This window comes from Orcinus orca, chromosome 18 (genome assembly GCF_937001465.1).
Source record: "Orcinus orca chromosome 18, mOrcOrc1.1, whole genome shotgun sequence".
NCBI classification, from domain to species: Eukaryota; Metazoa; Chordata; class Mammalia; order Artiodactyla; family Delphinidae; genus Orcinus; species Orcinus orca.
The window spans coordinates 63,935,757-65,089,189 of NC_064576.1; the positions used below are offsets into that span (position 1 = coordinate 63,935,757).

Sequence of the window (1,153,433 nt, forward strand, 5' to 3'; positions counted from 1 at the left end):
CCAGGGTCTCCCGACTCCAGAGCTTATGTTCCTTTCTGGACAAAATATTTGACCCGTTACACCAAAGGATCTTTGTCCTTGGCTTAAAAAAAAAAAAAAAAAAAAATTCATGATCTTTCCAGTGTCGATTTTGATCTTCTTGGGAGAGTTTTGGTCTGAACCTTCCGGAAGACACAGGAGTGGGATAAGATGAGTTCCCAGATCACACCTACAGCCATGGACTCTGTGATTCTTTTCCAAGATTTTAAGAAAGAAATAAAATTATTTATTTGGAATGCTTGGTTCAAGAACTATCACAGTGTCTGTAGAGAACCATTTATTTGGGACCGTCTAACCACGTGCTATGATAAAAAATATGGGAGAAGGAAGGGGGCATGAGGAAAATGATTTCGTTCGCTTCATATGTTATTGTCGTATTCTGATGATATTTTATTTCAAAACTTTAGTCTACAGTGCTCTTCCACATCAAACAGTGCTCTCTGGATCCCCCTCACTTCATCATCCTTTCCCTCCCTTATCTAGAGATTGTTTTTCGTTTCGAACCCAATTGCTTCTTCTTTGATTCTGTGGCAAATCGCCCTTCGCGGCCCTGTGGTATAATTACTTCCATGGAAATGGGCTGAAGTTAGAGACAGGCCATTATGTGAGGCTACAGGCTAAGCTGAGAGACCAGAGCTGAAGAGTTCCTTTTAAAACGGCCATCCTTAATAATAGCAGGACGGAGGTAGAAAATTACTGGCATGATAAATTGCTCTTTCGATAAAGGCTTTGTCCCTGTCTCTTAAAAAGCTGTACCACACTGAGAAAATGTCTCCACATTTTTAATTGTGGGTCATTTTGTGTAAGAAAAACCTCCCAGTGAAAATGGTCTAATGAAATGTGCTGAGTTTGGCTTCAAAGCTCCACGTCATCCTAAAGGAGTGCGTGAAAGCGCACACAAACAATATTTGCTTTTACCTAAAAGTGTAAGCGATCATTTGCATCAAAAGCAACGTAGGAGATGGAGAAGTGGAGATTGGCCCCTAAGTAAAGCACCTCCTTTCTACACACTTACAGAAAAGAGTAAGGGTAGAGGAAGTGTGGTGTGCTGCCACCTAGCGGTGAGCCAGGTAGGACAGGTGGCTACCAGGCCCCCTCACTTATCTGGAACACAGCCTCATCTATCCGGAAGACAAGCGAGAATTAGGGAAAAAGCGAAGCTGCCTCCAGTGGCACCAAGGTAACTGCTAAGAGAAGACACGTTCTAAAGCTCACGTGCTTTACTCAAATAATGAAGGCTCAGAACCTTGTCTATGCTTACCTTAGGCATGATTCTAAGAAGCTTTCTTTCAAACCCCATAGCACATTAGAATCAAAGGATTAGAACAGGAAGAAGAAAGGAAAGTGAATAGACTAGGTATTTCATACATATTTGTTTTATTCTAATAGCAACCACTATTGCAACCATTGGTTGCTATTCTATAGCAACCATTGGTTGCTATTCTATAGCAACCAATGTTACACTAGTGTGATGGACTCATTTTAAAGATGATAAAACAGATTCAGAGAAGGTCAGACAGCCAGTAAATGGTAGACTTGGGCTCCACGTTTAGGATTTCATGACGCCAAAGCTCATGTTCCTTCCTCTTCTGCCCCTGGTCTTTCCAAAGACAGGCACACTGAGAAGTCCAGATAGTCAGGGAGTCAAAGTGGAATTTGTACTTAAAATTTACCACATGCTGGGGCCATCAAGTGCAGAGAGAAAGGGCCTCACCAGTTCCCAAATGCATCTGTTTTAGAGGATAGTCATCATGACTTTGCGTCTTCAAGAAGATGTTCAACTAGCTACAGCCATCTCTGTGTAATCAGTAGGGAGTCCCCTGAGCGGGAACTTAGAGCAGGATGTTCTCACGGCGTTAGAGCTTGGGGTCTGAGTGTAGCCCTGCCTTTCACTAGCGGTGGGAACTTGGTCATATCACATCACTTCCTTTTGCCTCAGTTTCCTCATCTGAAAAAGTTAACATGATGATTATACTACCTACTTCATGGAGCTGGTTTGGAAGATTCAGTGAGGCAATTTGCATAAACAGTTAAATCAGGACCTGATGCTTGGTAGGCATTACATATCCAGCATGGACATTTTAGCAATTTGAAAGCTCAAATCCTTTAAGGACTAAATCTGGGTTCTTATTTACATTGCTGACCTGTTCATTCATTCATTCAATCCATATTTATTAAGTACATGTTATAAGCCAGTAGTGGGTAGCCACTAAGTAAATAAATACAAATAAGCTACAGGTCTTCCCAACTAGGAGCTCAGGCATGTCAGCAAAAACTACAGCAATGAGGGAAGTGGTGGGGAAGTGTTTCTGTGCGAACACAGATAGGGGAACAGACATCCTATCTCGACCTGGAGAATTCAGGGTGGCTTCCCAAAGGTGATGGTCAGAGTAGCATGGACATATATACCCTACCGAATGTAAAATAGATAGCTAGTGGGAAGCAGCCACATAGCACAGGGAGATCAGCTCGGTGCTTTGTGACCACCTAGCGGGTGGGATAGGGAGGGGTGGGAGAGGGAGGGTGGGAGGGAGACGCAAGAGGGAAGAGATATGGGGATATATGTATATGTATAACTGATTCACTTTGTTATAAAGCAGAAACTAACACACCATTGTAAAGCAATTATATTCCAATAAAGATGTTAAAAAAATAAAAATAGAAAAAAAATATTAGGGAATGTTTAGTTTGTAAGTTCAAATTTATAACAGTTACAAAATCAACCAGTGAGAACAATAAAGAAGTATTAACTAATACAAAAACTTGGGGTTATATGTGACAAGCTCATCTTACTTTTTTTTTTTTTTTTTGCGGTACGCGGGCCTCTCACTGTTGTGGCCTCTCCCGTTGCGGAGCACAGGCTCCGGACGCGCAGGCTCAGCGGCCACGGCTCACGGGCCCAGCCGCTCCGCGGCATGTGGGATCTACCCGGACTGGGGCACGAACCCGTGTACCCTGCATCGGCAGGCGGACTCTCAACCACTGCGCCACCAGGGAAGCCCATCATCTTACATTTTATATTTTAAAAAACATATTTATTTGTTCTAATTATATAATAATGAGAAAACTGATTCAGGGATCTAGTTGCAAAGTTTTTTTCAAAAAAACTCAGTTTGCAATCTCGAAATACTCAACTGATCTGGAAGCTTAAAAGAGAAGTTGTAAGACGTTTTTACTTCAGATTTTAATTATTATCTGCCGACAATAGAAACTTCAAATAGGAAGCACCATGATCCTTGCATCCGTGCTAAAATGATCCAAAACACGTGATCAAGATGTGACCCGGTCGGAAAACAAGGTCCTACTGTATAGCGCAAGGAACTGTATTCAATGTCCTGGGATAAACCAGAATGGAAAAGAATATAAAAAAGAACGTATATATGTGTGTAACTGAGTCACTTTGCTGTACAGCAGAAATTAACACAACATTGTAAAACAGCTATGCTTCAATTTAAAAATAATAAAAGAAAATAAAACTGCTCTAAAGAAAAAGTTTATTTAAAAAAAAAAAAAAGATGTGACCTGGTCCGTGTCCACTTGTCACTGGATGGCTGCTAGGCTGGAATGAAGACGTTTCGTGGCAGAGCTAAGGCACTGAGGCTTGCCTGACCCGTGCATGAGCAAAGCTATGCTCACGTGCTTCGGGGGCCAGAAAGCACCATGTTTTGAGTAGCTGGCTCCAAACAAGTTCTCAATAAATGGTAGCAGATTTTTAACGAATTACTGCTATTATTATTACTATAAGTGGAAAATTCCGATAGTATCTGGATATAAAGTTATATGTGAGCCTTGACAGGCGACACCGTGTTTGATGCGTTTCCCTGTGCGCAGTGCCCGGCCCAGTGCCTCCCATGGAGTAGGTTTTCCACTGACGTTTGCTGAACGAACTGAAGTTGAGGAGAGAGTGTTAACCTAAACATCTGGATTTGGGTCTTTCCCAAGGTGCATATGGTAGCTGAAGCCCTCCACAGCTGTTAATGAACCCCTGCAGGGAGCGTGTGTGAGAAAGAAAAGAAAAGGCCACCAACAGCACCTGGGGAACATCGTCATGAATGAGGGACGTGCAGGAAAGAAAGCAGATGAAGGGGACCCGGAAAGTTCCAAGATGGCACTAACTTTCACCATGGGCTCTGGAGACTTGATTCTGCTGTGCTCGTTTGCGTGGTGAGAATTCCCTGACCGTCATGCACTCGACTTAGCACTACATTTAATCTATGGTTCATTTACTAAAACAGCCTATAAAGAGGAATAAATTAGCAATTTGTTTGTATCATTAGGGACAATCCCTTTTAAGTGTTTGAGGATTCAAGTATGAAGTCTCCATGGGTGTTAGAAAGCCACATGGGGAAGATGCTTAGGCCAGCGTGCCTTTGGTATAGGCTCTTCTAGTACTCCTGCTTATTTAGGTCTTGATCTTAGACTTTAGGCTGGTTGCATACAGTGCAGCAAGGACTTACGCCCTTTGCTGTATCAATACTGTGATGGTGACTCGTCGTATCTCTGGGGAGGACTTCTCACTGGGAAGGCGGTGGTCGGCTGTAGAGGATTCATGGGTTGGAAACCAAGCTGACATCTATTGAAGGCTCTGGGCTGTCTCACTGGGCTGAATCATATGTCCCAATGGAAACTTTCCCCATGCTGGGAGTCATTAATGTTTCATAACCCATCACTTAAAAATGATGGGGTGTTTGGGACTTCCTTTCTCGCTCAGCCCACAGATACTTATCCTCACACACAGACTGAACCTTCTGAATATAAGTGAAGGGGGAAATCCTTCCATCACCTCCTCCTGGATCAGTAATCTGAGAATAGATAGAATCAGAAGCCAGCTACTCCGGGTTCCTTGGAGGACCGTATTTGTTCAGCTACTCCGGGTTCCTTGGAGGACCATACTTGTTAGCCCTCTAAGTCCTCGGGACTGACTTCTGTTTAGTAGTCACAAAACCCCAGCACTTCTTTCCTCCGGGCAGGTCCCGGGTGACCAGTCAAAATGAAGGACTCCTCCCAGCCTGGCAACTCGATTCTTGGGTTCACCAAGGACCAGCCAACAAGGGTAATGGCCACAGTGAAGTGACAGAGGTCGTGCCTTTGAGGATGGAAGTCAACCTTGCCAGTGTTTTCCAAGCAGGGCAATTCCAGGCACCCTCAATGTGCGAGCATCTTTTTGTTTCCATTGTTTACCTTAAGGAATTATGAAACGGAGGTTGAGAGAGATGGGGTCGAGCGTTTGCAAATGTCTCTCAGTTTCACGTCTGAACAGTGATACCAGGACCAAGGGGACGGTGAGGTCAAGGGGAAGGGTGACAGGAAAAGAGGTTTTTAAAGACCTATAACCCCCTGAGCCTTCCTCCTATCTCCCCCTGCTGGCGTCCCTTCGTTCATCCTGCTGATACATTTAGATGGTGATGCCTGTATTTAATTTTATCTGCAGAAAGAAGGGGAAATAGAGCTAGTGAGACATTTAAAGGCAGTCATCTGTGTTTCTTATTTACTTTTAGATAAGCGACATACCCACATAACTTACTCTTGATAAGGACTCCTGGGGCTGCTTGTTTGCCAAAGACATGTGACTTTTAAACCACAGACAGTCTGAGATGTTACCAGAGCAAAACTTTTAATTCCTGCTTGTGGATCTCCCACCGACACACACACACACACACACACACACACACACACACACACACACACAGTACTTTTTGTGCTCATAGTTTTATAGAGCCACCCGTCGCCTGTGCTTCCACCCGTCCCTGTTGGAACATTTGCACGTCCGTATGTTGTGACATCAGTCAAACTAGGCTCCCGCCAGCTCTGCTGTGTTCCTCACACACCTGGGAATTCTCCTGGTTCACCCCCAGGCCCACTGAACCTCCAGAGGCTTCCACCTGGAGGAGGAAGGTCACCAGGGTGGGCACAGAAATATGAACACGACCACCAGGCCCGAGGGATGAGGACATCTGTCTGGCCGCTCCGTTCACTCCTGCCCGCGACCTCACAGAGGCCTCAGTTGGATCCGACAATTAACATGATCAGGATCAAATGCCGCCCAATTTAATTCAATTACTCTTCACCGCAAGAGAAAACATGGTTATTATAGTGACAGGACCCGGGTGAGGAATACAGGCTCCCGGCCAGCCATGTGCCTACACGCCGCCAGGCTGCGAAGGGAAGCAAGGACACAGAGGAGGGGCATGTGTGGGGCAGGTCCGCTCTGGATCCAGCGTCCGGCCCCAACTGCCCAGAGGCAGCTTTGCTGACACCATGGGCATAGCTGTTACCAAGGAGAAGCCAGGCTTAGCTGTTACATGATAACTGTGAATCATTCACCAAATCCCAGGGAGGAACAGAGGAAGTCAAATAAATGACGGCAGCCAGGAGAGAAAAAGGAACTGTTTCCCAAAACGACTATATTAAGGGAAATTCCTATCTGTGGGTCATAAGTCTCTATGACAAATTTGATCGCTAAGAAGATCATGTCGACCTTAAATCTTTGTTTTTTAAACTTTATCTTGCCCTGATTGCCGTTTAGCTCGCTGTATTTAATAATAACTCACACCACCGTGTATGCCACATTAACTGTTAGCCAGCCACTGTTCAGTGCTGTTTGGGATGGGCGGGGGGATCAGCTCTTTTTAACCCTGCAAGAACACTGTGAGATAGAGCCCTCCTTACACCCATTTTATAGATGGGAAAAATGAGGCTTAGAGAGGTCGAGTCACCTGCCCAAGGTCACCTAGCTGGTAAGGGACAGAGTGGACTCCAGCCACACCTTTGGTCCCAAAGCCCCTGTTCTTGACCATTATTCCGGACTTCCCCTTGATTCGAATCTGCCACGTCTTCTTTGCCTCTCTTGCATGTGCACACGGCACTGAAGAGAGAGAGGTCCCCCCCCAATGCTCCAGAGTACGTCGGCTGCGCAAGACCCTGTGTCCACGTAGAATCATGTCATCATTTCTTACCCAGCAGAGTGGGTTCAAATCCCAGCTCTGCCACTTGCTAGCTGTGTGACTGGGAATTCTCAGTGCATGGGCTTCCTCACGTGTAAATGAGGAATGCATTTCCTCCTAAGGTTGTAACGGAAGCTAACAGAGTCAACACACTTAAGATGGTGCCTGTGAGAGCTGTGCAGACATCGCCAGATGCCATTATCCCTTCCCTTGTGAAAGAAACAAATGTAAAAATTGGAAGCAGAGGATGTTTGCCTTGGTGTGCATGGATTTGCTGTGTACACTATAGTCAGGCTTCAGCTGGGCAGGAGTAGTCATACCGGCCAGTGAGCCCTGCCCTGGTCGGGGTGGGGAGGCCATACTGGTCCCTGGCGACTCCTAAGCACATTCCTTTGGGGGTCAGGTGAGCTATTCTTTTAACTTGATCTCCTGTCTTAAGCTCTACCTCTTTTGTCTCAGGAACATAGCAAATGCGAGACAGTGGAGGACCCACCCAAGGGTAGGGGGCAGTGGTCCCCAGGCCCCCATCTCCAGGGCACACCGTGTACCAGGCGCTGGCTCTGTCTTTTACATTTCCTCTGGGAGGAAGAGGAAAGCCCAGGGCTGAGTATCCATCATGGTAAATGCCCTTCACACATTATCTCTGAGTTTGCCAACATGCTTCCTTTATTTTTTTTCTTACATCTCTTTTTTTTTTCTTAATTTTTATTGGAGTGCAGTTGATTGACAATGTTGCGATAGTTTCTGCTGTACAGCAAAGTGAATCAGTTATACATATACATCTCTCCACTCTTTCTTAGATTCTTTTCCCATATAGGTCATTACAGAGTATTGAGTAGAGTTCCCTGTGCCAACAGTAGGTCCTTATTACCAACATGCTTCCTTTAGATGAAGCACCGTCTAGCAGCTTTGCAGGGAGTTTTGAAAACCTGAGAAACTCACAGGAATTTCCCCAAGGTCTTACCACACTTGCCCGGGTCATCACGGAGACGGTGACATCTCCCTGAAGCCAGGGCGCAGGCGTCTCCAGCCCGAAGGAATGGAGTGTGAGTGCTTTGAGTCATATCTGCGTTGTTAATGATGGTTCTTAATCACCACTTGGATTTCTTTCAGGGCCAGGGTCACTTTGGGTAGATAGCATAAATCTAAGCTAATATGTATAGCAGAGCATATCAAATAACATAAGCTCTGGAATCAGGCTCTGTAGTGATTCCGGCAGAGGAGGGACGCCAGATCCCCACTGAGCTGGGTGATAAGAGTCACTTCTCTCCGCCAAAGCCCATCGTGGCTCCACGTCACTCTGAGGAACGGGTGATGGTCCACTGTGTTCACTGCCTCTTGTGGTCACTTAGACGATGTCCTAGCCCTGTCCCCTCTGCTTTCAGGTCCCCTGCGGAGGGCACAAAGCACACTAGCAGAAGCCAGATTGTTTTGGTTTGTTTTGCCTGAACATTATGGAGTTCTGATTCTGAGAGTGATGTTTTCAGAAAGGGGAGAACACTTTACTGTCCTGACTAGAAGCAACGTCTTATCGTATGGGATTGTAGCTGCAACAAATGGAATGACAATGAACAGAAAAGCGGGGACCTGGCTCCTCTTCTTTGCTTTACATGTTTGAGCAAGTCCTTTGGCCTCTCTGCCTCAGTTTCCCCATTGCCTTGGGAACTGAAATCAACGATTCCTACAGCCCACCCTCATCTCCTGAAAATGAGCTGGATTCGTCTTTGGTGCCCTGAGCCCGCCAATCGCCTGAACTATTCATTTAAGTTCTAATTGCTGGCATCACTCGGACAAGGAAAAGAATCGTTTGCAGTTCCGGATGAGCAGGGCTCACAGCTGTCGCTGGATATGAGAGGAGCAGGGTTGGCAAAACACGTACATGCCCAGCTCTTGGGTTCTCCAAAGGGAACCTGGGGAGGACATGGAGTCCCCAGTCAGGTAACTGTCTCAGTGGAACAAGAAGAGATGTTACCTTGATTTCCACACCAGCTGAGCTCTGGGATAATTATACTTGAAGCAACACAGCACATAAAACAGATTCACTTAGCATCTGGGGTGCCAATTGCACCCAGGCCTGCCCAAACTGGCCTTTCTCACTGCAGGGTGTGGGAGAACAGGGCCTCGCGGGTCCCCGGGGGCCTTCTGTTGCTCAGCTGTGAGAGGAACACCAATTTGCAGGTCTGCTAATGAGTGGAGTGGCGTGGCGTCTGGCATGGCCCCGGCCTGCGTGTGAGCGTGACTCACCCTGAATCTCTTCAATAACACTGACGGTTCGCTCTCTTTTTTCTCCCTTCGCCTGTTCTCTCTGAGCTGGAGCCGGCTGAAATAGGAGCAAATTAGCCTCATTCTGGAAAAGGCAGGGCCTGATAAAGGACCCCTAAAAGGTTTCCCGTGCTCCGTGCCTGGGTGTTTTGCAGTCAGTGTAATTATCTGACTTGGGTAGACTGGAGGACCGTGCCCTGTCACGGTTCCATGGGCCATTTGACAAATGGAGGTCTGACATCAGCAAAGGCAGTGTCGTTATTATTACTCTACATATGCTCCAGCCCAAACTGACGACCCTCCCATTTCCTGTGCAAAAGCTGCATTTCATCGAGTCACGTTTCCATCCCACGTGGAAATGTGCTCGACCTTAAATGCCCTGGACTCCTGAATTGGGGGTGGGAGCCAAAGAGGAGGTGACCTTTTCTCCAGATTCATGTCTCTCCCTGCCACCCACTTTGTTGCTTGATAAGTTCACTGTGCTTCTAACACCAGAGCCGAGCTGCGTGTTCACTCGCGGAGAAGGTGCGTACACGTGTGTGTGTGTGTATCTCAGAGACATCGGTGATGCCATCTGTCGGTTAGTGGGTTGGAAGAAGTTCAGGCTGGAAGGCAGGTTTTGCTGATGCTGGACCGAAACTTTTAGAGAGGGGTGGTAATTGTCTAATCGTGCCGTACCCTCATCACAGACTAAACCGCTGAGAATGACTGAAACATAATTTCTTAATAACAGAGCCAAGCATTTAAAGTTGAGAGACAAGATCAAGTGAAAGAAAAGGAGACATGCATCAGGAGCTGGAAAACAAGGAGGGGCTTTTTAACGTTCCTTCTTCCCTAAAATAAACATACTGCCTAACTCAACCTTCTTTCTGCCTTTCCTATTTCAGCCAGTTCTTTCTGTCTTTCTCAGCCTTGTGGGGTAACTAGTAACTGACCAGGAGGCCCAAGATGCTGACTAGAGTTATCAAAGCTTCCAAATTAAAACTTGAGACATGTGATTCATCATGGGTCAGAATATTTGCAGGAATCCTAAGTGAGAGTATTTAAAATGAGAGTTTTCTTTGAGCATTCTGACCACTGAACCCCCTTTCAGTCTCTGAATACCTTGTATGCCTAAGGTGTCATGGGTTATGGTTTCATGTAAGAGTTGCAACTGGTGACAGGAGAGTAGATCTAGCCTTCAGCCATGTTTTATGTGACACATGCACTATTTCAAAATCCAGAAGATTTCTCATAAATTTCTCCAGATTTCTAGCTTCTCTTTAAAACTCGTAAAATCTGGCAACATTGACTTCACAGACCTGCATGGGAACACTTTCCTGGAACTGAGTGCCTTCTTATAGACTACTTTGCCACACTCCTCACTGCTCCCTATTGATTCCCACTGAGCCTCCTTTTCCTATTGACATGATCTACTGGCCTCTCTAGGCATTTGAATTTGTGCTCGCTGGTCCAGTCATACAACCCACTGGTAGTCAAGGCTCCTGACTGGCCCCATCAGAGAAGGGTTAGAGCTCCTTGACTCTTGTCAAATCCGGTCCCACCTCAGAGGGCTGGTTCTCAGCACAATGTTAGTCGAAAGGTGACATTCAATACCTGAGATGTGGGGAACCCCAATGCCTATGATACATTCCACCTTCACTTCTTTGATCAGTGAAGATCCCCAAAGAGGGACTTATCAGTGGGTGATTTGGGCCATTTTCTGATGATATGAAACGTGAGACAAAAACACGTCATGTGTGTTGTTTGTCTCATGGTTGTTCGTCACATTTGGAGCCAATTTTGTGACCGCAATAACCATTTTTAGAAGAATAGATGGTTGGGTCGAGGAGTGGGACTGGGAAATAGGACAATCATTTGGCTTCCATATAATATATTGATTAATTATGATGGATTGAGTAGATTGGAACAGTGTTTCAAGCTGGTTCAGTAGGGGAGAAACAGGGATGAGTATGTACAAGTTCAGGGTTCAGAATGGGATAAGTCCATTCTAAAGTGTGTGTGTGAATGCATATGTGAATGTGTGTGTGTGTATGAGATTGTCTTAGACAATTCTTAAATCTTCTGTTTGCCTGAGAACAATATTATGAACGGTCTCTATCATTTTACTGTAAAAATGTAACTCACAGCTATAGCTTAGATTTTTAAGAAAATTCTACTGGAAAATCAAAAAAAGGATTAACATGTACCCAGGAAGATACATCAGCGTTTGTGAAAGTCATGATATCATTTAAGAGACTTGTCAGCTACTAGCAGGTCAGTGGGAGCAGAAGTTCGTTCATTCATTCATTCATCTGCTCATTTATTACTTTATCAGCAGATATTAACCCACTCTAGACTGGACCACATGAAATTGCCAACATTTGAGTTTTTCATCTATAAAAACAGAAATATGAGGCGCTTCAACACAAAATGTGCCAGGTGCTGTCTTAGGTACAGGGGATACAGAGGAAGAAACAAGAAGAACAGATGTGCGAACAACAGTGCAATGAAGGGTTGTAAGTGCAGTGACAGGAACACGTAGGAAGACTTGGGAGGTCCTAGGGAAGAGGGAAGTCAGTTTACTTTGGGGGTAGGTTTGGTAAAAGGTTTCAAAATGAAAGAGGTGCTTAAAACGAGTCCTGAAAGAAATCTCAATGATATTGAAACATCTGTGCTTGTGATGGAGGGTGTGTGTGGGTGTGGATGGAGGTAGGCTCAGCATTCAACCCCAAGGGAAGAGTGAATGGACAGAGAGTCACGCTGCAAGATTCGTGCATAGTGAGCAGTTTGGGCTCAGGGCCAAGGTGGGCACTGCAGCTGGTAAGGCTTGGTGGCTGGCTGGCGACACACAGACCACTTCGGGAGCTTCTCAGTTTCGTGTTAGAGGAAGAGCCACTGGAGCGTTTCCTGCAGGGGTGGGACATGATCTAACTGGTCCCTTAGGAAGGGCTTTCTCTTCCCAGCATGTGGCAGGTGCCACTCACAGAGCAGGAGACCTCCAGGTACCACTGAGTTGATGGACAAGAACCCAGGGAGGTAGATGAGTGAACATTACCCTTATTTTATGGCAGAGGAAGCTCCGGTAGAGATTCATAGACTATTCAACAGGGAAGAGACTTAAGAGGTCTTCTGTGATGAACGTAGTAACCTCCTCAGTAGACAATGCAATCTTCTTTTTCTAATTGTCATTAGTATCAGCTAATGTAAATTGAGGTTTGCTATTACAGCATTGCGCTGAGGATTTTATATTTATCTCATGTTATCCTCTCACAACCCTATGAAGCAGGTATCATTACAATTTCCATATTGCAGAAGAGGAACCGGAAGAACAGAGAGGTTAAGTACTCTGCCCAAAGTGTCACAGCTGGTAAGTGCTGGAGCTGGGATCCACACTGTTATTGTACTCATTGTGAAATAACAGTGACAAGAATTAGGTCTCTGACTCTTCATGTCACATCCTTCTGGAGATCCACAACCATCTCGGTTTGAGTCCCCAAACCCAGTTTTCAGGTGCCAGTCAAGGCCACTGGCCTGGAAGCACAGAGGACCACACTCCCACTCCCACTTGTGCACCACGTACACGTGCACTCACGTACACACTTGGGAATGGACTTGCCCCATTCCAATTCCTGAACTGTGCATACTAAGGAACACAACAAAAAGGCAATAAAACAGGGTGCTGTGTCTGACGCAAGCTTCCTCCTCATAAAATGGAACTCGAATGTTGCCATGACCTACATTCCAGGGATATTACATAAAGGAGCCGCTACCATTTGGTACAGTGATTGATTCTCCTTGGGAGAACGGAAATGGGTAATTACTCATTGGCATAGCCTCAGGGAACATCAGGTGAACTTTACAAAGAGGAAATAAAATTTCAGGTTAGACCCCTTGAGGCCCTTTGTCAGTTACAACCTTATGCTGAGCACAATGGGATTTGCTTTCCAGGTGTTCTCAGGGCCCCTCCTACAGCAAGCTCCTGGATCCCTCCTTTGCAGAAAGAGTCCAGAAGCCACTCTTACAACGTGGCCGCCCTCCCGACCTCAGCAGAGCACTGACATCCAGGCCCTGGAGTGTGATTCAGGTGGTCCTGGGGTGGAAAAGAGGAATTACGGGGGGAAGTGCAGACACTGCAGGAGAGTGATGCCCTCAGGGGACCCTGGCCCACCTCTTCCCCCCCCCCCCACTTCCTGTGCTCCTGAAGCCAGCCCTTGGCAGTAGCAGTCTCTGTAAAAGGAAAGCCAAGACTCAATCTCCAATGGATTGACAAGTGATTCAAAAGAGATGTTATAGGGAGAAGGCCAAAGAGAAAAGTGAAGAATGGGGAAATGGAGAGGAGCCATGGAAAGGGCCTTCCTGCCAATAACTCAGTGAAAGGACAGCATCGCCCTGAGAGGAGGACCAGGGAGGCCTCAGCCTGTGTGTTAATTAAGCCAGAGCTGACTGTGATAACAGGCAAGTCTACACACGTTTAGCACAAAGTTCATTTTTGCACGAGATCAGTTTAAGGTGAATCCTTTGCAAACAGCGTTCCACACAGTGGTTCAGCGACCCAGGTCTTTCTAGATATCTTTCCCCCCCTCTCCTGGTGTCTCCATTGTTCACTTCCAGCCAGAGGATGGAGGATGAAAGAGTGCTTGGAAGATCACAGGCAGGTTTCCATGGGCCAGGCCTGAGTGACACACATCTCTCCACCCACACGCCTACGCCCAGAACTGAGCCAGCTCGGACCACACAGATACAAGGGCAGCCGCTTCTTGACAACGACTATGCTGGGCAGAGGGAAGCCTGAATCTTTGGTAGGAAGCTGGTGTCTTTGCTACACCTGCCGGCGTATTACAATACAGCTAATGAGCTTAAAAAGGTCGTTTTGAAGGGTCCCACTCTCCAATCACCTGCCCATTCTGAGTGATCACCAACATGCCATGCAATTTACAGCAGAACTCTAGTTTATTCCATGGGTCAAACAACTGAGAAGGAAAGTTGTGATTTTATCATTATTTGTGAGATTAAATTATATTTATTATAAATACCATTCTTTTTATGGTGTTATGGTTCTGAAACATTTTCCGTTAGATTCCAGGAAATATTACTGTATTAACTACTTTCAAGATTAGCATTTTTATGGTAAATTGACGTTTGTCAGTATACTTCATGATATCACGGAGACTTTCTTTGGTTTTTGTGTATTCTAGAAATGATACAAAGATAGTTATGTTCGTGTCTGTGTCTATGTGGTGTGTGTGTTTTTAAGGCACTTGGAGTTAAGAAAAGATTTGCATGTAATGAATCTGCAGATGATTTCCTTCATGTATTAAGATGTCATCTCAGTAACTTTCCCAGTAGTACTTGATAGGAAGGAGATGAATTTCTCAGACACGGACTACAGGGAACTGTCTTCTGTCGGCCTGGCATCCTCATATGTGGTTAATGAGGAACCTCTTTACAAAGAGAGTGGGAGCAGAGCATCAACAGTTCTTTACAGCTCAAAAGGGTGAGGGTCTTTCCTCCATCTCATCCTTTCTTTTTCTCTTTTTAAATTTTTGGCTGCATTGGGTCTTCATTGCTGTGCATGGGCTTTCTCTAGTTGTGGCGAGAGGGGGCTACTCTTTTTTTTTTTGGAATTTTATTTTATTTATTTTTTATACAGCAGGTTCTTATTAGTTATCTGTTTTATACATATCAGTGTATACATGTCAATCCCAATCTCCCAATTCATCCCACCACCACCACCACCACCCCCATCACTTTCCCCGCTTGGTGTCCATACGTTTGTTCTTTACATCTGTGCCACTATTTCTGCCCTGCAAACCGGTTCATCTGTACAATTTTTCTAGGTTCCACATATATGCAATATATTATATATATTTTATATATATGCAATATAATTAATATACAATATTTGTTTTTCTCTTTCTGACTTACTTCACTCTGTATGACGGTCTCTAGATCCATCCATGTCTCTACAAATGACCCAATTTCGTTCCTTTTTATGGCTGAGTAATATTCCATTGTATATATGTACCACATCTGCTTTATCCATTCGTCTGTCGATGGGCATTTAGGTTGCTTCCATGACCTGGCTATTGTAAATAGTGCTGCAATGAACTTTGGGGTGCATGTGTCTTTTTGAATTATGGTTTTCTCTGGCTATGTGCCCAGGAGTGGGATTGCTGGGTTGTATGGTAGTTCTATTTTTAGTTTTTTAAGGAATCTCCATGCTGTTCTCCATAGTGGCTGTATCAATTTACATTCCCACCAAGAGTGCAAGAGGGTTCCCTTTTCTCCACACCCTCTCCAGCATTTGTTGTTCGTAGATTTTCTGAGGATGCCCACTCTAACTGGTGTGAGGTGATACCTCATTGTAGCTTTGATTTGCATTTCTCTAACAATTAGTGATGTTGAGCATCCTTTCCTGTGCTTCTTGGCCATCAGTGTGTCTTCTTTGGAGAAATGTCTATTCATCTCATCCTTTCTGAGCATCTCACTTCTAAACACATGAGCAGCTGAATTTCTGAATGTAAACGGAAGGAAAGTGATAATTTAAAATCCAGTGTAACATACCAATCTTGACACTAGGTTAAAATCTATCTATATCTACATGTTGATAATATCAGTGTACCTGTATGTATACCTTGGGTATGTTCTGTTATTATTCTTACCAAGTAAGTCTTATCCTGATCTTACATTTTTTCATGTCGGGGATTGTCTTTTCTATTATGTTTATACCCCCAAAGCATGTGCACATGCGCACATGTGCGCGCGCACACACACACACACACACACACACACACGACATTGCTTAATAAAGCAGTCCATGATTTTAAGTTGCTTTTGCTGCATTCTTATTGAAGAAACAAGACATGAAGGAAAAAACCCACAATTAAAAGTAATCTGTAAGAATGAAGCAATACAGAAAGCAAGTCATACACGAGCTCCTACATGTTAGGCAGCAAGTGGAAGGGAGGTGGGAGGTGGGCAGTGGTGGGGGGAAAGGGTACATCTCAGGTTGAGTTATCTTACGTGAAAGGGCTATTCTGGAAGTCACACATAACACTCCAGTGTACATCCTACTTGTCAGACTCTAGTTACAGGTCCATACCTACTGCAAGGGAATCTGGGAAGCATAAACTGTGGTTGGATGTTTGGTAGCTGGGATAAAACTGGTGTTCTTTTAGTAAGAAAGAATGGGAGAATGGACTTTAGGTGGGTAATTCACAATCCCTAGCTGAGCAGAGTTATACTTTGGGGGCCATTATTGCGAATGGAGTCCTAGAACTAAATAAAATCAATTATAGACAACAATGCTAAACTATGTTTTCCTCAGTCGGAGCTGCAAGATGGAAATTACAACGCTGCTATGAGTTTTGGCTATAACTAAGGCTCCATGCTGCTGTGGTGAAGGTGGTCAGTTGGAAAACATCTCATCAGCAAACAGGGGGAAGAAGCGTAGTGTCCAGTGAAGACGGAACCCAAAGGACAATTTTCTGTGTAATAAACATGCCACAACATGGTCAAGGGGTGATGACAGGGCAGCAGAAATGTCTGCAGCAGCAACTAGGACTCACGGGCACCACCAGACGTTCCAGTGCTTGGAAGGGCACTGGGAAGTGACACACAAGCATTAGGACCCACTTGAGGTGGCAAAAAAAATCCCCCTTCTCAACCCCACTCTGCCAGAGGAGGTTTCACTGTATACCCAGGGAAAAGGAAGTGAGGTCAAGTTAAACTCAATCATGGGGCCGTGGGGACTAAGGAGGTGCTTTAAACTGTCCATGGGGGCTTCCCTGGTGGCGCAGTGGTTGAGAGTCCGCCTGCCGATGCAAGGGATGCGGGTTCGTGCCCCGGTCCGGGAAGATCCCACATGCCGCGGAGCGGCTGGGCCCGTGAGCCATGGCCGCTGAGCCGGCGCGTCTGGAGCCTGTGCTCCGCAACGGGAGAGGCCACAGCAGTGAGAGGCCCGCGTACCGCAAAACAAAAGCAAAAAATACTGTCCATGGAATGTGATCAAAGTACCTAAATGCATTAGGCTGATGCCCTAACGCAGCCCAACACAAGAAAGACTTGGTATCTCTCCTCGTTCCCCTCCCTGATTCCTTTTGACCAGCTATGGGGAGTAAGCGAGTTCATTGCCTCAGAAGAATTAGGTCAGACCAGAGCTGGATATCAAGCTGACAGAGGGGAGTTGGGTGCCAACGCTGATTAAATGAGAAGTGAAAAGGAAGTCTCACTCTGAATCCAAATATGGGAATTTAGAAGGGCAAAGGCTAATATTAGAATGCTTAAGAATTAGGATGGGAAGATATATTTATTATCAGAGAATCAGGGAGTTTCCATCCATGTCAATACTTTACTGTAAAGAAGCCACACTTTTATGTTAATAGATGTTTAAAATACTCAAGCTTTAGAATAAAAATGATTCATTTGCTATATGGAAATTCTTGAAAAACTGTACGTATTACTGCTCTTCAAATACATATCATGACACGCATTATTACTGCAGGGCCGTTTCTTAAGAGTTTTCTAATCCCACATCCCACCCCAGAACTGAAAGAGCAACTCTCTGCCATAAAGGCGACAGCTTCTGACCATCTCCATTCCACATAGAAATGACAACCTCATTAATGATGCTAAGTGTATATTGTAAATATATTATCACCACTCTCACACCAACTGCCTCTGTTAAAAAATAATTACCAATTAGTTTCAGCAAATGCATTATAAAGAGGTGGCTAATTTTAACTATCTTCCTCCTCCCTGTTTTAGAAAAAAAAAAATTGAGTGATGCAGAGAAAGCAATCTGTTACCTGGAGGAATTTAGAATTTTTTAATGATCTTTGATCAGAATTTTTAAGAAACTCAAGAAAATGGTGGTTCAGGTAACAACAAGAAGTGAGTTGCAGTCTCCAGCTTTTAGCTTTCTCCTTGAAATTTAATGATACAAAATAAATCTACTTAACCTACTTTACTGTTGTTTCTAATTTATCTCCAGAATGTCTTACAAGATGTTGTCTGGATACCCATTCTGGTCTCTGAGAGCAGGGGTCAATCCTTCTAGATCTCTCCCTCTCTTCCTCCTGGGATACCTGCTCTTCAGCCTCATACAGACATCTAGCCCCTGTACCTCTGCCCTTGCCCTCTTTAGATACCCCGCCCCCTGACTATGCAGCCTGTCTCTGCAGCTCAGACCCCAAGGCAGAAGCCTCTCCCCCAGACCCTAGTCTCTATTGTCCATCTCGTATTTTGCCACTTTCCAGCAAAATGCAAACCCAGAATAGATCAACCATCCATTTTCTCTACTTTTAACCAGGATAGGCAGATGCTATTGGAGAAAATCATACTTTTTTGTATATTGATTGCACTACAGATTGGTGGTGTCTGATGTCAGTTGTTTCCTTAACACTGCCCAGAAATCCTATCTAGTCCCAAAGAGCTTTCACTTCTTTATGGTGGGGTTAAACTTCACCATTCACCACGCCTGCTACAATCTGGCTCTGCCCCTGGAATTGCACGTACACAATTCTTGCCAAGCTCGACAGTACCTTCTTTTTGCTGAGCAGTACTAAACCAGCACAAGTGAGGATTGTGGGCTGGACAACTAGGGCCCTTATCCTGACTTGACTGTTTATTAGCTATGTCATTTTGTCAAGTTTCTTTACTCCCTGAAGTCACCATTTTTTTCACCCATAAAACAGATATAAATAGAGAATTACAAGAATTAAGTGAACAGTATGAATGTAATTTTAAAATTCCAGTCTAACAATCTTTATTTTTTACTTGGAGTAGTTCGTTTACTAAATACTAAATTTAATCACTGGTAGACTGAGTTTAACTTTTCCATCTTAGTATTTGTTTTCTTTTTTTAAAAATTTAATTTTATTTTTTTTATACAGCAGGTTCTTATTAGTCATCCATTTTATACACATCAGTGTATACATGTCAATCCCAATGTCCCAATTCATCACACCACCATCCCCAACCCACGGCAGCTTTCCCCCCTTGGTGTCCATACATTTGTTCTCTACAGCTGTGTCTCAACTTCTGCCCTGCAAACCGGTTCATCTGTACCATTTTTCTAGGTTCCACCTACATGCGTTAATATATGATATTTGTTTTTCTCTTTCTGACTTACTTCACTCTGTATGACAGTGTCTAGATCTATCCACATCTCTACAAATGACCCAATTTCGTTCCTTTTTATGGCTGAGTAATATTCCATTGAATATATGTATCACAACTTCTTTATCCATTCATCTGTCGATGGGCATTTAGGTTGCTTCCATGACCTGGCTATTGTAAGTAGTGCTGCAATGAACATGGGGTGCATGCGTCTTTTTGAATTATGGTTTTCTCTGGGTATATGCCCAGTAGTGGGATTGCTGGATCATACGGTAATTCTATGTTTAGTTTGTTAAGGAACCTCCATACTATTCTCCATACTGGCTGTATCAATTTACATTCCCACCAACAGTGCAAGAGGGTTCCCTTTTCTCCACACCCTCTCCAGATTTGTTGTTTGTAGATTTTCTGATGATGCCCATTCTAACTGGTGTGAGGTGATACCACATTGTAGTGTTGATTTGCATTTCTATAATAATTAGTGATGTTGAGCATCCTTTCATGTGCTTCTTGGCCATCTGTATGTCTTCTTTGGAGAAATGTCTATTTAGGTCTGCTGCCCATTTTTGGATTGGGTTGTTTGTTTCTTTAATATTGAGCTGCATAAGCTGTTTATATATTTTGGAGATTAATCCTTTGTCCATTGATTGGTTTGCAAATATTTTCTCCCATTCTGAGGGTTGTCTTTTCGTCTTGTTTATGGTTTCCTTTGCTGTGCAAAAGCTCTGAAGTTTCATTAGGTCCCATTTGTTTATTTTTGTTTTTATTTCCATTACTCTAGGAGGTGGATCAAAAAATATCTTGCTGTGATTTATATCAAAGAGTGTTATTCCTATGTTTTCCTCTAAGAGTTTTATAGTGTCTGGTCTTACATTTAGGTCTCTAATCCATTTTGAGTTTATTTTTGTGTATGGTGTTAGGGAATGTTCTAATTTTATTCTTTTACATGTAGCTGTCCAGTTTTCCCAGCACCACTTATTGAAGAGACTGTCTTTTCTCCTTTGTATATCCTTGCCTCCTTTGTCATAGATTAGTTGACCATAGGTGCATGGGTTTATCTCTGGGCTTTCTATCTTGTTCCATTGATCTATGTTTCTGTTTTTGTGCCAGTACCATATTGTCTTGATTACTGTAGCTTTGTAGTATAGTCTGAAGTCAGGGAGTCTGATTTTGTTTGTTGGAAGATTTTTACTCACAGTTTTTTTCCCTCAAGACTGCTTTGGCTATTCGGGGTCTTTTGTGTCTCTATACAAATTTTAAGATTTTTTGTTCTAGTTCTGTAAGAAATGCCATTGGTAAATAGATAGGGATTGCATTGAATCTGTAGATTGCTTTGGGTAGTATAGTCATTTTCACAATATTGATTCTTCCAATCCAAGAACATGGTATATCTCTCCATCTGTTGGTATCATCATTAATTTCTTTCATCAGTGTCTTATAGTTTTCTGCATACAGGTCTTTTGTCTCCCTAGGTAGGTTTATTCCTAGGCATTTTATTCTTTTTGTTGCAGTGGTAAATGGGAGTGTTTCCTTAATTTTGCCTTCAAATTTTTCATCATTACTGTATAGGAATGCAAGAGATTTCTGAGCATTACTTTTGTATCCTGCAACTTTACCAAATTCATTGATTAGCTCTAGTAGTTTTCTGGTGGCATATTTAGGATTCTCTATGTATAGTATCATGTCATTTGCAAACAGTGACAGTTTTAGTTCTTCTTTTCCAATTTGTATTCCTTTTATTTCTTTTTCTTCTCTGATTGCCGTGGCTAGGACTTCCAAAACTATGTTGAATAATAGTGGTGAGAGTGGACATCCTTGTCTTGTTCCTGATCTTAGAGGAAATGCTTTCAGTTTTTCACCATTGAGAATGTTTGCTGTGGGTTTGTCATATACGGCCTTTATTATGTTTAGGTAGGTTCCCTCTATGCCCACTTTCTGGAGAGCTTTTATCATAAATGGTGTTGGATTTTGTCAAAAGCTTTTTCTACATCTATTGAGATGATCATATGGTTTTTATTCTTCAATTTGTTAATATGGTGTATCACATTGATTGATTTGCATATATTGAAGAATCCTTGCATCCCTGGGATAAATCCCACTTGATCATGGTGTATGATCCTTTTAATGTGTTGTTGGATTCTGTTTGCTAGTATTTTGTTGAGGATTTTTGAATCTATATTCATTAGTGAGATTGGTCTGTAATTTTCTTTTTCTGTAGTATCTTTGTCTGGATTTGGTGTCAGGATGATGGTGGCCTCATAGAATGAGTTTGGGAATGTTCCTTCCTCTGCAATTTTTTGGAAGAGTTTGAGAAGGATGGGTGTTAGCTCTTCTCTAAATGTTTGATAGAATTCACCTGTGAAGCCATCTGGTCCTGCACTTTTGTTTCTTGGAAGATTTTTAATCAAGTTGTGATCTATCCTGGAGAATGTTCTGTGCACACTTGAGAAGAAAGTGTAATCTGCTGTTTTTGGATGGAATGTCCTATAAATATCAATTAAATCTATCTGGTCTGTTGTGTCATTTAAAGCTTCTGTTTCCTTATTTATTTTCATTTTGGATGATCTGTCCATTGGTGTAAGTGAGGTGTTAAAGTCCCCCACTATTATTGTGTTACTGTCGATTTCCTCTTTTAGAGCTGTTAGCAATTGCCTTATGTATTGAGGTGCTCCTATGTTGGTGTATATATATTTATAATTGTTATACCTTCTTTTTGGATTGATCATTTTCCCTTGATCATTATGTAGTGTCCTTCCTTGTCTCTTGTAACATTCTTTATTTTAAAGTCTATTTTATCTGATATGAGTATTGCTACTCCAGCTTTCTTTTGATTTCCATTTGCATGGAATATCTTTTTCCATCTCCTCACTTTCAGTCTGTATGTGTCCCTAGGTCTGAAGTGGGTCTCTTGTAGACAGCATATATATGGGTCTTGTTTTTGTATCCATTCAGCAAGACTGTGTCTTTTGGTTGGAGCATTTAATCCATTCACGTTTAAGGTAATTATCGATATGTATGTTCCTATGACCATTTTCTTAATTGTTTTGGGTTTGTTTTTGTAGGTCCTTTTCTTCTCTTGTGTCTCCCGTCTTAGTATTTGTTTTCTATTTGTCCTGTTTATTTATTTATTTTTTTGACCTGTGCTTGCCCTTTTTTGGATTAATCCAAAGTTTTTATTAGTATATTTTTGCCTATCATCATGATTAATGTTATTTTTCTTTGGGTCAGGACATCATAAACTGTGGAATTAAGGATTGTTTCCAGGAAATTGACAAGGATGAAATTCTTGATCTGGGTAGCATGCTATCATTCTTTTATTTATTGAGCACCTAGTTTTTTTTTTTTTTTGCGGTACGCGGGCCTCTCACTGTTGTGGCCTCTCCCGTTGCGGAGCACAGGCTCCAGACGCGCAGGCTCAGCGGCCATGGCTCACGGGCCCAGCTGCTCCACGGCATGTGGGATCTTCCCGGACCAGGGCACGAACCCGTGTCCCCTGCATCGGCAGGCGGACTCTCAACCACTGCGCCACCAGGGAAGCCCCTTATACCACATTCTGTTCAAGGCTCTGGGAATTGAACAGGGAATAAAAACAGATACATGCTCTGCTTTCGTGCAGTTTATCATCTAAAGGAAAAGGAGTATGAACTCTGAGCTTAGACAGTCCTGGGTTCAGAAACTAGTGTCACTAACTAGTTGTGAAACCTTAGACAATTGCCTACACACAGTGTATTCAAATGTAAACACTGGAATGATATTTTCTTTGGAGGGTTATTTTGAAGACCAGAGATAATGTATAGAAAGCTCCAGCACAGCTGGGGCACGTGGATAGTAATACCTGGTGCTATAATTAATTATTATTATTATATTCACTGAACTCTAACCACCTGAATGCTTTGCCACGCACTAGTATTATTAAATGTATGCCAGAAGGAGACCATTTTCCTCTCACTCTCCCTCTGCCTGCACATTAAAACTGTTATATGTGTCTTAAATATTTGTATTTTTCTGCACTCTAATATTCAATTTTGTGAACATAATTTAATTCATGGTCTATGAGTTTGCAATAATAATGGGATTTGGAATAATAATAACCATATTATTATTGCAGCATGGTGACATTTGCCATTTTCCTTGTGAAGACAGGCTTTTAAAGTTAGTGTCATATTACTTCTGGTGATTATTATTAACTACTAAGTTTAACGTTCCTGTGAAAAGGATATGTTGGGAAAAGCAGGATCCCGACTTTAAAATAGTCCTATCTCCAAAAAGATCTGCCTGGAATTGCATAATTAATTAGCATAAAATCACTTTTCAAATTCTCTGGCTCCTGACTACAGTTTTTCACATTGGAACAACTAGAAGTTCAAACTCTTTATAATTATCATCATGTCAAAGTGTTTAGTGGGACTTCTACATATTTGTCAGTTATGTGATTTCACCTAGACACCATGGACGGAATCCTTCATGCTGTTCAACAATATGTGCTTTGGACTATACCTCCCAGGAAAGTGCAATTTAATGGGAAAAAATTTTGACTGATTATATTGCCAGGGGAGATTATTAGCAGTGGTTCTGGAACTTTACTTTGCATAAGAATCACCTGGGAGGGAGCAGGCACTGAGTGAGGGCATGTTTGGGGGCAAGGATTGGGGATTGTTAATAAGCACAGAATCCTGGGCTCCACTCCCTGAGACTCCGGTTGGCAGATTGGCCATGAATAATCTCTTAATCTAAAGCTGGACCCTCAGGGGGGTTCTTTCACTTCCTGTGCCAGTGCCCAGGAATCAAAGCTGCAGATGTGATTTCTGCTCAATTGTTATCCTTCAAATCTCTTCTCATCGTTTCTCCTGGGGTTATTCCACGGCAGCAAGGCTTGCAACTTAACCTTGACCGCACTTAACCTTTTCATAAATCATTATTTATAAAGAAATTAAATGAGCCAGACTTCTTGGACTAAAAATGAGGTCGTACAAACTGACAATTTTAACTATAATTTAGAGGAAAAATGTGAAGTTAGAAACATCGAATCAACGATTGGCGAAATTAGAGTTCAAATCGATTCAATTACACAGGTATTTGTCGGTGACCTACCGAGGTTCTGCCAACCCACTAGGCCTGGAGGAGAGAAGTGCATAGCTGTCAAGGAGCTCAGCTTCCATTAGATAAGATAAACACAGCCACAAAAATAATAATATAATAATTTACGCATTAAGGCATGGAGAAAGATATCATGTGAACAATGAAGAAACATTTAATTTCATCTGGATGCCCAGGGGAGAAGTGACTTTTAAGTGGACTTTGAAAAATAGGTAGAAATTCACCGAGCAGAGAGGGGAGAAGGGGTATCTCAGCAGAGGGAAAAGCAGGAGCTAGGATGTGGTGGAGGCAGTTGGGTATTTCAGCATGGCTGGAGGAGCAAAAATAGAGCAAGTAAGCTGAGCCGGTTATGAAGGGCCTTGCGTGTTTGCTAAGGAGTTGGGGTATTTCTCTGTAGGGAGCAGGGAACATTAGAGGCTCTTAATAGAAGAATGACACGATCAGATCTGTGTTTTAGAAATACAACTCCTGCTGTGACATAAAACTAAAATGGGCCAGGATCTCTCTTGACCCTGGACCCCTGCCTTTTTCCCACCCTTGGCCCTGGGTTCGTGCCATGTCCTAAAGCATCTGGCAGAGTTCTGTGATCTACTTAATGCCTCCTTATCTCCAGGTCTCAGCTTTAGATATTAGTTCTTCCAGAAGATCTTTCCAGACAATACCCCCCCCCCCCCCCCACCAATGGGTCAAGTGCACTTAACACGTGCTCCCCAGATGCCCCGTGATTACCCCATCAGGGCCCTTGCCAGACAGTATCAAAATGCCCTGTCGTTCTCAACAGACTGAAGACTTCTTCAGGTCAGGGACCAGATCTTGTTCACTTTTGTATACATGGTGTCTGCCGCTTCCCTTGTCTGGCTCATAGTGGACACTCTGTGTCTTCTTTGAGTTGATTCATTTAAAAATGAGTCAGACTCTGGTCTCTAATCCTGCTCTGCTATTCACCACCCACCACTGTGCAACTTGGAGGGAAATTGACCTTTTCTGTGCTTGTTGTTTTTTTCTTTTTCAAATGGAGTTAATAATAGTACCTAATTCATGTGGTGGTTGTTAGCAGTCAATGGAATAGCACGAGGAATGGATTTCTTTCCATGTCTGGCACTTACTAAATGCTCAAGAAATGCTTGCAGGACACACATGGGGAGAGGCCGGACTGGCTGGTGGAAAAGAGGCTGGTTTTCAGATCCCCTGACACACAGTATCTAAGGATCAGGTCTGGGAATCTGTTTTATTATTTTTAATACCTCTTCCTTTATTTTTTTATTTCAAAAGTTATTCCTGCTTACTTTCTAATACCTAAATGATACAGACATAATTAAAATATAAAAATAAAAATTCTATACCTCTTAACTCTATAATTCAATTCTACCTGGAGATAAAAAAGTTTTTACAGTGTATATATACTTTCCAGGTATAGATATAGATGATATAGATGTAGGTGTGGATTAATGGATGAATAGATGGACAGACAAGTGAGAAAGCAAATTTAGTAAAATGCTGGTAAATTGTTGGTGGTAGAGTCTAGGTGATGGACATACAAGTGTTCTATAAAGTTCTTTTAACTTTGTTATTCAGCTGAAACTTTTCATGATAAAATATTGAAAAAATAACATGGCATCCATAGGTAGAGACTTCTATAATATATATTAAGTAGGAAAACCAGGTTACAGAATATCATGTATGTTGTGACACTAGTTTGTTAAATAGATTTTTATATTTATAAATTATAATATAATATTATCGACATAATAATGACATAAATGTAGACATAGATAAGGTTGCAGATATTGATCTATGTTTATGTCTGTATATTACCCATATCTATAGCCCTATGAATATCTATATCTGGGGCACAAGATACAGCTTCTACATATGGATTTAGAAAAGCTAAAAATGAAAAAATACATATTTATATTCATACAAATGTTAACCAAAAGAAAATTGGTGTAGTTATAGCAAAAGAGTAGAGTTTGAGGGAAAAAAGCATTACTAGAAAAAGAAAAACATTTCATGAAGATAAAATAGTCAATTCATCAAGAATATAATAATTCTAGATTTATATGTTTCTAGTAATATAGCCCCAATATATATAAGGAAAAATCAACAGAATTAAAAGGAATAATAGACAAAGCCACAATAAGAAATGGAGATTTTAACAAAAAGTCAATAAAACACAGTAGATCTGTGCGTCATGATTAGCAAACTTGACCCAATCTCTGAAGAAAATATTGATCAAAATAGACAATATGCTACGCTGTAAATCTCTCTTGAAAAACTTCAAACAATTGAAATCATCCAGAGACTTCATGTTCTTTGACTACACTGAAATTATGGTAGAAATAGATGAAAGAAAGAAATGAGATAAATGGGACTAGAAAATGGAAATTAGAAAATATTTGGAACTTAATGATAATGAGAATACTGTATATCAAACCTTGTAGTATGCTGCTGAAGCCACTGTTAGAGAGACATTTATACTTTTAAGTGCATGGATTAGAAAAGAAAGGCTGAAGATTCAATGACCTAAGTATCCAGCCCAGAAAGCTAGATCTGTTAAAGCCAAATAAAGTAGAAGGAAGGAAATAATAAAGATAAGAACAAAAATCAGTGAATTGGAAGGCAAATATACACTATACATTAGATTCAACAAAGCTAATATCTTAAAAATAAATTTCAAAAAGTCCAAGAAGATGTATAAATCTCTAGCAAGACTGATCAAGCAGAACTAAGAGAGGGCATAAGTTATTCTTATCAGGAAGTAAATAAGGGAGTTTTGCTATGATCTGACAGACATTAAAAAGATAATGAGGTTATAGAAACATCTTTATGCCAACAAAGTTGAAAATGTATGTGAAATAGATGAACTCTTAGAAAGACACAACTTGCCCAAATTGATAGAAACAGAAATTTTAAAAACTCTGAGGAGTCTACTATCTATTTAAGAAATTGAATCTTAATAAATACAGTCATGATGATGGTGATGATATTTGGAGAGCCTCTTAGACCCTAACTTCCATTTTTAATGTTGTGGGAGTTTTCTTAGCCTAATGGCTGGATCCTCTCATTTATTCCTCCTGACAGGAGAAGGGATTACCTGACAGAGGAGTTGAGGGAAGAAACAAGACATGCTCAACTCGGTTTTTCCTTCTCTTTATTCAGATCTCACTTCCTGCTGAGAGGAAGCCTTGTGATCTGCTCTCTTCTCTGCAGGAAATAACCTGCAGTCCAGCAATTGTCCAGTGATGTCCATAGGTGGGAGGGTAAATTGTCTTCTGGGAAAAAAAGTACTAGCAAGGCTGCAGATCTGAAGACATTTCCTCTGACTGACTGTATTAATAATAAAAGTAATACTTAGAGCTTCATCGACCTATTCCTGTGTGTCTCTCTCTCAATTTTTTTTTCCAACCTGGGAAAAGAAGTAAGCAGTATTACTTATTGATCTTTTAAATTTCTGACAAATAAGTGGCTCAACTCCCTCATCTGTAAAATGAGGTAATAATAGTATTAAATGAGTTAATACCTATCAAGTGATTAGAACCTTGCCTGACAAATAATAAGCACTTAATAAATGTTAGTTGCTACTTTCTTTAGAAAAATTAAATCCTTACTTGGTGCCAGAACTGGGTTAAATGCTTTACATTGCATTATGTTGCATGATATGTAGAAGAAATCTTTGAGGTAGGCTCTATGATTAATTACTCTTACGTTACAAATGAGGAAGCCAAAATTTGGGAAAGTTAAGTGACTTTGTCCAAGGTCATACGCCTCATAAGGTCTGACTTAAGAGTACACAAGTCGTTCTTGCAAATACAAGCCATTGGTGATAAGTGGGCCAAACAAAAGAGAACAAAGGATTCACATGCATTTGTCACTATTCCTGGAGAGGAAATTTAGTGTAGAGGTCCTACCGATGGTCAACCAGTAGCATCAAGCCCCGAGAAAACGACAGTGTTTGTATGATGTTTAAAAAGGACCCACTTGAATAGGAGTAATATTCAAAACAACATTACATATTCATGGAACTCCAAGCATGTCCAAGAGTCTTCATGAACCATGTAAATATCACACTATTAAAAGTGAAGAGTCGGGTCTTTTCAAATATCACTAACTTTGGACCTCCAGCTCCAGTTCTCTTTGGAGTTTTGCTTCCCTCATGAGAAGGTCTAATGGAACCCTATCCCTGATCAGATTCCGTGAGATCAGTCCATGCTTACACATGGTTCCAAAATCACTTTCCCTTTTCTCTTCCCTCCCACTAAGCTGGGCCAGCCAATGCCTTCTTTCTTGTGATAAGCGATCAAGCTTATCACACAAGCTTTTCCTAATCATTCCTGAAAAGAAAAAGGCAAGATCTTTTTGGAAAGGTTGTATGACGCCTGAAGCGGGTCTCGGATCCACGTACAGGCCCTTTAGCAGATGTGGAGCCTGCTGATACGCACGCAGGTGTTTGGAAATGTTTACAGCCTGAATCTGGGCCAGGAATTAGGGAAAAAGATGTGCTTCTTACACTTTTGTGGGAGAGTATATGTGATGGGGAATTTTCAAGACTACATTTATTTCTGGAGACAAAATTTTATAATGCTGAAAAGGGGGCTGTGTATTAAATTTTAAAGTGCTGTTCAAATAAAGTCAAGTTATCCAAATATTTGGAGTTAAGGAATTAACAGACATTCAGAGCATGTGAACAAAATTGGAAACACCTTCAAGTTTTTTTAAATGTATCACATTTGTATGAAATTTTTTTTATTGAATAAATTTGACATATAATATTATGTAAGTTTAGGGTGCACATTGTGTTACTTTGATATATTTACATATTGTAATATGATTGCCAAAATAGTGAGAGTTATCACATTACATAATTATAAGACAATATTATTGTCTCTATTCTTTATGCTGTGCATTAGATCTCTACGGCTTATTTACTACTTGTTACAAATTATTACCCTTAAACACCATAATCCTTATCCCTCCCACACCATCCCCCGGTAACCACCATTTTACTCTCTGTTTTTTACCTATTTAACTTTTTATTTTATTTTGTTTTGTTTTTATTTTTTTGGCACGCCACGCAGCTTGCGGGATCTTAGTTCCCCAATCACGGATTGAACCCGGACCCTCAGCAGTGAAAGCACGGAGTCCTAACCACTGAACTGCCAGGGAATTCCCCATATTTAACTTTTTAGATTCCACATAGAATCTTTGTCTGACTTAGCAGTTGTCTAATTCTTGTCTTTGTCTGACTTAGAAGTTTTCTTTTAAATGACTGCTTTGCTATGTCTTTGGGCAAGTTCAAATCTATTCTCAGAGACCTCAGTTTCCCTATCTGCAATTAGGACTCCATACAGCACATTGATATGTAAAGGGGATTTTTATATAATGCCTATATTTCACTTTGGCTTTCTTGAATATGGCCGCTCTAAAACCACAAACAGCCGAGCCAGATTTTCCTTATGTCTGAGCTCCCCGCAGAGTAAGTAAAACACTTTACTTTTTTTTTTTTTTTTTTTTTTTTTGTGGTACGCGGGCCTCTCACTGTTGTGGCCTCTCCTGTTGCGGAGCACAGGCTCCGGACGCGCAGGCTCAGCGACCATGGATAGCTCATGGGCCCAGCCGCTCCACGGCATGTGGGATCTTCCTGGACCGGGGCGCGAACCCGTGTCCCCTGCATCGGCAGGCGGACTCCCAACCACTGCGCCACCAGGGAAGCCCCTAAAACACTTTTCAAAAGTACCATTAGCTCGGCTGGACTGCTACTCCCTCGTATTATATGGAACCCAGGTGGTTTTTAAATGTTAACACTTCTTCCAAACTGCCTCCCTGGGTCCCACTCCCTGGGCACTTGGAAGGTAAGATCTCATTATTTTAACATTTTCTATAGTTTCTCTACAGGGCATATTCAGTTGGGCCACCCCAGAGTTTCCATTTTATAAGAATGCCCCTTCCGAACAAGAAAGAATATTTATGAAGCTTCTCTTCTGACAGCTCCGAAATTAAAGTGATAAAAAAATTGTTTAAATTGCTAATCTGAAATTAATGTTCCCTTTCCAATAAGAAAGAATGTTTTCATGAAGCTTATTCTGACACTTCTAATATTAAAACACTTTTAAGCCTGCCCTTCCAAAATTAAGGGAAAATAGTTAAAGTCTCTGTGGGCATCTGGGGATGACATTTCTATGTGAGGTCTTAGAAGAACATACTCTCCTGGTCCTTCCATTGGCTTTGCTGTTTCATTTTCCTTGTTTTCTTCCTTATGTAGAAACGGTACCTGAAGTTCAGGGCTTGTGCCTTTTTCCTGTTTCTCCACAAACTCTCTTTTAGATTTATACATTCATACAGGGATTTTTATAGAGTGAGAGTCTATGAAAATCATAGCAATTTGCAGTCCCGAATTACCCCCAGAACATTAAGCAAAAGCCTGTGTGCTCCACTGGCGAAAACTGTCAGCCCAGGGGAAAAGAAAAGGAAAACTTACACAGGAGGTATGGAAGAAGAAAAAAGAAGACAAAAGGCGTAAAATTTAAAAGTGGGTGAAAGCACGAGAGGTATATTCCCGTTTCCAGAGAAACCATCAGTCACCTAGAATTCTGCTTACTTGGGAATCACTCGCCAGAGATGCGAGGAAGACTCTCCATCAAAATCCAGAAGAGGAGCATTCATGGCAAAACTGAGAAAAGAGCTCCCCTGGTGGCGCAGTGGTTGAGAGTCCGCCTGCCGAGGCAGGGGACGCGGGTTCGTGCCCCGGTCCGGGAAGATCCCACATGCCGCGGAGCGGCTGGGCCCGTGAGCCATGGTCGCTGAGCCTGCGCATCCAGAGCCTGTGCTCCGCAACGGGAGAGGCCACAGCAGTGAGAGGCCTGCGTACCGCAAAAAAAAAACCTGAGAAAAACATTATTTTGCTTGAGCTTATAAAAGCAATAAATAGAAATTCTATAAAGGCCCCTTTCAACTACATGTATATAAATTATATTCCATATTGCTGATCCACAATTAAATTTATTTTCAGAATGGCAACTGGGACAGAACTGTTACACTTGCGTACGCCTGCTGGGGACAGCGGTTGGTAGGACCAGTGAGCGGGAGTGATAAACAGTAAGTAATAATTATGTGGGGAGGTAAAGAATGTCTACCTTTTAAGGTCCTATTTGTAACTATTAAATCCCAGAGTTGAGACAGAGAAAACAATTCGTCAAATTACACGTTCAATAACAAAAAATATGGTGTCTGAACAACCTTGCGTAAAGAAAATCTGTGTGTCAAGGGGTTTGGATGGATGATGAAACATCTTAAATTTTACTCTTGAGGATTTACCATGTCCCCAGGACCACAGTCCAAATTAGAGCTTTGAATTGTTCCGAAATGTACACTTGACTCCTTCAGTAAATTATACATGAAGATCCGGTTTAAGCATTTGCTATATTTATAGTGCCTTAAATTGGTATTGAATCCCAGAGTGTTTGGACCTCAAAATAAAGAAAAAATGACTGTTGATTTCAAAAATAGCATTCCTTTTAATTAAAATGTGTACATGCATTACCGAAAATTTAGTAGATGCATATAAGCCGAAAGAAGAAATCACGCGTAATTCTAGCATTTAGAAATCAAGACCATTGTACCATCTCATTATATATTCTTTCCTCTGCCATTTAAAATGGCCACGTGGTATAACATTGCATGGATATACCATAGTTGATTTAACCAGCTCCTCATTGTTAGAAATTTAGGGTTGTTTTCCATGTTTCGCCAAAATTCATCAAGTGGCAATGAAAACCTCTGTAACATAAATCTTTGTACAGATCCTTTTGCTCTTCTGCAAGTAACTTCGGGCAGGAACAGAACTTCCACAAAGAGAAAAATGTAAAGCATGGAGGTAGCAAAGAAGCACCGCTTTCTAAGAGGTCTGCTCTGACTTCCGCAGGCCGTCTGGGCTAGAGTCGTCCTCCTGCTATGCCCGTGGGCTGGGGAAGCAGCCTTCTCATTCAAGGGCTGTCTGCTCTGCACAGCTTTGTGGTTAGACGTCAGTAAGCCTCCCAGCAAGGGTCTGGGAATACCTCCTCTCCCAGTTCTAGGAGGAGGGATTGCTCTGGGGAAAATAACTGTGACTAAGCTGGGATCTGTCGGAGGGACAGGGCTGGGGGGACGGGGACAGGGTGGAAAGAGTTATTTTGGTATCTCTCCTACAAATACATCCTGTTGATTTGAGAAACACCGTCACACTCCTGTCCGGACTCCCCCTGGGGTGCCTGCTGCACTCAGGGGGGTGCAGAGGTTAGTAACAGGCTGTTTCCTTGATTTGGCCCTAAGCAGGGAGAGGGCCGGCTCTGACTCCCCTACTGCAAAATCTCCAGTGAGCCCTTAGCACCCACGAGGCATCATTAGCCTGGTGTATCAGCGACCTCGCCCTTTCCCTCTCCGCTCCAGCCTCACCAGACCACTCACCAAAGCGACGTCTGTACCCTCAGCTCCCTCAGCGTGAACATCCATCCTCACCTCCAAAGTCTCCGTCTTTCGTTATAACGCAGGATAACCATCATTTCCTCTGTGGAAGCTTCTCCAGGATCCCAGGCAGAGTTCGTGTCTCCTCACTCTTATTCCAAGAGCCATCGTGACGTTGGGCTGGTGGTCTGTGACCTGCCTCACCCAGCAGGCTGTGACTCTTCCTGTTGAGGATTGTGGCTCTGGGAGTCTGTCTTCTTGGTGCCCAGAACAGAGTCTGACATGCAAAAAAGCACAGATTTTCCATTTTTTATTTATTTTCCAACGAACGAATTTAAATGTTTGAAACCATTAACTGAGGAAGTTGTACGTGAATATTTTTAAACAGCATTAATGAGCCGATATCCACCCTTACAATGAACTCATTCATGCAACCCATCCAACATGGCTATTAAAATGGGGGGGTGAATAGATCGCAAAGGAGTGGAAGCCATTTTCAAATATTGAACTATAGTTGAAATTGAAATATAACTAATATGTTCGTTTCAGGTGTATTACATAGTGATTTGACATTGGCATACATTATGAAATTATCACTATGGTAAGTCTAGTAACCATCTGTCCTCATACAAAGTTGTCACAATAATTATTAACCATATGCTGTGTACTTTATCCCTGTGACTTTTCATTATATAACTAGAGGTTATACCTCTTAATCTTCTACACCTATTCCCCCACCTCCACTCCCCTCCCTTCTGGCAACCATTTATTCTATGTGTCTATGAGTCTGTTCTCATTGTGTTTTGTTTGTTTGTTTTTTAGATTCCTCATACAAGTGAGATCATGCTGTATTTGTCTTCCTCTGTCTGACTTACTTCACTTAGCGTAATACTCTCTAGATGCATCCATGTTGTTGCAAATGGCAAGGTTTCATTCCTTTTTTATGGCTGAGTAATATTCCATTGTACATCTTCTTTATCCATTCATCTGGACACTTAAGTTGATGGACACTTAGCTTGCTTCTATATCTTGCCTATTACGTTTCTGGATCTTGGAAAAGTGGCCAATGTAGGAGATGTAGGCCTAGCATAGTCCCCTTTGGATACCAGAACTCTACGCCCTAGGGGTGCCCCTACGTGGGCTGAGTGGGCCCTTCTGTTGTGGGGCAACCAACTACTCTGAGTGTCCTGGTGGGTGGGTTTGGCCCCCAGCCCAACTGGCTGCCAGACCCTGCCTCATGAAGTGAGGACTAATCAGCTACTGAGCAAGGCTGGGTGCCTGCATGAGCGGCTGCAGGGCTGGTGGTATCACAAAACAATTTTTGAAAAAAATCTGTTGTTTTTCATTATATCTTGTTTTTACTTTTTATTTTCATTTATTTATTTATTTATTGGCTGTGTTGGGTCTTTGTTGCTGCGCGCAGGCGTTCTCTACTTGCGGTGAGCGGGGGCTACTCTTCATTGTGGTGCCCGGGCTTCTCATGGCAGTGGCTTCTCTTGTTGTGGAGCACGGGCTCTAGGCGCATGGGCTTCCGTAGTTGTGGCTCACGGGCTCTAGAGCACAGGCTCAGTAGTTGTGGCGCACGGGCTTAGTTACTCTGCGGCGTGTGGGATCTTCCCAGACCAGGGCTCGAACCCGTGTCCGCTGCATCGGCAGGTGGATTCTTAGCCACTGTGCCACCAGGGAAGACCCTATACCTTGTTTTTAAAGGGAACATAAAAGAAGTAAAACCACAGAAAGTTAGTAGCGTCATGCTATACTGTTTTAGAATTATGTTTCTCTCATTTTCCTCGATCCACTCAAAGATTCACAGGGAACAGCAGGGAATCTCAGAATTTATGTTAAATCAAGAACTGGGTCCCAACACATCTTCTTAGAAGGCTTAGCACAGTAGAACCTCAGTGCCTTAAAAACAGCCAGGAGGGCAACAGAAAGATGGAAGTTCTTATCAACTGGTTATAAATCAGTAATAGAAACATAAAATAATTGTTTTAAAAGTAAATATAAACTAATATATTGGCCTTTAATTTTTTCCCATTTAGCTTTGGGAAGAGTTACCAAAATTCAAGGTGTGTGAAAGGCCAGAAAAGTTTGTTGTGTTGTGGTCATTTTAAAGAAATAATGTTACAGTTTTAAAACTACCCTCCAAACATTTGAGCTTTATTTTAATGGTTAGAATTTGGTATAGGGAGAGTTTATCTTGGATGCCAACCTAAGAAGTGAGATCAATTTAATACTACAAGCTCTTGGTGGTATGAGGTGAGTTTACCTGCAAAGCGTGTCATGGCACAGAATCAAAGAATAGAGTCACAAGGAGCCCCCAAACAAAGCAAGGTTTTCCTACCCAGTTGGAAAACCATGGGCATAGCAGTTGCATCTCCCTGTAAGTGTAAATAATCTGGGGATGAGGAATGTATGCACCGTGTGTGAAGGACAGTGAGGTCCCTGGACAGAGGCAATGAGGGGGACACCATTTCTGAAGAGTTTTCCAAGGGAATGACATCCTGAAGGATTATATAAAAGGAGAAACAACCTGTGCTTTACCTACAGCATGTTCATGCTTATATTCACATTTTATTTAAATGCAGAAGTTGTTAGCATTTTGAAACTATCTTCCACTTGAGAGTCATTTAGATAATTACCTAGATAATATAATATCCAGGAGCATGCGTAAGAGGCACCCAAGATGCTTTGCTTCTGGGGAGGAGCCTAGGAAATTGGAGGTTAATGTAACAGAGGGGCATATGCTAAAAAAAAAAAAAGTTCTTGAAAAGAATAGAGGCATCTCCTATAAAATATAAAACCAGCTCTAGAGGAAATAAATTCTGAAACTGTTAACAGTCTGTGATTCTGGGTAACGGGGTTGGTGGGAGACAAACTTCTTATTTGGGGCTCTACTGTCTGGATCTTTTGCAAATTACTATTATGTGCACACCTTGCTTTTAATAAAGGAAGAAAAACTTAAAATAACTATAATGGATATATCCTTTAAAAGTAAATGTCTTTGGGGCTTCCCTGGTGGCGCAGTGGTTAAGAATCCGCCTGCCAGAGCAGGAGACAAGGGTTTGAACCCTGGTCCGGGAAGATCCCACATGCCGTGGAACAACTAAGCCCGTGCGCCACAACTACTGAAGCCCGCACGCCTAGAGCCTGTGCTCCGCAACAAGAGAAGCCACAGCCATGAGAAAGCCCGGGCAACGCAAGGAAGAGTAGCCCCCGCTCACTGCAACTAGAGAAAGTCCGCACGCAGCAACGAAGACCCAACGCAACCAAGAATAAATAAATTAATTAATTAAAAAAATAAAAATAAAGAAGCTGCCTTCATAGACTGTGTAGCAATAATTGTTACTGTTGTTTCAAATTAATATCTATTAACAATAACAAAATGGTCTATAAAAATTAGATACCATTTATAGTGATTTCTTGAAAATCTAAACATCAATGGGAAATAGAGAAAACAATGTGAGCTTAAAGCAGAACCTTCTATCTTCCCCCCATAAATCACCTTGTTTTATTTATTCTCAAATAATTCAATATAAAAATAGTTCAGAATAATAATACCAAATAATAGTACTATTAAAGCAACATCTCATAAAAATCACTGGTGTTTGAATTCTATTTCATGAGAATGTAATTTTCCTCTTCATTCTGTAGCCCAGGTGAAATGAGATTGAATCTTAACAAAGCATTTGTCTTTTGTTCTTTGTTTATTAAAAGGAGACCAAGAAGGCCTTTTAAATGAAATGTAATTCAATAGAATTAGTTTGAAAATAAATAGAACACATGTGGTTAACTTTGCTTTTGAAATTAACCTATCAGGCACAGATCTCTGTAATTAAAGAATCCTAATTCACAATTCTCTGAATCACTGCATTTGGCAGGCAAATGCCAGTAATTTTCATTTCACAACACAGTGCCTCAGACAGTAATAAGCCAGAAGGAAAAACATGCAGGTTTAATCAGGTAACAAAGCATGTCAAATACTTATCCTGAAACGAGGGAGTCTGGCACATGAAGTGTGAGCCTCCGAGAAGTCCCTTAGGGAATGTTATATGCTCTGATCTGTACCTTTTCACAGCTTCTGCTGAAACCTTTAAGAGGGAAAGAAAGTCTCAACCAGAACAGGCATCGATATTCAAAACAAATCACTCTCAGTGGGGCTTCTGGGAGCCAAAGATACAAACACAGGCACGCACACACACACACACGCGCACACACACACACACACACACACACACACGATAGTTGATCTTATCATTGCTTTTAAATTCTCTGCACACCATGTACCTGCTTACTACTTGCACTCGGTGGGGGGACCACTTCCACTGCCCCTCATTTATTCCAGGTCTTCTGAGAAGCAGCCCATTCGCCTCACAGGACATTAGCTTCTGACATCAGAATGGGTCCCATCGTTACGTGGTAATTTAGGTATCATGGTGCCTAAGAGAAGGGCGGTAGCCATCTGCCACTGTCACCTCAGGGTTGAAGAATGGACAGAACCTCCGAACACATCTAAGAAGTATTTCCTTCAGGGTACACGGCCCATGTGGGAGGAGAAAACAAGAGTGGTACAATATAAGTTGAATGTCTTTCCAGCTAAGAAGCACTTCTTAGCCTTCTTTGTCAGCAAATGATAAGGGGGTCTGTTTCCAGGTGGATCCTTGAATCGTACTGTTATAGCAGGTAGTGATCATTAGAGGACCTGCGTTCTACTGATACGAACGTTCCATGTGATTTAATGCTTCTCTGAGTTTTGGCATCTCCAGGGTTACTTATAGCTGGAGAGGAACGTTTATACTATGATTAGTCACGGACAAGCTATGGAGCAGAAAGGAGCTTAAGCTGGTTTTTCGGAGCCAGGAGGGGAAGTCTGGATGCTAAAATAAAAGGAAGATAAGGAATTCTAGCTCTTCTTTCTGAAGGAGTTTCAAGCAGCTCTGTTGCTGAAAGCCCTACCATACATCTCTGCTTTAATAATTATATTTTCTGAGTGTTCCCCTGGTCTACGATCTCTTTTATTCATTGAGTGCCAACTGTCTCCTTGGTGTAGAACAGAACTCTACTTCTCCACCTCTTGGAGCAGAAAATGCAAGAAGGATTGTGATGGGAGGAAGCAGAAGAGCCACACCATTAAAATGATGTTTAAAAAGATAAAAAGGGGCTTCCCTGGTGGCGCAGTGGTTGAGAGTCCGCCTGCCGATGCAGGGGACACGGGTTCGTGCCCTGGTCCGGGAAGATCCCGCATGCCGCGGAGCGGCTGGGCCCGTGAGCCATGGCCGCTGAGCCTACGCGTCCGGAGCCTGTGCTCCGCAACGGGAGAGGCCACAGCAGTGAGAGGCCCGCGTATCGCCAAAAAAAAAAGAAAAAAAAAGATTAAAAGATCTGTCAATTTCAGGGTCAATTTCAAAATATGTATTTCAAAACAATGATGGGATTAGAAAAAAATATCAAGTTGACTTCTGGCATATAATGAGAGCTTAGTAATGGTTATTGACCGAAAGGTCCTCAGCTCCTTAGAAGAAGGCAATGGCTCACTTTATTTTCATTCAATTCTTTAGAAGTAAAGAATACATGAATATGGTCGTATTTTACTATCATACTGGCAAACTCTATGACTGAAAATAAACAAAAGGAAGAGGAAGCAATGGGGCTTGAATGGGTAGTGGTGTCCTTGAGGTGTGACGGCAAAATTAGCATCCGGAAGGGAAATCCAGGGGTCCGAATCTGTGGCCTGAACCAGACTGCCGAGATGTCTGGTGCGATAAACTATCCCTCAGGAAAGATCAGAGCACAGGTCAGAGCATATAGCAGGCCGTTCCTTGGGTGGCTAGGCATGGTCACACACAGCAAAGGGAAAGAAACGTTAAACAGAGCCAGTGGAAGTGCTGGCTACCATGTTTGGGAAGCAAAAGGGCTTGCAGAACATTTGGGAGTTTTTTCATCTCCTCTTGGGCTCTCCTTGCAAAATAAACAAATAAGCCTCCTAGTGTCATGAGACCTAACGATGGAAGCTGTGACCCTGCATTCTGACCAACGATCTAACCAGATCAACACAAAATGCCTGAGGTCAGAAAAGTCACACCTATGGCCAAAACATCTAGATCTCCAAGAGGTGACAGGGTCCCCCTGAGAACAGTGCATCCTTCTGAGGACGGTGATAGCCATACTCTGAGTGGATTGTCTTATTCACTGTCTAACTAAACACCAGGTAACTGCTTGGCAGAGATGTTATAGAGGAATTTCAACGGCAGGTAACCGGGTAGAACAGAAATGCTTTAAAGTCCTTTCCTGGGCTGAGATTCTATTGTCTGACTGTCTGTGTTCTCATTTTACTTTCTCACATCCTACTTCCATTAACTAATGCTGGGATACAGGAGGTATAAATGGATGATGTTCAAGTCAGACACGGAGGGAAGAATCTTCCATCCCCTCCCCTCCCCAGTCTATCCCCCTTTTTCCGGTAGAAAAAAGTTCAAGGTAAGGGTCCCGGACAATGTCACTTGCTAGTGCTTTGCTTCTGGTGAGCTGTGCTCCAGTGAAGCGTGATGCAGAGCTACGCAGACCATCTTCCCTGAAGCTCTTCTCTAGATACAGGATAGGATCCAACTGCCATGTTTTGTCTTGCTGTACAGGCCACCAGGCTCTTTCCTAGTCCAGGGACCTTGGAGCAGAGGACAAAAATGGGGTCATCTTAATCATGTGATTGTGGGAAGCACAGTGCCTGCTTTGCCCCCTAAGAGTGAAGAGACAATACAGCCCAGGATGCAGACTGTTCCCAGTACGAAGCTCCCTAAATGGTGTACGTTTTTTCTCTTAGAAAGATTTTGAGAAAGAAAACCAATCCTCGATATGGTCCATAAAACAGCATTTTAAAACTTGCAAGTGAAGACTTTTTTCCTCTGACCCTGGCCACAGCCAGAACGCTCCACCAAAATAAACCTGGGACTGGTAGTTGCCGAGGAGGAGGAGGTTGGGGGGAGGAGTGACGTGGGAGGTTGGGGTTAGCAGGTGTAAGCCTTTACATATATAATGGGTAAACAACAAGGACCTACTGCATAGCACAGAAAACTATATTCAATATCCTATGATAAACCATAATGGAAAAGAATAGATATTAAGAAGTGTATATATATATATATATATGTATATGTATAACTGAATCACTTTGCTGTACAGCAGTAATTAACATGACATTGTAAATCAACTATACTTCAATTAAAAAATAAAAAGAAATAAACCTCAGGTTACCAGGCGTGGATGCATGGGCATGGAAAGAAATAACAGAAAGAAATGGGCATCTGGTAAAAAAACAGTAATAAGAGCAAGGTGGAAAAAATTGATGAATTGCACTGAAATGGAATGTTCCATTCAGAGAAAAAAAAAAGTTGTGGATTTTTTTTTTTAGATCCTCTATTTTGGACTTTCAAAAATGGTGAGGGCAACACATTCTAAAATACTTGGACTCAGCTCAAGCAGACTGCATTATTTCATCTTGACAGAGATCTCCTCCAGAAAAGATTCCCTGAATTACTCTGGACAGGAATTAAATTCCTTTTATTGGATCTCAATTTATATATATTTGAGAGAAAACTCAAGTTGACCAAGAATGTGTTTTTGTTTGGATGGTGTTGCTTCTGTATGATGCATTGCTAGCAATGGGGATTTAACATTTGCCTTTTACCTATCGATGGCTTATTGGAGAAAAAAATTGACATCAGATAAAAAGGAATGTTACAAATGAAGTTAGTTTTTTCCTTTTCTGTTTTTGTTTTGGCCCATTAGACTTGAGACTTCATTATATATATATATATATATATATAGAGAGAGAGAGAGAGAGAGAGAGAGAGAGAGAGAGATTTTTTTTGCATTATGTAACATGGTTCTGTAATGGTAAATTTACTTATTTATGTAATAATTCTTTATTATATATCTCATATGTACCAATTGCTAAGTATTTTAAGCCTAAGGGAGGGATGTCCCTTTATTTCAAGGACTCCACGGTCTGTTGAAGGAGATGTACATACAAGCAGTGATTGACAATGCAGAGTGATCACCGACTCAGTAAAAGGAAGTTTAACAGTCGGAGACAAGTGTGTCTGTTCTCTATGGGGAATAGAGACATCAGAGACTGCCATAAAAATGTTACTTTTCTATAAAAAAAATCACTGTGATGAAAATTATAAAAGAAATGATCCAAAAGTACATATTAAAATTAATTATGAAGTTACACTCTTACATGAATTTTTCTGTGGGTACGGCTATAGATAAATTTTAACAATAGATGACATATTTACTCATTGGCTACTACTGGGTTTAATTTATTTTCTTCCTTCTTAAAAAAATAGAAGAAAAAAGGGAAAATATCCATGCTTATACAAAGTCACTTCAGTTCAAAATAACACTCATCAGGTCACAGAATGAGCAGACATGGTGTGGTCTGCACACATCACTGGCGTTTATGTCCCATTTGACCATCTTACACACTCAGTTTTCCAGAGAGCTGTCTCTGATTTCAGACACTGGGTTTTTCTTATCTTTAAAGTTTCATGGATCCTCCAAGATGTAGGCATTTTTGGCCAAATGTTTTTGCATCAAACAAGGAGCCCTATTCCTGTTGCACCGTTGATAATAGCTCAGCCTCACGTGGCTGCAAAAGTCAGCAAGGGCGTTGGCGGCACAGAGCAAGCAAACACCCCACGCACGCCAGCCCGCAGAACCTAAATGCCTGGAAGTCGATGGGATGTCTCATTCTTGTTCCATAACGGAGTCTTGGTGACATTTCTAGAGGAGGCACAGTTCCTGGCACTTTTTCTCACAAGAGTGCCCTCTGCTAGCACCCTCGTGTGACCCACAAGGCAGGAGTCAGCAGAAGAACAGACCGGGAGGCCGGGGAGGTGAACTACCCTCTCTGTGGCTGTGCTGTAGGGTGGATATGCCCAGATATCAGGACATCCTCAGTCAGAGTCTGGCCTCGGGATCTAAAAAAAGGGTGCAGACGAACTTATCTACAAAACAGAAGTAGAGTCACAGATGTAGAAAACAAACATGATTACCAGGGTTAAGGCAGGCGGGAGGGATAAATTGGAAGATTGGGACTGACATACACACACCACTATATATAAAATGGAGAACTAGTAAGGACCTACTGCATAGCGCAGGGAACTCTACTCAATACTCTGTGATGACCTATATGGGAAAAGAATCTAAAAAAGAGTGGATATATGTATATTTATAACTGATTCACTTTGCTGTACACCTGAAACTAACACAACATTGTAAATCAACTCTGCCCCAATAAAAATTAAAAAAAAAACGCAAGGTGAATCCCCTCGGTTTACCCATAAATTCCACTGAAAAGGAGTTGAAACACACTCTTATTTTCCTGCTAACCCCACTTCTTCTGTGGGGAAATATGAGTAGCTGTCTGCCTCTGCAGAAAGACAGAGTTCATAGATATCAATTTAGAAGCCTTATCTCTCTTGGGAAGTTGCAGGATCAAACATCCTTTTGATAGTAATCTCTTGTTGTGATGAAGTTACTCGGCGGAAAGGGGCCTTTATCGTTGGGGTGGTTTGTAGCTTAATGGTTGAGGTTTGTGACGCCTAAGTGTGTGCATTTTAGAGGAAGCCTTTCATGACACATTCACCCCCCCTTTAGAAAAGACCGTCACTGTGGAGGGGGCAATGGGGAGGGGCCACAGGAGTTGAAATTACGACCCCTACTCCAAAGAGTTTCTGCTATAAGGAGAAGAGCCGCTCATCTTTACACCTGGAAGGAAACTTGGAGGTGATATAGTCTAATGCCCCTTAAAAAAATAAGAAATGGTAATTATGTGACATGATTGAGGTGTTAGCTCACACTCGGTGATAATCATAGTGCAATATAACACTTTCAACTTACACAATGTTATACGTTAATTATATCTTAATAAAGCTAGGAAGAAAAAGTGAAAAATAAATAAAGACAAGGAAATTGAGACTCAAAGAAGCCAATAATTTGCTCGAGGACACATAGCTGGGGTTAAAAGCAGTATTTCAACTTTTCATCTAATGATCTGTTTAAAACAGTGTACTGGCCCTTTTTCTATGAAGGAGAGAGAGAGAGAGACTCTTTGATGATGTGCTGAACCAGGGACCAGAAAGGAAAGCTCTCCACCTACAGGTCTGGGACTACTTATGAGTATATGCTGTGCTCTGCTTCCCACCGTAACCAACCTCCCGTTGAGCAAATCTTGATGGTTGAATAGGGTTTCACTTTCAACCTCAGGCTGACAGAAATGGTCATGATTCACTCTGATTCTCTGTGAACAGAAATGACTTGGCTTCTCACACCTCCAGGGACCACTGGACAGTGGTGGTGGACGGCGTCTGGTCTCAGCCCCAAATTCTTCTGGCTCATTTGATGCCCTTGACAGTATATCTGGAATGGGCCAACTGTGCTGTGAACGACATGCATATTTCACCTGTGACGTGGGGCGGCCGCAGCTGGTGAATGGAGCCAGGGTCCACCTGTGTATGGACAGGAGTCAAAACCCAGCACATGCTTTGAGATGGGTCATCTTTCAACGTGCTAAGAAAAATAAAAACTCTGCTAATGGCTCAGTTCTGGGCTCTGCTTTCAAGTTCTGCTCAGTTTCACGTTAATGTTGAATAAATGGACTTAACCCTAACAGACAAGGATGCTGAGGAACAAGCAGGAAGCTGATGTGTGTTGTTTTGTTTAGTGAAGGGATTTTGTGTGTGTGTGTGTGTGGTACGCGGGCCTCTCACTTCTGTGGCCTCTCCCGCTGCGGAGCACAGGCTCCAGACGTGCAGGCTCAGCGGCCACGGCTCCCAACCAAATGAGCCAGGTTCTAGGTTCCCTTTCCAGATTTCTGAGGGTCGGCTTCCTAGAGGGCACCTCCTCTCGTCCACCTTTGGTTCCACTAACTCTGGCCAGGAGCTCAGCAACACGTCAAGCGAGCCAGCTGCTGGGGCCCAGGGCTGCTGCGGGGAGAGGCAGTTCTCAGAGGAGTGTGGTCTGGGGAAGGCAACCACCCTAAAAGCGGCCCCCAACAGTTGTCATTCTTGGAAGGAGCTCAGATGGACCCAGAGACATTGTAGAACTCTCTCACATCTTCTTAAATGTAGCGGGGCAAGCAAAACTGTCTCACAGATAGGAAACTGGGGACCAAGGCGTCAGTAAGTTGTCTAAGTCACTTTGAAACCTGAGTTGCTGGCTCCTGACTCAGGCGTGCGCTGTGAGGGCTGGCTGGCTGGGGATGCTATTTGACAGAGGAATAGTGAAGTTGGTCCAGATAGTCGGCAGTGAAACCAGGCAGAAAATCAAGTAGACCCGTGGCGTATGCCATATCGTTTCATCCACAAAATAAATAAAACGTCTCTGCCCCGGAGTGCGGTCTGGCTCACCAGGGAGTGTCTTGGTCCCTTGAGAAAGTGGTTGCCCCAGATCGAATGGTGGTAGCTCGGCTCAGTCTGGTCGAGCCTGGCATTTTGTCATCAATATAAAAGACTTATTAAATATCATGCTGAAATAGTCTTCCATCATTCTGAAAGTATGCACTTTGCGCATCTGAAAAATACAACCAACTTGCCAGTTTCTAAGTTGAAATGCGTGTGTGCTGCCTAGAATAACATTGACTCAGTGTTCCTTTTAACATCAAGCTTCGGTCATGTTTCCCCCTTCAGTTTTCCTCTTCTGTATCACACACGCAGGTACATGCACACACGCAGATGTGCACATGCTTTTTCTCTCTGTGTGTCACAAATGACAAGGAATTAACGAATACAGAGTATTTTGAACTAAACAAGCTCTGGAGATTAACCTCGTTCAGACGAGTCCGTCTCTGCACACTAGGTGATGCCTTGTTCCTCCGCAGAATTTGGGGACAGATTTTCTACATCATAGTTTGTTGCAGAAAGTGTTCGGCAGCACATTCAAGTTAGATTTCAGCCAGAAAAGGTACAACGCACTTTTCTAAGAAGAGAAATATTCAGTTCTAATAGAATTAGTGCCCCGATCCCTATTTAAGATACCGTTTATGAAAGACCTTTGAATGGACTGTAGGAGATTCTGAGGCCAGAAACTGGGTCCTGTTCTTCATTATTTTCTGATTCAAAACACCTGTGGAGTGATGAATCTTTATGAGAGTTATTGTCTCCCAAGCACCTGTGACAAAAATAAAAACACAGAAAAAAACCCAGGACCTTCGGATGCAGAGACATCACCTTCGCCAGAACCTTCTCTAACAGGAGATCTATTCACACCTGCTATTTCGTTTTCTGCCCCAGTTCCTCACCGGACCCAACCCTCCGCCCCGTTCCCACCCTACCCCATGCCAACGGAAAGGCAAATGTGTTTCTTTCTGGCCTGCCTACCTGGCATACAAATAATAGGTGAAATAGCAGTTGCTATAATTAAGATTTCTGAACCCTTCTCCACAGGGCAGTCACAGCACTGGGGCCACGACAGATATGATGACATTTCACCCCCACTCAGCTCTGGGGCGCGGGTTTCATTCCCAGGCCAGACAGGAGATCTGCCCAACACTAAGCCTCATGTTTTCAACCATTAAACTGAATTTTTCATTCACAGCAATATTTTTAATACTAGTTGTTTAGAGTAAAGTAATCCTTGCTCTATTCCAAGGATGGTAATGGGAACTTTATAAGGAGAGTTCCCAATCTTCAGCTCCAGCTTTGCACTCCATCCCGGCCCCAGACCCAAAGAACGCCTGACCCACCTGGGCCCAGATAAACTGTCTGGAATAGACTGTGAGAGAGAATCCCAGCCTCAGATGCACAAATAACCATAGGCTTAGGACTTGCACCGCTTTTCCCTCCTGGTGAATTATTTTTTTGTTTACGTTTTTCCATCTCCAGGCAGAGACAGGTGTGCCTTCCTAAAGAGAGAAAAGGAATCCCAGAAAATGTGACTTACAAAGAGAATGACTTTGAAATGAATATTAATACTCTTTAGATTCATGGGAGAAAGATAGGAGGTCAGTACCATAGGATCACAGAGGGTGAAAATGATTTTCAACCTCATTTTGTCCAATGAGGAGAAGTAAAATACCTTAACTCGCCAACTCTGCTCTGTTCCATGAGGCTGGATGTAGTCAGAACACATTAGAAAATGCAGAGCAACTTGATAACCAGCCTTTAAAGAAAAGCTAGGTTTTGATAAAATTATAGTAAAATGCACATTTGTATGATTTAATACTCAAAATATTAGGAACACCCCTTTTCAAGAGTAAAGCTTAATAATTATCAAATGAACTTATTAAAAGAGACTGTGCAATATAAAAGCACCCTATAGTGGTGTGCTTTATTTAACTTTGGTTCCACAAATACTTACTGAATACCTACTATGCGTCAGGCACAGAGCAAGGAGCTGTGACTTCAGAAATGAAGGCATAGTTCTTTCCTGTTAAGAATCTACAATCTAGGGGATAACCACCAGCTTTAAAATGTAACAGTGGTGGAGACAGCCTTTTAAAAATGTTTAGTTATTTTGCTAGTTTATCAGAAATTCTAAACCAACTCATTTACATGGAAGGTCTCTCTCTCTCTCTCTCACACACACACACACACACACGCGCACACACACAATACCTTTCCAATGCATATCAATGTGACTGTCAAAACTGTGTCGGGGGCTTCCCTGGTGGTGCAGTGGTTAAGAATCCGCCTGCCATTGCAGGGGACACGGGTTGGAGCCCTGGTCTGGGGAGATCTCACACTCCGCGGAGCAACTAAGCCCGTGAGCCACAACTACTGAGCCTGCACTCTAGAGCCCGTGAGCCACAACTACTGAAGCCTGCGCGCCTAGAGCCTGTGCTCTGCAACAAGAGAAGCCGCTGCAATGAGAAGCCCACGCACCGCAATGAAGAGTAGCCCCTGCTGACTGCAACTAGAGAAAGCCCACGCACAGCAATGAAGATCCAATGCAGCCAAATAAATTAAATAAATAAATTTATAAAAAAACAAAAACCAAAGAACTGTGTCAGGTCTGAGATTTTACCCTACTTGCAAGCTAAGGAGTCAGCCGGTCACAGTCTGCCAGACGCTGGCAGAAGACATGAGATGCCTAAATCAGAGACAGAGGACTTTATGACTCACAGCAGTAGCGGTAGTAAGAATATCAGCATTTCCTTGTTCCCCCGAGACTCAATGCTCCCATGAAACACAAAGAGGGACAGGGGACACCTGCACACACAGAGGTTTGCATTACAGGGGAGGAGCCCTGAGCTTAAGGAACCCAGATTTTTTTTTTACAATGGGCAGTAATCATGCCTTCCCTTTGCTCCAAAGGAGGTACTACCTTTATTATACTGAGAAATAAGCACGCCTATCCTTACTCAGAAAGGAGACACTATCTCCATCCTCCAATGTTATAAACAAGCCTGCCCTTTGCTCTGGGAAGAGAAGTGTCTGTCTTCCAAGGCTGTTGATATAAAAGCATCCTGGAAAAGATAGTCCAGAACAAAGCCAGTCAGCGTCTCGACTCACAAGACTTGCAGAAACCCAAGAGATCCATGGAAAATTGTCTCCAAATAGTTTTCCCGGTATTTCATTACCCATATTATAGATGTTTTCATGACTAAAGTTCACATAAACTGTTAGAACTTCATGTAAGGCTCCTGATATCTGCTGAATTACATAGATTCTTGTTCAAATAACCACCAAATCAGTAAGTTGCATTCATGTTGACGCTCATCTTTCCAAACTCATGACTGGTTTACTCATAAAGGGAAATAAGCACACTAGAAATCTGAAACTGAAAAACTACTTATCATTCCCATAAACATTCTCCAAGCTAAGTCAAGGCTCCTCCGTGACTAATATACCAAGAACATGTTTTCTTTAATCCCTCAGTTGTGAATGACTCAGAGAAAGACCATTAGTTCTTAGATGAAATGAGCTAATTTGTTAAATTCTCAAGTTTCAAATTATCTGAAAAGTAAATGTCTATCTAAAACTAAAATCCATGAATCTGCCTCTCATCCTATAAAAGTCGATGTTGATTTGTTATTGGTGTGATATATGACTTTTAAAAGGTATCTTAAAGGAAAAGAAAATCATCCAAGTTAGAGGCAAGAAAAATTACTTTTGCTTAGGAGCCCAACCTTGGCCGCCATTGTAATGACCTTCTCTGGAGTCATTTTTTAAAAACAAAATGGTTGATTGTTTTCCTAGGATGGTTTAATTTTGAATGAGTCTGCTGACTTTGGGGACCCTGCCCATCCTTGACCATTTATGACGTCAACATTAGAGGAGGACTCCATCCTTGTGGTTCAGAGAGATGCTTCCTGCCTGCACTCAATCCCATCCTCCTCAGGACGTATCACTGCCGTTCCTATAACTGAGCCATACCTGCGGTGGCCTCTCCCAAAACACCAAACTCCATTCTTCTGCTCAGTCAACAAATCTACTGGTTGTAACTTACATGGAGCAAGTGTTCCCTAGGGCTGGGGAAGTGGGGAAACATTTAGTCCCTCCATAGCAAGAATCACTAATAGTAAACACCTTCAGTAGCAGAGACCGATGTAGGCCCTCTCGTTAAACATACAGGTTTGTTTCATAAAAGCCACATCGTCTTATGGCCCCTAAAGGGGCTGACCTGCTTATTTTATCATACTGGGACTGTGCTCGATTATTGTACAGCTACAGTGCTCAGACCACCAAGATCTTGCCTCACTTTTCAAAGACATGATGAAGAGCAGGGCTTCTTTAAAGTATGGCTACTTTAAAATCTTTTTAATTACGTAGGTTCCAAAAAGCACCTTTGGAAAACATTGACTGATAACTTTAAAGCCTAGAAGATGATTAGACTGACGTGGGTGGGGCTTGGCTTCTGTAATCCAGGAAGAGTGTACTGGATGTTTCCTACATGTTGCAACTTTGATATAAACCCTTTCACTTCCTTATATTAATCTCTTCCTTTAAGGTAGAAATTTTTTTTTTTTTTTTTTGCGGTACGCAGGCCTCTCACTGTTGTGGCCTCTCCCATTGCGGAGCACAGGCTCCGGACGTGCAGGCTCAGCGGTCATGGCTCACGGGCCCAGCCGCTCCGCGGCATGTGGGATCTTCCTGGACCGGGGCACGAACCTGTGTCCCCCGCATCGGCAGGCGGACTCTCAACCACTGCGCCACCAGGGAAGCCCAAGCGATTCTTAAGTAGAGTTAGCCCCTGTACTGCTGTACTCCACAGCCTGCAGTAGCTTCTGTTACGGATTGAACTGTGTCCCTCCAAAATTCTTATGTTGAAATCCTCAACTCTTGTAATTCAGAGCATGACCTTATTTGGAGATAGGGTCTTTACCAACTTAAAATGAGGTCATGAGGGTGGGCCGTAATCCAACACGACCGGTGTCCTTGTTAAAAAGGGAAATTTGGACACAGACTCAAATACAGGGAGAATGTCATGTGAACATGAAGACGGCCATCTACAAGCCAAGGAGAGGGGCTTGCTCCAGATTCTCCCTCAGGAGGAATCGACCCTGCCAACACCTTGATTTTGAACTTCTAGCCTCCAGGATGGTGAGACAGTCAATTTCTGTTGCCTAAATCACCCAGTTTGTGGTGACTTGGTACAGCAGCCCTAGTAAACAAATAGCTTTCCTTCTCCTCAGAGTAAAAGTAAGGTCTCTTCAGTAACCCACAAGCCCCTGCACTGCTGGACCCAGTACGTTTCTGAGTTCTCCTCCCACTGCTTTCCCAGATGCTCACTCTGCTACTGCCTGACGGCCTCTTTGTTCTTCCTTGAACAAACTATTCCTGCTCCCGCCTTAGTGCACTTTCTCTCCCCTGCAGGGACCGTTTTCCTTCCAGATTGTTCCATGGATTACTCCCTCATTTTCTTGATCTATATCCAGATGCTACCTTTTTAGGTGTTTTATTCCTTTTGGTATTTAGAACTAGCTAACTTACTCAATATTTTCCGTTTATTTTGTTTATCATCTGTTTTGCCCTCACTGAAACGCCAGCCACATGAGGTCAGAAATTCTTGTCTGTTTACTGTTGAGTTTAAAATAGCTTCTGGCAGGTAGTAGGAGATCAAAAATATTAGTTGAACGAATGAGTAAATCATAAGCATAAGCTCTGCACTGCCATCTAAATGTACCCTGTATACAAGGCTCCGCATGCCTCCTGAAAATTGGGGGTGGGTGGGGGAACTCTAGCTTACGATCACAGTAGCGGAGAAAATGCTTCCACTGAGTAAATACCGCCAAAGGAAGCAATGAGTACAGCTGCTGTCCTTGAGAGATTGCAAACTAATCAGGTAGACTAAACATATAACGCAAGAAAAAATAGACTAGATCTACGAAACAGCATATCAACAGGGGCAGTTAAATCCAGCATGGGCTGCCTTCTAAAAATGGTGAGTCAAGGAGCTTTATCAGAAAAGCATCTGTTATGTAGAAATAAATCAATTCATGGCCAAAACTAGAAAGTATTTTTAAGGATATGCTCATCTACACGTTATAGAATGAGGACATTTGAGGAATGTTTATGAGAAGGTCTCAAGCACATGTATTGGGAATGTTTAGTCTATAATGTGGGCACACAAAAAATATTTCTCAGCAAGTGCTTTGTCCCTCACATAAACACAGTTCCACCAAGTAGCAGCACAAGCAACTTAAGAAAGAGAGAAAATTGAAACTGCTAGGAACACTCTGAGCAGGCAGAAGGTAATCACCAAACTGGGATCTGGCCACCACCTGATGAAAACCAATTAAATTTCGCAGAGGTGGTAAGTGACAGAAGAAAACAAAGTTAACTGGAAAATAACCAGTGACGTTGGCTATCGCTCTTTCTGCTGTTCTATTTCTCTCTTTTTTGTTTTTTCCTCTTTCCATCAAAATTCCCCTCTCATTTCTTAGATGAGTAATTAAACCCTGACCTCAGGTATAAGTCCCAAAGGCATTTATCCATAAAAATTAACCAGGAGCTAACGTCTTCCTGGTTTGGATGTGGTTTCATCACGTGATCTCAAGCTGTCTATAAAGTGTTTTACATTTTTTGGAAGAAAAGCGCTACACAAAGCAGAGGATTCTTACGGTAGCAGATACTACGATTAGTTGCCTAAGAAGAATCCCAGCTTCACTTCTGATATTTAGAAGCTTCTATTTTTCTCTTTCTCTCTTTTCTATTTTTTTTTTTCTCTTCCCACTCATTAAACATTCCAGTAAAACAATAAGCAAGCTCATGGGGGTCGAATAAATTCAAGATTCAAAATAGCAAAACCTAGTTGCGTGAACCTACATGATTGTGGACATTAAGGAACCTGGTAGTAAGTGTTCAACACATCCAGGTAGTAAGGGAATATGCAAATTTCTGGAAGAATAGTCAAAAAAAAGGGTGTTTTGCATTACTTTGGAAGGCACTATATTCTTTAAATGTAATATACATTTCATCTAACCACATTCCAGAAGCACAACTACGGGGCGAAGCAGCTTCGTGAGACCAAACCACACGTCATTAGAACGTAGTGAACTTGATCCCACGTATCCCTAAGTTCATCGCTCTTCACTTTGTCATTCAGAGATAAAAAGTACTTCACAGTGGAGAGGACACACAGAAGTAGCTTCATGTTGCGTTACACTAGATTGTTCATTCTTGTGGTAAAATATTTGAATACCTCCAATACATGTATATTTATTCAGGAATTACTTAACATACGAAATAGTATATATATTAAAACATACACAAAAATAGAACCAGAATGTCCTAAAAATAGAGCACTTGAAAGATGATAAAATCGGCAATACTTTTAAATGTCTAGCTAACCATGATGGCTTCATGTTATGGTGAGTTAACAGACGGGCTCAGCATAAACTCAGCCAAAGCTTATCTTTAATGATAATGAAAGTGAGTCCCTGTTTCAAATAGTCTTCTTGATAATTTCAAATGTTTTCTGCCCAATGCTTCTCAGGGGTGATGAGACTATTAATGTCTTAAGTTCACAGTGCAGTTGACAAAGAACTTCCCAGGAAGAGAAAGGTCAATGCTGCCATCCTCGCTGGTGCTTACTTTACCGTGTTATCTTTCATTGTGAGCTCTTTGCAGGATTAATTTTAAGCCCATATTTTGTGATGGTTGATTTAATTAAAACTAGATGGGGCTTCCCCGGTGGCGCAGTGGTTGCGAGTCCGCCTGCCGATGCAGGGGACGCGGGTTCGTGCCCTGGTCTGGGAAGATCCCACATGCCGCGGAGCGGCTGGGCCCGTGAGCCATGGCCGCTGAGCCTGCGCGTCCGGAGCCTGTTGCTCCGCAATGGGAGAGGCCACAACAGTGAGAGGCCCGCGTACTGCAAAAACAAAACAAAACAAAAAACTAGATGATATCATCCTTAAGTCCTTTCCACAAGGGCTCACGTAAATGCCATACACTGAAAAGTGCTAAGAGCGCCAGGAGGATGCTGGTGGACCTCCTCTTCCTCCCTCACCTGACTTCCCACCATGGACACAAGGAGCCGTGGCAATCCACATCATACGTGTTAGTAAAGCTCAACATCTTTCTTATTTTTAGATAAATGTGGAAGACCTAATACACTGCTTTCCGGTTGTGCCTGTGGAACCATGCACATTGGACATCGCTGCTCTAGGGAATTTTTCAAACATGGTGCCTCCTAACTTTGAAAACACTCTGAAGGCATTTTGCGACCCTGGCAGTGCCCCATTTTAATGTTCAGATCTCTCCATGAAAACATCGGACCGGAGTAAAGCTCTCAAGCCAGGACTGGTCTACCTTTTCCCCACCGAGGTGACAAAATGGCCGAATCCAGATTGTACAGTTATCATGTTTCAGTTTTATTCCTGCCACCAGCGGTTAAAAGAGTTCTGCATCAGCAATGTTGTGTCTATAATCTTTACTACTTCTTTTTTAAAAGTTGATCATGTAAGTTATTTCTCTGGTATAGGACTTACAGAATGAGTGCAGCGAGTGAAGTAATCTTTCACCTATTAAATAATTAAAAGTGTATTCCGCTGTACAGCAGAAATGAACACAGCATTGTAAATTAACGATACTACAATAACAAAGTGTATTCAGGAGTAAACTATCGATACAGGCAACAAAGTGGAAGATTTTGAAAACATTACGGAAAATATTCCAGAAACGTCAGGCTAAACCATCGTGAGAGAAATCCGGATGGTAGCTGTCTCTTCACGGGCGGAGAGGTGGGCTTGACTGGGAAGGGGCGTGTGGGAACTTTCTGGAGTGAAAACAATAGTTCCATACCTGATAGACAAGTGAATTAAATGAGTGTTTGCATTTTTCAGAACTAATTTATCTGTACAGTGAATACCTACACATTCAATTGTATGTAAATTATGTCAATAAAAATATAAGTGCACCGTAAAACAGCTTCTAATGGTGGACTTATGCCATCTTATGATGCCTTATTCAGCACCTGAATAGCTAGTCCCATTTAGTCACAATAAAATGAAGAGCCTTCAGCTGGTAAAATCTGTATATTAGGTGTCAGAATAGAGTGGTAATAATAGTAATAATAATGGTAATAATAATATAGGGGTTTTTTTTTTTTGGCATATGCCAACCACTATGCTATTGTTAACCCATGCAGAAGAAAACACTCAGACATAGACAATTTGAGTAATTTTTCCAAAGCTATATAAACATTAAATGGCAGAGGTGGGCTTGGAACTCAGGTTTCTCTGATCTTGGAGCCCATGCCTTCAACTACTAGGGCAAATGTGATCTCTTCTTAGAGAAGAATATGAGAATTTCCAGGATGCCGTGTAAAAACAGTGTGTATTGTGGGTGTCCTTTGTGCTAGGAACTGTGCTAAGTGTTTCATGTCATTAACTCTATAGAGCTACTATTGTCATCTCCTCTTTTACAGATGAGGAACGTGAAGCTCAGAGAGGTTAGGCAACTGGCTCAAGATCACACAGCAAGTAGAATCTCTCAGATTCCATTTCAGAGCCATTGAAATCAAAGTCCAGTTTTTCCTACTTTCAGTGGCTCTTAACTGAGGTTCATCAGAATCAATAATAACTATTCTTATATTACACATTTCTGGGTCTACCTTGAGAGTTTTTATCCTGCTGATTGAAGGGGGACTTGGGAATCAGTCTCTTTTACAAAGCCCACCAGTGATACTGAAGAAAATCCTACCTGAAAACCACTGTACCAGGTTTTCACTGGTTTTTCAGTAAGACTCCCCACTCCTGTTAAAATTTCCACGCATTTATTTTATTTTAAAAATTAAGTAGAGAAGAGGCAGAAAAGAATAAACATTAGTAAATCTTGGTTTAAGACTCATTTCTGCCATTAACTGGCTGTAGGGTTTTAGGCAAAGTCAGTGAAATCCCAGGGATGCAGTTTTCTCCTTCGTGATATTAAAGAGTTGAATGTGCTCATCTTTAAGATTCCATCTTGTTCTAATCTTCAATAAATTAAAACTAATCTTATTTGTTAAATTCTGGACCTTCTTGGAAGTATCTGGAAGGACCCTGGGGTCTCTAGCATAGAGTTTGGTGGGAATTTGTTGAAATATTAAAGATCACCATATAAAATAGCTTAAGTATAGTGGTACTGATATTTTCTAGGGAAACCTAGAGATACCACTGGTTTCTAGACAAACTGATTTGCCAGAGAATTCCAGATCTTTGTTACTCCAAGAAAAATTAAATAAAAGCAACAGTTCTGTATTTCACACCTATTATGTCAAATTCACAGCGCTGTTTGGGTAAAAAGATGTAAGAAGTGATCTTCACCTTCAAGCAGAGTTCAAGAGATGCACAAATAAATGCAAGCAATTGACGAGGGAGAGGTACTAACAGTAAGTGCAAAGGTGGAGATTGCTGTCATTGGGCCACCAGTCACCTGATTTGGCACAAAAATAAAGATTAGGACCTTTAACTTGTGTCAGGTAAGAGAGGCCAACCACAGAGCTGGGAGGTCTGAACTTGAGAAGAAAAAGATATCAGTTGATTTGTAAAACCGGAAGAACTGACACAGATGGAAAAGAGCTGGAGTAAAGAAGAAAGGATGCAAACCGTGGTAGATAGATGTGCAGGGAATTGAGAAAAGCACAGGAAATCAGTCAGCAGCTGCTGCCCACTCATGTCCCACCAAAAGCTGGACATTGTGTAGGATAAAAGTAACTCTGGTGCCCATCGTTCTTCAACTGTCTACCGCTGCCTCTGCTTCTGCTCTGATAGCCTATTCTGATCCCTCTCTGCTCTCTCTTTATCCTTCCTTCACTCTACCGCATGGGCTTATCATACCATCAACGGTCACCCCGCTAGTGACAGCTGGTGCCTTTTCTCCCATGGCTTCTGCCTGCAGCTCCTGTTGGGGTCTCCTGCTCAGAGCTAAGCTGCAGGCAGGTTCTCACGTGGGGGAAGAACTCGGTTAAGGGGAGTCAGGGCCTGCTACCGCTGGGAGAGAAGGCAAGTCTAGAGAACATGGTCCACCTTGGACCCCCTCTTGTCTCCGTTTTTCTTTCCTACACTTCCTCTAATTTTCATCATCCTGGTCTCAATAGCCTTGATAAAAAGTTGAAAAGGCCCATGTTTAGGAGAAGGAACTTGGAGGATCTGTGCTCTTCCTGTGGACTTGTGCTGTGTATTTTATACTCTCCAAGGAAGAGGTTTTGGTTTTTTATTTTGTTCTGTTTTCTGATATAGAGCACTGTATTTAGGAAGAGCTCTGAAGCCAAATCATACCTCAGGCCACAGGCTACCTTGAGGCCCAACCCGCAGACTTCTGCCAACGTCTGAGACACTGCTCTCTTGTCTGTTGGTTCTGTCCACAGCTGTAGTTACACTACTTCAAATGGGACAGCCTAGGAATAAAAACAATGTCAACAACCCCTTGGATGATTTTATTTCAGAAGGAAGCACTGGACAGAGCGATCAATTAGGGTTTCATGGACTCTTCATTTGTGCAGTCAGGAACTACTAGATTCCCCATAGTCATATTAATTGAAACAAAGAGAATAACATGTTTATCCTCAAGAAAACACTTCGTGTAAGTTTTCAAGAACACACAGTTCAAATACAAACCTAAGTTTAAAACAAAGTTTACAGATGATGCACCATAAGGTCTCTAAAGCACTGGCTTTGTACTGACATTCAATCTAAGCACAATACAACTGGTCAGTTTTAAGAGTACAATCTGATAAGTTTCACAAATGCATATAGTGATGGTACCACCAGCGCAATCATGATATATAATATTTCCATCACCTTAAGAAGTGTCCTCATGTCCCTTTGCAGTCAGTCCTCTCCACCCACACACCAGTCCTCAGCAGCCGCTAATCTCCTTTCTGACACCATTGTTTTGCCTTTTCTAAAATCTCATATCAATGGGGCCATGCAGTATGTGGTCTTTTGCATGTAGCTTCTTTCGCTTAGCATCCATCTTCTGAGGTTCATCCATGTTGTTGTTTAAAATAACGTTAGGGTTGGGCTTCCCTGGTGGCGCAGTGGTTGAGAGTCCGCCTGCCGATGCAGGGGACACAGGTTCGTGCCCCGGTCCGGGAAGATCCCACATGCCGCGGAGCGGCTGGGCCCGTGAGCCATGGCCGCTGAGCCTGCGCGTCCGGAGCCTGTGCTCCGCAACGGGAGAGGCCACAACGGTGAGAGGCCCGCGTAAAAACAAACAAACAAAAACTTTAGGGTTGTATACAGCTTTGGCTCTGGATTCAAGGGCAATACGACTTCAACATCATTTGTAAGTTCTGTTTGATGATGCAGATTATTTTTTTCTATCAACATAGTTTGAAATGCCTCCAGATCACTAGACAAAATATTTCTGTTTGTCTCTCCATTCACCCTGTCTTCATTCACTTGCTTTTCCTCCCAACAAGGAATAAGAGACAGAGAGGGTGTGAGCGAAAACCATTGACCCAGGTACCAATGCATCCTTCCTACTGGGTCATGTTCTGCTTCCTTTGAAGGTTGGCGTGGTCACACGACCTTTTTGGCTAATGAAATGCGAGCAGAAGTGAGGTCTGCTTCTTCCAGAGAGAAACTTTAAGAGCTTCTGTCCTCTTTTCCTGCCCGCGTGATTATAGGAGCACGTGTAGAGAGGGATGCTGGCCCCATGAGTGACGAAGATCAGCAGAGCCCTCTGCCAACTGTGTTTGACATAAAGCATGAAAAGGAAATAGCAAACCTTAGCCACTGAGCAATTTTAGCGTCGGCCGTTACTGACGTGCACTAGCATACTAGTCGATCCTGAGTGTAAGAGGAAGCAAAGGACCTGGCTATGTGATTGACATACATAAATACTGATGGCCATCTTTCAATCAGGGGGTTCTTCTTCTTTTTTTCTATTTTATTCAGCAGCTCCAAAATAAACTTCTTTCTTTATGATCCGTTGCCTAAAATTTGCATTGAAAGATTGAATGTATTTATCAAACATTCAAAGCAGCTTGCTCAACTTGATCTCTGACGGCGATGGTCAAAGAGAGTGTGTCTTTCCTAATGGCATTTGACTTTAAACAGAGCGTAATAAGCATGAAATAATTTCTCCATGGAGGGATACAGTCATTAACACTGTCAGGCTCTGTAGCAGGGAATTCTAGCGTTCACCAATATGTATGCTGTCCTCTTCTTCATGGGCACAGCCAGAATGCTGCTTCCAACCCCCTGGTGTGTGAGTCACATTCCAGCCAAGGCAGTTAAGAGCAGATACGTTTCCCCATATTTTACCTCTTTCCTTGGTTGAGGACAAGGCATTAGAAGAAGGTAGAGCAACGTAAAGGAAGGAGCCTGGGTCGTTACACGACAGCTAGCAGCAAAGTCCACCCACCTACTTCCCATCCCACCAACCTGCATTGGGCACTGTCATGAGCAAGAAATAGACCTTTACTTTCTTAAACCCCTGGTTTAGAGTTTGTTTGTTACATCAGCTAACATCAGGTATTCTGACTAATACAGGACCTAATCCCTTAACAATGCTACGGCACTATAGTTTGAAAGCACCATAAATACCTCTATCCAATTTAATCCCCACAAACCTCTGAGCTCCACTCCATTCATGAAGAAACAGAAGTTACGTGGCTTGTCAAAGCCATGTACGTGATAAATGGTAAGTATCAAAATTCATTTTCTCCCCTAAATCTAGTGCTCCTACCATGCTGTGCAACAGCGATCAAAGGCTGCAGTATCTTGGCGATTCACTGCCTCGGATTTAACCAAATTAAATAGACATATAACAGAATTGGCTTAAGCAAACGTGGGTTTTGGTTAAGTCATCTCTTTAAGGCTCTGTCTCTGGATCTGATATGGAACTCAAGGCACACACGGCAGGCAGTCAGGAGGAGAAGATCAGAAGCAAACAAGAAACTACAAGCGAAAGCCGGGACCCCACAGGAACAGACTGTTCTTGTTGCCCCTAACTTTGGTGATGTGGGTATGCTACAGCGGTCAGCCCTTCCTCACTGACTGTGTCATGTGCTTTGGTTTGTACTGAACTAAAGAGAGGGTTGCCCAGATACCAGCTTGGGGACAGCCCATTCACTGGAGCAGCCACACCTGGATAGCTCTGAAGCCCTAGGAATCAGTGACAACATGGTGTTTTCCAAGAAATCAGGGAGTAAGAGTAGAATATGTCAGCACACTTGTACCCCACCCTTCTTCTAATCTCTCGAACGTGTGAAACTCAAGAGGAATTCTCCTTCTCTAAAATTCCCAGCCAGCTCTTGAAAAATGAAACTTCTTTGTTCCAAGACTGTGGATACCAGAGTCTCAAATGCCAAAGGAGGCTTGCCAGACAGGGAGCATGTTTCTTGAGATCAGTCTTTCTGCTGATATAGCCGAAGGGCAACCTTTGCTGGTTGGCTTTAGGGGAAACAAAAACAGGCTCCTGGTTACTTTCATTCTTATGATTCAGTCATTCTGGGTCACTGTTCCTGGGTTTCTATTCTTTTGTCTCTATGGTCCTGCCTTTAAGGAGCGTTTTTGGGGTACAGGGTATCTGGTGCCCCAGGGGTCCTCTGCGGCGGGTTGCCCCCACCTAGTCAGTCTTTCCTCAGAAGCGGCCAGCTCCGCCTCCCTCCCAGCCTGGTGAAGAGTTTTCCTGATGGTTCACCCATGTCTCAACACAGTTCTTGATGCCAAAACAGCAGTTCTCAGGGTTTGGCCTCCTTGATGAAAGGCAGGAGAAGATGGCAGCCACACAGAACCCAAAAAGCCCTGTCTCATTTCTAAAACAGCTCAAATGTTTCCCCTGAAAAGATTACTACAGAAAGTAGACAAGACACAATTAGTCAAGATGGCCCAGATTGGGTTTCTTGAGCGTGTTCTGCTGTGTGTGTGTGTATCTGTGTGTGTGTGTGTGTGTGTGTGTGTGTGTGTGTGTGTGTGTGTGTGTGTAGGAGAGAGAAAGTACAGAGGAGAGTGATGGGGGCTTGGGAGTAATATACCTGCACATAGAACTTATGATGGATCTGCAAAGGGAAGGGTTAAAGAAGAGGAAATTAGTCTCCCCCGATTTGCTGGGGACCCCAAACTTGTTGATCACTCAGATCTTACCTAAGATTTAGAGATTTCAGAGGTCTAATAGTTACTAGTATCAAAAACTTGCTGTCACAAGAATACAACTTGCTGGTGCGACCCAGTTTCATGTTTTTCTCCAGCCCCAGGCACTTCCAGAAACCTGCTGCCCTTCCTCCCCATGGCATGGCCCCCGTTGCACGCCCACTCAGTCCCCTCCAAACAAGAGAAGCAGACAGACAGTAAATTGTGCCTAAATACACCTGGTCCAGGTTCATCCACCTGCCCAGTTTACACGTTCTTCTTCGCTGATTGATGGGCAATCTAGTAACCATGAAGCAGGAGGATTATTAAATGGAGTGTTGGGAAATATCTGGTGCCAGGTATCTGCATTTCAGCCTTCAACTTTTAAGGAGGATTTACCTTTCAGTTCACGTTTTATGGGAATGATTAATTGATGGTCAGAACCCAGAGATAAACACACTCTCAGCATGTAACACTTGGAATAGGCTTAGACATCAATTCCAGGACATCTAATCCAACTCTTCAGTAAGTTCATATTTTGAAATAATGTATACATGTTTGATTAAAAAAATTCCTGATTTTTATGACTGACAAGTCTCTCCACACATGATAAAGTCATACTTAGAAGGATTGATACTGGGGATCCATTATCAAAGCAGCATCATTAACCTTATAAAATGATTGGCAATGAACTTATAAAACAAGCCCTCATTCCCACTGTGCATTGCTGAAGAGCTCCTTTCCTTTTGCTTAAAGCTTGGACCAAGTAGCTGTGTACATCGTAACTGGAAGGATTTAGGCTTTACACGATTATGCTAATAATATTTAGAACCAAGTGAACTTATTAATATATTTAATTCCTGTGGACCATTTACAAAAAAATCCCCACAAGGTCAAACACGATTTTTGGATAGCAGAGCGTCTAAAAAACAATGCAGTTAGAAGGAGTTACTTGATTCACACAAACAATCCTGGCTTCACAAACCCCAGAGCACACACACCCCAGGAGTTACTTATTTGCAGGGGAAAATACTCTGTTTGTGTGAGATTCTGATTCAGTACTCAGTCAGCCAAGATTATCTAATTGATTGGATAGTTCCATTTTTATTTGAATCATTATTATTGCAGCAACATAATGTTTGGTAAAAATTACATAAGAGATTAGAAAATAGTTTTGATCCATCATATTTAATGGAGACGGTATCATCCTTTCGTGCTTAAGATTATAAAGCTATTTTGCAATGTGCTTTCCCATCTGATGTTTTGGTATCCATTTTCACCAACTTTCCAGATCAATTTTGCTATGAAAGCTACTAAATCTGTAGCTATTGTTCATTTTAGGAGGTGTAGATTCGGATTCATGCACAACTTATTTTTTTCAAAATGTTACATAGCAACAGATTTTTAGTATCTTTTTGAAACTCTTCCATTAGAAAAAGAATCATTTCTTGCCACCCCTATCAGCTCTTCACCTTGGGTGCCACGAGGCCACTGCTTCCCAGAGTATATGTTTGGAAATGTTTGGATGTGTTCTCTTGACTGTCCCTAATAAACTATGTGCCAAATAACTGAGCCCAAATAAGAAGTCTTAACTTTGGATTTTTCACTGCCCAGCCAGTGTTCAGGACATCACAAAATAAAGCAGAGGAAGGAGGAATTCGGGAGCCCGGGAATGTCTGAGTGTTGAGTCTATCTGTGCATTTTCATTCCATGTTATAATTATCCATTTACATAAATCTCCACCAGAAAGAGCATTCTGTATGCTGGGGTCATATCTTTTTCATCTTTTTAACTCCATAGACAAGCACAGAGCCTGATCCAGTTCATGGTTCAGATTTGTATCAGCGTAATTTAAAAGAAAAAATTATTTCCTTTTATTTCCTTTTTCACATTTCTAAGCCTTTCTCTCAAGTCAGCCTGAAATATTATCTACAGGGCTGTTGAGATGGGAATGCAAAGAGAAAGAAAAAGTCATTTGTTCATTTATTTTTTTTAATTACCAGAATATGATTTTGCATCAAGTCTTGGGAGCTAGGCTTTGTCAAGAGTGAAAAGGATTTTCTAAGGAGTTTCTGTGCCTTGGGTGGGTAGCTAATGATGCCGGCCTGCAAGATTGCCACTGGGTTCACTATGGTGGCCAGAGAGAGTCCCAGGGGTCAGTTGCAGCCACACTTCCGGGGGATTCTCAGCAGCAAAGCTGAAACAGGCCGGGACAGAAGGAAGGAAAAAGGAATACTGTATCTATACATCTCTATAGATACGGATAACTATATAGATATCAATATCTAACAAATTATATTTCATTCCCTTATCTTCATTGGTTACTGATTTGAACATGGTAAAACGTTCTATGAGCACTCAAAGTAATGAAAGCTACAAAATAACATCTGTCCGTATGTTTTCATTAATGACATAAGATACAATACGGACAAGAATATGGATTTAGATGTAGCTATAGATAGAGATATAGTATAGACATTATATTTGGGGCAAGATGGGTGGAGCTGGAAGAACAAGAGATGGTCAATTTGTGGTCTACTTAATATTCTGAAAGTGTTTAATAACCTGCCTTCTCAATGTCTTTCTTTTTTGTAGGTCAGAAATATGTGAGTAGGAGTAGCTTTACTTTTTTTTTCTAATATGGATGTGCTCATTCATTTATTTTTTTAAAAAACAGTTATGCTGGGACTTCCCTGGTGGCACAGTGGTTAAGAATCCCCCTGCCAATGCAGGGGACACAGGTTCGATCCCTGGTCCGGGAAGATCCCACATGCCAGGGAGCAGCTAAGCCCGTGCACCACAACTACTGAGCCTGCACCCCACAACTACTGAAGCCCGCGCACTGCAACTACTGAAGCCCACGTGCTGCAACTACTGAAGCCCGCGCTCCTAGAGCCCGTGCTCTGCAACAAGAGAAGCCACTGCAATGAGAAGCCCGTGCACTGCAACAAACAGTAGCCCCTGCTCGCCACAACTAGAGAAAGCCCACGCGCAGCAACGAAAACCCAACTCAGCCAAAAACAATAAATAAATAGATGAAAAAACAAGAAAATTAAGCATATGAAAAGAGTCAATAAAAAAAGAAACCAGTTAGGCTTATTATGTGCCAAGAGTAATGCTTGGAAGCCACTGAGGGATTTTAAGCAGGAATGACATGTTATTTTTGACTTTGGAACATGAGACATGACTTTGTTTTTCTCCCAGCACTGCTTTCAAATGTGTTTGTCAGATCCTTTGTCCTCAACCTTTGACGACATCTCTAGAAGATCCTGTAGGTTTCCAGTCAGGTTCAGCTCTAAGAACAGTCTTGCTTTGACAATGGACTCATTTACAGATATTAAAAAGTCCAGCAGAGTCTACACACAGACAGCAATCTCACAATCAATCCACAGCTTCTCTTCCTTCTGCTCAGTCCTGAGCTGGGGCTTGGAGCCTGCCGTTTGTTCTATCATTTCTGTTTCGGCTCCTCCAGGAGAAGATTTGAAGGAAGGGGGGGATTCAAGGAAAAGAGGAAAGTGTCCTTTTGCGGGTTCATTTTCAGATTTGGAAGACTCTGTAAGCTCTCTGTACCATGTACTTCCCTGACATGGGTGATGTTTTCCAGAGATCAGCTCTTGTGATACCTCCCCAGCTCCTGTGTCCAAAAGTGTATCCTCCAATGCCTTTCTCCTGGCAGGTCAGGATACCTTAAAGATGGCAGAAGTCCAGCTTCCCTCTGTGACATGACCTTCCCATGAAAATGTGTGTATCCTTGCTGGGAACTCAGGCTGATCCACTGGCTCTTCTCTTCCCCCAGCTGAGTTGTCTTCAGACTACTCCAGGAGAAAAGCAGACATCTGCCTCTATCTTCACATGTGTTGGCAGACTCCAGAGGATGCAAGTCAAGTTTTCCCGAGAACCCTCTGCTCCAAGCTAATGTCGCTCAGTGAACATCAGCTGGGAAGTGAGTTTCCAGTGTCCTTCCTTGAAGGCACCTCCAGTCTTCGTGAACAATTCTTATGTCCCACTTTCCTTGACTCAAGGGACAGTGAAGCCTCTTGTCCCTATGAGAAAGAGAGGAGAAAAGCCCAAACATTGTTTTCCTTCACCCCAGGCCTCAATGGCCCCCTCTTCCCTGATAACTTATTGAGCTCCAGTCTTCCATAGACATATTTTGGAGACAGTCTTGGGAGTGAGATCTGCATCTCATTTGGCCTCCGGTCAGTCAGCCCTGGGAGGGAGTGCCTGCTAGTTCCATGGCTCTTCAGAGTGGCCTATGGTTCTTAGTAATGGGATTCCAGACAAAAAGCAGGACAGGAGCAAAACCCCACTTCACAACATGCTTCATCTTGTATAAATAGTACCACGATAACCCTGTGAAGAACTGACGTGAAGGAGATGAGACGTGAGAGAGGGATTTCAGGTAGCAATCCAGGTGAGAAATGAATGGAGTCTGAACTGAAGTAGTGGTCATGGGAACGGAGAGGAGGAGATGGATGTGTGAGATATTCATTGAGGTTGAGTGTTGGGTGAGTGACCATGCTGTTGGCAGATACATGACATAGAGAGAGAGGAGCAGGATTTGAGAACAAGCCTGGACAAAACTGGTGAGTTGTGTTGACCTTGCTGAGTTTGAGGTCTCGGGGGGACTCATGCAGAGAAGCCCCGCGGGCAGTTAGAGGCATAATATGAGGCTCAAAAAAAGGGTCTAACTTGAGGCTATGCTTGGAGGAATCTACAAAATTCAGTTAGTTATTGACACCACAGAAATATTTGGGGTTATCCAGGGACAGTGCATAGTATGAGAAGGAAAGGGACCCAAGAAGCACCTGCATTGAAGGGCTGGGTTGATTTGCCTGGGAGACTGAGGAGGGACCAGAAAGGTGGGAAGAAAAAGTTCTCCAAAGGATACTGAAAAGAGGATGCGTCACTCTTTCCTTAAACCCTTTAGTATAAACGTCGCCAATCACCCTACACTGTACCGCTTACACTTCTTTCCCTTGCCCCGTTCTCTTCATCTGCCCTCTAAGGCCAGCTCCTTCCTTGATGAGCAATTCCGTAGGTCCTCAAAATGACTTAATCACTTTGTGGGGCTGCCTCCCCAGAACACAGGCTCCTTCACGAAGGCTTCTAAGATGAGAGAGAACTAATTGGAGGAATGCTGTTTCCATTTCTCAGGTGAGCTGCCAGCTTCTCCTGCGGATGGGCAGGGTGCCACGATTCTGCTCTGGTTCTCTGTCTCTCTTCCCCTCACAGTGTGCGGCTGCCCCCTCATAATGGGAGCTTGTGCGTTCTCTTCCCCAGCATCCCAAACATTCAGAGGTTCCCATAGGCTGGGCTTTTCGTGCCGCTCAGTTTTGACAAGGAAATGGAATTGAGTGGACCTGGCCAATTCTTTGCATTGCCAGAAAACATCTCAATGTTACTGGCAAACGAGGAAGATGATCATCAGATATTACAGTGACACTGTGTCATGGGGTTCTTGTTGCTCCTCTAGAGAGGATTATTACAAGGCCCTCATAAATCTTCAACTAGAAAGAGACTTCTGTTCCCACTGATGGATTTCTATTTGGTGGGACAGAGAAACAAACGGAGAGGAGAATCCTAAGAATGATGAAGAGAAAAAAAATGTTTCTCAAGACACCCCCCAAAGTAAATCAAAATATTTGGGAACAAGGAATCCAATATGTAAAGTCTAGTTCACTTATAAAAGCATCAGTTGAGCAAACCTCCTACTTCAATAGTTGGATCCTTTGCCGGCTTAAACCAAAAGGAGTATTTCCCCTTCTGCATGCTCGTTTCCCCAACTCCCTCCCAGAGCGTATGTCAAAACTCACATCTGCTTTTATTTTCCAGTTCTTTGGAAGTAGCTCGCCAATTTGCAACACCCACTCTCACGCCAGAATAACCATGCTATCGTGTGGGTAGGCTCTTGTTTCCACGCCCTGTGTAGCTTTGCCAAAGTCATGGAGGAGGCCGGTGGGGAAGCCAGAAATAACACACCCAGCTTCAGACTTTCAGGGCTCTCCACCCGCTGCAGACACACTACTCTTTCTTCTTTCTCTACAAGTGTTCCCTGGCTCTGGTGGGGAGCAATTTTGCTCTTTCAAATGAAACACATAGTCTGTCCCTTAAAAATATCTTGCAAATATGTGTCAATTGCACATAATAAACACTGTAAATACGTGTCTATGTGAGAATATTTAGGGGCACTGTCTGCAAATTCCTAACAGTTCCCTCAGTGTAGGCGCCTGTGCTACTTTCAGATATATCCGTGTAATTCAGGTATTGGGAACAATCACAACTTATGATGATAAAGACATAATGATAAAGATTATGGAATGATTAAAACTTTTTCGGGCAGGAAAGTGTTTTCTATATGTAGGTTGAGTGCCTTGAAAGTTCAATCGCCAACACAGGCGATATGATCATAACTATAGTATAAGTGAAATAGAAAACATTTGCGAACTGCTGTGTGTCGCTGTGAAAGTGTCTTTGACTGGACAATAGTATTGGGACAATAGCAGATATGTACTGAGCACTTGCTGTGTGTACCATGCTCTGGATCTCTTAATTCTTAGAACAGCTATGAGGTAGAACTATTATTATCCCATTTTGAAGATGACAAAACTGAGATTGAGTTACATTTAACAACTTGTACACAGCACCCCACTCATAAGTCAGTAGTGGGGATAAAAGGTTAATCCAAATTAACTAAATTGGTAGAATCTGTCTTTCAAGGGTTTTTTTCCCCTATAAGGAATTTCCCCCCACTAGAGGAAAACGTTCAATCCAAATTTTCCCCCATTCCTCCCTTTACCTGGAAGACTGCCAGGTATAAATCCAGGTGTTAGGAGTCATAAAATCAAGTCTCTTTGTCCATAAAGCCTGAGCTCGCCCAGTCTCAGACCTGAAAATTTAGAATTACTATTGCATATTTTAGCGCAGATAGTTCCTATTGATGACATTACCATAACGTTTCAATAATTGTCATGAAAAATGTTTCTAGAACACACTAGTTGACTTTCTAATCTTAATAAATACGATACAACAAAAACACTTCAAAATTGACTGAAGATTTTGCATTGTCTCAAGTAATCTTTCTGGTCTGGAATTGTTGAAACACATACTAGAAAATATTGAGCTCTGATTGTTTTCTTGCGATTTTTCTCTTTCTCCTGTAAATGTAGCTAAAAACAATCAAAACGAAAGGAATTTGCTATGATGTTACCCCAGATTTTTCAATGGTACAATAACACATATCAACCATTGGGCTCATTTTCTTTCCTACAGAACCTTCTGGATAGAAATGGTTTTAGTCTGTCCCATCTCTAAGTGGAGCCCAGTTCAGTGGTCGGAGGCCCCACCTCTTTACTGGCACGGCTTCCTCTGCCCATTGTTTTTGGAGCATCCTCGGGTTGCAGACTCCAGGGACCTCGTTCCTCTGTTCCCATCTTGTCTCTGTGCTGCCCAGCTGCTGCCTGTGCTGTTCACCATCAGCCTATGGTCATCCCTCCACCAGGCTCAGCAGCATCTCCCTGTGGCCCCATGGTCCCCACAACTCCTCCTTGCCTTCCACGCTCAGTGCCAAACTGGGGACAGACCGTCTCTCAGGAATTCCTCACAACGAAAGCTAGACTATCACTTTTGACATGATTATACTGAGGATTCGGTGATAATGGAAGAAAAGTGCCCTGTAGATACTATGACCGATGTAAATAATATTATGTGGATTCTAATGTAGATATTCACCACATGAGCCCTTAGCAAGGGGCTGCTTACCGGACCACCTCCTTGTGTAGCCACCAGCTCACGCCGCACGACAGAGCCAATGTCCCTTCCCACCACCGGAAGCATTTTACACCACTGTGCTGGCCACAGTTAATTCAGAGGAAGGAGCGAGCTGTCTCTTGACCCAGTCTAAGGCCAGCTTCCTCCTTTCCTTCCTAGGATCATCTTCTCCAGGATGATTGACTATATAAATCCTCCTTCCCTTTAGGAAATAGCTCACCCTTTCCACAGGTGTGATCTGCACCTAAGACTTCCAGAAAATGCTACAATACCTCCTTATCAGTAGATTTACCAGAGCCTGGGCTATTCCATTTGAAACAACACTGTGTGTGAGAGAAGGATGACCCAGTCCATGATGAACTGCACCAGCCTCTTCCCGACTCCCTCCCAAGCTCTCCGCAAGCACGGAGAGATCGCCCAGTCCATGTCCTCTCTGTCACGGCTCTGCTTCTCCTGCAAACGAGCACCTTCACCTTCTGCAAATGAAGACACTGCCAGACTGCAGGCACCAGCCACAGAGCAGCGTGTGGTTAGAGCAACAAGATAGTTAGTCTCCACCATTAACCCAAACCTAGAGACTTTTCTGTCTGTGCAGGAGGCATCAGTCTGCTGAAAGGTGCACACACACCTGCCAGCATGCATTGACTCGTCAACAATAAGTAAACTTCTCTTCACCGGAAAAACACAAGGAAGGTTTGGTGTATCTGAGAAGTAACATGGCTCATTGATGCCCTGGGTCATCCAGGGGTGGGTGTCACTTGCTCCCTGGCCTTGGTACACCATACTGCAAGGATCCCACCTGACATACACCATACTGCAAGGATCCCACCTGACAGACTGGACAGACAAGCCAGCCCATAGGGAAGCTGTGGTCCAGCTGACCCCTCCATGCTTCCACCCAATTCTTGCTCAAGCAGCAAAAGGGGCTCAGTGGGGCACCCACTCTGATGCCTAATTTCTGCCAGTGTTCCTATAATAGAAAGTGATGAGTGTCTATAGCCTGTTGTTTGCTTTACTGTAAAGACAACTAATAATATTACCAACCCCAGACGTTTGTTGTAAGAAATAACTGAGACAAAATGCTTTTTATTACAAAATGCTATACAAATGTGAATTATAATTATTAGCTTCTATAATAAGAAACTGTGAGTTTATTCTAGTTCACTCTTTTAAGTACTAAACTGCTGTGTCTACCAAAGTATTATGGAATTCTATTCTCTATCATGATTTCTTAGGCTGTTACTTATATTTTCTCCATGTTCTTTCCCCTGAGTTTTGTAGGCGCTCAAGATGGGAAACCTACTGACCTAACATCAGTGCTGTTGGCAGGAGATGCCTTTCTTCCCCCAAGTACACAGGTTTATGATTCCTGCAGATCATCTCTAAAATGTCTTGATTCTATCATGATTTTGTTGTTTTTGAAACATTCCCCAAGACTGTTCCATATCCAGGACTCACATCTACAGTTGCTTTGAAACTGTATAGTTGATCAAAATAATGGGGGGAACAACTGAGAATAAGTATAATTTCTAAGTCAGCATGGTGTCCAAGTTAGCGTCCTGGCCTCTGATCTGATACTTAAACCGAACCTTTGCCTGTGAGAACTCACCCCACACAATCGTTTCGTTGTTATTGCACGCGATGAAAAGATGACCCTGAAAATCCAAACACTCTTCCCAGAGTTGTCTTTTTAGACCACCGCCTTATTTTTCCAACTGAAACATTTGAGATTTGTGCCTTTCTCTTTATGAAGCGTGAGAATTCCAAAAGGTCACTCTCTGAGGTTTTCTTCCATCTATTTTCACATTCTGTGAATCTTTGTAAAATGCTTGGGTCCACTTGGGTTGGGTCCACTGAAGGGCACGTGAGACATGGTCTCTGTTCTTTGAGTTTCATCTAGTTACTGGGATCCAGAAGACCCAGTAGAGGAAATCTTACAGGTGCTTCCATGGTAAGCCTGGCTACAAATGTAACCTAAATTCAGTGTGACACTGAGTGTGGCTCTAGTGAGGGTAGCTACTCTGGGCTGCACTAGCAAACAAACCTCAAGATGCTAGAACAGAAGGTCACACCTCAGTTGGGTCACAGCCACAGCCTATTGGCTGGCTCTCCACTGTACAATAATTAGGGATCTCCCAGGGTTGCTGTGGCCAGAGAAGGCTGAATAAAGTTGGCACCCCCGTTCCCCAGTGCCTCATCATGCAAGGGACACAAGTCATTTATGGTCACATACCATGGGCCTGGACTAGCCACGTGGTCTCACCTCATCACTAGTTGGCTGGAAATTGTAGGGAAGAGCCTGGGGAGTGGAGACAGCACCACTGCTGTCACCATTGCTAGCTAATTCCTTTGCTTCCCATGGTTAGCACATGATCCTACTTCCACTTCACTGAGAAAAACCAAGTTATTATGACAATCACTTCCTCCTTTCTCATCCCTCCTTTTCCTTGATACCTCAACTCCAAGAGGCTGAAGCAGTGGCTCCCCTCATTTCTAAGGTTTTCTCGGTCACTATGCTCCTTTGCTCTTTGACATTTTTGCTACCTCCAAGCCCAAACTTAATTCTATAATTATCTAGTCTCACTGTTGAAAGAAATTAAAGAGGATACAAACAGATGGAGAGATATACCATGTTCCTGGATTGGAAGAATCAACATTGTGAAAATGTCTCTACTACCCAAAGCACTCTACAGATTCAATGCAATCCCTATCAAACTATGAATGGCATTTTTCACAAAAGTAGAACAAAAAATTTCACAATTTGTATGGAAACACAAAAAATCCCAAATAGCCAAAGCAATCTTGAGAAAGAAAAATGGAGCTGGAGGAATCAGGCTCCCTGACTTCAGACTATACTAAAAAGCTAATTAATCAAGACAGTATGGTACTGGCACAAAAACAGAAATATAGATCAATGGAACAGGATAGAAAGCCCAGAGATAAACCCATGCGCATATGGTCACCTTGTTTTCGATAAAGGAGGCAAGAATATACAATGGAGAAAAGACAGCCTCTTCAATAAGTGGTGCTGGGAAAACTGGGCAGCTACGTGTAAAAGAATGAAATTAGAACACTCCCTAATACCATACACAAAAATAAACTCAATATGGATTAAAGATCTAAATGTAAAGCCAGACACTATAAAACTTTTAGAGGAAAACACAGGCAGAACACTTTATGACATAAATCACAGCAAGATCCTTTTTGACCCCCCTTCTAGAGAAAGGGAAATAAAATCAAAAATTAACATGGGACCTAATGAAACTTAAAAGCTTTTGCACAGCAAAGGAAACCATAAACAAGATGAAAAGACAACCCTCAGAATGGGAGACAATATTTGCAAACGAAGCAACTGACAAAGGATTAATCTCCAAAATATACAAGCAGCTCATGCCAGCTCAACATCAAAAAAGCAAACAACCCAATCCAAAAATGGGCAGAAGACCTAAATAGACATTTCTCCAAAGAAGATATACAGATTGCCAACAAACACATGAAAGGATGCTCAACATCATTAATCATTAGAGAAATGCAAATCAAAACTACAATGAGGTATCACCTCACACCGGGCAGAATGGCCATCATCAAAAAGTCTACAAACAATAAATGCTGGAGAGGGTATGGAGAAAAGGGAACCCTCTTGCACTGTTTGTGGGAATGTAAATTGATACAGCCACTAGGAAGAACAGTATGGAGGTTCCTTAAAAAACTAAAAATAGAACTACCATACAACCCAGCAATCCCACTACTGAGCATATACCCTGAGAAAACCATAATTCAAAGAGTCATGTACCAAAATGTTCGTTGCGGCTCTGTTTACAATAGCCAGGAGGTGGAAGCAACCTAAGTGTCTGTTGACAGATGAATGGATAAAGAAGATGTGGCACATATATACAATGGAATATTAGTTAGTCATAAAAAGAAATGAAATTGAGTTATTTGTAGTGGGGTGGATGGACCTAGAGTCTGTCATACAGAGTGAAGTAAGTCCGAAAGAGAAAAACAAATATCGTGTGCTAACACATATATATGGACTCTAATTAAAAAAAAATGGTTCTGAAGAACTTAGGGGCAGAACAGGAATAAAGACATAGACATAGAGAATGGACTTGAGGACACGGGGAGGGGAAAGGGTAAGCTGGGACAAAGTGAGAGAGTGGCATGGACATATATACACTACCAAATGTAAAATAGATAGTTAGTGGGAAGCAGCCGCATAGCACAGGGAGATCAGCTCGGTGCTTTGTGACCACCTAGAGGGGTGGGATAGGGAGGGTGGGAGGGAGGGAGATGCAAGAGGGAAGAGATATGGGAACATATGTGTATCTGATTCACTTTGTTATGAAGCAGAAACTAACACACCATTGTAAAGCAATTATACTCCAATAAAGATGTTAAAAAAATAATAATAATTATCTAGTCTCACGCCAACATCTTCAAACACTCACAGCAGGTCATATCTCAAACTCAGGGGTGAAAGAACTAGAATTATCTTGATTTTTTAATAATGATTTAATTTCTTTCAGAGTCTGCATTCTGTCAGGTTCGTAGAAAACTTAACTTCCTTCAGGTTCTCTTTTATCAAAATTAGGCTGAAGTTGCTTCTGATATTTGGCCCATTATGGTGGATCCATTTTCTTTTAGGAGAAATGGCTTTCTTCTGAGATGCCCCTGCCCTGCGTGTGTGTCTGAAGGAGAAAGGGGTGGGCACAGGCTAGGGGCACAGGCTGGGGGCAGCAGCCAGGTCTTCCTCACCCTTTGTCCTTCTGTGCGTGTAATTCTGGTCCTCATTTGTGATCTGAGTCAGATGCAGCCTCTCCTACAATGTTTCCTCTCAGTCATCCCAACTGAAGTTCTCTACCCCTACTCTGAACCCCTACAGCACACTTTCTGGGTATCTATCACAGCATTTATCCCATTATATTGTGATTGGGGATATTATGTTTATGTCTTAGTTTTCTTCTGAAACTAAGCTCCTCCTTTCCAGCAAGAGCCATATCTCACTCATCTCTATGTTCACCTCCTAAAATAGCTGCCTTGAAGGCAGGTGCTCCAGACCTAGAGAATAAACTTATGGTTACTGGCAGGGAGTGGTGCGGGGGAGGGATAGACTGGGAGTTTGGGATTGACACGTACGCACGGCTATATGTAAAATAGATAACCAACAAGGACCTACTGTATAGCACGGGGAACTCTGCTCAATATTCTGTAATAACCTCAATGGGGAAAGAACTTGAAAAAGAATAAATACATGTATATGTATAACTGAATCACTTTGCTGTACACCTGAAACTAACATAACATTGTAAATCAACTGTACTCTAATATAAAATAAGGATTTTTAAAAAGTAGGTCCTCCTTCAATGTTTACAAAAGAATATCTAAAATGTCGGTTTATTTAAAAAGCAAATGACTACTATCTGAGAGTTGCTTTATATTATTCTAGGGAAAAATAGGAGAGGGGAGAGGAAAGAGCTGAAATGAGCTTAGGGAGTCTCCACTACTGATAAAGCTGGGTAATGGACACATAGGCGTTCTTATACTGTTCTATACATTTTTGTGTGTATGTCTGACATTTTTTTAAAAATCAAATGCTTCATTTCAAAACACCTCAAATAAAATGTTTACTTTTAGAGATAGATTTCCCATTTAAAACAGCTGAGTAGAATAGTTCATTCCAATAGGTTAATTTTAGGATACTGAAAGAAGGGAGCCCAAGGATGTATTTTGGCTCCCAGCCCATAGCTCTTTAAAAACTGGAAATTATATACATTTTCATTCACAGAAAGTTTCTCAGGGTTATTTGTAAGTGAACAAGAACTTGGTGATGCTGGGCTCTGTAATGCTGCTTTCCCCATTTGAAATGCTCTATTCCACTATTGCTATTTCTAGATACATGTGATTTGCTGACATCATTTCTGCAAATCTGCATGGAATATTATATTTCTATTTTGTTTTATGACTTGAGTCATAAGTGTAACCTTTGATTGTCTCACCTCCCTTTGCTTTTCAACAGATTCTTTGTATATGAAATCATTGTTTAAAATAAGCCTTTTATTTCAGAATAACTTTAGATCTACCAAAAAGTTGTGAAGACACTGCAGAAAGTTCCTCTATACTCTACACCCAGTTTCCCCTGTTATTAACATCTTACCTGATACCTTATTATTAACTAAAATCCATTTTTTATTCAGATTTCCTTAGTTTTACCCACTGTGCTTTTTTTCAGTTTCAAGATCCCATCCAGGATGCTACATTACATTTAGTCATCACGTATGAAATAATTTTTAAGAGGACATTTTATGTTTCTCTAATCCATGATAGCAACTCAGTGTTTCCCCAGAATATTCATCTTGCCTGGAAAATGTATGATCTCTTTGGTCCCTTTTAAAATATTTTATTGATTAAAAATTTGACTTTGCTTTGAGGAGTCCATTATGAATAGGAAATGGCCTTTGAAATTTCAGGATAGGGAAAAACAAGGTAAAAAACCAGAAATCCCCTCTCTCCTTAGAAGGCTGTTTGAGTTGGTCGGTGCGTCAAGCTTTGAGCTCAGGGTTTTTCTAAGCCCCGCACGATGGAAACACCCGGGAGTGAGATAAGGTCCCATTCGTTGATTTGCCTGCCCTTCCTCATCAGGGTAAATTAGTTCAGAAACCCCTGAGAAGATTTTGCTAACAGTAAGGGGAGAAATTATAGCTCCTGGAATCTGGCGGATGGAGGCCTGGTGCCCAATAGCAGGAAATTATGTCATTGGTGCAAAGCAAGTGGCACAAAAAATACCCTAGATGAGGAAGAGGAAGGAAGAGGAGAAGGCCCAGACTGGAGACCTCCCACCTTCGACCTTGGATATCCAACCACATCCATCCCCTCAACTGGCCATGTTGGTGTCTGATTCAAGGCCGGGAAAGAGATCACCATGATCACTGGAGAAGCAGTTACAGTATATTTGCTGATAGAGGAGGGCAATTAAAGGCAGGAAAAAGTTTGCAAGTCATTATATTAAAATTTTGCTCCTTTAAATTATTGTGCCCAGGACAAAGCTCCATCCCAGGGCCTGGAGTTTCAGGCAGTCTCTGCTCGGTTTTCTCTGACATCACCTAAATGGAGAGCTGAGTGTGCAGGAAGTGACCGTTGCCAGCTTCCCATTGTTCAGCAGGGCCTGCTTGGCTCAGACCCAGGCCGAACATCACTGCCAAGGTCTCTGAGGTCCAGCCAACTGCAAAGTTCAGCCAACCACACTTTCTCCATCCTGATGTCACCACACCGAGTCCATTGTTTCCACCTGTGCTGCTGTCCACCAAACACATCTACTGCTGTGATGATCCTGGGAAAGCACCCAGCTTAGTATCAGAAGACCTGGGTTGCTAAAGCAGTTTGCAGCTAAACAATAACTCTTGCCTGGTAAATTACAAAAACTCTATTTTAGTGCCTCAGAGAGATGCTGAAACAACCAGGACTAGGGGCCTCAAGATTCTGAAAAGAGGCCGAAGAGTGGAAAATGAGAGTTCCCATCTGCCTGGGAACAGTTGCTGAATCTGGGTGCAGGAAAAGAAACTGAGCTTTCCCCAGGCAGAGGCCACCACAGAAAAAGAAAAACCAACAGAGACTGTGGCAGTCACATGGGGATGAAAAGTCAAAATTAGAGTCTTGATAGACTAAGATCCTGGTGAAAAGAGTGGGTCAGAGAACTAGGCCTCTAGCACATGGATGGCTCTCCCTTCAAGATAGTTACCTGAATCTGGGAGTTTAAGAAGCTAAGCATGATTCAAGGTTACTGGAGTCATGTTAAAAGAATTTAGTAGCCAACTTGTAGGCAGTTCTGCTGGCCAAAGCTGAGATCATTTGGATGTTACAAAAGAGAGTAACCATAATGGATTGAAACATATTAAATACGTTAAAATCGACACATTCATTATTACGCTAAAAAATAGAAACCACAGCAACATCATTGGTCGCATTTGAAGAACGCTTGCGAACCAACTCATTATTCTGAAAACTGGCAGAGTGAAAAATGCAAATATTTATATTGTCTTTCCTGCCCATGTTTTACCTAAGAGTAAGTACACTTGATGTGTGTGAGTTTTTACTTATAAAAGAATGACAGCCAATAAATTAAAAAATGATAGAATTGGAATATTAGTATTTTGCAAACCCTCTTGAAATAGTGACTCTCCCAGCACTTACCAGGGACTGTGTAAACCATTAGGTGAACTTTATGAAGAATGAATCAGGCCAATCATGCTCCAACCCACCAGTCAATCTCAATGTCATTGAAAAGAGAAACAACCAGAGAATACATGCCTCTTGAAGATGCAGTGGAAAGCCCACCACATCGCCTGTAAGCTATTCTTAACCACACATCCAACGTGAATCTAAAAACCTCTGGGTCTAGCTTCCACTTTATGGAAAGCCCACCACATCATCTGTAAGCTATTCTTAACCACACATCCAACGTGAATCTAAAAACCTCTGGGTCTAGCTTCCACTTTACAAAGAATAGAAGAGATAAAGAAAAAGGTTGGGAACATAGGGATGCAGGTAGCAAATCCAGAATGTAGGAAGCTCTACAGAACAAATCACCCAATTTCTTTCATAAGTATATTGCAATAGGAGAGAGAGAAGAACTGAGAGGGAGAGAACCTATAGATGTGATAGGAGATGTAGCAAGCAAATGCATACAGCAAGAACTCTTGGGACAAGAAACACAACGGCATAGTTTCAAAGGTACTGATGATTGAGGACGTGTCATCGGCAAGCAAATCCCGTGGGGGGTCATTGCTACTGGAGGGCGAGTGGGAGACCTCAGAGAGGAAACCTCACAAATAGAGAGTGTGAGTGGAGGCCCTAATGCCAAGTCTTCCCTCCTTCCGCTCATGCCCAAGGTTGACCTGGCTTAAGAAATGTACGGGTACCTTTGGGGCATATGTGGAGTGTATGGCTTAATGCATGTTACCCCATCTAGGGATCACCTCTCAACCTAATGGTAACCCTAGGTTAAGTTCTCATTATCACAGACTTTACACACTGTGTCTTTATTCATTTCAAATATCATTATTTACCCATGTAAATGATGGGTAAATACGCCAGAAGCATCTTCACACGCATCACTAATTTAATATTCACACTACCCTGACTTAGGTATTATCTGTTCTTTACAAATTGAAAAAACACGCTCCAAGATATGAAAGAGATGAGCAAGGTCACGTAGAAAATAAGGCACAGAGCCTGAATTCAAACTCCTGGCTACAGATTCTAAGTTCTTTCTCCTTAAAGTCCTTGTAAGTGGGGAGAAATCAGCCTCTGTTGGGCTGGCTTGACTAATCCTTTCCTGATGAATGATGACAAATGTCACACCTTCCCTTCTATCCCCAAATTATCTCCATCCTCAGGGCAGTCCTAGAAGACTTGGCACAAAAAGAAGATCTCTTGGAGGAAAGCTTTTTTCCTCCTTCCCAGATCATTTTATTTTGGAGTTGAAGGCAAAGGAGAACTTTTTTCCTCCCCAATCATTTTGAGACATTCAGATTAAAATGACACCCTTGTCAAAGTATTCTTAATGCTGCTCTCAGAGCTACACAAAGGCAGACAGATGATGGAGGGGGAAAGGGGGTGGAGAGGAGGTGTCCCTGAATTGATTAGCGATTGCTCGAAATGGATCCTGTGCAACTGAATGATCTTCGTTCCTTCCATTGTTTTCCATTCTGATGGAGCAGCATCTGACTGGTAGGTGGAGACTATTTTGTGTCTTTTTTTAATGTTGTTGCCAATCCTCCCCATTGCATCTTGTCATTTTCAGGCACAAGCCTCCTCTGAGGCCGTTACATGAGGCTTTGTAGGAATAAGGCTTTTCAGAGGTGTGGACCCCCAACTTGGGATACAAGCTTGCTAAGGTGAGAACTAAGGTTTCAAAAAAGGAATCTGGGCAAAAACTACTTGTTGTTCATCCTAATAATGATTAAAGAAGACACTGAGAAAGGAGTTTAATAAAGATGCACTAAACTAGATTCCAGACAAGGTGTCCTGTGCCCCAGAATCCCAGCTGCATTTTGGTGAAATTGAAATTACAAGCCCATCTTTGTTGGAGAGTAGGTCTCTGACGTGGACTGAAATGGACAGATACTCCACATGAGCTCACTCCCTTTTTCATACTAGCTACTAAACTGTTATTTATTCTAAGAATTCCCCATCTCACATATTCTTCACAGGGAAGAAATTACAGCAAAATAACCAAGTAGTACTCTGAACTCAGCCAGGATTCGAGCCCCTCGTTTCCATTGTTCAGTGTTTTCCTACCACATTGGTGCTCAAGGTTACAGAATATATTATGAAAAGAATATTTTGTTTCCATCACTTATGACCACATCAGTCAATATACTTATAAATGAGACAAACTTTGAAATAATATGAAAAAAACAAAAAAGGGACTCAATTATTAATGTATTCGCTTATCCATAATCATAATAGCGGCAATACATGCACAACGCCATTCTTGTTAATGAATTTTTAAAAAAAGGGCACAAAGCTCAAGAGACCCATTGCTTTCAGTCTTTTATGTCTTGTTGGTTATTGTTTTCTTTGTCTTCGCCATGAAAATGATGAGTAAAGAGCCTGAATACAGAAGGAATTATGTACTTTCAGTAGAGAAGCCTTTCATGATTAGAATACCATTTTGTCAGGAATTAGATGAAGGGATAGAAACACTGGCAAAGACCTACTTAATAACACGGAGGCAATATTTGCTCATTGACTGCCTGAGCAAGATTCCTTTAATCTCTTGTCATTGGTAAGTTATCTAAATCTTAGTAGGTAATCCCCCATGTTCAGGTAAGTCCTTAACCATTCAAAGGTATGATGAACATGAATGAGTATGCATGGCAGGCACTCAAATTTGTAGTTTCAATTTTAGACTCACTGTTTGGGCCAACTGACATTGGCAGCACCTTTCTGTAATATTTGATTTAAGGAGTTTAGCTCTTATTTAAGTAACCATCATAAATTAAGACAATATTTGAAAAAAAGTTCTTGTAATTCATCCCCAAACTTGTTGGTTATGCTAACTCAATTTAGAAACTGAACCAACAACAAGCAAGCTTACCTAGGATCTTTGGCATAAAGGATATCCATTCTTAGATTCTCACTCGAGATCTTCTGAGTCTTTTGTTTGACAGAATATTTAACACTCTTATTTGATTGAACGTGTCTACTCAAACACTTTATGAAGACTTGTTACTTTAGAAGAAATGAGTTAGCAGTTGGAATGAACTTGGAAAGGAAGACGGGATACAAAGAGGAGTTAAGTAGGAAAGGCATCTGCCCTATATCAGGTTGTAAAGAGCCCGGCCATTTTAAACACTCCATAAATAGACCTGTCGTCCAATCTCAATTAAAAATAAAAATCATCTGTTACTGCAGGGAAACCTAAATCAGGAAGTTCATACTATAGTAAGACACTGTACATGGGTAGAGTGCTGTCTTCATATCACATTTCTCAGCACAAATCCAGGAATGTCGTAGGTGCCTGGTGGCTCTTTGCTGTGTGTATTAATTAATAATTAATTAACATATGAACTAATTGTAGGATTTCAAATGAGATTCTTTAATTTAAAAAATGCATCATAAAAAAGTTAATATAACAAACGCCCATGTAACCAACACACTGAATTTAAAATATACCAACATTTTATAATATTTGCCTCAATTCTTTTTTTATGAAATAAAACTCTGCAAAAAAAGGTTGATGTTTTTTACATCCCCCTTTTTAATTTCAATCCTCTTCCCCCTTCCACAGAGGCAATACTAGATATTCATTTTCTGAGAACAAATATTGGTTGATATTTAGAGAAAGTCAAAGAGCAGAGTAATTTTTGAAAGGAAAGAAAGAAGAGAGGGAGGGAGGGAGGAAAGAAGGAAGAGAGGAAGGAAGGAAGGAAGGAAGAAAGAAAGAAAGAAAGAAAGAAAGAAAGAAAGAAAGAAAGAAAGAAAGAAAGAAAGAAAGAAAGAAAAAAAAGGAGAAGGAAGGAAGGAATGAAGGGAGGGAGGAAAGATTATTGAAGATTTGCATTGGAATAGTGCAAATGTCAGGATACTTAATGCAAATGATTAGTTGGCAAACAAAACATTCTTTTTATTTCATCTAAGCCCAGCAATCAGGCTGGGTATCATTGTTCTCAGACACATTCTATGAGTTCAGGAGTTCAAATCTATCCTCGGAGATGCAGCTCAGTCTAATTCAATGCTTCTTATATTTCATGTTGATACCCTCTGCTACCCCTGTAAGTTCTATATTCTCAAAGGCTCAGAAAACTAATTCTCTATTAAATCTTGTGCCCATTTTAAAGACAGAAATGTACAAGGAAAAATGAGAAGTGGAAAAACCAAGATTAACCAAGCAAAGGGAACCGGACTACCCAGGGCGTTGGTGTATAATTCATCGCTGAATAACAGCAGCTCTTCAACATCTGTCCTTCGATTTCCTTGTTCTTTTTGTCTTTTTTTTTGAGCCCTAAATGACATATAACTTTAGGAAAGTTTAAGGGTCCACATGTTGTTTTGATACATGTGTATATTGCAGTATGATTACCAACACTAAGTTAGCTAACACCTTCATCGCATCACATAATGATCATTTCATTTTGTGGTGAGAATATTTAAGATCTAGTCTCTCAGCAACTTTAAAGTATAGACTACAGTATTGTTGTCTATAATAACAGTGTTGTGCATTAGATCTCCAGAACTTATTTCTCTTCTAACTGCAAGTTCGTATCCTTTGACCAACATCCCTATTCCCTACTCCTACCCCCCACCCCCCAGCCCTTGGCAACCACCATTCTACTCTCTGTTTCTATGAGTTTGGCTTTTTTCGATTCCACATATAAGTGATATACAGTATTTGTTTTTCTCAGTCTGACTTATCTCATTGGCATAATGCCCTCCAGGTCCATCCATGTTGTCACAAATGGTGGGTTTTCCTTATTTCTTGTGACTGAATAATATTCCATTGTGTAAATATTGACAGACACTTAGGTTGTTTCTATACCTTGGTTATTGTGAATAATGCTACAGTAAAAATGAGAGTGCATATATCTTTTCAATACCCTGTTTTCATTTCCTTTGGATATATACCCAGAAGTGGAATTGCTGGATCATATGGTAGTTCTATTTTTAATTTTTTGAGGAACCTCCATGCTGTTTTCTATAGTGGCTGTACCAACAGTGTACAGTCCCCCCAACAGTGCACCAGGGTTCCCTTTTCTCCACACACTTGCCAACATTTATTATCTCTTGTCTTCCTGATGATAGCTATTCTAACATTAGTGTGAGGTGATATCTCATTGTGGTTTTGATTTGCATTTTCCTGAAGATTAGTGATGTCAAGTATCTTTTCATGTGCCTGTTGGCCATTGGAAGTCTTCTCTGAAGAAATGTCTATTTAGTTTCTCTGCCCATTTTTTAATTGGGTAGTTTGGTTTTTCATTGAGTTCTTTATAGGAGTTCTCTATATACTTTGGACATTAATGCTTTATCAGATATATGGCTTGCAAATATTTTCTCCCATTCTGCAGGTTGCTTTTTCGTTTTGTTGATTGTTTCTTTTGCGGTACAGAGCTTTTTAGTTTGATATAGTGCCACTTGTTGATTTTTGCTTTTATTGCTTGTGCTTTTGGTGTCATATCCAAAAAATCATTGCCCAGACCAATGTCAAGGAGACTGGTTCTCTCAAGGAGCCTCGTTCTTTTTGAAGAGTCTGATGGAATACTTCAAAGGAAGTGAAAACAACTTGGTTAATGCAAATGCCATTCACCAGGAGAAAACATCTGTTCCTGCATTGCTTCAAAACCAAATACAAACATTTCCTATGGAAAAGAAGTTTTACTGATCTTTTTCGAGTTCATGAGTATGAACTTTGGAGGGGAAGGAACTTTAGGGCTCTGGTGTAATGCCTGCTCTGTTGCAGTTCTTCTATGGAAAAGTGCAACCTGACATAGAATAACTGGAAATCCACTTGTTTCTATTTCTATTGGCAGTTTTAATTTTGTGTTAAGATACTAAAGGAAATTGTTCTCTCAATTATTCATTTATTCTAAAACTTTTTCCTGAACTATGCAAGGTTGGGGAGACAGTGGTGAGCAAATTATATATGGTCCCTACCCTTGTGGAGCTTCTAATCCATAGAGGAAGATAAAAATCACTCAGATAAGTAGAGAGGGAATCCAAGTTAGATGGGTGGGGAATCAGAGAAATCCTCCCTGAGGCAATGATGTTGGAGCTGAGGGATGATGGATGTGTAGGATTGGTCAAGTAGTTAGGTTGTGCTGGGGGGAGGGTGGACCACTCTGGGCTAGGGAATAGTGAGGGAGGAAAGGCCTTGATCTCTTGGAAGAAGATGTCTAGAGGGTACTAGGCAAGGGAAAGCATGGCAGGCAATCATGTTGGACAGATAAGCAGTGTCCAGGTAATACTGAATTTTGTAAGCACTGTTAAGGATTTCAGGTTTCATTCTAAGTGCAATGGGGAGTCATTAAAGGCTTTTAGAAGGGGAGTGATAAGATATAACTTACGTTTATAATCACTCTGGCGGCTATGTGTGAAACGTATCAGGGAATGTAAAGAGTAGATGTAAGGGTACCTACTTAGGCTATTGCACTAATCAGACAAGATGTGATAGTGACTTGGACAAAAATGTCACTGAAGACAGAAACGAGAAAAATGTGAGGTGTATCTAGAAGGAAAAAAGTGACAAATCTAATACTTGGTGGGATTGGATGCAGGGATGATGGGGAAGAAGAATCAAGATGCCTCTCCAGGTTCTGTCTGAAGAACTGTAGTGACATTTATGAGTTTATGAGAAAAGAGCTGGTTTGTGGGTGAGGAAGGCATAAGATCTCTGAGACACATTTTTGAGATAAGGAACCTGATAGACTCACCAATTCCAGAGAGAACACATCACTGGCACAAAAGCACAGATGCCGTCTTGGCCAACAAGTTCCCCAGCTGGGCTTGCAGACAACTGGCGTTGAGCCTCCCTTAGATCCTTCCATCTTTTTCAGCTAAAACTTCTAATAACCTTTTCCAAGCTCAAGGAAACCGTGAGTCAGGGCAGGTGATTTAAGGAGGCAGGACAGATAATTTTCCTTAAGCTAGTTTTTTTCATCTGCTAAAGAATTCATTTCCAGAATGAAATATTATATTAAGGGAACCAGATAGGGAGGCTTAAACATTTTTCTTCTCATTTTAAGATTAGTTTCTACAGTGAAACCCTATTATTTCAGTCATTTTGAATTGTTAATTTTGAGTATGTGAGGTTTTTTTTCCAATGACCACTTTGATATGATCATTTAATATACAAACACCAAAGATCACATATAAAATAATGACACTTCTAGGTTTCCTTGTTAGAACAAAAAAAATAAAGTATTGACTATTGCTGAACATATTTACTTTTCGTCTTCTGCACAGAGAGTGGCTTCTATGATATGTGATCAAGTCAAGAGATTTCACATGGTCCTATAGCATATGGCACAGACATGAGAACCTTGAGAGGGGGAATCAAAACGGCTCTGAGTTTTCTCCTGAAGTGGTATCTGAAAATTCAGAAAGCATCAGACCTATAGCTAAGTTTTCTCATGAGTCAGAAACCTCAAAGCAACACATTGTTTAGTCTTTTAAAACCAAGGCACTTAGAATATTCTTTAAATGAAAATAAATTGCAATCATTACTTGGATTTTGAAACCAATTCAACATAATTTCTATACTGTCCAAAAAACACATGGCTTGGTCCCATAAATCTAATAAAGACTTAGAACTTAATGCCTCTGATAGGGGCTTATCTCTTCAAGCTTTTCTGCATAGCCTACTTAATGATAATCCCAATTAGAGCCCTAATTATGTTTCCGCTCAGAGTATTTTTAGATAGCCTTAACATTTGATCTGTTTAGTCTAGTTTTACAGGTGGCAATAGATTAAAAACAGGTTTTAAAATAAGATAGGACTATTACATTTCTAATAATAGGCGACTGTGGTCCCAGAGCTACTTTTTATTTAGCGACAAGGAACAACACTTTGATGATGGTAATTGTGCCCACACACCCTATCCCCACACTGGGAAAAATAGGCCGTCCTTTGTAGTCAGGGCCTCAGTTCTACCATATAAATTTTAGCCCTTTCAATGCAGGATCTTGGGTTTCTTTCATTCTTTTCCTCTAAAATAACCTATCTTTTCAGTTCTGCCCAAATCCTCTAGTTACATGTTCCCAGGGACACTTGTCCTGATATTACCTCCATGGCCTTGCTATCCTTTAATGAAAATGTCACATGCTTTCAATGTGGTTTCTCAAACTTGCGTATGTGTAAGACTCACCAGAGAGCTCACTGAAAAATGCAAATTCCCGGGCTGTACCCAGAGGGGTTCTGCCTCTGTATGTCTTTCAGGGGTCTGGCAACTTATATTTTCAACAAAAAATTCTGGGTGGGTTTTGGGTAGATTTTGAGAAACATTGCTTTACAAGACATTTTTCACTTCCAAATACACAGTTTCAAATTTTCCATCAGGCTTACAATTGTTTTCCATGAATGACAACATCCTACAATTATAAAACGTTAGACAAGTAAACAGATATAAGGTGTTATGTTTATTATTTTGAATATTTTTCTAGGATAAGATCGGCTTTACTGCAAATCACCTTGATTCTTCCCTCACTTTACAAGGTAGAAGAAAGAAAGGGAACGTCAAGAACTACACAAAAGCAGAGAGAGACTGCAGGCGAGTTTACTCTGGCTGGGTTTGAGGCAGACCTTAGCTCTACCATTCCCACTCAAGAGGCACGCTCTGTCCCCCTGTGACGCCTGAGGCCCCAACGATTCCGAGGCAAGCAGGCCACTAGCCACTCTGACAAACCAGGCACACAGGACCCTTCATCTCTTCTTCATTTACCTGACAACTTTTAAAGTCCCAAGACTTCACGTGATGCTCAGACTTCAGCTTGACCATGTGGTGCACTTATTCCATCTAAGTGCTCAATTCCATGGCCGAAAGCAAGTTGGAGTTTACATTTTTATTGCAAGGACAAAATCAGGACAGTCTGATGACTGCCCAGGGTATATGCCACCTTTTTGGAGAGGATGACCTCAAGTGACAATGGTTTGCAAAGTCAAAAGCTTTGGCGGCTTGAAATATGAATTTAAGCCATGATGTCAAGGTGGTTTATTTTAGCACTAAATGCACTTGACTTACTACCCGTTCGTGAGTGCGTTCTCTGGGATGTGCCCTTAGTAATGGCACTTCTTACACTCTTACACCATGGAGGAGGAGTGAGTCAGCCATTCACTAATATTTATTCACAAACTTTTATTGAATATCTACTATGTACTGGGCAACAAACAGACAAGAGTAAGAAGAAACAATCTTGGCCCTTGAGAAACAACCCCCCTAGTCAGGAAGACATCCCGCTCGAGTGTGACATGTGCTATGATAAAAGGAAGCATGGGTTACCAACAGGTACAGAGTAGGAGAGACAGAAGGAGAAAGTAATCCAAGAGGGCTTCCCGGAGGAAGGGAATGCTTGAACTGAATTTTGAATGACAAACAGGAATCAGCCAGGAAGATCATGTGCAGGAGAGGTAATGGCTGACATTCCAGGCAAACACTTTGTGTCCCAAAAAATGGAAGCTAAAAAGAATATGGCTTAACTGTAAATGCAAGTAATTTTAAAACTCTAGATAAGAGAGGAGGAACCACAACAAGATGACATCTCTAGATGTCGTAAATATATATACAATGGAATATTACTCAGCCATAAAAAAGAAAGAATGCCATTTGCAGCAACATGGATGGACCTAGAGATTATCATACTAAGTGAAGTAAGTCAGACAGAGAAAGACAAATATCATATGATGTCGCTTATATGTGGAATCTAAAGGAAAAAAAACGATACAAATGAACTTATTTACAAACGAGAAACAGACCCACAGACATAGAAAACAAACTTATGGTTACCAAAGGGGAAAGCAGGGGAGGGACAAATTAGGAGTTTGGGATTAACATATACACACTATTATCTATAAAATATCAATAGATAACCAAAAAGGACCTACTGCACAGCACAGAGAACTGTAGTCAATATTTTGTGACAACCTATAAGGGAAAAGAATCTGAAAAAGAATACAGATATATATATATAGATATATATATATATACATATATATATATATGTATGTATATATATATGTATATGGCTGAATCACTGTGCTGTACACCTGAAACTAACACAACATTGTAAATCAACTATACTTCAATTTTTTAAAAAATGACATCTCTAGATCATGCAGAATCTAGTATTTCTCTGATAGGCTATGGACGGCCTTGGAAGGACTCTAGGTAAGGAATAAATATGGTAGAATTTGGGTGCATTCATGTAGTCATTTGATTCAATGAATGTTTATTACAAACCAGCTCTGGGCGGGGCATTGTTCCATGCCGAGCACAGAGAATATAACGCTGAAAAGACAGACATGGCCCGTACCCTCAGGAAATTTAAATTCTGATGGAAAAGGTTCACGATAAGCAAACAAAGATAAAAGAAAAAATAGTCACCTTTGCGGTGAGTGCTGAAAAGAAAATAAAGACAGATGTGGGAAAATAATGAGAAAGAATTGTTCCTTTAGTTCAAATGATGGGGAGAAGATTCTCTTAGGACCTGGTATTTAAGTTGAAGTATGACAAGGAGCAAATTAGGAATTGGGTTCATTTACTTCAATTAATATTTATTACACACCAACTTTGGAGTGATTTGGGAGAAGAACCGGGGGAAGTATATCCTAGGCAGAGGTAAGAAGAAAGGAAAATGCTCTGAAGAAAGAGCTTGGCTTTAGAAGTGACAAAAGACCAGACTGTAAGGCATGTAGTGGACAGACAGGGGACTGGCTGAGATGAGACATGAAAGATGGGCAGTGGGAAACCATGGGACGTTTAAGTAAAGAGTGATTCACTTCTGTAAATACATTCCGACAGCTGTGTGGGAAAGAATGGACTGGAGGGGGTGATGGTGAAGCTGGCAGACTAGCATAAAGGCTATTTCAGGTGGTGCAGGTAAGAGGGGAACATGACTCAGACAAGATAATGACCGTGAAGATGGGAGAAGTTTCAGTGTTTGCCCTGGACAGAGCAGGAAGGAGAGAGCCTTGCAGAAAGCACGCTGCTGCTTATGACCCAGCTGGTTATAGAACCAAAACTAGAAACTAGGTCTTCCCCTCTCCTTGGCAGTGGTTTTTCCACTACATGATGCCAATTCTAAAGAGTAAAAAGATTTATAAAGCTTGGGCAAATACTATTCTTTGGGCTCTCAGTCAAATCCCTTTGATTTGAAGGGCTGTCTAAAAGTGTAACACACCAGTGACATGGATATTCCAAGTAAAATGAAGGGAGAAAAAGTGAGCAAGAGATTATATATAGTTTTCTATTTTCCTTTTTATCATTCATTTATGTATTCATAAATGGTTTTTATTTGGAACGTATTTACCCAGATGCTTTTGTTGTATAAGAATGTGCAATATGTTATTAATAAGCTCAAAGATTTTCCTTTTAGCATCCAAGAGGATGTTAGCTATCTGCCGAATGAAGGACAAAAGATTGGACGGGTGCCCTGAAGTTCTCTGCACCAGTCTTTATAGGATGAGAAGCCGAAGGAGCATAGCAGGGTCCTGTGCTAATTCAAAGCACTCTAGGAGGTTTGAAGGATGGCTTTTCTTCTGGTTTGTTCATCCTGTGGACCAGGACGCCCAGACCTGAGTACTTGGGAAAGGACCCAATCCCCTCTTAAGTGGTCTGGGTGCTCTTACTGCTGCCATATACACCTGTCATCAGGCTCATCTTTTTCTACAACCTTTATTCTTCCAAAGCAGTACTTCTACTCTCTTTCTTCTTTTCACTCTCTCTCTCTCTCTTTCAATAGTCCTTAACAATACATAAATGGAGGAAAAGACAAGATACAATGTTTCAGGGAGAGAAATGGTAGAAGACATTTGCTGTTACAATCACCACATGTAAGTGCCTTTCATCATGTATTGTTCCTTCAAATTAGTAGCTTCACCTAATTGAGCGATGCTGCTCTCTTGAAAGCTTCTCTATCAATGTCAAAATCAAAGATAGAGGGTGGAGGAAAGACTGTGTTTAGAAAGATATTTTAAATGTGGTATTTTAAATGTGGTATTTTAAATGTGGATTAGCTAAACGAAATGCCATTCTTCTTCCATCTATATTTGTAAGCCTTTGTTCTTAGTGTGTTACAAACTCCACTAGAGTTATCAGCTTAAACAGGAGTCCCAAGGAGAATTCTTCTTGGGAGTTAAGACACAGAGGTGGTGGGCTGGTGCTCCCTGTGTGAAATGGAAGAAGCCAGAGACCTGGATTCAGAGTTCAAAATCTGTCATTCAATAGCTTGGTAATTTGGGGTATTTCAAATTCGAGTCCTAGATCCCGTCCTCTTTGGGTACATCAAGTCACCTCACCTGTCTCAGTGCCACAAGGGAAGCTAAAGAGCATTGGTTGATCCGGCACTGAACTGAGTGCCAATGTCATTTAGGATCTATGAGCTAGGGATTATTATTCCAATTTTACGATGAGGAAACCAAGCCTCCACAAGTCAGTCTACTTTTAAGACCTGGTCTCTTTCCACTACATGTGTCATCTTCCATGATTTCCACAAACATTTCATATAAAATTCACTTTTTAAAAGTCTGTGTTTAAATGGATTATTACTCAGCCATAAAAAGAAATGAAATTGAGTTACTTGTAGTGATGTGGATGGACCTAGAGTCTGTCATACAGAGTGAAGTAAGAAAGAGAAAAATACTGTATACTAACACATATATATGGAATCTAAAAAAAGTGGTTCTGAAGAACTTAGGGGCAGGACAGGAATCAAGACATAGACATAGAGAATGGACTTGAGGACACGGGGAGGGGGAAGGGTAAGCTGGGACGAAGGGAGAGAGTGGCATGGACATATATACACTACCAAACGTAAGGTAGATAGCTAGTGGGAAGCAGCCGCATAGCACAGGGAGATCAGCTCCATGCTTTGTGACCACCTAGAGGGGTGGGATAGGGAGGGTGGGAGGGAGACGCAAGAGGGAGGGGATATGGGGATATATGTATATGTATAGCTGATTCACTTTGTTATAAAGCAGAAACTAACACACCATTGTAAAGCAATTATACTCCAATAAAGATGTTAAAAAAGAAAAACTGTGTTTACTGTTTACACTGTAACAAACCAAAAAGTACACTCAAGTGTGTTTATTACACAGGCTACAACATTGGAGACATTACTTTCTGCTGTTGAGTTTATTAAATTTATGTGGAAAATGGACTAAAGCTTCCCCTGTCTTCCTTCTCTGCCTAATTCAAGAGAATCCAGAGATTGCAAGGGGAGATGTTAAAAGTCCATTACCTTTTGCAGCTGTTTGCCTGGTGTATTAGTTATTGCTGCATAACAAGTTGTCTCACAATTTAATGGCTTAAACTAACATTGGTTATCTCACAGTTTCTGTAGGTCAAGAATCTGGGCACAGCTTAACTGGTTCTCTGAGTTTCTCCCAGGCTGCAATCAAGGTGTTGGCTGTAGTCATCTAAAGGCCCCACTGGGGAAGAATTCCATTCTAAGTTCACTCCCCTCGTGGTTGGCAGGATTCAGTTCTTTGCAGGCTATTGAATGGAGGCCTCTCTCAGTTCCTTGCCATGTGGGTCTCTCCAGTGGGCAAGTCACAACATGGCAGCTGACTTCACCAGAACAAGCAAGGGAGGAGAGCCAGGAACATGAATGCTAGCAAGACAGAAGCCACAGTCTTTTTATAACCTTATCTCAGAAGTGACATCTTATTGCCTATGCTGTATTCTAGTCTTTAGAAGCAAGTCAGAAGTCCAGCCTATATTCAAAGGAGGAAATTACACAAAGACATGGACAGTAGGAAGCAAGGATCATTGGGGACCATCTTAGAAGTCAGTTTACCACACGGGGTGGAACGTTGTATTCCAAACATTGTGAAACCGAAACAAAGATGAGAAATGACTTGATGCTGAGGGTAAGAGGGCTATTGTCATCTCTAACTTCAAATTTCAACTTTTTGCATTCAGTAGGCTACCCTCATTTTTTTTCACTGAACTAGTTTCAATTCATATCAATAAATTCACATTTATAAAATATTTCTTGATATCTATGTACATACTGTGCTTCCCTGGAAGAATTGGTTGGGTAAGAGTAAGGAGGGGGAATGTCCCTGTTTAAAAAAAAAAAAGTGTAAAATTGTCCAGACTACCTTATGCACCATGGAAAATGAGGAAATTGGACTTTTAAAATCATACTGAAGCTTCCTTCCAGGCCTAAAACTTGTTTTTGTCATCTGTAAAATGATCAAACCAATTCTTCTCTGACTTCCTTACAGATGTGTTGGCAGAATTAAACAAATAATAATGGATGTGAATGTGGTGTTTTTAAATTATAAAATGCTGTTTTGTAATATGCATTTTACATCATGTGGGTTTTTTAAACATTATAAAATGCTATTCAACCTAGAGGTTTTCAATGCTGACCCAGTAAGCAGCTCGATCAAACTGCCAGGTCTTCTGAGTTGTCTTGAGGGAGGAGAGAGGGTGGTTGGGAAGAGCTCCCAGAAGGAAGAGGCGACAGCATCCAATAGGCTGCAGTGATTGGTTGACGCCTCTTGGTGGGCGAGGCTGCTGGCTGAAGTAAGAACCCGTTTCCATGAAACGCTCTGAAAATAACCAGGACCTGAAGAGTGCACCTTCAAAACTTGAGTGACAGAAAGTGACTCAGAACTGGGGAGAAAGATATTTCCCTTAGGTAATTTGGCTAAAAATAATTTGATCATCAGCAATTTAATTCGAAACAAAATGGCAGGGACTTCCGTGGCAGTCCAGTGGTTAAGACCTCGGCTTCCAATGCAGGGAGTGCGGGTTCAATCCCTGGTAGGGGAACTAAGATCCCACATGCCTGGGGGCCAAAAACCCAAAACATAGAACAGAAGCAATATTGTAACAAATTCAATAAAGACTTTAAAAATGATCGACATCAAAAGATCTTAAAACAAAAACATGGCAGTGATGAAAATCAACAACTTGTCTTAGGATGAGTATTTGGATGATTTCTTTTAAAGAAAAGAATGTTTCTCAAATACTGTATTTTATCTGTGTTGATAATTTGGTTTCATCATCAGCCAGTTTTATAACTATTTACACAAACATCAATTATTTTTGCCTTTTGAAAGAATTTATTAGTAGCTGGATACATTTCTTTCCTTTTTTTCCCCTGATTTTCTTCTTTCCAATATATTTTCTGCCAGTGAAATCATTGTACTCTGTGGAGTTCATAATCGTGAAAATGTGGTAGCAATTTAAAGATGGTTTCCAACTCCACAATATTACAATTTGTACAGGCAGGAACATTTGGCTGAAATAATTTTGAAATTAAAAATTGTATAAGTGGAAATAATTGTCAAGGAACAAAATATCAATTGGGGGTATTTCATTTAGATCATGTTATCATTTCAACCAAATTATTGTCTTCAGTTACTTGTTTTCCTCCAAAACAACATTTTGAAATGTTGGCATCTCAAGCGGGTCCCAGGATGCAGGGCTCTGGGCAAAGAATCCATCTTCACCAAGGACAGCAGCCCCGGGGACAGTGGCAAAACACACACCTTGGGTGACTGCCTGGGCAGCAGACACCAACGTGGAAGGCATGGAGGAGAGCTTGAAAAGATGATTTATAAATATGGGTAAGATGCCACCAGGAAGACCCAGCAATTATTTATTGAGACTTTAGGAGAAATTGGATGTCTTACAATAGGCAGGTAAGTTCAAGATGACTGCGAAATTAAAAATGTCGCTGTTAACAATCTTTCTTGTGAGGTTCAGGGAGGTTCCGATGATACAGCTACAAGAAGTCATTATTATAGTTTTGGTACCACCCTACCACCATGCATTTAAGATAGTGACTGTCAAGGATGGATTTAAAAATTGGTCCGATGAACCTAAAACTGCTCTTAAAAAACAAAGTCTATATAAAAAAAGATGATCCCCTGGGGAGGTATGGGAAAACATTTGAACTTCTATTTTTATATATTATCATATATAAAAGGATAAATTAAATGAAATGTACTAATATGTGATGTAAGGATTAATACTGGCTTCCTCACTCAGTCCATATGTCTGGTGGTCCCAGATCACCCATGGCAGGTGAGGGATGAAATCAGTTACCTCCCTGAGTCTACGGTGATGTGTTGCAGTTGATGTATGCCATAATTAACTGGATTGTACCATTTAATTCTAACTAAATTAATTATTCCCCCAACTATACAAGTGGTTCAAAAATGTTTCTAAAAATTCAATATAGATAACATTCAATGCAATTCTAACAATGAAAGAGTAAGTTATCAGTAAGTAGAGCTTCTCCTTCTAACACAAACTTTTATTAGATGTAAATGCAAACTTTTCCTTCCGTGTACAGGTGACAGTACAACAATGAATAAAAAACCACGTGCTTTTGGAAAGAAACTGACTATAGAGAGAACACTCTGGAAGCACTGGAAATGTTTCCATTGTTTTATTATCTTAGTGCCAGGAGCAATGTGTTTTGCCTTAAAAACTCCTAATTGATACATTTAGGAAACTTGCAAACTTTTTTCTACCATGTTTAAAAAAATCTTCCCCCAAAAAGTGTTTCAGTGGTTTTTAAGCCCGTTTGTTAAACGTGTTAAAATGTAACAAGTTCTGATTAGTTAGAGGAACATCTGATTGACATCAGGGAAGACGGAAAATTACTAGCCACATTTCAACTAAAACTTTTACATAATTATTGGAGAAGATGGATAAAAAGCACCATTTAGTAGCAGCAGCTTGGAGCACATCCTCCACCTGGAACCGCTCATAGTTTGGGGTGTCTCTGCCAGCTATGACAGGTCTAAACCAAGTATGAAAATAAACCCAATTTATATCCTGAAGATATGATTGTATCACAGGGTGGTAAACCAAGATTTTAAAAATTATAAAGCACATTTATATGTTTTATTCTCCCTAAAATATGACTTTTAACCTAAGAAAATGCATCATGATAAATAAATATACCAATACTGGGGAGGACGCTGAAGTGTTTTACTAGTAGGAGTGCAAAATGAACAAGCTGTAGTACCGTACATTTTAGACAATAGTGACATCCAATAAATCTGTAATCAAAGTACCAGAAAAAAGAAGAGAAAGATGACCTCTTCAAGACAGCCTATATTTATATTAATAAAAGTAGCTTCTTCTGTCCTCATGCTGGGTCTTCATGGCCATACAGATTCCGGGAGCGAGAGAGATTTAGACTCCGGTAAAGACCTGGGGGACGGACAGAGGCCTCGGGCCACAGCCACCATCACCCTGCAAGGGACGGTGCTGAGGCTACAGAGGAGAAATTTATTCCAAAGTGGGTTTCAATCCAGCAGAGGATCGGGTAGTCAGTACTCAGCGGTGGTTTTGAGGTGGAAATAAGAAAAGGACACTTACAAGACTGTTTATGAGTGCCCTTTCTAGGCTAAATTTGCCAAGAACGTTTATGCACTCACCCTCTGACCTGAATGGAATTAACAAGTTGTTCCGCCAGCTCCCCTCTGCTGTGGTCCAGGCCCCTATCATGGCGTACGTGGATTCCTGCAACAGTTTGCTCCTGGTTTCTCTGATGGCAGCTGCTCCAACCCCTTCCCATCCTGCCCCGAAAGGCTGAGAGCATCTATTCATCCATCCTGGGGCCCATCTCCAGACGGATCTTCCCTAAATGCTATTTCCTTATTCTGTATATAGAACGGACTGTGTCAGACGTGACCGCCAGGGCTTCTGCCGTATGACTCCACCCTTTCTTCTAGCTTTTCTTCTGACTTCTCAGTAACAACCCAGTCATCAAATCAGACCAGACACTTCAACGCTCCAAAGACACATGGTCCTCACTGCTCTTCTTTCCAGGACGTTGTTCCCTTGCAAAACAACGAACAAAACCCACCATTTCTTCTCTTCCTGTCTGAATCTTGCAATATGCCCACTTCAGATTCCATTCCTCTGCGAACCCCTCTCTTGTCTCTTCAGGCCTTCGTGGACCACTGTCTCTTTAGATTTCTATAAGGCATATATGTAAGACGTAATCTAAGATTCTCTTGAACTTTTTGCTGTTACTTCCCTGTATTATTCCTATATATCCCACTACATTTTGAGAATAAGTAATCCATTTTTTAACCTTTATTTTTTAAATCTCCGTAGCATCTATATAGAGTAGTTGATCAACAAATATTATTGGTTCATTGATTTCTCTGGTCTAGTATAATTTCCTTTCTCTCTGTCTCCGTTTATCTTGTTGACTCACTTCCCTTATCTGACACATTCTTAAGATAATTGAAATATCATGCTTCCGGCAAAGGTTAAATGCCAAACTTCAGTTCCATCCAGGCTTTGCTATTTCTGACAGTAACTCCTTCCCAGACAGAGAAGGCTCTGATTCTATGAATGACACCATTGTTTGTTTACAAATAAATAACATTTTCAAATACTCTCTGGGAGTCTTATTATTCTGGAAAAGAATTAACCTAAAACATAAAAGGTAATCACCATATAAGCCCTTAAGGAAACATGAATTTTTACTAAACTGGTCTTAGAAATAATAGTCTTCCGATTTCAAATTCTAGCATTATCACAAAAGTATGTATATTTGTCTAACCATGCTAATTAACAGTTAAAATCTTCTGATCACCTTTTCATTAAAGTTAGTTTAAAAAATTAAGGTCTTGTGGATTCACTTGAGGCACTGATTCATGAAGTTATTGCTGAATTGGCCTCTCTACTGTGAAATGCAAGACATAGGAAACTCAAACAAATGTGTGAAAGAAAAGCAGTTTCAGTTACTAAGGGATTAATCAAAAGAGAATCTACTTAAGTAACTATCTTTGTTAATCATTTTAAACAGAAACAAAAATCAGGTACCTACTGAATTTTCCTCTCATTTGGTGGGCATCAGTATTTAGTTGTTTGCTAGTTACAACATGTTTACAGCCTAAATGAGGAGAATGGGGCTCATGTACAACCCAGGGAAACAAACTCCGCATTTTAATACTAGCACGATTGCACTTTTTGCCTTTGCTACTTTTCTTGACTTTTATTTTCATTCTGTGCAGAGCAACTAGTTAATTAACATTTTAGATGAGAACGTCAAAAACAGGGAGATGACAGACTGCTACTATTCTTGGTCTTGCTGACACTTTCCTCATGGCAGGATGACAGTCACAGCTGCAAGTCATTGCAAGGAATCTGCTTGAAATTAGTATTAAGGTTGGTCAAAAAAGCTTCCATTTTTCAAAACAGTCTCATCGTCCTGAGTGGTACCTAACCAAAACCAACTCCAAGGCTTGGGTTTGTGTGTGACCCTCTTTTGAGAGTCACAGCCCTCAATGCAATGGGAAGACCATGAACCAAACTGTGCATTTCTCAACATTTATTGAGCCTGTGTTCATGGTGTTGAAAAGAATACAAAAAAGTGTAGAAAACGGTCTGTGAATTGAGATGTCTGGATTCTTCTCTCAACCTGATTAAAAGAAGGGCTTAATTGGAGAGACTATTCGGCAAGCCAGCTGGAGAGCAGAGCACCTTGCTTGCTTTGCTACACCCAGCCTCGTGTGGGCTGCAGGAGATACTGCTGTCCCTCTGTATCCACAAGGGACTGCTTCCAGGAACCCCACAGATATCAAAATCCACAAATGCTCAAGTCCGTGGTATAAAATTGCTTAGTACAGACGGTCCTCCTTATCTGCGGATTCAACCAACTGCGGAATCCGCAGACACAGGAGAGTCAAACGTTCCTGTTTTAGCCGCAGAGGGCTTGGCTGACAGAAGACACGTGATAGGCACTGCTGTTTACCCTCTATTCTATCCAGCTTATTAAGGATTCTTTTTACTAATATTTAGGGTAATTTAGGCAGGACGTGGGTGATAGTACATGAGAGCATAAAACTCCTCTGGAGGATATGCTAAAAATATTAAGGCAGGATAAAATCCAATGATGTTCTCGTTGTATAGTTTGGATAAGAAATTTAGAGGGCGGATGGACACGTCCACACTTAGTACATTGTATAACAACTTCTCACAAGGTGACCCTGACTTTGAAGGAATAGAAGAAAGATAACAGAATTCTAAATCTGAGAATCCCTGATCTGAGAAAAATAGTTCTGGCCCCCCCGGGAGCCATGTCATCTTAAGGATAGTGTTAGAAAATCCAGATTGACTGGGTTTTGACCACAGGCAGGGGAGCAGATCACAAAAGCTCAGATTTCAGGGTAACAAAATCTGTGATGAGAGACTGGAAAGGAAAGAACTAATTTTAATGGTCCCTCATCCAAAGACAGTTGTGTCAATGTGGCTGAAGAGGGTGAGGATCACAAAATCCCTACAAGAGGAGTCCAGGAGGAATCCTATCAAATTCTCCCTGTCCCTTCATTGTCGCCCAGCTCCGGAGACATTCTATCAGGCGCATTTATCCTTTCTCCTACAGTGATGGGTTCTGTGCGCTAATAACACAGCTTAAGAAGAAATGCAAAATGAATTTCTGTTTTTTTTTTTTAAATAAAACTTGAAAATAATCTTATCTCAAACTGCGCGGTCATCAGAATACCAGCATTTTTCAAAGAACTGCAAACTCTCCGGGCATCTCAGGGATTCTGGGGACCCGGGCCTGAGCCGTGTGCGTCTCCTTTTTCAGGCAGAACTCTTCCCTCTTCTCTGGCATCAGTCTTCCCTCTCTTCCTGTGGGTGGGTGGCACCTCTCTCTTTGTTTTGAGAGCCTACTCGGGTTTGAGTTCTGCATTGGGAGGCATTTGGCCGGTGGCCGGATTTGGTTCCCCTCTGGCCCCTCCCCCCAGCCCATCCCCACCTGCACCCCATGACTCCTCTTTTCCCTTCGCCTCTCCCCGGGCTCTGGCGGCAGTGGCTGTGGCTTCAGAGATTTTCCTCCTTTCCTCCTGTCTGCTCTTTTTCACACTGATGCCTCCACATTGATGGTTAATCGGGTTGGGCTATGGTCAGGACAGCTGAAGAGGATTGCTACAGAGTTCTTGTGTCCTTTCCCGCTCCCCTTCAGAGACCAGAAGCTGGGGGAGAAGAGACTTTAAAGCTGGATTAAAAATTGCCCAGGGACTTCCCCGATGGTCCGATGGTTAAGACTCTGCCCTTCCACTGCAGGGGGCACAGATTCCATCCTTGGTCCAAGAACTAAGATCCCGTGTGGTGCGGCAAAAACAAACAAACAAACAACCCCGTGAATCACTATATTGTATACCTGAAACTTATATAATATTGTAAATCAACTGTACTTACATACATATGTAAAATTTTTTTAAATAAGGTAATTATTGATAGGTTTGTAAAAAACAAAACAGAACAAAACAAAAACAAAAAATGGGGCTTCCCCAGTGGTCCAGTGGTTAGGACTCCGAGCTTTCACTACCAAGGGCGCTGGTTTAATCCCTGGTCGGGGAACTAAGATCCCGCAAGCCACTCGGCACGGACAAAAATAAATAAATAAAAAATAATAAAATAAAATAAAATAAAAAGTGATATATATTGTAAAAAAATAAAATAATTTTCCACAGTCTGCGGGGGAGGGATGCGCCTCTGTGCCTGGGTCCTGCCTCTCCTGCAGAGAGTGGCTGGTGGGTGTTCTAGCTACCTAAGGTGATGCTCTGGTACCTAAAATAATGGCTTTGCCCAATCTTCTCCTTTTGTTCCCAAGACAACTCATGACTGTAGGTTGCCTTATGATTTTCAAATGCATAGATCACTAAAGTTTCTACTCTGGAAGACCAATTTTCCTGGGCGAGCAAAGGCCAGGGAAGCTGCCCAGGATTCTGGCCTCTGTGGTGAGTTCGGAAAGCAGCACTGACTGATGATAGCCTCCACCAGACCCTTCCCTGGTCTCTGAGGCCGTGCAACTTCGTGTTCTGAGTTCTGCCTTGTGTGGCCGCGGGTGTCATCTTCTCTCTCAGTTTCCCGGGGTCATCTTCTAACCTGCCATCCAGAGGGATCCCCCGTGGCGTTTCCATCCCAAGCCCCACCCTCTTGGCCACCCACCAGTGAAGATCAGTGTCTGCCCTCACGCTATCATCCGCAGGAAATCAAAACACCATGTGTGCGAACATCAAATCCTGTCGTTTATTTACGCTGCGGACTTCAGGAAGGAGAAAAAGAAAATCACAGTTCTCTTTTCATTTAAAAAAAAAAAAAATTGGCACAATGTTCAAGCACTGGTGGCCTGAAAGCAGCCTGTTATTAACAGCCGGGAAATGCCTGACCCAGAGGTCCTCACTGCTATTATAAACTGTGAAAATTGTAAAAATGGAAATAAAAAATAAAGTAATTACCTCTTCATGGGTTAAAAAGTTAAGCTGAATGGCCCGTTGCCATGGAGATGACTTCCTGTTTACCGGGCTTGTTTTCTCTCACAGTTAAAGACCAGTCACCAGCCAATGGGAAAGCAGCATTTAAATTCCCATATTCCATTAACTATTTTTCATAGTAACTCAATGCAGTCTATTTTTAAATTTTATTTATTTTATTTCTGGCTGTGTTGGGTCTTCGTTGCTGCGTGCAGGCTTTCTCTAGTTGCGGCGAGCAGGGCCTACTCTTCGTTGCTGTGCCCGGGCTTCTCACTGCGGTGGCTTCTCTTAGGCGCATGGGCTTCAGTAGTTGTGGCACAGAGGCTCAGTAGTTGTGGCTCGCGGGCTATAGAGAGCAGGCTCAGTAGTTGTGTATGGGCTTAGTTCCTCCGTGGCATGTGGGATCTTCCTGGCCAAGGGCTCGAACCCATGTCCCCTACATCGGCAGGCAGATTCTTAACCACCGTGCCACCAGGGAAACCCTCATGCAGTCTCTAACTTACCAGTCAGTAAAATTTGGTAAATTGTATTTTCAGATGTATTAGTAGTTTTAAAATTTTTATTCTTTGTATGAAATTACCACCATGGCCAAAAGCACTACTTTTTATCTTCTGAGGGGGCAGGGAAAGTCTATATTTAAAATATCCTAGTTCCCCCTTTTAAAAACCTGACACTACCTTAATACTGCAGCACAAGAATTCTCATGATAAGAGAGCTTTTCGTCTCCTCATTTCTTTTAAAGAGGGCTGTACTGTTATCAATAATAATATTCTTGATAATATGCACACTACCCAAGAAGCAAAGCTGCCGTTCCTGTTAACTATCTATCAGTTCCTTGGGCTTTTTACTTCAAAGATCCCAGGATTCTGAAATAAACTACTTGGAGCATGAGAACAAATAAAATTGTTCGAAAACCAAGGAATTCTCTGCTGAAATGTAAAAATAAAACTTAATACAAAGATATCAAATGACTCTTAGGAGATAGAACCGCAGATTAGAGTAACAGAGTCTTTAGAAGAAAAAAGATGTCTTGACTTGTTGAAAGTTCCTGGCCCCGTGGAAATATAAAGTGTGGAGATAAAAAGGAAAGGAAAGGAATTGTATACTTTCCCTTGAACATTGGGCTGATAGGAAGGCAGCTAGAACGCTTTGCCCAGAAGCTTCAAAGTGCTCGTGTTATATAGCTAGCCCCAAACCACAGCTCAGGGAACACCGCCCTCCATGTCTCGTCTCAATGGCCCCATCTATGCCTCTGACAAAGCCCAAAGCTTCTGCATCACTCCCCTCCGTACCCAGCACTCCAGCTGGTCCCAGCCCTCTCCTGACCTCTCCTTCCTGCCCCTCCTCTGCCACCCACCTGTTCTTCGCAGCTGCGCCTCTGCAACACCTGTGGCTTCTAGACCTGCCCCGCCCTGCAGACGCAAAATATTGGCCACAGAATGAAACAGAGATAGCTCACAGCAGGACCTGCGTTGTGCTTGAACTTTGTCGCACATAATTACAGCAATTTTTTCAAATTAATTTTTATTGGAGTATAGTTGCTTTACAATGTTGTGTTAGTTTCTGCTGCACAGCAAAATGAATCAGCTATACATATGCATATATCCTCTCTTTTTTGGATTTCCTTCCCATTTAGGTCACCACAGTGAATTAAGTAGAGTTCCCTGTGCCATACAGTATGTTCTCCTTAGTTGTCTCTTTTATACTTACTATCAGTAGTGTATACAGCAATTTTTTTTGGCATTTTTAGAAGAGTCTTCATTAGCAATAGATAGGGGTTCAATACTAAACATTGAAACAGTGGAGTGGGGTTTTGAAGGACTACTGCCTTGTGTGTGACCAAGGCACTCACATATTATGGGGACCCTATAGTTATCTGTGTACTTGTTTAGTTCTTCCTTCTTCTAACTGCACCCTGAAGACAGCAATCCTGTTTTCTTGACCCTTGTCTCTCTCACAGTTTCTACCACAGGATCTTAGGCAGAGTAGAATTATTAATTGATGAAAGGAATACTTAGGCTCTAAACAAGATCAGGAAGCATGTTTTACATGCTAACCTTTGCTGCATCTTATTCTCTTTGTACTAAGCCTCCTTAGTACTTTGTGTTTGTTAAAACGCTTGCAGTATGTGTTTTGTGGGTTGTACTGGATTTGAAAGGTGAGTGAAGAAGGAAGTGTGCTATCACTTCAGTAGGTCTGAAAAATTATCTAAAAAATCCTAAACAAAAGGCAAAATGAGCTTTGCTTTTGTTTTGAAAGGAATGAAATAGAATTCAGGCAAAAAGGAATGCAATGCTCGTGAATCGGGTAACGTTTGCATCAGTGGTGGGGTTGACATTTGTCAGATCCACTGGAACTTGTATGTTCCAATGAGGGGTGTCCCCTTTAGAGTTGCAGCATGTGGGGACTGTGCCTGTTTGAGGTATGGGTTTTTTTTTTTTTTTTGGCCGCGCTGCAATGTGGGGTCTTAGTTCCCCGACCAGGGTTCGAACTCAGGCCCTCAGGCCCTCGGCAGTGAGAGCACAGAGTCCTAACCACTGGACCGCCAGGGAATTCCTGAGGTGTGGGTATTTTTAAGTTAACCCCTGACACTACGGCTAAAAGATGCATACAGTTTTGTCGTATGATTTCTAGAACGAAACCCAATCCATTGTTCAATGCTAATCCTGCCTTTCTTAATGTGAAATAAATATTTACAATTTAATCAATATTGCCAGTTATGGAATAAAAGGAGTCCCCAGCTTCGGTTGGCAGGTGGAGGAATCTTGGTTTCTTCACTTTGGGAATGTTGGAGGGGAAAGGTAGAGGGATGAAGTGTCCTGTAGTACGGCCTTGGGGGTGCCTTTGAAGTCAAAAGTGGACACTGCCCTGGAGGTCAGGGGCAGAGATGGTGAACAGGAAGGATCAGATGGCACAAGAAGGCCCGGGACTTATTCTGGGAACAGAACCTCAGGTATTGATACCATTAGCTCCTGCCACTTTGAGAGTCTCAGGAAGGCCCACACTGATGCCCCAGGATTTGTAATTAAGAGTCACCATTTTAGCTGTTGCTTCACACAATTGCTTCCGTTTCTATCTGATTTGATTCTTTGCGTTAGCCTTGGCCAAACCTTTTGGGAAGCCTCTGTTTTAACAGCTTATATTATTCATCTGTCTACAAGTTACGTAAAGAGTATTGAAAAGTAATGAACTTCTGCCTTCTGAGAGAGGAAGGGGCTGGAAGATTTCCATTGTGTTCTCCGAAAAAAGAGGTGACGCACAACATACTTATCTGCCTGACACATGCCGAGCAGCGACAGGTCATGTTCACAGAGAGGTCAGAGGCGTCTGCCTCTGAAGAGACAGATCATACAAGCAACAGCGTTTCATGAAAGCTCATTTTCCCAGTCTCTAGGTGCTAAATGGTCAAATACCGCAAAAAACAACAAAAAAAGATAAATGCATGTGTAAGGTGTTTTTGTTTTTTTCCCTCTGTATCCAGGTTTGACATTAGTCATCTGTTCTGATTCACACAGAAGCTCTGGGGCAACTGTGGGATGCAGTTAATAAGCTGGGTGTTGAGTTTAATCTGACACACAGGATTTTTTAATGGTGCGATTTGGGGCAGGTTCATCAGGCATGTGGTTTTATGTATAAGGAAAGTGAGCCGTGGAGCTGGGAAAGCAGAAACTGTGGTAGTGGCATGAACGCCCAGGCAATGGAGCTGTTTTTCAGGAGTGCCTAGAGGATGAAGGTGGCACCTGATAGAGGCTGGACCGTTCCAAAATCTTAGGGAGCGCCTCTGACCCCAGGCCACACACCTGTGGGAGGGTGTCTGTGAATTGGCTCAAGCTTCCCTTCGACCTCCACCAAGCTACTCTCTCCTTAGCAAATGGCTCAGCACAGCGCCATCTAACAGAAATATAACGCGAGCCACAAACATAGGCAATTTTAAATTTCTTTTATAAATGTCAAATCACTATATTGTATACCTAAAACTAATATAATATTGTAGGTCGACTACACTTCAATTAAAAAAACACGCGCAAAAACAATTATATGGGAAAATGACTATTTACACAAGGTCCTAAGTCAATTCACGCTGTTTAGAAAATAATAATAAAATAAGTAAATTACTTTTAAATAACAAAAGTAAATCAAGTGATATTAATTTTAATAATATATTTTGTTTAACCCAATATATTCAAATATTATAATTTCAACATATAATCAATATACAAAACTGAGACATTTTACGTTTCTTTCTTTCGTCCTAAGCCTTTGAGATCCGGTGTGTATTTTGCACTTTGAGGACCTCTCCATTTGAAGGAGCCACATTTCAAGCACTCAGTAACCACACAAGGCTCTTGGCTCCGTATCGGACCCCACAGACGTCAGTATAACTCTTGCACATGTCATTCTCATGCGTGACTAATACGCTGTCTTTGAGAGCTCAACCAGCTTGTTCATCCCCAGGCCTGCTCCTCCAAGGTCTCCTGTGACCGCCTGCCTTCCAATCAGCTCCCGGGGCTCTGAACCACAGGACAGCTTAGCATCAGCTTTCAGCATCAGCCTCCGCCTCTAGAGGGCAGCTGGGAAAGGTGTCCCCGTGAGCCCTCTAGTGACTGCTGTCGGGATGCACAGGACCATGCAAAAACAACACTTCTGGAACTTAGTGAAAGAATCCCACTAAAGTACCATCCTAGGAGCACAGCAAGGATCACATCTCCAAGCAACTCTTTGCAGCCATTGCTGGAGCAGGACCCAGCCCCATGGACCTGCTCCTAGAGCCAGGCAGCTGTCTCCATGGAGGCCCCTTGAGAGGGACTGCGGTACAGGGCTCATCACCCCTTGGTACCACTGGCAGAGTTCAGCTCTGTAGGAGCTGCTAAGCTTCACACTCCTCCTTATTTCCCCTACCCTGCCTCCCCCCACCATGCCCTTCAGGGCATAACCTGCCCCAAATCCCTTTTACCCTTTTCTTCTGCCTAAGGGAACCCCACCTCTGGGCTGTTATCCACCACTCCTCTCAGTACTCTTGGGCCTCAGGAAAGCTGCCCCATCCACGACCAGGAGCAGACCTGGTTGGTCTCGGACAGCTGCATCCCTCTTGCCATTGGTTGACGGAGATGCCAAGACTTAGTCAATCAATACATAGCGTTCCCTGCGCCAAAGGAATGTGCGTCGGTTAGGTACTAGAAGGAGTGTGATGAGAGCTTCTAGGTAAGAAATTTCCTCTCTTTGAAGACTGAGCCATTGGAAGAGGCAGCTGTTTTCTCCTCCTCTGGACATTGTGGTGTGTGGACGTGTAGTCCGAAACCACGGTATCTATTTCTGCTGCCCCAAGGGAAGCTGCATACAGAGAAGGGAGGAGCCTGGGGAACCGTGAGGAGATGGAGTTGGAGCCACTGGGTTAAACTGACTCTGACTCTCTCTTTCTAAATCTCCGGTTACACATTCAATACACACCCTATCATTTAAGCAGGCTGTTCAGGACACCTGTGACTTACAGTGGGCATCTCCCTGCCTGAAGCAGGCACCCATGCAGATGGGATTGTAGAAACTTCCCTTCATAATCTACAGCTGCTGAGGGCAGGTGAGCAAATGAAACTTCTTGGAATTATTTGTGAACACACACACGCACAAGCTAATGTCCTGTGCCCCTGAAGTTAGGATGGATGCGTTGGGTTTATGCCAGACCGGGCAACCTAAGGTAAGTTAAATGGAGTATCTGTTTGCTTCTCCTAGAATTGGGACACAGATTCAATCTGATATTTAATTAGAACCATTCCAAAAACTTAGAGCTCCCAGCCCCTCTACAGATTGAGATTTCTATTAGAAATGATCGAATCACTGTGTTGTACACCCGAAACTAACACAACATTGTAAGTCAACTATACTTCAATAGAAATTCATCATAAAATAAATAAAGTTATGTTTTATTTCACACTAATGAAAAGAGAAAGAAATTGAAAGAAATGGCAATGTTGAAATAATCTTTGGGAGGTTTTCTGTCAGAAGGGCTTTCTCTGGTCCCTTGGTGTAGGTGACGTGCGTAATTCTGCTCTGCAGATGACAGCCTTGGTTGGGACCAGCCGGAAGCTGATGGGATGGAACCACAAGTTCCTCCCTGCAGGAGGCCAGGCCGCCTCACCCTACCCCAGGTCACAGGCTCTAGTCCTTCTGTCCCTGGAAGCTGCTTCAAAGCCTCGTGTCTGTGATAGGGGGAGGTTGGGGCCAGTGGAACAAGGCAAATTCTTTTCTGAGACTGGAAAAGCAGCTCTCGGTCCTGACCTTGTGTCAATGATGGTCACCCCTCATCCCTCCCCCTCATTCATCTGTCCTAACAAAAGCTGGGTCCACTGCAACTCCATTAATTTCTTGAGGATTCCTTTCTGGCCTATCCTGTGAGGATGCTTTACTTATTTTTTCATGATTTGCAAGCCCTCAATTCTAACCTCACCTTCTTACTCAGATCAGAGGTTTGTCCTCCATTCTGGAAGAATATCTAAATTATCCAATGCAGGTCTGCTCACCTCTCCATCCCTGATCCTTTTACGTCACTCAACTCAGAGGAAGGCTCTAGTCTTTGCCAGTGTTGTCTCTTCCTGAAACCTTCAACTTCCCCAAATCTCTGGGCCCTGGCTTCTTCCTTCTCCAGCGACTTGTCTAAGAAAGACAGTCTATCACAAATGCTGACGCTCTAGAGCATACTCCACGCACTTGAATCCTGGCTCTGCCACTTACCAGCTGGAAGACCTTGGAAAAGTTAACCTAGTTAGTTTCCTTACCTAATCCATACTGATAATATTTCTGACACCATGAGAATCAAAGTAGTTTTGATTACATTAAACATGAAATGCATTAAAGGTGAAAACATAGTCTGCCACCCAATAAGCACTCAATAAATGTGGTTGTTCTGAGGACCATTTCACAAGGAACTTAAAATGTTGCTTCTCCTACCATGATATCTCAGTAACGGTTAGCTGTTATTTTGCTGTTATTACCACTGTCATAGTTTTCCTGCCCCTCCTTATCATCTTATAAACAAAGGGCTGGTGGAGGACTAGGAAAAGGAACAGAATGGATTTGTGATCACCCAGATCTGGATTCAAATAGCATCTCCATTACTTACAAGTGTGTGACCTTTGTTAAGTCATTTATAGACTCTGATCCTCAGTTTTCTCACCCAGACAATGGGGTTAAGAACGTCTAAGTGGAAGAGTGTTGGTGAAGATAGGAATACTTGAGATAAAACACATGGCACTTAGTAGATGTTTATCATTATCACCACCCTTATGACCTTCCGGGTGAGCACTTCTGATCAAATGATTCAGTAAGGGAGGGTGTGATCGACTGATCGACTAACAGTTTTGATTATCAACTGATTTTATTTATCTGTGGCAATGCTGACTCCATCAAAATGTCAGCGCGTGAGCATCCGTTTTGAAGAATTTCTATTGTTATCAAGGTACACCTTTTTATTTTTAGTTTGTATCCCCAATTGCAGCATGGGAACACCCTTGCGTTAATGAAAAGAGAAAAAAAACTCACACAAGTAGATGTAAATATTTCTAACAATCAGAATGCACAATGCCCAATATAAATGGTTACAATGGGCTGAAGGCAGGGTCCATCAACAACAATTTGACTTGATTTACCGATTAGTCACATTTTTCCCATTCAGAGCTCTTGTCTGTTTTTTTTTAGGAATTAGGGACAAGTCACCACCACCACCAAACACACAGTCACACATGCACACACACTGTGCTGTGTGCAATGAACTACCTCTCTGTTTGGTGGGCAAGTCTTCAACACCCACTGTCCTCACGGGCTGCACAATCACTGGCCCTTCTTACATATCACCTTAACAAAAAGATGGGGTGATCCATTGCACTCCCCTTCTTTGAACAAAAACTCGAGAGGCACTGCAGGGAAATGGGGTGAGCTTACAGGCCCAGTGGATCTAGAGGAGTTTCAAACAATTTTATACTGTGTTTCAAAGTACTTGTTATTTTCAGAGAGTGTTGAGTCTTTGAAAAAAATATATATATAATTACTATATATAATATATATATTACATATATTGTTATATATAATATTTATATATATTATATATACATTATTCATTATTGCCGTTACAAGTTTTCCCCAAGGAGCTGCCCAGTACTCACTAAATAATTCAAAGTAAGCAAATGCAAAGACCCAAAGACGGAACCAACAGGAGAGGAAAGATATCAGAGTCGCATTGGACAGAGCAAATGATACCCTACATTTGGGAGGCTTGATGAGTTTGTCTTCAAAGATTTTTCTCGAAGATGTCCCCTTATTTTAAGAGTACTTTATCACATAAGACAGGAATAGATGAGACATGTTCCGCTTTCCTGGAACAAGCTGTAAACTGACGGTAAGGAATAAGCTGACCCCATGGTATTTGGGGCTATAGACAAACGTTCAAGTTGTTATTTTCCAATGTTTGGGTTTTTATAAACCAAAACACATTTTGCCCTAAGCTCTTTCCCCTGGATTTTACCAAGTCTTGTGTATTTGAAGGGAAATTGAATCCATATGTGTCTAATCTATTTACACTTAAGTCATTAAAATGTTGTTTTGTAAGATTATTTAGGTAACCAGGAAAACTTTTGAGCATCGTTGGAACCCTGCTTCTCACACCACAGAAGTCCTCATTCTACAAAGAGGTCACATTTGCCCATGGGCCCTAGAACCTGAACTTATTATTATACATCCATAAACCAGATCCCTGAAACAGTTCTAACTTAATGGGTTGATACCACATGATTTCCCAATTCCAAGAAAGGAAATACGCTTGTATGTGTGCTACCAAAACAACCAATGACTCCAGAGGCCCTTAGATAGCAACAAATGTGTCTTGCCCAATATTGGGATAAGATAACAGTAGATGAATTAGGAATAAAAATATACATAAGAGACACAAAATAGAAGGATAATTGAAAGCTTGAAATAGATGCAAAATAGTGCTTGGGATTATCAGAAATACTGAAGGACGGGAGGATAAAGAAATCCTACCCAGTAAGCCACATAGGGAGCCATGAACCTGAAGGGCATGAGCCCACACGTTCCTGCAATGAGAGTTCTAAAAATCCCAATTGTCGGGGGAGAGAACCCTAGGCAGATTATGCCATCACACTTTGCAAAGATGGTATTTTATGCAGGGCTGGTGCAGGAATACATAACAGTCATTAATGCTGAGGTACCCGGCAAAGACTTGCTGCAGCTTCCCCTCAGAATCTCCATCAGACACACGTAATAGGCCATCACCTTGACTGTGCAAAGGCAAAAGAAGGGGTCAGGAGCAAGGTCATATTTTGACTATTTCAGGGAAACTATTCCTTCAAGGAAGACCGAGTCCAGTTCTAACTCAACATAACACGTTATAAAAATTAAAATAAAAAAAATTAAAATCAACTGTGATGGTTGCAGACTTCCTACCTAGAGAATTTTATGAAAGCTCTTGGTAAAATACACTAAGTTCAAGGAAAACAGTCGTAAGGGGAGTTTTGTCTTCTAATGGATGCGGCAACTAGTAGGATGTCCCAGGGTCTCTCTGAACACATGCTGTAGAGCTAGAGAAGACATATACACAGAGAGCTTGGCTCACGGCCAGACTAACTAAGAAATAGTGGCTGGATCTCTAGTACGATCTCTAGTTTTTTTGTTTTTTAACTAATTAAGTTATTTATTTATTTTTGGCTGCATTGAGTCTTTGTTGCTACGCATGGGCTTTCTCTAGTTGTGGCGAGCGGGGGCTACTCTTCTTTGCCGTGCACAGGCTTCTCATTGTGGTGACTTCTCTTTGTTGTGGAGCACGGGCTCTAGGCACGTGGACTTCAGCAGTTGTGGCACGTGGGCTCAGTAGTTGTGGCGCACGGGCTTAGTTGCTCCACAGCACGTGGGATCTTCCTGGACCAGGGTTCGCACCCTTGTCTCCGCATTAGCAGGCCAATTCTTAACAACTGCACCACCAGGAAAGTCCCATGATCTCTAGTTTTCATGCAGTGGCTCTTTTCTGATTTATCAGCAAGGCTTTTAGTGCTAAACACGTGTTTAGAGAGAGCAGTAGGTAAGAGGTCAACACACACACGCTATCAGGTTGTGTTTCCTCACCACAACAGAAACCACATTTTAGCTTGAGGCATCCTGGGACAAAGATGCCAATGTGTGCAAGAGTTAAACCTTAGCTCTCGTCAACACAGGCGAGAGGTAGAGCGGCAGAGTCTACATGATGGGTGATAACCACGTGCCAGGCCTGGAGCAGCCACCTTATGTACAACTAGCTCTCAGAATAATCCTGAGTAGGAGAGGAAACTAATACACGTTAAATGTCTTCTCCACTGACGGCATGACATAAATTAATGAAATCATTTAATCCACCCAAAGAGCCTGGACTGGCGAAATTGGGAAATCATGTGGTATCAACCCATTAAGTTAGCCTGGTGGCGCAGTGGTTGAGAGTCTGCCTGCCGATGCAGGGGACACGGGTTCGTGCCCCGGTCCGGGAAGATCCCACATGCCGCAGAGCGGCTGGGCCCGTGAGCCATGGCCGCTGAGCCTGCACGTCCGGAGCCTGTGCTCCGCAACGGGAGAGGCCACAACTGTGAGAGGCCCGCGTACCGCCAAAAAAAAAAAAAAAAAAAAGAGCCTGGACTGAAGTTTTGAAGCTTGCCTTTTTCACTTTCCCAAGTGAAATAAACATGTCAAATATTCTAAAGCTTTTTAATGGTTACATGGCATTGAACTGAATAAATGTACTATATCTTATTTAATAGTCCCTTGTGGTTGAAAATTTATGAAATTTCTAATGTTTTGCTCTTTTGGATAATGCAAAAATAAACTCCCTTTTAAATAAGTTCTGGTTCACCTCTATAATAATTTTGTCAAACTTATGACTAGAAACAAATTTCTGGGTCAAAAAGTTGGCACACTGTAAAGAATTTTGATTCATATATCAAATTCTTTCCTAATATATGGGATTGATTTATCGTCCCTGCCCAGAGTATATAAATTCTCTTACAAACCTGATATATTCTTTGGGTCTGGGATTATAACCACTTCCTCATTACTATACATCACTACTCATTATTACCTCATTACTACTCTTTATTAAATGAATTTTGTTAATTTGTGTTTTTTCTCCTTTTAAAAATTATAAATGCCAGAGATTTGTCTAATTTAGTGGTTCTGTTTGTTTTTTAACTCACAAAGTTTCAACTCTTGGATGTATTGATTATAATATTTATTTCTTGCTTTCACTTATTTTTTACTTTTATCTCTAAAATTCCCTTTTTCATAGAGTTAATTTTTTTTAATTTCCTAATAGGAGAGTGAAGTGCATGTTTTTTAAAAATTCTCATTTAATAATGGAAATATTAGGTTATAATTATACCCTATTTTTTCATCACATAAGTTTCGATATGTAACATTTTCGTGTATATGAAATTGTAATTTAATTGTAGTTTAATTATAATTGTAGTTTGATTATCTCTTTAAGTCAATAATGTGTTAGAACAATAATTTTAATGTCCAAACAGCCAGGGGGGGCGTTTTGCTTTGTTTTTAACTCTCATCACTAATTTCTGGTATCACTTCTCTGATAGTCTGAGAATTGGGTTTACATACCCTATTTCAACTCTTAGGAATTTATTAACTTTCAGAGCAGCAGTTTTCAATCCGTTATTTTTTAACCAATGCAACACTAAAAAAATTAAACCTTAATAGAAACTATTATTTGTAAAAAGATAAAAAGCAGAACATTTTTAGTTGAATGGAGAATTGAGAGGCCTAGAAACCTACTTACAATTAGGGACCCTTGGTTTTGACCAAGGCAACCCAAAGGATCTCTTGAAAACCTACAGTTTTGCATAACACAATGTCTCTTAGTATAAAATCAAGAGACGTATTTCATGGATCCTTGAAAAGAAGGCAAACTGTCTTTTCATACAGATTTATATATTGTTAATTCAAGGTTATCAACAATAATTCAAAAATTTATGTCCTTATTTAAATGTCAGAATGCTTATATTAAATGTCAGGATGCTTTTCTGTGTCCTCTATGCTTATTTTATTTTCTATCATTATTTTTTAATCTCTTTTCATTTTCTTAGAAACTTTGACAGAACTTCTCAAGTTTATCTTCTAGGTTATTCATCAGATTTTCTGTTACCAATTCTGATTTTTTACCATTTCTAATGAAGATTTTAATTCCATCATTGCATTTTAGTTTGATCTATGCTAGGCACTGTTGTAACTAATTTAATAGTCCCAATAATTCAATGAAATAGGTACTATTTTAGTCCCCATGTTTTTGGATGAGGAAACCAAGACTCAGCAGTGGCTTGCTCAGGTCGCACAGTTAATAAGACGTAGAGCTAGGTTTAGAAGGATTTGATACATTACGAGCTATACTTTCTTAGACATAGTTTACAAGAACTTTATAATAAGTCATTTTCTTATTGCTCTATTATTTGCATTTCTTTAGGAGTTGATTCTCTAGTTGTTTTTATTGTTCCTATTTCTTAGCTATTTTATCTCATTTCTCTCTCTCTCTCTCTTTCTTTCACACACACACACACACACATCTAGCAGCAGAATCAGGTTTTGGACTGGAGCTTGGGTTCCTTCCATCATGAGATTGGGGGTGCATCACAGACCCAGCCCCAGAGCCTGTAGCAGCAGCTGGCCCAGGTCCTGGTTACCCAGTTATCTTTGCTCCCTCTGTGTAGCCCGTGTAAGTACATTTGTGCAAGCCAAAGCTCTCGGCAGCAACTTTAAGTGTTTCCACTTCCTTTCAGAGGCCGGGTGCCCCGCCGCAAGCGCCGGTTTCAGCAGTGGGCTGGCTTTGGGCTGCTGACACATATGGGGCATGCTGTGTTTCCAATATTCTAAAGGAATCAGCCCCCCCAGTTACCTTGATCGATTCTAGTGTGAGAGCTTAAGCAGTCCGTGACGGCTTTCTAATTTCTGCTCTACCTCTGATGCACAGAGACGCGCATGTTTCGGTGTGGCAACAGCTGTGTCTTTTCAATTTTTAAAAAATGTTGCTTCTTTCTTTCTTACTGGTATGGTAACAATGTGTGTAAAACTTGAAATCATGATACCAAGTTTACCGAACATCCAGGAAATCATTTTGTGATATTTCAGGAGACTTTCTCAAGTCTCCACTTTATTGCTCTACAGTATTTTTCTCACATACTCCTTGCACTATTGTAGTTTTTCCTATTTGCTTATCTTAGAGGTTGGTGTTCTCCAAAAGACAAGAACTGGGACTTGCCCTTGACCTCATGTGTTGTTCATTTACAATTGGAAATGATTTACAATTGGAGGTGCACAATTTCTTGCCTAATTCCCAGTGACTGGCCCACATCGCACTAGTACAACTGTCGTAGACTGAGGCAGTCTCTTACACCCAATGTGGTTCCTTACCCTGATAAATGAATCCCAGCATGCCCTTCTGGTATCTGCTCCCACCTCTAACTATTTGTTGGGATTTTCCCAGGATGCAACATGCCACTGCCACGCCTTCTCCTGCCTTTTTCTCTTCTCATCTCCCTCCAGACACACTTCCTGCTACATATTTTCCAAGGGGTTAAAATCTCCAAGTAAATGAGGAAGGGAAATTACTGATGGGGTCAGGTGTATACGGAGACATCAGTCCTTTGAATCTAAAAGAAGTATCCATGCAACTGCATGGTGGCCCGGCCCCCTGTTTGGGGCTTTATGTGGACCTTGGATCTCTGAACCGGGCCCCTCAGATCTCCTACCTCATCTAAAGCAGTTGATTGAGTTCCATTTCAGCTGGAAACGCACACCTAGGGCACCAATTTTGATGTCTAGTTTCACCCCATAGACCTCATTATTGGTGGGCTTTCTTCCAAGATTCTGGCAATAGTTTGGGTTTTGTACAAATGCTCATTTTTTTTGCTGTCTTCATGGTTATTTGAATAGGAAGTTAAGAGAGGTCCCGTCAGGATCTGTTAGCCAACTGACTTTCAACCAGAAATCTGCTGCCGATTTTATTTTTAAATACAATTTTGTCTACAACTATTACCAATTAGGAAGATCTTATTTCACCATGTTGGCAAGAAAATTTCGGTTATTTCCCTCACAGTAGACATTTTAAAAATCCTGATCAGACTACGGAGAGGCCACCTGTTGAAACTCCCTATTTGCTTGGCACTCTCAAACTCTTCTCAGACCATTTTTGGAAGTCAGTCTGGTCCAACTTAAACTAGAAGACTCAGAAACATCATTGAATTCAGAAGTCTCAGTTCAAATCCCTTGTTCAGAACAGCTATTAGCACACATGGCTCCTTTGCTTGAATTCAGAAAAAGTAATCTCTTCCTGAAGAAACTTTACTTCTATCTATTAAACAATTGCTATGTTATACTTATTTTTATAGAACAAGACATTTTACTGTCATTTTCCAGACATTTGTCGAAATAAATATAGAAATGTACAACATACGATGGGAATAGTTCCCCTTAGAGTTGTGCACTGTACAACCTATGCAACTGCACATGACAACCCTGCTCTTGTGCTCTTGCTCCTGAGAAAACTACTTTTAGAGATCACAAGAGGACTTGTGGTTAAATATGGTAGGTTGAACTCACTCTCCTGAAACCTCACTAAAAGGAAAGTAAAAGAAAAAAAAAATCAAGGCATTCATCTACAAGGTCAAAGAGCAAGAGAGAAAGAAATAGCAATAAAATTGTGAAAGCTAGCAAGCAAAGGGATGAATGATAAGTGAAATAGCAGGAATTAAAATGAATACTAAACTGGCCAGTGGTAACAGCTGAACATGACTTGCACTGTAGAACCCTCCCTAAAGATTAGAAATTGGCAGCACTAGGTAGCTGTGGACTTGGGAATGACGGCAGAGATGAAGACAGGGTGATTATTTGAAAATCTGTATAAGAAACACTCAGACTCAGGATTCCCTGAACAGTTCTCATTCAGCTCAGCATCTCCCCACCTTGGTGGAAGCCTGGAGGTTTGCTCTCAGGACAGGAAGAATAAGGGGGTCTCTGGAATGAGGGAAAACAGGCACAGTGGAAGATGGGGCTACCTATTGAAAATAGGTGGTCAAGTCAAAGTCCACTTGGCTATTGAATATTGGGACCATAAATCCTCTATAACCACTCAGTTTCTAGGACACTGGCAGCCAGGCTCATACCCTACAGAGGACAAAACCTTCTTCACTTGAAATCTGACCATCCTGATCAGATCCCTGATCTGACAGCAGGGGTTCCCAGATCATCCTCTTGTGTTCCTAAAGGTGAGACCACATACAGGGCTGCCTTTCAGCTTTTGAGGGCCTCTTTCTTAAATTTTAGCAGATCAGCAGAGGATCGCCACGTATCTGAGAAAGTCTCAATCACCAATGACAGAGACCAACAGTCACAAACAGGAAAAAAACAAGTTGGGGAAACAGAACCTATACAGGGCGTTAAAAAAAACTATTGATATTCTTGCGGAAATCAGAGCAGATATTAGCTCCATAAAGCACAATACAATAATATTATTCTTTAAGAGGAACATTCTGAAAAAAAGAGCTATAAGTTAAAAATATACTAGAAGGAATGAAAAAGTTGATAGGGATATTGGATTGCAAAGCTGAGAAATCTTTGAAAAAGTAGAAAAGAGAAGAAAATTGGAGGATCAGTCTAGGATGACCAACATTAAGAAATTAGGAGTTCTAGAACAGACAATGGAGAAACTGGAGGAGAGTTTGGGGATGTTTAGTAATAAGGACATAGAAAGCCAAGGAAACCAGAACCAAGGCAATTATTAATTCCAAGGAGAACTCTTGGATCTACTCTCTTAACTTTCAGATATACTGAACAGCACTGTTAGGTATAGTTATCATGTTGTATGTTACATCCCCAATAGTCATTTATCCTATAACTGGAAGTTTGTACCTTTTGACCACCTTCACCCAATCCTAAGAGATCCTAAGACTTTTCATCAAAAGGAAAACACATTTTTAAAAAACCTCTATGAGATGATGGATGCTAACTCTTCTTATTATGGTAATTATTTCACAATATATATGTCAAGTCATGCTGTACTTCTTAGGCTTACAGTGTTGGATGTCAATTATATCTCAATAACATTGGAAAAAAATTCCAAGGAGAATATAAAGTTACACAAGAAAACTTACATTTCTCATATGACTCAGCTATAAGCAGCATTTACATTGTAATAGTTATGTAATTGCTGATTAGGTAAGACATGCATAGAAGATGCATGTGAAGCAAGGTAAAAGAGAGTGAGTCCTCACCTGTAACGGGAGGTCCAAAAATGCCTGAAGCTGAAAAACCAAGAAGTATGTTATTTGGAAATATGGAGATGAATGCTTGAAAATGATAACCTCTCAGAAATGGGGAAAGGAGGGAAGTGCAGAGGATGCAATTGCTGGGGTTGTTTTAAAAACAAATCTTGAAAAACTATTTGATTATTCAAATTATGTAAAAGAATAATTCTGAATGTTTAACAAAAACGTTTAAAACCTATGTAAATGGAATCATGGATAAGTATTAGGGAGAAATACATTAGAAGGATTTAAGGAATGAAAGAGGACTGGATAAGGACAAAATAGAAAAAGGGACAACCTATATCTCTAGCCAAACCCCCAAATTATGCTGGGGCTGGGGAAGCAATGGAAATGAGGGAGAGTGAACACTGAAGTGTAGGAGGAGGCTGCCGAGTACAACTGGGATATCTGGTCCTCTTAAGAGGGAAGCCTCCAGTAATTCACGATGTGCACTATTTGTAATGAGTTGGGGAAGGAGAAAGGGTACACGCCATTGGAAAGAGCCTGCATTCAAAGACTCAAGAAAGGAGATGGCACACCCACCTGTGCCTGCCTGAGTCCATCCAGGCTTCCTGCTTCCTTTTCCATCACTGCCCCAACCCCTCCGGTCCCACTGGTTCTCCTTACTCCCCTCCCATTCAGAGCCGGCTGTTCCACTGCTACCCCTCATCTCACAGTAAAGCCTATAACCATTCTTGACAGAGTGTGGGCCAATCCCTTTTCTCTTAATTTCAAGACAGTCAAGGTTAGTTTTTCAAGAGTCCATACTGAGAAGACACATTAGAAAGGCCAAAACGAACTTGCAGAAACAGAGAGATGTTTTCTTTTCAAAGCCCACATGCCTTCCTCTACTATCCGGCCACAGACTGACATGGCTTGGTTGACACGCATTAGGAAGCACCAGCCTCCCTTCCCTTTTCTAGTTTTGAGCTCCATCTCACCATCTTTGCCCAGATCACACATTTATTGAGATGAGAAGAATGAGTATTATGGGATTATATAGTAGGAAGGGAGTTGCTGGAAACAGAATGAAAATGAGAAGGAAAATATAGGAATGAATTATTATTTAAAGAGTGTGGAACTGTTCAAGGAAAAGTACAAAAATAAATGATCACTTTCAAAGGTCTGAATTATTTCATCTTGAACTATAAGGGTACTTTTCCCATCTGCTTCTTCCTTGAATTCCAGACTACTGGCTCTTGTGAAAAAGCAGACATTTAATAGGTCACCTCTTATTGACAAAAGACGTGGTCGTGTTCAGACGTGTACCTTTTCTAGCACCTTCTCAGGCAGAAAGCTCACCTCATCCAATGTTCTCTTTCCAATCCCTTCTGATGCATCGAAAATTATTTTCCCCCAGTAGAACCTGCTGATTCCCATCCCAGCAGACATGACTGAGACTCCTGCCCCAGGGAAAAGAATTAGTAATTCTCAGTCAGTCATGGGAAAGAACACTCTCTGTTATGTAGATTCTTCATAAGGACTTAAGGTCCACCCCCTCAACTGCCTGACGTGACAGACTTTCAAAGATATGTTCATGACAAGATGGAATGTGCTGAACACAGTAAGACACAATATAAGTTTATGATTGTATGTCTCATTGAATGTGAACGTCCCATGGGATACCAGAGCCAATTTCACCTTTTCAGCCACCTTTCTGTGTATTGTTTACACCTCTTCTTTCCATCAGCATGGGAAATTTTTACATTGGTTATATTTATCTACAAATGGTTAGATTCAAGCAGACATGAAGACTGGGCTGGCACTCCCATTCTGGTCCCCTTGTCGAATCATATTCAGTATATCAGACTTGGCTAAAGAGACTCCAAAAGGCACAATTAAGCAGGTATGCAATAGTACAGTGGGGTCCTAGACTTTAAAAAATAATTTATTAAAAGCGGTGGACCTCTGTCTCAGAAAAAAGCAGAGAGGAAGTTAGGTTTCCGGACCCTGGAAGCCATTCACAGCCCCTTGACTATTGAATGTGAATTCTCTATTTCCAAAATAAGGAATAGGCAACTTTGAGTTCATGAGAAGGTAATTTTCAAACTCCTGTCTGACTTGAAACAATTTCTCACCTCCACCTACCGTCTGCAATTCAGTGCCTTCTGGTTAAGGAGATGATGTGGCATTTGCCATGAGGTCTGATGCATTTACTGAGGAAAACCCTCATGCTTCAAACGGTTGCTTCCAAAGATTGTAAAGCCAGGACAATAGGCAGAAAAAGTTGTTTAGAAAAAGAAAAGGAGGATATCCTTTAAATAGACGAGTATGGCTGTCACCTGATTTACAATTTAGAGCTGTTTGTGACAACAAACAGGATGTCAGGTTCTGTCCCTCTCACAGGGTGTATAGATCCAGGGGAGTGCCACCCAACAGCCACCAAGAAAGACCGGCTTCCATCACTGGTCATCGAGCAGGACAAGATGGCCGTTATCCTTGAAGCTTAAAACAGGCAGGATAATTCTCAGCAAGGCTGAGAGGATTCAAATTCTTTATCCAACGACCAACATCAGGCTGCAACTGATGGATCTCAGACAACTTGCAAACCTTCACCCTTTCACTCAGTCCCTTCTCACTTCTTCATACATCTATTGGCTTATCTCTGAGTGAAGTATAATTGGACCGAGGCACTTCCTACACTTCAAGAGTTCAAATTATTTGAATTATTAATATTAATAATATTATAATTAATAATTATATTATAATTAATGACTATTATTAATATAATGATTATATTATTATATTATCATATATTATATTATATATATCATATTATATGTCATATATTATATTATATATTATTAATATAATAATTATATTATTAATAATTATAATATTATAATTAATAATATTATAAATTATTAATAATCTTAAGATTATCATCCCTTGATTTGTGATTCTCCTCTTTCTCATATTAGCTGGGATTCCTGTAGCTCCAGTCTCTGGTATGTTATGCTCTGGAGTCCAATTTTATGAGTAATTTTAGTCTAGGAGACAAGATGACAGTCACAAATGGCTGATGTTTGTGAAGAAAGCCCAGATGCTACAGTATCACTGCTCTCGCCCCGATTTGCAAAAGTGTATTAAAAAATCAAAAAGCCTTTTCTCCACCAAGGACATCATCTGATAATAAGTTTTTTAAAATGATCAAATGAGTAATTAGCATTCAATGTTTCGGGCTTCACACCACAAGGGAATGGTCCCGGAAAAGGGCAAGCATTGTGAGCTTTGTATTTGCTGATAAACCCAGTCTTCTGTCTCTTAGAAGAAAATTGTTTTTTAAAAAATCATGTTAGATCAATTAAACCTTAGTTGCTATCTAGCCAGAGGCAATCCATTTGAAATTTAAAAGTCTCTATCTTCTAATCACTAGGCAGCCAGTCATTTGTTTAGTGACCTTAGGCAAATCACTTAACCTCTCAGTGGTTCACATTTCCTCATCTGCAAAATGTGCACATTAGTGTCAGCACTCATGAAAATTATCATGAAACACTCGCAAAACACCGAGGTAAAATAATGGCCTTGTTTCAGAAGATGTGGCTCCCGATCTGAAGTTTGGCACATAGTGGGCAACTCAATTACATGTTTATTGTCTATAATAATAAATGCATGGATGATCCAAACGTGCTTGGCCATAGTTTTCATACAGGCAGGCCTCCAACTCCTTCAGCCAACATTTCTATTCCTACAATATTATGAAATCATCCCAGCTGGTTGACCTTTGGACTGATCTCCCCTCCCCACTCCTCCCCTTCACTTTCCCTTCCTCTCTCTCTCATTCTCATGTCTTTCTTCACCACACTTCTGCCTTTTCTTCCCCCCTGCTTCCCCCAGCGCCCTGCAGCTTGCGGGATCTTCGTTCCCTGACCAGGGATTGAACCCGGGGCCCCAACAGTGAGAGCACTGAGTCCTAACCATTTGACCACCAAAGAATTCCTGACTTCTGGCTTTTCAATCTGTTGTTTTCCAAACCAACACCATCCACCACTCCTCACTCATCCCACTGCTAATCCAAAGTAGTTCAAGGCATGTCTACAGGGACAAGACAATCAAAACGGTCACTTATCCAAAGATCCCAGGGAAAGAATATCGGCGTCAAGCAGTGGTGTTCCGGCTGACTACCTGTCTTTTAATAATAACCCAATTACCAATGACTGACTCAGTGAAGAAGAAAGCACATTTCTCAAGCATGCAACATTCATGACTGCCAGGGATGCTTCTGCAATAGGTGATCACATGGATAAAATAAAAGAGAAAAGCTCTTCTGGCTCCAGGGGACCTATAGTCTGCTGCTTCATAAAGCTAAACAACTATCCCAGGAGTCTGGCATTTACAGTGCAAGTTAGCCTGTGGCGGAGTCCGCACACATCTTCCAAGTCTCTGGAAGGTTTCTTCAAACCTAAAGTTTCCAAATCAAAACAATAGGATTACTGTTATCTTAAAACAATCGAAACATTTCCTCTCTTTTTGTGGCTAACTGGTTAATTCTTACTTGAAAGTTCAAATATCCACTGAGCCTCCTAGATACAGTTAAAGAATCCACGTCCCATTTCGGCTTAAATTTCAAACGCGCACACACCCGGAAGAAAGGCTAAAAATAGTAGAACAGCATAGGCCAAACAGAGGAGGCTTTGTTGCTAAAATAATGGGACTAAGTTTTAACAGACAGGAAAGCCTGTCAACTACAAAGCCCTGACAATTTCACTCTTTGGCTCCAACACAAAGTCGGGGCTGAAACGTCCCCCAGTGAGTGGTAGGCTGGTGGCTGCAAGAGCTCCAATGAGGCAACGAGATGATGGAATCTGGGCAGTAGGGAGGGAAGGAAACAATGATCTGTATGACGAAACTGAGGGCTTGAGAAGTGACCAAAACCAAATGCTTTTCCAGTGAGGGAGAGAGTAAGGAGAGTAAGGTTTTGATGCTTGGTATTCACGTAATAGGGACATGGTTTGGTAGGTCACTTAACTGTCATCACCACTAATCAGATTGGATTATTTCTTTTAGCTCAAAAAGGGCACAGAACATTTCAGCACTGAGATATTCTTTAAATGCCTCTTTCTTACTAGTTCAGTCTTCAATTCCTCTGCGTCTTTTTATAGACTAATTTTCAGGAATGTACTCCCTTTTCTATTGATCTGAAGTAAAACTGCCCCGGAGACCACAAAAGAGGGCAAGAGAGGGTAGAGGAAGCACACCCAGGTCTGAACCTCCTCGGGTCTAAGGGGACATGCTTCATTAAACTTACACAATGTTCTATGTCAATTACATCTCAATACAGCTGGAAAAAGTTGCTTAGTTTTACGATATTAACAGGATGATTCACATGGAATTCTGAAAATGTGTAAGTCTATTCACAGAAAATAAACAAATAAAGGGGCAAACTTCATTCCCACCCTCATTCCATTTGCAAAAACAACATCACATGTCCTTATCCAGCTGCCAGGGAGCTGGGAAATGTAGTCCCTAATGGACAGTCACTGCCCAGTGACAACTGTACCCCATGGAAGTGGGAGCATTGGTTTTTTTAAGAACATCTGTCACATTCCCCTCCATCCCTCCTCTCCCTATCACATCACCCAGACCCCTTCTTATCTTGTATCACAATAGGAATAACCTAAGGGTAAACTGAGTCCCAAGCACTCCTGGGTCTCAACGCTGAAACAACTTCAGCAAGATTCTGTCTCTCTCTTCCTTTTTTTGCCTTTGCTTTCCTCTTTGTTGGCTTCCTTTTCAGGCAGGCTGTCAGCACATGCTGGGTATGATGGCCATGAGAAGCTTAGATTGCATTGCCTTTAGAATGAGCAATCTCAGAAGAAAAAGAAAATAATAAAATCACCTCTTTCTCATGAAATCCACAGCAATTCCTGAAAATCAGTCTGACTGATCTGACTTGAAATTCATGCCCACCGTTGAAAAAAATCGTGATATCCAGGAATAAGGGATACTCTCATCAGCCCCTCCCAAGGCGGAAGAGGTGGGGTCATGGGCTTTATTGCTCACCAGGAATTTGGGAAGGAGCCATTTCTGAAAGGAAAAGCAGTTGGACATTCAAGGAAGTACCACTGGTTATGACGTTGAGCTCAAGAATGGAATGTAAACAGACATGGAACTTGTGAATTTGCTTATTATTATGCCTTCCTGTCATTGTTAGTTTTCTTTTAGTCTTTAATAATATATATCTTCTCATATATTTCGAATTTTTTGCATATAAGAAGAAAACTGGGGTTCTCCTTTTCTCTCATTTAAACTATGGAATTTTCTAGGTTAAGAACCAGGTCACTCCTTTAAGAACAGCTTTAAATAACTAACGTGGCGTTCCATAAAAATTACATTTTGACAAATGTCTTGATAAGAGAATCCCTTAAAATATTTGTAAAAATCAAGTTAAATTGTATTTATTTTCATTTTGGGGAGTGGTGTTATTTGGGGGCTTATAATGTATCTGGCCAGATGTGAGCATTTTGTCTGCTAGGGAGACTGAACGCTTCTTAAGATACTAGGAAGGTCAGATCTACGGAGGGTTCACGGGTGCCAGACCTCTGATATTTTTCCCAATCTGTACTATTAGAATAGTGCCTAGATTGCAGCATGGGCTAAGTCATTCATTTATTTATTCAAGAAAAGTTATTTTTATTAACATTGTTAATATTGACTATTAGCACCTATGATGTGCCACAGGCACTGGGCTACACACTGGGGATACAGCCATGAATTTTAATTACATTTACAAAGACCTTCCTTTGAGACAAGGTCATAATGACAGGTTCCAGGGATGAAGACATGGACATATCTTTTTGAGCCTGTTACAGAGAGCTAGACTTCCTGAAACTAGTCGACGTTAAAGTTGAGGCCTAAAGCATGACTCAGTGTCTGGGAAGTTGGGGCTGAGGAGTGTTCCAGACTGGGAACAGCATGTCCAAATCGTAGAGGCAAGAGCATGGTGCGATCAAGGAACTGAAAGAAGTTCCTGTTTGGCCCCAGCTCAGAGCACTGGGAGAATAAAATAGGAGAGACAGGGCTAGAGCCAAATTGCATGTAAGCCACATGAAGGAGTTCTACGTTTATCTCTAGGCAGTGGGAAGCCATAAAATGCTGTAAGAGGAGGAGAGATATAGCCAAATATGTACTTTTGGAAGCTCTCTGGCTAGTGTTTGGAAAATAGTTTAGGAGAGAGTAGAGTGGAGGCAGAAGACTAGTGAGGAAATTACTACCATAGTCCAAGAGAAAGAATGATAGTGTTGGCTTAAGGATAGAAAGAAATAGTTAGACCCAAAGTGGTTAAGGTAGAACTGGCTGAACAGTTGGAGTCAGCCATGGACTGGATGCAGAGAGGGAAGGGAATGAGGTTCCAGAAATGACATCTAGGTTCCTGAATATTGTGGGTTGAATTGTGACCCCACCAAATTCATATGTTGAAGTCCTAACCCCTAGTTCCTCAGAATGTGACTTTATTTGGAGATAGGGTCTTTACAGAGATTCTCTAGTTAAAACAAGTTCATTAGCATGGGCTCTAATCCAATATGACTGGTGTCCTTATAAAAAGGGGAAATTTGGAGACAGACACGCACATGAGAAGAACACCATGTGAAGATAAGGCAGAGATCAAGGTGATGTTCTGTACACCAAGGAAGGCCGAAAATTGACAGCAAAGCACCAGAAGCTAGGGGAGAGGCATGGGACAGATCCTCCCTCACAGCCCTCATAAGGCACCTATACTACTGACACCTCGATCTCAAACTTTTAATCTCTAGAACTGTGAGACAATACATTTCTACTGTTGAAATCACTCAGTTTGTAATATTTGTTAAGGTAGCCTAGGAAACTAGTACCCTGAGACACTAGTGATATCAGCTACTGAGCTAGAGAGCACTGGAGAAGGAGCCAGTGGTGACGAATGATGCTCCTAACTTACCAACCGAAGTACGTTTCCAGCCAACCTCCAAAAATTGTCTTTTTTCATCCAAAATTGAGATACTATGTAACTTAAAGCAAAATCAGCTTCCAAATGATCAAGGAGCTGATCGCTTGAACTAAATAAAGCTAAATAAATTTGTATTACACAAATACAAATTAGAGGCAGGGACTTCCCTGGTGGTGCAGTGGTTAAGAATCCGCCTGCCCAAGAATGTACAATGGAGAAAAAACAGCCTCTTCAATAAGTGGTGCTGGGAAAACTGGACAGCTACACGTAAAAGAATGAACTTAGAACACTTCCTAACACCATACACAAAAATAAACTCAAAATGGATTAAAGACCTAAATGTAAGGCCAGACACTATCAAACTCTTAGAGGAAAACATAGGCAGAACACTTTATGACATAAATCACAGCAAGATCCTTTTTGACCCACCTCCTAGAGAAATGGAAATAAAAACAAAAATAAACAAATGGGACCTAATGAAACTTCAAAGCTTTTGCACAGCAAAGGAAACCATAAACAAGACAAAAAGACAACCCTCAAAATGGGAGAAAATATTTGCAAATGAAGCAACTGACAAAGGATTAATCTTCAAAATATACAAGCAGCTCATGCAGCTCAGTATCAAAAAAACAAACAACCCAATCCAAAGATGGGCAGAAGACCTAAATAGACATTTCTCCAAAGAAGATATACAGATTAACAACAAACACATGAAAGGATGCCCAACATCACTAATCATTAGAGAAATGCAAATTAAAACTACGAGGTTTCACCTCACACCAGTCAGAATGGCCATCATCAAAAAATCTATAAACAGGGCTTCCCTGGTGGCGCAGTTGTTGAGAGTCCGCCTGCCGATGCAGGGGACACGGGTTCGTGCCCCGGTCCGGGAAGATCCCACATGCCGCGGAGCGGCTGGGCCCGTGAGCCATGGCTGCTGAGCCTGCGTGTCTGGAGCCTGTGCTCCACAATGGGAGAGGCCACAACGGTGAGAGGCCTGCGTACCGCAAAAAAAAAAAAAAAAAAAAAAAAAAAAAATTAGCCAAGAAGAAATTATGCAAGAATAATTTCTCAGACTGAAGGATTCAGGACCCTCGTTTAGAGAGGGCTCTTCAAACGTATAGCCAAAAAAAATTTGTTTCAAAAAGAGACCTACCTAAGGACTCACTAATTAGAAATTTCAGCCCACTAATGATGAAGAAAATAATCTAAGAGCTTCTAGAGACTTAAAAGAAAGAAGGGGACTTCCAGGGCAGTCCAGTGGTTAGGGCTCCATGCTTCCACTGCAGTGGGGGAGGGTTTGATCCCCGGTTGGGGAACTAAGATCCCACACGCCATGTGGCGTGGCCAAAAACAAAAGAAAAAAAGAAGAGAAAGAAACAGAAAACAGGCCAAATACAGGGATAAAAGCCAAAGGAGAAATGCCTCTAAAATCAGCAGAAAAAAATTTTTTAATTTAACTTCTAATGACCACTCAAACAATAAATCAAGTGTAAAGTTAGAATAGGCATCTCAAATGACTAAACTTTCTTTTCTTTAATTTACAATGAGATTAGCCTAGAAAACAATAGCGTAGTCATATCGTGTTTCCCTCAGGCCCTGCTTTCCTCCCCAGCTCCGGCCCAACCACATTCTTCCTAATTCCCCTTCAGCAGCCAAGGCCAAATGGCTGCAAGAAACCAGGTTGCCCCAGAGGACCTCCACTGCAGGCCAAGAGCCAGCAGGATAGTAAAAGCTGGCAAGAAGAAAGGAAGGGAGATCTTGAAAAGATACTTTTAATTAGGTGATTCAGAACAGCTAGAGACCATTTATTGACTCAATTCCAGAGTTGTGGTTTCTGGTTATGACCTTCAGATAAGCAAGGTTTTACTGTATTTGGTTAAGAAATTTTAAATAATGTAGTATCAGACTTCGTGGGATGATGAGGATGGTGATGGCGATGGTGATGATACCGAGGATGCTGATGAGATGGTGATGAGGATGTTGGTGATGGTGAGGATGACCATGACCATGATGATGGTGATGATTTACAGATTTTAAAAAGAAAGAAAGTAAAATAAAAGCAATTCACATGAAGATGGTGAGTTCAGGTCTTCTAGAGCAGCTGAGGAAAATACCAAGCATCATGTGATTAGACTATGATTTATGCTTATTTTGTTTTCTACGGAACACATAGTTTTCAGTAAAATCTTGAAAAAGAGGCCACAACTCTCTTTGGACAAATATCCCTTCACAACAAATGCATACATTAGGAATCTCATGTAATGATCCAAGAGATTGAGTCTAATTCTCTTCAAACCAAAGTTACCCCTGCTAGACTATATAAGCCATGCACACACACACACACACACACAAAGTGGTGGAGGGCTTCCCTGGTGGCGCAGTGGTTGAGAGTCCGCCTGCCGATGCAGGGGACACGGGTTCGTGCCCTGGTCCGGGAAGATCACACATGCCGCGGAGCGGCTGGGCCTGTGAGCCATGGCCGCTTAGCCTGCGCGTCCGGAACCTGTGCTCCGCAGCGGGAGAGGCCACAACAGTGAGAGGCCCGCGTACCACAAAAAAAAAAAAAAAGTGGTGGAAATTTTGCAATTAAAATTGTATTCCTAAAACACTAAATGCTGGTGAAGATGTGAGGAACAGGGACTCTCGTACATTGCTAGTGGGAATGCAAAGTGGTGCAGCCACTTTGGAAGCGAGGTTGGCAGTTTCCTATAAAACTAAATACACCCTTACCATATGATCCTGCAGTTGTGCTCCTTGGTATTTACCCAAAGAAGTTGAAAACTTATGTCCACACAAAACCTGCAGGTAGATGTTTATAGCAGCTTTATTCATAGTCGCCAAAATTTAGAAGCAATCAACATGCTTTTCAGTAGGTGAATGAATAAATAAACTGTGGTACGTCCAGACAGTGGAATATTATTCAGCACTAAAAAGAAATGAGCTATCAAGCCATGAAAAGACATGCAAGAATGATAAATGCATACTACTAAATAAAAGAAGCCAAGCTGAAAAGGCTACATACTGTATGATTCCAATGGACATGACATTCTGGGCAAGGTAAAACTATGGATACAGGTAAAAGATTAGTAATTGCCAGGGGTTGTGGAAGGTGGGGAGTGAACAGGTAGAGCACAGACGATTTTTATGACAGTGAAACTACTCTATACGACACTACAATGACGGATGCATGTTATTATACATTTGTCCAGACCCATAGAACATACACCACCAAGAGTGAACACTAATGTAAACTATGGACTTCGGGTGATTATGATGTGTCCATATAGGTTCGTCAGTGGTAACGAATGTACCCCTCTGAAGAAGGATGTTGATAATGAGGGAGGCTATGCATGTGTGGGCAGAGGAGACCTATGGGAAATCTCTGTACCTTCCTCTCAAATTTGCTGTGAACCTAAAACTGCTCTGAAAAAAATAAAGTCTCAGAAAAATTGTATTACTGTACCTTGATACTGTGATCCTTGTTAAAATGCAATTACTGCAGGAAAGAGGAGTGCATTAACCTGTGAGGAGTCTTTGAAGGCTTGCTATGAGCTGGTTTTAGATCCCTTGGAAAAGCAGATTTTTGTGGGGGAAGGGACTACAGACCAGAAATTGAGCACAATAGGAGACACATCAGAGACATAGGTCTCAGACATGACAGCTGGACTCAGTGCCACCTGGATGCTGTTTGTTCATTCATTCAACAGATGTTAATTACATGCCTAGAATGTGCAAAGTAATGTTTGGAGCTCTTAGGACATAAATGAATCAAACAGATAAAATCTCCTGTCCTCACAGAGCTTACTCTTTAACAGAAGGAGACAGAAAATAGACAATAAATAACACATAAAATTAGATCATATAGTATTTTATTTTTTAATAATTTTTTTTTTTTTTTTTTTTTTTTTTTTGCGGTACGCGGGCCTCTCACTATTGTGGCCTACTCCCACTGCAGAGCACAGGCTCTGGACGCGCAGGCTCAGCGGCCATGGCTCACGGGCCCAGCTGCTCCGCGGCATGTGGGATCTTCCCGGACCAGGTCACGAACCCGCATCCCCTGCATCGGCAGGCGGACTCAACCACTGCGCCACCAGGGAAGCCCAGATCATATAGTATTTTAGAAGGCTACAAGTTGCTATAGGAAATAAAAAGAAAGGCAGAGCTGGGTCAGGGGATTAGGAATGCTTAGGTGGTAGGGGTAGGTTCTAATTTTAAATATGGTGGGTGGTTTCCTTTTTCAAATAGGTACTTCAGTGAAGAGCCCAGTGAGTATATAATCAGATCCTAAGTTTAAAAACCATAAAGTGCATCTGTGATAACTGCCAGACACTGCAAATTCATGTAACACACGGGCTTAAAGGTAGCAATGGCGTCTATTATCCTCTGTGGATATTTATAGATGTTCAAATAACATCACATTATCTCCCTTATAGTTTCGTGAATGCAGGGGACATGCTGAGTTTCACCAACAAAAGCAAAGGAAAATATGTCTTTTCGAACAAGGACACACCTTCACCTCCTCTTCGTCTGTAGACTTCCACAGGTACAAATCAGGCTTAATGTATTGGGATGGTTTCCTCATCAACACATGAAAATGTTTAAATATTTGAATTAAATATACTTTCCAAAGATGGTGATTATTCTAAGTGTTGAGGGTGTTGTGATCTGCTTCATAGTGAAAGAGTAAAAGACTAAGGAGGGCTTCCCTCGTGGTGCAGTGGTTAAGAATCCACCTGCCAATGCAGTAGGACACGGGTTCGAGCCCTGGTCTGGGAAGATTGCACATGCCACGGAGCAAATAAACCCGTGCACCACAACTACTGAGCCTGTGCTCTAGAGCCCACGAGCCACAACTACTGAAGCCCGTGAGCCACAACTACTGAAGCCTGCATGCCTAGAGCCCATGCTCTGCAACAAGAGAAGCCACCACAATGAGACGCCCACGCACCACAACGAAGAATAGCTCCCGATCGCGGCAACTGGAGAAAGCCCGCGCGCAGCAACAAAGGCTCAACACAGTCAAAAATAAATTAAAAAAAAAAAAGACCAGGGAAAGCTTTGCCTCTGTATGCTCTCCTTTTCTTTTTAAATGGGGAGAGTATTCATTTTAATTATGCTCCAAGATGTTACGGAGCTAGATTAACAAATTTCAGTCAGTATAAAATAGATTTATTGTCAATATTTAGTCAGTACAACCCAGGTAAATGAATCATTATTTTATACAAGGCTCAGATGTTTAAAATCTATCTTAACTTTACACATGTACTATAAAATGACAAATACTTAAAATGACAATGCAAGGGAAAATATTATAAAAAATACAATTGTTGTAGACCCTTGTATGAAAGTTCTTTAAAGCTCTGCCTTAAGGAATAATACCATGCTACATACAAACCAAAACTATCTTCCTTGAGGTTACAGTGCTCAGTGATGTACCGCATGCACTCTAAAACACCATGCCCGACAAGAATCAAAAGAGAAAGGCCCTCAATAATGTGGAGAGAAAAAGAAAGAGAGAGGAGTAATCAATTGTTATATGTGATTTCTGCGGAATGGCCTCTTTAAACAATTTATAGCACTGTGGAAGAACTGAAAAAGAAGGGGACCAGTCTCAGCTTTATAGAAAAGATTTCCAGATCAGCACAAACTCAGACAATGTGAAAAGGTACTGTTCCCAGTGCTCTCTACTCTTCAACCCTTTCCATGGACTCCTTATTCTAAGTCCATGTTTTTTCTCTAATTTCTTCCTAAGGGCTTACCAAACACACTTTCTGTTTTCTATTACCCAACATACAAACCAAAAGGCATTAAGCAAAACAATAATATCTGTCAGTCAAGTCAGTTCTAAAGACACCAATTTTGGTTTAGATATTAATCATGAGATGTATGCATAATCATTCCTTTTCTAATAGAAGGTAAGCCCTGAATCACCAGGTTCTGCTCTCTGTCATTCGTGGGGTTGAAAAAGCATTGCTTGGTAACTGAAGCTCATTGAAAATTACAAGGGAGAAACCGTCATGAAAATCACATAAAAGAGTAAGAATTCAAGTCAAGATTATTTTGCCCTGGATCAATAAAACTCTACCTTGAGACTCGCTTTGTGTTGCCTTGAGTCCCTAAACCATTCCTTCATTAATCACTTCCTAACAAAACCTGTGTGCCAGGACTGGAAAAGAAAAGAAAGAAGTGATCAAAATTTAACAATCTGACCAATGCAATTACTGAATAAAACCAAACAACTATTAAAATAAAGCCTTGTGAAGCAAGATTCCTTAGCCTGAATACATGAGGTAGATGTTTTCAGGCACAAGTTGCCTGGGTAACAAACAGTGTCCTGCTTTAAGTGTCTTGCGTTTGAGGTAGCTGTGAGAAATCTATGGTAACATTTCTTATCAGGAGAGGGGTTTGCTGTCCCACATCCAATCCCCATTCCTGTGAGGTGGAAATCCCCTTTGTGTGTTGGGTCAGCTAGATCTTTCCTCTGCCTGCTCCAAGGGCACAGGCAATGTGACCCAGGATCAGCCCATTGGCTGTGCCAATTGGAGACTAAATCCTGCATGTGATACTAAGATGGTGACCAGGTGGAGTTAGTTCATCTTACATGGGACACAGTCATGGTGGTGGAGGCAACAGTGCCCATGGTCATGGCTGCAGTGGCTGTCAGCAAAGCTCAACTTTTCCTTTACTAGGACTGGTAATTCCAGCCACATAACCTCCTGGAGGTGTCCTATGCCAGTCCTTAAGTTTGCCTCCCCAGCCTTGCTAACAATTCTAAAACTCACAGATAGCCTATTATTATTATTATTATTTTTATAATATTATTATATATTGTTATAATAATATTGTTAACAGTAAATATTAAAGTTTTTATTGAAAATAAACATTTAGATTTTAGCTCTAATATATTTGCTCAAAGATAAACCAAACTTGTGTCAGATTCCTAGGCATTCAAACAATGTTGGGTCACGACTTCTGAGGTTTTGTCATATTTGCACATAGCATTTATCTCTTGCTTCCTGTAAGGTCTCAGAAAGCCTCAACAGGCCCTACTATATGTATATATATGTATATATATATACACACACATACATATATATACACACACATATATATATATATTTGGTGGTATATGATATATGATGATATATCTATCACCAAGTATATGCCTTTGGAGAGCCACATCAATGCATAGACTTCTTTGTACCTACCTGAATCTTCCCTGCAAATATGTAGTAGGCCTTTGAAATGTGCAGAAATATGTCCATTTAGAAACTTCCATCAGTCAATTTTTTATTTCAAAATGACAAATGATGAACATTTTTAGTATTATAACAAGAAAACTTCTTGGAGTTATCTTTGATTCCTCTCTATTTCTTTTTTTAAGAATTAATTTATTTTACTTTATTTATTTTTGGCTGCATTGGGTCTTCGCTGGTGTGCGCGGGCTTTGTCTAGTTGCGGCAGGCGAGTGGGGGCTACTCTTTGTTGTGGTGCATGGGCTTCTCATTGTGGTGGCTTCTCTTGTTGCGGAGCGCGGGCTCAAGGTGCACAGGCTTCAGTAGTTGTGGCTCACGAGCTCTAGAGCACAGGTTCTAGAGTTGTGGCGCACGGGCTTAGTTGCTCTGCAGCATGTGGGATCTTCCCGACCAGGGCTCTAACCCGTGTCCCCTGCACTGGCAGGCAGATTCTTAACCACTGCGCCACCAGGGAAGGGAAGCCCCCTCTCTATTTCTCACTCCCAGAAGCCTATCTGCCAGAAAATCTTGTGCGCTCTTCCTTCAAAAGCTATTCAAGATCCAATAAAAAAGATCTTCTTAACAGGTCACCTCTATTCACCCTGATCTCTTCACAGCCTATTCTTCTCATAAGAGCCAGAGTAATACAGAGAAACCTGCCACCCCTCTAGTCAAAAGCCTTGAATGAACACTTCTGAGTACAGACCCAAAAGAACTGAAAGTAAGGATCCAAAGAGATCCTTGCACATCAATGTTCATAACAGTGTTATTCACAGTAACCAAAAGGTTGAAGCAATCTGAGTGTCCATCTGTGGATGAAATAAGCCACTCACAAAAGGACAGATGTAATGTGATTCCACTTATATGAGTGAGGTATGTGGAACAGGTAAATTCATAGACAAGGAAAGTAGAACTGTGGTTGCCAGAAGCTGGGAGTAGGAGGGAAAAGGGAATTATTGTTGAACAGGTATATATATATAGTGTTTCAGTGGGACAAGATGAAAAAGTTCCAGAGATGGATGACGGTGATAGTTGCCCAGCCACGTGAATGTACTTAATGCCACTGCACTGTATACTTAAAAAGGGTGAAAAGGATAAATTTTATGTTATGTCTCTAACGTGAATGGTCAACCATCTCAGACTCAAAGCATAAATTCTAATATTGACCAAAAGGCTCTGTGTGATCTCATTCCACGTCACCACGCACGCCCCCCAGCCCCGACATCTAAGTGCCTTGACTGTCACCCTCGCTCACTCCACGCCAGCCACGGTGACCTCCTGTTATCCTCAAACAGCCAGGGCATGGAGCCTCCACAGGTGGTGCTCCTTGCTCTACCTGGGATGTCGGTCCCCCAGGATGCCCCAGGGCTCACTACCTGCCTCCAGAATCACATCTTTGCTCAGAAGCATCTTCTCAGCAAGGCTTTCCTGACCACTCTGTTTATAACGAAAACACATTCCTCCAAGCGTTCTCCTCCCCTCCTTCCCTGTTTTGCTTGTCTCTATATAACATTACATTTGAGATGCTATGTCTTTTTCATATTTGTTTGTTTCCCCCGCTTTAAAGGAAGTTTCATGAAGGTATGATTTTTCTCCTGTTTGTTCACTCCTGCTTCCCCAGGGCTTAGAATAGTATCTGACATCTGGTAGTCATCCGATAAATATATGATGATAAAGAGCTGAAATGTGCAAACTCATAAAACAAGCTAAAAAATGCATTCAAAAGATCATTTAAAAATCCAAAGTCTTTATGTTCATCAATTAAACATTTCTCAGAAGATCCCTATGAGATGAATCATTGATTAGGAATCCAATCATTTCATCTTTGATCTTTAATTTTTTCTGAATCATAGTTGGCTCATATTTTTGATATCTACTATTTCAAGGAAGTTTTAATTTCCAAAATGCCTTGCAATCATTTATATTCAGGTTTAATTTTACAAACATTGACTGAGGGCCTTCTACGTACCTGGCAGCATTTATCCAATTTGATTTGGCATCGTTACTGTTACAGCTCTGTAATCAGCCAGGAAATGTTTTTGAAATACGTACTCTTTCAACTTTGAATAGAAGCAAATTTTATCAGCTGGGAAGGTAAAGTGGAGGCTTAGATTATTTTTCTCCCATAACCATGATTCCTTCTCTTTATGCCACCTCCACTTCAGCTACTCAGAACTAGTGGCATTACCCCATCTGGGGCGGTCACAGAATCACAAAATCACAGAAACACAGGCATCAGGACCATCCACCTCACCCATCTTCCTGGTCAGAAGTGACTTTACACCATTACGCTAAGAAGGGAATGTACCTTATTTCGGGGTAGTTCTTCTTGGAATGTACACTTCTACCATAATTTTATAAAATATGAATCCTCTGTTATATCATAATTCACATTTTATAGATGAAGAAATTAAGGTAGACGACTTAAGTTTCCTAAGCTATCAAATCAAGTTTATTATAGAGTCTGGATTAAAATTCCCTCAAAGCTCAAATTATCAACTTCCAAGCAGCTTCCTGAAGCTTCCTGATTTTTTATTAGTACACGGTTTCTTTTTTTTTTTTTTTTGCCGTATGTGGGCCTCTCACTGCTGTGGCCTCTCCCGCTGCGGAGCACAGGCTCCGGACGCGCAGGCTCAGCGGCCATGGCTCACGGGCCCAGCCGCTCCGCGGCACGTGGGATCCTCCCGGACCGGGGCACGAACCCGCATCCTCTGCATCGGCAGGCGGACTCTCAACCACTGCGCCACCAGGGAAGCCCCACGGTTTCTTTTATAAGATAAATAACATTGTCCACAAGCCACTGTCTTTTGGAGTAAAAGTATATACCTCTTGACTCCATAAATGACTCCATTTTGAACCCCCTTTCAAAACTGATTTTTAATTTATAAATGTAATAATACAATTTTTAGAGATGCAGTTTAAATCCCATAATAACTTACTCTATGGGATGTGTTAATTAATTCTAGAGGAATTTTGCTACTGTGAATTTAGGTATCAGATCCCTCAGCAGCAAGAAGAAGACAGAAAACAAGACTGGGGTATGATTGCTCTGAAATAAATGAACGAAAAGACAAATGGCAAAGTCAAAGATGTTATGCTGTTAATAATAGTCATCATTTTTACTGAGCATCTAAAATGTATCAGCCCTTGTACTAAGCTCTTTCCATTCATTTATTCTCAGCCATTTTCTCTTTCAAGGTCCTGCAACTTTGATTCACTGGAAATTCAAACTTTTGGTTAGTTTGGTTAACTAATAAGGGAATTAAACATTTTTGGTTGATGTATTTGTTTTTAATTTGTGATGAGAATAATAAATTGGGCAGGAGTAAGAAAAGATAAGTTCCGGTTAATATCTCCTTCCTGAAGATTGATCAAAAGGTCTTATTTTGCCACGTGGTTCCCAGATATCTCGAAACACATTTTTATCGGTTTTGGTAAATCAAGATCCTATCCCCAAGGCTACTGCTCACCATTTAACCAGATTCTAATTTAGGAGGAACAAAATAGCCTTTATGGGAGCAGTCAAATATTAGAGATGCAGCAGCATCTCTCTTCCTCAGTTATATAATTGATATGAAAAGGAATAATACAAAGGAAGAGAATAACCGAGGCTGAACAGTAATCTTTCCAAGTCTTTTTCTACACAATAGAAATGCTCATTAAGCTTATATAACGTGAGGTTTTTATGGAGCAATACAGTTCACTTTTGTTCTGGTCCTTTCTAATTGAATGGCAGCACCACTTAAACTTATTTTACAATCAACCCCTTACGTGGTCTTGCAAACAGACTTCACAAAACTCACTAGCCCACAGAGACGCTCTTGTCCCATCAAGAACAGTTTTGTTGGCTTTTTAACCAACATGGCTGCCTTCATGATTCAAAATCTTAATAGTCTGGTATCACAACCAGAAAGAGAAATCACACCAGTTGTTAATTAAATCAAAGAGTGATAAGGAGAAAGTGGTCACATTAATCATGTATTGAGAGATTAAAAATAGCTCCCCAAAATAGGCTGCTGAAATTCACATCACAACATATGATGCTGAGCGTTTTAAAGCTCTCACTACCCACCTCCCCACAAACAAAGGCTGAAACTCAGCTGAATGGGAGGAAAACTATCTTATCTGGCACAGAATGATAACGAGAAACCTGAGCTGCTATGCTGCCAGCCCCAAGGTCACTGTAAGTCAATTATTTCACGAGGTCTTGCCAATAGCGTGTGTTTACAGTTAAGTACAAATCCAGCTATGTCAAGGTTACAATATTTAGTTGAAGAAAATGTTTCCAACACCAAAGAACTAAATATTTTTAACCGCAGGATCCAAAGGAGGTGCCTCTTGCTCCCTACTGTGTACAAGTCAAGACCTAAAATATTTAGGGCAGAGGAACCTGACAGAGGACAAAATTCCTTTTTAATGGATAGCGCTGTTCTCTAGGCCAAGTGTAAAGTTATAGGATTTCAGAAAAGGAAGGGACTTCGGCGGTGCTCTAATTTAACCCCCTCACGTTCCAAAAGAGGAAACTGATGTCTGAGGATGATAAGTCACTTTCACAAGGTCATAGTTGGACTCGAATCCATGTTTCCTGACTTCCCACTGTTTCTGTGCTGGGAAGATGCCTTCACTGTGGAAGCATGGAGGGTCCCCTTCCTGGTGGGGTCCAGCACAAGGCTAGTCCAATGCCATGTCTTGTACAAATCATACACAAACCATGTAGACCATCTTTGTCAATATGGGCTGTCATCCTTGCCTGGATACTGCAAATTCTAACACACTTAAGAAATGATAAGACTAGGGGCTTCCCTGGTGGTGCAGTGTTTAAAAACCCATGCCAGGGTTCGAACCCTGGTCCGGGAAGATCCCACATGCCATGGAGCAACTAAGCCCGTGTGCCACAACTACTGAGCTTGCTCTCTAGAGCCCACAAGCCACAACTACTGAGCCCATGTGCCACAACTACTGAAGCCCGTGTGCCTAGAGCCCGTGCTCTGCAACAAGAGAAGCCACCGCAACGAGAAGCCCATGCACCACAACGAAGAGTAGCCCCCACTCGCCGCAACTAGAGAAAGCCCGCATGCAGCAACTAAGACCTAATGCAGCCAAAAATTGATTAATTAATTTTTTTAAAAAAAGAAATGATAAGTCTAGAAGAGTTGAATAAAGCTTACAACATTTGGTAAGCGTTTGCTTTTGCATCAATCCCACAAGTAATTCAAGTACTTCCTGTCTCCACATTAAAGTGCTTCTCTTCTTAGGGCCATCGTTACTAAAGATTTGATCAAACAACAAATATATATTGAGCCCTTCCTATTTAAGCACTAACCTTTTTCTTTGAATGTTATTACATTTTTATCATTATACTTAAGTTTCTAGAAGAGTTGACAAGTGTCTTTCTTATGCCAATATTTTCATGCTTGTACAATGTATGAAATCTTCCCTAAAGTTCTGCATACATAGCTTTTAGTTTTACAACAAAAGTCACCAAAAAAACGTGGAGCTAGTTATTTAGCGTGAAAATACTCAAAATATTCATTGCAAATTCCATTCGAAATTTCATTCACCAACGTTAGCATTTTCTATCGCTTTTCAATACCCAAACCATTGTACCTAATTTTTGTTCTCCAATCTAGGCTCAGTAGTAAGCTTACTTGGTAGGCTGATACTAATGAAAAAGTAAACCAATATTTTTATAAATGAATTTTTAAAATTTGTAGCTCCTGACTGATGAAATCTACTCTGGTTCCCCAATTCATGATTTCAAGAAAAGTATTTTTTAAAAGAGTTTCTTTTTCTCCTTTCTTCCTTCTTCCTTCTTCCCCTCCTTTATGGAAAAAAAAAACAAACAAAAAAGTCTCATCAGCTACTGTTGAGCAGCACTCAACTAGTTGTTGTGGAACCAAAGAGTAATAATTCATGGACTCTATCCTCAAGGAGCTGATGATCCAGTTAGGGAGAAAAATGTGTTAACGGATAAGCCCTTTCTTTAAAAGTATCCTTTTCCCCTTTTTTTTTGCTACTGTGGAGAAGGGGAACAAATTACTTACTAAAAGGAAATTTGAGTCAAACAATCCCTATAGAAACACATTAAAACTTACACTTTAGAGCTGATGTCTTAATCATCTATGATTTTCCAAGGGTAACAATCTTTCTTTTTTTTTTAACTGAAATACAGTTGACATACAATATTATATTAGTTTTAGGTGTGCTATAACAATCTTTCTTTAGCCGTGTGGCTAGTTTCTTTTTTCCTGGAGTTTGGGTCCCAGTCCCCATGCATTCTGGAGGTGGGCCATAGCCTTGATAGATATGAATTTCAGGAAACTAGCTCAGGGACTGGCTTCCTGCAATAATTCAGAGCTGATAATACCAAGGGCTTCATCGTGGATTTAAAATTCAAGCTTAGAACTTCTAAAGCCACACACATACACACACAAAAAAATGAAAAGAACTCAAGAAAGTGGCATAAGAAATACCCTGAGAGGAGACCCTGCTTCTCAGTGAACTACCTGTTAGTCTGCAAAAGCTATGCTCCAATCCAGTGCCTGACATGACAGGCATCTTGGAGAAAATCAAGTCTAAGTAGACTGATTACCTTACACAGTGTATTAGTTTCCTAATGCTGCCATAAACAATTAGCACAAAGGTAGTGGTGTAAAACACCACCAATCTACTCCCTCATGTTCAGGAGACCAGAAGTCTGAAATAAGCTTCACTGGGCTAAAATCCAGGTGTCCACAGGGCTGGGTCTGTCTCAAGGGTCTGGGGTAGAATCCACGTCCTTGTCTTTTCCAGCTCCTGGAGTCTGCCTTGCTTCCCTGGTCCATGCACTATCCATTCCTTTTATTGCTCAACTTTCTGCTTCCATGGTCATATATCTTCTAATTCCTCTTTTGACCTTCCCGCCTCCCTCTTATAAGGACCACTGGGATTACACTGAGCCCCTGAGTATCCTCGTATCAAAAAGTTTATGTTAAAACTACAATGAGATATCATCTCACACCAGTCAGAATGGCCATCATCAAAAAATCTAGAAACAATAAATGCTGGAGAGGGTGTGGAGAAAAGGGAACCCTCTTGCACTGCTGGTGGGAATGTGAATTGGTATAGCCACTATGGAGAACACTATGGAGGTTCCTTAAAAAACTACAAATAGAACTACCATATGACCCAGCAATCCCACTACTGGGCATATACTCTGAGAAAACCATAATTCAAAAAGAGTCATGTACCAAAATGTTCATTGCAGCTCTATTTACAATAGCCCGGAGGTGGAAACAACCTAAGTGTCTATGATCGGATGAATGGATGAAGAAGACGTGGCACATATATACAATGGAATATTACTCAGCCATAAAAAGAAACAAAATTGAGCTATTTGTAATGAGGTGGATGGACCTAGAGTCTGTCATACAGAGTGAAGTAAGTCAGAAAGAGAAAGGCAAATACCATATGCTAACACATATATATGGAATTTAAGGAAAAAAAATGTCATGAAGAACCTAGGGGTAAGACAGGAATAAAGACACAGACCTACTAGAGAATGGACTTGAGGATGTGGGGAGCAGGAAGGGTGAGCTGTGACAAAGCGAGAGAGTGGCATGGACATATATACACTACCAAACGTAAAATAGCTAGCTAGTGGGAAGCAGCCGCATAGCACAGGGAGATCAGCTCGGTGCTTTGTGACCACCTAGAGGGGTGGGATAGGGAGGGTGGGAGGGAGACACAAGAGGGAAGAGATATGGGAATATATGTATAACTGATTCACTTTGTTATAAAGCAGAAACTAACACACCATTGTAAAGCAATTATACTCCAATAAAAATGTAAAAAAAAAAAACACCTTATGTTAATTACATCTGCAAAGTCCCTTTTGCCATATAAGGTAACAGTCACAGGCTCCTGGGATTAGGACAGAGATATTTTGGGGGAACAATTATTCAGCCTATTGTACTCAGCCAGAAGTCAACTCGACTGAGGGAAACTTCTGATTCATTCACAGATGTGGCTGGAAACAAGGCTGAAATGTGGATATTCAGATGAGCTATTGCTCATTCTACTAGACTATTTTTTCCTTTTCAACATGGGAGTTTTTACTACTGTGTAGACAGAGACCTAGACTCTGCTTATTTGTTTTGCCGTTTCCTACTAAGTCATGTTCCCAATTCTAATGTAGTTTGTTGTGCACTCTGACCTCAGCATTGCTTTTAGCACTTGGACTTGACCAATGTCTTCCCACATACCATGTTGGTAATTGATTTCCAGTGGTACTGGCATTCAACTTGAGAGATCTCCTTATTTCCTCCCCTTCCCCCTTTTTAAATGTTCTAGAGCTTTCACAGAATGTTATGGATTAGTAAAACAACTGCATATTTTATTGTTGTAAAGAATTTCTTAGAAAATTTTAATGAACCTGTTTAATAAAATGACATCTAATTTGATCTCCATCAGATAATTCCTATGAAATGAGTTTTCAGTTTATAGTCTATACAAATTTCAATCAATACAGTAGTTCTCATTTCACCGTTTTTTATGAAAAGAGAAAGTCAAAATCATACTCTAAGATACCATGTGTTCATACTATTACATGCATATTACCACTTAGAGACAGCATTGAATGAACAATGTAGCATTTCTGTGCCACTCACATCTATTAGTCTTCTCTCCCCGACTAGATTACTAGTCCTTAACAGAAACAAAATCTTTTACTTCTTTTTTATCCTCAGTGATAACTAGTATTGAATTGGCCACGTAATTAGCAATCAAATTATTTCTGGTTGAATTGACTAGTCTTTTTCTTAAAAGTCACATACGGCTATATGATTTCATTCCTTTCTGCCAATTTGGATACACTTCAATTTAAACAAATTGTATAGATGGAAATTTGGATTTTCTCTTAAATAAGAAAAATTAGACAGTGATGATTTAATTTCAAATGGGGTATAAGATTCCTATTAATGAGAAATGTCCACCACAAAATTACATGGATAAATGCATACTCATAATTGCACAGGAATATATTGATTGCAAAGTAAAATGTGGTTGTACCCTGACTGATGGCTATTCCACTCCATTTCAGCCCTCCAATGATTTTTGAAACTATGTGTTGCTTGATAATCCGGCACCTTACCACCCCACCTTGGATTCTGGTGTCACATCACTATCATTTTGATAATTACCTTTTTCAAAACTCTCCTTTTATTTCATTTCTATTTTTACTTTTTATTACTGTATGGCACATACATAAAAGTACATGGGTCGCAGAGTGCAGCTCAATTAATTTTCATAGAAAATTTCCCACCCCCGGAATCTCACACAGGTGTAGACATAGAACATCACCAGTATCCCAGAAGCCCCCCACCTCTCCTCTCCAAGGTTAGCCCTCTCTCAACTTCTCACGCCATTGATTAGCTTTGCTTGCTTTTGAATTCGTCTGGTTTTAAAATTTGCTTGTTTACAAGTGGCCATTTTTTAAAAGATTCAGATTTCTACCCTCCCTGCCCCTCCTCTCCACACAAAAAGACTCCTGGGGATATATTTTCTTTCTTCTTTTTAAAAGGTGAATTTAATGATGCAGTTCATGATCTCAATAATGGCATGGGCATCATTAAATCCATCTTTCTTCTGATTTACTAATGGGCCTCCTATGTTTCTTTTCTCTCCAATCCTTTTATAAAAGCCTTGAAAGTTCCTATAATCCTTCTGCCCACGCATTCCTTCCAGGGACTGCTGCTGTCGTTTCCTGTCCCTTGCAGTTCTCAGGCATGTTCCAGTGTGAATCCACCTTCTTTCATATTCTCAGAGAGAGATCATTTTCTGTCTTTCAAGATGAAATCCTCTATCTTCCTTTGTGAGTCCACAGTACAGCTGTAGTTTTCCTTTCTTTAAAACAAAAATCCCATATGTATTAATTATAGAGTGTTGCTTAAATTTCTAAAGATTCCTGAGGCACTTCCAAGCATTTAATAATTCTCATTTCACTTGGCTGATTAGTTTTCTTCTTACAATTTTAAGTCTAGGAATGAGGGCTTATACTGCTTTGGGCCATGTGTTCATCAATTTTCACTATGCCAAATTCAAGTGGACACCGGTGTCTTTTTTTCTGTAATTCTTCTTCTCATTCACTCTCCCACCCCTTTGTTCAGAGGCAGATTGAGACTTTGGCTGGGGCTCTATTCTCTGCAGCTAACAACAACGTTTCTTTCTCTGACTAAAGAGCCATTTGGATAATGGATATACCATGTGCTTGTTTCCCAGAAGATGCCTAGAATAACTTCCCCAAGGAAATATTTTGAGCGCTTTAAAGAATTTGAAGAATTGAATACTCGAAGTACAGCTCACATTTCTGATACACTCGAACTCTTGGGACACAGGACGTTATAGAGGATAAAGCTCTTGACTAGAAGACAGGAAACATATGTTCTTATCTTGGGCAGGCAGCTAACCAGCTAGAGGATCTTAGGCAGGTCATCTCTTGGCATTTTCTTCATCTGCAGGATTGGGCTACAGGGATTATCGGTGGGTGTGGGGAGGAGAAGTACCTAGTTGCCCTGGGGACACCTAAAAATCTATAAGGGTGTATATTTTCATGATCCCAAATATGACACGTGAAATTACTCAAAATCTTCTTGGGTTTTAGAGATTCATGGAGGCTTCATTGAAAAAGCATTGTGTGAGAACATGGGCTTAAAAATGTGGAAAACACTTAGCAAGAGTGTCTTTAGAATATCTGAGAATCTGACATTTATGAAGATCTTTGGGTTTCTTTCATTTCTTGAACCTTTGGGCACATCAATCATTCTCTTTTCCTGTGCCCTGTCCTCCATGGAGTTCTCTATAAATTATACAATCCCACCCAGGACTTCTGGGTCTTCTACCCCTTTAGCTTTCCTAATGAAAATAAATATTTCCTTCTACTCAGTAAGAAATATAATCAAAAAGCGAAGGACCAAGTCCTCTGAGCAGGAAATTCCCCCAGCTGACCCTGTGCCAGTGGTCCCTGATGCTTGCCTCGGCCAACACTGGGATGCTGGAAAGAAAATGGAGTTGAAACTCAGATCTGAGTCTTTTCGTTACTGCCTCTTCCACTAACTGTGTGATGGTGGGCACGTCATTTCACCGCAATGGGCTCAATTCCTGAGCGAGAAGTTGCCATTTTGTTTCCCATATTCATAGTGCCAGCCTAGAATCGGCTCCAGGGTGAGTGTAAATAATTAACTTGCATGAATGGTGAGTTCTTGGAGTGCTGTGGGCCCAAAGAAGGTTGAGCTTTCCTACATACACACAGGTGGGAAAAAGACACCTGAGAAATGGACAATCGTTTCCTGATCACTGTCGGCAGGTGACAGTGGACCCTTTTCCACCAAAGGGCAGGGTGAGCAGCGAGGTCCTTCTTCGGGCTTGGAAGCATGTCAGTCAAGGGAATGGCAGGGCTGAGCCTGATCTGCTGCCTCCCACAGGAAGTGGGGGCTGTGAGCGGAGGGCTACAGGCTTTCCTGTGCAGCGTGAACTGGCCCGATGTGAGCAGAACATTCTTAGCTGATGAAGAGCTGGAAGTGTGACCCTGCACTGAGATGCTGGAAACAGCACCGCGTCTCTACTCCATTCTTCCCTCGGTTTTCTTTCTCTGCTGTTCTTTCTTTGTCTTTGGCAGTCACACTGTGCTCCTGGTTCTTTTCTAGCTTCACATGGTCTTGATTAGAAAGGACAAATGTAAGTGAGAACAGAGATGCTCCTCATTTTTCTCATTTGTTTCAGATTAATGGGCTTGACTGCTAATCTTCCTGTATGCTTCTATCAGGTATGTACATATTTATATATAACCTAAAACCTAAAGGTGTCCCTTTTTATCTTACCGCTTTGTAAAAACTGTCCTGGAAAAAGAAGTATGAATACGAAGCAGTCAAACTACACTTGGCTGAAAACGATTCAGTTTCTAGGAGAAATAAACTAGAATTTATTTTCTAGGAGAAATAAATCAGACATTTTGGTTTTCAGTTCTGGCTCAGCATCTAGTTAGCTGTGTGGCCTTAGAAAAGTTACTTGAAGTTTCTGGTGTTAATTTTCTCATCTCTAAACGTGACAAAGTTGGATTTGGTACTCTCCCAGGTACCTCCCCAGGAGATTTTATGATCATCTTTGTTGGGTATGTTAGTACCACTTTCATGAGGGAAGCCAAAATGAGACTCCTTACATGCACAGGAAAGTAAAGACCAAAAAAAGAAAAAAAAGAAAAAAACGGTCCTTGTATTTATGTCTCTAATGAAATAAAAATGACCAAAAGATAAAGTTTATTCCGATTATGCAGCATCATCTTTTTTTTTTTTTTTTTTGGGCCATGCTGCAAAGCATCGGGATGACCAGGGATCGAACCCGTGCCCCACTGCAGTAGGATTGTGAAGTCTTAACCACTGGACCACCGGGGAAACCCAGCATCATCTTATTAATGGCTTAGATGCAGCAGGAACACAGATTACAGAGCTGTGTATGATACCGGCACCTAGAAAGCACACAATAAAGGTTTGCTGGATGAGGTATGCTCTTCTAGCTGCAGACAGGGTGGCATAACCTAGTGACAAGAGCACAGAATGTATAAAACCAAACCGAGCCTCAGTCCCAGCCCCACTGCATACAGTCTCATGGTTTGGAACCAGCCACTTAACCTTTCTGAGCCTCAATTTCCTCAACTGCAAAAAAGGATGATTATCTGTACTTCAAATATAAGGGGACAAACAAATGACATTATGCGTAGGAAAATGACTCACAATGTGTAGAGTACTTGCAAATACTCTTGGACAGCCATAGTTAAATTACACAGGCCTTAGACTGTGAATTAAGGAAATTGGCCTCTATGAACTAAAAAGTACCTTCCAGCTTTGAGCATCCTTTACTCCATGACACAGCTGAGGTTCCACCCCCAGGCTGCAGACACGCCCAGACATGCTCCAAGGCAACTTGGGGCAATAATACCTGCTGTGTCTTGAAGGTTGGAGAGAGAGGCTTAGGACGGTCAGAGATCTCACCCTTGGCCTTGCATTACTTAATGTGGCCCTTCTTCAAAGACACTGATGAGCATGTCTACTCAAGCTGTTTAACCTTTAACTGCTACTAAGACATTCCACCCCAGGGCTCCACGTGCTGTTATCATCAAAACACTCTAGCTCTGAAATACAAGACACTAGCCCTCATATCGTGTTTATACATGCAATCCAGAGGAGAAGGGGGAAAACGTGGGTAATAAGCTGGAAAAGAAGTCAAGTTATGTACTTTGCTTTTCACTCCAAGTGAATGGTTCTTGCTTTTATTTGACCATTTATTGAAAATGAGCAAATTGCTGGTAAGAGTCTCCTACATTTGCAAGGGAGAAAGGACGGCTTAGAGTCACCTGAAAATCTGAATTACATAATGCAAAAGTGGATTTATCACTGCAAAGTGTAGGGGAAGTGTCTACGAGATGGGTGTGGGTTCACAACTCTTCCATCTTTGGACACCTGGGCGTACTGATTGACACTGTGTTCGTCTTCTAGTCTGGCAGTCAGGGCCCTTAAAGAGAACTCCGTGGAGTATGAGTGTTCCCCTATAGCAGCCTGTTCAATAGAAGATGTGAATGAGGGCAAACTCAGGTTTTAGAAATAAAGAATAAAGGGGCAGAGGAATTGGTCAAGGAATGAAAACCGTAGTTTACAATGAAAACATCCTTTGAAGTTTGTGCTCCTCATTTTAGTATTTTGAGATCACTTTTTACTCATTGTTCTCTATTGCTTACCCACCCCCAATGACTGTCAAGATGATTATTCATCCCTCATGGGTCTGTGTCACCAGTACAGTAAGGGGCGTCTCTGCTATTTTTAGACACAACAACTATACAAGCCAAAGGTCACATTCCGCTTCTGTTCTGCTGAATGTGGGCTACACCCTGGCGTGGTAACCATTCTGAAACAGCGTTTTACTTTGAGCTCTACAAAGGCTTTCTTTGACAGGGGAGTGTCGCAGTGGGTTGAGAAAAGGAGCACAGAGAATAAAGGGAAGATATTTCCAGATTTGAACTTGAACAAAAGTTAATGCTGACAGCAGAGTTGACTAATGGTCAGAGCTGAGAAGTGCAGACAGGCAGAGGGCAAGGATCACATCTCCTAAGACCCAGAAGGATGGGATTGATTTTGACAAACCCCAGAGGGTAGAGTTGATCTTTGGGGACTTGCCAGTCTTTGATTTCAGGGTTTAGTAAACATTTTGGTAGGAAGGGATGGTACCACAGGCTCTCATTAGCCTACGTGGGTTTTGTCCTCCTAATCGTTGCTCATGACCGGGGCTACTTGGTCCTCAGGTATCCCATACCTGCTAACTTGCCTCCGAGCCTCCCCTCCAAAGGTTTTCTTTAAAATCCCAACTGGAAAGGCAAGACTGAAAGGAAGCCACCAATTCCTTTGCCTGTGACCTACTTGTACGCTCTGCCTTCAGAGATGAGAGCCCGATAAGCCGCCCACACCCACTGGCATGGGATTCGCCAGCCTGTCATTTTGGCTGAGAGGTAGACAGTTTCTGGCAAACTTAATAAGCAGATTTTCTCAGTGATAGGAAAATTCTTGCTTAGTGCCACTCTATTTCCCGTGGTTAAAGCCTTCAACCCAGAGAAGATAACAGAAGTCACCTGACCTGGTGAGACGTGGAAATGAAAGAGGTTTTTTTTTTTTCTTATTTTTTTAACTTCTATTTTCTTAAAGGAGGAAGGCTTTTCCTTTAATAGATCAGGTTCACATAAGACAACTTGGGGTGGAATGATGAAACTGGCATGACATACCATATTACAGCATCACATAACCTTTTAGAGCAGCCAGAATTCACCTCACGTAGAGCATTTAAGGGCTTTCATGTCTTGGTTAACATTAAGTGCTTCCTCTGTCATTGTCACTCTACACGCATGCCCCGTGATAGACAAGGGAGGCTGTGAAAACCATCAAAGAGCAGAGGGCAATCAATGGAACCTAAACAAAATGTGGGGTTACTTCTGTGGATAACTCCAGTGAAAAGGAGTTCACATACCAGCAGCTCCTCCCCAGAAATCTCCGATCTCTAAGTCTTAGAAAAACCCAGGCTTTTAGGTTAGGTGAACGCCCCTTCACCTCATCCACAAAAGCTGGATCCTCAAAAGCTCTTTTACTTCCTAGTCTGGAGATGTCACCATTCCCACCATTCATAGCGCAGAAGCACTTGACCTGACAGGTACACCGCCTCCCCAGCTGTGGGGCTAAGGCAAGGTATTAGCTCGAAAGCGATTTTTCTGGTTGAAAATGTACAAATTCAGGAGTCAGCAGAAGCAGACTTTTGGGCTTCACTACAAATAAAAGGATATAATCTTGAACAATCTCTTTTCTTGTAATAGTCCAAGTAAACAAATGTCAGAGGCATTTTTGCAATTTAGTTGGTCTGCATTTCATCAGTTTGTCAGGAAGCTAAACAATATATCTATTAAAACTCATTAAAAAATTGGAAACTCTAATTCTGACTCTTATTTATAACTCAAGTACAGTGAGCTGGCACCAGTCTTTCAGAGAGAAATTTTTTTTTCCAAGAGAGACAGAGTATGACTCTGAGTCAAAACCAGATCGATTCCAGCTTTCTCAATGTATTAACTGCCTTTTTGTTTCTGTTCTTCCTGCCGCCACGTGGGGTCTGCTCTATTATTGGGCTGCTGGTTCCGGGTGAACCGGTCTTTCCCTGGGGAGACTGTGGAAAGGGAAGAGACATAATCCGGCAGTCCACAGTCAGTTTGGGAGTGAGATGGGCCAGACCTCCACTCCAGCAATGAAAGCTAACATGCAACCAAAATTGTAGCCCTTTATTACCGGTCGGGATGGGGACAAGGGTGAAGACATCAAAGGCCATTTTATTAAGCCCATCAGTTAGGTGGTGACTTTGTCAAATCTGCTCTTGGTACCTTCATTTTGATTCTCCTTCATATAGAAGCAGATTTCAGCAAACTGTGAAGCTGGGGAGATCCCACCTGGGCCAAGGACATTGTATCTTCATGGGCCTCCCAGGCTTCACTCCTTCCCTGAAGCCCCTCAACAAAATGGTTTGATAAAACAAACAAACAACAGAAGCAAAAGCCACAATACACCGCAGAAATGTCCTAGGCTTTGTACGCTGAAAATCTAGAACGTATGTACTTACTCTGCTCCTCACCATATATGTGATTTTGACACATGACTTCAGTTTTGAAGCCCCAGCCTCAGTTTCTTCATATGTAAGAGGGATGTGCTAATATAATATTACATATCTTAGGGTGTTGCCTTGTGGATTCGAAACATCCTATATCAAATGCCTCATTATACTGTTTGGCACGTGGCACATCCCAAATAAAGAGAAGTTGTAACTAATATTTTGTATATTGATATTCTGATAGTTTGCCAAATGCTTTTTCTGCATCAATTGAGACAATCATGCAGGGGGCTTTCCTTCATCCTGTTAATGTGGTGTGTCATATTGGTTAATTTTTGTATATTGAATTATCTTCGCATCACTTGGCCATGGTATATGACCTTTTTAATAGGCTGTTGAATTCAGCTTGCTAGTAGTTTGTTGAGGATTTTTGCATCAATGTTCATAAAGAATATTGATCTGTAGTTTTCTTTTCTTATAGCATTTTTGCTGGGTTTGCTATCAGGGTAATTCTGGCTTCATAGCATGAGTTAGGAAATGTTCTCACTTCTTCAATTTTTTGGAACAGTTGAGGATCAATGTTAATTTTTCTTTAAAGGTTTGGTAGAATTCTCCAGTGAAGCCATTTGGCCCATGACTTTTCTTTTTGAGAGGTTTTGATTACTGATTAATCTTCAAATTAGTTATAAATCTACTCATACTTTCTATTTATTCATGATTCAGATTTGGTAGATATGTATTTCTAGGAATTTGTCCATTTCATTTAGGTTATCCAATTTGCTGGCATACAAATGTTCATAATATTCTCTTATAGTTTTTATTTCTGAAAAATCAGTCATAATGTCCCGCGTGATTTCTGATTTTAGTTACATGAGTCTTCTCTTTTTTCTTAGTCAATCCATCTACAGGTTTGTCAGCCTTGTTGATCTTTTCAAAGAATCAAATTTTGGTTTCGTTGATTTTTCTCATTGTTTTTCTATTCTCTATTTTGTTTATCTCTCCTCTAATTTTTATTATTTCCTTCCTTTTGCTAGCTTTAGTTTGCTTTTCTTTTTCTAGTTCCTTAAAGAGTAAGTTAGGTTATTGATTTGAGATTTCTCTTTTTTTTTTTTTTTTTTTGTGGTACGCGGGCCTCTCACTGTTGTGGCCTCTCCCGTTGCGGAGCACAAGCTCCGGACGCGCAGGCTCAGCGGCCATGGCTCACGGCCCCAGCCGCTCCGCGGCATGTGGGATCTTCCCAGACCAGGGCACGAACCCGCGTCCCCTGCAATGGCAGGTGGACTCTCAACCACTGCGCCACCAGGGAAGCCCTCTTTTTTTTAATGTAAGCATTTACAGCTATAAATTTCCCTTAGCACTGCTTCTCTGCATTAGTTAATTTTGGTATGTTATGTTTTTCATTATCTTTTTGTCTCAAGATATTTTCTAATCTCCCTTGTGATGTCTTCTTTGATTCATTGGTTTTTTTAAGAATATGTTGTTTAATTTGCACATATTTGTGGATTTTCCAGTTTTCCTTCTGTTATTGATTTCTAGCTTCATTCCAGGATGCTCAGAAAAGAAACTTTATATGATTTCAATCTTTTAAAATTTAATAAAATTTGTTTTGTGGTCTAACAGATCCTGGAGAATGCTCATGCTCAACTGAGAAAAATGTGTTTTCTGCTGTTGTTGGGTGAGTGTTCTGTATATGTTTGATAGATTCTGTTGGTCTACAGTGTTGTTCAAGTCCACTGTTTCCTTATTGATCTTTTGTCTGGTCGTTCTATTCTTTATTGACAGTGGGGGCATTGAAGTCTCCTACTATCATCTTACAGTGTGTATTTCTCCCTTCAATTCTTTCAGTGTTTGCTTGATATATTTTAGAGCTCTGATGTTTATAATTGTTATATCTTCTTGATGAATTGATATTTTATCAATATATAATATCCTTCTTTGTCTCTTGTAATAATTTTTTACTTAAAGTCTATTTTCTCTAATATTAGTATAGCCACCCCAATTCTCTTTAGCTACTATTTGCATTAAATATCTTTTTCTTCCTTTCCCTTCCAACCTAATTCTGTCTTTAGAGATAAAGTAAAATTTGACATTTGATTATTATAATGTGTTAAGTCTGGGAATCAGATTTCCCCCCTTCCCCAGAATTTACTTTTTGTTGTTTGTTTGATTGTTGAAGGCTATGATAGTCCATTTGTTTTGAGACTTTTCCAAACCATTTTTGCAAAGTCTATTTCTTGCCATGTGTTCTCACTGAAATCTCTTTTACTTTAGTTTGTGCTCAACTAACGTTTTGATAGAAACTTCTTTGAATGCCAGGAGATGAAACGGACAAAGAAAAAATACAGAGAGAAAAAAGAGAGAGAGCAATTACAACTCCCAGTCTTGGTAGACTGACTCTGTGCTGGGGTATTCCTTCTACTTAGTTAGGTTTTCTCTGAGACTAGGAATCAGCCTTAGGTGAAACTTTTAGGTCTTCTTAGTTTTTCTTCTGAGCATATGTCCTACTTGGTTATGCATGTGGCTTTCTAGATTCCCCTGTAAAAATGGCTGATTTTGAATCTCCTCATTTCCCAAAAAGTCTCATCTCACTGTCTCCTCTGGTCCTCAGATGGTCTACTGTATGTCTCCAGTGAGCATCTATTGCCCCAGGTTTCTGTGGGTGTGTAATCTCCTTGTAGCTTTTGTGAGCAGAGCCTACAGCTTTTCCTGCATGTGTTCTGCTTTATGAGAGCAAGAGACAGCGAGTCAGATCCTCCGGTATCCCCAGCCACGTTAGAACAGATATACACAATAATTTGTAAATAAGGTCTGCTCCCTCCCTGTGGTTTAAAGAGTGAAACTGGGAGTTGAGTTGCCACACTCAAGACCAAGACTGTTTCCATTCAGGCAAGGGTGGGTTTGGGTTTGTTTGTTTGTTTGTTGATGATTTTATGGAGGAACATGGAGCTTGGGGTTTCCTAGCCCACATTTTGCTTATTTCTTATCGTTATTATTTCATGTGAATTCATCACATACCAAAAATTGCACTGAGCTTGTTATTTTCTCTTTGCCTTCCAGACCCACACTCCACCCTCCTCTGTTCTAGTCTGTGCCCTGCAGGCTGATCTGTACAGGCCACATCAATGGGTTCTCAGCCCCAGTGGGGTGAGAAGGAGGCTGTGCATTTAACTCTTTGCCTGCCGTATACACAGGTTGGCCACATCTGTCCATCAAATGTCACGGCTCTTCTCCAGTGACCCTTTCCTTAGAGCTGCCCACCCTGAGATCTGGAACTGGCACATTTTCCTTTAGACCTGGTGGTAACAAAGAGCTTACCAATCACCATCACCTTCTGCTACTTCAGCCCCAGGGTCCTTCAACATCCTTTGTACACGTCCCTAAATCTTTCCAGACCTTTGTAAATCACTCTTTTGTTAACACTCCTCACTGAGTTTGAGAGTGCCATCTGTTTCCTGCTGGAACTCTAACACATTGTACTGTTGGCTGCTAATTTCTCTTTCTGAGAAATGCTTCTCATTTTGGTGAAATGTACTCAGATACCAGCATATTCAGGAGCCTACTTTGGGTGAAAAGATAGGAATTCACTTTCCTGAATGAGTTTGTAATATTTATCAGGATGATACTCAGCTTGGAGTTCAGAGAATGTCTCTCGTGTAACATGAAACTTGGTCGTGTAATCTGAGAGGTGAACAAATGTCCGGCTCAATTCCCACAAGACAAGTGAATGAAGATTGCCCTCCTTTCATGGGTGGGCAGAGTGGGGCAGCAATCCTCCATCCATTGCAGTAACCTGTCCCACAGTAACCTGCCTTCCCATAAACTGAGAAGATGGGTGCCCAGGGAGATAGCTAGTGTCTCCTGTGTCTAGAAAAGAGCTGCTTATGAAGTGAGATCAAATATGTTAATTGCTCCTTCTCTAATTCATCTCCCTCACTGTTGACCTGTTGACAGTCTTCTTAAGCAGAGACCTGATGAGACCCATTTCCTTTGCCAGACACTTCCAGTGGCTGCCTTTGACCACAAAACAAAGAATGACAAACACTTACCATGTGGGCGGTCACCCTCACTCTCACCTCCTGTGGCATGATTGCAGCTTTCAGTCATAGACTGGTTTCCGTCACAGCTCTCCAGGTAGCCAGTACTGACACTGCTTTTCCTTCAAGGTAAGCATATGTTCCAACCTTGTCCTATAAGATAAAATATGTTCCAAATTCAAAAGCATAGCATAACACAATCTGGCCCCAATCTTCCATTCTAGCATCTCGGCACATTTCCTCTTGCTCTTTTGTGCCATGCATTTAGCCTTTTGCACCATTCATAGCACATATTGGGTGTTTGAAATATTTGTTAGGCTAACGTTGATACAGTCTTAGGAAATAAAGTTCTCTAAACACACACACACCTAACATTTAAATCTGAGCCAAATATGTTTAGAATATCACAGTAGCACCAGAAATATTTATAAATTAGCTTGGAGCATTTGCCCATACATTTCTTTGTATATAGTTAAAGAGTAGAAAAGGTCTATTAGATGAATAGTTTGGAAATATATTCCTTATAGAGGAAAAGCTCTATGTTCAAGCCCAGTGTGCTTTGAATTGCCTCTTTCACGCAATGGCCCTGATGACATTGGTCTTCTCACAGCAGAGTGGCCAACGCATTCACATGTGAGGTCAAATTTTTCCATAGTTGTCGGTCAGCTCTCCAGACTGTAGCTGATTGTTTTTGAGACAAGCCCCAAAGCAAATGACAAATTCGTGCTGTTCTCCCAAGTTGTCTCCATTTACCTCTCCTTGGAAAAGCCAGTTACATCATTTATCTGCTGACTCTTTTTAGGTATAAGCCTCTTAACACCATTGTACTGAATTTGCATTAGAATTTCAATGTCAGTTTCTTAAACAGAAGAGTGAAACAAAAACAGTACCTTTAAAAATCAGAGATTAAAGTTTTTTTAATGTATTTAGAAAAAAGAAATCGATTCTGAAGATAAACATAGACAACTACTAATCAATGCAATGGAGGGCATGGCAAGTGGATACTCAGGTGAATTTCATTCCACCAATATCCATTGAGAGACTGCTCTGTGTCAGAACTGAGCCGAAAGCTGGGGAAGGTTGGAGGTCAAAGGAGGCTACTACCTTCCTGAGCACGCAGGCTTGTGGGGATAGAAGGTGGGCACAAATTTTGTAACGCAATTATTTTGTTTTATTTTATCTTATTTATTTATTTTGGCCATGCCATGCGGCATGCAGGATCTTAGTTCCCAGACCAGGGATTGAACCCGTGCCCCCTGCAGTGGAAGCGTGGAGTCTTAACCGCTGGACCACCAGGGAAGTCCCTCAGTTATTCATTTTAAACTTCACTCTTTAGATGCTATTTTCAAGCTACCTTTTACTGAGCACTTACTGTGTGATGGGAAATCATTATTTTACCTGGATTACATCGTTGAAATCTCATGGCAATTCTATAAAGTGGGTATTACTCTTTCCACTTCAGAGATGAGGAAATCGAAACTCAGAAAGTACGGGTAACATACAGTTCAGTTAGCTAATAAATCCATGCTCTCAATGAGCCAGAAATTAATAACTGGAGTTATATTTTTAGATAGACAAACTTTGAAAACATTAAAACGTAATAACGCAGCCAAGGGTACAAATACTCTTAAAACTGAATTGTCTGTTACTGGATAACAATTCAAGATATTCCAAATGTGTCGCAGTTGGTAGTTGACAACCCAAGAGCTACTTTTTGTTCAGAGGAATCTCTTTACCAAAATCTTTTTAAAACAAATAAACCCACTGGAAAATATTTTCAAAATCATTTTTTAAGTAGCAAAAATAAATTTAGATGCAGCAAAAAATGATTGTTGATTTTGATCTCAGCACAGGATTTATCTTCATAAATAACCCAGGATGGTATGTGGATGTGTGGCCAAAAGTGATAAGATTATAGACTATCAACCAGAAACACAGTCACAATAGTGGAGTCTGGGAGTGCAGATTTTTTAGATTTGGCATATTTGAAATAGCTTTATTATTATTATTGTTTCAACATATCTTGAAAGTGGGAACAGTGGGCTAGGACAGAACAATACTGTTGCTATGGGGGACTTTGGTTTCTCAGTAACTTCCAACATAGGAACAGACTATGCATTCCAATTACTTCTATTAAGAAATGGCAACTGCTAGAATTTAGGAAATATGCCTCTTTTTCAATGAAACTTTTCTAGAAGCCATAGAATAGGTGTTGTTGAGATCCTGAGAACAGCCTTCACATGCTGAAGGACTGTGGTTAGCTACAGGGCTGAAGTCTTATATGTAATCTTGTTTGCACAGAGGCTGGAAATAAGATCAAGACAAGAAAAACTGCTGAACAAAAACCTAAACTTCCTTTCAAGAGCTCCCTGCATAAATGCAAAAAAACAGAGTGGACCCAAATTGGAAGATGGCTCAAGAATCCCATAATCAAGATATACTCTATCAGGGAAAGAGTAATTAGGTCAGAAGCAGTGGGCCAGAGGCACTGAAGCATCTTTGGGAAGAAACAGAAAACCAAGAAACTTGAGTTGCACTAATAAAGTCAGTCAACAGGAATGGGAATCTTTAGTCCAGGGTCCCAGACCTACCAGAAAGAGCAAACCCCTGTGAGTACACACGCACTTGTGCTGTGGGCCTGGGGGGGTGGGGGGGGACCCGGAAGGTGGGGACAGGGATCCCGCCAGTTTACCAGGTGGTATAATTTAGTGGGTAAGCAAACCTGCCCCAGAGGTAGGCAACAGCAGGTTCAAGTAGTGAAAACGCTTTTGAACCTGGGGGAGAAAGCAACTGTCAGTTTTAATCTTGCAACAGGATTTATTCAGCTTGTGTATATATACATGTGGCCCAAAGTGCAGAGAATAGGATTTCAACTGGAAATACAAATTCAGTGATTCAAGTTCTACCATATACCAGCTATGTGCCCCTGAGCACTTTGCCGCATTTTGTCAGCCTCAGTTTCCTCATCTGTAAAATGGAGATATGAGAGAACCTAATTCATAGGCTTCTTGTAAGCAGTGAGATAAGAGTTTAACACAGCCTGGCCCTTAGTAAGTATTTCATCTCATTCAATATTACTATTATCATCAAAGACCTATGTTGCATATCTAGACAGTAAATCTTGCCCTTAATTTGCCACAATTTGCCAAGTTTAAAAAATTACTATCTGTTTTCCCCTCTGTTCCCTCCCTAGCTATGTTCTGACCTTGAAGAATTTACCTGGGATGTAAATAAAGTCTCATTTCCTGCAACTGAAATAATTGTGTCCCGTAGTAGGTTCCTCCTCACATATTTTCAGAAGATCCTCTTCTGAAATCCCACCAGACCTTCTCCAAGGATGACCTAAACCCAAATGGTCAGTTGGTACTACAGGCTTCAATCAGAGAAAACAAAAAAGGACAACCTTCTAGGGTAGCTTCTAGAGGGCAGAGAATCTCCTTCTGTGATTCTCTTTCACAGCCCCTAGAAGCCAGCTCTCGTCGGGGGTGAAGACGGCCAGCATCCGTGGAAAAGTGGGGTGAGTGGTAAGAACATTCTTCAGCCGTGCAGGCAGAGACTGGCTCCAGTACTGTGTGCTCTTTCCCTCACGTTCCAGAGACAGGACAGGTAGGCAAGCAGGAAATAGAGGATACCATCCCACCTAGACCCCAGAAATGTTTTCAGTCCATTTGGATCCACTTGAAGGATGTCCCAATCTAGACTCATGTTCTTCAAACAGGGTTTACAGAGGAGCCTGAGGACCACAGAGACTGATGCTGTGGGACGTGGCAGGATCTTTACCACGACCTCCTCCCGTGGCCGGGGTCTGCATCCTCAGCAGCGTTCTCCTGCCTCCTCAGCCCTGCTCTTACTCTATCTGACCTTTCTGCACTTTTCTTCCTGCCATGCCCTTGCTGTCATCTTATCTCCACTGCACCAGAGAAGGATGCTTACGTAGGCTGGACCGGGTCCCACCCTTCAATCAGGATGTTAACCAGGTGTTTCAAAATCACCCTGGAGGAATGTGGGCTGTGGTCCAGGGTGATTCCTCCCCCGCTTCATCCTTCCCTCCCTCCCTCTCTTCCTTTCCTCCTTCCTGCCAATATATTATTGACTATCTGCTAGATGCCTGGCACTGACTTTGTTAATTATCTGAGTTTACACTAAGCTCTTAAATTTGAAGATGACAGTAAATAGTGTTGAAAGCACCTTGAACAGGAAGAAAATTTATGAGTGTGTTGAATAAATGCACTGGAGGTAATTAGAAAAATTGTGAAGTGATTTGGACTCAAATAAGTTTAGACTCAAGGGAGCATGGGGCAAACAGCCAACCACTGGGAGAGTAGGTGGGGTGAGACTAACAGGGCAAAAAGAGATCAACAAGGCAAGTTAAAGGTATTTGTTGAGCACCCCCATTCATTCTGACCTGCGCCAAGGGCTATGGGAGCTGAGAGAAAAGTGGAAAAGATGCCGTGTGGGTCTTGGGGCAGATGTCACTTTGGATCTGCTGACCAATACACTCTGCGCGGATTTCCCCGGATTCCCAGCCACTGCTGAGGTTTAGCGGTTCCCCAGGAAGGAGTAAGTTTCCTACGTAGTGAATCACCCAGTGTGAAAGAGAATTTTCCTGACCTCAGCTTCCGAGCGGCTCATTGAGACTTTACTACTCGAAAGGGCATTGGAGCATAGCACCACCATAGCCCACACTTTATTTATTTTGGGGGGTATTTTTCAAAGGGACATTTGGACCAAAAGTGGCCTGTGACTCCTGGAAACCCTGAGTAGTGGCCTGGCATCTTAGGAATCTGTCTGCCGTGCTTTGTGGAGGGGTCTTGAAGGGTCTGCTTCTGTCTGGAGAACAAAAGTGATGGTCATTAATGTGAAAATGTAACCCTACTTACTCTCCTTCCTCTACTAAATGGCCCATAATCCAAGTAAAAGCACTTAAAGCCCTTGGATATCTAGATATATTGCTTAAAATCAATTTGCTTTTATTGGTCTAATTCTATTAACTTTGGATGTTGGAGCCACAGTGCAGAGTTGCAGTGCTTTGACAAGTACTTTCGGGTCCTCAATATTTTACTTTTTCTATTCCCACTTCTTTCCAGTGGAGCCTAATATCTTCCAGTCCCAGGCTTGCAGGTCCATGCTCATCTCGGTGATGGACCCCAAAATATTTACTTATAACATTTATAAAAACACCCTGTGTGCCAAAAGCCGCTAGCTGCAGGAAAGTGATAAAATATAAAAATATTTTATCAGCCAGTGGGAATCCCCTTACATGTTAAATCAAAGGCTCCATCAGAGGGCCCACAGTGACCTTGGAAGGCCAGCAGATTCAAACCACATTGAAGGACGACAGCAGGAGGGAACGCCTGCAGGGAACCCACTCAGCTCAGGGCCCCTTCACGTCCCCCAGGAAAGAGCCCGAAGCAGATTTCGGCTGTATTGTCTAGGGGCTCAGGGGCAGATGTGTCGAGGCCCTGTGTGGCTTTTCCATGGGGTTTTTGTAGCTTGTCATGTCTCTCCAGGGTCATCCCACCTGTGACACCTACTCTGTTCCTCTCCATTTCTACCTGCAAGACTTAGTCTGTTTCTCTAAAAGCGTCACCATAGAAGTTTTCTTTTTTTTTCTTTTCTTTTTCTGTTTTGATTTTTTTCCCGGCTTTCTTGAGATGTAATTGGCATATAACATTATGTAAGTTTAAGGTGTACAGTGTGATGGTTTGATCTTCGTAGATGTTGCTAAATGTTTACCACAATAAGGTTAGTTAACACATCCTTCATCTAGTGTTTGTGGAGGATTTCTAGGGCAGAAGTGCTACAGGAGTGGTAGAGAAAGTGATGTAGTGGGAAAAACACCACAGGGTAAATAGTTCTGGATTCCAGCCTTCACCCTGCTGCTGCATATCTTGACTAAGTCATTGCACATCTCTAGAAGTTGGATGTATTTGTGGTTTTCAGCCTTAGTGGTTCCAGGAAGTACCCCTAGCTTAGAGAGGGGGTGACATGGAGCAGCTGGGTTTCTAGCCCCTCCCCATTCCCATGTCAATCAGCTCTGCCTTATCAATATTACATTTTGGATTACATGTAATATTTAATTCACAAAAAACGTATCTTACTGTTAAAAAGAAAAGTTTAAAACCCACTGGACCAAAAAGACATTCCTATTCCATATTAACATAATTTGGGGCTCAGTAGTATTGCAGACTCTAATTTCCCTCTCCTTGGCATTCCCCACTAAAAGCTGATCAAAACTGATCTGGAGCTGTCAGGGCATAAGCACCAGGACGAGGTCCACCTGAGAGGTGAGGTTGGGTGGCATGATTCAGGGAGCCATGCCGCTTCTGCAGAGGATGGTGTAATTCCACAAACTTCAAGCCGAGCCATTTGGCAGAACGTCTTTCTCTCCTTTGGAGTTTCTTTCTACAAGAATGGTACCAAAGCAGCATACTGAGTCCCGATGGTGTGCCCAAGTTGTTTTTGTTTTTCTGTTTTTTGTTTTTAAACTGAAACAGGCCCCTTCCCGGGACTCAGGAAATCCTGGAGGATTATACTGGGACACACGTGAGTGGCAGGCACTGTGATAACAGAGCCACTTAGCACCTCGCTGTGAAGCTTTGCTATGAGGCAAGCTTGTCCTGAGGTGCTCTCTCCCAGTTGGCTGCTCAGGACTTTATGCAAACAGATTCCTGAGAAATCTACCAAAGGAGCTGATCCAAATCCCAGTAGTGAATGCCACTGGCCCAGCTACATTTATCATATTCTCCTCTTTGTTCCAAAGTCCTCATTTTAAGCCACACAGAATGGTTTAAAATCATTCCATTAACAAATCATTTTGTCATTCGCTTTCCATCATGCAGATGTCCCGCCTAACTTTTGTCCTGTATTCAATGTCTGTCAACAAGGTAACACTAACTCAAAATTCTATTACCAATTCAAATTAAAGGTGACAAAAGCAGGTTTTGCTGGGCAATGCATAAGGAACTTTGCAATCCAACTGCTCAGTATTACCTATAATCTAACATCAAAACACAGTTTTTATTAACACATTATTGTTTGTTCTTCCATATCTTCTCTATGTGTACATAACATTATTCTACAGCAGTAAGCTCATACAATGCACAGTTTTAAAATCTGCTGTTTTGACTTTAAAAAACAGAGCCTGATCATTTGCCCATGTTAATTAATATTCTTCTACAATATAATTTTTAATGGCTATGTAAGGTGTGTAATTTAACTCATTTCTCAATTCTCCTAAAGTTGGAAAACTCTTCAGATTGTAACTGCTAAGATGTTACAATTTTTTTGATCATAAAAATCCTGAGATGAATATACTTATACCTTCATCCTCATTCTTTTGTTTTGTTTTGTTTGCAGTACGCGGGCCTCTCACTGCTGTGGCCTCTCCTGTTGCGGAGCACAGGCTCCGGACGTGCAGGCTCAGCAGCCATGGCTCACGGGCCTAGCCGCTCTGCGGCATGTGGGATCTTCCCGGACCGGGGCACGAACCCGCATCCCCTGCATCGGCAGGCGGACTCTCAACCACTGCGCCACCAGGGAAGCCCCATCCTCATTCCTGTAGTTGGAATTCCAGTGGCAGAGGGAGTGTTTTTAATAAATATTAAATATTTGTAATAAATATTGACAAATTTTCCTATGGAAGGATAAATCTATACTTCTGCTACCATTTTTTTACTTGTTTCCCTGCACCCTAGCCAACATTGGGTATTACCAGTTTTAATCTTTACCAATTGATGGAGGGGGGATTGTATCTTATTCTTGCCTTAATTTGAAATTCTGTCTGTTGTGGTAAAAGTGAACATTGTATCAAATATGTATTGACCATCTGTATTTCTTCTTTGGGCAGTGTCTACTCATGTCTTTTCCCATTTTCCTGTTGTTGCACTTATTTATTAATCATTGATTTCTAAGGACTCATTATATTTTGAGGATCTTAATCTTCTGATATGTATGCAACAAATATTTTTTCCAGTGCTCTAAGCCTAAAAATGTTACTTAGGTTATTCATGCTAAAAATGATAAAAACTGTTGATTGTTTTTTAAATTGTATTTCCTTTTGGTATGCTTAAAAATGTGCTTCTGCACTCCCAAGATTATATATTGATTTTTTACTTCAAATATTTGTGTCATTTCCATTTCACATTGAAATTATTAATTAATCTGGAATTTATATAGAAATAAGGTGTGAGATAGACTTCTGTCCTCTAAACCAAATAATCAGTCTTCTGGAAAATCTTTTCAGTCCTCTTTCACAGTCCCGGCTGCATCTAGCTCCCTCTACTTGCACAAACAGACAATTTAGTACAGACGTTGGTCTGCTCTCTAAAACCAGGCTCCACTTTAAGCTAGTCAAACTGTTCAGAAGACCAGGGCAATTAGAAATGTTAAGTCCCATTATGGTCTTGTAATTAAGAAATAAATAAATTTCCATTTATTTCATCAATTGTAATATACAAGTTCACAGTGTCTAAACTAAATTATGATTTACTAAATCCAAAATGTCAGTGTTGGTTGTTAGGAAGCAGGGCTCCTTACTTAGGGTTCTCTTCTCAGATATATATATTATTTCTTCCTAAGCCCTGCAGAAGCTCCAATGTCCAGGCACCTCACAGCTACCTGTGAGCCCTCTTTCAAATTGAACCATGTGACTACAACGACTTCATTCCTCTCCAACCATCTCGGTTCCATCCTTCAAACTGCTGTGAAAGTACTGTTTTTCTCCATAAAGCTTTAACGAATTGCTCAGATGAGAACTCAAGGATTTTCTTGAGTTCTTGTCATTCTTCATGTACTTCTGCAATGTTTACTGTGTCACCTCCACCATATTTCAATCACTTCCAAAGTGCAATGGAACCTAAAGTTTATTGTTTTTTTTTTAATACACTTATTTTCTTAGGAGACTTTTAGGTTAACAGAAAAATAAAGAAGATAGTCCAGAAAAGTCCCATACAAGATTTGTTTTTTAAGTGAGAATTTCTATAACTCTTCTATGTCAGCATGTCTTATACTTAAGTAGACAACAGTATGATTTTCACTTGTGTAGACATTTCAGGGTGATTTACTTTTTTTTAATATTTTATTTTTTTATAAATTTATTTATTTATTTTTGGCTGTGTTGGTTCCTCATTGCTGCACACGGGCTTTCTTTAGCTGGGGCTACTCTTCGTTGTGGTGCGTGGGCTTCTCATTGCAGTGGCTTCTGTTGTTGTGGAGCATGGGCTCTAGGTGAGCGGGCTTCAGTAGCTGTGGCTCGTGGGCTCTAGAGCGCAGGCTCAGTGGTTATGGTGCATGGGCTTAGTTGCTCCATGGCATGTGGGATCTTCCCAGACCAGGGCTCGAACCCATGTCTCCTGCATTGGCAGGGAGATTCTTAACCACTGTGCCACCAGGGAAGCCCCAGGGTGATTTACTTTTAAAATATTAACTCCTAGAAAACTATGAAGTTCCTGATTTTTGGTGCCACATTTTTATTGATGTAAAATGCTCTTAATGGTTTTTGATGATGATGATGATAGTAATGATGATAACGTGGATGATGACAGTAACAACTACTATACTTCTGCTCTGGAAGGTACTCTTAAAGTAATGATGCAGACATTTTATTTACAGCTTATTTAAATAAGTCCTTCTTTCCATAGTTCTATTCCTCCTTTAATATAAAGACATTTGCTTGGCGCTACTTTGTCAGTTTCTTTTTCTATTCATCTATTTTTAGATTCTGTGTTTTTAAAAGATCCTGGTGCTGACACTGCAAGTTTATTGTCAATTCCCATAGTGGCATAATATTTTTCTAAGTAATTCTCTCTTCTTACCACACACTGGCATTTTGTTCAAAGAACAAACAATTTACGAACACCCTTTGCGCAGACACATGTATTGATATGTCTGCTGTGATGCCTAAGTCTGTCCCCAAGTTTGAAAGCAATTCAGAAACAATCACCATGTTTTGGTAGCCTAAATTGTTTATTCCAAGAGGCAGAGTTTGAAAATTCTGAGATGTATGTTAAATTTAATTCTGCACCAGAATGCCTAATTTCCCTTATTTTGTTAGGTGTTTTCCCAGAATTTTAATTTTCTCCTCTAGGTTACATTTTAAACAAAAGTGATAGGAGCTGTTTTACCACTTCCCTAGTCTCATAGCTTGCTAGGTTAGTTATAAAATGAGTGTTTTCAATAGTGGCCAAAAAATAGCAGAGCATGACATATCAATAGATATAATTCTCTTTTCCTTTAATGAAGTTTTGTTTGTTATTGTTATTGTAAAACTGTGATTAAAACAAACAGTAAAAAGCTCTACTAGCACCATGAATGCACATGTAGCTGAGGCATTTGAGAAGAATACCTCCTTCCAGGATAAGACGTAACCTAAAGGATTAAAGGTCATCAAAGAACCCATGAAAGTAAGGGAGTGAATAACCTGGGTTAGGCAGCATTTGATTCTTCATTGAGACCCAAAACTCCTCCATCAACCTCATTCTGCAAAGCTGTGAGAATTGGAGGAACATTTCTGACAGAAAGTAGTAATTCAGTGCATTCCAAGATTGATTCACTCACTTGGAAATATGAATCTGAAATTAATCTATTGCTGGGCATTGAATGAACTGCTATAATGTGTCCAGGTTCCAGAGACCATTAGCACCTGTCTTCAAAGACACAAGGCTAGACACTTAGTGTTATAAATACAGAAATCCAGCATCACTTGCTCGATGTAAGTCCCATGAAATTAGAGTCATCTGAACTCAAGTATCAAGTACATGTCTGCTTGTTCAGTGCCATCTCCTCATTCATTCAATCAACCAGTATTCATTGAGCACCTACTGCCAGGAACTGTTCTAGGCATGGGAGTACAGCAGTAAACAAACAGTGAAAGTTGATTAGATCATGAACCTCATTCAAACAGAAAGTATTTACTGCAGGAAAATCAAACAAGATGGAATAAAAAAAAAAAAAACAGGGACAAGAACTTTGAGAGTCACAGAGAGCATCAAGACAGGTAGAGGACACATCCTTGTTGGGCACCCATAAAGAAAATTCTTTGAGCTAGGCAGGACGTATACCCTTACTCTTGGAGTCAGGAACTTTCTATTTGTCTGAATATATATATTTTGAGAGGCTGAATAATGCCCCCCCAAAAGATATACACATTCTAATCCCTACAACCTTTAAATGTAACCTAATATGGAAAAAAAAAAAAAACAAAACTTCGTAGATGTAACTTAAATTAAGGATTTTGAGATGGGGAGATTAACCTGGATTATCTGGGTGTACCCTATGCAACCACAAGTCTCCTTGTAGGAGAGAAGCAGAGGAATATTAGAGTACAGAAGAGGAGAAGGCAATGTGACCAGAGAGGTAGGGATTAGAGTGATGTGGCCACAAGACAAGGAATGCTGGCCAACAGAAGCTGGAAGAGGCAAGGAACAGAGTCTCTCCTAGAGCTTCTGGAAGGAGTGTAGCCCTGATGACAGCTTGATTCCAACCTAGTGAAACCATTTGGATTTCTGGCCTCTAGAACTGTGAGAGGATAGATATTTTAAGCCACCAAGTTTGTGGTAATTAGTTACGGCAGACACAAGAAGCTAATACATGCTTGTTACCACAAACAGATGTGTGTGTGTGTGTGTGTGTGTGTGTGTGTGTGTGTGTAATACATCCATTTATCTACTAGATATCTCTTTGTAAATATATAATGTCCAGAACAGAGTCTTGATTACCATTCCTAAACCAGTCTGTCTCCTAATCTTTCTCATCTTTGCAAATGGCACAACCATCTACTACTTACTCAGGTCAAAAACTTGGAACCGGGCTTCCCTGGTGGCGCAGTGGTTGAGAATCTGCCTGCTAATGCAGGGGACACGGGTTCGAGCCCTGGTCTGGGAAGATCCCACGTACCGCGGAGCAACTAGGCCTGTGAGCCACAACTACTGAGTCTGCGCGTCTGGAGCCTATGCTCCGCGACAAGAGAGGCCGCGATAGTGAGAGGCCTGCACACCGCGATGAAGAGTGGCCCCTGCTTGCCGCAACTAGAGAAAGCCCTCGCACAGAAACGAAGACCCAACACAGAAAAAATAAATTAATTAATTAATAAACTCCTACCCCCAACATCTTCTTTATAAATAAATCAATAATATAAATCAGTTTGAACTGCTCCCTGAATAAACCGTCCAGTGGTTTCCATGGCCCTACTTTGTTACATCATATGTTTTCCCAAGGTCACAAACCCCATGTGATCTGCCATCTGTACCTCGTTGGCCCCTCCCTGTGTTCTAGCTCCACTGGCTTTCTTTCTACTCCTTCAACAAGTTCAGCTCATGCCGACTTCAGAGCTGTTGCAGTGAGCTCTTCTCTGCCTGGATTAGCCCTCCCTGGTTTTGCATAACTGGGTAGGTCCTTCTCATTCTTTGTATCTAAGCTCCAAAGTCATCTTAAAGAACGCTAACCTGACCACCCACGATCCTTCCCCACCCCGTTATCCTTTATCATGTCACTTTGTCCAAGCCCTTCAGAAATTATCTTGATAGTTTATTGACCTGTTTACTGGCTGTATCCTTCCCCCCACATCCTCCCCACTAGAGTGTAAGCTCCTTGAAAGTAGGGGCACTGTCTGTCACCTTCCACACTCTTCCCCCGTCATCTAAAACAATGGCTTCCTTCTAGTTAATGCCTAATGAATATTTGTTGAATAAATGAATATATAAATGACTCAGGAACACAAAACTGTCTTAAAAGAAAAACTGTTATTCAGATCAAGTCTGAGAGAGACAAAGAATTGATTCACTACCTTGGCAGTGTCACCAGTCTAAAGCTGTTCTTGCTTAGAAGTTGCTCTGCATATCTTTTGCATTCTATGGAGAGCTTACGTAGGGAAAGGGACTAAATATGAGTGTCTAGAAGCTGTCTAGAAGTCTAGGACACTCCAGTGTTAGAGGTCAGAGATATACAGTGAAACAGCAGAGGACTGAGAAGGAGCAACTAGAGATAAACAGAAAACTGGGAGTGTGGTAACTTGGAAGTCACATGAAGAAACAGTTTCAAGGAGGAAGGAGTGATCCACAATGTCACTTACGGTTTGACTAGACTTAAGTTTTGATTATTGGATTTAGCAATATGGAGGTCACTCGTGAACGCGACAAAAGCAATTTAGGTGGAGAGGTGAGAACAAAAGCATACCTGGGATAGACTTGAGAGACGATGGGAGGAGAAACTCAGGAGACATGAAGGAGAGTCAACCCTATTAAGGAGTTTTACTGTAAAGGGTGGCAGAAAAGTAGCAGAGTAGATGGGACAAATAACTGCTTCTGGAAATTATTCTCCTCTCTTTCTGATTATTCAAGAAAGAGAGGAGAAAACTGCTGGGCAATATCCTTGGGTAGAACACAGGAAATGGCATTCCAATTTCATGTACAAGTGCAGGGTTGCCCTTGGCAAGGAGCCAGGTTAGTATATTCATAATAGCAAAAGAGAAAATAGACTATAAGGTCTCAGATGCAGAGTCAGTGAGATATGCTTTGGACGCTTGTGCAAGTTCTTTTGCGATTGCTTTGATCTCAGTTAAATAGCAAGCAAGTCGTCAACGGAGAGCATGGATGGGGGTGAAGTGATGAGAAGTTTGAGGAAAGTAACAAAATATGGAATGTGGGAGACAGACTAAGGAATAATAGGATTGTAAACTCTTTTGCTTGGATGTTGCTATATATAGAATTCCAACTTAAAGTGTAAAATGAGCTCACTGGGGCTTGTAATGTGCAATGGTAATTACATTGAGTTATAAGGTTACAGAAAAACATATTACCATAGTATCGCAGTAGTTGGGAAACCCTCTATAAAAAAGAGAGAAACCACTGCTACCTTCATTCAAAGTAGCCTCCCAGGCACATTTGTCCTACACAACTGAAAGTATTTACACTAACAAAATAGGTCGTGTTAGCATACTCTGTTCCAAACTCATTTCCTGGGATGCTCTGGACTTTAACATTGTCAGGTACCGGTCACCTGAACCTCCCTGACTGAGAGCAAGCAGCTCTGACCATAGCTCTCTAGGACTTGGTTACCTGGAAATACATGTCAAAGGGATTAAAAACACGGCCTCAGATGCTACCTACTCTGGAATCCTGATTCCACTTCTTTCAACTATGCTGCTAGTTGGGCTGGTTGCTTAACTTCACTGTGCCTGTTTTCTTATCTGTAAATAAGGACACAAATAAGGTCATCGTATTGTTGAACGAAGTAAGGAAGGAAAGCATTCAGAACAGTGCCAACACGTAGTAAGTGCTCATAAATATCAAATGCTTTTATGATCATTGGCCATTGTTCAAGAACCAAGGGAAGCAGTGTAAACCTGACCTCACGCCACTTGCTGACAAATAAAGTCCTTTGTTTCTGACCGAGAGTCTCATGTCTTCTGCCAACACCCATGAAACTGTGGCGGGCTAACTTATTAGTTTGCAAGAAGGGTAAAAATCTCAGCCCCTTCACAGTCTGTGATAACCCTTAGAGTCCCTGTTCCATGTATGTGGAGTTCTACCCTCTTTATTCCTTGTGGAATCATTATGCTCTGACGCTGGCAACTTGCTTCAACCACCTCTTCTCAGCAGCCATGCCACATCCACACCACTGGACAGGACTTTCTCCCATGACCCAAATCTAGCCATAAACTTCCAACACCTGCTCAGTATTTTCAGGCAGGTCAAGCTCCAGACCAGTCCTATCCAAGCTTCTCCACAGTAGCATTTTATTAACCAAATACATTATAACCTAATCATTCACAATATTAATAATGAGGATTAATTGGCACCAAATAACAGCATTTGGTTGACAAGCGTCCACATTTGAAACTTTAGTGCCATTGGTGGTTTTGTTAAGGGGGGACAGGAAACCAAGCTCCCTCTCTGACCACAGCATTCTGATTTGTCAACCATCCATGAAATGTGACAGAACTCAAAGATGGATGTAAAGCCAGGGCCGGCCTCTGGGGCCACCCAGATAGCATGGAAAATGCAATCCAGCGATGGTAATCGAATCGAGGGGAAGGGAACGTTGCCATCACCATTTTGCCAGACATATTCCAGACGCTGCACAGTTTCCCAGACTACTGGGATGGATGTCATACAAGCAGCCCTGTCATGATTATGTGAGTACTTGTGTGCAAATTGTTTGACAATTAACATTGGGGCCGTGATAGCTTTTATACTCATGCAGGTAATGTGTCTAACAGAAATGGCCACTCTCTCAGAGTTGGCTTCCCATCTAATAGTCATAGTTATCAAAGAGACAATGATTACATTAATTACAATTGTAAAAATAGTGCCTCACCCTGATACCTCACTTTGTAAGTTACAAAGAACTTTTCACATTAGCCCATGTTATTCTCACAACTCTTTGAGACAAGTACTCCACTCCATTTTATAACTTAAAAAAGGGTGGTTCATACACAAGATTTATCCATTTTATATCAAAAATAAAAATTGTAAGCAAATATCCAATCTAGTTAACAATATATATGCTGAAGTATTTAGGGGAAAGTATACTACTCTCTGCAAATTTACTTTGAAATCCATCAAAAAAATGGAATAAACTAATGGATGGATGGAGGGTTGCATACATGAATAGATAATGTGATGAAGAAAGTATAGTAAAGGTTAATGGTAAAGTCTAGGTGATAGGATCATGGGTATTCACTGTAAAAGTCTTTCAGTTGAAATTTTTTATAATAAAATGTTTGGGGGAAAAATGGAGGCTTAGAGAGATGAAACCTGTCTTTAGGTTACAGTCTGAGGATGGGCTGAGACCCAAATCTAGTTCATCCAATCCCAGTTCCCATGAGCAATGGGAATATTTAAGAAAATCATTATTGTTCAGTGTTTAAAGGAAGGTTGCAGTACAGGTAAGTACTGAATTCTGGGTCAATAAGAGCTATGCAAAACCAGGACAAGCTCTACCATAAAAGGGGTGACATTTAAGTTCGGAGACAGCATTTTTAAACCCGCGTTGATGCAGCTCAGGGAGTATTGTCTCCTTCGTAAAAGTCCCTTTGGGGTATTTGACATTTATTGTAATGATGCTGTCTCACTCAGCACTATCGCCCCTCTGAAGGGAGTACTTTCAGGGCTTAAAACACTTCTTCACATATTCTCAATGATGACAAAACTTTGTCCTTTGAAAAGATCCAAATGTCACCTGAAGCCCAGTTCGGCGAATGAGATTCAACATTGCCAATATTATCTCTTTGTAAAGCTACCCAGTAAATGCAAAGCATAAAAGGAGAGTTTTTGTTTGGCTTCTTTTGTCTTTGTTTGATTAAATGAGCTAGACCCCTAAACTAACAAAACTGTATTTCTGGTATGACACAAAAATTATCTCTGAAACCTACACTCTGCTGGTGTGTGGGCAAATGGCAGCATCTCGCCCATGACAGCACTTCTCAACCTTCAGAGTAACAACATATTTAACAGCTTTCTCCTCCAGTAGCCTGGAAACTTCACAGGAACCCTGGAAGCTGTCTCACTTCCCCAACACAGGGCCTGTGGTTTTATATATTTACAAAAAGAACTAATAAAAGAATGAGTTAGTGAATGAATAAGTAAATGAATGAACTGATTATGTTAACTAATGTGAAAAACTGTGACCTTTTGACTGTTTCTGGCCCAGTATTTCTATTGGAATTTTATTTCTTCAGTATCACATCCCATGTATGTTATGCTATGCAATGACTAAAAAATAGCAAAACTACATATAAAGATAAAAGGTTTTGAGTCCCTCCCATCAGGAAACTTGCACAAGCCTCTTAGATAGCCTCATCCACCAGAGGGCAGACAGCAGAAGCAAGAAGAACTACAATCCTGCAGCCTGTGGAACAAAAACCACATTCACAGATAGATAGACAAGATGAAAAAGCAGAGGGCTATGTACCAGATTAAGGAACAAGATAAAACCCCAGAAAAACAACTAAATGAAGTGGAGATAGGCAACCTTCCAGAAAAAGAATTCAGAATAATGATAGTGAAGATGATCCAGGACCTCGGAAAAAGAACGGAGGCAAAGATCGAGAAGACGCAAGAAATGTTTAACAAAGACCTAGAAGAATTAAAGAACAAACAAACAGAGATGAACAATACAATAACTGAAATGAAAATTACACTAGAAGGAATCAATAGCATATTAACTGAGGCAGAAGAACAGATAAGTGACCTGGAAGACAGAATGGTGGAATTCACTGCTGCGGAACAGAATAAAGAAAAAAGAATGAAAAGAAATGAAGACAGGCTAAGAGGCCTCTGGGACAATATTAAATGCAACAACATTCGCATTATAGGGGTCCCAGAAGGAGAAGAGAGAGAGAAAGGACCAGAGAAAATATTTGAAGAGATTAGAGTCGAAAACTTCCCTAACATGGAAAAGGAAAAGCCACCCAAGTCCAGGAAGCGCAGAGAGTCCCATACAGGATAAACCCAAGGAGAAACATGCCGAGACACATAGTAATCAAATTGGCAAAAATTAAAGACAAAGAAAAATTATTGAAAGCAGCAAGGGAAAAACGACAAATAATATACAAGGGAACTCCCATAAGGTTAACAGCGGATTTCTCAGCAGAAACTCTACAAGCCAGAAGGGAGTGGCATGATATACTTAAAGTGATGAAAGGGAAGAACCTACAACCAAGATTACTCTACCAGGCAAGGATCTCATTCAGATTCGATGAAGAAATCAAAAGGTTTACAGAGAAGCAAAAGCTAAGAGAATTCAGCACCACCAAACCAGCTCTACAACAAATGCTAAAGGAGCTTCTCTAAGTGGGAAACACAAGAGAAGGAAAAGACCTACAAAAACAAACCCAAAACAATTAAGAAAATGGTCATAGGAACATACATATCGATAATTACCTTAAACGTGAATGGATTAAATGCTCCAAGCAAAAGACACAGGCTTGCTGAATGGATACAAAAACAAGGCCCATATATATGCTGTCCACAAGAGACCCACTTCAGACCTAGGGACACATACAAACTGAAAGTGAGGGGATGGAAAAAGATATTCCATGAAATCAAAAGAAAGCTGGAGTAGCAATACTCATATCAGATAAAATAGACTTTAAAATAAAGAATGTTACAAGAGACAAGGAAGGAGCTGGAGGAATCATACTCCCTGACTTCAGACTATACTACAAAGCTACAGTAATCAAGACAACATGGTACTGGCACAAAAACAGAAATATAGATCAATGGAACAAGAGAGAAATCCCAGAGGTAAACCCACGCACCTATGGTCAACTAATCTATGACAAAGGAGGCAAAGATATACAATGGAGAAAAGACAGTCTCTTCAATAAATGGTGCTTGGGAAACTGGACAGCTACATGTAAAAGAATGAAATTAGAGCACTCCCTAACAGCATACACAAAAATAAACTCAAAATGGATTAGAGACCTAAATGTAAGACTGGACACTATAAAAGTCTTAGAGGAAAACATAGGAAGAACACTCTTTGACATAAATCACAGCAAAATATTTTTTGATCCACCTCCTAGAATAATGGAAATAAAAGCAAAAATAAACAAATGGGACCTAATGAAATGTCAAAGCTTTTGCACAGCAAAGGAAACCATAAACAAGACCAAAAGACAACCCTCAGAATGGGAGAAAATATTTGCTAATGAATCAACAGACAAAGGATTAATCTTCAAAATATATAAACAGCTCATGCAGCTCAATATTAAAAAAACAAACAACCCAATCCAAAAATGGGCAGAAGACCTAAAGAGACATTTCTCCAAAGAAGACATACAGATGGCCAAGAAGCACATGAAAAGCTGCTCAACATCACTAATTATTAGAGAAATGCAAATCAAAACTACAATGAGGTATCACCTCACACCAGTTAGAATGTGTATCATCAGAAAATCTACAGACAACAAATGCTGGAGAGGGTGTGGAGAAAAGGGAACTCTCTTGCGCTGTTGGTGGGAATGTAAATTGATACAGCCACTATGGAGAACAGTATGGAGGTTCCTTAAAAAACTAAAAATAGAATTACCATATGACACAGCAATCCCACTACTGGGCATATACCCAGCAAAAACCGTAATTCAAAAAGAGTCATGTACCACAATTCTCACTGCAGCACTATTTACAATAGCCAGGTCATGGAAGCAACCTAAATGCTCATCGACAGATGAATGGATAAAGAAGTTGTGGTACATATTACTCAGCCACAAAAAGGAACAAAATTGGGTCATTTGTTGAGACGTGGATGGATCTAGAGACTGACATACAGAGTGAAGTAAGTCAGAAAGAGAAAAACAAATATTGTATATTAATGCATATATGTGGAACCTAGAAAAATGGTACAGATGAACCGGTTTGCAGGGCAGAAATTGAGACACAATGTAGAGGACAAAGGGTGGAGGTGGTGGTGTGATGAACTGGGCAATTGGGATTGACATGTATACACTGATGTGTATAAAATTGATGACTAATAAGAACCTGCTGTATGAATAAATAAATAAAATTAAATTTGAAAAAAAGATAAAAGATTTTCTATGGATCTCTTTTTCCACCTTTTAATTACCATGAGTAATTTTTGGTTACCGTCCTTGAACTTTCTAAGTATGCAATTACATCTTTCATAAAAAGAATTCTTGCCTTTCTATATTTGCCTTTTTTTTTCCTTTTTATTCACTTGTAGTCACTAAAAGTGCATCTCACACAGGAAGACGAGCATCGCTGGTGGGCTGGGCCCTTAGGTCTTGCTGCTTTCAACTCTCTCACTAAAGACAATGGTAACTCTTGTGTTAAGTACACAGTGTTTATTGTGCCCACAAATAAACGTTTTATTAATATAAATTTAGTTTTATTAGTAAATGGATCTGAATATTAATGAGTTTCTTCTATCATTTAAGCTAGTGATGCACTGGACCATGTTCTTGGCTACTGTGATGAAGTGAAACAACAAGGATAATAATACCTACCATCCGGATTGTGTGAGCATTGCAGAAAACACAGACCACCTGGTAGTACAGGTAACACGGTTAAAGATCCCCATCCCCTCCTCTGGATTCTGTTTGGCTCTAGACTACTGACCACAGCTCCTTCTGTTCCCAGCCCCTGCCTCCGCTTGGGTGTTGCATGTGGATTTCCATTTCCTGGTTCGGCACTGAGTCCTTGAGTTCCTCACCTTCCTTCATCCCTGGCTCAGAGTGAGCTTTTCTCTGCACTCTGGCTGTTGCTCTGGCCATTCTGAGATGCAGCTCCTCCCCTGCTTGCACACCCACCCTTCCCTCCAGTGGGTCTCCAGAGCTCTCCCCACCAAGACCTCCCTGTGCTGCTGTCACCTGACACCAGGGGCCAGTAACAGCTTCTTGTGAGAACTGCCAACTGCATACTCTTAGGTTTGACAGTGAAAAACAGAAAGTAAAAGTTACATCAACAAATCAGACCAAAGTGCTTTTTAAAAACATGAATAACTCCTCGACAACAATTATAGGCAATCCCCATTTTCCAAGAACAGACCCAGACCTGAGTTAAAGGTGCCTGAAAGCTTAATTCTACTTGCAAATCACTGGTAGTATTTTAGCAAATTTCTGTAGAGTCCTGTGTTTCATTAAAGCATATACTGAAGACGCTTTACTAGTGTATGTAGTTTATCAATACAGTGCAGATAAGTGTTCACCCACTATTTTTAGGCAAGAGCTTGGTAATCCACTGTTTCCTTTATCATCATAGCTGCTGAGACGCTCAGATAAAAGTTTGTACAATAGTGGAAAACAAGCCAATCTTCATTTGCTGACGTTTCTAATATAATCATTTTACATCTTTTACTGTTTAGGTCTTGGTATTTTATTTCTGTGCTATTACATTAAAGAAGTCACTTGGAGGTCTTGATTATATTTATACTATAAATACAGTTTTGTAAAGAAGAAAAAGAAAGTAATTTCCTCTTTTTCTTTCTTTATAGAAAGCACAGCAAGGCCTTTGGGGTCTGAGTTCTGAAGTTCTGCCTTTGGGAGACTTGGCAGTGTTTCAAGGATTAGAGCTCTAAATAATTCCTTCCCCCAGTCTCTGTTTGGAAATGTTTAGCACTTTGGGAGAAGCAAACAAGGAGATGGGCATTAAACAGGAGAGTGACTGGAGATTTGAGCTTTAATGAGAGGATGAAAACAAAGACAGGAGATGGCCATGGTTCCAAGACCTTGGGCCTGGGAGACAAGATGGGGGACCATGAGGGGTGGACACATGTAAACACCTGAAGACACCAATGACCCCTCCCGTATATCACCCCAGAGATGGGAGGAACTCGGATAAGGGGGAACCATGTGCATACCAAGTGTCTTGGTGCTAAAAACAATAGGAAACGTTTCCGTGCTTGAGACTGAAACAAAAGAAGAAGCCTCTGTAGGGGGGGTCTCTGCGATCCTCCTTCAACATCGGGACCTGGCAGACAGCTGCGCAGGTCAGATCACTTCTGAAGCTAATGTAACAGTCAGCAGCTCCATCAACTAAGAACAAGTATCCTCCCTGTATTGCTGGGGCAATGTACTAGTTTACTCTCATAAAGGTGGGGAAGATACCAAAATTAATATTTGATTTGTGTGTCTTACAAAATCTTACTCAAAGACAGATTTTGTTTGATATTTGGTGGGGGGATGGGGTGGACCTAAGATGCTTTTTTTTTTTTTTTTTTTTTTGGTATGCGGGCCTCTCACTGTTGTGGCCTCTCCCATTGCGGAGCACAGGCTCCGGACGCGCAGGCTCAACGGCCATGGCTCACGGCCTCAGCCGCTCCGCGGCACGTGGGATCCTCCCAGACCGGGGCACGAACCCGCGTCCCCCGCATCGGCAGGCGGACTCTCAACCACTGCGCCACCAGGGAAGCCCCTAAGATGCTTTTTATTCAAGTGGCTAAGTGGTTCACACTTACATAACTGGATTTTATCTTTTATTATATCCATGCTATATGGCATAAACTACCACACAGTCCTTTTAGGAAATATACAAATTATAAATAATTAAAGGAGAAGTGAGTTCAAATGCTTTGCCTTTATTTCAGCTTATGAGGCTTAGCTTATAGATATAATCTACAGTTCAACTTATTGATCTGAGGGACAAAATTCCACTCAGCCTCAAGGTTTACTTTGTCAGCTGAGGGCTAATAAAATTTTGTCTTTCCATTCCTATTTCCGTCTTTTTACTCTTAATTACTTTCCGACTATCCTTGCATGTTTTTAGAGCTCACTGTTAATACCTTTAATACTCTAGCTTAATATCCCAGCTTCAGAGTTTGTATCTGAGTTATGACATATGTCATTTCTTTCACACTGTAGTAGCTCTCCCCCAAGAAGAAAAATACAGAAGAAAGCTTTATCCTTTTTAGATTTCTTCCTTGTTCTTTCAGTTAACTGATTTGTATGAAGGTTTTGTGTTGAGCAATGTTCAAACCAGGGAAATTTCTACAATTCATGTTAGCTCAAGGCTCAGGTAAGCAAGATTAAGTGTATCAAGTGTACCAATTCGAACCATTGGGATCATTATGGGGTTTGTAAAAGTCAGTCTTATCAGACCTCCTGTTATGGTTTGAATGGAAAAGCAAACTTAGCAAAGATTTCCCAGTGAGGTCCCCAAGGATGCCATAACCTTGGTGAATTAAGTGAATTCATTGCTACTCAGGATCTGGTCCTGAGCCCTGCAAGCTTAGAAACCCAGTCAATCAGAACATCAATAGTAGATCCTGCTCTCCAGAAAGACTCACATTAATTGGATCCCCAGTTACTGATGTATAATAACCAGAATGGCAACTGATTAACTTACAATGAAACATAAAGCAAAGGACCAGACCAGATCTTCTTGCTTGTTCATTTGCTCCCCTGTAGACAAATCTACAAGGAAAGCCAGATTATTATCAGGAAGAGGCTTCATAGATGAGTCAAACCAGGGGAGCAGGTGAAAGATATTAATGCTGCTGCCAGCAAGCCATCCACCTCTGCTGGAGCCTGTCCCTGCCACTGTCACTCCTCTCTAGTCCCCAGGCTTATGTTGGAAACCTTAGCAAGTGTGCAAGTGACATTCTTTTCTCTGGACTCAGAGCTGAAATCAGCATCTTTCTTTTTTTTTTTTAATTCTGATTTTTATATGTTGTTTACTTTAAGCAATGCTTTCTTAGATTCAGAAGGAAAATAACTTTTAGCAGACATATAATTGAAGTCATTGTGAATATCTAACAAGCTAAAACATGTTTTCTAAAAAGCACTGAGCCACAACATATGCTAAGGCCTCCCAGTACCATGGGATGGTATCCCAGTATTGTGGGATCCAAGTACCACGGTCAGGCCAGAAGCTCTGTGACCCACTAGAGCCTAGAGGAGACACAGACTTAACATTGCAGCTTACTAACTGGCTGTCACTTGTGTCTGTGGCGTGCCACATTCTTCTGACCCTCGCTTCCAGGGATCTATAACTTTTGATATGCTTGTTGTCACCTTGGATTAAATTTCTTCTAACCCTTGCTTCCCGTGTGTGCAACAAGTCTTTGTTGTCCAGCTTCCCGATAAGCCTGTTTTGTCCACCTGCCATTTTAGAATTTTACAAAACACTTCGATGGCAATAGTTTTTACTGAACATGTTTTACTGTCATCAAAGTAATAAAACTTATACTCAACTATATAATTGCAATTTTCAACTGCTAAAAGAATAGTTCTTACTTATTTTAAAGCCTTAGCAATTTCAACTACAATTTTTCACAGGTTTAACATAATAAATGATAAACATAATAACAGGCTATTTATGAAATCTGACCTTTCCTGAAAGTGAGGCTTTTAAATTTCTAATAAATAAGTAAATTAATTAATCTAATAAATCTGAAACATTAATGTTGAGACCTATTGGAGACAATTGCTGGTGGAAGGTGTAAGAGGCTGAGAGCTATTGCACAAGGCATACAGTCGTAGAACAAGATATCTTTTGTTTCATTACTTTGTCAATAATTTTACTACAGAGACCAAGATAAAAGCAGAATCTATATAATCCCATCTGAAAAACACTAAATGCTGCCCATGTGCATCTGTGAGACATACTTTAAAATGATTATTATCAAATAACCAAATATATCCACTAGTTTATATTTTTGAATAAACTGCAGTTTTCAAAAGTATGTGAGAGGGCTTCCCTGGTGGCGTGGTGGTTGAGAGTCCGCCTGCCGATGCAGGGGACGCGGGTTCGTGCCCCCGTCTGGGAAGATCCCACATGCCGCGGAGCGGCTGGGCCCGTGAGCCATGGCCGCTGAGCCTGCGCGTCTGGAGCCTGTGCTCCGCAACGGGAGAGGCCACAACAGTGAGAGGCCCGCGTACCGCGAAAAAAAAAAAAAGTATGTGAGGCCCTAATGATTTTATCATAAAATGACTTAAAATCCTGAAACTCTAAAGCGAAAGTAAGCATACCCCAATTCACCAGTGTCCGTATCTGGAGCAGGTCATTTGTCTGATTTCGTGTTTGTGTGATATAAGTGAAGAAAGTGTTGAGATTCAGGTGGAATTTGCAAAGAAAATCGCTCATCCCATTAGAAAGCAGCAGCTCTGTCAGGCTTCCTTCTGGGGCGCACATGCTTTCCTTGGATATGTGAATATCTTAAAGTCACTTTCAGATTAAACCTGAGAGGCATACGTCTCTGAAGCTGACATGTTAAATGGACTTGTTGCTTAGACAATTTAAACTTTGGAGTAGCCACCTTACTTCTCTAGGTCCAGCTTCATGGGGTAAGAGGATGGGGGGAAAGAGAACAGCTTTCTCATTAGTCCCGTGTTCATCGCCTGCACCTCTGCACTGTATCTTTTCCCTTCAGCCCTGCGGGTCCACTCTCCATCGTTTTTCACTGGCTGTGGTACCCACACTCTCTGGCTTCCAGTTGGGTCTGGCCCGTGGAAAGCAAGCTAGGGAGATCAGAGGAGGAGAGTGGAGTTCCTGCTGGTCCCCAGCTCCCTCCCTGTAGGGTCACCAAGGGCCTGCTGCCTTCTCCAGTCCTACAGGACGGGCCCCGCTTAGACCCTCTGGGTCTCCAGGGTCTGTAACGGCTGCCTCCGCGCGCCCCCTTCAGGCCCCGCGGGTAAAAGCTCGGGAAGTTGCTAACCGGGCGGGGTCCCCTTGGTTAACTCTACTCTTCAGATTGCCCCACTGGAGGGTCTCATCCACTTCTTCTTGGAACCCTGACTGATGAAAATTTTATCTACGTTGGGTCACACAAATCATCTTCATGGGGTCTCTTCTAAATTAATGAAACTAGGATTGCGGTACTAGACTAGCCTGAGACTGCAGATGCTACCATCAAGAGTTAACAGCCCTTTTCTTTATAGTGCAGGCATTTAGAGAGAAATGCCAATTGCCTAAAGACATCAATTCTTCATCCAAACTGTAATTAGACTTTGAATAATAGTCTTCTTTGACATATAAAATCATGTCTTTGTAACAGAAGTCTTCGATTGAGTGCTTTAGACTTCAGTAGAAGGAAAGAAGGGTTCTAAATTAAGACTTGAAATCTTTAAAATAGACAGGGGGAAGAGCCCAAATGTATTTCTGTTATCAGTTTTTTGCATTACTACTCCTAATAATGTTATTATTAATAATAATAATAGATAACAATGACTGAATGCTTAGTTTATATCAGTGACTGTTTCGGGTGCTTAACATATATCAGCTCATTAAACACCCTCAACAATCTGTGAGGTAAGAATTGGTATTATTATCCTCATTTTACAAAAAAGGAAATAAAATACGGAGAATTAAATAACTTGCCCAACGTAGTGCTATATGTTGCTGCCTTCATTGAGTTTTAGAACATGCTAAACAATGATTCTCACCCAGAAGAATCACATGTACTAATTTTTTTTTTTTTTTTTTTTTTTTTTTGCGGTACGCAGGCCTCTCACCGCTGCGGCCTCTCCCGCTGCGGAGCACAGGCCCCGGACGTGCAGGCCCAGCGGCCATGGCCCACGGGCCCAGCCGCTCCACAGCACGTGGGATCCTCCCGGATCGGGGCACGAACCCGTGTCCCCTGCATCGGCAGGCGGACTCTCAACCACTGCGCCACCAGGGAAGCCCTGTACTAATATTTTTAAAAATTAAAAACCATTTTTATTACCACTTCCATATTGCTGACTTCCAAATGTCCATAGACCTGGGTGAAATAATCATTGAGCTTTAGCAATTTTTTTTAACATGGAAGTTTTTTGCAAATCAGAAATTTGTTACACTGAGAACTTCAGCAAAAGATGTTTACATTTCTGAACATTTCTTTCAAGAAAAAAATGTGTCCACATGTATTTGTGTGTCGGAGCTGTCGCTAGCACCATGGGAGAAAACAGACAAACATCATTTCAAAGTTAAACTAATGGAAATAACTTAATTGATGTGAAAAGATCATCTTGCTTAAAACTAATTTGGGCAATCAATGTACAAATTTGCTTAACCTTTGTTAAGCAGTCTGTAAACCTTTTCATCGTGCAGTGTTTTATATTATAAAAGTACCAAAATAGAATATATTGAGGGTATAGAAAAGCTGAACTGTGAATACATGTCTTTTTAATATGTTTCTGTTTTAACCTAGTTATTCAAGTTACAGTCTGTGGTCCAAGGAGCATTGATACTGAGGGCCTTAACTGTACATGAAAAATATCTTATTCCTTCAAAAAAAAATTGGAGATCAGAAACAATACAGCAAATCTACTCAATTTGATTGATGGGCTCTCTTGGTGTTTGTTGTATTGTTTTCTGAGATTTGAAATATTTCACGTTTTAAAATTTTAAAACAAAGTTCCTAAATTTGAGTAATGGGAAGATCACTTCAAAAGGACAAAAATTCACAAAACTGCAAAATATGTCTGCAGACCTGGTTAGAGAAAAAAATGAAATAGAGTGCTTTCTGAAAGAAGAAAATTAAAAACACAATTTTTTTCCCTTCTTTGTGTTTCAATGATTTAGCCCTGTGTTTGGAGTTCAGGATACCAGAAATGTGTCTACATCCAATATCTGTACTTTGGGGGTTTGACTGCTACCTTATTTTTACTGACTCTGTTCTTGGGTAATTCTTAGGCCTTCAGTTCCTTTTATGGGCTCACAATTAATTTGAGTTTGTTCAATATCCCTAAAAAAATTAAGTAAATAAGAAAGGGATATTTAGGAACAGTGAGCCTAACTTTTTGTTTGGTTGTGATATTTTGGAATTTTTCATATGCAGCTTAAAAGGAGAAGGAAGAGAAAAAGATACAAAAAAGGAGATGCAGGAAGGACAGCAGGGTCAGGAGGTGGAGAAGAAGAAAGAAAAGAATGAAAAAGAAAATTAAAGAAGCAGGTGGAAAAGGAGAAGGAAGGAGAAAGGAAGAGGAGAGGAGAGGTGAGAAGGCCAGGGGGTGGAAAGGGGGAAAGAATAAAAAATTTTAGCTATTTTTGGAGGCCAGATTATTTTACCACAGAAAAGAGTGAGAAAAACTCCCCAACTTCTTTGTACGTGTGCCAGTGTATAAATGGCTATTCTATACATAATTGCCTATAGTCTTATAAACAATTTTTTAAAATACACTCACTCCCACATTTTCACTTCTTGGACTCTGCTTCCTAGAAGAATGTGATACATGAAATCAGAATCATTACATACTTTCTTACCTTAGGTAAGTGTGTAAGGAGCTATTTCCTCAATTCCTGCAGGATTAGGAAATTAGCCCAAACTACTGACTGCTAAGAATACCAAGATGATAGAGTTAACATTTCAGAGCTGATAAAGTTAAGGCTACGAGCCCCTTCTGAAACCCTGGCAGAGGACTTGGTAATGTGTTTACATGTCTCATGTTTATGTAAAATTTCTCAAAGAGATTCTTGTATCCCTTTTCTCTACAAGGAACCCCGAAATTTGTCTGAGTTCCAGGTCCCACAAAACTTGGATCCGTCATGCAATAAGGGATTCAAGGAGACTGTCAAATCTGCTTTAGGAAATCTAAAGAAGAAAATTGTGCAAAATAGTTCTGGAAGCTCTTTGCATGAAGTCCTGCCTGAATACAAGGGGTGGTTAGAAAGCTAGGGGGATTCTCAAAGTCTCTTCCAGACCCTTGAGTCTAGGACTATTTTTTGAAGGTTTTGCAATCAAAAAGCTTATTTGTTATAAAGCAGTGGTTTAAAATATAGGCTTATATTATTATTTACCTCTAATACTCTTATTTCCCACATTTTGAAGATGGATAGATAGAGATGGACAGACAGACATAGATCTCCAAGACAGTTTCAAGTGCCCCCTCCTTTTCTTTAATAAATTGTGCAGTGTTTCAGTCTTTAACATTTCACTATAAAACACCAACCAACACCAAGCCTATAATCCGTAAGGCTATATCAGGTACCACTACATTATGTAAATGATAACATAATACCAGGACTACTATAATCCCAGATACCAATGCACAATGAGTGGATTATGATAAATAATGTAAAAGGTTAAATAACTTTCATTTACTTGAATGCTAAACATGGTGTTATAAGCCAGTGAACTTAATATAACCACAATGACCCTCAAACAATACTCTCATTAGTTACACCTTAGGCTTACAATAAGTCACACAACTCTGGTTGGTCTGGTTTTCAAGATGAGGAAAGTAAAGCCTAAAGCAAGCTGAGTTCTAGACCAGGGATGACCAGTAAATGGCATTAGTCCAACTATTCCTCTTTCCTGTCCTGGGGCAGACATCAGTAATCAATCATCAGCTCTTTCCCTACATTCCAGGTAGCCATTACCAATTGATCCATGTGGACACACGAACTAAAACCTAGTGAATAAACCAGGTCTAGACTAAGGATACATAGTGGTCAGGAGATAACAAGGAAGTAGGACTACCATCCCCTCACCACTCCCACCCACCCAAATCTGTCACTAGTGCTTCTTATGTTGATATCCCTTTTCATATGACTTCATTCTCATACTCTTCTGCAAGAAAAATAAGCCATTTATCCAGTTTATGACTAAAACCCCTCTCTTTCCTGGTGACACTTTGTGGGTGATGATGACTGAGAATCCTGTCTTCATGCTTGGCTCTCCCCATGACCTCACATGGTTGGTGCAAACGTCTCCACTCGCTCCCCTGGGGCCCGTGCTCCAGGTGTGGACTCCTGCTTTCTCTGGCTCAACACACAGCTGGACAGCATCTGTCTAAACACAGAATCCCTCAGCCCACATCCCTGCATTGCTCATGTTCTGCCTCTTCTACCGTCTGCGGCTTGGGGTTTGGCAAACACCAGGGAAAGTGCTCTGGGCTCTACCTGTGATCTGAAGAGTATTAAACCATGGAAAAGGCAATGTTTCATAACAAGTGGACCTTTCATCTTCTTGGAGGAGTCTTGCCTTTCATCACTTACTGCTCCTGGAGCAACAGGCATAGACATAGAGAAAGAGATAGATAATTTTGAAGGGGGAACTAATGAAATAGTAGCGATGGATGTGTAAGTCTGTCTTTTAGCTTAGAAAGTGCTTATGGAAAGTACTTGGCACTAAAACATGGTGGGCGGGGAGCAGAGTTCCATCTTTCTCTAGTCCCCTCGAAGGTTGCCCCAGCACAGGGCCAAGGGGTCACCACCAGTGGGCTATCTGGGGACACACTTTATAACACTGTAAGCTTTTCTTCACACCTGGCAGCAAGAATTTTGAGAAATACCTACTTGTTCCCATTTTAGTGGATTTAGGCTTACAAACAAAACAGTGGTCTCTAATCAACTCCACTGACTAACTCACTCAACAGTAGGCAGTGAACGTCCAGAGCCCCTGCCCTTCCCTTCCACCCCACCTCCATGCTGAGAGTAAACAAACCCTGGATGTGTGTACGAAGCGTTAGGAGTTTGGGTGAGGGATACTGACTGGGGGCAAAAGAACAGAGTGTCTTCCAGACAAACTCCCTTCTCAAAGATCTTGCTGCCTCCCTCAGCATTTCTTCATCAATGTATTTATTTAACGTACATTTATTGCATCCTCTCCTAAGGGCAGGTACAGGGCTAAGCACCGATTATGGCAAGATAAATTACAGCCTGAAAATTAGATGCAGACATTCTTATTTCTCAGGCACCTAGTATATATAGCAGGTCAGTACATATGTATCCCTTATTCAACCCTGTGATACAGGTATTACTATTCTCATCTTTTTACCAAATGATAAAACAGAGACTCAGGGAGGTTACACAGTTTGACCTGCGTCTCAAGATTAAAATGGGGCCCAAACGGATTTGAACCCAACCCTGTTCTACCATACTGCCTCAACCTTCATAACTAAGTGAAAGAGACAAACAAATATGTACAATTACCTTCAAAGGGATTAATGCTATCATGCAGGTGTGTACATTGAAGCTATAAGAGAGCATGGTGGAGAGTAACATTCTCTTAGGGGACTTCTGACCCTCGCCTGGTCCTTATGAGGAGTGAAATGTGGGTTGTGGATTCCCCAACATAGGAATCACAAGCTTTGTTTTCTTATTTTATAACAGCATACAGTTCTCAAAGCAGCCGCACCTGACCAGGTTAATGATCTGTGATACGGTTTCAGTCTTAGACAACTTCAATCCAAATATCACCTTGATTAGATGGCTCCTGTAAGAAACTTAAAAGGAATGCCATCCCAGGAACCTCATCTGCACAGAAAAGCAACAGTCACTCAAACAGAAGTCCAGTCTGAGTAAGCATCACGGTATCACTTTTACAAAGGCCATGGGAGAAGCCAAATTATCTCCTTTTGAAACTTAAAGAATATAGATGATCAACATTTGATTAGTTTGCCAGGACAGACATATAAATAATATTTTAGAGTAAAGAACTGAATTATAGTATTGAATTTGGCAGTCTGCATTTTTGAAAATGCATCAACATAGTAAGAAAAGGGACTCATACAAGTAAATGGGTAAAAAAATCATTTTACTATTGTAACTGGTATCATTATAAAGCTCTTAACTCAGGAAGGTCTCCTGATCAGTTTGTTTTCTTTCCAGTGTGTGGAGGAAAATGATAGCCAAGTACGTGTATCTCTGGGGACTAAGGTGGGACCTGTAGGCTGAGCACAGAACTGAAAATAAAGCAGTGTATTTCCGTGAACGGACAAGCACAATAAACCCATACCATTGCAAAATGAAAGTACCTGATTCCAAAAGCTTTGCTTTTCCATGCCATCACCAAGAGGCAACAATTCCTCGCTCATTCTCCATTCCACGTTCTCAGTTAGTACTTTTTGACTGGCAGTATTTTCATTTTAGTACTTGAAAAAATAAAGGAGCATATGTCTGTCCTGTGGGTGAACAGAATAGGGCATCAAAATGCAGTAGCTATAATTGGTTAGGCATTTGCCCGCGCTAGACAAGGGCGGAGACTGAGCTGATGTCCCAGCCTGTGGCTTACTCGCCCGGCCGAGCCTCAGCTCACTGGCTTCACCCACATTCTCAGTCCGTTGATTCAGGGGCAGCTGTTTAGACACAGTTTTTCCCCACAGCAGGCACCAGCCTGGGGCTCTTTCTAAATGGCTGGAGTGGCCAGCAGCAAAGCCACTGTCAGACCCCTCCTCTACTATGGAAAGAGCTCATGGTCACAGGCTGAAATTGGGGGTTGAACTGAGGCAGTGTTTCTTTTTCCCAAGTGGAAAAACGGAATAACCTGTGTTTGTTGTTTGGCTAGTTTAGGTACAGCAGAATGCTCACTAAGTTGATTTCACAACGTTCTGGACATGTTTACACAATAGAAGCATTTATATGAAGACTGTCTTTTTCCTTAACAAAAGGTTTCCCCCTCCCTCTAAACATGTCTGACGGCTGGGGCTCTCTCATATTTCCTCAGCGGGTTACACATGGGTCTTCCAAACATTCCTGCTCAAAAATTTCCAGCCTCAAGACTCGTCTTTGAGGGACCTCACTCAGAACATTCTCTAGCTAAGCCAGCCACAAGTCCACCTGACATTTTTTGGCTCTCAGACCGCCACTGGAAACCACAGCGAAGCACACTGACCCACAGGTGATGGGGACCAATCTGTACTCAGCTTCCCTTAGCAGCGTGTCTCTCTTTCCCCCCATCCCCAATCTCCAACAGGCAAGCACAGACTCCTCTGCTTCTACTGTGCAAAGGAGCCCGACGTGGCAATATTTGATTGACCCCTTGCAACGTGGCCATCCACTGTAGACACAGCTCGGCCTCAGGATTTGCCACCAGTGCAATTCTGCCATTTACTTCCTGGCCTACGATCATGAGTAAGGGTCATGCCTGAAATATGCCTCGGACCTCTGCAAAAGAACCCGAAATTCACATTACCCTGGAACCTAAGGACATAATTAATCAAGAATTGAATATCAGATAAAATTGAAACTGTAGAGAGACGTTATCATTGATGTTCTTTTTTGTAATCATGGCCTCACTATCACAGAAAGAGATTATTTCCTCCAAGAGCTATGTGAGTTGTGTCCTAGGATGGTACATTGTACACTTTTTAGTGTTTAGCTGATGGTGTGTTCTAGTATCTTTGATTAAAAAACAGTGGAAGAGATGTCACAGGATGTTACCTGCGTTGCTGCCAAACAAGGCATGTATAGAATTGCTAAGCCTTCAAAGAAAGTAGGAAAGGAAGATGTTTGGATCTTTACTAGGTGCCTGGCATTAGTCTGCAAGAGTGAGTAGGGGCTTAAATTAGTTGGGAATGATCCGTTCCTGGCTCCTCTCCATCTGTCTCACCCTATATCCAATCCAGTGTGGTCCCTTCCCTGCATTTTCACCGCCACCATCTCATCCATCATCCTTCCTCTGGACTACTTCTACACCACCTACTGGTCTCCCCGCTTTAACTCCTGTCCCCCTCCCATCTGTTGTCCACGTGCAGCTTTTTAAGGCACGCATCCGATCACACCACATGCTCTGCCAGGTGCCCTCCGCTCTCACTCTCAAAGGACACCTGACTTCTGAGTTTTCAGGTCTTAGCTTAAAGGTCAGCACCTTCTCTAAGTGCCTGCTCCCTGTTATTCTATCACATTGCTCATTTTTTATTGCTTATTTGTTGGCTTTCCAGTTACTTGTCTGCCTCCCTCTATGCGCTGTGACCTCCCCCGGGCAGAGAGCAGGCTTGTTTGTTCACCAATGGGTACCCCAAACCTAGCATGTTGATTGGTATAGACTAGGTACCCAATAAATGTGTGTTGGATGAATGACAAAGAAGAACTTGAATTGGGTGTTGATGGTAGGAAGGATCTGGCATTCAGAGGTTAAGATGTTGAGATTTATGTTGGTAAAAGGGCAAAGGTGAAGATGAAATAATAAAAGAGAAAAAGAGAAGTTGGAATGTGGCACGTGTGTGAGGGCATTGGGGGCAGCCCAATACCCAGAAGATCTGGGCAAGGAGCAGTGCTAGGCAGTCTGAGTAAAGTAGGCCATGTGTGTTGGGCCTTGTTGCCTGGGGTCCACCCTGTGGTCTGGTACTGTATATCTTACATGGTTGTCATCAACTTGGACCTCAGATAAGAAGCCAGAGTGACAAATCCCAGAGAGAATGCCATGATCAATTTTCAAAAGCACATATCCCGGGCTTCCCTGGTGGCGCAGTGGTTGAGAGTCCGCCTGCCGATGCAGGGGACACGGGTTTGTGCCCCGGTCCGGGAGGATCCCACATGCCGCGGAGCGGCTGGGCCCGTGAGCCATGGCCGCTGAGCCTGCGCGTCCAGAGCCTGTGCTCCACAGAGGGAGAGGCCGCGGCGGTGGGAGGCCCACGTACCGCAAAAAAAAAAAAAAAAAAAAAAAGCACATATCGCCAAGCGTGTACTATTATACATTTTGAGACATTTCATATCCAAATGATGATACTCTATACATTCAAAAGAAATGTGCCTTACACGCCTCACAGTGTTGTTCCATAAGGGATTTACAAAGAAGATCTGAAAGAAATTTCAAAAGCCCTTCAGAATGCAAGTACCTACACTCAGGAAATGACATGAAAAGAGTGGCTCCTGGCTACAGTGGTGATATATAACCCAGCCATTTACTAGAAGTATGGGCTTGGAGGTGAGAAGTAGCTAGGGACTTGAGATGTCATTGAGAATCAAGTTAGTTCTCTACCTCTGTTGCTGACATGGAATTAAAACACCAGAGCAACAGAATACCTGGTCGCTTAAAAGTCTGTGGGGAGGAATAAATTACGGTGTTTACAGTAAATCTGATCTTTGTCACAGGATCTCCAGCCTTATTTCAACACGGTAATCCTATAGTAAAAAGGCCAGGGGGATGGGAGACAATCCTTGTATTCACAAGTGTTTCAGATCGCAGCCAAGTCTGTACTGATTTGATTAACGTTATCTCACACCCAAGGGACTAGGTACAGATGTTGGTCAGCAAAGTGAGACTGGGGTGATGGTATTGGATTTCTTAGGCCAAAGGAAAGTACTTGACCCAGGAAAAGAAAAGCTAATGATAAAACCGTAGAGGAACAATCTCAGCCTTTATCCCTTTGATTTGAAAGGGCAGATATGGGAGAGTAATGTTGGCTTAGTTCCCAAAATGTGTATTAAGCTCCAGAGGAGAATGGTATTGGAATTTTAAGTACAGTGTTGGATGAGTTGCTCACCTGTAGGAAATTGTGGACATCTCCAACAATACCTAAATTATTTACTCCTTTCAGCTCACTGACTAATGGGTCACCATTCCACTCTAGCACGTTCTGACATGCGCGTGCCAATGAGCAGAACACAATAGAGAACACGCCCCAAAGATCAGGGGAGTCTGAGCCAGAGGGTTATGTGAAAAAATACTAAAAAACTAGAAGGCATTAAGGATGAGGCTTTAAGGTTCAAGATGTGGGATTCTTGCAGTGTTTCAGGGCCAGACAGGTGATCTGATATAAATAATCATGTTAAGAATGTATAGGGAAGGGCTTGGAATAGCATGGGGCAGAATGAGATGACCCTGGCCAAATAAGTCCTCTTCCTGAAGTTTGGATTCAATATCAAGGACTAGAATCGAGAGCATCAAATTTGACCCCAGAGACAATCATTCTCAAAAGTGTCCAGTTTCCAAGCCGAGCATCTGCTGGGAGAATACTGCTTCTTCCCCAACCTTTGAGGGTCAGGAAGCAGAATGGAGACACGGCCCCAGCTGTGTATCAACAGTGAGAGGGTCTGCCATGGGCTACAGATTATCACCTCCATCCACGCATCTCCTGTTCCATCTGTGATGCACAATAGACTTAACTATCTTTCCAGAGGCATACATGTCCGCCGGCTCCCACCCAAACACCGTTACAAGTTCCCTCAAAAGTCCAGTAAACTAGCAACAGCTCCCTTCCCAAGAACTCTGGCTACAGCATATTAAAGGAATATTTTAGTACTAAAAAGAACACTAGGGACTTCCCTGGTGGCGCAGTGGTTAAGAATCTGTCTGCCAATGCAGGGGACACGGGTTCGAGCCCTGGTCCAGGAAGATCCCACATGCCGCAGAGCAACTAAGTCCAAGCGCCACAACTACTGAGCCCATGCACTGCAACTACTGAAGCCCGCCTGCCTAGAGCCCATGCTCCGCAGCAAGAGAAGCCCCCGCTCGATGCAACTGGAGAAAACCCAACGCAGCCAAAAATAAAGAAATAAATTTTTTAAAAAAGAACATTAACAAATATTACATACCCTGAGGCTGGCACATTACAGTAGATTAAGGTCCCAGAACCCATTAAGTCCCCACACCAAGTATCATCTAATATCACTTAATCTCTTAGCAAATATTGCTGGCAGAAGTATTCGTTTCTCCCTGTATATGGCCAGTGATGATAGCTCCACTTGCAGAGCTACAGCTCTAGGAATATGGTATCAAAGCAGGGAGTCCCTTCACTAAATGATGAGCATCTGATGGGCAGAGGAGAGTATGTACAGTGGCTGCCTTTGCATATGGAGGGATTTGGGCAGGAACAGGGTCACTATCTTAAGACCTATTCCCTCCACCCTTGGAAACACGGGGCAAATGCTGCCCAAGGTGGGTTACAGGGTAGGTAATCTCATCACACAGGCTTTTCTGATGAAGTTCCAAATATTGGCTGTCTTGATCTTGGCTCTTAGACCTCTCCAGTGCTGAGAGGAATGGTGATGTGAGCAGTAATCAGGAAAGTAACAGTTGGCTTAGGGCTGGTTATCAGTCAATACCAAGCTTGCTGTGTAGGAACCACGTATACTGTTTCCTTCCATGACATCTAATTTTAATTGCCTGCATGTCTTAATTTACCCCCATCAGGTCTTTTATTAACTTTGTGGATGGGACACACGCCCTGGTTTTTAGGGAAAGCTTCCAAATTAACAATTTCTCAATTAATTGAATTGGGCTAGTGTCAACTCATAGACTGTAGGGTTCTCACCTTTATTCGTACAACACATATTTATGTCAAACAAGCACAACAGACACACATTATCTTTTAAGAGACATTTCTATTGGCTCCCACCCAAGTGCACTCAGAAATTTTTTTCCCACTCACAAACCTTTAAGTTACCTTTGCCCTTTGAATTACCATTTAATCTATTCTCTTCTCCAGTCTCTGTATCTGGCCATGTTGGTTTTCCCACCAATTTGGAAACTTAAAATGAAGGCTCTCTTCATATCCTGACTCCCAAAGCCACAATTAGGACCTTCAAACAATCATGCACAGTAACACAAAATAAAATTTTAAAATAAATTTTACATCCAAAGCAGCACCCAGAATATCTCCAATCAATGTGTCTCCTTTTTATGTCACAGCTGTCACCTCTCTCTTGCTAGGGGTCTCCTCCAAACAACAGCCTCCTCCCCTGCTGGGGAGAACCTCAAAACTACTACCTTTCTAGTAGGTTATTCTGATGTGAATCATCTCCGTGATCACTGTTAAACTCAATAACCCAAGGTTCTCCCATTCTTACCCAATTTTTCTCTCATCTTACTCAGAACTCCACCTGAAGAGTATATGTGAAGGGACTGTCTATTCCTCTACTATCATCTTGGTAAGATGGACCTATGTGTTTCTTGAAATTTTATGTAAACAAAGAGTACTACATGCAAAACCATTTGAAGAAAAGCAGTACATCATACGATACAGTGGTTTCTTTTTTTTAGACACAGGGGAAATGTTTGTTACATAAAAGAGCAGAAAACAAAATGGTATGCATATATTAACCAATTACATAAAAAACACATACATGGAGTCAAGGGCTAATAGGTTATATGAAAAATGAGAATAAATTTTATGGTTATGACATCATAGACATTTTCTTTTCAAAATATTTTTACAGTTGTACGTAATTTTTTTTCAAAAATAAGAGTCATGTGAAAACCAAGAAGAAAAATTTAAAATCACTCTTAAAATATTCCTTTTTTTTTAATGAGGGATCATTTTTTTTTAACATCTTTATTGGAGTAAAATTGCTTTACAATGTTGTGTTAGTTTCTGCCTTATACCAAAGTGAATCAGCTATGTGCATACATATATCCTCATATCCCCTCCCTCTTGTGTCTCCCACCCACCCACCCTCACTATTCCACCCCTCCAGGTGGTCACAAAGCACCGAGCTGATCTCCCTGTGCTATGCGGCTGCTTCCCACTAGCTATCTATTTTACGTTTGGTAGTGTATATATGTCAGTGCCACTCTCTCACTTCGTCTCAGCTTACCCTTCCCCCTCCCTGCGTCCTCAAGTGCATTCTCTACATCTGCGTCTTTATTCCTATCCTGCCCTTAGGTTCATCAGAACCTTTTTTTTTTTTTTTTTAGATTCCATATGTATGTGTTAGCATACGGTATTTGTTTTTCTCTTTCTGACTTACTTCACTCTCTATGACAGACCCTAGGTCCATCCACCTCACTACGAATAACTCAATTTCGTTTCTTTCTATGGCTGAGTAATATTCCATTGTATATATGTGCCACATCTTCTCTATCCATTCATCTGTCGATGGACAGTTAGGTTGCTTCCATGTCCTGGCTATGATACAGTGGTTTCTAAACCTAGTTGATAATAAATCACTTGTGAAGTTTTTAAAACTGGAGGTTCTTGGCTTTTATCCCACAAAATTCTAGTCAAGTAGGTCCAAGATGGGGTCACGGAATCTGTATTCTTACAACACCCCCCTGCCTGGCCTGCAAATAATTCTGACTACCAGCTGGGCTTGGGATCCAACCTAAGGTATTATTACCTTTCTAGAATAATCACTATGACTTTCTGGGGTTTGCTGTTTTGCTTTTTTAAACTTGCTATTTTGAGATAATCATAGATTGACTTGCAGTTGTAAGAAACACAAAGAGATTCTACATACCCTTTACCTAGTTTTCTAGTTTCCTTCAGTAATAACCTAGTTTCCTTTACCTAGTTTCCTTCAATAATAACATCTTGCAAAACCATAGGACAATATCAGAAGCAGGATATTAGCTTTGATACAATCCACCTATCTTGTTCAAATTTTCCCAGTTTTATTTATACTCATTTGTGTTTGTGTGTATTTAGTTCCATGCAATTTTACCTATGTGTAGACGGTGCCTGTACCACCACACTCAAGGTACAAAGCAGTCAAGACACACCCCCTGTGTGCCCTTTTAGAGTCACACCTACCCTCTCCCCCTCCCCCTGGCAACCACTAATCTGTTCTTCAGTTCTATGATTTTTTTTCATTTAAATAATGTTATAGAAATTAAATCAAGCAGTATATGTAATAGGCTGAAAAATGGTCTCCCAAAGATGTTCACATCCTAATTCCTTGAACCTGTGAATACATTAGCCTACATAGTGAAAGATACTTTATAGATGTCATCATGTTAAGCATCTTCAGAGAGGGAGGCTTTCCTGGATTATCTGAATGAATCCAAAAAGTTCTGATTAGAGGGAGGCAAGAGATCAGAGATATAGTAGTAGGAGATGTGATGGAGACAGAGGTTGGGGGGATACAAGGGCCACAAGCCAAGGGGTGTAGATACCCTCTAGAAGCTGAAAAAGTCAAGGAAGTGGATTTTCCCTTAGAGTTTCCACAAGGCATGAACCCTGTCAACACCCTGACTTTTTAAAGCTTTAGAGATCGATTTCAGAGTCCTAACTTCCAGAGCTGTAAGATTAAAAGTTTGTGTTTAAGCCACTAAGTTCGTGGTAATTTGTTGCAGGAGCAACATAAAAGTAATACAGTATGTGACCTTCTGGGATACTGGCTTTTCTACCTCAGGGTAATTCCACTGAGATTCATCCAAGCTGTTGTGTGAATCAATGTGGTCTGTTCCTTTTTATCGCTGAGTAGTGGTCCATGATGTTGATGTACCGTTTGTTTATCCATTCATCTACTGAAGAACACTTGGGTTGTTTCCACTTTGGGGCTATTACAAATAAAGCTGCTATAAACAGGTATGGGTTTTAGTATGAAAATAAATTCCATTTCTCTGGGATAAATGACAAAGACTGCAATTGTTGGGTCAAATGGTAATTAAGTATTTCATTTCATAAGAAACTGCTGAACTATTTTTCATTTTAAATGGTACTATATGTTCCATTTTAAATTCCCATCAGTAATGTATAAATGATTCGGCTTCATCTCCATCATTTGGTGCTGTCACTGTTTTTTTTTTTTTTAATTTCAGCCATTCTGATAGGTATGTAGTGGTATCTCACTTAGGTTCTAATTTTCATTTCCCTAATAGTGATTGTTGATCAGCATCTTTACACACATGTACTTGCCTGTAGATCTCCTCTGGTGAAGCGTCTGTTCTCGTCTTTTGAATGTTTTCTAACTGAATTATTTGTTTTTTCACCATTGAGTTTTAAGAGTACTTTATATAGTTTAGATATTAGTCCTTTGTCAATATGTGGTTTGCAAATATTCTTTCTTAGTCTGTACCTTGTATTTTCATCTTAACAGAGCCTCTTGCAGAGTCAAACTTTTAAATTTTGATGAAGTCCATTTTATCAGTTTATCCTTTTGGCAACAAGTCTAAGAGTTCTTTGCCTAGTTTTAGATTCTGAAGATGTTTCTCCTAAGTTTTTTTCTAAAGTTTTTAAATTTTACACTTTATTTTTCAGTTAGCGATCCATTTGGAATAATTTTTGTATAATGTTCAATTTTTTTAACCTATAGATGTTCAATCATTCCAGCAACATTTGTTGATAAGGCTATCCTACATTGAACTGCTCTTCCACTTTCCTCAAAAAAATCAAAGGAGCACATCTGTGTGGGTCTATATCTGGTTCTCTACTCTGTTCCGTGATGTACTGAATATATGTCTATCCGTCTGTTAATACCACATTGTCTTCATTCCTAGAGCTCCACAGTGAGCCTTAACAGTAGGTAGAGTGATTCCTCTCCATCCTTCTTTGTCAAGATGATTTTAGCTATTCTAGGATTTGCACCATAAATTTAGAAAAAGGTTGCTTATGTCTACAAAAAACTTTGCTGGTATTTTGATAGGAATTACATTAAACCTATAGATCGATTTAGGAAGAATTGATATCTTTACTATATTAAATTTTCCCGTCAGTGAACATGGTATATCTTTCCATTTATTTAGGTGTTTTTTGATTCCTTTTATCAGCATTTTATAACTTTCAGTATACAGATCTTGTACATGTTTTGTTTAATTTATACATATTTTATTTTGGGGGGAGATTTTCTACACAGACAATCATGTCATATGTAAGAAGGAATGTGCAATGATTTTTTGAGCCAATCAGAAAATCCTAATAGAAAACATAAAGGATTCTGGACTAAAGAGTGCTGCCACATCATGGTTTTGAAAGACAAGTGATTGTTCTATGGAAGTAGAAGGGCAGGAGTTTTTTTTAAAAAGAGTACTTGTCTCTATTCAAATACACAGAAAAAACTGTCAGTCCCACCATACCAGATTTCCTCCGTGTTGAGCTGGTAACTATGTCACAAGATAAAAAGCACGTTGCCTTTGATTCCTGTAATTGAAACTGGCCCTATCAAGTATGACTTACGCTGTCCTCTGCTTTGTAGATGAGAAAATATGGGCCAACTGTGAAATTGACCTTTCACTCTGCCTGGGCTTGTGACTTCTCCACTTTTAGAAGCATCTTCTTACCATCACAAGGGTCCCAGAGTATCAGAAGCTATGCTCATCTAAGTAGGAGACAGACCTGGTCTCTTGGGCTCTGGGGGGTGACAGCAGAGAGCCTAAGACTGAGTGTGTCCCCAGGGTCATGTCAAAAACAGAAACAAAACTTCTGACATTTAGTTTGCCAATCTAACCACCAGCCTGCATTTCCTCGTTTTCATTTCCACTCTGTCCTTCACATAATTACATCAATGCTTCACTGTGTTTATGATACATGGTGTGGATTAAAGAGCTGAAGGTAAAATGTTCTGCCTGGGAAGGCAATTACTTTGAACAACCGTTTCAGTGGGATTGAAAGGTGATCTTAAGCACATTAAATCCAAGTTCATATATTAATAAGGCTACAGGGCTATCTCCCAAAACCCAAGGGCAGGGATGCCACAAGTCCCCAGGAAGTGATTGGAACTAGGGTTTGGAAATCTGTTAGGACTCCCTCTGAATCTCATCTCTTCTCCCAAAGCCTTACTTCAGATCTCTCTCTCTCTCTCCCTCCACGCCCCCGTCCCCTGTCCCAACCCCCCACCTCCCTCCCCCTGTCTCTCTCTCTCTCTCTCAGTCTCTGTGTTCTTCTGCTCTGGAATCCATGTGACGAAAACCATGGTCCCAGAAATCTACCCATTACAGGCCTATCCACTGGAGAAGACTGCATCTCCTTCTGCCTGTGACTCCCAGGGAAAGGACTCTGATTGGTTGTTTGGTTGTGGGGGGGGGGGTCTACACTAAGACCAAAAGTTGAGGCCAGGAGAGTGGGAAATTATTGTATGAAAAGACTCTGAAGAATTATTAAAGGGTAAGTTGGGGAAAAAATTCAATAAGGTCTGCACAGAAAAAAAATTAGTTAGATACTAATACTTCTTTCCATCATAAACTTGGAAATAGAAATCCCCTAACTCTCTATTAAGTCAGTTTGTTTATGAGGCATCTAGGTTGAGTTTTACCATGCTGTCAAATCTTTCACACCTTGACTCACAACCCAACAGACTGGTCACAGTTTTATTTCTACGCTAAAACTGCAATACTTGAAAAATAAGAATATTAAGATTTTAAGCAACTTGGCTCAGAAAGTAAAGACAGATTTAGTGATGTGATAAAACCCTGGCACGAAAGAGGAGTGAAAGACATTAAAAATTATCATAAACCAAGGGTTTAAAATCTTCTTTTCCAGACTGTGTGACCTAATATAAATCCTTTAAACTTTCTGCTTATTTATTTCTTAATTTATGAAATAGAAAAAATAACAGCTATCTGGTTTATCTTCTAGTATTTTTTGTAAATATCAAATGAGTTAGCATATATTAAAAAATGCTTTATAAACCACAGAGCACTATAAAACCATGATACTGTAATCATGCTTGTCTTGGGATTCATGTTACTGAAAATAAAAATAGTAATCCTATAAAACATCTTGTCTTTATTTACTTTAACACAAGGAGAAGTAAATTATATAAATGCTCATAATTATTTTTATAAGACCCGTTTCAGGCTATTTGGGGCAGAAAATATTGTCATCACTTTGTTGGAGGCAAAAATGAGGACCAAATAAAATTACTTGTCAAATAAATAGTCATGGAACAAGACGTTTTGGCTAGAATATGATATTTAAAAAAACAGCATCAAAACCTTGGTCCAGGTCATCATCCTGTTTACATTACAGGAGAAAGGTGTTCCTTTGTAACAAAAATTCCCAGGAAATGACCTCTGAGCCAATGCTTCTGGAAGATGGAAACACGGAGTTGAAATGTAGCTCCCTGAATTTCTAGCCGACCTTGCTCTGTTTTCTCCTAACAAATGGAAAGCACCGCTATCCTTGGTAGTTTAGGCCCTTCTTATGCTTATTCCAGGGTCCCTCCAGCTCTCCAGGCCTCTGGGAACTATGCAAAAGACTCCTCCTCCCAGGATGTAATTTCCTGCTCAGTAGTCAAAAATGCTCCCTTGGGTACATTCAAGTTTCTCCCAATTGGTGCAAAGATTCCCGAGATGCAAGAAACAACAAGGTACTTCCCTCAGGCCTAAATTTTAAGGAGTGAGGCATTTGATTTCTGCAGGAAAAGTACCCATTAGAAAAGAGAATGTTTTTGCCCATATTCTCTTTTAAAAGACGAGCAGAATCATATGACACTTTTATAAATACCCCTGCAAAGAGACCAAAAAAATCTGCTATTCTAACACACCTCAAAGGTGAGTCTAGCTTCAACAACCTGCCTTGGATAATATGGCTGAAACTGACAAAGGATTTTCCTTCCTGTGCACTGACTCCACCATGCTTGTCCTTAATCATAATGAGTGGACCTTGTTTGTTTTTCTTCTCTTTAATAACTGAAATAGCTCTGAGAAGGTCTGAAACTGGAAAAACCAAGAGCCATTTCATGGCAATGGTATCATTAAAAGCATCTGTTGTTCTTTATTAGGGTGCATCCTACAATGAAAATGCCCAAAGAATCAGCCTGTGTTCATCTATTGTCAACACAGGTATCCCAGATTTATTCTGCTGGGTCAGGTTAATTGGAACACTGCTGAAAAATACAGGTTTCCAATGAGAAGGGATTGAAAGTCTAGATAAATCACTCCAAATAATATATGGCTTTTTCCTATGAAGACCATGAACAATTTGTGTGCTGTTTGATTTCCAAGGACGGAGGGTTTTCTGTATTAAACTGAAATCTAAAGTAAGGTACATTGATTTACAGGAAATTGTTCCTTTATACACAAATTCATCATTTACAAATACTATTTCAGGGGCCAGATTGAAGGCAGGCTTACGTTTTTCAAGCCAACTGTGTCATCAACTGTGTCCGTGTCTGTTTATAAACAGTTCTTCCCAAATCGAGGATCCAAGCTTCACAAAAATATTTGTTTTAAATCATTTCAAATAAGCAGCATAAATATGAGTCTTAGGGCTCACTTCCAGAGAAAGCTGTGTTCACACGTATTTCATAGAAAAAGAGAAGAGTGGACAGGGGTGGTTAGGGCATAAAAGGAGGAGCCAGTTAGGAGGTTAGTGCCATTTTCCCGGGAAATGGTGTTGGCTCAAACTAAAAACGAATGATGTGTGTCCCCATCTCCTTTGATGTGAGAACTTTGAAAATCCCCCAGAATTTTCCATTTGCCACTCTGAGCTCACAGACAGACCTTTTATTGCCTAGTATATTTATTTGCAGATCTTAAAATGTCCATATGTCATGGAAGACATGAGTCCTTGATGACAGGTACTAAGACGTGTCCAAAACCTACTTTTCCAGGGCCCGGTGCCTGCAGTCTTGATTTAAGGGAAATAAGCAGTGAGCACAGCCAGTGGCTTGGACAGGGCTCCCTCCTTTCAGTTTCATCTGAGATAAGATTGCAATCGACTCAGGACATTCTCCATTTCTAATTCTCCTAATCCAAAGCCTTTCTTCTTTTGGTTAGGAAATGTTTCTTCTTTTTGGAAAAACACTGGAAGAAGGAAGTTGTGTTGAGAACACCAAGAGGTGGGAGGATTTGCCCATCTTCCCGGGATATGTCCACCTGCTGTGCCTATTGAGGAAGGTGGTATTATCAGTGTAGAGAAGACACAGTGGCAGGAAGTGGTGGGCGGGGAACCTATTTTACATCTGCTGTGTCTTTCCTCTTGAGTTTCAAAGAAAAATATTCAATATCCAAAGCATGTGTAGTTCTAACAAGCCTGATGCCTTCCTGGAAGCCACAAACTATTCAAGTATGATGCAGAAACACCACAGTTTTGAAATTCCGTGGAAGACGGCTGTGGTAGGGAAGGCATTTCCTGATACTTGACCAGGACACTGGTGACTTAGATTTCATTTGCCTTTGCCTTGGCTAGCTAATCACATGCTGAAATGAAAAGAAAGAGGGCATCAATCATCAGCCTTGATTCTGAAAGCTTATTTTTCATTCCTATTGCCTTGAAAATAAGGTTTGATCTGGGTTGGTTTCCAAAGCAATACTTTATTATGCTTTGCTCCCCTGTGCCCTATCTCAGCATTTTGGAATTCAGGTTCTATCATAGGCAGAGGAAGGCAGCACCGGTCCCTTTACTTTGTTTAGAATACAAAGAACCCTCCCTCTAACCCCGTTCCCCATAGTCCACAGGTGACTCTACCAGAGAGAAGGAAAGAACAGGGGAGGCCCGTGCCCCTCACCCATCCTGCCCGCTCTCCCCAAATACAACCATCCAGCCTCGATGCCAAGGGCTTCAGCAGCAAAGAGGAAACATCTGCTTTGTTCTCTTTCCACTGCAGACGAATTGGATGGTTCTGATTCATGACTCATTGTGTTTTACCTGGTCCTCCCCAGAATCTGGTCCTATGTATTCTAGGACCAAGTGTAAAGCTGCTCGTTAAGATTGTGTTTGCAAGAAGCAACCAGGTAACCATTTTGGCTTCACTGCCTGTGTAATTCCAACGATCCATTTGGTTGTGGAGAGATGAGAAAAGGCTTTTTTTGTTTGTTTTAGTTTAGTTTTTGTTTTTTTACTCTAAATTAACTAGGGTTCTTTTGTTTTGGTGCAGGGGAGGGTGTGGGGTTTTTTTAACTGATTTTTTTAAACTGTATTTCATATATTCCACTCCCTTTACCCTTTTTGCTTCTCTTCCTTCTTTCTGATTATGTCATGCTCCTTCTGTTTATAGACCAATGTTAATTTCTCTTTTGCATCTCTTCAATTTCCACTGCCACCCACAGTCACAGATGTGTCCTGGTCTTATAAATGTTGCAGTTTATAAACCTACTGCCCTCTCCGGAGGTTCTCAGTGCACACTTGACACTGATCACATTGATGTATCACACTCCTGAGGGACATCATGCCCCATGGGCTTTTCTTTCACAGTTTTCAGTTTTCTTTCTTATGTATTTTTTTCATTCTTTCTTTTGCGGGGGACACTATAGGTTTGGGTTTTGCATTCTTTCATTTCAAGCCTCATGTGCTTTAATTCTCCAGCTAACTGGTGTTAACTGTGGCCCAGAATGTCCTCAGATTGTTCCATTTGTCCCTTGCAAACCTTTTTTATACATTACACTATGAAGACACCCTAGGAGGTAAATTCGCTTCTATTTCCTTCACTTCACACATGGGGAGGCTGAAAGCGGAGAGAGACTGAGTCTAGAGCACCAAACTAGAGGTAAGCAGTGATTCAAACTCCCAGCCCTTGCTTCTGGCTATTCTCACCCAAGGGAGTCTGCTCTTCGTCCAAGTTCTCCATCGAGTCCCAGTGACTAGCCTTCCCTTTGTAGACCAGATGCTTCCACCTTTCACATCAGAAGATGCTTTATTCCAAAGCCCTGGGCACCCGTACCTCTCCTTCAATGTACACTGTAATGCTGGGACCACATTTGGGTCCAGATAAAATTATTCTTTCATTGGTCTTGGGTGGTTACTGTTTCATGATCCCTGACCTCCTTCCTCCCACCCCAGATCCCCAGGAGCCAAGAAAGAACATGAACACGTCTGCCCGCTATTCCTTTATTTAACCTTCCTGCCAATCAAACGCTTACCATCCATTTCAGGTCATGACAGAAAATCTTAACTGTGGCGATTAGCCACAGCTCATCAACAGCTACAAGAACCCACTGGAATTTTTCTCAGAAATCAGTGCACTCATCTGTGATGTGCTGATTGAGATAATGAGCTGCAAGATGAAAATTAAGGAATAATAGAATGGATATCTTTTTTTTTTTTCCCCTCTCACTAAGTAGCCAAAGGAAAGCAAAGGGAAAAGGAGACGGGGGAGGAAGTTAGGAACTAAAGTTTATTTTCTAACACATTCCTCGTTTATTTTTTCCCACCTGAATCTGGTTAAGTCCACCTCTGTACGAGGCTTTTGCAAATTTCTACCAGTTGTGGCTTTCAGGCTGAAGAAGAATATCTTTGGAAGAACGTAACTTGAATTTGTCTTTGGCTGCTTGAGTCTTAAAAGCTATGGTGCCAACAGCTTTTCTCCAAATCTCTTTCCTTTCACTCCTCCTTTTCCAAAGGATCAACTTCAATATTGGCTTCTGTTTGGCTCCAGTACCTTGTATTAGATGTCTGAGCTTTAGTCATTGGCACGCAGACACAGCCCACAGTGCCCATTTGCCATTGTCCCCCTGGAATTCCAGAGGCATCTGAGCCCTGTCCCCCCAGGGCTCTCCGCCAGGGGACCCAGTGTATTGAAGCAAATTCCCACATTGCCACATCCCGGCCCAGCCCCCATCCTCCACTCCCAAAGCAGGATGGAGTGAGGGTGAGAGACAAAGCCTGTCCCGGAGATTTTGGTCTCTGAAGGAAGAGCCCATCTTTTAGGAGGAGCAACAGAAGTGGAAATTTTCCTCTTTTTTGCTTTTTCAGTCACACAATGCACCTCAGTTACAAGACCGTAGGGTTGCAATGGAGGCTTCGGGAGATGGTGTGTGGGCATACTGTGGGCGAGTGCGTGTGCATGTGTGTGTGTGGGTAAGGTGGATGCTAGTGAAGAAGAAAGAATTTCTGGTAAATATCTCCAAAACAGTTCTTTTTCAATTTCAGATTGCTCACATTCAAGACACTTTAAATACAGAGATGACAACACTTTCCCTAATCTTCACTGACCCTGTGGCTTATTTACTGAATGTCTTTCATCTTGATGGTAACTTTATGTATAGGCTACATTAAACTTTTATGGTGTTTATTGCACAAATAATTACACCACTCACCCCCGCAAATATAAAATGCATATTCATATACGTACATACATCAACAGCTTGAAATGATATAGATAAGTATATATATGTAATCATCAACAGCTTGAAACTAATTAAAAGTGAGGCATAAACTGATTAAATTTCACATCAAAAATACTGCTTCCCAAATTCATTAAAAAAATATGTATATATAGTAAAATACATATATATGTATGTGTGTGTGTGTGTGTGTGAAGAGAGAGACAGAGAAAACATTAATATTTGCATGCATGTTTCTCCTTTTCTATCTAGTTTTCTGTCATTTTCTTCTTTCTTTGCCACTGACCTTCTCTGACCCAGGGAAAGACTCCACTGAAGAGACAAGGCAGTTGAGCTGTGAGGAGAAAGCCCCAGCTCGGTCCCAGTGGCCGCGCCTACCGCTCTACCGCCAACAAAGCACATGACCCCACCACACGTCCTTAAGGCCCTGTGCCTCACTTCTATTAACAAAAGAGCCTTATACAACTGGGTGGTGGGGAGATAATGGCAGATCACCCATGGCATTGCAAACCCTCTCTATTGAGATCCACAGCTTCATCATCCCAAGGTCTTTAACATTTTAATGTCTCTGAATTTACAGTTCATTTTACAATGGATGATGCATCATACTGAACAGCAGCATCTTTTCTTTCTTAATTTACATAAAACACTAGTGTTTCCTACAATGGAGGATGGCTAAATTTAATAAAATACAGTTTGGGTTAAAAGTATTTTGCAGGTTTATGCTACTATCCAAAATTCACGTGTTTTCTTGTAAATACAAGATGAACCATGGAATTAATCTCCCTGGCCCATTCTGAACAAGTAGAAGCATTCCCTGAGTGACAAAGTACCCAGCTGAACTAGAGGGAGGGACTCGATAAGCAGAAGGAAAAGTGTCTCTCAAACAATGTCATGCTTAAAAAAGGCCCTCACTTGGTTTCATGGTCTGCTGTCACTGTCCTGAAATTCTTAATGTTTTGAATAAGAGGCCCTGCGTGTTCATTTGACACTGGCCTAGAAAAATTATGTAGGCTGTCCTGATGGGAAATGTATTTGGTTAAAAAAATTAAAACCTATTCCATTCTTCTCACATTCACCTTCTGGCTGCCGGCATGAGAGACTTCCAATTTCTTAAAAAGAGTTCTGAACTTTGTAAGTACTTGAATCAGAGCATCTTCAAGCACATGGGGTTCTGTTTTCAGTCGGTATCATCTCCAGCTCACTTGGAGAGCAGCGACATACTGACCTCAGGATTTTGAAGGTTAAGAAAGGAGCAAATACTTCAAATCAAAACCTTTATCTTTTAAAATAAAAATCCTGAGGACTTCCCTGGCGGTCCAGTGGTTAAAACTCTGTGCTTCCAATGCAGAGGGCATGGGTTCAATCCCTGGTTGGGGAACTAAGATCCCACATGCCGCGGGGCATGGCCAAAAAATAATAAAATAAAATAAACAAATAAAAATCCTTAAGAAAAGCACTTAAATTGTTACAATTTGAGGGAGAAATCTCTCTTAAACTTCAGAATATCTTTTCATACACCCATGTATACGGCATCTCATAAAGTTTCTTTTTAAAAAAGAACAGTATTAAAAATAGAGGTAGTATAAGAATCTATTCTGGTTATTTTTTTTATCTCCAGACAATATCTACACATGTTGTTTTATTGGGGACCAATATGGTCCAAGCACATGGACAAATTTCTCTGCTAAAACCAAAGTGCATAAAGGAATTAAAGCTTTGAAATTTGTCATCTAGGGTCAAATTTGATCCAGCAACAAGTTGTGAATATGATTCTATGAAATACACGCCATAAATTCAGAATTTCTGGCTGATCTGAGTGAGAATGTTGATGAGATGAAATGAACAGACTCACTTAGAATAACGTGTTGGGTCTGTAAAACTGTCATAAGCCTATAGAGATTTTGCCCAAGTAGAAGACTAAATCTTGTCACTTTTCAAGCATGTTTCAAAATCTAGTATTTCTAATGGCTTCACAGGGTGACTGGCCTGCCTAAAAGCTTTAGGAAGCAAGAAGACACGTAAAGCCTCTGGTAAAAGTCTCTGTTGCTATTTGAGCAACAAAAATTCAAACTAATGAACAAAACAAAGATAACAGTGTTAAAAATAAAAGGCAAAATTTAAAAAGATCGTGCAAAGGACACCAAGAATACCCAAACCCAGACATTTCTTTTATTCATGGCCCAAGGGAAATACACGCACTGCGGACAAGAACCAAAGGACACCCTTTATTACGATTAACGCTGGGGCCCAAACCACAATGTAAAACTGAAATGAATTAGGCTGGGTTTGGAAGATTTCCAAAAACAGACTCAACGATGTCTACCTTTATCTCAACAATCTAGCACGATCCGCATAACATTAAGAGCTTAAATTCAGTGTTTTCAATATATTATATAAACAACGCAAAAGGTAGAGGGCAAGGTGCGGGATAAAGAGGAATTTAAAATCAGGGTTCTTGGATTCTGCTTCTTCAGGAATTTCACATTGGGTCTTTGGATGGTTCGTCTCTTATCCTCACTGGGAGTCATCTCGTGATACCTGAGACTCTTCCTTCCGCCAGAGCCATATTTCTTATGGGTGTTCCCTTTCTATAACTACATCAACCTCTAAGATTGTAGAGGTCTGCTTCAGGGGTCCAGAGTCTAGGGTACATATCTGAGTCCTTCAGTGTATTCTTCTCCAGGACAAATATAAAGAGGACATAGTCACCTTCTTCCAAAATGTCTAATATTATATATCACCAAGCTCCTTATTTTTCTGAGTTAGAATTTAATCTAGCATCATCATTCCTCATCTTGCTTTCTCTGTTTCCTCTTAGATCTAGCAATCTCCCCAAAATGCATCATCGTATCTTGAACCTTACGGAGGGAACCGCCACCTCCATTCCTTTTACTGTTTATGAAGGTTCTGGAAGAACTGGGGTATGGAGAAGAAGGACAAGAGAAAAATAGAGGGAACGAGAGTCCTGGAAACAGGTTCTTTAAAAAAAAAGAGTCGCCTTTATAAAGTGGTCACTACTGTTATATAAAAAATTCATCATTAAAAAAAGTGTAGGGGACTTCCCTGGTAGCGCAGCGGTTAAGAATCCACCTCCCAATGCAGGGAACACGGGTTCAAGCCCTGGTCCAGGAAGATCCCACACACCGCGGAGCAACTGAGCCCGGGCACCACAACTACTTAGCCCGCCTGCAACAACTACTGAAGCCCGCGCGCCTAGAGCCCGTGCTCTGCAACAAGAGAAGCCACCGCAATGAGAAGCCCGTGCGCTGCAACGAAGAGTAGCCCCTGCTCGCCGCACCTAGAGAAGAGCCCGTGCGCGGCAACGAAGACCCAACGTGAACGAAAATTAATTAATTATTAAAAGTGTAATACATATTAGGGGCCATATAACTGTAAAACTTTTAATACTTTCCTTTTTAAGGCAAGAGGAAAATAATGTTTGAGAGCCAAAAATTTGGAAAAATTGGTCTTAATGAATAAGTGCCCCAAACAATATTGTATTTCAGCGGCTCTCTGCCAGGAGCAATACTGCTCTGCACCCTTACCCCAGTGGGCATTTGGTAACGTCTGGAGACATTTCTGATTGTCACAGCTAAGGGGGCGCTACTGACATCTAGTGGGTGCTAGCCGGGGACGCCGCTAAATTTTGTTTAATGCACAGGGCAGCCCCCATGACTAAGAATGATGTGGCCCCAAACGTCAGTACTACCAATGTTGAGAAACCCTGCTCTGTGTTCCTGACAGACGAACAACAAAAAGAGGAGGAGCTGACTCATTAGGAATTGGCTTCACAGTCCTTAAAACGGGTGGTTTCAACTCCAGAGGAGTCGGCTGCTCGGGGCTGGACTTATGGACACAGACGTCCAGAGTCCAGTCTGCCTGCGCCTCTCTCCTTCACTCTTTGTCTCCCTAACTACACGAGTTTCTAGAGCCTCCATCTTCCCCATCAATAGGACACACTCTGCCCCCTGTCTATGACTTAAACAGCCGGAAGCTTGACGCTGATACACAGAAATCAGGAGTCCTGAAGCTCGAGGTAGCAAAAGTCTGTACAGATGCTTAAAAACATAGCTTGGCTCAAACAGCGTCAAGAGGTAGACACTCTAATCAGAAACACCTGGGAGCAGATGCTAAAACCGTTCCAAGTAGAATCTGAAACCGGACAAGGTCCTTTGTTGGTTTCATTTCACAGGAAAATCAGAGTTTGAGGCGGTTGAGTTTATACCACTGATTTGTAAAAACTTTCAACAAGAATGCTGTCTTCCTCACTTTAACTTTTTAACAATCACCCCCGCAGTGTTTTGGTTCTTTTGTACACATTTACTACCATCACACTTCTGCTTCTGTTTTTTTCTCCGATGTAATGTGGGGGAAAGACTTCTGTGGACATTCCTACTGGTAATATTTGCACTTTTGAACATTATCTGAATGACACCATGTTCCTCACACAATTGAAATCACAGAGACTTGCAGGTAGAAATCAGGATAGTTTCATACAGATAGAAATTATTACGCTGAGCAGGAAACCATAGTAATGGCACTCTAAAGTAGAAAAGAAATCAGCTGTAGAAGGACAATAAGAAGCAAACATTTATCTAAAACAAACAAACAAAAAATTAATTTAGAGTTCTATTATTCTACTGGAGCCATTTGTATTTTTCTTTTGTTTTTTTAAATAACAACAATGGTGTTGAGCACATAGTTTTTTTTTTTTTTTTTTTTTTTTTGGCTGTGCTAGGTCTTTGTTGCTGTGCTCGGGCTTTCTCTAGTTGTGGCGAGCGGGGGCTACTTTTCATTGTGGTGCGCAGGCTTCTCACTGCGGTGGCTTCTCTTGTTGCGGAGCACGGGCTCTAGGTGCACGGGCTTCAGTAGTTGTGGCTTGTGGGCTCAGTAGTTGTGGCTTGCGGGATCTAGAGTGCAGGCTCAGTAGTTGTGGTGCACGGGCTTAGTTGCTCCAACGCATGTGGGATCTTCCCAGACCAGGGCTCGAACCCGTGTCCTCTGCATTGGCAGGTGGATTCTTAACCACTGCGCCACCAGGGAAGTCCCTGTATTTTTCTTGTATACAAATGTATGTTTGTTTATACATGCGTGGATATATATGCATGCAGACTATATATATATATATATATATATATATACACACACACACACATATATAGTCGTCTTGAAACTTCTCAGTTATTGATATTCATATTCTTATCAACAATAACTGTAAAATATGTAGTTGTGGGCATTATAAAAATGAGTCCCTACTTTAATATTTCCATACTAAAGTAGTGTTCCCTAAAGATTATGTTTTCTTTTCTGTCAGCCCAGAACCCGAAGACGGTAGTACAGTTGACCCTTGAACAACACAGGTTCTTTTACATGCGGATTCTTTTCTGTGGTAAATACTACAGTAGTTGGTTGAATCTCAGGATATGGAACTGTGGATATGGAGGGTAGACTATAAGTTATATGCGGATTTTCGACTGCACGGGTGCTGGCGTCCCAACCCCTGAATTCTTCAAAGGTCAACTGTATAAGTAATCAATTCTCAAGTTTCTGCTGTCTCCCTTAATCAATATCAATAATAAGTGAAGTAACTCTGTCCAAAAGAAAAAAAGAAAATACAAGAGATGAAAAGAAATCACTGTGAGAAGGGAGTGATGTCCAGTAGGACCTGATATTAAAGAAAAGGGCACAGGGCTTCCCTGGTGGCGCAGTGGTTGAGAGTCCGCCTGCCGATGCAGGGGACGCGGGTTCGTGCCCCGGTCCGGGAAGATCCCACGTGCCGCGGAGCGGCTGGGCCCGTGAGCCATGGCCGCTGAGCCTGCGTGTCCGGAGCCTGTGCTCCGCAACGGGAGAGACCACAACAGTGAGCGGCCCGCGTGCCGCAAAAAAAAAAAAAAAAAAAAAAAAAAGGCCACAAAGTCATAGGGAAAAGTTTTCTAGCATAGATTTCAAAATATCTGTATTTTACTTCAGCTTCCCCGCCCCTTTTTTTCTTTTTTCTTGGACAAGCCACTTCTTTGAGTCTTAATTTCCTCCCTTGTAAAATAGGATAAGTGCTTTGAAAGAGCAACGCACACCCACCAGGTTACATTCAACAACCTGAGATTATTGGAAGAATATGAACGCATGCCTACTGGGTCTCCTAGCCAGCCTTAAAACGCTCTTTGCCGCCAAACTTCATTTCACAAAATCAGCATTTCCATTTTAATGGGAAGGGCGTGTCCAATTCCAATTCTGAGGACTCTCCTCCAACTACCTTACAAGCCCCAGAGGCATCAGCCGCTGGGGGTGGAGCATTGGGGGGGGGTGACAGATACCTGAAGTGTGGTGGCAGAAACGGCTCTCTCCTGGCACAGACCAAGACCAGCAGGACCTGTGGGTCCTCCCCAGACGCTGTCATCTGCAACTTATCTTCTCAAGAAACACAAAGCGCATACGTTCTTCCTCAGTGGTGACCTCTGGGTGGCAGGGGCGCTGTGTAAGAAGCAGAGGCAACAGAGGGATCAGGGGCTTCCGATGGGGAGCCTTGGAACTTCGTTAGACTCTGTCACTTGGTCTGGGGGGCGTGGTTTCATATAAAGAATGTGGGCATTGAAGTGGCCTAGGGAAAACTCCCTAACCTCGCTGAGACATGAGGTGCCCTGCCTCGGACAGGCAGCTCTTCAGAAGGACTGAAGGTGACAGCGGACGTACAGCCCCCGCATCGTGCTGATCACCGGGGGACACCCCAGCCAACGCTAGCCTTGGGCTTCTTCATCCGCATCTTCCCCTTATGCACTAAGCTCGTTTTAAAAGGACGTGTCTCAGGAAACAGCGAATATCAGGTCGGCTCATGTACTGGGCCCGCTCTTCACGAAGGCTTGCGGAGGCAGGAGGAGGAGGTGGGTGTGAACTTCCTGGGATAAAGTGAGTGGTGATGGGTGAAGACAACTGAATTTTCCCTGGTGGCTACAAGGAACGCAGGGAGAATGGGCGGAGCCTGAGGAAGCACCCCGCACGTAGCACTATATCCTGCTGGGGGAAACCTGGGATGCCTAGAGCCCACACCCATGTCTCTATGTACATGCTGCCCAGGACTTTCTTCCACTTCCTTCTTCCTCCTTTGCTCCACCATGTAGCCTTTCTGTGCTTGTCAAAGGACAGGTTGGGAAAAAATGAAAGTGCGGTGAAACTCCAACTAACCCACTAGTCCAATGACTCCCTGCTCAGTTAAAAAGATTTACTGAGTCAGGAAGGTCAAATAGTGGTCATTTTTTTTTTAAGTTATGTATAGATATTCTTCATCAATGTTTTCTCTAACCCTCTTTACATCAAAAAAACAAAGGCTGGTTTTATTCCTTTCCACACAAAGCATCTGTAACAAAGCAAAAGGAGGATTTCAAATGACAGTTTCACCGTGGGGACTGGCGGGTCTTTCCAGAACATTTAGCTTTTATGGACAAAACCCACTGAAGGTAAAACACATAAGGGCTTAGATACATAACATTGCCAGCATGAAGAAAAAGGCGCAGGCTCATATTATCTGTGCTTATTTGCGGTATTACGTAATTTATTGTACTTTTCATAAATATGCCGGCCTTGTGAACTGTCTTCATTTCACTATAGAAACTATATTGAGTCATCTGCTATCTTGGTGCAGGATTTTCTTTTCTCTTTTCATATTTATAAATTTGTCCTCCTGGAAAATATCAAGGTCAATTTCTGCCATTTGTTGCAAAATGTAGAAGATTTAACTGAAGGTGATGTTGACTATGCATGCATTCAAAGGTAGATCTGGGTCTTAAATATTTATTTAAAAACTGAAAACACTTAGATGGGAACACATACAAAGGGACAAAGTAAACAAAACAAAAAAATGGAAAATGAAATCTGAAATATGTTTTCTTAACCCTCAGTGCCATGCTGTCTCAGGCGGAAGGATCTAATCTCTGCAAACACAGGGTTTTGGTTAATAATAACAGTCTAGGGCTTCTCTGGTGGCGCAGTGGTTGAGAGTCCACCTGCCGATGCAGAGGACACAGGTTCGTGCCCCGGTCCGGGAAGATCCCACATGCCGCGGAGCGGCTGGGCCCGTGAGCCATGGCCGCTGAGTCTGCACATCCGGAGCCTGTGCTCCGCAACGGGAGAGGCCACAACAGTGAGAGGCCCGCGTACCGCAAATAATAATAATAATAATAACAGTCTAAGATGAAAATTATGAAGGTAGCATAATAGCTAACAAGTTAAGTTTTCAAACAAATAGAGGTTTTTATTTAGTTGCTGTTTTGTTCTTCTGGGGAGCTACTTTTTAAAAAAATTCTAAAGACCAGAAATAGCAAATCCAACTCCAAAGCTATTCTGAAATGAAACAAAAAGTCAGGGAAAGTTAAGACTATGGACAATTTACAAAGCCGCTTTTTATACAGTTGGGTTATAGCTCTGGGTTCCAACGATTTCCTGGGCACAGCAGGGAGCAAAGGATTGAATCCAGGAGGTAAACATGGGAAGAAAACATCAGTGAACAGTATTCACCAATTGTCTTGTTCATTTTACAAAGACATGTAGTGGGACACAGTCTTCAAGTCAGAAATCAGATTCACTAAAACCTACAAGATAGAGATGATGGACAGAGGTTGAGGCATAAGGACAAAGGGGTGATGGAACAACTAAGAAAGAACTGCTTTGAAGGCTAGAAGTAAATGGAGAAGTTCTGAGGAAAACCGAACCACAATTTAGCTAAGGGCAAAAATAAAGACATTCTGGAACACACAAGGATCCAGAAGATTGAATACCCATGCATCCTTTCATAGAGAATATTATCCACCTAAACAAGGGAGTAAATCAAGAAATAGATTAAGGAAGCAGTGGCCCCAACAATAGAGCTGGGCAGGGAAATCCCTGGATGACCACTGAGTCTCTGGAGATCATTAATGCATCCACATTAGAGAAAAGAAAGGAGGCCCCCAGGAGCAAGTTTTCCAGGAAAAAAAGCAAATTTGATGGGTAATCTGATCTAATAAAGCTCTTTCTTTTTAAGATTTGACTCTTTTCTGGCATTATTAATTTTTGTGGTAAAATATACATAATTGTACATTTAAGCCATTTTAAGTGTACACTTCTGTTGCAATAAGTACATTCACATTATTGTACAACCATCAATCACCATCCATCTCCAAAACTTCATCTTCTCCAGCTGAAACTTTCTACCCATTAATCACTAACTCACCATTGACTCTTCCCTCAGACCAGAGTAACCACCAATCTACTTTCTGTCCCTAAGAGTTTGACTACTCTAGGTACCACACAAAAGTGGAATCATATACAAATTTGTCCTTTTGTGCCTGGCTTATTTCACGTAGCAAAATGTCTTCAAGATTCATCCATGTTGTAGCATGCGTCAAAATTTCCTTCCTTTTTAAGGCTGAATAATATTCCATTGCATGCATATACCACATTTTGTTCATCCATTCATCCATTGAAAGACACGTGTTGTTTCCACTTTTTGGTTATTGTGAATAGTGCTGCTATGAACATCTGTTCGAGTCCCTGATTTCATTTCTTTTGCATATATATCAGAAATGGAATTACTGGACCATATGGTAATTCTATGTTTAATTTTTTGAGGAATCACCATACTGTTTTCCATGACAGATCCACTCTTAACATTCCCACCAGCAATGCACAAGGGTTCCAACTACTCCAAAAGCTTGTCAACACTTGTTATTTTCTGTTTTCTCAATAATAGCCAATCTAATGGGTATTAAGTGGTATCTCATTGTGGTTCAGATTTGCATTTGCCTAATGATTAGTGATGTTGACCATCTTTTCATGTGCTTATTGGCCATTTGCATATATCTTCTTTGGAGTGATGTCTATTTAAGTCCTGTGCCCATTTTTTAATTGGGTTGTTTTTTGTTGTTATTGTTGAGTTGTGAGAATTCTTTGTATATTCTCTGTAAAAATCCTTTATCAGATATTTGATTTGCAAATATTTTCTCCCATTCTGTGGGTTACCTTTCATTCTGTTGGTGTACAGAAGTTTTAATTTTGAAGTCCACTTAATTATTTTTTCTTTTATTCTCTGTTTCTTTAGTGTGATATCCAAGAACTCATTGCTAAATCAAAAGACACAAAGATTTTCCTCCATGTTTTCTTCTAAGAGTTTTATATCTTATGTTTAGGTTTTAATCTATTTTGAGTTCATTTTCATATAAGTAAGGGTCTAATTTCTTTCTTCTGTATGGGGGTATACAGTTTTCCTAACACCATATGTTGAAAAGACTGTCTTTTCTGTTTTTCTATTCCTTATTTTATTTATCTCTGATTTAATCTTTATGATTTCCTTCCTTCTACTAGCTTTGGAATTAGTTTGGTTTTTTCTAGTTCCTTAAGGTATAGTGTTAGGTTACTGATTTGAGGCTTTTCTTCTTTTCATGTATTTATAACTATAGATTTCCCTCTTAGAACTGCTTTTGCTGCATCCATTAAGTTGGTATGCTGTTTTTCTCATTTTCATTTGTCTCAAGATATTTTCTTTGTAATTTCTTCCTTAATCCATTGGCTGCTTAAGAGTATTTTGTTTTATTTCCACGTTTGTCAATTTTCTAGTTTTCCTTCTGCTGTTAATTTCTAGTTTCATTCTACTGTGATCAGAAAAGACACTTTGTATGATTTCAATCTTGTAAAATTTATTAAGACTTGTGTTTTGGCCTAAAATATTTTCTATCCTGGTTAATGATCAATGTGCAATTGAGAAAAATGTCCATTCTGTTGTCACTGGATACAGTATTCTGTAACATTTTTATTAGGTCCAGTTGGTCTATAGTGTTGTTCAAGTCCTGTATTTCCTTTATAGATCTTCTGTCTGGTTGTTGTATGCATTATTGCAAGTGTGATATTGAAGATTCCTACTATTATTGTAGAGTTGTCTGTTTCTCTCTTCAATTCTATCAATTTTGCTTCATATAGTTTGAAACTCCAGTGTTTGGTATATAAATGTTTATTAATATATTCTGGTGAATTGACCTGTTTGTCATTATATAATGTCCTTCTTTGTGTCATAAGTTTCTTATTTAGTGTGTTTTATCTAATATTTGTATAGCCACCCTGCTCTCTTTTCATTACTATCTGCATGGAATATCTTTCTCCGTGCTTTCACTTTAAAATTATGCATGCCCTTACATCTACAGTGTAGACAGCATAGAGTTGAATCTCATTTTTTTATTCCAATCTATGTCTTTTGATTGGGAAATTTAATTTCATTACATTTAAAGTGATTATTGATAATGAAGGACTTACTTTTGCCATTTTGGTTTTTGTTGTATTTTCTTTTTTTAAAATTTATTTTATTTTATTTTTAATACAGCAGGTTCTTGTTATCTAATTTACACATATTAGTGTATATATGTCAATCCCAATCTCCCAATTCATCCCACCATTTTGTTATTTGTTTTCTGCACATATTATAGCATTTCCCCCATATTTCCCCCATTTCTGCATTTCTCTGTGTTTAATTTTTTGTAGTGACACACTTTAATTCCCTTCTCATTTCCTTCTGTGTGTATTCTACAGATATTTTCTTTGTGGTTACCATCAGGATTACATATAACATCCTAAATTTATAATAATCAACTTTAAGTTGATACCAACTTAACTTCAATCACATACAAAAACTATTCATTTATAGCTCCACTCTCACTTTATGTTATTGATGTCACAATTACATCTTTATAATAATATTATATACTCATTAACATAGATTTATAATTATTTATTATGCATTTGTCTTTTAAATTCTGTAAAAAAATTAAAAGTGGAGTTATAAGCCAAAATTACAATAATACTGTATTTTTAATATTTATTCATGTATTTACTTTTACTGGAAAACTTTATATTTTTGTATGGCTTCAAGTTTCTGTCTAGTGGCCTTTTATTTCAGCTTAAAGGACTCCCTTTAGCATCTCCTGTTGGGCAGGTCTAGTGGTAATGAACTCTCTTAGTTTTTGTTTGTCTGGGAATCTCTTAATTTTCCCTCATTTTTTAAAAGACAGTTTGCCATATATAGAATTCTTGGTTGACAGGTTTTGTTTTTCACCACTTTAACTATATCATCTCACTGCCTCTGGCCTTCAAGGTTTCTGCTGAGAAATCTGCTAGAAATCTTACTGAGGCTCCCTTGTGCATGATGTCACTTTTCTCTTGCTACTTCCAAGACTCTATACCCTTGGTTTTTGACAGTTTAACTACAATGTGTCTGCAAGTGGATCTCTTTGGATTTATCCTGCTTAGATTTCAATGAGCTTCTTGAATTAGTATAACCATGTCTTTCCTCTAATTTTGGAAGTTATCATCCATGAATTCTTCAAATAATCTCTCTGTTCTCTTCTCTCTCTTCTTCTTCTTCTTCTTCTGGAGTTCTCATAATGCATATATTGCTTTTTTATGGTATCCCATAAGTCCCTTAGGGTCTATTCAATTTTTTTATTCTTTTTTCTTTTTGCTCCTCAGACTCAGTAATTTCAAATGACCTATCTTCATATTTGCTGACTCATTTTTCTGCCTGTTTGAGTTTGTCTTTGAATCTCTCTAGTACATTTTCCAATTCAGTTATTGTATCTTTCAGCTCCAGAATTTGTTTGTTTTTTAAATAATTCCTATCTTCTTGTAGATGCTCTCACTTCATTCAAATATTGTTTTCCTCGTTTCCCTTAGTTCTTTGAGCATACTTGAGATAGTTGTTTTAAAGTAAGTCTGAAGCGTATGCTTTTTCAGGGACTGTTTCCAGATATCTATTTTGTCTTTTTGAATGAGTCAAATTTCCTTGTTTCTTTGCATGCCTGTGATCTTTTGTTGAAATTGGGCATTTGAAAAAACAGTTACCTTCTCCAGTCTTTGCAGACTGGCATGGAAGATCTTCACCAATTTGCAGGCCCCTGAGCCTTGAGATCAGTCTAGAATGAGAGCTTAAGGTCTGCCACGTAAGGACACAGTGAAAAGGAGGCCATGGACAAGCCAGGAAGGGAATCCTCACCAGAAGGTGACCATGCCGGTACCCCGACCTTGGACTTCCAGCTTCCAGAAACCATGAGAAAATAAATTTCTGTTGTTTAAGCCACCAAGTCTATGGTATTTTGTTATGGTAGCTTGAGCCAACTAAGATAGTGTTTACTGAGCACTTTCTATGTGCCCAGTACTGGGTTAAACCATGAGAGTGAAAGAAAAATAAAACATAGTCCTTGATCTTAGAAACCATGGAGTCCAGCTTGGGAAACAGACATATAAACCAATCATTTCAACATAAAATGATCAATACTTGTGTAGACACAAAACATAGAGCACCATGGGAGCACTGAGGAGGAAAGCTTTAAATCTGCTTATTGAATGGATCTATTTCATGTTTGGAGAGGTTCTTTTTTTTTTAAAGAATTGTGTCTTATTCTTTTTTTTTTAATTTATTTATTTATTTTTGGCTGCGTTGGGTTTTCGTTGCTGCACATGAGCTTTCTCTAGTTGCAGTGAGCGGGGGCTGCTCTTCGTTGTGGTGCGTGGGCTTCTTGTTGCAGTGGCTTCTCTTGTTGCAGAGCACGGGCTCTAGGTGCATGGGCTACAGTAGTTGTGGCACTTGGGCTCTAGAGCGCAGACTCAGTAGTTGTGGTGCACGGGCTTAGTTGATCTGCAGCATGTGGGATCTTCCTGGACCAGGGCTCAAACCTGCATGCCCTGCATTGGCAGGCGGATTCTTAACCACTGCGCCACCAGGGAAGCCCTGGAGATATTCTTAAGCCCTTTACATTTATAAAATCCCAAGGTCCTATGTAACAGTGAGTTTCCATGTTGTGCGTTTGGGGCTGTCTTCCTGTCCTTTAACGGGAGGTGCATCAGTGCATGAGTCAGCTGCTCTGCATTTTCCTGTCACTTTGGCATTTGATTTAACTCTGGGACACAGTCAAACCTCTCCAACTTTTTGTTTCTCAGTTTCTCCATCTATAAATTGAGATGCTGATACTTGTCATGAACTTCTATATAAGAGTAAATTCAATAAAGGCATAATGCTAGAAGTGAAAGAGAAAAACAAATGTGTGTTCTATTACAGATGAGAAAAATGATGTGGGACTGTTACTAACAAGTATAATCAATAAGGCTAATTCTCTAAGTCAGCGCTTCTTGGATTATAATGGTCACAAAAATTATATGGGGATCTTGTCAAAATGAAGGTTTTGATTCAGAAAGTCTGGGTGACCCCAAGATTCTGCATTTCAAACAAGCTCCTGGAAATGTTATTGCTCCTGCTATATGGATTACACTTTGAGGAGCAAGAACTTTAATGATTTTAGGCCCTGCTGTGAGAGCAGATGTAAGTTTCACAATTTCTAAACATGTATTTACTAACCAAAGCCACCAAAGCATCACTTAAGGTAGCAGTTCTCAAACTTTTGGTCTCAGAACCTCTTTTATCATCTTAAAAATTATCGTGAAACCAAAAAATCATACCCATCTGTATTCACAATATTTGAAATTAAATCTGAGAACATTTTAAAACACAAGAATACATCAGCATATATTCTATTATCTGTCAGGATGATAATGTCATTCTACAATCTCGAAGTCTCAGGAAAACTCCACTATCCATTCATGAGAGAATGGGAATAAAAAATCAAATGTCTTTTTACTTGACAAGAACTGCTCATTTAAGACACTGATTTTTTTTTTTTTTTTGGCGTACACAGCTGTACTACAAACACTACTAAATAAATCGGATAACAATTTAGTCTCTAATTCATTTAAAGATGTACTTATTGGGGACCTAATATACGTAAATCAGCAAGTTAGGTGCCAAGGTTGTGTTTCTCAACCTTGGGAACTTTTAAAAAATACCAGTCGGAGCCGCATTCAAACAGATTAAATTAGTATCTTTGGAAATTAATACTGTTTAAAAAGTTCAACAGGTCATTCTAATGTGCAGCCAGGATTGAAAACCATTGGGTTCGGAAGGCAGGGTATAAATAACAGAAGCCCAAAGTAGAGGAAATGTGCACACAGGGTAGGCATTGCTTAGTGGGGTCATACGGGCCAGGTTAGACTATTGGTACTCACGCTAACTAGCTTACAATGTGCTTATCCTCCCTCATCATCAATTTCCTTAAATCGGAGATCTAATTTCCATAAATTGGGTTGGTAACGGTTCCATCTTAATAGAGTTGTTCTGAGGATCAAATGAGGTAAGGCATGGAAAGCACAGCTCCTGGCACACGGTAAATGCTCATTAAATGTAAGCATTAGTAACTGCCCTACAGAATCTTACCAGATAAGATGTGAATTAAGCCAGTCTTGCAGGGTGGCAACATTTCATAAGAGCACTGGAGGAAGATAGAATCAATCTGAATGCAATCAGAACTCTCATTCTCGCCCCAACAGAAATGGGCTTAACACAGCTCAAGGGTGGGATTCAGTAGGGTGTTTCTGGTTTTGTTTCTTTAATCCTTGATGGAGGAAAGGACCCAAACTAGTACATGTGGCTGGATGGAAAGGGTTTTTGGCTACTGTTGATGGGTTCTGAAAGAGTTTATTAATCTCTAACACTAGAGCTTTCATGTCCTGAGAAAAGGGCTCCCCTGAAACCATGACAAGCCAGTCTGGCTATACTGCATAAACAGTCCAGTTCACTGTTAGTATATAAACAGTGCTTTGGCGTTAACATAGAAAATCTGAATCAGAGTGTCCTATTCATAAATAAAATATTTGGATAAGAAGTGAAGCCACCACAGAGTTAATTTTTCTGTAAAGTCAAGAAGAAACAAGAGGAAGAAATAGAAGAGCTGGTGTCAGCATCAGGTAATGCTTTGCATATACGGCAATTACTTGGTTAATGTAGTCAGTGCAGAAAAATTGAAGAACGCCTCCAAATTGGCTATCCACACAGACTGAAGTATTCAAACAATGAACAAATCTCTACTTTGTGTTCAGTAGATGGGTAATGTTCAAAATATGTAACAAAATAGTATGGTACAGAAGCTAAAAATCAGAACAGATACTTGCCCAACCTGATTCAATGTCATCTGTAAATATGTGGTTCATCTGTACCTATGTGTACTCACTGACTATCAGCTCTGGGGTAATTACCCTCTCTTGTCTCTTTTTTCTTACCACTCCTCCATGAAAATTGACTCTTCAAGATGTTTCACCTAAAATTTTGATGATCCCAGCTGCCTCTCCACACCCATCAGTTTAACCACTTCACATCAACAAAAATTTCTCCATTTTTTTGTTGCAGAGATATCTGAGAGAGGAAGAAAGGATTTTTAAAATTATTAATGTTAATGCTCTGGGCCCTTTCAAAATAGGCCACTTAGAATAACACTGGAATTGTAGAAAAAGTGCAGAGGAGAACAACAAGGAGCAGAAATAGAAATGCACACTCCATTGATGGCAAACAAGGAGGTATAGTAATCCTGAAATACAGTATGTAAGATAAGCTGACAAATACAGTATGTAAGATAAGCTGACAAAAGCAATAAAGATCAAGTACCGAGCTGGAAGGTTCACAGCTGCAGTTGTCAGAGAATCAACAGAGTACAATTCTAGGAGGTTTGTCCCTTAGAGGTACAAAACCAGCCATCTCTTGTTTGAAACAAGAAGCACAGATACTCTTGGTAGCTTCAGGAAGCATGGAAGGTAAGATTAAATGAGGAATCGCAGAGACAAGCCACCTTCCAGGAAACAGTCTATGAGACAAGGAGGCAGAGTACTGAGTTTCTGAGTAGTTAGACAGACACAAGGTCTCAACCTTTATTCACTCACATACACACACAACCCTGAGTATTAGGAAGACTTTCCGCTAGCCTGAAACACCGAAGTCACGCATCTTCCACATAAAACGATTACAAATAGCTGGCCCAGAAAGAATTCATCTCCTTCAAAGATATCACAAAGGGGGGCAGATGGATTAAACATAAATTTAAAATATACAGAAAGCACTTACACCAGAAAAAAAAGTTGCATTTAACAAATGAAAATGTAAACCAAAGATATCACTGAAACAATTTTAACTCATGAAGAAGAAAACACATCTCTAAATCAAAGGCATAAAGCAGAAATGTAAGAGCTCAGAGAAGTCATGGTTGGACAACAGAAGGAGGTGACACATGAGCTGATATAACTCAGAAAAAAGGGAAATCAGGAAAAAGAGAAATTAAAAACTAAAATTCTCCCATAAACAAAGCCTAAATTGAAGCAAACAAATGAGAAATACAGCAAGGATTACAGAGAGGAGAATTGAGAAAAGCAAGTTTATATCCATATAGATATAAAATTGAGGAGGGTCAAAAAGGTATAACTGATGTCCTTAAAGAAGGGAAAACCTAATGGAAGTGGAGAATATTTATTGAATGTTAAATTTTTTTAACGTTCAGGAATTACGTAAAGATTTGATTCTACAGTTAAGGTGATATAGAATGCCCCAGGAAAAACTGACATAGCAGAATTGATTTTGAGACAGTAAAGTTACTGATTTTAAAGATAAAATATCAAATCACCTATAGTGGAGGAAAAACACTCACACCGTTCTCAAACTATTTTATTGTTATGTTCACAGCTAAAGGTCAGCAAGGCCTACAAAGTCTTCAATGAATGAAAGTGACCTAAGAATTCTATTCTTAAATAAGGTGACCAACCTGCCCTAGTTTATTCAGGGCAGTCCCAGCTTTTGCACTGTTAAGTCTTACGTCCCGGGTACTCTTTCGCTCCCAGGCAAACTCTGGTCTCAAGTGTCCATGCAACACTCACTACAATGTCATGTATTAGGCCACAATGAGAAAATCCATTAATTCTAACATGTAGAAATAATACAAATAACGTTCCCTGATTACATGAAATAAATCTAGAAATTAATATAAAAACTAAAAAGTAGGAAAAAACCTCTACCACCTGCCAATCTAAAAAAGAGAAATTTAAAATGTGAATTGCAGAATATTTCAGAACATAAGGATATAAAAACACCATATAGGGAACTTCTTACTAACAGGTAAAGTAATGCTTGGTAAAAAAGATTTGTGACCTTAAATACAAGTAACAAAAAAGGAGAAGATTAAAAATAATCATTTAACATTCCTCAAACACAGATCCAAAAAGTTTTAATAAAATATTAGCAAATAGAACTCAGTAACATATACAAGAATGATACATCAAAACTAAGTAGAGTTTACCTCAGGATTGTAAAATTGGTTTAAGATTTAAAAATCAATCAATATATGATCATTTTTAAAATGCAAAGAAAAGCACTGAACAAAACTCAACACCCATTCAGGATTAAACAAACAAAACAAAAACAAACAAAATACCTCTCAGCAAACTAAGACCTCAGAAGATAACTTCCTGAATCCCTCATTTTGACAAAGGACATATGCCAAAAGCCAATAGTTAACATCACACCTAATGGGAAATTTCAAAACTTTTTCTCCCCATAATATTGAGAACAAGGCAAGGATGCCTACTCTCACCATTCTGATTCAACTTTGTATTAGAGGTCCGAAACTTTACAATACAACAAATAAACAAGCAGAGGCATAGTGTCAGAAAGGAAGAAGAAAACCTGACTGCATTTTCAGGTAGCACTGTTTGTATAGAAAATGCTTTAAAATCTATAAAACTGTTACTAAAAAGTAACAAGATTAAAAATTATTTTACCAGAAAATAAGATGAAATAAAATTCCATTTATCTTAACACCAAAAACAAAACCCCATAAAATACTTAGAAATAAATTTAACAAAAGGCATGCAAGGTCTCAATAATATAAACTACAAAAAATCGCTAACAAAGTAAAAATGCACAAAAGACTTGAGCATACACTTTACCAAAAAAGATACATAACTAATCATTAAGCACATGAAAAAGTCTTTAACATCATTAGTCACCAGGGGGTGCAAATTAAAACAATGAGATAACATTACTCTTCACCAGAACGACCAAAATTAGAAATTAAAAATACCACAGCAAACATTGGTAAGGATGTAGAACTGGAATTCTCATATAGTTGATGGGAATATGGTAAAACCACTTTGGAAAAAGTTCTGGCGGTGTCTTGTAAAACCTCAACTCCTAAGTTTTGACCTAAGAAAAATGAAAAATATATTCACAGACAACATTGTTCACTGTAGCTTTATTCACAAGAGTCACACTCAGGGAAAAGCTCGGTGTCTGTTAATAATAGGATACCAGGGAATACTACTAAGCAATAACAAGAAACAACTACTGATACGGGCACCAACATGGATAAATCTCAAAAACAGGTTGAGTAAAAGAAACTTACGCAACAGAGTACATTCTGTATGAGTACATTTTATGAGTTTCCGAAACAGGCAAAACCAATCTATCTTGAGAAAAGATCAAAATAATGATAGTCTCTGGAAGGGATGTGAGGCAGTGATTGAGTTGGAGGGGCAGGAGGAAAATTCGGGGGTTATGTTCATATTCTATATCTTGATAGGGTCTTAGGGTCTTAGCTACACATATGTATATATCTGTCAAAACCCAGCAAATGTATATTTAAGATTTGTGTTTTTCACTGTATGTAACTCTTACACCAAAAGGAAAAATTGTAGCAAATGTTTAACCATTTTATGATATGTATGTGAAACGGAGGAAGTGAACTGATTTCTGTAATTTACTTTGAAATGAGTCAACAAAGTAAGATGGATTGCTGGATGGATAGACAGATATGGCATAAAATGAGCATAGAAAAATGTTCTTGGTAGACTCTATGAGGTGAGTAAATCTGTGCATTCCCTGTAAAATTATTTCAACTGTGTTCTATGTTTAAAGTTTACCACAGTAAAATTTTGGAAAAAAATTTATCTCAAGAAGCTAGAAAGTAAATGACAAAAGTAGAGCAATATGAAAGATTTGATAAGCATGAAAATTGAAATTAATCAATTCAAAAAATAATAGTTAATAAATTCAAGGATTACATATTTCAAAAAAATAAAGTGAATAAACAATTACCTAATTTAATAAAGAAAATAAGTATTAAGTAGAACTAATAAAAAATGATCACAGATACAAAGACTTCAACGGAATCATAGGAAAGTACTTCAACTCTCCGCAAATAAATTTGGGAACCAAAATGTAATGCGTGATTGTTTATTAAAATAAAACTTTCCAAAACTGACACCAGATTTTAAAAAGCCTAATTAATTAAAAAAATATGTTTCCATTATTTTAGTCAACATTTTTACGTGCTCTGGAATGAGAAGTTATTTTCAGATATGTAACACACCATTTTTCTTTTTTTAAGATTTTTGGCCACTCTACACAGCACACAGGATCTTAGTTCCTGGAGCAGGGATCGAACCCGTGCCCCCTACAGTGGAAGCGTGGAGTCTTAACCACTGGACTGCCAGGGAAGTCCCACACCATATTTTCATAAATAGAAGTCTGTAAAAATTTCTTGCAAAGCTAAATTACAAAAATTCCACAAAGATGACATATAAAAAAAGGAAACCTACAGACCATGCTCACTTATGAATACTGATGCAAAACCCTAAATAAAAGGTCAGCAAACAGAATCCTCCAGTAATGCCCAGATCATTAAATATTAGGAGATCTATTACTATACTAATATAGATCATCATATTAATTGGTTAAAAGAGAAAACTCATATTATCATCTCCATAGATGCTTAAAGACCTTTAATATAATATCCATTTTAGATAAAAAATGTTAAATACTAAAAATAGCTACTTAACATGAATTACACACACATACACATATCTATATCTAATGCCTTTTAGATATAGATATAGTATGTATCTAGATGCAGAGATAGAGAAAAAGGGAGAGGAAGGATGTGTGTATGAATGTATTTATGTACGTATGTATGTATGTATACCAGCCTCTTGCTAAAGCATTATCTTTAAACTCTGCAACAAGAAAACATGTCCTTTGTCTGCAATATCGTTTATTTTGTTCCATAGCTACCAGTCACTGCAATTAGACCATAGGAAAAAAAAGAGGTATAAAATTTAAGGAGGCAGAATTATTTTTGCAGGTGATGTGATTGTATTTTGGGAAACAACTGTTTTCTCTGGAAAACCTAAGGGAATCAGCTAAAAAGATATACCATAAGAAGTAAGAGAATTCTTCTGGGGGAGAGACTTTGATGACTAAGGTTCTGGGTGAGGGGGAGACTACATTTTCACTGTATATCCTTGCATACCTTGGGAATTTTTTGCAGTTTACATGTTATTACCTACTAATAAATAATAAAATTTAAAACAACAACTACAAGTGAGGATATTTTAATCATCCCCGGCATAATACTATCTCTGCCAACTGAAGTAAGTAACTTTTGTGACAACACAAAAGGGAATTGTGATGTTTAAGAGAAAAAGGAAGGAGTGATAGGGAAAAAAGGTTGTTCAATAAATGGATCTCTAGGGCTTAATTTTCTTCAGTTCATTCTATCTTTTAATAATCTATGAAAATTAAAATCATTTAGAGAACATACATTTAAGACAAGAATATCAATAATAATAATAACTAATGTTTAATTAGTGCTAACAGTTTGTCAGACACTATGTTCAGTGCTTTTCGTATGTTTATTTGTTTAATGCTCACAGCAATCCTACATGCTATATCCTACGTGCTGTATGTGCATATTATTGTCTGTCTCAGTAAATCTGAGTTTCCATTTGGTTCATTCCCATCCAATGGAGTACAGTGTAGACAAAGGCTGATGACAAAACCATCTGGCCACGTTTCTACAAGCCAGGGCACCGAGCAGAGTTTTCCAAGACCTCATCACCTCCCACACCTGGAACGGTTCCAGAGGCATAAGGTCCTGCACAGGTCACAAGATGACGATGATGGTCCCTGGGGTGGCCTGACCTTGAGCAAGTGTCAACATTCAAAGACAATGTTGCTGACGGTGCAATTTCCTTCATGGAATGCTCCAGATTCCTGAGCACTCACAGTGATGGCTGATGGAAAGACTCACCCAGGACCATGTACTGAGTGCCATGTGAGGGTGGACCTCACATGTGGACCTCACATGTGAGGACCATGTGAGGGTGGTGAAGATGGAGAGGGCAACTGGGCGCTCTGCTTACAGCAGTTATTGCGTCGCGGTGACAGCTGTCACACAGGGGAAGCTGTAAGCATGGCATTTTGAGAAAATCCCACTCCATAATATCTTTTCTCCACACCTCTGTCCTGAGTGCCTGAAATTCCAGAAGGAAGCATTGTTGTCTGCCAACTCCACTATTTAAATAAAAATAAAATTATATACATGTGTGGCTAATGCTAAATAAAAGAGTGAATTATTTTAAAAGTGCAAAAGCATAGAAGTCTGTGTCAGGTGTTTGTTCTAAATCTTACTATGCCTTTCATAACTCTGTGCCACCAGGCAAGTTCACTTAATCTGAGTTTGTCTCCTCATCTGTAAAATCAGACTACTAGTTCTCATTTCATAGGGTTGTTGTGAGAATTAAATATAGACTCACACACTCCATCTGATACAGAATCGAGTTAAATGCTAAAGCATCCAGTTAAATGTTCCACTAACATCAGTTTCCTCCTCCGCTTTCCTACCTAATTAGCCCCATCTTCTTGGCAGGCAATGCAAAAGCCCTTTGCTGAAACCAAACTTGACCCCCTTGCCAGGAGCTGGTCCTTTGTGCAGGGACCACCACGCCCTTTTGTTCACTCCACTCCCCTGACCCTTGACCCAGTCTACTCACTTCAGTTCATAGAGTGGTGAGCCAATCTCACAGTGAAAAGAGACATTTCCTACCTTTGAAAAAAAAATGGGCAGGGAACCAGCAGACTTGTGGTGCCTTCCATTTCCCATCTGTAAATTTCTCAAAATACTTTCCAGTAAGCAATCTCCAGGGGCTCATAATGTGATTAATAATATTGTGTCTCAGTTGCTTCTAGTATTTCAGATGAAACAGTGTCTTAAGAAGGTACAGTTGCTGAATTGTGAGCGGGAGGCTATGTGATCTGTCTTCTTTCTATTCACATCTATGCTAGACTCTCAGAGGGGTGAGTGGGAATCGACTGGTCATTCAACACGTTAAAAGTTTGCTTGAATCTACCAATGAATTAAGAGTGCTGCTGTGGGTAAAACCCGATGTCACCTCCGGAATCTGCAGACCTCAACTCAGCGGGGCTAAAGAGAACGGGCATCACAGAGCGGCTCTTCCTGGGGGCGCTTTAACACATGATTCTCAGTTTCACGTTTGTCTGAAATTCTATTGCCGGAAAGTTGAGTCTCGCAAGTGCAAGCATGAGTACGGTTTTCTCTCTGCAAAGCCTGTTTCAGTATCACTGACGGCATAGGGGTGGTCGTTTTCCGGAGATGTGATTCCTAAACCTTCCAGTCCGAACACCCGCGCCTCCCGCCTCCCCTCCCCCCCTTTCCCCCCCTCTCCCCCCGCGTCGTCAGAGCCACATGCCCTTTTCCGGGCTTCCACTATTCTTCACTCCGTGTCAGATGAACGGGAACAGGCAGAGCCAGCGTTCCAACCACCCTCTTTATCTGCCTTCACACTTCTTCCTCTGCCTATTCATGCCGCTGCGGAGGTCTGGACCAGCTTCCTGTAATCTTGGAGTGGAAAACGTCTCCCTTTAGCACAGTCTGTGAGCCTAGTTGTTTTGGGTAGCAGGTTTCCTCCTCTCTTCTCCCGTGAGTTCATATAGCTTCCTCTGCTCAGCCTGCTAGCCCTCCTCCAAGGGTGAGGACTCTCCTCTAAGCCCTAGGGTTTCAGCGAAGAGCGCAGGATTTCCTGAGCCGGGGATGTATACACAGAGGAGGCACTGCTGGGCTCTACCGTGACCGCACCTCGCAGGGCTCATCCCACTCTCTGTACAACACGTCGTATTTATATCCCAGGGCACTGAGGCCGGTCCTGGCTTTGATATACCATTTCCTTCATTCCCCAAAGCTGAGCAAAGCAGAAAATCCTTCATCCTCCAAGTACTCTAGCCCCCTACTCTCTTCCCGCTTTGCCTTGCTACTTCTGCTTCAATCCCTAAGCTGGAGGAATTCGTCAAAATTATAGTCGAGTTAATAGCTAGAAAATCAAAATGTTGCATGAGATATAATCTTCCAGCTGAAATCTCTTCTGAGTACCCTAAATATTTAAAACATCAAATAAGTTGAAAATAAAAGGGTTGGTAGATATACTTGAATTAGGGTAAGTTCTCTGATCCTTTTTGATTCAGATGGTGAAGTTTAGGTAGACACACCAATTTAAAATATGGATGGCATATATGAAAAAAAACTCCTGAATAGTAACTAGAAAATGATCATAGAGATAAGTCCACTTTAAATCTGGAAAGATAACATTTACCAGTGGAGACCCATAATAAAATACTGCATTTCTCACATGGTCCTATGGCAGGAAGTCCAGTCTCATTACTTCCAGCCATCCTACATCCTGTCCCCTCATCTCCCTACCATATACCCTGATACAGCCCAGAGTTCCCAGGTGTTACTACTAGCAGTTCCTGGCTTTCCAGCCTCATGACTAGAGCAGGGACTCAGATGCATCCCTCAAGGTCACCGTCAGTGCCATTGCAAGATAACCACGCTGCCACTGGACAGTCCAAAGAGGTATTCTGTTGGCCATGCAGTGGCCATGAGGCTGAAACATATTGCAGTTGGCCCTGACCAAAGCTGTGGGCCTGAAACGGGGCCTCTGCTCCAATTCCTGCCCAATCCACGGCAGGTCATGAAGCTCGACTCCAAAGCACCACCTCCTCCTGCAACAGCCAGCTCAGAAATGACTCTCTTTCTACCCTCTTGGGGAATTTATCTGGAAGGACTCACTGTTCTCTCCTGGCCCTGGGCCTTGGTTAAGATGTCGTCTTTATCCACATAGGTTTCCTTAACTTTGAATCTAAGAAAAAAGGAGTTGGAAATCTTACAGGCATATGGACAACTGCTATATGAATCACTCACTTTCTCACAGTAAACTTAAAACTCTGGTAATTTACAGTTTCAACTGATTCCAACTCAGTGGAGAGCCTGCTGTGTTCTAGATTGTGAACTCCCTGAAGGCAGTCTTCTTGACTTTCGGATCCAATGCTTATAGCCCCTAGAGCAGAATGTATGTTCAGCCAATACTGGATGCTTAGACCTGGTGCCCAGGGGCTACCTGCTCCTTCCGGGTGGCTGTGGTCTCCTCCAACTCTCTGCTGGAGTCTCCCAACTAATCTAAGCCTCTACTTCTCCTGGATTTGACCACTCACTTCTCACAGCTATTATCAGCTGCACCATTGCCCTTGAGGTATGCTTGCCTGAAAGGTCCTGCATCTGAGCCCTTTGCTGGTGAGGTCAGATGGGCTGTACTCTGACCTAGGCAGACTGGTGCTTACAGGTATCTCCTAAGAGCTCCATGAATATAAGCTCCCAGCTCACCACGAAGGTAATGGCAACTTTTCCAGGCACAGCCTTCTCATTACCCTTCCTTGATGCTAGATGTCCTGCCTGGAATGGACCAGACTGCGCCAGCTCTAAGTCAAGCCACATGGCAACCACCTTGCTTCTCTGTCGACCACACTTCCAGTCCCCAGGCTCCATGCTGTTTGGGAACACCTCCAGCCCAGCTTCTGCTTTTTCTAGGCTAGTATGAAAAATAATCTCACCTGGCTTGAGGTTACTTTTATTTCCAAAGATCTTCAACAATATAAGCATGAAAAATTCCTCTCTCTAAACTCAGAAGTTGCACTTGTATGTGAAAATTGTATTACTATGTGTATGGCTACTCCTAACTTGAGGGGGATCCAGGTCAACAGATAAACCATGTCCAGATGTCCTGGGATTAAACTGAGATAGATTCTAGGTAATTTGCTGGTGTGGAATCAGAATCCAAACTGTAGACTGTATTGCACAATACGGAATATCTGGTTACTTTGGATTGGTCTGTAGTCTAAGAAGCCCTCTAGGAAGTATCGTCCTTTTCAATCTCACAAGCACATGAGTAACCCTGCTAACTGTAGCATCATTTTGAAACAGAAAAGACACAGTTCCTGACATTAAGAATTTAACATGAAACACAGAAGAGAGTAAAACAATTTTAAAATACGATATTGTGTTCACTTATAACATTAGGAATGAAAAAAAGAAAACTAAAGAAAAAAACCCAAACGAATATTAAATAAATAAATATTAGTCATGCAGTAATTGAAAAAGCCAGGCTTTTATGTTGCCGATCATCAGTAAATTTCTAAATAATCCCATCCCACTGGCCCCATGGCCACCGTGCTCTTGTTAGTGAGAATATTTATTTCTGTTTGAGAAGTAAAAGCTTCCTAACAAAGAGCACAGGATAGAATAATATAGCTTTGTCTCCACCTGCAGGAATGAAGAGACTGAATTCTTTTGTTGTTGTCCTTATCTGAAAATATGTAAGGCCTTTAGGATCACCATTAAAAATATGAGGTAGAGTCAGTACTCAGGCTTTACTTCACATTCTTCTATAATAAAGTAATAATTGGATCAAAACAGGGTCAGTTAAAAGAAGTACATAATTAACGTGAACGACTGTGCTTATTTCTATAACTTTTTTTTTAACAAATTTTATTTATTTATTTATTTATTTGGCCATGCCACTCAGCTTTCAGGATCTCAGTTCCCCGACCAGGGATTGAACTCGGGCCGTGACAGTGAAAGTACCAAATTCTAACCACTAGACCACCAGGGAACTCCCTCTATAACTTCTTAATGAACTTAAACACAGAGAAAAATTCACCATGACCAGTGTACACCTTGATGAACTATTTCAAAGTGAACATACTGGTCACCATCAATCAGAACAAGAAACAGGTCATCGCCAGCACCCCAGAAGCTCCCTTACAAACTGCACTTTTTTTTTTAATAATTCTTTTTTTTTTTGAAGTATAGTTAATTTACAACACTGTGCCAATCTCTGCTGTACAGCAAAGTGACTCAGTTATACATGTAGAGACATTCTCTTTTTATATTATTTTCCATTATGGTTTATCACAGGATATTGAATATAGTTCCTTGTGCTATAGATAATGTAATAATTCTTGAATTCATCTTATTTTTTTAAATCTTTTTCTTTAACTCATATTTTTTTATTTATTTATTTTTAACATCTTTATTGGAGTATAATTGCTTTACAATGGTGCGTTAGCTTCTGCTGTATAACAAACTGAATCAGCTATACGTATACATACATCCCCATATCCCCTCCCTCTTGCTTCTCCCTCCCACCCTTCCTATCCCACCCCTCTAGGTGGTCACAAAGCACTGAGCTGATCTCCCTGACTGCACTTATTTTTAAAGCCAGATTTGAAAACCTTAGCCTTTAAGCTAGTCATCCTAAGGAACAGAGGAAGCCACAAGCCACAGACAGACTCCTGCTTCCCAAGCAGCCTGGTCCAGGAGCTGCCCCTGAGAGGCCCATCGCCAGCCCTGCTGTGACGGTGAGAAGGCAGCAGCTCCTGTCTTTCACCGGGGCTCCAAACCCGATCAGCTCATGGTCATGTCCAAGGATAGGTCTGCCCTCATCTTCATTAAGCTAAGGCCCTATGAAAATGAAGCAGATCGAGGTTTGTCCTCAGAAAACCCCTTCCATGTATACTCCTTGCAGAATATTGGTGTGTAGTACTTGGGGAAGACTCCTCTCTGATTTGGACAAGAGTGGAGGTGCCCACTGGTCACTACAATCAGCATGGGCAGCATTCTACACCCATGTCAAGTAAGAAATTAAACTCTTTTATTTATGACCCAAACTACAACTTCTAACTAAGATAAATTTCCATGTGATTTAAATTATCCTAAGATGTCCATGGTCCAGTGTCTCGAAACTATTATTTCCTATAGCTTTTTTGGATTTGGAGTTGTTTCAGACAGGAGGGTACATCCAGCCCCTATTACTCCATCTTGGCTGGAAGCAGAAATCTGAAACGTTACTCTCTGACAGTCCTCCAGCCTTTTGAGAAGAATAGGTTTTTAGAAATACACGGCATGTGATTATTCTTATGCTTTGCTATATAATAGGTACTGAGTTTTTTTCCCTTTACCACATATGTGTGGTTGCTCGTTTTGTGACCACAAAGTCTGTAGATATTGTCAGGATTAGACTTAAAAGCAATGAACCATCCCACCGATTCAGCCGGGGAAGAACAAATTCACATCTTCGTGTTAAGGACCTAAGGGAAAGGGACACCAGAGCCAGGCACAGTGGAAGGGAAATTATAAAACTGAACAAACCATGACAGGATCGATTTTCTTTTTAGGTTTTCATGGGTTTGTTAGTCTGTTTCTAATATTTGTTAAAATCATTGTAACATATATATTTGGACATCTGTCACTCAAAGAGTTAAGCCAGACTCCACCGCGGGGCTCTGGAGGCTGGTGACCCCGCCAGGTGCTTTTAGTAAAAGGGAGGTAACAATGTGTCTAGTACATACATATTGTGGGCACACTTCGACTATTCAAACCCAGACAGAGGAAACGGGGGAATGGAGGTGGGGAAGGGGGAGGGCTCAGAAAAGGAATAAAAAGAGAAAATGGCCCAAAACTCTCTGCTGTGGCTCTTCATGTGATGAAAGCCTGCATTGTGTGAAGCTGTGAGTCAAAAGAAGAAGGTTATTCAGCTATTGCAGACTGCATCTAAACTATGAAATAGTTCTCTTCCAGCCTCTTTGCTTCTCATGCTACAAAAAAAGTCCTTCTCATTAGCTACCACTTTTCTTCTACGGCACAAAGTCATTTCACATTTTCAGGGAAAAGAATTTAATTTTTTAAAACCTCTCTTCTCTAACCTGTCAACCAAATTTGCACGTTCCAGTGAACCGGGGTGAATGCTTGGTCCTAATTTGATGTTTGCCAAAAGCATCCTCCGACCCTAATAAGCAACCATGGATTCTGTGGGGAGCGGTCCTCACGGCCCCTCTTCTCTAAGGCAGCTCCCCTCAGCGTCCCCGGCCCCCAGGTCCTTCACCACCATCTATTTCCCTTGGATGAGAGCCTCCCGGTGAATAGGAGATGTTTTTAAGGGGGGGTGGGGTGTTGTGAAAGAGATTTAGAGCCCAAGTGGGGCCTTCGGAGGAAAAAGAATTCGGCATCGCTGGTATAACTCAATGGCATTCACTGTTGCAGAAAGTAACGAACTTTTTACTTAGTTAGCAGCAGTTCACCTCGCGTGCTCGCCTAATTGGAGAACGTTTTCCAAGAAGAAAAGAGGGGTCGTGGTTCACAGCCACGCATCTGTGCGTGGTGCTGAGGGGCCCCCCGCCTTTTCTTGGGTAGACTTTTGTGCAGGGAAAAGACTCTTCTCTTTGTGTCTCTGCCTGGTTCCTTGTGTGGCATCCTTTCATGGGAATAAACACCAGGGGAAATTATGTCGTGTATAATCCATTTTCAAGAAGGTAAATTCTGCCTGAAAATTCTGTGCTAGCACTTGATCATAATATTCTATGTCCAAATAGCTTCAGAACTCCCTAAGTAATATTTGAGTGTATGTAAATTTTCCAAATATTCATCCTGAAGCTGAGTTTTCTATTAAATTAGCTGAAAGCGTAATACCTTGAGAAACTACATTGATATGAATACCTGACCAGAAATAGCAATGTTCATTTGTTGTATTAAAATATATAAATTACTTCACCCTGATACCACGTTGAATAGAAGGGACATTTCTTTCAGGGGAGGGTCAGCCCCAGGGCATGCATGCCTGAGGGTGACTTTTCTGCTTCCTGGGGGTCTCACCTTCCATGGAAACAAGTCATTATGTTGCTTTATATATTAAAAGTTCTGAACTTTTAACTTTAATTTGGTTAGTTAGCAGACTTGGGATGTTTGTACACCCTATCAAATTTCTTCTTCTCTCTTTTTGAAGGCAAGCTTGCTGGTGTGAGGGCTGCTCCCGTGAGGAGTAGGTAGTGATTTGGGTTTCTAGTTTGAACCGTGTGTTTGTAAGTAAAAAATTCAAAACTCTCTCCTTATTTAACTTCCTGACACATGGTCTTGGAATATCACTGTGAATTTGACTGTGGCAGACAGCAAATTAATCTTTCTAAGATCCTACATGGGTTAAAATGCTAATCATTCTTTGGCCTTCAGAAAGTTTCTTCCAATTTAGGCAACACTGTGACTTACTCATACTAGATACCTAATAAATACTTATTAATTTGATTTACTCTAGGATAATATCTCTAAGGACTATTTGGAAGCCGGATTATTGAACAAACCCGCAATGTTTTTTCCTGATAGCTCAGTTCTCAGGAACCGAGATGGGTAATTTTGAAGTGATTTCTGGCCCTGGATCCATTTCCTGTAATGTCAGAGACACAGCTTTCTGAGGTGACTTCAGGACAGAGCTCTGGAGAGGCCCTTCCTCAGGGAAGCCACCCTAAGAATCTGACAGGATCTATTTAAGGGTTCTTGGGTGGCTCCTGATGGCTCAGCTGAGATTTATACCTCTGGTTTCAGCAGGACCCCTGGATGCCATTTGGTTTTCCTCACCACCATGCCATTGAACCTGAGAAGTCACCCAGTCTGGCTGACACCTTTCCAGACCACTTCCTCTGGTGAGAAAATAATAAGTCGTCTTCATAACAAAGAAGTAAACATACTGCCTGTCCTGAATCCCCAGCATAGGCAAGAACAGTGTTGAGGCTCATCAAAGCCCAACAGCAGGGTGTGGAGATAACTCTGTTGCTAGTAAGAAGGATCAGTTTAAGGGGAACCCATGACTGGCGCAAGCATACATTCCTCTTGCTTCCAGATTAGCTCCATCCCAGGCTAGAGGGTCTGGAATAGAGTTAGTCATCAGTGTAACAGTTGCTAATACTTACTGAGCACTTATCATATATCCTGCACTGTTTCAAGGCCTTTCCACTAATTCGTTTTATTCATACAACTCTATAAGGCAGATACTAATATCATTTCTATTTTACTGATGAAGAAACTGGAGCACAGAGATTTTAGGTAAATTGCCCAAGGTTACACAGTGTGATGGTGCAAAATTGTGTGCACAATTCTTGGAAAGTCCTCTTTTCAAAAAGCGGAGCATAATTCTCCCCCTCGCTTGGTTTGAACCAGACTTAGAGACTCAATTCGAATGAGTAGAATGTGGTGTAAGTGATGGAATATACTTCCTAGGTTAGGATGAAAGACACTGCCCCTTCTTCCCAGCTCTCTCTTGGATTGCTCACCCTGGGGAAAGCCCGTCATCACATCTTCAGAACTCTCCCCACGTGGGAAGACCAACAACCAGCACCGTGTAAGTGAGCCACCCTGGAAGTAGGTCCTTCTGCCTCAGTCAAGCCTTCAGATGACAGCAACCACACGACAGACCTTGAGCCAAAACTGCCCAGCGTAGCCACTTGTAAATCTCTGACCTCTAGAAACTGTGAGCTGTTTATTGTTCGGAACTGCTAGGTCGGGGTAATTTGTTATGCATCAATGGATAACTAATACACACAGCTTCTGAGGGTCAGAGCCAAGATACCAGCCCAGGGGGTCTGAATGCAGAGGCCACAGTTTACCACTGTCCCATTCCATCTCTGCTCATACAAAGGAGATTATCTGATGAGCTCAGATTCCAGCAAACGTGTTCAATAATTGGGAGGACAATTTAACCCAAGCTCCTGAACATCCTGTGTTTCTAGACCCTTAGAAACCCAATGATGGCAATGCACACATCAGCTACATACAGTCACTCCTTTCCTTGGATGTTCTGAATGAATCCTGATAGAGACCTTTTGCCTTATCCCGCTTTTTCTAAACTTCAGACAGACATTATCTCTCTACTACTTCAGACAAGCCTGTTACAGTATAATTGATCAGATTGAAGCTTCCTTTAGTGCCATTTCTATCCTGAGGCTATACCATAAGCACCTTAACCAAGTTGGATACTGACCTCAACTATTAGGCTTCTTTTATCATCTATTACTTTTAGGCTGTGGGGAAAATAGAAACAACTCATCTCTTAGATCCTATCTAAGTGATCTTAGATAGGATCACTTCTGCAAGTGGTTGTTTCCCATTATGTGTTGATTAGGACTGCTTAACTTCCAGAAGGTTGACCTTCTGCTGCCACCTTGCTGATACAATAAATGTTAATGCCTGTAGCACTGGGCTTTGCACAGAGTGGATGCTTAGGAGGCAGTAGTTCGTGTCTCTCTCCCATCACACCTCACATGTGCCATCAAGAGAAAGTTAGTCTTCCTCAGAACTTGTTAGATAATTGTCAGCAAATCACCATCACTTGACATAACCCCACTGGCTGCAGCAAATATGTGTTCTCCATTACCAGCTTTTCAGTATCAAGGTATCTGGAGCAGAGATTCAGAAGGGACTTGATTACTTAGAGTCAAAGGCGACAGGTGGCCTTAAATATATTCCAGCCAAGAACAGTTAACCTGACCCTGGGATCTCGGCACTCACTGCATCTCACCAGGACAGAATCCACAGTCACCATCTCCTGCCCCCACTCCTGGATGTTTTCGGCAGTCACGTCACTTCCCTGCTTAAAATCCAAAGCAAAGTCCAAGGTTTTCACACCAGGTAATACAGAGTTTTCTACAAGCGGACCCTGGACTAGCTTACCTCCCAACAATCCTCGTGATTTTCAACTTAAAAACATTGAACTCTATGTAATTTCTCTCCAACTTCACACGCCCTTTCTAACTCTTTAAGGATTCGGTGTAGAGTTCGTCTCCTCTGGGATATCATCCTCCCACCCCATCTGACCTCTGCCTTTGTCCCCTTCTCTTCACTGCTGGACTGGACATCCTCCATGTCCCAACAATACTCTGAAGACAGCCCCATGTACTGGGTACGCTATGCTGACATTACCTGTTTGAATGCTTGTCCCCTCCGGTACATTATAAGCTTTGTCAAAAATGTAGGATCGTACTTAACTTTGCATTCCTGGTATCTGGCGAATAGTAGGTACTTAATAAATGAGACAATGTATACAAAGTGTTTAACACGACACCTGACATGGTAAGTGATCACTTCACGTTGTGGTTGCTGTTGTGAATTTGTTGAATGATGGTTACTGCTCACCTATCCACAAGCAAAAACTAAAAATCTTTGCTCCCTTCCGGGCAAAAAGTGAAGAGAGAAAGGCTAAATGAAAAGAAAAGAAAGAAACGAAAAACACACTGTTTCATAGGAAACAATGAAGACTCTAAAGACACTAAAGATGAGTAACTAAACGAGCTAAATCAGATGAGACTAATGAGAAAATCGAACAAAGCAAGGGGAATTTGTCAAACTTTCCTAGCAGGCCAGAGAGTCTCCACTTGGAAAGCAGCTTTGAGGGAAGTGGTAAATTCCCTACCACCTGAGTCACCAAAAACTAGACCAGACAAACCACTTAGAAGTATACAGCAGTAGACTTCAGGGTACCGGCAAGAGTTAGTGGGCTTTTCATCTTTAATTTCTCTGATTCACTCATAAAATATTTATAATAAGGCTGCAAAACATTTGTTACATCTTTTCCCATTGTTCGCCTTCATTTTTCCAAGGGGAAAATGAACAGTGTTAATGTTTACTCAGCTAAGACTACCAGGCAAGGGGGCTGTGCAACTCCACAGTGGCTAGTATTTAACAATAACACTGGAAAAGATAGAGACAACCATTTTACTGGAAACTTTTTTGACATAACCTGATTATTCTGATTAGGTCTATACTGGGGGAAAAAAATCTTGGGGCAGACTGCTACTTGGTATTTGTTGATTTATTCTTTGAATAAAATTGGTCAGAATACATTTTCTTAAAATAACAACCATACATGACATACAAGTTGTACTTTATTTCTCTTGTTCCCTCCTCCTCCTTCCTCTGCTTGTTTGTTTCATCTAATGATTCCTAGAAACAAAGCCAGACACTAGAATAAAAGAGCTGATATTACTATTCTCTTCCAGTTGTTTTCTTTAGCTTTTTAAAAACAGTCATATTTTCCCAACTCTTTGTTGATCAGAATTTTGCCTAAAAAGTGTCTTTCAGAGTATCTCTGAAAACCCTGTTTCAGAATATTTCCAGCTCTCACTTCAGCTGGCATCTGGAGGCTTTGTTTTGATGTATTAAGATGTGATACTACATGAAAAAAATAACTAAATTCTTAGGGGTTTTTTGACCCACTAGAGCACTACCTTAGATGTTAGAGGTGAAGGGAATGGATCTCCACTACAATCCTCTCATTTTAGTGCTGAGGAAACCAAGCCCCTGGATGCGCAGTAGGGTCACAAAGCTAGAGTGAGTCAAAGCCAGGACCAGAACCCAGATGTCTTCACTCTTTGCCTAGACCTTTGTCTGTTATACCAAGGATTAAATGGGTAGAGATCACTGAGTTGTGTGGGTTTTTTTCTTTTTCTCCAATCCAAATTTCAGCAATATAATTGTAATGAAACTAAGAACAGCTGACATCCCATGAATGCTTATTACGTGCACTGCATTATTCTACACTTTTTATGTGTTTTAGCTTGAGTCGCAAAACCATTATCCCCATCTTACCAATGAGGAAAATGAGGCACAAGAAGGCAATGTTACTTTGCCAGGGTAACCTGCCTGGGTTACAGATAACAGAGAGAGGATGGGACTCTAAGGCCTGGGCTCCAGAGGCTGTGTACCCACCACTACACCTGATGGCTTCTCAGTAAAAGCAGACCTTCCTTGGGGGCTGGGAAAGCAATGGAAATGCTGTTCCCTGTCTAAGTGTTGATATTTCATTGATACTTCAGTGTCATTGTTGTGGCTCTGCATTTTCATAACCCCTATTTTACACAATCATTACTAATGAATTTGCAGTCTCACTTCTTCGGAATTTCCCGAATATAACCATGGTGATTTCTCAATAACGTGAAAACACAAACTGCAAATTTCGCATCTTTGTAAACTTTCTAGGTGTAAAATATTAAAAAGTTTGCCCCAAACTGCTGATAAAAATAATTATAAACAAGAAGACTGACAAAAGAACCAGTATAAAAATCTATAGGAAAGAAATTTAACATCCAAATCCACAGATCAAAAAGAAGAGCTTTTGAGAAGAATGTAAGTTGTACCAAACACTAAACATAGTTCTCAGAGTTTTTCAAAACCGTATTTAAGGGCTTCCCTGGTGGTGCAGCGGTTAAGAATCCACCTGCCAATGCAGGGGACATGGGTTCAAGCCCTGGTCCAGGAAGATCCCACATGTTGCGGAGCAACTAAGCCTGTGCTCCACAACGACTGAGCCTGCGCTCTAGAGCCCGCGAGCCACACCTACTGAAGCCTGCGTGCCTAGAGCCCGTGCTCCACAACAAGAGAAACCACCGCAATGAGAAGCCCCCGCACCGCAATGAAGAGTAGCCCCTGCTGGCCGCAACTAGAGAAAGCCCACACGCATCAATGAAGACGCAACGCAGTCAAAAATAAATAAAATAAAAATTTTAAAAGATCTTTAAAAAAAAACATATTTAATGTGTATGTTACATTCTGTTCTAAGCACCAGAAATTATTGGTAATAACTTATAAAAAATAACTTTCTATTAGAAGAAAGGAGTCTTCAAAATGTACACTACATTTATAAAGTTTTTAAATTATATGAAGTTTGGGAAAAAACAGAGAATATGGAAGACTTTGAAAGTCGAGACTAAGGTTTCCTTTGGCAGATATGAACTTGGGGCTTATTGGTGAGCATGCTATAAATAGCACGCTCTGGTTTGCCCTATTAATACAGTTAGGGAAGCAGTTGGCTGGGCCCTTTCCTGCAATTAGACAATCCCGCTCTGGGAACCGAGGGACCACTTTGGGGTTTGTCCACTCAGCACACACCACACACACGTGGGTGTTCACCTAACCATTTTACACTAATCTACCCAAACTCCTTACCACCTTCGTGTTCCGTTTTGTGATTCATTTTTAGGTACATTTCAGCCAATAGTTAGATATCATGGAGCAAACAACAATGTCAGTAGATTCATAACTTCCATTTCCACCTGAACTGAGACAGTACAGCATGATAGGTTTTGCACAAGCTATCACAGCATTTCTTATTCTAAGGAATGCATTTACTTTTAAATAATAAGCAGCTGATTATTAGGTGGATGGTGCTCAAGTCATAGGAAAGAATTAACCTAGTTCTACAAAACTACGAGCATTAAAAGTATCCTGATTGAAATTAGGCTGGGGCAGAATTTCTATAGTCCAGTGACTACTATTCCCCAGATAACGGACCAAAGATAGTGGCCCGGCTCCTTAATGACTGGGCGCTGCCCATCTAAAATCAGACAATCTTCAGTTCAGAGTTTGTATTTTGTTTTCTTTTCCTCCTGTTCTAATCAAAGCAGACGTAAAAACAGATAATCAGCTTCTAATTATGGAAAATCATTGTGTCCCGGCCTCTTTGGTGGTTAGTGGAAAAATATATAAATGGCATAAAATCTTTTTTTCTTTGTCAGAAGAAAAAGAAAGAGCCGCTGCTCAAGACGCTCACTGTTAGGGGAATCCAGACCACACGAAGCTCTCTCCCCTCAAACAGCCAGGGAAGTCCATTTGGAAAGTGCTCGTGGCTGCCTCAACCCCAGCCCAAGCCTCTTCCCAAGAAACAAGTGTACATAAATATCCCAAATGAGCTGCACTCTCGGAAGGCCACCCTCCTTCCTCTGGTTGCCTTGGGGACAGGTTTGTTATTTCTCCCTTCCTGTAGCTAGGATGGAAGAAGAGTGGAGAGGGGACAGAATTGGCTTTGATCCATGCTCTGCCACTGGGGAACGAGCCTCAACCTCTCAGACCCTCCTGATTCTCACTGGACAACAGCAATACCGATGTCTGCCTTGTGGGGCTTAGGTGACGGTGAGACGTGAAATATACAAAGGGCCCGGCCCCAAACGGGTGATTTAAAATGGCAAGTGTATAGAAGGAATTCGGTCCCTGGGAAATTGGCAGGAGTATAGGTCTTTACTAGCTGGTTGCTGGTCTGAGACTGGGACCTCTGGCTAGAGTATTTGGTTGCTTTGGAAAACCCTTCAGGTCCTCAGCAGGGGCAAGAGAGCCCAGGGTAATTGGAAGAGGGATGTTTTTCTGTTTTCTAAAGAGACTGTAAGTGGAGTCAACTACTTGTTTACTGGAACCATCCATAAGAGGTCAAGAACTGAGTTCTCAGGCCAGGAAGGGGAGTCTGAGAAGGGTCTCAGAGCCAGGAAGTAGATGGTAAATTATGTGACACCACAGTGCCAGGGATTAACTTCAGCAAAGTCCATTTCAGGTGTTTACTGAGAACTTCTCTGAGATTCAAAAGTCCTGGATGGTAAATTATGTGACACCACAGTGCCAGGGATTAACTTTAGCAAAGTCCATTTCAGGTGTTTATGAGGCACAAGAAGGCAATGTTACTTTGCCAGGGTAACCTGCCTTAGGTAACAGATGACAGAGAGAGGATGGGACTCTAAGGCCTGGGCTCCAGAGGCTGTGTACCCACCACTACACCTGATGGCTTCTCTGAGATTCGAAGACCAAGTCAGTTCAACTAATATTCAGGGGCTGGTGTCCCTGCAAAGAACACAAAGTAAGACCCAGCTCTTGCCCTCAAGCAATGAAGAGCTGAGGAAATAAAGACGATAAGCTCCCTGAGGGCAGGAAACATGTCTGTAAGAAAAGAAAGGGCCAGTAAAGTCACATTTACTCAAATCAGGGCTTAAATCAGGACTCTCCTGCAGAGACAAAACCTGGGCCAATGCACTTCCTCAACTCCCTGCTCCAGGGTCCAGTCACCGCTCTCTGTGATGACCGTGTGACAGGACTGACAGCAGGGCAGGGTCTGACTGGGGAGACCGGGGGGGAAGGCTGAGGCTCACCACACACTCTACCTCCATCTGGACGCCTCCGGGACAATCACACCCGGCTGATCTCGCGCGACATCAAGACGGTGCACAAAGAAGTGCTTGGAAATCTTGCAGTGTGACCTGAGCGGGGCGAGTGCCTTTCAGCATCTGTGGGAAATAAGCCAGAAAGACTGTTGGATCTGTGACCTGCCGAGTGAGACTCCGGAGGGCAGGCTGGGCCCTGAGTCATTGGGAATCGGGGTGGTTCTCATCCCTCAGTCTTGAGTGGAATGACCCAAGCGGCGGCACTGTGTCCTCTTGCTGGCCTGTGCAGGTGGTGGAGCGGGGCAGAGCCACAGCTGGGCCCTCACCATCTGAGCCCTCACCATCTGAGCGGCAGCCAGGCAGACGTGAAGCCCGGTCACCAAGGAGCAGCTGACGCCTGAGCTCAGAGAGGTTTTTTTTAGTGAAAGTGAACATTAAAAAGACGATTAAGATTATCAAGTGAGGTCTTGTAGAAACGAGAGGAGAAGATGATGAGGCAGTGATGAAAATGCCTGGTGAAAAAGCTCCTCGTGAAAAAGCATCCCAGCAATAAAGATGCAGGAACTACTCGCTTCAGCTGTCACCAAACTTTTCAGTCATTAAAACTTGGAGAAATTAAAGCCCGTGATCTGAAGCCTTTTTCATTATGAATGAGCCTTTCACAGTTTAATTCTTGAACTGTTCTTAAAGCACATTTGACAGTGGACTTTGTTCGGTATCCTGGCTATTGGCTACAGCCACCTCCGCAGACACAAATGGATTTCTTTTTGTTTTTCTATAATCGAGTGGATTATATTAATAACATAGAAAGGAAAAATGAATGAACGCGTACTAGGAGCAAGACACAGTAAGACACAGTGAGGAGGGGGGGAAAGCACTGGATCCAGGGACAGAAGACTTGGGCCTCAGTCAAGTTTCTGCAGTTTACATGACACAAGTCACTTAATTGCCTCTAACGCTCAGTTTCTTTATCTGTAAGACATGGGAATAGAAATAACATTTAACTATGAGGACCTCAGTGGGGAGACAATGATAGGCCTTACAGAAATGTGCTTTGTGAAAGCCCGGTCCTAACGTTACTGCTTGTAGCATCATCATTGGCTGTCTCTGAGGGCAGCTCCAATGAGAGGGAGTCTTGGTGTAGCTCGCGCTGTCTATGGGGCTCTGAGGGCACAGGTGTTCCACCGACAGCCCAGAGAGAAAACCCAACTGATATGTACGAGATACCAGCAGTAGTGGTGGGTGTTAATTAGGTAAATCACCAAATTACCACCTCTGATACAAACCAGAAAATGTTTACACCTGCTGATATCTTACTGATCTCTCATTTTCTTTGCAGGACAGATTTAAATTGTGAATGGTACTAAGTAGCTGAACAACAGCACAGGGGACTTTGGTTTGTTCCACTTGGCACTGGGCTGCTGGAGGATGCTGCATTTTCATTAAGGCAAGGAGTTTGCCAAGGTGAACTGTACTCAAGTATTTCCCCACACTTTACAGATGAAAAAACTGAGGCTTAGAGAGAACAACTAATTTTTGCAAGGTCCCAGAGCCAACATCTGGAATTCATATTCCAAATAATGCTCTTAACCGTCGTGTCACATTGGACATAGAACACTTAGGAATCTGAAAAAGCCAAAAGATACTGCCTGGCTGGAAGGGCTACGAGTCGGTTGAACCACTTTAGAAAACAATTTGGCACTCTTTTATAATCTTGAACATTTTCATGCTCTACAACCCAGAAATTCCAGTCCAAGATAGAGGAATTCTCGCGCATGTGCACTGGTATATGTACACAGGAATGTATGGAAGCATTGTTCATAATGAAAACCAAAAAAACAAAACAAAAAATGTCAAGAAAAGCCAGAAGTTCCTTTGATGGGAGGATGGACAAATAACTTGGGATATTATATAGCAGTGAGTATAAATGAACTGCAACTCAACACAGCTGCAAAGATGAATCTTTAACATTACACTACGTGGAGAAGAGTAAGTTACTGAAGGCTACCTATAGAAGGACACCGCTTCAATTAAACTCAAAGCAAGCAAAACTAACAGATAACAAATGCAGACACATACATATGTGATAAAAGCTTGAAAAAAACCAAGTGAAAGGTAGGGACAAAATTCAAGCAAATGGCTCCCTCTAAGCATAGGCAAGGGTGGACTAAATGGCCACAGGTAGATGCAAAAGTATCGGAAATATTCTAGTTATTAAGCTGGGTGGTTAAGTCCATGGGTGACCGCTTTGTTATGCATTGTGCTACCACATAAATTAGATATATTACTCTGCATGAAGCAGATATAATTAAAACCTTCTTTTTTAAGGTTACTACTGGGACTTTCCTGCCAAGGTAGGATGGGCATACACAGCAGCCCCCGTCTCCCACCCTCACTCCTAGGTACCTAAAGCCTAGGTGACTATAGGAAAAAAACCCAGACCAAGGTGCATGGCTCCGATTACCCAAGTCTGTTTCTCTGGTCCCTCCAAGCTTGAAGGCTACCTGGGGCTCTGGGGCCTGGATAAACAACCCCGCCAGCACAGCAGAGCAGATGGGAAAGCTCTAGGCCACCCACACGGCAATCAAGAGCTTCACTGGGTGGGCCAGAAACTGCAGTTGTCCCTGCCCTGTGGTAGCACTGAGCCACCTGTGGAGTGCGGGGGCGGGGGGCAGCGGGAGTGTCCGCGTTCCAGCATTCAGAGGCCCAGCCACCCGGCTGCCCCCAGGGGCCAGCAAGCGAGTGCCAGCGGGACCTCAACACCAGGCTCTCCAGCTGAGGCAATTGAAGTGAGTGGATAATTGCACATAATAGAGTTAAAATATAATTGCCTCATTAAAATGGGTTACTAAATCTCACTGTGCCTGGGTGTGAAAGAGAGAGACGGAGATGCGTGTGTTAAACTGCAAGAAAAACAGAATTGCATAAATGAATGTGAGTGGGAGCGATCTGAGAATGCCTGACGGTGCCACGAGGTCGGAGGGGACCCCGGTGACCATGGGGTCCTCTGAAGGACTGGTGAAGCCCACAGCTGGTAGCTGCTTCAGGCAGTGATGACTCAGAGCGGGACCAACTAATGGTAAGCAGGTCTCACCTCCTGCTGGGGCGTCTCCACTTTGGAAGATAAAGCTCTAGTCTTGCAGAGGAGAGATCCCTGTCCCTCCGCCGTCTCCAGAGTTCCTCCTGGTGTGGCTACCCAAACAAGCTGGACAACTGGCACCTCTCCTGCTATCCCGGCAGAATTCAGAGCTGGAATGGGAGCCGTCTGCCTGTGTGAGAGGGAAATCTAAGCATCAGAGAATGACTCCAGGGGAAACACCCCCAGGTAGCAGCACAGTCCTTGCCAACCTGTAAGGAAACCCCTACAAGTGACATCTTCCCCTCCTGCCCTGGAAGTGTGCACACGACTCTGGTGAGATCCATAAACGATCCCTCCATGAACACACAGAGAAATAATACTCTTCTTCCGTCACAGGCGGGCACTGACCACAGTGCTTCCTGCTGTTGCCCCCTCCAAATCACCAATGCCCCATCGAAGAGCTCCTCTAGGGAGAAGACCCCAACTCCTCGGCACTTTTAGAACATTTTAAAGAAAAAAACAGATATTTGTGAAAATAACTCCAAGTTCTTATTACGCCAAGAGCCGTAAGTGGTCATGCCTCACTTTGTTCTTAAGTTTCTAACATGCATTCAATCTGACAACGAGCACAACTTAGTCCAAAGGAGCAAGTTTAAGTTTTTTCTCAGAACGCTCACACATTAAAATGTCGAGACTAATGACTTTTTTTTTTTTTTTTGCGGCACGCGGGCCTCTCACTGTTGTGGCCTCTCCCGTTGCGGAGCACAGGCTCTGGACGCGCAGGCTCAGCGGCCATGGCTCACGGGCCCAGCCGCTCCGCGGCATGTGGGATCCTCCCGGACCGGGGCACAAACCCACGTCCCCTGCATCGGCAGGCGGACTCTCAACCACTGCGCCACCAGGGAAGCCCGACTTATTTTCTTTTGAGTATTAGAAAGCAGATAAACATTAACAATCTGGTGTCAGTGTCACTAACAAGACCCAAAACCCACTTCAGAATCCTACAGTCAAGGGGTGTTTAGTGTAGGCGCAGCTTAGGTGAGGGACTAGAGATGCAAACAGAGGGGAAGGGGGGTTGCACACCCCAGCCCTAACCGTGCAGAGAACACTGGGTGTGCCCCATCGCTCTAACCAGCCTGCGTGACTCATCTCTGCTGGTAAGCCCTTGACTTCAAATGCAGATCTGCACTTATACGGACAGATTTGTCTCTATGCATGATTGAACACTCTCTTGATTCCTCAGATAAGTTCAGAAGTGCAAAAGAGGAAGAGGAGAAGCTTTTTAATTACAAGCCAGTCAGTCTGGCAGATAGAACTCCCAACCTGTCCAAGTCCTGGACTTCCGAACCTCGCCAAGATCCCCATCTGCTTCTTCTATGGGGCCTGGGGTGGTGGGTGCTGATTCAAGTTCCCACAGAAAGAATCAGACAGTCTTGGACCAAATGCTTAGCTCTAACAAACAAAGAGCCTCAGTTCTGGATAAAAGTCAAATTGTTAAGAAATTGCACCGCTCTTTTTTTTTTTGGTGGGGGGTGATGGTTGTGGGACAGGGCAGGATGGGGAAGTGACAGAACCAGACTTCAGCTCATCTTGATACAATTTTGGAGTTACAAATGCTACTCTCGTTCCCCGTCTCCCCAGGTTTTGTTGGGTGCAGGCCAGGGCTTGCCTGGATGTCCATAATTTCCCGTGTGGCTCTCCCTCTCCCGCCCCCGTGCTCAGTTTCCTTGAGTGCCAGGATACTCCAGAGACTCAGAATGGAGCCCTTGAAATGTTATGAAACAGGAATTGGCAATCCTTTCCTTTCAAGCTGCCAAGCTGTAGAAGGGGCTTGCGGGGTATGGAGGCACTGGAAAGGTGAATGCAATGTGTCAGCTGGTGTCATGACTCAACTTGTAAGGTGCCTCCAACTGCGCACCCACCACTCAAGTGGCAGCCACATGGAGGGCAGATGGGCAAGAAGAGGGGGGACAGAGGCAGCGATGGGGAGAGCGTGTAGAAGCCAGCAGCAGCCGGGTGACAGCTGCTGAGTCTCAGCCAGGCTGGCACGGCGATCAGGAAGCCTGGAGTGCCCCCCTCTGGTAAGTGAGCCAGGGGTTGGTTGCTAAATCCAGTAACAGAACCCTCCCTACAGGCACTTGGCATTTGAGCCTTAATGGTTTTGGCACTTGGCCTAATTGCTCAGAATATGTGCTCAGTTAGATAGAGAATGATTCCTTCATCACACTCAGTAAGCATCTGCACACAGCACAGAAGCTGTGATATTTCTATTCCAATAAGTCCTTTGCCGACCACCAAAAGTCCATGGAAAACTCTCAGAAGCTATTGGATATAAACCAAACTGAATTTTACATTACGTGTATGCTTCAGGTTATGGAAGATTTTATAAATAGCAGAATGTCCACCAAACAAGAAAACTGCCTCCTTATTTTGTTCAAGAAAAACCATCTACAATGAATATTGCAACGTTCAGTGATAAAAAGGATTCATATTTTATTATCTCAAAAAACTGGGAGCTGGAAACCAGTGTGATATATTTGCTTATATTTGTTAACGTTTCTATTTACCATAACTCACTTTGAGATGAGGTCGTTTTGGTCAATTAAATCAGATTATCTCTAGTATATAAGACATCAAGATCTCTTAGAGATTAAAGTCATAGGCTAGTATTCAAACACCAGTAAAAGCCAACAGAATCCACGTCACCCAACCCAGGGTCTGAGAGAGAAGGACAGGAGTGAACAATACGAACGTGAGGATTTAGCTGAATTTATCATGGGATCATAGTAACTGGTGCTGCCACTAGTTCATACATCAGCTTAATTGGTAAGTCTATAGTTTACGTTTATAACTGTGGAGTAGGACACAGCCAGTGGATGCCCAAGGGGCATGGCAGAAGGAAATCGACATCATCATCAATATTTCTTTTTAAGAAATAAATTTTATTGCCTCATTCCCTTGCTAAAAACTTTAATAGCAAAAATGCAAATAATGTACTTCTAAGTAACTAATGGTTCAAAGAAAAAATTATAATGAATAAAATTTAAATATTGAGAAATAGCTTCAAAGCATATAAAACATAAACTGACAAAACTAAAAAGAAATATAAGCCAATCCACAATCACAGTTAAAAATTTTGTTTTTAAATCTCTCTCAGTAGCTGAGACAACATGCAGATCAAACATCATGACTACAGATGATCTGCACAAGATGAACAATGTTTATCCTCTTAACACATGTGGAACGCTGCACCCAGTAACTACAGAACACATCATTTTCAAGTGTAAGGGGGATGTCGTTCACTTAAATAGGTCATATGCTGGACTGATATACAGTATATATTTCCTGGCTACAGTAGAATTAAGCTCAAAATCCAGCCTGGAGGGGTGGGATAGGGAGGGTGGGAGGGAGGGAGACGCAAGAGGGAAGACATATGGGAACATATGTTTATGTATGACTGATTCACTTTGTTATAAAGCAGAAACTAACACACCACTGTAAAGCAATTATACCCCAATAAGGATGTTAAAAAAAAAAAGAATTAAGCTCAAAATCAATAATAAAAAGATAACTAGGAAGTCTTCATGTATTTGTAAATACATTTCTAAATAATTCATGAGTCAAAAAAGAAATCACAATGGAAACGAGAGATTACTTTGAAGTGAAAGATAATAAAAATATGACATAAAAGTTATGGATATAGCTAAGTCTGTGTTAGAAGGAAATACAGATGAACACATTTAAGTGAATATATTACAAAAGAAGAAAATTTGAAAACTGATGATACAACTTCCACTTGAAGAAGGTAGAAAAAGGGAATTCCCCGGTGGCCCAGTGGTTAGGACTCCACGCTTCCACTGTAGGGGGCACGGGTTGGATCCCAGTCAGGGAACTAAGATCCTGCAAACTGAGCAGCATGGCCAAAAAAAAAAAGAAGGTAGAAGAAGAAGAGCAAATAAAATACCAATAAAGTAGTAGGAAGGATATAATACAGATAAGGAAAAAACCCAACAAAATAGAAAACAAACATAATCAATCACATCAAAAACAGATTCTCTGACAAGACTAGCAAAGTCCATAACTCTTAGCAAGACTAAGAAGGAAACAAAAAAAGAAATAAAGAAAACACAAATTACTATTACCAGGTCCACAGACATTAAAAAAGATAAGAGGATGACAATACATTTAGATGAAATGGACATATACCTTGAAAAACAGAATTCATCAAAACTAACACAAGAAGAAATAGACCATATGCATAGTCCTATATCTATTTTTAAAACTAATCCTGCAATTTACACCCTTTCCACAAAGACAACACCAGGTAAGCTGGTTTCACCTGGAATTCTTCTAAACATTTAAGGAAGAAGTAATAACAATTTTACACAAACTATTCCAGACAAGAGAAAAAGGGAAAACACGTCCCACTTAGTTTTATGAGGTTTGGTTACCAAAACCTGACAAGGACATTGAAAAAAAAGGAAAATTACAGAGCAATCTCTCATGAACATGATGCAAAAATTCTAAATAGAATATTAATAAAACAAATCAAGAGATATATAAAAAGAGATTGTACATTACGCCCACTGGATTTATTCCAGGAGGGCAAGGTTATTTTGACATTTGAAATTCTCCACATTAAGCAAATAATGGGGAGGGGTACCATATGGTTATCTAAATAGAGAAAAAAAATTTTTTGATAATATTCAATACTCATTCATAATTTAAAGTAATTAGAACAGAAGTGAACTTTATTAATTTGATAAAGCTTATCTACAAAATATCTACTAGTGAAAGCTTTCCCTCCTTCCCCACATTTTAGAAGGGTGACTACCCTCTAAAGGGTAGTCAAGGGTGACAAGGGTGACTACCCTCACCGCTTCTATTCAACACTGTAACATCATACTGGTTAAACATTATACAGTACCATAGAGCTAGAAAAATTAAAAGAAGAATCAAAACTCCCATTAATCACCGACTATGTGATGGAATGCATGGATAAAGTTTACAAAAGAATCTACAGATAAAATTTAGAATTAATTGGTAAATTTAGCAAGGTCACTAGTCAACATACAAAAATAAACAAAACTAAATCCAGTGGTTTATACAAAAAGAAAACATAACATGATCAATTCAGGATTATCCCAGGAATGCAAGAGTTCTTTATCATCAGAAAAAATACAAATGTCATTTACCAGATTAAAAAGTAAAAGAAAAAAGCCACATGCACATCTCAATAGATTCTGAAAGTCACTTAATAAAATTCAACACTTATTCATAATTAATAACTAAGAGGATGTAAGAATATAAAGAACTTCCTCTCTGATTAATCAACTAAAAACCTAATTCTTAGTGGTGAGATACTGCAAGCATTACCTTTAAAATCAGAATTAAGTGTCTATTATCATTGCTATTAGTTACATCGTGCTAGAGGTTGTAGTCAGCACATTAAGGCAAGGGAAAGAAATAAAGGGCTTATAGATTGCAAAGAAAGAAACAAAAGTGTCATCTAGTCTCAAATAATATAAATGTCTATACAGAAAACCCAAAGTAAAATCATCAGAAATAAAAAGTTAGTTAATGCTTGGATCTAATGTAATCAACACACAAAAATCAATTCCATTTCTATAAACAGCAACCAATAATTTAAAAATGTAACTTAAAAATAGATACCACTTACACTATAAACAAGAATTGTAAGTTTCTTAGGAAAAAAATATAACAAAATTTTCTTAGATTTATATGGAGAAAATTATAAAAGTTTTTCTAAGGGACACTAACCCTACCCTGAATAAATAGGGAAAATTCAACAGGTTCACAAATTGAATTATTTAAGATCATAGAGATATTCATTCTATCCAAATTTATATATAGATTCAAAGTAATCACAACCATATTCCCAACTGCTGTTTGAGAAATATGAAGTTGACTCTAAAACCTAAGTGAAATAGCTAAAAGCCAAGAATGCCCAAAGCACTCCAGGTGAAGAAAATAAAATGGAACACCCTACCTGATATTAAGATTTATTATAAAGCTCTGACAATTCAAGTAGCAGTCATCGGTGCAGGAATAAATACACCCATGAGAAGAATGCAACAAAGATCCAGAAATGTATCCACATATGTGGAAATTAGATATATGACAGAGATGGCACTAGCCTCACCCCACCATGATGACACACAGAAAGTAGGAAGCAATACTAATTCTGCACCATCCCTCAGGACCTGCGGTTACCAAGAGCAACACCACTGCTAATGATTTACCACTTGCAAAAAGAGCGTCTTTCGGGAAATCATAAGAGTGAATTTGCACATTTTTGGTTTCTGCAAATTCCATCATGGTTTAATATTGTATGATTCATTACCTTAACCTGTTACTACTCAGTGGATAAGTGATTTTCTTCTTTGTAAGATGCAGAATAAAAGCAGGGTACCTTGATGTTTTTCTTTTTGTTGTTGACTTTTGTTTTTAACGACAGCCTTTTGGCTTTCGAATGCTTGCTTTGCTTACATCTTTGTTTATGAAAAGGAACTAATACAGCTGTTAAGCAAGAAAGATTCCTGATCTGCTATTAAATACATATTACAAGTCTGTGGAATATTAATCAAATCTTTGGTTTCCTTTTTGAGACGCGGCATCTAAGGCAAGTGCATTTTTCTACCTCAGCTCAATCCCCATTACCATTTTATGTTCCATCAGAGGCCTGCCTAGCAACAGTAGCCAGCTCTTGTCTGAATCCTGCAGACTAGGCTCATACATATGACACCCGTAGAAAGGCTGGGCTCTACACAGGAGACCCAACTTTTGATGATGGCTTGCATAAGGAAAATCACTCTTGCTCCTTGTCATTCTGCAGTTAGTGGGCAAAAAACTAATGCTTGTTCCAGGGGAATTTCAGATCTTGACATTAATGGAAATAAAGAGCATACTCAAGTACATTAATTTCCTGGTGGCCAAGCTATAAACTTTGAAAACTCTAGATTGGCTTGGACTTTCCCTGTTTAAAATACACAATGACAAAACACTTTGTCAAAAAATGATATATCCCCTCAGAGCAAGCAAATATTTCATATGGATATTTTTGGCCCTATCAAAATTTTTCCCCAATTCATCTCATTTTTATAAACTTAGTACAATTTATTTTTACTTATTACATTATCAGTGCTAGGAAAGTTTTTATCTTTTAATATTCACTGGCATTAATGTTAGTTGAATTTGATAGGCTGGCATGCCGTTATTAATATGATTATTACATTCATTTCATAGCCAATTTATGGTAGTTTTATATTTGGATCCATAAAAATACATAATTATATTATCCATTTCCAAAAGCACATTCTCTCTGAGGAGGAATAAGTATGTATTTTCCAAATAGTTGTGCTTAAATACAACTATAGCCCAAAAGTAACCATATGTAGGCCTATCTATTTATAATTGTTAACAGCATATTTAACTAATAGGAAGAATAAACTGACCTACTGCAAGTATTCAACATTATTATGTGACTCTACCTTTTACTTGTATTTTTATTTAAAAATCCATTATTGTATAAAAGACGAAAACTTGTTGCTTAATACAAGGCCACAAAGATTTACACCTATGTTTCCTTCTCAGAGTTTTAGTTTTTAGCTTTTACATTTAGATCTTTGATTTTGAGTTGATTTTTGGATATGGTATGAGATATAGGTCCAGCTTCAATCTTTTCCATGTGGTTTTCCAGTTGTTCCAGTGCCATTTGTTAAAAAGACTGTTCTTTCCCCATTGAATGGTCTTGGCAGCCTTGTAAAAAATCAGTTGATGATGGATGCATGGATCTATTTCTGAACTCTAAATTGTTCCACTGAACTATATGTCTATCCTTATGCTTCTATCACACTGTTTCGATTACTGTGGCATTGTAACAAGTTTTGAAACTGGGAAGATTCAAGATTGTTTTGGCTATTCAAGGTCCCTCGTATGGCCATATGAATTTTAGAATCAGCCTGTCTATTTCTGGAACACAAAAAGGCAGATGGAATTTTGATAGAGGTTGCATTGAATCTATAGATCAATTTGGGGAATACTGCCATCTTAACAATCTTTAGTCTTCCAATCCGTGAACATGAAATGTCTTTCCATTTATTTAGGGCACCTTTAATTTCTTTCAATAGGGTATTGTAGTTTTCAGTGGAAAAGTATTTCACTTCCTTGGTTAAATCTACTAAGTATTTTATCCTTTGTGGTGCTACCATAAATGGAATTGTTTTTTTAATTTTCAGATTGTTCACTGCTAATGTTTAGAAATACAACAGACTTTTGCATACTGATCTTGTATACTGCAATGTTGCTACATTGTTTATTCTTATAGTTTTGAGTTTTGTTCTTTAGTATTATATATATATATAAAAAATATATATAGACTATAATCATCAGCAAATAAACATAGGGTTTCTTCTTCCTTTTCAATTTGTGTGCCTTTAATTAATTTTTTCTTACCTAATTGCTCTGCTAGAATTTCTGGTATAATGTGGAATAGAAGTGGCAAGAGTGTACATCTTTATCTTGTTCATAATCTTGGCAGGGGGCAGTCTTCAGTTTTTCATCACTAAGTACAATGTTAGCAGTGTGTTTTTCATAAATGTCCTTTCAGTTGAAGAAATTCTCTTCTATTCCTGGCTTGTTGAGTGTTTCTTTATTTTAGCATGAAAGGGTGTTAGATTTTCCTGCATCTGTTGAGGTGATCATGCATTTTTTTCTTCATTTATTCTATTAATATGGTATAGTACATTGACTAACTTTCATGTTAAACTGACCTTGCATCTGGAATAAATCCACTTAATCATAGTATATAACCCTTTAATATGTTGCTAGATTCTGTTCGCTAGTATTTTGTTAAGGATTTTGTGTCAATATTCACAAAGGATATTGGTCTGTAGTTTTCTTGTGGTGCCTTTTCTGGCTTCGTCATACCAATAACAAATACTGGGCTCATAGAATATGTTAGGATGTGCTCCCTGCTCTTCTATTTTTTGGAAGAATTTGATAAGAATTAGTGTTAATCCTTCAAACATTTGGTAGAATTCACCAGTGAAGACATCTAGTCCTGGGCTTTTTTAAAAATTAGAAGTGTTTTTATTATTGACTCAGTCTCTTTGCTATAGGTCTATTCAGATTTTCTATTTCTTTCTGAGTCAGTTTAGTTTGTTTTTTTAATATTTGTCCATTTCATCTATATTATCTGTTGACATGTATTTATTTGTAGTATTGTTATCATTTTTATTTTTGTGAGGTAGTAATGTCCCTTCTTTTCATATCTGATTTTAGTAATTTTGTCTTTTTTTTCTTTGTCCAGCTAAAGGGTAGTCAATTTTTTAAAAAATTTTTTCAAAAAACCAACTTTTCTGTTCTGTATTTTCCTATTTTATATTTTTAAATATATAAACACCTCTCTACATGCAATACTGAATGGTCAGCACATCCAGTAACTGAAATAACATTATTCTTAACACAATGAGCAGGGAGCACTCCTAGAAACTTCTTCTTACATGTCTTTAAACACCTGTCTGCATGCATTACACAATGGTCAGCCCATACATTCTCAGAAATAACACTCTTTTCAACATGCTGTGTAAGAAACAATTTTTGAAACATCTTTTTTACATGTGTACTCAAACACATCTGTACATGCATTACAGAATGGTTAGCACATCCATTTGCTGAAATAAGTTACTTCTCTATTCTATATTTTTTCTGTCTGCTATAATCTTTACTATTTCCTTCTTCTTGCTTTCAGTTGTTTGCTTTTCTTTTCCTAGTTTTTTAAGGTATAAAGGTAGGTTTTAAATTTATCTTTCTTTAATGTAGTCTATAAATTTCCCTCTGAGCACTGTTTTTGCTGTATCCCATAAGAATTGATATGCTGTTTAATACGAAACTTTTATCTCGAAGTTTTCTCTAATTTCCCTATTTCTTCTTTGACCCATTGGTTATTTAAGAGTATGCTATTTAATTTCCACATATTCATTTTCAAAATTTCCTTTTGTTATTGATTTCTAATTTCATGTCATTGTGGCTGGAGAACACACTTTAATCTTTTTAAATTTACTGAGACTTGTATTGTGGTCTAACATGTGGTCTTAGATAATTCAGCATGTGCCCATGAGAGGGCTGTATACTCTGTTGCTGGATGGGGTGTTCTGTAGATGTCTATTAAATCTAGTTGGTTTATAGGGTTGCCCATATATTGTATTTCCTTGCTATTCTTTATTTCTTTGCTAATTTGAGTTACTGTCTAGTACCCTTTCATTTCAGCCTCAAGAACCCTTAAACATTCATGTATGGTATGATTGTTTTTTATCTTAGACTGTCTTACTTTCTCCTATATTTTCACAGTTTTGCTGGATATAGAATTCTAACAGCTGCTCTTCCACCATTTTGAATATGTCATCCAGTGCTTTCTGGCCTCTGTGGTTTCTGATGAGAAATCAGGTGTTATTGGGGATCACTTGCAAATGATGAGTTCTCTTGCTTTCAAGATTCCTTCTTGGTCTTTGCCTTTTGATAGTTTGATTGTGATGTGTCTTGGTGTATTTCTTTGAATTTATCCTACAATAGAGCTTGGTGAATTTGAGTGTGTATGTTAAGGTTTTCATCGAATTTGTAAAGTTTCCTGCCAATATTTCTTCAAATATTCTTTTGGTCCTTTTCTCCCTATTTTTTCTTTCTGAGACTCCCATTGTGTGAATATTGTTGATAATATCCCAAAGGTCTCTGAGGTTCTGTTCATTCTCTTTCATTCTTTTCTTTCTGTTCCTCAGACTGGATAATCTCAATTGACCTATCTTCAAGTTTGCTGATACTTTTTTCTGCCTGCTCAAATCTGATGAACTCCTATAGTGAATTTTTCATTTCAGTTAATACACTTTTCAACTGCAGAAGTTTCTTTTCTGTAATTTTTATAAAATTATAACTAAATTATTTTTATGATTATAAATTTATAACTATAAAAACATCCTTTTTGAAATTTCTACCTCTTTATTGATATTCTGTATTTGGTAAGATATTGTTCTCATACTTACTTTCAGCCCTTGAACATATTTAGAAGAGATGTTTTAAAGTCTTTTGCCTAGTAAGTCCAACATCTGGGCTTACTCAGGGACAGCTTCTATTGACTGTTTTTTTTTTCCTTCTGTGTATTGGCCATACTTTGAGCACCTTGCTTTTTTCTTCTTGAAGCATGAGCATTTTTAATATTATGATGTGCCCATTCTGTTGGGAAATCAGATTTTCTCACCCCATCCCTCAGAGTCTGCTGTTGGTGCCTTTCGTGGTTGTTATTGCATGTTTCAGTGACCTTCCTGAACTAATTTTGTAAAATCTATATTCTTTGTTGTGCGTGACCAGTTAAAGTGGTCCATTAGCTTAGTTGTCAGCTAATAACTGGACAGATATTTCAATGTCTGGAACCAAAAAAACTCCCAGTCTTTGCTGAGATGTTGTGTGTGAGAGTTGGGGCATTCCTTCAACATTCAGCCAGGTAGCTCCTAACTTTGCTTCAGCCTTCACTTTCTGCTTCCACAAAGCCTCAAGGTTACCCAGAGGTGAGTGCTTAGGGTCTTTCTGGTCCTTCTTGAGCATGCACAGTGCTAGACATGTGCACTAGATTTCTAGATTGCCAAGAATATGTCAGAGTGTTTCAAAACCCTTATTATTTCATTTCTAACTTTTCTTCCCAAGCTTTTACCTTAGTCTACCATTTGTCCTAACTTCAGGCAGCAGAGAAGTGTCCTCCCCTCAACTGGCCCCTCCCCTCAACTGGCCCCTCCCCCTGGGTAGTGGCTTTAGCCCTGGGCAAGTTCCAAGTTAGGCAAGAGAAAAATAAGCTTTTCAAATGGGTCTCCCAGGGAGGCACGAGACATGTCAAGTAAGGACAATCTTTGCAAACCTGGTCCATTCTGCTTTCTCCAGTACTAGGAAGCGTGGGATGCTATTTTCAAGGCTATTGCTGAGTTTGGGAGCAAAGCATAGGACTAGCCTAAGTTAAAATACCACAAAGCATGCCGAGACTCAGCTTGTTTTGCTTAGTTTTTTAATAAGCACAATCTAACTGCTATTAGCTTTTAGTTGGTTTCTAGCGTTCTGAAAAAGTTGATCTTGACAGTTTTTGAAGGCCAGTTTTATTGTTTCTTTTAGGGAGAGGCAGAATTTTGGAATTCCTTAATCCAATGTTTTTGTTGATGTCCCCAACCTGTAAGACAATTTTGCATCTTAATCAAATAGCTAATTAATGTAACCCAGTCATTATGATCATCAAAGAATTTAAAATGTATGGTTGTGTTTTAAAACTTTCTTTTCTATGCTCTCAGCCTCTTCAACTCCAAGTACATACATGTGGCTTTCATAAAAAATGATGTTAGTTCATTTTTTCCTCTTACCTACATGCACAAACGCCCTATCAAACTGCATTGTGTCTACTTATAATACATGTGATATCTGTGCAAGACAGGGAATTCAATGACAGAAGCACATTTTAGTGGTCTTTTAAAACCTTGTTGCTTATCACAGAGCCTGCCCCAGTTGGGACTTAATAAATGTGTTTAATAACAAGCACAATGAAAAATATTAGCTAACACATACTGAGTTCTAACTTTATCCCAGGCCGTGTTAAACAATTTTTTAAAACTCTTTTTAAAATTGTGGAATATATAGACAAGAGTTCACGTCACATATATGTAAATTTTAGAAACTAACAAAATGAATATACATATACCAACACTCCATTGTAAGAACAGAACATTAGTAACTTCTAAAGATCCTGTGAGATAATCTTGAATTCCACATCATTTCCTATATTTCCTTATAGCTTTACCATATGTGTATCCATGAATGTATAAATTTGTTTTATCTTTTTTTAATTCTATAAATGGACTCATACTATATTATTCTGTAATTTTTTTTTTGTTCGACATTATGTATTTGGAAATTACTTCATTTTTCACTACTGTAGAGTATTCCACTATATGGATAGACCTAAGGACGTGAGCTAATAGCAGTCAGAAAAGGCCAGGCTGTAGTGAGATAATAAAAAACTCCTAAGGCAAGGGAAAAAAATTGAGGATCAAGCCCTAGAGTATGCGAACTTTTAAAGGTCACAAAGAGGCAAAAGAACCAGGGAAGGAGGTTGAGAGGGGTTTGGCTAATGAACTGGAAGGAAAACTAGCAGAAAGTTGTGCTGTGAAAGCCTAGGAAGTATAGTATTTCAGACATAAGTGTGTGGAATGCTATTGAAAGTTTAATAAAATAAGGAATGAGAAGAATCCATTGGATTTGACAACATATAATACTATGGAGAGCTCATCAGGGTTAGTCGTGTTGTAGTGGTGATGCTGAAGCCATATGGGGCTAATTTAAGACATAACGGCAGCAGAAATTTAAGACAGCATGCATAGACGATCATTAAAAAAAGCAGCAGAGAAATGGAGGTGTGAGGATCTGGGAGGTGGAAAGTTTTAAAAAATACTATCAACACTAGAGCACTGTGTATGCTGTCGAGAATAATCCTACAGAGAAGTCACAAGTTGCTGAAGCAAAAGAGAGGGATAACTCAGAAACGTCTCTGAGAAGGTGAGAGAATGGAATCCAGAGTCCAGAGGAAGGGAACAGTCTGTCACAGGAAGAGGGACACTGTCTCCAGCACAAAAGGAGGAAAGATGAAGATGAGTGCAATATATGAGGGTAGAAAAATGCAGGAGATTAGCCTACCAGCTGTTTTCTCAATGAATTATGAAGGTCATTAACTAAGTGAGGGTGGAAAAGTCATCTTGAAAAGTGGGGAGGTGAGTTTACCAGAGACAGAGTAGAACTACAAAGCAATATTGAGTGCCATTTGAAGACTGTGATCATGAATTTAAAAAGTCAATCAGTCTATTTGTGTGATTTTTCTCAGATAACATTCACCTGTTCCAAGTACAAGCACAAAGAAAGAAATGGAAACGTCCAACCAGAGAGGGTTTTGGTCAGGCAAATACCTTTTCTCTCTGAAGGAAAGGCTGACACGCATTACCTAAGGTTATACTTACGCCATCTCAAAACAGTTCAAGATGCAAACTACGAAGTAAATAGCAAATGCAGTGTTAAGCTAATGAATTAACACTTACAATCATTTATTTTAATTAAGTTTTCAAGATCACACTGATACCACATTCTGCTCATCAATCTTCCATTGCTTATCTCAATTTGGCCCTATATTGTATTTTCTTTCCTATTAGCATATTTTCTAAAAACACACTGATGCAATGTATAAAAATACTGCAATGATTGCTACTCTAAAAACAGTTTAATATTTTATTTGAAAAAATTAAGTAAAAAACTATACTTTTTTCCTAGAAATCAAAGGAATTCACTAATGGTAAGTAAGCAATCTTTTCTCACAGTAGATATAAATTATATAAAATTTAAGCTCTTGATTTATATCATACTTTATTTTCTATCTTTTATATATCACATATACTCATTGAAGGAAAAAGACTAAAAATACAGATTAAATACCAAAAGAGATGATATATAATCAATCACTCTTGCTCCAAAAAAATCATATTTCAGATAGATGAACACACCATGTTCTGTAAATACTAATTTGTTATATATTCTGTATTTGCTATATAAATAGTAATTTTATCTTACTAGTTTTCAAAATATTTTAACCTAGTCAATTTTTTCCTTATGTCTCATTTTCTCGCATATAATTTAGAGACTTAGCTCATTTTATGGATTTACCAGAAATTAAGATTTTTTTTTTTTTTTGCGGTACGCAGGCCTCTCACTGTTGTGGCCTCCCCCGTTGCGGAGCACAGGCTCCGGACTCGCAGGCTCAGCGGCCATGGTTCACGGGCCCAGCCGCTCCGCGGCATGTGGGATCTTCCCGGACCGGGGCACGAACCCGTGTCCCCTGCATCGGCAGGCGGACTCCCAAACACTGCACCACCAGGGAAGCCCAGAAATTAAGATATTTTGCTAATAAAAATCTGTCCTCAAAGTCTTACCAACAAAGTCAAAGTCAAGTCACATCAAACACATTTAGATTTTTTTTTTTAAAAAACAAAAACAAAAACAGTGATTTTGAATCTTACTCTTGGTACGGTTCTAAAGTCAGAGCCCAAACAAGGGGCCACCATAAGGCTAGACATAACGTCAATTAGCAATCGCTACTCTGGCCTTTTTCCTGCAGGGTTAGAGTATACCTTATTTCTTTGGTTTGAACACCAAAGTGTGTTGAAGTTAGAGTCCGCATTGTACCACAAGTATTCTTTTTTAGACACTAGATTTACATGCAGCACAGGATGCCTACATCCCATATGAAGTGCCGAACTTCGCCTTGAATTCAGTCTAGGGCAGACACAGAGTAGAAGCCACCTTTAAATTACTTCTCTCTTTTCCTATTTTTGCTGAATGCACATTTCTGCTCCTCAGTTTAAGTATACCTACTCACAATATCTAGCAAAAAAGCAAATGAATCTTTAAGTAAAGAGATATTTATTAGGTCCTATCTTCAAACTAATTCCTAAGTTTAGATAATTTTTTAATGTACAGTTAATTTAGAACTAATCTTGTAAAAAAGAAAAATCCCTCAAACCTCTCATACTACTCTTTTCCCACATATTTATATTCCAGAATTGAGGGGAACTGCAGAGCTGGAGAGACGTGGAGTGCAGACACAGAGCAATGCCAACTCAGGTCAACACGTGTTACTTACTTTCACTTTACTGTGACCAAAGCAAAGCAATTATTGGGAGCTGCATTCTTATGATACAAAGAAAACTGTAACCATCAAATTTCAAAGTAAAGATTAACAGACTAAAAACCAAGAAAACCTTCAGTATTTTAGGAATGCAATGTTTTGCTAACACATTCTAAGACAATCAGGAGAGAAGTGTCTGCACTTGCTGCGGCGATCGGTGTAGAATGCTCTCTGGATCTTTGTATTCATTGACTGGATTCATCACAGCTGCATACACTTCACCATAGGCTCTGCAGACTAATTCTGTAGACTGTTTTATGATCTGCTCTCTATTGATAAACAAACAGAATGTGAACACATAATCTGAGAATGAAACACCAAGCACTGTAAGAAGGCTCCACGCATGAACCGACGAATTTCGTTTTCATAATTATCACACATATATTATTACAACCACTGTACAGCTACATGAGTTAGCTATTTTGGTTTGGGGATAAAAGGTTTCTTTATATTTATTATTTCTTTATTAAATCTTCTCCATTAGTACGCAGGTTGCAGGAGGGCAGGAGCTGTGTTTTGTTCACTGCCTTATCTTTAGGGCTAGAACAGTGCCTGATATACCGTGGATTACTAAACAAGAAACAGAAACCGTGACCCACCATCAATGTGCTGATTTTGAAAACATGACTGATAACACATTAACCTTAAAGAGACTTATAAGTATTCAAATTTCTCAATACTTCAAATCTCAGAATAACTTACAATATACTGTCCTTTCACCTATAGCTCCTACACTAATAACCATATCTCCTAGATTTCTTATCTCTCGCAAAAACATGACACTTGCCTACAACAAATCACAGCATTTTCAAATACGCATTTCTACATAAGTACATAAAAGAACAGAAATAGTTTTAAATAAACTGAAGCAAATGTTTTTAGAAAAAAAATAACACTGGGCTCATTAAATCTGCATTAACCCCTTATGTTTTCATGACATTTACTTCGTCATCCCCAGCTACTTCTATTTCTATATACCTACTGATGAAAACATATTTTTCTGATTTTTATAACTAAATTAAAAATGTGTCTTTAAAGCTTTACTCCCAAACCTACTTCTCTTATGTCTCCTGCTTCTGTCAATGGCATAACTATGTCTCATCACCTCAGTTCAGGCCCTAACAAACTTTTCTTGCCTGGAGTATCTAAGAAAAACTCCTACCCGGTCTTCCCCCATCCAGTCTGTTCCCCATTTAATGTATCATGAGCACTGCTCGTAGATTAATCTTTCTAAAGCAAACCTTTTATCGTGTCTCTCCCCTACCCAGGGCCTTTCTTCAAGGAGGTTCCATGGCTTCTTCTGGTTTCAGAGAAGTCAAAATTCCTTACCCTATCACTCAGAACCCTTTATAACACCTTCTGCATCACTACTCTAATGCTGCAATCCAGCATGGCTCCTGACTGACTGTTCTATCTGCCCTGCTCTTCCTGACCTCAATTCCCTTGCTTACTCACGTACCTCCATTTGCATAGAATGTCTGTCTCACCCACTTTAAACGCCCTTAATTCTCAGTAAAAATGCACTCTCTCATCCAAGAAGCCTCTCTGATCTTCTGAGCTAGAAATAATCCGTTTTTAGAACATCCATGACCAAACTAATACATTTGTAAAATTATCTGTAGAAATAAGTGGATCTGTGGTCTAAAAAAGAACAAAACTAGTTAGATGGAAAGAGAAGGGGAGTCCACTTGGATCTCGAGTCAGCAGCACACTGTTCCCATGGGGTCTCAGACTCTTGATTTAAGCAACTTTGATTTGCTGGAGCAACCTAACATTTTCCCAAAATTGCTAAAGCTCCCAAAATGAGACTGGGTAGAAGGAAGATACACTGAGTCAATTTTCTGAGCAGAGTGGAGTAATGCTATTGGCTGTACTACCTTTTTGTTGGAAGGGAGGACGGTAGAAACTGGTTTGGAAAACTACTTATCCAGATGAGGCTTTGAGATATTTTTTTAATCTGTTGATTAGTGATTGTTCCTGTAATTAACTGAGCCTAACAATAAGTGCATCAAAATGACATAAAAATTATTTTCCATAAATGATACAGCTGAAAATACTCTAACTAGCATTTGAAAAACTTGTTAACTATACATTTGATACCCATTTTGCAAGAAGGTAAATAATGGATTTATTTTATCTTTTTTATACCAGTTTTATTGAGATATAATTGACATACAGCACTGTATAAGGTGTATAACATAATGATTTGATTTACGTCCTTCATTAATGATTATCACAATAACTTTAGTGAACATCCATCATCTCATATAGGTTGAAAATTAAAGAAATAAAAATTTTTTTCTTGTGATGACAACTTTTAGGATTTACTCTTAACAACTTTCATATATAATCAGCAGTGTTAATTATATTTATCATGTTGTACATTACATCCCTGGTACTTTAAATAATGGATTTTAGCTACAGCACTTTTAGTTCTTTACTAAAAGTAGTAAGATGTTTTATTTGAATTGCTGTATTTTATTTTTTATTGAAGTGTAGCGGATTTAAAAGGCTGTCGCAATCTCTGCTATACAGCACAGTGACATTTACACATAGATTCTTTTTTTAATATTCTTCTCCATTATGGTTTATCCCAGGAGACTGGATATAATTCTCTGTGCTATAAACTTGGACTTTGTTGTTTACCCATTCTAAATGTAATCGTTTGCATCTACCAGCCCCAAATTCCCAGCCCATCCCTCTACCTCCCCCTCAAAAAGCAGTAAGATTTCTGGAGGTGTATAAGGCATTCATTACTCACACCTCATACTCTAAGATCTATACTCAGTCTGAACACAGTGTATACTTATACTACATAAGGAATACAAAAACAGGGCTACTCCTCCTCACAAGAAGTTTAAAATCAGAATAAGGTACAATAATGAATATTAAACACATTTTTTTAAAATCCAGAGGCGAGAGCAGAGGCAAGAAGAACTACAATCCTGCAGCCTGTGGAACAAAAACCACATTCACAGAAAGACAGACAAGATGAAAAGGCAGAGGGCTATGTACCAGATGAAGGAACAAGATAAAACCCCAGAAAAAAAACTAAACGAAGTGGAGACAGGCAACCTTCCAGAAAAAGAATTCAGAATAATGATAGTGAAGATGATCCAGGACCTCGGAAAAAGAATGGAGACAAAGATCGAGAAGATGTAAGAAATGTTTAACAAAGACCTAGAAGAATTAAAGAACAAACAAACAGAGATGAACAATAACTGAAATGAAAACTACACTAGAAGGAATCAACAGCATATTAACTGAGGCAGAAGAACGGATAAGTGACCTGGAAGACAGAATGGTGGAATTCACTGCTGTGGAACAGAATAAAGAAAAAAGAATGAAAAGAAATGAAGACAGCCTAAGAGACCTCTGGGACAACATTAAATGCAACAACATATGCATTATAGGGGTCCCAGAAGGAGAAGAGAGAGAGGAAGGACCAGAGAAAATATTTGAAGAGATTATAATAGAAAACTTCCCTAACACTGGAAAGGAAATAGCCACCCAAGTCCAGGAAGCGCAGAGAGTCCCATAGAGGATAAACCCAAGGAAAAACATGCCAAGAAACACAGTAATCACACTGGCAAAACTTAAAGACAAAGAAAAATTATTGAAAGCAGCAAGGGAAAAACGACAAATAACATACAAGGGAACTCCCATAAGGTTAACAGCTGATTTCTCAGCAGAAACTCTATAAGCCAGAAGGAAGTGGCATGAAAGGGAAGAACCTACAACCAAGATTACTCTACCCATCAAGGATCTCATTCAGATTCGATGGAGAAATCAAAAGCTTTACAGAGAAGCAAAAGCTAAGAGAATTCAGCACCACCAAACCAGCTCTACAACAAATGCTAAAGGAACTTCTCTAAGTGGGAAACACAAGAAAAGAAAGGACCTACAAAAACAAACCCAAAGCAATTAAGAAAATGGTCATAGGAACATACATATCGATAATTACCTTAAACATGAATGGATTAAATGCTACAACCAAAAGACACAGGCTTGCTGACTGGATACAAAAGCAAACCCATATATATGCTGTCTACAAGAGACCCACTTCAGACCTACGGACACATACGGACTCAAAGTGAGGGGATAGAAAAAGATATTCCATGCAAATGGAAATCAAAAGAAAGCTGGAGTAGCAATACTCGTATCAAATAAAATAGACTTTAAAATAAAGAATGTTACAAGAGACAAGGAAGGACACTACATAATGATCAACGGATCAATCCAAGAAGAAGATATAACAATTATAAATATATATGCACCCAACAAAGGAGCACCTCAATATATAAGGCAACTGCTAACAGCTATAAAAGAGGAAATCAACAGTAACACAATAATAGTGGGGGACATTAACACCTCACTTACACAAATGGACAGATCATCCAAAATGAAAATAAATAAGGAAATATAAGCTTTAAATGACACAACAGACCAGATAGATTTAATTGATATTTATACGACATTCCATCCAAAAACAGCAGATTACACTTTCTTCTCAAGTGTGCACAGAACATTCTCCAGGATAGATCACATTTTGGGTCACAAATCAAGCCTCAATAAATTTAAGAAAACTGAAATCATACCAAGCATCTTTTCTGACCACAACGCTATGAGATTAGAAAAGTATTACAGGGAAAAAAACATAAAAAACACAAACACATGGAGGCTAAACAATACATTACCAAATAACCAAGAGATCACTGAAGAAATCAAAGAAAAAATCAAAAAATACCTAGAGACAAATGACAATGAAAACACAACGATCCAAAACCTACGGGATGCAGCAAAAGCAGTTCGAAGAGGGAAGTTTATAGCTATACAAGCCTACCTCAAGAAACAAGAAAAAGCTCAAATAAACAATCTAACCTTACACTGAAGGAACGGGAGAAAGAAGAACAAACAAAACCCAAAGCTAGCAGAAGGAAAGAAATCATAAAGATCAGAGAAGAAATAAATGAAATAGAAACAAAGAAAACAATAGCAAAGATCAATAAAACTAAAAGCTGGTTCTTTGAGAAGATGAACAAAATTGATAAACCATTAGCCAGACTCATCAAGAAAAAGAGGGAGAGGACTCAAATCAATAAAATTAGAAATGAAAAGGAAAAGGTTACAACAGACACCACAGAAATACAAAGCATCCTAAGAGACTACTACAAGCAACTCTATGCCAATAAAATGGACAACCTGGAAGAAATGGACAAATTCTTAGAAAGGTATAACCTTCCAAGACTGAACCAGGAAGAAACAGAAAATATGAACAGACAAATCACAAGTAATGAAAGTGAAACTGTGATTTAAAAATCTTCCAACAAACAAAAGTCCAGGACCAGATGGCTTCACAGGTGAATTCTATCAAACATTTAGAGAAGAGCTAACACCCATCCTTCTCAAACTCTTCCAAAAATTGCAGAGGAAGGAACACTCCCAAACTCATTCTATGAGGCCACCATCACCCTGATACCAAAACCAGACAAAGATACTAGAAAACAAGAATATTACAGACTAATATCAATGATGAATATAGATGCAAAAATCCTCAACAAAATACTAGCAAACAGAATCCAACAACACATTAAAAGGATCATACGCCATGATCAAGTGGGATTTATCCCAGGGATGCAAGGATTCTTCAATATATGCAAACCAATCAATGTGATACACCATATTAACGAATTGAAGAATAAAAACCATATGATCATCTCAATAGATGCAGAAAAAGCTTTTGACAAAATTCAACACCTGTTTATGATAAAACTCTCAAGAAAGTGGGCATAGAGGGAAACTACCTCAACATAATACAGGCCATATATGACAAACTCACAGCAAACATCATTCTCAATGGTGAAAAACTGAAAGCATTTCCTCTAAGATCAGGAACAAGACATGGATTTCCACTCTCACCACTATTATTCAACATAGTTTTGGAAGTCCTAGCCATGGCAATCAGAGAAGAAAAAGAAATACAAATTGAAAAATAACTAAAACTGTCACTGCAGATGACATGATACTATACATAGAGAATCCTAAAGATGCCACCAGAAAACTACTAGAGCTAATCAATGAATTTGGTAATGTTGCAGGATACAAAATTAATGCACAGAAATCTCTTGCATTCCTATACACTAATGATGAAAAATCTGAAAGAGAAATTAAGGAAACACTCCCATTTACGATTGCAACAGAAAGAATAAAATACCTAGGAATAAACCTACCTAGGGAGACAAAAGACCTGTATGCAGAAAACTATAAGATACTGATGAAAGAAATTAAAGATGACAGCAACAGATGGAGAGATATACCATGTTCTTGGATTGGAAGAATCAATATTGTGAAAATGACTACACTACCCAAAGCAATCTACAGATTCAATGCAATCCCTATCAAATCACCAAAGGCATTTTTTACAGAAGAACAAAAAATCTTAAAATTTGTATGGAGACACAAAAGACCCCAAATAGCCAAAGCAGTCTTGAGGGAAAAAAACGGAGCTGGAGGAATCAGACTCCCTGACTTCAGACTATACTACAAAACTACAGTAATCAAGACAATATGGTACTGGCACACAAAAACAACATAGATCAATGGAACAAGATAGAAAGCCCAGAGATAAACCCACGCACCTATGGTCAACTAATCTATGACAAAGGAGGCAAGGATATACAATGGAGAAAAGACAGTCTCTTCAATAAGTGGTGCTGGGAAAAATGGACAGCTACATGCAAAAGAATGAAATTTGAACACTCCCTAACGCCACAGACAGAAATAAACTCAAAATGGATTAGAGACCTAAATGTAAGACCGGACACTATAAAACTCTTAGAGGAAAACACAGGAAGAACACTCTTTGACATAAATCACAGCAAGATCTTTTTTGATCCACCTCCTAGAGTAATGGAAATAAAAACAGAAATAAACAAATGGGACCTAATGAAATGTCAAAGCTTTTGCACAGCAAAGGAAACCATAAACAAGACGAAAAGACAACCCTCAAAATGGGAGAAAATATTTGCAAACGAGTCAACGGACAAAGGATTAATCTCCAAAATATATAAACAGCTCACGCAGCTCAATATTAAAAAAACAAACAACCCAATCCAAAAATGGGCAGAAGACCTAAATAGATATTTCTCCAAAGAAGACATACAGATGGCCAAGAAGCACATGAAAAGCTGCTCAACATCACTAATTATTACAGAAATGCAAATCAAAACTGCAATGAGGTATCACCTCAAACCAGTTAGAATGGGCATCATCAGAAAATGTACAAACAACAAATGCTGGAGAGGGTGTGGAGAAAAGGGAACCCTCTTGCACTGTTGGGAACGTAAATTGATACAGCCACTATGGAGAACAGTATGGAGGTTCCTTAAAGAACTAAAAATAGAATTACCATATGACACAGCAATCCCACTACTGGGCATATACCCAGATAACACCATAATTCAAAAAGACACATGCACCCCAATGTTCATTGCAGCACTATTTACAATAGCCAGGTTGGAAGCAACCTAAATGCCCATCGACAGACGAATGGATAAAGAAGATGTGGTACATATATACAATGGATTATTACTCAGCAATAAAAAGGAACATAACTGGGTCATTTGTTGAGACATGAATGGATCTAGAGACTGTCATACAGAGTGAAGTAAGTCAGAAAGAGAAAAACAAATATCGTATATTAACGCATATATGTGGAACCTAGAAAAATGGTACAGATGAACCGGTTTGCAGGGCTGAAATAATAGAGACACAGATGTAGAGAACAAACGTATGGACACCAAGCGGGGGAAGCAGCGGGGTGGGGGTGGGGGGTGATGAACTGGGCGATTGGGATTGACATGTATACACTGATGTGTATTAAATTGATGATTAATAAGAAAAAGAAAGTGCTCATAACTTAGTAAGAAAAAAAATCCAGAGGATAGAAATGCAATGGAAATAGACATTCTCCAAGTGAATCTGAGTCAAATCCAAACTGTAAAGAGCAAGAACTGTGCCTGATAGTGAGTCCATATTTCTGGACAAATGTTAAGAGTTCATTTATCACTACCAAAGCCAGGTACATGTCCATACACTCATGTTCATTGATGTTTTCCTAATGAATTATATATGGTAGAGATAAAATGGTATAGTGAAGGACATTACTGTCAGGAGATCTTGACTCTAGTTGAAGTTCTGCTACTTACTGCTGCCTCGAACAAGTAATTTAACCGTTCCAGGACTTAATTTCACTATTGTAAAACAAAATACTGACCTCGATAATCTTTACAAGACACTTCCAGCTTTAAAATTATATCATTTCATTGAGAGTTAAGAGCATTTTAATGAACTGTGGTTAAAACATCTCTATGTGTTTATTTACACCCATACATACACATATACATACAGACACACACATTACTTTGGAGAACTGGGTTCCCTAAATAATGAATTGTAGTAAGCATATCAGTTACTTGTATAAAAATGGGTGGTGTTTCTAAAGTGCTGAAGCAATTTTCTTGCCATTTTACTATCTCCTCCTTCTTATTTATAATGCTAATTACTAGGTAAGTTCATCCTTTATGTGAAAAAGTATACACATGTATCTGTATATCTGCCTGCCTGCCTGGTGTCGTGGCCCAAATTATTCACTAATACCATGTATGAAATACAGAGTTCAAATAATGATAAATCATTATAGTGACAAATAAAATCAATATTCAAAATAGAAAAATTCAGGAATTCTATAAATACAAAATGACCAGCAAATCATCTCAGTCTAGTCATGTGCTTCTGAAAACGTGGAATGTCCTTATCTACTGATCACTTCGTCTACAGGTAAAGAAAAGCAGTACCTTTTTTTCCTTTAAGTCATGCATGCTATTTTCCAGCATGGGTACCCACCTCAGATTTTACTTTCTATATTTTGATCAATCACAGCCAATCACATAGCTGATGGACAGTACATTCAGAACTGTTTCTCTATGTCAAAATTCTAAAGGTAAGTTCTGCTTTTCACATGACCAACAGATATGCAAAAGGCCAGCTAAAACGGAAAAGCAAAATCTGAATGTAAGCCAAGATTCATCTATAAAGTTAGACCATTAACTTTCTTGGTGTCTTTACTACCATAAAATTCTCACAGTAATTTCAAAAAATTTAAAAACATGACTCATACAAATAAAGAATGTCAAAAATTTAATAACTCAATGAGGAAATTACTAAGATGGTAAAGCTGGTTAAAACATTCTGAGGAACTGGTCATTTACAGGTATTTAAAAAGGAAGGTTAGAATAAATTAAGTTACAAGTAAAATGAGTTAACATCCCATGGAGCAAGAAAAAACACAGGACATGGAAAACCATGGAACCTTTAATCAACAGTAAACAGAGAATCAAACAAGGGTGCATTCCTCTTAAATAATTAAATAATTTTTGATGGGCCTGTTAACAATGTTTCAGTATGACACTGAAAAGACATGATGGGGCTTCCCTGGTGGTGCAGTGGTTAAGAATCCGCCTGCCAATGCAGGGGACACAGGTTCGAGCCCTGGTCCGGGAAGATCCCACATGCTGCGGAGCAACTAAGCCCATGCACCACAACTCCTGAGCCTGTGCTCTAGAGCCCGCGAGCCACAACTACTGAGTCCACATGCCACAACTACTGAAGCCCATGCACCTAGGGCCCGTGCCCGGCAACAAGAGAAGCCACCGCAACGAGAAGCCCGCACACCGCAACAAAGAGCAGCCCCCTCTCGCCGCAACTAGAGAAAGCTCACGCACAACAACGAAGACCCAACAAAGCCAAAAATAAATAACTTAATTAATTAAAAAAAAAAAAAAAAGACATGCTGTTCTCCCAGACCCTATGTGCCTTATTTTCATGTTTTGGAAAGTCTTTCTTACTTTTGCAAAGTACAGTTTTTCTTTTCCCATATAGTTTGCTATACCAGTATATATCAAAGATATAGCTAACGTGCTATGAGAAAAAAGAAGAAGAAATAAATGAGGAGAAGATGAGTTTGTTACATAATTTCACATAAAGGCAACATATTTTAGTTACCTATGCATGGGAATTCCATACCTTAAGAAATTTAACTTGTCCAGTTATAAATGTCATAATGCCATAAAAATATGGTATTATAAATTTTAAAAATACTAACAAAGATAATTGTATAACTAAATGGAGATACCGTTCTCACTTTAAAATATGTTCACTGAAATTATGTATATTTTAAATAATTATTTAAAGTACTGAGCCGTGATAAGAAATGAACTGCTTACTTCCAGAATCAGTGAGCTTGTCATTAATCAGTACTTTAGGATTTTGGTTGCCATAACAACGTAATACAACTTTCATCATTACCATAAACCCAGCACTTCTAAAAATAACTTATTTCCACATTCAGGTTCTGTGATCACTAAAATTGAGCTTTATTACAGTGCCACAGTTAAGAGTGCAATCAAACACGCCACAGGAGAAAAGAAGGTGTTAACAGTTTAAACCTGGAAAACTAAGAAAAAAATATACTTATAATAGACTGGTTTAAAAATGTACATTTTTGATTTCTCTTTATCACAATATACACACCAAAGATGCCATAGTGGGTCAGCTTTCTGTCATTCAGAGTAAAATTAAAGCATATTTTAGATGAGACCAAGGCACATATCTCACATAAGCCTTATCTATTACACATGCCTAACATTTCTGAGCTTCCTCTAAAAATAATAAAACAATGTAATCTCAACATAGAAGGAGTTAATAAAAATACAGTACAAGCTAGTGTTAAAGAGAATAGGCTCTGGAATACTGGATTCGAATCTTGGCTCTGCTTCTTGCTAATTGTTTCACCTTGTTTCAATTATTTAACCTTTCTAAAAATGTCCTCTTCTGTAAAATGGAGGGTTAAGTGAAGGCAACCCTTTCAAGGATCACTCTAGTTGAGATGCTAAGATTAGATCGTAGAGGTTGGTGTGGCAATGATAGAGAGAGCAAGGGCGAAAACAGAATAGATCCAAGGCTAACATGATAATCCAGGCACAGATGATACCACCTTGGACCAGAGTGGCAACTGTGGAGATGGTCAAAAGTGACCAGAGTCTCCTCTCATATATTTCTTTCTAGATAAATGTTTAATAAAATGGTTCCACGGCAATTTTGACTGCAGTTATGCTGAATTTACAGATTACTACACTACACACCCAGTTAGAGATGAATACCATGTGTCCATGTTGGAACACTGGAAATCTACAACAAACATCACACTTGATGATGAAACATCAGAAACATTAAAGTTCAAAATAAAATATGCACACTCACCATTACATCTACTGTTTACTTTGGAGCACCTAGCCAATACAATGAGTTTAGTCATAAAACTGAAAAAAATTAATGAAACTCATTAACTTTAGATGTCTGTACCAAAAACAAAAAATCAAGGCAAACAACTGATAAACTAATAGAACTAAGAGTTTAGTTAACTGGCCAGATTCAAAATTAACAAAAAATTTAGTACTTTCCCTGTACATCAGCAATATCTAATCAGAACATGTAATGGAAAATAAAAGACCTTATAAAAGCCACAGAATTGTTTCCTAGGAATAAACCCAGTAACATACATGGAAAATTATATGAAGAAACTGTAAATCTTTACTGAAAATTCTAAAAGAAGATCTGGATAAACAGGCATACCATGTTCATAGATGGGAATACTCACTAGTGGCTTTCTTATTTTCTTTTTGTTCATTTTTACATTAGCTTGGTGAATGTTTTATATGCACTTTAAAAGAATGTTATTTTCCATAGTTGTGTGTGGTATTTTCTTTCTATTGGGCTGAGCTGATTAGCGACATTGTTCAGTTCTATTACACTGAGCTAGTTTTCTAATTTTCCTATCAATTATTGACAGAGGAGGGTTGAAATATCAAAATAAATGTCAATTTATCTATTCTTCCTCAATTCTATAAACTTATACTTCATGTTTTATGAAGTTCTGCTACTAGTTGCCCATATTTACTATTATATCTTCTTCATGAATTGATCCTATAATTATGAAATATCCCTCTTTATCTTTGGTATTATCTGTCCATCAGTCTAATTTTTCTGATATTAATATCAGAATATAGCTACTTCAACTTTATTATAATTTTTATTTGCATGGTATATATTATACCATATTTTTAAACTGTGTCCTTATATTTAAAGTGGATTTGTTATAGACAGCAGACAGTTTGGTCACGTGCATTTTCACCCAATCTAATACCACTGCTTTTTAACTGGAGTGTGTAGTTCTTTTACATTTAATATAGTTACTTATAAGGATGAATTTAAGTCTATCATCTTGTTACTTGTTTTATATTTGTCCCATCTGTTCTTTTCTTCTCTTTTTCTGCCTTCTTTTGATATAACGGTTTTTTTAACATTCTATTTTATCTGTTGGCATGTTAGATAATTTATTTTAGTGCTTGCTGTAAGGTTTACAATCTACCTTTAAACAATATTATACACTTCATGAGTAAACTTACAACATCGCAACAGTATACTTCTACTTCCCTCCCACTCCATCTTTTGTGCTTTTGTAGTCATAAACTTTATTTCTCTGTGTTAAGAACTCCACAATTCAGTTATTATTTTTATTTCAAATGGTCTACTATCTTTTATATTTAGCATTTCCTGCACTTGTCATTCCTCTGTGTAAATGGGAGTTTTCTTCTGGTATCACTTTCCTTCAGCCTGAAGAACTTCCTTTATCATTTCTTGCAGTATACTGATGATAAATCCTCTCTACATTTTTTTTTTTTTTTTTTGTGGTACGCGGGCCTCTCACTGTTGTGGCCTCTCCCGTTGCGGAGCACAGGGTCCAGATGCGCAGGCTCAGCGGCCATGGCTCACGGGCCTAGCTGCTCTGCAGCATGTGGGATCTTCCCGGACCGGGGCACGAACCCGTGTCCCCTGCATCGGCAGGCGGACTCTCAACCACTGCGCCACCAGGGAAGCCCAATCCTCTCTACTTTTGTTTATCTTATCTCAAAATGTATTTATTTCACTTTCAGTTTGAAAAATACTTCTGATGAATACACAAAGTTGAAAGTGTTTTAACATCCACCTTTTTAAAGATGATATTCTATTGTTTTCTGGTTTGAACTGTTTCTAACAAGAAGTCAGTAGTATACTTATCATTGTTCCCACATATAATACATCTTTTTTTCCTCTGGCTACTTTTTAAGTTTTTCTCTCTTTATCACTGGTTTTCAATAATTTAATTACGGTGTACCTTGGTACAGCTTTCCTTGTTGTGATTTATTTAGCTTCTTCAGTCTGTGGGTTCATGTTTTCCATCAGATTTGAAAAAAATTCTTTTATGCCTTCAAATTTTTTATGCCTCAATCTCACTATGACACTTCACTTACACCTGTATTAGAATGTTTATTATTATCTCACAATTCACCTAGACTCTCTTCATCTTTTTTCCAGCTTTTAATTTTTTCCTATCTGTGCTTCCATTTGGACAATTTCTATTGTCCTTTTTTCAAGTTGACTTATCTTTCGCTCTAGAATGTCCAACTGACAGTTAAGCCTATCCAGTGAGATTTTCATTTTAGATACTGTACTTTTCAGGCCTAGAATTCCCATTTTGTAAAATTCCTAACTTTTCCTCTCAATATAATTTTCCTTTAAGTTGTTGAACACACTTTTTAAAGACCTTACCTGCTAATTCTGTAAACTCTGTCAGTAAGTCTGTTTCTGTTGACAGATTTTGCTTCTAGTTTTGGTACATATTTTCCTACTACTTAAAACCTAAGTGGTTTTTTTTATTGCATGCTCAGCATTATAAATGCTACACTGTTGATTGTCTGTATTCTGTCATACTTACGAGTGCTAAGTTTTGTTCTGGAAGGCAGTTAATTTAGTAAAGATCCACGTGATCTTCTAGAGGTTTGTTTTTAAGCTTTATTAGTGTGAGTCAAAAGTAGCCTTTACTGTAGAACAGACTAGCCTTACTTTTAAGGCTTGGACTTTCCGAGGTCTCTAAAGCACTGTTTGAGACTGTTTCCAATTAGTCGTTATTTCTCTGGTAGGCTAACCCCACCCCCGCTCCCAAACCTGCATTATTTTTGTTTACACAGGTATTCCTGAGAGTTAAAGACAGGTGGCTTAAAAGGAGGCAGTTAAAGAGAAGAAAACTATTCTCTCACTGTTGTGGCCTCTCCCGTTGCGGAGCACAGGCTCCGGACGCGCAGGCTCAGCGGCCATGGCTCACGGGCCTAGCCGCTCCGCGGCATGTGGGATCTTCCCAGACTGGGGCACGAACCCGCGTCCCCTGCACCGGCAGGCGGTCTCTCAACCACTGTGCCACCAGGGAAGCCCCTACCTCTTTTAAAAAACCAAAATAATTCTTTTTAAAGATACCTGCTTTGTTTCTAGCATATATAATAGAGGAAGATTCCTGAAAGAATCCTCAAATCATATCCACTTTTCCACAAGCTCACTTTAGGAAGTATCTATGGTCTCTTTATTTCTTAAATTACTCATATAAACAATTCTGACTCAGTAAGAAAAGACACTGAGAATATTTTATAAATATGCATAGCTGTGGTTTCTGTAGTCAAACCTCTATTTTTATACCATTAAAAGGTAAATGCTGGAGTCTGGCATTGAAAAAAGAACAACGCCCTTCTAATTCATTACAAGGAAGGAAGAATTCTTTAAGGGTATTTTAATTTTCTATTCTTTTCTTTATTATCTATACAACCTCACTTCCTGGCTACCTAAATGTATTCAATAGTTTATGCCAAGGATGAAGTGCTCAGTCAAAATCTCCTTTGAAAGGCAGTCAAACTACAAGACAAGAAAAAGGGAGACAAGAATGACAGGTGTCCCAAAGGTACTGCAACCGCAGAGACAAGCAAAGTTCAGGAGAATAGAGTATTAACAAAACAAAACGAGACAGGAATGAAAAAAAGAAAGTTTTACATTTCAAAGCTCTATCTCAAAGAAACAATTGACATTTTAAATACAATATGAATAGAAAGAAATTGAGAACATAAAGACGTGAAAATATTTTTGCTTAAAATGAATTATCATTTTGAAAAGGTTCAAAATTTAACTAAATGAAAGTTATCTCCTATTATTTCAAATGCTTTATAAATAAGATCAAATATAATACTATGCCTATACAGTAGGAGAAATAAGAACAGAAAGTATTTTTGAGGGTAGGACCTGCCATCAATCAGAAAAAGGGGAAAAAGCAGTTAGAAAATCTGCTTTAATGTTGAATCTTAAATGTGTTAAATGACTTACATTTTCATAGCAACCTGATTTTTAAAATAAGTAGCCAAACTGATACCATAATTTTTCTTCTTAAAAAAACCTGATAATACATTCATAGGTTACATTTAATTTTAGAATACTTTGCAAAGAACATTTTAGAAATTTTCTGAATGAAAAAAGGGGTAAATAGGTACTGACCAATTCTTAGTTGCACTATTATTTACATAAACCATATGTATATCTCAATTTTTTAATGTCATTATAATTAGTATGAATTTATAACAGGATGCTAGGTCCATACTATACAATCAAAATACCTTGAAAATAATTTTTTTTCTTACAAATGTGCTTGGCATTTAAAAATATGTGACTCTTTACCAGCTAATTGGGACCAAAAAATACTTACTTCACTGTGGCACTTAGAAGAAAGTTCAGCTGTGGCATTAACAGGTTGTCTGGGGCTGACAAATAGCGATCAAACTGAACCTAAACAAAACAGAGAAATCCAAAACACCAAGTGCATATATCTGCTAACAGACATCCCAAATAAGCATCTCTTTTAAGGATTAAATCTTAGTAAAAATCCCATGTTCCAAATAACGAGTTCTTCATGATCAAAATGAGCTATTCCTTACACATTTTAACTAAAAACTCACTGAAAGTGTCAACTCTTTAATGCAGTCAGTATCAGTATACCTACTTTCAAAATTCTGATCCAAGCCATTTATCCTGATCTCCCTCACCAAACTTCTTGGGTAATAATATTAGCAAGAAGTAAAGTCTTCAGATTTCAAGTCTGCCTTACTTTCTTAAATGCAATGTATCTCTTAATTATTCACTCCTCTATTCATTAAATTAATATTTATGGAGTGCCTGTTATTGGTAAGGTGCCATATAACATAATGTAAATAGAACGGTGAGCAAAAGAGGGCAGTCCCTAGCTTCACAGAGCTTATGGCCTAGTGAGAGAGGTAGTGAACAAATAATAATGTAAATAAAGGAAAAACCAAGGTACTACAAAAGCATCAATCAGGAGGACACAGACCTAACCTGTATGTTTGGCAAAAGCATTTCTGAGGAAAGGTCGTTTTACGTGAAATCTTAATGATGAATAGATGTTAGGTTAAGTGTGTAGTGGGGCTGGTGTGGAGGAAGGCTTAGGTGAGAAAGAGGATGCCTACCAGAGATCACTCCATGCAGGACTTGCACGGTTTCTAGAAGATTTTAATTCTTACTGTAAAAGCATTAGGAAACCATCGAAGAAGGGAAATCATCTGATTTAAATTTTAAGAAGTAAATCTGGCTACAGCAAGAAGAATGGAAGGGGAGGTTGTAATAGCAGATGCAAGGACACCACATAGGTAGCTCTTGTGGCATCTTAGACGCCAAGGGCAATAGGGGTGAAGAGAAGATTAGATATCTGAGAGAATTAGAGAGCAGAATCATCAAGATTTGGTTAGTGACAGACAGGATAAAGGGGCTGACTCCCAGGTTTTGGATCTGTATAATTCACAGCATTATCACAATTCACAACTGTACTCTTTATATATTTATTTAGTTGTGTGATAACTGCATCTCTTACTAGATCATTCCAGTTCTCAGCATGATACCTAGATAATAGCAGATACTTGGTTAATAAATGCTGAAATAATTAGTGGACAGATGCTCTTATACTTTCTGAGTTAAGAACACTTGGAAAAGGACCTGGGGTTGGGGCTGGTGGGGAAGAGTTAGAAGAGCCCAGTTTGGGATATGGTGAACTGAGGTGCCTTTGAAGCATCCAAGTTGGGGCACCAAACAGTTATAGATAAAACAATGGATCACACATAAAACTCAATCAAGAGTTTGTTTCTTTAGAGACACCTAAGATATTCAACTCAATTGTTTTTAAAGTTAAGATCAGGCATATACGAACCTGTAATAGGGCTTAAATATATTTTGTGAGTTTATATTATGAACTGGATACGCGTCACTGGAGAAGGAGAAATAGGCGGGACGCACACATTTACTGAGTACTAAGGTTACTGATCTCTGCGTAGACCTATATCCTCATTTTGCTGGGGCGGGGGTGCGGGGGAGGGCAGTAAATACCTTAAAGTGGAATTACTGGGTGGTATGGTGAGTGTACATTTAACTTTCTAAGAAACTTATCTTTTTTAATGAATGTAAAATTTATTCATTTATTTTTGCACTTTACAGAATCAAATCTTTGCATTTCTACAGTTTTTACTGTTATGTTGGATATACACAAGTTATGACTTACTTTTTATATACTGTCTTTTATCATGACATAATGTTCCTTATTTATGATATTTAGTGTTTTTAAAATCTACCTTGTCTAATATTAACTCTGTCAGCTCTGTATTCTTTGCATTTGTTGGGTATCTTGTGGGTCTACCCTTTATTTTCAGTTAAATTTAGCTCTGTCCGATGATAGACAGGAAAGCCCTGGCATCAGAGAAGTCACCCAAGAGAACTATTTATCGAAGTCAAACCATTGTGGCAGTGAGTATTGAAACACATAGGATAGGCAGTACATATAGCAGGTAAGAGCGTAAGTACTGGGTTGAATGGGGTTGTTAGGAGGATTAAAGAGTTAGTACATTAAAAATGTGTGTCATGCTCAATATATGTTAATGGACGTTGTCATTGCTTACTGTTTATTATTACTACCACTAGAATTCGTATCATAAAGCTTCCAAAGGGGATCATTCCTGTGAGGACTAAATGAGTGTCATCCAACTGATGGCTGTGTGTGCGTGTGTGTATACACACACTCATATATAGGCAAAGTATGTACTTAAGATGTGGAAACATGCTACAAGAAGTGGTGCTCATGCAGAAAGGGATGTGCAAGCAAGCTCATCACTTGAAAAGAAGGTAATAAAGTGGAGGTTCGGTGAGCAGCACAGTCAAGAGCAATATTTTAAGATTGGAATCCAATTTCAGTTATCAACTCAGGAAGAAGTCAAGAACTATAAGCCCAGGATCACTGACAGATGGACGTCTATAATGATATATAGCTAACTCCTTTGTGTCTCTCATTCCTTTCTCCATTAGGTTAGGAGTAAAACTCTGAAACTGAAGAAAATCTAAACAGGAATAATGACACTATTAGGGTATGGTGCAATATTACTACAAATGTTATGCCTTGGTCAGATCTGCTTAGTTAAAGGAATACATGTGCAATCATGACTGGACCCAACGTGAATACTGCATATGAAGAGATAAAATTATCACCCGAGACAAAAATTATCACACAGGAAAAAATAAGAATAATGTTCCATAAGGAAACGTATGTTGAAATGCTTTATTATGTACTTACCATTGCAGCCTTCAGTGCCACAGAATCTAGGTTGGGAAAATTAGCTAAAGGGCCCTTAAAAAAAAAGGGACAAAACCAAGATGAAAACAGGTGCTATATGTTACACTTCACTTCTCAAATACAATCCGTTAGTAGATTGCCCGAATTCGAAAATTTAGCTTATTTCCAAAGAACTCAAGTGTCCTATCTCCAACCTCAATTAAAAGAGGGACTGTGATTTGTTCATTTTGTATAACTAGCGTGAAGGCACTCAATAATATTTGTTGGAGAAGCACATAAGTTTATTAACAATGGAAATAAAAGGATACTTCAGATTTAATCATAAGCAAGAAAAAAAGGGCAATAAAGCACTGAGGAATGGCAGTAAGACATGGGGGCTTTAAGAGTTGCCTTGATCATTTTAGATAATATAAAAAGGCAGCAGAATTTGCTCCTACTGGTAGAAATTTGCTTATTACCTTATCAAAAGAAAAAATTCAAACCTTGTCCCTGGGCTATAAAATATTCATGTTAATGTTATTTAAAAGTATTTTGCTTTTTAAAGAAAGAGGCTTACATGGTTTTCTAGGGTTCCCACCACTCCATTTTCTAATTCTACTGGAGTTCTATAACTTAAGATCAGATGTTAGCCCCAGACGTATTTACCTTTCCAAAGTAATAGACCATGATTTGCTAAATTAAAAGGGGGGATGACTGCTATTTATATAGTAATCTATGCACTTAATAAATCAATGGTGATAAAGGACTAAAAAATTTACCAATATGAGTATTCTTTATATATTTTTCAATACTAATTTTTGTATATTTTCATTACTTGTAACCCAAACTATCTATAGTAAAAAAGGTAGTATTTTGGGACACCCTACTATATCTCAGATAGTCCTCCAAGAACTACACAGGTATTATCTCAATCTTAGAACAATCCTACGTTACAGATATTATTACCCTCAATCTACAGATGAGGAATCAGAGAGAGAAGTCACCTTCCCAGTGAAAAATTACTACTAAGTGTCTAGCTCTAGAAGCCGTACTCTAAACTGGTGTCTCTCTCTAGTTAGGAGGATCCATGTGCTTACCTGTTCGGGTTTATGTTGCTGTATGGTGTTATAGATATAACTCACGCCTGCTCTAGTTAAAACATAAGAAGCTTGCTCATTTATAAGTGTGTCCAAATGTGCTTCAATCTAAAATAAAACACAGTTAAAAGAAAATATTTTAAAAGAAGAATAAGACTGATTGAGAGTAGTAGACTAGCCTGGAGTCTTAGCTCTTCATCATGGACGTGTTCCTTGCAGAGGCTATGAGGCCAAAATATGAAGGATAGGGACTGCTCCTGTACAAAGACTTTTCCTTCCCCAAAGAGGAAGTCCTCTTACGAAAGGGAGGGGAAGTCTTACTTGAGGATTCCAGGACTAGCCACTAGTCGAAAAATTTGGGTTGCTTCTTGGCTCTTTTAAAAGCTGGTATTAAGCAAGACACAAACAAAAACTACTCATAAACAACAGTGTAAAATAAAATACTTAGACAGAATTCTGGGAAGATGAGGACCTGACGTCCCTCACATCCACACTGCCTCATGCTCCCAACTTGCTGGACTAACTCAACCAATCAAATACATCATCTGGAGAAGTCTGAAGGAAATCCCACGGGGGCTGAGGCAGTAAGTCCTCCAGAGGAAAGCGGATTTGCGACAACTAGGGGACTGTTGAGGAACCAGCAGAAGGCTGGGCAAAGATGTCAAGTTCAGGAGCTGCCAGCTAGCAGGTGGGACTTGTACGTGGTCACCTGTTTGGTGCTATTCTTGGGGAAGCCACCTAATGCTCATGGGGGCAGAAGCCACAGAAGGAGACTACCTGATGGGCTGAAGTATTCCCAGGTGGGGAGAAGTGGCTGCTCCTTCCTTTAACCAGTACAGGCCTGTAAGTCTACAGATCTTCCTGTTACCCCTCACTGGACACTCCCCTCGGTTTTACCAGCTTGTTTACCAGTGGCACAGTCTGCTATTAAGAGATGCTATCTGCTACCATCTGAATGTTTGCCACTGTGCAAGTCGCTCCAGCAGCTGAGCCCCTCCCCGTAAAAAACTTACAACTGATTTAAAAGAGGTGAGTAGGTTCTATGAGAAAACCCACCTGAATAATGAGAACAAGTATCTTTTCCTGAGGCAACACTACTGAAAGACGCAGGGTACCTTAGTTTTTTTTTTAAGTGAATGCCCAAGAAAGTACAATTAGAACCTTAGAACCCTTACTTACTAGTCTTACTGGAAAATCCAAGAAAAACAAGATTGCAAATGGAAATATTTAATGAAAGAGTTACTGCCAAGAACCAAATTAGTATCTGAAAGAAAAGTGGAAGAATAGTAATACAGAGTAAATATCAAAGAAATATATTAAAGGGAAGAGATTTAAACAGAAATTAGAAGGCAAATTTAGGAGATAAAGCCAACTAAGGACAGGAGCTTCAGAATATAAAAAGTAACAGATGGAGAAGTGAACAGATAACAGAAAACTTTACTGAGCAAAAACCAAAAGGGTGGAATCTTCAGACTGAAAAGGCTTTGCAAAATCCAAGATGGAAATAATAGAAAAAGACACATACCAAAAGATATCCTGAGGAAATATCTGAACTCAAAGGAAAATCCTCGCAAGCTTCCACATGAATAAAATAGGTTATCACAAACAACAGAGAATCAGACTAGCCTAGATTTCTTACTTGAAACACTGGAAGAAGAAAGAATGGAAGAAAATTAATGGACTAGTGATAGAAAAGATCTGAAAATCAAGAATCCTTTACTCGACAAGGAAAACTATCACTGTGGGGCCCGCGCCTTCCAGCATCCACACCCTTGCCCGGTCCTCTCCACACTGACTCTGGCTGGTCCATGTGACCAGTGCCAGCCACCAGCCCATCAGCAAGAATGATGCAGGCTCAAGAAGCACTTACATGGTGGGGCTTGTCCTCTTGGAATGCAAAAAACAACTTTGGAATATTTGAGAAACAAAGATAACTGGTGATAAAACAGATTGCTGGACCAACTGATATAGGTGCACATCTTGAGAAGAGATTTAGACAAATGGCAGAGTTTCGGGTTGAATTAGTGATAAATACATTAAAAACCAATGACTATTTTTAAAAAAGATTTTACTAATTATACTTAAACAATTATGCAAAAAAGAAAAATTAATCATACTTCATTATATTTCTTTTAAAAGAAAGAATTAGAAAGTAGAAAACATCACAAACTTAGAGGTCTCAAACTCAGTCCTTAGAAAAACCCAAAATGACAAATTTTTACTGTAGCCACTGCCAAACTGTTTATATACTTGTGATAACAAAGAAGACTCAGGGTTGTTATTGTTTTTTTTTTGAAACATTCTATCTACCAAAAATCACTCTTTCAAAACCAAAAGCCAAGTATCTGGTAAATTTTATAAATGGCCTTGTTGTGACTCTTAAGTGATACCATTTGGCTTATAGGACCAGAGCGATTGGCATAACAAACTGTAATGTTGTGCCTAACACTGATTTACACATAGATAAAAATATATCTGTCCTCTGCAACACCTTCTGCACTAGCTACACAGCTTGAAAAATATAGCACGTTATTCACAGTATGGAAACTGAAATCTGCATACAGAATAACAGTTCAAATCAGTCAGAAAAGCTCCATTCTACCACCACATACTATGGCTTGAATAAAATATCTTACCTGTTACATATTCTGGCTTCTCCAAAACGAAACTGAAATACTGAATATGCATGGGGGCAGGGAGGGGTTCTATCAGACTATAACAAGGGATTCATATAAATCAGGTCACTGAAATTATCTTAAAGCCAGTAACTGAGATCATGTATAGCAAAAAGATTTCATCACAGTGAGCAGTTACTTTATGGCAAAATTAACCTGGAACTGTAGCATTTCCAGACGTCTGTCGGTGAATTCAAATAGAGCTAATGTTGTCTTCATCATATACAGTGAATTGACCATGAAGGTGGCCATGTCAGCTGTGCCTAAATTGCTGGCTGATACAGTACACATCTGGAGGAGAGGATCCAAGACACATGATAAAACCTATAAATGAAAAATAAAATCAAATGTATTCCTTATTTCCCAACCAGTGATACGGGTCTGTGTTAACGGCACTTCAGAATGAATGTCAAACCAATGGGGAGCGGGCCAACTTACAGAAGCACGTAAGAACAAGATTAAATGGTACCGCAACTGTAATAGTTTTTAAAACAAGCATCACTGAATATATACTTTTTAAATTAAAGGGAACTGGTTTAATATCTGAAGGAAAAAGCAATGAGAAGGATTGTCAAGATACATGGGCTATAAAGTGCCAGAATTTCAAAAGAACGTACAATAGAGGAGCAGTAAGAATCATTAAACGTGAATTTACAACCTACCTGCACAAAGTCGGCCTGACGGGCATCTAATGGTACAACTGAAGAATCGTGAGATGCCAAAACTTCACGCAACAACATGAGTGTCTGATTTAATGCAGAACTTGGTCCAAGATCAGGTGGTGGGAGTTCAACCTAAAATGAAGGATGACTTATCCACTGCTTGTATTTTTCTACTAAATTTTAGTGTCTACATAAATGCCAGTTCACGGTAAAATAGTTCATATGAAAGATTTTAGTACATACTTTAATTTTTTTAATTAATTAATTTTTTTAAAAAAATTTTTGGCTGTGCTGGGTCTTCACTGCTGCACCCTGGCTTTCCCTAGTTGTGGCGAGCGGGGGCTACTCTTCATTGCGGTACGCAGGCTTCTCAATGTAGTGGCTTCTCTTGTTGCGGAGCATGGGCTCTAGGCATGCAGGCTTCAGTAGTTGTGGCACACGGGCTTAGTTGCTCCGCGGCATGTGGGATCTTCCCAGACGAGGGCTCGAACCCATGTCCCCTGCACCGGAAGGTGTATTCCCAACCACTGCGCCACCAGGGAAGCCCAAAAACCCTCATATTTTTAAATTAACTGCTTCATTTTATATATAGACTCCTTTCACTCTAAATACATATATGTTCCAGTAATTAACAGTAAATGGAACTAAAGTGCTTTTTTAAAAACCACTTTATTGAGGTATGATTGACATACAAAAAGCTGTAAATATTTAATGTATACAACTTGATGAATTTAGAAGTAAGTATATACCTGAAACCAAGTCCCCCTAAAACCAAGTTCCCTTACAGAGTTTATGAACAACCTCTTTATCCAAAGCTTTACTCTCTTTCTTGTCCCGCCCCTGTTCCCCTCAGGATTGAGAAGTATCAAAGAAAATGGGAGACTGAAACCAAGCAGGACCCTGTGAGGCCTTCCCAGGTACAAAATCCCCTCCATGTCCCCCATTTCTTGTTTGTGGAACAAAAGGCTTTAGTCTCCTAGGCCTTCTGTGAGTTCCAAAGAGCTGACCCAAGCAATTAATGATCAGGACAAGAGAGTCACAAGACTTCTAGTTCCTCCTGAAGGGATATAAATAACAATCTGATGCATACTTTGAGTTGTCCTGGGGAAACTAAGACCCCCATCCAGGTGGAGGATGGTGACTACCTGCTGACCACAAGGACTAGACTCCAGACTGATTGAAACCAGACGGTTAACATTCCCAAAACATCACCCTGTTACCTTACCACCAACCAACCAGAAGGCCTACAAGCTGATCACGCATCCTAGGACCCTCTCCCCTAACACTGTCTTTAAAAACCCTTGCCTGAAAGCCATCAAGGAATTCCAATCTTTTGAGCATGAGGTGCCCATTCTCCTTGCTTGGTACCCTGCAAATAAACCCTTACTTTGCTGCAAACACCCACTGTCAGAGTTTGGCTTTCTGGAACTGCGGGCACATGAGCACCTACTTGGTAACGTAACCATTAAACCATCACCACATTCCATAAACCATATCCATTACCTCCAGAAGTTTCCTCTTACCTTATTTATGGAATTAAATTTTTTAAGTCGATAATATTATTCAAGATAAATTTAACAGTGCAAACTAACATTTGTTTGATATAACTTCAAATAATTACAACTTTTTATTTCACATACTTTTATTTAAAATTTAAAAAGCATTTTAGCTGAAAACACTGTTCTTATTTGTTTTTCCTAGCAGAATAATCTGCAAGGAATAATGTAAAACTCAAAATACTCATTTAAAAAAAAGCACTTTTCAGGGGCTTCCCTGGTGGCGCAGTGGTTGGGAGTCCGCCTGCCGATGCAGGGGACACGGGTTCGTGCCCCGGTCCGGGAGGATCCCACATGCCGCGGAGCGGCTGGGCCCGTGAGCCATGGCCGCTGAGCCTGCGCGTCCGGAGCCTGTGCTCCGCAACGGGAGAGGCCACAACAGCGAGAGGCCCGCGTACCACCAAAATAAAAAAAAAAAAAAAAGCACTTTTCAAACTTTAACATGCATATGAGTGACCAGGGAAATCTGCTTAAAATGCACATTCTGATTCAGTAGGTCTGGGGTGGGGCCTGAGATTTTTAATCTCAGATAAACTAATAAACTCCTAGGTGATGTCCAAGCTGCTGGTCCAAGTACTACAATTTGAACAGTAAAAAGAGATTCTAAACAGTAATGATATCCTAGAATTTAAATCAAAATTTAGAGGACCACTTAGGTTTTATTTTCACAGAGCTGGTCAATCCTGCCTACTATTAATTTGATATGGGTTTCATTTATGACATACCATCCCTTTTAAATTAGAATTGTACTATTACTATAGTGAAAAGAATTTTAGAAAATGTCTCTCTAGCTAAAATGGATATGACATTGTATCTTTTGTAGTACAGACACATATTCCCTTTAGACTTTGCCAGATTCACACTTATGAATGTTTCAGAAGAGCCTGATAAGGAAGGGAGTACACATACTTGAATACTTAAGTGCTTCAAATGCTTTGTTAGGGAAAAGGTACATCTTTCAATAAAATAATGTCCTTGCATTTTCTTTTTTCATACTAAAGAATTAGCTCCTAAATGTCTTTCTAAAAGCACAGAAGGAATCATGAAAAGAGTTCATATCTGGCTTTATTCATTTTAAAAGCTGTTCTTAACAATTTTGCTATCCACTTAAAATTCTATTAGCAAAAATTTCCACTTGGGTGCTTTGCTAATGAAGACCATTCTGCAGTTAGTGTTGTTTTCCTCATAAGGCTAGAATCTTCTTAGAAGAGATGAATGGTTTACAAGAGGCAGAATAAGATGAAGATATAATTAATATAAAATATGGAACATTAAAAATTTGGTGAAGGAACGATAATTCCTGAAAGAAACCTGAAATGGTTGTATATATAAGCAACACATAAACTGTAAACAGTATCATATTCCAATCTCAATTTAATGTTAAAATAGCCCTAAATATGACCAATTCATATCTAAGAAAAACATTTCAGGGCACAGTTATTGATGATAATGACAACAATAAATAATAATAATAGCCAACACCCGTCACTGCTATAAACTCACATAGGCTGCAGTATTAATTGGTACTTAATATATTCAAATTACAATTCTTTCTTTTCCTGTTTTTATCCTATTCTATTCTGGGTTTTAACAGGAAGATACCATGCTTAAAACTTGCCTTTTATTAGCCATTTTATGTTCCTGCAACTTTCATTTTAACTTTATAAGAGAAATAAAGTATTTAAGAACTTCGTGGGGTTTTCTGAGTGAAAATAAAATAAAATAAATGGATAACCATTTGGGAAAAATGAGTATGATCCTTCCTTCCCAGCATGGACAAAAATAAACTTCAGGTAGATTAAAAATTTGATATAAAAGTGAAACTACAGGAAGACCTAAGAACAATCATTTAAATGAATTTATTAAATAATCGAACACTTTCCTACTGATAGATGCTAACTTTAGCATATAATAAATTCTACATGTATTTTCTTGTTGTGGGGAAGTTTTTGAAGTATGTTTTATGGCATGTTCCCAAAGAAGAAACAATAAGGAAAAAAAATGTTACAGATTTTACTATGTAAACATTGAAAGTGATGTATCAGAAATTACTACAAGCAAAATTAAATGGTACATGATGACATGGAGAAAAGATTTATAATATATATGACAGATAATACTCTTAATGTATAAAAAATATCAGAAAATAACAAGATACAGCCTAGTAGGAAAATGGCAAAGGACATGAGAAAACAATTCACAAACAGCCAATAAACATACTTTAAAATGTTCATTCTCACTAGAAAAACTGAAATCTAAATTAAAAAAAAAAAAGATAGCACTTTTGCTCATATTGGCAAAGATATTTTAAAACGGCTATTATCCAATTTTGCAAAATTTGGCACTTCTGGTAGGAGACAGTATGGTAGATTTGAGAAAATAAGTGAAAGGAAGTTAAATATGTGGGGCTGCCTGAGGACATGCAGGATTGCTGGACATCATGGAGGGCTTCGCTGAGGTTGGAGACCAAAGTTTTTGGTTTCCCAGTGCACATAAAATGTTTAAACTATACTTTAGTCTTTTAAGAGTGCAATGGCATTATGTCTAAAAAACAATGTATATAACTTAAAACTACAAAGCAAAAAAACAATTACAATAATGTTAAAGATCACTGATCACACAGAACACCGTAACAAATAATAATGAAAAGTTGGAAATATTGTGAGAATTAACTAAAATGTGACACAAAGACATGAAATGAGCAAATGCTCTTGGAAAATGGCACCAATGGACTTGCTAAACACAGAGTTGCCACAAAACTTCGATTTGTTAAAAAAACGCAATTGGGCTTCCCTGGTGGCGCAGTGGTTGAGAGTCCACCTGCCGATGCAAGGGACACGGGTTCGTGCCCCGGTCCGGGAGGATCCCACATGCCATGGAGCGGCTGGGCTCGTGAACCATGGCCGCTGAGCCTGTGCGTCCGGAGCCTGTGCTCCACAACGGGAGAGGCCACAACAGTGAGAGGCCCGTGTACCGCAAAAACAAAACAAAACAAAACAAAAAACGCAATTATCTGCAAAGTGCAATAAAGAGAAGCACGATAAAATGAGGTAATGCCTGCACTATGTTGAACAGAAGTGGCAAAAGTGGGCATCCTTGACTTGTTCCTGATCTTAAACGAAAAGCTTTAAGTCTTACACTATTGAGTACAATGTTAGCTGTGGGTTTTTCATGTATGGCATTTATTATGTTGCAGTAGTTTCCCTCTATTCCTAGTTTGTTGAGTATTTTTATGATAAAAGTGTTGAATTTTGTCAAATGCTTTTTCTGCATCAATTGAGATGATCATGTGACTTTTTTCCCCCTTTGTTCTGTTACTGTGGTAATTATACTGACTGACTTTCATAGGCTGAACTATCCTTGCATTCCAGGGATAAATCCCAGTTGATCATGCTGTAGAGTCTTTTTTAAAGGCTTCCTCATTTGGTTTGCTAGTTGTTATACTTTTCAACTCCAGAATTTCTTTTTGATTTCCCTTGAGATTTTTCTAACTCTAATAGATATTTCCATTTTGTTCATATGCTGTTCTCTTGACTCATCTTTAACATGACTGTTTTAAAGTCTCTGTCTAGTAGATATGCCATCAGGTCTTTTTCAGGAATGGTTTCTGTTGATTTTTTTCTCCTTTGAATGGGCCATATTTTCCTGTTCCTTTGTGTGCCTTGTGATTTTTTTGTTGAAAACAACATTTGAATGTAATAATTTAACCCTGGAAATCAGATTCTCCCCCTCCTCCAGGGATGCCATTTTCTGTTACTACTTTGGGTTTTTAAAAAAAAACTGTTGTAGCCTCTCTCTGAGCCAAGGATCAGGTTAAGGTATAAACTGAAGTTCTTCTCAGGTCTTTCTGAGCCTGCTCCTTTCCCTGAACATGTGGTCACTTTCCAATTTTCCTCATATATACAGTTGCTTTTGAATGTCCTAGACTTTAATGTCTGACTCCCAAAATGGGAAAAAGAAAAAAATTAAGGGGGTGGAAAAACGCACTAGTCTTTGAAATCCCCAGGAAGTCACTTTAGCCACAGGAGGAGGTGTCTGACACAATGGGGAGGTGCAAAAACAATGGCCACCCTCCTCTTCACAACTCTGGGATGAGAGCACAGATCCCAGAAGTTTAGAGGACAGTGTCCTCCTTTTTGTTCACCCTGGCTCTACAAGCTGTGTGCCAGGTGCTCAAGGAACAAGTGTACAGCTGCCTGACACAGCACTGGGGGTGGAAGATGGGTAGTCGCAACTATGCTAAGAATTGAAGTTGACCAAAATTGACTGCAATTTATTACTATTCAAGCCTTCCCCTAGAAATTGCAATTCTTCAATAGACTCCAGAGTTCCAAAACAGTTACATTAGACAAATACTGCTAGTCCAACTGTCATCTAGGTGGGGTGACAGATTCCTGGTGCTTCCTACTTTGCCATCTTCCCTGAAAATTACTGATCTTTGTATATTGATCTTGTCACCAATTACCTTTCTAAATCCATTTACTAGTTCTACAACTATTCAAATAATTCTCTTGGGTTTTGAAGTACAGTCAGAGCATCCACAAACAATCTAATATTTCCTCCTTTAAAATATTTATATCTGTCATTTCTTTATCTGTATTTTCTATTATTTAAATGTGTTATTGGCAAATATTCTTTTCTTGTTCTTTCTTGACTTAAATAGAATATATTACTAGTGCTTCTATGTTAATCATGAGGTTGGCTGTTAGTTTTATTAATCTTTATATGGTTAAGTATTTTTACTTTTTTATTTACTAATATTTTCCCCTCAACAATTTAATTAAATATCATGAGAATATAATTTAACACTGAAACATTTAATATATTTCCTAACACTGAAATATTCTTATATTCCTGGGAATAACCAATACTTGGTTTTAATATAATACTGGATTTATTTTTATAATTATTTACCTTTTAAAAAAACTTAAAAAGTGACTGATTTGAGGTTTTCACTTTTGTACTGTCTTTAAAAGGTCTTTATGTCAGTGTTACACCACCTAAAAGGAACTTGGAAGCTTTCCATATTTTTCTGTGTTCTGGAGAATTCTGTTCTTTGTAGGTGTAAAGCTATCTATATAAACTGAAGTAAGTCTAGCAGCATGTTCATTAATAATTTTTCTTTCCTCCCTAGGTGTATTCAAGTTTCCTACCTCATTTTGAATCATTTTTTGTCAATTTTATTTTCTTAAAATCATCCTTTTTATATATTTTAGAATAAAATTTATATATTTTAATATGGTATTCTCTAGTAAGTTTAATCCTCATCTCTGGTTATTATCTCTAATTCTGATATTATAATTTTAAATTTTATTTTTTCCTTGGTTAAAGAATTGCTAGAGGGTTGTCAATTTTGTCGACCTTTTCAACAAATAATCAATTTTGTTTTCCTGTTTCCTAATTTATCATAGAAATGTACTTCCATCTTTCCTTTTACCATTTTGCTTTATTATTCTCTTTCAAATTTCATAATAAGAATGCCTACTACATTTTACTTCCAGTTTTTAGCCCAGATGTTTTCCAATTGGTAAAGCTTTGGGTAACGCGTTCATGTGTGTTTCCCATATAGCAATTTGGCTCTTGTCCCCACCACATGAATAAAACTGCCCTCAGTAAGTCATGGATCATCTATATATTGAAAAAGATAACAAACCTGTCACCCTTGTTTTACTAGAACTCTTCATATAGTATCTGTCATCAACTATGCCCTCCTTCTTGAAACTATTCTCTTGGCTTTCTGATAAAACCCTCTTCTCATTTCTCTCCTGACTCTCCAATCATCCTTCCTCAGCATTCTACCATGGTAGCGCTTATTTTCTTCTCTTAAATGTCACTGTTTCTCAAGACTGTGTGTCCTGGAAGCTCTACTCTTATTAAACATGATTCCTAGTGACCTCAGACAAACACATGGACTCAACTATCTTTTACATGCAAAGCTCCATAAATCCAAATGTACAGCTCCCCATTAGATCAGACTGATTGCAGAAGGATATCCCACATGTATCTTGTCTAACTTAGACAATATCATCACCTTTATCCCCCCAGTTCTACACTTTCTCTCTATTCCAGATCCTTGTGATTAGTATCAATATTCCCAGATTGGTAACTTAGGAATTATTTTAGAACTCTTCCCTCTCATTTAACCACATTCAAGCAGTCACCAACTTCTGAAGGTTTACCTTTAGCCCCCAAGAATCTGTCCCCTTATGGCTCTTCCTTAGAGTATGTATTTTCATAAAAACTACTTCGACAATCCCTTAACTATCCTGTCTGCAACCTGGCTCTCTCCTATCTACATGCCACACCAGTTTCCAACTGATTTTTAATAAATGAAAATTTGTGTATTGATGACTCTTAGCTTGCATATTCTATTTGTTTCCTCTACTTAGGATGACCTCTACCCACTCCTTTTTTACCTATCTAATCCCCCATGTCCTTCAAATTCAATTCTTATTAACTCCCTCTCTGGAAAGCTCCCTCTCTGTATATGAATATTATTATACATACTCTTCTTATTGTGCTAGCATAGCACCTTGGGCACGTCTTTCATAAAACATGTATTCTATAGTAATCACCGATTTATTAGTCTATTTTCTGTGAAAGGAAAAGTAACCTGAGACAAACAGACCTTGACTGTTTGCTTTGTACTCATTAGGAAGCACATGTTTGTTCACATTCAAAGTCTATATCATGTATGAATGATTTTAGAAAAATTCTGTCTAAATAAGAACTCATGTAAACATATCTATAATGAGAACTGATTGACTGTTAGTAAACTTCCTGTGATACAGGAAAATATATAAGGGAAATACTCCAGCTCCACAAATTCATGCTGCCGGGGGTCAGAAAGCAGACTCTTATAAGGCTTCTCTGAGCTTAGGAATGTAAAAATAGACCAGGTACTTTGGATTGGATTCCTACTGATTGTTCCACACTATACTACAAACCTGCATCTAATATAACCAGGCTGTTAGATAGACCAGTATAATTTTAAAAAAAAAAAAAAAAAGCCAGAATGGTGATTGTGATGCATCCTTGAAAAACGTGAGTCTTTAATAATGAAATAAAAACAAAGAAGGATTTGATCATTATAAACCCATTCCTTAAGGTCTTTCCAATTTACTGTTGCACAACACAATGCTCAATTTAAAATACTAGCTCTCACAGAACTCTTTCAGGTTTTTGTTGTTTGTTTTTGTGGGACTTTTTGTTATCTTGTTTGTTTTTGTGGGAGTTTTTTGTTACCTTGTTTGTTTCCATAATTAATTACAGTATATAACTCAAAGGAACATAAATTTCATAAGGACAAAGCTGGACCAAGAATGTAAAACTTAAGTAAGCTGTTTAGAAAAAACATTTAGTAAAAGTTCAAGTTTTCCAATCTGTATGTCATTTTAGCCCTGACCTATTAAATACAGTAAGTTTGCTTTAATTACAAATTTTTGGTTATTGAAAAATGGTAGTGAAACTAGGGCTTGAGATTCTACCACTAATTATGATTCAAAATTACACTGTTCCAGGAACAGATTATAAGCCTACATCCTGTAAGCCACCTCAAAATGAATTTTGTTGTTCACAGGAAGAACTCAAAAGAACGCTGAATGGAATGGGAAAAAATTGTCACCAATATGGAAACAGTAAAACAATATTTTTAAATGTGAAAAACTCACATTCACATAGTTCAAGAATTGCATTTTTCAAACATACCTTGTCCATTAATTTGCTGGCATGAAGACTCAAGCTACTGAAGAATATTTTTTTGCTCAGCAAATGCATTTCTTCAATGGTAGTCAACAATGTAGTTGCACTATTTCCAACAATGCCACTAAAAGCAAAGAATATTTCAGGTTGCAAAACAGGCCAAAACAACCCAGCTCTTTAACTGAGTAGAATTCTTTAAAAAGACCTAGATTTAAATAAAAGTTTTTATATAGAATATAACCTGTGAATTAAAAACAATTACTCTAGTTTCATATAAAAATGAGGGGTTTTTTCCTTTTAAGTTAGGTGATGAACAAATGAAAACAAACTACAGTGTTTTAAATATTTCACAATCTCTTAGAAAAGCAGTGGGTTAGAACAAACACTTGTAATATGCAAACCCATGTCTCTATTTTTCCTCTATTATAGTAAATGCATGTTTTGATTATCCAAGAAGATCTGATTTTAAGGAAGCCAATCCATCAATAGCTCTATTGAGAAAATAATTTTTATTAATACTGAGTTTTTTAAATTAAAACTGTTACACTGTATCAATAACACACCTGTAAATTATAAAGCTTCTCAATTTTTATACAGCTACCTAAATAGCATATATTTAGATTAATTACGAAAAATCTGATAACATTTTGAAATAATTATTCTACATTCCATAATTCTCAATTTTATATTACAAGGATATTTCTTAGACTTATCCAATGGGGTTTCTCATTTTTGGCAGAATGTAAGACAAGCATGTATATAAAACAACTCCCTATTTTATTCTCCTATTCATGTATTGAAAGTGACTCTTCTGTTCCTGACACTGGCATGCTTGATAAAAAGTAATTTAAACTTGTTTTTTAATAGGCTAATATGAAAACTATCAAAAACATAGCTTGGAAGAACACTTTTAACACAACTACACATATAACATGGTCTTATAGTGACATCTACAATAAGGCTCAAGTCTATGTATACCACCAAAAGATATTTGCAAGGTGAAAATGAATGCAAATTTTGGAGTTGAAGATCATATTTTATCTGATTAAGAACCACTTGTCTTATCTATAAAGTCACTTTTATTTAGAGAAGATAAGACAGCTATTACTTAGAGGAGATAAAGCTATCGTTCTGTTCTATCACTAATGGAAAACGAAATGTTAAAGAAGAATTTATGTAAACACCCAGAATAGGACATGTTACTAATTATGCCCTACTCTGAGTATAACATATAGTTGCTTTAGGTGCCATGGATCTCTTTTACTAATATAGGAGGACTCAAAAAATACTTATAGGCTTACACTGCTATGTGTGTGTGTGTGTGTGCTTATGCTTGGAGAAGAAAGGGAAAAGGAAACGATGGACCTCAAAAGTACAGAATGTATAATAGGCATATAATGATTCATATGGTGTGGAGGTTCTACTAGTTACACTTAGTCATGCATAGAATACACACACAAAAAATATTACACTGTGTTCTAACTGAAATGAAGTGTCACATGGGATTTAAGAAGCACATTTAACCATTCCACTTACCTGATAGTATGGTGATAAAATTTGAGGAGGTTAGAAATTTTATATAATAAAACTGCCCCAGGTTCAGCAACTATTACTTGTTCAATTCGAACCTATTAAAAAACACGTGAGAAAAAACTAAATATTTTCTAAAAGTGTAACTTTTCTTCATTAATCACATGTGGTATGAATAGCATTAAAAAGATTAAATTTTATTATTGCAGAAATCACAAAATTCCTTCTAAATAAAGAATTTCTGAATATTAAATCACAGAGGATGGTAAAACAACACAGAAACTTTAGCACAGATATGCTCTATAAAAAAATGATCTATTACCTACAGAATGTGGTTCAAGGCAATTGCTATCAGAAATAATCAACACAATGAGGTCATCTCGAGGTTTTTCACCAGCGTATAATGGAATTTAGTTTAGCACTAAATTGCAAAGCAGCTGTTACATTCCTAAAAACAGATTATCAGCGAAAAGGTACTGCTCTATGAATGAATATTAAGGAAAAAAATGAAAAAAAAATTTTCTCTTTAAACGACTATACCAAGTTTCTTTCTATTAGAGAATCGGAAAGCAGATAAATCTTGAATTAGCACCAACCTCTTTGGCCAATTATAATACTGCCAGGGCAATACCTCAGATCTAGTTCAAGGTTAACTTGATATGCTCAAGTTTAACTACTAGGAATCTTTTCTAATTAAAATCCATCCCTCACTAATCTTTCCCTTACTTTATATTCCCTAATTAACAAATATAATCTAAACCACACTGAATGTGCTTACTTACATATTATATTACATCTATGCTTATTAAGCTGCTGATAACATATGTGTCTTCTTGTTTCCTAACTGGATTCTAAACACAGACATTGTGTTTTCTGGTTCACTTACATCTCTGCAGCATTTGGTAGAACAGTACATACACAAGAGATGTTCAATAAACAAATGCTTTTGAAAACATTTAGATTTTGGAGTATGTCATAATATCAACGAATGTGATCTCCTAAAATGGTATTTTATAAATACATGTATATGAGTATGCAAAAACCTCTTGCATAGAAAATTGGCAATGATTATTTTAAAATGCGTTTTATTACCCTACATTGTGTTAATCTGACAAAATTACGGCCTGAATTCAAGCTGCTGTTTCTTTAAAATCAGAATAAGTCATTAATTTAACTAGCTACCATATAACGTATATAAAAACAAAATATTTTACCTTTAGGGGCCTGCACACACCCTCAGTAATATGTCCAACAACTTCCTGAATATTTTCTTCAACACCTACAATTAATTACAACATAACTAAAATTTTTTTTCCATATTACACTTTGCTTCACATAAGTTCAGAAAATTAACAAACACTAATACATATGATTAAAGGCATTAATAAACATTTAAAGTAACAATTAATGATATTTTATTAAGTTTAATATCTTTAGGACGTTACTAATTATATCAATATGAGTCTAAAGCCCTATCAATTGATTTGACTGTTGATTAATGAACATTATTTCTTTGTGAAAAAGAGTAAATGTATGAAAAACAGACTGTGAAATTTATTAACTGAAGGAGGTGATGTGAAGATGTATTAGCACTCGTTCCACAAACTCCTTACTCTAGGCAGTAGTGCTAAGCACACAAACTACGGGTATAAAGATGGAAAACACGCCTTGCAATCTAATGGAAAAACCGACATTTACTGATTATTGACTATTTATCAAGGTCTGTACAGGGTACTTGACATGTACTGCTTGTAACCACCTTCATTTTTACAGATGGAGAGACTCAGGTTTAGAAGAATTCATGCCATTCCCACAGAATAACTTATTTCTAACTCCAATTATTTTCTTCCCACTTAATGTTACCTCTCATGTAAATTTTCCTACATCTTTTAACAAATACATTCTTTTAAACTGGGTAATTAGCATAACAGAAAACAACTTTAAAAAGTGCAGACTTTGTGCCAACCTATCATATATGCTGAATCTAATCTCAATATCGAAGAGTTAAAAACGAAGAGGTTAAGTCCTGCACCCATTCGTATACTGGCCTCTCCTGCAGATGACGTGCTGAACCAGGATGACGTGGGGCTGAGCTATTCAAAATAGGTAAGTGATACCAGTCACAACATCTCTCTTCACTTCCTAGCAAAGCCAGAGCATCTTAATTATCTACTAACCCCTTCTACAACAGGCATCTTAAGGTAGTCACAACTAAGAAGATTTGAAATTCTGTAAACAGACGTTTGCAACTCAAAAATAATCATTTTTCTTCTTTGAAATCAAGACCAAAATTTTAGGTACATTTCGTACATAGCTAATTATTTATTATTTATTTATTTGGCTGCATCAGGTCTTAGTTGCGGCATGCTGGGTCTTCGTTGAGGCGTGCAGGATCTTTTGTTGTGACACACAGGCTCTTCATTGCAGCGTGCAGGCTTCTCTCTAGTTGTGGCGCACAGGCTCCAGGGCGCATAGGCTCTGTAGTTTGCGGCACGCAGGCTCTCTAGTTGTGGTGCACGGGCTTAGTTGCCCCGCAGCATGTGGGATCTTAGTTCCCCGATCAGGGATCAAACCTGCGTCCCCTGCACTAGAAGGCAGATTCTTTACCACCGGACCACCAGGGAAGTCCCAGTACGTAGGTAATTATTCAAAAAACTTTAAAATAGTCACATGAGAATGACAAAAGGGGCTGGATAGTAGAAATGAAAGAAGTAGTAGCTTAACGACCTTAGGCCAGTCACTGACTGAGCCTGTGTACTCAAGATAAAATGAAGAGAACATCACCTTTTGCCTTTAAAGGATGGTGGCTGAGATAATGTAGGCCAGGCACTCCAGAGATGCCTTAAAAGTGAAGCAGAGGGGTCTAGGCTTACAAGAAAAGGTCCCAAGGATCCAGTATAAAAATGTGATCAGTTGTGTGACAAAATAAAAGTGACGGAAAAGAAAGTCTATCAGCAGAAAAAGGGGGAAACTAGAGACAGGAAGATTAATTAGGATGCTTATTAAATCACCTAGTGTGAAGAGTTTATCTCCATGAAGAAAACAGAAACAGAGAAGTCCTGCGTGATTTACTAGATCTAGGCATGAGTGGTAACAATCAGAGGACCCACCTTGTGTAGTTACATGCTTTAAGAGAGCTTCAAGGTGTTCTTTTTCAGAAGCAGTAGCCTGATGGAGCCAAGCCAACATATCTCCTACATATCTAATGAAAAAACTAAATGTTAGTAAAGATTTCCTTCAGAAAAACATCAAATACTCCAATACTGTCTGACTACTATACCTCAAAGGGTCATGGGAGTGCATTTCAATGGGTCTAGGTGTACCTCCTGGGCCCCCTCTTGTAAGAGCATCGATAAATCCACGAACAACTGTACTTCTTCTAGCTGTTCCAAACTCATCTAAGGTATACCTAGAAGAAACAAGTTATTAACAAACAGTTGCTTTTCTTCCTAATGGTTACATCAAAGTATTCATGCACTTTCTAAGATATCTAAAGCTTTTTTACACAATTCTCTCAAGCAATACTGTTTTAAACAACAAAAAATATTTATGAAATAACTTTATCATAATGATAATTCAACCTAAAGGTGCATCTTTTTATGCCTAAGAAAGAATGCTGGGATTTGGAATCAGTAACAGAGGCAGTGGCAATAAGGGATAGAGCAGGGGATTTGGTATAAGTAAAAATCAAGACAAGGTGGAAACCTGGGACTCTTCAGGTTTCAGTGCCCCCCTTGCCCAAAACATGATGCTCCACTGCACACATAAGGCCTAATACCTAGTTCTCAGAGGCTAGTTACATTTAGAACTCTGCCATCCAAAATATAAGACTTTTCCTTCTACATTAAAAAATTCTCATTTATGTTTATTCAATATTATCAAAATTTACCATCAAAATTTGTCCAAAATATACTATTCATATTTAAAAGCTTATTTTGACTCCAATGTTAAACATATGTTCCTTAAATTTACTGACCAACTATGCATACAGAGCAAATACTTTTACATATATTTACAAGTTATCAATTATGGTTGGGGGAAAAAAATGGACTTTTGAAGGTGAGGAATTTGTAGGAAAGAAAAGCTTTGAATGAAAGAATCAGACAATTTGGGATCAAATTATAGGATGGCTTAGAGTTACCAACAGTACCTGTTTCTTCGACTAGAATCAGCTTTTGTTTCCCATTATCACCACCCGATGCCCAACTGAAAGTTCTATTTTAAAAGTACATAGGAAAACAAAGTATTTTTTTCATAGTCCGATGTCAGCGAATTCTAGACCAATTAACTTTTAAATCCCTAAACAGTACTCTACTAAATGTTGAGAATTATTTCATTACCTTACATATAAATAAAAGTTATCAAAATTCCCCAAAGGTTTCCAGAAGAATTTCTTAGGCTATACTGCTTTCTTTAATATGCTACTGATTTAATGAAAAACCCACATTTTTTTTTAACATAGGAAAGCTGGAAGACGGAATATTTTTAAATCAAAGTGTAGTGAAGTAATCAACAGCTGTGAATTTTTAGGACTCTGAACCTTTTCAGAGGACTGTTGACTAGTAATCAGATCATGGTTGTTTGTGGTTTTTTGGTTTTGGTTAAAAAGAAATGGTTTTGAAATTCCCTGCAGTGACATACCAGATATATACGTCAAGATGAAAACGCAGTATCAAGCTAAGTGTTGCTAAAGTACACAATTGCCTTGCATTCACTTTCTATTTTTTAAAATAAATTAGAACCAAAATGCTTATTTCTATTTTTTGCCTCATATTCTCAAATCATAAACGTTCAGGGTAAAGAATGCATTCCTTTAAATCAGCAGTCCCCAACCTTTTTGGCACCAGGGACCCGTTTCGTGGAAGACAATTCTTCCACAGAAGGGTGGGGGGGGATGGCTCAGGCTGTAATGCAAGCGATGGGGGCGACGGGGAGCCGCAGATGAAGCTTCCCTGGCTCAGCGCTCACCTCCTGCTGTGCGGCCGGTTCCTAACAGGCCGAGGACCCCTACTGGTCTGCGGCCCGGGGGTTGGGGACCCCTGCTTTAAATGATCATCAAGTCCATGAAATGACTTGTGATCAGACGACTCCTTATGACAGCACAAAATTCACAAACTTTTACCTTTTTAAATATGTAAAACTAATCTTCACCCTCTGGACCCAAATGGCTATGTAATAAACAGAAACAACGTAACTTCTGTTTCTAGGACTATTCACTGTGACCACAAGTTATATTAGAAACCAGTGAATCCACTGGCATTTTAAATGGGGGAGGGGCGATTTAAAAAGCCTAACAAACACTAGAATCTGTTTACTATAACATATAAACAATATTAATGTTTATTTTCCTGCAATAGATATAATTTGAAGAACAGCATGAGCTAAAAGGAACCTTCAATGATACCTGAAGACACGAAACATCTTTTCCCAGAGACAGAAGAAAATTTCTTTGACCAAAACGGATTCTCTTCCAACAAAGGTCAAAAACTGAAAATGTAGCTTTACAAAGGTGACTGTTAAAATTATGTAAATATTCTAAAATGCCTCTAGTTAAAATAAAAATTTAAATCTCCGTTTTTTTGTATCTAGCCATAGTAGAGAAAGAAAAATTCTGGTCAAACAGCAAATTAAAAGATGAAAAAATTTGTCCAAAAAAGAATTAAAAGATAAAATAGTGTAGAAACCTAAGAAATGCAATAAATAAAAAAATGAAGAAAGATCAGCATTGTACACATTACTATGTTCTTTAATAATTTATATGCTGAAGGTTTACGAATGGAAAGAAGACAACATCAATTTGTTCATTTCTACTTGTAATAAATTTTTTTTGAAGAAACTTCTGTACTTGATTTATTAAAAGTCAATAATGCATTAGCATTCGGTTATATAATACCTAAGAAAAACTGAGTATGGCAACTTTCCCCAAAGACTTCAATAACTGACATTTTCTCGTACGTGATACTTACACACGTGAGACACAATAATGAACAGTGAAGCCTTTACACATCACTTAAATCAAGTTCATATAGTGCCATCTGGTGGTTAACATGATACACTATTAAGTTCTCCCTAAATTTAAAGAAACCACCACTTTTGGAAATAGGTGATTACTTAAGATGAAAGGACCATTTTCTCTTTCTTAACATTCATGTTATGGTACTTAACTGTCACTAAAATCCTCCCTCTTCCCCATTCAACCCGCAAATGCTTCTTACAACCTTCCATACTGCACTACTGCCCCCATCCCGTGTGTCCTTTAGAGATAAATCTTTGCCTATTTTAGTTCTATTCTTTGTCTTTCAAGCATTTTGCCTTACTGTCGTGCAGGCCTTAAATACACTTCTCTTTAGCTGAAAACTTTCCAGTTTATCTCCTTTCAAAATAGAAATAATAGCTAATATTTTGTGATGAGCAAAGCATTATGGTAAACACCTTACGGGAACATTCTAATTTAATCTTCCCAACAACCCGGCAAGACAGGCACTATTTTTATCCTCATTTTACAGCTCAAGGAAACTGAAGCTTATAAAGGTGCATGGGTTCATCAAAAAATCTAACTCAGAGCCCACCTTTTAAACCATTATGCAATATTGCTCCTTTCCAAGTGCTGATCAAGAATCAAAATTTAGAAAAAATATGTTTATACAGTAGAAGTCAGCTGACCTTCTCAGATGCCCAAAACAGACAAAGGCATTTTTTAAAAAAGATTAACCTTGTGAACAATTATGAATCTGTGGTCAATGTTACACATTATTAAACAAACACCAAATGTTTTAAGTACCAAAAGACTCTCATAATCAAACACCAATAGCTTACAGTGAAAAAGCTGGGAAAGAAATTTCGAAGTCGATAAGATCTGCTGCGCTGGTGGTCAAGAGTGAAAACATCAGCTTATCACAGGCACCGGCACAACACGCAGGGCTATTATGATCCAGCTCTTGCTACTAACCCAACCGCCAGGGCAAGCTGTCACAGTTTCCTAAAGGTACATATTCCTCCTCAATCCACACCTCTGCACCTGCTGTTCCCTCAACCTGGGATCTTCTCTCCTCCCTTTTTGTCCTGGAAAATGCTTATCACCTTAAGAAGTCATTTCATACCTACTTCCTGAGGGGAATTTCCTCTAATATTCACCCCTTCCTCACCACAGACTACTTGAGACTTGAGCACTTGAGACTTGAGCACTTGAGCACTTGAGACTTGACTTTTAGAAAAGCAATTAATGTATTCATTAAAGTGGATTTGTCTATTTGTTCAATAAAACAAAGCAATTTGAAGGCAATGTTTTATTGATGTTAAGTCTGCTGCACTTAGAACTGTGCTTAACACATAGTGAGTACTCAGTAAGTAGCACTGGGATGTTATTATTTTATGTAGCTGTCCAGCATTTGTGTTCTGGAACCTTATTACAGGACAAGCAATGTTCCAGTCAGAAAACAGAGTAAGAAGGAAATCCTCTAAAAATACGTAAGCATATGAAAGGCATGGCTCAGGGCAGGACTGATGCCTATGCAGGAGTCCCCTGGCTTTCTGTTTCCTGAATTTTAACTCCCCACTTGGTCTTCCTATTTCCATACTATTCCAGGCATTAAAAGTAAAAAAGGTATTTACTTCTATTTTATATGAAAAGTAAAAGAAAAAATACAGAATAATAAAAAATTTATAAGTTAATAATGCATAAAGTTCTTATCCAAAGCATTATCACATAGCGCTTGGCTGACATAACTTACAGGATCAAATACCTGAACTCTTTCTTTCTTAAGTCCTACTGATGGAATTCTAATTTTAAATTTTCTTTTTTCATCTCTGGGCAATTATTATTTGTCAGTCTATTCGACCTTCTCTCCAGGGCAGGGTTGATACAGGAGTTTTAGTTACATACAATTCCTAGGTCGTTAACGAGATGACAGATTGGGGAAAAGCCCTTAGCCTGTACACAAATAAGAGGTAGTCTAGATACAGGGACACCTTGGTTTTCATCTCCATGTTGCATTCTACAGCAAGTAATAATATGCAAATAAGCTGATGCCCCAATGGTACCGAGATGAGATACAAACATCACTGTAAATTATTATATTGCTCACACTGTTGTATGTGAATTTGATAATACTGAAAGTCAATGTAAATTATCGAAGAAAAAGTAAGTTGTTTTTTTTAATTAGGAAAAAGTCACTCACTTATATAAGACAGGTCTATCCTGCAGGGCTTCCATTGCCTGAGTCAGTACTGGAGATATGTCACATGATTCTTGTGTCAATGCTCTGCATTCACCTGAAAAATCATTATAACACTTATTGTGTTATTTAATCATTATAACATTATAACACTTGTTAAAGTACAATTAATAAGTACCTTATTATGTCTGTTGTACAGCCAGAGTCTAAATACTGTATTAACAAAATGTTTGGGCGGCTTCCCTGGTGGCGCAGTGGTTGAGAGTCTGCCTGCTGATGCAGGGGACATGGGTTCGTGCCCTGGTCCGGGAAGATCCCACATGCCACAGAGCGGCTGGGCCCGTGAGCCATGGCCGCTGAGCCTGCACGTCCAGAGCCTGTGCTCCGCAACGGGAGAGGCCACCGCAATGAGAGGCCCGCGTACCGCAAAAAAAAAAAAAAAAAAGCTTGGAAAAGCCTAGAGAACATGCCAATCAAAAACTAGTTCACGCTGTCAAACTAAAAATGTAAGGTTAAATACCTACATAACTTCAAATGACCACATCTGCTATCTGGTATACCATATATATATATATATATATATATATTTTTTTTTTTTTTTTTTTTTTTTTTGTGGGGGTGTGTTGGGCTTTTGTTGCTGCGCGCCGGCTTTCTCTAGTTGCAGCGAGCGGGGACTACTCTTTGTTGCGGTGCGCGGGCTTCTCATTGCGGTGGCTTCTCTTGTTGTGGAGCATGGGCTCTAGGTGCGCGGGCCTCAGCAGTTGCAGCACGCGGGCTCAGTGGTTGTGGCGCACGGGCTCAGTAATTGTGCCTTCCGGGCTCTTGAGCACTGGCTCAGTAGTTGTGGCTCACGGGCTTAGTTGCTCCATGGCATGTGGGATCTTCCCGGACCAGGGCTCAGACCTGTGTCCCCTGCATTGGCAGGCAGATTCTTAACCACTGCACCACCAGGGAAGTCCCCACATATTTTATTATTATAAAAAACTACAGTTCTGAAGAACCAGTCAATGAACAAACGTGCACTAAATAACTGCTATACACATGGCAATGTCAAGGAGGGAAGGGAGTACTAAACATATATTACCAGTTCCTTACCTTGGGAGCAATCTTCAAGGAGTTTGCTAAAATGTTTATATGGGTAACTAATATACAGTATTAAGATTATAATTTCAAAATTGTTTAGATTTTAAACTGTTTAAAAAATCTGTACACCAATATGTCCTTTATTTTACTATCCTATCTATAAAATACTTATTAAATGTCTACTCTGCTCAAAAAACTCAGAGCATGTTCAGAAGTTCCCAACCTTTGGGAATATGAGGACCTCACGCTAGCAGTATATTTTTCTGGCACACACTGACTGAGAAAAACATACACGTGTATGGGATTGGAGCTATCTTACGATGACTCCAGTGTCCTTAGGAGTCAGAATGTCAGTTTGGAACTTCCATGTTAGACGTCATGGGAGCACAAAGAAATATGAGGCAATGTCCTTGCCTTTATGAATACAGAAATCTAACTGGAGAGCTAAGACATACATATATGAAAAGTTAAGTTATGTTAGAGTAGTAAATTATTGAATACCAAATAAATATATTCAGTAGTTAGTGTTCAGAGATGGGAAAAGCCACTATGATTTAATGTAGTTGTGGAGAGTTCCAGGAAGATGGAGAACCTAAGCCTGACTTTGAAGACTGAGGTAGGATTTGGATATAAAGAGGGAAAGCCAGACCATACTCCAAATAGGAGTAAACAGTGCAAACAAGTGAAGTAGAAAAAGAAACAAGTTTTGGGGCTTCCCTGGTAGTGCAGTGGATAAGAATCTGCCTGCCAATGCAGGGGACGCAGGTTCGATCCCTGGTCCGGGAAAAGCCCACATGCCAAGGAGCAACTGAGCCCGTGCACCACAACTACTAAGCCTACGCTCTAGAGCCCGCGAGCCACAACTACTGAAGCCCGCGCACCTAGAGCCCGTGCTCCGCAACAAGAGAAGCCACTGCAATGAGAAGCCCGTGCACCGCAATGAAGAGTAGCTCCCGCTTGCCGCAACTAGGGAAAGCCCGCGTGCAGCAACGAAGACTCAACACAGCCATACATATGTACATAAATAAACATTAAAAAAAAAAAGAAAGAAGTTTTGGAGATAAAGAGTAAATCATCTGAAACACATAAGGTTTTTCACAGTCAAGTACAAGTATACTGGTTAACTGGATTTAATCCCAACTCCTTCCAACAGTCAGCTGGTAACATCTATTAAAATATCCTGTGCACATGTTCCATTCTTGAAGTCTTAACTACTTTGTTTTTAACAGGCAATTCTATGAACAGACTACTGAAACATTTTAAAGCAAATCTAAAGCAAATAAACCATTTGTGATAGGCAAAATAATGGTCCTCCAAAGATCCCTAATCCCTGAAACCTGTGAATATGCCATCTTACGTGGCAAAAGGGACTTTGCAGATGGAATTATGGTGACAGACCTTAAAATAGGGACATTTTCCCAGATAACCCAAGTGGGTCCAAGATAATCATATAGGTCTTAAAAGTAAAAAAGGCTAGCAGAAGAGTTAGAGATATGAGATGGAAGAAGAGGTAGAAGAGATTCAAAGTGAGAAAGTGACTCCATCTACCCATTACTGGCTTCGAAGATGGAGGAAGGGGCCACAAGCCAAAGAATGCAGACAGCCTCTAGAAGCTGGGAAAGACCCTCAGTGACAGCCAGCAAGGCAACTCAGAGCTCAGTCCTCAGACTCAAAGAACTAAGTTATGCCAACAAACTGAATGAGCAAGGAAACAGACTACTCCTTAGAGCCTCCAGAAATGAATGCAGCCCTGCCCACATTTTAATTTTAGCATGGTGATTTCTGACTACAGAACTATAAAATAATAAATTTGTGTTATTTTAAGCCATTAAGATTGTGTTAAATTTGTTACAGCAGTAATAGAAAAACTCACCATTTATTATAGTTGTAGTAACTACTATATGTAAATAACATGTCATGTAAATAACAAGAGATGTCTAATCAACTTTAAGATAATCTGGGGCAGAAATACTGACTTTATATTTTTATTCCCATCCTTAATCATAGACAGTGCTTGAATGATAGTAGATGTTTATGAGACACATACAAAGACAATATGTTCAAATATAAAGTTTTTCTTTTTAAAAATAGTTTTTGATTACTAAGATCAAAACGATATCAAATAAAGACTAAGTGAAATAACAAAATCAAACACTAATATTCATGAATCTAGACTGCATAAAAGAAATCACTTACTTTGAGCCCACCGGTAAAGTCTTTCATAAGATGTTTCTTGAAGCAAGGCCATCTGTTCCATAATTTCTAAACTAAAAACATTAAAGGTTTATTATAATTTATTAAAAAGTTTTAGCCAATAGCTATTGAATACATCTAAGAACCTAATCACTTTATTTAATTACAGAGTGATTTGGTTATAGCCTATTAATTTTTTATCATCTTGTGGAATAATTTTTCAGTAAATGTTTATAATTAAATGTCGCCAAGTTTAACACCATCACTTAGATACCCAACTGCTGTTTTACTCTAAACGTATCAGGGTATAACTTTCTCTTTATCCAAAGATACATAAAGATTAAACTTCTATTTCACAAAATGTCATAATGTCATATACTTTAAGAAGAACCTAGAAGATCGTTAAATTTTGGAAATATAAAAGGTAACACAATCATGAACTGAAAAGACTACTCACCCTGCTGTTTGTTGGTTTGTACGCAAGAGAACTTTGACATCATTATGAATCTGTTTTACTCTTCCCAATGCCTTGAAAAAATCCTTTAAAATTAAAGCATATTCTTTTTAACTATAGATCTAGAATACAGAATTTACAAAAGAAGCAATTAACAAGATTGAAAATGGTTGCCAAAGGACTTAGAGATGGGAAGGAGTGGGATAGGTGATGTAGGTTTTCTTTATAAGCCATGTTGTACTCTTTGACTTCTAAAAACAACCAAAAAAAAGTATATGTATTGCTTTGAAAAATAAGGTAATTTAAAATATGCACCTTAATTGCTAAATTTAAAAACATTTTTAAATCAAAAAAAATTTTAGGTGGTAAAATAAAGCCTTAAAAAAAGAGTGATTTCTCTATAACATCTGTAACTGCTATGCTTTAAGTGATTTTAACAGAAAGCAAAATACCTCAGTGATAGGTCCTTCTCTTGTACCTCGGAGAAGACTCATTTCGTCAGAAGTCAGCTGGAACTTGGATAAGAAGGCATCTGCAACTTGCGCTCTTATTTCTAATGTTTGACTGTAATATTTTAAAAAAGGCAACAAAAAATCAAGCACACTATGCATCTGCATAGCTTTAAAACAAGTTACATCTGACATAACTTTTAAAACAAAGGTGTGGAAGAGTCTCAGTATCTTCAAAAGCCTTATTTCTGCCTCAAATATTAGAAGCCCATCAGGCACGTAGGTGATAAAACTGGCTGATATTGTTCAGTAGAAGCCACAGTAAAATGATTAATCATTAAGCAGAAGAAGAAATACGTTCATGAATGGTCTGGGTATTACAATCCTTAGCCACTTAAGTGTACTTGCACAGTTTGCCTCTTGAAAACAAAGTTATCTTACAGAAGAGAAATATGCCAGTTAATTTCTTCTCAGTCACTAAAAAAATCCTAAGCCTTTGAAGCTTGCACATGAAGTACACAACAACCAAAAATCAGGTCCATTATTTTTTTATTTTAGGTTAGAAATAGTAGTCAAGAATTCATTTAGTAATCCCTCATTAAATCAAAAAAATCACTCTTCCACTCTCCCTTCCCCACTTTTTCTGCATACGATAATAAAAAAAAAAGTCTTTTCAATTATACTATCCAAATGCAACCTATCTAGACTAGCTGACAATTAGCAAAAGGCACACTCTATATTCTGCAGGGACCTGGAGGACTGAGCAGGGTCCCATCTAAGGGCAAGTCAGGAATACAAACTACAAGAGCAGAAATTCAACATCCCTGCCTTCTAGATCTTAGATGTGAAGATATATAAATAAAATTATAAGTGTTTCACTAGTAGTATTCACAGGGCAGTGATATTCTACAATCTACCAATATTCAAATGAAACTGAACAAAGATAAACATTAACCCTATCTGAACAGACAGTACAATGCATGCCATCTTTGTTTGCACTCGAGTTGTGAGGTTTTAAATTCAGTCAAATGCCCTGCTGAATGACATAGAAGGTTAGAAAGGAAAGGTCCTCCAGGTGGCAGTAATGTTCTGTTTTTCTCAAATAATGTAAATCACCTAATTAAATTTATACAGATTTAAATAGCCTATGTCCTTAATCATCATATTAATACTGATACTGATATCTAAAAGTTACCTAAACAGGTTTTGTTTTATATTTTTAGATAAAGGTCAAATTGTTATCATACAGGATTTAAAGCAATTTTAACACTTCATAAAATTCCTTGAGACTATACAAATTAACCATTTCAATGAAAACGTTTTGAGAGTTTCTTTTGGATCTTTATAGTCAATTTATCACGCACAACGGAAAATTCATCGCTTTATTGGTTCATTTTGCTTTAACTAAATCTAGTACAGTTGACCCTTGAACAACATGGGGGTCAGGGACGCCGACCCCAGCCCCCAACCCCTTGCCCTGTGCAATGGAAAATCTGCACCAGCCAGATTCAACTTTACAGCCAGCCCTCTGCACCAGAGGATTCAACCCACCATGGACTGTGTAGGACTGCAGTACGTATTAACTGAAAAAAAAAACCCACATATAAGTGGACCTGTGCAGTTCAAACCCGTATTGCTCAAGGATCAACTGTAAATTCAAGATATTATTTAAATCACATTACTCTTTAGTTTTACCATATATAGTCTTCCCAGGTAAAATTTCACAACCATTCTTGACGAAGTTGAGGAGTATTTGTACAATCAAGTAGCATGAACAGGGATCTCCAAGGTGTAAAGGCCCTGAGCTAGGGTCTGAGGTGACAAAAGGTACACATGGGGCAGACCCTGCCCTACTGTACAATACAAATGAAATATGGTAACTTTTGGAGGGCTTTTAGTATCTAAATTAAAAGTATATGAAATTAATGCTAAAATAAAACATAAATGTTTATTGTAAATTAAAACTTCTAAGAGTATTTGATGTGTATTCATGTAATCACTGTATATGATGTAAGTTATATAAAACATAAGTGAATATGGCAAATGCATACTGTGGAATAATATGCAGCAAATAAAAAATGAGGTCGAGCTATATGTATTCACACAAAATTATAAGGCACTTATAGGTACAAAAAACAAGTCACAGAAAAATACGTACAGCAACCCCCATGTACTTTTAGAAAGAAACTTTACACATACACAGGAATTTTCAGGACATGTATTCACATACTGCCTGAGTATATAAAATAAACAGATTATTTCATTTTTATAATGATTCTTTTAAACCATCCCAGAACATGATTTATGAATCTTGTGGTATTTTTTTTCCTGAAAATATACCCCTGTCATATTTTAACTCTAACTTCTAAACTCATCTCCACCAAATAATTTCAAAATAATTGAAAAAAGCTAGCAAAAAAAAAGGGGTGGGTGGGGAGGCATAAGATATAGATCAAAACAAAAAAAAGCAAAGAAATATACACGGCAAAACAAAATGAAAACAAGGTTGATCTACCAATATTCGATTAAATGTAAATTAAAATAGTGTGATACCATTTTTCATCTATAAAATTGCTGTATTTAATGACAACATCTAGTGTCTACAGGGTTTAATAAAATAGACATTCTCATATATTGCTGATGAAGCTGGAAATTGGCATAGCCTTTCCGGAGAGAAATTTAGGCAATATATATGAAGATACTTTTTAAAATTTTTACCATTTGATTCTTTAATTACAATTAAATTCTAGGAATTTATCCTAAGAAAATAATCTGAAATGCACAAAATGATTTAAAAACACTTACCAAACCATTATGTTTAATAATGGAAACAATATCTGATAATTTAAAAATGCTTGTTCATTCACAAGAAAAAATACAATGCCACATTAAAAAACATGTTTTTTAAAAATAAAAGATACAGGAAAATGAACATGAAATTTTACGTGCATGAAGTAAAATGTAACTATGCACACATACTAACTCTGGGAGAAGATACACCGAACTGTTAACAGTGGCTATGTCTGGGTGGTGAAACTATACCTGATTGTAATTTTCTTCTTTAAGTCTTACATACATAAAGGAGAAGAAAGAAGAAAGATGTGATGCTCCCCTGCCTTCTCCTAACTTTTTACCAGGCAATGAAAGAATATGTATCACATATGCTCTATATTTTTACATGTATATTTGTGCAAAATAAATCCTTTTTATATTTTTATGTGTTACCAACTTCAAAACCTAAATTAAAATAGTTTATAACAAATAATTAAAATTACAAAACCATTAAAAAATAAAATAGTAAGAGAGAGAGAGGGACTTCCCTGGTGGCGCAGTGGTTAAGAATCCACCTGCCAATGCAGGGGACAGGGTTCGAGCCCTGGTCCGGGAAGATCCCACATGCCGCGGAGCAACTAAGCCCATGCGCCACAACTACTGAGCCTGTGCTCTAGAGCCCGCAAGCCACATTACTGAAGCCCACATGCCCTGGGCCCACACGCTGCAACTACTGAAGCCCACATGCTCTAGGGCCCGTGTGCCGCAACTACTGAGCTCGTGTGCTGCAACTACTGAAGCCTGTGTGCCTACAGCCTGTGCTCCACAACAAGAGAAGCCACTGCAACGAGAAGCCCGTGCACTGCAACTAAGAGGAGCTCGTGCTTGCCCCAACTAGAGAAAGCCTGCGCCCAGGAACGAAGACCCAACGCAGCCAAAAATAAATAAAATTAAAAAATAAAAAAAAGAAAAAGAAAGAGAAAGAATGAGAACTTAAATAACATAGCTGAGGAAAGCTATCACAATTAAGTGCAGAACAGTCTAAACTTCCAGACACCAAAGCCAATGTAGAAACAAGATGTGCTACACAACTTTGTCTAATAAGGGGGGAGAAATATGGAGGGTAACGCTCCTTGAGGTATGTCAGACAGTGTGTTCAGCAGACTATACCCTGTGACATAGTTTATTATTCCTTTTTTCAGATGTGATAACTGAGACTGAGGGAGGTTAAGAAATAACTCATTAAAGATTAAAAATCTAATGACCTCTCACCCAAGATTTGTATTAGAATTCAGGTTTTCAAGGTCTACATTCTTTCCACTAACATACTACACCTCAAAAATAAACAAACATAAGCCAGAGGCTATGTTTTTCTGAGTCCAGACAGAAATTTGGCTGGTAGGCCTTTCCATGAGACAAAAAAATACATAATAAATAGTGATTTCGGTGGTATTCAAAAATATGGAGGTATGTTCATCTGGACATAGCCTTTCCTAATCATCAATGAAACCCATCTTCTGACTGTCAATTAAACATTAAGGGCAAATGTTAAACTGCAGTTCTGTGGAGACAATTCTACACCAAACTTTACCTATAGAGCAACAGCTGTCAAAATGACCTCCTTCTAACTCAGTTGGAAAAAATATTCATATCATTTATAAATTTGTCTGAATAAGAATATCATGTTATCCAAATAAGCCCACAGAATTTCTATTTCTAAAGCCAAATGCTTGTCTAAGTTTCTCGTTAAAAAGGAAAAGGTAATTTTTTAAAATGGAAAAACAACTCTGCCAGCACCCAGGAATCTGTTATGATTTCTGCTATGTAATTTTCTTAAAATACATTCACACAAATGTTCATTTGGCACATCAAATCCATAGCTCTTGGGATACTAGAATGTCATAAATGTTTGCTTCCCAGAAACATGCCAGGCCGAAACACTTTTTTCATAGGCTTACTAAAATAATAAACATAAACAACCTTGCTTAAATAGTTTTGACAACATATGAACAGAAGGACAATATTCTAATATTGCCTCCTGCAGACACTAACCAGTCCCATACATGTTACGAGCTCCAATAAAATGCTTATTTTTCATTTTTTATTTTATGTTCCTTTCCTGACACTGGAATAGCTATATTTCATATTCATTCACTCAAAATTATTTATTGAATCTACAATGTGTTACGTATTGGAGACACAAAAAGAGACTAAGAAATTGTCATCGTTCTCAAGGAGCTCACAGTTCAGTAGGAAAGAGAGTCAATCAAACCAATCATTAGTTACGAGACTGTACTACACACTACAGTAAAGATGGCAAGAGAAAGATTTAACTCAGACCAGAAACTCAGACCACAAACTTTGTATACAGGATTGGTGATCTGTTACTCTTAGTTTTTTTAGTCACAATTTTCAGTTGAATCCATATATGTTTTTATAGTCAGCCAACAATAACGTAACAGAAAAATTTATGTGTGGGTCTCTAACTGCAAATTTCTTTTCTAGGAAACTTTTCTTTCAAAAGATTAGTTTTGATACCAAAAACATTTTAATTCGATGCTCAAGGCGCATGCTTAGTTCTGAGTACAGAAATCCAGCACCTGCCTTTCCTTAGAGAGTTGGCTGCTCTGCAGAGCCAACCATCTCTTCACATCAGCTGAGGCTGCAACTTTTCTCATTGTGGTCCATGCACCAATGGGAGAGACCTGTGTGGTGATGGAACGGTTCTGTATCTTGACTGTAGCAAGATGCATAATCAGAAGTAAAAAGTAAAAGACAATTGTGAGAAAAACATAATAAAATTACTAAAAATTTGAAAAATCCACATTTTAAAAAGCAGTCATTTTTTAATTCTATGGCAAACAAACAATGCATCATCACTTCCAAAGAGGGATAATCTCTCAATCATCCCAATTATCAATGTCCCTAAACTATTGTTTTATGTTTATTTTACTCTTGGATAACAGCTTAGAACCTCATACTTTGTATCATTTTTGAGTCACGTTTTTGATTATTGTTTTAACTTTGAAGTTATCTATAATTTTCTTTCCCAGTTATCTCCAAATTAATGAAGAGTTGATTATGTAAAGAAAAACTTACCTTTCAGCTTGAAGCTTAGTGGTTTTTATTATTAAATCTTGAGTCTGTTCCTTTGCTGCCTAAAATTATAAACATACCTATTATCAGTACATTTCAACTTTTTTCAACTTCAGAAAACTAATACTGCCACTTACTGGAGTTCAGACTATAGCAAACGAGATCACACTCCAGAACTCAAAAGTTTAAAAAAGGCCCAAGTACCTGAAATAGATGTTTCAAGGCTCATACACTACGTTTAATAAGAAGAGCTCACTCAGAATTCTCAATACACACAGAATGCTAAGGCTTACAAGAAAGAAAAAGGTATCACAACGATGTTTATTAAGGAATTTAATAGTTCCTGATGCTTCTTAGTGGAACAGAAGCACTGCCAGAGCCAGGTAAGGATGAAGAAGAGGACTTCGGCTATAGACATGCTGAGTTGAGGTACCAGGAAACCTCCGAATGAAGCTGTAAGTTAAGTCACTGATACGCTGCTGTGGAACTCAACAGAAATACCCAAGATGGAGATAAAAATTTGAGAGCTGGGATATACAAAAAAGAAAACCCTCATATAGGATTTTGGAGAACATTAAAGATAGCCCCATCTAAAGGACAGAGGGCTGTTCCTGGCCAAGTCATACTAAACAATCCTCTCTCCCCCAAACCAGAGCTGAAAGGATCAGGAGTGAAAACTTGATGAAAAGGTATTTCAAGGATTAGGAAAATATTTATAAAGTGAATTGAAACAAATCACAAGTGTAACCAGTGAGATTCTCTCTCAAAGACCTGAACTGGGGAACACTACAAAACTAAGGCAGTTACTAACAAGAAGAGAGACAAGTCAGTGGTTGTGAGGCAGGTAGAAACACAGGGCATTAAATGAGTCAGAAGTATGTAGGTCAATGTTAACTCTACAGCCAATCTAGAGGTTTGGAACTGCTTTAATAAACAGACTTAAACTTACATACATTTTCCTGAGATATTTTTAGGCTGAACATAAATCATAATTAAGCTGGGTCTTTACTGGGCATAGCATTAGTTTGAAATCATTCCTAAGGCTTTCCACTAAGGAATTTATTTCTGCTGCATTTGTTGAACATTATGGGATTGAAAAGTTTATCAAAATTCCACAGTTATGTCTATACTGGCAAGATCAAAATATAAAGGCTTCTGGAGTTAACTGTGCAATATTAGTAAACCATCACCAAAGAGACACAAAGACATTTATAGTTAAAAAAAAATAAGCATAATATTTATATTCAAACATCCTACAGGGCATGATGTATCAGATATCCACACATTTTGTAGACCTATCTAGCAATTTCTGAAAGCTTATCAGGAACTAGGCTAAAATCCAGACATTATACAGTACCTGTAGGCGACATGTCATATCTTGACAACAGCTGTTCATTGCCTGAACATCTTCATGTATGCTTTCAAGTTCCTGAAAAGGAAAAAAGTAACATCAAGCAGTATATATAGTTAAAGAAATTTCTCCTCTTAGCCAAATCCTTATTTTTGTCCCTTTCTTGCCAAAGCATGACAAAAGATCCCATATTTAAGACTGAAAACGATTAAAAATAATATCTAGTATAAGAAAAGATGTAAAAAAAGAAAACCTAGTATATTCTTTTTAGAGGGTCTGACAATAGGAAAATGGCAAATGCTTTAAGAATATGAATACCCGTTTATTCAGAAATTCTCACACTAAGAATTTATCCTAAGAAATTAATCAGATAAGTGTGCAATATATGTAAGAGATGATCAACAGAGTTGCCTAAAACAAATGGAAAATGTGAAATGTTTCCAACCATACAATGGAAACCCGTGCATACATTAACAACGATAATATCTGTGTGTGTATGTGTGTGTGTGTGTGTGTGTGTGTGTATGTAAATTAGCATGGAAAGATGTCTATATAAAGCTAAAAAAAGGCTTATAAAGCAATACATATATATGTGTGCAGAAGAACACAGGGAAGACTCTATGAAGGGTTATACAATAAAATACTGACAGGTTATTTCTGTGTAGTAGAATCATAAGTAATATCGCTAGTTCCTTCTATTTCTGAATTTATTATCTTTTCTATAATGAATTATTTATAACTTTTAATTAATAAAAAACAAGAAAATTTAAAAACCCAATAAACTAACAATAGTGCCTCCTCCTATATGGTTGAAAGTAATCACATATTAGATCATGCCAAAAATCTGGTAAGTCTCCCAGTAACATTCTTTCCCTATATACTCCCACCTCCAGCCCCCTCCACATATGCAAGAATTTAGCTGGTCACTAAGGTCTATCATTTATAGCCCTTATTATGCACATCTTATCCACTTCTTTTTTTTACAACCCAAACAACTACTACTTGAGTTCAGTTCAATTGCTTTCTCCTGTATGGACTGATAAAAAACGGTCTTCCAACAGGCCTCCCAGGCTCCAAACTCTTTACTAAATCATTCTCTACAATCTTTACTGAACCAATCTCTTAATATGAAAAAATGATATCACAGAATTATATTTAACTTCATACTGCACTATTATCTTCTTTTTCCCAATTCAATTCAGTGCCACACAACAGAAAGATATGCAAGGAAAGAAAGTTTCAGTGGTAGACAGAGTCTTATTATGGTCTCTTTCAACACAATGCCCAAACCTTCAAATAAAAACATGACAGTTTTATGAAGGGGTGGGCCAATCACAGGGCAAGAGATAAGAAAGCAACCAAGCAGGACTACGAACAAAATGTAAGGATGAACCAGAGTTAGGAAATCACTTACAAGAATATGAGCATACATCCTAGTTCCAGAATTAAATTTTTTCCTTTCTCTATATAAAGTACTTTGAATTATAAAAATCATAGCACCAGACATTTTCAAATGTTACTCTCTGTATCTTACCATTAATAGGATGTAAATCAAATTATTTAAGTGCTAAACTGCTTTAAACAATAAAAGAATGATTTCAAAATAGCAATTAATGTCAGCAATAGCAAATAGGTACTAATAGGCAAATTAATCTATTTCCTTAAATCTCACTGTATAAGACTAGCACTATGACATTATCAGCCAACAAGGTCAAGAATAACTACTCCTAATATTTACTTTAGCTACTATAGTATACTGAATGAATCTGATTTGTAAAATAATAGAAATTACATCTCTTAATATATGAGTTAAATGCAGAGATTTGCTAAATTGTAATTCAAGAACCTTTACATTGCTTGTATGTAAAGTCTTCATTTGAACTCAAACTGCCTTTTATTCCCGATTAAATAAAATTACAGATTGTTAAATACAATTGCAGTATGATACCTTTAAAGAAATCTTTTATTATGGAAAAATTTCAAAATTATCTAAAAGTTGAGATAATGTGAATGCCTATGTACACAACACACGGCTTTAACAATTAGCAACTCATGACCACTCTTGTGTAATCTATCTCTGTACCCACTTTCTAACTCTCTTCCCATCCACTTTCTCCCTCCCTAAGCTGAATTATTTTGAATTCTAGATAGCATATCATTTCATCCATAAACATATCGGTATGCACGTCTAAGAGAACTCAAAAAAAAATGCCATTTACCCATCTAAACATTCAACAATAATCCCTTAATATGAAATTTCTATTCAGTGTTCAAATTTTCCCAGTTGTTTCAGATTTTTAAATAATTTGTTCAAGTCAGGAACCAAATGAGATTCACAAACATCAACTGGTTGATATTTCCTTTATTTCTTTAAATAAATTGTCTTTCTCTTACAATTTATTTGTTGAAGAAACCAGTTCATTTGCCTGCACAGTTCCCAGCACACCAGACTTGCTGACTGCTTCTTCATACTGTTAACATACTCCTCTGTCCCCAGTATTTCCTATAAACTTGCAATTAGATCTAGAAGCTTGATTATATTCTGGTCCAATTTTCTTGCAAGAATTCTTCACAGGTGATGTTGTATACCTTTGTTAGGAGTCACATATATGACTGTTTCTTTTTGTGAGATAAGCAGTTACTGATGATCAGTGGTTTCAACTTGGGCAAATTTGTCCCCCAAGGAGGCATCTGGCAATGTTTGGAAACATTTTTGGCTGGAACAACTTGAGGAAAGGTGGTGCTCCTGGTATATAGTGGACAGAGGCCAGGGATGCTGCCAAACATCCTACAAAGCAGAAGACAACCCTCAACAACTATCTGGCCCCAAATGTCAATAGTGCCAAGACTCAGAAACCCTGAGCTAGATCCTTTAAACAGTGGTTACAAACTCTTCTATCATTTCTTCATTTAGTAAGTGGAATATTACTATAAAGGGAAGCCTTGCCTCAACAATTGTATATAGTTGGTACCAAAGACAGGATAAATGCTTGACTCTTTCCTTTTATTTAGTTGTTTTCAAAACGATAAGTTGGTTCCCTCATATCCACCTAAGATAAGCAGTGAGGGTTCTGTTGGTTTTTAGTATCATTATGAACTCATGGATTTAAATACGCTTGCTGTGTTTCCGTCCACTGCAGTCATTCCTACTGATGCTCAAATCATCCTATATTTGGCCAGTGGAAACCTCTTAAGTTATAGCTCCAGAGTCCTTTTGACACTTCCCAATAGTCTTATACAGCCTCCTCACTTGGTACCTCCTTCCAGAGGGAAATGGTGTTTAGAGAGTACAGTTTAGATGTGCTCATCACTACTATCGCTCCCTATTTTTATGAACACTACCAAACTTCCCTTTTAATCTTCCAGATTATTAGCCTTCAGCCAATGAAATCCTACTACACTGTTAAAAATAATCTGTCTCACTAGAACCATGTATGACACTTTCATACAACTCACACAGAACTATTAACTATGTAATATCACTCAGTAATATTAACATAATTAACGAATTAATATGTATTATATAATACATAAATAAAATATAACATAATAAATAAAATTCATTTTCACCCTATGGTGAGTAGACTGCTCACTCAAGTGTAATGAAACATTATTTATTAACTGAAGTCATTGATCTTAATTAATCTGAAAATTTCATAATTTAGGATGCAGTAAAGTAACTCAATCCTAATTCATCTCCAGCGGAGAAGTGGTTATCTAAGGGAGGTTTATTCAGTGAGGGACTATTTCTACTGGAAAACCACTCAGAGAAGTGCTATTTTTTGTTTGTTTGTTTGTCTGTTTGTTTCAAAAGCGAAGATTCCTAAAAGAACATCCTGGAACATATGTTACAACTTTCCAAAAAGCAGCACTAGTGGAGGTTAGAGATTTAGAAATCACACTAATCCAGAGAAAGACCTAGAAGCTGCTGGAGTAAGTAGCTAAATTTCTATTTGAGCACGGTACACGAGTTGCAAACATATCAACTCTATCCATAGAGAAGCTCAGCACAGAGCCAGGCATATAGTAAGCTCTCAATAAATGGTAAGTGAAAAGTTTACATACTTCCTTCACTTCCTTGAAAATGCTTACAAACTCTTCATTGATGGCTAAACTTCTGCGTTCAATATCTCCACGTAAATTTCTTCGAGTGCGCAAACTATTTTCAACAAAAAAGGTTGAGAGTGCCTTGAGAGCTTCCAACATCTCCTACATAATTGATAATAAAAGAACATTATTGGGACCGATTTTCAAATGTTTTTCTAATCTCAAGCAAAAATTTAATGAAATCATTTCCAAATAATTTGTTTCCATTACACAATCCAAAATATATTGGATGACCTTCACATTACTGAACAGTAAACCTATTTCTGAGACACAATAAGGACATACTTACTTGTGTATTGTGACATATATACGTTATTCAATGCAGAATTGTTTGGAACTGCAAAGATTAGAAAAAACCGTAATGTCCATCTAAAAAGGATTGGTTTAAAGACATTATGATATAGCCATTGAAAAAAAGTGGAAATTCTTGGGACTTCCCTGGCAGCGCAGTGGTTAAGAATCTGCCTGCCAATGCAGGGGACATGGGTTTGAACCCTGGTCCGGGAAGATCCCACATGCCGCGGAGCAATTGAGTCTGTGCGCCACAACTACTAATAAGTCTGTACTCTAGAGCCCGCGAGCCACAACTACTGAGCCCGTGCGCCACAACTACTGAAGCCCGCACGCCTAGAGCACGTGCTCTGCAACAAGAGAAGCCACCGCAATGAGAAGCCCGCGCACAAGAGTAGCCCCCCGTCGCCGAAACTAGAGAAAGCCAGCACGCAGCAACGAAGACCCAATGCAGCCAAAAATAAATAAATTTTTAAAAAATGAATTAACATTTAACAAGAAATAACTGCTGCGGCACTGTGCTAAGCATTTCACCTGGATTCTCTCATTGAACCTGCACAACAACCCTGAGGAGGTTACTGGCAGTATTCCCAATTTAGAAACTTAACATAAGCTCACAGAAGTTAAGGGACTTATTGAAACCATAATGCACCAATTTGGTGGTTATATCTAATAAGTGGTGGTCCCAGAGCCAATCTTTCTTACTCATTATAGTATAACGCTATTTTTTACACACCAATTCTTATTGACAGCTTACTGTCAGTTACCTAAAAATTTATCTATAAAAATAAAATTTATAGATAAAAATTCTGTATCTATAGATTAAAAATTCTATTTTTATCTATAAAAATGTATCTGTAAAACTCTCACTTAAACATAGTCTAAAATATGTATAAAAAATAAAAATTTATCTATGAAACTTATCTAAAAATTTTAGATAGAAACTTATCTATAAAACTCTCACTTATACACATTCTTTTTTCTTTATGCCACCATGGCATGACCAATATACCTAGCGACTCAGTGATACAGAAGAGATAATCTGCTACCACGGAAGATGGAAAGTCCAATCTAAGTTTCAGGAGGTACTTGGGAGAGGATAAACTATCCTGTAAAGAAATACAAGATAGTTTACAAGATAAACTATCTTGTAAAGAAATACAGCATGAGCCCATACATCATAGACAGTGCTTAGCTCACAACAAAAACTAGTAGCCATGAGCAGGTGGTAGCCCTTTCACGCTGCAAATTATTTTAATTCTTTTCACCTGTCAATGGAAAGGCTCAAGGATGCTTAGCCCTGATCTCCTGTTCCCCCTAAGCTCACCATTCGCGCTGTCTTATTTTGTAGTTTGCTCTTTTGCATTTTTCTTCTCCTGCCTGGGGCTCTCCTCTCCCCTCCCTGCTCAGACCCCCGACACCTGCGGGGGCAGGGGACTTCACCGTTTGCCTTCCCTATCCAGAGTCTTCGAAGAACAGTTTTAATTAAATATGGGGCAACACCCAGGAAACCTCTTTGCTCTTCCAGGGGCTCCTCGGCCTCCCCTTTCTCACCTGCCCCACACGGCAGCGCAGCGGGTCCCGCGGGCCTGGGGTCCCCTCCGCGGCGGGGACAGGGACGAGACCGAGGGCGCCGGACAGACACCGCCCCCAGCCCGGGTCCGACCCGCGGACGACGCAGCACCCTCGACCCCGCCAGTCCCGCTCACCTTGTCGTTGTCCAGCCGTGTGTCCAGGATTTTACGCAGTTTCCGCGATAGCGGGTTGTTAGTCTGCGCCGAGGGCCCGCTGGCCCCATTGTTGAGGCCGTTGGCAGCCCCGGTGGCGGGCACTGCTACTACTTCCCCGCTGCCCTCGGCCATAGCGCCGCACGTCCCGCCCCCCAACTCGGCCCCAGCTACCTTAGCCCAGAGCACTGACGCGCCGGCAGCCCCGTAGCGCGCCGGCAGCCCCGTAGCGCGCCGGCAGCCCCGTAGCGCGCAGGCGCGCATCTGCCGCGCATGCGCCCTCGGAAGGCTCTGCTTCGCCCACTCCTGTGCCGCCAGGCTGCTAGGAGTGGTAACAGCTGCTGGGAGGGTAGAGAAGTTGGGGGAGGCGGAGCAAGACCCGCCGGGTGAGAGGAGAGTAACGCGAGATTTTGCAAAGTGGACTGAAATTCAAATCAGGTTTGGAGTTTGGGAATTACGGTTTATGGGATTAAAGGCACTTCGGGGTCCTGAATCTGTGAAAGTCTGAGCTAGACTTAAGTAAAATACACTGAGGCCTGTGCCTGGGCAACTGTGTTCAGTAGAAGCTAACTCTAGTTAAATTCGCTGTAGAATACTTTGTAACTGTTTCCTGCTATGAAGGAGATTTAAATGCAGATGTGGAAAGAATTCCAAAATATAGTATGTGAAAAAGCAAGGCGAGTTACAGTGTGTATAGCGTGATCACTTGTGTGGTGTGTGTGTGGTGTGTGTGTGAAATAGAGGTACGTGTAAATTTAGGCTTTTTTTTTTTCAGGATGACATTCCTTTGGAAGAGAGGCTTCCAATTTTCATTTTGTACCTTTCCAAACGGACTGAATTTTCTAATCTTCCCCGTGGGTTACTTAGTATGTCAACAGCGGTTATTAAGGTAAGGTAATTATGGCCTACTTTTCTGTGTTTATTTGTACTTCTCTGAATTTGCAATTGTAAAAAAAAAGGAAACAAAATAATTTGAAAATTAGGATGATATAGTAGGATGAAGACAGGGAAATTATTGTAAAATTTAAATATATTTAAAGCAATTTGTATATTTTTTAATGTTCATCTATCATTCTTTTATAAGGCTAACTATAAATACTAAGTTAAGGGCTTGAAATCAATACTTTTCAATAGTTCAAATCAGTATTTTCCAACAGTTAAAATAAATATTCAGGTAAGCCTCATTAGAGACCTAGGTTTTATATATATATGTGTATATGTAATATTTATATATAACAATTTTTATTGAAGATAAAGGTTTTCTTTTATTGAAAATGTAAAAGATATTTATGTATATTGAACTTCCTTAATATAGTAGACACTGAAAGTATTAGAGACAGGCTCCGACCTAAATATTTTAATTTAATGGGAGAGCAAATACATGCATGTAAAAGAGTAAAGCATTTTTATATAACAAAGAATTTTTTTATAAATTTATTTATTTGTTTGTTTTTGGCTGCGTTGGGTCTTCGTTTCTTCACGTGGCTTTCTCTAGTTGTGGCAAGTGGGGCTACTCTTCGTTGCGGTGCGTGGGCTTCTCATTGTGGTGGCTTCTCTTTGCTGCGGAGCATGGGCTCTAGGTGCGTGGGCTTCAGTAGTTGTAGCACGTGGGCTCAGTAGTTGTGGCTCGGAGGCTCTAGAGCGCAGGCTCAGTAGTTGTGGCGCACAGGCTTAGTTGCTCCGCGGCATGTGGGAAAGCATTTTTATATAACCACAGAAGAACCATGCTGAAGTGTAAAACGTGGACATACTTACCTTCCAAGTATCAGTTGAAAGGAGGGCCACTTCAATTTCCCCCTCTTCCCCTTTGGTTAGTTATTAAAGCTTTCCTGCTCTTTGGCTTCTGAAATAAGTGGAAGTCACATCATTTTGGTCACTGTGACTTCATCAAAGTATAATATGGCATTTATTAAAGCCACGTCTGGTGAATCACAGAACAAAATAGAATGCTCAGTCCTCTACATTCTTCCCTGTATTAAAAACAATAGTTTCTATTATTTAGTGTCCAAATTTATTGAGAATCAGGCTCAATGCTGGATCCTTTTAATACACTATTGTTATCTGCATAACTACCCTGCAACATAGGGATCATTACCATTTTATCATGTCATTAGTATTCTGTTTATGATGAGTAATCCAAGGCTACAGAAGTCTTTCCGAGGACATAAGGCTACCTCACATCTCATCGTTAGTTACCAGCTAAGTTGACAGTAATTTTCAAATTCTACTACTGCTTCCTCAGTTTTCATTTTGAGTTGTGTACACCTCTCACTTGGAATGTAGGCAAAAACTTTTGCAGCCAAACTTTCAAATGTATTCTGTGTCGGTGTTGCCTTGACACTGTGCTTACTACCTTTGCACTGACACCAGCACTATTTCTCGAAAACAGATTTGGTCCTGTCACTTTTTCACTTTAAAAACCATAATGGCAGTTACTGAAGAAAATAACGTTTTAGTATGGTGTACACGTACCTTCATAACCGGATCTCAGAGTATCGCTGTAGTTTTATTTCTAGGTACTTGTTTGTGATTACAACACTCAAGCCACCTGTATTTTTGGGGCCACAAACACATCCCAAACTTTTAAGTCCCCATACATTGGCTCATATAACTCACTCTTCCAGGAAAGTGTGCTCCTGTGAAACTGGTGAAATCCTATTTGTCCTTCTGGCTCCACTCAAATATCACTTCTTCTCTGTACCTTCACATAGCTCCCCATCTGGCCTTGGGCAGAATTAATTGATATGTCATGCAAATTCCATAGCACTTAATATAATACAACACCTCTAATAACTTGTGTCATACAATTATTTTTAAATTTACTTAAGTTTTGTGTTCCTCCACTAGAGTCTAAGTACCTGGATGATGGGGACTTTGCCCTCCTGGTTTCCAGCACAATATCGTACACAATATATGTGCTGATTAAAGGCTTACTGAATGAAAAGTATTGAAATGAAGTTTTTGTGTTTTTTTAATTTTATTAATTTTGGCTGTGTTGGGTCTTCATTGCTGCGCATGGGCTTTTCTCTAGTTGCGGCGACTGTGGGCTACTGTTCGTTGTGGTGTGTGGGCTTCTCATTGTGGTGGCTTCTCTTGTTGCAGAGCACGGGCTCTAGAGCACAGGCTCAGTAGTTATGGCTCACGGGCTCTAGAGGACAGGCTCAGTAGTTGTGGCACACGGGTTTAGCTGCTCCGCAGCAAGTGGGATCTTCCCAGACCAGGGATTGAACCTGTGTCCCCTGCATTGACAGGCAGACTCCTAACCACCGCACCACCAGGGAAGTCACGAAATAAAGTTTTACAGCTTTATAAGTTAGAGTTTTTTTCTTTTGAAGTGTAGTTGATTTACAATGTTGTGTTAGTTTCTGCTGTACAGCAAAGTGATTCAGTTATATATATGTATATATATAAATTATTTTTCAGATTCTTTTCTATTATAGGTTATTTCAAGGTATTGAATATAGTTCCCTGTGCTATACAGTAGGACCTTGTCGTTTATCTATTTTGCATATAGTAGTATCTGTTATCCCAAGCTCCTCATTTATTCCTCCCCTTCTTCCCCTTTGATAACCGTAAGTTTGTTTTCTATGTCTGTGAGTCTATTTCTGGTTTATAAATAAATCCATTTGTATCTTTTTTTAGATTCCACATATAAGTGACATTATATGATATTTGTCTTTCTCTGTCTGACTTACTTCACTTAGTATGATAATCTCTAAGTCCATCCATGTTGCTGCAAATGACATTATTTCATTCCTTTTTATGGCTGAGTTATATTCCATTGTATAAATCTTCTTTATCCATTCATCTGTTGATGGACACTTAGGTTGCTTCCATGTCTTGGCTATTGTAAATAGTGCTGCTGTGAACATTGAGGTGCGTGCATCTTTTCAAATTAGAGTTTTCGTCTTTTCCAGATATATGACCAGGAGTGAGATTGCTGTATCATACAAAAATGAACTCAAAATGACTGAAAGACTTAAATATAAGACATGAAACTATAAAACTTCTAGAAGAGAACATAGGCAAAAAATGCTCTGACATAATCATAACATTTTCTTAGATCAGTCTCTCAAGACAAAAGAAATAAAAGCAAAAATAAACAAATGGGGCTTACTCGAACTTATAAGCTCTTGCACAGCAAAGGAAACCATGAACAAAACGAAAAGGCAACCTACGGAATGGGAGAAAATATTTGCAAATGATGCAACCTACAAGGGCTTAATATCCAAAATATACAAACAGCTCATACAGCTAAATATCAAAACAAACAAACAAACAATCAAAATATGGGCAGAAGACCTAAACAGACATTTCTCCAAAGACATACAGGTGGCCAACAGGCACATGAAAAGATGCTCAACGTCCCTAATTATTAGAGAAATGCAAATCAAAAGTACAATGAGGTTTCACCTCACACTGGTCAGGATGGCCATCATCAAAAAGCCTGCAAACAGTAAATGCTGGAGAGGGTGTGGAGAAAAGGGAACCTTCCTGCACTGTTGGTGCGATGTAAACTGGTGCAGCCACTATGGAGAAGAGTATGGAGTTTCCTTAAAAAACTAAAAATGGAATTAGAGTTCTTCATTGCAATGAATAGGAACTGACTGGGGCTGACTTCAATAGAAATTTATTTGACAAGAGGATTTGGGGTAAGTCTCAAAATTAATAGCAAGGATGAAGGACCACACTTGGAAGAGAACATGGGGAAACAAAAGCAAGCTGGGGACACATTGCCATCATCAAAATCACTCCAGAGAACAGCTGATCGTGGACCCCAATGTCATTACTGCTGAAGCCTGGACCGACAGGTCACTTCACCCACTGACCCTGAACTTTAGGATGCCTCCACTGCACAACTGCTGGTGCTGTCTCTGGAGACTGTTGTTTAAAATTCTACCACTTCCTGAGGAGTTGTCCCCATCTATGCTTTTTGTGTCAGTTTCTCTTGATTCCCTGCAGTGCCAATTTCTTTGTGTCCTCAGGTTTTGTTTCTACATTTGTGTGTCTGCTTAGTTGAACCTAAAGCACATGTCCATGCTCTGTTTTCTACAAAGGCTGAGAAATCGAGTATGAAATTTTTACCTTTCATTGTTAGTTATGTCAATTTCTCCGTGAAAGTCCTAGTAACATGTACTGTCTCTCCTGTGTATTTCTCTCAGGGACTTTGAAGCATCGGTCCCACATTTCCTATCTCTTTTTAATCACGACTCCCTGCGCCTTTTCTTTGCACCTTCTGTTACCTGCTTTACTGCCTAGTCCTTGATTTTTAGGCATTGAGGCTTCTCACATGGAAATAGTTCCTGATTTCTCTCTTTTCTCTGAAACCTCATGAATTTTGAAAGCTGCTTCAAATTTTTCATTTTCTTTTTTTGATTCAGGCATATTTTCTGCCGTAGTTCTCATCCTTCAGTTTGTCCTTAAAATTCTTCAATTTTAAAGTTTCATAACTGAAACCTTAGCAGTCATGAATGTAATGATTTCATACCTCTTTAGCAATAAAATGATTTCAAACCTGCACATGAAATCTGCAGAATGACTAACTGCGGCTGGTCTGACTGGAGCCTGGGTAAGGGCTGGCTTTCTTTGCTAAGTACACCTTTTTTTCTCATCTGTGCAGCCTCCCCTTGGCTGCCTGTACCAGTTGGAGTTTGGGGTTGCAAAGTAACAGACAGTGTAATTTACTGGAAGGAGGTGAAGGCAGCTCAAAGAACTGAAGGCTGAAGGTCCAGCTGGGAACCAGCAGCAACTCAGGATCTCAGTAAGTGGAACCACTTGTTGGTTTTTAGGGCACTGCTGCTAATTCTTTTTTCTGCTTTTGCTCAACATTCAAAGTCCTAAAGCGAGTAAACTTTGACCACGTGCCCATCCATTGGTCAGGACACCATGTTTTATGGTTCCAACCTGTTACCAAACCAAACTTGAGTGCACTCAGGCAAAGCACAGCAAAGCCAATCTACCAACACCAGGTTGTAGTGAAGAAAAGTGCAGCATTTCTTGCAAAGTGCCAAGCATGGGACAAAGCAAGGGAAACGTGAAGCTCATGCTCAAAAGACCAGAACTCCTCAGTGGCTTTCAGGGCAGGGTTTTTAAAGACTGTGAGGGAGAGAGTCCCAGGATGCACGATCGGCTTGTGGAGAATTCTCTGATTGGTTGATGGTAAGGTAACAGGGTGATGTTTCAGGAATCTCCGTCGTCAACCTTCTGGTTCCAACCAGTTTGGGCTCTACGTGCTGGTGGTCAGCATGCAGTTAACTTCTTCCATCTGGTTGGGGTTTTAGTATCTATCAAACGACTCAAGGATATGACTAAGGATTTTATCTATAGCCATTGAGGAAGAATTAAAGGTTCTTGATTTTGTTTTATGAGTGAACTACTATGATATTGTCTTGTTTGACTGTTTTCCTTTGCTTCTGCATTTTTTTCACTTCTCTGATTAAATTTGCTCTTTGGAACTCTGGAAAGGCCTAGGAGGCTAAAGCTTTTTACAAACAAGAGTCAGGGGACATGAGGATGTCTGTGCCTGGGAAGGCCCTACAGGGTCCTGCTTGATTTCAAACCCAACAGCACACAGTACTGGAGAGGTAATTCTGGTCAACATAATAACTATAAATTTGTGGTCTGTGAGACAGATTAGGAAATAATCTATATTTAAAAGGTGCAAAATCTAGAAAAAGAGTTTAGTTACAGCCCCAGCACTGGGGGTAGATGGGACTGTCATGCAGATTTTAATTAGCTTCCAGCAAACAGAGATTAGTTGCAACTCAGTGGGGTGGAAGATAGTGTGAGTATGAGATGTTGTGCACCCAAATTAGACAATTATATTTATGACAGGGGTTATAGTAAGAGTTGTGTCAGAAGTTAGTGTAAAAATAAAATGGCTAAGAAGTAGCCAGATGAAACCATTTCTAGATAAACAGGATTGGCATATTAACAGGCAGCTCAGGTAGATTATTCTGGAAATTGCCACTAGGTTCCAGGTCTCTGTCCAGAATCTCTAACCACAGCCTGAAATTTTTTGAGTAAAGAGATGATAAAATGACTTAGCAACTCCAAGAATATGTAAAAATAAGCATGGAGAAAATAATGATAAAATCCTTGGAATCGATATTTTTGTACCAGTTTGGAATGTTAAGGGCAAATCTAGGTGACCACAACTGCAGAAAATAAATGAAAAAGAAAATGGGAAATTTGAGCAGTGTATATAATCATCTGAAAAATATAGGTTGTCTTGTTTTTAAATCTGACATATTAAACTTGTAATTTCAACTTGAAAATTTTTTGTGTGTGATTTTAATTTTAAAAGGTATAATAGTATTTGATAAGTTTTAACAGCATTTATAAGTTTAAATAAATCTGAATCATCAAATCTTTATTATTAGGTTTTCAAGTATCATTTAAGTACTTAAGAATATTTTGTGTGTTAGGTTTGTAATTCCACCTGCTTATCTGTTTGAAGTACTTTAGAAAACCAGATATATGAGATATTTAAGTTGAAAAGTTTTAGATAATTAAGTCAATCACAAAAAAATTCTTAAATATTTAGGAGAACATAACTTGCATGACTTTAATATGAAATATTTAAAATAATACATGAATTAAATTTATGAGTTGTACTTAAATGCTTGGGGAAATTTAATATCTTAAATTTAGAAACAAGTTGAGTATTAATTAACAATCACCAGGTTTGTAAGTAGATTTACTTAATATTTAAGTTGTATCTTCAACTTACAATCAAAATTGTAAGGTATGAACTATTAGTGAAAATGAATGCAGATGTAAGAATTTGTTTCTACACACAAAAGCTATCTTTATACATTTTTTAAAAACCCCAAAAACCTTAATTATCAAGTGATAATTCTCCAGAAAGCTACTGATATGTTGAAACCACTGGTAAAATGGTTGGTACCCTGGTTCCAGAGTCAGAAAGCCTGGTTTGAATCTCAACTCTGCCACTATATGCCCCCGGGCAAGTCATATTTTGCCTCCAATTCTCAATCTCCTCCTCTACAAAATGCTATAACACTACCTGGGTTATTGAGTAATGAGGACTAGATGAAGTAAGATGGGTGTAAGAGGTATTATATAATCAAGAAAGTAACACGTAGTTGCCACATTTATCTGAGCTATTTCACACACTCTCAGTGGAACTATGCAATAATCCATTCCTGCCCAAGTTTCATACAACAGTCCCACATTATCAGATAAATAAAGCATATATATTTTTTCACACACTTCCTATCTCCTTTCAGCCTCAAGTTTCATCTGGCACTCACGTGTACGCATACATGTAAATACATAGTTTAATACTAAGGTGTAAGCATCTGTGCACTTTCCAGAGTTTCTTCTGGCCATTCCCTCTTTCCTTATACGTATGCATGTATTCTCCAATAACAAGCCTCATTGTGTCTACTTGTTCATTCTTGTGGTCCGAATCTACAGGGTTGCCAGCTGGCCTCTCTTATTTAACACACACTACACGTAATCACCAGATAGTAATGTCTCCAATTTAAATAGCCACAGGTACTATTGTCATTGTCCAATTTCTGTGCTGCAGCTTTAACATAGAAACCATCTATTTCCCCTTCTTTTGATTTGGTCTCCACCTGTCACTGTTCTGCATAGGTCTGACAGCTTTTGGCTTTTAATTGATTGTTACTGATTTTGTTTTCAGAATAGATGAGTCCATGGCCTCTTATCAGAATTAAGCAGTCCACCAGTCACAGGGAACCTGATGTCTGTTGAACTCTTTTTCTGCTTGAGTTTCCCACCTACGCTGCGCTGTGCTTTGGCCATCACATCCATCCCTTTGCCTGGAACGCATTTCCTTTCTTCCTCCCTTGACTATCACTTACTCATTCTTTTAGAGTCTCAGGAGCCTCCTCTTCCAAAAATGTACCGAGTCAGGCCAGCTGTCCCTTCCATGTGCTCTTGAATCACCCTCCAGGTGGTTCTCTCACTGCACTTTCACACTCTGTGTCATTATCGACACATTTTTATGATATTATTCGCGCTAATCTGTGAGCTCCCTGAGTCCAGAAACCATCTCATTCATCTTTGAATACTTGGCACTTCATGCAGTTTCTGTAATGTTGTTGGAATTTGATAAGTATTTGTTGAATAAATGAAAAATTAATATGAATAAATGAATAGACTGATGTATTTGAATAAACGATGACCCAAATTGTAGAAAATATATTCTGTTCTAAACCAAGCTGAAAACACAGCATTTCTGTTAATATTAATGTCCTCACCCTTCACTCATTTACCCAGAGGAGAAACTCAGGGTTATCTCTGCTTCATCTCCACTACGCCCCTCACTTTCCCTGGTAATGAATCGTGTATTGAAATCCTTCACAGAACTCTCGTACCTATGCCTCTAGCTCCCCCTTCCTAGTCCCATCGGTACCTCCCTATTCAAGACCAGAATTTTCTCAACAATTTATTAACCACGTCCCTTCTTTCTGTTTCACAGTTCATTATAAAATAGTCTTTTATAGTCCGTGAAATAGTCTCATAGTACATTGATACCAGATTTTTTTCTTAAATACAGTTCTTGATATGTCTTGATGTATTGATATATCACTTCCTGGATCAAAACCTTCAATGCATCCCTATTCCAAATGTAAAGCAGCGATCCCCAAACTTTTCAAAAGTATCACCCCCCTTCAGCTAAAACATGTTGAGAGTGTGCAGTGTACAGATACATACATATTTATAACTATATATTTAAGTTATGACTGTAATAACATGCTAGAGACATAAACGGGCATACGTTGCATTATTTAACAGGCACAAAAACATAAAAGGTTGAGATAAAGAGAAAATATATTTTGAATAATTTTTATTTTATTAAGGTTCAAAGAACTTTTTAAATCTAAATTTTTATTATTCATATACATGTTTACTTACATATGCATACAATTTATAGATATGTCTGCTTAATTATTTTACTTTAAAAGATTTTATATGTATTTATTCATATTTATGGTATGTATATATATATATGCTTCATTATTTTTTAAAACTTTGGTTAATACTTTGTGATACAGCAACTGAAGTGGCTGCTCTCATTCCAAGTTCAGTTTATTTTAATACCTCGTTCAAGGGCTGTCATGGAAAAAAAACTCAGGATTTCGCAAAGGCACAATACTATTATACCGTTGATAAGAAGGTTCCTCATAAATAACATGGGGTCTATACCTATATTTCAAATGTCACTTTTTCTAATACTATTTCTTATCACCTCTCATTAGATTATCCTTGGTTTTGTCTTGTAATGTAGGTCATGAACATCTTATACTTGGAGGATAAGGAATGTCCGCTCTGCCACATTTTAATTTATTTGTGATTGTATTATTAGTACTATCTTCAATCTGTGGGTTCGCTGAAGGCATCTTTTTAGGCTATTTGCCATTTTGGAGGATGTTTAGTTAAAATTAAATGACATAATCTAAAATCCACCAAACTGGACCCTCACGTCTGCAAACCCATTGCAAGGTAGCCTGTTGCAGTGAGCAACACACTGAAAACTAGCAAAAAACGATGACTCCCTCCCAATCCTGGCATTATGGAGCACCCACCCTTCCCTCAGGATGCCTCCCCGACTGTACATGACATGAGATCTATGACCTTGAAATATGGAGGGTGAGGGAACTAGAGTCAACCCATAGAGTGCATTTCAGTAATGCATCATTTCTTTCATTTCTAACATTAAAAATTAAAACTAAATAAAAGTTTTGACATCATCTTGCACCCCATTGCGCTCTCCACTCTCTGACATCCATCCTGGGGTTATGTCCCTTGTTGGAGCACACCAGTGTAGAGAATCAAGTCCATAGTGCTGTCTCTGGCTTCCAGCTGCTTTGTAATTTGACCCCAACCCATCTGAGAAATATATCCTTATATTTTACTGTCATTGCTTCCCTATACCTATCTTATGCTGCACTGCGAGCATTTAATCCCCTTCTTCTAAGCATGCCCAGTGCCTTTCATCCCCACCCTGCACATGCCCACTCTTCTGCCTTATATGCTCTCCCCACTTTACTTCTGTATCCCCACCTACCATTTTTCTCCTTCATGAAACCTTCCATTTGGGTATCATCCCTTTTACCTCATCTGAACAAAGGTTCATAGCAGTTAAAGGTTCTCTTTGGCGCTTAAATTAGAAAGAATTATGTGCATGTATTATCTGTTCTATGGTCAGGTTAAACACCTTTAAGAAGAGGTGCTGGGTCTCATTAATTTTTCTATTCCTAAATTATCTTGCAAATGTCTTGGCACATAATAGGCATTCATTCGGAGGCAGTGTGATACTGTAAAACGATATGGGCTTTGGAATCAAAGAGACCTGACTCATGGGAGAAGGATTAGCATTTTGGTGAAAATTTTAGAAAGGAAGAACCCTCTATCATTTCAAAATAACCGACAAGGGAATGGTCACACATTTACTCTCAGTAGACGCCAGCCGACAATCCCTTGAGAGGTGCAGAAGAGACTTCTCCACTTGGTGTGACATCAAATTGAAGTTCCTTTCAATGGCATGAGTCTATGATTTGGAGCAGAAAAAAAACACCAAATCTCTAAAGGCCACTCCCAAGGAAGATGCTGTTATATTTTAAAGTCATCTGCCATATCTCAATTGGATTAACCATTTCTGGTCTTATTTATTGACTAACACATGTATAAGATACCATTTTAAGAACAGGAAGTGATTTCAGGTTTTGATAGGTTTGCTTATCCTTTTACAAGTTAACTAGCTCAGTAATTGATTATGTCCCAGCTTATTCTGGAGGACTGGCTGTCCTGCTGCTAACAAGAATTATTCAGTCTGTTAATTCAGTCTGATATCATCCAGCCATGTTCCATAGGCACAGATAATGAAGGCAATTTACGTAATGGAAGTTACATAATTTATTGCAGGGCTAGTTTTTCTATCTTCCACACCCAGTTTTGACCATTCAGCGATCAGAAGAAATAGTTGCAAGTATTGTTGATGACCAGAAGAACTGTTACTCTCCTCCCAGCACAAAAGTATAAAGTACACACACACACATGCACACCCATGCATTCACACGCATACTTCCATGGTGCTTGAAATAGCATTAGAGTTTCTTCTGGGAGATAACGTGGCAGTGCCCTTTTTCATTGAAACTGATGCCCCTGGAAGGTACCCCGTACCTATTTGTGGTGGTCTTATTTTCCAGTTTGGGAAACAGAAAGATGTGTTACTGGATTAAGGATAGTGCGAGTGAAAAATGACATGGGACCTTGAAGTAGCTTAAAAATAGGGAAACATCCATGTGTGGAGCAAGCGGAGGAAAGGTCCCAGTAATCCAGTCATTCCTCATGACTGCCCCGATGCAGCGCCGCCCTCGGCTCCTAATACGCCCCAGGCCTGGAAGTGCACAGCCTGTCAGCAATCAGAACTGACTTTTTCTTTTTTCTGGCCACACCGTGTGGCACGTGGGATCTTAGTTCCCCAGCCAGGGATCCAGCCCGAGCCCCCTGCACTGGAAGTGCGGAGTCTTAACCAGTAGACCGCCAGGGAAGTCCAGAACTGACCTTTTAGAATGTTTTAAATTCTGCCACCTTTGGATATCTGAGGATGCCCACTGGGTGTTTATATGGAGGGAAGTTTTAGTGTCTGTATGTGAATCAAATCGAAGAGTGCAAATTCTCCACTTTACTTAACCAGTCCCTTTATACTGTGCTTACCTACCATGTTCACGCAATCCTCTCCCCTATTTAACTTTCCCCAGTACAGTGGAAAGGAAAATTAACTCACCTGGAATTCAGAAAATTATAGTGAAGCTTTTAAAAAGTGTTGACTATTTTTTAATAAATTTATTTGTATTACTTATTTTCTTTTGGCTGTTTTGGGTCTTCGTTGCTGCGTGTGGGCTTTGGCTAGTTGCGGTAGCGAGCGGGGGCTACTCTTCGTTGCAGTGCACGGGCTTCTCATTGCAGTGGCTTCTCTTGTTTTGGAGCACGGGCTCTAGGCGCGTGGGCTTCAGTAGTTGTGGCGCACAGGCTCAGTAGTTGTGCACACAGGCTTAGTTGCTCCTCGGCATGTGGCATCTTCCCGGACCAGGGATCAAACCTGCGTCCCCTGCATTGGCTGGCGGATTCTTAACCACTGCGCCACCAGGGAAGTCCGTAAAAAGTGTTGACTTTTTATCCTCGTCACAGACCCACTGAGTCTTAAGATTGAGGAAGAGGAAGATTTATATTGAAAAGGAAAGAAAGGGGCTTCCCTGGTGGTGCAGTGGTTGAGAGTCCGCCTGCCGATGCAGGGGAAACGGGTTCGTGCCCCAGTCTGGGAAGATCCCACATGCCGCGGAGCGGCTGGGCCCGTGAGCCATGGCCGATGAGCCTGCGTGTCCGGAGCCTGTGCTCCACGATGGGAGAGGCCACAGCGGTGAGAGGCCTGTGTACCGCAAAAAAAATAAAATAAAATAAAAAATAAAATAAAAAGGAAAGAAAGAAACGAGGAAGGAAGGGTGGGAGGGAAGAAAGAAAATGCTCCCTGCATATTTTCTTTTACTACTAAACAATTTTGGGAGTCTCTAATCCAGTGGTTTTTCAAAGTGATTCCTCAATGCAGAACTTCATCATCACCTGGAAACTTGTTAGAAATACAGATTCTCAGGCCCTGCCATAGGCCCACTGAATTGGAAATTCTGAAGGTGAGGTCCAGCAAACTGTTTTAACAAGTCCTCCAGAAGCTTCTGGTATGTGTTGACTTTTGTGTTCTGCTGCTCTGTGTTTTTCAGTAAAAGCACATCCATAGGTGATAGGCCCCAAGGAGAAGCTTCATTTCTACAATAATTTTGTTATTCTTTCTCTCTGGTTCTCACAAACCCCAGGAGGTTGTAATAAAATAAATATAAAAAATGGAATTTGTATTATGGTTACTGCATACATGCTTCATTAATCTCCTAGCTTATGGTACAATACATGTGTTATTTACCCATATACCTCACAACAAAAATTAGTATATGCCTCATACCATCAATAAATATTTATTAATGAACAAATAAACTTTTCTCTTATAAAAAGCAAGTTTTCTGTTTGGAATTTACAAATGCATCCGGTTAGGATGGTGGATCTTTTTTTTTTTTTTTTTTTTTTGCAGTACGCGGGTCTCTCACTGTTGTGGCCTCTCCCGTTGTGGAGCACAGGCTCCGGACACGCAGGCTCAGCGGCCATGGCTCACGGGGCCCAGCTGCTCCACGGCATGTGGGATCTTCCCGGACCGGGGCACGAACCCGTGTCCCCTGCATCGGCAGGCGGACTCTCAACCACTGCGCCACCAGGGAAGCCCAGGATGGTGGATCTTTAATTACTATTTGGTGGGCACATGTTCATCTGATGTTGCAAACATGATATATGTGTTTATAGCTAAGTGGAAGTTAATTACCACGATCAAGAAGAACAATTCAAAAAAGCATCCTACTAATTTTGGATCAACAGCATCCTCTTTTCATACTAAGGAAAATCAGTCTTCGTTCAGTCCCAGGTCCTTAAAATATACTCAATAAATCAGATTGATGATGACAATATTGATATCAGGGTTATCACGCCTTTAGATACAAATCTCATTTGGGAAATTTTCTGTCATTCCTGGCAACCTAAAACAAATTTATGCTGGTCAGAAATTGGAAAATAATCAAACACAGACAGTTGTGAGCAATTTCTCTCACGATTACAGACTTACGGCTCAGTTCATCAATATTTGAATTACATGTGTGTAGCACAATGGTTGTTAAACCGTTTCTCTACAAACTACAAATTAATATTAATGAGAAATTCAATGGCACTCAGCAGCAGCATTCTGTCACTGTACTAGAGTAATCATTGATTTTTATTTTAAATATTAATGCAATGCAATTTTTGTCAGCTTAAAGCAGTAATCTCACAGAAACAGCAAGACCTAAGTCAGGTGAGACTCTATTACAGGAGGTTTGAAAGCAAAGCTGCCCACAGGGACTGGTTAGTAAAACTGGAATTGCTCTCCAGCAATTGGCATATGGTTATGAACAACTGTCTCCTAATTAATAGCTGACCCCTGGGGTTATTTGGTTTGCAGTTTGGGGCCTATCTGTTTCAAGAGCTGCCTAGTGTCAGAGATGGAGTGGTTCATTCTGAACAAGAAATTCAATCGTGAGGCCAAGGAACAGAGCCACCAAAACCAGCTGGCGCTTCGTACCAGAGGAGAGAAGAGTAGAGAGAAAAGCTTGGGGAGGTGTGACAACAGGTGAACAGCAAGCTTTGCGATGAACCAACATTGGTGTGAGAGGCCTGATAAAATATGGATGCGTGTTGTTGAGCCAGCCCTATTCTTTACATCTGAAGGAGCAGAAACAGTGTGCTCTAATAATCTCAGAGTAAACAGATTTTTCTTTAGGGGAGGTTCTTTAATCAAAACATGATTCCAAAGCCTAATTAGCAGAAACCACACCCAATCTCTCTTTAGGACCTCAGGCCAGAAAACGTACCAGATGAATGATGATACAAAAGGAGAAATCTGGGGCTTCCCTGGTGGCGCAGTGGTTAAGAATTGCCTGCCAATGCAGGGGACACGGGATCGAGCGTGGTCCGGGAAGATTCCACATGCCGTGCAGCAACTAAACCCGTGCGCCACAACTACTGAGCCTGCAAGCCACAACTACTGAAGCCCGCGCAGCTAGAGCCCGTGCTCCGCAACAAGAGAAGCCACCGCAGTGAGAAGCCCATGCACCGCAACGAAGAATAGCCCCCGCTCACCGCAACCAGAGAAAGCCCGCGCATAGCAACAAAGACCCAACACAGCCAAAAATAAATAAATTAAATAAATAAATTTATTTAAAAATTTTTTTTAATAAAAAAAGGAGAAATGCTCTCTTGCACAATTCCAGGCTATCCCTTGAAGTCCTATTTCTAAAGCTTATTTTCTACTTTTTAAGGTAAAGGATAGGCACTGTTATTAATTTTGTTACTAACACTAAAAAGCTTATAAATCACCTGCCTCTGATAGGAAATTGACATCAAAATAAAAATTACTGGTGAAGTATATGTCTACATACTTTGCCATGCTTGACACAAATTTACAATGATGGATTTTTAAATTGAAAATTTATTTTAAAGTCACCGATGTTCCTCATTCCCATGTAACTTTATAAAGCAACGTAAAATTTTTGTAAGCTCTTTTTTTTTTTAAAGAAAACAATGAAAATGCCATAACGTGCCACTGCATTTGTTTTAATTCCACATGTTAATTAACCTTGTTTTCTGAAGCAATAGATGTCAATTTACAGGGTGACTTACTTAAAAAATAGAAAGCAAATTTAATTATTTGTTGAAATTATGGTATCCTGCAAGAGATAAGGGATAATTTAAATTAAGTATGACAAAAGAACATCTAGTTAACTTATAGGCAATGACATTAATGATTTAATAATGAGATTTTTTTCCCCACCAGAGATAGGAGATTAAAATGCAGATATTGGACAGAAAAATTAGTGCATGTTACTGAGCCTAATATTTCCATTTGCTTCCAGTTGGTGTAAACAATACACCCTGGTAAAGCCTTATGTTTAATTCAGAGAAGGTACTATTTGCCCAAGTAATCGAATTGTGATGAAAAGTAAAACTAGTCACACTTTTTTTACCTTTAAAATGCTGTGTTTATAATAACTCTGTATGTTTGTGTATTTTGAAGGGCCATACACCATATGGAGCTTTGATTATTACATATGTGGAAGTACTACATTAAATGTATTTTGGGAGCAAGATAGAGTAGAAATATTAAACAAAATTAATAAGTTTGAGATTATTAATATGAACACATTTTATACATTTGTATATAAATTTTCATTTTGTACACATGAATGATTAAATACACAAATTATTCATTTATAAATGGTAATATAAGTAGGGGGAAAAATACCAGATTTTTCAAGAAGTAAGGGAGATCATGTGTGAGGGGGGGATGCATAGAAAAAAAAAGGCATCACTAAAAACAGACAACAGTATATGTACTTATTTGTGTAAAATTACAGAAGTATGGGTAGAAAAATAGACTAAAAGTTCTAACTATAGCTATTGACTTACAGAAAGTCCATGACAAATTGTCAAATAAAAATATTAGAGTTTAAAGTCTATAAAGTGTATTATATAATGGATAAAAACAAAAAAAGAGAAAGCAGAGATATTTGTGTATCCATGAGTGTATTTGCTTGTTTAATTAGGAGACAATATAACAGGAGGCATGCTGGTCTACTAAAAATGGATACCCCAGGAGACTAGGAAGCTGGGAAAGTTATTAGCATTTCTTTTACACATCTTTATATTATTTCACTTATATAAGCATGCACTAGCATTCTTTTCGCATTTAAATCTTTAGTTGAAGTAAAAACATAGGAACTGCACATATCATGAGTGTTCTGCTCAATGAATTATCACAAAGCGAACCCAAGCATGACACTACCACACAGATAAAGAAAAAACAACGGCTAGCATCTCAGAAACCTCCCTCAAGCCCCTTCTAGACACTACTTCCAGGACCCCATCTCTTTTGACCTCTGTGTCCCATAGTTTTGTCCATTTGTCAACTTTATACAAATGAAACAGAACGCTGTCTATTTTCTGTGTCTGAATGCCATCATTTAACCTTAGATTTGTAAGATTCATCCATGTTCTTTTATGGAACACTAGTTCACTGCTTTTCCTTCAGTTCTGAATACACCATAATTTACTTATGTACTATTGATGGACACTTCAGTTGTTCAGAACCTTGCAATAGTAGGAATAATAGGAATACTGCCACAAAATTTCCTGTGGCACACACTATTCCTTGGGTACGTATCAGGGTTCTGTCTGCAATGAGCAACGTTGAGGGATGAGGCAATGTTCTGGGCAAAGATTAGGCTTGCTGTCTGCTATAAAACAGCAGGTTCCCCAAGGTCAGTGTTTCTCCCTGTATTGCAACCCACTGCATGTGCAGGTGCCACGTGGGTCCTCTGTGTTGCCCCCATGGGACTTTGAGGGAACGGGGACAGATGCAGATGATGGTGTTCACACTGCTTCCTGTGCCGTGAGTAATAAAATACTTTGTCTCTGACCCAGGCCTCTTACGTCTTCTGCCAGCATCCCTGAAATGGTAACAGGCTAATTGATCAGCTTGTAATAAGGTAAAATCAAATCCCAACCTGACCCCCATCACATCAAATACTTTAGTGTCTATTTCCCACAAACATAACCACAATAAAGACATCAAAATCAAGAAAATAACTTTGAAAATTTACTGGCTGTGTAGATTTCCTAGCTCTGTGTCTTCACCATCAGCACCACCGAGTCCTCTAAGGACACCCATCAGTACAGGGAGTAGAGGTGAGAGTTCTCAGGTGAGAATTTGGGAGACTGGCCCAGGGTGCTGGCGGCGAACAACTGTGACCTGGCTGGGCGCACCGCAGCTATAGCAGCCCCTACATCCTATGTCGAGGCCTTGGCCACGATGTGCCAGGGCAGCCCCTCTGGCTCCAGGTCCTCGAGCCTCCGGGACCCCCGGGGACCCCTGGGACCCAGCGGTGGCGTGGAGGGCGCCCTCTACAGGCTGGTGCGCAGCTGAGCCCTCCCTACCAGGGCGCCTGGGCTGCATGGACGGCCAGTACCTGCTGTCCTGGCCGCTGCGTCCACTGTGAAGTCCCTGCTCGTCGCTTGTTCCACCCGCCCACTTCCCAACCCTCTACCTGTCCGGCCCAGGCGCCGGGCCTGGAGCCACCGGATGCGGGGAGGAGGCACAGACACAGGAGGGAGGAGGGAGGGAAGGAAGGAAGCCCCGCAGGAGGCCCGCCAGCTCGGGAACAGTGGACCCGGGTGACAGCAGACCCTCCCACGGACGCTTTGGGCAGACCGTCATGAACTGTCCTGGATGCCACTGGCACCCCAATTGTTTACTCTCTTCCCAACCCTCTCCTCGCCCTTCGGGCACAAGCTGAATTGCAATAAATTATTTGATGGTCTTAAAAAGAAGTCCTCAGATCCCATGAATTTCACCAAAGACATAGTTCGGAATCACGTGATTGTCTTTATGTGTCACATCCCTTATTCTCCTTCAGCCTGGGACAGCGTCTCAACCCTTCTTCACCATTTATGCCTTTGACACTTTTGAAGATCATCGGCCAGTCATTTTACAGAATGCCCCTCGATTTCACTTTCTCTGATTTTCCTCATAACGAGATTCAGGATGCCTCATCGGTAGGAACATCACTGTAGTTGATGCTGTGTTGTAATTGCATCTTATCAGGTGGTACAGAATTTTAATTTGTCCAAATACTGGTGATATTCACTTTTATCGTTTGATTAAGGCGGTGCCTGCCAGAATTCTTCGCTGTAATATGATGCCTTTCTCCTTTCCATTAATAAGTGTTTCATGGAAAGTAATTTGAAACTATGTAAATATCCCATTTCTCATCAAACAAGTTTATTTATTTATTTTTATTTTTATTTATTTATTTATTTTTGGCTGCATTGGGTCTTCGTTGCTGCGTGCAGGCTTTCTCTATTTGCGGCGAGCGGGGGCTACTCTTCGTTGAGGTGTACGGGCTTCTCGTTGCAGTGGCTTCTGTTGTTGCGGAGCACGGGCTCTAGGTGCGTGGGCTTCAGTAGTTGTAGCACGCAGGCTCAGTAGTGGTGGCGCGTGGGCTTAGTTGCTCCGCGGCACCAGGGCTCGAACCCATGTCCCCCACATTGGCAGGCGGATTCTTAACCACTGCACCATCAGGGAATTCCCTCAAACAAGTTTAAAACTTGCTTGTTTGTTTAGGACTCATAGTTTCTTATCTTATTCAATGAGTCATAATATTGCTATTGTTATTTATTTTTATTGTCTTAGACTTGACCTGAGGAAGGCTATCCAAACCGGCTTCTGTGGTATCTTAATACAATTCCATCACTGAGTATTGCTTTCTTTCTGTCATAATAATATATTGCAGGCTTATCTCATACTTTTCCCTGCCTACACAGATGTCTATGTATCCATCTATGTATACCGAAAACCATGACCTCACTTCAATCCTTCTATTTCCAATCAACAACACAGGATTCATTTTCATTTTCTTCCTTTCTGTGATTGTAACTCCCTTCTCAAACCGTAAAAAACTTAGTTTTCGTTAGCCCTAATATATTTACTTATTTGTTTAATCCCCTGTATGTAACCTAATAGAAATTAGGCAAAGGATTTGGACAGAAAATTCACAAAAGAGAATACTTAATTGTCAAGAAGCATAGGAAAAACTGCTCAACATCATAGACATAGAGTCCTACTTAAAATGCATCCAATGAAAGAGGTAATGTTATTCCAATAGAATTTCAGCTGAGAGAACTTGGAAGAATGGGAAATGGCCACAAAGAATGGGAAATGGAAGGGGCTGGACTTGCCTGAGAAGGCTTGAGCATAGCTGGGGCAGCCTTACCTCAGGGTAGTGAACGTTTTATGAAAAGAGAGAAGCCCCAAACTAGACATGGAGAATTGGGAAGGTTAGAAAGTATAGTCTGTGTCATTGTTTTGCCCATAGTTAACCTTGTGAGTCGACATGAAAATGTCATATCTTTCCCTGGGAATTTGTCCTCAGTTCTCCCACCTCCTGTTACCTAGCTGCTTCTCTGCTGGACCTTTAAGTGCTTGACAGCATCTCTGATTTCTTCTATATGGTAGACTTAAGGAATAATCAAGGCAACATTTGAGTCTTCCAAAGGATCTTCCATAATTCTCAGAGCATCTCTAGTTATTCAAGCATTAACTTTCCTATTTGCCACAATTCAGATCACTCTCTCTTTTTTAAAAAAGTTATTTATTTGTATATTTATTTATGGCTGCGTTGGATCTTCGTTGTGTGTGCGGGCTTTCTCTAGTTGCGGCGAGCGGGAGCTACCCTTTGTTGTGGTGCGTGGGCTTCTCATTGCAGTGGCTTCTCTTGTTGCAGAGCACGGGCTCTAGGCGTGCAGGCTTCAGTAGTTGTGGTATGCGAGCTCAGTCGTTGTTGCACACGGGCTTAGTTTCTCCGGGGCAGGTGGGATCTTCCCGGACCAAGGATCGAACTGTGTCCCCTGCATTGGCAAGCGGATTCTTAACCACTGTGCCAGCAGGGAAGTCCCCAGATCACTCTCTTGTTCCCCTACAAATCCTGAGGTCAAATGTCAGTTACCATGCATCATCGAGTACCATTTTTCTTATAGTAGAAAAATACCCATTTTCGTTGGTTTTTTAAAAGTGGGAAAATAGAGACACAGAGGCCAATTGACTTTTCTTATGCTTGGATCTACTTTACCCATTTATACTCCTTCCCTGGTTCCTGTAGACATTTGAGTTTGAGACTTTTAACTTAAGGAATTTAACATGCCCATCCACAATGAGCCATTTGGCTAGAAAAAAAAAATGAGGATTAAATTAATAAAATTTGAGGATTAAATTTGGATAGAAAAAGTGGCTTAAGAAAAGGAGAAATGGGAGAGTCATTTTATATGTAGCACAAATATGAATGTATATTTCTAATGTTTATCCCAAACAAAGAAACAAGCAAAAGAAGCAGTGAAAAGTGCTACAGAAGTACAGACTTTGGAGACGTGTGCACCGTGAATGCAGTGGGGAGCCCGTAGGACAGACTCGCAAAGTAATTCCTGAGCCAATCCCTAAAGGATGAGAGGGATTTTTCTTGGCGGAGGGAACTTTATTACTTCATGATGAAGTCTGGGAGTAAATACTGGAACTTTGACGTATTCTTTCCCATTTCAGTTTTTTTTCTTATAGCATTCATTGCTATTTTCCACACTCAAATCCTCACACAGAGGGGTCAGGATAACGTGAGTACGTTAAGTCTAACAATCTCATATCAATCACGCCCAACAGAACCACTAGGATTAGAATTTATTATTATTATTTTTAAAATTTTTATTTATTTATTTTTGGCTGCGTTGGGTCTTCGTTGCTGCGTGCAAGTTTTCTCTAGTTGTGGCTTGCGGGCTCTAGAGTGCAGGCTCAGTAGTTGTGGCTCACGGGCTTAGTTGCTCCACGGCATGTGGGATCTTCCCGGACCAGGGCTCGAACCCATGTCCCCTGAGTTGGCAGGCAGATTCTTAACCACTGCACCACCAGGGAAGCCCAGAACCACTAGGACTAGAATTTAAAAGTGAGGAATTTATGAGGTATAGAAAGAGTCCTGGAGGTGGAACCACCAGTCCTGGCTTGAGTCCTGGCTCTTCTTCTTCCTCCTTGAGTGACTTGCAGAAGGACAGAAACTCTTAATTTCTGCTGCCTCATCTCTACACTGTCCATGGAGATAATCCCATCTTGCCTGCCTTGCAGGCTGCCATGGAAGTTTAGATGAAGGTACACGAAAACGTGTTTTCACGTGTGACGTGTTCTTCAAATGTGAAGCGTCGTCTTCAAGAACGTCCAGCGTAGAAAAGGACATACAACAAATAATACTTAAAAAAAATTAATTTGTTATTTTGGACTACTTGGAACTGCACAGAATTTTGCAAAGATAGAAGACAGTATTCCCATATACCCTTCATCCAGTTTCAGTTCCCCTCAGATGTTTTCATCTTACATACTGTGGTACATTTGTCAAAACTAAGAAACCAACATCGGCATCTTACTATGGACTAAACTCCAGACTTTATTTGGGTTTCCCCAGTGTTTCTACTGACGCCCATTTTCTGTTGCAGGATCCCCATCCAGGAGACTACATTGCATTTAGTTACCACGTCTCCTCAGTCTCCTCTGATCTGTGACAGTGTCTCAGCCTCCCCTGGTTTTTTCGTAACCTTGACAGTTCTGAGGAGTACTGATCTGGTATTTTGTAGAATGTCCCCCAATATGGTTTGGTCGGGTGTGATTAGAGTGGGGTGTTGGGTTTTTGGAGAGAATACCATGGACGTGAAGTGTGCTTTGGTCACATCATATCGGGGGAAACTGGAATCCACACGTGGCCAGTAATGTTCATCTAGGTCACCTGGTTAAGGTGTTACCTGTCAGGCTTCTCCACTGGAAAGTTACTGGGTTTTTTTCCTTTCCATACTTCATTCTTTGTGAGACATTGAGCCCACCCACCCTCCACGGAGTCGGGGAGGGGATAAGTTCCGCCTCCTGAGTGGAGATGGCGGGGGTGTCTACATACATTATTTAGAATCCTTCTGTAAGGAAACTTCATATTTTTTTAAACCATCAAATAACAAAAACAATACTGGTTGATGCAAGCTTCCTTTTTTATTCCCTGCTTACTTAACCTCTGGTAAGAATGCTAAGCTTAGCCTTTCAGCCAACGGCAGAGAATGGGTGTAAGAATGAAGAGTCATTAAAGACCTGGAAGTCCACAAACCAGAAAATACTTTTATGCTAAGAGTTAACTATGTTTGATTTAGGCCAGGTCTACCTCATCATCTCCCTGCATATAGTTGACAACTAAAACATGTCATTTGCCATCTGGTTCTACAAGAATGAAGGCACTGGCCACTGCAGTCACTGACCTTCAGCACACCCTGAAAGGAGTTCAGGGCGGAGATCAGGAATGAGGCACTCCGTGCTCTGGGAAAACTGGTAGAGCAGGCCTTCAGGTAGTCAGATACTTTCAGGAGAGATTTTGTGGGAACCTGGATTCTTGCATCTTCCCATACTTAGAAAAGCACTGAAACCATTAACTAAGATGTCTATTCCTTGTGACTAGCAGCAAACTTCTGCAGAAATGTGCTTGGTTGCATGTACCCCCTTTGCCCAAATCACATATACACTAACCCCCCCACCCTTACCTCTTCAGAGCAGTCCCTCAGAGCTCTCTGAGAGGCTGTCTACTGGGCTATATAGTCCTCAGTAGTCCCCAAATAAACCTGAAATGCACAGCTCTTCCATCGTGCGTTTTTATTTCAGTCGACATAGTGAATGTCCCTTTGACACTCCAAGTGGACATGTCCTCCTCATGACACATAATGCCCTCGTAGTAGCAATTGCATCACGGGATCCATATTTTTCCCATCCTTCACCAGACATGGCAAGTATCCTATGTTGCCTTCAAGGTAGAAGATACAGCATTGTTCTTTATCCTTCCCTCCCAGGAGACAAAGCAAAACAGAACCGAAACCCAGAAACAGAACACCTGTCTTCTCACTCTTTGTTGGCCTCCCTCTCTGTGTGGCTCTCTTTCTGCCCCTCTCCTCCCCCCTCCTCCTCCCTCCCTCTGTCTCTGTCACTCTCTCCCTCTCTCCCCTTCCCAGCCTCTTTTCCTCTCTCTCCCCCTCTCCTCTCCCCAACTCTGCTGTTTATTACCCCCATGACCACTTCTAATGTCTACCTGTTGACATGGTTGATGTACACTGCTCTTAATTCTATTTTTATTCTTATATCTTCTGTTTCTTGTCACCTTGCCCATGCTCTTTTGCTTTTAACACACGGAGACACTGATCTTTCAGAGACATCACTAGCAAGAAAGCTTTCTCTTTTCATCCACCCCTTCACTCCAGTTGGCGACTCAACCAAGCACAGCATTTAAGAGACAGTCTTTGGCCTTTTGACTCAATGCTAACTGCTGAAAATTAGTTCCCTTCTTTTCTCCTTGATCCCTATTAGTAAAGACCTGGTGTTGCTGGCATATTGGTCACAAAATAGTAATATTTAAGTAATATTTAAGCATGCACACATTCAGTTTGTGATAGTTCTTAGTGGGGTCTCTCACGGGGGCCAATAAATAGCACTTTTCTTCCCCAGCTGCAATCTGAACAAACTGAGGGGGAAAAAGAGGCAGATGGAGACTAAAATATTATGATTATTACTGATAAAGGCTAAAGTGGAGGATGTGGCTTAGTGAGGGGCAAAGGGTCTGCTAATGGAGCCCAGAACTCAGCAGATTCACCTACCCTCTCTTCTCAGCAACGTGGATGAGGGCAGGTCTCCCATGTGGGAGATTCACCTACAAGAGAGAAGCAGCCCTGACCACGGCACACTGGCAGGTGGTTTCTCCCTGGAGACACCAGTTGCCCCAAGGGTTTGAATGAGTGGAGAGAGGCAGGGTACATTTCAGCTAGATTTCTCCTGAGGAAATCCAGGGAACTGGGGAAGAGGCATTCCCCCTCTGCCGTTTCACAATTTCTGTAATATGAAATTATTTACTTTAGAAAAATCAGTGTTTGTTAACCCCTCTTAGTATTATAATACCAAAGTCAGCATTTAAGTTTGGCTTTCTTCTGTTAGACTGTTGTATTAATATATTCAGTCCTTGCAATGCATCTTATTTTGGTGAAGGAGGGTGGGATTTAAGATTCTTAAAATACTGTAGTACAAATCTTCGTGAATTCTCTCAGAAGTTATGACACTGGTGGAAAATATTATCCAAATATACAAAAAATTTTTATCTGTTTCTATGGAGACTGTTGTATTCCTCTTTCTACATATTCTGGGAAAAGTTTTAAAAATTAGAAAACATAGTTGTAACACTGAAAAAGCCTGAGATGACTTTTGATACCAGAAGAAAAAAGAAGCATAATTTAAAAGTAGCAAAAGCATAACACTGATTCAGTATTAAACATAATTATGCACTGCTTTAAAATGCATACTGGGTCATGTAGCAAAAATATATTATGGACATTTCTCATTTTGATGGTTTAATGTGAAGTGTTTGCTGTGTTAAATGTGATTTAACACTTCACATGTTTTTCTTCTTATGAATGAGTTATTGATTTAAAATGTGTATGCTACTTTAATTCATAAAAAGAATGCAGACAGCACCTCTGGGAGCAGGCCACAGACTGTATGCATCTTATTTCCATGAGAGCTTCTGGGGAATATAGTCATACAAATCACTATGTTTAGAAATAGTACATAACGAGACATATGCAATTTCTACAGGGAAAGAGGGGTCTTGAGTCTATCAAACACATCCTATCCTATCCTATTTCTGTCCTAGAAAATGAAATAGGCAACCTTACTTCAACAGGATGTTAGGATGGCTGTGGTAAATGTATGTATACAAATGGAAGAATAATCATCCTAAAAGCAATCCATGATCTCATCCAGAGACTACTTGAAATGGAGACCAGGAAATCTGAAAGGTCCCTTGTCCCATGAGATTTTTTTTTTCCCCTACAAATAAGATGGACACCATAGCAATACCTCATTAAATCTGTTTTAAGAAGGCATTCATGAAGGGAAGGGGTAGTTTAGGAAGGAAGGAAATGGCAAAAAAAATGAAGAACTTACCATGGTCTCTACTTATTTTAACTGTTTGCTGTTTCTGTGCTGAAAAATCTGATTATAGTTTTTTAGCTAGTGGAACATTTCTTGGGGTATCTCCCAGCCTCTGTTGAGGAACAAATGATCCATTCTGATAATAAACTGATAAACTCCCCAGCCAGGAACAGTTAAGGAAAATCTCTCTTCCTTGGCTCTATATGGAGTCTCTCCTTTCGTTATCCACTAGTTCTTTTGCATCTTACATCTTCCTGCATCTCTCTCTTGCTGGTCTGTCTTTGAGGTGTACCTCCCTGTATCAGGCCATTTATAATGCTTAGAATTTCAGTCTCCTTGAATTTCTCAAAGTTAAGACTTTAAGGGGAGACATTTTATCAGCTATCTTCATAGCTATTCCTGTTTCTATTGCCAAGTTGTAAGGAGGGTCCATCTTCTCTAATACATGCTATAGATGAGGAATGCCTACTGCAGCCACCGATTGCTGGAGAATGAATTCTCCCTTGACATCGTTCTGCCCTCTCTCTTCTCTGCTCTGCTTAGCGTCCGTGCTCTAATCCACTTAACTGTGTTGCTAGCTCTTGGACTGCAAGAGAACAGTTAGTTTGAATAGTCTAGCAGGTCTTTATTTATTGCTAATCACAGATTTAAACAGCTAAGGGTTGGTTATTGGTCTCACCTAAGGGAAGTCTGAGAATAATGTAGCGGCCTAAGGAAGATACCATGGATCCAGACTCACCATTTTACTCCATCATTCTTAGTATGTGGGCTTTGTCCTAATGCTTTTCTCCTCGTGGTTGAAAGGTGCCTGCTGTGCTACAAAGTGTACCACATCCATTTTCTAAGGTTGAAGAAAGAGGGTGTGGATGTGATGGGACCAGCATCCCTCCACTTTCCTCTCATTGGCCAGCACTGTCACATGCCCCTCAAATTTCAAGACCAGCTGGGAAATGGAGATTTTAGCTTTCACTGTTTCGATTGGAGAGAAAGGTGTGGAAGAAGAGGGTTGGGAAAGGACACTGTATCAGCCAAACTATAGTGATTGCCACATATGTGAACTGAAGAAGCCCCTTTTCAACCAATCCCCGATGGTCAGCAGTTATTGATCCATGGTGTTTCCTATATTTCACTATCATACTCCTTCCCTAATTTCACATAGCACACTTTCTCTGTTTAAAAGATAAATACCCACTCTGTAGGCCACACTAGAACAGGAAAACAATCACAATAATATTCATTTGTTTATGAATTCCCTCAGTTAATGTTCAAATTATTGAGTATCTATCTTCTATTGCCAAGCACTGGGATACAATGTTGACTAATGTGTGTTTTTTTAATCATTGAGCAAATGTCTTATCTGTACAGTGCTTTATCAATTAGAAATGCTTTCAGATACTAAAAAGCAGAAATTTTAAATAACAATGACTTAAATCTACTTACAGTCTATAATTTACTTCTAAAAAATTCAAAAGGTGAGTAGCTCCACAATCTTAGGGTGCTAGGATTTATTTCTGTGATTTTCCTCGTAGTTACAAAAAGGCTGCCACAACTCTAAGCATTTTGTTTTTCAATAATGTGTCCAAAAGGCGGCCAAGATGGCGAGAGAACTGTTCTCTCATGCTTCCTTCTTTAATCAGAGAATACAGTCTTCCCTAGAGGACTCCTCAGCTGATTCATTGTCTAGAATAGGGTCATGTGGCCACCAAAAGTATCTAGTGAATAAGAAAGAGGGATTGGGAATTAATATTTGGTAGCTAACCAAGAGTATTGTCATAGATGCTTTATAGCTTTCCACATGTTTTTACATTCATGATCTCATCTTATGACTTAATGGGACTACCATCCAAACATGCTAGAAACTCAAACCTGGAATAAGAGGTATAAGCAGCATTTGTTATGTGAGAACTTCTGGCTGGGAAGTAATTTAAAGATCCTTTTGAAGGTGCAAATTTAATGCAAGCGTTTTAAAAAATAGTATAATGCATTTTGCCTATGAAGTATGCAAACAAGAACTCAAGGAGTAACACAGATGGCTCGGTAGTTTGGGAAGATAATTACACGGTGGAATGAAATGAGAGATCAGGATACATGGATTCGAGGCTCAGCTCTGGGTAAGACACTGGAAGGATTTTGAGCCTCTGCTTCCTCGTCTGTAAAATTATATACTTGAACAAAATTAGATGACCCTAAACTTCTTCTCAAATATAACAGTATCTATATAATCATGATGCTAGAAGTCATGAGGTAGAATCATCCATTTCCAACCTCTTTTTTTCAAATGAGTGAACTTAGGCCCAGAAAGGGCACTGCTTGTCCAAATTCACTCCTCTAAGTCAGAAATTTGAGTCCTAGTATGTAATACACTATGCTTTCATGAGTAATTGATACTGCTTCCCGACAGATTAAAAAAGAAAACAACCAGCCTCCTCCTCTGTCTTCATCTTCATCTTAGGCAGAATCTCAATAGCATTTACTCTGTTTAATAGAATGCAGATAATGAGATATTTTTTGAAGTCCCCCTTTTAGCTGTAAGGTCTCAGCCAAATGACTTATCCTCTCTGTAAAGTAATAATTGTACCTCCTTCATATTTTTCCGCTTTTCTTTTGAGGACTAGATAAAATAGTCTATTAAGAAGACTTAGTGTAGGGACTGAGACACAGCCAGGACTTAAATCTCAGCCAGCCATCTCGGTGCTTCAAACTCCAGATTGAGAAAGTGTCCTAGACCAATATCCACAGTGGGCGTGTGGAGGGTGAGTCCCAATTTCACTCTCATTATTTTGTCTTTATGGAGTCATACCTTCTACCTATACATGATACAGATCTGAAGGCTCTGTGTAATAACTAGGTCATGATACATAACAGAAAGTCAGGCCAACCATTATTAACACAGTCACTGAACTCATTAACCAGTGACTTGTACAAGACAAATAAAAATAACTTAAATCAGAGCATTTGATCAGGGATTCTGATCACGGAAGGGATGCAGGGGAACAGGGAACCATCGGACATTTTATTGAAACAGGTTTTCTCAACCTCAGAACTACTGATATTTGGGGCTGGATAATTCCGGGGGTCTGTCCTGTGCCTTGTAGGGTGTTTAGCAGCACCCCTGACCTCTGCCCACCAGATGCTAGTTCACGATAATCAAAAATATCTCCAGACCTTGCCTAATATCCCCTGGGAGGGGTCATACTCTCCCTTGAGAACCACTGTGAGAAAACTTGATACTACTGTGCATTTTTTTCTTTTTCTGGGAGGCTTATCCGTTTCACCATATTCTTAAAAAGGTCTATGACCTCATAAAGGGTTGGAACTAATTACACAAAGCCTTTCAAAATAATAATGAAAGAACGCACATCTCCAGCTATAATAAAAAAAAAGTACTCTACCATAGCTAATTAAAAGGGTACAATTTGAAAATTTACTATGAAATATATACCTACCCAGTTATTAACTTTCAACTGCTTTGAAAAAGCACAAACTGTACTGAGGAAGTAGCTACTTCACAAACTGCTATTCCCAGATGGCAGGATTCTTAAAATACCGTCTTCAGCAGAGACCTACAGTCTACTGAATGTAGCTCTAAATTTCCAGAGAGGTTAGCGCTAATGACAAGAAAAGAAAAGAAAAAAAAACCTTAAGTCCAGAGGGGAAATCAGAATCCGTGTTTCTCAGTAAAGAAATTCAATGGCGGTATTGATTGCAAAATTGATTGGACGGAGGGATGGAAGAGAAAGGGGGGAGGGGAAGAGAGAGGAGAGGGGGAGAGCGAGAGAAGCAGAGACAGAGAGAGAAAGAGGAGGAGAGAGGGGGACAGACAGGGAGAAATGCTTCGAGAGAGGTTCCTGAAGAGGATGTTTCTTGGGGGAGGCTCGCTGTCATCTCCCCCTGCTTTCTCCCTGGCTTGGCTGGAAAGGCGGCTGCCTGACGGAATCCCTGAGCCTCGGGTTCTCTGCTCTCGCCTCTCATTCCCACGCCCACACTGGCCCTGTTCACCCCCTTACAAAGTGACCACGTGCCAAGAGCTCCTGAAAGCTCAAAAGGGTCACCGCGCCCAGTCTCTGAGGCGTTCCTTTCCATCTCCGTCTCCTAAAGGCGGTCGGAGACCGGAGCTTAAACCCCAAATACCAGACCCCCGAAAAACGAGCAGGGAGCGTGTTTCATCTTCTAAGCCCCTGGCGAGCACCCGAGAGGACAAGCAACTTTCGCCCCTACTTCTCGGTCTCTGCCTCCGCCACTCTCGCGTTGGAAGGAGTCGCGGGGCCACGAAGGCGGGAGAGGACTCGGGGCTGGAGGAGCCCAGACAGCCGCCCAGGGGGTGGGAGGAGACCCCGGCGCTCGGCGGCCGCGCCCCCCGCCCCGCCCCGCGTGCCGGGAGGGTCCCCGCCTTGGCGCGCCGCGCCTTCGCCGCGTCCGCTCCGAGTCCCGGCGGGCGCGAGGGGAGGGGACAGGAGAGAGAGGAGGGCCGGGCGGCGGAGGGGAGGAGGCGCTGCGTGCCTCGCCTGCCAAAGGCAGATCCGCCCCTCCGCCCGCGAGCTACAGCGCCCCGCGCGCGGCCACAGCGCTCCGCCCGAGCCGCCGCCAGAGAGCCGCGGGAAGCGGGGCTGCACGGGTGGCGGCGCCGCGCGTCCTCCCGGAGCCTTCCGCCTGCTGCCGGCCCCTGCTCTCCCTCCCGCGTCGGGCCCGGGGGCTCCGCGGCTGTTAGGGACCGCGGCGAAGAGGGAAGGACGGTCTTGCGTGCCGTGGATGCTCCGCCCCGGAGAGACAGCAAGTTGTGAGTGCGCCCCGGCGCCGGCAGAGAAGGTGGCCGCCGCCCGCCAGCCATGTGAGTCCCGCGCGCGGCTGCCCCGGGGCGCGGGCTCCGCTCCTTTTTTCTCCGGACGCCGGAGTTGGGCTGCTCCCGGGCTCCGGACTTCCTGAGCTGGGCTGCCGGCCGGCTCTCCCTGCCCGCCGCGTCCGCTGCTGGCGTCTGCCTCCGGGGGGTGCTGCCTGCCCATCCTCATCTGCTCCCTCCGCGCGGAGCCGGCTGGAAAACGCCCCTCTCCCGCTTTGGGGGTTGAGGGATCCTTGTGTGTCTTCGGGGTGGAGTCTTGCCGGGGGCTGGCTAACCCCGGGGCGCCTTGCCCCAGCGCGAGGTGAGGGCGGTCTCCACCCCACGTCCCCGTGCCACCCGTCTTCCCCAGCCTCCGGGCCCAGCAGACCAACTTCAGCCGCTAATGCTGATGCTGACCGCAGTTGACAAGATTAAAAAAAACAAACAAGTAGCCGGAACTCCCCTGGAGTGACACACTGGGGTGGAAATGGGGTGGTGGGTGGGAAGGAAAGGGCAGGGGCGAGGGTTGGGAAAGGAGGGGGTGGGTGACGTCAAGCTGGAGTTAAAAGAGTCCTGGGGACGGAACTGGGGTGCGTGGCTCTGGGCTTCTGCATTCGCTGTGAAAAGTGTGGGAAGTGGTCCTGGAACTCTTTCTCAGAGGGAGGGAGGTATGGAAGTGAATGCACGTGGAATCACTAGAATGACTGGGGATCGATGTAGAGTCCTGGCAGGTGTGGATTCTTTTTCAGATTAGATAGTGACACTCGTTCAGCAGTAGAGATGGTTCCAATAATTTAATTGGAGGCCGTGAATCAAAATTGCAGGTATGAAAATAAGCCGTACGCAGGCTTTCTTTCGTTGACACTAGAAGCTAGTTGAGATTGAAGGCTTTCACAAACGCTACTGAATGAGGACTGGGGATGCCTAATAGTTCCATCCATTCTGTATGCCTGGGCAGTGTGTAATTGTGATCCTAGTTATTTTGTTCGGGCTCGTGCAGAGTGTTAATGCACCTAAAGGGACACAGAGAAGTTGCGACAAGTTATGAGCATGAACTTGCAAGCCAACTGAACAAACCCCGGTATGGTTCATTTTATTATGACATTCGGAATTATGTTTACTGCCGGTAAATATGCTACATTACTTTTAATGTGAGTATATGAAATGAATTCACTGGCTTGGCAAGTAGAAGTCATGCACTTCTTTAAGTGCATGAGTTAATTTGGGGACATTTATAGCAGATAAAGACATGAAAAAGGTTTGAGCCAGTCTGACAACATTTGAATTACGGAGAAGTTTATAGAGAGAAGGGATTCTTCTCACTTTTGAAGTATGGAGGCATCTTTGTTTATTCATTGAAAGTTGTAGACCAACTGAATCGGTGTTAATCGCATTTCTAAAAACATTTAACTTTTAATATTTCTTATGGTTTTACCAGGGACCATCTTCCTTACTGCACAGGATGGGAAGTTGATGCCCAGTAAGACTGAAGATCCGTTCTGTTAATAGACACTCTCCCATCACAGAACTGTGGATTACCTGTGGGTCCCCGGTGGTTTCACACCTTCACTCCCTCCTGCAGACCCAGAACAGTTACTTTGGGTCCTCTTTGCCCCATCTGGTGAAAGATGGCATCCAGTCTGACTTGCACCGGGGTCATCTGGGCTTTGCTCTCGTTTCTTTGTGCTGCCACCTCCTGCGTGGGGTTCTTCATGCCTTACTGGCTCTGGGGATCTCAGCTGGGCAAGCCTGTGTCCTTCGGTACTTTCCGGAGGTGCTCGTATCCCGTGCACGATGAGAGTCGGCAGATGATGGTGATGGTGGAGGAATGTGGGCGCTACGCCTCCTTCCAGGGCATCCCCAGCACAGAATGGAGGATTTCTACCATCGTGACAGGCCTGGGCTGTGGCCTCCTCCTGCTTGTGGCGCTCACCGCCCTCATGGGCTGCTGTGTGTCGGAGCTCATCTCCCGGACAGTGGGAAGAGTGGCTGGAGGAATTCAGTTTCTGGGGGGTAAGTGACTTCGCTAAATTTACATTGTTTACTGGAACCCCAAAGCAATATTGAAAGTTGTGTTCCAGTTATCTACTGAGATTATGGTAATTGACCCTTGGAACGCTCAGGGGACATAGGCTCTGGGGACAGATTGCCAAAGTCAAAGATGCTTTACAACTTCAAGAGCTCTTAATTCTGTACATCCTTAAACATGGACATCATTGGCCTGCTCAGTACCACATCTGTGAGGCAGTAGTGTCTAGGTTGTTTATAATGTAGTCCAGGAGACGGTCTGGATTTTATAGCTGCTGGCTCTTTATGATCAACAACAAGCAATTACAGTATCTGTGTCTTTCTGGAATCCTCAGGTCTTAGGAGATGAACCCTTCATAGAAAAGTAGAAAAGGTTTTTGATTCAACATTGTCATCATAAGCCTTTTATCCTTTTTGGTGGATGTAAAATTGAGCCCTGCCCCATCTTAAACTATATTTCTAAATAAATGATGACTGTTTTAAATGAGAGATCAGTTTTACATGAACAACTATGAATTTAACCATGCCACAAAGATAGGCTTCAGTACCTTGTTAGGGCTGAACTTCTCCCGGTGCTTTTGCTGTGAAGGAGAAAAAAAAAAAAGAGTATTTAGCAAGTGATGTGTGTTTGTTTCAAAGGGACTGGCCAGTCTCACTAACACTAGAAAAGATTTGATTTTTACTTGGGTTGCCTCCAACAAGTATTGCTTCAATATCTCTGGTCATATGGTTTTAATTATACTTCATGTATTTTCTGCTGTGCCTTTCACCTCCATTTTTCAACCTGACGGGCTGAACTCGTGTGATTTATAGTCTGCCTTGGTGAAATAGGACAACCTCTGTAGATAGTACAGAGTTCAAGAAAACAGGAAGCCAGAAAAACGTATAAAATGTATTCGTAACTTCATTACAAAGTAAAAGTCTGTTGCTCTTTCATTGGGTGTTTTCTCATGGTCTTCGCTGAAAATTGCAGAAGACAGAACATTAAAAATGGAGAGTTCTGGAGTAGAGTCTATATTGGAGAAACCCCAACAGATGATTTCAGATGATTTAATATAAAACCTTCAAGTAACATTTTGGGTCAGAAAATTCTTGTGCTAAAAATTCAAGTGGCTGAAAGTTTTGCGTTTCTGAGTCAGAGATACGTTGTTTGCAGTTCTTGATTTCCTTACCAGATGTAACTTTGTTCTCATCTGTTTTTTCCCGCTGGTCTTGCATCCCACTCTGCCCTAGGAGGCAAGCTGGGGGACTTACTATCCTTCCTCTACTGCTTCACTGTTCAGCATTGAGCACAAGTCTTGCGTGTGATGTGTGGATTCCTACAGAAAGACAGTACAGTAAAGCTATTAGGCAGTATAATGAGGTTTTTGTAGAGAGTGGAAATACAAACCCAGAGTTAAAAACTTGTTGATACCACAGATTTGAAGAATAGGACTAATGCCAGGAATATTTTTAAGGTTTTTTTCCTTTAAGAATAAACTTGATTTGCTGTTTGTGTTTCACTTGGCTCAGGAGAAATACTGGGGCGGTTTCTTTTTCTCCTCTTCTGGTAAATATTCCTTTTCCTTTTCTTCTTCGTTTTGGGGCAGGGACTACTGTTATTTCTGGCAGAACAGGAAAGTGCTTACAAAGAGAAATCAGTTTTTATTGATTACCTTTAAACGTATAATGAAGGAAGGCAACAGGAAGTAAATCTGAGACTGGTGAGATTTATAGATTTGAGGGAATTATAAAGAGCTAAATGTTCTACTTTACATAAAACTCAAGGGGAAAGGCCATTGGGGAAGTTATGTATACTTTTTAAAGGACTGTTTTTTCCTTAGTATATGCTTTTCATGAACTCTGGTTTGGTAAGAGTTACTGACATTGAGCTGAAGATATAGGTTATTATTAGCATTTCTCAAATCCTGGCAGAAAATAATTCTGAATGTAAAACCTAAGAGGGCTTTTCTGATTCGAACCTTTTGAGGGCCCGAGTAAGTAAATATATCCCATTACCCAAGACAGTAGTCATTTTAGAATTAAAAAATAACTTGAATTACGGAAAAGGTTTTGAAAAATCTGCCATTAAACATTACCATTTAGTGATAGACCAGTTGACCAAAAAAATGCTTCAGAAAGAATTACTCCTGTTGTTCATTTCATAATTGTTTGAGTTTTTATTCATAAGAAAAAGTGGTAAATTTATTTTATGAAAGTTTTCATAAAATGGGTGGGTTTCATAAAGACTGCAAAATACCAAACCACTGGGTTCTATGAATTCTGTCAGTGGCCATGCTTCCGAAATACAGTCAAAGTGCAGGGCACTCTGCTATAAGGCGGATTCTTCTACTAAAAATGATTCACCCAGAAAGGTTATGTTTAGCTAAAGTTAGGATTGCTCCAGAACAACAGGAAACAGGATAATGGCAAAGTACAGAGGCATCCTACTTAAACATGCCTGCTGTGTCTGGAGTTTGCACATATGGTGTAACATCAGGCAGTAAAACCCCTGCAGTACTTTGGAACTAGTTAAAGGACAAAGTGTCAACCTTCATTTTGAATTGTCTTGCTGTGGTTGGTTAGAGGTCAAAATGTCACCTGTAAACGGGTTGAACAACACAGAATGGGACTGTTGTCCATGGACATTTACTACCTATGAAAGAAATACTTCAAGGAATCAATGACTTCTGCCTTTCTTGTGGTAACTTGAGCATAAACTTTAATTGCCACCATCTCCATCTTATATTTGAAGTCATGTCTTGGTCGTAATTTTTAAAAACGAGCCTGGGTTGAATTTTACCCTCAATTGAATTTTTAAAAGGCATGTAGAAAGCCTTTGAGAAATATCACGCGTAATAAAAATGTTAACATGCAGAGATTATGATAATGGTGTTATGAGAAAATAGAGGTTGTAATGTTGTTTTTGTTTGTGGAACACAAAATCATGTGCTTTCAAATACTGTTGTAGTCATTAAGTACTTTAACAGAATTTTTGAAACTTCATACCAAACTTTTGACGTACGTGTTAGTAAAATATCTTACTTACATGCTCTGTAAGTGAAACATGTAAGAACACTGTAAAGACATATTAAGGCTATCTTAAGTTCTGCCCACTGGTGCTTGCAGTTGTCAGGGTCTGAATTTGTAGATTTCATCTTTGGAAACTGCTGGCGCTCTAACGACGGGGTATGGAAAAGAGTCCCAAATTGGTATTATTCCACATTTAGTTTGGATGTGAGTCACATATATGTATAAAATGAGTGTAGACTACTAATCAGTGGCAAACAACTACCTTCCCAGTGTAGATACTGCTCTGTCCTGAGAAGCCAGGGGAGACCCATCTCCTCAACTAATTGATGGTTACGTGCTGCTCAAGACGGTAATGATGACAAAGTGTTTCTTAGAGCATCCCTGCCTCTGTGCTGAAAGCATCATTGCCTCTCCCGAGTCCCCTCACTGTAGGGCTCTACCTGGGCTGTCTTTCATCCCTTTGGGTGAGGGCTTGGGACTTCTCCTCTTGCTGCACTTTGAACCTGACCTGACGTATGGTGTGTCCCATCGTGCTTTCCTTCATATCCAGGCTCCGTCAAGTGACAGCTGAGGAATAAGATAAGTAAGTGTTGGCGTATTAATGGGCATGGTGGCTTTTTAGTGACAGTGTCTTAACTGAAAGAAGTTGCTCTAATTTTAAGAAATCGAGCCATTTCTTGGGCCAGTTGGGGGGGCAGGCAGAGCTCTCTTTGTTCCTCTTTAAATTGCGCCTCACAGATCACAAGCTCCTCCTGTTTCCTTCAGCTCCCTCTAACCTTACAATATAAAGTCCAGGCAAGCGGCCTTGAGTTCTGAGCCGGTGGTTCTCAAACTTTAGCATGCACCGGAGTCACCCTCAGGACTTTTTAAAACAGATTTTTGGAGCCCACCCAGGGTGGCTCCCTGATTAGTAGGTTTTGGGGGGTTGGCCAGGGGAGTTGATAATGTGTATTTCTAACAAGTTCCCAGATGATGCTGGTTCTGAGACCACCGCCTTGAGAACCCTGCTCTAAGTTCATCATTTTGTATTTTTTAAGATGTGACTTCTGGTAGATGGCTTACATTCAGAATTTAGTTAATGTTTAGTTTTTATCATGATCTTATTTACACGTCTCTGACTGGACTGTAAAAAGACCCCATCTCTGTGGTTTGGTATTGACTGAACACATCGATCTATCCTGTTTTTTTTTTTTTTTTTTTGCGGTACGCGGACCTCTCACTGTTGTGGCCTCTCCAGCTGCGGAGCACAGGCTCCGGACGCAGAGGCTCAGCGGCCATGGCTCACGGGCCCAGCCGCTCCGCGGCCTGTGGGATCTTCCCGGACCAGGGCACGAACCCGTGTCCCCTGCATCGGCAGGTGGACTCTCAACCACTGCGCCACCAGGGAAGCCCATATCCTGGTTTTTGACACAGAAAATTATCCTGGAATTCTCTCTCTTAATACATATTATATACACATCATAATGATCATTTATATATTATATATGTATTCTTTTATTTATCATTGCCCTATACCAGAAACAAGATTTGACAGATGGAGAACTCAAAATAAGACCTTAATACATCCTCTATAGTTCTCAGGCAGTGGATTTGTGGTAAGGAATTGGCTAACTGAAAGACGTAAAGATCTTACTGCAGTAGGACCTTGTTGTCCATCCATTCTGTACATACTAGTTTGCATCTGCTAATCCCAAACTTCCAATCCTTCCCTCTCCCACCCTCTTCCCCGCCCTCTGCCTTGGCAACCACAAGTCTTTTCTCCATGTCTGTGAGTTTCATAGGTAGTTTCATTTGTGCCATAGTTTAGGAGAATCATTTGATTTTTAACTTGCTTTCCTTTGTTGCCTCCATCTAACACAGCTGTAGCCTGATCCTTCTGAGGCCAGGGTCTGTCTGGACTGGTTAACTTCACTAAGACATAGATTGCAGATTGGTTCGTTGCCTTGTAAAAAACGTATTTTCAGTTACAAGGAAAACCAACTGAGGCATGTGAATTCACAACCAATTCTAAAAGAAAAACTTTAAACGCACACTCAAGAGGGCTTTACCTCATCCTGTATAGGTAGCATCACGAAATGCATCCAGTTTGCTCTCCAAACAAACTCATCACTGTGACACTGTCGGTACTTGAGCTCTGCAGCTACCTCCAGCTTGGCAAGGGTGTCTTGTTGTGTGTGTTGCTTACAATCAGAAAGAAAAACAGCATTAAGTTCAAAACTTTTATTCCTGGAGGTCATTGAAATTCATCTTTTTGTTTTCATGAGGCATCACCCTCAAGTGTGTTCTGGGGAGCGCTGGCTCCAGAGGGAGTACCAGTAGGTATTGAAAAAGCAGAATCATTTTGGGAACAAGTAGATTGGAGAAACACTTGGTTATGGAAAGTTAATAAATTTCATTACAGCAGAACTTCACAGAGCCTGGAGTATGTCAATGCTTATACCAGTCTCCTGGGGGCGTGGGGAAGGTATAGTATTAAGTGTAGTATTAAGTGTAGTGTTAAGTGTTTCCCTAACTAATTTGGAACTGGCTCCCTGAAGGGACCAGTGATCCTTGGAACATATTCAGTTCTCATTTCTTTCACCCCAGTGAGGCAGGTAATTTGTTCTCTCTCTCTCTCTCTCTCTCTCTTTTTTTTAAACAGCTGGGAACACTGAATTTTAGAGAGCGACACCCAGAGTTATCCCATTAGTTACGTGTTGAGCTGTGACTGCTGTCATCATAATATTAAAGTGTTAATTGAAATTCCACCTTGTATTATATGTAGAATTCAGAATTTCTGACCATTATGAATAGTAAGTCTCTTAACATAGGTGAATATTTTTATTGTTTCTTTGGTCCCTAGTTTATGTTTGTAGTACCATAGAACCACTTGAAGTAATATGATATAGCAACTTTTTGCCAATTCTCAAAACAGGTTAATGTTAATAAGGTAACATGCAGTAGAGAAGCCATTAGGGGAGAATGCCAAAACCTCCAACCAAAGCAAATATGCTGTCTTTAAAAAATTATGTGACAGAAGAATTTATCTCTCATTAATACACGCTGGCCAAGTTTTCTAGTATAAGTTCCCTAGTGAAAGTTCCCCATTGTTAGAAGCCCTTGTAGTAATCTTTTGTTAAGACCGAAGATAATGTTAATTTTAGAGGACACACTTCTTTTTTTTTAAATTGAAGTATAGATGATTTACAATGTTGTGTTAATTTCTGCTATATAGCAAAGTGATTGACACATACACACACACACACACACACACACACACACACACATGTTCTTTTTTTATATTCTTTTCCATTATGGTTTATCACAGGATATTGAATACAGTTCCCTGTGCTATACAGTAGGACCTTGTTGTTTATCTCTTCTGTGTATAATGGTTTGCATCTGCTCACCCCAAACTCCCACTCCATCCCTCCCCCACCCCCACCCTTGGGAACCACAGGTCTGTTCTCTATGTCTGTGAGTCTGTTTCTGTTTCGTAGGTAGGTTCATTTGGTGAGGACACGCTTCTTAAATAACAAAACCAAGGACCTTGTGTCTCTCTTTAGAAACAAAGGATAATGTTCTACTTTGTCAACCTTGATCAATAAAATATTATGATAGAAACACAGAGAGTTCTAGCTAGATCCCTCTAAGGGAGTCTGGTGATTTCCCAGGGACTGTTGAAGGGTCATTTTTAGAAGATCACGAGGTTGGATTCATACCCCAATACCCCAGTGTTGGTGCGTTGATATTGCTGTCTAATTATTGGGGGATCGAGTTATCCTTTCTTTTCTTTATATGATAGACATCATACCAGTTAGTGATTTTCTTTTAGAATTCATAAAGCTCAAGTGTTAATGTAAGGTCAAGAACTGACCTGCTTATAACTTCAGTGAATAATTTACTTTCCATGTGCCTCATTTTCCGTAATCAGGCAACATCAGATACCATGATGTACTAAAACACATATAAAAATATTGTTGGATAAAAAGGAAGTACCATTTTATGGTTCTTTTTTTCTTGTATGTCCTATCTCTTCAAACAGAACAAGAACTAAGATTTACATTTTGCTTCTATCCCTACGGTGACTAGGATAGTAAATGACATCTTGTATATTCGATTAATACTTGATATATTAGTCTTAATTATTTATTAGCAACATTTTTATTTGAAAAGTGTGATCTTGTTATTCTGTACCTCACAGGACTATTTCAAAGAAGAAATAAAATGTCACAAATGTGAAGACACTTAAAGCAATGACCCCTTAACTGATGTCCCTGTGTAATGTCAGTCTTTTGATAAAAGTGTTCCATAGTCATGTATGTTGAAAAGATGTTGCATAATTCTGCATCTCTGTCTTCAAGCACATTTTGAAACCTCTGAATGAACTGTATTATCTGCAATAAAGAAACAAGCTGCTGTGGTCTGAATGTTTGTGACACCCCCGAAATTCATTTGTTGAAATCCTAATGTCAGACGGGATGGTATTAGGAGGTGAGGGCTTTGGGAGATGATTAGGTCCTGAAGGTGGAGCCCTCATGAATGAGATGAATGCCTTTATAAAAGAAGTTTGAGAGAGCATCCTTGCCCCTTCTGCCGTGTGAGGATACAAGGAGAAGAGAACCCTCACCCTACCACCCTGACACTGTCATCTTAGGCTTCCGGCTTCCAGAACTGGGAGAAATAAACTTCTGTTGTTTCTGAGCCACCTTGTCTGTGGTATTTTGTCATTGCAGCTCGAATGGACCAAGAGACCAGCTTAATTTGTTTAGCACTGTGTTTCACAAACTTATTTGGGAATGGCAGCGTCCTACTTAACCTGTTACAGGCAACAGCATCTTTTTGAATTAATGGGCAGCACAACAAACTTGAGGAGATGCTGAGTTAAAATATGTTATAAATGCAGGGAATTAGTGTTTATGGACATTTAGCAGTATTTATTGAGTGCCTACTATATGTCAGATACCATGCTGGGTGATGGGATACAAGTTGAGATGAGGTCCCTGCTATAGCGGAGCTCACAGCCTTCTGGAGGAAACCAACATGCGAAGTATAATCACAACCCAAAGGACACGTGATGCAGACATCCACTCCGTTGCATACAGTGATCGGCTGGTGAGGCTTGTCCAGCTGCCAAGTGAGATGCTCACCAGCCTCACACGGCGCGCCAGTCATTCTCCGGCATCGCAGGAGACTGCATTTCCCAGAAGCCTCGACACCTGGCATCTGGGTAGATGCAGCCAGTGGGAGGCACTTCTGGAGGATGGGAGGCTGTCCGGGAGAAGCCAGGGTATTTCTCCCTCTCTAGCTCTCCCTTGGGCAGAATCTCTGGCAGCAGTTGTCCCTCCTTCTGGAAAGCCCAGCCCTTCCCGGTCCCAGCTTCCATCAGGAGCCACTGTCGTGATCCTCCCCTAGTCACACGGTCCGGTTCTTCTAGTCGTCAGTAATGCCATCTTCCCCCCAACATCACTCCAGTCTCATGGATGGTAGCAGTTTTCTGCTGATGCCAGTTTCTGGGTCACCTCTTTAACTCCTGTCTGGCGTTTTAGCTCTTCTGTCATCTGTGTAACCAATTTCCTGTATTATATTAAATCCTCTGGGTTTGAAATACTTAGGATGGTTTCTGCTTTCCTGGACCCTGGCTAAAATACAACATATAATTCAAATTCCTACCTTAGCCACGTGGCAGATTACGTCATACTATGAACTTTTGGGGGGGGTTTGGTGAATAGGCATAAATCTCAGATGTTTAAAAATGCCCAGGGTCCATTGAAGTGTGCATAAAATGCTGTAGGAGCACAGGAAAGGGAGGGACCTTGTGTCTGGAGGGGTTTGGAAAGGCTTCATAGCAGAGGTTCTATTGAGCTGAGTCAGAAGGATGAGCAGAGGCTCCCTGGGATTTCGAGCAGGGGAAATGTCAAATTCTCAAAGCCAAGGAGTTGTAAAAAGGTCTGATGGGAATTCAGGGAATGGCAGCGTACTCTAAGGTAGGGGGCAGAGGTGATGTGACAGAGGATCAGGTCTGAAGGTCCCTGTTCATATTCTGTGGTAAGAATTCTACACTTAATTAAAGTTAAATGAAGGTTTTGAGTGGTTATGGGTGAAATTGACTTAGGAACTATATAATCCAGTAGCAAGTGAGGAGTAAAGACTGATTTGGGGAAACGACAAAACCAGGGAAGGCAGCAAGAGGCTTGTTACAGCAGGCTTGGCCAGAATGGTGAGAACCTCATCGAAGCTGTGGGAATACAGAGGAAACGATTTTGAAGACATTTCTGAGATAGAGGCAAACGGGTTTTGCTGCTCCTATTTTTAGATGAATAAATGAGGAAATGAATGATGTCTCAGTAATTTTATATTTCCGTGTATATAAAACACTAGGCATTTTTTCCCTAGTTCCTCAGAAAATTAGAAAACAAACAAGAAAACATAAATTATAGCAGCTCTGTTTTGATTTACAGAGTGAAACATTTAAAAAAGTAATAAACATTGTTACCACAGTATGTAGATGTAACTTACTGTATAAAATTACAATGTAGACATCTTTAATTTTATAACTGTTTAACATTCACCGGTGTGCAAATGAGGGTTAATGACTGCTCAGCGCACCTGGGGGCTTCTAAGAGGAGCATTCTTGATGACACCTAAAGTGACTCTCAGTGTCGTGTCATTGAACTTCACTGGCTTCTCACAAACAGATATTTTCCTTTTCTCTCCCTAAAAGTGCAGGAAATAATAAGTGTGCAAATACATAAACATAAGGAGATGTAAGATTGATTTTATACATCTTATTTTCATAGAAAATTTGACATTTTCAATTATACCTTTATTTTATCTATAAAGAATAAGTGTTATTGTCAACATGTTTGTAATTGAACATTGCTGTCTATTACTTGTAGTACAGGAATCTTTTAGTTAGGAGACCTAATTGATTCCTGTCATAGCTTATGTTAGTCATGTTACAGCTGCGTAATAAGGCAGAGCAAGAAAGGAAACTGGTTATCCCTTGGTTATTACCTATGAGTTAATATTATCAGTGATTATTATTTATGTGCCATGAGTCATTTGCATTAAAGGCCATGAAACATGAAATGTCCTTGTGTCATTCCATTGTAAGTTACAGTTTCCATATGTTTGTCGATCAAATCTTTGAAAAAAAGAAATGTGCCTTTAAGCTCTAAAATAGTAAGATTCTGTGATGAAATCCAGTCCTCATTTGATATACTCCTCCTTGGTGAGAGTTGCTGTGCATGAGGCATGACTTTCTTAGTGTTTGTTTATCTCTACTTCTGAGCCCCAGGGTTTTCCTAAAACTCATGCCCCAGTGTTACCTTATGACAAGATTACCCAGTTGGTCCTCTCTGCAGTGTATGAACGTACCTTCTGTATGGGTAGCAGATTGTAGCTGATGATGTTGGGAGGAACTGGGCAGGCCAGGATTCCCTACGGGACCATGGCATTCCACTGTGCATGTGGCTGGAAAGGGGGACATAGGTTCATGGTCAAAGTCGGTATAGCCTTTTCTCACTCCTGGCCACAGTTGGCTCCCCGTAACAGTCCAAGCTCCCCGTACTATTTCTCCCCCTCCACATATGTGCACCGTTGTCTTGGATGTGGATGTAGGATTTCCCATGGTCTCTTCTTGGACCTACAATGGAGTCACTGTATTCTACAGTTGAGTGTGCGGTAGGACATCGTTTTTGCTGCTGTTCATGTGTGTTGTATGTTTGTTTTGTTTTTAGGGTTGCATTACCTGATTTAAATAGGAAATTATAATCCTTAGGTATTCAGACAATTCTTTGATAATCTCTATAGTCACCTTGCCTCATAAACCACGCCTCCTGCGGGCGACCTACTGCTCATAACCACAGCCTCCTTCTAGGAGGTGCACAGACAGGGCTTGCCAAATCACGTTGATTGTATTTCCACCCTATGTTTTGTATCTTTTGAGTTGGCCAGAAAGTTTGGAAAGATGTTACAGAAAAACCCAAATGAACTTTTTGGCCAACCCAGTACATTTGTCTCTTCCATTTCCCAGAGTCTAAGGAGGGGACAGCAAAGCCCAAGCACTCCAGGTGCAGTTTGGTGAGACTTTATCTTATTGAGGGACTTTGAGGGTAGGGAAAATAAGGAAATCAAGGCAGAGCCAATCCTTGCTTTATCAAGGTAAAGCAAGATGGGAGGAGAAGAAAGGTGATCCTGCCGCTGCTTAGACAAGGAGGTCATGTGACTCCCCAACAAATGCAGAAGCATTTTCAGAAGGAATTTGATCAGTAGTGAGACATTCCGGAGCTCCTGTTGTCCCTATACCTGGCCCTTTTGACTTTTTCGATCAGTCGGCAGTGCTGAGGACCCAGGAGAAAGGACTCAGGGTCTGCAGCCGAGTTTGGCTAAGGCTGGCAGCAGCTGCCCTGCTTGGCAGCCTACTCAATACATACATCTCACAGGGCCTGGAGGATATCCACCAAAGAACATCTCCTGAATCCACAGTTTGTGGTTCTGGGTCGGGGGGACTTCAAGGTGGAAGGTTAGGTGGGCAGTTGGCAACATGGGCACAGAGCTTATGAGAGAGACCGGGGTTAAATGTATAGATTTATAGTGTCTTTGAGAACCTTCTATGAGAAAGTATTACTTCAGTCACTCTTCAAAAGACACGGGGGCTTCCCTGATGGCGCAGTGGTTAAGAATCCGTCTGCCAATGCAGGGGACACGGGTTTGAGCCCTGGTCCGGGAAGATCCTACATGCCGTGGAGCAGCTAAACCCGTGTGCCACAACTACGGAGCCTGTGCTCTAGAGCCCGTGAGCCACAACTATTGAGCCTGCACTCTAGAGCCTGCGAGCCACAACCACTGAAGCCCGCGCGCCTAGGGCCCACGCTCCGCAACAAGAGAAGCCACCGCAATGAGAAGCCCGCGCACTTCAACAAAGAATAGCCCCAGCTCGCTGCAACTAGAGAAAGCCCACGCACAGCAATGAAGACCCAACACAGCCATAAATAAATAAATAAAATAAAATAAAATAAATAAATAAGACATGGGGGTGCTCCCCTGGTGGCGCAGTGGTTGAGAATCTGCCTGCCAATGCAGGGGACACGGGTTTGATCCCTGGTCCGGGAAGATACACATGCTGTGGAGCAACTAAGCCCATGCGCCACAACTACTTGGCCTGTGTGCTGCAACTACTGAAGCCGGTGCGCCTAGGGCCTGTGCTCTGCAACAAGAGAAGCCTGTGCACCGCAATGAAGACCCAACACAGCCAAAAAAAAAAAAAAAAAAAAAAAAAAAAAAAGACATGGCTTTTATATCCTGACACTTTCTTTTACCATTTGACTGTCCTGGTTGGAAGGGAAGCTCCTGGCTGTGTCTGACTCAATCATTTTTTTTTTTTTTGAAGATTTTTTTTTTTTGATGTGGACCACTTTTTTTTAAAGTCTTTATTGAGTTTGTTACAATAGTGCTTCTGTTTTATGTTTTGGTTTTTTGGCCCCAAGGCATGTGGGAGCTTAGCTCCCCGACCAAGGATCGAACCTGCACCCCTTGCATTGGAAGGCGAAGTCCTAACCACTGGACCACCAGGGAAGCCCCTCAATCATCAGTTCTAAGCTTGCCCTCGGACAGTGACAGCTGCTCAACAGCTCCTCTGCTGGTGGACCGGGGTTACGGAGAAGTTTGTGCTTTGTAGGAATAGATTTTATTTTCCGGGAATAGATAGAAGAACACTCAAGGTAGGAACAAAAATCACACTGCATGATGTTCACTAACATAAAGGCACCTTGAGGAAGGAAGAGGCTAGAAATGTAGTGGAAAAAGCAGAGGTGTGAAGGATGAATATTTTAACTTAAAAAAAAATTTGGGGTCTCATGCATAAAGATGGCATTCTATTTTGATTGCCTGGTGGAAGAAAGTTGGTTAGTTCATTTATCTCATCCACCCACTGGTGGCTATCCTGATTATAGGCTCCTGGTCGGGCACCATTTAAAATTCACTTTGGCTGCCTGTGACCTTGGTGCCCAGCAGGTTTCACGAAATTACACAGCAGTGAGCTCTTCTTCTCTGTGTGGCGCTATTTTACGTACATTTGACTTCAGTGTAATTTCAGCCAGTCGTGCTTTGTGTGGTGTGGTTTTACCATAATCGTCTTGCAGTCCACTTAGAGCAGATCTGGAAATCTGAATCTGATGAGACTTTAAGATGGTGGAAAATATTGGAGGAGGAAAATGTTTTCATTTCTCCATACTTCTGCTGTTTAGCTTGTGAGGCTTGTAAGTGGTGGCTGATTGTTTTTGTAGCATTACTTATAGCCTAGGATTAGAATAACAGAAGTTTTCCCCACGTGGGATGCTTCAGAATTTGGCACGCAATCAGACTGCAGAAGAAACTGTTTCTGTAAGACTGTAAGTAAAATGAAATGTTCGTACTTTTTTGTTCTTGTGTTTACATTTTTCTCTGGCTTTGTGTTGTTGTGTAAAGCCAAGTGAACACAGGATCTGGACAGACAGGGTTGAATTCTGCCACTCATCAGCTTTGTGGCCCTGGGAAAGCAACTCACTCAGCCTCCGTTCCTTCGCCTATTACTAATAGTAATACTAATTCATTGGGTTTTTGTGAAGTCTACGTATGTGTAAGTCATGTAATATCAGGCCTGAAAAGGTAGCTTCCCAGCAAATGGTGGCCATTACCAATTGTTTATTTGACTTAAAAGTTTACACTTTAACTTAAAAAGTTAATAAGCTTCGTTCATTACACAAATATTTATTGAATCCCTGCTCTCTGTTAGGCAGCGTTCTAGATATGAGGGTAACATAATGAATAGAAGCAAACCAAGAAAGTGCTATAAAGAGCTAAAATAACTTTGATTATACTTTCGTCTACTTTTACTTTGCTATTGCACTCTGCTGCATTTCCCAAACTAAGTTTTGAACTAGTGATAGTCTTATCTGCAGGTGACTTACTACTCAGGACCTAGTAAATACACCTTGTCACTAGCTGTATCTGACCCCTGTGGATCATAATTTGAGATGCAATCTGAATAGATATTCTCAACATCTGGACAAGTGTTTTTTGTTTGCTTGTTTGTTTTAGCTCGTGTTCCCACGTTGTGGGTTTTCTCCATCTCGGTGGTATTTTTCTGTACTATCTTTAGGTTTTGTGACGTTTCTTCCTTCAACCCTCTATCTCTCCTAGGACGCACCCCGACATATTCACAGCCTGATTACTACCTGTCCATGTTTTTATCCTTTTCAAATAACCACAGAGACCAACTGAAAGGAAAATTAGTTCTTTAGAGTTCCAGGTCAACTAATGTTAGCTACTTTTAATGCATCATTTTATAATATACAGAACACTTTTGTGCAGATTTCCCTACTGAATCTTAAAATCCTGCTGCAGCTTCGTGCTGCGAGAAACAAAAGAAGTAAGTATAATACAAGGTTGTGACCTCAAGGAGTTTATAAATTCATGGCTTTGGTCACTGGACTTTCCCTCAGTAAAATGTCATTGATATTCTACCAACAGCCAGCTTCAGTATTGTGTTCTACAGCTAGATCATTATTTTATCTTCACAAAATGAACCTTGCCAGTGATACTTGCAGTAATATGTTGCAGTGATGTTCCCTAAGATTAAAGCTCAATGCAGGGGGTTTGGAGCTTTCATTTCTGATCCTGGGGGGAACTGAGCAAAATAAAACGAAAATATCTTTGATGCTTGTGTATAATTCTTTGAAAACTGTACCAAGTACATTATAAGAGAAAGATAAAATATATTTTGAAATTGAGGCTAGAGCAGAACAGAGTAAAACGGTCATTTATTTTGATATCAGGCTGGCCTGTAGAAGGATGAGAAATTTTATTGTCTTGAATGTATTATGAGAAAGTTAATGTAATATGTAGCTGTATGTAATTGAACCGTGTTACTGCGATAGTCATGACCTCTGAGTGACCATTTAAAAAGCTATTCATTATGAAAAAGCCATTAATTAAAAAGGCATTAAATTGTGTTCCAACTTAGTGTCATGGTGCTCTGTCACATTTATCTCAAACGGCTCAGAGGACTCGTGCTAGGGGGCTGATGTCCATCTTTTGCCTGGGCTCCCTTCCTGCGTACCTGCCTCCCTCCTGGCCGTCCTTGTGGTGCCTCTATAGTCATCTTCTTCGCTGGGGTCATGGCCCTTCCTGCTCTAGATTCCTCTGTTGCTCCCTGTAGGATAAAGGCCATTTACACTGTGCCCCACGTGCCCCATTTGTCCCGTTACCATCCACTGGCATCCTTCCTGTGGGTTCCGCTTTGCCCAAACTGAATTTCACAATCTTTCTTCTGCACTCTCCACTCAGTCCCACCTTTGTGCCTTTGCTGGCCCTGTTCCGCTTCCCCTGGACACAGACCCCAAGCTCACTTGCCTTTTAGGGCTTGCTTTGAATGTTGACTTCTCCATAAAGTCTTCTCTGATTGCACAGCTTGAAGGAATCCTGCCTTTCTTGAGCTTCCTTGAAACTTGATCAACTTTTTTTTTTTCTGGTGGAGGCCCGGGAGGGAGGGACACTGTCTCCTGTGTGTGACTGCCCACCCCTCAGCTGTAATCTCTCAGCATACCCTGTACTTATCACAGTATTTACATTCATTTGACGGATGATTTGCTAAAAATCATTCTGGAAAATGTTAACTCCAGGTATTCACGTGAGCAAGCTTCTAATTCGGGACCCGGGACATGCTTGGCCTGTGTCCTTTATGTTACACTGTTAATTACTACCCTGCTGCCTTTGGCTAGGTCACTTCCTCTGTCCGGTACTATCACACATGATAGCAAAAGACAGATGTGGTGGAATTTTCTGTTTTGGTTGCCAATGGCCCCGTGCTTAGAATGGAGACCTGTTTAAGTGCAAATATTTCTGATCAAGTTCATTTCAAAAGATGATCTTCTTCTACCTGTTCCCATTTCAGTTACATTGGAACCAGCAGACAGTACTGACATAGCCAACCATCGAAACGTTACTGAAGTAGTTCACAGCTATTTATTCCATGTTGATTTAGTCATTTTTGTCAGGGGTCTTGAATAGGGTTCTTTGGTCCTGTCACTCCAAGGTGATTGAGTCACCCATTTCCTTTATATAAAAACTAACTCGGTTGCTTCTCTCCCGGAAAGGAAAAGGAGAAGTTGTCAGTGATGTGGGTTGAGACGTGCTCTCGGGGTATATTTTAAAGGTGGTAAATGTGCGCAGCAGCCTTCTCTTCTGTTCAGTCTTTGTTGATGGAGAGCATGTCTTATCTGGCGAGCTGCCAGTCTGTTCTTGCTTCCATGTTACCAAACCATGTTTCTGTATCAAAATATCAGCAGATCTAGCCACCAGTGCTGGGGTTATTGGAGAGATACCCATAAACCATGAGTGAATGTTCGTTCATTAGGGCCACCATGCCGTACTGCCTCTGGTAGATCACAGTGGGACACATAGAGACACTAATGGGACAATAGCTCACGGGGGTGGGTGGGACTTGGTCCTTTTGAGACAAATGGAACACTTGAGTGTGTGCGCGTTGAGTTTCATTCCTTTAACTGGTCCTTGGAAGCACTTGTGCTCTTTTCCAAAATGCTAACTTTTCCAAATTTGTAAAATGACTTCCTGAAACTGTGAATTCAGTTGGTCCTCGAGTGTCCACTACCTCAGTTTTGCTCAGAGGGGTGCTGCCTTGTCACTCAGTGTGTGGCCTAGAGGAGAGAAGGGACAGATGCTTTTTAAGAGGAACAGCAGAGGTGGGTGTATTTCTTCAGTTTGGGAACACATCCGTTTTAACTGCCACGTGGAATTTTCGTTGAAGTTTTAAAGGTCAGTTTAGCACTTAAATATTTTTCTTATTTAAATGTTATCGTTTTCACTGTTTTTTTTCCCCCCTTTAGCCTGTTAACTCCATGAGGATAATGAATATACCTGTCTTATTAGAGTTTCTCCCATTAGCACACAGTAGGTCTCAGCAAATAGCCATTGAATGAATAAATGATTGAATGATTTCTATTCTGTTTTTAAGGAGGGAAGGACAATAGATTAATAATGTTCACACCTCTCATGCAGAACTGGTGACATAATGCCAGTGCAAAAGGAAGATGTAGGACCCCTTGCTGAAAAATTAAGAATCGCAAGATGGTGACAGCAGAGCATTGAGACCACTGGTGGCCCTGTACGGTTGCACAGGTTGTACACTGTGAAGCGGCCTTGCTGTAATGCAGGAAAGAGCCAGAAGTTCGAATTCCAGTCCTTCCTGTTTTTGCTTGTGAATTAAACATATTCTGTTCTTTCATTTCTAGTTAATAGTATGAAAGCTTTGCTTCTTTGATTCCTAATGAAACAGTGAGGACAAGTACCTAATACTAGTATCGGTCACACTGCAAATTTGTGACAGATGCTTAATTTACTGTCTTTGTAAATGACTGTCTTTGTAAATTTGTGAACTGATGCTTAATTTACTGTCTTTGAAGTCAGCCTGCGCCAGTTTTCTTAGCATAAAATTTAAAGCAGTAAACTCCACCAACCTGACTTTAGCTGTGTTGCACCAGTAAATCATTTTGACCCAAATTTAGTTGGTATGAGCCTTGGTTAAATGATCATAAATTAGAGCAGTGACAAATGAGCTTATTTCCTCTTTGGTTTTGGAGACATAGGAACAAGTTCAAAATGGAATTGCCAAAGAGTCACCAGTCCCAGGAAGAGGTAAGAGAAACCTTTCTGTTTAAGAAATCCCCAGGAGTAGGTTTAGTTTACAAGCAAAACTGAATTGTAATAAAGCAGAAGGAAGAGAGATGTCCTCCAGGGCTGCTCGCACAGTACATAAACCTGAGTGGAAAGTCAATGTCGGCCCCTATGTGCAGATTGAAAAGTAGCTTGGTGATTTCTAATCAGACTTGTCAGCACAGATGATCCTCAGCCTCTGAAAGAAAATCTGCAGGTCGGGAGGAGCTGACAGCCTCCCCCCGGGCTGTCCAATGGCTGGAAGTGAGCCACAGGGAGAAACCGTGCACATCGGACCCACGAGGAAGCCCCTCACTCCCTCCAGAACCGTCCTGGTGTCTTCCCCGCCCCGGGACTTTGAACTTTCTGAAGGTTAAACTGCTACCAGCATCGTTTGCCGCTTCTTATCTTATCCTCTAGTTGGTGCCTTCATGGCATATCACTTACTACCAAAAGGTAGACCTTTTGGAATGAAAATGATGCCAAAAATAAATCTGGCCGCTTGTACTTCTTGATCCTTGGACATAAAGATTTTGTAGTGAAGGAGGAAGATGTGACTAAAATGATAGGACAATCTGTGGATTTCCATTATAGTAGTTTCAAATTTATATAGGTAATGAAACACGAGTAGCCTGGGAAAAGTGTATTTAAGAAACAGTCATCACTTGACTATGTGTTAAAGTGTGAAGCGCAAGCAAATGACTCAGCAGCTTCTGAAATGATGGGCTGTGGGCACTAGCTGGATCCCAAACCAGGGCTTATCTTATCTTTCTGTGCTCTGCTACCCTCAGGAAGAGGAAGGAGATCGTAGCCCTCTGGTCACCCATGTATGTGGTCATGATTGTGTTTCCATTTGATGAGGCAGAGTGGGGAGGAGAGAATGGAATGGAAATGTGTCAGACCCTCCTCCTTTCCTGGTAAAGGAAGGAACCACATCCTGCTTGTACCCTTTCTCCATGCTTCCAGCCTCTTGTGAAGAGTCTCAACTCACAGGAACCTCGGCATGTCATCATCCAGCTAAATCCTGATGCCAGAGCTTGCTCTGCAGTGGAGCTGGGAGGACAAGATCAGACACACAAAAATGGATGAATGATCTAAATAATAGGAATTGTGATCTGTTATATACTCACTGTCAGCCGGACGCTTTTGTTTGTAATCTTTACCACATTTTTGTAAGGGAGGGTTGGCCCCATTTCACAGATGAGAAAGCTGAGGTTTAGAGAGGTCAAAAGCTTGGAGCAAGCTCATGTCCCCCTTCCCTCTGTAACGTGGTCCTTCTGTTGCTGTGACACAGATGGAGTGTAGTAAAGCTGTATGTCTTCTGTCAAGATGCCAAACCTCAGTTTTCTCTGGAATGATCAGAGAAGGTGCCATGGACCCATGTGTAGGTTTTGAACTAAGCCTGGAAACGTCTATGGTTTGAATAATTAGAAATAGAGGAAAAATATTTCAACCTTCCTTTTTAATATTTTATATGTATTTTTTTTTGGTTAGACTTTGACTTTTTTATTGAAGTATAGTTGATTTATTAATGTTGTATTAGTTTCTGGTATACAGCAAAGTGATTCAGATATATATATGTATATATATATGTGTATATATGTATATACATTCTTTTTCAGATTCTTTTCCATTACAGGTTATTATAAGATACTGAATATAATTCCCTGTGCTATACAGTAGGACCTTGTTGTTTATCTGTTTTACACAGTAGTGTGTATCTGTTAATCCCAACCTCCTAATTTATCCCTCCCCCATCCCCTTTCCCCTTTGTTAACCATAAGTTTGTTTTCTATGTCTGTGAGTCTGCTTCTGTTTTGCAAATAAGTTCATTTGTATTGTATTTTAGATTCCACATATAAGTGATATCAAATGATATTTGTGTTTGTCTGACTTCACTTAGTAAGTGAAGTAAAGTCCATCTATTCTCTAGGTCCATCCATGTTGCTGCAAATGGCATTACTTCATTCTTTTTTTATGGCTGAGTAGTATTCCATTGTATATATGTACATCTTCTTTATCCATTCATCTGTTGACGGACATTTAGGTTGTTTGCATGTCTTTATTGTAAATAGTGCTGCAGTGAACATTGGGGTGCATGTATCTTTTCAAATTAGAGGTTTTGTCTTTTCTGTATATATGCCCAGGAGTGGAATTGCTGGATCATATGGTAGCTCTAGTTTTAGTTTTTTGAGGAACCTCCGTACTGTTTTCCATAGTGGCTGCACCAATTTACATTCCCACCAACAGTGCAGGAGGGTTCCCTTTTCTCCACACCCTCTCCAGCATTTATTGTTTGTAGATTTTTTGATGATGGCTGTTCTGACTGGTGTGAGGTGATACCTCATTGTAGTTTTGATTTACATTTCTCTAACCTTTAGTGATGTTGAGAGTCTTTCCATGTGCCTGTTGGCCATCTGGAAGCTTGTGCTTTTTAAGGAGAGGTTTTTGAGTAATAAGCAGTGCATATAATGTGCAACGGTTTATTGAGCATAGGACTCGAACCTCTAAATTAGGACTTCTTAATTCATCATTCGTAGGAAATCTACATCTGGCCCTGCATTCCTGTGTATTGTAGCCATTTCTGGAAAGAGGTATCATTCTTTCGTCTGATTCCCAATGGACACTGTGACACACACAGAGTTTAAAGAGCCAACAATCCACTACTACAACTCTGAGCCTTAGATGAGTAACTTGGTAGATTGCTCTGTGTCTTAAACGTTTTATTCAATATTTGATTGTATTTCCTTTTAGGTGACTGTCAGGTATATAGGAATACTGCTATACTGGGGTTTTCGATTTTCAGGCAGTAATGAAAACCAATATGGAAAATGGTTTCAAGCACCCGTGAAAAGGCTTCACTCCTCAGATTGCAGAAGGGTGACTGAAGAGAATGGGTGAGGGCTCACCAGGAAACCCTCTCGGTGTGTTGAATCCTCTCTCATTCCCTGATCTCCAGAATGGAGGTGGCTGAATCAGATCAACTCAGGTTCTGGTCCGCTGCTGGGCGGCAAAGCAAGAGTCCTTCCCTGAAGGCTGTGTCGGCCCCGCTTTAACTGGACAGGGCAAGTAGTGGCAGTGGCTGCAGGGGAGCCGCAGTCTGGAGCTTCTGAGATGGGTAGGAAGGATCTCTGACTTCAGTCATGCAGGGGGAAAGTGAAATGCAGAATATGAAAACCATTTCCTAGTGTTTTCCAAATTTACTTTCTAGGATAAAAGATTCTGGTTACAGAATTGAGAGAAAGCTGAGAAATGCAGCTTTTGAAAACGATCTGATTTGCGTTAGGTATTTTATTCATATAGGCAGATATGTATGGTGCCTTGCCCTGTTTACACTGTTCTGTGCATTTTTCTAGGCTGAATTGGAATCGATAGGTAGAAGTGACATATTCAGAACTGAGCAGGTCATCGTCCTGAGTGACGCGAGCAGCTGTTTTCTAAAGCACCGCGCCAGCTCACCCGATGTTCACGTACCGCAAAAGGGTGTTTTTCTTGCCTAAGTTTATGTTGTATATCCTATTCTGGGCTTTTGGACAGGCTATTTCAGCTTCATATTGTTTTCTTTCAACATTTCATAAGAGGCAGTATTTCCCATTCTCTGCTACAAAAAGTATGAAAATACATGCCACCCATTTAAAGAAAGAAAAGGATGCCCGGAAGTTTTCTCTCCCCAGCTCCGGTTTCATGTATGAAATTTCTTGGCTTTTATGGTGTTTAACAGTAAACAGACAAAAACCCCTCTCAACTAAGTAACTAAGGCTATTTTTTATAGTTCTTGCCATAGTGGAAAGGGGGAGAGAAGAGTTTTATTAATGAAGCCCCCTCATTACTGCAGCAACTTCTTAAAATAAGACGATGAAGTTTGCTGCATCCATTGCCTCTTCCTTCCATGAATGATTTCTCTGTGGCGTGTGATACCACCTGATAGCATTTGTCCACAGTAGAACTTCTTTCAAGATGGAAGTCAATCCTCTCAAACCCTGCTGCTGCTTTATCAACTAAGGTTATGTAATATTCTGAATCCTTTGTTGTCATGTCAACAATCTTCACAGCATCTTCACCAGGAGTAGATTCCATCTCAAGGAACCACTTTCTTTGCTCATCCATAAGAAGCGACTCCTCTCATCTGTTATCAGGTTTTACCATGAGATTGCAGCAATTCAGTCACATCTTAGGGCTACACTTCTAAATCTGCTTCTCTTGCTTTTCCACCACATCTGCAGTTACGTCCTCCACTGAAGTCTTGAATCCCTCAAAGTCATCCGTGAGGGCTGGAATCAGCTTCCTCCAAACTCCTGTTCATATTGATATTTTGACCTATTCCCCTGAATCATGGATGTTCCTAATGGCATCTAGAATGGTGAATCCTTTCCAGAAGGTTTTCCACTTACTTTGCCTAGATCCATCAGAGGAACCACTCTCTGTGGCAGCTATAGACCTATGAAATATATTTCTTAAATAATGGGACTTGAAAGTCGAAATTACTACTTGACCCATGGGCTACAGAATGGAGGTTTTGTTAGCAGGCATGAAAGTGACATGAATCTCCACGTTCATCTCCATCAGAGCCCTTGGGTGCCCAGGTGCATTGTCAGTGAACAGTCATATTTTGAAAGGGATCTTTTTCTCTGAGTAGCAGATCTCAACAATGGGCTGAGAATATTCAGTAAACCATGTTATAAACAGATGTGCTGTCATCCAGGCTTTGTTGTTCCGTTTAGAGAGCACAAGCAGAGTAGATTTAGCATAATTCTTAAGGGCGGTAGGATTTTCAGAGGGTGAAAGCACTGACTTCCACCTAAAGTCACCAGCTGCATTAGCCACTAAGAGGAGACTTAGCCTGTCTTTTGAAGCTTGGAAGCCAGACAGTGACTTCTCCTCTCTACCTATGAAAGTCTTAGATGGCATCTTCATCCAATAGAAGGCTGTTTTGTGTATACTGAAAACCTGTTGTTTAGTGTAGCCACCTTCATTCATGATCTTAGCTAGATCTGGATAACTTACTGCAGCTTCTACATCAGCACTTACACCTTGTACTTTTGTGTCATGGGGGCGGCTTCTTTCCTTAAACCTCATGAACCAACCTCTGCTAGCTTCAAACTTTTCTTCTGCAGGTTCCTTACCTCTCTCAGCCTTCACAGAACTGAAGAGGGTTAGTCTTGCTTTGTCTTTGATTAGGCTTTGGCTTAAGGGAGTGTTGGGGTTTGGTCTTCTATTCAGACCACTAAAACTTCCTCCCTATCAGCCGTAGGCTGTTTCACTTTATCGTCATGTGTTCGCTGGAGTAGCACTTCTAATTTTCTTCACACTTTTCCTTTGCATTCACGATGGGGCAATGGCCTGCTGGTGGAGGAGTCAGAACACACACAACATTTATCAGTTATGTTCGCTGTCTTTTATGGGTGTGGTTCATGGTACCCCAGAACAGTTACAATAGCAACATCAAAGATCACTGATCACAGCTCGGTGCTTTGTGTCCACCTAGAGGGGTGGGATAGGGACGGTGGGAGGGAGACGCAAGAGGGAGGGGATATGGGGATATATGTATACATATAGCTGATTCACTTTGTTATACAGCAGAAACTAACACACCACTGTAAAGGAATTATACTCCGATAAAGATGTTAAAAAATAAATAAATAAAAGATCACCAAAACGAATATAATAATGATGGAAAAGTTTAAGATAGTGCAAGAATTGCCAAAAAGTGACACAGAGACATGTAGTGAGCAAATGCTGTTGGAAAAATGGAGCCCGTAGACTTGCTTGACTCAGGGTTGCCGCCAACCTTCAATTTCTAAGAAAAATGAGATTAAAACAGGTATGCCTGTATTGAGAGTCATGGAGATACCATTTCTGCTTTCTAAGGATGTATTATCTCAGAATGATGCTTAAAGTATAGCAAGTAAGGAAATAAGTTGCCTTCATATAAGCAAAAAGGAGGTACTAGACTATCAGTGGTCAGATGCTCCTTTGTTCCTCTCCGGCTAAATACAGTTTCCACCTTCTTAAAGAGGTGGTGAGCGGTTCCCTTTGAAGACTTCCTCCTCCTTTTTTCTAGTCTTCCCAATAGGAGAAAATCATGCCTTGACACTTGAACTTGAGAGACACCTTCTTGCTCTAAAAAGTATTTACAGTTTCTCATGTTCCCAGAAGCCCTGTCTGCATTTGTTTGAGTGTGTGTTTCAGATATATTTTTGGGTATAATAGTTTAAAAATCGAGTTAAAATATAAACAAAATGGTCTTGTGGCTTTTCTGTTGATTGGACTGTTTTTTATTTGGCAGTCAGCTTTCTCATCACATCTGTTATTCTCCACATGACTCTGTGAGCTGGGTTGGTGCTGGAATCCCCACAGACAGTGGGCTGGAGCCCCTTTGGGCTGGGAGCCCCAGTGTAGGTGGCCGAGACAGTGAGTCAACAGGCCTGGAATTTGCCCACTTCACAGTGATAATTCTCATGCAAAGAGTAATCAGATTTTCAAAAGAAGTTCTCAGCCTCCTACTTTCATATCGACCCTACCAAAAATTTACAGATTTTTACTAGATTATGCAGACGGTTCTTTTATAATAATCAGTTTTCATTCGGAAATAACCCAATTAATCCAGACTGAATAAACCTCACCGTTCCCATCAAAATCCCTTTCCAGCTGCCCATCACTTTCCTGCCCTGTTTCCTTGGCCATTTCCTCCTCATTGTTTTCTGTTGTCTCTGCCAGCATTCCAGCTTATTTTAACAACTACATAACTATAAAAACCACGACACCGAAATTACAGTTGGAGCTTCATTTTGCACTATTTAAGAACTGTATTGTCACATGTAATTTGCAGTAAACTTGAACTCAAAATGAAATTAAAAAAAAAAACCCCGACTTTCTTTTTGACTATAGTGTTTAGAAATGATACTCTCTGACTTAAACTGGACTGGAATCGTGTCCTTAAAAGAAGACTTTTATCACCCTGTGATGGGATGTATTAGAACTCGATTTGACGGCTCTGCCCTCTGTTTTTTCTCCCTGGGTTCATCTTCCCTCTGGATATGGGATGCGCTTGATGGCAAGCTTATTTCAGGACTGTTTAGTTTTTATTCTAAGCCAATGGTATCTTTAAACAGTATCGATGATTCTGGTCTTAGGGGTGTCCTCGGGACTTTGGAATGTGGAGGAATGTTTATGCCTTGGGATTGCTATTCACCCAGTGTGAGAAAACAGTCTTTAATTTGTTGCCCTTTGTATTTATTTTGCTTATTATTGAGGGATGCTAGCTATACAATATCAAGATATACTACGATATGTAGACAGGTTTATAGAACCTTGCCCCCGTCAGCATTTTTCTCATTTTGTTGCATGAGAGTTAACATACTGTTCCAATTTCCAGATGAGAATTGTTGGCTGGCAGAATATAGAAGTGGTATTCTTAACCCTTTATGCACAAAGCCTTTATATTTAAAGAAGCAAACATTCTTTCATCAGCATTTCTGTTTCCTAAGGTCCAAACTCAGTTCACTTTCCCATGGTTAGATGTTTCGACTTGTATATTTCCCAAAGGCAACCGAAATAATGCGCAGTTTTATGGGAGTCTCTTTTGGGGCGATAGTAATTCTTTTTGATACAGTGGTTCACCTCTAGGTGGCGTGGTTACAGGTGACGTAGGACGAGCAGAATGGAGGATCATTATTTACTGTTCTTGAGTTTGTACTGCATGGGTCACTTCCTGCAGTTTAGAAATAGGAAGATGCACAGATACAAGTTGCTCTGGCCCAGTCTGGAGGACGCAGTCTGGATGGATTAGGGATAGATAGATAGATAGGTAGGTAGGTAGGTATTTAATGTTCACATTTTCCTTAACTGCCTCCATTTGGAGGGAATCCTAAGAGGTCACCTCATTTAATCCTGGCGGTAGACTTTACCATTTTTATCCACTACTCATGTAGTTAACTACACAGCTACATTAAGCACTGTGTATTTATGGTGGTGTGCTAGGTACCATATTCAGAGTATACTAAATAGAGTTTAGCCTTAGCCTTGGCAGTTTACCTGCTGATTTGGCTAAACCTGTGCTGTATTTCTTTAAAAAACAAACAAACAAACTCTCCAGAGGAAAACAGCTCAGAATTTCCTGGATTTAATGACTTTCAAGGGCATGGAGCCTTCCAAGGCAGTGATAATAGTAGCCCATGTTTACTGGGAGCTCACCGTGGTCCTGCACGGGATTATGAGACTTACATACATATGACACAATTTTAGTTGCCTCTGGGGACTACACAACGAGTGTCTGTCCTCTTACTTGACAGTCCTAGGAGAGAGTGGCTGTTAGCCTCGTTTTACAGGAGAGGAAGCACAGGCTCTGACAAGTAAAGGAACATGCCAGTCTTTTTTTTTTTTTTGTGGTACGCGGGCCTCTCACTGTTGTGGCCTCTCCCGTTGCGGAGCACAGGCTCCGGACGTGCAGGCTCAGCGGCTCCGCGGCATGTGGGATCCTTCCCGGACCGGGGCACGAACCCGCGTCCCCTGCATCGGCAGGTGGACTCTCAACCACTGCGCCACCAGGGAAGCCCAACATGCCATTCTTGAGTCTTAATTTCGTTTCCAGTCCCGTTAGTTAGCTGTTAGAGTTTATGATCTGAAATCATGACTGTCATCTGTTACCCTGGTAAGAATAATAACATACAGAGACATGGCAATGGATTGATTAAGATCTAATGAGGAGCAAAAGCCTCCAATCACCTTGAGAAATGCTGCTCCCAGGAAAGTAGAGATGATGTTCCAAGTCCCATCCCTCCCCTTGGCCTGTCTGTTTGAGTCTCATTAGTGAAGAAGGCATGAAAAGATGCAGCCATGCCGCTTTCCAGAACTCCTCTGGACTGCTGACTTGTATGCTTTTACTGTCGATGAATACTTCTGGTCCCTTGTCTCCTTCTCGAACACCCATATTGAACTGTATAAGTCACTTCGCAACCCACCGGACTCATTTATTCTGGTCCCTTAGGAGCGTGTTTGCTGTTTGCCTCTGCACGAAGATATCGCCCTATATTTTGTTTCTGTCCTCAGTAGATTTAGTGACTTCAGGGAGAATGACTAGCAGAGAAGGGGTTTTCTTATTTGCTCCATCCTTCTACTTTGTTTTGCTTTTTATATGGCCTTTGTAATTTAAACTTATTGGAAATTACACTTCCTTTTTATTGTCATTTTTATTTTTAATTTATTTAGCCCTGCATTTAAAAAAGCAATTTTTGTTATCGTTGCTTTGTTGGATAATTCAGAGATGCCGTGTGTGTGTGCGTGTGTGTGTGTGTTTCTAGTATTGCCCTGTGACCCTTACGACTCATTTAATGAGGAATTTTTAAAAAATTATTATTACTCCTCCTGCATTCATTACCAGCTAGCAGTCATCAGCTTTCTGCATAAAGTATTTTTTCTTTGAATACCCTCTGTTTCTTCCCTTGGTGAGAAATTTATTCTCCCCTTGGTGCTTGGGGACAAATTATGTTCATAACAGCCATTAATGATAATAGGAAGAGTGTGTAAATCTTTGATGCATTGAAAACCGTATGGCGCCCTGGTGGGTCTTCTTCTCTCTCCTACCTTTTACCAGAGTTTATTTGACAGCACGTGCTATAGGTTGTTTTAAGTGCCTCGTGTTTCCCTCTTTATCGTATGCACACTGTGTACACACAACGTGCACACACTCACAGGTGTGGTCTTAGAAAATGCAGAGATAAATGAAATAAACTAAGTTCTAACGTGTGATTTTCATTTTCATAGAGAGCCTGACTCTGTGTCTGAATCCTGGGTCTCTCCTCCATGTTTCTGTCACACCCTGGACTCCCAGCGTGGCTCCTCTCACACTGGGTGAAGGCTGCCCTTTATTTGGTGGTGTCCCGATGAGGGCAGGAGTAGATTTGGCAAGACTCTGCGTCTTTTTTTTTTTTTTTTTTTTTTTGCGGTACGCGGGCCTCTCACTGTTGTGGCCTCTCCCGTTGCGGAGCACAGGCTCCGGACGCGCAGGCTCAGCGGCCATGGCTCACGGGCCCAGCCGCTCCGCGTCATGTGGGATCTTCCCGGACCGGGGCTCGAACCCGTGTCCCCTGCATCCGCAGGCGGACTCTCAACCACTGCGCCACCAGGGAAGCCCCGACTCTGCGTCTTTGACTCTGGGTACAATGCATGGCACGTGGTGGGTGCTCAGCGAGATTTTACTCCATAAAGGAGAGAATGAGTGAGAGCTCAGCCGAGATGGAAGAGTAGAATGACCCTGAGCTCACCTCCTCTCACGGGCACACCAAAATCACAACTATTTCTAGAACAACCATTGATGAAAATGACCGGAACCTACCAGGAAAGATCTTCTACAGCTGAAGATACAAGGAAGGAGTTAATGGGTGCGTGAACCTGAAAGCAAGGTGTCTGCTAACCCGACCTTGGCAAAATTCTAATGCTAAAATAAGTATCTTGTGAATTACTGGATAAATATTTGTTCTTATTTACAATGCGTGGGATATAGAATAGGGAAATGAAAAGAATACAGAATTAGAAGTTAGAAGATTTGGACCTCATCCTGCTAATCAACTGGCTGTGTGTTTTAGGAAATTTTCTTAAAGTCCCTAACGTCAGTTTTCTCGCCTGGAACATAGTGTAATTCCTATCTTAGAAAGTTGTTATAAGAATCAAATGAGATCACACATGCACTTTGATGCAACAAACATTTACAGAGTATTCACTCAGTACTGGGCCCTGTGCTAAGTTGGGAGAATAATAGAACTACACCATTGTTACCCTGAAATTCACAGACTCTGAGAGAAGTTCTTCTCAAAAGGCTAACGTGTACCGAAGTCAAGGAGATCTTGTTAGCAATGTCTGTCCTGGTGCTGTGGGTTTGGGGAGCACCTGAGAACCCCCAGAGATGTCAGTGCTGCTGGTCCACGGACCACATCTTGATTGATTAAGGCTTTAGAGAGAGGTTGGCAAACAGGTCCTAGTGCAGGGTGGTAAGGGCTGCAATCCTGGCATCCCAGAGTATGTTGAGACCGTGAAGAGGGAGCAGTGAGTTAGTGCTGGGAGACGGGAAGAGGCAGGCAAAGCTTCCGTGAAGCGGGCCCTCTGCGCCCTGAAGTGCTGAGTCCATTTACCAGGCAGAAAAGTGGGAAAGGCCTTTGGTCAGAGGCGGCAACAGGGACGTGGGCCAGGCTGGCTCCAGCATAGAGGGTTAGGAAAGCAGAGGAAGGGGGAAGGATGGCAAGAGAGGGGGCTAGGATGCCCACCTTGGGCCACTTGGTGAAGGGCTGGTCCTGTTTGCCAAACTAAGACCTCAGGCTCAATGCTGGAGCCAATATGCAGTCAAAAGTTGAGCAGAACCTTTGCGTGATTCATGTAAAACTGCTCTGGACTAGCCCACTGCCGTACCATTTTAGGTAATTTGCGTAACTTAGAGTAGAGTGCCCTGGAATATTCCCGGGAAGGAAATGGAAAGATTAAGTCTATAGGTGCGAAGTGGGTATTTAGGCTCTACAGGCTTTGCAGACAAACAGCAGGAATTGAATTTTCCCCCCACTAGAAGGATTTTACTTTCTAGCTAATATGTTGGCAACATTTATTTGCTTTCTGAATCTTAGTTTGTTTATCTATAGAATGGAAGTTATAAAGACTGTCTCACAGAATAATTGTGAAGGTGACTCCTTTATTTCATTCATCGAAACATCATTTTTTGGTCAAAGTATGCAGTTTGGTGCTTACAGGAGGTGTTTACTAACTTCTCATTATTAATAATGTCAATTTTGAGATCATATAAACTCCTGCCTAAGAAATAACCCAACGGATTTGGACAGCAGCCCTATTGATGGATTGTCGAGTGCCTTTTCTCCCGTGTGGTATTCCGATGACTTCTTTTTTTGTTTGTTTGTTTGTTTGTTTTTGCGGTACGCGGGCCTCTCACTGTTGTGGCCTCTCCCGTTGCGGAGCACAGGCTCCAGACGCACAGGCTCAGCGGCCATGGCTTACGGGCCCAGCCACTCCGCGGCACGAGGGATCCTCCCGGACCGGGGCACGAACCCGCGTCGCCTGCATCGGCAGGCGGACTCTCAATCACTGCGCCACCAGGGAAGCCCTCCGATGACTTCTTAAACCATCTTAGAAGCTCAGTTGGTCACGTAAGTGGCAAGGATCACTGGTGGTCTGATTTGACAGTACTCTGAGACAATTTAGAGGATGTTCAGTAAAGAGTGGGAAGGATTTCCTTAAATGTTTAAAAATAAGAAAGTCAAAGAAATGTTTCTGTCTAAGGAAGAAAAGATAAGGGTTTGCTCTAGTAACCGCCCAAGGATTTAGTTCAATAAGACATACTCAGTCCATTTGAGAAGGTTTTCCTACCTGAAGCAGATCTGGGTTAGACGGCTTGGCCTGTGTTCTGCAGCGTGCAGTAACCGTCAGCAGCGCAGTACCCGTCACATTCCACCTCCTTTACTGGACTTCGGGCTTCTTAAGGCAGAGACAGTGGTCTTCCTCATCTTTGATTTCCCACCGCCTGGAGCAGGGACACAAAGGTGGCTTTCAGTAGATGCTTTCATCTTCACAATTCTTCTACGAGACGTACTGTGCTCACTAGAAAGGAATGACACTGGCGGAGGTGGGGTGAAGGCCCCTTGGGGCTCAAGGAGCTCTGGGGATCTGCAGTGTCCTCTTCAATCAGTCCCATTCTGGCGCTGTGCCCTATTTTGCATATTGCTTTTGAGATACAAGTGCCTCTCTTGAACCCTGTCTTCATCCACATCTGGTTTCCTGTTCATTTAGGCCAATCACGTTAGAATAAAGACCTCGTCTCCTCCATAACTCCCCTTCCCAGAAACCCTACGCTGTCTCTGAATCCCAGCCTGGGGGATGGAGCCAGAGGGCCTCTACTGCATGTGTCAGATGTCACTTTCCTGGGAGGACATCTCCCTGTGTCCCTGGAGGAGAGGCACTGAATGCTGCCGCGGCCTTCCACCTCATCTCTCCCTTGCTGCTCGCTGTTGCTGAGACCTCCAGCACCTGCCTGTAATTGTCTCCTTGGATGCTGTGTTCGGTCTGATGGGCTGGCCCTTATCTCAGCACCCACACCAGCATTACTCCAGTGGGGAGCTCTGCTTCCAGGCTCTGGCCCCTCCTAGTCTGTTTTGTCCAATTAAACTTGAGTGGACCGGGATTTCCCTGATGGTCCAGTGGTTAAGACTCCGACTTCCAATGCAGGGGGTGCGGCCCGGTCCCTGGTCAGGGAGCGAAGATCCCACCCACATGCCTCGTGGCCAAAAACCAAAACATAAAACAGAAGCAATGTTGTAACAGATTCAATAAAGACTTTAAAAATGGTCCACGTCAAAAAAATCTTAAAAACAAAACAAAACAAAACTTGAGTGGATCACGACCCAAAGCCTGATTACATTAAATGAATAGGAATTTTATAGAATGGAGTGTTTCGTAGAATGTTCCTCATTTCCAATAAGGATTTTTAAAAAAGGTCAACTTTGGTTTAATACATGTGAAAAGGGTGGCATTTAAAGATTAGAAAACATCATTTAAGAGAAGAACAGGTACTTCCCTTCCTAAAATAGGGTATCTTGCCTAGTACTGGGGAGAAAGTTAGATCAAGCGTTTTTACTCTCAATGGTATTTCTACTAAGCAAAGTTACAGTCAGATATTCCCTGACCTTATTTCATATGCCTGCATACAACTTTAGTGAAACTTGTGTTACACCTGTTTTTATGAATAAATTTATTGTGGCTCTTTTTATGGCATTCTCATCCTACCATCTAATAAACAGGATTTTGAGGCAAGTGCTATTGGTGAGAATAAAATATTTCAGCATCATGAAAGAATGCTGAATGATGGGGAAAAAAGAGCATTACACAGCTGAGAGGTAACTTCCAATCATGCACTTTATTTTATTTTTTAAATAAGTAAATTTATTTATTTTTATTTATTTATTTTTTGGCTGTGTTGGGTCTTTGTTGCTGCACGCGGGCTTAGTCTAGTTGCGGTGAGCAAGGGCTACTCTTCGTTGCGGTGCGTAGGCTTCTCTTTGTCATGGCTTCTCTTGTTGCGGAGCACAGGCTCTAGGCACGCGGGCTTCAGTAGTTGTGGCTCATGGGCTCTAGAGCGCAGGCTCAGTAGTTGTGGTGCATGCACCACTAGGGAAGTCCCAGACGATGGAGCATCTTGAATCCTATGCTAAACTGTTCAGAACATCCTGTAGGCACCTGGGGGCCATTAAACTATCTAAGATGGGGAATGATATGCCCTGATATACATTTTAGTAAAATAATGATTTTGATTTAGTAAGAAAATTTCTTTACTTTAGTGGCTAAAGAATATATTAAAGGACTTCCCTGGTGGTGCAGTGGTTAAAAATCCACCTGCCAATGCTGGGGACATGGGTTCGATTCCTGATCCAGGAAGATCCCACATGCTGTGGAGCAACTAAGCCCATGTGCCACAAGTACTGAGCCTGCACTCTAAAGCCTGAGAGCCACAACTGCTGAGCCCGCCTGCTGCCAGCTACTGAAGCCTGTACTCTCTAGGGCCCGAGTGGTGCAACTACTGAGCCCACATGCTGCAACTACTGAAGCCTGCGCGCCTAGAGCCCATGCTCCGCAACAAGAGAAGCCACTGCAATGAGAAGCCCGCGCACCGCAATGAAGAGTAACCCCCCCTCACCGCAACTAGAGAAAGCCTGCGTGCAGCAATGAAGACCCAATGCAGCCAAAAATAAAATAAAATAATTTTTAAAAAAAGGATCCTATGATTAGAATTGGCCAACCCAGCCAATCTCCCTCAAAAAGAAAAAAAAAAAAAGAATGTATTAAAGAAACAAAACAGTGAGGAGGAAAGGAGAGATTTTGGAAGACAAGTGATTCCAGCTTTAGCAGATAGATTTGAGACTCACTTCTGTATTGAAGCTGCAGGACTAAGGGACTGATTATGGGAAGTATGAGAGAGGCAGAGGTCAAAGTGGACTTAATAATCAGGAGTCATAGGACTAGTAATGGTGATATTGGTAACTTTGAAAACACAAGGGCAGGAAGAGAATGGTACAGAATGAAATTCAAGGAGCAACTTGCAAAGATAGGTGATTGTATCAGTTAGCTTGTACCATGTAACAAGCAACCCCCAAATTTCATGGCAAAACAATTATATATTAATTATTCTCATGAGTTTATATATTGGAAGAGCAATTCATCAGGCCTGGGATGGCCTAGGATAGTGTCACCTGCTCTCACTCATATGTCTCAGTCTGCGGATACATTGGCTAGTGGCTGGTGTGGGGTGGTCTCAGCTGAGATGGCTCTCTCTCTGTTTCTCATCATCCAACAGGTTAGCTCAGGCTTGTTTCCATGACAGCAGGGCAGGATTCCATGGCATGCCTGGCCTTTTGAGATCTAATCTCAGTACCAACATAATATCAGTTCCATTGCATCCTTGTGGCCAAAGCAAGTCACAAGGCCAGTCAAACTTCAGTGGGTCAGGCTGTAAATTTTCACTGCAAGGAGTCTAGGTGTAAGGAGAGGTGAAGAATGGGGCTCTTTTAATCAATTTACCACATGATTCATTGTTATTAAGTGATTATGAAAATAATTTAAAAATTGTATTTCACTAATTACATTCATTTGCTTCCTCATGAAGACTAAAATAAATGATGTAAATTTCTCACTTTGTTGCAGTTATAGGAATATGATTCTGGTTTCCCTTGGTTCTTGCTGCTTTACATTTTTGCCTTTAACTCCATTCAAAAGCATTAATAAAATTTTCCTTTGTTACTTAAAATTACCCACGGAAAAATAATAGTTAAGCATACAACCAGGCTTACAAGTGTCAACCCCACTCTGCGTCAGCACCTCCCCAAAAGCCCCCATAAAGAAAAGATTTGAGTAAATAAGTGATTATGTCCTCATTGTCTCAGGGAGCCCTTCATTTCACAGCCTTCAGAAACTGTAAGATGTCACCAGTTGGTAAGGTGTGCTTTGTCTCTATAATTCTTCTGTATCCTTCTTATTAATGATGTTTTGCTAGCTCCTTGCAGAGCCTTTGAATAACTTTCCCAGAAAGGACCACCCACAGGGAAAATATTAAGCCTGTCCAGTGGACTTGAATGCATCCCTTATGAAGTGGAATCTTTATGTAAAGTAGACACTAGGGGAGCAATTATTATTAATTGCAAGCCCTTTCAGCACAGTTTTTGATCCTTGCATGCACCAGTACTCACCACTGTTGTTCATGTTGGTGACAGTGGTATGGCCCAGGGATGGTGTCGATGCCATTAAGAACAATGGGGCTTTTTGCAAAATACCCAGCTTACCTATTACTGTCACAGTCACAGACTTTCAGTGTGGCTGTGTGTGTTCCTCTCAGTTAATGGATTCTGCTTATGTTAATGTTGGCCCCTGCCTCTGGGTCAGCTTCAAGGGTACATGTTTAAGCTGGCCTGTTGACTTTGGGTTTAGATTACCCATGTGTACAACTTATTTTGATCAAAAAACCTTGTGAATGAGATAATCACATATTGTTTCGGATTCATGAAGGGAATGGTACGTGGCACAAAGGGTACTGATTTAAAAAATTTTATGTTCTCATGAATTTTTTTCCGATGTTTTAATAATTACCTTGTCCAATAAAAAGCCCAGGTCAACTGTATTTACCATATTCACATATAATTAAGGAAGTTAGCCAAGATGTTCTGAGTCATTAAGTGGAAACTTTTAGGTACAACGGACTATCATTACGTCAGTAACTGAAAATTTAGAAATATAGAAGTATCCATGTCTTCAGCACATTCTTTAATGTGTCAAAACTTGACTTTGGGGAGTGGAGTGAGGGATATGTAGGGATGAAAAAGAAGATGCTAGAATTAAAAACTAAGTCTCTCCTTAGGGAAAAAAAATCAAGGAAGACCTAAATAAATGGAGAAGTAAAATAGTCCTTCATTGGAAGAGTCGATACTGTTAAGACGTCAGTTCTCCCGCAACTGATTTATAGATTCAGTGCATTCCTAATCAGAATACCAGCAGGACTTTTTGTAGTTATTGACAAGTTGATTCAAAATTTTAAGTGAGAAGGTAATGGAACTAGAATAGCCAAAAGCTGGGACGAAGTGAGACAGTGGCATGGACATATATACAGTACCAAATGTAAAATGGATGGTTAGTGGGAAGCTGCTACATAGCGCAGGAGATCAGCTCGATGCTTGGGGAAGACCTAGCGGAGTGGGATAGGGAGGGTGGGAGGGAGGCTCAAGAGGGAGGGGATATGGGGATATATGTATACATAGAGATGATTCACTTTGTTGTACGGCAGAAATTAATACAACATTGTAAAGCAATTATACTCCAATAAAGATATTTAAAAAAAACAATTTTGAAAAGGAAGAACAAAATTGGAAGATTTCAAGCTTAACTGGAAAGCTGCATTAATTAAGGCCATACAGTATTAGTGAAAAGGTAGACACATAGATCAGTGGAACAGACTAGAGAGCCCAGAACTAGACTGATACATATGTGAGAAAGAAAATGACAACATTTAAGGTAAAAGGTCAGAAATAGGTGAATCTGGGTACTTGGTATATAGATGTTCTTATTCTTTCAAATTTTCAGGGGTTTTTTTTTTCAGTTTTTTTAAGATTTAAAAATATTCTAATTCCTTAGTAGAAAACATCTAACATACTTTATAAGAAAATATCTGGGCTTCCCTGGTGGTGCAGTGGTTGAGAATCCGCCTGCCAATGCAGGGGACACGGGTTCGAGCCCTGGTCTGGGAAGATCCCACATGCCGCAGAGCAACTAGGCCCATGCGCCACAACTACTGAGCCTGCGCTCTAGAGCCCGCGAGCCACAACTACTTAGCCCGCGTGCCACAACTACTGAAGCCTGCACGCCTAGAGCCCGTGCTCCGCAACAAGAGAAGCCACCACAGTGAGAAGCCTGCGCAGCACAACGCAAAGTAGCCCCTGCTCACTGCAATTAGAGAAAGCCCGTGTGCAGAAACGAAGACCCAACACAGCCAAAAATAAATAAATTAAATAAATAGATTAAAAAAAAAAAAGGGGGCTTCCCTGGTGGCGCAGTGGTTGAGAGTCCGCCTGCCGATGCAGGGGACGCGGGTTCGTGCCCCAGTCCAGGAAGATCCCACATGCCCCGGAGCGGCTGGGCCCATGAGCCATGGCCGCTGAGCCTGCGCGTCCGGAGCCTGTGCTCCGCAACGGGAGAGGCCACAACAGTGAGAGGCCCGAGTACCGCAAAAAAAAAAAAAAAAAAAGAAGAAAATCCAAAAATGAAATAATTCAATTTTGGAACATCTCTCTTAAATAGGCAATTAAATTTCCCTTTGTCTATGCTTCTCAAGAATCTAAAGTCCATTTTTAATATAAAAAGCACATGTAAGCTGAATTTATCTTATTCATAAAACTGTAATAAATAGAATCAGGTTTTGCAGTTGTGACTGGAATTGCGTATTACTGTATTACCCCTTGTATTTATTTTTAAAAAGTGTTTAAAAAGTGGAATAAAACCACTTCGGTTTAAAAATGTAATGACAAACCGTTATTCATAGATGTTTTGTTTGTGACAGACCACTGATAATATGGTATCTGGGGGAAGGTGAATTATACTCTCTCTCCAATATAGAAACTGTAGCAGGGAAGAGCCAATTTTGACTCCATGTTGGATCTGTTTCTTGGACTTTAGCCTTTGCTTTTCGTTGCTTTTGTTATAATCATACATAATCGCCTGTCTCGGAACCCTGCCCGCCTGTGAATGGCTGCAAGAAAGAAGAAATTAACATATCCCTTCCTGGAGGCTGGCCATTCCAGGAGATGTTTTGCAAGACTGATGGCCCTTTTTACTTTACTTCCCCCCTGACTCTCCCTCTCTATTCTGCCTGTTTACTTTGCTTCCCTCTCTGATTCTATAAAAGAAACTGGCATCCAGACCCCCGACAAGATGGTTTTGGGGGGACCCTAGTGCATGATCTTCTCGGTCTGCCGGCTTTCTGAATAACGTCGTATCCATGCCTCAACACCTCATCTCCCGAATTATTTGCCTGTCATGCAGTGAGCAGAGCGAGCTTGGACTTGGTAACAAAACTAAAATCCATAAAGCTAATGACTATTTTTCTGATAGGAGATATAGTTGTTTTTTAATTTTTAATGTCAAATGTATTGAGGTATTATTTATTTGCAGTTAAATTCATCTTGGTAGGTTAACTGTTGCATGAGTTTCGACAAACACGTTCAATTGTGTAACCTCTACCACAATCAAGATACACAAGAGTCCCATCACCCACCAGAAAGTTCCCTCAAGCCCTTTGTAGTCAAATCCTCCACCCACCCCAGCCCCTGGCAACCAATGATCTGTTTTCGGTGCCTGTGGATTTTTGCCTTTTGTAGAATGTCGTATAAATGGAATCATACAATATATAACCTTTAAAAAAAGAGCTTCATTGAGAAAATGTACACGCCATGCAATTTATCCATTTAAAGTGTACGATTCAGTGGTTTTTAGAATATTCACAAAGTTGTGCTACCATCATCATAATCAATTTTAGAGCATTTTCATTACTCCAGAAAGAAACCCCATACCCATTAGTAGTCACTCCCTGTTACCCCTCAACCTTCCCAGTCGTGGGGAGCCATTAGTCTGCTTTCTGTATCTGATGTAGCCTTTTGAGTCTAGTTTCTTTCACTCGGCATAATGCATTTGAGATTCATCCATGTTGCTGCATATAATACCTTGTTTTCTTTTCTTGCTGAGTAATATACCATTGTAGGCATGTACCACATTGTAGTATTATATATCCTAGTTACAGGATGTTTGTTTTCCTTTCTTTTCTGTTTTTTGTGATTGTGGATATAGCTACCATAAGCATTTGCCTAAAAGTTTTGTGTGAACATTGAGTTTCCATTTCTCTTGACTAAATGACTAGGAATCAGTTTGCTGGGCTGTATGGTATATGTGTGCCTAACTTTACAAGCCAAACTGTTTCCCTAAGTGACAGCACCATTGTACATGCCCACCAGCAGTATGTGAGAGTTCTAGTTACTCTGCATCCTTGTCAATACTTTGTATGATCTGTCCTTCTAATTTTAGCTATTTTTATGCGTGTGTAGTGATACCTCATTGTGGTCTGCGTGGTGTATCTAAGAAACCTTTGCCTAACCCCAGGTCACAAAGATCTCTTCTCTGTTTTCTTCTGGAAGTTTAATTGTTTTAGCTTTTGTGCTTTGGTCTATTGTGGAAGTCAAAGGGTTTTTTTTGTTTGTTTGTTTGTTTGTTTTTCCTATGGACATACAGTTATTCCAACATCATTTTTGTAAAGATTCTCCATTAAATTGCCTTTGCACTTTGGTTGAAAAATCAACTGACCATATATGCAATTTCAATTTGCATTTTCCTACTGATCAGGAAGCATTATTTCATATGCCTGCTCGCTGCCGTCTTTGTATCCTTTCTGAGGAAGCATCTCTTCAGAATCTTTGTTCATTTTGTAATGGGATTGTTTTAGTAGGATTAAGGTTTGAGAGTTTCTTATATACCCTGGATAAAAGCTTTTTTTTATCAGATATGTATTTCGCAAATATTTTCTCAGTCTGTGACCTGTCTTTTCATTTTCTTCTCAACAATGTTTTTCAAAGAGCAGAAGTTACTGATTTTGATGAAGTCTAATTTATCAATGTCCCCCTTTATGAATAGTGCTTTTGATGCTTTCAAGCTGGCTCTTGCATACTCATGGCATACTGTCATCTTTTTTTCAAGCATTTTTTTGTTTTCTGGCATAACAAGATGTCCCAAGTCTCACCTTGTACTTTCCCTGCCCAACCTGGAATCACCCATCTCTGATTCCTTTTGCTGAGAACATAGTATTAGGGGGCAGAATTTTGATAATTTAAAAAAATCTCTTTCTTCCCCTAACATAACATAGATTTATGAGTAATTTTGCATAATAATTTTGGGCATTAATTTTATTCTGAAGTTAGGGGTGTGATTTTCCAACCAAGAAATAATAAGGAAGAAAGTTTGGCAGTGACTGAGTTGGCTTAAGACAGGTGCTTAGCTGTCCCAAGCCTAACCTACCATGGGGAGATGTGCTGTCATCCAAACAATGGGAAAACGATAGAAAAGATTACTGGTTCTTTCTGTAGTTTACAGTTATGCAGATGGTCCTTTAATATGACATTCTACTGTTACTTGTAGAATCTGTCGTTTTTCAAAGATTTTCTCCTGACATTATCAGAATAACAACAATCAAACAAACCATACAGGGACACAGTCTTTGATACCTAAACTTGCCCATTGGTTTGTTATTGGGGAGGATTACCTGCTTCGAATTCCTAATATATTCTATTATTAAATCCTTTGTAGTGAGTAATTTCCCAGGTGATATTTCCATAATATTCTATTTAAGTTAATTTAATTACCTAGACATACTCTTTGGAAGCAATCTTTCGTAATACTTTGCGACCATCACCTAGCCCTTCTTATCTTGCCTTGATAATTGTTTTATCTGTGAAGTAAGACCTTTAATTTTGTTGCTTTTCTGGGGATGAGGTAGAGTGAGTGGGGGTGAGGGTGGGTGTATGTAGACCTGTTTTTTTACCAAAAGGAAAATGGCTTAAGTTTGCATCTAAGGTAGAGCATTGCATACTGTTCCCTATCTTGGGGCATTTTGGCTTCACTTAACCTATTGTTTCTGACAAATGAAATTAGTAATTTACATCAGAAAGACACTTCATTCTTAACAATGTCAGAAGACAAAGGAAGGAATAAATATTGGAAAAAAAAAGAGCTTGGAAACATTAGGTATGTTCTTTGATTCATAAAAAATTATGATTTCAAAACTGGCGGAACCTTTTGCTCATGGATTTATTTCAGGTTTGGCAGCATTCACTGGAGAAGTACCATTTCTCAGTGGCTGGTACAGGTCAGGAAAGAAGTAAATCCCCGATTGGCTAAACCGAGGTTTGACAATTTCAGATTCTTTGAAAGGAATGTCATTTTATTATTTCCCATTACAATAGTTTCTTCAACTTGGTTAGGTAAGCATTTTCCAATGGGAGCCTGTTTTATAGAAGGACACATCTATTTTATAATTACGATATTAATTGCTAACCCAAAAAACTCCCACAATGGGATGAAAACTTATTATATTAAGTAGATGACATATGTCCCTGAGGACCTTATTTCTCATCAGAAAATCCTTTCTGTTGGGTTAGGGCAGAGATAAATCTCCCCTCCTCTTGACAAATTTGCATAAATTTCAGGGCATAAATTATTGTAGAAATACAGTAGTATTTCTAATAATGTATGTATTATGTCTTGGGTGGGTGCAATACTTAAAAGCAGTTATTTTAAAAATAAATAACATGTTTGAACAAACAACTTTCTAATAAGGTTTAACAGGAGTAACTTTTTTCTTATGTCATTTCTGGTCAATTTAAATTAAGAATTCCCAAATAATACATAGAATTAATTTGAAGAATCTAATGTGGTATTTTTTCACAAGTCTCCTACCTTACTGCCAGTTTGAACCGTAAAGTATATTACCATGAAAAATGTGGTTCTATATATAGCTTTGTATTTTATTTCAACTCCTTTTATGACCTTGCAACTTGGCAGGGGTTTCACTCCTCCACCCCTAGCCCCGCTTTTCATTTCCGAAGAATTTATATGCTGTCTTAACTCTGTGGATTTTTTCCCCCAAAATCTAAATCATGATTTAGATTTCTTTTTATTAATAGAGAATCTATATAGCATGAATTTTCTCTCAGTTTTTACTCATTATCTCTATGAAACTCTTTTAGGTACTAAGTCTATTCAAATTTCATGACATGCCATATTCCGTAAAAGTTAATGACATACAGTTTTTTTTTCTTTGATCTTTATTGGAGTATGATTGCTTCATAATACCATGTTAGTTTCTGTTGCACAACAAAGCCATAGTAATCAGCCATAGTAATACATATATCCCCATATCCCCTTCTTCTTGAGCCTCCCTCCCGCCCTCCCTATCCCACCCTTCTAGGTCATCGCAAATCACCGAGCTGATCTCCCTGTGCTATGCTGCTGCTTCCCACCCGCCAAGTGTTTTACATTCGGCAGTGTATATATGTCGATGCTACTTACTTCGCACCAGATTCACCTTCCCACCCCATGTCATCGAGTTCATTCTCTATGTCTACCTCTTTATTCCTGTCCTGCAACTAGGTTCATCAATACCATTTTTTGTTTTTTTATTTTTTTTTACATCTTTATTGGAGTATAATTGCTTTACAATGGTGTGTTAGTTTCTGCTTTATAACAAAGTGAATCAGTTATACATATACGTATGTTCCCATATCTCTTCCCTCTTGCGTCTCCCTCCCTCCCACCCTCCCTATCCCACCCCTCTAGGCGGTCACAAAGCACCGAGCTGATCTCCCTGTGCTATGCGGCAGCTTCCCACTAGCTATCTGTTTTACATTTGGTAGTGTATATATGTCCGTGCCACTCTCTCGCTTTGTCACAGCTTACCCTTCCCCCTCCCCACATCCTCAAGTCCATTCTCTAGTAGGTCTGTGTCTTTATTCCTGTCTTACCCCTAGGTTTTTCATGACATTTTTTTTTTGTTGTTACATTCCATATATATGTGTTAGCATATGGTATTTGTTTTTCTCTTTCTGACTTGCTTCATTCTGTATGACAGACTCTAGGTCCATCCACCTCATTACAAATAACTCAGTTTCGTCTTGAGTAATATTTTTTTTTATGGCTGAGTGATATTCCATTGTATATATGTGCCACATATTCTTTATCCATTCATCTGTCCGTGGACATTTAGATTGCTTCCATGTCCTGGCTATTGTAAATAGAGCTGCAGTGAACATTTTGGTACATGACTCTTTTTGAATTATGGTTTTCTCATGGTATATGCCCAGTAGTGGATTGTTGAGGCGTATGGTAGTTCTATTTTTAGTTTTTTAAGGAACCTCCATACTGTTCTCCATAGTGGCTGTATCAGCTTACATTCACACCAACAGTGCAAGAGGGTTCCCTTTTCTCCACACCCTCTCCAGCATTTATTCTTTGTAGATTTTTTGATGATGGCCATTCTGACTGGTGAGAGGTGACGCCTCATTGTAGTTTTGATTTGCATTTATCTAATGATTAGTGATGTTGAGCATCCTTTCAGTGCTGGCAATCTCTATATCTTCTTTGGAGAAATGTCTATTTAGGTATCTACCCATTTTTGGATTGGGTTGTTTGTTTGTTTGATATTGAGCTGCATGAGCTGCTTGTATAGTTTGGAGATTAATCCTTTGTCCGTTGCTTCATTTGCAAATAATTTCTCCCATTTTGAGGGTTGTCTTTTGGTCTTGTTTATGGTTTCCTTTGCTGTGCAAAAGCTTTGAAGTTTCACTAGGTCCCATTTGTTTATTTTTGGTTTTATTTACCTTTCTCTAGGAGTTGGGTCAAAAAAGATCTTGCTGTGATTTATGTCATAGAGTGTTCTGCCTATGTTTTCCTCTAAGAGTTTTAGGTCTGTAATCCATTTTGAGTTTATTTTTGTGTATGGTGTTAGGGAGTGTTCTAATTTCATTCTTTTACATGTAGCTGTCCAGTTTTCCCAGCACCACTTATTGAAGAGGCTGTCTTTTCTCCATTGTATACTCTTGCCTCCTTTATCAAAGATAAGGTGACCATATGTGTGTGGGTTTATCTCTGGGCTTTCTATCCTGTTCCATTGACCTATATTTCTGTTATTGTGCCATACCATGCTGTCTTGATTACTGTAGCTTTGTAGTATAGTCTGAAGTCAGGGAGCCTGATTCCTCCAGCTCCGTTTTTCCTTCGCAAGATTGCTTTGACTATTCAGGGTCTTTTGTGTTTCCATACAAATTGCGAAATTTTTTGTTCTAGTTCTGTGAAATATACCATTGGTAGTTTGATAGGGATTGCACTGAATCTGTAGATTGCTTTGGGTAGTATAGTCATTTTCACAATGTTGATTCTTCCAATCCAAGAACTTGGTATATCTCTCTATCGGTTTGTATCATCTTTAATTTCTTACATCATTGTCTGATAGTTTTCTGCATACAGCTTTTTTGTCTCCTTAAGTAGGTTTATTCCTAGGTATTTTATTCTTTTTTTGCAGTGGTAAATGGGAGTGTTTCCTTAATTTCTCTTCCAGATTTATCATAATTAGTGTATAGGAATGCAAGAGATTTCTGTGCGTTAATTTTGTATCCTGCAACATTACCAAATTCATTGATTAGCTCTAGTAGTTTTCTGGTAGCATCTTTAGGATTCTCTATGTAGAGTATCATGTCATCTGCAAACAGTGACAGTTTTACTTTTTCCTTTCCAATTTGGATTTCTTTTATTTCTTTTTCTTCTCTGATTGCTGTGGCTAAAACTTCCAAAACTATGTTGAATAATAGTGGTGAGACTGGGCAACTGTGTCATGTTTCTGATCTTAGAGGAAATGGTTTCAGTTTTTCACCATTGAGAACAATGTTGGCTGTGGGTTTGTAGTATATGGCCTTTATTATTTTGAGGTAGGTTCCCTCTATGCCTACTTTCTGGGGAGTTTTTATCATAAATGGGTGTTGAATTTTGTCAAAAGCTTTTTCTACATCTGTTGAGGTTATCATGGTTTTTATTCTTCAATTTGTTAATATGGTGTATCACATTGATTTGCGTATATTGAAGAATCCTTGCATTCCTGGAATAAACCCCACTTGATCATGGTGTATGATCCTTTTAATGTGCTGCTGGATTCTGTTTGCTAGTATTTTGTTGAGGATTTTTGCATCTATGTTCATCAATGATACTGGCCTATAGTTTTCTTTTTTTGTGACATCTTTGTCTGGTTTTGGTAGCAGGGTGATGGTGGCCCTGTAGAATGAGTTTGTGAGTATTCCTTCCTCTGCTATATTTTGGAAGAGTTTGAGAAGGATAGGTGTTAGCTCTTCTCTAAATGTTTGGTAGAATTCACCTGTGAAGCCATCTGGTCCTGGTCTTTTGTTTGTTGGAAGATTTTTAATCACAGTCTCAATTTCAATGCTTGTGATTGGTCTGTTTATATTTTCTATTTCTTCTTGGTTCAGTCTCAGAAGGTTGTACTTTTCTAAGAATTTGTCCATTTCTTCCAGATTGTCCATTTTATTGGCCTATAGTTGCTTGTAGTAATCGCTCATGATCCTTTGTATTTATGCAGTGTCAGATGTTAATTCTTCTTTTTCATTTCTAATTCTGTTGATTTGAGTCTTCTCCCTTTTTTTCTTGATGAGTTTGGCAAATGGTTTATCAGTTTTGTTTATCTTCTGAAAGAACCAGGTTTTAGTTTTATTGATCTTTGCTATCATTTCCTTCATTTCTTTTTCATTTATTTCTGATCTCATATTTATGATTTTTTTCCTTCTGCTAACTTTGGGGGTTTTTTCTTTCTCTAATTGCTTTAGGTGTAAGGTTAGGTTGTTTATTTGAGATGTTTCTTGTTTCTTGAGGTAGGATTGTATTGCTATAAACTTCCCTCTTAGAACTGCCTTTGCTGCATCCCATAGGTTTTGTGTCATTGTGTTTTCATTGTCATTTGTTTCTAGGTATTTTTTGATTTCCTCTTTGATTTCTTCAGTGATCTCTTGGTTATTTAGTAGCAGATTGTTTAGCCTCCATGTGTTTGTATTTTTTACAGTTTTTTTCCTGTAATTGATGCCTAGTCTCGTAGCATTGTGGTTGGAAAAGACACTTGATACAATTTCAATTTTCTTAAATTTACCAAGGCTTGATTTGTCACCCAAGATATGGTCTATCCTGGAGAATGTTCCAGGAGCCCTTGAGAAGAAAGGGTATTCTGTTGTTTTTCAATGGAATGTCAGTTAAGTCCATCTTGTTTAATGTGTCATTTAAAGCTTGTGTTTCCTTATTTTTTTTCATTTTGGATGATCTGTCCATTGGTGAAAGTGGGGTGTCAAAGTCCCCTACTATGAGTGTGTTACTATCGATTTCCCCTTTCATGGCTGTTAGCATTTGCCTTATGTATTGAGATGCTCCTATGTTGGCTGCATAAATATTTACAATTGTTATATCTTCTTCTTGGATTGATCCCTTGATCATTATGTAGTGTCCTTCTTTGTCTCTTGTAATAGTCTTTGTTTTAAAGTCTGTTTTGTCTGATATGAGAATTGCTACTCCAGCTTTCTTTTGATTTCCATTTGTATGGAATATCTTCTTCCATCCCCTCACTTTCAGTCCGTATGTGTCCCTAGGTCTGAAGTGGGTCTCTTGTAGACAGCATATGTATGGGTCTTGTTTTTTTATCCGTTCAGCAAGTCTGTGTCTTTTGGTTGGAGCATTTAGTCCATTTACATTTAAAGTAATTATTGGTATGTATGTTCCTATTACCATTTTCTTAATTGTTTTGGGTTTGATATTGTAGGTCTTTTCCTTCTCTTGTGTTTCCTGCCTAGAGAAGTTCCTTTAGCATTTGTTGTAAAGCTGGTTTGGTGGTGCTGCACTCTCTTAACTTTTGCTTGTCTGTAAAGGTTTTAATTTTTTTGTGAAATCTGAATGAGATCATTGCTTGGTAGAGTAATCTTGGTTGTAGGTTTTTCCCTTTCATCACTTTAAATATGTCCTGTCAGTCCCTTCTGGCATGCAGAGTTTCTGCTGAAAGATCAGCTGTTAAACTTATGGGGATTCCCTTGTATACTATTTGTTGCTTTTCCCTTACTGCTTTTAGTATTTTTTCTTTGCATTTAATTTTTGATAGTTTGATTAATATATGTCTCGGCATTATTCTCTTTGGGTTTATCCAGCATGGGACTCTCTGCACTTCCTGGACTTGATTGACTATTTCCTTTCCCATGTTAGGGAAGTGTTTGACTATAATCTCTTTAAATTTTTCTCAGACCCTTTCTTTTTCTCTTCTTCTTCTGGGACCCCTATAATTGGAATGTTGGTGCATTTAATGTTGTCCCAGAGGTCTCTGAGACTGTCCTCATTTCTTTTCAAGCTTTTCTCTTTATTCTGCACCCTAGCAGTAATTTCCACCATTTTATCTTCCAGCTCACTTATCTGTTCTTCTCCCTCAGTTAGTTTGCTATTGAGTCCTTCTGGAGTATTTTTAATTTCAGTTATTGTGTTGTTCATTGCTGTTCGTTTGCTCTTTAGTTCTTCTAGATCCTTGTTAAATGTCTCTTGTATTTTCTCCATTTCGTTTCTGAGATTTTGGATCATCTTTACTATCATTACTCTGAATTCTTTTTCAGGTATGTTGCCTATTTTGTCTTCATTTATTTGGTCTTGTAGGTTTTGACCTTGCTCCTTCGTCTGTAACATATTTTTTGTGGTTTCATGGGTTTTTCTTTTTTTTGATGGATGGGGCTCTATTCCTGTCTTACTGGTTGTTTGGCGTGAGGTGTCCAGGACTGGAGTTTGCAGGCAGTTGGATAGAGCCAGAATTTGATGCTGAGATTAGGACCTCCAGGAGGCCTCACTCCGATTACTATTCCCTGGGGTCTGAGGTTCTCTGTTAGTCTAGCGGTTTGGACTTGGAGCTCTCACCACAGGAGCTTGGGCTTACCTCCGGCCTGGGAACCAAGATCCCACAAGCCAGTCACTGGCGGTTCCTTCTGTCCCCTTAGGTGACCGTGGTCCCCCACTGGTGCCGGATAGGTGTCCTAGTTGTGTGGAGATGTGAATTCCGTGTCCTCCTAGTCTGCCATCTTGACTCCACCCCCCAGCATCTATTTTTAAATGAAGGAGTAGATCAGAGATCAGCAAACAATGACCCGTAGACCCCTTGTTTTTGTAAATAAAGTTTTATTGAAAACAACCATGCACATTCATTTATGCATTGTCTGTGGCTGCTTTTGTGCTACGACAGTAAAACTGAGTAAATGCAACAGAGTCCCTATGGTCTGTGAAGCCTGAAATATTTACTGTCTTGCCCTTTACAGAAAAAGTTTGCCAAGCCCTGGGGTATACGTGTCACCCTATGTAGATGAATAAATTACATTTAATTTAGCGATTTTTAGTGTAAATTACAGATATCCTCACTTTCTACCTCTAATTTCTTCAGTGGATATCTCAAAAAATAATATTTTCTGTGTAGCCAAATTAAAATTATTATATATAACAAAACTGATAGTAATTCCTTAATGTAATTTGATACCAACTCATATACAAACTTCGAATTGTTTCCAAAATGTAATTTACAATTGGTTTGTCCCTGCCAGGAGCCAGTCAGGGCTGTGCCTTACATCTGATATCTCTGTGGTCTCCTTTTCTCAAAATATGTCCTTTTTTTCATGACAGTGACTTCCTGGAAAGGCCATGCCCCTTGTCCTGTAGAATGGCCCACCTTCTGCCATGTGTCTGATTGCTTTCGATGGGTATAAACTAGTATGTTCCTCTCTACCCTGGATTTACTCTAAACTGGAAGTTAGGTCTCCACTGAGTTCAGGTTACATATCGTAGTCCAGAATCATGAGATGTGACCCTCAAATCTGCATCAGATCTGAAGACTGGTGCCACCATTGGTGACACGAACACTGACCATCGGCTTAGTCAACAGATTCTTTTAAAAATGGGAAAAATGGCATGGCGTCAAAGAAGTGAAGACATAGTACAAGAAATAGAGAGTTAGAAATGGAACTTGCAATCCGACATTGATTTCTTGCTTTCTTTACTGTACCAGGCTGCCCCTCATCATGGTAACCTGATCTGGACTCTTATTGCTTTTTTTTTTTTTTTTTTTTGCTATACGCGGGTCTCTCACTATTGTAGCCTCTCCCGTTGCGGAGCACAGGCTCCGGATGCACAGGCTCAGCGGCCATGGCTCAACGGGCCCAGCCGCTCCGCGGCATGTGGGATCTTTCCGGACCAGGACATGAATCCGTGTCCCTTGCATTGGCAAGCGGACTCTCAACCACTGTGCCACCAGGGAAGCCTCTCTTATTGCTTTTTTAAGTGGTCTTGTCCCTGGATTGTGTTCTGACTCAATGAAGTTCTGTAGTAATGGTTTAGAAGAACGGGCCTAGACCTGTTTTCCTGATAATTGTGCCTTGTTCGGGTTCTGAGTTGTTGAGGGTTTTGCTTTTGTTGTATTCCTTTCTTCATTTTTAAGTAACATGGGAGAAAACCAACGACTTGATTAAAAATTGTAATGATTGATAATGAGATGTGGAGGTTGTGATTCCAACTTAGATAGAGAAACCCAAGCTATAAGGTAATAATTGCATTTAAGTAATTACAATCATTGAAACATTTGAATGAAATTTTAAAACATTGAAATTTCTTCGCATGACAGTTGCAGGGGCTCCTTCTCTTGCACGAAATAAACTCTGTGTGTGGAACAATAAATCTCCCTGAGGCAGACACAGGCTGGAACCTCCGAACTTAGAAGGTAGACTTTCATTGTGTTAGTGCAAGTTTTCTATTTTGACTTGTAACTCTGATTTCCTTGGTTCATAAACCTGCGTTTTACAGTCCAGAGGTAGCATTTTATGTGTCTCAGCTAAAGCCATGTAGGATTGTCTTGTGTGTGTGTTTAGGACTGTGAACATAGAGCTGCCAGTGACCTCACCTGTCCCATTATTTTCAGACAGCAGTGCATTTATGTACCTTGCAGGAGGAGGGATAGAGTGAGAGGCAGGAAGACACTGCCAACAGAGAACAGTGAACTTGAGCTTTAAAAAATCCCGCAAGGCTCAAAGGGCTCCCATCAGTAGGCAGCCAGTTTATCAAAATGACAGGTGCAGAAGTACAAGCCTGTCAGAGGGAATGTGTTGCACAGCCTTGTAATGACCTCAGGGAAATGTCAGAGCTGCTCCTGGATGGTGGATGTGTCAGGATAGGGACCGAGAGGGGATGGTCAAGGCTCCGGAGGTGAAAAATAAAGAATTACCCTTCATGGCTTTAGGAAAAGTGACTGCCTACAAAGACACTACCCATCACCTGCCCTTGAAGTCTTAAGTAGACAAAAGATAAATCTGAACTGGATTAATTACTGACTGATTCACTATTATAGTAGTTTAAGTAGAATGTTAAGTGCATTCAATTGGTCAGACATGCAAGAGATTGGAGTTGGGGGAAACACCGGTGAGTGATGGGAGGAATCGGGGAAAGGTGGAGAGAGCTACTGGACTGGGCTGGAGGGCTGACCCCTGTGAAATGAGAGAGGAAGGAAGAACGGTTGGGTGGGAGAACTTCAGACTTCAGTGCAGAACTCGACCAGACCAATGGCAAGTCTCTGAGGATGGATCGATTGCCCATGGGAAGAGTCCATAGTTGGGCAGGAATGGCTAGACCTAGTGTTATGCTCACACTGCTCAGTCATTGGTTGGGACAACCTTGGGGGAGGCGTGGCTTTGGCATCGTTGTTGAGGGACTGAAGATGCGGTGACTGGTGTCCACTCTGGCGACCCTGCTCCCCTCTGAGTGGTGCAAGTTTATGGCTGCCACAGACAAGATTGTCCATAAAAGCAACCTCTGTCACTCCTGCCCCTCTTCCTTCTTGGTTTCCATGCCCTTGTAGCAATCAGTTGGTTGTATAATTCAAAGATAATGACACTTCGCAATGCATTTTTTTTTTTTTTTTTTTTTTTTTGTGCTGTACGCGGGCCTCTCACAGTTGTGGCCTCTCCCGTTGCGGAGCACAGGCTCCGGACGCGCAAGCTCAGCAGCCATGGCTCACGGGCCCAGCCGCTCTGCGGCATGTGGGATCTTCCCGGACCGGGGCACGAACCCGTGTCCCCTGCATCGGCAGGTGGACTCTCAACCACTGCGCCACCAGGGAAGCCCCTGCAATGCATTTTTTAAAACATTTTAGAAATTGCTGCTATGTTTTTTTTTGTTTTGCTTTGGTTTTTTTCTGCTGTGTGTTGATAATGCAAGTTTACTACTTGCTGCTTGTGAAATTCGGGCTGTGACCTGAAAAACAGATAGATCTTTTATTAACTCGACGGTGAAAAAAACACTTAATGCATTAGGAGAGGAGTGAGATTACCGTGTCTCGTTTGTCCTTTCCTATAGATTGTCAAGTAGAGGGCTGGAGTAGGTGATCAATTAATATTAATGAATGCTTTGTGAATGGTTGGGTAAGTTTATTCTGATCTCGACTTACTTAAGTCGTTTGTTTAGAATGCTGATTCTCTCTGCCTAACCCCTTACCCCTTCTTTCTCCTGTCCCGGGCATAATTGTTTACTACCTGTAATAGCTAGCAACAGGTGATTATGACCCTCAAAGGAAGAGGTAAAAATCACAGCAGAAGTAAGGTGTTTTTGTTTCTAACAAAGCTTCAATGTAATGTTTTATTTGCTTCAGTTTAGCTATAAAATTTAGCAGCACACATATCTATGTAGGTCAACTTCAACCAGAAAAAAATTGAATGCTAGAAAAACAGCGTGTGTTCACTATCCCTGAATTCACAGAGCAACCTCGTCAAGTGCCTGAAATTCCCTTTAGTGGTATATAGTGACCTTGTCTCCCTATTAATAGAGCTAAAAAATATCTGCTCTTCTGTTCTTCCGAACTTTTGTTTAAATTTCTGCCACGAAGAGATAACATTTTCATTTTTACAATGCCAGCCAGATCTTTAAAAGGAAGACATGTGAGCCTTGGGGTCACCCAGGCACTCTGCTGTATTGAGCTCCCACCAAAAAGAAGGGCCAGAGAAACGAGGTCTGTAGAATGTAGGGAATGATCACCTGGCTGACGGTAGTGTTATGAGTTGACTTGTGTCCTCCGGAAACATATGTTAAAGTCCTAACCCCAGGTACCTATGAATATGACCTTGTTTGGAAAAATAATGTCTTTACAGATGTAATCAAGTTAAGATAAGATTATACTGGACTCAGGTAGGCCCTAAACCAACATAACTGATGTCATTGTAGGGAGAGGGAAATGTGGACAGAGAGATAAACCCAGAAAATGCCACGTGGCCATGGAGGCAGAGATTAGTTATGCTGCCACGAATCAAAGAATGCCTGGGGCCACTGAAGCTGGAAGAGGCAAAGGAAAATCCTCCCCTCGAGGCTCCACAGAGAGCAGGGCCCTGCCAACACCTTGGTTTCGGATTTCTAGCCTCCAGAACAGTGGGGGACAAATTTTTGTGATTTTGTGACACCCAGTTTGCAGTACTGTATGACAGCCCTAGGAAAATAATAGAGGTAGTATTTTAAATGGTAAGAGAGTGAAGGGTTACACTCTCTGTCTTCAAAGGAAAAAATATATATAATTTTATATTTTTTAATGTATTTAAATTAGTGATGCATGTATATGGTCCACAGTTATAAAGGTATAAAGTACATATAGTAAAAGCGTCTCTTGCTACATTTTCCCACACCTGCCTAGGTCTCCTCCAGAGGACGTCCACTGTCAACACTGTCTTGGGTATCATTCAACAAGTGTGTGATGCACGTACAAGCATGTCAGAATATCTACTTTCCTTTCCCATCGCCTCTCAACAAATGACAACATGCTATTTATGCATTTTGACCCCTCAGTTTTTAATTTACAATATCTCTTTGAGATCTTTGCATATCTTTGCATATGACACTTGTAGAGCTACTTTGTAATAAGGACTATTTAAAATTGACATATAGAATTCTATTTATGAAACCCAATAATTGTTTCTGTTGCTATTATCGTGTGAGTATACCACACAACTGTATATGGAATGCTTAATACTACCACCTTTTGAAAACTGCCATCTACTAGGCACTGTGCAAAGTGGTTGACAGATTTCAATTTAACCTGTTCTTAGCTGGGAGCTGGAGGACTAACAAGAAAGCTTCAATTTCCTCGACCTAAAGAACATTAAAGGGCTTCCCTGGTGGCGCAGTGGTTGAGAGTCTGCCAGCCGATGCAGGGGATGTGGGTTGGTGCCGCGGTCTGGGAAGATCCCATGTGCCACGGAGCGGCTGGGCCCGTGAGCCATGGCCGCTGAGCCTGCGCGTCCGGAACCTGTGCTCCGCAATGGGAGAGGCCACAACAGTGAGAGGCCCGTGTACCGCAAAAAAAAAAAAAAAAGAGCAGTCTGACATCAGAACAAACAAACATGGTTTGGGGAGGGCAAATACTGGAGGGAGGCCAGATTACCAGGCAGGAGGTGGGATTATTCTCTACTGCAACCATCCAGGGTAGAGGGACGAACAGAAGACGGTTCAGGGATAATTTTCAGAATTTCTATGTTTCACACTCCTACTATAGGCATTATATTTTGTATACAGCTGATGTGTGGGCTTTTAGAAACATAAATCAATAATAAAAGATCAAAAAGTGAAAGCACACGACTGCACTTGAAAATATAAAAGCCGTATCAGTTTTCATGGTTGCCTTTTGACAGCTGTTGATAAAGAACCAACAAATGTATTTTCAGTCTTTGCTTATGTCACGTGACCCTTTGTCCACAACTCTCCTTCCCTGAGCATGTTTGTGGCAGAAGGGTTGAATTATGAAATTATGTTCTGTAAAGTGTTATTTGTTGAGCCCAAGTTATTTACTCTTTAGTTGAATTTCCCGTGCTCTTAATGTGATGGTTGAACTTTTGCTAGGAGATTTGCAAAGCCTCTAGGCTACCCATATCCATTGCTTGGCAGTTTGTGGAGCGGTGTGGTACTTGCAAGAAATCTACAAGAGGTCCAGCTAGCTTTTGTTGCTTAAAGCTCAGGATTCCTAAATTCCTAATTGAAATTTGGTACTTCTGTGTGGTACAGTTTTATTTCTAAATGTACGTGCCTGCTTCAACCCCACAACATGGTTGTTTTTTGTTTTTTAAGTAAAAGATTATTTATTTATTTATTTCACAGCATGGTTTTGACTTGAGTTGTTTAGAATCTTACCAGAACCTCAAAGTACATTTTGTTCATTTCAAATAACTTTTCCCATTTTGTTTAGGTGGCTTTAATTTTTTCTTTATTTTTAAGTTTGTTGTGTCCAAAGGGGAACAAAATGTAAGCACAGCTGTCGACAGAGACAGTGAGGTTTATTAATTCTCATTTACATAAAAGCCATTTCTACCAATACGGCTTCTTTTTCTATTGCAAACTAGAGGCAATTTATCCAGAAAAATAAGGATGTTTCCTAATAGTATGTCACGAGGGGATGGTCCATGTCTAGATTGTTTTTAATATGCACTTTTAAGTTCCTCACACGTGTCATTGGAAAAAGCCGCAGTTTGTTCATTAACTCTAATACATGATCCTGGCGTGAGGTAACTTGCAAATAGTTACTCTGTGGAAAGCTGAGGCAGTTAAGTGTATATTGCTTATGATACTGTAGAATACCAGATGAATGCCACCTTTCTTACTATTTTTAATTAACTGAATGTCTTCCAGTCTTTAGCAAGTAGGAGGCAGTGGTTTCAGATGGAGTTTCTGTCTGATTCTACAACCGGCACTGTGGTTTTGACAGGGAATGTCCTTTGAGGAACCTTCTTTGTCTCTGATGTTATGTGGTTGGAAGTTTGGGCTCTCACTGAGATTTTTAGGCTTTTCCATCTTCTGCTTCCCTAGATTCAGTCACAGGTCTGCAATATCAATTATCTACTTCCATTTGCCCAGTAAAGGGGCACTCTTCATATAAAATGTAAAGCGATGGTGCCCTTTGGATTTGTGGGATGTGATAACTCCAATCTTGAGTACCAACATTGTGCACATCCCAGTGGAAAAATGTCCCATCATCCCCAGTGGGATTCAGTTCAAGTTCTTAAACACAGGTAAGGTAAGTACGATGCTCCACAGTCTGCCCCTGGCTGGTACCCCAGGCACCTCCCTTCTGACTCTTCTCCCCACCCTCTTCCAGCTCCCAGAAGGGAGCTGGGCATTTTTGAGGTCTCCGTGTCTTACGTACTTTCTTCTTTAGTGATACCTTCCCCATTTGATGTTCGTCTAAGGAAATCCTACTCATTCATTCAGTAATTCAACAGCTGTTTATTGAGCACCTACTATGCATCATGCATTACGTTAAGCACAGAGAAAGTGCTCAGGTACAGTCTTGATTTGGATAAATGGATCCTTGGAGAAGCCTCAGCATATACTTCTCTCTTTTATAAAACTTTCTCTTTCTTGGCAGTTTGTGTAAAACTTCTTTAAAATTATCGCTTTGTTTTCATTTACATTGTGTGGTGTTTACTTATTTTATCTGTGCATTTTCTCCATCTGGACCATAAGCACTTGGAGTACAAGATCGTAGTTTTTCTTTGTTTCCCAGCAAATAGCTCAGTAAATTGCAAAAAGGCAAAACTTAGAGTAGCATAAACTGAATTTCAACTCCACTTGTTGCTAGCTGGGCAAATTAATTTTCCTAAATCCTGGATTCCCCATTTGTGTATTAGAGATAAGAACGTCAAATTAGATCAAGTCAACAAGGTATATTTGTTTTTACTGTGTCCTTAGACTTTAAATGAGAACAAGTTCCGTACATTTCCAGTACAGAGCCCGACACCTTAGTATGAATGAAGATACTAAGGAGTCTACCCATTACTAATCCTCTCCATCCTCCATGCCTGTGACTTTGAGCATAGTAGGGACTCATGAATGTCTATTGAATAAAGAGACAGAGAACACAAGGTTTTTTTCTTTTTTTTTATACGTCTTTATTGGAGTATAATTGCTTTACAATGGTGTGTTAGTTTCTGCTTTATAACAAAGTGTATCAGTTATACGTATACATATGTCCCTGTATCTCTTCCCTCTTGCGTCTCCCTCCCTCCCACCCTCCCTATCCCACCCTTCTAGGTGGTCACAGAGCACTGAGCTGATCTCGCTGTGCTATGCGGCTGCTTCCCACTAGCTATCTATTTTACATTTGGTAGTGTATATATGTCCATGCCACTCTCTCGCTTTGTCACAGCTTACCCTTCCCCCTCCCCATATCCTCAAGTCCATTCTCTAGTAGGTCTGTGTCTTTATTCCTGCCTTACCCCTAGGTTCTTCATGATATTTTTTTTCTTAAATTCCATATATATGTGTTAGCATACGGTATTTGTCTTTCTCTTTCTGACTTACTTCACTCTGTATGACAGACTCTAGGTCCATCCACCTCACTACAAATAGCTCAGTTTCGTTCCTTTTTATGGCTGAGTAATATTCCATTGTATATATGTGCCGCATCTTCTTATCCATTCATCCGAACGTTTCTATCATTAAATATGTTTACATAGAAATGACGGGATTAGCGTGAATATCATGTATTACTCTTTGGCAGTGGCATCCCTGCTAATTGGTTCTGGAGGGCAGTGACCTTGCCCTCCAGCTGTCTTCAACAGAAGCTAGCTGGCACTGCCTTAGCCATCTTTCTTTCTGTTAACAAAAGACAGTCATTATTTGGAAAACTAGTCATATACATTTTTTTCCTTCCAAAGGGTCTAAGCAACACAATAAATACATTTATTATTCATTCTGTGTTAATTCTTCTTGCCAAAGGGTGGGGGGAATGAATTTAAAGGGAATTCCTGGAAGACTATCTGGGGACCTAAAAATAAAACTCAGGCTTTTATTTTAAGCTTGTCAACGGGGGTGACAAGTGCAAGAATTGTTGCCCAGTTGTACGGGAAGCAGCACTTAAATCCTGTTTCTCACTACGTTTTGTCTTGCCTGCCAGTTCCCCTAAAATGGAAATAATTTTTAATGTCCTAGAGAGAGATGGGAAAATTCCACTTTTATTTGTTATGGTGACACTAGGGTGAACCAACAGTCACAGGGACGCTTGACCATTTCGGTGGCTGGCTTCTGGGAGAGAGGGGGATGCCCTGCAGCCTGACACTCAGGCGCTTCAAGGTGCTGTTGGGCCTGTCATTACTGTGCCTGTCTGGGGTCTCCCCGCTGAGGTTAAAGGCCGTAGGAGGTGACGGTGGGAGCTGATTAGAAGTCCTTGACTTTCCCTTTCTAAGTCAGCTTGCACAGTATTCAGAGGCCTAGCTCTTTTCAGTCAGAGGGGAGAGGAAGGATTTGGAAGTTGAGGGGTGAGCAGCAGGTATCCCCCCTGAGCAGCAGATTCAGCACGGTTTGCGGGGACGGGACAGGGCTGGACTGTGTTAGTGAGTGTGCAGCTGGCCTGGACTCTGAGTCCAAGGATTAAGAATGTGCCAAAGAGTGCTTCTGTCTGAGTTCTGGCTTGATTCATAGTGTTGACCCCTCCTAGGTCCTTTTACGGTGACTTCACTTTTCGTCGGGTCATCTCAGGTGGAAGGAGATGAGATTCTGTATGATTTAGAAGTAAACTGCGATCTATACGTCTGTACAGAACAGGAGACAGGCCAGATACAAAACTTCTAGCTTGAAGTTTTGTGACTGCAGATTTTATACCTAGCAGAAGTAACTGGAAGTTCTTAAATATGTAAGTTTGATAACTTGGTCAAACCCTTGGCATGTGCAGGGAAGTTTCTGGGATATAAATAAAGAGAAGTATGAGAGTATCTCCCTGTCCTGCTGATTTTATCATCTCTTGGGGAAGTCTGAAAGCAAACACTGAAGCTAAGGAATAGGGACACAGGAAAATAACAAGTGCATAATTAGAAGTGGCCCCCATTTGATACCAATCTTGGGAAGCTCCTGGGTTCAGTGCAGAACTTGAAACCTGACACAGTCTGTTCTGACCGTGGAGCGTTAAATGGTTTTTGCTCCTGGGAGCATTGTGTTGCCCTGTGGAATTGGGCTCTCCTTCCAGCGTGAATCCATCATAGGAAAGAAGGAGGAAGCAACCCCGGACATGTCATCAGCCTGTCAAGAGGCAGAATTTAGGTTTCATTAGATTGTAGAATATATACTCTTGGGGCAACGGATGGAGCCACGTAGTCCATTGTTCAAACATGGACAGGAGACAGAAATCTCTGTGAGCAGTACGTTAGCCCTAAATGAAGCTATTTATCGTCTCTTCCCTGAGAACCATCCGTGCAGCCTACAAAGCTCCCCTTGCTTATTGCATGATATTATCCATGGCTTTGGTTGAAACTAGACCACTTCAGGCTGTAGCCTCTTTGCTAGGGATGGGCATGAAAGCTTGGTGGGTTGGGATTAGTTGAGGGAAGAAAGACAGTGGGGAAAATGCGAACACCATCCAGTCATGGTTTAGTAAGAAATGATCGGACAAAGGAGAACATAAAGTCTTTTAACCCAGCATCTTAATTTCTAGTTATTTATACTGTTTAATGTATCAAAAGTCACTGAGCCAACAGAGTCCCAGCACTTACTAGAATTTATTGAGCATGACCATTTGCTAGTGCTTGTACTGGGGCCTTGGGATCAATCGTAAATAAGTTCCAGGAGGGTCATTAGTCAATATAGGGGTGTTGTCTATTTACAAGATTATTTTTAGGTTTCTGTCTGGCGATATGATAATACATGTATTTTTTCTGCAAAGATAATATTATGAAATGCCAAGATAATATTATGCAAAGATAATATTATGAAACAATGTTAGAAGAGGAAGGTGAGAGTCTTTTTAACTGGCAAGACTTGGTTCTATCAAGGATGCTGCATTGGTTAAGGATTAGTGCCTATTAGACATGTTAAGGGCTAGAGCTTTCTCTGGGACTGGTCAGAAGCATTTCATTTAACCTTCCTGTATCCACTGAGTTTTATGTAAAATGAGAAGAAAACTTGTTATTATGTATTAGTAACCTTGAGACTTTGTGAGGATTATGCTTTTACTGTGCTGGGTGATAGTAAATGCCTCTTGCATGAACGGTGCACTGGTTTCTACCATACGATTATAAGAGTTTCCTAACGAATTGGCTTTAAAAGTGTTAAAGCTTCTTCAATGCATGATATGACTTTTGGGTTTGTGTCTTTTTTTTTTTTTTTTTTTTTTGCATTACGCGGGCCTCTCACTGTTGTGGCCTCTCCTGTTGCGGAGCACAGGCTCTGGACGCGCAGGCTCAGCGGCCATGGCTCACGGGCCCAGCCGCTCTGCGGCATGTGGGATCCTCCCGCACCGGGGCACGAACCCGTGTCCCCTGCATCGGCAGGCAGACTCTCAACCACTGCATCACCAGGGAAGCTCTGGGTTTGTGTCTTTTACCTGGCCACCCTTACCTTTTTATCATCATTATTCTTCAATGTCCAAGTGTGTAAAGAAGAAGATGCGAGGTTATGTCGGCACTTATCAGTCACCCTTCCTTGCCAGTGGCTCAGTGATATTTAAATTAACCCTTGAGTGGTTCATCTGGAATTAGTAAATAACATTAAACTTATTACGGCTGACATGAAGGCTTAAGATACTATTAAAAGCAGAGAAATTCGTTAGCAAATTGGATAATATCCTTTCAGAAATACAATACTATGAAAAAAATGTTTCTATGGAAATGAGTTATCTTATTATCTCCTTTCATATAAATTTTAAATCAGAAGGAGAACTGTGTCACCCAACTATGAAACCCAAGTGTTATAAAGACAATATCCCTTTTCAGGCAGTGACCTCGAAAGTCAACCCAAGATGAGGCTTTGTAATGAAAATGACTTTTAAAAGGATCTGAGAGTGGGAATATGATTCACATCCCCAAAAATGAAACATAAAAACAAGCCCTTGAAGGGTTACATCAAGATTGGAAAGAAAGCAACTGACGTCTCCTTGGCCACCGTCTGCCCATGTACCGTGGCTCTCCTCTGGCTCCTTGTACAGAACTCAAACGCCCTGAGCGTGTACCATAGGTAGTCCACAAATGCATTTTTCTTTTTCTGCCAGTCGTGTTCTCTTTCATTTCTATCTGCTTTGCTTATTTTCTAGCCATTATTTCATCAGTGGCATTGCCAAGTTGCCACTCCTGACAGGTAAAAGAATTATTCAAGAAGTTTTGTTTCCTTTGTTGATTTAATATTCTCATCATTCCATATACCCCGGACTTGGGCAGAACCCCCAGTTACAGGTGATTTTAATGCCCCTTCCTTTCTACTTACTTATAACATTTACAATGAAAATATTGGTTGGCCAAAAAGTTCGTTCGGGTTTTTACCCTAAGATGTATGAAATCCCGAATGAACTTTTTGGCCAGCCCAATAATACTTCATTATTTCTGTGCCCAGTTGTGTTAGGTCACCTCTCCTGATGGCCTGTGAGCTCCCTGAGAGCGAGAGACCCATCTGTCTCATCTCCCACTAAATCCATTGCTGCATCATAGGTGCAGAGAAAGGCAGTCACATATAGCTGTTAATTATTCCATTCCTTCAAGGTGCTTTTAGCTAAAGAAGGCCAGGGTTTTCTCAAAGCCCAGGTCCCCTTCTCCTTTTGCGTCATCTACCCATCAAAACAGACAACTGCAAGATATTCCAAAGGGTTGAATCAAGATCTTGTTCTTTTTTCTTTTAGTGAGCCTTTGAGTCAGGCAATGGTACCAGCTCCAAATATGTTCAGTTCCTGCAAATTATGTGATAGAAAATTGTAATAAATTTTAAAAGGTGTAATAATAAATGTGGTTTTTAGGGACCCACTTAGAATCTCCCCCACACTGCTTATTTGGATGAAAGTCCAGTCTATATAAAACCAGTGTACATTGGATTTTCCTCAGTGTATGTACTAAGGAGATATTTGTTGAGTATTTAATTCTCAACGGTACAGCAGCATTCCTGTATCCCTTCTTTCTTCCCTTTATCTAAGCATCTGTTTCATATTTCATACCAGCAGTACATTCTTTAAAGTATGATCTGTTTGTGTATCACCCACGCTGTCATCAGCCCTTGCTTTGTATTATCCTTTATTTGTACGTGTGCCGTCTTCTCCTGTCCTTCCCTCATATGACTATTCAAACGATCCTTTCTTTTCCATGTTAAGGTAATGTTAACTCTCTTTTGAAGTTCACCCCGTGTATTTATGGAGACTTTATTCTTCAAGCTCTGCTCCATTAAACTCCTCTCTGTTCCTTTTCTCTCACTGATTCTAATACCAGCCTTAATTCTGGAACTTATACTTACTTTTTCATCTTTTGTAAAATAAATGGGTCTTGTATGGCTATACCTGCTTGGAGAGCAGAGTTGCTGTGGTAGAAAATGATAAAAAAGTAAATTCCATACCTAGGATTTCTCTTTCAGGCTTTTTACTTTTTTTTTTTTGACGTCACTCTGGAATGTTCTCCAGAATCCAGTGCCTCTGATAAGTTCTCTGACCAATGAAGAGTCCAGTTGTTCCATTCCTCTTATGATCTGGGTCTTCATATCTATTAATGCAGCTTAAGCGGGTGCTAACCTTAGTAATCATGCCACATGGCTGGCTAGTATTGAGTTTCTAGAAACCTAAACCCTTTATAATAATAATGACAATAATAATAACAAGAAATTGCATACTTTCTGTATAACGGGCACTTTACATATATCAGGTCTAAAGTATAAAATTATATAGAGGATTAAATAAAGACTCAAAGTGAGGATGTACATTGTTCAAGTGAGCATGGATTAAGGCAGGTTTGGTTATTTTTCTTCTCTTCAAAGACGTCTGAGCTTGCACCTCCCTCATCCTACATTCTAACGCTGTTGCTTTCAGGTCTTCATACTTATTCTGATGATATTCTAATTATGTAGCATCAACCCATTTTCTGAGCTGATTTTGTCACGTTATCTATTTTCTATTCCTCTCGTATTTTGGCATCATCCAATGACCTGAGAAATATTCATTCTGTGTCTGCCTGAAAGTTATTGACAGGACCAAGAACATAGGAGAGTTGCCCACTGGAAACTTCCTATCAGGGTGACTGTCCGTTTATCAACACATTTTGGAGAGAGTTGAGTAACAATCTATGACTCCATTTAACCATACTGGCATTCAGCCCATATTTTTACATTGTTCATTAGAATTTAATGCGACTGAAATCAACAAGAGTGAGGCACTACAACAGATCCTCTGCAGATGACACACTGAACAAAACACAGTCTTTTTGTGATTTGGGGGAAGAGGGAATACGCAAGTACACAGGTAATTATAGGCAAAACACGATGAATTTCCTCTCAGATGTAGAAAGATCAGGGAAATTTGAAATGGAAGAGAGTAGGTCTTGTAGACCTACTTGTAGACCTTGTAGAGAGAAGGCTCCATCTCAAGAGTAGTATGCCAGCTGAATCTTAAAGGGGACACAGAGGTCCATACGGGATAAGAGAACATTGCCTGTACATATGCAGGTGGACTGGCGCCGGCCATGTGCGTGAAACAGTTAAGTCGTCTGCTTTGACTTGTGGAATGGAATGGGGTGTGGAATGCATAGGGGGTGCAGGGTACAGTCGTGTTGGAGGGTTGGATCATAGACTTCTGCCATGCTGAGATCTTGGACTTGGCCATGCTGTGAACAGTGTACTGGTTAGGAGCACAGACTCTGGAGTCAGACTGCCTTGGCTTGAATCCTGCCGTGCCCTTTACCAGCCATGTAACCTTAGGTAATTTACTAAAACCTGTGCCTCGGTTTCCCTGTCTGCAAAACAAAGTTAAAACATCAGCTACCTTGTAAGTTTTTTGTGAGGATTAACTGAGTTACCATTTGTTAAGCCCTTACACAAGGCCTGCCAAATGGTAAGTACTAAGTGCTTGTTAAAGAGGAGAGATTTTTTGTTTGGAGGAAGAAATCGACATGACAAAAGTTGGATGGCAGAGTGCTTACACTGGTGGCAGTGAGAAAGATGGGCTAGTTAGAGGCCGCGTGCATGCGTGTGTGTGTACTGGGGGTCGGGGTGAGTGAACGCAATGAGAGCCAATGAGATAGGTAAGAAGTAAAGAGGAAGGGTCTAAAAGAGAGTATCAGGAGGACCGCTTCATGTAGTATTCCATTAATTTTCCCTTTGCTAATTGGCCTGTCCTTGTTGGTTGGTCAGATTTAAACCTCAGTGCACAAGCTTCCTTTTTGTTCTCTTCCACCTTCTGAGAAAAGAAATTATCAGCAAAGCTAGTCAACACTCAAGAATCTTTCACTGCTCTGCAGTGGGCACCATTAGACATGTTGTCAATACCTGGATAGATGATGAGTCTTCATCACGACCACATTTTACTTCTGTAATATGAGGAAAACATCCAGTTCGCTGCTCACTGTGTCGATGTGGTTAATAAACAACAAACACACATAAAAACCCCCAGCACACAGCATATCTTATCAGCGGTCCAGTTGCTACGTAAAATCCTGCGTCTCTGCCTCTGACCAAATGGTGTGAACCTGATAATCAAGCCAGAAGTTCTTCATGTGGAGTAGAGGAAATGTGATTCTCATTTGTTTTTTTTGGGGGTTTTTTTTGCGCTACGCGGGCCTCTCACTGTTGTGGCCTCTCCCGTTGCGGAGCACAGGCTCCGGACGCACAGGCTCAGCTGCCATGGCTCACGGGCCCAGCCGCTCCACGGCATGTGGGATCTTCCCGGACCGGGGCACGAACCCGTGTCCCCTGCATCGGCAGGCGGACTCTCAACCACTGCGCCACCAGGGAAGCCCCGTGATTCTCATTTTTTAACCTTCTTTTCATCACATGAAATGTATGTAATATCCAGCAAGTGATATGTTAACAGTAGAACCTGGCTATATGTAATAATTGGTATTTTTGGACACTCTGAAGTTCTGCTTTCTAAGATTCAATTCGAGATAAAAGGATCAAAAAAATAAGAAGGATCACATAAGTATTGTAGCAAGCAGCCCTGGATAAGGGAGGTAGTTTAAAAATCGGGAGTCGTTACTTCCAACTTGGAGGAAATATTCACTGAAGCCTGAGCAAGGGTCTTTGTTTCTGCCTCTCACTTGTCGAAACGATCTTTCTAAAAGGCTGCAGGTACCTTATGCTACCTGAGACCTACGAAGGTAAGAACGTTGTTAAAAGAAAGGAACAGAATCGGCGTCTGTGTAGACACAGGTTTAGGATTAGGTATCCATAGAATTTGATTACAGACCTGTGTTTTCAGATCCTGTCTGGATCCCAGCAAGCTTTTGCTTATGGGTCCAGTTGCCTTTTCCCATGGCTAGGACTCCACGTGACCCAGTAGTCATCCTTTCCCAGTCATTCTCCACCCTGGCTGCACAGTGAAATCACCTTGCACGCTAAAAACTCTCAGTGCCCAGACCCCACGCCCTCTTTATGATTTTTTATTTTATTTTTTGCCCTTGGGGAATTGCCTGTAGAATCTCTTAGTGCTAATTAGGTGTTCCATAGGGGACACCATTCCTGCGTGCCCCCTTTTCAGTATTCTCTCTCCCAGGACACACTCTTGTGTTCTTGATACGACACCTGGTCCCAATAACCACCAGACACCATATTCTCAGGTAGCCTCGTGCTAGGTCGATTTGACCTGATGCCCTGGAGGCTGCGTCTTGTCCTGCTTCCCCCAGAGTTTGTTTTAGTTGAGAAGCTGTGTCTAATTCTTGATTCCTGCCCTTTCAAATATACTTACTCTGCCCTAACTGTAGGTCACTGCATCTTACAGAGCCCTTTACATGATGAAAGGCATTGGTTCAGATGAACCCATTTTGAAGACCAGGCTGCTGGGCGTTACGCTCCTAGACAGGGAGGGTGGATCAGAACCTTCGGGAGATTCTGATACATCCCACTTTCCACTGAGATCACTGATTTACAAGGCTAGAAGTCCTTTGTAGCATGGACCATTCCTCTGCATCTCTCCATCTGGTGAGTCCAGTGGTTAGTGTATGAGCTGAGTCCCCACAGGTCTGGGCTTGAATATTAGTGATGTGCTTTGGGTGGCTTTAACCTCACTTCAGTTTTTTTCTTTGTTAACACCCAGGGTGCTTCATATATTACTTTATGCTCCAGAAATTGAGGTATTAGGGTTTGTAGATGCTCATTCTTTTATTGACATAGAAGGAGGAAGTATGGGATTCACCTAAAGGTCACAGGAAGAATAAGAATGAGTTCGAGCTTCCATTCTCAGCCTTGATGACAGATTTCTTATATGTCATGCTGTTTCACTGTTTTAGCTGGTGTAAAGGCTTAGAAAAAATTACCCACGAGTGTTGAATAAGTAAGGATTTTGTTTGTCATTAAAGCCATGAAATGAGGAAATCCCCCTGGTCGAATTGATCTGACATCAGTTGCAGATGGAGCGGAAGATACAGAAGGAGAAGAACTAGTGTTGGATAACTCTTGTAATATTCAGAGTGTCTTGGCACTTTGATGCCAACCTAATCAGTAATTTGAAGAAAAAGTCCTTGCTGACCTCACTGAAAATTTCTTACGTTCAGAAGCCAAACCTAAGGCAAATAAATCGGCAACGTTTTAGAAGTGGATTTATTGTAGACCTTCTATCATTAGCAAACTCTTCCAGTATATTTATATTTGCACTGGACTTGCAAAATGTGTACGTTTGTTTAGTTATGTCACGTTACTACATACATGCTTGTGATTGTGGTTTTGAGGCAGCTCAGAAGAAAGACATTTTAATGACAGTATTTGCATTTTGGTAAACGTTGCTGCTCTTCCAAGATTTGATTGGTTAAATGCAAGTGGTTTTGATGAGCAGGTTGCTTTTTGTTATTGCTGTGAGTTTGAAGGGGAATTAGAACCTGGTTATGTTATGGTATGCAAAGAAGTCACTGACTAGCTTTGAGTGCCCATTTGTTTGTCCTTGACGCTTTCTGAGTGAAAGCCTCATTTTATAGGGATACGCATTGATTTGGCAAGTGTTTTGCCAGACACGTTGAACTGTGGCCCTGAGGTGAGAATTGAATTGAATCAACTGATCAATTCAATTGAATTGAATTCAATCAGTTGAATCAACTTGTAGAAACCATGAGTTTGGGAGCCTGGGGCATTTTGGATTCACTGAGAGCTGATGCAAGGGAGGACTGTCCAACTTCTTTTGCTTTATTTTTTTTAATTAAATTGCCCTTAGTAGCGTTGTGTTTTGTGACAACTGCTTCTACTTTTCGGTAAGAATGAAGTGCTTCCGGCATACCTCGCTTTACAGATAGTGATGGATAATCCTACCTTACATTTTTGAGCTCTTATAAGCTTAGCTGTTTTGACCTTAATTCTTAGCCCTAAAGAAAACAGAAATGTTTTCAGGAAAAGAATATATAGCGAATGCACCTTTGCCTGCCCCTCTCACTTTCTTAGTTATGTATATTGGCTCGCAAGTTAACATTGCTGGTGTTCCTATCTATGTCTTTAAGATTTACCCTGGACCGGTTGTATCACGGTCAATATAATGAATAAACCTGTGTGCAACATGTGAAAACTTATATGATCACAGAGTGGATCACAGTTTGAACTCCACATCCAGGTTTCTTTAATCAGCTTCTTATGTAGACAAATTGACAATATGCTTGGTAATGTGTAGACATAGTTTTAGGGTTATGTAAAATTTGACTCGTTTGAATAGTATGAAGCAAGATTATTAGAAATAAGCCCCAGTTTAAAAATATTTACATAGTTTACATAGTTTCTCACATACTTGGGCTCCGATTTTCCCAGCAGCTACTTTGTTTATTGCTTGGTTTAGTCATTTATTTTCACATTGAAACCAAATAGCCTTTGGTTCTGCTGGTTTGTCAGTTCTCTGCGTGTCCCATCATGGACTGGATACTACTCAATATTGCCCAGCTCCAGGGAAGATCAGCAAACACACTTGTTTGGGCCTCATCTCTGAAGATTCTGAGTCATTAAACCACAGGTGGGGTACCCAATCATCTGTATTTTTGAAAAGCTCCCCAGGTGATTCTAATGTACCCCAAAGCTGAGAGAGGCTATCTTAGAAGGACTGAAATAAATACCAGACAGGCATGCCCCTTAGAGACTTTTCCAACCCTGAGATTCCTTGTAGGTTGTTCCAACATGAGGTGTCAGAAAGTCTCAGAGAAATTTAGAAGTTATGAAAATGAGAAGTTAACCAACAGAAAAATATACATTAAAAGAGAATTCTTCATCATTCAGAAGGATTTTCTACAGGGTTGTTTCAAATAGAAAGCTTCTCTAGTACATTCAAAATATAAGTTGCTACAAAATACGGAAAGACTGCCACAGTTTTTGAAACACAGCTACTGGGCACAGTAGCCAGATTGTCTCAGATCTCTTGTCTTTTACCAGAAAGAAGTTGTTCAGGACCTGGAATGTTGGTTCTTCAACACTTCAGGATCTGGGAAAATGAACTCTACATTTTGCGTTATTAATAGGGAGGTTCCCGTAGCGTTAAGTTCAACATGTCATACATTTTCCAACAAAAATGTAACCACCACGAAAATAATTTGTGTCATTGGTCTCCCCTCCCAGTTAATAGTGCTTTTTATATAAGAAATTCCTTCAATTTGTGTCTCTTCCTTCTATCTCTCTTACCACTCACATGTCGATGTGGCCATAGAAGACAATGTGGATTTTTTTGAATGAAGTCAAATCATGGAGGACTTTGAACTTGAGCGCTCTAAAGCGTTTAAAACTTTATTCTGAAAGTAGCAGGGAGGAGGGGCGATGAAGCAGGGAGGTGATGGATTAGATTTTCACTTTCGAAAGATCCACCCGTGCTGGATGAATAGGAGGAAGGGAAGGGCACCATGGAGATGGGAAGCCCAGCTAATAGCATATTGTAGCAGTCTGGGCGGGAGATGATGATCTAGATGATGATACACCATGAAGCTGGGGTGGGTGGAGTGCGGTAAGCAGGGAGTGTGGATGTGGTGACCACGTAATTCATCCTTCCAATCTGGACCATCGTGCGTGTGAAAGGAAGCACTATTAATAATTACTTCAGGGCAACAGGCACCGACGGGAACTGTCCTGGACAAACAGGGACATACATCAGTATTAGCTGTAGAGAGAACAGAGACAACTTCTAAGGATTTGGAGCAAGCTGCGGAAAACTGGATAGAAATCTGGATCTGGAAAATGGGCTGGAGATGTATTTGGCCTATGACGTGTAGGTCATAGTGATGAAGGTTGATGCCTGGATTACTTGACGTTATTTCAGATTTTGGGTAAAGAAAAAGGAGCCAAAGACCCTGTCTCTCTTTGTAAAATCAGAGCAAAAAAGCATTTTTGTCATCTGATCCTCCTGAAAATCTTGAATGCTTGAGCAGAAGCAAATAGGGTTGTTGTTTTTTTCCCTCCCACACCATGAACATTCTACTGGCTTAACTAGTGGTATCTTCATTTATCCTCTTTGAACTTCATTATCGTTTTGCCTTTCCAATCAGCAAAGTGCCTGTTAAATAGTCTTGGGTACTCAGGAGCTAATTATATAACTTAGAAGTGTAGAGGTTCTCATTACCCGCCCCCCCAGTCTGCAGTATTTTTCTTTGTAATCCTTAGAGCACTTGGCAAGCCTTTCCCTTTAACACCGTGGTAGGGTTTCTTTAAAGCAATTTCTAGGAAAAGGTATCGTTTTGTAGGGAGATCAGAATGGTTTTATTTTTTTAAACCTTCTTCTGTCCTTAAAATGACGTAGCACACTCTATTTCCAGTATGAAAGGTTTAAATCGCCATTATGTCATGTGCTTTCCATTAAGAGAATGCTGCATGGGCTGATTTAAGAGACAATGTAATAAGTTGGACAGTTGAAGCGATACAGCTCCCTCCCCTGTTGGCACTGTTGATGTTTGCTTGTGTTTTGACTGTTGTCTCCGGGATTGTAATTTACTCCGGAAAGTTCATCCGAGTGAATTAAATTCAGTGTCAAATCTTCATCAAGGTTTTGATTTTGTTCAGTTTTACCGTTCAGCTCATTGAGGCTTACAGAGCCCAAGGGCCTTGGCCAAGGTTATCTAGCATGTCAGTGTCTTAGCGCAGAGTTTTCTTTTAGTTCATTAACCTCCAATGCATCCTTGTTTGTCTCCTTACGAACTGGCTGTGTTTAAGGGCCTTCAACACCAGTGGGACCTTATGGGAAGTCTGCGTGTTCATGAGTTATCTTTTATATGCAAGTGAGAAACGTACAGTGATCAATTATGATGATCTCTTGCATGGCGGATGCAGCTCTCTAGGGATTTGTTACCCCACGCCAGCAAAATCAGGCTCAGGTTTACCACGAGGATGCTTGTGTGGGGCGGAATGATAGTCACGTGCTGTCTGGTATTTGAGGCTGGCATGGCGGAAGGCAGGATGGCCTGCAAATAGATGACATCATTTCAGGGGCACGGAGCCTTTGCCACGAGAGAAATGTTTTGCTTTCATTTCCTAGAGGCTGCTGCAAGTGTGGCATAGCTGCTAAATTTTTGTGGCTGCCCCTGAAGGGCTTTGTCTGCCCCAAAACCAAATGTGAAGCTTGCAGGAATCCAGCTAGGAGACCATTCCAGAAGGATTAGACAATAAGAACCCGTAATTAGCCTCCACAGTCTTGAGCCTTCTAGGATATGCTAGACTGCAAAACACTTCAAAAAAAATGCCTCGGTTGAAATTTAGTTTAAACCTATTAAGTGAGTAGCATGAATAAAGAGAAAGGGCATACTGTAATTACATGTAACTTTGGAGGTTTGAATTCATCTAAAGCTGTATTCAAGCTACAGTTTTTGTCTCTCTCCTGTGGAATACCCAGAGTTATTTTTTTTTTAATGAAAGCAGATGTTTTTGATTATTGGTGTTCCCGCTCAGTTAATAATGCTTTTTATTTAAGCAGTTTCTTCAGTTTGGGTCTCTCCCCACCTTCCCCCATCAGCACTCACGCGTCAGGGTGGCTGGGAAGGCGGCGTTGATGCGAATGTAGAGGTAATCAGCGAGCCGCTTAATCACCTGCCTCGGCACAGCTAGCTCTGGGGCTGCTTTGCTGTCAGGTGGAGATACATTAGAAAGGGAGAAAGATGATTTAAAGCAATGCCTGAAAATGATTATCAAACAAAGGCCAGCATTTAGGAAGCTGTTCAACCAGAGAGGAATTCCCAGGAAGGATGAGGCGACAGCCTTTATCTTGCAACAAGGGCAAATGGTGAAAATAAAAGTGTCAGACCTGGCGCGCTTTATGTCAGTTCGAGTGACTATAGAGGCCAATGTGGCACAGCATGTGTTTGGATCGTGGGCTGTAAAACACGTGACCTTGTCTCCTGATGCTGATTTATAGCTTTTGTGCACTTCACGCTTTATTTTGCTTCTGGAAAAAAAAAGTCATCGACCCTTGATGGGAAAGTGGGCAAAGCCTGAAGTGGGTGCAGAAGTTGTGAGGCGCCTCCCGTCTTGAAGACAGCCGGGCTCATCCCTGGCTTGGATTGCTTCGAAGTGGAGCTAACAGGCAGGGACAGCGTTTTGTCAGAAAAACCCACCAGGGGTAAAACAGAATAAGAGTCTTTGCAGGCCAAGCGGGCAGCGCCGTTAGAAGTGCAACCATTCCGTTTAAAGGGGATTCGGGTCTCATCAGGATCAAATGAATGCAGTGTAACAGCAGCGGCTCAGAAGCCTCTCAAAGGAATGCCCAGGACTGATTTGCTACTTATTGACCGATTTGGTCTCTTCCTACAAATGCCCAGAAAACTCACATGTTCCTCATACACAGTCTCTGAGCTTGTGTCTAACACGTGGCATTATTACATGGGGGATGGGAGTCCCTATCCTTCACCACTTCACTATTTTTCTTTTGATTTTTGGCTGGCTGGAATTAACATGTTTACATCCATCGGTTATGTCCTGGGTTGGCTTCTTCAGCTTTCGGGCTATTAAATGCTTTCCTTTCCACGTTAAGCGCAGAAATGCATTTTACATTGGAGTCCGTGCTTTGCTGCCGGTTTGGAGGCTCTGCTGAGTTGACAAGGGGTGTGCCTTTCCCGCCTCCCATCCCTTGGCACTCACTTAACCTCGACTGAATAGTAATGAGCCACCCTGGGGGGTCTTGTGACTCACATTTCTTTGGTAAATTTTATTTTCACACGTAGCACGCCATTCCTGCTGTGACCGCTCTGGTCCCCATTTGTAACTGGATCGCCACGTTAACCTGCTTTTCGGAGTAGGTACGAACCTGGCACCAAGGGACCAGTGTTGATGCCAAACCACATTTCCTCTGTGGGCTGTAAACAGCAAGGAGACTGATCAGACTTGAAGAGAACGGACTAGTCGTTGCCCTGCTGAGCCGCAGGTGCAGAGAGAGGATGAGGTTCTCGTTCTCTGCTTTTGGAAGAGACCCTTGCACTCAGAGCTCTGTCACTTGTGGCTCCAGCCCTCCTTTCATCTATTTTTAATTCATTCCTAACCAGGGAAATCAGAGGGAATTGCAGAGTGCTGGAGCTTGATGGGACTTCAGAAGACCTCTTTGCAATTTATTCAGTTCACAGAGGAAGGAAGTGAACCCGGTTACTTTAATTCAGCCAGTTGAAATGCTCAGTGCCTGAGATTGGACCAGAATGTGGGTCTCCTGACCTTCAGTCCTAAAACAGTCCTCATTCATCACTCAGCTTCCCATCGAGATGGGCGTAATGGCCGGGAGTAGGGATTATTAAGATGAATTGTTGGATTTCAAGAATCAAGTTGGAAAGAGTAGGCTTAGGATGGGTTCATCAGTTCTCTTGACTGGTCCTCAGAACTGGAAGGAGGGCAGAATTCCTTGACTACTTCATAAGGATCTAGCTATGAGTCTCTGTACAACCTTTTCCGTTTTGCTCGGAGAAGTCTGACCTCCCGTGTTCATGATTAGTCAGGAGACACATACCTACTCCTGGACAAGCTTTTGATTTTTCACTGGCCTCGGCTTTCTCATGTGTACAATCAGAATAACAGTCCTTGTCATCACAGGTAAGAGATGATAGGAGTTATCCCTGCTGTCCTAAGTTTCTTGCATGGGAGGCTGATCATTCTGGGGTTGATCTAAACCAGTGGTTTTTAAAGTGTGGTCCGCACACCAGCTCCAGCATTGCGTAGAAACTTGTTAGAAATGCAAATCCTCGGGCCCCATCTCTGAACGACTCTGTACCGCAAATTCTGGGGTAGAGTCTGGCAATCTGTGTTTTAACGAGGCTTCCAAGGGATTCTAATTCACACCAAAGCTGGAGACCCAGTGATCTAAACAATGCCTTCTCACCTTCTTTTGGCATAACCTAGAGTCATGGAACTGAGTAAGTTAGAAGGAAGCATTTACATGAGAATAGAGTAATATTCATAGATAATTAATTATCACTTAAACTTCAGGAAGGAGAAACAAATGTTCTGTAGCTCTATACTATGCCTTTATTATTAGCTATAAGGAGGGGAGGGAGCGCCAGAGTCTGTTTCCAGCTCCAAGCTCTGCAGGGCTGGGGCCACACCTAGCATATTCCCTGTTATTTCCCTGGCATCTGTCACAGTCTCTCGAACACACTTGGAATTTAATATTTCTTGAAGAATGAATGAATGAACGTTAAGAATGCTTTGGATGGGCCTAGAGATTATCATACTAAGTGAAGTAAGTCAGACAGAGAAAGACAAATATCATATGATATCGCTTATATGTGGAATCTAAAAAAAATGATACAAATGAACCTATTTACAAAACAAAAACAGACTCACGGACATAGAAAACAAACTTATGGTTACCAAAGGGGAAAGGTGGAAGGGGGGAGGGATAAATTAGCAGTTTGGGATTAACAGATACACCCTACTATATATAAAATAGATAAACAACAAGGAACTACGGTATAGCACAGGGAACAATATTCAATATCTTATAATAACCTACAATGGAAATGAATCTGAAAAAGAAGAGTTCTGTATAACTAAATCACTTTGCTGTACACCAGAAACTAATACAACATTATAAATCAACCATACTTCAACTAAAGGAAAAAAAAAGAATGCTTTGGCACTATAGCATGTGGAAGAAGCATAAAACTGGAGAAGGGACAAGTTCAAAGTCCAGGTTTGATCCTCTAGCTGGGTAGCTTTGTTGACTTGATTACTCTTCAAGCCTGAGGGTCCTAATCTACTTCCACCCCACCACCAATTTTTTACTTGGCTCTTACCTCACAGAAATGGAATATATTCTACTAAAAGCTGTTGAGGCCAGGCACTAAATTGCATAAATTATTTATCCCACAAAATACCAGTACAGTAGGGATCACATAATACATACTCAATAAACACTTCCTGAATATAGGTGGAGAAAGGGTCATATCCATGTTGTAATCATAAAGGCCTGACTTAGAAGATGTGACCTTGGACGATGAAGTGTATCCTCTCTGTAGCTCCGTTTCCTACCTGTAAAGTGGAAACAATACTTACTTTTTAGAATTATTGTGAAGAATAGATACACTAATATGAAAGCTTCTACTACACTGCTTGGCACATCATAGGCGCTCAGTAAATACAGTTTACTTTTATTATTTTCACATTTCCCCATGAACTAGCTTTCTAAGCATCTTACTGAACATACGTACTTGTTTCTTCACTGTCAGAACTTTCTAACTGTATATGTTAAGCCCTTAAGACTTTTAAAGACTGTTTTGACAGATTCCAATAAACAAGGCTACGGGAAGATGTAGAATAGAAATACAACCCAGAAGCAAGACTGAGTGTAGAAGGTGCTACAAATTTGGCAGTTTGTATAAGAGATGAGGGCTGAGAAAACTGTATCTTGATGATTAGAGTGAAAGAATTGCTTTAGGTCAGAATTCCATGAATGCCATGAGAAGAGTCATTTCCTTTTGCTTCCAACTGGAAGTTATTTGATTTGATCTAAAATGACTGAACCTAACCTTAGACACACTTCCATAACCAATATTTCCAGTTAGTACATTTTTAAGCTTATTCACTATTATTCGAAAAATGCCCTTTGAGCTTCCAAAGGAAGAGATATGGGGGCCAGGGAAGGGCAAATCCAACAAATGGTGAGGATATTTCTTCTCTAACAGCACCCAGCACATCTTGGCCATAAATCATGGTAAGTGTGGTCTCTCTAGTGGCCAATGGCAGAGAAAGGAAAGGCAGAACAATGTATCCCATAACTGGGTGGGCCTTTCCCACGCCTGCCTGCTATCCAAACCCTCCAAGGGCAAGAGATGGTCCTTAGAACAAAACTGGCAGGAAGAGAGTGTGGATTCTTAGGCTGTGTTCTTCCAAATTCCAGGCATCCCCGGCCTGACCCAGTCAACCTCCTCTAACTCTTTTTAGATTTGAAGAGCACTCTGAAGATATGAATATTTTCCGAAACAACTTCACAGAGTAAAATTTAAAAATTGGAAAGGATTGGCTCAGTCATTTTGTAACTGATGACAGAGAGAAGTTTGACTTTATTTCTCATACATCTTACATACTATGAAAGGAAAGAATGAAAGGTGTTAGTTGGTTTTCAATCAAGGAAACAGATGCCACGCAGACAGAGTTCCAGAATTAGGGTGGGAAAAGAGACAACATGAAGACAGAGCGTTCACTGAGCGTGAAGGAGAAGGTAAGCGTTGGGAAGTTGTTGAAATCGTGGGTAAGTATTTAAAACTTGCTAGGATCTTTATACTTACTGTCTTCAAATAAAAAATATTTTAACCACTTCAGGACCAAAAAACAATAGGTATTCATCAATGGTCTCAGGGAGAGTCTTGTGAACCGCTTGTCTGTAGATGGAAACTTTTCAGAGAGCCTGCTGGGATTGGCTGGGTCGGGTGAGAAATCTCACAGGTAGGTGCTCCAGAAAGTTATGGAAAACATGGAGGGACCAATAGGAAGTTACAAGGGAGGGTGCGGGAAGGGACCTTGTGTCACTGTTGTTATCAAGAAGCATTTCTCAAGGGCAGTGCTGCACCTGTGTTTGTTCCATAAGGCATACACCTAACAGCAGGCAGAACCTTACTGTGGAGCACCAGAAAACAGATTGCAAATACCTTTTCAGTGTAACTTTGATCCAGAGAAAACTAGACTTTAAATTGGTGATTGAATCCAAAATGTTACTAAAATTCATAGAAAAAAAACCCTTTTCATTGTCCTCCTAACCTTTGCCCTTTCTTTACATACCGTGGATATTTCACAAAAGGAAGACAATGTGTGGGACTTCCCTGGTGGTCCAGTGGTTAAGACTTCACCTTCCAATGCAGGGACTGTGGGTTCGATCCCTGGTCGGGGAGCTGAGATCCCACATGCCTTGCAGCCAAAAAAACAAAACATAAAACAGAAGCAATATTGTAACAAATTCAATAAAGACTTTAAAAATGATCCACATCAAAAAAAAAATCTTAAAAAAGACATTGTGGCTTGATGTTCATTTTTCATAAAGCAAAATTTCTGTACTTATTCATAAAGTCAAGCTAATTGGTCTAGAAAGTTCAAGTTCAATTTCCCCCCGCCTGTTTCTGTGTTGAAACCTTTGTTTTGCTCCTCCTATGCATTTGTCAGGGATGGTGACATTTTCTTTTCTTTTAATTTTTGTTGAACCAATTTTAATCAATCAATAGAGGTTGGGGCAAAGAGTGCCATGATTGATTACTGATGACTATGGAAAATTACTAAATGCCTGTAGGAGGAAGTATGTTAAATATATTCTGCAGTTTATTCTTATTTGTAAATTTTTAGTCAAGAACAACTTTATTATAATATTGTATTATTTTAAGAAACAAATTTGGTAAAATGTTAAGATTTGGTAAATCAGGATGTGGATACAGAAATGTTCAATATACTAATCTATGGCTTTCTCTGATTTTAAAACACTTCATGAGAAAATATTTAAAAAATAATAATCAGGGATGCCAGTTCCAGTAATTTAATTTCAGGTTTAAACTACAAATTTAAAATTGCAGTTTTTCTCTTTGACTGTTTTGTTTGGTTTTACTTAACTTTTCCATTCAGGAAGCAAAGTTATCCATTTCTTTAAAGAATACTTACTTGCAACTAATTCCTATGTCTCCTAACTTGATACTTTCTTCCCATTCTCCCTCCTCCTCCCACCTTGTTTTTTTTCCTGGAAAGATGCATGCTGATTTCTTGATTAACATAGGGTTTGGTGAAGAATTTAAGTTATAGATCTAATGATTTCAGACCTATGTAAAAAATACAGTTTCTCAGGTACCCACCATTCCCGGCTCTCAATGCTAAAAGTAAAATCCTGGCTCAGCAGGAGAAAGAATTGTTTCTGGATTTTCAGTTTCTAGTAACCTACCCCTGGAAAGGGACAAAGCAGACCTCTTGACAGTTACTACAGACATTTCCACCCCTGTTTGCCTCAGGGCAAAAGTAGCACTTCTGGAAAACAATGTATTATAGTTGGGGGGAGGAAGATAAAGGAAACATGAGGAATGTTACTTATAAACCAACACTGCTCGGAATTTATGACTTGATAGACTTAACTCTACCTTTAATGGGTGATGCTATTTTTACCTAGCTTTTCAGTCTCTCCTGAAGTGCCTTGATTGGCTAGGATTCTAGAACAATGCTCATTTACTATGTTCACTTTACCCACTGCAGAACAATCAGTAACCAAATTGAGTGGACTTCAGCCTTCCATCAGGATTCTCTGAGTCTAGTGAGTTCCTCTCAAAGAGCCTTTCCTATTTCTTGTAACTTGTTTGTTGTTACTTTAATATTGTCTACTTTATGATATTTACTATCTGTGTTTTTAGATCTCTTGTTTATTCATCATCTTGGCATTCCTAAAGAAAAAGCAATGACAATAATCAGAATAGAAGAATGCTTTAAAATAGTTAAAAATTTAAAAAAATAGTCAAATATAGAATAGTGAAATAAAAAGAAAATATACATATGCAAAAGAACTTCAGCCCATAACTTAAACCATATTCAAAAAACTATGCAGAAATCTATAAGACACTGATGAAAGAAATTAAAGATGATGCAAATAGATGGAGAGATATACCATGTTCTTGGATTGGAAGAATCAACATTGTGAAAATGACTATACTACCCAAAGCAGTCTACAGATTCAGTGCAATCCCTATCAAACTACCACTGGCATTTTTCACAGAACCAGAACAAAAAATTTCACAATTTGTATGGAAACACAAAAGACCCTAAATAGCCAAAGCAATCTTGACAAAGAAAAATGGAGCTGGAGGAAACAGGCTCCCTGACTTCAGACTATACTACAAAGCTACAGGAATCAAGACAGTATGGTACTGGCACAAAAACAGAAATACAGATCAATGGAACAGGACAGAAAGCCCAGAGATAAACCCACACACATATGGTCACCTTATTTTTGATAAAGGAGGCAAGAATATACAATGGAGAAAAGACAGCCTCTTCAATAAGTGGTGCTGGGAAAACTGGACAGCTACATGTAAAAGAATGAAATTAGAACACTCCCTAACACTATACACAAAAATAAACTTAAAATGGATTAAAGACCTAAATGTAAGGCCAGGCACTATAAAACTCTTAGAGGAAAACATAGAACACTCTATGACATAAATCACAGCAAGATCCTTTTTGACTCACCTCCTAGAGAAATGGAAATAAAAACAAAAATAAACAAATGGGACCTAATAAAACTTGAAAGATTTTGCACAGCAAAGGAAACCATAAACAAGATGAAAAGACAACCCTCAGAATGGGAGAAAATATTTGCAAATGAAGCAACTGACAAAGGATTAATCTCCAAAATTCACAAGCAGCTCATAAAGTTCAATATCAAACAAACAAACAACCCAATCCAAAAATGGGCAGAAGACCTAAATAGACATTTCTGCAAAGAAGTTATACAGATTGCCAACAAACACATGAAAGAATGCTCAGCATCATTAATCGTTAGAGATATGCAAATCAAAACTACAATGAGGTATCACCTCACACCAGTCAGAATGGCCATCATCAAAAAATCTAGAAACAATAAATGCTGGAGAGGGTGTGGAGAAAAGGGAACCCTCTTGCACTGCTGGTGGGAATGTAAATTGATACAGCCACTATGGAGAACAGTATGGAGGTTCCTTAAAAAACTAGAAATAGAATTACCATACGATCCAGCAATCCCACTACTGGGCATATACCCAGAGAAAAACGTAATTCAAAAAGAGTCATGTACCAAAATGTTCGTTGCAGCACTATTTACAATAGCCAGGACATGGAAGCAACCTAAGTGTCCATCAACAGAAGAATGGATGAAGAAGATGTGGCACATATATACAATGGAATATTACTCAGCCATAAAAAGAAACGAAACTGAGTTACTTGTAGTGAGGTGGATGGACCTAGAGTCTGTCATACAGAGTGAAGTAAGTCCGAAAGAGAAAAACAAATATTGTATGCTAACATGTGTATATGGACTCTAATAAAAAAAAAAAAAGGTTCTGAAGAACCTAGGGGCAGGACAGGAATAAAGATGCAGACATAGAGAATGGACTTGAGGGCTTCCCTGGTGGCGCAGTGGTTGAGAGTCTGCCTGCCAATGCAGGGGACACGGGTTCGTGCCCTGGTCTGGGAAGATCCCACGTGCCGTGGAGCGGCTGGGCCCGTGAGCCATGGCCGCTGAGCCTGTACGTCCGGAGCCTGTGCTCCGCAACGGAGAATGGACTTGAGAACATGGGGAGGGGGAAGGGTAAGCTGGGACAAAGAGAGTGGCATGGACATATATACTACCAAGTATAAAACTGATAGCTAGTGGGAAGCAGCCTCATAGCACAGGGAGATCAGCTTGGTGCTTTGTGACCACTTAGAAGGGTGGGATAGGGAGGGTGGGAAGGAGACACAAGAGGGAAGAGATATAGGAACGTATGTATATGTATAGCTGATTCACTTTGTTATAAAGCAGAAGCTAACACACCATGGTAAAGCAATTATACTCCAATAAAGATGTTAAGAAAAAAACAAAATTAACCCCAAGCATGTTATATTCCTAAATGTACAATGTCAAACTATAAAACGTCTAGAAGAAACATAGGAAGAAATATTTGTGACCTTATGTTAGGCTAAGATTTCTTAAATACAACATCAAAAGCATGATTTATAAACAAAAAAATCACTAAATCTGACTTTGTCAAAATTAAGAACATGTGTTCTTTGAAAAATACTGGGAGAAAATATTTGCAAATTACATATCTGATAAAGAACTTGTATCCAAAATTTCTAAAAAAAAACACTCGAAACAAAATGCCATTTAAAATGGGTAAAAATGTGTGAACAAAGAAGCTATATGTTGGCAAAGAACCACACGAAGAGGTTTTCAATGTCATTTATCACCAGAGAAGTGATGTTTGTTTCCTACATTAAAAGCTAATTCCATAAATGAAAACCACAATGAGATATCATTTAGCACCTGTTTGAACGATTACGGTTAAAAAGACTAATGTACTAAGTGTTAGTGAGGATGTGGGTGAACGAAAACATTCACACGCTGCTGATAGCCACGTGAAATGGTACAACCACTTCAGAAAACAACTTGGCAGCGGCTTAAAAAGTGAAACACACACGTACCATGCCACCCAGCCCTTCCACTCCTAGGAGTTTACCGAAGAGAAATGAATGCCTGCATTCCTACAAAGACTTGTGTATGAAAGTTCATAGCATCTGTAATTATAATCACCCTAACCTGGAAACAATCCAGATGTTCACCAACAGATGAATGGATGAGCAAATCGTGGCACATTCATTCACAGGAATATTATTCAGCAATAAAAAGGAATGACTTTATGATATCAGTACATGTGATGGCATGGGTGAAGCTAAAAATGATTATGCTGAATGAAAGAAGCCAGACCAAACAGAGTGCATACTCTGTGATTCCATTCATGTAAAGTTCTCAAAACCTCAAACGAATGTATAGTGAAAGAAATCACATTAGTGGATGTCTGGGATGGCCGAGTAGGAAATGGAGGGGGAAGGAATTGCAGAAGATCAGGAGGAAACTTGATGGGATAATGGATACTTTGTTATCTTAGTTATGGTCATGTTTTTACTTTTATATACACATCAAAATTTATCAAACTGTACACTTCAAGTAAGTTATCTTATTATGTCAATTGTACCTCCATAAAGCTGTTAAAAAGAAATGGAAAGAAAAGAGAAGAGAAGGGAATGACAAAGGGAAAGAAAGGACAAAGAAAGAAAAGGGAAAGGAGGGAGGGAGGGAGGAAAAGGCCTGGACCAAAGTCAGAGACCTGGGTTGGGGTCTCGCACCTGTCATTTACTTGCTGTGTATCTGTGGGTCAATTGCATTCTGTGAGCCTCAGTTTTCTTTTCTATAAGACGAGGTTTATAACATCCACTTCATATGTACATAAAGTATGTAAAAATATTTTGCCATATGCAGATGTCCTTATAAACATTAGGCATTAGTATGACTCCTAGTGATAATATTTATCAAGCAGATGCAAACTGCAGCAACTGGAGCATCTTCCTCCCACTTTGGGGGAAATGTCTGGAGTCCCGTGGGGTGGAGGGGATGTTTCAGTGGGTGTGTTATCGAAAGTGGGGTCCAGGTGCTGGCTGCTCTAAAGCCAATAAAGAGGCAAGGTTGGTGGAAAGGAAAGTTTGCTTTATTTCAGAGGCTGGCAACTGTGGGGCGGGGGGTGGACTCGTGTCCAAAGGCCGACTCCCCATCACTGACAGCTGGTGGGCCAGAGCTTTTATAGGTGGAGGGAGGGGTCTCCAGGCAGAAGGAGCACCGCCGGCTCTGACAGTCATCTTGAAATTCGTCCTGCAGTGATCTGATCAGCGTCATCTTGATTGTTTCAAGTACAGTTAGGCTTCAGTTCCAGGGTCAGTTTGTTCGCATTTCCTGGAGGCCAATTCTCAGAATTGTGGCAGCTTATGTCATGGCTACAGTCTGGTCACCATTGTAGTTAACTTCTTCCACCTGGCGGGGGTTACAGTATCTACAAGCCAGCTCACAGGATAGGGCTCAGAATATGATCTGTAGCCCTTGAGAAGGAACTAAAGGTCCTTGACTTTGCTTACTGACTAAACTATTATTATTTGGTCTTGTCGGACTGCTTTCCTTTGCTTCTACATTTCCTCACTTCTCTGATTAAACTTATTCTTGACTAAAGTTTTTCTACAGACAAAAGGCAGGCAGAGGACATGGGACGGGAGAGGAGGGAGGACCATAGGGTCCTGCTCTGTTTCAGGTGTGGAGAGGAAAGAAGTAGCATCACCTTTTGCTGTGAGATGGAAGATAAAGCCTGAAACTCGTTAGACCTCTCATCGCACAGAAAATGTACTGCAGCTCCTGTTTGTGGTCTACAGGTCCCAACGTGCTGCTCTGGTGCAGTGTGGGCCACCGAGCTCTGCTTGTAAGGACGCACAGTTTCTGTGGGCTGTCCCCTGTGAAGAGGAATTGAAGCAGAAATGGGCAATAAATTCTTCATGCATTGCACACATTATGCATCATGTTATTTTTAAACAAAAGGCATACCATGCATTTCCCCTGTAAGTCAGAATACATTTATGCTCACCAAACAGGGCCCAACTACTGCTTGGATAACATAAAAAGCTTTGATCAACATAAAAATGTTGATAAAGAGACTGTGTGTTTAGAAACATGCGTAATGTTCTTCCAAAACGTTGTAGTTTCTTTTTTCATTAAACGTCTACTCGTTGGATAACCCAGAGTGTGGAAGTAAAGATGCAAAGCGCTGAGCCATTTAAAAGCGAAATCGGACTTTAATAAGGGAATGTCGTGTTTCATTTAAAAGCTTCTCTTCACCTCCTTTTCTTCTGCTGTCAAGTGAAAGAAAAGCTAGCTTTATAATTACATGGCTGCCTCAGCTTCAGATTGTATGTGAGATCTCACATTATTTTTCTACACCTTGCTCTCTCTCTCAATCCTTAGCCACCTTCTTCCTTCTCTGCCTACTCTTCCCCCACCCCAGCTTTCTCCCCTCCACTTCCTTCTTCTTAAGGAGCTGACAGAATAGGATCATGGAGCTCTGTTGATTAAGCTGCTGAATGGAGGTGGCCCTGATTAATTTAGGGGTGACAAGCGAAAAATAAAATAAAATAAATGAGGAACGTGAAATGTTTCTCTCTGTGGATCATCGTCCCAGCCTGGCTGGGTAGAAAATTAGGTGATTTTGATTTCCGCTGCTCAGCAGAGTGTGAGATCAGATGGAACTTAACTTTGACAGATGTTTACTCTCTTCTCTTCGTCCCGCCGTTCCTGTGCCCCTGAGGTCCTTTCTCACAGTTGATCACTGTGTTTGCCACCGAACATTCGGACCCTCACCCCTTGTTAAAGGCTTGGCAAATATATTAGCAGTAGTAACAAAAGTCTGTTTTCATATATATTTTATTTTCGTTTCTATTTTATGCCTTTGCGGGGTTTTTTTGTCCAAAATCACAAGGTTTAATTGCCGTGTTGGTCAAGGAATAGGAATATTGGAAACCAGTGCTGAATATTGGAAACCTTCACAATGTTCCCTAGTAAGTTGTATTGTGATGAAGGTGATTTGGAAGATGGTGGTGCAGAATGAGGCTATGGTTTTTTGGGTTTCTTAATCATTTATTTTATTGAAGTATAGTTGATTTACAATGTTGTGTCATATGTAGTCTTTTTGTTTTTTTAAATTTATCTTTGGCCGCATTGGGTCTTTGTTGCTGCGCACAGGCTTTCTCTAGTTGCGGCAAGCGGGGGCTACTCTTTGTTGCGGTGCGCAGGCTTCTCATCGTGGCGGCTTCTCTTGTTGTGGAGCACAGGCTCTAGACGTGTGGGCTTCAGTAGTTGTGTCACATGGGCTCAGTAGTTGTGGCGCACGGGCTTAGTTGCTCTGCAGCACGTGGGAGCTTCCCAGACCAGGGCTTGAACCCGTGTCCCCTGTATTGGCAGGCGTATTCTTAATCACTGCTCCACCCAGGGAAGTCCCTTAATTATGTCAGTGCTTTGCAAACTGTTGGGTGACCAAGTAATGAGTTGCAGCCAACAGTTTAGTGAAATAAATTAGAAGAGAATTGGATGGACCATATTGGAGTATACATTGACATAGTAAGGTTAAGTGTTGTTGTGTGAAATCTTGTTTCATTTATATTGATTAATTTAACATATATTTATTAAGCATCTACTACATATCAGGCACTATTCTGGGTGCTTGGGGTACATCAGTAGACAAATATCCCCGTTATTGTGGAGCTCACTCTGTAGCAGGAGAAGATAACAAATAAACAATAAGCATAATGTGTAACTTACATAGTATCTCATTGTATGGTGTGTTAGAAGGTAAATATATGCTTTAGTGTATGTATGTAGGGTAGGTATATACAATAGTAAATGGCAAAAAGAAAATAGTGGTGCTTGGTACAGGGGATTAGGAGTTACAGGAGTTGAGAATGGTTGAATTTTAAATGGAATGATCAGGGCAGACCGTATGTAGCTGGTGTTTGAGTGGAGACTTACAGGAGGTAAGGGACTTGGCCAAATCGATCTCTGGAGGAAGGATGTTCCAGGCAGAGGGAACAGCAAGTACAAAGGCACAGGGTAGGAATTGGAGTGTTTCTGGGATGGCAAGGGGCTGTGTGTTTGCAAAGGAATCAGTGAAAGAGCGAGGGTGTCCCAGAGGTAAGAGTGGGCCAGATCATGGAGTCCTTGCAGGCCATGGTAAGGATTCTGTCTGTGATGCTGAGCGCAATTGGGAACCAGTCAGGGTCCTGGGCAGGGGACTGACATATATGTGGATAGTGATAGAAATGAGTTTATTACTCTGGATCTCTGAGAAAAAGACTAGAGGAGACTGACATGTCATGAAATCTGTAAGACTCCCATGAAAGGGAGTTTCTGTTTTCCATATGTTGGGGGTAATTAGATGCTCTCTCCCTTTTTTTTTTTTTTTTGCGGTACGCGGGCCCCTCACTGCCGCAGCCTCTCCCGCCGCGGAGCACAGGCTCCGGAGGCGCAGGCTCAGCGGCCATGGCTCATGGGCCCAGCCGCTCCGCGGCATGTGGGATCTTCCCGGACCGGGGCACGAACCCGCGTCCCCCTCATCGGCAGGCGGACTCCCAACCACTGTGCCACCAGAGAAGCCCTAGATGCTCTCTTGTATTTTGCAATTGGTTTACCCAACCTGAGGGAAAATAAGAATCACTTGGAGCTTTTTAAAGATCCTGTTTCCCAGCCTCACTCCAGATCTCCTGGCTTAAAAGGTGTATTTTTAATAAGCAGCTCAGGGGATCCTTTTATGATCATGAGTGTTTGCAAATCACTGACTTTTTTAAAGATCTGAGTTTAGTTCCTGCGACTTCCTAGCAATGAGGCACTGGTCAGGTCATGGAACCTGGAACACCAGTGCCTACCTTGCAGGGTGGGTTTGAGGTGTTCACAGATCACCTGCAACACGCAGGAAACACTCAGGAAACAGGAACTATAGGTGTCCTGCTGGTGTTCTCAAGGGCAGCACTACAGGATAGGAATAGCTGGTAAATTCACAAAGGAGTGATTTATAAGAAAACAAATTCTGCCTGTGAACAGTTAGTCATACTGCAGGCCTACAGGACTGTTTCCTTACTGTCCTCAGAGAGTCACGTGGGCCGGTGAATTCCGTAAGCCCAGGTCCCCTTTGATCTGCTAATTATAGTGAAGCATGAAAAAAATGTTAATTGCTTGACTCCTAGCTCCCAGTTTCCTTAGCATCCTGCTTCTCTGCTGTGGCTCTCTCTGGGCCAGCGCCTTGTCAAGCTTTTGAACATGTAGGTGCCTCTTCAGAAACTCCATGACCACGTGAAGAGCAGGGTTCTGGCCTGCACGCTTCATGGGGTAAATGAAAGAGAGCAGGAAACAGTGGATCTTGTTTTCCTCTTGTTTTTGTGAAACGTCACAAATAACCATCCTCCATGATGGTTGTACAGTTGAGAATTCCATAGATAGAGCCTATGGGAAGCCTCAGTAGATTGTGTAGGAAAATAATTGTCAGGGCGAAAGGAATCGGGGCTATTTTAGTCCCAGTGTCTTACTTGTTCTAACGCACAGACATTCTAAAAATTGAGTTTTAATTGAATTCGGCCGAAGGAAAAAATACATTCTGTCATAGGAGGAAACATTTCTGGGCTGATCAAAGAAAGATAATTTCAAACATTGTAATAAATGAAAATAATAGAATGAGATATGAGAAAGGATAATATTAGAGTCTGACATTATAATGAAAGGTATATTCACATAAGAGTTATGGTGGCTGAGTTAAAAAGAATCCTGGACGGGAATCAGAAGACCACTGACTTCCTATTGCTGACAGCAATAACACCACCACCAGGAGTAACAGTCAGCATTTACTGTGCACTTACTATGTGCTGAGTATTGTGAGAAACACTCCACTTTTGACCCTCTCTGTGAGGTAAGCACCCTTGTTGTTGCCTCATGCTACACGTTAGGAAATGGAAACTTAGGGAGAGTGAGGAATTTGCCCAGTCAAGGTCACCCAGCAACATGGTAGGTCCGGATGGTGCCCTATTCTGTGTGACTACAGGTCATACTCAGAGCCTTGAGCTCTACTGCCTCAGATCATAGAGGCAGAGATGGAGTTCTAGACCTAGAATTCAAAGACCATGCTCGTCTCAACAAATAGGGTGGAGGGCCGTGCTTCTCAAACTGTGGTGCTTAATCCAGAGCATCACTTGGGAACTTGTTAGAAGTGCACATTCCTCGTGCCCTTACCCCAGACCCACTGAAAAGCAAACTCTGGGGCCCTAGCAGTCTGAGCTTGCCTAAGCTTTCCAGGTGATACTAATGATCACTGAAGTTTCAGGACCACTGGTCTTAGGGATACAATCCAACTTTCTAGTCCAAGTTGAATTTAAAAGTGCATATTTAATATTACAGTAAATATTGAGCTTGGTTTTAGTCATCATATTTAATTTGTTCTGAAATTTCAGATGATATTAAAAGAGGAATAGAATTTTTAGTTATCAAAAGGGGCAACATAAAGTTTAAAAGATTTGAGGATATTAAATAAGAGAATAATAAATTTATAATTCAGTTGAGGTAACCACATCTTCATGAATCTATCATCACATGCATACTGATGGAGTACAGGAAATGAATAAGTGCTGACAAGAGGTGGAATGAGGAATTCAGATGAGTTTGCATTGAAAGAGGCAAAGGACTTTTATTTGGAAAGGGAGATGATAAAGGAAAGCACTGGAGCCAGGACCTGGAGGGTCAACGCAGATAGAAGGTGGCACATCTGGAAGTAAAGGTACCAACTTGCAAAGAGAGGAGTTTGGAAAGGAAGGATGGACCAGTTTGGATTTCCCAGGAAACTCTGCAAGAATCCTCAGCAAAACAGAGCATTGGAAGAGTTCTCCAGTGACTGAATCAAAAAAGGAGAATTTATTGGCTATGTCACTGAAGTTCAAAGGTAGCCTGGCTCCGGGCCTGCTGGATCCTTTTCTTGCCATCTCTGAGTCAGCTCCTTTCTCAGGGAGATGCCCATCTCTTGGTGGTAAGCCGGTAGCCAGGAGCTCCGTGCTGCCTCAGATCCTCAGAAACCCAGGCAATGTCCTCGAATTGGGTTCGGATAGGCCAGACCACATCCAGGTCCTTCCTGGAAGAGGGGGAGGTAGAGCTCTTGACGCCCGGACCTCGTGGACTGAGTGGTAGCGGGTGGTTCCACTGAACAGGTATATTGGAAAGGTGTGCCTAGGTCCTGGGCTTCAGGGTCATCCTCTGTAGGGATATTTGAAGGAGAAGGAAGAGGGGATTGAAGAAGAAAGATCAGCAGGGAGGCTGCTGCCGTGACCCACGTACAGACTGATGAGGGCCAGGTTGGGAGTTGTGTCTTCAAAACCAGAGGACCAACTTTGACCATGACTCTAAAGAAGTAATCACCATGGCTTTTAACAGCACAATGAAAGAAAAATACCTCATTGTCATGCCTGGAGTACAGGAAAGAGATCAGTTGATGTTTTTACTAGTCACAGTGAAGTTCAGACGTTTGGAGAAGCAGCAAACCTCACAATCTCACCGTGGGAGGTTTTCGTAGCTGCTGGTGGGGACCCAAGAGCCACTGTCCATGCCGGCCAGAGATGTGACTGTGGACATTTGCACCCCACCTCCTTTATCCTTGACGACTTAGCACAGAGAGCTGGCGGTGCTCACGTGCCTTTTTGTTTCCTTTGTCAAACTAGATACTTGGGGGCTTGCGTGGCCCCTCCCAGTGTAGCTGTAAACCGTAAGCGTTGAGCGCCGGGCTGTGTTTTGGACTTCTTCACCACAACTGCATACTCAGAACTCAGAGCTTCAGTCTCTGCTGACTTTCTGTCCTTGATTTAAACCTTTGAAATCAAGAAATCGCAGGAGGAAAAGTGGCTAATATGAGTTTCTAGAACTAAAAAGTATCCTGATATCTCCTGTACTATATGTAGATGGAACATGTGCAAAACTTGGGAAGCACTTTAACAAAGGGAACGTGATTAACTCCTGTTGGCCAGGCTTAGCCCAAACCCCCGCCCGAGTGGGCACTTGATCGATGCTCCTACCTTAATGGGGCAATTGACTAGAAAACAAAGTTTTCAGTTAATTCTTTATATATATATATTTTTTAAACCATTTTTTAAATTGAAGTATAGTTAATTTACAATGTTGTGTTAGCTTCAGGTGTACAGCAAAGTGATTCAGATATATATATATATATATATATATTCTTTTTTGGATTCTTTTCCATTATAGGTTATTATAAAACATTGACTATAGTTCCCTGTGCTATACAGTAGGTCCTTGTTGGTTATCTGTTTTATATATAGTAGTGTGTATCTGTTAATCCCAAACTGCTAATTTACCCCTCCCTCCCCTTCCCCTTGCATAATCATCAGTTTGTTTTCTGCGTTTGTGAGTCTATTTCTGTTTTGCAAGTAAGTTCATTTATCACATTTTTTTTAGATTCCACATATAAGTGATATCATTGATATTTGTCTTTCTCGGTCTGACTTCACTTAGTATGATAATCTCTAGGTCCAACCATGTTGCTGCAAATAGCATTCATTATTTCATTCTTTTTTATGTCTGAGTAGTATTCTGTTGTGTATATATACCACATCTTTATCCATTCATCTCAGATCTTAGAGGCAAAGATGGAGTTCGACGGACACTGAGTTAATTCTTGATTGGACATTGGATAACTCCTCTCTTGGGAAAATCACTCGCCCTCTAGGTTTTCAGTAGGAACCAGATCACTTACCTTTTGTGGAATGGTTTGGGCAGAATCCCCCAAAACTGAGTAAAACACTTGGAAAATAGTGATGCTAAAATGTTCAATACATCGTGGTGTAATCAGGTTTTAGAGGGAAATGGAAACGTCCAGTGGTTTTTAGTCTTAAACTGATAGGGACTCTCGGCGGGGGTGATTTATCATGGTTCACTGCAGAGGCTTGAATTGTAGCTAAGAAGAGGGACGCTTTCTAAGTGTGTCCTAGCACTAAAATCAGACCGCGTCTTCATTAGAGTATTAATTGTGGCAGAAGTGGGAATTAAACTTGGCAACATGACAGGGAAGCTGACATCAGAGTTATTAATTTGAAAAGACTGCCACTCAAAGCAAATCAGTTAAGGCCGTACCGTCATCGCTGGCATGCTTAACACTATAAAGAGAGCGGAGGAAAGAAACCCTAAGTTAAATAGCTGTGTGCGTCTCCCCCCATCTTTGGGATTGCTGTCATAATACCAGAAGAGTAAATACGAAATCAAAGCAGGAAGGCTTATCACTGATTGACTGCTTTACAAATAGTAAAAATTCATTATTTCTGAACTAATTTTCCCACAACTGTAAAAAGTAAGAAGAAAACTTCTTGCTGCACAAGAGGAGTAAATTATGCTTGTAACGTTGAACCAAGTGCTTTCAAAAATGCACACTTTGGGGGCTTCCCTGGTGGCGCAGTGGTTGAGAGTCCGCCTGCCGATGCAGGGGACATGGGTTCGTGCCCCGGTCCGGGAAGATCCCACATGCCGCGGAGCGGCTGGGCCTGTGAGCCATGGCCGCTGAGCCTGCGCCTCCGGAGCCTGTGCTCCGCAGCGGGAGAGGCCGCAACAGTGAGAGCCCCGCGTACCGCAAAATAAAAACAAACAAACAAACAAACAAAAATGCACACTTTGCTCTTCTAAGGGGTTTGTTCCTCATGCCTCTGTAGCATGAGAGCATCTTGAGGGATGACATGAAATTCCTACCGGCCGTTTGGTAGAGTCCCTGTAAACAGAGTTCACTTTTCACTTCTCTCCCTCCATCGTGGTGAAGTTAATGACATACAGCCATCGAATCAAGAATAAAATCAGCTCTTTGAGACCTCTGTCATCCTGACCTGTCCCTCCCATAGTGTTCACAGTCAGTGCCAGTAACTGAACCCCGTGGTTTCATGATCACCTGATTACCTACCTCGTTTCTGCTTATTAGCATTGCCATAAAACCTGACGTCGTGCCCTGCTCTGCCTCTTGTGGAGACTGCAGTTAAGTGGGTGTTTGGCTGAAAGCCCGTTAGTAGCTTTGGAAAGTAGTTTATTTGCACAAGATGAGGAGTGGAATGATCTATCACTAAATCCAGATTCCCTACTGCAGTTTAATTGCCCAATTTTCTCTTTCTGGCTCCACAGTTTCCAGCCAGGAGTTAGATTTGGGATGAGTTTCTGCATTTTGGATTGAGGTGGGTTAGGATTTCAGATAGTAGAGAGGTTTCACGCGGCCACCTGCAGCCTGCCCAGCAGGGATGCTGCCGGTGCTGTGGTCCTGGCTTCTGTGGACCGCGCTGTACCCAGGGTTTCCTAGAAAGTAATGACCGTGCCTCACGCCCAGTCAGCCATTGGAAATGCTGATGGCACGAGCGACCTCTGGATCTCTGAAGTGGCCAGCAGGGCACATGTTTTCTAAAATGGGATGTCATTAGCCTTTTCTCTAATAACAGATTGCTTGCTTCCTGTGGTGACTATATTCAGCCTAGCCCCTCATGCTGCTTCACACTCTTTTCTGTAGCTCTCTGCTGCTGAGTTCCCCGGCTGTTGTGTGCAGGAGGGATGTCTTTCTTTGGCATTCAGCCGCTTGGTCCTTCTCTGCATTGGGGAGGCATAAATGCCACCGCATGCGTGCATTTTTGAAGTGCTGGGTTTTGAAAGAGTCTACTTTAGGGTCTGTTATATCCCATTTCGGAACCCTGGACTCATCAAGGTATCAAGGGATTGAGTTGGCTGAGCTCTCCGTCTTTTTCGTCCTCCCCCTCTCATCTCCTCTTTCCATAGAGTTACTCTTCTTTTTTAAAAAAAAATTAATTTATTTATTTGCTTTTATTTTTGGCTGCGTTGGGTCTTCGTTGCTGTGCGCGGGCTTTCTCTAGTTGCGGCGAGTGGGTCTACTGTTCATTGCGGGGCGTGGGCTTCTCATTGTGCTGGCTTCTCTTGCTGTGGAGCACGGGCTCTAGATGCACAGGCTTCAGTAGTTGTGGCTCACAGGCTCTAGAGCACAGGCTCAGTAGTTGTGGCGCACGGACTTAGTTGCTCCACGGCATGTGGGATCTTCCCGGACCAGGGCACGAACCCGTGTCCCCTGCACGGGCAAGTGGATTCTTAACCACTACGCCACCAGGGAAACCCTATAGAGTTACTCTTAATTGAATCCCTACCTCGTGCCAGACTATTTGTATCCATTATCTCATATTACCTGTACACTTGCTCTGAGAGGTTGTTTCCGTTGGCTCTAGATGAAGAAACTGAAGCTCCGAAAAGTAAAATGACTCCCAAAGTTACCTGGTTGGTAAGCAGTTGAGCCAGAATTTCAACTCCAGGTCACCTGGGTTCCTGAAGCCTGAACTCTTTCCACAGCACTTCTGGTCCCGACCTTGGCTGGGCAATAGCGTAACCTGGAGAGTTAGTTACACAACCAATCCTTGAGTTGCATCCCAAGCTCTTGAGTTACATCCCAGCCCGAGCTCCGTGTGTGGCCCTTAGTAGGAGCATAATCAACATTAACTGGATGCCAGCAGTTTTGGCAATTAGTAAGCAATCTGTAGTGTTTGACTCATGGACTGGCTTATAAACAAATCCCAATACGGCTGTTGAAAGGAGATGTGTCCTTTCTCCATATTGTACCACAACTCTTGTCTCTTCACTCTTAGCCTCTAAAATGGGCATAATTTCTTTTTATGCCTGTCACTGCAATGTTGCGATCACTCAATGAACGCTTTGAGAACTGTAATTACAATCCAAATGAAAGGTATGCTTATCATAAAACAAATGATAAGAAAAATTCCATACATGAGTGATCAGATGCACTGAATCCTATTAAATGAAATCACAGGTCAGAGTGCAAGTGGTTGTAAACTGGGAATATAAACTTAGCGTAGGTCCTGGGAGCCCCACCACCTGAAATCTGAATAGATCCACTGACTTGAGATGTATTTTCCTGTTAATAAAATGTGTCACAAGGCCCTGAGGCAACGTACAATGGATGGACTTGGAAACTGGACCTTCCCCTGTTCGATCCACAGTGTCCGTTTCTGAATGCCTATTTTTCTTTTAAGCCTGAAAGGTGACTGAGTTCAGCTGTTTTCCATTGCTCCCTTCCACTGACAGATACGAGTGTGGAGAGCACGGACAATTTGGGATAGGAGAACAGGGAGTTCTAACTAAATGCTTCAGGATGACATGTGGAATGTAGTGGCACAGACAGTTCATAGCTACATGGTCACTTTCTTATTTCCAGATCATGTGATCAGTGATACAAACAATTGGTTAATAAAAATGGAAAATTCTGAGCTAATTCATTAGAAAAAGGATATGTATAATCTCAGTCAGAGAAACATGCCTTTTGGCATGGGACACTTCTATTCTCCTGTGAGGACTACAGTCCAGTAAGTTTGGCAAATTTTATTCCAATTCAATCTTAAATGACTATGTAACCCATTTCAAACTGAGTACCCCAGCGAATCCATAATTTAGTGAGCTCTAGCTGTGGAAAGGGGTTTTGTTGAATTATTTTTCTTTCAGTTTAATGCTGTTAGGATCATTGTTCACATTAGCTAGAAATGCTCTACAATATATCTTTTTTTTTTACATCTTTATTGGAGTATAATTGCTTTACAATTGTGTGTTAGTTTCTGCTTCATAACAAAGCAAATCAGTTATACATACACATATGTTCCCATATCTCTTCCCTCTTGCGTCTCCCTCCCTCCCACCCTCCCTATCCCACCCCTCTAGGCGGTCACAAAGCACCGAGCTGATCTCCCTGTGCTATGCGGCTGCTTCCCACTAGCTATCTATTTTACGTTTGGTAGTGTATATATGTCCATGCCTCTCTCTCGCTTTGTCACAGCTTACCCTTCCCCCTCCCCATATTACAATATAAATAAGTATACAGACTTCATGCTGATTATGTAAATATTGTTTGGAGCAGAGGTTAAAAGCATGGTGAAGCCATGGAGGCCGTGGAGTCAGGCTCTGGAGCCAGACTGACTGGGGTGAAATCCCACCTTTGAGGCTTCTTAAAGTAAGGGATCTCAGGCAGTTTACTTATTCTCTTTGCCCTTCAATTTTCCCGTATATAGAACGGGGGATATTAAAAAGTTCTTAATTAATATTTCCTCATCTGCCAAAGGGGAAATGAATGTTGAAAAATAATGTGAACTGCTTAGCGTAGGGCCTTGCTACAGACAGCACTAAAAGACAGCTCCTACTGGTAATAGTTCTGCAAGTGGTAACAACTTCTGGGGCCAGCGCACTTTAGCTGTACTTACCGCCTTTTCACATGGGTGGTTGGTTCAGCACTGTGGTCTACCAACAAACGGCAGCCGCCTGGTGTATCTGCCCTGTCTATGGGGCACCGTTGGCCGAACCCCCTACAGGAGACCTGAGACTCTCTGACACAGTAACGTAATGATTTTTCTTCCTAATGGGAAGTGGATGAAGTTAACATTCAGTAACTGTTGTCTGAGGTTTTAAGTAAGCTCACCACATCCTTGTGCCCCTCTCTGAAGAGGACTGAGAACGTGCACCATGTTCAAACTCCCTGTTAAGTCTCTGCTTGCTTAGAAGTTATGCTCGCTTGCTTTTCTATATAGGAATACTCACAGCTTCCTAAAAACGTCACCATGGGCCATGATGTCTTCCCTGAGGACGTTAGTGAGAGCATCAGAGCACCCTGTGGTCTTAACTAATACGCTCTGTGGCCTCCTGAAGAGAAAATTGTGTCTATTATAGAACTTTTACTATGCAGAAACATTGGGGGTGGAAGCAAATAAAATTGCTTTCTCGTCTCTCGGCCAGGGACAATCATTGCGAATACGGGCACACCTCATTTTACTGTGCTTTGCTTTATTGCCCTTCACAGACACTGATTGTTTTTGTTTGTTTGTTTGTTTTTTGTTTTTTTACAAACTGAAGGTTTGTAGCAGCCCTGTGTCAAGCAAGTCTGTTCTTGCCATTTTTCCAACATTTGTCACTTCATGTCTCCCCATCCCATTTTGGTAATTCTCACGATATTTCAAACATTTCCATCTTTATTATATTTGTTATGGTGACCTGTGATCAGTGATCTTCACTGTTACAACCACGACTCGCTGCAGGCTCAGATGATGGTTAGCATTTTTTAGCAATAAAGTGTTTTTTAATTAAGATACGTACATTGTTTTTTAGACCTACTGCTACTGCACACTTGATAGACTACAGTATAGTGTAAACATAACTTTTATGTGCACTAGGAAATAAAAAAATTCATAGGACTCTCTTTATTGTGATATTTGCTTTATTGTGGTGGTCTGGAACTGAACCCACAGTATCTCCAAGGTTTGCCTATATTTTGCTATATGTTTCCCAGGCTTTTATCCCCCTCTTTATGTATAGGTTTTGGTTTAAAAACTGGTAATTATATTATCTATGTAATTTGATACTATATGGGGTTTTTTGTTTACTTTTGTAAGCATTTTCTGTCTTCAAATTTTTCATAAACAACTTTCATAAGTTTTATAATATTCATTGTAACATAATTTACTGTCTTTTGTTAGTTGATATTGAAGTCTTTTAGCAGTCTTACACTATTATAAATAATTCTTTGATGCCCATTGAAGTTCTTTTCCTTAAGATATTTTCCTAGAAGTGGAGTTACCAGTCAAGTTTATAGATATTTTAAGTCACAATATAAATTTCCAAATGGCATTGTAGAAGATTGGAAACAATGTATGTGACCAGCAGTAAAGGTATGGTTATATAAATCATGGCATGTTAACATGATGGAATATTATGCAGCTATGAAAATTAGAAGAATGTTGACATAGCTCATGGTGTAAAGATTTACTTCTTTTGGAGAAGAGGTTTATATATATGTATATATACATATTTATATATATATTTTGTACAGAAAAAAAACAAAAGAAATACAATAATAAGACCGAGTCTCCCTAAAATCAAGTTCCCATGCCAAGTTTATGATTAACTTCTCTATCCAAAACTTTATTTCCTTTCTTGTTCTGTTCCCCCTCAAGACTGAACAATATCAAATAAAAGGGGGGATTGTAACTGAGCAGGACCCACTGGTGCTTCCTTGGGATAGACTGCCCCCTGTCCTCCACCTGCCTCTTGTTTGTAGAAAAACTAGCCTTCTAGGCCTTCCAGGAGTTCCAAAGAACAAATTTAATCAGAGAAGTGAGAAAATACAGAAACCATGGAAAACAGTCAAGCAAGACAAAATAATAATAGTTTAGTTGTTAAACCAGGTCAAGAACCTTTAGTTCCTCCTCAAGGGCTACAGATAATCTCCTAAGCCATATGCTTGTGTTGTCATGCAGATACTGAAAGCACCAACAGCTGGAAAAAATTAACTCTATGCTGACCACTAGGATTTAGAACCCCAGGCTGGTTGGAACCAGAAGGTTGATGATGTTGAATCCCAGTTACCTCACAACCAATCAATCAGAAGAATGTCTACAAGCTGATCACGCGCCCCACAACCCTCTCCCTCACCCTGTCTTTAAAAACCCTTCCCTGAAAGCCTTTGGGGAGTTCGGGTCTTTTGAGCGTTAGCTGCCCGGACTCTTCCTTGGTGCCCTGCAGTAAATGCCGCACTCTCCGTCACCACAATCCTGTGTCAGTATGTTAGCTTTGCTGAGAGCGGGTGAGCAGAACCATGTTTGGTTTGATAACAATAATACCTCAGCAGTGAGTACCTCTGGTTATAGAATTGTAGATAATTTTATTTTCTCCTTTATTATTTAAATATATTCCAAAGTTTCTATAAGAAATACATATTGCTTTAAGAAGCAGAAAATGGCTTTCTAAAAGTGTTAAACTAAATGCACGATGGTGTTAAGTTTCTACCATTCATATGAATCCTTTTGGCTTTTTTAAAGCTCTTGAGAAAAGGTAACACTACCAATTTCACTAAGAAAATGAAACTTCAGTTCTCTGGACTGTTCTGTCCATATACTCTAGAATCTTGAATTTTGGAGCAATCAGGGAATGAAGCTATAGAGATAGCCCATAGTTGCTACCTTCACCCATTAAGACATTTGCCTAAACTCAGCTCTTTGAATGGTGAGCTCTAAACTGCATACATACAGTGTGTTCACTCATTAACTCACTCATGTAGTCATTCAGAGTTGTTTACTGAGTACTTACAGTACTCAGGTCTGTACCAAGGACTAGGAGACAGAAAGATGAACAGAAAACTATTCTTGCTTTCTAAAAGGTCACAGCTTAATGTATTTTAACAGGCACTTGGCTCAGATCAAAATTTGGGGGAAGTTAAAAAAAACTGGGGGGGAAGTTACAAAAAGTGTGTAAAATGTCTACCTTCTGTTCCTTAAACATTTTTAGTATTATTTCTCTCTAGTTTTTTGACTTCTTACCTGTGCAGTGTTTATTACTTGAAAACTGTGCTATCCAATACAGTAGTCGCGAGACATACAGAGCTATTTAAAATTAAATAAAATTTAAAATTCAACTCCTCTGTCACACTAGCCGCATTTCAAATCCCTATTGGGCATGGCGGGGGTGGCTGTGAATACCACATTGGACAGGGCAGATATAGACTGTTTCTGTCATCACGGAAAGTTGTGCTGGACCACTGTACTCTAGGAAGAAGCGTTATCACTCTTCTTTCCCACCACCTCCACTCTACATCCTCACCAAGTTCTTCTTAGACGATTATTGTGCAGCCCCCCATACACACACCAAGTGAACACCAGGGATTTCCTTCGAAATTGAGCCTGCCCATCCTCATCAGAGAGATGATTCTTAAAGAACCATGATGACCTGTGGCTCCCCAGTTTCAAAATGTTACTTGAATTATCTCTTGACTTCCCAATAAAATCCAGACTCTTTAGACAAGTCCCATATATAACCCATCCTCTACTTCCCTTTCAGGCCTTATATCTATGACTTCAGCTAGCGGCAACCACTCCCCATCTCCCAAGCTCCCTCTGCTCTTTTTTCCCTCCGAGTTACCCTTCATGTTAACCCAGCTGTCAGAAATGTCACTTTCCCTCTTCACCCAGACTAAGAATGACTTCAAATGCCACCTCTGCCCTAAGTCTTTCTTTGATCTCCAATCAGAAGGTCCCCCTTCCCCCTCCTTGCTTATGGCTCAAAATCTGTAACACCTCCATGGCATTACTGCATAGCAAACTGTATTGTATTTTTTGCTCATCACTTTTGCTTTTTTTTTTTAAATTTATTTATTTTATTTGTTTATTTTTGGCTGCGTTGGGTCTTCGTTGCTGTGCACTGGCTTTCTCTAGTTGTGGTGAGCGCGGGCTACTGTTCGTTGCGGCATGCAGGCTTCTCACTGCAGTGGCTTATCTTGCTGCAGAGCACGGGCTCTAGAGCTCAGGCTTCAGTAGTTGTGACTCGCGGGCTCTAGAGCTCAGGCTTGGTAGCTGTGGTGCATGGGCTTAGCTGCTCTGCGGCATGTGGGATCTTCCCGGACCAGGCCTTGAACCCGTGTCCCCTGAATTGGCAGGCGGATTCTTAACCACTGCACCACCAGGGAAGCCCCCCTCTTCTTCTTCTTTTTTTTTTTAACATCTTTATTGGAGTATAATTGTTTTACAATGTTGTGTTAATTTCTGCTTTATAACAAAGTGAATCAGCTATACATATACATATATCCCCATATCCCCTCCCTCTTGCGTCTCACTCCCACCCTCCCTATCCCACCCCTCTAGGTGGTCACAAAGTACCGAGCTGATCTCCCCATGCTATCCCCCTCTTCTTGACTGTAAAGTTTGAGTAGTTTCAATGTGCAATGGTTAAGACTCATGATTTTTGTTGACTACATTTAGAGGCACACAGCAGTCACTATCTTTATTTTAATGACACTATTTGAGGGTATTAAATACCAGAATGGCCCTATTCTAGTGAAGTTGGAGTTGATTGTCCATTTCAGAGAGCTAATAATTTGCTCACACGCCTGTTGTAATTGGAAGTATGGGGACTGAACACGGAACTTTGTGGTAGGACCTCCGGGAAAATCAGGGTTCATTAAATACAGAAGAGGATCACATGAACAATAGAAAAATTTCGAGAACGAAACAAGTAGGAAGGAGTAAAGAAAAGCTGGATCTTTAGCAGCTGTCCTCTCCAGCTTTACTTTCCAAATTAAATGAATAATTAAAGCTTCTTTGAGGCTTTGTGGTGGTATTGTTTTAATTGTTAGTGTTAACGGTTCACGTATCGTAGTTGCAATTTTGTGACAGATGCTGAGCCTTCCAGCTACTTTTTTGGCCACAGATGTAGCTGTAATTCCAGCATTAGTGCCTTCTTATTTACCGGAGTCGTATCCTTTTCCTAAACACTTCAGCACATCAGTATTCATTGCATCCAGCATCATTTTTTTCCAGAGTGGAGTTGGAGTTAACACAGAGACTGATACACCTGAGAAATACCCTGCCACTGGCAAAAACTAGAATTGTTTCTCTTTGGGACATTTTATAAACTGATTCATCCGTCTACCCTTTAGAGACTATGATTTTCTCCACCTTGCTTTGTTCTCTATCAGGCTTGTATGGACTTATTTCCCTCTTGGTTTGTACTCTTATTGCAGCTCTGTTCTCTCTATTCAGGACATAAAAAAGGCCTAAACAATTCCTGTGTCTTTTGGGATCAGTGAATAGGAAGGAGAGAGGTAGAAGGAGAGGTCAGGTTCCCCACAGTATCCTCTTTATGCCATTGCTTTATTTTTTTGTTAGCTATTATTCCTTTATTTGCTGTTTTCAACTTCTGGTACAGGAATAGAAGTTTGGATTTTATTTAAATTGATGCTTGCTTTTAACTTCATGTCTGTTACCTTTTTGTTTTTTTGGTGGATTCTAAATAGAAGTTTACACTTCAGCTCTCCAAAGTTTGACTAGAAAACCAGGATCAGTCATTTAAAGAAACCACAGCAGTTTTCTCTATTCCTTTAATGTATCTTTACAAAAAAAGCATGATCATGAGAAGTCATGGAATCATACTATAGTGCATACTCTCTCTCTCTCTCTCTCTCTCTCTCTCTCTCTCTCTCTCTCTCTCTCTCACACACACACACACACACACACACACACACACACACACACGTGCCCATATTTATTAAAGCAGGGTTTATCCAACCTTAAAAGTCTGCCTTAGAAGTTGCATCTTTGATGGCCAAGGAGAGGTTACGGTGGAGTGTGAGAGAGATCATCGTAATCGTGTTAAGGGCAGACTGGGAAAAGTAATAAAGTGCTGGGACAAAACGGAGAATCACCTCACAGCTATCCATTACCTCTTCTCAGAGCTGGAATTAAAACTGTCAAAGTTTCATTCTTTTCTGGTTACTTTTATAATTCTCAGGGAACTGGATACAATGTTTTAAAATTGCTTCTCTTCCTGTTCTTCCCCGGGATAAATAGCAAAAGCAATTAAAGAATGTATCTCTTTTAATGTTACTTAAAGCCTTGCCCAGGAAGTTACCTGCAAGCCCTTTACCCTGCAAAGCCTCTGACTTAATCCTATGGACTATGTATATTACATTAATGTGGGAATTTGCTAACTGTTGTCAGATACTTCTGCAGCATCAAAGCCCAATATGATTAATTCGTAAAACCCTTCAGTGAGGTACGTAGGTCCTGAGCCTTCTTATTGCTGTCATTATCTTTCTTATCTCACAGTTGGACACACTAAAATGCGAGAAGGCTAAGAGCTTTACCCAAGGTCTCTGAGGAAGCCAGTGGTGCAGCTGGAGCAGGACAGGAGAGCTCCAGCCTGAAGCACGGTCCTTTGTCTACTAAAAATGGAGAGATTGCTCTTTTGCCCACTAAAACCCAAGTTTAAAACCCAAGTGCCCAAAGGCACTACCAAGTTTTTGAGAACTGAGGAATCTCTATTCCATCTCCATTTGTTTCTTGAATAACATAAGAAAGGCACGTGGTATGGCTCGAATGGACAGATGGTCCGTTTATCATTTTTAACAATTTTTGGAAGAAAGCCTTTTTGGAGTGGCCCTTTTTGTCTGTATGATCGTTTCCAAAAGCTTCCAAGATGATATGCTTAGTTTTTCAGAAAGACCTCAAATTTCATCATCTTCCTTTGGATGAAAAGAGTAAATATGCATGCAGTGAGTTGAGTGGTGACCGCATGGAAGCTGTAGCTGCCTCAGAAGATGACAGCATTTGTACTGCAGTCTTCGTCGTGTGCTGATTAAGTACCACTGAGTGAATTAACAAGAATATTCAAGCAACTTTTAGTGATTTTTCATAAGCAGAGACACATTTTCAATCTTTTCTTTATGGCTACCCACTTGTTATAAATTAGTGAAGCAGACCCATCCAGGAGCTACAGTTTTCTCTTTTGAAATGAGACGCCCTGATATGCCAGCATTTCTTTCTGTTCTATAAAAGGGGCTCAGAATGACGCCTGCTTTTCAAGAGATTACACTTCCACTAGTAGTGACAGGTTGCAATGCCTCTCTTCCTGACAAATCTATCTTTTGTTTGTTTGTTTTTGTTTTTGTTTTTTTGCGGTACACAGGCCTCTCACTGTTGTGGCCTCTCCCCTTGCGGAGCACAGGCTCCGGAAGCGCAGGCCCAGCGGCCATGGCTCACGGGCCCAGCCGCTCCGCGGCATGTGGGATCTTCCCAGACCGGGGCACGAACCCGTGTCCCCTGCATCGGCAGGTGGACTCTCAACCACTGCGCCACCAGGGAAGCCCCATATCTGTCTTTAGAGTGGAGCAAGGCTCCCTGACCGGTGTCATTGTGTTGGCAGTGATACTCAGTGACTGCTTGGGATGATACAGTTTGTACCCCTGCACCTGCTTCTAGTGGGTGCTGGGATGGATTGGTATGTATATTGCCTGTCTGTAACCGATAGCACAGGGCTGTGTACATTTTTTAAAATATTATGTTAGCTGACACAGTCTATACCATTGGTAGCAGAATCACTACTATCCCCACACATAGCAACTGCGTTGCTGCAGCTGGCCTTTCTGTAGAAACAAAAATGACACCAAAACAAATAAAAATCCCCTACCAAGATGGAGCCACAATCAATAGCACTTATTGAGCACTGCCCAGGAGACAATGAGTGGTGCAAAGATATGGAACGTCCAGGTCCAGGTCCCACTAAGGATTCCAGCCCCACCCTCCACCAGATGCTTACAGTCTTGTTAGGAAGGAGAATAAGACCTGTAACCAGTCCCTCCTGACACTGAAAAAGCTGTGTGGAGAGGGCTTGAGGGTCAACCAGTCTTGAGTCCAACCCTCGTGCACCACTGACCCAAGAGACTTTGATGACCTTGAGCAGGTTACTTACCCCTGAACCTTTGCTTTCTTATCAATAAAATTTGAATGATAATACTTATCTTGGAGGAATGTTGTCAGGATTAGAGACACTGCTTGAAAGGTGCACAGCCTTTCACAGCCTAGAACTTTGTAAAAGATTGGTATTATTACTAACAACAGTAATGGCACAAGCCAGTGTGCTCAGTGCCAAACTGGTGATATAGGTGTAAATGTTATAGGGGGTCAAAGCAAACTAAGTTTCTTTCACTACAGTTTCTAGATTTTGAAAAGTTGGAGCTATTCATCATTTTCCTTTAGTTCTATCCTGATTTGTTTTGTCCTTTGAAAATGTACTGAATTTCATCGCTGCCTTCCTGTTGGCTAGCTCTTGATGATTCACAGTGGCAGAAACCAAGGAACACATAAATAATTGAAATTCCGAGGTAGAACATGGAGAAATCTTATTTTAGTCTACTTTCTAGTCTGGTCTTGAATTTACCAGAATTCTTCCAGGAACCTATTAAGTAGCAAAGTGAACTGGTTTTTATCTTTCTTTCCCATTGTCCCATGGTGCTGCTACTGAAATGAATAAAAGATGGCTATCAGGTGACAGAACAGATTTTCCTTGAATCGTTTATAAATTAGATAATGAATTGTAAGATACTTGAAAAATAGCTGAACCCATTTCTCTGAATCTGATATACAAATAAAATTTTCAGAGTTTTAAAATGCCATTGTTCAGTTAGAAAGTGGTGGTGTTGATAATACAAAGGATGTTGCATACCAAAAACACGCCTATTTGTGCTTTGTACGCAATATGAATTTTCCTGCTGATTTATTTTCCTTCATAGTTTGCTTAATCTGATATTAGATGTCATTGGTATTCCCTGAGCAGTAACTGACTTATGAGGGGAGAATGACCCTGAAGGATAGGACGTATCAATAGAAACCTTTCTGGAATTGAAAATTGGCCGTGGAGGGCTTCCCTGGTGGCGCAGTGGTTGGGAGTCCGCCTGCCGATGCAGGGGACACGGGTTCGTGCCCCAGTCCGGGAAGATCCCACATGCCGCGGAGCGGCTGGGCCCGTGAGCCATGGCCGCTGAGCCTGCGTGTCCGGAGCCTGTGCTCGGCAACGGGAGAGACCACAGAGGTGAGAGGCCCGCATACTGCAAAAGAAAAAGAAAAGAAAAGAAAAGAAAATTGGCCGTGGAAAATCCACAGGCTTACGGGTGGATAATTGTGAATTGACTCTAGATGAAAACTGCCAGGTTTGGTCATTTGTTTTCATCACTGTAAATATCAGTAAGTTCTCTCTTGCGATGCAAGGAAGGGAAGAAAAAAAGTCCCCTCAGTCATTCTGAAGGTTAAGGTGATGGTAGGCAGTCACATACACAGATCTCTAGGGAACTCGCCTACCATACACAGGCCTGCACCTCCTCCTTTTGATATTCACCCTTCTGCATATAATGAAAGATATTCCCGAAAGTAGTTTATTATAAATGTGGATGAGATGAAGGCTGGTATGTAAAACCCTCATAACTGGCTACAGCCTCCTTCTGTGAGGCTTGGATCTTCTGGAAGAAATTCATGTTCATTGAAAACGATCCAAAAAGGAAAATAAAACATCTCAGTATAGGAAGGGAGGGAGGAGAAGCATAAGAGGAGAGGGAAGGCAAGAGAGGAAGGCGCAGTGTGAATTTTCCATCAGTGGCTGATTTTCCCCAAGAGAATCCACCCTGTTTATAATTCACGATCCTGAGTGTGTTGAAGAAATGATTTTTCTGACCAGCCAGGGTTTCCTTTCATTAAATTTTCTTACAACTGCAGCAAACTAAAGAGAAATTTAGAAAACTACTTTTGGAAAGTAGAACTAAAAAAAAGTACCTGTGTAAGTGTACTCCATCAAGTGAATCTGTTTAAACTGAGAGAAATAACGTATTATTCAACTAAGAAGATAACTAGTAATTCTTGTGGCTGTGATCAGTGATACCCTTCTTCCTTATGGAATGCCAGATTTTAAACTACCTTAAACATCTCACAAATGTTAAAGGCAAACTGGGCTCAGTGTGTCTCAAGACGTTTTCTTCCATGGCGGGAATAGGGCGACAGATACTCAAAAGTGATGACTGACTGTCTTTAGCTACTTCCTGTTTCCTCAGTCAATAAGCTTTTTCTATTGGGACTCCATCTTTTTCCTCTCCGCACTGATTTTTGGTGCTTTTGTAAAACCCTAAATGGGGTCTATATGGATTCTGAAACCAACGAAGAAAACTGCATCAGTATTTCATCTAAAAAAAAAAAATTAAAAGGAAATAGAATCTGTACCAATAAGCTGTGTATTTCATGACAACATAAAATGTTTTCGCCTGAGGCAGAATTGAATGGAAAGCAGCAGGATGTAGTTTTGTTAAAAATTTGTGACCAGGAAGACAGGAGTTTGGGATAATCTAGACCTATTGTTTTTGTGTATGTGACATTTTAATGTTAGACTTGAGTTAGGGGCAAAGAAAAGTTCCATTTTCTGGTTGAGTTCCAAAGACACAATGGTACAGCTGCTGGAGCCCTTGCCCCAAACACAACCCCTAGAAAGAAATAGACGAGATGGGAAGTGTTTTTGACAGCTGGAGAGCTAAAACATGGCAGAGATTATGCCACAAAATTTTGCTGTCTTTTTAATGTATGTTCAAATAAATCTCTCGTGTAACATTACAGTTTTTAAAGTTTTCAGACGTTTCCAGTGTGGTTTTAACTTTCATTCAGTATTTGTTTTATTGTGATGATCATTTCATAATGTATAAAAATATCAAGTCACTATGTTATGTACCTGAAATGAATATAATATTATACGTCAGTTATAACTCATTTTAAAATAAATCAAATCAAACTAAAAAACTTTTTTTGGTGTATCAATGTGTGTTTCTGTTATGAGTATACTATATATTCATTACAGAAACTTTGGAAAATTCAAAAATGTGTTCTAACACTAAAGTAAAATTCACCAATAATCCAACCCATCAGAGTAACTACGGTTAAAATTGGAAAGATAAACTTGGCAGTTCCCCCTACCCATCCTCTATAATGTTTACCAGGCTACCTGCATCTGTTCCGTATTCTCTGACTCCCCATTTGTTACAATGGCTGTAGGATGACCTTCCACTTGAGTCTGTATCTAATCCATTCTCTTTCAGTTCTAAGGCTTTTGTACCTCCCTTCTTAAATGAAACTCTGCATTCCCTTCCAAGTGCTACTACTTCACCAGCCTTCACACAATTGAATTTTCTATATTTGCTGTCTTTATTTTCCTCTCCTATTCTCTTTCCTCCTACTGCTCCATCACTGCCAGAGCTGCCATTGTCTGGGTCATGTATGACCTCTGTGTTGCAAATCCAGTGGCCAATTCTTTGTCCCAATTTACTACATCTCTGTGCAGCTTTTGACATGTTGACGATTTCTCCTTTTTGAAATAGTCTTTTGGCTCATCTTCCAAGATATCATCGCCTCCTAATCTTCCAACTCACCAGCTATTTTTCGCATCTCCCTCTCTGCTTGACCTGTTAGTTTGAACAGGATTGGTTCTTCTGGAATATGTGATTCCATCCAGCACCATGCTTTTTTTTTTTTTTTTTTTTTTTTTTTGATGGCTGAGCTGCACAGCTTGCGGGATCTTAGTTACCTGACCAACCAGGTATTGAACCCCGGCCTGAGGTAGTGAAAGCGCACAGTCCTAACCACTGCCCTCCAGGGAAGTCCTTGGAGCCATGCTTTCAATTTTATCTACATGCCAATAATTCCTAAGGTTTTACCAATCCTCTCCACTGAGCTTCAGATAGCCAATTGCCTACTAGGCACTCCACATGGTATGTCCAACAAAACATGGCCAGAACCAACTTTTTTTTTTTTTTTTTTTTTTGCGGTACGCGGGCCTCTCCCTGTTGTGGCCTCTCCCGTTGCAGAGCACAGGCTCCGGACGCGCAGGCTCAGCGGCCATGGCTCACGGGCCCAGCCGCTCCGCGGCATGTGGGATCTTCCCGGACCGGGACGCGAACCCGCGTCCCCTGCGTCGGCAGGCGGACTCCCAACCACTGCGCCACCAGGGAAGCCCCAGAACCAACTTTTGATTCTCTAGACCCACATTCTGTTCCTGTAAAATGTGCGCCCCGCCTAGTGGTCATCGCAGTATGGCACCGCCATCTAGCCATAGCTCGAAACTTTGGAGTCATGTTTGATGTCTCTTCTCCTCCCCAAAAGTACTCAGATGATGTCACACCTCTGTTTAAAATCTTAAAATAAATTCTCATTAAGTAAAATAAAATACAAGCTCATTCCTCTGGCCTTGCATGATCTGTTACCTGTTCCTTTGAATGCATCTTGTACCCATCTCCCCGTTTTTTGCTTTCTGTTTTCTAGCCCCGACAAGCTCATTTAATTTAGGGGTCTTTATCCTCATTGTTACTTATTCCTCCCTGTCCTTACATCCTCACATGCTGGCTGCTTTCTCCTACTCTTCTGGTTCCATCCCAGATCTCTCTCCTCAAAGCAGCAATCCCTAAGTGCATGGTCTAAAGTAGGACCATCCCTCCCGCTTACCTTCCATCCCATTCATCATGGTACTTACCAGTATCTGAAAAGATCTTGCTTCTTTAAGTATTTGGTCATTGTGTTTTATTCGTTTAGAATGTAGACTCCAGGAAAGCAGCAATCTTGTATGTTTTATTTACCACTTTATACTCAAGGAATAGAACAGTGCTTGGTATGAAGTAGGTGCTAAATTAATAGGGGCTGAATGATTATTGAACAAATATTTTAAAGCAGTTTCCTTTAGTCCTTTTTTACTATAAACTAAAATACTGTATTTTAATTGTCCCTTTTATAATTGTTTGAGTTTTTAAATTACTATCAAAAAATTAGCATTTTCCTCTCTTTTTGGATATTTTTTACAATTTTTTTTAATTCCAAGACTAATACAAGTTGGTTAGACAAACTTAAAATATAAGTAAACTATAATAAGAGAGAAAACCAGTGCACAGTACTCAATAATTTGCATATAATTATCTGCATATGGACATGTAAATATATAATACATTAGATTGAAATAGTCACGCTAGGAAATATATATATATATTTTTTGCGGTACGCGGGCCTCTCACTACTGTGGCCTCTCCTGCTGCGGAGCACAGGCTCTGGACGCGCAGGCTCAGCGGCCATGGCTCACGGGCCCAGCCGCTCCGCGGCATGTGGGATCTTCCCATACCGGGGCACGAACCCGTGTCCCCTGCATCGGCAGGCAGACTCTCAACCACTGCGCCACCAGGGAAGCCCCTAGGAAATATATTTTTAATAGCCAAATAATGCTTTGTCCCTATAGCTATGTCATAATTCATTCATTATTTATGAATATTCAGTTAATTCCACTTTTTCAATACTAAAATGACATTGCAACATGTACCTTTTTCTGACCTTTGAAAATAATTTCAAGTTCTATGATTTCAAGGTTTGTTCTTTTAGCAATATTGGTAAGAGATAAGCTTGTAGTCTCTGTGTGTTTGCATAGTTGCCTCATTCTGCTTTGATTTACCATCTCCAGGGGCTAATCTTTCTACAGGGAGTTTTGTCTAGTGAAAAAGGTTGGGCTCTTAAACCGAGGAGCCCGTGTGAGAGGAAAGGACTCTGTCCACACAAGAGACGTTCCTGTTGTGGCATTTTCTCTAAGACCTATTCACGAGCTGCTAATTAGACAAATCCTTTTTGGTGGTAACAGTGAATGACGGTTCGCCTTGGTATCCCTCCCTCTTAAGAGTGCCAGGAGGGACCCTTTATCTTGGATAACAGTGGACAAATGACAGGGCCAGTTGAAAAGAGTTATAGTAAGTGGATGCTCTGTATGGAACATACATATTAATATTAATATAAATAGCCGGATATAGATGCTTCTGTATCAAGATGCTAGTATAAAATTCCAATGGAATTATCATGTGTTTTGGGTGGTGAGCACTTGCACTTAAATATGCATAAAAATCCTCATCCAGGAGGTTAGCGTTACATAGCTCTCATAGTGCAAGTCCAGCTTCAGATTTTCTTCTTCTTGGGCTTCACTAATACTCTTGACTTTTCTCAAGACCTTCTTACAAACTGGCACCTTTGGAAGAATCGGTGCCAAAATATTAATGGGAGTTTTCAATGCTTGTGGAATTATGGGTGGAGTTTCTCTTATTTTTTATCTATATTTTCCAGTTTGTCAAATTAACTTGTTTGCAGAGTTTCCAGTAACATGGGAAAAGGCTAATTTTATACTGTAAGTTTACAAAATCGGACCGTGAAATAGGTCATAAATGCGCTTGGATCCATGTTAATGGGTTTTTGTCTCTGCCTCGCCCTGGCACTTGCGTCTCAAGTGTGTTCACATCAGTCACAGGGGATTGTCAATGTTGATCTGCCCTTAATATACGTTTACTGACCCAGCTACACAGAGTGCTGATTACTGCCGATGACGTCTCTGTTATTTATTCCTACCTTGTCCTTCCTTTTAGTTTCTGTCTTTGTTTTTCTATTTCACATTGTGATCACACAGTAGCTTTGCAGTGACCCTGAGACAGCTCTGGAAACTGCAGTCCCTGCCTGACCTTGTGGCTGATCGAACTCCTCTGGGGAAGGGATCAGAGACTTCCTCTATGAATTGAGATAAAGTACTTTTGGGTCAACTTCTGCAAAGATTTTCCCAGCACTCAAGAGATGTTTTCTAGGGCTTCCCTGGTGGCGCGGTGGTTGAGAGTCCGCCTGCCGATGCAGGGGACGCGGGTTCGTGTCCCGGTCCGGGAAGATCCCACATGCTGCGGAACGGCTGGGCCCGTGAGCCATGGCCGCTGAGCCTGCGCGTCCGGAGCCTGTGCTCCGCAACGGGAGAGGCCGCAACAGGGAGAGGCCCGCGTACCGCAAAAAAAAAAAAAAAAAAAAAAGAGACGTTTTCTGAATTGTTATGTCCCACCTCTCACTCCAAAAAGGCATTTGTGTTGTCTTGCTGGTCCTCTGTTCGTGACCATTCTAGGTGGACTCATCTTAAAACCCAGGTAATGGAGCTAGATTTTTAAAAGGCAAAATATCCATCCAAAGTACATGTAACGTACTGTTTGTATACGAGTTGTATAGGTAACACTTGCGTGTTCATAGGTCTAGTTCCCGTCCTAGTCCGTGACTTCTTTCAATCGTTATTTGTTCATTATTACATTTCAAGCATTTGGTATGGTGCCTGGCACCCCACAGAGGCTCAGAAAATGTTTACAGTTTAGTTCTGCTTTTCTAAAGAAAAATTCCAATCAATATCCAATGACTTCCACAACGCCTTCTGTGAGTATTCTAAATTTCATTCAGATATCACTTCTCAGAACTTCCATTAATCACAGGGTGAAAACTCCTTGTAGGACAGGACACTCACTTTTTAAAGGCCTCCTTCCCTGTTCCTCCTTAGAATGGTGCTGTGCATATAGTAAGTGCTCAATAAACACCGATCATGCTTTAGTTCGATTTCATAAATGGGAAGACGGTCCTCATTTTGAAACATTTTCTTAGTTTAATTCCTCTCAAAATTGGACATTGGTCTCCAGTTCAATGCTGTTAAATTGGCATTGGTTGGCTTGTGAACTCCATACTTCCATCCACATTCTTTTTGGATAAGTTTATCCACTACCAACTTTCAGGGAAATCAATAGACAGATGATTCGTGCTCAGTGAGACCCTCTTTACTTATTAGCTACCTGTTGATTCCATGACGCCATGCTGAGGGGCTTCTCATAAACCATGAGAAAAGCTGGAACTAGAACCGAGAAATCCTTGGGTCTTTTTTTTCCTCTCAAAAGTCACCCTTTCTTCCCACTTAACTAGGGAGCAGGTGTATCAGCAAACAAGAGGCAACATGTTTCATCTGGGGATGGACTCCCATGTCCTGTGATAGTGCCCTTGGTTTATAAACAGAAGACTCTTTTCCTTCTTGACAGCATCCTAGGATGTAGCGGGGGGATTCCGTAGCAGAGGCGTGTTCCCCTTCACAAATCCTCCTGAGAAAAAGAGCACGCTTGCAGGTCAAGTCCTACTGCTAAACGTGGTATTCTATAGTTTGCATGGTAGAGATGCTAACAGAATTCCAAAAATACTTGGGAATAAGTCCCTTCCCGTGAAACCTACTTAGAGAGCGAGGCAGAGGCACATGAAGTGCTATCATAAACCAAGCGATGTGGTTCTGGCTGTATATACAGCAGTGGTTTAGGCAAAGGAGAGAGCCCGCCTGAGACGGAACAGAAAAGCTTCAGAGTCATGGAGGAGGAATCTGGGCATGATGAGTGTGACAGCTCAGAAGCAGGGGCCGGGCCAGCGGGGACCTGGTGGTGGTGACGTCAGAGGAGGTTGGGGAGAGTTGGGTGGGCTGAACGTGAGAAAACAAGGTTCTGAAAGCATAAAATGCGTGCTCGGGGGCAAAGGGAAATGAGAATGAAGGTTTTTGTTTTTGTTTTTTTCAGTAGTTGTGGCTCGCGGGCTCTAGAGCGCAGGCTCAGTAGTTGTGACATACGGGCCCACTTGCTCTGCGGCATGTGGGATCTTCCTGGGCCAGGGTTGAACCCGTGTCCCCTGCATTGTCAGGCGGATTCTTAACCACTGCACCACCAGGGAAGTCCAAGAATGAAGTTTTAAAGTGTCACAACTTCTATTTTCCTACCCTTGTTCGATCTGTTACTATTTGCAAATACTGTCAGCAGCTTATCAGACATTCACTGTATGTAACCACAGACACCCTCCTTTGCATCGAAGCAGCAGGCCTCCCATTTAATGAGGCCCAAAGACTGCGTGTTTCGTTAGATATGAAGGACACTAATTCTAAGCTTGGGAGCCTTTGTTTGCCATCATCTTGGAGGGAGGAGGCTCCTTACAGGTTCTGTAATATTGAGTACATACATTATTAAATATTATTGTTGGTGTCGCATTGCAAATATGGTTTATAGATTCTTCACACCTGAAATATATTGAAAATTTTTTCTAGCATCACTAGACATTTTTCTAGTGATGCTACAGTTGATATAAATTATATTGGAAACTTGAAAAAACACAAGAATGCACTTTGCCCTCAATTCGGTTTTCATTACCTTCAGCAGAATCTCTTTAGGCCACTTAGCCAACTTCTTACTAGATCTTTAGTGAGAATTTAAAAGTTATGCTAAAGACCACGTATCTCTTTGGCACATGGTATCTTATTTTAGTTGCAAACCTTTATTCAAATAGTGTCTGAATAATTGAATTTAAAATAGAGCTTATTTGGGCTTTCCTGGTGGATCAGTGGTTAGGAATCCACCTGCCAATGCAGGGGACACGGGTTCGAGCCCTGGTCCGGGAAGATCCCACATGCCATGGAGCACCTAAGCCCGTGTGCCACAACTACTGAGCCCGCGCTCTAGAGCCCGTGCTCCACAACAAGAGAAGCCACCACAATGAGAAGCCGCGCACCGCAAGGAAGAGTAGCCCCCGCTCATTGCAACTAAAGAAAGCACACGTGCAGCAACGAAGACCCAACACAGCCAAGAATAAATAAATAAATAGATAAATTTATTTTTAAAAAATAGAGCTTATTTTTTATTTTGTAGTTCAGATTTTTATTTTTAATTAATATATGTTTAAATAAAAGTAGATGTTCTTATACAGACTGAAAAAACAGGATAGATGCTCCATTAGGTTAAATACATTATTGAGCATATGTTTTTACTGTAATTCATTAATAGGAATAGTAAATAATCATTTTATGGGAAAAGGTAATTAATTTTTTTAGTTTGGATGAAATAATTTTAAAAATCACTGGTAATATATAGTCAGGACACAGATATAAGCACACACTGTCACCTACATGATTTTTCATTTCCTCCGTCGTGGGATGCTTTTTTTATGAAATAGCTGCTTTATTCAAGGATGCCGTGAACTCAGCCCTTTATTCCAGGCATCACTGTCACTTGTCATTGTCTGGGCTCTCCCTGGGTGGTGTGGGATGAGTCCTCTGACGTTTTTACTGGACCAGGGACTGGTGTTGCTTCATTTATACTCTGATCATGATAGCCCATTGCTGCTACTTCATGTGGGTGTCCCCCTGTGATGTTAACTGACATCTCCCAGCCGCCAGTGGTCTCCCCTGGGAGGCAGGGCTGACCCAGAATACATCATGGTGCCAGCTGGAAGGTGGGTGCTGTCTTGGAAGCCCCCTTGCGTGCTGCTGTAGACGGTGTCTGCTGTATCCATGGGCCACTTGGCATCATCTGTTAGGAGATATGCTGCCATCATGGCACCCCGAAATTTTGGTGGGCGTGTGAAACCATTGTATTCTGACATTAATGTCTGCATGAAAAACAAGAGCAGAGAAGGTATTTCTCATTTTTTCATGGCTTTAAAAAACGGATCAACTAATCAACTTGAAAGGATTGATTCTCAGCTTTGTTACTATCATTAAATTATTGAGCACGTCTGTTCTTATTTCTCATTTTTTTCACACTGAAATGGATTCTCCAGCACACTCACGATCAGGTTCATGTCATTCCACATGGCAAGCAAGGCCTTCATGACTTCCCGGTCCCTCCGTGGCCATGCACATTGCCCTACTTTCTAGCTTCACAGATGGTTCCTCCTGCCTGGTCGGCCGCCCCCCACCCAGATTAACTCCCCCATCTGTCTACTTTGTGGTTCTCCAAGGGTGGTCCTGGGACCACATGAATCAAGATCAGATGGGAAGCTTATCACAAACACAGATTTCTGGGTCAGATCTGAGACGTATTGTGTAACATTCTCTGGGAGAGCAGAGCTGGAGTCTGTTTTTAACAATTTCAACCTAAAATGTAAAAACCGTTGACCTATGAAACAAATTCCTTCTTGGAAGGCTGAGTTCCACCATCGTCCATCTAGGAGGCCCTCCCTTACTTGCTGGGGTCTCTGCTGCCCGAGGCTTTTCCTTTCCACCTGCTCCTCTAGCCTTGTGTGGTGTGAGATTCTTCACTGTCTGCAGTGCTTGCCTGGCCCTGCCACTGGTCTGTCCCTGTGGGCTGCGACATCATCTGACAGCTCCCTTTGTCCAGTAGTTAGCACCAGCAGAGTTTAAAAAGCGCTTATTTATTTGGTCACTGCCAGCTCAGGATTAGCGTGGCATGGCATTAAATTAACCCTACGAGCATCCTTTAAATTTAACTCAGACTGACTTGTTAATTTGACTCCAGAAGAGTAAGAAAGAGGACGAAGAAACACTATTTTCTTCTTCTTTTTGAAAAGAGATCCTGTTTAAACAAATGAGGGGCAAATAATAACATGACATTTTAAATTATGAGATAAAGACCAAGTATAAATAAAAAGTTGTTACTCACTTGTCTTGCCAAGTTCCTTTTTACGTGAAAAATTGGAACATTGACTTAGACCAAGAAAAATGGAAAAATAAAGGCAAGTGAAATTCTCGCCATGAAAGAGAAAAATAATTTGTGTTGTTATTTTAAACAAGCCCATAAAATAGAAAAGCTGTATTACTGCAAGTAGACAATTTATTCCTTTTCTTTCTAAAGTGATATTACTTAAAAGTTTTTATTACATTTTCTCAGACCACAAGATACAGAATGTTTAATACAGGTCATAAAAAAGGCATACCCTGGGGACTTCCCTGGTGGCACAGTGGTTAAGAATCCTCCTGCCAATGCAGGGGACACGGGTTCGATCTCTGGTCCAGGAAGATCCCACATGCTGCGGAGAAACTAAGCCCATGCGCCACAACTACTGAAGCCCGCGCGCCTAGAGCCCGTGCTCCACAACAAGAGAAGCCACTGCAGTGAGAAGCCTGCGCACCGCAACGAAGAGTAGCCCCTGCTCGCCACAACTAGAGAAAAGCCCACGTGCAGCAATGAGGACCCAACACAGCCAAAAAAAAAAAAGAAAAGAAAAGGCATACCCATAAAATATCTGTAGGCTTGTGGCAGAATACCTCTGATGTTGCAATTGCAATGTTATTCAGGAAGATAAACTATCCACCCTTACCCTCCCATCAATGACTGTGTGTTCAATAGTTACCCTCTCTCCAAACTCTGTCCTAACATATTGAGGACATTTTGTGTAATTGGAAATCTACTAGATGGTCATCAGGTTCTGGAAAGTTTTTTTTTTTTCTCCCCATTTCTCTTTTTGTTTCTCTGGAAGAGCCGAGGAAGAAAGAAATTGGACTTAATGGACTCCTTAGTCATACAAAAAGAATCCAAAGAGATTCTGGAGTAGCATTGATGGTTTTATTAAGCTTTAAAGTGTGCTTTGCCAGAGTGCTAAGTTAGATATCTAATTATAAACTTGTGAGAATTTGTATCAGCAAACAACTGGCCAAGGAGTTACCTGTTGATATTTACATCCTCATGTAAATACCATTTCCGTTCAGAACCGCCCTGTTGATTCAATGTGAGCGCCTGTGCTTGGAGTTTGCAACCATTCAGTGTTTTTTTTTGTAGCCCAGTAGCACTTGTGAATGGCTTCCAGTTTAGAAATAATGTCAATGGCATTTTCTCTGTAACTGGACATAGTATTTGGCTCTCATAAATTCTGAGTAATACAATTGTTTAGAGTTTTACTTTCTACTCCTGTCCAGTGAAAGATTATTTCGTACTGAAAATCGGTGTGTGACAGGTTCATGGAAAGTGACCCAAGAAGGACTTCTGTGGATGACATTGTGGGGAGACTGCTGTCAGTGCCCCTGAAAGAAAGGAGACTTTAGGAAGCTCAGCTCTGTAAAATCTTGTAGATTAACCTTATAGAAAAAGTGAAACTGGACACATTTATATTGGAAGAAATTAAGTGTGAATAGCATCGCGGGGGAACAAAAATGCCACATCCTTCAGCTGAACTAGTATTGGCTTTCATACTCCCACTCTGGAGTTTCTAAGGAACTCAGTGATTGCCTGCAAGTTTAATAATACATGTCTCAGTGTGGCATTTTGTGTTCAATTTGTGTGTGTTCGTGAGTCTGTGTGTATTTGATCTTGTGTCTTCCTGTCCTTGTTCTGGAAGAGTTGGGCATTGCCCTGAAGACCTTTAGTTCTTAAAGCACACCTGTTTGAAGGAGACAGCTGAGGTGGCATCAGAACCTTGCTGGTGTAGATGCAGAGAGGACCTGGGCCAATTTTAGAGCTCACATTTGAGATGAGAGCTCCATGAAAACGTCGGTTCCTCACTCACACGCCATCCTCTGCCTTCGGCTGTCCCCTTCATTCTGTAATTACCACTCACATAATGAGAACTTATCGCTGGAGTGCCAATACCTTCAAGAGATTTTAGCTACAGTTGCAGAAAAAACTGTTACCGGTGCAGAGGACTACGGTTAATAAAAGAAGAGAAGAAACCTTGCAAGTTCATTAAGAGAAAAAAAGAAGTTCCCGCTCTCACTGCTGGCCTTGACATATTTCCCAGGAAATAAATAAAACAAGTGGGAGCACGTGGTGTTTATCAGACTTTAAAGCAGGAGTCCTGTAACAACGAAGATGCCGGGAGAGTGAGAAAGGGGGAAGATTTGTTTCTGCAGGAGGCGGGGGACTCTCACAGTCTTCCTTAAAGTCTTCTGCGGGGAGGAGGAACCCTTAAGAAAGCAAACGGAGGTGGAAGCTGTAAGGATGCTACTAACTGAAGAGGGGAAGGTGCTTTAAATTGGGTTCAACCAATCAGCGATTTTAGTTTTTATAATCTGATTCTTTTCTCCAGTGACTGCATAGGATATATTTGAAAAAGGATGCACTCAGCCACAGGAAGAAGGCATGTTTGTAAACTATTAAAAGTCCAGGACCAGTGAGATGAGGCGAAAGAAAAGTGGATTGAGAACCAGAAGACCTGGGAGTCAGGTTTCAGACCAGCTCTGTCACCAGTTTGCTGTGTGGTTTGGGAGTGCCACCTCACCTGTCTGGAGTATTTATTCCCTTCCTATGAGACCAGGTGGAAAAGAATAAGTGCCTTCCATGTATCCCATCCGCACCACAAGGATAAGGATCATTTGATGACGCGTTGCTGAAAAAATTTTTAGAATAACTCCCTTTTTATTGAAAAACTTTGTATTTTTCTAGGATAACCATGAATGGGAATGATAATCATGTTTATATTAGTTTGAAGTTTTGCACTACAAGACATTTTCTAATGCCTTAAAAATGAATTATAGTGCCTTGGTTGATTTCTAAGGTTGACCATCCTGGTGTCCAATGATACATATAATAGACATGGTACAATACATGTATAATTGACAATACATAACATAAAGCCAGCTAAAATCCAGCTTAGCAGATCAGTATGCGTTCTTGATAGATCTATATGCAGGGGGTTCAGAGCTGCGGCTGGGAGGCAAAGAGGCGCAGAGTACCTGTGGCACCGGGGCTATCTCGTGACCATTTCTGTAGAACCTCCCGGATGCGCTGTGTGTGGATAATGGGGCTGCTACGGCATCGTTGCTGTCTGCCATGGTCAAGTGACATCCCTCTCCTTTCTGCCCAGCTTACCATGCTACCCTCTAGGAAATGCGTGTATTAATGTCTTTCAGGAGGAAATGTTGAGGATTTGAAACAAAGCAGTGGCAGTGAGGGTGGAGAGGAAGGAACAGATTTCAATGATGTCTTCAAGGTGGAAAAGTGGAAATAATAGAAGTTCCTGCCTTCTTTGCCTGAAATAGGCTTCTCTCTTCCGTCTGACCAATGCTTCCTCATTCCTCCGTCTTTCAAAATTCAGCACAGGGATCATTTCCTCCAGAAGACTTTCTCCCTCACTCTGATTGGATATTCCCCCAGCATCCAGCCTCTACTTCTACCAAACCTGCACTGTAGTTGCTGGTGTCTCCTTGGCTGGTCTCTAAGTCCTTTCAGGAGGACTCTTTTTTCACTCATAGATCGTGGCGCCTAGAATACAGCTTTGCTCATTGTAGATACACGATGAATATTTATTGAGCAAATGTCTGAAGGTCTGGAGTGGAGAGCGAGGGAAAAGAGAGCATTTACAATGATGATCAGATTCCTGTTTTGGATCCTAATTGAAATGTTTACTCTTATTATGTAATAATATTTTACACATTGAAAAGCATTACCTAAAACCTGAGTAATTATTACACTTGGTTTGAAATCAGTATTTTTTCACTCAGATGCTTTTTAAGATTAGCTTTCAGGTTTAGAAAGTTGTTGAACCAAGTATCAAACTTTTTCTTATTATTTATCATGTCTGTCTATCTTTTTAACTATTTATTATAAAATCTGTCCTCCATATCATGGAACATGAATTTGCGGGTGTGCCCATGCCTCCCCTTAGTAAGTTAGAAATGTGTGCGTACCTGAAATGCAATCTGTTAAATCCCAAAAGAAAAGAAATTTTCATTTTGATTTATTGGAACTTCTTAAAGTCTGTGTTTGTAATTAAAAGAAGTTTCCTCTTTAGTTTTTAGCAGCCAGTGTTTAATTATCATAGGAAAAAAACTGACACACAATGGTGATTAAAAAGTTGACAGTGTGAAAAAATAGAATATAAACAGAATAAATTGCAAAATATTAAATTAAATTGAATCTTGTTATTCTCTAAATTTGACAGGAGATTTCTTAACAAATTAAACATTAGATGGTTTTCCTTTGCACTTATTTGAATGTGCCTGGCACAAAACATTATATTTCATATTAGAGATACCGAAAAAGAGTTCACCTTGCCCATTTAGTTTAGTCAGAATTTACCAAAGGAATTTTTCATTTTAGCTAGCCTATTTTGACTTGGATTATATGTATTTTAAAAGTGAGTTGAGAGATGAAATGGTTAGCTTGATTATTTAACCCCAAATGCCATTTCACTTTAAGTCTGGGGGATAAATATTGCCTCTTGCGGGACTTCCCTGGTGGCGCAGTGGTTAAGAATCTGCCTGCCAATGCAGGGTCACGGGTTCGAGCCCTGGTCCAGGAAGATTCCACATGCCAAGAACCACAAAGAGCCCGTGCGTCACAGCTACTGAGCCTGCGCGCTAGAGCCTGCGAGCCACAACTACTGAGCCCATGAGCCACAACTACTGAAGCCCAGGTGCCTAGAGCCCGTGCTCTGCAACGAGAGGCCACCGCAATGAGAAACCCCAGCACTGCAATGAAGAGTAGCCCCTGCTCGCCACAACTAGAGAAAGCCCGCGCTCAGCAACGAAGACCCAGCACAGCCAAAAATAAATAAATAAAATAAATAAATTTATAAGAAACAAAAAAACAAAAGTATTGCCTCTTGAAGTACTTCCTGAATATTCCCTGTGACTCTTCCTCGAGGCGTAATTAATTGCTGGCCATCCGTGCTCTCATAGCGCTTTGCGTGTGTTTCTCTTGTAGTAACGATGCCATCACAGTGTGATTGTGAGTGTCTGTGTCTGAGACCACAGCTGGTTGTAAGAGCCTTGTAGAAAGAGACGTTGTATGGCATTTTCATCGTTGGTTTCCCTAGTGCCTAGCACACAGCAGATACTCAGCAAATACTTTGCGAGATGTCTTTAATTATTACTTTGATTCTGTTTCACTTTGGTGAGGAGGTAGATGGAGCTCAGTTGGTCAATCAGAAACCACACGTGTCTAGTACAGGTTCACTCCATTAGCCTGCGTGGTCTTGCAAAGACAGGGCTTCTTATACTCTTTTGACGACTTTCCCCTGATTTATTTTCCATCCTGAGCACTTACCCATTGGCTTGCTCCCAAGGCTAACAAGGAAGCAGGGCCATCGTAGGGGGCATTCAGGGGTCATTCCCAACTGTAGACAAGCATCCTGGGAACCTGATATGTCCCACGTTTTGTATGAGTGAAACACAGTGAAGAAAGACATCAGTTGTATTGAAGGAGGAAAGAACCAGAGGACCATGAGGCATTGTTATAAAGAGGGGGAGAGAGTGGTGGTCGGTGGTTTGCATATGATAGAGAAGTGGTCTGGCCAGGACTGCTAGGAACTGAGAGACCGTGAGAATCTGAATCCCAGGAGTATTTTGGACACTCAGTTACTTCCTGGCTGCTGGTAGCACAGAAGGCGGGAGTGAGAGAGCAGTGGGGAGAGGGGGGAAGGGAGCTGTCCAGAGGCCAGGAGACAAAAGACAGAGCCCGACTTGAAGTGCTTTGAGGACGGCTCTCCTGGCAAGAGAGTTGAGAAATGTCTCCTGCAGCGACTAGTACCCTAGCGTTAAATCTTTATAAATTTGATTTTCCTCCTAGAATAGCTAGTGCTGCTCTAGGCTTTACACAGGGTTGCTAGCCCAAGGCAGACATTAGTTAAAACATTTCCAGAGCAGGAAACAATGCTTCAGCGTTCACTTGAAGAGAATGTTGAATTTTGACCCTGTTCTGGGTTTTTCTTCTTGTATCTTCCAACTGTACAAATGGTGAAAAGAGGACACTAATCATAACATGAATTCCCTTATGAAATCAGGATTGAGTTTTTGATGGAAGAAAAAAGAATCTAACACTGGCTTCCTCTGAGAATTTTTATCAAGTGTAAAGAAGTCCTAAGTAGTGGGTAATGAGACTGTAAAAGTGGGTAATGTGGGATACTTTTTTTTTTTTTTTTTTTGCGGTACGCGGGCCTGTCACTGCTGTGGCCTCTCCCGTTGCGGAGCACAGGCTCCGGACGCGCAGGCTCAGCGGCCATGGCTCACGGGCCAAGCCGCTCCGTGGCATGTAGGATCTTCCCGGACCAGGGCACGAACCCGTGTCCCCTGCATCGGCAGGCGGACTCTCAACCACTGCGCCACCAGGGAAGCCCAGTGTTGGATACTTTTGATTAGGAAGCTGTATTGGGATAATTTCCTGGGGACTACGAATAATCCTGATAAACTTCAGAGTGCAAACCATGACATTATATTTAGGACATAGCCAAGGATGAAGAGATACGTCATGGAAGTATCATGCTGGTGACAGAAACGTCAAGATACTGCATGTATCTTGGCTCAGTTCAAGAAACCAACCAGCATTTTTTTTTTCAGGAACCACTCGATACAAGATGACCTGTCTGATGACAAGAGCTAAGCCCCAGTCCCTACCGCCCTCACCAGCTCACTGTTTTGAATCAAATGATTAAGGCCAGGCAGAAATGCATGCTTACTGTACAGCAGCTATAAAGGGAACTGTTTAATGTCCTTTGTCTATTATAAAAAAAATAAAATAAAAGGATAAGTAAGAGGAATGAATCAAGGAGTAAAGAATTTTCGGAAAAGCGGTAGGAGAAAAGTGACAAAGGAATATCAGTAATACAGAGGCTTACACAGATCTGCGAATACTAATGCAGTATTGAAGTAACTATGAAGATTTGGATTTATGTAGATTGGTAGAAAAGACAGCAGTTGGGTGCTGTTTCAGGAACTTCAGGGATGGTAGCCCTTGAGAAAGACCTTAATGACATCGAATGGAAGGAATATGGAACCAAGAAGAATGAGTATTGCATTAACGTGATAAGCAAGACCTTAACCTTGTACAAAACTTTAGTTTATTCCTAAACCTTAGGAAGAAAAACACAAATAAGACAGGGTACCCAAACTCAGGAAACTCAGGATCCAGAAGAAAGGAGACGCAAGAGGGAAGAGATATGGGAACATATGTATATGTATAACTGATTCACTTTGTTATAAAGCAGAAACTAACACACCATTGTAAAGCAATTATACCCCAATAAAGATGTTAAAAAAAAAAAAAAGAAAGGTAGGAGTCATAGACGAATTAAAGCAGTTAAGGGTTTACAGTAGGGGCACAAAGGAGAGGGTGAAGAATAGACCCAGATTCCTTCTGTAAATAAGAATCAAAGTTGTGCTAGCTCTTCGTCTACTTTTATCCATATTCACCTTTTGTTCTTCTAGTAGGACAGATGTCTATGTTGTCTTCATCGTTTTGTCCCTAAGTAACAAAGATCAGTTTCTAAAAAGTAATGGAGGACTTACAGAATGAAGCAAATAAATGAATACAGATAGAACCAAATTGCTGTGTTTAGCCCTTGTATATTTAATAGATGGTTCCTAGAAAGTTACTTAGAAAAAGCTACGTGAGAACAACAAAGGTAATCTATTCTGCAGTATCATCATACGGTAAATGCTTAAGAGGTTTGGTCGGAAAACGTGTTTGCTGATGAACCGTGGAGTCTTTTGTAACCTCATTTATTATTTATTTTATACAGAGATGTGAGTGAAGAGCAAGGGCTTTAATTACTTTGGTAAATGCTATAAAATGAGAATAACTTCCAAATCACCTACAGTCACACAATTTGTCACTGACTGAGTGTTATTTCAGCCCAGACCATCTGATTCCAAAGCCTGGGCTCCCAACCACTTAATTAGATGACTCCCCTAAATAAGCACCTTACGGGGGGAGGAAGATCTTGAGAATTCTATGTCTTATTTCTCTGTGAAATAGGCACTATGTATTCATCCTACTCGTAAGGTACTTCAGGTCTTCTGTGTAAGACGATAAGGCACAAAAACAGAGAAATGTCATCCCTGCTTTTCTCACAACAGTTCTGGGCATGTGCCCAGTGTATAATTAATATTTGCCAACTTGAATTTATGCCGGTATCAGGTAGAGGTGAGTCTGAATCAGGAGATCTTCTTTTGCCCTCTTGCTTTGTCTTTGGGACTGAGTGTTCCATTTTTCTCAATCTGGGAGTGTGAATTATGTGGCAACTTGGAGAACTTTAGGAAAATCAGTCCGTCAATCAATCAATCAGTCAAACTCAGATACAAATATTTCAGCTGAACATATCAAGGCTTCTTAAATAATGTCTCCAGACCTCTCTTCCTGGTGAAAGGGATAGAGCTGAGGAACAGAGAGTAGTGTAGTGGTCTTTCTCCACAAAAGAGAGCCCCTTTGATCGAAAGGCTGGCATTTAAGAGGGAAAACCTTTCCAGGGAGCACGGGGGGCAGTGCTCCAGGGAAGGGATGCACTTCCTTCACTGCAGCATCGCACCATCACAGTCACGGGACCTTAGAGGAAGCCACCACCGAGCTCGGAGCCCAGTTGTCTGAGCGATGGGAGGCCATCTTCCCAACACACATCTCAGTAGGTCGTTGTTGGCCTCTGCTGGACCATTTTTCAGTGAAAGGAACTCTCTCCATGCAGGTGATTCTTTTCTTCTTCTTGTTCATATTAATTCAAACCAGGAACCTGACAAGACGCTGCCTCAGCTCTTTGAGGCCACCCTGAAATTCTGCCTTTTGAAACCGTGTAGGATAGATTTGACCTTTTTTCCCCTATAGATGAACATTTCAGATATCTTCAGACAAGGATTATGAAGTGAGGACTTCCCTGGTGGTCCAGTGCTTAAGACTCCATGCTTCCACCGCAGGGGGTGTGGGTTCGATCCCTGGTAGGGGAACTAAGATCCTGCATGCCACGTGGTACGGCCAAATAATAATAATAATAATAATGGATTATGAAGTGATTTCCCAGTTTGTCTTTTCTGGAGGAGCATCCTTATACACGATGTACGCAGCTTCTAACCGTCCCTACTGGAATTGGATGCCAGAGTGAAGGGCAGCAGCGTAGGGGATGTGATCTAAGGACAGTGGACTCGCATTTTCTTTAACCTAAAATTGCAGTAATCGGGTAATGGCTATTTGAAGCCCTTGAATATGTTGGGAAAGTAGTTCCTAAATTAGGAGAGTGAGTTCTTTAGCGGTCACAGAGACAGGAAGACCCTAGAATTTTTGAGTTCTCACTCATGTAGTGCCTGGGAACCCCCTCACTGAACATGCTGTTAATGAGAGATTGGGGATGCCGCTAGCTGTCTTGGGTCATCTTAAAAATTAGTATTGGTAAAGCCATTTAAATGCTTCAGAGGGGAAGTGATTGTAAAGTATTATCTTACAGCTATAGTCAGTAACCTGGTGGGCGTTTTCTCTTTGTGGTTTCTGATTTCTATGAAATCCCATGTGAATAAGGAATGTCTCAGTTGATCAAATCTTCAACAACCCTTCCTTTATTGCCATAGCAACCAAATCTGTCCTAACTACTCAAATTAGTTAATCAATCATGGTCCCTGATTTATGTTGTTTGACAGCAACCATGCCGGAAGATTGCTGACTCTTTGTTCTTCTTTAGGTAGTAAATACCCCTATTAGAAGACAGTCTTCTCAGTTATAATATACACTGAATTATCTGAAGGACTCCTTCAGTATGTGAGTCTGAGATCTCATCCCAGGATAATTAGCTTGAATAATAGCTATGGCCATGTTCCCTGACCCCCAACCATTGTATGTTATTGATTAAGGAGAGAAACAAGTTCATTATTTCCAGTTCTCTGGAAGTAGGTCATATACTTTATTTTTGTAGTGACCAAATATTTAAAACCCAAATCAAGACATTAGATCTGACAAAAGACTGTTTTTTTCCTGATGTTTGAATTTATTTACATTCCGTCTTTCAAATATTACAGAGATAAAATTATATTTAGCTATGCCTTTAATTACTACATTTCACTGAATAAAATTAAAGAACTTCAGATTTGGGCTTCTTTACACTTTTTGTAGCAGTTTGGGGTTAAAACATTTTTTTACATCCATTCTTTCACGTGGAGTCAACTAGGACAGTTCATCCAAAATTCAATATGAATAGTCTTTAGCAACTATTAGGATTATGAGTTTATCTTCAATTTCATTTGAGTTCCATCTTTATTTTCACTTTATTGGTCTGGGTCAGGTGTGAAATGATGTTTATCCTTTGCTCTTTTATATAGAGTGTGTTTGCTAGCATCAGTCCCTCAATTCACTGATTTGTATAAAAATTACTACTGGAAAGATTTAATTGGCCCCAAAATATCACTTCTAGTTTGATATAATCCGCCTATTCTTTTTTTTTGTTTTTTTTTTTTTTGGTACGCTGGCCTCTCCCGTTGGCGGAGCACAGGCTCCGGACCCGCAGGCTCAGCGGCCATGGCTCACGGGCCCAGCTGCTCCGCGGCACGTGGGATCTTCCCGGACCGCGGCACGAACCCGTGTCCCCTGCATCGGCAGGCGGACTCTCAACCACTGCGCCACCAGGGAAGCCCAATCCGCCTCTTCTTACTAGTGTTCCCATGCTGTGCTGGAGATTGTTTTTAGTGCCTCACTCCTTTGAGACCTAATGCATGAACTACTTCGTCACGGAGCTTATAAGAAAGGAGTGTAAATCACTGACCTACTTGAAAGCTCGCCTTTCTTGAACAGCTCCCTAGTTCATAATTCCCTTTGTGCCTGGCATATTTTACCTGTGTAGAGTTTGGGACCACATGAGCTATGACTCCAACTCGCAATTCTGGAGGTACTTTTGTCAAGAGCAACAACGGGGGGCTACCTCATCACAGTGAGGGCCCCCATGTCCAGTCAGCATCCACGTATTAGGGGTGCTCAATCTGCATATCTAGAAAACCTATAGCCAGATGGGCTTATTGTATCTGGGATCCGTGAATCGAGATTTGTTCATTTGCACGTGGCCATGGGTGTGCTACAACAGAACCGTTCAGGAAACCAATGACTGCAAGGGAATTCCCCACTTCAAAGAATAAGAACTAGGAGGTTCCACACCTCCCTGCCCAGCTCCCTCCTAATTTGCCTGATTGAAAGCCTCTAGCTGAAATCATCAGACCTTTCTCATCCAACAGTTGAGTCTCTGCACCTACACGGCAACTCATGAACTATCACAGGCACCCACCTAGAGATTAAAATACTATGACTGTTGGGCTTCCCTGGTGGCGCAGTGGTTGAGAGTCCGCCCGCCGATGCAGGGGACACGGGTTCGTGCCCCGGTCTGGGAAGATCCCTACATGCCGCGGAGCGGCTGGGCCCGTGAGCCATGGCCGCTGAGCCTGCGCGTCCGGAGCCTGTGCTCCGCAACGGGAGAGGCCACAACAGTGAGAGGCCCGCGTACTGCAAAGAAAATAAATAAATAAAAAATAAAATAAAATACTATGACTGTCACCCCTACCCCAAATTAATATTTGTATGTAAGGTATGTGTTAATAGGAAAGTTTGGGTCAATTCGATTATTTCATATTGCATGCTTTTTATGTTGAATAGTTTTATAATCAATATAGGTAACCCACCAAGACAATTGTTGCTCAGTTTCCACTAATTACATCAGCACCAGTGGAGTAAACATAGTAGGATACAATCTAGATCTTGGATCTGCCTCCCCAGTTTTGACAGCATATAAATTACCAATGAACAAAATCGTTCTGTGGTTGGGGAAAAGTTGTAGGGATGATGGTAGAGGGATTGAAGTCACTGAGTTTGAAATCAGTTGGCCATACCCATACCAGGAGCCTAAATGGAGGGAGGGCAGTGAGGCTTGGCTAATTGACTCTGTACTCTTGTCATAGCCCAGAATCTTTTCAATCCATCACTCTTGATAGCGTCTCTCAATCTGAGTTGACAGCAGTGATGCCACCCATTTCCTTTCACTGCCTTAGGTGGCCTTGTGGGTGGGGTAGAAGAAGAGTGCATTTGTGGAAGATGTAAAGTCCCCCTGGGAGTTCCTTTCCCTTCCTGAACATGCTCAATGCTCATGGACCCTTCTTGGAGAACCAGAGGGCATTAGCCACTAATAGCTGACATTATTGCAGCCTGGTTTAGTGTCACTTAGTTTTTCCTTTTGGATAAATAACCATGATAACATCCCCAGCCCTAACCTGGAGAATGATTCCAAACCTTTCAGAGATGACTCTCACCTTGTCCTCACAAAACTTCAATTCCTGAGGCTTTCTGAGGGTCACAAGAAGCAGAGGAAAGCACACCACCGGAACTTGGAATCCCACAAACTCAGCTTTGATTCTTGCCTCCGCCATTTACTATGTGTGAGACTTACCTGCATTGATTTACCTACCTGTACATTGGTGACAGTTGCATCCACGCCCCACTTCATAGAAGGAGACAAATGAAAAGTGCGTGGCCTGGTGTGTGGCATCTAGTTTTTACTTAATACAGGTTTGTTCCCTTTCTCTAAAAGTCCTGAATGATGTGCAACTGTATATGGATAGAATTGGTAGAATTTGGAAATGAGGGGAATGACTTTAAATATGACAGACAGTTATGTGAGTGGGAGCGAAAGATGGATCTTTTCAATTCACTAAACTTTCCCAAAGACACGATGTTTGAGATAGAGTAGAACACGTGTTAGGAAAAAAAAAAAAGACAAACATAAAGGCAACCAATGCAAAGGGATCTTTGGTGGAGTCCAAAAGAAGCTCTCCCCAGTGAGCACTGTTTTGCTGTGACATTTTGGTAGTAAATCAGCAGCCCCCAACCCCCGGGACGCGGACTGCTATCGGTCCGCAGCCTGTTAGGAACCGGGCCGAACAGCAGGAGGTGGGCGTCAGACGAGCGAGCGAAGTTTCATCTGTATTACAGCCGCACCCCATCGCTCGCATTACCACCTGAACCATACCCGACCGCCTACCCCATCTGTGGAAAAATTGTCTTCCGGGAAACCGGTCCCTGGTGCCAAAAAGGTTGGGGACCGCTGTAGTAAATGAATCCTTGGAGGAGTGTTTCTGAGCTTTGAGTCATCTCTTCTTCCTCTTATTAGCGCAGCACCACCCCCAGGCTTTCAGAAGAGGGGGATAATGAGGGGAAAGGGATCAGCCACTGAGCATCTCCTCCATCCACAGAGAGTGTAAAATGCAGTGAGAGAAGACCGGCTTCACGTTCCCTGGGCCCCTGAGGCAGGAGACCCAAAGCGTCAGCCCTACCTCTGCTGATCACCGACCTGAGATGGGGGACTGACTGCGTAATCCCCAGATGACAAACTACTCAGGGGTGTTTTTTTTTTTTTTTTCCTACAAATCCTGGACCTCTCTTCTGTCTGTTCTTGTGAGAGGTTTCTAACTAACGCTTAAAAAAACCTCGGGGTTTGAAAAAACAGTACTAGTTGATGACGTGATAAATGCCTGTAGTAAGCTTTTCTTAAGGGAAGAAGAAATTCCAGCTGAATGCACCATTGTCCGCTGGTTTGAGGTTTTTTCAGTACACATCTTTCAGCAGCAAGTTTCCAGGTAGAATTTTATCATGGCTTTTGCAACGATTCCTTCACTTCTGCTCTCCTCTGGTCCCTTTCCTAGGTATTTTTCCTAGAAAAAACAAGCAGTTGTTTTTTCCTTCTGGGCATGGACTAGCCTTAGCATCTCTGAGTACAAACGTCAGCTGTAAGGAAGAACTAGCATGAGGGGCAGTGACTTGTGATGGTGTTTGGGTTCTCCAGATGGGCTGTTGGTCGCCGTGGGGTTCTGCTCCCCCCGCCCCTTGCCTTTGCACAAGTCGCCGTAAACACGTACGGATGAGGACATTTGGTTTTAAAGCATTGGCAGGACCACAAAGAGAGTCTTTTCTCCCCATTAATATTTCCAAAGAGCAAACTAAATGTCTACTCCAAGGGAGCTAACTCCTACGAAGAGCACTGTTAATAGTCTAAATCACTTAAGAGCACGACTTTCTAAATAACCAACGCTGTTTGTATTTGTTTTGCCAGCAAATACTGTTAAGTGCCCACACATGTTGTCCTGGGTTCTGTACCGAGGAACTTAAAAGAACCAGCTATTGCTCTTTGAGAAATCATCATTTAGCATTGCTGAAAGATGCTGTGACTCTTGGGCTAGCAGCTGTTTGTGTTGTTTTCTCTTCTGCCAGTTGAAACCAGCATGCATGATGTTTTGCAAGCCTGCACTTTTAACGTTTGCACCAGGGTTCCTGTTCAAATGTCTCCTTTTGAGCCATCGCTGGAAAGCGCTAGGAGAAGCTAGAGAAACTCTGAGGCAAGCAGGGATGTGATCTTTCTCCCAAAGGAAAGGACGGGAGTTGCTTATCGATTTGGTCAGAAACCTTTTCATCATCTTACTTTAAATAATCAGCCAATGAATTCTTGAGCCTTGACTTGTGTGGAGGTAGCTGTGAGCTTTGCTCTTTCCTGAGCCTGCCGCGTCTTCCAGAGTTGTGTCTCCCATGTGATGTTTGGGTGGAAACGCCTGCTAGCTTGCAGAAATCAATTAGACATAGCATGAAAAGAGAAATTTCAGTAGGTGCTCAAGAGATTCATTGAATAGCGTAAAATAAGTTAAGAAGAGGAGAGATTAAGATATATAAAGGTATATTTTCTTTAAAAAATAGAACCTCGTACACCGCATTCTTTCCAATAATTGTGGGAATCTAAAAGAGTTGAAAGGTATGCTGATATGCCAGCACCAGTTAGTGTATTTTCAAACCTCCTTTGAATGATCCCTTGCACATTCAATTCTTTGCTAAAATGAGGCACATTTTTCTAAAAGTATTCATGTTTTGGGTTGTTGGAGCTTTTGTTGTTGCCACAAATGGTTATCCTTAAATTCACAGAATCGTTGTTTGCAGCCCTCAGGCTGTCTTGTTAGGCTGAGTTTTTACATTTCAAACTGAATAGTGAAGACATGACATTTAGGAAATAGGGAGAGAAATAATTGCGTATAACTAGAAAAATGCTGTATTCAAAAAGACTTACAATTCCCATAGGAAAGAAAGTCTTGCTTTTATACTATTAAAAAGTAATGTTGGAGGATAGAACAGCCAAAAACATGCTTCTTCTTAATGTTAAAACACTGAAAGTGACTGATGAATTAGCTATCTCCAGGCCAGTCCAAATCCTGAGTACAACTGAACCCCTTGTGGCTTTGTGTCCCCAGTAGCTGGCACAGCACTCAGCATAACATATGCTCTCAATATTTGTTGGAAGACAGCAAAAGAAAGGAAGGAGAGAGGGAAAAAGAAAAAGCCACAAAGAAAGGATTGAGGGAAGGAAGGAATAAAGGAAGGAGTAAGGAAGAAAGAGGAGTCAAATAAATGGAACTGCAAGAGAGATTGCTTTGTTAAAATACACCCACACCCACAAATACACACACAGAAAAATTAAGGGACGTGTCCAGCTCACACAATTTCTGACAATCGTGGAACCAGGCAGAGTACAGGTCTGTCTTTATAATATACCTTCCTCTTGTCCTTCTGCTTCACAGTGGGCAGTCACCTCATAAGCACCTCATAAGCACCTGAAATCTTTGAAAAGAATTATAAAAAAATAATAATAATAACCTGTAAATTAAAATGTCCTTGGAAGAGAAATCTTGCCTTGAGTTATTTAAGTTTAAGGGAGCCAGACAAGATTTTGAAAGGCTCCAGGAAGGTTACATTTCATAGAAGAGGGACAAAAATGATGTTGAGAACATCTGGAAAGCAATTCTTCAAGTTATTCCTCTGGTATTTCCTTCACATATTTTAATTTTCCAACAAAATAATACACTGGCAAGCTTCTATCTCACATTCCCATCCCAAGCTGCTCTGCTTAACCCTCCTTTACTTCGTTTCTCTCCTTCCTTATGGGTAGTTTCCATATTTTCCTTCTCTCTTGACTCATTCTATCAATAGCTGGTTTCCAACTCTGCTTGCTTTCATTTACCTTGATGTTCTCATGGCTCTTAGTTTTCTTTGTCCTTTTCCTTTGACGTTATCCAACTCTCCCTCTGCTTTTCCCTTCACTTCTTTCGCCTGGTACTTTTTCCTGGTTTATTCCCCAGCTGGTCTTTCTCCTGCATGACACTGCATTCTCCTCTCCACCCTCTTCCCGCTCTCACTCTTTCCTCCCCAGTTCTCCAGCGTTTACTCATGCAGACTGACATTGGAAACCTGTTATAGGACTGAGCTGTTTCTCCATTATGTAATTTAATGTACCCAGAAACAGCTGTTATTACTGTTTTCTTTCTCCCCTGATGAACATCTTTTTCTACAAAATAAAATGCTACTGGATAATATTCATAGGGCTGGAAGGTAGTTTGCTTGGGCTGGACTTATTTTAAGATCTGGATTCTCGATCACACTCTTCTCAAAGTCTTAACTTCACTGTGTTCTTCTGTGGTGTTCCCTGGGACTGTGTCATTTTTTACCAAAAGACAATGGACAAAGAAAAACATTTATATCATTTTCAATTTTATTTATTAATGTATTTCATACAATAACATTCACCCATTTTGAGGGTATGGCTTGATGAATTTTGGTAATGCACCAGAATTGTTTGCCAGACAGTTTTACCATCACCACTATCAAAATACAGAACAAAGTCCCTCGTCTGAAAAAAGTTCCTTTATAGTCAACTTTCACCCTCTACTACTGATGTCTTTTTGTCGCTGTGGTGTTTTGTTCAGGTACATCCTGAAGTTTTCATTTATCTTGGATAAATTCCTAGGAATGGATTTGCTGGCTCGTATGGCAAGTATATCTTTAGTTTTATAAGATATTGCCGCACTGTTTTCCACAGTATTGGTACCATTTTTTATTCTCACCAGCAGTGTCTGCAAATTCCACCTGCTCTACATCCTTTCCAGCACTTGATATTGTCCATCTTTTTTTTTTCTTTTTCTTTTTTAACATCTTTATTGGAGTATAACTGCTTTACGATGGTGTGTTAGTTTCTGCTTTATAACAAAGTGAATCAGCTATACGTATACATATATCCCCATATCTCCTCCCTCTTGCGTCTCCCTCCCACCCTCCCTATCCCACCCCTCTAGGTGGTCACAAAGCACCAAGCTGATCTCCCTGTGCTATGCGGCTGCATCCCACTAGCTATCTATTTTACTGTCCATCTTTTTAATTACTGCCAGTCTAGTAGGTGGATAGTCATATCTCTTGTGGTTTTAATTTACATTTCCCTGATGACTGGTGATGTGAAAAATATTTTCATGTATTTATTGCCCACTTATATACCTTCTTTTGTGATGTCTGCTAAATATTTTGCTCACTTTTAATTGGATTGTTCGTCTTCTTGAATTGTAAGAGTTCTTTTTTTAGAATTATTTATTATTTATTTATTTTTGGCTGCATTGGGTCTTCGTTGCTGTGCGCGGGCTTTCTTTAGTTACGGTGAGCGGGGGCTACTCTTCGTTGCGGTGCGCAGGCTTCTCATCGTGGTGGCTTCTCTTGTTGCGGAGCACAGGCTGTAGGCATGCTGCTTCAGTAGTTGTGTCACGTGGGCTCAGTAGTTGTGACTTGCAGGCTCTAGAGCGCAGTCTCAGTAGTTGTGGTGCACGGGCTTCGTTGCTGTGCAACATGTGGGATCTTCCTGGACCAGGGCTTGAACCCGTGTCCCCTGCATTGGCAGGCGGATTCTTAACCACTGCGCCACCAGGGAAGCCCAAGAGTTCTTTATATATTCTGGATAGAAGCTCTTTCTTGGACATTGTTTGCAAAAATGTTCTCCCAGTCTGTTGCTAGTAATTTTTTCTTAACTGTATCTTTCAAATAATAAGGTTTTAGCCTGGCTGAAGTCCATTTTAGCAATTTTTTCTTCAAGTATTTGTGCTTAAGAAATCTTTGTTTTAGAAATCTTTACCAAACCCAATGATACAAATACTTTCTTGTACATTTTTTTCTAAGACTTTAGTTCTCATATTTAGGTTCACGTGCCATTTTGACTTAAGTTTTGAATGTAATATGAGGTTAAGAATCAAGGTTATTGTGTTTTCTTCCATACAGATATCCAGTTAATACAGCTCCATTTGTTGAAAAGTCTCTTTTCACCCCCTTGAATTACCTTGGTGAATTGCATTAATCGCCTTGCATTCCTGGGATAAACCCCACTTGGTCATGACATATTGTCCTAATTATATATTTTTAGATTCAATGTTGTAATATTTTGGTAAGAATGTTTTTCCATTGGTCTTGGTCTTTACTTTTCTTTTCTTGTGATGTCTTTGGCTTTTTGGGTATCAGGGTATTAATAGTCTCATAAAATGATTTGGGATGTGTTCGCCCTTCCTCTATTTCTGAAGGAGTCGGTTAGGGTTGGCATTATTATGTTTGTTTTCAAAATGCGGAGATAAACCCAGAGAGAATGATACACTAGATAATTCACATCTCTCCCACAACTCTTTACATCTCTGGACTTGTTCTAGAGTCTTAGGTCAAATAGTGTCATGTAGGGGAATACGCTGATCCCTTGATCTTCCCAATTTATTAAAAAACGAAAACTTGTATTTTTGCTCTCCAAGATCAACTTTTTGTAGATTGGGGAGTAAAGTCAAATCCTTGAGTTAGTCATTTTCTAAACAGCCCTCTGAAGTTGGAAGGTTAAGTGTATCTCCAAGGGCTCAATTTTCTGCCACTCTGAAAGTTACCCACCGGAAGACTTGTCTCAGGTAGGATAATATAAACTTTAAAAGAAGCTCACACTTATCTAGATGTGAGTCCAGATATGTTAGCAATGACTTTTTGCCCTCAGGAAGCTTGTATCCTCCTCTCGTTCCCAAATAGACTGTTCTTACTTCCTCATTAACCATGCTGAGTAATGCAGTCCCGCTTTTACCGCAATCGGCCTCTGGCAATCAAAGCTCTGAGAATCAACAGTTGATTACCTTGAATATATTTGTGTCTTCTGTAGAGTGTCTAGGCGATGATGACTTTTACCCTGTCATTGTTTTTTAGAGGCGGGAATGTGGGCACGCACACATGCCGTGGCTCCTCATAAATGTAATCAAACGTCTGTGATTTATTTTGTTTTTCGTATGTGTTTTGTTCATTTAAGCAGCAACATTGATCCTGTGGTTAGGGGAAAAGACCACTTCTTTTTTCTTCTCTCTCACATGGTCGTCTTATTTGCCACTGATGACTAGAGCAGATGAAGTAAGCGCTTCGTAACATTTGATAAATACATTACATCTACCGTGAGAAGTAACGAGAGACTTGAAAGCCTCGTTCCCTAGTGAAATAAAATCGGGTTATTGTCTTCATAAACCATTTCTCTTCCTTAGGCTTCTAAGCAGGAGTCGTTGCTGCTGTGACTAGCCTGTCTACTATGTCTGGAAGTTTAAAATAATGGTTATTATTTTTAACAAAATGGAAAATGGGTTTTGTCTTCCAAATGATTTAATTAATTCCACAGTGAAAATATTGATGGTATATGACAACAAAGGCACACTTTTTCTTCTTTGGTGAGAGCAGAGGGTGTCTTTATATTCAGTTATTTCAGAGTGTGCTGTGGAAATTTCAACTTCTCCATTTCCTGTGTTCTTCAATGAGTCACCCAGGTTGGGTTAGGGCTTGCTGCCCACCAGGTTGTAGCAGCTACAGGTGGAGAATTGCATGTCCTCTGACTGCTCAGTGAATTTTATTAAATGATTTAGATATTAAAAAACTGAAGACTGCTTGACTTTTACCAACAGGATCTCCAAAGTGACAATGCTAAGAAGAAAAAAGTGAAGGACGCTCTCCAGTGATACAATGACAACATTTATTTTTCCAAATGAGTTAAAATGCCAGCAGTTATATGCATTGTGACCTTTTGGACATTGTCTCTCCACTCTTTAAACAGTATCACTAGGAAGCCAAAGTGATGAATATGTATAATAATGAATTCATTCTATCTACAAAAAGCAGCTCTTTAAAGCGTCCGTTTAATCAGGTGCTAAAGTAGAATTACAGAAAGAACTTCAGTCTTATCCTTAAAGTGAACCCAACTCTTACCCAAGCACCCCTGGATTACAACCCTTAACATGTTAATAGAGAGAAGAAATAAGAATGTCACCAATCCAGAAGACCAAAAGGTGTTGGATTATGTTTTAAAGTAAAACTATAGGTTTCAGGAACCTTGGTTTCATTTTTCTGGGCTCTTACCCTGTCCTGCAGAGGGTATAATAATTTACAACGGAGACTGATTAGAAGGTTAGAGTAATTTACAACAGAGATCTAATGTTCTTCACATTCTCCATTTTACATCAGTTCTTAATTATCCACAGAGATGGAGGGAAACTGGGGTGGACCACTCAAAGCAGTGGATAATTCTAAAATTATTTGTCTGGGGGATGTAGTGAAAGAGCTCAATTGGAGAACATCTAGACATGCACATATAGACACTCAGAACCTCCGGTCTTCACTTTGGCTTTTTCCCAATTCTCTCTGGTGGTTGACTTTCAAGTGTATTGAAGAGAAGGTTAGATTCTTATTTTCTTTAAGAATTCTTTCTTTAAGTATATCACACACATGACTTGCTTGTTGAGGTCTTTCTCCATTTATGGTGAAGACTTCACATTAGTCCATCTGTCTTGTCCATCTATTGAATTAAAGAATGAGTGAATGGGCAGCCTCCCCCGGGATGGCAAGGGACTCACTTCAGATCAGGTAGCAAATGAGGAAGCAGAAGTAGACACACTCCATCACCAACTGTGTGCCTTGATTTTCATGTAAATTCTTTGTATGTCAACATGTACTTGCCTTGCCAATGCCACGCCTTGTAATGAAAATGAAATAAACATAAGATTTTTAAAATTTCAGCACTCTAAAAAATATGATACATAAAAGTTTCTACGTGCTTTTCAAGATAGGAGGTTCTGTATTGAAAGGCACAACATAAGTTTAAATGCACTTCATGATTTACTTCCAGGCTTACGATAAAAATACTTCAGAAACCCAAAATGGACGTAGCTTAATCTTTCTTAATTAGCCTGATGCTGCTTTTTTTTTTTTACTGCACTCATAGGATAGGTTGCTTAGATATTTTATTTGAAGAAACCAGCCTTGTCTTAAGCCATAACCACAGTGTTAGCATTTAAATGTAGTTCTTCAAGTAAAGCCAGTGAAAGTGTATTATATTAGGTGGAAGAATGACCCGACTCCCAGGGTAAAGTCTAAAAAAGAACGGCCTTGTATGTTCCTTTTCCCGGTGTGTGTAGGTGAGTAAAAGGCTTCTCTTTTTTCCTACGTGCCCATAAAAAAGCTTTCGAAAGGTCAGGATTCCAGGGAGCCTTCTTTGTTGCTGGTCTCTCTGTTTTCCCAAGGCTGCCTTTGGCGCGTGCATTTACTGCCTTTCTGCAGAGTAGCAATAAGGTTACACTCTCTGGGCAGAGGAAACTGGGACAGATGGACAAAGCCGGAGGGTGGATTGGAACAACAGAGAAGAGGGCCAGCTAGGCAAGGGTAGGCATCGTAAGTGAAAAGAACTAGGATACCCTCTATTATAATTGAATGGCCTTTGCATTTAGTAAATCAGTGGGTATCTCTGTTTTTAACTTATCCTGCGCCGGCCATTATTCCTGCTGCTCTTCCTTTAGCTAGAATTACAGTCGTCAGCATCTTAACTCCAGTATTTGAGGCAGTGGAAGATGGCCACGCCTGGGTAGCATCCTAGTGGACTGTATCAAAGATCTGGACAGAGTCCTTGTGTTGCCCCGCACCCCAGCAGACGTGGGAGACAGCTCCAGTGTTTGTAAAGAGATGAAGGAACATCTCGCTCACCGCCCAGCTTCAGATTTTAAGACATTATTGTAATGTCGGCAATTGTGGTTTTATGTTTACAAAAGGTATGGCTGCCTTGCTCTTCTCTAAAGGGAAGCCCGTCTTTCTGAACTTGATGATGCACATCAAAACCTGGGTTAACTGGCTTAGTATGTGAGAGTTCTTTTTGAAGGGCAAACATTTAAACTATCCGTTCGATTAGTACTCGATAATCTGGGTGATTGAAGATTATTTTTCAATGCAACTCGCTGTGTTGATTTTTTTTTTTTTCCTGTGAAGCTCTGTTTGGATTAAACCTCAGATTTTCCGCGGATTGCCTCACTTGCCCCTGCAGCCTGGTGGGGAGTGGCACCGGCTGGTGTAATGCTATTGACCTCTTTTACACTCTCTGTTTTACACTCTTTTTTTAACTTGATGTAGCTGTACATACCACATTCTCTATAGAAAGCTTTTGTTCCTTTACTATGCAGGGGTCCTCTTGGGTCTGTATGAAGTCCATGTTTATTCAGTTCATGGCCCTGATCCAAAAATATTTCTTAAGCTCATCTATTCTCAAGAGACAGCAGTGCGCGCACGTGCACACACACACACACACACACACACACACATTTCCTGTAGCTGTGCTTCTGTTTTCTGTTTTATTGCTGTGCTTAAATAAGATTTTTCTCCCAAAATTTAACAGAACTGTTTGAATATACTTAAATCTTTAGAAATGTTAGTGAAGGGTGTAACCTGATAAAGCTGAAAACAAACAGGAAAATTAGCTTAACTCTTTTTTTTTATAAATTCATTTATTTTTTTAATTTATTTTGGCTGTGTTGGGTCTTCATTGCTGTGGGCAGGCTTTCTCTAGTTGTGGCGAGCGGGGGCTATTCTTTGTTGCAGTGCGCTGGCTTCTCTTTGCGGTGGCTTCTCTTGTTGAGGAGCACGGACTCTAGGACGCGGACTTCAGTAGTTGTGGCTCGCGGGCTCAGTAGTTGTGGCTCGCGGGCTCTAGAGAGCAGGCTCAGTAGTTGTGGCGCACAGGCTTAGTTGCTCCGCGGCGTGTGGGATCTTCCCGGACCAGGGCTCGAACCCATGTCCCCTGCATTGGCAGGTGGATTCTTAACCACTGCGCCACCAGGGAAGCCCTACCTTAACTCTAATTTATGAGACTTACTAGAAAGAGGACGTTAGCCGTAGAGACATATGCTAATAGAACATGTAAACAGTCAAGCCACCATTATAATAACATGCTTTGCTGTAAACAACTTGTGTACTTTCAAAATGTACTACTTTAATCTTCTGAATAACATACATTTCAGTACAAAACAATCTCATTTAATCGTCTACAAATAGTACCAATGTTTGGTATAGTGGCTTCTTTTCTCTCCTTGGCTAGGTTATGTAATTAGGTTGAATGCAGGTTGTTTCTCAGAAAAGATTATCAATTATGATAAACCTTGATCTTCATAAATCAAAAGGCATAGACCCAGCTTAGAAAGGTATTTACTCATAATAGAATCATAGGGCCATTTGGTGTTTTTCTTTTTGCCATTGTTAATCACCCAATATCTTAGTTGCTGCAGAATAACATTTTTTTTTTTAACCAGAGATATAAACAAGCATAATAATTTCTTCCATTGGCTCTACAAACTATTTGTGACTACCCCTCGCCCCTTGCTAAATAATAAACAAAATGGAACTCATGACTGGGAGAAAAACCTTTCAATTTCCACTTCAGCTTTGGTGTAGATTTCCTGTATGATCAGAAGTCAACAACCAGCTGTCTTCTGGGTGATAGAAATAAAATACTGTCAAATATTAAACTCTTCATGGTGAAACTGTGGTAATTCAGAGTTCTAATATATGATCTTTCAAATATCAACATTTTTTCATTACAGTGATTTCCATTAGACTATTAACCATACTTTTCATTACAGGGGCCCCACTCTCCAGTTACTGTATGCTTATAATCTAATTTAATTTTACAATTGACCTAAGTAAAACATAACATGAAGAAGATAAACACATCACAAAGTGGTCCATAATGCTTTGAAGTGTATACTTATTAGCTATGGCCACATGGAATTGCCAATATTTGACTACTTTTCACCTACAAAAATGGCATTCATTTAGATCAGATCTATCAAAACCCCACTATTTAGTGGTTCAAATCAAGAAGCCATCCACTTAGTGCTTCCGGGGCAAGTATTAGTACCGTGAAAAGAGCATGGACTATGGAATAAGTCAGTCCTGTGTTTCTGTCCAGACTCTGGCCCTTTCATTCTAAACTTGGGGCAAGTGATCTACCTTTCCTGAGCCCAGCTTCCTCACTAATAAAAGGGACATGGCAAGACCTACCTTTCTCTGCCATTTTCAGAATTAGAAATAATGTATGAAAAAAGCTTAGCAGAGTGTTTGGGACTTAATCCATAACCAATAAAGAAGATTTGTTTTCTTTTTTATTATTACTTCTATATTCTGGACACTATGCTAAATTTAAGAAGTATGTAACTAATGGAAAATTGAATTCAGGCAATATCAGCTTGAAGTTCTTTGCATCTAAGCCTCTCTCTCAATGGATAGATGGATACCCACCCACCCATACATGCACACACACACGCGCACACACACACACACACATGCACACACGCACACACACACACGTAGATACTGTTTTAAGCCTTTTAAATGGATACCTTTCTAAAATGAATTAGTACTTTCATGACTTGTTCAGTGGACTAGACAAAGAAAATATGAACTTTTCTAAACGAATCACACATAAGAACAACCATAATTCTTCTGCTCTGTGCAAATAATCTATAAAGTAAATGGTAAAAGAGTCTCTCCTTCAAGACACAGTTAAGAGTTTTTTTGCTTGAATTTTGTGGTTTGATTAATTGCTTTTTAGTTATGTTCCAAATGTGTGAGATTGCCAGATAAATATTTGTGGATAAGTGAGGTATCACAGTAAGGAAACAGGGATGGTAAATCTGATGGTAAAGTTATTCCATTTTAATTTGAAATTCCTCTTGGTTTTTTTCACCTCAGAGTCATTGAACCCTTAACCATTTGTCTTGGGTGGACTTGGTAATTAAATCACAGCTATAGTTACCATCCCTTGGTTGGCATAATCCCATTTAGATTTCAGTGTGGCTTCTAACGGTGTCTAGAGTAAGCTTAGCTGCTTGGATACTTGAATCATTATCTATATATCCGTCTTATATTCTGTTCTGAAAATCAGCTCCACCATGTAAATTAAAGGTAGGGCGGTGTGTTGCATACATTTAGGCTCACGTTTAATTCTAAACCTTGAAGCGAATGTTGAATATTTCACAGTCATGATATTTTTTCAATGGCAAAACCATACTGCTTACAACTTTGAAAAAATGCTTTTCCTATCAACATTACTTTTCCGTGATTCCTAATACCATTTCCATTTGCAGTCTTGACTATGATAGATCAGGAAATATTGATTATAGCTCTAGCCCTTTATGTAAAAGTGAAAAAATTTGTATTAACTTGTCTGATTTAGAATTAGGTGTTAGTTTCTTGGGTTTGCCATTAAAGTCCATTTCAAACACATACGGGTTAATGCGTATTTAAATGTAACTGTCATGAAATATACTAAGGAATTATCAGTGGTCATTCGGTCCAGTAGGTCAGTTGCCAGTTGAGCTGGACTTCTGTTTCTGTGAGAGGGAGAGACATCAAATGCCACTGAAAAGCTTCTCCCTCTGACTGTGAGGTGAGTGGTACCTCCCTTGCCTCTGTGAAACTGCAAACTAGAAATATAATTCCATTTTTGCATCTACATGGCTGAGGCAGTCTGAGGAGGTATGACAGCTTTGGGACCAGAGTCTCCCAGATCAGATGATTCTTAATGCATCTGCTCACACAGTTTTGCCAGCTCCAATTGGCCGAGTTCCTCTCGAGCTCCTCTCATGGCAAATCTAATCCTATTAGGTTTTTTTTTTCCTTTAAAAAACGGAGCATTACTCTTCTTTTTTGCCCCGAAATAAACTCATTAGGCAATTTATGATAGCCTTCCAGTAAATGATTTCTGTTCCAGGCAGTTTAAATATTTCCGAACGATCTTGTCAGATTAACACCAGGAGATTAGAATCCATCACCTTTCTGGATTTAGAGTTCTCTCGTGAATGATGGTTTGAAACATTCCATTAAAAAGAATTGCAGCCGTGTGATTTCTCTTAATCGGGTTTTTTCATGACTGAATCTAGAGCAGCCGCCAGACATTATGAGAGCAATTGTTTTTCTTTTACATAAAACTGTATCTTGTTTACAGAAAACAAAAGTAGGGATGTTGGAACAAATGATGCATTTCTAGTGCACGTAATGCCTGGTCTTACTCTTCATGCTTACAGAACGTATCCCACGTGCCGCGCGCTTTAGCTAGCACGTCCCTGCCTCTGCCAAGTGCCCTTCTCTATTTTGCGTGTTTCCTCCTTTTTCTACCCAGTGAATAAATATGCACAATGCAGTACGGGTGCAGCTCCTACACAGAAGCACTGGGACTCAGAATATTATGTTATATGATGTTGAAGATCTAAAGCCAGCCCCGGAAAGCCTACTTAGCTCAAAATGTACCCAGAATAACAGTTTTATCAAACTTAAGTCATCTCGGAGAGCACTGTTTCTATGAAAAGACAGACTTTTATATTAAATGCAACCGACAAGTCTGCTCTCACTGAAATTCTGTAGCTTTGAGATCTGTGCCTGCTTACCGTTCCCGAGATGTGGGAAAGACACCCACCAGGCTGGTGTGATTGCAGTGCCCCGGGGCGTGGCTACAGTGGAGGAGACTAGGATTTGGGAATAAGGTGGTACAAGGAATTACAGTGAAGATAAAAGGGAAGATGTCGGGCTTCCCTGGTGGCGCAGTGGTTGGGAGTCCGCCTGCCGATGCAGGGGACACGGGTTCGTGCCCCGGTCCGGGAAGATCCCACATGCCGCGGAGCGGCTGGGCCCGTGAGCCATGGCCGCTGAGCCTGCGCGTCCGGAGCCTGTGCTCCGCAACGGGAGAGGCCACAACAGTGAGAGGCCCGCGTACAGCAAAAAAAAAAAAAAAAAAAAGGGAAGATGTCAGGGGGAGGGAGGAGGAATAGAAGAGCAGCCTAGATGGGTTCCCTTCCCCTCCTTTCTTCCTTCCCCTTATCTTTTCTGTTTCTCACTTTCCAGTCCTTTCAAAATTATCAAGAGTTTACTGTGACAAAGTGAGAGAGTGGCATGGACATGTATACACTACCAAAGGTAAAATAGATAGCTAGTGGGAAGCAGCCACATAGCACAGGGAGATCAGCTAGGTGCTTTGTGACCACCTAGAGGGGTGGGATAGGGAGGGTGGGAGGGAGGGAGACGCAAGAGGGAAGAGATATGGGAACATACGTATATGTATAACTGATTCACTTTGTTATAAAGCAGAAACTAACACACCATTGTAAAGCAATTATACTCCAATAAAGATGTTAAAAAAATGAACACAACATTGTAAATCAACTATACTTCAATAAAATAATTTTTTTTTAGAAAAAAAAATAAAAAGGAGTTTATGGAAGGTGCAGAAGGGCAGTGGCCCCCATACTGTTACCAGGTGGAGGATACAACTCCTTCTTCTTGCTTCCTTCTCTTTCCTTCTCCTGCTTTGCGAGAACCTAGCCCTTAAGTGACTGGTTCAAGTGAGAAGTGATCGGAGGGACTGAGCCTTGTGTGAACGGGCTCAGTGTGCTGTTGAAGAGGCCCGAAGCCCAGTAGCAACAGGTTGGGGCAGGGGTGTCCTTTACAGGGTGCCTGGGTTTACAGATCTTAGCAGTCATGTGTGTGGTGCTATTGCTTCTTGTTCAGGACACACTGTCTTCCATGGGATCCTTCCAACTCAAGAATTTAAGGTCTAATTTTGCCTCTGGGGAGGAATAATGAGTCTGATGAAAAACTGATTCTTTTAAACTGATTCCTAAGTTAGATGTATCGTCTTCCAACGCAAAAAAAAAAAAAGATGTAGCAAAGCATAGGCATTATTATTGCAAGAGAACTTCAAAATAAGATTATAATTTTCCCTTATAGCTTCATGTGTTTGGGGATACTCAGAAGGCCTGCAGTGTGCTCAGTGAGGGCACACACAAAATCAGTGCACGTTAACTCTGTATGCCTAGAAGGGTCAGCTCAGATCTGTGGTTTGAGAGGATTTGGACCCTAATTTGTTCACTTAATAGTCTGTGGCTAATTGAATGGGTTAGAAGTCAGCCCTCAAGAGCGTAAGGTCAAAAGTTTAGTTTCCCTGTGGATGGGTTTTCTCTTCTCTGTTTCATGGTCATTGATTACACTCCCGATTCCTATTCAGGTGACTTGCAAAGTTATGCTATTGACTACGGAGGATTGTGTATGAATGAATCAAGGCCAAGTCATTACCAAAGCAAACTTATTGCATGGAGTTGGGAGGTCAAAATGGTGTATGAGTTATGATAGCGAAGTTTGCTGTTGAATACGACCTAGATGAAAATCCTGGCTTTGCGACTTTACTAAAGGACTTTGGGCAAGATGTTTCTTTTCTCTTAGTTTCTTTATCTACAAAATGAGGATGAGATCAGCTTCACAGGGAGGTTATGAGGATTATCAAGATGCTACCTGTTATACACGGGATGGGATACGATCTTTGTTTACACGGGCCCTGCTCCCCTGGGGTACGCTTTCTCCCAGCGTACTCAATGTCCCAGTGTCTCTTCCCACGCCTCCATGCTCTGCTGCTGAAGATGGCATCTGTTCAGCCTCCGTGCCCCACCTTAGTGCACATCACTTGCTGTCTGGAGCCATAGACCAGGAGAGCTGGCCTGGGAGGGCAGTTTGTCCAGTGATTTCATTTATTTAACAGCCCCTTTAAACTAAAGGGTTCTGAGCGATGGGAGTTATATAGCACAGAGACGATGCGCGTCTCACAGAAATGTACGCAAAGATAAATAGGCCTGTTCTTTTGGAGGAGATAACATTGACGGGCTTAGCGTTGTATCTGAGTCCCCATATTTCTTCCCCTTTTCAGGGCCTTCCAGTTAGTTCTAGTCCGAAAGTCATTTTTGAGTTTGTGGTCCTGAGTAACTATCTGCTCGTTTCCTCATTTGCAAATTTGTTCATCTCCTAGGAGAGGGTTGGAAATAATAGGGACCATAAAGAGGACCCGACTTACAAACTATAAGTAAGATCAATAAAACAACGATGGAATGATGCCGTTTAATTTTCCTTCCAAGATTATTAGCTCTTTTTTTTGTGGAGAGAAAAATGCAAATGTGATGCTAATTATGAAGACCCATCTGTTATACTTAAAGTACTAGAGAGTAAAGCCTACATCTAAAGCTGTTCTGCAGTACTTTGCCATCTTTGCAGACCCATTTTGGAGAAGCTGTTTCCATCCCAAATGAGCTTTGACGTCCTCTAAGGTAGCGGGTCTTCTTGAAGGACCCTGAGCTGCCTTTTGAAGAGGCCAGGTTGTTCTAACTGCGCCACTTTTTGTTTGTTTTATTCTGCAGCAAGTAAGTGGGTTGAACCAAATATGTACTTACGTGGACAATTGAATAACTCTTTGGAAAGGGTTGCCAAGGAAATTATAAAGAGCAAGTACTGGGTAACTACCGACCCTTGAGTACTTAAATTATTTGTCTCTTTTAATATCCCACCTGGGAGGGATTCCAAAGAATACTTTAACAAAAGTTTGTTGAAATCTGCTCTGCACTAGGACTGGGCACTTTCCTGTTCACTTTGGTAGCTGATGGATAATCTGATCTCTCTTGTCTTACGTTTTTTAATTTGTGAAATTGGGAAAGTTATTTTCAACAGGTTTTTACAAAGCCCTGAGTTAAAGAACGTCTCTAAGTATTGTTAAATCTCCAAATCCATTCCCATAGTTCATTTTCCTTATGCGACATGACGTCATTAGGACTAGAGATGGAGAATTGTTAGTTACCGAAGTAGAGGTACTAGTAGAAGACACTAGAAGTGCTCAGCTATTTAAACGGAGAAAGGAGAGAAAGAGGCAGTTCAGGAACTGAACCCTGAGGGTCACGACTGAGGACGGAAGTCCCTGGAATGAGACCCTGAGTTGCCCTCACAATAAAAGCCAAGGAAAGACTTTTCAGAAGGAGACTGTTGTCAGTCGTGTCAGTGATGCAGAGACGTCCAGGAGGGGGTGACAAGGCAAAAATTCACAACACAAGAAAAGAAATTACAAATAGAATTTCAGAGCTCGAAGAGACCTCTGAGATGTTTAAACCTAACCTTCCCAATGTTACACTCCCACTGAGCAGCTGAGGTCCGGAAAGATAAAGGCACTTGGGCAAAGACACACAACTCATCAGCAGTGGATCCTAGATCAGTTCCATCTGCTGGGGCCCAACCCAGGGCTTTTGCGACTTTATGCCTTCTGTTGCCTTTGTAGCCAGTCAACGCCCACGCTCACCCTTTTAGCATTTCCAAAGTTTTGATTAAAGTGGTATTTTAAACGTGAATGTGAATCTTTCCAGAAAGTTTCTCTCCACACAAAACCTTGTGTTTTTGTTTTTTCCTTAAAATTAGCCTAAGAGCTTCTTGGTTTTGTTTTTGGTTTTTGTGTGTGTGTGTGTGTGTGTGTGTGTGAAGAATTGTTATTAATTCTTCTTCAAATGTATGGTAGAATTTTTTTGTTTGGTTTGGTTTTTTATTATTATTATTTTTAATTTTATTTATTTTTTATACAGCAGGTTCTTATTAGTTATCTATTTTATACATATCAGTGTATACATGTCAATCCCAGTCTCCCAATTTATTCCACCACCACCACACCCCACTTTACCCCCTTGGTGTCCATACGTTTGTTCCCAAGAGCTTCTTACACTGTAGAACTTACTCATCATTTCTTTTTCTTTTTTTTTTTTGCGGTACGCGGGCCCTCACTGCTGTGGCCTCTCCCGTTGCGGAGCACAGGCTCCGGACGCGCAGGCTCAGCGGCCATGGCTCACGGGCCCAGCCGCTCCGCGGCATGTGGGATCCTCCCAGACCCGGGCACGAACCCGTGTCCCCTGCATCGGCAGGCGGACTCTCAACCACTGCGCCACCAGGGAAGCCCCAAGTTGCTTTTTCTAAAATAGCTCCTGGCCATCTAGGCTACAGATTATGTGGTCTCTGTCCCTTTTAAGCTATGCTGCAACTTCAGCCTTTCAGGCTCTGTGTATTAACTGATTCAATGTACAGTTTATTTAATGAGGTTGGACTAGAAAAGAAAGTAACCACTGTTCCCCATTACAATGATGTCTAAGGAAAGCAGGACTAAATGGAGAATTAAAATAATATAATAAAAGCACAGCAGCTAGCATTTTATGAGCACTTACCATCTACCAGAATTTGTAAGACTTTTTTTTTTTTTTTCCGGTACGTGGGCCTCTCACTGTTGTGGCCTCTCCCGTTGCGGAGCACAGGCTCCGGATGCGCAGGCTCAGCGGCCATGGCTCACGGGCCCAGCCGCTCCGCAGCACGTGGGATCCTCCCGGACCGAGGCACGAGCCCACATCCCCTGCATTGGCAGGCGGACTCTCAACCACAGCGTCACCAGGGAAGCCCCCCTCCATATGTTTTATAACCTCTCTAAATCTGTTTCTTCATCCAAAAACTGAGGAACTTTACAGAGTTATTATAAATATAAAAAGTCTTACAGGGCTTCCCTGGTGGCGCGGTGGTTGAGAGTCCACCTGCCGATGCAGGGGACACGGGTTCGATCCCTGGTCCGGGAAGATCTTAGTTGCCGCGGAGCAACTAAGACCGTGAGCTATAGCTACTGAGCCCACAGGCCGCAACTACTGAAGCCTGCACACCTAGAGCCCCTGCTCCGTAACAAGAGAAGCCACCTCAATGAGAAGCCTGCGCACTGCAACAAAGAGCAACCCCCCTCACCGCAACTAGAGAAAGCCCACACGCAGCAACGAAGACCCAAAACAGCCAAAAATAAATAAGTAGAATAAATTTTTTTAAAAAACCACAAAACTTGTACACAAACCTTCTTAAAAACTAAATAAAAAAATAATAAACACCCCAAGCACAAGACAAAGATGATTAGATTGCCTAAAAATAAAATGCAGTTATATGGTGCCTACAAGAAATATTTACTTGAAGATCAGACAGACCAACCCGAATGAACTTTTTGGCCAGCCCAATCCAATATAAAAACCCAAATAGGTTAAAAATAAAAAGATGGAAAAAGATACACTATGCTAGCACTAATCAAAGGAAGGCTGGAGTGACTATATTAATAGCCAACAAAGTAGATTTCAGAGCAGAGAATGTTATCAGGGAGCAAGAAGATCATTTCCTAATGATAGAAGCATCAGTTCATCAGGATGACCCAACAGTCCTAAATATTCATGCACTTAATAATAGAACTTCAAAATACATGAGGCAGAAATACATGGTAGAACTGCATGGAGAAACAGACAAATCCACAACTGTAGTCAGAAATTTCAATACCCCCTCTCAATAATTGATAGAACAGTTAGAAAGAAAGCCAGTAAGGATATGGAAGACTTGATCAACACTGTCAACTAACTTGATCTGATTGACATTTTCAGAACACTCTACCCAATGACAGCAGAATACACAATTTTTTCAAGTGCAAAAGGAACACTTACCAAGATCATATTCCAAACTATCAAATGAGTCTCAATAAATTTTTAGAAGTTCATATGATATATATTGCTTGACCAGAATGGAATTAACTTAGAAATAAATATGGATAATAAAAAGATACCTGAAAATTAGCAGTTATTTAGAAAATAAATAAGACATTTCGAAATAACCCTTGATTCAAGAAGAAATAAAGAGGGAAGTATTTTGAACTGAATGAAAATAAAGACAAACACATTAAAATTTGTAGGATGCTTCTAGACCAGTATTTAGAGGGAAACTTACTTTAATAGAGTATTACTCTATTAGAAATGACTCAAATCAGTGACCTTCACTTCCACTTTAAAAGTTAAAAAAAAAAAGAGTAAATGAAATCCAAAGTAAAGAAAAGAAATAATAAATATCAGAGTGGAAATCAATGAAATTCAAAACAGACAAAACAATAGAGAAAACTGCAGAAATCCGAAGCTGTTTCTTTGAGGAGATCAATAAAATTAACAGAGCTCTAGCCAGACTGATCAGGGACAAAAAGGAGAGAAGACACTAATTACAAATATCAGGAATGAGAAAGGTGATATCACTAAAGATTCTATAGATATTAAAAGAATAAGGGAACATTATGAATTACTGCAAGCCAATGAATTTGACAACTTAGATGAAATGGAAAAATCGTTCAGAAAACACAAACAACCAAAGGAAGAACAGTAAAGATGATAGCCCTGTATCTATTTTTTAAATGAATTTGTAGACAAATAACTTCTCTGTAAACTCTGAATTCTACCAACCATTTAGGAATAATATTAATTCTACAAATCTCTTTCAAAAAATTGAATAGAAGACAGGACTTCCCAGGAAGTATTCTTACTATTAGGCCACTCTTATCTATAAAACTGAGAAAGATGTTACAAACAAAGAATGAAGTTCACTGGCCCTCATGAACATAAATGCCAAAGTTCTTTAAAAATTTCAGCCAGTCCTATCCAACAATATGTAAAATGTTTAATCTATCACGACCATGGATTTATTCTAGTAATGCAGGCCTGATATAACATTCAAAAATCAACCAATATATTACCGGGGCAGGGGAAGGGTGGGGGGGAGGGATAGTTAGGGAGTTTGGAATTGACATGTACACACTGCTATATTTAAAATAAGACTGTTACAAGAGATAAAGAAGGACACTACATAATGATCAAGGGATCAATCCAAGAAGAATATATAACAATTATAAATGTTTATGCACCCAGTATAGGAGCACCACAATGTATAAGGCAAATGCTAACAACCATGAAAGGAGAAATTGACAGTAACACAATAATAGTAGGGGACTTTGACACCGCACTTACACCAATGGACAGATCATCCAAACAGAAAATCAATAAGGAAACACAAGCTTTAAATGGCACAATACACCAGATAGATTTAATTGATATTTATAGAACATTCCACCTGAAAGGGGCAGAATACACTTTCTTCTCAAGTACACACAGAACATTCTCCAGGATAGATCACATCTTGAGTCATAAATTAAGTCTTGGAAAATTTAAGAAAATTGAAATCATATCAAGCATCTTTTCTGACCACAACACTATGACATTGGAAATCAATTACAGGAAAAAGACTGTAAAAACCACAAATACATGGAGGCTAAGCAGTGTGCTACTAAATAACCAAGAGATCACTGAAGAAATCAAAGAAGAAATCAAAAAATACATAGAAACAAATGACAACGAAAACACCATGACCCAAAACCTATGGGACGCAGCAAAAGAAGTTCTAAGATGGAAGTTTATAGCAATTCAAACTCACCTCAAGAAACAAGAAAAATCTCAAATAGCAGTCTAACCCTACACCTAAAGCAACTAGAGAAAGAACAAGGAAAACCCAAAGTCAATAGAAGGAAAAAAATCATAAAGAGCAGAGCAGAAATAAATGAAATAGAAATGAAGAAAACAGTACCAAAGGTCAATAAAGCTAAAAACTGATTCTTTGAGAAGATAAACAAAATTGATAAACCCTTAGCCAGACTCATCAAGAAAAAAACGGAGAGGATGCAAATCAATAAAATTAGAAATGAAAAAGAAGCCTCTTCAATAAGTGGTGCTGGGAAAACTGGACAGCTACATGTAAAAGAATGAAGTTAGAACACTACCTAACACCATACACAAAAATAAACTCCAAATGGATTAAAGACCTAAATGTAAGACACTATAAAACTCTTAGAGGAAAACATAGGAAAAACACTCTTAGACATAAACCACAGCAAGATTTTTTTTGACTCACCTCCTAGAGTAATGGAAATAAAAACAAAAATAAACAAATGAGACCTAATGAAACTTAAAAGCTTTTGCACAGCAAAGGAAACTGTAAACAAGACGAAAAGACAACCCTCAGAATGGGATAAAATATTTGCAAATGAAGCAACAGACAAAGGATTAATCTCCAAAATATACAAACAGTTCATGGAACTCAGTATCAAAAAAACAAGCAACCCAATTAAAATTGGGCAGAAGGCGTAAGTAGACATTTCACCAAAGAAGACATAGGTGTGGAGAAAAGGGAACCCTCTTGCACCGTTGGTGGGAATGTAAATTGATACAGTCACTATGGAGAACAGTATGGAGGTTTCTTAAAAAATAGAACTACCATATGACCCAGTAATCCGACTACTGTGCATGTACCCTGAGGAAACCATAATTCAAAAAGAGACATGTACCACAATGTTCATTGCAGCACTATTTACAATAGCCAGGACATGGAAGCAACCTAAGTGTCCATTGACAGATGAATGGATAAAGAAGATGTGGCACATATATACAATGGAATATTACTCAGCCATAAAAAGAAACGAAATTGAGTTATTTGCAGTGAGCTGGATGGACCTAGAGTCTGTCACACAAAGTGAAGTAAGTCAGAAAGAGAAAAACAAATACTGTATGATAACGCATATATATGGAATCTTAAAAAAAAAAATGGTACTGAGGAACCTAGTGGTAGGGCAGGAATAAAGACATAGGCATAGAGAATGGACTTTAGGACTCTGGGGAGGGGGTTGTGGGGAGGGGGAAGCTGGGGCAAAGGGAGAGTAGCATCAACATACATACACTACCAAATGTGAAATAGATAGCTAGTGGGAAGCAGCCACATAGCGCAGGGAGATCAGCTCGGTGCTTTGCAATGACCTAGAGGGGTGGGATAGTGAGGCTGGGAGGGAGGCTTCAGAGGGAGGGGATATAGGGATATATGTATGAATATGGCTGATTCACTTTGTTGTACAACAGAAACTAACACAGTATTGTGAAGCAATTATACTCCAATAAAGATGTATAAAAATAAATAAATAAAATGGATAAACAACAGGGACCTACTGTATAGTGCAGGGAACTCTCCTCAATATTCTGTAACAACCTAATTGGGAGGAGAATTTGAAAAAGAATAGATACATGTACATGTATAACTGAGTCACTTTGTTGTACACCTGAAGCTAGCACAGCATTGTTAATTGTTAACTGTTAACTGTACATTGTTAACTGTACTCCAATATAAAATAAAAAGTTAAAAAATCAACCCAATATAAATCACTATATTTTTAAAACTTAAAAAAATTAAAGTATATGATTATTTCAATAGATGCAGTAAAGCATTTGACAAAATCCAACATCCATACCTGATAAAAACTCTCAGCAAACTAGAAATAGAATGGAACTTCTACAGCCTCATGGCATCTATGGAAAATCTATAGCTAACATCATTCTTTATGATGAAAGACTGAATGCTTTCCCTGAAGATCAGGAACAAGGCAAGGATGTCCTCTCTCCCCCTTGCATCCAACACTGAACTAGAAGTCCTAACCAGTGCAATAAAGTAAGAAAAAGAAATATAAAGCATCCAGATTAGAGAGGATGAAAGAAAAAGTCTTCATTCTCAGATATAAATGTATGTCCATATAGAAAATCTGAACAAATCCCCTAAAAAGCTTCTTGAACTAATAAATAAACTTAGCAAAGTTGCAGGATGTAAGATCGCTATACAGAAATTAATTGTATCTTTTTATATTGAATATTAGCAACAAGCACATACATGGGCAACCAATTTTTGACAAAGGCGCAAAGGCAATTCAGTAGAGAAAGAACAGTTGAAAATCAAATCAAATGCAAGTCAAAACCACAATGAGATACCACCATGCAACTCTTAGAATGGTTAAGATTAGAAAGAAGGACCATACAAAATGTGGGTGAGAATGTGAATGAACTGAAATTTTCATACACTGCTGGTGGGAAAGAAAAATGGTAAAGCCACTCTGCAAGAGAGTTTGGCACTTGCTTCAAAAGTTAAACATACACCTATCATACGACCAGCCATTCCCCTCTTAGGTATTTTCCCATAAGTAAAGGAAATATAAGTCCATACATAGATTTGTATACAAATGCCTATAGCAGCTTTGTTTGTAACAGTATAAAAAAATGAAAGCAACACAAATGTTGTAAAACATTTGATAAGCAAATTGTGGTATATCCATACAAGGGAAGATTACTAGACAAAATGAATGAACTGCTGATATATGCTAAAGCATGGATGAATCTCAAAATAATTATGCTGAGTGAAAGAAGCCAAAGAGTACATATTGCCTGTTTCCATTTATATAAAACTCTAGAGAATGCAAACTTACCTGTAATGACTGGAAGCCAATCAGTGGTTGTCTGTGGAAGAAGAGATGCTGGCAGGGAAAAGAGAGAGGGGTTAAAGAGCGGCACAAGGAAACTTTGGGGAGTTCATTTTCTTGATTGTGGCCATGGGTATATATATACATACCTAATTTTATCAGATTGCACATTTTAAGTATGTGGAATTTATTGTACGTCATTTATACTTAATAAATCTATCTAAAACAATTTAAGGGTACAAAATAAAATTGTAACTTTAGTAGTCAAAAAATGCTGAGATACTTTGCCCTATTACTGTTAAAAGGTCTGGGAAATATTCTAAAAACGTACAGTGCCCTCTCTCTAAGTTTCATATTAATTTATTGCAGATGGAAATGAGATATAGCCACAACGATTTCAGACCTCTGAAATTAAACATTGCATACAGGACATTTTCATCATTTTGAAAAATTGCAATAACATTCTTTTAACTTTGTAAAAATCCCCATAATTTTAAATTGGATTTCATCTCACTGCCTATCTATGCCTGGCACATAAACAAGGTAATTTTTCTGGAGCTCCACTTTGCAGTTTCCCTTACTCATGTGCCCTTGTACTTCACAGTCACACAATATGGATGTTTCCTACACAGTCTGCATTATTATTATCGGCGCGATGAGGCGATGAAGCTGAGCTCGTGGGGCAATTGTTGACAGCTTTCGCTGGAAGTCTCTCCATAACTGTTGAGCCTTGGTGCTTTTCATTTTGACAACTTTCATTTATTTACACTTTCTCAAACTTGATTCCTCCAAATTGTGGGATTGAGACTCTAAGATGGAAATGCAGTTTTTCTCATTTTCGTTGAATTTCCAAATCTAAGGTCAAATCATTTTTAAAAGCCCTTTGATTTTATTATCTAATTTCACATAATTTTCAGTTATATTTTCATTTTAATTCATGAGACCCTTTAGGAACAGCCGTGGTTTCATATAACTATTTTGCATATGCTCTTTAAAATGTGTGTGTGTGTGTGTGTGTGTGTGTGTTTACTGGTTTACAGGAATTCAACATAAAGGAGATTTCACTTACTTCCCTCCCATTGCCTTTGCTATAGCTCATGCCAGTGCCATCCTTGGATTACTACCATAATTTCCCAACTGGTTTTACTTGGTCCAGTTTCTCCCACTTCTAATCCAGTTCTAGCCGGAGTGAGCATTCTGAAATATAATCATGTCACAACACTGCATAGATTCCTTCTACAACTCCTCATTGCTTTGGAAAAAGAGTGCAGACAATCAGCGTGACTTACAGAAGGTCCAGTGTGCTCTGCCCCGGCCTTATCTCATCTCTCTCTAGTCTCTTTCTCATACTTGACTCATTCTCCATTGAAATTCTTTGAGGTCTTTTTCACAGATACTCTTTCCTGTGCCTGGAATCACTCTTTCCCACCTCCTAATTTTTACTTATCTTTCTTGTCTCAGCTTATACATTACTTTTCCCTAGAAGCCTTCCTTTACCCAGCCTGAGTTTGATGCTGCTTCTTTGTGTATCTGGAAGCAGGCTGCATTTCTCCTATCAGAACCTTTATTAGAGCTTTTGAATTCTCTGTTAACTGTTTTTCCCACTATACCATAAGCTATATGAAGCTAGGAACTATAGTCTGTCTCGCTCACCATTTTATCCTCCTGGCCTGCCTAGCATAGTATCTGGTATATGATAGGAGCTGAGTGACAAATGAGTTATCTTGATATACAAAATAAACTAAATGGATTTGTAATCATTTTAGAGCAAAAAGTGAGGACTTTTTTTTTTTCTATTTTGAAGATACCTGAGCCAAAAAAAGAGGGCTACACATAAGTAAAAGCCAACTTAATTAGCTTGATCTGTTTATTTTTTGAGATAAGTATTATTCTACTTAAGCCTTTTAAAATTAAGCCAACCTAATTTCACTTATAATGAGTTACCTAGATGAGTCAAATTCACAGAAACAGAAAGCAGAATACTGGTTACCAGGGGTGAGGCGGCTGGGGGAATGGGGAGTTATCTCTTAATGGGGACAGAGTTTCAGTTTGGGATGAAGACAAAGTCCTAGAGATGAATAGTGGTGATGATTGTATAATAATGTAGAAGTCCTTAATGCTCTACAGTCCGTATAACTTTGACTATTTCATTGCACTGTGTGTTTGAAAAGTCTATCAAACACAAATATTGTGTTTCAAATAATCTTCAAATATTCCTGAGGCAAGACTTATCTAAAGTCAGGTGGCATATTGAAGCACTGATATTCCAACCAGGTACATGGTGTGTAATGTCTGAGATGCTCTAGGTACTGTAAGAGACCTGTGGAGGATTATACACGCAGAGCGTCCTTTTACTGATTCTTGATTCCAGTAAAGGCCACACAAAAGAGGCTCTTGACCTAAAATAAATTGCTGAGGGAAGGGACCTGGGATGAGAGCTTTGGGATTAAATGTTCATTTTTGTAGGGAACTTGTGGCCGTCACCCACTATATTTTCTTGAAATGAGATACAGCAGCATCATTTTTTTAAAATTAATAATACGTAATGTTAAAACAGACCTTGTAGTCTGCTGCTTTTTGTGTAGATCATGAGAGCAGGATAACTTCTTGCATAACTTGTCTTGGTACTTGCCCAGAAGTTACTGACCCGTGATCATCTCTGACACAATCTGCTAACTGGGACACGAAACAACGTTATCTCCTGAAGATTTAAGCAAAAATAAATAAATAAATAACAAAACACCCAAACCAATTGTCTGTGCTTACTTCTTTCTTTCTGTTACTGTGCTAGCCAAGATTTAAGACAGCCAGTCCACCTGATGGTCCTTTATGGGCATATTCCTCAGGTTGGTGTTGTGGGTGTGTATTTTGCCAGGTAAGGGAACAGAATTCAAATATGTTATATAAGTGGCCTTGTTCGTATAGCCAACCTTCAAATTACAGCCAGCTTTGAATGCTTCTTCATCCTCCCCGCTCCAAGGCCCTTTTACTGGACTGCTTCGCGTAAGTAGAAACAGATGACAGCTGTGAGTAACAAGATGGCCCCATTAATTTCTCCACTGTTTCTCAGTGACAATGAACTTGGAACCTTGAACTTGTCAGTCCATTAACAAGGGATGTTGCCAAGTAAATGTTCATTTGGAAATGATGACAATTATTGGTATGAAACATCTGATTTCATACCTTGTAAAACAAAAATTGGAACAGTGGACTGTCATTCACCCAGTGAAATCATCTAAAGGACATTGAGAATGGTTTTTAAATTCTTTCAGTATGTAGGATCAGTCATAAAGCTGGAATCTATTTCATCACAGTATGTGTGTGATTAGTATGTTATGAACTTAAGGCTTAGAGGTTTATGAATTCGACATTTAGTAAAACCGATAAAGAATAATTTTAAATTATTAGTTATATTTTGCAAAATATTTGAAAAACATCTTTGTAATTGAATTTCAAACCAGTAAGCAAATATGATATCCAAGCATCACTTTGGTGCATTTTGAAGTTTTATTTTCAGTCTTTTGGCTTTTCTCCATGATGAACAGCCTGTCTGTCGGAGACATAATAGGAAAGTAGATGGGCATCCCCTTTTGTAATTTTGGTTTTCTTTGTGATCTGATAGACAAATATTAGATATTGCTACCTCCAGGAATAAGAATGTCCTCCTGGCAAAACAGAAATGATAAAGCACAACTCCTTTTCAATTCTGTTTCCAAACTATTTCTTAGTTTTGAGAATTTAAAGACAAGGTATTGCTGTTTATAAGGACAGCACTGTAGGAAAGGAGGTAAGTTCTTTCCAGGACAGGTAAAGTCAGACCTACGGGACAGAAACAGACTGTAGGATTCATAGTCATTTTTATCTTGCCTACAGTTGTTATTTGCAGCCACACACCAGGAAGATCCTCTTTTTCCACCTCTCACCAGATTTATTTCCCTTTTTTTAATTGATGTATAATTGATTTCCAATGCTGTGTTAGCTTCAGGTGTACAGCAAAGTGGTTCAGTTATAACACATACACGCACACACACACACTCTTTTTCAGATTCTTTTCCCTTGTAGATTATTACAAGTTATTGATTATAGTTCCTTTAGCTATACAGTAGGTCCCGTAGGTATCTCTTACAATGAAAGTGAAAATACAATTTTTTCAAGACTTTCAGATAGGCTTTTGAAAGTTTTCTAACATTTGACAAGACCCCTTTTCCTGCCTTGGTGAAAGCCCTAAGGCGTTTTCTTCCCTCCCCAAACATCAGAGAGCTCACCTCTCTTGATTTTCACAAGCCAGTTCTTTGAGGGGTCTTGGGTTATATACTTAAGTATGAAAGGAATCCTGTAACTTCAGCGTGTTCAGAAAATTGGTGAGGTGGGTCCCAGTTTCTGGATGTGAACATTCTCTGTGCTTCCTTTAGAACAGTTCTGTGAAATGGCAAAGTCTTGTTTTCCCCCTCATAATACTAACAACATTAATTGCTACCTATAGAAGTAAGACACAAAGGGTGAATGGTGCATTCATCAAACCCACCTAATGGGGTTCAAGTTGAGGTACAGATTACACTGTGATAGGCTCAGGCATACCCTGTATGTTGAGGATTGCATAGTAACCCAGACCATAATCTTCAGACACTCCAAAGTCTTTGGGAAATAATCCCTGTTTCTGAGGGTACGGTTTGCATTAGTTAGGAAGGGAGATGCCAGAGACAGTGGGTACAGACTCCAGAGAGCCTAATTTGAAGGAGGCTTGCCCGATAATATAAAGGCCAGGGGCAGCTGAGCAGGTGCAAACGCAGCTGGTGATCCAGACCTTCTAGAGACACACAGGCTATTAAGCTGTGTGTTTTCTCTATAAAACCTCTTTGTGCCTTTGGTCACTTTATTGAAAATCATTACTCCTCCATTTTGACTTCTGTGAAAGAAATATTAACATTTACTAACAGTTATAAAAAGTACTTGGCTTTTAAAAATATCTTTAGAAAATGTTTTAGTTGATTCTCATCTGTATTGGCAAGCTTCAAATTGGGGAAAGACCCTCAAGACACAGAGAAAAATCATTTCTGAATTCCTTGTCGGCAGGGGAATGTATTGTTTTTTAGAATTTGGGTCTGGTATGTGCAGCACTCATAATGATTAAAAATTTCAATAAAAATTAGGATTTAGAAGGAATTATGAACTTAACTTTGCCCAGATGATTAAGAATATAACAGCTTTAGTAGAAGTTAAAACATTTTAATTAATTTGAGAATACTAACTCAACTCTTATTTCACATAGAGTGAATGTGGAATTTATTGGTTGTAAAGTGTTTTACTTAGAATTTTTTAATGAATTTTATTAAATAAGAACTATAATATTTTTTTCACTTTTTTTTTAGAGAAGAGGGTGGGAATACCAAATTGATTTTGAAACCATTTCATCCAAAGCTGCCTGAAAATGCGCCTCTCTTTCTTTGTTCAACAGTATAAAAGACTTTGACCTCAGACCACTGTGGTCCCACCAATGACATCAGTCTAAACTCACTGAAGAGAGGAGGTGAAATTATGCTTGTACTTTACAAGAAGCAAGACGTCCCAGAGTAGAGAAACAACCCCTTATTCTGTATCATTGATTCCACATTTAAAAGTGTTTGTTCTCTTTTGTAAGGGAGATTGAGGTCCGTACATAAGGGAGTGCAGAGTCTCCTGCGTTTTGTGGGACTATTTTAATAAACTAAGTGGGTGGATTTGCAGCCTAACCTAAAATGTACACCTGTTGGCAAACTGCACTTAATCCATCCCCTAACTATTACTTAAAAAAAAAAAAAAAAAAAAAAAGCAGGCAGGGCGTAGAGTAGCACTGCTGAAACATTTCAGAAACAGCGAATCTGGAATCCTTGTTTTGGTCATTGGGCAGCATCGTGAACTCTTGGAATCCATTTTCCACCTTTACTCTCCCAGGCAACTTAGGATGAATGTGACTGTTGATTTGCTGTAAAGTCCTCAGGGCTGGTTGGCCACAGTGGATATTTTATGTTAATGCCAGAGATTACTGAGGGTATGAAAGAGGAAAGGCAAAGCTCTTTCATTTCCCAAAGCTAAGGCGCTATTGTGAGATTTCTGTGACTAAATCAGATATTTTATTTGGATAACTGAAGAAAATGCACAGCCGCTACTTGGAACTCTAAGGCATTCTGCCTTAATGAGAGTCTTGAGACGTCGGTCATTTACCTTAACATTTTAAGGTTTATTCATTCGTTCAACAGGTAGATGCTGAGCATCTATAACGTGCCATGCATTGTCCTATATATCCAGTCCTGTATAAACATACAGTAGGCATCAGTGACTGCACACATTCAAAGTGGCATTAGCTTCTACCGTTTTTAATATTCGGCCATGTCCATTATAAGGAGATTGCTGGATAAAATGTAAAATGTACATAAATTTATGAAAAATAAGGGGGTAATACAAAAATAAGGCATGGCCAGTTCTACTGCATCCTTAAAAAAAATAAAAAAGCTTTAATCTTTTCCTTAAAAATTTTATTTTAGGAATCAGAGCATATTTCTAGCCAATCAATCATTTAGTTTTGAATCTATTACACTCCATGTGGGTAAATAAGAACACCTAAATTAATTTGTTCTTTAAGTTCACTGACTGTTTAAATATCCCTGCAGCATTTTTTTCCCAAATGTCATAAAAAAACATTAGCAGCTGATTCAGCTTTTGCCCCTACATTATCCAAAAGAAAAAAAAGTATAGACAAAGCTGGCCATATGTCGAAAAGGACTTGTTTAAAAAAAAAAAAGAAGGAAAGAAAAGGACTTGTTTATTTCATTCATTCGTTCGCTCATTCATGTATTTATTTTGCCATGACGGGGTAGAAGTGGGCTAGTGGGGTGGGAAGAGTAGTTGTGGGTTTGCTTTGGTTTGGTTTTAATCTGAGCTTATTTTGGAAGCTGTTGTATAATGTCACTGGCCTTCTTTTGAAGTGGATCTGCCTGTGGATTGGGTGCCTCCAGGACACAAGAATAAATCCTCTTTCCTCCCTGCATAATGCTCTAAATCTTCCAACAATACTGACTCAATGACTCCAAATCCCATGCCCTTTTCTTCCTTTCTTTTGCTTTCTAAACATGTTTGTGTTATGAATCATACTCAGACACAGGGTCCGTTTGACGGCTGGGCTGGGCTCCTTGTCGCCTCCACACTGAATTGGAATGCAGCCCTCAGAGTCGCCCCTGCCCTGGCCCAGGAGCCAACCCGCGCCCCTCCCCCCCGGGGGAGGGGCTGGACGAGAGTTCATTGATGTGCTGAATATCACAAAGACTTAATTCTGAGCTGAAAGGTTAAAAAGAAAGGAAGGGGGAGGGGAAAAGAGAAGGAATAAAGATGCGGTCTGGAGAGAACGGTTTATTCAGCTAACGAACTTTTGCAGAATGGCTAACAAGGAAGAATTTTGCTGAAAGAAACTTCGTCATTGAGATGATTCCTTCCCGCCTTCTCTTAGCCCTTTCGAGGGGGAGGAAAGTTGGAGATGCTGTGGATTAAATGAGAGAGGGGCACAGAAATATGTATCTTAAAAAAGCAAAACAAAAACTCCCACTTTGGCTTCTAGTTCATGCTTTTAGGAATGGAGGCCTCTCGTGGACTCCCCCATGCAACCCTTGCCTCATTTAATATTACGCAGCGGCTAGGACCTAATTGAACCTTCTCGATCCGCGTACAAGTCAAAGTCAAGGGATTGCCACAGATTCTGCACCACGGCTGCCCAGAGACACTGCCTTTGGGAGAAAGGCTGATTAGTCCGTCTTTAGGGTAAAGCCCAGTCTCATTCTCATGAGGGTATGAAGAAGCCAGGGTGATTTCACTGGAGAGAAAAGACACTGATAAGAAGTATAATAAAAGCAACTATGCCCGTTCTACCTTTGTTTCTTCCTGGAGTTGAGAGGAGTCTCCATACATCCTTGAGCTTTTCTAAATTTGTAATAACCTAAGTATTTAGGCAAGGACAGAAGAAATCTGCTAACGACACTTTAAAACAAAAGTGTTTTCACCTTTATGAAAAAAACCTTATGTGATTATACAGAATGTATTCATCATTTCAATGCCCGCACGTGACAAATGTTTATACGCCTATTATAGGCGACAAGATAAAAATAGGTGCTGGGACTAACAACTGAGGTTTTAACAACCTGAGGAAGAAAGTTTGATTTGCATGCCATTTACAAATGATTTCTAACACTCCTGACACCGGAGTTATAAAAGTTTAAAAGACCGCACGGCGGCTTTACGACTTCCCTGTATTTGACTTACGTTCACAGTAAAAGGGAGAACGCTGGTACATCCTCTTCCTTCTTGTAACTAAAGAACGCATCACACGTTAAATAGATGAATCTGATCTTTACTGTTCTTCAGTTTCAAACTTTTGGCTTTATTGCCCAAGTATTAAGAGGTTGTAGGGAAAAGAAGCTCAGGGTGGGAGAACAGACAAAACCTTTTATTCTCCATCTTTTTGTCCTTCAAATTGTTCAGTCATAGGTATCATTATGTAGCACCCCAGTTGGACAGTATTGATGACCTCTGCTTTCAGCTGAGACGTAGAATAAGTGAACTGGCCAACTAATGTCACTAACACAATAGCCTTTAATGCCTTCTCCCCCTTCTTTTCATTTTAACATTTTAAGGTTTATTTATTCATTCAACAGATAGATGCTGAACATCTATAATGCGCCATGCATTGTCCTACACCCTTGGGATACATCAGTGAACAAAACAGATAAAGATAACAGCCCCTTGGGGTTTATACTCTAGGGCAGGTTCTTTGTGGGGGTCATAGAACCTGATTCTAATTGTTCAGATTTTTCCCTGAGATTTTTTCAATATTCATAATCCTAGCAGAGACTTTAGCTCATATTAATTTTTTTTTTTTTTTTTTTTTTTACCATTCCCACTGTGGTTTATGTTTACTCAGTGCTCTGCTTTCGGATATTACCCGGCGAACCTTCATAATCTCATCCATTGGACATTTCTTCAACCTCCGACATCCATTTCTTTCCCACTAAACACTTCCCATGGGCAGAGAAATAGAGAGGTGATATCTGAAAAGTCTTTCTAGTCCTTATTCTGTAAATACCTAAGTATCAAATATCCACTCAAGCTAGGTAAGTATTGTTTTCTTTTCTCTCCTCTTTCCTTAGTGTATTTACTAAAGGTCAAGGAGATAAATTGACTGCCAATGGGAAACGCTTGAGAAGAGTCAAATTCAGCCCTTAGACTATAGAGCTTGCCTGCTTATTTTATTTATTCTCCCATTCACTTCTAAGTTCATTTATTCTTCACCCAGTAGACTTTCGGTCATTGCAAACTATGTACCAGACCCTGACCAGTTGCTGTGGAGAGCAAGGATAAACCAGACAGCCATTGCCTCTGGAATTCAGTTCAGTGGGGAACCAGGATGCTTCTTCCAAGCACAACTCAGGACTTAAGTGTTTCTTCAGCTGGTTTTTGTATTTTTTCAGTATTTTTATGGCAAGTTGTCCCTGCCATCAGAGGACTCCACCAGGAACATATTGATTACAGATCTGAGTTGTCTGACACGTGTATGCACACTGAGTGCACACACGTACACGCCTACACACATACGGCAGGATTTATTTTTCCTCAACTTTGCTGAACTACTTCTCCTTCTACTATCTGGCGCGGCAATACAGTCACATACAAGCCTTTCAGAAATCCGACAGGATTCATGCCCAACTGAATTATTTCATTCTACACTCTATGTCAGTTCCTAGAAATTAACAATAGACCATTTCATGTTGGTCTTTGATCCCACCAGCTCAGTCATGGTATTTTTGCAGATGTTTTCCATCTCGGGTTGCTATTACAAAACAGTACAGGCCAAGTTAAACCCAGCCAAGTTGGCCTGTCCCAGGGGCTGAGGTATGTGCTTTGCACCAGATGACCTGGTCATGTGCTTGCTACCTAAGGGTTGGGAAGAGGGAGGAGCCCAGACTTTAAAATCTTAGTGATCCCTTGAATTATAAGTGTTTTAAGAAAAATGTCATGCCCAGTGTAAAGCCAAAGACATCGATTTGGCCTGGTTCTTGGAACTTATTTATGTTTGAAATAAGTTAACCTCCTGATTTCTTTCAGTTTAATTTACCCCAAACTGTCTAACACTCCCAAGGGTCTGAATGCCAATAGGCATGGAAAATACCCTGAACTGCCAAGGGATTTTATTAAGGCTTTCTGGTGTGACTTGGGCTATTACTCACACGTAACATTATTTATTGAGCTTAATTTCTAGGTAGGAAATATCTTTTTAGATGCCTGCATACCCTGTGATCTAGTCATTCCAGTCCTAGGTGTATTTCAAACAGCAAGATGTAGTTATGTGCATGAAAAGACATATATACGGTGAAGCGTCTTTTGTAGCAAACAAAAACTGGAAACTATCAAAATGTCTGTCAACCGTAAAGTGGATAAATTGTGGTATATTCACAACTGAATGCCATGCAACAATTACAACAAACCAGTTACAGTGATGATCAACCATATGGATGACATGAACATCTCACAAACATAACGTTGAGTGAAAGAAGCCATAACAAGTGTCCAAATGTACGATTCCATTTATATCAATACAAAGCCAGGCAAAACCAATCTATTCTGCTAGAAGTTAGGATATTGGTGACCCTTGGGATAGGGTGGTGATTGAAAAGGAGCAAAAGGAAGGCTTCTGAGGTGCCAGTCATATTTTGTTTTTTAATCTGAGTAAAGGTTACAGGGTAACATTCACTTTATGAAAATTCTTTGAGCCTTGCCCTTGTATGTGCGCTTTTCAATAGGCATGTGAGATTCAATACACTTGTGCAAATGCAAACACATGTTCACTTATTAAAGAAAATAACTGCAGAAAAACTCATTTCAGACATACTTAAAAAGAGACACAAAATTAGCTCAGGATATGAAGTTTAAATAAAAACTTATTTTGTGACTACTCAACTCTCGTTTTCTTACTTTAAATGGTAGAATATTTTCCTGAGCGCACATTAGTGTGGATACAGTTTGTAGTTATTACTTGGCTAGAAAGTCTTTGAAGAGTTGGCATAAAGCGGTGCTCAATAAAAGTATGTGGAATTGCATTAAAATGAGTAACAAATGCTATTTTTCCTCCATAAAATATTCCAAAGTTCTTTGATTAGATATTATCTCTCCCATCTTTGAAACTCCACAGTGTTTTGTATTCCCCTTAGTGATACATGGACTACCTTGTATTATATTGAATATTTAACCTTATAAACTCAAATCTCATTCATCTTTGAATCTCCTGTGATATTCTGGAGACAGGTAGTGTGGTGATGAGGTTAAGGGCATGTGCACTGGTGCCCAACTGCATGGGCTCCAGTCCCCTCTCTGTCCTTTATAAGTGGTATAACTTTGGGTAAACATTCTCTCTGTACTCGTTTCCTTATATATAAAATGGGGAGGGGGGATAATTGTGGCATCTATTTCCTAGGGTTGTTATAAAGATTAAATGAATTAGATGCATAAACTTCTGAGAACAGTTCCAGACACACAGTTCGATCATTGTTAGCTGCTGTTTTTAGTTATTGTGGTATGAGTATGAGTCCTATTATGATTCCTGAATGAGAAAAAGAAAGAAAACAAAATTCAAAAGACCTAGGAGTAGTGATCAGTCAAAAAGTCAAGTTTCTGTCTGCTAATTCCCAAACACAACTTTTTTTTCTCAGATATTCTGCAAATAGAGTGTGTTGGTCACTTGTAGTTAAATGTATGCCAACTGTTCTCATTCGGTCTGGTCGTGCACAATTATTAGGTTCTTTTGGTAAATATTGACAGTCTCCTGATTCAGTTACATAGGCTAAACTGTATTAACAGACCCAAGAATGTATAATGGCCGAAATGCAATAAAAGTTTATTCCTAGCTCCCATTACAGTCCAAGTAGATATCACTAGTCAGCTTCCCTATGATGACTCAAGGACCCAGGCTCCTTCTATGTGTGTACCATTCCCTGAACCTCAACTACCCCTATATCCACCTGACACAAAGGGGAAAAGAGCACGGAGGTGCTGCATTAACTTTTTAAAAGCCATGATATGAAATGGCCCACATCACTTCCTCTCACATTCCTTTGACTAGACTTCGGTTTATGCCCACATTCAACTGAAGACAGGCTGGCGAACGTAGTCGAAGTGTGTGTGTGCCCCAGAAAAAGAAACAGAGTTTTGGAAACAGCTAGCAGTGTTTGCTAGGATTTAGAGGTAGGTGAGAGTTACAGCTTCCCTCTGTGACCATCCCACTACAAATATGGAAGCATAATTAGAAGAAAATTTTTCACACATGTATTTATCCATCATCAGGTCCCAACATGATAGTGTCTTTTCTGAAGCTTATCAGAATCCCAGCTCTCTGTCCTTTTAGGTGTTTCCATCACAGCTTATGTGAAGGAGTGAGTCCCCTTGAGATAAACACATCACTATTCTAGGGCCAGGACTTCAGTTAACTTGAGAGATGGAATCAGGCAACTGAAGCGCTATGAATCCTTCCTAGATACAGCACTGTTTTGGAATCAAGTCTCAGGAGCCAATTCAGAGTTTATCCTCCATAGCTAATCAGATTTTTCTAGATTCTTCTAGCATGTACACCTAAGAATGAAGAATGTCTTTCTATTCTAGCCAATCCACCTACCTTAAAGCACCAATAATTTCACTAACAAACCTCCCACCTCTTACATTCATTTTGCCAATTATAAAACTGTCTAAGGTTAATATAGAGGAAAAACTAATGACAGTAAATCTGTAGCAACCACCCTGGAATGTGGCCTTTTGAAGAAACACGAGCTACCTACAGTTGAAGTGTATATTCCTAGTTAGAGCCACTAATTGCCCCTAGGGTGCAGAGTATACAGATTATTCACACTTACATGTCATACCGCCCATGAGGAAATATGTTTATTATAGGCAACATAACATTACGAAAAATAAATTTAGCCTTTTATTCAAATATCCTTTTGACAGAGACATTCACCTGGGAAAGTTTCCCTATGATACACCACTTATTTATGATTCTTTGGTTTAATGTGAAATACGTGAACTATGGCATGGGATTAGAAGCCAAGCAGCTGTGCTGTGCTGTGGGGAAGTTATTGTCGATTCCTGCCATTATTTTTTTTCCCTTCAAAGATTAATCGGGAACAATGACTTCCTGATTCAATAACCTTCAGAAAAGAAGGAAGTAATGAAATGTTCACATTCTTCGGAGACTTTGCTCTTGGAAAACATCCCAAAGCCACTGTGCACTGATTGATCATCCCAGTGGGAGTGTCCTCTGGGTAGTTTTGTACAAAATACTTGGGTTTAGGTTATTCTACAAGGAGCTGCCCTTCCCCAAGATGTGAGAAGCATCTATTTGTGAATGTTATTCGTACATCTTTTCCAGATACAGGAAAATTCTTATCTTTCATGCTGGTTTTTTTTGTTAGTTTTGTATCATTGCTGCTGATGAGAGGTGGGAAAGTTCTGTTTCCCTTAAATGATATTTGAAGTAATGTTTTCTAGATCCTAAACAGAGAGTTCATTTCTAAGTTGTAATATTTGTTTTTAAGTGCAGTGGCGGGGTTCCAGGGGAATATAGGAGACCACCCTACTTGTGCTGGGGGCTGTTATCGTCATACTCTGTGGTTTTCACCATGGCAATGGGAATAGAATTTTCAGCTCTCCAAGCTCTTCTGCATTCTTAAGTAAGCTTGCATAATACTGCTGGGGACAAAGCAGTTGCCTGCTTGAAAGCCAAGTGAATGAATAAATTTGGCCTCAGGATTTTTGAACTGTTGTGAAAGACTTTTTGTTTCTTGACTTTTTTTTTTTTCTTTTTAAATCATGGCTAGAAATTTTTTTCTTCAGATGATGTCCTTGTTAACCAAAATGTGATGTGTAATTCAGATACGTAGACAAGTTTAGCACATAAACTTATAGATAGAATACTTGGGTATCTGAACAGTGATTTCCAATCTATAAAATCTTTTAAGAATTTTTATCTTAAATAGAAGCTCCTCTTGTAAACATTTTTTTGGCACTTGGTACTGAGTAAGCTCCAGGACAGGATTATTTTATCTGGAACAAAAATGACAAAACTATCTACAATCTGGCTTAGGGATCCTGCTGTACTGTTGAATAGCATTGAGCAATGTTGAATTATTCTTTTTCTAGAAGATGACTAATGCCAAAAGGAGCCTATTGTTACAGAACGAATTATTTTGATTTTTCTGGGTTTTTTTTTTTTTTTTGTCACATTATCTCTTCCCTACCAAGTACCAGTTTTTGTTTTTTTGTGTTTTTTTTTTGCGGTACGCGGGCGTCTCACCGTTGTGGCCTCTCCCATTGTGGAGCACAGGCTCCGGACGCGCAGGCTCAGCAGCCATGGCTCATGGGCCCAGCCGCCGCACGGCATGTGGGATCCTCCCAGACCGGGACACGAACCCGTGTCCCCTGCATCGGCGGGCGGACTCTCAACCACTGCGCCACCAGGGAAGCCCCCAAGTACCAGTTTTAAAGACCATTACCCAAAGACCATTCTGATAAGTTTTATCCAAGTAACTTAATGGTTACTTTAGGAAATGTAAAGAGCTATTACATATGTTGAACTGTCATGTTTGATTGTGTTTGGTGGAAGGCACTTAGTAAGAACAGCTTGGTCCAAAGACATATATGAGTCTCCAAAGCACATCAGGGCTTAACACTATGATAACAAAAAATGCCCACCAATGCCAGTCATGTATAACATCTCAGTGATTCTCAATATGAACTGTAAAGTATTTAGATGTCAGGTCAGATAAACTAAGGAGATATGTCTTGAAGAGAAAACCCACTTAGAATTATGAATCAAAAACCATTTTGATTATAGATCTAAGTGATGTTGTCAAAGTCACCTGCTTCAAATTACAAATTCCTCGTATTTTAGGCCACTTTCCAGCTATGGTACACTATCCTTCATTGTTGTGGTGGCTCTTTACAAAACATTAAAGTTAATTTGGGTGGAACTAGACAAAATAGAAGTCCTTGTTTTCTTTTTTTTTTTTTTTTTTTGGCGGTACGCGGGCCTCTCACTGTTGTGGCCTCTCCCGTTGCGGAGCAACAGGCTCCGGACGCGCAGGCTCAGCGGCCATGGCTCACGGGCCCAGCCGCTCCGCGGCATGTGGGATCTTCCTGGACCGGGGCACGAACCTGCGTCCCCTGCATCGGCAGGCGGACTCTCAACCACTGCGCCACCAGGTAAACCCAGAAGTCCTTGTTTTCTTAAAGTCGACCAATTTAGCCAATTCAAAAACAAAATCATAACACGAACTTCTCATCCTTTCCATTACTATTAAAAATAGTCTCTGAATATTTTGTTTCTGGTCATGTCATTGGAAGCTCCAAACTAGACTGGCTTGCTTCTTTTGAAGTTGACAGGCAGAGTGTCTTCTGACAAGGCAACTGGTCGTCTGTCATGGTCGACTTCTATTTGAACTTGATTTTTTATTTTTCAGTGACTCAAGCCACAGAAGTTCAATCTGGCATGAGTTTAAGAAACAAGTGTTTATTGTGTGTTTGGTGCAAGATATAGGAAAGCACCGTAACAAAAATAGAATGGACCCAAACTGTGGGAGGGTACATTATTTATTAGAGCATTTTCGTTTCCTTTAATGAGAACTGAAAAGTCTCTGGGTATTTCTAATTGGCTATAGGCAAGCACGAATTCTGGAAGATCTGTAAAGGGGATCAAATAAATTATAATTAATTGAAGTGATTATACCAGGAACTTTGTAACATTGTTTTTAATTTGAGTATGAAAAGATGTCTTCATTACTACAGCATAATTCCCTGGCCTTCTCGTCTGATAGTCTAGGGTGAGATTTCTGCCTGTGTTAGGGTACTTTATTTTAGTCTACTGGTTAGACCATGAAGATATTGTTATAAATTAAAAGCAATTTCAATTTCTGTAACTGACTTGTAAGTAAGTTTACCTAAAACTCAGCTATTTCTCAGCATAATTGCATAGTTTATTCAGTAGTTTTTGACATTCTTAGGATTGCGTGTATGTCATGTTTGCTTATTTAGTTTCCAGTTGTATTTCAAGAGAGATTTGAGATAGCTGAACGCAAACGTCCTGACTTATACTATGGCAGGTACAAAGATGAATAAGTAGTCTCTGCCATCCACTTCCACACTTGGTTATTATGCAGAAAGAAAGCGCAGTGCTGGACACTGTGTCCCAGACAGGCTTCTGCCGCCTTCCATGGGTTCTCAGAAAAGAAATGCCCCTGTTTCTTTCCGAATCCAGTACTGTTTACCTGACTCTAATAATTGGTTTGTTATACAGTCGTTGATGATTAATTAAACTGCAACTTTTGTAAAGTGGTTCTTAAAATTTTTTAAAAATTGGTGGGTCAAAAATCGGTTATTAATAATAGTCATGTGCAAAGGTATATGTTCTGTGTATTTCTGTTTATGGATGGGTCAGGTGTATGTTTTGTGTATTTCTGTATACGGATGGGTCAGTGAATATTAAGGTGAAACACCTTTTCAAGCAAATATTTATTATGTAGAAAAGCGTCACTTTCATACCTCATTATATTGTATTTGCAGCTCAGCACCATTTTTTCAATCAAGCAGGTATTTTCTAAAGCTTTTCCGGGTCATTTTCCTTAGCAAATGCTAAGTTTTGATGACAGACTTGATTCTTCCAGTTTTCAGTTTCTGAGTTGTTTCACGTATGCTCCAATTGGCACTTACCTGGGAAGGATCAAAAGTTAGTGAAGATGTTTTATAGCTGAAGATCTGGAGAAAGGAAAACTTGCGTGCTGTATAGTAATGCCTTAGCCTGCATCAAGGTAAACTTCGTGCTGAGCTGTGTCCAGAATATGGAGTACTCAGGGGCTTGGTCTGGAAGAACCAGATTCTGCCCTAGAAATTCTGAGGCAGAAGATCTACAACCATATTGGAGAGACTAGGAAAATCATTAACTCCTTGGTCAGTACAGAATTTTTTTAAAGGGAGGAGATCTGTGGGATCCAATGAAGAAACGAAATACCTATGAAACCCAAATAAATACATTTGAAACAGCGAAGGATATTAGCTCTAAGCTTAATGTAGGCTGCAAAATTCTGTTAGAAGAGGAAACTTAAATGAAGATATGACTTTAATCTAGAGACCTGGGCTATAATAGAGATCATGGTCTTGAGACCCATGTTGCCTATTGACTGTCAAAACAGAATTTCCTCAGCATGTTGATGATGGTAGTGAGAAAAACTACCCTGGATCTCTTACAGTCCCAGAGTATCTAGGCTAAAACCTGTGGTTGATATTCAGTCACTCCTAGTGGAGAAATATAATCTCAAACATCTACATGTCAGCGTGACCACAAACTTGTTTGAGGTGATTTGGTTGTTTTCATAAGAAGACTTAAAATTAAACGTGTGATGTTTTTAAAAATCACCCCATAGGGCTCCCCTGGTGACGCAGTGGTTGAGAGTCCGCCTGCCGATGCAGGGGACATGGGTTCGTGCCCCGGTCCGGGAAGATCCCACATGCCGCGGAGCGGCTGGGCCCGTGAGCCATGGCCACTGAGCCTGCGCGTCCGGAGCCTGTGCTCCGCAACGGGAGAGGCCACAACAGTGAGAGGCCCGCGTACCACACACACACACACACAAAAAAATCACCCCATAATAGTAAATGTTTTTGTATTAAGAAATCTGAATGTATATGTCATCTTAAGTGTTTGAGTATCTGCCCTGAGCCCTGCGATTAAATTAAAAATGGGTAATTGACTATTCAGACTTGCGGTTTTAAGTCAAAATATTAATAAGTTTATAAACAGTATTGAACCATTTGAGATAACTTAAGAACCACTAAGTTTAAGATTTAATTTGTTATATTTATAAGAACTGCTTATGTGTGTGGTAGAGTTTGTACTCTAATAATTGAGGCAGTGAAGGAAATCAGAGGTAGTAAATTTGTGAATGTAGTTTAAAATGGTTAAGAGGTTTGATTAAGTTAATAAACAGGACCAATTGTGGATCAAAGATCACTTGAAAGCCATTGTTAATATTTGCTAAATTTCAAAAGAGAATAAAAGAGTTTACAAAGTGGATTTAGAAACTTCGGGAATATTTATTTTTAAGAAAATAACTTCTAGATAATCTTAACTGTGCACAAAAACCAGCCTTGGAGATATTAAAAGTCACACTCTGGTAATATCCTGACACAATTCTTCCTCAAATGGTGTACTGTTTATTGAAAAGAAAAGGCACCCAACTGGACAATGTTTTACATAACAGTCTCAAGCCCTGATGGGTAAGAGTATCTGTTGCCTTTTAAGACACAGGACTGAGCTGGACCATGGAGGGAAATTGTGCTGAACGCTCTATTGTCATTTCCCATTCATCCTGAACCCTGGGGAGCTCACTTACAATACAGAATAATAAATTAATGTCAGTCACACCCACGAGGCCTCTTTAATGTTACCCGTTGCAAAAATAGTTTGGACAAATTCCATCCTTTGCTTTAATAGGATGAGTCTTGCCTTAACTCAAATTTAGCTTAGAGAAAAAGGGCTGTCCCTGCCCCCAAGCAGCTCGGACTAATCTTGCATATCCTTTAATACTTTTACCACATGATTTCCTTCACCCTGGAGCTCTCTAAAATGTATTCATCCTCACTCTCTGCTATGGCCCACGAACATTACCTTAATTTGCAGCACCTGCTTATGTTATGAGGCAGAAGGGCCTCTTTTAGTCTGTTTGTTTATGTGTTGGTTCTTGAAATTGGCAAGAACATTTATGGCCCCCTCCCCCCAATCTGAGTTTCTGCTTAGAAGTGATCTATCCATGCAAGATGTAGGAATTGTGGTTTGTAGAGACAGCCTAGAAAATGTTTACATCGTCAAGAATTTGGGTGGAAGATAGAATGTGAGGAGAATATTTTAGAGCAGAATAAATGTTTTAGAGTGCACAAATAAATCTGTTTCTTCTAGCACAGCCCTATGATTCATCAGGCTAATCATTTAAATATTATCCCAGGGCTTGCTCAAAATTAAATAAAGATGGCAATCAGTTTTCAAGACGGTGATTTTTTTTTCAGATTTTGCGAGTGCATCTAGTTTTCCAATTCGGATAAACAAAAGGCTACTGAATTAGGTGAGTGCTGCATGAAGATTGGGAGAACTTGCCAGGTGGTGGAATTCAAAAATCTGAGAGACAGACTGCACAGTAGGGATGAATAGAGACAGTCTGCACCATATGGTTTATAATTTGACTGTCGATGCCCAAGTTCATTCCCATGAGTCTAGGAGGACAAACGCCCATATGTATGGGCTACTCATCGCCTTGCACTCACTGTTGCTTTAAGCCCTTGCATTTTATATAGTCAGCCTTATCCAGTTCTCTTACAATTTCATGTGCACTAATCCTGCCTACAAATAGATTACAGGTTCCCTCCCATCATTCCAAAGTACCTGTTAGAAAACCGATCATTCAGTTAGCACTCAAATATTTGGTTAGTTGACTCGTTTTTATTGGGGGAGAAAGTATCAGTGAGAAGATAAATACTGAATTCACTTATTCACTTATTTTGCACAAGTATGTCCTGAACACCTTCTGTGTAGCAGGCCCTGTAGAGATACTGAGATAAGAAAAACAGTCCCGTTGTCGGCCCTCATAGAGCATACAGTCTAGGAGGCAGGGGGTGTCAAAACAGAAATGGCACAGCTAATTATAAAGTGAGAAAAGGTACAGAGAGCTCTGAGACAGAGGAAACGAAATGGCAGAGGGCCGTAAGTTAGGTGGAGCGATTAGCAAAGTCTTCACTGAAGAAAATAGCATCGGAAGGCCATGGTTCCCCAATGGCTGCCCGGTGGAATCAGCCGGGGAATCTTTCACAAATATTGATGCCTGGCTCCCAGCTCCACATGTTCTGATTTAATCTGTATGGGGTGCGACCTGGGCTGTGGGATGATTTCGAAGCTGATTCTGATGTGCAGCCAAGTCTGAGAGCTAGTGATTTATGCTGAGACCCGAAGGGTGAATCAGAATGGGCCACGTAAAGAGCTCAGAGGGGACTTCGTAAGCCCTCAAGGCGGGAAGGATTATACACTCAGGGGCTGAAAGAAGGCTCATGTGTTGCATCAGGGTGAAGAATGGGGCTGCTGTCTGCTGACCAAGCCAGTTGGGCCACGCACAACACTGAGGTTCAGTTTGTTAGATAAATAATAAGAACTAGGAAATTGCAAGTAGGTGAGAGAAAGCCACTCCCTTATGACCTGGCTACTAGGTTACCAACATGTAAATTTCAGACAAAATTCTGTCTCACGCTTATTTAATAAGCAGCCTTCAGGAAAACAGACACAAGACAGATCAGACACTGTCCTTTAAGCTCCACAAAGTCTCAGCTTTCTGTATTTCTAGGTGTGCTGACCTTCTCTTTTATGAAAGGTTTACTTGGGACAAAAACAACCAGCATTTACACGGCAGGATTCCAGCCCTCTACTTGGCATCGTAAGTCAGAAATCCTTCTGAAACAATGGCTGAGCACAGATCCAACCAGGGATGCAACCACAGGTACCATGCATCTAAGAGGTGCAAGGTTCAGGCCTAAAAGGATACTGGCCAGGCTGCGTACTTATAACCTCATGCAGCAGAGGGGGTACAGCTGGCTTATTTTTTGCTCATGCACATACTTTGAAAAATCCAAAGGGTCACCTAATGAGATCCTATTATTACACCCATCATGCTAATTAACAAAACGTTACTCTCACCAGTAAAAACCTCTGGTTGATGTTTATTTGCAGTTGGCAGGGCTGGTCTCTGCTCTTGATTGACTTGCGGATAACAGCAGGGCTTGTCTTAGCTGCCTCTAGACTGTGCCTCTAGCTGATGACTCCCGGACGGGAATGTTTAAACCAACTGGTGGTGTACGCACCGTATCACACTGATAATTATGCAGTAAATGAAAGTAAATTACAAACTTCTTGACAGGGCAGTAATGGTCATCTCTAAGCCTGGAAGGACGGGAGAGGAAGCAGGGAAAGAATTCTTTTTGGCTGAGAAAGCTGGCGCTCATTAACTTCCCTTCTTGCCTGTTTATAGAACACAAGAGTTTATAGAGTGCAGGGGTGTAAACTTGGAAAAAAAGGAAGAAAAGGAGAGCTGCTTGGATGTTCCCTTGTCTAAACTGGCAAAGCCTTCATTATCCAACCCTGTGAATGACTTGAATTGCCACTTGATAGAAGTATGGCTTCTCCCAGGTCTCATACTCTGCTGATCCCTATTTTTCGTTATTTCTCAATATCTGGGGATTTAAGTATTATTCGGGAAACCCTGGGATGTAATTATCAAACTATCTTGCTGTCTCCCTGGGTCGTTGTGAGCCCTACTGGGAGAATTCTTCCCAGGAGCCTTTGGCTCTGTTTCAATAGTGAGGTGCCGTCTTTGATCAAGAGAAAATCAAAGTGAGGATCTGAGCACCTCAGGAGTCACAGCCCCGGCTGCCCGGACTGCGAGAGCTCCTTTCCCACAGTCAGTTCAAGAGACAAGGCAGGGATCTTGAAATCTGCGTTTGATGTCTTTTTGATACGACTAGATTGCAGTAGCTTCAGCTGCTGGCCAGGCCTTTCCGTTGCTCTCAACAGTGGGGATATTTATGATGTCTTCTCCAATTCCAGCACCTCTTCTGCTCTTGTTGCCAAGGATTCTTCTGCCTTGCTTTTAGAATGACTTTTAGAATTGCTTTTCATGAGTCAGCATTTTCTACGCTCTTTTGTATCACAAATAGAGCCTGTGATCATGGTCTATATCTAGGTCATCGACAGAAATATAATGTGGCCACATGGGTCGTTTAACATTTTCTAAGAGCTATATTTTAAAAAGCAAAAGGAAGCATGAAATTAGCTTTAATAATATATTTTAAGTGACCCAATATAGCAAAATATTATTTCAGCATGTAATCAATCATGAGGTATTTTCCTTTTCTTTTTTTCATACTAAGTCTTTGTAATTAGTGTGTCTTTTACACTTTCAACATATTTCAGTTTGGACCAGCCACATCTCAAGTGCTAGTGGCTACCATATTGGACAGCAGAAGTCTATATATCAATAATATCACTAAGAAACCTGTTATCTGAATAATCCATTTCCCATTTAGCTTTTCATTTGGGTTGATTTTTTTTTTAAAGTGTATGCCCAGATCCTTCCTTGTTTTCCAAGTGGTTCTCCTGATTGATGCCCCTAATTTTTTTTTTTTTTTTTTTTTGCGGGCCTCTCGCTGTTGTGGCCTCTCCCGTTGCGGAGCACAGGCTCGGGACGCGCAGGCTTATGGCTCACAGGCCAAGCCGCTCCGCGGCATGTGGGATCTTCCTGGACTGGGGCACGAACCCATGTCCCCTGCATCGGCAGGCGGATTCTCAACCACTGCGCCACCAGGGAAGCCTGATGCCCCTAATTTTCATGACAGGGTTAAAGGTATTGCTGGAGGAGAGCTAATTAGCCTTATGAAATTCAAACATGTCTTTTAGTCCCACACCTTAACCGAACCATGTTGGTTAATTGTTCATAGCAATATAAAAATGATAAGAAACAGAGTGATGGCTCATGGGGGCAGAGTATTGGCAAATCATGAAAGGTATGAGAATGATGGAGCAATAGAGCTCATGATTCTTTTGTGAAAACTAAATTTTAAGAAACCAGAAAGAAAAGGCTGAGTGTGTATATCTCCAAAAAGTTCAGAAATGTTCATACTGCTAATCTTTCTGCTTTAGCACCAGTGTAGTGTAACCCCTGGTAAGAATAGGCACAGATGGAGAACACACCCCTCTTCAAACCTTTTTGAACCTGACAGCATGAGAGGGTGAGGTCATTTCCCCCTGTTGACTCCAAGTGTCCCTAATCTGTATCCTGATGAAGCTGATGAATTTCTCCTCTTCAGTGAAAACAGTGATGTTCTCAGTTTTAAAGGAGAGAAACAGAAAGAGGAACAAACTGTACTTTGTTTTCTTCGTTTCTAGTTTCCACTTTCATTGTTATTTATATAAGAGGGTTCATGCAAGTGACTTTGGCACTTGTGTACACTTCTTTCAAAGTCCAAATAAATGTTTTAAAATTACTCACATTTGAAAGGACTTTGGGGGCTCTATAATTGTCGGCCTTAGGATACTGAGAATACTCAATTTGTCTGCTATGAATATTTTTCAGTTACACTCAACATAGTTGTGAGACCAGAACTTAACGTCACCTAGCTCTACAAAGGAGTAATCCAAACTAGTTTTCTGTATATTAATTATAAGATGGCTTGATTTATGTTTAAGGGGTCTTCTTCTATAATAGTTCACCCGCATCTATTTCATTAGTGGTTAAGCTTGAAACTAGGTGAAACTGAGACATAATAATGAGAAGAAATCAAGAAAGATGAGAGTAAACACAGTGATTGATGCTGTCTGGCATTTTGGTGCTGGGAAGATACAGAATGGCCTTACTAACGTCAGCCATTCTTACAATAGTCTAAAAGGTCTAAAAGGTGTTCCCTCTAATGCAGCACTGTCCAACAGAATTGTCTGCAAATGATGAAAATGTCTTATATCTATGCTGTCTATGCAGTGGACAGTAGCCCTGTGCTGCAATTGGAGATGTGAAATGTGGCTAGTGTTACTGAGAAACTGAATATGTACTTTACATTTTGATGACATTCATGTCAACTTTTTTTTTGTACAAGTGAATGCTAACAGAAAATATCAACTGAAGCAGAAGCTCTCATGCTGAAGTACACGTTATCGCCATCCCTCTTTTTAAATATGACTATTATTAATTTCCCCTTCACTTAGATCTGCTTTCCTGGATCATGTTGTATGTATGTGTTTCTTTGCTTTGACCCTGACAGTCAGAGCCCTCTGATCTCCAGAGCCCCTCCAGCTCCTTTTGGGTGTTGATAACGATGGAATTCATCTTGCCCGAGACACAACGGTCAGCATTAGGCATGTGCCGTAACATATTGACCTCTCAATGAATTTCTTTCTTTTCTGCAGCTTGACCTTATAGGACACTATCCTTCCAGGCACCATGCTTCTCCCACTTCCACACAGAAGAACTAATAATTCCTGCCCTGCTTTCCCCATTCTGCTATCATAAACTTGCAATTAAGACATACCTACATAAATATTTTTGATACGAGTTTAGAAAGAACTTGTGGGGCTTCCCTGGTGGCGCAGTGGTTGGGGGTCCACCTGCCGATGCAGGTCCGGGAAGATCCCACATGCCGCGGAGCGGCTGGCCCCGTGAGCCACGGCCGCTGAGCCTGCGCGTCCGGAGCCTGTGCTCCACGACGGGAGAGGCCACAACAGTGAGAGGCCCGCGTACCGCAAAAAAAAAAAAGAAAAAGAAAAGAAAGAACTTGTGCTACCCCCCTTCTAGTTGTTTCCTTCCTAGCATCACTTTCCTCTTCTAATAAATGCTAATTAATATGCTTTTCTTGCTGTCTTAGAACCTTCTGTTTTAACATCCTTCTGCTCAAAGAGGCTAGACTTAGTTTCCCTCTGAATCCTTCAGATTATTTTGAGCAGAGATGAGTATATCAAAACCGCTTTAGACTGTGACTTATGTACCCTTTCTCAACAAGACGGCTGCAAGTACGATAAAAATGTGGTTAGTAACAGATTTTAATAGAAGCAGCAGAATAAACCAGATTGGGTGTTAAGCTCTTTTGGCTTGCAAACACTTGTGTTGAAACTTTGAAAGCCCGGCGTTGGAATTTTTATAGCGTCTGAAAAACCATTGGGTTTTAAAAACTTGAATTCTTGCACTAATTATTGGCTCGAGGAAAGACTTCCAGTTGTGAGGTGGGTTGGCCGCACACATGTCAAATGATTGTAAGGAGTGCTCTGCTGTATTAGAGGCTGGTGGTACTTGGCTAAATCCTGTCGGTCCACAATATCCAAGAAGGCAAACTAGTACCAGCAAAGATTCCAAGTTGGTTAAATGCAGCCCTTCACTGAGTCACCTCAAATACGGATGAGTACAGATTGAAGTGGCTTTACGGCTCACTGTTGTTCTACCCTGTGCAGAAGAGCCTTAGCCCTTAGCACATCGAGAAATACGGATATTAATGTTTCTCATGAAGGTGAATTAAAGACAGAGCCTCACAGAGGACCGAGTGTTTCATGGCACTGTTGTTTTCTTTTGAATAATTTCTTTTTCCAAAGAGCTCAAAGAAACTTACGAAGCTTTCTGGAATCTTTGCCTAACATCCAGGAGGGTGCTCAGGAGTTGCGATTGCCTAGTCAGAGGATCGATAGGAAAACAGGCAAAGGAAGAGCAGCCCTGTTTGGAATGGCGTTGAGGCTAAAAGTCCTTTCTTCTTCAGCTTCCTTGAGTATTTCTCCTCCGCATTTCCCAGCCATGGCAATGGCGGGAGGAGTTCAGATGGAACACAATCTGAAAACGGACCAAAAGAGTTACGAAAGATGTGTATAAGGATGTGGTGTCTGCTGAGATGCTGAGATCCTGTCTCCACCCCTAAAACACTTTTTATGGCATCCTAGTGCCACCTGGCAAGGCTGTTGCTTCTCTTTCTCTCCCTACCCATGCATGCACACATTTGTGAACACTTAGTCTCCCAGACCTCAAGATACTTCGGGAGTTAAAGCTTTAAATAAATGGTAATTTCAAAATAGATTGGACCTTTCAGAGCAACCCCCCCAGAAAAAGGGGGGGCAGGAAATGGGGCTCATTTTCTTCTAAGCAGGAGCTCCCAGAAATAGGGTTATATGGAAATAGGAGCATCAGCTTCAAAATAAAAGCCTGCCTTTGGGAGAAGGGAAGCTCAGCAATCCTGAAAACTAGAATAAAGAGGAGAAAAAGTGGCCAAACCTTGAGATGCCAGAGGAAAGGGGAATATATGACCTTACTTTACCTTCGTCATGGATGGCTTACAAGGATTAATTAAGTAAAAGTCTGTAAATTTCTTTCAGCCTTTTGGTGAAAGAAGCTATTTAAATATAAATTATGATCACACAGCTTGCATCTCACATGTCAGGCACGCATGGTTAACCGTGTCAGATCTGCTTCCTCCAGGTTATAAAGATGAGGATCCCCGATCGGCCTTCGTTCTCTGACCCAGTGGTAAGTAAGGCAGAGATTTATGGTGTTACCTGTGGCATCTGAGTGCAGGCAGCCTCTTTGAACCTCGGCGCTGTGCCTGGAGAAATCAGAGCCTCTGTGTATGTCTCTTCTTGGATGAATTTTCTTAAGAGACATAAGGGATGGGGGCGGGGTGAGGGGGGCAGGAGTTGGTTAGTAAACTGAGAAAATAACTTTCCACTTCTTTCTTTTAATGCACTTTCCTTTATCAACTTATCGCCTAAGAGGGTAAAAAAAAATTAAACAGTGAGAGAAGAGAATATTTTTGACCAGGTATAGTGGCTTCCTGGGGCTGCTGTAAGAAAGGACCACAGGGCTTCCCTGGTGGCGCAGTGGTTAAGAATCCTCCTGCCGATGGAGGGGACAGAGGTTCGAGCCCTGGTCTGGGAAGATCCCATGTGCCACGGAGCATCTAAGCCCGTGCGCCACAACTGCTGAGCTCTGCGCTCTAGAGCCCGCGAGCCACAACTACTGAAGCCCTTGCGCCTAGAGCCCGTGCTCCACAACAAGAGAAGCCACCGCAGTGAGAAGCCTGCGCAACGAAGAGCAGCCCCCGTTCGCCGCAACTAGAGAAAGCCCGTGTGCAGCAACGAAGACCCAGTGCAGCCATAAATAAGTAAATTTATTAAAAAAACAAAACAAAACAGAGTTCGGTGCAAAGCTTAATACAGATAAGGGGTTGCTTTTGTTTCCCCCTAAAACTGAACGTCCATATAATATCATGGCATTCAGTTCACCCTCTAGAGTCGAACTCTCTCCTTTCACAAAAATTGGGAAAGTAGAAGCTCATCCTTGGAAGGATTGAAGCAGACAGATTCACTGCCAGTCCCACCAACAAAACCACTGATTCCTCACCGGAAACTCTGACGGAGGCTTAGACCACATCCCACCCTGAACGACGGAGCCCTCTGGAATAGTTACCCAGGCTCCTGGGAAGGATGCAGACTCGCTCATCAGTCTTTGGGAGGCTGGGATCCCCTGGCAAGGAGAATTGTGTATTCTAGACGGCTAGATGCTGCTGGAGGAGCAGGCTCTGGGCAAGAATACACAAAACAGCCCAAGGGGAAAGTCCTAACTTAACTCCATAAAAGGAGGCTTTAAATGGTCTCAGCTGATCCATATTTTTAGAAAATTGTTTTGACTCAGCCTGCCTTGACTCTAATACTATTGCCAGAACCAGCAATGAGAAGGAGATAAACATGGTGTTATGGTCTTTCTCTTTGTGCCTTCCATGAAGCCCTGAGTGGTACAAATCATGCTTGACAGCCTTTGATTAGCAGCTACTCGGTTCCACTTGGGAAGGGAGGCATTTATCTGAGGCTCTGTTCTCCCTTCCTAAATAAGCTGGAAATTTCGATGTTGGAAATAGTTCCCTTGGAGGAAGCCTCGTCTAAATCCTCTCTTTCACCTCACCAGAGACTGTTCTGTTTGCAGCCTGTGGGCAGCGGTGGCTGGCATGGTGGGGTGTGATGGGGTCCATGGGACCAACTGGAGAAGTCTCCCTCTCACCCATGGGGTAGCACTAGGTGACCTCTGAACCTTTGTGAATGTGATGTGCCCTGTGCCCATCAGCACTGGTACTTTTTTGTGTGACAATGTGATGTTGCAGAACAAGCTTTGAACAGAGGGCCAGAAGATGTCATTTCATTTCTGATTCCTTTACCAGCTATGACTCTGAGCATTTCATTTCTGATTCCTTTACTGTCACTTCATCTTTTTGAGCTGCAGCCTGGATTCATAGATTCATTCTTCTAAAACTGAGCTCTGCATATGTACACCGAAAGAGAAAAGGTCTTTGGGATTGACATGTACGCACTGCTATATTTAAAATAGATAATCAACAAGGACCTACTGTATAGCACAGGGAACTCTGCTCAGTACTCTGTAACAACCTCAGTGGGAAAAGAATTTGAAAAAGAATAGATACGTGTATATGGATAGATGAATCACTTTGCTGTACACCTGAAACTAACACAACATTGTTAATCAACTACACTCCAGTATAAAATAAAAATTTTTTAAAAAGAGAGAGAAAAGGATGCTTTGCTATGCATATGTGAAGCCACAGGATGAACCCCAAATATCTTATGGGAGCATCCACTTTACTCCAACTCCATTTTGGAGAAAGCATTTTTGCACAAAAAAATAAGGCTATCTGGGGAATAGAATGGAAAATCCCACAGTAATTTCTCAAGTCGAAAAAAAAGACCTATTTCAGAGGAGGACTGATTCAAGTAGGTCACTTGACTCTGTAAGGTATGAAATTCACTTCTCTTGGTCCTAAGGAATATTCTGATGGCATATTTTCAGAAGCACTAGATTAGGTCATCTGGAGGGTCCCTTTCAGTGCTTACATTTGAGAACCCAGTTCACAAACATTAAGGTCCTTTTGCTGACAGAATAAAGATCAACTTCCTTGGCCCAGAGTTACCAACCTCCTCAAGGGTCACTGACCACATGCCAACCACTTGGCCATTACTCTCCTCTACTCCCTTGGTTCCTAACTTAGTCCAGTTTCATTTTCCTCAAGCCTGCCTTGTACCTGTCCATCTCCAGGCCCCCTTTCTTCACCTGGCATGACTCCATCTACCTATCAAAACCCCATTCATCTTTCAAAGACCACCTTCTCTTGTTTCCCATCCCAAATTAACTGATTTCTATGTTAACTGTTGGTTTTGCTGCTAGCATCACACAAGCACAAGCTTGAAGTATTTCTGTGTTACTTCTCTTTCTTGCAGATGCTAGAATGAATGGACCTTCTTCAGGTTTTTAATTTTTCCACAGTAGAAGCACCATGCTTTGCACAGACCCAAAAGCCCACCAGCTCAATTAATGAAGCAGACATCAATTAGTATTGTTTTCTCTACCAAATATATATAATATATAGAAATATATTTCTAAATATATCTTATTAGACCTTGGGGATACATCTGGTGTTCAGTTTTAAAGTCTCTGTGTAAAATTCATTTTCAGGTAGCTAGCTAGATCAGCAGGGTAAGAATGAGAATTCCTGACTCTATCTTCTGCTAGTTTTGCTATGTGAGAAGCAGCATTTATCCATTTGGGACTTATTTCTCTTTTTTTTTGCGGTACGCGGGCCTCTCACTGTTTTGGCCTCTCCCGTTGCGGAGCACAGGCTCAGCGGCCATGGCTTACGGGCCCAGCCACTCCACGGCATGTGGGATCTTCCTGGACCGGGGCACGAACCCGTGTCCCCTGCATCGGCAGGCGGACTCTCAACCACTGCACCACCAGGGAAGCCCTTTTCATTTATTTTAATAAGTTTCTTAGGATAACCTATTTGAAAAAGATCCCAGTGATTTCTTTGTGACTGCTTACGATAATATTTTAAACACTTAGAGTATTTTTTTCTCATTGTGAAAGACCTTTGTGATCACATTTCAATGTATGTTTTAAAATATTTTTAAATATCGAAAAAACACATGACAAAATATGGTACTTTAAAAATCGAATTAAAATTTTAAAAACCAGCATTGGACTGACTGGAAACAAATTCTCGAGTCCTTTCGAAATGTGTTTGGGACCGGTCAGTAAATCACAGATGGAAAAGTAAAAAGTTTCAGTTATCCTTGACATTTCAAGAGGGAAGGAAAACAGAAAAGGAAAAATCATTATAGCTGTCTTGAAGACATTGCTTCCAAATTGTCTGTCAGCTATTCCAGATGGCTTTACTGTTTTTTAGTGGAATTGATGGTATTTTAAAAAGACCTGAAGAAAATAGATGCGGTTTTTCTTTCCTGATGTCTCAGACGGTGGATGAAGGAAAAAAATATCTTTCAAGAACTGTCTGTTTTACATGCATCAGCCGCCTGTACCATCTCGTGGTTGGCATCCATCAATGATCTTATGGTATCTTCATAATCTCTCATTTTTTAGTGGTGAAAAATGTGCCTTATGAGTATATAAGTAGTGAGAATAGTATATATGGTAAGCCAGAAAGTTAGTAGAAACCTGTTACAAGTCTCTTATATATTCTAGTCAAAAGATATATATGTGCATATAGAATTTGTATATATTATATTCAAATAATAATATAAGCTAGATATATACAATCATATATAGAGTTTGTGTATATGTGGGCATATGCACACACATGTATGTATGCATGTATGTATATGTGTGTGCATATGTATATAAAATAATCCTTATTTATAAACAGCTCAATGATATGGATTTTATTCCTATTTTACTAATGAGGAAACATGCTCGAGAGAAAGGCAAGGAGTTTTTCAGGATCCCGAAGCCAAGAGAGAACTGGTCAGACTTCCGAGGCTGTGCTCTGAGTCATCCCGCGATACTGTATCTGTCCCTGTGAAACCTGTGCCGTATCGGATTCTCACTGTGGCCTCAGCATCACTTGTAAAAACCTAGATTTATGTCTAGCCTCTGCGACGGTAGTTTGTCAAGATAAAAATCCAGGCAGCCTCATGCTTTAATTTCTTTGTTTGGAAGCCAAGTATAAGGGATATCTCTGCCATCAGAATATCTAGAACTCAAAGAAAAAGCGGCCTGTCGGGGCATTATAGGCTTGTTTTCGGTACTACACAGGATTTTCATTCGATAGCCTCTGCATTACATTTTCAGAAGTATTTTAATCACTCTTCCCATCTGCCGAAGGCTTGAGGCCTCAAGTGGCTCACCGTGGCGGGCTGCAGACTGCACAGAGGCCTCCGCGATGTCAACTTGTAGAAAGCCTTTCACTAACCGTTCATTTCATCACCTGTAGAGTTTACTACTTTTTAAAAATGTGCCCGACATTCTACTGTAGTGTTGTCATGGGGTCCCTGATTAAATACTTAAGGACCTTAGAAATAAATAGGAAGATACATCACGTCTTACCCTGATACTTTTTTGTTAAGTCCAGTAGAAATGAACGAATAAGATTTGGAACACAGAATCCGTCCATCCTTGGGCACTTGATGTATTGGTTAAAGACACTAGCGGGACGAGAGGTTTTACGCTTCCTCCTAAATCTTGTTGTGTTAGAACTGAAACAGGTTTTTAAAATGGAATTTATCGTAGGAAAGCTGAAGTAAAAGCCCCAGGCATCTCATCGCTCTTTTAGAAGACTCCTCTACCTGAGTTCTCCACTGTCTTGGGTAACTTTAGGATATTAGGGTATCAGAAACAGGGAGGGAGATATTGCCCTCTCTGTGTGCTTTTCCCGAGTGATCTGCAGGGCGCCCTCCCCTTTCACATATGAACATCAACCATCAACCAGGGCAGAGCCTGTCTCCACACTGAAGGGCCTCTGGCTCCCAAGCCATCTGCCCTTTCTCTGCGACAGGCTTCTTCCAAGTCAGGACCCTGCTTGAGTTAAAACCTAGCCATGTCCTTTCTCCAGACTCTTTGGCTATAAATAAAATCAACACGTTAATGTTTTTTGCAGCCCTATGAAAAGATTCATTCTCTGGTCCCTTTCTCCCCAACCCACAATCCTTCCCCTTATTTCTTCCAAAGGAATTTTGTTACTGATACTCTAATAGTTCCCGACTCAGCCAGCCCCCTTCCCTGAGTCCCCAGATGCATAGCTTCGTTGTGTCTTAATGCAGTAAACAGCATAGTTCCTCACAGGATCCACGCAGAACTGGGGCAGCTTGGTTTCACTGTTGTCTCCATTCAAACAGGACACAACCCCCAAATCTACTCTGATTCTTGCAGGAGATGGTGTATTGCAGGAGCCTCTTTTCCAGGCAACTCTGCCTATATACTGCTGGGCCCTCAGTCCCTTCACCGATGTCACTGGTGTCAGCTCAGCCAGGGCCTCTGGGAGAATGACACAGTCAGATGGACAGCAGTGTGATTTCCCACACCCAGGGCAAATCACTCTACAGGCCTGAGGGTAAGGAAACTGGGAGTGAGTGATTCAGGAGGAATCAAAGCAAAGCTCGGTAGGCACGTCAGGGGAAGGCTCAGAGGTGGCTGGGGATGGCATTCCAGCTTATGATGCGATGTGTCATGATGTGTTCTCTCTGAGGCTTCGGACACGTGGCGTCATCTGCCCTGCAATCCCAGCGGAAGTTCTGCAAACCTGTCCAGTAAGCAAAGCATCCTGGTGCTGGGGTACTTTGTTCTCATAAGCCACTCTCGTACAAATTAAACTTTAAAAAGTGTTTATGGCATTTCCCTTCTCTTTCTTCCTTATTTCATAAGAGCAAAACTGCTTCTATATGCTCTGCACTCTGCTGGGACATTTTATCTAATCCCCTCAACAGCTCTGTAAAGAAAAACTGGTACATACATTTTAGACATGAAATTCTTGAGGCTCAAATTTAAGAGACCTCCTCCATCAGTATCTATTAAGTAGCACACTCAGTATTTGAATACAGGACTCTCGGACTCCAAAGGCCTTGTTCCTAGCAGTGCAGCTCTTGAATATCTAGCTGAGTGAGGGTAAGTAACCACAGTTAAACAGCATGCACTGACCAGACCAGAGTCTGCTTTGGAATTGACGTTGCATGTCCAAGGCAGGGGTGGAATGTGTTCGGGCTCGCAGTATAAATTTACTTACACCTGGGTGTTTTTGTTTGTCTGCTTTTGTTTTCATGATTTGGTCAGACTTTTCTAACAGGATATTGTGGGAGCCTAGCCTTGTTCCTAGAAAGCTTTTATGTTGCAGCGTGATGATTCTGTGCCTCCTTTTTTTCTTACTTAAGGAGTATTGGGAGCGATTCATTCTATACAAAACAGCAGTCATCCTTGAGAGAAAATGTGTCCACTGGAAACTGAGCTGCGTGGCTGGGCTGGGCTGGAACTCTTTATGTTGTTGGCATTCTGGGTTTGGTGAAATGTCTCTTGAAGGTCTTACTGGTATTTCTGGGCCAGACAGCAGAAGCACGCTGATCCCATTTTAGGTCATAGGGTGGTTATTTGAGAAATGTGGAAAGCTTAGAGGTATTCCTTGCTTTAGATTTGTATATAAGTTACTTCTAGGTTGATGGGTCCCCACTTAGTGCCATCAGGCCTTAGCTTAGGGATACAATGTTGTGGCAGTTGTGGGTTTGGGGTCTATCTTTTGTTTTGTTTTTTTGTAGAAATTAATAAGCAAGTATTTATTTATTTGGGGGGGGAGATTTGCAATTTTATTTATTTTTTTTTACATCTTTATTGGAGTATAATTGCTTTACAATGGTGTGTTAGTTTCTGCTTTATAACAAAGTGAATCAGTTATACATATACATATGTTCCCATATCTCTTCCCTCTTGCGTCTCCCTCCCTCCCTGGGGTCTAACTTTTGCGTGTACCTCATAGGTCTGTGCAGACCATTGGGCCAAGGGGAAATAAAGAGGGTGGAGCATGAATAATGAAAAGAAACTTCACATGTCCTGATGCTGCAAAACTGTGACAAGCATCTCCCTAATCCCCCTCCCCCCAAAACAGATGCCTTGATGGATCGATAGAGGAAAGGAAAAATGGAAAGACAGGTGATAAAGCTAATTTTAAAAACCTGTTAATCATAAAACCTAGATGGTGGGTATCTGGGTGCTCACGATAACAATTCTTCCAACTTTGCCGTAAGTTTGAAATTTTTCATAATATAATGTTGGAGGGAACAAAGAAGAAATGTCATAATCCTTCGCTGTAGAGCTGTGGTCTTAGTTCTTAGAAAATATATTTATTTTGTGGCCTTAGAAAATATATTTATTCAGAAGATGTAAGCAAGCAGTAAGGCAGAGCCCTCTGCTTTTCTTAGGGAGTTTTTGTTTTGGGGTTTGTTTTAAACCGGTAATTATCTGGAGCTGGTAACGAAGAATTGGAAATCAGCAGGTAAAACAGAATGAAATGTTTGCAACTCCCGTGATGCAATATTATTAGTAATACTGATACACAACTATTGATACCATTTACTGAGCTCTTGTCTTATGCCAAGCCCTGAACTGGGCACCTTTATTAAGCCTTTTATTTATTTCTAATAACAATGCTAAAGATATGGGCACCATTAGGTCTCTTTTATAGATGAAAATCTGGGTTCAGGGAAGTCAAAAGCACAGCTGGTATGGTGGTGTCAGGATTCAAACCTGACGTGATCACCCTCAAAGCCTGCACTATTCCCACTGGACCCTCGCTGCTCAAAGTGTGGCGTAGACAGCAGCCTGGGTCTCACCAGGAGCTGGTTCAAAATGCAGGAGACCCAGCCCTGCCCTCACACTGCAGAACCAGAATCTGCACTTTAACAAGCCCCCCAGCTGTTCTGTGTACAGGTCAAGTCTGAGAAGCACAGTCCGAAACCACACTCCTCTGGAAGTGTGGGACTGTGTCTTTCTTTTCCTCTGGTGTAACACGGGACACCTTAGGGTCCGTGAAACTTCGAGTTTCTTTTGTTTCAGAGCTGGAGCTGCAGCACTCAGCCTTGCCAGCTCCCTTCCCAACAGCCTCAGAGTGGAGGCAGTGAACCAAAGCAGAGAAGCAGGAGTCTGGGGCCCTGAGTTTACAACGCCTCTGATGATGCCCCTGGGGACCCTCAGATCTCCGCTGTCATCTGTGACTCCATCCTAACCAAGTGGGGACATCAGTTCTGGCTCTGTCTGCCTCACAGAAAGGTCACAGTGCCTTTAAAAGTAAAAAGAAAAAACCAGAAACCACAACAGATGAAAGTATTATTCTCCTTAGAGTCGTGTGCGGATCCTTTGCCCCAGCGTGAGGGTCATCAGGCTGTGGCTGTTTCGTTCGTGCTTACGGAGGTTTGCACAGCTGATAGGACTGCCGGGGCAAGTGTTCCTGACTCGGTTCCACGAACATCCTTGCTGGAACCCTCTCTGCGTTCTGTCTAAGAAGAGGACCTTCTCTGAGACAAGTACAAGCACACATTGGCTTGAACCAAATCTACCACCCTCCCCTACATCAGCTCAAAGTCCAAAGCTTAGCAGTAGAGACCATTCATTGAACTCTTACTGTGAGCATGGTGCCCATCTCCTTACATACACTATCTCATTTGATCCTTGCAATAACCCTGAGAAGGAGGTCCCTCCCACCCCCATTTTACAGGTGAGAAAAGTGGAGACCTAAAGAGGTGAACCAGTGGCAATGAGGTGCTCTTAATTACTAGGGTTAGAGAGATGTTGCTTTGGAGCAGATGTAATTTACCAGAAAACTGTCGCATAGGAATTACAAAATCTCCCCCACATTGCACTGTTTGAAGCAACTTTAATTTTTCTACCAATGATTGCTTAGGACTCTAGAAAGAGCAAAGAGGACAAGTCACTCCTGGCTGAAATCAGCTTGTGATTTTTCACCCTGAGCTAAGGAGCAGGTATTCTGGTGCCTGATGTCTTTTGTGTCTTCTGCTGCATGAACTGGAAAAGGGGAAGGCATGAGAGTCGAGGAGTCATTTTGGAAAATATTTTAAGAGAACCTGAAGAATATTCTCTTCTGCAGGATGTTTTTAGCAAAGAAATAGTTTTATTGTGATTTGTAAAAGTATTTTTGATAGTTCAGAAGTGGTCATGTCTCTTTATTATGTTTTAGTGTTACGATAAGATATGATTTCCTTGGCTAAACTTCTCACGAGGGAGAATCCGTTTCTCATCTTGATGCCTCAACGTGCTCTTTGTGGACAGAGCTCGTTGTGTGCTGAAACTCACATCCGGGTTCTCCCTCACCAGCACCCAGGGAAGGGGGGATCTGTAGGGTTCGCAGGAGCCTGTCCCTTGTCTTCGGTAGCAGGCAGCAGCAGAAATGCTCCCTGTCGCTAAAGCAGAGTCAGTGGTAGAGAATTGGTGACTTGAAATCTCTCCTGATCTTCTACCCCATCCCTACTTCTCCATTTATACGCAGGGTTCAATACACATGTGAACACGGGAGGTGAGGTCAGAGCCGGGACCGCAAACACTTTGGGGTCTGGGCGTCATTAGAAGGTGGTGGTGAGGAGAATTAGCTCAGACTGGCCTAAAAGTAAATGCCTGGATCTACCGTTTCGTAGCTACATGAGTAAGAACCTGCTTCTCGAAGCTTTAATTTCCTCCTCTGCTAAATAAAGGCAATTATCTATTATCTATTAGATAGCTATTGTATAATTATTTTGAAGCTTTTGTAAATACTGAATAAATAGTATCACTACTGGGCTTCCCTGGTGGCGCAGTGGTTGGGAGTGCGCCTGCCAATGCAGGGGACACGGGTTCGTGCCCTGGTCCGGGAAGATCCCACATGCCGCGGAGCGGCTGTGCCCTGTGAGCCATGGCCGCTGAGCCTGCGCGTCCGGAGCCTGTGCTCCGCAACAGGAGAGGCCACAACAGTGAGAGGCCCGCGTACCGCAAAAAAAAAAAAAGAAAAAAATAGTATCACTACAATTTAATATTGTCTGTTATCTATTAGATAACTATTATATAATTATTTTAAAGCTTTTGTAAATACTGAATAAATAGTATCACTGCAATTTAATATCATCTATTAACTATTAGATAACTATTATATAATTATTTTGAAGCTTTTGTAAATACTGAATCACTGCTGTTTAGTATTTAGCCAATATCATGAACCAGTGAGTTGGATGCAAATAAGCATACAGTAGAGTTTCTGGCCTTTCAGGAAACATGATACTTAAATAACTACAGTGCAAGGTGGTAAACCCCAAATAAATGGTACAGAGCGCATCCCAGTAGGAGCTCACAGGAGGGAGTGGAACCTGTAGCTCACTGCTGGGGTGGCCAGGGCAAGCCGCCTGCTGAGGCTTCTAGACTTTAACAGCTAGTATGTTCGTGGGGTCTGAGTGTAGGTAAGTAAGGAATGAAAGTGTCTCAGTGAGAGAGGAGCGATTCAACGTTCAGAGATGAGGTCGTTTGAGACATATTCAGAGAACCAGTGGTCCCCAGTCAGATATGCCTTGGGGAACTGGCCAGGGTGCCTGAGCCATTTAATGGGACCGCCATGACCTGGCTTTAGCCAGCTGGATGTAGGCCCAGGATGAGCATATCTTTCAGTTATTCAAGAGTCAAGAAATCTGGACTTGCCGGTGAAAAATCTGACGTAGGAAAACACCATGTTGTTCAAATCCAACACGTGTGGCCTGAACTCAGGTTGTGGGCAGAGAGTGTGTGAGCTTGGAGTGGACTTATGTCCAAGCATCGGGATCACGATAGGTGGAAAAGAGCCGTGGGCTGGGCCCTGGGGGCCCTGGGGGCCCTGGGGTTGATTTGGGCTCTGTGTCCTTGGACAAGCCTCCTGCATCCTCAGTGCCTCAATTTTCAGAAAGCACTGTGAAAGGAGGTACGGCTTACAAGAGCCTAACCAAGCCTCCTTCTTCTAGAATACTTCAGTAGTTTCCTTCTCGTTGTGCATTCAAAGTCCGAAGAGTTATAATACTGGCCCTTGCCCTTGTGCCCTCCCCACTACTGGCTTTATTTTGCTGTTCCATTTTGTAAAAGGACGGTTATCGAGGGCTGAAAATGGATGAATATCATGTACATAAATTAACATGTGGTGACTTGGAGATACGCCAGCCTCTTCCAAAGAAAAGTCCAGATAACGGGCTACAAGACCGAGCAGCTTTCATGAGAAAAGTAAAGAAAACAATTTCCCTCGGCGCTTGCCGCAGAAAGGAAGATAAAGGAACTGGAGGATGGATAAAAGTATCCAAAAAACATAAAAGATGAATTGATGGGAAAGGCTTGTGTGACCACTTCAGGGGCAATAGGTGGGGAAAGTCAGGCTATTTAAAAAAATAATAAACCGTGGAAACGATTGGAGCGATAGTCATGGAAAAAAAGTGAGGTCACATAAAATCTTTCAAGAGTGGCCTGGAAAAAAAATAAGACTTTATGAGTTTAACACGAGGACTCTATTCTTACCACCTGTGGGGAGCAACTGGCATTGGCTAACTGGAGGTTTGCTTTGCCTTCTTGGCAGGAGCTGAATTGTTATGTTAATATTCCGTTGGCTGAGTGCGAAGTACCGACTGAATAGAAAATGGTTTGCAGAAGGGAAAATTCCCAGCCTCGGGTTCTTACTTTGACCACGGAGCTCTTTACAGACTTCAGACTTCAGACTCAAATTCTAAAAAATAATTAGTATCATGGCAGGTATCTCCAGCGTGGTGCGAAAATGAATAGCGTTTCCACTAGGACCCTCTCTCTCCCCAAGGCAGTTTACGGGCAGGCAGAGTGTGTCCTAAGATTTAGGCCCAGGAGCCCTTATGGGGCTAAAGGCAGACCCCTTGGATAATACAGCATCACAGCGCAGCTCCCAGCATCCACCTTTCTGCGTTTATCCGGACTCTTTCTTCTCCATTAACACTGGCTTCTCCTTCGAGGTCATTCCACTGACCTGGCTCTTCAGACATAGTTATCTTGAACAGGGTGAGGCCAAAACCCTAGAGGACTCAGGTTAAAGTGGATAAATCCCCAGGACCTCCTACACAGTGACCTTCCCAATAGTCTATGATGTCCTATAACTGATTCCAGGAGGTGCCCTGTGAAAACTAAAGACTGAACTAATTTACACTAATTTGTGATTGACGCATGACCCTTTAAAAGTTGCAAAGTCTTTAGGATTGCAAGAATAGACTTCTTCTTAATTGCAAATGAGCCTGTAGCTGCCAATGGGTTCACATCTCCTCCAACCACCCACCTCTGTTACCACCTTCCTCAGGTTGTTTCCTCCGATTCACAGCATCTTGCCTCACTTCCATTCCTATATGCACAGATTTTCACAGAGTGTGACTTTTTTTCATGATGTCTATAATGGCAGTGAAATGGGAATTTGGTTAAAATACCACATAATTAAGCCCCATGAGGTAACCACAGGGTTTATAAATGTAACAGAGAAAATCCACGTAGATAATATAAAAGTTTGTGAGCCAGAGATTTTAATTGAACCGTTTACTCCCCAGGAGCAAATTAGTCAGCTAGAGCCATAAAAACTCATTAAGTCCCGAAGATTTCATTTGGGCAACCACTTCACATTCCTGAATATTTTCTGAGCCTCATTTCAGCACACAGTATCATATCTAAGTGGTATCTAATTCAGGGATTTTCAAACTATGTTTCCATCAAACATTGATTTCCACAACATGGTCTAAGACTTAACACTGCTAAAACTGAACAATGCCAGATTTCTTCCATTAAAATGATGTTCTCATTTTTATGGTGTTTTTTTTTTTTTGGAGTATAATTGCTTTATAATGTTGTGTTAGTTTCTGCTGTACAAAGATATGAATCAGCTATGTGTACACATATATCCCCTCCCTCTTGGACCTCCCTCTCCGCCCCCCCACCTCCACCCCCATCCCACCCACCTAGCTCACCACAGAGCACCCGGCTGAGCTCCCTGGGCTATACAGTAGGTTACCGCTAGCTATCTGTTTTACACATGGTAGTGCATATATGCCAATCCTAATTTTCTCTAACTTTACAATATTAGTAACTCAGTATAGACGATACAATTCTAGTTGATGCCAATATTAAGGCAGTTAGTTAACATTTGATGTATCCTCTTTTGAAATCCACACTCTAGAAGTTAATTAGCATAAGTTCCCTAACCAGAGATCACACCACAGAGGCAGTTAACACAAAGCCATTTAATATCACTATACTTACCCCAAGGTTTAGTAATTGGCATAAATTGTATTTGAGACCATTTTTAATTGAGAAAATGGATGTTTAAGTAATGGACAGATAGAAAGATTCGTATCAGCCCCTCTGCCCTTGCACAAGTAGGGCACGTACCAGCCAGGGATTGGCCAATAAAAGAAACCACTCTAGGCATTTCAGGCAGCAGGGAATGTAACCCAGGGATTTAAAGTTTCACAGACCTACTAGGAGGTCTGGGGAAGTGGAGGTCAGAGAAGCTGCTTTGAAGAATTCAGGAGCTCAGGAAGTGCAGGGATCAAAAGTGAGGGCAGGACTTCCCTGGTGGGGCAGTGGTTAGGAATCCACCTGCCAGTGCAGGGGACATGGGTTCGAGCTCTGGTCCGGGAAGATCCCACATGCCCGGAGCCCGTGCACCACAACTACTGACCCTGCACTCTAGAGCCCGTGAGCCACAACTACTGAGCCCGCGTGCCAGAACTACTGAAGCCCGCGTTCCTAGATCCTGTGCTGTGCAACAAGAGAAGCCACCGCAATGAGAAGCCCGCGCAGCGCAGCAAAAAGTAGCCCCCGCGCGCCGCAACTAGAGAAAGCCCGTGCGCAGCAACGCAGACCCAACACAACCAAAAATAAGTATTATTTTTAAAAAAAATCAAAAATTATCCAAAAAAAAAAGGTGAGGACAGCTGATGATCTGCCCTTAGAGAGTTGAGGCTGAGAGGGATGCCAGGAAGTCACACCCCAAATATCATGTCTACTGTCTGCAGAAGAGCAGGTCACCTGGCTGCAGCTGCCAATGGGGAATATGGTTTATTCCTCCCTTTTACCTGTTCATTGACAGACTATGAGCCAGAACTTCTGCTAGCAGGAGAGTTTTTGAAATGTAGTTTCCTGGCTTCTAGCCACCTGTCACCCCCACCCACAAAGGGAGAATCTAAAAGAGTAAGGATGATTTTGATTGTTAACAGGCAGTGTCAGGCATAGGTGTAAGAATCTGGCCAGCCCAGTGCCGGGGTGGGGGGGGAAGAAATTTTCCGTTACCCTTCTAGGTTCTTCTGGCTGGCCTAAGAATTAAATTGACTTGACATGAGATAGATTAAGAGGAGGAAAATCAAACAAACGTTTAATAACATGTGTACATGGGGAGAGACTCAGGAAAAACCGAGTGATTGATTCCCTGAAATGGCAAAACCGTCACTGACTTGAAATAGCATCTTCAGCTAAGACAAAGAGAATGTTGGGGGTTAGTCCTTTGGGGCTTCAGAGGGGAAGAAGGCAATTTACATGGAGATGGAGAAGCAAGTGTTTGGTAAATAAATGTTTACTGGGCTGGGCAGAGACAGTGGGACATAGAGTGAACTCTGATCTTTAATCCCTGTGTAGAGTTTCCTCCACCACACTTGCCCGTGTTCTTTGCAAATATCTCTGGTGATAGCTCTATTCCTGGAACAGGCCCTCTGTCTACATTCTTTTAGGCAGTTAAGGGGAAGGTCAAACTTCCTTCCTGAATCTTTTGGGCCTTGATTGTTTTTAGTTAGAAATAATCCACATTCCAAGGGACATTTTAGAGTGGCAGGTTTTTTCCCATCCTTTTGAAGTGGTGTCTTAGGTCTAGAGCAGCTCTCTCCAATCGCACTTTCTGTGATTATGAAAATGGTCTGTATTTGCACTGTCTAATATGGTAGCCGCTAGCGCCATGTGGTTACTAGGCATTTGAAATGTGGCTAGTGCAATTGAAGAACTGAATTTTATTTTTATTTAATTTTAATTAACTTAATTTTCTTTTTTTTTTTTTTTTTTTTTTGCTGCACCGCATGGCTTACAGGATCTTAGTTCCCCAACCAGGGATCGAACCCAGGCCCTGGCAGTGAAAGCACCAGTCTTAACCACTTGGAGCGGCAGGGAAATCCCTAACTTAAATAGCTACGTGTAGCTCGTGGCTACTGCGTGGGGCAGGGCAGGTCTAGAACTCGACTCCTGCACCCTCTCCCATTCCATCAACTGGAAGATACTGTGTCATCTGACCTGAAGTGTCCCTGATCCTGCTATCTGAATAATCGTTGTATTTATTGTGTTTTGAAGGTATTTGTTAGAGTGACTGTCTGATGGAGTTGGGGGAGGGTTTCACTGAGTTTAGAGTATTGGTCGTATGATCGCTTTTTGTGCCAGCCTGCTAGGAAACAGTTGTTTCGTAGTTGGCTGAGTTCGGCCCGAGACTTGCTTTCACCTTAATGTATAATAGTAGCGAAGTAGTGGGGAAGCCAGATATTCACCTATGGAACCTAATCACTGCAACAATCACTTAGCCTGAGGAGTTTGCAACATGCACTTTTCTCCCAGAAATGTTCCCCACATCTTCAGAATCTGCAGTATCTTTACTGTTAGCAAACATTAGCAGATGACAAAACAACGGCTACATAAATATGAATACTAAAATCCAGATAAGCTAGTTGCCCTCCGCTGAATACTTTTTTAATGTGAACATATGCTCATGGTATTTTTCTTTTTTTAATTCTTACACCTGACACAGATTTCCTATGTATAAAATTATTTCTAATTTATATGGTTGACTCCATATTTCGTACTGTTACAAAGACAGCCCAATATTCTATTACACAGAAGAATCCTGACTACCAAGCGTTGTACCACTTAGAGACTCACAGGCCTGTTTGCTCCATAACAGGCACTTAAAAGTTCCTCTCTGTTTAGTCTTGCAAAATGCTGGGATCCTTATACTGGACGAAAGTGGCTTCTTGGGCGGGGAGGGGAATGCATTGGGAGATTGGGATTGAAATATATACACTAATATGTATAAAAGAGATAACTAATAAGAACCTGCTGTATTAAATAAATAAATAAAATTAAAAAGAAATTCATATAAACACAACAACCGGCATTGGGTAACTGTAAATAAAAGCAATTCTTTACAGAAGTTAAGAATAAATTCTGATAAAAACAAAAACAAAACAGAAAACAAAACCAAAAAAAAGCAGCTTCTTTCATGAACACATGACACATATTTTTCTGCCATACTGTAAGAACATTAGCAATTGAGACTTTATCATTTGTTTGCCTATCAGATAGAGGGAATACTGATGCTTTAAATTCTACTGTTTTTCATTTTACTTACCCTTGAACATTTTATACCTAACGGCCTTTCTGCGTGTGTCATCATTTAAAAATTGCTCACCAGATCTCAAAAGGTGGTGTTACTTATTAATTTAAGAACTGAGTAGCATGGAAATGATGCCATGTTATTTAGTCAACATTCATGGAATTCAGTTTACACAAACTCTGGCATCCTCATTAATTCTCTCTTTACCTGATGGTGGATAACGCTAGTTTGGAATTGTCTTCAGAATGCTATAACTTTTATCCTAGGGCAAAATGCCTAAGGAAACTGGTCACTGGGATATTTGCTTAGTCAGCAAACCTCGTACCATTGCTTTTCGAATTATTCTTTGGCCTCAATACAATTCATATTTACACAGTTGCATACAGGGATCCTGGAATTTGTGATTGCAGCTGCAGTGATTCTTTGCAGGCAATTCCCTCGGATCACAGCCCTTCTGCATTAGATGCTCGTTTTACTGGGGTCTAAGGGATGGATCAGAGGGAGGGGCAACAGGGTGGAAAGCGTGTCAGTTTCTGGGGGATGTCTCCCCACACAGCTGGCATAGAGGTTGGGGGAGTGGGGTAGAAAGCAGCTCCTCCTTAGATGCCTGTGAGGAAACAGACAGTTTGTACAGGTTACACCTACTCAAGTCATCCACCAGGGGCAGGGGAGAAGCCAAAGGGGGACAGGAAGAGACTCAATCCAGAAATACTGAAGGTCTCCCTTAGATGCCTTTGGGGACACTGTTGTTCGGCCTATATGTTACCACATTAACAGGTTTTCTAATTTAGGGGCCTCCGTTATTTAGCGCCTTTTAACCCACAATCCTGCAGACAGTCAGACTGTGTATGCATTGGTCCCACTGGCTCAGCACACTTGTGGATTTACGGGTGATGTTAATACTCGCTGACTGATGTGACAAGATGACACTTTCAGATTAGCCCTCAGATTTGATTGGTCAGTGCTTTGGTCTCATTCAGCTCCTCATAAAACCATATTATTGATAGGTTTTGATGTAAAACTAAAGACTCACCAATTGAAAGCTGTCCGCTCAGGGTGAGCTGCCGTGATACCTTAACTTAAAATAAAACCGTCACTTGCTTTAGTTCACTCATCAAACCTTTTGGTCTTCGCTGCAAGAAGAACTGAAGTCACAGTTAGCGTCTGTGTTCTTGAGTATTTCCAAGATGCGTGGACACTTGGTGATTCTCAGCTTCTCAAGGGAGCATGGTAACCATAGCATGGTCCACGAGTTCAGTCAGTGTGCTCAAGTGGTGCATGAAAATCTTTATGCTGTCTCTGCCCCTGGTAAAATTTGACGATGTGGGCTTCCCTGGTGGCGCAGTGGTTGAGAGTCCGCCTGCCGATGCAGGGGACGCGGGTTCGTGCCCCGGTCCGGGAAGATCCCACATGCTGCGGAGCGGCTGGGCCTGTGAGCCATGGCCGCTGAGCCTGCGCGTCCGGAGCCTGTGCTCCGCAATGGGAGAGGCCACAACAGTGAGAGGCCCGCGTACCACCAAAAAAAAAAAAAATTTGATGATGCTGAAACATTCTATTTTGATTCTTAAATTGGAAAAAGCAATCTAATGAATGATGATGCATAACCCATGAGGCCCTTTTGCTGGCTCTCGAATTACTTGTTTACATGGATTGAGGGTGGAATGGGTTGGCTTTTTACAAGAGTGATTAAAAGGGCTTCTGGTTTGTACTCCCTAAACAGGATTTGCAAGGCTTTTAATGCTTTAAAAGGGGAAGTTGGAACCAAACTGAGCTGTCTGTCAAGGTTGTTCTTCCCACCTCCCACCCCCTTTTAAGCAGACTTGGAATTGTTCTTGGAATTAAACTGAACTTAGGTCACTAAAGGGAGCTTGTCTGGTGCTTTCCCAAAAGTAGACCCCATGTTCCATTGTCACATTGCCTATATTGATTTCTTCTCCCTTGTACCTTTATCTAGGGCTGCAGAGGGGCATTGCTAAAGTCCCGTTGTCTTTTCTCTTTGCAGGCCTGTTGATCGGTGCTGGCTGTGCCCTGTACCCCCTGGGCTGGGACAGTGAGGAGGTCCGGCAGACTTGTGGCTACATTTCTGGCCAGTTTGACCTGGGTAAGTTCTCTTCATGCATAGTACTCCTTTTAGAAGAGAAGCTTCTCTGATCTTTCATAGAAGGAGAAGGTGGAAAAGGGATGGGGAAGAAAAACGCATCCCAGGATTGGAGCCAGCAGTCATGTGTAACAATACACATACATTCATTTATTCAACTGTTTAGTAAAGAGCTATGTATAATCTACTGTTGGCCTGTACTGTGGGAAGTACTGTAGATACAAAGAAAAGAAATGGTCCTTGCTATGAGGAGTTAATATTCATTCATTCAAAATCATATATTTGAGTCATTTCATGCACTAAAAGTAACTCTCTCTGTGGAATTCACTGTCTATTGGAGAAGATAAAGCAAGTACTATGATCAAGAAGATGACAGTCAGTGCTAAGGAATCTAAAGCACTTTCACTCCAGGGTAATACACAGCTTTGTGAAAGAGATGGGAATGGAGCTGGGTCTTAAAGTGACCCTGTGGATCATGTGGCAGGCAAGGATTACAGTTCAGCAAAGCACAGGGGAGGGATGAAGAAAGCTCGTCAGGGGACCATAGAGACCCAGGAAACAGGGTCTGTGATCAAGTAGGCCACAGTTCACACCTTGATGAAGGGCTCATGATTTTTCCTGTGTCCTAATCAGAAAATCTGAGATATCTCTCACTTGTGCGGAGAATGTGTTCTACTTACGTGGCAGCCTATAAAAATGTTTTGCATAATACGACATGGTTTGCACCATTGTAATTTGTAATGGTCAGCTAATATTTCCATTGGTTGAGAAACCTACATTTACTTAACCACTTGCTTATTTCTTTCTAGTTGGGTATTTTGCCTACTCGGTTGGTGTTGCGTAAACATATTGTAAGGAGTAGTTTAATGAATATAAGTCTTCTCTTGACTGAATCATTTTCTTAGGATGTTTTGCTAGAATTGGTGTTAACTAGACCGAAGATTATGAGCCCATAAAACACTTATCGCCAAATGATAGCCAACACATTTTTCCCTAATATATGGATAGACAGATTAAGTTTTTGACAATGAGCGCGTAGTGAGTTACTAACTTAAACATCTATCTGCTTTTCACATTAAATATTTCTCTCTAAGTAGAAAAATTTCGAGGGAACTGGTCTAACGGCAGTATTACTATATCCCAATTCATTTAAAAAATTTTTGTTAGAACTTATCACACACACAAAAAAAGGTACTTCTCTGGCAGTCCAGCGATTAAGACTCCGTGCTCCCACCGCAGGGGGCGCGGGTTCATCCCTGGTCGGGGAACTAATATCCCGCATGCCGCGTGATGCAGCAAAAAATAAATAAATAAAAGAACTTGTAAGAAAAAAATTCTGTTGGATACTGAGAAAAATGGGCAGATGTGATATCATATAAAAAGTCTGCGAATTTGAAAATGAAGCAATTTTTTGTTGACTCAATGGATGACAAACACCTGCTTCCCTCAAAATACTACTGGCTCTTTGGGTAGAGGAGATGGTGCCTGAAATACCACCCAATTTGCATGGATAAAAAAATAAGAGATTTCCCTCTGCCCATTCTTCCCTCATTGAAGGCGAAGCCGTCCTAAGGCTAGATTGGTTTGTGATTGTTGTAAATGCAGAGAAGGGGAAAATGCTGGCACAAAGTTAACCGCTAGCCTATCCTTTTTTTTTATTGGAAAGCAAACTGTGTCCAGGGGAGATATTGCAATACAGTGTTTGGCATTTTTCTTTCTCTGGTATTTGAGGGATTCTCTGCTGTTTCACACAGGCCTCAACTTGGTTAGAATCCTGTTCTTGCTGGTGTCTTGCTGTTGTGTTTTGCCATATTAATTAGCAGGTTATAATGAAACTCAGATCCTGTTTTCGCTACTGCACCCCAGGATTTTACAGCTTCTCAGCATTGAGGATTAAAAATTTGAATGTCAAAATTAACGTTAAAAACAAAACACTTGCCTCTTTCTTTGCTAGTGATGATAATTTTCTTATGTTATAAACTCACTAAAGCCGTTTTAGCAACCTTAAAATTACAGCGTTGTTTTAATTTTGGCCTTTTTAGTTTTAAATTTCTCTTAGATTGGATGATGAGAAAAAAAATCAAAACTGGCATTATCTACAGATAAGATGAGTTCTGGGTCCCCTGAAGAAGTATTTTGGCTTTATCGAGTTCCATTTCTCCAGGTTACTATTAATTTTTCAGACTCTGTGATCTTTTCTTCCTAAAGAAGGACCTAAAGGGAAACCGTGGCATAGAGATGTCACCACACGTCTCCCACCGAACTTCCTGTGTTTTCTGTCTTTACTGTTCTCTGGAACACTGATGAGAGCTGAACTTCAGGGAGTGAGTGAACTCAGAGATTACGGAGCAAACTTGAATAGCCTAGGGCTGGGTTGGGAGCCGCCCTGTGCGTGGGAGGGTGAGGTTCTCTGGAAGGATGACTCTGTAGCCCGGTGTTAGTGGCGTACGCGCTGCTAGCCGTGGCCGTACCGTCTTACCGTCTCTGCCACTTCTGAGAATCTGAGCTTGTTTCTGCACCTCTCCATAGACAGCGTGTGGATGAATCTTTCCTCCCGAGGGTTGGGCAGTGTTAATGTTATTAAGGTTCACGGCCTCCTTATAGTGGAATGTGGGTCAACTTCTTGGCGTGCCGTTAGTGAGCTGTGATTGCTGTCTTTAGAGCAGGGGTCCCCAGCCTGTTAGGAACCGGACCGCACAGCAGGAGGTGGGCGGCAGGCCAGTGAGTGAAGCTTCATCTGCCGCTCTCCATCGCTCCCCGTTGCTCACATTACCGTCTGAACCATTCCCCGCCCCCCATCCGAGGAAAATTTTTCAGGAAACCAGCCCCTGGTGTCAAAAAGGTTGGGGACCGCTGCTTTAGAGCGTATCCCAAAAGAAATCATCGTTGCTTTTGTTCCCACTTTGGCAGATCATTTAAGGAGTGCATTCATTCAATTATTCAACAAAGGAATATTTATAGGGTGCTTTCGATGTGCCAGGCCTTGTGCAAGGTGCTGGGGACATGGCATCAGGAACGAATTTAAAAAGACACTATTGCGGAGCAGCTGGGCCCATGAGCCACAACTACTGAGCCTGCGCGTCTGGAGCCTGTGCTCCGCAGCAAGAGAGGCCGCCATAGCGAGAGGCCCGCGCACCGCGATGAAGAGTGGCCCCCGCTCGCCACAACTAGAGAAAGCCCTCGCACAGAAACGAAGACCCAACACAGCCAAAAATAAATAAATAAATTAAAAGACACTATTTATTCCCCTCATGGGACTTAAAAACTAACAGGAAAGGCACATATACTTAAATATATAAATATATGTGTGTGTGTGTGTGTGTGTGTGTGTGTATACACACACATATATATATATATGGAAAGTGTGTTATAAAGGGTCAGGCACTGTAATGGACACTGTGGTTGTCTTGCCAATATTATTCCACTCTCGTTGGTCTGTCTAAGCCAGAGTTTGGCAAATGTTTCTATAAAGAGCCAGAGTCAGATCATGAATATTTTCAGCTGTGTAAGCCATATGGCCAAGTACGTGGTAAGACAGTTCCTATATGAATGGGTGTGGCTGTGTCCCAATAAAACTTTATTTACACAAATGGGTAGTGGAGCTGTAGTTTGAGACCCCTGACCTCAAGCAAAGCGTCCCCCTGTTGTGCCAGAAATGTCTTCATTCCATTTGTGCTCATTTATCGATTCCTTCAGCCGGTCAGGATATAGGACAGTCCAAGACTTTGCACCGAGCAGCCCCATCCAGTTATCCTAGGATCCCTTGTAAATACTACCATTTTCTTGTTGTGTCATGTTGCGACGTAAGGTGTGAAAAGCACCATTAATTAAGCTTGGGCATCCCACCTCTTAGCACTAGCATGGAAAGCTTAAGCTCATTTGGGCGAGTGAGACTGGAGATGTTTCCAGAGGCTTCTGAGAAAGATGGAATCACACGCCTAAGGAAGAGGCATCAGAAGCCATGGTCTCCCTCCCTCTGGCAGCCACCCCTGACAAGGTGGAATAGCAGGAAGGAGCAGGCCGCAGGGCAGGGGCGGGCAGAGAAACCAGCCTGTGGGCAGGCATCCCTAGAATTTCCAGCCTTGCTGACACACAGTAATTCATTTCCTTACAGGGTAAAGATTGAGGCAGGCCTTCTCTTACTTGCAGCCCAAAGCAGCCCGGTTGGTATTTCATTTAGTTGCTATTTCACCATTCGGGGGGCCCTGACCTCACCTGGGTGCTCCTTAAGGAGGTATTATTTTTAGCTGAGCCCTCAAGGCTGTAGAGGATTTCGGTAGGTAAAGAGTGAACGTGGGCGTGTTTTAGGGTGACAGGGAGGTAGGTTGCAGGCAGGTCAGGGAGAAGAGCCGGGAAGGAGCCTGATTACGCACCAGAGGGGGTGGGAATCCTTATGGGGGCTAGGAAGGGCCTCGCGGGAAAGAGCATTTAAACTGAGTCCAAAAATATGAGTACTGTTTAGGCAAGGAAGGGACTACGTAAAAAGCTTACATTTGTGGTTGTAACATAACGTGGTGGGAGCCTAATAGAATCTACTTTTTTAAATGCCTTCTTTCCTTAGAAAGGCACTTGGGGGAGAGTTTGTTTTATGTTCATCAAAAACAGCTTTATCAGGCTATTGATTATTTCTCAAGCATTTTCATATCTCATCAAGTCCCGAGCCTTGAAGCAATTTTGCAAAAATAACCACTTTCACAAATCAAAGACTGTTACTCTGCTTACCTTTAGATCACACTTATTTATGAGGAAGCCAGGGGCAGGTTTGAATTCACACATTTTCAAAACAGGGCAACAAGAATTTAAAGCACGCTGCGTAATGAATTTCTAACTTCCCCCACTGAAATGGTATAGCTCGCCTTGACAGTCGTTCTCAACCTTGAGCATTGGAATCAGAGGTAGGCTGGTTGAGAGGACCTTGAGCATTGGAATCAGAGGTAGGCTGGTTGAGAGGATAGATTTTTAGTTTCTATGCCTTGGATATTATGCTTCTCTCATCTGTGTTTCAAACAAGGATCCCCGGTGATGCAGGTATAAGTGGTCAGCGACCATCCTTTTTTAAAAAAGCCTTAATTTATATAGAAAAATTAATTTTTTGTATCTTGCTGGAATTTAGTTTAACAAACATTCATTCATTTTGTTTTATATAAATTAGGAGGCTTTAACTTTAGGTTACGAAAATCTGATGACAACTGGCTTAAACAAAGAAGACATTTAAGATCCCTTATTACAGGCCAGAGCCTGTAGGTGAACTTTAGACTTGACTGAGCCAGGGGCTCAAAGATGTTGTCCATCTCAAAGTCCTTCATCCTGAGGCTAGTTCTCCCCTTGGTCGGAAGAGGACTGCATTTGGCACTTGTGTCTCTAAGCATCCTTGTTCATGTCAAATAGGCGAGGGCGAGCTTCTCCCCCCGTAATGGAATAAAAGTCTCTCTCCTCGGTCTAGCTGGACCAATTTGTCACGTGCCCATCTTGAATGAATAGCTGCTGTCAGGCAATACCATGTACGGACTGGCTTCTTGCGGCCCAGCATGGATGTGTTCAGAGTTTTACAGAACCAGATTTACTGAGAAGTAGTGACATTTGTAAGTGGAAGATGAGGCTGAGAGGAGAAAAGGCATCTCAGTCTCTATCTTTTGTCAGACTTTGGTGCTCTGTGCTCCTTCTGTCATGAAGTCCATGGTTGTGGACAAAGGGACAGTAATGGTTTGTGCTGTGCAAGTGGTAACCATAATGGTCCTCTTTATTAATTTTTAAGAGAACAAAACAGTATAAGTGATAAGAATAATACATAGTGTAGCACAGCATCTTCACGGAATAAAAGCCCAGTAGATGTTTGCTGTTATTATTCACATTGTTTGTACAGGACCACTTTTAATGAATATTTGCTGATAATCTCTATTCTTCCTTTATATTCCATGCCAGCAAGTTGGGATTTGTACATTAAGCATAAGGGCTTTATCATCAGGTTGTCCAGTTGATTTAATTCATGCCTCAGAGATATTTTCATCCACCAAAGACTTTTCTAACTATATCCTTATGATCAAAAGTAGAGTTTCAATTAATTTGTCTTGCTAATTTGCCAAGTACATTTGAGTAATTACTGATTTCACTTTGCTATTTAATTTGATTGAGAAGCCATCATGTTTCCTGTCCTTGAAATTATGCTCTTGGCTTCTCAAGAACAGTACCATAAACTCGGAAAGCTCAGAACCTCTCAGTGTCAGAAAAGATGAGAGTCTGTTTCTTCCAGATTTTCATGCCAGTGAAGAAATCTCTTCTCTGATCTGAGCAATGACCATTGCACATCTCTTTGGACACGTCTCCTTGAGCTCTTTGACTCCTGACTCGTGTTTTCTCTCTTCTCAAATCAAACTGCACTTGAAAAAAAAAAAATGATTGGCAAGCTATGGCGGGGTCAGTGGGCCAAAATGGGAACGAAAGTAGAAAATTTCTTTTTTGAGCTTTCTCAAGCTTGGCGTTAGTGGGTGTTTCTGAAGCTGAGTGACCCAGTTTTCCTGATGTCCACAGAGAAGCTTCTATTTTTGCAGCCAATAACAGGAGAAGCTGCTCTCAGCTGCTGTGATATTGAATAAAACGAGCATCCCTTTGGTCAGAAGTGAGAAGACTCCTGTGGCTTACGTGGACTTTTGAGGCTGCTTCATGCAGACCAAGCGAAGGCTTTGCCCAGGGGCTGCAGCCGTCTGAGCTGTGCGGGAGCCGGGCTGGCCTGCTAGGTGCTCCCAGAGAGCAGCAGGCAGCATCTGTTGCTCGGTTTGGGAAGAGACCCCTAACGCTTGATGCGTTTCTGGTCATTGCTTAAAGGTAATTGATGATACTATGATGAGACTGCGATTTGGGAGACTGGTTAGAGGTAAGGTGTTGAATATGCATTGAGATTTAGCCAAAGGTAAAGTCTTTAAAGCAGTGATGATTTCCCGCCTCCTCCATGGCTATCATCTGGAACGGTTCCAAACTTTTGACACTTAAGTGCTAATCACTGGAAATCACTTAGAAGGTCCAGCATGAGCCTATATTCCTTCACTCAGCTCTAGTGCAGGAGGGTGACAGAGGGAAGCCGGGCAGCTGCTGTGAGTTAAACCAAGACCTAAACTGGTAGGCCTGGGGGGACCCGTGAGAACATTCTGGAAGGTGATGCTGGAAAGGATGCTGGGAAACTGCCCCAGGCAGAGGAAGTCCAACTTGGCTGGTGATGAAGTGACGGAGCCAAGTGTCTGGGCACCTCCAAGGAAAAAACAATCAGCTTTGCTGGTCACTCAGCTTTCCTAGGGGCCTCATTTTCAGGAGATGAAGGATTTTCTGTGTTCATTTCAGAAAGTAGGGAGAAAAATCAATTCATTTCAGGGGCGTAAATTCAACCCGCCCATTCCTGGGACCATGACAATAACATTAGAGCATGAACATTTCCACTTTAAGTTATAGCTGAGTAAATGCCTCTGATCCTGCTTTAGGAAAAAGCACCCCATTCTGTATAATCATAGATCCAATTCTATCTGCTTCCCTAAACACATCTTTGCAGGTCCCTATGGGACAGGATTTTTGCAACTTTGGTGCCTATCGCAGTGTTTGGCTCATAGCAGTATTTAACAGACATATTTATTTATTCAACAAATATTTATTAAGCACATTCTAGGTTCCAAAAATTGTGCCAGATACTTAGAATAAAATTATGAATTAGATAGATATGATTCTTACCTGCGCGTCACATATCTGCTGTCTACTCAATGGTTAAAAGAAGGGAGAGAGGGAGGCTGAGAGAGAAAAGGAAGGAAGAGAGAAGATAAAAAGGATGAAACCCTATGGCTCATTTTTGACCACTAGAAAGGCAGCTGCTATCATGTTTCTGTATCTACTTGGCCACTGGTGTCCTGGTGAGAATCATGACATTACTCTCTAAGGGACTAATGGCTTAACCATCTCCTAGAAGGTAATCAAGTTCAGGGTCATAGTTTAAAAAACCAAAAGCCCTGGTAGATGAAAGAAGAAATTGCTTTAAATCTTTGCTTCCTAACGTCTTTTTTGGTCTGGTTATTTTAGAGCAGGATCTTGCCCATTGTTGTATCCGTGCCTTTTAAACACCTGAAGTGGCTTGCAGTGATTTGCAGCGGTGGAATTCAGCGCTAGTGGAAGAAAGGAAATGTGCTTAGAAAACCTGCAGGAGATGAGAAATATGATTCTTCCCAGTAGTGTGGTGGCCATATCTTAATATTGAGATATTAGGAAATATTAAGATATGGCCACCAAACTATTGGGAAGAATATGTGAGTCTGTCTTTTAAAGATGCTTCTTCATTTTTTTTCAATGTTATCCTTTTCTAAAAACAAAAAATGATATACCTGAGTGGTGTGCCATTTTAGACTCAGTTTACGGAAGGAAGTTTAGGAGATTGAACTGGTTCATTCTCGTTATTCTTTTGTATTATGTGCTCTTTACTATTTCCTAGTATGTTTCGTTTGAATATTAATCTGGGGGTAGAAATGCACTAACACTAAATCTAACGGGTTTTGATGTTTTAGATCCTCTCTCAGGAAGGAACTTTGTTTAATCGATTATGTTAACAATGACTATGAGAAGCAGCAATGAAGACAAATTGGCTACATGAACATCATCTTGAATAAATATGTAGATTTATTAAGTGTTTCTAATAGTTAAGGATTTAGGGATAAATCTATTAATTAAAAAGAAGAATCTACTGCCCACCCCCAACATCCCAAGCTGACAGTTCCTTCTGATAATGTAATACAACCCCTTTGGGAAATCTCCTACCAGCTCCCTGCCCTCAAGGAGATTACAGTTGAGAGATTTCACACAGATTTGTCTTAGACCATCCTCCTATCTAATTATCTATTCGTTCCGACTAGTAACACTGAGGAAAGACGTTTCACTGATGTTCCTGGGAGATGTGTCTGTATGAACGTTAGAGGAGAGTTCTTTCAAATCTTTGTATTGTGCCTCTTAATCTTGGGAGACATATTTCTGCCCCAGAATTGAGAATTCACATTACTGTGTTAACTCCTCTGTTAGTGACCTTCCTGTGGGTTTTTGCTTTTGTTCTGTAATAGAAATAGAAGATAGAACTCTTAACAGGTCTCCTGTGAGGAAAGGGTCATTGGTAAGCATTATTGATTAATAACCCATCAAAAGTGGTTTTAGAATAAAACCAAAAATGTAACAAAGTAATCAAAGGGCTGATCTGACATTTCACCTGATTTTTAACCTGCTAGAATGTTGACAAAAACTAATTAATACAGAGAATTTGTAGAGTAAAACGCATTTATCAGATCTTTTCAGAAAATTCTGTACAAATGAGTTATTCCAGATAAATGAATTTTCCTCTTAAAGGAAAAAACATGGACTGGATTTGAATCTCCGTTTCACTCCCCAAGAGCTGTTTGATTCTGGGCAAGTTATTTGAGCTCTCAGAACTTCAGTTCTTCAGTCTCTAAAAGAAGATAACAGTACCTGCTTCACCTGCCTGTTAAAAGGATCGAAGCGGGTAGTGGAAGATGCTTTTGCACATGAAGACGTACAGATAAATATGAGTTCCTCCTTGCTGCCTTAAACACCAACACATTTCCTGCTTTAATCATGTTGGAAAAGTTTGAGGATGTATCGTATACTTTTCCATCGCTTTAGCCAGAATATATAAAAGATAAACAAGACTTAAAAAAAAAATCATTAGCGGCTATGCTGTCATACGAAGTCATCCCCAAGAGCCATGGACATTTGTTGAGTGATTTGCCCTTTTACTAAATAACCAAGACTGAAAAAACTTTGAGTTCTTTCTGCTTTTTTTGTAGTTGTTTTGCAAGAGTTTTATGTCACCCTGTCAGCGATTATTCATTGCAGTTATTAATTACCCCTTTCTCTCCTGTTCCTTCACTTCTAATCTGTGTCCTTTCTCAAGTCATCATACATCATCTTAGAAGCATGCTTTAAAAAAACACAGTTCAGCTCTGTTTCTGTGCACTGTGCATCTCTGAGGCACTGATTTTTGTATGTTCTGGACAGGGTTTTTTTTCCACCTCTTGATTTGGGATCATGCTTTGGATAGCTGCTACGGGATATCTTAGTACGTAAGCTGCTTGGGTTAGCAACTGGGTGTTTTGATGACACTGGTAATTGAGTTCAATGTTACAGTAACCCTTGTTCTAGGGATGAGTTTTAACTTGAGGTCTCCGGACCGTTCAAGAAACCCAAAGTCCATCCATCAACAGGCTTCAGGGAATTTGTTACCCCACTGAAAACTGTGCAAAGTTTATATACTTGCACATATGTGCTTTTTTCTGGAAAGAGTATTCATAGTTTTTATTTATTATTCAAGTGGATTCCTGGCACGTGAAGACTCAGAGCCTGTGGTAAGCAGCATTTGGAAGTCTGACACTGGAAAGCTTTGAAACCTGAATTCTAGACCTAGTCTCCCAACAATCCTCAAATCTCCCCAGGAAGCTGGAAAGCCATTGGGTTCCTCTGACTTGATTTCATTATCTACCAAAGTGTTTGTCAGAGGGAGGTTATAGGGAGAAACATCTCTACTTGCAATAGGCATTGTTGCAAATAAATACTCCCATACACCAATTCTAATTTGAAATCGTACCTGTGAAAATGAGCGTTCAACCTTCCTAAGGAATGGAAGATGCTTCCACTTAGAATCCTAACCAGGTTCTTTAGTGGGCAGTCCTCCACCATGCCTGGGGAGCACGTTGTTCTGAACTGTCTTTTCAAAGATGTTTGTATAGTGAGCAGCCTTGGAAGACAGTGCCTCCTGCTGGAGCGGAGGACAGGTGTTATTTATTGTTTCCTGTAATAACGTCTCCCTCTGGGGCAAAGTGTGGGTGGATTCGCTTGCAGCCTGTTATAAAAAAAAGTGGGGATCCGTAAGCTTAGGATTCCTTAACGGTGACACAAACTCACTGAGTGTACTGCATCAGCCCCTGTGGGATGGAGTCTTCGCCAGATGTGAAGCTCGTGCTGGTTGCTGTGCTGAGGGTAATAATCCAGTCCCCCATCTCCGATCCAGAAGCCTCCTAGCTTTTGCCAGCATCCATGAAAGTGGGGCAGGCTAACTGGTTAGCTTACAAGTAGAATAAAATCTCAGATTCTTCGAAGTTCTTAAGACCACTGTTATGATGCCTGTCATTCATTTAAAAATACTTTCGAATAGACAGACTGAGATGTGTGTGTGAGTTATAGGAAGTCACAGCTCAGGTTCAGATCCAGAGTGGAAGCTCAAGGCTACTATTACCCATATCTCGACCAACACCAGAAGCCTCACTAGTAGTATAGCCATGGTCAGAAATGGATTTTAATAGTGCAATTGGTGTTTTATTATTAAAACTGGTGTTTTAATGGTGGACTTGGATTTTAATGGTGGAATTGGTGTTCTACTTATTAGCATGATAAATGTTAAAAATGGACTGTCATCGGTGAAATTAAAGATATTCAAGATTGGGCTTCCCTGGTGGCGCAGTGGTTGAGAGTCTGCCTGCCGATGCAGGGGACACGGGTTCGTGCCCCAGTCCGGGAAGATCCCACATGCCGCGGAGCGGCTGGGCCCGTGAGCCATGGCCGCTGAGCCTGCGCGTCTGGAGCCTGTGCTCTGCAACGGGAGAGGCCACAGCAGTGGGAGGCCCGCATACCGCAAAAAAAAAAAAAAAAAAAAAAGATATTCAAGAGTATGGATTGGCTTAAAGAGCTGGAGATACTCCCTGTACTTACAGGAAAGGATTTAAACAGCCATCCAGGCATATAGCCATTATTCTAAGTCTGAAAGATATTTAAAATATTTAACAACCAGTGTGTCATGGGCCCTGACTATAATCCAAACCAAAACAAATGCTGGAGCTCCCAAGGGGCCCTGCTCGGCCAGGCACTAGCTTTTTGACTCCTGGGACATAGGATTCCCCAGGGTTCCCTAGACCAGAGGAGCGAGGGGCCAGGGGGGCGTGTGGAGAGCTTGGCTCAGTGGCTGTGTGTGCACCAGTGCGGTGATACGTATTTTCGTATTTTGAACAATGAGAACAGCTTTACTACAGCACTCCAGCTGTGCCCGTTCTGTCCTTAGGAATGGCAGTCAGAGCTTGATCATCCCTAAGGACTCCATTTCTAGTCTTTGGTTCAGAGGATTTGGGGTTATTTGTTGCCAGAAGGAACAGAATTCTTCCCGGGACCTTGCTTCATTTGCCTCCAGTGTGTCTTCCATGCAAGATGGTAGCCCAATCACTTAAAATGAGAGGCAGCTAGGATGTAACTAGCTCTCAGAACAGGTTGCTGAGCTGACGTGTGCCTGCTGTTTGATAAGTTTGTTTAACAAGTGTCGGTATGTGGAGCAGGATGTGGTCTGAGACCCGTTTCATTATAACTTGGAAATGAGGTTGTTGGAGAGTAGCTACGCCTCACCATCCCTCTTGCTTCTTCAGTGTAATTTACCAGAGTCTCAAGGTTGTGCTTGACCAAACTGGATGAAGTCCGTTCCCAAGAGCTACCTTACAAGCAAGGAGCGATCATCAAGGGAACCCTCTGGACCGAGGGCAGCTACCCAAGATCAAAGCAGCCCTTGCGGCCACACATTTCCATTTCACTGGATACAGAGACTATATTCAGAGGCTGCTCGGTGGCCGATGAAAGCGTGACAGGTGCAAACGGGAGGGTAGATAAAATGCCATCCGGCTGGAAACCGGCACCTCTTCACGTGGGATTGTTGGAAGATTGGTGGCAGGCACAGGCCATACTGGGAAGCAGCAATTAGAGACAGCCTGGGTCCTTTCACACTCATCCGTGAGTCAAAGGAGCTGAATTTCAGGTAGTTTCAGCCTTTATAAATGGCAGCTATAGAAAGAAACCAAAGGATAATCTTTATCGCCAGGCACTGAATAAGGCACCGCTGGTTATCTCAGCCACCTCCACATGGAGTTGGGATTCTGTGTCAGTTCACAGCATGAGCACAAAGGCCAGTGGTACACATTCTGTGTATGGGGCCAATGTGTGTGCCGTATCATCTGAACAACGGCATTATCTCTAGTGAAACTTTTAGGGTGGATCCGGTGCTGAGGGGCAAGAACTAATAAACCAGCGCGCCGGCAGAGACTCAGCTGGCCAGACTGGACAAAACGTAAACCGTCTTTATGGGTAAATCGTGCAAATGTATAGTAACAAAACTATCCACCGGGCTGTGCAACAGAGGTCCATTTGATTGGTGTGATCATAAGAATTCAGATGCTGCTGCACTCACCCTACTTTTCTGAACTTCAGCTGAAATGTAATCACTTTTCTGAAGGCACCGGGGTATTTTTATTTCTCTTGCTGTTCCTCTGTTTTGTGGGAGTGCTGTGTAGGCAAGGCACCTCTGCCACCATTTTCGTGGTTATGTGATTCTGACAGGGGTTTCAGGATAAGATGATGCAGCGCCCTGATTTAGTGTAGAGTTTAGAAGGAAGGACCCTGGATGGATCTGACATGAAAGAAAGCAATGAGCAAGTTTGGTGTGGTACACAAGGGAGACCCCTGGGTGCCCAGGTGCGAGTGGAAGTGAAGAAGCATCAGTTCCCAGGCAGCCACGCCCAGCAAAGTCACCTGGTGTTCTAGTTCTCAGAGCTTCCAGTTTCTCTGATGGCCCCATCTCGGCTCTGTTCTCTATCTCACGTAACACTGCTCCTTTTCTGTGAAATTGTGATAAAATATATATAGCATAACATTTACCATTTTGATCATTTTAAAGTATACAATTCAATGGCATTAAGTACATTCACAATGTTGTGCAACCCTCCGCACTATCTGTTTCCAGAGCTTTTTCATCATCCCAAATAGCACCTATACCCATTAAATAATAACTCTCCATTGTCTCCTACCTCCCGCCCCTGGTAACCACTCTGCTGCTTTCTGTCTCTATGAATTTGCCTCTTCTAGGCTCCTCATGTAGGTAGAATCATGCAATATCTGTCCTTTTGTGTCTGGCTTCTTGCACGTAGCAAAATGTCTTCCAGGTTCCTCCGTCTTGTAGCATTCACCCCTTTTTAAGGCTAGATAACAGCCCACTGTGGACGGACCACGTTTTGTTTCTCCATTCATCTAACCCTGCTCATTTGTATCTAGAGCTGTTTTCACACTAGTGATTTACTTAAATGGACATGAAGTCCATACGTCTCAATGTACTGGTTTGCTGTTAAAAGAGGTTGTTGCTTTGCTTTTTGTCCCCTCACAACTTTGTAATGATTGCTTTAGCTATGTGAAATTAACTTTAAATGTGCAAGCAGGTAATTGCGTAGTGCAGAAACTTATTACCCAAATAGGACTAGATTTTTGGTTAAGAATAACCCAGCATCAGCACCCCGCTTTAGATTGGGACCTGGGAAATGTTCCATTAGAAACAAAGAGAAAGACTCTCCTACTGAAGAGAACACGTTCGAAAGATCTGGGAAGGTCACTTTAGTCTCCCGGGCCACAGGGTGCTCATCAGTGAAATACAGATGACCTAGATCGAGAATCCACAAACTATGAGACAAATCTGTTCTGCCTGTTTTTTAAATAAAGTTTTATTGGAACACATTTATGCTCGTGTGTTTACTCTGTGTCTGTGACTGCTTTGGACCTAAAATATTTACTCTCTGGCCCTTTTGAGAAAAAGGTTGCCAACCCTTGATCTAGATGGTCCTTTTCCAGTATCCCTTTGACTCTAAAATCTGTGATGATGTGCTAGGTGGCAGAAGGAGTGAAGAAAGAGTAAAGTCAAAAGGACACAGAAATGGAGGTTGACGCACTGGCTCTTGACGAGGCTTGAATGTAAAAATGCCTCTGTCCTGTTCAGGTTTAATCCGTTTACTGTAGTCCTCATTCCTCCCGCCTTCCTGTCTTGCCTCAAGCACCCACGGCTGGAGCTGCCTGGGGACGACTTTGATCGCCCATTAAAATCCCTATGGGGCTTCCCTGGTGGCGCAGTTGTTGAGAGTCCGCGGGCCGATGCAGGGGACGTGGGTTCGTGCCCCGGTCCGGGAGGATCCCACATGCCGCGGAGCGGCTGGGCCCGTGAGCCATGGCCACTGAGCCTGCGCGTCCGGAGCCTGTGCTCCGCAGTGGGAGAGGCCACAGCAGTGAGAGGCCCGCATACCGCAAAAAAAAAAAAAAATCCCTATGATCTTTCTCTTTTGGAGCACATACTTAGCTTGTGTGAACCTTCTATATATCAGTTGGAAAACCCTTTTCTTTCGGTAGGAAGGAAAGAGTGTATAACCCCTACATCTTCCCAGGCCCAAGGAATTTTGTGGAGGAAAATCGGTCCTCTGTGCCCAGGTGCTGCTCTGTTCTCCCCCAGGGAACATCCTGGAGAAGACGGAGCCCCGTGCTCAGTTTCCTGGGTGTCCTGCACACATAGCCCGTTTCACAGCGTTTCGTGATCCATGCTAAAATGTCCTCCTTATTTAGGTGGGTTAAATCCACAGGCTGTTTGTTTCATTGGCTGTCATGTTTTAATTACACAACAAAAACTGTCATTATGCAGATTTCTCATGTTGCATGCCATAGTTTACCAACGTATTGAGTTCCTGCTCTCTATACTTACAAGTATAAAATTCTCCCACTGGTTTTATTTTAATTAATTAATTAATTTATTTATTTTTGGCCATGCAACATAGCTTACAGGATCTTAGTTCCCCGACCAGGGATTGAACCCCGGGCCCACAGCAGTGAAGTGTGGAGTCCTAACCACTGGACCGCCAGGGAACTTCCCTCCCACTGGTATTATATGCAGATCCTCAACCTATGAAGGGATTACATCCCAATAAACCCATCGTAAGTTGAAAATACCCTGAGTTGAAAATGGATTTACTGCACCTAACCTACCTACCATCAGAGCTTAGCCTGGCCTACTTTAACGTGCTCAGAACACTTACATTAGCCTACAGTTGGGGAACATCATCTAACATAAAACACTTTTTTATAATAAAGTGTTGAATATCTCTTTCAATGTATTGAATACTGTACTGATAGTGAAAAACAGAGTGGTTGTAAGTATATCGGTTGTTCACCCTCGTGATCGCCTGGCCTGTTGGCAGCTGTGCTCACTGCCCAGCATCAAGAAAGGGGATCAGACTGCACATCACTAGCCCCCGGCAAAGACCAAATTCAAAATTCAAAGTACGGTTTCTACTGAATGTGTATTGCGTTCATACTGTCACAAAGTCAAAATATTGTAAGTCGAACCATCGTAAGTCAGGGACCATCTGTATATGTATATATGTGTATATGTGTGCGTGCACATATATCTTTGTGTCTACATCTACATATATAAAGTTTTATATTTATTTCATTTTGGTTTTGAAATGATTTCAGATTTATAGAAAAGTTGCAAAACTAGTACAAAAACTTCTCATATACTCTGCACCCAGATTCCCTTCATGTTAAGTATCGTCATCATATTTGCTTTGTCCTTCTGCCCCTCTGTCTTGCTCCATTATCTCTCCCTCAGACAGGACGCCCCATGCCTAGATACTTAAGTGAATAATTCCTTAAAACAACGTTCCTTTATGTAGTAGTAAAATTATCAAAATTAGGAAATTAACGTTGATACAGTACTTTAATCTACAGATTGATAAATGTGATTATAAAATTACACGTGAGAGAGATGGAATTTATTTTTCTCATAACGGGTATTGTTTGTTCTGAACTTTATTTCTACTTCATGGTTTTCCATTTTCAGAAAAGAACAAACATAAAGTAGTATTTTAAATCTCCACGTGCTCAAAAAGTTTTTTTAAAAAGCTTGCTGTCCAAATCTACACTCTGATATTAGAACTTAAGATTCCAGAAAGTATTCATAATAAAAATAAAAGTGATAATAATAAATCGTAATGTCTTTTCTCCCCTGATGTGTAGTTTGGGGTCAGAACGACCGAACCTTATATCAAGTCCAGCTGCTGTTCTTTTCGTGAATTAGAGCAGCTGTGTAAGTGTGGGACCTCAGATAGGCACTTTCTAGTAAATCCCTAAGTTGATGATGGCTAGCACTGTTTCCATGGGAGACGGTAAATAGTACCTGGGAGAACTCTTTTTTTCTTTATTTCTTAGGTCCTCACCCTAAAGGTGGAGCCAAAAACATGTCTATAGGGACAAGAGAGACACAACAGAGCAAATTAAAATTATGGCTCTCTAACAAAATCTTTGTGGGAATCCAGAAGAGAAATTTATGCCATTGAATAGAATAGAATGAATGTGTAACTTAGAAGGTTTTTTCCCCCTGAAACCTGAGACCCATGTAACGTGAACTCATATTTGAGTACAGTCCTTGCACAGCAGTCATTTCCCGTCACGTACTCGTCTGGCCAGCCCTATCAAAATTGACTGTACCATATCTCCTTAGACGCAGTGCTGTTATGAGTGCTTTGCAGAAACATATCTTATCTTTTCCAGAGAGTAAATCCCTGCTCCCTTGGACATGCAGGTTACGGAGAGTACTTACAAATGCCCTAGCGTCAGTGTGCCAGCTCTTACCAATGGACACATATGCGTTATATGCTAACTCTTTACATTCCTGGATACCTCCGGGGAGAAAGTAGGGCAGACAAAGAAGGTGGAGAGCCTTTTTAAGAGTCTATTTGTAGAAGTGGGTCCAGTGCTCCAAGCTAGACCCTTATACACTGAGATGTACTATGTGTTTGGGGGGAAAAGGTACCGTTCAACTCCCAGGAGAGTTCAAATCCAGCTGTCCAGTCCCCTAAACCTGGGAACGAAGGGGCAGGAGAGGTAGAAGATATAGCCAGCCTCACTCATGAGAGTCAAGAGTGGAAGTTCTTGAGGAGAAATGCTGGGTCTGTCCACTGTGCTGCACTCTGGAAACAGGAGGCATGAAGGTGGCCTCCGCTGCCTGGGGCACTCTGTGCAGACTCAGTGCTCAGTCTTTGGAGGGTTCTACCATTGCACGTCCCTCCATACTATCTACTCTTGGGAAGCGCCCATGGGGTGCTGAGATGTGCTTGTGGACAGTACCTCCTAGAGTACATCTCAGGGAGTACAGTGTAAATGGTGCCCTGAAGTTGTGTCCAGGTCGACCCTGGTCAGCAATGTGAGTTTATGCTTCTCGTCCTAAACAGACAGAAACAAGCAAAGAGCATTAAAATGAGCCGCATCTCACAAACTATCTTCCCTCAGCCTTTTTACTTCTACATTTTTTGCCCAGCGATCAAGTTTGAGTTCCACTCTTCTCTTTTCAGACACAGGTGTCATTTTAACTCCTTGTTCCATTAAAAGTTTGAATTAAAGCTTTTGTGTGTTTTAGGTCAAATGTTTAAATCCTGTTGTTGTTGTTTTTCACTAGCAACACCTCTGTTCAGTAACTTCCCAAAAGAACAAAAGGAATTGGTCCCACTACAGATTCTTTTGTTCTTGCCTTTAATGCACAGGGCAGACAAGATGGTCTGAATATGAAGAGGTAGGAAGGAATTTACTCAACAGGAGAGACTTCCACCCATGGTATTTAAGAATACAAAAGTTGGGCTTCCCTGGTGGCTCAGTGGTTGAGAGTCCGCCTGCCGATGCGGGGGACACGGGTTCGTGCCCCGGTCCGGGAAGATCCCACATGCCGCGGAGCGGCTGGGCCCGTGAGCCATGGCCGCTGAGCCTGCGCGTCCAGAGCCTGTGCTCCGCAACGGGGGAGGCCACGGCAGTGAGAGGCCCGCGTACTGCAAAAGAATACAAAAGTTTTTTTCTCTACAGATCCCTCCACCTTCCTGTCTTCCTGATTTGTACAGCAAAAGGGATGAAATCTGACATGCCTGCTTCTTCTCTACACAAACGTTGCATTGATATCTTTACATGCAGAAAAACTTTAAATATCACAGATGAAAGATATTCTGCCTGATAAGTGAAGGCAGTCAGCTTATATCTGGACTCAGGCACCCGTGGCCACAAGGCTGGGAACTCAGCAGTGACCCAGTGAGGAAAGAAGTGAGCTGGGAACGGGCAGGGCTCAGGTTCAAATGCAGAGCATGGGGAAGGTCGAAGACACAGGGAGGTTTGCGTTGGACAGCATCAGTCGGGGGCAGGACTACCTGTGGGACCCTGTTTTGTGCTTAAATGAGCACTGGGACAGCAGGAGGCACTGTGGCAAAGTCTCTGGGTGTGAGGATGGCGCGATGGCCAGGGGTTTACAGGCAGAGGGGAGCTGGAGGGTGCCCAGGGCCTGGAGCCCTTTCTCAGCTCCGCTCCGATGGGGGCAGGTCAGAAACATCCAGTTTGACAGCGTGCCCATAGCCAGTTATCACCCAGGAAAAATCAATTATCTGAATTTGATCACGCAAGCTTATTGCCTCACATCCTCTAGGGGGATGGGGTTGCCAAGGGAGTGCCAGTTTGGTTTCGTTGGCCCTGAAATTGGGAGAGGCAAGTCTGCAAAATGCAGGCCTTTAATAACTAGAATTGTGCAAGGTACACACGGGTGCCTGGAGTCTTCTAAGGAGACTGGTAAATTCAAAGATGCAAAATATATCTTTTTTTTAATTTTTTAATTTAATTTTATTTACTTTTTATACAGCAGGTTTTATTAGTTATCTGTTTTATACATATTAGTGTATATATGTCCATCCCAATCTCCCAATTCATCCCACCACCACCACCCCCCAATCAGTTTCCCCCCTTGGTGTCCATACGTTTGTTCTCTACATCTGTGTCTCTATTTCTGCCCTGCAGACCGGTTCATCTGTACCATTTTTCTAGGTTCCACATATATGCATTAATATACGATATTTGTTTTTCTCTTTCTAACTGACTTCACTCAAAATATATCTTATTTCTTTGTGGCATGTAAGTTCTAGCAGAGACAAATGGGGACAATGTGATACAGATCTTCCTAAAACATATCTGAGCACACAAAAAAGTTTTGGAACTGACTCAAGTTCAAGTTCAAGCTTCATCATTTATTTGAGATACTGGGCCAGTGACTTATCTTGCATGTTAACTCAGTGTCTTCATCTTCAAAATGGGAATGATATTGAGAAAGTATAAACAGATTTGCTTCTCTAATTTCTTGAAAGTATCATAGGCAAAAATGGTTAAATGAGATGCCACTTCTAAACTGGTTAGCACCTGGCTCACAGGCTGTCCATGACCGCTATTATATAATTATTAATTTCAGATCTCTGTTCTCAGCACAGGTATAGTGTCTGATAGCCATTCACACCACAAGTATGTATCAATCGTCTGCTGTGGTCCAGGCATCATTGTACTGAGCTTTGGGATACAGGAATGAGACAGGCAGTCACATGGTAGGCTGTGAAAGAGTAATCCAATAGAACTGATCACTGGAATTTCATTGTTATTTGTAGTAAAGCTGGGTTCTTTGTACCTTTTCTTCTGTCTCTGTTACTAACAGGAGATGCGCTTAAAAACTAATTTGAGGCACCCTGAAGAATCAGCCACACCTCTCCCAGCCATCTTCTCCCCGGGGCTGCCCTGGAATGCAGCCACAGAACCTTTTCCCATTGATTAACCTCTATTTTATCTGTCAAGGGTGGCATTCCCCGTCGTTGAAAGCAGCAGTTTGCCAACCCAGTGTGCTTGGAGTCCTGTTGGATGGAGCATTACAGAGAGCAAAAGAGAAAGTTTAACAGATTTGCTTCTCTAATTTCCTGAAAGGATCCCAGACAAAACTTGCCCTCTAGCAAAATGCTTTCGATTTGCATTAAAATAACAAGAATTTTTTGCCACGACAGGGGAAGTGAGAGGCCAGGGAAGAATGGTCCTGTATTCCCTGGTTTCCTTTGGTTCCGTTACTACTCATGGACTACAGTAAGGTTTAAAACATATTAACTTAAACATCTGCTCTTTCCTAATAGCCTAAATGTACTCAGAAAGACTTTTTCTCCTATTACTGTAAAACACAGTGCTAATTTCTTATTATTGAGCGTGTGGGTTTTAACAATGGAAGGAACCATGCTCAGGAAGAAGAATCTTTCTTCTCCTTTGAAGAAATTCGAGGTACATTTACATTTATAGTTTCATGAAAAAAACTCCCTTTTATATCTAGTTAATTTTGTTAACTGAATTTCTAACAGACGTGTGTAAAATATACAAGGTATGGCTTCAAAATAATGCAACTGATGTGAGTGATACTCAAGAATCAGTCTTACTAGAACCTAAGCTTTGTAAAACCAAAGATGCTCTCTGTCTTGTCCCCTCATTGGTCTCCTGTAATTGCAACCCAAAGAGTAGGTGATCAAGACTTACCAATGGTTGTTGACTATCTCACATGTCTATACACCCGTGTAGATGAACATTTGAAGAGGAAGTCTCCAGGCTTCCAGCTCTCAAACTCTGGAGGTGGTCACACCCAACCCCATCTCTTGCTTACACGCACAGTGGCATCCATCTCTTATTTGAATACTTTAACGAGACCCAAATCTGCTTACGTTTCTCCATTACATTTCCCATCCCCCTGGTGCAAATACACTCTTCCCTGGCCTCCCACATTCAGGCTTGGCTAGCCCCTGCTCATCTGCCAGGTCTCAGCTTAAATTTCACTTCTAATTTAAGGCTCTCCTTCACGGACCTCACTGTATAAAAGTCCTTGTGATTTGCTGTCTTAGCATCCTGGATGTTTGTTCTTCAAAGCACATATCACAATTATCATTATATGAATATCTAAGTAATTACTGTTTAACACACCCTTGACTAGACGATGGCTCCTTGATAGCAAGGGCTGTATTTATCTTTCTCCAAAGTAGATCCCTCGCATCCAGTGATTCCTAGTTGGAGTGGGCGGTTAAAAAATATTTGTTGTGGGAGATTGGGACTGACATAGACACACTACTATATATAAAATAGGTAACTCATAATAATCTGCTGTATAGCACAGGGAACTCAGTACTCTGTAATGGCCTACATGGGAAAAGAATCCTAAAAAAAAAGAGAGTGGATATATGTATAACTGATTCACTTTGCTGTACGCCTGAAACTAACACAACATTGTAAATCAACTATATTCCAGTAAAAAAATTTTTTTAATTTGTTGAATTTATGAAAGAATTGAGGGAGGGAGAGAGGGTGGGAAGAAGGGACTCCAGAATCAGGGGATGGATGACTTAGTGTTTCTTTAGATTTGCCTAAATTTTATTGACACATCTTGATCTTACTACACCGACCTTGACCATTTTTTGTTTCTCTGAAGATATGTGTGTGTGTGGTATATGCTTTTGTATATTTTTTTGAAGTTAGATTGATGAGGTGGCCATATTTCTATACAATCCAAAATACCAGAATAAATCCTTATTGATTTAATAATGATTTATTTTATCAATTACTTAGCAAACCAACGTCCTCATATCTGAAATAGAGGAATAATTTTCTTTTAAATCACGCTGATCATTAGTTGCTCATTTTGGATCTTAGCCAGTTGCTAAATTTAAACCACAAAATGTATAAATCACACACATAAACTAGCACGTGTGTGTAATTAGCAGCAAGATTGTGTAACATCCTCAAACATTTTCTATGATAGTACACTTTTTGAGTACCTTTATTTGGTGTCCTACCTTTCCATTTTCGTATGACGGACGGTTGGTCTGCTGAGTTGACTACATGTTTTATGACACAAACAAGAAAGGCTCCAGAAACATAACAGTTATTAGAAATGGCACATACACACTTATCAAGGCAAGGAGTTGGATTGGCCCCGGGAAGATGATAGCATAGCAAGGATGTGCTGAAGGCTCTATCCTGGCTCTGGGTGTTTCAGGGGATGGCAGGGCTTGGGTGGGTAGGTGGATGGGTTAAGCCTCTAACAACTGAAGAACCTTCACAAACCCTTATCACGTTAAAGAAAAACAAGAAAGACTGTGTTCATTTGCTCTTCTCTGAAATTGGGTTCCCCAGAGCTGAGACCCTGAGATGAGGATTCCTGTCCAAGGGATCAAGGAAATGAGCTGAGGAGAAACCAGTAGGAAGTGGGAAAGCAAGATAGTGAAAAGCGTAGACACGAAGCGAGGGTGCCATTCCAGGTGAGGTCCCAGCCTCAGTCTGGACTCTTACGAGCTCTGGAACATTCATGCCACAGCAGAGTTTGTCCCACCTGGAGGCAAGAAGGAGGGCTTTCAGACTCCTGCACCAGCCCATCAGTGGCTACCAGTCCCACCAGGGGTACTTCAACTTTCTGAGAGTTGGAACAAAGTGGCCCCTCAGCTCATGGGTCCTCTGAAGAGGGTTGCAAGTATAAGCTGTTAGGAGCAAAGTACAGTCAGTAGCTGATGGATGAGAGCCCAGAACCAGCAAAGGAATTGGGTGGAGCATCTGCACCATCTGCTACAGCAACCCTGCCAGTTCAGAGCCCCTAAGGTTTAAGCTTACGCTATTTTATTGACTTTTCTAGAGGAGAGAAAAAGTTATACTGTCTTTCCTGGGTTCTCTGATAGTCAATGCTTTAGTAGCTTTTTTTTTTTAATCTTTATTTAACACACGTGACTACTGTTACATACACTATTATTATTATTATTTTTAAAGAAGATGTTGGGGGTAGGAGTTTATTAATTAATTTATTTATTTTTGCTATGTTGGGTCTTCATTTCTGTGCGAGGGCTTTCTCTAGTTGCGGCGAGCGGGGGCCACTCTTCATCGCGGTGCGCGGGCCTCTCACTGTCGCGGCATCTCTTGTTGTGGAGCACAGGCTCCAGACGCGCCGGCTCAGTAGTTGTGGCTCACGGGCCTAGTTGCTCCGCGGCATGTGGGATCTTCCCAGACCAGGGCTCGAACCCGTGTCCCCTGCATTGGCAGTCAGATTCTCAACCACTGCGCCACCAGGGAAGCCCACATACGCTATTATTAAATAGCCTCACCAACTACTTTTTCTTGAGTGAGTGTCCAATAATTAGTAAAGAATTATGTACTCCACTTTTCATGTTAGGTCATGGAAGATCAACACCTTATTATTAATGAACAACTGACTGTGTTCTGTGTTATGAGCCTTATACTGAATGGACTGACCACAGATTTTGCTGACTTTTTGGTTCTAAACCACCTGCCGTCTCTTAGTTACCTATTAATTCTCCCTCCTAGATTTGTTTAGTCCAGCTAAAGAATAATTCAAAATGGAGATTATTCCCAAGACTCACAGCCACATTAGCCTACGGTTATCAGAAAATCTGGTCCATGAAGGAGACTCTGTTACCCTTGAAAAGACTGATTCTATCTGTCAGTATTAATGGAGGTCGTTGTGCCAGTGAGACCCAGCCTGCGGTGGAGATGTGCTCTTTCAGGATCTATTGTCCTTTTAAATTGAACACACTCTGTACAAAGCTATAAATGCACAGTTGGTTTGGGCACTTCTCTCCAGAAGTTCTGTGTCAAATGAGACTGGAGTTACTCTTAAAATCCCATACTTTATTTTTGAAAGACTAACTGTCTGCCTACTTTGTTTCCTTTCTTTCTCTCTTTCTTTTACCTTGTCTTTCATTCAGCATTTATTTACTGAGTGCCTACTGTGAGCCAGGCACCGTTGTAGGGGTACAGTAGGGAACAAAATATACAAAGGTCACCCCAAATTGAAACTTTCATTCTAGTGGGATAGACTGAAGTTAAACACACGCACACACAATATTTACAAACCATGGCAAGTGCTACAAAGGCAATAAAGTGAGGTGAAGGAATAGAGTGACTTTGATGAGACAAGTGGCGGGGGGCAGGTAGATCCCATCTGAGAAAGCTCCAGCTCTCTAATGATCTGGAAGTAGAATTTTTGGGGTGGAAGGAATAATGAGTGAGGAGTACTGGAGCCAATACAAGCCTGATGTGGTCCAGAGAAGACAGCCAGTATGGCCAGCAAGAAGACAAGAGGGAAGGTGGTCATGAGGTCTGAGAAGTAGGCAGATGCCAGCTCATTCAGGGGCTCACAGGCCTTTGGAAGGAGATTGCATGTTTGAGAAATCATTAAAGGATTTTAAGTAAGAGAGCGACTTAACATGATTGATTTTTGAAAAGATAGCTGCCCTCTTTGCTGTTGATGATACTATAAATAAAAGCAGGGAGACAGGAAAGCAATGACAGCAGGTAAGACTGCCGGGGGTTGCTATAGGCACTTGAGGAGTGGAGGCACACAGAATAAATTGTGGAGAGAGATGCAAAGGACTCGTCACTTACTATACAGGTGAGTCCTTGGGCAGGTTACTGAACTTTCCTTGGCCTTAGTGTCCCCATGCGAATGGTGGGGATGATACTCAGGTACCTACCGCATCGTGTTCTTATGAGGATTAAATGTATTACTATTTGCTCCACGAAAGCTCTTCTACAATTCAGAGCAAATAGTAATCAATCTGTGTTTTCTGTTTCTTAATTTTTATTATTTATTATTGGATATGGAGAGGGAGAAATCAAAGTTGCAGGCTAAACGTATCCTATTGTCTGGTACATAGGTAGTGCCCTAGAGTACTTTTAGGATGTGGAGGCTCTTGGTCTAATTTTGTGGCTATTGACTTATGGTGACTACAAGCCAATGACTCAAGCTTTGCCTCACCTCACCTTCTTATCTGTAAATGGGGCACATGCTAACTACCGCTTCAGTAGACTTCAGTGAAGATAGGAAGTCAAATTGCATGCTACACCTAACAGTCTTTGTAGTTTTCAATAGAGAAATTATTAATGAACAAGGTAAAAATGACTGACATGTAAAAAAAAGATATGGTTTTCAAACTATGGTTTGTATGTTCAATGACTGTGAAATCCAAGCATCTGGTTGTATGTGTTTTAGCTAATGTAATGGATAAACAAAAACAAAAGAAAAGGGAGAAAATGGTTGTTGTTGGAGCATTGTCTGATTTCTGGTTTTCTTAAGACTGACTAAAAAGGGGATTCAATTAGGGCAGAAAAGACAATGTTGAATGAGAGATATAGAGGACTTCCTTACTGTACATGCAAAAAGAATAACTTGAATGTTGTTTTAAAAAAAGGATTAATGAATGCGGAAACCTATCCCACTAATTCAAGTAGGATGTTTTGGGTCAGTGAGTTCTTATTCTTAGAACCTGATACCCAGATTTGAGTCCTGACTCGAAAGGCACCTCCGTTGCTTCAAAGTTTTGGCAGTTATGGATAAAGCTGCTATAAATATCCAGGTGCAGATGTTTGTGTGGACACAGGTTTTCAGCTCCTTTAGGTAAACACCAAGGAATGCAACTGCTGGATTGTATGGTAAGAGTATGTTTAGTTTTCTAAGAAACCACCATACTGTCTTCTAAAATGGTTGTAACATTGCACATTCTTACCACCAATGTATGAGAGTTCCTGTTGCTCCACATCCTCGCCAACATTTGGTGGTGTCCGTGTTCCAGATTTTGGCCATTCTAATAGGTACGTAGTGGCATATCACTGTCATTTTAATTTGCGTTTCCCTGATGACATGATGTGGAGTGTCTTTTCATATGCTTATCTGCCATCTGTATGTCTTCTTTGGTAAGGTGTCTGTGGTCTGAGGTGTTTGGCCCATTTTTTAATCAGGTCTGTTTTCTTATTGTTGAGTTTTAAGTGTTTGTATATTTTGGATAACAGTCCTTTATCAGATGTGTCTTTTGCACATTTTTCTCTCAGTCTGTAGTTTTCTTTTTCATTCTCTTGACATTGTCACAGAGCAGAAGTTTTTTTTAATTTTAATAAAGTTCAGCTTATCAGTTAGTTCTTTCATGGATTGTGTTATATCTAGAGTCATTACCATACCCAAGGGCATCTAGATTTTCTCTTATGTTATCTTCTAGGATTTTCATAGCTTTACCTTTTTACATTTCAGCCTGTGCTCCATTTTAAGTTGATTTTTGTGAAGGGTGTAAGGTCTGTGTCCAATTTCCTTTTTTTGCATGTGGATGTCCAGTTGTTCCAGCACCATTTATTGAAAATACTGTCTTTGCTTCATTGTACTGCCTTTGTTCCTTTGTTAAAGATCAGTTAACTATATTTATGTGGGTCTGCTTCTGGGCTCTCTATTCTGTTGCATTAGTCTATTTGTCTATTTTTTCACCAATATCACACCATCTTGACTACTGGAGATTTATAGTAAGTCCTGAATTCAGGTAGTGTCAGTCCTCTAACTTTGTTCTTCTCCTTCAATATTGTGTTGGTTATTCTGGGTCTTTTGTTTCTCCATATAAACTTTAGAATAAGTTTGCTGATACCCACAAAACAACTTTCTGGAATTTTGATTAGAATTACATTGAATCTGTAGATCAAATTGGGAGGAACTGACGTCTTGACAATATTGAGCCTTCCTATCCATGAACATGGAATATCTCTTCATTTATTTAGTTCTTTGATTTCATTCATCAGTTTTATAGTTTTCCTCATAAAGACCTTGTACTATTTTGTCAGATGTTTACTTATTTCATTTTGCGGGATGCTAATATAAATAGTATTGTGTTTTTAATTAAAAATTCCACTTGTTCATTACTGGTATATAGGAAGCAATTGAATTTTATATATTACCCTTGTATCCGGCAACATTTCTGTTGTCACTTAGTAGTTCCAGGAGTTTTTTGGTAGATTCTTTCACTTCAGCATTATTCTTCAAAGGGATCTCCTCCTTAGAGTGGCCCTTTTGCAGAAACTGTATCTATATTTAGGACTTACCTATATTTTGAATTTTTTTCTAAGGTACCTCATTATGCATATGAGTTTGGGTGATTTAAATCGGAACTAATACCTTCATCTCTCCTATCCTGATTGCTGTTATTCCTCCTTTTCTTCAGCCACGGGAGTGAGCATCGCAGTTGGGGAGAAAAGGTTTCTGTCACTAGCTAACAGGAGACATGGGCCTTGAAGTCCTTCTGAAATGCACACAACTATTCCGGCTTTCTTCCATCATGGGATAAGTTTCATCCCTTGTTATCATTCCATTTGAGTGAGTGTCACGTTTCTAATGAGTATTTCCGTTTCACCGTGGTACACCAGGAACACACACCCTGGGAGAAATGACAGAACCTCCTGTAAAATCATCCTGATCTGTGCCTGCTTTCTCTCCTTCTCTTGTGTCCCTAGGTAAGTGTGAAATCGGTTGGGCCTACTACTGCACGGGAGCAGGTGCTGCCACCGCCATGCTGCTATGCACATGGCTGGCTTGCTTCTCAGGCAAGAAACAGAAACAGTACCCATACTGAGATGGAGCCACCAAGAGCAAACAGAGGAGAAGACGGGCTGAAGGGGCTGGGAGGGACTGAAGCATCCAGTTATTCTCAAAAGGTGGAATAGTGGTTCTAAACCATACAACACTAATGAAATGAAACCCAGTGGAATTAAAGACATTATACCATGTGGAAGGGTTGCGCAAGGTTTGTGAAAGAAATGTAGAGCATGGAATGATAGAGAAAAATGGGCCAAAGGCTAAAAATATTGCAGGGTGTTGGGTGTTTCTATCCCACAGAGTATTGTTGATGTAGAACACACACATACACAAAACAAATCTATATATGCAGCAAACAAGGATTTTTTTTTTTTAAGGATGATGACTCAGAGAATCGAAAGGGCTAGTAGAAACAGTATTAGGTTGGGAAGCAGGGTAACGCACAGACGTTCCCAGTAAGTCACGGCGTTTCTGAAAGCACACGAGCACATACAGATGTACGCATCCACACACACGCCCACACACAGACGTTTAAATTGTTGCACAGTCTGTATGAGAGGTGTAGCAGTGCGTTACTCCTCTGTTTTCTTTTTAATACACATTTAAAATACCATATTATCACTTTATAAAGTATACATTAAACCTAATAAATGGACCAATAAGCCACTCTTATCAGTATTTTGTATACTCTGCATAAACTCTTTATGCCCTCAACGTGTTTTCAGTGTTTATGCAGATCTTTAGAATTAAGCCTTTGTATTTCAGTATTATTCAAAAAATATGCAATATTTCTCTGAGTAGCTTCTGCTATGGTATTCTTATGAAGTAAAGGGGCAACTTTCTGTCCACTGTAGGAGAGAATTCAGTTGAAGATGTGAGAGTAATGAGAGACATTTTCCAGTCACTAGATCTTGTTTTCTTTCATCCATTATTGTACTGTGCTGTACCACATTTATTCCAATATTCATTTTGTAAAAAATAAAAACGTGCTATTTTGTTTGTATTTGAAAAGCTCTGTGAATAAATTCTCTCTTTGATCAGTAGCTCCGTGTGTCATAGAGTGTTAATTCAGTTATGGGGTTCGCTTCTTTAATTTCCTAAATGTAGCCTTTCAGCTCCAACTGTCCTGTACATTTTCCATTTCATTTTCAGGCCTCCTATTCATTCACCCACTAGTCATCCAACCAGGAGTTATTCTCGGCACACAAGGTATTACAGGTAAGACATAATTCCTGCTTTCAACTTAAATTCTTTGCAACCAGAATTCTAACCGCCTGTTCATTGCACTTCAATCATGATCAAATCCTTATGAGAGAAGAATCTCAAGTCTCTTTTGGATGAAGTTTGAGAATATGGACAACATTGAGAAGTGGTTGAAGGCAACGAAAACCAGGTCATGGTTCAGTCTCCGTGGATGACGACAGAGCGGTCACAAGCTGACAGTGACGTGCTGCTTCTCCACTTTCTACAAGGCGCTGCATTGCTTCGGTGCTTCTGTGCCAAGGACAGTTTCATACCTCTGTTCTTTCAGGGATCTTGGCCATTGAGAAAGATTCTTTCACACTCCTGTTACCAGCATAAAGCCTTGACTAGCGAGAAAGATCTGGTCCCTTTCACAAGCCCCTAACAGAACCAACTCTTTCAAAAGCAAAGATTGGATAACGGATACATTCTTTTATTAGGCGCTGCTGAGTAAGCAGCAAATCCTTCAAACTTCCATTTCAATGAGTTTCTAAATTATATACTTTTCATATTTGGAAATTGAACCTTCTGGCTATTTACACATGTGACTATATTTTCTATTCATTCTGTGCACATTTATCATTTAACTTGAATATCCGAATATCACACTTGCTTCTGGCACTTTTAATCATCCAGGGTGCGGATTGATGTAGCCCCGGAAGAACAATACAAGACTCTGGCCAATAGCATTCTGGGCTTTCTGAGGCTTTGTTGCTATGGAAAAAGTCACTCTGCTCTCAGATGCTTCATTCATCATGCACTGAATGCCGTTTGATTGTGTCTCATTGTTCACTGAGCAGGGGCTTCTCCATTCTGTGGCTTCCTGTCAGGAGGAGAAGATTGCACTTTGCTCCCTCCATTAGCCCATCATTTTCATGTATTTCTGGTGCTTTTCAAATTTCTTTAACTGTACCTTCCTGTCAGAATAGTGTTATGACTTCTTAGCTCATTATCAAGTTGGAGTTCTCAATGGAATTCATCAAGGTCTAATTTCTTGGACAGATTGAATGATAACATTGTCATTTTGATGTAATCCTTAGGGTTTGGGACATTAGTGAACCTCACTAGGATAGAAAGCTGATCACTCTGACATGGTCAAGTCAACTGGCAAACCCTTGTGTCTCTATTCTGACTAGTCATAGTTTTCTTCGGTTCAAGATGTCCCAGCATTTGATGAGGAACATCTGATGTATTAAGAGTTATACTAAAAAATAAAGAATTACATATACAGCTTTTCAAGTGAAAATCAGGATTCATGAAATAATATTAATAATAATAATATAAAATCTATGAAAAATATATATTCACAGGCTGCTTACTGATGTACACGTAAGGGACCAAAAAAGCTCCATTCACAACCTCATAAAGCTTTCATTGCTTGTACATGCTTTTGAGGTAAGTGGGGAGTTTTCCTTGTTTTTAGGAAGAGAAGATGATGCGTAAAGTAGTTAATTGATGAAACTGAATTGACTCTTCCAATTTTCAACATATTTGGGTAACAAATAGTTCTTGAGCTTCCGCTACTTGCTAGACATTCTACTACTATATATAAAGCACTCCATAAACTACAACCCCTGCTCTCAAGTTGCTCCTAAGCTTATGGGGGAAAACAAAGAAGAACATCAGTGATTACACGTCCCGTTATGTCAACTGACTCTCAAAGATAAGGAGGAAGCTTCTCCCAGGTAAACTGGAACCCTTTACCTTAATTTATTTATTAAAGATAAATTTAAAGGGCATAAGGAAAAGAAAGATGATAAATGATGATTTTCTGCGCTTCAGAGACATCATTGAGAAAACAAAAAGGTAAGCCAAAGACTCGAAAAGTTACATATCTGGCAAAGAACTTATATTCTGAGTAACTCTTTCAAAGAAATAATAAAAAGACAACTCAATTTTTTGAATGGTTCAAATAAATGGAATATTTTACAAAAGAAGATACACAAATGCCAATAATCACATTGCAAAGGTGCTCAGCATCAGTAGTCAGGAAGAATGTGAGATTCGGAGCCACAGTGAAACACCACTTAACATACGCTAGGATGACTAAAATAAAAAAAAAATTACAACACCAAGTGTTGCCAAGTATGGAGATGTGTGGTTGGAAACATTTAGGCAGTTTTTCTTAAGTTAACCATAGGAATTCCTCTCCTAGGTATTCATGCAAAAAAAGAAAAAAATCTATGTCCACAAAAAATGGCATTAAAATGTTTGGAGTTCATAATAATCCGACACTGAGAACGACTCAAATGTCCACCAATACATAAAGGAATTGTGATTTATTTAAACAGTGGAATACTACTCGTCAGTGAAAAAGAATGAATTTCTAGTATACATGACAACATCAACGAATCTCACAGACATTATGCTGAACTAAAGAAGCCAGACACAGAGGCAAAACCAATATATGGTGACAGATTCCAGGACAGTGATTTATTTGAGGTGATTAACTGTTGAGGACATAGGGAACTTCCTGAGATGACGGGAATGTTTTGTATATTGATGAGGGTGGTGGTTACATGGATGTATGCGCTTGCCAGAATCGATCGATACATGCACTTCATTGTATGCTTATTGTGTGTTAATTGTACTTTAATAAAAAGAGACGGGGGGTGGGGCGAGGTTCTTAAAGAGTACTGGTGCTGTGGGATATCTCACAGGGCTGCACTGAGGGTGCATTGGGGGATGGTAGGAGATGAGGCACGAAAAGGGCAAGAAGTGCTTTTTGTGCCATGCTAAGAGGATCAAAATTGATCCTGGAGGCAGTGGAAGGATTTGGCCTAGGGAGAGATGCAGCATGACTACCTGTGTGTTTTAGAAAGGTGCCTGGAGCAAGTATGGTGAGTCACTGAGTGGCAGAGGTGGGGAGAGGAATTGTCACCATGTATTCATCCCACCAACAAAGAGTTGTTGAACACCTACAGTGGTCTAAGTGCCTGGGAAAAGGAGACAGACAAATAGGGTAATGTCATCCAGGCGAGAAGTGTTAGGGCCCCAACCTAGGTAGGCAAAGTTAGTGGAGGTGGAGAGGATGGGGCAGATTAGAAAGGACAGGGGGATAGAGTCAGTACATCCTGATCCTGAAATCAGGATCCCTGTTGAAGGAGCAGTCAGAGGTAGGAGAAAATTCAAAAGAAGATATGGTTACAGACACCCGTGAAAGAGAAGAGAATTTCAAGAGGGAGGGAGGAGTTCTCAATAGTGTTTATGGCAAATACTTTGGGAGAGCCAAGGCATATTTATTTGACTTAATAATGAGAAGTTTAGGGGCTTCCCTGGTGGCGCAGTGGTTGAGAGTCCACCTGACGATGCAGGGGACGCGGGTTCGTGCCCCGGTCCGGGAAGATCCCACATGCCGCGGAGCGGCTGGGCCCGTGAGCCATGGCCGCTGAGCCTGCGCGTCCGGAGCCTGTGCTCCGCAACGGGAGAGGCCGCAGCAGTGAGAGGCCCGCGTACCGCAATAATAATAAGAAGAAGAAGAATGAGAAGTTTAATAATGACCACAGAAAAGAGCAGCTGTAGTAGAGTGGTGGGGTGGAACTTAAATTGTTAGGTGTAGAAGACTGGGTAAGAGATAAAGAAGAAGAAAATTATGCTCTTTCAAGAAACTTAGCTGTGGGTGTGGGTAGAAAATGGGGAATTTCTGTTCAATGGGTATAAAGTCACAGCTATACAAGATGAGTCAGCTCTGGAGACCTGCTCTACAACACGGTGCCTGCAGTTAACAATAAGGTACTGTGCACTTAAAATTTGTTCAGGGACTTCCCTGGTGGCACAGTGGCTAAGAATCCACCTGCCAGTGCAGGGGACACAGGTTTGAGCCCTGGTCCAGGAAGATCCCACATGCCGCGGAGCAGCTAATCCCATGTGCCACAACTACTGAGCCTGCGAGCCACAACCACTGAGGCTGCGTGCCACAGCTACTGAAGCCCTCGCACCTAGAGCCCGTGCTCCGCAACAAGAGAAGCCACCACAATGAGAAGCCTGTGCACCGCAACAAAGAGTAGCCTCCGCTCGCCACAACTAAAGAAAGCCCACGCACAGAAACAAAGACCGAGTGCAGCGAAAAATAAATGAATAAGTAAATTCATTTAAAAAGGTAATAACATTTTGTTCATATTGTAGATCTCATGTTGAGTGTTCTTAGCACACATACACAAAGAAAGAGACATAAGGAAGCATTTGAAGGTGGTGGATATGTTTATTACCTTGATTGTGGTGACAGTATCATGGATGTATACATATGTCCAAACTCATCAAATTATATACATTAAACATGGTCAGGTTTTTGTGTATCATTCATGCCTTATTACAAAGTTACAAAAGCAAGAAGAAGGCTAGCTGTGAAGGGAAGGTGGAAGACAAAATTCATTCAGCATTTTTGTTAATACCAAAGTGCTCTTTACAAAAACTGTTTTTGCAGGTGGGAGGAGGGATAAATTCGGAAGTTGGGATTAACATATACACAGTACTGTATATTGGGTTGGCCAAAAAGTTTGTTCAGGTTTTTCCATAATATCTTATGGAAAAAACCCAAACGGACTTTTTGGCCAACCCAATATAAAATAGATAATCGACAAAGACCTACTGTATAGCACAGGGAACTATACTCAATTTTTTGTAATAACATATAAGGGAAAAAGATCTGAAAAAGAATATATATATATGTATAACTGAATCGCTATGCTGTATACCTGAAACCAACACAATATTGTAAATCAACTGTACTTCAACGAAAAAATTAATTAATTCAAAGAAAAAAAAACTGTTTTTGCAGCCCTTAGGGATAGAGTGAATTTGTCAGAACATCAAATATGCAGGTACCCCTCTTTGATTCAGGTTTTCTCTCATAACGTGGAGAGGGTCTCCCCAGAGAGCCTTCATGGAAATGAGACCACTGGATTGTTCTGCCAGCTTCCAGCAAGCCCACAGGATCAAGAAGAAACTGCCTGTCACCTCAAGAGCAATTTCTGAGGGAACAGAGTTGGACTAATTCCCCAGAGCAGAGCAAGAGGTTGCCACGATCTGGGTCACTGCACTAACACCTACCAATGGGGGTCAATGAGAAAATAATTGATTTTTTCCCCGGAGGAGTTCACCTGTTGTGGAAAAAGGACAATATTCTCTATTCTAGTTTTGTGCACTCAAGTGATCATTAAAGTAAAGGTTCAGATCTGAAAATAAATGGCAGTGATGAAGAATGAGACGCTTTCTAACGTGAACGAGAGCAGGGAGAGAATGTCATGCTATGAAACCATCTATGGCAATGCTGAGGCTAAATTACTTCCACCAGCAGTTGGATCTGGAAACACTCCTTCTATTTATTTTCTTAACAATTTTCACAATTGCCATTTCTCTGGGATATGGGGAGGAACTGTTGCTTGTCATATTTTGAAAATTATGCTGTGTCTCCTATTAATACATAGCGTACTCTGAGATGTTTAGTTTGGCTCGCCCACGACGTTTTCTTAGGGCTTTTGATATCCTGGTATTTTTCTTTTAACTATTTATTCATTTAAAAAGTGTTTACTGATCACTTACTATGCGTCATACACTGTGAGAGCTCTACCGTTGACATATTTTATCTTTAACTGTGACCCTTGAAACGAGTACTCTTTGTTACAGTTCTATTAGCATATATTAGCCTCTAATATCAATCATAATAATTTTTTTTAAATGAATGCTTAACTTGTAGCACACATAGAAATAAGCTTCAGTGGGAGACACTTTTTATACGGGCTGTTTTTCTGCACTTACCTGGAATGAATTATTATTTGCTTGAGGCGAATTTTTAGTTGTTGGTTTCCAAGCCACTTTACTGACAAACACCAGGTCTTTAAGGCAGGCTTGGGATTAAGGGAAAAGCGAACAGAAAAAGCTGGATGAATTAGGGCTAGTTATCAGCAGTGGATTTACATTACATTGTTTGGCTAAAGCTTCGTGCATACCTCAGTGATTAAGACCTTCCAGCTCTGAGCGCCCAAGTTTGAATCTTGATTCCATCATGTCTTCTTTGTGTGAACTTGGGCAAGTTTCTTACCCTTAGTGTCCCATTTGCAGAATCTGAATAATAATCTTACCTTCTTAATAGAGTTGTATGAGGAGAACCCAACATAATCCATGGAAGGACTCTTGATCACCGTTTTCCATGGAAGCTCAAAGGGATTGTTCTTGCTACTTCAGTTTGTCTTCTTTGTGATCCACATTGCTTTGTCCTGTGAGGTCAGATATGCTCTAGAATGCTTCCTTCCAAATCTCAGATCTCTAGTCCTAAGTCTTTGTGAGTTTTCTCTAGTCCTAAGTCTTTACGAGTTTATCTCCCTACAATGTTTTACTTTCCTCCAATTGCCCTGAAACATGCTGGCTTTGATTTTGCTGCTGCAGTTGCCTGAGGTTCTAAGCTGAGCCTTCTGAACCTTTACCTGTGTTCTCTTCGGCACCTGCCTCAGCCAGGTCCTGCCCTTGGTCATGATGAGCAGTGAGCTTTCAACTCCTTTGGCAAGAAGAATTATTTCAATATGTAGTACGTGCAAAACGGTGTATGGACAAGCTTTTCATTGAGGCATTTTCAGAAATAGCAAAAGTCTGGAGACAACTTAGATGACCATCAGTAGGGAATTCCCTAAATAAATGATGGTACATCCATAGGTAGAAAGCTATACGGCCATTTAAAAGGCAGCATTTCTGTACTGATACAGAGATATCTTCAGTGTCTACTAAGAGACAAGAGCAAGATGCAGAAGAATTTATACAATATGTTAAATTTCTGTGAACAGGGCTTCCTTGGTGGCGCAGTGGTTGAGAGTCCGCCTGCTGATGCAGGGGACGCGGGTTCGTGCCCCGGTCCGGGAAGATCCCACATGCCGCGGAGTGGCTGGCTGGGCCCGTGAGCCATGGCCGCTGAGCCTGTGCGTCTGGAGCCTGTGCTCCGTAACAGGAGAGGCCGCAGCAGTGAGAGGCCCGCGTACCGCAAAAAAGAAAAAAAAAAATGTCTGCGAACATTTTTAAAGAATATACGTGTATTTGCTTTATACCAGTGAAATATCTCTAGAAAGATAAGTAAGAAACAGAACATGATAGTTGCCTCTGGATAAGATACAGGGATGGGAGGGAGACTTACTTTAAGTGCCCTTCGTATTGTTAGACTTATGACTCTATTACCTATTCAAAAATAATTTTAAAATAATACAAAGAGATCATTTAAAAATGTATAACCCAGCCATGAGAGGACAGATATGCCTATCCATCAAAATATATGGAAAATAAGCTCTTCAATTCCATAGCCTATTAGAGTTCAAAGCCAGCCCCCACATTTCTGCAAGTCCCTGGGGGGGATTTTTTAGAGGCTACCTCTTATATACCCATATGCCGCCTTTGTCCTTTGTTTCTTTGCCCCTGGCATAAAACTCAGGTTTTTCTTTGGTTTCTATAAAAGAAAATTGCTCACAGTAAGCATTTATGAGTTTTTTTAGGTTTTACCGAAGATTCGGCAGGTGAGGCTGGAGGAGGGATTTGCAATGCCACATTGCAAACAGCTATCAGTGGAGCAGCAGACTACCTGCCTTTAGCTGCCTCTCACTGGGAAGTTTCAATAAACACACCAACCTGGCCTCTTCAGTGGGCTGCCTCCTCTGGCCTCTTCTTTTCTTTAAAGAGCAAACTAAATTCTTTTTGTCTGCTGCGTAGTGGCTCTGTGTTCCTATTTCACTGTGAACTACTGAAGCATACTCCAGGGCTCTCTTCTTCACTTGGCTCAAAAAAGTATTTTTTCAAATTAAGGCAATTCTCACTTGAAAGGGAATTTTTCTATCCGTTCCAAAACTGTGTAAAAATGCCATATATTTGCTAGAGTAACAAAATCATTATTGACTTATGTGCTCCGGTTCGCAGACTTTCAGTGGTGGAGCTCTTCAGGGCCTTCTCCCCTTCTCCACCATTACCTTCCTGGGCAATCTCATATCCCCATGGCTTCAATTACATCCATTTCCCAAAGGCTCCCAAGGGGATATAGTCAGCCCCAAACATCTTATACCCAGCTGCATATGCAACATCTCCATTTAGCAAACCCACAGATATGTCAAAGCCACTGTCCAAAACTGAATTTGTAATCTTCCTCCTACACCAGCTCTGTCCCTAGGGTTCTTTGTGCATCACATGCCCATGAGCCAAGCTGCTCATGTCAGAAACCTTAGTCATCCTAGATACCTTCCTCTCCCTTTTCCACATCAATTCTACCCCTTAGGTAGTTCCACTCTTCCCCATTTCCACTGATACTGTCTTAATCCAGTTATTGTGAACGGATCTGAGCCAATTTAGCCAATCCCACATTCAGGTTCTTATTGTAAACGTCGCTAGCTTAGGAGGTTTGGAGATTATGAGAGCTGTAAATATCTCCTCCTCAAATTTACCACCAGATGGGATGTTACGATTAAAGCAAGACTCCGATGAGATTCTGCCCCGTATACAAACATTTGTTTGCAAGTAAGCACAAAAACCGTCATACAATCTGTTCCACTGATTTGTACATAAGGCACTTTGAAAAGTACCCAGCATGAAACGTTCACGTGAGCAGATGTGACAATATTCTAGCAGCAGGATTCAACTCACCTTCTTTTGGAGCAGAGCCCTCTGCTAAGTAGTGGGACAGACAACCAAGTGTCTGGTTACCAAGACCTAGGTTACCGCTCCTAAGGGTGAGAGAGCCTGCTGGGCTCCTGAGACTCTCAGAACACTGTTCATGCCAAGGTAGAAGTGATTGTATAGTTGACCAAAGTCAATTCAAAAATTTTGAATGTCACGCCTTTCACCAGTGCAATATTCTTTCTGGCATTCCTCTGCCAATGACCGGACTCTCTGGTGAAGGTTGAATAGTAATATTTGAAGATATTGGTTGCTGCTGCCTCTGGTGAATGGATGTCTAATGAGGGTAGATTGCATGTTAAGTAGTCACCTCTAGGGTAGAGATTTAAAAGAAGTACATATATTTGCATGTTGTTACACATTATACTATTATATAACATACATACATATGTACATACATGTAGGTATATTTATATATCACATTTAAAAAATACATTGCAGCCAATATTTATTAGACATTAGGAGATTAATACATTGCAGACAAATATACCCCTTCTTATCTGCACACTCTGAAGGCATCTTCCCATGTCCTCACTTGCTCTCTTCTAAACCCATTTTCCTGGTGAAATAGTCGATGTATAAAACCCCAGATCCAATCATTCCCCTGCCTCTTGTTTTACCTAGTCTGTATGTCTCTAACCACCCTGTCTCTTGTAATTCTTCTCCTTTCATCTATTGTGCTGGACCGCATTGTCTTCCTGTTGGTTTCTGTAACGAGGCAAGACATCAAATGCCTGTAGCATTTGCCCTCCTGTCCTGCCTGCCTAGAACATCATTCTGGACCTCTCTCAGCCTAGCTAAACCCTATGCGTAATTGAGGCCACCCATAAAGAAAACCACTGCTGATTCCTCCTGCCTCAGATGAGGTGAGCTTCTCTGTAGACCCTCCTATTGCCAAAGTGGCAATGAATTAATCGCCTAATGTGTATCATTTGACTTGTCGTTACAGGGACCATGTTTTTGTCCTTCTTACTTAGCACTGCCTTTATCTCATTGTTAGTGTTCAATAACTATTGGCTGCACGACTGAATGAATTTAACAGCTATATTGTTTCTGAGGAACTTCAGCCATGGGCTTTCTGTTGGCACATGGGTTTGTTTGTAGTTGTGTCTAAGAATATCAGTTGGTGTAGACTTTTCAGTGATTCCTGGGAAAATGATGTGACACATTAATTACCCAAGCTAGATATATGGGTAAGATATAAATCTGATGTCCTTTGAAATCTAAACCCTAAATCCTCCTTATCTGATGGCTCCTAAGGGTCTTGAAGAAGAAAACATTTAAGATAAGAGTAAGCGCAAATAATTGCACACTACATCTGGAAGGAGTTTCTCCAGAACTTTTCCTCGGGGTCTTCTACAGAAAGCACAGCAGGGGTCAAAGGTGGGGTGCAAAAGTCCTTAAAATGGGAGTCAAAGGAAGTTTCCCAGCAAACTAGTTTGGAGACTGTGCTGTGAATTAACTCCATATGGAGAAATTCTACCAAGTACAAAATCCATGGGTCTGCTCTGGTCAAGTAAACACAGATTAGAAATCTATTTGTTTATATTGCAAGGATTGGGTTTCTTTTATGGCACTCTGTGGTGTCTTGGAGGCAATGCAAGAGATAATTTATGCATTAAAAGCTCACCAATAACTTCCTAGGCATTAAAATGATCACTCAACTTTTCCCCTACTATACTGCTCATTAAAAGGGCAGATGCTTGGGTCTACTGTCAGAGATGATTATTCAGGAGGTATGTCTAGGGGCTATTCATTTGCATTTGAAAAATAAGTTATGACACTAAAAGAGAAAGCCATAAGGAAGGATACAGCAAGCACCCATATTAACCCTATTCATACATATACGTCTGGTTCACACTTTTATCTGTTGTGGAGAGTCCCATCCTGGTACCATCCTCACCACTGTCAAGGTTATTGACTTTGGAGAGTATCAGGCATGTCCTACGGAGGAAATGAGGCACCTTGAGTTTGAAATGGAAGTGAATATTATTACAAATGAAAGAATAGAAAACAGGTATTTTCTTATTCTTCCTCAAGGAGTGGTCTGCATTGTCTTTTCAGCAATATTTACTAACATAGGTGTGGCTTCCTTATTTCTTTTTAATAGAAAAGAAAATCTACATTTCCACAACAGATAATGATGGGTACTAATTTAAATGGCATACATGCTCCTCTAATACATTTAATACATGAATGGAACTACAATATTCTGACTTAAAACAGGAACACACCTTGTTTCCAAAGAAAGATACACGTGTAAATCTATTTTCAAATAAAAAGAACCCAAAGTGGCTCAGTTGATGATTCTCGAAAAGAGCTGCCACACAATTTAGTAAAGGGTTATGAATTAGAAACGTAGAGGATTGACTCTTTGGTAGGAATCTAGGCTGAGAAGAACGGGAGTGAGTAGTTAATAGTACCAGATAAATAGGTGTCCAGTAGGGGTGGCTAGTAGTTCCTTTACGTATTGGAAACTTTCAGTCTCTCCATAATTGGTTTCTGAGCTATAAGAGTTATACCAGAAGGATTTGAGAATAAAATTCTGATTTCATTAGGACAGTTTTAGTCTCAAGGTAAAAATGATGATACAGAATTCTGTGTGTCTTCCACAGTGCCTTTGATCTTCCTTCCTGAGCATATGCCAGCTGCTACCAATTGTATTTTTTCCTCCGTGGGTCTAGATAGACACCAGACCAGGGCAGACTGGGCAGTTTTCTCCAGTCCATTCATCTTTGAACGGTTAAGTTCTAAGTTGGCTGGAATCCTACCAGCCAACTCTCAGGGTCCTGGAAAAGATGGCTCTGACATTTCCTGTTTCATGGTTTTGCTTCTTTGGTTCATTTCTGGATTAAATCATTCTGTTTTTTGGTCTTAATCCCTAGCTACGCTTGGAATTTAAAGCCATGGACTAGTAACAGAATATGTCACTGTAAAACAGTCTTGAGTTGGAGACCCATTTTTGCCACTTACTAGCTGGACAAGAATGGTAATCTCTAAACCTCTGTTTCCTCATCTGTTAACTGGAGGTGATAATAATACTTACCTAATGAGAAACCCTCAACATAATGCCTAGCAAAAAGCAAGTGCTCAGTAAATGTGATTTTTATTTTCACTCAATGTTTTCACATTTTGAAGTCTGGTGCTCGGTTATATATTAAGGAATCGATAAGAACATCTTTTACATAATGTTAAGAGCCTGCATCTGACTCTGAATTGGAAATTTTCTGTCCCCAATGGCTCTAGCGTTCTCCGACAATTAGCTTCCTTGGATAATATATATAAAACCTCTAAACCTGGGCTGTCACAGGCCCTGAAGATCTATTTGGTCAGACCGTCACCTCATGAAGAAGGACTCCCCACAGCTCTTTCACGGACTGATATTTTTAATAAAAGTTCACAACACTCATCTGATTGGATGTGGTGTTTACTTTAAATTACATCTGCCCGTGCAACAGTTCAGACCTATGTGTGTCCAATCAGGTGCTGGAGGAAGAGCTCTGCCGATAGGAGCGTTGAAAAGATGTACCACAAGGCACTGTGCAGGAAATAGAAAAACCTGAGTGTTAGTTACACCACCTGAAACTTTCACAAACACCAATAAGAAACATTCAGCCCAAACTGCAGGACCCCAGAGCTGGTAGCCAAGATGAGTACTTCCTTCTCTCCTGAGCTCAGAATCTTGGGAATTTCTCTCCGTGTCCCGTCCTCCTCTGCAACTGGAGATTGTCAACAGGCTTTCCCACGGATCAGGGGCTGCTTCTGGACACGATTAGGCTCTCAAGGAACGATTCCCATGAGCTTTGCTGAGTGTCAGGTCGCTGATGCAGACATTTTCACTCACTAGATTTTTTTTTTTTCTGCCTCTGGCAAGTGGTTTTGAGCTATTCAATTAGTAAAGAAAGATGTTAGGCAGTTTGGCAAGAAATGAGATGGAAGAAAGAATTGTTTTGACCTAGTTAAATAATTGAATACAATGTTGCATTTTAATGATCTCTGGTTATAGCTAGGTGCATATATATTTTTTTAAATTGGGGCTGTCAAGTTTTCTAGGAAATCAGAGAATGTAAATTATGAATTCCTATTAAATAAAGTATTAAGAACTGTACTGTTTTTGAAACATGCTGCATACAGTTTTCTCCCTCCCTCCCTAGCTTACATTTTTAAGTGATGAGAGCTATGTCTATAAATGAGAGAATACACTACAGACAAAAGGTCCAACCCTCAAGAATCAGTCGAATGGGGAGACAGACATGTTAATACGTGGAGCTACAATTATAGAAGTTTGTAAAGGATCCAGTTAGGAATATAGTAGGAAGCAGTTATTTTATCTTGCCATTGATGGAAAGCTATATAGAGGAGCTGTCACTTGAGTTTTGTTCTTGTTAAAGAAAAATCAGCTACCGAATTGAGCACTTGTCAGACCTTATTATTGTCATGTGTACACGTATATACACACACGCGTGCGTGCACACACGGGAGTCATTAAAGAAATAGACTCCTCAAGAATCTTAGGATAGGCTTTTTAGGCAGAATACGTTGTTTAGCAAAATCTCGGATTGAATGCTTAGCAACAATGCTTAACAGATTGGCCTCAGTTTTTGTGGTTTTTTTCCATTGAAGTATAGTTGATTTACAATGTTGTGTTAATTTCTGCCGTACAGCAAAGTGATTCAGTGGTGCATATATATACATTCATTTTGGCCTTGGTTTTGCATTTAGAGCCTTAGGACCCACCTTTGGTTCAGTTTAGTACATATCGTGTTTAATTTCTATAAGTTTTGTTGTTGTTGTTTTCTGAGAATTTTTAGGTAAGCAAAGATTAGGTGTAGAGTGGGATTATAGTAGCTTGCAACGTTGTTAGCAACATATATAGTGGATAGTACTTGCAAATTCTTTCTCAGTCATAGAAAAATCAGTAGATACTCAGCAGTTGGCTGTGGTGAGAGAGGGCTTCCAGGAAACGACCGTGGGGGCAAAGGTTAGCTGGGTACAGTGAGGAAATGGAGGTGACCCTTCCTGTCAGGAGGGTGGGGTCAGAGTAGAATGAAGCTAGTGAGTGGGATGAGGACCCCATCTGCCACTTAATTGCTGATGACAGCCACGTTTGTATATCCAGTCCTGAGTTCTCCCCTCAATGAGCCCTAGAGCCAAACATCCAACTTCCGCCTACCTGTTCCTATGAAGATATCTGACAGCATGCAAGCTACACGTGTCCAAAACAGAACCCTGATTTTCTCTCTTCTACTCATTTTCTCCTCCAATTTTATTCATCTCTGTCAATGGTGACCATACCCACAGTTACTGAAGCTGAAAATTAAAAAGTCATCCTTCATCCTTGACTTTCACATCCGAGCCCACATCCAAAACAAATCCGAAATCTGCCTATTTTTCTCCACGGCCACCTTGATCATTACTCTAATCCATGCCTCTCAGCTCTCTCGTATTTTTGGAAGAATTATCTTTTTATACAAATACAAATCTGATCATGCTACTTCCCTAGCTTGGACCTTTGGCCTTTTATCACCTCTGAATAGAACCAAGTCCCTTGGGGTTCGGCAGGTGGGGTTTCCTTCTTGCTTGCACTTCTAACTCATTTTTTCTACGTTCTCCAGCCACTCTCACTTTTTTTGCTTTATCTTCAGGGCCTTCGTATTTGCTGTTCCCTCTGCTAGATTTTGGGCTTTTACATATTTGAATGACCAACACCTTCCTAGCTTTTGGATTTCCGTTCCAGTAGAGTGATCTCGTTTACGTGGCCACCCCTTACCCACCCCTCACTGCCCAAGTACCATCCTATCACTTTGTTTATTTCCTCCAGACTAAAAAAACACTCTAGAATTATCTTGCTGATTATTTGTTTGTGTGTCTGCCTTCCTTGATTGTAATTTTCTTGAAAGTAATTGCTACGCCAACCTCCAGATCAGTGCTTGTCATTTAATAGACATTCGATAAAATTTGTTGAATTTCATGAATAAAACCCGGATCTTGTCCATTATGCCCAAGAACTTAGATTATTAGCCTATAGGCCAGTTTTTATGGTCTAGCATATGGTCCAGACAATGTTCCCTGTGTACTAGAGGAAACTGTGCGTTCTGCTGTGGTTGGATGAAGTGTTCTATAGATGTCTGTTAGGTCTAGTTGGGTTAGAATTGTACAGATTTTCTATATCCTTACTGATGTTCTGCCTAGTTCCACTAAGTGGGATATTGAAGTCCTCAACTATTATTGTTGAATAGTTTAAAAATAGTCTATCTTTCCCTTTAATTCTTTTTTTTTCATTTAGATTATTTTTTCACATTCTTCATTCCATCCGGGGATTCCCCTGACTTCCTAAATGATGCTTTTAAAATTTTTCATATATGCATTAACAGAACATATGGTTCTCCTACTAATAAAATACATAAGAATCAGTGCAAATTTAGCATACAGTATACTGGGAATGAAGTCCTCCTACCTTGTGTTATGAAAAGAACATGTGTTTTTATTTACCTTGAAGGCTATTTGAAAGTATTATAAGAAATAATGTCTATGGAGCTTGTAATTCCCTACCTAGAACACGTTATTTATTCAAAACACATCATTATTTCTAACTGAATTACCTGATAAAAAATGGTAGCCTCGGGCTTCCCTGGTGGCACAGTGGTTAACAATCAGCCTGTCAATGCAGGGGACATGGGTTCAAGCCCTGGTCCAGGAAGATCCCACATGCCGTGGAGCAACTAAGCCCATGCGCCACAACTACTGAGCCTGAGCTCTAGCGCCTGCGAGCCACAACTACTGAGCCCGCGTGCCACATCTACTGAAGCCCGAGCACCTAGAGCCCATGCTCCGCAACAAGAGAAGCCACTGCAGTGAGAAGCCTGCGCACCGCAGCGAAGAGTAGCCCCTGCTTGCCGCAACTAGAGAAAGCCCGCACTGCAATGAAGACCCAATGCAACCAAAAATAAATAAATTTTAAAAAATGGTAGCCTCTGAGTACAAATTTTTTCTGTAACACAGGAAGTGGTTTGCACACTTTTTCTTGACAATAAGGGGGAAGGTTTCATTATCTTCAGTTAGAAAAAGCTTCTTCTTATAAAAGGAAACTTAACATTCCTTGGCTTCGGCAGGACAAGAATCCTGGAAGCAAAGTGTGGTGGGATCAGATTTGAGCCAGTCTGAGCTCTGACACCTCGCTAAAAGGGAAAGCCCTTCCTGGACTAATAGGAAATTAGCAGTTCATATTTTGAGAAGAATATTGAAGGAAAAACCAATCTCCTATAGTGGTAGCATGGCTAAAGAGCACATTAAAAAAACAAAGTCTACTATTTGTGCTATAAAGTTCTATGGGTATTGGTTAATGCCTAGTGTCATATATCCACCAACATAATATACAGACTTATTGCACTGCCCTAAAAAAATTCCTTGTGTTTCACCCTTTCAATCCTCCCTCCCCACCCCATCCCCTAACAGCCACTCCATTCTTACTGTCTTTATAGTTTTGCCTTTCCCAGAATGTCGTATAAATGCAATCATATACTATGTAGCCTTTCCAGACTGGCTTCCTTCACTTTGCAATACATATTTGAGATTATTCCTGTATGCCTTGTTGCTCATTCCTTTTTATTACTGAATGTCATCCCTTTATATGGCTATAGCAGTTTGTTTATTCATTCACCCATTAAAGGACATATTCATTGTTTCCAGTTTTTGGCAATCGTAAGTCAATAAATAATTGCTTCCTGATTTTGTGTGAACATAAGATGACAAATCGGTGGATTAAGTACCTAGGAGCATGATTGCATAAGACTATGCTTACCTTTGTAAGGAAACTGCCAGGTTTTCTTCCACAGTGACTGGACCACGCAAGCAAACAATGGCTGCACCATTGATTGTATTCCTTCAGTCAATGAATGAGCATTCCTGTTGCTCTGTATCCTTGCCAGCAATTGGTATGGTCAGATTTTTGTATTTTAGCCATTCTAGTAGGTATGTAGCGGTATCTCATTGCTGTTCCTTTATTGATTTTTAACTATACATTTTTCAGTTATTTTTTTAGTGATTGCTCTAGAGCGTACAATATGCACCATATTTTATCGCAATCACCTTCAGATTTATACTAAATAAACTACAGTAAGATATAGAGTAGAAGCTAAGGGAAGCAGGAGACCCCATCTTTTTGCCTGCGTCCACAAGGAGTAGTTCTGCCGTCACACAGAGTGTGGGCAGTGATGGGAGCAGGTCTTAACTCAAATGCTGAAAACTTTCTCTTTTTATCAAAATTAACATAATTTGAGTAAATACCTCTCCAACTGCTGTACATCCTTAGGGCAATTTCCAGAGATTTTAAATGGTTGTTTTTTCTGTTTCTATTTTTATAACTTTCACCAAGTTAAATGGTGTTCTGTTAGAGAGAGAATTCACCTGGATCCCCATCTAGATATTCACACCATTCCAAGAGTCCCGTTTCCTATCAGGCCTATTTTAAAATTTTGAGGCTCAGTTAATAGGCATCCAGGAAAGTGACTGTCAGTTTTACATAAATGTAAAATAAATGTCATTGCTCTTGTTAATGAAAGTAATTTTTAAAATGATAAATCCATATTAGTTAAATGGATAATATTTCCCAAGTTACTGTATCCAGCTTGGTGGTAGATAACACTAGCCAGCAGTGAGGTTCAGCATTCTTTCCTTCTTTATTTTTTACTCAATTAGAACCGCTAAGTCAAAAAGAAAGCAAATGATCTGTGACTTTGTTAACTATTTTTCACGGCAAGGCAAGAATTCAGAATTCCAGGAGTGATCTCTCGCTGAAGATGACCTCTGGCACTCTGTGAGGTGTAAACGCGACAGATTTATGAGTGTTTCAGCCTGGGATAAAGCAGCTTATGGTTTCTTAATCTACGCCTTGGAAAGTAATTTTTTTCCCTTTCCATTGCATCATTTGAAGGTGGTTTTAAAATACCAACTAATATGAAGTTCACGAATTCCTCTGTTGAGTGAAGAAGGTCACATACTTTCTGGAGGGAACTAAACTCTCAGCAATCATTCTATCCTATCTTGGCTTTCTTATAAATTTCTGATATCCTATCTTTAGCAGTGACGTCTTGAAATGTCACCTCCGAAGTGAGAGGTTTAGGCTCTTCAGGATTCTTGATATATTGTTGAGCTATGACACTTGAATAAGCTTCATGGAATCATACAAATGGTTTTTAGTGGCCTTATAAGTGTTGTGATGATCTGGCTTTATCATAACTTTAACTTCAAAGGCTGACACGAGCATCTTCTCCTTTGAGAGTAGGGGGATTTCAGAGTGGAAAAAATAGGCTTACACTGCTAATTTATTCGCACAGTAGGCTGACAATACATTTATTCCCTAGGCTTAATTTGATTGATCACAATTGTCCTTCTCACCACAACCATGGAATTCAGAGGAGGAGTCATTTGTTGACTGACAGCTGCCGTCTCTATGTGAAGTGCTCAGTGGATACTGGCAGAGACCTTTCCTTGCTGAGACTTTAGCTCGCGTTTTGTCGGTGTTCATGTCAACACGTTTTTTTCCAGTCTACACCATGGCTCATAAAAGAATCCTTAACTGAAAACTATTTTTCCTTTTCCAAATCGTGGTTTCCGCGTCGAATATGTCCAAGCGTCTGCATGCCCGTCTACTCCATACACATAGCGCACATATGCTAAGGGCCAGTTCATGCAACACAATACTGCAATTCAATTCTGACACTAATGACCCAGAGTTCGTGCACACTGCATAGGTCAAGGGCAGAGTTCCCAACCAGACTGTCCACTTCAGATGCCAGTTCAGGAGTCCCTAGGACATCTAGACTTCTGGCCAATTGGCTGTAAGTTCAGGAGTTCCCAAGACCCCCTCAGATTTCATAATTTGCTACAATGACTCACAGAACTCTGGAAAGCTCTGTACTTGTGATTACAGTTTTATTATAAAGGTTACAAATAAGGAACAGCACATAGGGCAAGGACTGGGACAGTCCTGAATACAGAGTTCCCCTGTCCTCTCCCTGTGAAATCAGGATGCACCACCCTCTTGACATATAAATGTTTTCATACCAGAAGTTCGGCCAAGCTTCGACGTTCAGAGTTCTTATCGCGATGTCACCACACAGGCATGATTGATTGAATCATTAGCCACGTGACTGAACTCAATCGTCAGCATCCCTCTCGGCCTAGGAGGGACATCTAATATCACGTGGCTCACACTACCAGCCCACTAGTTACACAGCAGGTCTTTCATGCGTGGCTGGCCCGCATCCTGAAACTATCTAGGGACCCATCATGGGACCCACCATGAAAAACAAAAACACTCTTAGCACTGAGGAAATTTCAAGGGTTCAGAAGCTCCATCCTAGGAACCTGGTACAAAGACCAGACAGACCTCATATTATTCAACTTACATCTTCAGCCAGTTGTGAAGTCTATGCCAGCAGCCCGTGAGTTAGTCATGGCCCTTCCTCCTGGTGTTGCTGTTTATAATATGCAGTATCCATGGCTCCATTTGATGAAAGGTCTGCCAGTCTCTTATCGAGCTGTTTCTCTGAGTTGGAGATTACTATCGTTTGTACCTGTGTCTGCATGAAGAGTGTGACGCCGAGGTAGCCCGCTACAGTTTTAGACTTTCTTTGTCTTTAATCACTGCTAGTGCTTATTGAGTGCTTGCTATTTCTCAGGCACTGTGCTCAGCTATGTACATGCATTTCACCCTCACAACAAATATTTAAGAGTATCTGCTATTATTATCACCACTTTACACATGAAGAAGAGGGTGGCAAAGAGACATTTTGTCCAAAGTAATTTGCCCAAAGTTACGAAATGAGGAAGTGGCACAGCCAAGATTTATACCCAGGCCACCTCGTTTTCAAAGCCTGTGTCCTTACCCATTAGACTGCACCACTTGTAGCAGCAAGAACAACAGCTTTGCCCTGGAAAGTTCTGGAGAAACTCGGTTTATCATAAAAGCAATTTTTCTTTATTTGCAAAATGATGCAAAAGCATCTGTGGCTTATGTCATAGTACGACAAGGGTTCTCAAAAGAAAACATACTTAGGACTCAGGTTAAACAAAAAGACAATCCAAAAAAATTCAGTTTTCGAATATTTGTCATTCCCTGGATGCTTGTGAAAAAATCTTTATAGATTCCCTATCCCAACACACGCAGAGTCAAATTCTATATTGACACTGGGGAACCTTTTCACTCTTCTTTATTATGAAGTTATTCGGAGTTGGAGTATTAATGTTTTTACTTTCATCCCTAGTTTTACACCTTGACTATCCACTTTTGACTCAATGCAAGTTTAAGAAAATGCAGGAAAAGTTTAAATGAGGTAAAAATTCATTAACCGATATATATTTCCTTCACTGTACAAGGGGGGTGGTAATCCAAGTGAAGTGCTGTGAAGTTGACAAAATACTAACATATATTAAGTGCCTCTAGTGAGCCTAACAGGGTTCCAAGAGACAGACCTAGAATTTTATCATCAGTGGGGCGGGTACCACCAGGCTCGCTGGAAGGCTCATTTAATGTTCCTTCATTCCTGCTGCATTCTTTTCTTATTCTGAAAAAAAAATACTTGTTTTCTCTTGCAGACATGGATTGTTACTTTCATTTTTGGCAACCAGAAGGAGGGGAAGCATCAGACTGTGTAGTCAGAGAGGGAAGAGTTTTTTGTTTTTTGTTTGTTTTTTGCGGTACGCGGGCCTCTCACTGTTGTGGCCTCTCCCGTTGCGGAGCACAGGCTCCGGACGCGCAGGCTCAGTGGCCATGGCTCACGGGCCCAGCCGCTCCGCGGCATGTGGGATCTTCCCGGACCGGGGCACGAACCCGGGTCCCCTGCATTGGCAGGCGGACTCTCAACCACTGCGCCACCAGGGAAGCCCTGGAAGAGTTTTTGATAGACACCTTCATAGAGAGCTGGCAGGGACACAGCATCAAGAACAAAACTGCAAAGTACTGAGAGACTGTGATGTACTTTGTGTTTTATTTTATTATCACAACCCTGATACTACCTATTTTTCTTCTGTTATTTCTTTGTCCTAAAATTTATGTTTTTGGGAAATGAGGAAGTGCTCTTTATTCACTTATATACAGATATTTCATAAACCTCTTCTGTAATTATGAAAGAAGAGGTAGCAGACATTTAAATTAATGGGGTCACTGTTCTTTATTACTTTTCATTTCTCCCCAAACTCAACAAGCTGACTTTAAATGGACCTTCACGATAATTTTTTTTTAATTGAATAATTCACAGCCAGGACTTGTAGGCCTAGTGGCCCTGATTCGAACTGACCTGGTTTCTGTAAGTTCTCTTTCAGAAATTCAGCCCTACAGATCCTCCCAGGTTTCTAGACAACAAGCAAAAACACTGTAGCTGTTGAAACTATGTGAAGGAGCCCACGACAAGGGCCTTTCATAGATTTTCCAGCTATGTTTCAGTTTAAAAAAAAAAAGGCAACTCCTCCTTTGAACTACAGACATCGAGAGCCAGCTATTCACTTTTGTCTAAAATGTAAATCTTCTCTCGCATTGAATTGGTTTGGGCGCAGCTGGTTGAGAGGTGTGCTGCGTGATTACCTGCACGATTTGCTTTAAGACAACTCGCGAATGGAGCTGAGCTCTCTTCAGAGGAGAAGCTGGAATTTTCCTCCAGCACCCACGAGGCCTCCAGCTCTTGGCACCACTTTGTCCTTGGCCTCTGACTCACTTCTCCTCTTTCTAAAGCCATTCCATTTTCTAGGAGTGTTTCTGCTTCTTTCCCGCCCCCTTCCTAGGTGTCCACGGCTCTCTCTCTCCACCTCAGGAGCCAAACTCCCACCTGCATGGCTTCAGCCTTCTCGGCCCCCTCCTCAGGTTGGAGATCTCATCTAGAGTTTGAGCCCCTGTCCATCACTTATGACCTGTGTCAACCTGAACAAGTTACTTAACCCCCTCAGCCTCGACTTCTTCCTCTGTAAAATGGGAATGATATTATTTCTCATATAGGCTGGTTAATGAAGTGAGAGAACGCGTGTAAACTTCTTAGCACAGAGTCCGGCACACATTAAGGGCTGGTAGCTTTTGTAATGAGGATCATTTACTGTACCCAGCAAAGCAAGAGGCCTTTTTTTAGTGTATCGTGATGTCTGCTGGCCAGTGTCACGTGATGCCTAAAAGGACGGATTCAGTGGGTTCAGCTCCATCATCTGCAGGGCTTGGGGGCAAGAATACAACTTATGCCCACTCCCACTTTGTTCCCACTCTCAGCTCTGTCCCTCACTTCGAGGTACCTCACACAGGCATGTGTGTGATACCCCAGCCTGCATGCCTAAGCTGTGTCCAAACCTACGTCCCTCCTGTCCTGCAAATAAGCACTCCTTGGCCACCTTGCAGGCCTTAGGATGGAGGGGGGATGCTCTCCCTGCAGGCTGGCAGTGGCTGGAGCCCTTGGGTGGGGGATTCATGATGCTGGGTACCTGGCGTGTGGTGGAGGAGAGGAGGGTGGCCTGGGCTTGGTGCGTCACATTGTCCCCCATAGAGAGATGTGGCTGCAGGTTGGCCGGAGAAGGGCACTCCAGCAGAGGGACTCAGGGCCACTCCCCTGGCTGTCTGGAGGGAAGCACGTCGTGGTAGAGAACCACGCTTTAGAGAGGGCTGTTTCTCTGCCTTCCACCTCTCTAGCCAGCTGGGGGCCCTTGTGTCCCGTACAGTTACAGGGTGACATGCCAGCAGTGTGGGCGGGAGCCCGGGAGCCCGCCCTTCCCACTAAAGCCCTGACAACTCCCAAAGGGCTCCCTTTTCATGAACACCAGATCCCCTTTGGACCAGCCCCAAGGAATGTGAATTTCCTTCAATGCTCAGTTCTTGGGGGTTTTTTTGGCCATGCTGCTTGACAGGTAGGGATGTGGGATCTTAGTTCCCCTGGTCGAACCCGTGTCCCCTACAGTGGAAGCGTGGAGTGTTAACCACTGGACTGCCAGGGAAGTCCCAGTTCTTGCTATTGTGACGTCTGTGCTCCCCTTCCCAGAGCTCCCTGCTGAGCTGCAACACAAAGTTTCTACCCCTCCCCTTTCCTAAGTTTCTTTTGCTTGGCATTTGCTGGGTAGACACAGAAGAGGCACTGGGAAAAGCTCATCTTAAATACCAGGGAACTTAGAATCAGAATCTCAGGATACAGAAGGAGTGAAAGAGATCTGCTTGCTGGCTGTAAGTAACATCTGACTCTAGAAACCCCGGTGAGTGAGCCATGGAGGTCAGCACACCCCACTGCCTGCAGAATCGAGGTTACGGTCCCTCTGCGCCTTTAGAATATATGCGTACGTCTACATTAGCAGCTTTCCTTTTATTACTGAGCGTCTCGGCATCCACACGTTGTGCGTATGACTGCAAGGGATTTGAGGATTTATTTTTTAGAAATAATTTGGCCAGAAAAAGTTATAAATTATAATTCAATAACAAATACACACTAAAGATAGAGCACATGTGGTGGATAGTAAAACCTCCCCAGAAAAGGAAGTCGATGACTTTAATTATGAATTGTCAGAGTGCCATTTGGGACCTAAGCAGAAGTACCATCCCTGGAGTGCAAACCATTGAGCTCTAGAAGTGGAGGCCTGGCTTCCTTCCCTTCTGAGCAGGAATGCTTTGCTCTGGTCACCTCAAGGGTCCAGTTCTCTGCCTGGGGCCCAGCTCTCACTAAGCAGCTGATTAGTTCAGAAGTGGGTTGGTCTTGTGAAACACCCTTGTGTATGAAGCGCTATACAAGGGAAGGAGCTTCTTTAAGGTTTTTTTGTTTTGTTTTGTTCTGAAGAAAGCACCACATCTGACTGATATTCCAACTAATGGGCTACAGAACATGGGTTAATAGGGGTTCCATCTAAACAGGGATCTACAATTGAAAAGCTTGGGAAATGTTGAATTAAAAACAAATCTATCTGCTTCTGGGCATATACCTAAAAGGACTGAAAGCAAAGTCTTAAAGAGATATTTGTGCACCCATGTTCATAGCAGCTTTTTTCGTAGTAGCTAAAACATGGAAGCAACACAAGTGTCCATTGACTGATGAATGGATAAAATAAAATGTGGGCTATATGTACAATGGAATATTATTCAGCCACAAAAAGGAAGTTCTTACACATGTTCTATAGATGAACCTCAAGGACATTGTGCTAAGTGAAATAATACAGTCCAGTTATATGAGGTACCTAGGGTGGTCACAATCATAAAGACAGAAAGTAGAATGGTGGTTGCCAGGGGCTGATGGAGGGGGAAATGGGGAGTTATTGTTTAATAGGTATAGAGTTTCAGTTTTCCAAGATGAAAAGAGTTATGGGGATTGAGGGTGGTGAAGGCTGCACAGCAATGTGAATGTATTTAATACCATTGAACTGTACATGGTTAAAATGGTAAAGTTTATGCTGTGTGTATTTTAACACAATTTTACTTTAACACGAAAAAGAAAGGAAAACAAATCTAAGAATATTTGTTTTAACTGCAGGATATCTCAGAACCTTTATTACGTCCAAGTGCAATATTATTTAAAATGAGAGGGTATAAAACACATTTTCCCAAAATAGATTATACTTTAGAAACTGTTAATACAGACCACTTTTTATTCCTTGATCTTTTCCTGTCCCTTTTCCAGATACATCTTTTGAATGTCTAAGTTAGGAATGTTATTTCCTTTAAAACATGATAACTCAAAATGTTCCTTGGGGGTGGGCGAGATTGACTCATGACTATCGGGGCCTAATGTGACCCACTACTTGGCCATCTCAGGAGGAAAACAGTGAAACATTGTGCAGTGTTTCTCAGGGAAAATCAGATGTAGGGGAGCAATTTCTGTGTGGGATATTCACTGGCACCTGTGAATTTAGGTACCACGTAGCTGCACCGTTCAGGCAGGCGCCAGCCAGAGTTCAGTCTCCAGTCCTCACAATAAGCTTGTTCCTAGCTATACGTCCTCAGGTCCCATATCCCCTCTCCTAAGAGACCCACCCCTACATGGAATGACTCTTATTAAGGAGGAACAAATTTGGGGAAAATGGCAGTAAGTTAAGCATTTAGGAAAACACTCATTCTCCCAGAATGATTTTATTATTTACCTCTGTCTTTTCCTTTTTTTATTTAGTTCCATAGATCCACCTATAGCCCAAGAAGCATCGATTACTCTCCTTGTGACACTTGAAGCTGCTGGCCTTTGTCTAATTCAACAGACTTCCTGCCTTAAGAGAGGTAAGAGGGTCTGATTCAGGGGAGGGCAGGGGCCGGGAAATAAGCCTTCTACTTAAACTAAGATGCTGGGAGTGTCTGTGTGTGTGCTCTTAATTTCAAAACACAGAGTCTACTTCTGGGCAAATATCTAGCTATAAGGAATCTATCTTATCATGAATTCTATAAACATGGTGATAATATTCTCCAAATCTCAAACTGGGACATATCATCTGGCTAAAGGATTTTTTTTTTTTTGATTTGTGGAGTCACTTAATCTTTATGAGCTATACATTAATCTCATTTAGTTAGTCAGCAATGGAAATCTTTTACTGGAGAAACTAGAATTTTACAAAAATCATAACTGTACCAGGAAAGCTGGCACAGACAGTCAATATACATGATGCCACATAGCGTTTAGATTGCAGGCTCATCCCGAAGACAGCTTTTGGTATATTTATTATTCTTAAACACCTGATCCTTTGTAATTCTCTTGTGAATCCAGACCTATTACACTCTGCCGGTTATTTTTTAAAAAGCTTTTATCACTCAATTTACATCAGTGAGTGAAGCTGCAAGATAGGTTTTTTTCTCCTTCAAAACTGTAGCTTTCCCCCTCTGAGACATTGCACACAACCCTCTACAGCATGAATATGTCTCAGAGTCATGGGACTCCTTGCTGACCCAAGCCTTCCAAAATTCATGTGTGATGCAGGAGTGGAGAAAGAATTCAAATCTGAAAGCCAAATCTCTGAGTTTCCTGTGTTATTTGATAAAATATTAAATTAGCATTGTCTCTGTCAAGTTCTGGTTTATTTTTAGGCAATCATGTGAGCATAAATGCCTACCACCTGTCCAGGAGAAGTGGGAGAGTGTACACTATGTAATCCTCCCAATCAAGTCCCCATATCTGAGTCAGAGTTGGCTTGCAGTGGGAAAACAACAGGGCAGTTGAACCTGATTAAACATGAGAACATTGGCAATGCAGATTTGTAGATCACCCCACTTTACACCTTCCCTGTCACCTTATGCAGGGTAAAACCTGGGCCATAAATCCTTAAAAAAATTCACCATCTCAAGAAATTTTAGTTTTTCCTTGCTTTTAAAATGACTGTTAACTCACTTCCTTGAGACTTTTAATTTTCACTTCATTAAGGAAAAATACCTAATTTAACAACTTGGGAACTTTGAGTTTCTACTAGACCTCTTCCTCAATCCATAACAAAATTGTTTATCAGACAATTTCAACAGGACCAAAGTTTATCCAAAAAGTTCTCTTACAAAGAGAGAGCAAGGCTTTGATTTCTTATTGAGTAGAGTGCTGGTAAATGTTTAACAACATAGCAGTTGCCAATTTCCATGGTGTAAATACTGCCCCCATTGGCTGGCTTAGTTAGCAGTGTGTCACCAGGGAGTGCAGAGTTGGGTAGAGATGAGAAAGCCAGTAGGAGCTGATTTCAGCACATCCCTGAGTTTATCCCCCTAGTCTACTTGTTCCCAAATTTTGGGGTGAATCACTATCACTTTTATTAAAAGTACAGAGGTTGATGCAGATTTCTGGTGCCGAGGCCAGAGCATCTGTATATTTAACAAGCTTCCCAGGTGATCCTGATACTGCAGTCTGAGCTCTCGTTCTTATGTTCATTCCTATATAAGGCTAATCTTGTATATGTAGTATTGCCATTCCTGATCAAGAACTCTACATTTTCATGAAATACATTTTCATAGCACACAATTCACTAAGATATTATTAAAAGAGACTAAATTCACTAAGCTGTAATGAAAATAGATTCTAATGTTCAGAATGAATAATGATCATCCTATTCACTTTGATATAATAGACTATATTCAGCTCATTACTTTTCATTATCTGGATTGTAAAATATGCTGTGGAAAGCCAAATTCCATATATTTTAGAAATTAGATGAAATCTTTATGGAGCACATAAATATGCTTATCCTCGAGTCGTGAGAAATATTTGCATCAGACATTTTCTTTGTAAAAGTGATTTACGTGACAGCTACCTTTGCTCGCCATCAGTTTTCTTCCAACAGGATTATGCCAAGTGCGTAGTGAATATAATGTTTTGTTTATGACAAAAAATTCAGATAAATATACCAACTTCCTCTGAAAATGTTTGCGTGATTTTCAAAAAGGCTTTGTGGGGTAATTTTATTCCTTTTCAGGAATGAATGAGTGCATTTCATTGGAGATGATTTCACTGCTTTAGAGCTAATCTTTTTCCAAAGACTGCATTCACTCCACAGATATCTACCAAGCCATATTCTTTAAAGGAGTTTACAATCAAATTGGGGTTAAGAATTCCTTCTATTAACAATTACAGAAACATACAGGAGGTATTTGAAAACCGAGGCTGGTACCGATCGCTGCGTGTACGTTCCAGGTTGTTTGTTGGGAGAGACAGACATGCAAATAATCACCTTTGAGGGTGACAAATGCTGGGAGACAGTGACTAAGGTTTCCCTGATGAGTCAGGACAGCTTCACAAAGAGGGTGACATGTGATCTGCAGGATAATTCGGAGTAAGGAAAGTGGAAGCAGAGAGGGCGTTTCAGGCTTCGGAGGAATGAGACCCAGGCACCTGGCTCAAGAAAAGAGACTTTCAAATTGTTCATTTGAGTAATAAGTACTCTCCTACTCTGGACACAGAACTGTGCTTGACACTTGGGGGAAGGAGAGTAAAGAAGTGGTATGGCCCCTACCCTCAAGGTGTTCATGTGCCACTTGGATGCCTAAGACTTGAACATATTAGAGAAGGAAGGGGAAACGACACAAGCAAATGCCATGGGGTGCATCACAGATATTAAGTGATGGGGGGTTACTGTAAAAGGGTAAGAGAGATGTGGGCTGACAGTGTTTAGGGAAGTCTTTCTGGGTTAAAGGTATTCGGACAAGAGAAGCAGCATTTAAACAAACAACACAAAGCAAACAAGCAAACTGGTGAGAGAACAGGTTGCGTGGGTGACAGGAAGAAAATTAGTGTGACCAGAATAGGGAATCCTGGTGAGAAGGGTGGAGGGTAGGAGGAGGGTGTAGCGGAAAGCATGTAATTCAGAGTCCTGACTTAGCTTGAGACTGGTCAAGGATTTGGGGGAAAATGGAAAAAAAAAAGGCTTTATTTTTTCAGTCTCAGCGTCTTTAACGATAGAATGTGAGGTAAAACCTACCTCACAGGCTTGGGAGGATCAAATGAGGCAATTTATGTGAAAGCATTTTGTAAACTGCTATGTACTATAAATATGGGGGTGATTAGCAATGGATGGGATTCTTGAACGCTGGTTCCTTTCTAAGAAGCCACAGCCCGTGCCTGGGTATTTCAGCTTTCACGAATGGCATTTTTCAGCGTGAAGATACACATTGTGTGCCACATTTAGATCTTCCCTCCGAGAGCCAACCTCAGAACCAAAACATTTCTAGTTGAAGAGCCTATATATTTTTTAAAAAAAGCAAAAGGTGGTTTCCAGTTTATTTTATTATATCTTAAATGATAAACTCAACAATTTTTATGGTTTAAATGTTTAAATAATAATATTAAATTACTAATGGTTAACATTTTAGTGATTTTAGTGTGCATGAGTTTTCTTAATCTTTCTTTCTTAAGATTACTAAAGAAAAAAAATGGAAGAACTTGTTTTATTTAAACTGAAAAGTGTTCATTGCTGATCTGATTAACGGATGTTCTTTTGGGAAGCATTCTTTGGAAATGAAAACAATGCTTCTGACCTTAAAATGTCCATGGATGACCTGAGATGGCCTGATTTTTCTCAAGTGAAACACTAGGGGTTAAAATAACTGAGCGTGATTCTAGGCCTAAGGTACCCCAAGGATTTTACTGGCCATTCTCCCGTCCAGCTACTCAGCCATGCCCACTAAAGTGACATAAATACAATAAACACTATTTTAAAAATTCATTCTTTTATGTATCAGAGAGTGATATTTTAAGAAGAAAAGTACATTTTACAAATACAGTTTCCTATAAATTTGCACAAAAGGAGAATTTCCAGAATAGGTTTCAGTTATTTTTCTCATTTGGAGAATGATACTCTTTTTCACACATAAAACTTCAGATCGTCCCTCCCGTCACTCTTCTTAAAGTTTTCACAGTTTGTGAGAAAACACCAAAAGTAAAACTGTTACCTGGTTCCACAGAGTTTCTGCCTCAGCTAAGCTCTGGGGCACGTGTGTCTATTGTGGGTCTAACATCTGTTCAGCCCATGGACTGATCTTCACTTTTCTGATTTAGTTTCACTGCATTTCTTGGAAGAACCACCCACTTGGATCTGCTCAATGATAGATTACTGAATTCCTCACCATCACGGGTTTTTTCCTCTCCCAGTACATCTGGAATAAAAATGGATTTGAAAATTAAGTACAAATTACATTTCCACATTCAAGGAAGGAAAAAAGATAGTAGATGGCTACCACTTTTCATTTCAAATTGCTCAAAATACTTCTCAAATATGGCTAAAATCCTTCATATTTTCAGGTACACCGTACTTATTTCCTTGGGAAGAGGAAAACACCTTTCTTTTGCTCATTTTATAAGTGTAACGAAAACACGGTAGCTCAGCTATCTGGTAAATTCTAGAAAATAAAAATAGGGGTATTGAGAATGCCAACCTCTTTGGTTGTTAGAATGGACAAGTTGTGTTTCAATGCTGCCAAAACATTTGTAGAAAATTGGCAAACTAATGTAAACCAGCGTCATGCAACCCTAAATCCCCCAGTTCTTTGGTTGAATCCGATTCTTGTTGCTTTGGTGGTAGATTTTAGTGAAATTATTTTATGTATATAAAATAGGGCATGGTAGATTAATGATGGCCGTAAATTCTCCATGAGTCCTCTCAGTAAAGTCTGGCCTTAGAGGAGTGACACTCTGTGACTCCCCAGGCTGGGTCGTAAGAAGTCTTGCTGCTTCTGCCTTTGTCTCTGGAACATACACTCTGTAGCCCTGAGCTGCCCTCTAAGAAGTCCACCCACACTGGGACTGCCAGGGTAGATAGGCCACATGTAAGTTTTCCAGTAGGCAGTCCGACCTGAGCCCAGCCTTTTTAGCTACCCTACCAAGTCACGTGGGAGTGAAGCTATCTGAAACCTCCAGACCAGCCCATCCAGTCAATCCCATGTGGAACAATGGAATCACTCAGCTAAGCTCTGCCTGACTCTCTTAACCACAAAACTGTGATGTAATAAAATGCTTGTTGTCTTAAGCCCAATAAATTATTTTTTTTAATAAATTTATTTATTTATTCGCTACATTGGGTCTTCATTGCTGCACACGGGCTTTCTCTAGTTGTGGTGAGCAGGGGCTACTCTTCTTTGCTGTGCATGGTCTTCTCATTGCAGTGGCTTCTCTTGTGGAACACTGGCTGTAGGCGCACCAGCTTCAGTAGTTGTGGCACGCGGGCTCAGTAGTTGTGGCGCACGGGCTTAGTTGCTCCGCGGCATGTGGGATCTTCCTGGACCAGGGCTCGAACACGTGTCCACTGCATTGGCAGGAGGATTCTCAACCACTGCGCCACCAGGGAAGCCCCCAATAAATTCTTGAACACACAGAAAGGTGCATTCTTTGAGATAGTTGGATTCTTTTTTTAAAAATTTATTTATTCTTAAAATTTTATATTTATTTATTGGCTGTGTTGGGTCTTCGTTGCTGCACACGGGCTTTCTCTAGTTGCAGTGAGCAGGGGCTACTCTTCGTTGCTGTGATTGGTCTTCTCATTGCGGTGGCTTCTCTTGTTGCAGAGCACGGGCTTTAGGCACACAGGCTTCAGTAGTTGTGGCTCTTGGGCTGTAGAGCGCAGGCTCAGTAGTTGTGGTGTATGGGCTTAGTTGCTCCGTGGCATGTGGGATCTTCCCGGACCCGGGATTGAACCCGTGTCTCCTGCATTGGCAGGTGGATTCTTAACCACTGCGCCACCAGGGAAGTCCGAGATAATTGGATTCTTATCCATTGGCTTCTTTACCTTGCCCCATGGTTATTATAAATGGCATCTCTTTATAATTCTCACAATAATCTTGCACCATGTGTATTATTACCCTTGTATTACAGATGAGAAAATATGAACCAAGAGAACAAGTAACTTGATGAATATGCAAAAGCATGATAGACCAAGGATTGAAACCCAAGCCTCTCTAGCTTCAGAGTCCTAGCTATTATCAGAGTGAGAATCTTAATTATCGCCGATGCAGTCCCATAGCCAAGAATCAAAATTTCCTCTGGCTATTTCAGGCTCTAACTCCATGAGTCTCAATCAGGGGTCAGCACACTTTTTCTGAAAAGGACCAGACAGTAAATATCTCAGGCTTTGGTCATATGGTCTCTTAAGCAACTACTCCACTTGGCTGTTACAGTGTGAAAGCCACCACGGGCAACATGTAAGCAACTGATAGTGGCTATGTTCCAGAAGAACTTTATTTACAAAATCAGGCTGTGGGCTAGATATGGCTCCCAAGCCACACATTGCCGATCCCTTATCTACACATCTGAGATGATTGTGTTTGAATCTTCTTTGAGCTTTTGGAAAAGAACCTCAACTTTTTAATGAAGTGTTGACGGCACTTTCTTACAATCCAGTTTTAAACCAAAGTTGAAGTTTTTACTAAGTGTCAACTGTAAACAGAATATATGTAAGTCAGTGGAAAGTGTAAGTCAATGTAGAAGGTACCCCCAAAAATGTACATTTGGAAGCATTGTTTTTAGAGCTTTTTTTTTTTCTCTACCAAATTAAAAATCCTGGAAAAGGGTGGATTATACATAAAGATAAACTAGAATGTGTGGAACGTTCTCCATATTTGCGTTACATATCAGAATATCTTTAGTCAATTGTTGCTTTCTTTAATCCTTTGGAGCTACGGAGATGTTCCTGATAGTGATTACAAAGTATTTCCTGAAGCATTTTGCGCACTATTTATAGAATCCATTCCCCCATACTGCAGCCTGACAAGACCTCCTGGCCCCTGGGGCTGAGTTGCTGGCTGTTTGACAGCTGCACATCCATGTTATGTGCTAAGTCAGCACAGAATATTCCCAGCTAAGGGAAATGGAAACTACGTGGGTGATCATGGGTAGCGAGAGCCATTGGTCGTAGCTGAGAACTTCACTTGAAATTGGAAGAGTTGGTTCTTTACCAGTGAGTACTAAGGTCTTGAAAGTCAGAGAGGGTCAAGATTTTAATTTCTGAAAGACTTCTCTACAATAACCTTTTAGTGTTAGTTGAGCCACCTCAAGTTACTTTAAACCGTGCTTCTCATTAATTTTTTTGTCTTTCTTGTTATCTTGGACCCATTAGTCTATTAAGTTTTAAGTGGCTTGAGTGCAGGAAATAAGGATTTTTTTCTTCTTTATATTATCGTTCCTATTGCTTGACATATAATTGTGTTCAGTTCATTGTTGAATAAATGAATCATAAATCATTCCCATACTTCTTGGTCCAGAAATTGCAATGTCTGGCTTGACCCTCTTTCTTCCAGTTTTTTTATAGCAAATATATATACACATATAGGCATATGAAGACTTCTTACATGCAGTCTTTAGCTATCCAAGAATGCTATGAACAGAATAGACAATCTTATCATCAGTGGCTCCTGTTGCTATAATAACGTTTCTTTTGTAAACAATTTGATTTTGTAAATTCTCTGCCCATAGAAATTCCAATCACCTTGAATTTATTTATTCATTTAGAAGAGGTGATGTATACACATGGTGCACAGTTTTAAAAGGTATGAAGTAATATAGAGTAGTGAGAAGTTGTTTTCCTCCCATTTTGTCCCACAGTCCTTGGTTTCCCATTGCTTTATCCAGAGTTTTGAGCATCCTTCTACAGACCTATACCGTATGTCTTATCCCGCCTTTGATTTACACACACAGAAGCGCACTGTATGTGCTTTTCTATATCTTGCTTTTTTTCACTTGTTACTGTATTTTAGAAATGACCCCATTTTAGTACATATAGAGATGACTTTTAAAAACATCTGCTAGTATCTTATTGTGTGGGTGGACTGTAGTTGACCTAACAAATACTTATGAATGTACATTATGTTGTTTTTAAACAGTTTGCTCTTGCAAGCAGTTGCTGTAATAAATACTCTTCTGCATATGTCTTTGTGAACATGTGAGACACTATATAGAGGATAACTTCCAAGCAATAGAACTGCTGAGTCAAAGCAATATGCGTTTTGCATCTTATTGGATATTTTCAAGTTGCCCTCCATAAAGCTGTGACAATATACACCCAGAGCAGCAATGCATCCGTTCTGTTTCACATTTCCTCCACATGCAATGTCTCATCAAACTTTGATTCTTGTTACTTTGATAGGCGAAAAATGTTCTCTTCTTCAAAGGATTTAAGTTGAAGCTTTTCTCAGTTTGCTGAAGACTGGTCAAGAGTTTTGCACAATTTTCTATGTAATTATTGACTTTTTCTTCCTGGTTTATAGTTCTTAGGACATTAAGGAAATTAGACTTTGTTAGACATATGTATTGAAAGTTTTTTCTCAACTTTTGTCTTTTCTTTTTTAATATAGTCAGAGTTGTCAACCCTTGGGGACTTAGGAAGTATGATATAACATTGTTAATAATATATAAAAATTCACCCACGTTTTCTTATAGTACTTTTATAATTTTTCTTTTGCTTTTTTTTAAAAATTTTAATGCTAGATTCACCTGGAAATTTTGGAGTAAAAAAATGGACTTCTTTTTTCCAGAATGCTATGAAGAAGTTTAATTGGATATTGTGAGCTCCCCCCTCTTCACCGAACAGCCATCAAAAAACAATCACAAAACACAAGTATGAGGGGACCCTTGATATCGATGAAACACAAATAGTTGATAACTTGCCTGATACGGTTAAAATGTTATGTGTCCGCTTGGCTGGGCCACAGTCCCCAAATACTTGGCCAAAAGGAATTTTGCTAACTGATTTGCAGATCTGAACTGCAACGTTGGTTCTTCCCTGGGTCTCAAGCCTGTTGGCACACCCTGCAGATCTGGGACTTGCTGGCTTCCATAATCATATGTGTGAATTTGAAAATTCGCATATAACTTATAGTCAGCCCTCTGTATACGGAGTTCCAGCATATCCACGGTACCCTCGGATTCAACCAACCAATGATGGGGTAGTACTGTAGTATTTACTATTGAAAAAAATTCACGTGTAGGTGGACCTGTGCAATTCAATCCGTGTTGTTCAAGGGATATATATATCATAGTTCTTAACGTATAAAGGGCCTCAATAATGTTATTCCACCCCCAAACTTCCTACTTTCTTTTTAAGACACAACTCAAATGTGACCTTTTATATTGTATCAGTCTATCCATTGAGCCTGCTAGAAGTAGATATAAGCTTAGATTACAGATAGGCTCAGAATTACTGGAGAACTTTTGCAAAGATATACAGGACTGTGAATAGAAGCCAACATCACCCAAGGTTTCATTTCTTCCCTAAATTGAATGTATATAGGAGCTTCACAGTAAACTGGAAAAACAGCTTTGCCTTTTTTAGATGACAACCAGAACTTTAAGAAAGTACTTTATCTTGGTTCATCTAAAAGAAGGGCTTTCATGTCGTTGGCTTGCTGCCACTCTATACAGGTGTGGGACAACTATATTGTGGAGGTTTCAGGGGAGGGTGGTAGGCAGAATAATGGTCCCCCAAAGATGCCCATGCCCTAATCCCTGGAAATTTCATATACATTACCCCACAGGGCAAAAGGGACTTTGCAAATGAGATGAAGTTTACAGATCTTAAAATATATTCTCCTAGATTATCAGGTGGGCCCAATGTAATCACGTGGGCTTTTAAAAGTGGAAAAGGGAGGCAGAAGTGGCAAAGATGCACCAGAGGAAGAGGAAGGAGAAAAGATGCGGAAGCAGGGGAAGGACTTGACCTGTGTTTGCTGGCGGCTTTGACGATGGAGCAAAGGGACCATGAAGTTGGGAAATTAGGCGGCCCTACTCGCCGGGGTTGCTCCAGCCCACAGCCAGTTAAGAAACAGGGACCTGGCATGTGGCCCTGCTGACATCTTAATTTCAGCGCAGTGAGATCCATGCAGAAAGCCCTCTGAGTCCCACTGCTCTGGGACTTCTGCCTACCGAACTGTGAGATAATAAATGGCTGTTGTCTTAAGCTGTGGTAAGTTATATGGCAGCAAGAGAAGATGAGTACAGAGTACAGAGGCTCAGAGGTGGTGCATTTACCTGGTGCCCGACTGGCATACGGATGCTTCAGCTCATGGCACAGGCACCTGGTACAATTAGCTGTTGATGGGCTATCAGGGTTTGTTTCAACTGCAAGGTAGGGATCAGAAATCAAAGCAGCATATGCCCGAACACCCAAAAAAGGGTGGGTTGGGGTCACTTTGATGAAAAGGCAGCAGTACAAATGCAGCCTTATGCTACTTCACTAACAACGACTCCTTGACCCGGTGCAGTTGGGAGGTCTCTCTCATCCTTTTACGCTCTGTTCTGCAGCCATTCAGTCATTGAGCAACCAAACCACATATTGAGAGCTGCCAAGCGTTGTCACATGGACACTTGTACATATCGTGTTGTATCTATAAGTATTTATTATCACGCCCATTTCCAGCTCCAGCTCGCACCACTTTGCTGGCACAGAGTGGGCCTTTATAACTGGCAATGGACAAACAGATTTCAATAATTAATTCATCCTACTTAATAGCTGGGAGTGAATGTAATTATTTCGATCCAAAGTAAAATAATCTCGTGCCTTTCTTCCCTGAAGTATTGTACAGTGATAGACTTTTCACTGCGACCTCTCATCCTACAATACAACAGCTAATCACAGGCTTCTTGAAAGAAATACATTCAGATTATTAGACTCATATAAGCATTGTTTTGAACATCCTTTGATTTTCATTTGTCTTATCTTTTTGTTATTATAACCTCAGTTCTTTAATCCTGTTTGGGCAGTTCAATATAAAATAGACAGCGAAGCCTGTCACTTTCCTGGTTTACTCATATCACAGGCCTAAGGATGAAATTTAAAACTCTTACGTTCATATTCCAGCTGTTCTGTTCTGGCAACAGATTTCTTTTGAATTGTACATTCCTGGAGGAGACTGTCAGCTACAGTTGCCTGTCTCGCATGGCGTACACGTGTTGCTGTTTTAAATCTAACAACTTCGTCTCTTCTAGACAATGCCCTGTTATCCTGACCTGGTTCAATCAGGCTTGTGAGTGAAAAGCAAATCATCGGAAAAGCAGTGCTAGCTCTTTAGTTCTTGCATTGTCAGCTCTAAATATTTGATAATTTCTGCAGTAAAACACTTCAATATTCCTTTGACTTTCTCATTCTTACCACATTCAATAGGCACAGACATCTTGACGAAGTTGTCATACGCCTCTTTGAAGTTAGAAGTGTGGAAATAAAGACCAACCAAATGAGAAAAGCAAAGCTTATTTATTCAGAGCTTGCTACAAAGGAGTCAGCCATCATTACTTGCATTTGGCAGGTACTCAAAAGCAGGCAGAGGAGTGGAAAAGCTTTACTGTGGACTAAAAGGAAGGTTCAGGTATGTCCTGAGTGGGCGCTGTTGTCATGGGGAAGCCATAGGCGGGTTAACAGAAGCAGGACATTCTATGTGATCGGTTAGGGGTGCATATTGGCTTTCTCTAGTTGGTCTGAAGTTGGAAGTGGGAACAAAAGTTAGAAAAACTCAATTACTAATTAGGTCTTGGCCCTTTGGGGTTGAATGTTACAGAAGTTATTGTTCAGCTTCCTGGATTGTTACTGGTGATGACAGTCGGGCCTCCTGTAAGTCTTACGCCTCGCAGGCTGGCTTCCTGGGCTGTTGATTGTAGACAAGGGGGCTGGTTTCTGGGGCAGGTTCTGGGTCAGAGTTCTTTTTTTACATATGACCCAGCCATAGTCCATTTGCATATTCGGTTTCTCAAATGTAACTCTGTGCTTTTGCGAATATGGTCCTGGTGCTTCATTCTACACTAAGTGTAAGTCCAAAGCGTACCTCCAAAGAATATTCCTTTGTTAAAGTTTTGGACACATGGCTTAAGAAAAGATGTGACGCTTGAGATATATATTAAAAACAAATTGTACATAAGCCTAAATTTGGGTGGATAATCACCCCTGATCCAAAGAGTTCCTTTATTAGGGGAGAGAAGGATAAGCTACAAACCATTATTTCCCACCTAAGTCTTTCCAGCCCCTTTGTTTCCATGTAAACTCAGATTATTTTTTCCATTTGACAAAAAGGTGCAATGAAGGATTAGTCAGGCAATGACAGGAGGATGGAGTCTCCAAATGGACTTCAAGGAGTATTCTAATAGATTCAATTGACTGTACTCACAGAGCTTTGAAAACTGCCACATCCCTGCGCAATTCACCAGTGGAACCTCTATTTTACAATATCACATAGCTTGCCCTGAAAAACACCTTCCTGTGTTCTCAAAGTCTGCAAAGTTTCCCTCACTTATTCTTTTTCAAAAAGCCAGTTCTTCTGCCTGTAAGTTTAGTGGATCACTCTGCATCGTTTTCATCCGTTATAGAAGAGCTTTCAGAGGCAATTTGGGAGAACAGATCGCTTTGGAATTGGATTTTCGGGGGATATTTTCATATCACGGCTACCAATTTTTTCCCTATGGAGTGATACAGAGCACTTTGAAAATCTTTCATAAGTGCAAACCCCATTCAAAGTTTTTTTCTATTTCAAATCATTTAAGGTGGAAGGACCTATTATATACATGAACTAAGGAACGTGTGATTAAACATCATCATTTCTCAATCCTTTTGAGTTTCTGGGCGGCATGCCTCCATGATTTGTGAAGTTAGGCTAGAACAATTCTGCCTCAATAAAGCAATACTTTTATCCAACACTTACTGTCTCTGTGACCACCCTTCCCTCCCCCCACGCAAGGAAATCTTAATCATAATAAGAATGAGTTTGGGAGGGGAGCTACTCCTTAGCAAATTAATGTGATTTATTCCAGAGAGCCCTAGCACACCTTGTACTGTAAGTAACCACACAGGGCATCTGGATGAATGTGGCGTTAGTCATCTTTCTGCAAGCCATGCAGAGCAAAGGCTCTCGTTCTGTCTGGAAGAAAACAGAATAGAAAGTTCTCAACCAGATGCTGTGTTGGTGACAATTTGTGAAGTGCAAAGTTTTCCCACAACACAATTTCTCACCATTGGTTCACCATTTAAAACTGGGGCATTTGGGACTAACCTGGTGGTGCAGTGGTTAAGAATCCGCCTGCCAATGCAGGGGACACGGGTTCGAGCCCTGGTCCGGGAAGATCCCACATGCCGCGGAGCAACCAAACTGTGTGCCACAACTACTGAAGCCCATGTGCCTGGAGCCCGTGCTCCACCACAAGAGAAGCCACGGCAATGAGAAGCACACACACCGCAGCAAAGAGTAGCCTCCGCTCGTGGCAACTAGAGAAAGCCCATGTGCAGCAGTGAAGACCCAACGCAGCCAAAAAAAAAATAATAATAAATTAATTAATTGAAAACAAAACCAAAAACTGGGGCATTTGAAAGACTTCTGGAGTAATTAAATGTACGTTTCTCACCAACGTGACTGGTAATTATTCAGAGTCAAACATCTGATAAAAAGAATCAGTGAGTTTGGAAAGGCAATTCTAATTATATTCTGCAGCCAAACTGTCTGTTTCTATACTGGTACTTAGTGATTTTTTGTTTGTTTTTTTGTTTTGTTTTAGTTCTTATTTATCCTAGATTGTATTTCATTTAGTTACAGGATTGTCCTTCTCATTTGATATTTTTATTGAGGCAAAAGAACTTTTTAGGTGTTATATTATGGGATATATCTTTGTATCTGGACTTCATGCTGAACTTCTCCAAAGCTATCTCTCTCTCTTTTTTTTTTTTTTTGTGGTACGCAGGCCTCTCACTGTTGTGGCCTCTCCCGTTGCGGAGCACAGGCTCCGGACGCACAGGCTCAGCGGCCATGGCTCACGGGGCCCAGCCGCTCCGTGGCATGTGGGATCTTCCTGGACCGGGGCACAAACCTGTGTCCCCTGCATCGGCAGGCGGACTCTCAACCACTGCGCCACCAGGGAAGCCCACCCAAGCTATCTCTTGATGGGGGAAATTTATTATTTACAACTGTCCCCAAAAATGAACCAAAACTTAGCAAACATGTTTCACAGATTGAAGAATTGAAGAAAGACCATCTAAATGTCCACAGCATATAGCTGAGAACACTTGCCCATGGTATGACACAGGAACACAGGAAATGCCTGCCCCCTGGTTATCTTTGGATCAGTTTAGACGTACTTCCTTCTGATTATGCAGGAAACTGTCTATACTTATATTCTGCTTGCAGATTCAAGATAAGATATAAATTTTATAAGATATAAAATATAAATTTAAGATATAAATTTGGCAAGAAGAACAATGCAAAGTTTTCTTGGGAAAAGATTGTGTTAAAAGCATTCACACCACTGAAATAGTCTAATTACTGTGATCCATCAACGGGTGACCCAAATAATGGCACTCCCATTTTAGGCTTCTGATACATTGAAGAGCCCAAATTCAGCTGAACTGAGCCATTACACCATTTTACTCAATATCTTTTATTGATTTATTAATTCATTCATCCATTCATTCATTCAGTAAATATTTATTAATGGCAGAGTATGACATGCTAGACCCTTTACATACATTATATCTAATCCTGAAGAATGTGTGTTATTATGCCCATTTTACAAATAAGGAAAGACCCTCAGAGAGATTAACTTTCCCAAAGCCACATAATTAAGCAAGCGATAGACCCATTGTTTGGAATGAAGATTGACTTTCAAACTCTGAGATTTTTCCCATGACATCACTCTACTTCGTTATCAATATACTTCGTGCTCATAGAAAACATTTTCCCAAATCATGTTCCCTGAAACATGAATGCTATGAAATGTTAGCAGCCATTATTTAAAAAAAAGGGGTTCCATGGTCAAACACGTTTGTGATCATTGCTAGATACTCTTGTGCTCAGTTGTCTACTCTCCCCTTCCTTGTAAGAGAATCTTGCATCCCTGCCAATCACCGTGTGAGGCACAGTGCCTTCTGTCGGAGAGATAGATGTCCCTTGCCCTACAGCCTTTGGGCTCAGCGTGTGGCATGTTTTGGCCAATGGAATATGAACTTCCAAGCAGAAGTTCTAAGATGCCTTGGAAGTTTCCACCAGCCTTCTTGCTGTCATATCTCCTACAAGAATAGCATGTTCTACGTCAGGGCTGTTCTTTCAGCCTGAGTCCTGGAATGAGTAGGCATGTAGATCAGAGCCATGATGACCTGCAACTAGTGACATGTATCATAAAAAATAGATCTTTGTTGTATTGCAAACTGCTGAAATTCAAGGGTTGTTTGTTACCGCAGCAACATCAACTAATGTAAAAATACTGTACGGGATATCCCCTTCGCAGATATTCAAAAAGAATTTGAGCATATTTTAGGTTCTTAGAAGTCCTACAGTAAAGAAAACATTGAGAAAACCTAGTGGATTAAACACACATATACTTACACCTGCTCTGTCATTAACTGCTGATAAAATGTCAGTTAGAGGGATTTTTAAAAAAGAAGCCACAGGACAAAGAAAACAGGAAATAGGAAAGAAGTAAAGAGCAAACAAGAGATGGCATCAAAATACTGGAAGCTGTAAAGTAGAATGTGTATTAGTTGGGAACACACACACAGTTTAGCACAACAACACGAAGTTTCAAAGTTCAGGGAACAAAAAGTTCCTAAAAGCTTCTAGAGATGTGAAAAATAATAAAAATCGGGTCTCATGTAAAGGGTATTGGGTATGAGGAAAAATAAGATGAGATATGCCTATTTTTGTTTAAGCCTGTAGAAGCACCTGATTTTTAAACATTGTGTTTTTGTTACTTGATAACAAGTGGAACTTCAATTTAAAAATAAAAAATTCCAACTAAGTGCGCTCACTTGTTTGACCACAGATCCAGTTTCATGTTCTTGAAGAACAAATGGTCTATGGATCTGGCTTTGAGAATAATCGCTCTGAGAGGTGGAAAAAACAAAAAAAAAAGGAAAATTTTGCAAAGGAGTAAACATAACTATGTTCTCGAGTCTTTTGCGTACGCGCCAATAGTGCCAAATGGAAAAGGAAGTCATAATGAGTTCAAGTGCACCGTCTGTGAAGCGCTTACACAGTCCCTACCCTTTGCACTGCTTGCAGTCAGGTCAGCAACTTTCTGTGGATTTCACAGGCAGGGGGCGGGGAAGCGGGGGAGTGAGCAGGTCTTTGTGAAATTTGATCTCATCCTAGCTTATCAACAACTGGTCTTTGATGATGACATTCCAGATCCTCAAACCATCATCATTTATCAAGGAGATTGCCAAGATACATTCCTTCACTTTGGAATCTCTCTTGTCTTTGTCTTGTTCTCCATTGATTTGTGAAGACTCTTGTTTCTAAAATTTCTGAGGAGATATCCCATTTGAGTGGGTGTTATGAAGTTACTGGGGGTGAGATAAACTTGATATTCCGAATATATCTAACCAATGCCATTCTCTCTTTGATCTATAACACTTTTATGATAATAGCCTAGTAGACTTTCGGAAAGTCCCATTGCACTGCTGCCTCATTTTGAACTTATTCTCAACTTTGATCTAAAGAGTTTTAAAAACCCTTTTCACACATACTCCTGTTAAGCCTGGTCTCATCAATTTTATATTTGGATTCAAGTTCCTGACCTTACATTTATCCACCCTAAATATAAAGTGTGGCCTAAGGGATCCTTCTTGGACCATATTCTGTCATTCAACACATATTTCACCTCTCACAGCTTCATGTCACCACCAATTTTATAAGCATCCTATTGCTTAAAATGAGCCAGATGAGACCAAGGAAATCAATCGGTACGTTTAGCAGCCACTTCTGTTTTTTTTTTGACCACACCATGGGGCATGTGGGATCTTAGTGCCCCAATCAGGGATCGAACCCACGTCCCCTACATTGGAAGCATGGAGTCTTAACCACTGGAACACCAGGGAAGTCCCTAGCAACCACTGATAAATCAGTTTTGAATATACTCAGTTATAAACGTACCCAGCCCCAATTTCCCCAGCATGTCCACTGGATGTCATGTCAAATGGCTCACTGAATTCCAGAACCATTACATGTATCACTTTCTGTTGTGCTGGTCTAGTAATCCTTTCAGAGAAAGAAAATATAATAATTTTATACAACATTTTAAATTAACACATGCTGGCTTGGCGATCACCATTTCTTCTTCTGAAGATTGCCTCACAGATCATTATTTCTAAGACATTAATTTTACAATTTTCCTCAAGATTGCTATTAAGAGCAAAATAATCTACTTTCTTCTTTGGGAAAATTAAAACCATATGTGGTCATGTGCTTTGAGCATTTCTTCTCTTCCCCATAGTTCTCCAAAAAACACTGATGATGTTTCATGCATCTTTTAAAAAGTGATCTCAGTACTCCAAGGACCAAGGCGATGCCATCAATCCTATCCCTTTCGCTACAGTCAGGGACAAATTTTGTCCTGCCTTTTCTAGCTGGATGACTCCTGTTGAACGAATAACACTTTCGGGCACACATAAATCATGACTTAGTTTTTCCTCTGAAAAGCTCTCCTGAATAACAAAGGGCAGTCTTAATTTAGAAAGATCTCTTTTCTTTTCTGAGGGCCATACCATCAATTCGTGATGTCTTCTAAACACTTAGAGATCTCTTACGAATAAACATAAATCACTGTATTTTCTGGGAGGGAGGAATGTTAATATCCACTTTCCATGTAAATACAATCCTAAGGGCATCGATGGCACGCCTGGAAAGAAAGTGTTGTTTAATTTGTTGTTGGCAGTACGAAGTGGCCTCCCGGCAGGCCTTGGGTTCCTAGTTCAGATGGAATAATTGAGCCTAGTCCTTGCTTTGAAGGGATCGCCTGGCGTCAGGCTGGCTGCATTCTGCATTTTCATTTGAAAGTGAGACTTGCTTAACCCTTTCCATCTTGTCAGTCACTGAGTTCTGTGTTGTCTTACCGCAAATTAGAAGAGTAGGCAGAGAATCACAAGACCTCCATTGGTTCGGCATTCAGTTTTGACAAGATCCCAGTAGCAGGCTGATAGCTGTTCAAAAGGGGTGGACTTAGCTGTTCTATCAGAGAGGCAACAAGTCCAGAAGACTAAAGGTCATCTCCAAGTGGAGGCTACATTCCTTTGCCAGAGACTCAAATCATCAAAATCACTAGCTGCAAAGATCTGTAGCTCAAGGGAATCATTAGTTGTGAGGTCCCCAGTGCACCAGAATGTGTCCACGTGCGGTTTTCTGCTATCAGGAGAATCTGCTGTGGCACTTGTGAACATTCATAGTATAAGCATGAAAAGCATCATTACCAAGTATACGTTCAGCTCTAAGAACAGTATATGGAATCAGTTCCTTTGTCCTGGAAGGAGATGTTATCTTTAATTTACTACACGATAAACAAACCAATCTTTTACTGTCGAGGGAGACACTATCTCTAGCTTCCAATATAAATAACCTTGTTATATAAATAACCTTTGTTATATAAATAACCTTGAAAAGATCGCTCAGAACAAAGGCAGACAGTACCTGTGCTCATAAAACATACAGAAGTATGAGAGGCCGGTGAAGAAGCACCTCTCAGTTGCATTCTCTTAGTAAATCAATTTTATATGAATCTGTGTTTCTAGCTGTGTTTCTTTGGAACTCAAGACAGTGAAAATAAAAGCTATAGAGCTGGAGGTCAAGTTAAAAACCACAATAATAATGACTATGACTGTTACTGTTTTAGTCCATTCTGGCCATTATAACAAAACACGGTAGACTGGGTAGCTTATAAACAACAGAAATTTATCTCTCACTGTTCTGGAGGCTGGAAGTCTGAAGTGAGGGTGCTTGTGTGGTCAGGTCTATGTTTGGTGAAGGCCTGCTCCCCAGGTCATAAATGGTCATCTTCTCACTGGGTCTTCATATAGGGGAAGGGGCTAGGGAGATCTGGGGTGTCTCTTTTATAAAGGCACTAATCCCATTCATGAAGGCTCCATCCTCATGACATACACACCTTCCAAAGACCCTAACGCTCTCACGTTGGACATTAGAATTTCAACATAAGAATTTGGGCAGGGGGAACGCAAACATTCAGCCCATAGCAATTACTGAATGATACCATATAATTTTATAGATTATTATTTATAGTTGAGTAACAGTGAGGAGGCATTTTTGATGGCCACATGTGTTTGGCTCTTTTTACTGATGCTGTAGTTCATAAATTCTATCTATTGAGAGAAAATGGGTGTTTGCCAAGGGAGTGATGTCAATAGAAACATTTCAAAATGGAAACATACAGATTAAATGTTTAATTCATCTATTGCAAACTATATCATTAACACAAATTACCTTCAAGGTCTCAGATTTTTGTCTCTAGTTCAATTCATTGGGTCTATTTTCTTAAGGCTCACAGAATCTATCTCTTGCTTTGGATGGTATCACCCTCCTGTCAAAAGAGTCTACATAACTTGGAAGATGGAGAATTTTGATTTCCATGATGTATAAAAGGAAATGAAGCTTTGTTAAGGAAATGAAGGACACATGAGTCTTCATAGACGTAGATGAAGGCCACAGGAATATGTATGTGTCTGCATGTTTAACACAGGTGTATATTATACATGCACATTTAAACGTAAGTTCCATGGTCCATCAGGAATTTTATGCATATTTTCCAGTTTTATGCAAGCAATTACTGTCCATCTTTAAACATGTACCATGAGTCACAATGTCCATTAATCAGCACTATGGCTATCACTGCCCCTTCAGCCCCCAGTAAATGGAACATGCAACTTGATCAGTATAGAAGAATGTACTTGGTCAATATATTTTTAAAAGCAAAGTATGTATTACAAATCAGTAACTATGCAAATGAGTTTAAAAAAACAACCATTTTCAAGACTTCAATATAAAAAGAGAAGGGAGAATAGAATCACTTGATGACATCCTATAACTCAGTAGACTTCCATCTTTTCACATCCGTCTTATAGATAGAAGATGTTACCTATATTATACAAAAAAGGGAAGTGAGTTTCAGAAATGTTAATTACCTGTTGAAGGTCCCAATACCCAGAAAGTGGCAGAGCAAGGATGTAAACCCAGGTCTGGTCCTCTCTCACTGTTCTTGTCAATCAGCCACACTGCCTTAAGGTAGGATGGATTGCTCCACCTAAACAGCTGGAACCTGACCTCTGTCTCTATGCAGGAGATTTGCAGCTCTAAGCCTGGTCACTTAAACAACTGCCCTGTCTTCACCCTAGATCAGTTGAATCAGAGTTTCTGGGGAAGAGGGACAGATTGCTACCACGGAAATTTCTACAGATCCTAACATGCATTTATGTCTGAGAACCTTCAGTCTGGCTCAACTCACTCCCTTCTCAGAACCTCTTGGATGTTCTGCGATCACTTCAAACTCAAAATATATGGACCAGTTATCAGATACCCCACCTCTCAAACCTTTCTCCTTTTCTCAGAATGGTGGTGCTATCATTCTTTCAGGCTCCCCCAAGACTCGACATTTTAGGGCCTTCTTTCTTCCCTCCAGGACTTTCAAGGAGGATTCTTTTTTTTTTTTTTGCGGTACGTGGGCCTCTCACTGTTGTGGCCTCTCCCGTTGCGGAGCACAGGCTCTGGACGCGCAGGCCCAGCGGCCATGGCTCACGGGCCCAGCTGCTCCGCGGCATGTGGGATCTTCCCGGACCAGGGCACGAACCCGTGTCCCCTGCATCGGCAGGTGGACTCCCAACCACTGCGCCACCAGGGAAGCCCTCAAGGAGAGTTCTTTAATTACTTGCATAGTTATTACTGAAAGGAAGTTAATTCTCTTCTTAGAAGCTTCAGTTCATTCTCCCAGTGATCTCTGCTTCTGCTGCCCTCTGCTGTAGCTTCTTTGCATGAAGGAGAACCAATCTTTTTTTCTCTTCCAAGATGAGAACAGAAAAGGAGACATGGCATTGGTTCTATATCTCTTATGTTTCCATGACTGACACTAATTTACTTTGGACAGTATTGTCTTCTCTTCTTTTTAATGGCTTTCTAGCAAACACTCTTTGACATTGCCTTGACATTAACACAATCCCAAATTAAGTAGACTGAAAGAACACTATAGGCCTGAATATAGAGCAACCCCGAATATAAGGTACTTTTCTCAAGGATACTTTTTTGACCCACTTGAATAGATACAGTTTTACAGATGTAGATGAAATTGTTAAATTTCAGTATGTTAATTTAGTTATACATATGCTAATTACATATTAAATAGTGCTTCATATGTATTATAAACTCAGAGACAATTGTATAATATGTATCATCGTTTTGTTTAATTTAGAAATACTGCTTTTTCATTCTCAGATTTCCTGAAAAAAATTTATTCAAATGCATTATATATACTTTGTATGTCAATCTCTGTCATTACTAGAGCCATTTTACATTTATCCAACAATTTTCCGTATCATTTGGGTGATACGGAATCCACATATAGTGCTATCCCTGAAAATTATATTCCAAGATGTATGGACCTCTTTATAGCATATTTATGCATCTATTCAGCAAATATTTGTTGAGCGTGAACTGTGGGCTGGGAACAGATCTAAGCCCTTGCATGTACTGGAGATACAGTGGTAAGTAACCTTATGGCATATAAGTTCTGATACAGTTTATATTCTGGTGGAGGAAGACATACAACAAATACCCGTCAGGTATATTCTATGAAGTGCTATGAAGACAAATAAAGGCGAAGAGAATAGAGACTGATGATGGAGTGTAGGATGCCCCCCTGAGGATGTCAGGGAAGGCCTCTTTGACGATTGTAGTAACCGTTTATTTTATCTTCTGTATTCTGAAGATTTGACATCTGGAGGTCTTCCTGACCCTGTAGGGACCACCTCTCTCGGTTAGCCAGTTCCTAGAGATAGTAAACAGCTCTCCCATGTGTGTGTTTCAAACGTAAACCAACCAGTCCAGAGCCCACACCCCAATCACCTCCTTTACTGGGCTCTCACACCCTGGACCACTATCCACCTGCCCTAATCATTCCAGGACCAGGAACCAGACAACTAACGACAGCCCCTATGTTGCAGAGTTCACTGAAATTATTCACACTAGCCAGTCCTAACTCTGCTTTTCCTGTCTTTTCCGTGGAAATCATAGTATAGGCTCTTGCCCACAGCACCTTCCCCGTATCATGGCTGACCCTGGTGTTTCCCCGGGGGGCCCAGCATGTATGACATGCCCCCTCTTCGTGACAACTGCAAGCAGCAAACTATCCTTTCCACGGCAGTGTTTCCTGATCTGTTGGCCTTACCATACCTCACATTGTCTATGAATGTACTATATTTTAAAACAGAGGGTGTGACATCTGAGCAGAGACCTGGATGAAGTAAGGAGTGAGACATGAGTCCGTCTAGAGAAAGAACATTCTACACAGAGAGAACTCATGTGTTCTTGGCCTTCTTTGAGGAGCAGCAAATTCACTGTGTGGCCAGAGCTGGTTGAGCAAAGAGGAGAAAGCTAGGAGATAAATCAGAAAGAAGGTCGTAGTATATGCAGTTAAATTAAATGAGAGCTGTGCTACAGTCTGAATGTCTGTGTCTTCCCCGATTCACATAGTGAAGCCCTAATCTCAGTGTGAGGGTGTTTGGAGGTGGAACCTCTGGGAGGGAAGTAAGTCATGAGTGGACCTCTCACGAGGGGATTAGTGCTCTTATAAAAATAGAAAAGAGAGGTGACCTGTATTATGTGAGAATACAGTGAGAAGGCATCTGTAAACAAAAAAGAGGGCCCTCACCACGAACCAAATCTGCTGGCACCTTATCCTGGGCTTCCCGACCTCTAGAACTGTAAGAAATAAATTTCTGCTGTAAGCCACCCAGTCTCTGGTATTTCTGTTAGAGCAGCACAAACCAAGATAGGTGGGCACGTGGGGTTCACTTGAGACCGCCAGTAATTGGGACTGTCAATGGGGAGAAGCAAAGAGAAGGTCCAGATACTGAATTACTCTGCTAGAGAATTGTCAAAGGCAGAGACTGGAACAGGCAGAGAGCTCAGATGTCCCATGAGGTAGCTGTCAAGACAAAAGGGACCAATAAATGAGTCCCGTGGATGACAGGAGAGAATTTCTCTTTCCTTATCGTGCTTTCTGACTATAATGGATTATTGTGTTAAATTATAAAAAATTTATAAAGAATTTTATAAAGAAAAATAATTTATAAAGAAAAAAGTGTTTATAAAGAAAAAAAATTTATAAAGAAAAAAAAAAAACCTCTATGTTTCTTCAAACCAGAGCACTTGCAAATGACCCCCTGGATCATCCTCACGTCCCAGCTCTTATTCTGCATGTCGACTAAATGAAGCTTCGTTTCCTCTTCATTTTCTTCAAGTGGGGAAAAATTTAGGTCAGAGGCACTATGAATGGAGTAGGTCGAACAGTGTCGTCTTTGGCCAGGATGGATGCATATATATTGAAATGCAATATTTATTATGCACGTGGTGGGTGAAATTAGTATGCATGTGGAGGTTACAAATTAATTAGAAAGTCTTTCTTGCATATCTTATCACTGCTGTAGGCCTGAGGGAGCCTCAGAAGTATGAAATGGTGTTCACCTCAAAGAGGAGCCGTCAAGATAAGCACAGATAAAACAAGTGATACATAATAAGGAGCAAAATTTTGAGGTATTGATTCCAACGTTTCTATAAATTCAGAGGAGAGGAGATAAGAAGTGTCAGCAGAATGAATGAAAAGTGTGATTTCCACTTTGATTTTGACCTCAAAGGGAGCATGACATTTACAAAGCAGGATGGTAGAGGAAACTGCAAGAAGGGAAAAAACCTTGAAAGCAGAAGAGGACATGGCGTATGTCTGGACAGGAAAGAGTTCAACCCAATTAGAAAAGGAAAAATGTGAAAAAAATGTATATGATTGTTTGGGAACTCAAAAACAAGATAGACAAGAATTTAGTGATAGCGAGAGAAAATGGAATCTCATTGGGGTCATTTTTTTAACAAAAAAGTGACATGATGTGAGTAACATTTGAGAAGCGTTTATTTATCTGTAGGAATTAAACTGAAGGATTCAGGGCTATGGTCAAGGAGAACAGAGATCTCTCCAATGTCTGCCTTCATGGACACATGGTATTCTCTTCCTGTCTGTGTCTGTATCCCAGTTTCCCTTTTCTTATAAGGTCACCCGTCACTGGGGGTTAGAGACCACCTTGATCTACTATGACCTCATTTTAACTTGATTACTTCTGTAAAGATCCTATTTCCAAATAGGTCACATTCACAGGTACCAAGAGTTAGAAGTTGAATATATCTATTTGGGGGACACAAACCCACAACATGAGTATTTGGTACTACCATAGCGGGTGCTATGGACTGAATTGTGCCCCCCTCCCAAATTCACAAGTCAAGTCCTAACCCCCAAGGTAATGATATTTGGAAATGGGGCCTTTGGACAGTAATTAGGTTTAGATGAGGTCAGGAGAGTGGGGCCATCATGATGGGATTAGTGCCCTTAGAAGGAGAAATACCAGAGAGCTTGCTCTCTCTCTCTTTGCCATGGGAGGACACAACAAGAAGGCAGCCATCTGCAAGCCAGAAAGGGAGCCCTCATCAGGGAACTGAATTGTCCAGTACCTTGATCGTGGACTTCCCAGCCTCCAGAACTGTAAGAAATAAATTCTTGTTTAAGCCACCCAGTCTGTGGTATTTTGTTATGGCATCCTGAGCTCACTAATACAGCAGATGATTCATTCAGTCAGTAATTATCAGTGTTCCCTTAAGTGCTAGGAATTGGATGGCACGGACCAGGGTGTTGCAGTTGATTCACTAATGCATTTAAGCCTCTATGTATATGTATGAATATTTATCCCCTACCTTATTCCCAGAAGGACTTCGGTATCTATTTTGATCGCAAAAGGAGGGGTGGAAAAGCAAGTAGGAATGTGATCATTTAATTTGTGGTGATGATAATAATAGTCATGTGAAAATAAGAATTATAAAACAATACCTGCAACTCCAAGGCAACAAATTTGAAAATATGTAGAAGAAATAGGAGATTTCCTGATGAAATATAAAATACCCAAATTAAATTAATACATAAAAAACATGATTAGACCAATTACCATAGAAGAGATTGAAAAGGTGATTAAAGAACTTTCATTAAAAAGGTTCCAGAACCAGATGGCCTCACAGCTGAATTTTATCTAATCATTAAAAAAACAGATGATTCTATCATTTGTTAAACTATTTTCAACCCCAGAAAAAGATGGAACACTCTATGGTTCCTTAAATCCAGCTCAAGTTTAATATCAAAATTTTATAGCAATAGTACATAAAAGAAAGCTGTAAACAATCATCTGTACTAAATGTAGGTGTAAAAATTATAACTAAAATATTGGCAAATAAAATCCAACAGTGTAGCAAAGGACTAATACACTATGACTAACTAGAATATATTCCAAGAATGCAAGGATTCTTTTTATTATCAGGAAATCTGTCAGTGCAATTCAGTTCATTAAAGTGAAAGGAAAAGGCATATAATTAGATTAATAGACACCAAAAAATTATTTAATAGAACAGAGCAGATATTTTTAATTAAAAAACTCTAGGTTATATGGGGATGGATAAACACTATATTTAGGAAAGACACACTACAAATATTACTCCAAATGGCCAAACGCTAGAATCAGGAGCTAGGCAAGAAAGCCTGCTATTATTACTGCTATAAAGCAACAATATTTCAGAGAGGGGTATAGACAGACTTCTGAGTTGGCCTCCAAAATTCCCTGCCTCCTGGAATTCATGCCCTCTTACAGTCGCCTACTCATGGGTGCTGACTGTCCCTACAGACTTGCTTTGAATGAGTAGAATGTGGCAAAGATGATGGGCATGTTCCTGTCAAAAATGTATAACCTAGATTTACTCATAAGGAGACATCAGACAAACACAAATTGAGAGATATTCTGCACAATAGTTGGTTTGTACTCTTCAGAAACATCAAAGGCAAAAAGACAAAGAATAACTGAGGGATTCTTTAAGATTAAGAAATGTTAAACAAACATTTATGATCTTAAATTTGATTCTGAACCAAGGGAATAAAAGCTATAAAGGGGCAGTTGATAAAAGTTGAATATGGATTTGAACTACATAATAAAGTTTTATCAACATTAGATTGCTTAACTTAAATGACACTGTACTTATGGGTAAAAGGACTTGATGTTTCCACTTATTCTGAATTGGATCAGATAAGAATACATACATACACAAAGAATTATAGAACAAATGGGGCAAAGTGAATACAACTGGTGAATCTGTGATGTGTGTGTGCGTCTGTGGTGTCACATACATATCACTAATATATACATTATCAATAGTATATGTCTGATATTTAATATACACGCACTCGAGAGTTCTTTGTACTATTCTTATAACTTTTCTGTAAATATGAAATTAAAAGTTACAAAATATTAGCTGCATAAATGTTGAATGAGTTTATTTTTGAGGGAATTTGTGGGGAAAGTATGCATATGGTGAGGTTTTTGATGGTGCCAGAACTGTGGCTTTGGGCTTTGTGGCGTTTTTTAGTGTGTGTGCCTTTTTTAACATGTGGGCAGGAAGTTCAGATGTTGGGGATGTGTAGTAATCTATATTGGGCTGGCATTTAAGTTCTTCACCCACAAGAGATTTAAGTTTAGGCTGCACAGTATTTTGGCGTTTGACTTTTTTTTTTGCGGTACGCGGGCCTCTCACTGTTGTGGCCTCTCCCGTTGCGGAGCACAGGCTCCGGACGCGCAGGCTCAGCGGCCATGGCTCACGGGCCTAGCCGCTCCGCGGCATGTGGGATCTTCCCGAACCGCGGCACGAACCCGCGTCCCCTGCATCGGCAGGCGGACTCCCAACCACTGCGCCACCAGGGAAGCCCTGGTGTTTGACTTTTATTTGCAGCTTGTGGTGACTTTGTCCCCAGGCAAGTATTGGGTTGGCCAAAAACTTCGTTTGGGGTTTTCCATAAGACAGACTTTTTGGCCAACCCAATATTATAGAAGTTTCTATCGAGGTGCTCACTAGGTCTTAAAAAGGGGCTCTGAGCCCTAGCAAAGGCATGTAGGCATAAGTCTGCATGGACATTGTGGAGGCTGTATTGATAAGGCCAAGTTCAACCTCTTGTTGGGAGAATTTCCCCAAGGTACTTTCTTTAGAAGTTGTAGATTCTGCAAAACTGGCATCTACTGGCATCCTGTGAAAGCTGAAACTAAGGATATATTTGTTTTTCCTTTATCTCCCAGGTACCGTTGAGTATCTACTACGGCCTTCTACCAAACTAAGTTCTAGGTCGTGGAAACATAATTGTTTCCTGCTCTAGAGACTGTGGTTTGGCATGTTTTCTAAATTTGGTGGGTGTGAGATCCTATAAAATTGCATTTCCTATTAATTCCCTGGACTCTATAAAAAAATGAAGGAGATGAGACTCTTGATGTTATCATTCCCGAGGCCCTGAAGAAACTACACACAGTTCGAGAAAGCCCAGGCTGCAGCTGCTGACAAAGCCCTAACTACCGAGACATGGAGACTTTTATACGCTGGACTGAGCAAAAGAACACATTAGAGAGGACAGTCCTTGGTTTAATTTAACAAGAACTTTAAACTTTGGACGTTAAACTTCTAAGTCCACAGGGCAAGATAGTTTAAAGTCTTTGAACTTCAAACTGCAATGAAATGTAACATTACATTCTCCTTAGAAATTTGAAATTGAAAGAGGGGTTCATATTAAAATCTGGAGTACCTAAATTGTTATGTGTTGAATTGTGTCTCTCCCAAAATTCACATGTTGAATCCTGACTCCCAGTACCTCAGAATGTGACTGCATTTGAATATGGGGTCTTTAAAGAGGTAATGTAAAAAAAAAAAATTACCTGTGAGGTCATTATAGTGAGCCCTAATCCAATCTGACTGGTGTCCTTATAAAAGAAGAGATTAAGACACAGGCAGGTACAGAGGGAAAGCCAGGTGAAGGCAAGGAGAAGATAGCCATCTGCAAGTCAAGGAGAGAGACCTCAGAAGAAACAAACTGCAGAAACCAACCCTGCTAGCAACTGGAAAAAAAAGAAAAGAAAAAAAAAAAAAGCACGACCTAAAGGCTGAGAATGATGTGTTATTTGACAGGCTTTCTGAGGACTTCAAGCACAGTTTCTCAGATAGCTCTGAGGGACGGCTCCAAAGAGGTAACGGAAGAGCCAGGATATATAGGGGTTTTTGCAACGAAGACCAGGTAGTTGGAACATCAAAAGAGTACCATTAATTAAGAGAACCAGACATCTCAAGTTAATGAATTTAGCACTTTCTATGTAGGGGAAGATGCAAGAGTCTGGACTCACTGAAATCATCTCTTTGTTATGCACCTCAACTATCTGGGGCCAAGATCTTGTTCGTTCCCAGCCTGAGTCCCCTAAGGGTGCACCGTTGGGGGTGGCTGCAGTGACTTGATGGCTGCAACATCTTTTGTTTACTGACATGGCAGGCAAGATTTTTCATTCACACTGCTAACATTTTGATCTCAGACTTCTAGCCTCCACATTTGTGAGAAAATGAATTTCTGTTGCTTACATCTGTGATACTTTGGAATAGCAGCCCTAGCAAACAAATGCATCAATGTTGTTGGATTTTATTAGTGAATTATACCTATAAATTTTATTATTGGAGGAGCAGTGGTTATTCTGGGAAATGTCCAAAAGATGAGAACAGAAATGTCTCGAAAGATTGCTGGTCCCCTCTCCACTAGAGATTGAGAGAAAAGCCCAAAGAATTAAGAGATCAAAATGGGAAATGTTATGAGGAATATTTTTTCACTACTCTTGATGTTTCCTTCTTGTGAAGGGAACACGATTAAGTGTAACTCCTGGCCTCTCTCTGCCTTTTACTCATTTCGCCCCAAGGTGGCAGCGGTGTAGCGATTTGTTCTACTAGTAAAGTTTGAAGAATTAAGTTGGGCATACATAAAAGGGCTACCCCGGTGACCTACTCTTTTGACTTGGGTGGGTAAGTGTTTCTAATTCCAGGATTTGGCTAGCAGACATATTAGGTTCTCCAACTAAACTATGTTCTCCCAACTTCATTCCAGTTATAGAGATGCTACTTTGATTTCCCACCTGCCTTACCTTTTATCACTCAATTTTTTCAGAACAGGTTATGGAGTAAAAATGCCCCCTCAAAGACACCAACACACGATTCCATGTGTTGAAATTTTCCATTCTAAAGAGTTAGTTTTTTGAAAGTGGGGCTTACTATTATTCTTGGAAACAGGTTGGATTAACCATGTTGCCTGTGTCATCCCACTCTAGGAAGGAGTGTCCGCAGGTTAAAGCCAGAATTAGAGACTGAATTTCCCCTTTCTGTTGTAGGCTATGTTGTAACTAGGTAGAACCCAACTTTTATAACATATACTTAACATTAAATGTTCAGTTCAATGCCAGGTCCAATTTGATGTTAACTAAAAAAAAAAACCTTAATGTGGATACAAAATTATTTATTGCTTTACAGTTCATAAAATACTTTCATATATTATCTGATTTTCCCCACATTATGGGTGACTCAGTGAGTTTATAAGAATTACAAAAATGTACAAAGCTAATTAGCTGCAATCACACAAGCTTAGCTCTTCTGCTTCTAAGATCAAGGGTTTTTCTGCTATATAACGCAGGTGCTTTGCAGAAATTCTTTAACCCTGTTGTTTGATGAGGATTCGGAAAAACAGTGAGCTCTAAACAGACAACAATATGTTAAACTGCATTTGTGGTAAACTATGTGAAATAAAAATTGTTTTAAATATAGGAACTGTAATATACCTAAAGCAGTGGGGAATCTTTTTTATCTTCTTTCTTTTTACTTTTGACCCTCTTCACCCATTTTCCCACCCCCTGCCCTATCCAACCCTGGCAGTCACCAATCTGTTCTCTGTATCTATGAGCTTGGTTTTATATATATATATATATTTCACACATAAGAGAGATTTTACATTATTTGTCTTTCTGTTTCTGACTTATTTCACTTAGGAGAATGCCCCCAAGATCCACCCATGTTGTCACAAATGGCAAGACTTCATTATTTTTTATGGCTGAATAATATTCTATTGGGAAAAAAATGTATGTGTATAGCACAATTTCTTTATCAATTTATCCATTGATGGACACTTAGGTTGCTTATATATCTTGGCTCTTGTAAATAGTGCTGCAAGGAACTCGGGGATGCATGTATGTTTTCAAGTTACGGTTTTCTTTTTTTTTTTTTTTTTTGGTTGAATACCCAGAAGTAGAATTGCTGGATGGTATCGTAGTTCTATTTTTAATTTTTTGAGGAACTCCATACTGTTTTCCATAGTGGCTGCACCAATTTACATTCCCACCGACAGTGTAGGAGGGTTTCTTATTCTCCAAATCCTTGCTGACACTTGTTGGCAGTGTGGGATCTTACTGCTGGAATATTCAACCTCACTTTGGCTGGTTCTAAGGCAAATGATCATCATTCTCCCAGCAATATCTTAGAGTTAGGAGGTGCTACATTATTTTTAAATGAGAAAGTCCTCTGGTCTCTCCTAAACTGTTCTTCTCCTCCCTTCCAAAATCAGAGGGGAGACTGTAGCTCAGAAGGTCCTCACACAATTTCTGGTTTGTCACATCTTGAAGATTCAGCACTCATGATTTTCCTGTGCATCTTCTCACTTCCTTTTTTTCCCTTCTTTTTCCCACCTTCATCTTCTGTCTGCTGCAGCTGAGGATGGATCTGGATCAGAAGAAAAACTTTTAAAACCGAGTTTCTTGCATGCAGGCCTGACTCTAGCAAATATTAGTAGAAATCTGGTTTGCCTCTATGGTTTTTCTTCATCGAGGAATGCCAAGTTGTTGCTTTCTGTTGGCCTTTATCTTTCTTCCTGTTCCCGTTCCGCCATCAAGAAACCAGCACCTTAACTCCAGAAGATAATTCCTCCTAAGGTGCTAGTGAGACAGAGCCCCCAATTTTTTGTCAGATTATATTTACACATTTTAAACTGAAGCTTTCTTCTTTAGCCATACTTAATGTCATGGGACAGATGTCTGTCCAATAAAACTTGCTAGGTAGGATCTGTTTTCCCAAGCAGGGCTGGTCACAGTTTTCATATCAGAGTATAGAGGCAACTTTAATATTTTTCCCTGTAGGACCAAGCTTGCTCCCAGGAAATAGATCAAATAAAACAAAGTAAGAATGAAACACGCTATCTCAGAGACCTCGAATAAGTGGCAATTTAACTTTAGCACTTTGTAGGTGGAATTGCATTGGGTTATAACACTCAGAGCCCTTATCAGTCAAAGCCCTAAATTTAGAGGGTGATAAAAGCCTTGTGTCCTCTGTTTCTATAGCCTTTTATTTCTAAACCTTGAATCACCCAGAGGCGAATAAAGAAACCTCTGGGTCTGCAATTGATTTCTTTATTCGAAATGACAAATTCATCCATTTTTATAACTTATTATTAATAAAACATACAACAATGATATATTACTATCCCAGTATAATCATTTCTCAGCTATTTTATGAATAATTAAATAGGTTTTTAGTAGATTCTATTTTTTACTTAAATATCACTAAGTATTATTATCTGTGATAATCACCTTTCATTAACAGAGGAGGTCAGACATTTTGGTGGCTCTAAATCCTCTTTTTAATTTCACTTTCTTGGGCTTCCCTGGTGGCGAAGTGGTTGAGAGTCCGCCTGCCGATGCAGGGGAAGCGGGTTCCTTCCCCAGTTCGGGAGGATCCCACATGCCGCGGAGCGGCTGGGCCCGTGAGCCATGGCCGCTGAGCCTGCGCGTCCGGAGCCTGTGCCCCGCAACGGGAGAGGCCGCAGCAGTGAGAGGCCTGTGTACCGCAAAAAAAAAAAAAAAAAAAATTAATTTCACCTTCTTGTCATTGTCAAGAAGCTTCCCCTGAACGTTGGTTTATTTCACCCTCCTCCCCCACATCCCTCAGTGTGTGTCGCTGGGCTCATGCAGGACTAGATGATTGTTTTTTCTTTTTTTAAACCATTTTTTAATTGAATTACAGTTAATTTACAATGTTGTGTTAGTTTCAGGTGTACGAGAAAGAGATATGGTTCCATATATATATATATATATTCTCTGTATATATATATATATACACACACACATATATATTCTTTTTCAGGTTCTTTTCCATTATAAGTTATTACAAGATATTGAGTAGAGTTCCCTGTGCTATACAGTAGGTCCTTGTTGTTTATCTATTTTGTTTTGGGAGGGGGGTTGTTTTTTAATAAATATTAAAAAAAAATTTTATAATAGGTCCTTGTTGGTTATCTATTTTAACAGACCTAGACAATTCCCTTTCGATCAGGTGCTCCCATCACAGCATGGACGGTAAGTCACACATTCTGGGCACATCTCCAAATATATGGTTGTGCTTTCAGACTGTTAGAGTCATTGAACAACCTGTTTAAAAGAGCAAATGTGGGTTATGTTGCATCTATACATTTAGGTTTTTTCCTGCTGGCTAGCTGAAATAAGTCTCTTTTGATAAAGAGGAAGTACCACCCTATTTATCAGGTCCGTATATGTTGTGGAAAACCAGCCCAGAATCCTCTATTTTATTAAACATCCATGGCAGGGCAGAAATGACAAAGTGCATTTTCAGACTAAGTTCAGTTGACATAACTGTACAGTATTTATCCTTGTCCTACTGAATGAATCTAACTTCAACAGGGAAAAAGCAGAGAAAGGATTCTGGGTATTCATTCTTAGCATTCTCATTAAAGAAAAATTCTCTCCAACATGTATCTCTCTGTGCAGCAAAACTGAACTTGGAAATGTGTAGGGCAACCATGGCTTCTGGTTAAGACTTTGACCCAATCATGTAAAGTGGAATGAATCGTGCCTCGCTCCCCAGAAAGCTATTTGGAATCCTCAGATGAAAATAGAAGTGCAAAGTGTACTTTTAAACAAATAAGGATTTTTAAGATCAGCATGGGCAAGTTGAGGGTTTTGTGTCTCAGAATTGCCGATTCTGCGGACATGGATAATGGTTGAAGTATGAGAGGCATGTGAACCACGCTGCTTCCCCTCCCTGCCCGTGGGCTCAGCTCAGTCCCCTGCAGTTGGTGATCTTTTGTGCAAAGCAGGTGCCCAGTTAATGCCACAGGGTACCTGTCGTCTTTCCTAACTCCACAGCAACGGGCTTCCTTTGCATTTTATATTCATCTTTGGCCAGTCAACACTGGATTGACCCTTGGTTTTATAATAAAACCAATCTCGATTCAATATCCTTTTATCTAATTCCTCTAAATTTTTTTCTAAACGGGGTGTAGTTTCAGTGGAAAACAGAGAAGGCACAAAGGCATTACAGACTTGGCACCACTGGGATAGGAAGCAGTAAGCTATGTCATGAAACTGTCTCCCCAGAGAGACCATTAATTATTATGCCTTTGCCTCTTTTAATTTTCACCTACCCCTCCTGAGGAGAGATTTCCATCTCCAATAAATCTGCCAAAGTCACAAATTTAACCTTTAAGAATTTTGAAAGTTTTGTCACCCACATATCCAAGAAGAAAAAAAAAATGGCCTAATGAGATTTCACTGCCTCTGAAAATGATCACATTTTCACAGTTTATTTATAAAGTGTTATTTATACATGTTCATCTCACACATAATCGTAAAGGGCGCTTCACTGAAATGAGTTTCAATTCATATTAACAGCACTAGGGGAAACAGACACTTTTACAAAGTTCTTCCCAGAAACCTTAATAAATAATAATATTTTGTAGAAATCTGGTGATGTGTCTTAACCAAAAAGTTCAAAATGTATCTCAAATAGAATATGGTTTCAGAATCTCAGGTAACCACTTCACCTATACTAGTACTTTTTTCAAACTTATAGAGTTTTAGAATTTTCTCTCTGATGCTGGCTGAGAATGATTTTAAGTCCTGGAATAAAGGTGAATTTTTCTTAATTGAAAATTCCAAACAAATAAAAAGAAGTGCTAGCTTGAAGTGAAGAGTTATCAAAATTACTAATTGGGATACAAAAATTAGCTTCCACATTTTGGGACCCCTCTTCAAAATTTCCAAGAGGTGACCTCTATTGGCATATACGTTGTTTGCAAAGTGCCCAGTTTTCAGAAATAATTTCCTCTTGACATTTACATAGCTCTTTTTATTTGCAAAAGGGAAAGTGATAGTAATCTGTAAGGTCAGCATCCTGCCGTAGGTATTTTTAAAGGTCAAAAGGATTCAGGAATTTTTCTAGCTGATACACTCTGTAATGATTTAAAGAAATTTATCAAAGGGTGCTTTAATTTTAGTTTAAAGTAAACTTATGCTGCTTCTCAATAGTTGTAAATCATTCAAAGGTTATAATTCTTCCATGTAACTCACACGTAAAAGACAAGTGACAGAGACTGCAGTTGAGATTAATACATCCCAGTCCTCTTGAAGAGTAAGCCCTGACTTTCAAAGGCCTTACCAATAAAGAGTCGGTTCTGAAACGCCTTTCTAGTCGTCACAGCAAGTTGACTGGGGGCAAGCCCTGGGTTACTAAGGAATCCACGCCCTTAGGCTGGGTTCAAGCAGGAACTTTCTGATGGTGCTATATTGTAATAGCCTCTTTATGTATGTGACAGTCACCTTCACGAGAAGATATATTTTGTGAAGGGCAAAGATTACCTTATTAGCTTTAAGCACAAGCATTTTGGTAACACCTGGCACAGAGGAGACAGTAAGTAAATTTGTTAAATAAATGAATGACTATCCAAAACCTCTTAGGAGGCCAGTGTCCTCATTTATAAAATAAAGATGTATAATTAGGTGGTCTGTTTTCTCCTTGATTTGCCAGTTCCATGCCACTCCCCTGAGTTGTGTTGTTGTACATGTTTGAAGATTTACAAGGTTGCATTTTGCTCCTCGAGAGAAGAGGAGAAAAGGCCTCGAATAGGAGCCCCATTTTGGAGGGTTTGCATTACCATCTGGAAGGAAGTTCTGCCATGCAGCCTGCTAACTCCCTGAGAGAAAACCCTCAGGAGATTACTGGCTGTGTAGCAGCATTTGCCGCAGGTCTCTCGTGGACAGGCTCTATGATCCATGGCCCAGGTCCCCGCTTCAGGGAATTCAAGGGAGGACTTTTTCCCCCACCTGTTGAGTGTGCTGCCAGCTCATGTCTTCCCCTGTAGGCTCTCCAGGGATTGCCTCACCTGGCTGCAGACAGCTCTGTCACCCAAGGTCAAACCTTTTTTCCTGGTGGTCCACATCCAATGACTAATCAACATGGATAAAGGTTTGGCCATTTCAGCCAAACTCAGAATGACTCTGATGGGCTATTTTACCAGCAGCGTGCCCCACGGGGTCATCTGAGGCCCATTTGGACTGCAGGGCAGCTCAGCATCTCTCTCTGTACAACCTGCCTCCTTCCCTTCCCTTGCTCAAGTGTGGATACCAAGACCCCTACTCACCACACCCTCTGCTTCCCAGGGAGCCCACCCTGCTACAGTGGCCCTCTGCCTTAGTTTGCATCTTTTTTTTTTTTTTTTTTGCTATGCGGAAGTACAGAGTTTTTAAATGCAATTAATATGTAAAATAAGTAATTAATATGTAAGAGCCAAGCAACCTAACATCCAATGTAATTTCCTCTGAGGTACAGTTTATCCATCAGTGTCTTTGGAATTCTCATTCGTTTCAAATTTGCTGGTGTACACGTGTGCAGTGCCATCCCTATAAAGGCGTGATCTTGGAACTACTCGACTAGTATGTGTGTGTTTGGGTAAAACTACATACAATTTAATTTGTGTAGTTAAATTTTGTGAAATGTGTACTTTTTACATTTTTAAATCAAAAGCTCCTGTATCCTGAGCATGGAACCCAGGGTGACAACTCCCCTGTTGCCCTAGCCTAGAGACAGCCATATATGCCCTGCATAAACCAGTCTCGGGAGCATTTCCATGTACAGTTTCATCCCATCCCAGATCCAAGTTTCTGTCTGATTAAAAAAATTCGTAGTTTTATCATTCTCCAAACACTAAAGCAGTAAAGGGACACAAGTATTACAAACTTTATGTGCCTTTTTCCCCAGAAGACTAAATCAAACAATGAAATCACAGCTTTCATCTCTTAAAAGCGTGTGTGCACACACTGAAATCAGAGGCACAGTCAAATCTCCCATTTAATAAATCTTAAAAACGAACTGTGCCTTTGCTTAGTCCATACGCATTCATTATTAACTCATTATTAAACTGCATTTTCCATTATGTCACAAGGCTATATAAGCAATCCCTTTCCATCTGGCCCCATTAAAAATTTGATAAAAACATTTATTAAGACACACTGGCAGGGGTGAATTTTTCTTTACAGTAATTTGCTCTGCTGCCAGTTCTGTTTCAAATCATTGCTCCTCTAGGGCAGAGTGTATTATAAATGTCTGCATTTGCTCACAGGGTATTTATTAAACAGGGTCTTGCATGCAGCACATGACTCAATACAACTTAATTGAGTTCAACAAAATTGGTTCACTGGCAAGACTTTTAGCTAATGTACCCTTTTTGTTTGTTTATTTTGCCTTTTTAAAATTGAGGTATAATTGACATATTATATTAGTTTCAGATGTACAACATAATGATTTGATATTTGTCTACTTTGTGAAATAATCACCACAATAAGTCTAACTAACATTAGTCATCATACATAGTTACAAAACAATTTTTTTTCCTGTGATGAGAACTTTTAAGATCTACTCTCTTCACAAATTTCAAATAGGCAATACAGTAAGTCCCCTACATATGAACCTTCAAGTTGTGAACTTTCAAAGATGTGAACGTGCGTTCTGATGTCCAATCACGTGAGTTAGTTCATGTGTCTGGCATACATTGTCACATGCGTGCATCCTCTACAAGTGGTTGTGCTTTTGTGCACTTTACTGTATAGTACTGTATAGAGTACAGTATCTTTATTTCAAGCCCAGGCTGTCCAGAAGCAAGCAGCAGTGATGTAGCTGGTGCTTGCCTGTTCACTCGATGCCAGTCCCTTTATGTCAGCTGTTGTACTGTACTACTGTACTTTTCAAGGTACTGTACTGTAAGATTTAAAATGTTTGCTTTATTTTTTGTGTTTGTTTGTTTTTTATGTATTATTTGTGTGAAAAGTATTATAAACCGATTACAGTACACTACTATATAGCCGATTGTGTTAGTTGGGTACCTAAGCTAACTTTGTTGGACTTATGAACGTGCTCTCGGGATGGAACTTGTTCGTACGTAGGGGACTTAACTGTACAGTGTTATTAACTATAGTAAGCATGCTGTACATTACATCCCCATGACTTATAAATGTACCTGTTTTGATAAGTAATTTTATTATGAACTTCCTTCTCAATGACTTTACAATTGACTATGCACTGGGAAGTCTGTGTTGATGGGAGTACAAAAATATTCCCATGTCTTCTAATCCTGAATTCACTATCATTCCAAGCTCATGCCAGTCCCAAGCAAAGAAACGTTGAGTTAGTTTCTGGTTCCAGCTTTTCTATTCACACCACCGAGAAACAACCAAAGAAGTAAAAAAGGGAAGAACCAGAGCCAGCATTTTATCTCTTAGAGAATCCTTGGATTATGTATGTCTCTACTCTCACTCTTGGCCTCAACACTACCGAAATTGGCATGAGTGTTCATATGTGCCTAAACAAACATACACACGCCAGTTCTATGTATTTTGAGAGGCTGTGGTAATGTAGGGAGTAATGCATTCCTATGAGAGCACTTTGTACCATTTGTGGTTATTTGACTTTCTGTGTCTGTATGTGTGATCATTTCATTGATGGCTACCTTCCCCTTCCAGACTTTCCTTTCCTTGAGGGAACACATCATGTCTGTTTTGCACACTGTCTTTCCCATGCATTTAGCGCAATGCCCTGCACATAGCAGACATTTACTAAATATTGTGGTCCAGCTACAGACTTTAGACTATTCTACGTTGGCACAGTTCTGCTAAGTTTTTTCCATTTCTCTTTTCCCTTTGAAAAATGCTTGGATTCCTTATAGGCTTTGCAAGTGTTCACCATTCAAGAACGGAGCTGCTACAGTTGTGATTCAGTGCTAGTAACTGAAACTTGTTGATGACGTTGCCTTGGTACTTAAGACAACAAGAGTGTGTCACAGGAGGTACTGAGGACATCCACAGGGTATATAGTAGCTATGAAAAGTGGAAGTCATCTTATACTCATGCTTTCATACTTGCCCCAGCACACACACACACACACACACACACACACACACACTATACAGACACCATGGAAGCTGTGAAAACTATTCCTCTTTAAAATGTGCAAGATTTAGAAAAAGTACAAAGGAGGAAATAAAAGTCAACAGCAATCTCACAACCAGGAAGATAGTTACTACTATCATTTTATATCACTTTAGTTTTAGTTTTGTGTGTGTGTGTGTGTGTGTTTTACATAATGGGGATCATGGTATGTATACACTTGTCTCTTGCTTGTTTTTTTTTTTACCCATTTGCTCGTATTACTTAAAATTCTTCAAAAGCCTCTCTTTTTCAGGATTATGCGTCCTCCAAAAATCACATAACATATGAAGAGTCCTTATAACTACTGTATATATCAAGTATAATTCTTTATTATTATAATGAGATGAATATTTATGTACATGTATTTAAAACTACATAAATATTTATAACAAAATTACTAAGTCTGAAGTCTAAATATATTTTCAGTTCCTTGATATCTATTTTAAAATGCCTTTTAGAAAAGTTTCGCCAATTTGCTATTCTGTCATTGTTATGAGAGCACCCACCTCACTATAACCTTGTCAATATTCGTATAACAGACCTGTGACAATTTGATGCCAAAAATAGTAACTTATTTTAATTTACATTTTTTATTTTAAAAAGGTTGGGTATTTTTCATATGTTTATTCGTTATTTGTACTTCTTTTTTTGGGACTTATGTCCATACACTTTTTTCATTAACCTTTCAGAGCTACCGTTTGGTTTTATAAGACTCCAACTAATGTATGATCATAATGTACATTTCTTTGTGTATAAATGGATATATTTAGATACATAGAAAAAAGACCTGGGAAAATAAGAAGCTGCTGAGATTACAGTGGTGGCGAAAGTATTTTTTAACCTCATGGGAAATATTTTAATTAGCTATGTATTTAATTAATTAAAAAATTGATTTTTTTGAAAGGATATTCTAGCTCCTTGTATGACCTCAGCTGCTGATTTTGCTTCCATAAGATGTGAGCAGCTCTTTGTTCTTTGATGGCAACCCTTCCTGTGTATCATTGAAATGCTATAGCTCAGGGAGGTCTGCACAGATGATACTTGTGGGTCGTTCACGAGATTTGTAGTGCCTGCCTATAAAGCAGGATTGACCAAGATTCTGTGGCTGATTTGCTCAGTTGTGCCCGTCGTGGAGGTGGGAGGTACACGAAGCAGATGAACAGCATGCATTTCAACCAGTGATCACCTCTGCGTTAGAGACTTAGATTTCATCATTGTGCTGTGGTATTTTACAGGAGCCCGGGAGGCAGGGAGAGCAGGGTGAAACACAGCAAATAAATTAGCACACAGGCACATTTTAAAATAAGAAACCCATTGAATGCTACCCAAAACAAAATAGGAAATATATGCGTGGGTCCATAGCTATTTAATGATATTCATATTTGTCACTTGATTTAAGCAAACGGTTGTCTACTTTGTCTGAGTCGTCTTTTGAGATATTCTCTCCTAGTAAGTCAGTCTCTCCCTGAAACCCAAGATGACATTATTTTGTTATATGATGACAGTTGCTAAATTGTTTCTGTCACTTAATGTGCCGTTAGCTGAACTACTTCACAAGGGTGTTCTTTCTAAGATGAAGGGGGCGTATTTTACGTGAGGATAGTCTTTTAAATCACTTCAAGGCTAATGCCTCTACTCAACCATGTAGGTGATAAGGAGACATCTGGAGACACAGGTCCTGAGCGCTGGTGATTTGGATTTGCTGTTGAACTTTATTATGCATCTTGAGAGGCTGCCAGGGGACAGTGACTTTGAAGAATCAGGTAAGATGCTAGCAGTGGTCTTGAAGTTCTAAGCGGTAGGAAGAGTAGGGTAAGATACAGCAAATTTAGCTGTATCTAAAGATACAGGGCAAATTGTCCTTGGCTTTAACTGGAGCAAATGTCCTGTGGTCAGTTTGAAATGATTATTACTAAGATCACCACAGGCTCCAGTGCTTTGCTATATTACTCCTTTGGTTTCGGGACTTCCCTGGCTGTCCAGCGGTTAAGACTTCGCTTTCCAATGCAAGGGGTGCGGGTTCGATCCCTGGTCGGGGAGCTAAGATACCACATGCCTCACAGCCAAAAAACCAAAACATAAAACAGAAGCAATATTGTAACAAATTCAATAAAGACTTTAAAAATGGTCCACATCAAAAAAAAAAAATCATTTGGTTTCATTCCCACTTGTTAGACTGCTGACTCACCAAACTTCAGCTCAGACTGATTTTTTTCATCATCATCATCATCATCAAAATAATACCTGCAATTTTACTGAGTACTTAGTAAGAGCTCAAAAATAGTAGGTACTATGATTGTTATTCTGATGTTTCAGGCTCTGTTGTTAGGGGACCTTTACTAAGGTACTTTACAGATGATAGAACTGAGCTCATAGATGTGCAGTGACCTGCTGAATTCCATATGGCTGCAAGTGGTGAGGCTGAGATCTGAACTCAGTTCCACCAGAGTGCAGAGGCCACATGCTCAGTCGAGATGCTACACTCTCCATCCTTGCCCTGTTACCCACTCCTCATGACTCTATCCATGTATAGCACCACTTTCATGCTCTTCTATGGTAGGCAGAATAGAGGATGCCCAAAGATGTCCACATCCAAATCCCCAGAATCTGTGAATATAACAGGTTACATGGCAAAGGGGAATTAAGGTTGCAGATGGAAATCAGATTGCTAATCAACTGACCTTAAGATACAGAGATTATCCTGGATTATCAGGGTTGGTCCAGTGTGATCACAAGTGAGAGGGAGGCAGATGTGATGAAGGTGCAGCTTAGAGTGATGCAATGTGAGAAAACTCAACTGGCCATTGCTGGCTTTGAAGTAGGAGGGTGAGACCACAAGCCAAGTAGTACAGGCAGCCTCAAGAAACTGGAAAAGGCAAGGAAGTGGATTCTCCATGTGAAGGTTACTTTTATGGTCAATGTAACTGGTCCATGGGGTGCGTAGATTAAACATTATTTCACCCGTGAAGGTGTGTCCAGATGAGATTGAACTGATGGACTCAGTAAAGCATTTGAATTGAATTGATGGACTCAGTAAAGTAGATCACCCTCCTTGAAACTGTGGGTGGGCATCAATCCACCCACATTGGTGGGTGAGGGTCTGAATGGAACAAAAACCACAGAAAGGGAGATTCTTTTTTTCTCTATTTGATTGCTTGAGCTGGGACATCAGTCTTTTCCTGCCCTTGGACTGAAGTTTTGCTTCCCTGGTTCTCAGGCCTTTGGACTCAGACTGAATTACAGCACCAGATTTCCTGGGTCACCTTGTGGACAGCAGATTGTGAGACTTCTCAGCTGCTGTGATTGTGAGCCATAATAATCTTCATAATAAATCTCATCTATATCTACGTCTATATTTATATCAATATACTATTGGTTCTGTTTCCCTGGAGAATCCTTACTAATACCCTCCCCTAGAGCATCCAAAAAAAAAACGAAAAGAAAAGAAAAAAAAAAGGAACAAGAAAACAAGAAAAAAAAGAGGAACACATTCTTTTTGATTCCTTAAATTTAGCCTAATGAAACCCATTTTGAATTTCTGACCCCCAGTACTGAATGACAATAAATTTACATTGCTTAAGTGACTAAGCGCTTGGGAATTTGTACAGCAGCCATAGAAAATGATTACACCTGCCAATGACAGAATGAGGAGCAACTAAGTTAGTAGTGACCTTGAACCAAACCAGGGAAGACTGGACATAGAAGCCAAGCAAGACACATGAGAAACAGACAAAGCCTGCAGCTAAACACAGGTGTAAAACCAGAGAGGAGCTATTCCCACCCATGGACCAAGCTCTGTGGGGCTGGCAGTGTTTAAACACATTTAAGCATAAAAAAGACTAAACAGGGGCACAGTGAGGGGTGAGACAGTCTGGCACATGCAGTGTAGAATAAAGAGATAAAATATCTCTTTGTCTCAATTATAAAAATGTTGGATGATATCTTTTGTCTCAATTATAAAAATGTTGGATGTCTCAATTATAAAAATGTCTCAATTATAAAAATGTTGGATGATATCTTTTCTTGACTTAATATTAACTTTTAGATATTTTTACAATTAACTAACTCAGAATTAATGAACAGCTTTGATAATTAGATATAGCCATAGTGATTAATTGATTGTTTTGCCATTATGACTAATTCATTCATCATCACAATTTTTCCAAACTCAGTTTTATTTTCTTCCAATTATATTCAAAGTGTTTCCTAATTTAGAAGGAGAGACAGGGATATATATTCAAATATATAGTGACGGAGTCACTCCTTATCCATGTGGATTTTTAAGACTAGGTCATCAGAAGCCTATTACAGAGACTTAAGTGAGAATTCTCGTTTTGCTCCTTAATATGTAAAGGAGCCAAGGTGAGTTACTTCTCAATGAAACTCAATTATTTTTAGCCATAAAATAAAAATAACAATGCCTGGTCTAGAGTGTTGTGAGGATTTAATGAGACAATATGTATGTACAGAGCACAGAGAATTGGGTTATATTAAGTGGAGATAAGGAAGGCAACTTTGCAGTGTTGTTCAGGGATTGGGGAGGTTGTTTGTGAAATGCCTGACATAATACCTGGCGCATAATTGGGTCTTAGCAGGTGCTTCTCTATCACCAGTAAGGCCATCTCCACTGTTGGTACTATCCAACTCTGGGGGTCATTCAGGGCCAAACAGAGGCAAGATGGAGACACGTAGGGCCACTCTTTTGGGAGTAGAGTTTTTGAGAGAGGAGCTGAGGACTCAAGTTTGTTCTACTCCTTCGACATCGCTTTTGTCTCTTTATGCTGGGGTGTAAAATTGGGTTGGGTTTACTCTTTGATTGGAAGATGATCTTGCCCTTGAAGGACTGAGGTTTTAGGAGAAAGAGGGTAAACTTAAAGCTAATTACTTAGGCTTGATTTTCAGAGAAAATAAAGGGAGACCTGCAGGTTCACCAGGATTGGGAATAGAAGTAGGACATTCTCATAATTACGTCTGTTTCTAAGCATTGTGCCTGAGATGTGAAGTTTCCAACAGATCATGGGGATTCCTGGGCTACTGGCCTTATGGTTCAGTGGTGGTTTTCACAGGGAAGCAATTAACTAAGTGCTAGCTCAGTGTGCTTCCTGCAACTTTTAAAACATGGCATAGACATAAATTAGATTGGAAACAACGACTTAAGGGGATGGAAATTTTTAGATTAAAATATAAAACGATTCACACCTTTCTCCTTATTCCTTCACTGTGAAAAGCTCTACTTCATCTGCCAGGGTCTTTCTCTGGCTTTGAGTAAAACAAATGCAAACCCTCCGCCCCCCGCCCCAAATCATTCTTGGTTTTCTGGGGATGGTGTCTCTCATTGAGGCCTTAAGGCATCTCCACCAGCCCTTTTTCTGTTGCAGAATTTAGCCAAGAGTCCTTGGGTAGCATGGGTTTTCTCAGTTTGAAGATCGATGCGTCATGATTACTTACCTGTTCTAACCTCATATCTGTCTGCAGGGAGAGAGCAGACTCCTGCATGTGATTTGCCTTTAGAGAGAAATGACCGGCATAGTTAGTTTTTCTTGCATCCTGAAGAAGTTATATTCCATCACCAGTAGGCTTTTGGCTGTTGTTTGCTAATCCATTACTTGCATCTATATAAAATTGATCTTTTCACTAATAGTGCCAAAAGAAATCCCAGCCTAATCGCAAACCTCCTTTTAATGTTTTTAAAGGAACTTTATATGACATATTTCATTTATTCTTTCTCAATTATCTTTAAATGTTAATGTTTCCCAGGGTTTCATCCTTGGTCCACAGCAGCTGACAGTAACTGAGCATTTTCTTAGTCATGCACTAGCTTATTTAAGAGAGGACAACAGCCGTATCACTCTCCTTGGGTAATTTCATGTGTTCTTCTAGTCTGAACTCTTACCTGTAACAGATCATTGACATACTATTCTTGTAGCCTCTATTTCAGACTCATATATCTATCTGCCTATCGGATTTCTCTACTGGAATGTTGCACAGGCATTTGACATTTCTGTATCACTCAGGTTAGACTAAGTTATGCTCAGCGGCTTAGAAGGAGATGTGATTCTCGCTCATGCTATATGTGCACCATGGATTGGTGTGGCTTTGTTCCACATGGATCTCACTTAGAGATCCAGGTTGACAGAGCAGGCACCATATGGAGGATTGCCAGTTGTCAAGAGAGGGAGCTCTGAGGATCCCACACTGGCAGTTAAGCGACATGATTTTTTTTCACAATTTATTAACCAGAGCTAGTCACACGTCCCCATTCAACCAGAAGTCAGTATAATCCCTCCATGTGCCTGGAAAATGGAAAACTGAACATATTTAGAGAAAAGCATTAATGACTGCCACAATATTCAAAACTAAATTCAGCTTAATTCTCCCCAGATGTATTTTTCTTCTCTTTTTAACATCTCAGAAGATGGTACTGCCATCTACCTAGTCACCCAACGACAGAAGCCTGGACTTGAGGAGAAGAACTAACATCCATATTACAGGGCCATTATGCCATCGTCGCCTTTCTCTATGCTATTAATATATTTGCAAATCCAATTAAAAATGAACTATAACATGATGAATCCTAGCGCATTCTGGAAATGTGATTACTTCTAAGTCTAAATACGATTGTTTTAACACTCATGAAGAAACCCTTAATAAACAAAATACTCAATTATATGTACATAAAAACATGCCAGAACACAGCATATGTTCTCCATCACTTAGGTCATCTTTTTTATTTATTTATTTAATTTATTTCTTTTTGCTGCGTTGGGTCTTCATTTCTTCGTGCAGGCTTTCTCTAGTTGCGGTGAGCGGGGGCTACTCTTCGTTGCGGTGCGCAGGCTTCTCATTGTGGTGGCTTCTCTTGTTGCGGAGCACACGGGCTCTAGGCATGCAGGCTTCAGTTATTGTGGCCCAAGGGCTCAGTAGTTGTGGCTCATGGGCCCTAGAGCGCAGGCTCAGCAGTTGTGGCGCATGGGCTCAGTAGTTGTGGTGCACAGGCTTAGTTGCTCCTCGGCATGTGGAATCTTCCCGGACCAGGGCTTGAACCCGTGTCCCCAGCATTTGCAGGTGGACTCTTAACCACTGCACCACCAGGGAAGCTTTAGGTCATCTTTTCTAATTTAAGAACCCATGGTGGAAAAAATACTATTGCCAAGGTTAAATGAGACATTCCTTCCTTGGCTTGTATAGACATCAACTAAGGTCCATGAGTCTGAAGACCCTCCTATTCCAGATGCTACTTTAGCAAAGTCTTTGCCTATGGGTGGAGAATCTTCTTTGTGTACGAACTGCTAAAATTTCTTCATTCACTCATTTATTTCCCCAAAATGATCACTTGGCAGGCACTGAGCTGAGCATTGGAATCTCAGAAGGGAATTCCTTCTGTGTGCTCAAGGAGCTCACAGCTGCTGGGCAAGACACATGGCAGGATAACAAATGTCATACTGACACCCTCTTAGGATACACATAAATCTATAGGGACACAGAGGGAAGAGAGATTATCTCCTCCTGGAGGAACCTGGGAAAGCTTTACAAGGAGGTAACATTTAAATTGGGTCTTGAAGTTTCAGTAAGAGTTTGATGGACAGGAATCGCAGAAAAGTCATTCCGGGTAGAAGAAGAAAACAAACAGAGGCTCTGCATCCAGGAAAGGCGAGCTCTGGTGGAGAAACACTTTGAGGAGTCAGAACAATGATGATGAATGATGAGACAAAATTGGAATACTAGGGCTTCCCTGGTAGCGCAGTGGTTGAGAGGCCGCCTGCCGATGCAGGGGACACGGGTTCGTGCCCCGGTCCAGGAGGATCCCGCGTGCCACGGAGCGGCTGGGCCCGTGAGCCATGGCCGCTGAGCCTGCGTGTCCGGAGCCTGTGCTCCGCAACGGGAGAGGCCACAGCAGTGAGAGGCCCACGTACCACACAAAAAAAATTGGAATACTAGGAGGAGCTGGATTTTAAAGGACTCTGTATGTTATGCCAAGAAGTGTACACTTTCATCCTGCAGACATTTGGGGGAAATCAAAATGTCATACGGGATGACAATTAAACTCAAAAGATGATGAAGTATGGGAAACCCATGATGGAAACCCTCATATGACTATTTGCTTGATAGATCTTCATGGGAACTGAGAAGGCTCCTGAGAAAAGATCTTAAATAGTATCAAGAGTTGGATATTAGACATCCACAGGAATGCCTAAAACACAAGAGGGAACCAAAAAGTTAACCATCAGAAAGGACAGATTCATCTGAGAGACAGACCATAGAATGAGACAATAAGAGAGGAGAAGTGGTTCCAGGTCCATTATAAAAATGTATACCTGCTCTGGCCGCTCTAAAGGGGTATGCATGCCCCTCTGGAGGTAGGAGATGGAGGAGAAAGAATTTATGAAAAGCCAGAAGAATGCTAAGCCATCAGAAAACAAGCAATCTACTCTAGGATACTATGAGAGAGCCCAACATGCATCATGGGAATTCATTTTGCAGTCCATCTCATAGGGAAGAAATGCACAAGTTATCCTGAGCAAGGGAGGGTAGCAGACCAGGCAATATGCCTGGTGGCCCAAGTTGGATGGTGGAACAGTGCCCAGATGATGGCCTGGGCACAGAGGGGGTCCGAGGCAGCAGAGGTAGGGCTGGGATTGTGAAGTCTGGTGTTAAGCAGGCAGTAACACACAAAGTAAACCACATGACACACGCCTATAGTGTAACACCCCAGGGACCTCCGAAAAATCAGAAGAGGAAGGGGCTTTTTAAGCTTACAGAATTTGGGTGTATATTTTTGATCCAACTTCCAATGGTTCAATAGATTGCTATGGTGGCAGGGAGATTGCATCTTTTTATAAGAAAGGAAGTGACATGCTCAGATTTATATTTTAGAAGTGTCACTCCAATGGGTGGAATAAAAGATGCCTCAAAGAGTGGAGAAGTAATGGAAAGTCACATAGAAGATTGAAGCAAAAGTCCATATGAAAGATAATAAAGGATGTACTAATTAAATGATTAATAGTTGAAAGGGAAAGTGAATGGATAGAAAGAGAGGTTGTTTTTTTTTTGCGGTACGCGGGCCTCTCACTGTTGTGGCCTCTCCCGCTGCGGAGCACAGGGTCCGGACGCGCAGGCTCAGCGGCCATGGCTCACGGGCCCAGCCGCTCCGCGGCATGTGGGATCCTCCCACACCTGGGCACTAACCCACGTCCCCCGCATCAGCAGGTGGACTCTCAACCACTGCGCCACCAGGGAAGCCCGAGAGAGGTTTTTGAGGTAGGATTCATTGAAATTGGTGACACAGAGGAAGTGAGAAGAGAGAAGTTGAAGAAACTCCCAGCCTGGCTGGAGATGCTGTTATCTGTCGACACGGAGTTCAGGAGAGGCAGCAGATTCCCAGGGAGGTCTTGTCTCCCCAGAGATGGTGAGCTGTGAGCAGGCAGGGACAGGCCAGCATCAGGCCACATTTGAGGAGACACCACCTGGAGCTACTGACTTGGGCACCAAGCCCTCTTTTATCTCAGTGGCTTAAGGATGCAGAGCGTACTTAAGCATTGTGGTGTATCTTTCACCGTGAAACCTTGAGAGACGCTCTTAACAACTTTGTGTCTTAGTTCTTCCACCTTTGATAGCATAATGATGTTCTTGGGTAAAGATTTATGAGCTGAGGCGTGCAAAGTCCTTTGAAAACATTGGCTGAAGGCTCAATATAAATTACTTTATTAAGTATTAATGAAGACTTCCAGTTTGCTGGTTAGCCTGAAGAGGAAGAAAGAGATAAAAAAAAAAAAGTTCTTTGAAAGGCTATCTCCCTCATGTAATTTTTTAGAATGATTGCTGGGCAAGGAGATTGTGAGAGAAAAGGAGAAAAGAAGTAAGAGGAAATGAGCTTTGGTGGAAATGCTACAGGGGTGGGTGTCTCTTCAGGTGTGGGCTGCAGTTAGTGTAACACAAAGACATCAGCTGGGCTTGTTCTAGGGAAGTAGGGTTTAATTCCTCACCATCAAAGTGATTTATGGTTTCTGTGGGCTCTTGTCTGTTTACTTCCAAGGGTTAAAGCAGGACCTTAGGATGGTAAGTTGATCAGGCCCAGGTTTTCAGCACCTTGTAGAGACTCACTCTGCCAGGGCTGGCGTGCTAGGTAGTCATCGGAGCCCACGGCTGTTTCTGGAGACAGAAGCAGGCAACCTCAGGCCACTGGAAGTGGCAGGCAGTGGGGCTTCTTGTGCTGAGCACTTCTGAAAAGGAGGTAAGAAGTGGATCAATGAACTGTTAAAGAATGGCACACACAAGCGTGGACAATTGGGGACCTGGAAGCCCAGGACTGGACCATTTACACCTCAAGCTGTTTAAACCTGCATGCTGTCGAGGCTTCATTTCTCTGCATCAGTAACTCTAACAATGACTAGGTCTGGTTCCCGTGCATTTCAGCCTTTTCCCTTCATCTAGTGATAGCTCCTTGAGTTTGACAAGTAGGAACATCTCCTCAATACCACCACCAAGTGTTTTGAAGGATACACAATATCAAATGTATACTGACCTGGATTTAGCATCCCTGTAAGAAAGTTAACTCTGTGAGGTCATGCCAGGCCCCAGTGAGTCCCCAGAGAGATCGGTTCAAACACACTGTTCGCTCTGCCACGTGGATAACAGGCTCAGCTCTCAGGGTTATGGGAAAGTGTGAATGGCAATCAAAGGACAGAGCAGGCTGTCAAGACTGCTCTAAATACAGGTCAGTCTATATGGGGCACGAGGACAGCAAAGTTTTTGCCGTTTCTACTCTGTATTTCTTTCCAAACAGCAGTGCTGATGTGTAAAACAGGTGAGACAATGTAGATCAGTGCCTTTGCCATTTATTGCTATACTAATGGCAAGAGTCAGTAGAAAATCTAATGTCAGGAGCACCCAGAAGCCCTGTCCACAAGGTCTAACTGACCTGCACAGTTTCTCCTAGAACATACTAACCTAATTCCTCTTATTTCTACAGACAGCCCTTAGTATCTTTCTCTCTATCCAGTGAGCTTCCAAAATGGGCTACCGAATTTCAGGGGTACCGGAAGAAATTTTTAACACTTGTATTTATTTTTTAGCTGATTATTTTTTAAATTTTCTTTTACAGAACTTTTATAAAGCGCTGAAATATATAGCATAGCAGTACATACATATTGCTTATAAATAAGTATACATTAATTGGGATGTGTGAGCTCAATTTTTTAACTGATAGAGATGTGTGATCAAAAGCTGAAAGGCCATGGCTTTAATCAATCAACTCAATGTGTAGTTATAGTTTCTAAATTTTCCGAGCAGCATAATTTATTTTTAGTTTAAAAAAATGGTAATACAATCATGTTTCTTCTACCTATTGACTGAAAAAATATAATGAACAAAAAAAGTTATTATGAATTCAGCAACGCTTTAAACTGGCAATGTTTTTTATCACAGTAGCCCATACATATTTGGAAAATAATAGTACATATCTGTGTGTGAAATATATATTTTGTATGTATTATATTTTTAGATCCTTTGCAATTATCCTACGAATTCCCCAGGGGCTGTGTAGCAACAGTTGGGAAGTTCTACCCTCCTGGTTTTTTTGTGTGCCTTATAAGGTCTTAGGTTCCCAGCCTTAACTATACCTGGCAACTTATTTATCTAAAAACAGGTAGAGTAACTGTCTAAAAGGAAGTGGTGAGAACTGATAAGACTGAATCCCTGTAGAGAACAAATACACTTTCAGAAAGTTCTCTTTAGCAGACCATTCATTAACCAAGGAATATCTCTCTGGCTTATAAGTGTTACTCCCCCCTTTAGAAGATGAACTGTGCACTAAAACTAGCTCAAGTACGGGACAATCATGTCTGTTGAGTTTTCTGGAATAGGGAAGTACCTTTTAAATCTCGTACACTGAAAATACATACATTAACTTTGTGCTGCCTTTCTTTTACAAATAATAGCACGGATCTCTCTAAGTTAACCTTTGAATTGAAGATGTGACATTTATAAAAATCACCTTAAATTAAGTGATGCTAAGAAAACCATGTCATCACCAGAGCTCCCCCTGCTCAATGATTAACTAGAATGAAGTTGACAACCAAAGGTGTTCATTTCATTTCCTTAGTTAAGGTGAGGAAGGGAATGAATCACCAGCTCTTTCTGGTTGTGAAGATTTAAAAGTGATCACGTGTGTGGTTTACCAGTAGTCTGAAGATATATTTATTGAATGGATAGATTTTTTTCCCTACATAATCTTAATAACGTATTTTAAAACATCGGAATTGAAATAGACAAAATCATCCTTAATAGCTTTATTACAAAGTTATTACTCACTGTTATTCTCAAAGAGAAACTAAAAACGCAATTACTTCAAGGTATTTGGGTTGAAATATCTCTTTCAAGATATTCTGTACATGATGGTCTGGTTTCCTAAAGGGTTGATATACATGGAGGGGAATTGGAGTTCACATCCTTGGTTTGGGAAAGAAAACACTTTAAAGCTGGATCACGATCAAGGCTGAGGTGATCACAGTATATCAGTGGTCTTTCCCCCAGATTCCCTGGTGGCGCAGTGGTTGAGAGTCCGTCTGCCGATACAGAGGACACGGGTTCGTGCCTCGGTCCAGGAGGATTCTGCGTGCCACGGAGCGGCTGGGCCCGTGAGCCATGGCCGCTGAGCCTGCGCGTCCGGAGCCTGTGCTCCGCAACGGGAGAGGCCACAACAGTGAGAGGCCCGCGTACCGCAAAAATAATAATAATAATGATGGGAGTATAAAAGTTGTTTTAATATTTTAAAAAACTCCCCAAGCACCATACATTTATCCTCAGTAAGACTGCCCAGGATAACTGAAATGCCATATTCTTTCCATTTTCATTAGAATTAGATTAATCAAACATGATTACTCATGCTGATCAGTTACATTTTTTGGCTGAGAGCAAATGTTATACGAAATCAATTAAAAAATAGAAATATATTTATTAATTTATAAATATAGCTCATTTGCTAGACAGTATCTTTCAAATATGTAAGGACTAGTGGGAAAATATTATACAAGGATCCCTGACGGTAAAGAATTTAGGAACCTTATAATCAACAGTTGCAAGGAGAGAGATGGACGTCTAGCTCTGCCAAATAACATGACAGTTTTCTTGCCGGAGAGCAGCATAAGTTAGGAAATAAATGATGAAAATTAGCACTTACAGTTGGCCTATTAAAAAGCCTTAATTACTAACAGTTCCCGGGGATGTCCTAAGGGTATGACACATGTTCCGTAGAAATATAAAGTAAGAACTTCCAGGCAGCCCAGGAAATAATTATTTTCCCTAATTCCCAGCAAATGCTGTTGCTCTCTGCTTTACAGAAAACTTAGGTATCATTAAATAGGAACTTCCATAGCTTCCCTGCACCATATCTGCAAACTGGCATGCATCTAGCTGGCAGAGATGAGGGGCCCCTCCATTGTTAAAGGCTGATTCACTGTCTGAACTCTGGGCCCCATTCCCACGACCATATCTTAGAATTATCCTTCTTTTTCCTGTATCTTCAGTCTTCATTTTCTAGCTCTCAGGCATTCTGAGCTCACTGACTTTTTCTCATCAGCACTTAAACATAGTCAAATTGCTCAGATCTTAAAAAGATAAACATAAAAAAATGCTTTGATCTCACAATATCTTCCAGATACTCTTCTTTCTCTATTTTCTCCAACTGAAAAAGTTCTCTACACTTTTCATCTTCACTGTGGCACTGTTCTCTACCCCTCAACACACCTGCTGGCTGGACTCAACACCTGCCTTTCCGCAGGAACAATTCCTGCCAAAGACACCAGAGAATTCAATGTACTTTTCTTAGAACTCATCTTACTTGGCCTCCAGGAAGCCTCCAAAAATATTGAGTCCTTTCTTCATTCACTCATTTAACAAGTGTACCTTGATCACTTACTAATGTGCTGGGGATACAATACTGCAGAAAACAAAGTCTCCCCCCTCCCCTGCCCCAGCTTTATTGAGATATAATTGACATATAACTCTGTGTAAGTTTAAGGTGTGCAACTTGATGATTTGATGCACATATATGTTGCAAAATAATTACCATAATAATGTTAGTTAAGACCTCCGTCACCTCTCGTAATTACCATTTCTTTGTGTGTGGTCAGAACATTTAACTCTCTCGGTAACTTTCAAGTGTATAATACAGTATTATTAACTAAAACCACCCTGCTGAATACTAGGTCCCCAAAGCTAATTCATCTCAGAACTAAAAGTTTGTGCCCTTTGACCAACATCTCCCCGTTTTACCCACCCCCTACCCCAAATACCATTATACTCTCTGTGTCGATGAGTTCAGCTCTTTTATATTCCACATATAAGTGAGATTACACAGTATTTATCTTTCTTTGTCTGACATTTTACTTAGCATAATAATGCTCTCAAAATCCATCCATGTTGTCTCAGATGGCAGGATTTCCTTCTTTTTATAGCCAAATAATATTCTTTTATATATATATTATATATATTATTATTATATATATGCCTTGGCTATTGTGAATGATGCTGCAATGAACATGGAAGTGCAGCTATCTCTTCAAGATAGTTATTTTATTTCCTTTGAGTATATAACCATAAGTGGGATTGCTGGATCACATGGTAGCTCTACTTTCAGTCTTTGAGAAAACTCTGTACTGTTTTCCATAGTGATTTACTCACACCAACAGTGCACTAAGGTTTTCTTTCCTCCACATTCTCAAGAACACTTGATATCTCTTGTCTTCTTAATTTTAGCCATTCTAAGAAGGGTGAGGTGATATCTCGTTATGGTTTTGGTTTGCATGTTCCTCATGATTAGTGATGTTAAGCACCTTTTCATGTGCTTGTTGACTATATATCTTCTCTGGAAAAATGTCTGTTCTGTTATTTGCTTTTTGTTTGTTTGTGCTGGCTCTTGAGTTGTATGAGCTCTTTATATACTTTGGACATTATTAACCCCTCATCAGAAATATGGTTTGCAAATATTATCTCCCGTTCTGTAGGTTGCCTTTTCATTTTGTTGACTGTTTCTTTTGCTGTGCAGGGCTGTTTAGTTTAATGTAGTCTCCCCTGTTGAATTTTATGTTTATGGCTGTGCTTTTGGTGTAATATCCAAAAAATGATTGCCAAGATATTGCATTTTTTATTTCATTCATTGTATTTTTTCCATTCCAGAATTTCTCTTTGGTTCTTTTGTGTGACTTTTATCTCTTCGCTAAACGTCTTTTTTTTTTAGTGTATTGTTTTCCTGATTTCATTGTATTTTCTCTGTGTTTTTTTTGTACCTCAATGGGCTGCCTTAAAACAACTGTTCTGGATTCTTTATTGGGAAAATCAGATAACTTCAATTCTTTGCCCTCGATACTGGAAAACGATTGTGTTTCTTTGGTGGTGTCACGTTTCCTGGATTCTTCATGTTCCTTGAAGTCTTGCATTGCTGTCTTCACATTTGAAGAAGCAATCTCCTCCTCCCGCCTAAACTAACTGGCTTCAGGAAGAAACAGTTTTGGTCAGCCCTGTTAGGAATTCTGAGACCTTCTCAGGTCTTTTCTATGGATACCCCTGTTGCGCACTTCTCATTTCCACTTGGAGAGAATTGTCGAGATTGTAGGCCTTCTCTTGACGCTGCAGAGCCACGCCTGCAGGTGGCAGCCTCTTGCTTGCCTTCCCTAGGGCAGTACGGACTGCTCAAGCTACTGTGCTTTCTCCCAATCCCACAGAATTGGGCCAGTTCCCTGCACATTCTCACCAGGGCTCCGCTGTCCCTGCCCTCAGGGGGTGCGCAGGGAGGTGGGGGTGTGAGTAAAGTGTGCAGAGTGCTGGGTGCACCCGAGTACCGGTTGGGCAGACACACAGGTGAGGCATCCTCAGCGGCTCACGGGTGGGCTTCCTGGTGGAGCCTGCAAAGCAGTTAGTACGACAGGATCTGTATCACTTTGATGTCCTCCAAGAACCCCGGAGACTATTCTCCCAGCTACTCCCCACCCCCAATTATGCAGCACACCTCGGTATTCTGGATGGGGCAGGAAATAAGTGGGTTTCTCTGGCAATGTCCTGCACGGCTGGAGAAATTAGGCTCTTACACACTCTCACTTTCCCCCATGGGAGAAATCACAGGCTGTGAAGGTTTCTCTTTGCACTGAGCTCTGCCACCTGGGGGAAGAGTGATGTGGGTAAAGTGAAACTGTTCCCTTTCCCCTCTTCACTCTGTCCAATCTTGGATTTTTTTTTTTTTTCTCTAACAGTGAGCTGGAACTTCTCCACTGGACTCCTTGACTTCTACAAAGGCGTTCTCACTCATAGATGATTATCATAATGGGGGGGGGAGCAGGGAGAGCAGTAGAAAACTCCTATTGCCCCATTTTGATGATATCGCTTATATTGAAAACAAAACTTTAAAGCATTTTTTTTCTGTTGGCTTCAGTTACTCGATTTGCTCCTATGCTTCTGACTGCCCTTTTTTTTATATCATTTACCAACAACGTTTTTACTGTCCATCTTGCAAAATCCATTTCTTGGAACTGTTTCTTGGTCTGTCCTAAGCCCATTTACTGTCCACTGTGTTGATCTCATTCACTTCCCTGACTTCAATTACCATCTGTACACAGTTATTCCCAGTATGGATTTGGGGGCCCACATCTCTCTTCTGAGCTGCTTGTCTATATATCAAGATTTTCTCTAAGATGTCCTCTTAGGGCTTCCCTGGTGGCACAGTGGTTGAGAATCTGCCTGCTAATGCAGGGGACACGGGTTCGAGCCCTGGTCTGGGAAGATCCCACATGCCGCGGAGTAACTGGGCCCGTGAGCCACAACTACTGAGCCTGCGCGTTTGGAGCCTGGGCTCTGCAACAAGAGAGGCCGCGATAGTGAGAGGCCCGCGCACCGCGATGAAGAGTGGCCCCCGCTTGCTACAACTAGAGAAAAACATAGACTTTGGAACCAGGCAACCCTATTAGCTTTTTTGACCTTGATTCAGTTTCCTCGTCCATAAAATGAGGATCATTAAGCTGCCTATTTTGCATGATTATTGGGAGAACCTGGGGTAATATATAATCAAATCACATAGTAGTAACCACACAAAGTGCATAGAAGGCAATAAATAATGGCTCTTGTTATGGTCCAGATTAGGGCATTACCGTGACTTCCATTCCTCGTTGGAACCACCTTTGTCCTTCAGGTTGTATCCTCATGTGCGTAAAACATTTTCCAGTGTTTGGAGGAAAATCATTTAATAAATGTCTGGGGTCAAGAAGCAAAAAAAAAAAAAAAAAAAAAACTTAGTGGCAACAATGACAATATTTATTTTGTTCACAAATCTGCAATTGGGTAGGGCCCAGAGAACATAGCACATCTTTCTTCCTCTCAGCATCAGAGGGAGTGGCCGAAATGCTAGAGGCTGAACTCATCCAAGGGCTTGCTGAGTCCTAGGTCTTGCAGTCGATGCCAGCTCAGTGGAACAGCTACACGTGGCCCTTCCTTCCATGCAGCTTCCTGACTCTCTCACAGCGTGGTAGCTGGATTCCCAGGGCAAAAGTGCCAAGAGGGGAAACAGTAGGAAGAAGCTGTATTGCTTTTACGGCTTGGCTTCAGAGGTCATGCAGGGTCAATTCGACCACATTTTATTTGTTAGAAGTGACTCACAAAGACTGGCTGGTGTGTCAAAATTTGCTGATGTGTTTAAAACCACCACAGTGATTAATCACTAATATAAGGTGAATTGTAAAAGTCAGAGGGCCTCATTTATTGCATATAAATAGACTCTCATTTCCTCTACAGCTAGAATAACCTGAGGCACAGTCTCAGAACTCCAGAGGTTATTAAATTCCCATCCCCAGCAAGCCTGCTGTGCCAAGGGCAAGGTCTTGATTAGGAAGGAGGAGGAGGCTAAAATGTGGGATGGGGACGTGTGGGTCAATACACTCAAGAACCTGAAATCTCAGGCCATCGTGGACTCTCTGGGCCCACAGAAGTGGCCCATTCCCTGCTTTTAAAGGGTAGCACTCCTCCTAACCCTTTGAAAGTGCAGAGGCATCAGCCTTGCAGCACCCACCCAGCTAGCTAAGTGTTTATCCTCATAAGAGAGAAAACAGACTATCCCTGGAGAAGCTCTAAGACCTAGTGAACAGAGACTACAGGAGCAGAGAGAGCAGCACGGGACTAGACCCAAGGAAGGCAGAATATCAAATCAAATATCAATATCAAATGGAAGAGAGAGTTTATCAGTGTGGGCCTACTCTCCTGAGACACAGAATGTGACACTCTGGCGAAGACCTCATGAGACAATGCTGTTATGCTAGGAGGATGGCTCTTGAAAGCCTAGGATAAGTGATGGCTTCTGCTAAATGAAGGAGAAGTCCCAGAGTGGTTTTTGCAAACGGTGGAAGAAATCAAAAGGCTCACGAAAGTGGGTATGCTAGAGAGAATATACCACGTGAGAGTGGAAACCTGCAACTGACTATGGACAGTGGGAGGGCCTGGAGGAAACCTGCCTCACTGAGAAGCTCAGTGGTGTCTTTCCTCTATAGGCCTGGCTGATGGTAGGAGATGCTATCACAGAACTGTGTCTGTGATAGCAATGAAAACGATAAGATACTGATAATGGAGGCAGGTTGGTGGTGCTTAACATCCAAAAACAAGTGAATAAATTTATCATAATAAGTGCTCGGGTCAAGTGGCAACTAGGGATTCATGACCCACAGAGAGCTACAGAGTTGGTTAATAGGAAATGGAATCTCGAAGGACAAGGTAGATGGACAACCAACAAATTTACTGCTCAAGCTATAAAACCAAAAAAAAAATCAAGGAGAAAGAACAAGAGGCTGAGGCAGCTGCCTCAATAAAAAGTTATGAGCCCTCGCCCAGTTTGTGGACATGAGCCAGAGCCAGAGGGTCGGAGTCGGAGGGTTGTGACCCCTGTGTCGTTCCCTACGATTACATCACTGCCTCTCTTTCAGTGTGCATGTATTGCTGCATATATGGGTCCCCAGCTGACAAAGGAGGAGAAAGGGCCAGGCTTGGTTTAAGAATGGGTAGTTTTGAGGGACTTCCTTGGTGGTTCAGTGGGTAAGACTCCACACTCCCAATACAGGGGGCCTGGGTTCAATCCCTGGTCGGGGAACTAGCGCCCGCATGCATGCCACAACTAAGAAGTCCGCATGCTGCCACTAAGATCTGGTGCCGCCAAAACAGAGAAAGGAAGGAAGGAAGGAAGGAAGAAAGGAAGGAAGGAAGGAAGGAAGAAAGGAAGAAAGGAAGGAAGGAAGGAAGGAAGAAAGAAAGAAAGAAAGAAAGAAAGAAAGAGAATGGGTAGTCTTGGTATGTAGGTGCAAGCCAAAAATAAACCTTTGGTCTCATATAACTCCACTCTCAAGTGGTGCTAAAAGACACAGGTGAAAGAAAATCTTTTCAGTTGCCAGAGGTATATGGGAAGTATCCCTGATCACCTACTTTATAAATAAAGACAAATGATCTGCCATAAATACATACAGATAAATACATACAGTGGTGAATGGCTTGGCCTGTAAGTCAGTAGTCTAGAAGAGGAAAGGTAGAAAGAGGTCTGGGAAGAGGCACGTGGATGCACCTAGAAGTGGGCACAAAATATGAAGACCTGTGCATCGCAGGTCAGCATCCACCCGAGAGCATTCACTGTGGAAGGGGCACTAAACAACCAACTAGACAGAAGCCTCGGTTGGTTGCTGCCATCCAGTCTCTGTCATCAGCCGTCCCAGTTCTGGCACGATGCAGCCATGATGTCAGAGAAGAAGGCTATACTTGGTTTCAGCAGCATGAGCTCCCACACATAAGGTTCATTTATTTCTGCCACTCTGAACATCCAAGCTGCCAGCAACATAAATCAACACTCAGTCCCTGGTATCCTATCCCTAGAAGAAACTATCCCTAGATAGAACCATCCCTGGAAGGAACAAATCAGCCATTTGGCCAACTGGCTACACTGAACCTCTTTCATCCTGGAGGGAAGCAGTGATTCATTTTGACTGGAATAGTAACATACTCAAGGTAAGGGTTTGCCTTTCCTCTTTTCGGAGCCCCAGTCAGCACCAGTCCCTGAAAGCTTACAGAATATTTGATCCACTCCTGTGGTATCATGCATGGCAGCACCTCAGTCCAAGAGACCCACTTTCTGCCAAAAGAGGTGCAGCTGTGGGCACAGGGTATCCAGTGATGATATCAGAAACCACACCACCCAGAATCTCCCGAGTGGACAAGAATGATGGAATTCAATTATACTCCAAAAAAGATGTTAAATAATAATTTTTAAAAAGATGAAACTGACACACCATTGTAAAGCAATTATACTCCAAAAAAGGTGTTAAATTAAAAAAAGAAAAAAAAAAGAATGATGGAATTACCTTTCAAAGATAAAGATAAAGCACCAGTTTGAAGAAGATACCCTGCAAGAATAGAGTGCTAGCCTTCTGGAAGGTGAATATGCACTCAGTTAAAAGACCATCCTATTATGCTCCGTCCTCAATAAGTAGAAAATTGGGTCCAAGGTCCAAGGAAGTTGAAGTGGGAATGGGCTTGCCTACCAACAAGCCCACTTTGGGACTTTGTGTTTACAATGTCCAGTGGATGAGGGAAGAATAGCTTTGCTCTCGGGAAGGTGTCTTGGAACACTCCTGTCCACTTCTTTTGTTTGTTTGTTTTTGCGGTATGCGGGCCTCTCACTGTTGTGGCCTCTCCCGTTGCGGAGCACAGGCTCCGGACGCGCAGGCTCAGCGGCCATGGCTCACAGGCCCAGCCGCTCCGCGGCATGTGGGATCTTCCCGGACCGGGGAACGAACCTGCGTCCCTTGCATCGGCAGGCGGACTCTCAACCACTGCGCCACCAGGGAAGCCCCAGTTATTTATTTTTTATTGAGAGATAGTGCATAAGGTGAATTTATAATAAGAGTACAGTTTTATGACTTTTACACATGCATGTATTTCTATGATCACCATGCAGATCAAGATATAGAACATTTCCAGCCCCCGATGACTTTGCACTCTAGACCCACCTCCCACTTCCACAGAGAACCACAATTCTGAATTTTATTATCATTGGTTAGTTTTGACCCTTCCTGAACCTCGGGTGAATGGATGGCTTGTAGGAGGTAGTTTTTTTTGGGTCTGGCTTTTTCCAATGAACATCATTTCTGTGAGACACGTTCATGCTGTTGTGCATTTCAGTACTTTGTTCTCTTCATCCCTATGTAGTTTTCCAGTGTATGAATATGCTCCCATTAATTTTTCAGTTGGTGGGCACTCGTGTTATTTCTAATTTGAGTTTATTATGTATAAAACTGCTCTGAATATTTGCATGCATGCATTTTTGTGGACACACACATTTCTTTATCTCTGTGTGAATTGCTGGATCAGAAGATGGGCCTATGTTAGTTTTAGCAGAAATTGTCAAAGAGTTTTCCACCGTGCTTGTGTTACTTGACATTCTAGCCGGCAGCATACGAGAGTTCCGGTTGCTTCACATCCCTGCTCATGCTTGGACTTGGTAGACTTTTAAATTTTTGCCATTCTGATTTTTGTGCAGAGAGAATTCATTTCGGTTTTAGTTTGCATTCCCCTGATGGCTAAAGAAGGTGTGCATCTTTTCTTACACTTAATGGCATTTGCATAATCTCTTTTTTAAAAAATTTTATTTCTTGTCAAGGGCTGGCCTTCAATAGATCGCAGCTGTGCATAGTCTATTTGGAGAGCTGTCTTTGCCCACTTTTGTCATGCACTATTGTTCCCTGCTTGTTCCACATTCTGGTTGGAAGAAAAGGATTTAAATAATAATGAAAAGAATCAAGAAGAGGCAGGCTTTATCTCAACTAAAGAAGGAATTTTATAATGATTAGAGCCACCAGCAACGAATGGGTTATCTTGGGAAGCTATGGAGGTGGCCGAGGTATCGGAGAGATGGAAAGAGAAATATGACCCTTGCAGCATTGTAATCCTGTGACTTGAAAAGGTCCAATAAATAGTAGGGTCCCCAAATTTTATAATTTGACTTAAAGTTACTCTATGAGTATTTGTGTGTAAGTTTCCCAAGAGAAGTCTGTATTTCCACTTTCTCTACTGCTTAGAAATGCCTTAAATGCTTCTCCATTCACTAACCTCTCACTCTACCCCTCTTCATCTACAACTTTTGGAAGAAAAAACTTATTATATTTGGATACTCCAACCCCGCTCATCCTGTGATGAAGAAGCTGAATCACAAACAATGTAAGTCTTCCAATTTATTACCGAGACAGCCACGACTAGAATCCGTATTTCCTGCCTCCCACCCTAGGTCCTCCCAAATAACCATAGGTTGGCATGGTCATGAACGTGTGTTTATGGGTGCCTGAAAGTTGTATGTGTGAATGCGTATGTGAGTTCAGTTTAAGGGTGTGAAAATGGACTTGTACCACTTTATTCATGAATACGTGTGCCCAGGAAGAGGCGAGGCAATGGGCCAGTCTAAACTGGCACACCGTGGGGAATGCTTGTAGTAAGAACTGGGTAAATAAGTGAATAATATGTTTGCATAACAACCACTTACATGTCATCAAATCTATAAAAGAGACAGAGAAAGCTCCTGAAATCTGTTTAATTCCTAGTATTCCCAGAACAAATCTCAATGATTCTTGATGATATTAAGAAAATGAGTGTTTCTTTTATACTTTCCCAAATCCAAGAAGTTTCTGGCTTACAATATTCCCAGAGTTGACTCTGAGATCATATGCTATGCTGATCCATTTATTCTTAAATATTTCTATGTATTTCCATGTCTTCCAGATCCCACTGGCCACGGGAGTCAAGGATCTTGGGTCACAATCAGAGACACATTTAGCTGGAACCCCTAGCTTATTTTATTGGAGGTTTCACAGCATGGGTCCACCGATGGCTGCTTTGCTAACCTGTGCCGCCACCACGTCCTTGTCACAGGTGCAATGGTCTCCTCATTCCGTCCGAGAATCGGTGGCCCATTGCTTAATATTGTGCAAGAAAGCTAGGTGTCCTCAGATTGCAGGGTCTTTAAGTGCAGGTCTCACCTCTCGGCTTCCATGAAAGGCGGTTTTTTCCTTTCAGGTTTAGAAACCTGGATCCAGTCTGTGTCCAGAAAGTTCCCCAAGATAACAGAGCTTCATCCTACATTCACAGGTCTCTTTACCACCCCAGATCTTGTGTCCCAACGTTAGGGGGATCCCCTGACTTCTCCCAATCTTGGAGTGATTGGCACCTTTCCAGTACACCCTCCACAAGTGCGTGGAACACAGCCTCTTTTTCTTCTTTTCGTCCCGATGCCTTTCACAGTTTATGTCAGGGTCTTTCATGCAGATACGCTTCTAGATGTCCATAGGGTGGGGATGGGGAAACAGACTTCCATCTCACTACCTCAGGGAAGAAGTTAGAAAGCTAAATACAACAGGCTTAAAATCACCCCGCAACTCTCACACTACTAGCTACGGGTCAAATACTGAGATATCCGATCCAAGCGCTGGCTTGAGCAGTGTTTTCCTAACAATGTCTTAAAATATCTTTTTAAGATGTGGAGTTCTAGAAGAATCTGAGAGGAAGAGCCTACTTATTCTAGGATGAGCCTTATATTCCCCTGCACCCCCATTACACACACAGGTTTTGCCTTTCTTAAGCTTCCTGTCACCTATTGTTTATTTCTGTTTAAAAGAACAGCCAGCTCCTTTTCCCCAAACGTTGGCAGGACAGAGGGAAATCATATCTGCGGCCACTGGCAGGTCAGGCCAGCGTTGGCATGCCCTCATCCCCCTAATCTAATTCACGTTTGCTTCCCAGTGTTCTCTTAAACTTTTGAGAGCTGACATATCTTGCAAAATCTGTGCTCCAGATCCAATTTGAAATTTAACAAGCCAGACTTGTCTTTCGACAGAAAAAGAAAAAAAAAAAAAAAGAACAAGAGACCCTTAACTATTTACATTCGTTTGCCATCTCTCTCCTCCTCAGAGGAAAATTTAGAATGAAGGCAGATTCTTAAACCTCTTCCTAAGAGCAGATATGTCCAAATGTCTTTCTGGAGTACACTTAAAAAACTCAAGTAAAAGGTTTGATGATTTTTAAAAAAGTGATCTATTTAGGTTCAAGAAATAGTCTTGCTTTTAAACTGATCGTCGTCCTGGGCTGTTTTGACATCTACCAACCTGTGCAACCAGAGAAATGAATGTTGTGTTTCCAAAGTACATATCACTTGGGATAAAAACACCCAATGTTAATGCATCAATCTCTCCCTGCGTCGCTCCGCCCTATCCCCACCCACGCACCTCATCATTCACAAGGGAAAACCCTATAATTAGACCGATGTGGCTTGTGCATGACATAATAATAACTAACATTGAAACTTGGCCGTGCGCCAGGTACTTTACATAGACTATTTCACTTAATTGATGGGTAGGATCGTGGCTATTTCCATGTGATGGAGACAGTTGATCCAGAGTGGTTAGCTCACTCGTCCGAGGTTAGCCAGCTGTGAAGGGGTGAAGCTGATATTCAAACCCAAACAACCTACTTCTAAAAGCAGCACAAACACCCCCTTAGCTCTCCTGTTTCTTACCAATCAGTGTCAGTTAACAGAGTGTTTTGTAATGCAACTCAGGGCAAAAACGGGGTAAGCGTATTTTATTTACTTATTTATTTTTGGCTTAAAAAAATTTTTTTATTGAAGTATAGTTGATTTAAAATGGGTTAGTTTCTGCTGTACAGCAAAGTGAATCAGATATATATATATATATATATATATATATATATATCCACTCTGTTTTAGATTCTTTTAGATACAGATTTTAGAATCTGATTTTAGAATTTTAGAATCTTCTAGATTCTAATCTAAAAGATTAGAATCTTTTAGATTCTGACCCATATAGGTCATTACAGAGTATTGAATAGAGTTCCCTGGGCTATACAGTAGGTCCTTATTAGTGGAAGCATATTTCAGTATAAGTCCCAACTGTTTAGTACTGGTTGTCAAAAAAAGGAGGGGTCAAAATGACATGATAGGCAGAATATGAATTTTTCTGCACGCTAGTTGTTTTGGGCAGGAAATCAATGTGCACCGTGGTGAGATGTTTGACTGGATACCATAGGAGAGAAGTAGCTGCAGCCCAGGGTGAAAGCCTTCTCCTCGTAGCCCCATAAGCCTCCTACCCTCTGTAGGACTAAAACTCATTTTACTATTTTCCCCAGGCGTAGGAAGTCACGTCAGCCAGAAACCACTCACACCTGTTTGTGGCACAGCTGTAACTGGATGGAGGAGAAACATAACTGGAATTCAACACACTAGGTAGTAAGATTTATTAAATATGAAGAGACTGTTGAATCAGGGAGACCCAGGTTAAAGAGGTTTGGGATGCAGAGGTGGACAAAACAGGAACACAGGAGGGAGAACAGGTTAAAGGAGGAGTGCTTTGCAAGATAAAGAAAGCAGAGAGTAAGGAATGAGAGAGGTAGGAGATCTAGAAGTATCCACGTGGGACTCTTGGCAAAAAGCCTAGACAGCAAACATTGTAGTTGTGCTACAAGAAAGCTAGACCAAGGGCACAAACCCCACATCCTCTCTCCTTGAACCTGCCACTCGTTTCCCCCTCTCCCAACGCTTTCAATAAACAGCTACCAACCCTCAGGAGGGGCATTGGTACTCACTTAGGGAGAGGCATGTAAGGAAGCTGTCTCCGACACAACTCCAGGAGGGCGTCTACAAATACGCCCCGTGGGACAGAACAAGTAAGCACTAACACATGGCTCAAAAATATGGTCATTCTTTTGAATACCACCACCACCATTTCCATTGCCTAATTAGCACTTCAAATCTTTTACTTGTGAAATTTAGGGCACATTCCAAAGAGTGAATAAGCTTATGTGTATATATTAAAGGTAACAGTAAAGTGAACACCCATATAATCTACAGACAACTCTTGAAAAATAAAAGACAACCGGCACTTTGGATGCTGTATTTGTGGTCCCCGTGAATTCCTTCCCTCTCCTTTCCCATTCAAGCAACATTCTGAATTTTACTTAATCAGTGTGTTGTTCTTTTTTGTAGTTTAATCACTTGGATTATCCTTAACAATATATTGCTGACTTTTTGAACTTTACATAAATAGAGTATATTGTAGGTTTTCATCTAGAATTACTTCTTTTATTCATTACCATGTTTTGAGGGCCACGCATGATGATATGAGTAACCGCACGTCATTGATTTTTTTCACTAATGTATAGTATTCCACTCCTACTATTAATAAACATTTGGTTATTTCCAATTTACATCACAAACATGTTGCTATATACGTACTAGATCTTATCCCCATAAGCAAGAGTTTCTTTGTATTATAGCCCTAGGTTCTGTCTAGCCCAGAACCCACATATTTGTTGAACTTTACTAACCAAAACCAAACTGAATATCCAATCAACTATCCATTGAACAGACACTATGATAAGTACTGAAAGGGGCTAGGTATAGGATGCAAGACAGCACCTGGAAGGGCATGGAGTCTTCCCAGAAGTGTAAATAAAGACAGGGAAGACGGTAAAAAAGGTTGAGAGGATGGAGAGAGTTTTCTTATGTAGAGGGAAAAGTGCTGAAAGGAGAGAAAATGGTGCCTTGGGTAGGTCAGTATAGCTGGAGTGTAGAGTGGCTATAAAGGGAAAGATGCAGGTGACAAGATACTGAAAGAGATAAGAAGAAAAAGAACTTAAAGGGCATTGTGTGATTAGCGTCATGTAACTCCTGGGTTAGGGTTAGTGTTTACGCATCGTTCGGGTCAGAACTACAGGTGACCGTACCGCTGAGTCAGAACCCATAGTCTCTGATCGTGCCTCTCTACTTGCTTGTTCTACTGAAGTCCCAGTATATCTTGAGGCCCAGCCCATTATCATTCTGCAGCAATAAGGTGCCTTAAAATTTAGTTTCTAGGAGTTTAGAGCAAGTAATTATATTGGTACTGTGTGAAATTAGAGTGACATCAGAATCACACTTTCGCTGACTAGGTAACTTGGATTCAATAGCTAGGTCTATGGTGGTGCTGGAGAATCTGTATTTTTTAAGTGCCCTAGGTGAGCTCTCTGATGCATACCCCAGCTTACACATCATTGTTTTTGGTGTGAGTTCTATGGACCAGCAATTACAGAAGTAAAGTTGATTTAGGGCAAGAAGTCGGGGACCCAGGTTTCAGGCGAGCTAACCGTTTGAAGGAAGCAATGTTTTTTTAATAAAATAAAAGCAATGAGCTTGGGATCATCAAAGTCCTTTCCGCCTTGGAAATTCTCAGGTGCAAGGTAGAACGCAGAGTTTTTCAAAAGCATCGGGATTCATGGTGAGGCAGGGAAAAACACAACTTTGGGGCCAGACAGGTATAAGTATGAACTCTGCCTTAGTTATTTATTATATGCGGGACCAAGGCCGGATTATAAACTTCTCTGAAACACAGTGTCTCATTTGAAAAATAAGGATAATATTGACTCTCTCTTACATTTGTTATAAGATTGAAAGCAATAATAACATTGGGATAAAAGTGGTACTTACTCCTTGCGGTTGATGTGACATGGAAAGCAGTTAAAATTGTCCATACACAAGGGTTTGTTGTTATTATTATTTTATTTTATGATTATCTTAAAGACTGCACAGTGTCAGGCACATATTAGATGCCCGTAAATGTTAGTTCCTTTCTCTTTGCCAGCCCTCTGTATATTTAATCTACTGAAGGACTTTACATAGAAAGGTCCTACACTCAGTGAAGGTACTGAGTTGATTTTAACTGGCTGAGCGATTTTGAATTCTTCCATTATCGCTTCCAGTTTATGTAAATGACTTATTTCTTCTCTCTGTTGCAAGTCCTCTTGACTGTGATAGGGAGCGCAATGAACTTCACGCCCCATTCAGTACATAAAGCTCATTCCCTGAGCCTTGTTCATCTGCTGCCTTACAAGCTGGGTGCTCGCTGCTGTTTCTGTGGGTAGGATAATCAGCTTGCCTGTGGGAAGTGGCAGTCGTGGAAGACCGATGAGTATCATGTGGGATCTGAATTAATATCAGCTACTGCCAAATTAAGAGTAAAACCACAGAAACAATTTTCTAAGCACAAACAGGTTAGAGTCTTGACAATGGTGTTGGTAATTAACCCGTGGAGAGTTACAGATGGCCAATGACATTGATTTGAGCTGACTCAATTACCTCTAGGAATGTGCTACCCTGGACCTTAGAGCATATGAATGGATTTTCACCATCATTTCCTAGAGGACTGATTGCATGCTACTTCAGCAAACATGAGGATATAACCGAGAAACGTAAACTAGAAAATCTTGACACTGGAAACCCATCTGGCCCAACACTCATTTTAAAGATAAGGAGACTGAGGTCCACAGAAGTTGGATGTTCTCATGCCAGTGATCATGGGTATAAACATTTTATTTACACAAAGGTAGGTAATGGAAACTATAGAATAGTTTTTGCTGGAACATTTAAAATCAGAACATTTGGGAATTGGAAATTCTACATCCATACACAAATATATACAAACGTTTGTTGTGTGTGACAGAGAATATCTGGGATACTGGAATTTATGTGGGTGCAACGAGCAGACTATTTGAACACACAATGCCCCAGAAAATCTAGAGTGTACTGTCATGATTGTCAAAGACTACCCATCTTACACGTACTGAGAAGTAGGATAACTAAGTAGTCAGGCAAGTGAACTTGGGATCCATACGACTTGGGTTCAATTAGCAGGTCTGCCTCTTATCAGTTGTGTGTCCTTGAGCATGTTACTTTTGTACCTCCACACCTCAGTGTCCATATTTGTGTAATGGGATAATAAAAGTTGACATCTACCTCATCTAAGTAACATTAAATGAATTAATTTAAAGTATTTAGAAGTGTGTCTATACACAATAAGCACTACAGAATACTAGCATTCTACTTATATTTCAGTGATATTAACTGGAAGCTCCCAGTTTTCAGTTTCAAAGCACTCAACATCGGGCTTCCCTGGTGGCGCAGTGGTTGAGAGCCTGCCTGCCGATGCAGGGGACATGGGTTCGTGCCCCGGTCCGGGAAGATCCTACATGCCGCAGAGCGGCTGGGCCCGTGAGCCATGGCCGCTGAGCCTGCGCGTCCGGAGACTGTGCTCCGCAGCGGGAGAGGCCACAGCGGTGGGAGGCCCGCGTACCGCAGAACAAAACAAAACAAACAAACAAAAAGCACTCAACATCTTATGAGCTGGTGGAATGGAATTTCAGGGAATGGGGCTACAGAGGCAGAGCCCAGTGATGTGGTTTTCCATGGATTGTTCCTGTTTTGGGAAAAAATTGTGCTTCCCTGGTGATCGTTTACAGTCCTGATTTTATCCTTTTCTTTGAAAAATTCATTTCTAATATAGTTCTACTCAAATCTGTTTTTCATAGTAATCAAAATTATCATTAATGTTGCTTGCTAGGGTCATGGGGAAATTTTCCATTATAACACGTGGTAATTGAAACCAACATTCTCATCTTTTGTTCTGAAGAATCCCTGTTGTAAATGTGCCCACTGTGTCTCTTTTTCTGTTGCACACACAGCTCCCGACCCCAGCCAGCCAGTCTAAATGCACCACTTTGCTCTTCCCATATCCCATGTATGTTTTAAACATACCTTTTTTTTCTATAAGCAAAACTATCATTGTAATAGCTTTGGGGTTACCTATTTGATAATGACTCAAGGCATGGTCAGATTAAGACCTTTCCCAATCTCTAGCAAGACCGTGGGACCTCTCTAACCCACGCCACTCCTCAAAATATTTAATTCAAAAGAAAAAGAATATTACACCAGAAAGCTCCTATAACAAAGTGCAACTAAATTCTGATTTTTTTCCCCATGATGACAAGTTTAGTGGTATTTTAACATATCGTGTAGAAGTTTTTTAAGTATAAACTTTCCCATTTTTGATATTCATGTCTTCTGGGAAATTCTTAGCCAAATTTCCCTTTATTGACCTCAAACTTCTTAACATTTACCAGGCTGGCATTAAATTTTCCCTTCCTGTGGGAAATAAAAGAAATCAGCAAATGGAGACTGCTTACTGTACTAAAATAAATCACACAATGAATTTCTATGAAAGATAAATTTCTCATTATTGCAACAAATAGATTAGATCATACTTGCAGAGTTCCTATGAGAAATCACTGCGCAAAATTGTGCTGGCTTGCTGTTTAATATTACTTAAAAAAAAAAAAAATCCTGAGAGGAATCTGTTCATCGTTCTAGCTTTAAAGGAGGTAATGAGGTGTTTGTTGGACTTTACCATGTCCAGTCATTTATACTCCAAGAGAGGTTAGAAAATGGGCCCAAATATGGACTTCATCTGGAAACAAATGTTTTGTTGTGTCAGACCATTTACATATGCATCCTAAACATCTGGGGATACATTTCTCCTTGGATACTTGAAACTAAAGGAAAACTCCCCCCACTGGAGGGCTGAAACCAATGTGGTAACATGTTGGTTACATGCTGGCATAAGGTTGTATAATAGTGTCTGGAGTGATTAGGATTGACATATACACACCACCACGTGTAAAGCAGATGGCTAGTGGGAACCTGCTGTATAGAGCAGGGAGCTCAGCTCCGTGCTCTGTGGTGACCTAGATGGGTGGGATGGTGGGGTGGGAGGGAGGTCCAAGAGGGATGGGATATATATATACATATAGCTGATTCACTTCATTGTACAGCAGAAACTGACACAACATAGTAAGGCAACTATACCCCAATTAAAAAATAAAAACTAAATGGATGTGAACAATAGCTCTGTGACTGGTGGCTGGGTCTCTGGGGGTCCAGAATCTCCTGCTTCATTTATTTATTTATTTTTTTTTGCGGTACGCGGGCCCCTCACTGTTGTGGCCTCTCCCGTTGCGGAGCACAGGCTCCGGACGCGCAGGCTCAGCAGCCATGGCTCACGGGCCCAGCCGCTCCGCGGCATGTGGGATCTTCGCAGACCCGGGCACGAACCCGTGCCCCCTGCATCGGCAAGCGGACTCTCAACCACTGCGCCACCAGGGAAGCCCCTATTTTTTTAATTTTATTTTTCACATAGTAGGCCTAGTCAACAGGCCTGGTCTAGTTTGGGCAAGTTCCTAAATGGATGACTCACTGGTGCCTTCACAGGGACTTAGGGTGCTTTTTGCTAGAGCGGAGCCTGAGAGATGATTAAAGCGGGAGGAAGACTGTAAGACCGGACAAAGGTGAAGGAGGAAGCGGAAGAGGATGAGAGGGAAGGGGAGAGCGGGGAAAGGAGAAAGAGGAACAGAATCAGGAGGAGAAAAACTACAGAGAAGGCAGAAAATCTACTGAGTATAAATTAGGAGCTAGATACTGTTGTGACACAAAGTCTTCCTGAAGTCTCTAAGAGGAATACATTGTTAGTCCCAATTTTATAGAAGAGGAACCAAGGGCTGAAAGTTCATTAATTTTCCCTGGGTCACGCAGGGGTTCTTTTCACAGTGATAATCTTTTTTGTTGTTGTTGTTGGGGGGGGGGGTTGTTATTGTTTTGGAGGGTTTTTTTTGTAATTTTTTGAAATATAGTTAATTTACAATGTTGTGTTAGTTCAAGCGTACAGCAAAGTGATTCATTTATACATATATATATACATATTTGTATTCTTTTTCAGATTATTTTCCATTATAGGTTATTACAAGATATTGAATAGTTCCCTGTGCTATATAGTAGGTCCTTGCTGTTTACCTGTTTTATATACAGTAGTGTGTTTATGTTAATCCCAATCTCCTAATTTATCCTTCCCCGCCCCCACCATCCCCTTGGTAGCCATAGTTTGTTTTCTATGTCTGTGAGTCTATTTCTGTTCTGTAAATAAGTTCATTTTTATCATTTTTTTTTAGATTCCACATATAAGTGATATCATATGATATTTGTCTTTCTCTGACTTACTTCACTTAACATGATGATATCTAGGTCCATCCATGTTGCTGACAGTGATATTCTGTTTCTCTCTGTCCCCGTGAAGGGTTCCCTTACTTCAGGCAGATTTCTTGATTCTCCCTTCTCTATGCCCAAGAGCAACTTGTGCAGTGATCGCACTGCTGTAAGTGGTAAATTACATTCCTTCCTCACAAGACCTTGGGCGGGAAGGGTTTCATTCATTCTCCAGGGCTGAGAAGAGAGGAAATAAGGGGCAATATCTAGGGCGGGAATGGAAGGTATACAAAGTCAAGTAGTAATGTGATAACTTACTTGAAAAAGTTAACAGTACTCTAATGAAGACTTAACTCATTCTTTTTTTTTTTTTTTGCGGTACGCGGGCCTCTCACTGTTGTGGCCTCTCCCATTGCGGAGCACAGGCTCCGGACGCGCAGGCTCAGTGGCCATGGCTTATGGGCCCAACCGCTCCGCGGCATGTGGGATCCTCCCGGACCGGGGCACGAACCCGTGTCCCCTGCATCGGCAGGCAGACTCTCAACCACTGTGCCACCAGGGAAGCCCCTTAACTCATTCTTTATTACAAAAGACTTACCCATAGTAAATCCAAGAAATAGTTTTGACCATTTTAACTTTAAAATAAACTTTGTTAGAAAGCACTTTCCCCAAACTTTTAAAAATAGTATTTCTCCTTATTTCTTTTTAAAGTTACTTTTGCTGTTTCACGTAAACGTAAATCAATCTACGCGTCTATTGGACTAAATTGTTACAAATGTTCTGTGCACCCAATTCAATTAAAACCACTGAACTTATTTTGCATGTGGCCTAAGGCAAGGAAACGTTGTTCTTATCTCTTTCTCTTCTAGAGAAGTACACTGGTCATCAGCAGTCACCATCTGTTTAAATAACATATTTTTATAAGAGATTTTAGAAAATGCTTGTATTCATTTGCTAGGGCTTCCATAACAAAATACCTTGGATTGGGTGGCTTAAACAACAGCAATTAGTTTTTTCATAGTTCTGGAGCCTGGACATCCAAGATCAAGTTCTAGATTCCAACCTCCAGGTGAGAGCAGGGTTGGTTTCTTCTGAGGCCTCTCTCCTTGGATTATAGGTGGCTGTCTTCTCCTACCTGTGTCCTCATATAGTCTTCCATCTGTATCTTAATTAGGTCTGTGTCCTAATTTCCTCTTCATATAAGGACACCAATCATATTGGAGTAGGGCCCACCCTCCTGACCTCATTTTTAATTAACCACCTCTTTGAAAACCCTGTTTCCAAACACCTTCTGAGGTAAAAGGGGTGTGAATGAAAAATGTTGCCAGCCATATCAGCAAACTAAGGACGATGCCATCAAGCCATCAGTCACTACCGCTACCCCTACAGGATGGAGACAAACGGGCTGCTCACTGCCAAGCCCTCAACCACTGCAGCGCCCCCAGAGTGGTGCACCCTCAGGGGACTCAGGATGGGCAAGCACAGGATGCTGGCCCCAGGTAGCTAAGGTGCAGATCAAAGCAATTACTTCAGTGAGCCCAGACTCTTGCCTCTACCCATACAAAGAAAAAGCACTAAATTCATTGACTTGAGATGCCTGGTTTTCTTTAATTAACAGTCATCTTTTGATGTTCCGACTGCCTGGTCTTTATTGTAAAAACTCCTATATATCCCGGTTCCTCCCTGACCTCTTTGGAGCCGTCCCTCGGAGCTGTCTGAGAGGCTGCGTCCTGGGCTTGAAATCCTTGGCAAGTTGGCCCAATAAAACATAATTCTTAACTTTTAGGTTGTGCTTTTTTTTTTTCAGTCGACGGAGGTTAGAGCTTCAACATACAAATCTGGGGGTGGGGGATTCAGCCCGTAGCGGTGCTTAATGCCATCTCCATTGCTGATATTCCTTCTGGTGGACGACCCCTAAAAGAAGTTACTAACTGGGGTGAATGTCTCCACCCAACAGGGCACACCCAACCTCACCCCCAGTGCACCCTGTATTGGGTGCTTAGGTTGGCTGAAGCCTGGCCATCCCAAATCTAGCTCTGTATTCTTACACGGAACTCAGGGATTCTGTGCAGTAAGGGATTAGGTTCTTTGGTGAGTACTTCTCCAAACTTACTCCAATGGCTTGAGCACCAGAGTTTGCATCTATGAATGTAATTAGCAAAATGGTACCTAATAAGCAACTTTATCTCAAAACTGTGAGACAAATATAGATATCTGCTGAGTAATGAGCTCTGTCCAGGAACTACCGGGCAGTGGTAATTGCTAACACACGCAGAGCCCTGCATAACACATGCACACAGAGGAGCGTAGTTCCCTGATGCAGCTGGTTCACGGTGTCGGTAGAGGAGCGTCTCTAATTAGCGACCAGAAGCAGCCTGCTGTATTCTGAATGCCTCGGAAGAGGCCTGCTGTGTAAAACTGTCCCCTGAAATGATGGCATTGTCCTCTGTCTATTTGTGGTGTCATGAACAAGTTAGAATAAAATTCTTTTGACAGGTGTTTTTGTTTCATGGCTGAGAGCTGACAGCTCTGTGAACCGCATTATGTTTTTATGAGCACACATAACTCACAGGAAGATGCACTGCGGTGCTTCTTCTCCAACGAGGCCCAGACTGCAGAGGTCAGACAGAGACGGACACACAAGCACTCCTGTTTGCCTAAAGCCCTTGTGTCACTAAGATGCTCAAAGCGAAGGGAGAGAAGACAAACTTACTCCTCCCAGCTTCCAACTGCTTTTAGCTGAGGAGGAATGAGATGAGAAAACGCACACACTGGGAGCCACACAAGCTCTGACAACCTCTTGTCCCAGCTTTGGAAAGAGTGAAATCACTAATGAAATGATCAAAAGTGCTTTGATATGTCTCATTCTGGCTTCCACGGTTGACTTCTTTTACATTTGCCGAGATGGTTTGAAGCTGTATCTTTATTAGACTCTAAGGAACTTGAATCTGAGAACTTTCTCAAATGTATTCCAAGTTTAAAAAACAAACAAGGTTTGGGAAAAAAAAACATTGACTGGGAAAATAAAATGAATTACCCTGAACACTGATTTTCTCCCCAAATTCGTTAGCACATTACTCAAATTTGTCATGGGATGATGGCAGAATTAGACTAATTTTCAAAAATGCATACGTGGAAGCCTATTTCTCCCTCCTCCTTATGCTGATTAAAGAGGGCGTCACTTACAGACAAACTAACTTCAATCGCTTCTGGGAGAATAGTTTTATCTTTTATGTTCAAAAGAAAGAAATGACTTGTATAGTTAAATCAATAATAGATAAGATGCACTTAGAACACGAGGCAAGCCAACAAACGGATTGGTTTATCCACAATTCTAAGTGGGGCTTCAGAATTACGAATTAAATTCAATTGGGCTTCCATACATTCAGTACAGCAGTTGACAACTGTAAAAGTCTCTAAACCGCTGGATACTGGAGTGGGGAGCGGCCAGTCCTTCACTCACAGTAGTTCATGACTGATGCTCAAGGAGGCAGTACGTGCAGTTGGCATACCTGGTGTGAACAGCACTCAGAGAATGAAGGACAGTAAGCAATGCCAGCTTTTTCTCTGCCCTTGTGACCTTAGGACAGGTAACAACTATTCTGCCTCTCTTCCCCCTTCACAGTATTTTTTCTTATTTTTTATGATTCCCTCTATATCCAGAACAATGAAGTAACTTGAGGGATAGATAACATCTCTCATATTTATATCTGGTGTAACCTTTCTCCTGACTTACAGACCTTTTTTTCTAGAGCCTATAGGGCAAGTCTATAAAAGAAACATACGGGGCTTCCCTGGTGGCGCAGTGGTTGAGAGTCCGCCTGCCAATGCAGGGCACGCAGGTTCGTGCCCCGGTCCGGGAAGATCCCACATGCCGCGGAGCGGCTGGGCCCGTGAGCCATGGCCGCTGAGCCTGCGCGTGCGGAGCCTGTGCTCCATAACGGAAGAGGCCACGACAGTGAGAGGCCCGCGTACCGCAAAAAAAAAAAAAAAAAAAGAGATAACTAATACAAAAGAGCGATGTGATAAGATTAGCAAAACAAAAAATGTAATGGCATTATGAATTACGGAGAAATAATTGGCAAGGAAACAGAATGACACAGTTAAATAAGTTACGTGGCTATAGCAGTAATTGAGTAGAGATGTGATAAAGACCTGTATTAAGGTTTTGGCTTTAGGATTTAAGAGGAGGAAAAAAAGTTGAGAAATTTAGGGAGGAAAAAGCAACAAAACTTAGTGACTTATTAGCAGTGGGACACGAAGGAAAAGAAAGCATTAAAGATTTGATTCAGGTTCTTTGCTTAGCAGCCAAGGACATGGTAGCATCATTCATGCAAATGGGGAATAAAGGAGGGGAAGTAGATTAGTTGAGCGAACAGAGCTTTCATTTTAAACATACTGAGTTCGAAGTGCCCATGGAAAATCGAAATGAAGATGTCTTGTTAGTTATTTGGACACAAGAATCTGGACCTCAGGAAAGGGAAAGAGACTGAAATTAAACTTGGAATCAAAGGAGAGTTAAGAGTGTAACAGAAGATGGGCAAAGACAGAACATTGGGTCATGTCAACATTTATTTATGGGGCAGGGATGTAAAAGATAAAAACAACAGCACCCAGAAAAACCTGGAGAGAAAGCACAGAAGCCAAAAGAGGAGAGACTTTTTTCAAAAACCATTTTAAAAAATTGAACTATAGTTAATTTACAATGTTGTGTTAGCTTCAGGTGTATAGTAAAGTGATAAAGAATACATATATATATTCTTTTTTAGATTCTTTTCCCTTATAGGTTATTACAAGACATTGAATATAGTTCACTGTGCTATACAGTTGGTATTGTGCTGTTTATTTTATACATATGTTAATCCCAAACTCCCAATGTGTCTCCTACTGCTGCCCTCCCCATCCCCTCTGGGAACCATAAGTTTGTTTTCTGTCTGTGAGTCTATTTTTGTTTTGAAAATAAGTTCATTTATATAATTTTTTTTAGATTCCACATACAAGTGATATCGTATGATATTTGTCTTCCTCTGACTTACTTCAATTAATATGATAATATCTAAGTCCATCCATTTTGCTGTAAATGGCACTATTTCATTCTTTTTTATGGCTGAGTAGTATTCCACTATATAAATATACCACATCTTCTTTATCCATTCATCTGTTGAGGGACACTTAGGTTGCTTCCATGTCTTGGCTATTGTAAATAGTGATGCTATGAACATTGTGGGGGGTGGTGTATCTTTTCGAATTACAGTTTTCTCTGGATATATGCCCAGGAGTGGGTTCGCTGGATCATATGGTAACTCTTTTCAGTTTTTTAAGGACCCTCCATGCTGTTTTCCATAGCAGCTGTACCAATTTACATTCCTACCAACAGCGTTCCCTATTCTCCACACCGTCTCCAGCATTTATTTGTAGACTTTTTAATGATGGCTATTCTGACTGGTATGAGGTGATACCTCATTGTAGTTTTCATTTGCATTTCTCTAATAATTAGTGATATTGAGCACTTTTTCATATGCCTCTTGGCCATCTATATGTCAAAAGAGGAGAGACCTTAAAGAAAATTTGCAGTGGACCAATTAAGAGAAAGACTACTGGGTGTCTACTAGATTTAGCAACGAAGAAATTCCTGGTAAGCTTGGCAAAAGCAGATTGACTTGGAGTGATGGTGACAGAAGCCACACTGAAGTAGATTAAAGAACACCCACAAGGGAAAATGTGGAGGCAGTAAATGCAGACTGTGTCATCTAGAAGCTCACTGCGAATGGGGTGAGGGACAACCTCCCAGCTGTTCCTCCTGCCTTGGCTCTGACTGTGTATTTCAACTTCCACGGATACAGGGGTGATCTTGTCAGCATCCAAACCTGCACAGGCTCCTGCTTCACATGGTAGACCTACCTCATGTGATGCTCCCCAAGCCTTCACAGTATTCCATTTAAATAAGGGTAAAGGAAAGAATGCACATATAATTCAAAATAACCAGAGACATCAGTGGATGAAAAATACCAGTGCATTTTTGGAAGAAAGAAAGGCAAAGAAGGAGTGGCAATGACTTAGAGACAGGGGAGCTCAAGGGCTGGAAGAATCTGCCGGAGTTACCCTCATAGGACCTTGGAAATTCTCAGAACTTGCAGACATGAGGGGAGACAGAAGAGGCAGTGAAGCCCTTGGCTGGAGAATAAAGAATTAATTCAAAGGCTGCTTATGCATTGGCTCGGCATCCAGATGTGTTGAAGTTTATTTTCTATATAAAAAGATCATTGAAGTTCCAAAAGAGAATACCTTCTAAACCAGAAGATTAAGAAAGCTCTTGAAAAAAATGGATAAGCCCTCAAATATTTTTGCAAACTGACCACCAGATGGCTGAATGGAGGAGGTCAAATACAAAGTGAAAGACATGCAGGGTCCTCATATAATTCGAAGGAGAATTTTTATACCACTGTCTAAACGAATGCTTGTTTTATCACTGTTCATTTTGTGAATTAGTGTATAGAAGCAATTTTTACTAAATTTTGGCTAACTCTCAGAAATATATACATATTTTCCATTTTTGTGGATCGTTTTTCAAGATAAAGTCCTAATTCAAACTTTTTTCCACAATTTACCCTGAAATGTTGGTCGACTTTTAAGTTCTCTTCATATGCTCTCTTCCTGATACCCAGGATTATGGAGAAAAATGACCTCCTGACTGTCTATTAACCTAAATCTTCCCACAGTATGGTCATTTCTGTACATGTTTATGGTTCCTGACAGACAAACTATTCTGTTTGCTGGAACTGTGTCTTTCTCAGTCTTGCATTTCTAGAGTCTAGTACAATGCTTAGCACTTTAAATGTATATTTTAAAAAATAAAGAGAGGTGAGAAGGAGGGAGGAATGCATCTTATTTAGCTGTAAGAATAAATGCCATGATCGCCCTGCTACTGAACAATGATCTTCCCCGTTGGGTGGTCTGCCGTGGTGGCCACAGGGCTATAACTGTGGCCAGAACTGAGCTTTTATTGTGAAGGGCCCTCAGACTTCCTGCTGTAAAGACCGCATCCCTAGCAGACCTTGTGCTCAGAAGCACGACCCCTCCCAGTTAAAATCTGTGCCTTGCTATCTCTTTCTCCCCCAGGGTCCTCACCTGGAACAGTCCCTGGATAAATCTGTCCCCCGCGCCTTTTCCTTTTATCAGAATGACTCTCGTGTGTGTGTGTGTGTGTGTGTGTGTGTGTGTGTGTGTGTGTGTGTGTGTAGCAGTGAGACAGAGATGGAGGAAATGATGGAGCTTGTACGGGAAGGGTAAGAACCGGAGACCAGGACTGCATGGAAAGTCTTGTTTGTAATCTCCACAATCAGAATTCTTTTACCTTTTAAGTGAGGGCTATAACTTATAGTTTGTTTCTAGAGTGTTATCACTACAGAGTTCAGACCTCACATTTTGACAATTACAATCAGAGGGTAAGCTTGTTTTCTAGCAATTATGAGGCAATTATCACATTATTCTACTGATAGCCCATTCTGGATCTAAGCTCAGACAACATCACGTTGAAACAGAACTTCACTCGTAACCGTTTGGAAAACACTTATTGATTCTCTACAATCTTGACTCCAAGACCTATTTTAAATATCTTCAAATTCCTGATAACACACACTTGCATTTGCTTAAGGCTAATTTTAGCATGTTCTTTGTAAAGAGGCTGCTAAACTTATTTCCCAGACACATCAAATCATTTTAGGATCTTATTTTTCCATATATTAAAAAAGTCCAAATGTTTATGTTTGCATGATCCCCAAGTGGTCTTTGAGAAGAGAGTAGGCAGGTCAGTTCTCAAAATTTCTCATTGCCAGAGCTCCAGGGGAAGGCTGTGTCACATGAGATCTCTGTCAGGGCAATCCCAGCGTACAGGACTTACGCTGAAAGATTCCTAACTCAGCAGGTGTGGGGAGAGGCATAGACCCTGGCAGGAGCTAATAAAAAACCTGGAGGAGAACAAAGGGAGAATTCTCCACACTCCTCCGAAAACTGCACGCACAGGAAGTGAAGCTTTGTCTGGGAGGCACGTGGGCTTCATCACAGCCCACTAGGCAGAACAAGATCAATGCTATTGTCCGAAATGGGTTCAATGCGCACTATTGTGGCCGCTGAAATGACTTGAGTGACGGAGAAAGATAAACTCCACCTGGTTCTTACATCCTGAAACGCCCATGTCATCAAGTGGGCCACCTTCCACCTTTCCCATTCCCGTGGCTAAGTCAGAGTCAACCTAAAATCTCCCAGGGTTATGCTCTCCTCTTTTATGGCTCATCCACCTTCTACATTTCTTGTTTTTTCCAATATTCTGCAGTTGTATCTACACATAAACCTGTGAGGGGCTGGGAGTGCAAGAAAAAAACAGGCCGATTTCCAAAAGACTTACTGATTTAATTCCGTTCCCTCCTAACCCGCTTCCTGCCCCGAGCAGGTTTGTGTTTATAAATGAGGCCAGCTTGGGTTTTGGTGCTTCCCCATCTCCACAGGCACATAGGTTTTGCACGGTACATAGGTTTCCTAGGTTAAAAAGAAAATAAATCAGATAAATAAAGGCACACTAAGGAGAGAGTAATAAATCAGATTTTTTTCTCTTCCTATAATACATGATAAAAGAAAAACCTGGTGATTGCAGCAGAACAATTCATCCTTATATAAGACAGTCCTCCCCTCTACAGGAAATTTAGTCACCCTGCCTGCCTCATTTCAACCTTTCCAATCCCCTTCCTCCAGCACCATGATACCCAAAAAGTGCTCTCACACATCTAAAAATACTCTCAGTTAAGATCCACGACCTGAGAAGATCATACTTATAATAGAAAGAACAATGGCAGTGATGCAGTGAATGCCTGCTAGATACTAAGCACTATATTATTGCCTCATACTTAACCCAGGATGCCCCAATCTCTAGTGGAAGAATTTCAGGCACTTGGCTGGGTGAGTATTTGGAAGCAGATGAAACTTCCTGGTGACACTCAAATCACAGGAAGATAAACTGTTCATGCTTAGGTCAACCTTGGCTGAGACCCACTGTGGAAATCTCCATGAACTTAAACACAAAGCAGTTCTGCTCCATTCTGCCAGTTTCTTCAGCAGGGATGCCTGATCCATGGACTATATGGTATTTCTTAGGGTCTGCTTGAGGACATAGCTCTACAGAACAGACTATAACTATCTTATCTGCCATTGCCAACATTTACTTATTACAACACTGGTCTCGTGTGGTTATGCATTTATGTAGAGGAAATGTTTAAGCAACTGTATTATAAATGGGGGAAAGTGAAGGGATATAAAGGGAGATAAGGTCCTACACTTCACTCGAACAGTTAAATGACAATACCAGTCATCATTTAACCACTGATAAGATAGACAAACACACACACACGCACACACGTACACACACACAACATACTCAAAGGACACTCAAAGGCACTATAGATAAATCAAAATAAAATTCTAAAATGAAATAAAAAGCCTCTTGGATATTTCATGCTCTCGTGGAGAAAAGATGGAGGGAGAGGGGATTTTTATTGATTGAATTTAACCCTCAAAATGATGGTATTTGCTTATAATTAACTACATTAAGTTTTCTCTATATACAGAATGTGGGCTTGAAATAAATATATATATTTATTTGATACTTTTGAGTTAGTATCCTGAAAACCCATACCAGTTATATGTTTAATAGTGAAATGGCAGGATAATTGAGGTTTATTTTCTCCTGTGAATTTACACATTCCTATAAGCGGCACCAGGTAGATAGTATTTAGAATCATCTTATAGAAGCAAAAATTATGTCTTTGAGAAGTTCAGTGATTCAGAAAATCGTAGGTCTAAGATTAAAACCCAACTAATCTTATTTAAAGTACAGCAATCATGAATAAGCATTAGGTGCATGAAAGAATGGATGGTGTTAATTTCACTTTCCACTTAAATTTCAATAGCTTTCATTTCGATTATCTTTCTGTCACCGAGTCAGTGTAACTCAATTGTTTCACTTTTCCTCACCATTACCAGAAATATTCCTTCTTTCTCTTCTATTGCTTAGAGCTCAGTTGCTTTATTTTGTCTCTAAGATCCTAAACATTTGTCCTAAAATGTTTTTAGACATTTGTTCAGATGTATTGAAAGAAAGAAAATACTTTATTACATGATATTGAATGATCTTTTTATCTAGAGCAGAATTCATCAACTAGATAATTTTCAAAATGACACAAACACACAAGCCAGGATGTTGTGAAACAAGAGGCTCATCAGAGCCACGTGGACCCCACATGTCCATCACTGTCCAGCGCTGAGACTGATACAGTTCTTCTTCCTACGTAGTGTATTGAAAATAATACACAAGCATAGAGTATTAATGGAAGCAACCTAAGTGTCCATCGACAGATGGATGGATAAAGAAGATGTGGCACATATATACAATGGAATATTACTCAGCCATAAAAAGAAACGAAATTGAGTTATTTGTAGTGAGGTGGATGGACCTATAGTCTGTCATACAGAGTGAAGTAAGTCAGAAAGAGGAAAACAAATACCGTATTTGACCCACAGGAAAAGCATTTACATATGAAAGAAGCTTCTAAATATTGACCCGTAAGAGCCAAAGCACACCAACCCTTATGAATTTTTATTTTTCTTAATCCTTAGAATTTCCTACCTGTTTCTTTCATTTCAAAAGCAACATCTATGAAAAGTAGAGGTATTTTTTCCCTTCTCTCAAGCCGATTGCCAGCTAGGAGGAGATGGGGTTCATGTTTCCTAAACTTTAAAACTCAGGATGATTATTTCAGAGACCGTTTTAGGTCCAACAGACAGTTTTATCTACCTTGGAGAAACTATATAAATTTATGTAAAACTCAACAACTGAAAGACTAGTCTTGTCATAAAATATGAGAAATGAACACAGAGAGACAAAGGAAAACCATCTCTGGAAGCTCACAAGTCAGACTTTTTTAATTGAATAAGATTCAGAAGTGGTTGCTTTCAGAAGATATTAAACCTGACCCCTGATTTCATCAGGCCCGTGTTCGAAGGGATCTTTCCCACTAGAAAAGCTACATACCAAGTAAACATGACAGAAATTGTCATTCCCCTTGTCACTCAGGAAAGCCATCTGCTCCTGAGTTAAAGCCATCTTCTGTTAAATTCACCAGCATGCTAATTAAAGAATGACGGGAGGGATGGTGAAGCTGCCAGATGCTATGAAGATATATCACTGTCTTTTTACATGGTTAGGCAAACGTTTAATTAAACCTGCAGCTGCTGTGTCTGCTCTACCCACCAACACAGCTAAATCTCATTTACCTGAGAAAATCATTTCATATTAGTGTCTTTCAAGAGGTGAAACAACTTAAAACAGACTTCGCTGAAATATTTAATGCCTTTGTACATGATTTAATTAAATGCATCAGTAATTACATCAGGCAACTTGAACCTGACTTTCCTTGGGCTTCCTGTTGTGTCTCGTGAGAGCTAATCAGATGTCTCCTCAATGGTACCCTTCTTGGGAGGAATATAATTACAGAGGGTCTAAGGAGAGCTATGGATGCCCAGCCTGTCTCTATTACATTTGATTTGGGTGTATGAGTTTTCATGCATTAAAAAGACCTCTGTTGGAAGAAAATTAGAGAAATCCAAGAGGAGATGGCAACGAAATGCAGTGCCAGGGTTTTCTTGCTCTGGAACTCTTGCTAATGACTAACAGAGTCATCAGTCAGCACTGTGGACCTGTCCTGACCACTCTCTTCAAGGAAATTTACAGCCGTTTTCTTTCACCAACAAAATAAAATTTTGTTTGAATTTTGGACTTATGCACATTCTTCTTTTTAATTGAGCACAATATTTTGATCATCAGTGGGTTTTAGCTGGAAATCATGCTACGTATCACAAAATTCAAAATAAATCTTAACTCTTAACGGATGCTAACTTCTGATCAAGATAAAGACCACTGTCTGCATTGAGGATCCTGAAGACTGGATATAGTCTCTTTTGTTGATGGGTTTTTAGATTAATGTCGTAAGGCTCGCGTGCAGTGCAAAGTGGGAAGGAGAGGGTTTGCAGAGGTCGGCTGAGAGTCGAGCTTCAGCAGCAGTCAGCTTTGCCTCCTTGCTTGGTTGGTCCTACAGTGCTGGAACAGCAAAGCTGGTGAGATGATTTGCCTGAAAGAAGAAGTGGCAGGATATGAGAGCCAAAGAGAACCATCGTCTGCCTGCATTTGTGCTGCAAATTTAAGCCCACGAGTTTTGGATTCTATTGGCTCTCTCTTGCCAGTGTGCTTGGCCTCCTAGCAAGTACTTGCCAAAGCACAACCAAACCATCCATTTCTTTCAGACTTTCCAACAGAGAGGCTGTTTCCCTCCCAGAATAGCTGGGGCGAAATGCCCCAGTTACTATTTTCATGGGTCACATTCATGATGTACTACTGCTGGGGTGGCACATTGAACTTCGTGGTTTTCTTTCTTGCTGAGGAGCCTGAAGGGAACTTGCTTAGAGAAAACCTGTGACATTGTCAGTTTGATGCAGTAAATCTTTTATCACTCTGGTAATGAGACAGCTGGTGCCTCACCAACTAACCCCAGACTAATACTTCCCATCCCTCAAATAAAAAAATAGCTTCTAAAGGCAAGAGCTGAGAAGATCCAGGAAAGCAGTAGAGGAAGCACATAGGGGAGGCGTGAAGCAGTGAGAGCTTAAAGGTAGAACACTGTTTTGTGAGCCTGCACCCTGGCGTGAGTTTTGCTCTGTTCCATTGTAATAGTGTCAGATGGCATAACTCTGAAATCAGTGGAATTAACCTTTTCTATTTTGAGGTCGTTGTTGTTTGCTTTTTTGGTTTATTGGCCGCAGGAGTTCCCTGATCAGGGATCAAACCTGCACTCCCACCCTGCAACAGAAGCATAGTCTTAACCACTGGACCACCAGGGAAGTCCCTGCTTTTGTTTTTAGGAAGAACACCCACCATCCTATAACCACGCCACAGCTATGTTTTGACAGCATGGGCCACGACCATTAACATACTGTTCTCTTCCTTATTCTTTATTTAGGAATAAACTAGTGCCGAAACTAAGAAGGCAAGACACACAGAATTGGTGTGCACTTCCCTTTAAGCAACTCAATGGGGAAGTGTTAGACAATCATTCCCTCCCTGGTCTAAGTCACTCTTCAGTCTTCTCCTTTCTGAATATTAAATTGAGTCTCCAAATTAAAAGAATCAGACAATCAATTAGGGGGTTACCACTTGACTTGGGCCTTTCTGGTTTCACATGTACAGTTTACTGCAACCTCTCCATTGGCAACAGTCCAAGAAAACTGGCGCTGTGAATGCAGCTGCCCGGTGTCTCTGCCATGGACGTATGCTGGACTTCATGATATTAACCCAAAGCTCTAAATACACCTGTTGCTCTTCCATGGGGATCAACTGATGCAGGTGAGTTCTCTCTGGAGAGAAATTGAAAAGTGGAGGAAGGAAATATTCCTTCTAAAAACACACAAAGTAAACAGATTCTTGAAAATCTAATTCAATATAAAAATTAAGTAACTGTGGTGACATAAATGAAGAGCTATTCATTATCCTGTGAGTCAAGCAAAAAAATTAGTGACCAGTGGTAATAGTCAAATACAGGAGAGTAACTGAAAGTATATCGTAACAATATTCTGTTCTTAGTTTATAAACATGGCATGTATAAACACCTGAGGAGGAAATGGGCTTTGGATTGATTTCTTAGCGGTGGGGTTATTCAGTTTCACTTTTCCTTAGGTTGTGGCTAAGAACGTAATTTGTGACTTTGTACTATGACAGGCTTATTGATCTTGGCCTTATTCGTGCCATATACTAACCAGTTGAAACGTACAGTCAAGACAAGGCAGTAATTTGTAGAGAAAGTGTTACGTGTATTTTCAGGGAGGTTCTCGGTCACTGTCGTCAACAATAGACAGAAGTAGCTAATTTAGATGGAATGTGTATTCATCTGCTCAGGCTGCCATAACAAAATACCATACACTGGTTGACTCCAACAATAGAAATTTATTTTCTCATGTTTCTAGAGGCTGGGAAGTCCAAGATCAGGGTCCCAGGGTGATCAAGTTCTGATGAGATCACTCTTCCTGGTATTCAGACAGCTGATTCTAGCTGTATTCTCGCAAAGAAAAGAGAGAGAGAGAATCTGGTGTCTCTTTGTATAAGGACAGTAATCCCATCATGACCGCCCCCCACCCCATGACCTCATCTAAACCTGATTAACTCCCAAAGGCCTCATCTCCTAATAGGTTAGGGCTTCAACATACGAAGATTAGGGGAACACAATTCAGTTCATAGCAGTTAGCACAAGAGACTTATAAATGCACTCCCAACTCATCTGTGTTCTTATCCTTTTAGCAATTACTCTTTTTTTTTTTTTTTTGCCATATGCGGGCCTCTCACTGTCGCGGCCTCTCTCGTTGTGGAGCACAGTCTCCGGACGTGCAGGCTCAGCGGCCATAGCTCACGGGCCCAGCCGCTCCGCGGCATGTGGGATCTTCCCAGACCGGGGCACGAACCCGTGTCCCCTGCATCGGCAGGCGGACTCTCAACTACTGCGCCACCAGGGAAGCCCTTAGCAATTATTCTTGAACACTACTAGGAGCATACAGAGAATGCGAAGATGATTAAGACACATGTTTCCTGACCTTGAATAGCTCATAACCTGGTGAGGAAGTTAGACATGAAAATCAAAACTTGCAATGGGATGTGATAATTATTATGATAAACGTCTGCAAGAGACAATATGGCAGGGCTCTATTACGGTGTGGTAGGTTAGTTCATCATTAGCGTCTCTGAATTTATTGAGAACAAACTACATGCCAGGCAATGTCCTCAGCAGTCAGAATATAAAGATAAATAAAAACGTAGAGGGCTTTCATGTTGAAGAAAAATGCATATTATCTGTACAAAAGAGTCATTAGAGATTTAGAGATCAAATCGTATTTTTATAATAATAATAAGACAAAGAACTAGGTTTAAAGATCAAAAGCAAGGTCAATTAAGTTGATTATTCTAAGCTTCATATTTGAGAAATCTAGGCTATCTTAATTTGAGAAAATATTTTAAGACTTTTAATCAAAATATATTACAGAAAAGTGTACATATTATAAAAATAAAATTTGGTAATTTTTTATAAACTGAACATACTCACTTAACCAGAACCTAGAAAAAGAAATTGTACATTTACCGACACCTCAGAAACCCCTCCTTGTGGTCCCATCCACTAACTAACCCTCGAGGTAACAATTACTCTGACTTCTAATAGCTCAGATTACTTTAGCCAGTTTATGTATTTTATATATCATAATCATACATTATCTACTCTCTTGTATCTGTCTTCTATGCTCAACTTTATGTCTAAGAGATTCATCCATATGTGTGTAGATATGTATATATCATTCATTTATCTCTGTATGCTATTCCATTAAGTGAATATTCCATGATATAGTATCAATTTTTAAAGTCAATGGGCATTTGGGTAGCTTCCAGTTTGGGGCTACATAATGCTACTGTTAATATTCTAGACGGTGCCTTTTGGTGACTAAATATAGGAGTGGACTTATTGGATCATAAGATATGCCTGTATTTAGTTTTACTTTTCCCAAATGGTAATACCAGTTTACACTCAAGCAGCAATGTATGAGTTCCAGTTGGATTGAAAGTTTTCAAGCAGAGGAGAAAATGTTGCAAAGGAATTTCTTCATTGAGAAGAAACTCACTGAAACACACTCAAATCCCCAGACTAGTTAATGTAATACTTTTTTCTCATTTTAATTTTCCGTGGGCTAAATGACTAGGGATAAAAATAGAAATTATTCTACTACTACGTATATAATTTTTATTAATTCATTAGTAAACTACAACCCCCTTGTCTTATAACTAAACACTGACTTTCTCAAAGTCCATTTCAAATGCCACTGCTTCCATAAGGTTTATCTTCTCAATTAGCAACGATGTCATTCATTTAAACTCTTTTTCACTTTATGCTGTTTATACTCCAGCTCATATTTTGATTACATTGTGTATCTTATCACCTCTGATTTATTACAGGCTTGAGGGCAGGGATTGTACCTTTTAAAAATATATATTATTGTCTGTTCCACATAGGCTTTTGCTCATAAAGGGAGATTTTCATATATTTGTTCAGTGAATAAATAATTTTCACATTTATTATGATGAATCCCACTCATTTATTTCTAGCATCACCATGTGTCAGTGTCTCTTTGCCTTAGAGAACAAATGACTAGAGACTCGATTTCAGAAAATTTTAGTTTGAAGCTCATCTCCAACTAGCCCCAGGGAGCAGGGTGTGGGAAAGAATGTAGAGGGAAGGCAGAAAGTCAAGCAATTTTTACTGTTCACAGGAATGCAGTGCAATATGCTCTCTTGGAGCTCTGGGGATTTAAGTATCAGAGGGATTGCTGGCAGCTTGGGTTTGCATACGCAGCACTGTTTTGGAATGCTCATATGGTGTGTGATTGTGCTGTGCCTGGAACTGACAGTGCCATCTGTTCCTTGCTTTATTGAGCAATGAGACTTAGCTTCACTCTCCAAATGAGCACACTTGCATGTATACACACACACACACACACACACACACACACACACACACAGCCAACCTCCACCCCAGCCTAAACAGAAAACACTGATGGACTTTCCATTTCAGGTTTTCATCTCAGCAGGAAATTCAGATGAGTTAGGTATCTGAATACAGCCAGACTGAGGTCCTCCTCTTTCATGGAGAACTGTGAGGTCCAAGTGGCTAGGAAACCAGTAATCACCACGTGAAAATCCACTCAGCATGGAAGATGAGTTATAATGACAGATGGTACCAGTCAAAAAAAAAAAAAGCTACATAGAAAGAAGCAGGCTGGAAGGGTATCAGTGGTATCAGTATAGAAGTCAGACATGGACGATGTAGTAAAATAGCAATGAGAGATGATCGAAACAATTTTTAAGAATTGTTAAGAAGAACTATTTTGTTAAGTATACTGTATATTTATCTGCTATTTAGAAACAATAGTCATTTGCTCATATCATCATCTTCACCAAACAGAAGAACAACGGAGCTCAGTGTTCCATAGATGCAGCTGTGTTGTAGGAGATCACGTGCCCAGAACAGAAACAGAGAAGTTGAGTGACATGATTAGTGAGCTATAGGTGCAGAGAACATACGTCCAGTATTTTCTATGATTTTCTACATTTTAGGTGATCTTCTTTTTTCAAAAAAAGACTGAAAGATTGACTAAATGTATAAGATAATTTAATGTTTACACAATTGTAAGTCTTTTCACATAAAAAATTTCACAAATCAAGAAAAGTCCTTTTTTCAGAAGAGGAATCTTGATTTTGGACTCAGAAAATACAGCCATCGTCATGATGGACTTGAGAATATCGGTGTCAATGCATGTGTGTGGGTGGAGCAATGATCAATTTCAGCAGCATGTTGACATCATCTGAAAAAAAAGTCTTTCATTACAAAACACAGAGAAATGTTGGATAAAATACAAGTATTCTTTCAAGTGTATTAACTGAGCTTGTTAGGCAGTAAGAAGCAATTCCTCTGGGGCCAAAATGAAAAGGACACTGCAAACCTGCAAGGTAAGCTTGTAAGCTGACCTGGTGAAAGACTCCTGTTTGAAGGAGGGAGGAATTTTCAGTAGCCTATGGGCTTCTATTTTATGCCCACAGAGGACTAGACCTTGGGTAACCTGGCGCAAAAATTTCAAGTCCTAATAGGGTATTTGCATAGTCTCAAAGTGTCTCCCCTGCAATATGTAGTAATTTACAAAGGGAAAATAATAAATTTACAGAGGAGCTTCCTGGCAGACATTACCTTAGCCAAGTGATCATGGTTAACATGGTGATACCTCTATACTGATGTCAGGTACCCCCTGATAGGGTGCATTGAGGAAGGCACATCGCTTCTGTCGTGTCCTTCCCAACGATGCAGGACTTCAGCATAATCATGAGAAAACATGGACCAAACCCAAAGTGAGGGATATTCCACAAAATAACTGAGCATAGAAAGTACCAAGGTCTTGAGAGACAAGGGAAGAAAGAGGCACCGTCACAGATCGAAGGAGATGGAGGAGATGCAACCACTAAATGTAATGTGAGGGGCTTCCCTGGCGGCGCAGTGGTTGAGAATCTGCCTGCCAATGCAGGGGATAAGGGTTCAAGCCCTGGTCTGGGAAGATCCCACATGCCGTGGAGCAACTAAGTCCGTGTGCCACAACTACTGAAGCCTGCGCGCCTAGAGCCTGTGCTCTGCAACAAGAGAAGCCACTGCAGTAAGAAGCCTGCATACCACAATGAAGAGTAGCCCCCACTCACTGTAACTAGAGAAAGCCCGCGCGCAGCAACGAAGACCCAATGCAGCCAAAAATAAATAAATAAATATATATTTTAAAAAATGTAATGTGAGATCCTGCATCGGATCCTAGAACAGAAAAAAGACATTAATTGAAAACTTGGTGAAATCTGTGTTTATCTTATTTATTTTATTAATTTCAGTTAATAGGACTGTAACAAGCTTACTTTCTTTCTTTTGATAAATGTACTGTGTTCATGGAAGATGTTCACATAGGACAAAATTGTACTTGGTTATGGAAGATGTTCACGTAAAGGTGAAGGGTGTGTAAGAACTCTATATTGTTTTTGCAATTCTTTAAAGCTAAAATTATCTCCAAAAAATTTACTGTTAAAAGAGAAAAAAACAGATACCAGTGACCCAATGTCCTCCTTGTGGTTATAAAGGGGATCAAGAGAAAAAAACGAAACAAGGAAGATGAAATGGGAAAAGAAGGCCATTAAATCATGACTAGGAGAATTTATTAAATTCGACTCATATGGTGGACTGGCTGGGCCTCTTTTTCTCCTTCTTTGACTATGCCAGATTGTGTAAGAAGGTGTGCAGGCACAGCGCCCATTCACTCCTTCCCAGTTGCTGGAGTCACCAGCAAGTGACAAACCCCTACTAATGGAAATGCAAACCTCCAAAGGAAGCCATCAGACAAGCAGGCACCATCATGTTCCAGGTGGCTTGAAATCTCCTGGAAGCAGCTCCTATCTCTTTCAACAAAGCTCTGCCCTGGGCACGGTGACTGTAATGGAACCATAAAAGTAACGAGGCATTACACGAGCCTCAGGCTAAAAAGCCTGGAAAAGTGAAAGTGGGGGGAATATTCAAGTTAATCAAATCCAACTAATGATACATTCAATCAGTGGAAATCTATTACTCCAGGTTGTATGTTCTTTAATACTCCTGAGGGTTTTTTCTCTTACATTCCAGAAAGAATATAAGAAAATATAAAGCAAAATTTGATAAAAATCCAAAGAAAATGAGAGAATCCATATTTCTCCCACTAATTAATAGCTCAAGGAGATGAAAAATTTTTGAAGAAAATTCAAATAATACAATTAGCAAGCTTTATCTAATGACAACAGTTAGAGAATTCTCATTCTTTAGAAGCATAAATGGAGCTTAACGAAATTGACCATATACGAAGTTAAAAATCATGTCTAAATATACCAGATAGTCTGTATCAAACATATTACTTTCACTACCCATTATACAATTAAATTAGAAATCAGAAACACAAAGATAAATAAAGTTCCTCATAACTATAAGCTTAAAAACAGACTTCAAAGAAGAATCATTATGGAAATAAGGTATTTGGAAATGAATTATAGATACTACCTATGAAAATTTGGATGGAAGTTCATGGCATTATGCAATAAAAGAAGAATTTTAAAAGAATGAGCTAAGCGTGCACTTAAGAAGTTAGAAAAAGAGCAGAATAAACCCAAAGAGAATAGAAAGAAAGAATAAGGGCCAAAATAGGAAAACCAAGGTATTATAGAAAGAATGAATTGGTTCTTTAGAGAAAAAAATATAGCTCTAGCCATACTGTTTTTTTTAAGAAGGAAATTGCAAATAAGCAAGATTAGGAATGAAAAGAGAACATGAATATAGTGTAACAGATGTTACAGAAAGAATAATGGAACACATGTTGGAGGTTGCAAGGATATTAGGAAGCCCCTATTTAGCCTCTCTGGGCTTTGGCTTTTCTTCACTGGCTGCTTCTTTTTTGTTTTACTTTATTTGATATTTTGCTCTTCAAAGCTGAATATTCCATTTTTTCGGTATAAGCTCACCTTCTAGTCTATAGAGGCTCGTGCTTGTGGGATCTGTACACCTCTTTAGCCAACAGGGTTGCAGAAAAAGAAAGACAAGTATTCAACCACAGAAGCTCAGAGGAAAGAAAACTCACCCAAGCACAGTGCTCATGAATAACTAGACAGGCGGTATTCCTTCCCCCTTTTCCACTCCTAAGCCTCTTCATACTCTTATGGTCAGTTACAAGTTACTTTTTTCCAAGTCTATCTCTGTACTCATTTCGAGGGTACAAATAACAGACAACTTAATTTCGGCAGTTTGGGAGAAACTGGGGAAAATAGATTTTTCTTTCATTCTGGAGTTCTGATGAGAGCACAGGAGCTGTAGCTATAAAACTATAAAACGACATAGTGAGAATTCCCTGGTGGCACAGGGGTTAAGAATCTGCCTGCCAACGCAGGGGACACGGGTTCAAGCCCTGGTCTGGGAAGATCCCACATGCCGTGGAGCAACTAAGCCCGTGTGCCACAACTACTGAGCCCGTGTGCCACAACTACTGAGCCCGTGTGCCGCAACTACTGAAGCCCGCGCACCTAGAGCCCGTGCTCTGCAACAAGAGAAGCCACCACAATGAGAAGCCCGCGCACTGCAACAAAGACCCAACGCAACCAAAAATTTTAAAAAAAAGCCAACCGAAATAGTTTCTGCAGAAATTCCTATCCAAATGAAGGGGCCTACCACATTTTACAGGGGTTTTACAGAGATAAGGGACACAGTTAGTAGACATCACAGTTGCAATCTCAGTCTAGTTCTGTTGGGTTCAAATACTGTCTCTTTTTCTGTTACTTCCTTTGAGATTAAAATATTGATTTCCTGTGATGCATCGTTTCTATTTTTATGCGCTATTTCTGTTTTCCATGCTTTGTATGACTGCCATTACAACTTCCAGAATGATACCCACAGAGGTGTCTCTGAATAATTTTACACTGAGGAAGGGGGTTTATTTTTCTTATGAAACCCTAAATGCACAGTGCCTTCATCAGGCTCTGCAGACACAGAGAGGAAACTGCACAGTGAGAGCACATTTTCTCCATAGTAATCTGTCTCTTCAACTTGAAAAATGACAGAAAGATGGAGAATTGGACCAGGTATTAACCCTTTCAGCCTGAAATAGTACAGAGACAGACTTTACCCCCTTCGGAAGTACCTCAATTAACACTCTCTAGGATAACAGGAAAAAGTGTGTTTGGGAACGATGACTGCCAATTTCTGTAATGCAGCAAAAAGTATAAAGGTGCACTTTAAGTTCACTGAATTAACAGTAACTTCAATTCTACCCTGTTTTTGAGGTCAAGTCAATGCAGTTTAGTGTGGTTTGAATGAGGAATTTATACTAAGCATCACCATATTTTTATTTATGATATTTTCATCAAACCACCGCATAAAATGCCACAAAATCCCTGTGCCCATAAATGTATTTGTCTTCAAAGTCTTAAGGTAGTGCAAGTGGGATGAAGTCGTTGTAGAGAATACAGTGGGAAGGTACAGGTGGGGAGACAGGAAGAAAAAAATATTTCCCTTTCCTCTATGGTACGTTCTCTTACTTTCCCAAATCGGTGGAAGGAGCTTAAAGCATAAGAAAAACTAGGGCAAGCCCCACTCCCCATTCTGTAGACTCCCATCTCTTCCTGTATCAACTATTCTTTCACTGAAAATTTTAAACTGTATCTTCCTCTCAGCAAATATTTACAGTTCTCTCCAGTCCTAAACAGACACAGACAGGCATTCAACGCTGTATCCTTTCTAGCTAGCTACCACTTTATTTCTCTTCTCTTCTTAAGCAAGCTTCTTAAAAAATTAAGCACTCTTTCCTTATCTATCCTTCCTCTCCTCCAGTGGATTTCTCAACCCACAGCAAATTGGCTCCAGTTTTTCCTAATTGATTAACTGAAATCGTTGTTACCGAAGTTGCCAAGAAACTTCTCTTGGCTCAACCAAATGGTCATTTCATTTGACCTGTCTTAAACATGTTTAAGTGCTGAGTACATCCTCTTCTTGAAATTATTCTTCTGGCTGCTGTAACTTCGGTCATGTTATTCTCTCCTGGATTTCCTCCAATTCGTCTGTCTGATCTTTTTCAGTGTCCTTTGCTAAGTCTTCTCTTACTTTCCTCTTGAAACTTGTTGCTCTTAGACTTTTGTTCTCAGTCTTCTGTTACTCTTTCCACTCTGAGTGATTTCACCTACTGGATTTGCTTCCACTTCTACTTAAGCAAAGATATCCCCCCAATCCCTTTTCTCAGCCCAGACCTCTCTCTGGAACTCCAGCCTGGGATATCCAACTGCCTGTAGGGCGTCTGGTGTTAAATATACCACAAGCATCTCAAGTTGGAACAATGTCCCAAATTAAGTTCATTGCCTTCTTCTCCAAACCTGTTAAGGATCTTCCATTTCCTTTTCCATAAAACTCAAGCTGGAAGTCTGGAGCCATTCTTAACCCCTTACTGTCTCTCTCGCTCCTCATCCAGGTCCACGGAATCCAAGTGCCACAGATTCTAAAGTTATAAGATTACTTATTTCTACTTTTCCTTATACCTGACTGCCTTAGTTCAGATCCTCTTCATATCTGGCCTAAACTACTTCAATGATTTGGAGAATCCCTGCCATTGGTCATTTGTGCCCTTTATCTTCCTTCCCAAATATCCTCCCTACAGTGACAACGTGACCTTCCCCAAATAGTAAATATTACCTTGATATTATACCTCTGTTTCACTCTTGTCAATGTTTCCCCACTTTGGTAGCCCCCAAACATGTGTTTGCTATTGGGATTGCCATTGGGCTGTGTTCAGTAAGTTGATTTGAGGGATGGCCTGGAAGAGAAAGAGAAATATGTATTTTTTAAAAGCTACTACTAGAGGATTCTAAGGCACAGCCCAGTTTGAAATTCTTAGAGGAAGGAGCCAAACCAAAATCTGTGGGTGAAAGGAGATTAATCACTCTGTAGGAGCCACTCATACTAATGGGAACGTGACCCCAGTGGTACCCTGTATCTCCCAGGGCCGTGAAGAACGTTTGATTAAGAGGATCCAGTCAAGCACTCAGCAGATACAGAGTTCCCTATAACCTGGCCCCTGACGATTCCTGTGCAATCCTCCACCCTCTCCAAAAATCCTGCGTTCCAGCCATACTAAGTAAGCTATTTATACCTCCCTAAGTTTGTTATGCTATGTTGTACCTATATATTTTTGCAGATTCTTTTCCCTGGTTCTGGAATGTCGTTCTCTCCTTTTTCTACCTGGAAAACTCCTCCTCATTCTTTAGACTACTTTCAAGCTTCTTCTTTGCTAAATATCCCTAGACTCAGGAAATCAGAGTCAAACATTTCCGATTTATGCCCATAACCTGCCTTGGATTTGTTCCTACAAACACATTTAACTGCATTTAACTCTTTCCTTGCATGTCTCTATTACCCATTAGCCTGTGATATCCTTAAAGAGAGAGAGAGAATATCTTCAACACTTTTGAGTCCCTGGTATATGGGAAACAACATATGTGTTGAATGAACCAATTCCTCCAAAGAAGATCTTCCCAAAAGATTAAATGTTAGAAAATGGAGCTAAATGGCAAGGATTGGTCTTTGATCTAAATTTGTTCCAATAAGACAAAACTTGATTAGATCAGCCACCAGTTTTTCTAGTTCCTAATCTTTCCTCTTCAATCTGATGCTCTATTTCAAGCGTCCTTTGCCAAAGGGTATAGATATTTATCTGGGTGAGACTCTTGTGAGCCTAATGTTTACAGTGTTCATTTTTCCAAGGATAACACAAACAAACAAACAAAAACAACTACATAAGCGATATCCATCAAGGGTCAACTCCTGTCTACAGAAGAACTTATTATCAGCCAGGCATAGTTCCTGGTTTTGCCATACAAAGGTGAAAGAAATACAATGGAATTGTGCCCCATCTCTTTTTTGGCCTCTCCCGTTGCGGAGCACAGCCTCCGGACGCGCAGGCTCAGCGGCCATGGCTCACGGGCCCAGCCGCTCCGCGGCATGTGGGATCTTCCCGGACTGGGGCACGAACCCGTGTCCCCTGCATCGGCAGGCAGACTCTCAACCGCTGCGCCATCAGGGAAGCCCAACAATGTAATAATAATAGAAATAGGACTTCCCTGGTGGCACAGCGGTTAAGAATCCGCCTGCCGATGCAGGGGACATGGGTTCGTGCCCCGGTCCGGGAAGATCCCACATGCCACGGAGCAACTAAGTCCATGTGCCACAACTACTGAGCGTGTGCTCTAGAACCCACGAGCCACAACTACTGAGCACGCATGCCAGAATTGCTGAAGCCCGTGCGCCTAGAGCCCGTGCTCCGCAACAAGAGAAGCCACCGCAATGAGAAACCCGCGCGCCGCGACGAAGGGTAGCCCCCGCTCGCCACAGCTAGAGAAAGCCCGTGTGCAGCAACGAAGACCCAACGCAGCCAAACATAAATAAATAAATTTTTTAAAAATAAAGTGCACAATAAACATAATGTGCTTGAATCATCCTCAAACCGTCCCCCAACATCCGTGGAAAAAAAATTGTCTTCCACGAAACTGGTCCCTCGTGCCAAAAACGTTGGGAACCGCTGCCCTACAGAAAGGAGAGGGGCTTTTTCTAAGTCTGTGCCTGACAGAAGTGCTTTCTATTTTCAGCCTTATCTGCCTGCCATTACTATACTAATTTGGTAAATTCATGTTGTGTAATATGTCAACTGATCATAGAAAGTAATTTTTCTTAGTCCAAATCGTTCTTCCTCATCACCTTTCCTCTTTCATACATGCTCAACTCTTCTTCACTCTAACCAAGGTTTACCACTTCTACCCCTTCCCACCCACTAACTTTTCTGTTCAAACTGTTCAGCCATATCTGCATTGCTTTTCCTAACACTATACATTTCTCACCAGCCATATGTGCTCTCTAGTCCCTAATCCTTAGTCAGGCTTATTCACTGCTTTCTCCAGGCTACAAATCATGGCTAAGGAAGGTAAAGGAAATGAGAACACTTGACACATTCAATATTCTTGCTTCCTGATTTCAGTTGGCAAGGAATTCATTCATTTTGTGTTTCCTAGCATCTGCTATACAACAGCTGTCCAAACTGTCTTGACTTTTTTTTCACGCTCAACCACTTTCTCTCACTCACCAGGTATATGTGCAGGTCGAGATTATCAAGAAAGTGTTCTCCACATGAAAGTCTTTTTTTGTTGTTGTTTTCATTCTCCATTTTCCAATCTTCTGTTCTGTCTGTTCTCCAATCTTCTGTTTCATTTTAAAATAAAATCTATTGAGGTTAATTTGCATACAACAAAACACACCCCACTATATGTGTACAGTTCGATGAGCTTTGACAGATGTATATACCCAGGAAACTACCACCCAAAAGAAGATATAGAGTTTTTCCATAATGTGAAAAAATGTTGCCCTATTAGTATTCACAGTTAGTCACCCCCACCCCTTCTGGCTCGAAACAGTGATGTGCTTCCTGTCACTATAGATTTCTTTTGCCTTTTCTGGGATTTCATGTAAATGAAGCCATACAGTCTGTATTATTTCTGGCTTCTTGAGCTCAGCATCATACGTTTGAGATTCACCCACATCCATGGATGTGTCAGTAATATTTCTAAGTAAGCTTTTGTTTGATCACACCCACACCCCTTCATTTACACATTGTGTATGGTTGCTTTCACGCTCCGGCGGCAGAGCTGAGTAGTAGGGACAGATCGCATGGCCCAAAAAGCCTAAGATATTTACTATCTGGCCCTTCACAGAAAAAGGCTGCCAACTTCTGACCTAAGAGGGCAAATTTTATGGTATAAAGTGTTTGTATTTCTTTATTCTTTTGACGTCTGTAGTAACTGTAGTCATAAAACTACTTTCATTCCCGATACTGGTAATTTTGCTTTTTTCTTGATTGGTACAGCTAAGAGGTTTATAAATTTCATTGATCTTTTCTAATACCTAGCTTTTTTTTTCATTAATTTGTCTGTTTTCTACTTGACTCCCATTTGTTTCTTATTTTCTTCATAATCTTTGGGTTAATTTGCTCCTCTGTGCCTTTTTAAGGTGAAATCATAGACCATTGATTTTAGATTTTCTTCTTTCCTACATATTTACAGCTATAAATATCTTTCTAAGCACTGCTTTAAATGCATTTCCCATATTTTGACTTGTATTTTCATTTACTTCACAATATTTTCCTAATCCTGCTGTGATCTTTTTCTGTGACACATGTTATTTACAAATGTAATATTTAATTTCTAAATATTTGGGGATTTTTCAGATATTATAGGGTTTTTGATTTCTAATTTAATTCTAATGTGGTCAGAAAAAAGATATTCTGTACAAGTCCAAACATTCAAAATTTACTGACTGATCTATGGCATAACATGTGGTTTAACTTAGTGACTGTTCCTTGTGCACTTAGAAAGAATGTGTAACCAACAGCTGTACATAGTGTTCTATTGGGTTGGCCAAAAAGTTCATTTGGGTTTTTCCATAACATCTTATCCATGTGGTCAAAGTTGAGAGCATTATTCAGATAACCTACAACTTTACTGATTTTGTGTGTGTGTGTGCTATTAATTGCTGAGAGATAAGTGTTAAAATTTCCAACTCTGATTGTGGATTTATTTTTCTTTTATTGTCAATTTTTCCTTTGATGTATTTCTAAACTGCTATTAATCTTATATTCATTTTGATTTTTAGCTCTTTCTGATATATTGATCCTTTCATCATTATAAGCTTTCTCTCTTTATCCCTTGTAATATTTCTTGCTCTGAAGTATACTTTGATTGACAGTAACATAGCTACTTCAGCTTTCTTATAATTACTGTTTGTAATGGAATATCTTTTTTCATCCTTTCACTTTAAACTATCCTGTCTTTATATACAAAGTTCATCTCTTGTATACCTTTTTTATCCAGTCTGATGCTTACTGAATTTTAACTGGGCTATTTAAATCGTTTACATATAATGTAATATTTAATATGACTGGGTTTAAGTGTATGGTTATGCTATTTTCTATTTGTCCTTTTCTTTGTTCTTTTTCCCTCTTTTCCAGGCTTCTTTTGGAACTATCTGTACAGCATTTTACCTTCTTCTATTGGTTTATTACCTATCCGTTTTGTTTCATTCCTGGTTACACTAGAATTTACAATATTCCTTTTTAAGTTATCAGAGTCTACTTTCAAATGATATTATATCCCTTCTCATGTTCTTACAACAGTATATTTTCATTTATCCTGTATCATCCTTGGTGATATTTCTGTCATACTTACTTCTGCATGTTATATAAGCACATCAATATATCATTACTAGTTTTGCTTTAAACAGTCATGTATCTTTTATTTTTGTTTTTATTTTTAACATCTGTATTGGAGTATAATTGCTTTACAAGGGTGTGTTAGTTTCTGCTGTATAACAAAGTGAATCAGCTATACATATACATATATCCTCATATCTCCTCCCTCTTGCATCTCCGTCCCATCCTCCCTAACCCACCCCTCTAGGTGGTCACAAAGCACCGAGCTGATCTCCCTGTGCTACGCGGCTGCTTCCCACTAACTATCTATTTTACATTTGGTAGTGTACATATGTCCATGTCACTCTCTCACTTCGTTCCAGCTTACCCTTCCCCCTCCCCATGTCCTGAAGTCCATTCTCTACTAGGTCTGCATCTTTATTGTTTTTCTCTTTCTGACTTACTTCACTCTGTATGACAGACTCGAGGTCCATCCACCTCACTACAAATAACTCAATTTCGTTTCTTTTTATGGCTGAGTAATATTCCATTGTATATATGTGCCACATCTTCTTTATCCATTCATCTGCCGATGGACACTTTTAGTTTTTTAAGGAACCTCCATACTGTTCTCCATAGTAGCTACATCAATTTACATTCCCACCAACAGTGCAAGAGGGTTCTCCAGCGTTTATTGTTTGTAGATTTTTGATGATGGCCATTCTGACTGGTGTGAGGTGATACCTCATTGTAGTTTTGATTCTCATTTCTCTAATGATTAGTGATGTTGAGCATTCTTTCATATGTTTGTTGGCAATCTGTATATCTTCTTTGGAGAAATGTCTATTTAGGTCTTCTGCCCATCTTTGGATTGGGTTGTTTGTATTTTTGATATTGAGCTGCATGATATGCTTGTATGTTTTGGAGATTAATCCTTTGTCGGTTGCTTCATTTGCAAATATTTTCTCCCATTCTGAGGGTTGTCTTTTTGTCTTGTTTATGGTTTCCTTTGCTGTGCAAAAGCTTTTAAGTTTCATTAGGTCCCATTTATTTTTATTTCCATTTCTCTAGGAGGTGGGTCAAAAAGGATCTTGCTGTGATTTATGTCATAGAGTGTTCTGCCTATGTTTTCCTCTAAGAGTTTTATAGTGTCTGGCCTTACATTTAGGTCTTTAATCCATTTTGAGTTTATTTTTGTGTATGGTGTTAGGGAGTGTTCTAATTTCATTCTTTTACATGTAGCTGTCCAGTTCTCCCAGCACCACTTATTGAAGGGGCTGTCTTTTCTCCATTGTATATTCTTGCCTCATTTATCAAAACTAAGGTGACCATATGTGCATGGGTTTATCTCTGGGGTTTCTATCCTGTTCCATTGATCTATATTTCTAAACAGTCCTTTATCTTTTAATAGGAATTTTTAAAAAATGTCTTTTATGTTTAGCCACAGATTTGCCATTTCAGGCCCTTTTTATTCGTTTGTGTAGATCCAAGTTTCCAACTGGTATCCTTTTCTTTCAGACTATAGATCTTCATTTAACATTTCTTATAGTACAGATTTGATGGCAATGAGCATTTTCACCTCTTACTAGCTTGAAATGTCTTTATTTTTTCTCACTTTTCAAAGAAACATTCGTTGGATATAGAATTCTAAAGTGACCTTTTTTTTAAGCAATTTAAAGACATTCCATTGTCTGATGATTTGCAGTCATTCTTATATTTATTCCCACTATATAATAACTATCCCATTTCCTCCAGTTTTCAAAAAGACTTTCCTCTTTTCCTCCTGAGCTCTTTCTTACTAGCATCACCTTTAAAATTCAAATTTTTACTAACAATCTGTTTATAATGATACATATATTCTCTAAGATGATATAGGCTTTCGCCCTGTGCTCACTTACTTCTGAGCCCTCACCATTTGTGCCTTTAATGTCATACTTCCACCAACAGTCTAAGACAATCTAAGGGTTTTAAAAAATTATTATTATCATGCTCTTCAAAAATTTTCCAGTCTCTGCCTATCATCCAATTCCAAAGATCCTTACACATTTTTAGGTACATGTTACAGCAGTATTCCACTTCCAGGTAGCAAATCTGTATTAGTTTCCTGCAGCAACTGTAACAACTCATCACAAATTTAGAGGCTTATACAACAGAAATTTATTCTTTCACAATACTCAGGGCCAAAAAATCCAAAATCGGTAGCACTGGGCCACAGTTGAGGCCCAGACAGGGCCACGTCCCCTCTGGATGTGCTAGAAAAGAATCCATTTGCCTCTCCCAGCTTCTGGTGGCTGTTGGCATTCCTTGGCTCGTGGCTATATCACTCCAATCTCTGCCTTTATGGTCACACTGACATACTTTCTTCTGTGCATCAAATTTCCTCCTGCCTCCCTCTTACAAGGACACATGAAATTGTATTAGGGTCCACCCAGGTAATCCAGGATAGTCTCCTCTCGAAATCCTTACTGTAGTCACATCTGCAACATCTTTTTTCATATAAGGTAACATTCACAGGTTTTGGAAACCAGGACCCAAATATATTTGGACGGAGACATTCTTCAAACTACCACAACCACCTACTTATTTTCTTCAAATGAAATGGTTGCTGTCATCCTGGCCTCACTGAATGTCAGCTGGACACACAAACTTCAGCCTTTGTGAAAAAATTGTCTTTATGGAGAGAAACAATAGGAAAGCAAGTTGGAGATATCTGTGTAAAATGTGATGTAGGTTACAGAATATTTTTTAAGCTTCTTCGACAATTCAAACAAACAAAAGTACATACCACCACCTAGAGTAATTTTGCCAAAAATAAAATAAAATCTTAATCTGATGAAGCCTCAGCATTAACTACCAATTTACAGGAACTATAGGAGACAATGTAACATGTTAAACAAGTCCAGATAAAATCTACAAAATCCAGACTCCAGAAAACTATGGAACAGAGGCTCACTTCTTTCAACAAATACATATAAGGTAAAACAAAGTGAGATTCAGAGCTGGAACTGGACAAAGCAAGAAAAAGAGGAGAAAGAGGAAGAACCTACAAAGTAAAGAAAATTTAAGAAACAAATCAATATAGAGAATTTATTTCAACCCTGGCAAACAATTTTAAAAATCTATAAGATGAGGCAAAATTAGAACACTGACAATATAAACTAATATTAAGGAACTAAATTTTGAAGTCAGTAGTGTCGTTTCAAAAAAAATTACTGTTACACTTTAGAAAACATGCTCAAATATTTAAAGATGAAATAATATGATGTTGGAGACAATGCAAAGTAGCCAATGGGAAGGGGTAAGTATGCAGGGGTATCAATAGAATGACACTGTTTATTAGTTGACACTTGTTGAAATATTTCATAGCATAGAAGAAAATTGGAAGTAGTATTATTTGGAATAAGTTTTATGATCTAGGCTTTAAAATACAAATAAAGATGAAAACCAATGTAATCATCAGCAAAGATGTAATAATTAAAGATTAACAGTATGAAGCTTGGATTGCATTTCATTGCCTTCCACCTTGATTTCTAGGATGTTTGAAACAATTACTGTAAGTACCTCCGTGGGCTGCATAATCTATGAGAAATAAGTTTGCATTGAAACCTGAGTTGTTTCATGTGAAAAATGATTTCTTCTCCCAGAAGAGAAAATGATAGAACAGGTATGTCCCCAGAGGTGAGCTGATAAAATAAATATACATAGAAATAAATACTTAAAGGCTTCTTGTGGAGGCTTCCCTGGTGGCAAGTGGTTAAGAATCCGCCTGCCAATGCAGGGGACACGGGTTCAAGCCCTGGTCCGGGAAGATCCCACATGCCACGGAGCAACTAAGCCCGTGCACCACAACTACTGAGCCTGCATGCCACAACTACTGAGCCCACATGCCACAACTACTGAGCCTGAGTGCCTAGAGCCCGTGCTCCGCAACAAGAGAAGCCGCCGCAATGAGAAGTCCGTGCACCCCAACGAAGAGTAGCCCCCCGCTCGCCGCAACTAGAGAAAGTCTGCACGCAGCAACAAAGACCCAGCACAGCCAAAAATAAATAAATAAATTTAAAAATGAAAAAGAAAAAAGCTTCTTGGGAACTATTTTCCTTAGTTTTTCACAGACTGGCTTCATGTTCATTTGGAAAATATTTAACAGAAGGTTCAACAATGAAATATTTCAATGTGAATGTTAATTTTTCATTTTTGAGGTTGCTTTGAAACATTACCAACATTGCCAAAACGTCATGCTGGATAATCCATGAATTTAAGGGGTTGGCAGAAAATGCAAATTATACAAATGAACACGGAAACTGAGCAAAAACAAATTATTTGTCATTATTATGAGAATCCAGAATCACCTGATGTGTGCTGATCAATACAGTAGCCAATAGCCATTTGTGACAACTGAAATTTAACTTAATTAAAAATAAAGTTGAAAATTCAGTTCCTCAGACACACAAGCTACATCCCAAGTGCTCAACGGCCTTAAGTGCCAAAGGCTACCACGTTGGACAGCAGAAATAACAGAACACTTTCACCATCAATTTCTATTGGACGTGCCAGACTGCATCCAATCGGTAGTGTGTACACCAAGTACCAGTGCTTATTATTTATTGAGTTATTGGCTTAAAGACACTGTCCCCTTCTCACACCTTCCTTGATTTTTCATCATATAAAAAAGTATGAAGTTTTATGTTACATTAAATTTTTTTTGAAGTATGTTGCTTTTCCCACCTATAAAAATCCATGCATGGACTTCCCTGGTGGTGCAGTGGTTAAGAATCTGCCTGCCAATGCAGGGGACATGGGTTCGAGCCCTGGTCCAGGAAGGTCCCACATGCCACGGAGCAACTAAACCCGTGCGCCACAACTACTGAGCCCACGCGCCTAGAGCCCGTGCTCCACAACAAGAGAAGCCACAGCAGTGAGAAGCCCGCACACTGCAACGAAGAGCAGCCCCCGCTCACCACAACTAGGGAAAGCCTGTGCAGCAACGAAGACCCAACGCAGCTAAAAATAAATAAATAAATAAATGTATTAGAAAAAAATCCATGCAATAAAAAACAGGAAAAAAGTTTTTGTTTCCTAAAAACAAATCTATTTCCTTTTATCAGATGAAAATTACATATCCATATTTCCTTCTCTGCTATGGCTATAAGAAAACTCAGAATTAACTTAATCCTTAATTGCTGTACCTGTTATTAATCCAGGTTTTGAATAAATGTACTTTTATCCCCTCATACAATTTTTTGACATCATTTTAATGTATTTAAAATATTTTATTGTGAAGAAACTCAAAATTCCTTTTGGAGATGGGCAGAACATAATGAAGTGTATAGAAATGGAACTCTTCTGCCCTCTTTGTTTCAAGAATAAAATTCCCAAGCAAGAAATTATGACCAAGTAAGGTTTTTTCCTAATAATAAACATTAAAAAAACTATAACTTTCATTAATCAACATATTGTATACATCAGTGCCAAAAGCCATTTTATAAAACTAAGTAATTATTTTAAATAAAATTCCAAGATGGAAATTCCCTGGTGGTCCAGTGGTTGAGACTTAGCACTTTCACCAGTGGCCCGGGATCTGTCCCTGATTGGGGAGCTAAGATCCTACAAGACACGTGGCGTGGCCAAAAAAAAAAAAGAAGAAAAAAGAAAATCCCAGAGGTTGAAAAAACTACTTAAATATTAAAATTACCAAAACTAATAGCAGACATCATATTAATTAGTGAAGTACTAACATTTCCATTAAAATCAGAAATAAGGACATTCCATATCATGACTATCATTCAACATTGTTTTGAACAGTGTATCTAATGCAATAAAATTTTTGAAATCAAACAAGCAATAAAAATATTGAAGATGTATACTTATCTCTATTTTCAGAGTGGTATACCTAGCATATGTGAATATCTATAATAGCTAATTAAAATTAGTAAGCGTTTATAAAGGTGAGTAGATATATGTAAAAAGATTTGATACTTTTTCTCTATACCAGCAAAAACTAATTAGAAATGGGGGAAAAAATCCTACTATAGTAGCTACAATTAACAAATACATAGGATAAATTTGACATAGGAATCAAAATGTGTCAAAAAGAAATGTACAGGATGTATATTTTTTTTAAAAAACGCCAATACAATCTTATTAAAGGATATAAGACATAAAAGCAGAGTGAATTATTTTCTTGGATACAGACTCTTAAAACCATAAAAAATATCCATCCTTCCCAAATTAATACAGGTTAATTCAACATTGAATTTCTTAGGAATAATTTAATCTGCAAGAAAATATCCAACTAACTGTGGCTTAAGTAACTCAAACATTTAATTATCTCACATAAAAAGAAGTGTGCAGAAAGGAACTACAAGGCCAGTTCAGTGATTCCCCAATCATAAAAACCCAGGCTCCTTCTAGCTTTCTGTCTTCCTTAAGAATGTTGGTTTGTTGCTTTATAGTTCCAAGAAGGCTGCTGCAACTCCAGGCATCACATTCAAGTTCAATTCAAGGGAGAAGATGGTGGTGCCAAATATACCTTTTTTTAAAATCAAAAAACCAAATGATTTTCCACAAGTGCCAGGACCGCATTGGCCAGACCGTATCACGTCATATGGCTACCTCTACATGCTGTTTAGCTGAGAAAGCAAGCACCAGTCTCTAAGGTGGTGGAAGGTAAGGGAGGAGGTTGGGAATGGGTGTTTATTTAGCCAATCAAGTGTTAATATGTACCACATATTCTAATCAGAATCTCTTTTTTCCATTCAAACTGTTCTGTCTCCCCATGTAGAATGTAAATTCCAGAAAATTTACCTTGCTCATCACTGTATTCCTGGTACCTGGCATGTAGGTACCTGTTGGATGGATAAATAGCTTTAATGCAAAGTGAAAAATCTGTCTTTAAAAAATGGCCATTTCTAAACGACAGATAACTTAGGTTTTTACAACTATACCTTCAGTTTTCGGTACTGCGACTAAATACAGAATCATACGATAAGGAAGGTCATCTGGCCTCACCATCTTCCCAGTGTAAGAATCTCTGCCCAAAGGTGGCATGGCTGCCCATCTGTGGCTTAAATACTGCAAGTGAATCTCTTAAGGTTTGGTGAGTGCTTCCCGTGTGTCAGAGAATGGGTGTAATGCTCTACATGATCTTATTTGTATTCACAAGAATCCTATGAGGAAAATACTATTATTTCCATTTCACGAACGAGAAAAATGAAGCAGAGAATCTCAAAACAATACAGAAAGTTAAGTGGCAGGGCCTGGATCAGAACCCAGGTCGACCTAACTCCAGGTTTCAAGTTCTGAACCACTGAGCTTTACCACTCCCAGCATTAACACAATCCATTCCACTGGAAGGTTTTTTCACTGGGCTGGGCCAATTGGCCACTCTGTTATTTCTGCTCATTGCCTTAATTCTAGAGGAAAGCTCACTCTACTCCTACATGATCACCCTGTCAGGGTCTCAGAATTATTTCCAAACACCATGTTATTTCGGTCCCCTGCTTTGGGATTAGAGTCTATTAGAGTCTATTCCTTAAAATGCTGCATCCCAAAGGGAACTTCAAGATCTCTGCTCTGCTTACCAGGATCACAGACTATCCTATCTATAAACTTGCCATTATATTTACATCAATGTTACCCGAGATTGCAACAAGTTTTTCTTAACATGGCTGTAATGTTTTTGGTCAACAAACTTTCTAAATCTTTTTCAGACAAGTTGTTGCCAAATCAGGTTTTTTCCATGACTCTTTCAATGTATATAATTTACATTTAGCCATGCTAAGTTGCAGTTAATTCTTTTGATACAGTTGTTCTGAACTTTTTGGGCATAATGCCCTTTACACACACACTTAAACACACACACACACACACACACCACAAAGAAAAAAAACTGGATAAATTTTTTAAATTAGTGTTGATTAAAAACAAATGTATACATAATTAGTTCCTAAATCCCTTTAGTTAAGTAAAAATTAGTATTTAAACACAGTATACATCAAAACATTAAAATTTTCCTGTACATATACTATGAAGAAAAATGTTATAAAAATTTGGTGATTGTGACCATTTGTAATACATAAAAGTCCTATGGGAAAAAATTTGCATAACACATTATAGTAATCAATTCTGGTAAAGAATAAATCTGAGATATGCACCATGCTACTAACATTTTCTTTCTTGAGAATGAAATGGCTGAAGACTGAGAAGCAAGTTTAGGATATGAACCTGTTGTGACACAGACAATTTGATCTACCTTTTAAAAGATTTTATTCAAAAGACTCAACCTACCTAAAACATGCTCATTTCAAAGCATGCTTGTTTCATGAATGACACGGTGTCTTTTCCTTACAAATTGCATTGAAGCAGAATTAAATCATGACAATATCATTTCATTGTTTACAATGGAAGAAACAAAAGTTTCAAAGAGTGCTGTTTTTCATTGTTCAAATTCCACTCAGTTCTTACATACAAAGAGTATCTACATGTCATTAAATGTTCAGAAGATTAACTTACTTAATAAACTCAGGGATTCTATGGGTAAGTGCGTGGTAGAGAAATGACTTGGTCTCTTTGTAAATAATCCATTTTGCTCATCTGTAAAAGAGTCAGCAGCCACAGAGCAAAATTGTTAAAACAACAAAAAGCTAGTAGGGAGAAAAGGAGTAATTCCCTGCTAACACAAATACATTTTCTATTGCACTAAATACACCTTTCAGGTTACAGTTTTAAATGGTTAAAAAGGGTTATTCATTTCTGGCTGTCAGTTTGAACTACTGAAAAGATTTTACCTTTTCTTTTTCTTAAACATGGCAATGTCCAACGAAAACAGTAGAAAGTTCCAACAACCCTTGGAAAATATGTCACCTATAAACCAATTTCCTCGAGATGTAACCAAACTGAAGAAAAAGAAGAAAAATTAAGTGTGGTTAACGCTAGAGCCTCAGATTTAAGCAAAGTATAAAGAAAGTCAACAGATGTCCACATTTGAGTCCAAGAAACACTTACCATAATCTGGACTCTGCTGCCCTCTTTTGTATCATGAATGTAACACAAGTACCAAAGGGCACTTCCAAAAAGAGCCTGAAAAGTAAGGGGGGTTTGTGTGGCTTGTTTTCCCACCTAGATAGTGAACTGCTAGGGCGGAAGACGTTTGCCTAACCGTCTTCACACATTTGTTGTTTCGTACATTTTTGTTGTATAAATACATGTGATTTATTCTGACTTTTTAAAAAAGTCTTCATTGATTGTGATTTACTTTGGTGCGTCTGAGGAGCAAAAATCTGAGTTTACAGTTTTATTTACTTATTTTTACATCTTGATGGAGAATTGCTTTACAGTGGTTAGTTTCTGCTTTATAACAAAGTGAATCAGCTATACGTATACATATATCCCCATATCCCCTCCCTCTTGCGTCTCCCTCCCACCCTCCCTGTCCCACCCCTCTAGGTGGTCACAAAGCACCAAGCTGATCTCCCTGTGCTATGCGGCTGCTTCCCACTAGCTATCTATTTTACGTTTGGTAGTGTATATATGTCCATGCCACTCTCTCACTTCGTCCCAGCTTACCCTTCCCCCTCCCCATGTCCTCAAGTCCAACCTCTATGTCTGCGTCTTTATTTCTGTCCTTGGACGGTCCTCGAGTCTGTCATACAGAGTGAAGTAAGTCAAAGAGTTCCGTTCCAATGTTGGCTATCCAATCTATCCTGCTTTAAAATCCAATGTTTTAAAACCAACGAAGGCAAAACAAAAGTTAGGCCTTGATTGCTTTTAGCTTAACAGCCACATTGCTTGAAGTTGTCTTTTAATCTGTTATATGACGTGAGCACAAAGCATAGAGGTCTCCTTCGCTTATCGTCACACTGCATACATGGTTCCTTTGATGGACAAATGTCCCATTTTAAAGACCCAATGTTGTAGTGGAGGTTAAGAAAGATACCTATAGCCTTTGGTGTTCTAACTTAGAACACCCTACCCCTTTCCCCCCAGAATAAATCTAGAAAGTAGAGGTGTAAAGAGATTCCATTTCTAATGCCAAAATATAGTTAGCTAGTTATTACTATCATTTGTACCCACCCACCATTTTAAACGCCACATTAAGGCGGCTTCCCTGGTGGCACAGTGGTTGGGAATCCGCCTGCCAAAACAGGGGACACGGGTTCGAGCCCTGGTCCGGGAAGATCCCACATGCAGCGGAGCAACTAAGCCCGTGCGCCACAACTGCTGAGCCTGCGCTCTAGAGCCCGCGCGCCACAGCTGCTGAGGCCTGTGCGCCTAGAGCCCGTGCTCCGTAGCAAGAGAGGCCACCGCAGAGAGGGGTCCGAGTAGCCCCCACTCGCCACAACTAGAGAAAGCCCGTGCACAGCAACGAAGACCCAACGGAGCCCCCCCAAAAAAAGCCACATTAAGTCTTCTAAGCAACCTCTAGCAATATTTACACACTTCAGCCCTCACTTCAACTGTGAATGAAGAGGATATACTCTCAACCTGTGATTTCATGATTGCTGAAATCCTTCAATGGAATAAGAAATTACAGACTGCTTTTATAACAATAAAATCAAGCTTTAACTGGAAAATCAGACAACATTGCCTTCTTTCCAAAACTTTTATTTTTTAATAGAAAATACAACACACTTCTCATTCAATTAATTTAACCAATTAATCCAAAGGAGAAAAGTGAGATACCATGATTACAAGTATGCTAATAAAATAAACACTTTTAGCAGGACACATGGAAACAACACTTTCAGCGAGTTTTATAAAAATCTGGTATAAAACAAAGTTAAATACAACATTTTTGAAATGACAAAATCTAACCTATATTCTTTCAAAGAGACATTTGCACTTCTTGTCCTGGCTTGGAAACAAAACAGATAAAACCTCAAATTATTTCCTTTCATCCAAGTCGATTTGGCTAAACTGCATAAAATTTGTGAGGATACGCTTTAAAAAAAAGCAATAAATGCAAAATTAAGGCAAAACTGATAGCTGGTATCAGGTAAATAGCACATTTAGTAGGACACTTGCTAATAAGATGACTTCAAGGTACTTGGAGCTACAGATTTCAAAGGGCACATTTGTACCTATTGCACATCTGATCCTCACAGCCTTCCTGAAGGAGGAAAGGCAATGATGTTCCCATTTCACTGAAGAGAAAACTAAGGCAGCTCACTTAGATCTCACAGCTTGACCAGTGGCACAAACACACATCAATGGCCTTGGAACACAGGAGAGGGTTTCCTGTTGGTAGATTTACCTTCCTAACTGCATCAAGATATGACAAAAGTGTAAGTTCCTCGAGGTCTGGAAAGCAGACTCCAGTCGTAACAGGTAATGAGGACAGTCAGCTCAAGATTTCTCACTTGCCATACAATTTACAGTGAAACACGGAGATAAAGATGGAGGCTGATGCGAGAAAAGGTGAAGAATGATCTGAAAGACTGTAATATGGCAAGGTTCCTTCCAAACCTAGAATGAACTAGAACAAACTGAACAAATGGTCTTAACTGGGAGGCCAATATTCAAAGGGATAAAAAAGAGACATAGAAATAGAAGGGTAAGAAATTCTTCATTTTAATAGCTCCAAGTGTTTGGCACACATTCTCCCATAAATAATTCTGAAACTTCCCTGAGGTAGACAAATGTTAGAAAGGGACAGAGTTCATGTAAAAAAGAGGGATGGAAGGAAGGAAGGAAGGAAGGTGGCGGCACTGAGAGGAACTATTTTTAACGCTCCCTTTAAAAACCATTCCAGTTATTTGTAAAACCCCCTTTCGGTAAAGTGCTTGACGCTAGCCATTTTATTCCTACACTTAAAGGATGCAACTACGTATCCTACGACTAAAGGACCAAAGCCAAGCTGGGCCTGTAAAATAAAGTCTAGCGAAGTTCACAGCAAGCGTGCACTTTTCTTAACATCTGTACCTGGACGTCGTTCTCTCCTCCTGCTTTTCAAACGGAGCTTGAGGAACTCAAACGGACTCCCCTGCAAAGTCTCCACGATTCAGACAAAACAACCCTCCTTCAGAAAGTCCTACTTCCCTGGTGCGCTGCTGCTGCCGTGTTTTGTGGACTATAAGCTACTCAAAGGCACAGACAACCCTGCCTGCTCATTCCCGAATCTTCAGGACCTGGCACTCTGTGGGTTCTCGTTAATCAAGACCCCATCTGACCCCATCTCTCAAGCAGTTCATTTTTTACTAAGTGAAGGTTTGTGTTGTTTATGTGAAATTCAATAAATTATCCTGCAAACCCATTTTTATTCCTGTGTTCCTCCCACCCCCAGCGAGAATGAGTCTATAGGGCAAATTACTGGGTTACCACCTTAGTCCCGCTTTCCCACCCCATTTTTCATTAGAGCTACGTTTCTTTCATAAAGTATCCTTATGCACTCATGTGTGAAATGAAGTCACAAGAATGCCCCAAAGCTGAGAATCTGAACTTCCACTTGAAACGACCTTCAGGGAAAGAAACAGTTACGAACCGAATGAAGAGAAATAGCTCTTCACAGGGACGTATTTTTGTACTTGTTTTGCTCCAATTTCTGCTACATAGATGGCTCCAGTCTTCCCACTGACGTCTAAGAGATGAGGTGAGACCTGATCCGCCAGCTGGATCGTGCTGATCACCGAACAGTCGCCAATGCTTCCTACCGGGGGCGCCGCCACGAGTAAGAGCCGGCTCAGATTCAGCTGAGCTACGATCAAGTGCTTCCCGTCGGGAGTAAATCTAAGGAGGAAGACATGTCACATAATCAACCGGGGCAAAGTTAACATACATGTTTATTTTTTCAACATGTGTATCCCCTACAGTGCTACACAACAGTAAGGACCTGCTTGCTGAAGGGTTCTTTTAAGGGGGCTTGAAAATTGATCTGATTCTGCTTCACAGGGAACAAGAGATCTGTGATGACAGACTTAACCAAAGATTAGTTTATGTTTTTAAAATTAACAATATTGGAATATTACACAGAGATGAAACTAATGGAGAATCGGTGTCAGGCTGGGTCTGAAACTATAGACTCAAGATTTTTATTTTCATTCTCTGTTTAAAAATAAACTGCATCTCGAGGGCAGAGGATGTAGGAAGGTCCAGGCTTTATTATCTCTGATACTTGGATCCCACAGTGTGCTGGGAGTTTAACCACATTCACGCTGCCTGGGATTTGAAATATGATTACATGTTTTCTGAAAACTTCTTTCCTTCTTCTTTTTCCCTGATTAAAATTAACAGTAAATGTTCTAAACTTTCAGCTAGCTCTTCAGAGAAACTTAACATAAACCAAATCAAACAAGCATTTGAAAACAAAAAGAAATGATTACCTGACTGCAGAAGGTCCTTCTTCGGAGAAACAATTATTCCAAGCTCCTAGCCACTCCCCCGTGTCTTTATCAAACACCTGAATTCTTTTATTGCCTCGGTCCGCCACCCACACCTGGGAACCCAAAGAAAGAAAAAAGAAGAGGGGAAGAGAATGAATGTTTATTTTCATTAGTTTCATAAACACCCATTGAGGACTTAGAGGACCTCACAGAAGAGAATATTAAAAACTCCATTTTCAGATAAGAAACTCAAATGCAGAGAAGTTAAATACTTTGTTCTAAGCAGAGCTTACAATAAGCAAGAGAACCATGTATGGCCACCCGTCTTAACCCGAAGCCTAGAATGCTCTACTATCCTAAACATCTGGCTAACTGGAAAGCTGGAGTACTCCACTACAATGCAGAGGACGGGCAGACACCGAGAAGTGACAGCATTCATTCATTCCCTCCTCTAACCGCTGTCACTGAGTCCTGTTGACTTGTTGGTTCCTGGGCCAGCTAACAAGACAAAGACATAGAAAAGCAGCCCTGCTCTTTAGGACCCCAGGCCAGTGGGAAGCCAGCTGCTCACGCGTATCACGTCATTAAACCTCTACCTGCTATTCACCAGGGTGTGTCCAAAGTTCCAAACCGAAGTGCCAAACTAAAGAGGAAGCTTGGGAGATTTTAGTGACATATAAAGCATGCTAACGGGCTAACAGTAGGTTTAATTTAGGTTTGCTATAGGCTGCCATGTGTTCTTCAGGAAACTGTTGTTATAAACAGGAAGGCAGATTGGACCTAAATGACATTTCGTGTACTGTATCTGATGTATGCAACCTGCAGCATATGTACAGGATGGGCCAAACGTGCTGACCTCTACCTCCCCCTTTTGAGGATCCCTGGAGTTCTTGGATTTGTGGATTCAGGACTATTTCTTCAGAATAACCCTAAGTCTTTGTCAATGTGTGTGAGTTTCGGTAGCCACTGAATTCATCGCTAGTCAGAAACAAATAAAGACTCAGTGTATCACTTTAGAAAGGCTATTGATCCCTAAGTAAGGTTATTTCTTAGATCTTTTCCTGATCTATGATTCTTTACTAAAGAGGAGTTTCCTTAAGGATTTTGGGATTACTGTCTTAGATAAGTGGCCAAGGAGGAAATACAGTTTAGACCCTTGGACTGAATGACACCATAGGTTGTTAGCATTATCTTTCCTACTCAACAGATTTTTATTATGAGAAACCTGGTTTAAGAAACAACAAGTCTAACTCTGGAACTAATAAACTTTTCACATAGGGTTGAGGTGATGATTAAATGCACCTTTAATGTGGCATGTTAAATGCCACAATAGTATTGCTGCTGTTGTTATAAAAACACAAGGGTCCAGAAATGAACACGCCCGGTTTTCATCACTTGGTGATGCTAGAGGATCCCCATCAAATGACCTCCAAGGACATTCCTCACCATGGTGAACTGACCTGGGTCTAGGTCTTGCCGACTCAGAAACTTGACCTTGTTCTTATCCCATGAGGGGAGTGGCTAATCAGGTTCAGGAGGGTAATGTGCAAAACCAGAATTCCAATTTTCCAGTTCCCAATTTACAGATGAAGTTCCTATGTTCAGTTATCTTCCTATCTACAATGCAAATACTTGCAGATTTTATGATCAAAACATTCTCTCTCTGTTAACATAGGAAGCCAAGTCATAATCAGAAGGTTGCTTGCTGAGCACAGAATCAGAAGTGGAAATGAATTAAATTTCTAATGGCGTGAAGCCAAGATAGTCTGATGCATCCACTGCGCACCAAGGCATTCAGTCATTTAACGAAGATGTAAGATGACTCCTACGTGCTAGGCACTAACACAGAAAGCAGAAGGGATGCAGTTCCAGCCCTCATACTGCCTACACTCTTATTAGGGGAGACAATTTAACCATCATCTTACAGTGTGATGGTTACTATAATGGGGGAGTAAGGGCTACTACAGGAAAACAGGTGGAGAAACTAATATAAAACATTTTGGGTGGGTTTGGTTACAGGAAGGTGACTCCCCAAAAGAGACAACATGTATGCTTAAAGGTGTGTAAAAGCAAGAGGTGGTAGCAGACAGACGGAGGTGGGAACAAAAGAAATTGAAATTTGTTGGTTAAAGCTTTCTGTTCCTCAGACAGAGTAGAGCTAGGTCACTTGGAGAACTAGAGTGTGCCTGGTCACTCCTTTTTTCAAGCTTCCAAGATTAACCTCTTCCATCTCCCTTTTGATCAACACGTTCTCAACACAACTCTTTTTTTTTCAGGCAACTTCACTTATGTCCTGTTCCATTATTTGTTTCTTCTATCCTTTAAATGACAGAGTGATCTATTTTGCTCATTTCTAAATATTTGGGGAACTTCATTATAGGACCCAAACATTTATAAGAGAGTATGTGGATATACCCAGAGGAATTGCCCAGACATACCCAGATACACACATCCACTAACATACACACGTATCCAAATGTCTAGACACTCCCGTGTGCCCATATATCCATGCTCTGCACCACCCCCATATATTCAGACAGTCCCCAGCGACGCTGTATATTTACCCGACCATCAGAATCAACTGTAACACTGTGAGGAATGCTGAACTTAGCAGGCCCTGTCCCATTTTCTCCATGTAGCCAAAGGATCATGAAATCTATAAATGGTACACATATATGGTCAGAACAACATACAGAATACCTTATGCATTTACATGTTATACTTTACGTCATAAGTTACAAAGTATTCAGTTATACCCCCAGCTGATGTTTTCCTGGCTTTCTGTTTATACATCCATTTGACTAATTTGTATGCTTAAAAAAATTCTTTCCCTGTTTCAAGCAATTAATCTGCTTCTTTAATGACTGTTTCCACCTGAATTTTTCATAACTCAAAACCGCTGTTTAGGGTTCATGTCAACCTTGTCCTGAAACTGGTTCCCCTTATAACCAACCTGTTATTTTGTATTACCATTCCTCTGAGCTTAAAAATTACGTTTCTACAGGCCATCTTATTTAACTCCCCTGTACTGAGTTGAAGGTGTCCCTCGCCCCAGCCCCACCAGAAAAAGATATGTCCAAGTCTCAATCTCCAGAGCCGTGAATGTGACCTTAATTGTATCTGCAAAGGCCCTAGTTCCAATAAGTTAGGGGTATTGAGATGAGGTGATTCTGGATTTAGAGCAGACCCTGAATCCAATGGCTAGTGCCCTTATAACAGAAAGGAGAGGAGATTTGAGACAAAGAGACACACAGAGAAGAAGGAAATGTGAAGATAGAGGCAAAGACTGAAGTTATACTGAGTACCAGACAAATTAAATCCAACTTATTAAGTAACATTCTTATATTGGATTGGCCAAAACGTTCCTTCAGTTTTAAAGTATTGCAATAATACCATACAAAACTAAGCCACGTACCTTGGGACAATTTGATCAACCTGTTATTCAATCCTCCATCTCCATCCACAATGTAAATATCCCCTGTGTCTTCTACATATAATTCTGCAGGGTTATCAAACTGCAGGGGATTTAAACCAGTGCCTTTTTTGCCTGGGGTACCCAAAACTTGAACAAGATCACCAAAGGAATTGTATTTTTTAATAGTATGACCGTAGAGTCCTATAAAGATAGACATGCACATTTCAAATATATAACCATAGTACAAACATTCACATTTTTCAAGTAAGCTGAGAGCAAAAATTTAACAGAATTAAATAGCAATAAAAAGTTAAAAAGCTCAGATAATTAAATGTTATATTTGACAAGCAATAGAGCTTCATTAGTTATAGCCAAATCCGTTCATGAATTAAAACCTCAGGTACTCCAAAGTAAGATTCTAAATCCAAATAAAGAAAACTGAAAAAGAAAAAAAATTGACTCCTTAAACAGAAGGCTCATGATGTAAAAGTACTGGTACACCATTTTCTTCTTTTAATCTTATGACCTTGAATAAGCATTACTTGTATAAGAAAATTAAGAAGGATCTGGAAAACAAACAACTTATATTTGAAAACTGTTATTCCAGTGATTCACGGGCAGATCTCCAATTTCAGTGGGTGACTGAAAAAGTTCTTTATAATACAAACTTCTGTTTATGAAAGTCATTTATATCTATTCTTGTATTAATTTTTTTAAGTCTTTTTTTTTTATTGTGGTAACATTGGTTTATAACAATACTGACTTTTTTAAGCTACATTTTCTCCTAGTGGAAACAAATACAAAATTCAACCCATTAGCTTTTCTTTCCTAAGAAAGGAATAGATCTTTCCAAATCACCAGTATATTATCTTCTCACACTGAAACTTCTTTGAGTTAAAATTATCTTACAAGCAAAAGTATAAAGTGGAATATTTACAAATAGGGAAAAACTATAAAGCAGTTAACAGAAACCAACTTGAAGGCATACCAAGACCAACTAACTGGTAGGCATTCAAATGATAAATTGGAAACAATGGGGTCTCTGGAAATAAAGTGAATCAGCTTGCATTACAATCCTATCTTGACAATTGTATTTATTATTATACTTGTTTTGGAGACTTGAGCTAAAGTCTGTAGCAATAATAAGAGAACAAAACATTAAAGAAAGCAAACTACAAAGTCTCTGAGGAATTGGAAAAGAAATAGAATACCAGTAAATATTTTTTTTAATGGCTATGATATGCAGCCGTGTTTTTACTGAAGAGAATTTATTCTTCGAAATATAGGAAGGAATAGAAAAACTGTCTTCAGATCTGTGTGTGGAAAAACAACCTATAATGGAAAGAATGAAGAGATCATGTGTGTTCTTTTTATTTCTGGGAACCAATGAAGTATTTTATAAAAAAGGATCACATGAATGGAACGAATTAAAAAGTAATGGCCTCTTTTAACAGTGAATCCAGAAAAGAAAAAAAATAAATAAAAAGCGAAAATAATCAAATTTCATAGAGTCTAACAATGAACTCAGAGATAACTTAGATTTTGGGGGGTTAACCAAAATCTCACCATCCAAAATACAGCTTTAAATAAATGGGTCACGGGGCTGAGGCTCAGAAATCTTTTGGGTTCTGAGAACAGATGTGGTAAGGGCACTTCTTACAAAAACTGAGACCTCTTTAATTCCAAAACGGTATCTGAATTAGCCAGAAGTGGGGAAACAGAAGGACCTTCAAGCCATGAACATAACTGGGACAAGACTAGAAATATTTTAAGATCTCTTTCCTTTCGGAGATCCTAAGACAATACCAGGTTCTCTCTTATACCATCTTGTCTTAAGCTACAAGCACAAGCAAACAGTTATCTCTGAAAACTTATCTCACGGTTTTAAGTTCAACTGTGCTTACTTTGTTTTGCAGCACATTCTACTAAAAATATTCGACAGAAGGAAGGTTTCAGACATGCTGATGTCAGTGGGATTTCAGAAACATTACCAGCAGTTTGTGCAGATCTTCTACTCTGGGGAAGAAAGCAGTTCTGGTTTCTCAGCATAATCTCACTCTCTCTCTTTTGTTTCACCTGGAATAATTTTTTTTTCACTTTTTAAAGCATGTGGTTCAATAGCAAAAACTGAAGTCAAAGATTTTTCATTATATTGTCACATGAGATCTGTTTAAAACTATTAGGCACTTAGCCTATTATAACTTCTGTTATCAGCATAATTTCTTTTGAAAGAGAAGTGGTAAAGGAAAACTAAAGGCAAGGACTCCATTCATTAGCTTTTAGAGATCGCCATTTTATTTTGCTTCACAGAAGAAGTTTAGAATTATCTACTCTAGGAAGAGCAACTGATATTTTAAAAGGCAAAAGCCCTGTGACAACTTAAAGGAAAGATCATAATAATTATAGCCTCCTTGTTAAATGTCCTGATTCTATGGAAGCACAATATAAAGATTTAGAAACAAGCGATTTCACGAATCATCAAAGGAATTACAATTAGATTCGGCCACTCTGATTTTAAAACGGACAAGCAAGAACATGGGCAAAGATGTGATTTCTAGCAAGATAATTTAATAGGTATTACTAAACATACCACTTCCTACATCCGTGATCCAGACGGATTGTTCATGTGGTGTACTGGCTGCAAATATACCATGAGGTGTGTCAACTGTATAATTCCAGGCTCGTAGGAAATATCCATCCTCTGTGAACACTAATACCTTTGGGATGTTATCCCCTCTCTGAAGGTATACAAAAATAACGGCTTAGATAGGATCACTTTTAAGGAAGCAATCTTTATTTTGGCAGAGAGAAACAAAAATTACAGGTTAACCGAGGAATTTAGGAACGTTTAAAAAACCACCTACAAAACCTTACAATATTCATCTCTATCGCGTTCAAAACCAAAGTATTAACTTTAACTCAAAAAACGAACTCTACAATTGGCGTAATATAAACGTATACAGTTACTGAGTTCGGTGAGACAGGAAAACTGTTTTCTTTGTATCCATAACCTAAAAAACAAAAAAATCCCAATTTTACTTACTTGGGCTACGTAAACCAATCCGTTGAGGGAGTCAACTGCAACACAAAATGTTGCTCCAGTAAAGTATTCTGAATACTCAGGCCAATCCACATCCAGCCGGTAAAGGGCTTCCTCAGGTCTCCAGGAAATTTTAAAAGCAAAGTGAAGAGGTAACGGGAGCTGGGAAAGAAGAGAAAATAAGGAAAATGGCGATGTACCATATTACACACGTTTTAACGCTAAGAAACAGGCGACGCGTCGGCGGTTCGGCCCCCGCTGCAGGTTCTGAGATGAACTAGTAAGAGAACCAGCGCCACCTCCATCCCAAGACCGTCTCCCCACAGTGCTATCCACACACCCGACAGCCATTTCCTCACTATCCAACTCACCCGAGAGGCACAAAATCGAGAATGGAAAACCAGAAACGCAAGAAAGCCAGCGCCGGCTACGCAGACCCAGAATCTCGTCATGACTAGACAGGAATCCTGGCGAGGGAGAAAATAGGCAGGCGGCTGGGGGCCGCCCGGACAGCCTCAGGTCCACGCGGTTCGTCGCTGCACTGAGCTCCTAGCTCCAATGAGCCTAGGAGAGAACCAGAAGGCAGCAAAGACCAGGGCGAAAGAAAATCAGAACCGGGGTTCCGGATTTTCAGGGCGTTCCCACCGCCCGCCTCCCCCCGCCCCTCCCCTCCCTCCCCTCCCCCCGCCCCTCCCCTCCCTCCCCTCCCCCCGCCCCTCCCCTCCCCCCCCTCCCCCCCTCCCCCGCCCCTCCCCTCCCTCCCCTCCCCCCTCCCCTCCCCCGCCCCCTCCCTCCCCTCCCCCGCCCCCTCCCTCCCCTCCCCCCGCCCCTCCCCTCCCTCCCCTCCCCCCGCCCCTCCCCTCCCTCCCCTCCCCTTGTCACGTGCCCCGAGTTTACCCCGTGACCACCCTTCGGACGGTCCACGCTGTGGACCTCTCCGGTCCACCAAAATCGGGGCGCCCTTAGATATGCCTTAACTACTCGACGTTCATTCTTTTAAATTCAGACTTAACAACCAATAATTAGCACAGTCAAACCTTAGAATTAAGGTTTGATTAATAACTTTCAGGCTCTGGGAAAGACTTCAACTTCATCCAATTCCGAGACATCCAGGCATCCGCTATGGACACCTACATTCCCACACCAGGACCCCTCCACAGGCTCTCCGCGAACAGTGGCTTCAGCAGACAGCGCAGAGTTGACTTTACTCTGGCGCGACGGGCTCCGTTGAAGGACCCCACGAGCCGGGGGAAGCTCTGGGGGTAACCAGGAAGGGCTCTTGGCGCCGTTGGCGCTGCGGTCTTCGGGAGTCCCCCTACCTGAGACCGTACCCCCTTCGCCCGGCTCCCGGTGCTCGCCGGCCGCCGGCCCGCTCCCGGAAGCGGTGGCAGCTGGTAACAAAGAGCTGCCAGGCCGCTGCTGCCCGGGCTACGGGACCCAGGAGTCCGGCGGAGCTGCTGGGAGTGAGCGCGAGGCGGGCCATGAGGCCCGGTTCGCGGCGGTGAGGGGCGGCCGGCGGCGGCCGAGGTGCAAGTGCGGGCCGAGAAGCCGGTGCTTCCCTCCTCGCCGCCCGCGGGATTCGGGGCGCGGGTGCCTCCCTCTCCGGGCCGCTCCACTCGGGAAGGCGGCTTCCGGACCTTCCCCCGGCGGCGCATGCCTTTGAGCTGCGGGGACCGACGCTCTGCCTCCGGCTACCGAACCTCGGGCTTCTCTTCCCCGAGGGGGTCCTGAAGCTTTGTGTAAAGAAGCTGGGGAAGCCTGACGGGTTTTGTTTTTAATAAAAAGTTTTTATAAGTCTGCACTTTTAGAAATTTTTGCAGAGTTTGAAGTACTCTACCTCTTCGCATCCTTTATTCTGCTCCTTGAGTCTTTTTTCTTCTCAGCTGTAAACGTTTTTACCATCGGAGCGGACCAGGGATGAACGTTTTGTAATTGAAACTGTAACTCCTCTCGTCGAGATAGTAGTCAAGATGGACAAAAAGTCCTTTGAAACGGTGCTGGATGAAATTAGAAAGGTAATTGCACTTAATTCCTTAAATCTGTGAGCTACGAATTCTCGTGATTGATTCTCTTTGAGGGACAGCGTGCAGATTGTGTAAAATACGGGCTTAAGGATTGCAAAACTGGTTGGAATTTTAACGTGTAGAGTAGGAGTTTAAATCTTGATATATTTCACGATACAAATAGAAATTATGTTAACGCTAAACTTCTTGAGAATCAGTGCGGTGTTGCGGATATTATATTCAGAGCCCCTGGTTCCGAAACCCGCTACAAATCTTTAATAGCTCTGTAGTTTCGGATAAGTGATTTTAATATTTCTGAACCGATTTCCTCTTTAGTAACGTAAGAGTGAGTGAAAACTAGAGATAATAGCGTAGGGAGTTTCTTTAACGGTAGTTATTATCACAGGTTTTTAAAATCTGAGTATAAGCGGACTGTATTTGTTGCCTGTGCCGGACAAAATTAGTGTCCTAATAAGTGTGGCATTAAGTTTAAAGTCATTCTTAGGAATGGGCTTCAAACACTCGCATTTCAAAACTTTTTTCTCCTGCTTTCAAGTTTTTGCTTCATTTTGAGGCTATTGTGCATAGCCTACCTCCCAGAATGAACCGGACAGCAAAAAATTTGGCAGGTACCCTTGAGCCTAACACTATTTCAAGCGCAAAAAGTACGAGTTTACAAAGTTAAACCTGGAAGAACTGACTAACCATTTTTATGCTAATAGAGGGTTCTTTGCTTAGAATTTCCGGGCAATTATCTCGCTATTTTCATATCTTTAAGACCCTTGTTGACGCGAAAAGACTTGTTACCTTGTGTTCTGGTGATTATTATTTATTTCAGCTTACGAAGTTATTAATAAAATTGTTTGTGGACATGCTGTTTTTCTTCATTCTCTGTAAAGCAAAATGTTTGTTTTCTTTCATCCTTTTTAAAGCTTTTTTCTTCGTCAAATTTGAGTGTTAGGTTAAATTTACATTTGTAAGGATATTGAGTGTTCTTTTTTTGAATTTCTGCTTTTGCAAACCCAATTTGTCCAATGAAAATTTGCAATAAAACATTAGCTTGATAATTATATGCTTAGAATTTGCCACAATTTGTTCATGAGCTGATGTTAAACTACGGTTTATGAGAAAATAATTTGTTCGGGTAGACCAGTTGATTTCTACCTTTGGAAGCTATAGAGTGTTGGTTTGCATATTCTCTCCCTTCTAAACTCTGGGAAGATGACATAGTAATTACTAATGAGGGGAATAGGAAATTTTCCAGAGATTAAAGTCAAATACATAGCAACTTAAGTCCTAATTTCTGGTCTGAAATCAAAATACATCTTTTGCTGTCTATGCCAAATAATTAGATACATCAACATAGTATTAGGCTATTAAAATGGGATGAATATATAAGCATATCCAAGTGTGTGAATTACTGTTGGCTTTTTAAAAATTGCTCTCAGACTTTGTAAATGTAAGTCGGTTTAAACCAGGTAGTATCTTTCTGAATGTCACCGTTACGTCTGTAGGTAATACTGGCTGTCACAACTGTCATTTAAAACAAAGCCATGTAAGAAGACACTAGAAAAAGAAATAGGAGGGGAGAAGAAAGGAGGGGAAAAAGCAATATTTAATTTGCTTTTTAAGAAGGGGGTAATAACAATAATAGTCATTTATTACTGAGCACTTAACTGAGTGTGTCTGTTCTAAGCACTTTCTCCATGCGTTATTTGATTAGATCCTCCTAACAACCCTCATTTTACAGAGGTCAGATCTAGTATCTGTGAGGTTAACCAGCCAGCTCAAAGTTACCCACCTGGTGAGGGAGGAGAGCACTGTTCAAAGTTGGGTAGTCTGACTCCTGAGTGCCATGGTGTTGTGCCTGGGGATACAGCTGGGCCTCTCAGGTGCTGATCAAAAAATTAAGACATGACTTGGCATCAACACAATCCAGGATTTGGGCCAGAAACTTGCTTTTGATTGTGTCCAATAATGGCAATAATACTCGAACTCCCAAGAGTACATTATCCAGAATACCATTCCCTCCCTTTTTTCAGTGAAAATTCAGCTACTGAGCTCCCTGGATGTGTTTCTCTGTTGACTGGTGGTAGTATTTTCTCTTAGCAGAATGATGCATGTGAAAAGTACAAATACGATTGTTTTGTAGTGAATGCAAAGGGATTAGTTGATTTTTCTTTTTCTGGAGTGTAACTGACCTACAACACTGTCTGTGTTTATCTGTATACTAGAAAATGACCACTACAATATGTCTAGTTACCATCTGTCACCATACAAAGGGGATTAGTGGATTTTTAATGAGTAGTTGTTACCAAATTTTGATAGTCTGGTGTTTCCATCTGTAAGCTTAGCATATAGTTGCATGGAGATAATACATGATTTCGTTCGGCGCTAGATAGTGCTGGGTCAAGGCCATCGACTTCTCTCTGAACTTCCCTATTATGTGTCACATCTACTCTCGACTGTTTTAATCCTCACAGTAACTGAGGTGGGTAGTGATTGGTGAGGAGGCTCTCAGGGCAATTAAAATGCCTTTCAGAGGCCGCACTGCCAGTTAGCGTCAGGTGCACAGATTGGCTCCTGGGTTCACATCCCTGTAGAAATACTGAGAGCCTGGACTAGACCATGTCTTATCCATGTTTCTCTATCACTTAGCACATATAGGTGTGCAATAAATAATTATCTGATGAATGAGTGATGGGTAGTACGTTTAACCTTAAAAATGACGGCTTGTTGGATTTTGGATGCTTTAAAACTGCAGTTACTTTTCCAGGAACACTTAATTTCTGTTAATGTCGAATCATATCTCTCACAATTCTGTTCCCTTCCTTTGTAGGAGTGAGTAGGGAGGCCCAGGGGCTTTTCCGGCTGTCTCAGTGTATCCCTTACAGCATGGAACTTGGGAAGGTAGAATGTCACATCACCATGGTGACTTTATCGGCCTCCTTGTGCCAGGGCTGTTTGAGTTGCTTAGGCAGTTTTGATATATGCATATGATTACATATATTCATTCTGTTTTTCTATGTTTTTTAGGCTGTTTTGACAGAGTACAAATTAAAAGCAATTGAATATGTGCACGGATATTTCTCCAGTGAACAGGTATTCCTTTATTTGTTTAAGCAACAGCATTTTTTTTGTTTTTTTTTTTCACACTGATGTTCTGATTAGTGTATTTACCTGCTGGTCAAGTTCAGAATTGCTTTTACTTTGTTGCTGTGTTTATTCAGGAACTTTAGAAGCTTTCAGTTTTAGCAGAAAACTTTACATGATTTATAGTTGGGATAGTTTATAAGCATACCCACTTTCACCACGATATCATATGCTAACATGATTTTAAAATGCAGTGTCTGAAGAAAGCAGTTCAAAGTGTTTATATTCTGGGCACAGTATCATATGTTGTAAACTTCTAATGGTAAACATACCCAAAATTGTACAGTATTTATGAGTCAGTAATTGCAAAATTCTCTACATTTTATAAAACTTGAACAAATGGTGATATATGTTCTTACATGAAGCCACTATGTAAAAATTTTAGCAAATAAGAAAAAAAATAGTGTCTAATAAGTAGTTTCTGTAATTGCCAGAAGACTAATACTTTCAGTGTGGTAGTTTAGTGGGGACTTTCACCCAACTTTAGGGGGAGTTTGCTGATTTTGACAAACAGGTTTGCACATATATACACACACACATATGCAGAGAAAGCTGGATTTCCAAGAGATACTTGGAAAATACTTGATAGAGAAATAGACCAGAAATGGAAATGTACATCTGAAGAACAGAAAAGGTTGGGAACGTGAGTAGGGTAGACAGTGGATGAATCTATAGATTGAGTTAGTAAATGCTCCAACTTTTCATCTGTTTCTCAAGACTTTCAAAACTTGAATAACTTTAAGCCTGTAGTTCTGCCTACTGAAGTCCTCAAAGCTGCTTTGTTACTGGCACGTGTTGCTGCCTATTCAATGAGGGTTTTGCAGCTAGCCCATTACTTTTCAAAATTGCCTTATGCTTTTTTAAAAATTTAAATGTTTCAGAGAAAGATTTATAATTTCACATAGCTGATAGCTTTTCTTTCCTTCTCTTGTGTTTCTGTGTATATATGTGAAATTTTGTAGATAACTTCCTACTGTGGAAATTTAATGACTTTGCTAAAAATTTAATGACTTTGCTAAAGTTATTAAAAATTTTATCAAGCTACTTTCTAAGTGTGACCTTCTAAGCTTATTCTAATGATTATTATATTATAATATAATAATCATACATGATAAGTTATAAAGTTTTATGGTTGGTAAAGTCCCAGGTAACATTTACTCTATATAGTAAAAACATTATTCTCATAAAAGTAAGGGCATACACTCTTAGAAAATTGTGTAGAAAGTACCCACAATACTTGTTTGCTATTTATGTATCTCTCATTAAGGAGTGAAGTGTTTTTACTCTTCTTCACAGACCACACCAGTTCCTAACATTAACCTCGCTTTGTGGAATAATTGAAGCCTTAACACGTTTTTAGGAGCTCACAGTAAAATAATTTATTAACCCAGATTTTATTACCCTCTCGTCTTGAGTCTTTTTTCCCCTTTTGGGGTGTCCTTAGAGGCAGTGAACCCGGTGGTGGTGGCCACGCAGAGACTTCAGTGTTGTGATCGCGGTGTCTGCTCACCTCTTCCTGGCTGTTGCACAGTATCTCCCTCATTCACTTGAACTTCGCTGGTGGTAGTGGGAGAGAGCCTGGCTGGCTGTGCTCTCAAAATGACTTACCATTTAGAAGCTGCTGGCGTGATTCAGGGTGATTCTTACATTTTTAGGGAATAGATCTGTGGTCTAAGTAAGAGTAGTATGCCCTCCAGATGTGAGTTAGTAGAAGTTAGTGAACCTACACTAAACCACACCACTGAACACCCTTTTGTGATTGATTAAAACTGTTATTCTCCACTAAATGTTTTGAAACTTTCCATTCATACTATATCTTTATATTCCTACGCGATGTTTTTATCTCCATCTAGTACCTTTCCAGCTTTCCTTTTTTTCAGGTACTTTCTTCTTCCTGTACCTTATACTTTCCTTTATTCTAGACCAATGCTGTCCAAGACTTTCTGTGATGGTGGAAATGCTCTCTCTCTCTGCAGTGACCATCATGGTAGCTACCAGCTTCATATGGCTGTTGAGCGCTTAAAATATGGCTTGTGCCAGAAAGGAACTGAGTTTTTGATTTGGTTTGATTGCAGTTGATTTAAATTTCAGTAGCTGCACTTGGCTACTCCATCAGCCCAGTCTGAACTCTGGTGTCACGCTTATGCCTCATCCCTGGGGCCTAGGCGGCACACTTTGAATAGTAATTCAAAGTACTGAAATACCTCTTGGAGAAATGTCTGCAAACACATTGTCATTAGAGCTAAATTAGTTCTTTGCTTTCAGGTGGTTGATTTACTGAGATATTTCTCCTGGGCTGAGCCTCAGTTGAAGGCAATGAAAGCATTACAGCATGTAAGTATTTTTCCTTAGAATGTAAAATTTAACTATTTTGAATTCTCCCCTAGTTTTCTCTAATTCATCTCAAGTTGTAATTTGTTTCCATTAGATATGCTAAATTTCATTATACTTTGATTATTCAAAATAACTATGTTAAAAAATTAAAACTTGTAAATTTAAATCGTATGTACTGTACTATTAAATTGTACAGGGTCCTAATTGGCAGATTGGAGTAGAAAATATTTATAAGCAAGCAAAACAGGGCTTGAATTCTTAAGTATTTTTATTTACTTTTATTCTTGTATATCTTCACCCTCTTGTATTTAGTCTTAGAAGAATAGTCAGACTGGTTTATGCTTACATTTTTTAGACCAACACTGTCCAAATTAACTTTCAGCGATGATGGAAATGTTTTATATCAGCTCTATCCACTATGGTAACCACTGGCTACCTGTGGCTTTTGTGCACTTAAAACATGTCATCTGTCTGAGGAAGGGTATTTTTAAGGTATTATTTAATTTCAATTTAAACAGGCACACGTGTCTAGTGGCGACTTACTATATGGATAGCACAGCTCTAGAGCCTAGATTAACAGAGGCATCAAAGTCAAACAGGACCTGGCTGTATAGGAAGATTTTCCTGGGAGTATCAGGCATTGATCACTTTAAGGAAGTCTACAATCCTTAGCTTCCTAAACTAATTTGCCTAAGAAAGTGCTGGGTCTGTTAGTGCTTCTTCTCTTTAACAATAGCTTTTTTTCTGCTTTACCAAAAAAAAAAAAAGTTGTCTCACCCGTCAGCTAGGGGTGAAAATCTTTCTCTAAGGACCAAAGAGACAATGCACTATCCTGAGAGGGAGAGCAAAACAGAGCTTCCGTAAGAAATACTGATGGGGACCTTGCCTTATTTTATCAGGACAGCAAACTCATGACAAAGCTCTTAGGCTGGCTTGCCTATCCACCTACCTTAGAATTAAAAATCAGAGGTGAGAAGGCTGCACAGGCACACCATAGTGCACTTATAGACAGAGTAAGTCTGATTTGACTGTTTTCCTACTGAAGACTGACTGACAGGTTCTGTTATGGACATTTTCATAAAGTAAATGAACTACATCAGTAGTTCCAAGGTTTTCAGAAATATGTAATAAACTTACATATAAGGAAATCTATGTTTTGCAGGTACGTAAAACGTCTGGTAAAATTTTTAGATGTCAATTTAAAAACACGCAATGGGGTATATGGTTTTACCAGTTCTTTTGGTGGTACAGGAGTTAAAGTGTTTGAAAACCACTTTTGTTGATCAGTTAATTCTAACTGGTCTCCTTATCCTGACTTTGCTTTTGAATTTCCTGCACTGTTAACATACATTTATAAATTGACCTGCTTTTCAAAGATACAGGTATCCTAGGCAAATAAATTATGTAACAGTCCACACAATCTTGGATTGTCACAGTGCACGTTAACAAGGCTCTTAAGAAAGTTCAGTAAAGAAACCTGTTTAACCCATCTTTCCTCTAATGATGTGATTGGAGTACCTTTCTTTAATAACACTATTCAGTGCCATGGAGTTCACTAGGAAGTTCTGATTGTGGTGTACCTAGCACTCTAACTGAGGAATATAATTTTTTTCTAACTCCTCGAGCAGCGTGTCTCCCATATTTGTAAATATCCCTTTTTATATAGCCTTTCTGAGGAAAGTAGAACATCTAAATTTTTTTTTCCATAGATGAACATATTGAGAAATGTGGATAAGAAGGAGCACATAGGAGAACTTAGCTCTTCAATTAAAGTAGTTACGTTGAAAAGCCTAATTTTAATTCACACAGTTGTTAGGACTTACTTTTGATTAAGCAGTTTTCATCTCAAATATTTATATTAAGAACATTTAATTACACTCCCCCCAAAAGGCAGTTTCTTGCATGAAAATTTCTCATGTTGAAAAAATTTCTCATTATTTTTTATATTAATAGAAAATGGTGGCTGTTCACCCAGCAGAAGTGGTCAATATACTCAACTGTTTCACCTTCAGTAAAGACAAACTAGTTGCACTTGAACTGCTAGCTTCGTAAGTATTTCTTTCTTTTTACTTCATTGGAGAAAAATTTGGAAGACTTTTTAAATGCTTTTTAACTCATTAGTGTATGTTAATGTATCAGAATTATGTTAGTAAATGGAACTCTAATAAAACTATGCAAGCATAGAGCTGAATTCTTATATCTAAGTATCTAGTGTGCTTATTACACATGGTTATAACTTATAAAATAGTGGGGCTTATCGAGTTTAATTATTTCAGTTTGTCTGCATTTCGGTGACTTGCTTTGCATTCCCACTCTGAATAACGTGAAAGGCTTGGTGACAAAGCCAGAGGACTTATAGTTGGATGGGTTCTTCCACGTTCTGACAACGTGTATTTTTTTGACTTAATATATACTTACTCTTTCTGGATCTTATTTTCCTCATTTGTGAGAATAAGGATCTCATCTACTTAGTAGGGATGTGAACTTTACACACTGTAAGATGTGTGAAAGCACCCAGCACAACATTTGAGAAAGGATTGTGATGAATGTAAGAGAAAAGGAACCTACTCTCGTATAATGTAAGAGTCTAGAAGTTGCTGTTTATTTACAGCATATGCATTTTTAAGTCCCTTATATATTTGTAAATGACCACAAAAAGCACAAAATTAAAATGAAGCATAAGGTTAAACTTCATTTTTAGATCAACCATGATTTTTAGGCATTTAGCACATGGGTTTGTTCTGTTGCCAGTAGCTCTCCTGACACTCATTGAGAGGGTATATTTGCAAGAATCTCAAAATAGTGATTTTTATTTGAAGTATTACTTTGTTACTTTCAGGTAGCCAGATAAATGTCAGTTCAGTTATTATATTTACCATCTTCATATAAACATGTTATTTACATTCACCAATTAAAACTAAATAATCATACTTTCCTCATTATGTCATGGGGAAAAGCTTACTCAGATATATCTATGTATTAAATATGTGTGTCCAGCTTCTTAAATGAAAAGCTAAATTGTATTTGCTTGGTAGAAACATTGTTGATGCACAGAATTCTCGTCCCATTGAAGATCTGTTCAGGATAAATATGTCTGAGAAGAAACGGTGCAAGAGAGTGCTTGAACAGGTAATTTCCTCAAGATTGCTCTGTAAATGGTATGTTGGTTTTCCTGAATGCTGATGAAGAAGACAGTACAGTCTTATTCCTATGTTAACTTTGTTGAATAACCTGAGTGCTGTTATGTGATGGGTTAAGAATGACACCCCAGCAGTCTTTGGGGCGGGGTGGGGGGGACACTGGTGAATGAAGAGACGGCTTGAGAGTGAGAAGCCAGCCCTCAGCGTGAGCCTCATGGGGTGTTTATTCTCGGTCCCTTGGTAGCTCTGCCATGGCTCCAAGCTTTTGTCTTTCATTTTATGTATTTAGGAACTTGACTGTTTAAATTTGTTTTGTCATCGGGCTTATTTTCATCAAATTCATAAAAGATGAGTAACAAAGCAAGATTGCAGTTTTTTAATTTAAAATCTGTAAAAGTGGGGGAAGTAGTACTTGTCCAAGCCTAGAAAACTTGATTCGTCATTTAAGGTAGTTATTTCTTAGGATTGTGATGGTTGGAGACTGAATTAGTGATTAGAAACCTGCTTGAGGAAGGCATGGACCGCTCCCCTAGGAGCTGCAGCTCAATCGTATTTAATCCTCACGCCCTCCACGAAGCGCAGGAGAGTGGAGAACTTGCCTTAGTCATAAGTTATTGTAGCAAAAGCAAGATCTGAGCCCACGTTTCTTTACTTTAATAACTTCATCGAGTTTTTTGACTAAATTCTTTAAGGCATTAAGCATTTACTACCGTAGTTTTCTTCCTTATGAAGCATTCTGATCATGTGACTTTCCCATCTCAGAAATAATCTGGGCCTGAGTCTTCTGTGGAATAGGTCCTTTAATCAATGTAAATTAGTACAACTTTTCTGAAAGGCAAACTTGCAGAGCCTTTAAAATGTTCGTACCTTTTGACCCCAAAATTCTATTTCTAGGAATTTATACTAAGGAAATAAATAGAAACATACACATTCATATATAAGGGCACTCACCCTGGTACTATTTATAATAGCCAAAAATTGAGATGATTTTTAGGGTTGGCATGTTTAGTACGGGGCTGGATTATATAGCTAATAATATCATATATACCTATAAAATACAGCATATATATATTTAACTTGATATTCTTATACAGTATAGATCCATTAGAATATATGTCACCTATTACAGTGCTTTTCATTCCTTTAATAAATATTTATTGAGCACTAATTCAGTATGTGTTAGGCACCATTTCAGAAGCTGGGGACACAATAATAAATAAGCTAGACCAAGATCTCATCCTTCAGTATATCTCATAATTATGTAACATTATGTTGAACACTGGTACCCAGAGAACTCTTACTTTTTCATCAGTATAGCTCTTTGGACACCCAGTGTCCCATGTTGTTGTTTGTGTTTTATCCACTAAGTTATGTAAACTTCTTCAGAGTGGAGACCGTGTCTCTTTCATGGCTGTGCTCTCTTTGCCTTACCTGTAATGTGAGCTTGGTGTTTATTGAGTTGGACAGTGTTATTTCTTGGTCGTTGGAGAAGTGAGACATATCAAACAGTAAATGGACTTCTTTGCACACAATTTACAAAATCCATTGTGACGATATCTTTGTATAGGAGTCTTATCTGTGACATTAAAAACATTAATACCATTTAAATAATTCCATTAAATGAAGTGATTTTACATATTAATTTTGGTCATGTTCACCAGTGGAAGTGCTGATTGATGTATGAACAGATTGAATGTGATGCTCTTCCTTAATTCATGTTATTTAGCAGGGCTTCCCAACATCCAGAATACTTAATTTGTGAGTTTATTTGATTTTTTTTTTTTTTTTTTTTTTTTAAACTACCCTCTTCTTTGTTATTTTACAGGCTTTCAAGGCGGGCTGCAAAGCTCCTCATGCTATGATATCTTCTTGTGGAACAATCCCAGGAAATCCATATCCCAAAGGAAAACCTAGTCGCATAAATGGAATTTTCCCAGTAAGTGTACTTTTGTGGCTATATACAAAACCTCTTCATATGAAATTGAGCATAGTTAATGATATTTAAAGAAAATGCCAGTTGATGGTGTGTCTACAAAGGAAAGGGATTTTGCTATGTCAGCAACGTAATTCATAGATTCACTACTAAATGAAAGTTCATACATAAGCTGTATTAAACTATTTGCGTAAAATGTAGAGAAGAACAAGCCAAATGGAAAAGAGGATGATTTGGTTTTATTTTTCCAAGTATTTTAGAAGCACTGATTTACATGTAGTAAAGGAGTATTTCTCAAATTCTCGGTATTCTGCAGACAGTTTCACAGTTAAGTGTGTTTGGGAAACTCTGAATGCAGCGTCTCCTTCCTGGAGAATCATGTTGCATAATAAAGGCTCTGAGAAGTCCCATAAGAAATACACTTGTTTTTGTATCACCCAGTGTTCCTCAGAATTCTTTGTGAAATAATTTTTTCATAGAATGGTATATTTTTATTGCAGTGTGACAAATAACCTTAGAACTTAGTGGACTGAAACAGTAAACATTTAGTATCTCATGCAGTTTCTATGTATCAGGAATCTAGGAAAGGCTTAGCTTTGTTCTGGCTCAGGGTTTCTCATGAGGCTGTAGTCATCTGATGGCTTGATTGAAACACAAGCCTAGCTTCCGAGGTGGCTCACTCACATGCCTGGCAAATTAGTGTTGTTGTTGGCAGGGGGTCTTTGTTCCTTGCCATAAGGACTTTTCCTTAGTGCTGCTTGAGTACCTCCTGACATGGCAGCCGACTTCCACCAGAGCAGATAGTCCCGGAGAAGGCCAGCGGAAGCTGTGTTTTCTCTTATCACTCAGACTTGGGAGTCAACGGCCATCATTTCTGGAATATCCTATTTTTTATACAGGTCAGTCCTGTATAAAAGGACTGGAGGGCTGCACAAGGGCAGTAGGAGCTGAGGGTTGCTGGGGGCCACCTTGGAAGCTGGCTTCCATACTAGTATGTACCATTTAAAATACATGCTATCGGGGGGACACGTTGTAATAGGGTGTCAACTTATTTTGATCTGTTAATTACAGCAGACTTGAATGAGTCAGTATAAGCTATCACACTTACTGCTTATAGAAAACACCATTTTTTATTACTTATTTTCAACTGTAATACAAGAACTCTTTTTGATTCTTTGAGCGTTACACACTGTAACACTGGAGGTCTGTCTCTGGTTGTTCCTGTTGCACAGAGAAAAAATTAGAACGTACTTTTTTTTCTTTTTAATAAAATTATTTATTTTTATTTATTTTTATCTTTGGCTGTGTTGGGTCTTCATTGCTGCACGCGGGCTTTCTCTAGTTGTGGCGAGCGGGGGCTACCCTTCATTGCGGTGCACAGGCGTCTCATTGTGGTGGCTTCTCTTTGCTGCGGAGCACGGGCTCTAGGTGCGTGGGCTTCAGTAGTTGTGGCATGCGAGCTCAGTAGTTGTGGCTCGTGGGCTCTAGAGCGCAGGCTCAGTAGTTGTGGCTCATGGGCTTAGTTGCTCCGCAGTACGTGGAATCTTCCCAGACCAGGGCTCCAACCCGTGTCCACTGCATTGGCAGGCAGATTCTTAACCACTGCACCACCAGGGAAGCCCAAAAAAATTAGAACATACTTTATCCTCTTCTGTCATCTCCATGTGCATTGTGTGTTTCCTTCTACCTCTGTACATGTTATGAGGGTTCTGTGGCAGAGGAGGGTCGAGGACTTTGTCAGCATCAGGCAGCCGGGGCAGGATTGGGTTTGCAATCCAAGTCCTTAATCTCCTGCCAAGTTACATCCTTTTCTGTGTAATACAGTGGATGTCTTGTTTTGTTCTGTTTTTGCTTTTGGGTTTGTTTGGGTTTTTTTTTTTTTTTTTTTTTTTAATACACACTTTATTCTTTTTTTTTTTTTTAAAGGATGTTTGCAGATGTAATTATTATTTTATTTATTTATTTTTGCTGTGTTGGGTCTTCGTTTCTGTGCGAGGGCTTTCTCTAGTTGTGGCAAGCGGGGGCCACTCTTCATCGCGGTGCGCGGGCCTCTCACTATCGCGGCCTCTCTTGTTGCGGAGCACAGGCTCCAGACGCGCAGCCTCAGTAGTTGTGGCTCACGGGCCTAGTTGCTCCACGGCATGTGGGATCCTCCCAGACCAGGGCTCGAACCCGTGTCCCCTGCATTAGCAGGCAGATTCTCAACCACTGCGCCACCAGGGAAGCCCTGTTTGGGTTTTTTTAAGTCTCAATTATCTTTCCTTTTTCTTTTTTTTAATAGGGAACCCCTTTGAAGAAAGATGGTGAAGAGTGTACCAACGAAGGCAAAGGAATAGCTGCACGGATTCTCGGACCGTCCAAACCAGTATGTTTAGAAAATAAATGATGGAACAAGTCTTAACTCTTACATTTAGTTTTCTGTCTATTCAAGGCATAAGTTTCATTTTTGTGTTGTGAAGCTTAAAGTATACTAGAAACTCTAGGAAAGGGAATGGCCTAGGGAAATATAGTAAACTTGTTTAACAGTGTTAAGGGCCCTGTTGAGGTTTAATAGCTTATTTTAAAGGTAGACCAGATGAACTGTTCTTACTTTTTGCTACAGCCACATTCAGCTGTTTGCTTGGAGATGTGGAGTGCGGAGAGTTCACTTTAACGAAGGTTGTGGTTTGGTGGCTGAATTAGCATTAGTGTTAGCGAAGTAAGAATGGAGCTAGGAGGCGGAGAGTATTTTCAAGGGAGTGGTTAGAAAGATTGATTGGAATATGAACTGAACAGGAGAAGAGAAGCCCGTGGGTTGAAGGATTGTTGGAGTTGACGTACTGGAGGCCTCCACACAGCCACTCTGCAGTCCCGCCTCCCCACCTGCCAAGAACTCCAGTGGCAGTTGTTTATAGCAAGGTAGTCACAGATCATAGCCCTCGTGCAGGACTAGTACCTCATCCAGGGCTGCCGTTATGAGCACTAGAGAGAGTCTGGGTCCCTAACCACCAGTGGATCCCCTCTGCTGCAGGAGTGTGAGTGCCAGCCGCCTCGAGTGGGTGTGCGTGCTCTAGCATCCTCTCTCTCTGTCTCTGTCTTTCTCTCTCTCTCTCTCTGTAGTTAAAAGTACAGCATGTGGCCTATCTTTGGATACCTCCGGTTCTCTGGAGATCAACCCTTTGAATGTTCCTTGTTACTTACATAAGTTCTATCAACTCTAAAATGAAAGATTTGTGGATTTCAAAAGGCAAAAAGACTAAGTTACTGAATTCATAATTCCAGTCTACGTTCTACTAGAGTTGTCAGAACGCCAGATGCTAAAGGAAATAGTGCTTTTTTCTTCCAAAAGGAGAAAAGAGGGTAAGAATGATAAGATGAATTCTCAGGAGGATGTTGGAAGTTCTTGAGTAGCTGTTCCATAGGAGGAGATAGGAATTCTTGGATTAATATAGACTGGGTCAGAGAAGAATCTGCTGTCTAGGATAAGGTTTGGCCCTTCGCTGGAGATGATTTACAACTGAAATTAAAAAATAAACACCTCCACAGCAGTCTTTGGTAGGATCTATCTTTGGAATTTAATAGGAACCACATTTATTAAAGCCATTTTCCTCATTTGTACCATGTATTAGTGCAGTGGCATTTGATATGCTGGGGCATTTTTGGCCTCTTAGGCCTAAATGTTTTGAAAGACAAGTTGTAGTTTGTTTTGCCAGGAGACAGCTTACTTGATTTTCTCCTAACTGCTGTATTTTCCCCCTCATTTAGCCTCCTTCAACATACAATCCACATAAACCCGTTCCTTATCCGATACCTCCATGCCGGCCACATGCAACTATTGCACCAAGTAAGGCGCTCTTTCAGACTTTACTTTTTTTTTCTTTTTGCTCTTTATTAAGTTGAAAGTAAATGTTGATATATGTACTTTGGAAATCTGGAGCACTTATGAAATATGCTGTCATGAGCTTTATTTTGCCGTGTGTCTTGGTCTGCAACAATGGAGAAGACAGAGTTTATTTAGGATATTTTCCTTTTGATAAATTAATTGTATATTACTTCTCATCATTAATTATTTTTATGGGTTTTTGATTATGGGTAAATCATCTTGAATCCCTTTTTGATAGTTGGTATTCAGAGGCATCATTAATGCATTTAACTTAAAAAGGCCGAGTGTGTCTACTTGACAGAAAAGGCAGATAATTTAAATCTGGCCGGTTCTGCCCACCATGCCCTGCAGTGAGTTATGTCTGGAGTGAGCCTGCAGTGGGAAATAGAAGTCTCTGGTTGTCTCATTTGATCTCACTTTTCACTCAACCATAGACCCAAATCTCTGTGTAAAATGCAACTGTACTATATAACGGTTTTAGAAATAAATTAGATAGCTGCGTCAATATAGTTTGAACTCAGAATGATGCTAAATTTTATATATTTTTTTCTATTATCTTTTTATTTTAGGTGCTTATAATAATGCAGGTCTGGTACCATTAGCCAATGTCATAGCTCCAGGTGTGCCCCCGCCACCTCCATATACTCCTAATCCAGTAGCAGCAGGTAAAATCATGTCGTTACGGGGTATTAACAGTCAATAACTTGTACATGGTACACTTGGAGGGGGCAGTTGTGGGATGCGGTGGTATCCTAACAGGGAGCACAGCCCCGGAACATGATGATGGATCTGAGTGCAACATACAGGTTCCACTAAAGCAGCCTCGGCCCACATGTGTGAACACGAGCAGGTTGTAGAAACAAGAACCATTCTTCATGAGCAGGAAACTGACAGGCTGCGGAAAAGCATCACCGACTTAATGCGTGTCGCCATTTGGGCACATTCTGTCTGCTGTGGGAAGGAAAGGCTTGTAAGAAGGTGCTCAGAAGGGCTGGACCTCCCCAGCATATTCCAGTTCAGCCTTTTTCTTTGGGCCCATTGGGAATACGGGATACGAAGTGTAAATATTTTTCTCTATCTTGTCAAATTGTTTTCCAAAAAGACTGCACCTGTTTATACCTACCAGTGAAGGTATGTGAGTGTAGGGTTTCTTCACCCCCTTGCAAAAAGGGATATTATCAATTTGGGGCTTTTTTTTTTCTTTTTTACTCTTGCCAATCTGATAAGGCTGATTTAGCTGCTTTCTCCTTTTGTCTGTCTTTTACAAAAGTTTAATTTTTATTTCGATCAGTTATTGTTTATTTGACTCTCCTGAATTTTATGTCTTGTTTAGGAAATCCTTTCCCATTTCAACATTGTGACATCTACATTCTCTAATTACTGTAGTGATTCTTTTTAAACGTAGAGCTTTTCATTCACTTGCCATTTATTTCTGTATATGTGTAGGGTAGGGATAGAACTTAAAGTAAGTTCTGTGTTAATTTAATTCTGCCCTTCCCAGAGACTCAAAGTTACTTTCTAGTGTTTAATAAATTCTTTTTTTCTAGCCAGAGTGGCTCCGTTGTTTGCAGCTGAGTACTCTGACTAAAGTTGCAAAACATTTTTTCCAAAATTTGTCATTTTATTTCTTGCCCTTGTTTATGGTACCTCTTGCCCTTAGAGTTTTACATTTTTGCATAGACAGATAGAGGCTGTGAAAGAAAAGCTGGAACCAAGTTACCTTAGTTTAGAAATTCTTAACCCTAGGTAGTCCAGATAATTTAGGCCTTGTAAGATTCCTACTCCCTCTAGAATTTATTTTCACATAGGGGTGAAATAGAGGTTCATCTTAATTTTTTTTGCAGATGGTAGTCAGTCCATTCATGCCAGCAGTCTTTATTAACTAATCTGTTTTCCCTGGTGATTTGAAATAATACATTTATCTTAAGTTTTCATTTACACACATGGCTCTGTTCTGGGTTGTTTTTTTTTTTTTGCAGTACGTGGGCTTCTCACTGCTGTGGCCTCTCCCGTTGCGGAGCACAGGCTCCGGATGCGCAGGCTCAGCGGCCATGGCTCACGGGCCCAGCCGCTCCGCGGCATGTGGGATCCTCTCGGACCGGGACACGAACCCGTGTCCCCTGCATCGGCAGGCGGACTCTCAACCGCTGCGCCACCAGGGAAGCCCTATTTGGGTTCTTTATTCTGTTCCAATCTAGTGACTTTATGTTGTGATGATACCATATTGATTAGATTAGCAGATTTATAGTATATTCTAACATCTGATAAGGCTGGCTTTCTCTCACTATATTTTCATACTTTTCTTATCCATTTTTGGAAATTGGTTCTTCCATCTGAACTTTAAGGTCATTTTATGCAGTTAAAAAGAGTTGAGGGCTTCCCTGGTGGCGCAGTGGTTGCGAGTCCGCCTGCCGATGCAGGGGACGCAAGTTCGTGCGCCGGTCTGAGAAGATCCCACATGACGCGGAGCGGCTGGGCCCGTGAGCCATGGCCGCTGAGCCTGTGCATCCGGAGCCTGTGCTTCACAACGGGAGAGGCCACAACAGTGAAAGGCCCGCGTACCGCAAAAAAAAAAAAAAAAAAAGAGTTGAATTTATAGTTACATAGTAATCTGGGGATACTTGACATTTTTACGATATTAAGTTTTACCATTCAATCATATGTATGGCTTTAAATCCTGTCAAATGGTAGTGTTTTTCCCCCAGGCCTTGTAAGAAGTTTTTTTTGTTTTTTAATTGAGTTATAGTTGATTTACAATGTTGTGTTAATTTCTGCTTCTTTCAAGAAGATTTTGTTTTCTTCATACAGGTTCTTTGCCTTAGGTTTGTGTCTCAGGATTTTAGAGGGTTTGTTTTTGTTTGTTTGTTTTTGTTACAGTTATAAATGGATATTTTATTTCTAGGTACTTACTACTGATTCCCTATTATACTTTTTTTTTCTTGAAAGTCTCTTGAATTTTCTGGATATAAAATGTCAGCTGACTTACACTTTACTATAACTTCTTTCCCTCTGGCCTTATTGGGTATTGACCCTTATTGGGTCCTCACTCCTTTTCGTTTTCATTTTTCAAAAGTGTTTTGCCTGTATATTTTCAAATTTCTTTTTTTTAGAGTATTGTTCATTTGGCTTTGTTTGTTTAGTTGTTTTGTAAATTATATATAGCTGGAATCTGAGTTTTTAAACCAGTGGGGAAGAGACTTAATAGGAATTTCTGATAATCATAAAAATTACATATTTGTTCTTAGTCCTTCCATTTTATTTTTGTACTCATTATTATTCTTTTATCCTAGTTTTTAATTTTCTTTATTTTTGTTTACTTGGATTAAATTGCTTTTTAATTTTTTAACAACTTTTGTTTCCTTGCCCCTACCCAAGCTTAGAATTTCTGTCTTTAATATCACTAGTGACTGCCTTCATATTCTTAATGGTTGTCAGTGTACAGAAATTAAAAACAGCTGTCCTACGTTCCACGATTGGCTTCCTTACTCCCTCTCTTTTTTCATCAATTTGTGTATTTTGATGGACTACTATACATTTTTCTTTCTGTGCCTCTGAACTCATGGCTTAACTGTTTCTTCTATGATGCCCTGTCCTCATATACTCATTCTAATTTTCATCTAGTAGAAAATTTCTCTAAGTAGCTTTTTCAAAAAGGGTGCATGTGTAGGGTTGTAGATGAGAAACCCAATTCCCGTTTTCTTTTCTTTATTAGAACTGTAGTCTCTTTCTATAAGCTTACAAAGAAAATATTCCTTATCTTCAGAGTTCATAAATGTCTTTAATCTTGGTGTTCAGATATTTTGCCAGGATATCTAGGTGTGGATCTTATCGTTGATCTTTCCTGGAACTTTTTAAGCCCTGTGGATATGAAAACTCAAGTCTTTAAAGCTTAGGAAAATTTTGTTCTTATATTTCTTTAATTAATGCTTTTTCATCTGTTCTTTTTTTCTCCTAATACTCTTCTTTTGTACTGTATTTATTTTAAGTCTCTCAGCTATTCATTTATGATACTTTTTTTTTGTATTTTTGCCATTTTAAATGGAATTTTTGTTTATTTTCAACTAAGTAATTTAGCTTTCAGCAATGTTATTTCTAATCTTCATCATTCTTTGCATTTATTAATTTGGAGTTAGATTTTTATATCTAAAGTCTTCATCTTCTCTGCTTGCAGTTTTTTCTTGCAGTATTTTGTATATATATGTTCTTAATCTGCATTACAGGATTTTAAAGTTCTTTTTCTTTCTTTCATGGACTCTCCGTTGATAGACACCATCTGTTCAGTCGTTTATTTATACTAAGTCCCTTAAACAAGCTGTGATCATTTTTGCTCACCATGTCAGGGCTTGGGGGTTCCCTTTGCACCTTATGGCTGTCACACTGTTGGTTTCTCGGGCAGTTATTGTCAAGCCATGCGAGGTCATTTTTTTCCATTGGCATCTTTGACCTGTTTGGTTAGACAGGTCCTTTCCCATGGGGGTGGGGAGGAGTGTGCTTTAGGTTTTCGGTCTCACAGGATTCAAGCCAGCCTCAACTAGGGTAGTTCTCCCTGACACCTCCTAGCGTAGGGTCTTTTCCAGAACAGTACAGCAGTACAGCAGTACAGCAGTACAGCAGGTAGGCAGAGCCACTTTCCTTCAGTTTGCTTTGTGATCCACATGGCTCGTGATTCGGGCTCCTCCGACGGCAGTAGATTCTGCCCTCAGCATCCACCTTCCACTTGCAGGCCTCCTCCCTGTTGTAGGCACTGGTGCCCAGCAGTGACTGTCGGCCTAGCCAGTGACAGTGGCTCGTCATTGCCCTCTTGCTGCACTTTCTCCTAGATGGCACACTCAGGCCATCATCTTTCCCCAAAGTTTTCGTAAATGTATCTGTAAAGTAACAGTGTTTGCTTAAAGCCTGCTAAGTTAAGGAGGAATGGTGGGAATCAGTTGCTCATCATCCTAGCAATCTTCATATAGTTACTATGATTTTTGTTTATTTTCTTTCTTTTTCTATAGGCATATGTTGTTTTCCTAACACAGTATACATACATATCCTGGATTTTTCTTTTTTTGACCCCAGTCTCTGATTATTATGATGGTGAATAATTTGTTTAAAGCTTGAAATCAACTTTTATTTATTTATTTATTTTCACATAGAGAATGAAGACCTTTCCAATCAGTCAAAACCTACACAGAATCCAGGTAAGTACCAAATTTGATCCAGAGATAACTGATGTCTGTCCTGGCTGCCTGCTCTGTTATTCACTGAGATCAGTTTGAGTTGAGTGTATTTGTAATCTTTATGCTTTAGGGAAAGTTCCTGGTTAAAAAATTTAACTAATTGATACTTGCTGAAAGTGGCTTAACGGCAGTACATTTTATACACACAACATGAAATGCACATCCTCACTGGGTTTAAAAATAACCATATGCCTTTGCATCCTGTTTGTAAAACTTCCAAGCAATCAAAGTGCTAGGTGGCATTATATCTGCATTCACTTTATATTATGTGATATTTGAAGCCTCATTTTTTTAAATATATGAACAATTTCTTTTTGATAAAAACCCTTTTTGACAAATGTTATGTCAGATATACCTTTTAGACTTGATTATTTCAATAAGTATTTGGGGTAGTGTAATTTAATATAAGAAAAGAAGAAAGAATTTAATTTAAGAAAAGAAGACAGGGCACCAGAGCAGAAAGTGGAGTTGGAAGAGGAAGGTGAGACGTGGCCCCTGGTGCCTGCAGGTGGCAGCAGCACTGTATCAGTTTATTCTCCCCCTAGTAGAAGATACGCGTGGTCAGGAAAGAGGTGCTTTCTGCTGTGAGACAAAACCTGCACCAGTTCTTGTGTAGCAAAGTAGCACATGAATCTGATCGTTATGGTGCATGGTTAGGAGTCTCGGTGGGAGAATTCCATTCCCTAAGAATGTGCCGAAACAGTGCTTTTTAGCTGGTAGATTCTAAGGAGGTAGCATAGCAGGGTGGCAAGGACACCGAGATGTCAGGACATATAGTTTTTGATCCTGGCTCTGGCACCACCCAGCTTTGTAACCTTGAGCAGCTTATGTAGTTTCTATGAAAAAGAGATTAAGGAAACTTCAGCCTTTACGATCAGCTTCATTAAAAGATTTGTTTCTGGGCTTCCCTGGTGGCACAGTGGTTGAGAGTCCGCCTGCCGATGCAGGGGACGCGGGTTCTTGCCCCAGTCCGGGAAGATCCCACATGCCACGGAGCAGCTGGGCCCGTGAGCCATGGCCGCTGAGCCTGCGCGTCCGGAGCCTGTGCTCCGCAACGGGAGAGGCCACAACAGTGAGAGGCCCGGGTACCGGGAAAAAAAAAAGATTTGTTTCTGAGGAGAAGCAGCAGATTAAGTGTCATAAGTTATTCCTTTGTCATTCCTTTGTTAGGAACAGCACACTTTGTTTTCCTTTGCTGTTACATTAGCATGATTAAGATTTCTTTTTGAACCATATTAAGAAACAAAAATAAATACAAACTAGTATAATGCTTAAGTGCGAGGGTCTCATAGACCTGGGTTCAAATCTTGGTTCTACCACTTCATAGCTGCATGACCTTTTTATCATCATCATCATCATCATCATTACTGTGATAAGGTCTCACTTAATGAGATCTACCCTCTTAACAAATTGTTATGTACATAATACAGTATTGTTAACTGTAGGCACAATGTTGTGTAGCTGATCTCTAGAACTTATTCATCTTGCATAACTGAAACTTTATATCCTTTGAACACCACTTAATAGCTGCGTGATCTTTTAACAGGTTGCTTAATCACATCAGGGCTGAGATTGCCCATCTATAAAATAGGGGTGTTAGTGCCTATCTCGGGGGGCGGGGGTTATGTGAGGACAAATGAAATGACAGGTGTAAAGTACTTAGCACAGGACCTAACACGTAGTGTTTTATGGTTAACAACCAAATTAGATGACAGGAAAGTGATATTTCTCCTGGTATGGTTTTCAGGAATTCATTTTTGTTGTGTTCCATTGTAATTGCAGGCACTGTGATGAATAGTACATCGCTTTTGTGTTATTATATGAAAAGATCTCCAACAGAGGCCACTATAAAGAACACTGTGGGACAGCTTGGTTTTACCTTGCCATCTGTCATTAACTACATGGTCCTCAGCATGAAGTTAAATAAGACAGTGAATTCTCAAATGTTTCCCAACCGAATGTTTCCCAACCAATGTTAACCTAAATAATTTTTTGATACATTATTTACACACACAAAACTGGGCATATATTCCTTGTGCTTCTAATTCTTGTAAAACAAATTGAATACAAACAAAGATACAAGTCCATTTTCATATATACTCTAAATTTAAATTGATAGCTATCTTCCTTGATACTAAATTAACTGCTTATGACATGACTGTGGTATGAACTACAGATCTTTTGAGTTTGACGTTTATATATTTATATATTACTATTTGTCAATTCTCCTATCGTATTTATTTTCTAAAACAGCTGTAAAATTTGTTGAGCCCAAGGCGGCACCCTTTGGCCATCACTTAGTACAAATGAATTATGTAGAGGTGGGTTTCCTCTGTTCTTTTCCTATGGTCCCTTCTCCACCCACGATTAACACAGTGCACTACTTCATTGACCATGTGAGCTTCCTTATGTCCAGAGTCTTTATTTTGCATAGATTTAAAAATTTAAGTCTTAGTCCATGAAAATGTCTTTCGGTTGATTATCCCTGCAAAAGGAATATTCTCTGTTTACAGCTGAACAGACTCCGATGTGAGTATAGCAGTATAGCATTCCATTTGGCACCAGCAAGATCATCAGAGGCCAACGCTTTCATTAAACTGATTCAGGGAGGAAACCCAGATCATCCCCAAAATGCTTGTATGATTTGTAGAGTTTGTCAGAATGAAAGTATTGTAGCAAACTCTAGAAGTCTTGAGAATAAGTCTTTGGGTGGGTTTGAGGACTTGCAGTTGAGGTAATCATGATATATCTAGTGCAGCAAACACTTATTAAACACACAGATGCCATGCGCTGGGCTAGGCGTGAAGACTCTAAAGATGAATTAGTCAAGGCCTTTGCTGCTAAAGGAGCTCCTAGGACCAGCCAAGTAAAGTTAGAGGTTAAGTAGAGGAGTCAATATGAGAGAATGCCTGGGGGAAAAACTGGATAGATTGATCATCTGGAATATTAAATTCAACTCACAGAGTGGCAACCAGGCATACTGGAGAGATGGCCTGAATCCTAGATGGCCTTGTATGCCTCTAAAAATGATGAAATGATGTCCTGAAAGCTCTTAAGAGGGGAAATGACTTGTATTATTACTCTAGACAAGTGGTTTGAGAGAATTAAAAGTACACCAATGCTAATCACAATTAAAGTAAATTCTTTGAATTTTTTAAAGAAAAAATGGGAAACTATGAAAGGAAAGTTTATTTGCTCACTTGTCAAGGCTTCCTCACTGTGAATTGGAAGGCTATTCTGAGCAGAGTCTAGAACTCAGCTGGATCTAACTGAGGCTCCCTGGTGAAAATCAGGGTGATGGAATCTAGCAATGTAGACATTGCAATAGCCTAGTATACCTGTCATTGATTTTCTCTGACATTTGTTAAATATTACAAAAATTTTCATTCATTTCTTTTGAGTTAAAAGTTGACATTTCAGCGTGATGGTAAAATCTTGCCTCTCTTTCTCCCGCCACAGCGTTTTCTGCCCCAGCAAGTCAGCTCTTTTCTCCTCGTGGCTCTAACCCTTCGACACCTGCGGCAACTCCTGTTCCTGCTGCTTCCCCGGTCAAGGCAGTAAATCATCCATCGGCATCGGCCACTGCCGCCCTCCCTGGGATGAACCTGCTGAACACCGTCCTTCCTGTGCTCCCGGGTCAGGTCTCAGCTGTTCATGCACCTCAGCCAACGACGCCCAATCCAACAGTTATCAGAACCCTTTCCTTGCTGGCTGCACCGGTGACTTCTGTTCACAGCACCACATCTGCTCCCGTTCCTTCTGTTTTTTCTGGCCACATTCCACTGCCAGGTCCTTCTGCCACCCCTACCCCAGCACCTCAGGCCGCATCTACACCTCGGGCCACCCCTGCTTCCAGTGAAACATTTGCTTCTACTTCTGCCCCTTTCACTAGCCTCCCCTTTGCCGCCACCTCTACTGCCGCTTCTACCAACAACCTCGATTCCTCCTCACTGGCATCGGTTTTTGCTGGTCTCCCCTTGACCTTAACACCGACCCCCCAAGGTGTGTCCAACCCGACTCCTTCTGTAATCGCCTGCGGTTCTGCTCCCACTGTTGCCTGTCCACTGGGTGTAAATAATCCCCTTCTGTCTGCTTTAAAAGGCTTTCTGACATCAAATGACACCAACCTCATTAACTCTTCCACGTTACCCTGCGCCGTTACTAGTGGGCTGGCTTCCCTCGCCTCCCTCACTAACCAGAGCTCCGACTCTGCGGCGGCCGCCCTTAACAAGGGCTACGGCCCGCAGCGGGCCTCCACGCCGGGACTGGCCCTGTTCCCGGGCCTGCCCTCGCCGGCGGCCAACGCGGCTTCCACGCCCCCGGCTCTGCCTGCGCCCGCCGCCGCTGCCTCCTCGGGGCCTGCCGGCTGCGGCTCCTCGGCCACCCTGCTGCACGGCCCGCTCGCGAGTCACGCAGACGCGCCCGGTTCGTCGACGCCCGCCGCCACCAGCCTGCCCGTGGTGATCAAGACCGAGCCCGCGAGCCCCACTCCTTCTGCCTTCAGGGGCCCGGCGCCCCCGCCGCCCCCCACCCCCGCTCCGGGCGCCCTGGGCCTGCCAGGGGCGTTGGGGCGGGCGTACGCGGCGGCTTCGGTGCCCGTCAGTTTACCGTCCTGCCTCGCCCCTGCGCTGCCGGGCCTCCCGGGCCTGAGCGCGACCCCGAGCGGCTCGAGCCCCCTGCCCTCCCTCCCGCTGCCTGCGCATGGCTCCTCCGCGCCCATCGCCCCTGTCTTCAGCGCCTTGCCCCCTTTCACTTCGCTGAGCAGCGGCTTCGCCCAGGCTGCCCACCCGCCCCTCGGCGCCCCCGCCTCGTCCGCCCCCACCTGCGCCCCCGGCCCCTCGGCGCCCGCCTCGGCGGCGGCCTTCCCACTCAGCCTGCCCGCCGCCGTGCCCTCGCTCTTCTCCGTGGCGCAGGGACCTCTGCCGGCCTCGGCTCCCTCCTACCCCGGCTTCTCCGTCTCCGGCGCGCCCCCTGCGCTGCCCTCGTTCCCGGGGCTGCAGCCGCCCGCCACCGGCGCCGCCACCGCCCCGTCGCCCGCTCCCGTCCTCCCCGGGTTCGCCTCCGCCTTTAGTTCCAGTTTCAACTCCGCTCTGGTTGCGCAAGCCGGGTAGGTGGATGGTCTGGAGGGGAAAGCATCCTTCACCTAACTCGTTCATGCTCTTGTTTTGAAGTCATTCAGATGAAAATCGGCATCCAGTTGTTTGGTGGCGCGAAATTCTGTTTTTCTGGGTCGGCACTTAGGTGCTCGAAAAATGTTTTATGTTAAGATAAATATATAAAATAATAATGCCTGCTCAGGTAATTTTAGGATTTGTATTTGGTAATTTATCTTGATTTTAAAACAGCAAACATAAACTCACTGAATTCAGAATAATACACTTTATAACGGAAAGTTTTATATCAGTGAGTGGCTGACTTTTATGGTTCCAACAGGGAACAGATTTTTTTTTTTAACATTTTAAGATAGTATTTGACAAATATAGAAGCACTAGCTTTTATGTCTTATCTGCATTTTTTCTTAAATTTATTTATTTGACTGTATTGGGTCTTTGTTGCTACACGCGGGCTTTCTCTAATTTTGGCGACCGGGGGCTGCTCTTCCTTGCGGTGCGCGGGCTTCTCATTGCGGTGGCTTCTCTCGTTGAGGAGCACGGGCTCTAGGCGCACAGGCTTCAGTAGTTGTGGCTCGCGGGCTCTAGAGTGCAGGCCCAGCAGCTGTTGCTCACGGGCTTAGTTGCTCTGAGGCGTGTGGGATCATCCTGGACCAGGGCTTGAACCCGTGTCCCCTGCATTGGCAGGTGGATTCTTAACCACTGTGCCACCAGGGAAGTCCCCTTATTTGCGTTTTGACCTGTTCTTCTATCGTTTTAGCTTATCATCTGGACTTCAAGCTGCAGGCAGTTCTGTTTTTCCAGGCCTCTTGTCCCTCCCCGGTATCCCTGGGTTTTCCCAGAATCCTTCACAATCATCCTTGCAGGAATTACAGCATAATGCAGCCGCACAGTCAGCATTGTTACAGCAGGTAAGTAGGCAATGTCTGGTGGAAATAGAACGGTAACGTGTAACGTAGCTTCTGTAGTGATAACCTTGCAATACAGATAAATAGTGATATTTCGGCACTGGCCAAAAAAATGGCTCTTAGCAGAACATCTGGAGATTTGATGATTAATTCTCCCAGAATCTGCAAATTATTCTTGTTTTCCTTCAGAAGGGTAACAAAGGTGGTAGAATATCTTCATCTGTAAGAATTGTTTTTCCTGCTTACAGACTTTTAAATCTCAGTTTGGAGATTTTACAGATGGAATCTTTAGATGTGGCAGTGAAATTTTAGCTGGTCTTCTACAGTTTAAGCTAAAATAATGGACCATTAAGGCGAATTTTCTCTAGAAAACCTGCTGATTTTTTTTTTAAAGGATATTAAACGTTTTAAAGACATTTCTACGCACCTCTACATCTGAAGTTTGAACGTTTCTTACAAATTTCAGGAGACTGAACAGACTTCCTTTGCCCCAACATTTTTTCTTTCTTTCCTGGTTTAAATATCTGTAGTGTGGGACAGGCCAAAGCAAGTACAGGCCTGGTTGAATTTGGAACTCTGCTAACCTGTGTGTTCATCTCTCTATCAGGTCCACTCAGCTTCAGCTCTGGAAAGCTACCCAGCTCAGCCGGATGGGTTTCCTAGTTATCCTTCAACACCAGGAACACCGTTTTCTTTGCAACCAGGCCTGTCCCAGAGTGGGTGGCAGTGAATACATTTAAATGCATATTCTCCTCCAGGGCAACATCAGAATCGCCTGAGGACTGCAGTGAACAATTGGACACACAAATGTGCAGTTGGCCAAAAGTCAGGAAATGAGGATGAGCATAATCCTGGGGAAATTGGGATAAGAGCTTAAAAAACGTCGTTACATTTTTTAAAAATGGTTTTAAGTATGGACATTCCCCTATGTAAATATGCTGACAATAAATTGTATGGAGAATAGTATTTTTAAAAGTGTTTGGGGGGCTTCCCTGGTGGCGCAGTGGTTGAGAGTCCGCCTGCCGATGCAGGGGACACGGGTTCGTGCCCCGGTCCGGGAAGATCCCACATGCCGCGGAGCGGCTGGGCCCGTGAGCCATGGCCGCTGAGCCTGCGCGTCCGGAGCCTGTGCTCCGCAACGGGAGATGCCACAACAGTGAGAGGTCCGTGTACCGCAAAAACAAAAAAGTATTTGGGGACTTTTCACCTCCCACCCTATGAAATTTTGAATCATGTATATGATCTATGTAAGAAGAATACTAAAGAGGTTGAACTCTTTATAGCCGAATACAGCCTTAAATCTGCTTGTACAGCATCCACTGACAGAAGTAATAGTCGTGCCTCAGACTTAACGGGTTGCATGTGGCCTTGGGGGAGTTACTACCCTTGGTATGCAAGAGTGCTTCCTATTAGCATCACTGGAACTCAGTATCCGTACTCCATGTGTATCCACAAAAGGGAACTTGAGACCCACCGTTATTTTTAACTTCTGACATTAATGATCATATGTGTACTGCTGAATTTAACTCAGTGTATTTCAGGTAAGTGAAAATGGTGCTTAATATAGTCTTTAGAATGACTTTCAGGTGTTTTCAACTAAAAACATATATATCCAGAACTACTTTCTTACAGAAATACAAGTAAGGCTTGTGATAATTTGCCTTCAAAACTTATTTCTTAATCTCAGCAGTATCCAAATGAGTGAGGAACATTTGACTGACCCTTGGGCCACCTCTATTACTCATTGTACTCTGGAAGCTCTTGGTGAATGTTTACAATCATGGGATGTATTATTTCTATTTGTACTTAGAATCACATGCTTACCTAGAATAATTATGTGACAACAGATAGAAAGACTTGCTCTGTTAGTAAATATGCAGTGTGTACTCTATTTAAGGTTCTGTGCTAAATAACACGATTGAATGTCATTAAGTGTAACAGCTGCCACATTTGGGGGACAGGGCGTAGGGAGAATGATTTCCAATCCTGTGATTAAAAGTATAAACCATAGAATCTACTGTAGTACATTTCATCATCTAGAAGTTTTACTTTTATAAAGATGGTGTCTAGAAGATGTTGCTAATGTATTTTCCTTCAACCTGGGGAAAAAACTTTTTAAGTATATTAATATTCCTGTATGGTTAGTTTTTAACAATTTTTTAAAATAAACCTTATGGATACGACATACTTTACGTGTTTTATTCAATGCTTGGGTAAGTGTTTTAAGTTTTTGTGCTGGAGCTAATATATAGAACATTTTTGTCTGAATTTAGTTGAAAGTCAGTATCTACTACTGATGCTCGTTCCTTTAAATAATATCTCACGTGAAACTTATAACCAACACTTGACACAGACTATTTATGCCTTTAATTATCTTTGAACACAGAATATAACCTCATAGTTAATTTTATGCCACTTCTTAGAAGTTGTCATTTGTTCTTTTTTAGTCTACATTCATAAAACATTTTAAAGATTATATTGTATATTGTACATACATTGCTTATATATGTTGACCGTTCATTTAGAAAAAAGTTACTGAATGGGTAATCTCTCTATGGTGCTGCTACTACAAGGTTTATTTCTACTGTTCTATAAGCCCCTTCTCATCATAGCAAAGGAATGACATCCTGCTCGTCTTGTAGATGTATTCCTGGCATCTTCCACATATTCAGCACTGAAAAATGAAGAGAGCATTTTTGGAGCACTTGCAGTCATTACTGGGGCCTGGTTTTATGTGTCTCACACCCTATGAGGTAAGGACCAGCAACCTAACCAACCAGATAAAGAAGCCAAGATGTAAGTCACAGTGAGTAAAGTGTAAATTTGAACCAAGCATTTACCACCAATACCAGGCCACTTGTACTACCAAGTGCTGTGAACATACATAGGAGGGAGATGACCTTACTGCCTGAGGGAATCTAGAAAGATTTCTCAGTGACATTCAAGTCTTAAAGGGTGAATAAGAATGAACGTACTTTATAAAGGCACAAAGTGTGACAGACTATTGAAGTAAGATAATCATACAACTGGATAGAGTTGAATGAGGTTTGTAGTTTGAATGAATCTAAAAAGCAAGGGAGGGACCTCATGGTCAATGACCTTGAAAGCCATGCTGAGGGGCAGGGCGTTTGCTCTATGGTCAACAGCTTGGAAATTTATTAGAAAGCACTTTGCAAACATCAGGCTGCAGCATGCAGGTTGGATTAGAGATAGTAAACTGTATTGTTACTAAAGAGATTCCAATATGCAGACAGTGAGGACTGCCATTATGAAAAGGCAATAGAAGTGGACCTCTCTGGCCTCTTTCCATAAAGGCCTGTAGTCTTCATAGAATTTGGAAACACAGTCAGTTCATATAATTGATTAACCTTAATTTTAAGCTTCACCACTTGATTTGCTAGATGGGTCTAGTCTGTGCATTTATAAAATATAGTTACTGTCACCGAATTTTAGAAAAGACTTTACACCACATCAGATTTAATGAGCCTTTGTTGTTTTTAAAGGTGACACAATAGTAGTAAACAATGTCTAATTTGGTTCAGCTAAAAGATGAAGTATTGGCCAATATCAGCAGGTAAGTTGGGGAGAATGATCAAAATTAACATCTCCCCAAGGTCCTAGTACTCAGGAGGGGCATTATGATAAGTTTTCAATTTCAATTTAAAATTTAATTTATGCCCAATAAAGTTTATGGTAAGAGTTAAAAGTCATCAGTGTTGGGCTTCCCTGGTGGCGCAGTGGTTGAGAGTCTGCCTACCGACGCAGGGGATACGGGTTCGTGCCCTGGTCTGGGAGGATCCCACGTGCCGCGGAGCCTGCGCGTCCGGAGCCTGTGCTCCGCAACGGGAGAGGCCACAACAGTGAGAGGCCCGCATACCGCAAAAAAAAAAAAAAAGAATTGGATGAATGAGAATGAATAAGACAGAATGGATGATGTATATTGATGAAAAGTTAATGAAATCAGAGAACTTCATCATTTAAAGAACAAGGAACATTTTCCTAAGGGACCATCAAAAGTCCTGGAACAGATGTGTGCATCTTAAGAGATGGTGGTGGGTGCATCTGGTGGAAGAGTGTTCCTGAAACCAGAAGCTTCGGAAAGGAGAGAGGCCTGTGGCTAGAGTGGATGGTTTCAAGATCCCTTTGTGCTCGAAGATGAACGTTCAGGGAAAATAAAATGTACATCTTTGGGGATGGCATCCTGCCTGTCAAGAGTAGGAACAGAATTAAGGCTTTTAAAAACATAGCTGTCCTACTCTGGGAATATTGCCAATATTTTGAAATAACTGTAAATGGAAAGTAACCTTTAAAAATTAAAAAAATTTAAATTAGAAAAAATAGTTGTTCTCATTTCAGGACTTTGCCTAGTTGAGGAACTGAAAGAATGAAGGTTTAGAAACACACAGAAAAATCTTCATCAGAAGTGCATTCTGGCAATTCTCAATCTGATTTATCCCTACCTCCCACTCCCCCTTGACAAAGGGGAGAAAATTCCATTAACTGGCCCATGTATGGTTTAATATCATTAGCAAAGGAAGAGGAAACATTGCAAATGGGTTTATGTTTCATTCATTTCCTGAGGCTCCTGGCTAGGGACTCAGCTTGTCCTAGATGTTCCTTAGTTGTTGAAATCATTCTTGCTTTCTAGGCTGAGATATTTGGAACATTTTGCAGGAAGAAGAAAAACAGTTGTTTAGTCATCTTCCAAGGGGATGTGTTTGTTGTAAGTGCTCTGGAGACTTTCCAGCCACCACCAGGGAACAATTATTGTTACTGTTGTTTTGAACCTTGCACCTCAGTGACTGGTGGTGCTGGCGTAAGTGGTATCTAGCCAATATTAAGGGGAAATGGATTTAGAAATTAACTAAACCGGCACTTCCAAAACACGTTGTTTTCATGACTTTGGAGGGTCATCTGATTCGGAGGGAAAGCAGCTTCCTGTTCCAGGGAAAGACTGTCTATGATCTATTCTCAAGAAATGATGGAAACAGGAAGTTTTCATGTTGCTCTTTCCATTAGAGGTTAGTCCCAAAGTGAAGGTGACATGGTGATCAAGCAGAGGCCAGGAGGAAACAGTGGAGTCTATGGATTGACAGCACAGAACCAGGAACGGACCTCGAGTTTTCAAATTTGCAGCAAACTGGAGAAGCATTAGACAAGGGAGAGAAGGGACGTGATGAATGTTTGAACACATCCAATCACTAAGCAATCTTCTACTCAGCTGAAACAATGGGAAAAGACGATATTGTGAAAATTAACCCAGCATTCCCATTTTTAGAAAGAAGACAGCTGAGTCCTGAGAAATACAGCTCAGCTCCCATTCATGGGAATAATAGTTATGATGTATTAATGCCAGTCATTATTCTGAGTATTTTTTTTTTTGGCGGTGCCGGGTGGCATGTGGGATCTTAGCTCCCCAACCAGGGATTGAATCCGTGCCCCCTGCAGTAGAACTGTGGAGTCTTAACCACTGGACCGCCAGGGAAGTCCCTATTCTGAGTATTTTACATGCACTGTTTCACATATTTGTCACACAGGCAACTCTGGTAAAGACCACCAGCATGCCCATTTTACAGATGAAAAGAAAAAAATGAAACATGAAGGGGTTAAGTTACCCAGTGTCACACAGCTAGTTCATGGTAGAGCCAGGATTTCTTTAAATCCAGGCAGCGTGAGCCCAGAGTCTACTTCTTAACCACTATGCCTGTAGTATCATTTCCACATCAAGCCATAACCAAGGATGTATGAGGAGAAAGCAGAGGAAAGTATTCTAAAGCTGAAAGTCTCTGACTCTGTGCATGCATGTGTGTCTGTTTTGATCTGTTTCTGGTCCCCAGCCTCCTTTCCCCAAGTTCTGATATTCCATACTAATGCTTATAATTACCAACTGTGCATGACAGCGCTGCCTGGTTATTACTGTAATTTGAGTTTGTGGAGAAGGCAGTTATGAATCAAGTAGTTGGCAAAAGTAACCCACAATCTGGGAGGTTTTTTCAGATGAAGTTGCTAAGAAGAAAATAACTACATGGTTGGGAGAAAAGAAAAGACTAGAAAAGATAAGCTGGGAAATATCAGAGGTTGTTTTGTGTTGTTTTGTTTCCACAAACAAAATATTATTTGGAATATTGATATGAGAAAGATGAACATTAGAAAATTAGAAGATTGGTGCTTTCGGTATTGGAATGAGTGCAATATTGCCCTTGTTTCTGAGTAATATGATGAAGTAAAGACTCCTGGGACAGGAGCCCAGGGATCTGGATTCGAGAAAGAACTTTGCCATTTGTGAGCTGTTATCTTTGATAAATTACTTATTCATGCATTCATCAAGTGACTGTTGGATGACAGTTATGTGCCTGCATTATTCTAAATGCTGCAGGTGCTGTGTTAAATAACAGACCCAGCCAGCCACTCCCCTGATGGAAGTTATAATGTAGCGTAGGAGTCAGCAAACATTTTCTGTAAAGGGAAAGATAGTAAATATGTTAGGTTTTGCAGGCTATACAGTCTCTATAGCAACTACTCAATAGGTAGGTTTAGTGCAAAAGTGACCAAAGACAATATAGAAACAAACAGACGTGGCCGTGTTCCAATAACGTTTTATTTACAAAAATTGGTGGTAGAGCAAATTTGCCCAGCAGGCTATAGTTACCCAACCCCTGGTCTAGAGGAAGAAACAAACATGAACCAAAGAATTATGCATATGGTAACGTGCAAAGGCCCTGTGGCACAGAAGACACATATAGGTTAGTGGGATTGACAGAAGGCCAATGGGGCTCTTGCTAAGTGCGTGAGGGGAGTATCATGTGAGTGAGGCTGGAAAGGGAAGGAGAGACAGACTAGCAGGTCCTTTAGGATACTTAGGATTCTCATCTTTACATGTTAATAATTGGCAGTCATTGGATTATTTTAAGCAGGATGGAGATATGATCAGATTTGAGTTTCAAAAGATCACTCACGCACACACAAAAAAATCACTCACTGCAGTGTGTAAAACGCATTGGATGAAATTTTCTCATCTGAAACATGAGGATGGAGATACGTGCCATGTGTATCGGACAGTTCATAATGATAAACAAGTTGCACACATTGCATAGAAGTGTTTTATAAAATATAAATTATATAGAAAACTACATAGTAATGTTTTACAAGAAGCAACACAGAAGTTCATATACGTAGTTTTGAGTTCTCTCTATGAACAATGGCAACCTGAACTCATGAAAGAGGTCATTTTGTTTATGTTAACAGGCTTCCTTCACCAGGGTACCTACTCCTCAGGGTACTCACGGAAGAGGAGGAACTTCTCTCGCTCTCATTCCGTCTCTCTGCTCTGCTTTCTCTGAAGCACACCTGGGTGCTGCCTGGAGCCCAGGTCTGGCTCCAAACCTATGAATATTTGCCAAGTATAAAAGCTTCTCAAGAATGAGATGGATCCTGGGGCATCCTCCCCAGAGAAACAGGATAAAGAGAATTTAGTGGGTAAGTTCCTTTTTTCCTGCCTTAAGTTTGTTTTATGTATATTAAGCAAAGTGAGAGTTGTATCGTTATAGAGAGCGAGCGAGCATGAGGTGGGTTAATACATTATTGAGATTGGCTTCAATTTCATTTAGAGCCCAGGATTTTGGATTCATTGCTTATCATGGTTTTATTTGCTTCTTGAAGAGCAGTCTATGACATGCCCTTTTTCTTAAGTGTTAGATAGAATTTGTGTTTATCTTTGTATTCATATTTTTTGCATTAACTAGCAAAGACATATTGAACAAGCTAAAATTTACCCACTTTCAAATATCATCTGATGATGCTTTGATTAAATAGAAAAGTTGGTTTGAGGTACACCATGTTTGATACATGCAGAGAAGTTGAAGAAGATAAAACTTAGCCTGTAATTACCAACTGCCTCCGTGAATGTTAATGGCTCTTCTGTATTGTAAAGCATTTTTCTCATGTTTTATATATATATATATATATATATATTTTTTTTTTTTTTTTTTTTTTTTGCGGTATGCAGACCTCTCACTGCTGTGGCCTCTCCCATTGCGGAGCACAGGCTCCGGACACGCAGGCTCAGCGGCCATGGCTCACGGGCCCAGCCGCTCCGCGGCATGTGGGATCTTCCCAGACCGGGGCACGAACCCGTGTCCCCTGCATCGCCAGGCGGACTCTCAACCACTGCGCCACCAGGGAAGCCCTCACGTTATATTTTTAAATGCTACAATAATTCTGAGGTAGATTTTTTTATAACCTTATTTTATGGTGGAGAAAATTGAGTCTTGGAGAGTTTAAAAACTTGTTGAAGGTCCAGAAAGTGATGATGGTGGTGGTGGTGGTGGGGTGTGTGTGTCCTAACCCGTGCTCTATACTTTATGTTGTTAAAGAAGTCATAGTGCAGGTGAGAAATAGAGAACGCATTTGTCATTATTAGCTTGTAAAAGAAAGTGTACATTTAGAGGTATATACCTGGATTGAAAAAGAAACTTTTCTCGTGAAGTTGACCTAGCAGCATGGGTATACTGGAGGCAGTGAACATCATTTGGAAGGTGCAAGTGGGGGGGTCTCTTCGAGGGTACCCTTGATTATCTTTTTAAACAAGAAGTTTCATGAGACATTTTAGTTTCCGTTTAACAGGTTGAGACAGCAACTGGATAAATGGCACGATTGAAGCTGTATCACCAGTGAAATATTTTAAAGTGCTCATGGGTTTACTTGGTGCTGGGTTTTGACTATAATGACAAACCTGCCCTATCACAGATCAAACCAAAATGGGGCTTATTATGTTACAACTTGTATTTCATATGCTTTAGGCAGTTTGTGAGATGCAATATCAGTCCTTCTCTGAGATTTGTGGGATAAGTTTGCCCTTGCCCTCCTCCTTCTTAGACACATTAACAAGACAACATCATTTGGTTCTTCAAGCTGTACAGAAATTTCCACTCATAATGTTGCGAGAATTAAATGAATAAATGAGTCTTAGTTATCACCCCCAGGTTTGTCCTAGCTTTCGAAAGCCATTAGGGTGCATCTCTTCCTGACTCCAAGTTCGGTGACGTCACAAGGGTAGATCAGAATGTACAGAATGCTATAAGTGAGGGCTTTTCCCCCAGCGTCCTCACTGTTATTAGTACACCACTACTCATTAGCCTCGGCCATAAAGTCCTACCCCTTTCTTTTTTTTCTTTCTTTTTTTTCTTTCTTTTTTTTCTTTAAGAGTTAAAGTGAAGTTAATTGGAATCTTGATCATCTCAGTCTTAGAAATCTTCTCAATGTCAATGTGCAAAGGAATTTTCCTGGAGAGTTTTTTAAAGCTCAGAGCAGTCCTCACCTCCAGAAGTTCTCCTCCTTAGGTCTGGGATGGACTTGAGAGTTTGCCTCCAAGTAAATTCCTAAGCTCATGAGGTTGCCAGACTGAGACCACACTTCGAGTCGCACGGTATTTCTTTTCAGCAATTCTGCATTTTTCCTAAAAAAAGTTCTTGACGCAAGCTGTGTGCATATTTCAGAGAAAAAGGCAGGAGGACAGATAATTTACAGGTGATGAAAAGATAGTGTTTACCCGTTGGGTTTCACTTTAGATTTTATGTTCGGTGCTTAAAATCCTTGATTCGCTGGAGAAAGAGCCGGGAAGTTGCTGAGACTATTTTACTGACTGTATCTCCACAGGATCGGAAGTGAACAGAAAAGAGGGAAGAATTTGTAATACTATCGATCTCCCCAGGTCCAGGGAAGGTGCCTGTTCTTATTGCACACACCTTTCATTTTTCCCCTGAGAAGCACCTGGTCTTTTCTGCTCTGAAAACACAGAGTACTTTTTTTTTTTACTTGACATGATTAGTTTTCATTTTAAAATTGCTTTTTAAAATTATAAAGGTAGCAAAAAATAAGAAAACTCTGAGAAGTATAAACCAGTCATACTTCCATCACTCAGAATTAATCCCTGTTAATATTTTGGTTAATTTTTATCAAATATTTTTTCTAAGCATATTGTTTTTGCTAAGAGAGATCATACCGTCTGTATAATTTTGCATCCTACTACTTCTTTCTTCTAACAATATACCATAGCAATTTTCTCATGTTTTTGTACCTTAAAAAATTTTATAATATGATATTGTGTAGCTGTATCATGATTTGCTTAATTATCCCTCCATTGTACTTTCAGGGTGTTTTTGATTTACCACTCTTATAAATAACACTATCGTGAGAATGGGCATAAATCTTCAGAACAAAGTATTTGCACTTGTTGCTATTGGTAGTTATTTCAGACAGGAAGGGGGGCTGGCGAGAGAGGAGAATGATGCAAGGAAAACATTTTCTCTTTATTTTCTTCTTATACCGGTGTGGGGGGCTGAGGGTGTAAGATAGTATGTATGAAGGAGAAAATGCGAAGATGTACGTGTGGTTCTCAGGTTAACTGACTCTCTTGAAAGCAAACAGAATCTCCTCTGATGGATCGTTATTTCCAAACAAGAAGCTTCCAACAGATCAATAAGTCTATCTTGTTGCTGGGCATCATTCTTGATAGTTCAAAGCATCGAGGGTGCCGCCCGCTTCATTCATTCAATGAATGAATCCAGAATCTACTGTGTATCAGGAGACAGAGATGTAAAAATAAAACGCCTGCTCCCAAAGCACTAAAAATCTACAGGAAAGTTAACTAAAAATTACAGTGTACTATGAAAAGTGATGATAGAGGGTGTTTTAGAAACTCAGTAGAGGAGCTCCCAAAGGTGAAGGTAAGATTGGAAAATCTTCCTAGAAAAGAAGGTGCGAGAAAGGAGAATGTGGGATGTGAATGGGGGTCTGGGGGACACAAAGGCCCATGCGAGGCAAAAAGTATGTGAGGACTTCGGTGCTTTCTCTACTGCAGGGGATGTTTATGTGCTGTTAGCATGTGACCTAGTCACCTAGACCCAGAAGTGAGATAGCACAGCACTGCCACTTGAAAAGCTCAACTACGGGTAAGCTAAGAACCCCTGTGTCAAGCCTGGTCTTTGAATGGCAGGTTTGGGAGTTGCTGCTGCATTTGACTGGTGGGGTGGAGCCCCACTGGATTTACCATGAGGAAGCTGCCGGGCAAGCTGCCTCTGGCGGAGGGGGAAGGTCACGAGCGGGGCACGCGAGGGGGCTTTAATTGTGTTGGCAATGCTTAAATTCTTTAGCTGAAAGGGGGTATATAAGGTATGAAAAACATTATTTTTACACCTTTTTGAACATTCCATTTCAAAATATATTTTAACTCTTTCTTAAAAAGACCAAATGGTAAAAAAGAAACTTAGTATAACCGTGTCTGAAGTTCATGGAACTACTAAGCTCAGATCATCCTTCTGTAGTTGAGATGTAAATCTGACAGTTTAGAAGACTCTTGGGATTATGGAATTTTGTAGTCCTAGGAGTACAAGGATGATAAAATCATCATCTAGCTCTGATTTGGTAGTTTTGCACCAAAAATCTTGTGTGTCTCTCTCTCCCTCTCTCCCTCAATCTTGTTTAAGGTTCTAAAAGTTATCTGAAAGAACTTATACAGTCAGTGACCAGATCGCTTTAGGAGGTAGAAACCTGCAGGGGTTAGGGTTTTATTGTATGTTCTCCTTGAAAATGCAGTTCGTGCGCATAGAGAGGAGTCATCATCTGGATGGAACAGAACATCCACAAGTGATATTTAGAATTCCATCTGGAAAAATAAATCAATAAAGGAAAATTTAAAAAATATTCAGTTGTCAAAGCAAAATTGAACCAGACAAAATTAAACAGGCAAGAAAGCAAAACCTTAGACAAGCTTACTGCCATAGGAGAGAAGCCAAACCTCAATCTGAACCAACACCACTGAAACAAAGGGGTGTGGAGTTTTGGGGGTTTTTGTTATTGTTGTTGTTGTTTCTGGCCACGTCACAAAGCTTTCGGGATCTTAGTTCCTCGACCAGGGATTGAACCCGGGCCCCAGCGGAGAAATCGCTGAGTCCTAACCACTGGACCGCCAGGGAATTCCCCAGGGTGTGGGGTTTTTAAAGACTGGAGTGCGCTAGTGAGAAAGCATGAAGTGCTTTGTGCGGTGCTTATAGGCTGTCTGGGTTTGGTTTGCTAATAAAATTCTCACATCTTTATGACAGGGTGTGTTTTTACAACTGGGAGCATGGTACCTACTGAAGTTAGGCTCCTACTGGCCCACAGAGACTGAGAGCTAGGGATGCTATCTACCTGATGATTACATTTCAAGAGAATGGCTCCCAGGTCCTTGAGAAAGATAGTCCCAGATTGTAAAACTGGCAAGAGGCTTTTAAAAAGACTTACACCTCAAAGGGGCAGAGAAAGGATTTACAAAGTTAAGCGTTCTAAAGGAAATGCTCAAGGGAAAGGGAAATCTCTTTAATGGCGAGGCAAGCCCAAGGAAATGTTAAGACCTCTAGGAAAATCCTAGTCAGTGGCCTGGCCGACTAGAAGGCCTCCTGATATGGCTAATAATTCCTTTACATGTAATTTATTTAACTCTCACAACTAGTTATTGTTGGGTTAACAGAAGGAAAGTAAGACCTCAGCAGGTTGAGTGACTCATGAGATGTCATCTAGCTTTCAAATGGCGGCGTCTCAATTTGAACACAGGGTCCCCCGACCAAGGACCTGCACTTTCCATCCCTGTGAGGCATTGTCGCCTGTCTGTCCCTAGGCTGGCTGTGCTAAAGCTCTTCCCGCCTCTCTGTCCTCTTCTTTCTGAGAATTCAGAACAAGCAGTGAGTTTCCCATCTTCAATGCTAGCCTGCCCGTAGGAATCCTCTGGTCTCTGTGTGAATCATTTATTGAGGTATGAGATACATACAGTAAAGTGCGCAAGTCTTAAGTGCTTGGCCTGACAGACTGAATACACAACAGACAAAGGCTGGACCATATCTAAAAATAGAATTCTGACCACCAACTTGCAGCAACCAGCCCAGAAAACCAACCTTTTATCTAAAATAATCAGCCCAGGAAGCCAGCCTGCTTGATGTCAGATTCTCAGGAAACCACATTGTTATCGGAAGCTACATAATTACTTCTGTAACATTCAGCCCCAAATGGCCAGGACTTGATTAATAACTGACAGCTCCCCTGCTTTTTGTCCCCGATTCCAATTTAGGTCCAACAAAAGAAAACCAAGCAGGTACCCCTACACCAATCACGTAGGATGCTCTGCTTCTATTTCGTCCACCTACAGCTTCCCTAGGCCAACAGCCTCCAATCAGGGCACACCCCCTTTTTCCACCATAAAGCTTTCCCACTCCTCTGCCTGCCTTTGAGTCTCTGCCAAAACACAAGTGATAGAGGCTGACTCTTTTGTGAGAGCCTGAATAAATACCCTTTGCTTTTCTAGCTGGCTGGTCTTTGTTTATTTCCACAGGCTCAATATGTGGAAGTCTATGCAATCACCACCCAGATCAAGACATGGAACATTTCCATCCCCCTAAAAAGCTTCCTTATCTCTTCCCAGATAATACCCAACTGACAAAACTCCACTCACTACCTAGAGACAGTACTACTCTGACTTTAAACATAGTAGATTAATTTTGCCTCTTCCTGAACGAGATGATACAATACGAGGTCGTACAGTATGTACTCTTTCTTATACGTGGAATCACAAAGTGTGTCTATTGTGTCTGGCTTATTTTGCCCAATATTTTGTCTATGAGATTCATCCATATTTTGAATACTGTATAGCAGTAACCTTGTCTTTTTTCTTCCTGAGTAACCTTTTATGTGAACATACCACAACTTTATTTATTCATTCTACTGTTGGTGGGTTTGGGTGGTTCTTCATTTCTTGGATATTACGAATAAAATTGCAATAAACATTCCTGAGTATGTTTTTCACTGTAATCAGCACTCATTTCTCTGAGATATTACTTAGAAGTTGAATACTGAGTCATAAAGTGTGTGTTTGGCTTTAACAGATACTTCCAAATAGTTTTTCAAGATAATTGTATTAATTCGCGAACATGAGAATTCCCATTGCTCCACACCCTTACTAAAATGTGGCATCGTCAGTCTTTAGCATTTGCCATTCTGGAAGCTGTGTATTTTTATCTCATTGTGGTTTTCATTTTCATTTCCCTGATGTGTAATGTACATCATTCGGTTTTGGTATTTTAAACGCTGTCCTGTTACCTAAATGGCTATTTCTGCTTCGAGAGGAAATGGCTATTTACAGTAACACAGATCTGTGGGCATGGATTGCATATAGAATTGATCTAATATTTAAATACTGTTGATCAAGCCAAAGTTGGGAAATAAGCCACCAAGTCACCTAGTCTGTTTTATTTCCTGAAATTCATTTCCACTTCTAAAGCTATCTAAGTGCAGTTAGTGATCTAGAATATTCTTCCTTATTTCCTAGCCTCACATGAGTTACAAATCTTGCCTTGAGTGTTTATCCCTAGTCCTAGAGGGTATTTAAGTCCCCTCTGGTGCTACGGGCTGCATCTAAGCTCCAGGAACAAAGCCCCAGAGGCGTGCCTCGACAAATGAAGCTTAGTTTTGCCTCACTGCCTAAGATTGTGGAACTTGTGGGTACCACTTTACCTAAAGAGAGATTGACATGATGGTGACAACACTAACCAGGAAGTTTTCTGGCTGCAAAATGCAGGGTTGGCCTCAGTTATCTTTAAAGTCCTTCCAACTGAAGTCCCGGAGTCCTCCCCAGTGTCAGCAGCGCTGGGCCTCAGGTTCTGTGCATTATGGCTCACCTTTCATTTTGCAGATTGAGGGAAAGATATTCCAACTCTTATTTATTTATTTATTTGTTTGTTTGTTTGTTGGGTCTTCGTTTCTGTGCGAGGGCTTTCTCTAGTTGCAGCGAGCGGGGGCCACTCTTCATCGCGGTGCGCGGGCCTCTCACCGTCGCGGCCTCTCTTGTTGCGGAGCACAAGCTCCAGACACGCAGGCTCAGTAGTTGTGGCTCATGGGCCTAGTTGCTCCGCGGCATGTGGGATCCTCCCAGACCAGGGCTCGAGCCCGTGTCCTCTGCGTTAGCAGGCAGACTCTCAGCCACTGCACCACCAGGGAAGCCCTGTTCCAACTCCTGTTGGAAAGTTCCCCATCTTATTCTCTTTTGTATCTGCAGCTCTAGCACAGTGTGCCTGGCATATAACTGGTAAAATATTTGTTAAATTGATGAATGAGAAACCGGCGGGCAATTTTCCGGGGGTGACAAAGTCCAGTTCTCTACCAGGAAGTAATATGATGATGGCTTTATGGTATGGTGACAATTACCCATAGAAAACACCCATCCATGGATTTGGATAAAGCAAGAGATGATCAGATGAGGTCAGGGCTTCATGGCTAACAGAGAGGGTGTGTGGCCCATTTTCTTTCCATCGTCCCCTCAAGGGAATGGCTCAGGGAAGGCTCTGGAAGAATCCTTGTGTAGGTTGAGGTAAAGGGAGATTTCTGAAGAGCCTTTGTCATACAGTCCCAGTACTTCCTTTGAACTGGAATTAGAATCCTCAAATCCAATTCTCAGCACAGCATCCACAGTTTTAACTGCGGGAGAGGTGGGGAGGGGCAAGGCTGGCTGAAAGATCTGCTCTGCAGGAAGCTGCAAAAGCAGCGCTTTGTGCTCGCCCAGCTACTGCTCACAAGGCAGAGCTGCCCAGCCCTGCGGGGGAAGCCGACAGCCCCACTTTCACCGGCAGCTAATGACACCCCCAGGCTCCACCAATCCTCCCAGCAGCAGAGACCTGGGTAATTCTAACGCTCAGGTGTAAATCTTGGAAGATTAATTGTGTCTTCGTCCCTGGTCTCTCTCTGCACATTTAGTACTTAACGGAGCCTCAGGTAATGATGCTATAGGGCTGGGTGGGACTGCAGAGGAGCTCCCGGAGGCCAGGGCAGTTTTCTCTGTGACAAGCACTTGCTTTTGCAGCTTGGTGTTAAGGCTGTAGCTAGTCTGGATATGGCTAGGGCTTGCTCAGGGCATAAAGCATAGCTGATGTCCTTGTTGGAGTCCCAGCTGCCTGTGTGTGCAGCACTGCTAATGTCACAGCCCCCAACACCCCAAAGTTCCTGAACACCAAATACGGCAGTGTCAGCAGGGAGGGAACACACCAGAGGGCGCAAGGGCTGTGCTGCCTTCTCAATGCTTTCCTCAAGATGCAAATTGTCTGGGAGAGGCGTGTACAAGCACAGTTATTGCAGCCTTGTTTGTAAAGGCAAAATTGCAAGTAACCATAATATCTGTCAATAGGAGAATGGCTAAATAACTGAGTCACAAGTTTAGAATAGGAGGCAACAATGAAGAAGAATGAGGTAGATCCAGATGTAATGACATGGAAATATCTCCCAAACATATTCAGTTTAAAAAAGTAGAAACTTGGGCTTCCCTGGTGGCGCAGTGGTTGAGAGTCCGCCTGCCGATGCAGGGGACACGGGTTCGTGCCCCAGTCCGGGAAGATCCCACATGCCGCGGAGCGGCTGGGCCCTTGAGCCATGGCCGCTGAGCCTGCGCGTCCAGAGCCTGTGCTCCGCAACGGGAGAGGCCACAACAGTGAGAGGCCCGCGTACCGCAAAAAAAAAAAAAAAAAAAAAAAAAAAAAAAAAAAGACTCATCACAGCATTATCTGTAAGAGCAAAACCCTAGAACCTTTGTAAATATTCGTAAATTTATGTTCGCCAATGAACCCGTTGTAGTAAAATGGATACGTGAGGCTGAATTTGAAGTGGTACCAGTGAGGCTCAGTGACTTCTGTAGTTTGATAGGGAAGAGGCAATGATGACCCTGTGTCTTTAACCTGGACAATAATGTGGATGGTTAAGTACGGATGGTTAAGACATTAACTGAGATAGAGGCCTAATAACATAAGGTGTTTGTGGATTATCTGAGTAGAGTTATCGAGCAAATATGACTAGTTCTAGTGCTTGTGTGGAGAATGTGAAATCAATTGGAGGAAGTGGAGGGTTGAGGGTGGGGCTTGTTGTCAAGGAGAAGAGAACCAAGAAGCAGCAAGGATTTAAAACAAGGTGAAATAGTGAATATAAAGACTTCTGAAGTATTTATCAATCTGTAAGATGGGAATAAGTGTAGTAATATACATCTACTAAGGTAGGCATTAATGTCTGGGCTAGGTGCCTTATGTAAATAATCTCATTTAATCCTCATCACATCCTTCAAGGTAGGTAATTTCTATCCCCATCCTACAGATGAAGAAATGGAGGCTCAGAAAGGTCGAGTGGCTTTCCTGAGGCCACCACACTGGGAAGTTAAAGCCTCTCATAGAACCTCAAACGTAAGCACTCTGGAAGATGTTTTTCCTTGTGCTCTGTTGACTTGTTTGGGGATAAGAGTACCTACCTATCTGCCCCAGAGGTTGCCTAGACTTCCCCTGGAGAATTCTGGGGGCCCAGAAATCTGTCTTTTAAAATGACACCCTGATGATCCTGAGGCGGGTAGTTTTATGCATTTTGAGAATAATAGACCATGGCAGCCCTAAGTAAATGTAATGGTGATTACTGTTATTGATTGCTATGAGACTTTTTTTGGAAGGGACAGGTCAGTTTTCATCTAAAAACCTGAAGGAACATTTTCCGTGTGTGTGTGTGTGCGTGCGCGCGTGTGTGGTGTTTCCTGCAATCGTGCATGTGTGTGGATTCAGGTCGCTTCCTCAGCCCTGTTCTGGCTTGGCCAGCCCGCTGGACGGTTTCCTCACCCATGCAGCTGAATTGCTTTCCTAAGAACCATGTCAGCTACAGAACTGCCTCCTCATCTCCTAGGCATCAAGAGTAAAGGGCTTGGTGTATGTGGCTGGATCCTGTTTTCGTTTTCTTTCCTGTCGATGGTCATTACCTTCCCTATCTCCATATGGATGTGCTTGAAGGTAATACCCTGGGAAATAAACTGGGCTCTCTCCATGAGCTGATGGATCATTAAGACTAAATACTCTCCCTTAATCTCTTAGATTATTAAGGAGTACGAACGCGCTGTTGTATTCCGACTGGGACGCATCCAAGCTGACAAAGCCAAAGGGCCAGGTATGACACTGCAGCTGCTCGTGATAAGGATCACGGGCACCTATTACTGCTACTAGTGCCACCAAAAATGTTCTCTGGAAACATTTATTGAAAAAAAAAATCACCGGAAGCTGGAGCCCTTGCCTTTCTGTACAATTGAAGGATCTTGTCCTCTTACTTGAGTTAACGGAAGTGATCACTAGACCATTAGCTGGAGAGCTTTGGAATCTGGATCAGTGTTCTAACACTCCCTCTGAGAGTTTCAGTGAATGTGAACAAAGAGTGGCTCCGGTTACATTGGCTGGGTGTCCCTTATTACCAGGGCCACTAAGAGAATGAAAGAAGAATGAAGGGAGGGAGTAAATGGCCAAGGGAGACAATTAAGCTACTCAGGGAGAGTATTCCGGGAGCTGGTGTTTGATTCTCACTCTTTGAAAGAGCCAATGGAAAAGTCAAAGGTAATGTCCTCTCTTGACAAGTGGATTAAGAGCAACATAGAGCTGGAAGCCATTTGACAACTCCTTTCGTCAAATGTGGTCTTTATTTCCATCCTTTCTCTACAGCCTCAGAATAAAAAATGTCCCAAACTGTTCATATCATAAAAGGATGGGATTTTCTTTTGTGGGAGCCAGGAGTATCGATACTAAAAGTCCTCAGGAGTAAGACACTGATTTAATACTCATAACTTCTCTTGTGTATATTGTGTTGAACCCTATGAAATTGCTAATGTTTGGTTTCGATCCACCAAAATGGCAATTTCATATGATAGATTCTAATATTCTTGACAGGGGAGGCTCTCCAAACAGCATCTTGGAAGGCACATGGAAGAGAATGGTTATTTGCTATACTTCTCTAATAACATTTGCTTTCTTCCCCCTAATGTGATGTATTTAAGTAAAATCATTCTCCCTTCAACTGCACTGTAGGATCTCTGGGGGGGCAGGAACTTCCTTATTCACTCTGTGCGCTTTGCATTTGGCCATGTACTACGGTAGGCACTCAGGTATCTGTTACATTTTTAAACATATGAGAAACTTCCAAAGGGGAAGCTTGTTACGGAGACTTGGCCATTTCAAGTAGTATTGATACAATCCTACCTGTCTAATAAGGAACCTAAAAGAAAGAGGGCAAAAATTGCTTATTGTGGATATTTTTTTTTTTTTTTTTTTTTTTTTTTTGCAGTACGCAGGCCTCTCACTGCTGTGGCCTGTCCGGTTGCTGAGCACAGGCTCCGGACGCGCAGGCTCAGTGGCCACGGCTCACAGGCCCAGCCGCTCCGCGGCATGTGGGATCCTCCCGGACCGGGGCACGAACCCGTGTCCCCTGCATCGGCAGGCGGACTCCCAACCACTGCGCCACCAGGGAAGCCCCTATTGTGGATATTTTTATGAGTTTGTCCAAATAGAGGTGTTAGAATTATCCAAGTGAGAAATACCAGAGCAAAGTTAACCCCTTCCTGGTCATGTTTCACGTGGTGAAGCCAAGATTATAAATTAGAATAAAATTGGATTTGAGAGAGGTCAAATAGCTATAACTTGCAGGACTCTAGAGAAAAGTCTCTTTTAAATGAATTTTCCCGGAAGTGTTCACCACTAAATCTCCCAGGATAACTAATCTTGTCATACATGTCTCTGGGGCTAAGAGAAGTTACCTCAAAATGTCCTAAGAGCCGGAGGAAAACAGGCCAAATTGCTAATGGAAAACATCTCCACTTCTGTAAATAGTAAATTATGCTTTAATAATAAAAGTGTTCATAACAGGAGCTGCTACTTTTCAGCACTGAATACATGCCTGGCACTATGTTTAGTATTTTATTTCATTATCATGCTGACACCTGCTTAATCTTCACTGCCATCTTATAGATATTAGGTGACTGAAGCTCAGAAAAATTAGATAAATGTTCCCAGGTCACAGCTGGTAAGTGGTAGGGCTGGAACTTAACTCTCTCTAGTTCTAAGGGCCATGATCTTAACTGGTTACTTAGCACAGGAAAAAAAAAAAGGAAATTCGGAAGTAATCCTTACCCCAGAAAGGTTTAGACACCCAAAGAAAGAAAGCACCTTAGCAGTGTTTTCTGTTGATGCTACCTGTCCTTTTCATGATACTCAGTGTAGAAAGTTGTTTCTTCTTTGAAAACAAAAACAATAGCACAGAATCTTTCTGGTAAATGAAAATGGATTGGTGTCCCCATCTTGCTGACATTCCTTGTGGTTCTAATCTTTATAGTGCTTGCTGTAGAGAACCTCCCCAGGGCAGTGTTAAGGAGTCATAGAATCCTCAAATGAGTTTCCTTAGCCCTATCCCTACCTCAATCCAAATCTTCACAAGAGATAAGTAAAAGTATTTACAACCGAGGAATGTCATTGTATATAAACTAGAACACAGCTACAGAGAAACTACAAATTTTGTAATACATTGGTTTTGGGGACACTGAAATCCTGGGAAGATTTCAATTTTAACATTCCTTCAGTACTAATGAAGATAAATGAGAATGTTGACAGTCACTGATATTCAAGGTCTAAAGTCTGTTAATTGAATCTTTTATACAGATACCTTTAACATAAAGAAACCAATTTCCAAAATATCCTTTTAAATAAATGTCACACTCAACACTTGGATAGAAGTAAGTTGAATGTTTTACAAAAGAAAATCTAAAAATTAATTGTCAAGGATCTTCAGCTTTTTACCAAAAGATTTTAATTTCTAGGGAATCACTTTTCTTTAGTCATTGACTCATAGCAGGAAATAATTTCCCCAAAGGTATAGGTGTACGTATGGAAGATCATCTGAGAAGCATTTATAGTCCCGTGCAAATAATGTACTGTATAGCTAGCAGACAATTTGTTGCAGTTATTTTCAGTTGGGTGAAATTCTAAACCATATTTTCTTTTGCATAGGTTTGATCCTGGTCCTGCCTTGCACAGACGTGTTTGTCAAAGTTGATCTCCGGACTGGTACGTGCAACATCCCTCCACGGGAGGTAATGCTGATTAAAGCTATGTTTCTAGAAATAAAACCAATATCTTCCCTGTTACAGGGACCATTGAGACTGTATCATATGTTTTCAAACTCTAAAGGGGAGGATGAACTGAATTCTTAGAGATCTGCTTGGGGAGTCCTACGTGGCTCCTGAGACTACGGGGCTTTGTCTCGCCAAATGAGAATGAAGCCAAGAGCAAGGGCTGAATTGCTAGAAGACCTGCGATGACTGGGTGGGAGAAAGTCTGAGAGAAGAGAGAGAAGGGATACAGATGGCAGAGACAGTGGGGTGGAGAATGACAAGCCGACCCCTGGAAGAGTCTGATAAGTCGTTGTACTGGGGGCTGAAACTATTTGGTGGCTGCTCAGGACGTTATCCTTTCCATCACCGTCTCCGGAAATGTTTTAGTAATAGCGATATAACTCACCTCTGCATTCAATTTTTTTAACTTTTTATTTTATATTGGAGCATAGTTGATTAACAATGTTGTGTTACTTTCAGGTGTATAGCAAAGTGATTCAGTTATACGTATCCATATATCTATTCTTTTTCGAATTCTTTTCCCATTTAGGTTGTTACAGAATACTGAGCAGAGTTCCCTGTGCTATACAGTAGGTCCTTGTTGGTTATCCATTTTAAATATAACCGTGTGTACTGTACTAAATTTTTTGAGTGTTTGGATGCAACAAAGTGGGGTGTGCATGGGAAAGGAGCAGACACTGTACAGGGCTCACCTGTAACTGGATTTCAAATAGTTCTTTTCAATTCTTAAAGTACAGCAACTAAATGACCAGACCCAGTAAGTGGGTGATAAGGAAGAGAAACAGAATTGCTAATAATCATGCCAGTTTGTGATAAACAAAATGATCCAGGAAGAGAAAAGAAAATGTGTGGGAGGGCAAAGGGGATGAGAAGTGAGAAAATCAACACTTACGAGGAAATGTTAATCTTCCTCTCTCTGGTCCAGAAAATTCAATCGAGACTCAACAATGATGTCTTCATGCCATTGGTGAGAACTGCAGAGTCCTTACTTTGGAATTCAGCCCTAATCATAAGAGAGCTTAGGATGTTTAGGGGCTCTCATGGGCCTTTTCTGGCTCCATAGTAAACAGTTCTAGATGGGAGAAGGGAGTTCTAGGTCCTGCTTTCGTGGTACCCACAGAAAGCTCATTTGCTCCAAAGTACCTTGTCATGTTAATTCAGAACAATTAATGCAGAGCCTCTATAAATGGATTTTTCTTTATTTGAATACAGAACACGGTCTCTGGTGCCATCTGTTTTCTAAAAAGCACTGCTATTCATCAAGCCTGATGAAACTGAGAACGAAAAAGATTTCAGGTATTGGGGAGACAGGTGTTCTACCACAACTTAGATGGTAGAATTCCAGCAGGTTCTACTATCACATTTTAAAGTGGAGATACCTATTTCACTTCTGACTGCTCTAAGATGAAGTTACAGCGATAGGTACAGATCACATCTGTGTAGGAATTTTGCTATCAACAAGGATGATAGTATATTCAAGCCAGGACAGATTTCTGGTGATGCTGGCATGAGTTGTCATTAAAGCTCTCCTCCTGCGGAGAGGGCTCTGGGACTGGCTGACCCTTTGTGGATCAATCATTGTGAAAGTCATAAGCATGTGATTTTCCGTGTTCCTGCTCTACAGATCCTCACCAGAGACTCTGTGACCACTCAAGTGGATGGAGTGGTCTATTACAGAATCTATAGTGCCGTCTCGGCAGTGGCTAATGTCAACGATGTCCAGCAAGCCACATTTCTGCTGGCTCAGACCACTCTGAGAAATGTCTTAGGGACACAGACCTTGTCCCAGATCTTAGCTGGCCGAGAAGAGATGGCCCATAGCATTCAGGTAAAGACGTCAAGGACCAATAGCCTACATCTTTAATTCACTCATTTTAATTAACAGTGATGATCAAATATCAGCAGTTCAAAGCACCCCTCCCCACGTGCGCACACGCGCACACACACACAGACACACACAGACACACACAGACACACACAGACACACACACACACACACACACACACACAACTGCTCTCAACAGATGGGCTTCAGTTTGGGATTTCACTTTTTTTTTTTTTTCTTTATAATCATGAGGTCCAGATTTAAAAATCTGAGTGGGAGCGGGGAGCTGTTGGAGTGTGTGTGGAATTCAAAATTATGAATTACCATTGTACACTTTAGCCTTTTTTGAAGAGCTTAGAGATCAGAGTTATTTTTAGTTTAGATTACTCCAGAGGAAGGGCTGCCCTTTCTCAGGCATTTCAGTGGAATGTGAACGTTAGAAGGACGTTTGGTTGAGACAGCACAGGACTGCTATCCCTGGGAAATCCGACTTCATGTACTAATATCAATAATGATATGAATAGCAGTCATAATTATAATATTGATAAGGATGTAACAGGTATCCATCTCACCTCCCGTACACCCTAGATTATAGACGATCACATTTCTGTGTTTTCTTGAATCAATTAACATTTTGATTCTGAGCCTGCCTTCTGTAAGTTAAGAGGGAAATTCAACTTTGGCCCTTCTTGGCATCTCCTCCAGCCCCTAAGGTAGTGCAAAGTCCCCGAGGTTTTATAAGGTAATATCAGTTCTGCATGATAACTCTCCACGTCATTTTAAGAGCCACACGAGTTCAACGACTCAGCCGTTTCCCCATCACAGTCAGGTCACTGGCTTCTTGTGAGGTCTCCCCGTCTCCCAGCTCTCTGCAGGGATCACGGAAAAGCTAGGGCTCACTTGCTATTTGGTATCACATAGATCTCTGCCCTTTCCCCTTTGAGGGAACTACCCATCTGGTCTCATTATTTCTCAAGGCGTTCTTTCTCATCCCTTCCCCTCCAGGATAACCAGCAAGATATCTTCAGTGGTCTTAAGCTTTAACAAAAGATGAGGATGTCTTTGATTTTAGGCTTCTTCTGCTCTAAAAAATATATGCCTTAACTATATATATATATATATGCCTTGCTACCTGTTTAAAACTGAGCCACAGGTCAGGGGTTAAACAGAGCAAGACAAATAATATCTCAGAAAGTACCCAGTGATAATATGTACTGAGTTATTGCTGGGCACCGATACATATTTTAACATGTGTTATCTCCAAAACTCATGACAATCCTGAAAGAAAACCTTTTATAGTATGAAAACTGAGAATCAGAAAGGTTAAGTCATGGGCCCAATGATTCACAGCTGCAAATGGCAGAAGCAGGACAAAGTCCGTTGCTGCCAGTTTGGTGTCAGTGACAAGAAAATGTGGGCTATTTTCTCACATCTAGATGGATAGTATAGACTTCATTAGGAATGGTTTGGGGCGGACCTGCTGAGGGACCACCTATTAAAAGACCTATCAAGTTTTGTTTCTGAATCCTTCCCAGGATTCACTTCAATGCCAGGAAGTGGGCGATAAGAACTCCTATCCCCTTTCCAAACTGTCTCACTCCAAATGCTGTAAATACAGAGGGAGAAAAAGAAGAGGACTTTTCTTGCATATATAACATATAGCAGGAACTTCGATTACACACCTGTCTTCTGATCAACGACCTTTCTTTTGACTTGGAAACAGATTTTACTTGATGACGCCACCAAGCTGCGGGGGACCCAGGTGGCCCAAGTGGAAATCAAAGATGGCCGGATTCCCGGGCAGTTGCAGAGGTCCATGGCTGCTGAGGCCAAGGCCACCCAGGAGGCCAGGGCCAGGGTAAGGGCGACTCCATCTGCACTGGAGGGTGAGCTTCCCAGCCTTGGAGCCAACAAGGATGAAGCTTGAAAGGAAGCTCAGGTCCCCTCGACGATTTCAATAAGAAGAGGGTTTCTTTCTCACAGTTTTTACTGAGAATTTCCCCTTGAGTTGAAAGCTCACAGGCAGCTTAGTGCACCTTGAGGAAGCTTGGTGTCAGGTCTTGGGTCAAGGGTGCTCGGCAGCGTACTCAGTGACTTAGCCAGGTGGGTCCCCACTCTGGCCACACAGCAGAGCCTCCTAGAGAGAAATGAGCAAAGCAAACACCAGTTCCCAGGCCTCACCTCACACTCAGTGAAGTAGAGTCTCTGGTGGGCCCAGGAACCTGCGTTTTTATAAAGCTGATGATTCTGAGGTAGCAACTTGGTGCCTGTCTTTGGAGCATCTTCCTTCTGGTGTGTTAAGTGAACTGAACTAAGAGGAGGGGGGTGACTACAATGCGGGTTAGAATTACAAAATGTGAGTGCAGCTTGGTCTGGCGTGTCCGTGAGTCTGTTGGATCCATGGCCCTCACATCTGTGTGGACGGGTTTCCTGAAGTATCAGAAGCCAATTAGATTAGAAGCCTCCAGTACCCCCTTTGGAACCATACTTGGGACTCGAGGGAGGTTTCCCTCTACTTTATCTCTGGTTTCTCTGCTAAGCTCCAGCAGCTTCTAAGCAGTTGACTTGGGAGTCGCTTTTTTTTTTACATTAATTAATTTATTATTATTTTTTAAAGAAGATGTTGGGGGTAGGATTTTATTAATTAATTTATTTTTGCTGTGTTGCGTCTTCGTTTCTGTGCGAGGACTTTCTCCAGCTGTGGCAAGCGGGGGCCACTCTTCATCGCGGTGCGCGGGCCTCTCACTATCGCGGCCTCTCCTGTTGCGAAGCACAGGCTCCAGACGCGCCGGCTCAGCGGCCACGGCTCACGGCCCCAGTCGCTCCGCGGCATGTGGGACCCTCCAGACCGGGACTCGAACCCGTCGTCCCCGCATTAGCAGGCAGATTCTCAACCACTGTGCCACCAGGGAAGCCCCTACATTAATTAATTAATTTATTTATGCCTGTGTTAGGTCTTCGTTTCTGTGCGAGGGCTTTCTCTAGTTGTGGCGAGCGGGGGCCACTCTTCATCGCGGTGCGCGGGCCTCTCACTGTAGCGGCCTCTCTTGTTGCAGAGCGCAGGCTCAGTAGTTGTGGCTCACGGGCCCAGCTGCTCCGCGGCATGCGGGATCCTCCCAGACCAGGGCTCGAACCCGTGTCCCCTGCATTAGCAGGCAGATTCTCAGCCACTGCGCCACCAGGGAAGCCCGGGAGTCGCTTTTGCACGTGGGCAGTGAGTGCGCACAGAGGGGCAGCTGAGCTCCAGTCATTCTTGGGCAGTCTGAGGACCAGAGGAGGAACAGGGCACTTAGGAGAGTCCCAGTGAGGGTTTGCAGACCGGCACTTGCTGCTGCTTGCATCAAGAGCAGGGAGAGCTTGAAACAATCCTTACATTGTAAGGATGAGACAAAATTGGCAACCGAATGAAATCTAAAAAAAAAATCTATGATAAGTAAAAAGGGCAGAAAAGAAGCCAGTTGGAGGCCTTGAATTTCAGACTTCTCTGAAAACGAAAGCAGCTAGTGGTGAGGCTCCATGGTGACTCAAGAGCATCACCAGGGTAGATGGACCTGTATTTGTTTGGGTTAAAGGCAGCGCTTTTATTTTGTTTGAGAATGAAATCTAAGGACTCATAATTTGTAAGCTATCTCCCTGCTTCCTGCAACCTTCTCCAATTTCTCTCATCACATTAGGATGTGAAACTGTAATCCTTGCCAAAGAAGTAAGCAGATGAAACATGGGTGGCCAAGTAGGGGCTGGGAGAGAAGTATCAGTGCAGACCCAGGAAAAGAAAGCACTAGTGACAGCTGTAAGCTGTCTAAAGGCTTTTATTTCTGTCGATTTAGGTCCTTGCAGCAGAAGGAGAAATGAATGCTTCTAAAGCCCTGAAGTCAGCCTCCATGGTGCTGGCTGAGTCCCCCATCGCCCTCCAGCTGCGTTACCTGCAGACCTTAACCACTGTCACCACAGACAAGAATTCCACCATTGTTTCCTCTGCCCATGAATGTACTAGAGGGCATTGGTGGCATCAGCTACAGTAACCATAAGAAGGTCCCTAACAGAACCTGAGACCCTCCTGCTGCAGCCAGCCATTGCTTAGGGAGGCATATCTGTTCCTATGGAGACCAGCAGTTAGAAGTGTTGAGAATTTCAACTCTATTTAGGCCCAGTAACTCTACAGCTGGAACAGCATTAGCAGGGAGATGCTATAGAGGCTATAAAAAAAGAAAAAGAAAAAAAAAAGGACCATATACTACTTTTATTTTTAAGAACATAAAAGTACTTTGCATTATTCTTATGAGAATCAGTGAGTAGGTGTCCCTGACTTAGAGCAGGAACTTTCTTGTAGTAGCTGGGGGAAATTACTTTTTTAAAAATTTATTTATTTATTTAATTTATTTATTTTTGGCCGCACTGGGTCTTCGTTGCTGCGCGCGGGCTTTCTCTAGTTGCGGCGAGCCGGGCTACTCTTCATTGTGGTGCGCAGGCTTCTCATTGTGGTGGCTTCTCTTGTTGCGGAGCACGGGCTCTAGGTGCATGGGCTTCAGTAGTTGTGGCACGGGGGCTCAGTAGTTGCATCTCGCGGGCTCTAGAGCGCAGGCTCCGTAGTTGTGGTGCACGGGCTTCGTTGCTCCATGGCATGTGGGATCTTCCCAGACCAGGGCTTGAACCCGTGTCCCCTGCATTGGCAGGCGAATTCTTAACCACCGCACCACCAAGAAAGCCCCAGAATTACTTTTTAATGGGTTTAAGAAGCACTCTAGATAATCTGCAAAGTAACACATATTTCCACTAGCTATTTGCTGTATAATTCCAAAGTGATTATTGGCTAAATTTCAATACTTAGCTATTTGCTTCCTAATTCCAAAGTTGGCTAAATTTATTATTGGCTAAATTTCCAATCGTTACAGCAAAACCCCACAATGCTTAAAATTGTGATTGATTTTGATGTTAAACACACTATCATGTGTAAAATAGATAGCTAGTGGGAACCTGCGGTATAGCATGGGGGGCTCAGCTCGGTGCTCTGTGATGACCTAGATGGGTGGATGGGTAGGAGGGAGGTCCAGGAGGGAGGGGATATATGTCTACACATAGCTGATGCACTTCGTTGTACAGCAGAAACTAACACAACATTGTAAAGCAATTATACTCCAGTAAAAAAAAAAAGAGAAAAATAGAAGTAATATATAATTCAGAAATCACCTAGAAATACTAATTTTATAGAAGCTTTCTAATTATTTGGAAGACTAATCATTTAGTAAAAGTAAAGATTATTCCACCTGAAGAAAAAGCAAAAGACTAACGGCTGCAAATTTATCACCACCTCCTCTAGGCAGATTGTATTCAGCTCTCTGGTTGTGTGTCATCCTGCTGGGACTGGTGGCCAATCTCAGCCTCCCAGCACCTTTGTCACAGGGTGAGACAAGGCATAAGGAGGCTGCAAGGTCCAGTCAGTTTATTTGCTTACAAGTGAGAACGCTTGTAAAAGGTTTGGTTGGTAGAAATCCCTGGGGAACATTAGCCTATGGATTTCATGTTTTCACTCTATCATTAGTCCCAAGAGCCCCAAGTCATCAAGAATAGTTTGCAAACTCTATTCTTCCTCTCTAAAAACCAAAAAAACAAAAAACCTCTTAAAAATAAAGAAGCCATAGAATGTGCATATATTTTCAAAATTGCTCTCTTGGAGATTATTTTGTTGCCATGGTGCAGTTTTCTTTCGGGATCCATTTTGAGCAATGGGCTAGAATTTTTAAAAGTTACCCGTTATTGAATGTCTGCCATGTGTGACACTGTGCTCAGTCCCATATGGGTGCTAAGAAATATCCTTGTTTTACAGATGAGAGAATGATGTCAAGAGGCTGAATAACTTGTCCAGGGTCCCTCGGCTAGTGAACGTTGGGTTAGGATTGAAAACCAGGTCTGACTCCAAAGTTCTTGCTCTTAAACATCATTGAGTTTTACTGGGGGAACTGGGTGGAGGAGTGACAGAACCCTTGCACCGCCTTTTTGCCTTCAATACCAACCTTCAAGGTTTTAGAAGTCTGGGTGCCCACTATAGTTTTCGCTGTGTTTAGGCCTGTGAGAGCATGCACACACGTGCGCACACAAACCCCGACACACTCACACTCCCTTCCACACCCCCCCACACTCCTGGCATCACCCCTACCCTCACATCCCACCCCTTCCATCTACCCCCGTCTCCACTCACATCCCCTCCACGTGCTTCCCTCAACAGACAGGTACTATCTTCATATAAATGCAAAATGGGGATCCCACTCTACCTTTGGTTTTGTAACCTATTCTTCCCATGAAACCATATCATACTTGATAGGATTTTTGTTCAATTCACGGCTTATGAATTTTTCAGTAGATTCTACTGACTCTAGTACTCATTTTTTTTTTTTTTCGGTACGCAGGCCTCTCGCTGTTGTGGCCTCTCCCGTTGCGGAGCACAGGCTCCGGACGCACAGGCTCAGCAGCCATGGCTCACGGGCCCAGCTGCTCCACGGCATGTGGGATCCTCCCAGACCGGGGCACGAACCCGTGTCCCTTGCATCGGCAGGCGGACTCTCAACCACTGCGCCACCAGGGAAGCCCTCTAGTACTCATTTTTAAACTCACTGACGTTCAGATTTTTTTCTTACAGGGCAAATATTTGCACTTTAACAGACAAAAATGTAGCATAGTTCCTCCACGCCAGCCAGTATCTGGGTCCAGGAAGTCACACCAGGTAGACACTTCACCAGTGACCCTACGTCTCATGGACAGTGGTGCAGAGACTCAGCACAGGCCAGGGCAGCTGTGGCACTGAGGAACACATGAGCAGGGGGCCCTGCTTATACAAGGACATTTTGCTGCCCAAATCTTTTCCTAGCCAGTTCCAGCAGTCTTCAGTTATCCCTTCTTTGGGTCTCTGTGATGGCACTGAAAATGCAAATCTTTCCTGCCAGCGTACAGCAAACTCTAAACTAGCGGCTCTCCCTGAAGGTCATCATTCTCTCACTCACTGGAAGTTCTTTATCAAAACAAACAGCCTGCTCACGTCCCATGGGGTGGGAATGGGGGTGTGAGAGCTCTAGCAGAATCTCCGGCCACGGCAGGTGTGGTTTGAAAACTCTCCAGAAGATTCAAATTGCTCTCCGCCTTCCAGCATTCAGCTTCCTTAATTCTTTAGCATTACCGTAGGTCATCTACTGTATTAGTCACTAAAGGCTGATTAAAGAGGGCTCCTTAGAAAGTAAGTATATCTGGGGGCAAAGGACTGTAGAAGAATCAGGAAAGGTCAGAGCCCTCCTGGAATGTGAGTGTCAAGGATGATATTCAAAATACAGTCACACTTGCCCCCAGAATAAGGCTCAAGTGTTTTTCTTCTGGCGAGGGAAGCTGGAAGGGAGGGCAGAGTTAGGAGGGAGAAATAATTGACAACATCTTTGGAGAGAAGGAAGTGTCTAATCTTCTTGAGATGCAGTCCCAGCACCACCCCATTTAAGCCAGTGCAGAGGACCCCCTTCAGGTGGTTTTCCTGTTTTAACGACAGGCAAGGCGTGACACTGACCATACTGCTGAGGCAGAGTCTGAAGTCCCCCTTTGTTGCCCCAGGCATTGCCCCTTAGTTGCTGGGCCAATACAATTTCTAGTGGCTGTGGACATCGCAGGTACTGTTCACTAGTGTATTTGGCTGTGTGCAACCTTGGAACAGGGACCCCTGGAGAGGTGATCTCTTTCCAGAGTCTTAAATGGGAAATGGTAGGGGGGGGCAAGCTTCCACTTGCTCTTTCTGTGATCCTCACTTACCTAATCACTCCCTCCTTCCCCTCCACCATCTCTCTGTCTGTCTCTCTCTTAACCCCCTTTTCCCACTGTCCTCTGTTACTAGAACAGGGTAAGTTCCCACCCCTTTCTCTTCCTGTCTGGATGTCTCTTACACAAAACTCTGTGATCTAGCCAGCGAAGCCTGGCCTTTAATGTCCTAAAGGGTGAAATAAAGCTACAATTACAGATGTTTATTAGATTTATCCAATGAAATGCACAGGTGTGTGGCCTGAGTTTGGAACAGAATTCAATGGGAGAGAGGCAGGGGCACGTGACACGCATTTTGCTGGTGATGATCTAGCAGCACAGCGTGGTTCTGCAGCCAATAATTTTGGTGGTCACTTCTTCATCTCTGGAGATTTTCAGATACTATATCATGTAAACCAGTATGTAACTGTAATCAGCAAGAACTATGTGTTATATAATATCATCTAATACTCAGTTCATGTTAAAATGTCTCCAATCTTCTTAAAAATATCTTTTAACCTGTAGCTTGCTTGAGTTAAGAATCCTAAGTTCTCACAGAGAGGGCTTTTGTTTCATTGGCCTATTTCACTTAATCTACACGTTCACAGCCCCTGTTTCTTTCTGTGTTTCATTGGCCTCTTAATTTCACTTAATCTACATGTTCACATCCCCTGTTTCTTTCTGTGCCCTTTGTTTGTTGGAGAAACTGGGTTGTTTGTCCTCTAGAATTTCCCCTTTCTGAATTTTGTTGATGTTGTTTAGCATTGTTTCCAGTAAACTGGTTAATTAGATCTGGAAGCGTGATTCCATTCAGGACCAGTTTTTGGCAAGAGCATGTGTAGCCCAGTGTGTCCTCCTGGATCCCATCAGGGCACACTCAGCGTCTGGCTGTTTCACTTGGTGATGCTGACTGAGTCACCAGCTGTTCAGTTCCCCATCGATATTTCTTGGTTTTTTTTCCTTTAATTTAATTTTATTTTTGGCTGCGTTGGGTCTCCGTTGCTGCGCGCCGGCTTTTCTCTAGTTGCGGCGGGCGGGGGCCACTCTTCGTTGTAGTGCGTGGGCTTCTCATTGAGGTGGCTTCTCTTATTGTGGAGCGTGGGCTCTAGGCACGCGGGCTTAAGTAATTGTGGCACACGGGCTCAGTAGTTGTGGCTCGTGGCTGGCGGGCTCTAGAGCACAGGCTCAGTAGATGTGGTGCACAGGCTTAGTTGCTCCGCAGCATGTGGCATCTTCCCGGACCAGGAATCGAACCCATGTCCCCTGCATTGGCAGACGGATTCTTAACCACTGTGCCACCAGGGAAGCCCCCAATTAATATTTCTCATAACATTTTTAGCATCTATTTTGCCCAGTTACAGTATTCTCATTGAGTTGCAAATGGTGTTTTTTCTAGTTCAATCTTTCTCAGATCTTCTCCTGAAAGTCTCTTATAAAGGAGGAACTTCTTTCATTAGCTGTATGGTTATTCAACAAAACCTTGAGAATCTACCATATGCCTGGTCACTCTTAAGAGCAAAAACCAATTTTTTATATTGACCTTACTCCATGGTCCTAACCTGTGCCCTCAAAGTTCCTCATAGTCTAGCCACAAGCTTCCTATCTGTCTCATCCCTTGTCTCTAGCTAAACATCTAATTGATAAGTTGCTCAAAACTCATCAGACAGCTTATAAATTAAGCCTGCCTCTGGGTTCTCTTAGTCCAAACCCAACCCATCCATTAGTCTCAATTCTCCCTTGAAGTCTTCCTCGGTACACCTGCAGACCCCTTCCCTGTCTTCCGTGGCACACACATGTCCTGGTTATTTACTGACATCTCACACCGATGTATTTAGCTGATGCTCATCATATGCTAAGTCTGGCTTCCTCAACTGGACCCTAAGCTCCTTGAGGCCTCTTAGTGGACTCAGTCTTACTCATTTAGCAATAACATATCCCTCCCTGATATGTAAAATTTAGATCACATGAATCTTCTAATTCGGTATAGAATCCATATGGTAGGTTGCCAACATGTGGGATCCAAATGGTGCTGATAAATAACATGAAATATCAGAAAGGAAGGCAGACAATGGAAGGGACCCCTCACAGCCTTTTCTTTTTAATGAGTAATAGGAAGAAATGTAATTGAGTGGAGATTTGAAGATAATGTAGTATTTCATCAGGAGAATTTTTGTGAAAATTTATTTCTTTGAATCCAGACTAATCCAGAGTCCACATTGATCCCAGTGTATATCCCCGGATATTATGCAGTCAATAAAATTATGGTAAATTTCTATAGGCCAGAATGTCTTGGTGTTCTCTAGGATTCTGTCAAAACGGAATCCATTTTCTGATCAAATATCATATAATGCCATTTATCCCCCCTTTGAAATATGTGTGATATACCTAAGAAATAGAATAAAAATTTTCCTTCTGAAGTCAGCTTACAGAATAGTTGAACTAACCCTGTGGCTTTTTCTTTGTCTTTTTATTGAGTTGCTTAAGGAAACAGTAATATCTCTAGACAGATTGTCTCTTCAATAAAAGTCAGGACTGCTTGACTGATGTTGGGAAATCTGGAATCTGGGAAAACATGAGATAAGACTCCAGAGGCTCCATTAACTGGTGTTACAGAGAATCATAAACTCGCTCTCCTTCCTGCAGGGGTGGAACCCTACCTCAGCCTTTGTCTCTGAACCTATGGGCTTGTTAATCCGCCGCAGAAAGGCCGGGCGCTCCAAACGAAGTCCAAGAGAGAGAACACAACTATTAAATATTTCCAGAAGTTGTTTCATCTTTTTTTTTTTTTAATCAGCCAAGATAGAAATTCCTCTGTCAACATAATTTTTGCTTGCTTGTAACTTTGTAGTATCTGTTAGAAAAGGGAGAAATCCCTCCTCAGTGCTCCAGATCACAAAAGAAAAATGTGAATTGGATGACATCCCTGTCAATTATCTTAGGTATGAAAGAGGGAGGCAAGACACCGTTAGAGCAGCGCAGGCCACAGTCCATTTGAGGAGCTTGACTCCGTGTTGATATTTGTCTGTCCCTCCATGTAGTGGCAGGGGCAGGATGGGGCTTATCTCCAATTTGTTTTTGTTTTTGTTTTTTGACCTTTAAGTTAAAGAAGAAAGTCAATTCACTAGCAGATTGTGGGGAAAACAGCAATTCCAGGAAATATGATCAGTAATTAATGTTACTTTGGGTAGAAATTCAAGCTGAATTGAAAATCCCCTATGACTGTTTCTTGGCTATTTGGACATTGTATTCATTGCCTTATAAAAACAACTGATTTATTAATTAGTAAGTTTGGCAAAAGGGCCTCCCCTGTTCACTGGCCAAAAATTCATTCATTTCAGATTTCCTCTGAAACATTAAAAAAGGCCCATTCAGCCACCTGCTACCCCCCGCTCTGCCGCCCCCCCCAACCCCACGTCTTGTTTCTCTGCTCACAACTCCTAGGAACTTCCAGTGGCTGGACTGAGGGCCTGGGGGACTGGACACAACTGGGACAGAAGACTCCTCATTGCTTCTCACAAACTTTGCTTTTCCTTCTTTTACCTTTTGCTGAGGGATTTGAGTGCTGTTTGCGAGGAGGAAAGAAATAGTCTAAAATTTTTATCAGTTTGACTTTGGTTTTGAAGGTCTTTGTGCTTATTGCTGTGATTTGGAGTATAATTAAATATCTTGGGAGTTGAGATGAAAAGATCCTAGTTCTTCTTCTAGAATCTACTTAACTCTGCCCTTACCACAGACTCAAAGAGGACTAATCAATTCCTAGCCATTTATGCCTTTCATATGCAAACCAAACAATTCAGAGCTCCTAACCCCACCGCCTCCTTTATCTGGCCCTCACATCCTGGGCCACACCATCTGCCCTCATCACCCTAGCGCCAGGTACCAGATAATTAGGGACAGCTCAGTGTCCCAGGGCCCAGCAAAATGATTCAAACTAGCAAATCCTAAACCGCTTACCTGCCTCACCCATTCCTTCCCATGGAAACCACGATAAAGGCTCTTGCCTGCACTTTGCCTTTGCTTCTTTTGCCTCCTGATTTTTTTTTAAATTAATTAATTTATTTTTGGCTGTGTTGGGTCTCTGTTGCTGTGCGAGCGGGGGCCATCTCTTGCTGCGGTGCGCGGTCTTCTCACCGCTGTGGCCTCTGTTGTTGCGGAGCACAGGCTCCAGAGCGCAGGCTCAGTAGTTGCGGCACACGGGCCCAGCTGCTCCGCGGCATGTGGGATCCTCCCGGACCAGGGATCGAACCTGTGCCCCCTGCACTGGCAGGCAGATTCCCAACCACTGCTCCACCAGGGAAGTCCCTTGCCTCCTGATGTACGCTGTTGCTCCCCTAGTGCCCTGGTGGTGCATGCAGTGTGCCAGCTCCTCTTGGGATCTGTGAGTATAACTAAGCTATCTTTTCAATGGCAGTTGTCTCTTGACCTGTTGGCCGTGTCGTACCTGAATTATAATAAAACTTAGGTTTAAAAACACCAAGTCATGAGCCTGGGGTCCTCATCTCCACAGAAGGAGGGCTCATCTCCAAGGAGACGAATTAGAGAATTCATCCACGCAGAGCAGACCCCTGTTTTAATGTACAGGAAATGCCCTGGAAAGAATATGCTGTGTAAGTCGTTCCAACAGAAAATCATCCATCTGTAAATTATAAACAAAGCTGCTTTGATTCAGGCCCCTGCCTTTGAGGCCTTCTCTTCTGCCACTTGGGTATCAGCAGTGCCTCTTGATTTAGCCGTCTCTCCAGAATTCAAGCCAAATGGTGGCAGTGCTGTGGAAGGGAGGGGGGTCCTCATCAGAAGTGGCACAACGACGTCAGGCCTCAGCTCTCATGTGTTCTAATGCAGCCTCTGTGTTTCTGACTCTTTGTCTTCTGAACAGTTTCAACTCTGAGGAAGGTCTGGGGAAATGTTCTGACCTTTTTTTGCCTATACCCTTCTCCAAATATTCTTCCCCTGGTGAGTACCCTGCATGCATCTCTGACCTGCCCTAATTTCCTTTGGATATAATGTTATTCTGTCCAGTAACCTCTCTACTACCTTTTGTCACTTTGCAATTAGTCACATTTAAATTTATAGGATGAGATCTTAACATCCTGAAATGCTTTGGGAGCTGTTGGGAATAGGATTTTCAAAGCTTCCTATCAAACTTCCTTTGGGGCAGTTTCCTGGCTTGGGGGGCGGTTAGGGAGGAATCAGTAGAGGGTAGTCTCAGCAGAGCCTGACTCTGCTCCTGGTGACTTTTTTCCTAGTCAGGTCCACTTTGACTAAATCTGGTTTGGGGGCTTCTCCTTTAAATTGGGTGCCTGTGTGCTGGTTGTGACTTTCTAGCAGGGAGATCCTACCTTCCACCGTCAATACTGTGGTGGGGCTGGATCATGAATCTTCCTTTCCTTGGTTCCCTTCCCCAACATCCTGGAGGTCAGGCTTTGTCCCACGCAGTGTGGAAATTTCCCTACCACACACACCTTCTTTTTCTCCTATGGTGAGGACTGATTGAGCCACACATTTCTGTTGCTGATCGCAACATTTTTGCTAAAACGTGACCATTTCTCCCCTGAGCCTTGGAAGTGCCGGAAGAGCTTTGACAGGATTTCTTCCCCCCGTCCCCCCCAACTCCGCCTTCTTTTGTGTATTTTGCCCCTTTGGGGGGATTTGTCTTCAACAGTTATAAGGGGCTGTCTTTGCATTTCCTTCTGGTGTTAAATTAAAATACGAATTAATTTAAAAGTAATAAATGATTAATTTAAAATTAATCAAATGATATTAAAAATAAATCAAGTAATGATTGAGTTAGGTTAACTTTGCATAAAAGTGACTAGTCTCCTTGGCAGTAAAGACACCCGGCAATAGATCAGATCAGTTGATTCATCCTCACCAGTGTAGCCGGGCAGAGTTTCAGAGCTTAGCAAGGTCTTATCACCCTGCTCCCCGGGACAAAATGTTAGTCACCTAAATATATTGTTGCCTCTAACTCTACATTGCCCCTGTCTACAATGGGTAGGCAGACACTAGGACCCAGAGGAGCGCAACATTAGGAGGTAGTGGGAGCACAGATCCCAGGGTGAAAGCCTGGAACCGAGTCTCTAGAACCAGAATGGGAATAACTGCCACTCATTGCAGACCACGGGGATTCTGTGATTTTAGTGTGAATGAAAGTTATAAAATGCACCACTATAACTTGGCCATTTTAACACTTTTATATTTATATGGGCTTTATTTATATTCAACATGTGATGTATTTTGAAGGAAAACAGGTGCAAGTGGTAGCAAGAATTATTTTAGACATGGATTTAAGACTGAATGGCTCCAAATTCTTTGCATAATTGAATTCCCAGGGATAAGCTTCAATATCGTGCAAATACGCAGCACCCTAGTAAACAGATGAAAAAAAACACTAGACCCTGAATGTTTTCGAAGAATTCCCGTGGGAAAATCACAAAGGGTATTAAGTTCTGTGAATAATTCTATTACACAGTTATGTCACTCAGTGGCTAGATAAATATAAATTTGCTGAGTGTTTTTGAGGGCGCTTGGTACAGAAGCAGGCACTTAAAATAATTATAAAACATACAATTCCTTGTCCAGGATAAAGATTTTTTGTATAGACAAATGGGCTTAAAATACCTTGCCAAAAGCTTGAATTCCTGAGGCCACTGAGAAAGATTCTGCTTTGTACTTTTAGGGATCTGCTTAATGTGAGCCCCTACACAAATTTTCTTAGTCTTCCAGTAATTGCCTTTCTGTATTTTAAGTGATTTTTTTAATAATGGACTTGATTTTTAATGTTAGTTTTTAAAGTTTACATTTCTCTTTTCTTTCTTCTTTTTTAAGGTACAACCCTGACATTTCCTATGTTACAGGGCTAAACATCAGAAAAAATAAATATCTGTAGTAGAAATTCACTTAGAGTGTTTAAGGAATCATGTAATCAGCGGAGGCCACGTCTGGGTAGTAGTAGAAGTCTTGTGCATCTGATGATTATAATTTTAAATATCAATACTTCAACGCTGTTAAGATTTTAATAATTTTTTTGCCATTTATTTCATCGCAAAGTATTCAGTCATCCAAAACAACTTCATCTGCGTGATCTTTGACCTTTTATTCTTACTCAATTAAAGTCTTACAGGGATTTTTCTTTTTTACATCTTAAATGTCAATGTTGAACCTCCACTGAGAGAAAAGCAAGGCACAGATTGTCATCACATTATTCAACATGATGCTTTTGATCTTTTGCAGGAAGTTCTTTTTTTCCCTTCATCCAAAAGCCTGAACATTTTCTAAAGAAGGGCTACTGCGAAAACCCTGTGCTCACTTGCCAGCTTTCAGATGAATGAGAATGCTAATGATTTAGTGAAAATGGTAATGGTTTCAAAACTAAAAGGGAAACAATACTGGAAGAACGACAAATCTCAGAGAGAGAAGAAAACAAAGCCCATGAAAGAAAGAAGAAAAGAAAGCAAGAAAGGAAGGAAAAAGGAAAGAAAACAAAGTAAAAGTAGGTGTTGTTGCTACAGCAGTTGTTTTTGATGTTGTTGTATTTGTTCTTTAGCAAAACACAATACTGAAGAAAATGCACACAAATGTCAGGGAAAAGAAAATAAATGCACTTGAAAGATCGGGAAGAAAGCAAAGCTGTTTAAAAGTTTGTAAAGTCAACATTCTCACTTTTCTCCCAATAAAATTAAAAGAGTCTCACATTAGTCTATTTTGTTTTATCAACTTTATTTCTAAAGACAGAATCGGCTTTCTTTCCCTATTTAAAACGTTTCTGTGTAATCTTTCTAGTAAAAACTGTAGGAAAATACCATGTACTTCTGTTTTAAAATCTCTTATCAAAATAAAAATAACTACCAAAATCTCAAAGTATTATGTTCTTAACATCCAAGGATATGGAAACAAAGAGAAATAAACAGTGAGGAATATTTCGAGCCTATGGAAGACATTTTCTAAGAATTCCTGTGTCATTACCATGTAATACTGGGATCAATTCTAGGAGAAAAATCTTAAGGAAACATATTAACCTTTGAATTAATGTCACAGAAACTCCCACCATAGTCTGTTTTTACAAATGACAATTGCGTTGACCTTGAAAATCTTCAAAATGGGCATTTTCGGGTAGAACTATGTTTTTTGTGTCGTTGTTTTCTAGAAATGAGTTGTTTGGCTGTTTTTTTATGCACGTGTGTGTGTGTGTGTGTGTGTGTGTGAGAGAGAGAGAGAGAGAGAGAGAGAGAGAGAGAGAGAGATAACAGTAGTATTTATAGTTTCTGGCCAAATGATACATTTCTAAGCCTTGACAAGTTGGAATGTGGAATCTTTGAGTCCCATTCATTTGCCGTATGGTGAGTGAAGACACCTGTTTTCATCCTTTTATTATTGCTATCATGGCTAGAAAAAAAATGAAAGTTTCAAAGAACCATAATGTGCTTGTTTTCAAATTAATACAATTATGTAAATTTCTAATTTGTAAACCATTTGCATCTTAAAAAAATTTTGTTTTCCTATTAAAGGACTAAGTTGGTTTTTAAGTTGATACTAAATAGATATTTTCAAAGCAGTAGCTGAAATCAGATTTCCAGCTTTTAAAATCTAAATGTCATTACATTTCACTCTGTTGTTACTCTAATTTAATTTCTCAGTTGGGGGCTGCTTTAGCCTTTAGCACTGATTTGTATGAGGAAAGGCTCTCTGTGGGTTTTACACAGTTCTGTTCTCATTTTAAAAATTGACTTTGGAGTTGGTACCTTGGAAAATAATTAGAGGTAAGATGACTTGATAAAGAGGCTCTTTTTTTGCTTCCAGAGCTGAATCCCTTCACAAGAATTGGTCCTCTTGTCACAAATGCTGTGCAGAAGTATGGCAGCAGAATTCCAGCTGACCTGTCCTCATGTTGTTCACACATTGTGATGCTTGTGAAAGAGTGGACTTCAGGAGGTGCTGGTGAGTTACAGAACTAGAAGAAGAGTTTAGGTGTTATATCCCATTCTTGGAATAAAGGGGGTCTGTCTTCCATCAAGAGGAAAAGAATATGCAGGGCCACCTACATCTCTGCAATGTACTTTCTCTGAGTGGGTTTGCAAAGGATGATTCCATTAAATGACTGATTTGAAATCTTTTGTATTAGAGTTGTGTTCAGAATGATCCATAACGTGGGGTTCTTTAGATGGAGAAGAGTAGACTCTACTGCTGGTCCTCTAGAGAGATTTTTAAATTATGGTTCACAGATGCGCCTGGTGTGTTGTTTGTCCAGGAGAGAAACCAATACAAATCTTGATCCCTTTAGTCCAAAGAAAGAGCCACATTCGAGGCAACCTGCCCGAGGGCAGGGAGAGTACCTTGGTTTCCAAGTAATCTCTCAAAGTGGCTAATCCTAGGGGAGCATTTGGTAAACATTAACTGAGGGAATTAACTGAAATAAATAAAACCATTGTTAAAACACACTTAGATGTTTTCATGTGTCATGGTTCATATACCAGTTGAGCCACTAAAGTTTAATATTGTTTTGTGTTTACTATATAATGTCAACAAGACCTTGTTTTCATTGGAGTCAGAAGCTATGAGTATCTAAGGAGCTATTACTGCTTATATCCTGTCCTCTATGGAAGTTATTTTATGTATTTATTCTGATTGTACCAGAATAACTCTCTAAAAACAAAATATTGAAACTAAGGATCTGTTTTACTGCACAACAAAGCATTGTGTTTGATTCTTTTTTCCACTAAAAAGTTTTTGATTAAATGTCTATTAAGTCACATATTCAGTACATAAATATTAAGAAAATGATGCAGAAATCCAAGCTTACACTTAAGAAACTCTGCTTAATTCCCACAGGCTCTCTTTTTTCACTGGGAGGAAAGGAAGGAAGAAGAGAAGAGGGAGAGAAAGAGAGAAGGAGATGGGCAGAGAGGGAGAGATTTTTCTTTGTTAGGAAAGGATGTGTTCTGTACTGTATAAGCACTCCAATTCATCCAAAGTCGTCTCATTAGAACAACTCACTGTAGAGAGAAATTTGGTAAAAAACCAGCCTGGCTCAAAGGCTCAAAATAGACTTCTTGTAATGATGCTTCATTGATAACATATTTAGTCACAGAGACCCCTAAGGCTGTATGACAGTCAGGCTCAGAAGCATCTTAACTACTAACATAACATAAAGTCAACTGAGAGTACTTAGGGTCTAACAGTCTACACACACTGAATCCAATGGTTAAGTAGTAAAAAGTCCACACACTATTTGAAGTTGCTTAAGTCATGCTCATTCCTATACAAGTTACGAGGTAGCCAAAGAAGTAGCTAAGCATCTTACCAGAGGGCAAAGCAAAAGAAAAGGGGATCATTAAGAAAGTATTAATGTTTATTTGATAAGTGATCTCCTGGGTTATACAGTACTTTCTCTTTATATAAGTCCTTTGGGAGACCTTTGAATTGTAGGTGGCATTTGTATATTCCCCAATGGAAGGAGAATACGGTCTACTCTATCCTTTAAAAGACTTTGAATGTCAAATGCAGAGCTGCCCCCAAGAGAGGCAAGTATTGGATACATTTGGCCTCTCTCCCAGCACCAGTGTCGCTTCCCTTTTTCAATCAAGAGATGGTTGGTACTCACAGACACCGAGCTGGAAATGACTGTATGACCTGAGGAGAGGTTAGCCTTCTAAACATCTCCATTCCACCAGGACGTCCAGCTTGGCCAGGTTATAACTAGAAATGAAAGAGGACCCCAGGCAGCACTTGAGGGTTAGTCTTTAGGTCAGGTTCTTTTTCTCCTGACCTTATTGTCGTTTGAAATACATTTACTAGCTTTTGGAAGATTGGTCACTAAACTACTGACATTTTCCCTTTCCGATCGAAAATTCTGCTATTTGATGCAAGCACATTTCTTAGAAAGACAATGAGAAGCTTGCCGAGCAAGCTCACTCAAGTCCTTGGTTTTGAACACTGCAAGCAGTATTACAAGTTATACTTTTAGGTACTGAGATGGGCCACACCGCATCAGTTCACTGAACTGAAGATGCCAGAGAGTGAGGTCTTCTTCTTTGATCAAAGAATATGATCGGGACTTCCCTGGTGGTCCAGTGGATAGGACTTTGCGCTTCCACTGCAGGGGGCACAGGTTCGATTCATGGTGGGAGAACTAAGATCCTGCATGCTGCGTGGCATGGCCAAAAAAAAAAAAAAAGAATATGATCAGGGATGCTGGCCACCTCTAAGATCATCTCTGGAATGACGGTTGAAGGGATTTCCATCGTTTGGACCAGGTGTCTATTAGAAAGCTAATAAAATGTCTTCTGGACAATTTGAGTTTTGGACCTTGCTGTGTGATGCTGTTGTGAGGGTTAAACTCATGTGTCGTTGTTAAAATGTTCTTTTATTCTATAAAGTATAGGTAAGAGGCACTTTGGTTAAACATATTATATTAATAAATACCACTTTCTCCCTTCACCATCAGAATGATATTTGTCCTGATCATTTATGGGTTCAATACTGCAAACATCTAGGCTCAGTTCTTAAAGAACATTGTCTTGTAAATGTGAATCTAACTCTATGGCATTTCTTCATCATCAAAATGTCACCAACCCTCTCCGATGAGCACCAATACCGTATTATCATGCAAGAATTCTATTTCTGACCAGGTACCCGAACAGAGCGGTCACTCTTCAGCAATCTTCTCCAGACTTAAGATATTCTTTGGTTTAATTTAAAATTAAATAAGCAAATGAAACAAGAAGGGTCCGACGAAGATGAGAAGCAATCCAAATTGAAGTGAGTAGGTTACTGTCCCTCTGTCTTTCCTTCCACTCTCTCTCCAGTAGGAAAAAATGTGATGTGTGGGCTGAGCTACCCTCGGTCGTAATTCCATGCTGTCTTCGCCTATTAGAAAACTTGTCACAATAAACAGTGTATTCATCATTCTTCGAGACTACCAATTAAAACCTTTTTAGTAATAAACTGTTATACAATGAATAAACAATGTGATAATTGCACCTTCAAGACATACTAATATAGCAACAATAGACTCCTCTTAAACTTCTGAAGGGGTCTGTTAGCACCGTTGAATAGGTTCATCTCTACTGTGTAGAGAAAATGCCTAAGGTGAGAAGTACATTCCTCACCGTCCGTCTATGGCTCTGTGTACATCTGGATACATACTTGATGCCTTCTGGGCAAGAGGAAAGATGTGGTCTGTGGTCTGAATTTGTCCTTTGATGCCTGAACGAGTGGACAGCATGCAAATCAAAGTTCACTAGTACAGTCAGGTCCTCTGAGCAGCTGTTGACAGAAGCACTGGGTTTCCATTGTCTTTTCCTGCGCACTTGAGGAAAAGGCTGAATTCCACCTGTGGCCGTCAAACCTCTGAGCTGTCGCTGCGGTGGCCCCGCGGGGGCATCATGGGCTCGGTGCTGCCGGAGCCCTTGGGGGTGTCCTTCCTCCTGCCGCTCTTGCCCTGGCGCATCATCACTGCCATGGCAGTGAGGCAGAGTGCGAGGAGTCCCACCGCGACGCCTCCCACCACCGTGACCAGGCTGACCTCAGAGGTGGGACGGTTGAGCTCCCGGGGGAGGACGCCGTCAGGAGGAACCCTCCCCTGGGGGATCTGCTTCCTGCTGCTGCGGTCCAGGGCGATGTGCTGGATGTTTGTTCCTCGGTTGTTTTCAGCCCCGATTTCCCACACCAGCGGGGGTGTGCTCCTGATTTCCCTCTTCTTCCGGCTCTTGGAAGTTGCCTGGGGCTTCCCTTTACTCACCAGAGAGTGGTACTGGTACTCCACGCTTCGTTTGCCAAGGCCTCGATTGGCGTTGTCTTTGGATCTTACTGTGTAGATGGTGTGTATGTACCATTCTCGACCCAGAGAGACCTAGGAAACACGACTCTATTCATCAGAAAATTAAAGCCTATGCCAACCTAAACATTCACGACTCTGCAAGAGAAACTCATGGCACAGATAATAATCATTTAACTTAGTCCGCAGAACTCACATCCGTAATATTTTTACACGTGTAGTACGCGCAAGGCTTTGTGTAAAGCGCTCTATAAAATACGCCGTGCAGCTCTTAAGGGAGCACGTGGTGGTAAATATTTGGTAAGCTATGACTTGTCAGAGCTGCAGAGAACTCCGGATCACACAGTCTAACTTACTCATTTAAAAGATGAGCGAATGACACAGATATAGAGCGTAAACCACTGGTTACCAGTGGGAAGGGAGGGGGGGCAATATAAGGGTACAGGAGTGGGAGTACAAACTATTGGGTGTAAGGCAGGTTCCAGGGATGTACTGTACAACATGGGGAATACAGCCAATATTTTGTAATAACTGTAAATGGAGTGTAACCTTTTAAAAACTACAAAAATTAAATAGTAAAAAATGAGTAAATGAGAATATGTAGCGGTTAAGTGACTTGCCTAAGGTCACTGAACTAGTTAGTATCAGAGGCAGGACTAGAGTCAGACCTTCTGAACCTCAAGACTCTTTCCCAGTATGTCTTGCTGTGTATTTTACACATAAGGTCATAGAAAAGGTCAGTTTTTCTGCTTTTCAGGGTTTGTGAAAAGAAGGCATTTTCTGATGGCTCTTTGAAGCCTTCAGGATTTAGAAGAGGTCAAGTGCCTTCAGAGTTAACATTAAAAACAAAAACGAAACAAAACAAATCATACTTTAACTTAACTTCCTGTTTGAAAAGATTCAGAAGAACAGACATGCTTTCTCAAGCATCCTTCTTTACGAGGAATAAAGATAACATATTTCTCCAGCCCATCCTGTCTGGACAATTTTCAGTAAACATCCTAAAAGATGCACTTGCTCCCCCAAGGATTCACAGTGTGGACACATCTCTAATTTGTCTCATTTGTCTGCTCAGTGTTATGGTCTCCTGGGTCTCTTGCTACCTTCTATCTCTAGGTTAGAACTTTCTATCTTCGTTTATAAAGTATTTAAGAATAGAGATTCCATTACTCAGCCATAAAAAGAAATGAAGTTGAGTTATCTGTAGTGAGGTGGATGGACCTACAGTCTGTCATACAGAGTGAAGTAAGTCAGAAAGAGAAAAATAAATACCATATGCTAACACATATATGTGGAATCTAAAAAAAAAAGAAAAGTTCTGAAGAACCTAGGGGCAAGACAGGAATAAAGACACAGACGTAGAGAATGGACTTGAGGACACGGGGAGGGGGAAGGGTAAGCTGGGACGAAGTGAGAGAGTGGCATGGACATATATACACTACCAAATGTAAAATAGATAGCTAGTGGGAAGCAGCCGCATAGCACAGGGAGATCAGCTCGGTGCTTTGTGACCACCTAGAGGGGCGGGACGGAGGGTGGGAGGGAGACGCAAGAGGGAAGGGATATAGGGATATATGTATATGTATAGCTGATTCACTTTGTTATAAAGCAGAAACTAACACACCATTGTAAAGCAATCATACTCCAATAAAGATGTTAAAAAAATACAACCTGATTTAAAAAATAGGCAGAAGACCTGAGTAGACATTTTCCCAAAGAAGACATACAGATGGCCAAAAGGCACACGAAAAGATGCTCAACATCATTAATCATCAGAGAAATGCAAGTCAAAACCACAATAAGCTGTCACCTCTCACTGGTCAGAATAGCTATCATGAAAAAGAACACAAATAACAAGTGTTGGTGAGGATGTGAAGAAAAGGGAACCATTGTATACTTTTGATGGGAATGTAATTTGGTGAAGCCACTGTGGAAAACAGTATGGAGGTTCCTCAAAAAACTAAAAATAGAACTACCATATGATCCAGCAATTCCACTCTTGGGTATATACTTAAAGAAAACAAACATATTTATTCTAGAAGATATATGCACCCCAATGTTCATAGCAGCACTATTTACAATAGCCAAGATATGGAAACAACCTAAGTGTCCATCAACAGATGAATGGATAAAGAAGATGTGGTATATATATGTACAATGGAATACTACTCGTCCAGAAAAAGATTGAAATTTTGCCATTTGTAACAACACAGATGGACTTGGAGGGTATTATGCTCAGTAAAATAAGTCAGACAGAGAAAGACAACTACTGTATAATACCACTTATATGTGGAATCTAAAAAATAAAACAAACTGGTGAATATAAGAAAACAGAAACAGACTCACAGATACAGAGAACAACGTAGTGGTTACCAGTGGGGAGAGGAAAGTAGGGGAGGGACAAGATAGGAGTAGGGGATTAAGAGGTACAAACTACCACGTATAAAATAAGTAAGCTACAAGGCTATATTGTACAGCACAGGGAATACAGCCAATATTTTATAATAACTATAAATGGAGTAGAACCTTTAAAATTGTGACACTATGTTGTACCCCTGAAACTTTATTCTATTTCAAAATAAATTTCTTTATATTAAAAAAAAAAAGAATAGAGATTCCTGGGCTGTGCACAGTTGTTTCTCTGAGTCCAGCAGTTCACACAAGATCACTCTTATAAAGGTGGCCATAAAAAGTCAACCGAGAGGAGGTTTCGAACAATAAGAGCAGAGTTCCCAACCATCACATTTAGATTTATATTCTGGACTGAATAAGGGTCTTCATTAAACGTAGACTTAAAATAACATGAATACATTAATAAACATAATAATAGCTAACATTTGTGGAATGTTCACTATGAGCCCAGGAGGGTCTGGTGTGGTTTACACGCGTTATTTTACTCAAAGTTCACATTAACTCTACGCAGTATGACAATTACTGCCTTCTACATGGGAGACATCTGAGGTGCTCAGATGTTAAGTAACTTGCATGTGGTTACACACCTCTTGTAAGTGACCTTGTTATTGGCCCACCTGAAAGAGTGGTGTTGAGTCGACTTTAAATCCATCGGATCCAGGCTGATTCACTAACAAGATAGCTTCAGGGTCGTCCACTGCCAGTTTGGCGTTAAACAGGACATTTCCAAAACTGGTGGCTTGTGTCTCCGGCTGAGCTTTGTCCTTTAGGCAATAAGGAAAATGAGGATTGCTGTAGATAATGCCAACTTTTACAAATGCAGAAGGTTTTCCTATTAGTTTTGTGCAAGTACCAATTACAGTAAGTCCCCTACACATGAACCTTCAAGTTGCGAACTTTCAAAGATGCAAACGTGCATTCGCGTGTCCAATCACATAAATTAGTTCACGTCTCTGGGGTACATTGTCATGTGCTTGCATCCTCTACAAGTGGTTGTGCTTTCGTGTACTTTACTGTACAGTACTGTATAGAGTGCGGTAGTACAGTATCTTTATTTCAAGCCCAGGATGTCCAGAAACAAGCGTAAAAACAGCAGTGACGTAGCGGCTACAGTATAGCTGATTGTGTCAGTTGGGCATCTAGGCTAACTTTGTTGGACTTACGAACAAATTGGACTCACGAATGCGCTTTTGGAACAGAACTCATTCATATGTAGGGGACTTACTGTACCATAAAATGCCACCGTTTCGTTTCCTTTAAAAAGATGCTGTTGTTTTAAAACAGAAGACAAAAACCATTAGCTTTGAGTATCTACCCAGTTCACTGTTTGGGCCAAAGCACTTACCACAATTTTAAATCTATATAAGAGTGAAGGAGAGTCAGCCAAGCAGCCGTATTCTGCATCCTGTGGATTGTACTTGGGAACGTAGCCGTCCGCCCCGGTGCACAGGAACACCTTCTCAATGCTGCAGTAGAAGGAATCGCCCAGATTCTGGACAGGATCCACCATGACCCGACCATAAATCGTATCGCCTGAAACAGAGACGTGGAAATGTTACTTCTGTTAAGTGATAAGGTATGTCTATGTGACACTGCAAACAGTTGGTGACCATAATGACACTAGAAAGCATTTCCTTCTCTTCCCAATCTGGCATCACATGTCGAAGCCCTTTTTGCGTTAGCTTCAGGATCTGGTCCGCTCCCAGGCCTCAGATGAGGCCACTTTGCAGACGACCACAGGTACTGGAGATTTACTGACCCTCGGCGTGCTCCGCCTGTAGTGGGAATAACCTCAAGGCTTGGCCTATCATTTTTTTTTTTTTTCCAGACATAACTTTTTTCTGCTTTATAACAAAGCGAGTCAGCTATACGTATACATGTATCCCCATATCTCCTCCCTCTTGTGTCTCCCTCCCATTGGCCTATAATTCAACATTCATAACATCCCATTGTGGTTAAAGTCCAGTTTACATAAGTATATTAGTTGCCAAGATATAGGCAAATCATTACAGAATAACACTAAAGAGAAAACATCAATAAAAAGCTGAATTAACTTTATTTGATTTTTAAATTAAAAAAAATTTTACTGAAGTATAGTTGATTTACAATGTGTTAATTTCTGCTGTACAGCAAAGTGACTCAGTTATACATATATATATATATATATATATATATATATATTCTTTTTCATATTCTGTTCCATTATGGTTTATCACAGGATATTGAATATAGTTCCCTGTGCTATACAGTAGGACCTTGTTGTTTATCCATTCGGTATATACTAGTTTGCATCTGCTAATCCCAAACTCTTAATCCTTCCCTCCCCAAACCCAGCTTATTTGATTTTGAAAGAGGGTTTAAGGAAACTCCCTTGTATTTCATCATCTCTTTCACAGCTACTACTGAACACCTACCATGTGTACTAGGTATTTTGCTAGGTTCTGGGAATATACCACTAAACAAGACAGGCACAACCCTTGCCCATGAACTATATATTCTCATGGAGCTGCAGTATTGGTGTGTATGCAAATTGAAAAAAAAAATTCAAGGAAAAAAATCCAGACTTGTTTCAAAAGTCATTTAGATAAGGGAAATAGAGGTTAACTTCCCCAGAATAAAAACCATCCTGTAACATATACCCAATTTCAGTGACCCCTCCCTGCCAAAATGATAAAGACCCAGTTATAATCTCAAGACCGTAAAGGAGGTTATAATTGTCCCCCTCAAACACAATCCCAATAAAGGACGACAGATATAATGGCAAACAGATGAGCAGGCGTCTCACGTGTAAAGTGATACCTTCTGCAAAGGCAACGTCACTCTCTTGTCCAAATCCCATGGATCCATCAGACAACCAGAGACTCTTCTTGGAGAGTAGGTACATTTGCGTGTTCAAGCTAAACTCAGCTGCCACTGGATCACTGACCTAAAACCAAGTGTAAAGCCCCTTTTATGTGTTGTTGATGGTTCTGGTGGTGCACAAACACATTATTTGCAGATACACACATGCATTGTACGCTGACATAAAGAATGGTAAACACTGCACGGAAATTTTCATGTCCAGCCAAACCACCTTCTTAGGGAATTGTAACACTGACTTTGTTCTTCTTAAGAAGACAAAACTGTCAAGGTTACATCATTTTTCGAATGGGACTAACTAGCATTGCTTGAGCTCCTTTCCACTGGTTTACTGAAATGTACAAGGGACTTGTAAACAGTGGAAGGCCAACATTTAGTAAGAGTTCTTGGGCAAAAGATGCCATCACATTTCTTTTAATACATACTGGCAATTAGGCACTCTGAGGTGGCATGAACTACAGGATATTTATTCTCCTTGATGATCAAGGACAAGATGAAGAAGTACAGAACTCTGGGGAAAATTCTCAAATCTCCAAGGCAGCAAACTCCAGGAGGAGATCAGATCCCATAAGAAAAAAAATAACCCTTGCATACTCTTAACCTGTGGATTTTATATACCGAACCCACAAGGGATAAAGGGCAATTCTTTCTTCTTTCCTCCTCCCTTGTTCCCTTCCTGCCTGACTTCCTTTTTTTTCTCAGCATGTAAGAATTGAAGTCATTGGGTGAGAAAAAAATTTCTTTTTTACTGATAAAAGTAAACTATGACTTTAACCAAGTGGGCTTCTACGTGGGAGAAGATTCTATGAGACACACCTGTTGGAATCGGATGTCAAGGTCAAAAGTGATAGGCTCTCTGGGGTTGCAGTGGACTGGCAGGCGGTACTCCTGGTGTGACGGAGTGGTGCACGGCAGCAGTTTTACAGTATACGTCCCCGAGTAGTCACGTACCTTTAAGGAGCAGAGACGACATTCGTGTTTTTCATTTAAAAAGCTGAGATGTAGTCAAAGGCAGCAGCAAGGGAAAATTAAGAGCCTTAGTCACTTACTGCAAAGTCAGATACAAAGCTCCATTGCTGGACTGGCTGGTTATAGGTTGGTTCACTCCTTATGAGACGCAAGGAAAACATCAGACCTGGGTGATCAACTGACATGATCATGGAGCTGGTGAAGGCCGCTAGAAAAATGCCAAGAACAATAATGGTCTAGTGGTTAAAAGAGTGCATAACGGTTTGGAGTTTTCAAAGTGCCTTATGCTCCCTTATTTGCATGTATTCTTATAATAAGCCTGCAAAGTAGCAGGGTTGGTATAATAATCCTCATTTTGCAGTTAAAGAAACTGGGCTGCGAGTGATTGTGTGACTCTCCCGGGATCAAACAGCTGGGCTGTGTGCCTTTGATTCCTAATGCAGTGCTTTTTCCACTCTACATAATGCTGCCAAAAACTAATCGTACAGAAATGCTCACATAGTTCAGGGCTACTTTCCAGGGAGGCACAGCCGTTCCATAAAGGCTCACTATGCACTGAAGCTGTGAACAGAACCTCGGGCTATTTGCTCCCACAGAGCCAGGCACACCCAATTTATACATGGAGTCCAATTTTAATTAGATTGCCTCAATCATATCTAAACAAAGATTCAGTCTAATAGAAAGGTAGACACGTGGAAGGGAACTGTAAAGACCAGGAAATCCTCATTTTCCAGAACAGTCAATTACAATAAAGCAAAATGATTCTTTTTGGTTCTGTATTTCAGAGCTCAGACTCACAAAAATACAGCAAACTGTCTTTCTCTTCCCGAATTTTCAACCTTATTCTCTCCGTCCGACGCAGAAAAAAGAAGGACACAGAAGACAGCGCGTGAGTTATTTCCCTCTTCCAATCTGACATGAGTTGGCACACCAGTAAGATGTGCAAACCAGTTTAGTAATGCGAAGTCACATAAAGAATTATTTCTAATGAAATGAAATTTTTTATAAAAGCTTAGACGCGGGACATTAGTGACTGCCACATTATTGACATTCACAGCACAATTCATCAGGTTAGTAAAATTACATAGCTAACACTTAAGATAATTAGCTAACGTGTCTGAAACAAGTGTAATAGTGAAGTGGTACTTCTGTCTCCATTATAAAGGTTTCTTACAGTACCTAGAAAAGAGCTGTGCTCGCTGAACAAATGACCTAAAATTCAAATTTTTGGACAACACATTTGAAGTAGAGAATGGGAATGTTGTGGCTATGTTCTCAATCTAAAGGAAAACTCTTTAAATTAACTCAGTAGAGTTTTCTTTTCTTTCTTTATTTTTTTGGCCACGCTGCACGGCTTGCAGGATCTGAGTTGCCTGAACAGGGACTGATCCCAGGTCACGGCAGTGAAAGCGCGGAATCCTAACCACTAGGCCACCAGGGAACTCCAACTAGAGTTTTCTTTTAAATTTACTTCAACCATTTGGTATTTTCTCTAAAATTCTACAGTGATGATTTTGTAGCTTATAAGACGTAGCTGAGCAATGACCAAGCCCTCATGTAGATATTTGTCCATACATGGTTCGTTTGAAATTAAGGGCTTCAAAGCTCATAAGGAAGCATGCTGGAACGTGTGCAAATATGGAACAAGTATGTCCTTGTTGTGTGGGGAGCGGCTATTTAAGGGTAATGGGGCTTACCGGGATGTGACAGCACAAACAAGCCATGGAACTGAGCCTCTGTCTTGAAGTTCACGACCAAACGCCCCTCTTCACCGATGCGCATGCTGGTTGGGTAGAGAGAACCTATGATGGGATGGGACACAAGAGTGGGAATATTGGTGACCAAGGACTCCTAATGTCTGGGGTTTCTTCCAAAGCCAAATTCAGGTTCCTCTCATCTTTAAGCATTCTAGCCAAAAGGTATTACCAGAAAAATTCTGAGTGATCAGAGAGGCAGAAATATTCTTATTTTGTTTTGTTTTCTAACAGGAAAAGCTGTCTAGAAGGCAGGCAGAATAGAATAAGGTCACATGAATGAGGTCCATATGAAATATACAGAGTGATTACAATAGGCCAAGATATTTCTTAAAGCTTTAGTCCATAGAAATTAAGCTGTAAATTGAGGGACAGGAGGAACTGGTCAAATTTTGAAGATTTGGACATGTAGGTGGAAACAGGTTTGTGCTCTCCAGAGTAATTCCAAATGTTATAGGCTTAATGAAAACTCCAAAACTTCCCCAAGAAATTTAGCAAGGTGACCAAAGTTGGCTACAGATAGAAGAAGGAAACATGAGATCCTTATGTAGAAGTTGAGAACCAAGAGATGGATCTGCATTAAGATTCCCTTAATATACATTTCCTAAGGCAAGATATGGAATTAAAACATTTGAAATGATCTAGACTGATTACTTAGGGTGATCATATTACCTTTCACATAGCTTTAAGGTAATTTTAATCTGTTTAAGACAACACACTTTGAGATGTCCTATCAACCGAATTTTCCCTCTGGCTCGTAAGAAGTAATGATGGTTAGACATGCGTGGAGCCTGAACAGCAGTATGTGCCTGAAAAGAAACAGCACTAATTCTACTAATGGATTCATTAGCTTCATGCTTGTGGACTTTGAATTATGATTCTGACATCAAGACTGAAACAAAGTTATGCAGATGATTTGGGGGCCCAAATTGTAGTGGCACGTACCACCACTGTTCCAAGACATTCAGCTAAAGTATTATAGAATAATAGAATTTTTTAACTGAAAGAAAATTAGAAGTCTAGTCTATCTTTCATAAGAAACTGACTGCCAAAGGTCAAGCAACATGTTTGAGATCACACAGTTAGTTAGCTATAGACCCAGAACTAGAATCCAGGACACAGTTTATACTGGGCTTTAAAATGCATCTCCCATTTTCATAAACAAAAATGTGTAACTTTTTCTTTGGGGTTCATTCCTTACTTTCAGTTGGAACTTTTCCCTATCCATCTTCTAAAATCTAGAGAGAGAGAGATTGTGTTGAGTAACACATGAATGATTAATCGCCTAAAATGGACATTATATTTAACAGTCACGTATCATGCAAAATTTGATGCATTGATATAATTTAAAGAAGTTTTTCCATGACAGAAATGATTTGAAAATATTGACTATAAAAATAAAATACATTGAAAGATGCTTCTATTATTTTTAGCTGCAGTAAAAATTTCTCTTAAGTCATTCAAATAGGTAAGAAAACTAGCTTTCCAAGTCTCTGTTAGCTCACCTTGGAGTTCAGCTTCTGGGGGGCTGACAATTCCATCAGTCCACAAGATGGCAGTGTCATACACGAAAGTTAGACGAAGCTCTGACTTCAAGTCAAAATGCTGCCAGCCTCCTACCCCAACGGGGGAATGGAACACGTAGGAAACATACAGAGGGACTCGAAGAGTCACATAGGACTGCACTAGGTTTAGGACCTAAAACAATAAAATTATATCTATCAACACGATTCAGTGTTGCTAATGAAACCAGCTTAATTTTGTGCAAGCCATTTTCTCCTTTCACTTATCTGAAGGTTTTGAGTTAATCATTGAGGAAAGGAAATGACAGCATTTATAACACTACTGTCCCGCTCACTTAATTTGGGAGTAATTAAATAGTTATTACTCTACTACTTTCCTTTGCAGCAAAGGATAGGCAGCAGAAATCTTTAAGCTAAAGTACATTATTTTGAGCATACTAAAACAGTGCTTTTTTTTTTTGTAGCAGCTTTATTAAGATATAGTTCATATACCATGTAACTCACCTATTTCAAGTGGACAAATCAATGTTATTTAATATATTCAGGGAGTTGTGCAACTTTCACCGCAATCACCGCAAACATTTCACCGCAATGTTTTAGGACATTTTCATCACTTCCAAGAGAAATTCCATCTCCATTATCAGTCATCCCCTTATTCCATCCTCCCTCCCCAGTCCCTGGCAATCACTAGCCTACTTTCTGTCTCTAGGCATTTGCCTATTCAGAACATTTTACATAAATGGAATCACACAACATATGGTCTTTTGTGACAGGCTTCCTTCACTTAGCATAATGTTTTCAAGGTTCATCCGTAGTGTAGCATGTTTCAATACTTCTATTACTGAATAGCATCCCACTGTATGCATATACCACATTTTATTTATCCATTCATCAGCTGATGAACATTTGGGTTATATCCACCTTTTGCCTATTATGAATAACAGTGCTATAAGTTACTTTTAAGTTATTATATAGAGGAAGAGGAAATAAAGCAGCAAAGACCTGAAAGCAAACATATTTAGTAGTGACATGTAACATTTAAGATTCCATGTAATATTTAAGATGGCTCAAAAATAATTAGTTGAAGTGTCTTCTTACAATTTATACTTTCTTCTTTTGTATTTTGCAGGTGGACTGGGGTCATGGAGGATAAGCTAATAATTATTTATTGAGCATCTACCACTTTTCAGACATCGTGTTAAGTTCACAAATAATGCTACTCAATGTTTTCATTCTTCCCCATAGTTATATTTATATGTATGTGTGGATGATTGAATGAATGGATAGAGAGATGAAGGATAGAAAGAGAGAGAGAGAGGAAAGTTAAGACTCAAAGAAATAAAGCAAATTTCCCACTTCCTTCTGTTGTAGCCCTGCCAATAATAGACCCCAGCCTTTGGCCCATGCTTTTACTACTCTTTTACACTTTATCGTATTCCAAACCAAGCTGAGGGTGGTCTTAAGATCACCTAACAAAGGTTATCATCCTTAATTCTCAGAATAGCGCGGCAGAATAGCAGGGAAAATACAACTATCTTCTTTTACACAAGAGGAAATGGGCTGAGGTCACATCATACTGCTTACAAGTTTGAGTCAGGTTTTCTGATAGGTCTATTTCTCCTTCCACCCTGAGGTGGCAACAGGAATCATACATGTGAGTTACTGAATAATCTAAAACATGATAGCTCTTATTTATCATTTTGTCATGGGGTTAAAAGTAAACTCCTCGAATCACCAAAATGACAACCTGAATCACCAACAAAAATGTATCGAAAGAAAACCATCCACCAAGCAAATTATGATTCTCAGCTGTGTAGTAGCTAACACTCATCATCTCCTAACGTGGTCGGCAGGAGAGGCGCCTTTGCACTGAAGTCCTCTGAGATAGCAGTTTCTAAGGATAGCTATTCCTGCAGTCATTGAGGAAGGGATCTTGAAGTGCAGTTTTGACACCCTGACAGTGTAATGGAGAGTAATTGTCAATCCATATGCCACTGGTAATTAAGATGACTATTTCATCCTGTGATTTTAATAAACACTCATTAAAGAATAGGCTGTAGACATGGATTTCCAATTAAACTTTCTAGGTGCTAAAAATAATTTTGCCAACATTACATTCTATCCATCAGATGTTACTGAGTGTGCTATTTTGGAGAGGACTATTAACATTCACATCCTAGGAACAAGTTACTTGGCTCCCTGACGAATTCTTACGTGATTTCATTTGATCCTCCTGGTAACCTAGAGTTTGATCATTTCTGGACATGGAATCGGCATCTTATTGCATTTTCTTGTTCACCACAGCCAGGTCTTTTTGTCTACTTAGAATCTCTGTCTAAAGGAATTGGAGCCTAAATGGGACTAGGCAGATCACCCAGGTCACTTACCTGTTCGTTCCTGTAAAATTGAAGAACACAGTGCAATCAATGTAACCTCTACAGCGGTCCCCAACCTTTTTGGCACCAGGGACCGGTTGCGTGGAAGGCAATTTTTCCTCGGAAGGGGGGGCGCGGGGGGATGGCTCTGGCGGTAATGCGAGCGGTGGGGAGGAGATGAAGCCTCGCTCGCCTGCCCGGCCGATCACCTACTGCTGTGTGGCCGGGTTCCTAACGGTACCGGTGGGGAACCCCTGCTTTAGATGCCATCGTAATGAACCCTTCATTTTCTTTCAGCCTATTCCACAGGACTTTTAAAAGTATTTGTTTATACTGAAAGAAATGTATGTTAAATCTGGTATACTGCTCTTAAAGAAACTGACATGATGAGTGAGTTTACACATCCTTACTGATTTGTTTCTTCAACAAAGGCAAACAATAGTTCAAATTCCATATTTAAAGGGAAAGTGCAAATGACCTGTGAAAGGTACCATACTGATATAAATTTCTATCACTACTAGTAAGTGACTAATGATGGGCAGCAGGTTTATATTTGGGGAGATATTGCCTGTTGAAGGGACAAGAGAAAGTCTGCTGATCTGTGTTAGATGGTAGAAAAGGGGAAGAATAGGAAGAAAGAAGAGTACCCCAAGAGAAAAATTACATTCACAGTGCTGCCCAAGGTGGAAACTATTGTTGAGGAAAATTGCAGTTTTTTGTTTTAATTTTATTTTTGGCTGCTTTTGGGTCTTCGTTGCTACGCCCGGGCTTTCTCTAGTTGCGGTCAGCTGGGGCTACTCTTCGTTGCGGTGTGCGGGCTTCTCTTTGCGGTGGCTTCTCTTGTTGCGGAGCGCGGGGTCTAGGCGCGCGGGCTTCAGTAGCTGTGGCTTGCGGGCTCTAGAGCGCAGGCGCAGTAGTTGTGGCGCACGGGCTTCGTTGCTCCGCGGCATGTGGGATCCTCCCGGGCCAGGGCTCAAACCCGTGTCCCTTGCATTGGCAGGCAGGTTCTTAACCACTGCACCACCAGGGAAGCCCAAACTGCAAGTAGTTTTTTTTTTTTTTTTTTTTTTTTTTTGCTGTACGCGGGCCTCTCACTGTTGTGGCCTCCCCCATTGTGGAGCACAGGCTCCAGACACGCAGGCTCAGCGGCCATGGCTCACGGGCCCAACCGCTCCGCGGCATGTGGGATCTTCCCGGACCGGGGCACGAACCCGTGTCCCCTGCATCGGCAGGTGGACTCTCAACCACTGCGCCACCAGGGAAGCCCTGCAAGTAGTTTTAATTCCTCACTTATTTTGGACTTGTAGCTGAAGCTATTCAATTTACATATTATCTTATAGATATTTAAAAATTCTTATAGAAGTAAGCAATAGAGGTATGTAACTAATAAAAACTAATCCAGATTTACTTTGCCCCTTTGCAGCTTTCACTTGAGCAAGGCACTATTTTACACGTGTTGAACTTAAGCCACAGAGAAGGTAATTGGCTTGCCCAAGATTATTCAGTACATTCAGGACTGATACTCAAGTATCTAGACCAGCACTGTTCAATGGGATCATAACGTGAGCCACACATGTAATTTTAAATCTTCCAGTAGCCATATTTCAAAAAGTAAAGAGAAGCATGTGAAACCAATTTTAACAAGTTTACTTAACCTAATATGTCAAACATATTGCATTTTAATATGCCATCAATATGAAATAAATAGAATGCAATATTTTACATTCTTTTTTTTTTTGTACTAAGTGTTTTTTTTTTTTTTTTTTTTGCGGTATGCGGGCCTCTCGCTGTTGTGGCCTCTCCCGTTGCGGAACACAGGCTCCGGACGCGCAGGCTCAGCGGCCATGGCTGGCCCAGCCGCTCCACGGCATGTGGGATCTTCCCGGACCGGGGCACGAACCCGTGTCCCCTGCATAGGCAGGTGGTCTCCCAACCACTGCGCCACCAGGGAAGCCCCTGTATTAAGTCTTTGAAATCTGGTATGTATTTAACATGCACAGCATATCCCAATTCGGACCAGCCCCATTTTAAATGCTCAGTGGCTACACATGGCTAACGGCTACCATATTGGACAGCACAGATTAGACTCTTCTACTCAAGGTCTTTCAATTAGACCACATATATTGAAAACAACAATCATTTCAAAATCTTTGATAGTCATGCAGCTACCCTACTTTACGCAGGACAAGTGATTTGTGCTTACTTCAAAGACTGAAAACTGAGCCAGAGCCATTAGAACCTTATCTGAGGACAACCACTGGTGGGGATTTCCCATTGGCTGGAATTTCTTTCTGTTGCTGCTTTTGTTGCCAGATGCATGTCTATATCATCAAGACGGTGGTGTTTGTGAATGTGTAAAGAAGGCTAATAGATCTCAATAGCTTGAAGTCTCAGTAAAGTGTGTACTTAGCGACTCAGTGGAAGACATTGTTTTAACAAGTTAGAATTCTTAGCCAAGGTCTCTGCGTAATAGCAGTCTACACATCCAGGAACGTCTGGAAGGAAACTTTGGCTTCTTTCCAGTTACAAGCCTTTCTGAAGGGCTGTGATATCAGAGATGCACAAGGGACCTTGGAATGAGGGAGGGTCAATACTGGTCCACAAATTCTTTAGGATTAAGGACAACTCTATGGGATATTTACAGTATAGGATTATAAATAATCTAAATGACCAGTAATAGAAGAATATTTAAATAATTATGATGGCACAGCAACAAGGTGAAATATGTAGTAATCAAAAATCATTTATGTGAAGAATTTTCCTTGTCATGGGAAAAGAATCACAATATGTTAAGTTAAAAAGCAGTCTACAAAATGGTATGGATAATATTATGCTGCTACTATTAAAAATGCGGGGGGCTTCCCTGGTGGCGCAGTGGTTGAGAGTCCGCCTGCCGATGCAGGGGACACGGGTTCGTGCCCCGGTCCGGGAGGATCCCACATGCCGCGGAGCGGCTGGGCCCGTGAGCCATGGCCGCTGAGCCTGCGCGTCCGGAGCCTGTGCTCCGCAATGGGAGAGGCCACAACAGTGAGAGGCCCGCGTACCACAAAAAAAAAAAAAAAAAAATGTGTATGTATATTGAAAAGAGACTGGATAATATTTTGCTTCTACTATTAAAAATGTGTATGTATATTGAAAAGAGACTAGAAAATATGTCTGTGTACAGTGATAGTGGGATAATGAGTGAATTCCTTTTTTATACTTTTTTAGTTTCCCAGCTTTCCATGGTAATATCTTTACTTTCCATTAACCAAAAAACCTACACCACTAAAAATATTAATTGACAAATTTGACACAATAGGAAGCAACATACTTCATGAAAGTTATACATTTTGGATTCTTCTTGCCAGTTCTTGCAGAATGATTTAGAGTGGCTTACATCTTTAAAAAAAAAAAAAGAGTAAATCAGTGTACTAAGTAGAAAATAACGGAATGGAAAGAGATGACTTCTAAAGTGTACTCTAGCCCCAAAGGTCTATGTTTCTAAATCAAACACATAGTTTTTTTTAAAAAAGGAAAATTATTCCACTAACCAAGGAACTCAGAAAAAATACGTATACTTTCCCAAAATCAGGCTATGTCTTCTCATGAGTAAATTACAATGTCATATGATTGGAGTTCAATTTTTGTAACTTAGTCATGCTCCTTGAATGATGTTACCAGTTGCTGTTTACGTAGCAAGGTGAGAGTTAAGATTCTGACTTTTTAACATCAATAGTCAGGCTGATGAAAGGTGAAATGAACTGAAGTTCTTTCGTTTTAAGAGAAGTTGTTTTCAAGAGAAAAATCACCAAAAATATCCAATAGTTTAAAAACTTAGTTTAACATTACTGACTACTTTGCATCACAAGTGTTTTTCATTGTGTACCCAAACAAGTTAAAATTTTATTTATAAAATACAGGTCACACAAAAAGGTGGAGCGGAATAATTTATTTTATTTATCTCTGTTTTTCTTTTCCTGCTATATCTGTTTTTACATTTTAGAAAGTAACTATTAGGAGGGATTTTAGTGGTGAATATCATTAGAGAAATTCCAAGTTTCTTCTTCTTGGCAAGTAAAATTGTTAACTTTTATAAGAGCAAGTATTCGACTCCTATAATTCGACTTGGAAGGAGTTTAAGGTCTGTGTCTGGTGTCCTCACTGGGTACCCATTTGGTCCCTGGCACAGAGTAGGTGTTCACTGATTATTTCTTTAATGAATGAATGGGCAACGAACGAGATGGAAAAAGCAGAACTGGTCTTAATATCAGCTAAAGCTAGTTGTAGTCAAACTGCATAAAACTTAATAAAACTTCATTTATTGACTTCACTTATCTGCTGTGAACAGATAACTATCTTAGATATTTCAGGTGATCCCTTCAGTTTGGTAACTCTCTGTTACAAGTGAAATAATTTGAATATGGGAAGTTAGAGAAGGCAGAAATCTTTAAGAGTGTGTGAGAAACCTCTTTTTAATCACAAAATAAAATGCAGGGCCCTGGCAATATTTCCAGGCAGTAGCTTTAGCTACTAAGAACACTAAAGATAAAAATCGGGTTGTCATTATGTTGTTCCTGGCAGAAGCAGTTACCAGTTAGTAAAATCTGTTTGCATGGTGATTACCTTGATCTAAGGTAACAAGTCTAGAAAAGGACCAGAAGAGGGAAAGACACATCTATTAGCTGCTTGGCCAGGGCAGTATGGAATTGGCAGAGGACAAATAGACTGGGGTTATTTCTGTTCTTGTACAAAGAACAGAGGAAAAAGTTTATTTGCCTTTCTTGCAATTTCATCTGTGACCATAACCATTCCTCACATTAGCCCAATTAAATGACATTTAATTCACTCAATTAAATGTCCAGATAAGTATCATGATGTGGTTAAGAGCACAGGCTTACAAACGAATTGAATTGGGACACGTTATTTGAAGTCTCTTTGCTTCAGCATCTCCAAAAATGGAGACAAAATTCATATTTGTCTCACAGTGTTGTTTTGAGGACAGAATTAGTGAAACTATGTAAAGTACTTACACACGATGACAGGCATATAGTAAATATTAAATAAATGTTAGCTATTACTATTAGTAGTAGTAGTAATATTATTTTCTCTTCTCTAGAACCTAAAACTTGTGAGGAAAATTAAGAAAATATCTCAAAGAGTTATATTTCCTTTACTTTAATATGTATTTTCTTCTCCCTCACCTACATTTAAATAATGTATGTGTCAGGGGAGGTGAGGATATAGGAGAAGATCTCAATAACTAGAGAAGTAGAAGTTCAAACCCAAGAAAGTTGGGGAAAACGAGATAGCCATCTCTGAGCTTCACTCTGAGAGTGAACACACTTTATTAGATGCTATTGCAATTCCATTTACACTGAGGCTTTAAGAATTTTGTCACAAGAACCTGAAATTTCAATGATTTACACTGAATCTGGTCACGTCTATTATGTTGATCATCATGCTTATGTTACTACGTTTATTTTCAACAATGCGAAAGCAGAAAAGTCCTTTCAGAAGAAACTCATATAACCAGCTGGCCATCTTACGCCTCAAGGTAACACAAGCCAGTTGGGAACTGGATGGTTCAATAATTCTTATACTGCACTCTCTATTCTCCCTAAGTAGAAAGTAACATAAAGTGTTCAGGCAGGCAAAACTTCACTGAACCCGGCAGTTGCCAGTTTTCACCTAGTGGAGTAGAACAGTCGATAGCTCAACTACGGAAGCAGGGTAATAACTTTTCTAGTTAGCAGTTGTAATGGGAAAAAAAAAACTGAACTTAACTAAATAGAGGAACAGTGATTTTAAAACTCCAGCGAAGTAAAATTAATTTAGCTGAGCATTTTATAGTGAGGATTGGCTGGAGAGACGGATTTGCATTCAAAATGCCCTTGATACACCAGAAAAGTGGGCAGATATAGGCTTAAGTAGGATAAAGCTTAAGTAGGATAAGTGCAGGGTTTGCACTAGGGAAGCCTGTCTGGGTTGCACGTATGAAAGACAGAAAATTACCGCCATTTGCAGAGAAGATAGAAAACATTCTTGAGGCTAAAAAGTGACCACAGACTAGACGAGACCCACAGAGACGCTTCATGGGATGAAGTGCTTTTTAACAAAGAAGACCCAGAACTACAATATAATCCTATTACTATGTCCCATTTCGCTTATGCCAACAGAGCCTGTGATTTCAGCAAGATCCTGAGAGAAGAGCATCCAGAAAGAAAACAGGAATGATTTAATAATGGATTGAAAACAGGCTCTGGGAGGAACGGCCAAAGGAATGGAGATATTTGACCTATAAAGGAAGAGGCTGAAGTAGATGTGCTAGTATGAGTCTTTATTCTGAGAATAGGACCTTTTTTCTTTCACGTTTCTTCCAGGTAGCAAAGACAGGGTGGGAACGAGGGACTTGAAGAGGTAACACTTATGAGGGTTTAAGTAACCTGCCCAAGAACACGTAGCTAGAGACTGTCAGAGCCAGACATAAGTCCACATTCGCTTGACTCCAACATGCAGGCTCTTTCCACTGTTCTACACTGTCTTCCTGTTGGTGTTTTTGCTTGAGATTTTTAGTAATTCATGCAAGTTTCTGGATATTTTGTTGCTTTTAGAGGAGACAGAGATAAAAGTCTCACTACCTTGGAGCCCAACAGTTCCCAGACATAACATGTGGCCATTAGACATCAACGCCAGCAGAACCGGTCAAGATTTACAGCTTTGCTCTGGAATTAAACTGATAGTTACTGTCTACATTCCTCTTGTTACCACTTGTTTTATAGTTTAACATCACAGGAATATAGCACAGAAAAAAAAATCCAGCCTCACCTCAGCTAAATCTTGAAAGATAAGACATCTTCTGGGTACCATTCAACGTCTTAATGTATAAGTTACGTAAATAAGCCCTTTGTTTTAATCCAGTTGGACAAAGCATGGCTTTTAATTCAAATACTCATCACAAATCTAAGCTACACCCTACATATTTTAGATTCTCTACTGTAACTGCTAATGGAGACCTTGCTTCACCATCATTTTAACAACAATGATGATGGTGGTGATAGGGGGGGATTGTGTGTGTGTGTGTGTGTGTGTGTGTGTGTGTGTGTATGTGTGTATTTTATGTGTAAATGTCTGCCTGTGTAGTATGAAGAAGAATAAGTAATTGCAGAGTAGAAATAACAGTAAGCTTTAAATGAAAATACTTTTGACTATGTTAGTGATGGAGAAATGGACCAGATAGGGAGGAAATGGGGAGAAAACTAGAAAGAAAAAGGCGGGGGGAAATGGGAGTAGAAGGAGAGAAAGATAGAAGGCAGGGAAAGAAGAAAGAGAGTAAGAAGGGAGAAAACTAGACTGACCCCGAGGACCCTCATTTGAGATCGTTCATGATGTATCACAGTCATCTGTACATAACACAAGAAATGAGAATGTGTACTTCGAAGAGAAATTCGTATTTGGAGTTTTCTAACATCAGAGTAGATTTGGAGCTTGCAGCATAACTATACGCTGTCCTTTCAATACAAAGATAATGTTACTGATCCACTGCTAAAAAATACATAGATTTGGACACATTGTTCTGGAAATAGACATGGATTTCCATACCACTCATGCCAATTACCTGCTCTTTCTTCTGCCTAATAACCTACATCACCAGGATGGAAGACTGGAGCTGAGATTTATTCCAAGTCTACGTAACTGAACAAAAGCAACCGGTCTGTCCAGTGACCAAAGCTCAGATGCTAAACATCCGTACCTGTCCATCGGTTCCAATGGTGCCTCCACAGTCCGTGAGCAGCTCTGACATGTCATAGTAGCTAACGAACTCCCATAAGCAGGCTTCCAGGTTCAGATTTCGGTAGAAGCGCAAGGTATTGGAACCCCTGATAGATGAGCTGTACTGGTAAGGATACGTCTCTCCAATTATTTCTGGATTTTTGGTAGCCTCAGTCAAGAACCCGTGGTGGGTCTTTACTTCAGTATAATCCAGGAGGTTGGAGCATTTGTGGTTTCCAACTCGTGTGCCATCAGGGCTGAGGGTGAGCTCAAAGTTGGAGAGCTCCTTGGTGGAGATCACGGGGAGCATGCCTACAAGGGATTTTTGTAAATCACTGTTACCATTTTTACTGACAGCAAAGGCCTTTGAACACTTTATAATCTCTTTATCTCTTGAGAAGACACGTGTTATAAAATACTGCAGAGCAGTGATTATAAAAGTGGTATCTTAGGACCCCGGAGGATCCCAAGAATATTTCAGGAGATCTATAACATTAAAGCTATTTTCATGACTCTAAGGTATTATTGGACTTTTCCACGCTTATTTTCTCAGTAGTGTACAGTGGAGTTTCTCAGAGGCTAAAATAAATCATATATTGCAATGGATTGAATGCAGAAGCAGACATAAGAATCCAGCTATCTTTTATTAAGCCAGACACTAAAGATATTTTCAAAAATGTGAAACTATGCCACTCTTTTGTTTTGCTTTATAAATTGTAGTTCTTTTTCTTAAAAGTATGTTTTTCGTGTTAACACGTAATAGATTTATTCTTATTTAAAAATTAATGAATAAATACATATTTAACAATACCTCAATTTTAAATCCAGTAAATATTTATAGCTATAACCCACAAAACAAAAGGTCTTTGTGGCCATAAATAATGTTGAGGGTGTCCTCAGACCAAAAAGTTTGAAAACTACCACTAAACGGTATAGGCTAAGAGTTGGCAAACCTCTTCTGTAAAGAGCCAAACTGTAAATATTGTAAGGATTTGTGGGCCACAAGGTCTCTGTTGCAACTGCTCAAAGCTGCCATTGCAGAGCCAGAGCCGCCACAGATGATTTGTAAAGGAATTCACATAACTGTGTGCAAGAAGACTTAATCACGGCCAATGGATTAGAATTTTATATAATTTTCATGTGTCATGAAATATTCTACTTTCAAAGAAGAAGAAGGTTTGGTTTCTTCCAAACATTAAAAAATGTGAAAACCATTTTTAGCTTGCAGACCATACAAAAACAGGTAGAAGGCTAGATCCAGTCCATGGGACACAGTTGGTTGAGCCCTGGCATAAGCAATGCAGCAAAAAGGACTGTGAAAGGGGCCTTCTCTTGACACCTTTTCCACCTCTCCCTCTTAGATCCTCTGGCCCCGCAAAAGAACTGGTCAGCTTCTGCGGAGCTACGGCTATCGACTGTTTCAGAAAATGCTAAGTCAAGCTCTAGGAGAAGCACGAGGGACCAATCTTTCTATTAGGAAGAACTATTATAGGTCTGCCCTTCCCTGATGGTCCCTTTTGCCCTCTGCACATCTGAATCACACCTCCCATATGGGTCTAAAGGCAGGGTGGTCAAACATGGACCCAACATTACACTGTAAAGTAAGGAGGTGCAGATTTCTGTGCACCTGTGCCCACCAGCATAAATTTGGGTTTGTAATAAGCAGACAAAGCAGAATTATGTCCTTTCCATAAGGCAGGTAAATTCTACCTTGTAGTTCCTAATATTGCCTAATGCTTCCTGTCCTTTAGGTACTTAAAATATAACTAACATACTAAGTAATAATATTAATATACTTCAGGAATAAAGCGAATTAAGAGGAATAGAACTTGAAAATGTCTTCTGTACCTGAGGAAATGTTCATAAAATGTGGGTAAAGTTACTGACTCAGAAATTCTGCCCACACTTCCCTATCCAGAGAAAATGGACACAGAATTTAACATTGTTAATTGCTTTTTTTTTTTTTACCTTATTTTAATGCCTAGGAAATGTCTTAGTTGTTGCAATAAATACTGGGAAAGATCTATGAGACTCCAGATATGGAAAAGCAAATAGGTGTTGAAGGCAGGGATTGAGATTCCAAATTGCTTTCCTGTAAGTCCAAGCTCAAGAGTTTTGAAGGCACACTGTGCCGTGTCATAAAAGACAGCAAGCACGTTAACCAAAGCTTTGTTTCACTGTGTTGTGACATGTGTGAAATTTATCTAATTTTAAAGAATGTCAAAATTGTCAGACTTGAGAAAAAAACTGGGCAGAAAGAAAACAGAAACACTCAAAAGAAGCAGGACTTGAAGCTTAAGTTGCAAACTGAGCATTTATTGTATGCTTGGTCATTCAGAAAACAGGCAGACCTCAGAGATATTGCAGGTTTGGTTCCAGACCAACGCAATGAGGCAAATATTGAAATCACGTGAGTCACATGAATTTTTTGTTTCCCAGTGCGTATAAAAGTTATGTTAAAATTTACTAGGATATAGAAGATGTGGTACATATACACAACGGAATATTACTCAACCATGAAAAGAATGCAATAATGCCATTTGCAGAAACTTTGGATGGACCTAGAGATTACCATACTAAGTGAAGTAAGTCAGACAAAGACAAATATCACTTATATGTGGAATCTGATTTAAAAAATGATATGAATGAACTTATTTACAAAACAGAATCAGACTCACAGAGCTCGAAATCAAATTTATGGTTACCAAAGGGGAAACGTGGGAGGAAGTGACCAATTAGGAGATTGGCTTGGGATTGACATATACACACTACTGTGTATAAAATAGATAACTAACAAGGACCTACTGTATAGCACAGGGAACTCTACTCAGTTTTCTGTAATAACCTATATGGGGAAGAATCTGAAAAAGAATGGAAAATATATACATATGTATAACTGATTCACTTTCCTGTACACCTGAAACTAACACAACATTGTAAGTCAACTATACTGCAATAAAAAATTAAAAACAAACTATACTGTAGGCTATAAAGTGTGCAATAGCGTATGTCTAAAAAGCAATGTACACACCTTCATTAAAAAATACTTTGTTACTAAAAAATGCTAACTATCCCGAGGGAGTCTTAATCTTTTTGCTGGTGGAGGGTTTGAAATATTGAGAGAATTACCGAAATGTGAGACAGAGACGTGAAGTGAGCAGGTGGTGTTGGAAAAATGGCACCGACAGACTTGCTGGAAGCGGGGTTGCCACCAACCTTCCATTTTTAAAAAAACGCAGTATCTGGGAAGTGCAATAAAATGAGGTCTGCCTATGTTCAGTCAAATAAAGCAGGTAAAGAGAAGCCCAAACCGCCTCCATGGATCTGCTTTCCCAAGTCACCTACCGTCTATGTGGGGCATGGTGACGGCGAGCCTGATGAGGTTGGTATACTCTGGGTCCTCGGGACCCGTGTAGCGCAATTTAGCTGAGAAAGGCTCTGCTCCCACTATCCCTGGCACCCGGGGCTGACAAAGACCTCGAGGCAAAATGAAGACATTTATGCTAAAAGAAGATAATAGACAACACTTGAAGTATATATTTTTAAATAGGCACTACTAATTTTCTGTGTACTTTAAAATTCTCTGTGAACTAAGGCACTGCTGAGAGTTGATATTATGACGAAGCAAAAGACCATCATGGGAAAAGTAATCCCAGCAGACAGTTCAATGGCTTCTTCTTAACATTTGGGGTGTTTTATAAAGTTTAAGACAAAATAAATATTGTTCAATGTGATTTAATTTCTGCTGGACACCGTCTGTTATGGTCATATTCACAAAATCGTCTTAACATAAAGTATAAACAGGCATAGTAAAAATGATTGAAAAACAACAGGAAAAAGTAAGTGTAGCTTAATTAAATGAATGAGATTGTTACCTTAGAATTAAATCCTTAAGACTAGTCATAAAATTTACATTATTTATAATAAAACTAAAAATGCACTCATTCTAAAAAACAAAAACTAGCCTTCTTAGAATCAGACAGCAAAATATATAGTTTTCTCTATATATGTAATTTCTTATAGTATGTGTATTATAAATTATAACTCATTGTCTAATCTATCTATCTATCTAGAATTTTAACATGAAAAACTTCCTCGTATGTTTGCTTTGAAAGCACTGTAGTGTCTTCATTTTAATACCATGGAAGAGACCGCCCGATGCTGGATCACAGTTTCCAGAGAACTAGGCAATAAATAACTTCTTTTCTGTCTGTAGAAAACAGATCAGAATCAGGCCCTAGCATCTGGGATGTCTGCTCTATTAATTGGGGGTGACTCACTTTAAGGCATTGTTTAATTTAGTTTTGGTACCAACACAATAGTTTGGTTTTAAGAGAAATCTAAAAACCATACATTCTAATCCTAATAAAAGAACATGGTTACTCTACGTGTTATCAATAAATATTGATCCTGAGTATATAATGGTGGGAGGTGGTACATATAACTTTTCTTGCTGCAACATATGTACATCCGAAGTGTTGTACACAAATGGAATTTTTAGAAATAGAATCTTATTAAAAGACTGTTATTTGAAAACTCTGATTTAAACATTCTTCTGCAGAGTAAAGGATTAGTTTATAAAGTGGATTTCCTGTCTCGTCAGTGTTGTCTCCAGCCACATGTATCTTCCACCCCCACTGTGTCCGGGCCCTAGCCCTGACCTCAACCTCCCCTCTAATAACCAAGTATGGACACTAGTACACACCTCTCTACCTGGACTGTCCTTCCCCTCCTGCCCCAGCAAACTCCTGTTCAGCCAGCCACCAGCTGGGAGTGATACGGCATCACATATGAGCTGCTCTGTCCAGATCCGACCCTTGCGTACCAACTGCTTCGTCTCCTGATCTCCCTTCCTCTCCCTTTCATCCTGCCCCATTTCTCTGCTTGTAGTTCCCAGAATACTCCACGTTTTTTCATGCTTCTACGAGTCATTGCTCATGCTTGTTTTCCCCTACTGTTTTCAAGACTCAGCTTAAGCATCTCCTCTTTGATGAAACCTTTCCAGATCCACTCAGGCTAGAACCCATCACTACTACTTTTGCATTTCTGTGTCCTGTCCAGACTAAAATTTGTCTGTGTCTTCAGTTTGAGTATGGACTCCTGGAAGGCAGGAATCCTGCCTTATTTTTCATAGGACAGCCAAAAGCCTGACATATGCTCAGTGATCGAAAAATGCAAAATGAATAAATATTTGTTTTCTAATGAATATTTTTGCGAAAATAGATTATCATTTAAAAATACTAATAGAGGGCTTCCCTGGTGGTGCAGGGGTTGAGAGTCTGCCTGCCGATGCAGGGGACACGGGTTTGTGCCCCGGTCCGGGAAGATCCCACATGCCGCAGAGCGGCTGGCCCGTGAACCATGGCCGCTGAGCCTGCGCGTCCGGAGCCTGTGCTCCGCAACGGGAGAAGCCACAACAGTAAGAGGCCCGCGTACCGCAAAAAAAACAAAAAAAAAAAAACAAAAAAAAACCGTATAGAGTATTACGGAATACATGGGGCATTTGGAGGAATGAATAACTGGAAATTAGACATATATAACATTCCATGGTATTCCAGCGACCTTCATGTGAAAACGGCCATGCACTACCTTCTTCTCTGCCGATGGTTACGGTAGGGCTCATCAGCTCCAAGCCTTCATTGCCATCGGCATTCACAGCCCGAGCCGCACACTGCACCCTGGAGCCAGGCTGGAAGTATATGGAGTCTAAACTGATCCTCTTGGATGAAGTGAAAAAGGTGTCAAAGTCCACTTCTCTCATGGGGCTGGTGACTCCGTCGGGGCCCGCGGGTGCGCTGATCAGCCATCGGTACCGGGTCAAAGTGTCATTGATGTTCTCACTTGCACAAATGGATCCTGTTTTGTCATAGTCCGGATATTTAGGGTTGCAAGCCTATGGGAAACAAGTAACTATGTTAGGGCCACAGTTTAGAACAAGGTGGAAATTATTCCTCTGAAGTTCTCTCTCCCTTAGTGTTTTCACTGCTACTTTTTTTCCATTTCTACATGTTATTCATGCAACTTTCAAATTCCTAGTCCTCGCGATGCTAGCCTTTATGAACTCTAATCTTGCATTTCAAACAGCTTATTGGCCGTTTCCACCTTTAACCTGATACGAGTAAAAGTGATACTCATTTCATCATCTCTCGAATCCTCAGAGTTGTCGAATCGTCCTTGTTCTTTTCTCTCTCCCTCTCTTCTCTCTCTCATTTTGCCCCCAACATCCAGTGGGTCAGTGAACTTGTTTGATTCTTTTTGTAGGATGTCTCTTAAGTTGGTCTTTTCCTTCCCATGCCAAGCATCACCTTTCTATCTAATTCAGGGCCTTTCTCGTCAGGTGACCACGGTTGCCATGGTAACACTCCAATACAACCCCTCTCCTCATGCCATTCTTCTGTGCAAGAGCTCCCTGCTAACGAACAAATAAAGTGCACGTTCCTTAATATAACATTTCAAGACCTCTGTAACTTGCACCGCATTATTATTTCTGCCTTGCTAATCCAATAAACATTTATTGTATACCTATTATATGTAGGTCATTACACCAGGGGTATTGCAAAGTAAGAATAAATGCGTGCCAGTTTTTGCTCACAAGGTGCTTATAATTCAAAGGTAAAAGAAGGCAATTGAAAAAGTAACTATGCCATTTGTAAGGCAACCACTTCATACAGGAATGACGTTTCCTTATGTGATTCTTTATTTTTTTATAGGTATAGGAATGCCAGAGATTTCTGTGCATTAATTTTGTATCTTGCTACTTTATCAAATTCATTGATTAGCTCTAGTAGTTTTCTGGTAGCATCTTTAGGATTCTCTATGTATAGTATCATGTCATCTGCAAACAGTGACAGCTTTACTTCTTCTTTTCCAATTGGGATTCCTTTTATTTCCTTTTCTTCTCTGATTGCTGTGGCTAAAACTTCCAAAACTATGTTTAGTGGTGAGAGTGGGCAACCTTGTCTTGTTCCTGATTGTAGTGGAAATGGTTTCAGTTTCTCACCATTGAGGATGATGTTGGCTGTGGGTTTGTCATATATGGCCTTTATTATGTTGAGGAAAGTTCCCTCTATGCCTACTTTCTGCAGAGTTTTTATCATAAATGGCGTTGAATTTTGCTGAAAGCTTTCTCTGCATCTATTGAGATGATCATATGATTTTTCTCCTTCAATTTGTTAATATAGTGTATCACATTGATTGATTTGCATATATTGAAGAATCCCTGCATTCCTGGAATAAACCCCACTTGATCATGGTGTGTGATCCCTTTAATGTGCTGTTGGATTCTGTTTGCTAGTATTTTGTTGAGGATTTTTGCATCTATGTTCATCAGTGATATTGGCCTATAGTTTTCTTTCTTTGTGACATCTTTGTCTGGTTTTGATATCAGGGTGATGGTGGCCTCGTAGAATGAGTTTGGGAGTGTTCATCCCTCTGTTATATTTTGGAAGAGTTTGAGAAGGATAGGTGTTAGCTCTTCTCTAAATGTTTGATAGAATTTACCTGTGAAGCCATCTGGTCCTGGGCTTTGGTTTGTTGCAAGATTTTTAATCACAGTCTCAGTCTTAATTTCAGTGCTTGATATTGGTCTGTTCATATTTTCTATTTCTTCCTGGTTCAGTCTCAGAAGGTTGTGCTTTTCTGAGAATTTTCCATTTCTTCCAGGTTGTCCATTTTATTGGCATATAGCTGCTTGTAGTAATTTCTCATGATCCTATGTATTTCTGCAGTGTCAGTTGTTACTTCTACTTTTCAATTTCTAATTCTATTGATTTGAGTCTTCTCCCTTTTTTTCTTGATGAGTCTGGCTAATGGTTTATCAATTTTGTTTATCTTCTCAAAGAACCAGCTTTTAGCTTTATTGATCTTTGCTATCGTTTTCTTCATTTCTCTTTCATTTATTTCGGATCTGATCTTTATGATTTCTTTCCTTCTGCTAACTTTGGGGCTTTTTGTTCTTCTTTCTCTAATTGCTTGAGGTGCAAGGTTAGGTTGTTTATTTGAGATGTTTCCTGTTTCTTAAGGTAGGATTGTATTGCTATAAACTTCCCTCTTAGAACTACTTTTGCTGCATCCCATAGGTTTTGGGTCGTTGTGTCTCCACTGTCATTTGTTTCTAGGTATTTTTTGATTTTCTCTTTGATTTCTTCAGTGATCACTTCATTATTAAGTAGTGTATGGTTTAGCCTCCATGTGTTCGCATTTTTTACAGATCTTTTCCTGTAATTGATATCTAGTCTCATAGCGTTGTGGTCGGAAAAGATACTTGATACGATTTCAATTTTCTTAAATTTACCAAGGCTTGATTTGTGACCCAAGATATGATCTATCCTGGAAAATGTTCCATGAGCACTTGAGAAAAATGTGTATTCTGTTATTTTTGGATGGAATGTCCTATAAATATCAATTAAGTCCATCTTGTTTAATGTATCATTTAAAGCTTGTGTTTCCTTATTCATTTTCATTTTGGATGATCTGTCCATTGGTGAAAGTGGGGTGTTAAAGTCCCCTACTATGATTGTGTTACTGTCCATTTCCCCTTTTATGGCTGCTAGCATTTGCCTTATGTACTGAGGTGCTCCTATGTTGGGTGCATAAATATTTACAATTGTTCTATCTTCTTCTTGGATCGATCCCTTGATCATTATGTAGTGTCCTTCTTTGTCTCTTGTAATAGTCTTTATTTTACAGTCTATTTTGTCTGATGTGAGAATTGCTACTCCAGCTTTCTTTTGGTTTCCATTTGCATGGAATATCTTTTTCCATCCCCTCACTTTCAGTCTGTATGTGTCTCTAGGTCTGAAGTGGGTGTCTTGTAGACAGCAAATATATGGGTCTTGTTTTTGTATCCATTCAGCCAATCTGTGTCTTTTGGTTGGAACATTGAGTCCATTTACATTTAAGGTAATTATCGATATGTATGTTCCTATTCCCATTTTCTTAACTTTTGGGTTCGTTATTGTAGGTCTTTTCCTCCTCTTGTGTTTCTTGCCTAGAGAAGTCCCTTTAGCAATTGTTGTAAAGCTGGTTTGGTGGTGCTGAACTCTCTCAGCTTTTGCTTGTCTGTAAAGGTTTTAATTTCTCCATCAAATCTGAATGAGATCCTTGCTGGTTAGAGTAATCTTGGTTGCAGGTTTTTCTCCTTCATCACTTTAAATATGTCCTGCCAGTCCCTTCTGGCTTGCAGAGTTTCTGCTGAAAGATCAGCTGTTAACCTTATGGGGATTCCCCCTTATGTGACTCTTAAACTATTGACATTTTCATTGGACGATCCCAAACCTTCCCTCACAGGTGGAGCTGCTGTTCTATCTCCTAGTTTGTATAATGATCACATCATGCCTTATAGTAGAGTGACTGATTCTTATATATTTTTCTCTCCCTTATGTTTAAATTCCTTGAGTGTAGAGTTCATATCTTATTTATTTTTCTCTCAGTGGCAAACCCTGAGATAATATGAGATAACATACTATGTGTACATCAGTTAGTAAACCTTTGTTGGATGAAGGAAGAAAAATAGGACCTTTACTTGATCAACAGTTTCCTTTCAAAAGTTCATAGATTAAATCCTGCAGTTTTCCCCCACTTTTATTTCATCATGACAAAGCCCATACTATATTGGTTAATGTTCATGATTATTTTAACTATTTTACAATTTTCCTCAACTTCCTACTCACCGTGATACAGACAACAGGATAACCAGACACAGGTCCAGCACTCTCTCTGGCTCTGTAAGTGTCATCATACATCAGTAAGGACACAATTTGAGGGACAGAAGGAAAAGTGACATCTGCCATGCTGTTCAATTCTTCTATGTACACAATGGCTTTGGTGGCCTAGAAGGAAAAGATAATTCTCCATGATTACTGACATATTAGACTCATGCTGCTTCTATTGTGCAGAACAATACTCACAATGCTTGGCAAGTCCATGGCTTCATTATAGTAAAAATTGTCACACCCAGAGCCTCTGCAGTGTGACAGGCTCTATGTGCTTTGTTCCTCATGACCCTGGCACCTGGGCCATATCTTATGGTGCAGGGGAGGGTACCTGAGTCCTGGTTTGGCCAGTGGCCCACAAAGTATTTGGGCTTGAATTTTTTTCTCCAAATTGTGATGATAGTAGTTAAGTCTGTCTCGGGGTGGTAAAGTGGAAGATCCATGAAAAAGTCAATTAGTTAATAGTGGGAGGAAAGCTGAAAGAGACCAGGGAGAAGGCAGATCCTAGAGGTCATGTGACAGCATGGACCCTGCTGAAGTGGAAATCAGGTGAAAAGTGAAGCTTCAGAGGAGCAGAGGACAGAAGCACAGGCAGAGGGAGAAGCTGAGTCACAGACCGAAGAGGAACCTGTGAACATCTACTGGGGGTAGAATGACAAGGAAACCCCACTGACACATTTGCCTTTTGCTCCCGAATCATCTTCCAATATCCAACGATACATTGCAGTTTCCAAGCCTATATTTACGTGTGTCTTCTTAAAAGGGGCTTTGATCACTTGAAGTGATTTGAGTGAATCTCTGTTCCTCTTACTCAAAAGAGTTTAATATGATGCTCCATAAAAACTAAAGACTCACTTCTTATGTGATCAAGACTTACAAAAATATATTTGAAAAAGATTTTCTGCCCCTACTTCTTGCATTTTAAATATGACTTAAAAAAAAAACCCAAGGCACTGTAAATACCATCAAGTAGTAAAAATTATAAAATATTAAAAATACCTGTACTTAAGGGAAAAAACAGTCTCCCCAATTTGATCTCATGCTAATAGTGAAACAAATAATAAAAGAAATCGAGTAAATGTAAGCACAGATACTGTAAACATTGGTCTGTTCGTTAAATCACTTAGCTTTAAAAATTAGGCTTAAAGCTCAAAATTCTATGGAAATTACATTTATCTTGAAGAATATCTGGTTGATGAAATAATATAAATTAAATAAACACAGGAAAGAAGTGCTAGGACAGTAACATTTGGGTCACTGAGGCTCTGGACATCAATTTAATAAAGTTACGATGAGCAGGTGGGAATTTTGAGGGTTAGCAAACTGTTTTGTGGGTTGAAATGTGTGTTTTTATGAGTTGTGGCACTAAATTAACAGCCTCATCTTTGTGCTGAGACTATGTTTTCTCTCTGGAGGTTAACCCCAGATTCAGTCGTTACTGACTAAAATAGGAAGGGTAACTGGGCTGATGTGGGACTCGGAGGCTCTAGTCCTTGAGTTTCTACAAACATGATTTTTCAAGAAAGAGACAGGAATTTTTTATTTTGGCTGCACCATGGGTCTTGCAGGATCTTAGTTCCTTGACCAGGGATCGAACGCATGCCCTCGGCAGTGAAAGCATGGAGTCCTGACCATTGGACCGCCAGGGAATTTAGGACTTTTTTTTTTTTTTTTTTTTTGCGGTACGCGGGCCTCTCACTGCCGTGGCCTCTCCTGTTGCAGAGCACAGACTCCAGACGCGCAGGCTCAGCGGCCATGGCTCACGGGCCCAGCCGCTCCACGGCATGTGGGATCTTCCCGGACCAGGGCACGAACCCGCGTCCCCTGCATCGGCAGGCGGACTCTCAACCATTGTGCCACCAGGGAAGCCCCAGGACTTACTTGATTCTTGTTTTCGAATGGAAACAAAATTTATTTAGTAGGGGAAAAAAGATTATGGGCATTGTCTTTATACAAGGGTTGTATAAAGTTGATTACTTAACTGTACACTATGTGATGCTTACATGCATTTTCCATGATAAAATACTGGCCACAAATTTATATCCATAAATTACTTACCTGCGTCTCTGCTATCATATTTTCATCGGGTTTTAGGTGGACAGTGAAGGCCTCTCTCATCTCTCTTACCCCATCGAATATTACTTCAATTTCAACAATGTGCTGGATTTCTCCCTCCTTAAACTCAATTTCTACAAATGCAAAATCACAGGTTTAAATCTTTTACATAGGAATATGTGAAGTTTTTCTTAAGCTTCTTTGACAGTGATCCACAATGAGAAATATATTTCATATTGTGGCCCAGTATACTTACGTGTATATGTTTGTGTGCACATGTGAGTGTGGATAAAATGGAATAAAAAGTTTTAAAAACATCACCTATTCTTACAATATGCATTGCACTCTAATATTTTCTATTCTATTCCATTTTATCCAGAAGAAAATTATAATCATAAGCTACTAAATTGATTTTTTGACCCACAGTTTGAAAAAATGAAGAGTTATGGAATAGACAATCAACAATTTTGATATCGGCACAATCAGACAAACTCACCTCTCATTTCCCAGAATTTCTAAACCAACAGGACATAAGTCAAATATATGATCACAGGCATTATTGAGTGTGAATAGTATTTTCATTATGTATATATCTAGAAAAGCTGGACATAAAATTGTTGAAATTTTTAATATCATGTCAAATTATATTTTTAAAAGACTTCTTTCGGTTGTTGACGTTAATCTTGGAAATTCAGCAATTTTTTTAAAGAAAAATGTTAATGGTGTTTTTTTCTCTCACCCTGTCGCTCCTCACTAAAAATAATTCCTTCATTGTCATGAAAAATAAACCCAATAATGGTAATCCTTTTTTAACCATTCATTCTGAGATTCTTAAAATGTTAAAAAATTAATTGATTTTATTGAACTCAAGAATAAGCAGCTGACCAAACTTGAATAAACAATTTTGTTGGTTTTACAATGCCTTGTGAAAAACTGTTCAGAGGAGAAAATAAAGAATATAATGCATAATCATTCCAATCAGAGACGATAACAGACGCTGCTTTCTCATGTAACGGCGGTATTCAATCATTATAATTCTAAATTAAGAAATCCTTTAAAATGTGGCAGAAGAAAATGTGTCTCCAATGTATTTTTCTTTTCCTACTTCCATCAATTATGAAAAGGATCTTCTTCTTTAAAATTGTGTTTGTAAGCCAGACTCATCTTTAAAATTAGTTCTGTTTCTGGGTACAGCCATTTTCCACACTGGCCTTAGCCGGTTCTTTGATACCATTAGCCTTAGATTTCTCATGCCCCAAGAGGGCGTACAGTCCTCGTTCCAGAGGATGAAAATAGCTGATCACTTCTGGGTCACCAATTTGTTTGATTTGACCTGTGTGAAGGTGCAATGAAAATTTATTTTCTAACCCTTCAACATCTGGGGATTTCATAGAAAAATACAGATGTTTTAGATCTTTTGTACTTTTCTGCCTGGCAACAGTCATCTGGCTATGACAGTACAGGTCTTTCTCAGCACGGAATGGACTTTCTGGTTGAAGAACATTTCCATCACTCCATCTTTCCCTCACACTTTCCTTGCTTCCCTCATTTTCATTGCTTGTCTTGGCCTTGTAAACATTTGAGTTTTGTAACCCTCTGAATTATATAAACCTAGTTTCTGAGAAGTTGAAAACTTAAGTGTTTATTTTAAATGCTTAAATTAATTGTTTTCTTACAGTATACATGCTAGGTGATAGTTGTTTCCTCAGCCACTTTAGACTTTTTTTTTTAAAATAAATTTATTTATTTATTTTTTGGCTGTGTTGGGTCTTCTTTGCTGCAGGCGGGCTTTCTCTAGTTGTGGTGAGCGGTGGCTTCTCTTGTTGCAGAGCATGGGCTCTAGGTGCACAGGCTCAGTAGTTGTGGCTCGCAGGCTCTAGAGTGCAGACTCAGTAGTTGTGGCGCACGGGCTTAGTTGCTCGGCAGCACATGGGATCTTCCTGGACCAGGGTTCGAACCCATGTCCCTTGCATTGGCAGGCGGATTCTTAACTCCTGCACCACCAGGGAAGCCCCTAGACATTTTTAACCCAAAAATATTTGGGTTAAATATTAACCAAAAATATTTCAATGTTTATTCTATATTTAATTTTTTGTTTACCTCAATTTGGACCATAAAAGGAGAAATTAAAATATATTTCAGGAAAGATTATTAAATTTTTTTAATAAACACATGTTGACATTTATAGGATAAAAGAGACACAGGTTGATTTACTGTTATTTAAGTTTTCTCTGATTTCATTTGTCAATTTACTATATACATGTAATTTTGTTTCTGTCTTAGCAAAAAGAATTTTCTTTATAAGAAAAGCATCTTCTGTTAAAGATCATGTCATCCACATTTAGAAGGTGTTTCCTTCATGTAAAACATGCTCATTTTAGAAATAGTTATTTTAGATTTTATAATTTAGCAGCTGATCAGTTTTTTCCTCTCTTTTTGGGTTTTATGCATATATTTCCAATGTATTATCATTCTTTACGTAGAAAATAATATGAGGATAACTTTGAAGCTCTATAGTTCATCAAACTTTTACCATATGTGCAAAGAAAATAAGTGTTCCTTTGTAGAAGATGCTAGTTTTTCCAACTGTTTCATTAATTCTATTACTGATTCTGTCACTTCCTAAACTTTGTTCTCAACTGAGCAGATCAAGATGAACGCCTGTAGTCTATGATCATCAAAAACTGCTGGCAGTCTCTATTTTGCCACTAAACAACCCACAGGGAGAGAGAAGAACTGACTTGTTTTATACTCATAAAAGTAATGGGTGAAATGATCCGAAAGTTTGAAGAAGGAGAGGGATGGATGAAATGTATTCATTATGAGTTCCTAAGGCCCAGAGAATTCATGGGCCCTGTGGTTGGTAATCTGTCCCCCTTTTACTGTCCTCCATTAACATTAAACTTTCTAGCTTGAAGTTTTGCATTGTTGTTGTTCTATGACTATCTTCTTGGCTATCATGCACATTTTCAATGCAATAGGATATTCAGGAAAATTGTTATTTAATATCGGATTGCCATAACGCAGGTAAAACCCACTGAAAATGAAAGGACTGTAGACTCAAAACAGAAGATCATCTAGCACACTAACTCAAAATTTCCCTAACACAGGTACCCAGCAGTCAAAAAGGGAAACTCTGGAAATAAATTCCATTGACTTTGTTTTCCTGAAGGAGATTAATTTAAAGGAGTACATGTATTTGTATTTCAGTTGGATGGATATCTCTCTTCCATTTTCTCAAGGGTACCAGCACTAACACAGTGTGAGCACAACCCATCTGGACACGGGCCCTAGGAGCCCCCATACCTTCCGACACAGGGTGATAGTCCTTTCCAGACGTGGCTGAACCGTCCTTGGTGTGAACCCTCACAACGGAAACCTTTGAAGTGTCTCCTTGGCGAATCACTGGAATTTTTATAACCACCGACTGTCCTGGTTCTTTGGGTTCACTGACGCTAAATTTGGTTTCTCCAAATTTAATAATTGTCTCTAAAACAGTGGGAGACACGGACAAATTAAATTGTAAAGGGAATGCTTTTTTTCTCCACTTCTAATGGTTTTTCTGTTTCCCATGTGGGAGGAGCTTAATTATATTATTCTCTTGCCTTCCCTCTGTCCCCTCGCTCAGTATCACTGGTGTGTCATGAGAAACTGAGCATGCATGGCCCAGCTCCTTCCTTAGCAATTAACCAGCCCCCAGAAATCACGTGCTGTGGGCTGTGTCTATCCGCCAAAAATTTTACACGAGTGGGCCACTGACTAAGGGAAGGCAAGGAGGAAATTGTTGACCCAGGACGACCTGCACCCAAGGGTATGTGAGGAGTAGGGAGGTCTGAATGCCTGGGATTTAGCATTTAGGTATCAACCATATTCTTCAACATAATTTTCAGTTTAAATGGTTTATTTCGTTCTCCACTTATCTTAGTCTTTTTCCTATTTCTCAATTACTTTAAAAGCCAAGTCAGAAAGAGGGGGTTATTTTCTGAGCCACCTAAAACTTTAATACAGATGGATTTCAGTTCCTAATTTACAGTTGAACACAAGAAACAGCTTCTTACTATCAGCATCATCTCTGATCCTTATCAGAGTTTCATTTTGTTCACCAACCACAGCTCCAAAAGGGGAGTTGCTTTGTGGAGTGCCAAGAACCAGACGGAGCTCCTCTACCTCTTCGTATAGTACGTCATCCATCAGCTCAAGGATACAAGGCTTTTCAGTCTCACCTGGAACAATAATAACGACAGCAGGACAATCACATCCCGTAGGCCATAAGGGAAGCATCTGCAACCAGGAGGTAAGCCCCATGAGGGCAGGGATGTTGCTTTGTTCCCTGCTGTATCGACAGCGCAAGAAACAGTGTCTGGCATGTAATAAGCCTTTGATTAATATTTGCTGAATGAATGATGAGGTTTGAACATATGCAATGACAGGCCCTATTTGTACAGGGAGTTCTTTAATGCCTGTCTTAAGTTCTGTCACTTATGTCTGAAAACAAGGGGAAAAGAGGAAATGCCAATTTTATTTACAAATTTCTAACATTATGATCAGGAGGCAAATTTAGCAACTTTGTACTGGTTGGTCATTGTTAATTTGACCACAGCACATGTATCTTGTACAATTATTGGATCAAAGTGGTCAAATATTTTATGACATTGGATACATATTAAAAATGTGACATCTATTTCCTTTCATTTCTGTCATTTGAACATTAAGTCTTTCCCAGTACTGTGAAATCTACACATTTGATATGACATTATCTGCTGCATAAAGTTTGAATAAACAATATAGCACATCACTAGAAACTAATCAATAAGTTGATACAGAAACCAAAAGAACATTCATTCACCCTGTTAATCTACCTCCCTTTGTTATCATTTAGTGCACATTAAACCATGTCATAAGCTTGCTGAAATCCAGAACCTGTATTTCCTTGATAGATATTTCACACCCAAAACTTGGCTTCTGCAAATTCCAAATAAAAATTGCAAGCCAAAACTTACCAGGGAGGAAGGTGATGGTGGAGAGATCAGTGTTTGGGCGTTCTTCAAAGTCCATCATCACTTGTGCAGACCCCTGGCGCGTATAGCATCTCACGGAAGACCTGTACTGGATATCTCCACTCCTGTGGATCACGGCAACTATCTGCCCATCATTTTCATTGCCAGTATATACTCGTTCTTTGAACTGCATCTTAGGCACTGCAAAAAAATACAAGAAAATAAACATATGAATCAAAGTGAATAGAAATGTAAGGAAAACGGCATTTCAGAAAACATGGATTCGTGGGAAGAAAAATGGAACAGAAATGAGAAGAACTGGAACCAACTCTCCACTCAGTCACTTGCCAGTGTTTTGGCCTTGAGCAAATCACTTAACTCAGTATTTTGATTTCCTTATCCTTGTAATTTTGCTCTGCCTATTTTGTGGAGTAGGAAGATGCAATGAAATGTGAGAAAGTAGATAAAACCAGAGATTTTAAGATGTCTGTATCTATATATGTTGCTTTACCATGAGCTTTTCAGAATTTCTTGATATGAGTAATATTAAATATTGTGCACATAATCACATGCATAGTTTACCTGGACCGTGTTGGAAAAGTTGACAATGGCTATAATATTATATATATTACATAATAGAAAGTGACACCTATACTAGGTCAATTAACTATAGGCCTCATTGACAATAGGTTAGACTCCTCCAAGCAATGTCAGGATCATCATGGTAGAAGATTATTCAGAATTTTCTTGTGATGACGTGTCAGAGAGCCCTGCCATGTGTCCAGAAGCTTACTGCTTCAGAACAGTGTCTTTGGCACATCATTAGGGGAATTTCAGGAGTCTGGGAGTAAGGAGATAACAGAAAATGTCTTGTGTTGAGAAATCGAAAAAGACCATTAATACTCAAGGGTTTGTGCAACCCCATGCGGTTCCACCCATCTGTGGGGGGGAGTTCTTGACACACAATCAAGATATTGACAGCAATCTCATTTTTTTAAATTTGCGAGGAAGACTGAAAGTTTTCTTCTGAAGCTGTTTAATTCTATCAAAATAATCAGGATGAGAAAGTAAGACTTGGTCAGCTAAGGTATTATTATGGGTTGAACTGTGTCCCCTAATTCCCAGGTTGAAGTCCTAACACCCAGTACCTCGGAATGTGACCTTATGTGGAGATAGGGTCTTTACAGAACTAATCAAGTAAAAATGAGGTCATTAGGGTGGGCCCTAATTCAATATGACTGGTGTCCTTATATAAAAGGGAAATTTGGACACAGAGACACACACAGAAGCTGATGTAATGACACACAGGGGAAAAGATTGCCATCTACAAGACAAGAGAGAGGGCTGGAACAGATTCTTCTGTTGCATCCCTTAGAAGGAAGTAACCCTGCTGATACCTTGATCTTGGACTCCTAGCCTCCAGAACTGTCAGACAAGAAATTTCTGAGTCTGTAGTACTTTGTTATGGCAGCCCTAGCAAACTAATACGGGTATATAAACCCTAGTTTATCATTTTACTTAACATTTATATAAAGTCTACCTTAGTGTTTTACTTATCAGCATTAATTAATAAACACTCACAATCTGAGACAGAATCATTTATGGCCACCGTGGCTTTGCTGGGATCACCAAGGGCAGCATTCATAGGCATTCGAAGCACAAGTTCAAACTTCTCAATTCCCTCCAGCACCGGCTGTCCAAGATCATCCAGAATGATAACACGAACAGTCTGCATGTTGACTCCAGGTGCAAAATCTAAATTACGACTGATTCCCACATAGTCTGTTCCAGCTATGACAGTAACAGAAGAATGTTTCAGTTGGGGACTAACTCAATTTAAACAAAATTATGAGAAGCAAACTGTGAAGATATATTTATAATCCTTTTAAAAATATATAGACTAGCATACCGTTACAGGAAATACATTTAATGAAATGCAAAAGATTAGTATCTAACCTTTTGGTTATTGAGATGGTAGATCAAGGATCAGGTTCTGAACTTTGTCTTATCTATGTCTAACAAGTTATTTTACCTTTAGTTATTTTAGTTTTCTTATAGTTTTTTTCCATCTATTTTGGAATTCTCAAATAGAACTAGTAAAAATCAGGTCTAAAAATAACGAGCATATCAATCATTTGATTATCATAAATTATATATGAAATATAAATATTGAAATTTTGTTATCATTAGTTAAATATCCAAATCTATTTTCAGAAGCTACTACAGAACTTTAGGTGTGTGACTGCCTGCTGGTTAAAACAACACATTTCAGATACAAGCTTTTGTCTGACATGCTTCACCCACACCTGCCCCAGAGACATATTTGGTTTTTGGCTTATTATTTTTCAGACTGTGGGGCGCATACTAGTGTTGACATCTCCATTTATGTTCTAAAGTAGTTAAAAAAACAAAACTTTCTCTTAATCTTTAGGCACTACATCCATAAAGACTGAGAAGAGGGGAGAGTGTTCAGTATTATTTCTTCCTTGTTTTCATACCTTCTGCTCTTCTAACTCTCCTTTTGTATCTGTTTACCTCTGAATATGCAACTATATTTGAGTATGAGTCTTTAATTCATTTTTAAAAGTCTCTGTATCTGAATCTCACTGTGGTTCTTTCCGTGTTTTTCTTTTCCTCTTCTTCTTTACCTTTATTCTCATCTCTTTCTTTGATTTGAATTTTCTGTAAAGAAATGACTGATTTGGCTAAACAAATGTTTATTGGACACCGGCTACATGCAAAACACTATGCTGGTTCTACAACATTTAAAAAGTGAAAACTTAAGGGTGACATAAAATGGGATGAATGGTATGTGTGACGAATGTGTGATGTGTGTACGATGTACGTGTGTGGGCATGTGTAAGAGATAGTTTGTACTGCTGGTCATTTAGATGGGACAAAAAAGGAAATTTCTTATCTTATGCTTGTCCCAGCTTTAAGATAAACTTTTAGCAGATGTAGATTGCAGAATAAAAGGCAAGCATGTGTCGGCTAGGACAGATTGTATAATGAAGTGTAGGAGAAGTCTTTGGGTCCCAAGTATTTATGGGGACGTTTGTTTAAAATGAGGAAGGAGCCAAGCTAGAGATACATACCTGCATGATACTTAAATGCCACTAGATTTCTCTGAGGGTGGCCTTCACGATTATTCTAGTTGTGCATATGATGTCATAATATTCAACGATGGTAGATTTCCCAAGTATAGAGAACCAATTCATGCAAATAAAGGCATTCAAATGTAGAGTCTTTGACTTATATGTTTATAACTCAGCTTTTGATTTGTGGCCCTCTAGATGTATTTTCTCACAATAGTAAATAGAGCCTAGATTTGCCAACTATACAGTAATAATTTCAGAAAAAATTACATTCAACCAGACTGCTTAAACAGAAGTGAAGTATTTGGGCTTTAAGGTATTTCATCATGGCAAGTGGAAAATTGTAGAATACTCAAAAGAGTTGCTGTAGGGAACTGCTCACCATCAGCAGAGGGAGGGTCTGTCTTCTGAGACCTCACGGTGACGCTAGAAGCCTGGGACAGGTCAGTGCCGGCTCTCCATACCCGCACGTCCACAGAGCCTATGCTCTCGTCCACAGGGTACTCGACGTCACCAAAGTAGAGGATGGGCTCTGTTAAGAAGGAAACAGAAACCATTTCTGTTACTACTTTTCCACATCAAACTGTACGATGAAATTCCAAAGAACAGTTCGCTTCATCTTATCGACTTCCTTATACCATCATTTTTTTTTCCTTTTAGCAAGATAACATCTCTTTAATCTCTAGACTTAACACAGTTTTCAGATCAAAATGCCTCTGTTGAAAAACAAAAATACATATGGTAAAGTGTCTAATGGAACTTTTTTTTATTGCTTATTTTTGTTGTTGTTGTTTTGCTGTGTTTTGTTTTGGCGGCGCTGCACGGCTTGTGGTGTCTTAGTTCCCTGAACAGGGACTGATCCACCGCCACGGCAGTGGAAGCACCGAGTGGACCACCAGGGAATTCCCTCTGATGGAGCATCCTTATCTTGAGGCACATGAGTTACTTTGTCCCCTGTATGTGGGGTTATAAATGGCTTCTAAATGTACTTCCTAAAAGTTTAGCTGGTAAAGTAGCTGCAAAATGAAACAAAACACATAAAGCTGAAATTTTATGTATTTTGCCGGACGGCTCATTTTCCTGTCTCCTACCACGTCATCACTCTGGAGACTATTTGCATAACGACATCTTCTAGTCCATCAGTCCACTGTCTTTGGGCCTCTTATAACCCCTAGAGAGTTAGCCCCTATTGGCATAACTAGACTACATACGATTGGCATAACTAGAATATGAGAGTCCTGAAGACTTTAGGACATGATAGTAGGTTACCTATAGGGTTTTGGGGGTACTCTATACTGAGGTTCCACTAGAGAAATAATCTCATACCAAGGGGCTTACATTTTTTTTTTTTTTTTTTTTCCGGTACGCAGGCCTCTCACTGTTGTGGCCTCTCCCGCCGCGGAGCACAGGCTCCGGACGCGCAGGCTCTGCGGCCATGGATCACGGGCCCAGCCGCTCCGCGGCATGTGGGATCTTCCCGGACCGGGGCACGAACCCGCGTCCCCTGCATCGGCAGGCGGACTCTCAACCGCTGCACCACCAGGGAAGCCCTTACATTTGTTTTAAACGTGTATGAAAATCATGTGACTTAGGCCATTAAAACAGGACACACACTTTGGAGACTTTGTATTTTTCTCCAGTATTGGCGATGAATTGATCTAACCATCATTCCCTGTCTGATTCTACCCGTGACCAGTTTACCTCGTGAGACAGCTGCCGGAGTCTGAGGGATAGCAGTTAGCTGACTAATGAAGAAACCTGGGAGACAATCTGTGAGCTTTTAAAAAAGATCCCCAAAACTTATTTTGAAATATTTATAGGCTTGTGGGAAATTGCAGAAATAGTAAATGGAGTGTATACTTTCCCTATTGTGAGCTTATCAACAAAGATAAATTAATTGAGTATATTCATGGGATAAGGCAAATAGTCCTTTGACTTGAGACATTTTAGTCATCTGTGTGTGGTTTTAAGGACTCCAGAGATCTAAGTCTAAAAGGTCATGCAACTCACATCAATGTTCCCTAAAACACAAGGTCATTCAAGAGACGACTATCACGTTTCAGAGCATTTAATTGAATCACCAAACACAAAAATGAAACAAAACCCTACAATTATGGCTCACAGCCACAGGAAACCCATTCTGTGCACTGCTCGAGTAAGGATTCTTTATCTTCCTTCCCCCAAATAAATGATCTTTATTGAAACTGGAAAGTTGTGTTTTCTTTGTTCCTTCATATGCGAGCATGATAAAAAGCACAGAGCTCCCTGAACTCTTGAATAATACAAAAGCAACCTTGGAGATTTTGCTGCATATTTTGGTTCACGGGGTGATAAATCTGCCTACAGCTTACTTTCACCTTCTCATCCCTTCAGCCTGGACAGTGCTAGGGCCTGTGAGTGGATGTACACAGATGAAGGGATTATCTTATTCACCTCAGCCAAGGTGGACCTCAAATACGAGCCAATAAATTCCTTACATTTCTCACGCTGAGTAGGGGGCAAAGGTGAAGACGAAACCCTGAAAATGCTTATTGTGACCAGACGACCACACCAAGCACATCTGTGTGTCTTTTAAAAGGCTTTTGCGATTATTGCAGAGGCCTGATCATCTGCATCTAGTGAGTGATCTAAGCCTCTTCACATTCCTGGCAAACCACATCGTTGTACAGATTAGATTTGAGTTATGGAAGATATCTGTGAAATGCAGTGAGGGAGACCCCTCCCGTATTCCCGTCTCTCTGCTCCTCCCAGATACATACTAGAGGTGGAACAGACTAAAATCATGTGAGTGAATACGACCATGAATCACCAAATGGGCTACGCAGAGACCAAATTTTGTTCTGCAAGTGTGTGTTCAGACTCACTCCGTCAACTGTAGATCAAGTGTTTTGATGTTATAGCATAATGTGCAGTTCATATAAGAAAATAGAGTTCTATGTATTAAATAGTACTCTGAAAATTTTTTATCCAAGTTGTCATTAAGAGTGAAGAGTAATGATAATAGTTACCACGTGTAGAACATTTATTATGTGTCTGACATATGTGCTTTATGCGTGTGTGTGTGTGAGAGAGAGAGAGAGAGAGAGAACGAGAGGGGGAAGGGAGAGAGAGACAGAGGTGGGAGGTCACAGCACATGTAACAATGCAATAAATAATAAGATTTATGTGAATGATGCAAACAATATATCATATCGCCATTGTATAGTGTGTGGTTACCTCCAGCAGAAAGAAAGAGGAGGAATGGAAAAAGGGTTTTAACCCTAAACCTCTCAATTTTACACTGCAGCTAATAGAACGCATTAGGAAAGATATTTTTCTCCTTAAGATTGATTTTTTTTGCCTATCTGTAGATTTAAGTTATTTATGTACTTTCTCTCCCTCTCTGTGCTCTATTCATGATCACTGGAAAATTAGTCTACTAATCAATTGCAGTCACTGCAATTAAAGTATAAAGTGACTCTGATGAAATTAAAACACATTTTAATAGTTTTTATTCATTCTCGTTAACTGCCTAGTTTCTTACATCATGAATAAAAAGAAATGGTGGCATTAGCACCTCTGTATCTTTTCAGTGCGGTTGAATGAGAACTGAAAAGAATCATCATTATTGTTATTTCAATTTCTCAATACCTTGTCATAAGTCTCTAAAACTTAAATATTATTTATAATTATTACCATTTGTACAGAATCTTATGTAATGTGAACGACTTAAAAATCCTTCAAGCAGTGAGTTGAGTTATAGATAATTGCTCAAGATAATTGGCAAGAGTTTCCTTGACCATTTTAATGTGGAAGTAATAAACTAGTGAAAGGAAGAGAAGGATAAATGGATGAAACTGTCAACAGTTAAAGGATACCTATGCGAAATTCAGAAGAACTGCTTGTTCTTGCAAATTATTATTTATGAATAAGATTTTAACTCACCTCTCTTTGGTAAGATGCTTATTTGTTTTTATCTAGAAGCTTGGTTTCTCTTAAAAGTTAAGTAAACTGTAGACCTTTGTCTATTAGTTTTGTAAATATCCATATTACAACTTCAAGTAGATCAGAAAGAAAAAAAACTATTTAATTGTGTAATCAGATCTTAAATACACACCGTGCCTTGTAAGTTCACAATCTTAATAGAGAAAACAGTCAGTGGCTGGTATTACTACCTGGAATGAGAAAATATCAAATAAAGTCATGTAGCCCACACCCACAAAACACCATAAAACAGTCATTCGTCACCACTCCACCAACCACAGGTGACACGGCAGAATGCACGTTTATTCCCCCAGCGGAGAAAAGATAAGTTATATACAAACAGTGTGAGGGAAGCACAAGGGAGGTTTTTAAATTGGCCACGTGATAGAGTGTGAAATTCTCAAGGGAAGCCAAATTCTACTCTCTGTATCCTTTGTGGTGTTAACACTTTTAAAGAAAGGGCACAGATCAAGGCATTGCCTACAGAAAAGTCTGTTTTAGTTCATTAAACATTAATATGCTTTTCAAGGTTGGGAATACTTTCAATACAAACAACACAGATAGGATCATGTCTGTTTCTTGCAAACATAGTTGACGAGGAGCTTGGCAAGCTGTACAACACACACACCTGCAATGAAGACAAAGGGAAAATCATTTAAGTTTTTCCCCACAGGGAAAAAGTGAACTTTTTTCCTTTGCTGAGTCTGTGGTGTCTAGATTGATGTTTACAATTACTTTGTGTCTCATGAGATGAAAGGAAGAGGTGCCAGTAGTAATTGCTATCTGGAGCCAAATCTTATTTACTCACGTGTACCTGGAACATTGGTCAAGTAGGCTTTGCAGCTCTAAGATGTTTGCTTAGAATTGAAAAAAAAAAAAAAACTTCTACGCCATCTTTTGGTTCAGGGCTGAAAATAATACAAAGGAACCTCCCTAAATGATTTCCAATTCAGATCTCTCTTCTGAGTTTTGGACCTTGATAACTGGCTGCCTACACAACGCCATGCTGTCAGCACCTCAAGGTAAACTCTCAAACAGAGGCAGTAGAGTCACCCCCACTGCCCACCCCCTGGTTTCTCTCTATGTCACTGCCACTACCTTAGATGCAGCCAGCGTCACCTGACATTGAACTCTCCCAACAGCAACTTAGCTAGGCTCTTAACCAGAGGCCATCCCCCAAAGCAAATCTCATCATGGCAATCCCTTTGCTGAAAGCCTTTCAATGTTTCAACGCTCTTAGGGCTGCTAACAGACTTTTTAACATTGGTTAAAAACACTGGTTTGTAAAACACTAAACATTTGGTCTCAGTTTGCCTTTTAAATCTCATTTTGGCCTCTTTTCTACCCCAAAATCCAGTGTCTTGAATGTCTTAAATGTGGCACTCCCAGTCTTTGCTATACCACTGCCATTGTTTTGAACACTCTTCCCTCCTCACAGGATAACTCCGGTTTCAGATTTTTTTTATTTTTATTTTTTAGACGCACCACGCGGCTTGTGGGATCTTAGTTCCCTGACCAGGGATGGAACCCAGACTCCCTGCAATGGAAGCGCGGAGTCCTAAACCACTGGACACCAGGGAATTCGGGTTTCAGTAGAAGTCACTTGTGCTGGGGAGCACCCTGTCTTCCCTCGTCAACCCCGCCCCCTCCCCAGTCACCTCAGGCTTGTATCCCTCACTGTCTCTGAGCTCTCTAAGGGGAGGAAGTAAGCCTCCTTTACTCACTGATGTTTTCCTAACACTTAGTGTAATCAATGTCTGGCCGTAGGTGCTCAATTAACGTTTACGGAGGTAATGAACGTCGTGTAAAATAGGATCAGTGATTTGCCAGAGCAAATGAATAAATACGTCTTTGTGGTGGCTGAGTTAGAAGACAACCGTCCTTAGCATCAGGCAGTGGGAGTTACAAAGCCTCAGAAGGAGGATGAAGTGCTTGTCTTTGCAGTAAAATGACTGCTGAGGGCTGACCTTTGAATCTGGAGCAGGTCCACAGGGGCAAGGGAAGCCCACCACAATGAACTCCAAGAGAAGGGTTTTTTTTTACTTTCACTTTTTAAATACTTTGCCTCCAGGCATTTCCAAGTTGGATGTGCATTAGAATCTGCCAAGGAGATTTAAAGATACAGATGCTTGTTCTCACCTCCAATTTATCGAATCATAATTTCCAATGGGTTCCCCCAGGCACCAGTGTCTTCTCTTTTTCTTTCTTTCTTTCTTTCCTTCCTTCCTTTCTTTCTTTCTTTTTTCTTTCTCTCTCTCTCTTTCTTCCTTTCTTTTTCTTTCTTTCTCCCTTCCTTTCTTCCTTTCTCTTTCTTTCTTCCTTTCTTCCTTCCTTCCTTCCTTTTTCTTTCTTTCTTCCTTTCTTCCTTCCTTCCTTCCTTTCTTCCTTTCTTCCTTCTTTCCTTCCTTCCTTCCCTCCTTTCTTCCTTTCTTTCTTTTTCTAAGCTGACTATATTTTTTAGAGTAGTTTTCAGTTCAGAATTGTTTTCAGAGCAAAACTGAGCAGAAGGTACAGAGATCTACCATATACTCCCAGCCCCACCCATGTATCTCACCAGTGCTTTTGAAAACCTCTACAGGTCTCAGCAACCTTCAGGCTGTTTTAGCTCATGTCAGTGTCCTTAGCAAATAATAAGTAATGGTTAGATACCACACTAATTGTTTTGATTTCAGTATCTTACTTCATCCTTACAGCCACCCTATGAGGTACGTACTATATTAGTCTTCTTTTCACAGATAAGGAAACTAAGGATTAGGGAGATTAAGAGATTTGCCCAAAGTCACACATCAGGGAAATGGTGGGTTAGGATCCATGCCTAGATAAAGTGTGTACCCTTAACGAAGATAACTAACCTTAACTAAGGCAACCATAATACAAAAGGTTGTCACAAGATTTTAATGAACATAATTTCTACCCTGAATTCAACGTATGTAGGTGTATCATATAGAAATGCTAACGTAAGTGTACAAAGATACATACACAAGTATGTTGTACTTCATTTGTACTCAGGCACAACTGAAAACAAGCCCAAAATCCCTCAGAAGGGGACTGACTGAATTACAGTTCATTCAGAAAATGAAAGACCAGGCTATGAAGCTGATTGTTTTTCTTTCCTTTTTTTAAGGTAGAAAATCTAGTGAAGACATTGACATCTGGCTAAAGACAGTTTTGTGATTTCACACCCTCTACTTGGCTTCCTCAGCAGCAATGATAGATTAAAAATTAAAGACAGCATGCCATTTCTTCTTGGTAGCTTTGAAGACTTTCCCTTTATCATTATTATGCTTGATAAGGAAAGGGAGAGCTATGCTCAAAACAAGATAAGCATCTCTGTGAACTAAAAACGTAACAGAACAACAGGACATCACAGTGGTGAGCGGAGCGCAAAGCGAATGGTTCTGCTGGCCTCTTGAGTCTGCACAAAGGCTGCGAATCAACACTGGAGCCATAGAAACCAAAGGAAAACGGAACTCAAGAGCGAGGGCAAAATAAACATATTTTCAGCCATTGAAGACGAAGAGGTTTTCTCACCTATAGATGCACACTGAGAAAGTGCTAAAAGCACAGAAGAGAAGTAAAATCAAATGGAGGAACTGGATGCAAGACACTTTGCTGAGCAATCAATAAAATATGCTGGTAAATCCAACTATTGACTGCAGGCATAAACAATCATCGCAACTGATATTCTCAACTTAACGCTGAAACTGAAACTTGAGACAACAGAGAGGAAGTTATAAACAGATGAATTCAGTGGGTGTCTAGACTATTCCATGTCCTTGTCTTTTTCAAGAGAGTAAACTTTGTTAGGCAGATAGTAAAGTACCTTCATGAAAATTATGAGTTGCCACCAAAAGGACAGAAACCAGTAGAAAATAAAGATCACAAAGGATATGGAAAACTTTCTTGGCACAACAAGAAGCTGTAAGGAGGGAAAAAAGTAAAGGAAAAATGCATATGCAGAAACCCCAAATTAAAAGCCCAAGTATATTGCCATAACTAGAATAAGGCAAACGGCTTAACTTTCCTTATTTAAAACAGATGGGCTGGATTAAAAAACAAACAGATGTAAAAAAGTAGCTGTAAACAAAATTTGAGGAAAATATGAAAACTATAAGGATGTAAGAAGGCTATGTTAAGACAACAGGAAAAAAGCAAGGCAGCGTAGTGACATTAACAAAAGTCCAAATACAATTTAAAGCAAATTCATTAATACAGAGGAATTCCACATAATACAAAACAACGGCCAACCAAGATTATCTGACATGCTTGAATTTGTATTGAAATATATAAAGCAAAAATTGACGATTATAGGAAAATATTGATTAATCTACGATTATAGTGGGTTTTTTAAAATCTTACAATGCTCAGAAAATGATAGATGAGGCAAAATAATTTAGTAGGAATATTAAAAAATATCGCAACATCGCATTAAAAAATATCACAACCTTTGTCTACAGCATGTATGTATCCCTGACCCCCAAAACAAAAGATTGGTATCCAAAATAAATGAAAACTTTTATAAATCTACAACAAAAATTTTAACAGCAAGTGGAAAAATTGAAAAATTATATAAACATTCAAATCTCAGGAGAGAAAACTTTCACTGTTATATGTAAATAATCTTAAAATGAGATATTATTTAATATTCATAAGATTAGCAAAACCCAAACAGTTCAACAATGTGTGGGAACAGACATTCTCAGATGCTGCGGGTAGAAAGGCAATTGATTCAATCACTTTGGAGAGATTTGGCAATATCTGGTAGAATTGAACTTGCACGTCCAGCATGACCCATCAATTCTATCTTTAGGTATACGCCCTAGAAAAGTTCCCTACATGTATATTCAGGAATATTTACAAATACGTTTAGTGCAACTCTATATATACATACAAAACCCAATGTCAGTAGGGCAGTAGGGGAATGGATAATAACACTCATCTAAATTCATCAAAACAACCAGATCTTGAAAACACGATGCTGATTTTAAAAAAAAAAAAAAGCAAGTTGAAATAGATACTTATCCAGTTTGCGATCACTGCTACTTTGGAGGACCATGGTAGTTGAATGGTACTAGAAGGAAACTTATGTTTTATGTCTAGTGTTTGATTCCTTTAAAGGACCTGAGGCAACTAAGAAAAATGGAACACTGGTTGATTTTAGATAGAGCACACATTATGCTGTATAATTTTTGTACCTTTCTGTAAAGAAAAAAAATTTTTACATGATAGTTACAGAATGGTATGTATAAAATAATACATGTTGTTCATACACATATTATTGCTGCACAGAAAAATAAGAAAGAATATATATCAAGTTGCTAACTGGTTATTTCTTAGAGGTGGGATCATGAGGAAATTTTACCTCCCTTGCAGCACATTTCTTCCACACACTAATTTGCTATATATTTTACATTTTTCCCCCAAGTAGCATCTATTACGTTTGTAAATAGGAAGGAAAAAAATTAGATTAACTTCCTTCTATAAATAACATCTTGTAAAAAATTAGTTTTAAATAATTTTGACTGGGCCTTTCCCTACTTTTCTTTCAAAACATATGTAAACACACATTCTTAAGAAAGACCTAATATTTAGTCTCTAAAAAGCACTTTCAAAATTCTTGTTGAAAGAAAAAAGGTCAAATATATGTTTGAGTATATATCAGTTTAAAGGCATGTTTTGACATTGCTTTTCCTTGCCAACTATAATTTTCTCAGAAAGAATAAAGAAAAGTCAGGACATGTCTAAAATGCTTATAACTTAAGGACTGAATCTTCCCAAGATTGCAGCTGAGAATACGTGGTGAGCCTTTCTCCAAAAAGGATACTGTAATCAGAGATTCTACTGTCGATCTAGTTTCACTCCAAAACTCTGATTTTGTCTTTTTCAGGGTCGATACAAGTTTAAAATAAAATTTAAATGTTAAGGTCATCAGAGTTTTCCACCATCCAGTAGCATTTGAAGAAGGCTTCCTGAATATTCTTTATTCAACAAATATTTCTGAGAACCCATCTCTAGGAGAGTGTTTTTAAAACTCTTTTTTATTTCTATCCTATATGATATCACATCATATAAACAAGGGAGAGGAAGGAAAACTGGTTATAACTCTCTAACTGATTTCTCAACTCAATGGATTCAATTTACAATTTCCTAAACAGTATTCTTTGTAGCATCTAAAACTGAATGTAATGATAAGTACTAAGCAAATGAGAGATATCTTGCATATGTGAAAAAGATATTTACTACCTCATGAGTGGGATAGAGAAAGATCTGAAAACAACTTCAAAGCTCATCAATACGGACTTTTAAAAATACGTTACAGCCACCCTGTGGAATACTATGTAGCCATTAAAAAGAATCAGTAGGTTTATGACACAAAAAGCTTTTTGTGTCATACACTGTTATGTGAAATAACTATAACATAAAATACTATGCATAAAAAGATCAAGTAGAATAACAAACATTAATTGAGTATTTTCAGTGTGCCTGAATTGTTCTAAGTGCTCATAACCTTTTGAGGTAGGTATTATTATCATCTCCACTATACAGATAAGGAAACTGAAGTCCAGGAGTTCCAGATCAATAGCCAGTAAGTGGAAAGGAAGTCAGACTGCCTCCCTCTAGAATATGTGCTCGTTGCCTCTTCACTATAACAATAATTACTTCTAATCAAAGTAAAAGAAAATGTGTGCATGTAATTGCGTGTACAGAAAAGCCACACATTGTACTTAAGTGACCTCAAGGGAGAGGTGTGGGTCTGAAGAGGGAGATAAGACAAGACTACTGCCATTTAGTTTATGTACTTCTCTATGGTGCTCATGTAATAATTTTGTAATGAAAGTATTAATACTAAGCAAGAATTAATCTGTATAACACACCTCCATTAAACATAACCTCAAAACAGTAGATTTAAGAAAAACATTTATTACAGAGTGGAAAGTCTCTTCTCTCTTGTTAAAATCTTTAAAACATTTTTTTACCCTTAACAGATTCTGGCATCTTTACCAGCTTGCTGCAGTATTTCTCAGTGGTGTGGATGAGTATCCTCTCTAGGGAACTGAGAAGTTATTTCACTTTCCAAAAAATCATTATCTAAGACTCTGCAAGGTCCTGCAAGGTTTGTGCCTTTCGATTTTCACATCTAACCTCCTCCCAGTTGACAGCCGTCAAGCAAGTCCTGCAGCTCATACTTCACATGGCACTTTTCACGCTGTATTCACATGACTCATTCACTCACTCATCTCCCTCATTAGACAGAGACCTCCCCCAAGGCGGAAATCAAGTACTACTGTTCATCCATAAACTCCAATGAGAAGGGTGGAGCCTGACATACGAGGTCATAAAATAGTGTGTGGAGACATAAGCTAAGACTGATACTGCTTCCAGTCTCTAATCCAAAGTAATCATCACTATGGCTCTAAAGCTCATCTTGTGAAAACACACCAATTACTATTAAAGCTAGTGCAAGAGTAATATTATGACGTAATAGCTACTTTTACTGAGTGTCTGCCTCTGCAGGTCACATCAGAATCCCTAGAATCTTTGTTATATTACCTATCGTGCTCCCAACACAGACTTATAACGTCATTATTTTTATCTGCTGTTTACAAAAATGAAATTGAAACTTAGAGAGATTAAATAATTATCTCAAGGTCACACAGCTCATATATAGTGGAAGCAGGATTCAAATGTAAGTTTCTAAGACTGCAAAATCTGTGCTTTTTTTATTATGTAGTACTTTCTCTGAAAATGATTAAAAAATGGAAAAGTGAGCATTTTTAGAATATTTTTCTTTAAAGAAGTGTAATGAGAGTCTGTAAAGACAGAGACACAATAATCCATGTAAGAGAAAAATTAGAATATGTTATAGATCAGTATTCCTCAGTTGTGAAGGTAAATTTCTTCATTAAAAAAACAAGAGCAGGGCTTCCCTGGTGGCGCAGTGGTTGAGAGTCCGCCTGCCAATGCAGGGGACACGGGTTCGTGCCCCGGTCCGGGAGGATCCCACGTGCCGCGGAGCGGCTGGGCCCGTGAGCCATGGCCGCTGAGCCTGCGCGAGAGGCCGCAGGGGTGAGAGGCCTGCGTACCATAAAAAAAAACCCCAAAAAAACCAAAAAACAAGAGCACACCATCATTACAGGAACAGGGAAAGAAAATTAAGATACCACCTTATTCTTAAATTCTCCATTCATTTAAAATTGTTACTGCTCCCCAAATCACCCATCAGAAAGCATGCATGTATATTTTTATTCCTGCAGACTAAAGTGAATTTCATAAAATTTCAGAGTCTGCAGAGACTTTGACATCGGGGTGATTTATGTGGGAATCCCAGCAGCTGAACGAAGAAGGATTACGGCCAACATGGTGTCAAACACAACCTGTGTGAGGTCTCAGGAATAAAAGCATGTGGTTGACACTCAAAAAATAAATAACCTTGACCACAGACTGTTCAATAACCGACACTTGAAACGTGCCTGCAGGCGGTAAAGGAAGGGACTCCAGAATGAATAGCCAAAGCTGCTCCACTTCAAGCTGAGGGGATGTGCTCCTTTTTTGTAAGAATCCTCCTTCCCTGTTCTTCCTTGTGAGTATTACTCAGTAGCAGTGGCCGACTCTGCTCCATTGCTTCTTAGCTAGAACCTGAAAAGTGGTCCCAGGAGTCTTCCATCCTCTTGCAGTGTGATGGGGAAAAACACAGGAAACTGTCCTACAAGCCATGAGTGCAAGTCCCCTTTCAGTCACTTCTGAAATGCCTGACATTGGGGAAGTCAACCTCTTTGGTTCTTGGGGTTTTTTTTTTAATTTTTATTGGAGTATGGTTGCTTTACCATGTTGTGTTAGCCTCCGCTGCACAACAAAATGAATATCCCCACCCTTTGGGACTTCCCTCCTATTCATGCTCCCCGATGTTCATAGCAGCACTATTTACAATAGTCAGGACACGGAAGCAACCTAAACGTCCATCGACAGAGGAATGGTTCTTGGATTCCTGGTCTGCAAATGGACGAAACCCAGTCCAGCTGTGCCAAGTCAGATCACGAAGCGTTCGGGTCTGTGCACCTTCTTCCTGGTCTTCTCGGATTGGTGGTTTTCTCGTGGATAATGATACTAGCTTGCAGCTATTTCTCTCATTCAACATTTTATCTATGCTGTCTTTATTTTTTATTGAAAAGAAAACAGTTGCTTCCTCTCAAGGAAAAATAAGAGTTAAAAAAAAACATTCTTTCTCATAAATGGTTTGCGCACTGAAGAGAAACCATAAACCCAGATGATAGAAGTGTAGGCATCATGATTTTCATGTGACTTCTCATATTCAGATAAAATGTACTCAGTAATATACATGGGTCCTAAGAAAACATCGTGTTTAATCCTTTAGATTTGTGTTTTATTTTCATTTATAGAGGATGAAATCTGTCTAATGTTTTTAAAAAGTGAAATTAAAAACAATAGAGCCATATAACCTCCTGGGATAAAAGGAGCAGCCCTGAGTTAGGGCTGAGTTGTGTGAACTAAGTGGTTAAAAGGTAGCTCAGGGACTTCCCCGGTGGCCCAGCGGTTAAGAATCAAGCCCTGGTCTGGGAAGATCCCACATGCCGCGGAGCAACTAAGCCCATGCGCCACAGCTACTGAGTCTGTGCTCTAGAGTCCGCGAGCCAAAACTGCTGAGCCCACGTGCCACAACTACTGAAGCCCGTGTACCTAGAGCCCGTACTCCGCAACAAGAGAAGCCACCGCAATGAGAAGCCAGCGCACCGCAACAAAGAGTAGCCGCCGCTCGCCGCAACTAGAGAAAAGCCTAGTCTTTATCCTTTTGAATCCTTTGAATGTCTTTATCCTTTTCCCTCTATAATACCACTCTCTCCTGGTTCTTCTCTCATTTCTCTTCCTTCTCCCCTGTTCTTTAATTGTGAGTGTTTTATTTATCTCTTTTCTTTTTCCTTCTTTTTTTTTTAACATCTTTATTGAAGTATAATTGCTTTACAATGGTGTGTTAGTTTCTGCTTTATAACACAGTGAATCAGCTATACATATAAATATATCCCATATCTCCTCCCTCTTGCATCTCCCTCCCACCCTCCCTATCCCACCCCTCTATTTTTTTCTTTTATTTAAAAAAATATTTTGGCTGTGCTACGTGGCATGTGGGATCTTAGTTCCCTGACCAGGGATAGAACCTGCGCCCCCTGCATTGGAAGCACAGAGTCTTAACCACTGGACCACCAGGGAAGTCCCCATGGGTGTTTTCTTCTAAAAGACAAAATAAGAAGGTGGCCATAAGTTGCTTAGTACATTACCTGCACATAGTAAGTGCCCAGTTGGGGTAAGCTGTTATTATTATTATTATTATTATTTTGCGGTACGCGGGCCTCTCATCGTTGTGACCTCTCCCGTTGCGGAGCACAGGCTCCGGACGCGCAGGACCGGGGCACGAACCCACGTCCCCTGCATCGGCAGTCGGACTCTCAACCACTGTGCCACCAGGGAAGCCCTGTTATTATTATTATTATTATCAGCAGCTGCATTTGGGGACCTTCATATGAGTTAGCCAGGTGAAATATGAGAAGATGGAGTGGGGGAACTTTCCATGCAGAAAGGGCGGCATGAAGCTAGAGCAGACAATGAATGGACAGCCCCACGTATTTGGGGACTGCAGAGAATTTGGAGTGGTTGGTATGCTACTCCGGGTGAGGAGATGGGGGGAATGGGGAAAACAGAAGGCAATTAGCCACGTCATGTGTGGTACGCTATGGTGCTGGAACCTCGTCACAGAAGTTATCACATGAGAGGTGGGCTCAGTTTTAAGAAGGGGACGGATGTGATAAAACATGCATTTAAATGGTCTGGAGGATGGATGCATGTTGGGTGGGGTGGGCAAACTGGAAGCAGAGAAACTAGGTAGCAACTGCAGGAATCTAGGCCAGGTATGAGGCTGGCTTGCACGATGTGGTAGCAGTTCAGATGGGCGAAGATAGTAAGCATACAACATTCAGAGATATAAAGGAGACAGAGTCAAGGATTTGGGGTAGGGAGTGGGAGACAGGAGTCTAGTCATGGGAGAACTAGTCACCAAGATTAAGAATACAGGAGGAGGGCTTCCTTGGTGGCGCAGTGGTTAAGAATCTGCCTGCCAGTGCAGGGGACACGGGTTCGAGCCCTGGTCCGGGAAGATCCCACATGCCGCGGAGCAACTAAGCCCGTGCGCCGCAACTACTGAGCCTGCGCGCCACAACTACTGAAGCCCGCGTACCTAGAGCCCGTGCTCTGCAACAAGAGAAGCCACCACGATGAGAATCCCGCGCACCACAACAAAGAGTAGCCCCCACTCGCCGCAACTGGAGAAAGCCCGCGCACAGCAACCAAGACCCAACACAGCCAAAAATAAAAAGAAGAAGAAAAAAAAAGAATGCAGGAGGAAAACCAGGTTAGAGCAAGGACTACTGCTGCTCTTTATTTTTTCTTTGATTTGCTTTGATTTCTTTCAGAAGCTAAGGCACTAGGGCCATGGTTACTTGTATGCCTATATTACTTTCACTGTTTCAAAAGAAAAAGAAGAAAAGAAATGAATTCCATACATAACTTAATTATTGGGTCTCCCATAATTATAACACAAGGGTTTAATGGAGTTTCCCTATTCACAGAAATGTCACGGGATATCATGTTTTGAACGAGGTAATGAAGTTGTCCTCAGAGAATTAATCAAACATCTCCTGCTAACAGTTTATTTGTCCTCTCAGTATCCTGAAGTAGGTTAGTACATAGTGCTATTAAGATGTACTGACCAGTGGTTGAGAGTCCGCCTGCCGATGCAGGGGACGCGGGTTCGTGCCCCGGTCCGGGAAGATCCCACATGCCGCAGAGCAGCTGGGCCCGTGAGCCATGGCTGCTGAGCCTGCGCGTCCGGAGCCTGTGCTCCACAACGGGAGAGGCCACAGCAGTGAGAGGCCCGCGTACCGAAAAAAAAAAAAAAAAAAAATGTACTGACATTTTAAAAAACTTCAAAATATGTATTCTGGACCAATGTCAGTTAAGACATGCAAGCTTGATCCATTGGGAGGATAACAATCCCCTGGAAAGTGGGTATGAATCTCTGTACTTCTTTCAACCCTGTTGTGCAGTGTAGACAGTACTTTACCAGTTTACTGAGCTGGAGACCACGCACCACAGAGTCACAAATGTAAAGGCAGCATCTCTACTATCTATAATTTTATTTTGTACTTGGAGGATCACCTTGCAGCGCTGCGATCGTGAAGGACTCCACGGGTTTGGCGTTTTAAAGCTGTCCCTGGCAGTGAGTGTGGTCCTGAAAATTATCCCTTTGAAGAAGTGTGATTCTTGAACAACAACAAAAAGAAGAATGAGCTGCTTGCTGGCATTTTGACCAGAATTTCAGCTTTGTGGCATCCTTCCTGAGACAGGGAAACAGATTGTTTGTGAAACACCCTCAGGGAAATTGAAGCTGAGATACATTTCAGCCCTATGAAGTGTAAAGAGAAAGCTATTTCTCTCTTACAATGTCAATATTCTGACTTTCCTGACTCTTTTATTATTAAGTACTGGCTAATAAAGTTCTACCAACCATTTAATTTCTTTTCCCAGGACTGTGTTTAACTCGGTGACTGCTGTCACAGCCCGAGGGGACATGTGACAATGCACATCAATTTCTGGGCTGCCAAATGCCATGACTCAGTCTTTTTGATTCTTTGTGTGGCTTTCCCAGAACCTCTGGTCCCACTGGATGCCCCTTTGAAAGCACCCATTGCACATGGAGCCTGGTTTGATCAGCTGCCACTTTTGTATCTGTTTGCCTATTTCCTTGTTGGAATCCTCTATGGATTGGGCCTGTCTTGTTCATCACAGTGTCCTTGGTGCCTTGGGGGATGCCCACTACTCAGAAGGGGGCTACTAGGTGCTATACAGTGCTGACGTATATACATAAGGAGTGAGGGCAGGACAAATCCTTCATCTCTTTTCCCCTGGCACAGCATCTGGTGCATTAGAGATGCTCAGCAAACATTTTAACTAAATAAATGTCTGAATATACATTATTTCAGTTGTGTGTTTCACTACAGCAGAATGAAGACCTGTGTTTTTTTTTTGCGGTATGCGGGCCTCTCACTGTTGTGGCCTCTCCCGCTGCGGAGCACAGGCTCCGGACGCGCAGGCTCAGCGGCCATGGCTCACGGGCCCAGCCGCTCCGCGGCACATGGGATCTTCCCGGACCGGGGCACGAACCTGTGTCCCCTGCATCGGCAGGTGGACTCTCAACCACTGTGCCACCAGGGCAGCCCAACCTGTGTCTTAGAGAAAGGATGCAGCGATGCTTTATGTCTCTAGAAGTGTGAAGGGAAAGTTTTATCCCTAATTTTAAGTGCTTCAAATTGTTACAAATGGCCTAAAGAAAAGAGGTGGTTTTAGTTCTAGCTACATCTTATAATCCTAACACAGATTATTATTGTGATTATCTGTAGCATGATGTAGTCCACTGGTTTTATCAAATGACATTCCCCATATACTTTACAGGGTAATCTTGTATCTCTTGCGGTCTGTAGCAAGTTTCTTGACGTCTATTAAAAGAAAATTTAAGGCCAATGACAAAAAAAAAAAAGGTATGTATGTGACTTCTAAACTAGGAATAAAGGGAGAGAAAAAGAGATTCAAATGTCTGCTTCAGTAAGGCAGAACGAAGACCTGCTTCTTAGGGAGCTCATAAAGGCTATCAGCCTCCCGTGAAAGGTAACATCTACCCGTGCAGAGCACGTAAGATATACAGAGAACAGGGACGCCCATTCAAGATCTCTAATTCGAGCAGAACTATTTCCGGTTGGTGACAAGTTTCTCAGGGAAGCAAACTAACAAGTTCCACATTTCTACAGTGACCAACGGACATACCAACAGTGTCAGAAAATAGTACCTACATTCCAAAATGTTTTTCTTAATTTTTCATTCTAATACAATCAAAGGAGATGCTGTTGTCTATTTAGTAATGGATTTTTATGAAGTGTATATTCTCAACAACAGACCATAAGTACATAGTGCATTGTCTGGACTTACTAACTAAATACACAGACCTCTGTGATTTCACTGTAGTATTTCACAGACTTTGGCCTCTCTTTACATCATGGAGCACGCAGGTCAAGCCTGTAAGTGTTCTGCTTTCAGCCAAGTTGTAGTGTTGGTTTATTGGCCTTTACTCTGTGCTTTATAATTTCAACAAAAGAATACACTAGACCTCTGTTGCTGGTGAATAATTTGGAATTTCTGATGCTATTGCTAACATGTACTAAGAGATCTTTTCTAATTATTCAGTCTCATGAATTTTATTGTTTTTGATTATAATATCTCTTTTAATAATTTTAAGCTTACAAACTCTGAAGTCTAGTATCTGAGAAGTTGCTTCCCAGATTTATGTGAATTTTAGCACTAACATGGAATTCAGCTGTGACTGAGACCTTGCGGTTCCTATAACATGTGTAGTGATCTGCTTCCAGGGTTTGAGTGATAATACATCAGCAATATGTATCCTTTGATGTCTACAAGATGGTATTATACGGCCAGCGTTCACTCTCCTGTGTGGAAAAGATGGGAATCAGGCAGATAGTGTTACCATGAAAAAGACAAAACAAACACAAGACAGCATTTATCCATGAGGACTTGACAAGACAGCCCAAACCCAGTCCTTCAGAAGGGAAACCCTTCCACTGGACAACTTGCTAAATGATGTGGAAAAGCAATGCTTTTCCTTGTGCAAGTGAACTACCAGACTCCATCACATGTTCTCTTAATGATCCTGGAGGAGTTATACTTGGTAAAAGGTGAACCAAAATAATTCATGTATCAGTTAGCCTTACGTCTATAACTGCTGACATTTTCAGTATTCTAGGGTCCGCAAGTCTGCATGCACAGAAAAGGATACAGTTTGCTTCATTTCTATTAGCATGCCTCATGCTATTTTTGAGTATTACAGGGTAGAATATACAGTGTAGAATATCTATTAAATACACATGCTGCCAGTACAGTATGAAGTGGGCCGCATAGCAGTTGGCGCCATGGACTCTGTGGTCAGCCTGGCTAAATGCTTCTCAACTGTTTGACCTTGAGCAGGTTACCTAACCGCCCAAAGACAATAAAACTGAGGCATAACACAACCAGGCTCATAGTCTGTGTGTCTGTGTGTTAAATGAAATCATTCAAGTAAGAGGCTTAGCACACCTGTTATTGTTATCATATATAGTAGTTATAATAGTTATAGTTACAATAACTATATATTATACTTATCATTACATGACATATATGATATCTATGGAGCCCTGAAACATAGAGACATGAGTTAGTTTAATAGTGCAAACAGTATGATCCTATTCAATAGTGTAACCTTAATATCTTAGAACTACCCTAGCAGACAACACATCTGCAAGTTTACATTCCATGAATCTGAGAGCTTATTTCTGGGTGAACTGTCCTTATGTCCTGGCACAGTTCCCTGTGCTCACTTTCTGGTGAGCCATAAGGTCATTCTTCAATGTAAGTTATACAAAACGGTGAGCTGTTCTCACAAAGAACTCTGGAGCCTTTGCCTTTTCTGGTAATAGCGGTGAATGTTTTCATGCGACTGGCAGCAGAGATTCAAGCGGCTGCTTGCCAAGCTCGTGTGTGTGCACAGGAACAAAGCTCTGAATGCCTTTCCTGCTGTGAGCAGTATAATGCATCAACAGTTTCAAAAAATCAGTTCCCAACAGCATAGCAGCAAGGTCCTTTAGAGCCGGTGACCATAACAGGTACCCCGTTGCTAATGAACCCACTCCAGCAGCCTCGGACCCCTGCTTACTTGCCTTTATTTTAATTTGTGTCCCTGTACCCAAGCCCCACGTGGAGCTGTTTCCTATTAACAGCTGGCCTGCTGGGCTCTGAGTTCAGCCAGGTCCAGAATTAAGAAGAGAGGACTGGGGGTTGGGACCCTGTGGGTCCTCCTAAGGCCAAGCCGGGGAAGTCTCCCTTCTCTCTCCCCTCCAATTCATATTCACCAATGCTCTTTTTCTTCCTGCTCTCTCCCCTTCATGAGTTTGTTAAAAATGAATTAATCCTGTAATTTCGAAAGCCCTCTCCTGAAACCATTACAATTAAAAAAAAAATGTTGTGAAGTGACTCTATATCATAAAATGGTTTATGTTTATCCCAATGGGGGTACAGAACGAGGGAACTAAACCACACTATTTTAAAGTTATTTTAAAAACCCATTTGTTTTAAAGGCCTAAAGGTGCACTTGTTACGTGACAACTCCAATAATATACTTCATTTTGTACATTTCCACAATTTTCTTGTAACATAACAAGTAACACTTAATTACTATTTGCAGCTAACAGCCAAAACAACCTGTACATTAACATTTAGTAGAAATACATTCTAATAACCTTCCATTATTGAACTCGGCATATTTGAACAGAATTGCTCATCTTCTCTCAGCTTCCTTTCCCTAGACTGGTTCTCTCTCTTAACTTCCTGTTAACGAATGGTTCCTCCATTCCTTGAACCTGTCAAGCACACACGTTTTTAGATACATATTTTTAAATTTCCCTCCTTACATGAGGTCCAAGTCTTAGCAGGTTTTATTCTCAGCGGTAGGTTGTTTCCTTTCCAGTCCCAACGTCCTCCCCCTACAGGTCCACTTCCCTTTTTGGCTCCTATTCTGTTCACTTACACTGCTATCGAATTAATAACCTCCAAACATCGCTCTGATTATTGCACTTTTTTTTTTTTTTTTTTTGCGGTACGTGGGCCTCTCACTGCTGTGGCCTCTCCCGCTGCGGAGCACAGTCTCCGGACGCGCAGGCGCAGCGGCCATGGCTCACGGGCCCAGCCGCTCCGTGGCATGTGGGATCTTCCCGGACCGGGGCACGAACCCGCGTCCCCTGCATCAGCAGGCGGACTCTCAACCACCCCGCCACCAGGGAAGCCCTATTGCGCTCTTTTGTCCAGAAACTTTTGGGTGCTCCCTACGAAGTAAAGTCAGAACTTCTTATCTCATTCAATGGCACCCACAGTGTGCTTCCAACCAATTTTTCCAGAGTCAACTGCCAATGCCTCCCACCCTTTCTTTAGTTGAGCTAGTTTTTAAAGTGCTCTCATACAGATGCTACTTGGTCCTCATGAAGATTCTGTAAAATAAGAAATTCAGGTGATAATGTACTCAAATGAGGAAAACAGGTACAAGTAGACAAGTGGATTGGTGAAGATTCCTTGACTAGAAAGCAGCAAAAATGCATCCACAGCCCAGATCTCCTAACACCTAATCCTGGAAGCTGGGCAATGAGCCTCTCTCAGAAAAGGCAATGTGGCCAAGTTGGATTGCCCTCTGCTCCCATGTCTTTCTCTCCCTCCTGCTTTCACGCATGCGATCTTGGAATACTTTGCCTTATTCTCCATTCACCTGAATCCTTTCCATCTGTTAAAGCCTTTATCTGTTCCTCCTCTTGACTCACAGAGTGATCATACCATTGCTTTTAATCACACTGCCGCCTTCTGTCTGCTTTGTGGTGTTTCAAATTATTACCGAACTAAATTATTCTCCTTTAACCTTTAACGTACTTAGGTGTTTTTTTTCCCAAATAGATTTTAAGCTCTCTGAGATCCCGGCCTATGTCTTAAGTGCCTTTATAGTCCCCACCTGTTACACTTAGTAAGTGCACAATAAATATTTGCTCTGTGTGTGGTATGTGAGATTAAATATTTTTTTAAATGCAAGACATTTCATATGTTTTCCTTTATCTTATGTTCGTTTTCAAACGGTGTAATATCTACATCATTCAACTAGTATTCTTCCAATGTGGAAAAATATAATCTTTATTATTCAGCGAACTCTTGCAACGCCTCCCCACAGACCAGACACTCATTAAACATCCATTAGCTTTCCCTGAATCCTTAGCATTATCAACTACATTAAATAGTCTGTTAAGGGCTTCAATGCATTCATATTCTGAGCAGTCAGAAACTCATGTTTCCATGTCTTGATCTTTTAATATTTTTCTAACCCAAGCATACCAAATGCAGAATGTAACTTTGTTTTGTCAAGTTGTTAGTTTAACTGAGTTTGGCCATTCCTTACAAAGACTGGCCTGGCGTTATTTAATTGGAGTTTACATAAATGCAAATAATAGTATTCAAGAAGAATACTATTCTTCTTGGTCACCAAGACGGTGACCAAGCCTTTCAGCTCAGTACAAATGCATAAAACCTATTTCACCCACACACCATACCACGATGTATTTTTCTAGCACTAGAAATGCTTTCTTCTCTGTGGTACTCCTGCTGTTGAGAAAGCTTTTCTGATGTCTGGAAGCTTTCGAATGGCACTGAATTGAGTTACATCTACTACAGGGCTCACCATGCTGTGCTGCCTTTTACGTGTCTCTGGTTCATACCTACTAGCATGGTAATTTTTCTAGGGGGGTCGAGGAAGGCAGCCACTTTAGTGAAAACCCCTGCGGGTGGGCACACAAAAGCTGAAAATGGGTTCAGCTTAAGTGTTCCTTAATTAACTACCAAAGACCGACAGCAAAGATTAGTGAAATACTGTTAGCACTGACTTGATACTCTTCCTAAGGAACAAATGCTGTAGTATTAAACTGTAACCTTTACTGAAGTACTGAGGACTGAAGGCATTGATGTTCAGGATATCTGCACAAAATGAGAGCACTGTTCTTGTGTCAGCATGTTGTTCACGTGTAAGTCTCTTCCAAACACAGTGAAGAGTTTAGCGGTTTCTTAAAGATGTAATACAGATTTAATCAGGACATATTTCTGTCCTTTGAGCCCCTGCTCTACTCTCATATAATTAAGAGTACAGAGAAAACCTTTGGTCCCAGCTGAGATTTTCAAACATTTGCGCCTAAGAAAAGTGACTTTCCATCCAGGTGTTGGTCCTTCACTCTGCAGTCACAGAAACGGTATCCTATAATTTCACTGTGGAATAATCTAGCTTTGGAGAATCAATTCCTTTTTTAAAAATTCAGATTGCTTTGAGTTACAAAGTTATAAAGGATGTGTTTCTTTTTAGTCCGGGAACATTTGGTCGGTGGACTCGTCATCTGGTATGCCCATTACCACAGAAACGGAGACAGCAATCAGAGCAAAAAGTGTTGGAAAGTCATGCAGGATATTTCACTCAGATTGTGTAGCAGGCTTAAATATTTTCCCTACTCCAACGACATAAAATTTTAGTGATTGAGCAATTGGCCACCTTCAGAAACAACACCCCTCCCTTGACCAATGTTGACCTATGTTTGGATTATCCTTTTCTAGATTCTATGACAATCGTATCCCTTCAGTTATGTCATTAGGTATGACGTATTTTAATCCCTTTGATGAATTTCAGGATTCATTATAGCCTAGTGGAGAAGCAAATCAAATCTTAAATAGACCTAAATTTAGGACATATATCCAACACTTTGCATCTGTGTGACATTAAGCAATTTTCTTAGCCTCTGTAAGTCTAATTTTTCCATGAATCAAATGGAGAAGATACCTTATTTTGAGATTTAACTGGATAATTCACGTAAAGTCCTTTGTACGTAGTAAGTGTTCAAATGTGATAACTGTTAGTAACTGTATTATTGCACCTGAATGAAATTTGACTTTCTCCCCATTAACCTGGGCATTCTTTCTTTCCATGATGAACTGGTGAAAGTCTGCATAGACAGTACTTTATGTGTAGCAGTATTGTTTTCGCTTATAAACTATGTACATCGTAAGATTTCAACTTCTAAAATGAAAAAATATAGGAAAAATTAGTAAAATATAGGTAATAGGTAAACTCTTCATTTTACTCCTGGAAACTGAGGTTCAGAGACATTAATAAAAGTTGACCCCAAAGCTCATAAGATATGAAGTATCCCAACAAAGATGATCACAAAGCAAATTTCTCTAAAATAAGTTTTAGGTTTATCTTTCCTATTATTTAAAAAACAAGTGAAATAGTTGCATGTTGAAAAAAGATCCCCCAAAGCTTGGAATAGCAAGAGGAATGAAGATAATGTCCTAGCTTGCTGCATGTTAGACATTACAGATTAAAAATGTTTGACAGCACTTAGACACTGAAACATGTTTGATCCTTAGATTCTTTTTAGCACTTTCTTTGCTGGATTGTCATACCCTTACATTAACTACCTTTCTCTTCACTCTTTCCCATCTCTGCTTAACATTCGTGAAATGTGCTCCTTTTTAAAAAATATGAAAATCAAGTAAAATCTGTCCACATCATAAGTCATATGAGGGCCATTTTTGCATGTCCTCTGAAGCCATCTTATCCTCTTGTATAAGCCATCTTGTATGACTTTTATTATTATCAATAGAGATAACATGTAATTTAATGTCTCTAGTGCATAACTCTGTCCTAATCTCCAGACCTATATCTCCATTTGCCTACTCCATATCCAGCACTTTGAAGTCATGCAGCCTTTTCAAACTAACACGTCCTAAATGAACTCATTGTTTTGTCCCTATACCAGTTCTACTCCTGTTTTGTCTGTCTCAGTGAACTGCACCACGCTTAACCCAACTGCCCTGTTGGAAACGAAGATATCATTCTTTGGACTTTCCTGTCCTCCAGCCTTTCACGTCCAGTCAATTCCCATGTCATGTCCATGCTCCCTGGTCTCTTCATCCTCATACAACCACCCTGTTCAAGCCGCCATCACCTAGCACCCATATTTCTCCAACAGCCTTCAGAGCAGTTCAATCTAGTCTCTGCATTTTAGCCACGGCAGAGTAATATCTCAAAAATGCAAATCTGATTTTGTCACTCTCCTTATAACCTGTCAGAGTTTCTGATTTCTATTTCAATAATAAAACACAACTTCTTTACATGGCTACCCAATCCTATCAGATTAACTCCTTGCCCAGCCAAATTCTTCTTTGTTATTCACTCCTTTGAGCTGTAGATTTGTGCTATATCCGAGCTTTCAGTTCCCTGAAAGCATCACATGCGTTCAGCCTTTGCACTTGTGAACACACTTCCCTTCTCTGTCTGCCTGGTTACTCTGATATTGTCCTCAAATTTCAGCTAAGAAATCATGTTTTCAAAGAAGCTCTTCCTGAAAGAGAAAGATGTTCCTTCCTCAGCAGAGCACTTATTACATTTATTTTATGCTTGCCTGTTCACTTATCTGTGTACCCCCCAGAGTCTGAAAAGTCCATGAGTTCAGAGCTCGTGTCCCCTTGTTGCTATTGCACTGAGAAATATGTGAGTACAGAGGTGCTTAACTCATATTTTTAATGAATAGATGTATGAATGAGTGAATTTTTGAGTCTTAAAAACTATGTGCTGAAGAAAGGAACAAATATTTACTAAACTGCAATGTGACACTATCCAGAGATGCCATCTCTTGATTTACTCCACGAGGGGATCTTTAAAGTGGCAAGTTCCTTCTTCCAAAGCTAAATTTGTGCTGTACTTTATTAAGTTAAAATTTTACGTTGTGAATTTATTTAAAGTCGAGGATACCACTGTATGTGCTTATAGTTAATCGTGTACTTTCTGGTGAGGTTTTATGTTTGTGAGTCTGTTCAGTGTACCTTTGCCTTGTTCCCTTCATTACAGTGAAAGCTCTCTGAGGGTAGGGATTATTTATTTGCTTTGTTTTATTTTATCCTTAGAAAACTTGTGGTGCTTCCCACAAGGTAAGACGTTAGTGAGACCTGAGTGATTAAAAAATAAAATAAAAAGTTAGAAGTGGAAGGGAAAGGACAAATGGGAGAAAACAGAGAGGTAGACACAGGACTTCTGCTCTATTAAACGGGGGCTGGGTGATTGCTGGTAACATTCCTGACAAACTCCTGGTCCAGTGTTTGCATGGTACTCTAATGCCTTAAAATCAAAGCCTGTGGCATCCAAATTCCCCAGTCCTCTTCTGGGGTGAAAAGCTTCTGAGGGCTTTGGCTACCCCACTCCTAACACCTCTTTAGCTGTCTACACCAGGGAACTGTAACGCTCAAGTGAAACACTGATGCTAATAAGCATTTAACAAATATTATGTCGTAGTAGATACTGTACCTGTGGTTCCACAAACTTGTCGCCACTAGGCACCTGTTCTAGAGGCAGAGTGGCAGTATGGAAAGGTCATATACGGGGCTCCGATAATACTAACTTTGCCACATACTGGCTTTGTAAATTCAAGTCGATCACTTGGCCTCTCTCAGCCTTGTCATATGTAAAAAATTGACATCACGCTTTACTCTTGAAAAGATCTAGCAATGTACAAGTGAAAATGCCTGGCGCTTAATAAATAATAGTTTCTTTCTGAACATTTATTTTTTTCCCATGTGCATCTTGTAACAATCCATATGGAAACAATTTTTTGCCAACAAAGCAAACTGAACCAAAGGAATCACTAAATGTATTTTCTATTTTAAAATTAAAGCTCTATATCTTTCTATCTATATTAATAAAAACAGAGCTATCTAGATAGCAGATAGGTGTTTAGGGTGGGCTACTAATTATGTTCTGGCTGACATTCAAAATACTGGCTTCTTCTCTGAGATCAACTGAATTTAAAATAAAATTTCTGTATATTTAAATACAAAATAGAATTTCCTATTAAACTAGTCAACTAAAGCTACCGGACATTATCTAAGTTTAAGGTAGAAGTAAGACTTTCTTCAAATCCTTCTTGATAAAATCATTTCTAATTCTCATTACTTCTCAGTAAAAAACAGACGTTATTATATATTTCACAGGATTGTTCGGAGCATAATGTACAAAGGACCCAGCGCTGGGCTTGGAACAGAGTATAAGCTCACAAGACACGTTAAAGCCTTTTTAACTGAACTATCACAATCATCAAAGCACTTCCCGGGTAGGTAATTTTTAACTTCCTGAGTTTTCAGATTCTTTCGAATGACAGTCTTCTGACTCTCCTCCAGTTTGGGAACCAAAAGATTCATCCACCGAGTTTGTTCCTCTTTTTATCTACCATGAGGAAAATTCAAGACGGACAGAAAAATATTCAAGTCCTGGGGTCCTATCTCTCAGTTTACCGCTCTCACTTTCATGACAACATGACTCACGGTCTTTCCTCTTGTTCTCTTTTCTCACAAGAAAGCACAAACTGTTTTTTTGAGCTGTGATGATGAAGACCCTTTTGCTCCTTTTTCTGCTCAGAAAGAGGGATTCTTTTATGGGAATTAGGTTTCCCTCAGGAAGAGTAGTCTAGGATAAACCCTCCCCCTTTGGGGAAGCCTGTTAGACTCAATTTTCCATATATTACCTTCCTCGTTCGTTTAATAGCCTCGTCTGATGGGTTTCTTTGTTAAACGAGTTCAAACATGGAGATTAAAGTTACAAAATAGAAGCTTTTGCAATCAAAGCAAAACAAACAAACAAAAAGATAAATTGTCTATTAAAATTGCTTCAATTCTTCACCAGGAAATTTTTAAAGTTCAATCACCTAATGATAAATGGTGTTGTAAAAGAAACTGTACACAGGTGAAAACACATAGGTGTGACTTTGCTCTTTGAAAACACTAAATCATGAAAGACAAATTGATAGATGCAGCCAACTTAGAATCTTAATCGCACTATAAAATCAAGCATAAGATAAACGTGCATGTGAAAATTCTTTTGCACTCTCATCCTTCTGTTTAGAAGGTTGTGCCTGACGTTGGTGCGCCTGGTAGGAGGAATAATTTTCGGGTAAATTAGTACTTACCATCGTCTTTGTCAGGGATGATCGTAACCTGAGCCCCTGGGAACTCTGATCCAATTCTCCCACCCATCGGCATGCTCAGGAGAACGTGGAATGTTTCCTTCTCCTCATACAAGGAGTCGTCAATTATAACGACGCGGCACATTTTTTCCCGCTCGTCTTTGTCAAAGCGGATAACACTGGTGTGGTCCTCGGGCCGGGATATGTAATCAGAATAGGACAGCACTGATGTTGGCACAGTTCCTCGTGCCGTTCCTGGAAACAGAGAGAATCCAAAAGGGGTTTATGTAGGACATACTACAAGGGTACCTCCAGAAACGATTATTTTCATATGCAGCATTTTCATGGCCCATCGTATCTATGAACACCCCTGGAAACTGCAATAACTCCTCCATACTGTGCTAGCATCATAAGTCACCTTTATAATGGTCTCCAACATCTGACAAATAGTACATTTCAAGGGTTTTCTCCTCTGCTTCCTGCCAGTGGTCTTTTAAAACAACACAATAATACAGAATAATAGCTTAGTATTCAAATGCTTACTGTGTGCAGGCAAAGTGCCAAGCGCTCTACATGCATTGCTTCCGTAATCCTCTTAACCACCCTACTGGGCTTTACACGTTTGGTAACTGAGGTTTACAGAAGTCCAACCACTTGTTCTGGGACCCAGAGCTCAAGGCTGATCCTAAAATTTGCATTTTGACCACGATTCTTTACTGCCTTTCAACTCACATATGTTAATGAAAATTTTAATGAAAGTCTGCAGTGTCAACTGCATTTATGACCTTTTCTTTTACATTCTTAGAAAAGTCTACCTGTTTCCTAGAAAGGTATTTAGTATATTAATGAGTATTATGTATTAATTTTAATTTTGTATTGCATAAAATCACCTTTTGGAGGGAGCTTACTCAATGAGCAAAACAAATGTTTTGAAATTTGGTTGCTACGAGTTTCAGACCAGTTTGAAATTAGTTTATTTTCCTTGGGTATGCATTTCTTTGCCTCTTTTTTTGTTGTTGTTTTTAACAATAACCCCCTTCTACTTGAGCAGGCTTGAGCGGGAGAGGGGAGCTTCAACTTCTTACAACCCCAAAGGCCTTGAGTATTAAAGTAACCAAATGAATCAGAAATGTTTCCAATAAGCAGCAGAGTCCTTCCAGATCCTCAAAGGTGCCACAGTGAAGGAAGACATCCGCCTGCATGCTTTTTTCCTATTTGAAAACTGGACTAGTAAAGTATAACCTTCGTGGCATAATGTTATGCCTCCAACATGTTAAAGAGGCTTATTTATATCTTCACGGGGACATTTTAGTTCACTCGCAAATCGAGCTACCTTGCTGCGTATAACAGATCACCATCAACTCCCGGCTCACATCTCCACTTCTCCTGATGGGAATGAGAAGTTCACCAATGTCCTCCTCGATGGAGTATTCAGACTGGGGGATGAATACAGTTGATTCTAAGGAGAAAACACAATTGTTTTTGTCTGAGCGTCTTACATATGACATAATCCTGTGCAAATTAATTGCTCTCATGATTGATCATTTCCCCGGCATATTCTTTTAGAATAGCGCAGTGTGAGGGGACGGAGGGAAGACAGGGGAGAAGAAGCAGGTATAGAGTGTGTAGGCTCTGGGCTAGTGAATTCTTAACCTAGAAATAAGACCCAACATTGCTTTTATCTCCAGTAATTGCTTTTTTTTTCTCAATTAATAAGTGCTGCTGACACACTTCCTTTAAGTCCAACTTTGTTCTCTCGGGAAAGATCTCCACCTTCTGTTGGAGTAGTTGACTTTTAGACTTGGAAGAGGCCTCAGAAGTCATCCTGTCTCACCTCTTACTTTGATGAGGAAACATGGACCCACAGAGTTGAAATTATTTGTCAAGGACTCTTACTGGTCGAGTCAGGATTACAACTCAGATCTTGTAATGTCCACTCTATTATTATTTTTTCTTACCCCAAACGTGTTCATTTTGAATGATTAATGATTAAAAGTACATACAATGGATTATTACTCAGCCATAAAAAGAAACGAAATTGAGTTATTTGTAGTGAGGTGGATGGACCTAGAGACTGTCATACAGAGTGAAGTAAGTCAGAAAGAGAAAAACAAATACTGTATGCTAACGCATACATATGGAATCTAAAAAAAAAATGGTTCTGATGAACCTAAGGGCAGGACAGGAATAAAGACACAGACGTAGAGAATGGACTTGAGGACACAGGGAAGGGGAAGGGTAAGCTGGGACAAAGTGAGAGAGTGGCATGGACATACATACACCACCAAATGTAAGGTAGATAGCTAGTGGGAAGCAGCCGCATAGCACAGGGAGATCAGCTCGGTGCTTTGTGACCACCTAGAGGGGTGGGATAGGGAGGGTGGGAGGGAGGGAGATGCAAGAGGGAGGAGATATGGGAACATATGTATAACTGATTCACTTTGTTATACAGCAGGAACTACCACACCTTTGTAAAGCAATTATACTCCAATAAAGATGTTAAAAAATAAATTTAAAAAAAAATAAAAGTATAATAATGCATTGTTTGACACTTGGTGTTTTTGTTTGTTTATTGTGTTTTAAACAGCAGTCCCTTTAGAATTTAGAAATGTATGCATCACTGTAAGGGACACATCTGTGGTTTCCCTCCTCCTCTACAGGTATAACAATAGCACAGAGTATACATTATACTTATATAATACTATGAGTCTCACGGATTCATTTTTAAGGTAGCGCAAAGGTACACTAAATAATAAAAATGGCATAATTAAATTGTTGGAAATCGTGGTTCAATGTAAAACTACATTTAGTTCAATAGAACGTTTAGTTCAACAGTTTGACATGATAACCCTCAAATAGATACTTTGGAAGTTGCCTGGGAGTCTGTTTCACTGAAAGTCCCACACACACACGGAAAATGCTTCATGATTATTTTTAAAACAGTAAGCCACACTGCTTTGGATGATTATAAAAGACGCTGGAATAGTGGACGCTGGCCGTCAAGGTCCACGTTCCACCCCTCTCCACCCTGCCCTGTGCTCCAGGGGCTGACTAATGAGAACCACATCAAAGGTTTCCCTTGTGCTCTGTTTCTGGCTGACAGCACAGGCAGGACTTGGAGGGTGAGAGCAACGTGGGGTCAGCATTCGTCCCCCTGGCTCCCCTCAAGGTTCCAGAGCTGGCTGTACCCCACCAAGTAACGGTCATCGTGCCCACTGGCCACCCTAGCTCGCTCACTGGTCCAGCTAACTTCTCCTTCCCTTTCCCCCGAGGCCTAGAGGTGGTGATGGTATCCGCTCTTACCAGCCTTGGGGCACTTAACTAAACCTGGTGGTTTCCCAATTCTCGGTCTCATCTTTGCAAAAGTCATGTTATTAAATTATTTTAAATTTGCTAATTTTGAATGTGCCATTTCTTTTCTCCTGGGACTCTGACTGATACAGCAATTGAAAAAATGGCATCATTAAAAAAAATCTGTGGATGTAAGATTTAATAACTAATTATTCATTTATCAAACATGGATTGGTTGACTCCTTCTTGCCAGACACTGAACCAGGCACAGGAGCCATGGAGGTAAGCAAAATCCCTGGTCTTATGGAGTTTTCTTTCTAGTTGGGGGTGGAGAGGAGGAAGAAAATAAACACATATTCAAGAAAATATATAGTATGCCAGGAGGTGACAAATGATATGAAGAAGATGGAGTGTGCCGGCGGGGATGCAGGGGGGCGCGGGGGGTGGAGGGTGGAGGGAGGGCTGGGGCATGGTATGCGCCACGGCAGGTCTGTATTATACAGGAAAGTGTCTGTGATAGAGTTACATTTGAGCTGAGATGGCAAGGTGGTAATGAGATATCCTATGTGCGTAATTTAGGGAAGAGAATTCCTGGCAAAGGGAATGAACAAGTGTTCAGGCCAGGTATATGCAAGGAATGGCCAGGACACCAGTGTGGTTTGATGGTCTGAGTAAACTGGGCAAGGAGGAGAGGACAGAACATGGGCCGGTGAAGTGATGATGAGTGGGGGTGAGTGGATCGCACGGAGCTTTCAGGACCACTGGCAGGACTTTGGTTTTTACTCAGGGCAGGATCCTGTGGAAATATACAAGGACCACGCAGTGGGATGAAACAAGCAAAGGCTACTTATCCAGCCACCATCACTTGTATTTGGCTGAGACCCAAAGGCAGGCAGAGAAGTGGGAAAGTTTTACAGTGGAATAAAACTTATGGTTACCAAAGAGGAAAGGTGGGGAGTTTGGAGTTTGGGATTAACAGATACACGCTCCTATATACACCGAGAGACAAAACAAGGGTGATATTACGGAAATAGTAAACTCTCTAATAAGTCAATAGAGACACAGAAAAAAATGACTGCAGGGACATCCTCTCGGTGTAAACAGTGGTTATCTTCACGTGGCAGGGCAAGTGACTTTTATTTCTTTAAATCTGTCCATTTTTGACAATGAACATGTGTTACTTTTATATTTTCAGATTGGTTTCATTATTCTTTGTTTTGAAAGATAAAGCGGAATAAAGTGAACGCGTGCTTTATTAGTCAATGTGACTGTACTGAAAGGAGTACTTTGATTTATCTAATGGCAATTTTTATTTTTAGGTTTTGACTGTGCTGTAACTTAGGCAAAAAAATGACTTCTGTTCTCAGAAACAAAATAGTTGTAGCTACATTTGAAAGATGTCCTTTTCTCAATTATACTGAGTGGATTACAAAAACACCAGCCTCTGCTAAAAACATGAGAGAAAAATATCTCCTAAAAATCTTTCCTATAATAGAACAAAGAAGGGAAAGAAAATGCAGGGCCTAGATGAAGGCACTGAGTGTTCATCATCTTTAAACAGTTTGGCACATTCAAAAACAACTCAGAAGATATTCTGGTACATCTTCAGGCTGCTCCAGTGCCCTCAGACTAGCCAACAAATGGTACTTAGTGTGGAGTCTGCCACTGATGTTTGAACATCAGTGGGAAGCTTTCTAACATTTCAATCGTTTGTTTTGTTTTGTTTTGTTTTAACTCTGAAACGGATATGGTAATATAGGCTAATTTAACAGGGACTTAAAAGAACAGAATAATGAAAACATATCTAAGTCACAATGACAATAAGTGTTACAAGTTCACATCAGGATACCATGAGGTCCAAAAATTATTCTGAAGCACTATGCTAATACTTTGGTTAGAGTGAAACTCTGAGTAATCTTTGTTCATATCATTGAATGTTTTTATTTTGTGAATGTAGAAAATTTTGGAAAGTTTTCCATCACTGAAATAGTTTTACTTTGCACCACCTTTTTCCTTATCTACCTTTTTGGGGCCAAAAATGTACAAATGTGTGCTTGTCCTTTGAACAAGTGTTTAATATCTTTTTCTTTCTCTTAAGACAATGACCCATGCTGCACAGCAATAGAGTTCAAAAAGAAGAAAGCTCTGACACTGACTGAAGTTGAAGCTCTTGCGTGCTTTATCATTTTGGTGTCATCAGCTGCAACTGACTATCATTTCATTAATTCTGGACCTTCTGTTTTAGCACACTCATGTCAAAATGTCACCTAGCCAGTGATCTCTTTATGTCAACATTTCCGATGGTACAAAATTTTAAAAGTAATAATATTTGAATTTCATATATTAGTCAGCCTATGTCATCTGAATTCTACCTCATGAAATGGGTTTGGTTCACTCAGCACACGAAAGTTTGCCTTTTCTTTGTCTCCGATAAGATTAGGGTTCTTGAGATATAAGCCCTACTTTCCTCTAGAATAGTATGTTTATTCTCTACTATACATTATATAGTATTAACCTAAACTAGTCCCGCCACAAACGATTAGAGATCATATATTTTAATCCACTAGTTCATGGCTATGTTTTGACATCATTAAAATATCAGAATGAGCCCATTTCAATCAGAAGTTTGCAGATACTTCAAGTGTACAAACTAAACAATTGCATAAAATACTTATAGGCTTCAGATATCTATGTTAGGTATCTGTACTCAAATACCTATATTTAAGGTTGTGTTCTCCTAATAAAGTACATAAAAGTCATTTTACTGGTTAGAAATGACACACGGTAAAAAAGGAAAGGGATCTTTATATGAAATCAAAAGTTTTAGTTCTTCATATTTTCCTCTTCCCAGAAATTAAAGTGTTTTATATTAATTAATACCTATATGCTTCTAAGAGTAAGGAAAGATGGTGTAATTTCTCACGGTTAGGGAACCTAGTATAAAGAAAGTTAAGAATCTTCATCCCAGGTTAGATACTTCTGTGAACACCGTGATTGCTCCCCTTATCATAACACATAGCATCTGTATTGTTAAAGGTAACTATTTAGTGGAATGTAATCACTGAGTGATATGATGCTTCAGGGTCAGTGTGTGTTCTTCACTCGGGCATATATCCCTAGCTCTTAGCAGAATTCCTGGCATATAGCAGATGCTCAATAAACATTTGTTGAACACACAGATACATCATGCAAGGGCTAAAGTGGTCTTGATTATTTTCCTAGAACACTTGCTTTTATTCACCTATACTCATATATTTGAGGCTTGATGTATAAAGACAAAAGATAATAGAATAAGAATAAAAGGAATTACTTTTTTATATAGAAGAATAGGTGAAACAATGCTGTTATGGCAAAATATACTGTTTAATTATGATTTTGGATATGATTTCATTATTTCTTCATGTGAAATGACAGGCAACCGTATAATTCAGGAAAGAGAAGAGCTTTGGAGGAAATGTGTGTGTGTATATATATACATATACGTGTGTGTATATATACATGTGTGTATATATACATATATGTGTGTATATATACATATACACATATATGTGTATACACGTATGTGTATATATACATATATGTGTATATGCGTATATATACATACATGTGTGTATACACATATATGTGTGTATATACATATATGTGTGTATATACACACATGTATGTGTGTGTGTGTATATATTTGTCTGTTCAAACACTGGCTCTGGCACTTACTAGCTGGGGGACTTTAGGAAAATAAATTCTTTGAGCCTCAGAGATTTCATTTGGAAATTGATACATAAATTGCAGAGTTGTAAACATAAGGTTGGAATAAGATAAGGTTGTAAAGGTCCTAATGCAGTGTCTGGCTCACAGTGGGCACTCCCGTGTGGTAGAGATTGGTATGATGATTATTATGAAAGCCTTTGCCTAAGGAATAATCCTTTCGGACTTCTCTGAGTTGGGTTAGAAAACAGGGCAGGAGGAATAACAGTGATCTGAAATTTCCTCAAAGCCCTTCTTGTCTTATGGAAATCTGCTGTATGCTTCTGATCACAATCCAGCCTAGTGGCAGCGGATCTTTTAACAGAAGACAACTGCTACCATTCAATGGAATTTCGCAGAGGAGTGCCCATCCCCTGAAATGAAATGTAATTTCACCCATCTCTGCCGATTCTAAAAGAAAACCAAATAAAACAGCTTTCAAGTGGTTGACTTAGGCAGAGGCTAAAAGGTGGTCCAATTTCTTGGGTTCCTCATCCAGAAAAGGAGTTAAACATTTCATGCACCTAAAAACCCCTCCCAGCTGGAACTTTCTATGGGCATATGCAAAAGATGGAGATTGTGGAATCAAAGTGAAACAAGGGAGGACAGCAAAGCGACAGAGGAGGATGAAGGAGAGAGGTAAAACTCATAACAGTAGCAGATTTTCCACGGGTGTGCACCCTGAGGCTGCACAAACACCTGGAGGCGTAGGGGGTGCGACACAGAGAGGCTTACCTCTCTGCTCCGCAGTCTGTTCTCTGCTTATTTTAGTTTTTCTCTTTGTACCCCAGGCTTCAATTGATGAGGAAATTGAATTTACTGATTTACTTAATCAATGACTAAACCCATCTGCCTAGGAAGTTACTGATTTCCATAATCGTGGCAGAACGCTGTATTCCCTCTCTGTGCTCCAACAGCATTCTGTTGAATAGTACCAAAAGCTCCTTTTCAGTCTCCACTTTTATGCAACAAAATAAGTGTGTTCTGGACAAAAATGTGGGCTTCCGAAGCCCCATCTGATAGCTGAACTGCGCTCGGGGGGCCCCTCCCGGACGGGCAGGGGCAGGTCCCAGCACAGCTGTGAGATCTGTGTGTGGCCATCTGGGAGCTTTGGTTCCATTCTACCCATGGCCAGTCCAGGGCTGTGAGGGAGGGGGAGGGGGTGCACTTGCACCAGGCTCTCACTGGTGTCTGCTCCTCGAGTCAGGCTGCACTCTTGCACAGATGATGCAGGAAAACACAACGACTGCACCAATCTTTAGAGAGGAGTCAACTTTATTGATTATAGACAGAGCCATGGTGCCCAATCAGAGAGTCACAGACATCTGGAGGCAGGAGAAGCATTACAGAGCACCCATATGGGCACTGAGTGTTGAGTCGAGTTAAGTAAATAAGCACCTAAGGGTGTTTGTTATTTTTGCGGTAGACGTAGATACTCATTTATTGAATAAAGTCATAGTCATTAAAAAGCTTTACCTGAGCCATGACTGTGTAATTTAAAAACATAAATCGAGGGAGAGTATTATAAGAGTGTAATTATGAACATGTGAGGATCCATGATGGATGGATGTATACGTGTGTGTGTGTGTAGAAAGGTTATGTTCGTAAGTTTTTTTGTCATAAAATTTGGGAACAAATGTTCTAAAATTTGTCTCATGTGAAATTGAGAGCATCCTATAAACATCAAGTTAAACGGTACGTATGACTGAAAGGCAGTGAGGTAAAGGAGTGAATGAAAGAATGTATATAATGTGTTAAGTACACTGTCTGGCACACGGCAGGTGCTCGATGAATTTCAGTTATTATCGTTATCAGTACCAGTTACTGGTAAGTACTGGCACAAGTGTGTACTTGCATGTGTTTATATAAACTGGCTAATAAGTAAAAGCAGTTCCCAGCCTAAGATAAAGCAGAGTTGATTATTCCCCCTCTTGTTCCCGTAACACTCTGTTCATTCTTTGTTGTGTTGATACTACATCACATTCTGCCGCCATAACTTATCTACAGGGCTCTGTTTCCTGTTAGACCATATGCTCTTTGATAGAAGGGATTGTATCCTATTATCTTTGCATCCCCAATACACAGTGCTGTCCCCAGCAGAAGTGTGAGCTGGATACATTTTTAATACATGCAAAAAAAAAATCTCATAACATGTCCTAGAGTTAATATGCAGCAGAGGGAGAGCTTATAGGCACAATGGTTCCTAGAGCTAGTGAATTCACACGTGAAGAGTTACAAGCAAGTGTAGAAAGAAATAATCAAAATTTTGAAATGGTTGGGAAAGTGATCCTTTGTGGAAAGAAAAAAGGTTATTTAATCTCTTAATATGAAATCTAACATTGAAAATAATAGACAATATATATAAATGGCAAAAAATAAACAACAACAAAAAATCTAACATTGTATTTATGCTATTAGAAATAACAACAATATTTGTATTTTGCTTTATGTTGTATGGAACTCTTTCATAAGAATGCTGCAACATGAGAATAATTAATTTTCCTTGTTGTGTGCATTAGGAAACTAAATCTTCATAAAAGCCATTTGATTCGATGTTAGATCTCATACAACTATAAATTGTAGAGTTGTGAAACAAACCCATGTCTTGTCATTTCAAGACCGCTGATGTTCAACAAGACATGGACTATATTAGGCATCTGCTGTACCAGAACACTTGTCAGCCATCATAGGGACGATCATGGCCTGGGATGAATAGGGCTGAACTTCATCTAGAAAATGCCAAGACAACTCAGGTGACCATTACATAAAATAAAATTGTGGCAAATTTTAATTAGGTAGCCTTCAAGAGTATACATTATATAAGGAGTGTGTGTGTGTGTGTGTGTGTGTGTGTGTGTGTGTGTATGTATATTGTGTGTATTTGTTTTTAAAATCCCACTTCTCAGACTTATTACGGGTAGGGAGTATTGTGTGTCACTCTGGGCTTATAAACAGGAAGGCACAAATGAGTTTAAGTGTCCTATTCCTGAGGTCAAGTATGGCAATTATACCAATGGGCAAATAAAACATCAAGAAATGGCTTCAAACAAACTGTAACTAATGGGCCAGTTTATATGTATTAAAGCTGTCATGGGCTTGTTCAAAAGAGAGAAAAGCTTTATTATGCTAGCACTTACCCCAAACTCAGGACTAGAAGAAAATTTAATTGTTTATTCCTAGATAATGCAGATAAAATTAAATGTAATTAAATGCTAATTAACATTTCCGTCCTGTTCTTTAACGGAAATGATAAACATAACTGAAGTTCATAGGCAACTAAAGGCAGAGATGTTAGTTAAACAAACAGAGCCGGAGCTCCGCCTCTCTCCTTAATTATGCTCAGTTGTTAAACCCAGAGATTTCCACATATGTCTCCGTTTCACGTACTCGGTAGATTGTATCTTCACAGAACATTTAAGAGTTTTCTGACTAACGAAATAAATAGGCTGGCGGTTTAAAAGAAAGTCACGTCTGTCTTCTGACAGGATTTCAGCTTTAGAGAGGCTCACCAAGCTTTGTATAAATGCCAGCCCTCAAAAGGCCAATTCAACCTTTTTTTTTCCTGGCTGCACCGAGACAAGTCAGGACTGGAGGAGTATGGCAGGGGAGGGAAAGGTCAATTTACACTCAAATCAGTGAGGTTCACTTTAACCAACATCAGCTAAGGGTGTGCATTGACAAGAAAACATGATCTAATAGAAATTAAGAGCAATGATGCAAGGTATTTTTCACCAAGGAGAGGGGGTGGGTTGGTGGGTATTATGTAACAAATGTGGAAACATATGGCAGAATGAAAAGTTTTGGCTGGTGAATATATGAAGAAATTTGAATAAAGTGTTATATGGAGAACAAATTAATCCCCAAATGGTCTAATTCTTAAAGCATTTGTTTAAAGGACATTTTAAAACACATTTAAAAGACTTTAAAAAGTCATGAAATAATTCTAGAAAAATGAGGTGAGTGACGTCGGTTCTGAAGGATAAAATCATAATAAGAGAAAGAACATATTGATAATCCTAGGTGTATCTGTAGTTCATTGACTTGAAAAAATATCCCTTCCTTTCATTAATTTTTGGGTTCTCTCTCCCATCAGCATATCTGAGAATACTGAACCATTCATCTAGAAAGTTCTCTCTATGGAAAATCCAAACATTGAATTTAAAACCTCCTTTATAAGGTGTTTTGTCATAAAAACCCAACAGTGACAACACCACTGAGTTGATGGTAGCTCTTACCGTCTCCTGGGTCCACGATCTCCACTGTGGTCACTGCAGGGAATTCCAGGGCAGCCAGCACGGGCTCTGAGAGAACCACCTGGAAGGTCTCGGCCCGTTCATGTTCCCCATCACTCAGGATCCGCACTCTCCACGTGGCCCGGGTCTGGCCTGGGTTGAACTGCACTTGTTTCTGTGCTTTGCCCTTGAAGTCTTTGTCTTTTTTTGCAGTCCCATCTCTTGAGCCAATACCTTCACAGAAACACAATATCATTTCCTTTGTTTCATTTTCAACTAGGTTATTAAGGCTTTCCTTGTTGTTAACTTTTTGTGTGTCACTGTATCCTGCAGTGCAAAGTAAATCCTGCCTTGATTCCATGAGATGGATAATTGGGTATGGGTCTTACAGTAAAAGTGTTCTACTGTAGGTGTTAAGCAGTCCATGATTGTGTTCTACTCTTGCCCCATTATGGTTTTGCTATATATTCTTTGAGCTAAGTTTGTGTTAGAACCACTTGTAAAACAGGACCGAGGAAATCGATGCTCACATTCTGAAATAGTCTCACACCCACAAATTCGTACGATCTAAAAACTCTTCACATTTACTTTTTTGCATGGGTTGTATTGCATGTGTTATATTTTAAAAACTTAAGAAAAATTCTCTAACTAGAAAATATAAGCCAGCAAGAGACTCTGTGAGTCAAAGAATTCTTTGATAATCTGAGCTGTAAATGGCCAAGCACGATAATAAAAAATTATAATATTCTCTAAACATTTAATGGAATTAGGACCCTTAAAAAATCTAATTCAGTGTTTGTCAACATGACTATTGTCAGGTTTTTCTTTGTGGAGCATTCCAGAATTCCACGAAGCCACGCGAAGAGAATTGGAGAGCTAAATATATATGGTTATTATGAGCAGTACTCTGTTGGTTCACTCAAGGTCCATTTCAGTTAGCTGGGAAGGTTAAAGGATCCCTGAGTCTCTAAGTACATTACAAGAGCATCTTTATTTGCCATTACTATGCCACATACTCAAATCATAAGATATATGATCTATAAAGCAATGAGTAAGAGTCAACAAATTCAACATCATAGAAAAATTACAAAATTGCAGTTAGTATTTGTTCTAGTATATTTTCAAGTACTGATCAGAACCTCTTAATGATACAAGTTAATGGAATAATTTTCAAATATATTCCTTTAAACATTGGCATTTTCAAAAAAAAAAATGTCATGAAGAACCTAGGGGTAAGACAGGAATAAAGACACAGACCTACTAGAGAATGGACTTGAGGATATGGGGAGGGGGAAGGGTAAGCTGTGACAAAGTGAGAAGTGGCATGGACATATATACACTACCAAATGTAAAACAGATAGCTAGTGGGAAGCAGCCGCATAGCACAGGGAGATCAGCTTGGTGCTTTGTGACCACCTAGAGGGGTGGGATAGGAGGGTGGGGGGGAGGGAGACGCAAGAGGGAAGAGATATGGGAACATATGTATATGTATAAGTGATTCACTTTGTTATAAAGCAGAAACTAACACACCATTGTAAAGCAACTATACTCCAATAAAGATGTAAAAAAACAAAAAACAAAAATATTGGCATTTTCAGAGAATTTGGTAGAAAGATTTAAAAAGAGAAAAATAAAATCTTGTGCCTATTAGAATTAAAAAGTCTGAAAATAAATTCTTTGTACCATTTCTCACTTAACTGAAAAAAATTATCTTATTTTCAGAAAATGCCCTTTTGTTCTTCAAACTAGAAATGAAACTGGACCAAGATCCATTCAATCACAAATGTTCATTGGGTGCCTACTGTGAGCCAGACAGAACAGATAAAACCTCTGTCCTGTGGTGCTTATGCAAGATTTATTTGGGTTTTTTTTCAGGTTCTCATTAGTTATCTATTTTATACCTAGAATCAACAGTGTATATATGTCAATTCCAATCTCCCAATTCATCCACCCTGCAAGATTAATTTGAATATTTATTTCTTCATCTGAATATATCACTGACTATTTCATCTTAAAATGAAGATGAAGATAAATATTTCACTAAACTATTTCTGTCTTATAGATCTCAGAAATATTCCTTTTTTTCAATAGGAGGTGAAGCATAATTTACTGAATGGCAAGAGAAAAAAGGGCACAGAACCAGGAATTTCAGCACTACGTATCTTGTTGAGCATTGCAGACTTCCTGTTAGCTCTCTGGTTCCTAATGCTCACAGAGTGGCTGTCAACACCTCTTGGATCCACCACAGTTCACTGCCAAGGTGATGATGAAAGGAATCATTCTCTCTGAGGTTCCAGCACACACGCGGCTCATTGACCCATTTATCCCCAGTGGTACGACCAGCAAAAGAATCTGTTATTTGGACTCTGATAGCTACTGCCCACTTTTCCGATTTGTTTTGTTTCATCAACAATGCATTATTTTCCTGGAGATTCAAAAGGCAGTGAAAAACCAAAAGGACTCCGTATAATACAAGGAGTGTCCACTAGTTCCAACTAGTCATACTTCTAACTGATAATCAAATCATCCAACCTAAATAAAAAATAAGTTGCAAAGCCAAATCTCAGTTGTTTCTGTAATTTTTTGGTGGATTTTGAAAGAGATTCCCAACTGAATGTGAAGTATAAATAGACAATATCATTGATTCGTCAGGTGAAGAGGAATGCAGTTCTATTTTATGAAAAAGATTGTCTTAAACTGTTTGGTATGTTTCTCGAACATGAGAAAACAATGAAGGGCATGTCATCTTTTTTAAAAGGTACAATAAGACCATGATGGAATATTAAATTTACTTGGGGTCAAAAATAAAGATTCACTTTTCATAATTAACACATAGTACCTATTCTAAGTGCAGGGCTAGTCTACCTTGTTACTAAAAGTGTGGTCCATGGGCCAGCAGCATGGACCAGATCTGGACGCTTGTTAGAAATGCAGAATTTCAAACCCTATCCCAGACCTATTCAATCAGAACCAACATTTTAGCAAGATCCCCATGTAAGTCTTATGTGCATTAAGATCTGAGGGTGGGTAGATACATACTAAATACATCATACCTCCACAAGGCACTCTTACATAGGTGCCCAATTTTAATAAAGGCTGAAGAAATGGTGTATAGATTGTGAAGGAGACAGATTAGTTCATACTTGTCTACTTGGTAGACAAGACAGTCACACACTCAATGTTCGAAAATTTTGCTCCTACTTGGAGATACAAATATTCAGCTAGTAAAGCATACATATTACAAAAATATTATTATATTGGGGAAAAAGAATTCTGGAAATTAAAAGGCTTATAAACTGGGCTTAAATTTATGCTTCTTTTTTCAAAGATAATTATTAAACAAAACATATTACTTTGATTTACTAAATGAAACTACGATTGCATCTTTTCCTGTGGCATGGAAGAATGGTATGCGGGTTAAGCAAGGTACTTTGGAATGAGAGGTTAGACTTCAGTCCTACCTCTGCCACATAGCAGCTATGAAATCATAGGCAAGTTAACTTCCTCAGTTGCAGAGGATTTAAGAAGTGCTGTGGGGTGGTAGTTAAGAGAATCTGCCCTGGAGCCAAATCTCACTTCTGGCCTTAGCAGCTATGTAACTTTGGGGATATGACAACCTTTCTGTTTCCTTACCTGTATAACGGGGGATATAATGACCCACTTTTCTTGGGGTTGACTATGTAAGGTGTTGAGAACCAGGGCTGGCCTGTAATAATAACTCAATAAATTAGCTATCATTATTATCACCTCACAGTCCATTACCTAACACAGTGTCTGGCACGTAACAAGCACTCAAGAAAATACTAGTTGAGTTAGTGAATAAAAGATTGTAAAGAGGGCTTCCCTGTTGGTGCAGTGGTTAAGAATCCACCTGACAGTGCAGGGGACACAGGTTCGAGCCCTGGTCCGGGAAGATCTCACATGCCGCGGAGCAACTAAGCCCGTGCACCACAACTACTGAGCCTGTGCTCTAGAGCCCGTGAGCCACAACTACTGAGCCCGCGAGCCACAGCTACTGAAACCCGCACGCCTAGAGCCTGTGCTCCGCAACAAGAGAAGCCACCGCAATGAGAAACCTGCACACCGCAATGAAGAGTAGCCCCTGCTCGCCGCAACTAGAGAAAGCCCGTGTGCAGCAAAAAAGATCCAACTCAGCCAAAAATAAATAAATAAATTTATTTTAAAAATTAAAAAAAAATAAAAAAGATTGTAAAGAGTAAAAGAGATGGGTAAAGTACTTAATGTGCTTAGTGGAATATCTTGCGTTTAATGCGTGTTCAGTAACCGGGAGCAATAAGATCTTTGAAATTGAAATTTTTTTGTGAGATGCAAATACATATTTAATTTATTAATGGGTTAAAATGGTTATAAAATCAACAATTATCTCTGAGAAAATACATATACAAAATACATGATTTATTAACTGTGTGCCTGAAGGTAAATGATACTCTGTCTTTAGCTATAATACGAACTATCTAATTTTAAACCTCCATACATGAAATTGGAGGTTGTAGGGGAACAGTAATACGAAACATATCTCTTGCAGAACTTCTACAGGGCTGCCCTTTGCTTTAACCTGACTTTTCCATTCCCAGTCCTAGCATGAATTCTACTACCATCTTCAATGATTGATGCATATGGGCCACACACAGAAGTCTTTCCAACTTTCTATCACCCTGGGTTACTAAGTAACCTTGTGAGGTTAACCAAGTAGCACTATAGAGCCCTTTTAGAATTATGAATGATCTCCACGCCTGAAGGAAATAATAGTTCATTGAAAAAATAACTTCGGGAGAAAAAAAGAGGCTCGTTCAATATTTTAGCCTTCAGCTTAAAAAATGGCAACAGAGAGAAAAATCTGAAAAGATAGTTTTAAAAATATTTTTCAACCATTAACTTTCCCATTGCTATCAAGGGGCCGTATGTGAGTGAATAACTAAATATACTCACTAGGAGTGGGAATTTAGGTAAAACGCAAATAGATGAAAACATCCTTAAGAACTGCTAAGCTGCTCTGTCTTTTAGTCATTACTTTCCCTGTGAATTATCTGCTACATTTTCAAGCACAAAGCACAGTTAAGGTGCATCTCTGACTGACAATACATAAGGCAGAATCAAGTTCCTGATCTGAAGGGCACACGTGTGTGCGCAGAAAGAACACGCCTCTTTGAGGGCAATAAGAGCATTCACTGTGCTTTAGAAGGTTAAACACAGATTGTAAATGACCGCCTACAAAGAGGCACAGGCAAATAAAGATGATAAAAGCAGAGCTGCCAGATGGGTGTGCAGGTGGACCCGCACCCCTGAAGCCAGAGGAGCCTTGAGGGGTCAGTAAAGCATAAAGTGAAAAACCCTCATCTAAAGTTAAAAAACAAAAAAGCATTTTGGAAATAAGGGATAATTAATATCTAGCATCCCAGCATCAGTGGAAATCATGGCAGGTGGGTGGGAATAGAGTTCATGGCAAAAGTATGGTGTGTAGAATATGCGTGTGTGTGTGTGTGTGTGTGTGTGTGTGTTGATAGGGATCTACTGTTTAAGGCTTTTGAATTTCATGGACCAGTAAAATTTCAAATAATCATTTTGGAAACAAACACAGGGTTATCAGCTTTTTATTTTGCCAACATTTTCCTAGATTCTTACCTTAGTTGATACTTACAATGAAATCTCTTTCACTGCATGAAAATTCTATCAGCCTAGATGTCTACATAACACACGGTACCAAAAATAATATAATCACCTGGGGTGCTATTATTTTTCATCACCATGCCAAATATTTTGTGCTGATTATATTACTGTTTAAAATGACTAATATACCTACTTTTCTCTATTTTATGTTTACATGAAATTGAATGTGAGCTTGGAGATGAAAAAAGGTTTACTCATTTGCTTTTGACTCTTTTTAAAAAAAATTTTATTTTATATTGGAGTATGGTTGATTTATAATGTTGTGTTAGTTTCAGGTGTACAGCAAAGTGATTCAGTTATACATATACATATATCCAAACTTTTTCAGATTCTTTTCCCATATAGAGTTCCCTATGCTATTCAGTAGGTCCTTGTTGATTTTATTTAAAAGAGTAAGGCAGCAGAAAAGGATTAGTATTTAACACCTTACTGTTGGGAAGAAAAGTTACAACATTTATCTTTTACGTAGCGCTCTTATGTAGTGTTAGGGTTTTTGAAACTTTTAGTGACCTACCAGAGCATTCAAATGCAACAAACAGATAGTAAATTACACTTCAATGTCTAATAGATCACTGAACAGTTTTTTGTTTACTTAGTATTAAAGTAGCCTTCATAAATTTATATTTCAGCAGGATTTTATCTTATAAATTACAGATTTGCCTAAGCCTATTCTAAGATCTAGTGACACTTAAGTTATTTTAATTTATGAGCTATTACTGTCATTTTGTAAAGTTATTTTATATCAGAGAAATATCATATGTAGGTAGAAGATTTGAAGAGGTATATATCTTGATTACATACTTCCTATTTTTTCAGCCTTTGTCTCTTTGATTTAGCCTCGGCACAAAACTTTTGGCATGTTTCTTTAGTAAAGAACCTTTAATTGTCAGTATATCCCTAAGCTTTAAAACTAGAGCAGAAAACTAAATTTTTTTTTTTTTTTTTTTTTTGCGGTACGCGGGCCTCTCACTGCTGTGGCCTCTCCTGTTGCGAAGCACAGGCTCCGGGCGCGCAGGCTCAGCGGCCATGGCTCACGGGCCCAGCCGCTCCGCGGCACGTGGGATCTTCCCGGACCGGGGCACGAACCCGTGTCCCCTGCATCAGCAGGCGGACTCTCAACCACTGCGCCACCAGGGAAGCCCAACATTTTTAATCATAGTAAAATTATGAACTTTTGCTAGAAAAATGGGATTTTGAGACAGAAGTGCAACTTAAACTTACTTATAAAGGAAGTCTCTCCCAAATAACCTCTACGTTTAAGCACGACATCTAGAAATTTGGAGTCCTCATTGATCATGTAATATTCCTTTTCAAAGGAGATCCATGCCCAATTCAGACTAAAGTGCTGCTTGATTAACTTGTTTCCACCTGGAAAACAAAAATTTAAAGCCTCGAATTAGTGGTTTCTTGAATGAATAACCTTATACATTCCAAAGACGACTTTAATGATGCAACATGACGAATCACTCTAGCTACTTGGTTTGATTCACAATCTAGGATACATACATGAAGATACATCTTACTGTTCACTGACTGTTATGCAGAAATACAACTGACATAATTCTTTGCAAAATCCCTTGATCTTTAGCAGGGAAAGTGGGTCAGAGGGAAGGAACACAGAACTACCAAAAGCAATTTTGTTAAATCATAAAGTCAAGTATCCAAGTTGCAGGATGACTCATTTCCCACAAGGTGCCGCTGGAGAGCAAGTTTTTCTATAAAGAAAGCTGCAGGGCTCTTCTGTGATGTTAAACACACACACACAACTTCACAAATACCTTTTTCTGGTTCACTGAGCAATTGGGTGGAAGGCTTTAATTATAACCACTTAAGGAAAAATAAATATCCCTTCTCCACCTCCCGTCCCCACTAGATTCCACTCCATTCCTTAAAGCAAACAGACAGGTCTTTTCATTGATTCCATTCTACTCTGAAGATAAGGCTTTCTCCTCCCACCTTCCCACCAAAATGGAGCTGGCGGTCTATCAGGAGAAAATGTGTGTGATCTCTCTAATGTGAAAGCTGCTCTGCTAGGTGAAAGAAAAGAGAAATGGTTATCAGCTGATCACTATGCATGTATCCCTCTACTTCCTTTGATCTACACCAATTATTTCAGAGTAAGGTGAGGTTTATACACAAAGGCATCAATAATTTCCTTTAAGTCTTTCTGTAAAAGGGAGAAAAAAGCCCAAATAATAAACACAGCTAAAGACACAATTTTAACTCCAGTTTCTTCTCTTCTGAGTTCACACAGGGCTACACTAGAGAAAAAGAAATGAGACAGGAAAACATCAAGGCTTTAACAGACTGAGAGCAAAAAAATCCACACGTGGGAAAGAAAACATAATTAACAAACACATGAAAAAAATGTTCATCTTTGCTAGAAATTTAAAAAAAAATTGCAGCGTCTTTGAGTTATGAATTGACACGTACTAAAGATTAAAATGAACACCCAGCACAGCCGAGATTATTTAGGGAAATTGGTTTTCTTATTTATTGCTGTTTAAATTGTAAATTAGCACCGAGCCATTGAGACAGCTACATGGCAATGTGTGCAAGAGACAAAAAGACGTTCATACCATTTGATCTTGTAAGTCCTTCTGTGCGAGAAGCAAAAATCTATTTGTAAGGGACTATTCATTGCAATATTTTCTATAATAGCCCTCAAACCAAAAATCTCAGAGTTTACTCTGTTTATGGTCCATCAAATCAATGAAATGCGATTCAGTCATTAAACAAAAAAAAAAAAGAATTTTTTGTTGAAATACTTAAAACACAAAATATAGAAACGAATGGTATTGATACTGTGCATGCAGTGACGTAGTAACAGGAAACATTTCAAATATGGAGCTGTTTGGTGTTTTAAACTGATGGGATTACGGACCTGTCATTTTTGTTCATTTTAAAAATCTAAGATATAAATAGATTGGAGAACAGGAAATTCATTCCACATTTTGTCCTTAAGAACTTACTATGCCTGCCATGTCTTAGACACCGGGTACTGTTCTGGAGAGGAGGGGCCACGGGCTGGGGGCTACCCAGAACTGGAGTTCATAGCCCACTTCATTCTTATCTGCTGTCTGACTTTGAGCAAGTTTCTTCCCTAGACCTCTGTTTCCTCATCTGGAGAATCAAATGAGGGTCATATTAATTAATGCCTGTGTCTGCTGTGAGGATCAAGTGAGATAACCCATATACCCATGCAGTACAGTGCAGTACATACGTAGCATCCTTCAACAAAAGTTACCTTACTCCTTCCCGCTCACCCCACGCATGCTCAAGTCCACCCTGCACACCCACTGCCAGACTATTAACCTGCCTCAAATCCATCTACACTCAGTCCTCCTTTGCCCCGTCTCCGTACAGCTGCTGCACACATCAAGCCATCAGGCTATCCGTGCAGATTTCTGGTTTCACCTGTCCTGCCCTGTCGTCTTCCCACTGTCTCTAATCTGCTCACTCTGAGGTTCATCCAAGAGTCCTGCTGCTCCATGGATTTCCCACCCTCACCCTTTCTGTTACGTCTGTGCTTCTGCCTACAGCGATAACCCCCATCATTCTTCTGCTTGCACTTTCTACTCCTCAAAGGCTCCCTTTACCATCCCCTTCGTGAAGTCTCCTGCAGCGACCCCAGCCCTCTCATCTCTGTGATTCTGCAGTTTTTCACCTATTGATTATTTTGTGCAGTTTTGTGCTTTAGCAGATATCCTCTCATATTGTTTAATTGTACACATTTACTAATTGTACTCATTTTTGTCAGAGATTGACCGGCATGCATTCTTTTTACCATGCCAACACTTGGCCTTATTGTCTTTAAAAATACTTTTTTACATTATTGTGTTTATGTTCTATTACTGGGAACATTTCCTCTAGAAAGTCACAGACAAACAACAAGAACAGAATAACATTTAATCAATTAAGTTAATACATGAAACCTTTCTGATTTCTCAACTAATCATTACTTGAAGACAACCTTATGCCACACTTCTCTCTCAATCAGATTGCGGCTCCACCAAGTCCTAGATTTTATTCCAAACTTCCTGTCATGCTCTACCAAGCCACTCCTGTCCGTCCAAATACCTACAGCCTCACATCCTATCACTTCTCCACGGAGAGAAACAGCTGGTCATATCTAGCTTCTCACTGTTTTCTTCCCACATGCAAAAGCATGTGGGAAGTCTTCTGCCCAGAATATCTTTAGCTTCCTACTCCTCCTTGCAATTTGCTTAGGTCCAGCTCACCTAAAGCTCAGGGAGCCTGGCTTACCGTGCAGTGTATACTTCTTCTGTATCTCCAATCAGAGTCACTGTAATTCTTTCATCTTCATGTGTATTCTGCCACTAACTGCCTGAGTGCACGTCCCCAGGACAAGTACTGGTCAAATTCATCCTTCTAGCAGCCAAATCGAACACAGTGCCTGGAACACAATGAGGTCTAAAGACGTCTTCCTTGACTAAAAAGCCTATGGATAAGTATGATTTTTGGTAATAAAATGGCTACTTTGTGACTCCTATTTCATTCCTTATTTCATAACAGCTCTCAGCTTACAAAAACAAAGCACATGCTACAGTTTTACTTGACTTGTGATGAATAACCTCTGACTTACTTGGTAACTCTTGTGCTTAACAAATGAATTTTATTATAATTCTGTATACTTTCTTCCTATTTCTTTCCCCTATGTCTAAGAATGAGATCACTAAGCATACCATTTCTCTATTTCTTTAACAATTTTTAGCTAATTTTAAGATTTGCTATTACCCTTTTTCTAAATACTGCATGTGTTAAGAATCTTGAGTCAATGAGGCCTTTCCTTGACACTTAATATGACACAACAAACACCAGTGGAAACCCCAGAATTCTCTAGCTCCTTTATTCTGGGCAATTTTTCCCTCCAGTGCTTTCCATAACCTCATATCCTATTTATGCTTTCTTTTTTGTTTGTTCACTCTGTCTCCTCCCATTGTCACCCATGATCCAGGAGGGCAGGGAGTTCATTTTGCTTACTGTTAGAAAAATGCCAATTTAATGAATTAGACACTCTAATGTCTTGGTTGAAAGAAGTTCAGTGGTGCTTCATTTAATGGGCAATATAAATATCCTACATAAATGTAACATATCCCTTTTAGCACTGAGTCATTTTCTCTTAATAAAATTTTTTAATTTTTACTTTTAATTTCTTTAATTTTTAAATTAAAAAAAATTTTTGGCCATGCTGCATGGCTTGTGGGATCTTAGCTCCCCAACCAGGGATCGAATCTGGGCCCTGGCAGTGAGAGCACTAAGTCTTAACCACTGGACCGCCAGGGAATTCCCTAAATAAAATTATTTTTTTAAATTAATTTATTTAATTAATTTATTTTTGGCTGCACTGGGTCTTCGTTGCTGCGTGAGCTTTCTCTAGTTGCTGTGAGCCAGGGCTACCCTTCATTGCGGTGCACAGGCTTCTCATTGCGGTGGCTTCTCTTGTTGCGGAGCACGGGATCTAGGCGCACGGGCTTCAGTAGTTGTGGCGCACGGGCTCCAGGAGTTGTGGCGCACGGGCTCTAGAGCGCAGGCTCAGTAGTTGTGGCACATGGGCTTAGTTGCTCTGTGGCATGTGGAATCTTCCTGGACCAGGGTTCGAACCTGTGTCCCCTGCATTGGCAGGTGGATTCTTAACCACTGCGCCAGCAGGGAAGCCCGAAAATTATTTTTAATGACACTCTTTCTAAAATGTCTTGCATACTTCTATTCTATGAACACTATGTAAAGATTTTAAATGATTACCTGTGAATGTGAATTATTGGAATTTGTGTTTGTCTAGATCATACCTCCAGGGGTTATTGATGACAAAAGGTCTGTTTAACCCTTCCATTCCATCATGAGGATGGCCTTAGGGATAGCTAATTTCATCTCTACTTACAGATTATAAATGATAAAACTTATTTTCTGGTTGGTGCTTATGTACTGGAAGGAAGAGGGTGCCCGGTTACTGGTTAATCAGGGGTTTCAAGTGACACACTGCTGAACAAGTTTGCCAAGGATTTTATATGTCGACCACTTTCAGATTTTATTTGAAATAAAATTCAAAAACAATACTGAGAAACTTTGCTTTGCAAGACAGTGACATGCTCCAGGCAATTGTTTTAAAGGTTCAGCATTCACTCTACATCGGGGATTTTTAAGTAGATATTTTGCTAGAGACTACAAAGCTAAATGTATAAAGCTTAACTCTGAATGGGATTAACTACTACCTAACTCTTTTGAGTTCTACATACGCAAATCATATTGCATTTCAGAATCTGGAAAATCTTAGGCACTACTTATTATGCAGGAGTGATATAAGGATCTGAGGAACTAAGCTGAAGTTTATTGTAACTCTCATTATTAAAATTGCCTTGCATAATGGAACTCCATATTTTATCTAAAGAATGGAAAGACATGTTATTTATTCGTTAATTACCTACGAAGTAAATTCCTCTAAAACCTCAAAGTGGGAATAATCACTGTTGACACTTTTAATAATAGCCACCGCTTACTGAATGTGAAATTTCTGATGAAGTTAAACAACTTAAAAAACCAGCAAAGTTTCACTTCAATGTGATTCTTCGCTTTTCTAAAATAGATCCTGTCATCTATGATGCTCAAGGAGCTAGTCTCACCGTCTCATTGGAAACAAATTAAAGTCTGTAACTTGTGTCATAAATCCATACAACAGGTGCTTGACAGCTGACAACTACACTCCCAAATGCTTTGTCCCCAAACCCTGACACCACAGCCATTAAGGTTTTGATGAAAAGACCTCTTTTGAACTTTTCCAGCTGGTCTTTAGTCATCTTCATCTTCTTTTTCAACGGGAACACAAGTTTTTTTAGAATAACAAAGAGTCACAAGCTTCAATTAGCCCTCCCTGGGAACTTAGGGCTGACTGATTTCTGTAAAGACAGAGCATAGTTTTTTCAATACGAAACTAGTGTCAGGACTTTGACTTGTGCTTAAATAAGGATCATTTCTGGGTGTCCGTTTAGCTTTGACAATTTTTTTTTTTCTTGAAGAAAAGTCAGCTACCAATAGAAAATGATCCATGGGTAATATTTTTCCAACCTGCTAAGATTTTCTAGCTTGCTACAATTCCATTTGCCTGAAGTTCAGCCTGGAAGCTGACTTGGAAATCAAATATACAGCTATTTTAAAAAGCTGGATGGGGGCGGGGGGAGAGGAAGTGTTCCTGGAAGATTAAGTATAAGAACAGAGATAAGAAATCCAGTAGAAAGGGAAGTTCAAAGAATTTGATAGGAGCTCAGGACATTTACTCAATATTTATTTCCTTCTCCTTTTCCTATTTAAGTAATTGGATATTAAAGACAAAGAGAGAGTGGTCAAGATGCATTCAAAATCTGCCCTGGGAAGGGGTGGTAGTGGTGCTAATCCTGACCCAGACCCCCAGAGATGAAGAGCCTCGATCTGAGGGCAGCTGTGCCTTAGTATGACCGACGGAACTCCAGAAGAACTGGCAGACAGACCCAGAAAAATTGTCAAGAGATTTTATAATTTTGCTGACTATTTAATAACTCCAAGGATTTAGTCCAATAATCTTTTCCAAAATCGCTGCAATACAACTTTCGATAATTGGGATATTATTTTCTTCCTCCATTTTGTACGCACCTACCCATGCCATTCCCACTGCTATACACATTCTGAAAAAGCGGCAGCGTAGTACAGGGGGTCAGATCCACAAAGACACATAAAGAATATACAGAGAAATGTACAGAAAGACAGGTAGCATGACAAAGACCCAGAGGTGGAGAGAAACAGGCACGGCACACGTTGATCTCTATGGATATACACACTCATGTAGAGGTCTTCTAGGCTATTCTCAGGCAAGGCACTTATAAGCACACTCTTCCTAATAAAGAAGCAGACATGGAGCTGTGATGACTTGGTCGTTGTCATACAAGTTACATAAAATTGAGCTCAAGCCTGGATAAGTTTACACTCTACCCTCTATCCTTTGGTAGGCTCTAAAGATAAGAAGTTACCCAGTGATACGGAGGTGGATATGGGGCTGACAAATATACCAATGTTCACCTAGAAGTAAGAGCATCACAGTCTGCTTTAATACGAGTGGGTTCATTCCTCAGGGACATGATTTGATCACACATATACCCGTAATGTGTAAATAATGGGTATTCATACACGAGGTTCCACAGACTTGAATTCCCATTCGTCTACTCTACAAGAGGTTAATACACAGACAATTCTAATTATTCTGGGATTCCATATTTAAGAATTCATCCACTCGATAATATTTATTTTGTGGGCTTGCCGGACACTTGCAGAGCAGTTTTGAAAAATTTGCATCATCTGACTCAGTGTTCTTATTTCAGCTCTCGTACTGTAAACAAGTGTCCTTTTCACCGTCCATTTAGTGCCACATTTTCCACATTTTTGTGCTTTTCGTTGGTGATTTCTCTATTTAAATAGCCCCCAATCATAGTGCTGAAGTGCTGTGCAGCGTTCCTGAGCACAAGAAGGCTGCGATGTGCCCTTATGGAGAAAATACACATGTTCCGGAAGTTTCATTCAGGCACGAGTTACAGTCTGATGACCACGAGTTCACTGTTAACAGATCAACAACATATAGATCAAATGAGGTGTCTTTAAACAGAAACACACGGAAAACAAGGTTGTGTATTGATCGGTTGATGAAATGTATGACCAGAGGCTTGCAGGGAATCTAACTCTGTATTTCCCCTGGGAGCTATCGTTTAGTATTCACAGTGATTTTATAGAACATTACCGCGGAGAACAAGAATCAACTGTGTTTACTCAGTACAAATCACAAGAGGTTAGTCTTTTGGGACAGGGCACAATGGGGCACGGGGAGTGGAAGTGTTCTTCCTCCACACGCATTTGCCCTCCTTTAATCAATCCTTCCCCTGGCTCATGCCCAGGAGTGTGAGCTGAAATGAATCCTTACCGCATTCTCCGATCGGCAGCCCTGGCCTCCCTCCAAGATCTGTCCCTAGTCAGAATAGCACTAGGCTTCAGACACAGTCATGACTCAAGGGTAAAGGGTGGACGGGTTCCCCTGCATGGCTACCTGTTATAATTTGGACATATTATGAGAATTTAGGTAACTCACAGGGTTATCTTTAACCTCTTAGAAAATAATATACATGGAATGAATTCTGATGCAGAATAACTCCTAATCCTAGAGACTCTTAGGATACTCTGTTCTAGAATCTCAATTTAAGCAACAGCTAAGAATGGGGATTCATGCCTTTTTCTGCTTGTTTGGAAAACTGGAGTCACGGACCCCATGGAAACTGATTTTCTTGGACTCCAAGGAACCTCTAAACAGAGAACTCACGGTTATAAAAATGGATGTGCCAGGCACAATATTGTAGCCTCTGTACAAAGTCTTAAACGTCAGCTCAAAGTAGGGACTCAGAGTACAGTAAGAAGGTATTACTCATCTCTAGCTAGAGCTCAGGTTCCTGGATGAATGGGTCCCAGAAGAGAGAAAACCATAACTGGAAATTTAAAGAGATGCTTAATTAATCTACTTTTTTATACCAGGTTCCAAGCAGCACTCTTTGAAACATCCTTTCCCTTCAATAGAACAGAAAAGATCACCCCACAGCTCTGGCACCCACTCTTTGGGGGCCTTGGGGCCACAGGCAGGTCCCTGTTATTGGGGGGCTGAACATGGCAACTGGTATTCCCGGCAGAGTGGTGGTGGCCCTGGGCTGAGTGCAGAGAACACCTAGTCGTGGGCAGAAGCATGGCCTTTGACCAGCAAGATTGGCACAACACAGGCACCGGCCAGTCGTAAAAGGCAATGGCTCAGAAGAACTAAAACTCAGCTGAGGGCAGGTGTAAACTGGCTGAATGTCAGTTCAGCCTTTGGGACCCTGAATATGCTTGGAGAGGAGGGCTGGGCACAGTGGGGGCCACGGTCAGGGTGATTTTGATGTTTTGTATGTTATCTCAATGCATCTCACAATAGCCCTGCAGGTTAGGCATCTCCACATTCTACGGATGACATTAAGTGTCAGGTTAAATTACTCACTTTAAATTCTATAGATATAGTATGTGATTGACTTAAGGTTCAAATTCAACCTGCTAATATTGTTTTTACACTTCTTCTGAGTAATCAGATTACTTCCTTTAGGTCGATATTCTATTTACAGGTGATGCTAACTTAATTTTTATTTGCTTTAACTTAATTTCTAAATGAGCGCCATTGGATAGAAGCAAAATGGATGATCTGAGTGTGTTTCCCTCTACCATCAGCAAGCCCTCTTGTGTTAATTCATCGCAAGGCTGACAAATGGTAAGAATCAAGTGGGAAAAAAACGGATATGCAGGTCAGTTTTGAAATAGTTGAGACTGAATCAGAAAAATTAACCTAAGTTAAGGGTACGACCCTCTTATTTTTTGAATGAATTTGAGGCCATAGACAAAAGCAAGGGGCACCGGGAAGAAAACGCTTCTTCCAGGCTGAATGACGTGCTCCATCAGGGCCACAGCTGGGGCAGAGGCGGCAAGCCCCAGCCTGCAGGGATCCTCCACAATTCTCTAAGCATGGTCCCTCCCCCCAACTCCATCCCTAGCAAAAAAAAGGAATGTGCTTACTTGCAGCCCCTGTAAAAAATGAAAAAAAAAAAAATAAGGGGAGAACCATGAGTTTATATCTCCTAATTTAGGGCTTAAAAATATTTCCTTAAACAAACCTGATTTAATTGTGCAATACTTTGCTTTCTTAATTAGGAGTTTAAACCCGGTGAAATGAATGTGTTCACTGTTGGGATGCACGCCTAGGATAAGGAATTCAGATGTACCTCTACAGAGGACAAAGGACAACGCAAACGTATAATTTCAAGGGGAACTCTCATTTACAACATGCGTGCTCTGAGAGGATCACGTGAGGTCTAAATTAAAAGCTAGCGCTGTCAGTTTAATGCAGTAATATGAGTAACTAAGGAAACTATTTTCTGAAAATGAAAGTGGGATTCTGTATGCTAAACAAGAACACCAACTAATTCAAGAAATAATTATCTGCTGAACAAGACAAGTATAAACTCCAAGCATTTTACGGCAAGAATGAACTCCAGATTGCATCTTTTCTCCCAGCTCCATTTCCCCAAGATCCAGAAAGGCTGTGATTTGAATAAGATTACAAAGCAGCTATTTGCAGAAGAGAAATAAATCCCCAGGGGTTTTCACTCCTAAGCTACTGGTCTTTCCATTTAACAGACTGTGATCTCAAATACTGTGTTTAAGCATAAGATCATAAACATTGTGTTTAAGATGATACGAAATTATAATACATATATATATAATATACATAAATAAATGTGGGAGGACTTACATTTCTTTGTAAAGCAGCCCCCAGATAATTTTCTATCGTTTGCCCCCATTTACACATAGCAGTAAAATTTAAAAACTGCCATAGTTTCACAGAAACAATAACTACTTTATCAAAAGTGAGTTAAGTCTGTCAAGAAGAACCACACCCTCTCCTGCCTCTGGGGAAAGGAAAAAATGCGAACCAAAACACCTGGTGCAGCAAGATTTCATGTATGCACTGCCTGAGGCAACGTATAAATTTATTAGATCCCTGGCAACACATTCTTAAAATAAACTTAATAGCCTTCAGGTTTCTGTTCAAACCAGAGCCTAATTCCTTTTGTGGCGCCAGACATCTCCCCTCACCCCAAGGAGACTCTGCAGGGAAATGAAAGCAATGGTTCTTTCTCCGGTACCTCTCTGAGTAACCAGTTTAGCACCATTTAGTTAATTCCCTGTGAAGGGAGGTTGCTTCCTATTTGTATAAGAGCACCGTGCACATTACTAGAAGACACAACCATTACAATTAACAAGGATTATAGTTTGAGCTCTATTCTGGATTGTCTTTTGAAAATGTGTTATATCCACCTTGAGACAAATGTATAAAAGGAGGGGGGGACATCCAGAAGTGCCTTAATCTGGCTGTTAAACAAAGAAACCTTCTTTAACCTAACTTGTTTACGTTTTTACCACAATTTAAATTTGATGGCTAGGATGGAGGGATCAGTGTGGAATGGCAGCACAGAAACCATTCTATAATTAAAATACTGTGAGTGAATTTTGACTTAGAGTCCTAGAATGCTAGTGCTAAATTCAAGTTTTAGGTTGATCTGTTGTCACTGTTTTCAAATCTGAGCCAGTAACACGTTCTTAGGTGTATTTGTTCTCAGAAGTAAAATCAAGATTTGGAAATTTTAGATGTAAAATTAAAAAGAAATTTATGGAATCATATCACATCTGGTTACCTGGCTATCGCTCCTGTGACAAACTAAAAAAGCCACGTCATTGATGTCTGTCAAGGAAGGTAGGAGAGAGGGAAGCAAGGAAGGACGGAAGGAGGAGGGAAGGAAAGAGAAAGGGAGAGGGGGAGGGGAGAGAGAGCAAAGGAGTAGAAAACCATCAATGTCATGTTTGTTCTCACATTTTCTTTTCATTTATTTCAGATTAGTTTATCAAAGCTAGCTTTTGCGCTCAACTTGTGCATTATTTAATTAGTCAGACTCCTTGGTGACTGCTCTGATCCCCTTAAAATTATGCCAGAGCTACAAATGCATCCGCTCTTGGTGATTTTACTGTCATATACAGCTGCCGAAAGAGAAAGAAAAAAGACACAATAAGTATAAAGACAAGTTGGTATGGTCTTAGAGCACCAGACCCTGCAGGGAAATAATTTAGACAACATACAGCAATGTGTTTGCTTAAACAGAGCTCTGTGCAAACACACGTGTTGTAAAGAATAAGGAGGGTTCACATATAGTCCCTTCTGTAAGAGACTCTAGTAAAGAGGGTAAACCAAAACTCATATGTCAATTATGATGCAACATGTAAGGTGAAAGGGTGAACCTACAGTACCTGGGAGGGACGGGAGGGCATTCAACTGGGACCACAGAAGTCGACACATGAGGTGCCACGGGGCGGGGGAGGAAGGACGGTGCCACTTGGAGGGGAAGAAATCACAGAAGAACAGGTGCAGGAGGACGGCTTGGTGCGCTCATCAGTAGAACAGTCAAGCTTTGCAGGGTTTGCGGAAGCACGTCGGAGAAGGAGGAGATAGGCTGGGGCGTAGTCAGGGGGAGGATGGAGGAAATTTGGGGTAGAGAAATAATCTGAATTCTACTTTAAGAAATATTAGTTTGGTAGAATTATTCAAGGACTCGTTAGAATAAAGTTGGATTAGGAATCAAAGGTATCATTCACAAGTACCCCCCCAGATTAGTTTTCTTTCTTTAAAAATAATGTTATTTATTTATCATTTATTTTTGGCCGCTGCCAGCTTGTGGAACATTAGTTCCCCGACGAGGGATGGAACCGGGGGGCCCTCGCAATGAGACCAGGAGCCCTAACCACTGGTCTGCCAGGGAATTCCCCAAATTAGGTTTTTGCCAGTGGAAGATAAATGAGTCTTCCACTGGCTATGGAATACTGCTGTGAATATAGCAATATTCATAGACAAATGAGTCTACGAATATTGCTATAAGAAAATTAAAGTTTTGTCCACAATAAAATAGGAATAGTTAGGATATTCAAATTTACCCAAGAATAAATAAAATGGCTAACCAAAATGCCCACCATAAACAGTCAATATCATACTTGAACTGGCAGACTGAAAACAAACTTTTGCCGAAACTGCCACAGGTAAGTTTCTCTCTCTGACTCCTATCTCTCTCAGCTTAAAATAAAATGTGACTCAGTATGACAAAATTCGCTTTCAGGCCAAGATAAACCGCATTTTTCTTCACTTGGTTAATATGCAATGCTGGTGGCATGATTTGAATATTCTGAAGATTTGAGACAATGATTACTGCAAAGAATTCACGGGTCGCAGAAAACTCTCTAGAGGCACACTTGGAAAGCCATACATTGACTTTGCAGCTCATAACCTAGTCTAAATGGGTAGTTCCCAGCGGTGGGCAGAGGGTTAATGATTTTGCCTTTGTGGAGACATTCGTCAATGTTGGGAGACATTGTTGGTTGTCACAATGGGGGAGAGAGAGGGGAATGTTACTGGTGTCTAGCGGGTAGAGGCCAGGGAGGCTAGGGACCCTATAATGTACAGGACAGTCAAGATTTGACTGTGCATAAAGAATTAGAATTATCTGACCCCAAATGTCAATCATCTAAAACTTACGATATTCTGACATATCAACATATATAACCTAACATAAACATATTATTTGCCTTTTCTCCATAAATTCCATGTTTTCTTATGAACTGATAATACATGTAGTCAAATGATAAACCCGCCTTCTCTTTTTACATAAATATGCAGAGATTTTCAAAACCATCATTGATGTGGAAAGTTTCCAGTACAAAGAGTTTATTCTCTTGTTGCAGGAAGTAGTTGAGCCAGTAGTTTTCCTACACAATCAAAATTTATGGCTAATCCTCAGGGAAGTTAGGAGTGAGGATATTGAGAAATGTACAAACTATGCCAAAGGGACAGTGTATGCATGACTTGGATTTTAGTATGAAATCAAATATGTGGGCAATGATTTCCCTTCTAGAGGTTTTCAGGAGATTAGGCTTCACCAGAACACCTGAGAGTTGAGAGTACGAAGTAGAAGGGCTTCACTTCCTAAGGTCATTTTAGGAGTGTGAGCTGGTCATTTTAGGACAAAACTGGACACGGGTCATCCAGCTTTCCATGCTTTTTTGTAGTTGAAAGGAGAAATACTACCTATTCAAATGCACATGTGCTGGCACGTACACGTGCGCACATACACACACCCCTTTCTTTTGCTTTTACAAAGAATGAGAACACTGTCCAAAACATTTTCCAAAAGTATAGAATACACAGTCCTTTAATGGTCTTCCACTGAACAAATTAGAGAAGCATTTCCCTGAATACGTTTATTCAAACCTTATTTTTCCTGTCTGTTAATAGGTATTGTGTTTAAAAAAATCACTCTGAGTCAACTAGGAGAGAAATATCCCGGGATTAAGCTATATAAACAGAATTCTTCACTGCTGCAATTCTTAGGGCCTTTGATATACGAATGTCACTGAGCATGTACAAGGAAGGGATAGAGTGTGTTGCATTTCTCAATCTCATTTCACCAGGGAACCCATTCCTGAAGCTAGCCTGTGAGACTCTGTTCTATAGAATGTACTTTGGGATAAGTTGGCTTCAAGTATAAAGCATTTAAAATCCAGATATGAGCAGAGAGCCTTGTGTAGTGTCAATCACATCCAAGTAACATAATTTTCAATTGTTCACATTTGACACCAAAAGTTGGAATTGTACTTCATAATCTTCAAAAGTTGGAATTGTACTTCATAATCTCGAGGAGCAAAAACCAACAAAATTAAGGGATTTCCTTCTATCAGCTATATAAATTCTGGTTCAAGGCACTTCCATTTCCTAATCCGAATGGAAAAGTAAATGCGTTACCTTGTAGAATGCCAAGAAAAATAAACTAAGTTCAAATAAATACGACTGATTACTGGTATACTTGTTCCCTAGAGGCCACCTTTATTGTTCGAGACACATGCTTTGCAATTTTTGTGGCTTAACACTATAGTGCCTCAGCTCTGTTTTTTAATTAGTCAAATGCAGGCTCAGATGTCAGAAGAGACAAAGATTAGGATTTTGGCCAGTTCCAAAAACATACAGCTAAAATCACCAACAGCATACAAAGAGCCATGTCAGCCTCCCATTTGCAGTTGGATCTTACCCCCTGTGGATATTTGAACCCTATGCTCTGCCCAACTCTGATAAGGGGTTTAAAGGCTTACTGAGAAGAATGCTTCTGAAGCTATTAAAACAACAGGCACGGGAAGGACAGACTTAGCTGGGTTTTGGAAAGAGGATAATGCTGCAACAAAGACTTTAAGGCTGATAAACAGATGTTTAAAAATCTGAAAGCACATTGTTCTCTAGTCTGTACTTCTTCCTCACCCTGATCAGTAACTACTTCCCATGAGAATATGAATAAGTACAGCAGCTCTGTACTCATCAATTTTAGAAGGAAGCAGAAGAACATCTTTGAGTCACTGATTCACATCTCAACTGACTGCTGTCAATGATATTAGCCAGCTCTACTGGAAAATATCTTTTATCCACTGAAGAAACAAATGCAAATTGTTAATTAACTCCACTATTGGGGTATATATGTATAGAAGAGTATATACACCAACGTATACATATATATATTCAAGAAATTGAAATTGAAAATCTTTACAAGAGAAAATGCACACAAACAGAAAACCTGATCATGAGTACCTTTTAAAGAATAATAATCGTAGGGCTTCCCTGGTGGCGCAGTGGTTGGGAGTCCGCCTGCCGATGCAGAGGACACGGGTTCGTGCCCCGGTCCGGAAAGATCCCACATGCTGCGGAGCGGCTGGGCCCGTGAGTCATGGCCACTGAGCCTGCGCGTGCGGAGCCTGTGCTCCGCAACGGGAGAGGCCACAACAGTGAGAAGCCCGCGCACCGCAAAAAAAAAAAAACCAAAAAAAAAATGAAAGAATAATAATGGTAAAACTAGCCTTTAGGAATATAGAAGACTCTCAGGATGCTTTCTTTTTTTTTTTGCGGTACGCGGACCTCTCACTGTTGTGGCCTCTCCCCTTGTGGACCACAGGCTCCGGACGCGCAAGCTCAGCGGCCATGGCTCACGGGCCCAGCCGCTCCGCAGCACGTGGGATCCTCCCGGACCGGGGCATGAACCCGCGTCCCCTGCATCGGCAGGCGGACGCTCAACCACTGCGCCACCAGGGAAGCCCAGGATGCTTTCTTAAGAGTTGAAAATCTTGTAAGTATCTTTTAGTACCTTACTGATAACAAAGTGAGTAAAGTGGCGAGGAACACTTACATTTCTTTTCTTTTTGGTTATCTTGTTTCTCTTTTCTCAAAATGAGAGGCTCAGGAGAGGTGAGGGATAGGGCTCAAACCAGGAAATACGTGATAGAAATTACAGATGCTGGACTAAGTGAATTTGAACAAAGGGAACTGGACCAAACTGCCCTACTTTGTGATCAAGGTCTGAAGTAAGATGTCTAGACTAGTTTGGTAGGCTACACCTAGCCAGTGTTTGGAACTCCGCTCTGGCTCCATCAAGGACCCAGGCAATATTGCCAGGTAGGCAAAGTTTGTCTCTGTGTATCTCTTCTGCACCTTTGTTCTCTGGAGGAATCAATCACCTTTGGTCATTTAAAGCTCTTACTCCTTTCATGCCAGCCCTCCAGCTCTGCAATTTCCCTTCTTTCTTCCTAACCTCAGTTTTAATCCTCTTTACCTAAAAACTGTCAGGGGTTAATAAAACTTCTCTTAATTAATTCAGCCTAAATTATGCATAACTTTATCTTTTCAAGATTTTTTTTTTTTTAATAAATGAGGGCTTTCTTGACAGCAAATATTTTTCTCATAGTGGAGATATTTGAAAGCATATATTCTAATAAGTGTTGCCTACTCTAGACCATTATTTTTAGCTAATCTGCCAGGGAGTAAATTCATAAGATTACGTGGTTGGTTCACTTCATTTTCCTTACACCACCCACTGGCCAGCCCGCATCCCTCACCCCTACCATTGCTAGGGAGAGAGTTTTGATTAGAAAAGTAATCTGGGTATTGGGAATATGAATGTGGACATTTTTATGTGCTATGGCAAAGTCAGGATCAGAACTTTATCACCCTTCATGCTCAACACACTTAGACAGCATTATACATCTTCCAATGGGAACAGTCTGAAGACATATGGTAGCTTCTAAGTGCATACGTTTCTCTACTTATGAACTTGTTTATAAGCCTTACCAAAAATTAAATAGGCTTGAGAGGCTGATGTGAAGAAAAAAAGAGTACATAGTTATTGAGCCTATGTTAGAGCTTCTAGTTAACATAAGTGGTTTAAAGACCAAGTTAGGACAGACGAGTAGAGATGGATGCAATTATAAGGGTTCTACAAAAAATACACTTGTCCATCTAATAATGAGTATTTGAACTGTATTGTGAGGCAAGCTTCCCTAGTTTGTGTGGTACAGGAATCATGAGCGTGAGAAATGGGATCAGATTCTTCATATAGAGGAATTATGAGGACTAGAAAGGGTACATTACCCCAGAAGGTGAATTTGACACAGAGGCCAGCTTGTGAGGAGTCAGCAAAGAAAGATGGAGAAATGAGGTAGGCAAACACACGCAGGCAGAAAATCCCCATTTTTGCCCCCAAATCTCTTCTAAGAATATGGATAATCCCCTAGCAGTGACCTCGTCAGCTTCCTGGTTTTGATCTACGCCCATAATATGTTGGAGAAAAAAAAAGTGACTGGGTTAGCATGACAACCTAGACTTCTTAGGTCAACAGAGGAGAAGAAGGGAGCAAAATATGAGAAATATTTTTAAAATTTACATTTTGTTTCTTCATAAATATTTTTAAGATGGGACAAAATATGTGAAAACCACACAGGAAAGACAGCCAGCCTGGTGTTTCCAGGGAGGTGATTAAGCACTCACTACCTGTTGACTTTTATAAGCAATCATACCCAGAATGAAATATAAAGGATGCTATTATGAAATGTCAGGGACTATACTCATAGTTTTTACCAAGTATGGGATGGAAGTTCAAATAACTTTAGTTAAATGAGGTGTGTTTCAGGATTGGTTTTGTCACCCAGATTGGAACTTTTTCTTATTAACATGTATCACAAAAGATGAATAGCACACTCAGCAAAGTTTTTCTTTTTATTATTATACTATTAAAAACATACTTCAACAGAATTTAAAATAACTGAATCAGATTAAAGCCTGCTTCATTTATGAATATTTAGCCCCGATCATTTGGATTCTATACACTACTTATGTGCTCCTCAATTTCTATTTTGTGTATTTTCTAAGATAGTTCTATTTTCCATGCAGTCATTACCTTCATATTTGAGGATTACTGGGCCATTCATCCTAACTAATATTTTAATGGCCATGATGTTGTTTGCCTTAGAAAAAAACAAGTTATAATCCGAATGTAGACAGTTTGACTTCTAGTGAGAAACACATGACTCAGTGAACTCCCATGTCATGTTAGTTTATATAAAATTAAATAAATAATGACTGTGATTATTTATTATCACATGGTCTCTATGAGTAAAAGTACTGTTAAAAATCTGGGGGGCTTCCCTGGTGGCGCAGTGGTTGAGTGTCCGCCTGCCAACTCAGGGGACATGGGTTTGATCCCTGGTCCAGGAAGATCCCACATGTCACGGAGCAGCTAAGCCCATGCGCCACAGCTACTGAGCCTGCGCTCTAGAGTCCGCGAGCCACAACTACTGAGCCCGCGAGCCTAGAGCCCGTGCTCTGTAACAAGAGAAGCCACCACAATGAGAAGCCTGCGCACCGAAACGAAGAGTAGCTCCCACTTGCGGCAACTAGAGAAAAGCCAGCTTGCAGCAATGAAGACCCAAAGCAGCCAAAGATAAATCAATAAAATAAATTTTTTAAAAAAAGAAAGAAAATCTGCTTAATTATCTGGATAAGGAAGGTGGCATCCCTCTTAATTGAAGAGTTGGCTTCTTTTCTATAGAATTTTTTGGTATTATTTTAAGTTCAGAAACAAGTTAGAGTCATTCAAAGAAAAACTAAGGTTTGCTACTAACCTGTAAACTAGAGCTATAACAACAAAATGTTTTAGATGCTTTTCTTCTGACTTCACAGATGTTAGTAGTTTATAGTATTTGCTGACACTCTTTAAATCCAAAAAATCTTTATGTTTACTCTCTTCACTTTATCTTTTTTCCACCTCTCCCCTTCCATTTCTGTAAGAATTAAAATTTGTCTTTATATGTTTTGTTACAAAAGTATTTCACTGGTCTTCAGCAATACTTATCTTTGTTTCTATCTATCTATCTATCTATCCACATTGCTAGCCATTTTGTTAAGCCATTTACTGTACAAGTAATTACAAGTGGCTACCATGAACTAGGCACTGTGCTAGGTGCCAGGGCCATGGATGTAAAAAGCCAGCTCGTGATGTAAGAAGGGAAAAGACATAGAAAGATATCTTTATTGTTCTGTTTGTTAAGTATTGAGATATCAGAAAGCAAAAGGTGCTATGGTGGTTGGCTTAGAGACTCCGGAACACAGTTAGGAACAGCTGTTATTACACTACTCTAATAAAGCGATGCCTCATGGCTTATTGAGAACCACAAGACTTTCTGTACTTACATTAAATAGCCCCCATTGTGCCCTTTGAGCTTCTGGGCTTGTTTTAAAATATTTTCCCTTTCTTCCATTATTGTAAATTGTTCACCATCACTTACGTTATTAACGCTCCCCTCTTTTAAGTAGATTCTCTGCAGCCATCCTAATATTATCCTTGAAATCTGCCGGGGGCCTGGAATAATGAGACAAACTGAGCTCCACAGACTCTGAGTGAACCAAAGAGGAGAAACCTTGGCACACAAAGTTTTAGTGGGGGAGGAACAGCATAATGGTAAAGAACATACTATCCAGAGTGACAAAAACTTAGGTGAAAACTGACTCCAGTATGCCAGGTATAAAGTTAGCTGCAGCCTCCCTGGATCGTATATCTTAAGTGTAGATTTGGACAAGAGGAAACCCCCCACGCCCCAGCACAGGGGCATATCTGGGAGGAAGGTGAATGAGATGCGGCATGTACTTAGTGGCATCAATTTTGTTCATCAGAAGCTTGTTTTGCTTTACTTGCTCCTCTTTTTTTTTTTTTTGGATAACAGGAAGAAGAGCCCCAGTGGTTCGGGCAGCACTTCTTTTTTTTTTAATTAATTAATTTATTTATTTTTGGCTATGTTGGGTCTTCGCTTCCGTGCGTGGGCTTTCTCTAGCTGCAGCGAGCGGGGGCCACTCTTCATCGCGGTGCGCGGGCCTCTCACTCTCGCGGCCTCTCTCGTTGCGGAGCACAGGCTCCAGACGCGCAGGCTCAGTAGTTGTGGCTCACGGGCCCAGTTGCTCCGCGGCATGTGGGATCTTCCCAGACCAGGGCTCGAACCCGTGTCCCCTGCATTGGCAGGCAGACTCTCAACCACTGTGCCACCAGGGAAGCCCCTACTTGCTCCTCTTGATCAGTGCTCCATATAGATAAGTTAGCCAAGTACGTTGAGGGTTACACATGTGAAATATTCCAGTATTTGTGGTCCTAGTTCGATGTCTAAGTCATCCTACAAAACCCAGTTCAGACCTTACGACTCGGCCATTTCCACCAACGATATGGTTGCCATTGCCCTGACGATCATTTAACAGTTGCAGTAATTTACAAGTGTTGGTTCTTGCCAATATAGTAGATGGAGACCAAGCTAAATGCTCATTTAAGTCCTAAACTCAAAACTCATTGGAAGAACTACTGTCATGCAGTAAAGAACAAGGGTGGAGGCTCACGGTTAGAAGATTCCACACAGATGTATTTCTACCCTCTTTGGAAGCCTCACAAAAATTATAATCCAGTAAACAATAAAATGGCATAATTTCCCAAGATCAAAGAGAACAGGAAAGAATGTAGAAGCAATAACATTTGAAATCTGGAAAGCAGATGGACCAGTGTAACAGACTTAGAAGATCAGAGAAAGTGAAAAATAAAGTCAGCATTGGGAAAAGCCCAGAGACTTAATTTGTATCTAAGGACCCTAAAAAGTAGGTTCAGAAATTGATGGTCCCAGGCAGCGCCTCACGGCCAGCCTCTGTTTTGTCCCCTGTGCCAGATTCACGTTCTGATACCCTTCCTAGTCCATATCATTTCTCTATATGAGGAATCTGATCCCATTTCTCACTTTCATGATCTCTGTGCTATATAAATTAGGGAATCCTGCCTCATGGAACATAGTGGAAATACTCATTATTAGATACGCACGTGCATTTTTTTTTTTTTTCCGGTACGCAGGCCTCTCACTGTTATGGCCTCTCCTGTTGCGGAGCACAGGCTCTGGACGCGCAGGCTCAGCAGCCATGGCTCACGGGCCCGTGAGAGTCTGCCTGCCGATGCAGGGGACACGGGTTCGTGCCCTGGTCCGGGAAGATCCCACATGCTGCGGAGCAGCTGGGCCCGTGAGCCATGGCCGCTGAGCCTGCGTGACTGGAGCCTGTGCTCAGCAATGGGAGAGGCCACAACAGTGAGAGGCCCGCGTACCACAAAATGAAAAAAAAAAAAAAAACATATTGAAGACATATTAAAATAGATTATAACTCACAACCAAAAGTTTTCTTAGAGTTTATAAAAACACAATTACAAGTTTTGGTAAAAGTATGTATATTATTTGGCTTTGAACTGCCATAAAGAACCAAATAAATTATGAGTGGAAGGAACAGTTGAAACACTGTGATCCATCTTGTTATTTCAAACAGGCTTAAATGCAGCCACTCTGAACTGAGGGATAAAATTATGCTGGTATCAGCAGGCGATAATATCTTTCTCTGAATGCCCTCAGACTTTAACTGTGTATGTGATTCTGAGGTTCTGATACCAATATCACAGCTAATTTTTAAAAAGCCACTTTAAATTACATCTCAATATATTTGTTACGTTATCATTATCAATAAAACAAGTTCCAGCTAGGCACTGCATAACCAAATAAGACTCCAAATCCCTGTTCTTAGAGGCACTCAGTAGAATCTCTTTGGGAAATAGACAATAGCATTAAGGCGATCTGAATGGTGCTGTGGGGTTGGGGCAGGGGATACGTTCTAAAGGAGGGAACACAGGAGAGCCAGTGAAAGGGGAGATGAGAGGAGACTTCACAGAGAAGTTGGGGGCTTGGCTGAGTCCTAGAGAGGATGATCAGAGCAGGCTCTTGTTTCGAGGAAGAAAACAGTATGAGAAAAGGAAGGCAACTGTAGGTGGAACCATTTGATTTTATGAAGGGCCAGGTTGAACAGGTCAGGAGTGCCATGCTGAGAGGGCTACACCTGAAAGCTGCCCTATTTTTCTCCTTCCCATAAAAGCCTAAAGAGGACTCAACATAATGAATACCGGTTTCTCCACCTTCCATTAACACTTGATCTACATTGCAGTAGGTCTTCTGGTCCCAGGAAAACCGTGTTTAGTAAGATCACCAACCAAATCTTAGTGGTCAAATCCAGTGGGCAGCTTTTAAGCTTGCATTTTGCCATAGATACTGAAAAGAAATGTGAGCACTGCTGTATTTTTTTTTCCTTCAGATTCGTCTTGGATACTGTTTTTAATTTTAAACATCTAAAGAGCAAAAACATGCACATTCCACACACCTAGCATTAAAATAATAATTTTTACGGGACCTCCTGGGATTCCTAATTGTTCAAAAGTTAAATCTAATTCATTATTTTATTTATTTATTCAACAAGCCTTGAAAATGTGTGATGTGCAAGGGGCTGTTTTAGGGGTAGATGATCCCAAGATGAAGGAGAGATAGCCCCCAAGGGGAGATGGACAAGAGTACCAACTACTGAAACGCCCACACACGATGCACACATGCACGGGACCCTTGTGGGTGAGGTGCACAGAGCTACTTCACCTTAGTCACTAACGGTTTCCAAGAGGAGACCGTGCTGAAGCTGAATCTTCACAGACAAAGAGAACTTTGTTTAAATAAAGAAGGGAATAAGGGCATTGGGGCCAGAGAGACTACCAAACGCAGAGGCCACTAAAAGTAAGCTGTAAGAGAGAAAATGAATAAAAAGAATTATGGAAGCAGGAACAAAAGTAAATTTTATGTGTGAGTCACCTGATTGTGTATCTTCTGCTACAAGTTAACACTATCTATTGGTTAATGGAATTTTCATCAAAGGTTAATGTGTTGGTTTTTAGCATCAGTATAAATTTCTTTCCATGATGGCGTTCCATTGTTTATTTAAATTAGGAATAACCAGTTATTATTTGCTTTGTCTTCCTCATGGCTGAGGTTTAACCGTGAATCTATGGACCTGCTTCTCCTATAAGCCACATGCTCAAAACTGTCTTGCTATATATTATGTTTCACACCAAATAATGGACAGAGAGCAGTTTTGATGATGTATCCGTTAATAAAATCATAATACGTCTAAACCAGTTCCCTTCACAAATCAGTCTCTCCATCCCTATTTCCAGCGTCTGCTTTTAGCCCTATTTGTTTCCTTTTGAAACAATTTTGTAGCACCCTAAGGCCAGAAAACACAAGCCAGTTAGAACCACTTGCTCAAAATCATTCTTACAAATAGGTTACTTTCTAGTTAAAAATTATCTTTCAAGGTTTGAGATATCTTGTATCATTAAGTGAACCTCTGAGGCAAAGAAAAGCTTGATTGAGTAAACAGTGCAAGCTAGTCTAGTTCTCAGCGCTTGTTGGGAGGGGGCAGTTAGAATACATTGAAGAGGCTTCATGCAGCCAAAGGGAACGTGTTCTGCACCCTCCATTCTGCCACTGACTGCTCCCCTCTGCTCCCTGGCGAAATGGGGACTCCAACTTTCACACCAACAGCGTCTCTGAGACTTGGAGGGGGTCAGGAGAACTAAATCTCTTTCTCCTAGCTTCATCACCTGGAAAGATGGGTGAGGTAGAGAGATGCGGCAGGGCGGGGGGAATGGGGAGGTAGAGAGAAGCGGTCAGTGTTACCTGACCGTGCCGGTGCTCACAGCTCCCACAAACGCTCACCTGCCTGGAGCAAGGTTTCCGACAACAGAAAACTCAGTTTCTGGGGCTACCCTAAAAGCCACTCCATTCATCCTCTGACCAACCAGAGCATTTTTGGACTCTGCACTACTGTGTGTTAAGCTGTCCAGCGACAACTAGTTAAATGGTCCTAAGTAGTTTCTGAGTAAGCATTGTCAAAAGTTCGTGCTATGATTTCCTGCTGTGGTGACAAGTAATTACTATTTTGATCAATGGACATTTTTTTTTTTTTTACCAAGAATAAAAACTGAAAATAGAATGACAAAGGAGCAGTTATCTTCTTCACAGATATAATCAAGAGAGAACCATCAAAGAGAGCAGATAATTCCTGCCCTTAGCGAATTTCACTTTCAAACATAGCCATTATTGGATATATATGTTACAGTCAGAGGTCTCTGCTTATCAAAATTTGACCACATAATTTCTAAACTAAGGGGCATATTTATATTTTGGATTATAATACTTATAAATTGAGATGATTTTAACATCTTATACATAAGTGTGAGTCTCAATTTCTAATAATTATATATAGTATGAAGATATTAGAATTCTCCATAAAAGGGAAAGTAGTGAGGCTGAGTTTTCTTAATATACTTTGGCCAGAATGACATATCACTGCAGATTGAATGCAGAATCAGATATGAAAAGCAGACTGTCTTTTTTTTAAGCCAAACATTAAAGAGATTTCTAAAACTGTACAGCAATGCCACTCTGCTCACTAAGATTTTTATTTAGGGACATATAGTTATTATTAATAAAAATATTTAAAAATATATTATGTGTATATTATTATGATATTTAGATGAATTAATAATGAATACTTAAAAATTTTCTCAGTTTAAATTACGGCATATATCAATAGATATATCTCCCCCTAAAGTCTCTTTGAGGTCCTCAAGAATTATTTAAGAGTAAAAGGAAGTTCTCAGTCCAAAAAATTATGAGCACTGATGTTATACAATATGCATAAACAATTATTTAATCACAAAGGCTCTAGGGTCAAGGAAAATCTTTTAACTGTTTATATAGATAGAATACTTCATAGGTGCAAAAGAAAGAAATACATTTTTGCCCCACAAATCCACCTGAGCTTCTCTTTTCTCATATTGTCCTATGCCTCTTGCCAGGCTCCGAAATGTATGTTGAACATGTAAAGTTCAGAAAACATGATTAAAGAAAAAAAATAGGGCAATACATGCTATTTTTTTTTACAAATTGATACTTCTTAAGAATGGGTTCATTTTACTTGGTTTGTTCACTGACAATGGCTTTTGTTTGTTTGTTTTTGTTTTTTTTGTTTTTATTGCGGTACGCGGGCGTCTCACCGTTGTGGCCTCTCCCGTTGCGGAGCTACAGGCTCCGGACGCGCAGGCTCAGCGGCCATGGCTCACGGGCCCAGCCGCTCCGCGGCATGTGGGATCTTCCCAGACCGGGGCACGAACCCGCGTCCCCTGCATCGGCAGGCGGACTCTCAACCACTGCGCCACCAGGGAAGCCCGACAATGGCTTTTTATAAGAACATAAACAGGTAGGCATCAAGTCTAGTTTTTAGTGTAAACGTTGCTTTCCTTGCATTACTTTATACAACCTGTTCACTAGGCTTCCTAAACATTCGTTTGGGTGAGCTATTTTTTTCTGGCTTGAGACTAGAAGATTTATTTTCATCATTAATAGGTAGTAAGTACAGTTCTATGTAAGCTATTTGTCAAATGCAGGCAGCTCATGTTTCCATAAGATAAATATCAGAGGTATTTTGTCCAATAATTTTTAAAAACAATAAAACAAAGGAAAGGGATTTGAACTGAAGAATGACATTATACCTCTGTTTTAATCATTATACCACTTGCTGTAGATACATATGGATTAAAGATTCTTAAAAACTATTTTTTTTTTTTTTTTTGCCACGCCTCATGGCTTGTGGGATCTTAGTTCCCCAGCCAGGGATTGAACCCAGGCCCTTGGCAGTGGAAGCGCAGCGTCTTAACCACTGGACCACCAGGGAATTCCCTAAAAACTTTTTTTTAATTACATGAAAAATCTTCTACTGTAATACATTTCATCAGGGGTTAGTGGAATCATTTTAGTGGGTGGGTTGCAACCAATGTTTTAATAAAAGGAGTAGACTAGAAAATGTCCATTTCCTGTAGATAGCAAGGGTAAGTATGGTTTCTGGACAACTGCTGTGCCCTTTGTATCCCTGTTTTATTAGAGGCAAACATTTGTACACATTTGAGGTTATCGTGTGCCACTGTTTTGCCTTCATTGAACCTGTCCATCCTCAGGAAAAACCACTGCCTCCAAAGTTCTCTCCAACAGAAGCTGCTTGTTTCCTACTATCCACTCCTCATTACTGAGGAAGGAGGTACTGGTCTATTCCTTACTCCTCAGAGTTTCTTAGAAACTGGCGGTTCTACTGCCATTTCTTGAAAACCAGTTCCCTCTTTGGATCCCATATTTCAGCCTAGACCTTTGAGACACCCTTCCTCTTTACTTGATGACTCTAGCAGGTGCCTGACAGTTTTCCTCTCTCCATCATCCATTGCCATCCTCTGTGTAGGTAACTCAAACACTCCATAATGAAGTCTCTTTCATACTTGTCCTTGTCAAAGATCCTCTTCTGGCATCACTTTCACCCTTCATAGTTCTTTAACCATTGTCAATTACTGAAACAATATCCCAATAATACAATAACATTTCTCACCGTTTCCCAAGCCGGTGGGACCCCTCCCAATCAGCATTCTAAGCTCTTCTGACAGTTCCCCAAACCGTGTCTGACTGCATTCTCTACAGATTCACCATTACGCCCATACTGAACCTTCACTATTTGGCAATTATTGTATTAATTTCTTCTTAACTTCCATTATTACACATGCTAGGATGATTTCTTCCTTTCAGAACGTCCATCAGTTCTTTCAGTTCCAGCGAGCTTTCGTGCTATTTTAGAAGGACTGCACCGTAGAGACACTGCACTTAAATTATGGACTTTGAACCCAGGCTGTCTGACACCAATGTCAGTTCTTTCCTCCTTGCTACACCTCCTCCTGCCAGGGGCTGTGTCTTGGTGATCTCTGAATCACCATATAAAGCCTAGCACAAAGCTTTACACACAACACAAATTCAATAGACACTTACTGAATTTACAGACAGCTCACTTTGAAAATAATGGTTTTCACTAGTTTATTATGGAAAATAATGGTTTTCACTAGTTTATTAAGTGAAAATAAACCATACATTTTAATGAAGATACGTTTTATTATTAGCAGTCATTTCTGTTCAATTGGCAATGTCCATGGATTAGCAAAGCCCAGTAAGGAACTTGGCAAGATCTGACAGAGCATGAATCTATAACTTCTGACATATATGTGGTCTTAATATTAAAAATCTTAGAGCAAATGATATTCAACTTTTCCACTCTAAAGGACTACGAAGACATGACATTTTTTCCAACTTAAATTCTTTTAAGAGGATTTTAGTCAAGCTTGGAGTTTAAGCACCTTTAATATTACATGCTTTAAAATGAAAAGGGTACTTCCCTGGTGCGCAGTGGTTGAGAGTCCGCCTGCCGATGCAGGGGACACGGGTTCGTGCCCCGGTCTGAGAAGATCCCACATGCCGCGGAGCGGCTGGGCCCGTGAGCCATGGGCGCTAAGCCTGCGCATCCGGAGCCTGTGCTCCGCAACGGGAGAGAGGCCACAACAGTGAGAGGCCCACGTATCGCCAAAAAAAAAAAAAAAAAGAAATAAAAAGAAAAGGGATACGTACATATTTCACGTATCTTTTGCAGTCACCAGTTTAACTTGAATATAAAGTCACTGGTGTTATGAACTAGTGTAACATTTTAAGGCTCTACATGACACATCTAAAAATGAAATTCAGAATCACCTGCTTTATACCAGGTATCAAATACTGTTAATTCATGGGATCTCTTTTTAAGTCCACTGTCATTATTTGCTTCATTTCTACAGTACACTTGAAGTTATATATAGACTAAGGCCATCTATTTGTAAATCACTCTATCCTGGGCAAATATTTTATTTTTCTAGCTGATCACATAAGTAGTAAGCTCCAGGAAGATGGGCTTCTCTGTTCATTTCAGAGTTGTTTCCAGTGCCTTGAACATAGTAAATAATGGTGAAGCATGATTATTGAGGGGTTTTCTATTCCCCTCGTGAGAATCCATAATCTGTAGGCTGAGCATTCTTTTCTATCTGTCCAGGACGATTCCTGTTTATATCAGTTGTCTTGGTGTCCAGTAAGGTTAGTGCCCCCTTTCCCTCTCAAAAGTATTCTGGCTAGATAATAAGTTATATCATCCACCTGATTCCCTCAGAGGATGACATAAAAGACCCATTCGAGGGCTTCCCTGGTGGCGCAGTGGTTGAGAGTCCGTCTGCCGATGCAGGGGACGCGGGTTCGTGCCCCGGTCCGGGAAGATCCCACATGCCGCGGAGCGGCTGGGCCCGTGGCCGCTGCGCCTGCGCGTCCGGAGCCTGTGCTCCGCAACGGGAGAGGCCACAACAGTGAGAGGCCCGCGTACCGCAAAAAAAACAAACAAACAAACAAACAAAGACCCATTTGATAAGCTAATCTAACAGAGGACTTGCTGCTTGGCTATTTCTCACATCTTATAATTTCTGTCCACCCCCGTCCCCCATCCCCCAGTAACATCCATATGCTGTTTTTCAGGACATTTATGTGATACTAATTTTAATCATTTAATATTTATGTTTCAGTCATTACAATTTTCTTGATTTAATATCTAAATTAGTTACTAAGTAAAATAAAGTCAGTGAAGCAGAAATTATTTCCGCAGTGGCTACATTTTCTGGAAGTTAACGTAGATTTCTCCGTCTTTTTTAGTTATTTTTTCTTGCCACGTTTATGGAGAGTTCTCCAATATAAAATTTTGAATGGAGCACTGTTATTTAAAAAATGGTAGGCAGAAATGGAACAGTAAACATTAAGGTTTGCATTTGAATTTAAGTCTAAAAAGAAAATTATGGATCCTTTAGTTTAAACAATGTTCATAGCGGCACTAGTATTTCTCAGCAAAGGCATAGATAAGGACTTTGAAGCAGAAAAGCTTATTTAAAATTAAGTTGCATAAAAATAGTTTTATAGTCCTTTCGGTGTATTTGGCTAGGTTTTACACTTTCAAAACTTGAAGAAAAATAGTGTCTTTGATCTTTCCCTCCTTAAATATACAAACAATAATATTTCTGGCTATTTTTCTCATCTTATCTGCACCTATAAAGTGAAGGCAAGGAGCCTTATCTAGATGACAAATCATGGTTGAATAAAAGTGTTTTAAACTTGGAAGAATAAGCCATGAACACATCTCAAATCACATAGGTGCAAATAATAGGTCTGGGGCGGATGGGGAGTGAGGGTGAGCTGCCTGAGGAATAGGTCAAATATAATTCTTTTACTTTCTTCTTGCAACTCTTTCCAAGAAAGTGCCAAGTCTTAATGAGAATCTCCAGCAATGCAGCATTCCTTTCTCCCAGAATGGGATACTGATTCACACTGATAGAAATGCAAAAGCTCACAGAAATCCCTCTAGCAAGCACCTAAGTGCCTTTACTAATTGCCGAGGTGCCAAGTTCACCTCCCCTGTGCATATTCCATATATGAAGTTCTTAGATTCCATTTGCGTTTTTACCACTGAATAATGGTTGAGAGAATCACTTTGTAAACAAAAAGAAAAATCATTTATAAAGAGGTTAAATGTATAAAAATCTACTCCCTCCATACTTTTGCTTTTAAACAGATGCACCATAAGCATACTGGGACAGTCCAACAGAAAATAAGAAAATTTCAGTTACAACAAAGACCTCTTCACACTGCAACTAGACCCAGGACTGCCATGAGAGGTACAGGACAATGGACTCTTGGTTTATTTTACATTAGCCAAAGGCAGTGTTCTAACACTGTTTCTAAATTCTCGGCCATCAGGGTTCACTCCCCTCATGACTCCTAAACAACTGTGCTGTAATTGTACCAAAAAAAAGAAAAAAAGAGAAATTGCCCCTCATGTTTTTGATCTCTTCATTTACCTACTTCATACACTTTTAGCTTTATTCTGACAGCTGTCTCTGTTTTATCATTTAACAAATCTGGATAAAACATAGTTAGCCAACATAAGATACTTTATGTTTACTGCCAGACCACAGATAAGACTATCATTTCTCCCGGTGTTACTAATTCAGCATAGGAAACTACAGTTTAAATACTCTATAATTGGGGCTTCCCTGGTGGCGCAGTGGTTGAGAGTCCGCCTCCCGATGCAGGGCACGCGGGTTCGTGCCCCAGTCCAGGAAGATCCCACATGCCGCGGAGCGGCTGGGCCCGTGAGCCATGGCCGCTGAGCCTGCGCGTCCCGAGCCTGTGCTCCGCAACAGGAGAGGCCACAACAGTGAGAGGCCCGTGTACCGCAAAAAAAAAAAAAACCTCTATAATTATGTACCTTTGAAAGAAACATATTGACCACAGTTTGACCACAAACATTAAACTGCTAGGTATGACAGAGCCCACATTTAACACTTGTGCAAAGGTCTAAAGAAAGCCTCAGTCCGTATATCACAATACTGCATTTGTCCTAATGCATCACTCACAAATGGGTATAGGGTCTTGAAAGAAGTATTCATGGGTAAAGGAAGTTGAGTGAGAATCAAATCCAAGTCCTTTAGAAACATTGAACATGCCAGAAATAAAATTAGCTCAAATTCCTCTTTGGTCTAGAATTTAGTGATAATTATTAAAATAACATTTAAAAAACTCACAATCTTGGTGATGTCGCAATAATAGAAATTATCTGCTAAGATGTTCCTGAGGCTATGACAAAATTACGTTATCTTTTTGGACAGCTATGTAGCAATACATTTCAAGAATGACACACAAGTTCCTATCTTGCTGTTATCTCATAAATAAAATAATTCAGAAAGAAAGTATCATATGCACAAAAATTCATCATTCTCTTTCACAGTGTGCATAATAAACTGTGTTTTTTGGAAGACAAATCCTATAGTATACTCATTGGTGTTACTTGAAAAAGAAAATGTCTGTGCTCAAATGAGTATGGGAAATGCTGAGTTAAAGGTTTCTTTTCTTCAGAGCTCTTAAACTATTATGACTCTCTAGGAGGAGGATGAAGTAGGCAGTAGTTCCCAAACAGAGTTTACTACGAAACTCTTTTCACGGGATATCTCATGAGCTTAGTGTCTTATAAAACATATTCATGGAAATGATAGGGTGGGGAGTCTTAGTGAACGTTCCATCTCAAACACAAAGCCTTTGATATTTGACCTTCTCAATAACCCAAATGGAGAAAACCAAAGCTCACGCTTATTGTATATTTACTCCCGTAGTATTAATCCTGCTTGGTGAAGAATGCTAACACTGGCAGCCCTGCCAATGATAACAGGTAACCTGGTCCTTATCAGAGACTCAGAAAACCACCAGGTAGAAAAAAAATGAAAGGAAAAGAATATACCATGTTCTGCATTATTTATGATATCATGTGCTCACCAGAGCAAAGTTTATCTGAGGATTCTAGTCTTGAATGTACCATTAGCTCTCCGTGTGAATCTAAGTATATCCTAAACCTCTACTTGCCTAATTTTCTTCATCTGAGAAATGGGCCAACCCCAGGTCCAATAAGCATTTATAAGGTTAATCTTGAGTCGGCTGACCCTTTTGGCAATGTTGCTGTTGTATAACCATCTGCACATAAGCCATGCTCACGTAACAAGCTTGGATTAACTTGTTATTATAATTAAAGAGAAATATAGTTAATTTTATAGTTCTGAATTGTTCCACTTTTCCCATCACTAAAATTATATAATAAAATTATGAAATATTATGGCAGAAGCAAAACAGGGCTGAAGAAAGGAAGATATTGAGAGGCTATGCAGTGGAAGAAGCATGAGGGACATGGCAACATTTATTACATAGATGGTAATTGCTGCCGTTGTAATTTACTTGGTGTCCATGCATTCATTTATTCACTAGATTTTATTGATGAATTACCCTGTGCCAAGGGCTGTCAGGTGATAGATAAGACGGTGAACAAACGTGGTCCCTGCCTTCAGGCAGCCTGCAATATTTTATCCATAAAAGAGAAGTTTTCAAATGCATTTGAAGAGCAGAAGTTTGATCTGCACTTTTTACAGCGTTTTACATAAAGGAATAAAATAGTACACTACCCAGAGGGCTTCTTTTAACATACTTATATCAATGATATGGTAAAGATTTCTATCCTTTAGACTTGAATCTAAAACTTAAATACCCACGATTTAGAGGGGTTTTGGTGCAACAGAGGAAAACTGCTGGTTCAGTATGGCTGAAATTGGACCCAAAGCATAAAAACAACCTCCAGTAAGCTTTGGGGAATTAAAACAATACTTCCTTTGCACCTTAATTAAAGTCAGGAAAGAATCTTACTTTGTCAGGCCTGACAATCACCACCTTTCATTTCAACTGTTTTAATTAAAATACCTAGAAACTTGGCAGAAGTTTTACCGATTAACTGAACCACCACTTAACTCTTTTAGAAGCAGCTATCAGATTCCAAATTAAGGTACAGCAACAGCTGTAAGTTCATTATATGCGTGCTGGGTAAATATTTTTATTTCCTCCACCCACAATCACACGTCTATGCTAAAACACCACATAAGAATAGCTTGGGCAACAGGTTGGGGTAGGGGAAGCAGCTGCAATTTCTTTGTCTAGGCTCCCTATGGCCATAATCTTTACTAGTGGAGGGAAAAAAAATGTTTTTTAAGAATATTTTTGCACCTCTCTTTTGGATACACTTTTCAGCATTTACCAAAGGTATCTGGAATGGTGGGTAGTTCTCAGATTTTATTTACCACCCTGTCCTCCATATACACGCAACAGATGCCATTTACAAATTCATACCTCCAATCCCGTATTAACTATATTTTCTTATTGTCTGTACTTTTTTTTTTGATGCTGCTCTGTAGCCCTTTTAGAAAAAAAATTATTATTGGAGTATAGCTGATTTACAGTGTTAAGTTTCTGCTGTATAGCAAAGTGAATCAGTTATACATGTACATATAGTCACTCTTTTTTAGATTCTTTTCCCATATAGGTCATTACAGAGCATTGAGAAGAGTTCCCTGTGCTGTACAGTAGGTCCTTATTAGTTATCTATTTTATATATAGTAGTAGGTATATGTCAATCCCGATCTCTCAATTTATTATTTTCTGTATTCTTTTTTTTTTTTTTTGCGGTACGCGGGCCTCTCACTGTTGTGGCCTCTCCCGTTGTGGAGCGAAGGCTCAGCGGCCATGGCTCACGGGCCCAGCCGCTCTGCGGCATGTGGGATCCTCCCGGACCGGGGCACGAACCCGTGTCCCCTGCATCGGCAGGCGGACTCTCAACCACTGCGCCACCAGGGAAGCCCTATTTTCTGTATTCTTGATGTTCTGGAGTCTGGGGTCTTGTTCCCAGTAACATGCTTCTCATATGCAAACCAACCAATCCAGAGCACGTACTCTGAACCAACTCCTGTGTCAGGTTCTTACCCTTCAGGAGGCAACACTCTTCTGTCCTAACCACCCCGGGTCAGGTACCAGACAGCTGGAGACAGCACCTATACCCCAGAGACTGCCGAAATTTTTCAAACCAGCCAGTCCTAAAGCCTGCTTACCTTCCTTGCCTCGTGACGGGAGCCACGGCAAAGGCTGCTACCCATGCTTTCCCCCTGCGCCTTGTGACGCCTGACCAACCCTGGTGCTTCCCTGTGTGGCCCCGTGTGACATGATGTACCTACCCCCTCCTCTTGGGAACTGTGAGTAACAAACTATCTTTTCAATAGCATTGAATCCTAATCTGTTGGCCTCACCATATCCGAATAATAACGAAACCTGCATTTCAAAACAGGCCCAGACTCCAGTGAGTTGTAGGTCCCACGTGAAATTGCACACTTGCTGCCTCATTCAAAGACTCCTCAATCTTGACGTGTTTAAAGCAGAACTTTTCATTTTCCCCACATCACAGCCCCCCACACCAGCCAAAAGCCTCGCTATTTATCCAATTACTTGAGCTTGAAAACCCCCCAAATCAGTTCTCTATAGATCCGCAAAAATTAGATCTATATTAATTCTAACGAATAGATTGATTCTATCAGTTACTTAGAAATCTTCCATGACACCCACCGTATTTTAGATGGAATCCATGGAGCTTAAACAGCTCTGAATGACTTGTCTTCTGCTCACTTTCCCTCTACTTCACTGTGCTTTCAGCTACCCTGGTCTTCTTTCAGTTCTGAAGAAGCGGGGCTCTTTTCTACCTCAGACCTTTGCAGAAATGGCCTGCGTCGTTCCTACTGAGTGCCTCGCTTTCTCCCAAGTCTTCCCTGGGCTAAATCCTTCTCACCTATTAGGCTCAGCTTGAATACGGCTTACCGAGGGCCTTCTCTGGCTTTACCTAGGAAAGTTTAAATACCTCCTACATTTCCCCGTCTTTCCATTATTCTCCATCTCACCCACTGTTTGTTTCCTTTTATTTGTAGACCACTCATCATGATCTATAACCATTTTAAAATTTTATCTGTTTACCTGTCCACTGTTTCTTTGTCCCCTCCTTGTAGGAACTATAAAGGCAAGGATTCCTTATGTTTTCTTCATTGTTCTAAATCCTGCACCTAGTATTGTACTTGACACAAAATTGTTAGATAAGGAAGAGTTAATGAATAGATAAATGAATAATAAATGAATGTGTGTGTCTGCACTTGCGTTTACACACCCAGATTACTGGTTGGCTTATTTAAAATACGCTGGGGGTTATGTATAATTCCCCGTAAGTCCTAGTTATAACTTCATCTCTTTTCTTCCCTACAAAGTGTATTTCAAAAAAAGTATAATTTACTTTTAAAATTTGTCTATTTCGGGACATATTTCTTTTTCTCCCAGCAACATTGATAAGCACGGGAAAAACAGTGGATAGGTAAATACAAAGGAAATTTTCTCTAAATAAGTAGTATATTGTCAAAAATCTCTTCTTATATTTGACAAAATGAAAAATGCATGCATGTGTTAACAAGCTCTACTTGCTTACTATGTGCCAGACACAGATATTAACAGATTTAAGACGAATAAACACATTGACCGCAGCACACCCTCATGATCACCTCCAGCTGGGTTTTAAATACCGCCAAGCTTAAATTTTCAACATTCAGCAAAACTTTTTGCGAACCTCTTCAACTGGCAGAAATGAGTAATATAAAGTATCTGAAATCTCATGTTTGATATTAACTCTGGGTCATAGATTGAATCTGAGGTCAAGTGGATAGGCAGTAGGATGGAAAAAATATTACCAGATATAAACTCTGCCCGATTATCTTTACATCATCTTGCTAGAACAGAGGTTCTCAAAATGTGCTTCCAGTGTGCCGGAGCCCCACCCCAGACCTACTGAATCAGAGACTCAAGGGGCGGGGCCTTTTCATCTGTGTTTTAACAAGTCCTACATGCTAAAATTTGAGAACCATTTCTCAAGCAATGTAGACTTAGCTTAGTCAGTTAAATCAGTGTTAAATGAAAAAAAGAGGTCAGAATTCCAGGCAGGATTTAGAACTTATTCTAAGTCAGTGTTTCTCAATCTTGGCTGCATATTAAGATTACTTGAGGAGTTAAAAAAAAAAAACCAAATGCTTGTGTCCCAGCTCCAGAGATTCAAATTTCTGGGGCTGGCTTGAGCTTCCGGATTTTAAAAAACTCCCCAGGTGATTTTGATGCCTGACCGTGGTTGAGAAATCATTCTCTCTAAGCTGTAGGTAGTATTCAGGAAGGATGGAAACTATCATCATCTTTAAACTTTGTATTTTCAGGGTTTTATTTTCTGGCACTAGTAGCTTTGGGTACCATAAGGAGACAACAAGCCTGTATTTATTCCACTAAAATGCAAGGGTACTTAATTTACTTAATTTACTTAATTTACTGTTCCTTGGAATAAAGTTTGGCAAATTTCATCAACATGGATTCATCGGTGCTAAAATGTTATCAAGAGCTAGTCTCAGAAATAAGAGTTATGAAATTTTAATACTTTTTCCCCCTGCAGCTTCACAGTGTGTTGAAATCTTGCTGCTTGAATACGCATAGGCTGGCCGACTACTTATTCTCATAAAACGTGGTATTAAGTTGCCTTTTGGATCAGCATCAGTAGATGTCATCTTTGACACCTCCATCCTTGCTCTGGTGCAGGTGACAGGACTGTTTTTTAAGGATCAGTTTGCCACTGTGCCACAGGAAATGTACCCACTGACTATAAAGCTATGAGGCTGGCTTTACTTCCCTTCCCCAGATGGCTACCTCTGCTATCCCTGCTCTCCTTCCGGTCTGCTGTCTTCATCCAAGGCTGCTCCTTTCTTTGGGGTTGCTCTGGCTCACCTTCCCTGGTCCCCACCTATGCTCTCCATTAGGCTCTTCCCTCTGATGTCTTGTCAGTTAATCTCATTTTCCTCAAGTTTTAGAGACATCTGGAGTTCATTTCAATGCACTGCCAGCCCACAAGATTTTTTTTTTTCCTTCTGCACCTACCAAATACACAATTGCTGTAATAGTCACTGTGCTGCTTTTCATTAAAGTCATGATCAGAAATATCTTGGTTTACCTCCACATTTGAGGATACAGGATTTGAGGATACACATGTGAGGATACAGGATCCACATTGAGGAGACTAATAATACATACATCTTAGAAACAGGACTCCTTCTTTTGGATCCCAACCCTCTGAGCATCCTAACATCTCCCTCCTCACCCCAGGGAGGTCAAGGGGCCCCATGCTGTCTAGATTCAGTCTTTCTCCCTCCCTTTTGAACTGGGTTGCTTGATCCTGGTTTCTTTAGGATCATTTCTTTGCCTCATAAAGCATTTGCAAAGCACTATGCAGCATCTTCAATTCAATTCAATGCATTTGGACTGAGAACTTTAGCTTTCTGCCCCTTAGGCTATGCGCTGGGAACCTACCCTTACCTTCATCCAGCTCAGGCTCAGAACCCCTGCCTGGGTACATGGGACACTGCAGATACCTAATTTTATAGGGTATGATTCAGGTAGCTTTCTTTAATCCGCATAGATCATTCTGGTCTGAATTTATAAACCCAGGCTTTTGTATGTCAGTATCTACCCAGAATTGAGACACAATTAGTATCTGCTAGAGTGCATGTAATCCCTACATCTTTAAGCAATGTGGCTTGCACATACCAAGAAGGCAGTGGAATTTTGTCCATTTAGTGTCAATCTCTCTAGACAAACGTGCATCTCCGTTCTAGTTGAGAGTGGGCCAATTGATTTTCTTTAGAGTTAAATTGTCAAGTATCAACAAGAGAGTAGTAAATAAGGATTAAGAATACAGAAAATACATCAAAGAAAAGTTACAACCCTGTTTGTACATGCCTCGTATCCCTAAGTAAGGGGGAAATCCTACCACTAAGACTAGCTCTGGGCCAAATGATGTAATAGGCTGGGAAGAGAACTGGCATCATTACACTTCCCCTTCTGGTGACTTTCTTTGCTACCCTTTTCCCTTACTTCCTGCTCCGGAAATGTCCCTTGTATTCAATAAGCTGTTGACAGATCTCCTCCCGAGGACCTGTAACATCTGAATTTTACTTGGGGGATTCCTGGTGACTTTTACATACAAACCTCAGAGAAAGTAACTCTAACGATGGATTTTCAGGTATTACGGCAGGCAGTGGGTGAGATATTTTTGCACAGGAGGACCTGCCTCATGCCCCTTGAATTCCACCAACATGTGGACAAACCTGGACTTGACTTATCACTTGGTTTATTTCCTACAAACAGGATTACTTTGGGAGGCAGAATAATGGCTCCCCAAAGACGTCCTCCCCCTAACCCCCAGGGAAATCTGTATGTCAGTCTAGTGGCGAAGGGGAATTAAGATTGTCTGTTGAATTCAGGTTGCTAATGAGCTGACTGTGAGATGGAGAGTTTGTCCTAGATTATCTGGATGAGCAAAATACAATCACAAGGAATCTTTTAAGTGGAAGAGTGAAGCAGAAGGTCAGCATCAGAGAGATATCTGAAGATGCTACACTGCCAGCTTTGAAGATGGAAGGAGGGACCACAAGCCAAAGAATGCAGGCAACCTCTGAGAGCTGGAAAAGGCAGGGAACCGGATTCCCCTCCAAAGCTTCCAGAGGAACACAGCCTTGTCGACGCCTTGATCTTAACCCAGTCAGACTCATTTTAAAATTCTGATCCCCACACTGTAAGATAAGAAAATTTGTGTTGTTTTAGGTCACTGAGCTTGTGATAATTTGTTACAGCAGCAATAGGAAATTAATACAGTAACTCTGAGAAATTTATTTTAATTCTTTAAGCCTCACTTTCTTCCTAGGTAAAATGGCAATAATAGAAATCACTGACTGCTCTTTTGATAATCCAGTAAATTGACTTGGGTAAATGGCTGGTTACATAGGAAGTATTCAGTACACACTGTTTCCTATCTCTTCTATCTGCAGGCCCACTACCAACCATAAATATTGCAATGATGGCTACATTCAAAACTGAGGGCATGTAATTAACAGATAATTGTCTAATAGATTTAATAGAATTATCTCTTAAATGTATCAATATTAGTGTAACTTTCTATAGTGAAGGACAGAGAGAGAGAGAAACTGGTAGAACAAGAGCTATTAGCAAATACTAAAAAAACCTCTGTTTATGTATAGCTTATCGCTGGGGATGTAAAATGACTTCTGAGATAGTAGATGCTCTGAATAAGCATGCCAGGAATTCAAAGTTCAAAAGATCATTGTAAACCATACTTTCTTTCCATTAATACTAAAAAGGGAAAAGGAATGCTGAGGTGGGGGGGGGTCTTGGTCTCATCAACTCTTAAAAGCAACAAGAATACAGCTTTGATTCCACCTTTAGCATGGAAAAGAGAATATAGATGGGTCCAAAAATATTTTATAAAGATGTTTAGATGGTTGAGAGAATAGACATACCATTAAAAGAAATGGGGATGATAGAAGTCTCGTGTCTGATAACAGCCACCTAACTGTGAGAATTAAATGCCAAATCAAATTACCATCCAGGAGTAACTCAGAACATAAAAAAAAATATTTTTCAGTCTTTGTTCATATTATTGCTTAAGAGGCCAGTTTTGGAACTGGTAGCAGGAAAATGTTATTAACTCATTAAAGTGTAAAACTGCTTGCCAAATGGTGATAATACTAGGATCCCACAGGAGAAATCTGTGTGTGTGTGTACTGTCCTGACTCAAAGTAACTGATGAGATAAAAACAGAAAATGTATATAAAATGCTTTCTGAATTCTACTTAATAAAGATACCGAATGATCATTAAAATACGAGAAGGGGTCCATATGGATATATTATCCCTAAGGAAGAAATAAGAATATGGCAGAACCTGTATTAAGCTATCTTGGTAGATTCAAAAGACCCTTAATCATGAAATCAGTTGTATCTATTATTAACAATAAAAAAAACCCTGGGTCAAGTAACTCAATCACCATGGATTAAGCGACTACCTAATAAAGCAGAATCATGTTTTTCTAGAGAATTGCATAAGAGCCCTTAATCACAACCAGTCTACACACCTCTGTTTCCGGTCTGCCCTATTTGCATCTAATTCCTTAACTCTTGGAATCTACAAGATAAGCCACTGTATTTAAAACTGTGCACTGTGGGTATTTGAGGATAGTAATAATGAAGTGTCAAATGCTCTTTTTAATTGATGTTTTTATAATTACATGGACTCAGTTCTCTTCAGTAGTTTTCATGGAAAAATTGCTTTAAAATCTTAAAATTATCTTTAACTTTTAAATAAGTAATAAGACTTTAAAAAACCATCTCTAGGGAATTCCCTGGTGGTCTAGTGGTTAGGACTTGGTGCTTTCATTGCAGTGGCCTGGGTTCAGCCCCTGGTCAGGGAACTAAGATCCCGCAAGCCGCACGGCATGCCCAAACAAACCAACAAACCAACACCCGAAAACCATCTCTACATGAATAAAGTAAGCTAGTGACTTGATCAACACGGTAAACCTTTAGGAATCTTCTTTTTAAAAGACAAGCCTTTCTTTGAAATCTCAAAATCAGATGCTATATTGTATCTATAATTCTAAAGACTCTGTAAACATGGTCTTCACCACCTTCACTATATAAATCCATAGTGTTTTTCCCAATAAAGATCTATTTAAAAAATTCATACAGTGAATATTTAATCAGGTAGGTAAAAGCAGAGACTGATTTATTTCTAAACAGATTTACTTTATCACATCACTTAGCAACACCATTTATTTGGGAGAATCTCCAGTGCTTTGTTAATTCACTTTATCCCTTACAGTGTTACTGTTCTCTCAAATTAAATGAAACGATTATCAGGTCACATTTAATTGACTCTGTACCTTTTCTTATGGATGTTGACTTTTACCACATACATACAGGAGGTGGAGGTGGGAACCCAGAGGGGAAGGGGTTAGCAGTTTTCTCAGCTTTGTCAAAATGATGCAGGAAAAGGGGAGTGAAGTGAGTCTATTAAGAGTATAAACTCATTCCATTCTCAGTGGTGTCTAGAACATAAATCAATAAGATTCAGCACGCTTATTATAATAACTAAGTCAAAGAAACTGCAGCACTTACAAAAGCTTAAATGTCTAAAAGCTAAGTCTCTAAACTGGAAACATATCCAGGCATACACATAAGAAGAGGAACTCCATTATAAAATAAGCAAGACAAAGAGTTGGATGTCACCATAAGTTCTATGCAAAGAATATTGGGAAAATATATGTTCATATACACCTCTGTGTGTTTGGAAGACAGCTAAAGGACAAGACAAGACAAGCTTTTGTTTATTTCACATTCTTTTACATGGGTAAGACTTTTCTATTTTCCTTTAGATTCCTCTCTTGACTTCTGAAGATACTCCACATACAACTTTAAGAGAAAATAGAAACCATTAGTTATTTACCTTCAGCATTTATTCATGATTTCATTCCATAAATATTTATTGACCTCCAGCTCAGTGCCAGGTGGAGACTAAGCCCTGGACAAGGAGACAGGAATATGAAGAGAGCAGCTCCTGCAGAGGAGAAGCTTTACAAACCCAGATGTACGTAAAGTGTTCCAGGACACAGTGGTATGTTCTGAGCTTGTATACTGACTGTTAAAATGGCGAATGCATCTGTACTGATTAACAAGTAGACGGAAAGATTATTTAAAACCTTGCAGAGTCAGAATTCAAGCCCAAAATGCCTGGAAGAGCTCACACTGTTAACCAAGATAATACCCAGCCTCTCATTGGTCCTGAAGTTCTACCTAATTAAACCCTGCATTCCAGTGAATAATTTTTGTGACTTTATCTGTACATAGACATTGAATATGTGAGCCTCATATATTTTGTAGGGCTTAGAAATAATTTGGATGTAATTGATTTAGGTCAACAAAAACACCATGAACGATATTGTTGATGCTGAGAGAAGTCTTCTACCAATTAGTGTTACAAGTCACTTAATCATGACCAGTTTGAGGGAAGAGTTTGATCCTACGTCAAATCATGGGCCAGGGAAGGTATGCTCTAGCTTGAGAAAGCTGCTTTCATAAAAGATGGCACCAAAACAACATTTTACAATTATTAGTGATTTGATGAGTGATTTGTACTGTAAACTTATACTTGTAAGCACTTTTATAAAACATATATATGTGTAATATACTGCATAGTATATTAACAGCTTTCTTATATTATGCTATTATTATTTGTGCTGCCACTTATATCACTTGCTAAGTAATTATAGATATATGAATGTGTATATATACACATTCATATGTATGTATATATATATAATTTTATAATTGACAATGGTTTAAATTATTATTTACATCAATATATGGATATACAAATCAACACTTTGAATATTGTCCCTGGATACAAATATTAGTAGTTATGGGGACACAGAGGAAGTGATGTCTGACCTTAATAACAGGGGTAGAAGAAATCAGGGAGAAAATACACTGTTGGAGTGAATCTCATGCAGAGACAATGGAAGGATACCAAAGAAGAAAGGAAAGGCATGTGGCATGTGCAGGAATCCTGAAAAGGCTGTGTGGCTGGACAGATTAGACTTGGCTAGTTTGTACATCAAGAAGTCTGAATTTTTTTTTTTTTTGGCTGCACTGTGCACCTTGTGGGATTTTAGTTCCCCAACCAGGGATCAAACCCGGGTGGGAGGGAGGGAGACGCAAGAGGGAAGAGATACGGGAACATATGTATATGTATAACTGATTCACTTTGTTATAAAGCAGAAATTAACACACCATTGTAAAGCAATTATACTCCAATAAAGATATAAAAAAACAAAACAAAACAAAAAAACCCTGGGCCCTCAGCAGTGAAAGAGTGGAGCCCTAACCACTGGACCACCAGGGAATTCCCAAGAAGAGTCTGAATTTTATCCTGTGCATAACAAAAGACCATTGTGAGTTGGAAAGTAATAATGGTATCAGATTTGCACTGTAGAAAATGAACTGTGGCAGCAGAGGGAAGGACAGAAGGTTTTTTTTTTTAAATAATTTTAAAAATCACAACTGTTTTTTTAGGTAACTATAGAAACAGTGTGTATCTGGGTCAGAGGGGAAAGTTACAAGAGATGAAGAGATCCATTAGGAGAATTACATTAGAAAAAAAGTCCTTCATTCACTCAATAAACATTTATTGAGCAGCTATATTCTCCAGGCACTGAGGACACATCAATGAAAAACAAGGGTAAAAAACAGAGATAGTTCTCATGGATAGCTTACTATATTACAGCTGGGGAAAATGGCTAACATTTATATAGCACTTATTCTGTGCCAATCATTATTTTAAGCAGTTTACTTTTAATAAATCATTTAAGATAAACCACACTGATGTGGTTCTAACGGGATCAATAGCCATAGAGTTAGTGAAGGAATCTGATTCAAAAGAAATTCAGGAAGCAGGTAAAACTGACTGGTTTAGTAACTGGATGGCTATGCATGGTGAAACAAAATGGTTCTTCAGGTTTAAGTAGTAAGAATAACTTTTTCTTAAGTGGTTAATAACAATTTCTTAAATGGTTAAGTGTAGCCTACTTCTCTTAATTCTATAGCAATGATGCCATGCATTTAATTTGGGGCTATTTCTGCATAAAAATAAAGCAAAGCAAGAGAAGGATTATGGGAACACAAAATGGTTCTTCTCTGTCTCTTGGATTTCTGAAGTCTACTAACCAGTTTTACCACTTTATTTTCAATTTCTGAAGTGGCTCTCTTGAGCTATGCTTAAAAACACTGTTTTCAGTGTTCTCAAATCATGCCTCTAATAACTATGTAAGTGGAGTTAAAGGTAACAGGTGGGGCATTACCAAGATGAAATGATTAGCTCTTTCTGCACAGAGGAAACCAGCAAAGAAATAGAGAGCAGGCACTTCCGCTCTCTCAGTTTGGAGGAAAGTAGTCAGAGCTCTCTTGAAACAAAAAGAGGAGAATTGTGTCCTGGCTTCCTTCACCAAAATACTATGAAGGTGCTATTTTCCAAGCTTAAATCACAATCAACAAGAAGAATAAAACGTAGTTCTAAATTGAAAACCAAACATAGCAAGATAATTTTGTTCCCTTAATCTTTTCTTTTAATTTCTTAGCACCAAGAATACTAATAGCCTCTGCAAAAAGTGAGTCTTATGTGAAATGGTACTTAGCCATAACTGAATAATTTATTCTGGAATCTTCTACCATAACAACAATACGAGAATTCTAAATGTGAACCACCTAAAGATACACTGTTTTCTTAACCTTATATTTATTCCCTAATGAAAAATCGCTAATGATACCACTACTTGGCAACTGATTTTTTATCCTTAGGGGCAGAAACAGATCAATAAATTAATGATTTTAGTAAATTTACACTAACTGTTCTAAAAGAAAAGGTTCAGGAAAACTTTTTCCCCCTCATTTACACAAACAGTATTGCTCCTAGGAAATGTACATTATGAAGTCAATCTACATTTGTGAAGCAAGAACCAAAACATCTATATTTTGTGTGTGTGTGTGGTTCACACATTCCTCACTTTATCACAATGTTAAAAAACCATATTTCTCCTTATTTGCAATTGGGATTAGGTATGACATTTTTCCCTTTGACTTCACTGGAATATTGCAGAAAGACCCATGGCTGCAAAACTTATCAGGTAGAAACAGATAAATGAAGGTGTTAAATAAAATCTACATATTATCCAATCATTATTTTTTTTGTTTTGTTTTGTTTTGTTTTTTGCGGTACGCGGGCCTCTCACTGTTGTGGCCTCTCCCGCCGCGGAGCGACAGGCTACGGACGCACAGGCTCAGCGGCCATGGCTCACGGGCACAGCCGCTCCGCGGCATGTGGGATCCTCCCGGACCGGGTCTCGAACCCGTGTCCCCTGCATCGGCAGGCGGACTCCCAACCACTGCGCCACCAGGGAAGCCCTCAATCATTATTTTTAAGAACATTAGAAGGATGAGATTTTAAAAAAGCAGACAGTTTTCCTGTAAAATCACAGGAAAATAAGATTTTACATTTTTATTACACGGAATCAAGAAGTGTCTGTTTACTGGGGACTTGCCTGGTGGCACAGTGGTTAACACTGCGCTCCCAATGCAGGGGGCCCGGGTTCGATCTCCAGTCAGGGAACTAGATCCCACATGCATGCCGCAACTAAGACCCGGAGCAACCAAATAAATTAATTAATTAAAAAAAGAGAAGTATCCGTCTACTGCAAATAATTCACATAAGCAATATTCAGCTTTTAAGGAACATGTTAAGACTAATATACAAATCCACGGCACTTATTTTCCAATGACATAAATGGAGAATTTCAAAATATATGCTCTTCTTATTACTTAAATTTACTAATTTTCTCAAAGATGCTTTCATTTGTTTTTTTCTTTATGATAATGATTAAATGGAACATCTGTCAGCTGCATAACTATACTACAGTATAGTTCAGTACAGCATTCTATACTAAATATATTTAGGAGATTCTAAGACCTGAACAAACATGGTATTTTATCACTGTCTTCGGCTGGTTGTGTCCCAGCGTATTAGACTTGCGATCAAAACTGTCCCTCAAACCTCACAATTGCTAAATCAAGATGTTTTGGAGTACTACATTTTGGTAAAAGCATGTTGCTGTATTTAACCTTCAAGTCTACAAAATTTATAGTTCCAATCAGTAAAAAAGAGAAATAAAACATGTACAGTGAAAAGAAGTACAGTGTTTTGTATTTCTATGATTTGGCCAAAGTGAAAACTCATTATTATTAGATTAATGGAAATCTTAGTTTAGCTACTTACTAGTGGTCCAATAACTTTGGAAGCATTCTTAGCCTTTAGATTCAGCATTGAAGAAGTGTTCATTATTCTTCCACTTTTGTCCCTGTATATCCCATCTTTCCACCAAAAACAAATAGACAGTCAAACTTTATATATACAGTTGAGAAAAGCAAGCACAAGGAAGAAAGGAAGAAAGAAAACGACAGAAGGAGGAGTGAGAGAGGGAAAATAAGCAAGAAAAAAAAAAAGGGAGACAAACAGAAAGAGAAGCTCTGGAAACCCTCATAGTAGTAGCTACCTGCACAGTTCTTACTATGCTGCAGGAACTGTGCTGCATGAATGATCCTATTTCCACGAATAATCTTACTTAAATCTTCAAAAGAACCCTATTAGCTAGGTACAATTATTGTCCCACTTTACAAGTGAACCTGAGGCTTGGAAAGGTTCAGTCTCTTGGCTCAGGGTCACATCACCAACTGGTATTTGTCCCAGTTCTAACTCCAGAGGCTGCGCCCCTCACTTGGATGGAAAGGAAGACAAGCAGGGTCAAGAGGCTGACCTTCCTGTGTACACATTTCAAAGAAGTAAGACATCTCATAATTAATATGTTGGAAAGGACCTCTTAATTTCCCTTCAACCTTTTCCATGCCCCGCTAGTCTTTTCCATCTCAACAAATGGCAGCACCATATTCCGCTGGCCAAGAAACCCAGAATCATGCTTAATTCTCTTTTTTCCTTACCCCATAATCCAATCCATCAGTAAGTACTATAGACTGAGATCTGAAATTACGCAAGCCTGTCTTCTTCTCTCTGTATCAGATGTCTTCCTGCAACAGTCCCTGCTTTCTCCTTGATACGTCCCCTTGACTCTCCACAGCTACAAGAGTCATCATCTGAAAACATAAACTGGAATGTGTTACTCCCTTGTTTTAAAATGATTTGGGTTCCCTGTGCTATACAGTAGGTCCTTGTCGGTTATCCATTTAAAATATAGCAGTGTGTATATGTCAATCCCAAACTCTGTTCAATATTCTGTAACAACCTAAATGGGAAAAGAATTTGAAAAAGAATAGATACATGTATATGTATAACTGAATCATTTTGCTGGGCACCTGAAACTAACACAACATTGTTAATCAACTGTACTCCAAAATAAAATAAAAAGTTAAAAAAATGATTTGGGGGATTCTCTTTCCCTCAGAACAAAGTCTAAATTGCTGCCCTGGGTCTATAAGGCTCTCGCCCCAGTCTGTCTCTCGAGCATCATCTTTGTCCCACTCTCTGGTTTGTTAGTTGAGCTCCAGGTGTGTTGATGTTCTTCCGGCCACTTGAACACACCAAGCTCAGTGCCATGGCGCGTGCTTTTCCCTCCACCTGGAACATTTCTTCCTCCCTTCTTCCTGACGTAGCTTCATCTCATCCTAGGTCTAAGCTTAAATAGTACACCTTTCAGAGGCCTTTCCTGACATCTGCATCTCTATCTTGGATTTAATTATAACCCCCATAGTACTTTAAACAATGTATACGTGTTGTATTTGTCTACTGTTTTATCATCCATAGCTATCAGAACCTCAGGTCAGAGGTCAAAACTGCCATGATCGTCGTTATTTTCCAAGATCCCAATAGACACCTGAAACATAGTTGGGGCACCAAAAATACTTGTTGAATAATTCAATAAATAAGTGAATAGGGAAACTCTTTAAGTTTCACCATAGAAACTCTGAACCTTCTCTTCCATTGCATTCTGGTTCTCTGTTGTATTCTTATAGGTTCTAGCAAATATAGAATCATACTAATGACAACTGTCATTGAACACCACGGTCTATTTCTCCCGGCCACGCAGAGCAAATTTAAAAAGACAGACTGGGATATTACTGAGTAATGTAATATATACCACAAATAAATATTTGATTTGAGATTATGGTATTTTAGTCACTTATGAAAGATTTGCTTAGTTTTTAAAAGGTGATTATCATTTGTTTTGAGAGTAAATGTAGAACCATGGTAAACCTCTAAAAATGTGTCTAATAAGGATTCATATTCACGGGAAGATTTAGTGATTTAAGAAAAGTTTCCTCTGAACAAAAGCTAATGAAAACAGTACAGCCATATGACATATAATTTTGGAATGAACCTGAAGAATAATAACTAATAAAATTTAGTTTATATTTTTCTATTTAAAAGGTACACATTCCTTCATGGACAGTACAGTACAGGTATTTTATAGATTCATGCTTTTAAAGGCAGGCATCTGGCATAGAAAGATCCTGACGACTTGAACTGTTCTGAACTGTTCAATAAAAAAGGAGAGGCTTACAAACATTATGCCACAGTCGCCAACACCTCCTCCCAGGATCTGTATTCTAGTGGATCTGTGCTCTCTTACAGATTAAAAATACTTGTATCAGTGCCTGACATTACTTCACCGTCTTATTATAAGCCCCTGAGGCACTAGTGTCTTTCCTCCGGTTCTCATGTCACTAGTAATTAACTTTATTGCCAAGAATGCTTGCTTTTTTTCCTCTCAGCTGAATGTCTGTAAAATCTTTTAATGCTTGTACTCAGACCTCATTTTCCGACTTACTGCACTTATTTATATTTTTCCAGCCCTTGCTTTAAATTCAAGCTAATTATCAATAATGACTTTGCTGTAAACCCTGAAGTTACTGGTCACCTTCCAGCAAAAACTTGTGCTTCTTCTAAACCAGCATGAAGAGCTTCCAGTCTCCTGGTGTCTTGAGTATTCAACCATCAGGTACGGAATAAAATTCTGAAAGTCTCGTCCTTAACTGACATTTCATATACAGAAATGACTGCAGCTTTTTCTACTATGTCAAGAAGCTATTTATATCTTTCAATAGCATATGAATTAGGGATCTTGGCAGATGAAAAACTGGGCACCGCAAGGCACAATCAAAGACAGTGGCAACACATGTCTGGCTATGGACCAGATACATTATAATGGCCAACACGCATATCATATCTGACGCCCAGTTTCAGTGCCAAAACCAGAGAGAGGCTCTCATAGACGGTGTGCCCATGTCATATGAGAGCTCAAATGAGGAAGCGGCAAACCAGTTTTCATAATGGAGAAAAACGTAGGGCTCCTCCTACTAAGTATACCGGGCCAGATGATCACGTATCCTAATTCTTTCTTCTGCCCATCAAGAAGTACCTTGATTTATGTCAGAGTTTGGGATTGACATGTACACACTGCTATGTGTAAAATAGATAACCAACAAGGACCTACTGTATAGCACAGGGAACTCTGCTCAATATTCTGTAATAACCTCAATGGGGAAAGAATTTGACAAAGAATAGATACATGTACATGTATAGATGAGAATAGATACATGTACATGTATCTATACATGTACATGTATAACTGAATCATTTTGCTGTGCACCTGAAACTAACACAACATTGTTAATCAACTACACTCCAACATAAAATAAAAATTTTAAAAAGAGAGAAATATTGCAGAAAAAAAAGAAGTATCTTGAATCTGATGATCAGGCTTTGAGACTTGAAACAAGCAAACAAACAAGAAACATAAAAATATACATAATGGCTTTTTAATAAGAACTGAGGATACTTTATGCTAATATAGCTTTCTACTTCTCTCCCTGTCATAAAGTTGTCTCACATGAGGCAAAAAAATTGGGGTGACTAAAAATACTTAAGACAGTGGTGCTGACTTAAAAATTTCAGTGATTTATAGAAAATGTTGATTTCTTTTTAAATTTTAAAATTGTATAATTGTTTATATAACATACTGACAACTTTTTTTTTCTTAAAAGAATCTTTTAAGAATAACATGAGCTCTAAACTGGTGGTTACTGTGAATCTCTTCAATCTTAAGTACATTTCACTGAAGGTTTCAAAGCCATTTTTACAGCAGTTAGTTTCATGTATTTAAAAATGTGAAAGCTTTACTAAAAATCTCTTTTGCTGCCACAAGGATTTAAATCAATGCTAGGATAAGAGAATGTTCTAAAGGAATGCAAAGGGTCCCCTGGGAACTGTTTATAGGAGCTTTTTGTAGAATACTATTTAATTGATCCTTATATAAAATAGAGCTTCTTTTGGCCATTTGTCTATTCATTTATTTTAATATTTGTTTAATATTTACTGTGTGTTCACCCCGGATAGGCCTTGTGGTATAAAGATTACTGACACCTTTTTTTGACTTGAAAAAGTTTCTTCTCTACTAACGGAGGTCTTCACATTAGCAAATAATCCGAATACAACATTCTTGTTCTAAAGAAAGGTAGGGATAGAAGCACAAAAAAAGGGCATGGCTAATTTTGTTATCAAGATATTGGGAGCAACTTTGGAGAGGGAATGACATCTGAGTTGAAAGTTGAGGAGTGATTAGCGGTCATCAGGGCTGAGGGTGGGACATAACTGGAATAGTTACATGAGACTGGATTTCACATCATAATAAAGAGCTAGACGATTTCCTTGGAGACAAAACTAAAAAGGGACAGGAGCTCTTTCATGTTAGAATACTTATAATGTTAGAAGAGGAAAATTACAGAGTTAAACGCTGAGAAGAAATCAGGTAAAATGCTCTATTATGAAGGGGATAAAAGAATACATATGTTTTCAAGGATGTGCTTCTTGTAAGCAACATGTAATTGGGTTTTGTTTTCTTATCCAGTTTGACAACTTTTATATTCTAATTAGAATATTTAGTTCACTTACATTTAATATAATTATTGATACATTTTGCTTTATATCTATCATCATAATATTTGCTTTCTTTTTGTTTCTTCTGTTCTATGTTCTGTGTTCTCTCATTCTTGTTATCTTTTGGATTTATTTTATTATTATTAGTTTTCTAATTTCTTCCCTCTATTAGCTTAGGAAAACAAAACAAAACAAAACAAGAATACATGCTGTTTTTCTTCCCACAAAATTCCAAGTACTAGATCTGGAATTTTAATTCACAGAGGCAATTATCAAAGGAGGATGTGTTTCCCAAGTCTGTATTATTATTATTACATTGAATTACCCTTGAGAAGACATAAAGGGTAAAAGCAAAAGAGATGGAAGACGGTTTAGCTAAATCCATAGGTGATTGCTACCCACACTTATATCCAAAAGCTCTTTGGATGAAGCCACAGATAACAGGAATACACTTCCTAATTTCAGAGTCTGACCTTTTAGATTGTAACTATGAAGATGCATGTGTTGATTGGCCCCAGAAAACTGGATGGATGACCTATTTTGATGTAACATTTTCATGGGGTTTTTTTTGGGCTGCGCCGTGCGGCTTGTGGGATTTTTAGTTTCCTGACCAGGGACTGAACCTGGGCCCTCAGCAGTGAGAGCGCAGAGGCCTAACCAATGGACTACCGGGGAATTTCCTCAGGTTCTTCACTAATATTCCAATAAATGTATTTCATTACTAAATGATCATTTGAAGAATTATAATATGACAATTTATAATTATGAATTTTAAGGGCTGCATAACGCTTCCTGATGCAGATACCATTACTAAAAAGCTCTATTTTTATTGGCATTAGTAATTTCCAGATTGCTACTTTTCTCATGGTGACATACATGTGCCTACAAATGTTTGCTTCTGTTGAGCCATGTCTCAAGTGGAAGATTATAGCCTTCTTTTTTTTTTTTTTTGCTGTACGCGGGCCTCTCACTGTTGTGACCTCTCCTGTTGCAGAGCACAGGCTCCGGACGCGCAGGCTCAGTGGCCATGGCTCACGGGCCCAGCCGCTCCGCGGCATGTGGGATCTTCCCGGACCGGGGCACGAACCCGTGTCCCCTGCATTGGCAGGCGGACTCTCAACCACTGCGCCACCAGGGAAGCCCTATGTTTTATTTTTAATGTTATTTGAGGATTACATTTGCTCCAGTAATTTCCTTAGATAGTCACTGTCCTAAAATCAATCTGGTTGACTTGAAGAAAGTGATTTTTAGAGAGCTGGAGAGAGAATTGGCAGTAGAGAGTTGACTGATTTTATGCCATGGTGCCTTGACTTCTCAGGTCTGAAATACTGAAGCATTTCATGGGAATGGTGTACGGATATGCTTACTATAATTGTACAAAGTAAATGATAATAAATGACTACAGCTGAATTCAGTAACTAAACCCTCTGGTCCAAAAAGTCTGTCATCAAATGGATGGGAAGAGTAAGTACCCTTGAGGGAGCTCTGTTACTTCCTGGATAGATGGATGGATGTGTTTGGGGAAGTTACCTGGCTACTCTGAGACCTAGATCCTTCCAACTGAGAAACAAGGAGAATCCTTGTTCATAAGATTCAATCCCTGTATTACCTGACATAATTCCTGAGGCATACATATCTTGGAGAAGTGTCAAACGACATCACAAATGTGTCTTCATAAACATGTCATCTAGTTCATGAAATTTACATTGCTACATTTGAAGATTTTGAAAATAAATGTTAATATTACAGTCTATAAAATAGGTCTTTTCTAAAAAAAAAAAAAAAGGTCTTTTCTAGAGTATATTTTGATGAAATTACTGACTGTACTACTAGAAGATATAATAGCTAGGTCAGAAAAATTCATAATTCTTAGTATAATATTTCTGTAGAGAGGAAGAATATCTTTATTTCTTCTTTTATCACAAATATTGCAAACATTTTTTTTACTTCTGTTTAGCAAAATACCTCACACTTCCCAGAGAGGAGAATTTCATTCAAGATACTCTGTAAGTTTAAATAGTATTGCACTTCTCATTGATATATTAGAATATGTTACGAGAGACAGTGCAAAAATGCTAAAAAAATAAGTATCAGATTGAAACTATTCTGAAATACATATACGACTTTTTATTTTTTAATCTTGCAGGTCTCTGTATTTATTCTGTCAAAGGGAAGTTTTCTTGCATCAGGGAAATTAAGATAAATTCTGTTCCACAGATAGTTGCCAGAATGTGCCTGAGCTCCGTAAGTAATGCTAAGTCAGTGGAAGGAGAAGAGTAAAGGACAATATCTCCGGGACTTTTCTCTCTCACGTGAAACTCTAGCTCTGAAAAAGCTCCCCAAATGATTTAGTTCCTATTTCCATAAACACAATCTTTAGAGGCTCAGCCACTTTTTCAGCAAATCCAAAAATAAACCCAGTCTCTTCAACTAGTCACTCCTCACTTAATATTTTGAAATATGATACAGTATAATGTTTTCCAAAGTTTGAATACAGACCAAAATTTTAAAGTAATTGCTACCATTCCATTCAGCTAAGGAAAGAAAAGTGCATAATAATAGAGCATATATATCTATAAAAAGAAAAAGCAAAATGTATAAAAAAGTATAGGCTGTAATGTCTTGGAATTGTAGTCATTGGATTTCAAACATTTTTGGGGAATTTTAAAGAAAATCATACTTTTGCTATTGAGGTTTATTCAGTCACTCGGAAAGATATACATGGTGTTTGGAAACAAAGATTTAGTCCTCATATATATATATATATATATACACATATATATAAAATATATATGTATATATATAAGACAAATTTGAATTATTTCAGAGTCTCACTCTAAAGTTTACTCGCAGTAGTATTTCCCATTTGGGCAGCAAGATTCAACAAGCAGATTATTTTCTGATAAGTTGATTTCCTTCTCAGAACTTGGTTTCATACTAAGATTCATTTATCAATATGTAGAATACTAAAGTATGATTCGGTTGCTAAAAAAGTAAAGGCATTAAACTTATTAAATTTAGTTGGACCCAAGTTAACACACTTTTTTCTTTTTCCTCTCTGTCACACACCCAGCAGATGTCATTTTTCAGAGCTGTGATCCTGTTACATCCAACGACATTTTAAATAAGTGCTATTTAATGCTTCAAAAAAATAGGAAGGGTAAGCATGGAATCTTTTTGAGATAGATGACAGAAGAGTGTGCGTTTTCATAAAGCATCGTAAGGAAACAGGTGACTGAATCATTTCTCCCTCTCTCTTCTCTCGCACACAGGACCCCTCATTTCCTGTGTCCTGTTCACACATTCTTCCTGAGGTTCTTTTCCTTCTCCTGACAGCAAGTGAGAACACAAAACATCCTTATGATCAATCAAGAAGTGGCCAGCTCTCCTCCTAGGCTGCAGGTGGGGGAAGGGAGCTGAAGAGTGTGAGAGGCAGTCAGGGCTGTGGGGGAGCGATGACAATAAATTACTGAGGTGACTTAGATCCCAGGTCATAGTCTATTCTCTGCAGTATTCAGACTTCATCAAGGAAAAGCTGAGCTAGACCAAGTCACAAAATGCCCCAAACTAAGAAAACTAAGAAAATCATTAGACATACTGAGCTTGATACACATTTATTTAGCACTGATTTCTTGGTGAAGGCGACGTATGATCCACCAGCATTAGTTCACACAGCACCCAAGAAAATTAGAAAAAGGCACCCCCTTTGGGCAGACACACCTAGGTAGAACACATGGTTTGCAAGTGGGGCTGGGCTGGTCCCAACATCCTCTGGTGGCCTCAAGCAGACAGCTTTATGCAAAGTATAATCTGAACAACTGGACATGGGGATCCTATTTACATAGATCTTTCTCTTTAGTGCTTTACAAATCATAAGACAAGAATAATATAACTAGAACATGTATTTACAATCATTGCAGAGTAGTATTGTGTCAGACTGAGAATGTAAGATTTTCATGAGCAAATACCAACTTCACGCAGTACAAACTCAGGTGAGCATAAACTGATACTTGACACCGATTCCCTGTAATAAAGTAGTCAAAGAGCAAAGAATAAAAGTCACTCTCCTTGTTTATAGTAACAGGAGAGTGAATACTTACCACCATCTTCAACTGTAAAATGGAATATGTCACTTGTGGCATTAGCCCCTTCTCTCAAGACGTAGCATATTTTCATATCATCAATGTCAGCTAGAAAAGAACCAAATAAGAAGATGATTAATTACTAGGGCAAAACTGGTGACTCATCATTTATGGTAAATCCTATTGGCTATTACTTTTCTGAGCCATGTTTAGAGCTCCTTCTTCTCCTAAGGGAAAGAGTGCTATCCTATTTCTCATATCTCTAAGCCCCTTGATTTCAGCTGTCCCTTGGAAATCTGATCCCTTACAGATAGAATGCAAGAGCTAGGTTATAATAATAGCAAGGTGTTGCCCTTCCCAATGGTATTCACATGTTCATGCACCAAAGGAGTGACTGTCTAAATAGGGAATGTCAGACTCCATGACAGGTGGAAAGGGAGATATTTTGAGGCATGGCAGAGTTCCTGGCACTACTGAAATCACACCCTTTGCCTCCCTGTAGGACTGGCCCTAAGAGGAAAGATGTTCCTCGGCTCTACCTCAGGCTAACTTTTCTTACCTCTCATGGTATAGCAGGCTGCTTTTAAGCTCTCCAAATTTTTAAAAGGAAAAATGAAGAAAATATTTTTTTTTAAAAATCCCACGGATTGAAATTACTATCATGACCCAATGCCAAAGAAAACTTAGAAAACATCAAGTGAAACCTGAAACCTTTATTCAGAGTGAAAAGTTATTCTGCCTCGGAAACGCTTTTTCTAATGCTTTCTATTCTAGCTATCAAATTCAGTTTGTTTTCAGTGTTGACTGAAATACAACTTAAAAATGTATTCATCCATTTTATCAGTTTTTCTCCTTAATGATGCCACACAGACAACATAATAAAACAAACATCATTTTGTTCAGTGATACTCACAGTAGACCTCTATTGGATCTGGGCCAATCATCAAGTCGTTATTTCCAAGGTTACATAAAACCAAGATCATAGCTAAAAACTGCTACAACAATAGTATGTGATATTTATTTGTCTCGTGTGTGTTCTATGGTTTATTCATCTCCTAAGATCTCTCATAAGTTCATGCTATGGAGTTTAAAGGCATTACATATAAGAAAATGATTTTATGGAGGGCTTCCGGGAAGATGGCGTTAGAGTAAGACGCGGAGATCACCTTCCTCCCCACAGATACACCAGAAATACATCTACACGTGCAACAGCTCCTACAGAACACCTACTGAACGCTGGCAGAAGACCTCAGACCTCCCAAAAGGCAAGAAACTCCCCATGTACCTGGGTAGGGCAAAAGAAAAAAGAATAAACAGAGACAAAAGAATAGGGACGGGACCTGCACCAGTGGGAGGGAGCCGTGAAGGAGGAAAAGTGTCCACACACTAGGAAGCCCCTTCGCGGGCAGAGACTGCGGGTGGCGGAGGGGGGAAGCTTCGGAGCCGCGGAGGAGAGCACAGCCACAGGGGTGCGGAGGGCAAAGTGGAGAGATTCCCGCACAGAGGATCAGGGCCGACCGGCACTCACCAGCCCGAGAGGCTTGTCTGCTCACCCGCCGGGGTGGGCGGGCCTGGGAGCTGAGGCTCCGGCTTCAGTCGGAGCGCTGGGAGAGGACTGGGGTTGGCGGCGTGAACACAGCCTGAAGGGGGTTAGTGCACCGCGGCTAGCCGGGAGGGAGTCCGGGGAAAAGTCTGGAGCTGCCGAAGAGGCAGGAGACTTTTCCTTCCCTCTTTGTTTCCTGGGGCGTGAGGAGAGGGGTTTAAGAACGCTGCTTAAAGGAACTCCAGAGACGGGCGCGAGCCGCGGCTGAAAGCGCGGACCCCAGAGACGGGCAGGAGACGCTAAGGCTGCTGCTGCCGCCACCAAGGGGCCTGTGTGCGAGAACAGGTCACTCTCCACACCCCCCTTTCGGGGAGCCTGTGCAGCCCGCCACTGCCGGGGTCCCGGGATCCAGGGTCAACTCCTCCGGTAAAACGCACGGCGCGCCTCAGGCTGGTGCAACGTCACGCCGGCCTCTGCCGCCGCAGGCCCGCCCCGCACTACGTGCCCCTCCCTCCCCTCCGGCCTGAGTGAGCCAGAGACCCGAATCAGCGGCTCCTTTAACCCCGTCCTGTTTGAGCAAAGAACAGACACGCAGAGGCGGGGCCAAATCCCAAGCTGAGCCCCTGGGAGCTGTGAGAACAAAGAAGAGAAAGGGAAATCTCTCCCAGCGGCTTCAGAAGCAGCTGATTTAAGCTCCACAATCAACTTGACGTACCTGCATCTGTGGAATACATGAATAGCCAACGAATCATCCCAAATTAAGGAGGTGGACTTTGAGAGCAAGATTTATGATTTTTTCCCCTTTTCCTCTTTTTGTGAGTATGTATGTGTATGCTTCTGTGTGAGATTTTGTCTGTATAGCTTTGCTTCCACCATTTGTCCTAGGGTTCTATCCGTCCGTTTTTTGTTTTTTTAATTCTTTTTCTCTTAATAATTTTTTTATTTTAATAACTTTATTATATTTTATCTTTATTTTACTTTATCTCCTTTCCTTTTTTCCTTCCTTCCCTCCTTCCTTCCTTCCTCCCTCCCTTCCTCCCTTCTTTCTTTCTTTCTCTCTACTTCTAATTCTTTCTTTCTACTTTTTCTCCCTTTTATTCTGAGCTGTGTGGATGAAAGGCTCTTGGTGCTGCAGCCAGGAGTCAGTGCTGTGCCTCTGAGGTGGGAGAGCCAACTTCAGGACACTGGTCCACAAGAGACCTCCCAGCTCCACATAATATCAAACGGCGAAAATCTCCCAGAGATCTCCATCTCAACACCAGCACCCAGCTTCACTCAAAGACCAGCAAGCTACAGTGCTGGACATCCTATGCCAAAAAACTAGCAAGACAGGAACACAACCCCACCCATTAGCAGAGAGGCTGCCTAAAATCATAATAAGGCCACAGACACCCCAAAACACACCACCAGACGTGGACCTGCCCACCAGAAAGACAAGATCCAGCCTCATCCACCAGAACACAGGCACTAGTCCCCTTCACCAGGAAGCCTACACAACCCACTGAACCAACCTTAGCCACTGGGGACAGACACCAAAAACAACGGGAACTACAAACCTGCAGCCTGCAAAAAGGAGACCCCAAACACAGTAAGATAAGCAAAATGAGAAGACAGAAAAACACACAGCAGATGAAGGAGCAAGATAAAAACCCACCAGACCTAACAAATGAAGAGGAAATAGGCAGTCTACCTGAAAAAGAATTCAGAATAATGATAGTAAAGACGATCCAAAATCTTGGAAATAGAATAGACAAAATGCAAGAAACATTTAACAAGGATCTAGACGAACTAAAGATGAAACAAACAATGATGAACAACACAATAAATGAAATTAAAAATACTCTGGATGGGATCAATAACAGAATAACTGAGGCAGAAGAACGGATAAGTGACCTGGAAGATAAAATAGTGGAAATAACTACTGCAGAGCAGAATAAAGAAAAAATAAGGAAAATAACTGAGGACAGTCTCAGAGACCTCTGGGACAACATTCGAATTATAGGGGTCCAGAACAAGAAGAGAAAAAGAAAGGGACTGAGAAAATATTTGAAGAGATTATAGTTGAAAACTTCCCTAATATGGGAAAGGAAATAGTTAATCAAGTCCAGGAAGCACAGAGAGTCCCATAGAGGATAAATCCAAGGAGAAATATGCCAAGACACATATTAATCAAACTATCAAAAATAATTACAAAGAAAACATATTAAAAGCAGCAAGGGAAAAACAACAAATAACACACAAGGGAATCCCCATAAGGTTAACAGCTGATTTTTCAGCAGAAACTCTGCAAGCCAGAAGGGACTGGCAGGACATATTTAAAGTGATGAAGGAGAAAAACCTGCAACCAAGATTACTCTACCCAGCAAGGATCTCATTCAGATTTGATGGAGAAATTAAAACCTTTACAGACAAGCAAAAGCTGAGAGAGTTCAGCACCACCAACCCAGCTTTACAACAACGGCTAAAGGAACTTCTCTAGGCAAGAAACACAAGAGAAGGAAAAGACCTACAATAACGAACCCAAAACAATTAAGAAAATGGGAATAGGAACATACATATCAATAATTACCTTAAATGTAAATGGACTAAATGCTCCCACCAAAAGACACAGATTGGCTGAATGGATACAAAAACAAGACCCATATATTTGCTGTCTACAAGAGACCCACTTCAGACCTAGAGACACATACAGACTGAAAGTGAGGGGATGGAAAAAGATATTTCATGCAAATGGAAACCAAAAGAAAGCTGGAGTAGCAATTCTCATATCAGACAAAATAGACTTTAAAATAAAGACTATTACAAGAGACAGAGGACACTACATAATGATCAAGGGATCGATCCAAGAAGAAGATATAACAATTGTAAATATTTATGCACCCAACATAGGAGCACCTCAATACATAAGGCAAATGCTAACAGCCATAAAAGGGGAAATGGACAGTAACACATTCATAGTAGGGGACTTTAACACCCCACTTTCACCAATGGACAGATCATCCAAAATGAAAATAAATAAGGAGACACAAGCTTAAAATGATACATTAAACAAGATGGACTTAATTGATATTTATAGGACATTCCATCCAAAAACAACAGAATACACATTTTTCTCAAGTGCTCATAGAACATTCTCCAGGATAGATCATATCTTGGGTCACAAATCAAGCTTGGTAAATTTAAGAAAATTGAAATTGTATCAAGTATCTTTTCTGACCACAACACTATGAGACTAGATATCAATTACAGGAAAAGATCTGTAAAAAATACAATTACATGGAGGCTAAACAATACACTACTTAATAACGAACTGATCACTGAAGAAATCAAAGAGGAAGTTAAAAAATACCTAGAAACAAATGACAATGGAGACACGACGACCCAAAACCTATGGGATGTAGCAAAAGCAGTTCTAAGAGGGAAGTTTATAGCAATACAATCCTACCTTAAGAAACAGGAAACATCTCGAATAAACAACCTAACCTTGCACCTAAAGCAATTAGAGAAAGAAGAACAAAAAAACCCCAAAGTTAGCAGAAGGAAAGAAATCATAAAAATCAGATCAGAAATAAATGAAAAAGAAATGAAGGAAACGATAGCAAAGATCAATAAAACTAAAAGCTGGTTCTTTGAGAAGATAAACAAAATAGATAAACCATTAGCCAGACTCATCAAGGAAAAAAGGGAGAAGACTCAAATCAATAGAATTAGAAATGAAAAAGGAGAAGTAACAACTGACACTGCAGAAATACAAAAGATCATGAGAGATTACTACAAGCACCTCTATGCCAATAAAATGGACAACCTGGAAGAAATGGACAAATTCTTAGAAATGCACAACCTTCCAAGACTGAATCAGGAAGAAATAGAAAATATGAACAGACCAATCACAAGCACTGAAATTGAAACTGTGATTAAAAATCTTCCAACAAACCAAAGCCCAGGACCAGATGGCTTCACAGGCGAATTCTATCAAACATTTAGAGAAGAGCTAACACCTATCCTTCTCAAACTCTTCCAAAATATAGCAGAGGGAGGAACACTCCCAAACTCATTCTACGAGGCCACCATCACCCTGATACCAAAACCAGACAAGGATGTCACAAAGAAAGAAAACTACAGGCCAGTATCACTGATGAACATAGATGCACAAATCCTCAACAAAATACTAGCAAACAGAATCCAACAGCACATTAAAGGGATCACACACCATGATCAAGTGGGGTTTATTCCAGGAATGCAAGGATTCTTCAATATACGCAAATCAATCAACATGATACACCATATTAAGAAATTGAAGGAGAAAAACCATATGATCATCTCAATAGATCCAGAGAAAGCTTTTGACAAAATTCAACACCGATTTATGATTAAAAAAAAACCCCTGCAGAAAGCAGGCATAGAGGGAACTTTCCTCAACATAATAAAGGCCATATATGACAAACCCACAGCCAACATTGTCCTCAGTGGTGAAAAACTGAAAGCATTTCCACTAAGATCAGGAAAAAGACAAGGTTGCCCACCCTCACCACTCTTATTCAACATAGTTTTGGAAGTTCTAGCCACAGCAATCAGAGAAGAAAAGGAAAGAAAAGGAATCCAAATCAGAAAAGAAAAAGTAAAGCTGTCACTGTTTGCAGATGACATGATACTATACATAGAGAATCCTAAAAATGCTACCAGAAAACTACTAGAGCTAATCAATGAATTTGGTAAAGTAGCAGGATACAAAATAAATGCACAGAAATCTCTGGCATTCCTCTACACTAATGATGAAAAATCTGAAAGTGAAATCAAGAAAACACTCCCATTTACCATTGCAACAAAAAGAATAAAATATCTAGGAATAAACCTACCTAAGGAGACAAAAGACCTGTATGCAGAAAAATATAAGACACTGATGAAAGAAATTAAAGATGATACAAATAGATGGAGAGATATACCATGTTCTTGGATTGGAAGAATCAACATTGTGAAAATGACTCTACTACCCAAAGCAATCTACACATTCAATGCAATCCCTATCAAACTACCACTGGCATTTTTCACAGAACTAGGACAAAAACTTTCACAATTTGTATGGAAACACAAAGGAACCCGAATAGCCAAAGCAATCTTGAGAACGAAAAACGGAGCGGAGGAATCAGGCTCCCTGACTTCAGACTATACCACAAAGCTACAGTAATCAAGACAGTATGGTACTGGCACAAAAACAGAAAGATAGATCAATGGAACAGGATAGAAAGCCCAGAGATAAACCCATGCACATATGGTCACCTTATCTTTGATAAAGGAGGCAGGAATGTACAGTGGAGAAAGGACAGCCTCTTCAATAAGTGGTGCTGGGAAAACTGGACAGGTACATGTAAAAGTATGAGATTAGATCACTCCCTAACACCATACACAAAAATAAGCTCAAAATGGATTAAAGACCTAAATGTAAGGCCAGACACTATCAAACTCTTAGAGGAAAACATAGGCAGAACACTCTATGACATAAATCACAGCAAGATCCTTTTTGGCCCACCTCCTAGAGAAATGGAAATAAAAACAAAAATAAACAAATGGGACCTAATGAAACTTCAAAGCTTTTGCACAGCAAAGGAAACCATAAACAAGACCAAAAGACAACCCTCAGAATGAGAGAAAATATTTGCAAATGAAGCAACTGACAAAGGATTAATCTCCAAAATTTATAAGCAGCTCATGCAGCTCAATAACAAAAAACCAAACAACCCAATCCAAAAATGGGCATAAGACCTAAATAGACATTTCTCCAAAGAAGATATACAGACTGCCAACAAACACATGAAAGAATGCTCAACATCATTAATCATTAGAGAAATGCAAATCAAAACTGCAATGAGATATCATCTCACACCAGTCAGAATGGCCATCATCAAAAAATCTAGAAACAATAAATGCTGGAGAGGGTGTGGAAAAAAGGGAACCCTCTTGCAGTGCTGGTGGGAATGTAAATTGATACAGCCACTGCAAATAGAATTACCATATGACCCAGCAATCCCACTACTGGGCATATACCTTGAGAAAACCATAATTCAAAAAGAGTCATGTACCAAAATGTTCATTGCAGCTCTATTTACAATAACCCGGAGATGGAAACAACTTAAGTGTCCATCATCGGATGAATGGATAAAGATGTGGCACATATATACAATGGAATATTACTCAGCCATAAAAAGAAACGAAATTGAGCTATTTGTAATGAGGTGGCTAGACTTAGAGTCTTTGTCATACAGAATGAAGTAAGTCAGAAAGAGAAAGACAAATACCGTATGCTAACACATATATATATGGAATTTAAGAAAAAAAAATGTCATGAAGAACCTAGGGGTAAGACAGGAATAAAGACACAGACCTACTAGAGAATGGACTTGAGGATATGCGGAGGGGGAAGGGTAAGCTGTGACAAAGCAAGAGAGAGGCATGGACATATATACACTACCAAACGTAAGGTAGATAGCTAGTGGGAAGCAGCCGCATGGCACAGGGAGATCAGCTCGGTGCTTTGTGACCGCCTGGAGGGGTGGGATAGGGAGGGTGGGAGGGAGGGAGACGCAAGAGGGAAGAGATATGGGAACATATGTATATGTATAACTGATTCACTTTGTTATAAAGCAGAAACTAACACACCATTGTCAAGCAATTATACTGCAATAAAGATGTAAAAGAAAAAAAGAAAATGATTTTATGAAAGAATAGTATCAAGTGATGCAAAGTATTAGAATCAACAAATTACTCCATGAATTTCTATAGCTCCGCTTTACAGATGTGAAACATATGATCTACCTTGGCTCACACAGTTTTGGAAGGTGACTTGCTTACAAGCAGACATTTGAGGAGGGGAAAATCTGATTTAATAGTTAATAGTACCTTCTTGTTAATAGAGATACCTAAAGGTGAAGCAAGTTCAAGATGTGTTGTTCTCCCTTAGCATTTCTTTTCTAACTCTACTGTAATCTCCCCAAATTCTGCCTCTTTCTGCATGGCTGCCTTTTGTAGAAGATTAAAAATTTCTTTTTCCAAGCTGTTTTTTGTTTCCACAGTCCTTTGCTCAGGATCTTACATTCAGTAAAGGCTCAAATATTTGTTAATCTAAAATGAAAGAGCCCGGAGTTCTCGTGGTCCACACCTGCATCTCTCCCTTCGAATGGATGATGTCTCTCTTGGGGTAATGAAGCCCCCTGCACTTCTCTTTACCTGTTTTCTCTTACAACTCTTAACTTTTACAACCTTTAAATTATCGGTTTAGGAATGAAGTGACTCTGCTCTGACTATAGGTCCTTAGGATAAAGACAACATCCTCCGGTCATGTGGGGAAGACCTTTGTCCAATGTTCCCATTTCTTCTTTAATTCTATAAGAAAATCTAAAGGCTCCACTATAGGCAAAACAACAACAACAATACTCAGAAACTATAGTACTTGGGAGATAGTTTCATTGAAATAAAATACCTCTTCAAGACTGATGTTTAAGAGCTTTTCTTTTTTAAAGTAATGAGAACATGAATTCAATTATAAGACATTCAGGTGTCAAATTTTCTCTCCAAGTTAGGCCTAGGCTATGGATTAGATGAAACAAACTACAACCCTTTTCATAATTCTGTTAATAATGCATTGTTCGAAAGGGGGGCTTTTAAAAAATCTCAAGTGAGTGAAGACTTTGATCCTAACACTGTTATTCTACAGGTACCTCTAAAAATAACAAAACACACTACAAATATACATGTAAACACTTGCTTCTTAAGGCACAGAAGTATTAGGAAGATAAAAACCTCAGCCAAAAGGTTATTTTCTTTCAGTAAACATCTAACAATTAACTAGATTTTCTTCTCATCGTTAAACATGCATCGAATTTATTTCAGTTTATCTACATAATCATTCCATGTTTTATTTTTTTTTTAATTCTAAATTCATTAACATTCCTGGTAGTCACACCCTGGCTACCTTTGGGAAATTTCTGAAATTGATTTCTAAATTATCTCCCACAAGATATTATTATGTATTTATTGTAGAGAAAAAAATCCGGGTACTTGAGACAAGTGATTTAGATGTGGGGTGGAGAGAGCAGGGAAGGGCACCTTGAGAAAGAGCAAAATTTGAAATAAGTAAATAATTTCCTTAATTTGTCTAATTCTACCTCGTTTACTTTTCCTAATAGTGAAATTTAATAAGTTTTAGAAATAGTTTTTTTTCTCCTAGGGACCATTTAGTCAATTTAGTTGGCAATAGCCTTCCCAAGCCATATGTGCTAAGTGGACTTAATTCAGTGCATTGAAAATCCATCAAAATAGAGTTCATCTCATCCCTTCAAGATAAAACAAAAACAAAGAAAAAGACAGTACAGTCCTCACTTTAGTCACTGCTTTTAGTTTCTCTACTGTAAGAGCAGCCTTGGTAGCTCTATAATGGAGGTTTCTCCATTTTTACTCACTTATCTAATCTCCATAAATAACTCCTATGAACCAAACTCCAGCCTCAACTTGTTGTAATGAGTCCTGTGTGATTAAATACCAACAATTTTCCTAGTCAACATTTGGGTTCTTATTGGAACGTGATGATTTCTTTTAAAATGTAACCTTAAAAATTTATCTTCACTTTTTATAATAAACTCATAGCTACTCTATATTTACAAATGACTATAAAAAGTAATCATGGTGACGTCAAGTCAGTGACAGATAGAGCAACAGCCTGTAATGAAATAGCAGAATTTTATGGCTCAATATTTAGGAAATAATATTCCAATATTTTGAGCTGTTGGACTTGGTCCATAGAATTTAAATTAAATCATTTGCTTATTTTCCTTCTTTTTAAAAAAAAAATCTCTAAAATCAGGTTATATTTTCTCATCAGAGGAGTCGTTTGAAGTAACATTTTCAATCCTGTAAAGAATATCCTTTCCATATTCCTTTCATCCGCTTTACTTTCCATGAAAATAAACCAGTCTAAGATTGCATGCATTTCTACCCTCAGAAAGCCTTCACACAAAAGTTTCCTGCTGGTCTGGCATGACACTGGCACTCTGAAGTTTTCCTGTCCCTGCAAGCCCTAGGATATAGTCAGGCTTTCAGCCAAGAATCAGGAGGTTGGAGTGTAGGGCTATTTGCCAGCATCTAAAACAGAGAAGCAGTTTACTTTAACACTACACTTTGTAACATCCATGTTTATTAAAGCATTTGTTATCTAAGAGCACAACACTGCTGCAGGAAAAGAACACTCCCCCTGGGAAGCCCTGGGGTTTAACTCCATCTGGTTTCCATTCTGACAAGGGTGAGATTTTCATGAAAGCAACCCAAAGCTCTTTGTAATGAAAGTTGCACGTTCTAGAAAACAGAGCTCTAACTCCCAAGCCAGCAGATTGAATGGGCTTCTCCCTTTAGTCACTGAGTAACTCTGTGCAGGTCACCTGCCCTTCCTGTCTCAGATTCTGTCCACACACAAAGAAAACTGAGGTTACAGAAATGCTTTAGTCTCAAGGATGCAGATGCTTCAGGCAACGGTGTCGGTTATTGTGTTTGAAACAGGGCAGAGAGGAGGTTTGAAATGAGAAAATAATTTCTTCCTTCTACTACTAATCTTGTTAACATATCTGCAGGTTCTTAACAATGAAGTGGTTGTATATTTTGGGGGTGGACTTATTGTCTTCTTATACATCATTAAGTATACTTTCTTTTCTTGTATGGATTGTTGTAGCATGCCTTGTACATATAATTATTCTAAATCTAGATAGGTGTTTACCTCTTACATCTTTGGACTGGTGTTAGCCTAAGTCATAAAGTCTTATAAAAATTATAAAATCTACAAAGTAAATATAAATACATCTTTTTATCTTCGTTACAAAGTTTCTAACAACTATACCAGACTTAGAACAAATCCTCTAAAAAAGCAATCAAAATAATATAAATTTGAAGGTTCTATTTGAATGGTGGGTGATGATCATAATAATAATAATGTGGATATATAGAATTTAGAAAGCACATCTTTCTCTAAGATGCTAACATGCTTCATGAACTGTGTGCAGCATATAAAACAGGCTGCTCAGAGGACGGGTGTGGCTAACAGAGCAGAACTGGAAAGCCTGCTTTAAATTTAATTCACCAAAGTCGAGCTCCTCCTTTGACAATTTAGCTTGTATTTTCAAAATATGATACTCCTTCTAATAAAGGTCACTGCAGTAGGACATATGGCAAGAAGGGAGCTGTTCTCCCAGGAAAGAGAGTCCCTGTATTTTCACCTCCCCTTCATTTCCCTTCTCTTCCCTTCCCTTCCCTTGGACTCTAATTTGATGCTCTATTTACGAAGTTCTCAGTGACAGCCATATCTCAAGAAATTAGACTTGGAGTGCCTTTTTTTTTTTTTTTTTTGGGTTATGCGGGCCTCTCACTGTTGTGGCCTCTCCCATTGCGGAGCACAGGCTCCGGACGCACAGGCTCAGCAGCCATGGCTCACGGGCCTAGCCGCTCTGCGGCATGTGGGATCTTCCCAGACCGGGGCACGAACCCATGTCCCCTGCATCGGCAGGTGGACTCTCAACCACTGCGCCACCAGGGAAGCCCTGGAGTGCCCTTTGATTCTAAAGAAAGAAAAGTGAACCATACCTTGTGTAAACTGAGTCACACTGTGGTTGCCTTGGCCCAGGTTGAGGAGATATCCATGTCGAGGGGCCTCCGTCACAATAAACCTAAGAGAAAAACGTAAGCTGTCTCTGTCCTCCACTTTCAATACTTTTCTTGTGATCATGAACCCCAAGTGGCCTGTGGCCAGAGGGCGAAGTGTAGAAGCCCCTTTGTTCACTGCAATTTGGGGGACACTATTGTCAACAGCTAAGATCTGGATCTTCATCACTTGGGGTCTTCTTGTTTCAAATACTGTATCAGGGAAAACATAGAACTCTGTGTGGGAACCATCAGTCACCATGAAGGAGAAGCTGTCTTCCCTTGACTCGCTGCCATCATGTCTGTAGCTGATTAAGTTTTCATTCAAGTCTTGCTTGGTAAAAATCATGGCGGGTCTGGTATTGTTGAATAGGAGTTGACCATGAACAGGCACCTGGGTGATAGTGAATTTCAAGAGTTTGTCTGGAGTATCTCTATCTTCCACAGTGAGTTCAAAGGGAGTAATCAGCTTGTTTTCTCCTTCGCTGACAACCAGGTTATGGATGGTGACCACTGGCTTTTTGTTGTCCACATCACTGATGGAGATACGGAATGTCCGGAAGACGGGGTTACGTCCGTCAGTGACTTGAAACTCAAAGCTGTCCATCTTCACCTCATCATCAGCTGTGTGGATGTAGTAGATTTTGTTGCCAGCCAGTTGGAGCTGAGTGAAAGATGTGATGGATACTCCAGGTTGGTCTGTGCATTCTAAGTGACCTCTCATGGGAGCCCTGGTGATGGTAAAAACTAAGTTTTCATCAGGACTGTTCAAGTCACTAGTGCTTAGTAGGTCTGTTGTGAGGGTGACCTTACCACCTTCTTTCAAAGACACTCCCTTACTTATCACATCAGGGAAGACAATGTCAAGGCTCCCAACAGACACATAAAAGTAACGATCTATAAGGGCATTTATTCCATCAGTCACATCAAATTTAATTAGATCCCGAATGCCCTCTTGCCCAAAATGGACGTACTGAATTAAGTTCCTGTCCACTTCAGCCTGGGTAAAATTCATGCCCAGTGTGATATTTTCAAAGACACCTATAGGTTTTTGTCTCTGTAATAAGCCATGTCCTGGCCCATAACGAATAATATAAACCAAGGATTCGTCTTCAGAATCTAAATCAGTTGCCATTAATATTTTGTTGTTGATAATTTTGGTTTCCCCAATTTCTATTTCCAGTCCATTATTGATGGCCATTCTGGGGGTCTCATCATCAACAGGGATAATCATAATGATGACCATCTTTTCCACAGAGTGCTTACCATCCGTTAGTTTAATCATGAAACTGTCTTCCTGAGTCTCTGAGTCATCGTGCTCATAAATAATGCTGGAACTCTCTATGATCTGGTCCAAGGTGAAGCTTTCAACCAAAACCGTGCCATTTATCAGCTGGTTCATGATGTGACCGTGGGTAGGAAACTCGGTAACAGTGAAAGTTAAATCATCTGGGGGAACATCCGCATCAGCAGCATTGAGGATGGGCGTATCGACCACCAGACTCATGCCTTCCATCACCATAAATTCTCTCACAAATATTTCTGGCTGTTCATCATTGGTGGGAATGATTATGATGGGGAAAAAATGTCTCTCTGAAAAGTTAATGCCATCAGAACAACGAAATATGAATCTGTCTTCCACCGGTTCTACTCCTTTATGGACACTCTGGACGTAGTTTATATGCCCCTGCCTGAGATCTTTCAGAGTGAAAGCGCTTATGGCAATTCCTGCTCTTGATTTTTCAGAGCCTGGGGCTGGAGAGATGTTCTCCACGTAACCTGAGGTAGGCTGAATAACTATGGTGCACAAGATGTCATCAGTGAGGGAATCAGTATCTTCAGCACTTATGTGCATTGAGGTTATAACACTTTTATCACCTTCCATCACTATAAACCGTTCACCTACAGAAATTTCTGGGGCCTGGCTGTCAACAGGGAGGATGGTCACCCACACGGTAACTCCTTGGATAGTATTACCACCTATTCTCCATTCTTGAGACATATCTGACAGACTCAGGTTGAAAGAGTCCTCCTTGGGCAATAGACCTATCTCCCCGCTAGTGTGGGCGTAAACGACTGAGCCCTCCAAAATGTCCCTTTGGGTAAACTGCTCTGCTGGAACTCCATTGACCAGGATTTCTCCACATAAGGGTGGATCTTCCAAGAGGAAAGTCAACATCAAATCATCAGTGTCTTCATCGGTCCCCTTGATAACACTGGCAGTGATTTCAGTAGCCCCATTTTCTAGAACATCTAGATAGGACCCCAGCGTGCCTGCAGGAAGGCTCAGCATGGGCACCTCATCATCCACTGGCCGGACGTTCACTCTGAGAGTGATGGGCACCACATGGTGTCTGTCGCTGACCTCCAAGGAGCAACTATCAGTCAGAGATTCATCCCCATTATGGGCATAGGAAATCCGACCCTGTTTTATGTCCTCTAAGTGGAAAATCCCATCTACACTCAGTGTCTGTCCAGACATCCTCATGTGGCCATGTTTGGGTGCCTGTGTGAGAGTGAAAGTGATGTGGGCCACATCAGTGTCTATATCATTCACACTCAACTCAGTCTCACTCAGGATGTGGTGGCCCTTTTCCTGAATAGTGAAGCCAGCGTTGAGGATCTCAGGTGGCTGGTTGTCCACTGGCTGCAAGTAAAGGGTGAAAGTGCCTGGAGCCACATTCCCGGCTCGGTCCTCCACCTGGAATTGGAACTGGGCCACTCGGGCAGCCACTCCCAGTTCTTGATCTGGAGGTCTGTAAGCAATTTTATGGTGGTTGACCTGGGCTTGTGTAAAATGGGCCACCACGGCTGAAGGGTTGTCCGTCAGGACCAAGGTTCCCAGTGGGGCTGGTGAGTGGTTTGTATCTGTGTCCATTGGGGGCTGTGTCACCGTGTAGCGTAGTTCTCGGTCGTCTGTGTCCAGGTCAGTGTAGTGCAGCCACTTCTTCCTCAGCGGTGTGAGCTGGGATTCCTGTACCACCATCCGAAGGGGACAGCCGCCGCCCAGCTCTGGAGGGAGGCGATCCACGGGATGAATGCGTATCACAAACCTCTGTAGCCCAGACCTGTTAGGGGGGTCATGGTTATCCTGGACTCGAAATGTGAACTGGTCCATGACTGGCCCAGGACTGTGAGGCCCAGTGTGTCTGTAGAAGAGCCTCCCCTCCGTTATGTCTCGCTGCTGCCACTCTGTCACCGTCTTCTCATAGAACACTCCCTGTTTTCTCCAAGGGCCCCTGATCAGCATCTCTTCCTCCTGGGGAGGATGGGTTTGACGGAGAAGCAGATGCCCCGTAGTTGAGGAGGGCGACTCTAGCACAAAAAGCAGCAGACAGTCATCTGAGTCCATGTCAGCTGCGCTTAGAGCTTGGGGCAGGATGGGCACGGTTTCACCCTCTGCCAGTGTCAGCCCCGTGTTGGCATTGAGGACTGGCGGCTGGTCATCCACAGGCACTAAGGTGACAGGGAACAGGAACTGCACCTGGTGTCTACGCCCTCCGTCCACCATTCGAAGCACGAGGTTGTCACTTAGGGAGCCATCTTTGTCATCGTGGTGGTAGACCACTTGGCCGGCTGCCAGCTCAGCTACCGTAAATGTCTTAGGGGCAGAGTTGCCACTTGAGGCACCCAGAAGGGCAAGGCGACCATGCCGGAGGCCAGCCACCACCTCCAGCTGTACTGCCTCTAGGTCATCCTCATCACTGATGACCAGGTTCTGTGGTCCACTGCCTGCAGGGCCGGTGAGGGGCCGAGACTGGCCCTCATAGAGAATGAGCCCAGTGTTCCGTGTGACCACTGGAGCCAGTGTGTTCATGGGCTTCACCACCACCATGAAGGCAAAAGGCTCTGAAGCTGCTCCTTCTGGGTCCACTACCTCCAGCTCCAGTTCAAAGAGACGCTCCTGGTCGGAGTCCTCAGAGGGGGGCTGATAGGCAATCTTCAGGAGGTGCAAATCCCTCTGAGTGAAGGAGGAGAGGGGCAGGCTGCGATCATCAGTGCTCACCAGGTAGCCCTGGCCAGGCTGGAAAGGAGAGGTGAGATTGAAGATCAACAAGTCCGGGGTAGACTCAGCATCCTCAGCGGCCAACATGTCTGGCGTCAGGGCAGTCAGTACAAACTGGTCCACCTCCATCATCATCATGGCCACAAAGCTGGGCTTGGGTGCGGTGTTCTCAGCCCCTCCTCGGATTCTCACCAATACTTGGAAGTGCTCGCGTTTCAAAGCAGGGCTGCCCACAGGAGACCCTCGTGAGCGCAGCTCCACCACCATGGGCACCCAGTCCCTGTTTGGAGAACGACTGGGGGCCGTGTGGCGGTAGCGCACGCCTAGCTCCTGGAAAGCTTTGCAGTCCATCAGGAGCGGCTCCTGGGTGCCCGCCTCGCTGGCACGTCCCGGGACAGACGGGTAGTGAAGGAGTTCCCCATAGCGAGGCAGCGCGCCCAAGCCCGAAAGGATGCCCACGCGACACTCTTCAGCCTCGGGCTGGTAGGCGAATTCCAAGGTCCGAGCGTCCAGGGCATTGCTGGTGCCCAGCAGCTCCTCCACGACCAGGGGCAAGTTCCGAGTTACAACCTCCAGTTGGGTGAAGACTACCTCCACCTCCAGCACCAAGGGTAGCACTGCCGCCCCTCCCGGCGCGTCGTAGCGGAGCTGCAGCCGGACCCGATCCCGCGACGGGCTGCGCGCGCCCAGGTGCGAGTAGCGCACCTCGCCAGCGCCGAAGTTGCACGGGAAGCGCTTGGGACTCAGACGGCCGGGCCGCTGGGCCAGCGCATCGTTGTCTAGCACGGTCACTACGCAGCGATCCCCCGGCTGCACCTGCAGCACCAGGTCCTGCAACGGATCCAGCCAGACCTCACGGCCGAAGGGCACCCGGAGCCCGCGGTTCGCCGGCACTATGGCCTCTTCGGAGGGGACTCCTGCAACGCCCGCGAGATCCGGGGACAGCAACGCCCGGCCGGGGTCAGGGGGCTGTGCCCGGACGCGGCTTACCAGTGACAGGAGAAGCAAAAACAGCAGCACCAGCCGGGGCGGCGGCGGAGGCAACAGCTGAGAGGTGGTGGGGTTAGCTGCGTGGCGCGCACGGGCAGTGATCCCGGGGGTCCGGGCTGCGTGCATGGTCCGGATGTTAGGGCTCGGACGGGTCGCCCTGAGAGCGCAGTCAGTCCCAGTCCGGGGCAGGTGGTAAGAGAGCCCTCCGGAAAGTGCCAGGAACTCCGCACGGCGCCCGGGGGTTCCTGCTGTAGCCGAGGCTGGACCAGAAGGATGGGGAAGAGGCTCGGCACGGTCCCCGGAGCTGCCGGGGAGGCTAAACCGTCCCGGCCGGTCCAGCTCCGCGGCTCGCGGCTCAGTCGAGCGGAGAACTGAGTCCCTGCACTCCTCCCTCCCAGGGCCCGGGACCCTGAGCTTTGAGGGAAATCCCTCCCCTCGCACCCCCTTACTCCAGTCCTCCCAGGAGGCCAATCGTCGGTCCCGGGAGGAGGCCCCGAGACGAGGGTTGGGTAGCGACTTCTGCCAATCAGCTCCTAGGGGCGGAGGCCGGGAAACCGCGCGGAGGGGAGGAGATAGAACGCGCGACGCGTTGTCCTGGAAGTGAGGGCGCTAGCTCCGCACTGCGCTGCTGGGGTTGCGGCTCTCCAGCCCCAGAGCCGGAACACGCCGCCGAGCTAGATTCAACTTTTCCAGCTGCCTGCGATCCAGCAATACCCCCGTTTTAGCTCCCATCCCCCCAATTCAATGGGATCCCGCGCAGGGAATGCTTATGTCTCACTGTAACTTGCAAACAAACCCGAGAGGAAAGTTAGACGCAACGTGGCTTGAGTGTGAATCAAAACCCAGAGCAGTTTAGGGAGAAACTCTGGGGCCTTTGCGCATAAGAAGGAAAGCTGGAATTAAAAGCCCGTCTAGAGCAGTTTGCGCCTCCCCTCGCCCCCGCCCCTCGCTGTCTCCTCGTAAATTACAATGACTACAGTTCTCGGATTGGACAGATTTTAACAAGCCCCTCCTTTGCGACCAAATTTCAGAGGAAAAGGAAAAAGGGGCGCTTGGAATGCGTGAGAAATGCCCTCAGAGCGGAATCGAGAGAGTCGCAGCAGAGGATACGTTCCAGGGTATGTAGCCCCCTGGCTCTTCCAAAGCCGCCGCTGTGGAGGTAGTGGTCACTAGAGACGTTCCTGTTCTCTTCGCAGTAATTAGACCAAGTACTAACTAGACCCGCGTGTCAGAATCACATTTCTTGACCTGCCAGGAGAATTGATAAATATCCTGAGGGCGAACTAAAACCGGCTAGCTACCCTCAGTCAGCAGGTTTCCAAGTCAGACTCGAGCTCTGCCTGCCCCCTTGTGTTTGTTGGGTTTCAGAAGTGTGTAGATTCCCTTTCCGAAAGGTTTTCTAACTGCTTCCCCCCACCCCCAAACCCTCACCATGAATACTCTACCATTTTAGATTAGTTCTTTAAGCAGTCTTGGTTATCCTGAGCAAAATGTTTTATTTTGGGTCATGTTCTTTTCTCTCCGATAATACAAATCAGATAATTAATTGGAATATAAAATCGAAATAATGGTCATCCTGCCCTTTTCCTGCTTAAAGGTATTTTAGATTTGGGGGGAAAAAAAGGAGTGTAAGACAGTGTTATTCCCTTTTACATTTCAGTCTAAATTGAAGATATAAGAGGCATACGCGGGTACATTGCAGTGAGAAGCATTTATCCCTTTAAACCTTTTGTGTCTTTCTCCTGAGCTCCCCCAGTTTAGGGTTTTGATCCCTGCCTGAAGCATTGAGAGCTATTTTCAAGGCCACAGCATCACCTCTGTGCATAAGTAGTGCTGAGTGATAATCAGAGACGGCTCCAGGAAGCCCGCTGGGCAGTGTCTGACCCTGGGAGTCGAGAGGGAGAGAGAGACTAATTTTAAGTGAGCCACTTATCCAAACAAATAACATTTAGTTAATTGAATATATTTCAGCTTATTCTATACATATTGTACTTTTAGGGAACTTTGAACTCCCGCTTACAATTGATACATACATTTCACAATTTAGTACAAAACGAATATCCAGGAACACAGAAGGGATGTGACCAATCTTTTAAATGTATGAGAAAATCCCCAACCAACTCTTCATCAATTTCCAATCTGCTTTGGGTATTATTGTTGTCTAATTTAGTATGCTTATTTACTATTACATACAGAATTCAAATTGTAGTGACAAGGAAAACATCTATTATGTCCTATTCACAAATAAAACAAGTGGGAAGATGCCAAGTGAAATAGGACATCAATTTCAGAATATGGTTCTTTATATATTGTATTTCAAATTCTGGTTATGTGTCTTGATTGAAAAACGTCAGCTGGAAGCCAAGTCATCCTTATTCAGGCATTGTGACTCTGGGTATGTTCTGACCAGAATGAGACCATCATCCTGACCCCTGATGCTTCCCAATGGCTCCAGGCATTTCCTTTCTTCCTTTTAAAGTCCAACTCTGTTTGACTTGCAAGCAATGATAAGATCAGCATCTGAGGTATGGCAGTATGCCCGAAGGGCAGAGTTCAATATTGTGTTTCATGGGAAGAAGAATAGAGGTCCACATGTATTTTCAAGTAGCCTAAGGAAATCAGTAAATTATAATCTTTTTTGACTTTTTAATTTAGCCTGCCTTGACTGAAGTGATGGAATGATTCTTAGGAATTATTATTATTTTTTGGTAAATGTCTTAGTTATTTGGGTTTTTAAAATTACATCGAAGGTAACACATACTGTCATTTGCTTAAATATATTTTGCATTGATGATCATTGATATAATAGTGAAATATTAAATTCTCATCTGAAAGCAAATATTATTGGTGGTAATGATCTCGCATTAAGATAAATGGCTCAGTGTTAAAATATTTCTATACTTAAATTAGCAAGGATATTTTATGGCCAACATTCACAATATTACAAGAGATAAAATAAGTTGACAAGCTTGTAATTTTTTAAAATCTGAGCTTAATTCTTCCGTTCTTACCTTTTTAAGCTTTTAGACAATTGCTGTATATATTCTGGGGAAAATATCCTCTATAATAAATTCTTAAATTTGTTTACTCTATGAAAAACACACCAGAATGTCTCCTCAAATCAACTTAAAGCTAAATTTATTGATCGTTAAAACTCAAATGACTTCTGACCTAAGGTTAAGCACCAGAGGATTTGTGCCCTAAAATAAAAGAGGTAATGTGATGAATTTAAGATGCAGGCAAGATATTCATGTAGAAACTGGACAATGGGTTTGGTACTCTAAAGTAAGACTGGAGCTAAAGATACACCTGGTTACATTTTGATGGTTACAGTGCCACTTCAGGGTTTATTTCACATGTTATGTTCCTCTACTGGCTCAGAAGACTCCAATAGAGATTGCCTCATAGGCGCCTTAAAAATACTTACAGATGAGTGATTAAAGCTTTATGTCAAAAATCTGTAATCGTTCTCAATAGAATTTTATTCTTGGATAGCTTCAAAACCATGGCTTCCTATAAATCCAAACTTAACTGATTTCAGAGCAGTGCTGAAGGGGTAAACAGCCCTGCGCTGATTGACCAAGAGCTGGGTTCCAGCCTTGGCTCTGACACCCACTGTGTGACTTGCAGCAGTTCCCTTTGTTTTGCAACCACAGTCTCCTCAACTATAAAACAAGGGACTCAGTCTTTGTGGACAAATTCCCCTTTGGTTACCCTTTGGGTTTTGGTATTTGGTGCCATAAGACCAAATTTGTGGATGACCCGCCATTTTCCTTCCTTACGTCCTGTGCTCAGAAGCAATAGTTTTCATTCTTGCCAGAAAGACTGACTCTGTTAATAAAAAATAAGTCACTACTACTAGGTTAGAAAACTTAGACCTCATAGCTTGTGTGCTTTGCCAATGAATCGATTGTTCCTTTTTCGATTGCATGACAATGTTTGTATTCATTGACATGGGCAGTTTACATACAACATCATTAAGTGGCTATAGTTTTTAATCAACAAGACAATCAAAATTAAAATCTGGCAATACAAAACTAAATTAAAATTCATTATGAGGATAGGTAAATTTTCAAGATGGATCTATCATAAGGTGATACAAATAGTGTCATAAATACCCAGATTTTCCAGATGAAGCTATGTTCAGATGGGGGTCTACTATGTGGAAAAAGAAAGAACACTGGACTAGAAGTCAGAAAACCCTGCTTTGAAGTTGGCTTTTCCACTTACTTGCTTGGAGCTGTGGACAAGTCACTGTCTCCGTTTCTAAAAATGTGATTGGAGAGGAGAGAAGGAAGGTGAAAATACCACCTTGACTTTCCTCATGAAGCTATAGGAAAGATGAAATAACAAAATGTATATGTATTTATGTATATGCATATATGCAAAGTTGAAATAAAGAAAAACGATCACTGTTTTCAAATACCTTTCTATATCTAAAAATATATAGGTATAGATAGATAGAGATATATTCCAAATTTTTATGAAGTAAAGATAGCAAACTCTTAGTTTCTCTTTGGTTCTCATCTCATTTTCTGAAGTTATTTCTTAGTATCTTATTAGTGAAAGTGAAACATTTGATTGTGATTATAACAAATAATATATCCTAATTATATCTATTAATTGTTCTATCAGTTTTCCTCTCTTGCTTGGATTTCCAATCTTCCTAGTTGTTTCATCTTTGCTTAAAATCTTGCTTAATTTTTCCTATTTTGTAGAAAACAATCTCCCTCAGTAGCAATACCCCCTCAAACTATGCACACATCTCGCTCTTCCTGAATCTTTTGAATCTTCTGAATCTACTATTTCAACTTCCTTACCAAACAGATTTATAAACCTTCTATCAGGTGACGTTCGCCCTGCAAGTTTTCTTGACCACGACTTCCCTCATTCTCTGGAGTCATTAAGCTGGAGAGAATCTATCTCCACAATGTCATTCACAACTGTCCTCTCTTCCCAGTCCTGTCTGGCATCATCCTAGTTCAGTTCAACATTATTCTTCTTTTAACTTTCTTCAAATTCCAGTCTCCTTACTGTTGTATCTGTCATTCTATGCATCTCTCCAGAAAAAAAGTTCATCTTTGATCACAGCATTTTGCTATAATCTCTTCTGGCTTCCCATTGTCTGTCAAGTAAAACACACTGTCTTCATCTTTATATTTTATGCTAAACTATACATTGTCCGGGGATTGAACGTGCTGTCATCCTTCTAGATCTTTGCTCATCTCACCTTCTTAACCTTCACTTTTTAGCCCACCATGCTCCTTCTACCTGCAATGTTCTCCTTCTCTGCCCACGGGAGTCCATCAGAAATTTAAGAACTACAAGAACCTTATAGACCATTTATAATACCATAACTTCCTCCTTTCGTAGGTGAGGAAACTGAACCAAGGAGGTTGAGATCTGGGTGTAGAGCTGGAGAGGAAAAGAGAGTCCTAGCTCCAACTGCAAAGCCAGTGTCTGTATCCTCTTTTAAGCTCCAATTCAACCTTTAAAGCTGATGTCAAATATTCACTCTCCCATGGAATCTTTGCTCATCTACTCAACTTAGTACACGCTACATGTGTTTGACTCTTTCTCCATCCTCTTCCCCCTGCACCATAGGCCTTTGCTTGCGTTTCTCACCTGAAACCAATTTTACTGTATGTTGTGGTATTGTCATTGTCTTCTTGTGCCCATCACTATTTTGAAAGCATCTTGAGCACACAGCCTGATGAATACTTGCTCATCCTTTACCTCCATAAAGACATTAATAAACACCTATTACATGAAATTAGATCACATTTTATTCTTTTCCAAGCCAGATTGAAACAACTTGAAACAACTCAGCCAGATTTCACAACACCTTTGGGAGGTAGCCAGGTATATTATTCAGTTTTCTTAGTAGCAAGCAGAAGAGAATTAAGCAAAAAAGAAATGAAAAGATATTGGATTGCTCTCATAATTTCTGGGAGGGCAATAGCAGAAGGCTCAGAAAAGTGAACATGAACCGAAAAGCCTAGGCAACCAGAAGCAAAGTCCTGCTTGGCAAAGGTCTTGTGGGGATGCCACTGCAGCCACCGCTGGACAGTGGACCCTGCAGGCGACTCCTCCACTACGGCCAACACTGGGTGTGAGGCAGCAGCTCGGTAAACATCACCTCTGCCGCTCTTGAACTCGAGGTCACGGCAGCCACGGACCAAATGAATTCTCTCTCTCTCTGTCACTGTAAATTCAAACATCCAGGCAGGCATGGATTTTTCCAGCTTAAGTCTCGGGCCCACATTCTACCTGCCAAGGGCACGGGGAAAGTGTGTGTCTGCGCTTTTTGGCCTCCTGGTGTTGAGTAACTCTCCTTACCACTAAGATTCACACTGTGGGAATTTCTCACTTAGAAGAAAGGAGCTCCAATTCCAGGGAGCGAAACAACCACTGCACATTGTAGCAGGTTAAGTATCAATACTACCATTTTGTAACAGAAAATTGAGACATAGCTGGGTTCAGTGAGGTTTTTTTTTCAAGTTCACGCAATTAATGACATCAGAATTAAATAAATTTGATGAAATGAAAAATAAATTACATGAATTACAATTCAAGTCATCTGACTACTGCTAGTTTGTTCTTTCTTTTACATTCTGAAATATGCCATTAAAAAACATTTTTAAGCACATTTGGCAAAACCTGCATATGGTTTTCTTATTCAGTGAAAGGCTTACTGGGCACCGCAGAGAGGGGAAAGTGGTCCATAACAGCATTATCTTTTGACGGGCTTTCCTAATGGGGATAACTGGATTACATATTGGAAACGTACTCAATGCACACAGTTGTGAAAATCCTTCTTGTTGAGAAAAGTAACTGATGGAGGAGGGAGAAGAGAGGAGAGGCCAGGTCACTGCGCTTTGCAGGGACCTGAGCTGAGCCAGCAATAAGAACTCAGTGTGGCCTGAGGTTCAGCATAAAAGCCTTGACGCCCTTAAAAAGTTTTCCCCAATATTTGGCTGTGTCATGTTAAGATCTTTTTTTAAAGCCAATGATCCTAGGGCATGAATAGCTGTGGATTTTCCACCCATAAGTTTTCAAACAAAACTCAGAACGAAGTTGAATTTAAGCACAGTTGAAACAAGAGGCCACCACTCAGGGGAACCCAGAAGAACTAAACAAAGAACAAATAAGGGAAAAACTCTTCTCTTCCTGGGATTTAAATTAAAAACAAAATCTTATGGGATGACTTCTGTAGGTTTCTTATAGCAATTCTATTTTCGACTCCTATTAGTAGGTTTCCAACGAAGTACTCACTGTGTCCTAGAAATATACCATGTGGAGTTTTACAAAAGCTTCTTTGAAATAGAGTGCTTTCTCCCGTCTACTCACACGAATTAAGTTCTGTGAGACAGAGGAATCTAAGGGATACATTTAAATAAACTTAAAAAATCTAACTTTAATATGAAATGAATTGTGCACACATTCCTAGAGGGGGAAAAAACGTTTATTTTGATAGCTTCAAAACAGAATTATAAGGTTATAACAGAGAACAATTACAGATTTATTTTCAGAAATTATTTTTTAAGATGAATTAGTCCTCGAGAATGATTTCATTGGTAGGTCACTGACATATTTCAAAACATATTCTCTTTCCTTTTTTATTTATGAATCAATCTCTAGACCCCATTTTCCAACAATTTTCTAGCCCCGACATACAAAGATGCCAGCCTTGGTTCTGCCAGTGACCTCCTAGCATCTCAAGCAGTGTTCCCAATTTGCTCCCTCCCGCTCAGCCCTGTTATCTTTTGCCAGGTCCCCCAAACTCCGTTCCCCATCTCCTTCCTTCCTGTCCAGACTTCATTATTTAGCTTTCACCATCTAGGATAGATGGTCATTTGGTTGCAGCTACAAATCCTCCAATGACAGAAAGCTTGCTGCTCCAGGTGGCAGTTGGGTTTATCACTGAAAAGCTGTAATTATTAGAAAGTCCATCTTTCCATAAAGCTGAACACTGCCTCCTTGTCATTTCCATTTATTCTCTTTTCTGGCATGAAATGGATTCTATCTACTCCTTCTTCCACATGACAGCTCTCCAGGTATTTGAGGTCAGCAATCGTGTCCCCACCATGTTATCTTTTCTCCAGACTAAATATTGCTGATTTGCTCAACTGTTTTCTGCGACACGTTTTCCAGACCCCTTGCCATTTTGTTTGCTCTGTTTATCAGTGTCTGTTTTAAAAGGTAGCACCAAGACCTAAGCACAATAGCTTTCTTGGGATTGCAGGACTGATAAGTGGCTGAGCTGGGCTCTGAACCCAGGTAATATAGATCCGGTGACTGGGTTCTTCTATTCCAGACAATCTCGTCTGCCAACACAGTGCCTCCATTATTTGTGGTTCAAGGATATTTCAAAGTAAAATAAGCTACATTATCCTGCTAAACATAATTTGAAACAGCAGAAATAAATTAGCTGAAAAGTTCCCTAGCTTCATTTTTTTTTTTTTTTTTTTTTGCGGTACGCGGGCCTCTCACCGTTGTGGCCTCTCCCGTTGCGGAGCACAGGCTCCGGACGCGCAGGCTCAGCGGCCATGGCTCACGGGCCCAGCCGGTCCGCGGCATGTGGGATCTTCCCGGACTGGGGCACGAACCCGTGTCCCCTGCATCGGCAGGCGGACTCTCAACCACTGCGCCACCAGGGAAGCCCCCTAGCTCCATTTTAACCTCTTAAATTCTCAGAGAAACAAAGCCCTAACCCTAACCCAACAGCAACAGAAATTAAAAAGGAAAAGGAAAAAATAGGAATGCTAAGTTATAGAAAATGTATACACGGTTACCACACTTTCAGAAAGGAATTAGCTTATTGTTAGTATATTAGTTAGCCCCCAGTGAGGAGATGATATTTTTATTCCTTTGAAACAGTTATTGCCATTTTAAGAATTTATCCTAGGAACTAATCCAAGGTTGAAATGAGTTCTAGACAAAGATGTTTACGGCAATATAATGGACTTTAAAAAAGTTACAAAGAAAAACTGTCTGAAAGAAAATAGATAGATAAATTAAAATTTAGCAAATTAACAGAGAAGTCACGTGAGGAGTCGCATTACACAATAGGGTTGGCAAATGCTGCCTTTTTACATATGAGCTGTTGCCATTGAGTCACAGACTATGGCTCTGTCTGTACCTATTACCTTGTCCTAAGCAAACAAAACAACACCGGAAAATCACTGTAAATCAATATGTAACAAGTGCTTGTTATTATTTATAATATTTTAAATAAGGGTCCTAGGGCCGGATGACTAGGGTGGCTGTAGGAATAAGGAGAAAAAACACTTGGAAATAAGAATGTGTTCATTGCAAGTCATCTGAAGAAATAATTTTTGCGTGCTTACTATGTCTAAGGTTAAGCAGTTGGGATTTGGATGGATAAAGGAAGGAGATTATTTCTCAATGAAAATGTCAGTTACAGAAAACAAAATGTGTCCATCTCACTTTAATGAATGGAGATATTTTAACCTAATACTAAATCGAATACATTTAAAAAGCTAACTTAATTGAAACAAATTTTCCTAATTGTTAGCTTGTCTTCTTGTAAATGTAATCATATTATTTTCCACTAATAAGAATATACAGGTTTCTCACCTTTAAGAAAGCTTACTAGAATAATTGGTGACGGGAAGAACAAGAATGGTAAAGTCTACTGAAGCAATTTCTAAATTTTCTTAAAGAGCTTTCAAATTCATATTGATGAATTTGAACTTAATGCACCTGCTGTTTTCCATAACTTACATATGATGCTTATCATTGACACTGATTTCTTGGAAGGAAAAAGTAGTTTTTACTTTTCTTTCAATTATTTTGTCTGATGTATTCTGACTTAGTGCATCAAAATCATTATATAGCATTGACAAAATAAGTAGCTATATCTTCTATGCCTATTATTCATGATTTCTGAGCTCAGAGATGGTGGTTAAAACCTGTCCTACCTTTAAAAATTGAACCACCAAATTGGATAGACCAGACCAGAATAATCAGAAGGAAATTAAGGGAAAATTAGAAGGGAATTAAGAATAATATATAATTAAATAATGAACGTTGCAAGGTAGACTAAGGACTGTAATTGTTCAGAAAAAAAATGAAGTACTTGAAGAAGAAACTAGGAAGGTTTAATGAAGGATGTAGGTTTGGGTTGGAAATTGAAGGATGCATTTGAATAACTGAATAAAGAGAGGAGAGTCTATAAATCAGGGAGGACATCAAAGGGTGTGGTTAAAACTGCACCTTAGGAAATTCCCTGGCTGTCCAGTGGTTAGGACTCTGCACTCTCACAGCCTGGGTTCAATCCCTGGTCGGAGAACTAAGATCCCACAAGCCATGCCATGCAGTCAAACCCCCGCCCCCGACCCCCCCCCAAAAAACCCCAAAACTCCCCAAAACCCTGCACCTTAGTAGTGGATAATGATGGTGAAAATAGGTTTTTTAGTGGTATAAAATGAAAGCATTGATGAGTACTCTGTGGTGATTCAGGTTAGAAAGTCACTTAAGAAAAGGAAATAGCATTAGGATTTGAAAACTAAAGTAGCAGTGGTTATTGGGGATTTTCAAGGTGATCAATAGAGTAATACTTTAGGAAGATTAATGTGGCAGCTAGTTTCCTGTATGGTAAATAAGAATAGAGTGCCTAGGACTACAGTGGATTGACTAGGGTGGAATGAGTAGGGTCGCTGCAGAAATAAGGAACAAAAGGAAAGGCTAGAACACTTGGAAGTAAAAATATGTCCATAGCAAGTAATTTGAAGACACAATTGTCGAATGCTTACTGCATGCAAAGGACTATGCTAAGAATGAATAGAAGTATAGAGAATGAAGAAGAGGGAGGAATTAAAGACAGCTTTATGGTTTCTAACTGGAAGAGTGGAGAACTGACTTCACAAGGAGCAGAAATGGAAGTGTTTGACCGCTAACGTGTGGGGAGAAAATGGACCCAAAGAAGTGGAACTCAACACAACCTAAGCAAGAGAATTTTGGCCCAATTCTTTTTCCAAAAGAGCATGCCTTTACATACATGTACATGTACACACCCACATCTACTATACTGTCTTCAAAGGATGGAAGGTTGTAATTATATACACAAGGCTGTTACATTACTTTGATCTATTCCTGGTGTAAAACTGTTATGCTCAAAGATAGTCATAATGGGCTCTGCTTATGGAGAGGTGTAATGTCTCAAACTCCAGTGAGGATTTTTCTTCCAGCTCATTGCACTATTATTTTAGACTTTGAAATAATATAATTACAATATTTTAAAATGTGTTACTTGCCACTTAAATTCTAGAAGTTATCTTCTTCTTTTAATTATGTAGCCAAAATAATATTTTTGGGCATTTTCATACTTTTTCTTCCTAATGCCTCAAGATCCCTGCATGTTGATATCTGTCTGACTGTGTATCTAAGTACAGCTTTCCAGGTTGCGAGGATGGTTTTTGTAAAAATATGCAGCTAAGCTAGATGAGTCTTAACTCAGAAAAATATATATGTTTATCTTTGGGTTCTGTGTTTTATCTAGAAACATGTTTCTTTTATAGGCATGTTGATATGGGTATATGATACAGCAGAAGATTATCTTTTTTACATTAGGCCACGATGAAATTCTGACTCTGTTTATTGCCTTTGTTCCCCAGAGAATGTAAATCACAATACTCATAATACTATTATGTTTCCAGATAGGCTGCTGTGTGTGCTTAAAAATAACACCTTAGGTGCTGATTTTGCTGTACTGTAGAACAGCTGTTAAAGGATTAATAGAAATACATACACGTATATGATAAAAACATATATAATAGAAAAAGTTTGTAAAACATTCCTAATTTTGAGATAGTACTACTGTGATGTCATCTGGGAGTTTAAGTGATTGAAATTACTGGCGTATTACAACTATAAATATCAAAATATTTCACAAGTGTTCTGGATAATCTTAGATAGGAGGAAATCAGGCTATTAAAAGAACCCATTAATGTCTCCAAATGCAAGTAGCTTCTAAAAATGGTTTCTTGGGCTTCCCTGGTGGCGCAGTGGTTGAGAGTCCGCCTGCCGATGCAGGGGACACGGGTTCGTGCCCCGGTCTGGGAAGATCCCACATGCCGCAGAGCGGCTGGGCCCGTGAGCCATGGCCGCTGGGCCTGCGCGTCTGGAGCCTGTGCTCCGCAACGGGAGAGGCCACAACAGTGAGAGGCCTGCATACCGCAAAAAAAAAAAAAGGTTCCTTTTTTTTGGAAAATGTTGCATGTCCCCAGTGCTGGTGACGTGAATAAGGAAAACAACTATTGGAACATCAAAATCCACTTGACTTCTCCAATATAATTTCTTTCTTTCCCAATATCATTGAATGACATATTAGATTTTAATAATATTAGAAAAATCTCAACAATTTTATGAGAAGAGGTGGCTCTGATTTATATGAGTTCTTAAAAAGTAGCAGTAAAAATCAGGCAATCCCAGAGAGGGATATCAAACATTCCCCTCTGCTGGGGGCATTCATCATCAACAGTCGTATATTGCATGTATTATAACGCTAATCAGCTGCAGCAAATGTCCTGAGTTCTCTGGTTGTCTCTTCATAGGACAGCTTAAATTACAGGGGGTGCCCAGGGCACACAGACTTCGTGAGACACCGAATCCATCACAGTGCAGCTCTCCCTGGGATGGAGAATGGCAATCAAAGCCCATCACAGAAGCACAGAGACTCTTAGGGTAGCAGGGTGATGTCATTCTCAAGACAATGAGAGGTAATACTTCCTTTTTTCGGTGTTGAGGTGTTCTTCCCTTATTATAGGGAATCTGTAGGACAGAAGAGCGTTGAGGCAGACTGTGGCTGGTTCATAGCAAGTACTCAGTGAAGGCTTGTTGAATGAATATTGCATAAATGTTCTAGATGTTTAAGTCATGAAGATAAAAAACAAAACCCTGTTCTAGGAAGCTCACCATTTAATTGGAGAGAAGGTATAGGTCAATCCCAAACTCAGATAACCAACAAGGACCTACTGTATAGCACAGGGAACTCTGCTCAATATTCTATAATAATCTAAATGGGAAAATAATTTGAAAAAGAATAGATGTATGTATATGTATAACTGAATCACTCTGCTGTACACCTGAAACTAACACAACATTGTAAATCCACTATAGTCCAATATAAAATAAAAATTTTTTAAAAGTTGGAGAGAATGACAAATAGTCCAACAGTGATGAAACAATGGGTATGTATTTTAATAGATCTATGCCCTGGGTAGAGAAAAAGAGTAGAGGGAAACCTCACCTCTGCTTGTGGGGAGAGCAGGCTGGGAAGTTTTCACAGCGAAGATGAAAACTCAACTGAGTCTTCAGGAAGGGATTTGTACACGTCCATCAAATAGACAAGCTGGGAGGCATCTCATCACTGAGTTTGAAGCCTCCATGACTGATTCAGGTACTTGCTGCTGGAACTATTGACACCTGTCCTGCTGAGCCACCAATTGCAGAAATACATTAGATCACATTCTCAGTTTCCACTTGAGTCTATACGACTGGTGCCTTCTTTCCATTTCTCATGTACTGAAGTTTCTGCTTAACCCTCCTCATATCCTGTCTGGCTTGATCACCTGCTCTGAGCCCTATTTTTGACAATGGATTTTGTTTTACTTGCCCGGTTCTAAGAATGAGAGAGTATGATAATTGTCACTGTCAGAAAATCCCATGGTGACAGGTGCCTCATGACTTGAGGAAACACATTACTTAGGGAGCAATGTGTTACATTGTGTTAGAAGCATTTATCTATGCATTCAAAACAATTAATAGGTGCATACTTCTGTACATGGAAAGAGCAAAATTGTTGAGATAATTTTTGCTGGAGAGTCAATGTGAATTCTTTCAGAGTCCCTTTTCCTTGCCTCACAATTTGGAATATTGTTCAAAAATATCTGATTCGTGACTCTTCTGTGTCACAGCCTCTTCTGCGTTGTGCCGCAAAAGATAAAGTTACTACTGACAAAGGATTAATTTCCCAAATTTACAAGCAGCTCGTGCAGCTCAATATCAAAGACACAAACAACCCAATCCAAAAATGGGCAGAAGACCTAAATAGACATTTCTCCAAAGAAGACATACAGATGGCCAACAAACACATGAAAGAATGCTCAACATCATTAATAATTAGAGAACTGAAAATTAAAACTACAATGAGGTATCACCTCACACCAGTCAGAATGGCCATCATCAAAAATCTACAAACAATAAACGCAAGAGGGAACCCTCTTGCACTGTTGGTGGGAATGTAAGTTGATACAGCCACTATGGAGAACAGTATGGAGGTTCCTTAAAAAACTAAAAATAGAGCTACCATACGACCCAGCAATCCCACTACTGGGCATATACCCTGAGAAAACCATAATTCAAAAAGAGTCATGTACCACAATGTTCATTGCAGCTGTATTTACAATAGCCAGGACATAGAAGCAACCTAAGTGTCCATCGACAGATGAATGGTTAAAGAAGATGTGGCACATATATACAATGGAATATTACTCGGCCATAAAAAGAAATGAAATTGAGTTATTTGTAGTGAGGCGGATGGACCTAGAGTCTATCACACAGAGTGAAGTAAGTCAGAAAGAGAAAAACAAATAATGTATGCTAACCCATATATATGGAATCTAAAAAAAAAAAAAGGTCATGAAGAACCTAGGGGCAAGACGGGAATAAAGATGCAGACCTACTAGAGAATGGACTTGAGGTTATGGGGAGGGGGAAGGGTAAGCTGGGACAAAGTGGGAGAGTGGCATGGACATATATACACTACCAAATGTAAAATAGATAGCTAGTGGGAAGCAGCCACATAGCACAGGTAGATCAGCTCAGTGCTTTGTGACCAGCTAGAGGGTTGGGATAGGGAGGGTGGGAGGGAGGGAGACGCAAGAGGGAAGAGATATGGGGATATATGTATATGTATAACTGATTCACTTTCTTATAAAGCAGAAACTAACACACTATTGTAAAGCAATTGTACTCCAATAAAAATGTTAAAAAAAAATAAAAATAAAGTCCCAGGCCCTGGTTAAAAAAAAAAAAAGATAAAGTTACTTAATTAACCTTCACGTTCACTTCTCGTGCTAACTCAGGCATTCTCAACCAAGGTGATTTTTGCCCCCAGGGGACGTATGGCAACGTTGGGAGACATTTTTGGTTTTCACAATTGGGGAAAAATGTGGTGTGGTGCTATTGGTATCTAGTGGGTACAGGCTGGAGATATTGCTAAGCATCCTACAGTGCACAAGATATCCCTTGTACAACAAAGAATTTTCTGGCCCCAATTGGCAATACTACCACCATTGAGAAGCCCTGTTTTAGCCTTGTGTACAGGATGCTGTTGGTACCTTGCCCAGATCCCCAAGGTGCATCTGTCTGCCAGCTGCTTTGCGGTCGGCTGATAACTCCTCATGCCCTCTCCCTGCTCTGAGAACTGCCCTTGGCCAAACAGGAACCACTTCACTGGACAAACTAAGACTCTATTCTACCCAGACAGCATCAGACCAAGGCCAGTGGCTCACAAGGCTAGCCCCCTTGCCTCAAGTGCGACCAATTCTGCGGACTAATTCATACTTCAGAGCTTTCCTGAGGAATCACACCAAAGCCAGGTTGTAGTTGAGATTACATTCTTGCTTGGATTTTTCCCCTGCGTGGTCCTGCTTCTGTCACTCCCAATCTCACAAGAGTTCTTCCTCAAAAAATCACTTGAACGAGAATCTCCATCTTAGGCTCTTTCCCCACGGAACCCAACCTGAGGCATGTGATTTGGATCAAATCAAATGCTAAGCTATGGGTTCTAAACTTTCAACTCTCTAAGTGGCTTGGTAAGTAATTTAATAATCTGAGTTTCTTCCGATTCCACCTGATGATGGATAAATGTCAGATTATATATTCATTGAGACACTATTGTCTCTGAATCATTTTCTCTTTCATGGGCCCCCTTCTGCTCTAGAAAACTGGAAAAGGACCCCATTAAAATTTAACCCTACCTATTTTGAGAATTTCTGCCAGTATCTCACATATAATCACAATCTCTTTATGAAGGATCTTTTCATTACCTTTGCTTTTGGAGTGCCCTCTGAGACCTCTGATGTTTTTTGCCCAGAGGACCATCTCCCAGAACCTTCCAGGTGACAATATGATTTTGCCTTTCTATCACCATCCATCTACCGATGTATCCGTCCATCCATCCATCCATTGACCCACCTACCCGTCCATCCTCACATCCTCACATATTTAATCAACAAATGCCATGTGTATATTTCCTTGCCAGGCAAGGGAAGTACAACTGCAACAAACACAGATTCAGCCTTTGCCCTAATGAGAGTGTCCAGTGCTGGATACTGATAAGAAAACAGACTATATAGATGGTCCAAGAATTATGAGATGACTACGCTATATAAAAAGCAAAAAGCACGAAGATGAGTGGATTGTTGACTGCAGTGAGGGGGAGCTACGTTGGCCGGGCACAGTCTCTCTGAGCAGAGGAGGCTGTGGATCTCACACAAGGTTTAGAAAAAGAATGCCGTTCAGAGTTTGGCAAAATTTCAAGCATGTAAATGAATTGAACATCATCTGTAGAAATATGTTTCGATGGGACTGCTGTGGGTTGTTTGACACTTAAAGGAGCGTTTAGAGGACTGAGTCTGAGTCTATTTCTGATTGGCTGATTCCTGATTGATGAGGCGTTGCTACTGATTGGCTGGCTTACAAAAATATGTTTCCTGAGGCAAATTGTCACGGAAGAAACCGATTTTAAAGTTCTGGTGGCTACTTATTACCATGGCTATAAAACGATTAGTCTTTTCCTAGGAATATAGAATTTTAAAAAAAATTCTCAAATGAAACTCACCCCAAGATGGGATCTATAAGGCATCCTATGGAATCACCTATGGGATTTGTAGGGGTTCAGGAAAACTTTCCAGAGGAGGTGACTTAGAACTCAGAACTGAAGGAGAAATAGGAATATATGTGTATTATGTAAGGCAATAAATCCCCCTCTCCCATTTTTTTCTTGGGCTATTTTGAGTTCACTTTCCATTAATTACAGCAAAAAGGTCTTACTAATCAAGGATAAAAGTTAACTGTCATTAAATAGTCCCATTGAATGAAGAGACATTTCTTAATTCAGTTGTTGGGAAACACTTGTTTTGTGCTAGGTAGAGACAGAAAAACTTTTAGAATTATTCAGGGCACTCTTTCATCAGAATATTTTCTAACTTAGCCTGGACACATCCTGTGCTTTTATTTTTATATTTACTTTTTTTTTTAAATCTTTGCTAAATTGCTTCAGTCTTCAGTACATTTGTGAGTTAAGTATTTAGAAAAACAATGAGGACTGAATCCTTTGCTTTTCTGTTTCCTGTGTCTTGATTACAGTATAAAGTTGAATTACCATAAAAAGTTGAGAACAGGACTTCCTTTTGATTGCTCTACTGTAAAATCTCTTTCCGTGATCAGCCTGAGAAGTCAGTTGTTAGACTAGAGTCATCCGTTTTTAGCACAAGGATGTAACAATCTGAAAATGTTACATTTTAGGTAGATTGTAGATGAAAATCTTTTCTAAAATTGGGCATTTCTTAAGATATTAAACCCATCATTGAATACTATTGCCAGTCAGGATGGAAAGTGAGATGTATACTAGAAACTTGACTACATCTGTGATGTCACAGCACACAGAAAGTCACATCATGTACTGTTTGATGCACTACAAGAGAAAGAGAAACAAAAAAACAAATAAATATTTTTCCAGAGAAAAGGACTCTAGAAATTATTGGAAGGGAAGCTTTAACTTCAGTAAAACCAAAGATCTGGAGATAAAAGGAAAGGAACAGACATCAGCGGTCAGTGGGCATCAGAACATCCATCACTGTTGGGAGGGGACTCACTCTGAGTCATGAGCCAGGGCTGAGTGAAGGGTTCCTGCAGGTCTGGGAAGGTGACCCTTTGTAGGGGGGAGAAGTTACTGTTACTGTACTTCAGCTTCCCCTCATCAGCTAGCACAGCAGTAGCACAATTTAGAGTTCTATGTTTCTTATCAACACTTTTTTCAGCTAATACTTTCCTTGTATTTCTAAACAAAACAGTTTTTTGATTTCTGAATAGGACTTGCTGTGTGGATCTCGTTATTTAGTTTTTATGGCAGTAATCGACTCATTTTTGCATAGTATTAGCACTCATGGCAATTTTATCAAGGCTATTGACCCCTTGCCTGTGGGATGCACGTCTGCACATTTACACGAAGGGTTTGCCTGCAGTTTCAAGGAGTTCATGAAGAGGGACTTCCCGGGCTTCCAATTCATCCGTGGAGTCCAGGGGTTCTTGGATATTAGATTTAAAACATCTGCTCTATAGAAAGCAACAGAAGAAGCAGACAGCAGGCTAAAGACTAAAATTTCAACATAGGCGTTAAAATGGAATAGAGCCTGGAAATAGAGAGGTATGATGGGGGGGCAGTAATAGAATCTTTTCAGATTTAACCCCTCTGTTGAATCATAAAATTCATCCCACAGTGTCTTAGTTTCCTCTGATTCTCTCTCCTTCCTTTCCTTCCCAGAAGCTTCTGAATTTTAAATTAAGGTTGACTGATGTCAGAACATTCCTACTAAATAACCTTTTTTTTTTTTTTTCCTGCGGTACTCGGGCCTCTTACTGTTGTGGCCTCTCCCGTTGCGGAGCACAGGCTCCGGACACACAGGCTCAGCGGCCATGGCTCACGGGCCCAACCGCTCCCCAGCATGTGGGATCTACCCGGGCCGGGGCACGAACCCGTGTCCCCTGCATCGGACTCCCAACCACTGTGCCACCAGGGAAGCCCCACCATGAGCTTTTTTAAACAGGGAGTGTGTTACCTTTTGTTGCCCACCTTGTGTTAACCTTGATGTTTTCATTGATTTACTTCACGACTGTGGGCAAATTACTTAACTTGAGATCCGTCGCCTTTCCCACAAAATGGGAAAACCTTTTCTTTACATCACCTGGTAGCTGGCACTGTGTGTCTGTCTTTGATTTGCAGAGGTTTGAAGGCTCTAAGATTTCTGGTACTACTGCAGGCAAAATACCATTCGTACATATTTGACATAATTCAGTCTTAGGCATATTTTTATTATGCAAACACCAAAACGACACACCGTCAAGTTTGAACACGTAGAGCACAGTTATTTTCTCTCCACCTCTGCATGTCTCTTTCTACCTTAGTTAGGCTGACGAAAAGCAATGATGACAGCTTGAAAAGCAGATACCTGTTTTTAGAGGCAGACAAAACGCAGACCGCCAGACGCACAGTGTGTACAATGCAGTAAATGCTTGTTGATTAACTGTGAGTTTGCAGCCAGTTAGCTGGGTTGCAAAGCCACTCCTTGGTTCCAGGCACCAGTCTTGACTTTGTGTTATTCATTCACTCAGGTGTGTGAGGCTCTGAGCTTATACTGTTGAATTAAAACCAAACCAAACCAAAGGAAGCTAAACAAATGTAAGGTGCCCTTACAACTTAGCACAAGACAAATGGTAAGCAAGCAAATTGCAAGTTTTATCAGTATTATGAAAGAAATGCAAGATACCCCCAGTGGTGTGAATGATGTTTATGACTTTACTAAAAATTTTCCCAGTTATACTGCGGAAATGCAATGACGTAGAGATTTAACGACAGATTCCATAATTCAAGCACGAAGAAGAAACATTTTTTTGCACGATGTATTTTTAATCTGATTAATAAAGATAGGGCTGTATTTGCTGCTGATTTTGGGACCTAACGTTGTAGAAGGAGTGGAGTCTCTGCATAGAGCAGCCACTCTGACACTGGTGGCTAGAGGGTGGTGTGCAGGACCTAGAAGGATGCGGTGAGGAGATTTCAATATTTTAGGGGAGAAATTGCAGGTGAGTCAAGTAAGGGTAAAAAGGAGAGAAAGATTTCAGGAAAAGGCATTTGTGTGAAAAGATTTGAGAGTAATAGGGCAGCTGAATTATAGTGCGATTTAAAGAACTGAGAAAAGTGAGCAATTATTCTGTTTCTTGCTTGGTTTGGGGGGACATGGCAGTACTATTTTCACTGACAGGAAAAGAGGAACAGACAGCAGAGAGTGGCAGGAAAGGGAAGGCCCTTCCGTTTACTGAGCAACATTCATTTAGTTTTCCTATGATGTTCCTGGTTTTTTCCAGAGTTAACATGTCAAAGGCTAATTTGCTCGTTTCAAACCATGTTCTTTTATAGAAGGCATTAGGGAGTTGTGGATATAAAAGAATTTTGCTATTCTACCACTGAACAGTGTAATCTCTTAAATTCCCAATTTCCTCATGATATTGATCTCTTAGGTGATTAGGAGAATTAAATAAGTAATGAGTATAGCGTCTGACATGGAATGTAAACTAGGTAATCATCACTTGTCTTTCCCGCTTTCTTGCTAAAGACTTCTCTAAGATACTATTTAGTTTACATAAGACACACACTACCTGTTATAAGTCATTGTGTGTGTGTGTGTGTGTGTGTGCACTGAATACATTTCATACATTTCATAGATTTAAACTCCCTGAGAGAAGATTTTTTTGTCTGTCTTTGTGCCAGGAAAGTGGCTGGCACATAATAGATGCTCAATAAATATGTATTGATTAAAATAACTAGGTTTAGTTTTATCTACAAATTCTTTTATTGACTTTATAATGTCTCGAATTAATAAAACTAACAAACAAAATAAAACCTTACTGGCATTGTTAGTGAGAAAGACCAATATAATTCCATCACACTCTAATATTTGGGGGAAGCTAAACAGCATCCTTAACAGAATAGTACCAAAATAGAACCGATTCCTATTTATGTCTTCTGGGTGTTACAGGGTTGTAAGGAATGTCAGCATTTCTTTCAGAGAGAGAAGGAATATAAGATGAGGACAAACAAACATATGCATGTGTGGTACATAAGGGGAAATAATACGTGTTAGAAAGGCAGTCACACCCAAGGGTGTGGGGTAAGTGTGGGAAGAAGAGATGAATTAGGGCCTACTCCTCTATCCCGTCTTTAGACCATGCACTCACCTGGACAGAAGGGCAATAGTGTCTCAGAAATATATTTTATTTTGGTGATTGGAAAGGTTTTGCATTTTTTCCAAAGCTAAACAGATGCCCACCCACCTCCTCCTGACTCCTAGCCCGACCTTCCACACACATTTAGGGCTGGAACACCCCTGCTGTCGACAATGTTGATTTTGTCTCAGTGCCCTGTGAGAAAATGTATATTCTGGATTTCTTTGGAAGGATAAAGACATCTTCAGAGTAGGGAAAGTACCTCTTAAGGCTCACAGCGTGGGAATTAAGCTTTTAAATAGAGAGAGATGACCTGAAAATCCTACAGATAATAAGGGAAGAACCGTTTCTCTTGACCCTCTTGTTCATCTTTCTGTCCCTAGAACCTAAAATATGTGGGACACATAGTTAGTTCTCCGAATTTTTGTGAATGAAAACATCGCTACAGGACTATGTCCTGTAGTCCCCACCCCCTTGAGCGAGGATGGGGGTGGAGTCAGTGCATCCCCTTCAATGTTTCTTATATAAAATCACCAGCAAATGATGAGGGCTCTTTCTGAGAGCCTTCCAGAAAGACAAGTTGCCTATGAATGTGAGAATTTAAACCTAGAGTTAATATTTGCAATGAAAAAAAAATTTTCCATTTGTTCTCTTTGGGAGAAAAACTTCCCACCCAGCTTTAACGTGAAGACAAAATTGGCTCAGTTATCACTTCCAGAGAAGAAAAGTTTAAATTTGCTTTTGTCTAAGTTTTTCTGTGTCAGTTTTCTTTTTATCTCGACTGTAAGAGTTACTGCCTGTAAGCAGCTGGGGTCTTGCCCAGGTCTCCAGTTCAATGATTCATTATAGCCTCTCATCCTAAGAAGAGCGTTTGGAACTGATTTTGTAATCAGCCCCCTTTCTTTGCTAAGCGTGGTTGGCAGCTAAAACAGAGAGTGCTTAGAAGAAAGGACAGTGGAAACATCTGCCCCTCGCTCTCTTCTTCCAGAGAGAAGAGAAAGAAAAATGCTACATGCCTGTTTATTTAAAGCATTTTTTCAGAGCCCTTACAGAAGAGGTCAGAACACATGAGGCTATTTTAATTTTTAATTTTCTTTCTCTAATCTATCCACTGATAAATAGCAGAGCTCAGGATAAGATATCAAGGGTTTCCAGTTTGGAAAGTCTGATGAATCAAGATTTAAAAGAGAGTAATTAATGTGCTCGTTAGTGCATTTTTTCCCCTTCTCTACCCCCATCCTCACCTGTTTTTCAAGAAGATAATAAAACATGATCAAACTTCAATCTTGTTACCATCATTAAAGTTCAAGGTAGCTTTGCTGACAGATTTTTGGGAAAGGGAGTGTCTGAATCTTTGGATAATCCCTTTCTTCTTTAGGGTATATGCCAATTAGCCACAAAACCGACTTTTAATCTCAAGTTTCAGTTTAAATTCTAGGTTCTGAGTGAGTCCCAAATAGCTTGGATAATATATACTTTTTTCTTCTGGGTTCTCAGGAACTAAAGAATGAGTATATAAAGCGAATGATTTAAGGTGTTTTATATTAATATATGTTGTCTCTTTGGTTTCCAACATGATCAATTTTTACATATTTATATCTAGTTCTGTATTCTTCGTTTTATTGTGACACATCCATATATGTGAAAATACATCATGGTGATTTCTTTAATATCTTACAGATACCAAAAATTACTTAGAATACTCAATTTTCAAAAATAAATATTCAGTCCTTTTAAGCTTCTCTTTATCTCTAGCTCACTTCATCTTTGTAAGGTCTTTGAATAAAACCAATAAACAACGTAATGTCATCACCATAGAGGCTTAGCCTTCATACATGCTGAAACTTCAGCAGTGGCTGCCAGTACAGGGAGGAATTTAGTAATGAGCAGGTCCAGAGACACTAGAAAAATGTATAATGTAGGTCTCCCTCTAGTATTTTAGTCCAAATTAAATATCTTAAAAGGGTATGGAGATTTCAGATTCAAATTTAACAAGAACCAAAGTGGATAGTGGAGCCTAAATGTAGTAGGTTACATTTCAGTCCAATGCTTTAATTTCAGAGTGGGAAGTGGACATACAATTAAGCACAAGCCCAAGCATATTGACTGGGCACACATGGAAGGTGTGTGTGCGTACGACAGGGAGCAGGACGAAGCGGGGCAGGGGTGTGCATTGAAGAAGAAGGAGGCAGGTGAGGGATATGATGTACATGTATTTAGGGCAGCAAGATGAACTGTAATGATTAGCTATACTCTATTGCTGCATGTTGGTGAACAGCCTATTGGAATGACTTTCATCATGGGTACTGGCTCAGGGGCCTAGTTGAGCAAAACCTAAAAGTTCAGTAAAGTTAACGTCCGCAGATGAGAGGAGCTGGAGAAATTAGGCACTAACTAGTCCATCTCGGAAGCAACACAGGTCAGAACAAAGGACCTGAGTGTGTGTGTCTCTAGGTGCATATGAGAATGCCCTTCCCCTACTCATCCTAGTGAGTCCACACAATCAGGTCATATATAAATGTACAGATCTTGTAACTGTCTCAAGTGTGACAGAACAAAAACATACTAGTACACGAAATAGAGAAACCGACATTTCGTACTGTTTTGTGACCGTGTAAATAAACAGCATAACATTTTCACCAAAATAGAAACTAACAATCGTGATACGCCACACGTGCCGTCTCAGGGAGATGTTTAGTGTTATTGCATTAATCTATGTTCTGTTAAATCATGAAGATTCCTCTGCTTGGGGTGGAAGATGTCATTTATACCTTTTGATGCTACTGGCCGGAGCCAGTGGACCTCGAAGAAAGCAGATCTCTACGGCAGAGACTCTTGATTGTCACAAATTCTATTTTTTCTTCTTGGCCAGGTATAAAAGGCAGATTTTGCAGCTTTCTTTGAAGTTAGGTTGGTGCTGTGTGACTGAGTTTGGCCACAGCATGTGGGCAGAAGTAAGGTACATAATTTCAAGCCCTGGTAATAAGACCCCTGGTGATAAGACTCTCCCCACTTTTTCCCATGTGGGGATGTGAAAAGATGAAAGACGTTCACATGGCTGATCTTTCGCTTGGACCGCGTCTAACTACAATGAGATCAAGAAATACACTTTTACTATGATAATAAGCGAGTGAGATTTGGGGGTGTTTAGCCTATCTCAGAGTCAAGAGGGATAGTCTTACTTGTTTTGGGGCACTAATGCAAATTTACTGAGATCCATTCCCAAGAAAAATCAATCAATGACACGAATGGGAAGTTACATGTTATTCTTTTGGATGGACTGGAAAACAAGAGATCTGAATCTTAAAACCAAACGCAAATAACCTTATACTCCCTAGTGAGTTAATTATTGCTGCATTACAAATTATCCCAAACTTAGTGGCTAAAAACAACAAAATAATACTATCTCCAGTTACTGTGGTTCAGGAATCTGGGAATGGTTTAGCTGGGCAGTTCTAGCTCAGGGTCTCAAATGAGATTATAACAAAAGTGTCAGTCAGGACTCTAGTCATCTAAAGTCTTCACTGAGCCTGGAGAATCCAATTCCAAAACAGGCTCCCTCACATGGCTGTAGGCTGGAGGTCTCAGTTTCTCACCATGGAACTCTTACTAGGACTGTTCACAACATGGTAACTAATTTCGCCAGAGCAAGGGATCTCAGAGAGAGAGGCAGAAGCCACGATATCTTGTGTCTTGTACTCTTGGAAGTGACATACCATATGCAATGCAATTCTGACTCCAGCTTCCCTGAGTTTGGTTAAATTTCACAAGTTCAGGGCACAGTCTCCTACAAGGCTGCCCTCAACCCCAGACACCAGGTCACCTGCACTTCTGATCAACTGGCTACAAATCTGTAGCTTCCTATTTTCATCCCAAGTTCAATAATTCACTAGACTGAGTCACAGAACTTAGTAAAGCACTATATTTATAATTTTGTAATAAAATATTACAATTATATTTATATTTCATATAAATATAATGTATAATTATATTTATAAATTTATAATAGTATAATTATAATGTTTTATTATAAAGGATACAAATCAGAACCAGTCAAATGAAGAGATGCAAAGGGCAAGATCAGGGAGGCCAGGAACATTTTTTATTATACAGTACCTTACTTCTACTATATTCAACGTTCATACAGACCAACTCTGATACAATTTGGGAGGAGGCTACACAAGGACACAAACACAGAAAGGCAGAGATTGTTGGGAGCCATTGTAAAGGCTGCCCATTGCACCTAATACAAACACAATAAAAGTATCCATACATTTTACTTGCATTGCTTACAAAGTATTATTGGAATTATTAAAGCACTCTCACGTAGTAGACATTTAATAATTATTTTGGGGTGTGAATTGGAAGATAACAACTAAAAATGCAAATTTTTTTCCTTTGGAGAAATAAATGATGATGTTTAATTTAAAAGTACATCAATTACAATTAGGTTGCAGATACCAGTATTTAAGAAAGAACTAACGGACATATGAATTTCTATAGAGAGGGAAAATGTTTTTCTAATAATATTACCTTGGCTATAAGCCAAGAAATGAAATGTTTAGTAAGAAAGCTTCATAACCTATTCCAAGACACACAAACGAAGAACAGAGGTCAATTAAAAAAAAAAGAAAAAAACCCCAGGATCTTTTGTTTCATTTGGCCTTCATTTTTAGATCAATGTGTTTGAGTTAAGGGAAATTTTTCTGCCTGGTGTAATCAATTTTCCTTCCTTCCTAATATGACATAGAAATTAACTTTAAGCATAATCTTTCCACTCAATTACAAAGTAAAAAGATTTAAGGAAAGCTTAAGAACAACCACAATTAATCTTTAACCAAGGTAAAGTAGCAAGTCAGTCATGTGGTTCAATAATTAATGAATACAGCACATTTAAATAAATGTGATATCTTTATTTCTTTAATCATGAATTTAAACCAAATGACTTTGAATGCTATCATATCAGATACTTAGAAAATCTACCTAAGTATGTCCCACCTGAAGATTAAATTTAATTTATTTTATTCCCTATTCATATATTTTTGTGGTCCTCTGAAATGAATCTTTTCCTCACTGGAGCTTAATGGTATAAACCTTTGTTTAAGTCGATTGACTCTTCTTTTGATAAGTAGTCTTTGAAAATGGCCCAAAGGACCAGAAGAGAGTATGCTGTTTTATAGAAACATATATTTATTTTATTTCAATTGTTTTCAAGTCAAATTGTTCAATTTATTTCAATTGTTTTCAAGTCAAAACCACCCATTTTTAGTCTTTTTTGCCTTTGTGCAATAAAGTGGACAATGCAATAGAAGTTTCTCAAGAAATACAACTTTAGGATTGAGAGTTGCCTTTTTAGGGAGTTATCTAAAAACATAAACTAGCTTATTTTTAAATCATCTTGGATTGATCTCAGCAATTATCTGGCAGCACGGATGAAACATGGGTAGAAGACATTAGGGGACCAGTAGGACCTGTAAGAATTACTTTATTTAGATCTAGGAGAAGACAAAGATCAGGGTATTTAAAAATAAATCAAGCAGGCAGTGGACGAACCAGACAATTATGACTTGATGACAAAAGAGGCATTTTCGTGTCTGGATATTCAGATAACAGATTATGAGGTCCCATGAAAACAGCATTCATGTATCAAAGTTCTCAATTTAACTTTAGTCATTGAGCTGTTTGGATTTAGTAGATTCTGAGATATATCACTATACATCTCTACAAGATGTCATTGCTAGCGATTTAAAGAAATTCAAGTCTAGTCCAAGATTTTAAAAACCTGTGAAAAGTCTCTATCTTTCATCAGTTTTTATTCTGATGAAATCTAGGAGTCTGCCCAGGAGATAAATCAGTCCACAAGTGCGTGATACCGTGAATTGCAGTAGCATTGATAGGAAAGAGTTTCGTCTAAAAACTACTTTAAAAGATATCCCATCTCTGGGCCTGGAGAACTATTTTCAGATGAGAAGATTAAGTGATGGTATCTGGGAGATGACTCAGACCACTTAAAAAATCACTGAGAGCAACTATCTTTTGATCCCTTACTATACATAAGACTCTCTACTCTGCTTAAAGCAGAAATAAAGAGACATAAAAGACACCATTTGTACTTTGAAGGTACTTAAACAGTGTGTAGAAAGACACATCATGAGTAAAAATAATTGCAAGCGAAGTGAATGATACTGGGAATGTCCCACGTATACGTAAGGTTAATATTTGAGTGTGTCTATAGGCAGAGGAATCTCTGAAATAACAAAGGAGAGTTCTCTGACTAAAGATGGGAGAGAGATGATATTTACACCAGTTCAACTGGAAGGGAGGAATATTAAGGTCAGTAGGGCGACAAGCCTGTAAAGGTAGGTTTGGAGCAAATTGTAAGATGATTAATGAAAAGTGAAGAAATTTAGTCTATTTACTTAAGACAAGTTCTCAAAGATGAGTATTTCAGAAGGATTAATAAATTACAGCCTTTAGAAATTGTAGGTATAGAAATGGAAGTACAGAGACAGGAGGCCACTGGAGTAGTTTGAGATTAAAAGCACTTGAACTTGTTTGCTGGTAATTATAAAGTGAATCATGGGAAATTACTGATATTTGACCATTTTTGACTACATTAATAGTTACTTCATACGGTTCAATCTAATAAGGTGAAGAATCAGTAAAATTTAATATTTGCACAAAATATGTGTAGGTGCTTGGAAAGAGATGCTACCCCACAAACAGAAATAAGAAAATTAGGGAAGGAAAGCCAAGTGATATACATTCTAGATGTAGGCTGGGAGAATGAATAGGGTTTCTGAGGAAGGGCAGACAGGGTGAGAAAAGAATAAGATCAAAGACCCAGTTTTAAAAGTGAGGGGCAGTGACTTCCCTGGGGGCGCAGTGGTTAAGAATCCTCCTGCCAATGCAAGGGGCACAGGTTCGAGCCCTGGTCCGGGAAGATCCCACATGCCATGGAGCAACTAAGTCCGTGCACCACAACTACTGAGCCTGCGTGCTACAGCTACTGAAGCCTGTGCTCCTAGAGCCCGTGCTCCACAACAAAGAAGCCACCGCAATGAGAAGACTGTGCACCGCAACAAAGAGTAGCCCCCGCTCGCCGCAACTAGAGAAAGCCTGCGTACAGCAACGAAGACCCAATGCAACCAAAAATAAATAAATTAATTAAAATTTTTTTTTTAAAGTGAGGGGCAGATGGTGAAAGAGTGAAGAAGGGGAAAGAAGTAGAAGGGGAAAGAAGTAGAAGGGGAAATGGACTGGTTCAGTGGGATGGCACAGAATGTGACACAAACACCAGTTATTGGATTTGATGATTAGAAGATGATTCATAATCTTTGGGGAAGCTAACTTAGCTGTGGAATGGAGATGAAGCCAGACTCTTTAGGAAGAAGGAGGCCCTGGGTGAAGGTGGTCATAGCCTTCTATGAACAAGGGGGCGGTACCAGCCTATCAGTATGGCTGGTCAATAGAAGCAAAGTCCACTGCACTCCATGACTTCCCCCTCTAAAGAAGGATGAGCAGTGAGCTTTTGTAGTTTTGTGCGTGTTTGGGCTTCCCTATGGCAGAGTCATTTCCCTTAGAGAGCTCCAGAACATGTATAGGGGCTACTATGTAAAGACCATTTTCATAAATTATTTTTTCCTAATGTTGATACGATTACATTTGTAACTCTAGTATTAAAACTAAACTTTTCATTTAGACTCAAATTATACCTCAGTATTGCATAAACATAGTAGATAGGACATTAACAGAAATTTTCTCCTAGTAGCCATTGCATAGAAATAGGACTCTATAGACTTTTGCTCTTTTATGCATAATACCCATTGTGAGGCACAAGAACTAGAAGACTCCACTGTTTGCCTCGTGAGCCACACCCTGATCCTGTCTGTCAGGGAGATGTCTTAGGACAAGCCTGGACCAGAGCTAGCAGGAGCGGATGGGCGACAGAGGGCATTCTAAGTGCTTATACTAATTGCATTTTTCTAAAATACGCTTATTTGATTTTCTTAACTTTTTGATGGACGTAGAAAGTGAGATATGAAGGAGATAGGTTTAACATTTTCTTAACATAAAATGAAAACGTTGAGAATAGGCTATGACATTTTGCCATGGATAATATCATTAGAGTTTACTGTTGTGAAGAGAAATGTACAGAGTTCAGATATGGGTAAGACAAGTGTCTTTGGTTTTTGAAGAGTTTATAATCTAAGGGTCTAGCCAGGGCAAATCAGTAAAAACAAAAGCCATAGAAATCTATGTCATGGTTAGGAAAAATGCTATTTAAAATAAACTAACACAAATAAAATGAAATAAAATAAAATAAACTAACAGAAAAGGAACATAGTTTCTTCTGTCTTTCAGTGGCAGAAATACGTGGGCCACCAATCATAATTGTGCCATTCAGTCAACAAATCTACTGAGTACCTACCGGATGCCAGTGGTCTAGGCACTGAGAATGCAATAGTGGAAAATCCCTGCACTCTTGGAATATAACAGATATAAACAAATATAAAGTTGTCCCTTTTGTGTGCCAGGCACTGGGGGCACAGAGGGCGATGTTTCTCAGCCTTAATATCACAGTCCCAGAGGCAGACAGACTTAGAAACACTCAAGTGCAATAATACAATATACTAAATAGAGAAACCATTACTCAGATAATAAGTCATTGGAGGGAGACATTTGTTTAAGAGTATATTTTCTGGATGCTCAGAAAATATATATGGTACAGGACTTTAATGTAACTCGTTGTTTCAGTTTTGAGATTGACAAGTATCTCTATGGCCTAAGGAAGGTGTTAGAACATCTCTGCTGGACTTCTGTTTATGTGTCCCATTTGATGGTGTTGGTTCCGCCATTCTGAATAATTCATTCTTTTATTTGTTCTGTGTTTAAAGATGCCCCCTCTAAGAATAACAAATAGAGAGCTTAGTTTTATGGACCCCACTTGATGATTGCAAGATTTTCCTGTCCTTTGGTGTGAGCATACTAAGTAAAAAGCATCTTTTAACAATAATGCCATATCACAGTTAGTTTGGTTGGTTGTTTTGTACACAACCAAGGTGCTAATTACTGCCAGGAGAAAGGCGGGTCAATTCCGCCACAGTCTTGTCTTCATTACCAGGTCACACTGTTTTGGTCACATAACCATCACCAATCTTTTTAGCTAGACATATATGTCTGCCAGAGTTTTATCCAGTATGTATCAAAGGAAGACTGAAGTATCATAACATGGCTCATTGCAACCTTTTTTTTCAATGGACTTCAAACAGTTCCTTTAAACAGTGTTTGATCTCTTCTTTTTTCTGGTAAAGTTCCACAAACCAAATAAAAATACAACAATTCTAATTTTACATAAGGCATTTGTAGCTATTCCTTAGTCCTCGCAATTATTTTTGAAAATAAAACATGTGTCTCGGGCTTACCTGGTGGCGCAGTGGTTGAGAGTCTGCCTGCCGATGCAAGGGACGCGGGTTCGCGCCCTGGTCCGGGAAGATCCCACATGCCGCGGAGCGGCTGGGCCCGTGAGCCATGGACGCTGAGCCTGTGCGTCCGGAGCCTGTGCTCCGCAACGGGAGAGGCCACAACAGTGAGAGGCCCGCGTGCCGCAAAAAAAACCAAAAAAACATTGTGTCTTGGTTATGAGAAACAGCTGCCACCTGAAAAGGAGGAGCCTGGCGCTGCTTTTTGCTTTCTGCATCAGATCAAGGTTTCCATTCTTTTCCCAATAACTTTCCTCATTGGATTAAAATCACATGATGAAAACCATTCCATAATAAATGATGATTTCTTCCACTACTGTTTTATTAGTGTGCTGGTAGAAACAAAAGCTTTATTTGGTCAGGGTTGTGTTTAGTTGTTTCTTTTTTAAATAATTGGGATTTAAATATCAGGTCTCTTGGCCTTTGCACTGAAGGAGCAAACGTAATGATGGGCAAAACTCCTGGTGCCTTAGCGCATGTCAACACAGTGCACCAAACTATGCTAGTGGTACTAGTGGTCATTGTATTTTTCACCACCAGTGCACGCGCAGTTAAGGACGTTATTGACGCAGAAGTAGACATACAATCCAGCTGTCTCCTGTTATGCTAGACGTTGATTTGCCAGAATGTGAAATCATGCCAATTTTCTTGCTTTTTTTGTGTTAGAAAATGTAGTTATTTTTAATAAAAATAGGTTTACTTATGTTAACATCTAATGGGTTTATTATTGTATTTTAAAGTGAAGTACTAAATTTAGCTTCTAAACATTTCTCAGATTTAATATATAAAACAGAACCTACATAAACAAAATGTCTTTGAGATTCTCAATAAATTTTCAGAGCAGTTTTCAGAGCATGAAGGGGCCATGGGGCCAAAAAGGTTAGAATTTCTTTTCTACAGTGTTATGCAGGAAAAACCAGGAAAAAGTTTTTTTGAAAAGTGAAGAAAATTCGGAGTGATCATCATCTACTCTTATGACTAATCTGTGTAAGCAAATGAAACATGGGTTAGGATGTCATCCTGGCCTTTGTATTGGGAGTTCCCAACATCTTGCTAAGGTATAATTCGGGTTATAGAGATATTAATGTATAATTCAGGAAAATAATTTAAGTGAGCCAATGTAGCGTAGTGTGAAGTTGTGGAAATCGGGGTCAGAATGCTCGAATTGGAATCCTACCTTCACCATATACTACTTGTATATGGTGTATATATGATTACTTGTGTAATCACTGGGCAACTTATTTTATTTCATCATTTCTCAGTTTCTTCATTTATAAAATAGAAATAAAAATATTGTTTGAGTTATTGCTTAGCTGAATGGCTATAGGGATTGGATGAAACAACAGATGTAAAATTAGAAGTCTGACGGCATCGTAGTAATCATTCATTAAATATTATCCGTTATTTTGCTTCTTCCTATCCAATACCTTCTCCCACTTATGTTCCTCTCATTGCGTTCAGTTTCTAATATTTTAGTTGATCCCTTAATCGATAAAAATAATGCCCTCTTTTACTTCTTATTGCTGAGATAGTTCTTCTGTAATGCAGTCAAAATGGGCATGTAAGTACACTACAGGAAGTTTTAAAGATGTCAGTAACTGGGCTTCCCTGGTGGTGCAGTGGTTGGGAATCCACCTGACAATGCAGGGGACATGGGTTCGATCCCTGGACCAGGAAGATCCCACATGCCGCGGAGCAACTAAGCCCGAGTGCCACAACTACTGAGGCCTGCGTGCCTAGAGCCCATGCTCCGCAACAAGAGGCCCGCGCACCGCAAGGAAGAGTGGCCCCCACTGGCAGTGGCTAGAGAAAGCCCATGTGCAGCAACAAAGACCCAGTGCAGCCAAAAATAAATAAAGAAAATTAAAGAAAACAAAAAAACTCTCAGCTACCATGCTACCAGAAAAACTAGCAGTCGCATGAATAGACTCACAAACACACAAAGAAAGAAAGAAAGAAAGAAAGAAAGAAAGAAAGAAAGAAAAAGATGTCAGTAACGAATGCTTCAGATAAACAAACCTAGAAACTTCCAACTTGCTGATTCCAATAAAACAACATCATGTAAAATAGGCCTAGGGAAGTAGCACACACACACCAACTTTATAAGCAGAGAGACCGTGCTTCATACTTAAATCCTTAATTTCTTTTAATGTTCATAAATCTTTAGAAATAGGTTAGGGCCTTGAGACATTTTTCTTGGGTTAGGGAGTTTTTGGAAACAATCCAGGATTTATAATACCAGAAGAGGAACATTCTTCAACAATGGCAAGGATAAAAAGATTAACATCGCAAACAGGGATTTTGTAAAGAAGGCTTTGCATGTTAGGATTTACATTAAACAAACTAGCTATGTGTTTACCATTTTCCGTCTTTACTCCCCCTGTTCTTTTTAGCCCTTTTACTCCTACTGTCCTAGTGTCCTCACCTGGGCTGAATCAAATGTTTTGACTGTAAGAAATAAACACTTTGCCTTACTTTACACCAGAGGAGGTGTATCAGGAGAGAAAACAATCCAAGGGAAGAATCTTTATAAAACTGACCTTTTGACATGAGTCTTTCAATTTGTTTTGCTTCTTGGAATTTGCCCACAACCAACCTTTCATGCAGAAAAACTTCTGCTACTTTACAGGAATGAGAGAAAAACAAGATTTTGTGCATCATGAGGAGAACAGATCTGACTTCAGAGATTCATGGGAAGATTTGCCGCAGTTCATTCTGCAGATGGGTTGCATTCATACCTATGCAATCCCATAAAAACAAAAGGAGCTCTTAATAAAGTAGGCCAGCCGTACAGACATTGTGGGCTAAATGTAGGGGTAGACAGACATGTATTGATTTTAAGCTACTAATATATTAGGAAGCAAGGTGGGTTCAGATACATTTTAAAAGAGTTCTGTGCCCCAATCCATTCACTCTCTCAAGGGAATTTAGGCCTTAGACCACTCCCAGATTTCTAAGGAGAAAAATAAGAGTGTATTCCATAGTCATCTCCACTGGTATTATAAATCCGAATTCTAGAGGATCAGTTTCCTTGCCTTAGACTTAATAGTTTAGTTAGTCTTCCTACTGTCTAGGTGGTGGAAGAATAAGACCAAATCATCTGAGATTTATTATGTAAGCTTTCTTCTAAGGATATGCTAAAATATTTTTTTATTGTTAATTGATTATTCCACAGAAGAATGACTTTTAAAATTCCTTTTGCTTGAACCTTATTCCTTGCTTTTATTTCCTGATGTTTAGATGTTTAATGTCTGTCATCTGTTTCTTACTCGTTTTTTGTATATTTCTTTTTCTTTGACCATTTCTCTACCCTCCCTTCATATTCATTTATTTATACCCCTTCTGATTTTGCCATCTATTTTTATACCCCAAGTGCTGGCCAAGCTTCTTTCTTTTCTTCTAATCTAATCCATTAAGAAAGTATAATATTTAGTGGTAGTTAGTTTAGCTACAGAATTGCATTACAAATGCATTACAACATTATAAAATGTTTTCCTCCAAATTAGGAAAGAGAGGGGTATGGTTTAAGTTTGGGAAAATATTAGAAATTGTTTCATTTGAGTGTCAATGGAAGAAAATTTCTTTCAGAATATGAATAATGGTGGCTCTCTAATTTTCTAACATTTCTCAGTAGTGTAAGTATTTGAATCCTGACACCCATTTTGTATTTGAGAGTTTAATAGGCAAATAATCAAAACTTAGCCATAAAGAATTTATATTCCCAGTAACTAATGAGTATTCAATAAATGTTTGAACTGAACTGAATTGTTTGTTGAAGTAAGAAAAGAAATTCCACAGGGTCAGTCTTCAAGTATGCTACTCTATCAGAGCTCTGGTACAAGGTTCAATTGCAAATACTTGAGCTCAAATGGAATGATTAATGGCTCTCATTGCATAAACAAATAAGCTAGGAATGCTGAACTATTACTTTAGGTACTTGCCTTAAAACCTATGAAAATAATGACCTGAAAGACTCTGTTGAAATTTTCTTACTTGGTTATTGTTTACATGTTAACATCAAATGAATTAAAGAACATTTTCTTGGTTATGACTTTCTGATTACAAAATATTGAAATATTTGTTTTTGTTTAAAATATATGAAGATATAGTTTTCAATCCTTGTTAATACAAAGCTCTCTGAAATGGTGTTAAGCAAATTTATTTTTAAAAAAAAGTCCGTGATCTCAGGACATTTCTCCTCTAGGATGCAATTATAGCAATCCTTTGTCACTAAAAATGAGGGGCTGAGATAGAAGCTTTATATACAAGCACTAACATTGTCATTTAATGCATGCCTGGTATCAGAAAGAGTTCAGTCAGAGAAGCAGAAGCAGTAGGAGATATATATTAAGACAATTATTGCAAGGAATTGGCTTATGTAGTTGTGGGAATGGTAGGCAAGGCCCACATAGATAGGGCAGGCTGTCAGGACAGGCAGGCTGGAACTCTGGAGCGGAAGCTGCTGTCAACAGGTAGAGTTTCCTCTTTATGTAAAATCTTCAGCTCTGCTCTTGAGGCCTTTCAACTGATTGAATCAGGCCCACCCAGATTATCTACTTAATGTAAATGTAAACTGATTATGAACTTTAATCACATCTACAAAATACTTCCACAGCAACAACTAGATTAATGTTTGGTTGAATAATTGGGCATTGTAGCTCAGCCAAGTAGACCCATCAAAAGATGATTACACCCAGAAATACTTCAGTTTACTTTTAATGGCCTGCCCCTTATTTATTGCCTTTTAGTGTGTTTTATTGTCCTTTTGCCTTTTTATAGTTTTATATTGGGTATTGATTTAAAAATGTAAGTTTTGTTTTTCAGAAGGGCTTATTTTTCCCAATTAAGAACAGTTGTTGAAAGCCTGCTCTCTCTGCTCATAATACTATAACCCAGCTAGATAGCATGATCATTAACTCAGAATACATTCTTAAGTCTCTACTGAAGCCTTGTGTCCCATTAGTCACTTTACAAGTAGAAATAAATACAGAGTCAGTTACTGCTTTCTTGAGATTTACAACAAGAAAAAAAGTGAATGTAAATACATACCTAAACTTAATAAATAAACTTTATCTCATATTTTTATAAAAGGCTTTATGTGTATATTTAAAGAGTAATGAAGAAAGACTTGTATCCATTGTATGTTTCTAGGAAGCATCTGGAGCTTACATTATAAGTGGTCATCTAAAGTCATTCTGTCCTCAACCTTTATTATTTACAATGTAGAGAAGTGGGCTCAAGATATTTGGGAATTTATAGACTAACTAGAAAGACAGATGGTATTCATTGGAAAGATAAATAAGAATGAACTCAAAGCCACATGCAAACAAGTCCAAGAAGAGATTTCTTATGTCATCATGAGGTTGTATTTGCAGTCGTGGTAAGAATTGAATAGCATAACAGTAAGTAATGCAAACACACAGAGGTGTTTTGTTTGTTTTCAACTATAAAACATGCCATCTTCTTAGCAATATTAGAGGACATTTATAATAAGCATTATTGTATCTACTAGTGGTGAAAATTATCCAAGGACAGAAGGTCAAAATTGTTACCCCCCCATCAACTGTCAGCTAAGCACATTACAAAGGTTAGGACAAAAATCTTCTACACCAGTAGCATTTGTACCACAGTCCATTTGAGGTCTCTCTGTCTCAGGAATTTGCTTAGAAATTCAAGACATTCTCATACAGCAGTGACTCAATGGATTCTATGATCTATTTTAATTCATGTAAGCACTGTTTTTATTAAGCAATTACTAATGCCTCATGCTTCACAAATTACACTCTGCTCCATTTTTAACTTGCCCCCAACACACACACACACACATAAACACACACACACACGCATGTAGCATTTACACATGATTCTTCCTGCATTTTCCACGTGACTTCCTGAAAGTCCCTGTATTTTCCTCCTTATATAGCACTCTGCTGAAATCTCATTTCTTCCATGAAGTATTTACTGTAAAGTCTGTATATAGCATTGTTCTATTATAAGGGTTTTATATTTGGTATTAATTTTATTTTGGTTTGGTGACTCATTCATATAAATATAGTTATGTGCATTCTTTCTATGATAAAAATAATAAGTGTTTTTAGTGATGACGTTTTGGTATCTATTCCATGCTAAAAGTACTACTGTATTTACAGGGAAGCTGTTATTACAGAACTTATGATTAGCTTATGTATTGCTTGTGTATGTATTTAAATACCATTACCTTTGGGCAGAGACTGGATTTCCTGTATACTTGATATTGCAGGTTATAAATGAATGTATAAGAAGATAGACACCAATAATGATTAATATCAATTTCTATACATGGAAAGAAGAAGGAAATTTTGGGGGGTGACAGAAATATTTGGTTAGAGTGTGGGTTACCTGGATGTATATATTTGTCAAAGTTCATCAAAAATTACATTTGGATTTTTGCATCTCACTATGTATAAACTACACCTTAGTAAAAACTTATAAAAGAGCGAGATACTGGAATTGTTAAAGCAGAAACGAGAGAAATCTTATCTGAAAGTGTATTATTGAGGTGTTCCCAACTTTGCTATGGACCAAATTTGGAGAAATACTGGAAAGGAATTTTTCGATTAAAGTTGTGTGGCTTTTCAGTCTCCCATGCTGGCTTTGTTTTACTCTAAAAGTTTACTTGCTCTTGTCAACAGCAATATCAAATGGGGCTTTCTAAGTAGAGGAAATACATCCAGGATATGATGGAGGAATGAAAATTGGGTCCACGGATTTTGATGTTTAGAATATGTTTATTTCATAAATAATATTTTTCAAAAGCATGGTGTCTAGTTGGCTGCATATAAAATCTAGTAAAATAGACATTTATAATGAGCAAGTATGTTTATAAAAATATGAATTTCTTACATTTGAAAATATTTTTATTAACATCCAAAACTAGGACAGAGAAATGTTTGCCAGGAACATTTATAGCTAGAAGACATCATTTATCTTTATCCCTCTGCCTAGAATACTTTCTTCTCACTTTTCTTTCTGCCAAGTCCTTAATCATTCTTAAAGACACAGAAAATATTACTTTTTCTGTTAAATATCTTATATTTTCCCTGAGGTAGCCACATCTTTCCTCCCCTCCAAATTCCCTCATCTTTATCAGAGAGCACATGTCATGTTTGTATGTAATTATGTTGGATCACCTTTGTTTCCCCAATTAAACAGCAAATTCTCAAAGGTAGACTGTATCCTATTTACCTCTTGTGTTACTACAGTTCCGTATATTGTGCTTGGGACAGAGCAGATGGTTTAAAATATCTGTTAGGTTAATGAAAATTTTAGTTGAAAATATATTAAGGATGATTTTTACATTCTTTCTATCAACCAGCATTGACCAAAATAGAATGCCGCAAAACGATACATTTCTTGTGAAAAAGCTTGACATAAAAGGAGAAAGTGGATGTTTGGCTCGTGAGTCAGATTGTAAAAGAGCTCTTGATTGATAATTCAGTTCAAACACATATATTTCTCATGGTAAAAATATACCCTCTAAAAATATGTCATCTCGTTCTCTTGCCATTCTCCCCCTTGAACTCTGCGCTCTAAATCACCAGACTGAATTCAGAGGCTCTCATTTTTTCCTATGTTTGGCATGCTCTTCTCTGCTTAGGAAACATCCACCCATCTTCAAGACTAAACTCAAATGTCTTCTCTTTTATAAATCCTTACTAGTCTACTCTGGAATACTTATCTGTATCTTCCTCTAACAGCCAGGAGTACTTGGACATATTTTTATAACAGCCTTGTCACTTTGTGTTTATTTAATTATTCATTACTACTCTCAGATGGTATCTCAAGGCTCAACAAATATGTTATGATTTGTTTTTTTCCACACCGTGCGGCGTGCGGGATCTTAGTTCCCCAGCCAGAGATCAAACCTGTGCCCTCTGGACTGACAGCACGGAGTCTTAACCACTGGACCTCCAGGGAAGTCCCTGTTATGATTTGAAGAAAAGAGTTGATGGGCACTGGTTTCTACTCTCTAGTTCTGCAAACCAAATAACTAAGAGATAAAATTCACAGCAACGTGAATTCCCTCTCAATCTATATGAGCCTAAAAAAAGGCAAGAGATAAAACTTGAATATGATTATATAAACTAATGCTGATTGTTCTTTGGATTATAAAACCTTATCAATTTATTGTTGTATCACCAGGGCCTAGAACTGTACTTGATATATAGCACAAATCAATAAATAGTTATTGAATTAATAAATATGTATGGCAGGTTATATCTGAGATTCTTAGGGATGATTTGTGTCATGATCTTGTTTGACATATTCCCATGACATGCAAATGGGTGTAATGTCTACGTGGCTGTCAGTTCTACCACTAGCCTGAAAATTTCACAGCAGGCGGCACCATGCTTAGCTAAGTATTGACTCTCCAGCACTTATAGATGTTCATTAACTATTTTTTGAATATTGTTAAAGGCTGAAGTCCTAAGCATTTGCAGAATAGGGTATTATTTTGACAGAAAAGAAAAAAAGTCCTACTTATATCTTTTATTGCAGTTAGATAAATTTTCTTTTTAATAATGATTGGATTCATTAATAATCAAATTAATGATCCCATTAAATGGCTTATTTGACATATTGAGGTAGGGATAATAATATTTTTAATCAAATATCTTGATATTGATATAATAAAATAAAACATGATATTTATATGTGTTATCTATAAGTAAATGTTTAAAACTTTTAGAAGTTGGGAGTTCATTCAATTCATCCAGAAAAATGTTTTTGTATAGCTCAATATAGTGCTCATACATTCTTATGATTGAGTTAGAGAAAGGAATTTACTCAGTGGCAAATTTTACATTCAGAGTTGCAAAGAAACCCCCCCCCCAAACCAAAATCAAAAATGTTACTTTTACCTTGAATGTTTTGAGTTTTCCTCTAATACGATGTCATGGATAAATGTTATCTACACCTATTATGCCTATGCATTCTTAAAAAAAACTGTTCTCTTGTTGATACTGCTTTTAATTAACTTCATTGGAAAATAAGAAAGTTTCCATTTTGATTTTTCTGATCTAAGGAAGAAAGGAGAGGATCATATGGCTATATGTGGTAAGATCAGAAAGGAGAAATATGTTGAGGATAATTTAAAATATTTGTACCACATAGCCTTTGATCTGTTGGAGTAAAGAAATCTGTTAAATTTAAATAAATTATCTAAACTAGTGAATTTTAACTCTTTTATGTAAAGGTAAGCGCAATCGGGTTTTGAGTCTGAACATCTTGGATGACGATGATAGCGTCTAGAGCTTTGGGATGGCTTTGGATCACTTATTAGTAATAACATAAAATCCCTTCAGGTGAGTAAGTCCATGTCCCCATGTTCCATAATGAACACACTAATCTAGATCAGCGTTGTCTAATACAACTTTCTGTGATGATGGAAATGTTCTGTGTGTGATATACGTACCCCTGTGTTCATTGCAGCCTTATTCACAATAGCCGAGATATTGAAGCAACCTAAGTGTTCATCAACAGATGAATGGATAAAGAAGATGTGATACACGCACACTCACACACACACACACACGCACGCACAGGAATATTGCTCAGCCATTAAAAGAAAGAAATCTTGCCACTTGCAACAGCATGGATGGACGTAGAAGGTACTATGCTAAGTGAAATAAGTCAGAAAGAGAAAGACGAAAAGAATAGGATTTCACATATACGTGGAATCTAAAAACACAACAATTGAACAAATAGAACAGAGACAGAGTCATAGACATGGAGAACAGACAGGTGGTTGCCAGGGAGAGGGTGATGAGGGGATAAGAGAACTACGTTAAGAGGTACAAAGTTCTAGTTACAAAATAAATAAGTCGCAGGTATGGTATGTACAGTGTGGAGAATGTATGTAGTCAATAATAATATACTATCTTTGTACGGTGACAGACGGTAACTAGACTTTTCATTTTGCCTAGAAGGACAAAGAGACTAAGCCAGTCGACTGGGTTAAGTGGTGGGAGATTTTTCTTTTCTTACACAGGTTTTTCACCGCAGCCCCAGTTTTCACTTTCAGCGGCTCACTCACTCCCTTGCCAGTGGAGCCTGGTGTCTGGCCTCACATTCTCCCCCAACTCTACCTTTGTGGAAGGCAGACTTGTCCTCTGCCTGGGTGGATGAGAAGCAGTTGCTCAGCTGGGTCGGGTAAGAGAATCTGGGGGATAACTGCTCCTTATGTGAACAGGTAGCCTATCTTAGTTTTATTCTTAACTGCATCTTTACTTTCAGGTACATGGTCCCTCCAATTTCTGTGCCTTTTTAGGCTTCTGCAGCTCAGATGGCCTTGCTGCTGGCCTTTCTCTGCTGCCAACTCAGGTCCAGGCTCCCTCTACTCTGTTAAGTTCGTTCACTGGCTTTTCAGCTTCCAAAATTTGACTGCTGCCACATCTTCTCTACCATTTGTTCTTGGGCATTTATGCTCTTAAGAAAATCCCTTTATCACCATTTTCCTGAGTTTCAGGAGGGAATAGAAGAAAATACCTATATTCAATCTACTGTGTTTCTCTCCTGTATTTTTCATAGTCTTTCACTTAACCCTATATATTGTCTCATCAAGGACTCCTGCCTGGGCTTTAACCATGTTGAGTCTGGACCTCTGTCATCATTTTCCCAGCTCCCTACCTTTTTCTTCGATCGGATTCATTGACATGCCCCTTTCTCAAGTGAATTTGGACTATGCTCTTCCTTATATAATGTCTCAATGGGCTCCTCCTTGACTTAAAAATAAAATTCTACTTAATGAACTCAAACATTATAATCCATGCTTCTGGATACATTGGCTCATTGTCATTAAAAAGAAAGAGAGAGAGGGCTTCCCTGGTGGTGCAGTGGTTAAGAATCCGCCTGCTAAGGCAGGGGACACGGGTTCAAGCCCTGGTCCGGGAAGATCCCACATGCCATGGAGCAACTAAGCCCGTGGGCCACAACTACTGAGCCTGCGCTCTAAAGCATGGGAGCCACAGCTACTAAGCCCACATGGCACAACTACTGAAGCCCATGCACCTAGAGTCAGTGCTCTGCAGCAAGAGAAGCCACCACAATGAGAAGCCCACGCACTGCAACGAAGAGTAGCCCACACTCGCCGCAGCTAAAGAAAGCCTGCGCGCAGGAACAAAGACCCAATGCAGCCAAAAATTAAATAAATAAATAAATAATTTTTTTAAAAAAAGAGAGAGAGAGAAGGAGAGAAAACAGGATTATTCGTTGCAGTAGCCGAGGGGAAAGATTGTGACCTCAGAATCTACGTCTCCCTTTTCTCATATGTTCCATATAGTTTTTAGGTTTCACTGCGGTGAACTTTTGTAATTCTGTCACTTAATTTGTATTTACTACCACCAAATATTGAACCAAAACCTATTCGATTAATTTAGCATTTTAGAAATCAGAGTTACAGAATGCATTATTTTCATTGACTATTTTTTTATAACTGAAATAGAAATGAAGCAGGTTTATCGATGACTGTCTAAAAGAAATACCTCAAATTTGGTTAAAATTTTACATTATAAGTGTCGACTAAAAAATTAAGTGCACAACCTAAAATTTGAGAGTTATGTTTTACTTGGCGAAAGTTTTTATGACTTCAAGCCGGGGAGGCATCATCTCAAGTAACCCTGAAAGAACTGCTCTGAAGAGGTGAAGGGAGAGCTAGGATATGTAGGAGTTTTGCAAAAAAGGGCAGGTAGTAAGAACAAAAGATTACTGTTAATTAAAGAAAACTAGAAATTTCAAGTTAAGGCATTTAGTGCTTTTCTATGCGTGGGAAGATGCAAGAGTCTGGGCTCACTGAAATTATCCCTTTGATAAGCACTTCGGCTCTCTGGGGCCAGTATCCTGTGTTTTCCCATCCTGAGTCTCCTCAGGGCTCACCGTGGGGAGTGGCTGCAGTCTGATGGCTGCTAGATGGCAGGTATTGTTTGTTTCCTTCCTGAGTTCCCTTAGGGCTCACAAGCTTACCTTCGGTGATGGCTATAATCACTGATGACTGTGACATCCTTTGTTTAGTGACATGGCAGGCAATATCCCATTTCTCATAAGGTATTTTATATTGTTTAGAGGACAATAAATTCAAATCCAATGTAAAATACCTATCTGTAGTTGTGATGATGATTTAATAACAATACATGGATTAAAGGCTTTCTTATCCCCCAATCCAATACACTCAAATCATTCTTTAAAATGCACATATTCAGAATAACAACATATGGTAAACATGAACTTATTTGCAAAGCAGAAATAGAGACACAGATGTAGAGAACAAACTTATGGATACCAAGGGGGTAAGGGGGAGGATGAATTGGGAGATTGGGATTGACGTATATACACTACTATGTATAAAATAGATAACTAATGAGAACCTACTGTATAGCAGAGGGAACTCTACTCAATGCTCTGTGGTGACCTAAATGGGAAGAAAATCTAAAAAGAGGGGATATATATATATATATATATATATATATATATATATATAACTGGTTCACTTTGCTGTACAGCAGAAACTAACACAACATTGTAAAGAATTATACTCCAAAAAAATTTTTTTTAAAATAAGTCGTATTTTTTTAATTGTATATAGGCTTTGCTTCATTTGGAATTGCACTTATAACTTTCTATAATAAAGATAATCAATGTTTATATCAAATGTCTTATCACTCAACCGTATTAGAGTAGACACAAACATTATTTACCAAATACCTGCTGGGAACTATTCTGAACATGCATTTCCTGTATTACACACACCCTCAATGTTCTCAGCCACAAAAGTCGCATAATGTGGAGTTAAAGTTTAATAGGTCTTGCTGATAACACGCATTGATGGAGAGTGGCCTGACCTGCTCAACTTGTTCTTAATGACAAACCATTCAGAGCAGACGTCCAGCCAGACATCACCAGTCACCCAGAGAGCTGGACGAACACTGGCTTGTTTTTGTTGCTGTTGTTGTATGGTTTTTTTGGCCTCACTGAGTGGCTTGGGGGATCTTAGTTCCCTGACCAAGGATCGAACCCCGGCCCCCTGCAATGGAAGCGCAGAGCCCTAACCGCTGGACAGCCAGGGAATTCCCAGTGGTGTTTTCCTATTTACTAGCCACCGCTCTTCAGATGGGCAATCCCTTTGAACATTGTTGGAATCCCTTTAAGCAAAGTCTATGTAGGTATGTGTGAATTTAAGTTTATTACAAATTTCAAAGATTACAAAAAACTGTTATCTACTTATGTATCCTTATACAGCCCGGGCTTTTGATTTTACATGATTTCTAGAGGTTTATTTCAGCAATTACACCTAAGAAAAAAATTAGTTTTGCCTAGCTACCATTTATTTCTCTGATATATATTTATTTAAGCAGCCTTGTAAATTAGTAGAAAAAAATCCTGACTAGTAAATGTTGAGAATAACAGCAGTGACAATGACAACCACAACAGAGCATATCACTATAGAACAAACATGCAATAACTTGAAGATATTGGCTACTAGTCCGTCATTAATTGTTTCTTGCTCCGAACAAATTCTAAAGTAGCTTTCATCAAGGTTATCTAAGCGTGGAGCCATTGACCATTTTTTCCTCACCACTAATTTCCATACAAGATTATGTTTAAATTCAAAATAGAATCGACTTAGGTTACATAATTTTAAAAGATTCTGTGGAACATGCCTAAACTTCCTCCTTGTAATGATTCTTTGAGAATAATCCTGAGATGTCTAAAAGATTTGCTTAAGGAGAGACCATGTGCACATCACCGAACCAATGAAAAAGTACCGCATGCACTGAGCATCACTTGGTACCAAGTAGTGGAGGTCTCTAAGGGGAAACCACAAATGGCTTCTTCCCCATCAAGTTTCTGTACAAATTAAGATGTAGGCATAAAGGAAGAGTAAAACTGGCCTCATCACTGGGGAATAGCTTGCTTTTAGGTTTGCTCCCAAGGAAAAGAGGCAGGGCATGCTTGATTTTTTCTTACTAAACTTATCGATCTGATAAGTCTTTCCACTTGGGGCTGACTAAGTAATGGGGCAGAGCAAGTCCAGATGTTCCCAGAAAATTCCCTAAGAATTGTCATGGAAAGTAAAGAGCTGGGGGGCGGGAGGGGGGGAAGCCTTTTCCCTAACACTAATGATTGTGAGCACCAGGCTTTGCCCCACCCGCCTTGGTTATTTATAATTAGAATCCACCACATGCTTGCTGTTCTCTTTCTTTCCTTCTTTCTTTTTGCGGTACGCGGGCCTCTCACTGTTGTGGCCTCTCCCGTTGCGGAGCACAGGCTCCGGACGCGCAGGCTCAGCAGCCATGGCCGTTCCGCGGCATGTGGGATCTTCCCGGACCGGGGCACGAACCCGTGTCCCCTGCATCGGCAGGCGGACTCTCAACCACTGCGCCACCAGGGAAGCCCTCTTTCTTTCTTTTTATTCCTTTCTATTTCTTTCTTTCTAGGGGACCGGTAAAGTGTCATCTACTTAATATTTCTAAAAGCTTTGCCTCACATAGTGGGGTTTGACAATATTCTTCTGTTTCTGTGTTGAAGGGTAAAGATGCTAAGCTGTCCTGTGATGTTCTATGGTTGTAGTCTTTCCCATGCACTACAGGAAACGTACATCAATCTTCAGATGGTCCAACGCCTTAATCAGATCCTCTACGTCATACGCTATAGCAAAAGGTTAGAAACTACTGTCCTCTAGGGAAGGCAGTATCTTCCTGGCGTCTTGATCAGTAAACATGGTTATTCTGTGTCTCCAAGAACAGACTGTCTTGGGAGAGTAAAGCTCTGTCCTATTCCCCAGTTGATTTGCTGCTACCATTTAACATGAGTGTCTTGGATTTACCTCATTCCTAATCACATCATATGTCCAAGATGCCTATAGATGTCTACACAGAAAATGGATAAATCTGCTTCGTCCTGGTTGGACCTTGTCTAAGACTTATCTCTTATCCAGGGGATGTGCGTGGAGGGGCTTTTCCAAGTTCTTAGCAACTTTCTTCCAAACCCTCCTTGTATGCTGCCATCTCTTTGACTCCAAACAGTCCTATATATTTGGATTTTTCAATCTAATGAGATTGAGGGTGGGCCTGGGGGTTTTGGGGGAAAGGATGACCTATAGATGACGTACTTTTGCGTGGGTATTTCTATTCAACATATATTTCTTGGGCATCTGCTATGTGCCTGGCACTGCCCTAGGCTCTAGGGACATTAAGACAAATAAGACACAAAGGTCACAATTAGTTTGGGAAGGGGGTGGATTATAGACATTATCTAATTTTTCACGTTCTCCTATTGGGTAAAGTCCGTAATATATTCCCAGGGGGTACAGAACCCAACAGAAAAGATAAGAAATGGAACAATGGAACTTTTCAACACTTCAATAATTTTATCTATGAGGACATAGATAAAATCTTTCAAACTGGAGTCTGAAAAATCTTATTTTCCCTTAGAGTAACCAGCAGACTAGTAAATGATAGCCCTCACCTGAAATAAATGTCCTGAGGGGCTGATGTAAACGTTGTCTACTTTTGAAAACAGTAGGTGCAAGTTCACCCTCTTCTGAATCTGTTCGTCATCTTTCTTAAACAAGAGAAACTCAAGAAGCCATAAAACTCCCACCTTATTGATCAGCATCCTTTCAAAAGGATAAACCCAGGCCCACCTTATTGGCCCTCCTAGACTTCATTCCAAAATGAAACTATTTTCAACTTCTTTAAGCCTTTTGCTTGTTGTGTGATCCTCTGGGAACCTTAAACATTAAGAACCTCTGAGTCTTCATCACGTCATTCCCTCCAACCTCCCTTTGCACTTTTTACCTTTTCTGCATTATGAGCTTCAGAGTGTGTAAATGGTGATGAGGTGAATAAAATTTATCCCCAAAATATTTTTGAGTGACTAACGTTTGCCAGAAACAGTGCAAGGTGTCAGGGATGTGTAGTGAACCTAACAAACATGGTCCTTGTAGTTGTTAAACTTCATCTAGTGGAATAGAACTAAAACACATAAAGGCCCAAGTAAACGGCAATTGTAACAATCCCTATAAAGGAAACACACGGCGAATACAGGCGTAACTTAAGAGATCCTGCAGGTTCGGTTCCAGACCCCCACAATAAAGCAAATATCACAATAAAGCAAGTCATATGAATTTTTTGGTTTCCTAGTGTATGTAAAAGTTGTTTACACTATACTGTAGTCTATTAAGTTCGCAATAGCATTAGGACTAAAAAAGGGTACATGCGTTAATTTTAAGAATACTGTACTGCTAAAAAATGCTAACCATCATCTGAGCCTTCAGCAAGTCGTAATCATTTTGCAATAGTAACATCAAAGATCACTAAACATAGATCACCAAAACAAATATAATAGTAATGAGAAGGTGTGAAATATTGCTAGAATTACCAAAATGTGACACAGAGACAGAAAGTGGGCAAATGCTGTTGGAAAAAAGGCACCGATGGACTTGCTCCGTTCAGGGTGGCCACAAACCTTCAATCTGTAAAAAACGTGAAGTGCAATAAAGCAAAATGCAATAAAATGAGGAATACCTCTACAAAACTATGTGACCAAATTTAGACTGGGGTATCAGGCAAGGTCTTTCTGCAGAAAAGATGTTTCAGTTTTGATGGGAAGGATAGTAAGACACCATCCCTCATGACAAGGTAATATGGAGACTTGCATTTGATGTACTCATGGAACATATTATCATTCTAGGAAGTCAAATATGAAAATATCGTTTCTGATACAGACCTTCTTCAAAATTGTATGAGAGAAAAATTCTGAATCCTTCAAGTGATTTAATGCGGTGACTTCAGCTGAAGTTGTGATGAATGGAGGATTAGTAATCACTTGAATTTTGTTACCAAAATAACTTAACGCTATCTGCAGCTATCATTAATCTCACTGCAGAGTTCAGTTAGCATTAGGAATAAGGAAAGCATCTTTCTATTTCACTGATGATGCTTGATTTTAGCTCAGTGTTATTTATGGTGTTTATGGCTTTTGCAGTATTCGTGTGTTTGTCTTACCTATGAGAAATATCCTTGCATTACACTCCATTGATGTACAGTTTTTATATTTTATGTGAGAGAATAAAACATGATGGGTTTTCTATTTTAATATTCTGGTCATTTTCTCCCATATGAAAAAAATCCCAACAACCTAAAAAATGAATAACAGTGAGGGAATAATAAAACATCTGAGGTTCCAGGGACAAGGGCGCTCCACCTGACAGTAGCTTGAGCCAGAGATTTAACATTTTTGGGTGCAAGTTAGGAAGCAAATAAAATGATTCTAGCAAGGAAGAAAGAACAGGTGCAATGTGCCTCCCAAATAAATTCCCATCCTAAGTCTTGCTCTTCCTTGTTTTTCACTTAACAGTCACCAAAAGTTACCACATTCCCACTTGCTAGTTTATTAAGTTAGTTTCTGCCTTAAATTTCTATCTTCTGTTTTGTCATTTTTCCCCCAATATTTGCAGGGCTTGGGCCAGAGCACAAATGGAGACCCACATCCAATACGGAAGTCCTGCTGATGGACCAATGAGGTTTAAATGAATAATAAAAATAAAGACATGCATAATTTATAATTACTATTTATTCTATGAAATTTGTTGTTGATGCCATTTTAGCAAAATCACTAATTATGTTGTTGTAACCCAGATTTCCATGTAAATTATGTTCTATTGTCAGTAATGATCTAAGGAGTAAAGAAAGAAAATAATTATACAGCATTAAATCCTAGAAGCAAAGTCAACATTCAAAAAAATCTGAATGAAGCTCTAAGTCTTCAAGAATGTTGCTATTGTAGCCCACCTGGAACTTTGCCTAAAATCTGCTTTCCACCCCTATCATTTTTGTCTGAATATTAGTGCCTCCTTGCAAAGCTGCATTGCTCCAGGCTTATCTTCTCAAGCTTAATCCATTGACAAGTGAAAAAAAAAAAAAAAGAAAAGACTAAACATTCCGTGAAATCAAAGACAAAAAGTTGATCACAATTAGTTTAAAAGAAAGAATATGTGGCTGAGATTACCATTAATATAGTATCTCTGAGATCGCTCATGTATTCATGGCGTGTGTGTATTCATTTCCAATGTGATTTCTCCTATTAAGTGAAAAAAAAGTACTGTATCTGATCCAAAATATTTTCTACGTAAAAAGACTCCAAGTTAAAAAAAATTACTGAGGTGGATGAATAGGAAATCTGAAGAGAGACGTCAACTGGACAGGCCCCATCTGTGCATCAGTTAAATTTGGTACCTCATTCATTACAGTATTTACTCCTGGAGCCAAAGGAATTTCAGTTATGATTTAGATTGCCGTGTATCCAGGTTACAACAGGATGACTTGGGGCATCTCTGATACCTGCAGAATTCAGACAGTGCCCATGAAACCTGCTAGGAGAGTCTGAGAGTAGGTCAGGGAAACTGGTGTTTGTGCAACTTCTATTAGGAGCCAGGTATGTGTCAGACTTGCTAACATAAGCTGTCTCGTTTCATTTAACAGTATTCTACGGAGCCCATAGATTTAACTGTCAGAACACATGTGGGTGGTCATTTTGATTGCAGGGATCAGCAAATCTCTCTGGCTCACACAAGGAAGAGTCTAGTAGTTCTTAGGAATTTAAGGAAAAAAAAATTGTATAAAACCCTTAACAACGGTTTCTGTATCATCTCTCCACTCTGTCTCGACAATGACTCAGCACTTTCAGGCTGTGCTTATCCTGGGTCTCTTGTCACTTCTCTCTAAGTTGTCAGATCAATCAAATCATTCTCTGTCTATATTTTCTCTGTCTATAGCATCTACTTATTAATAATTCAGCTCATTCATAATCGTCATATGACTAACAACATTTTTCTTTATAATCTTTTAGTTTTTCTTCCAATTACAAAATTCTTTTTTGCATGTCTATTCAAATTTCCAAGAGGAACGATCTCACTGACAGAGTTCTTTCTTACGAAGCAGAGTTTTTAGACCTCAAGTTACATCATTACCATTGGCAAACTTACGGATCAACTACCTTTAAGTCAGATTTGCAACTCTGGGGCAATCAGCTAGGACCATGAGAGGGTGCCAATACAGGTCAATGGGAAAAAATACTCTCCTCAATAAAAGGTGCTGAGAGAACTGGATATCCACATTCAAAGAATGATGTTAGATACTTACCTCATACCATAGACACTTATCTCACACCATATACAAAGATTGACTCAAAGTGGATGACAGGCCTAAATGTAAGAGGTCAAACTATAAAACTCTCAGAAGAAAATATAGGTATAAATCTTTGTAGGCTTCGAGTAGGCAATGACTTCTTAGATATGACACCCAAAGTACATGCCAGAAAAATAGGTAAACTGGAGATCATCAACATTAAAATCTTCTGTGCTTCCAAGGACATCATCAAGAAAGCGAATTGGGATTTCCCTGTTGGTCCAGTGGTTAAGACTCCATGCTCCCAAAGCAGGGGGCCGGGGTTCAGTCCCTGGTCAGGGAACTAGATCCCGCCTGCCTCAACGAAGATCCCACACGAGGCATCGAAGATCTCACATGCAGCAACTAAGACCTGGCACAGCCAAGTAAATAAAGAAATAAATATTGAACAACAACCAAAAAAAAAAAAAAAAAAAAGAAAAACAAGAAAGAAAGTGAGTAAACCACCTACAGAATGAGAGAAAATATTTGCAAGTCATGTATCTGATAAGGGACTTGTACCTAAAATATATAAAGAACTCTTACAGCTGGATAACAAAAAGACAAATGACCCAACTGAAAAATGGGCATAAGTTATGAATAGACATTTCTGCAAAGAAGATATACAAATAGTCAGTAAGCATAAGAAAAGATGTTCAATGTTAACAGTCATTAGGGAAATCAAAATTAAAATCACAATGAGATACCGCTTCACACTCATTAGGATGGTTATAATAGAAAAGATAGAGAATAAAGAATACTGGGGAGGATATGGAAATACTGGAGTCCTCAGACACTGCTGGAGGGAGCATAATATGATGCAACAATTTAAAAAACCAGTTTGGCAGTCTACAAAAGGCTAAAGTTACAGTGTGACCCAGTAATACTCCTTCTACGTATATACCCAAGGGAGTTGAAAACATACATCCACATAAAAACTTACATGTAAATATTCATAGCGATATTATTCGTAATAGCCCCAAAGTGGAAACAATCCAAATGCCCATGAACTGATGAATGGATACATAAAGGGTGGCATATCTATATGATAATACATTTTCAGTAATAAAAAGAAATAATGGACCTATACATGTTACAACATGGATGAACCTTGAAAACATTATGCTAAGAGAAAGAAGTCAGTCACTAAGGACCATGTATGTAATTAATTATGTAATTCAGTTGATATGAAATGTCCTAAATAGACAAATCTATAGGTACAGAAAGTAGACTAATGGTTGCCTAGGCCTGGGGGAGATGGCGTGGGGTGTTGAGGGTGACGACTAAAGGGTATGGTGTTTCTTTTTGGGGTAATGAGAATGTTCTAAATTTGATTGTGGTGATGGTTGCACAACTCTGGGAACATGGTGAAAGTCACTGAATTACACATTTTAAATGAGTGAGTTGTATGCTATGTGCATTATGCCTCAATAGAGCTGTTTCTTAAAATCACCATCTTTAGTATATTCATGAAAGATTACATTGAAATCTGTTTCTCCCCCAGTTGCCGTCAGAGTCTGCCATCCAAGCTAGAAACTTGAAGCACATCTTCAATTCTTTCTTCTCACTCATCCCTCAGTCCACCTAGACCACATCCATTCATTTTCTAGGTCTTTTAGATTCAACCTTCTTCATATCTCTAAATCCTTCCTTTCACTCCATTTTTATTCCCACTGCTTGAATTCAAGCCGTAATCATGTATTCCCCGGATTGCTGTCTCCTTCTTGTCTTTTTCCCCTTGTCTTTAATCTAGGCTTCCTCCTGCTACTGCAATGATGACCTTCCTGCAGCATCAATGTGATTTTGTCCGTAGTAACTGCTTACTGTGGCAGATGTCTCAGCTGACTGCAATGTCAAGATGGACAATAGTCCAAGCACATTTTTTAAAACTCCCATCTACTACTGAATAACATTAAGTTGCTCCTTGATTAACCAATAATCATATTTTCATTTGGCCATATCTATCAGAATTAACCATATTAATGATCATTTCAGAAGTATCCTCTACATATTTCTATGAATCAAAAGTCGGTTTAACCCAAACAGATGATTGTCAGACATCTCTCGCTTTTAATGTTGGGCAGTCACAGAGTTACAGTAATCACTCTATTTATTTTGCAAAGTTATGTACTTTGAAAATTTAGAAAACTCTGAAATTTGGAGACATCCTGTAAGAAGGCAGTTACCCTTTGTGTACACAAATATAAGATAGAAGAAATTATTAATTAGACAGACAAATAGGAGAAAGTGTGATTCCAGGCAACTGAGTTGTATTTTTCTGCTAATTCTCAGAAATTGAGGCAAAAGGTATTCTTTTTGTACATTGCCCTGAATGCCAATAAATAGGGATTCTTCTGTAGTAGAAAGGAAGTTAATTTTAGGGCCAAGCCCTTCCCACCTTGTTTTTTTCTGTCTTCATCATTAATACATAACACACTTGAGCAACTGTCTTTCTTTTCAATGGGAGTGTCTTCCAGTGCCTCAAGAAAGAATTACCCTAAGACGCTGAGCCTCAATAATTAGGATTGAAACATCAACAGCAAATATCATGTAATCTCTATTCCTATCACGTGGGAGTGAGACTTTTTCAAAAACATTCCCAAATGTTTATGTTACTCTTGTGCTCTCAGCATGAAAATACACAAAGGTACACACACAGCCAGACTCTCTTTCTGACACACATAGCTTGTGTCCACACACACTCACAATGTTTTTGATATGAAATAGTATTTCTTGAAGCCATATTTCAAAGAGCTGTCTCCCTGCCTTTCTTCTCTAGATGTTTTGGAAAAGTTCTGAGAAACTATGGCATCAGCAAATAAACTTGACCTTGTTTAGCCCTTCTGAGAAAGTAAACTTTAAAAAATTACTATAGTTCATTTAATTACCATTGTTTGAATCTACTGAATACACTTGAATGAACTGAATATGAAATTGCGGAAAATGAGTATGAAATTTACCTATATTTTAAATTTAAAAATTAAATTGAAAGCTCAGAATATTATCATTCTTGGACACATGCCTTTTAATATTTTATTAGACATAGAAATAAATAGCTTGAGACAGTGCTTATTCTCACAGCAGGGAATCAGTGGAGAAAAACGAAATCTTAAAAAATTTGTCAGGGGCTTCCCTGGTGGTGCAGTGGTTGAGAGTCCACCTGCCGATGCAGGGGACGCGGGTTCGTGTCCCGGTCCGGGAGGATCCCACATGCCGCGGAGCGGCTGGGCCCGTGAGGCATGGCCGCTGAACCTGCGTGTCCGGAGCCTGTGCTCCGCAACGGGAGAGGCCACAACAGTGAGAGGCCCGCGTACCGCAAAAAAAAAAAAAAAAAAAAAAAAAAAATTGGTCAGTGCAACTTAAAAACGAGGACCGTTTTAATATGATGTGAAACTGGTACTTCCAGATTCCAGCTACACAGATTAATTGCAAAGCAATGAACCAATTGATTTAAAAAATTATCTGATTCAGTTCCAACAACGGAAATTTTCTCTACACACATAATATTAAGTTTACACTCATGTTTTGCTCCCCCCCCCTTTTTTTTGTTTTTTTTGCTTTTATGCTCCCTTTAAAAACGGGTCTTTAAATAGCAATAATTTTTATCTTCTCATTTATTTTTCTCACAAGTTTCATAATTCTGAAACTGGTGCACATTTTCCTAATATTTCAAAATACTCACATAGTTTCCATCTCTGTGTGCCACTTCCTAATAGTGAACTCAAACTACTAACAACATGTGTCACTCACTCACTGTCTATCCAACACTGACAATATCATTTATTTAAAAATTTTATTGTCTTTTCCTCCAGTAAAATATTAGCTCTAAGAGAGTAGAATGAAATCTCTCTTTATAACGGCTGTAGCCCTGTATCTGGAGGAATGTTTGTCATAGAGTGGTTGTCCAACGGATGTGTGTAGGATGAATGAATGAATGAATGAATGATTACAGATGTGAGCCATCATGTATGGTAGTTTTTGTACTGGGATGGTGGGGAGGTGGTGGTATTTGAGCTCTCATCTTTTGAATAACAAGCACGCATTCACCGGGTGGGTAAAAGGAAAGCATCCCAGACAGAGGGTGGAGAATGTGTGGGTTTATTGAAGGAAGGAAAATCTGGTATTTTGGGGAACCGAGAGTCATGATTAGCTGAAGGATAGGGTGTATCAGACAGACTTGGATTATATATCAGAAGAAAGAGAAAAAGGGAATGAATGAAGGGATTTAATGATAATGTACGGAGATGAATATGTTATTAAGTTCCTGGATATATTGTTCATAAGTTTTACATACGACTATGCTGTGATTTTATCATTTGTTCTTATTTTACTCTCTTTCTTTTTTTTCTTGTAGCATATTTTTTGGATTCTGTGCCAATTCCTTTATCACTACGGAAAGTTAAATCCTTTTATCAGAGGAACCAGTGATTAGATAAAAGCTGTGTATAATTTTCAGGTCACTGAAAGAAGTCTATTATTGGGAGAGCAGAAATGTACTCACTCACCAGTATTTATTTCACCCACCTTTATGTGCCAGGTATTGTTCTAGACCAGGGGTCAGCAAATTTTCTATAAAGTTGAGGCTTTACAGACCTAATATGGTCTCTGTCCTAATTGCCTAACTCTGTCATGGTAAGGTGAAAGCGGCCATAGACAATACATACATAAATAAATGTGATTGTCTCCTATAATACTTTATTTATGGACACGGAAATTTGAATTTTCTATACTTTCATATGTCACAAGATAGTCTTCTTTTGATTTTTTTTTAAAAATCCGAAAACATAAAAACTTGTCGTTAACACATAAGCCACATAAAAACAGGCAGCGCACATCTGGCTGTGAGCTGTAGTCTCGCCAAGCCCTGCTCTAGACGCTGGGAATGCAACCAAATGAAAAAATGTCTCTACTTGCATGAAGCTTACATTTTAGTTAGACAATAATCAAATTTGGGTGCTGTGAAAAAAATAAAGCAGAGTAAGGAGAATGGGCATTGACAGAGATGTGGCGAGCCTGTGTGTGTATATGTGTGTGTGTGTGTGTGTGTGTGTGTGTGTGTGTGTGTGTGTGTGTGTATGTATTATACTAAATTATGTAGTCAGGACAGACCTCTCTGACAAGATGGCATTTGACATGAATGAAATGATGGAGTGACCCATGTGGATACCTGCGGGGAAAGGGCTCAGGGAAAAAAAGCAGTAAATGTAAAGTTGTAAGGCAAGGATCACACTTCGAATGTTCTAGAAAGAGAAGAGAAGAGCAATGCCTATGCAGCAGAGCAAATAAGGAATGGAGTAGTCGACAGCAAGGGACCTGAAACCAGTGAACACAAAGAAGGGGAGACAAAGGACAAGGACACAGAAAGGGGAGTCCTGCTGGCCAAGGTCCAGCCATCCCTGAAGCCAGAGCTCCCCTATGGGCAATAGAAGGCCACTGGGTTATGAAGCCGATTTGAATTGGGTGCCTTTGCAAATAAAGGACTGATGTTATTTAAAACTGCTAAATATTTAAAAACCAGAAATTCCCAAAGACTCATGTAAGCCGTTAGACAGCTGACATTTCTAGATAATCCTGAAGCTTCCAGACACAGGGATGAACTCCAAGGCTTATTTCTTGGCCTCAACCTCTCTCTCTTTCCAGCTCTAAGATTCAGTTATCTTACTTTTACACTACAAAGAGGATCTGGAAAAGGAAAAGTGCACATGACTGAATCTACAGCAGGTACTTACCAGTAGGTGGGTGAAAAACATGAACAAATGAATGAATGAATCCCTATGTTAATTTAAAAAAGTACTCTTCGTTCGTAAAGAAAGCAATATTATTATTTTTTCTCTTAGGAAACCATTCATGAGTAGACTACAAGGTTCTCAGTCAACACAGAGGACACTAGTTAATGCTTACTTGGTACACGTATTTCTATGCAAATTGATGGTTGCCTCTGGTCCACTGCTGACCCTCAGTGATAGTAACAAGACCAAGAGGGTGACAGATTTTATGGGAGAAGGAACTCAATGAGGTAAAACATATATTCCTCTCACAATCATTTATTTTATTTTTAAAAATTGTCATGAAATTCACATAGTGTAAAATTTACCATTTTAACCATTTTAAGTGTACAATTCAGTGACATTACGTACATTAACGCTATTGTGCAACCGTCACCACCATCCAGCTTCAGAACTGTTTTTATCTTCCCAAACTAGAACTCTGACCCCATTAAACACTAACTCCTCACTCCTCCCTGCCGCCAGCCCCGGCGATCACCATTCTACCTTCTGTCTCTATGAATTTAACTGCGTTAGGTACCTCATCTAACTGGAATCATACAGTATTTGTTTTTTTGTGACTGGTTTACTTCACTTGGCATAGTGTCCTCAAGGTTCATCCATGTTATAACATGTGTTAGAATTTCTTTCTCTTTAAGCCTGAATAATATTACATTGTATGTGTAGACCACAGTTTCATCATTCATCCATCCATCGATGGACACTTGGGTTGTTTCCACCTTTTGGTTATTGTGGATAATGCTGCTGTGAACAGGGGTGTACAAATATCTGTTGAGTTTCTGTTTAATTCTTTGAGTGTATGCCCAGAAGTGAAATTGCTGGGTCATATGGCAATTCGACTTAAAATTCTTTTCTCACAATCATTTTTATACGCTTTTCATTTGGGGGGGGTGTGTATTTTTCTTTTTAGTTCATTGGCATTAAACCTTGAATCTAATGAAACATTACCTCAGTGATTTTAAGGGAACGATTTTAGGCAGTAAATAGCAAAAATAATTCCTGTCGGCAATTAACAGATCTGTTGCAAATTATACATAATCCACTTATTTCATTCAAAGAACCCATTAGGGCTGGTCATAGAAACAAAACTTCATCCTGCTAAGCATCTCTGAATGTGAAGTAACTATTCTTGGAATCTTGAACTGAAAAAGAAAAAAAAAAAAAATCAGACCACCCAAGATAAATTGAAAAAATTTAATTATTGAAAGGGGTTGTACTGAATAATTTTTTGGGGGAGGGATATTTGTTATTGCTAGAACTGGTTTTCAGCTGACAACACAGTTTCTTCTGAGCCTAGAGCCTAGTTGGATAGCACGTCTCCCTTTGGACTCAAGCACATACAAACAGTTGATAATAATAATCATTATAAATGCACACTACAACAGTTTAGTACTTACTATGCTAAGCATTACATATTACCATATGAAACAGCAGATCTGCAAGGCAGCTTTTTACAATCATTACTGTGGCAGAGAGTCTGTTGCTGTCCACAAATACTCTTCCCTCTTAAATGACATGGCTCCTGAGTTTTAGCTGGAAATATGACTCCGCAGTCAGAATGCATTTCAAGCCTTCCTTCTAGCTCACCTTATTGTCTGTATCAGTAGTCCATGGCTTTTGATCTCAAACTTGTATCTGGTTGAGTAGATATGCCAAGGTTTGTTTATCCATTCTCCCACTGGTAGATATACCAGGGCTTTCTGTTTTTGGATATTATGAAAAAAAAACTGCGGTCAACCTTTGTGTGTTTTGTACATTCGTTTTTCTTTTTATTTGAAATCATGGAGAATATTGTGATGGGGATTATTGAGGCAAAACACTCATCAGGCCCTTCATGGCATCTCTGCTGGCACTCAGGGAAATCACTTGATTCTCCACATATCAGGCTAGGACCTGCATCCCTTGTCTTGCTTTCCCAGCCTCCTGCCCCAAGATTGGGAATCACTTTTTAACCCCATTCCTTAGTGTTCCCATCTGCAATACAACCCCAATCTGATATACCCAGAGAATTTACTTCTCACTCTGCAAGCTGCAGTCTGTCCAGTTTCTCTAGACTGCATATTGATTTAGACAGAATCAGCCTGAGGAATCATCTCACTCATGTGGTGGTACTTGGAAGAAGTTAGTGTTTTCTTCTCTTCTACCCCTCGCTGTCAGCCTGACATTTGGTGGACAGCAAGCCATGGTTTATAAAAACTCCTTCTGGATGTCCAAGTGTAGTGTCAGAAATTCCAGTCCCATTGTTTCTAATATGTAGAGTAACTATTATTCGAACGAGTCATGAGAAAGATCAAAGAGAATAGCAAAAGCAAATTGTAGCTATTAGAATAATATGCATATAAGACAGTCTTAATTCCATGCTTATTTAATTAACACCTGTGAACATAAAATAGAAGGAGCCTTCTATGTTTGGATGGAGTAGGTCAAAATGCCGTTCTATTTTCTGCATTTACATCAACAGCTTTTATGATAATGCCTTGTATATATTAGATGTTTGATGAGTGTCCATTGAACTTATTAATAAATGAATGAATGTTAAGGTAGGTCATCCCCCAGAGGCACATGTTAAGACACAGCAAATATTTTTCTCTGTTACGTGAGTGGCTGTAAGCTGCAGCTGGTAAGAGAGCTGACGGATGCTGTGAAAGATGCAGAAGTATCAATATCTGAGCATATATTTGGGAGCAGGCTATTTCCTATGTCGTGTATCAGGTGTGATACTTGCTTTCTTTATTCAAAGCAAGAAAAAGGTGTGAGTGGATTAGAGACGCTGTCTATAGCAGCTTAAAAATTATAGTCTTTTCTCATAGTCCTATCCAACAAGAAAAACCATGAAAATAAACATCAGTGAAGTTATTTACATGAAATTGAAGCTATAACTGTATACGGTGAGAGTAGTGAATTGTGGCTAATTCTTTCAAGTGATTTAGTAAGTGAATACCACACGAATGCAGAAAAAGATTACTCTTCGTGAATCTTATAAAACAATAAATATGTTGAGAGTTAAAAACTGAAAAAAAAAGCTCAATTACCCCCCCAAAATTTGCTAATTTCACTCCAGATCGAGAACTCAAACATTGTGTGAGAGGCCCAGCTACTCACTGAAATACAAATAGGAAAGGGGAAAGGGGTGGGGGACGAAGGAGAGAAGGGGAGAGAGAGAGAGAGAAGCTCCAAGCACGTGCTTAGCAAAAGAGTAAGGAAATTCAAACAAAGTGTGATAAGAGTTTTTAAACCTCCTGAGGCATGCATCCAGTCGGAATCAGTGTGCCCTGGTCCTAATCAGGACAAGATTACATACGCCTTTCCTGTATCCAGCCCTTTACGTGCCTGTCAGGAATGTCTCTGTGGCTACGGATCAAAAGGCAACCTTCCCAAACAGGTACCTAAGTAAAATGAAGTGGTCATAACCAGCTATATTAACCAGCACAATTACAAGCATCAATACTTATCACATAGCGCATAAGAATTCAAGGCTACATCAAATGTACATCGGCATAAGGAAGTTTAAATCAAATCTCTAATTTTCCATAAATTTTCTCTACATTTCTATAAATATTTCTGTATGTAATCATATCTATTTATATTAAGCTAAACATGAGTTCACACTGACGTCTCCAAAACTAGTCCATTATCATGTGGATTATTCTAGTCTCTCCCCTTGTGTAATAAAATACTCTACACATAATGGATTTTTAAATCCAAAGTTTTAACTTAAAATACTCCTAGTACCTTAGAAGAGCTTATGAGGAGACTCTATAGGGAGAAATATCTATATATAGTCATTTGCCTGAATGATGCCCTTCTGCTGACTGGGAAGATTACCTGCTTCAGCAGAGTATAACCCTTCTGGAAAGATATATGGTCAAATAATTCACCTCTGGTAATTAATTAAACCTGTTGATTATTCTTGCACATTAGTGGTTCTTAAACCTAGAAATCCATCCGAATCAACTTGTGGGTTAAAGAAATAAAAAAAGCAAAGCAAAGCAAAGCATTCTGCCCCAAAATGACTGAAACAGATTTTCACTCCAGGGAATGGTCAGACCCTGGACCCTACTGAAAAACTCTATGTCTATCAACTTGACAACTGAGGTGAAATTTACAGGTCCGTCGAAAGACACAAAGTACCAAATCTCACAGAAGGAGAAATAGATAATCTGAATAGGACTATAGTACTAAAGAAATTTAATCAAAAATCTTCCAAGTAAGAAATTATTACAGATTTTAAACTTTGTTTAATAGAATATGACTTCTTATTTTTTTCAGTTATATATATACAATATATGTATATATATTATATATATAGTATATATTACAACTCTCTTATACATTCTAAAATGTGATACAGTGAATTGCCTTAACTGACCACTCAGATCTCAATGATTTAGGGACCTGTTAATGCACCTTAATTCTGAATATTCTCTACAATCATATTTCAAGATTATTTTAGTATGAAATTAAGGAAAAAACTCTATTAGAAAGACAAGTGTAGAATTTCTGCTTGCTAGTAGACATCATTATTCAAAAAGCTGACTGTGTTCAGACTAATTTCTTAAATTTCATGTTCTCATGAATAAGGACAATTGTTAAAAAAGAAAATTATCCTGAATGTAACTTTTACTCAGAATGACCAGACAAGGGATAGCCACGTATCAGCATGATTAAATTGCTGATTGCCTGCCAACTTCACCAAATGTTCATTGTTGTCTCCGTAGGGAAGCCTCTTCGTCCAAGCAGAATCAATTATTTCCTTTGCTAAGTCCCCTCAGAAATTTGTATGTTCTGCTTTTGAATTACATAGACTCCAGATATCTGTAGCCCACGTCCATGCAATGTGTGTGTGTTGTTTCTTGTCTACTCTTACAGCCCACAATTGTACATAGGTTGTGAAAGATGGAAGTGGGTCAGTTTCTTTTTCTCATTATTTACGTCTCTTGTCTTAGGACCTTTGAATTTGCTTTTCTCTCTGCTTGCAACAATCTTACCTCAGAGAACCAAACTGCTTGTTCTCTAATTTCCTTCAGCCTTTGCCCAAATATTACTTTACCAGTGAGACCTTCTCTGACCATTCTACTTTAAATATTAAACCCTTTCTTAAGTATAATTTTCACAGGATAAAATCATGCAAATAAAAATGAATATGTATAAAAAATGTCATTTCGCTCATTAATGAGGGAACTGATAAGATGTTTGCACAACTTCAAAGGAGAATCTCAGTACATGTATAAATGTGTGTATGTATGTGTGTGTATACACACACATATGCATACGGTCAGAAATGCTGAAATGAAGTTGCTAATGAGCAAGGGAAATGTAGAATATTGGGCATAAAGTTTTTAAAATAATATTCAACCAACGTCTATTTCCTATAGCTACTTTCTCATTCCTTAATTATCTCGTGGACTTCCCCCATTGAAAGGGAGGCATTCATTCCTTCAGAATACCCCTGACACAAAGAAGTTGCTTTGAGTTTTAAAATAAGTAGAGTTTTTTGAGTTCTTAGGAAAATCATAGCCTAAAAGTAAGTACTTTTGATTTGTAAAAGTCAGACTTTGTTGAATGGAGGAAAGGTTTTTCCTTGAAATCCTGAAAGCCACACCTGGAATTCTGGAGCATAGGTTTTCACAAAGAGTTGTAGAGGAGGAAGGTTGAGTCATAAGACCGTGACTTCCTAAAAAACAGAGGAGAGCCCTTAGGACTAGGTGAGTTGAGAGAGGGAGTAGAGTTGAGGACTTGGATCTTCTCTCTTAGATTTGAAAGCCCAGGGAGTAGGATTGGATTTTCCATCAAATAAGTCACCTAGTCCACACTTCCAGTTACATAGCGAGCACACTGGGATAGGTTCAAGTGAGTTAAGAACATCAAGTTCAATGTTACTCTTTCGTGAGTGAAGCCTGGGAAGTGTGCAAACCTTCCATTTACATGGCATTCCCTGGAACACTGAGGAAGGGAACCAAAGACACTGAGGCACAGGGCTTCCCTGGTGGCGCAGTGGTTGAGAGTCCGCTTGCCGATGCAGGGGACACGGGTTCGTGCCCCGGTCCGGGAGGATCCCACATGCCGCGGAGCGGCTGGGCCCGTGAGCCATGGCCGTTGAGCCTGCGCGTCCGGAGCCTGTGCTCCGCAGCGGGAGAGGCCACAACAGTGAGAGGCCCGCGTGCCGCAAAAAAAAAACCAAAAAATAAAAAATAAATAAAAAATAAAAAACAAAGACACTGAGGCACAGTTAGGAGGGAGGGTGTCCATGTGGGTGGGCCTGAGGCCAGCCTTCCAGGCACTACATGCTCCACAGAGGCGGCAAAGGGAACAACTGAATACCTGCTTTCCTAAGTGGAGGTGAGAATCTATGAAAGGATTTAATAATTAAAAGAGTGATAGAGAAGGAGTCATACAATCACAATTAATGTATTTCCTCATCTCTTATCTTCTTTGAAATTTGCAATAACATCTCTGTTTCATCCAGAAGGTATTTTTGTGTAACCCCACCTAATTTTAACCCTGCCTTTATTTAGGATTCCTTAACATTTATGTACATCGTTTTTTTTCACTATTCTCTACTGAACCCTACTCTGTTAATATGTTGCTTGATAAATATGCCCCTTAGTTATATCGTGGATGTATTTCTTGCCCTTTCTTTTTGATTATAAGCTTCATGAAGAAAGGAATAGTGCTTTACTCTCCTCACGTGTTATTCCTTTGGTATGTAGTTAAATCTAATAGACATTTAATGCAGAGTACCATCCAAAATAAATTATATTTAAGGCAGAAATGTATTTTGAGAACTTCTATAATGAAAGTCATTCATATTTATTTGAGTACTAAAGAAGGGTTGGTCCTCTGTTAGCTTTATTTTAACAATTATTTCAAATATAACTTTTTAAAATAATACAGGATTATTGAAACAAATTTCAAATATTATGAATGAGTAAAAAGTTATATTTATTCTTAATAACCACTCCTTACTTAGTAATTTGGTGTATGTTCCAATTTTTTCTCTTTTATTTCTTTTCTTTTCTTTCCTCCCTCCCTTCCTTCCTTTTTCTGCCTTCCTTTCTTCTTTCCTTGCTTCCTTTCTTTCTCTCTTCCTTCCTTCCTTTCTTCCTTTCTTTCTTTCTTTCTTTCTTTCTTTCTTTCTTTCTTTCTTTCTGTCTCTCTCTCTCTCTCTCTTTCTTTCTTTCTTTCTTTCTCTTTTTCCTCAGTATCATCACTGCCTTTATTTTTATTGTGGTAAAATACATACAGTGTAAAATTTGCCATCAAAACCATTTTTAGGTATACAATTCAAGGGCATTAATTACATTTACAATGTTGTACAAACATCACTACTCTGTATTTCCAAAATTTTTCGCTTATTTAAATACTATTCCTGCTGTCCTGCTGCTTGCTTTTTTGCTTGCCCTGTAAAATCTCATTGGATGAAAACCTCATCTCCAGGTACTCTCTTAGTTCAGTTTCATAAAGAGTTGACAAAACTGGGGATGAATATTTTATTTTTAATAATGTGTTTACTTACCATGTTCCTTGGATCCTTGAAAATGAGTGAAAAATCAGTTGGAATTATATTTTTTCAGAGAATGAAAAAAGAAACATTTTATAATTGAATAACAACTTTTTACTTGTTTCTATGCTTGGAACACATTATTTAGAAGCTCTTTATCACTTTTCTAAAAACTCTGTTTTCATAGAATAAGAGAATCACAGAATCCCTGGTTGCAAATGACCCCAATGATCATCTGGCCCACTCATTCAGGGTCAGAATCCACCAGGTCACTGTGGCTCTTTGAACGTCTCTAGTTATAGGGAATATATTACTATATAACCTTCCAAGGAAGCCTTTTCTTTTTCAAGGTATCCAAAAATTAGTTCTTCTTTCTTTTCTTTTCCTACCTGGAATTATTATCCATTGGGTTTATTTTAAATCTTAGTGTCTTATTAGGCAAATACCATCCTTTTCAAATGATACTTGAATATAATCATCGTCTCCCTCCTGAATATTCATTTTTCCTAAGATAAACCCCCCAATTACTTCAGCAGTTCTTGATATCCTGTGGTCTCATGTTCCTTCACCAACCTGGTGATTTTCTCTGAGTTATATTTCCATTGATCCATTTTCTTCTTAAAGTGCAATGCTTGGAACTGAAGATAATATTCAGATAACTTCTAAATGCTTTCAAGTAGAGCAAAAATTTATTTTGTATGTTTTACTTCAAACTCCTAATTCGTTACAGAATAATTTTATGGTAGAGATTTAAGATTTGGATTAAATTTACTACTAACACAATATGGGTACCTCCTTTAATAATTTATTTCAGACTTGACTTTGTGACAATGGAGTCTTTCTAGTTTAGAAAGAACCGAAAATTCAGGTAAGGTTATCACACTGTGATATAGTCAAAGTCGAAACACATACCTCCCAATCTTGCTGTCTTATGTAGGGCCACCAGCTTTTCTTACAGCATCAAAGGAGACACTGAAATGTGAGGCACAGATATTAAGCTGTCAAATGTTTTCATGTGTTGCTTGTCATTTCTGTAACTTCGCTGGAAGGAGTAACGTGGGAGTGTGAGAATTCATACTCCAAAGCTGGTCTTTTAGCAACATATAGCAGAAGGGGAGAGGAAGACAGTTCTGATAATGTAAGTGAGAATTCTAGTGTTAATGCCTTTCTCTTATCCATCTTGAGATGTCACTTTTTTTAACGTGAAGATAGTAAAATAGCACTTGTAATGACCAGGGCCGAAGTCATTATGGACCAGAGATAGAATATCTTCAGACCTGAAATTTATTACTGTAGGCGTCAGTCTTTACTAATTCATGTCGAACTTGGATTGTGGACATTTGTCTTTCCTTCCACTTTTTAGTAATATATACATAAATATTCAGGACTCACTTTGTCAAAATTGTTATTAATATTGAAGATTTAGAAATTACATTTTAGTAGAAAAACATTAACAAATCTCATGTATGGTATTTTTTTTCGTGTATGGCATTTTGAGTTAACATTTTGAATCCTTCATCACCATAATTTCCAAGTTAAATACATTGGGAGGTTAGATTTGACATAAATACACCACCATGTGTAAAATAGATAGCTAGTGGGAACCTGCAGTATAGCACAGGAGCTCAGCTCGGCGCTCTATGATGACCTAGATGCGTAGGAGGGAGGTCTAAGAGGGAGGGGATATGGGGATATATGTATACATGTAGCTGATTCACATCATTGTACAGCAGAAACTAACACAACATTGTAAAGCAATTATACTCCAATAAAAAAAAAGAACAAAAAACCATGTTATTTGAGTTAATGATCTTTTATTATGGTGAAAGAAAAGTTCTTGGGAGAACCACATGTTTTCCCTCCATTGGGAGAATAAACTCAAAAAATGAATTAACTTAGAGTTAATAGAGAAATTTCAGAGCTAGATAAAAATCTTAAAAGTCACCTAGTCCAAACTCTCAACTATATAGTGAATAAGTAGGGGCACAATAATCTCATGACTTGTCCAAGCTCAAACTTGGAAACAGAACCTAGGTCTTATGTTACCTAATATAGTAAATCTTGTACTAATATAGTCACTGTAGTAATGTAGTAGCCTTTTGTAAGATTGGAAGACAGAGGAGAATTAAAGATGTTTAAATAATCGACACACTGAACATAAAAACACAGAGCACGGAATCATCTTTACATTTAAAAGATAAACTAATCTTTTATTTCAAGAATTTCTCACCTAAATAGGATGTGGCACAGAGGAAAGAGCATGGACTTTGTAATTACACAGAGAGAGCAAGTTACCCTTGTCTTGCCGTTTTTCAGTTATGGGCCAATTAGTTAAGCTTTCTGAGCTTCAGTTTTCCTGGTACTGCTACTACTTCCCTAAGTAACTGAGAAGATTAAATTAGACAATGAATTGAAAACAGCCCAGCAGAATGCTAACATGTAGTAGGTACTCCATAAACAATATCTCCAATTGTTTTAGTTTATTCACAATCAATTGGTAAGATTCACTTTGGCTAATATATATATATATATATATATATATATTTTTTGCGGTACGCGGGCCTCTCACTGCTGTGGCCTCTCCCGTTGCGGAGCACAGGCTCGGGACGCGCAGGCTCAGCGGCCATGGCTCACGGGCCCAGCCGCTCCGCGGATGTGGGATCTTCCCGGACCGGGGCACGAACCCGTGTCCCCTGCATCGGCAGGCGGACTCTCAACCACTGTGCCACCAGGGAAGCCCCACTTTGGCTAATCTTACTAATCAATAATACAGTCATTGGAAAAGAGATGGTGAAATCTCTAGAGAATTTTTTTTTTTTCATATTTTGGCCATGCCACGTGGCATGTGGGATCTTTGTTACCCAACCAGGGATCGAACCTGTGCCCCCTGCATTGGAAGTGCAGAGTCTTAACCACTGGACCGCCAGGGAAGTCCCTCTAGAGAATTTTTATTGTTACTAGTGGCATTTTCCAGATTAACAAATCACATCTGACCTGGAGAAAGCGCTAGGAATACTTGATATTCCACTATTGGTACTTCACTAGACTTTGCATACAATTAAATGTCCTCCATTTTATGATGGTGATGATGGTGGTGATGATGATGAAGATGATGAGATGATTAGGATGTGGTCTATAAGCAAGAGCTCCTTCTATTTCTTAAAATATGATGAATTTAATCTCCATGCAGTTTTTATTTCAGTTGTGAGAATTCCCCTTCTATATGGATAACTAAATTACAGTCCATCTCTAGTTGTATGTACCTTACTGCATAGTAAACCATCTTAGCTCAAGGAAGGATAGAGATGAAGAAGCCATGGCAGTTCAACAATTGGAAGGGCAGAGGCTGATCATGGGGGTCTAAGAGCAGATGAAATGCAGCAGCTGAGGCTGACACCAGGAAAGCCTCAGAGCGAGTAGCTGGGCCCAGGCTCAGGGCTGGCATTCGGGGGCAAGCAGATTTATTGACCTTTCTAAACCTTTATTTCCCATCTAAACACATGTGTGTGTGTTAGATGTGTCTGTGTTATTATATAAATATATATATATATATATATATATATAAGCTTTACTGACCTCTCTATGAAGCCTCAATGAATTTGCCCCAGATCACACAACTAATAAAGAATGGAGTCTGTTTAATTCCGAAAGAAACATTTTTAACTACCGTATAAGAATTATCCCAAGAAGATTTAGTCAAAAGATATTGGTAATGATAAATAAGTTCATATTATTTTCTAAAAAGGCTTGAAAGAATGAAAATTGCCAAAAAAAAATATGAGTTTCAACTTCAATGTACATTTTCTAGTATTTCATGTTAGAAATTACATACAAATACATATATATGTACACACAGTACACACAGTAAGTCCCCTACATACGAACTTTCAAGTTGCAAGCTCTCAAAGATGCGAAATGTGTTTGCATGTCCAATCACGTAAGTTAGTTCATGTGTCTGGCGTGCATTGAACTCCTTGCTGTGCAACACGAGGCACTTACTAATGAAGACCTGATGGAATTGGAGGCCTAGAGAAAGGACGAAGAGAGACAAGAGGAAGAAGAAGTAAGTGAAGAACTGAAGAGATTCACGACGCAGGAAATGGAAAGGGGATCTTCTTTATCTGAGGAGGCACTGTTAGTTTTTGAGGCACAGGACCCAAACGCAGAACAGTATTCGAAGGTTGCAGCAGCGTTCAGAATGCATCCGGTGCTACTGTGTCATCTATGGTGAGAAAAAAAAGAGCTACTACCCAGACATCACTGGATCATTTTTTCAAGAGGGTGGATAGAATTGAATCCAGCAGGGAACCAGAACCTGTGCCATCACCGTCAGGCGTGAGTGAAATTGCAGCTTGCCCTCCATCCCCTATTGCTGACGATCCTTCAGCTCTACCATCTCCCACCTCCTCTCCTTCCTCCAGTCAGTAACTCTTCTTGCCTGTTCACTCGATGCCAGCCCCTGTATGCCGGCTGTTGTACTACTGTACTTTTCAAGGTACTGTACTGGAAGATTAAAAATGTTTTCTTTATTTGTTGTGTTTGTTTGTGTTTTATGTATTATTTGTGTGAAAAATATTATAAACCTATGACAGTACAGTACTATATAGCCGATTGTGTTAATTGGGTACCTAGGCTAACTTTGTTGGACTTATGAACAAATTGGACTTACAAATGTGTTCTCGGAACAGAACTCGTTCATAGGTAGGGGACTTCCTGTACACACATAAGTGTGTGTGTATATGTTCTGCAAGCCAAAGACAAGTTCCCTTGCCTCAGACAAATTTTGGGCAAGTTCTACTTCTATCTCTTATTAGCAGTGGGAAAGTCATTTAACCTTTTTAAGTCTCAGTTTCTTCATCTGAGAATGGAAATGATTATTGTGCTTACCCGACACAGGGGTTTTGAAAAAATTAAACAATGTAAATGTAGCATTTAGCACAGTGCCAAGCACATAACACAGCCTTGCTGAAGGGTAATGAGGACGTATTGTTAAGTAAGGTTCAATACTATTCCACACTTTAGCTTCTTGTGTATATTTTCTCTTTTGTGCCTTGTCTGCTTATAGCTTTTGTTGGGCAGATTTTTTAAGGACAGGGATTTAGGACCAGAGATATAAGGCAAAGCTTGCTTACTAAAATCAGGTTATTACTCTGAGACTTTGTCTCAGAAATAGGACTGAGGTACACAGCTCCTTCATCTGGAATACAAGATATGAAGTAGGCAGGTCTGATTCAGCGCTGATTATCAACCTCTATCTCTTTCATTCATTCAAGGGAATGAAGTGAGCTCAACTAAGGAGAGAGATGGACATAGAGAAGGAATTCCAGCAGGGGTTTATTAACTCAATAAGTTGGCATTGACGTTTACTATGTTCCAGGCAGTAGGCAATGTTTGGACTCCTGCCCTCAGGGACCCAGAGTCAACCAGGGGAAACAGATTATAGTAATAATCTGAAATACATGTTCCACATTTATGTATGAATAAAAATTGTTGGAGAGCTATTGAGCTGTGAGACCTAGGCATTATATTTAAATTCTCTGAAACTGTTCCCTCATCTGGTCTCCTTCACTCACCTCAAGGTTGTGATTATTAGAAGTTTGTGAAAGTGCTTTGCAAGTTGTATAATATCATTATGTAAATAAAATACAATGTATAGTACAAATGTCATGATTAAAAGGCATAATCAAAAGCCTATAAGTATTCAAGAGAAGAAATGAATAATTATGACCAGGGACACTGGAAAAAGCTTAAGGGAGGTTGAACTTGAAGAATTAAATAAAACTTTGAAGGAGAATGAGGTAGAGGAAAGGTAATCTATGAAGAATGAGCTCTCTGACCAAACACACAGGGCATGAAAGTACAGGGAATATTCCAGAAAAGTGAATAGTCCTGTGACTGGTGTCTTGGCTGTATAGTAGATGTATAAAAGATGAGGCTGGACTTAAGTGTCTGTCGACAGATGAATGGATAAAGAAGATGTGACACATATATGCAATGGAATATTACTCAGCCATAAAAAGAAATGAAATTGAGTTATTTCTAGTGAGGTGGATGGACCTAGAATCTTTCATACAGAGTGAAGTAAGTCAGAAAGAGAGAAACAAATACTGTATGCTAACACATATATATATGGAATCTGAAAAAAAAAAAAGGTTCTGAAGAAGCTAGGGACAGGACAGGAATAAAGATGCAGACGTAGAGAATGGACTTAAGGACACGGGGAGGGGGAAGGGTAAGCTGGGACGAAGTGAGAGAGAGGCATGGATATATATACACTACCAAATGTAAAATAGATAGCTAGTGGGAAGCAGCCGCATAGCACAGGGAGATCAGCTCGGTGCTTTGTGACCACCTAAGGGGTGGGATAGGGAGGGTGGGAGGGAGACGCAAGAGGGAGGGGATATGGGGATATAAGTATATGTATAGCTGATTCACTTTGTTATACAGCAGAAACTAACACAACAATGTAACGCAATTATACTCCAATAAAGATGTTAAAAAAAATACACATGGAGGAATGCTGGTGATGTGCAAGTACCATCCAGATGCCTACGACCCAGAGCTGAGAAATGAAAGACTCACAATAATACAAGGTGATTATCACCAAGGAGTTATACCCACTAAGAGCTTCTCAGAAGCAACATTCTCCTCCAATGAGTTTTGTATTCTCCTGGGAGCCTAGTGCAGCGTTAGGCACAAAATGTTGCCTAATGATCACTATAAAGTCAAAGGGAATTTTTACATGGAATGTAGGCTACTTGACTTATGTAAGTTAATTCAGTGGTTGAAATTAGAACCTGTAGAGAACCAAGTAAATTTAATAAAATCCCATCTGGGCCTGTAAAGAAAAACTAAAAACAAAAAAAGATGAGGCTGGGAAGAGAGGTTGGTATCTGATAACAAGAGCCAGGGTAATGGCAGGAATGAATCGTACATCATTTTGTAACAGACAAGGAGCTATTTCTGAGTTAAGGCTCTGACAGCACCAGGTCTGTGTTTTGGTGACCTGTAGATATTGACTAGGACGGTGGAGAGATCCCATATTGCGATGGATCTATTATAATAAAGTATTAACAAATAGCTAAACTTGGAATGTGGCAATGTGAATAGAAAGAAAAGAGGTAAAATGGACTGGGTTTGTGGTCTAACTGAATATAAAGGAGAAGGAGTCAAAGATGATTTTGAGGTTCTTGGCTTGATGGAAGGGGGGCATGAAGGTGCTATTAATTGAGAAGGGACACACCGTAGCGGGAGAGATTTGAGGAACTAGACTGAAAGTTCCTTGAGTGCAGGGATTGAATCTTATGCATTTTTCTGTCATCAACACAGCCCAGTGTGTGGCGTATATTGAGTACTTTGACAATTCTTTTGAAGAAAGCAGTGAGTAAGTGCATGAGAAAGAGGGGGAGACAGGTGTCCAGTTTGGAACGTGATGAGTTTGAGCTTCCATCCATGTGAAACCATCTCTGCTCTTAACTTCCCCATGCTGCCATAACATATTTTTAATATCTTCCTCAAGCATTTACCTTAGCTCTCCCAGCTTTACAGCTATTTAGGAATAGGTCTAATTTCTTTTACAAGACTATAAATACTTGGAGTCAGAGTCCATATCTGACTTACAGCTATGCATACTATGGTGTTTCATAACTATACGTCTAGAAAGTAGTTGAAATGTGGAGTCCGAAGCTTAAAGAGACAGATATGTCATGTCTTTGATTTCTCCATATGTTCCTTAAACCTGGCAGTGCTTTAATAATAGTTGATGATTTATCTGGAGCGGATCACACTGACCTCACCTATTTAGCAAGCAGCCTTGTACTTTTTTGTTAATGTGTAGTGAACTAGGTCTACAACAAGACAATTTGCTAAATGCGGTTATGTCCTATATGCCCTCCTAAAGTCTCTAAGAAGGTCATTTGTGAAATTTCTTAAACAAGTATATTTTTGAAAGCAGGTCTTCTTTAAAACTATGTTCATAATTTAGGAGACTTCAGAAAGGAGACCAGTACAAAACCAAATGAATTTTGTTTGAATTCCACCTTATTATCTTTGGAGCTGACCTCATCTTGACAACTTAAGAGAAGCTGGTAGTGATGGATTCTGTAAAACAAGGTGACTTTGATAAAGGCCATGACTCTCTTCAAGCCCTAAAAATTGGCCTGAGGAAAGAAATCGTTTAGAAATATGATGACTAAAAGCCTAGCTCTTAAATCCAAAAGGCATTTTGTCATGAGTGCAAAATCCATACTGGTGGCTACTATCCTTAAATTCTGAAAACAAAGAGACTCATTCATTTCGAGGTTAAATTTATTATAATTTGCAAAGAGTAGATGTGATGTCAGTTTAAAATTAGTTAAGTTTTGTTTCTTACTGTGTACAATTTAGATTTCTCAAATAATTTTAAACTAGAAGCTTTCACAATTCAGATTGCTGTAAAATTCAGTAAATTAGTAGACATCAATTACATCAGCACAGCAAAAACACAGTGATGTGTTGATGGGATGTACGACGACGCAGAATGATGTTTCAGGGTAATCTTGGTAGTTACCCCCTGAGACAGTCCCTTATCCTGCCCTTATTTTAATGGGAGGAGTCTGGGTCATGCAGGTTAAACAAATCGCCGAAGTTGAAATCTAGCAACTGTGCCAAGATTAGGAGCTGCAATTTCCTGTGCTTTGAGTATATGTTATCTCAGGATCATAATGTTTGAGAAAGTGAAGCTTTTTATATAAATATTGAAAATATTATATAAATCAACGTGCTTTAATTTGGCATTTAAAAATTGTATCTGTTTTTATATAGGGAACAAACTAGTGGTTACCATGGGGGGAGGAGGGGTCATATAGGGGTCGGGGAGTAGTAGGTACAAGCTATTGGGTGTAAGAGAGGCTCAAAGATGTATAACAACACAGGGAATATAACTAATATTTTGTAATAACTGTAAATGGAAAGGAACCTTTAAAAACTGTATAAGAAATTAAAAATTATTTAAATTAAAAAAATTATCTCTGTTTTTCAAGTATCTAGGATTTTTTTGGACTTAGATTTTATGATTGTTCTCTCCAACAAGGAGTGTGACGGTTAAAATAGAAATAAAAGTTAAGAAAGAGCAATATAATATGAAACGCACCCAAAAGTATTAGGTTTTACTGTACCCAGTCTTCCCCAAATCAGAATGGTTATTGCACAGAAATGTCAAATAAAACTGCTAAGCTCTTACTTTAATCTCTTCTTACAGTGGTTAAAAAGTGCCTGGACTTTGTTTCTTATGCTATCTTTGTCTCATTGTCTTTTTGCTGCCAACTTTCATTTTTTAATTTTCTCATACTATCAACTTCTATTATAAAAATGTTCAAATATGCAAAAAGTTGAAAGATTTTTATAATAAACACACATATTCTCTCTATCCCTCTATAACAATTAATATTTTACATATTTGCCCTATCTGCCTATTATCTATCTATCCATTCCATGTACGATGCACCATATAAAAGTAAATTGTAAAAGGAAAACATTAGAACACTTCACTCTGAAATACTTGGCCATGACTCTTCTAAGAACAGGGACATTCTTCTATATAATCACAATATCATTATTAGGAAATTCAACAATAATTCTATAATATCACTAAAAAGTAGTCTTTATTCAAATTTCTTCCATTGTTCCAAGAATGCCCCTTGTATATATTTTATTTCATCCAAGATCCAACTTAGATTCAGGAATTGTACTTGATGGTTATGACTCTTAATCTAGAAGTAACCATCCTTTCTCTCTGTCTCTCTCTACCTCTCTTTCCCTCTCTGTCTCTCTCTGTCTCCATCTGTCTCTCCCTCTAATTTTACCTTTTAGAAGGATTCAAGCCTGTTTTCTTAGAACCTCTTACATTCTGGATTTGTCTGATTATTTCCCCGTTAATTATTTAACTTCTTCCTGAATCCTGTCAGGTCCAGAAGCTTGATTACATTCAGATTAAATTTCAGAGGAAAGAATATTTCACAGGTGATATTATGTATGTCACTTTATTATCATCACATAAAAAGGCTCCCACTGTTGAATTGTCCCACTTTAAGTGATGCTTATTTTGATCAATTAAGGTGATGACCACCATGTCTCTTCATTATAAAGGTACATTTTTCCGGGCTTCCCTGGTGACGCAGTGGTTGAGAGTCCGCCTGCCGACGCAGGGAACACGGGTTTGTGCCCTGGTCTGGGAAGATCCCACGTGTCGTGGAGCGGCTGGGCCCGTGAGCCATGGCCGCTGAGCCTGCGCGTCCGGAGCCTGTGCTCTGCAATGGGAGAGGCCGCAACAGTGAGAGGCCTGCGTACCGCAAAAAAAAAAAGTACATTTCTCTGTAGGCACTTAGTAAGTAATTGTAGATGATACTTTACCTGTTGCCAAACAATCATTCATCTATTGGCTTTAGGATCTATTGATGATCTGTATCTGTGTCAGTTGTTACATTGGAGGGTGCAAAATTATGATTTTTTAAAAATTCTATTTCTCCTTCTAGATTGTATTCTTCTGTAAATAAAAGTTTTCCGTTTTTATTCTTCTTTTTCTCTTAATTTTTGAAGTATCATTATATTCTGAAATCTTGGATTTTAATTGATTCATATTTTAAATAAACTAAGCTTAAAATTCTTTTAGATGCAATACACATTTTCCCCAAATTTGGCTAGTCGTAGCCCCTTCAGGATAGCTCCGAGCCCTTTATACAAGACCTACTTCGTTTTTGTTTCCTTATCTCTTGATACAAAATATCTCAGGCTTACTTTCAACCTTTCCTGCCTAGATCTGGAATGGGTCATTTGACCAAAGAGTACAAAGCTTCCTTTTAGTGGGAAGTGGTATAATGGCCATGCCAATGTACCACTCAGGTCTCCTGCTGTGGGAAGCATAACTGACTGACAGTACCAGCTGCTGCTTATCTGGACCCATCACCAAATTCACGTAGAGGCCATGCTTCCCGTGGCTGCTTCCAGCCAAGGACTGAGCATGGCAAGGCTGTGAACTCAGGCTCATTCTGGCAAGATGCAGGACTCCTCCAACAGGTGACTTCTGCAACAACACTCTCAGCTGGTCTGCCTGATCTTTTCTCAGAAATGTGCAGCTGTCCAAGACTTCTCCTTTTCGAGACGTCTTTCCTTCCCTCCCCTTCTCCTTCCGAATATGTCACGCCTGTCTCTTGGTCTGAAGACTCTTCCTGCCTTCTGCTGCTGCCTCTCCTAATAAACTTCTTGCACATCTAATTCAGTATTTTTTTTTTTTTTGGACACACAGGCTCAGCGGCCATGGCTCACGGGCCCAGCCGCTCTGCGGCATGTGGGATCTTCCCGGACCGGGGCACGAACCCGTGTCCCCTGCATCGGCAGGCGGACTCTCAACCACTGCGCCACCAGGGAAGCCCATAATTCAGTTTTCATGTCTGCTTCTTAGTGGATCTGACTTAATGTAAATGATCTAGAAACAAAAATCTAGGTGCTAAGGTTGTCTATTGGTACTGATGAGTCATTGCTTCCAGGCTTTTTCTGTGGCTAGAGCTAGGCAATATACTTTTCAGAAAATATGGGCTTATATTTCTATTTCCAATTTGCGTTTAATAATATAGTTTAATTTTTAAATGTCTTTGAATTTCTTTTCTCTTACTTTGCAAATCAGGATTCATAATAACATTAGGGTATTTACTTATTTGCTTTATCCTATAATATAGCTGAAATCTCTTCAGAATTACAATACCAATAGCACTACTGTCACTAAACATAGAGTCAAGTTTAAGATTTCCTTACAATTATTTTTGTCCTCAGAATATATCCCACTAGGAATTTACAGAGTACTATATTCAAAAGTTACTTACACTAACCCTTTTCCATAAGTTGATGTTGACAATGTTGTATACATCTAGGTTCATTTTTTGTTTTTTTCAGTTTGTGTTCAGTTTTAGAGCTTGTGTTTTCTTCTTGATTTTTATCTTGTTCCTTTGATGTTTGTCACTTTATGTTTGATATCATAGACTTTGTGGTATGCTGTAAAATGTGACTTAATTCTTTAAAAGTGAGAGGACATTTTAATTAAACTGGAATTTACTCTGATAATAATAAACTCTGTAGTAGGTTGACTTCTTACTATTGACTCATAATGTTCTAACCAGCAAAATTATTTTGAATTAATAATGTACACCTACCTACAAAGCTCTATGTCTAAGAGAGCCTTGGGCGTGAGACTTTGAGAAATCTTATGGGAGGATAGTGTAGTATCAAGGAAAGAAGAGTGAAGTACATGAAAAAGATACAAATGCCCAGAATTCATAAATTAAATAAATTTAAAATCACTGGGTACCTATTTGCCAGGTCCTATGCTAAAGATAAAACAATGCACTCTCCATTACTTCAGCTTTTAAGAAGTTCACAGTCTGGTAGGGAGAGAGGCAATTTCAATACAGTGTGATTAGTGCTGTGACAGGATGATAAACAGTCTTAGAGAAGGTGGTACCTGTCAGTGAGTGGGCATTGCCAGATAAGAGTGAAAATGGAAGGTGTCGGGGAGAAAGAAAAGCGAAGTTGTATGTGTTATGATGAAGAAGAGGCAGGACCTTCTGGGAAGAAGACAGAGTTTTGCCGTGTGAGTGAATTTGGACTTTAACTTGAAGGCACAGGGCAGAGAGAATGACAAACCCACAAAGAACCCGAGAAGATAATAAGAAAACTTGGAGCGCAAGGTGTCTCTAAATTCAAGAGAGAGACAGAGTGGCCAAGAGTATCAAACATCTGAGAAGGGCGAAGTAAGATTAAAGACTATCGAGTGTCCGTTGGCTCTAGCAACAGAGAGATTGCTGATAACCTTGACGAGTGATGTTGTGTAGAGTGATGGGAAGCGAAGCTGGTTTGCAAGAAGTGGAGGAGTGAATGGGAGGTGAGAAAGTGGATGAAAAAGGCAGTAGCTGAAAAGGAAGGTGCAGTCAGGAGAAGAGTTTTTTGTTTGTTTGCTCAGTTTGTTTTTAATTTAGAGAGTTTGAAGATGTTTTTGTGTTGGTTGCATGAAGCCAATAGAAAAGGAGAGGCTGGGGTAAAGGAGAGCAGGTTGGAAGGAGTAAAAAAAAACCAAGCACAGAAGGATGGGAGCATCTTCAGCAGGATGAAGGTGGGAACCCCTTCTGATACAGAGAAGCTGGAAAGGATGGGTAGGGATGCCAGGTAGTTTGTAGATGGCATGAAAAGAAACTGAAGTCTTACCTCTCTAATGGATCCCATTTTCTTTGCGAAGTAGGAGTTGAGACCCTGAGTTTAGGGTCTGGCAAACAGTAGGTGTTCAATAAATATTTCATTATGAAGAAATAAGTAAGTAAAAACTTAAATGTGGGAGAGAGGCTGATGGTTGGATAGTAAATTCTAGCAAAGTTACACAAGGTTATGAAAGAACAGCTTTGGAGAAAAGGGGAATTTCCTGGGACAGGAGAGGATGGTAACTGAAAGCCCAGTTAAGATAGGTCCCCCATGAGTCAGCAGACAAACTCATCTGAGAGAAGGTTGTGTGATTGTTTTTCAGCTGCTCCCAGCAACCTTGGGCTTGGGGTTTCTCAAGCATCTGCCATTCTGGGAGGTAACATTAGCTAGTTTGGAACCATGGTCTGGGGGTATCTGTAGCTGAATGGAGAATGGAGGTGAATATCCTTGGAGATCAAGGAGCTGGTTTTCTGGGATATCATATGTGCTGTCAGTGATGATGTTATTGGCCAGGACGACGACAGAACGTGGGTGGAAAGACACACAATGCAGCAGGTACTGAAGTCTTTGATGCAGGTTGTATATGGAGAGGGTGAGGTGGCAGTTGGGAGACTGATGAGCTGATGGAAATCATCCTGCAAATTATGAACATTTGTAGTTGATCTTTAAAATCCAAAAGTCTAAACATTCAAATCTTGGTACATATCAGAAAATAAATAGTCACATATAACTGGCATACAATTAGCCTTTTAAGTCCTTTTCACAAATTTGTTCTCTAGTTGCTATTGCTCATTGATCTGAAAAATTAGAATTAGGAAAAAACAGCCTCTGAAAGTCGAGTGAAATATTTGTTTTCTGCAAAAAGCCAGGGTGAAGTGGCTTTATTTGGAGACAAGGTGAAGTTTTAGGGCATCACACATTAATATAAGCGAAGTATAATGAAGATACATTCGCACCCGTTGCTGATGGTGAGAACGTCTCTCCAAAGAAGCATCTGTTTAAAGAGCCCGTGCTTTCTCTTTTACCTGTTTCTGAGTCCACTCTGAAACATGGTTGATTTCCTTATGTTTGGAAGTGGTTCCTACCACAAGAAAGTGTGCACTTACCAAACGATAAGAATTTAGAAGTCACCTATACCTGGTTGAAATTTGTGAAGGTTACGAACAGAATCTTGGGAAGCATGCGATGAAGTTGGCGCATTTTCTTAAGGTTTTATCCATAGAAAGTGTAAGGGAGAAGGAGAGGAAAAGAATAAAGACTGGTTAGGGTAGGGAAAGGGGGATTTATAAGACCTAGAAATATTGAGGCCAGGAGTGAAATAGAAATGTATTTGCTGTAGTGGGAAGGAAATTAGATTCCTGAATTCAGATCTTAGCTGTGATACTTCCCACCCATGAGAACTTGAAAAAATTATATAACTTTTCTCTGAGCCTCAGTTTCCTCAATCTGTGAAGTGGGCATAATAACGCCAAACGAATAGGGTGATGGTGAAGATAAAAGCAAATGCCTTTAGGTAAAGGCCCCACCACAAGCCTGACAGGTTGGAGGTACCCATGAGGGGTTTTCTCCAGTCTGGGAATGCTTTTTGGTTTTTTTTTAAATTTTTATTGGAGTATAGTTGATTTACAATGTTGTGTTAGTTTTGGGCGTACAACAAAGTGAATCAGTTATGCGTATACATATATCCACTATTTTTTAGATTATTTTCCCATATATGTCATTACAGAGTATTGAGTAGAGTTCCCTGTGCTATACAGTAGGTCCTTATTAGTTATCTATTTTATATATAGTAGTGTGTATATGTCAATTTGCAGCAACATGGATGGACCTAGAGATTGTCATACTGAGTGAAGTAAGTCAGACAGAGAAAGACAAACATCATATGATATCGCTTATATGCGGAATCTTAAAAAAAGGTACAAATGAACTTATCTACAGAACAGGAGTAGAGTTATAGATGTAGAAAACAAACTTATGGTTAGCAGGGGTTAAGCGGGGAGAGGGATAAATTGGGAGACTGGGATTGACATATATACACTTCTCTAGGAATGTTTTACGTTCGTTGAAAGTCTACTAACTTTTCATTGACAACTAGGTAGCTGCTATTTTTTAACCATGTTTTGATTTTTGTTAAACTGGATCAATTTTCTGTTAGGAAAGACCATTGGTAATTATGGCATCAGGTAGAGCAACCTGAGGAGGGTGACTTCCTATTTTCGGACGCTGCGTATACAGCAGCAGCAGCCCCAATCAGCCCCGCGAGGCCGGTGGTACCAATAAAGAGGTGGAACCCAACCCCAATCCAAAGGGCTCTGCTTTCTCATTCCACCACTACCTGATCAGTCAGTGCACATTCCTGCCCAATCTCATTGGAGATTTGAATTCACATTGTTTCCTAAACCTGATGCTGGGCCAAAGAGGTACTTAGTGGCATTTATGAAAGAACTAAAGATCAAATGACACAACCTTGCCAAAGCATCATTATCTTTCTGTTGAGTGATACTTTAAGCCTTGCTGTGCTTCTGTGAAGAGCGCAGTCTCTGCGCTGGACTCGCTTAAGAGGACCATGTTTGAAGACGATGAATAATGTCTGGAAAGTGTGAGGTTGCTACATACGCTGCCTTCCAACAGCAGGGGAAGGGGGTTTACTTTACAGTTGGACTCGTCATTGATAGCAAGCCTCTGCACATGGGATGTTCCAGGAAAACCTTCCACTTCTTAAAATGGAAAAAAAGCTTCCATTTCTTAAAATGTCACTGAATCACTTATACTTTTATGCTTTGTTATATTTATTTTATACGGAGGAAAAAAAATTGGAGTTATATATCTTTGAAACCTCACGGGGAGGAAAAATAATCAGGTATTTGATATCATTTGTATTTCTCCATTTAGGCTTTTAAAAATATTGAAATGCATATCCGAAGACATTCAACTTTAATAATGTTGATGAAGTAAATCACTTGCTTCAAAATAGATAAAAATTTAAAAAACTATGGACCCAACAATTTCTGCTGCATTTAAGACCGCTTGTTTACAGGAAATATTTTCATGTCAGAAATGAGAAAAGACCTTTCTGAGCTCACATCTTAAAATCTTCTCTTCATCTTGACTTACATTTTGCAAAAATTTAATGTGTCTACCATGTTCCAAACACTGTGATAAGTATATAAAAGACAAAAATGAATAGGCAATAATCTCTGATCGCCAAGTTTATATCCTGTTGGAGGAATAAATACATGCAGGAACAAGTTAAAATTCAAGAAGAAATAGATTTGAGTTATGTACATAGCATTAAAGAGAGAAAATTCTTAATTTCACCTGAGGAAATCAAGGAAGTCACCCTGGAGGAGGTGAAATTAGAAGCAAAATTTTAAGAATATGAGTCAGATAAGTTTATGACTCATAAGGTTGAGTCAGATGAGTATGCATTGGTGGGTAGTGAAGAGAGGATGGCATCGTGGGTAGAGGGGGGAAAATATCCAGAGTGTTTGCGGTTTTGAGAATATCGAGTAGTTAAAAAAGGCTATAATGAAATTTAATTGTGACTGAGAAATGGAAGGGGAGTGTGAACCTGAGGATAAGATTAACCAATAATTTTCTAAGTCCTTAACTCGTAATTGACTGGTCATTTATGGTGACCAGCAGAGGGGCTTCTCTGGGTGTAGAGGTGTCCAGGGGAGACCTCTTGGTCAAGAAAAATACATGTTCTTTCTACCGTAGATACGTGGGCAGCCTCCCCATTTATTTTAGCAGAAATTGACACAGAGGTTGCTGTACTTAAAATCCTTAAGAACTCTTTTGTGCTTTCATTTTCACTTTTTTTTTTTTTTTTTTTTGCGGTACGCGGGCCTCTGACTGTTGCGGCCTCTCCCGTTGCGGAGCACAGGCTCCAGACGCGCAGGCTCAGCGGCCATGGCTCACGGGCCCAGCCACTCCGTGGCATGTGGGATCTTCCCGGGCCGGGGCACGAACCCGTGTCCCCTGCATGGGCAGGTGGACTCTCAACCACTGCGCCACCAGGGAAGCCCTGGATCTTTATTCTTAATGATGTCTTAATATCCAATTACATTCTTATTTAGAAGATTTGTAAGGTGACAACTCAAAAAGCAAATCTTAAAAATGATATATTTAAAGATGGGTCAACTTACTAGTACATTCCTTATTGGGGATTTTGTAAATGTCAGTATAAGACAAGAAAGACATCTAAACAATTTTAGTCATAGGAAAAACAACAAAATAAAAAATACAGAAGAATAGTAAATCATATTTAGAGACTTATAAATTAGATATCACTGTCAGCCCACCGTTGTTCTATAGAGCTGATTTAGGTGGGTAGTACTGATCATCGGTGATTATGCCTGGCATTTAAGACCCCAGTCTGCTTCTGTTTTAAAAAGACCTTCAGGATTAAAACATTAAAAATATATATATGAACCATAGATAAGACTTATGCAGTGCTTACTATATGCCAGGCACTATTGCAAGAATTTTACAATATTAATTTAGTTAATCCTCTTAAGAACTTTATAAGGTAGGTACTGTTTTCACACTTATTTTACAGATGAGGAAACTGAAACAGAGTAGTTATGCAGCTTGATCAAAAATCACATAGCTTGTAAATGATGGAGTTGGGATTTGAACACAATAAATCGGTTCTAGATTCTTAGCCATTACACTTTTTTTCCCCTATAAATGGCAGTGTGTTTAGAAATACTAGTTTTAACTTTGGATAACTTGATCAAGCAAGCTAAGGAAATAAAGAACACTTTCTTGCTTCTAAATAGAAACACTAAATAGAATTTCATTCAAAAAAACACATAATGTTCAAGTTCTAGTAAAAAGTGAATACTCCCAATGTATAATTTGATCATAAAATATTAGTTTGAGCATTGGCAATACTTAGGGATATTTAGACACTCTTTTTGACATTGGTCCTTATAAAGAAATGCCATAAATAAGAAGCTGACTTAAAATTTACACATTTGCAACTCAGGTATGCAGAAATGTAACATTCTCAACCAGTGTACCAATGACAGAAAAGACTACATCTAGTCACTTAAATTAAATCCATCTCTTTCAATTTAAAACCATTTATTTCCCACTTACTTTCTCAATAACTTCAGTGCTTTCCTCTCAAGGGCTTTCCTTTCTCCTTTATGGAGAAAGAAGAAAAGTTGGGAAACATTGTGATAGTTGCTAAGAGTTGTCTGTCTTGTAATCTCTGTTGCTACTGAGATGTGTCTCCCATTTGGGCTTTGCTGTTGGCCTCTGTTCCTGCAGCATCTGCTGTTGTACTAGGACTCACGTGTCCTTGGGAGCTACATCCTTCACTGATATTTGTGCTTCCCTTCTCGGCCCCTGGTCCTGTGGTCCAGATCTTCTGTGCCTTCCTTGTCTTAACTCCACCATCTCTCAATCCAAGGCCACTGTCATCACCTTCTTGGCTCCTGCTAGAGCATGAAGGAGTTCTGGATCTTCTCCATGCCACAAACAGATAGAGGGAACTAAGGGCACTGTCTCCATCCCTCTCTCTGTTGGACTCTTAAAGGGAAGCCCGGCCCCATGGAGATCAGTATGGGAATTTGAGTGGTAGGACCTGTCAATGCCCATGAGAAGAGCTCCGTTCCAGGATCATTGGATATTTGTTGAAAATATTTTTTCAAGTTTGTCATTCGTCTATCTTTGCTTGTTGCTGTCTCTGTTCCCTCCACTATGCGATGTTTATTCTTTACTCAAATATGAGTCTTGCCTTCCTTGGAAACACATTGTCTTTTTGTCTCAGAGTCTTTTATTGAGATAGATATATATATATATAAAGAATAGAAACTCGGGCTTCCCTGGTGGCACAGCGATTGAGAGCCTGCCTGCCAATTCAGGGGACGTGGGTTCGAGCCCTGGTCCGGGAAGATCCCACATGCCGCGGAGCAGCTGGGCCCGTGCACCACTGCTGCTGAGCCTGTGCTCTGGAGCCTGCAAGCCACAACTACTGAGCCCGCGAGCCACAACTACTGAAGCCCGTGTGCCTAGAGCCCGTGCTCTATAACAAGAGAAGCCACCACAATGAGAAGCCCGTGCACCACAAGGAAGAGTAGTCCCTGCTTGCTGCAACTAGAGAAAGCCCACGAGCAGCAATGAGGACCCAGTGCAGCCAAAAATAAATAAATAAAATAAACAAATTTATTAAAAAAAAAAAGAATAGAAACTCTATACTATACGGTACGTTCTCATTAGTTGTCTATTTTATAGGTAGTATCAATAGTGTATATATGCCAATCCCAATCTCCCAATTCCTCCCACCCCCCTTTCCCCCTTGGTATCCACACATTTGTTCTCTACATCTGTGTCTCTACTTCTGCTTTGCAAATAAGATCAACTATACCATTTTTCTAGATTCCACATATATGCGTTAATATACGATATTTGTTTTTCTCTTTCTGACTTACTTCACTCTGTATGACATTCTCTAGGTCCATCCACATCTCTACAAATGAGCCAATTTCATTCCTTTTTATGTCTACTTAGTCCACTATGGTGACCTAAATGGGAAGGAAATCCAAAACAGAGGGGATATATGTATATGTATAGCTGATTCATCTTGTTGTACAGTAGAAACTAACACAACACTGTAAAGCAACTATACTCCAATAAAAATTAATTAAAAAATAAAAGAATAGAAACTCTAGATCCAGGCTGCCAGTGTTCCGATCTCAATTCCATCACTTAATTTCTCCATAAACCTGAATTATTTGCTTACTTTTGCTAAGCCTTGGTTTTGTCATATATAAAATGGAACTAGTAGTAGTACTTCCTTCATACGGCTGTGAGGATGAATGAGTTAATACATTTAAGTACTCTGAACAGTTCCTGACAAGCTGGTAAACTCATCATAAACGTCATTGAATATAGTGTTCCCTCTGCTTGGAATGGCATTTTTCTACTTTCCCTCCATCTTTAAGATACCTCTCAATCTCATCATTTTCCAGAAGACTTCCATGAATAATACCCAGAGCTCTTTTGTTGTGGCCGCCTAAATATAGAGTCTACAACATCGATATGGCCTTTACAACATTTTATTTTAATTATTATGTTGCTTACCTTCCCCATTAGACTGGCATACTTGAAAGCATCACATTTATCCATATCGTTTCAGTATTTTTCACAAGGTATAGCAAATAATAGGCACTCATAAATATTTATTTAATATATAAAGGCGGTGAACTTCTCTTGCCTTCATTCATTCGAAAGCAATAAACACTAGCTTCTCTCAGTTTCCTTGAGAAATCATCCCTCAGTTGCCTAAACAATGTGCGAACAGTAGGGCATCATCTGTCCTGCCCCCTCCCCGGATCTTATACGTGTCTCTCCATCTCTCACTCAGCGCTAGCTAGACTCCTGTTTCTCGAACAAGCCAAGCCCCTTTCTCAGAGCTTCGGCACTTGTTCTTCCTCCTGCTTGGGATACTCTTCCCCAAGGTGTCCTCACAGCTTGCTCTTACATTTGAGCCAGTTAGCCCCTCAAATGTCACAGTATAAGCCTGGAGCACCGCCCCCCTCCCCCTCCATCCACACCAGAATGTAAGTTCCACGATGTCGTGGGTGTTGTCTGGCTTAGAACAGTGCCTCACAAGCAGTTGTTAAGAGGACGGGTGAAAAGATGAACGAAAGATGAACGAACGAAAGAAGGTATGGCGATTAAGATTAATTTCCTCCCACCTGAGATATGCTCATGACATCATGGTTTGTAGTAGCCCTGCAGCAAATCTTTAACTCTTCCTTTAAGACCTTGTCCACACCAACAAACTGACTTTTGAGGGTTAAGAAATGACACTCTTATCTCTGATTTCCCTTCCTGTCTTTGTTCCCCAGCATCCTGTGATCAGTGGGGACAATGTGCTTTGTATTTGTCCTCTACGTTTTTTTCTCCCGCTAGATGGCACTATGCCTTCAATATTGAAAGCTCTAGGTATGTTTAGGTTAGTTTTCTTTGTTCTTTTCTATACTATGCGAATCCTCATAATCAACGAATGGGTTCCAGTTCCAAGATCCACAAACGTTAATGACATGTGCTGAACTAACAGCCTTAAATACTACTCCTCTAAAATGAAAAAGTAGCTGGGCTGTTTTGTATCTTATGAAATATTTATAACAGCCAAACACAAAAGCAGTAAGTACATTGGTTCATACAACACCAAAGAAACTTGATTTACGTGAAGATTCAAGTTTGAAGAGTTATCACACCCTCACACTGCAGAACTAAAGTGACACAGAGATAATAAATTAATGGAATAGATGTACACACACACACACACACACACACACACACACACACACACAGAGTATGGTTTATGTGATATAATATACCAGCTACATTTGCCAGAGAGCTGCTAAGGTCAGGTTTGATAACAAATGATTCCCAGAACTGATACTGGGGGGGCAGTCCAAGTGCTGGAACATAGCAGTTCTACATTCATGGAAGAGAAGTTTGTCAGTATTGCTCTTACATGGAGAGAGCTGCGTTAGGTGTGGGCTTCTGCTATCCAGTTCCAAGTTTATACAGACATACAGAAGAAATATAGAAATCTATATGATTTTTCCCTAACTTACATGGAATTCTAAGGAGTATGGGTAACACATTTTCCGAATCTTTGATTTACTTAAAAAAAGTTTTCAAAGGAGTGGTGAGAGTTGCCAGGTTTTACTAAAATACCGTATTCCCCAGACAGCAATTAAAAAATGTTTGAGAGGATTTTAAAATGTCTGGTGTAGAATCATCTCATTACGGTATAAAACCAATGCTTCTCACAAACTTTAAGTTAGGTTTCATCTTACCATTACTCTCAGATCTAAACTTTTTTAGAAGGAAAGTCTCTGGTTCCTTGTAGAGCTCTCTGTCCTCTTTTCTCCATGCGTGATTGGTCCATGAGAATATTAAATACATTTAACATTGTTCTATTAAATATTCTTACTCTCCTAGGAAAAATACATTATTGCTTTCTTTTTCAGGGTAATAACAGAAATAGAGTCACAGATGTAGAAAATAACCTTACGGTTACCAGGGGGTAAGGGTTGGGGAGGGATAAATTGGAAGATTGGGATTGACATATACACACTACTATATATAAAATACATAACTAATAAGGACCTACTGCATAGCACAGGGAACTCTACTCAATACTCTGTAATGGCCTGTGTGGGAAAAGAATCCTAAAAAGAGTGAATATATGTATATGTATAACAGATTCACTTTGCTGTACACTTGAACTAACACAACATTGTAAATCAACTATACCCCAATAAAAATTAAAAAAAGAGTTTTATATCAGCTTATTGTAAATCCTCTATAAGTCAGATGTTTGATAGTTAATAAATCTTTCATCTTCTTTATATAGTTAAACTCAGTTCATTTATTTAACTTAAGGATGAGGACGACTACATCAGCAATACTGTCATGATGCAATCCGTACATTAATGCTAATTTTTGCCTGCCTGAGTTTCAGTTCATAGAAGCTAAAAAATTTTGAAAGTTGGAATTTATTTCATAGTCAGAGAATAATGCAAATGGCAACGTATCCTCCTGGCTCGTCTCTCTTTTCTTAAATAGTATTACTGTCTAAACTGTACAGTTTGGCTCTTGATTTTTCAGTGTGATCACCTTATTTTATAGCAAAGTTTCATCTGAGAAATTACACTGTGTGCGATTTACTTACATATAGCTTTATTCTTTTCCAACTTTGTTGAGTTGTAACTGACACATACCATTGTGTAACTTAAAGGTGTTCAGCATGCTGATTTACTACACATACATAGTGCCAAATGATTGCCACAATAGGGTTAGTTAACACCTCTATCCCCTTACAGATTTATCTTTCTTCCTGTATGGTGATAATATTTAAGTTCTACTCTCTTAAGAGCTTTCAAGGATGTAATACAGTATTGTTCACTGCAGGCACCATGCTATAACATCCGAAATATACAAGGAACTGATACAACTTAACAGCAAAAGAACAAATAAATCAATTAAAAAATGAGCAAAGGACCTGAATATATACTTTTCCAAAGAAGACGTATAAATGGCCAACAGGTACATGCAAATATTCTCAATATCGGTAATCATGAGGGAAATGCAAATCAAACTATAATGATATATCTCCTTACACCTATTAGAATGTCTATTATCAAAAAGGCAAGAGATAATGAGTTTCGGAGAGCATGAGAAGGAAAGGAAATCCTTGTGTACTGTGATGAAAATGTAAATTGGTACAACCACTATGGAAAACAATATGGTTGTTCCCTAAAAAATTAAAAGTAGAACTACCATATGATTCAGCAGTTCAACTTCTGCATATACATTCAAAGGAAATGAAACCAGAATCTCAAAGAGATATCTGCACCCCCCATGTTCATTGCAGCATTATTCACAATAGCTAAAACATGGAGACAACCTAAATACCAGTTGAGAGATAAATGGATAAAGAAGCTGAAGTATATATTTTAATGGAATATTATTTAGCCATAAAAAGACGAAATATCTATCATTTGTGACAATATGGATGGACTTTGAGGGCATTATGCAAAGTGAAATAAGTCAGATAGAGAAGGACAAAAACTGTATGATCTCACTCATACGTGGAATCTTAAAAAGGTCAAACTCCTCATAGAAACAGAAAGTAGAATAGTGATTGCTGGGGGCTGGGGAATAGGGGAAATGGAGAGATATTGATCAAAGGGCATAAACTTCTGGCTATAAGATGAATAAGTTCTGGAGATCTAATATACACCATGATGACTATACTTAACGATTCTCTTATTATATACCTGAAATTTGCTAAGAGATTACATCTTAAATGTTATCACCAAACACACAAAAAAAGGTAATTATATGAGGTGGTGGATGTGTTAACTAACCTTATTGTGGTAATCATTTCACATTATATATGTGTATCAAATCATCATGCTGTATACCTTAAACTTACATGATTTATATGTCAATTATATCTCAATAAAGCTGGGAAAAAATCAGTCATTCTCCTGGCATAGCTCCCAAGTTTGTGGAAAAGTAAGCCCAATAAAGAAACACTTACAATACAACATTCAAATGGTACAGGGGATACAAGTTTCTGTAGAAGCATGGAGTAGAATGTGTGAACTCAGACATTGGTCACTACTCAGTAATCTGGTGGGAATTTATCTTCTGGTGAATCTGTCATGAACCATTATGCTAATAGCCAGACTGGAGGTGGGGAATTGGCTTCAGTTCTGGAAAAGAGGCAAAGTGTGAAAAGCCTGAAAACTATCGCCAAACTAGGGTCTAGAATAGGACATCAGTTTCAGAGGGGGCTTGATACCAGGAATTGTAACTGACCTCAGCAAAGAATAAAGACAATGTTAAAGACAGGATGTATACAAACGGGTAGTTCTTTAGAGATGAAGAGGAAGGTAGCACAAGGGTAGCTTTTAATATGCTGGGATCCTAAGTATAATCACATCATCATCCTTAAGAAGGAGAGATGGGCAAGGCTGGAAAGCGAAGCCATGGTTGTCTCATGGATCTCAGATCTTGATGGGCAACCTAACTTTATTCCCCAGTAGATGGTAAGAACGTGGCTACTGGTTGTTTCCTAGTAGGGTCAGGACTGACTTGAGAACTGAAGTGTGATTGAACCTACGTGTAAAGATGCCAGTTTATTTATCTTTATTTAAGGGGCTGGACATGGCAGATGTCCGGAAGAGTTTAAAGTTTTACCTTAAAATGTTTGTGTTGAATGTCCTTTAAAAGTTGGTTATATGACTTACATTCGATAAACATCAAGTATATAAAAGACTAGAGTTTTCAGGAAGCATCCAAAAATACTTACTTGGCTAAATACACAGAATTTTATTTTCTCTTCATATCAGGATTCCTCAACTTGGCACTTTTGCCATTTTTTACCAGATAATTCTCTGTTGTTAGGGGCTGTGTCCTGTGCATGGTAGAATGTTTCAAAGCATGCCCACTCTGCTCTCTACCTATTAGATGCCAGTGGCACCCCCCTTTCCTGTGATGAAACAATACCATCAAAAATGTTTCCAGACATTCGAAAAATCACCCCTGGTTGAGAACCACTGCTTTATATTTTAGAGTTTGAATAGATATATATCATTATATTATTTACTCCATACACACATTTCCAAAGATTCCTCAATTCCTTTCCTAAAGGATGATTTGATTTCTTTGAGATGAAGGAATTTAAAGATGTCATCAATAGGAAGTCTTTTTCTTTTTTTTTGTATTCCAATACAACTTTATTTACAGAAGTAAGTGGAGGGCCATATTTAGCCCACATGGCATAATTTGCCAACCCCTGAGGACAGCAGAGCATGAGATGGAAGAAGCCTGAATACCTGAATCCCACATGGAGAAAAAGCAGTAACACAGACCAGGATCACCAGTCTTGGTTTATTACATGAGTACAATAGCTAACTTCTACTTTGTTAAGCCACTGAAATTTTGGAGCTTACTTATTAAATAAGTTAGTATTGCCTTTACTAACATATAATTCTAGCATCAAATGAAAGAAATGAGAATTAAATATGAAAACTTTAAAAAGCCAACAAGATGAGCTTAAGGCAAAGCCACAAAATTTTGTTCACTTGCTTACCTGTTCCCTGAACCATTCTGGCTCCTAGAACCATTTTTTTTTCTCATGCTTTTCTTCCCACTCTCCTGCCCCTATCTCACACTCTATTACATGGTCAAATCAAAATGAGGTTCAACATGATATATTTTATTCCATAGGTCTATTTTAATACTGTACTGGCTACACTTAACTCTGTACATACATATTTTTTTAAAACATCTTTATTGGAGTATAATTGCTTTACAATGGTGTGTTAGTTTCTGCTGCATAACAAAGTGGATCAGCTATACATATACATACATCCCCATATCTCCTCCCTCTTGCGTCTCCCTCCCACCCTCCCTATCCCACCTCTCTAGGTGGTCACAAAGCACCGAGCTGATCTCCCTGTGCTATGCAGCTGCTTCCCACTAGCTATCTGTTTTACATTTGGTAGCGTATATATGTCCATGCATATTTTTAAGAGCAACCACCAACACCACTTCCCTGGAGATGCTTAATTTTATCACTCTTCACTGGTCACTACAAAATTAAATAAGTTACAACAAAAACAAGCCAGACTGATTGAGAAGATTCATTTATTTTTTAGGAGATAGAACAGTGAAGTTTGATTTTTCTATAAACAAACCAGTCAACCAACTGTGCTGGAGAATTTGTCATGGTCACATGGACTCTAAGTGACTGTTGGAACTGCCACATGAAAACTTTAAGGAGGATTGGTCTTCATTATGCTAGCTTGCATCTTTTCACTGCTAGTATGTTTTTAAAAATACTCAATACGCATTTAAAAATACTCATAACAAACACTCATTTGTTGATAAAAAAGTACTCTCCTGTAATGCAGGACATAATATTCAAAAAGGCCCTTGGGAGATGGTGCTAATCTGTTGCTAGCTTGGCTCTCGGAAGCTTGGAAAATAAAGGCTCACACTAAGTGAAACAGAAATGTCGTCATAGATGGTGATGAAGGGATTAAACACTCAGAGAGATGGGAAGGCCAGAGTGAGTATGCTCTATGAGGCTTCTGTTATTGTGGGATTCTATCACCCCAGTGTAGTCAGGGAGCCCAGGTCTGTGATGACATATCTTATCATCAGCCGAGCCTAGAGGATGCAACCACCCCTGAGAGCTTTTCTGCAATGTTCCTGCCCCTCCCACATTATTGCTTAATAAACAGTGTCTTCTAGGCTAGTGTACTTAGATGTGTTAGACCTAAATCCCATGTTTGTTCCCCTACATCTTAGATGTGTCGGATCCAACTCCTATATTTGTTCTGCTACATCTTACTACTTCTTAAGTAATAAACAAACAAACAAAAAAACTCAGTAAACTCCACATCATGTGCTGCCTGAGTGGGCATAACCCTAAGGTCATCATGCGACTCAGAGGACAAAAATACCCACCCTAAGTGAACACAGCCTGCCTCATTTCATAGTTGCATCAGCAGAGAAACCTGCTGTTGTATCTTCCACCTTGAGCGTGAAAAAAATTCTCCCCTCGCCTTGGCATTCCTTCCCAGCTGCCCCAATTTTTCAAAACCCCATGTTCCTGGGCGCTCAGGTGGCCTACTCTGCTTACCTTCTAAGATCAGATGAATGTGACCATTTCAGCATGTTAAATCTCTTATACATATTTGAAATTTCTTTTTTTTTTTTACCATTGTAATCTTTTTTTTTTACATCTTTATTGGAGTATAATTGCTTTACAATGGTGTGTTAGTTTCTGCTTCATAACAAAGTGAATCAGTTATACATATACATATGTTCCCATGATGAAATGTCATTAATCCCAGTCAACTGACAGAATCTACTAGAAGTTGAACTTCCGTAAACTTTATAAAAAGTTACAGCACCGTCACTGGCTGTTTCATTGAGAAACGCTTACTTGTACTTGAACTTTCAGTATATTTATAAGGTTTTGAATTCTAATTTGGTACTTTTATCATAGACGATCTCCATCTCTCCATGGATTTCTAAGGGAGTTTCTGAGAGTTTTTAGGAAATGTGTTTATTTCATATGGCTCTACTGAAATTTGGCATCTCCTGGCAATGTCACCTAGCACTCCCTTTCCTTTTCTCTAAAGCCAGACAAAAATGGATAGAATTCCCATATTTTACTCAATAAACACACTTCAGCCAGAAAATGTTTCAAATGTTGACTTACTGTAAGATTCAGGTGTAAGATGTGTTTTATCTGAATCTATTTTCCTTTTGTATAGCTTCACAGCTTTCTGAAACAGAATACTCTCAATCTTGATGTGGAGCTCTGTTTGAGAGGTTCTATGAGGCAAAGCAGAAGGAAACCAGGTGCACACCACATATTACTGAATGGAAAATATTTCATTAGATTGTACATAATAGTCTCCAGATGAGAGGGAGTGGCTATAGGAACATCTAACTAAACATTCAATAAAACTGGAGAGAGGGAATAACCCAAAAATGTGTCCAAAAGAGTGCTTCACCAAATAAAGAGGATAAGTCCAATAAATAGATGAAAATGAGAAAATATTATGAAATATTACACTTTGAGGAAATGAGCTGAAAAGGAATAAAACACTACCTGAATACATAAAACAGTGAGACAGTAAGATTCTGAATCAAGCTATATGGAGAGAACATTTGAAAGCCTAGATGCTGAGTGCTTTGAAGGCAACACAGATAATATAATTCGATGCAATACTGTATATACATTTAATTAGAGATTTTATTCTACTTATGAGTATCTTGGACCATTTTTTGGTGTATTTATTTCATATGCAATAATAGAGCAGAAATAATTACCAGTTTCTACTTTCCTAAGTAATCTCAAGATTTGCATAGGATATGTTCATTCATATTGGAATCTGAATGTTATTTTTGAGTTTGACTCAATTAACATTTTCACTGTCATGAGTGGGAAGATTCAGTATTGTCAAGATGTTAATTCCTCCCAACTTGATCTGTAGATTCAATGTGATCAAAATCCCAGCAAGTTATTTTGTGGATATTGACAAAACAATTCCAAAGTTTATATGGAAAGACAAAAGACTCAGAATAGATAATGCAGTACTGCAGAAGAACAAAGTTGGAGGATTGACACTATCTGACTTCAACATCTGCTATAAAGTGATAGTAATTAATATAGCATGGTACTAGCTAAAGAACAGGAAAATGGATCAATGCAACAGAATACAGAGCCCAGAAATGGACCGACACAAATACAGTCAACTGATCTTTGACAAAGGACCAAAGACAGTTTAATGGAGAACAGATAGTCTTTTCAACAAGTGGTTTTGGAGTAATTGGACACTCATGCAAAAAAAAAAAAAAAAAAGTCCAGATATATATCTTACATCTTTCATGAAATTAACTAAAAATGAATCATAGATCTAAATGTAAAATATAAAACTTCTGTAAGACAACATAAGATAAAATATAGATAAGCTTAGTTTTATGGTGAGTTTTTAGATACAACAATAAAAGGATAATCCTTGAAAGAAAAACTAATCACTTGGAATTTATTAAATTAAAATCTGCTCTGTGAAAGACACTGTTAAGAGAATGAAAAGACAAGGCACAGACTGAAACATATTCCTGATAAAAACTTGTATCCAAAATATACAAAGAACTCTTAAAACTCAATGATAAGGAAAAAAATTTTTAATAGGCAAAAGATCTGAAGATCTTCATTAAAGAAGACATGCATATGGCATATAAACATACAAAAGTTGCTCAGCATCATATAGGATTAGGGAACTGCAAATTAAAACAATGAGATCACCACCACACGCCTATTAAAATGGCTAAAATCCAAAAAAACGGACAATACCAAATGCTGTAGAGACTATGGAGCAATAGCAACTCTCATTCATTACTGGTGGGAATGGAAAATGGTACTTTGGAAGACAGCACGGCAGCTTCTTACAAAACTACAATCTTACTGTACTATCCAGAAATCACATTTCTAGATATTTTCCCAGCTGAGTTGAAAACTTATGTTCACACAAAACCCTGCACACATATGCTTATAGCAGCTTTATTCCTAATTGCCAAAAAATTGATAGCCACTAAGATGCCCTTCAATAGGTGAATGCACAACCAAATTGTAGTCATATGGAATATTATCTAATGAATAAAAGAAATGAGCTATAGAGCCATGGAGAGAAATAGAGAAATCATACAAGTGTATCAGTTAAGTGAGAGGTGCCAGTCTGGAAAGGCTAATTATTATATGATTGCAACTATGATATTCTGCAAAAGAGAAAACTACAGAGACAGTAAAAAGTTTGATAGTTGCCGGCGATCTGGGGAGTAGTGGTGGTGGGAAAGATGAATACATGAAGTGCAGGGGATTTTTAGGGCAGTGAAGTTATTTCATATGACACTGTAATGGTGGATATATGACATTATATATTTGTCAAAGCCCAGAGAACTCTACCACACAAAGAGCAACTTTTAATGTAAACTATGGACTTCAGTTAATAATATTGTATCAAAAGTGACTCATTAATTGTTAACAGATGTACCACAATCCTGCAAGATCTTAATAATAGGGAAGACTGTATGTGGGGTAAGGGTGTATATGAGAACTCAGCACTATCTGCTCATTTTTTAAAATAAGTATAAAACCATTAAGAGTGAGCCTATTGGGGCTTCCCTGGTGGCGCAGTGGTTGAGAATCCACCTGCCAATGCAGGGGACACGGGTTCGAGCCCTGGCCCGGGGAGATCCCACATGCCGTGGAGCAACTAAGCACATGCACCACCACTACTGAAGCCCCATGCACCTAGAGCCCGTGCTCCACAACGAGAGAAGCCACCGCAATGAGAAAGCCGCGCACTGCAACGAAGAGTAGCCTCCGTTCGCTGCAACTAGAGAAAGCCTGCGTGCAGCAACGAAGACCCAACGCAGCCAAAAATAAAAACTATAGCCTATTAATTTAAAAAATACAAGATAAATGGAATTTGAGTATGAAAATTTCATCGATAGATTTTTTATTCCATAAAAAACCTTTTTAGATACATTTCAAGAAATTAATGTTAAATTTTGCTATAGTGCCAAAGAAGAATATCCATCACTGTCTGCAAAGGCTGTTAAAATACCCTTTCATTCTTCAGCTACACACCTGTGTGAAGCTGCATATCCTTTATGTAGTTCAACCAAAACAACATGTCACATCAGAGTAAGTGTAGAAGTGGATACGAGAATCTAGCTGTCTTCTAGTAATCCCAATATTAATGATTTACAAAAAACTGAGGAATGCCAGTCTTCTCGCTAATTTTTGAATAAATATTTTCATAAAAATTGTTATTTATATCAGCTTATTATTTCAATTTTTAAATAAATCAAAAGTACTTTAAAAAGCAAGTGGGGAGCTACTTTGAGACTAGGTAAATATTTCATTTCTTTCAAACTTTCACTTTTTTTTTAAACATCCACTGATTATTCTTTCTTGAATCAACTTTTACTGTGGTGGTGACTGCCAGAAGGGGATATTCTAAATTCATCATTCTTTCTGGCTTTAATGGTTGGCATTTTACTGTTATGTAGAGTAATCCTTTCTTTCACTCCCTTATTCACTCATTCATTACATATTTATATCAACATGGACTCATGGATTCCAATCTTACTCAATGAGTTATAATTAATTGTTATCATTATTTATTCTGCTGCTGAAATTGTCCCATATTTGGACAGTAAGAGACCTTTTTTTTTTTTTTTTTCCGGTACACGGGCCTCTCACTGTTGTGGCCTCTCCCGTTGCGGAGCACAGGCTCTGGATGCGCAGGCTCAGAGGCCATGGCTCATAGGCCCAGCCATTCCGCGGCATGTGGGATCTTCCCGGACTGGGGCACGAACCCGTGTCCCCTGCATCGGCAGGCGGACTCTCAACCACTGCGCCACCAGGGAAGCCCAAGAGCCCTTTTAAGGTGATTCCTTTGCTCCTTTGCCATGTCCAAATATTCTTCAATCCCTTCTTTCCTTTCTGGTACCACACAGAATTCTAGCTCCACCTTATACCTTTCTTGCTCTGGAATCATCCGTTTTCCCAAGAAGTCCTGAACTTCTTTAGTGGAGAACGGAATTTATAAATGAAGATCAGGATGCTAGGTGTGCTCATTGCTCCTGGGCTTCTAGAACTTCTCAGTAGGCAGAACTAGGAATAGATATACACACACGCATATGTATATGCTCACTTGGATCTGTATCTCTTTCTATACCCATCCATCTATTTATATATTAAAAACCATGAGTTCACAATTCCAATCCAACACTTCAGGATTTATTCTCACCTTCCCCATTTCTATTTTTGCATTTTTTCAAGCAGTGAGAAATCTGGTTTCCGTAATTCTCAATATATTCACTTAGTTTTTATATGCCTGTGTATAACTAATTTTTTTAACCATATGAGTCATCTCCTTTGCCTCAACACCTCTATGCATGGAGGTTCCCTCAGGCCAATCAAGGCCATAGTCCAAGCATCAGTTTCTCTGACTATATGTTATTCTAACATGGTTAAAGTCTTCCTTTCTCATTGTACTCTGTCCTATTAAAGGAAACAGTAAAATAAGTTATTCTTCTCCTGTTCAGTATGACACCCGATTGGCATTATGTTCCTATTAAGGGTCAGCTACAAAATTTTCAGCCCCACTACTAAATGAAAATCTGGGGCCCCAGTAGGGGCAGGAAGTAAATCTTCCTTTCCTATTGGTAACCAACGTAACCATGGCTGACTGGGTGACCCCGCCCCCAAGGGACTGCGTCCTATAAGTTGATACACACTTGGATCTGGATCAGCTGTGCAAGAGAAGCTTGCCCCCATCAAACACGCTATGACACTGCCTGCCCAGGGATGGGACAACCATCACCATGCGGCTCCTCTAGACACCACAGGGCATACACGAGTGACCCTGACCTTCCCCATGACCCCTGCCCAAGCTCTCGTGGGAGTGAAGGGTAACAAGAAGAACGGAGACCTCTTCCTACCAACATGGCCCTGTTGCTACCCTGGGTGGAAAATGGCAGGGGTCAGGGAGTGGAGGCGATCAGGGGAAGCAGGACGGGACTCAGCGTGTCAGAGGGTAGGAAGCGGCTGCTCAGAACTTCCCCCATGGAGTCCGGGAGGTGGGGGAGGTGTGGCCGTGGCAGTCGGGTGTGGATTCTGGCTCCAAGTTCTGGTGCATTACGCACCGTCCCATTGGACTTTATCTCAAAAAGATATACTTAAAGAAAAAATTATTAAGGATTTCAAGACGGTGAACGTAGAGCACTAAACTCCAAGCGCTGGGCCCTTTTGAAATTCGAGCTCTGTGCCATTGTACTGGTCACACGTTCGTGAAGCTGGCCCTGTACCTGTCACAGAGTCGGGGACGAACACGCATCTCTGCCCTGGTCCCTGAACACAAGGTGGCGGTGGCAACACAGTCCGTGGGAACTTTAAGAGGACGTTCTTGGAAAGAGTAGAAAGTGAAGCCAGGTGGTATGGAGTCAGGTCAGGGAGCGAAGGCATAGGCAGTGGTATGGATGGACAAGAGCTATCCCACCCTAGGACTCCCTGAGAGCGGACCTGAGGTCCTGCTGGCACACGGTGGGACTCCGTACAGCATTTGTAGTATTTGTGTAAATGTGACTGCAATTGTGTTCAAAGGATGTTCAAGCTGGAACTCCAGTGAATTTGCACCTCAGTCTTTTCCTCCAGCCTATTGGCTTATCAGCCATTGAGACCATCAGAGTTTCCTCTTTGTTTCTGATATCCTTGATGTGTGCTTGTCACATAGAAGGTGCTCAGCAAATGTCAGCTGAATGAATCAACGACTGAAGAATGGAAATAAGCACCCACACATGTTCAAACATCACATTCAAGGTAATTCAATCCAGTTAATACTCTACTTGCTTTAATTCCTAGTACTATGAATATACTGTATTTCCTTTTTTTCCCTTGCTAAATTATGGGTCTCAGTAAGGAAGTAATTCCTTCTGAGAATCAAAAAAAAAAACAATGTGCAAGTCAAATTTTGGAACGTCCATTGTGGTTTGGAGTCTGCATGTGTGTACCAATGAAGTGAGTGCTACGTGAACAAAATAACCAGGCATCAAATCCAACAGTTACTTAGTATCACATCAAGTAATGGTTTGCATTAATTTATCCAGTGCTATAAATCTTTGTGGACAACTTGGTCAATAACTTTGAAGTAATAAGACAGGAGTGAACTGTGAATATGAGTGTGGGTCCTTGGAATCTGCACATGGTCTCAGAAATCTAAGTGACAGCAGCACCCATGATACTCATTCTTATCTCTAACCCATTTCTTAATTCTCCCTGTTGGGAGAGATTAAGGTAGAGATGTTAAGACAGAATGTTGGGAGAAGAAATTTGCATTCCCTCCTTTTCCTTTGCACCTGCTGGGAATCTGCTTTTGAGATTAATGGCCAGTGACAAAGAGTGCACCTGTCAGGCTTTATCCTCTTCAGATAAAGCTGGTCCTAGGAAAGGTTCTCAACTTGGTGATGTTTCCTACCAGTGATCTCAGTCTCCCCTTTCTCTCTTTATCTTGACTTGAGTACTTAGTGTTGTAATGGTTTTTCTACTGTACTTGATCGAAGAATGTTTGCAAGATGTGACGAATAAAGCAGTTAACTAGAGTTAAGAGACTTGAGTTCAAGGTCAAGTTCTGTATCTTACTGGTTACATAACCTTGAGAAAATCACATTATCTCTCTGAGTCTCCACTTCTTCATCTGTAAAATTGCTCTATTGATACCATCTTGTGAATTATATATGTTTATAATGTCACATTACGATCTTTTCATATATGAACCCTTTAGACATTTTATAAACATACATACTGAGTGATAAATTTGTTGGGTTAGCTTTTCCATGTTCACATTAAATTTAAGAGAGAATTATTATCTTTGCCTAGTCCAGAGTTGTCTGTTATCTATGAACCCCAAAAAACATTTCAATTGCTTTAAAGACATTTAAATTTCTTGAATAGCTAAGGAAAGAGCCTGAAATTTTAACACCGGGAATGCATTTATTTGCTTCATATGTTTGTCGACAGCAGAGATGGCACCCTTAAATGGGGCAGTTAAGTGTAGTTTAATAAAGGAACTATTTGTGAAGTTGTGGGCTGGACTGAAAAAAAGAAAAACAACAAGGGATGACACGCCTCAGGACTAGCAAATGCAGGAAATTCTTAGCATCCTAGACCTCAAGGGCAACGCGAATTGGAACCCATGAGAAAACGTCGCCGTTGCTTTCACTGTGGCTGTGATTATAGGAGAGGGATGCCAAGCAGGTGCTCTGGCCTTTGTAGTGTGACAAAACCGCTGCCAATCTGCAGCCTGGCAAGGGTTAGCGGGGAGCTAAATACTAGGACCTCACTCTCCTTCCACGTGCTAATACTTCCCATGGGCCAAATCCAACTGGAAGTCAGAAGAAGCCTGTGCAGCTGATGGAGTTCAGCCTCCCAGGGCACAAAGCAGGATGGATAAAAACAGAGTGTGGAAATGAAGGGGAAATAGAAAATCTCTTGCATCTACAACATTCATTCATTTTTTTTTTTTTTTTTTTCCGGTACGCGGGCCTCTCACTGTTGTGGCCTCTCCCGTTGCGGAGCACGGGCTCCGGACGCGCAGGCTCAGCGGCCATGGCTCACGGGCCCAGCCGCTCCGCGGCATGTGGCATCTTCGCGGACCGGGGCACGAACCCGTGTCCCCTGCATCGGCAGGCGGACTCTCAACCACTGCGCCACCAGGGAAGCCCTACAACATTCATTTTGTTAAAAATATTTCTCCTTACAGCAAATTTCAATCCTCTCCCCGATGCATATTTCCCTTTGTTCATCTCTAAGAAAAACATACTAAGTAATGGTTGAAGACACATAACTTCTGTTTCTCGTGCTGAATTTTTTCAACTACATTTCAGCCTTTCCTCCCTGTCTCTGTTTAAAAATATTTTAATCTTTTCCTGTATAAGGCATAGATACAACTGGACTTGCTCCAATATCTGTAAAAGAAGTTCTCGCTTCTTGAAACAGTAATTATTAAGGAAAGTTTTCACTGTCACAAACTTGGTGATATTTCATGGCATAAAGCGCTAGCTAACCGTGAATTTGTTTGGGAGTTTTGTACTTTTTTTCCCAAAAGTCAGTATTCAGTAGCTTATACCAGTATTAGATTAAGGTACGGGTTTTTTTAATGGAGATGCTTGGTTTTCTCAGAATGATAGGTGGAAATATAAACACATGTACATTGAATACTGCATTTGTTTACAAGAGTTTAATAGATTACCTTTGAGGAGTTGTCATTGTTATTGTTGAACTATATCGTTGAAACAATCCTTGGATACATCGCTTCCATTTTAAGTGTTTATGTTAAGATGATATGAACAGAAAAACGTAACTACCCACTAGCAAATTTGCAGGTAGAAAATATCTTCATTGGATTTTCTAAAAGTTAGGCAATGGAAATTATTAATTACTTGAACTTGAAAAGAGAAAACATACTTATGGCCTCCTTATTTCTTCCCTCTGACGCTGTAGCTTATTAGATTGCTTTGTAATGAATGCATAGCAGTGACAAAGAGGAAACACATTTAACCTTTTCATCCACACCTAAATCCATTTCCATTTTCTCCTTGGCCCTTGAGGAGTGACTAACAGCAGTAATTATTTTTTCTTGCCATCTGAAAATGTGTTTCTATTTTCCTTTAAACTTTGATGTGGAAATCACTGCTTCTGTGCAACTGGGGACTCTAGCTAGAAATGCCATTTGACAAAATGCTGAGCTGAAAATTAACCTGAAAATAGCAGATGAAGTCATTTTTATTAAGTCTAAGTTTGGTGAGGATGAAAAATGCAATGATGGATTTTGTGTATCTCAAATCACTTCATTCGTCTTAAGCCCAAGATGGAGTCTGTTTTCCTGCTTTAAATGTGATGAACTCTTAAGTTTGAGGTACACTCAATTCCTGAAAAATAATTTTAACGGCTCTTTCCTCTGTCTAAAAGGGCACAAAACAATCTCACTGTCATCTTAAAACCTAATAAAACTATTAGATATAAAGTGATACACATAATTTTTATAAGAAAGAATTAGTATAAGGCAGTTTGCAAAAAGCAAATGATATGGTTATGATAGAAAATTGCATATATTATATATTTTAGTGGGCTTTTAAAGTCATGGTTTAGGATATATTCTCCACTGAATCCACCACTAATTGATTAATCAATCATGAATTAACCATTAAATGTCTGTCTTGTGTAGAATACTGTACCTCCCTCACCCTGGAATAATATAACAGGTTGATAACTTGATGTATTTTACAATGAACAGAGGAAAATGTTCACTACTAAAAATGTCAGGTTTGATAAGAATAAAATGAGAATAAAAGATCACATGATGATAATCAGCAATTATCATGATTATTTGTTAAAATTATTATTACTTTAAAATTATTTAAGAAATTCTGTGTATAATTTAAAGAATATTAATGTTAGAATCAAAGACATGTGGATTTAAATTCAGGCGTAAATATTTATCACCTGTGAGGCATTGGGTCATTCACATTTTCTGGGTCTCTTTTCTTATCTGTAGCATGTTGTAAATAAAACTTACCTCATGTGGTTTTTGTGAGGATTAAGTGATACAATACCTCCAAGAGTGCCTGGAACAAAGTAGAAATGCAAAACATGCAAAAAATGCAAAAGATTTTTTCTGCCTGCCTTTTTGTTTTCTTTAAATTCAGAAGCCATAGAAAATTGTAAGAGCAAATTAGATAAAAAATAACTATTATAAAAGGGCATGTATTATGAAAATGTTAGAACAACAAGAGGAATCTAATAAAAATCATTTATGTTTGCTTGTTTATTTAATAAATACTTATTTAATATTTACTATGTGACAGGCACCAATCTAAGTACTTTATAAATATTTATTCATTTAACTCATATAACAACTCTATGAGGTAGGTACAATTATTATTTTCCATTTTTAAAATAAGGAAACTGAAGCACAGAGAGGTTAAACAACTTGCCCAAGGTTACACAGCTAAAAAGTGCCATATTAAAATAAAGAACCCAGGTATTTTGTTTCCAGAGTTCATGCTTTTAACTACTACATTGTGCTACGTACTTATGTGAGGAAGATGAAAATAACAACAATAATTATGGCTAACATTAACATTTTACTTAACTTGCACTTTCTAAGCACCATATATTACAAGCGTATGAGATAGGCAATAATAATTACTCTGTCTTAAAGGTGAGCAATGTAGAAGCACAGAGATGTTAAGCAACTATTCTTTCTTAGAGCAGAAGGTTAAAGGAGTGTACTTTCACACAAAACTTGTCTCAGTACCATAAACATTTTGTGTGTGTGTTGGGTTTTTTTTTAACTTTTTATTTTGTATTGGAGCATAGCCGATTAACAATGCTGTGATAGTTTCAGGTGCACAGCAAAGTGACTCAGCCATACATATACATGGATCCATTCTCCCACAAACTCCCCTCCCATCCAGGCTGCCACATAACATTGAGCAGAGTTTCCTATACTTGGAAATTATACTTGGAAACTATATATAAAGTATAGTTTCCTATACTCTAAACTTGGTAGATCCTTGCTCTTATCCATTTTAAATGTAGCAGTGTGTACATGTCAGTCCAAAACTCCCTAACTATCCCTTCCCCTCACCCTTCCCCTCTGGTAACCATAAGTTCATTCTCTAAGTCTGTGAGCTGTCTCTGTTTTGTAAATAAGTTCATTTGTATCATTTCTTTTTAGATTCCGCATATAAGCGATATCATACGATATTTCTCTTTCTCTGTCTGACTTACTTCACTCAGTATGACAATCTCTAGGTCCACCCATGTTGCTGCAAATGGCATTATTTCATTCTTTTTAATGGCTAATATTCCACTGTGTATATGTACCACATCTTCTTTATCCATTCCTCTGTCGATGGACATTTAGGTTGCTTCCATGTCCTGGCTATTGTGAACAGTGCTGCAATGAACATTGGGGTGCATGTATCCTTTCAGCCCATGTTTTTCTCCAGATATATGCCCAGGAGTGGGATTGCAGGGTCATATGGTAGCTCAATTTTCAGTTTTTTAAGGAACCTCCATACCGTTCCCCGTAGTGGCTGCACCAATTTACGTTCCCACCAACAGTGCAGGAGGGTTCCCTTCTCTCCACACCCTCTCCAGCATTTATTGTTTGTGGATTTTTTGATGATAGACATTTTGATTGGTGTGAGGTGATACCTTGTTGTAGCTTTGATTTGCATTTCTCTAATAATTAGCGATGTTGAACATCTTTTCATGTGCCTATTGGCCATCTGTATGTCTTCTTTGGAGAAATGTCTATTCAGATCTTCTGCCCATTTTTTGATTGGGTTGTTTGTTTTGCTTATATTAAGCCACATGTGCTGTTTGTAAATTTTGGAGACTAATCCCTTGTTGGTCACATCATTTGCAATTATTTTCTCCCAATCTGTGGGTTGTCTTTTTGTTTTGTTTATGGTGTCCTTTGCTGTGCAAAAGCTTTTGTGTTTAATTGTGCCATAAACATTTGATTAGATGAAAAAAATATTGCTTCTGTTCAAGTCTTAACCACATTTATGATATCCACTTGATGATCACTTTTCTGTAAAAAAAGACTAGTTGGTCCAGGATGCTTATACATTTTCAGCCTTCTGAAAACCTCTAATGGTCACCAGCAGAGACAACAGGACTCTATTTACACTTGACATGATACTGTTGCTGTAGCAACTGGATACCCAGAGAAGCCTCTGCCATTCTCTCCTTACAGTAACCCAGAGAGCTCCATTTTTACCCTTAGCAAGCATGTCTGGGACTGCACCACTGGTAGGTATATTTATATGTACCTGTTGATTCAATTTGTCTAAAAACAAGTCCCATTCAACCCCTAAAATACTCTTCAATCTGTTTCTTTTATTTTTCGCACAATCTGTTCATGCCCTAACCATTTATTTTATAAGTAGTCCCCTCTGCCTTTAAATTTCTTCCCTTGCCCTCTAATTCATCTTTCTATTGCTACCAACATTATATTTTCAAAACATAGGTGGTGTTTTGGTTTTTTTGTTAGTTTCTTTCTGTTTTCAAATATCTCCTATGGGATGATGTCCAAATCTCTTGATATGGCAACTTAGAGATGCAGAGACGATGTGCCAGTAACTAAACAAAGATGTACAGTGTATTAATGTTGAACGGTAACGTGCTTTTTTAACATTATAGAGATTACTAACTCCAAATAATCTAAAACGATGACCTTGAAAGAAAGTGTTTATCTGGGGTAGAAAACAGTAAGTAACCATGGGTTTAACTGTAAATTATATTCATGGATTATTCCTACCTCAAGTGCTTACACGACATGGTTAGTTTTGTAAATGTTTATCTTGAAGTAAATATAGACTGTCACACTTTGTGGCTAAATTTTTTGGTAGAATAACTATCAGCAAGTAACACAGTGTAAATAATGAGTTGATAATAAGTAGATTTGTATTAGGAAAGTAAGTGATTGATGATTTTCAAATATCATTCTAGTTAGAAAGTGTAATTATGCAGTGGGGAGGAGTTTTCAAGTCTTTGGAAAAGTGCTTCTGCAACTTTATACAACCCACACTCCAACTCTGACTGTGAAATGGCTGCTCAGTTTGAATTCTCAATCCACAGAACAAGTCATTATGAAAAACTGAAAAAAAAGGAACCCGCACCCCGTCATGTTCTTAGCAAAACCACGTCGCATGCACTCAGGCTACAGGGTTGCAAATAGTCCAAGCTATTTCAGAACAACAGTGTCTATTTTTCATTTTGAATTACTGCAATTTCAGTAGCAGCTGTTGCACTGAAAATTATAATGGTCAACGTTTAATCAGTGCAATGTTCCCCCCCCCCGCCGCTTCATCAATCAATCATTTGCTTCAGCTACCATAGAAATCTCAAACTTTAGTTAACAATAACCCTAAAAGCCTCATTAGAATCTAGCCCGACCTACTGATCTCCCATGATTTCCCACGGCTTCCTAACATGCAGTCTGGGCTCTGTTTCAGCAGTTCCCTTAACACCAGCCTCCCTTTGCTTTTCCTTACTTCGCACATCTTGAAAACCATCTGTTTTTCCCCTACGCTGTACAAACACTGTCTTTTTTGACATCAAACGCTAGTCTCACCTCCTCAAGAAAGTTATCTTTGCTTATGCTAATTTAGTTTTATATGATTTCCCCATATCTAGACTTCTAAATTTCATCTTGAACAGTACTTCCTGGTCTTGTCTCCCTAACTTGATTGTAAATTTAGAGAAGCAAGAATCATCTCATATTTTTCTAGCTCCTTTGCTGTATATGACTCCATACAAGTGTCTCTATAAAAGAAATATCCTGGAATATCATTGTGTGTTAATACAACATTCATTTCTCTTTCTTCTGAGTTTCTATAATACTTCACATAAGCTTAGGTTTTTATTCTGAGGGTCTAGTATACTGTATAGACTATACCGTATACTATCTAGTATTCTGTATACTATAGTTATTATTATACGTCTCAGCCTTCCTAAGGAGCTTAAGTTCATTCAATCATGGCAATAATTCTTTGAGCACCTACTCTATACTCCAGGCAGTGTGCTAGGCACTGGAGAAAACAAAATGAGCAAACACCTGCCATGAAAGAGTTAATAGTCTAGTGACCTTCTGTGAGCGAAAGGCAATTACATGAGGTAGGATGGGGGATGCAGCAAACTTGTGGAAAGGGCTGGGGGACCTCAGAGGACAGAACCACTAACCTTGTTCAGTATGGGAAGGGCAAAATGATTGAGCTGGGTATTAAAACAAGAGCAAGACTTCACCAGTAGAAGAGTTAGTTAAGGGGAAGGATATTTAAGTAAGAACAGTAACTAATGCAAACTCCCAGATGTAGGAAACAAGCCTGGTGTGTTTAGGGAACAGAAAGCAGTTGGATGAGAAGGGAGGGTAGTGATGAAAGAGAAGGTTGAGATGGCAGATTGGAATCAGAATACTGTTCACTGATCAAGGATTGCTTGATCCTTGCGGAATTTGGCTATGACTGCCCAAGAAATTAAAAATCACATAAATCTAGAGTAACAACTCGGACCTGGTGATCAGAATCATCAAAGGTGGAGTGAAAAGTACTCTGTGCAATAATATCGTAACAGTTTTCAAGAGATTGATTGGGATTTCAATCACTCTCTTTCTCCTTCTTAGTATTTTGGCCTTGAACAATTCCAATTTCCAATGCCCCTACCCTACTTTCTTCTTAAATGTCATCCTATACGTACCCTTGTACTTACATCTATACCAATATAGAATATATGATGATGATACATATTTGTTGAGCACTTGATATATGCAAGGCACTCTACTTATCTGTTTTCATTATCACCCTTATAATCAGACCCACAATACAAATCACTTACTGAGCACCAAAAGGTTAATTACCTTGCTCAAGTTCACACAGCTACTAGATGGTAGAGCTAGGATTTGAAACAAATCAACCTGACTCCAGAAACCTTACTCTAAATCACTGTCAGCACCCTGCCAAGTACAGAGCAGACTTTGTCACCATGCCAGGTTATGGAAAAACTTTCCAGATTGTAACCACCAAGTGGGGTCTTCATTAGAGACTTACCTAAGCCTGGGAGGTGACCTGAAATAACACAGTGGGAAGGACAGAGAGCAAATGCATACAAAAAACTTGTTTCTCTCTCTAACTCCCTTTACACTCGGGCAAGCAGGTCCTGACAATATCTTTGTGCTAAGTGACAATCTGACTTGAAGCTGAGAGTAAACCAAGAGACCCCTCTCTCCAAATAGAAGACTCTGACATCAGCCTGGGAATCTCCAAGTTAGGTGTTAGTAGGTGACCACAGAATTCAGCTTCAGGACTTTGAGCAATTTTTAACTGAAGGTTTGCCACTAAAATGTTTCTGGATTCAACTTGTATGTGGGTGCTTCATGACTGAAGACCTTCTTGTATCACCATATCTTCTACTTATACCTAATTGTTCTCTGTGTTAATCAGAGGGGTGTCAGTTTATGGAATAGCCAGATATAGCAATTCCAGCAAGCTTAGTAGGTACAGGATACTAAGTATGTTCAGCAGAGGAAGTTTCTAATTTGATAAACTCAAAATTAAGGGAGAGAAAGATTTTTAAAATCTGTAAACATAATCATCAGAAAGACACTATTTCCTATGGTTAATAATGCCACATTATTCTCAGGTCACTCTGCATTTATCAGTATTTTTTCTCTTCTTTCATAGAAAATAAGATGTTTAGCTGGGCAACATGGCCATCAGAATGAAGACTACGTTTCCCAACCTCCCTTGCAGGAAGTAACGACCATGTGACCAAGATCTGGCCAATGGGATGAGAATAGGAATATATTGCAGCTTTTCCTTTCATCTTATCCTGCTCATTTTATACAGCTGCTTGGAACTAGGATGGGAGGCTGAAGTTCTATCTCGTATTATGAATAGCAAGGTCATAGCCTAAGGTTCATGGTATAAAGAGCTGGAAGAAGCCTGGGTCCCTGAGAACCTTTTGGGCAATACCTTCACCTCATTCCTGGATTGCCTGCCTCCACATTTTTTTTAATGTGAGAAAAAACAAACCTATATTTTTTAGCACTCTGTTATTTGTTTGTTTTTTTCTTTTACTTGAAGCACAACTTAATCCTAATTGAAACAGATTAAGGACTAACATTCAGAAAACAAAGAATTTTATCGTACCAAGAAAAATATATAAAATAATCTAACACTGCAATTATCAAAGACAAATAGATAAGCTAACAATGGATACACAGGATGCCAAAATGTGTTCATTCAGTGATTAAAGTCATTTTAATCTTTAATTTTTTATTGTGAACTTTGTCCTACATAGAATAAAGGACACGTACACACGCGCGCAGTTTAAAGAATTAAAATAAAATGAGCACCTATAGGCCCATTACTGAAATGAATAAGTAAAGCAAGCACTGTCAGTATCTTTGAAGCCTTGTGTATGCTTCTCCGTAATACATTATGCTCCCTCTCTCTACACCCCAGAGGCAACTTCTTCCCTGACTTTGTGGTTATCACGAAATTGCATCTCCTGCAATGTATTGTTCTCCTCAAATAATGTTGGAAAAGATTGTTTAGATTTGTTTTTAGCCTGACGCAAAGAAAATCATACCAGTTTTTTATTGTTAGTATTGAAAGAGAAAAGAAAATACAGAATTGACTAATTCAGATTTGACACTTCCAATCAATGTTTTGGCATCATGAAATCACCAAGAGTTTGCCCCAAGGTTGGATGAGTCTTAAGACTTTTCCAGTTTCAAAGTTCTTCAAATAATAGTTATTGATTAGTATGAACAACTCCTGATGTGTATTTTGTACAATAATAAGTGATTTTGATTTGAACCATTTAGATTTCATTTATAGATACCATGTAAAACATGAGAATATGCTCTAAAGACATGTCATTTTTTTCTTTTTTCAGAATTTAAAGCAAGGATATATAATTATAATTGTGTTTATATTTAACTTCATAAATATTGTTTTCTCCATCATTATGGAAATACTGGATTCACATATTTATTAATAGTTTTAGGAGACAAAAGACATGACAGAGTGAAATTTCTACTATTTGGTCAGTCTGAATCCCCTAAGATAGGACATATTTTTTTTCTGATATTTGCCCCTATTTGTACCTTAACATTTGTGCCTAATTAAAGGAGTGTAACGCTGGTTTTATAAATAAATTATTACTGAGATTCTTTATGTACACAATACTATAAACATGCATGTGTATGAATCTCTCATTTGTGTCAAGTCATAATCATTTTGGTTTCAATAAAAAGGGAGTGACAACTGCTTAGGAAGCAACTTGCTTTTATTAAAACTGGCATATTTGCTGTTAAATTAAGCACCTCTTTTGCGATTTATTTCATAATGTTAATAATTTCACTATTTTGACGATGGGGTATTTATTTTCCATATTTAACATTTGGGACTGTTATGTGAGCAGCTGACTCGTCATGGGATTTAATCCGAGCACTCAGTGTGCTTGCAATCTCATGGAAGACTTAAGACAAGGAAACAAATTAAATGAACAGAAGACCTTAACAAATAGGCATATGAATCAATAATAAATAGAATTTATTACTAAGAACATCAATGAACCAGAGCATCTCATTCTATATGGATGCTGAATTAAAGTTTGTTCAACTTATGGTAATTACTAAAATACCTTCTCTTTTTTTGAATCAAGATATATATATATCTATATATATCTATATATATCTATATCTATATATCTATATATATATATATATATCATATATGCCTGAAGGCCAAGAACCACATATAAAATGTTTTGTACTTTGTCAACATTGAAGGAAGAAACGTGATTATCATAGACTACGACATATCCATTGTTCATTGCAGTGATGTTGACGTGACATATTGTTAGAGAATCACTTGAATGGTTACAAGTTACATGCCTATCAGTTTGTGTTAACATAACTAGTCCTTAGCCATAGGCAACAAGATGCCCTATTTCTGTCCAGATCACTGATTTTCTAAAGATCTAAAAGCTGCCCCTAAGCAGTCTCTACCTTCCCCACATTCTAATAAAATAGGTTAAACACAAAAATACCTGTGATGTAGGATAAAATCGAGAAGTCTTGCATCCTGTGTTTCGGTTTGAACCCCGACTCTGTCAAGTATAACAAGCTGTGTGATCTTTCAATAATTGTTTAAGCCCTTTGTGCCTCTGTCTCTTCATCTCTTCAAGGTGGGGAAAAAGTTACATCTGATAAGATTGTTGTGAGAATTAAATGAGATAACACAGGTTAAGTCCTTAGAGAAGAACTCAGCACATAACAAGCACTAAAAAAACCCCAGCATTATTTTCATCCCAAGTTACACTTATAATTTATAGGTAAGCAAATGAGTCTAGAAATCTTTTACTTGAGATATCAAAGTAAATCGTGGGCGGATATGGGTAGATACAGTAAGTTCCCAGAGTCTGTGGTCTTAATAATATGCTCACCTCTATTTTATTTCTGAGAATTAAATTCCTCACAATACTAGGAATTATGACACTGGACATTAAAAAATTCAGCTTTATCTATATTTTGCTTACTTAGTATCAGAAGTACTTCATAAGCATTTCAAGCCTATCAATTTTTCAGAGTGACAAGGCAGGGCTATAGTTTCCACAGGATTAGCCCCTCTTACAGATAGTAGGTATTCAAAAAGTGTTAGTCGAGTGAGTACAGTCAGGCCTCTGTATCCTCGGGTTCTGTATCCTGGGATTCAAACAATCTCAGATCAAAAATATTTGGAGAAAAAAAAATTTCAGAAAAGTTCCAAAAAGCAAAATTTGAATTTGCTTAGTGCTGGCAACGATTGACATAGTATTTACATTGTATTTACAGCTCTTTATGTAGCATTTCCATTGCATTAGGTATTATAAGTAATCTAGGGATGATTTAAAGTATACGGGACGTAGGTGGGTGATATGCAGATACTACGTCATTTATATAAGGGACTTGGGCATCTTCATATTTTGTGGCGGCTGCGGAGATCCTGGAACTAATGCACTGTGGATACCAAGGAATGATTGTAAATTCTTATTCATGGTCTATCTGCTTAGCAATGACAAGTGATGGTCTGAAAGCATTTCTCGTTTCCTCATCCCAGTGCCCTTTAGGTGATTAGGTCTACCCGTATATATGCATTAACGGCTTTAAATTTTACATTATTCTCACCTATATAAAAATTCTGGATTTCTCCATGAAAATCATACAACTTCAGATTATTCTATAAAGTAAGTACAAAAAGAATACCTTGTCATTAAGACAAGCAGCAGAATTTAATGACATCAGAGCACTGATTTGGAGACCGCATTCGTTATTCTAAGTGTCCAACAGAGTGTGCTGATGCTCTGTATGCAACAATGACAATTTAGAGCAGTAGTCGTGTATCAGATTTATTTCAACTATTTGGTTTGCTTGAAATAGTTGAAGTAAAAAGTGAGACTAGGGCTTCCTTGGTGGCGCAGTGGTTGAGAGTCCGCCTGCCAATGCAGGGGACACGGGTTCGCGCCCCGGTCTGGGAAGATCCCACATGCCACGGAGCAGCTGGGCCCGTGAGCCATGGCCGCTGAGCCTGCGTGTCCGGAGCCTGTGCTCCGCAATGGGAGAGGCCACAACAGTGAGAGGCCCGCGTACCACAAAACAAAAACAAAAACGAAACAAAACAACAACAACAAAAAATACTCAGAGCTCAGTGTGGAAATGTGTCTTCATTAGATCAGTTCTGTGTATGATGTGGGCTATTGTTTCCAGCCATATAACACTAAACCGTGTTCTCCGGCCCTCCTGTTGATTCTGTAAAATGCCTAATTCTTTTTTCAACTCACATCAATCAAAGCCAAATTCTGTTGCTATTCAATAACACATAATGGTGATATACTTGTCATTTTCAAGTTGTTCTTCTCAGCAAACGTCGTTTACAGCTCCTTCCCTGCATTACTGTAGGACATAGAATTTAATGGATTGCATAAATCAAAGGGGAACAGCCCAAACACTAAGGTTGGCCAGGAGAGATAAAACCAGTGAGCAGAGCCATAGACCTGTGGTGATTACAGCAGGTGGCTAAGGTTGGATGAAATAAGAAGATGCATTCCTCTACAGTTTCATCTTAAACTGAACCTTGAGCAAGTTCATGAGCAGAATCTGAAAGGAGAGGCTCTGAAATCAGAGAGCGACCGCAAGCAGATATAACGTGGGATGAGACTAACACACATACAATATGTTCAGCGGAACTAAAAGTGTAAGGAAAAGAGAAATAGAAACTAATAAGCATAGGATATTAGAGGAGCTCCATTAGGGTCAGAGCTCCTCAAGGTCTGTGGCTTGTATCACTTTATCTCTAGCACATAGCACTGGGCTTCACACTCATTAAACAGTTTGTTCTCAGGAAATACTTTCTAATCTAAGGATTGTTCTGGTTGGTGTCTAAATAAAAATATAAAGTGAAAAAAGAAAAGAAACAAACATAAAATATTTTCTTGTTGCCTGTCCTTTGATGAGGAAATATGAAAGTTTATATCAGTAGCCTACAAAAATGATGTATGATTTCACTGAATGTATTACAAGTGTAAAGTGCAGTTAGTCCTCATTAGTTTATATAGATTCTATTAACTAATCTCCAGCACAGTGTTTTCTAAAAATCAGTATGTAAATAAATGAAGAGAGAAAGCAAACGGTAGAGAGAAAAAGAAGGAAAGAAAGACAGAAAGAAAGAAAGAAGAAAAAAAGGGATGAAAGAAGGAAAGGAAGGAAGGAAGGGAAGGAAGAAGAGCACTTACATCTTTTTATTCTTTTTTGTTTTTGTTTTTGCAGTACGCGGGCCTCTCACTGTTGTGGCCTCTCCCATTGTGGAGCACAGGCTCCGGACGCGCAGGCTCAACGGCCATGGCTCACGGGTCCAGCCGCTCCGCAGCATGTGGGATCTTCCCGGACCGGGGCACGAACCTGTGTCCCCTGCATCGGCAGGCGGACTCTCAACCACTGCGCCACTAGGGAAGCCCCACTTACATCTTTTGAGGCAGGCAAGTGACAGTGCCCACAGGACTAGCCATGACTCTCATGACTCTCATTGGGGCCATCTCTTTGTCCCAGAACACTTTGCTAGCTCTAGTGCGCTGGATGAATAGTCTGTTTGAAACAACTACTTATTTAGCTCAGGGCTGAATTCAGGGAAGGTAGTAGCTGAATGACACTTAGCACTGCCTTTGACAGAGAATGAAGGAATTAAAAAATAACTAAAAAAAAGTAACATCAAAAAATAGCAAAGTCTACTGACAGATCTCTAGCATTTGGAGTTTTGAAATTTCTATTTCACACTTAAAAGAACCAAAGTAATGTAGAGCCTTAAAGAAGTTAGTTATCGCTACATTATCTCTAAATTTGGTACTTTTTTTTTTTTTGGTATGTTTTTAAATGACCTTGACTTAGAAAAATTGTGTTCAGTTAGGTTTATTTCTGAAATCCCGTTTTCCTTCAATATATTGGGCTGGCCCAAAAGTCCATTCGGGAACCTGAACAACACAATACATCAAAACATAAGCTCCTGGAGGACAAAAGTCTTCTTTATATGTTTGTCTCTATATTCCAACTGTCTAGGATAGGGCTTGATACGGCAGGTGCCTAAAAAATTAGTTAAATGAACTAATAAATGAAGGGAACTTCTCTTTTGTCCCCAGTAAGCTGCTATTGTCTATATTTTGATTTTATGACAAGATCTAAAATCACTTGAATGAAGGTATAAATGGCTGAACAGTAGTTTAAAATAATTCCCTTACTAAGGGTATATTATTTGCCTTGGTAATGTAGTATGTTATTTTGTTTCTAATGAAAATTATAAAATATGATAAAGATGCTAAACTTTTAGTTATAAGCCAACACTATATATGTGTATATTTATTACATGAAAGCATAAATGTAGAATAGTTCCCAGATGTTAAAAACAGGTTGGGAGTGGGACAAAAAAAGGGAAAGAGAAATTTTGATATGGTAATATTTTTCTTCACTCCATAAAAAGACAATTAGAGTTAGATAAAAATATTTTTGCTAAGTTGTCGTCTTAGAATACGTTCACAGAATACAAAAGCACATTTCAGCCTATTTTATAGGTAAGTTTCTCATGACATTAAAATAAAAATTAAAGCATAACACATTTGTATTCTGTCTCTGGCATTGTGATGTGTGCTATTAACTTCTTGTGAAAAGCTGCAGAGTGGATTGAGTTAGAGGGAGAGATCTGAGCTCCTCGTTTGACTAATGAGTCATCATCCTTTAGCATCTGGAAGGTAGAGGGGACCATTTCTCCCATATCGATACATATTTTCAAGGAGAATATAGAATGAAACAGTGCTCAGATGTTTGGGGCAAAAGGGAATCTATATTTTTGGCTTCTGTAAAAACATTTTTATAAAGCCAAAATATTCTGCATTTAATTTTTAAAGTTACAGCTGGCTTTTCATGTCACCACAAGTCCCCAGTTCCTCTTCATCCTTGCCCCATCATATGTACACAGAGACACCCAGATACACGGCAGCCACGGCAAACATATACTGTTTGAAGTAACCTTGTTAATCTTTCCAAAACCCAGTGTCTTTAATCACTGTTTCTCCTTTGAGTTTTTGAGTGGCTTTTTATTGCTGCTGATGTTAAGCCATATTAACACTTAATAAGTAAAATGGCCTTTCAAATTTAAGTAATTTCTTTGATTTTTCAAATCATATAGAGAAAATGATGAATAAAGGGGAATTTGGTGAAATTTACTGTGTTTCAAAAGTCACTTTTAGAGGTACTCTTAGTACCTGATTGAAATTATTTGTTTAAAAATAGCTTACATAAGCAAATATTGAAATGAAAAAGTGTCAAGCAGCTACTTGACTAAAGTCATATTTCTATGACTTTCAAGTTTGTAAAAGTACATTTCAAGTCCAAATAAATAGCTTCGTTCATGTGTTTGGCAGAAAACGCTCAAATTTTCTGATTTGGCTGAGAAATTACAGAAATTCCTCTTTTTGAGCCCATTGCACTCAGATAATATTGCCATTGTCTTTATTTGATTTGTATTTTTTAAAAAACCTGAAACCATTGCTTTTCCCCCTTGGCCGCACTGCACGGCATGCAGAACTTCCCAGACCAGGGATCGAACCGTGCCCCCTACAGTGGAAGTGCAGAGTCCTAACCATTGGACCACCAGGGAAGTTCTGCCATTGTCTTTAGAATGGTCCACTCACAGCACCCCAGCATTTCACCACTGGGTTACACAACATGACAGTGCCTCTCCTGGACACTCATTTTTTTTTTTTTTTATTCTGGGCCTTTGCCTATTCCATGCATTTCTTCAATTTGTTTGTTGACTGTTAACTATTCCCCAGGAATAAGGTGTCATCTAAGATCTGGCCCAAATGTCTCTTTCATGGTAAAGGTTTACCTGACCTGCCTGAAAGGATTAAAGGAGAAGGAAGAGTGGAAACTAGATTTTCTGAGCCTGGATTGATGGTTGCTGGACAACCTGGAGGAGGGTGTGCATTGCATTGTTCAGCTAGAAATATGTCCTTCCATTGTTTTCCCTCTCAGCCGCATTTCTTGAGCGTAGTATCTTTTTAAGGAAAAAGAGACACATAGCAAAGAGTAGTAGAAAAAAGTTAAGGAATTTAAAAATAGATTTGTGTGGGTTGTCATAGGATGAAATGTATTGTATGTCTGTAAATAAATTAGATATGTTAATGTCAGAAGTCTAACCCTTGTAAGTTTAAAGGTTTTTTAATGTACTTTCTATAGTATTTTATTTTTGTTATTCTTAGCTCTATGGTAAATGTCTTTAAAATAGCTCTGCCTATCTCAGTGAGCTGAGAGGAAAAATAAAAAACTGGATAAAGAAAATGTGATGTGTGTGTGTATATATATATATATATATATATACATGTGTATATATATCTATATATCACATTTTCTTTATCCGTATATATGTGTATACATATATATATAGGTAAAGGAATATTATTCACCATACAAAAGAAAGAAATCTTGCCATTTGCAAAAACATGGATGGACCTTGAGGGCACTATGCTAAATGACTTAAGTCAGAGAAAGACAAATACTGTATAATCTCACTTATATGTGGAATCTAAAAAGAAAAAATACATGTAAAGAACAGACTGATGGTTGCCAGATGCTGGTGGAAATGGGTACAGTAGTCAAAAAAGTACAAACTTCCAGTTATAAGATAAATAAGTTCTGGGGATGTAAGGTACACCATGGTGACCATAATTAACAATACTGTATTGTATATTTGAAGTTGCTAAAAGTAGATCGTAAAAGTTCTCATCGCAAGAAAAAAATTCTGTCACTATGTGAGGTGAAAGATGTTAATTAAACTTATTGTGCTAATCATTTATCAAATAATTATGCTGTACATCTTAAACTAATGCAGTTATATGTCAATATATTGTAATAAAAATGGAAAAATAAATAAATTAAATAAATTTGGCATTTTCCACACTCCATCTCCCACTAAAAAAAAAGTGTTTTTTTTGTCCCAGTTTACTTGAAAGACAGAGGCTGTCACAATGACCTTTTCTGTGTTACAAACCTACTTAAAACTTAATGGTGTAAAACAGCCATTTTGTAAAGCTGATGGATTCTGTGGGTTAAGAATTCAAACAAGGCACTGCGGGGATGGCTTGTCTCTGTTCTAGGATGTCTAAGGCCTCAGCTGGGAAGACTTGAAGGCTGAGGCTGACTTCACCAGTGTCTAGAGGCTGAAATCACTGTACGCTGAAATCCTTCCCTCGCAGGTATAGTACCTGGGCTGAGATGAGCAAAAGGCTGGGCTCAGCTGGGACATAGCCTGGGGCACCTCCACATCTACCCCCCCCACCATGTGCCTCGGGCTTCTTACAGCAGGGCTCTGTGTTCTGAGAGGTGGTGACCCCAGAGGCACCTGGAGAAGGTATTCCAAGGGAAACAGGCAGAAAATACAGGCTTCTGGGTGTCCCAGTGCTTTATTGGCTTCAGTCATGATTTCTTTCAGAGGAGTATCAGAGAATTTGAAGACAGTTTTAAAACTGCCTTGAAACAGAATTATTCTATCCCTATAAAAGGGAGGTGGAGGAGAGACTCAAGCTGAAAAGAGAGCCCAAGACAGAAAGGGCAAAAATAAGTGGAAAAAAGGAAGGAGTTGTTTGTATAGTTGCTTGTTTCTGGCAAATGAGTCTCCATAGGAAGTGCTGATTGCTTAAAATTGGGGTAGTTTTGTGTTTTCTCTCCCTCTTTCAGTTGTTTATTAAAACTGAACTCATGAGTTTCTGCTTGTCTCCATTCCTACCACTTCAAAATGAATTCTTCAAGAACTGGTTTCTATTAACCTTCACAACATCACTCTGGTACCAGTGCCCACAATCATCTGACTCTCCCTTTTCCTGGTGCCCAAGGCCAGATCTGTGAGCACGTGACCTGTGCAGTCATACGAGGCCCTCTGCTGAGAAGGGCCCGACAAACACAGGCTGTCCAAGGGTCAACTGTACTTTCTCCCTGCCTTTTGAACAGGGGTCTCCACAGTTTAGACACCATTCATTTGCACTGGGGCCCTGCAAATTTTGCATCTGACCTTGCTCGTGCCCCATGAATCTAATCAGTTTCCAAATTATAGTTCTGGAATACCTAGATCTCAAAATCTCTCCTTTTCTTTCCCTTTCCACTGTACTATCACTCCATCCCATAGTTAAGATAGTTGCCTGAGTATTTCCCTGGATTCCAATCTTCTGCCTCTATTACTCACACTTTTTTCTAAATCATATCCCTAATCATCTTATTTCCCTGATCAAAGGTTGTATTACTTTCCCTTTGAATCAGAATCCTTTGCATAATTTTCTAAGGTCCTCTATCGTCTGACTTCATTTGGCCTTGGAACTCCTGTCTCTGTTTCTCTTCAGGAAATCCATGGTCTAGTCAACCAAAGCAGTTGTTCTTTGAACTCACCAGTCTTTTCCCACTTCCAATTCCTGCCACTGAGCTTTGCACATTATATGTGCTCAAAAGTCAAGGGAATAACTGCTGGTGGGAATGTGAATTGGTTCAGCCACTATGGAGAACAGTATGGAGGTTCCTTAAAAAACTACAAATAGAACTACCATATGACCCAGCAATCCCACTACTGGGCATATACCCTGAGAAAACCAAAATTCAAAAAGAGTCATGTACCAAAATGTTCATTGCAGCTCTATTTACAATAGCCCGGAGATGGAAACAACCTAAGTGCCTGTCATCGGATGAATGGATAAAGAAGATGTGGCACATATATACAATGGAATATTACTCAGCCATAAAAAGAAACGAAATTGAGCTATTTGTAATGAGGTGGATAGACCTAGAGTCTGTCATACAGAGTGAAGTAAGTCAGAAAGAAAAAGACAAATACCGTATGCTAACACATATATATGGAATTTAAGAAAAAAATGTCATGAAGAACCTAGGGATAAAGCAGGAATAAAGACGCAGACCTCCTAGAGAACGGACTTGAGGTTATGGGGAGGGGGAAGGGTGAGCTGTGACAGGGCGAGAGAGAGTCATGGGCATATACACACTAACAAACGCAGTAAGGTAGATAGCTAGTGGGAAGCAGCTGCATGGCACAGGGATATTGGCTCGGTGCTTTGTGACAGCCTGGAGGGGTGGGATGGGGAGGGTGGGAGGGAGGGAGACGCAACAGGGAAGACATATGGGAACATATGTTTATGTATGACTGATTCACTTTGTTATACAGCAGAAACTAACACACCATTGTAAAGCAATTATACCCCAATAAAGATGTTAAAAAAAAAAAAAGTCAAGGGAATAAATGCATGGATGAATAAGTAATCATAACCATGTTTTAGTAAGAAAATCCTGTGAAGATCTGGAGAAAGTCTTTTTCACTATGCTTAAGTTTTCTCCAAAAGTTATAAAAAACAGTAAACTTTAAATCAAGGGTTTACCAAGTATGGAATAGGCAGTCTTTTTAATGGACAATTATCACAAAAATTAACAAGATCGCAGTTACTGGATTGAACTACATTTACTGAGTGATTGGGCTTACTTTCTTTATTATATATTTCAAGCCTGGTATCTTCTATTTTGCAGGTCCTAATATAGACTAGGATAGCATACATTAAATATGCTAGTTAAACTGTTTATCGACGAAACCATAATCACTTCTCTCTAGTACTTTCATTTATTGCTTCTATATGGTACGTTCCAAAATCTATATTGTCAATCTTGGTCATCCTGCTGGATTATAGTCTGTGGTTTTCAACTGCCTTTCTGAAAAAACCTATAAGAGTGATAAAGGAAAAGTCCTATGACAATTTAAAGAAAGTTGACGTAATCATGAGCTATTTATGGAGAAATGATGTTTGGTCTGAGGCCTAAAGGCTGGGTAAGAGTTTGACAAGGACAGATGAAACAGAAGAACATGAGCTAGCAACTACAATTTGTCGTGGTCCTTTATATGGCCAGAGGTCCAGTCTTTTTAGATGGTTAAGTGTGTTAAAAGGAAATAAATGTTTGGAAAAGCAAATAGAAGCCATGCATCATGGAAGAGATTGACCTCCATGACCCAACTACGTGTTGTCTATGAGAAATTCACTTTAAATATAAAGACACAGTTTAAAAGTAAAGGGATAGACAAATACCATGTTAACATTAATCAAAAGAAAGCTAGAGTAGCTATACTAATTTCAGACAAAACAGAATTCAGAGCTAGGAAAATTATCAAAGATAAAGAAGGGCATTATATAATGATAAAAGAGTACTTGATCCAGCTGCAGTAGAAAACACGTTCTTTCAATCTAATGTGGAATATCCACCGTGATGGTACTCATTCTATAACACTTCAACACACTTTAATAGGGAGAATAGAAATCATATAAAGTATGTTCTTAGGCCACAATGAATTAAACTAGAAGATATTAACAGAAAGTAGCTGGAAAATCCTCCAATATTAGGAAATTAAAGAGTACACTTCTAAATAACATATTTGTCAATGCAAGAGAAATTTTAAAAATATTTTGAACTAAATGAAAATAAATATATGACAATCAAATTTTGTGGGATGTAGCAAAAGCAGCCCTTTGAGGGAAATTTATATTATTAAAGGCATATATTAGAAAAGAGGAAAGGTCTAAAACCAATAATCTAAGTTTCTACCAAGGAAACTAAAAAAAAAAGAGTAATTTAATCCTAAAGCAAAAGGTAAAAAAAATTAGAGCACAGATCAATGACATTTAAGGCAGACAATCAATAAAGGAAATCAACGAAGTAAACAGGTGAAAATACCAATAAAATTGATAAACTGCTAGCCAGGCTAACCAAGACAAAAAGGGAGAAGACACAAATTACTAATATCAAAAACGAAAGAGGAGTCAATACTGATGCCTTGAACATTAAAAAGATAGTAAAGAATGTTATGAACAGCTTTTTTTTTTTTTGAAATGGACCAATTACTTGAAAACACAAACTACGAAAACTCACATACAGGAGAAATAGAGCATCTGAATAAATTTTATGGAAAGGAAAGCACCAACCCCAGATGCTTTCACTGGTGAATCCCCCAACAATTAAAAGAAGAAATAATAGGAATTTTGTACAATGTCTGCCAGAAAAGAAGACATTTCTTCCTAAGTCATTCAGTTAGGCTGATATTACCCTAATATGAAGATATTACGAAAGAAAACAGCAGATCAACATATCTAGTGATCATACATGTAAAGAACCTCAACAAACTATGAGCATATAAAATGTATCATGCAGAGTACATAAAAATCAATTATCAATACCTATGCCCTCAAATATATTTAATATTCCACAAATGTTTACAAGGCTCCCGAGTAAATGAAATTTAAACACTCTGGTTTTACTTACTAACCTCCAGTAGACATCTTGATGCGCAGCTGAAATGCTCTAAACCTAAAATCACAAACAAGATACAGAAAAAGCTAAAGAAAAGAATAATATACACAAATTGGACAAATTCCCTCTATTAACTGAGAATTGGTAATAGTAATTATAAAATACGTATTTTCAGGTGCACATACTAAACTTATTTGTCTCAAAGCAGCAGATTGAAATAGATAACCCCATCTGCTTCTTTGTGCTCCATCCATTTAATTGTTATAGCTATCCCCAAAGCACAGCAGGTATTATCACGAGGCAGTTCCTATGTAAAAATGGTTAACAGTTTAACAATTGTTAAAATGAATTGTTGTCAGAAATGCAATAAAATATTGGGCAACAAGGACCTGCTTTTCTGATCACTGACTCTTTCAGTCGACCCCTCTGCTTCACTCAAACTCCCTGGTGCAGCCGAATTCATAACTCACATCTTTTCTTCTTTAATTGCTTCAAGTTGCATCTGAGACTATGATGCAAGGAGGTGTCATGCTGACCTTGTCAGCCCCACATAACTTAATGGAGCAAACGATCAGTTTCTTCCCTTGCTATCTAGTCTGTTTACTCATGGATATGTCAGGGAGGTAACGTCTGCTTTTAGGATGCTTGGATTTTAGATGATATATTTGCTTTCATTAGTGAAGCCAGTTGACTGGGAGCGCCTCACAAGCATCTTGACCTGATTGTATTAAGGCAGCTTTGAAACAAAGAATACAGTTTTGAAAAATGTAAACTCAATAGTCCCATGGTTTTTATTAGACATTTTTGATCGTCTTGTGTCATTTTATAAGTATGCCTAAATGTGCTTTCAGTTGTCAATGAAACACGAAAAGGTGCGTGTTCTTTTCTTTAATAAATGATAAAAGACACTGGAACCCACTCAAATAGTTCATGGAAAAAAATATCTTGATGGCAAGAATGAAAATCATGTCTACTTCAGACTAAATTTATTTGAATTTAATGAAAAATAATTAGTAGAAAGAATAGAAATCATAATAACTCTTTCAGATCAAATGTATTTGAATTTACACATGAGAAACAAGTTAAGCCAACCCTTTACAAGCATTTAAATTTGAGGTTTAATGATATTAGTATCTTTGGTTGTAATTGAATACATTTTTCTTTCTCTGTAAATTCTGGGCTAAAGTTTGTGAATGTACTAAGTGTCTTGGGAGGCCATCTGTCTATTTGGGTGAAAAATGGCTGGAACTCTCTATAGAGATTATGTCTTCACTGCATTCTGTGTAATCAGAGTTAAATTTTTCTTTCAGAGTCAAAGAAGCTCCCAAGTTTTTAATAGATATCTTAGAACTGTCCACCAGCCACCAGGAATGGTAACCCTCCTGACACTCTTTAAGGGGTCTCCACTGCCTTAAATGCCTTTTGGTTTTTTTCTGCACAGGGACATTATCTGCTGATCCTATACTTACATTTAATTGTTTTAAATTTTATTTTATTCTGTTTAGCCCAAGTTAATAGTCATTAATAATCATTTTCAGAGAAATTCATGTAGATTTATTTTACTTTATCACATTATCTTTCTGGTAACTTAGTTAATATTGACTCAAACTCTCATTAACGTTTAATGAAATGCCTAGGAGTTTCGGAAAAGAAAAGGCATAAAATGTTTTAGACTAATTGCACTGTCTTCCTCTCAGAAAGTAGCTGGGCAGATATTTTAGTAACTATAACCTGGCTATTATTAACTTCTTCAGCACAGGGTCTGAATTTTGTTCATTATATTCCTAGAAGCTAGTACAGTGGATGTCATACTTAGGGCTCATTAAATGTATTTTAATTAATTGAGCCCTCCCATCAAAGAATCACCAAGATGACAGCAATAAAAGATGGCAACATATATCCTACTTGGAGAGAAAACAACACACATAGAGGTGAGCATTGGTCTGATTTTCCCTTGTGACAAAAAAAAAAAAAAAAAGGCTCAGAGATAGTACACTTTTAGATTTGGATATTGTACCCAAGTGAATATAGACAGTAGGCAATTTTATATACAAAACAATTAACAGGATAATGAAAACTAGACTAGTCTATGTGGTACGAAAGACACCATAAACATCGTTTGCATCTGTGAGTAAACAGCTGTTCAGCTGTAACAGTGATAGAAGATTTGCATATGGTCCTTCATTCTTGTGAGGTAATTTGCAGCTCAATTATGAATCAATGAAAACAATATATCCAGTCATTTGACAGAGGCAGTAATATGCTAAATTAATAGAATAAGAGACCTAACCAAAAGACTAAGGTTATGTGTATGGCTGTATCAAATCTAATATAAATTGAATCCCGGGGATAATAGTCATTTCACAGATACATGAATACATTCAAGCCGTCAGGATTTACAAAAATAAAATGCTAATTCAGTCATTTCAGTCACACATCTGCATTTTTTTCTTACTGAATTTTATGTCTATATATATGCCACTATCAAGATTTATTAACGTTTGAATTTTGTACTTTGCTGCATATTTTTATGAAATAAATTAAACATTATATAGAAGGAGTGGATGTCACTTTTGTCCTCTTAGTCACAGTTCCTTTCCGTTATCCAAAAGTAACCCCATATCGTGAATGTAATACCCTTTAACACATTCATATTGATACATACAGACATAGGCAGTTCATTTTATCCGTTCTCTGTGTAAACACAGCTTGTTCTCACTTTTTTATTTCAAGAATTGTTGCAATGAATAGTTCCATAAATGTCTTCTCTTACGCATGGGCAGCCATTCTCAAATATTCTAAACATTGACAAGTTGTTCCAAAGTGGTTGTACCTGACTACCTCCCATTTGCAATGTAAATGTTAGATTTCCTTTTTCTCCATAACCTCACAAAAATGTTGTTACCAAAGTTTTAAAAACAGTTTTTGCTTTTTCTTTGCATGTGAATCTGATTATTAAGCAATGGTATTTCACTACTTTTTAGATTTTTTTCTTCAATTACTACTGATGCAAATATCTTTTCATATACAATTAGCCATTGGGTTTCCTTTTTTCTGAATTGCCTTTTCAAATTCTTTGATTATTTTTATATTACCTCCTTTTTTGTCTTGGTTCTTAATCAACGCTTATCTATACTACTTGTTGTAGATATCTTTTCCCAGAAAAGTTATTCTGAAGACAGAGATCATTCAAGATATTTAGAGCCCTCTGGCAAGACAAATGTAAGAGAAGTATTATGAATCTCCCCTAAACTTTTTTGATATAACTTTATCCTTTTTCTCTTAGAACTTAGGAAGTATATAATAAATACTGAGCATCTTCTCAAGGTTTTTTTTGGGTTGAGTTCATGTCTAAAGATGAACCGGCTACAATCTAAGGACTATTAATAAAATATCCTAATCATCTTCTTGAGATAAAATGTTCTCTTTTCTTTTATATTAAATGGATCCAGCCATTTAATAAAAAAAATGATTAAAAGCATTCACAGAATATTCCATCTTGCATTCTTTTAAAAATAAATCTACTTAACTCATTCTTACATTGTCTGTAATTACTCATATCTACTTTAGCAGCTCTTATTTAAAGTATCCAATTTGCCTTCTCTTTCAGATTGACCTTCAGAGAGATTTTGCTACTGATGAACACATTGTATGGTGAGATGTGGTCTGAAATCAGTCTCTTGACATTTGCTTTAAATAGACAAGTAAATGCTAAAAGCTATATATAAAAAAAAGGCACCATTTGGGTGAGATTCATAAATCCTAAGGAAGCCACTTTGTACAAAATATGCCATAGACCTAGCTAGGTCTGTTGGCATCTAGTTCACGTCTCAATTTTATGTCTGTTCTTGCATTTATTGTAAACTGTCCACAAATACAAAGAACATTAAAATCTTAGAGATGATCTCTTCTTGCCCTTTCGTGTATAGAGACTCACAGTGTTGAAGTTATTTACTCAAAATTACACTGAGTCAGTGGCAGAAATGAGAAAATTTCTCTATTTCCCATTACCTTAAACTATTGGGACAACAGCCGTGCCCTGGCAGAAAACACACATCCTTTTGGCATTCTTCCAAATTCAGTGTTGTCAAAGCAGTGCTTTCCAACATTTTTCACATCGTGGCACACAAAGAAAATGGTACCATTTGTAGAATACCCTGAAGTCTAGATAAGAGGCTATTTTTAGAGGCAACTAGCCTGGGGGACTCAAAGGAGGTGGTCACTGTCCCACACACTTGTAACGGATTTACCAGAGCGCACAGTTGCTTTCCACTGCTGTGTTTCCCCATTCATCCTCCTGAGGATGAGTACCTTGAGATCAGTGCCCAAGGGGTTTGGAAGGGAGTCTTACCAAGCAAAGGCTTGCTGCCCAACGCACATAGAAGCCAACACTATTGCACAAGCTTTTGAGAAAAGAAAAGGGCTTTATTGAGAATCCACTGGCAAGGAGACAGGAGGCAGGTCTCAAATCAGGCAGGTCTCAAATCTGTCCCCTGGATCTGGGGCTTGGGTCAATCTTTTTGTTTTGTCTTGTTTTGCGGTACGCGGGCCTCTCACTGTTGTGGCCTCTCCCGTTGCGGAGCACAGGCTCCGGACGCTCAGGCTCAGTGGCCACGGCTCACGGGCCCAGCCGCTCTGCAGCACGTGGGATCTTCCCGGACCAGGGCACGAACCCGCGTCCCCTGCATCGGCAGGCAGACTCTCAACCAGTGCGCCACCAGGGAAGCCCTTGGGTCAATTTTTTATGAGTTAGGAAAAACAGGATGGTATGCGCAAGTGCTGGCAGGGCAGGTTTCCACTGGAGGGCGTTAAACTATTTTTTCCTTTTTTAAACTCTTTGCATTGGAGAGCCATGTATCGAATGGTGGATTTCGGCACCAGATCTTCCTGCACAAGAGACCCCTCCTTTCTGAAAAGGTTCCAGCTTTCAGGTTCCAGTAATGTTCTAGCTTTCTTGGCTCTGGGGAGGAAACACATGTTCCGAGTGTTATTTGAGGAGGGCTTTCCGCCTCTGTGCGTGCCCTGGTTACAAGACTCGCAGTTTTGGTTTTGCTGTATCTGCAAGGCAACTAGACATCCTGTTATCGACAGAGCGCGACCAGTTTGAGCTTGTCCTGTGGTTACAGGAGCAGAGGAAAAAAGAGGGCCTATTAGACATACCAAGGAGTTCTTAGGTTGGTAAATATCAAGCCATAAACATTTTTCCTTTTGTTATCTGTTACTCCTCACTTCCAAAAACTTCATCAAACAAAGAAGAATGGTAGGAATACTTGTGTGGTAATTTCGATGAATTGCTGGAGGCAAAGTGTGGGCTAGCATGAGAGTGAAACCCCCCCAGGAGCTGTTTTAGTGAGACCTCTCCACACTTTCATGAGCTTTCTCTTTAGGAATCCTACTGGGTTCTCATAGTGAATCTCTCAGAAAGATACCCACATGTCTCTGCCAGGAAGAAGATTTGAGAAACACTCTCAGAGACTTCATGAAAAAGGCTCACTCTCGGGAGAAAGGACTTTGCCAGGGCATGATTCTGAAACTTTACTCCAGGCAGGGGAAAGGAATCTCCCCAACTTTGCTCCCTTCTAGCTTTCTATTTCACTCCAGGAGGGGAAGAAAGGACCAAACAACCAACTATATCAACAAAGTATAGTTAACAGAGCTAGAGCTTTAAGAAAACAGATAGAAAATTCTGTGGCCAGGGACAGAAGCAGGGCTCAGTGGAGAGAAAATCTACACCATGGGAGGAAGGACAGAAACACCACAGCCTTGAGGTAGAGGCTCACTAATAGACTGAGGATAAAAGGAAGGTTATAGAATGCTTCTCCTTCCCACAACTTCCCACATCACTGATGGGAATCCAGTATAATAACGGTGGATTGCAGCTAAGAGATGAAAGCACAGATTCTCTCTGAGGAGCAATATACAGGGAATCCCTAAAGCAAGAGGGAGACAAAAATTCTGACACCAGAGGACGCAACAATACCTATAGCTACAACTAACATTAAACACAGCCTAACTCCTAGCCAGTTTACAGTAAATTCTCATACTAGATACCTGCTTATCTCAGTTCCTGTTACCCAATACAAGTCAGTTCTCAACAGAAAATTTACAATGTGTGACAAAAGGCAAGAAAAAACATAGTCTGAAGAGACAAAGCAATCATGAGAACCAGACTCAAATACAAAAGCTATTGGAATGATCAGACAGAATTAAATTAATAATGACTGTGATTAAAATGTTATGGGCATTAGTGAGAAAAGTAAACAACATGTTAGGACAGATGGCTAATGTATGCAGAGAGATGAAAATTATTTGATAGAATCAGAATGAAATGCTAGAAAAAAATTTTAAAGTAGCAAAAAAGAAGAATGCTTTCAATGGGCAAATAAGTAAGCATGACATTGTTGAGGAAAGAATCAGTGAACTTGAAGAAACTTCCCAAATAACATGCAAAGAGAAAAAAAGAATCTAAAAAATCCCCCCCCCCAAGATCCAAACGTCCACTGACGGATGAATGGATAAAGAAAATTTGGTATATATACACACAATGGAATGTTATTCAGCCTTAAAAAAGAATGAAATTCTGCAAAATGCAACAACATGGATGAACTTTGAGGATATTATTGTAAGTGAAATATGCTAGTAAAAAAAAGATAAATAGGGCTTTCCTGGTGGCTCAGTGGTTGAGAGTCCGCCTGCCGATGCAGGGGATGCAGGTTCGTGCCCCGGTCCGGGGGGATCCCATAGGCCGCGGAGCAGCTGGGCCCGTGAGCCATGGTCGCTGGGCCTGCGCGTCCGGAACCTGTGCTCTGCAGCGGGAGAGGCCATGGCAGTGAGAGGCCCGCGTACCGCAAAAAAAAAAAAAAAAAAAAAGATAAATACTACTTGATTCCATTTATATGAGGTATTTAAAACAGTCAAGTTCATAGACTCAAAGAGCAGAATTGTGATTGCCAGGGGCTGGAAGTAGGGGAAATGTGGAAGTTATTAATCAATGGGCATAAAGTTTTAGTTAAGCCAGATCAATATATTCTAGAGGTCTTCTTTACAATGTTGTACCTACAGTCAACAATATTGTACCTACAGTCAACAATATTGTACCTACAGTCAACAATATTGTACTGTACACTTAAAAATTTGCTAAGAGGGCAGATTTTGTGTTACGGGTTCTTACCACAATAAAAACAAACAAACGAAAAAGGGTTAAGAATCACTTTAAAAAAAATAGAACTTTATAGCACAAAGAGTAAATCTTAAAAAAAAGACATTTAGGAGGTCAGAAATCTCAGGATGGAATGCAGACATTGACAAAAGAAATAACTATATTACAGATATATATGAAACAACCTCATTGAAGACTGTGAGAGGAAAAGATGCTTACCTAAGTAACCTTGGAAATGAATGGTGATTCCAAGACTAAAAGCAAGAGGAAAGGAACATAAACTCTGTACTCTAATTGGTAAAGTTGTTTCCCAAGGTAACCATTCTCAAACCACTGTACATATATAGTGGAATGGAACAATTAAGTGAATGGATAAAGGATGGTGAAAACTAGGTTTCTCACTGTTGAAATGGAAGGTTATAGACAAGCAAGGTGGAAGGCTAGAATAATCCATGTGGTACTGGGCTATAAATGGAGACATCAGTATGAGTTAATGTTTAGCTTAATATAGATACAGAAGGATATATATGTAGAAATATTTATAAATATGTGCATATACATGGATTAGTATACTCGCATACATTCCTTGTTCTTTCAGCTAAGAAGGTTTAGAATTAATGCCACTCCTAATAGCAGTTGCAGATCTCATTTTTTAATACCATTTTCCAATAAAAGGAACCAGAGCTACTTGGAGAAATGGCTGATTCTAAGGTTGGAGTAGGGAATACACAAGATGAGTATGGAGCATTTTATAGCAAAAGAAAATAAGAAAGTGCTCCAAAAACACTTGACAATGGGAATACGTCAAGGGGCACGGGAGCCACCTGAAAGAGCTCTTGTTGGCCAAAGCTGGAACAAATTGAGCAACAAAGTTTAAAACTATGCTTATCCCCAGAATGTACCCCAGATTAATTAGGTCATCATCTATTGGAGCAAGAGCCAGACCTTGGTAATTTTTTTATGTGCACAGCATTGAGAATCTCTATTCAGAACGCCAGCAGGGTGTCATTCTGGTGACCACTACCAATAAAGCTAATCACTCAGGTATTTTCTACCTCTTCCCTCTCTCCAGCTGCAAAGTTCGTTTTAATAGCATAGTGTCTATGTATCGGACATTAGAAGCCGTCAATCAATATTTCTTATTACTGAATATCAGGATGTCTTTCCTAAAAAGCCAGTAAGAGAAACTATCTTTATAATTCTCACCTTAAAAATTACAATTATCTTTGTTTCTAAAAGGATACAGACAAGTCATCCTGACTATATCATATTCATAACGTGAAAGTGTCTTCTAAAAACTGGTGTACTCAGAAGTTAAAAGCTCTTACTACCACAGACTCATTAAACTTAAGCCATCCTTTAGGGAGAGAGCTGGCTTATTTCTTTCGGTTTCTTGTTTACAAACATAATGGAGATTCTGAAGTACGGTTCTGGGCTGGAGCCTGGAGACCCATGGATACGGCTGTCTTGATAAACCCTTTTACTTTAGTGGTACTCCAGAGACTGAGATTTGAACCCATAACTTTTTTCTCTCTCACAGGTTCTCTCACACGTGAAAGGAACTATTTTTCTCTGGTACAACCTGTCACTTCTGGACACAAGCCAGATTAAATTATAGAGGGCAATTAAATGCTGGTTGAATCTTACATCCAATCACCACTCTCCCCTTTTTTTTGGTCGACCATAAAGCAAAAGGAATAATACTGTACACTGAAGTTTCAGTGAGAAGAAATGAACTTTTTTATAGCCTAATTTTCACTGCTCTTTTCTTCATCTACAATTACCTCAAGGCTTGAGTTAAAATAAATGCTGTAGATGTCTAAATTCTATCAGGGTGCTAATCCTCTTTTCTATGAGATTCTCTAAAGAAAAAATGTCTCCTCTAAATAATAATTATAATTCTATATAGTATTTTTTTTTTTTTTTTTTTTGCGGTACGCGGGCGTCTCACTGTTGTGGCCTCTCCCGTTGCGGAACACAGGCTCCGGACGCGCAGGCTCAGCGGCCATGGCTCACAGGCCCAGCTGCTCCGCGGCATGTGGGATCTTCCCGGACTGGGGCACAAACCCGTGTCCCCTGCATTGGCAGGCGGACTCTCAACCACTGCGCCACCAGAGAAGCCCGCTATATAGTATTAATGAAAGGTAACATTTGTTTAGCATCTCCTACATGTTGTATACATACATCATCTCAGTTAATTCTCATTTCAACCCTCTGATATAATTATCATTCCACATCCTATTCACTATCAGATCTTGCCATCTTCAGTTTTCAAAATATATAAAAAATCTGACTCCTTTCTCATCATTATCACAGTAGTCCAAGTTCTCATCATTTATTTCCTGCACCATTGAACAAACCTCCTGATCTTTTCACTGCCTCTATTCTTGTAGCCCTACAGTAAATTCTCCACAGAGCAGCAAGGGTAATCCTTTAAAATTGTTAACTTAATCATGTTGTTGTCCTGCAAATCATCTCTGATTCTAATGACTTTCCATCCCTTTAATATAAAATCTAAGGTCTGTACCTTGATATGGTAAACTAAATACCAGGATGGCTATCAAGACACGGGCTCCTGGTGTACATGTCTATTTAATCCCCTTGCCTTAAGAGTGGGTGGGGGACTTCCCTGGTGGCACAGTGGTTAAGAATCCGCCTTCCAATGCAGGTGACACGGGTTCAAGCCCTGGTCCGGGAACATCCCACATGCCGCAGAGCAACTAAGCCCCTGCGCCACAACTACTGAGCCTGCGCTCTAGAACTGAGCTTACGAGCCACAACTATTGAAGCCCCGTGCCTAGAACCCGTACTCCACAACAAGAGAAGCCATCGCAATGAGGAGCCCGCGCACCGCAACGAAGAGAAGCCCCCGCTCACCGCAACTAGAGAAAGCCTGGGCACAGCAATGAAGACCCAATGCAGCCAAAAAAAAAAAAATATATATTAAAAAAAAAAAGAGTGAGTGGGACTCGTAGATGTTATGGTGGACCATCATTCTTTTGATAAAGTTACTGTACCTTTTGATATGGTAAATGTGGAGGGATTTTGCAAAAATAATCAAGATCCCAGATGAGTTGATTTTGAATCAATCACAAGGGAAATCATCACAGAGGGCCTGACTTGATCAGATAAAATCCATTTGAAGAGGGACAGGGCCCTTCGTGAGGATAATTCTTGTGCTGGCTTTAAAGAAACAAACAGCCATTTTGTGAATTGCTTATTGAGGGGGCCACCGGGAAAGGACCTGAGGGCAGCCTCTAGGAGTTGAGAACTAACAAGAAAATGAGGAAATGTCACACATGTGCATGAAAATAAATTCTGCCAATAACCTGAATGAACCTGGAAGTGGATTCTTAGGCAGTCAAGCGTTGAGATGAGAATGCAGCCTGGCCAACACTTTGATTACAGCCTCATAAGACCCTGAGAAGAGGACACAGTTCAGCTCTGCCTGGACTTCTGATCCATGGAAACTATGAGAGAGTAAGTTTGTGTTGTTTTAAGCCACTAAGTCTGCGTTTGTTTGTTACACAGCAATAGGACACTAATACACTTGACTTACACATGTGCACAGTATTAGTCTCCCTCACTAAGTCTGCTTCAACCATACTGCCTGTCTTGTTGATGCATGACTACACCAACATGATTCTACCCCAGGGACTTTGCACCTCCTCTTTCTTCTGCCTCACCTTCTTAGAGAAATCCCTTTTGACTGCCTTTAAAAAAAGATCCTTAAACCACTCTCTTCTTCAGCTTTGCTTTTCTTCTTTGTTCATATTGCTACTTGGTATTATACACTAATTTCTATATACATGCATCAGCATGTGAGCTCCATGAGGACAGGGACTTTGTATCCTTTATACCCAAATCTGATCCTACAGAAGGCCTCAAACTATGCCCGGTGGAGAGAAAGCAGTCACAAATAAATTTTAGAGGCTAAATAATTTGTCCAAAGTTAATTAGCAGTGTATGGTAGGGTCAGGATTTGAACAATGGCCTCTCTGACTCAAAAACTTATTCTTTTTCAATTATAGAATTCAGATGCCCAAGAATCATGCAAATTGGCCCCAGAGTGAGAGAGGTGGGAAGTGAGGGGAGGAGTCTTCTATGTGACTGACTCACACTCTCCATACTGTGTGGGTTTAGTTTGCATTTTTGGGATAACTTAAAAGCAAATTAATATTATGCCTCCCTTCTCAGGAAGAAAAGGATTTTCTCATATCAGATAAAAGAATACAACCCCAAATCAAATAAATATGTATTTATTAGTGACATTAATTAAGAGTAGAGATTTCCTCTAGTTGAGAGAATAGCACGCATTGCAGGCAGATTTTTGTCCTAAATTTCCTTTGCTATGAAAAAGACGAAGGTTCTATCCTCCATTCACCTGCTTGGAAACAGCCCACTCAATAGAAATTCAGAACTCATCAAGCAAATAAATCATGGTGCCTTTGGCTTTGGAACTAAATAGAGTAGCTTCTGAAAATATCTGCTGAAGTCTCAAGCTGTAATTTGAAAACAAACATAAACAAACAATAAAACCTCTGCTTCAGCACAGTTGCTTCCTACCTGGAGAACTGTTGGAACCATGATGCAACATGGAAGGTTGAGGGCTGGGTGGTTTAGCTATTGATTATCCTAACCTTGGTAACAGCAGCTCAGATACAAAAACACTCACCGAAGCTTGGGAAGAGTAAGTTTACAGACAGACTCATCTTTCTTTTATTCTTGAGAATCTCAGTTGAAAATCTGTTACTGATTTTTTGTTTTTGTTTTTGGCGGTACGCGGGCCTCTCACTGTTGTGGCCTCTCCCGTTGCGGAGCACAGGCTCCAGACGCGCAGGCTCAGTAGTTGTGGCTCACGGGCCCAGTTGCTCCGTGGCATGTGGGATCTTCCCGGACCAGGGCTCGAAGCCGTGTCGCCTGCACTGGCAGTCTGATTCTCAACCACTGTGCCACCAGGGAAGCACCCCGAGGATGTTTTGATCAAATCCTATTAAATCTACTATAATGCTTCTTCATGCATGATGCTTACTCAATTAGTATGAGTAGTAAATTGGACATAAGGTGAAAGGAATTTTCAGATAAATGTTTCATCATGATAGCGATATTTTTTCACCTTCAGTTTGAAAATTCAATTAAGTAGTTTATTTTTCCTATTAATGTAAATTTGCAAAAGCTAAATATTTATGGTGTTCATATAACTTTCCATGCAAACTCTGATAATATTGTGACATTCCTTACAGAAAGACATCCTCTCTAACTTTCAGAATCCTTTCATTGGTTCCCTGGACCAGAATAAAGGGTTGTCATATAGTAAGTCCCATGTGGAAGCATAGGAAGCCCCTCCCCCCCAACTTTTACAAGACCCCCTGTGATGGTTAATTTTATGTGTCAACTTGGCTAGGCTACAGTTCCTAGTTGTTTGGCCAAACACCAGTCTAGGTATTTTTCGGAGGTGAGTAACATTTAAATCAGTAGACTTTGAGCTAAGCAGATTACCCTCCATAATGTGTGTGGGCCTCATCTAGGTAATTGAAGGCCTTAAGAGAAAAGACTGAGAGTCCCCAAAAGAGGAAAGAATTCTGCCTTCCAGGCTGCTTTTGGACTTAAGACTTGCATTAACTCTTGCCAGGATTTCCAGCCTGTCAGCCTGCTCTACAGATTTTGGAGTTGTCAGTTCCCCCTAATTGTAGAACTGATTCTTTAAAAGAAATCTCTATATATACACCCTACTGGTGCTATCTCTCTGGAGAACCCTAATATCTCCCAACTCTTCCCAAATAGAAATGAAAAGCAGTCCAGGATTACTTCCTTTCCTCCTGCTTCTCGTGATCCTAGAAGATTGTCGATCACACTTCCAGCCCCTCTGTCTGCAGGTGTGAGGCTGTGACCGAGGTGTGGCGGTCAGCCTGTCTTTCCAGGGAGTCTCAATCTTAAGCTTCATGACCGAAGCAGTGGAAACAGCCATCTCCCAACAGCAGCTTCTCCCAAAGACTGCAGATCTTCAAGCAGGGATTCCGGAACTGCCTTCTGTCTTGTTCTTCCTGAGGCTGTTTGTTTTACTTTCCTTTTTTAAAAAAAATTGTGTGAGATATTCAGTATTTCATATGAAATGAAATCCTTTTATTTCCATTTCAGTTAGCCGAAGTCAATTTCTGTAAGTTACAAACAAAAAACCCTAATTTATATGGGATTGATATGAAGATGTTTGAAAGCAAGACCATCACCAGACTGCCCTGTGTTTCCATCTCACTCACTTTATGACGATAGAACTTTATGTACTGTATTCTTCTTCTATTGCCCCATGACAAATTATCACAAATTTAATGGCTTGAAACAACACCCATTAATCATCTTGAAATTTCTGAATGTCATTTTCCTGGGTACTGGTCCTCTTCTTAAGGGCTCACAGAGTGAAATCAAGGTGACTTCCAGGGCTAAGACTCCCTGCTAAAGCTCTAGGCCCTTGTCCAAGCTCACTGGTCATGGGCAGAATTCCCCCCCTTGCAGCTGTGTGACTGAGGTCCCTGTCACCCTGCCAGCTGCCAGCAGGGATTGCTCTCATTTCCTAGAGGCATCCCTCAGGTCCTCATAACATGGCCCTCTTTCACACTTGCAATCTCTCTACCTTCAAGAAGTGGTCACTTTTAAGCATTCCCCTGACTAGATCAGTACACCCATATAACACTGCTTTTGATTAACACAAAATGAACGAATTGGTAACCTAATCACAGAAGTGACTTAACAGTTGTGTTCACTGTTCTGCCTATTTTTAAGGGAAGGGAAGTTACATACACCAGGGGAGGTAGGGAGTGTGCACATAACAGGGTAGGATTCTTAGGGGTCGTGTTAGAATTCTGCCTACCACAAAGTTTTTTAGGTGTCTGATTTCCTTTGTGGAATGTGAAAAATAAGGGTCTCTTTTACTGGTGTTGTAAAGATCAAATAAACTAATGTATATAAATTGATTAGGAAGGAGAGCTTGGTTCATAGTAAGCACCCAGTAAATTATTATTATTAATCAAAAGTATTCATTGAATTGAATTAGATATTTATATTGTGTATTAAAATTTCCCCATTCTACTGAAACTTTAAATCAGTTTTGAGAAAATGCATTAACATTTTTGATAGATCATGATCTTTAGTGAAAATTCCGTCCTAGTGTAATAAAATTCCTGTTAATCTGTAAAATGTGTTTCCTTTTTTGAGGAGTTCACCAGCATAGCATTTAAAAAGCATACAAGTATGATTTATTCCTTTACTCTCATTCCTTAATATATTGGTTGTTAGATTGTAAGAGTTTCCAATATAATGAAAGACAGTGGAACATTTCCTTCTATAAAACAAATTTTCTTTCTTCAGATGTTTGTTTTGCCACAAATATCATACTCCTATACAAGCTGGATTTATGCTCAAAGTCTTTTAAAACTAAAAGCATTCTGCAGCTTTCATCTATACAATATCAACTTCTCTCCTGCTGATTTTTTTCAAGTTACACTGATTTTCCCCCATTCATTGTCATTGTCAAACTCATCATATTTCAATCTGTTTTATTCTCCTGTTGCTAAGAAACAAATTTGCCTCATTATATAGGGTCCCCATGTGCCAGCTTTGCTAATCAGTTAGAAAAACATTTTCTTAGGGGATTATTTTCTGGATGATAACATTTTCTCCTTGCATTGGTCAACCACCGGTGTGATAACAGTATTTTTGTTATTGCCATTAAACTACAATACAGTGAGCTATAAATTTACCAGATGTTAGCTTTAGCAAAGAAAACAAATGACTTCACTTGCTCCATTAAGACCCAATCATTTGCACAGGATTTATGCTTTTAAAACTTTCTACCTAATGACTATTTTGATAAATTCTTTCATGCAAGAATTTAATTTGATTCAACACAAAGAAATGAAATAAGCCCTGCATTTTCATTGGAGATATGAATGTGGTCCTAGGGATATTCACTTTCCTCTGAAAGTGTTTATTCTTTTCAGCCTATACAAAGGTTCTTTGATGATACAGAATTAACAATGGACAAGCATCTTCCCTAGAGTCTGGGGTGTTATCCAGTCCATCCACGTTAGTGAGGTCAAGTGGTACTGGGATATGGAATCTTTGGACTCTTCCTTATTCCATGTGGTATCAGCTAAGTCACTCAACCTCTAGGGCTACTGGTTTTCCTACTCCCAAAATGTAAACAAAAATAATACCTTTGGACCTATCTGATTTACATGAAATATTATATTTGAAACCTCTCTGCAAATAGATGCCCCATGAAAATATTAACGATATAGACATAATCATGACAGTATCACTTTGGTCAGAGAAGGAAATAATTCCAAGATTCTTCTGAGTTTTCCCTTCTAAGGAAAATAACAAAATACATGTTTTGATGGAAAGTGAGCAGGTAGTGGTTTACACTGTTGGAAAAATACCTCTGTGACTCTATTTGCCACTGGAGGATGCTGAGAAATTAGAATTGCACCCGCTAGGAGTTGTCATGTGAGAGTTTTATTTGTGCCATATGTTGTGGCCTCTATAGTTTCTGTAAAGGTTGATCATATGGCCTCAGTTCTCTCACTGGAATTTTAAATTCTCCTGTGTTTAAAGAACCAAAAATTTCTAGTATTTCTGGCTTTCCTAAGAATAATGGAACTGAGAACATTGCAGCTTATGAATCTAAGTATTACGAATCACAAAGGTATTAGATGACTTCATGTGCTTATGTTTACAAAGTACTGGAGGTTTTGGTATAAAAGGTAAATACTTTGAGCTCAATGCTTCATCGTCCTTCTCCACTTCCTGCTGCTGCTTCAGGGCGTCACCACACAAATAAACTAACTGCAGTTACATCTTGGTTTCAGGTTCTGATTGTGTTCAACTATTTTATCATCCCAAACTGCTACCTTTTCTTCTCTTAGCTGAATTCTAAATCATTTATCTGTATGTGATTGTTCTTTTATTCAATAAGCATCTAACATCACCTGCCATGTACGATGAATTCCTATGTACACTAATATATTCTTTTAAATAAGCTATTTTCACAGAAAATTTCTATCTTTAATAAGGATTCATGAAATAATTGTTCAAAGCCAATTTCAATTGATTAAGTAATTCTTGCCTGGTTTTAGGGAGCCAGGGTCGCTAAAACCCAGACAAGCCATTGAACCTGTGAGAGCTGGCATGGTCCATGAGGCTCTGAGACTACAAAGACTGATCTGGGAAAACCAAATGGGGCGTACAGGTCCAAGAGGCTAAGAAAGTGATTTTTATTATAGACTCGTTCATTCCACTCACAGAGAAGTCAAAGTGTAGCACATATTTTTGCTTTTGTATTTATTGTCTTTTTCTCTCTCTCTTCCCTTTATCTCCCTAGGTAAGTGCTATATTAAAAAAATGTTAGCAATAATCAAATTCTGGTTCTGATGGGTAATAAATGCCGTTTTCTACTGGCTTACTCACATGTTGAATAGCTACCTTTCATCCCGCCAGCTAAGGGCTTAGGAAAATAATGTAGTCAACAGAATAATGCTCATTTTAGATAAAGACAGTAAAAGGAAATCCACCAATTCCTGGACTGGATGGATTTTATAGTGTATTTATATATTCTCTGATATTTCTGCACAGACCCATAAAATGTGATCCTTTCACACTACCCACAAAATATTAGATATTTTCCAGTGTTAAGAAATGTAGTAAAAGGAAATAAAGAGACTGACTCGAAATCCAATGTTTTCTTTTTATAAGCTTGAAATATGATCAAATCTAATATTGACTTTTATTTATTAAACAGTTTCTTTATAAACAGTTTTCAAAAATAAATTTCTCCATATATTTCATATATTTAAAAAATCTGGACTATTTTTTAAAGCAGAATAGGTTTTATGTCATCCTGAATTTATTAAATGCTTTTTTTGATGTATCACCATGGTAACATTGTGTTTTCTCATATGGAAACATTTCCTCTGAGCAAACAAATTATACCAAGTGCTTCCTTCCTAAGCAATGGAAAAATCCTCTCTATTGCCTTGTGAAATTCTGACAGAATTTAGAAACAAATACTATTTATCCATTTCCCATGTTTTAAGAGGGAGAAGGTTTATGAGTGTGGAGTAAAATTAACTGTTACTTAAAAAAATTATAACAGTTGGATAAACACATTTCCACATATGACATATATTTATATACATTTTAATTAAATACACCTTAAAATACTTAACTTAAATAGCAAGTCAAAGTCAGAAATCATGTAATTTCTCAAGTTTTAAATAAATAGGTATAGTAAGCTATTTGCTTTTACTTTTAATTGCAGCATTTTAATATACTATAAACATTTTATTTAAGTTAATGTTATATGTGGAATAACCAACATACTGTTATACACAAACTATTTTTAAAAAATAGTTCTATATAAATAATTTTTAACGTGAAGTTATTGTTAAGAAGGGGGAAGGGAATGTATATATTTAAGCCCTTTAAATCTAGAACCTAGGAATATAATTTCATAGGTAATAGCTCTAATATGCAATACAAAGGAAAGATAAGATGTTGTGTTTCTTAGAAAATACTTAAGACTATGCTTTTATTTTTTTCAAATACAAATTAACTTCCCTTTGCCAGCATTTATACACGACGTTCATTCATTTATTCATCAAATCTTTATTGATTACTTCCTTTACATCAGGCACTATGCTACAAAAAAGAATAAAAGGTAAAAGAGATGAATAAATCTCACCTTAATGGATCTTTGATTCAAATGATACATTGGTAGGATAAATACCTTTAAATAAGAGGTAAATGGCAAACTATTTGGTAATTTCAAAATTTAATTTGTAATCTGAAATGAGTTTTCAAAACAGTATTCTCTCTCCTTTTCTCTGTCTCTGTTTCTATGCCTCTCTGTCTATTTCTCTCAGATCCATTTAAAAATTCCTATGGAAAAGTCTTTGGAGTCATGCTTGGCTTAGGTTAAAGTCCCAGATGTGCCACTTATTACTTAAGTAAACTTAGGTAATAAAAAGTTTCCAAATTGCATCTTTCAGAGTGCGTTCTAAAAATGGCCATACCATCTCCCGCTCTCTAAGTGCTTCCACAATACCAGCTTGTTGCTCCCTATTAAGACATGGAGATTAATTCCTCTGCCACTGAAACCTGACCTGACCCAATGGCTCAATTTTATCCAAGAAAATGTGGTGGAAGTGATGCAGCTCTGCTTGGTTGTCCTGAGATGGTAGCTGTGAAGAAATCTAGCTGTCATGTAAGAAATCCAAGTACCCTGAAACTGCCATGGTGGAGAGACCATAGGCACTCTGGTTGACAGTCCTAACTGAACTCAGTCTTCCATCCACCCCCAGAAAAGCAAGTGGAGTTGTATTGCACTCTCCAAACAAACCTATCCATCATCATTGAAGCACCAATAAGTGACCTCAGTCAACAGTGCAAGGATCCAAAAATCACCCAGCCTAGTTCTGTCCAAATTCTTGCTCCAGAGAACCAATGAGATATAATAAAATAGTTTTATTTTATGCTACTAAGTTTTGGGGGTAATATATTGTACAGAATTTGTAATTGGAACACTATTACTATTGCTATTGTATGTTACTTATTGCAATATAGCTAGAAATTAAATTTTCTAGGATGGAAAAACTTTAAAGTTAGTTAAAGTTTAGTTAATTCCTTTGAGGGATATTACTCATTCATTGGAAGAATAGCAGACTAACTCTAATACCTAGACAACAATACTTCACATCTTTTATCACATAGACATTCCTGTGAAATAAATATTGTATACGTCTTATGTGGAGAATGTTTCACAGTTTCACTGGCTCAGTAAAATATTTCAAAATATTTGTCCAGTTCTTAACATATATATCTCTGGGTGAGAGTTTCTTATACAGAGACAAAAATTGTGATGTTTGTTTATATTTCCTTAAAAATCGTTTCTCTTTGACAATTTAAAGTCATCCATTTGTCTCTAATGAGAGGAAGCACTACTGTCTTTCCTCACTATTCTGAGCCACACAGTTTCTAGAATAAAATGGGGAAACAAAAGGCCAATCTTAAAACATATTCCCTAGTTAGAGATGTCAGTAATTGTTTCCTGTGCTCTGCAGGTTCCCCTGCAATCCCTGTGGGGCAAGATCACAGTAGAGGCTCCCACAAAGTGACCCACAATACTGGGGGGAGGCTGGGTGTCCCCCCTGGGCTCTCTTCTCCCACTGGAGGAACTAGAGGCTCAGGGGAGACCCCTCTGCTAGGTGCTGAGCTGGCTGGGGGACGGGTAATGTGGTCAATGTGGAGCCAATTCTCTTACCCTTCTGCCCTCAGAGTGTAGTCTGTCTTGGTCTCCGTGGTGCAGGGAGGTGCTTCCACCTCGCCACTGAGGGTTCTAGGACTCTTTCAGTGGTATCTTTTTCTTGAATAGTGGTTAGTCGTTCTTTTTGGAACAACTGTGTTTTATGGAAACACAAAAGACTCCGAATAGCCAAAGCAATCTTGAGAAAGAAAAACAGAGCTGGAGGAATCAGGCTCCCGGACTTCAGACTATACTACAAAGCTACAGTAATCCAGACAGTATGGTACTGGCACAGAAAGAGAAATATAGATCAATGGAACAGGATAGAAAGCCCAGAGATAAACCCACACACATATGGTCATCTTATCTTTTATAAAGGAGGCAAGAATATACTGTGGAGAAAAGACAGCCTCTTCAGTAAGTGGTGCTGGGAAAACTGGACAGCTACATGTAAAAGAATGAAATTAGAACACTCCCTAACACCATACAGAAAAATAAACTCAAAATGGATTAAAGCCGTAAATGTAAGGCCAGATACCATCAAGCTCTTATAGGAAAACATAGGCAGAGCATTCTATGACATAAATCACAGCAAGATCTTTTTTGACTCACCTCCTAGAGAAATGGAAATAAAATAAAAAATAAACAAATGGGACCTAATGAAACTTAAAAGTTTCTGCATGGCAAAGGAAACCATAAACAAGATGAAAAGACAACCCTCAGAATGGGAGAAAATATTTGCAAATGAAGCAACTGACAAAGGGTTTTACATTTTTACATTTTAATCTTCAAAGTTTACTAGAAGCTCATGCAGCTCAATATCAAAAAAACAAACAACCCAATCCAAAGATGGGCAGAAGACCTAAATAGACATTTCTCCGAAGAAGATATACAGATTACCAACAAACCCATGAAAGGATGCTCAACATCATTAATCATTTGAGAAATGCAAATCAAAACTACAATGAGTTATCACCTCACACCAGTCAGAATGGCCATCATCAAAAATCTACAAACAGTAAATGCTGGAGAGGGTGTGGAGAAAAAGGAACCCTCTTGCACTGTTGATGGGAATGAAATGGATGCAGCCACTATGGAGAACAGTATGGAGGTTCCGTAAAAAACTAAAAATAGAACTACCATATGACCCAGCAATCCCACTACTGGGCATATACCCTGAGAAAACCATAATTCGAAAAGAGTCATGTACCAAAATGTTCATTGCAGCTGTATTTACAATAGCAAGGACATGGAAGCAGCCTAAGTGTCCATCAACAGGTGAATGGATAAAGAAGATGTGGTACATATATACAATGGAATATTACTCAGCCGTAAAAAGAAATGAAATTGAGTTATTTGTAGTGACGTGGATGGACCTAGAGTCTGTCACAGAGTGAAGTAAGTCAGAAAGAGAAAAACAATAAAGATGCAGACCTACTAGAGAATGGACTTGAGGATATGGGGAGGGGGAACGTTAAGCTGGGACAAAGTGAGAGAGTGGCATGGACATATATACACTACCAAATGTAAAATAGATAGCTAGTGGGAAGCAGCCGCATAACACAGAGATCAGCTCGGTGCTTTGTGACCATGTAGAGGGGTGGGATAGGGAGGGTGGGAGGGAGATGCAAGAGGGAAGAGATATGGGGACATATGTATATGTATAAGTGATTCACTTTGTTATAAAGCAGAAACTAACACACCATTGTAAAGCAATTATACTCCAATGAAGATGTTAAAAAAAAATCAGTGTAACTGTTAGAGAAAGTGTAAAATACAAATGAAAAGAAAATGATAAAATTCTGATCTATTCTCTTGCAATTTTACTAAATTCTTTACATCAATATAAATTTTAGGTAACTCAAATATTCCTGGGAGGATGCTTTAGATTGGGAATTAAGGCAAATCTTTTTTATTTTATTTTTTCTCACAAGGAAAGATTTTTATTTGAGAACATCGGATACTTTTGAAAATGTTCCTGCTAAATCCAAAAACACCTGACAGCCCAGCTCCAACACCCACAAACCCACCAACAGGCTCGTTCTGCAGTCGAGATGGCTGTGTCCACGACCGGCTCCCCTCCCACTGGCGCTCGCCTCCATCCGGGGGCACAACTGAAGTAGCCGCTCAGCTACTCCGGCCCCACACCAACTTCACAGGAGGGGAGAACGGGATCCCGCCTCCCAGCCCAGGGCCCCGGCGGGGGATGCTCACAGGACCACAGGTGAGCTGACGTCACACACAAACACTTTGACCAAAGTCAGCGAGTGCTCGAGGAGTCCCCCTGGCTTCAGTGACTGCACAGCCAGGCTGGGACGGGCTGGCATCCACTGTGTGGTCATCTCACCACCCCAGGACAGAACGGTGCCTCTGAGAGAAGCACCGCAGGAATCCTTAACCGCGATCACATTTCTCACACTTTAAACGGAACAGAATCTCTCTCCCCAGGAACATCAATTTGGACCTTCCTGGCTCGACAGGCTGTCGGGCGAAGGACCGCACACCTGTAAGGCAAATCTTAATCTCAAATTTTTAACATCACTATTCATTCATTTTGGTCACGGTTTTTGCTGACATATACAGGAATTATATTTCTGCTGCTCCAGGGTACTATTTAGTCCCTCCCCCAAAATCTACCCTCACTTTTGCCCCTTCTTCAAATTAGAAGTTATGACAGAGCTTCTGCACCAACGTTACACTGTTGTTGTTGTTTTCCTAAAAGGGGGTTATAAATTAATCACTAACAATTTCCTTCCATTTTGTTTCATCCATAAAATGTCTACCAAATATTTGTTGAAATTGAAAGTAGTTGGAGGACAATTTTCCCACGTTTCATGAATGATGCATACATTTCCTCATTTTTGTTTTTTCTCTAGAAATTTTGATTTAGTTTTGCTAGGGATTAGAAATCTCTCAATTAGAAATGTTTAGTAACTCCTCATTAAGGAGTTTTAAATGAAGATTATGACACTCAATAATGTTTTTCCATTAAACAATTTCATATTTGTGATTTTTCATTAAGCTAAATTAAAGAGTTCCAGTTTTTCATACAATAATATTAAAAGTTGTTATGGGTCATAAAAACTTTAAGAAAGCATACATAAAGCGTATATAAACAATGTTCTTACACAAATAACTGTGATTAAAAACAATATCCCCATTATGACTACATAGCTATCTCAGTTCTATTAGCCAGGTAAAATGTTATCGTCTAGTGCTGCTTTGGAAGGACTAGTGGGCAGACTCTTTCTTTTTCAGAACTTCAAAATAAATAGCACAAAGAATATATACTGAGTAATTTAAAGAAGAAAAGATTTGCTTAAGTAAACAGCATGAAGGCTCAGTATGAGAACCTAGTGAATAGCAGCTTGTCAGCATTTGAAAGCAGTGTTTAGTGCTGATTGGGTTATTTATAGATTCTAAAGTCCATTTACATGCTATGAAAAGTACAGGTGTGGAGAGGAAGAATTCCTAAGGTGCCTTTAAGAACCAAGCAAAAGAAAATTACAAGCTTGTGATTCATCCATGTGGATGTAATTTGTGATGGGAAGGATGAGCTATAGATGAGAAAATAAACAGAAGCATCAACATCAACATCGTGTTGAGAAATGATCCTGCAGACAATGTGCCAGAAGAATAGGAGGCTAAGTAGTGGCAGAGTTTCTGCTCTTCCAAAGTCTGTAGGATCAGCGAAGTCGAAAGTGAGAACACATCAAGTGAGAGCACAGCCAAGTCACAGAGTTCTTCGCTGCGGCTTTTTATGGTCAAGGTTATTATTTTTTTAAAACTAAAGAATCCCTCTTCAAAAGACATTCTTCTTCTTTCTTTCTTTTTATTTTTCTTTGACTTGGGAATAAGAGACTAAAGAAAATCAGGGTTCAGGAATTGCTCTCTCACTGTAAGCCTTAGCACCTGGTTCGGAGCAAAGTACACTAACATTTACTGACTTCAGAGTCAACATTTAAAATGTCAAGAACCGAAGGGACAAAAGTAAATCCAGCTGGATAAAGTGGAAATAAACTGGCCTCTTAATGAATTATATAAAGGATCCAAAATCAGATTAGAAATATGAGTTAAAAACTCAATGAGAAATAATCAATACTAGAATGATTTGTTTCTCTTGTGTGCTTGTGTTGGAATGACTGAGGCAGCCAAACTTTGGGTATAAAATCAGAAATTTATCTCTTTACCAGTTCTGTAATTCACTAAGGTGAAAGACTCCTCAAAGAATCCATTAGATATGGTCTAACTTAGTGACTTCTTTTTTGACAGGTTTTCCTCTAAATTTAAGCTAGAAAGATGAATGTTCCCTCTTTTAGATATTATAAGGCAATAGATTTTATAATATTTCTTTCTGGTATTTGACTGAGTATCATTTGCGACATTTTTGCTTAATGATATAGTTAAGGTTTACAATATTTTTAGAGAAAGATTTGCAATATGACAATTTCCCAATGTGACTGGTTAATTTTATGTATCAACTTAACTGAGCTAACGGCTGCTCGGAGAGCTGGGAAAATATTGTTTCTGAGTGTGTCTGTGACGGTGTTTCTGGAAAAGATTTTCATTTGCATCGTGACTGATCTTAAAGCCGAATCCGGACTCTGTACCCCGACACTGAATTAAACCTCAGAGACAGAGTTTTGGGTGAAGTAGGAAAGAATAGCTTTATTGCTTTGCCTGGCAAACGGGGACAGTAGGCTAATGCCCTCAGAACTGGGTGTCCAGACCTGGAGTGGGTAGTGGGGAGTTTTACAGCCATTGTTCTTCGAAGAGGGTGTGATCAGCTCATGGACCTTCTTCTGATTGGTTGGTGGTGAGGTAAGTAGGAGTCAGCAACATCAACCTTCTGGTTCCTACCGGTCTGGGGTCTACTTGGTTGTGGGCAGCATACTTCTCCCACCTAGTGAGGTTTTCAGTATTTGAAAAACAGCTCAAAGATATTGTAATGTGTATCCCTTGAGGGGGAACCAGGACCCTGCCTCAAGGCTGCAGTATTGTTTCCTGACTGCTCCTCCCTTGTCTCTGCATCCCGTCCCTTCCCTAATTAGCATCTGTTTGAACCTGCCCCTTGGAACTCAGGGAAGGTGAAGGAGGCTGAATGAAGCCTATTTTCTGTAATCAAGAAATAGGGGACACAGAAAGGCTTTTGTGCCCAGGAGCCTCACAGGGTCCTGCTCAGTATCAACATGGGTGGGCATCATGCAGTCTACCGAGGGCCCAAATTGAACAAAAAGACAGGAGGGGTTAATTCTCTCTGTTCCTGAGCTGGGACATTCATCCTCTCCCACCCTTGAAGGGCCATTGGACTTGGACTTGGAGACCAGCTTGCAGGTAGCATTTGTGGCATATCTCGGCCTCCAGAATTGTATGAGTCAATCCCCGTAATAAATCTCCTCTGATATATATCTATATATACACCGTTGGTCTGTTTCTCTGGAGAACCCTGACTAAAACACCTCACTTTTTGTAACTCCTTCTCACTCATCTTTGGAACCATGGATACTAATGGACACAATAACTGTTAATGTGAACTTCTGGGTTTTTAGATGAGAGAAAAACCTTTCTTTAGAAATACTTTTTAACTCACCAGTAAGTGTAGGGAGTATAAAACCAAGTTTTATGTGACTACTGTGATAAAACTAGTTTATATACCAAACCAGGAGACAGAGAAAATTGAAGACAGCGGAAAGAGGAGGAAGAATATCTAAAGTGGCATCTGCTGGAGAGAAAGCAAATACTTCAGTTTCTAAGAATCCCAAATTCAGGAAAGAGGAAAGACCATATTATTATATGGTGGCTACTTTACTTCTCTGATTTTAGTATTTCTTGGAAGATTGTCTAAAAATTAAGTGGAAAGTAGATAGATCTAAAAGTTGTAGTCCTTTGGCCATCATATTTTGGGAATATATTTATAGTAGAATAGAATACAAACTTAAAAAATTGAATTGTTCAATTTTGCAAATCAATAAGGACTAGAATGCTAAGTAAGGGATTGTTGGTGAGTATATTTTATTGATAAATTCAAAGAAAATCCTTATTTAAATTTCTTCTCATAGCGTTCATGATCTTGGCTTTGCCAGTGATAAATACAAATAATTATTATTTCAGTGCTCTTGGCCATGTATATAACCAAACCTAAAAAATGACATAGAAAATCATACTTACTGTCAAGATTGCTAAGAATGAATTGGTTCAAAAGCAGATAACTTTGTTTGAGCTATAGGGCAACAAACAACTTAGGTAAGAAATAAATAACCTGCAGATGTATTTTAAGAGATGTAAAATTTTGGGTAAATTCAAGAATACTATAACATAAACCCTTACAATTCATCAGTTTTTTTGGTCACACTAATTTATTTTTTAAAGTAAAATATACTAGCAAGCTTGAAGACATGTATCCCTTCAGAATAAATTTTCATTCCCCACTTTTTTCTGAAATCGTGACTGAGGTTTTCACCAAAAGAATCTCTGTAAAATGCTTCTTAATTTGCAGCATATTATTATTTAAAAAATGCAACAGAATGTTTGGTTGCTACATGTCCAAAATAAAACCTTTTAAATCATTTTCATTTATTAAAATGACATTCTAGGAAGAGGGTATAGGCATACATTTCCCTATCTCTTCCATTTTGTACAATTAAAACCTTTGCATATTTTATATAAAATAAGCATGAGAATACTCTGAAGCACTGGTCCCCAAGCTTTTTGGCACCAGGGTCTGGTTTCATGGAAGACATTTTTTTCCCGGATGGGGGGAGTGGTGATGGTTCAGCGGTAATGCGAGCGATGGGGAGGGATGGGGAATGGGCAGTTGAAGCTGATAAATGGAATATTTCCTGCCCTATCAATAAACAAAGGATGTCACAGTCACCAGTGATTGCAGCCCTCCAACGTGAGCTCGTGAGCCCTGAGGAAACGCAGGGCTGAAAAGAATACCTGCCATCTAGCAGCCATCAGACTGAAGCCTGTGGTGAGCGCTGAGGACACTCAGGATGTGAAAATACAGGCCCCAGATAGCTGAGGTGCATATCAAAGGACTGATTTCAGTGAGCCCAGACTCTAACATCTTCCCATACACAGAAAAGCACTACATTCCTTAACGTGAGATATCTGGTTCTCTTGATTTAACAATAATCTTTTGACGTTCCCAGTTACCTGTTGCAAAACTCCTATCTATCCTGGCTGCTCGCCTCACCTCCTCGGAGCAGCTTCTCAGAGTTATCTGAAATGCTGTCTCCCGGGCTGCAGTCCTCATTTTGCCCCAAATAAAACTTAACTTGCAACTCTCATATCGTGCATATATATTTTTTTAAGTCAATAAAGTTTTGCTCGCTTGCCCCCTGCTGACCTCCTGCCGTGTGGCCCAGTTCCTGACAGGTCACGGACCGGTATTGGTCCACGGCCTGGGGGTTGGGGACCCCTGCTCTGAAGGACAGAGAGAAGAAGGTAGACCCGCCAGATGCGCTCAAAATTACTGCAGATAAATAAAAATGGAATTCTAGAAAATGTTCAGGTAACTCAAAAGAAAGCAAGCAAAACGATAACAGAGAAATGAAGAAAGGGGAAAGAAAAAGAAAACAAAATGGCAGATGTGAGCCTTGACACATCAATACTTATATTGAATTAAGTGGTCAGTATAAACCAATAAAAGACAGAGATGTCAAAGTGAACTTAAAACCATGACCCATGTACATGCTGACTAAAAGAAAGTAACTTTAACTGTAACAGTATAGGCAGGTTGAAAGCAAAAGGATGGGAAAAAGATATATCTTGCAAATTTTAATCAAAAGGGAGAAGGAATGACTATATTAATATCACATAAATTAGACTTCAGAGGAAAGAAAATTATGAGACAGAGAAAGATATTATATATGGTAAAAGAGTCAGTCCACCAGAAATATGTGGCAGTCCTAAATATGTATGTACCAAACAATAAACTGCAGAAAACAATGGAACTGAAAGGAGAGATAGACCAATCCATAATTATAGGTGGGGACTGAAATACCCCCCTCTCAGTAACTGATAGAACCATTCGACAGAAAATCTGTAAGGATACAGAGGAACTCAACAATATCATTGAACCACCAGGGTTTAACTGATGTCTTATAAAATACACCATTCAACAGTGGAATATAATTTTTTCCAGATGCCCATGAATATAAGCAAAAATTTCTTAGTAAAATATTAGCAAATAGATTTAAATAATGTATAAAAAGAATTATACATTAAGACCAAGCAGAGTTTATTCCAGGGATGCGAAGGGGGCTCAATATTAGAAAATCAATCAGTATAATCCACCATGTTAACAGGCTAAATAACAGAAGTCAGATAATCATATCCATCAATATAGAAAGAGCATCAGACAAAATTCTACACATTTTCTTGATAAAAATTCTCAGAAAAATAGGAATAGCAGAGAACTTCCTTAACTTGATAAAGAACATCTATGACTTCTTATAGACAGCACGGTGTTTAATGGGAAATATTGAGAGCTTTCCCCCTAAATATCCGGAGCAAGGCAAGGATATCTGTTCTTACTACTCTGAGTCAACACAGATCTCATGTTTTTTTGTTTTGTTTTGTTTTTTTTGCGGTACGTGGCCTCTCACTGTCGTGGCCTCTCCTGTTGTGGAGCACAGGCTCCGGACGCGCAGGCTCAGCGGCCATGGCTCACGGGCCCAGCCGCTCCGCGGCATGTGGGATCTTCCCAGACCGGGGCACAAACCCGTGTCGGCAGGCGGACTCTCAACCACTGCGCCACCAGGGAAGCCCGACATAGATCTCATGTTTAGGCAAAGAGTTCTTTGACTCGACACCAAAAACATAGCTATAAAAAACCCTATGTCCTTTACTGTGTGAATAACTATACAATAACAAACTGTGGTACTTTCATACTATGGAGTTCTACTTAGCAGTGAAAGGACTACTGTTTAACCCAATAACCTGGATAAATTTCCGGAGAATTAAAAAAAAAAACCCAATTCCAAAGGATTATGTACTGTATGATTCCATTGATATAACATTCTTGAAATCACAAAATTATGGAAGTGAAGAACAGATTTGTGGCTACCATGGAATAAGGAGGGGATGGAGACAGGAAGGAAATGGACATAAAAGGGTAACATGAGGGATCTTTGTGGTGATTGAAATGTTCTGTATCTTGACCGTATCGATGTCAATACCCTGGTTGTGATGTTGTATTACAGTTTTGCCAGATCTTTGAGGGATACTGGGAAAATGGTACATGGGGTTGTTCTGTACTATTTTCCTACCATTGCATGTAAATCTACAATTATTTTAAATTTAATGAAAAAAATGACATACTACCTGCTCTGTCAAATTGATCTGTGTCCTAAAGTTTTTCATATTATTATTTTATTCTACTTTTGCTAGAAAGACATGCATTGAGAAGCATAAATAAGCTTTGTTTTTCACAAAGTTTTTTTTTATGGCAAAATTTTGAAAAACTGCTAAATACATTTTATAATACTAGAACCCCAAACTATATAATTGTGAAATATGTAGAATTGAAGTGATAAGATATTTGACATTTTTCTTCAAAATTTTCAACTAAAAATGCAAAGAATAAATTGTGGTAAAATCTTGAGAATTATCAAATCAGCCTTATGAGTGTATAGTTCACTATACAATTCTTTCTGCTTTGAGCACTTATGAGAATTTTCACACAAAAAATGGTAAATAGTAAAATGTGGAGGATTTAGCTCACTTCAAATTCCTGGGAACTGTGTAAGTTATGCATCTATGTATAAGTTATGATGCTGAATGTCAAAGTCATTTTCGTGCTACACATCTCAAAACATGTTTGGATGTTGTATGGGTATGACGGTCATAACAATGGTTGTTTATATTTTTGGAATTTAATGGATAAGGAGAGAAATGAAGAGCTCAAGATATATGCTTCTCTCTTTTACGTGTTCAGTTCCTTAAAATTTAAGAGTTTATAAATAAAAGTTTAAGTAGGTATATATTAAAACTCATGATGTTTTAATTACTATTATGTTTTGATAGTATATTAATAACGTTAAATTCATGTCTTAACTACTGGTATTGCCATGTAAGCAGCAAAGGATGTTTTAGAAATAGCACTGCCTGTTGTTTCCACTTCTAAATATTCATTTCATTCCTGCGTTCCCCTGATTTCCTGCTGATATACACAGCTGCCAGCCAAGGATTTTCAATGCCATACGAACGTTGAAATATGTTAAACTATTCAATCTGTTCTTTAATTTAATTAGATGAAATTCTAACTACAATAGAACGATGAGTTTAATTTTCTCCCTTCTGGCGTCTAAAAGAGACTCTTGTCTTGGGACTCTGCAAACAGAGAACTCACTGGCATTCTGCTTTGTGATTACTATGTACTTTGGGGACAAGCTGGCCTATTTGTGAAAGTGCACGTTTGATCAGCTGACTAGAATAAGATTTCTTATTAGTAGCAATTACGTGTTATCTGGAATTTGAGCTCTGGGTAACTATTCCAGCTCGTTGACCTTGCTTCCAAGCATTTCTTCCTGCACCTCATCTCAACACTTCAATAATCACATCACACCCAGAATTATAGTTTTAACCATCCCACTCTCAGACCACTAATCTTTGGCTTTCTAACTCATGGAGTAAGTCACCTTAACCCTACATTTAAACAATTTATCATCCATCAGGATCATCAATCTATTTATTCTCTTACTTTTCATTGTCTTTCACCCCTTCAGACAGAGGGTTTCTTTGCTGTCTAGGCAGTTCAGATTTCATGAACCATCACTAAACTTATCTCATTTCCCTCTCTCCAACCTGTCTGAATCACTTTGAAGGTCCTACATTAATTGAACGGAGCTCTTTTTATAGCTGCTGCTCTAACGCTGTACTCAATGTGGTTGAAGAAAATATACCCACACTGAATGGACTCAAATTGAATTACGATCACAAATCTTAGCTCTTAACCTTCTGTAGCAATTTGAAACTTCCCCAACTTACTCCCCAACTTGACAGAACATTATAAATTCTCTCTACTCAAATCTCCGACATTCCTTTCTCCTTCCTCTACTCTCAAGTTACAACCTTTCCCAATCAACAAAATTCAGAAATATTTTTTGATGCTAGGCACTGTCCTAAACTCCTAGAACACATAGGTGAACAAACGAGGCACATTCCTTCTTCATAGATCTTATGTCTAAGAAATATAACAAACAATAAGCATGTTAAGTTTTACAGTAACGTAAAGGTATTGTCAGAGAGGGGGAAATTTCCCCCTCTACCCATCTTGACTTCTTGTGGCTGGACTAGTAATAAAATGGACACAAGACAGATTAACAGGAGAAAAAGAAACAAATTTTAATTCATGCACGTGGAGGTCTCATAGAAATGGGACCTAAGAAGTGGTCAAAGCAGGCAGCTTTTATATTTTTTAGACAAAGAAGCAATATGTGAGGAATTGACAGTACAAAAAAATTTAGGTTTTAGGTGCTCAATTAGTGAAGAATCTAACCATAGCTCGGGTTTGAGTTAGTAAATTAACCAAGTAACAAGGTTTGTTTATATAGACATCTCAGCCAAATTCCCTATCTCTGGAGATAACTGTGTCCTTCTATCTCCAGATTCAGGGAGTGTACTTTTTACAGGAGACATTGCTTTCAGGGAGCCAGAGAGGAGGGTCAGAGCATCCCTCTTGCACTGGCCATGTCTTAAGTAACTTTAACTCAGAATAATCAGTATGCCATTTGAGTATATAGGGGGTGGCCTGCCCTGAACCCCAACAGTATTTACCTAGTCCCATGGTTTTAAATAGTAACTAATGGCACCTAAATTTATATATGCAATTCAAATTTCTCCCTTAAGCTCCAAATTCATATATATATATGAATATATACATATGAAGTTATATATATATATATATAACTTCATTCTCAACATTACCGCTTTGATATCCAAAAGATGTCTTAAATTTAACTTCTTCAAAGCAGATATTTTGCTAATAAGATACTCGTAGCACAGTCAATATCGCATAACTGTGCATATATTTAGAAAAAACAAATGTGACGGGACTTTGCTGGCAGTCCAGTGGTTAAGACTCTGTGTTCCCAATACAGGGGGGTTCAATCCCTCGTCGGGGAACTATCAGTAAGATCCCACATGCTGCACAAGCAGCGAAAAACTAGCTAATCATCAATAAACAAGTATGAATTGAGAGCCTTTGGTGTTGGTGCCTCATACAAGTCTCCTCAGAGCCTCCTGACTTTGTGTATATGCAAGAGCCTCAGATTCATAGCTCACTCCAGCCATCACCATGATGGATTCACTGTCTGTAGGCTTATGAGATGCTGCCACTCCCAGAGCCCTTGGCTACTCCCATTTATTCTGACTTGGATGATCTGGCCACATAACAGGGTGCAGGATCTGGGTTCCTGAGGAACTTGTGAAGGACTGGAGGATGCAAACTCAGAAGCACAGGGTAATTATTTCCTTTGGGGCCAACTTTGATAAATGACATAAAGGGGTTCAAAGGGGACCAAGTAGATAAATTACTTATCCTTTCTCCTTATAATGGTTTGTTTCCAGGCAGTCCTTTTGGAGATGCCCCACGTAACTGAGCTCCTAGCTAAGAGTTAAGAGCAGGTGCCCCTGCTGGTTGAATAGCTGTGTCTACAGCTCATTGTGAATCAGTAACCAGCACAGGACCACATCGCCTTGCATTGCGTCCTATCCTTCCAAGCCCCATGTCTTTTGTTCCTCCCTCTATTCCTTGGAGTTGCACTCCTTAATAAAAAAAAAAAAAAAAACACATTTTTGAGATATTAAATGCTGTGTTTACTTCGTTAGCAAAAATATCACATAGTTAAAATTTGGAACTCAATAGTGTGTTAAAGATTAAACAACTCGTTTTACAAATGAGGAAACTGAGGCCCGCAGAAACTGCATGATTTACTCAGAGAGTTTAGTTTCTGAGAACTGAGGGCTTTATTTCTTGTTTCTGTAGGAAAAAACAATTTCACTAGAGCATGAACTTGTAAGACTCTTGAGATACATAAACAGTTTGGATAGTATAACTTTGCTATTCTACACAAGACTGTCAGAAAGTATCTTTGACCATGGTAAAGCCAGTCCATCATCAGGTAAAAACATGATCATTATATGTTTAGATTTGGTGCATTGAGACCCAGATCTTGATTCAAATAAGTTAGTTATTTCAAACCAAAAGCAAATTTTTCAGTACTTATTCAGGTAACCATGTGTATATAGATGTTAATTCATCTTTTGATATAAAAGATTGCTTTTGAAAATGTTGAATGCACTGCTATTTCTTTTCTCCTAATCTGAAATTGTTGAAGGAAAAAGAATAAACACCAGAGTCTTCCTTATAGGCACAATTATGTATAACTTAATATCTGGGTTTTTCAAGGTCTTTTTAAAAATATGTGTGGGTAACCAGCATTCTTATCATCTAAATTATTCAGCTTTACTTAAACTATATATATTTAAGTCAAATGGACAACAAAAGCCTATGTCAACATATAGACATTTATCTACTAGTTGCCATACTCTATAAAAGGAATGAAGTGCAATCAATAGCATTGATTTCTAAATAAATGGGCTTAAAAGGGCTGAGGGGGGCTTCCCTGGTGGCGCAGTGGTTGGGAGTCCGCCTGCCGATGCAGGGGACGTGGGTTCGTGCCCCGGTCTGGGAGGATCCCACATGCCGCGGAGCAGCTGGGCCCGTGAGCCATGGCCGCTGAGCCTGCGCGTCCGGAGCCTGTGCTCCGCAACGGGAGAGGTCACAGCAGCGAGAGGCCCGCGTAACGCAAAAAAAAAAAAAAAAAAAAAAAAAGGGCTGAGGCATGTAGAGCTTTTATCACAAATACAACTATGTTAGTGAGTTGCTTATCTATCCCCATTGAGTGTACCTCTACTACGTATTCCTTCTACCTACTACCTCAAATCTCTGCTAAGCCAAATGCATAGAGATGAAAATGTCTTCTAGCCAAAATGGTATCAGGGAGTGATTTTAACCAGGGGCACCACTTTGAGAGTAGTGACCTTTACAAACTAGGCTAAAGATTTTAAATTTGAAGATGCTTTTAGAGAAAAGTTGATATGCTTAAAATCAAAGAAAGGTGATTAATACCAGTGTTATACCAAAGTTGTCCAAAGATGGAATAGACAGCTTTATAAATCTGAGAGCTCTCTTTACTAGAAGTAAGTTGGATAATTAATTGATAATGATGTGGTGGAGGAGAGTTAAACATTGATCAATGGATTAGACTGATATTTTCTTCCAGTCTTGATTTTTAATTTCACCTAGAGATGCATTCTTTTACCTGGAGATGTATCAGTATATGTTCAGTCATAATCAGCAGATATTATAGTAACCAACAGTAAGGACATCTAAGTGTTTATAATGCATTTTACCTACATTTCTTTTCACAGTGACTTATGGTCCATTAATTATTCTTGCTAATGTTTAGCACCAAAGTTTTTAAACATCTATAATTTTAAACAAAATTTGAATTCCAAAATTAAAATGCTGGAGTAAAGGCATTTCTAAATCATTTTCCTTATTTCCTTTTAGTTATTTTTCTTTTAAACATATTTATTTTATATTCTGAATTTGAGGCTTTTATTATCTGAAGTTCTTAAGAGTCCAAATTTGCTGTTGGTTGATTCTCCTGACTATGGCTCATGGAGTTTTGTTCGAGGATTTTTTTTTAATCTATTTATTTTATTTATTTAGTTTAGGCTGTGTTGGGTCTTCTTTGCTGTGCACAGGCTTTCTCTAGTTGTGGAGAGCAGGGGCTACTCTTCATTGTGGTGCGCAGGCTTCTCATTGCAGTGGCTTCTCTTGTCGTGGAGCAGGGGCTCTAGATGCACAGTCTTCAGTCGTTGTGGTGCACAGGCTCAGTAGTTGTGGCTCATGGGCTCTAGAGCACATCAGTAGTTGTGGTGCATGGGCTTAGCTGCTCCACGGCATGTGGGTTCTTCCCAGACCAGGGCTCGAACCTGTGTCCCCTGCATTGGCAGGGGGATTCTCAACCACTACGCCACCAGGGAAGCCCAAGAAGAATCTTTTCATCAAACATTACCGAGACAACTGGATTTCCACATGCAAAAGAGTGAAGTCCATCTCCTCCCTCACATCCTACAAGAAAATTTAACTCAAAATGAATTATAGGGGCTTCCCTGGTGGCGCAGTGGTTGAGAGTCCGCCTGCCGATGCAGGGGACGTGGGTTCATGCCCCGGTCCGGGAGGATCCCACATGCCACGGAGCGGCTGGGCCCGTGAGCCATGGCCACTGAGCCTGCACGTCCGGAGCCTGTGCTCCGCAGCAGGAGAGGCCACAGCAGTGAGAGGCCCGCATACTGCAAAAAAAAAAAAAAAAAAAAAAGAAAGAAAGAATTATAGACTTAAAAGTAATGTATAAAACTATAAAACTTATAAAAGAAAATATAGGAGAAAATCTTTGTGACCTTGGGTTAGAAAAAGCCTTCCTAGAGATGACATCAGAAAAATAAGCAACAAAGAAAATTAGATAAATTGGACTTTATTAAAAGTAAAAGCTTTTGTGCTTCAAATAATACCATCAAGAAAATAAAAGAACAACATACAGAATGGGAGAAAATATTTGCAAATCATCTGTCTAATTTGTTTCTGGACTTGTATCTGAAATATATAAAGAAATCCTATAACTCCATAATAAAGCAAATCACTCAACTAAAAAATGGGTGAAGGATCTGAATACACATCTCTCCAAAGAAGATATACAGCTGACCAATAAAAACATGAAAAGATGCTTAATGTTATTAATCATTAAGCAAATGCAGATCAAAATAATGAGATACTACTTGGTAAAGACTAGGATGGTTATAAATGAAAAGAGAGCCAATAACAAGTGTTGACAAGGATGTGGATAAATTGGAATTCTGATACATTGCTGGTGGAAATACGAAATAGTGTAGCCACTTTGGAAAACAGTATGGCATTGCCTTAAAAGGTTAAATATAGAGTTATGATATAGCACAGCAATTCCACTCCTAGATGATACACCCAAGAGAATGGAAACAAAACACAAAAAATTTTACAGGAATGTTTACAGCAGCATTTTGCATAATAGCCAAAATACAAATACAACCCAAATGTTCATCAGTTGATGCACAGATCAACACAATGTGGAGTAGCCATACAATGTTATTCAACAATAAAAATGAATGAAGTACTGTTACATGTAAGAACATTGATGAGCCTTGAAAATATTATGCTAAATGAAAGAAGCCAGTCATAAAAGACTAGGTATTGTGCAGTCTCATTTATGTGAGATGTTCAAATAGGCAAATATAAAGAGAGGTAGCAGATTAATCATTGTCTGGGGCTAGGGGTATTGAGGACAAATGGGGAATAACTGCTGATGTGTTTCAGGGTTTCTTTTGAGGGTAATTAAAATACTCTACAATTGATGTGAATGTACTAAAACCTAGTAGGTTGTACACCTGAAATGAGTAAATTGTACGGTATGTGAATTATATCACAATAAAGCTGTTAAAATTATTTTGGGAAGCTTATGTTAAATCTTTTATGCTTGTTTTATATAAAATTTAATTTAAAAGATTTTCTTAAGACAAAGGAGAAAATAGTATAAATTTCTAAACTTAAAACTGCCAAGAATTTAAAATGTATGTTACAAATGTAAAATGTGACCAGTACAGTCACTGTGGCGATATCTTCACCCTGCATAACTTAATTTTCAAATATTTATACATTCATTAAAATGCAAGAGAGTTGAATCAATATGTGGAAACACTTTAAACTCTTTAGAGAATTTCTATCTTATAAATCTTCCACAATGTTCAGCCTCAAGTAACTGACTCAGAAAATAATCTTTGAAAAGTGCTTCTGTTATGATAATTTCTAGTAGAAAGTAAATTTCCATTCCATTGAGTTTATGATGTTCATGTAATTAAAATACAACTGATTGCTCTGAGAAACTATTACATTTCTGAGGTTTAAGGAACAATAAGAAATGTAACATTATCAATGCACTCATGGTTTTAAATGAGTACCAAGTGAAAATACATTAATATTTTTAGCTGGAAATGTGTTAATTACTCATTGATGTTGTAGTGTCAAAAAGAAGAATTTGACTCTTAACCAAAAGGAATTCACATTTGAAAGATAATTTCAGCTGAAATTGAAACGTTAAATAGAAATAAGTACACCGTGAAGTCAAATGACAGGCAGTCATTTACAGAGTCACTGCCAGATTCAGGACTTGGTTCCTGGACCTGAATGGCCGAAGGTTTCAGGACTGTCATTGAGTCCGATTCCCTCCAGCTCAGAATGTTTGCCCTCAGACTCAGAGAGAAGGAATGATGGACGAAAACCATTGGAGGCTTTAGCTCTTCTCTGGGAATCTGGGTGTGTATTCAACATTTAAAGAAATGTTGATGAGCACCGTGTACCAGGCATTGTGCAGGATTCTGGCAGTATAAAGCAGTCATGACTTCTAGGAGCTCTTAGACTATTTCAAAGAGAGATCAGAGCAGTATCGGGACCAAATCAGGTGGGTCCTTGTAAGCTCCCGTTAGGATTTTCTCTGAAGGAAATGAGGAGCCATTGCAGGGTTGTCAGCAGAGAAGTAATATTATCTGTCTTTTACGTGCACGGAGACCGGGCTGCTCAACTGAGAACACACTGTAGAGAAGCAGGGATAGTGCAAGGGGGCTATTACAGTTATCGAAGTGAGAAATGGTGCAGCCTTGGCCAAAGGGTTAGCTAGAGAGGTGGCTTGCAGAGATATGGATTTCTATACCCTGTATCATGATACATCTACAGTCTGATCTATTTAGGTTCCGGATACAAAGAGAGATAGGAAGGCCACTGCCAAGCAGCGAAGAGGGTCGGGGACTCATTCCATTCCTGCAGCTCAGTTTCAGAATACAGGGGCAGGAAGCCAACCGAGAGACAGCAAGCACAGGTGGCACAGCTGAAGTGTGCTGGGGTGCAAATAACAACTTCCAGACGTCCGGAGCCTCCAAGAAGAGGAGACAGGGTAATGAAGAAAGTGATGGGCCAAGAAATGGTAGGGACTCCTGACATCTAGTTTCCATGGGAACATTTAGTCTTCAACTCACCAGTCTGGGAAACAAGAGTGCTTTGTGGGTCATAAAGACTAAGAGGGGTTGATGACACGTCTTAGGAATAATGCGTAACTACAACCCCCCGCTTCCGCCCCCAGCTCTCTCCCAACAGACACAGCGTTCTTTCCAGGAACCACAGGAAACCAGGTCGACAGAGACCACCATTCCAAGGAACTTGCTGGGTCACTGAGGTATAGAATAACAGATCTATTATTTTTCTGCGTGCTAACTGTTCCTTAGGCTATTGTATTTTTAATGAAGAATCTCAAAACCTTACAGTTTGAAATCACATCTGCAGGTACTCAATAGTCCAGGAAATCAGGTTATATTGTCCAGTCATTTATACAGTCAGCACTTCTGAGCATATATAATGTATGCCTGACATTGTGCTGTGGGTAGAGAATGAAAGGAATAATCACAAAACTCAGACCCTGCTCTTGAGGAGTGCAGAGTTAAACTATGAAGACACGTTAAATGGCATATATTCAAAGTGGAAAATAAGTCTCCCAGTCTATGTCTGGGCAAAATTCATCCTTGGTTTGGTATTTGATATATATAAGATTATAGTCTGCAGTAGGAGAGGAGGGTGGCCCAAAAAATCATTTGAAACAAATAATTTTTGTAATAAAGTAATCATGGGAGGGAAATATCGATGCCTAAACGAAGGGATGGTAAATGTTTTCCCCCTGAACTTCGAAAAATACTTCATAAATGAAGGAAGGATTTGGAAAAAGAATCTAAAAAATTAAAAGAGGGAAAAGATTTAGGACAATTAACTTTCTGTTTTAAAGATCACCTAAATGTAGCTTTCTCAGCCACAGATTTTAGGCATCCCAGCTAGTATCTTGAACCAAAAGACACAGAGGCCTGAACAACTATGCCCAATTAATTATTCCAGGGACATCTGTCCTGCAAGTACATTGTTCATACCTGCCTCTGGAGAGTGTGGTAGGAAGAAAAATGGCCTCCCAAAGATATACACGTTCTCATCCATGGAACCAGTGAATATGTTACGCTCCATGGCAAGAGCTAATAAACTTGCAGATGGAATTAAGGTCGCTAATCAGCTGACCTTGAAACAAAGTATCCTGAATTATCCAGGTGGGCCTAATGTAATCACAAGTGTCTCTAAAAGAGGGAAGAGGGAAGAAGAAGAATGTGTAAGAATAATGCAATGTGCTGGCCATGAAGGTGAACAGCTTCTAGAAGCTGCTTTACTCCAAGACCCTCCAGAAGGAATGCGGCCCTGCTTACACCTTGATTTTAGCTCAGTGAGAGCCATTTTGGACTTCTCCAGAGCTGTTAGAGAATAAACTTGCATTGTTTTAAGCCGGCGAAACTGTGGTAATTTATTACAGCAGTGATAGGAAATTAACACAGATAGCACGTGAAACTGACTGTTATATACCTCCACTTCTGCTCCCTTCACCCCACCCTGAATGCATAGTTATTTCTGATCAAAACTTATCCCCAGCTTTGTATCTCCAGTATCCAGCATGGTGCCTGGTACACAGTAGACACTTGGAAAATATTGGTTGAATCAATAAATGAATGAGAGACTATTCCATCTTTACTTTAGTTGTTCACTTCAAGTTTATGTTTTTCTACTATATACTTTTTTTTATGACCTCGTACTTTGGAATTGACAGTGATTCCATGGACAGACAAAACAGAGCAGCTAATTTCGAGGCTTCATATTGGTAATCAGATGTTTAAGTGGATATCCATTAGCAGTTCACTTCCCTGCTGCCTTGCTTTTCTTATTCTTACATTTGAGGACAAAGTTCAGCTCTTGTAAATCACTCCAGTTGCCATTTTAAAAGACCCTAACAGAGTGAATGGTCCTGGAACATAAGCCCTGAGTATACAGTCTGAAACAAATGCCTGTGAAAACCTGCAGAAAGCCTGAGCAGAAAACCTGGGAGGCTCTAATCTGGAGTTATAAATCTCGACATTTTCTTTTTCCTTTCTCCACCAAACTGTTCAGCTCCAACTCAACGGTTTTCAGTTATTACTACTTATAATCGTATATCTGCAGGGGCCCCTCCCTCCTACAGTCACATTGAAACACCTTGTCTCACAGGTAAATGGGGCTGTGAAAATTGATGTTGCATTCATTTTAAGCTGCTTTTCATCTAAAATTATTCATACACTGAGAAAACTCATTCTGTTTACTAATCACTGACATGGAATTACTCATAATAAAAATAATTCTGAGTACTCAGAACATTTAACACCTTATTCAAAGCATTTCACACACTTAAGAAAAATATTTTTCATTAGAAAATAGAGAAAAACCTCACAAAAAGAATCTCATAATCCCACTACATTATTTTGTTATATAAGGAACCACTTTTTAAGTTTGGTGCTCATCCTTTCTGACTTTCTTTCCATTTCAAGATTTTAGCCAATTATCTTCAAAGTGTGCCTCAAGGTTGGCATGTAATTTGAAATTACTACATTGAAAACACTTCAAGGATGGAAGTCACAACTGAAAGGGTAAATGCTAGATTAATGTTGAGGAAAACCAAAGTGGCCTTCGGCAGCTAGGAACTTGCCAGGTCCTGTCAGCCACGCTTTGGTATTATGAGGAGCCTGGCACCCCTTAGCTGGTCCCTGGTGTTCTCCTGTTAAATGTCAACAATTTTCAGAACACCAACATCAGAGGAGGCCACTCTGTGACCATGTTGGATCAAGACAAAAATAAGACCACTCTGTAATTACGTATGAACACTTAAGAAAAAAATTTTCCAAGGTACAAAAATTCCTCTGTCTTCTCTGATATTACTAAATATAGCTTCTTTTTCTTTCTTTCTTTCTTTATTTTTTAAGCTGTACGTGGGCCTCCCACTGTTGTGGCCTCTCCCGGTGTGGAGCACAGGCTCTGGACACACAGGCTCAGCAGCCATGGCTCACGGGCCCAGCCGCTCCGCGGCATGTGGGATCCTCCCAGACCGGGGCATGAACCCGTGTCCCCTGCATCGGCAGGTGGACTCTCAACCACTGCGCCACCAGGGAAGCCCAACATAGCTTCTTTACTAGAATGAGTTTCTTCATTCTAGTCTACCCTCATTCAAGATAAGAGTTATTGAGATACCCAGTTAAAGAATTATCTCTGTTTTCTGACAATGCCTGATACAGAGTGAAGCCTTGCTTCCTTAAATCCTCCATAAAGCCACCTAACCAAAGCCCAGATCCTCCACTGAGTAAGTCCTTCTTAATACCCTGTTACTGTGATGTCTTGCGTTTCGCCTGTACTGTGTATTTTCTGTCATTGCTATTAGCAGTCAACCCAATTCACTCGACTACACGTGTGTTTCTGGTGGCCTTTGGTCAGAGAGCACTGACATTTCAGAGAAGAATGCCAAATAGATTCTAGACCTGTTGTTCAAATTTTGTATGCTATTTATAGGCACTGAAATGTTCTGAGAATTTACAGTGTCTAGCTTAATTCTAGGTGGTGAGGATCCTGCAGTGAAAGTGAAAACGTTCTAGCTCTTATGGTCTTTATACAGTATTGTGTTTGACAGTCATGTTTTAAAGACGTTAAATGTTTCCTCAAAATATGGAGGAAAATCCATTTGTATGTAACAAGTTTTTCTTCCATATACTTGTGTGTAATTTTCTCCGTGTAGCTCTGTTCTTAGGCTTTCTTAACAAAGAAATGTACATTAGGAAAAAAATTATCCTACAACATACACATGGTTGTACAGAGAAGTTATAAGCCAGATGTGCTTTAAAGAAAGTAACTGTATGTGTTCTGTATGACAATGCACTGATGTGCTTATTTTTATATGTAGAACTGTGTCACTGCTTTTGCTGTTCAAAAAGAGATTTTCTTGTAAATTCTCTAAGGTTTTCATCATCTAAGCATCTAAGTATCAAACATTGGTAAGTCTTGGTAATTTGGTCATCTTCAGTACCTGAACTCTGCAGCCTTTTAGATATGGATTGATTTTTTTAAAAGATATTTACTGTTCTCCAATGTTGTAATTTTTATTGTCCTTCAAATTATATAAGAGACTTCTTAGGAGTATAAACTAGGCCTATTGCTTTACGGAGTGAATAGGGTTTAGTGCTCTCATGTTAGCAATTTGTTCACTGTTTTCATCATTGATAAATGAAAAACAGATTACCTAGAAGTACACTAGGTACTTTTCCATAGCATGGTGACAGTGCCATATTTCAATATATAATTTTATCTAAGGATAATATAGTGTTAAAAATTATGGAACAACAATGTTACGTATCATTTCGGAAGCATGCTCTTTAACCAAGATAGATTAGTGGAAAAAAATGTAATTAATAACCCAAAGACCCTTTCTCCCTGCCCCAATTTGTTTGTTTATTTCCAAGTCACACCACCAGGTGATATTTGGGTCATTGGAGTCTCACTGGAATATAGTTGTCCTGAATTTACAGAGCGGGGCTGATAAAATGGATGTTCTGTTGAACACCTTTCACCATGTAATCTATTAATTTTGTCCAGTCTATCAACATTTTACCTTATGATTATACCAAATGTAAAGAAGTACACCTCGGTTAGGAACGTGGAGTCTGTCAAACAGAAAACAAGCAGCTGGTGTGCAACACACGTTGATCTTTCACAAAATAGCTTTGGTCTGACTCAGAACAGGATAGGATTTTCAAACCATTTTCCTTTAAACATTCTATTTAGAATTTGGTGTACTTCTAGGTAGCCCGTTCTTCATTTACCAACGATAAAAACAGTGAACAAATTAATTGCTAACATGAAAGCGCTATAATCTCTCATAATTATACTGATTTTAAAAGTCCCTGTGGGTGGACTGTTATTAAGTATTGGCACAATTTGTTCCTGAGTAGGTGGCAGTGCTGTGCCTGATGTATCAGGAAGTAAGACTAGATCCAAACTAATGCAAGAAGCATTTTCTTTATCAAAATGTATGTAAACATTTAGGAAAATGAGCTGCATTTTCAGACTTGCTCTTAGGCTAAAAATCAGAACTTCTCAGCCCATGCAGGAATAAAGCCTTTTATGATCTTGCGTCTGTCTAACTCCACTGATTCTCAATTTTCACACGATGTTGTAGCTGTCTTCCCTGACCACTTTCCCAGGCTTCAGGATTATTAGTATTTTTCTTCTTAGCCAGGACAGCTTCCTCCCCGGTTCTCCCCATCTTGAAAGAGGTTATCCTACTTACGTTTCCACATTCTGGTCCAGTATCATCTCTCCTAGGAAGCCTTCCTGAATCTCTTAGGTGCCCTGCTCTGTGTTCCCATAGCACACTGTGGATATTACCATCTTAATAATCATCAAACCGTTTTGAGTACTTGCTTCCCTGCCTGCTTCCCCAGTTGGATTGTAAGAAACTTAAGTGCAAGAACATGATATCATTCATATTTATATTCCTGCCTTCTCAATGATTTAAATGAATGATTTAATTAGTGAATCTAAATGAATGAATGAATCTATATTAACAAATGATTTACTTCATTAATCTAAATAACCCAGCTACAAACCTTTTTAAAATAAAATAGCTGTATAGCACCTTCCTAACTTTAATAGATCTAAACATGTATATTGATATACTTGTTTTTTGTTTTTCTGTTGAAGCTAGGATAGGAGCAGATTTCTACATCCATGTTCCTGGCTGCTTTATTCACCATAGACAAGAGGTAGAAACAACCCAAATCTCTATTAACAGGTGACTGGACACACTAAATGTGATCTATATATACAATGGAATGATTCAGCCTTTAACAAGGAAATTCTGAATATACTACAATAGAGATAAACCTTGAAAATGTTATGTAAGTGAAATAAGCCAGACACAAAAGGACAAATACTATATGATTCTGTTTCTATCTGGAGTAGTCAAATTCACAGAGACAGAAGGTAGCATAGTGGTTACCAGGGGCTGGGGGGAGGGATGACTGAGAAGTTAGTGTTTAATGGGGACAGAGTGTCAATTTGCGATGATGAAAAAATTCTAAAGATGGATAGCAATGATGGTTGCACAACAATATGAATGTACTTAATGCCACTGAATGGTACTCTTAAAAATGGTAAATTTTAAATTTATGTGTATTTTACTACAATTTTTAGAAAACAAATAGTATTATAACATGTTATACACACAGTCTCTAGGTGATAGAGATGTACATGCATTAGAACATTCTTGGCTGGGTGAAGTTAGAATGGAGCCTAGAAACATCACCCTCATGGAGGCCCTCCATTCATTCTAGGAAAACTTGCCTCTTTCGGCCACAGAAGGTGAGGGAGACTGAGACAAAAGGCCTGGGTAACTCCTTAATTTACCTGGAACTCAAGGATCTCATGACAAAAAAACCCTTGTTCTTAGCCTATGATTAAGACACAGACTTTTAAAATGGGAATAAGATGCTGAAAGACAATGGAGCTCTTGGCCATAAAGAAGTCTGGCAGGACAGGTCAGACAGAAAACAGGAATCAATATTGGCAGAAGCAATGCCTGCAGGTACAATGAAATTTACGCTGTACTTGGTGATCTCTGTTCCCTTCCCAAAGTATCTTTGTGGCCTGAGAAGCAGAGGGCTGTGGTATAAAGGGAAAAATGAAAATGTCACAAGAGGGTCAACCACTCTCTGAGAATCAACCTACATGAACTGGTCAGGGAAAGTGAGAGGAGCTCTCCTACCAAAAGGAGACAGAGATGAGCAGCAGAAGTCAATGTCCTGATGGTACAAAGTAGGTCCATGTTGGTGGCAGTGGCCAGAGGCATTAGGAATGGAAACCAGCCCAGCCAGCAATACAGAGGGCCCAAGGGCAGCGGAGATATGATGATCAAGAATGTCAAGGGCAATGGATTCCACGATGCAGGAATTGGAGAGCTGCTGGCTACAGCCCAGATTATGTATAAGAATAAAGAAAATTTTGGTCATCTCTTAGTTAAGTGTGGGGGAGCTCAGAGCATTGAGGTACGGGGTATTGCTATAAATGTGAGCTATCTGAACTCATCGCTGTGTAAAATCAGACGTCATGAGGGTTTTACATAGCACAGATATATTTGAAATATTAAGGTTAGAACTTCAGTTTCCATAAACTGTGATTTCATATAAATACTAATAGCCTTTTCTTTTATTCTCTGATTAACACTTAAAATGTTAACTATTTCAGTCCCACCCACCCTGAATCTTAAGACCTAAGAACCTCACACAGAGCCCTAGGAATTAAGATTATGCGACAATTATAGAAACTGTATCTCGTATTTTCAACCACAGACATTGAAACATCTATGAATTACCATCCTCATCTATTTTGGAACTAATTTTACTTTGAATTAAATGGGTATGTCAATATAAATCCAGCAAAGAATTAGGAAAAAAGGCTTTCTTCCATATAACAGGCTTTAGGTATAGCCCCCCAGAGGATGTATTTCATTCTACCCCACAAAATTAAAAGCAAGTGGAAATAAAGAGATTCCTACAATAAACAATCCTTTAAATATCTCCAAATATATTCCATTAAAACAATGCGCAAGGGAGAAAAATATTAACCCTTTATATCCACAAGACGAAGAAACCGTAATCTGTTTTCACTCAGGATAAACTCAGCAGGGCAATGCCCGGGTTGTTCAAAGGCAGGAAGAGAGAAGAAAAAAGACAAAACATATAGTCAGGGCAGGAAAAGAAAGAATTTAGAGTTGAAAACATGAATAGGAAGAGTAGATACCTCTAGGGTGGCTATTCAACAACTTATTTTCTTGGAATTGTGCTTTATGATTGATCAGTCTGAAGATAGACACCTGGTCCAAAGTGGATCAAACAGATGCTTTCTTCCCAGACTGAAATATGGACCAGAAAATGGAGACTATTAGTCACTGAAGCCAAGTCTAGTGAATGATCATATTCAAGGACAAAAACGTCTGCTATTCCTATGATTAAATCCCTATAGCAGTACTGATTCTTTCCCTACCCAGTTCTTTGTTATTCAGCCTTTTCTGTTTCTTTGAGATCTTCAGTACCTTTCAAATACATTCCTTTTCTCTTCCTCTTCCTCCCTCTCCTCACTTAAGATTGCTTAAATGGATTTCTGTAGTTTGCATCCAAAAGAACCTTAATAAATATAGTAGTCATAGCATAAGACCCTTGAAATGTGGAGCATATCGGTAAAACTTTTCAATAAGCACTAACAGGGCGAGAAGAGTCAAGAATTTCTTCCAAGAGTCAAGAAGAGTGTGATATATTAGGATAAAAGAGTGCATCAAGAACCAGAAGCCAGCCTAAAGCTCAGACTAGCAGGGCCTGAAAGCTGTAGAAATCTCCCCCTTGATCAGTGTCTTTGTGCCTAACTCAACTGTTCAACCTTTATTATACCCAAGTTCAAAACAGCATTCAGGCGTTGCTGAGCTAGTAATCTCTAAACCTCAATGGACTCGATAACTATCATAATAGTCAGATATTTCTTCTGGTTCATTTTTTAAAAGTTGGGGGGAGATGCTTTACTAGTGAGAGACCTTTCTGATTAAATCACCTGCCATTCAAACTGATTATAGAAGTAGAACCAGAGAGAAATAATTCCTACTCAAATATTACTCATAAAAAATTAGGAAAGCGAGCAATAAAATCTTAGGCACTGAGAAATAGTCAAGAGCAATTCCTGTTGAAATAAATTTGAGCCACCAGTGTTAGTAGCTCTTGTATTCACACAAGAAAGTCACAGGAGCTACAAGACACAATAGATTGTATCCCTGGAATGGGGAAACTGTGTCTTGAAATATCACTCACTGAAAATGAAACCAGAAATGAAGAAATTTCAAATTTGTTGAACATTCAAGTATAGTATTCACATGAATTCCATGAAAGGTTTTCTCTATCCCCGCTTTCCAAATGAAGAAACCCTCAGAGAAGTTAACTAACTTACCTAGGGATACCAGGCTAGTAAGTGATGCGGTTGGGATTCGACCAGATCTGTTCCAACCTAAATCCTATGCTATTCACATGGGCTGCAAGAGTTTAGTCATCATCAGCATAGTAACCAAAGCTAAATGTTGATTTGTACATATTTAGAGGATGAGACTAAAATACTTCCCATGTGTCTATTTTGGAAATAAGTCACATCCCCAGAAATATGGGACTGGAATGTAAATGAGATTTTTAAAAAGCTATAATATAAATATACCATGAATTTTTTTGATACAGTATCATAAAAAAGTAGTTTAAAAGAGAGACTAGGAGAAAAATCAGTATTTAGGATAAGCCAGCATTTCTGATTCTAGTGGTTAGAACTGCATATAAAATTACTTAATGCTAATATTGCCTCAAATGTATGGAGTTTAAAGGGAAAATGATAATTTCCAAGTAACTGGAACTAAGGGGATAGGAAGCCTATATATAGATGAACGTCAAGGTTCAATGGTGTTTTGAGTTGCTGTGGGTAAAACTGAGGGAGAAGGAATAGATTTTGTTCCTATTTGAACGTTCTCTACATTGTTGAACAGAGACTTCCAAATGACTGGCAGTCAATAGTAAAAGTTTGTTAAATGAATGCAAGTGGACTTCTAATCATTATTTTAATTGCACTTCAACAATATGAAGTCTTCAGGAAGTAGCAATAACTTCTACCTTGGGACACACTCAGGCTTTATATTGAGCTACTGCGTCTTCTACAATATGAGTCTCTGTTTTCAAAGGCCCCTACAGTCACCGTGTTTTCTCAACTGGACATTTTTTCTAAGGCAAGGGGCACAAAGTAAAAACGTTCTTGACTGAAAGGTACTTTATTTTCTTTTTCAAGTTTTTCTAAGCACTGATTTATATTGAGAGCACTTTTGATTGATCATGCAAAAAAGCAACGGGGTGGATGAAGATTATTCTCAAGTCAGTTCAGGGTTCTTATATGAATCAGTGTTGTGGTAACCAAGTCATTTTCATTTAAGTATTTAAAGCTACATTTCCACCTTGTTGTGAACTGTAAAAAAATCTTATGTTTCATAATTTAAATGTCATTAAATATAAACAACAGAATGTATGTTCATACATACATTTTAATTAATACATAAAACTGTACACTAGTGTATAGTTGAAAGTACAACACTGATAAAATATAGCTGTACACATGTTTGTTTAAAATTTAAAAAAACTGTCTACACTAAATTAATTCTTCATCCCAATGCCAGGTCATTGAAATAAAAGAGCTTCCCCAGTGCTAAACATCCTGCAACAAGCACAAAAATATTTCAAATTACCTACCAGCCTTGAACACATAATTGAGTAGTCACATTTATAAAGCTGAAAAAAAACCTTTTCTTATGTGATATTCATGGATCATCTTTGGGACTCTGTGAAAAAAGAAACCCCTCCTTATGCCCACGCTTGTAATACACTAAGTACTCATGGCTTTCTACACAGTGATTCAATCAGGCTCCTTCCATCTTGGGCTCCTTCCTCATTTGAGGGCCTCACTTTCAGCCAGGAGACAGGGGGAATAAATGGGTATAGAAAGCAAAACCCTTCTTAAATACTTTGGACTGGAATAGAAAGGCTTTGCTTCTCACAGTGCATTGGAAAGAACAAAAAATATGAGCTCACCTACATGCAAAGGAGGCTGAGAAATATAATCCCCGCATGGGCAGCTACTTCCCTGCAACAATTCTGTACCATAGAAGTGGGGCAGGCATCTCTCATGAATAGCTATCTCTGCCCTAATTGTCAACCTCTAATCTTATACCTAGCTAAATTAGCATTAAAGAATGAGGGTAAAATAGAGAATTTTTCAGGCAACAAAAACTAAGTTTATCCTTAAGCCATACAGGAGGGACTTCTGCAAAATGTACCCTAGTAGGAAAGAAAATGATTTCAGATGGAAGATCTAAGATGCAGAAAGGAGTGAACAACAATAAAATTAATACACATTTGGGAAAATCTAAGTATATACTGATTGTATATATAACTCTAATAATATCTACTTCGCAATGCAAAAAACTGAGGTGAAATAAAATATTGCATCTCATCTATTAAAATAAAAACTAACAAGGATGAATTTCTAAAGCATTTCGTGAAAGAAACACAGATACAAAAGATTATGGGATTCCACTTATATTATATTCTAAAAAAGCCAAATTATAGTGGCAGAAAGTACATCAGTAGTTTCTAGTGGCCAGGACTGGCAGAAGGAGAGTGACTACAAAGACACACAAGGAACTCTGGGATGAGGAAAATGGTCTATTTCTTGACAGGAATATGAGTTACATGACTGTATTGTGAAATACTGATTCTTCTCATTATGTCATATAGTCTTACTTCTTAACTTTACATTTTTTTTTTATAAGGCGGACTGTTCCTGGTGTGATAGAAGTACATGGTACTCATTATCCCAGTAATTATTATAATGATAGATAACTTGTATTGGTTGGTATTATGCAAAAAAGTTTATATGCATTCTTTTATACAATCTTCACAATAGTTTGGTGTTTTCATCCATATTTTGTATGTAAGGGAAGTGGGGCTGAGGAAGATTAGGTAATCTTTCCTGTAATTTCTACCAATGAAGGTTTGAGGGTATTCTCTTGGACCTGCAAATATTCAGATGATTGATAACACAAGCGATAGTTTCAGCACATACAAACCTGGGACCTAGGTGATTATACACGATGAGTCTCTAATTTTAGGTAGCAAAGCACAGCTATTACTGCATTGTTTTTCATTTCAAGTTTGCAATTTTCCAAGGCCATATAAAGAAAAGCATAGCTTCTAGATTCTTACTAAATAAACAAATGTTCAAATATCCTAGTAGAGAATACTGGCCAAAGGATACTCCAGAAAGGCTCAAGTAATGATAAGATTTAAGTGAGTGAGATTTTAATGACAGTTTATTTTTATTTGACTGTCTTAAGAATAAATCATTCAAGCCATAGTAAACTAGTTGACCATGGTTATTTGATTTTACTGCCCAGAAATAATATGTAGCCCTAGTAACTGCTGAAAAAAGTCTTATATTTATATTCTGAAACATTCAGAAATATCAGCTAAGGATCTATTAGGTACTACTTCTATAGAGTGGTAAAAAAAAAAAATTTCTAATCAGGTTCTCTTGGTGCTTTTACCAAAGAACTTCTCATAACCAGGGTGACTAATGCTGTTTCTAACAGGAAATTGTGTGGGAACAATAGAATATGCTGAAGTGGATCTCTTAGTCACCATCAAAAGAGTGACTTAGCTACTCTGAAGTCAGAGAAAAGAAAAGTAGCTTCCAGATTGAAAAAAAAAAAAAAGACTTAGAAAATCTAGTATACTAGAATCTAGTACATGATACTATGAAATCTTGCCAGTGAGCCAAAAAAAACACCCCCAAAACATGTATGGCCTAAGCAATTTTGGAGGACTCCTGTTAAGCTGATGGGTTTCTGCAATAAGAAAAGATGACTAAAAGAAGACATTACCTTCCTCAAATAAGTTTTCGTTTTTTCTTTTACTTTTTAAAAGAAATTATTTATTTTTTATTCAGGTATAATTGATTTACAATTTTATACTAGTTTCAGGTGTACAACAAAGTAATTAAAAACTTTTATAGATTATATCCCATTTAAAGTTATTATAAAATATTGGTTATATTCCCTGTGCTGTACAATATATCTTTGCAGCTTACTTATTTTATGCATAGTAGTTTGTACCTCTTCTTCCTCAAATATTTTGTATTCTAACACTGAGCATGTTTGATGAAAAGGGGTAAAGCACGCATTCTATAAAATATTTGTCCTGTCAATTATATTTATTTTACACCTCTCCGTGTTACAAGAAAGAGAAAATGCTGCCCAGGCTGAGATTAGGGGAAGGATATCTAACCAAAAATAAACAGAAGTTTTCAGTGTTATTTTAATATAAATCCTCAAAGCATTTAAAATTTTACTTTGGTTCACTGAATAGCTATTAAAGAGTAGAAAGATCACTTATGATTATGAACTAAGCCAGTTTACAGAGTTCATGGCATGACTCTATATCTAGCTGACTCATTGCTGAGTTTGCCATGATGTTTGTTCATTTCCCCTATTTGATGCATTTGCTCACTTGCTTCTCCTCCCACCAATGAGGAATAAGTTTTTAAAAAGTGTCCCTTAATTGCTGAGAAGCTTCATAGGTGAAAAAAATGATAATTCAGGAAAGAAAGTACTAAATAAAAATCATCATATATGTTTACAGTTTAAATCATTCATATGAAATTATTGAACAAAATTACTTTAGGGAGAGATGGTATGGATCTATTCTAATTACTCTGCATCAATATCTAAAAAAAAGACCCTCCCACAAGGAGTTTTATCACACATAATAGTTTATGTTCATTGCATATTTAATATGTGCCAATGTGCTAAGCACTTTATATAGGCATTATCTCATTTAATTTTCAGAGTAATCCAATAAGATTCATAGGACAATTTGCCCAGAATTACAGTTTAATATGATAGAAAGAAAACAAAGCCATTTAAGTCATTTGCATGCAAAGACACATGCACAGGCTAAAAAATTAGGGTGAGGAGAAGATTAAAAGAACAGAGTAAAATTAGAGGGATTGTATTATGTCCAGGAGATGAGAATCCAACAGTTTGTTACATAGAGGAGGAAGAGCACACTACTTTTCAGAGAGTCAGTAACTGCAGACTATATTATTCTCAGGTATCGGACACAAGAATTACAAAATGTCAGCCTCATTGGCAAAGGCAGAATTTCATTCCTGAGGTGTTTTGACCTACTGATCAGGGATACCAAGACCCGTCAACTCGTCAGTTGGTGAATTGTTGGACTAGTTTCACTTCATAATATAAAATTAACTCAATGAGCACAAACTAATTCACAGTTTTATGATAAGATAAAACTCTCATTTCATTTGGGGTAAACTGAAGAACTTTCTCTCTCTGTAAAAAAGAGTAGATGGCTAAGGCCAGTCTCAGTTTAAATAAATTTACTAGAATCAGGGAGATTACTCTAGACCTATGGAGACCAGTAAATCTTTTCTTCAACTTCTTTAACTGAAATCTCTGCCCACCTCTCTGTCTTCTACCTTTATTTTCCCCCCACTGGGATCCTTAAAGTGTCACCCAAGGAAGCACAGTTCAGAAATCCAACCAAAAATTTGCTGTTTATGTGCATAATTGAGAGCAGCTCCTCTTTTGGGTTTCTTCTCACTGGAATTTTTTTTTCTTAGCTACTAGATGTTCTGACAGTCCCAATTTCCATCATCTGACTTGATTTCTGCCTGAGTTCTAGCTTCCAAACGCATCAAGTTTGCAGAATTCTCTCGGGGAAAACCCGTATAAAAGAGATCATATATGCAAAGATAAATGGTTCAACTTGTCAGTTCTTTTTATTTTGTGGTCAATCATTGACCAATCTGATTTGTATGGATGTGTGGGTATGTGTGCTAAATTTTGTGAATATGGTAAATTGGACTTTAATTTTATACCGCATGAAATATATAATTTAAAATTGTGTGCTATTTTATACTATTGATACACGGAGACAGCATCAACTAGAAAAAAATAAAAATTGATTATACCTTTAGGTGTTGCAGAAAAAATATAAAGGTTGGAGGCAATAAAGTGTCTCCTACTTCTGGAGTTTTCAAAAGTAGCTGTATGATTTTTGGGAAATCACTTAATCTGTTTTTCAAATACTCTTCTACTGTAAAGGATTACAACTTTTCTGCTCTAGCACTACTGCTTGCATAGACATAATTCAGTTACTCATTCAAAAATATTTTCTGAATGCCTACTATATATGCCACACATTGTGTAAGCACCAGAAATAAAACAATGAACAAAATGCTGATATTTTCATTCAGCATGGAACTAAATTTAACTTTCAATCTTAAATTCAATATGGGGGAACATAAATTGATATACATTTTGAAAAGGAATCATGCAGTATGTCTCAAGGACCCTTTTTAAAAAATATATATTTTTGACAGCACAATGCTATTTTGGGAGGCTAAGAAACTGATGAAAATGCATTAAAAATGTATTAATAATAGTAAGGACAAGAAATAACTCACATTTTCATAATAGAGTTATGATTAGTAAAGAATGTTATGACTATATGACAGTAAAGTGCAGTTATTAAAAAGATTATTTACAAGAGATGTTTGATGATGTGGGGAAATGCTTATGATATAACAATGATTAGGAAAAAGCAAGATGGTTTACAGAGTTTGTCCTCAGAGATGCATAATAACGGGTACAGAAAACGAAATGTACACTAGAATGTTCATAGTACTTGTATTTCCTAATATTTCCCCCCTCTCTTTTTCCTACTCCATTATTTAAGGAGTACTGGTGGTGATTAATATTAGAATGTAATCTTTAGGGTATAACATATCAAGGCAGCTGATAGAACTAAAAAAAGCAAGTATGACTCAGATAAGGATGTTGTGACTGGTAGGACTTGTATCATCCCTTTTTGGGAAGGATGTAGTTTTCTTTAATCTTATAAGGACTAGTCGTGTCATGGTGTCATTGCTATTTTTACTGTTTGGCAGTTCAATATGGATAACAGTTGGTTTATGAATGTCGAGAAGACAAAGGGGTACACTGTTCCACATATGGTCGTGGCTACTCAGCTCCTGTTTTCTTTGTATTGCAAGGATCTGGGAGCCTGTAAACAACAATTCCAAGATTCCCTAGGCAGCTGGATTGTGATTAGGTTCTATCAACAGAGGTCACAGCTAAGGGATTAAAATATGAAGGAAAGTGTCATGTTATACTGTTCCCTGTGGAGAAGTAGCAGGCAAACGCAAGTGACTGAGAGCATCAGAAAACTCCATCCATTTCAGTATGTACAATCACTGCTACTCAGATGCAGGAATGATGTAACAGCATCAGCAGTTACAGTCAATAACTTCCTGATCTCTGGGTGACACCTTCTCCCTTTTGGACTCTCAGTCCTTCCAACATATTACTTTCTAATTCCTATGTTCCATCTCTATTTCCTTTACTTATGTTCCATCACCTTTGTTGCCAGTTCCCAGAATTAATCCCTGAGGTATCTAGAGTGAATTCTGTCTTCCTGACTGAACACCGACTGATATTTACACCTTCTGACTATAAGAGAGGATGGAGGAGTGTGCTGCGGAGGGAGGGATTGGAGAAGGGAAAGAATTAAAGCACTGACTGCAGTATTCGTCAGAAGAGCAAACTTTGTACAGCAGAATATCTCGATGAGCCATCTGGTTGTAGAATGATAGCCTTAAGCACACAGCAGGGTCTCACTAAGAAGGAGACCACATAAATAAATTCACGAGCATAGTAATGAATACAGGTATTTTGGTATTTTGCTAGTATCCAGAGATGGAGTCTGTAAGGAAGCCAAGAATCTAGAGCAGGGTTACATGGGCAAGACAGTTCTGAAAAAATGGTGGAAATCCAGGACCCAAAAAGGCAAATAAGTGAGAAAGTCTTCATGGTGAGAATGACAAATGGACAGAAGTGACAAATGGACAAAAGGCAGAATTGTTCTGTGTTCCTAATATTACATATGCCTAATATTCATTGCTAAATTCTTTCTTGCTGTACAGTAATGTAACATCATTGCCCCAGATATATGACATGATCTTCCACCATTCCCACAATCCACATTTTCCAGTAAATCTATTACACATAAATACCTAGTGTTTTGGAAAAGGCAAGGAATCAGGGTTACTTTCCACAATTGGGTTGATAGTTGGAGAAAAAACATCAGCCTCAAAAGAGGCATAATGTGAAAGGGATTATGTATTCCAAGGAAGCAGGAAACCAGAAAAAGAGGTAACTAGAACAACCGTAAGCACCACTAGAAAACCCAGAGTATAGTTGAAATGCTAGGTTTCCCATTGTGTCAGGGGAATGGAGATTCAAGCTAACTTGATTTGAATCGTAATTAATAAATATTAGGAAGTGCTGATGCTTAGGTCACACTTTTAAATAATTATTTGAAGAAAGAACAAATTTAAACTCTTTCCTGCTTCATAAATGATGAAAGTGGCAATTAGTCCTGGCAATATTTATGAACTGCCCTACATATTCCTAGGTATGGGCTGCACATACTGATTTCCTTCCAAAGAACACAGCATGGAGAGGTGAATAGAAGAGTAACTTAGTAGTGGAAAAACTTGCTAAATATTATTTCAGCCAGGTGATCAAAGTCAACATTAACAGTGATAAGTCATCCTGATATTATATAACCTATAGATGATGTGATAAAAATGGGATTTTATATCTGTTGTCTTCCCCTACAAAAACACACAACCACAGTGTAATTATGATGAAAACATCAATTAAAAGACATTCTACAAAATACCTGACCAGTACTCCTCAGAAGTGTCAAGGGCATCCGAAACACGGAAAGTCTATGAAATGATCACAGCCAAGAGGTGTCTAAGGACCCAGGATAACTAAATGTAATGTGGGGTCCTGGGTAGGATCCTGGAACAGAAAAAGGACATCAAGTAAAAACTAAGAAAATCTAAATAAACTATATACTTTAGTTAATCATAATGTATCAATATTGGTTCATTAATTGTGGCATATTCTACCATAGTAATATGAGATGACAATAATGGGGGAAAGTGGATATGGGGTGTATGGGAGCTCTAAGAACTATCTTCTCAACTTTTCTGTAAATATACAGCTATTTTAAAATGTAAGATAATTTTTTAAAATATATGGACTGCGTTATTCCACAGAAAAGCAGAGTGGGCGCTTGAATGTATTGTCCTGGTAAAGGAGGGGGCCTCTCTTTAGGGAGATTCTGTGTGCTGGAAACTTTCTTTGAAGCACCACAGCCGTCTAAATGAGAAATTAGAGGCTTTAAAATTAAATTATTTAATTCCAAAAGTTTAGTGCAAAAAAAGTTGTTGCATATCAATATGAAAATTAATTAAATGTGGATACCCTCTTCGTGCGTGTGTGCATGAGTGTGCGTGTTTGTGTGTGTATGGTGTGTGCACATTTCATTTGATTTTGACTTTAAATAAGTCACCTCTCAAATCTCAAACAAATCACAGTGGACTGAACGAATCCATTTCTTCTCAAATTCTGCTGTTTCTAATGCCACTTGAAAAATATGTACCATTCACCCAAACTCGAATTTTTGTATTTTCTTTCAGGTAAGAGACTAGGTAGAGACTAGATAAAGGCATATAAAATTAATATGACTGTATAAATGTGTTATATTAACTTTATATTAATTAATCTATGTATACACATATATTTAAAACATTTCTCCTATCTTATTTTTATTAAGCTTTCTTCATACAGTTTGAGTAGTGAAAGTGCTGTCTCAAATGTGACTGTTTAGATCAATTAGTAAATTAGATATATTGGATATTCTGCGGTTTTATCCAAAGAAAGTGTGGTCACCTAGTATTGTACATATTCATGAGGTCCCTTCTTTTAAAGCATTGGAACCATGATAGAATCATTAAAGGTAAAACTTCTTATTAAGTGGCTTCATGAATTTCTTGCTGTGAAAATTTAAATAACTAAAGCATAGTGAGATGACAAGTGAACTAATAGCTAGTAAATGACCAGCCTCAAAGACACAGAAGAACATTGGGGATGCTCAAGAAATCATGTCTCCTTCAGAGAAGCTGAGAGTTCTAATGCTGAATTTTGAGCCCCAATCTTGGCTAAATTATTCATAATTTCTATGGTTGGTCTCAAAGGATGGCAATTCTAACTACAAGATGTAAATTCTTCTAACACTCTAGAATTGTAGACCTATTCATCCTTGATAGACCCTCCAAATGGTATTTATTCAGTTATTGAAAGTAAGTGAATCTTGATCTAAAATCTTGCATGGGATTGACAGTACATGCATTTTACAACTGATTAATGATGTACTGTTCTTTATTAACAAGAAAACACTGTAAGACTTTTCATAGCACTCAGAAAAATAATTTCGGATTTTAACTCTACAGGCAGACCCTTTGAACTGACTAGTCTTTTACATTAGCAGAACTGTTGTTAGTGTTTCTTCAAAGATTATATCTAAACAATTCTCCGGGACATCCTGTGATTTGCATTGCTACATTCAGTGAAATCATGAGACCACGTAGGAAGAGGAGGAAGAATTTCATTGAGTTATGATCCAGGATTACAGTCTCTTTTTTATGAGGGGAAACTCTTATTTGATATTTGTGTTGTGTATTGGTTACACTATTTTAAAAGATATTGCTTATTTTTTCAAGGATTCATAAGAGAAATTTCTCATTAAATTAACTGCTACAAAAGTTTTTTTCTCAACATAAGGATATATGTATGGACCAGTTTTATATTAAACATTGATTGAATATATATTTTAATTAGAAAAAGGGAATTCAGTTATTCAATACTTTTTCTTTATTCTTAGATACCAGGAAACTCAAAATTTAGATTTAATACTAGACTGACAACTCATTTCAGGTTTCAAATAATATCTAATTTGTTCTTCCTTCAAATTAAGTTGACTGTCTTTTATCATTATGGTATTGTTTTATACCTTAATTAATTTTATGTACATTTAAATGCCTTCTATAGACAGAATGTTGATTAAACATTATTCAAGTGACTGAAGTACATTGGATAAAGATGTCATTTGCTGATTATTGACCTTGAAAAAACATTAATAAGAAAAAGGCAGAGGTCATTGGGATTTAGTTTTGTCTGAAACTGAAAGGAATATAAATCTTAAAACAACATAATTAAGTTCCTAATATAGAAACACATAGGATTGTTTTGGTTTAAAAAAATAAAAATTTAAATAAAATATAAGATTCTTATGTAGGAGGAGAAAAAAGGAACTGACAAATTCTGACATATTTTTCAACTAATTGTTTGACCCTGGTTTTGCCAGCTATTCTATTGGGGGTCTCAGTTCCCCAGCTCCAAAATGAAGGGTTTGGACTAGATGATTACTGATGATTTCTCCACCAGAAAAATTCTCTAACTCCATGACACTACGTATTTCTGTAACTCCATGATACAACAAACTTCTACAATTCCAATACATAGCAAAATTCTGTAACTCCAAGATGTAAAGTAAGTCCATAACTCATGATACAACAAACTAAAACTCCATGACAATTCTGGGTATCATCTGTTAATTTTAATCTTTGGCATTTTGATGGATGAAATAGCATCTTATACTATATTTCACACATACATTGTATACTTATATTATTTTGCATCTCTGATTTCTAGGGAGTTCGAAAATGTTTTAAAACACGTAAGCCATTTAAATTTTATTCCTCAGTGAGTACTTCTTTTCTCATTGAATTGCAAAGGCCCTTACATATTAATATTGACACTATACCTGCTGTACCTACTAACGACAACTTTTTTTCCCTGCTTGACAGAAATTCCTGGAGCTCATACTAAGATGAGAAGCAACTGCTCCAAATTAATTACCAAAATTTGGGTTGATTTGATCACAAGAAGTTGAACAAATTTTGATCTCTTTCTATGTGCCAAGTGTCACACTGAGTACAGAGTGAGAACACATAGACCCTGTGCTCCAGTCACACTCAGGACACAGGGGGATGCAGGTACATAAACAACTAATTAAGAAATGGTGCTGAGGCTTGAGACATTTACATGCTGTGTGGCTTCCCTGGGGAAGTGAGAGCAACCGGTATTGTTACTGAATTCCCTTCCAAACCTTATTTTGCTCTGAAGAAAGGCTCACATACACACTACACAGACATCACACAGATAGACATAACACACACACACACACACACACACACACACCCTCTCTTCATATAGTCTTTTTACAGATGTCTGCAGAAAAGGCAGCGTGGTAGGTGAAGATGGAAACAGAGGACAAAGCAGGTCTGTTAGAGTCATTACTTCCCGCAAGCAGCCCCTTTGGAATTCGTGTTCCGGAGACACTGTTCACGCAAATAAAGCTCTTTGCTTCCCAAGCTCTCTCTGGCCCCCCGCCATGCTAATTACAGAGGAACACAGGCCAGGCTCAGCTGTGAGATAATCATTCCACGTCCCACTGACTTCCTTGGAATTTCCACAGAAGTGAACCAAGGGCACAGCTCGGCTAGTTGGCAGATTAAAAAATAACAATGAAACTTGTTTCACATAAAATGATAAAATGGAGCTGTCTCTGTCAAAATAAGAGACACTTAAAATACTTTCTAGGATTATAAAAAAATAACCATTGTGTTCCGAACATAAGCAACATTTGTCCCTGGAAAAGGGAGAGACACCTTCTCTTCTGACATTTTCTGGCCTTTTCAAAGGTACCCTAATTTACACAGGAAATAGAATATATTCATAAAGTGACTTTCATAAGTGACACAGGTAATCAAAAGCAATACTGGAACTGAATCCAGGTATTAGGACTCTTGGCCTACTGCTCATCTCATGCACAACGTTGCCTTCCCATTTAAGTATATGAAATATAGGCTTGATTTGCCCAAGAAAATCCACTCATCCAAGAAAAGGTATATGGGCCATATGGGGGTATATTAGGTAGATGCAGGAAGAAGGCGAGTGAAAGGCAGGGGATTCAGTGTGGCCTGGAGGGGACAGTCCACAGCAGGCCTTGGCACAGATAGTGATGTCCTAGTTCAGGCAGGCCTTTGTCATCATCATCACCACCGTCAGCATCATCACTATATCATCATCACCGACACACTGCCACAGCCTCCCTACAACTTACTGTTGTGAACTCATTCTCTTCAGATCATCCTCACACAGATGCCAAGGTGACATCTGTAAAACTCTTACCTGACTGGCTCACCCCTTAATTAAAACCTACTACCTATATGATTAAGTTTAAGCTAACTAACATGGCTCCTCTGTGGTCTGTCTCTGCCTACTCTCCAGCCCCCCTTTCCATTGCCCCTGGTTTGAACTTGTTGCTCTAGGTTTAGTTCATCCTTTTAGGAGGTCTCCTCTATCCCCTTTAGCTGGGTTAAGTGCCCATCTTTGGAGCTCCTATATATTACTCCCATACTATACTTAAATTTTATTAATATTTTCTAAAAATCAAAGTCTTATTTTTGTGTTTGACTATAATAGGTGCTGGGACGTGTTAGGAAAATCCACTGAATTTGGTAGTTAAGAGCATCAGACTCTGAGACCACATCTCTGGGTTTGAAACACAGTCCTGACACTTGTTAATTGTATGACTTTGTACAAGTTACTTAACCTCTCCGTTCCTCAGTTTTTATGTCTATAAAATGGGACTAATAAAAGTCTATAGTGTTTGGGGGAGGGTTAAATGAAAAAGTGCTTTATATATATATAAAGCACTTAAAAGAGTCGCTGGCAAATCCATGCCATATAAGCTATAGAAGTATTTGCTGTCATGATTGCGATTAAAGGCACATATAACACGTACCTGATCTCAAGGAGCATTAAAAGAACTACTAGAAAGACAAAGAATATATATAACAAAAAAGGAGAACTAATAATTGTATTCAAACTACATTAGCATTAAACATACAGACTAGTAGATAAGAAATCTTTCTGCATTTCAGAAAAGGGGTAAACCATCTCAGGTCCAAGGCAGTTGGACATCAAAAAATTCTTGGGGGTAATAGGGCTGGAGGGATGAGCAAGATTCAGGGTCTGTGCTCTCAGTCGGGCTTGATGGGCATATGGCACAGAGCAGTTCTCTGTCTTCTGTTGTGTGCAGCCGTCCATACATCATGGCACTGCAGACTGCTAACAACCCCAGCTCTGGGCGCTTATTGCCAGTAGCACCCCCATTGTGACAACCATAAATGCTGTACACATTTCCAATCATCTCCTAGGAGAGTGGTACTGTACCTGGTTAAAAACCTTGCAGGTGGAGAAGAGTAAACATGGACATTCCAGGCAAGAATAGCATGATCAAAAGAATGACTATAAGAATGCTCAAAAAGGGTTACGGGGCAGGGTGTAGGGCGAGGTGTAGCAGAGATATAATTCTGATAAAGACACCAGGGACCAGAATGTGAAGAAACGATGCTTGATTGAAAAGTGAGATTTCTCACGCTCTCTTCTTATGTCTCAGTTGCTGGAACTGAGTGGAAGGAATATAAGCTTTAGAATCAAAGAACCATAGGTTTGCATTCTACTTCTACCATTTACTTGGTGTATGAGTCATTTCATCTCTCTCATCATCCATAAAAGAAATATATGAATGGATCAATGTGAAGAATTAAGAGGTACATTAATTAAAGCTCTTAGCAAAGTGTCTGGAACATATGACGTGTACCAAAAATGTGAGTTCGCTTTTTGAAGTTCCTCTGTCTGCCACCATTTCAGGTTAATAACTTGCACCTGGATAACTTTCCACTTCATTTTATTTTTAACTTTAAACACACCCAATTATCAAGTTTAGAGATTGGGAAAGGATGTATTCTGCTCAGAGTGTCTGCAACAAATTATAGTTTCAAGGCTCAACGGTACATTCCTAGGGGGTGCTGCACTTAAGGGGGGCCACTTGAGAGTGGTTTATTTAGAACTCTCATAACAAAGCATCAGAGAGAGGCAATTATCCTGCACCTTGAATCTGGTAAGAGGAAGAAGACGATTACTTTGGCAGGCAGAATGAATGTTCTTTTTTATATATGGCCTATCATATATTTTTTTTCAATTTCACTGAAAAGAAAACCTTTAGAGGCAGATTTTTAAAACCTATTTTGAGGTCTCTTCAACAAGCAGAAATGTACCTATAATTGGCTCTGCGGCTTCCATTTCCTATTTAATATGAAGCCTCTACCTTAACTGCATCTCCCTGCTTATTGTTTGTTCTTTTAGGGGATGCTTTGGGTGCCCACACTGTTTTGTATCAAATGGGTAGTTGAATGATGGGTACAGCTTTTTGCATCTTTGTAAGCAGTGTAGACGATGGAAAGCAATCTGGCTACTGAAAAGAAAAACAAAAAACAACTCTTCATTTGTTTGAATGATACGATTGTATCCAGTAAAACGACCAAGGTAAGAAGTCTCAGAAACATAACTTTCCAGCCACTGTCAGAAACTCAAGCTTTTGACTGTTTAGAGACTAAGGTGTCTGAATTACTGGCTGGAAATTCCGTGCCTTTCAGCTGCCTACCTTTAGGATTTTGCTCTGCTCTTTGTGTTTCCAGGGGAGGACATAAAGAAAAGAGAAACTAGGGACTGGGCAACAGATTGTTGGGAGAGGCTAAATTGAAATTTGGGAATTAATAAGGCCTTTAATTTTCCCTTCTATTTAATCCAATTCATTCAACTGAGTTGTTTAAAATTATGGAGCTTTGTTCATAAATTTCTGATTGGATTTGTGAATTGTATTCACAAATGCAAAGGTTATTTTTAGGACACATTTTTTTGTTATTCGTGTACTTCATCTATAACGTTATCTAGGAAGAATGAGATAGGCTGTTACAAGTTGAATTGTGCCTCCCTGCAAAAACAAAGGTATGTCAGAATCCTAACCTCTAGTACTTCAGAAGGTGATCTTATTCAGAAATTGAGACTGTCATACAGAGCGAAGTAAGTCAGAAAGAGAAAAACAAATATTGTATATTAACGCATATATGTGGAATCTAGAAAAATGGTATAATTGTATTTGCAAAACAGAAATAGAGACACAGACACAGAGAACAAATGTATGGACACCAAGAGGGGAAAGGGAGGTGGTGGGATGAATTGGGAGATTGGGATGGACATATATATACCATTGATACTATGTATAAAATAGATAACTAATGAGAAACCACTGTATAGCTCAGGGAACTCTACTCAGTGCTTTGTGGTGACCTAAATGGGAAGGAAATCCAAAAAAGAGTGGATATATGTATACGTATAGCTGATTCACTTTGCTGTACAGTAGAAACTAACACAACATTGTAAAGCAACTCCACTCCACTAAAAATCAGTTAAAAAGAAAGAAATTGGGTCACTGTAGATGTAATGAGTTAAGATGAAATCATTAGAGTGGGTCTTAATCCATTATGACTGATATAAAAAGGAAAAATCTAACCTAAGGGACAGATACACATAGAGAATAGAAATTGTGAAGAGGAAAGCCGAGGAAAGAGGCCCAGAGCAGATCTTTCCTTCACAGTCATCACAAGGAACCAACCCTGCTGACACCTTGATTTTCAGGCTCCAGAATCGTGAGATGATAACTTTTTATTGTATAAGCCACTCAGTTTCTGGTACTTCGTTAGCAGCAGCCTTAGGAAACTAATACATAGGTTTACACTTTATTTTTTAACATCTTTATTGGAGTATAATTGCTTTACAATAGTGTGTTAGTTTCTGCTTTATAACAAAGTGAATAAGCTATACATACACATATATCCCCACATCTCCTCCCTCTTGCGTCTCCCTCCCTCCCACCCTCCCTATCCCACCCCTCTAGGTGGTCACAGAGCATGGAGCTGATCTCCCTGTGCTATGCAGCTGCTTCCCACTAGCTATTTTACATTTGGTAGTGCATATATGTCCATGCCACTCTCTCTTTGTCCCAGCTTACCCTTTCGCCTCCCCGTGTCCTCAAGTCCATTCTCTAGTAGATCTGCATCTTTATTCCCGTTTGCCCCTAGGTTCTTCGTGACTTTTTTTTTTTTTTTTTTTTTAGATTTCATATATATGTGTTAGCATACGGTATTTGTTTTTCTCTTTCTCACTTCCTTCACTCTGTATGACAGGGTCTAGGTCCATCCACCTCACTACAAATAACTCAATTTCATTTCTTTTTATGGCTGAGTAATATTCCATTGCATATATGTACCACATCTTCTTTATCCATTCATGTGTTAATGGACACTTAGGTTGCTTCCATGTCCTGGCTATTGTAAATAGAGCTGCAATGAACACTGGGGTGCATGTGTCTTTTTGAATTATGGTTTTCTCAGGGTATATGCCCAGTAGTGGGATTGCTGGGTCATATGGTAGTTCTATTTTTAGTTTTTTAAGGAACCTCCATACTGTTCTCCATAGTGGCTGTTATCAATTTACATTCCCACAACAGTGCAAGAGGATTCCCTTTTCTCCATACCCTCTCCAGCATTTATTGTAATATTTGCAAATGAAGCAACTGACAGAGGATTAATCTCCAAAATTTACAAGCAGTTCAAAAAAACAAAAAACAACCCAATCCAAAAATCGGCAGGTTTACACTTTAAAATTGTTATTTCTTTCTTTAGACATCATATTGTTTCATTGACATTAACTGTGTTACTCTAGATATTTATTATAAGAACAATTTCAGTTGAAAGATCAGAAAGAAGACACTTATTATACTTATAGTTTATTTTCAGTGAAGTTTCTAAAAAGCAAAATTATGTGCCAACACCTGTATCTGTCCTTACTGATACCACCCTGTACTATATTCAACCTATTTAAGCATCTTCCTGATGTGGTTTTTTAGTTCCCACCAGGAAGCATTGAACAAATGGGTTTTGGACTTCAGATTTCCTCCTGCTTCTTGGCTGGGACAGCAGTTGTGTCAAATTAAATTTCAGATTTCTGAACACACCCTGAGACATACCTACATCAATTTATCCATGTCTCTCTTGACAAATCATACCCCAAAATACCCACCATACCTTGACTAATTGTGAGTAGGAAGAAGTGATGGAGTTTGTCAGGCCTTAAACAAGGAATGAGAACATCCAGTGAGACCTATTGGATGATTGTGGGAATACTTGGAAACCGTGGCCCACACACCCTGCTCTCCAAGCCTCGGTGCAGGGACCTTAACTCTGAAAAGCAGTGAGTAGTACCTGCTTTTTTTATGTACGCTTGGTAAATAAATGCCCGAATAAAGGAATGAAAGAATTACATAGAGATAGACATGAAGCAGCATGAAGAAGTATGGATGCCACTGTAGAGTCTTCTATTCATATCACCCTCCTTTCTTACTGGCTTTAAGATATACAGGAGGGTTAGAGAGAGGTCAGGATGAATAATGAAGAAGAAAGTGGAGAAAGAGGCCAAAGAAGGCAGCACAGTGGGAGGTACCAGCTTTCTGGGCTTTGAACTAGACTAACTTCCCAGGCCCCCAATCAGCTGTGGAGTGCTTCCTGGGGCGTCCTAGGAAGGAACTGAGTTACATATACCATTGCTTCCAATTAGTTGTGTAACCTCAGAAAAATCACGAAATCTCTTTGAACATTCCAGCTTCTTAATCTAAAGTTTGTGAAAAAATAGTCTTGATCTCATAGACTATAATGAGGGTTAAATAAGAAGGTAAGGACTTCCCTGGTGGTGCAGCAGTTAAGAATCCACCTGCCATAAGACAGGAATAAAGACACAGACCTACTAGAGAATGGACTTGAGGATATGGGGAGGGGGAAGGGTAAGCTGTGACAAAGCGAGAGAGTGTCATGGACATATATACACTACCAAACGTAAAATAGATAGCTAGTGGGAAGCAGCTGCATAGCACAGGGAGATCAGCTCGGTGCTTTGTGACCACCTACAGGGGTAGGATAGGGAGGGTGGGAGGGAGGGAGACGCAAGAGGGAAGAGATATGGGAACATACGTATAACTGATTCACTTTGTTATAAAGCAGAAACTAACACACCATTGTAAAGCAATTATACTCCAATAAAGATGTAAAAAAAAAAAAAAAAAGGAATCCACCTGCCAATGCAGGGGACATGGGTTCGAGCCCTGGTCCAGGAAGATCTCACATGCCACGGAGCAACTAAGCCTATGTGCCACAACTACCGAGCCCGCGCACCACAACTTCTGAAGCCTGCGTGCCTAGAGCCTGTGCTCCACAATGAGAAGCCACTGCAATGAGAAGCCTGTGCACCGCAACAAAGAGTAGCCCCTGTTCACTGCAACTAGAGAAAGCCCACGCACAGCAATGAAGTCCGAACGCAGCCAAAAATAAATAAATAAATTTATATATATATAAAAAAGAATGTAAAACATAAAACACAGTGCCTGATACAAAGCAAAAGCTCAATAAATATCAGTTGTCCATGTGTGCTATCTTTTTCAGGAAGAAAGAAGTTAATAGAGATTATTCCTTTCTACGACTAGGTTTAAGGCTCTAAGTGCAAGGTGTATCCCTCCCACATACCAAAAATAATAATAATAATTTACTTATTCAACAAATATTTTTCAGCATCTTCTAACACTATGCAAAAACTGAAAATGTTGAGTAAAACAGTCTAGCAAGTAAAGAAGATGTCATACATATACACAATGGAATATTAGGCAGCCATAAAAAGGAATTAAATGGGGTCATTTGTAGAGATGTGGATGGACCTAGAGACTGTCATACAGAGTGAAGTAAGTCAGAAAGAGAAAAACAAATATCGTATATTAATGCATATATGTGGAATCTAGAAAAACGGTACAGATGAACCATCTGCAAGGCAGAAATAGAGACACAGATGTAGAGAACAAACGTACTGGCACCAAGGGGAGAAAGTGGGGGTGGGGGGTGTGTGGGGTGGTGGTGGTGGGATGAATTGGGAGATTGGGATTGACATATATACACTAATATGTATAAAATAGATAATAAGAACCTGCTGTATAAAAAAATAAAAATTTTTAAATAAAATAATAAAAAAATAAAAAATTTTTAAAAATTATTTAAAAAAATAAAAAAAATTAAATTAAAACAAAAGGTCTACCAGGTAATATGGATTTATGGCAGAGGTTATAAAGGATGAAGACCTCTATGACTCACTCATTTATTCAGTCATTGTCTCTTATGTGTTATTGCTACATAATGTGCATACCTAAGGATAATTTTAAAATCCCTAATCTGTCCAACACACTTATTTAAAAAGTCACAGAAGCTAGCATCTCCACTTAAAACGTCAAAATGTTTGTGGCACTGACAATAAACATCACATAGAAATTTTTTTTCTTAAACAGCTCAGCTCAGTAAATTGTGCATTTAAGAATTATTAAATCCACAGTGTTACTCAGCCAAACAAATATTGACATGATGTATCATCACAATATGCTCTCAATAACAGCTTTTACATTGCTAATGAGTTTTGCCAGAAAATCACAGATTTATGCCAAAAATCTGGCTCTCAGCGCTTGTCTGCCAACCTTGGCCAGTGTTTTGCATCCAGACAGAATTTCCACAACACCCCCTATATAGCAAAGCAGGTAACAGGGCCATAAACCTACTTTTCCAATGTTCACAATTCTCTTTGTAGTTATAAATGTATATATATTTACTAAAAGAGTCTTAACTGTGTAGATTATTGAGTGTTCAATTTTTCAAGCAAAGTGAGATCACAGAAATGGTCAGTAGCAAGCTATGAGGCCCTCCCCAGATGTATCCTTTTCCTTTTTGGAAAATACTGCAATATAATTCTAGCAAAAATCATGGCCAACAAACCACAACACACGGTGTGGATTTTATAATCCCATAGACCTAGGAGCCAACCTCATTGTTGTAACTTTGAACACAATAACTTAAATCTTGGCTCCCTTAACAGTAAAGAAATGAACACAGCAGTTTGTGAAGAGATTAAGGTTTAAATGAGATAATGTCAATTTCCTAGCTGTGCTCTGCCCATTAAAAAAGGGTTTGAAGTATATACCCTTCCATATAATTACTTCACTCGGCAGATTTTGCTGGTTTTGAAATGTATAAATTTTTGAGAGCCCAAGAAAAAGGAATGAATCTTCACATTTCATCTCCAGTATTTACCAATATCCATAATACAGCTGATGATTAATATATATTTGTTAAAAAGTGGGAGGATGCTTCACACTTTTAAAAGAATGATTAATTCGTTTCTGAGACAGGGTAAATCCCTGCTACAAGAAGTGGTGAGGAAATATGGGTATATTGGTTAATTAAATATTCTGACTAAAGAAGTTATCAGGTAGGAGACACTGTTGAAATTTTCAAAGTTTTCATTCTTTTACATAGTCTTTTTTTTTGGCGGTACACGGGCCTCTCACTGTTGTGGCCTTTCCCGTTGTGGAGCACAGGCTCCGGACGCACAGGCTCAGTGGCCATGGCTCACGGGCCCAGCCGCTCCGCGGCATGTGGGATCTTCCCGGACCGGGGCACGAACCCGTGTCCCCCGCATCGGCAGGCGGTCTTCCAACCACTGCGCCACCAGGGAAGCCCTAAATAGTCTTTTGATTATAAAGTCCTTACTGGGTACCTGCTATGTGCAAGGCAATTTTGGAAATCCAGTTTCAGTCATGACCTTATGCTTTTATAAAATTTATAGTTTAAATCAGAGACAAATATAATTCTGTATTTAATAATTGTTGTAATGGAGGAATGTACAAAATGCAATGGGTGCTTAGAGAGCTAAACACCTAACTCTACTTGGGAGGAGTGAGCAAAGGCTCCATGGCTTCTAGAAGAATGAGTCTGAGGCTTTGCAGGCAAATGGAGAAAGCAAACGCATGGAGGCATAATATGGTACATCAGATACTGAATATTATTTGTAGTTCAGTGTAGCTGCAGTGTGAATTGGAGAAGGAAACTGTACGAAAGAGAGTAGCAATAACAGATGACTCTGAACAGTTCAAAGACCAGTTCAAGGGTCACAGATGTCATGAGAAGTATACATTTTTGTTCAGTGGGATTTTGATTAGTGGAACTACATGATCATATTTCCATGTCACAAAGCTCATTACAACGAAAGTGTGGAAAAGGAAATGGAGACTAGAGGCTTTTATAATAGCATGTACGAGAAACTGAGGGCTTTAGATCATAGAGATGGCTATGAGATTATATTCTGTAAACAGAATCAATCGAATTTTATGATTGGTTTGCTAAGGCAAGATAAAGGCGAGAATCTAATGAGTTTCAAATGCCTGGCTTAGGTAGTTAGATGTGGCTAATAGTTTGGACAGATTGAGCTCTTTGAGAATGTTTATTTCAATTAATGGTTTAATTAAACAGCCTGGTTTAAATAGTGATTTACCCATCCCCGGCACTATGAGAGGGTACTTCCAGAATTTCTGTATTGGAGGGGCTTATAGGCGAGTCTGGTGGGAAGAGCAGGTTACTGGGGAGCTAATCTTGTAGCTGCGTCTGCAAGACACACAAGGTTCAAAAACATAAATTGTCTGATGGGGCTGATGAACGCGGAGCCATAGTCCCACTCCCACCAAGCCACCCTGTGGAGTCACACCAGACTCATAATTACCTTTATTTGATTGGTTTTTACTTAATGTCCTACAATCATACCATATTTACACCATTAGTAAGTAATGCCATTCATGATTACACACATACTTGGTACTCTGAAATGAGAATTTAGGCCTGACACATTTCTCTTATATTTTTACATTTATAATTCAATATAGATCTAGTATATTGTGAAAAAGATACTGAAAAATTCTCCCAGTATGGTATGGAGAGTTCCAAAGTCAAACAAGGAGTCAAATTTTAAATCTCAACCTCTTTAAGCCTCTTTCTTCTTCAGTAAAATGGGAATAATTTGGCATTGTTGTGAAGAATGAGACGTGAAAGTAAATATCAAAATATTTGATGTTCAATACATATTGAAACTGTGTATTCATATTCAATACATATTTGTGCACTACATTTCTTTTAGATGAGTTACATATGTAAATTATATGTGTGTATATATATACCCACTAATTCCATAGGTAAATACATAAAATAGATATATGTATACATACACATATATATGACTTACATATGTAATACGCAGTTTATAAATAGCCTTGGGAACACTAATATTTGGTCAGTTAATTTATAAGTGCTCCATTAGAGTACATAAATGCTTTCAAGTTACAAATATTTCTAGGTCTTTGGGTAAAGACATGGTGGGTATTTTTAATGTCTTAATTTGGGGACCGGGGAGCTTAAATTGGACTGAGTTTTCTTCCCACTGGCTTTTCTTTCAAATAACTAATCTTAAGAAATAAAATATCCAAAAAACTATTGGACGTGGAACACTTTAAAAGGAGGCTTTACTACCGGTGAGTGAGAGAGACTGTTATAGCATCTCTGCACTTAGCTACTGGAGGAACAAGCAGTGGGATGTACACTTCCCAAGATTCTAGAACATATTCTAGTTACTCTGACCCCTTACACTGCATTTTGTTCCTCTACAAAGTGAAAAGTTATCATTAATTCTCAAACTGAGCTGCAAAACAGAAATCATCAGGACTGCTTTTATAAACAGAAATTCTTATACATCATTCCAGATTAATGAGTAAGAACTTTAGGGGTGGCTTCCAGAAATCCGTATTTATAATTTCCGAGGTGATTCTGATAATCATCCCAGGTTTATTTAGGACCCACCAACCTACACACTTACTATAGACACTGTAACTTGAATTTTTTTCCAAATGGACGGGCATTTGGAAATATATATTCATTTCTAAGATCTATAGCCATTAATAATTTTTGCCCTTTGTTTTTTTTTTGGCTACATTTGTTATATACTGGCTCAAAAGGTGTGCTAATTAAACACTAATAATAAGAGTAGACAATATGGTTTATGGTATAAGAAAATGTATTTTCACAAGAGTACCAATAAAGCATTTAAACTAAATACAACACTTCAAAACATTCTGCACAAAGAAGTTACAGATCACATTTATTTAATAACAAAACGCCTAGTTCTTTAAGAAAATATTTTTTAAGACCTTACTGCAATACAATTTTCCAACCAAAGAACAAAAATATTAAACAAATTATGGTAGAAGACATCATAAAACTTATTAATGTAACAAATTAGGCAGAATTTTGTGCTAGAAACAGAATGGGGGAAATCTAAATAAAACAAAAAATGCAGAAAACTGGGTATTCATAAATTTCTGGTTAACTGAGGCTTAATGTTGTTAAAGACCAGGAGTCTTTAAGCGTCAGGCTTTGTTTATAAAAAATTCCCCAAACATTAGCAACATACTACCTCAGCACAATTTTTTTTCCCTTTACAATTCAGAATCGTGCTGTTCATTTGTCAAATATATGAACAATATCTAGTTACTTCCTTAAACTTAACCAATATTACTCTTCGGATACTGATTCTGTTGCGTTGTTTTTTTCCCAATGAACCTAGAGCCTATGCATACTTGGATAAAAATTGGTCTTAGAAATACTTTATTCATGAATAATTCTACACATATTCATTGAAGGCCTACATTTCCAGGCCTAGAAAGAGCAAGACAGACACCAGGCCTGCCTCCAGAGCTTACCATCTAGAATACAGCAAGTCAAGCACTGGTTCTCAATCACTACGAGCCTTCGTTTCACCTTTCAAGATGTGCATAGATATTGATGTCCTCTCTAAAGGCAAACTAAATCTTCCCTTATGCATATCATTCCTTAGATTCTCTATGGGGAATTCTGAAATCTGTATGTTGACAAGGCCTATGCTTTGCTTTCTGTGATTGCCTTCTGCTCCTTATAACAATGTCAAGTATTTTATTTTCCTTTCAGTTCTTCCCAACACAGCCTCTGCGGTTTTGTCCATACAGTTTGGCCTTTTCTGTGACACTCGTTACAGCTTTCTGCTCCCCTTCATTTTTGTTTCTTTCCTTCTGACTAGAAGCCTGGTCATCTGGGCTTCCCCATCTTCCTTTCCTAGCTTCTTATTCACTCCAGTAACTAATCTTAACACTTCCTTAAATGTTGGGTCTTCTGTAAGTAGAATTAGTGAGCATTTCAATTAGCATTTCCTTGAGCTCTGTTGTGAACGTCAGATCCTCTCTACGACAATGCTTTCTCCCTGAACACTATTTAGATATATTATCCTCAAAAAGATGGTTTCTTGAGGATTCCTGTTTTGAAGGTTTTTTTAAAAAAGAGATCAATAAAGGAATGCATAATTCAGCAACTGATGCTTCTACTTCAGTCTCAATTAAACCCTTTGGCCTGGGATACCAATGTCACACGTAAGGGGCTAGATCGAAAATTCAAGTTTTGGCTCTTTGATTTTTAAAATAAAGTTTATAAGAACTCAAGAAGTCTGAAAACTTCAAAGCAAGCTAAATGATAAAAAGATAGTTATTCATTGATGTGATCCTTTATCATAAACGATATTAATGAAGAATTCAACTATTTTTGTGTCTCCAGGTCAGATGCTATCAAGCAAATTGCCACGTATGGATTGATAATCTTTTTACACTATTAACTCAAAGACAAATAGGAAGATTGAGTAAATATTAATTTTCCAAATGTTCTCAGGAAGAATGATCAGAAGCATCCTCCAGTTATAAGACACAGTTGGATAATCCATTTACCCCCAATGAACTACCTGTGTGTGCTGTGAGGTAGTAACGTGATCTTCTGTGGTGATGACACCCTCAATAGAGAAGTGTCCCCTCTTCACGTGAAGAGTGTGAATAACAAGAAGGGACAGACAGTCACCTTTCATTACTTCATCAACTATTGGTGTCTTCATAGGATTTCAAATGCCTGATTCCAATTTTACAACAATAACAATAACAATATTTATTCTGGAAGGGGATTTTATGTTCCAAGCAGCAGATATTAACAACTTCCAACACGATCTCTAGGAATTATTCGCAGTTCTGAACCGTGCTTTAGAAAAACATTTCCTATACAAACAAACAAAACAAAAAGTTAGGTATTTAAAAAATGACACACTATCTTAACATTTCAACAATTATTATGTAAAAGAAACAAAGGAGTGTCAAGTAGGTACAAAGCTCAAAGATCATTAGAACCCGAGTCCAGGCTTAAGTCTTGTGCCTACCCCTCTCACATCTTCACAACCCAACTAATGTTTGAAAATTTTAAATAAGAACACTACCCAAAGAACTACTACCAAAACCAATCATCAAATAAAACATAAGGTAATTTAACCATCAATACTCACTTTAATATACAATAAAATACTGAGGGGCAGGAAAAATAATAAATCTAAATCTACCCCAAGTGACAGAAGTTTAGAAACCCTGACCTACTTTGGGTCTGCGTTGCCTGCTGAGATTTTCTTCACACCTCGTGATGCCCACAATTCAATTTTATAGGGTAATCCAACAGGCAACATGTCAGAGTAAGCAATAATTCAAATTAATATAACTACCAAGCATTTCTAGAGTAGGAAAAGCAAAACCTTTAAACCTAAGTTTAAAGGCATCTATACAACAAAATGCCTCATGATTCTCAAAAAACAGACTTTAATTTAATAAAATTATACACTTAAAACAACTGATTTATGTAAAAAGAAATTATTTAAAATTCCTCTTCATTTGCTGTATGGCTAAATTTCAAGCCCAGGACCTAGGAGGACAATATAATTTTGTAGAAGTACTTTAGAATATTAATAGTTTAAAAATAACTACTTCTCAAGATTGAGGTTACATTATATTAAATCATGCTTAATTTCAAAATATTATAATTAGACTATAAGCTAAGGAAGGTACATCTAACACAAATATACAACTGTCTGTTAAGATGTTTACTTTTACCCTTCCTGCTTGTTAGGACATCAATATTTAGCACTGTATAATGGTAACAGCTTGAAACTCTGAGTGTAGACCAGGCCCCATGAAATTTAAATGACTGTACTTCTTTAAAATAGCCAGCACTTATTGAATGCTTACTATAAATAATGCAAACTTTTAAGCACTTTACATGTACTACCTCACAACTACCTTATGACGTAGCTCAAAATCATTATTCCCAGAAGAGCACAATCTTCAGACTTTTTGTTACATGTATTAAATACCTTTAAAGCCTCTTGGTCAGGTTTTCTCTTTCTTGTAGCCAAAAGCATACATAACTGATACATAGAAAGAAACGAAGTACTTACACACATAGGTAAAGACTACTATACAATCCCTAAAAATCAACTATTACCTTGGTTAAATCCTATCAAGTCTAATTAGAATGAATTAAATATTCAGTATCAATTGATAAATATAGCCTCATCACACCTCCATGGATTTCAGATACTCACCAGCAGTCTGTGCAGGATTTATTCCTATTCCATCTAGAAAATAAGTCGTAAAATCATCTAAGTTATTTCTAAAGCTAAAAGGCTTTAATAGTAACAAGAAGAACTGTGCCAAAAAAGTGCTGCTGTGTACACAGGCATAAGCCAAACAGTTATACTGAGAACACGAATGACAATCTGTCAGGTGAGTTATCTGTTGAAATCTCTCACTATTATGTATTCACACACATTGCTGGATTAGACAAGAACATCTGTCAATACAATGATCCTGGTAAGTTTTACAAAGAAGATAGTTTTTTATACTATTTTGCCACATCCAGTGAAAAATAAAGCCAAAACACCTTGGTATGTCATTAATCATTTAATATTGCTCTGAGGCATCAAATCCTAAGGCTGAAGAGCCCACGTAGTGATGTAAATTCCACTGACACCTGATAAAAGTTTACAAAGCACTTTCCCAATAGCTATTCATTTGTGAATTTAGAACTTTCCAGAAAAGTAAGATAGCTCTCATCTAAATACAGACACATTTCAATGTGACAGCATGCAGAATGTTTCAGAATGAGAAATTCCATCATATCTAAACTAAATCATACTAATTATTGCACATTAAAGCCACCTTCTTGGGCTTCCATGGTGGTGCAGTGGTCAAGAATCTGCCTGCCAACGCAGGGGACACAGGTTCGAGCCCTGGTCCAGGAAGATCCCACATGCCATGGAGCAACTAAGCCCGTGCGACACAACAACTGAGCCTGCGAGCCACAACTGCTGAAGCCCGTGCGCCTAGAGCCCGTGCTCCGCAACAAGAAAAGCCACCACAATGAGAAGCCTGCACACCACAATGAACAGTAGCCCCCGCTCACTGCAACCAGAGAAAGCCCGCGCACAGCAGCGAAGACCCAACGCAGCCAAAAATAAATAAATAAAATAAATAAAACATTAAAAAAAAAAACCTACCTTCTTTTAGTCTATCTTAACTAATCCCGAAGCACTCACCAGTACCTGTGAATATTACTTTGTATTCTTGAAAGATAATAAGCATTCCCTGCAATCTTTATTCCTCATCTTGTTTCAGTATTTTCTCATAGGGCTATTTCCATTAAACTTAATTATTAGTAGTATCCTAAGATATTCAGAATTTAATTTATATATCTAACTGGATAAAATCCTCATTATTGCAGTCCATAAGAAATTGTTTTCTATCAGGAAAGCAATAACAAGGTATAGCAAAGGTACATTCCTGCTTAGCTTCCTATATTCTAAAAGCATTTACCAATATAACTTATTAAAAAAAAAACCCCAAAACCCCTTTTTAAATAAAATGACATGTTATTTTTAATAATTTGTCATGAAGTTATAAGGACACAAAATATTATCAAGTGCTGTACTATATAACAAAAGCACAAAAAAAATGAAAAGAGACAATTATGAACAATAACCTTGACTTAGTGTTTACAATCAAGTATATCATTTATCTTAAGTTTTAGCCTTTTATATTTAAGTCAATTTTAACTAATTTGGTTTCTTTTAAACAATTTCTGTAACTCAAAGTTAATACATAGTTTTAAAATGAATTCTTACCATTGGTAATAATTGCACTTGTTGCTGCAGGAACTTTAAACTAAAAGGGAGTAAAAGATAAAAAATACATATATATATATATAAAACATTAACTATGAAAGATGGTTAGCAAGGATAGGGTACATATAATCAACTCTATAATTCTAAAATGTGGTTTATCTTTTAGGATAAGTAACATCATCAAAGAATACTATAACTTGCTTTATCTTTAAAGGGCAACACTGTTCTCTAAATACTGCATTTCATTGTATCTAGGACACCATACATTGTAAAATGCATCTTTTTTATGCACTACAAAAAAAGAAAAACACTGTCAATGAATCTATGACCCAATGTTTACTCTTTCAGACTTAGATATGATTTACTTTTGTCATATATAATGCTCAGGCATAAGCAAAAATAAAAGCAAAGCAACTGCTTAGAATATTCCTCAAATTTCTTTGTGGAAATAGTTAAGTTCAAACAAATGCTCTCTTGTGTTTAATGGGAGGCCAACCAAGGCTCATATTCCTTCCTCAAGTTCTCCTTAAATGATTTGCTGACTTAAACCTCATGGGATTGCGACAGTCCAATTATGCCACCAGGAAATACCTCTAAGTACAAGTAGGTACAGGTGATGTCAGCTAGACAATTATGTGACTGCCACATGGCCAAGCATGACAGGAAGACTCCACTGAGATGTAAAAAGAAGAGCTTTCTGAATCAATGAAATGTGGTATGGATCTTATCAGTAGCTAAAAGGTAGGATTCTCCTCTTAATGCTCCAGAGACCAGTATTTGTCAAAGTGTGTTCATGTCCTCATAGTTCATTCTTCCAACAAATATTAATTAAGCACTTCTACGTCATGGACTAACTTTATAAATATTAGTTGAGTTTTGTAATTAAATAAATTTGGAAAACATTAAGTTAAACTACTAGTCTTTTCAAAATCCTTTAATATGAGGCTAATATAGTTTATTTAACTCCAGGCAAAAAAATAGTCAATAATGTGTTTCCCATACTTTTGGGCCACTGATCCCAGTTTTTAATGTTTTTTTTTGGTGGTTCTGGTGGTCTGGGGAAAACACTCTCTCTGGGAAATGCTGCTCTTGGTATTTATAGTGGTCACGTATCATAGTTGAGAAAAACAACTAAAAGCTTATTTTAATTTATGAATTGAACAACCAAGTTTTAAAATAAGAACTTAACTATGCATAAGAACAATTACTTGTTACGGGCTTATGTACCTAAAAAACAAATAATTTTACTGTTCATATCGTACATTCTTAAGTGTAAGTGTCCTCTTAAAGTTTTAAAAATTTTAAATAAACCTAATTTAAAGTAACTTCAAAATGTACTTTAATAAATTTAAAAATACTTCAAAAGTTTTTATAGAGGCTGTAATACTTATTAAAATTTTATCAAACACCTAAATTAATTATAGGCAATTTCAGATGTCTAAAACTTGAATATGACAAAGTTTCTATTTGTTATTCTTAGTTATGTCCATTTTAAGATAAGCTATGCGTTTTCTTAGTGGTAACGTATTTTGTGACATTAAAAATCAAAAGCAACTGCAGACATAATTTCTTCCTTTTCCAGCACGTAGCAGCAATGGTTAAACTGACATCTGGGGAAGCATTACCAGCGATGTACATACAGCAACTACCACTTCTGTCTACAGTACTGACAAGTTTTTTCCCAGATGCAAAGTGCACTTTATGTTCCTCAGCTGTCATTCATTCCTATCTCATATCCCACATGTCTTATAATTTAGGATGTTAAGAGGCTCTTTCAGGCTTTGACAACTCATTCTTTAGTTAAATTAATTCCCAGTCATATGCTGGGGGATTTTATTTTATTTTTTATTAAGAGAATTTTACTAGGGATTTATATCCACAGACTTCTGGTTTCTTAAGTCAAATCTTGTTCTTACTGAAAGAGTCTACAATGTCATCTTGTGAAAGGCCTTCTCACTGCTGCCTTAAAGCTATATCCTTTCTAAGTGTGTAACACTCGTGATTCATGATAATTAAAAGGTACACTAAAACCTTAATCAATACATGTGGTTGCGTGAAGTTTGTTCATTTTCTGTTGCTCACCTGTTAGGATTTTCACAAGCTTTACTAGAAGACCCAGATCACAACAATGCCTTTGCCTTGTAAAAGGACACACTATAAAATAAGTACAAAATTTAATAATAAATATTAATTATAGCTTGAAGAGATCTACTTCTCAAATTGGAATCTGTGGAAACTGCTAGGCCACAAGCCAGGAGCATTTCAACCAAGTGATCTGTGTAGCAAAAAGTAATGATGCTGTGTTCAGATTTGTTCCCCACCTCTTTTTAGTTATTCTTTCTGCATGAAGGATAGATCAAAATTGACAATAAAGCAAGTAATACCACTTTTCAGTTTAACTCTGAATGAGTGATGAACGATGGCAGCGGTCCCTGACAATAGTTTATAAGGAGCCGGAAGCACTAATGGGCTGGCTGATTTTCCATTAATTCCTTAAGTACAGGGCCGGACTATGGATTAAGCCGGTTTCTTATTTATTTAATTACTGAATTTTTCCTGTGACTGTAAACTTGTAAGATTTCGAACGAAATATTCTGAGTTGGGTTACTCTGTACCTGCACTGCACCTTTAACTCCACAAAATTTTAGTAACTGCTATTATATTTTTACACAAAATCACTTAATCAGGTAGGAACGGTAGGCATTAACTATTCCCATTTTACACATTAAGAAATTTAAGGAAGAAATTCGTGGGCTGGCCCCACGTCAAACAGATAATTAATGACACAGTTAAAAGAGGAATGCTAAGTCTCCTAAATCACATTTTCAGGTTACTTCCACCAGACCAAGTTTCTCTTCTAATTGTTAAGTCCAACGAGTTACTTTACAGATGCCTCTGATAAAAAATTCTGATGAAAAAATTTTATTTCTTAAAAACAGAAACCCAAACATATCTTTAAAAACACTTTTAAAAACAATAAATTTTACTGACACTCCACATGCTTTATAGAGAAAATCTGAAAACTAAGATAAACATATAATAAAATTGTACTTCTAGAATCAAAGCTAGTAAAACACAGGCGTACAGATTACAGTGATATAATGTTTTTTTAAAAAACTGACATATCATCACTATCTTTTCAATTTCAATAAAAATTCTCCTTATAATTTTCAATGGTTACATTAAATAGATGTGTCCATTTAAGTCATTCTTTTATCGGTGAGTCTCAACTTTCACTCTACTTTTATCTATAAGTGAGGCTTAACTTTTTGACAGCGTAAACCTAGTAATGAACCCATGTGGCAGTGGTGGGTCAAGATGCATGCAGATTTTTGAGACACATCACTAAACTGCACTCTCTACAGGTTGTTCCAATTTCTGTACTTACTTCTTCTGCTGCAAACTTTAAGACTGCTGTAAAAGGTGTACTTTCAGGAACACTGAGTCTGCAAGAATTAAAAAGAATCTTTTAAAAGGCTGAGTTTTTTTTAGGTCCTCTGTTACTTATTTCGGCTACTGACAAAGCTGTCTTTTGAGTCTGACGTTGGCTATTATGATTGCACACTATGTTCATGAACTCTACCAAGAAAGAAAGCAATTATTAGCCTTATTGCTGAGATGGTGCCCTCGGCTCCGCTTGAAAATGAATAACCTACATAGGTGTGGATTTGTACATGCTTCATACTTTGATACAAACAGGTCTAGCGTGTAGGTTGCTTCTTGTTTCTAGAGATGGATTTCAAAAAGTTGAATCTCTCCTCAGTCTTCAGTACACTTTGCCGCCTCCAGTTCATCCCATGCAAGAATGTGATCATTTTCATTAGAAGAAGAGGCTACCTGGGAAGCATCATCAGATCATAAGTCTTTTCACGAAGCTTTCTGTGAACTTTCAATCATCAAGTCTAAAATAGTAGTCCAAGTTGATGAAAATGAGTATGTTTACTATGGCGAGATGTTCAGTGATTTTCCACCTTTATGTCATTTGAAAATGGGCTCACTCAATACAAACATTTCAGAGAGTGATGTGTGATTTTGTTAACTGACCTGTACAGTGGCAAGTATATTAAAGAGCACCAATAAACAGTCAATCCGCATCAATTTTCCAACTTAAACACTAAAAAATAATTGACATTATACCTTAAGAAAGCACTCAAAGACACAGAAATAAGTTAAATAAGATTAATAAGAGTCCTAATGTAAAATAAATTACAATGATTAAAGATCAAATCCTCTTTCAAAGTAGGGAAAGCTAACATTTCTCTTTGAAACTTCTCTATTTGTCACCACTGTATTGTTCTCTAACGACTTAATACCAACTACTACTATATAACACCCTCAGGTATATGTACCATCCCCTCACTTAGTCTACAGATCTACTGCTGAATATAAAAATCATTGTATCTGACACAGCACATTACAGCGACTTTCAGTAAGGAAAGTGTTAATAGATTTCTCAGCTGCCCTAGTCCACTCCCCCCAAATAATGCTAAAGAGTGAAAATAGATGTCATTTTATTCCCTTTCCTTTTTTATATGGAATAAAAAGAGAGGAAAACAAAATTCTAAAGGATAGCCATTTGATTAAAAAATATCTAATAAACTGGCAATGTAAAAGTTTATAAAGCTGGGAACAGTACTTTGCAAGTATTTCTGTAGTTTATTTATAGTTTAGAACCTGAGACTCACTGTCCTAAAACTCTAGAGGAGAACTTCTTAAAGTTTGCGGTTTCAATTCACTTTTGGACTAGAGACTGAAAATGTCCTTGTATCATATAATAAAATGTCATGTTGATATTCATTAACATAAGTTTCTATCTGCATATTAAATTGGTGAGACTGTCCAAATAAAATCCAATAATACAGAAAATAAAAACATATTTTAGTGCATGTTCTAATTAGCAGAAAATTGCAGAGGGACTGGGAGTTACTGCAACTCCAGAAACCTTACCTAGATTTGAAGCTCTTGTGTTTGCCAGTCACATCATTTTGTAAAACTTAAGCTTACATTACATTGGTGTTTTGAAAAAATAGGAACTATCCTGCATATTAAAATGAACTTTTAAAGTAAATTACTGGCAAAATTTGTTTTTTTAATAAATATTTCACATAAACAGAACCATGGCATAACTTGACAAGTGTTATTATAAAGAATAAAAACAAAGTTTCTATAGGACACTAGGGAAGGGTGAAATGAACTCCCTAGATCATCACAGAAATTGTCTCAGAGGTGAAATTTTGATCATTAAAGGATACTGTCAGGAAGTGGTAGTCACGAAACTACATTAGAAGCACACAGGAGAACGTGTGCCAGACAGGGAGGATCCAAAGACTTGCTTGTCAATTTGGGAACAGGATGGCTGAAACTTTGATTAAGTGATGGTGGTGGTAAGTAGCCGGGGGTGGGGTGAGGAGGAAGAGGGGGGGAGTAAGACTGGAAACACTGGAATTAGACTGAAAGAGCCAAAGGTGTTTTTTAACGCATCCTGTATATGAAAGAGAATGTTTGATTTCAACATTTCTATAACCAAGTAGCAATACCAACAGGGAATCTATCAACAAACAAAAAAACAAAACAAACAATAAAAACCCAGACATTCCCCCGAATAAATCCAGGACTGAAACATCTTTCTTAGAATTCAACTATTAGCAACTCAAGGAACATTTCTCTATCGAAGTATGTATTTACCTGCCTGACCAGTGAAAAGTGGCCTTAAAAAGTTAAAGCATGTTTTCCCACAAATCTCAGAGCTGCTTTTACTAGTACTCAAATACTAGATACCATTACTTTGAATAGGAAACATAACATAATGACCCTGACACACCCATACATGTGTTGTGTCTATTTTATATACACATACCCACACGCAAATTACACATACATACAACTATACACACACTGAACTAGAAATGTGCTGCTAAATTCATTCAGTCAACACATACTGAGTGAACTGGTACCACGTTCCAGGCACTCTTATAGACACCGATGCTGCTCTACTCCTTCATCTTTCTCCCTCCCGCCTTCTTATTCTTTTTTTCTAGAGCCAACTTACACGTTGATGAAAACAATCCAATGTAAAGCGCGAAATCAAAGATGAGAGAGGGAGTAATCTCTCTACTTTGTGAAGCCCAACTATCGAGTGAGTCACACTCAACGAGTATCAGGAGCCTGACTGTTCTATTAATTTCGGAACCCGGACTGGGATGCTTTCCCTTACTTCCTCTAACAGCTGGTCAAAGTGGTGAAAGGCCTTTCTCATCACGAGCAGATTGAGACTGTTTTAAGGACGCCAGCAAATCACCAGAGCCCCGTCCACACGTCCTCCCACTCCGTCAGCCCCCAAAGAGAGCTCGCAAATCACCAGCAACGTTCCCAGCACACATATCCGCACAGCCCCGCGCCTGGGCAAGCTGACACTTACAGGATACCTCAGTTCGAGTGGGATGTGGGAAGCTCAGGGGAGGAAAGGAACGCGGACCACTGGTGTGGAAGCTGCGGGGAAGGCTCATATCGCCCAGCCCATAGCGACCCCCCCCCCCCGCGACCGAGCTACTCACACTTTGTACGGCAGCCGCGGGTCCGACGTCAGTGTAATCTTAAAGGAAACCTTCGACCTGTGGAAGAGAGCGGGAGAGTTAAGGTCGGGCAGCGGGACGGGGGACTGGGGCGGGTGGAAAGCAAACACTTACATGGTGCTGCCGGTCTGGACACGAACCTCACTCCAACTCCGTCCACCAACCTCACTTCCTCTGCGGCGTCTGGCCCTACTCAGGTCCACGTCTCCCGCGGCAAGCTGGGGTCCTCCAAGGTTGCTGGTGTCCAAGGCATTGCCTGAAAAATCGGGCCCAGATGCTCACGCTGGGCGGCGCCTACAAGCTACAGATAACTACTGCTTTTTCATGTATATCTCTGAAACAAAATTGCGGATCGTTTGGAATGAATATTCTTCTAATTGCAGTTACTTTCTTCTGTATTTTCAGACAGGCACAGACAGAGACAGCAGGACTCCAGGTCCCAGCTTGCCGGTTGGGTCGGAAGTAAGGGTCCCGGGAGGCGGGCGAAGAGCGGGGCGGTGGGCGGGGCTGGAGGCGGGCGCGCTCCCAAGTTGCCGAGGCAACCTGAGCGCGGAGAAGCTCGATTGATGCACTAGAAGTTGGAATCCTCACCTAGCTTTAATATTAGTATTTTATGCCTGTCCAGCAACCTAATCATGTTATATCTTGTAGATTTCTCGTATTTTTTTCTTTTACATTGTAAATTTCAACAGCTAAGGGACTTATCAAGCTGGTGAGAGACAAGATCCCTGCACTTGAGGAGTCCAGTTGAGATTAATCCATGAACAGATTTCAATAGTTTGTTATGTGGGTCTAATAGGATTAAACCAGGGAACTAGGTTGCCTATCACCGGTCACATTTATTCAGCTTAATAAGAAATTTGAATCCTTTCTTTGTGTCAGGCACTAAAGCTAAACGCTGGGTATGCCGGGATGAGTAAGGTAGGTAGGTGCCAACCCTCTAGGATCTAATAGTCGCAGGTTCTCATATAGTGAGGGAAGACGACTGTACGTCCTCTAAATTTTATTACAAATCTAAGCATCTGTGTCTAGAAGACAAACATTCTCTTACAATGTCTGTGATTCCCTCTTTAAGAAACATTGCAATAAATAGACAAAATGGGAAACACGTAGGCACTAATATAATAGAAAAAAATTGTTAATATTTAGTATATTATGTTAGATTCTTAAGGAGAGATATCTAAGAAAGGAATAGGGAAGCAACTGTAGTGGGAGTGCTGAAAACCAATTTCATCTTTGCCATAATTTTGCAGCAGACTACTTTTCTATGTTGGTATCTCCCCAGGCAGAGAGAGATGATTCTGACAGTGGGAAAGTAAGCCCTCAATATTCTCATGACAGTCATTGTCTTATTTACTTTTTAAAATGTAGGTCTTGCCATATATGTAGAGAGGGATGGAGGCAAATGTCGATTGATAGATTTGGGGATCAGCAGTTATAGCATTAATAGCTGAAACTATGGGCTTTGTTGGTATGACTAAGATTTTTGAGAGTAGCAGTAGGGAGAAAACTACTGATTGTGTCTACCTGGTGTCTGCTAGCCAAACAGCAATGAAGAATTAGAGTACATACATACAGTCTCTATTTCTAAGAATACATGTCATATGTTTTTAAACAATATTTACATCTTGATATTTATAGTTTTGTTTCTGCTCACATATAAAAACATGGGGCAAAATCCTGAAAAGACAAACATATTTTGATCAGCATTTTTATTGTATGTGTAAAAATAGTGAAGACAGGATTCAACCTCAGGCAGTGTGACTTCAGTTCACATTTAGCTGCCTCTTCAGAAAATATGTTAATATATTATAACAAAAGTACACTGGAAAAACATTGTGTTCCCAAAATACATTGACAAAAACATGTTCCTGAATGTTTAGATTTCTTTCTCACCTCCGTCCTCTCACTCTCCTCCCCATAAGTGTGTCTCCTCAGTCATAGCATAATTTCTGCTTGTTTCATGTTATGCATAAAAAATGGTAAATGAATCCATTAATACTCAGTATTTACTCTTTTTTAACATTGCTAATACATTTAGCGAAATTTGGCAAATATTTTAACAAAAGAAGGACCTTCTTATTTACTGAAAAGTTAAAGTGTTGAAATATATTTAATGACTGTAAAGAGAAGCAAACTCTGGATTTTAGGAGGTTATTGGCAAATGTAACACTTTAAGACAACAAACAGCATAAGTGGACTAACGTGTTTTGGAAGGGGCCCAATTAGTATCATGTAGAGGCAGAAATGATTGTAGACGTGCACAGTGTGCCCATATTAGAACTCATTAAATGTCAATGATACATGCCAATATTCTGTTTGCAAAAGCATGTAAAGTTCTCATTATTAGAAAGGAATTGGAGGGAAATTAAATTTACTTAAGGACAAAAGAAATTTGCTAACAGAGTCATAAAATTCTTCTTACCAGTTATTTTTGTAGCCACATTTAAATAAAATAGAAAACATGTCAGATTTATTTTTATTTTTTGGGTCTTCATGGCTGCACGTGGGCTTTCTCTAGTTGTGGCGAGCAGGGGCTACTCTTCGTTGCGGTGTGCGGCCTTCTCATTGTGGTGGCTTCTCTTGTTGCAGAGCACGGGCTCTAGGCACGTGGGCGCAGTAGTTGTGGCTCGCGGGCTCTAGAGCGCAGGCTCAGTAGTTGAGGGGCACGGGCTTAGTTGCTCCGCGGCACGTGGGATCTTCCCAGACCAGGGCTCGAACCCATGTCCCCCTGCATTGGCAGGCGGATTCTTAACCACTGCGCCACCAGGGAAGTCCAACACGTCAGATTTGGAGGCCATTTTTTTTTTTTTTGTCTTTCTAACTTTTTCACCCTAATTTGACTGTGTTTATAATTATGACTAAGATCCCCTGATAGTCAAGGTTTTTAATCCTGGAAGGTTTACACTGGGATAAAACTTAGGGTCTTCTACTCCAAACACTGTATATTACAGGAAACAAATTGTAGGCTGACCAATTAATAATAAATGGATATTTTTAGAGAGGTTTAATTTGGTCATTTTTTTCCTGTTATTTTTCTTTCCCCTGCAATCCTCTAGCAGGTCTTGGTATTATTGGGGCAATGATAATAAAAATAGCTCAAAATTCATCAAGATTTACTGTGTGCTGGGTATTATGTTAAGCATTTAGTATAAGTGGAATCACAAAATATAGACTTTAAACCTTCATAGACCTTGGCTGTAAGTTATAATTCAATGACAAGAAGGCTTATGCAAAGAGGAGAATGATCTGGTAGACAGAAGTATGTGAAAATATGTAAATGCTGTGTTGATCCTAAGGTAACTATTATAAGGTTAGGGAGTGTTTACAACCTTGTACGCCCGAGAACAAAGAAATATAGGTAAGATTAGAGCCTAGCAAGGCTAGACAATGGCCTTCGAGGTGATACAGCTTAAAATGTGCTGCCTCTGATTATTATGATTACATACCCTTCCCAAATAGTTCCTGAAATTTAATGAGAAAAGAAAGGAAAATAAAATGAACAAGGGTTTTCTAAAAAGGTCATTGTTTGACTATAAGCCTTGTAGATGTGAGAATCACAAAACTTGCAATATTTTAAATACAGAAATTATAAAATACCTTTATTACAAAAAAGCACTTTAAATTGTATGAAGTAGGAATTTACCAGTGCTGCATAATTAAATTTTCTCTCTAAATACTATGTGAATTATTTGTTTAATAGGAATATACTTGTTGGAGAACTTAAAGTCACCTCTCACAGATCTATTCCAACCACAAGATTGTGTTTTTTCTACATACATATTTACTCATTTTTATCCTTCCAGTAGCTCTATGAGGTCAGTACTAGTAATATTCTATTTTCAGGAGGGGAATGTAGCACAGAGAAATTAAATAGTTTATCCCAAGTTTAAGTAAGTGGCTGAAAGGAGATTGAACTCAGATATCTGGTATTAAAAACTGGGTTTTAATCACTGCAAGAGGTTAAGGATCTAAGTCATATCATTAACTAGTGGCAAACAATTCTTTGAGATAGGAAATATTGTTATCCTTATTTTACAAATAAGGAGGTTAAGACACAAAGGCACTACATAATTTTTTCAAGGTCACACAGCTGATTACTATTAAATATTAATATTATTAGTATTATGTTAATTTGATATTGTTGGTCTTAAATATATTTGAAAATTATTTATGACTCTCTTGCCTAAACAGATCAAGAAATAGTCATTGATAATACTCTCTTATATTTATACAGCATTTTGTTCCTTTGAAATGTTTTACATTCCCTGTCTTATTCAATGTCTAAAATAAAATATACAGTCAGGATGTGTACTATTATCTTTTTTAAAATGAAAAAATGGACAAAAGAGGTTATGAACAGGCCTAAGGTCACACACATGGTTTGTGAGAGGATAGTGACAAAACAGTTATTGATGTTTCTTTACGAAATTCACCTAATTTGACCCTATACAAGTTTATTTTTAGTAGTTACTGTTTAAAATACAAATAGTTGAATGGTAAATTCATTTGATGAGCTTCTCAAGGAGTTCTTACTCAATTTTTCTGTCCCAGCACCTAGAAGAGTATCTGGCATATAGCAGCTATTCAATCAGTATTTGTTGAATTAATTAATGTTACTTTAAAAATGTTGTAGATTGGTAATGCTTCCTAATTGCAGTAATGTTTTTACATTCCATTAACTGCAGTCATAAATGTTCTTAATGCAGTAGGTTATACACTTTGTTTCTTGCTTTGTTCTTATTTTAAGGCTTATCTGCTCAAAGGACAGTCTACTCACTCAATTCACTGCTCCTGCTGAAAGCAGAGGTTAGAAAAGGCTAATTAAAGATTCTTATCAAATATTATTAAATAAAGAAGCCATTTGAATAAAAGATTATGTGAATATCCTCACATGTTCCCACACCATTACTTTGTGTGACATGTTTATTCTGAATCAGAGACCCTGTGCTAGAAATCTCATGACTGATTTTTCTAGGACTATATACTTCTTAGAGATGAGGAATTGCTCATTGATATTAACCTTTCTTGTATGGTTGTGGTGGGAAAGCAGAGGTTGTGAGCTGGTAGCAAATGGCCCAGGAGAGTTTGGGGCTTGGTCTGTATAGTACAGCTAAGTGAGTATTAACATTTGGCACAGACACCTGTCGTCCTAATCACACTTTCATGTTTTCTATTGATCCCCTGCAGTCATTCGAGCTTATGACCCTTGGTATAATTGATATGATTTAGGGAAAGCAACCCAGGTGTCAGGCAACTAGAGACCACCCCTATAGCCCAAAGCGCACCAGAATTATTCCAACTAGCCAACCCTACCTAAGCTGTTTACCTGGTCCTGCCTTGCCTTTCCTGCAGAAATTCCAATAAAGGCTCTGACCTAGGCTTTCCCCCACACTTCTGCCTCTTAACCCAAACCTGGTGATTTCCATTAGGCCCTGTGTTGTTGGTGTGCCCCCTTGAGAAATGTGAATTGAAAATTTTTTAATGGCATTAACCTCTGTGTTATCACTCAGTCACCTCTATAAATGAAAATCCCATGAGTACAATAATTGGTACACTGTGTGATAAATGAGTGAATTTACATTGTCTTTAGTAAAGGAATAACATAATTGATTATCTGGTAAAATTACCAAAATGGATTTCTCGGTTCAGAAAGCATAATGCCAATAATCTCTAATGCAGCCTTTCTAAGATCTCTTTGAAAACACTGATGAAGGTATTAAACAAAACATGAAAAATGACTGCATAGCAATAGGGATAAACAAACTTAGCCTCCCAAGAATTTGAAGAATTAGATTAAACAAAAATATCATTTTAGCCTTAAAAGAAAATGATGCATTATGGAAAGAGGAAATTTTGAAAAAGAAAAATGATAAATTCTGAAAATAAAACTATAGTAATTAAACTGAAATTTTAAAGGGCATGAAAAATAGAAATAAAATAAGTTGAAATTGTAATGAGTAAGCTATTGGGTGGGCCAAAAAGTGCCTTCAGTTTTTTAAGTAAAGGTAAAAGACACATTTTTCATTTTCACCAAGAATTTTATTGAACAATGTATTCACACTTTTGTTCCACTACCTTCTGCCATTTTTCAGGCAACTTCATAATTCCATCTTGCCAAAACTTTTTATCTTTTGAGCAAAGAACTTTTCCAAGTACTTTTTACAATCTTCCAGGGAATTGAAAGTTTTTCCATTAAGAGAATTTTGTAAAGACCGAAATAAATGGAAACCAAAGGTGCAATGTATGGTGAATACGGCAGATGAATCAGAACTTCCCAGCCAAGCTGTAACAGTTTTTGCCTGGTCATCAAAGAAACATACGGTCTTGCGTTATCCTGATGGAAGATTATATGTTTTCTGTTGACTAATTCTGGACGCTTTTCGTGCTTTCATTTGGTCTAATTGGGAGCAGTACTTGGAATTAATTGTTTGGTTTTCCAGAAGGAGCTCATAATAGAGGACTCCTTTCCAATCCCACCATATACACAACATCACCTTCTTTGGATGAAGACCAGCCTTTGGTGTGGTTGGTGGGGGTTCATTTCACTTGCCCCACGATCTCTTCCATTGCACATTGTTGTACAGTATCCACTTTTCATTGCCCGTCACAATTTGTTTTAAAACCGGAATGTTTTCATTACGTTTCAGTAGAGAATCTCATGCGGAAATATGGTCAAGAAGGGTTTTTTTTTGCTTAACTTACGTGGAACCCAAACATTAAAATGATTCACTTAACCAAGCTGGTGCAAATGATTTTCAACGCTTGATTTGGATATTTTGAGTATGTCGGCTATCTCCCGCGTGGTATAACGTTGATTGTTCTCGATTATTGTTTCGATTTGATCACTATCAACTTCAACTGGTCTACCCGACCGTGGCGCATCGTCCAGTGAGAAACCTCCAGCATGAAACTTCGCAAACCACTTTTGACACATTTGATCAGTCACAGTATCTCCTCTATACACTGCACAATTCTTCTCGGGCATTTCAGTTGCATTTTTACCTTTCTTGAAATAATAAAGCATGATATGTCGAAAATGTTGCTTTTTTTCTTCCATCTTTAATATTAAAATGACTATACAAAATTCACCAATTTTGATGTCTTTTTTTTTTTTTTTTTTTTTTTGTGGTATGCGGGCCTCTCCCTGCCGTGGCCTCTCCCGTTGCGGAGCACAGGCTCCGGACGTGAAGGCCCAGCACCCACGGCTCAGGGGCCTAGCCGCTCCGCGGCCCGTGGGATCCTCACGGACCGGGGCACGAACCCGCGTCCCCTGCGTCGGCAGGCGGACGCTCAACCACTGCGCCACCAGGGAAGCCCTGATGTCTTTTTTTAAATGCACGTTGATATGACAGCTGTCACATACAATCTAACAAAATTGTTTCGAATGAAGATAAAGACAACTAAGTGCTACTAGAGCCATCTTATGGAAAAAACCGAATGAACATTTTGGCCCACCCAGTAAAACTTCTGAGCATAACAGAACAACAGAAACCAGATCTACTCCCCTGCATTACATGACTAGAAAACGAGATAAAACATATGAGACAACTATCTTCAAATATTAGAAAGACAAACAAGGTGAGTTCTATGAATGCCACAGCTTACTGCTTATGGACCACAGCACAGGAGAGAGACTCAAGCAGAGCTCAGTTGTCTCAATGTGTCCAGGAGACCAGAGATTAGAATTTAAGGAGTCAAAGATGGATAGAATTTTCAGGGCAGCAATCAGAGAGGGGAGAGCTGAAGATAAAGTCTGTAAGATATTCAGAGGGTCTTTCACTGAGTTTTCATTTACATATGCATGAGAGGAAATTCCTCAAGGCTAAGGATAGATGCAGAGGGGGTTGTAACTGAAAAGTAGTAAGCTTAACAACTGCCGGTGCTCACAAAGAGCTGGAAATAATTTGTTTCTACTCAGCAACTGAAAAGACCTTAATACACAGGCCATTAATTAGAATCTTCTAAAGGGTTAGGGTTAGGGTTATGGTTTCTTACTTACTTACTTTAGTAGTAGTAGTAGTAATTCTAAATTAACTATAGGCTAGATGGTGTACTTTACCCACACCAACAAGCCTTAAAAGCAAGCCTCAAAAATTCAGACTGATTCCAAGTAATGTAATTACATGTCATAACATCACCCTGTACTATTTAAAGGAGTACAACAAAATCTGCACCCAGAAGGTTCAGCATCCAATAAAAAACTAACAGGCATTCAAAGAAGCTGGAGAAAAATCACTCATTAAAAACAGGCCAAAATGACAGAGATAGACAATTTGGCAGACGATGATCTCAAACAGTTGTTATAATTACCTCTGTAAGTACAAGAAGATAGAGGAAAATTGAACATGATGAGAAGAGACATGGAATATATAAAAAAGACCCAGATGGAACATCTGTGTGAAAATGACACTATCTAAAATGAAAATCTTACCAGTAATGGTTAACTGATTAGACACTGCAGGAAATTTAGCAATAAAAACTATCCAAAATGAAACACAGAAGAAAAATGAATGAAACATCAATGACCTATGGGAAAATATCAAATATATTTTAGAGAAAGGGTGATATCCAGAAGGTTATGGGTACAAAAATGTTATTTGAAGAAATCATGGATAAAAAATATTCCAAATCTGATGAAAATTTTAAGTACAGAAATTCAAGAAGTTCAACCAACCTAAGTAAAAGAAATAACAAGAACAAAAAAACCAATTTCAATGAGGTACATAAAAATCAAATTGCTGAAAACCACTAATAAAGAAAAAAAAATCTTAAAAGAAATCAGAGGGAAAAAAGCACATTATTCACATAGGAACAAAAACGAGAAAAACAGTCCATTTTTTTGCCAAACAGTTTGCAAGCCAGGCAATAATAGAGACATTTTTAATGTACTGGAATAAAAAACTGTCAATCTGGAATTCTATAACTATGAAAAATATCTTTCAAAAATGAAGATGAAATAAAGATTTTTCTCGGCTAAACAAAAGAGCTTTCATGGTCAACAGTCCTGCATTATAAGAAATACTAAAGGAAGTTCTATGTCAGAAGTAAAAAAATTCCAGATACCAGGATGAAATTTGTATCTACACAAAAGAACAAAAAGTGCTAGCAATGGTGGTTATGTAGATAAAAATACAAGAGAGTGTGTCTAACTTTTTAAAGCTCTTTAAAGGATAATTGTTCAAAGCAAAAATAATAAAAATGTCTTGTGGTTCAACATATGCAGAAACAGAATGTGTGACATCACTAGGACAATGAACTTTAAGTAGGTGGGGAGTAGAAGTGTAACCTTGTTAAGTCTCTTTCAATAGAAGTGAATGATACAGCATTATTTGAAAGTAGACTATAAGTAAAAGATGTATATTGCAAACAATAGAGTAGCCACTAAAACATAAAATAATTTTAACAATAAACCAGTAATGGATATAAATAAAATCATAAAAATTCAATCAGTCCCAAAGGAGGCAGGAAAAAAGGAAATAAGAAATAAAGAAGTGACCAATGGAAAACAATAAGATGGTAGATTTACCCATTTTACCATGTTGATAATTACATTGAATGTAAATGTTCTAAACACAACAATAATGATGCAGAGATTAAGATAAACCTCCAAAGAGAATAAAATGGGAACATCTGAGATAACTATACAGAAACCTGCTTAAGAGAGTATATATTTCTTCATGTAAAGGAATTGCTAAATTCATGTGTAAGACTATATAGCCCTAATACAATGCCAGTTAACTCATGAATATGGTTTAAGCTTTTTGGGGGGAGGAATTTACACAAACGTTAGAGAATGAGAAATCTGAAAACTTGGAAGGAATGCAATTGTTGTTTTGTTTTGTTGTGATTTTCAGCATCATATCTGTTAAGAATTGGGTGGTGATCACTTTTACAGTTTTAGATTTTGCCTGTAGCTAAGCAGGAGAAAAAAGAAATAGTTCATCTGTTCCATTGTTGGGATACTTTCCAGATATGTTGAATACCCGAGGCAAGGCTGTTGATTGAGAAAAGCTTCTAAAATTGAAATTTTTTGGACTTAGCATTTCTTGACCAGCTGCTTGGTAGCTAATGGGTGATAGATTCAAAGATTTAAAGATTTTCTGAAGGACTTTTTTTTTTTTTTGGTAGCAAACAGATTTAAACATTTGGCTTAATAGTATAATTTAGACTGAATATATGTGACACAAAATGAATTTTAATTTATTTTATATTCTAGGAGCTATGGAAGTGTGGTCTAGCAGTCTGAGATTAGGAATGCAAGCCAAAATCACTGAAATTCTTTGGCTATAAACATATTAATTGCCTTGCCTTCTAACACTTTCTTATTTTCTTTTTTTAAATTTTCATCTTTCCTAAATGTTACAAAATTTAATTTCTTCTGCCCTGAAAAATTTTAATGTGGATATAATCACAATTCCAAATTTTCCTTCTCAAAATTTTAATGAAATTTCTCTCCATTTTGGAATCCGAAAATGATTCACAATTTTCAGAGGAATGAGGCTACAGTTCTTGACTGGTTCATAAGCTTTTTGGTTTGTTTGTTCTTTGTGGTACGCGGGCCTCTCACTGTTGTGGCCTCCCCCGTTGCGGAGCACAGGCTCCGGACGCGCAGGCTCAGCGGCCATGGCTCACGAGCCCAGCCGCTCCGCGGCATGTGGGATCTTCCCGGACTGGGACACGAGTCCGCCTGCATCGGCAGGCGGACTCTCAACCACTGCGCCACCAGGGAAGCCCGAAGTTGTGTGTTTTTAAGAATAAAAATATATTCGAAATCTGTCTGAAACATGATGACATCTAAAAACATGCCTTGGACTGCATTTTAGTATGTAAATTTTCTGAAAATAGTAATATTAGACCAATGAGAACTAGCCAGCGAGAGGATTTATGACAGAGCAGCTTCACGGACTCTGCTGCCACCAGACCCAGCATCCATTTCAGTGTGTGTTCCATTCTGGCACCTTCCCTGACCAAGTGGATTGGGAGCTAGCACTTTAAGTGCTCTAATTCATACAATAAATATATTATATATCTAGACCTGTCGTCATCCAAAATGGAAGCCTGGAGATCTGAAGATAAATTTAGGATATTGGTAATAAGGGATGGATATGGTAGATATAGAACAAATACAAAATATATACACACAGCAGAAGTGTACACATTATAGAAACAAGCCAGTTTGAATTTTTAAATGGAGGCAGTTAGCATAGTGAGATTTTACATTACTTAGTGATGGAAAATGCCTAGTTGTGTTTTAGTGTACTCTGAATAAACCACACATTGTTCCTACAAAGAACCAGAAGCTGAAGTTTTCAATAACCAGGGAAAAGGGAATGAGGGAACTCATGTGACTTAATCATATGCAATCACATTATTCCTTTTTCTTTCATTGACACAATAAACGGTATGTGGACACTTGCTCTGCTCAGTTTCTTTGCTGGTATTATTAAAACACATACAACCACAAATAGAAATGCAACAAAACTCTATTTTAGGTTCCTTTCAAGGAAGTTCTTGACAAACCCACTATGTAGCTTCCTATACATTTGGAATAAGATGTAATGAAAGAGTTTTATAAGAGATGAGGGTGGGGAGAACAGAAAAAGTTTGATGGAGAAAGAAGCTTATGTACAGAAGCGTTGATGTTTTCATTATTACACTGAATGTAGGGATTTTATTAACTATTCACTTGTTAATATAATTGTATTTGATAGAGTATATATACTGTTACAGTATAATTTCTAGTTGTTCAGATCATGGACCCGAAAAAACATGTTAAAACTATATATGTAAAGAAATTATTTTTTTACATCTTTATTGGAGTATAATTGCTTTACAATGTTGTGTTAATTTCTGCTGTACAACTAAGTGAATCAGCTATATGCATATGTATATCCCCATATCCCCTCCCTCTTAAGCCTCCCATCCACCCAAAACTATATATTAAACATCTGTTTAATAACATTGTTCTGGAATGAAAACCATGAAGTGTTAGATAAAATTCCTGGCCTTAAAAATTGCTATTAGTTAGAGATTCAAAACATACACCTTAAAATATAGAATAGAACGTGTTTTTTTAAATGATGGACTAGTTACCATAGTTTGATATTACAAAGGATCTTTCTCACCTTTTCCCTATTCCTGAATTGCCTTCTTTCTTTTCTGTTCACATTTACTTGTGATATTTTTTCCATCAATCAATTTGAGAAAGGTGACTGTCACTCTGAAAACGGTTCTAGCACTTTCTAGCAGAAGTTGCTGCCTCCAAAAAAAGCATTTTCCACAATAGAAATGTAAGTGCATCCGTCTCCCTTTCTTTCTTGCACCTTCAAATCTCATTTTTTCCAGTCCCTATCCCCAGCCTGCAAATGTTCTCAGATCCCTTTCATTCTTAAACTTTTTTTTTTGTTCCTAAGAAAAATTTTGTTCTTAAAAAATTCTCAGAACATGCTTTTTGCTTGCTTTCTCCTTGCAATTTCTCCCATTTACTGCCCTCAGTCTTTAAGGAGTGCCATATTCTTGCTGCTTTCATTTTTTCTTCCTTCAGTAATTCTTCAACAAGCGTGTGAATTTCATTCTAGTGAATTTCATTACTCTGTTGAAACTCTTTTCTTGAAGTACAACAATGATCTCTTTTACTTATGACTTCCTCAGTTACAAGTGAGAGAAACTACACTCATCCTAGACAGAAACTATATTCATTTCAGTTACAAGTGACAACAACTATATTCACCTAACAAAACAAAACGAAACTAAAACGAAAACAAAACCAAAACAACACAAACCTACAAAACTGAAGCTACCACCGGGGTTAAAATGTGTTCCCTCTCAGAAAAATCTTTCTTCATGCTGTGGCAGGGTGACCCCTAACACATCGCAATTTACAAGACTTTCGCAATTTTTAAATCCCAGAGAATGATGTCTGATTCCTGATAGCTACTGCTATCACCCGAAAGGGAGAATCCCATTGGTTCGGCTCAGGTTGTGTGTGTTTCTGAATCAATCCCCGTGACCGGTGTCATACTTTTAGGGCTGAACTGAGAGATGGAGTAAGTCCTACTTAATAACCACATGGATTGACCAGAATTACTGTAGCACATGGGAACTGTGGGTCACCAAAGAAAGAGACACACATGGTAGGAGTGGGAATTTATGCCTCATATTCCTACTGAGAGCCCAGGCCTAACGCTTCCTCTCAGCCTCTCCTTCAATCCAGTGACCAACTTCACCTTCTTGGAAACATTCTCCATTAATTTCTATGACAAGATGATTTTTCATTTTCATCACTACCTCTTTGACTGCCTCTTCTTTTTTTTTTTCTTTCTCTTTAACACATAGAAAATATCTAAGGGTTTATTCTTGTACATCCTATATTTTCTTTTTATCTCTATCTAAAGTTATCTGCATCAAATTTCTATTATCAGCTCAATGCAATTAACTGCGAAGTTTTAACAATTGTGTATTTGCCAAGACCTTGACCTCTTCATTTGAGTATTTGGAGAGTCTAGTAGGCTCTCCAAACCCAGAATTATCAAACCCAAATTTGGAATCTTCCTCTTGTAATGTTTGCCTCTTTTCTATATTTTCTTATCTTATTGAGAAGAATTGTCTAACATTCGGTAAGAAATTTTCAAGCTGTCTTAGGTATACTCCTCCTTTACTTTGAGGTCATCAACCTTCCCTTACCCATCTGATCGAGGAGGGAAAGGTTAATGTTGCCTGACACGGTTATATGAGCTTTTTTACAGAAGGATAAGTCATTTTTAAAACATATAAAGTCATTTGTGACAAGGAGTCTGGCAAGGTAGAGGATATTCTAGGCAAACTAATCAGCATGAATCAAGATATTGAATTATTCATTATGTTCAGAGAATCACAATTACTTCATAGGACTAAAGCATATGTTGCTTTAGTGGTTGAGGCCAAAATGGTAGGCATGGAGCTGAACTCTGATGAGCCATGTCTGCCACGCTAAAGAGGTTGAGCTTTATTCTGCAGGCAGCAGAGGAAGAATGTTATAAAAACGATGCTATTTAGTTTTTGTTTCTTAGGATATCTTATAGCAGAGAACTATTCCCAATTACTCCCTCCCATCCTGTGGGACATTGCTGTCATCCACTTAACCTATCTTTATGCCATAATTACCTAATACATTGTTATTTTTTATTATTACTTTACAGTTATTTTTAAATCAGTGAAGAAGAATAAAAATAAAAGATACTATTTTATTTTTATTTTTGCCTTTTCCAATGTACTTTCTTTTTTTATATAGACCCAAGTTTCTGACCAAGTTTTCCTTCTGCCTGAAGGATTTCTTTGAACATTTCTTGTGGAGCAGGTTTGTGGGTAATGAATTCCCTCAGTTTTGCTTTTCCAAGAAAGCCTCTATATCTCCTACATTTTAGAAGAATAATTTCACTAGGTACAGAATTGTAGGAAATCGATTTTTTTCTTTCAATGCTTTAAATATGTCATTCATTTTCTTCTTGTTGCTTTGGTTTCTGACGAGAAGTTGGTTGTAATTTTTAATTCTTGTTCTTCTGTATATAAAGTATTTTTCTCCTCTGGTTTTTTTCAAAATTTTACCTTGCTTTTGATTTTCTACAGTTGGAATATGATATGTATAGGCATATTAAAATATTTTTTTGTTTATTTTGTATTTATCTTGCTTGGTGTTTTCTGAATTTCTTAGATCTGTGGTTTGGTGTTTGCCACTAATTTTGGAAAGTTCTCAGCCATTATTACTCCAACCATTTCTTCCACATCGTGCTCTCTTTCTTCTCCTCCTGGTATTCTGGTATTCCAACTACAACTATGGTACGTATACCTTTCAAAAATGTCCCACAGATCTTTGATCTTGGATGGTCTCTTCTGTTTTTGTTTCTGTAATTAAAAAAATTAAATACAGGTGCAATAGCAAATGACGTGTAGTATTAT

At 40.0% G+C, this 1,153,433-nt stretch overlaps 8 protein-coding genes and 2 long non-coding RNA genes across 40 annotated transcripts; 5 read left to right on the forward strand and 5 right to left on the reverse strand.

The window, feature by feature from the left end:
* Positions 1-27,577: 27,577 nt before the first annotated feature.
* On the reverse strand, positions 27,578-313,461 carry COG6 (component of oligomeric golgi complex 6). Of its 16 annotated transcripts, none has more exons than XR_007473069.1 (25): positions 313,199-313,460; positions 311,157-311,300; positions 307,098-307,169; positions 305,744-305,802; positions 299,876-299,987; positions 299,427-299,509; positions 298,973-299,043; positions 295,697-295,790; positions 290,800-290,928; positions 290,630-290,721; positions 288,734-288,798; positions 287,526-287,617; positions 285,996-286,113; positions 276,733-276,864; positions 276,227-276,394; positions 273,396-273,503; positions 272,320-272,373; positions 269,401-269,480; positions 237,965-238,139; positions 203,381-203,537; positions 149,313-149,453; positions 40,904-40,982; positions 37,167-39,540; positions 32,934-36,970; positions 27,578-27,849 (listed from the first exon to the last, which is right to left on the reverse strand). XR_007473069.1 is itself a non-coding variant. In XM_033410104.2 (20 exons), exons 1-20 carry the CDS (start codon positions 313,349-313,351, stop codon positions 253,980-253,982), a joined length of 1,869 nt encoding a protein of 622 aa, XP_033265995.1. In that variant the 5' UTR covers positions 313,352-313,458; the 3' UTR covers positions 253,759-253,979. The 16 variants fall into 16 exon arrangements, 3 of the variants coding, with proteins under 3 accessions (XP_049557039.1, XP_004282296.1, XP_033265995.1); XR_007473071.1 differs by lacking the exon at positions 27,578-27,849 and adding an exon at positions 31,432-31,906; XR_007473068.1 differs by lacking the exon at positions 27,578-27,849 and having other exon boundaries at positions 32,881-33,156; positions 33,755-36,970.
* A 68-nt stretch (positions 313,462-313,529) lies between these two features.
* On the forward strand, positions 313,530-567,973 carry LHFPL6 (LHFPL tetraspan subfamily member 6). Of its 6 annotated transcripts, none has more exons than XM_049701088.1 (6): positions 313,530-313,654; positions 313,992-314,105; positions 317,134-318,977; positions 345,689-346,263; positions 538,745-538,843; positions 566,849-567,973. In XM_049701088.1, exons 4-6 carry the CDS (start codon positions 345,879-345,881, stop codon positions 566,965-566,967), a joined length of 603 nt encoding a protein of 200 aa, XP_049557045.1. In that variant the 5' UTR covers positions 313,530-313,654; positions 313,992-314,105; positions 317,134-318,977; positions 345,689-345,878; the 3' UTR covers positions 566,968-567,973. The 6 variants fall into 6 exon arrangements, with proteins under 6 accessions (XP_049557045.1, XP_033265996.1, XP_033265998.1 ...); XM_033410105.2 differs by having other exon boundaries at positions 318,837-318,977; XM_049701089.1 differs by lacking the exon at positions 313,530-313,654 and adding an exon at positions 313,688-313,876.
* LOC125961932 (translation initiation factor IF-2) lies at positions 342,255-344,620 on the reverse strand. The gene is made up of 2 exons (XM_049701090.1): positions 343,653-344,620; positions 342,255-343,042 (listed from the first exon to the last, which is right to left on the reverse strand). Exons 1-2 carry the CDS (start codon positions 344,438-344,440, stop codon positions 342,973-342,975), a joined length of 858 nt encoding a protein of 285 aa, XP_049557047.1. The 5' UTR covers positions 344,441-344,620; the 3' UTR covers positions 342,255-342,972.
* A 133,325-nt stretch (positions 567,974-701,298) lies between the features above and the next one.
* Positions 701,299-711,187, reverse strand: NHLRC3 (NHL repeat containing 3). The gene is made up of 7 exons (XM_004282245.4): positions 710,905-711,187; positions 710,537-710,695; positions 710,084-710,231; positions 707,494-707,694; positions 706,643-706,734; positions 704,079-704,191; positions 701,299-703,485 (listed from the first exon to the last, which is right to left on the reverse strand). Exons 1-7 carry the CDS (start codon positions 710,983-710,985, stop codon positions 703,233-703,235), a joined length of 1,047 nt encoding a protein of 348 aa, XP_004282293.2. The 5' UTR covers positions 710,986-711,187; the 3' UTR covers positions 701,299-703,232.
* Positions 711,188-711,409: 222 nt separating this feature from the next.
* On the forward strand, positions 711,410-740,382 carry PROSER1 (proline and serine rich 1). Its single transcript, XM_004282244.3, has 13 exons — positions 711,410-712,548; positions 715,573-715,638; positions 717,955-718,023; positions 719,977-720,071; positions 721,059-721,152; positions 722,989-723,099; positions 725,378-725,461; positions 726,841-726,919; positions 727,528-727,623; positions 732,097-732,141; positions 735,640-737,287; positions 738,052-738,202; positions 738,807-740,382. Exons 1-13 carry the CDS (start codon positions 712,504-712,506, stop codon positions 738,927-738,929), a joined length of 2,706 nt encoding a protein of 901 aa, XP_004282292.2. The 5' UTR covers positions 711,410-712,503; the 3' UTR covers positions 738,930-740,382.
* Positions 740,383-740,481: 99 nt separating this feature from the next.
* On the forward strand, positions 740,482-766,020 carry STOML3 (stomatin like 3). The gene is given in 9 exon segments (XM_033410128.2): positions 740,482-740,952; positions 745,445-745,675; positions 749,058-756,027; positions 756,109-756,181; positions 759,058-759,140; positions 760,807-761,010; positions 762,731-762,865; positions 764,835-764,974; positions 764,976-766,020. Coding segments are annotated over 7 exon segments (855 nt in total). The 5' UTR covers positions 740,482-740,952; positions 745,445-745,675; positions 749,058-755,889; the 3' UTR covers positions 765,058-766,020.
* A 7,713-nt stretch (positions 766,021-773,733) lies between these two features.
* On the forward strand, positions 773,734-779,369 carry LOC125961986 (uncharacterized). The gene is made up of 2 exons (XR_007473237.1): positions 773,734-776,266; positions 777,574-779,369. It is a non-coding gene; the product is annotated as an uncharacterized LOC125961986 (long non-coding RNA).
* On the reverse strand, positions 776,394-938,044 carry FREM2 (FRAS1 related extracellular matrix 2). 3 transcript variants are annotated; one of them, XM_004282243.3, is made up of 24 exons: positions 932,567-938,041; positions 920,425-920,514; positions 866,886-867,032; positions 859,980-860,210; positions 850,043-850,168; positions 848,713-848,964; positions 821,436-821,585; positions 819,540-819,749; positions 817,962-818,159; positions 817,020-817,184; positions 816,268-816,450; positions 812,965-813,095; positions 810,865-811,023; positions 806,783-807,086; positions 804,539-804,670; positions 801,174-801,505; positions 791,049-791,241; positions 789,487-789,591; positions 787,870-787,997; positions 787,637-787,771; positions 786,761-786,887; positions 785,307-785,494; positions 784,579-784,725; positions 776,394-781,624 (listed from the first exon to the last, which is right to left on the reverse strand). In XM_004282243.3, exons 1-24 carry the CDS (start codon positions 937,743-937,745, stop codon positions 781,115-781,117), a joined length of 9,522 nt encoding a protein of 3,173 aa, XP_004282291.2. In that variant the 5' UTR covers positions 937,746-938,041; the 3' UTR covers positions 776,394-781,114. The 3 variants fall into 3 exon arrangements, 1 of the variants encoding a protein (XP_004282291.2); XR_007473229.1 differs by having other exon boundaries at positions 781,488-781,624; positions 786,747-786,887; positions 932,567-938,042; XR_004478336.2 differs by lacking the exons at positions 776,394-781,624; positions 784,579-784,725; positions 785,307-785,494; ... (1 more) ...; positions 787,637-787,771; positions 791,049-791,241 and having other exon boundaries at positions 932,567-938,044.
* LOC125961992 (uncharacterized) lies at positions 785,398-792,302 on the forward strand. Its single transcript, XR_007473245.1, has 2 exons — positions 785,398-785,537; positions 792,196-792,302. It is a non-coding gene; the product is annotated as an uncharacterized LOC125961992 (long non-coding RNA).
* A 123,289-nt stretch (positions 938,045-1,061,333) lies between the features above and the next one.
* On the reverse strand, positions 1,061,334-1,138,743 carry UFM1 (ubiquitin fold modifier 1). Of its 9 annotated transcripts, none has more exons than XR_007473234.1 (9): positions 1,138,611-1,138,743; positions 1,138,479-1,138,535; positions 1,135,313-1,135,370; positions 1,131,925-1,131,964; positions 1,130,347-1,130,379; positions 1,129,349-1,129,436; positions 1,128,676-1,128,979; positions 1,111,811-1,111,935; positions 1,061,334-1,061,889 (listed from the first exon to the last, which is right to left on the reverse strand). XR_007473234.1 is itself a non-coding variant. In XM_033410133.2 (7 exons), coding segments are annotated over exons 1-7 (324 nt in total). In that variant the 5' UTR covers positions 1,138,613-1,138,743; the 3' UTR covers positions 1,126,912-1,128,933. The 9 variants fall into 9 exon arrangements, 4 of the variants coding, with proteins under 4 accessions (XP_033266027.1, XP_033266024.1, XP_033266025.1 ...); XR_007473233.1 differs by having other exon boundaries at positions 1,061,334-1,062,043; XR_007473235.1 differs by lacking the exon at positions 1,061,334-1,061,889 and adding an exon at positions 1,068,332-1,078,887.
* Positions 1,138,744-1,153,433: the final 14,690 nt, after the last annotated feature.

What these genes read in the sequence shown, in the direction of transcription:
- COG6 (XM_004282248.4), bottom strand. Translation starts at nt 313,351, where the DNA reads ATGGCCGAGGGCAGCGGGGAAGTAGTAGCAGTGCCCGCCACCGGGGCT. An exon ending in GTCAGGCCGACTTTGTGCAG is followed by an intron (nt 276,395 to 276,732) that starts GTAGGTTGTAAA and finishes TTTCATTTATAG; the next exon opens with GTTTTATCATGTGTCTTGGA. An exon ending in CTTCTAAGTGCCACAGTGAA is followed by an intron (nt 253,994 to 269,400) that starts GTAAGTATTTTT and finishes GTTTATCAATAG; the next exon opens with AGAGCAGATCATAAAACAGT.
- NHLRC3 (XM_004282245.4), bottom strand. Translation starts at nt 710,985, where the DNA reads ATGACGAGATTCTGGGTCTGCGTAGCCGGCGCTGGCTTTCTTGCGTTT. An exon ending in GATCACGGATGTAGGAAGTG is followed by an intron (nt 707,695 to 710,083) that starts GTATGTTTAGTA and finishes CTATCTTTATAG; the next exon opens with GACTCTACGGTCATACTATT. An exon ending in CAGTTGATTCTGATGGTCGG is followed by an intron (nt 704,192 to 706,642) that starts GTAAATATACAG and finishes TTGGGTTCCCAG; the next exon opens with GTGTGGGTGGCGGACCGAGG.
- LOC125961932 (XM_049701090.1), bottom strand. Translation starts at nt 344,440, where the DNA reads ATGAGGATGGGCAGGCAGCACCCCCCGGAGGCAGACGCCAGCAGCGGA. An exon ending in GCGGAGGCAGAGACCGAGAA is followed by an intron (nt 343,043 to 343,652) that starts GTAGGGGCGAAA and finishes TCTTGTCATTAG; the next exon opens with CGCTAACCTCTCTGGAAATT.
- FREM2 (XM_004282243.3), bottom strand. Translation starts at nt 937,745, where the DNA reads ATGCACGCAGCCCGGACCCCCGGGATCACTGCCCGTGCGCGCCACGCA. An exon ending in TGTGACTCAGTTTACACAAG is followed by an intron (nt 920,515 to 932,566) that starts GTATGGTTCACT and finishes GTTCTTTTCTAG; the next exon opens with CTGACATTGATGATATGAAA. An exon ending in TGACGTTGCCTTTGCAGAAG is followed by an intron (nt 785,495 to 786,760) that starts GTATCACTTTAC and finishes TCTCTGTTTCAG; the next exon opens with GCGATACGATTTATGGTCGG.
- UFM1 (XM_033410133.2), bottom strand. An exon ending in CCGCGGCTGCCGTACAAAGT is followed by an intron (nt 1,135,371 to 1,138,478) that starts GTGAGTAGCTCG and finishes TAATTCTTGCAG; the next exon opens with ACTCAGTGTTCCTGAAAGTA. An exon ending in TAAAGTTTGCAGCAGAAGAA is followed by an intron (nt 1,131,965 to 1,135,312) that starts GTAAGTACAGAA and finishes ACTCCCTTTTAG; the next exon opens with TTTAAAGTTCCTGCAGCAAC.
- LHFPL6 (XM_049701088.1), top strand. Translation starts at nt 345,879, where the DNA reads ATGGCATCCAGTCTGACTTGCACCGGGGTCATCTGGGCTTTGCTCTCG. An exon ending in AGGAATTCAGTTTCTGGGGG is followed by an intron (nt 346,264 to 538,744) that starts GTAAGTGACTTC and finishes TTCTCTTTGCAG; the next exon opens with GCCTGTTGATCGGTGCTGGC. An exon ending in TTCTGGCCAGTTTGACCTGG is followed by an intron (nt 538,844 to 566,848) that starts GTAAGTTCTCTT and finishes TTGTGTCCCTAG; the next exon opens with GTAAGTGTGAAATCGGTTGG.
- PROSER1 (XM_004282244.3), top strand. Translation starts at nt 712,504, where the DNA reads ATGGACAAAAAGTCCTTTGAAACGGTGCTGGATGAAATTAGAAAG. An exon ending in GCATAAATGGAATTTTCCCA is followed by an intron (nt 723,100 to 725,377) that starts GTAAGTGTACTT and finishes TTTTTTTAATAG; the next exon opens with GGAACCCCTTTGAAGAAAGA. An exon ending in TCCTAATCCAGTAGCAGCAG is followed by an intron (nt 727,624 to 732,096) that starts GTAAAATCATGT and finishes ATTTTCACATAG; the next exon opens with AGAATGAAGACCTTTCCAAT.